Here is a 1,153,433-nt window from a genome sequence, read left to right as displayed (position 1 = left end):
CTGCAGGGCTGCGTGCACACGGAGGGGTCCTAGGCACGAGGACGCTGTGGAGAGGTGAGGGGGGAAGTTCCCTTCAGCTGTGATGCGATGGGGGGGGGGGTGAATCCTTCCTCCAGAGGCAGCGAGAACAACCCTCTGAGCCGGCTCAGCAGCCCGAGGCGAACTCCCCAGGCTCGGCTCCGGCTCCAACCCCTGAGCGCGGCGAGGACGGACCCGGCCCCGTTTCCCCCCGAGCTGGCTCCTGCCAGGCTCGGCTCCTCCAGCTCGCCCTCTTCTCTCGCCCCCTCCCCCCTCCTTTTAAATCACTTCCATCCATTCCCCTGATTGGTCCCAGCCGCCTGCCGGGTCATGGGGCCCTGGTCCTGCTCCAATCAGGAGGCCGGATACTGGCGGGTAGGTCCGGCCTGGCTGGGCGGCTGGGTGCCGATTCGGTGTGTGAGCAGGAAGGAGGAGGCAGAGCCCGGCTGCCCCCCAGACGCTCGCGGAGCCTCCCCCACCCCGCTGGTTGGGTCCCTCCCGCCGCCGCCGCCGCACATTGTCTGCCCTGCCCTCCCGCGGCCATGCCCCTGGGCGCCTGCTGCTGAAGGAGCCGGTTGCCTGAGTCCTCCACCGCTGCCTCCCGGCTCCTCCCCCCGCCGTGCCCGCGCTGCGCCCCCTCCACGCCCCGTCTCCTCTCCTCCTTCCTCAGCCCCCCGCTTTCTCCAGAGCCGGCCGGGCCCCCAGAGAACACCCATTGATGGTGTAGCGCCTCAGGGGGAGGTAAGTCTCCAGCTTGCCTGCTGCCGCCTCCCCCCTTCCTTGTTGGGGTTTGTGTGTGAAAATGTGGGGCAGAGAATGGGGCTGGGGGGGCTGATGGAGGAGGAGGCTGCTTCTGAGTAGCGTGTGGGAATTGCTCAGGTTTTATGTTCCTGTGGGGGGAGGGGACCAGATTTTTTTTTCTAAACGTATCCCCACGGAATTAAGGGGTCAGGCAAAGTCTCCATGTGGTCTGCTGTTTCCTCCTCCTCCTCTTTCCCCCCCCTTGGAGTGTTTGGGAGAACTTGGGAGGTTTGATGATTATTGTGTGAAGTGGGTTAACGTAGGAGGCCCCTGTGAACCTCTTGCATGAGTGAAGCAATAGGAAAAGAATGAGGGGAGTCTAGGTGCCTGCAGTTTCAGGGGGTTGGGGAAGTGTCCAACTTGCCTGATTGCTTTTCCCTCCTGCTCTTACCAGTGCCTGGCTGGGGCTGCCAGTTATTGGGGGTGTAGCAGAGCAGGGAAAAGATGCTTCAGCCTCTGAACGTCTTGAAAGGATGTCAGAAGTTTGGCTGTAGGTGTTGGAAGAACGGGGACTGTATTTAGCATAGAAAGATAAAAAGTGTGTGATTGCTTCCTCTTACCAACTTTTGTTTTAGGAGACTTGTCTGTCTGGGTTATTTGTGTTACTACGAAGTATCTTGGCTCAAACAGTCTGAGGAGGGTTGTTGGAGGAGGGAACCTTTCAATGTGAGATGTGGGGAAGTTGAATGTTTAAAAAAAAACTATTTTATGAATTTAAATCTCTTTACTTTTCATGTGTCATTGAGAACTATTAAAAAACTGCCAAGTAAAATGTTTTATTCTGATGGAAAGGGTTTTAGTTTTAGCATTTTTAGTTGTGTGGGAAGCATTTTCTTCTATTCTTTTTGCACTTCAAGTTTGTGTCTCTCTAAACAGAAAAGCAGTGGGAGGTAGACAACATTACAGGTTTCATTTCTGAAACTGGCTGTTCAAGAAGTTGCTGGGAAGAAAACAATGTGATTCATTGTTGAAGTGTCTCTTTCCTCAGATTTATTTTTGTACACTGGTTGCAGTTATTTTTGATTAACTGACTTCTTACACTGAGTCTTTTCTTGGAAGCCATGAAGTTCTTGGAAATTAGAGGATCACAAGTTTTTATTTATTCTTTAGACTAGTTTGAGTTCAGACTGTCACAGTGAAATTATTTTAGGATTACATTAGTGTTACTGAGATCAGAATCTGCCGTTTGGTGCTTGTCACATTTGACTAAAACACTTTTGTTTTGAAAGAAATCTGAAATGACAGGATACATACAATAATACAGTTCCTTTAATTTAAAAAAAAATTTGATTACTCAGTTGGAGGAAATGTGCTTGGTTGTAAAATGCAGACAAGCTAAATGTTAATTTTACTGTGTAATATACTGGTGCTTTCTCAGTTTTAATATTTCAAGAAACATTTTTATGTTTTGTGTACACAACTTCCTTTCAGAGTCAGGCAAGGGTGGGGGAGGGAAGGGAAAACGGATTTGTGTTTAAAAAAAAAAAATCTGTGGGTAAATATTGTATGCTTTGGCTTTACTCCCTGTATTTGCCCTATAAATTACAAACTGGGGTTGGTTGTGTTTTTTTGGTAGCAGCTTTGCAGATCTGTTTTTAGTTGGTGAGGTCTAGAGGGAAGAGCAGGGAGATAGACATACACACACACACACACACACACACAATACCCAAGCTATGGGAGCTCATTGTTCTTTCTTGGTACACTCTCCCATATTTGGGACCATACTTGCACACAAACACAGCCTCTTTTTATTCTTTCTTTTCTTTTCAGCAATGAAGGATCAGGTCAGCATTTTCTACCCCTATTCAGTCTCCCCACCTCCTTGATGGCCTTTCTGTAACCTTGCAAAGGCAGAAAGAGTAAATCGGAAACTAAAGGACACCAAAATGTTCAGCCTCTTCTTCCCTCCTCCCCTTCCTAGAGCTGGCTTCTGCTGCCGTTTTCTTTTTTGTTTGTTCCTGACTGTTTAAAGATGGGATAGTATACTTTATGTTCCCACCCCGTGGGCTATTTACTTTCGCCCTCTTCTCCCTCCCTTTCCCACCCCCCAGAAAAAAAATGTCCAGGGCAAGATGCTTTTACACCCGCCCCCAGATTTGTGTATTTGTGATTAGATTTTTTGCGTTGGGGGGGGGGGGGGTGGAAGGGAGGGGAGAGTAGGAGAGATTGCTATTGAGGGAGAATATTTTGATAAAGACCATGCTTAAGGTTAATACTGTGAGGTGGAAAGGGATAGGAATGAGTGAGTAGTTGTGACTAGATTGAAAGATGATCTAAGGGTACACAAACATTTTACATTGCATTTCCTCTGTTCTAAACTGGATTTGTTTAGCTTGTTGAATCTTTTATTTTACAATAGCATTTGTAAATGGATTACAGTTACAGCTGTGGTCAGAGGCTGCCAAAGTAGGGCAGGTTTTGTCACTTGGCAATATGGTGGTAAATCTTGAAATGATTCACCAGTGCCTTTCAGTATCTGTTAGCTTTGTGAGGTGCAGAAATTGGAAGAGAGGTATAAATGTGTGGAGAAGCAGTGATCCCAGTATATTGGATCCTGAGAGAAGACATTTGAGGGTACGCAGGCATAACTCTTAAGCCTCCACATACTTTTTTGGGGTACTAGAGTAAATAGCGTAGTGGCTAGACCAGGGAATTAGTGTGAAGACTGACACATGGTTTCTGACTTCAGCACTGACCTATAGTATGTAACCTTTGCCAAATGGCTTTCCCCCTAAGTGCAGGTTTCCTCAGCTTTGTAAAATATGGTGGTTGCCTCTGGGCTGAGGATTTTCAGGGATGTTTTCCATGTTGTTTTATCACAAGTACAACTACAGTGGCAGTAGCAACGGGAAGACTTGTGTAGACTAGCCATAGGGACATTTACTATTGACTCATCTAACCTATTTTAAACCATGTCTACATGAAATAACAGAAAAGCTGCTAATGGCTTTCTAATGCTTCAGCACTTTCTATTTGGAGGTTTGCTGGTGTTAGAGTAATAGAGGGAGACTTGTCTGAAGTTCTTGGTTGTAGACAAGGCTTTTGAGATTCCTGGCTGAAAGGTGCAAGTGTGAAACTGGGCTGAAATGGTGACTGCAGCTGGGAGAGGCAGACCTGCCTGAGGTGCTAATTCCGTTGTTGGATTTATTCACTTAGACCCCATTGCACCCAAGCAGAGTCCCACCCACATCAGTGAGGCTCTGCATAGGATGGGGGCTGTAGATCCTCTTCTGGAGCAGAGACACAGGGGAAGGTTTTCTAAATGCTGCATTACAGGATAAAACATGATTCATAATGATTCCCCCCCCCATTTCAGCTTTGATCAATAACTGTAAATACCATGTGCCATGCTATGTCAGCATTAGTTGTAGTATTAATTGTTATATTAATCATCAATTTGTGTAGACTTAGCATCTTGGGCCTGCAGTAAAGGGGGTGGACAGGTTGAGTGGTAACCTAAATGACTTAAATAAGTAAATGCTTGCCGTAGGCAATTGAGTGAGTAGAATTTTGCAAGGTTGCCTTATTGGCTGTGTAATGGCATAGGAGAACCTGTTTTCATCTATTAACAGCTCTGCTGATAAGATAAGTTTGCCTTGGGGTGGCTTTGAATTCATGACTTTATCTTTAAAGGACACTGTAATGTTGGCATGTAAATATAGTGCTCAAAATATTCAGCCATCAGAATTTCAACAAGGTGGGGAGGGGGGCAAGCACTTGATTAAGTAACGTAGGCTCAGATCCTGCAATGACAATTATGTGGGCAGATCCCTGTGCCTATGTCCACTGTGGCTTGGGCGCCTTAATATATAAGATCCCCTTATTTCAAATCAACCAAACTCTTGATTTGGTTTCTGTGTATTAACTTTTCTCTTGTATTTACAGTATGAAATCTGTTCATTGTTATCTCGTCACAAGAACTTTTAAAACCCAATTCTTCTTACCTGGTACTTCTAATACAGTGCATTATTAAAACCAAAATATTTAAAAAAATAAGTAAGTAAAATGTTTAGCCTTGAACGTAATTAAGCATTGGAGCAGCTTATCAAGGTTTGTGGCAGATGGTCCATTACTAAAAACTGTTAATCTAGTTTGGATCTCTTTCTAAAAGAGACAGCTTAAGCAGAACTGTTGGACTGAAAGCAATAATTAATTCAAGGAAGTCCTGTGGTCACTCCTACATAGAAGGTGAGATTGGATGATCACAATGGTCTCTTCTAGCCTTAAAATCTTCATTTGGTGCATGGTTTTTTAGTTTGGACAATAGACTAACTTTTACAAAATGTCTTTTTTCCTTTCTGGTTCTGCTGCACAAGTATGGAACAGTTTTCTGGTTGCAGAGGGAAAATGTTGAAATCCAGACAAGTTCTATTTGTGATTGATTTTGTACATAGTCTTAAAAATCTAAACTTTAAGATTAAACTGCTTGACAAGTATCCCCTTTTAAATAATAAAATCAAGTAGGCTTTATTTAAAGAGGGAATATGGTGGAAATAGCTACATCCCAGCATAATATGATTCTTAAGTATTGGAAGCAAAAAACAACAAAAATACTGTTGATCATATCAAATAGTACTTGTTTGATGTTTGGTTTGTTTACTTCTGTTCAGCTTGGTAAGAGTTTTACAGTTCAATAATGTTTGTCCAATGGAAGAACTGGAAACTAGCTGCAAGGATAGCATCACTATAAGGATCAAAAGCAGTTGAGTAGTTTTGGACGGGAGGTTTTGGGGATGATGAATATGAAAATGTTGCTAATGCATTAATAATAATTAAAATAAGGCACTTTAGGAGGGTAAGGTGCATGGAGTAGGAACTGCAATGAAAATTTGTATTTATTAAATAACTTCCCAGCAGCATTTTATGCAAGATTTTTTTTAATGCTGATAGTTGGGCCCAACTTTTCCCTTCAAAGTGGCTGATTATATGTAAGGGAGAAGACAATATAAGTGTACTGTGCTGATTTCTTCTTCATTTTAAACCTACTGAAAGGGTTGCAGACAACTGTGTAAAAGACAAATTAAAATATTAGTTGACCGTTCTGGTTCATCTGAATGTGAAAATGTAATTATTTAGTTGACTGACTACACAGTGTAGTAGGTTGGCCAAGAAAAAGGTAAAGCTACATCTTAGCTTATGTGATTACTTTCATCCATTTTTCTGATGGAAAATGGAATACAACAGTGCCCTGATTTATGAAACTTTGAGATATGTGCTTGAAATGTACCATATAAGAACTGGTGCTTGAAATGTACCATATAAGAACTGGTGGTATCTTGGTCAATCTTTCAACATGCTGAAATTATATTTCCCTTGAAAGTGAAACTTTTTAATATATGTATTGTGTGACTGCCACCTGGATTTGCTAAACACAACTATCAAGATTACCCACCACCAAAAAGTGATTTTAAAGCAATCTAAAAATGAATTAGTAGAAATGTAATGGAAGGTATCCTATTAAATGGTCAGTTTTCTGTGGTTAACTTAAAGTTTGTCAAGTGAGGGGGGAGGAAACCTCAGATGTTAGTGAAAAAAGCACTTGAAGTAACTTGGGTATGAACCTCACTTGATATTTAAAAACAATGTGTTTTGTAAATGGCACACTGGCAAACGAAATACCAAGGAGTTCTGTTCTCCTATTTATCATAATGATATTGAGGCTAGAATGTCACAAATCAAATTTTGGCCTGTTGTAGAGTTTACTACTCCTACTGAATATGTAAAGTGTTTAATTCCTCAGGTTGTATTAAATGGATATTATCAATTTGAAATCTAGTCAGTTTAAAAACAATGCAGTTAAAAAGGAATTTCAGGTATTACACCTCTGAGTGAGTTCATAATTGTTTTTTGCAGTCATAGTTTCCTATATTTTTATTTTTTGGCCAGTCTTCAAAAGTCTTTTGCAGTCATAGTTTCCTTTGTCTGCATCAAATTTCATTTACTTATAAGGTTGTAAGAATCAAGGTTAAACTGTTCAGGTAAGTCGAACATTGAGTAAATGTCTTCATTTAAATTTGCATAAGCAAGATATATTTATCACTTGGGAATCAGAAATTAAATATTAAGCCTACAATCAAACTTGTTTTGGAGAACTGCTGCATGGTGCCACATTGAATTGAGATTTATGAGAGCCTTGTCAGTGGTGTTTGTGTGCTCTAGTTGCAGAATCAGAATCTACCTTCCCCATTATAGTCATAATACACTCTCATCCAGAAACGCTTCCACTGCTTATGGGGCTACTAGAGGACATACAGGGTAAATTAGAGCTAAATAACGAGACTGGAACACTGAGAGCTAGGACTGATGGCTATAAATAAATGTTATGGGACCCCGGGAAACTTGGCCACATCCATGAAAAGTGGACATCCAGCTAACTAAAATCATTCCGATTGATGGATGTTTCTGGATGAGTGTGTTCTGGATTAGAGAGGTTCAACCTGTAGTGCAGCACGGGGGAATGAGTAAGAAATATACCAACCTAGACCAGGCATATAGAATCTTATGCATGTGCTTAATTTCAAGCGTATAGATGGTCCTTCTGTATAATACTTAAGTGCTTTGTTACATCAAGGTCAAGGCAGCATGGCTTAGTGACCTGAACATAGTACAGTAAACTTCCAATAATCCGGCACCTTTAGGACCCGGGGGTGCCGGATTATCAGATTTGCCGGACTATCGGAAGGGGGGAGCTATGAGGGGTCTCGGGTGGGGATGCCACCCCAGACTCCTCATAGCCCCCCCTTCCCATAGTCCGGCTCTGCCCCAGGCGTCCCTGATTCAACCTCTGCTGGTCAGTTTCAGCAGCGGCTGAATCGGGGACGCCTGCAACAGAGCAGCTGGAGTGCTGCGGGGTTGTTCTGGTAGCGCCAACCCTTGGCGCTGCAGGACCAACCCGGCAGCACCCCAGCTGCTCTTTCCCAGGTGTCTACAAGTCAGCTGCTGCTGAAACTGATCAGGGGCTGATTCCAGGAAGCCCGGAACAGAGCAGCTCTGCCTTGGGCTTCCTGGAGTCAGCCGCTGATCAGTTTCAGCAGTGGCTGAATCGGGGTCAGCTGGAGTGCTGCCGGGTTAGTCCCGCAGCCCGGAGGGGCAGCGCTACAGGACCAACCCAGCAGCGCCCTAGCTGCTCTGCCCCGGCTTCCCCGATTCAGCCGCTGGTCAGTTTTAGCAGCGGCTGAATTGGGGAAGCTGGGGGCAGAGCAGCTCCAATGGTCCGGCTGCCTGGAGCACTTCCGGGTTCCTGATGGTGCCGGACCATCAGGAGTGCCGGACCATTGGAGTTTTACTGTAATGGGAGCCAGAACTTGAGTATAGAGTCCCACTCTTTCACTGTCTTGCTTTCTAGACTTGGGCAAGGCACAGCACATCTGTTTCCCAGTATTCACATCTTTAAAACAGGGCTGGAACTTCACAATATGAAAGTGAGGGTGAGTTGGTGAGGCAGATACTTGTTCACTATGGTAAGGGTTATTAAAGATAGAAATCATTTCTGAATGTTGAAGGATTCTTTAAAAGTACATATGTGATTCAGTCCACTAACACTAGGGCAACAAGGTTCCAGGATACATGGTACTGATGCCAGAATGTCTTGTCCCCCTTTTTATTGATGTAGGAGTGTTTATCCATCCACGTGTATAAATAAGAAAAATGGTTTAATTCTAAAGGAGGAAAGTGACAGTGCTTCAGAGACTTAAAGTGCTTTAAGAGCTATATTTCTCCAAGGAATTACTCCCAGTAAAAATTCATGGTGGCTGAACATGATAGTCTGCACATTTGCTTCTAATTCGTAAAAAACACTTAGTATGTGAGTAGGCCCCACAGTATATTTGCTTTATGGCAATGGCATAGACTTCTACATCAAACAAATACAGCTGTAGGATACACCCTCTCTAACTACAAAATGGTATTATGTGATTTGAAGTACACAAAACTTTAGGATGAAAGGAGTTATTTCTCCATTATTTTTATCTTTTAATTGTCAACTTTTCGTGTATACTAGTTATTCTGTCTGCCCCTTGAAGATTTTTCCTCAAATATTAACTAATCTCTCACCAGTGAAATTAAGTGTATGCTCCTTAGTAACTTTTTTCTTAAGTTCATGTTCCCCTTTCTTTTATATTCATACACCTTGTAGCAGTTGTCCCCTTTCTATCAAGATTGTATATCTCATTGGGATGCCACTTGAAAAATGATCTATAGAATGTGGTGTAGCGTAAACACATTTTTGTGTTGAATACCCATCGTAGCCTAATTAGTGAGAGGCATTGTGACACAAAAAGCTTAACCTTATCCTTAATTAATTTAATCTTCTTTGAAAGTCCACTGGCTTGTCTAGGTTAACAAAAGATGCCCTAAAATACATGAGTTTAGGATGTCACATGCCTGAAAAGTCATCAGTTGCATGAGACTTGTTGTCTCTACTGCTGTCCAAGAATGAGACATCTTTAATAATAATGACATGCAAATCTTTATCTAGTGAGACTAGTGTTTTACCCTTCCCCCCGCAGTTGACTTTGAACTGTAATCTTGATAAATGTTTTGCCATATTTCTTTAAGGTCACGTAAGTGATCCATTGTTTTAGACCTTGGAATACGAAGAGCTAGTATAGTGGTATGTGCTGGACCCCTTTGGAAATTAGAGACACTAAGTTGGTGAGGCAATATCTTTTATTGAACCAAATTCTGTTGATACAGAGAGAGCAGCTGTATAATGCTCTTCTTCAGGTTTGGAAAAGGTACTGAACTGAAGCTAAATACAGGATTGAACAGAGAATTTAGCAGAACTAGTTAGCACTGCGTACAGCCTTCTCAAAATGGCAGCACTTGGATCTTTGAATTGTGTGGAAGGGTAATAATCTTGTTTTTCAATTGCATGCATGCAGAGGAAACACCATCCCAAGAACTTGTATCTTCTCTGCTTCTATAACTAAATTTGGTGGAAATCTCCTAAATTTGATTTTTGAACTTTTAATGCAACTTCTATGAATTTGAGAATTTTTTAAACTGTTAGCTTTACTATTGATTCTGCCAGTACCCTTTTCGTGATTTACTTTAACTTTTTAATTTCTGACTTGTCTGATTTTTGTTTAATTTCATATATGTGCCTATTGACTTTGCAGTAGCAGAATCCGTCAGTTTAACACCCAGCTGGATGTATTTATACATCTTGGCTCCCTTTTGTTGTATACTACACTTTGTTCTCTGGAAAATAGCTACCATACAGATTCCTTAATTGGTTTTCTTTAGTCACAAAATTAATATTTCAAACAATCCCTTTTTAATGCTAAATCCTGGTCATATTAACATTTATGGCATAAGGTTTTTGCCCTTCAGTCTTGTTTCCTTGAAGATGTAAACGTTGAATGAGGATTCAGAGTATGATTATATACATATATAATTACATATTTTAATGTGTTTGCCTGAGTTTATACTCCTTTCTATTTTCCATAATAGGATTAGACTCATTAGTCCCCCTGGGGGAGGAGGGTGGAGAGGGAGGGGAGAAGAGAAGAGAAGGTGTCCTTAGCCTCTGTTTCCAGGAGCTTTGAATGGGCGACACGAGATGGATCACTTGATTATCTGTTCTGTTCATTCCCTCTGAAGCAGCTGGCATGAGCTACTGTCAAACAGGATACTGGGCTAAGTAGACCTCTGGTTGGACCACGTATGGCCATTTTCATGATGTATCTTGAAATGCAGTCGTGCGTGATGAGTGAGCTTAGAAAGGGTATGTGAAATTTGTTGCTTGTTTATGTGGATAGTGTGCATTTGGTTGTTTTTATACAGTTCTTATTCTTGTGTTTTTGCCAGGCCATGTTAGAAACTCATTTATTTGAAACTGAATTTAACTGTTTTAAATATAATTCCTTAACATGTTGTGTAATCCAGTGGGAATGGGAAAAAGTCTGCTGTATTAGAGTCTTTGTCTACATTTTAAAGTTTAAAAGCGCAGTGGCGTCAGCACTCTAAACTGAAAGTGGGGCCATGGCATGAGCACTGGGAGAGAGCTTTATGTAAATCGCCTCCATGAGGGGAGTAGCTAATAGTGCAGGGAGCACAGTTCCCAGTTCTGTAGCCTGGCTTTCACTGGTAATTTACAGCGCTGTAACTTGCTGTGTTTGGGGATGTGTGTTTTTTCACACCCCGATCCAGATTGTGCTGTAAAGTGCTAGTGTTCTGGAAATAAGGCTTGGGGAGAACAGGCTAATACTTGGCATGCAGGAAGCAGCCTTTCTGTGAATTTAAACCAGTGTCCTTAATTCTATTTGAAATCCGTTTAAGATTACTCCTTATGTGAGTGAAACGAGGCTGGGTTTCTGTTGCATGGTCCCCACGTAAAATGCTCTAACAGTACTGCTATAGTATTTCAGTGTTAACATAACCTATGCCCATGGGAGGGGTTTTCCCATCCGTGAGAGAATCTGCCTCCCTAAAAGGGAGTAGCTAGGTTCATCTAGTATCGACTGCACAGGAGATTAGGTCTGTTTAACTCTGCCATTCAGGTGTGGATTTTTCTCATCCCTGAGCCAACTAGTAAGTCAGCTCAATTTTCTAGTGTAGACTAGGGTTTGACCTCTGCTCAGAGAGGAAGCTGGAGTTGCAGTGTCCTGACTTCTGCTATTCAGTTTAAGCTTTATTTTAATAGAATATTTGAATTTGTAATGTAATATAAACCATTAAACAACTATGATTTCCTTCCTCCTCTCCTGGTCCTGGAAGTGGTTGTGTGCTTGCTGAGCTCCAGCTGTGTAAGTAGCCTTTTGACTTCAATAGGCTCACTTACCAAATTAAAGGTAAGCACATATGTAAGTGTTTTTGCTGGATTGGAGCTAGGATTCTCAGTATTAGTGTTGAAATTACTTTTTGTACTGTCTTTGTGCCACAACCCTGAACATAACATAAGAATGGGCAAACTGGGTCAGACCAAAGGTCCATCTAGCTCGATATCCTGTCTGCCGACAGTGGCCAATAACAGATGCCCCAGAGGGAGTGAACTGAACAGGTAATCATCATTCTCCTGTCGTCCATTTCCAGACAGGGGACACCATTCCTACGCATCCTGGCTAATAGCCCTTGATGGATCTAACCTCCTTTAACTTCTCTAGCTCTTTTTTGAACCCTGTTAAAATCCTTGTCTTTACGACATCCTCTGGCAAGGAGTTCCACAGGTTGACTGTGTGCTGTATGAAGAAAAACTTCCTTTTGTTTGTTTTAAACATGTTACTTATTAGTTTCATTTGGTGAACCCTGGTTTTGATATTATGAGAACAAGTAAATAACTTTTCCTTATTCACTTTTTCCACACCAGTCATGAATTTATAGACTTCTATCATATCATCCCTTAGTCTCCTTTTCTAAAGCTGAAAAGCCTACATTTTTTTAAAATCTCTATTCATATGGGACCTGTTTCAAATATCTAATAATTTTTGTTGCCCTTTTCTGAACTTTCCCAATGCCAATATATATATATTTTTTTGAGATGAGGCGAACACATCTGTATGCAGTATTCAATATGTGGGGGTACTATGGTTTTATATAGAGGCAATAGGATATTTTCTGTCTTATTCTCTGTCCCTTTTTTAATGATTCCTAACACTGTTTTCTGCTTTTGACTGCTGCTGCACCCTGATTGGAGCCCCCTTTCAGAAACAAGAAGTTAGTTCTGTCTCCAGGGGTCCATGCACTCTGACATCTTTGTGGAGTGCATCAACTCATAGGTATCTGTGATGTATTCACATAACCTTTAAATGGAGGTACCGGATTTGCTTTCACATGGGTTATCAATCATCAGATGGTACAACTGATCTAGCCTCTACAACAAATCTGCAGTTTAGACTCAGTTTTCAAAAGGTGCGTAGGAGTTGTTCACTTATACACTATTAAAAGATAATGGAAAATTGTTGCCTGAGTCCCTTAGGTTCCTTTAAAAATCCCAGTCTTAGAAATGAATGTTTTTGTAGATTACCACCAGTCCTTAAGTGGTCCTGTCCTTCCTCTTTCTTTGTCTGTTGCATTTTAATTTCTTTTTTTCCCGCATTTCTCTGCATCCGTTTTTCCCTGTCATGTTGGGATTTGTTTTTCACAGATATTTGTTGTACTCAGCCCTTTCATTTAAATTAAAATGTCTTCCGTGTAGTCTGTTTGACACAATACAGTTCCTTTTCCTGTCTGATATTTTTTGTACTTTGCTATAAAGTTGGTTTTTTTTTTTGTAGTTTTCAATTAAATGTCTTTTCTGTGCTTTTTAATTCAATTTTCTGTTCATTCAGCTGTGAGGTAGAAGGAGAATGGTGCTGGAGTCTAGGTCAACAGGTTCTGCACAGCATGAGTGCACATAATGCCACCAGACTAAAAACTTGCAGCTTGAATGCAGGGCTTCCCTCTTCACTGCAGAAGTCACCATTTTCATTGACCTGTTTGAGCCTTAACCCTTAGGTGACTGCTGGAATCTTTTTGTTCCAACCCCAGACAGGCCCCAGAGTATGGTCCCTATAATTTACCTTTTTCCTGTAGTCTGTTCTGTCTCGCAGGGGCTAAGGCTGAATTTTATTATATCTTGGTTGTTCTTTTATTCTGACTGTCTTATGATGGTATGCTTAGTCTCCTAGAAAATGAAGAAATCTCTAACAATTTCCTATAAAGTATCTTTCCAGTTGGGTCATGTCCCTTGTTGCATTTCCCTCTGCCCACTGTAAGGGTTGATCTAAGTCCACTGAATCTGTTCATTTTCCTTAATATGGTGTGGCAAATTGCTTGTTGTGAACATTCGTCTTTCTTGAAGAGCTCACCCAACATGATGTAAGTTTAATTGCTCATCCTTCATACACCAAGTTCCTTACAATTGGAACAAACAAAACCCTGGGAGGGAATAATAGTTCATGTAAAGACAGCTGATAAGTTGACTTATGTCCGTGGTCACCAACCCATCGATCACGATCGACTAGTTGATTGCGAGGGCTCGACCAGCCCATCGCGAGGCGTTCGGGGGGGGCCCCCCTCCCCATTTTCCCTCACTCCCAAGAAGCCCCACTGCCTAGCTCCAGTGACAGTGGAGGCAGTGCCAGCTTCCTGCGGGATGGACGGAAGTCCTGCAGCTGTGTGCCACTTCCGGGGATTCCGAAAGTGCGCTGGCTTGCTCCACTCCCCCAGGTCTGTGGTGTGCCGGTAACTTGCGGGTGGTTGTGGGAGTCCCCAGAGGAGGCGTGTGCCGGGGCTTCCCTGCTCTGAGGGGGGAGGAGTCCCAGGAGGAGGTGGGTGCGGGGGACTCCCTGCCCCCACTGGCACCCTGTCCCCAGCTCTGAGGGGGGAGGAGTCCTGGGAGGGGGCAGGTGTGGGGGACTCCCTGTCCCCTGCTCCCCTGGCACCTGCCTTCTGCTGCAGAATCCCTGTCCCCCACCCTGGCACCCTGCCCCCACTGGCACCCTGTCCCCTGCCCCAATACCCACTAGCACCTTTCCTCAGCACCATGTCCCCTGGTCCCACCAGCACAGTTGGGGCCACATTAGTGAGGCTTGGGGGAGAGGGGGAGGTTTGGAGGAGTTATTTTTTTGCATCTCCCTTGTGTGGCCCCAACTGACTTTTCTGTGGGTCAGTGACCCCTGACTCAAAACAGGTTTCCTTCCCTTCTCATAAATAAAGACAATGCAGAAACTTTTTGTGTTTTAACATAGTATTTTATTTAAAAATGAAGCCTGGCCAACAACCTCCCCCCCCCCCCCGTTGGGGCCAAGCCCCCATCTGGATGCAGCATCATAACACTCCTGTACCCCCCCAGACCCTATATATGAGCCTGTCATACACTGGCCCCACCTTGTCCTGAGCCCCTCACATACCCCAACCCAAATTCCTGCACCCTCACATCTACAAGCCTGTGGTTTGCTTAGTAGCCCAACCCTCCCTCTGACCCCAACACCTCCCAGCCTGGAGCCTCCTCCCCAAGCCAGCATCCCCTTCTCCACCTCCTCCTGCATCCAGATTTCCTCCCAGAGCTTGTGCCTCTCACCCTTTCCCACTCCCAAGTCCCTCATTCCCACCCCAGAGCCCACACATCCTGTCTCAACCCGGTGAAGGTACGGCTAGACTGCAGGAGTTTTTCCAGGATTCCAGGGAGATCGTGGAAAAACTCTTCCGCATCCAGGGATGCGTTTGTTGTTCTGCTTTTTTTTAGTGGAAGAGCAAACATGCTCTTTCGGTAACACCTGTATTCCTCATGCCACGAGGAATAAAGGGGCTTCCAAAAGAAGGGGTTTTTCTGACATTTGGTTTAGTCTAGACAGGTCAAATGTTGGAAAAACCTCTTCCTACAGAAGAATCGGGGGGGGGGGGGGGGAGAAAAGCGGCAGTGTAGAATGTATAAGGGCTAGGGATAGCAAGTGATGGAGAGGAGAATAGAGAGGACAGGGCTTCAAGGAAGGGGGGGGTGGAGTCTTGGGGGAAGGATGGGGCGGTAGGATCTTGGCTTGTTAAAAAGCGATCTTGGGTGTGTAAAGGTTGGAGACCACTCACTTGTGTGCTCTTCTTTTTCAGGGCATGCAGTCAAGATCAGGTCTAATCCATTTAAACTCATCTAGTCTCTTGAGAAATCTGCACAAAAGATTAACCTCAAATATAACAGAACACATGCTTTGTAACTGAGGAAGCATAACATGAAAATCGTATCCAGGAAGATGATTAAATTAAGCCCAGCGGTAGTTTACATTCCTTACTATTCCTTGGATTGTATCACAACTGATGTAAAGCCAACCATAGGAGGTACTGGTACTTAGTCTTTCTGTTGCTATTCTTGGAAACCTTCAGTTTTCTCCTGGTGTGTTGCTCTAGTGCTATGGTGTCCAGTCAATTCTGAAGCAGTACGTACTATAGTGGTTACTGCTGTAGTGAAACAGCCACACTCAATCGGCCAAATAGCCACATGTGGCTAGTGTGGCGGACACCATTGCTACGTATGTGTATATTTGTGGTCTTTTTGCCCCATTATTTGGTGCTAATCTGTAAATACTTAAGGATTTCTATTGTACCTTCATAATCATGAATTGGTAGGTACTCACGTTTTCGTCCTAGGCAGCATGTATGCTATACATATCCCCTATGTTTAGGATGTATAGCATAACAACCTACCACACTGGAAAAATGCTGGATTACAGTCCACCAAATCTGGGTAAGTTTCATATTGCTGTAATTGAGGGTGTAGAGAAAGGGAGACAGCTGTAAGAACAGAACCAAAGTTGGGGCACTCAGAGTCCTTCTTGAAGCTTTATTCTTTTGAGCAGTTTTGTGTGCATCATAATTGGTGTACTTTATCCATAGTTTTCAGAACAGCATTGTTTCCTGTTGAGATCCATGTAGCAACTCTTCCATATACCTTCAAGAGATTACTTGCTTTCATCTGTTTCTTCACACCCCTATATCTACTGTTAAGTCCTACAGCTGTTTACACTTCTTTGAGAAATAGCACTGGCTGCCAGTCATTCATAATATGGACTGTCTCTCTTGTAACCTCGGGCGGGGGGGGGGGGGGGGGGGGGGGGGGAGGGGCATCTCAGATTTCAAAAGACGGTGGAAGCTAGAAATGTTAAAGCTCGAAAGTACTTGAGAGCACCACATGCTGTTGTTATGCCTGCTATAGTGACTTATGATTGCCCAGGAATTTAGACCTTTGATACAGCTGCCATCAAGGTGGGCTTCAAGTGTTGTCCATGCTGCTCTGTGTAATGATTCTTTTAAAAGGAACAGTATCAAAACAGACCCCTGCTTCTTTGAAGCTTCTGCAGTGTTCAGCCTTGTTTAAACCATTTCAGATTTGAGCAAGAATACTTGGTGGGAAAAGGGCACTAAAAAGGCTGTGGCATCTTGGGGAGTTGCGAGGTAATTGAATGCCTCAAAAGAATTTGAGATGGGAGCCTGACCCATCGTTAACGGAGCTGCAGTACGTTATCTAGAGAATATAGTTTTGAAAGCTGCCATAAGATGTGACACAGTGCTTTTTTTTAAGTTTGAATCTTTCTTTGTCCTAAAAACATTGCAGCTATCATTATTACTCAGGTGTACAGAAAGATATTGGTGCAGTCATCCTTGTCAATGAGTAGTACATATGTACCGAGTGACCTCTGGTACTTGATGAAGATCTTTAGTGAACAAATCTAAACGTAACCATATGCTGATGTTTTGCACTTGGAAGTTACTGGTAGGAAAAAATTACATGCAGTTATGTGCTTATACAATGGCAATATTGTAACATGTTTGTACAATAACATTTGCTATAGTGTTGAAGAAAAGGCATAGAATGTTTTTCTTTTGGCTCAGTGTCTTTCACAGTCATGCGTGATAGTGATATAGGGAAGATTAATGGCTATTGAAAATGCACATTGCAGGTACTAGTATTTCCAGATCTTGTGAGCATCTGGTTTCCTGTATAAGGGCAGGATCAACTTCTGATCTCGTGCACATGGAAGGACAATTGCAGGCAGGTTCTGGTGCTAAAAGCAACAAAACTGGTAGTTGGTAGGAGAGAAGCAGGTAGCTTCCTTCCAAATCAGAGCAGGCACTACGTGGCAAAGGGGGAGACATTAATCTATAGAGGATGTGTGTATGGATGTTGAAGGTGAACAAAATTTTGGTAGATAAGGCCCTAATTTGTCATCCACATATCTTTTTGAGTATCTATCAAGAAGAATGTTGGACTCCACTATCTGGAGGCAGACCGGATTGTGAAAAGTTCACTTTAGCGGCGCCTAAGTACACAGTTTCCTTTCGGTTTCTGCATTTTTATCTTTATATGAAACTTTTCCTGGCTCCACTGATGACGATAAATTTACATTCCAGAATTTCTTTGCTCAAAGTTTGTTAAAATTTAATCTTTTATCGACATAGTCAAGTAACATTCATATTTTTGTAAAATCTCTTTACTTACTGGTTAGTTTTCTGTTACCTCTCAAATTTTTGAATCTGAATTTTTTTTCCCCTGAATATATAGGTATAGACTTGCTTCAGGACATTTGATCACTGAAAAGCTCATGAAAGAATTCCTCCCATCCAATATTGCAATAGTTTAATAATGTGTTTTTGGAATCTGTGATGTATGCATTACCACAGCAAATGGGCAAGGGTATTTTACTTTACCTGGAAGTACTTGAGTTGTTGCTTTATCATGGCTCATGGCAACTGAGTAGTGTTGAACTTCGCTCCTGTGGCTTCAAGAGCCCATGTTTCTATTGCTGTATCTAAAAGAGAATCTTCTTTACCTCTAGCAGTATTGGGGTTTATGGACACAATTGACCAGATCTGATGTGTTTGTCAGTAGGTGGCAGTTGTGATACGCGCTAATCAAAATAGCATATGCTATAGATCTAGTGTGTTGAGGCTAGGAATGTGAAAATGTATCCATGTAAATGGTTAACGGATGAGTCTGGGCTTATCTGTTAACATACACAATTACAGGCAGGCTCCTAGTATGCGCGGGGAGTCGGCTTAAAAGCTGCCTCGTGGTGTGCACCAGCTCCCAGGAGCCGACCACTGCCCCCCATGTGTTTTATGGTTACTTAATTACATGCATTTTAACATCCCTAGTTGATACTTGTATTCCTTTTGAAGCATCAGGTGTTGGCTGCTGCCAGAGAGGCAGAATAACAGACTTAATCTTGAAAGGAATGTCTTCATTGGCACTGTGTATTTTAAGGCAGCTCACTTTTGTGTGTGTGTGTGTGTGTGTGTGTGTGTGTGTGTGTGTGTCTCTCTCTCTCTCTCTGTCTGGGAGGTGGGGAGGCAGGTTGACATAAGAAATATTTTGAACTATTCAAAATGGCACTTACCTGTAGCTGTTATGGTTGGAGCGTGTGAGACAAGGTATGATTTCTGATTAAATAGCTGTGCTGGCAAAAAGTTTCTTCAAGTGGGACCTCCCTACTCCAGCACCCTTGGGACCTGAGTGGTTGCGAACGACAGAGTTTGTCAGATCAGGGGAGGCCAAGGCTCCCCTCTGGCTGTTGACCATGTTCTCTCATGCAGGACAGCTGCCCCCTGCACTACTGGGTCTGCACTTCCCAGCACACTGACCCCAGCTGAGGCTGCGCTCCGGGTTGCATTCCTGGGTGCTGGCCTTGTTAACTTCTGGACGGGGCCGTGCTCCCCGCTACGCCAACCCCACTGTTGCTGGTGCTGCACTCCCAGGTGGGTCTGTACTGCCCACCCTGTGCTCCCCTCCACCAGCCCAGCCCCTGAACCTGGACAGTCTGGGCTCTCTGGTCCAGAAATATCCATGGTCCTTCCAGGACAATCTGGTCTGGCAACATCCATGATCCACATTTTAGAGGTTCAGCCTGTAGTGTGAACTGTATTTTACCAGCAAAGCGAAGCTTTTACCAGTGTAGCTTGCTTTGTTTGGGGGTGGGAGGGTGGGAAGGCTGGAAAAAATGTAAACTGGCAAAATGCAACTTTGCCAGTAAAAGCAGCATTCACCCCACGAGACGTTGGTTGGTACAGTCTGTCAAGATAGCTATATTGGCATAGTGCTATTAGTGTAGACTGTTGTAGCTGTGTGACTATAACTATCTTTCTGTACTTTGGTATCGCTTCTTTTGAGTCCTCCTTGTTACATATTTGATGCAGGTGGTAGGTTGATACATAATGATTGTCAAATATGCTGAGATTTTGTTTTCCCCGTTGGGGGGTGGGAGTGTGTGTGTGTGGTTGAGTGGTGTGGTTTTTTTTTTTTTGGGTGGGAGGGGGAGAGAATAAAATGCAAAAACCAGAATGAAACCCTAATGCTCCTTGGGAAGTGTACTCAAGTTTGTGGCATATAATTGTATATTGGGAGGTTGGTGTACAGGTAGTCCCCGAGTTAAGCGGATCCGACTTATGTCGGATCCTCAGTTACGAACGGGGATTTTCTCGCCCCGGAGGACTCAAGCGGCGGGACGCCTGGTCCCGCCGCCCGCCTCCTCCGGGGCAAGTAAAGCTGCTCCCCGTCTCCCTGGTCTGTTGCGGGAGCCAGCAGACCAGGGAGAGGGGAGCAAAGCGGCGGAGGACCCGGGTCCGGCCCCGCGGCCGCTTCCAGATCAGCTGATGTGGAAGCGGCCGCGGGTCCGGCCCCGGGTCCTGCGCGGCTTTGCTCAGCGTCTCCCTGGTCTGTAGACCAGGGAGACGCTAAACAAAGCGGCGCAGGACCCGAGCCAGACCCGTGGCGCTTCCAGCTGATGTGGAAGCGGCCGTGGGTCCGGCCCCGGGTCCTGCGTGGCTTTGCTCAGCGTCTCCCTGGTCTGCAGTTCAGGGAGACGCTGAGCAAAGCCGCGGAGGACCCGGGCCGGACCGCGGCGCTGATCTGGAAGCGCTGTGGTCTGGCCTGGGTCCTCCGCCGCTTTGCTCCGCGTCTCGCTGGTCTGCTGGGGGGACGCAGCTAGTGCCCCCCCAGCAGACCAGGGAGATGTGGAGCAAAGCCCGGGGCCTGTGGTAGAGCAGGTGGGGCGCTGCCGGTTGGTCCCGCAGCACCGCTCCTTGGCGCTACTGTACCAACCCGGCAGCACCCCATCTGCTCTGTCCCAGGAGTCCTGATTCAGCAGCTGCTGATCAGTTTCAGCAGTGGCTGAATCAGGACGCCTGGGGCAGAGCAGCTGGGGTGCTGCTGGGTTGGTCCAGTAGCGCCGAGGAGCGGCTGCGCTACTGGACCAACCCAGCAGCACCCGAGCTGCTTTACCACAGGCTACCCCAAGTTAGCTGCTGCTGAAACTGACCAGCGGCTGACTACAGGAAGCCAGAGGCAGAATTGCTCTGTCCCAGGCTTCCTGGAATCAGCTGCTGATCAGTTTCAGCAGCAGCTGACTTGGGGACGCTTGGGGTTCTTAAGTTGAATCTGTATGTAAGTCAGAACTGGTGTCCAGATTCAGCAGCTGAATCTGGATGCCAGTTCCGACTTACTTACAGATTCAACTTAAGAACAAACCTACAGTCCCTATCTTGTACGTAACCCGGGGACTGCCTGTATAGATAGGTGTCGTGAGAATCACAGGTCCGATGATGCATACCCAAGGGGAGGGGGGAGGACAGAACCAGGTGGACCCTTTTAGCAAATAAAATATTTATTTATAACAGTGATGAATTTATAGTATTTATTCTAAGATTTTTAATGGACCATGTTAATGAATTTACAGTATTATATTCTACGATTTCTAGTTAAACATGTCAGAAATATAAGGATGGTAATGGCAAGGGGAATAGTCTCTCTTATAAAGATATCCAGCTACACTAATTAATAACAATAATAACCACAAACTCTACGTACTACCAAAAACAGCTACAAAACTAAGCTTATACAACAAAGAAAATCAAATCATACATACCAACTTACACAGCACACGGAACACTTCAAAGATATCGGTTCAGTTGTGAAGGCCTTGGTTATGCCCGAGTGTCGGGGGAGGTGGCTGGTCGGTTGATCAGGCCGGCAGCGCTTTGGAGTATACGGGAAGGCACATGCACAGTGGTACGTGTGTTGCGAAGAGCTCCTCGAGTGAACTGTGTGATGGGTATTTATCCCGAAGTCTGCACATCACTTTTCCGCGCTTGCATATTACCATATACGACCCAACGGTCACCAAGTGGGGGTCTGTGTCCCAGGGGTTGGGCCGAAACTGTGCAGGTTTCATGAGACTAGGTAAGTCCTGTGATGGTGGGAGAGTCTGAGGCTATTTTCCCCTTTTCACACCTTCCCTTTTTCTAAACGCAATGGTATGCAGGAAGGGTGTGGCCGGTTTCTCCCAAGGAGTACTGCAGTCCACTATAGCAAGAGCTGCCTGGCCAAACTTTTTACTGGGGGGGTAGTTTTTTTTTCTCTAACAATAGGCATTTGATTCATTTCTGATTTAGGTCTGGCCTAAACTGAAAAGTTGACATGTTGGTTGGGCTGTATGTGTGAGAAATTGGAGGGTGGGGGAAACACACACACATACACAACCGACTGACATAACCCCGGTTATGTTGACAGAAGTTATGTTCCCTTTCCACATGGAAAGATCTATTATCCCTCTTTTTTTTTTTTTAACATAAGAAGAACCATACTGGATCAGATCAGTAGTCCATCTAGCCCAGTAATCTGTCTTCCGACAGTGGCCAATGCCAAATGTTTCAGGAGGAACGAACAGAACAGGGCAAACACCAAGTAATTCATTTCTTGTTCAGAACCAGCACCTGACAGAGGCTTAGGGACAGAGCACGGATTTGCAGCACTGACCACCCTGGCTATAATGATGAACCTATACACTTCTATATCTCTCCAACACCGTTTCTCTAGCGACACGTTGGCTCATTGAAGGCCAATTTCAAATCTGTCCCGTTTATAAAAATAAGTGTTTAAACCAAACAGTTGTACCACTTCTGAAATAAAAAGAAGTCTGTGAATTTTCCATGGGGCCCTAACAAAATACAGGAATATGTAGCACTTTAGAGACTAACAAGATGGTTTATTAGATGATGAGCTTTCGTGGGCCAGACCCACTTCCTCAGATCAAATAGTGGAAGAAAATAGTCACAACCATATATACCAAAGGATACAATTAAAAAAAATAAAACACATATGAAAAGGACAAATCAAATTTCAGAACAGAAGGCATGCTGGGGGGGGGGGGAGGTAAATGTCTGTGAGCTAATGGTATTAGAGGTGATAATTGGGGAGGCTATTTCCCCCCCCCCCCATCCTCCTTCTGTTCTGAAATGTGATTTGTCCTTTTCATTTGTGTTCATATTTTTTTAATTGTATCCTTTGGTATATATGGTTGTGACTATTTTCTTCCACTATTTGATCTGAGGAAGTGGGTCTGGCCCACGAAAGCACATCATCTAATAAACCATCTTGTTAGTCTCTAAAGTGCTACATAGTCCTGTATTTTGTTTCAGCTACACCAGACTAACACAGCTACATTTCTATCACTATTCTCCATGGGGCCCTTGAATGCCTGATTGGTGCCAAGCAGCTCAGTTTAGAAACTGACTTCAAAGTCAGACCATGTCTAAACCCAGATTTTGTGCCAGTATAATTTATTTCTGTTAGCGGGGTTACTTTTTATAAAATGCAATGACTATACACCATTTCAACTTTATTTTTAAATCTGCTTCCTGTGATATAGTCCTGCAGTTGGGACCTAGCAGCTAGTGGGAAGTGGGATAAACTGAGGAAAGCTCATATATAGGTTTAAATACAAACTTCTTGTTTCTGTTGTCCAAATGAGCCATGTTTGCTATGGCTTGTCTACTTTGTGGTTTAACTTAACTGTCTCGTGTTGGATCATTTGCTGTGCAGGTCTAACCCAGTCACTGATTGGTGACAACACATCTGTGTTTATTTTTCAGTTGCAACAGCTTTTACAGCCTATGGAATGGCTGTGACAAGGAAACTGTTTACCCTTTAACTGAAAGGGTAGGGTTTTTTTTGTATTTTTGAAACATTTCTAAGTTTGTTTTGAAAATAGAGAGGGAGTATTGAATGGGCAATGGATGATTTAAAAAAAACCCAACCAAACAAAAAACTTTGTTCAGTTTGCCTATCTGACTATTCCAGAAGGTTTTGGAGAGCCTTAAGTATCTACAGGGAGCGGGGGGGGACATGGACCTTCAAAAAACCAACATGGGTTAAAACGGGTGGGCAAAAGGGCCTTGGCGGACTGGATTTGGCTTGCCAAGTGGGTTAATCCAGCCTGCAAAGTCTCTACTGCTCCCCTGCCTCCAGGCCAATTAGAAGCACCATGCACTCCTGGCAGGGAGGGAGGAGGCTTTGCATGCTCCCAAGTCCTGATTAGCCTGGAGGCAGAAGGAGGTGCATGCAAAGTCTCCTCCCACCACCAAGGCATGGGAGCCTATGGGGAATCTCTGGGGGTGGTGCAAAGGTGCTCTCCCACCTCCAGATCAGTCATGGTCTGTTGGTGGGTAAGCATGGAAGTATCCTGACTCTGCCCCTTCTTCTTGAGGCTCTGTCCCTTCCCGTGCAGCTCAGGCAAAAAATCATTGCCCATCCCTGGGTTAAAAGGAACATTTGTGCTTCCATTCTGCTTTGCTTTTGGTAAATCCTTTTTTAGAGTAAAAGATTCACAGCTTTGATTAGAAGGATGTAACAGTTTAAATGATTATATGAGGTGGATTTTAAAATAGTGAATGCTGCTCTTTTTGCATTGAGTGAATTAGAGTTCTTAGCTTACAATCAAACTCTCTAGTGATTTTAATATGAGAACCAAGTGGTACATCTTCTGCATTTTTGGGAAAAGAGATCTGCTTTCTTGTGTTGAACTTAATGGTAGCCTGTGTTAGTGAGCTTTTTTGTGATAGATGCCTTTTCAATAGGGAAACACTTAAACCAAAGAAAATGCTCCAATAGGGGCTGATGCTTAAACCAAGGTAAATTATAATTTGTGGAAACTAATTTTTCTTTGTGAAATGGTCTGTTGAACGCTTCTTCAGCTCATTACTGTGTACTCTAATTTGCCAGATTAACAAAGCCATTAATACCAGGAGTTCTCCCCCCCCCCCCCTTTTTAAGAATGAAAGAATTGGTAAGCACACAGCTATATATAGTACTGTATTTTTAATTAAATTTGTACTGGGTTTATCCTGCATTACCAGTTACTTTCTAGAAAATTAAGTTCATAAAAGGTTCATGAGTGGTTAGATGGAAGTGAATATAGTTATGTTGGTATGTTAAATATTTGTTGCATAGACAATAATGGGTCATGCTGTTAATTTGCTAACAATTGCATGAAACTAAAATGCAAGGTACTCGATTGGACAGGGTCTCTGAGAAGAACAAGCAGATCTTTCTAATAATGATTCTTTCTAATGTGGGATAAGGTTAGAGAAGTGGTAAATTTTTAAAACAGCCTGTAGTATAATGGTAATGTCAGTGTTTCTGTTTGTTTAAGCCTTACCTTGATGCAATGGAACTACTTAGTAACATTAATTGCATGCTATGAAAAATATTCTACAGAAGACTGGAAAACGTGGGCCCACTTAAAACATGAATTGGTGGAACGAACATTGAGAATAGCCAGATGGATTAAAACAAGATAGTGTCTATTACAGTGAACCTGCAAATTCTTGCCATAATGGTCATTTATGTAACATAAACAGTGTCAGAGGAATTGTATGTTTAGATAAATAATGTGGTGAAATGGGGTGTTTAGTATAATTGTATTCAACTAGATCTGCTTGGTATTAACTGTGAAATATGTTGCGACAGTAATAATGAATGCAGTGGATGCCTTTCTGCTGTTATCAAAATCCATTAACAAGTTTTGCTGTGCTTGAATGCCTTTCATTGTTATGTTTTATACTAAAACGGTATAAGTAAATGACATCCATTCTGTGCTGGTACGGTTTCTGTATGCTTTACCAACACTGATGTTATTTTGAATAAACATCTGTTAACCTTTTTAATAATTGATGCTTGACAGGTTGTTTGGGTTAGGGTTTTTCCTTTTTTGAGAGAGAGAGCGCGAGAGAGAGAGAGAGAAAAAAAAAAGAATGTATGTCTAGATTTACTGGAGATGTTGTGTTTTGTAATTTAGTACTTAAAAACTAAAACCAGGGCTGCAGATATCTGTGTTTCTACAGCAGAAGGATCTGTTTTTTGCTGAATAATTCTCCAGAATCAAATCTTTCCATTAAAAAAAGAGACCTTTGCAACCTTTATGACTCCAAAAAGAATATCCACAAGTGAAGAGTGTAAATCAATGCTTGAGACTACAAACAACCTGAAACACTACCCGTAGGAGGCATAAACTGCCCCATGTATCCATGTAGTGATAACTCTGAATTTGATATGTAAAGATCTCTTTAATTGTGAATAGTTTAGCTAGCTATTTCTACTAAATATGTTAGTCCAAACTCTCTCTCTTGGCTGGCATTTACAGGCAGTCCCCGGGTTACGTACAAGATAGGGACTGTAGGTTTGTTCTTAAGTTGAATCTGTATGTAAGTCGGAACTGGCATCCAGATTCAGCCGCTGCGCCCCCCCCCCCCCCATCCCAGCAGACCAGGAAGACACGGGCGGCGGACCGAGACGCACCGCGGTCCCGCTGCCTGGGTCCTCCGCGGCTTTGCTCCCCGTCTCCCTGGTCTGCTGGAGACCAGCAGACCAGGGAGACGGGGAGCAAAGCCTCTGAGGACGCCGGCAGCGGGACAGCCACGGGGCTTCTGGGCTGTCCCGCTGCCCGAGCCCCCCCCGCGCAGCTTTGCAAAGCCGCGGGGAAGCCGGCAGCGGAGCAGTCCAGGCGCGCCTGGGGTGCCCCGCTGCCCGAGCCCCCCCCCCCCCGGCTTTGCAAAGCCGCGGGGGGAGGGCTCTGGCAGCGAGGCAGCCCAGGCGCGCCTGGACTGCTCCGCTGCCGGCTTCCCCGCGGCTTTGCAAAGCCGCGCGGGGGGGGCTCGGGCAGCAGGGCTGCCCCGCTGCCCGAGCCCCTCCGCGGCTTTGCTCTGCGTCTTCCTGGTCTGCAGACCAGGGAGACGCAGAGATAGCCCCAGGGTACACGGGCGGCAGGACCGCAAGGTCCCGCAGTCCGTGTACTCTGTGGCAGCCCCGTTCGTAACTGCGGATCGGATCTGCGTAAGTCGGGGACTGCCTGTATTGTCAAAAGCCTGAGCACTCGTCTGGTTCATTACCAAAACTTCCATCTCTTAAAAATTGTCCATCAGAAAACTTGCAACTCATTGAGAGCTTACTAAAAGAATGAAAATTATAATGCGGGGTTGCATTATTTCTTTTCGTATTAAATTCACAAAGTATTTATTTAAATGTTAACTTAAACTGCTGTGTAAATTCGAGTCTGCCAAGAGAGTAGTACAAAATCAGGGGACTTTGCCACAGATTTGGGACCTGTTACTGTGTGATCTTGCATAGATTGTAAATAAATTAAACCTTTCTCATTTAATTCTGAGGCTATGTCTACACTACAGGGTTTTTCTGGGATACCAGAGGTATCCCAGAAACTCTGCTGCGTCTGCTCTTCCGCTTTCTGTGTGCAGAAAAGCAGACGCGCTCTTTCGGAAGCTCTGCCTTCCTCCTCCTATGAGGAAGAAGGGCTCTTCCGAAAGAGGAAGGTTTTCTGAAATTTGGCCCAGTGTAGATGGGCCATATTTTGAGAGAGCCTCTTCCTAAAAAAAACTATTTGAAAAAAGGAACGCAAATTGTGGAGATCATTTTTCCAACAGTTCATTGTAGTGTAGACATACTGCACTTAATTTCTCAGGCTAAGTGTGAATGATCCTCTCGGAGGGTAATCCTGTGGGCCAAATTCACCACTGGGTAACAGAATACAGATTTGATTTTATTTTCCCCCAGTGTCTGCTCTGAAAGCATAAAGTGATGCATTAGAGCTGCATCAGTGCTGTCTTAAGTATATCATTCCCAAGTGGTTAAGTAGTAGTTCTTTCCCACCAACAAAGGGAAACCTTAATAGCTACAATTTGAGTGTGTGGCTCAAAGGATAAGGTGAGCAAACTAGCTCTGTCAGTCTACGTACCCTGTTACGTGTTTCCAACTGGCCTTGCCAGCTAGCTTCTTTTGTTATGGTATCTCTGGCAGAAAGGTCTGATCTTTTTTGCCCACTTGAAAGCAATAAGATTTACCATGTGCTGAAAATTAAGAATGTATGTAGGATTGAGTGTGTAATGCATGATCAATGTGCCTGAAGAACTGAGAGCAAAAAAGTAACATTAAAAGGGGGAAAATTCTGCAAATTACCATCTACTTTGCTTCCAAATCTAATCTTTTATGCTACAATAGGAAGCAGAATGTTTTCTAACCTATAAAAAGTTAAATGATACGCATATGGGGGTACATGAGATTATTTTCTATGATTTTAAAAATATGTACTGTAATACATAATGCAAAAGGAAAATGTGGAATCAGTAAGAATATAAAAATGGAAGCAGCTGTGAAGTTGTGCCACCCTGACTAGGCTTCCATGTATAAATTTTAAGCAGCAGATTAAATATTGATACCTCTCCTATGCCTCTACTCCACATACACTTAGAAAACCCTTCCCTCATGCTCCTTTTTTAGGGGTGGAAGAGCCACGTAGCTTCTAACTATGGAACGGTTCTAACATTCTATAAATGCTGAAGTATTGATGATAGATCTCAATATTCATGGTTTTATGCAATGAAGAGAGAGAGACCAGTTAATTATTTCTATAAATAGGTGAACTGAAGTCTGCTCACAGTGAAGTGGCAGAGAACTGGTAGGAAGTGCACAATAAATAATTTCCATACTCATGGGAAACAATGGAATGTCCCATGGTTTCTGCAAAATGGTACTCCAGATTAAATAAACAATGTATAAAAGGTCAGCTAGAACGATGGAAAATAAATATGTAATTATAATATAAATCAATGACAGATGTTGGGACCCTCGGTTATTAAGTTGGTATGAAAACTACGAAACAATCACTTCACTTGAACCATATGTTAAAATCCGTTTTCAAACATGAGTTATAAGCCATAGAGAAAAATTATGTACTGGTAGGTGTGATTAGTGCAGATTTTCTTATGGCTAGGGAAGAGGCAAAGAACAGATGTGTAAAGAAATCATAAAGTTCTTCCAGCACTGAATCAGGGTGAAGAATGCTTTAGTTTACTACTGTGATCTCTGGTTTCTTATAGAAAAGCATGATTTTGTTCTGAATGGTGGAATACAAGGATGTTCTGCATGTGTGTGTTGTGGAATTGAAATGAGCTGATGCACTGTTTTGATTTCCTAATCACTGGCTTTTGAGCATAAGCAGCTTTGTGCAGCTCTTATGAGCAATTGTTATCAGCCTAGATTTGAATGTATTTAGCAGTGGGTAAATTGGTTTGTACTCAGATTGGGCTCATTGGTGTCCTCTTGCTACAAGTTTCAAGATGCCAAAATCTTTTGGCACCTAACAAATCAATCTCTTAATAAACTGAAAATGAAGGGCAGTATCATATGGTAATGGAAGTCATGTTTAAAGAATAATGCCAGATAGTTTAGGCTCACAATTCAGGGTTTGTTTGTCTGTATTAAAATGTAGTGAACCAATCCTACAGTCTTTATTGATGCCTTAAGGCAAGAAAAATAAGATGTAAATTAGTGGGACTCTATTTGGAATGTACTGGCCCAGTGCTAACAAAGTGAAGGCAAGTTTTTATTAAACTTCAATCATTCTCCTGCAGTCCATGGTACCCAAACATTGCAGCATCTTGCTAGCATATGGAGAGGAAATTGGCCAGCCTTGCCTCATTTTTCAAGCTGAACAAAAAGATACTAAGCAATGAAAGGCTCAGAATGCAAAAATTAGATGAGTATTAAAAGTATAAGTTATGTGGTGGGCATTTAGTAGGTAGCAGCAGCTGATTTTAGTGTACAACAGTTGAGAGTGACACAATCAGCTGCTTTGGAAGAGTTGCTTACAGTTTTTCTTTGATGGGCAGATACCTAAAGTTGCAAGGACTTGTGATTTCTCAAGAATTAGACTGCGCGATCTTTTGTTTCTTTAATCCTGGTGTCCTTCAAGGATCTTTTCTTTTCTTTTCCCCTGGGAAAAGACAGAATATTTGCCTATCTGTTTAGGCTGAGATGTTCCAAATTACCTATGAGATTTGGATGCCCAGTTCTTGTTAATCTTAGTGGAATTCATTAGGGATGTAAAATCCTGGTTATATGTTAGGGTGACTTTTGTTTAGCTGGTTAACCATCTCAGCAGGATCCACTGGAGCAGCCCCTAGCCCATAGTACTGCCAGCTCCCTTGGGCTCTGGCTCCCAGGGACAGAGGCTGCTCTGTCAGGCACTCAGGCTCCTGTTGACCGGTCAGGATCTGCTCCAGCCACTACAATTTACAGGTTAACCAGAAACAGTAAACATTACCCGTTTAGGGTGGTGATTATGGGTTAACTGGTTAACTTTTCACATCCCTAAAATTGGTCTTCCAAATCCCTGAATTGACTTTGAATATCTTAGACCTAAGGACTTCTCTACACAGGAAAGTTCTACCAGTAGAAGATGGGATATTAAGTTAAACTTCTATGGTTATTCCAGTAAAATTCCCCATGCCAGCAAAACCTCCTGCTATCAAAAATGTTGTTTTATTTATAGAATTGTTCTGGAACTTAAAAGAGAAGCTTCCTGTTTTTATTTTTCTTAACTATCTTCCTTACAAACAGATTTGTTCTTCATTGAGGATATCGATCCCATTACTAGGGATGTTAAATTTAGTTTAATCAACTTATCGACTAGTCGATAGAATTTCCATTGAGTAGTTGAGCAGCAGGAGCTAACACTGCTGTGACTCTGCCTTTTTAAATGTATTAAGAGCCAATAGTTGGCTCTTAATACATTTAAAAGGCTAAAGTTCAGCGGGGGGACCCAATGTGAGCTGGGACAGCTGATTCCTGGCTCGCATCATGTCTTCCCTCTCCCCCCCCCCCCAGTCCCCCAACTGCGCACTAGCCTCTCAAAAAGCAGAGGCGCAGTGTCCTCGGACTTCGTGCAAGCTATGAACCAATTAATTCCTGGTTTCTGCCCGGTCCCTGTTACCTCCTGCCCCCTGTAGAGACAGTTCTGGGGGGGGGAAGGACGACAGCTTTACAGCCAGTCCCTCCCCAACTCCCCCGCACTGGCTCCTGCTCCCCCCTTACTACCTCCAATAAAGGCAGTGGGGGGAAGGGACCAGTCAATTATCCAATAAAAGTATGCATATCGGATAGTTGACTAGTCGCTTACATCCTTGCCCATTACTGTAGTTTTTATTGCCTCTTCTAAAAGTGTTTAAGGCTTTGTGCCTTCCTTTGTTGTTTTGTTTGTTTGTGATACAGAATGCAAGTTTGAAAAGCTTCTTCCTGCTTGCTTTACCACACAAAGGAATATGAGTGTTAGACATGGTTTTCTCAGACTTGTCTTGATGGTTTGTTGGGTATCTTGGAGCATGTTTGAGACCTATCATCTTTGCTTCAAATTAGCTCGTCTCTAAAGGTAAATAAAACAAAATTTAACAGGACTACTAAAATTATGTAGTACTGCAGATGCCATTTTTAAAATATATTGTCGACCAAACTGTAATCTGTAATAGACCAGATTAAACTTGGGTTGAATCTGGAAGTTGATTTCAATTTTACTTGATTTTGTTTTTAAGGAGATGTGCAAAATTAAGAGAGCAAATAATGCTATAGACCAGTGTTTCTTAACCAGTGGTACGAGTACCCTGAGGGGTACTTCAGCATAACTGAAATTTTGTTGTAAGTTTTATAGTGCTTTATTATTTTTGTACTTTCTATACCCAAAAGTTTCATCGCCTTCCCAGCGACGATTAAGTTGTTTAAACAAATGTGTTGCAACGGTAGAAAAAAATTGTCTGAAAACTGTAGGTACCAGGGATACTTTAAAAAAAAAAAAATTTGAAGGGGTACTTTATAAAAAATAAATAAATTGACACACTGCTGTAGACTGCTATTTCCTTTTTAAGGCAGCAGTGTGTGCACATTCCAAAGCAGTGTATTTTAATATTTTCTGTATCCATTTAGGTGAATTGCAAATTCTTAACTAGTGCCCACAAATAACTGTTTTTGTTGATGCATATCTTCCAGCCAAACTGATCAGCTCCTCTGGGAATATTGAAACACTTTCTTTTTATCAGGTAGTATTGTTGCAGACATCTCATGCTTAAGAGTTTGACATCTCTCTTACTGGATTATGAAGAATTTAGTGAGCAGATATTGGAGGTATTGATGAAGAAAAATTTAATTGATCATTTACATTTTTGATAATTAAGCAATAAAGTGAGCATTTCTAGGAGACTTTATTAAATTGGCCATTTAAGTGTTGTTGGAAGCCCTTTGACATCAGTCTTATTCGTGGGCATTGGGTATGTAAGGCTTCGGGTACTGTAGGCGGAGTGTTGCTGCTCCCGGTGCCTGCCCTCCTGGTGCTCTGGGACTGAGTGCAGACCTGGCTGCGTGGTGCACCCTCTTCCTTCTCTTCCCCCCCATTGCTCTGGTGCTGGAGAGGCTGGGCCAGGGTGGGCCCTGCAGTGCAACATGCCCTGCTTGCTCCCTCCCTAGTGCTCTGCCCAGCCCAGCCTAACCTTTCCAGCCCTGGAGCAGTGGGAGAGTGGAGGCAGGGCATGCTGCACTGTGTGGCCTGGTCCAGCCTCTTCCCTCACACGGTGGGCTGGACTTTGTGGTGCAGTGCTCCTACTAGTGGGCTGGGGCAGCTATGGCAAGCATGTGCCTACTCCCCTTCCCTCCTCATGATTGGAGGGGGGGAGCATGCATGTGGCCTCAGGAGGGTGGGGCCTGGCAGCACATGCAGGGCTGGGGCTTGCCTCCCCCATCCCTACCTTCACTGACTGCCCTGGTCTTATTCTCTCTTATGATACCTTGAAGGGCATTGCATGTTGTTCAGAATGCCTTCTTCAAACACACACATCTAGAAAATGGTCTTGTGCATATGAATATAATGTAATCAGCTAGTCATTCACCCCTGTAATTCTAGATACTGTTTTTGAAGTTGCTTTTAAATTTTGTATTAGGCTTTGGATAGAATGACTAGCAACTTTTTGAATGAGAGGTTAAACCTTCCTGTGTGAACACTTCTAGGGCTTTGTAGGTAGTAGAGTTGATGTATGGTGTTTTTATGCAGCTGATCAAAAGTATTACTGTGTCGTTAAGAAGATCTGTATCTTATTGTGGTTTTAACAGTTATTTTTGGTTTGAGCCACTTGATGAGCCCCTCTAATGAAACTAGTTTACTTGCTGCTCTCTTGATTGTGGTCCTTCATATAAACCTTATATTTTAAAATGAATGGAGCGCAGTGAATTGCGCCATTTATGAAGGAGCCACTTGTATCTTTCCTGGAAAGGATTCTTTTATTTAAGTAGATAAATGGTTAAGGTTGAGAGACAAGTTAAATTTGCATTGCAAAAAGGTTAATCATTTAGTGGGAAGTAAGGTGACCAGCATCCATTTGCTGTGCTGAAAACTTTTTACACAATAAAATCCAGGAAACTCAAAGTTAATAACATATAACCTTTTTTCAAGACAAACACTCCCTAATGGAGTGGTCTCCAACCTTTTTACACTCAAGATCACTTTTTAAATCTCAAACAAGCAAAAATCTACTGCCCCATCCCTCCTCCCAAAACCCCACCCCTTCCTTGAAGCCCTGCCCTCTTTTCTCCTCCTCTCCATCACTTGCTATCCCCAGCCCTTATACATTCTACACTGCCACTTTTTTTTCCCGATTCTTCTGTAGGAAGAGGTTTTTCCAACATTTAGCCTGTCTAGACTGGACCAATTGTCAGAAAAACCCCTTCTTTTGGCAGCCCCATTATTCCTCGTCAAATGAGGAATATAGTAGTTACCAAATGAGAGTGTTTGCTCTTCCGCTTAAAAAAATGGAAGAACAAACACATCCCTGGATGCGAAAGAGTTTTTCCGGACTATTTCTGGAATCCTGGAAAAACTCCTGCAGTCTAGCCGTACCCTCACTGGATTGAGACAGGATGTGTGGGCTGTGGGGTGGGAATGAGGAATTTGGGTGTGGGAACGGGTGAGAGGTGCAAGCTCTGGGAGGAAATTTGGATGCAGGAGGAGGTGGAGAAGGAGATGCTGGCTTGGGGAGGGGGCTCCAGGCTGGGGAGTGTTGGGGTCAGAGGGAGGGTTGGGCTACTAATCAAGCCACAGGCTTGTAGATGTGAGGGTGCAGGAATTTGGGTTGGGATATGTGAGGGGCTCAGGGCAGGGGGTTCCAGTGTATGTTAGGCTCAGATCTAGGGTTTGGAGGGTGCAGGAGTATTATAATGCTGTGGCCAGATGGGGGCTTAGCCCCAATTGGGGGTTTCTTGGCCAGGCTTCATTTTTAAATAAAATACTATGTTAAAACACAAAAAGTTTCTGCATTGTCTTTATTTATGAGAAGGGCAGGGAACCTTTTTGAGTTAGGGGTCACTGACCCACAGAAAAGTCAGTTGGGGCCACACAAGGGAGATGCAAAAAAACCCCAAAAGCCCCCACCTCCACGCCTCACGAATGTGACCCAAACTGTGCTGGTGGGAGCAAGGGACGTAGTACTGGGAAAGGGTGTTAGTGGGTGCTGGGGCAAGGGACAGGGTTCTGGGGTGGGGACAGGGTTCTGCAGCAGGGGACAGGGTGCCACTGAGAACAGGGAGTCCCCTGCACCTGCTTCCTCTCAGGACTCCTTCCCTCTTCCCCAGCTGAGCAGGGAAGCCCCAGTGGCCACAGTCTCTAGGGCTGACTCCTCCCTCCCACAGCTGAACACCATGGCAAGCTGGCCAGGCAGCCTCTCCTCTTTGTTCCAGCACAGCTGCCCTGTGCTCAGCCCGGGGAGGCTGCTCCATGCTCCTGCTGATCAGGAAGCCCTTCTGGAGTGAGGCGTAGCCTCCCTGGGATGAGGGCAGGGCAGCTGGGCTGGAGCAAAGAGGAGGGGCTGCCTGCCCAGCTGGCCATGGTGCTCAGCCAGGGTGCACCATGCTCCATGTGGGCTGGAGCAGAGGAGAAGCTGCCGGATCAGCTGGAGCACGGCGCTGCCTCCTTTGGCTGAATGCCACAACCAGCTGGCTGGGGCATTTCAGCCCTTCTGACCCCACAGATCCCACCATTCTGCCCAGCTACTCACCTGTGTTGCTGCTTGGTGAGTAGCTGGTCCTCAAATGAAGAATGCCAATTTAAAAGTACTGTGCAGGTGCGCAGTTGAGAGGGAGCCCAAGATTGACTCTTAGAGCCCCTGAGATCGACCTGTAGATCGCAATCTACCGGTTGGTGATCATGGCCGTAATGGGTTTTCCTTAAGTACAGGCAGTCCCCGGGTTACGTACAAGATAGGGACCGTAGGTTTGTTCTTAAATTGAATCTGTATGTAAGTCGGAACTGGCGTCCAGATTCAGCCGCTGCTGAAACTGATCAGCGGCTGATTCAAGGAAGCCCGGGGCAGGGGCTTCCTGTAGTCAGCCACTGGTCAGTTTCAGCAGCGGCTGACTTGAGGATGCCTGGGGCAGAGCAGCTGGGGTGCTGCCCGGTTGGTCCAGTAGCACCGCCGCTCCTCGGCGCTACTGGACCAACCGGGCAGCACCCAAGCTGCTCTGCCCCAGGCGTCCTGATTCAACCGCTGCTGAATCTGACCAGTGGCTGACTACAGGAAGCCCCTGCCCCGGGCTTCCTTGAATCAGCCGCTGATCAGTTTCAGCAGCGGCTGACTTGAGGACGCCTGGGGCAGAACAGCTGGGGTGCTGCTCGGTCGGTCCAGTAGCGCCCAGAGCGGCGCTACGGGACCAACTGGCAGCGCCCCAGCTGCTGTACCACAGGTGTCCAGAGCAAAGCCACGGAGCACGGGGGGCAGCGGGACAGCCCAGACGCGCCGTGGCTGTCCTGCTGCCCACGCGCTCCGCGGCTTTGCTCTGCTTTGCCCCCCCCCCCCGTCCCCCGTGTTCCGCCGCTTTGCTTCCTCTCCCTGGTCTGCTGGAGACCAGGGAGAGGAACTGCCCCGTTCGTAACTGCGGATCCGACATAAGTCGGATCCGCGTAACTCGGGGACTGCCTGTATGGAACAATTTAAATACTTACTTTGCTTTTATTCTTTAGTTAGTACTAGAAATATCAGTATGTTTGTGTTTCACACTTACTTTTTGTACCTGCCTCCTATTCTCAGTTAAGATTGATAACTAAATATAACTTGGTATTTTTTAACTGGTTTCTTTTGAGGAAACTGGTTCTATAGGAGTCATTTTCTGGACAAAACTTAATATAATTTCAAATTATGTAATATTTCAAAGAATAGAATAACCCTTATGTGAATTAAACTACTTAGTTCAGAGAGTTCTTTTACTTGTAGATCTTTTCTTTAAACTGAGATGTCAAAAGGTAGTGATAGTTTGAGAGTTGTAACTCTTTATTTAATATCTTAAATTGATGAACAAAGCTCTTCTCTGCTTGATATTTAAACATACTGGTGGGATTTAAAAAGCGCCAGGCAGGTGCTCTTTTATATGGTTGACAAAGATAAGAGGTTCACAGGAAAGAAGATTGTGACCCTTCTGTCTTTGTTTCAAAAAGTGAGAAATGGATGTTAAAGGGTTTGGAATACCAACTTTTAAAATTTGTTCTGGTGTGATCCTCAGTGAATTTAATTTGGGCTGATACTTTACGATGAACATTTAAAACAAAAGGATTGAAAGTATAAAGTGTGTGTGGGATAAAAATATATATTTTAAAATAGAATGTGATTAAATATTTTGAAATAACTTATCCACCATAACCAAAGCTTTGCATGCAACCTTGCAATGGGTATGTTAGAGATTCTATAACATGTATATGGTATAGAACTGTTGTGTCCAACAAGTTCTTAAGCAAGTAGCCATTATAGTGGCCACTATTATAGCAAACTAGCCGCACTCAACTGGCCAAATAGCCACATATGGCTAGTGGTTAACATGTTGGACACCATGGGTATAGAATTTCACTGTATGTCAGTGTATCCAAGTACTTGATTGAAAAGGCTGTTCTGTGACTTAACTTGCCCCCAAAGCATACTGAGGTTTTGAGTAATTCCAGGAAAATGCAGGGGAGGTGACAAGTTGATCATGTGTAACACTGTTTTGATTTTAGAGGGATTGAGGTGCCGAAATATCAAAACGGAATTTTTTAGGCTGACTCCTTTTTGTACTTCCCTTCCATCAAAGCCCACGTTGTCCTGAATGTGTGTTTGTCAGGTACTACGCAGAGCTCCACTACTGAAATTCTGGTGGCTTACTTATCTCCTAGATTATACTAGGGATGTAATAGTGTAGTTGATTAACCGATAAGCCAAAGCGTATAGGTTAATGGTATAGACTACACTCATTCCCCTCCCCTCCCCGCCCTGCCAGTACATGTTTTAGCAGCCTGGCCAGCAGCCTAACTAGCGTCCTAGGTCACGCCGGGTCCGGGACCTATCCCTGTTGCGGCTCTGCATTTAAAGTGTATTAGGAGCCAGTCAGGCAAGCAGTTCGGCTCAGTTCCAGCTCACGCGGGGTCTGGGAGCTCAGCCTTCCCCCTCCCTCCAGATAGGGGCTGCAGCAACCCCATGCTGTGGGGGTGACAGGCAGTCGGTCTGCAAGTGGAGCTGGTTTTTAAAATGGCTCCCCTTGTGGACCAGCTCCAGCTGGCACCCCACCCTGCTGCCTCTGATACAGAGGCAGCAGTGTGGAGTGGCATGGGGCTCCATGGAAGTGGGGACAGAGTACACTGGCTGCTGGCCTTGTTCTATTATAGAATAGTCGATTAACTGATAAAAATTCATGAGGTTAATCGACCATTCAGTTGACTATTCAATTAACCGATATTTAACATCCCTAGTTTATACAGCACACTTTACAGGTATTTAGTATATATGCAAATGTTACAGGAATCATTGAAATGGAACTGGGGGGCCAATGTCCAGAAATAAGTGAGCCTAAGAAAAAATGAGCAGAAAAGAAATTTCCCAAAAGGAATGACCAGGGATGTGGGGACGAGAGCCAAAACACTAATGACTTTTTAATAGGAAAATCTGTAATAAACTTCCATAGAAAGGTTAAGGTTCAATTTAAGGAGAATTAGATTCAGGAGAGTCCTGAAGAAATGTTAAATAATTTTCATAAGATTTCTTTTTCTACCAGTCTGAGGTTTTCTTGAACTATTTTGAAATGAGTTCTCAGACCAACGTTCTGCAAACTGTAGAGAGTGGGGGAGTCAAAGAATGTACTAATCAGAAAGTTCAACCTGGGCTAAAAGTATGAATAGTACATCTTTGTGCCGTGCTAGCAATGCTGATGATGCTCTTTTTCTAAAATGTATAAAGTTTTAATTTTGCTGATCTGAAGTAACCTATAGCCTCTTGTCAGTTGTATTCTGAGTGATTGGGATGGAGAAACAGCCCATGGCAAGTATGTCTTGAATTCTGGCAAGTAGTGTCTATTAACATACGCGTCTATTAATATACATGTCTAATATATAAAAAGAATAAATAAAAATATATGCATGTTATGAACCTGCTTGGTCAGTCTGATTCCATGAAGACTAAAAGTGTGCTGTAACCCTGTGCTGCTTCCTCACAGTGCTTTCCTGAAAGATCATGATTTTTTTCTCCCCAAACTGGATTGCACAGCTGTTAGCTGCAGTGATATTTTCATACTTTCCCTTTTCCCTACCTCAGAACAGCAGGACTTATTTTTGGAGAGTCCAGTATTAACGCTCTTTGACTTTTTTCCCCAAAGGTTTCCCAAGACATCTACACCTGCATTGAAATGTCTTGGTACACCTGGAGTCTCCCCACTAAAGCACGCAGCTCACTTCTGGTCATTTTTCCTTCCATCCAGAAGTGCAAATGTGAAAGTTGACTTAAGAAGACGGGTTCTTGGAAGAATAACATGTCTGTTCCTGTTCATTGTGATTCTTTGTCTCTTGCTGTATTGTCCAGGGAGCTTCAGGGAATTAATAGCCCTATGAGGTCTTTCTGAAGTTAGAGCTAGGGGTAAAGTAGTAATATCATTTGGAACACTTTTTGCAAAGAGTTGTGTTCCAGTGTAGAGAAAATTGCATATCATAGTGGCCACTGTGATTGATAACTTCTTTTGTTCTGTAGAGAGCATATGGTCTCCGCTGTCGTCTTATTTTTCTAGCAAATACATAGAAATGGCTCAATTTGTACTGTGTAGAAGACACACCTTGTAAAATATAAACACAGGTCAGACTTGTCACTAAAGTTGCCAGTTAGGAAGGAACTAAGGATGTTAGTGGCTAATTGGTTAACTGTTTAACCAATAAACAATTGCTTATCTGTTAATGGTCCCTGGTTAACAGCCCCAGTGTGCGCTGCATTTAAAACTCAGACCAGAAGGCTGGCTTAGTTCTAGCCCGCTGCTCCGAGTTTTCAATGAAGACCTCGCACGGGGAACCACCTGCCACCCAATGGCGACAGGCATGAGCCGGTCTGTGCAGGGAGCCACCTGCTGCCCTGCACTAGTACTTCTGTTTTAAACCAGTTTCCCCCTTGTGGACCGGCTTTCACCTGCCATTCCGGGAGTGGAGCCAGGAGTGCACTGCCTGGGGCATTGAGTAACCTTGTAACCGCTAAGAAATTTAGCAGTTACAGAATTATTAAAATAATTGCTTCTAACATCCCTACTAAGAACCAGATTGAATGTTAGTTCTCTTCTCAGGGCTTCCTCCTCCTCCAGCTAGAACCTCCTCCTATTAACAATATGGAAAGTGCAGTGTGATCTTTGTTTTTAGCCCCCATGTTCAGAACCTATCCTGCTTTGTGCACAAAAGGAAACAATAAATGCAAGCCAATGCCAATCAGTGAGGTATTCAGCAAGCAAAATGTTGTACTCTCTGAACTCAAACCTATCATTCAGTAAAACCCAATGAAATTTAGGGTGAAATAGGAGAAGTCAGTGTTGAGCTCCCATTTCTTCATTAACATAAGGAAGAGAGGTGCCTGGGGCTTACCTTTAATACTGTCCACAACTTCTGCAGAGTTACCAGTACAATTTTGTAGTTCACTGCAATGCCATTTGCTTCCAGAGCTTCCCAGTTAATTGAACAATGTACCCAAATGCCAAGTAGATAAGATTATAGTCACAATGCCATTGTTTTCCTGCCCAAAATGAAGGCATCTTCAGTGGAATTACAGCAGTGCCAGTTCATATCAGTTGCCTGAATGGTGCGTTGGGCAACTTCTTTTATTCTAGCACACCTTGCTAATGGACAGCAAATCGGGTGATTGTCATGTAGGGATTTCATACTCATTTTGGACTGGACAAAGGTTAAACATGGGCGAAAGACGATGCCTATATTGTCATCCACTTATTGTAAAGTATTTGTTCTCCTGAACACTTGTAACTGTTGTGACTTCATCAGCTGAAGGCTTAATTGGTGAGAGAAATTGCTTTAACTTGACCAACAGAAGTAGATCTCAACGAAGACATTTAAGACACATGACACCATCACTGTTACACAGTTCTTATGAAGTTTAGCATCTTGTGTAGTGATGATAAGCATAATGATTGGAGGGCTTTCATATATGACAACTATTGCCATTAAGAAAAAATCTGAAGTTATATGCTCATAAGCTTTTGCATGACTTCAGTGGGTTTTTTGCTAAGGTAGATGGTTGGTCTCTAACAGTGCATGCCTTGAGAGTCTTTCAACAGCTACTGTGAAAGCTACATTGAAGTACATTGATGGTGGGTAGGGATTTTTATGCATATTTTGATACTAATGCTCCGCAGAGATAGTAATTCAGTTTGTGCAGATGAGGGGGTAGGATGAGGAGGGTGATTGGTACTCTAGCTACCAATCTCCATTGATCAGTGCAAAGAATATGCATTATAATTCAGTTAGCCTCTCTGTGACAGGGTGGATAATTCCTTTAAATAAAATACATTCAGTTCTCTTGTGCTTCCATTTTGGCCAATGAAGCAGGTGAGACAACATCTGTGGCCATAAAGAGCTGGGCTGTGAGTGAAAGAAGAAGAGCAGGAGCATCAGGGAGTTCTCTGGGCAGGGATGCAGTGGGAACCTTTTGAGGAAAAAGGGCATCTAGAGGAAAAGCCCTGAGAGCCAGTGTTAAGTCAAAAGAGCAAAGTAGAATCCTGTGGGAAGGACGTAGAGAAACAAAGGGGAAAATCCCATCAGAGCTGTAGTACTGGGTGGGGGACTGTGTTTGTGTTTTGCCTCTGTTTGGGAAAACTACTGCCTGGAAAAAAGATGCTGCGTGTGGCAGTGTGTCCTTCATTGCCTGGGGAAAAGCCATCACTTTACAGTCCTCGTAAGAAGAAAGCTGGAGAGCAAGAAGCCATTATAGGCTGGTCCCAGCAGGGCAGGGAGAATGAGAGAATTGGTGTCTGGAAGCATAAAAACTGCAAATGCCACACTATAAATTGCATTGAGTTATGTAGGAGAAAATGTCAGATTTTATGGCCACAGAATACATAAGGATGTGATTGAAATTAATGGAACAGTTCAAACCTCTTAGAGCTATTGCTTCAGGCTTTCTGCAGATTCAGGCAGACATTGTATTGGTTCACATTTTCATGACTGTTTCTGTAATCTGAAGGGTAGCTATTCCTCTTTAAAAACAAAAGGATAGAAAGTATAAAGGGAAGTGGTCATGATTCTCTTGAAGTCTGTTGGGTTTTGACCTGCAAATTGAGAACCTTTGGTCAAGAACAGAGTTGGGTGTCCTGTGGTGGTTACATTCCTGGGTTTGCCATTTCCTTGCAGTGTAAACTTGGGCTTCATTTATGTGCTTCAGTTTATTCAGGTGTAAAATGAGAATACTTGATTCATGTGCATAAAGTACTTAGAACTTCTGAATTAAAGGTTCTGTATAAATACAATGTAACTGCAGTAAAGCCATCAGCAATCAGGCTTGAACAGTTTTTTCTAGCGTACTTTGAAAAGTGATGTATGGCCTGGCTCATATTGTGCTGTTGTTTTAGGAAACTGAAATTTCAATAAAAACTTTAAATACATTAAAGAAGGGGAGGGGAGAAGCAAAGGAGACAATGGCTATGGGGCAGGGGTGGGCAATAATTTTTGATGGGAAGGGGGCCCCTCCAAGAATTTGCAAAGTAGTCAAGGGCGGCACTCTTCCATGTTATTAACGGAGGTGATGTGGGGTCTGGGATGAAGGTTGGATGCAGAAGAGAGCTCGGGCCAAGCAATGGAGATGTAAGAGGGAGTTTGTGACCTAGAATAGGGGATTGGATTGTGAGAACGGGTGCGGGAGAGGATTCTGATTAGGGATGTAAGCAACTAGTAGAGTATCTAATAAGCAAATGCTTATTGGACAGTTGACTTGACTAATCACTCCCCCACCACCCTCCCTTGCTGCCTCTATTGATTAATCGAATAGTTAGTGCAAATTACATTGACTATTCGATTAGTTGGTTAATCAAAATTTAACATTCTTAATTCCGATTTGTAGGGGGGGGGATGCAGAGTTTGCAAGGGGGCTGTGGCCTGGGAAAGATATTGGGGGTGCACGGTCTGGGAGGAGGCATGGGTGCAGAGGGTTTGGGTTGTGACCTGGGTCAGGGTGCAGGAGGCAGGGCAGAGGAGGTAGGGTGCCAGGTTCAGGATTTGGCCAGCAGGTGTTTACATTAAACTTTGGGCTCTGGGACAGCAGACCAGTGGGAGCCTTGAGCAGGCTCCTTGCTTGCTGTACTAATCACACCACTCAGATCAACCAGCTGTAGGGGCCATGGCAGCTACGAGACTGTTCTGGGACTGGGGGGCTGCATGCTAATGGAGAAATGGATGCCACCTCAGTTTGTTGAATGAACTATCCGTGCTTCCTGTTCAAAGCAGGTGAAACAATAATAAATGTTTAAACAAAAACACATTTTTTTTTTTGTTTAAAGACCAACTATTTTAAAATAGAAAATCCCCTTTGCTATTGCCATCTTACTATGGCTCTTGATTATGCTATAACAGTATCTGCAATCTGTGGATCCTTGACTTCATTTTTGGCCTAATGTCTTTTGATGGTGTGTGGTGTGTTTTGGTAATCCTACAGTTCAATTGGGGAGAAGGGTGAGAAATGCCAGCAGTTTATTAGTTGGTGTATTTTTTTATTGCAGTATTTATTCAGGAAACAAAGGGAAAATGAGCACTAGCTTGATTGCCAGGGATGCTCATATGTGACCAGATTATTTTAACCTACTAATTCTATTCCACTGGAATAGAAAAGTAGTTATTTGGATCACTTGCCAAGTTGGACTTTTTTTTAAAAATTCTGAAGGGCAAAAACCTTCATTAATTTCTCACGTTCATGACCACAGTTGGAAGCAAAGAAGGAAAAATAAATGGCTTCTTTTTAATGAGAATAGTTTGAGTTAAAAAAACCCTAAACTAAAGGGAATTTTTTTCTCTCCTTGTCAGATGAACATGACTGCATGTTTTAGCCTTTATGCTAAGGAGAGCCTGATCTTCAAAAAAGAACTTTAAACAAGACATACTGGTGCGGCCAAGCAGACTAATATTTTAGAAAGAATATTACCAGTAATAAAAAAGACAGAATTATGGTAGTTTGTTGCATTAATTTTAATAACTTTTTACCGCTCCTGTGCTAGGATATGAAAAGCTAAAAGGAAATATGATTCTCATTTTGATTGTGTTGGATTTATTATAGACCGTGTATAGCACCATCTTCACACAGGCAGGAATTTGTTTTAAGCCTTATTGTTAAGCCACTCGAGCAACTTCATGGTTAAAAATGAAATTTGAAGCCTGATTTTGAACATTACTTGACTGTACTCTCCCATACTACTACTGATTTGAGGGAGAGGGGTTACAAAATCTCTCTTCTGGTTCTAAGCAATAAATATGGCGAGTTTTTTTGCTCTCTGTGTGTATGTGGTTATACCGAATAATTAATTTAAACTACTGAAGTTAATTCCCACTACAGGTTGGACCTCCCTGATCCAGCTCCTTTGGGACCTGACCATTCCTGGATAAGGGAGTTTTCTGGACTGGGGAAAGTTGGGGGAGGGCAGGCTCTCTGCTGAGCTTCTGTCCCCAGTTATCTGGCACCACTGCCCTCAGCCACCTGACTGTGGCAGCCCTGCAGAATCTGCAGCTCCCGGAGCTCTGCTGGTGGCCCTGCCAGTACTTACACCAGTTTTGGGTTCTGCAGCCCCCACCCCCTTCCTGGCCCTGCTGGCTGCAGGCTCAGCAGCCACCCCAGCTCTACCTTTCCCCCTGGACTCTGCTGTCCCCCTGGCCCCACCAGCCAACTCTCCTCACAGCTGCTGGCAACCTCTTCATTGCGGCTTTATAGTCCAGCAGCATCCGTAATCCTTCCAGTCCACAGACGTTGCCAGGCCTTGTGCTCCTGTCCTATTCTGTTAGATCTTGACGTCTAAGAAACAGCCAATATGTCTTCTCCTTTTTGTTCTCTATTGGTTTTGAAGATTTCACTGACAGCTACACATGAGCTTGTGCAAATATAGGATCCTTTCTAGCACAGTGTCCAATTAGAAGATGAGATTTGCCTTACTTGTCCTTTTATGGTCCAGGTTAGGAATGGGTAGCAGACCTAAAAACTTCTTGTGGACTGTGCAAATGTGACATTACTTGTGCTGGGTTCTACAGTGTGGGGATGGTTGATGAGCAAGTTTGCTTGCACTTGCTTCACAGGACAGGAGACCCCAATGTGGGGTTGGCCTGGACCCCTGCCCTGGCCCATTGGCTCTTAACACAGCCTAACATGATCTGGTATTTGAAAGCAGGTGGGGTCATACACTGCCTGCCTCCTTTCTGGTCCTGGTGTAGCCAGATTGCCCATTCCAAGCTGGGCTGTGGCAAGCCAAATAAAATGAGCTGTCAGGCCAGGTTAGAACCCTGGGTTGCCAGTTGCCCATTCCTAGTGTAAGTCATTTATTGGAATTACTAGACAGAGTGAAGGTTGATGTGGAAACTGTAATTGCAAACATTCTGAATGTTAACTTTTATAATTTCATGGACTTTAAGACACCTTTAAAAACAAGTAACTCATATGTTGAAAGGATTTTTGTGTTTGAGGAGGATATAAAATCAGTGAATGAAACTAATTTTTTCAATTGTATGAGTGGAGAGTAAAAAAAATACATTTTATAAGTGTCTCGAACCATTTCTTCATCGTAAGCAAAATTAGATGGCTGCTTCTTCTCATCAATTACTGTAATAAAAAAGGAAAGCAAATGACACATTTGGAAATGGATGCTTAAAATTAAATTGTGTAGGCTTAACCCAAAGTTTATCACATCTGAGTATTCTGCAATACTGCGGATGTTATGGAATTCCCAACAAATTTGAGAATATTTAAAACAATTGAATTCACTAACTAAAAACATTCTAGATATAAACTGTAAAGCATATAATTTATGCTGATGGGGGTGATGAATTTCTCTCATTTCATTTAACTGTAGAACATGTTGCCTAATTCTCTGCGACTTATATTTTTGGGATCTCTGTCTTTGTGTGCGCTCACAAATGTAGTGATTCATGACTCTGTGTGCTTGGAAGGCATGCATCCCTTTATGCCAATCTGTGGGCATGCAGCCTGCCTCTTTCCTTTTCTCATTTGTATATGCTCGGTACAGTTCAGTTTTGTGTTTTCTATGTATGCTACTTTTTTTTTTGCAAGCAGATCTGTTGTCCAGACACTACATCTGCACTTTTTTTTTTTAAAAGGCTTGAAATACAAAAAATACATGTAGGTTTCTGGCTTTTACTGCTTCATTAAGAAAAGTGTGAGGAAAAAGTGGGATATAAATAGAATATGTAATAGGTTCTTGTGTAATGTCAAACTTAATTTAATTGATCGTAACTATCAATAATACACCAGATGTTTTGACTGCATGTAGGTTTATATTACATTAAGCGTAGCTAAAAGCCCGTGTATAATGCTGCCAGAGCTGGCACCAAAGATTACTTTTTGAGTTGGGGTAACTTGTAGCTGCTGGGATTTTGCTAGTATTTTATAGTAATACATTGCTGCAGAATAACATGAAATGACATCATTATGTAAATCAACATTTTGCTCAAAGGATATTGTGTGTTCTTGCATTCTATTTGACAACCACCTCTTTCCAACATTAGAATGGTTGGAAACACAAATAGCGTTAATAGGTTCTTGCTGTGCAATTGGTAAATTGAAGACTAGGAGCTAGGGTTAGCCAGTGTATTGTCACAAGTGGCAACAATTCATGTAAGAATTTTAATTTTGGCTTATTGTATCAAATCACCATTAAAATATAAATCCAGAGTGTTCGGATATATTCTGGATCAGTATATAAAAATAGTGTATTTGTGTGTGTATAAATTAGTGCATCTTCATTTTATAATACTCCTGTTTGTATTAGGATCACTAAGATTTGTAAGGCCCATTATTGAGGGGGAAGTGTATTTGCAATATGATTGTTACAGACATGTAGAAGCATGAGGATAATTAAGAGGAAAAGCCTTGGAGATCAAACACTCCTCCCTTATCCTGGAAAATCACCTAGATATCACTGAAATTAAACTTGAAAAGCACATTTTAAAGCCAGAAAAACACCCTGAAATTTTTATCATAATGTTGTTTTTAAAAATCCTAAATGTCCTCCATTTAAAATGAAATTCTTTTGTATTAACCTTCTTTCATATGCTAGCTTTCACCAGACTGCAGAATTGCCTGATTTGACTTTCTAATGTAACTGTAATGAATCTTCTGGGAGACAGAGCGATTGAACATACATACTGTGCAACTCCATTGTAAAATATTCTGTCAGTACCGTCGATGTATCTGGTTTTATTAAAAGAAGCAGGGGTGGGGAGGGAGGAGGAAATCCCTGTAATCTATTAACAGCTAAAACCAAACATTCTCTCAGGAATGTGAGACTAATAAACACCCTGATATGCAATGGTGCCTTGATTAAATATGTTTCCGAATCATTTAGATAAATACACCAAGTTGGTGGAGAGAAAGCTGTGAAACCTGCTAAGTATAGCACAGTTACATTCAATTCTAGTACACTCATTCAGCGGGAGTAATGCAAAAGATGAAAAATATTGGCAAAATAGTTTTGACAGGCACAAGCGAGAGAATTACTATGTACATTATGTTCCAGTAGCCAGGAAGGTGGCCAGTAAATGCAGCATCTATATATGACAGATGACATGACCTCTTTGTTCTAGACATTTTAATGGCATAAGCCTTATATTTGTTACCTTAATATAACAGCTGGTGTGTCAAAGGCTAAAAACATAGGGATTTCTGTGATAAAGGTTGGCTGAAACTAATGTATCCAGAGTATCTGTGATTGTAGTAATATAAGGCTGTCTTATCTATGTGTGAGAAATAGAATACCAGCATTTAATAATTAACAATTTTTTAGTTTAAATTGCACATAATAAGTAGCCCTATAGTGCTTTATTGAAATGGCCACGTGAATTAACATTTTAAAATAGAATGTGCTTGCATTTAATATTGGGGAGCCTTGACTTTGAAGATTTCAGTCTTTAAGACCTTTTGAAGTTACTGTAGAAAAGGTAGATTTCCTTTTATTATATAAAGGCAGCACCCATACTGAAATATGAAAGGTAGGTAGGTGAATTTGAACCTTTTGATATTTTTATATGGCATTGACCTTTATAAAGCAGTGTAAAACATTTTTGCTGAAAACATTAAAACGATGATAGTGAAGGGAGAACTGCAGCATAATGAAATGGTTTTATTTTAGCTGCAGATGATTCAATCTAATGTGAAAGCTGCCAGTAATAGGCGCTTATGTAGATGGGATAAGATTGGGGGTGGGTGGGTGGTGGGGGGGTGTGTGTGTGTGTGGGTGTGTGTGAGGTGTTTTTGTCATAGGGAAGCATTTTTAATAATAGCAGCTTGAGTAGTGTGATGAAGCATCCGATGGGTGCTCCCAGGAGAGGGTGATTATACTGGAGAGATATCAAGCTATGAATCATTTACGCTAACCTCTTGCTGAAGCACAGCTTGCATTTTTAATGGAGGATGATTGCATTTCATAAACAGACCTTTAAAAATTAAAATAATATTGATCCTCTTTCATTTAGCTCTATTAAAACAACATGCTATACATCTTTCTAATAGCAACAGGACAGCTTATTGTTAATGTTTATTTGTATATATCTAAAAAATACACATAGGCTTTTAGTAGAAGGTGTATTTTGTTTTAATGTTTTCATACTCTTCAGCCAGTTTCACACATGGTCTGACATACTTGCAGAAAGATGCATTGAAAATGTTCCCCTTCATGTACATAACGCATGTTGAAGGCATTTTTTCCTCACATTCTGTGATACTCACAACTTGACACCTTCAAACCCTTCCTTTCATATTTCTGTTGTAAAACGGAAATTGTCTCTTGTTTGCATTTTGCACCACCTAAGTTCTGTAAAGGTAGTCTCTAAAGTACACTTGCATATGGGCAGAATTCGTACATGGTAGGTTATTGATATTGTTATAGTTTTGTTGTTTAATCTTATTATATATTACTACCACATGCTTCCATAGTTGTGGTTTTGTATTTCAGATTGAACAAAAGAAATTGATTATCAAAACTACTGTGGTGGGGGACAGCAATTCTAACAGAATTATGTGGTTGGGATTTGCAAAAATGAGCCTACTCTTAGTTCAAGACAGTGGCCTTAAACTAATCCAAAAAGTCTTACCCCAACTATGCCACAGCCCTGAAGTTCCTAGAACAAATCAAAAACACAAATGAAGTTTCTTAAGCTTTTCAAAAGCTTTGTAATATGGTGATGTAAGATTCAGGAGGTTCGCTTTTTTTAAAGATATCACAGTATAGTATGTTTGGCACTAGACAATACTAAAGCTGTTTGTCTACACTAGGAAGATTGAAACCCAGAATTTTCCATTGATGCTGCAACACTGATGGATAAAATTTACCTAGCCTTGTCTACACCACAGCCTCCATCATGCTACAGGCAGTCCCCGGGTTACGTACAAGATAGGGACTGTAGGTTTGTTCTTAAGTTGAATCTGTATGTAAGTCGGAACTGGCGTCCAGATTCAGCCACTGCTGAAACTGACCGCCAGTTCTGACTTACATACAGAATCAACTTAAGAACCCCAGGTGTCCCCAAGTCAGCTGCTACTGAAACTGATCAGCAGCTGATTCCAGGAAGCCCGGGGCAGAGCAACTCTGCCTCGGGCTTCCTGTAGTCAGCGCTGGTCAGTTTCAGCAGAAACTGACTTGGGGACGCCTGGGGCAGAGCAGCTGGGGTGCTGCTGGGTTGCTCCAGTAGCGCCGCTCCTCGGTGCTACTGGACCAACCCAGCAGCACCCCATCTGCTCTGTCCCAGGCGTCCTGATTCAGCCGCTGCTGAAACTGACCAGCAGTGGCTGAATCAGGACCTGGGGCAGAGCAGCTGGGGTGCTGCCGGGTTGGTCCAGTAGTGCCCAGAGCGGCACTGCAGGACCAATCGGCAGCGCCCCAGCTGCTCTGCCCCAGGGTCCAAAACAAAAGCCTGGTCTGCGGGGGGGGGGGGGGGGGGCACACTAGCTGCCCCCCCCCCCCAGCAGACCAGGGACACGGGGAGCAGAGCTGCAGCGGCAGCGGGGTGCTGCGCCTCTGAGGCTTTGCTCTGGCTTTGCTCTGGGGACCGTCCCCAGCAGACCACAGGCACCGGGACTGAAGCCGCAGCCGCGGCGGGTTCCCGCGCTTCTGAGAGCCTCAGAAGCGTGGGAACCCGCCCGGTGCCCCTGGTCTGCTGGAGACGGTTTCCAGCAGACCAGGGGCACCGGAGCAGCTTACGAACGGGGCTTTCTCGCCCCGGAGCTCGCAGGTAGCAATCCGCCACCTCGACCTCCGGGGCGAGAGAGCCCCGTTCGTAAGTGCGGATCTGACATAAGTCGGATCCGCGTAAGTCGGGGACTGCCTGTACTTCCTTAGGAATTCTGTCAGAAGTAAATTACAGTTCCTAATTTTTCTGCCTTAAGACAAGATCTGGCAGTTATGCCAGTAATTGTTAAACAATTAACTATTTACTGTGCTCATTCATGCTATACTTTTGTCATATTCTTCTTCTGAGCGGTGGCTGTTAAATTCAGCCAAGGTGGTATGTATTAATAAACTAGTCAAAAGTCAAACACTGTGTGTGTGTGGGGGGGGGGGGGGAAGGGAAAGGTTTCTTTTTTTCACAAATGAGTTTATTTGCATAGCGTGTTGGTCAAGTCTGTATTCTGCATGCTCAGTCTTTCCTATTATCTCATCTTCCAGTGAATGTCTTTGGTCTTGTCTATGCTATTGCATTTTAGCGTGTGTACTAGGAATGTAAAAAACTGGTAAAGTAACTGTGGAGCTGTTAAAAATCTTAGTGATTACATGTATAAAGCTGATACTGCAGAGCCTGCAGCGCAGCCAGCTTCCTAGGAGTGGGGCCAGCAGCTGGGAGCCAGTGTGCTCTGGGTGGTGGGTTATAGTATAAAATTGAAACCCAGAATTCTCCATTGATGCTGCAGCACTGATGGATAAAATTTACTGAGCCTTGTCTATAATACAGCCTGTAGTATAAACCAGCAACCAGTGTATGTTGGCAAAGAGTGTAATTACAATGAAAATCAATAAACTGATTCTTACTGGTTAACCATTAAATGGTTATGCTCTCACATCCCTAGTATGTACATAGCTTGTAATGTGGATGATTCCATTCTGATTCATGTCCAGTCTTCATCGCAACTATTCTAGGCCCGAGTCATAGAACTAATGTGGCCTATTCAAGGGCCCCAGGTCTGATGGATTTATCTAGCTCGAGGGCAGATTGCTGAATTGTATTATATCTTTGCTTATACTGCATCTATTGAGAGAACACATAGGGTATTTTGTTTTGTGTGTCCCCCCCCCCCTCCCTATGAAACTGTATGAAAATGTTGGGGAGAAAAAATTGATTTAATTTGACCTAGAAGTTTTCTGCACTTCAGAACATCTCATGTTGGAGACTTTCAGATATGGTTATAGTTCTTCAAATGAAGTGTTGATGCATTGCAGCATTTGGAAGCTATAGAAATACAGATTGCTAGTGAAAATCTTATTAACCTGGAGACATTTCCCATCTGACCAATAGTGTAGACTAATTTCAGAGCAAATGGAAAAATGGAAATGTATCTTGAATACAGAATTATTATTACAAAAATTGTATCTAGGAAAATCAGTGTTTCCCCCTATTAATCTGAAATAATAAAAGTAAAAACAATGTCTTATCAGAAAAATAATGAAGTGATGCCAATTTCCAGTAAAATACAAGTATTTTCAAGAAGGCTAAAATTGAAGGCTTCAATACATTAATATTGGTTTAAAAAAAAAAAAGCAAACAACCTTGTCTGCTCTTGCCACATGCTACAAAAGTTAACGATTGTGACTAATTCTAAACAAAAAAGTTGTTAAAAAAGCAGCAGGGATTTAAACTTAAAGGATTACGTGAAAGCCAGAGCTGGTGTGCTTGATAACATTTTATTTGCTTTTAAAATGCAGACAACATCTTGTAAATTGGAAATAAAATGGAAATGTAAAATAAAACTGCTTGTTGATCAATTTTGCTAGGCCTGAGAATCTTCTCTACTGTAATTCTAGTTTAGTACTATATTTTGTTCAGAGGATTTTTACCAACATTTTCATTCAGTAGTTAATGCCAAATACAGAAATATTTTTTTAAAAAGGATGCTGTAGACTTGTCTCCATATTGTTTCACCTTTTCCCTTCCTCCATACTAAATTTAATTCCCCATTTTCCATGTTGTTAGGTTGACTTGTTTCCTTTGCTTAGATTAATTGTATCCAAATACATGAATTGAGAAGCTGAGGCCCACATTAGGAGGGAAAAGGCTTTAAAAACCGTGATGTGTGTCACTCAGTGTCAGTAGAATGTTTTGCTTGTTATGTGCAAGTGAACGTTGTGTGTGTGTGTGTGTGTGTGTGTGTGTCCGTAAATGAAATCTTGCTATTGCTGCCATTTTGCACTCCGTTTTTTGTAACCATTTTATAAAACGGTTTTTGTTTACTGATTGGGTGTATTCTTACATTAATAAAACATTGATTGTAATTGGCTATGACAGATTCTCAGTATTTGCTCTCCTCTTCAGCGTGTATAGTCTTTGACAGTTACAGAAGGTGTCCATAGAACCCAGGCCTTGCATAGGTAAGTCCCAGGGGTAATTGGCTTTGATGGATATTGGTTGCTGCAATAATACTGATCCACGCGCTTGTGTGAGCTGCATAATGCCTGAAGGATTTTCTATCCATCAATATGTCCTCAGCTTGAAGCATTTTTATACTTTTATTCCAATGGCAGTTTATTAAAAGAAATACTTGCTACGTTTACTTTATATTTGGTATCTACACAACTTCAGCTGTTCTATGCAAAACACCAAGTCAGCTCTAGGCAGCTGATACAAAGAAAAGGACTTGAGCAATTGCTTTAAGCATCTTCTATTCCAAGTTTTCCTTTCATTGTGTGGATGCCATTGATGTTTTTAAAATGATCTGATATTAGTACATGGCGGGTGGTTGCCAAGAACATGATTGCTTTTGTTTGCAAAAATTAACAAGCTGTGTGACAAAAAGGTAAAGAAACATGAGTGGTGTAAATTGGAAGCCAAGACTGACAGTTCGTCAGTTAAACACAGGTGTAGGCGTGATGTCCTATTTGCTACCCTAACTAATAATTCAGATTTCTTTTGCAGTGGCAGTAGAAGTGTCTTTTCAGTCTCTTTGGTCTCATTTGATCTTAATGTTAGCACAACTTGGGAAATTTAAACTGCAACAAATCCACCTGGGGCAGATGGCATTCATCTGAAAGGCCTGAAGGGACTATAAATCAAGTAAGTGCTTAAATGCAAAGTTACTTTTTTTTTTGAGTGTCTCTTTTCTGACCTCAAAGAACTTATGCAATATATTAAATCTCACAAAACTGCAAATATACGTGTATATTTATGAAACCTCTTATCAGAGGGAAAGCTGAAGCGCAGAGGGCCAAAGTCACAATTGAGTCGGTGACAGTGCAAGGAATAACTTAATGGAGTCCTGACTCATACTGCCAAGTTATGATTGCTAGCTAGCTTTGCTCCCAAGTTTGATTAATTAACACACTTGTGGTTTAAAAAAAATCCATTTTTGTGTCTATCCATGTTTTTAAATAAATGTTAATGTTACTTAGGAAGGAATTGTAGTGAGTCATGCTAGAACTAGAAAAACTGTTTTATAGTAAAATATGTAAATCAATATAGTATGAGGACAGATGATCACAGCTTTTTAAAATAAATGAAGTCTTTAGCCTTTTAGAATTCTTTGCAAGATAGAACAGAATACCATTTGTATAACAAAGGCCCTTCCAAGAGGGTAGTAAGGAATCTTGGTCATGTAGTGGTGAGGCACAGCCAGTCCTGGATTAAAAATTAGTTGAGAGAAAGAGCAAAGGATGGGAATAAATGTGTAGTTCTCTGCATTTAAAGTGGTTAATAGTTAAATGTTCTGAGGCTCAATACCAGGTTAGTTTATGAATATGTTTAACAGTGACCTGGGGTAGAGGATGAATAGGTGGCAAACTTCTTGCTGATGACAGTTAAATTGGTTAGTAGAATATATGAATATAGTATAAGAATGGCCATAGTAAGTCAGACCATAGGTTCATCTAGCCCAGCATCCTATCCTCTGACAGTAGCCAATGCCATGTGCCCCACGAGGAATGAAGTTAATAGGGAATCATAAAAACTGGAAAGGATTATGAGGCATTCTTGAAGGACATAAAACTAGTGCTATGTCTACACTGGAAAGATTTGGCAACTAAAGTACTGTCAACATTAATAAGCCATCAGAAAGTCGACAAATCATGTTTATGCTGCCACCCTTTGTTAATGTATCATGGCCATGTTGTTAGCTTCCCCCATTGACGGAGCAAAGCAATGTGGGTATGCATCCCGTAGTGCCTGGTGTCACCTTCAGTTGCTAAAGGCTGTGGGAATGTGCAAGCTACTTGTTAGCTACCTCTTTGCTTCCCAGCCCTCCTGGGGCTTCCAGCTTACTTTTGCACCCTTTGAATGACTGTCCTTGCTGCGAACTCCAGCATCTACTCTGAGAAATCATGGATCCCAGATGTTTTTCCCCCATGTTGTTTTCAATGTGCTTAGGACATCACGTATGGCAACACAGCCACTTATGCACTTAATATCAGAGGAAGAACACTTGGACTCAGATGGCTGAGACAGATAGGGACAGTAGTGAAGTGGCATTGCATTGGGCTGACAGAGTAGCTGTGCACAGTGGTGTTGCTTTTGAGCTAGGGAAACCAGCACTGAATTGTGGGATCACATTGTCATGTAGGAGGAAGAGCAGTAACTACAAACCTTTTGGATGTGTAAAGCAGACTTCCTGGAGTTGTGTGCTGAGCTGGCCCTTGAACTGTGTCTCAAGGCCACCCAAATAAGACCTGCTTTCTCATGCTTAGAGACGCATGTTGCAAGTGCTTTGTGGAAGCTAGCAACTCCCGATTGCTGCTATTCAGTTGCAAATCAGTTCAGAGTAGAGAAGTCTACCGTTGGGGCAGGGCATGGGTCCCCAAGAAAGTATAGTTCATGCTTCTGTAGCAGGTGTACATGGAAACAATTTGTAGTAATCCTACACTTGTCCATAAGCTCCCATTACTCTGGCTGACTTATCTCTGGTGAAGGTTAACAGGCAAACCCTAGCCCCGCTTCTGGATGCGAGTGGGGAGTGCCCCACTCCTTATGCTCCTTGGTTCCAGCAGCACAGTGTGAGGAATAGTTTGGGAGAGTGTCACCCCACAATGATGGGGACACAGCAGCCCTGCCATGGAATCTCCATGAGAATTAGTAAGTACATCAGGAAAAGCTTTGTCAACATATGCCAGAAAGAGTCTATTGACATCTCTGTGTACATTGATGCTCAGTTTGGACATAATGCAAACCAAGACAGGGCTTAGCCCGCTCACAGAAATACAGTTTCTGGTTGCCCTGCACTGCTGCTCCCTTCTTCTCCCTCTGGTTTCCAGAGCAACTTTTCGAGCTGCCACACCCCCGTCTTGTTGCAATACTGAGCAGTCTTTTGCTTTGTGCTGCCGCCCATCCTCCTGCCTGTTCACCAACTTACTCTGCTCCTCTTTGCTTGCTTCATGCTCCATGTCTAGTAGCTGAGTCCTTATAAACCTTGGGACTTGAACAATTCCTTGCTGTCTAGCCCATAGGTTTTCACCAGATGGAACCCTGCCTTTTCGTCGATAACTTGTGTCTCTGGGTTAACTCCTGTTTCTGACTCTGCTATGGGAAGTATCCATGTTTTCCTTTGGTGTGGATGTGCGGTCGCTGCCCAGGACTGCATATTGTTCTTTATAAAAGTGGCATGTTTTGGTTGCAGCACCAGACTGCCTGTTACCTTCCTTGACCTGGTATGCCTACCGGAGTTCCTTCATCATGGTTCTGCATTGTATGGTGTCTCAATTGTATCTCATCACATAAAAGGCTTGACAAGTGTGATTGAACATCTCCCAGTTTCTACGGGTCACTCACAGCTGTGATTGCACTGATTCTTCGCCCCTCACTGTGATGAAATCCTAAAGCTCTGAAATGCTCCAAGCAGGAGAGTGTCTTGAGCAATAGCCACCCTGTTTCCTTGAGAAGATGCCGTAAGGACCACTACACAATGAGCCAGACAGCAGGAAATGGATTTTAAAGTTTCTGGGGCTTGCAGGTGGGAGGGGCATATCTCCTTTCCTGTTTTCGTGACCGCAGAGCAGTGGAGTTCAAAGCACTGGCCCAAATGGCATTATGGGGAACATGCTAGAGTTTAATAAACTCGACATAAAAGTCCCTCCTTCCTCTTCCCTCCTTTGGGACACTTGTCACCAGAGGGAACTACCAGCTGTTCAAAACAGCTGGTGGTTCCCTCTCTAGGCACTGTGCATCCTTGGCAGGGTGGAGACAGGGGATGAGACACTCCCCGCCCCCAGGTCAATCAGGGAGAGTGTGTGAAGTCTGCCCTCTCCCCCCCTGCTGGGGGGGTGTGGTGCCTAGAGAGTACCACCCACAGTTCAAAACAGATGGGAGTTTTCTCTCTGTGCCATGCACCCCTGGCAGGGTGAGGGTGGGGGCGCAAAGACTTCACATACTCCCCAGGCCAATCGGTGTCTGTGGGTGGGAGAGCATCAGAAGCTTCTGGGCCCCGCCCCTTCCACCTGAGCCCATGCCCCTTCCAAGGTGGCCTGTGATGACTTCAGAAATTTCTGAAGTGGCTCCCCTTCTAAAATTATTGGCCACCCCTGAGTTATATTGAAATAGGCTGCAGCTTGGTATGCAATATAGACTTTTCAGGTACTGTATTAGGTGTTACTTGTAACTGTTTCAGGAGAAATGTCTGATCATTCTGGACATAGCTGTGTTTATTATACACTTGAACCTCTTTAATCCGGCGACCCTGGGATATAGGGTATGCTGGATTAAGGAATTTTTGCAGGCCATGGAGGGCACTAGAGCAGGGTTGGCACTGTGAAAAGGTGTGTGGGTTGGGTTCTTGCCCTGCACCCTGCTGCCAGGGGCACACGTGGCTCTGCGCCTGCTGCCGCAATGGAAGCAACAGAGGAAAAGCCTCTGGAGAAGCGTTTTGTTGCACTGCCATTCCCCCAATTTAGGGAGAGGGCGAGCATGCAGAGTTGCTTTCCTTTTCCCCCAGCCAGGTTTTGAACTATGGGTTTTCCTGGATCAGGGACACTTGGAGTATGGAGGTGCAGGTGTCTTTACCTGCTTCATAATAAATGTTTTCTCCTCTGTGCATATTTTTAATTAGCACTTCTGCTCTACAGTGACCAGTGTCTTTGTTTTTTGTTTTGTTCTGTTTTTAGGTGGGCTCTGGTTTCCATACAAATGTGCTATTGAGCTTATATTTTTGTGAAGGTTTAATTTAAAAGGGGTCATTTAACCTCCCCACTTTTAATAAGTTAGGTAAAACTGTTAAGCAGGATGTTCTTAGTGGTCTTCATGTAATTGCTTAGGAGGGAGGCGAAGATCAGAGAAACTATCTAAGTTGGGAAAAGATACTGATTGTTGAAAATTTCCTGTGAGCACATGCACATACTGAGAGGGGGCTTGATTTCTTTTTTTATCACTCAATTTCTTATGGAAATGGGGTAGTTATTTGTGGGTAGAGATTTTTTTCAAGAGGCCAGTTAGGTGTCTAAATCCCTTTGACTTTAAATGAGAGTAGAGTACCTTGCTCCTGTTGTCCCTTTGGATTCCCCCCCTTATCTGTAATAGGCTAATTTATTTTCTACCTCATCACAACACCCATTTAAAATTTCTCGTACTGCAAAATGTTACACACAAACTTCATCCTGTTACAACATGGCACAGAGAATAACGTATTCCAGCATAAGGCTTCTTCCTAGCTGTGTTAATGCCCAAGTCTTTTGGGGTGGACTTGATATGGTTGATCAGGAAGACAAAAACACGTTTGGTTGTACTGATATTGTTTTGAGGTAAACTTTAATTTAAAAACATATTGATATTGAAGGACATTCTGCCTTTTTTGTATTGCAGTATTGATTTTTACACAGCCACAGTACACAGAATATTGCATTTTCAAATTAAGCCAGCAAAGCCTTAGCAGTCAAAATCATATTACAAAATGCTATTCCAGGTTAACGATTAAATTTAATTACATGTATGTGACTGAGACTGGATTTTGCAACATTAGCAATTATAAAATGCATTATGATGGTATGCGTTGTGGAAAATGTTCAACTGTCAAATGTAACTGTTCTTCCAAATGCCACTGGTGAGGGTCAGTCAGTCTGGTTCCTGTATAAACTGGCTTTGGAGGTGTGCATGTGTACAAGTGAGAGACTTGAATTTGCATCAGAAGGAAGCTTGCTTGTTTGCTTGCTTGCACAGATGTTGATTCATTGAATAAATTTGATTTAAATCTTATTTATAGGCTCATGCAAATTTATTCCTGATTTATAAGGTTTTAGACACTCTTGAAGACAAATTAGGGAAAAAAACCCGCTATCAAACACATTTGTGACAACTTCAGTGCAAGCAGTAAGTGTTGCTCTCTTACCTGGAATTTAAAGAAAACACAGTAGCCTGTGAGTTTACGCCTAATCTCTTCTTGTGCTCCCCATTTAGGACAATTTTTCTGCTGTTTGTTTTAGTGCTGCAGCAGCTCACAATTCTGACTGGGGGTGCCATCTTGTCTCTGCTGCATCAGCCAGAATCCAGATTAAGATGGAGTGGAAATAATAAAACAGCACAGTAAAAAGCAAGAAAGTGTCCTTCCATGCAGCAGTCATGTCCTTATTTCCATAGTACGTCTGGTTGTTTCTGAATGCCCTAGACCTTCCCTCCAGCTTTATGGAGACCAACTATCCCTGGGAGATGGTGAACATGTGAGCAGGCCAGTACCAGGTGATCCATCTTGATTGTTAAGTTTTGTCTACATTGGGAGGTTGCACTGATGTTAAGTGCCAGTTGAAACAGCTTTTAGGTAAGCCAGTACAACCCCTGTTTGAGGTCTATGTGGATGGGCTCATAAATTTAACTTACACTAAAATAGGAGGCTGCTTCTTTGTGGCAAAATTTTGCTAGGATAGCTACGTTGGTTAAGTATCAGAGGGGTAGCCATGTTAGTCTGAATCTGCAAAAGCGATAAGGAGTCCTGTGGCACCTTATAGACTAACAGATTTATTAGAGCATAAGCTTTCGTGGGCAAAGACCCACTTCGTCAGACTCCTGTAGTGGAAATTCCAGAGGCAGGTATAAATATACAGGCATAAGAAAAGAGTACCAATCAAGAGTAAGGCTAGAGACCTCATTATCTCTAGCCTTACTCTTGATTGGTACTCTTTTCTTATGCCTATATATTTATACCTGCCTCTGGAATTTCCACTACATGCGTCTGACGAAGTGGGTCTTTGCTCACGAAAGCGTGTGCTCCAATAAATCTGTTAGTCTATAAGGTTCCCTACGACTCCTAGTCACTTACTTTGGTTAAGAGTCTCAAAAAATCAGACTGCCTACCCACAAAGCCATGACAGTCATATCCCAGGTAAAGCTGCAACAGTGTGAAAAGTGCTTTTGCCATTTTAGCTAATGTTGGTCTTGGAGGTGGTTAGCTATGCTGACATACCTCTTCTGTTGCCTTATGTTGCATCTTCACTGGGAGCTCTGCTGATATAGGTATATTTGTATAGCTTTACCAGAAAGGTATTGGTAGTGTAGACAGATCCAGAGTGTTCACATGGGGTATACAGTGGATATTTAAAATGTGCTTAAATTTGGATCTTAAGTTAAACTAATTTAGATGGGAGATCTGCACAAAAGCTTCATATTCTTGCATATATAGGAAAAAACCCTGCCCTTGTGATATGAAAGGTTATCTGGTAAGCATCACACTTAGTGGGTGATACTTACCAATTTCAGTTAGCGAGTAACCAGTGGAGGCTAGAGTAGCTCCCTGCCCGCTGTGGACAGGGTCTTCTTCGGCCAGGCTGGAGTGGCCACCCTGCCTATCCCTCTTAGTCAGTTAACGGGTTAATCATTATGTTGAACTGGTTAACCAATTAAACAGAATTTTACACCTCTACTCTCCATGCTGATGAGAAAAATGTTGCTAGTGCTGTTCTAGCAACAGTAGTATTTTTAGACAAGATTTTTGCTATTAATGGTTTTGACATTCAAAGATTTGATGGAGACTCCCAGAGCCCATCTACATAATATAGTATGTTATGTTGGACTGTCATTCTATTTGTCTGGTTTAAGATGAAGGCCAAATTTTTGTTGAATAACAGGGATGTATCATAGTTATAAGACAGACTTGGTCCCAACCAGGGAGACGGGGTCAAACCATTATAATATAATAGGATGCTATAGTACCTTGATATAGTGGCTTATTCTGTATAGACTAAAAACAGGACTGGACAGAGTTAATTCTTCAGATGCCTAATTTTAAACACAACCAAGAAAACTCCTTTTTTTGGGAGGGGTGGGGGTCTGTGGGTTACCCCACTCTGCCACTTGATAGCTAATTATCTCATCATATTAACAAGCTTAGTGAAAGAACATTGCTTAAATACTTTTTTTGTAGAAAGTGAGACTTACCCTGTATTTGATTATGATTTGTTTTCGCAATTGAGCACACCATCGTTGACATACACTATAGTATTAGAGAGATGATTCATAATTCACTTGGCTGAATATTGCCGTTGTGTCTTATCCTTCTAGTTTAGAATTCAGGTGCTCCGAGGAGTGCTTTAACACAGTCATTGCAAATTAGGAAAATGTGAACTTGAATGTTAAAATAGTGAGATATCTCCCATTCATTCACGACCTGCTTGGTCTGTTTGATTTCCCCATCACAGAATTCTCATGTTCCACATGAACATTCCAGTTACGCTGGTATTCATGCACCTAAATAGAAGCACTTAGGCTGGGATTTTTCAAAAGCTCCTAAGAATCATCAGGCCATAAATCTTATTGAAGTCAGTGGGGCTCCTTATGTGCTGTTATCTCTTGGCATGGGATGACTTGTCGGATTGGGGCCTTTGTTCTTAATATATTTCATGCCTGAGTTCTCTCAGACTCACATTTTTATGTCACTTGGAGTTCCCAGTCTCCCCCCTTTTTTTCCTCTGGCTCATTGCTAATCCTGGTCCATTGGTGCCCTGTGATGTATTCAGAGCTTGGATTTGAATGTGCTCTCTTGTATAGAAAACTGGTACCAGCCATTCACTTGGAAGTTTTCATCTGCAGATGTTTTCTAATGGCTGTTTGGAGTAGTCTTGTGTTTTTAAGCTCTTTGGGGTAGGAGCTTACTTGTTTGACATAACAAAATACAGGACTATGTAGCACTTTAAAGACTAACAAGATGGTTTATTAGATGATGAGCTTTCGTGGGCCAGACCCACTTCCTCAGATCAAAGTGGGTCTGGCCCACGAAAGCTCATCATCTAATAAACCATCTTGTTAGTCTTTAAAGTGCTACATAGTCCTGTATTTTGTTTTAGCTACACCAGACTAACACGGCTACATTTCTATCACTATTCTTGTTTGACATAGTTAGCCTGTTATACAGAGTTTTGTAAATTTACAGTGTGATTGTAAATTAACATTTTGCTTTTCTGAACCTTCATGGAGGTGAAAGATAGTTTGTAAATAACGAGCAGTGGGCGCTGTCCATGCAGTGATTGTACTGCAGATGACTAGCATGTGTGAAGGATTTTGTACTGGTCATTACTCAGATATTAATATTGGTTATTGTAACTGTCAGTAGAGGTCACAGTCTTGCTGATCCAGTGTGAAAGCTACACAATCTTGTTAGCAGAGACTGTAGCACAGGAAAGAGGATTATATAGCAATAGTACTTGATAACATGATTTTTTTTTATGCTCCATACTTGAATGATGGCTTATTTTCAGCTATGTAAAATAATACAACACAGAACATATCAGCATTTAAATGTGTAAAAAAAGATACAAATTATGTAACACATCAAATATAGTCGTCTAAATAACCTGAACGATCAGTGATCTGTCTTGACTTAAGAAGATTAAAGACTTAATGTCAATTTAAAGGAATAACTGAAAATAGTATACAGTCCATTATACATAATGCAAGAGAAATGGACAGTTGGTGAAAGGCAGATTAAAGCTGTTAAAGGTGGTAATTGTACTAGCCTCAGCAGTTCCTTTTTTGAGCCCAGTATTAATTCAGATGTTTTGAAGGAAAGGAAGTAGCACTGGTCAGTGGGCACGATGAGTTTGTGGTTCTATTTTAACTTGGCTAAAGACCCAGGCAGATCAGCACAGTAATTGAAGGTGTCAGTTTAGTTGTACATCAGGCAGTTTTCTGCACGTCAGCGAAGTCTCAAAAAGCTAGCACAGTTGTACAGTTTAGGCATACATGTCACAGTGAGTTAGTTTTGGCTTCAGATGGTGACAGAACGCTCTGAAAGATTGCACTGTATAATGATTCTGGAACTATGGCCAGACAAACAAGTACATGTAAAAGAGATGAAAATGCACATTTCAGTTAGGAGAGGTATAGTTGTCTGTTGGATGCCATATTTTATTTTTGTTATTGGGTTAAATTAACTAAAATCCTTTGTACGTAGTATTTTAAGAGTACTTTGTTCACCTTGAAAAGGAAAATTACCTTTAATTAAAAATCCCCTAAAATTAACATTAATGATTATGCCAATTTTTAACTATTTAATTACTTTAATATAGAAGCATTGTACTACTTCTCTAATTGTTGTGTTGACAAGAAAGCATCGTGCAAAGAAAACTGTTATTTGGTAAGGATGTTAAGTATTGAATAATTGACCAATTGAATAGTCGATGAATTTTTGCATTAACTAGTTGATTAGTTGATAGGGTGCCTTAAGGATGTTGCTGTACTTCAAAGGCAAAAGTGCCAAAGCCGGGGTCAACTGGGGACTCCCCCTGCTGATCCCGGGCTCTATGCAGCGCTATCGCTTTGGAACACTGCAGCGGTGTTTCAAAGCAGCATCACTGCATTGAGCCCTGGATCAGCTGGGGAGTCCTCAGCTGACCCCAGGCTCCGTGTGTAGCTGCCGCTTTGAAATGCCATGAGGAGCCCATGTAGCTGCCGCTTTGAAATGCCATGAGGCATTTTAGGGCAGATGGAGCCCAGGGTCAGCTGGAGACTCCCCAGCTGATCCAGGGCTCCACATAGTGCTGCTGCGGGGAGTCTGCCATTAGGCTCCTCATGGCATTTCAAAGCAGCAGCACTGTGTGGAGCCCTGGATCAGCTGGGGAGTCTCCAGCTGACCCTGGGCTCCATCTGCCTTAAAATGCCGCATGGAGCCCAGGGTCAGCTGGAGACTCCCCAGCTGATCCAGGGCTTCACATAGTGCTGCTGCTTTGAAATGCCATGAGGAGCCTGATGGCAGACTCCCTGCAGCATTTCAAAGGGACAGCACCGCGAGGAGCCTGTGGTCAGCTGGGAAGTTCCCAGCTGATCCTGGACACCATCTGGAGCTACTGCTTTGAAATGCTGTGAGGAGCCTGACACTAGACACGCCGTGGCATTCAAAATGGCAGTGCCACAGGGAGCAGCTGACCCTGGGCTCTGTATGGTGCTGCTGCTTTGAAGTACCCCCCTTCCTCCTCTTTGCTGCCTCTATCTGACAGAGGCAGTGGGGAGAGGGAGAGAATGCAACTAATGGACTAGCCTATCGACTATCTGATAAGTATATCTCATAGTTGACTAGTCCTTCACATCCCTATTGCTTGGTTGCATATTTGTGTTTATTTTGGCTGCTAAGTTATGTATTATTTTCTGGTAACGATGTGCATTAATTTATTGAATATAAAGTTTTGGGGATTGCTAGAAACTTGCCTGAAATTCTTCGATGAATCTGTCACCACTTAGATTTTAGGATTTTCATCACATTACTGCCCTGAAGAAGCCTGAACATATGAGACAGTTTGGTATACTTTTATATGCAGTTTTGTTCAAGATACTGGCATCTAGTTGCCAGTTGCACTGGAAAGCTTTTCCCAAATGTGTCGGCTTACTCTTTTAAAAATATAGTAGCTGTATTGTATATGTGGGAGGTATGTGTCAAGAAGGAGGCTTGATTTCCTGCTCTGGAGCTTGCTGCTATTAGTACACTACTATTAATTCTATGAGCATTGTGTGCCGAGAGAAATGAATGTTTGTTCTATGACTTGGGTTATCTACTCCCCTGACTGCTGCTTGGGCTAACCAAAGCGATAAAGCTTTTTAATAACTTGTACATTTTAAGTTCAGTAAAACTGCTACAAGTGACTTAAAATAAGATTTTTATTTCCCTAGCTGTAAATTCTTTACATTGACCTTCATTTGGAAAGGCAATGTTAACTTTTAAGGAAAACTTTGATGATTAAAGGAAGAATATGTGACCCATGTTGATCTGCAGGTAATGTGTTTTAAAACGTGCAATTATTTCTTGTTTTGACTGAAAGCAAGGGAGAGTGGTTCTATAAAAGTGTACTTTTCTGTAAAGTTATAGGCCAGATTGGCAAAAAGAGTCAAAACAGAGTCTGTACTGAAACAGGTAACATGGATTTGAAACCATTCTCTGCCTTGCCTTTTTAACAGATGCTCTCTCTAACCTGTTCAGAATTTTTCTATGCTCAGCTGTAAATAAAATTTTGAAGATGTAGACATGTATTTATCACTCTGTTGTGAGGCATTCCTCAGTTGCAGGTGTTACTGGTTTGTACATTTAGTATGTGACATTAAAAAGGTTGAGCAGGTGAGTGCAGGTATTTAATAATTGTATACTTTCTTCTTCGCTAAGATTCTTAAGCAATGACATTCTGCTTTAATATCTGAAGAACAGATGAAGATATCAAATAATTGCAAAGAATCAAAATTATTAAATACTAGTTATCCACCAAAGCATGTAACAACATTTGTGCTAGTAACAGTTAATGTTTTCATGAAAACTGCTTAAAGGGTACAGGTGAGCTGTGTTAGCACTTGGCATTCCTTGTGTTCCTCAGTTGTGGAAAGTCTGGTTCTATTTATTATGCTCATCTTTGTATGTCTGTCTTATTTTTAAATTGCCATCTTTTTCCTCAGGGCAGTTATCATACTTGTTACATGATCAAACACAAGATTGGCATACAGGATTTGAGGATGTATGTGTGGGTCACGCTATAGGTTAAAATAGGTGTATGTATTTAGAATTTCATGTCCTAAGTAGTGTGGTTTTCTGTATCTTATTCTGGCTCTCAATGCAGCTATCGTTGTACTTTGAAAACCACACACAGCAAGGAAAATACTACCATGGTTGTGAACTAAAATTTCATTGACTCTTTAGCAGGCATAGGAATACCTGCCTTTTTTGAAGACCGGACTTGCAAGTGATATTTTTTATGTAATGCATCAATTTATATTGTAAATATTCTATCTTTTATGGTTTAAAAATTTCTACTTGTCGGATCCTTCCCAAGAATCACTCTGGATCAGTTTTTTTTTTTTTTAAAGAGGAAAAGGGTAGTTGAGGATACCGTGCTATCTTATAGCTCCTAGGAGTATACAGGCAGAGTCCACAAAAATCTCTTGAAGACTTTGCTTTTGAATCCCCTTAGAGGAAGGATGAATATCCTCTTCAAAGAAAGATTAGAAGGATAATCATAGATTTTCTGAAACAGAAGATAAACCTTTTCCTTGTCAGATGTACAATATCGGAGCGAAGCTTAGGAGCTCAAAAAGTGAGAGAACCTGATTGTTCCTGCTTGTAGTAATAGAAAACATGATTTTGGGGTGTGTGTGTGGGAGAGAGAACAGCTGTCTTCAGTTATGATGTTAAACAATCTTACTAGTTGTTTCAAAAATGTCCTGCATTGTACAACTGGCTCACTCTCATGTAAAGCAACAACTAGTGTCTTGGCCAGAGATGGACTCAGGACTTTCAAGGGTCAATGCAAGAAGTTTTGTCATGAAATGCTGCTGTTTTTGTTATGTAAAAAGTTAGACTACATCATGATAATCCATTTTTGGCCTTACAGTCTGGATCTCAATTAGCAGTGGTTCTCAACTGCTGCGTATGAATAGGTCTTTAAGGAATACATCAATTCCTCTAGATATTTGCCTACTTTTACAATAGGTTTTGTAAAAAGCATAAGCCAAGTCCGTACGTACTAAAATTTCATACAATAATTTGTTTATATTGCTGTATATATTGTACACTGAAATACAAGTACAATATTTATATTCAATTTATTTTATATTTATATGGTAAAGTAAGCAATTTTTCAGTAATAGTGTATTGTGACACTGTTGTATTTTTGTCTGATTTTTATATTCAAGTAGCTTTTAAATGAGGTGAAACTTGAGAGAACATAAGACAAATCAAACTGCTAAAAAGGGGTGTAGTAGTCTGGAAAGGTTGGGAGCCACTGTGCTATAGTGACTCCTTCCTTTGTGCCAGTGATGCTCTGGGAATAGATACTTTCTAGTGCCAGTGTAATTTCTTGCTTTCTTTGGCTTGCATCTACACTTTATAGGGATAAACTAAGTGGTGCATGAGAATGTAGTCATGCATTTCTGTGCTCTCTCAAATTAGCATCTTGTTCAGAGTTTGAATTGGGTTTTGTCTTGATGCAGCTTGACAACTCAGTAGGTTTTTTATTAGGAAGCTGCCAACTTATGTGCCAAAATCTTTCATTTTAAAAATAATTAAGCTCTTATAGTTGTGTAGAAAATCTTCAAAAAGTGAGCAAATGTGGAAATTTAATAATATATGCTGGCATCTAAAGTCAGTTAGAAATAATAGTTTTGAAAGTAGAAACTACCTCATCCATTTCAATGGGGTTGGGAATTCTGAAGCATAATTAAGATTTTAAAAGCCAACATCAACTAATTGGCTGTAGAACAAAGCATTCAAAAAGAGGGACAATCATGTTAGTAAACTCTATAGCAGCAGTTTACAATTTTTTTCTCTTGTTCCAGTTGAAGAAAATTGTTGATGCCCCCGACCCAGCATAATTATCTTCTGACTAGGTGCAGGCTCCATGGTGGGGCCACAGAGTTGAGAGTGTAGAGAATGAAGGTTTTGACTGGTGGGCTCTAGGTGGGTCCAGAGGATGCGGGCTTTGGGGTGCAGGCTGGGCAGGGCAGAGGGGTTCAGTATGTAGGCTGGGACTGTGGATTGGGGCATGGAGGTGGGGTACAAGCTATGAATGTTGAATTTAGATTTAATTAACCAATCAAATAGTCGATGGGATTTCCGTTGACTATTCAATTAGTCGACAAGGGTGCCTCCACCTTTGAACTGTAGGAAGAGCCTTGCCCGGTTCTTGCATCAGTTAAAAAGTGGAAGCCCTGCAGGGTGTGCAGAGTTAGTGGGGGACTGGTCCCGCACTCCCTGCGGCACCTGAGCCTTTGAAATGCACAAGAGCTCTAGCAGGGCTCTTGTACATTTCAAAAGCAGGTCTTGCAGGGAGTGTGGGGCCAGTGGGGAGGACTCCTCTGGCCTCAGGTTTTCTGTGCCGCCTCAACCTTTGAAATGTACAAGCCCTAGCAGGGCTCTTGTACATTTCAAAAGCAGAATCGCATCAGAACAGAGTGAGCAGAGGCTGCATCAGTCCCCACTCACCATTTCCTGCTGTGTGTCTACCTCTCCTGCCCCCTCCCCCCCGGTGGAGATGGTGCTGGGGGGAATTTGCTTTTATGCTGGCTCCCCTCTGTGCTGGCTCCTGACACTCCTCCCCCCATCTCTCTGATGGAGGCAGCAAGGGAGGGGAGCGAGGGAAGTGATTAGTTGCATCACTAGTTGACAATCTGATATTAATAAAATGCAATAGTTACCCTATTTCCACCCAATGACAGCACTTTTAATGAGCAATAATAGTCCAGGAATGTAACTACTAAAACACGTATCAACAGAAGACCATTATATTGACTACTTTTTTTATTTTGGCTCCCACCCGCGGGACATGTGTTGAGCCCCACATAAATCCAAACCGCACTGTGGGCCACAAACGGCTGTGCGTTGAGTAGCCATGCCTTAGGAGCCAGACCTGCTGCTTCCAGGGACCTGCTACTTCCAGGGCACAGCATGGTCTGCAGTTCTGGGACAGGCAGGAAGCTCTCCTTAGCGCTTCCGCTGGTCACCCTACAGTAAGGTGACCCAATGCCTGACTTTCCATGACCCAGTACCGGTTTGTGACCTGTGCTTTGAAAATTACTGCTACACAATTTATTCTTAAATACCAACTTTAAGGAGGTGGCAGATGTTGGGAAGGTTCTATTGCTGTGTGTTCTGTCACTTGGATGTTCTCCTGAACTCAGCATTCCTTATATGACAGTGACTAGATGCAGCCACACCTGCTAATGAAATGGTGCCAGTAATGAGGACCTACTTCTTGCTATAGGTAGTTCTGTTGCCAAGCAGGCAGGGCATGGCAGCTTTGAGCTCTCTGTACTACTCCGCTTATAGCCCCCATGTAAAGAATGTGGCCTTCAAGAGGTAATCCACATATAAAAGGAAGAGCCTTTCAAAGAGTATCATTTGAGTCCTTTGATGTAGTAAAATAATCTGATCAGGTTGCACAAGGTGATATGTCAGGGGTAGATGAGAGCGAAACCTGGATTCCCTGTGCTGGAATGAGATGCATGGGCAAATTTGAAGTATTACCCTGAAATGTAGGTGAAAATGCTCCTCATGCATTGACTTCTGCTGATATTGATGGTATAAGGAGGTCCGACTCCTGGAGTCAGAGTAAAATATCCATTTCATTCTTGTAGTAGTTGTCACAGTATATATGCTATTTAATTTTCCTCTAGGATTACACTGACCAGACTTGGCTTCCCAAATTCTCCAACTCTGTACCTATAAAAGCCAACTTCAGTCAAAGCAGCTAGTTGCAGCCGTAGGACTCCTCCTCATTCGTCTGAGGTGGCAGATTTGGAGAGCATATTGAGAGATAATTTGTCAGAAAACTCACCATTGAAAAATCATTTTCCCTCCGTCTTATTGTCCACATCTTAAAATTGTATGGAAACAGCATACAACTAAAGCTTGCATGTTCCAAATTCCAGGGGAATGGTGGTCAGCTTATTAGAGGAGGAAGTTTTCAGAAGCTGAGTCCAGAAGAGGAAACCATCCTCTAGCAACAGAGAAACGGATCTCTACCACATTATGCATCCGTAAATGGAAAGCCATGCAAACAATGTACTATGGGCTCTGAGTCTTCCTGCAAACCTGAAATAAGTTTGCCACTTGTAGATGACCCCTAGAAGCCATAGGAGAAGGATAGGTCATAGAATTTAATTGAACTTCCAAGGCTGACTGGTGGGAAAGAGTCTTTTAATTTAGGCTTGGTGGGAAGTTGTTTGGCTGACCTATCAGATTTTATTTCATAAATTGTTTTATAGCAAAATGTATGTGCCTAGAACACTTTTCATAGGAATGCTACTGAAATTAAAAGTGTAAATCTTTTTTAAACAGTAACCCCAGCTGTACATAATCATTAAATTTTAGCAAGGAATTCTGGTAACATAAAACCACAAAAGCAAATCTCAAAAGATTTATTACTATAAAATAGATTAAATTACAGTCTTAAACTAAGGTACCTCCAAAAATGTACTTAAGTAACATACAAGAATTGTGATTAATGCCCAGGGATCTGCTAAAAACCTGCTCAAAGGTGCTAATAATTGTTTGACTCAGCTCAAATCTGCTTCAGGCAGTGAAAAACACCTTTCCACATGTGCTGATTTCCGTTTTTTTCTTCCCGGTTGCAGTTCATAGGGTGGCTTTTTTTTTGTTTTGTTTGACTTTTGGTGATGATTCAGTTTTGGGTAGTTTCAGAAATCCGGAGAATACCTGTGATCGTAAGCACTATTAATTGGCCTGCTCCAGGCTTTCATATAAAATGTTCTTAATTAAAAAAAAAAAAAAAAAAGCTGGAGACAACGTCAAACAAAAGTGACGTGAATTCTTGCATAATTGCAAGAGCTTGATGTGCTTTAATCACTTCAGTCTGGGAATAAGGGAAGGAAACTCTAGAGGGCACTACAAATCAACATGTAGGATTCTCTTTATGCTACTATATTAAAAACATAAAGCTGTAAAACTTGTACTGTGTTGCTTCCTCATCAGTTGTCATCACACTTTGTTGAAAAAATGAATATTGAAAGAGCACCTTTGGTTTGCCTTTGAAAATTATTCTGAAAGATGCATCTTAATTATTTAGCCCTGAGGGGGTTCTCCACAATATTTAAACAATAGTGTTAGTCTCAAACATCCTACCTAAAATTTTCATGCTGACATGAATAATTTTGGATTTGAAATAGAATTTCAGGCATTTATAGAACATGAACTTAATGAATGGCTGATTCTCACTCCATGGTGTGCCTCTCCCCCTTGCATCGGAGGTAAAATGCTGCATCTTAGATTAAGATATTCAAAGAGTAGGGCAAGAAGTCTGTCTAATGTGCAAATTCCACTAACTTTTTGTGTGTGAGTTTTTGTTTGTGTTTATATTACGTTACAGTAGTTACATGGATTTTTTTCCTGGAATTAAAAAGTAAGTATACAATAGTTGCCTTTGTAAGGAATAGTTCTTGTTTGGAGATACAGCAATTAAAATTGATTATAATATCAAATGACATAGTCATTTAAGGCGTTGGATTGAAGCTGGGGTGTCAGGTTACACACCAAATAATTCCTGGCTTTGGAATACTAGTCAACTGCAGTTACGATCACTTTTCTTTTGAGGGAAGAGGACTAGCTAGAGAGGTTGATAAGAAGTGAAGCTATTGTGTGCATTGTACATTTTAAAAAGTTTTATTCTTCTGATGCTTGTCTCCCTTGAATAACATTTTATATCGAGATGCTTCAAAACTAATGATAATTTAAAATCTAGGATTACAAAAGTTGATTTTGGATAAAATTTTCTTTCATGATTTAAAGATAATAAAACAATTCAAATTCTCAGTTGAAGGTAACATAGTTAGAATTTCTGTAGTCAGGGATTTACGAAGTGTGTGTGTGTGTGTGTGTGTGTGTGTGTGTTTTTTGTTTTTGTGTTTTTTTTTCCGTGAAAGCTTGTGCCCAAATAAATCTGTAAGTCTTTAAGGTGCCACGGGACTGTTCTTTTTTTGTAGTCAAGGTTGCCTTTGCATGTGTGCTTCTGCAGATGTAACTTCTTAGGCCTTTGTTCTATCTCCATTCATCTTTGCAACATAATTGCAGTATTTTTGTCTTAAAAATCATCCTGTTTTTGAAATGTATAGGTATTCTGGTATCTTGTGCCACATTCAGATTTTAGGTCTGCTGGTGGGCCCCCTCTAGTGGTGTGTAAATGCTTTAACCAGTTTTGTGCTTCAACTGCTTCCACTACAAAAAGGAAAAAATAAAATAAATGTTCATCTTAATATATAGCAGATAATATAAAACAAGTAATTTTTAATACTGACTTAAGAGAGGTTCTGGGGATAGTAATTGTTTCAACCTGATGGAAGATTAAAACTTGTCTCCCTTGTCAGATATTAAATGTGGGAAATTGCTGCAGGCTAAGGAATAAAATCCCTGATTTACAATGCAACTTGGTTAAAGGCTATAATGCGGGAACTGTATATATTTCTTTTGTATAAAGGCTTCATTTAAGAGAACAAAAGTAGTAAGACCGATTCAGCTTGTGATTTCTGTTTTTGTAGACTGGAGTTCCAAATATTGATTTGTATGGTGTAAAGTTGGTAATTCAGAGCTGGAAAATAGATTCAAAACTACCCAGCCCTTCTCAGCATTATAGTTTTTTATCAGCAATACTAACGAGTCAAACTGTCTAATATGCTTGGAGATAAACTTAAATGTGAGGAGGAAAGTAAAAAATATATAGCAGGCTATCTATCATTAGTTGGCATTGAAGAGTACCAGGACTGCTGACAAGCTGGGAAGATGGGAGGAGGGCTAAGGGGCAACTGCCCCAGGGCTCAGCTATTTAAAAGGGACCGGGACACTGAAGCAGCAAAGGCAGCTGGAGCCTCGGTCCCTTTAACTTCTTGCAGGGACGCCAAGGGTTGTGGGAGGAGGGGTGCTGAGAGCTGGCTGTGGGGTCCTGTCCCTTCTGACAGAGCCTCTGCCCTTTCTGGGGGTGCAGAACCCTGCCCACAAACCTTGCTCAGGGCCCAGCAAGGCTGTTGTCCAAAGTGCTCTGTTTAATGGGAGCAGTTGCTTAATTTGAAAAGCTGTTACTACTTTTGATCTTAACTGGCAAAAATCAATGCACGTAGTGTAATATGAACTAATAGGAATCAGACTCATTAAGGCATGAAAATGGTTTAATCAACAGTGAACCACCTTAAAGGCATATACTAAAGGCAAATTCATAAAAGTAAATGTTCCATTGCAGAGATTACACACATTCCATTGGCTATCTGCTTCCAGACTCCTTTAGTAAAATTTTCTTATGGCTTTAGATCAAATGAGAAATGTGCAAACTAATTACTGTTTTTAGTGAGTGCCTTTTGAGACAGTGAAAGGTACTTTGTTCATGCTACACTCGAAACTGAGGGCTGATTGAAATGAGGCTGCCAAGCTCCCTGTTTTTCCAGGTTGTCAATTTGGAGTCTCAACTTTAAAAAATACACATTTTTGTGTGTAGGTTATTACTGGCACTCTCACAGGTGGACCAGGTAACATTAACTGAATAGTATGGTAAAATAGTAAGTGTGTGATGCAGTATAACTCTGCCAGTGAATGGTGCCTGATCAAATTGAGCCTAAAATTGAAGTTTTGGTGATCCTAAAACAGTCACAGAATAAGAGATTGAACAATAGAAATTAAAAATCTGAACTAAATTAATTTAAATTACAAAAATTCTGATGGAAACAGTAAAAATTCCCCTGAAATATTGCAGTCTTGAGTTAATGTGTGAACACTTGACAATGAAATTTACTAGAAACAGACCTAATTGCATTGAAAAAAATTAAGGAAAAATTAAAAATCTGTAAAAATGATAGAAGGTATTAAACCATTTTATTTTTGTCTTAGTAATATAAGGTTTTTAAGGTAAGAAAAAGCTTGTTTCTGCGTAGTATTTTTTTCCAGTCCAGAAACCCTTAGAAGGGAAAATGTAATCATTACAGATGGGAGACAATTTTGAGATGTGGATGATTAATCATCATTGATAACAGATCACTACATGGATTTGCCACTTGTCACCAAATAGGGTTTGAACTTGGGTCTTTAGCAATGAGAGGATGAATGCATTATCTCACTCTTGTGAAGCAGAGAGGGGCACCCAGGTTTTTTTCTAGCGAGTTGCAAAAGGAGAGATGAACTACTAAAACAAATTTCTTATATAGATGTCTGGTGGTGGAAAGGATAAGTTCTTAATGCTTTTATCTCCTGGGTGCTGCTTCTTTACATAACTTTTTTTCTATTCAGCAAAATTCTCTGTATTTTTGAAAAGGAAGAAGTATATTGCTAGACTAGCTTATCTGGCTCTTCCCCTCTATTTTTTTGTTAGTTTTTTTTTCTTCAAAACTTTGTAACTTCATACCCTTGCTAATGCACTTACCATGGGATCTTACTATGATGCATTTTTGCTGACTAACTCTCAGAACTTCAGACCTGTCAAAGAATGAATGAAGTAGAAAAATTAGTGTACGCTGTATCCCCATGTATTATTTTGAGGCTGTATTTCAGCTTCTGTATTGCCTTATAGAATGGAAGTGTGCATTCAGTCAGTCTAAAATGGCAGAATTGTTATCTGGAAACATGAGTACTTGCTTTGACTTCAGTTGTGGTTGCTACTAGTAGAAGACACTGCAAACATGGTGAATTACTTAAAGGAGAACTTTTAGAAATAACTGTCATTTGGAACAAAGGGTAAAATGCACCAAAGACTCTCACATTTCTGGAGGGACAATGGCCAGAAAGATAAGAATAAAGTGAACATTAGTTGATGGCTTCTGTACAGGGCCCTGTGTATGCTAGCAGAGGCATGTTCCACCTCCCTGCAGGGAGAGTAGCCATTCTGCGTGGGAGGGAAGAGGTGTCTGTAGAGGCAGAGCAGCTATTCTGCATGAGGGGAGGGAGAAGAAGGGGGGAAGAGGTGGTGTCTGTGGAGGCAGAAGGTGTGTGTGTGTGTGGGGGGGGGGGGAGAGTAAGTAGCCAACTCTCCTGCCCTGGACACCATTAGCTGCATTAATTGGCAACCCTGGAACAGGGCAGGGAGGGAGACTTAGCAGCAGCTTCAAGGCAGTGGGTAGGAGGTGTGGGCAGCATGAGCAGAGTGTAGCTGTGCTGCTGGCCAGAGAGAAGTGGAGCTTGGAATGTGAGCTGTTTTTCTCCAGCTTCTGGCTTTGTGGCTGCCTCTCTCCTTCTGAGTCCTCTGGCCCTCACATGCTCCACTCCTGGTGAAAGGGGTCTGGGCATAGCCCCCCTGGGGGGGGACAGCTAGGTATGGGGCTGAGGGGCTGCCATAGCTCTGGTGCTGAGCTCACTTGGCGAGGGGCTGGATGGGGGGGGGGGGGGAGGGGTACCAGATTTGCACGGCCAATGACTGCTTAATGTCCCACACTTAGGCATATGCAACATAAGGCACCACTAAATTTGGGGCATCATTCTGATGCAGATTTAGTGGTGCCCTATTCAGCTGTGTATACTGCATATGTCTAAGGACAGCTCTGCTTCTGTATTGGGCTAAGGATTCATTTTGTTACTGCCTTTTTTTGTAGATGCCTCTGATCATGTAGATAGCTAAGTTTGGAATGAGTTTTAAATATATTTTTTTCACGGTCATAGTAGATTTCTCTTACTCACCCTCCTTATTTTATGCTGTACTCACATTTTCAGGTACACCAAGCTAGAAGATTTACCTGGCATTGCTGGATCCTTCAGGACAGGGGAAGTGCAGGAGTCTGGGCAGGGGCTTGGGGATGTATGGGTCAGGGTTGGGGGTTGATGGGCTCAGGGCAGGGGTTGTGGGTACAGGAGCCAGGGGAGAATCTAGGGAGGCTGTGGCTGCTGGCCTCTGCCTGAATTGGGTGGGGAAGAGGCTGCACATCCTGTTTGTTGGATGCTTCCCTAGGCTGGGTGGGGGAAACAGTGGTATGCCGACTGCCCTCAGTGATCTTCTTGGGCTTAGCTGTAGGGAATAGGGGCAGGCTGCGTGGCAGCTGATAGCGGTTCCCCAGGGCAGGCCAGGCTCATCTCTGGGACTCTTGCTGCCCCCCGTGTTCATTGTTGTTTTTGTTTGCTGCCCCCTGTGGTCATGGCTGAGTATAACTGTCCCTGCTCTCTCATCCCTCCCTTTGTTTGATATGAAACATTCGCATTCCCTCCACATCTCATTATCCTGGCACAACCAAACCCTGGCCTTGCTTGAAGTTATAAGCATACCAAATGTGGTGGTCCTAACTTTTACTGTTTAGAAGTTACTGAACAAATGGACTCAGATGGACAGACAGATGCATATTTCTAAAATATGTAGTAAGGAGATAATAGTAAATAGAAGACCTGTTCACATACTGCCAGAGAAAGGACACATTCAATTAAACTGAAAGGCAACACATTTAAAAATTAGTAAAATCCTGCTTTAACATAAAACCACTGCTAACTTGTGGAACTCACTGCTAATCTATATAATGAAGGCCGAATTGAGTAGAATCCTATGCCACCTATTCCAGTTAGTAGGTGGAGGTCTATGTCCACGTGCAAATGAAAAAAATACATATAGATATTCCACCTACTTAAGGGAGTAGGACATTGGTCTTGCCTTGGGCAGGGGGCTGGACTTGATGACTTTCTGAAGTCTCTTCCCGCTCTGATTCTGTGACCGTGATGGACAACCCTAGGCTAGTTAGTGGGCTACATGAGTGGTCATCCTTTGTTTCATTGGGCCACAAGATTGTTGTAATCAAGACAGCCTCCTGGGATAGGGTAGTTTTGATAACAGTGTTTGTGTACCTAGAATTCGCTGGGTGCATGGATTAGGGATATTCACAGCCACCTGCCTTACAGTTGAACCAATAAGTGATTGCTTATTGATTTGTAGTCCCGGTTAACTGCAACAATCCCTTCCCCTCGTACTCCACATATAAAACTCAGCCTGGCAGGTTGGCTCAGTCGCAGCCCGCTGGTCTGAGTTTTAAATGAAGAGCATGCAGGAGAGCTGCCTGCTGCCCTGTGCTGCTGCCGCTGATACAGAAGCAGCAGTGCAGGGTGGCAGATGGGAGCTGGTTTAAACATCAGAGGCAGCAGTTCAGGGTGGCAGCAGTCCTGTCTATGGGGGTTCAAGCTCCCATGGATGGAGGCTGCTCCAGCTTCCCATGGAGCTCTGTCTGTGGGGCACCCAGGACCCAGCATTTGTATGTGCCAAGCCCAGGCCCGTGGGATCCCTAGTGCCAATTGAATAGTAGCAGCGTTTGGTTGGATGCAGAGAGAGCGTGTGGCTCTCAGTCAATGTTGTGTGCAGTCAGCATGTGCCCCACTTTATATGCCCTTGATTTAGGTGTCATTTTTAGTAATGCTCAGGGCTCGCCGAACTGCAGCGAGCCCTGCTCGCCAGCCACACTGTCTGGCGATCTGCGCATGCATAACTACTCATTGAGGAGTAACGTTAGTTCGAACCAAGGGGTTTGATTGGAACTAAGGCGTCCTGGAGCGCACTTCTTGGTTCTAATCAGCTGGTGAGCGGAATAGCATGGGGGCGCAATTATGATAATGAAGCGCGGGATATTTAAATCCCCACTTCATTAGTGATTTCGGTCGCCTGCATTTGCATCCCTAGTTCGAACTAGGGTGCAAGTGTAGACATACCCTAATTTATGGAGTTTGGGAGGCTCCTTTGGTGGGCGTTTATTCTATAATTGTGTGTGATACTGGCCACTGCCAGAGACATGTACTGGACTAGATAGACCATTGGTCTTAATCCAGTATGTCAATTCCCATATTCTGTATGGAACTAGAAATACAGAATGTTTTAGGCTAACTATGGAGGTGGAGAGGTTTTGGATATGTGTAATTTAATTGAGAGGCTCTAAGCTGATGTGGGGTGTGAAAGTGCCTGCTTTCTCTGAAATAAGAGAAATGAAAAATCCTAATAGGAACTGAGCATGACTGAGTACTAAAGGGCTTTTCATGTACAATGGAAAGATTTGGCGATGAAAGCAGTGTCAGCATTCATAAGTCACCAAAGTAGCCAAATCATGTTCACACTGCCATCCTCTGTTGACATATTATAGCTACATTGCTTTGCTCTTTCTGTTGACGGTGGGGGGAGGAGGGAGAGCAAATGATGTAGGTATGCATCCCACAGTGCTTGTCATCACCTTCAGTTGCTAGGCACTGTGGGAATGCACAACACAGTGCTAGGTATTTTGGGAATGTGAAAAACATCCCGTCAACCACCTCTTTGCTTCCCAGCCCGCCCGGGGCTTCTGGCTTACTTTTGCACTATTTGAATGACAGTCCTTGCTGTGAACTCCAGCATCTGCTGTGAGAAATCATGGATCCCAGAATTCTCTCCCATGTTGTATTCAGTGTGCTTAATATATCATGTATTGCAACAGAGCTTCTTATGCACTTCAAATCAGAGGAAGAAGACGTGGATGCGGACAACAATGTGAGTGACAAGGACAGCAGCAAAGTGGCATTGTGTTGGGCTGTCACGGAGCAGCTGTGCACACTAGTGTGTTGCTTTTGGGCTAGGGAAATCAGCTCTGAATTGTGGGCTCGCATTGTCATGTGGGATGAAGCACAGTGGCTATAGAGCTTTCTGATGCGTAAAGCAACCTTGCTGTAGCTGTGTGCTGAGCTGGCCCCTGAACTGTAGTGCAAGGCCACAAGAAAGAGAGCTGCTTTCTCAGTAGATAATTGTGTTGAGTGCTTTGTAGAAGCCGATGGCTCACAATTGCTACTGTTCTGCTGCAAATCGGTTTGGAGTGGGGAAGTGTACCTTTGGGGCAGCACTTACGCAACGTGCAGGGCAATACGTCATATTGTGGTGCGTAGGAGTGCGACTCTGGGTAATGTGAATGACATTGTGGCTGGCTTTGCTGAAATGGACTTTCCAAACTGTGGTGGGGCAGTTGATGGCACATGCCTTCCCATGCTGATGGCACATGCATTCCCATGCTAGTGTCACCCTGCCTTGCCACAGAGTACAAGGTGCTTGTGGATTACTGTAGGTGTTTGATGCACAGAAATGTAGGGGTCTGCAATAGGGATGTGAACGGGTAACCTGTTAACTGATTACCCAATAAGTATCACCCTTAATGAATGATGCTTACTAGGTAACGGTTAACTGGTACCCAGGAGCAACCCCTCTCCCGCCTCCTGACAGCCTTGCTTAGGGCTGTCAACTCTACTTCCCACGCTGGAGCAGCTCTCCTGCTGTAGGCATGGGCAGCTTTGGCTGGATTGAACTGTCCCTGCCTATGGCGGAGGCTGCTCCAGCTTGTCTTCCTCCCTTAATTGGTTAACAAGTTAAACACTACGTTTAACGGGTTAATTAAACTGAGATTTTTACATCCCTAGTCTGGAAAGGTGCATGATGCATGCATCTTCAGGAACAGTGGCCTGTACAAAATGCTCCAGGCTGGGACTTTCTTTCCAGACCAGAAAATTACAGTGGGGGGATGTGGAAATGACCATAGTAATTGCAGGTGATGGGGCTTACCCCTTACAGCTCTGGTTTATGAAGCCTTAAATGGGGCACCTGGACTGCAGTGAGGCGTGGTTAAACAACAGGCTAAGCCGCTGCCGCATGATTGTTGAATGTGCCTTTGGCAGATTGAAAGGAAGATGGAGGTGTGTCTATGGCAGGCCAGACCTTTAGGAGAATCATATCCCCAAGGTAGTGGCCGCATGATGTTGCTTACGTAATTTGTGAGAGTAAAGGTGAAGCAGTGAGACATGGTGCCTGGGCACATAGTTTGAACAGCCAGACACTCATGCGGTCAGAGGAGCCTGTAGGTAGCCATTGATATCAAGGAGGCTCTGAGGAACCATTTTGACAATGAGGGGAGCTGATATTTGTGTTGGGGTTACTTACCTGCCTCATCCTGAGTGAGGCATTCCCACGGAACCAAGGGGCTATTACAAACTTCCACAGGGGCTAGAGCGATGGATGTGGATTGTTGCATAAAATAAACTCATGGAAACATGCATCATATTTGTCTTCATTGATATCTTTGAATCATGGTCATACACAAGAGGGTGGATGTTTGGTGGTGAGGGAAGGCAGATGTTATTGGCAAACCTTGCAATAGTGTTAATGTCTAGCTGTCAGAGACAAAGCTGCTTTGATGGGGAGTGGAGTGTGGTGGGGAAAAAACCATCTGATTGTGGAAATGAGTGTGTGGGGATAGATGGAGGGTTTCTGGATAAAGAATTTTGCATGTGCCACCATAGAGGGTTGCTTCTGGATGTGAGCGGGATTGGGGGGGGGGAAGGTTCTGTTCCTTACGCAGCCAAAGGAACTTTGCCCCCTTGGTTGCAGCAACAGTTTGAGCAGTGGTTTGGGAGAGTGTCGTACCATGGCAGTGGAGAAATGGCAGCCCTGCCACGGAATCTCCATGAAAAAAATCAATAAGTACCCCAGGAAAACTTTGACATCGTCTCATAGCAAGATTCTATTGATATTGCTGTACATCTGTGCTCTGTTACACATACTGCAGACCCACGCAGGGCTTACCCAGCTCACAGTAGTATAGGCTCTGGCCGCCTCGCGCTACCCGTCCTCTCAATTGCAAGAGCAACTTCTGACAGTGTCATTCACCCCACCCTCACCCTGCTGCAATATCCAGCAATCCCCTACCTGCCCTCACCATACAGCAACTTACCTGCAACTCTTCCCTTGTTTTGTGACCGTGCATCTCCTCTGTTGCTTCATGCACCACATCCAGTTGCTGAGTCCTCATAAACCTTGAGACTTGAACAGTTCCTTGCTGCCTGGCTCACAGACAGTCACCGGATTGAAGGCCTCCCCGTTTTCACCTGCTTCCACCTCTTCATCAATAACTTCTGCCTTCAGGTTAACTCCTGTTTCTGACTGTGCTATGGGAAGTATCCACATTCTCCTTGGGTGTGGACGTGAAGTTCCCACCTAGGGTTCCATCCAGTTCTTTATAAAAATGGCATGTTTTGGGTGCAGCACCAAACCACCTGTTTGCCTCATTTGCCTTCTGGTATGCCTGCTGATTTCCTTTATCTTGGTTCTGTATTGTAGGGTGTGTCAGTCATACCTCTTCAAACACATGACTTGAGAAATGTGACTGTATGTGTCCCAGTTTCTACAGTTCACTTGCCATTGTGATCACACCAATTCTTCAACTCACACACAGATAAGATCCAAAAGCTCTAGTGTGCTTCAAGGAGGAGAGCATCTTGAGTGACAGCCATCCTGTTTCCCTGAGAAGATGCCATGAGCACCACTATATAATGTGCCAGACAGGAAGAAATGGATTTTCAAGTTTCTGGGGTTTGCAAAGTGGGGGACTCACTCACTCACTCGTTTTCCTGTTTACATGGCTGCAGCACAGCAGAGTTCAAAGCGCTGGCCAGAGTGGCTAATAAGACCTTGAGAGAGAGATGCTGGAATTCAATAAACTTGACAAAAAACCTACTGTAGTATATACTTTATGATTGTCAGTAGTAAAAGGAAAGGGAGACACACAAGTCCTTTACAGAGGTGAAAGTATTTTGTTGCCACAACTGGGTGCTTTTCACAACTTCTGTTGCATTGCAATGTGAATGCTGTCCTGGTTTTGTTGCCAAAAAAGATATTTTGGCAACAAAACTTGCCAGTGTACAAGCCCTTAATGAAAAAAGGCATAACAAAACAAATGGCTGGAAGCCCAAGTCAAACAAAGTCAAACTTAACCACCTGCATTCTGCTACAAAGACCTTTTACATGTGCACTTGAAAGGGAATCCTCTGAACTGTCATTCATGTTAAAATTCGACACTCTCCAAAGAGGATTGAACAAACACTTGAACTATCTTACACATTATCAAGATAGCTTTCCCAATTATCACCTCTAATACCATTAACTCACAAACATCCCACTCTCCCCACCTCTAATACCGTCAATTCACAGACACTTACCTTCCTTCCTGCCCCCCCATCCCCCTCCTGTTCTGAAATGTGATTTGTCCTTTTCATATGTGTTCATTTTTTAAATTGTATCCTTTGGTATATATGGTTGACTATTTTCTTCCACTATTTGATCTGAGGAAGTGGGTCTGGCCCACGAAAGCTCATCATCTAATAAACCATCTTGTTAGTCTTTAAAGTGCTACATTGTCCTGCATTTTGCTTCAAATAGGGTATGCATTTTTAACAAGGTGATTTAACCACTGGAACAAACTGCTGAGGGAAGTGGTGGATTCTTCATCTCTTGCTTTCTCTGTCAAGACTGGATGCATTTCTAGAAGATATGTTTTATCCAAACAAAGTATTGGACTCAATAGAGGGATAATTGGACAAAACATAAGGCACATCAATATACAAGGTGTCTCTTCTGGTCTCTAGTGCTAAAAAATTTAGATTAATAGACTAAGGCCATGTCTTCACTAAGCAGAAGATTAACACTGCTGTGATTGATCTTCCAGAGTTTGATTTAGTGGGTCTAATTAAGACACACTACCTAGAACTCTGAGGGTGTCTCCATCAGCAGCCTGTACTCCTGCTGCTGTGAAGAGGAAGGAAAACTGATGGGAGTGTTTGCTTCTGTTGGCTTCCCACTGTGGGGACAGTGGGGAAACTAGAACCAAGGTAAGTTGACTCCAGTTAGGTAATTAACATAGCTGGAGATGCTATCTTGATTTGACCTTTCCCTTTAGTGTAGACCTGGCCTAAGTGGAAAGGAGAGAGGGATAGATTGCAACAGTTGTAAAATGGCAAACATAAGGTTGCAGCTGCCTTTCTTTTCCAAATTGAAATTAGCTACCAGCAGCTTGTGAACCCCAAGTGGAGAGTTCAGTGGTAATTAAACAGTTTAAAAAGTTAAGGAATTGGCTGAGTTCAGGAGAGATTTTTCTGTAAGCTGTGACTCTGGATGGAAGACTCTTAAAGGTCACAGAACTGCTGGAGTCTGCAGTATTTGATGATCTTGCTGTTTCCATTAAAAACCCCTAGATTATAAATATATATTGTGTGTGCACGATAGGGATTCTACTTTATTAATATGTAATAAATTAAAAAACAGCCAAAAAGTTGAAGGTGATGGTTATTTCTAGTGTGAGTGCAGTAAAGCCAGATCTGTTTTAAAAAAATCAACAAGTTCCTCTTCATGAATATAGCAACACTTAGTAATGAGTCAGGTAAACAAGTCTACAAAATCTGCCTTGTCCCCTGCCCCTCCCTCAGTTTCACTAACTTGTGACTTCATGGATCCACATAGTGAAATGTAAGACGTGGGTTTCATGAGGATTTCTGAAGCTTCTGCCTAAACTGAAGGAGGAGACGGTATCACAGTGTAAAGTGACAGTCATTCAGTCTACAACTGATTCAAACTCAAGTGTGGCAGGAAAAAGTAATAATTTGCCTTTTTTATGTGCAAATCTTATGAACTAAGACCTGGATCCTTTTACATCCTGAGCTTTGCTAAGTACATCAGCTGGGATTAGAATGTAATATTAGCTTTACTTCTGACAGACCTAAGGCCCCAAGGCTCTTTAACAGATACCTGGAAACTATACGTGAATAAAATTATTCAATTAATGATTGATCACAATGGTCCTTGAGAGCCAGCATTCTTAAATACGATTTAGCAGTTCTGGGGCTCTGTTGTATTTTCTGTAATGCGGAAAGTGTGGGAAGGGGGGAAGGTACAAAGCATTATTATGGAAGAAAATGTGAGAAGGATTCTTGTTTTCCCTACCTTCTGTTTGGAGCCCTGTTACTGCTCGACTCAACATCTCTTCATGTCAGTCAGAGCTTAGAGTGCTTGGTATCCCACAGAACTGGTGCTGTTAGTGACCCATTCATGAGGAGGTTAATGGTTTGCAGCTCCTTTAGTCTTGTTGGGTTCTGCTTTCTCCCGAGCTGGAAATTGGAATTTTGAGGGTTTTAAAATTATCAGCCAAAGTAACGAATGTCAGATAAGGGCCTGCTGCTTTTCTAAACTGAGGGCAAATCAAATTTAAAGAAATACTTGCTATTGAAAAGAACAGTTTGGCTATGTTAACACAGGAACTGAGTCATTCCCTCCATTTGTGACCTGGTGTGGACCAAGATCACTGGCTTGTAACATGCATAATTTAACTTTTTTCATTAAATTTTAAAACCGTTCTTGTTTTCTGTGATTGCTGCAGCTCTACCATTTCTGTTTTGCATTGTGCAAATAGCAAATGTAGTAATGAGTTAATCTGAGGTAAAAGGGAATAAGGGCAAGAAAAGCAGGGTGTCATTTCTATTTGTGATTAGCTGTCTACCCACTTGGAAAATAATATTTTCCTTTTTCATTTAGGGGCTAGAAGAGTCTTCCATTTTTTTTCATGCTGGTAATCTTGTAAATCAAGGTAGGACTATAGTCCAGAATGCATGTGCTGCAACTTCAGTATGAGTGAGAAGGAAATTAGAAGGATATGGTTGGTAAAGCAGATGTTCCTTTCTTGAAATTGCATGCTTAACGGTCTTGAGTTTTAACCACTCTTAACAATTGTGTTTACTATCAAAGCTGGAAAATAGACTTTGATTATAGTTTAGCTAGCTTTTAAGTGTTGCCTTTGCCGGTAAATGGATTATTTTTAGTTTAATTTTTTGCTGCAAGCATTCCCCCTCTAGTTAATTGACTCTTCAATCAGTATTTGCAGTACACACGTTAGCATTCCCAAGGAAACTAAACAATGCAAGGTGCATGTTGGCACTTATGTGAATGATTTGAAATAATACTTATGCTGGAAAAAATGGGAATTGTCCTCACTGTCAGCGTGTGTGGAATTGCATGCATATAGATGTTTATATTATTGAGGTTTACTATAGTAACACTCTGGTCTGTCTAAAATTACCCTTCTGAAACTTGACAAACTGCAAGTTAAAAATGAAATAAGTACTGTAGTGTTTGTTCTGCAACAGCTTAATGATACCTTTATTAGAGATGTTGAAATAGTTTCAGAGTGTAACCTTTAAAATGTGTTTTCACATCTTAATGTGTCACACTTGGCACATTCAGTTCTTACAAACCAAAAAAAGCAGATTTTGTTTCATGATGAAGTTGCTTGCCAAGATTTAATTTAGGTTGTCTTAATGGATTATTAATGAACTTGTGAAATGTACACGAATACTTTTTATTGACAAAACACCAGCATTAAAATTCAAACATTTCTATGTCAATACCCTAATCAAGGATTAGGCATTGTTTAGATGCTACAGAAAAAATACAACTTTTACACAACCTAATGAATGCCATGAAGTTTTATTCATAATTGCTTGAAAGCATTCCTTCTCTCTCACTGGCAGATACATTTGTTCTGGTTTTATTCCTTCTAGGTCCACGTTCTGAGTAACGTGTGCATTTGAATGAAACCTTTCAACTGCTGTTATTGGTAGGAAGAGAATCTTGTGTTCTTGCTTACAGATGGGTTTAAAAAAAAACTAATTTTGAGTGTTTAGGTACCATTTTTTGGTTGAAATGCTAAAGTAAAAAGTCATGTCAAACCACTAATTCAGGGTTCTGCATAGCTTCTGGTTTTATGGCTCTCCTGAATTTGCACGGTTTCTATGGTGGTTTTCCAGGAAGTACATCAACTCCTTTAGATATTTACCTAATTTTAGAACCGGCTACATAAAAAGCATTAGTGAAATGAGTACAAACTAAATGTTCATACAACTACTTATTCAGTTGATACTGCTTTATATACTGTAAGCTGAAATGTGAGTGAAATTATATTCCTATTGATTTATAATTTTCTCTATATAAAGTTTTTACTTTTGTGCAACAATGACGTCACCATGCTTTCACGCTCTCTAGCTGTGAAAGAGGCCAGAGAGAAGGGGATTGGCACAGCCTGCTAGCATAGTAAAATATAAACAAGTAATTGTTCAATAATAGCATGCTAACGCTTTTTTTATCTAATATTTTTGTAAGCAAGTAGTTTTCAAATGAGGCAAAACTTGGGGTATGCAAGACAAATCAGATTCCTGAAAAGTGTATAATAATCTGGAAAGATTGAGAACCACTGTTCTATTGTAGTTTTAAAATGGCATTTAAGAGTTGAGCAGTAGGTGGCGTATTAAAACTTGGCTATATTTTAGGAAGAGCTAACTCATAAATGCTGTCAGATGCTGGTTCCTAGTGTAAGCCACCTTGTTGATTAAGACAGTGTACCTCATTTATTTCTGCCAGTGTAGCAGCTCTGAAATATTGTGATTTCTTTCTATGCCAGGAACATGTGTTAGCAGTGAGTGCAAATTGTCATGATACCTAGTCTGTTTCCTTTGTCCATGAATGTCTCTTTTCTTCTAATTGCATGTAGAACACTTTAAATATTTTCTTAAGTGCATGTTTGTACTTTAGTAATGTGCCTTTGAGAGTCACATGTGGATCAGTTTGTGCTTTACTATTTCATCATCTGTAATCTGTTACTTTCATCAGGGAAGATGTCTTTAGATTAGAACATACAATGACGTTTTTAAGATATTTCTGTGATCCATAGGATTTTTCCAGTGAGGTTATGAAATACAAGACTGCATGTGCAAGTTAAAAATCAGAGAGAAGCATTTCTTAATTTTTTTTTTAAGTACAGCACTTTGTTGGAAATAACTTGTCCAGATCTGATGGAGATTATACACTTACTAAACATCTAATATGCAATGCATCTTCCTTATAGTTGATAGTTATAGTGTTTCCTTTCCAGCCAGAGACAGCTAAATGGATAATCAGGGACTTTGGTGCCAAATTCTCATTCTGACATGCCATAAAGGAAAATACCTAGGGAAAAATTGCACATCCTTCCTAAAAACATTAGATTTATTTACACAATTTGTGGTGACTGCATTATATCAAGAGATGGAGTGAAACAGTTAGTCCAGACTAGTGTGATTATACTTGGAAATTTCAAAGAAGGTTACACTATTTTTCACTCACCAAATACCCTAAAGGAATATGGCCAGGTAAGTATTTCTTAACTCTTTTATAGCTACCTATTGCATAAGAACCTGCTGAAAATATAATACATGTAGATGCATTTAGTTTGTCCCATAACAAACAAAATTAACCTTCTTACATCAGCATTTCTGTACATTAAGCAATACAAACAAATCAAACCCTAATACGGGGTGGCCAACCGGTTACAGGCAAAGAGCCAAAATAGTTGTGCATATAGTGCAAAGAGCCGGAGGGAGGAGTTGTCAAGCAAAAAAAAAAAAAAGCCCCCCAGAGTTGTCGATTGAAAAAAAAGAATGCCCCTTTAAGAAACATGGTTAAAGGCTTTTTGGCCACATCAGGCTTTGTGAGACGCACTTTGGGGGGGTGGGGGGAGCCAAATGTGGCTTGTGAGCTGCAGATTGGCCATGGCTACCCTAATATTTGAGTCTCTATTACCAGCTAAGGACTAGTCCATTTCCTCCCCCTTCCCTCCCATCAGAGGCAGCAAGGGGTGGGGGGAGGAGGAAGAGAGGGTACTTCAAAGTGGCAGCACTGCACTGCTGAGCCTGGGATCAGCTGGGGACTCCCCAGCAGATCCCAGGCTCCAGTGTGGCATTTCCACGGAACTGTACTGCACGGAATGCGCGGTTAGCTGGGGAGTCCCCAGCTGATCCCAGGTTCTGCTGGGGAGTCCCCAGCTAAACCTGGCTCGGTGTGGCATTTCAAATTGGCAGCGCAGCATGGAGTCTGGGGCCAGCAGGGGACTCTGAGTCCCTGCTGACCCCTGGTTCCATGTTGCACTGCTACTTTGAAATGCACACGAGCCCCTGCTGGGGACTTTTGTATATTTCAAAGCTGGCATGCCACGTGCACCCAGTGTCAGCGGGACTTCCCAGTGGCCCCAGGCTGCACATGGAGTTCAGCATTCCTCCTTTGAAATGTACAAGTGCCTATCGACTAGTCGTGTAGTCGATGGAAATTCCATCTAGTCAATTAACCATTACTTAACTTGCTTATTACCAGTCATAGTTATTAATTGGTACCTCTAGAGGTCTGTGTTTATTATTCTATACTACGCCTGGTTATTGATTTGTCTGTGAAGGAAATAAAATATTTTACCTGTAGTTTCTTTTAAGAATTATGTATGGCTTAAGACCTAGTTATGTGGAAGAAATTCTAATTTTATGGCTGGGGTATTTGCTTCTAAGAATGCTTCCTGATGTCTTTGAAATAAATAAAAATATGTTTGAGTTCCTCAGATCTGATGAAATAAGTCTGTGACCTAAGGTCCATGTTGCTCTCTGAGCAGTGCAGTTTTACATTACATTTTTTTGCAGTAGTCTTTAAAATGGAAAGGGAACCATAGGCTAAAAGCTCTGGTTGCTAATCTGAAATTGTTTAGTGTTAACATAGAATCAGTCTGGAGGTAAGATGATGCACATCTAACGTTTTGTTGCAATTGCTGATATTGGTATATGTCTCAAGACATCTATTAATCAAATTGGGAAGTATTAATTATTGACAAATAGTAAGTGTTGCTATGAAGTTGAGAGTGGCCGCCTATTACCATGATTTTTACAGAGCTATTGTAAATGGATGGTGGTGATGCAGGAGAAACACTTGGCTTCCCCTGCTTTTCCTTTCCCTCAATTTCCCATTTAAAAATAAAACGTAGATTAGTTGCATCCCTGCATAGCCACTTTCTAATATGAAATTGGGGATTTTTTACCTTTTGGGGATTTTTTACCTTTTGGTCTCTCAGGATCATAACTTCCGTGTGTGTTGCACTTTCTTTACTGGCTAGTCCCCTTTACAAATGAATCCATAACTGAACTATAGTCATGTGGTTCCAGACTGTTAACATTTTCAGCATTATAGTACAGACTTCCTGTTTTTAAGCTTATCTGACCCTCCTGAGGGAAAGATTAATATAGCAATGGTCACATCCTGTGACTGTTGTCACTTTTAAAACGTCTGTTGAATTTTTTAAAAACCCTTCAATGTAAAACGATTGTATTAAAAATGTTGAGAGCTCTAGTCACATTTCTGATCTTCGCTATGCCTTCAATAAATCCAGCAAGTTTTTATGCATATCTGTTTATCTGCTACATTTGGTATGTCAGGAAAATCTCTTAGTAGAGGATCTGCCCTATTCTGGAGAGATTGTAAAGGAAGCATTTGGCAGTCAGTTTCCTTTAGCTTGTGAGAATGAGCAAGCTTTACTTTATAATAGTTTAAACATACCACAGGCTGTTTGATAGAGTATCATATTTTCCATTTGCAAAGTTACTTTATATTTAAAATCTCAAGCAACGATCAGGGTAGCTTTTATTGTTTGTTTAAAATTACGTTGATAAAAAAGTTAAGAAATGCATTAGCCTCACTCCTTCCGTTCGCGCTTCTATTTTAATCAGAATTTCATACTTCCAAATGTTTCCTTTTTACTTAAAAACAAAAATTCAGCTAAAGCAAAGTTAGTGCTGACTCTAATGTTGCTTATTCTTTGATTAAAAGCTAATATATATTACTTAAATTAAACATTCTTTTACACTTGTTACATTTTGTCTGTACAACCCAACTTTCTCCTTGACTTTAAAATGGCATTTTCTAAAATAAAAAGTACTTTTGTCCAAGAGAAGCTGTAGTTACCCAGTGTCTTGGTATCTTGTTTTATCTGTACCACAAACTCAAGGTTTTTGTTTTCAGGTTTTTGCATTTACAGTGTGCCATTTCTTACTTTGGAGTTTCTGTATTTGCTGCTAAGTAGTAGGGGAAACAAACCAAAGTGAGAAATGCCGTGTAAGTTAATTTCTCTGATTTGCATACATGATCATATTTGATGAAATATCTATCTAGCCTAGTTTGTTTTGATTTCTTGCTGTGGAAGTTCCAGCTGGGGTTTCAAGTTGTTTTTCTCACCACTTGCTTTCTAGCAGCTTGGTCAGATTCCCTCAACTGAATTTATTACGTTTAGCAGATATCTAAGTACATAAGGGACCTCATCTTAAGCATCCTGCCAAGTCCCTGAGTTCCTCAGCTCATTCATCCATATGACCCTCTTTGTCATTTTACCCACTAGTCTTCACTGAATGAGAGAGCTCTTTTTCAAACTGTTTAGTCCTTTCAAAGAGCAGTTGTCTTGAAACATATATCCAACCTGATCTCGAGTGAATTTTGAAAAGTGCAAAATGTATTTTATAGTGTGCTCTCTTTTCCTAGGATTTTAAGGCACCTTGAAGGGTTTATTTCAAGCTTTAGATCGCGGCAGAGCTGCATAGCTCAGAATATTACCATGCAGAGAGCACTGCACTTAAGAGGGTCATGGCTTGACTTTTGACCATGTAGAGAAGTTAGTAGTGGTAGTATTATTCTAAGTTGTATTGCAGATGATTGAGATGCCTCCAATCCTGTATAAAATAAGAATAGTTGAGTCCCTGAAAAAGATGGGGTTCTTAGTAGCCGTACACATTTCTTGTGGATACATTTAAGAAATATGCTACTCATATTTAATAAGAAAAAGCTCAGATGACGGAGAATAATTTATCCTCAATAATGTGAAATGCTATGTGGGTTGAACTGTTGATATACTTCATTGCATTTGGTTTGTGAAACTGGCTCTAGGATTTGATCTACATTAGAAGAAAAAAGGTATGTTACAATTTGTTGGCTGATGCCGCAGCTAACAGTTAAATGTGCTGTGGACATGTCGTGTTGTCTTGAACCTGTGTGAAGCTGTTGAGTTAATGGAGGGTGGAGCATCTAAGGCTGGCATCCAGCTTGCCTGGATCCAGCCCCTGAGGCTCAGAGCTACCCCCATCATAGGGGAGCCCATGCTGGTACTCCCAACACCTAGGCTAGACCTTCTCTGTGGGGCTGTAGTGCACAAATACTATTGGCGTGGGCTCCTCTAGGCTCTGGTGTGCAAGGAGAAGGTGGGGAGTGTCTCCTTCTCAGGCAGGGACCAAGTCAGTGAATTTTTTTCAGTTGTGTGCAGCCCCTGACTGATTTTTCTGTGGGTCAGTAGTCCCTGACCCAAAAAAGTTCCTTTCCCCTGAATTAAAGAATCTTAGGTGACCTAGGCGTTACTGAACAGTATAGTATAAATGTTCTAGCTTCATGCTATTTTAATTCTTAGTTTCGATGAGGTATGAGACTTGAAAATGACTCATGATAATTCAGTTTTGTTAATGTGTAATTCTTGAAGTCTCTTGTCATTATAGTACACTGTAACAATGCTTTTGGTTCATGGATGTGTGTACCTGAAAGCTGGTTGCTCAGCTTGCTAGTTAATTATTTTTCTTGTGGTAAATAACTGCTTATATGGTCTATTTTTCTTTAGACCTGGTGTTTGAAAAAAGGCAGTTACCACAGAGTTCGTTTATAAAGTTTAAGCCATCAAATTCCTATAACCATAAATTCCAGGAAGTAGAATGTTACCATCTTCAGTGATAGTGTTCTGGTCAATACTTTTATAACTTAGAAATTGGATTAGTTACCATACACTAAGCCTTTAAAGTATTTGAATTCAGACCAGGGCTCAGAATTGTGCATGAGTACTCTTAACTGTGTGTGTGCGTGAGGAAGAGCCTCACAAGATGGACAGACGGACGGTTCGCCTTGTTACCAAAAATTAGTATTTGATAAAGACTGGACAATAATTATGGGAATTCTTTGTTTAATTCATTCTTATGTACTTTAACAGAAAATTCTTTTGCTGTGAATTAAGTCTGAACACTTGCTAGTATGTAAAACATCTTGTCAGTATCCATAAGCTCTTTGGTGGAAAAACTTTCTCCTCCTCCCTATGGCAAAATAGTATTTACTTCTAATAATTTATGTAGTAGGTAATTTCAAAGACATGCAAATGGAATTCATGTTTGTCAGACAGTCCTCTGAGTTTTGTACACAGCCTGTACATCTGTAATTGTTTCAATACTTCTCCCAGGTCCTTAAACCAAATATAAGACTCTGCCTGTTAGCTGACAGGTCAGTACTGATACATGATCGCTGTTGCAATTGTAGAGTGTTTTACCTCCCGTTTTCCCTCTTTCTGTTCTGAGATAGGAGATGATGTAAAATCACATTCAGAGCATTTCATATAAGTCATTGAAAATGAAACATTCCATTTTCAAACAGCAGATGACAGTTATGGCAAGGTAAGTGCTTGGAATGTTCAGGAATAGAAAGGTCTAATTGGATGAAAATGAGGTTAGGATTCACTTGAGGTTCTGGGATTTCTACTTGTCTGGCAAGGTCGTCTTTCCCAGAGTACTGAAATGTCAGAGTTAATAGTTACTTTCAGGGTTTCAGTTTTTGTGCTGGGATGTCACTTGGTGTTCAAAGGTGTAAGTCCAAAGGAGAGAGTTATTTTTTCCTTGTTTAAAAGCTAAGGTTTTAAAAAAAAAAAAAAAAATCACTATTTTTAAACTGAAGAAATGCGAGAGAGAGAGCTGCTTAACAGGTGATCTTTCCCTCACATAATTAAGAGAGCTTAAAAAAAAAAAGAAAAGAAATTGTGGAGGTTCATAATCTATAATGAACACCGATGCTGTCTGGGAATTCTGTGGAAGAAAACTGGCTTATCTAAAAATTGGCTGCTCTGCACTAAATTTGTTTTAAAAAGTAACTATTTTAGTGTGCTGGTTTAACTACCTCTGCTGTACAAGCAGTCCTATTAGAGATCTAGCCAAAACTCCATTCCATCTTATACCAGAGATGAGACTCAGATAAATTTTTAGCACGGGGGAGGGGAAATGTTTTGGGTGGAGAGGTCAGTGACCCACTGAAAAATCAATTGAGTGTCACATGCAGATGGGACACGGGAGGAAAAAACCCTCATGGATGAAGCTCCCAGCTGATAAGCAGAAAAAGGCACTCATGCAACTCAGGGTGGTGGGCTTCCTCTCACACTCTGCCCTGGGGGGGAGGGTGCTCCAAGGACCATATTAACACTTCTAGGGGTCTGGGGCTAGTAGATTTTGTAGGCTCTGTGGCAGGGCCAAAAAGGGGATGGGGTTCAGTATGGGAGGGGGAGGCTACTGAGAAGCATGCTGGGGTGGTGGTGCAGGATCTGGGCAGGTGGCAGTATTCCCTCTAATTTTTTCCATCCATGTGCAGAATAAATGTGCACAGAGGTATGTGTGGATGTACACCACCAGTAGAAACATGTACTGCTGTGTGTGCTAATCATCTGGGCGGCATTTAAATCATCTGAGTAGCTGCTCAAGAGCACAACTTATAGGGAACCCTGGCGGGGTAGTAGGGTGCAGGAACAGGGTCTGGGAGGGAAGGGCACAGGAATGGGTTGGGGGTTTGGCATCAGGCCATGAAGAAGGGTGCAGGAGGGGGGCTAGGGCTGTGGGGTCTAGGCAGGAGGCACTGTTCAGAAGGGGGCTGAGGTGTGGGGTCTGGGTTGGAGGGGGTAGGGAATTTGGGTGCCTACCTAGTGCAGCTCCGGAGATGAGGGGGAGCTCCATGTATCCTGTGCTGGCAGGCACTGTCTCCCACCTCCTCCTTTGAGTTGAATTACCTTGCTCAGTATACAGACAGCAATACTTAGCTCTTAACAAGACTCTACCCACAGATGTCTTCATACAAAGATCCATTATTGGCAACTGGTGAAGAATGTACATTGCTTCTAGCCTGCAAAAACAAGATTGAAAACAGTTTGCTCCTTATAGTAAACCGTGCCAGACTTCTTAACACGGATGGCAAAATGCAAGCTGATGTTGTAAGCTGTAGTGCACTTTCAGTGGCAGCAGTTCTCAAACTTCATTGTACCATGCCTCTCTTCTGACAACAAATTACTACGTGTCCCCAGGATGGAGGATGAAGCCTGCCTGAGCCACGCTGCCCTGGGGAGAGGGCGCAAGGCCTGCAGCCCCAGGCGGGGAGCCTATAACCTGAGCTGAGCTGTGCTGCCCAGGGCTGAAACCTTTTGGGTTGGGCTTCAGATGGGGCTTGGGATCTAGCTCTGGGCCCCAGCCATCTAATGCCAGTCTTGTGACCAACTTTGGGGTCCCAACCCACAATTTGAGAACCACTCTTCTATGGTTTATTTCTGACACTAGCAGGCAAGCCATTTCCACCCATGGATGAGGCCAAAAAATGTTGCAGCTAACTGTTTTAATGAGTAGTTTTGTTTTGTAATTTTTCAGTCTTAGGCTAGCTGTATATTGGGTTTATTTTTAACATAGGTTTCCAAATGTTATTTCTGCTTTTGAGTATGCACTGTTAGTACAGGTGAAAATTTTGGTCAAAAAATGGGGAGGAGCAGTACTAGCAGTGGTGCAAACAATGGAGAAACACTGCCAAGAAAGCCTGATGTAGATCAAGTCCTAAAAAAGCAACATTAGTTAAATCTATTTTCAAAAATAGGTTCAGCTTAACATGGCTTTAATGTGTTATGCTTGTTGCCTAGATGAGCCAGGCAAAAGCACATTAAACCTGCTTTTAGAAGACCGTTAAAATCAAGAGTTCTGTTTGAAAGTGGGCTTAACACACTTTGCTTGGTAGTGACACTAACTGGACAATGTGTGGAAACTCATTTTTAAAAAGTAAAAAGCTGGACTGTGTAGGTGTTGAGTGCTTCTAAGTGTTATATGGGGAACTTCTTAGTTTTTGGTCTTTAAAACATTATGATATTCTTATGTGATCTATAGGATCAAATTAAATTCTCATAATTAGTTTTACCTACCAAAGTATATATATTTAGCTGGTAGGTTTTAAGCAGCACCTTTGGAGCAGTTTTCCTAGTATGTGGGTGAAATATTTATGCATACCTCATGATAGCTAAATCTCTCAAAAGGAACTTTGAAAGCAGTTGTCATATAGATCTTGTGGCCTTGGGGTATAACTGTTTCATGTTTTTCAAATTTTGTAAAGCTCTCACAAGAGGTTATGAATTATTTGTGTTCTATGAAGTGTGTCTAGAAAATAGCACCTTTATAGCCCTTTAAAAACACACTGTATGTCACTCTGCCATGTTAAGTGCTGGTTCTTTCACAAGCTGAAACACAGAGGTGCAGTATACAATGTTAGTGTCCATGGAAATCAGCAAAAGGTGGGAAATTGGACGTTAAGATTGACTTTCTAGTTATTTGAAGCAGATTGTGTATGATACACAGAAGACAACAAACATACAGGATAGTAGGAGTTAATGACAGGGTGTCAAAGCCTTATCTTTGGATTTCCTAGCTTTTGTTGGGTTGTGTCACAACTGTAATGTTACTTAAACTAGGTGTTCTATTTAATTATAATGCTTATAATAGTCAGATGTCAGCTCACTTGGCTGCATGCTTAGGCCTGTAGAATGCAGAGTGCTTTGCTTGTAACTGCATCCCTTGTCTCCTTTCATTATCTGTTAATGGTACTCAACATGACAGGGTTGTTTTGATAAATGGAAACTCCTGTGAAATCTGGGCTGGATTTTCCATGGATTGGAGTTGTCGTTTTTTTGCACAACACAGAGAAATTGTGCAGACTGGACCAAAGATGACATATGAGAAATATTCTGTAGTGCGAGTTACAGAAATGACACACTGAAAAAAATCTATTAATTCACTTTCTCCAGGTCAATGCAAGATTATTGGCCATAGCATGTTTTCTAGTGATTTTTTTTTTGTTTAATGTATGGGTGTGATGTTTTTAAAACTGATCACAGTGAGCTGATCTTTTATATATTTTTAGAAATCCCTGTTTCCCATTTACAGATATCCTTCCTTGAATCTTTATATTGTGCAGTTTGAAAAGCAGTCTCTTATCTGGTGTAATATATTGTGTCCCTCCTCAGTGGGAGAACTAGATTGAATAAAAGCATTTGGCTTCCACCAGAGAGTGGGTTTGGCAAATATGAAGGAGATAGCACCTATTAGAAAATAGTATTTGAGTTGTAAGTGTAATTCTCAGATAAATCTTTCACAAATTAAATAGAATGGCCACGAATGTCTAAGTGCTGTGCTCTCTTTTGCAAGCAGTTCTTCTTGCTCATCTTTGTAGCTGAGATAATGTTTCCCTAGCTCAGAGGGGTGTTCTCAACACTGGTCAGTTAGTTTGAGTCTTGTTAACACTTCGGGCACGTCTACACTGCACCGTATTTTGAGATAACTAGTGTTATTTCAAAATAACTGCACGCATCTACACACCCATTCCGTTATTTCAAAATAATTTCAAAATAATGGACGGCTTATTTTGAAATCTGTAAACCTCATTCTACGAGGAATAGCTGTTTTGAAATAAGATGTGTGTAGATGCCCACTGTGGCTATTGCGAAATAGAATGGCCCTGGTGAGGTACTAAGTTATGCCTCCTGGGGCTCTATATTGAAAGTACATCTATATTAGGGAAGCCTGCCTTGCACTAATTTTGAGGCTTCCCTGCTGTGTAGATGTGCTGTTGCAAAAAAATCTATTTCAGAATAACTATTCTGGAATAGCTTATTTTGAAAAAAGTGTGTGGTGAAGACGTACCCTTTGAACTTACTTAACTTCTGCCATCCAAAGATTTCTGATGTACAAATGGAAATTATTGGATACAATTTATAGATGGAGGTGAATGAGGCCCAGTGAGGTTGAGACTTGTCTTGAGATCCAAGAGCAAGTCGGTGGTCAAGTCAGGAATATAACTCAATTTTCCTATCTTGCTAATCTCAGTGAACCATGTAATTTTTGTTTTGTTTGGCATCTTTAATGGAAACTGAATAAAAAAATGCCTTAAATGATTTTCAGAGGTGCCTAAGTGATTGAAATTCTGGTAACTAGATAGGTGCCTTTGAAAATCCAGCCAAATAGGATATATTTCATGAAAATGGAAGTAGTGTTTGCTTACTGTAAGAAAACTCTTTTGGATGTCATTTGAAAGAAAACACTTTCTTAAGTGGGCACTGAAGAAATACATTATTTTCCATCGTTTTCCATGTTTTAGGCCATAATTCCATCCACACCTCTGGTTTTTATCTGCATAATTGACCAGAAAAATTGAATAAAGAATTAAATGCAGTGTAGCTGCTTTGTACTTGGGGATTGATTTCAGCTCTGATGGGTGTGGAGCTATCACAAAGCTACTTGGTTAAGAAGTTTATTTTCAAGCAGCACGTTTTCCCCTAGGATGGGCTCCTGTTGAGAAGCTAATGTATAGTGGATCTTGCAACAGAGCCAGGCTTGCACTACATACCACCTTCTATTTGTATTGATCAGTGCTGCCTGTCAGGGTGGCAAGGGTGTTATACTTGATCAGCTATTTGTACATTAGCTGTGTTGGTGATGTAGGCAGCTATTTCTAGCAGACAGATGTTATAATTATAAATGTGTACCTTTATATTGAGAATGACTTGGACACTAACTATAGCGATGAGCGCCATATAAATGCTTGTGAATAAAGTCATATAGACCATACAAATCAGACCATAATGTACAGTATCTGGGAGGAAAAAAAAAGGCTGGTGTGGCAATACTTGTCATTCTTGTGGACTTGATACAGAAACAAGTGATCACAAACTTCGGTTTGACTTTTTTTTTGGATGCTAGTTGGGAGGTTCATAAAGCAGTACCATAGTATATGCTTGTCATTTAGTTATGGATAAAACATCATTACTATAGAACTAAACCTTTTATTTGTTTGACAGAAAAGATATTGTGCATCACCACCATTCATGGATTGCATAAAGAACTTTTTTTGGTAGCCCCTACACTTTATTCTGCACTAGAGATCTAAAAAGCTGTACTCCAAAAATGAAACTGGTCATTTCAGGCAGCTGCAAGACTTTATTATTACTGCATTAAGCAAGAATAGGGGTGATACTTGAGTCTGGTAGCTAAGGATCATGTTGTTTAAAGCCACCTGGTATGAGTGTGTGTGTATTTTTTTATTAGATTAATTTGAATGAAATCACATTTGAGAGGTGCCTTGCTCAGCAGATGTAGCTTTAGCCTCTTTTGAAAAAGGGGGGTGAGAGTTGGGGAGGATTTTAACAAAATGGCTTACTGGTTGAATAAACAACAAAATCATTGTATAGAAATGTGTCTAATGTGACACCAGAGAGACTTGTCTCTCTCTTATCCATCACTGGAACAAACGCTCTGTGTGTGCTTCCATCCACCCCTCTGGTTTTTATCTGCATTTTTCCCACCCCCCTGTGTTTTGATCTGCATTTGTAGATGTAAGGAGGTTTGTTTCATTAATATTCCTGGCTGCAGCCATGTGAGCCGCTGATCACTCCCGGGGATGCTTTGCCTCTTTAATATCTTGCTTGCAGATGCATTTTCTAGCTGACCACGCTATTAAAGAGCTGCCATCAATCACACAGCTCCGGTTCCGGCTGGGCTGAGTGGGGGGATGGAGGAGGAGAGGCAAGAGCGTCAGCTTGAAGGAGAGTGGAGGTGTGTGCGCGCGCGCCTATATGGCCAAAGATGCATGGAGAGCAGCACGAGTAGCATGGAGAGCTGAGTCTGTGTGCGTGAGGGAGAGGCAGGAGGAGAGTGCGGAGTGGCCAGGAGAAGGTCAGGCACCTCCGCTAAAGAGAACAAGGAGTTGAGTCCGGTTTCTCCGCCTGTGCATTGGAGGGTTAGGTATCAAGCATCCAACACTGCCTGAGATTGGAATGTGCGCGCGCGCGCACGGCGCTGAAGGGATCGACACCGAGCCCCTGGCACAGCCTGAGTCTGTTTCGTGGTGTAATTGGTACTGGAGCGAGAGGCAGCCCGAGCGTGCTCCCCCGTGTGCCTGTGCATGGCCTGAGCCGCTGCTCCCGGACTCCGCTCCGGGTTTTTCTCTCCACCGCCTGTTGTCTTTGGGAGGCTGTGCTTCTGTCTCTCTTTCCTCCTCCTGGTGTCTGGGTAAAAGAAAAGAGACTGGGTCACAGAGGCATGTGGAAGTGTCTGCAGCCGAACAGCTGAGGACTCGGAGCTTGCGAGAGGAGGAGCAGCAGTACATTGTGCATGTGCTGAGGGGAGCCAACTGCAGCAAGCCAGGAGGCGTCTGGCTGTGCACCCAGGGCGGGCAGTCTCCAATTCGGGCAATGCTGCTCTCTCCTCCGCCTGCTCCACGGCCTGGCCAAGCTACTCTACAATAGAGAAGAGGGGGCCTCCTTTTGTTCACCAACTGTATTTCTCCCCCTCCCTCCTCCTTTCCTTCCTTATCACCCCTTTTCCTACCTGCCTGCCTTCCCTTCCTCTTCTCCATGGGCCTTGCATGGTCCTGCATGTTGTCGTACAAAGCAGCAGCCCCCCGCTCTGCAGGGCTACGGAGAAGAACCACAAAGTCCACAGGGGTCAGTCTGTAGCAGCTGCTAGAATTGCAGACAAGTTGTTTGTCCGGCTCTTCCAGGAACTACAGAGCTTAAAGCCCCAGGCTGGCTGGGTGAGTGTGCAGCGCAAAGGAAGTGGAGGGAGGGGGCTGTCCTGCGGGGCTGCTGAGATGGACAGGAACCTTGCACCCTGTTCTGAAGTCCTGGGATGCTAGGGCTCTGCTTCTGACTCCTGTAAGTGGGCTACAATTGGAGGAAATCAAATCTGCTGCAGGTCATGTTATAGATGTGAGTTTAGAGTGGATTGATAAACTGGTGTATTTACTGCTTAACTCTGTAACTCTAGTTTGCAGTACATGAAAGGCGCTGCACAAAATTAAGTTTGTATTTTGATGAGAATATTGAGATGGTCACTCTACTAGTCTTAAATATAATGATGAGCCAGCCACTCTTACTATATATAACAGAAAGCACCTGGCTAGAGAAACTGTTTTTGTCTTGATGCATTTATTTTTGCCCTCCTGGCTAATGCAGATTTTCAAGGAAAGTTGGCTCACATATCATGTTGATGTGATAGCTTTTATTGGTCCAGATGCAAGCTCAGAGTGCTTTAAGGTCACAGGTTTTTGCGTTTGCATGTTTTCAGTCTAACAAAGTTAGCTAAGCAGAGCAAACGTTTTGATTCTAAATCATTTTTATGCAAGTGAGGTGAACAATGAAATTTTCTTGTTTGATTGAAAATCCACTTTCATTCCACTTGCTGAGATGCAGGAGTGCATTGGAATGCCTTTTAAATTTTAATTGGTACAGTGCTTGGTGTAAGGTTCTTTTATAATGTTTGCTCAAACCCTGTTTTTAGATTGTGACAGGGAGACCTACTTGACCATTTTCTTGTTCTTGAGGATGAAACCAGCTCTATTTTGTTTTACAATCCATTTTAAGCCTTTCTTGAGTACATGTGGCATTGCACTGCATGGGGTATTGTGTGACTGGATGGCTTTCTTTCAACCATATGGGTTTCTTTTTTAATTGTATATGAATGAAAATGGCAGTTGACAAGGAGGCGAATTTTTCATTTAAAATTAGTCAGTTTTTTTAAGACTTGTGATATAAAACTTGAGAAGAGGAATGTGGCCCTTAATATGTTGAGTCTAAATTTAAAATATTCTACATGCCAGCAATGAATTTCTTCTAGGAACTCAAAATTAAAGTAAATAGAGTTTAAAATCTTACAGACAGGGCAACATTATTTCATTGTAAAGCCATTGATTTGTGGGCAATTAGTTCCAGACATGCAACCCACTCTGCATTTTTGTCAGATTTTTGTTCTTAAAGGCAGTTCACATGTTTCAATAGATATATTGCCTAGTAAAATAGCACAAGGCAGACATTTTAGATGCTTTACAGCAAGTTGAAGAATTGTGTGGGAGCCACATTTAAAAGCTTTTTTGTCTTTCTCCAACCCTGTAATTTAGTAGTGTTTAAACTATTTTATAAAGATCTCTGGGAGCAGTGAAAGGTGGTTTTCAGTCCAGCACACTCAAGTGCTTATTGTAGTCTGGCAGGCTGGGTGCTTGGCAGCCAGTTCTTGAAATGTTATTTGATCTGGCTTCATGATAGAATTGACTAGGATTACACCATTTTCCCCCCCTGTGGCTGTTGAAAGTGATGCATCAGCGAGTGCTGTTCAATAGCATATTTTAAGACTTAAACTGCATGTTTTCACTTTAAGCAGTTTCCAGTGAAAGGCAGTTTAGAATTTCTCTTGTCTTGTGGTTAGGATTTATGAATTGAGGCGAGGGCTGACGTAATCTATCCCACTTCCTTTGTGTGTTTTTTATAGTAGATAGTTTTCGGGGTTTTTTTTGGTTTTACTTTCTATAGCTGTGACTCTCAAATACTTGCTTGTCTTTTATGTTGTTGTCTTTATTATAACTAGTCTACTTGTTCTTACATTATACATCCTTGAAGAAACAGTTCTTTCAACCTGTCTCAAAGTTCAGTGAATAGCTTTTATATTTTGTAGACTAGTTTTTATTTTAATTAATGTAACTGTGTACAGCTGTTATCTCAGAATGTATTGACTTCTTTCTGCAATGTAGAATATCATACACTAGAGGTTGTAAAGAATTGCTTGGTGCATCCACTAGCCCCCTCCTTGCTCATTTTTATTCATAGGATGGGACAAGACAGCCTTTTGTTTCATAGTATCAATAGCTAATAGCTCATTGGTGAGAGACCTTTTGTTTTCATTTGGGATGGTGGGGGGAGGGGAGGAAAGAAAACAAGAAGCTATGTATTAATAGACTTCTCAAACCTGCCTGTTTGGGGGGAGGGGTCAAAGGGTTATGCTAGATATTGTGTTGCTTAAGAGTATACAGAAAGAACTATCTATTTTTGTATTGTCACAGGAGGTCATACTGTGAATGAATTAGTACTAAGGCCAATATTCTACACTGTTTATGAATCCTTAAAGCTATATCTGTGTCAAGGTGTATAATGCACTACCCTTAAAGTGCAGAGGCTACATGCAGTTTGGATTAAATGGCCCAAGTCTTCAACTGGTGTAAATTGTCATAGCTCTATGAACCCAGTGGAGTTAACTTACTTTACATCATTATAGGTTATGTTCAGGGTCTAAAATGATTGCATAGATTTATATGGAGCATGATCTCCTGTGTGGAAAAGCGGTCTGTCCAATGTTAAATTATTTGCCTGGATTCTTTTAGTATAAATAGGGGTTGTAGAACAAGGGCATGAGGTTTGTCAGTCATGTTTTAAATATGTTGCCCTTCAGTCAATGCATTGCTTTTTTAGTGAACCCAGTGTGTTTTTTACTAAGGCTTATCTATACTTGAAATGCTACAGTGGCACAACTGCATGGTTGTTTGGGACTGGTGGGTGCAGTTGTGCTGCTGTAGCACTCCCTTTTATAGATATTGTCTGCCTATGGGAAGAGTTTTCCCATTGGCATAGGTAATCTACCTCCCTTGAGAGTTAGGTCTACAGACAGGGGTGGCTCATGGCTATAGGCTGACTCGGCTGTCACCCAGGGCACTGCCTTCAACCGTGCCCGATGATGATGTCACGGGGCACCCAGGGCGCCCAATGATGATGTCACCCCATTGCTGGTCCATTGACAGCTGTGCAGGTGGGAGCGCTGATTGCGCATTCCGCCTGGGGTGCCAGCTGCTGCAGCCCGCCTCAGCCTGGTCCTGTCTACAGAAGAATTCTTAAGTTAACCAAATGCTGTCTATACCTGGGACTAGGTTGGTGTAACTACTTCATATTAGAGGTGTGGATTTTCACAACCTCAAGCAATGTAGCTAGGCTGACCTAACTTTAGTATAGGCCAGGCATAAGCCATCTGTTTTTGGTAGGTTGGTGCACACATTCATTTATTTGGTGGAATGTTTTTGGAACTGAGAGCAGTTTGTGGTGATGAAAGTATGTAGGCTGAATTGGAAGCCAGAATAACTGTCAGCAAAAGTGGTAAAAGTGTGAAATCTGTGTGTGTGTGTGTGTGTGTGTGTGTGTGTGTGTGTGTAAAATGTGGTGCCTTTATCTCAGACCCAATTAACTGATAGCAAATAGGGTGAAAATGCAGGCGGCAGAGTTGAATGTCTAGTGCAGCAGTGGTTCATTATTACCTGAAAAGTAATGTTTAACAAAATACTAAAGGCATATCTTCACTGTAGAGAGAATACAGGTTTTTACTGAAGTGGTGGTGGTCTTAATTTCCTTCTGGTTCTCTCAGACACAAGCTTCTCACCTAAGATTTGGTGCTGTAAACTCTGTTCAGCTGGCCTGTGTGACAGTGATGGTTCAGATAGCTCAAGCAGAGGACAGAAGATTTAACTCCTGTCCCCCCAAATTGGAAGTTTAAACTAGGGATGTCAATGAGAAGTCAATTAGATGAATAACGGATAAGCCCAGGTTTATCAGTTAATCTAGTCAACTACTTGCATTCCTCTCCCACAGAGGCAGCAGGTGGCGGGGGAGGGCATGGGGTATGTGGAAATTGAGGAACTGGTGGGAGCCTGCTTTTAAGCGGGCTCGCCCCCACCCCCCAGCACTGGCTCAGTGGTGACACCTCCCACTTCCCAGCGCTGCTGCCTCCTCGGGGGTGCAGTGTAGGGGAGGTGCTGCGAAGTAGACTGGGGGGGGGGGGAAGGGGAGTGTCTGAGCTCCTGACACAGAGACTGAATCCTCCACAGACAGGGGCTGCTGCTGAAGCAGCCTGTGTCTGTAGCCAGCCCACGCTGCTGTGGACAGAGGCTGCTTGTTGGCAGCCTCCCCAACCATCCTCTGCCAGCAGCCTTTGGGGGAGTTCGGACCCTCCTGCAGATGGGGGCTGCTGCCACCCTGTGCTGCTGCCTCTGTATCAGAGACAGCAGTGTGGGGTGGCAGGCAGCTGGTTTGGTTTGCGAGGGGAACTGGTATTTAAACTGGCTTGCTTTGCAGACTGGCTCCAACCTGGCAGAGGCAATAGCGTGGGATGGCAAGGGGCTCCCCAGGAGTGGGGCCGGGAAGTAAGGTCTTTGATGAACACTTAGTATTCTGAACTTTGTCACTGTAAGATTTATACACACTGCGGTGATTAATCTGTGTATTTGTGTACGTAGAAAACTGTTCATAATCTCTATTGCAGCTATCTTACAACAGGGTAATGAGTAGTTAGTGAGAATAGGCATCTCCAGCAAGGTGCTCATGAGACACCAGATTTAAGTAATGATCCACTGGTGTGCCCAGGAAAAGACAATCATGACCAAATAGAGTTGATAGCCAGGGATGTATCTGTCCTTTCATTAAGTCAAAAGTTAATTTCCCCACTCTGAATAAACATGAATCGTCATGGACTGGAGAGGGGGGGAAAGACAAGCCTTTTAAAACTGTCTTGGGACTGTCTTAAGCTTTTTTGTATTCTAGACTGAGACAGCCTAAAGGTGGGAGGGTATCCATGCTCAATCCCCCTCCTGTAGCTCAGGTACAGTCAGAAATTGTCTTATGGCAGTTGATAAAATCCTTTTCTAATGCAAGTTGATAAGAGAGCATAAAACATGAGGGTTTTTTTGTTTTCTCAGTAACCTGTATATTTCCCCCCTTACTATTTATTTTTGAATCTGTGATTTTTTTGTACATAGTTTTTGTTTATTTTTCCCACAAGCAGGTCTCTAGTGTGTAAACTGTGTATGTCTGGGGTGGAGCAAAGTATAGGCTGATATCTCAGGAGTGGGTTTCACATCTTTGCAGGTAATGAACCCGAGGGAAGTGGTCTAAGTCTCTGGTAGTGAAGAATGCAGGGAGGACATATTTGGAGAGATGTAAGACTGAAAAGGCTTTTAGTGTCACCCTGAAAGGCTTGCAAGAAGTCCAAGTGAGTCCTGATGCTTGTAGGCTGGTTACTAGGGTTAGGAAATTGGGGGACCTTTGCACTATGCACCTATGGTTAAAGATTTACAGGGCAGGTAGTGATAGGACTCTTTACTGGTCTGGGCAGTTCCCAAAATGCCACAGTGGCACAGTAGCTGCATGAGTTCCACCCCATGAGATTCACACTTCAGACACTTGTTGAACAAACCCTAACAGATTCAAAAGTGAAGGCGCAAAGAACAAGCTTACAATCTGTTTTTTTCTGTTTATTTTGGTTTAGGGTAAATGCAAGGAATGGGGAAATGAGCCAGATAGTCACTGGACAAAATGGATAAAAATAAACTTGGGAGCTTGTATTTGCAATTTCTCTCAGGGGAAATCAATAGAGAATCTGAGAAGTTTGCACATTGAGCTTTTTTTGAACAAAAAGGGGAGGGACCCATTGTTGAAACACCAACCAGGTATTAATTTCCAGGAGACAGCTGCTAAGGTAGAGCTGACCAAATTTCAGCTTCATGCCTGAATCATTGAGCCTATAGACTAAATGCCCAATGAGATTTGTTACTCAGCTGGTGAACTGCCTGCTCCGCAGGGAAGAAGTTGGCTAAATTGAGTGCTCATAGTTCACCTGTTCCTTCTGTGGGCTCAGAAGGACAGAAGAGTACTCCCACAAATCACTGAAAAAGAATCAGCGTCTCAACCGACGGCAGGAAAAGGATTTTGGGATGTGCTCCCCAGTAGTCCCTATCTGACACATGGATGCAGTGCCAGTGATGACACTAACTCAGATATAGGGATGCAGATCTTCAGTGAAGACATACCCTTAAGCCATGATGCAGAAAATGGAAAGTTTCGCAGTAGCTGTAAGAGGAACAAAAATTAGGGAAACTAGTCATATCTGGGACATAGCTCTATGTAGGGCAATTGTTGTTTGATCTTTAAAACTTTCATGTAAATGTGTTAAGTAACCAGAGGATGAACCTGGGTCAGTTATTTGCACCCATATTACATACAAGCAATAAAATATATTGGTCTGATTTATATATCTATAAAAAATAGCCTGCATGCTCGATGAACTATTTGTCAAAAGCCTCCAGGTATTGCTTTTTACAGTGTTCGCGGATATATTAGGTCCTGACCCATTAAGTTATCTACTAACTTCACCATGAATAACTAGGTTGATAACTTGTCAGGGCTCAGAACAAGTTTATGGAAAAATCCCTCACATTGCAAACTGCTCTTCAATAAATACTAGTTCAAATAATATCTGAAACTGTTACCAAGCTACATATTCAAGATGTTCAAGGCGCTGAAGCTGGACTTATGATGTGAAGTTATGCATCATCAATACGAATTTTACATACGTTGTATAAACTTCAAATGGCTGCATTCTTGTTTAGATTTTTGTATTCTAAAAACCCTAGTTTTCTCTGGTAAGGAGGGTTTGAAATGTATCTCAAGTTTAATTTTACCTTCCTTAAAAACCACTGGAGGTCCTTGAACAAAGATTTCCCACTGCTTCTGAAACAGCAATTATTGCTGGTTTTAAAGTCTTTTCAGCAATATATGTTTTCAAAATTCCATATAAAATCAATTTTTTTTTTTTTTTTTTTTTTGCTCTGATCTGGAGTCTCACTAAGGTTACAACCATGGAATAACCACATTAAGGTTTTAGTATGGTTCCCTGGCTAGCATGGATGCGGTTCTCCCCGAACTGTATCCAAAAACTCTGCAAGCCAAACTAGTCTGTGGACCAGGGGTGGGCAAAAGGGCCTACGCAGGCTGGATCCAGCCCGCCAAGTGGGTTTATCCAGCCTGTGGATGCCCTGCCACTCCCCTGCCCCAGGCCAAGTGTTCCCCCCCCCCCGGGATGGGGGAATGTGTGAGGTCTCCTCCCTCACCAGCTGTGTGTGGCACTTAAGTCAACCACTTAAGTCAACCACCAAGGTTGACTCTTAAGTGCTGTTTGACCCTTTCAGGGCGGGGTCAGGGAGCAAAAGACTTGATGCTCCCCTTCTCCGAGGCCCTGATCTGAGTGTGGGGGAAGTGTGCAAACTTACCTCCCACTGCCAGAGGTGCAGGAGCCTAAAGCGAACTGCCAACTGTTCTGAACAACTGGTGGTTCTCTCTGGTGGGGGCAAAGACTTCACGTGCTCCCCCCCATGGTCTGGTCAGTCAGGGTCTGTGGGCGGGGAAGCACTGAAATGTCCTGACCCTGTCCCTTCTGCCCAAGGCCCCGCCCCTGGCAGCTTGGGGCCACTTCAGAAATTTCTGAAGTGGCCTCCCCAGCTAAAATGATTGCCCACCCTAGTAATTCCTGGCATTTATGAAACATGTAACACTCTTTTACAGCATGGTTCTTAAGGTCATTAATGCTGGTCAGGAAAACTGTGCTGGGTATGGTATATACATGCCATACAAATGGAAGTGTGATCTGAATCTCATTCATCTTTGCTGTTTTATTTTTGAAATTTTAGCAGTGAATCCTTTTGTAACACAGAGGTTGAATTATAGTAAAAGTTAACTTCTCATGGGAAAAGCTCACAACAATTAGTATTTGTTCCTAAGTTTGCCTGAGGTAGAAGTTGGAGTTATTTTGACCTTTGAAAGCAAAGCGAGTACAAGTAGTGTTGAAACATGTAAATGATTAAAACAAGCTGGGCTTCTTCAGGAAACTTTCATGCAGCTCTGCTAACAAAAAGCTCGGTGATTGCACAAACATTTGGTTACTGGATAAATAATATTTGACTGATGTGTGAATTCTGATTATCATAACTATACGTTTTTCATATGACAGTAGGGTTGGAAATCTGGCTTTTCCTACTGTTAGCAAAAGCACAGGGGAAATGAGAGCTGTAAATTTTGCATTAGCAGTGAGACGCACAGTTCCTCATGGGGGAAATAACAGTACGAATTTCAGAGGAGTGATTCAGAATGATTAAGCTATAATTCAGAATCTAAAGTTCTACTGCAAATGTGAACTATTTTAATATTAATTCATAGAAATTAGATACCTTCAGATTTTCTTGTTCCTTTTTAAAAAGTAAGATATGGTCCACTATGCTAAGTGACAAGCAAAGGAAACACAAATTTTAAAAACTAATCTCAATGGTGATCTTCTGTAGCATTTCTACCTAGTAGTAAAGCAATTTATTTTGTAAGTCTGTTACTGACTTATCCTTTATAAAACAAAAAGGTCATCCTAGTTTCATCACATTGTAAAACAATTAGACACTTTTTGTAGCGATTAGAGCACTCTAAGAAGTAAAGCTGTAATTTTTCATAAATATTACGTACAGCAGCACCTGAAGTCTGGAAAACTGAATACTCTGTAAGAATGCTAAAAGTAAGGGCAGTGTTAGTTACAAAACTAAATCCGTGGTGTTTTCCCCCCTCTTGTATTGAAAGGTTTTGGCCTTTGGTTTGAAGGGTGTATTTTACCACTAAATAAAATATTATCATCTCTCCCATGATTCATCAAAGCTGGTAAAATGATAGCAGCTAAAGGTTACTACATCTGGTATTGAAGTTGTGGCTGTGGATTCTTTTGTTCCTGATTAGATTAGGGGACTAAAACCTTCCTAATCAGTTCTAGGAAAATTATATATTTACTTAAAATAGGACCAGCATGTTACTTCCTTTGACCCTGAGAGAGTTCACAGCTTCTCTGTTGTCAGCTCATCTTTTTTCATAGGTACTGTCACTTTGAAAGTGTAGAAACCCAGCAGAGAGTAGATATTTTCCCAAGTGCATGTTTTGACCTGAGAACTCCATTATTTGTATTTATCCACAGTGTGAAGATTTTTGGTTTTAGTCTGTGACTGATGACTAAGAGTTTCCACAGCAGGTGGTTGTATTACAAGACAGTGTAAAAGTGATTGAGCCAAAATGCAAGAGGCTAAAGCAGTAAAAAACAAAACCCTTTTCCTTAAATCTGGTATAGTAACAAATCCCTGCAGAATGTACTTTTACAACCAGTCAAACCAATACTGTATTTGCTCCATTTCCTCTTGAAATCTAACACAGGAACCAAAAATCAGATTTCCTTTCCCTGATGATAAAGCTATTCCTTCAAGATTAGAGTAGGGAATAGATTCTTATACAGCATTTCCCACTGAATAATTGAATGCTTTTAAGTAATCTTGTGTGTGTGACTGTATGTGTGAGGAGGAATGTCTCTGAACAGTGTGTTTAATATTAGACTATTGTAATTAGAGGTGGAATACCCAGCAAGCCTGGGTAACTACAAGATTTATCTAGCGTTACTTGGATCTTCAACTCAAAAGGTGTGTGTGTGTGTGTGTTTTTTTTTTCATTGAAATCATTGCTCTGGGTATTATGGGGTTCAGGTATGCAGGCTGTCCTGAGGAGAGAGGACTACCCCAGCCGCCTCTTACTGCAGCAGCTTGGTGCCAGGTCAGAAACACCTCTCCATGGCTGCTGCTGCAGCTCCAGCAAGCACAGCTGGTGAAGGTGTGTATGTGTCCCAGCTGGGGCAAGTCTGGGTTTATCTGCCCCATGTGTTTCCCAGCCAGAGTAAGGACTGCAGCAAACTGCACTTTCCCCTTGCTCCCTGATGAAAGGGAACAGCCAACAAGGTTCCTGTACGAATTAGGGGTTGGGAATGAGAGAGCTTTAGCCCCCCCTCTCCCCAGGGACACTTGAAGGGTGGGAGGCTTTGAGCTGGGGCTGTCCCAGATGGGAGGTGGGGCATGCCTCCAGCCAGCCCCTTTCACCTGCATGGTGATGCTTTTTCTGTATGGTTTTCTGAGAAGCAGTCCTATTCTAGGCAAATTCTATTTTCCTGGCAAAGCCAAACCTTTACCTTGCTTTAAGTTACAATAAAAGGAGATGTATACCAAAATTGGTAGTCTTTGCTCTTACCGTTTAGGAGGAGGATTTGAACAAATAGACCAGATGGATAGACAAACTCAAATATATAGTAGATAGTGATGTGAAGGGGAGGGATTAAAGGTGAGCAACCCAAGGTTATTCATAGAATGAACTGGAAGGAATCTAGAAAGGTGGTTAAGTCCAGTCCCCTGTACTCCTGATAGGACTAAGCACCATCCCTGACAGGTGGTTGTCTAACCTGCTTGTAAAAATCTCAAGTAACTGAGATTCCATAGCCAATTTATTCAGTGCATATTGAATCATTGCAATTCTATTTATCCTTTCATGATTTAATAAAGTAATTATGAATAGTTCATGAAAATTTGCTGCATTGCTTCCATATAGTACTGTTTTTTGTTTTTAAAAGAAATTGTGTTGTACTCTTTTGCGCTGTTTTTGTGTTATATATTCAAAGCATATATTTGCAGCCACACCAAATAACGCACATTTAAAAAAGCCCAAACAAATATTTTTTTAGACTTTTTGCTTCCTGTTAATATTTCACCTTGTATCTGTTCTTTTTGTAATAGTACATGCCACGGTTGCTAAGCAAATTTAAGTACACCCTGGTCTAAATTGAAAGAGTGCTCTTTCATGAATGGCTATAGTAGGGGTAGCTGAGCAGAATGAGCAGAATCAGTAGCTGTCAGGGAAATTGTTTGCAAATGCATACTGAAAAAAACAGCATCTGGATACAAAAGAGAGGGGTGTGGAAGGGGAGGACTCTGATGTTCCACTGATGAGAGTAACTTCTCTTTGTGATCAAACATATGACAGTCTGTTGGGAGTAGCAAACTGAATTTAAGATTGATGCATTGGATTTTTAAATGGCCTTCAGACTTGTTTCATTTTTTTGTGCAAAATCAGGTGATTAGCTCTTTATATGAAAGGATTTGTGAGCACAGATACTTTGTAGGTGATAAGACAGGTATAGTAAATTGTAAACACAGTAGTACCTGCAAAGGGGATTTGTGTTCCTTTTGGCCCTAAAGCTCTCATCTAAGGGCTGTGAACACTTTAATGCATGAGCTGAGAATAAATATTTAAGATGAGGAAACACTTCTGGTTTTTAAAAAACTTAGGTGATAATTACCAGTACAATTACGGTTAAGAAAGCACAAACACAAGAAGTTTGTGTGTCACTTTACAGCTAATGAAGTTTAGCTAATTTCTGTACAGCAATTAATTCTTTGTTGTTGGATTGAATCACCTTTGGCTATCTGCGTTTGAGGATATGCTGTACCACCTGTAACTGTAATTGTTTCTGTTCTCTACAATTTTTCCCTGTGCAAGTTCCACATCAGTTAAATTGAACAGCAGTTTTAAAAACACCAGTTGAAATAATCCAATCAGCAGAACTTCGTTATGTACATAGTTAAATTTTAGGATGCCCGTGCACTAGGTTGCATCAATTTAACTGCATCAGTTTAACCAAAGTTATTGTTTTTAACTTGGAGCGATCAGGCCTTAGCACACTCTTTCCTGTGTCTGTATTGCTGTGTTAGGGAATTGAGACTTTTAGAAGAACTGCTGATAAAGACATATCCAACTTACCCTGGAAATATTAAGCTAAATATGGGACTTTCCACAAGGTGCTTAGCCTTGCAGTCATGGTCATCTCCTTTTAGCCCAAGAGAGTGCTGACCAGGTGAGACGTACTTCATAAACAGGTCATTTTTTTCTGGTTTGACTTGTTAATGCAGTAGAATTTGCATTTGGAATTCAACAGTAGTTATTTATCTTGTGTTTGCTTTTATGGAGCTTGTAAAGAAGTCTAAAATTTGTCACAAATAGAACAATCATAATTTAGTATGAGAAAGCGCTCGGGGGTGTGTTTGTCCAACTGAAATTTATTCCTGAATTATTTGTTCAAGACTAGGGATGTAAAATCCCATGTAATTGGTTAACTGGTTAAAGTTGAAGTCAATTAAAGGGGAAGGGGGACACAGGCAGGGGTTACTCCAGCTGGAGCATCCCCTGTCTGTGGCCCCCAGATCTGCCACAGACCGGGGCTGCTCTGGATGCCCGGAGCAGCCCCTGTCTGTGGTGGGCCCCAAAGGGTTGAAGCAGCCCCCTGCCCACAGTGGGTGGAGAGCTGCTCAAGTCCCCCTTGGGTAGCCTTTTACATCCCTAATCAAGACATACTTGTATTTTTAGTCTTCTAGAATGTGTGGCATAGATATTCTCTAATGTTTGTATTTGCAATGAAACACATTATTTACTTGTTTTCAAATATTTAACAAAGTGCTTATTTGGGACTCCGCACTGGGGGGTTTTAACTTTTGGAAAGAATACCTAATCCTTAAAATACTGCTACTTTTGAGTGGTTTCATTGAACAGTCTGGATTAAGTTGTGTACAGATTATTGCACAAATTTGTGCAAAACTTGGTCGATTCCATAAAAGGGTTTTAGCTTGTTACCTAGCTGTTCATGGACACTTCCAATGGGCTTAAAATTTGGCATCCAAAAACCCTTGCACCATACAATAATTTTCCTCATCCCTGGTGATATTCAAAGGTTATATGTTAAAATATTTTATTTGATAGTCTCTAATTTTAGTATAGTTTCAAGGTGGATTTTGTGAAGAACTTGATGATAAAGTTCATGATTGTTCTGAGGGGAAATAAACAAAGAATTAGTCAGCCAGTAATAAATCTCAACTGGACTTGTAGATATTTATCTAAGGGAGAGGTTACATGACTGTTGGGGAAAAAACAGGCTAATCTGGGTAGTGCTGAGTAGATTTAATTGGGTCCTGATTGCTTGTGTAAAAGACCTTAGTGAATTGTAGCACATGGAGAGCAGTTCTAGAGACTTGAATTTGAGGTGGATTACTACTTTATTACGGTAGTTGTGTGATTTTAAGCATATACCGTGACACTTCTATGCTTGTTTTGCTTTTAAAGCTTACGTTTAGCAAATGATTTTCTCTGAAGTTTCAATCTTTGAAAATACTCTTGTACATATTTAATTAGCCAAGTCATGTGATTTTAATAAAACCACACCGTTTTTTTAAATGTATGTACATTCAAATGTAAGTAGAGGTTAGACCTCCCCTAATCCGACACTCTCAGGACCTGTTCCCAAAGGAGAGAATTTGTCAGAGCAGGGGAGGTCCTTTGCCACTGTCCCCCAACTTCACTGCAATCCCTGCCAGGCTGATTACTTAGCTGGCCCTGGGGCTCGGGCACAGCTTGCTATGGGTTGAAATGTCAGCTGAAAATGTCAGTGGTTACATGTTTACACATGGAGCGGAGGTGGCAGCTGGTGCTCCTGGGAAAGCAGGGTATCAGAGGCAGCAGCGTGAAGTGGGGGTATGCAGCTCCACAGGGACAGGTGTTTGGGTGGGACAGCAGCTTGGGGCAGGGGGAAGGGAGGAGGCAGCTCCCCCATGTGCACCTGTCTCCCCCCAACCCCCCGGCACAACTGCTTCTGATTAGAGGCTGCAGTGCAGAGGGATGCTGCATATCTGTCATGTAACTGTGAGTGTTAACTGATGAGCCAAGGCTCATCAGTTTACCGTGTACACAAGTACATGCTCATATCCTTAGCTCTGGCCCTTCTCTGCCCTTGCTAGGCTGCCACCCTTGTTGCCTCCAGTTGGCCCTCCTGCTGTTAGGCTCCTGGTCTGTCTGGTTCAGGAGCATCCATTTTCTTCCTGGACTATGAATGTGGCCAGACCAGAGTACCAGTTTTTGGAGGTGCAACCTGTACTTCAGTTTTTATATTTCAGTAAAAAAGAGCAGAAGACTGAAGTTTTTGCCTAATGTATATTAATAATCTAGAACAGGTCCATATTTTGTTGCTCATTAAGAGTGGTGTGTAATGGGGATGTTAAATATCGGTTAATTGAATAGTCAAATAACCTCATGAGTTCTAATTGGTTAGTCTACTATTCTGTAGTCCCCGGGGGCAGGACTGACAGCATCGTGGGTGCTAGTTGGCAGCTAGTTGATAAGGGGAGCCAGTTTAAAAACTGGCTGCTCTTGCGAACTGGCTGCTTGTTGCCCTATGCTGCTGCTTCTGATAAAGAGGCAGCAGTGTGGTGTGGCAACAGCCCCTGTCTGGGGGGGAGTGTCTGAGCTCTCAGACCCAGCGTGAACTACAGCTGAGCGGGGCTGCCTCTATCTGGCTCCTAATACACTTGAAATGCAGAGCCACAGCAGGGATAGGTCCCAGAGCTGGCGTGAGCCAGAACTGAGCTGGGCTCTGGCCAGCCCACTAAAAAATATACTGTATGGGGTCTGAGGGGAGCGGAGGGAGGGAAATGCATGTAGTCTATAGCAGTAATCTATAAGCTTTTGCTTATTGGTTAATTGACTACACTTACATCCCTAGTGTTTATAGTTCCTGATGTATTGTCTACCTAGAGCAGGGTTTCCCAACCTATGGGTCACCATTACATTGCAAAAGGGTCGCTAGGTGTCTCCCCAGGTGGCTCTTAAGGAGCTATTCACACACTTTTTTTTAATTGCCCTGGGTCACCAAGTCTTCCTGAAGTGGCAAAATGGGTCCCCATCTGGAAAAAATTGGGAACTGCTGACCTAGAGCCTTAGATAGATTAATTTATTTTAAAATTCTCTAGACTTTTACATATTTTGTGTGAATTTAGTACCCTGTGAAATAAGTGACAAATAGCACTGGGTGAAACTAGGAATGGTACAAACCTCAGATTTAATTTTTTCACTAAGGTTTTTCCAAGGCAACTCCATCAAGTCCTGCTTATTAGATCTGAGTTTGGCTTGAGCAGAGGCTGCTCATTGGCAAGCACAATGTGGTAGGTTGTCTTGTGATATTAGGAAGTGTGCACATTGTACTTCAATTTGACAGCTAAACTCATTTTGCTCGTGGCTTAATAGTGATTTCTTCCTAAGTGTTAAAAAATTAATGATTTATGTCCTAGCTGTGCAAAGCATTGCACTTAGCACTTCATTGGATCAGGCCTAAGTGAATTAACCCACTATGCTACCTGAACCTGTTGAACTAAGATGATCAAATTTCTAGAATTATTTATTCAAGTTTAGTGGAGGGTGTATAAGCAGAAAGTATATTTAATGACTTGAAGTGTGGCCCGATGGCTTACTAAAGCACTTCCTATTACAGATTGAGGTCAAACTTGCTACTTGAATCCTTTTCCTACAACTTATTTTCCTGCCACATGTCTAGAAATTGTGAATTTATATAAATTAGCAATGTCCTCTATGGTCAACAGCTCAAGGCTGCTCTCAGTGTTTGTTTGGTAATTACTAATGTCGAAGATTATATTCCTCATCACAAATTACACTACACTCAAATTTGCCTCTGGCCACGGTAAACACTCCAGTACAATGGTACAGTAGATTTGAAGCACCTCCCTGAACAGTGTAGAGCCATGGTTGACCAACAGAGGGCAATGCAAGTGTAGATACTGCATGACTTGTGTCAACCCCAGAAGTCTTCCAGCAGCTTGTCCAACACTGCCCCATTCCCTGTGACAGTGACTACTTGTGGTCACAGTTTTATACTCCACTGCTCAGAGGCCATGGGGACCAGAAGAAGATGGTACCTTTCTTCTTTATGTGTGTCTGACCTTTTCTTGATAGGTATGCTTGCCCAAGCAGTCAAACAGCTCACTTTTCTTTTGTGAAACTACTCAATTGATCATGCTGGCTTCATGCATGCAGAGAAGTACTGTATATGCTTCAGCTTGACAGGGAAGACAGAGAATTATTAGATCCTGTAGGCCTATAGGGAGAAGACAATCTGCAGGTACAGCTACAGACCATAAGTAAAAACGTGGACATCTATGAACAGATGGGTGATGCATACAAAGCAATCAGCAGAAGTGCCGTGTGAAAGTGAAGGCACTTCTCTCAACACAAGATTAGGAGTGCAAAAATAAATCTGGTTCTTTGCCATAGACCTGCCATTTGTACATAGAACTGCATGCTATAGTTGGCAGACATCTTGTAGAGCACTGTGGATACCTTGGAGAAGCCTGAGACAGACTCTTGCTGCGAACAGTGAGAAGGAGGAGGACATATGTTGTGGGAATCCAGCCACACTTCAGGACAGGACTTGCTTGAACTTTCACAGTCAATCTCATCAGTTCCACCATACTAGCATAGATGCACCTGATAAAGAGGACGGTAACTGCACATGTACTTTTTCTTAGTCTTTACACTGAAAGATGGTGCCTGGAGGATCCCCAAGTTAACAAGACACAGGTATTTACGTGTATCACTGTTATACTTATGGGAAATGAGGTAGCGGAACAGAGGTAGGGATGGCACCTGGTTTTTGTGAACTGTTGACTTATTGGGAGGTGGGGCCTGCAGAACACTATGATTATGTGCATTGGAATATCCCTTGTAGCCTCCTGAGAGATCTCTCTGAAACTTTATTTGGTGGTATTTTGCAATCTTTTCTCAAAGGTTTCTAGGGATGACAGCCCAACTTCTTCCTCTACGGTAGGATGTTTTCCCATTCCATTTGGCGATGTGTTTGGCAAGCGCTATTGCAATAAATAGGCTAGTGGAATATGGGCCAAGCTGGCTGTGGTATGCCAGTAGCAGCTGTGTTCTCTCTTCCTTTGTGACCCGCTGAAGTGAAATATCAGCAAAAAGTACCTCTGCCTGTGAAACACAGTGCCAGTATTAAGAGCCATCACACTATGTCCATACCCATGAAGTAGAGAGAAAATTTATAGCTTCATGCAATGGCTTCCTTTGCTCCACCCTCTCCAAGCAGCCTATACTTACCATGGCTGGGGCTGGATAGTAGTGATGTGGCGAGGTGCTCCAAAGGCAAAGTGTAGATAAGCATTTCTTCTAAAAAAATATTTATGGGAATAAGGGCAGGGATTTTTTAAACTTCCCCCTTTCTGTTAAGACTGTAAATCTAATGGTATCCATCTGGTTTTTACCAGCAGCTTCTGGTGTGCCACGCTTGAGGGATGTGTCCCCTCCACACTTGCAGCATATCCGACCCTGATGAGAGACGGGGGGGGGGGGGGGGATGAGTGAGGAAACTTTTTTGTTTTTAAAGATCCTACAAAACAGTGCTGCACGGGATCTTGAACAAAGGGCTTGGAGGGTCAATATGGCCAACAGCGAGAAGAAAGAGGACAGGAAAAAGGCTCTGGAATCCTAGCAAAACAAGGAGCACGATATGTACCAGGGTGAGCTCAAAGGCTGTGGATGTGATCTGACCTGCACAAAAAAGAAAAATTCCTGTATTCAGGAAAATTCGCATTTTCTGATAGTTGGAGAACCCAGTTACCACTCCTTGAATGCACAACATAACATGTATGGCATCATGGGGATTATCATTATTACCCCTGTCATTCCATGCTTGTGGGGAAGAAGACCTGGCTTAATTTACACCAGCTGTAGTTCTCACTGTCAGTGTTGTGTCTAGCCACACCAGATAACATCTGTTTACTTGAATGGACATAAATGTTTACTTTTAAGTTTTTTCCCTGTTATGTTAAAAATTTGTATAACGCTGCTGGTGTTTTTTTCACATTACTTTCCCTTGCTCAATAAAGGTCTATTTTTGGAAAATCAAATTATCTTTATTAGTTCACAGCAAATATAGCAGAATACATAGTGGCAGACAAAGCAAACAGTATTCCTAAACGTAATCCAGGCACTACATAATTCATAATTTTAGTAGGAAAACAGTCACATTATAAATGTGCAACAAACGCTACACAGTTCTTAGCAGCACTCATTGCTCCAAGCCCACAGAAGACTCCATCACAGAACACTACTGTGGCTAACCATTCAAGTGCTCTTTTGATGCCTCTCATCCACATCGCTCCATGGTGGGCTCTCATAATAGCCCTTGTCTAGCTGTTCACACTCAATAGAGAGCTGCTCTACCTCCACCTTACCGTCCTCATTCTTCCCCCGGTTATACCCATTGGGATGATAATCTGCATCCACTGCTCTGTGTCCCAGACCTGCATTATGTTATGATATTCTACTATTCAGTGCCTGTTTGTTCAGTCCAGAAGTAGCTTTTGGTGTGCCTTCAGCTGCTCTGTGAATGCCACAAATAATCTTGAATTATTTTTATTCCCCAGCAAACTGTCCTTGAAGAAATAAGCATTGTCCCAGTAAGGGTATGAATACAGGTGGATCATGCATCCTGTAGTGTTCATGAGAGTAATACACAGAACTCTATGCTTCGGTCAGGGATGGTGGACTTCACTATGTGGATTTGTGGCCTTTAAAAAAATAATTATGGGATATGGCTGACATGAGATGGAGAAATTGCATGCTGGAAACTTGAGCCTTACCTTTCAGAGAGCCCCAAGGAAGTCCTTTCCACCCCACAGTGCATCACAAGAATTTCTCAAAATGCACTGCATTTGGTGGCCTCATGTGGCACCTGGGATATCTAACCATGGTATGCTGCACTTTACTCAACAGCAGTGTTTTTCAGTATGTATATGTAGTACCAGCTCAAGGAGCCATGCATGCATGTGGCCAAATGATATACAGACTTTGAAAGCTGTATGCCAGGGCTACTCAACTTTGGAAGCCCCAGGGGCCACAATGATACTCACAGGACATGCTGAGGGCCACAACTTAAGTGTGGGTGCAGATACATGCAAATATATATGCAAATAGCTTTTCACACTGACAGGCATCAATACAAAGCACTTCCCACAATGCCCCTGTGCTCCTGGCACCACCTCCCTGGGGGCTAGAAATGCCCACACTCTGTACCTGTCTGTTCCAGCCAGCCCGACGGCTCACGTCTTCCATTGCTCACCTCGCCATTGTGGAGCCTGTTCCCAGTGGAGTCTGTGTTCAAAGGATCCCACCAATGGGTTATGTGTTGAGCCCCATGTAAACCCAAACCGCACCTCTGGCCGCAAACAAATGAGCTGTGGGCTGCATGTGACCCATGGGCCGTGTGTTGAATAGCCCTGCTGTATGCCAATGTAACTTGCATTGACCACTGGCAGTTTTAGACATGGCATTGTATGCGTTTTTTCTGAATGACTCTGTTTTCAAAGGTACAACATGTCTTGGGTCCTAACTAGTGATTTAATTCTGTTAAGTATGATGGCAGTGGTGTTGGGCAAAAATCAACTGTTTTTCTGCAGGTAGTCCTGAGGATATCACACCTACATTTAGCAGATTGTCTAGCAACTGCCAGATGCAACTGAAATGCAAGGTTGGGAAATGCATTCTGAAGAACTGCTGCATTAGAAATTACATTGTATGCTATGGAACGGTTTTGGGCAACTTGTGGCTTAAGGTCCGCATGTGACCTATCGAGGTTCTGTGTGTGGCCCATAAGACATTTTGTTTTCCATTGCCCATAGGCAGTGTTGCCAGATTCTGCTGGTTTCCATCTGTGTAGTTTTTTCTTAATGGTATTACTGAAATACACGTAGAGCAAAGGCATGCGAGACGAGGTGCATGTTGTTCGCATGCAACATTGACTGCAAGAGTTGTGCACTCCCTCCATATCCAATCAAAGCACTGCTATGGTGCAATCAGCACACCACACAAATTCTAGGTGTGCAACTGCAGTTAGCAAAACTACCCTGTTCCAAGAGACTGACTTAAATGTGAAGACATGTTGTTAAATTAGTAAGGTCTATAGCAGGAAGAAATAGAGTCTTTTGGTAAAGATTTAAGAATGGGAGAGTGGAGATAGATGTGTCTTACTCCAGGTCTGCCCCAGACTTACACCTTGGGCAAATCAAATCTATTTAGTTAAGGATTTCTAAAATGTGCCTTTGCTTTGTTTTTTATTGCATATTAGTTTATACTAGGGATGTAAACAGCTAGTCAAGTAGCTACCTGATAAGTGCATGCTTATTGGGTTGGCCACTCCTCCCCCTCTTCCCCCCCTTCCTCCGGCTTTATCCCTGTCCACCCGCCCGCCTTTATCAAAGGCAGCAAGGGGTGTATGTGGAGCAGGAGCTAGTGCTAGGGGAAGCCAGCTTAAAATGCTTTTAAAGTAGAAGTGCAGTGTCTGGAACTGGGCGTGAGCCAGGACAGCTGATGCCTGGCTTGCGCCTGGTCCCCTGCTGTGTCTCTGCCTTTTAAATATAGTAAGAGGCAGCTGTTAGTACATTTAAAAGGCAGAGCCACAGTGGGAATAGCTCCCGGGGCTAACCCTGCTGCAGCTCTGCATTTTCCCCTTATTGACTAATTGAATAGTCAATGGAAATTCCATGGACTACTCGATTAGCTAATTAAACAAAATTTAACATCCCTAGTTTACACCTTACTCTTGAACACGGTATCTGTTGTATATTGAGTGCTTGTACAATAAACTTACAAATATAGCACAGACTATAGGCATATACATTGTGCTGTAGTTTTCGATTAGCTATAAGAAATATTTTTCTGCTTCATAGGAGTGAGGAGTCTTAGTGGAGGCTTGCAAAACTTTTAAAAATCCTTGGATATTAGGTTCTGTAGAAAGCAAGTGTATTGTAGTATTAGACTGACCACAGGAGTAATTTATACTTGAACCATGAATATTGGGATCCGTGTGTGTGTGTGTGTGTGTGTGTGTATATATAAATAAATATTTTTTAAAGATACCATGTATGCATTTGTTTGAATAACCTAACACTTTTATATTGCTTCATAGTGGAAACTGGTTATGTTCCTTAAGCAAAGATCAGAGGTTATACTTTTGATAGCAAGGTTTTATGTTAAATGCCAAATATTTATGGTACCATATTTCATAGACTCAGTAAATGGAAGTGAGATGTAATTTAATATATTACAGTTTGGCTTTATGAAATTATGAAGACCCAGTTTGCTGTAGGCAGCCTACAGTATTGGGGGGGATCAAGTCTCCATTTCACACATGAATAAGCAGAGTTAATCTCATGATTACAACAGTGCTACTGTACTGAGGAAGAGAAGGCTTTGTGGCAGAAAAAAAAATTGTCTACTTAGTCATTAACCAAAATAGGCCACTACTCAGAGAAAATGAGACGGTCTAAAATTAAAGAGAGCTTCTCTGGGCATAAATCTCATTAGGGTTGATCTGTATGTGAATGTATTTAAATCAGCGGACAACACATAAATCGCTTGCTTAGTACAGCTCATCTATAAGCAATTTTAGATCAATGTTTCTTTGGCATAGGATAGTATTTAATCAGGATTTTTACTGAAGATTTGGTAAAACAGTTATCTGGTTAAAATCTTGTAGATATTTGTCTTCATTCCTCAAAACTTGCTTTTTTTTCCTGACAGGATTTCCTATTTTAATTATAGCAAAACTTGAGTGGAAAACATTGTTCAGTGAATGTTATCACAGAGGCCTGCCTCTGCAGCTCTCCCTCGCTTCAGGTAATCTGGATGCCAGTAGTCTGTTCTCTGTAATGGGACTGTGTTGATGCAGAGCTGGGTTATGTCTTTCAGGTGTTTTCAGTTTGCACTGGCATTTTCCAAAATAACTCAATCTAATTTTAGTTTGGATTATTTATTTGAGTATTTTTAAGGTATAGCTTTCTGATATGATGGGATGGTGTTAGTGGGAGCTGAAAATGTTCAGTTATTCAGACTTGCTCTCCGCAAGCAAATGCTTGTAGTTAACACCTTAGCACAGTGTTTCTTAAACTGTTCTGTGGCACAGAAGTAGTCAGAGGTGTGCCACAGAGAGCAACAGATTTCAAGATGGCCACCCTTAAAGGGGCAGGAGACTTTTTTGGTCAATAACTTCCCCCAACCTGTTTTTTCTCTCACTCTTCTTCCCCCTCCCCCTCCCGACCTTTTTTCCTCTTCTGCTCAACAAAAAATTCTTGGTGTGCCTCAAAAAAAATTGTTTGGTGTTCCTTGGTCTTAAAGTTTAAGAAACGCTGCCTTAACCATCTTTGCTCTATGATGCTATCTCAAATTTTAATATGCAGCTGAACTCCTATTTACAGGGAATAAAGGGAGGGAGGGGAACACCTACATATATTGGAAATGAGTGAGTTAGACAAATATTTGTAGCTTTGCACAGTGTTAGGTATGTCACGGTCAAATATTTGCTGGAGAAATTAGATAAGCCAAACTATTGAACTAACTTGTCATGCTCCCCCATGCTTTATGAAAATTGGAGTAAGGATATGCATATCCATAATGCAAAGATGCTTTATGCAGAACTGTTCATGTAATATATCAGTTTAAAAGTTACAATCTGAATCTGTATATCCTATTTTTGTGCATGTTTCATTGTTGTATGTGAAATTAGAAATATGAAGTGTGGATCTGTTTATAGTTTTAAGTGTGCTAATGAGGGCTATTACTGATGCTCTGGATCTTAATGACTCAGTACTCAGATCAATGATGGTGGTGGTAGTACTGTAAGTCCAAACTGTGGTTGGTCCTAGGAAGACATGTGATGTCACTTGGTAGTGGAACCTTGTTGAACCTCGTCTTTTTCTGTAGGGATGGGGGTGCTGAACCAGGAATCCTGTCATGGGGGAAAGTCTGCTTAAGCAAAGGGAAATCAATTCTTTGTCTTCATCTGGCCTTTGAAACTGCCTGGCCCACCCTAAGAGGACACACAGAACTTTGAAGAGCTGTATACCTGAGCCAGAGTAAATATTAGCTCTGACTTAAAGTTTTTTGCCTGAGATAAGAACAGCTGTATGGGGCCAACATTTGCATGTAACAAGTTTATTAGTGGATTAGAACTAGCCAGTGGTATTTTCATTTTAATTTATTAACTTACTGTTTTCACTTGCAGCTACTTCAGTTCTACTTTTTATACTATTATTATCATCAAGCCCAGTGTAAATAGTTGTTACCTGTGCGGGAGCAACCACTGTCTTTCATTGATAAAGTGGACGAACATTAGACAGAGTAAGACTAATTTATTTGGGGTTTTTGTCCCTGTAGGGATTGGTTTCCAGGGCTCTGAGCCCTTTTAGCTGATCCCTCCAAGAGCTGAACTGATTTAGCATTTGTGGTGGTCTACAGCACAATGGTTATTCCAACTCTGTACTTTTGCAGGGAGAGACCAGAGCTTCTGGCCAGGCAGGTTATGGTGGTGGAGCCCCAGAGGGCAAGAAGGTGGGCATCAATGGCATGATCAGCATACTGGGAGACAACCCCAAGGGGTTTCTGTAATTCAGTCCATCACACAACTATCTATCCTTTTTGAGAGGAAGAGAAGGGTGGATACTAGATGTGGTTTCTCTTATGATACTGTCCTTCAGCTAGTGAATAGATTTAAAACATCTGTTTGTGAACATTAAGTAAAAATCCTCTGATGACTATAAATATCTTTACAAACAAACATTAATCTGTGACCTCCTAATGACTTTGTTAGTAGCATGCAAAATCCTTCCAATATTTGGTAGTGCATGTATAAATGAAATGGTGACATTAATACTAACCCTAAACTACCTTTACATTTTACTTTATTTCTTCCACATTGATTTTAGCGTCTTTTTGTAAAATGGGGTTAATTCTTAAAGGGGTTACTAAAAGGAAATATTCTCATATTTTTCTGGTAGCCAAGGTGGCTTGTATACTTAATGTTAGTTGCAGCTGTGTAACAAGGGTTTACCATCTGTTCTTTGATTTGCTTGCTGCTTTCTCCCCGAGCCTAAGTTGATCAGACAGTGAAAACTTTCTATATTTTGTCTGTATCCATTCTCTAGGAAATATGACAAAAACATTCATACAAAACTGTAAACTTTCCATTGTGGTCTCTGAGCAGTAGATGATGGTTTTGACGTCCTGAAAGACAAGTATTTGGATCCTGTATCTGGTCTGGCTTGGGAGTGTGGACTATTCACCATCATTCTTGACCCTCTGTTCTAATCTCATTTCTCATTTACTTGCAGTATCCATAGTTGTAGTTTGAGACCCCTTATCCTCTGGAACCAATGCTGGTGTAAACTGGCTGTTGGCAGGGGAAGGGAGTATTCCTAGCTGATGTACCACAATTTCCCTGTGTTCCTGATGAATCTTTCTTTGACAGCCTTATAAAGAGGAAAGGTATGACATTGGGAGTAGGGATGCTTTTTCTTGGCTTCAAATGACTTTAAATCCCCTTGATAATAATCCTTGTAACAACACTAACCCTATTGTAGATCACTTGGTGCTATTCTCCCATGAATGATCCCTTAAAGGGAGAGGGGAACAGTGGGCATTGTATAAAGAACTTAAAAGGCTCTCTTTTTTTAAATTCTGGAATTTAAATTGTTTTTATTAACCTGATCTAAGCAGTTTTAATCATTCACACAAATCTGAAGTTATGTAGAAGGGAAGTGATATTTGGCTTCACTTCATAGTCCTGAAATCACCACATATTTCTATAGGAAGAAGATAGAGACCATCAAGCACTTTTAAAATCAGAATGTGGTTAGAAGCAGCAGGGCCTAATGCCTTGGGGCTGGGAGCTGGGTTCCTGTATTCTGATCCCAGCTCTGTTCTTCATTGGTGTGTGGCTTTGAACAAAATCATTTACTCATTCTGTACCCTGGCTTCTCCATGTGAAAAATGGTGGTAATACTTTACACACTTTGCAGGATGTTGAGTCTTATGTCGATGCATTAGAGATGGCAAAGCGCTGTAAATGCAAATTCTTGAATTAATGATCATGTGATTGGAGAAACCAAATCTATTTGTCCTTGTCAAACAGGAAGCTTTCTCATGTACAAGTGTGTGTGCCTATTGAGACCATGGGAGGAGCAGAGAAACTTTCAAGGGCCATATTGATTTTATGGTGCTTGTTGCTTGACAGATGCTGGAATTATGAGACACAGTGAGACTTAGGTCTGGGGAGAAAACAGCAATAGAGAACTTTCCCCTTCTCCATCCTTATTAGACCCCCACAGTTGCAGCCTCCAGGATATTCTGGAAAAGAGATTGGGTAGTGAAGAGCCTTCATCTCACTGCTGCTAGTAGGCCTCTGGAATAGGCAAAAGATACAGAAAACCCAGCCTTGCAGCAATAACAGAGGGTTGCAGATTCCAGACAGGGTCTAGGAACAGGAATGTTGTGAAAATCCTAATAATCTCTCCACTAATTGGGAGTAATAAGATGTTGGGCTTCTCATCCAGTACTGTCCCTGGACCTTGCTGCTTGAAGTGCCTCACTCTCCTGTTCTATATCTAATTGTGGCTAATTGTTGTCTGGTAAATTACGCAAACCTTGATTATGTTGTTTTTGTCACATTGATTACAATTGCTCCCAGTTGCATTTATCCATGTCTCTGGCTGTGGATGTGACATTCTATAAAATGTAGAGAAAAATTTACAAGATAAAGAACAAGGAAATATTCCCTTCTCCCTTTATGCTCTTTCTGTAAGCAGTCTTTGATGATAGCCATGTGTGTGGATAAAACTTGCTGAATTCTTTGAGACTATTTAAAGGTATTTCATACATCTTGGAGGAATAAATGATTGGAAACGTGCTTCTAGAAGCTTATACTCCTCAAAAATACAGAACACAGTCTCACTGTGTGTAATAAACATAGAGGTAATTTATCAGTTTTATGGAAATTGGGATTTTGTTTGTCAAATGAAATAAACTGCCTCCTCTTCCCCCCATTCTTTGTCTCCTAACTGAATTGCATTGAAAAGGGATGGACTTTTGATCTTATCCAAACTGTCATTGCACGTAGCCCATCTGTCAAACAGACCCTCGACCTGGATTTCAGAGTGATGGCATAATATCACAAGTCAGAGCAGATCAGTGTGAAGGTAGAATTTACAATGTGAGAATGCTGATGTGTAGAATAATATAACCTGTGATTGAAAAACTGGCAGATGTGCATATTTGTTAAAAAGTATAGTTCAGAAAAATGAGATGCTGCCTTTTTTCAGGTAGAATTGGGTAAAATGTAGAAAATATGGAACAAATAAGAATGTTGCCCGTCATGAGAAACACCTCAATCCTTCCTTCCCAAGTCAAGATTCTGTTGTTTTGTGTAAGAGAGCTGCTAATGCAATCAGTTCCTATATTCCCTTCTTACGTACCAGCTTCTACTCAAAGCCATTTGGGGATGGTTAGCAGGGAGTAGTTTGAAGTGAGCAAACATGACTTTAATTGTATGCACTCAGAGAGCTCAAAAAAAAAAAAAAACCACACGGGTAACTCTGTCCGTAGGCAATAATTAAAGATCTCTACCAGTGCTAGTGTTTTATAGGCTCAAAATGCCAACAAGGGAAGACTGCTGATACAGAAGGCATTTTGTTCTTAGGGAGACATATTGGAACAAAAAGGGGAGTTACACAGTCTAACTGCCTTTAAATGAAGTGGGCTGTGCCCATGAAAGCTCATGATACCACCAATGTTTCTGTTAGTCTCTAAGGTGCTCTGGGACTACTTGTTTTTAAAATTTTTTAGTTAGACTAACATGACTACCCCTCTGAAACTCCCTTAAATGATTTATCCAGAGACAAGGTGAATGAGGTAATACCTTTTATTGAAGCTGCTTCTCTTGGTGAGAAGGGTGGTTTAGGTTGTATTGCATGACAGAGTGCAAGTCTCTTTTTGTGTGTGTGACTGTGACTGTGACTTGAGAGAGGTTCTTCCACCTCAGTTGGTAAATTTGCTGCCAGGAATAGCTTTAGGGTGGTCCAATAGGTGGTATTACATATATAGTTGACACTACCCTAGCCACCATCTCACTGAGAGCACTCACTACCTGTTGGACCTAGTCATAAATGAGGAGTTGTACTGGGTGCTATACATCTGAGACTGCAAAAATAAAAGCTGACTCTGTTACCTACTGTGTGACTTCATATTCTTGCCCTCTGAGACAGGCCAAGCTGACAGTGTGTCAGGAGATATCCTTAAACTGCTGGTTGACATGACTGTGTCTGTTTTTTAAAACATTTTTATCAATAACTCAGTATTTTAAATTGTTCATACACGTCTCTGTGCTTAGTCTTTCTGGATGCTCTAGAATGCTAAAAATAATGGCTCTGTGATGGATATATTGCAATAAGTTTATTGGCGCAGATATATTATAGAGATGATGTGTTAACCAATGTTCTCCTTACAGCATTTACAATAATTTGAATACTGTGTTTATATATATATTAGTCAGAATCATTACTAATTGATTTCTAATTTATTTCTAATTTACTGTTGCTAAACCATTACCCACACAGTACTTACTGTGGGCCCATATCTACCTTCAGAACAGCATTTAAGATAGAAAATCCATGAATAGATTTTCCGTTAATTGGAGCATCAATTCAATAACATGCTATTTTTATTTTTTTAAGTGCTGACCGTCTCAGGGGAATGTTAGAGTAAATCTTGCTAGCCTGTGCACTGAAATATACTCTCCAGCCACAGGATTCCAATGCCTTTCTTTAGAACTTCCATTTCATTTCTTTAAGCTAAAACTACTTTTGACAAGTCCAGCTTTCCCTTCGACCCAAGGTTTGTTGTCATTCTGGTCTATGCAACTGCATTCCATAAGCCTTCTATCTGGGTGGTGTACATGAATTGGTTCTCTCTCTCCTGATCAGTGTCTTGTGGGAGCATACATACTCTCTGCAACTCTTATTCAACTGACCTACTTCTGGCTGTTAAGAGGGCCAGATGATCTTCAAGTCACCACTTATTTGGATCACAGGCCTGAGCTATAATAAGTGTGGCTAAGGTTAGCCAGTCTGTTAGACGAGGACTGCAGTTCCAGCCTAGTTTCACCCAAACTCTTTAGGCATTCAGAAATTAGGTTGATATGAATATGTTGCTCAGGACTGTGGAAAAATTTCACACCCTGAGTATCTTGGTTAGGTCAACCAAGCTCCTGATGTAAATGTGATAGTCAACGGATTTCTGGTGAGCTAGCTACTGCCTCTAGGAGAGACAGATTTAACTACATTGTTGGAAAAATCCCTCGTCTATGCAGGAAATGTCTACATGTGCTGCTGTAGTGTCTACATTGCCTTAGTTATTTCTTTTGTAGTTTGGAGAATCACAGGAGGATGCTCATACCTTCAGAAAAACACATAGAAAACATGTTAGAGAATGTGGACTAAGGAAAAAGCTATAAAATCTTCTATCCCCAAGGGTGCTGAGGAATATTAACTGCAGTGTCGTTTAAGGAGCCAGGGAAGCTTTCCATATCTGACTAACTTTTTTTAGTTGCTGAATGTTACCTTGCTCCTGTTCTTTATGATGGACTTAACATCCCTCTTAATGAGGGCCATATCTACACTACCATCTCTGTTCAGAGGTGTGGACAACCCCCCTCCTCTTTCACCCGGCCAGTGATGTAAGTTTTGTCAACGTACGTGGTAGAGTGCAGAGTGTTATATTGGCAAGAGAGCTTCTCCTGCCGAGATAGCTACTGCTGCTTGTGACGGTCGATTTATTCTTTGTCTCAGAGTGGCTACATGACTGATCTTACAGTGGCACAGCTGTGGGACTGTAAGCTTGCTAGTGTAGCCATGACCTAAGGCCTTTGAAGCCACAGTTAATTCTGGAACTGCAAATGTACCTCTCCCACCTAAGAAAATGCCCATATGCTGCAAAGAAAACTACTCCCATTGTTTCCTCGTGATCTAAGGTTAAATCAGTGGCTGCATTTTACTGGTAGCCAGTTGAAACCTTTCTTCAAGTCCTATAATAAATATTCACCCGTGGGAAAAGGGCAGCAGCCATATCTTTCCTTTTCTCCTTTTACCACTGTTAGTAGTTCTTTCGACTTGCTGGCAAAGAGAATGCTGGTAAATAGAGTACAGGATGTTTTTGGGCAAGTCTCAACATCTCCTGTTGCTTTTCTCTTGTGGAGTTTCCTGTGTAAAATAGGGATGCTGGTGTTTAATCAATTAACCTTTTAACCAATAAGCTGATACTTACCAATTAATGGCCTTGGTTAAACTGAGCTGCCTCTCAGGGAGCTGGCTACAGCAAGCGAAGCTTCCTCCTCAGGTGCTGAGCTGGCAGGAGTTCGCACCCAGAGACTGCTTAACTTTGTACTGCAGAACCTGCAGCACGTGTAATGGCTAAGATTTTTAGCAGTTATACGGCTACCATATTAAACAGATTTTAAAATCCCTAGTGGACAAACAATATCAAGCCTTTAGAATAAAGGCTTCCCATGCTGTTTGCGGAGTAGATTCCCTTTATTGCTAAAGATGAAAGGCATGGTTTTCATTCCCTCTTTTCGCTCATCTGTCAACACACTCATTAACTCACGGACGGCTCCTGATGCACATATGCATTATCACGGTCTTTTGTTACATAATCGTATACTATTTTTTTCCATCACTGGTTCCGTGACTTGTTCAGTGCACCAAGGGATAAATAACTCTACATGCAGAACCATAAAACTGGCATTTCCTCATTTTGGAATGCTTGACTTTACAACCTAAATAATCTTAAAAATGTTTTGGTATGTGATTGTACATTGTGCAGCTTGAAGCTAGACTGTGTGCTGTATCCTACTTAGGCACAAAAGGATAAGTTAATAGTGCTGTGAGAGCCTTTTCCCCCCTCAGTGTTCATATTTTGCATTACTAAGATGTTTGTTAAAATAAGACCCTTATTTGTTAAAATAAGACCCTTATTTGTTCATGTGCTGTGAATATCTGTAAATGCATTCATTTTAAGTCTAATTCCTGTTCCAAGAAGCAGCTCTTTAAGGCAGTGCAGCTTTTCTCTGGCCTGCTAGTGATGACTTGAACAACCAGGCATGTTTCTTTGAATGTAGGGCAAATCTAGCAAATTTGAGGCTATTAACTTTTTTTTGTGTAGGATAGAATTTAGACACACAAACTGTGGATAATACTGTACCATGAAAAATGACATGAAGGGTAATAACAGAACTTTATATTTACATGTCTTTCACTTAGGTTTCAAAATGCTTCACATATACTAACGGATTAAGATTGAAATGTGTGGAACAATAGCATTCTCTTAGTAGAGAAAGAAACTGAAGCATAGATACAATGACTTGGTCAAGTTAACACAAGAAGTCTGTGGCAGAGCTGGGAGTTGAATCACAGCCTAGTGACCTGTGCTTCTCAAGACTGTCCTCTCCCCCTGGATCAGTGGTTCTCAAACTTTTTGGCCTATGGATAAGGTGGCTCAATACAAATCTTCTGCAGATCTGCTAGTTGCTAACGGAAAGAGACTGTTAATTACATAATTATGCCCGAGCCATTTTGCTAGTGCTGCGGCTAGGGAGAATGTTTAATAATTTAAATTAAACCAGATTACGCGTTTAAAATTAATATTTTTCTTTATTTAAAACTAAGTTTGATAAACGTGTTAGTTTATCAAACTTCATTTTAAATAAAGTAAAATATTAATTTATGTTCAACAAAAAAGGTTCTTCATCAAGTAGTGTCCCTGTGGGTGCTCCACTACAGGTGTCAGGCTCGTCCTGGTGCCACAGCTCGGAGAGTTTTCCTTAGCAGTAGCCCCCTGCAGGACTGCACATGTGCAGATGCTGCCTCGCACCATTTGCGCCCTTTCTGTGGAGCGTGGTCTGGCCCGCCAGTTCCTCCTAACTATCCACGGCTGCAGACGGAATCCAGACAAGCTCCTCTTCTGTTCTGAGGAGAGAGAGAGATGAAAAAAACTAAGTAGAAAGTTGTTTTTCTTTTTTTGTCCTAGTTTAGCCCATTCCCAATAGTTCTAGTTCGTTTGTTTTTTTTAAAAAAAATTTCTTCTGTATATTGTTATACGCAGTTCACTGCTTTTTGACCCAAAAAAAAAAAAAAAAAAAAAGAGGAGAAAGAGAAGAACAAAGACTTAGGCCTGATAGTGGTGCCCTGATGCCCGGTTCCCCCCGTTTAAAAAGTGTGTGTCATGCCGGGACGCCATGCCAGCATCAGGTGGCCACTGTCTCTGCATTAAGTGCCTTGGGGAGGGTCATATCCTCCAAAAGTGCACGCATTGCTCTAAATTGGACAGGGAAATGCGGCTAAAGGTGCTGCTGTTCAACAAGGCATTGCAGCCACCCACCACAGAGCACTCAACGAATGAGGCTCCTGTGGCGTGTAAGTCCCACGACAAGCAGACCTCTGCCCCTGCCAGGAGCGTCATTGCGGGAGATGCACCGAGCACATTGGGACTGCTGCCCAAGCATGTCACGGCTAAGGCACTCAAAGGCCACAGTACATCTGCGCCTAGCCCCTAGAGGAGTACAAGTTCTTATTCTCCAAGCCATTCCCCTCAAATGTATCACCATCACAGCGGGCACTACACCTACTACTATCGTGAACATCCACTATCGCGTAGTGCGGTATATTCCCTATCCAGATCACTGAGACCCAGGCAATCCCAGTCTCCACAGCGCCCAACCCATGATATCCCACCTCCTAGACAGGCTCATCCGACACCCAGAGGTGACACACCCTCTACTTCCAGCCAGCAGGAAAGGGATGATGATCTACCTTTCCACCACAAGCAGTAGCATATGGACTCCCCCGCTGATCCATTGTCGTCCTCACTGGACGATGTGGTATTCCAGGGTGACTCCTCCCATGTGGATGATTACAAACCGTTCCATGAGCTGTTCAAAAGGGTAACCCAGTCCCAGGAATTGCACATCTTGGACATGCCACAGAAACAGTGCCGTCGGTTAAAAAATTTACAACCGTTCCAAAAATCCAAGTTAGTGCTTCCTTTCGAGGCCATCTTGGAAATTGCCAATGACATCTGACAAACTCCAGCCTCTGTGCCACCGACAAACTGATGTGCTAATAAGAAATATTTTGTAGCGTCTAAGGACACTGAATTCTTACTCACACCCCCAGCCCAACTCCATCATTATGGATGCCTCTCAACAAAGATCAAAGACTGCACAGAACAGGACAGTGACCACTAATCAGGAGATGAAGCGCTTGGATTCGTTGGGCAGAAAAGTCTATTTCTCTGCCACAGCAACCCTCAGGATGGCAAACTACGTGGCTCTCCTCGCCAATCATGATTTTGATAATTATACTAAACTGGTTGCTCTCCTGTAATTTCTACCTGTGGCTAAAAGGCAAATTTTGAAGGCAGTAGTGCAGGAGGGCTACACAGCAGCCCGTACAGCACTGCAAATTGCTCTAGATATTGCCGACACTGCCTCTTGGACCACAGTGACATCGGTGGTCATGCGGCGCGCTTCTTGGCTCCACCGGGCATCTGTACCGAAGGACCTCAAGCTAAAAGTTGAGGACCGACCCTTCGACCGTCAATTGCTGTTCGCTCAGAACACTGATCAGGTCTTCCATTCTGGCAAAGACTCGCATACTACTCTGAGGATGCTTGGAATGTATACGCCACCATACAAACTCAAGAGATTTGGTCCGTACAATAAGCAGAGACCTTTCTCATATGCCACTCCCTACTTCAGGCCATATGATCAGCTGAGGCAGAGATGCCACCAACAGCCAGGCAAAGCGTCCAACCAACAGCACCCTCGGTAGCAGGTTTTATGTGTCGATCGAGGGATTGCGTTGCTGTTCCCCTTACAGAGGCTCCACGCAACACAACCACATTATTCCATCACCAGTTGAGACTGTACCACCTGCGCTGGATCATCATGGTAACCATAGACCGTTGGGTCAGAGGTTGTCATGTCCCGTTTCACCATCCCGTTCTCTAACCGTGCACGCCCCCCCACCTCCTACCCTGTCCCTCTTCAGGGACCCCTCTCACGAACCGTTTTTGCACCAAGAGGTCTCACTCCACTTACCATCGGGGCAGTGGAGACGGTGCCAAAGCAGTTCAGAGGGAAAGGCTTCTATTCCTGTTACTTCCTCACCCAAAAGAAGTCTGGGGGGCAGAGGCCTATCGTGGGTCTCTGCAGACTCAACCGCTACCTTCGAAAACAAAAATTCAAGATGGTCACGTTAGCCTCTATCATTCCAGCTCTGAAGAAAAGGGATTGGTTCATGTCTCTCGATCTGCAGGACGCTTATTTCCACGTAACCGTGCACTCTGCTCACAGGAGATTCCTCCGTTTCACATTGGGCGAAGAACATTACCAGTACAGAGTGCTACTGTTCGGCCTCTCAGCAGCACCAAGAGTATTTTCCAAAACCCTAGCAGTTGTAGCTGCCTATCTCTGACACCTCGGTGTCACCATCTTTCCTTATTAGGATGAATGCCTGCTGAAGACCCCTTCTGCAGACGAACCTAAGGCAGTGGACGACATGTCCAGGGTCACGTTCGAAGCCCTAGGGCAGGGGTGCCCAAATTTTTTTCAAAGAGGGCCAGATTTGATTGAGTGAACAAGCGTGAGGGCCGACCATTTTGCCTGACATTCTTTGAACCATTAAAATTAAATGCAAATTAACTATTTTATACAAAGTTTATTGCAAACGGCATATTTTTCATTTCGTCACATGGATGACAAATCTAAACAGGTGTTAAATCATTCTGCCTTTCATATCTGAAGGCCAGATGGAAAAAAAAATCCAGGAAGCTGAAATATATGTCAGGAACATTGTAAAGTACATTACATATTATTGGTAATAAAGGTTGTCTGTCAACTTTTAAGTTCAAAAAATATGAACAGGAACATAACACCAAGTATACATGTTGTGTCCAAATATATTTATAACTGATTTAGACCAACTGACATTAACTGAGATTTTACAATGTATTCATCTCAATACATATGGATTCGTTGGGGGCCATAAAAGATAGATATTGCCAAATTACCTGTGGGGCCGTATTAAACCGGAACATGGGCCGCAATTGGCCCACGGGCCGGACTTTGGACATGCCTGCCTTAGGGCTTATTATCAATCTCCCAAAGTCTTCTCTGATGCCTTCCCAGTCTCTCGAGTTCACCAGGGTGAGGCTGGATTCCATAGCTACAGCATATCTGCCCCTGGACAGGTTCCATACCATCCAAGACCTCAGGAACACTTTACTTGCCACCCCCAAAACACCCATACTTAACTGCCTGAAATTGCTGGGTCACAGGGCGGCCACCACTTATGTGGTGCCCCATGCAAAACTCCACCTGAGGTATCTTCAACATTGGGTACTCACCATATACACACCAGGCAACCAGAGCACACGTAATTCTGTTGTTGTCCTCAAACACCTGAAAGACTTCTTACAGTGATGGCTCAACCCAAAGAGTATCTTATCGGGCGTCCCCTTTCACAGCCCAAAACCAGCTGCACAAAACACCACAGATGAATCCCTAATTGGTTGGGGAGCTCATATGCATCACTATTGTGCTTAGGAACTTTAGATGCATCAGGAGTCCCTATTGCACATAAACTTTCTGGAGTTGCGAGCTGTGTTCAATGCCTGCAAACACTTTCTGCATGTAATACGAGGTATTACAATACAAATTGTCACTGACAACATTTGCACTGTCTACTACATCAATCGTCAGGGTAGTGCCAGATCCCAGTCCCTCTGCGCTGAATCCATCCGCTTATGGAATTGGGCTGTCTGGCATGGAATCACACTCACTGCTGCTTACCTCCCTGGCAGGAACAGTACTATTGCCAATGCCCTCAGCTGGGCCTTTCCCCTGCAGCTCGAGTGGGAATTGCTCAATGAAGTAGTCCGCAACCTCTTAGAGCATTGGGGGTATCCCACCATAGACCTTTTTGCCACTCAGGTCAGCAGGAAGTGCCACCGCTAGTGTTGGAGAGCAGCCATAGACACAGCTTTCCTGGGGGATGCCTTCCTTATCAACGGGGGACCTCACCACTTACTCGACGCCTTTTCCCCCCATCCCATTCGATCCACGGGTGCTGGAGAAAATAGCTATGGAGGGGGTGTCAGTGATAATGATAGCACCATTCTGGCCATCTCAGCTAACACAGATGTCAGTATCACAACTATGACGACTTCCACAGTTACACAACTTACTGTCGCAATGGCGCGAGTCGCTCCTTCACCCTCGCATCGATTGTTTGCACGTCACTGCTTGGCTCCTAGCTGGCTCCAGGGCCCAGAAACAACTTGCTCTCAGACAGTGAAAAATGTCCTCATACATAGTAGACGCCAGACCACCCAAAAGACCTACCTTCACAAATGGTGTCTATTTTGGTCCTGGTGTGAGGTAAGGGCTGTCGATCCTCTAGGGACATGGGTCCAGCAGATACTGGACTACATTTTACAACTGAAGATCGGAGGCAGCACTTAAGGTGCATCTGGCGGCAATTTCTGCCTTTCATCCGCCCATTGAGGGTTGGTCAATCTTTGCTCACCCCCTCACCAAAAGATTCCTAAAGGATATTGCAAACCTGTATCCCCCTCACAAACCTCCCCCGGAACAGTGGTGACCTAGGTCTAGTCCTTGACACTCTGACTCATCCTCCCTTCAAACCACTTGCGATGTGATCTGCACACACTCATATTAATGAGTGACATTCTTGCTTGCCATCACCTCCGCATGGCGCGTGAGTGAACTGGCAGCACTCTGCTGATTCCCCATATAGGTTGTTCACCGAGTGGGGAGGTAACACTGCACATTGACCCTGCTTTTCTGCCTAAGGTCAACTCTGTTTCACATAAATGAATCTATAACCTTACCTACCTTTTACCCGAAACCATACTTCAACATGGAAGACATGTGCTTACATAAGCTAGACGTCAGAAGAGCGCTTGCATTTTATCTGGGAAGAATGCGCCCCTTTCGAAAGTTGCAGCGTCTTCTGTTATCTATAGCGGACCTTTCTAAGGGCCAGCAACTTTCCGCATAGCGCATTTCCACCCTTATCGTATCCTGTATCACTCGCTGTTATTCCTTGCATAAAAAATCATTACCTCATAGACCGAGGGCACATTCTACTAGAGGGATTGCAACCTCCATGGCTTTCCTGAAAGGTGTACCACTGTGAGACGTGGCATGTGGCTACCTGGTCTTCTACCTTGACCTTTGCCAGGCATTACGCCCTCGCAAGCACGCTAACAACTGATGCTGCGGTGGCCCAGGCGGTCCTATCCACTGTGCAGAGACCTTCCGAAGCATATCATTTACATCAGACCACTGCTTTGTATTCACGTGTAGTGGAGCACCCACGGGGGCACTACTCAACGAAGAAGAAAGAGCTACTCACCTGTGCAGTAACATCTGTTCTTCGAGATGTGCGTCTCCATGGGTGCTCCACGACCCTTCCTCCTCCCTGCTTCGGAACCGTTGTCTTTGTTTTTCAGATGGTTCCGGCTAGGAGGAACTGGCAGGCCGGACTGCGCTCTGCAGAAAGGGTGCGAATGACGCGAGGTGGTATCTGCGCATGCGTGGTCCGGCAGGGGGCTACTGCTAAGGAAAACTCTCCGAGCTGCAGCGCTGGGACGAGCCCGACACCTGTAGTGGAGCACCCATGGGGACAAAACCTCTAGAAGAACAGGTAAGTAACTGCACAGGTAAGTAACTCTTTCTTTTGCTTTATTTATGGCAGGGGTGGGGAGCTTTTTTTGGGTCGGGGGCTGAGCTTGAACAGTGCATCACCTGGGAGGCGGCCATGGATCACTAGGTCTGGGGACCGCACTTTGAGAATCACTGCTCTAGATGACTGGATAATTGGGAAGACACAAAAAGACAGTACATAGGTTTCTCTTTTATATCTTCCAAGTGCTGATGTGTGAAACTGTATTTCATGGCTAACAGTTCTCCCCCAGCAGAGTCCTTACTTCTGGCTGGTTAAAGAGAATTCAATTGAACTAGTCAGATTAAACGGTGTTAAAATGCCCCCTCAATATTGAATTGACAAATAGAAAGCCTGTTTAGTTACTTTGCATTATTTTTAAACAGGAAGAAAAGGCTATGTTTGTCTGAATAGGTTCAAATTTTTGTATTTATAAATCTTAGATTTCACTGATGTAGATACAGCTGTGCATGTGGTTAAATTTTATTCATCATTTGTTCTTTACTAAAGGTCAACTCGGGCACAGAGGGCTTTTCAGTATCAGTAATTAGACATTTAAAATATTTGTGATTGTGACCATACAACACATTTAACAGAGAATAGGTGATGTAGATTACTTGTCCTAAAGTGCTTGCAATCTTACTCTGAGTAGGGGTCTAAAATATTAGCTAGTTAACTAGTAAGCATTAGTTTTACCGATTAATCTACTGTGATGCACTGTATCAGAGATCCTCTTGAGACTGTCACCTGGTATGCTGATCAGACCTACCTGCCCTTTTGATGCTCCACCACCCTGTCTTGCTGGACCTGAAGCTTTGGTCTCCCCCAGCAAAGCCACCGAGTTGGGCTAACAGCCCCACAGTAGAGTAACATCGCTTGCTAAGTTATAGGGACTGGAGAGCACTCATGAACACAGCCCTCAAGAGGACTGAAACACCTAATAAATCATCTTATTCTGTGTACAAGTTTTTTATACAGAGCAAGCTCGTAAAGATGTTCACCACCTTTAAAGAGAGATGTAATGCTGTTGCTCACCCACTCCCCACCGGTATCAATTAAAGACACTGGGTTTGATAATAAACAAGTGTTTTTATTAAGTATAAAAAAATAGGATTTAAGTTACTGCAAATGAAAATAGACCAAAGCAAGTTACGAATCTAAAATTAAAAAAAGGCCAGCTAAGTCCAATACACTAAGAGATTGTTAGAAATATTTCTTACCCTAATCTTTATTCCAGGTAAAAACCTTTGTCAGAGCTGATCTTCTCTCTGATTGGATCTAACAGTTTCTTGGGTATTCTCTTAGGGTGAGAAGGCAGTTTTCAAATGCAGCTGAAGATGATGGTTGCTTCCCATTTCTTAAATAGAATTTCCTCGGGATGGGACGACTTTAACTTTTCCCACCCCCGTGGGAAAATACCAGATTCAGTATGGATTCCAGCACTAGATGGCATGGTCATATGTCTTTGTAGGACCAACCACAGTTTTGTTGTCTTGAGCGCTGTGTCATTAGGTCCCTTAAACACTAGAAATTCTAAATTAATAAGCAGGTTTACACTTCGTATTTCTAACTTGACATACAAGAATGAGACATTCACACAAATTTACAAGCTCTTGAATGATGGATTACTCAACTTGTTTTGGATAAAGTATATTTGAGAGATGCATTTTCCTATTCAAAAACATATTTCCATGAAAATACTAAGTTGAAACATCACATTTGCCTTAACTGTTAATCCCCTGGCTGGCCGGCTGGCCAGCTGACCCACCCGCCCCTGTAGCCCACTACGAGCAGGAATGGCCCCAATCGCGCTCTTTAGTCTGTTTACAATTTAAATGAAAATGTTTAATAGTTTAAACAGCTAACTTTTAAAATGATATTGACATCCCTAATTGAGAGGCCACCTTAAAGAGCTGAGGCTGCTGAATTGAGTATATACAAGAGTTGTCAGTCTTAGCACTATTTTTATTCTTTTCAGTTGTCTTTGACACAACTTTTAGACATACTGTGCATGTAGCAATATCTTATATTGGACCAACTGATGTTGCGAAGTGAGATGAAACTTTTGAGTTTACATAAAGCTTTTCTTCAAGTCTGGGAAACCTGACTCTGACCTGAAGAAGAGCTCTGTAAGCTGGAAATTTTTTCTCTTTGACCAAAAGAAGTTGTCCAATAGAAGATATTACATCACCTACCTTGTCTTGTTAATATTCCGGAACTGACATAGCTACACAACACTGCATACATAATTGTTGGCTTAGTTGTGTAAATTTGACATATTTTCCTTTTCATTTTTTATATCTGAACATGACTTGAATTGACATCACTGTGAATTCACATTCATAACCCTGGTCTTCATTAATCTTTCAAAACCTGTTCCAGATATTTTTTCCTGCTTAATTACTAAGAAAAAAAGCCATCTTTCAATGTTATAAAATCTCTATATTAAAACACTCTTCCTTAGGGATGACAGAGTGACATCATCACTGCACTCTGTGTCCTGCAGCCTCTCCCCCATCAGCCACCCTTGTTCCCCCCTCCCTGTATAATCCCAGTAGCTGAGAATGCAGCTTGTGCTGCCCCAGACTGTCTCCATCATCCGGATGAGAGGCCTGGGCTGGGTGTGGGAAAGGGGAGCCAAGAGGCCTGGGCTCCCCTTCCCAGTATCTAGGAGTTTGGGGGCGAGAGATGGGCTGGTGTCGCCCCGTGGCCCTCCCTTTCCTGTTGGCTGGGGAGTGGGGAGAGCTGGACTTTCCTACCCCCAGAGACCTGGAGAAGTTGGGGAGTGCACTGATCAGGGGGCACAGATCCCTAGTAAGTCTTGAAAAAAATTAAAATTGCCAACTAATTGCATTCCACTTGTGCCTGATGTAGTTGAAAATGGTAGAAAATAATAAACATGGAGGGATCAAGGTTTAAAATAGTAAAACAAACAGCTTAAACAAGTTCCACAGTTGTGTGGCATCTTCTGCAGTGAAAAGTTTGCATAAGTCTATATGCTTACAAGCCACTGTTTATAGAAGTGTTTGGCTGGTTGCAGAGCCAGGCAATACTGCAGTAGTAGGAATATTAAATGTAAGGGGTGAGAAGCAGTTGTAAAACTTACCTTTAGTACTTGCATACTTATTTTCCCAAACAGAACCTACTGCATTAGAAGTAAAATTGTTTGCAGAAGTCACTTTATACCACATGATCCCTGCTCTTAACATGGATGAGTAGAGCCAAATGTTTACCCCGGATGTAGATATTTGCAGTTAGACATTGGTATCTGCTGATCCACAGAGTTCTGCTCCCAAAAGATACTGCATCCAATGGAGAGAGGTGTAGTCCTGCCACTACCAGGAGCCAACGTCCCACAATGGTAGCTCTTCTTGGCAGTGCAGCTGTATTGCCCCAGCTGTGGAATCTCTTGTCTGTGGTTGTATTATGCTGCTGGGGGTAGGCAGTACATCTACACTGCCAGGAGAAGTTGCCAGCGCAGGGAGTGGGCTCCCAGGAGCAGCAGGACCACACTTCTTGCGATGGGACAGAGTGTCTCTTGGGAGTAGATGTCTATCTGCACCCATGGTTGACATTGGTATCCGCACAGGGCTTTATAAATGAGGCCGATATTTGTGGTCTGTAACTGGCAATCAGTCGGTAACTGTTTACAGAAGTGTTGTAGATAAAATATGCAGAGATCGATCTGCATGTATCAGATAAAAGTACATTGGAGAATGGCTACTTGAGAAATTCTGAGAGAGATATTTCCCGAGTATTGACTTGCGTTGAATTTCACTCACTTGTAACTTGTGGGACTACATTTTCAAAATAGACTAGGCAGTTGGGTGTACAGTTTGACACCCCTTAAAAAGGCCTGCTTAACTTTCAAAAAAGTGCTGAGTATATAGTCTCAAAATCACCTCCCCTTAAAACAAATAGGCCCCCCAAAACCACTGAAAATGTGAGATGCAGGGTTTCAAATGGAGTGAAATCTGGGGAGAAGGGAGGAATCCATGTCTCATTTAAAACAACAAAGAGCAGCTTAATTCCATGTCGAGACCATGCTGCTAATCAGCTTTATAATCAAAGGTGGAATTTTTTGAAATGTAATCTGGTTTGGAACTGCTCCTTTGTGTACTAGAGGCGGGTGTGTGTGTGTGTGTGTGTGTGTGTGTGTGTGTGTGTGTGTGTGTGTGTTGGAAATATAGTGCTAAGGCTGCATTATTATTTTTTTTTGTACTTACCATTGAGAACTTTAGTCTGCTTTTGCCTGTTGCCATTTAAGATTCTCTCTGGTGTTCAATCTTGCCATGCCTATACTTTCCAGATTATCTGAAAGGTTTCGGATTATTTTTTTTAAATATTTTTTTTATTTAAAGAAGCCTTCATCCACTTGGTTGTAATATTTACATACCTTATTTTGAAAGTGTAAACTTTAATTCTTGATGAAAAAATTAGGAGAATTTTGTCAAAGGAATTCTAGTTGCATGACATACCTCTTTTAATTTGGCATTTGCTCAGCACAGGGCCTTTTTATCTTGCAATATGAGACTTACTACTTACAGAAAAATGATTCTGTTGTATTAAGTCTAACACATAACTAACACAAATCTTGTTAAAGATTTATCTGGTTCATTTAAAGGGGGGGAAAAATAGCTTGTCTTCATGTTTTTAGTTGGTATGCTTAGTTGCCTTGATATTACTAGATCATATTATTAACGTTGGTCTTTCTTTCAAATTATCTTTAGAACCTGACTCTTTAAGCACATAAACCTCTTAGCTGGTATTAACATGCAAAGAGGTAGTACATATGCCTTTCCAGTTATTAATGATGTCCAGGTGTATAGATCACGTAACTGCAGAATTGTTTATCTCAGTGTTCACTGCAGTTTTGCAATATTAATTTGCAGCTGTCCAGCTCTGATTATTATAGGTGGTGGCTCTTCAGAGACCAAGCAGGAACAGGATACAGATTCAAGCTTTGATACCTTGTGAACATACCTTTTCCTCTCACATTATTTGGCCACTGCTGATTCTTCACCAGGGGAGTCACTGGTGTTTTCCTAATAGTCTTTTCAGTATTTTAACACCTTTACTCTATGATGCATTAATGAGGTTCCCTCCACTGATTGTTCGGGTCAGCTCTGCTCTAAGATAGACCACAACAAATGTAAATGCTGCAGCCAGACATTTGAGCGTGATTTACAATTGTCAATTCAGGATGCCTACATAAACCAGTCAAGTTGTTTAAATCGATGCTGCATGTCCACAAATGTATGTACTAGTGCATTGTGGAACCTGAATTCTAGCCATAGCTTCCTGGAACTTTGCATGTTGGAAGATGCATACAAGGTGACACAATGTATTGTAGATGATATCTGTACAGTTTGTGCCTTTCAGACACTTATGTACTAATTTTTTTGTCTCTGTTAATGTTATACTGTTACATTAATTCTAATTGCTTTCAGGTGTGTTGTCCTATCCATGGATTCTCACATGTTGAAGGCTGGGTGTGTGCCGTAATCTGACCGTATGCATATGCCAGAATAAATATTGTCAGCTGCAGTTATATCATTGCAGGAAAGACTTCAGTTTTGAGTCTATTCTGTCATCAGTATTTTCAGATGATGGTGCTTGAGGAGGTAAGGGGCATGCTGTTGATGAAATATTTTTATATTTTATTATTCTCCCTCTATAATTTCTAATGTGATGTTACTGAACTGTTTCCTTCTTGTGTCCTTCCCCTTAGGATCTAGGTATGGAAACATTCCAGGCTGGGATCCCAGGACAGGACATTTTTCCTGGTCCAAACAGCTTCCCTTTCCTCATTCAGTGACTTCTGGAGAACAAGAGGGACAAAATTAGTCTTTGGTGAGAAGCTGGTAACTACTATAGTGCTGTGAAGATGGTACGTAGAGAACTGAATGGATGGGCGTGGGGGAGTGAAGCTTTGTCTTCACATATTCATTTTAACAAATGTCCTCTTAATTTTTTTTCTCTCTTCCAGATCTCAGAGGGAAAGGAAGTCACCTCCACCTCACTGCCAAGCAAGTCCCAGACTCCAGTAAAATATGTATATTGCTCTATTGATTTAATGCTATTAAATTCTTAGTCTGTGCTTGTGAGCTTGCTAATGATTTTCTGTGACTTTTTTCCCAGGCACAGAGGTGCTGAGTTAGAGTTTATTTTTAATTTTATGTAAAACTATTAGACTTTCTTTAATGTAATTTTTAAAAATAAAGATTTAATTAAGGCATCTTGTGTCTTCAGTTACTTGGGGGGAACATTTTTAGAAGAAAAGAGGACTCTAAGAGACTTGATCTGGCTGCAGCACCTGTGCTTTCCGCTTCGCTTGCACTGAAATATTTCAAATGAACTTCTCAGGCAGAGGCATTCTTGAGACTTGGCTGGAGCTGGTGCTATTGTAACGGTACTGGAAACCTGTGATGGATCCAAAATGTAGCATTTGGCATTTCATGTACATGGAAAACAACAATGAATGGCAAAATTCTCTGTTTGAGAATAGCCCACCCATGTAGCAGCCAGGCTCACCCAAATCTGGGCTGGAGTGCCCCAAATCCATGAGCTGGGTCTCCTGATTCCAGCTTAATGTCCTTTAGCGTGGCCACATTGCTTTCCTGCTGGCACTGCATGCTGCTGTCCGTTTCTGGCCCTAGCACTACCCACACAGAGGTCATGTCTCCGGAGGGAAGGTCTGGGCAGGTCTAGTGCTAGGGCAGAAATCTGGGGCAGCAGCACATGACACGCCAGCAGGAGGGGGTTGTAGCTGGGCTGGCAGGCAGAGCTGGGTTAGGGAGGGGTTTGTGGAGTTCAAACTCCAGCAGGGTTCTCCCTTTGTCCTATGGGTGTGCCCTGCGGCCTGTGTGCCCCAGGTAGTGGCTGAAGAGTGGGGGGAAGGGAGCAGTGGGAGGAGGCAGGTTCCCCAGTCCTCCTGCACCCTGTCCCCAGGGCACCAGGTCCCTCTGGCCTCCTTTTCCATGCCACTGCATCCCTCATGCACACCTGCTGCTTTCCCCCCAAGCCTTGGGCTCTATCCCCAGCTTTGGTTGCTCAGCTGATAAGTGAGCCCACCCTCTTATCCTGTCCTAGCTATACCACTGAGTTGAGTCAGTATTCTGAATCACTGGAGCACCTGCCCTAGATCTTTCTTTTCACTGGTGATTTTGATGTCAACAGCCCTTCTTGCCATCCTGATAGACTTGTGAACTAATGTCCATTTGCAGCTCTGAAGAATTTCTGTTTTAACAAGCTTAAGAAGATTTGATTTTTTTTTTCTTGAACTTGTAGACAGCTCCATCTCTTGCCAGGAGATAAGCAACAGAAGACTTTTGACATGCTTCATTCTAGCAACTGCTCATCCAAACAGATTTTGACTTGGCTGTTTTATGGAATATTTATAGCTTTTAGGTAATGAAAGCCTTGGCCATAGCTATTGTGGTTCAGTTGGAGCACTACATGAGTACTTGTTATAAATTCTAATTTGAGAATTTTTATCGCATTAAAAATGTTCTTGTTTGAAACTTGTGACAAGGGTTCTCTTCCTCAGATGATTATTTACAAACATGAGTTTGTGACTTGACTCACTCTTAAAAATCACTCTTCTGATTTAAAAAAAAAAAACCTTAATTTTTTAAATATAAAAATGGTCACTAGGGTTTTCTACTCCCCTGCTATGTTAAGAATTTATTTTTGGAAAGGCCCAAGAATAATCTTTCTTGCGCCCACCCTTTGTCCTTTTTCTGTGCACACAACTGCCTTTTGCCTGTTTGTTTTCAGTTTCCTGGTGCTGTTTCTGTAAATGCTATTTGCGTGTTTTGGGTTGAGCCTGCATGTGAATGACTGTGACTGCCAGAGAAGTGATAGATGATGAGGCAAATGATTAACAAAATAGAAAAATATCTTTACTAAATGTGCTCTTGGGTGTGTACAACCAACAAGGGAGCGAAAAGATATTTTTCTCTAATCTCTGTTTTAGGAATATTGCAGGTTGCTTATAACATAGTATACATTTAATGGAATTCTTGAATTTGAGGGTCTCAAAGGAAAAAAAAACACTTGGACAATAAGACACTGAGGGATGCTGTTTATTTGGTTCATTTTCCCTCTCTTGGGAGGATGAAATCTCACCATTTTTACCCCTCCCACCATATTTTAAATTTCCACTGTAATTTCCCAGTTCTTTGAACACTTACACATGTATGTAACCTTTTACTCAAGGAATAGTCCTGTTGATATCAGTGGGATTGTTTCCATGAAATAATGTGGTGTGTGTGTGTGCGCGTAAGTGCTTTCACGATCAGGACTTACGCCGAGGCTGCTCTCACACTGCAATGTAAGGCATTCATTCTTTTTCCTAGCCCTCCTTGTGGTTTTAATTGCGGAACTATTTTTGCATTGCTCCCCGCCTGGCAATAAGAGTCTGGAATTGAAGCCTAGAAAGCAAGAACATAGGATTGGACAATCACTTTCTGGTCATGCGGCAGTGGTGTTAAAATTGCCTTCACTGTATGCCTTTCATCCAAGGATTTCAAAGCAATCTTGCAAACAAGTTAAATTTCAAACACCCTTGTGAGATAGATAAGTAGCATTGAGTAGATGACTAAACAATGGCATATTTGCCTAAAGTCACATTGTACGCCAGGGGCAAAACTGGGAAAGGAAGGAATAGAAGCGTCTCAAGGTAATATTTTCAAAGCACTTTGACACTGGATTGGCCAGTGTTAGACCATCCTGACTAAGAGCAGAAATGTTGCAGTCACTAACTCCAAATTAAATTCTTATTTTGGGGGATATTTTTATTTTAGCTGAATCAGCTATTCAGGTTTTCAAAACTGATTTTAAGCATCTTAACATCTTGTAAAAATACCCCCCTCTTCAGCAGATTTCTGAGACCTTAGACATGGAAATGTTTAGCTTACCCTGTTCCTATAGTTGTCACAGTGGATTGAGCAGTCCTTTGTATTGCACTGTGAATTTTAATGTACAAAATAGATGCCAACAAGTTTGATTGAAATCTGCGTAAACACATGCAAATACATTTGCATGTGCAGTAATAACTTTTTCCAAGAAATTCCTGAAGGGTTTTTTCTAGGTATATATTTATGGTTTGGCACCACTAAAGTCTGTGTGAAGATTATGCCCTTTAAAATATGCATATGATTATTTAAAAGGCCCCCCCCAAAAAAGTGGTTGAACTGTATTTTTATCCATGAGAACAGGCAGATTCCAAAGGAACTGTTTTGGTGTGCACAGTAAATGCTTTAAGAAGGTTGCATGAAAAATAGTTAGCTCTTGCTCCCTCTTTTTAAGGCTAGTTCTGCAGTACAACCTTTTGCTGGCATAGCTTATGTAGGAGCAAGCTGTGTACTTGTGGTCACTCTGGAGAGAGTCAAATGCTGCAAAGCTGAGTAACAGAGATCCCGCAGCTAGGTTTTTTGTTTCTACTTGTGGTGCACATTCACACATGCCTCAGTGTACACAAAGATGTGTCCCATACATGTATGGAAGATTAGTGGGAACAGTGCTCGAGGATGTCAAGCCTTACACACTGCTGTGCCAGCAGAAGCCCTTCGTGTAGGCATATTACACTGTCAAAAATGTGCTTTTTGCCAGTTTAGCTTATGTTCTTGGAGCGCTCAGTGATGCTGTGATTGGAAAATAGTGCAGTTTTGTTGGCGTAAGCCGCATACATAGTAGGAGTGTGTTGCCAGTGAGGTATACCAATTAAGTCATACTGACATTGTTCCTAGTATAGGTCTGGCCTGACTTTCTGTTCCGCCTCATTTCTGAAATGCTGGTGTGATTCTAAATAACTCTGAAGCTCTTGTTGGATTAAACAAGGCATGGGTGTGTATTTAGATATTTGAATCTCTGATATCCCAAAATCTCAGATGTTCGCTTTTAAATCCCTACAGCATTGAAACAAGCCTGTCTGTGCCTGTCCACACTTTTTTAAAGTATCTTTAAGTTCATGCCATTTTGTGGATGTTGAAAGGCCACTGTTAGAGATGTGTCCGTGTTGCTTTTTGGTGGCAGCCATGTAACTGGTGAGCTGTAACAACTTTTTATTTAGCTACACATTGTCTAGTGGTTATGATCATACTCTGGGATTTGTTCTCCCCTGCATTCTCTTTAGTCTCTCCTTTCCCCTACCAAGCAGCTGATATCTGTAATTGAGCAGGTTTTATGGGCAACATGTGCTTGATTGAGGTTGAACAAACACTATAATATAATGTTACGTCATGTAAAGTGAATCATACTGATCCAAAAGAGCTCAAGCATTTGATATAGAACACACCACAGTGGGTGAGACTTGAAACATTCAGTTTTGGTCTACTGGGAATTGACTTCCATCAACTACTTATGGCTTATCTAGAGAGACACAGGCTCAGTTGTGTCTTGAATTAGCATTCTTGTGCATTCCAGCAGCTTGTTTATCCATGCATCAAGTAGGCATATTGACCCCCATTTCTATTGTTTGCATGCTGTATATTGTTCACTTGATTAAAGGTGAGACTCTGGTGCTAGTTTTTATATTAAATTTGTCATGTAATTACACTGACAGATTGGAACGAGTCCTCCCCCATGCTTTCCTATTGTACACTCTGGATAAGCGTAGTTGCTAGGTAGGTTAAACTATGGAACATTTTGTAAATTTCAGTGTACCTTTGTGTGCTTTGGACTATGCTGCACAGTGTCAAGCATTATTAACCAGGGACCCAATCTGTCCTGTGGGATTCATTTATAGCAAGGGTTAGTTACTCTGTAGTGAAACGGGCTCTGAGTTGCATTCCAGTGGAGAATGCCTGTTCTCTTCCTTTGCTTTCCTTTGTGTGTGCTCGTTCAGAACGGGGATAAATGGAATTATCCAATAGTGTATATAAAACTGATTTACCTAATCATAGATTGGTGTCTTGACTATCAAAATCTCATAATGCTCTGTTTTAGTTTAGCAAGGATGAAAACATTTATGCATGAGATGATTTTTTATAATAAAAAAAAAGAGAAAAAATAGATTTTTCCTCTAGGTTTTTGTACACCCATCTCAGTTGCTAGATTTGGGTTGTTCTCCATTAGCCTATACCGGCAATGAGCAGCCTAAGCTACTGAATGGGCTATATGAGTGGTCCTCCGTCTCAGTGGGCCGCAAGATTGTGGTAACCAAAGCAGTCTTCTGGAATAGGGCAGTTTTTGTTAACTGCGTGTGTGTACCTAGAATGTGCATGGTGTGGCAAATGAAACATGGCAGCGTTTTGATTGGATGCAGAGGGATCATACGGCTCTAAGTCAGTGTTGTGTGCAATATGCATGCACATCCCTTCGTGCTCTGGCTTTATGTACGTGTCATTTTAGTAACATTCGTGGGGGTGGGGGTGGGGGGAAACCAGTGTAATGTGGCAACCCTGTGCATGGGCAACAGTAAACAACATGTCTTCTGGACCACACACAGAACCCCTATGGGCCACACACATGCTGCAGGATGTGGACTGCCCACCACTGGCCTATACTCTTGTCCTTTGAGAGGTTCTTCTCTAGGAAATTCTATGGATGAGACAATAAATTGGCATAGGCCAGTGGTCTCCAACCTTTTTAAGTACGAGACCACTTTTTTAATTTAAGTGCAATCCAGGACCTACCTCAAATATAAATACTCTTGCCCATCCACCTTCTCCTAGGCCCCGCCACACTCACTCCGCCCTCCCTCTCTTGCCCATTGTCACTCAGTTTCATCAGGCAGGGGCAGAGGGTCAGGGTGCAGGCTCTGGTCTTAAATTAAGGGATCTGGAGTGTGAGAAGGGCTCTGAGCTGCTCTTGGGGCAGGCAGTTGGGATGTAGGAAGGGGTTCTAGGTGCAAGCTCTGGGATGGTGTTTGGATGCAGGGGTGGAGGAGGGGATTCATGACTGGGGTAGGAGTTTGGGATGCAGGCTACAGCTGGGCACTGCTTACGTCAGGTGGTTCCTGGGTGGTGGTGCAGTAAGGCCAAGTCAGGCTCATCCCTGCCCTGGACCACTCCCTGAAGCAGCCAGCAAACTCTATCCCAAGTCCTGTTGTGCCCCCTCTTTGCTTTGTAGGGAAAGGATACAGAGTGGGATGGGCACCTTGATATCAGCACCTCTGCTTTTCTTCCTCTTCCCTGCATAGAAAGCAGGAGGCTCAGCTGCAAGGCAAAGGGCAGGAGATGAGCAGCAGTGGGAGGAGGGGCAGCTGAAGCCTCTTGCCCAAACCAGTCAGGATCACCTGTCAGAGGCTCCAAGATCTACCAGTAGATCCCAATCTACTGGTTGGTGACCACTGGTATAGGCAGTTAATACTCTTTGCCCCTGTGGTGTTGTAATCTGAGTTTTTCTGTTGTATGCTTTGATGGTTGCTACATACAATGTGAGTAAAGCTGCCAGTGAGTAAAATTATTCCAAGCCAAGCCATAGAGCTTGCCAAAAACCACTAAAATTTTCAATGTATTTACTTCTACTGTCCTAATCCAGCTTTAAACATCTGTGTAATTACTGTTTTGGCTATATACATGATGTATTAGCACAGTTTACTTTAGAGAACAAAAAATCACAGCACATTATATTTTTGTAATGGTGTTAGTTTTATGGATTCCATATCAACCAAGCATAATTATGTATAAAATGCTAAAAGTGCTTAACCCATTTGCAACATCTGTGACAGATGAATAATGTTAAGTAAGCAGATTAGTTTTCACGGCCTGGTATGTTCAGTTAAGTGTGATTAGGCCATAGCATGGCTTCTGAATGTGAACATGGTTGACTAAAAAAAAAAAAAAGTGCAATGTATATGTAATTGTATACACACATACACACACACACGTTATTCTAGAAATTAGATGTTAAATCCCTTCTTTGCTTTTTCCATTCGTTTGCTAGAGGATTCCATTGACATATGAGAGATCCATTTTCATCTTTAAATTATCATTTTCTGGTAACTGTGCCAAAAGGATTTAAAAAAAAATTTTTTTTAAAGGCTTTCGGTGCATTTGTGTGGGAAGAATGTGTTGACATTTATTGCCAAGGCATAAAATATCCAGAGACCTTGAAAGACGTTCAAATAATAAAGTAGTATTTTTCTGGGGTAACTATTATTGGATCTTAATTAGATGCTTACTAGTAGTTCCTGCCCTACCTTTGGCTATGTTTACATTATACAGCTTTTAGCAACAAGGCTGTCTACACAGTCCTGAACTAAAAGTGGACATGTGTAAATGCTATTTGTCCATACTTTTGCTGACAAAATACTTCTAACCTCCACCAGTGACTTCAGCTGTGTTGGATGCAGAGGGCTCCTGCTGACAAAGTGGTGTTTACACTTGCATTTACTGCAGTGAAACTTTTGGCATTGGGGGAAGGGCTTCCAGCTCATCTGAAGAAGTTGGTTTTGCCCACAAAAGCTCATGATACACACCTATATACGCACTAGGAGGCTGTGCCACTCCCCCCCCCCCCCCCCGCTCACTATGCTCTCCAGCCTGCCTCCCCAGAGCACGGGGGGGGGGGGGGGGAGGAGAGGGAGAGGGGGGAAGGCCTCACTGTTCCACTCCCCCCCACTCCAGCACCAGGGAGGATGGAGACCACACCAGGGATGTTAAATTTAGATTGTTTGGCTAATTGAATAGTCAATGCAATATGTATCGCTTATTCAGTTAGTAAGGGGCCTCCACCTTTGAAGTGTAGAAACAGTCCCAGGTCTGTTGCACACTTCAGAGGCAAAAGCAATGTGGGGAGCTGGCCCCCGCCTCCACTCAGCGTTGCTACTTTGAAATGCTATGTGCAGCCGGGAGCCAGCTGGGCCCTGGGCAGCATGTGGGGCAGCGCCACATGGAGTTTAGGGTCTGGCCCTGGGCTGCATGTGGCACTGCCACTTTGAAGGCAGTCCTCCTCATTCCCTCATTATTGCCTCTGTTAGAGAGAGGCAGCAAGGGGATAAAGGAAGAGCCTAGTCAATTAGTGTGTTGACTATCTGATAAGCATTTGCTTATTGGCTAGTTAACTAGTTCACATCTCTACCCCCTATCAGAGGCAGCAGTGCAAAGGCTGCTTTGGCCGGGCAGGCAGCCCCTCTCAGTTCTGGCTCGCACCAGATCTGCAGTTTAAATGTTGTAGGAGCAATACATTTAAACTGCAGAGGTGCCATGGAGGTAGTTCTAAGATCTGGCGTGAGCTGGGACTGAGTGCTTCATCCCTTATTGACTAATTGTGTAGTTGATAAAAATTCTATCAATGTGCCACTTAACATTATTTTTATATAATACACGCATGCACGCACGCGCCATTACAGGTGGACAATCTAACTTGGCTAAACTCTGCTTTATCCAAGCATATGTGTCCTATAAAAGCTTATATAAACGCATTCTGATTTCAAAAATAGCTCTGTTTGTAGAGACCTTTTTTCTGTGCATACAACAAAGCTCTTGTCCCTTATCACTTAATATTTTACTCTAGTTTAAAGTGAGATGAGACAATGTAACAATAGCACCAACCCTTCGGTCCTTATTTGTGGATAGTCCTTAAACAGGCAGTCCTGTTGAAGTTCTATATTCTCCATTTTTGCATATGATAGCGCTGGTGTTCTTTGGTACCTCTAATAGGATTAAGTCCCTCTTTTTGCTCTGCCTGGTTCAGCATGTTCTTTCTTGGGTAGATTATTTTACCTTGTCCTAGAATGGTAATAAACAGTAAAAAATCCAGCTATGGGAAGCAGATTTGACCTGTGCCTTGGGGAAGTAATTTATGATCACCCAAACTGGGTTGGGTTTGAGTTCTGTGTCTTTCTGGCACTCATTCTGAATCCAGTCCTTCTGCGCGATGAGTCATGTTTAATCTGGGATCAGGTTTGGCTCTGGCATAAGCATCCCCCAATGAAGCTGCACCTTCCAAGAAGGGTTGATTTTAGCTAGTAATCTCAAACATTGAGATTACTCCTGGTCCTCCGTAGGCTATGTCTGTGCTGTGCTGCTGTAAGGTTTCCCCATAGTTCTCTACTGTTAGTATATTGAAACCACCCCCAACAAGCAATGGTAGCTGTGTTGACCAACAGGAGTTTTACTGACAAAATACTAGTGTAGGCATAGTCTCAAGGGTGAGACAATGACTGTAATGGTTCAGGAGATGGACAATATAAATACTGATGAATTTGGTAAGAGAAGCATTCATTGTAGTGAGCTGTGGGTCCTTGAATCCTTAGGTGAGGTTTTAATCCTGTTTTCGTTCTTACCAGGAATCATATGGACAGCTTGATATTTAGGTTCTTTATCTTGGGCGATGGGCAAAAGCTAGCTAAACTCTGTTTGTGGTATGTATCTCCCTCTCCTAGTAGTGACAGTCTGATTAGCTGGACTGTGGGGGTGCTGGCTTAAAAATCCTGTCAGTCTAACATAATTTGGGAGTGTATTTCCCAGAAATGGGTATTCTTCACCATGGGATGGCAAGAAAGGTTCTCAGTGTCCAGTAGCCTATAAGAAAACTCAAGGCAGAGGACCATAAATTATGTGTCTATTGAAGAGGCTACAAGGCTTTTCGTAAGTGAAAGATGAGCTTCCACTCCTGTTACATGAATGAAAAGCTGACAAAGCTTCTTTGCAGTCACTTGGCTGTTGCGCATGTAATTTATAAAAGTTGCGGCTAATCCTGATACAAAATTGCTTGCCATCTGTTCTGGGGGAAAATATATGGGTTATCTACAGATAAGCCTGTCTTACAGGGTATCTCCCTGCAAGTAGATTCTGCTCTTGTCACTGTGGGAAGAAAAAAGTTCTCTTGCTATAGAAGGCCTCAAGGGCATTACTGACAATTGTGTGAAGGTGGAATTTCAAAGGTCATTGGATCTAGCAACTTCCCAATTAGAAACTGCCATCGGTTTGTGCTCATCAAATGCCTTGATAGACCAGCTTGAGGATTAAACCAGCGGGGGGGAAGCAGCAGCTCGTTTATGGTTAGTTAGCTCATGGAACTTAAGCCTTATATAAACTATAGCAGCCACTCAGGACACCTTAAGACCTCAGAGTCATGGCATCCCTGCAGTGGTTGCGAGACTTGCTGTTTGTTTTAAGATGTTAGATTGCATGTCTTGGTATGAGATTCCATTTGATATCCTTACCTTTCAGTATAAGGTAGTGGGTTGTGTAATTGCTCATTAGTTTATATCTAGTTCTCTTCCTCCTTTAACTAAAACCAAAAATAGAATAGTCTGTCTCCTTTTACTATACATCTCTGCTCTGAATGTTTGATCAAAATAACCTTCTAGTTACAGAGGAGTGGGAGAAGGCAATGATTTTCTCCTATCCCAGAGATAAGAGAAACAGGAAACAAATTCTAAAATTAAGTTGTTGAATAGAATTCTTTTCCCTTCCTAGCTGTACTTACCTAAACTGATTGTGTCCTGGAGGAGGGGGGATTGAACCAGTGGATAAGAGAATTTAAAAACCAACAATGATCCTGTAGCATCTTAGAAACTAACCAAATCTTCAGAAGATGAGTTCAATCCTGATCAGTTATCAAAATAAAATTCTGCTGTATGCCCAATGTTCTTACAGTCACCAGCAATTCATCATATAGAAACTATTCTCTCCAGTGCCTTCTATTTAAAGAGACATATCAGTCTTTTCTCCCCAAATGGAAGACTTATTCTTTGTCTTTTCTAGGGATGTGAATTGTTAACCAGTTACCTGGTAAGTATCACCTTTAATGGGTAATGCTTACTGGGTAATGGTTAACTGGTACCAGGAAGCAGCCCTCTTCCTATGGTATACCGCAGGTGCTGGGCTGCTACAGCCTCACCAGGCCCTCATGCGGGGCTGCCAGCAGAACCTCCTTCCCCCCCCTTCCCTGCCCAATCTCCAACACTGTTTAACTAGTTAACCAATTAAATGGGATTTTACATCCCTAGTATTTACAGTTTCTGAGATGCCCTGGAGAACTGGCCAGGTTTAGACTTCAAATGGATAAATTGGTTTGCTCAAAATACACTATAACCTCAGTAGTACAGATGTCAGCAGTTTGAGAATATCTGGCAAGCTGATGTGCAAGTGGCTCTGCTTGCTGCCGCTACTCTTCCCCCCAGCTTGAGTGGGGAATGGCCATGCAGCGACGCATTCTATGTGAAGAACAGTGGGGGAACGTGGAGCACCAGGTACAGTGTCCTGAGCATAGCCCTTAGATTCATTTCCTGGCCTGGCAAAACGTTTAATCTGGCTAACCCTGTTTCCTAGGGTTGCCGGATTAAAGAGGTTCAAGTCTAAACCTTATGTGAAATCAAGAAAGAGTTGACTTTAACAGTTAACCCAGGGGAATTATCCAGGCTCTCTAGCATATAGGAAATGTATCTGCATGCCTCTGTGGAACCCTTGTCATCACTGGTATCTCTTGATTTCTGTGGTCAATTGACATCTTCATGTTCTTTTCTCTGGACTTGCATCTGATCACCTTATGTGTTGGTAGAATTATGGTAGCTACCTTAAAAAGTAAAGGCATTGGAATAATTTTTTACCTAGATAATTGGCTCATTCAGAAAATATCTCAGGCTATATGTACACTGCAGAGTTTTTTGCGCAAAAACTCGCAGAGCGTCCACACCTCAAGTGTGTTTTTGCGCAAGAAAATTTACAGTGAATCAACAGAACAGAAGGGTTTTTGCAGTATAGGTATAACTCTTTCTACGAGGAATAACTCCTTTTTGTGCAAAAGCTCTTGTGCAAAAAGGTGTGTCTGGATGGGAAACAGGGTTTTTTTGTGCAAAAAACAGCCTATTGAAAGAAGCACAGGTGTCCTGGTGGCCATTCTGTTAATGTTGATCAGAGATTTCTTGCGAGAGTGTCCATGCAGTCTGGACGTTTTCTTGTGCAAAAGTGCATAGCTTTTCCAATGTGCTTTTGCAGTGTGGATGCACTCTTGCACAAAAAGTTTTTGCAGAAGATCTCTTTCGCAAAAACCTTCTTGCGCAAGAAGTCTACAGTCTAGACATACCCTCAGATTCAAGCTCCAGCCTGAATCATGCCAGCATAAGCAATTTTGTGTCTGGATAGTTTTAGTAGTGAAAGGAGTTGTCATCAAGAATTGATGGTAGCCAGTTTAAAGAGATTAATGTAAGATTTAGGGGAGGTATTTCAGATGCGTTAACTAGTTTTCTATTTCTCCTATCCTTTTAAAAATCAGTGTCTTTTCCTTATGATTAAGGAGTTTCAGAAGCTTAATGTAAGGAGCATTGCATCTTCTGAGGCTCCTGGTTTCATGCTTGTGGTTAGTAGTATGTGCCACATTTCAATCTGGAATAATTTAAAGCTACAGCTGAATCATCTGGTAGTATACTATCTTAGAAACTATCAGTTGTCCATCTCAGTTGGTCAGTCTCCTTTCATTACAGACAGGCATGAAAGGCCATATATGCACAAGGAAAACTGATCACCTCTGTCACAGCTTGGTAAGTGATACCAATGGCGGAAAGCTCTTGAGTAGGGAAGCCTTGGGTATCTTTAGTGCCATCTTTTAACCTTGCTATTTTATTATGTCACCAGAAAACCATGAGGTAAATTCTTGGTTGGTAACATCCTTGTCTGGATTTGAATTGGACAACCTAATTGGGAGAAGTTCTGTATCTCTGAGAACCATCCAGACATCTTGGCCATAACACTTTGATATCCATGGTGAATAGGAATACATTGCCCCAGTTTTGGTTCCACGTGAATAGTTGGTTGACCAGAAGCAGTTCAGAGGTCCTCCGAAAAGCTGTTTACTTGTGATTTCAAATAATGGGGGCTTGCCTTGACTTCTGGCATATCTTTTATGTCTTTTATGAAGTTAAATATGGAAGAAATGGGTCATTTGGAGAAGTTGTTGACAGTGTACTGTAATCTTGAGGGACTTTGAAGGATTACCACTAAGGAATTAAGTTTTTTTTACCTTCTTTAAGGAAATGACATTGTTCTCCGTGAAATCCATTGTTTTATAATGCAGGTTGGAGCGCCCTGGTTCACCCTGCTCAGGAGCTGACCGGTCCCAGATGAGCGATTTTTCTGGACCAGGGGAGGTCAACTCCAGCCACTCAGCTGATGAGTCCAGGGCTCTTGCCTGGTCCATCAGTAGATGCCACTGGGCTCCCCACACAGCTCTGCTGCTGACTGGTCTAGCTCCCCTGCTATTTCATGGCTGCAGGGGCTGCTGGGGCTTAGTGGCTATGGACTGCTGGGGCTCCAGACCTCCTGATCTCTGCTCCTGGGAAGTGGGGGAGCACTCTGGGGCTTTTGGGACTCCACTGCCCCCAGGGCTTTGCTGTCCTGGGGCCAGTGGTCACTCTGCTGTCCTGGGGGCGGTCTGGTCCTTCGGGGCTCCTCTGTCCTGGGGCTGTCAGGGTTGCCAGAGTTTCTGGGCTGCTAGGGCTCCGCTGCTCGGCTGCTGGTGTTCCATAAACCCAAGGCTGCTGTGGCTTTGTTGCCCCAGGTCACTACTCTGCAGCCAGCCCTGCAACACTGGGCTTCTGGCTCCCTTCCTTCCACTGGTTATCTGGTCCAGAGGTTCTCTGGTCCAGCAACATCTGTGGTCCTTCTGGACCATGGATGTTGCCCGACCAGAGTGACCTGGACCACAGAGGTTCAACCTGTGGTGGTACTTTTTCCATTTGATTGGTGTAGCCTCACCCTCATAAATTACTTAACTTGAAGCTTTTATTTCTTGTTACGGTGACAGCCTTCCAGCAATTGTTTCATTGGCTTTGATTTCACACTACCCCTTTTTATCAACAAAATATTTTTCTAATAGCGACAGTTTCTGCCATAAGGGCGGGATAAGGTAGTATTGCAGCTCTCTGGTACTTTCCCCTTCACCTTGATTCACAAGGGCTAAGTTGGCCTTTTATAGACTTTCATTTTTGGCAGGAGTTTCTTCTAGTTTTCTCATACGTTGGGAAATCTTTGAAGTTAGTAATTTTTTTCAATGAGGTGCTATTGGCAAGCAAGTGCGGGTTGATTTTTGAGGATCTCTGACTTGGAGCACTTTTATACTTAGAGTGGAATTGAATCATGTTTTAGAGTCTGATGATAGGAAATGTGTATTTCAGAATCTCAGTGTTACACCTCTTTGAAACTTACCTTAACAATGCCTAAAGTTAAGATAATTGAAGATGTTTCCTGTCCTGGGAAAACTGAATAGCAAAAGCCTCTATTGAAGAGAATATGAGGCAGCAGTGTAGTTGCCTCTGTAAGCCTTTTTGCACAGCTTTCCAGGCTTTTTTAGACTGAGTAACTTTTGTTTGAGGTGCAGCAATTGCTCAGAGTTCTTAACACAGTGTTAACATCCTAATTTTCTTGACTATCTTATATCTAAATCAGATGGGTTCGGTCCCAAACCCCTGAATTGACAAACTAGGGAATACAGAGTTTCTTCTCTTTTAACTTGTCTGACTTAGATCTACTCCTTGGGAATATTGGAATTGGTATATATTTCAGGAAAATGGTATGACAGAGCCATAACAGTGGCTGTAGTTCAGGTTCCTTCTATTGAGCAATTTAAAAAAAAAATGCTTGTGGATGCCTCATTTGGTGCAGATTCTGTTAGTCTTTCCAGAAGAGAAGGTGCCAAAAATTCTAACGCTGTTGTTTGTGCTATTGGCTGTCACTCAAATACGTAGCACACAATCTGTCAGTCCAGATTGTTGGACTTGAGTGGTAGAAAAGGCATTTATTGGTACATTATTTCTTGGTTCTGAGCAGAGAGAACATGAGTAACTATAGTGCTGTTCTTACAGCCATTCAATTGACTGGGAATTAGGTGATGGTGTGGTATGGGGGTTTTAGGGAGGAGTAAGGGATTTCTTCTGGGGGAAAGATATAACTGGTGACATTGGCTCTATGCACTCACTGTCCAGGGTTGATTTCCAGTTGGAGAATCCTGGCTCTCATGAGCCTAGGACATACTATTTACTTGTTAATACTGTTGTAACAAGTGGCACTTGCCCAATGCACTTTTTAAAAAAGCTAAATGTGCAGTCTCTATCCAGGTGCTGCTTACAATAATGGAAATGACACGATAAATGTGATTATGGTGAAAAGATTTTTTTGGTGGGGCAAGCAAGAGCAACTTTGCGCACATTGCCACCTTATTGGGAGACTGTTGGCTCTTGCAAGCTAATATGGTTGGGAGCTGCAGTAAGGGTAAGAAGTGTGGTTGAGTGAATATTTGTCAGCTCTCTTGCATATTGTGTTGCTGAAGGTACCATTATTCGATTGAGTTGTAAAATGGAAATCATGACCTTTTGTTAAATATTCCTCATGACTTATTGGACTGTAGGTTGGAAATCTTGAGTCTTGGTCAGATTCAAATACTGGTAATTACATTTTCCCTTCTTAATTCATAAAGTTCCATTTGGACTTAATCAGTTTCTGATTTAAAACTCTGTGTGCTCCAATGCTTACCATGCTCTATTCCAAAGGTAGCTATATTTCAGTGGTAGGTTAAGTTATCTTTGTGCCTAGTTTGTAAGGAGCTTTGAGCATCTTTTGAGCTGAAAGCTGCTGTGTAAACTATCTGCAAGCTGGAATTTCACTTATCAAAGCTGGAGTTTCACTTATCAAACAGCTGCTTTAAGGACCTTCATGTATTTTACAGTTTTATTTATGCAAACTGAAATATTTGTGTAGGTTCCTTTTTGATTCAGTGATTTGGGTGTTAATGCTTGTTTCTTTTTTTTTTTTCCTTTCAAGAGCTTCTTTAAAACGCTGGGGTTGTTGGAGTGGTCGAATTTTTCCTGGAATTGAGTGAGAAATTCAGAAGACTGAAGCCCAGGCTTACTGTCTACCTTTCACGGAGGCCCAGCCGTGAGAGGACAGAAGAAGGCACGTGGCGAATCATGACAGCTGACAAAGAAAAGGACAAAGACAAAGAAAAGGATAGGGACAGGGATCGGGACAGGGAGCGAGACAAGAGAGAAAAAGTGAGAGAAAGCGAAAACTCCCGTCCTCGTCGGAGCTGTACTTTGGAAGGAGGTGCCAAGAATTACGCTGAAAGTGACCACAGTGAAGATGAGGACAATGACAACAGTGCCACCACAGAGGAGTCCACCAAGAAAAATAAAAAGAAGCCTCCGAAGAAGAAATCTCGTTATGAGAGAACCGACAGTGGTGAAATAACGTCCTTCATCACAGAGGATGATGTTGTCTACAGGCCTGGAGGTAAAAAGAACCCTTAAAAAGTGCTAACATGGACTGTAGTTGAGCATTTCTCAGCTGCAGTGTATAGCACTGTGCATGTGAATTTGTACCCTGTTGGTTTTAGCGGGGAGGGTGTGTGCTCTCCCAAGGAGGTCATTGGAGAAAGGGGCTAAAACACAAGCTAAACCTCTTGGATTCATGCCTCCTACACATCCCAAATTTTGGTTAGGACTTGAATTCGTGCCCATTCTTAAACAAAACACACTTTGCATTTAAATGAAACACTGGGAGTGAAGTGGGGGTTGGTATGCAGTGAGCACTGGAGCGTAAAGCCTTGACCCTGAGGGTGAGGATGAGGGATAGAGCCCAAAGCTCTGTGGATGATGCCTCTCATCCTGCCACCTCCATCCTGAGCCTCACTGGCGTGGGAAGGCGGGAACATAGTCTGCTTCCTCCACCAGTGTTGTACCCCAGATGTCTCCAAAAAGCCTTGACCCTGAGGGTGAGGATGAGGGATAGAGCCCAAAGCTCTGTGGATGATGCCTCTCATCCTGCCACCTCCATCCTGAGCCTCACTGGCGTGGGAAGGCGGGAACATAGTCTGCTTCCTCCACCAGTGTTGTACCCCAGATGTCTCCAAAGTCAGGTCCCTACCTTTGCTGGCAGCCTCCGCACCCAATACCAAGGTAGCACATGCAGGAGCAACAGTGTGTGGCTGCTGCTCCACCCCTACTACCTACCAAAGCCCTTTCTCCAATCACAGCTCCAGGGTGCAGCCACTTTTGAGAAATGCTTATCTAAATGTCAGGTGCCTAACCTAAATTCTTAGGCTGCGTCTAGATGATGAAAGTGACTGGCAGAACTATCGGAAATAAGTTATTCTGTGATAAGTATTCAGAATAGCTCCACCTGTGGATGCTCTTTTCTGGAATAGCAGATTTTATTTAGGAATAATTAATGTAGTTTGTAAGCAGAGCGATTATTCCTGAACAGGGTCCATACAAAGCTTTTCTCAAATAACTGTTGTAAAATACCTAATTCCACAAAAGCAGTGCCAGTCAAATTCCCCTTGTGGACAAGGCTTTATTCTTTGCTGTTGCTCCTACCCATAGTGCTTTTTCACAACCCTCTTCACTGTATCTTCATTCTAAATTCATTGCCTCTCAGTGAGGGCAGACTGACATGCATTACACCAGTGTTTCTCGGTTCTGGTCCCTGAGATATCTTGGATACAGTTGAGGAAGTTTGAGAGAGACTGCAGTAGTCATGTCGGCATCAGGTCAGCTGTCCTTTTGCTGACTTGCAAGCTTGCTAATGGGATAAACATCAAAAACCAGTCTTGGCATGAATGCCTGGAGTTTGCCACTACCTAGCTAGCAGCATAAATAATTTTTAAGTTAACCTGGTAAAATCCGTTTGCTGTTTCACTTAAGGATATGAATGGATAACCAGTTACCTGATAAAGCATCACCCTTACCAAGTGATGCTTACTGGGTAATGGTTAACCAGGTCCCTGGTAGGAGCCTGCTGCAGGCGAAGGGCTGTTCCAGTCCCCACCCGGTCCCTCATGGGCTGGAATGTTTTCCCACCTGGGGTCCCACTTAGTTAAATGTTAGATCAACCTAATGATTAATCAGGGTGTTACATCCTTAATTTCACTGTGCACTGTACAAAGATGGTTACACAGTCCCTGCTCCAAATAGGTTGCAATTTTGAAAAGTTAACCTCCTTGAGTAGCTTTAATATAATTTAGATGTCTTGAAATGGCATGCCAGCATGGTGTGAATGAACATCAAGCAAAGTGAAAGGGTTGCAAGTGCACATGAACCAGTAGTGGCTCCTGACTACTTTTTCCTTTTGTGTCACTTGTTACTAGAATGTCACTTAAATATTACTATTGCCAGCCTTATAGCCAGTGTTCAGGGAAGCCGTATTGATAGCAACCGTGGCTATAACAACCAATCTGGAGACCAGAAAACTAGCACCAACTCTGCCATTGTCGTGTTTTTTGACATTAGACACATCCCTTAATGTCTTCACATTTGCAGATTTTTTAAAAAAAATGGAATGCATGCCAGCCTTTATAGAGATCCTTCAGTGGAAGGCACAATATTAGCAGTTAACATTTACTTATTACCAATTAATTACCAACAGTACAGGAGGCCCCCAACTTGCGATGTGTTTGGTTCTAGGGATGCGTCGCAAGTCGGGGGCATCATAACTCGAACCTGAATATACGATAGGTGCCGTGCCCCTTCCACACTTATAAAAATGGTTGTAAGTGTGGGGGTCAGAACTCGGGTGGTTGCAAGTCCAGAGCCTCCTGTAATGTCATATTTTTCCCCTGAGAGAGTAATTTAATCACTGGAAGAATTTACTTAAATGTTTTCAGGGACTCATTTTTTTCCACGTTCAATACCAATAGGAATTTATCTATGATGATATCAGTTAGATTTTCAGACTATGAAATTCCACATGGAAGCTTTTTATTATTTTTTAAGTGATGATTCACGTCCATTCCACATGAGGTGTGTGTGATTATGATGCAGGAGCAGTCTGAGGCCGGCTGCGGCAGCTGGCGCCCCAGGTGGAAGGCGCGATTCGTGCCCCTGCCTGCATGGCCATCAATGGCTGTGACGTAATCATCGGGCGCCCCATGACGTCATCATCGGGTGCCCGGGCCAGCGGTGCCATAGGCGACCACTGAGTCTGCCTATGCTCACGGGCCGCCCCTGTTACATTATCCGTAGGGGAGTGCTGCCCTCATGGCATGGTATAAAATGTCCCGTCCACTCCTCTCATCATATTCAGGACATCTGTAGAGCCATGATGTGGTCCTCAGTTCACATGTTGTCTCATTATACCATGAGGCTGATTTCGGCAAAGCTGTATAACAATCTTCACAGCTTTGAACTCCTACCTGCCTGCAAGGGTGCTGCCTGAAGTTGCCTAATGTGGAATAGATATGAGAAATCACTTGAAGAAAAGACGGTTACTTGTTTTGTAACTGGAGTTCTTCAAGATTTGTTGCTCATGTCCGTTCCATGACCTGCCCTCCTTCCCCACTGTTAGTTCTGGTAGGAAGGAACTGAGGAGAGGGAGTGAGTGGTACTCCTTATACTAAGCCATGATGGGGCCATTCCAAAGAGCTCTCTAATGAAGAATGGATGTGAGCAACACATTTTGAAGAACACCAGTTATGGGACAGGTAACTGTCTCTAATTGCAGCCATCATTTTCAATAACACACTATGTTGAGAGTAAAGAATTTTTGAATGCTCAATGCCACGAGTAATTGCAATTTTCTCTTTCACCAGAAATGGTATTAATCCTTGGTTTTCTTATAGAAAAGAACTAATTTATGGGCTTCACTATTTGTGTCCTGCTTCTCTGTAAAATCATCAGTGGATTATCGTAACACTGCTGGAGCAAAACATATACATATTCCAAAAGAAAACCATGGAAATGAATGATGGAAATCTTGTCTAGTGTCCATTTGTGTCCACTGACACAAATGTTTTGTGTCAGTGGAGTGTTAAACATAATTATTGTAGAAGCAGCTGAAATGGGTATAAATTGCTTACATTGGTGATTGAGTGGATCTGTTGGGTGATTTATTCTCCTCTAAAGAGGGGTGAAATGCCTGAAAAATAATTAGTAAATTTTTTGAGGTTTTAAGGTGTTTCTCTTTGCGTTGCCTCTGCAGAAGTTGGCACTTAGTATTTATTTCCGAACAGCAGATCTCATGCGTTTGAGGTATCAGTTACCATAATAGTTTTGCTCTTAACAGGCAGGACTTGGAATTTACTAATATTTGATCATGAGTGCAGTAACAGCAGGGAGCCTTCAAAGAGATAAACTTTGGGGCTCTCTAACTTTGTGTCATAGCTTAAGACTGTGTATTCAGAACAGCTGTTGTGTGGGTGTGGAGGCCCTGGCTTTTAATTGCTGAAGGTCCTGGCTTAAAATGTAGATAGAGAATCTTTTTGGTCTCGGTAGTAGTCAGTGTTATAGAATTTGGAGTGACAAATAATTAATTTTTAAGGCTCCCTGTACTGTAATATTAGAGGTATTCCAAGCTTGGGCAGCAATGCATTGGCAGAAAAGAATACAAACGTTGCCGGCACTGTGCCTTGGATGAACCATTGTCAATCTAGAAATCTCTTAGACCGGGGGGAGGAGGGAGCAATAATTTTTGGTGGGGGGCCACTCCAAGGTTTTGGAAAGTGGTCAAGGGCCGCACTTCTCTGAGGAGGGGGTGCAGTGTCTAGGTTGGAGGTTGGGTGCAGAAGGGTGCACTGGGTAAAGGACTGGGATGCAGGAGACTGTGTGGGGTCTGAGTAGGCTTAGGGAGGGAGTGTGGGTGCAGGGGAGTATTCTGGCCTGGGGGAGGGGTGTAGGAAGGGTACAGGGTCTGGGAAGGAGTTGTCACCTGGAGCAGAGGGTGCAGAGAATTTGGTTAGTGATCTGGGTGAGGGAGTTGGGGTACAGGAGGGGTTGGGATGCCAGAGGCAGGCATTGTCTGGGGGAGTTTACGTAAGTGTCTCCTGGTTAGCAGGTTGCAACACCCCCAAAGCAGGCGGGGCTCCCTGCCTGCTGCAGCACCAGCCTGCTTGAAAATGCAGGCTGCTCCCTCCACCTGACTCTTACTCCAGATGGGGGAGGAAGCTTGCACCTGGCCAGTCTCTCAGCTCCGATTGGCCAGTTGTTTCCAGCCAATAGGAGGTGGGGGTGGGGAGGATTGCACAAAGCCTCCCTCTCCCTGCAGAGCAGAGAGCTGCAGGGACTGTGTGTTAAACTGCAGCAGCTGAGGGTCCCGGCAGGGTGGTCCGTGGGCCAGATCTGGTGGCTTGGTGGGCCAGATCTGGCTCTTGGGTCTTATTTTGCCCAGCCCTGTCTTAGACTGACAAATTTAAATGTTCCGTGTTTCTCTACACATTTATGTATGTTTTCCATATATGCATGCATACTCATACAGTATTAACTTACAAATAATTTATAAATATTTTAATTGCTGTGAAACATTAAGTAGCTGCTACTTAGTGCTACCTCTGCAGTGGAAAGTAGCAGCTGTGAAAAGAGCACAGCAACGCTGCATCCCAGTAAAGTAGGTTTCTTTTCATTAGCAGGATGACTTTTAGTTCATTTTAGTGCACCTGCCTTTTAAAAAAAAAAAAAAAAAAAAAAAAAGCTTTCCCATATCGGAGGACCTACAGGTCTGAAAAGCCCTACGACTCTAATGGTGGTGGGGAAAAAAGTCTCTTTCTAAGCTCTCCCCTCAGTATCCACCCAAGAACAAAGATAGGTGAGAACCTTATAAATCCTGTGAAAGTGGGGAAAACTTCAATGACTGCACATGCTTTATTCACCTGGAGAATCCACTTGGATCCACTTATTTACGTACTAAATGTGGCAAAAACTGCAGTTAGGGCTTGTATCTTCCTATCCACCAGAGATCACATTGTGGGGAGAAATGCTATTTATATACTGAATGTGGGAAAAGCTTCAATTATGGCACAGACATTGAAAAACATCAGAGAGCCCACACTCACTAAGACCTCTGTAAATGGTGGCCAAGCATCAGTCAGGCCTGATTAGGCACCTGACAGCACACATGATTGACATGTGGGAGAATGATCTACTCCTACAAATAGAAAACTCTTAACTGAACATAATTTTAGAAGGGAGGATATTGCTAAAGAAACAAGGGAGCTGGGTGCCCAACTTCTCTTCAGAGCTGAGGCACTAACTCCAGTTTGTGACTGTTGGTAAATCACTAACCTCTCTGTGTCTAATCAAAGAAGGGCAAAATAGTAGCATTAGGTAAAAAGATTCTAGCTTTATAACTTCAATAACATGATTTGAACTATAACAGCATCAGTAATTTTCTCTGAGCTAAACTGTCTATTCAGTAACTAACAATTGAAGATTCCTGATATGTAACTTGGTTATTGACTTTTCTTTCTTTGTACTCTCACTCGAATCTCTCACTGCTGCAATGACACTCACGGTTAGTGGTGAAAAATTACACCACTACAAGGTTCCATGTAGGAGGGGTATGAGCTTTGCAACCATGTTAAAAGCTGATTAGCTGTCTGTCTGCAGGATATTATAAATAACATCTTAACTGGATTGCTCTCTTAAATGGTGTATTTCCAGTGATTACTGCATGGTTTTAAAGAAGGGTTAGCACAAATTAAGATTTCATTTGCTGGCTTCATATTTAGAGGCGGTTGGATAAACTCAGACGTAATTAGGCTGATGGTGCAAATTACACAATTGTCAATGGGTGCAACAGAGTCTAAATTAGTGAAATTTACACAGCAGTGTCCGTGAAGCTGTAAATTAAACGTGTGCTATACAGGTAACCTAACTTAAAGTATAACTTCAATCCTCCTCTTCGTTTCTTATAATAAAAACTATGCATTTTGTTTTATTTTATTGATCACTTAAACTGAGGATTTTTCTGTATAGATATTAAAGGTTCCATCACTCATTTTATACGAATAGTCTTGTGTCTGTAGCCAGACTTTGCTCCAAATTAAACTCACTGCTGTGCAGGACCTCTGTCTGCCATTTGGTTTTCTTTTGTCTGGAAAGGATTTTGTGACAAGTGCTGATGAACATATTCGTGAATGGGCTGGAAGAGGAGATAAACAGTGAGGTGGCAGAGTTTGTAGACGATACTTAATTACCCAGTGTAGTTAATGTCATAGTAGATGGCGAAGTTACAGAGGGTCAGTATAGGAAGCTGTCGGTGGAGAAAGAACAGGTGAAGAACTATTTAGAAAGGTTAGACATGCACAAATCCATGGGTCCGGATTTAATGCATCCAGTGGTACTGAGGGAGTTGGCAAATGTCATTGTAGAGCCTTTGGCCATTACCTTTGAAAATTTGTGGAGATCAGGAGAGGTCCCAAATGATGGGAAAAGGCAAATGTAATGCCTATCTTTAAATAGGGAAGGAGCACAATCCAGGGAACTATAGATGGGTCATCCTCACCCCAGTCCCTGGAAAAATCATGGAGGGGATCCTCAAGGAATCCATTTTGAAGCACTTGGAAGAGGGGAAAGTTATCAGGAATAGTCAACATGGATTCACCAAGGGCAAGTCATGCCTGACCAATCTGATTAGCTTTTATGATGAGGTAACTGGCATTGCGGACATGAGGAAGTCAGTGGATGTGATATACCTTGACTTTAGCAAAGCTTTTGATACGGTCTCCCCCAATATTCTTGCCAGGAAGTTAAGGAAATATGGATTGGATAAATGGACAGTAAGGGGGATAGAAAGCTGGCTAGATTGTCAGGCCCAACGGGTAGTGATCAATGGCTCAATGTCTGGTTGGTGGTCAGTTTCCAGTGAAGTACCCCAAGGATCGGTTCTAGGGACGATTTTTTCAACATCTTTATTAATAATCTATAAGGGGATAGGATAGATTGCACCCTCAGCAAGTGTGCAGATGACATTGAGTTAGGGGGACAGGTAGATAAGTTGGAGGGTAGGGATTGGGTCCAGAGTGTCCTAAACAAATTGGAGGATTGGGCCAAAAGAAATCTGAGTTTCAACAAGGACAAGTGTAGAGTCCTGCACTTGGGATGGAAGAATCCCAAGCATTGTTACACACAGGAGGCCGACTGGCTAGGTATCAGTTAAGCAGAAAAGGATCTGGGAATTACAGTGGATGAGAAGCTGGATGAGAGTCAACAGTGTGCCCATGTAGCCAAGAAGGCTAATGGCATATTAGGGTGCATTAGGAGGAGCATTTCCATCAGATCTAGAGAAGTTATTATTTGGCACTGGTGAGGCCACATCTGGAGTATTGTCCAGTTCTGGGCCCCCAGTATAGAAAGGATGTGGACGCATTGGAGAGGTTCAGCAGAGGGCAACCAAAATGAGTAGGGGGCTGGAACACATGACCTATGAGGAGAGGCTGAGGGATTTGGGCTTAATCTGCAGAAGAGGAGAGTAAGGGGGAATTTGATAGCAGCCTTCAACTTCCTGAAGGGAGGTTCCAAAGAAGATGGAGCAAGGCTGTTCTCAGTGGTGACGGATGGCAGAACAAGGAGCAATGGTCTCAAGTTACAGTGGGGGAGCTCTGGGTTGGATATTAGGAAAAAGTATTGCCCTAGGAGGGTGGTGAAACACTTGAATGAGTTCTCTAGGGAGGTGGTACAATCTCCATCCCTGGAAGTTTTTAAGTCCCGGCTTGATAAAGTCCTGGCTGGGATAATTTAGTTGGGATTGGTCCTGCTTTGGGTAGGAGGCTGGACTTCGATGACCTCCTAAGGTGTCTTTCAGCGCTGGGATTCTATGATTTCCTTGTGAAACTGGGCAACATAATGGGAGATAAACTCAATGTTGATAAGTGCTAAGTAATGCACACTGGAAAACACAAATCTAGTGATATATACTAAATAGTGGGGATCTAAATTAGATGTTACCACTCGAGATCTTAGAGTCATTGTGGGTAGTTCTCTGAAAACATCTGTTCAGGATGCAGAAGCATTCAAAATACCTAACAATGTAAGGAACCATTTGGAAAGGGATATATAATAATACAATATATCTTGTAATGCCATCATATAAATCCATGATATGCCTGCATCTTGAACGCTGCATGCAGTTCTGGTTGTCCTGTCTCAAAAAAAATATATTAAAATTGAAAAAAGTACAGAGTGGGGCAAGAAAAATGACTGAGGTATGGAACAGCTTTTCTGTGAGGGATTAAAAAGACTGGAGCTATTGAGCTTAGAGATGACTGAATGGAGATGTGATAGATCTATAAAACCATGAATGTCGTGGAGAAAGTGAAAGTAAAGTGGTGTTAGGTCCTGAAGTAACATACAAACCATGGACTGCCCAAAGAAATGTAATAGGGGGAAGGTTTAAAACAAACATAAAGTACTTCATACAACACACAGTCAGCTTGTGGAACTTGTTGCGAAGGTCAGATGCATAACTGGGTTAAAAAAGAATAACATGAATTCCAGCAGGTTAGGTCCATCTGGCTATTTGCCAAGATGCTCAGGGACGCAACCCCCATTCTCTGTGTGTCTAAATATTGGATTGCTGGAATCTGGGACTGGATGACATGAGCCATTGACAAAGTGCCCTGTTGAGTTCACTTCCTTTGAAACATCTGGCCCTGGTCGCTGTCAGAAGACAGAGTCCTGGGCTAAAAGGGACCATTGGTCTTGACCCAGTATGGCCCTTATTTCCTTAGGTTCTTCTCTCCTCAGAAGAGTGGCTGCATTTTACTGGTTTGGACATAAATCATTCAAATGAAATTGATTGGAATCCTTTTGGAACATCCCTATTTAATGTTGCATACTGTGTTTCTATGTGCAAATCTACATCAGGAGTCAGAATATGTAGCTATGCCCTTATATTTTCATTTGAAGTTACACAAGCCCACATTGTGTAAACTTGGATGACCCTATACTATTTTCCTCCATGTCTAAATAGTTTCTCTTTTGTCCAAATGAATTTGTCACGGTAACAAATTGATTTATTACACAGCGTGCATCCAGATTTCCTTAAAGCGTTCCTCAGTATGAGGTAGTGATGGTACAAGTTAGCTTGATCAGGAAGATAAATTAATTTCTTTCACCCTCTGTATCCAGTCAGATGATCTGGGACATGTTGCCTTCCATTTAGCATGCTGAGTCCATCTATAATACTGCCTTTTACCAAGATGTAACCAGGTTCTATCAGGGTTGACTTCACATACAGTTCACCTCCACACACAGCATGATTAACACATGGCTCCAAACTGTGTGGAGATATCTCGTTTAAGGTGGTTACGGCTCTGATTAGATTGGCAATCTGTAAACACATTCTAAGCAGTAATCTTCTGCTGCAGACCCCCTCTTCTAACCATGTCTGCTATTGGAGTCTGTCAGCCGTCCAGCTTTCTATGCAGTTGGACATCCCTATGTCAAAAAACACCCACGGTCCTCTGCATTTCATATTGGCATCTGAGACATTACAGGATATTTCTCCAGAAGTTATCAAAGAACCATGCTGCATACAGCATTGGACAATATTGTTGATGCATGGTTGTGAGCCTGATGTTGTGTGGATTTGCTGTCCTATAATTAGCAATTAATCTTGCTATTTCTAACAGGTTTCTATCCCTAATATAAATAGGCCCTAGCTGCTACCTTGTGTTGTCACACTTATCTTGAAAGGAACTAGGTGAACTAGGTGCCATCATATCCAGTCTGTTGCAATGCAAGTGTTGCTTCTAGGGTTGCCAGGTGTCCAGTATTGACCTGGATAATCCGGTATTTTCGCCTCCTGTGTGGTTTAAAAAAAAAAAAATCGGGTATTTTCTGTTTTCCCCTCCCAGGAGGGGACACCTGGCAACCCTATGACACACTTGGCAACTGGACCCAGTCCCCTCCCCCGGATCATCTGCTTATCTGGTTCCGCAGGGAAGCTGCATTCTGGCTTGATCAAGAAAACAAAATGGCTGTGAGCAAAAACCCTAAAGACCAAGGGGAAGCAATGCCTCCTCTGTGTCTTGAGTGCTCAACCTTTCCCCTGTTCCTATCCCTATTCTGACTCTGCATGCACTGAAAGGGCCATGCTGTTTTATTGTTTTAATTTTTTTTTTTGTGGCTCAACAACTTTGGTCTCCCTCTCTCTCTCTCCCGCCCCCCCCCCCCCCCTGCTCAACAGAATTTTTCCCCTGGTGTTTTTTTCGGGGGGGGGGGGGGGGGGGGGAAGAGGGTGATGGGTTTTAGTATTTTTGGTTAAACCATCTGGCAACCCTAGTTGCTTCTATGCATTTATATTCCATGAATGTCATAGGTATGATTATTGGGGTTTGCTAGTTTCTCCTACTTTTTTTTTTCCTCTCAATTTCTGACCTCGCTAGGGATCATCTTTGTAATGCAAGGTGATTTTACAAAACTCAGGTCTGTGGACACCACTTCAATTTGCCATGGAGATATTGCTCTGAGATTAGAGAACTGAAAAAGAGATAGTATCAGGTTCAAAATGCAGTGGCTGAAGTTGTACATTGGCCTTTAATGTGATAGTCCCTTCTAATAAGTAAATAACTTCATCTTATCCAAATTTCTGTGCCATTTCTCTTCAGTGACACTCTTAGAGGATGGAAGCACCTTAAGCTGTAGTAACTAGAACAGTGGTTCCCAGGCTTTTCGGCATCATGCCCCCTTTTTGATTTTTGAGAAACCCTCACGCTGCGTGTGCCCCCCCCCCCCCCCCCCCCCCCAAGCAAAACTTGAAGGAAAAAAAGTGAACTGACCAGGGCCGAAAAACAAAAATAGCAGCAAAATTTAGTGGGGGATTGACCGGGGGAGGAGGTGGAGTGGCCTCTTCTCCCCTCCTCCCCCCGAATTTCTTAACCCCCCCACAGGGGGGCACACCCCCCAGTTTGGGAACCCATGAGCTAGAAGAAAATGAGGCCCTTTTTTTGTATGTTAAATTGGACCTAAAGTTCTCCTAAATCTGTCTGCATGTGCAGTCTGTAACACTCCTTTGGAATCTAAGGCCATGTTTACACTTACCAGGGACTGATGCTGCTGCTATTAATGTAGTGGGGGTTAATTTAGCAGGTCTAGTGAAGAATGTCTTCCATCGACACAGTGTAGTGTAGACGCTGAAGTAAGTCTGCTTAAGCAACATGAATATCATAGCTGGAGTAACTTAGACTTACCATGGTAATGTATACAAGTAGGTTTGCTACTCTACATTAATTCAGGCTGTGCTCTTGATAATCTTGGTGGACCTTCTGAAAGGATTGCTTATGTTTCTGCCTTTATTTAGATCAGTGTTTCTCAGTCTGTGGTCAGCAGAGAACTCTCAAGTCACATGGTGTTGGCTCCTCTTTTTGCTTATTACATTTTTCTTGTAACCAATTTATATAGTTGATGAATGGCATAGAAAGGCATAATCACAAAAATATGAGGTTGTGGGAATTTTAATTACAAGTGGATAGAAGATAAGGCTATGTAACTGGGAAGGGGGAGTTAAATGGAACAGCCTTCACCTGCTAGGTCACAGGACTGCACACTTTGGGGTGTGCCCCTTGGATGACATGGAGGAATGTCTGTGGGAGCCCAGCAGTTCCCAGGCCAACCCCCATGAATGTCCCTGGCTCCCTACCCCACAGCTGGCCCAATGCCCAACCTCAGCACAACTCTGTTCGTGGCTCCATGCCAGCCCCTAGCCTCGGCTGCAGGCTGTGGCTCCCGCTGCAGCCTCCTGTCTGCTGTCTCTGTTCCATCCACCCACCCTGAGCCACAGTCGTACTCCTGGCTCTAGAGTGAGAGTGGGACACAATCCTCAAAAGTTTAGGGACTGCTGCTCTAGGTTACGGTTGTCATGACAAAGTTTGAGGACCTCTGCTTTAGCAACTTCATTCCAGAGGACAAACACATGAAAGAAAATGTGAGACATCAAAAATAGTGAGGTCATTCTTATGGATTTGCAGCTCATTCATCAGCTTTAAAATTAACTTTCTTTGGGTATCCAAAGAGATTACCTTTGAGTGTATCTGGCATTGGGTAGAGACAGATCAGAACTGCTGACCAATCAGATTGTGGAAGTTTCTTCATGAAATTGACCTCTCTAGTTAGGACAGGATGGTTCTGTCCATCTCCTAGGATCCATTAGTATTTTTTGGACTTGGTTGAGGGAGCGTATTTCCAGGAGCTCTTTCCCTACATCTGTCTTGATGAATAGAATAAAAAGGAACCAAAATAAAACATCTTACAGGTTTTTTTCACCCTTATGGTCAAGAGGGCATTATTCTTCATAAAGCTTAGAACCTGTGTCTCAAGGATTTTTGAAATTACCAAGTGATAGGATGCAAGAATATGTTTGGACCAAAAAACATTGAGTTGGATCCACAGAGATTTACTTTACATTTTTACTTTTGAAAATGAGGGCACACTTTGCACTAGTTGTCCAGAACCATTTAAAAGAATCCACAAGGATTATAAGGATTTGTAAGGATTCATTCCAGCAATGATATTTAGTAGTTATAGCCAATGGATGCAGTGCAATAGTAGGAACAAAGGTCTGGTAACAGACTGGGTAAAACTGCTTCTGTGGGAAGAATAATATCTTTCATCATTGTCTTTATTCACTAGGATCCTAAGTGGCATTGAGTGTTCACACTCAGAGGCAGTTTCACTAGTACATGTTCCTTGAACTGTGTAAGGTCTCAACTCCAGAGTTGTAAACCACTGGAGACATGGATAATGGAGAGATACCATCCTTAGAACCTGCAGAAATGCATACAGGAATGCTTGGCATAAGTTCACTGATATGCATGTAAGACTACAAACTGGTTTCTCTTTGCGGTTGTTGATCATGAGAATAGCACTGAAGTATTATTCAGCCAGAGCTATCTCTTGGGTGTGAGGAAGATCATAGTCTAAATGAGGCATCTCTCTACCATCCAGTTGGTTTAAAATATCTGAAAGGAAGGGTATTCCCAGCTCACCATCATAGTTTTAATGCCTGTATATAGGTTTCAGGCTTCATTAATGTCACAGCATCTCTAATGGACAGAGTGGCTTGGAGCTTTTGATGTCTGAGAGGCAGAGCACACTAGCCTTGTTGTGTTGTCTTGCAGGAAATAATGCCACTTACTGACATTCTAAATATAACTTATAGTATCTGCATTATTCTATTTTTTAAAATCTTTTTTCCAACTTTGATCTGTCCCTTTCTTTGTTAATCTTTTAAGAATGGATATGATTGCAACTCCATTTAATAAGGAGCTGCCTCTGAAACACTTTGAAAGAGACTTAATTATTTAACTAACTTTCCCTTAGATGATGGAAAAACTGAGGCCGTGTCTCCGCTTGCCAAGGATTGAGACTCTGGAGAGCAATTTTCCAGGGCTTGATTTAGCAGGTCTTTACTAGATCCTCTAAATCAAACCCTGAGGGCTCCCCTGTTGGCACAAGGGAAGTCAATGGGAGTGTTTCTGCCATTGACTGTCTGCTGTGGGACCACGCCAGAAAATTGGTGCAAGGTACATGGACTGCAGCTACACAATATATGTAGCTGGAGTTGTGTATCTTGCATCCGTTTACTCTGCCAGTGTAGACCTGGCCTGAGTAAGGAGAACACCTGTGTATATCCTGGAAGCTGTCATATCTGATCTTCCTGCCAGACTGCATTGTATGTTGCTTAAGACCTGCCGTCAGATATCTGGACAAAGGAATGTTCATGACTTACCTCAGCAGATCCAAAAATCATGAGTTTTTACTCTGAGTATTGGTAGTAACACTTACTTGCTTTTTCAAGTGCTTGATAGCTAGCTGGATGAAATGCTTATTCAGTGTAGCTGACTGTGCCAAAGGTAAGGTAAAGCTTGGCAAATAAGGCTCACACCTCTCAAATATGACTTAGGGAGAGAGGATGGAGCCCTTCTTTCTAGAGACCAGCAATACTGTAATTACTAATTGGGATATTCTTTCTTTTCTTTTCATAGGCATTACTGCCTGAAAGAGATTCATGCTTCTCTATCAAGATTAAGAGCTTTTCTTTGTTAAGCATGTAGGAAGGTACTAGAGGCCACCAAATGAAATTAATAGGTAGCAGGTTTAAAACAAACAAAAAGAAGTCTTTCTTCACACAGCGCACCATTGGCCTGTGGAAGTCCTTGCCCCAGAGGAGGTTGTAAAGATTAGAACTTTAACAGGGTTCAAGAAAGAACTAGATAAATTCATTGAGGTAAGATCTGTGAATGGCTATTAGCCAGGATGGGTAGGAATGGTGTCCCAAGCCTTTGTCAGAGACTGGAAATGGGTGAGAGGAGAGGGATTGCTTGAAGATTCAGTTTTGTTCACTCTCTCTAGGGCAACTGGTATTGGCCACTGTCAGAAGACAGGTTATTGGGCTAGATGGGCCTTTGTTCTTACCCAATATGGCCATTATTATGTAGGAGTGGAATATTCTGTCCCAACATAGCTAGTATTTGTGGTATGTGGAATATCTGGGCAAGTGTTGGAGAACAAGACAGGACCTTAAACTGTGTTTCTGACATTCAGGATGTTTCAGGCCCTCCTCTTCTGGGTTCTTATATACTCTGGGAAATTACTGTTGACTTATTGCAGTTAAATTCAAGTTTTCTTAGATCTTGCTACCAGAGATGATGCCTTGAGTGAAAGGGTTTGAGCACTCTCTCCTTTGAGAGAATAGGTTATGTGAGTTGAAAGCTTTGGTAAGAGTTCTATCCCTAGGCACTGTTTCGGAGCAAGCATAACCCCTTAAGATACCATATGGATAGGCATCAGAGAACAGAAGAAAAACTGAATTAGCAGGTCAGAAATGTACCCTTGTGAAATGCTGCACAGCTGTCACTAGATATCAAAGTGAGATCGTTCACATTGTGGTACATTCTCTGATTATATTTTAAGCAGTCATTTTTCAAAGCCAGCCCTTTGCTGCCTATGAAATAGTCTGCAGTCCACGGTGGCTCAGACTTGGAGCCTGGTGGTAGTGTTTTATTGCACTAGAACAGCAATAGAAATAGGAGAAGATGCCTGGCCGTCTTTTGTTTGAATTTCTAGGCTTTATACTAATGTCTGTCCAATGGACTGCATCAAATGGAACTCCAAACACAGTGGTACTAGACTTATATTTACCTAGAATCTAATTGGACTGAGATTTCCTGCAGTTATGTTAAAATCTACTGCCCTTTTGCTTAGTGAGCGAGCATTTGAACTCCTACTCCTGAGGTTTAACTTTGCTGGCTCAATTAATTGTTAAATGTTCCCTTTATATATAGTAGTTAACTGAGGAAATTGCTGAAACAGTTGTTTAATCTGAAATCCTCTGAGTTTTAATGCCTATTTTTTAAATAAAAGAAACAGGGAGAGGAAACAGTTCTGTTTTTAAGAGGTATGGCAGTATTTGAGTTGGAAAACATTAGTGAAATTGAATGTAGGAATTTGGCTCTTGCCTTGACAACGATTGGCTTGTATTTGACATTGACCCACGTGTTTGTCATTCTTCCAGATATTGCCTTCTATTTATTCTGACAGCTTTACCAGCTGAAAGGCAGATGTGCCAGAATTTAAAATATATATAATATACACATACACATTAAGGCACTTTAAAAATAGACAAGTGTTCTTATGTTGGTGAAATTACTTAAAGGCATGTGTTATGGGGAAAAATACTCTACTGGGGATTTCAGTTGGAATCCCATAGTTGAGCTGTTAGATAAAATGTAATGGGATTATTTCTTGTGTATCCCATAGGAAATAGTATGTATGTTTTCAGAAGCTATTATTAGAGACTGACAGCTCTCTCCCTCTCAAATTTATGTACCATGGATCTGATTCTGCATAGGGATATGCATGAGTGGCGCCGTATGCCTGCACAGGTCTCTGCAAAAGTGGGGCTTAAATCTGCTTGTATTATAATCTTTCCCTTGTATTTTGAGGCCTACATCACTAAAAATACTGAAATAGCAGTAATGTCATCTTACTAGTGAGGTACTTAGAACTGGGTCTTTACCTGCTGCGATTCTGCATAATTCCAGGAGTGATGCTTATTTATGCATGTTGATGAATTGACCCTTATTTTTCACATTTCTGCAGTACATTTCTAGCCAATTTTATGTGAATGATCATATTAAAAATACAAACAAACATCAGATTGCCTCATGATTATCATCTGAGTTAGTGTAACCCCCTTACCCCCACCTCCCTTAAGCCCTCTAAGGATACTGTGCCTCAGTTAAAACCAGCCTCTTTTAATCCATCCTTTCAATTAAAAAAAAAAAGGGGGGGGGGTGGTCCTGTATGCCTGAATAAATGCTCCTTACCACATGCCAGGAAGGTCAACAAAATATGTGAGGAATTTTTTCTCTTAAATTTAGTTTTGAAGCACGTTGAACTTCGTGACATTTCCAAATGCGGTTAAGTTTATGTAGCTGAAATTATTTACCTTGGTTCTTTTCAGTATCTAGTGAGTGTAGTTGTTTGCTTTTATTCTCAGTATTCGAAATATTATGAAAAGTATGTTAATATAATAGAGGAGGTAAGTAATTTGATGGTGCAAAAATAGCCCACAATAGATCAAGTGACAGATGTTTGTTGGTTGGTCGTACATGTAATATAGGCTCTCTAGTTCGTTTTGCAGAGCGCATCATTATACCCTAATGTCATGTTTAAATTGAAGACCAAATACAATAAACAACTGATTAGAGTTCTCTGATTGTATTTCTAAAGTCTTTTGCAAGTAAGAGCATTGAAGTATTTCTGTATGGCACATTAGTAGAAATAAAATATATAAACTGAACTTGAAAAGGTAAAGATACAGTTACTCCATATCCTCCTGAAATGTGGCAAGCATTGTTCTGTCTTGTTTTTGTGTGGGGGCAGCTGTTAATACTTGACAGATGGATTCTCACTTAAGGCTGATCAATAGAGGTTGATGCTGCAAATGGTTTCTTCAAGCTTTTGTTTGGTTATGTGCACAGATCATGAAAAATGATAACATGGGAGTCGGCGGAAGGGAAAGCAGGGAGGTTGGGAGTTTGTTGGAAGGGCTTTAATGTTAATCCAATATGTCATTTTTCACATTGTCTGTTTATGTTAATGTAGAAAATGAAGATAGTGCTTAATGGATTCTCATAACAAATGAGTCACAGGCAAGTGTAGAATTTTAGACAAGGTGATCATTTTCTGTGTTCATTAGTTCTCTTTGGTATCTTCAGCCCTGCATGTCCTATCATACCAAATCAAAAAGATGCACTATCATTGATGATTAGAGTGAAATCAGATTAAAAATCTTCAGTGCGCTGGAAGCTTCATAAATTTTACACGATGTTATACCAAGACAATAACACATACATCCTAAACTAAAAAGCTTGTGTGCTCAAAATAATTTAAGGTGCCTTGTAAAGGTAAGGTGTATTGAACTTTTTCAGGATCTAGAGTGAAATTTCACACAAAGACTGTATTATTATGTTTTGGTACATGATGGCAGCAGCAGCTATAATTGAAAAGCTGTGGCTTAATTACCATAGGTACTCATAGAGCATAGATACCAGGGGTTTTGAAAATTGCATTAGGGAATTACTTTTGCTGCAGATGAACATAAGAAGATTCCAACTCCTGCACAGAATAACACTTATGTAGAGTACAGTACACCTTTATAAAACTAGATAAATGATGATCTGAGTTAAAAACACTATTAGGAGTCAATCTGAAGAGTTGTAAAGGTGGGATTCCTTGAATCTGGCATTTTTCAGGAAATGAAGCCACCAGTTGGTTTTTGTCATTGCAATATTTCATGTCCTTTTTGAGATTTTTAGTGTAGCTTATTAAGTCTATTAGCCTTATTAGAAAGTTGCACCAGTTTTGGTTAGCACATTCTGAAATTTCACTGCGAGAGATTCATTTCTTCTATGCAAGGTGGATTGATTTAAATAATTGATTTAAATCGCCAAAAAAAATTAATTGATTTTTAAATCAGGTTACCAAAAAAGCTAAGACTGACTGTGCTTAGAGTGCACTTAATTTTGGAGTAAACCCCTTTGAACTCATTGCACTTCCTTTTTTTGAGAATGGGGGTTCCATTGGAAAAGCTGAGTTATGCTCAAGTGAAATAGGGAACAGACGTATGGCATCACCATATCGCTTGAGGCCATGATGTTCCAAAAGAGGGATCATGTATTATGTAATATAAAATAAGAAAATGACACCCAGTGGCAACTGACAACTCTAGATTCTCTTACTGTGCCTTCCTTTACTGTATACTTGAGTGACAGATTTTAAACCTAGTTCACTAATTAAATAAGCCATAAGGATTAGCCAAGTTAAACTTTTTTTTCCTAGTGATATCCAGCATTGCAAATAGCTTGGGAATTTACTTGTCATGTCACACTTACACTAAAAGGCATAAACAGAGTCTTGGAGAATGTTACATTGCAAAGTGAATTATTTACATTACTAACCAGTTGATCCATTTAGTTATATCCACATCTTCACCCACATCACTTTCTCCTGATAAGCAGTTTTCCTTATCATTTTCATTCTTGCAAGTAGTCCCTGCATTCTCATCTTGCACTGCTTACACTTGACATGTTTTCCTTTTTTACCCAGGGAATGAATTTCTTCCAAATAATCCCAGGTAGGGTGTCTCTTACGCCCAGAAGCCACAATAGTTTTTCTGTTTCAAAAGTGTGGGGGAATATAGGAAGCTGTGTGTGTGTGTGTGCTGAATAATATCTTCCCCTTTTCTTTCCAGTCAATTTCACTGTTCCTTTCTATGCTACCTCTGTCCTTTCTTTTATATATATGGTGTCCAACCAGTTCTGAAGCGAACTAGGGACACTCAAGCAATCAGCCACATTGACCAGTTGAGTGTGGCTAGAACAAATAGCCACATGTAGCTAGTGAGTTGGATACCATGGCTATATATTATGTGTCTACCTTAAGACAATGTCTTAACTATGGCCATGTCTACACTGGAACATTTTGTTGCCAAAACCTGCCTTTTGATAATAAAACGGTGAGAGCATTTGACAATATGACTTTGGGGGTGGGGGCACCATGTTTTGGTGACAAAAAAACTTCCAGACCAATGAGAGACTTTTCTTTTTCCTTCTCTTTACTGTCGACAAAGAGTCTGTGTGGACTAGGGATGTAAGTGACTAGTGAATGACTACTCCCCCTGCCCCAGCTGCTTCTGAATCTGAGGCAGCATGGTCTGGGGAGCAGGAGCTGGCACAAACTAGGACTACTCAGTCCTGGCTTGCTCCAGCCCCAGGAGCTACTCCCGCTATAGCTCTGCATTTTAAATGTAAGAGCTGCAGCGGTCCTAGAGCCGGTGTGAGCTGAGACTGCTCAGAGCCGCAGTGGTCCCGGAGCTGGTGATTGTGGCTTGCACAGCTCTGGGCGCTATGTCCACTGTGGCTCTGTTCTTTAAATGTAGTAGGAGTCTGTCTGACTGTGTGCCTGGTTCCTACTACATTTAAACTGCAGCTCCTACACCCGGTGCGAGCTGGGACAGATTGACTAATCATGTAGTTGATACAAATTGTATTGACTACTCCAGCGTTTCCCAAACTATGGGCCGTGGCCCAGTACCGGACCACAGGAAAAAACTACCAGGCCTCAGAATGGTTGCCGGGGTGTTCTGCGCTCCCGGAGTGCTTGTGTGGCACCGGATCCCCCAAGCCCTCTGCCAGCCTGGGCAGAGTCTGCAGTTGGGCTCCTGGCAGAGATGGGAGAGGAGGAGGAGGAGGAGGAGGAGGGGAGAGCCAGCCACCGGAAGTAGCACTGGATGGGGGAATCAGGGTGGGTTGGGGAGATTGGGGGGCTGGTGGAAGCAGGGCTGCCCGGGGGGCCTGAGGTTGGTGGCTGGGAGCTGGCCAGGGAAGATCGGGGGGGGGGGGGGGGGAGGAGAAGTGGCTGCTGGAAGGAGGGCTGGATGCGCGCTGCCCAGGAGGGGGTTGGGGGAAATGGGGCTGGCCAGAGGCAGAGCGGGGAGGAATGAAATCGGCCTTCAGGGAGCGGGACTGACCCAGCCATATGAAGATCTTGGCCCCCCTGCAAAGCGCAAAGCACAAGTTAGTCCGGCCCAGGGATTCTATTCTCCCCCCCTCCACACACCCACACCCCCACACACCCCCTTGAGTAGTTGCGAACTGTCTGGCTGGTAGACACACTCATGCAGCCTGAGCACATTTACCAGTCAGGCAGTTCGAAAGTACAAACTGATACGTCTAGTAATAATAAAACGTACCTAATGAGAAAATACCAGACATATTATATATCTGGTATTTTCTCAGTTTGTTTTTTGTGTGTTTATATTTTTGGGCTGCAAAAAACAGTACTGGAAAAAAAGGGTTCCAACTAAAGTAAAAAGTTTGGGAAACTCTGGTGTAACCAGCTTTCTGTCTGTCTTACAGTCCATTTATCCAATCCGTATTCCTTAATTTGCTGGCAAGAATATTGTGGGTGATCCTATCAAAAGCTTTGCTAAAGCTGGCACTGGGGGTTTTGGGAGGACCAGAAACAACTTATTTGAATATTTATCATTTGATTAATGAATATGCAAATATGCAAATGAACGTTACCAGTCCTCCAAAAGTTCATGAATGGATTTACTGGTCCCCGTGTCAAAAAGTTTGGGAACCCCTGGACTACATGATTAGTCAATCCTTAGTGTGGACTCTGTTTGTTTTGTCAACAGAACTGGCTTCCACCAGTATCCCACAATGCCTGTCCTGATGACGGTGCTCAGTGTTTTGTCGTCTCTGCTGCCCTGGAGGCATGCACCCCCCTCCCCTTTAAAAGCTTGGGGAACAAAACAAAACAAAAAATCATTGGAATGCTTCTAATCTGCTGTTGCGGGGGAAGAGCTGTAGAGAGTTCTGTGCTGTTTTGATTTCTTTCAGAGCTATGAGGGAATCCCAAGGTGTGCATGGATCAGCTTTGCACAGCAGGATGCTCTGTTTCTACATTTCAGGCCATGAAATGTCAAAAGCAGAAAAACTGGTTTTAATTTTTTGGCTACTCTTGCATGTCAACAGCACTTTTGTTGTCAGACCTTTCCAGTGTAGGGAAGCAGGCTCCCTCCAACTCCATCTCCTGTTCTCTCCCCCCACCCCCACCCGCCCGCCTCTGATACAGAGGCAGCAAAGGGGGGAGAAAGCAAGTAGTCAAGTACTCGACTGCTTGCTTACATCCCTAGGGCTGGTCGTGACACAGCTCCGGAAGCTGACAGGATACCAGGGAAGCTCCAATCCTGACTGCTCAGCTAGTGGAATCTTCTTGCACCCCAGGGTTAGCTGAAACCTACATTTCCACAAAGGGCATCTTTGCTGTTTTCTGTCCACATTCACTTCTCCTATGAGGGCGTTTGTTTTCTATTCTGGGATGTGTTGCACCAAAGGAAGAAATTATCCTTAAAACAGTTGTTTCCCCATCCCACCTGCCAGCCTTGAGACACAACCATTGGTTCTGCTAGAGGTTAGGGATCCAGCTTTCTCTTTGGATGTGTCTGAAGCCCTGTAGGAGTGTCGGCAAGAAACAGCAAAAGTAGGAACCCCAAAAGATCCAAGTAATTTCCTGTGACCAGGTACGATTGGCCATAAGAGAAGTATCCAGCATCGTGTTACTCTGCCTACTGGCAGTGTTGGGAACTGTGGGAGCCCTATCCTAAACACCCAGGTTTGGTGCAGGAGACCTATTTTTCATTGTCTGGAAGGGGAATATGAACTGGTTCCAATAGCTCTGGGCACAGCCTTGACGTCACTGGATGAGGTGGGTAGTCTGTCTTCATTTCCACCATGTAATGTTAAGTAATATCAGGAGCTCATCAGAGGGGGGGCAAAAGCTACAGATTCAGCTTGAAGTCCGGGAGCCCTGCTCATTGTTTTCATAGTTCATTAGACATTCTTTAATTTTCTGGTCCCAGTTGAGTATAGATGCCGAGTATTTTATATAATCCTTGTTTTTCATTAATTTTGTCCAAACAGGTGTGTACAATATCAAGACTTTATTTAAAAGAATAAATAAAAAAAGCAAAGGCATCCTGTTGAAGCAGAATAATCTGCTATACCATCAGCATTACAGCAGCTGCACTAATTTGTTCCACATAGAAGGCATTTCAAAGGCACTTACAGCTAAAACAATGGCAAAATCTTCCATTTCCTTTCAGAAAAGAAATACTACTTAACCATTTTAGACCCAAATACCTTATTCAAAGCTGCTGCATTTGATTGTAAAAATGGCAGGTGCATGGATACCAAATTGCCAGACAAAAGGGAGAACTGACAATTTACTTGACATAAATGTGTCTTTGCAGCAAAGCAAGCTTAGAAGGGATGGAGAATGCTCCTCTTTTAAACACAGAATGAAGTAGAAATCTATCCGATCAGAGATTTGAAATCACATATGATGCAATCATTCAGCTGTTCACTCCTGAACACCTGTTTCTGCTCAGAGGTGCTCCAACAGTTTGGAAAGTGGCACCCTCCTTATCTGTTTGCCTAATCAGGTACCTCCATATCTAAACTGACAGTGGAGATTTATAATAGATGCAATAGTCATGTAAATTTTTCCCATGAGGCTCTCAAAGGCATTACAAAGAAGCCTCTTACACAGCCAGTGTACTTTTTCTTAAGAAAAAAGGTGAAGCTAAGTAAGAGATGCTAAAGCCAAGTTCATGCTACGGGGATGGGGTGGGAAGTGGTCAGCTTAAGGTATGCAATTCCAGCTATGTGTAAAATGTAGCTGGAGTTAAGCCGAGCTTTGGCGCTGTCCTCGCAGTGAGTGGTTGATGGGAGAAATGCCCTTGTTGATTTTCCCTATTTCTCGCGAGGAGCAGGACTACTGGCAGCAATGGAGGCGCCCTCAGTGTTAAAATGAGTGGGTCTTTACTAGGCTTCTAATTCAAATGCTAGAAGATTGATCCCACACCTTTGATCTTCCCGCAAGTGGAGACTATGACTCCTGGAGTCAGTGGTAATGTGGAATGGACTCCAAGGCTGTGTCCAGACTCAGGGTTTTTTCGAAAAAAGTAGCCTTTTTTCGAAAAAACTTCACCTGCGTCTAGACTACAGCCGTGTTCTTTCGAAATTAAATCGAAAGAACGCGGCTTTTCTTTCGACGGCGGTAAACCTCATTGCACGAGGAAGAACGCCTTTTTCGACGGAGATCCATCGAAAATAAGTGAGTGTGGACGTGAGGAGGCCATTTTTTCGAAAATACTGGCCTCCAGGAAGAAGCCCTGGTGGACAATCTGGGGCATGGGTTGCATGTCTCTGGTTCCTGTCTGCAGCCATTTCTTAAAGGGACAGGCACCCTCACAGCCACTTGTTGCAGCAAAGGAGCCAGAGCACACGGCTACTTAGGTGCAGCATGTCCCAGCCCCAAGACCCTCCTGGCCCTTCCAGAGAGCCTTCTGGGGACCCAGCCAGGGGCTCCAAACGCCGGGCACCATCATGGTCTGGGCCAGAGCTCAAGACCCTTCTGGAGCTCTGGGGAGAGGAGGAGGCCTTACAAGCCCTCAAAAGCAGGCGGCGAAATGCGGACATTTATGGCCGCATGGCAGAGGCCCTGGCCCAGAAGGGACACTACCCCCGCACCCAGGACCAGGTGCGCTCCAAAGTTAAAGAGCTGCGCCAAGGATATGTCAAGGCCAGGGAGGAGAGCTCCCATTCTGGTGCAGCCCCCTACTACTGCCCTTACTACAGTGAGCTGGACCAGATCCTGGGTGGTGGTGGTGAAGCACGCACACCACAGCGTTTCGTCCAGTCAGGCTTGGCAGACCCTGTGGTGGACGCGCCAGAGCAGGACCCAGAGCACTCAGGAGACGGGGACATGGTGCCAGAGGAGGACAGTGAGGAGACGGCGATCCTCACCCTGGAGCCAGTCACCCAGACCCCAGAGGCCTCCCAGGTGTCCTCTGGCGCAGGAGATGAAGCAGCAGGTGAGTGCAGTGAGGTTGTGTAACACCGGGGGGGGGGGGCGCGAAGGTAGGTGGGTGCACAGTGGGTGATGCACAAGGGAAACCTGTCATGCTCAGGCTGATGCCCAGGTCACAGACAGTGTTACCTTCAGAATGTCTGATTCCCCTGTCTCAAGGAGAGGGCATGCCCTTTTGGACAGCTGTTGCACACATGACTGATTGTGATAGAAATGTAGCCGTGTTACTCTGATCTGAGGAAGTGGGTCTGGCCCACGAAAGCTCATCCCCTAATAAACCATTCTGTTAGTATTTTAAGTGCTACAGAGTCCAGTTTTTTAGGACTGATTGTGTCTTCTTCTTTTCCTCCACAGCCGGACCAGCCGTGCAAGAGGGCCGCAGCACCCCAGCCCCACTTCCATCTCCATCTCGGGGACGTGGGAGCCGCAGACACAGGCGTGTGTATGCGGACATCCTGAGGCAGCATGTGGAGGCCGTGCAGGAGCTCAACTCCATCCTGCGAGAGAGGGCGGAGGCAGAGGATCGGTGGCGTGACCGGCTGATGGAGGAGCTGGTCCAGCAGCGCACGTCCCTGACTGCCACTCTCAGGGAGGTCTGCGGCTTGCCTGCTCCTATGCCTGGTCCTGCTCCTCCAGCACCCCATGACCCCGCCTCACCAAACCCCCCTTCCACAACAGCATCCCTTTCCCCCCTTGGACCTCCCTCTCCCCCAGCCCCCCCCAGTTCCCCAGCCCCTCTCTCCCCCTGGCCCTCCTCTCCCCCAGGCCTCCCCGTCCCAAGAGCACCCTATCCAGCCAACCGACAGGTGCACCACCCGATCCTGTGGCCATGGTGGACCCCGAACACGAGGCCCAGGCAGGAGACTGAGATCAGGCAAGCACCGTGCAACCTGATCCCCTTTCCCCCTCCAGGTTTCAAGTCCCCTTCCCCCTGCCAGGTTTCAAGTCCCCTTCCGCCCTCCAGGTTTCAAGCACCCCCATCACCCCAGTTAAATGACAAAGGAAGTGTTCAACAAAATGTTTATTGTACATAGTTTTTTCTACATCAAAAATGAACAAAAGTTTTTTTTATGTTTGCAACAGTTATACTATTTTTTGAGTGATATTTAAATAAATAAAACAGAACTTATTATTTTGAGACAAACCCTGGTGTTAATGATTTCTCCAAACAGGGTCAGGAGATGGGTTGTGGAGGGAAGCTTCTTTTGGGCCAGGGCCCAGTCCCCAGGCAGAAGCCCCTCAGTAGAGTCAGTGGCCTCCACTTGAGAATTGCTCCCGTAGGGTCTCCCGTATGCAAACAGCAGACCGGTGAGCCTGGCGGATGGCAGCTGTCCGGGGCTGGGCAAAGTGCCTCTCCTGGCCATCAGCACCTGTACCCCACCCTGGTAGGAAGGCCTCCCCTTTCCTCTCCACCAGGTTATGGAGAACGCAACACGCAGCCACCACCTCAGGGATGTTGCTTTCCCCCATGTCTAGGCGTGTGAGCAAGCACCGGAATCTGCCTTTTAAACGTCCGAACGCACATTCCACCTGGTTGCGAGCCCGGTTAAGGTGAGCATTAAACTGCTCCTTGCTCGCATCCAGGTGGCCGGTTTAGGGCTTCATCAGCCACGGCATCAGGGGGTAGGCCGCATCAGCCACTATGCACACCGGCATGTGCACATCCCCAACTGCAAAGTTGTGATGCCAGAAAAATGTTCCTGCCTGAAGCCTCCGGTAGAGGTACGAGTTCCTGAAGATGCGGGCATCATGTGCCCGCCCTGACCACCCAACACAAATGTCAGAAAACTGGCCACGATGGTTGACCAGGGCCTGGAGGACCATAGAAAAGTAGCCCTTTCTGTTAATGAATTGGGCTGCTCGATGGGGCGGTGCACGGATTGGAATGTGTGTCCCATCGAGCGCCCCGCCACAATTCGGGAAGCCAAGGGCAGCAAAGCCAGCCATGACGCTGTCCAGATCTGGTAGACAGATGAGCCTGTTGAGCAGCTCCGAATTGATGGCCCTCACCACCTGCAGAATGAGACAGACAACAAAATGTTAGAAGGGGTGCCTTATCTCTTAGGAGAACCCACCACCCACCTTCCCTCAAACACCCCGGGAATCCCCTCCTCAGAACCCCCCCCCAACAATTCAGGGTGAGTGGAGGAGCTCCCTCCCACTCCCACTCCACTTTGCCCTTCCTGACAGTCTCCCTTCCCCCCACCCCAAACTGTGACTGTCCCCAGACAATGACTTACCTCCATCAGGATGGATCCAACAGTAGACCTGCGCACTCCAAATTGGTGTCCCACGGAGCGGTAGCTGTCGGGGGTTGCCAGCTTCCAGAGGGCAATGGCGACCCTCTTTTCCAGGGGGATAGCGGGCCGCAGGTGGGTGTCTTGCCGTTGCAGAGCAGGGGCGAGCCAGGTACACAGCTCCTGGAAAGTGGTCTTCCGCATCCGGAAGTTGCGTAGCCACTCTTGGTCATCCCAGAGCTCCATCATGAGCCGGTCCCACCAGTCAGAGCTGGTGTCAAGCCTCCAAACATGCCTGTCCACAAAGAAGTTTGGAGGCAAGGGCAGTGTGGCTGCTTGACGGACGATCCCTTCGTACCTCTGGTCTGGGTCCAGATGGGGAAGTAGCCTCATGACTGTGTCATGCAGATGCAGCAACACTTGCAGTATGATGGCGTGGGGCCATCGCCTGCCCAGGGGCAGCTCTGGCTCCATGCCAAAAAAAGGGTCTAAAACAGAAAAACCTCCAAACAAAAAACCTGCTGGGGTGTCCCAGGAAGCTGAGCACTCCAAACCAGCACTGCAATGCCTTGCTTACCTCCTAGAGGGACAGCAAAGGCAGCTGCAGAAGCAGAGCAACGGGTGTTCAGGAGTGTCCCTTTAACCACGCCGCGTCTCTGCAAAGGGCAGGCAGGCAGCAGCACCCGGAAGGAAATGCTGCCCCAATGCCCTGGCAGAAGCAGTTCCGGGTGGCTTTTAATTTCGAAAGAGCGTCCAGCAGTCAGGACGCTCTTTTTCGAAAAAGCGGATCTCTTTTTCCGATCCGCGTATTGTAGTCTAGACGCGCTCTTTCGAAAGAGGCTTGCAGTCTAGACATAGCCCAAGTGTTCCCAGGCATTTATATGAACATAACAGACCAGAGGCTATAAAATAAATGTTTTTAACTTCTTAAGATGCCGTATGCATTCAAAAAAATCTTATGTTTTTTGTTTACCAAATGTATATATGATTTTGAGGCATTTTGGAATCTCCAGTCAATGAAATTGAATGTCCTTCTTGCAGTTTCTTCTATGGAAAATAGGAGTATACTACTAAATGCGTATACTTGATCTTTTGTATAAGTAACACTTTTCATCCTAAAGTAGTGGTGGGCAACCAGTGGCCTGCAGGCCGCATGGGCCCACTGGGGCTCTGCCTGGGGACCCCCGTCCTCACTTTTGAATGTAGGCGGCACGGTGCCTGGTCTGACGGTTGGTGCTGGGTAGCATTGGAGTCAGTGCTGTTGTTGATGCAGCCAATGAAGCATGACACAGCTTTGGCACCACTTAAGCCAGCACTGCTGCAATTCCTGGACCAGGGAGACAGTCATCTCATCGGTACTGCATTTTCCACTCTTCGACACCGATCAGTCACAGGGTCAGGTCTCAGACTGCCCTACAATGTTGCCCGCTCTCTTGTCCCAGAGTGACTGCTAAGGACAGAGGAGCAGGTTTTCATCCCAACACTTATCTCCCACTCATGGATGACCTCCATGGCAAGCACACCACATGAAGCATCACCAGACCTCAGCAAGTTCAGTTGTTGTATGGGCAACCATGGCCTTATCCACCCTGCCTTACCCCATGCAGTTGCCTCCATGGGCAAATTAGGGGGCAGTATATGGCTCCTTGTACCTCAGTGAGGCAAGCATTGACATCTCCCCTATCAGTGCCAGGCATCTTGCCTTATAACTCCTCTTTGTCTCTGGATGAGGCAGTGATTCTCACAGCAACCTCACCCACAGATGACCTTAAGTAATTCCAGGAGTTATTCAAGAGGGTAGCCTGAAATCAGGAGATAACCATCCCAGAAGTACAAGAGAAGCAGTACAAGCTACTCTGATTTTACAATGGTAGCATTCAAGATGACGCTGCTATAGATGAAGCTGTTATGGAGGCATCAGACAACATATGGCGGACACCTGCCTCTAATACCAACAAGCAAAAGGGATGAGAGAAAATACTTTCCCAGCAAAGGGCATAACTTCCTTTTCTTTCACCCTCAGCCCAATTCACTAGTTGTCTATGCCGTCCACCTCTGCAATAAACAGCCACAGGGCAAAGACCATACAAGGTTGGATTTGTCAAAGATATATACTTCCTCTATAATACAGTTCTGGGTAGTCAACTTCTCAGCCCTTTTGGTGAGCTATGATTTTTCCAATTATGCCAAATTAGAAGAACTTATGGAATGCCTCCCTGAACAAAAACAACCCATTCTGAAATCGGTTACACAGAAAGGACAGACCGTAACTTACACATCACTCCAGTTGGCATTAGATGTAGAAGATTCAGCTGCTTGTGCCACTGCAACGAGTATAGTCATGCCACAAGTATCCTGGCTCCAAACCTCTGGAATCACCAAAGAGCTGCAAATCATGGTGTAGGACTTACCTTTTTATAAGAACAAGTTTTCTGCCAAAACTGGCAAGGTCCTTCACACAATGAAAGACTCCTGCACTACCCTTCTCATGCTTGTCATGTATATGTCACCATCCAAGCATAGGCATTATATGCCATATCAGTGGCCCAGGGAGACCACATTCAATTGCCCACAATACAAACACTGTGACTGCACCAGACTGAAACAGAGATCTCAGTGATAGGAGTACTGTGTCCAGTTCTGGGCACTGCATTTCAAAACAGATGTGGAGAAATTAGAGAGGGTCCAGAGAAGAGCAACAAAAATGATTAAAGGTCTAGAAAACATGGCCTATGAGGAAGGACTGAAAGAATTGGTTTGGTTTGGAAAAGAGAAGATTGAGAGGGGATATGATAGCCATTTTCAAGAGGATGTTAGAAGTAGGAGGGAGAAAAATTGTACTCCTTGACCTCTGATGATAGGACAAGAAGCAATGGGCTTAAGTTGCAGCAAGGGAGGTGTAGGTTGGACTTTAGGAAAAACTTCTTAACTACCAAGTGGTTAAACACTGGAATAAATTGCCTTGGGAAGTTGTTCAGTCTCATCATTGAAGATATTCAAGAGCAGATTTGATAGACATCTATCAGAGGTGATGTTAGATGGTGCTTGGTCCTGCCATGAGGGCAGGGAACTGGACTTCATGACCCCTAGAGGCTCCAGTGCACAAGTGCTGCATGGGGGGAGAGGGATAGATGGAGGAGTCCACAGGCCACAAGTGGAACCCTGTGGCCCGCTGAGATGGAGGGCCACTCATTCAGCCCACTCACTATTCATGGTTGTCCATTGCATTCCTAAAGGATTGTGAAGCATTGCATAAGTGCCATAAAGAGCAGTTGAGATGTGACTACTTTGTGGCTTTACGGCAGCCGATAGAATCTTTGCCAGTGATGTTGGGGCAAATGCCTGCTATTTTTGAAATGCTTTATGAAATTACTGGTCTCAGTGTAGGGCAGAAAGCACTGACCTTTTAGTGAGACTACTGCAATAACTTGTTCTACTTCTGAAGGAGGTGGTATTGAGTCAACCCTGTTCTTAGAGCTTCTGGATTAGCCAGACAGAATAAGATATTTTGACCTGATGTTGGGACAATTAGATATTTCCTGTTTTCTATGTTTGTGACAGGGAGGAAGACACCCTAAATTAATCAGCAAACCATTCTGGTGTGAATTAGTGATCATCCTTAACTTATTTGCTTTTGTCTCTTGGTATTTTTCTGGCCTCTGCTTTTATTCTGTAGGAAAATTGGAGCTGTTTCAGAACTCAACCTACATGTTCTTCCAAGGGGAACCTTAGAAAATATTGTGGGCATGCATAAAAAGTGCAGAAAAAATAATTGGTGTGGGAAATCATGTAGCTTGATGCTTGAACTGCAGAACAGTTGCTTTTATAATATTGGGAACTGCAGACTACAATTAACTGTCATTAATTTTGTTGAATAGAAATATGTTCCATTTACTGTACAATCAGGGGCCAGGCTTGAATGAGTTTAAATAGATGAAATCTAAATTATACTGACAGTCCATTAAACAGCAGCAGAAACCCCTTAAAGGAAATGGGTTCACTGTGATACTGGTTTATAATAAAATCATTTGCCAAATAAGAACTACAGCCCAGGCATCATGAATACTCCTGTGTATTTCAAGTGAGCACTGCAAATTGGTTGAACCATTTATTGCGAACCAGGGCTTCAGCACATTGTTTTCTGACAAAGAGCCAGCAGTATTGCTTGAAATCTGCTCTGCAGGAAGTAACACTAAAAGATCAGACTAGCAATTTGTTTGTTGTCAGCCGTATGGGGGAAAGAGGTAACTTTATACCTCCCTACCTGTCACTGGTGATATTTTTCTCTTGAAAACCATGCACAGAATGTTCCCAGTGCATTCCTCTTTGTATTTGTTTCTGAAACTTAGGTTATTAAAGCAGCATAGTATTCATATCACTGTCGTTCACATCGCTGTAGTTCATCTTGATCTGTTGGTGTTTTCATTATTGACCCATATTTTAAGGGGTTGATGAATTGGCCTTACTCTCAGGTGTCAGGATTCACTGCACATGGAGTGAAGCTAATTTTCAAACCAATTGAAAGGCATGCTAAATTGTAATACTAACCTCTGCACATATGTATTTTCTGGGTATTGAATGTTTATCCTCCTTACAACACAAATTAAAAAAAAAAGCAGATGCAATGAGTGTGGTATTCTTGGCTTTTGCATATATTTGTGTCATGGTCTTCATCACTTGCTAATTATTTGTGTGAAGTAAGCACTCAGTGCTTTCATTGAATGTGAACGTAATATCCCTGCCTCAAAGAGTTTATATTGTAAATTTGCTTCCCTCCAAATTTCTCTCCCCACTCCCAGGTCCTTTTCATGAGACAGTTGCTTTGATGTCTAGGACTCTACCCATCTAGGATTTCTCTGACTAGCGTTAGTGTGAAATATATTTGTATTGTAGTTTTGCCTAGCTATCCCTTTTTTTTGCTCAGCACTGGAGATACACAAGAGTGGTCCCTACCTGAAAGAGCTTACAATCTACGTTTGAGATGGGGGAACAACAAGGTTATATGATAGGTGGGAAGCACGAGGTTACACTGAGGTAATTGTAATAAGCAGTGGTGTCATCACACCAACTGGCTGGCTTTTATTCCTATTTTTGTGTGCACTGAAGTTGCTTAGAAGGGTGAACATTACAAGAGCTGACTTAATCTTTTGAGAAGATTACACTTTCAATGGTATGTATTTGATGGAAGAGTACATTGTGAGGCTCTCTGGACCATCAACATAAAGTAGGATATTGATGCTAGAATATGTATATATGTTGGAGCTCCTAACTGCTTTCTGCTAGACTTCGAAAGCTAAAGTTGCGACGGTTCGAGTGTAAGCAGGAGATTGCATGCATTCCGTGTCAGTGGCTTTCAAGGAATATATTTTCTGTGGAAGAGAAGTGCAGTGTGGAGAGCCTCAGGCTTTTATGCTTGAATGATGCAAGTGTTAACTCATATATTAACTAAAACCTGAAAGGCTCCTAACTCTGGTGGTGTTTACTATGTGCAGTACATTATTAAAGGCAGAAAAGATTTCATGTGTTGAGGAAGGTGTGGTTTATATTCTTCCTTTTACAAAGGGCTTCTGAAGCCTACGTGTTCTAGCGATGATTTCTTTAAAGGATTCTTTTAGCACATAAGCTGTATCCTTCGTCACATCTATGCACATAAGCTCACAAATATGATGACTCAGGTTTGGTGGGGGAGATAGTAATTTAATTTATAATAGTTCACATAAGAGAGAAAAGAAGGCAGATATGCTGGTGACAGTAGACAGGAAGTGAATTGCATGGGCCACATCATAGGAGTTTTCATGCTCTTCCATTGCTGTGATGTAGACTGTAAGTCTTTCTTTTGCTGCTAAAGAATGTGCTAACTCATCACCAGCAGAGTTGTGGTAACAGGCACTTTGATCTAGACAATCTTTACTGCATGTCTGAGGAGAATGTCTCCAGCGGTTAAGATTCCCTCCTTGCACTTTGCTGAGAAGATGGGTCAGATTCACAGCCCTTAGGCTGGAATTGTAGGAGTGGTGTCCACAATCTAGAGGACAGATGTTCCGTTGCTGACTAAATATATATTGGCAGACAGCTTCTCCAGCCATATACTAACCAAATGTAAATGCCTCCCTGAAAGAGGGCAAGCCATTTTCAAATTAACAACCCTAGGCAGCAACAGTTGCTTGAACATTCCTTTTAATGGTGTTGCAGATGTCAGCAGAGAAGAAACACCTACTACTGATGCTGTGGCTGCCTGTAATCTGCTAGAGGCGCTGTTTACCAACTGCTCCCCTGCTATCCCAGGGCTTCTGGAATACCATGAACAGCTGATTTGTATCATTCAAGAAGCTCTGTGAGGGAGTGGAGGGAGTGGGAATGGGGCGTGCTCAGGGAAAGAGGCGAGGTGGAGGCAAGCGAGGGTAGACTGGGGATGGAGCTGGGGTGGGACCTTGAGGTGGGTGGGGGCGGGGGTGAAGCTGGTGTAAAAAGAGTAGGGGCAAGAGCTTGAGGGAAGGGGTAGAACGAGGGTGGGACCTAGGGTTGCTCAGGAGAGGGTCAAGCATCTCCATGCTGGAGAGGAAGTTGGTATTTATGGTTGAAGGACAGAGCTGGTCAGGAGCAGGTGAACAGGAGGAAAGTGGAGAAAGTAGAAATGGAGGGCCGTGAAAATAGCTATGGAAGTCTCTAGCATGCAAGGGGAGTAATTTTGAACCGACCATGAAAAGAACAGGAAGTCCCTGAAGTAGTGCGTGGTGGACAGAAGCATTTTTTTTTATATGGCTGGACTCTACATAGCTAATACATGAAAAAAAAAGATGGCAAAAGTCAGAGAGAGGTGCAAAAAAGCAGCAGACTTAGTCAAGTCAGTGGCATTCATGGGCTTTTGTTGAACTGTCTTGTAGGGCTGTGAAGGTTTAACCAGTAAACCTCACCCTTAATGGTTAACGTGGTGGGGATTGGAATGGGCCTGCTCCAGGCTCATAGGGGAGGTGGGGCCCTGCCTGGGGGAGAGTGTGTGTGGCATGCCAGCTGGGCAGTTTAACCAGTTAAACAATATGTGCAATTGGTTAGTCAATGGGATTTTACATCTCTACTATTCTCCTTTTTGCAGCAGACTCCGCTTGATAAAATTTCTATGCAGATGTATGCATTACCTTTCTTTAGTTGTCAGGTGTCTGTAGCTGAAACTGTTAATGATGTCATACTATGTTCTTGAATTAAAAACTGGAAATGTATTTATTATAGAAGTGTCAGTATACTGATTGCTGCTCTGGTCCGTTTTTATAGATATGTGCATGCGGTGAAGGAAATAGCAGTAGGGCACCAGTCAAGGTTCTCTTGGAAATTGAGTGGTCTGTAGTTTGTGCGTCACACAGTGACCAGAGGTGGGCAGAACTTCCAGCCACTTAATAGAAATATACATTTCATTGCCTTCTTAGGAAAAGAAAAACAGTTTGTCGTGTCTTTATAATGAAGCTTGTTTTCCTGAAGAGAAGGGTGAAAAAAGTCCCAGAAACAAGGAAATGGCTGAAATGTAATGTTTCAAATTTTCACAGGTTGGCTTACTTGAACTGCTTCATCTATTAATAGCCGCAGAAGCAACTGGCCACAGTATTCCTTGAGCTGACAGTCAGGGGGAGTGCATACGGGGTCATCCTTTTCTGATGACAAATGGCCTCAGGCTACAGTCAGTGATTTACTAGGCAGAAAATACATGTGCTCAATTTACATAAACCTGCTGATATGTAAAAGGATTCAGAAAAAAGTAAATTTGCTGTGTGAAGAGCCTCCTCTTTATTGTGTGATATTTAGTTCTCTCTTTTGGCTTTCTTTCCTTTCTGGACAAATGGTGCTGTTTACAGATAGTACGAAGAGGCAGCAGGCACAGACTCAAAACTGTGCTAGTGTTAATGTGGTGAGAAATAATTAAGACATCCCACCCAAAATGAAACCAGATTCTCTCCAGTCATAGCATGTCTGTGCTAGAGCTTTACAAGGGTCTAAAATAATTAAAAAATGGTTAACATAACTAATCAAGAATGGATATAGGTTGGACCTCCCTGGTCTGGCACCTTTGGGACCTAACGGCTCCCAAACAAGATAGTTTGCTGGACCAGGGAAGGTCAGAGAAAAGGGGCACTAGCGTCCCCCGGAGCTCCAGTGCCCGTGGTTTCAGCGACCCCACTGGCTCCACAGCCTTGCAGGCTCCAGCAGCCACTCCTCCGGCACTGTGGGCTCTTGCGGCCCCACTTTGCCTGTGAGCTCCACTGGCTCTGCTTCCTAGCTCGGCTCCCAGCTGACAACTTCTGCCACTGGGGCTCTCTGGTTCAGTAACGTCTGTGGTCCAGCTGGACCACAGTCTTAACAGACCAAAGTTTTGGAATTAACTTATTGTTTTGTCTGTGGGTTTTATTCTCTTAGTGATAGAAAGAAAATAAATGTGGTACATGACAAATAATGTGGCATCTAAGGGGTATTGTGATGTAATTATTTAATATTTGTGAAGAGCTTTGAGATCTTTTGAGTAAAGATTCTAAGTGTAAGTATTTATTACATAGATTATTATGGTACTCACACTATTTATGGTTCATTACATACACAATATTTTAAGCTTTTAAATGTGTGTTTTTGCAGTGCTGTGGCAGCTGCTATTGGCTGTCTAGTAAATACGCATTTTGGTATAGGTAACACTGAACATGTACATTGTGTACCCAATGAATGAAAACTCCTCCACTTAGCTCCCATGAGACATTGAGGTTCATAAAAATGAATTAAGAGTTCTTTCTTTTAAAATGTGGGTTTTAGTTTGTGTATTCTTAAATCAACAGATTAATCCCTTGTGTGAGTCTGCCTGCTGCATATTCAGTCTGTCACGCTGCAAGTTTTCATTAATTTTTGTTAAAAAAAAAAAAGATTAGGAATAAGCAGTGGCAGATTTTTTAAATATTAGTATATTTACTAATCCCCCCTGCCACCTCCTCCCCAACAACATAAAGTATTTGTCTACTAAATTAGACTCTAACATCATGCTGTGGACAGAGAGAGAGAGAGAGAGAGAGAGACTGTATCGCTTGTTCTCCAAATGACAATCCACCCTTCATCTGCTCTGTAATATTAGGGCACTATAAAGGAGGCAAAAATAATTTAATGCATTGGGGTTGGTTTATGTGTGTCTTCCTTTTTTAGTATTGTAATTATTTCTCTCATTATGCATAGGTCTTGTAATTTATTTAGACTGAATGTCCCCTGAGTACCTGCAGCCCCATATCATGTATGCAGGTCACTCAATAGTTAGGTTACTTCCACCTGTGTGTAATGCTACCCATCTGATGCTGGTATCATTCATATATTTGATCTTTAGTTAAAATTACACCAGATGAACACCCACCAAGAAGGGAAAAAAACCTCAGTTGAAAGGTTTTTGTTGTTTTTTGGCTTTTTTGACACTGACACATTTAGAAACCCTTCATAGATGCTAGAACTTAAATGCTATTGCCACTGGTGACAAAGCCGCCAGTATTATTGCTAGAAGATGAACAGATGCTATAGAACGCATGAGCTATAATTTTTAATGGGGGAGCCACTCCAAGCTTTTGGTAAGCGGTCAAAGGCTGCACTTGTATGGAGGGAGTGTGGGGTTTGGGATGGCAAGTGAGTTGTAGAGGGGAGCTTGGAGTAGAGGACTGGAGGTACAGAAGAGGGTGTGGGGTCTGAGAAGGAGTTTGGGAGAAGGAGTGGATTATGAGCTGGGGTGCATGGTCTGGGATGAGATATGGGTGCAGGAGACGATTCTGGCCTGGGGGAGGGGTGTAGGAGGGAGTTGTGACCTGGAGGAGGTGGGGAGATGGGGTGAAATGGCTTTAGATGGTGATCTGGGGTAAGAAGTTGCAGAGGGAAGAGGGAGGTTTGGCTGGGAGATGCTTACCTAAGTGGCTCCCAGCCAGCAGCCCTGCAAGAACCTGATACAGGCTGTCTGCTGTAGTTCCAAGCTGCTCCACATGGCTCTGTTCCAGCACAGGGAGAGGAGAGTGAGGAGGCTTCATTTGCTGCCCCTGCCATGAACAAAATTTCTTAGCTCCTGTTGGCCAGGGACTTTGCTAGGGGGTAGAAACAGCACAATAAGCCTCCCCATCCCTCCTGAGTGTGCAGAACAATGAGAAGCCAGCTGGGTGCAGATGAGGTGGCAGAGAGGCCAGATTCAGCCCACTAGCCTCCTCTTGCCTATCCCTGCTATAGAAACCTCTCTGTAAACACATGAAAAAGTGGAATTTAATGCTACAAAAGCTAAACACATCTCAAATTTTATTTACATTTCTGCAATGTAAACAGTCCACGTTCATTTTTGGCTAACTTGAAAAATAGAGAGAGGAAAAAATTAGCTGCTTGACCTGAGACTTGAAAGCCAATTTCCAGTCTCAAACGTCAGTCATAAACCCCTGAAGTTAGGGTTTTATAATGGGGGTGTCTACACAAAGCTCTGCTATAATTTTCTTCTCATTTATCTTATAAATGAATTAAGAAGCTGGGTCAGAACAGGGCATTCTTTCAATTTCTGTTGTCAATTGGAGACAAGCTTGACTGATGCTGATTAAAATTATGAATTCAGACTGTTCCAGATACTAATCCCTCTGTGTTTTATGTCTTTCTATAAAATAAGCAACAGGTTTCATACCTTAAAAAAAAGATTATGCCAAGCTCATTTGACTTGATCAAATGCTGCCACAAAATGATTAACAGCACAAGTTTTGAAGGATAGGGACTGGCATGATAAAGTAGCCAGTTTTACAAAGCATAGTGTTGCATGTAGGAATTTGGCATATGGATTTATAGGCATTGGATAAGTCAAGTTGCCATGGTTTCTTTATAAACACTCAGCAGGAAGTGCGTTTTTGTTCAATAACAAGGTATTGCTATTTAAGTAAAAAGGGAAGGCTGCTATGCAGTTTCTGGGGAACCATCCGCCCAGATGCTAGTTTATACCTTTATGGGGACTGTTCTTTAGGAAGGAGTTAGCCAGCCAGCACTGAACATTTGTTCTTTGCACCATTGCTATACAATCTATTCTCTCTGTTCTATAAATACATGTTCCATTTTTCTCTGGTGAACTTAATGTTTTATGCACACATGGCAGTTAGCAAGGAGAAAGAACTTAAAAAGAAAAAAAAAGAGAAGATAATGCTACATCCATTACCTTGTGGCTTCAAGGGTTTTTTTGGCCTGGATATCACTTCAGTCAAAAAAGCTGTGCTACGTGCCCCTGTTATTTGAGCACTTGTTTAGACTGGAGTTTGATGTTGGCAAGCTTCAAACAGTTGCAATGATGGCTTTTAGTTATTTAATATCTTCTGGGTCCCTTAGGAATGTGTGTCATAATGAGCTGCATTTGTCAGGGCAGTCTTGCAATGCAAAAAGCAAGTAACCAATATTCCCTCTACCCTTTTCCACCCATTTGTGGATTTTTCCACATGTGTGGAATAATGTTTTATGTGCACCAAGGTATGTGTGAGTGTACACCACATTTAGGAAAAAAAACCCTAGCTGTGGATGCTCTGCTAGTCAACTGGGCGGCATTTGAATTTCTGGTGAGTGGTTGCACAAGCACAGTTTACAGGGAACTTTGATGGGAACCATCTGCCTAAATTAGATTCTTTGGTACTTAGGCCTAAATTTGAATTCCAAATTCCTTCAGACAGGAACATTGTTCATTCTAGAGGAGAATGGTTTCATTGTTTAAAAGGCCCAAGAAGCCTAATTTTTGTTTTATATTCTGTTTAACTGAATGTGCAATTTCAACATCTTGCTGGGTGAGCTTGAGTCCTCAAAAAGAATAGGGTGAGATTATTTTCCAGTATACTGTGGAAAGCGGACACTGGTTAACAGGAAAACAAAAGCTTTTACTGTTGATTCAGGATACTAAAAAAGGAAAAACTATGTTGGGGTTGGTGGATCCAAGACAACCACATTACATTCCAGGTGATAATCCCTTCTTGGATAGCTATTTTTTTAAATGGGATTTAAGTTTTAGGGGAATGGTGGTTTTCCTGGTACAAAAGGAAATCGTATGTGGAAATATTCAGTGGCAATTTAGGAAAAAGTGAGTTTAAGGAAGTTCAGGATATACGGGGGGAATTGGTTTATTACACTTCAGTTTAAACAGTTGATTCAAAAGTTAAAGCAACAATGGAAGATACTTTCCTTACTCCCTATTGAGGTGTTCCTGATATATATACAGGCAGTCCCCGAGTTACGCGGATCCGACTTAAGTCAGATCCGCAGTTACGAACGGGGTTTCCAGCAGACCAGGGAGACGGGCAGCAAAGCCTCTGAGCACGCCGGCAGCGGGACAGCCGCGGCGGGTCTGGGCTGTCCGCTGCCCGCGTGCTCCGCGGCTTTGCTCCGGACGCCTGTGGTACAGCAGCTGGGGCGCTGCCGGTTGGTCCCGTAGCTATTGTTTCTGTGTTTGAACAATACCTAAGATACCTGAAGGCAAGTGGGCTATTATGGGACAATCAGTCAGGTAAGTCTAATTGCACTTATTGGAGCCCTGCTTCATGGTAGCCCGTGCATCAGCTATCTCTTTCCCTAGTCTTGTTCCATCTTGTTAGTACCATGAATGTTTTGCTATGATACTATTATAGTCTAGCAGTATTGGGTTAGGCTAGTAGAAGTTGCACGATGGACCATTAGCTAATGTAGGAGCTCTGATGTTTTAAGAAGGTAGCTTTTTCTTTTGAGACATTACACGACAACCACATTTCAAATGCAATGTAAAAACCTATGTCAAGGGTGGGCAAATTCCAGACCATGGGCTAGATCCGGTCTGCAGGGTTAGTCCCTGGCAGGCCCACGCCTCCCATGTTTACCTGCTCCCCCGCAGGTATCAGAAGATTGCAGGTCTCGTTGGCTGCAAATCACCATTTGCGTCCACTGCATGCGGCGGAAAGTGGAGTCCTGGTCCACCATACTTCTCACTGCTCACATTGGCTGTGAATGGCAATTATTTGTGGCCAACAAGAGCTGTGATCCTCCGATGCCAGCAGAGGTGCAGGTAAACATAGTGGCGGCAGCCCACTAGGGACTAACCCTGCTGGCTGTTGTTTTTTTGTCACCCCAACCTAGGTTCTAACCACTTACAGCCATAACGGAAGTGCTAGAGGCTTTGAACCTGGTGTCTTCATCGACTTCTAACTTTGATCATATTCTACCTACCGAGATTCTTACTTGAAATTTCAGTTGTTTTAAGATATTGATGTTAAGCAGTTGCTGAGTTTTATATCCTGAGGATGATTGCATTTCAGTGATGGAAAAAATGATTCCCACCTGAGTGGTGTTTGAATAGTGTTTGTAATAAAGCACTACATTCTTGTTCAGGAAGAAAAGGCATCGTATTGTTAGTTTAAAATATTTATTATGACAATGCATTGATAAATGTGGTCAGCTAACCAGAAGAACAACTGCAATAGTTTTCCTCTCATCTATTTTTCTTCTACAGTTTTTAGGAAATAAGACAATGGGAGAAAGGCTAGTTATACCTTTGAGCACCTGAGGTTTTTGTAGATATATTTTGCAGAAGTATATATACATTTGTGGAGAATCTGAATAATTAGTTGTGTATGAATATAAATGAAGAGCACTGAGGTTCTCTGAAATACTTGCTTGACTTTGGAAGCAGTATCTCTGCTTTCAAGCAATCTGGGTGTGGATTTTCCCATTTCTAAGGTCATTATCATTATCCAGGCAATTCTTTCTCCATTCAGTCTTACTCTTTTCTAAATCAGTGCGTTTGTGGTGTTTTTTGCTGGACTATGTTTGTAACACAACAGATCTCATTTTACAGCAATCTTTTAGTGTCCAGTTGTCAAAAGCAAACAAAAATAATTACTCAGCCTCTATCATGTGAAATGTAATTTGAGAGAGCTCAATTCTTCCCTGAGGAAAATCTAATTTAGTTTACTGCATTCCAGCTATGATTGGTTGCCTTCGTTTTCTTAACAACTAGAAAAGAAAATGTTAAGTTTTTAATAGTGAGTTAACCAGAAGAGATTTGATTAGTTTCCCATCTTGTTTTAGTCTGGTCCATAGGTATTAGCTAAATTCCAGAAGTTCATTTTCCTTTCTGAAGAAAATGTCTATTAAAATTTAAGTGAATTTTTATTCCATTATTGCTTGTTTGGGATAATAATTCTAGCTTCTATTTTTAGACCAAAAATACCACATGTACGTTTTATATAATAAATGTGGTTTATACTGTTTTATATTCTTAATCTGAGGTATAGAAGTTAATTGCCATTATTTTAAATTATTTCTTTTTAAAGATTGCGTCTATATTGAAAGTCGCCGGCCGAACACTCCATACTTCATCTGCAGTATTCAAGACTTCAAGCTGGTAAGCAGCGTTTTCCATGTTTTTTTCCTAAGATGATGGTGATATTGCACAGTCTATTACTATCCTTACCCTCCTGCTAGTAATAATATTTAACTTTGTCACTCCTGGCACAATGAGGTGCCCTGGTACAGGCAGAACTAGTCAGTCAGTTGGTACATGCAGAGAACTCTTAACGAAGTGTTATAATCCACATTGACCTAGGGCACATTGTTCTAGGGCAGTGTTTCTCAACCAGTGGTATGAGAATTCTTGGGGTACTTGAGAGAAGTCTGGGGGGGTACGTCAACACAACTGATATTTGGAGAAAACTGAATTTTTGTTTTAAGTTTTACAGCACTTGATTATTTTTGTACTTTTTACACCCAAAAATTTCATCGTCCGCCTGGCTATAATTAAGGTGTTTAAACAAATGTGTTGCAATGGTAGAAAAAAATTGTGCGTCTGAAAACTGTAGGTACTGTGGGTACTTATAATTGTTTTTAAAGGGGTACTTTATAAAAAAAAGGTTGAGAAACACTGTTCTAGGGGGACTTGGGGATGGTAGCTTACTGTTTTGCTGGAAATGCTGATTATGGCATTGTCTAGATACTGTTCTATAGTGATAAATTCTCTATAAATAAATGCTGAAAATGGAGTTGTGGGCTATAAAGAGTTGCGGTTTGGTATGTGGACTATGTAGATACAGAACTTGCGTTGAGATTGAATGCTTCCCTCACCTCTTAAAGGCACCTGTCATTAAAACTGAGTTTAAAAAAATCATTGAAATCTCCTTTCAAACCCTTCTATCTTAATGAAATTTTAATTCAACAGCACATGATACCACAGCATGAAGTTGAGAGAAGCATGAATCCCTTCACCCCCCCCCCCCAAATCCATAGCTTTGTAACTTGAAGTAAGTTTAAGTAGCTCCCTATGTCAATTTTAAGTGGGCAACACATTCTATAGAGTTACAGTACAGTAGGAAACTTCCACATTCCTCCTCCAGGTGTTACAGCGTAGGTCCGTGCTGTCCAACTAGTTTTGAAGTGGTAGCCACTACAGTTGTAACTGCTATAGTGAACTAGCCACCCTCAACTGGCCAAATAGCCACACGTGGTTAGCATGCTGGATACCATGGATGAGCTGTTAGTGAGGTCCTTAACTGAGAACCTCCTTTATTTTAGCGGCTTTTATGTCACAAATGTTTATATCATTTACAAGTTAAAGCAATAAATAATTACAGTGCCAGGTTGACACATTACTAGTTTAGATTACCTGCCATCTGTTTCTGCTAAAGGTCTCTTCGCTTTCTCTAGCTGCTCCCTCCACCCCACCTCCCCCTGTTAATTTTACATGGATGCAGTGTGGGAGAAGGTGTACTTTCCTTTCACCTGTCACATTGATAGCTTTCTTCAATATTTATGTCTATGCTTTTCTGTTTCTCTAGAGGCCTCCATTATTTACAGTATCCCTCCTTTCAGGTAACTTTTCATTCCCTTTCCTGACTACTCTGAAGCCTAGGAGCTTCCTGTGTCTCCAGCTTTTTGTTCCTGCTTCCATATTTGTTTCATTTTCTGTGATCTCTAACAAGAATAATGTGGGTAAACATGAAAAATACTTAAATGTTCAAAAAAAAAAAAAGAAAGTGTTGGCTTTTATCTACCAGGTTCCAGTAATGCGTTAAACCCCATTTGTACAGTTTTTGTACATTAGCAGGTGCCTTGGTGTTTCAGTGGAATCGCTCATGAAATGCTGAATTACGTTGTGATAGTTGCCATTCTGGGTAGAAGTTCCTGCTGAGTTACTGTAATTGCTGAGGGTATTAACAGCAATAAAAGCTGAAGCTTCTGTTGTTAGTATTGGTGTAATACAACACATAAAAGCTGTCTGGAAAACAATTTGGGAAGGAAAGTGCAGTATGTTTTGATCCTTAAAAACAACAATGACAAAAAAACAAAAATCAACCACCTCGCATGGTGCATCTTAAATTTGTTTTTGTTTTGAGGTTCTGTGTGTAGCTCACGCTTGCAGGGATGTGTAATGGTAGGAAAGCTGCTGATTCCTGTTTATAGAAGGAATATAGTTGTTGTATGCTTATCCCCTTCATTCTATAGGTTCTGTAATTCCCCTGATGGTTTTGTCAATAAAATCGTGGGCATAATGAACACTTAAAAAGAGACTGATGCTGGTTTTGCTAACAGAAAATGGATCTGGAGCATTTTTGTCACGGTTGATCTATCTGCTGAGGAAAGGGTCGTATGTACAATGGGAAGGACCCTTGAGCTCTTTCCTATGCCAAATTCCAACAAGAAAACACAATTTTGTTTTGCCCTTAGCAAAACATGTCAAGTGAAGCAGGGGAAAAAAACAACAGCTTTGAAATGTCACCAACTAATTAAGTTCATTATATTCTCCGTTATCATAAACTAAACATGGGTTTGGCTGCACAGCTGACAGCCTTGTTCTTTCTTACTGATAACCCTTTTAACTTGGTGGTTCTAGTGATTTTGGTGCAGTCTAAGGAGAGAACTCTCCCATCATTGTTTTTATACTGAGAAAGGGGGAGGAGGGAGAGCCATTGATTGTTGCCATTTGTAAAATGCAACAGTCATGGGTGAGTGACCTTGCTAAAATGATAAGCAGCTCTGCAACAGAGCTGAGATTAGATTCACAGGCTTTGTCTCCACTTCCAAGTTTAAAGTGCTTTAACATGGCAGTGTGGTCACACCAGCATTGGGTTGAGAGCTCTCCCAGTGCACAAGGGAAACTGTCTCCATGGAGGGAGTAACTAACAGTGCTGGGGGGCTCTACACTGGAACACAATGTTGTTAACTTGCTGTGCTGGGAGGGGGGTGTTTTCACACCCCCCAACGGAGAAAGCTATAGGGCAGTAACTTACTAGTGTAGACAAGCCCCCCAAAAAGTCTTAATTCATGGTCCACTGCCTGATCCTCTTGACGAATTACCCAGTTGTTTTGTGTCTAATTCTGTGTGGATAAAATGACCAGGGACTTGCACCTTTGGATAGGGCTAATGAAGTTCCCTTTTCGTTCTAAAAACTTAAACTGAAAACAGGCTTGAGTGTCCCAATAATAGGTCTTGTATCCTCATACCCACTACTCCTTATTGCAGAGTTTGACACCTAGTAATTTCAGTGATATATATCCAACCCTTCTCCTATTAAACAAAGCTGCTAGATAGACTCCGCAAGTAGCTGAGAACTTATGTTGACAGAGTTGCTCCCTTTTAGTTTTAATAAATTTTTTATTAGGCTAATTTTGTAATTAAAACTTTACTTCCTATCTCAACGCTGCTAAAAATTGAAGTGAGTTAAACAAAAAAGAGGAGGGAGAGCTAGGAAGACACCCAGCTTGATGGCTCTGTATGGTCTGACCTGCCACTTCTGCTTCTGGAGGTGAAAGGTTGACATGGCAAGTGTTATGGATTGTTTCCGAAAAGTCTGTAGTCTAATCTCTATATCCGTGCTGTCCAGTACACTAGCCACATGTGGCTGTTTGGCAAGTTGAATATGGCTAGTTCATTATAGCAGTAACCACTGTGGTGGCTACTGCTTCAGAACTGGTTGGACACCACAGCTCTAGAAAATAAACTGCCTAGGAAATAAACCAAAATTTTCCTCCCTTCTCAAGGTCTTTCAGTCTCCCACTGTCATAGCGTTTACATTGCTATTTTCTCACATTAGTATATTGCACTTATTACAAGTCCCTCTGTTGACTCTTTAACATGAATCTGTTCTTCTAAAAATACTAGCACATCTCTTTTGATTTTCCTGAAGAGTAGTTGCCTTTCACCAATGGCCATTAAGTCCCAGTGATAAAGCTTTAGTTTTCTCTTCTCTTCTCTCTTCTCTTCTCTTCTCTTCTCTCCTCTCTTCTCTTCTCTTCTCCTCTCTTCTCTTCTCCTCTCTTCTCTTCTCCTCTCTCTCTCTCTCTTCTCTCTCTCTCTTTCTCTTCTCTTTGTAGTTTCTCTCTCTGCTTGTCTTGCTCATGATTTTGTTTCACTTGGAGAGGTACAGTGTTGAGAAGCTGTTTCATTCTTTTCATAAGTTGCTCCTCAAGTGGTGTTAACAGGTCTAGTGGCAGTAGCAGACTTGGTTCCAAAGCTCATTCTTATAAACTTCACTTGGATCAGAAGCTAACCCTTGATATTGTAATGTGGTACCTGAAAGTCGAATGGGAGCTAGAGGAAAAAGAACAAGCGGTCTTAAAGTGATTTTGCCTTTCTAGGTACAACTGTATTAGAAAGTGGCACAGCATTTGTGATCCCCTAACAAACACATTTCAACAAGGGTCACCTCCTTCACATATTCAGGGTTGCATAAAACTAATTATAATGCAGTTGTGAAGTAAAATATGATGTGTGAGATCTGAAGATAAACCTGTGTCCTCTGGAATAAAGACTCGTGATGAAATTCTGGCCTCATTGACATCAGTAGCAAAAGTGTGATTAACTTGAGTAGCATAAGGTTCTGCTCCCTCTTTGGGCAACAGCTGTTTGAACTTGAAGCTTCCATGCATAAGCTGACTGTGGCAGTGCTGTGGAGTCCATTTTCTTTTTTCTAAGTTGCTTATAAACCAGTTTTGTACCTTTGCTTATGTCATAAGCAACCTGCGTAGCCTCATGCGTTTCAATGGGACTACTCAATATGTATCAGAGTTTCACAGCCTGACCCTTTTTGTTGGATGTGTGGTGGCTATTGAAGATTAATTTCTAGCAGACAACACCTCCAACATATTATCTTTTGTAACCCATACAGTCTTTGACAGGTGCTGGTAATATCTATCTGTACCCAGAACAGTCTTTCTTCTATCATATGTTAGTCATGCTGACCTAGAGCTGACATTCATTGTTTCATATGGTTGTAGCAAACTGGTAGAAGAGACATACTGAAATCAGTTACGTATAACATAGGTATCTGGCCTTGGAGTATCTAATAACTCAGCATAAAATAATCCACTCAGAGGCTGAATCTATATTGGTGGATCTAGGCATGAATAAAGGTTGCTGTCCCAGTCTCGGGCAGGAACTCACTGGAAACTAAATTTTCAGGTATAATAGCACTGTGCCCTTGCCAGGTGGGAGATGGTGTGCCTTTGCTAACAGTAGTTAGAGCCCTTATCTTTTAGACCAGGGGCCGGCAACCCCCCAGCACATGTGCCACAAGCAGCACGCGAGCTGATTTCCCGTGGCTCCCGGGGCAGGAACTTGTGCTGTGGCTCCAGCCTCAGACTTGCAGCTGTAGTAGGCTGGAACACTAGATCTGGCTTCCTGCTGGGAGGGGGCAGGGCGAGAGAGGTGCACACATCCCTGGGGCTGACCCTGTCCAGCCTGGGCATGCAGCTCCCGTGAGCTAAGGGGTTAACCCTCCTCCTATGCTACAGGCTTCCTGCTTCGGGGGGAATGGGCTGGGCTTGCTCTGCAGAGCCAGGGCTGGGTAGCTGGTTACGGGTGGTGTGTGGGGGCCCAGGCTGCTCCCCGCAATCTGTGCATGAGGGTGGGAAGCCCCTTCCCCAGTGCCCCTCTGCACCAGCTGGGGTGGAGACAGCCCTGGCATCTGCCTGCCCCAGAGCTGCAGCCTGCAGGCAAAAGGCTGGTCCTGGCAGGGAAGAGACTCTGCACATATCCCTCCCCCTGCCTCTCCACACCCTAGCCTTGCTGGTGAGTGCCCCTGGGGGCACAGAGATGTAAGGGTAGGAGGGGGTAAAGGAGGATGCAGGGGTAGAATGGGAGGGAGCAGGGTTGCACTGAGAGGAAATGGAATGATGCAGGTGATCAGGCTGTGGGGGCAGGATGGAAGGGAATAGGGGTTGCACTGAAGGGGCATGAGACGGTGGAGGAGATCATGGGGCTGAAGGGAGTGAGGCTGGAGCAGAGGGAAGATGAGTGGGGATACAATTTTACTTTCCTTTACTCCCTACTTCTTTGCCTCCTTTCCCAACTATTTGTCTGCATTTTCACTCTCTCACTTGTTCTGCATTATTCCCCCAACTCCCTCCCACTCCCCGACTCCCTCTCGTACCCCCACCTCCCACCCTCTCCTGCTGCCAAACTCCCTTCCAGACCCGGTCCTCCTCACCCTGTCCTGCATCCCCATCCCATTCACTGGCAGCCCTGTCCCACACATCGAGCCCCTCATTTTTGTTCCCACCTCAGAGCCTAAGGGGATCCACAAAGTCCACTAACTCTGGAACCCCAGAAGAGTAAATCTAGCCTATGAGAAGCCCTGAACCTCAGTCCCCCTGTCCCTTCTCCTCTTGTTGTGGGGGCTGGAGTGCCAGAAGAGTGAGTTGTTTCAGTTGGGGGCCACATAATTGAGGGTTGGGGGGGGGGGTTGGAAGAGATTTTTGCTTCTCGTGTGGTTCCTAACTAATTTTTCTGTGGGCCAGTGACCTTCAACCCAGAAAAGTTCCTCACCTCTCTATAAAAAAAGCAAACATTGAAACTTTTTGTGTTGGACATAATATTTTACTTTATTTAAAAATGAAGTTTTATAAACTAACATGAGAAAGTTAAAATGCTTAATCTGTTTAATAATGTAAATTAAACCATTCTCCCCAGCTACAGCACTAACAAAATGTGTCTGGTGTAATTATGTAATTAATAGTGAGTTTCCATTAGCAACTGGTAGTCCCCGGAAAGGAAAGCATTGAGCCAGGTGGTCCATGGAGTGGGCAGTAGAGAGAGCTCCTCCCCCATCCTGGGAGAAGGGTATGGCCCCAGGGCAGGAGGGTTAAATCTTAGCATGCCACTTCGGAAAGGTTGCTGACCCATTTTAGATCTTGTGCCACATGACAGCCTTTTCTCCCTGCCATTGCACCAATGCAGTATGTGGTACTAGCCATCACTATAAGGCAGAGGTGGGAAACCTTGCAGCCCCTGTCTTGCCTGGATCGGGCCCCTGAAGCTTGGCATGCCATCCCCATGCTGGCCTATGGTGGGGCTGCAGCACACAAAGGGTGCATCTACACAGCACCCTAAACTCGAAATAAGATATGCAATTTGCATATCTTATTTTGGTTGAATTTTGAAATAGCACATTTCAAAATTTGGTGCGTCTACACAGCGCCGTGTTTCGAAATAATGGGCTATTTTGAGACATCCCTTAACCTTTGTGGAATGAGGATTACAGGGATGCTGAAATAGGTCTCAAAATAGCGGACTTTTCAGTCAGAGAGCCACGGCAGTGAGGGGTTTTGTTGTTTTTACTTCTCACATGTGTATGGCCCCCTGACTGATTGTTTTCTGTGCGTCAGTGGCTGCTGACGCGAAAAAGGTTCCCCACCCCTCCTATAGGGAACCACATTCTCTTTAGAAAGTACTTTTAGGGATTGTTTATGGTTTAATGCACTCTTGAGAGAATGAATGTGAGCTTAATATATACAACTGTCAAAAACTTAAAAGAAACATCAATTTGTTATGATACGGTTTTGGAGGTAACTTTTTTCCTTGTTCTGGAATACCTTCAAAACATGTTAAATGAGCCTTTCATGAAAAGTCTCAACATTTTGATGAAAATTTCCATGAGGAAAACGGGATGATCTGATAGTGGAGGGTGGAAAACCGATTTTTGCTCAGAAAAAAAGATACATGAAGTAGAAAGGGTTTAACAATATTGCTTATTTTTCGGCACCAGCATCTCTGTGCCAATCATGAGTTTAATGATTATCACTCAAATTTGCTATGAAGGGACCACTTTTTGTTGTTGTTGCAGAATTTAATTGGATTACAGTGTTGCACTAAGGCCTGGGGGGAGGGAGAGGAAGATTCATCTAATTCTATTTAAGTTTCAATAAAGCTGAACAGTCAGCCATAAATTTTCTTAATAAATATTCAATGTTTGTATTTCAGGCTTTGACAATGCCACAGTTGACTAGCTAAAAAAAGTAAACTGCTTGGTGTACATGATGGTGGTTCACTGAGTGCTCTTTTGTTGAGAGCATTAGTATACTCAGCTTTTGACTTGGAGGCTAAGTGTAAAGTCTTTGTACATGATCAAACTCATTAGGAAAGTAGTATTTAATACTGTATGTCTTTCCTTGAAGACTGTATCGTCCTAGGCAGAGGGATTTGATGATCTAATGGGTTTTTCCATCTTCGCTTACCATGATTTTGATGAGAATTTGTGTTGAGTGTGGGTCTGAAGTATATACAGAAGAACCTTCAATAGAAAGGTTGGGTTTAGGGTTGAGCGAAGGAACAGAAAATATATTGGTTTAACGAATGCTTCCATGGGATTTATGAAACTGACTTTTTGCTCGTTATAAACATGATTTAGACATTTGAAAATGTCAATAATTAACCAGGTTTTTCCACCGCAGTTGAATGAACACACATTGGGAGTTGCTGAAGGGATGTTTGTGAGTGCCAGGCTGTGGGAACTGAAGTGTTTATCTTTGGGGTAGGGAAGGAAACACCAAGAAATACATTAAATTTACAAATGGGTTTAGGCCTATTGACCATCACACTCCCTTTTTTGTGAGGTCTTTACTTTTCACCTATTGCAAACACCTATTTTAGGACTGCCCCTCACAAGGCCTCTTCAAACACTGGAGCAAAGTGAGGTAGGAGGAAAATGAGGGCCACTTAGGCATTACAAAGGAATGCTTGTACCCTCCACTTACTTTGCAACACATCTTTATGCTGCACAACTTCCAAGAATCATCCATGTATTCTCTGTGTTTTTAAATTAACAGTTTTTAAAATACTGTTTTGATAATTGAGCAGACTAACGTACCCCGATTGTGAGCTTAACTATAAGAACTGGGTGTACCTCGAATGGCACAATAACGTACAGCAACAAATGCTAATGGAAAAAGTTGCAAGGGTGAGGCAGACTGAATTAGTACCAAAAAAAAGGCAGACTGATACTGTTCAAGGACTGCATTAAGATGACTTGTAAATAAGATTCCCATCTGCAGCCCTGGCAGGGTGGAGGTGGGTGCACCACCTGAGTCCCCCAACCTCCCTATGTTCAGGAGCGCCCTTATCCTTCCTACTTTCTAAGGGTGCCAGCTCCATCCCTTGGGAAGCTGGTGGTGGCTGCCCCTCGGGTGGACGGGAAGCCTGCTGAAGGTAGGGAGGTGGAGTGGGATCTCCAGTGAACCCGGGTAAATAAGAGGAGTAAAGAATTAGAAACGAATGGATTGGAATCGGTGTGTTGCATATTAGGCCTAACTGGGGGACAGGATAAAAGGAGTAGCCTCTTCAACTTGTCACTCTCTTTTTGGGTTCTGTAACAAGTAGTGATTCACTGCTGCGTTGCCTCCTGCTGGTTTCCTCAGGAATTATTTCTTCAGCCTTGGAGGGTCCTCTGCTGGTCAGTGTCTGACCCTCAGTTACCTGTCTTCTTCACTGGTTCAGGCCCCGTGTCCCTCCTGTCCACAGTGCTTTTTTCCTCACAGTGCCCCGCACTCTGGGGTCCTCTCTTCCCAGGGAACCCCCGACCTTTATTCCCACTTTGCCTCAGTGACTTACTGCCATCTAGTCCCTGTGTCAGGGTCAAGCTGGAGTCTGAAATGGCCACTTACTATTGGCAAGAGTGGATGTGCTGCCTTCTGCTGCCCTGGCTGCCTTCCTGCAGCCTAATGTACCCTCAGAACTTGCGAACCAGGCCTCAGCTCCCAAGCTCTGCCTGCCCTTCCCCAGCACTTCTCTGCCTCCGTAGCTTCTCTAGCCAGGTCCTTTCTACTCAACAGCTGGAACAAGAGTCTCCTCTCCAGGAGCCCCTATTTATACAACCCCAGCTGGGCCCCAATTGGCTGCTGTTTGCCTCAACTGCTAGCAACAGTTGAGTCTCAGCCTTCTCCGAGGCTGGGTTTAACCCTTGTACCACCTGGAGCAGAATGATTGCCTCTCTACAGGTTCTTAAAGAAAAACTGGTAGAAAAACTGATGGCTGAACTAAACTTCAACCATCATGACTGCCCATCCCCACCATCTCTTTGGAAACTTGGATCATCTGGATCCTAATTCTGAGAAATGTGCTGACCAGATCGAGTTCCAAAGAGGCTCAGATAACATCATCATCTCCACTGAGTCCAGTGGTGATATTGGATTGTGTCCCTCCCATGCCATTCTCTCCATGTATTCTTTCTTCCCTGGCTTGTTTTGCAACATTGTGGTAAGTTCAATTAGTCAAGAGGCAGTTAAAAGCAATACCTTAAATATCCCAGTGCTGTTACAAGTTCGCCAGGTGGGAGTAAAACCATGTCTGTATTAAATGGAAGATCAATGCTGTGGAGGTCGATTCTCTGGCCTTTGATTTAATGTGTCTAGTAAAGAGTCGCTAAATCGAACATTGAGGGCGCCTATGTCAACTCTGGCACTCCTCAGTCACGAGGAATAAGAGAACTCGACTGTAGAGCTTCTCCCATTGACCTGCTGTGAGGATGCCAGAGAAATCTGAGTTAAGGTGAAGTCAATTTCAGGTATGTTATTTATGTAGTTGGAGTTGAGTATCTTAGCCGACCTTCTGGCTTAGTGTAAACCGGTCCTGACTGATAAGATCGTGTGCTGTCCCTTTTCTTCCCAAGCAGTGATATTGCAAATGGAAGTGCATGTCAGAAACAGAAGATGCATTTTCTATATTTAATAGTCTTCTCTCCCCCTCTCCTGTGGCATTATTTTATATGAAACCAAGCCTGGGCTCACAGAACCCAAGTTCTAAAGATATACAGCCCACTCTGCTTTTGTTTCAGACCTGAGATGCACTAAAGTGAGTGAGTAAACTTTATCATTCATTGTCCTCCTCAGAGGTTTCATACCATTGAGTTTTTACCATGGACCTGATTTTGTCAGAGCATTTACAGCTCCCACTGACTTCAGTTGGAGTTGTGGGAGCTCAGCACTTCTGAGAACTGGCCCAGTAGTTGTTAGTTTTTTGGCTTGGTCTGGTATCGTATAATGCTGGGTTGCTTTCTCTAAAGCTGATCACGTGGAAGTGAGAGGTTATTCTTACCATTTTAAGTAAGTGGTGATTCATGGCCTGTGGCAAATGTGTGAACGGAACTCTTCATGGAGCTGCAGCTAGAGGTGAAAGTAAGCCGATGCACCCTGGCTGGGGCACCCCTCTGCATTGGGAGGGGCAAAGCATTCACAACCTGGCTCCCAGCTTCCTGTAGGCTGCCATGCTTCGCAGCAGGCAGGTTAGAGGGGTTGGCTGGGGGCATGCTCCAACCTACACTTACTGTTGTATCACAGCTGCCACCCCTCTCCCTCCAAACCCCTCCCCCCCCCAGGGGAACAGGTTGTGATAGGACAGTATTTGTAAGTAGGGATGTAAAAAGTTGTTTAAAAATGTAAACTGAAGTATACTGCAGAGCCTGCAGCAAAGCTGGCTCCCTGGGAGCGGGGCTGGCAGGGGCTGCTAGCCCTGCTCCAAGGGAAGCTTTGCTGTGGGCTCTGCAGTAGGTTTATACTCCAGAGCCCTCAGGGTGACAGCTGGCTTCTTGGGATCAGAGCTGGCAGGGACTGCTAGCCCTATTCCTGGGGAGCCAGCGTGTAACCATAACAGAAACCAATAAGCTGATGCTTATTGGTTTCTGTTTACACAGTTACACTTTGACATCCCTACCTGTAAGACATTTGTTCCTTTCACCCCCTAGCTGCAGCTGATGAGATTTACTTCTACCGTGTCATTGTGTTACATTGTTAGGGTTGATGTTACTGTTAGGGTTCATTTTAATGTTTGGATTTTAAGAAATGGGTTAAACTCTGAAATTTGTGTAAGGGCTTGGTATGAAAGTATACTTCAGAGAAATAAGAGTATCACTAGTTCGTTTGGAAGAAAAGTTTTTTGTTTTCAGTGTACTTGGTACAATGCAGAACTCAGGTGCTTCACAGCATGTTTGTGTAAAAGAACACTTAAGGAAACATTTAGTTCTGTTTGCATGTAGGGTTACTATGGGATGTCTGAGGGAGGAGGAGACAGTTCCTTTAATTAACTGTCTACCCCCCACATGAGAGACAGACAGAATTCTGCCCATTAAATACCACACATTTTTTGGTACCAAAACAGGTCAAGAGTAAGGCTAAACTGAGCATTTTAAAAGGTGCTATTTTAAATCTCATACCTTATTTTCATTCCTCTGAAACTGGCTCACAAAGATCACTAGTAGCCAGCTGAGATCTACCAGTGCCAGGTTCAAAAACCAGCTGCACATTGTAGGAGTCTTTCAGCTCCTAAAGTTGGTAGGGCTTCAAGATGGAGTTAAGAACAGCAGAAAAATATTTTACAAATGTTCCTGTTGCTCTTGTTCCTTGACGTAACAAAAATTTGGAAGACAGGTAAGTATTGTACTGACCCAGTCAGCACATCTACTGTTGAATTGTATCCTGATTTTCACGATACTAGTGAATTTTTCTCTTCCCATCAGCCAGTTTTTCTAGTTATTGCCCTCCATCCTGTTGTTGCTTTCTATAACTGAGTTCTTCTGCATTTTTCATATCCCTGTTGCTTACTAAATAACTGGGATTTGCTGAACTGATTGCAAATTTTACTCATTATATTGATTTCGGCAAACATTTTGTCTTTCTGTTAATTCTGGGTGACTGACTCCTTGCAATTGATTACCAATATTTCTGTTGGCAGCGCAAGGCTCTGTATGCTGGAAATGTAAATGTAAAGATGGTGGTTCTTACAAACCCGCTGTACTGTGTTTCTAAGGGATTCTATAGGAAGCCCATAAATCTTCTGGCAGCTGACACAGTGCAGCATAAAAGTAACTTTATTGATCTTTAAAGACGAGGAGTGTTTCCAAAACCATTTTAGCCTGATCTGAACCTGATCCAGTTGGCAAATATTTCACCAGGCACTGAAATCTAATAAATTCTACAGATATACACAGATCTAATACAGTGTAATGATAGAGCTGTGGGAGAAAAAAAATTGATTATAGGGTTCCAGATAATATCATTAACTGTTCTTGCTATAATACACCAGATGTCTTCACTAATAGACAATTTTTTTGTTAATTTAGTTTTTATAGGATCACATCAATAATTTAAATTTGTTAAATCGACAATCTAAGCATTCAGGTATAAATTTTAGTGAGTATATGTGTGTGCACAAAAATCATGGCATAAACTCACAGGTGTCAGTGTATATATGTCCATATGTAAAAACTTGACCTGAAATTGGGTTATTGTAACAGGAACCTTAACTTTTTCATTACTAACTAATAACCTATTGTTTAATGTGTTCTGTTGAAGGAATGGTTAAGGGTGAGGCGAGGGAAGCTGAAACATAGGAATGAAAAATATTTGGAATGAATCCCTTCTTGATCAGATAAGAACGATTTTTCCTTCTGCCTGCAGTACCAAGTTGTTTAAATACAAATTACATGGCAGTGAAACAGATGTCTTCTCCAAAGCAAAAAGATGTGCGGTGCTGTAAAACGGGCTTAAAGTGAACATTTGTTTTCTTCGTAATGGAATGTACTGCAGTACTGCAGTACATAGTTCATTTTTGTTGCACCTGTGTGTTTCTCCATTAGAAGAACAAGATGCCCTTGTGTTTGAGTTGGATCACACACAATACCCATTTTTAGCCAGTGCTTTTGGTATGCTCTCAAGACAGCAGTTTTGTTGAAGTGACAGATTACATAATTATAAGAATGCAAACTAGTGCTGCTGTAGCTCACTAGCTATTGTATTTGTGTTGGCGACTCTTTGCATGCTTATCCGTATGGGTATGCTCTGTGGACCTGAGACTGCAGACTTCTTGCAAGCAGTGTCCATTAGTCCATGCTCTTTGCTCTTTTTCCCTCATGCTCCTGCCCAAGGACAGTGAGGGCAGTGCAGAGTGACTGCCTCTCCAGTTACTTCTGCTACGTGGCCGAAGTCAGAATCTTCAGTGTCGTGGAGATTCTCCTTTATCTTCAGCTTGAGCTTGGTCTAACCTTTAAATATTTCAAAGTTTTCTACAGTTTTAAATGTAATTAGTGTGACTAGTTTTATTAGTGTAGCTAATGAATGAAAAGTATCCTCCACCCCAAGGAAATCTCCTCCTTCTCTAGTATGGGGAATAGGTTATGCTCAGCTTTAAAAGCTGTCTGCTCTCCATGTTCCTTCTTGGTCAGTGATGACCATGAGCACTGCCTTTATTGACTTAGAGAAATGTGTATCTCCATCTGTTTAAGTAATCATATCACTGCTGAAAACTTCAGCAGTTACATGCGGGGGGTGGGGGAGGTGGCTGTCACTCCGCGCTGTTTCCTCTGTGTGTGTTATGGGTCAGCAATGTCCCTGTTGTCCAGACCTATCCTCACCTTGAATGTTTTGGTGCTGTCAAGAGAAATGTGCAATGAGGAAAAAAGTCCACCCCCCTCATTCTGTCTACTATCCACAGCTTTCCTTCAACAAAACTGATGATACTGCTTATTTGAGCTGGATCTGATCTTTCAACCTCAGGCGAATCAGATGTACTGGAAGAACTGTCATTGATTCCACTGAGGGAATGGAATTCAGATAAGAAATTAAGAGCTTCCTGGAACCAGCCTTGTCTAGCCTTATGCCTTGGGGACCTCTGCAACCCAACTTTGACCATTCATTTAGGCCCTGTATGGGCCCCTGAAGCTGGTACACATGACATCCTGGGTCTTTGCCGTCTAACAGAGAGTTATATAATTTCTTCCCTTAAGGCAGTGGTTCTCAGCTCGTTTCAATCCCTGGACCATCAGGCCAGTCAAAAAATTTTCATGGACCACCTCCTTTTTGAGACATGATTAAAAAAAGAGCAGACAATTAACATTTTTGTTTGAAATTTATTTACTAACAGATTTTTGCATTCTCTTCTCACTGACAAGCTTTTCAATGTTTGGAATGATACTTGATAATGCACAACAAATATCGCTTTCCACTGCAAGCTGATTCCTTTGTTTGGATTTAACGTGCAACAAACACGAAAATCCAGTCTCTCTCATATAAGTTGATACAAATGGCAAAAGAAATCTGACTGCGTGTGCTGACAGATATGAGTAACTTCTGGTCACGCTGGCCCAGAATTTCTCTAAGGTAGATTGCTGTTACACGTCTTGAACTGCAAAATCATTTTTCAGATCCAAGAATGCCTCCTGCAGGTGACGCTATGGATGATGCACCACATGCTTGTGAACATGTTCCTGTGGACCACTGAAAAAGTCACCGTGGATCACCATTTGAGAACCACAGCCTTAATGAGTGAATCTAGAACTTCTTCCTGAACATAGAAGAGGTGGGGTATAGAAGAAGTGGGGAATGACCCTGGTCAGTACTGGCTGATTCAGCTATCTTCCTTATCTCCATTTGAGGCAATTAGTCCGGCTTGTTTACTCTAGCTGACCAAAAGCAATGCTGGACACTGCTCTGGGGAGAGTTCCAGATCTCCTTAGAGGAGGTCAGGACAGACAAGGTTGAGCTCCTGGACATTTTGCAAATCATGGGATCCAGCTGGGCAAGGGCGATATGCATTTCTATCCTTATGGGGCAGAGAAGCTAAGCTTTGTGTTGGCAGAAGGAGCTGAGTTGTTGTTTTTTCCATCCTACACTGAACTCCAAGTATGACGTTTTAAATCCTTCAAAGTTTCTAGATTTCAAAGACAAATTGCTGCAGCAAAGCAGAGTTCAGTTTTAAGTTCTCACTAATGACGGGAGGCAGAACTTAGTTACAGGCTATGATTGATTCTGCTAGTACATCATGCAGATCAATGACAACTGCCATTGTAATGCACTGGGAATCATGGCTACGCAACTGTCCCTGGCAAAGGAAACAGCTTTGTGTGAAAGATGCATGCTTTCATGTGGATAATCACCTTTACCAGAGAAGATTCCTCAGGTTTATGGTTGGTCCCAACCAACCATTATCAATAAAGTACTTAGTGAAAGCACCCTGGGTCTTCATGAGAGCATTTTATGTAGTAGCAACAGTAGCCCCATGTAGGCCAGGTGGCACCACCATATGTCCATGTTTAAATTGCTGGTTTCTGATGAGTGGGGCATGCCTAGAAGCCCTGACATAATTTTTGTACTGGTACTTTTCCTAACATCCCTAGGATACTGTGTGAAGAAAAAATTATTCGGACTCTCTTTGACAGATCGTAGATTTATAGAAGCAACCTTAGGCTTGATCAGGATGAGGGATAGATTTCAAGCCCAGAGCAGTCTGATAAGATTACACACACAACCCTTGAACACCAGTTCAGGTTTGTCCCCTCTGTTTTGTGGGCATTTGGTGCCATGTATTTTACATAATGTCATTAACTAGACTCCCAGCAGTCTTGGCTTCAAACAGTGTATGTACCAAACAAACATAGCATGAAAACCACCATGACAGCTCTCATCAAGATGAGGTCCTCATTGACTTGGTAGAAAGGTCATGGACAATTGTGCGTATGTGTTCCTTCCTCTCAACAAGATGACTACAGGTGCCTCTGTTTTAGGTTGGGAGGTTCACATGGCTAGCCAGATGGTGCAGAGGACTTACTCATAGACTTTAAGGTCAGAAGGGACCATTATGATCATCTAGTCTGACCCCCTGCACAGTACAGGCCACAGAATCTCACCCACCCCTCCTAGAACAATCCTCTCACCTATATCTCAGATATTGAAGCCTTCAAATACTTTGAAGACCACAAGATGCAGAGAATCCTCCAGCTGTGATCTGTACCCCATGCTACAGAGGAAGGCGAAAAACCTCCAGGGTTTGGAGGTTGCAGGACTTGGATGTTGCAGGAAACAAGAATGCATGTAAATATTCTGAAACACAGAGCAGTCTGAAAAACCTGCAAAGCTTTCATCTATTCTTGTCAAGTCATATAATGTCAGCTGATAAAACAGCTATGTTCTATGTAAACAGGTAGGGAGGGGAAAGATCCACTTCCCTTTGTATGGAACTTATAGGGTGATGTGGCTCCTGATATACCAGTTCTATCTGCAGCATACCTTCCCAGAGCCCAGAATTTGCTGGTGGATAGCCTCAGCAGGCACTTGGATGTTGATCACAAGGTGGAGTTACATTATTTAGTGGTGAACAGCATTTTCACTCAGTGAATAATTCACACTTTGCATCTCTACACACCTTCTAGAGGAACTGTAAGTACAATTACTGCTCTAGAGGCAGTGCTCTCCTCTCTTCGACAGGCCACTTGCTACATTGGGTTCTTGTATAAAATATGACAGATCAAAAGAGAAGCTATCCTCTGAATGGCCCAGACAATTCCGATTCACTCCAGCGAATGTCAAGCTGTGTGCCTATCAGGGTCTCATGACTTGAGAGAAAGTCAAGTTCATTTATCCAAGCCTGGATACTCTGCACTTCCTGGCAGGTATGGTCATTGTACTTAGAACATTCCTGCTCTGAAGATGTGCAAAGTGTTCTTAATAGCTTTTAAGGATTCCAGCAGAAAATGTTACCTAGCTAATGGGCTCAACAGAATCATACAGTAGAAATTTCTGTTACCTTGATTTACTACTTCGCCCTCAAGATGAGTCTCTCTCAACTCTCTACTGGTTCACCTACAGATACTTAGCCTCCAGCGGACAGCTACTTTCTGTGTCTGCTTACCCAGTAATGTCTAAGTTTCTTAAAGGCTTGACTAGAATCTTGCCAACAGCAATAAAGCCAGCCCTTCAGTGAGAGCTGTAATTTTGTTCTTTCCTCGCTGAACCACCTTTTGCACCGCTAATTGTTTGTCTTGCCTGTCAGTGCAGATCATCTTCTGTGTTACGATCACCTTGGCCAGAAGGATGGGTGAACTTAATGGCCTAATGGCAGACCCAATATATATAATATTCTGTAAAGACATAAGAACGGCCGTACTGGGTCAGACCAAAGGTCCATCTAGCCCAGTATCCTGTCTGCTGACAGTGGCCACCACCAGGTGCCCCAGAGAGGGTGGACCGAAGACAATGATCAAGCGATTTGTCTCCTGCCATCCCTCTCCAGCCTCTGACAGACAGAGGCCAAGGACACCATTTTATCCCCTGGCTAATAGCCTTTTATGGACCTAACCTCCATGAATTTATCCAGCTTCTCTTTAAACTCTATTATAGTCCTAGCCTTCACAGCCTCCTCTGGCAAGGAGTTCCACAGGTTGACTACACGCTGTGTGAAGAACTTTCTTTTATTAGTTTTAAACCTGCTACCCATTAATTTCATTTGGTGTCCTCTAGTTCTTCTATTATGGGAACTAATAAATAACTTTTCTTTATCAGCCCTCTCCCCACCACTCATGATTTTATAGACCTCTATCATATCCCCCCTCAGTCTCCTCTTTTCTAAACTGAAAAGTCCCAGTCGCTTTAACCTCTCCTCATATGGGACCCGTTCCAAACCCCTAATCATTTTAGTTGCCCTTTTCTGAACCCTTTCCAAGGCCAAAATATCTTTTTTTGAGGTGAAGAGACCACATCTGTACACAGTATTCAAGATGTGGGCGTACCATAGTTTTATACAGGGGCAGTAAGATATTCTGGGTCTTATTTTCTATCCCTTTCCTAATAATTCCTAGCATTCTATTTGCCTTTTTGACCGCCGCTGCACTCTGTGTGGAAGTTTTCAGAGAACTGTCCACGATAACTCCAAGATCTTTCCTGATTTGTCGTAGCCAAATTAGCCCCATCATACTGTACGTATAGTTGGGGTTATTTTTCCCGATGTGCATTACTTTACACTTATCCACATTAAATTTCATTTGCCATTTTGTTGCCCAATCACTCAGTTTGGTGAGATCTTCTTGGAGTCCCTCAGTCTGCTTCTGTCTTGACTATCCTAAACAGTTTGGTATCATCTGCAAACTTTATTACCTCACTGCTTACCCCTTTCTCCAGATCATTTATGAATAAGTTGAAAAGGATTGGTCCCAGGACTGACCCTTGGGGTACATCACTAGTTACACCTCTCCAATCTGAAAATTTACCATTTATTCCTACCCTTTGTTTCCTGTCTTTTAACCAGTTCTCAATCCAAGAAAGGACCTTCCCTCTTATCCCATGGCCATGTAATTTACACAAGAGCCTTTGGTGAGGGACCTTGTCAAAGGCTTTCTGAAAATCCAAGTATACTATATCTACTGGATCCCCCTTGTCCGCATGTTTGTTAACCCCTTCAAAGAGCTGTAATAGGTTAGTAAGACAGGATTTCCCTTACAGAAACCATGTTGACTTTTGTCCAACAAATTATGTTCTTCTACATGCTTCACAATTTTATTCTTTACTATTGTTTCGACTAATTTGCCCGGTACTGAAGTTAGACTTACCGGTCTGTAATTGCCAGGATCGCCTCTAGAGCCCTTTTTAAATATTGGTGTCACGTTGGCTATCTTCCAGTCATTAGGTACGGAAGCCGATTTAAAGGATAGGTTACAAACCACAGATAATAGCTCAGCAATTTCCCATTTAAGTTTTTTTAGAACCCTTGGATGAATGCCATCCGGTCCCAGAGATTTGTTAACATTAAGTTTTTCTATTTGTTCCAAAACCTCCTCTAATGACACTTCAATCCGTGACACTTCCTCAGATTCATCACCCACAAAGGACGGTGCAGATTCAGGAATCTCCCCAACGTCCTCAGCCGTGAAGACTGAAGCAAAGAAATCATTTAGTTTCTCCGCAATGGCTTTATCATCCTTGATTGCTCCTTTTATAGCTCGATCATGTAGGGGACCCACAGGTTTTTTAGCAGGCTTCCTGCTTCTAATGTACTTAAAAAACATGTTGTTATTTCTTTTTGAGTTTTTGGATAGCTGTTCCTCAAAATCTTTTTTTGCTTTTCTTATTACATGTTTACACTTGATTTGACAGTGTTTGTTCCTTTCTATTTATCTCACTAGGATTGGACTTCCACTTCTTAAAAGATACCTTTTTGTCCCTTACTGCTTCTTTTACATGGTGGTTAAGCCACGGTGACACTTTTTTAGGTTTCTTGCTATGTTTTTTAATTTGGGGTATACATTTAAGTTGGGCCTCTATTATGGTGTCTTTAAAACGTTTCCATGCAGCTTTCAGGGATTTGGCTCTAGTCACTGTGCCTTTTAATTTCTGTTTAACTAACCTCCTCATTTTTGTGTAATTCCCCTTTTTGAAATTGAATGCCAGGGTGCTGGACTGCTGAGGTGTTCTTCCCACCACAGGAATGTTGAATGTTGTTATATTATGGTCACTATTCCCAAGCGGTCCTGTAATGGTTATCTCCTGGACCTGATCCTGCACTCCACTCAGGACTAAATTGAGAATTGCCTCTCCCCTTGTGGGTTCCTGCACTAGCTGCTCCAAGAAGCAGTCATTTAAGCCATTGAGAAATTTTATCTCTGCTTCTCTTCCTGAGGTGACATGTATCCAGTCAATATGGGGGTAATTAAAATCCCCCATTATTATAGAGTTCTTTATTTTGGTAGCCTCTCTAATCTCCCTCAGCATTTCTATGTCAGTATCGCTGTCCTGGTCAGGTGGTCGGTAATATATCCCTACTGCTAATTTCTTATTATTGGAGCATGGAATTTCTATCCATAGCGATTCTATGGAACATGTTGATTCACTTAATATTTTTATTTCATTTGATTCTACATTATCTTTCACATACAGTGCCACTCCGCCACCCACCCGGCCTGCTCTATCCTTTCTATATATTTTATATCTCGGTATGATTGTGTCCCACAGATTTTCCTCATTCCACCAGGTTTCAGTGATGCCTATTATGTCTATCTCCTCATTTAATACTAGATACTCTAGTTCACCCACCTTATTAGTCAGACTCCTAGCATTTGTGTACAAGCACTTTAAAAATTTGCCACTGGTTATTTGTCTGCCCTTCCCTGATGCATTGGATTCCTTTGTATGCAGTTGTTTGTCAGCTCTGGCCCATGGTTTGCCCTCTCCCCTCCTCTCTTTCCGACTACAGTTTAGAGAATCTCTATCAACGGATTCTCCTCTAAGAGAAGTCTCTCTCCGATTTACGTGCATCTCCGCACCAATCGGCTTTCCCCCATCTCTTAGTTTAAAAACTGCTGTACGGCCTTATTAATGTTTAGTGCCAGCAGTCTGGTTCCACCCTGGTTTAGGTGGAGCCCATCCTTCCTGTATAGGCTCCCCCTCTCCCACACAGTCTTCTATGGTACCATGAACACTTACTGGTTGTTTTTGCATAAATCAGACTATCCGCTTAACTCTGTTCTTTCCAAAGCCACAGGCTACCTTCAAGGAGAAGGAGGCCTTAGAGGTGAGCATTGGTATTTTGCCTGCAAAAAACAAAACAGAACTGTTGGTCACCTGGACTATGATATTGTTGTCATAGTGGAGGACAAGCTAATTCCTCCCAGAGTATCTTTAGCAGTATCCTACTTCATCAGTTGGCATGTGATTTCTTTGCCCCTGCTCTCTCATCCAGGGACAAGGTAAAAGCTTACTCTGCAGGGGTACAAGTAGCCTCAGCAGCATTGCCTCAAGGTATCCTTGCTTGACATGTGCAAAGCAGCGATGTGGAATTCCATCCATATAGTGTCAGGACATTTCACTTTGGTCTAAAAGTTCTCCACTAAAACATCCTTTGAGATGGTGGTTCTACAAGCAGCCATACCATGCGCATTCTTGCATCCTCTTTCTGTAAAGTACTGCTTGTCACTCTCCCCCAATGGAATGCTCATAAGGATCAGCACTTGGAGAACAATGGTAAGTTATTTGTCCTATTGTAACAAGAGCGTTGAGTATTCCACTAACCATCCTCCTTCCTCTCTGCTCCAGTTCCTATCCAGAGTCTTAGAGAAGGGACTGGGAGAGGTGGCTGCCCCACACTTCCCCTTATACCATTGAAGTGGAACATGAGGAGATCAATGGTATTAGGTGCAGATCAACAGACATTGTTTCCAAAAATTCTCCAGTCATGGAGTGCATGTGTAATCACAGTAGAATATATATAAGGACCTCACATCTTGAAGAACTCTGATTACAATAGAGTGAGAGAACTTCCATTATTCCTGTTACAGAACGTTCAGTTGAAAAGCAAGTTCTTTAGTCATTAATACATGCTGCCTTTTTTTCTTGCCTTTTCTCTCTTTAATTTCCGAAGTGGTCCTATCCCCTGTAAATGATTTTGCCTGCTAAGATTGATGGCACATGATGGTAGGGTTGGGTCACTTATAAAGGGCAGAATAGCATGCTATAAATGCTTTCCTTGTTTGGTTTGTTGTAGAGATGTGGAATGATTGAACACTACACATTTAAAATCCAAACAACCCTTGCCCCTTATTCATAGGATACCCTTGAGTGTGTGTAAATAACTTACAGAATTATTTTATATAGTGGTTGCCCTGGGGCCTGTCTACTATATTTATTTTTGTGCTAGCCCTTTTTGTTGTGTGGATTATATTGTTGGGCCCTTGGGAAGGACATATTTGATTAATAGAGAAAACTTTGTTTAGATGGAATCTCATAACCAGATTTAATTTTGTGTGCGTGTTTGTGTCTCTGCCAGTAACTGCTTCTTTCTTTTTTGCGAAAAATATTGATGGTAGTAAACTTCAGATAATTCTTAAGTTATTTGTTACACACATTTTAAAAAAAAGCAGGAAAGCACTCAAACAAGGAAGCATTTAGCTGTGGGTCTTTGTCAGCATGGATTAAACCAGGTAACATGGAGTCCAAGCCTTGCTTTTCTTTTCTAGCACCATCTTTTTGCTTTGAGAGAGCATTTTTTTCACCCACATGTTTAAGTGTATGTTGGATCTCTTGGAAAGCTATTTCCTTAGTAGTGTTGTGGTATATCAAGAGTAATGCCACTTGATAATTGGTGTTACCTTGTAGGAATATTTGAGGGACAGCACTGGAATATACTGCTGTTCTGTTATGGCTTTCATACATCACATTCATATAACCTAGGCATGGGTAAAATACCTTTCATGGACCAGATCTGGCTCTCCAAGCTGCCAGATCCTCCCGCGGACACAGCAGGGAGCCTTAGGCAGACTCCCTGCCTGTCCCCTGCATGCTGCTGAGAAAAGTTGCTGTGGGGCTTGGTTTGAACAGCTGTGAGCCCGGAGGAGGGAGCAGAGGCTTCATGTGCTGCACGAACCCCAGCACAATCCCATTGGCTGGTTTCTGGTCAATGGGCGCTGCCTTGTTGTCAGCTTGTGAAGCACCCTCCTCCCCTCAGGTTCAGAGCTGTTCAGAAACCACATGGCCTGTGCAGCCAGTGTGAGGGGTGGGGTAGGCAGGGAGTCTGCTTGAGAAGGCTGCTGGCTGGGAGTCGAGGTAAGTGTCTCAGCCAGTCTGCCTCTGGCACCCCAACTCCTCTCCCATAGCCCACATAACCAAAACCTTCTCTCCTCCTGCACCCATATCCCCTCCCAGATGCTGCATCCCAATCCTCTGCCCCAGCTCACAACCCAAGTCCTGGCACCCCAGTTCCTGCCTTAGGTCACAGCTCAAACCTCTCCACTCATTTCTGCACCCTAGTTCCCTTCCCCAGGTCACAGCCCCTTCTTGCCCAAGATCACAACCCAAAACCCTGCACCCTAGCCCCCTCACCAGGTCACAACTGCCTCCTTCACCCAAACTCCCTTCCAGACCCCCCACCCCAACCCTCTTCTGCATCCAGCTCCATCCCTGCCCCTGCCCCTCCTCCATTAATATGGAAAAGTGCGGCCCTCAACCAATTTCCAAATTCTTGGAGTGGCCCTCCCCCATAAAAAATTATTGCCCACCCCGGTATAACTATGTCTATTGAGTAATAATTGTAGAAAGGAGAGAGATACCAATCTCAAAGCGCTGGAAGGGACCTTGAGAGGTCATCGAGTCCAGTCCCCTGCCCTCTCGGCAGGACCAAATACCATCCCTGGAAGATTTGCCCTGATCCCTAAATGGCCTCCTTAAGGATTAAACTCACAACCCTGGGTTTAGCAGGCCAATGCTCAAACCACTGAGCTATTCCTCCACGGTAGTAAATGAGGGGAGGGCCAGCTGAGAGGGGAATGCATAGTTCTAACCTAGATGACTGGCTTATGCAGTAAAATCCCATTAATGCATCAAGAGAGTTATCAGCAAGTTGTTGTTAATGCTCTAAGTAAGTACTTCAGGTGAACTAGGTATTGAAGCTCTCTTCAGCAGTTTCAGAATAACACTTCTCTTGAGTAGAATGTAGGCACAGCCCAAGCAAAACCTTTTATATCTTCTCTTGACTAGGAAGAAAGGGTTGTGTTTATCTCCTATTAGCTGACGTAACTAATGTGCGGTAAAATTCTATAGAAGACTGCAATCTGTAGATTTAACGCATCAGGAGGTTGAGGGACCCTAGAGTTTACCATGACTTGTGAATAAAGTAATAGCTACAAAACTGCCTTGTCACTAGGCTTGCCTTAGCTATCATAAGAGAACGTTATCTAAACCTAGTTAAGATGTATTAAAGCTCCACAGCCCACTGCCAGGGTGCAGTAGCTCTGGGGACTGGAGCTGGAGTTCACTGCAGCTCTTGCTGCAGCTGTTGGGAGAGCATATCCTGCCCTGCCTCTCTGCCAACCAGCGTCGGGCAGGGACGGGCTCTCCTCCCAGCTGCGGAAGAGCACTTCCTGGCATGGTGGGAGGGCCACGCAGAGTGGCTCCACGTGGCCCTCCTGCCATGCAAGGAAGTGCTCTTATGTGGCGAGGAGAAGGCTCTGCACCTCATGGCCCTCCTGCTGTGCAGGGAATTGCTCTTCTGTGGTTGGAAGGAGACCTTGTCCCTGGCTTCCGCTGGTTGGCTGAGATGTGGGGCAGGACATGCCTCTCCCAACAGCTGCGGCAGAAGGGGAGTTATTGGGTGGTATTCCCTAGCCCCTGACTCCAGAGCCACTGTGACATGGGCAGCAGCTCAGGGCTGGGTGAGGGGGTTAGTGCTGGGGGGGGGGGGGGGGACTCTGGAGGCTGTGCTAATAGTTGGGGAGGGCTCTGGGGCAGGGCTGGCTCTGGAGATGAGGCTAATATTGGGGGCTAGCATTGGGAGAGGAGAATCTGGATGGGTTGGGTGCAGGGGGGCTGTGGAAAAGGGGGTCTGATGGTGGGGGGGCTCTAAGAGGCAGGGGGCTGGCACTGAGGCATTTGGGATGGGGAGGCTGGCATGGGGGACTCTGAAGCCAGGAGGCTGGCACTGGGGGAGGGACGACTCGGGAGCAGGGGACTCGGGGATCAGTGGCTGGTGCTGGGGGGCAGGGGAGGGGTGGAGCACTCTATGGGTTGGGGCTGGCTCTGGGGGCTGGGCTTTTGGTGAATCAGCAACGTTTTATTTGTGTATTTATTATGTGCATAATGAATGTGCAAATGTGCAAATAAAATGTTGCTGGTCCACCAGAAGTTTGTGAATGAGATTTCCTGTCCCGAGTATCAAAAAGGTTGGGCACCACTGTATTAAAAGATTTCATCCAACAGTGCTGTAATGAAAAAAGCAAAACCATGTGTTTTTTCTGGGCATTTTAATCTCCTCTTTCTCCTGTTTCTAGTTCCACAGTCAGGTGTCTTTCCAGTGCGGAGAAATTCTGGAAGACTTTGTTCTTTCTCCTGCAGAATAAATCTGTCTGAGTGTTGGTACTTTCAGTAGAAGGGGTATCCAGATCCTTCTCATATACTGGTCCTTTCGTTCATGTTATGGCAACAACCACCTTCAACAGTTTGCCACTTTTCAGCATTCTGATGAAAATGATTCCACGGGATCAATATCCTGCTGGATTACATGGGTCTCTTTAAAAAAGCATTCTAGATGCATCTCTGCAGCTCAAATGCTAAGGGTTTCACTGTAGCACCTTTGCATGCTACCACAAGCAAATGTGGTGGGTTTTCTTTTTAAAACTATATAATTAAATGGAAGCAAAGTTCAGTTGTTTTGTGTAAACATACAGGTTTGAATCACTAAGCTAGGGGGAGAGGTAGATATGCCGGAGGGCAGGTATCGGGTCCAGAGTGATCTAGACAAATTGGAGGATCGGGCCAAAATAAATCCGATGAGATTCAACAAAGGAAGTGCAGAGTCCTGCACTTGGGATGGAAGAATCCCAAGCATTGTTACACACAGGAGGCCGACTGGCTAGGTATCAGTTAAGCAGAAAAGGATCTGGGAATTACAGTGGATGAGAAGCTGGATGAGAGTCAACAGTGTGCCCATGTAGCCAAGAAGGCTAATGGCATATTAGGGTGCATTAGGAGGAGCATTTCCATCAGATCTAGAGAAGTTATTACTTGGCACTGGTGAGGCCACATCTGGAGTATTGTCCAGTTCTGGGCCCCCAGTATAGAAAGGATGTGGACGCATTGGAGAGGTTCAGCAAAGGGCAACCAAAATGAATAGGGGGCTAGAACACATGACCTATGAGGAGAGGCTGAGGGATTTGGGCTTAATCTACAGAAGAGGAGAGTGAGGGGGGATTTGATAGCAGCCTTCAAGTTCCTGAAGGGAGGTTCCAAAGAAGATGGAGCGAGGCTGTTCTCAGTGGTGACGGATGGCAGAACAAGGAGCAATGGTCTCAAGTTACAGTCGGGGAAGGTCTAGGTTGGATATTAGGAAAAAGTATTTTCTTAGAAGGGTGGTGAAGCTCTGGAATGGGTTTACCTAGGGAGGTGGTGGAATCTCCATCCCTAGAGGTTTTTAAGTCTCAGCTTGATAAAGCCCTGGCTGGGATGATTTAGTTAGGGTTGGTCCTGCTTTTTGGGTAGGGGACTGGACTCTGACTCCTGAGGTGTCTTCCAGCCCTAGGATTCTCTGATTCCGTGTTGAGGGAAAAGCCATTCGTAAATTGGTAGAGGTAATGACACCATGCGAATGGCGTTCTGTCAGGAAGTTTTCTGATTTTTTTCCCCTAATCATATTAAAATTAAATAAACTGAACCTGCATCAGTGAACATGTCTGCATGAGTATTTGAGTGGGAAAATTCAACATTATATTTCATTCCCCACAGAAAAATTGTCTTCATAAGAGAGGCTTTTTTAGTCGCATTACAGTAGAATATAAATTAGTTTATGAAGTCGGGCTGATCGTCAAGTGGTTAAGTGTCCTGTTCCCCATAGTAACCAGTAGTAGATGCTTCAACTGATGGTTCACGAGAGACTGCAGTGACAGGGAATAGAATCAGACTGAAAGACTTCAAAACTGAATCTCAGGGAAAGTTTCCTTAACCATCTCTACTTTGAAGCTGGTTTACGTATAATGCTACAACAACAGTACAGGTTAAACCTCTCTAGTCTGGCACTCTTGGGTCTGGCTACATCCATGGTCTGACATAATTTCAGCCAGCTATCTACTTGTCATTGGTGTGGCCAAGTTTCCCATGGTCCCATAAAGTTTGTTTAAAAACCACCAGTCCTTACTCTGTTCTGTGCTGTTGTTTATCTCTAACTTACCCCTTAATGTCTTCTAAGGGCCCAGGAGGCGGTGGAATTTTTGGTAATGCTAGATAATAACCTCTCGTGGTTCAGCAAATTGTCTGATTCGTTGTTGCTCAGGTCCCAAGGGTGCCGGACTAGAGACTGTCAACCTGCAGTAGCATTATAAAGCGTGTGTGATATTCTAATAGTGCCATGAATGATTCAAAGTGTATGTGTGTTAGTGTTTTTGTGTGTAGTTTGCAAGATGAAGTTGTCAGGCATCTATAAATATAAAAATACTATAGTGCAGCTACACAAAGCTGTAAAATATATGGATTGAAAGCATAACTAATGACATGACAGAGCCTTATATGTGCGTGCATGTTGAACTTGAAAGGTAGGGTTTTATTATAAGAACTAAGGCAATAACAAATTATTTCCAGTAAACAAACAAAAGAAAATGTGCACCCCAAAATGAAAGAAAACCCCAAATTATAAACCACCACCAAATTTTTATGCTTTGTTCTCTGTTTGCACTAATGTGACACTAAGGAGACGAGAGAGAACATACTCAAAGAACAAATAAGAGGCACCCAGCATTACTGATAGCCAAAAGGCACAAGAATAGAATGTTTTGTTACCAACAGGAAATCTGTGACCAGAGCACAGCGTGAATTAATGTAGACAACAAAGAAAATAGATCCTGCAGTCTGCCTTTTTATAGTTTGATTCATACCTTTGTTCTAGGCTGAAATTCCAGTTGTTTGATGAATGAGTCCAAATTTCCTTTTTAGGTTTTTTTGCTTTAAAATCTCCACATCAAATGGATTTTAGCAGCATGCTGCTGATTTATCATGTTTTGATTTGATTGGGTGCTCCATATAAAATGCTAATAGGCTACATTTTGAATCTAAACATCAGAGAAACTTGCAGTGCTTTTAAAACAGAAAAATGGTGCATTTGCCACACAAAAGGAAACATTATTAGTTGTGATGCATTTGCCCTTTGTGCCAGTATGTTTACTTGATTGAAGCATCTTGACTGTGATGCTTTCTCCTTGAAGCCTGATTTGAATGGAGTATACAGCTGGATTACCCCAGGGCCTTGTAACAATTTATAGTCTGGATGGAAAGGCAGAAGTGCATAAAAAGACAGTTGTGAAATGCCGCTAGTGCCCTGTAATAGAAAATCTGTGTATGATGACCTTGGCTGTAAGGGCCTGTGGGATCATTTTACTGTGATCCAAAGGGTTATAAAACTGAAAGAACTGCATCTCACCTTGGAAGGGGGATATTAAAAGGACAGCTAGTGTTCTGAATTATGCAACGGCAGCGTCCTTTTTTTCCTCACTGTAACTTGAATATAAAACAAGGACCCAAAATTCCTAAGTAAATATCTTCCTAGGAGGTAATGCTTTTGAACATAATTTCTTGGAGTGTGAGGTGTGTCTCGTTAAAAACACCGGTGTGTGTTTAATAGCCTCTTTTTGTTTGTAGATGAATTAGTGTTCTGTTCCTGAATGGCAATTGAATTAATTCCGAGCTAATTTTCCTTGGATAATTGTGAGACCGCTTGACCTTCCAATTTTACTGTGGAAAAAAATACTGATCAATATAGATGCTGGGTTTCTCACAGATTTTTCCTTCTCTTCACCCTTTTCTTGCCTATATTTTCTTTTATTTCTAAAACCTTTGCTATAGTAGATGTCCCAAGATTGGCACAATACTACCCTCATCAAGGATAAGTCTGCTATTAAGATACTGAGCAGGCTTGCTAATAGAAAAGATGAACAGATGAGACATTTGAAGCAGTGTTAAATTATTTAAAATAAAAAATTTAGTCTGATAATGAGGATTGACTGCTACCTTTAATACAAGGAGCTTGAAATGCTGCTCTGGTTACATTGAGGAAGCATGGAAAAATCCACATAAAGGGGAGGGGGCTTATGAAGAAACGAACAAGGAATGACAAAGAATCAGAGGTGACGGTTTAAGGATTGCATGGCAGGAGCAGCACAGTGATTAAATTCACTGATGCTGTCATTGAGCTGTAAGGCTGAAGATAACATTCTCTCCCTGTGCCGAAAACAAGAATCAATACAAACTCCTTGACAGGGGCTAAATTATTAAATAGAGCCTTTCTCACAATGTTTCATTATCTGGGATTTACCTCAGCTGGTGATTTGTCAGCAGTGCAGGGAGATTTGCTGGGCATTTTGTATTAAAATTATTTCAGCTGCATAAGAATCCTTTTTGATAATTCCCTGCCTTTTCACAGAGCTCTTGCATAGATTTGTGATTTACTGTTGCAGAGATGGCACTTTGAATCCTCTGTTTAATATTGGTATGAAAATAGTGTTATGCAGGCAGGGTTGGGTATTTTCTATCACTCTTCTCTTCTTCCCCACTCCCTGTAGTAACAGGTTGTTTCAGTAGAAATCTTACTAAATGTCAGTTGCATTTGCTTACCTTTGGCATATTACATGAGCTAGATCATTTGGGGTATTCAATGTTTGTATTCCTTTTAGATGGCAATTCAAAGATTTGGTGCTTGAGGAGAGAGGTACCTGTTTATTCTGTAGTGATAGAGATGCGGCCACGTTAGTCTGGTGTAGCTGAAACAAAAGACAGAACTATGTAGCACTTTAAAGACTAACAAGATGGCTTATTAGGTGATGAGCTTTCCTGGGCCAGACCCACTTCCTCAGATCATGGCCTTTTAAACAGTGATTAGTCTCTGAAAGTGACAGGTGGCGTCACTGAACTGAATGGAAAAAGTGCAGTAGCAGCACAACTTTTTCTTTATTTGCCTTTGAAGGTAAGTGTATATACCACCTATTTAGAGTAACTAGCCCTGTGTATCTAAACATCTTCCATTGTTGGGGATGAGGGGTCTCTAAATAGGTTCTCTCCTCTGTCCCTTTTGATCTAACATGTCATGAATGGTTTTTCCTCATCCAGAAAAGTGAATTAATCTATTTAATGTGGAATGTTGGAAGTGTCACAGCAATGCAACTAGAAATATTTTAGAGTTAAAATGTATTGCATCACGATTGCAACATCATCACTGGGAAAAGGACACAGCATTAACATTTTGGGGGTGGGAGTGGAAAATGCATGAGAACACCAAGTATTGAGACCAGAAAGTGAAATGGCTTAGAGTTAGTGCTGTGGATTTTTTTTGTTTAAACCCCTGCTCCTCCACCAGCCTACATGGCCTGGATTTTTACCATGTGATTCCTGATCTAAAAAAAATGTAGGAGTATTTCAGGGGAAAAAAAGGTCTCAAAGTATCTTCATGTGATCACCGTTAGCTGTATTGCCTCTTAATGAGGTTGCACCACTGGGGCTCATAAGCCCCTGGTTTGTGTTTCCAGTGCCGGCTTTTAGCCCGACTGAGGAGTAGAAAGTCCCTTTGGAAGTTCTTGTGGATTCACCCCTACCACAATAAAGGAGCTGCATGAGCTCTTTCTTCTGGCTCAGTGAAGAGCTGCAGAAGCCACTCCCATAGCAGAGGAACCATTTGCACTTTCCACATTGTTTCCATGAAAGAGCTGCTGTCTGTCTGTCTTCATGTGCTACACAGATTGTGAAGGGGAGAACATGGTGGACAGTGTACTGAAACTGGCTAATGACTGGTGCCATCTCAGAAATACTCCAGTCTTTTAAAAATTCATTTGAGACAACTACTTATACATAAATCAAAATGTGAATTTTAGGAATTATAGACACTTTTAGCATGAGCTCCCATGCTCTTTCTTTGAAATTATGAATTCATTATTTTACTCACATTCAGATGTTATCCTATTAAAAACAGAAAAACATAAAACCAAGCAAATTCAATTAAAATCCAAAAAATACTGTCAAGGACAGAACCAGACATTGGGAGAAGACAGAATGCAAAAAAGTAATTAAATCTCACGATGGTGAAGTATAATAAGAATTGCTTTTGTCATACTGTGTTAGCAAGAGGGAGATATGAGCCTCTGTACACAAGAGCACCTTTAATGGAATAGCAGAGGGTTGGTTGTGGCTATTAACCTAGTGGAAATTTGTGTGTCCTCTGAAAAAATCTAATTGTCCATATTCTTAATTATACAAACCTTTTCCTCATTGTGGCATAGCTGTAACCGTAGCAGCTTAGAACCCTTTGACTTTTGATTCCCCACTGTCTTTTTTCTTATTTTTTTTCTTGCATTCCTCCAATATAAATGTAGCATTTCCTATACCTGGAATTCAGATAATTGGGTGTTAAATTAAATAGGAGCTGCTTTTTGAAAACAAACACAAAGAAAGTTACTTCTGCATTTTTTTAAAAAAGGGTAAACTTACAGTTTAACAGAGCAATTGGTGTTGGAACAAATTTAGCCTTTTCTTTTAGCTGAATAGTGAGGGCATCTGTCATGTTTTAATAATATTTCTGACCTTTAGGATTATTGAAGTTGAAATTTTCTCTCTGGTCGTCCGGGGGCACTTGAGCACTGTCAGATTTTTTTCTGTTAGTGTTAGTCTCCAAAGATACATTGTTACGCTTCATGAGTCACTAAAGATAATTCATTAGAGAAATTTGTTTTCCCACTTTCAAATAGGTTTTCTTTAGAAGGAAGGTAAAATGTCACGGTGATCTCTACATTCTGGTGTTTTGTTCTTGCTAGGATGTGTTTCACTGGGAAAGGATCATCTTGCTGGCTTACTTCAGCTTGTTCTTGGAAGTGAACTGATAGCTTATCAGGTGAAAATGTTAATATGCAGTAGGGTGTGTGGACCTGTAAGACACAATAAATATCCCACCACCAGATAGCCAAAAAAGGCACCTCTCCTAACTATGACTTAAGAGGAGAGTTAGGTTGCTTTCATGTGTTGTTACAGCTGTAAAATTACAATTTATGTAGTTTTATTATAACCACAGAATTTCAACTTAGGATGCTTAAGCATAACTTTAAAGTTTCACCATATTGCAAATTACTTAAAACACACAATACGCATTTTCAACAATGCTGCAGAAACTGATTAAGACCTGCTGGACTATGGTCCATTGTGCTTTCTGAGTAGGGCTGACAAGTTTTTCCCATCTGCATTAGCATTGCAACTGTTTAACACCAGTTGTAGGTAAGGGCGGGAAGGAGACATGAGCTGCTGATAAATCAGCCATGTGACACTTTTAGTAAGGTAGGGTAGTCCAGAGGAAAAGCGAACCCGTCAGCCTGAAGGAGTGAGTCATATATGAGCTCAAAGCATGTAATGACTATATATTTTTTTGTGCTAAATAAACTAGATTTAGAAAATTATTCTGTATTTAGCCAGGTGAGCTCAGACCAAGCCAATTCCCCCCCCACCGCCCCCTTGTTCCTACTCTTTGAGAGGCAAGAGATGAGGGAGATGTTTAAGGATATTTGGCCTGAGTTATGTTTGAGTTCTCATAGAAGAGCATGTGCCTTTCTGTCTAACTGCCTCTCAGCTGTGAGCGACACTCCCACAAACACCCTAATCTTAACCCATCCCTTCCACATACACTAGTCTTCAGGTGCAATTTGCTGTAGCAAGGTGGCCTGCACAAGCCCTGTGTGCCATTTGAGGCTTCTTTTGAGGGCATACATGGAATTGAAGTGCTTTGTTGGCCACCTGCTGGATGGTCTTCTGCAAGTGGTAAAATTCATCTGTAGATGAGTAAAAAAGAAGGCCAGATTGTTCTGTACTTGGGAACTGGATTAAGCATGGACAAGGATGTAATGGGTGTAGATTTTTGGCTCATTCATTGAATACTGAATACCAAACCTTGGAGAATTTAAACTTATTTTGATTAAAGTGATTGATTTTAAATTATCCTGTGTTCATTTTGTACTGTTTGAGGATATTTAAGAGGAAATAAATTACTCTTTAATTAAATAAGCGTTATATAAGCATTGTCTTTAATTTAGAATTTCTTTAATACTTTAAAAATGGCTTTTTCCTTTTGGTATTGTCTCTGGACTTGAAATATATAAGCAATCAAAATATTGTGGGTTTTTTTTAACAATTACATGTATAGGAAACAAATTCTTTTTATTTTATTCTGTCATCTTATTTTTTTCTGCATGTATACAAGCTTAGGCACTCAGCTTCGTAAACCACTGTGTTTCAGCCACCTCTTCAAAGTGATGACATAATTCATGTGAAGGATGATATACGTAACAATAGACTCTCTCCTTTTTTTCTTTTTAAAAGCAACTCTCAAAAGAGTAAAATGCCAGGTATAATTACAGCATGTGGCATAAGCAACCAGCCAAATGTAAGGCTCCTTCTCAGAAGTGAAATGTTGATATGGCTAAACTGTGAAGTAATAAAGGTGCAAGCAGGTGTTCTGCTAGAATAATTAGAATAGCAGGCTGTAGAGACAGGGTAAGGGCAATGTTTAAAGCCTGCTTTGGCTTAATGGATAGAGTTTTGTATTGGGTCTTGGGAGATTTCGGTTTTATTCCCAGATTTTGCCACCAGTATGATGCCTTTGAACAAGTCACTTCCTTTCTCTGTGCCTCAAATATTCCATTTCTAAAATGGTGATAATTTTGAGATCTAGGGATGAAAAATGCTACATAGAAGACAAGCATTATTAATGGAAGTGAAGGTTTTGAGTTGAAATTTTAGTAGTATAAAATGTTACTTTGCCTTTGTAGGGCAAGTGTACTAAAATGATACATCGCTAGTGAGGAAACTCCCCTCCCTTCCACACCAACTGTGGTTGACTAAGTGGAAGGTGCAAAGTTGGCCATAACTAACTGATGGGATAGAGGGAGCTTAGACTTGACTGTGTGATCAGTGATTTGACAGGAATGCAGGAGAAACTGCTATAATTGGAGAGCACAGACCTGGACTGAAAATGCCTAGCATGGTATGTTCTTCATGATATGATTGTTTTCAGTAGGTAAACACTTTGTGGAAACAGGAATTTCATTTCCAGGGCAGGATTCTCTTCAATGTGATTCTATCTCAGTTTGGCTCTTCAGTGTATCAGACAAATTATGCCTGAAGATTACCCTAATATTGAATCCCTTAGGGAATCTTTTAGGTGAGTTTCTGCTGGCTTTTGGCTCATTTAGGCGAGTGAGGAAAAACTGCATCCCATTACCCCAGATTTCTAGTGCATTACAACAAACGACTGTCTCTCTGATATTGGAGAATAGACAGGTATGAGCAATCTGAGGCTTAGTTTAGAGAAACCTGGAAGGTTGTTAGTCAAAAGCAAATGAAAAATGATGATAGCAAGTTCTGCATACTAGGCTGAGGGAGCACATCCACAATTTGTGACTCAGGTCCACGAAACTGGGATTCTGTTTTTAGGACCAGGTCTGATTTTAGAAGATTAAATATTTGATGTTGCCAGAACTTTTTTTTCCACCAACTTCTGGCCAAAACAGTGGAACCTCTTCTCTCCCATGCTAACGGTTACCATTATCCATGTCTTTGTCACTGTCAGATCAGGCAACTACAGTATTGAATTCCATAGGAGGCTGCACAGTGGTATCACTCAGAAACCCAGACTAGTACAGAGGGTAATTATCTGCCTGCTGAGTAGTGTATTACAGAGGGAACATGATTTCAGGTAGACTTTTCATGTGGGTCGGAGTAGTTAGGGGTCTGGATTATAATATAAAGTCCAAAGTAATTTGAGGTGATTGCCTCTCTGTTTATGAAAACAGCTCAGTTGATGAAAACAAGTAACCTTTTCCATGAGGTTTCCGTAATTTTAGGACATGCTTCCTTTCTCGGTCCACTACAGCCTGGAGTGGTTAATCACTTGGACAATTGCAAAACATATGGCTCAAAAGAGTTTAGGGAGGCTGGAGATTGATAAGGGAGAGGAGACCAAGGACAATCCATTATGGCATGATGTGGATAAGTAGGCAAGTGTTAAAGTGTATGCTAATGAGGGTAGTCTGAAAATTGGTATTGAAAGCTTGAATAAAATATTTTGATAATCTTTAGATCTTTTAACTGCTTGTATCTTGACTAGAGCTCTAGATAGCATCAAATAAAAATGAAAAATAAGCTTCCACGGTTGTTCTTCTGGGACCATCTAGTGATTTGATGTTGTGGTGTCCTTGGATGTATGAGCTGGAGTTGTTATCCCACCCATATGGCTGTAAGTTTTTGAGGCCCAGCTATCTGGGCCAGCATAGGAGTCTGATGGAAACAGTAATTCCTCCTTGGAGTTGCAGTTCCTTAGTGTTTCTGTGCCATCCCTCTGAGACTTTTATGCTAGCCTAGATATCCTTGCAACATTAAATAGCTAGAGACAATGCTCTAAGTTTTGGTTTGTCATTACAAAGTTATTATGAAACTAGGGCAAGAAAAAAATGCATGCTTCCCTCACAGCTTGGAATATCATACCCCCAAGTCAAGGTTCTCAAAAAAAACCTTAATTATCAGGTAAACAATTACCCTTATGTTCTTCTCAGCATCAGACACCTGCTGTATGACTAAGCTGATCGACAATTTTCTGCTTGTTGCACCATTGAACTCCAGGTATTTTGAAATTTAGTAACAATAAAAGGGAATTGTCTGTGCATTACCAAAGTGCCTCACGTACTCAGTCGTATCAAGCTTCATTACTTTGAAGATACAGAACGTTTATGAAACATTCTGGGAACTCTTTTTACCCCCTGTGAATTTTAACTAGGTCACACATGGGAGAATTAGAATAGTTGACCTTCCCTCTATTCTCTGAATACTTTCTGTTGTTCAGCTCTACCCTTCTACTAATGAGTTATTTGTACGTCAGGCAGACGGCCAGTCAAACGGTAGGAATTATGTGCCTCCCTCCTGGATATCAAGTCATCTTTCTTTGTTTTTCCTAGGCTATTTTTGTCATTGCTTGGAATAAGTGGGTCTTTGGTGGTGGTGGTGGTGTTAAACATGTGGTCTGTGGACCCTTGGATGCCCACAGACCATGGCTAAGATTTCCAAATGGATCCTCACCTCCTGTCAACATTTTTAGGGTCTGCAAATTAGTCACTGTTTTATGACTGTAATTCATTTCCCCCCTTTATTAGGCCCATGGAAGCTATTTGGAGTAGTTGAAGGGTAAGAGGAAATGCTACAAGAGTCCTAAATTTAATCTGATGTTGTGGACTCCTTTAATGTTCTCTCATCTGATACATCTGTGCAGAGTAACCATGATAAAGAATCTCTTTCGCTCAGAGGATGCTTAAGGACAAAGCAGATCTTTGATTTTACTTCCCCGTGGCAGAAATCTAGTGACCACAGCAGGCTCTGATTTGTTATGAATCAGAGACACTTCACCATGAGGTCGATTGCACTTTCAGTTCTGGCTCTTCAAGGCTCCAGAACCACATCTAGAAAAGAGCTGTTACATGCCCATTTCACTTCTAAAATTAAAATTTCAGTGCAATGGGACCATCACCAATCAGTGTGAAGCTTTCACAAGTCAAATCATGAATTTAATGTCTTCTAATACTGATTTTTCAAGATGCCTCAGAAGGTTCTGAAGAAAATGAATGTTCTTCACTTTTGTCAATGGAATCCAGCACAGACAAGCAATTAAAAGAGGATGCTATTTTTCCTTCTCTAGCAATAGAAGTGGCTGACCCCTACCATCCATTCACTACATGCCGTTTCAGTGGGAAAGCAGACTGAGATGTAGGTAATTGGACATCATTTATAACCAAAACTTTTATAGCCCTCTGTTCAGATATATAGCTATAAAAGTTCCACAGGCCTCATGCATATAATAAGATTTTGGTATTGTCACTGTGTGTAAATGCCATTCTCTTGTAACTGTGTTGGTAACAGGATATTAGAGAAGCAAGGTGAGTGAAGTAGTAGTATCTTTTATTAGACTAGCTACTGAAGTTGATCAGATAAAAGGTAAAAGATAGTACCTCATCTACCTTGTCACTCTGAAGCATAGAATGTCTGTGGAGTCAACTTAAAGCTGTAGAAAAAGCTACAGGCTTGGTTGAGAGCTGTTTGTTTGGAATGTCACTATATTCAATAATCAGTAGGATTCATAGTCTTACTGTCCAATCTTTAAAGTCTCTAATTTAGACTTTTCGAATTATACCTGTGCAACAGCTTGGTCTTTCAACTGAGTTAATATTTCTATGCCAATGCAAGAGACTTTAGACTATTGTGAGATCAGAGATAATTCAGCCAATCGGTGTTACTTGCATACACAGCTTCATTAGATTACTTGGTCCAAATGTCAGTCATGCGACAGCACAAGCTTTCTGGTACTGTACTTCATAAGAATATATTTTGGGAGGCGTCTTAAGTTGTAAAAACAGAAGTGGCTAGAAATAATCACTTGCATCCAACACTTGAAGGAAGGATATTTGTTCAGAAAATCCTGCAGAATAACTTGTGTGTTGCCTCATCTGTGGAGCAGTTCTTTGAGGTACTGGTGAGGTAGTGTAAATCTACCTGTCACAGAACTGAAAAGGCAAACCAGTAGTGCTCCCATTGATTTGTCTGTAGATTGTTATATGGCACACACAGCAATAAACATGAACAATGTTTGTGTGTTTGACACGTGCAAATCAAAACTGGAAGGAGGGTGATAAGGGAGGAGTTAAACATGAGAAAGGAAGGAGATTTAGCTTTAATGTGAGGAGTATCTCTTTAGAGAAACAAATTACAACTGTTTACACCCTGGTGGCTGCAAACATGGCCTGAATATTTCATTTATAGAAAGAGTCAAGTAATTAAGATAAAAGAATATACATGCTTCACTACTGTGAGCATAAAGACATAATTTATGCTCTGTATCTACTGTAGTTATGATTAGTGACCTCAGGCTGTTGAACTTCCTCGTTTTGGATTGCCAAAATGCTGTGGCTGTTTTCAAGGGAATTATTCTCCATGAGTTTAAAGAGACTAATTTTGGCCTGCTAACGAGGACCAGCTTCAGTATGTATTTTCATAGCATTTATGTTTTAAAAAAAGCAATTAGGTGCTTTGGTTCTTTGATATGTTTAATCCCTAGGCCTTCTGAAGTATAAAGAAGGAACATAATCTATAATATCACACACTGTACTCTACCAATCAAAACACATGGTGCAAAAACACCCACCTTTTATGACCTTTCTAATACCAAAGAAATCCATTATCAAAATTCACTTGTTTCCAAGTGAGGTCCATATGAAGTGCAGTGTTTTTCATATTTGTATAAAAATTGCTCATAAAGTTAAGTTTCCAGTCCCTTGTGCAGTGTTCACGATCAAAGGAATCAGTATGGGCAAGGTGGACTGTGATTAAATGCAGTTCTCCACTATTTGTCAGGCAGTAGAGTGTCAGAATCTTTGAAAATTGAGACAATTTCAGGTGCTGTTTCTGTGTGTTTCTTTTTAAAGCTCAAAACATTTTTCTAATCTAAGCTTTTGAGTTTCAAAGCAGTTTGGACCCCTGAGCTAAAAACTTCACACTCTGAAGTGCAAAATTCCATGAACTGCAGTAAAGTACCATCATAAATCTTTCATCTGGAAACTGCAGCTGTCGTTACTTTCTCGGCATTCCTCTGTGTAACCTGCTACTCTGTGTAATTCTGTCTACCACATAATCTTCACCTCTGATTAGGCAGGGCATGTCCCCTGGATGCACTTCCTTCCCACATGCTCTGTTTTCAGTGCCGAAGGGTGAGTTGTACAGAGTAGCTGCAGTTGGTGTTAAGATCTGTCTTTTGATGCCGTATGCAGGAAAGTAATTAAACCAATGGTGCTGTTTGTGAACACACTGGGCACGACATGCAAGCTGCTAGGAGCATATTAAAGCATGTCTGCGTCTAACTATAGTAAATTCATAAAACTCTTCTAATGCCAAATTATGCTTTAAAGTTCTCATACACAAACATCACAGCATATATAGAATATTCTATTATTATGCACAGTGAAAATCTCTCTATCTGTAACATGCACCATGGCTTTCATGGATGTAAATGCTCAGTAATACCTTGGCACAGCATAGCTCATTGTGTCTAATCATAACGGTTTTGAAGTCAACGGGTGTTGTGTGCACTCAGCACTTTCCAGGGTTAAGCAGCCCCTGTTCTCCTGAGATCTGACAGCCTTTCTGCAAGGCTCAAATAAATTAAATTAAAAGCATGTGGAATTTGAAGGGCCTGAGTAATATAAAGAAATAGTACCTTTAGATACACACAGTGCTTATGTGGGAGGAGGCAGGATTCAAGAGTTATGGAGGAGCAAAATGCAGGAATCCTACTGAGCTCTGTGTTTAAGGTGTACCAGATCAAATAAAAACTGAATGAGCTTCTTCACTCTGTGTGTGTAACAAAGGGAGGTGGAACAAAATAACATGCAGTAGAGTCTTAATTCAACTGTTTTTAAATCAAATTCCTTTAGGTATTTTAAATGCCATTTTCTTAGTGTGAAGTTGATGACAGTCTTTGAGGTTTTTTTTTTATCATGTTGAGAGAATCCTTAACTGGTGAAGGGAAAATACGGTTTAAACGATTATCTTCTCAAAAATAGCCAAATGTAGTTTTACCAGAGTTTCCTTGCTGCGTGTCTTTTTTTACATCTAAGTAATAACATGGTGTTTTCTTTGTTAAAGGTATTCTGCCAGAATTGGCAATTATGAAATTTTAATCAGATGCCCTGTTGTTTTGAGGAAGACTTGAAAAATAACAATACACACTGGTTTCTGAATCAGCATTTGAAGTTTGGAAAGGATTAGCCTTTCTGACAATGTCTGTTGTAGCTAGGTAATTCAACATCATCATTGTAGCAGGACTGGATAGCTCATGGGACTTGATAGGTAAAGAACATTTTTCTTCTAAGTCACACACAAACTTCACTTAATACCTGTCTCTCAGATTGACTGGATTGACACTCAGCTTCTTTGATCTCACTTTAGAATATGCCTTCCACCCTTTCAAGTGGCTGAAACAGAATGCAACATGACTCAGGCTTGGTTCCTGCATCGATAAATCTGTTGGGGCGGAGAGGCCAAATGTGATTGGTTTTTTCCATTTAGTGCGTGGGGTTGCAATGCTGTTCAGCTTTGGCCTGTCCACTCCTCCAGCTTGTCCACTCGACCATAGATGAAGATAGAATAGATGGGCCAAACCTGAGTGACATAGTGACCCCCCCCCTCCGCTGCAAATTTACAATGCCACTTGGTTTGGGGGCCATCTCAAATAGGAAACCCTGAGCAGACTTTCAACTAGGACAGGAGGTTTTGTGGGTGGGACAGTTCTGAAAAACTTAGGGGCAGGTTGGGAGGTCTGCGTTAGAGCGAGTGATGGTGCAGATCATTATCTAGAGATGTATTATATATTGAAAAAGACAGCTTGGTGACCTTCTGGACTACTGCCTATGCTTGTGTTTTGTATACATTAATAGTGCTTCATTAAACTAGATGGCCCATATGCACGCATATGCGTCTCACTCCAGTCTTGAATAGGGGTGTTACATTTCGATTAATCAGCCAATCGAGTAGTCGATGGAATTTCCATTGACTACTCGATTGGTCAGTGGGGGGGGGGGGGGGGGAGTGGGCTCTCGCTATCTCAGTAGCTCCTATACATTCAAAGGGAGAGGAGCAGCAGTTGGACTGACGTGAGTGGGACTGTTTCAGTCCCGGCTCACGCCATTTGCCGTCTGCCTCCCTTGCCGCCAAAGAGACGGTGTTTGGGGGAGGGGGTGGGGACCACCAGCTTTTAAGTTGGCTCCCTGTGCTTCCTCTCTCTGATAGTCGGGGGCGGGGAGGGGGAGAAGCGACTAGTTGAGTTCCTGTTCAACTACCTGTTAAGCATTTGTTTATCAGGTAGTCAACTAGTCACTTAGATTCCTAGTCTTGAGGGGTTTAACCCACTTCAGACAATTTTGTCCTTTCATCTTCCCTCATTTTATGTCAGGTAAAAATGTCCATTTTGTCCCCTAGTGTAGTTATTTCTGGCTTTAGTATTTTCAGTATCTAGCTATTTCCAGATGAATGGAGGCCTTTTTTCCCCAATTTATTGGTTTAGATTAGATTGCAGCCTGCGGACCCTGGCTTTGGGTTTATTTATTTAGTATTGATTTACATATAGATACAAAGAGCAAATAAAATCTCTGTGCTGCTAATGCTAACTACGGATATGGCAGCAGATACCAACTGTCTTAGAAATTCCCTCAATGGCAGTGTCCGTGGCTTGCTTTATTTAGAGCATCAGCCTTAAGCAACTTGATTTTCTTGCACAATTACTCTGATCTGTATCACAATTATTTATGTATTTAATTTGTCATGACATGACCGTACTTATCAGCCATTCTCCAAACTCTGTAATGCGTGAAACATGAGCATCTGTGGATGGTGTGCAAAATTGAATGCTATCTGATTGCATCAAACCACAACTTTTTGAACAAAACCATGTTTTTTTAAGACCTTTGTCAACAGAATAGACTGCCATAGCAGTGGTGTTCCCATTTTATTCCTGCTATATACATTATTTTGGCCTACTTGGTAGCATTTTGACAGCCATATAGGTACCCAGACTCTGCCTGGGGTTCAAAGACTCTCTCCTGCCTGTTTATCTTTGGAACTCCCATAGCTCTCTTGGTTAAAAAAGCAGATTCTTTAGTGTGATGTTCAAGGGGCCATAGTTCCCTGATATTTAAAAGGCAAGAAATCTATTTAAATGGTGAATATGATGGTTTCAGATAGCTCCACTGCTGTGCACTGCTTGTTTTAAAGTAGATGATAGATGTCGTGGCTGGTTGCGCTTAGCAATTAGATGTGAACTGTGTACCATAAATGACATTTAATGGCAAATGTCAGGAGTACTCTGAATGGTATCTTCATTTTAGTATTGCCTTTCTTAAGGTTTAAAGTTTAAAAACCTTAATGGAATTCAATTACCAGAGCATATATTCAATGATTAATTAAATGCATTTGTAATACCATTAGTTGTTAGGTAACTGTTTGCGTATTGTGCTTGACATTGAGTGTATTTGATTTACAATGTGCATAGTGTGTAGTACAGCAATAGAAATGCTAATAAGGCAGTGTGTTAAGGAGGGCTGCTATCAATACTGTGTCAGCAGCTTGCTGCTAAATTTGCTTCTGTGAAAAAGGCATAATCTGTAATCAAAGTAGAGTTTGTGGAAGCAGCAAATGTGAGCAAAAAAAACCAAGTGATCAAAAATAGTGCTTATTGCTTTCTTTAGTAGAGTTTTTATTTTATAGCCTTATTAGTGAGCCCACCCTCACCACCATCCTTTTTTGAATGCAGCTTTCATGATGATGGGAGGAAGAATTGCTGAGAAGTCTCAGCAATGTATTCTCCTTCAGCTTATTTCATAGCATAGATGAAATACTATGTATATACATAAACATGTGCATAGGAAAATACAATATTGTTGTGTGGTGTAAAGATTTTATCAACATGTGTATGAGATGCCATTCTGTGGATCTCATTGTGGAAAGGTCAATGAAAACCGATGCTTAATGGGTTGTGATGTTTATATTAAAAATACATCTTAAGATAAGAAATGAGACTAAATACTGAAAATGTTTTGAATACTATAAAATAAATCATCTCTTCCCCCACTCACATGTGTGGAACTATACTTAGTTCTGGGCATGAATTTTAAATATAAAGTTGAAATAAAGGGTTTTAGAGATGACTGAGACATGATTAGAGGCATAGAAAACAGTATGGACACAGACCAAAAAGATTAGGATTGTTCTGAGAAGAGGTGACACTGACAATGTCAAACAACAACTTCTAAAGGGAGGGAGGTAGTGATTTTACTGCTTGGCTCTTGTATAGTGCTTCCCAAAGAGGTATATTACAGGCACATTTTACAGATGAGAAACTGAGGCACAGAGGTCATGTGACCTGCCAAAGGTTACCAAATAATGAATATTGATCAAGTGTTCCTGTTTACGCTTTCTCATAAAAAAGCGTAGGTCCATACCAAAGCAAGGTTGCCTTCTATGAGATCGAAAGGCAGCAAATTTAAAACTGATATCCTAAAAAAATTTTTAGTTTAACATAGAACGAGTAAAACTCATTGCCATTAGATATCATTCAGGCCAAGACTTAATGGGGTTTGCAAAAGAATTAGATATTTATATAGCTAATGAGAACATGCCTAGCTACAATAAGGTAAGATTAAGTAAATATATGATTCATTAAAAAAAAATTCTTAAATAAATCAACCAATAGCTGAAAAGGATATGAAAGAAACTTCATTTTTGGGCTGGTTATTACAAGATTTGCAGTACCTTTCTGTGAAACATGTAGTTCTGACCAGAGTCAGAAACAGCATATTGGACTAAATAGACCTATTTATATGGTGCCTCTTATGTGTTACGTGTATCTATAGATAAATACAGATACATACAAATGTGTGTATGTACTTCTATCAAGTATGAATTCATGTGTATCTTTAAAAAAAAAAAAAACTCTCTAGGACAGGTGGCTTAAACACTGGAGAAGCCTGTATATTGCTGGAGCTACTTTTAATTTTGCTACTTTTGGTACTGGTAGCAGTAAAGCCAGAGTCATCCCTACCGCTGGTGCCCCTACGCCCCCGGCTTGCCTGGATCTAGCTCCCAAGGCTTAGGGCTCCCCTGAGAAGTGGTGCGTTTAAGGGGAAAGCTATGCTTCTCTCCAGCTGCCTGCTGCGCAGCTTCTCCGTGAGTCCTTCAGCCTACAAGTGCTGCTTGGTGAATGGGGCTGGGCGCTGAGCTCTGAGGGGGATGGAGGCTGCCAGAGCCCCTGGGGGGCAGCCAGGGCCTGCCACAGCCCTGGTACTGGGCCTAGGAGCTGCCAGAGCCTATAGGTAGCATGCAGTTGGATAGGGCCCCATGAAACTTGAGGCAATTTGGTGTTCCAAATTTCAGAGTGCCCTGTGTGACTGTGTGTTTTGCATACGGGTAGGGATGGCTCTGAATAAAGCCATGGCAGCATGGCTTCCAAGCAGGCTGTACATGACTGTCTAAGATCCTGGTTAATTAGGTGGCTTGGATGCCTGCACTGAAGCATGCACTGCCCCAGTCACTGTTACCAGTACCTGAACTAGCTTGGGTATGTCTACATGAGCTCAGGCACATCCTGGGAATGAACTGCAAACCTACCTTATGTTAACTGGGTATGAGGTAAAAAGCTGTGTAGCAATAGAGTAGATAATGTTATAGGATACTGCTTGTTTTCTCCTACAAATGAATGTCCTCTAGGTTAAGTCGCTCCATGCTTAAGGTTTTGATTCTCCCACTAAACAGTAGATATGGTGGCTATGTTTTTTCTAGCACTGACAGCTATAATTGAACAAGATGGTTCCTGCATAACTATATGCTGAAATAGTGTGGTTAGTGCACATTTCTGAGTGGCTCATCTGACAACCATGCACCACAGAATGGAATTCAAAGAATATAAAAGGGAAGCAGAGCAGAAAGATACCACAATGGGATTAAATGAGATAGTAAGCAATGACCCATGACCCTTCTGAAACAGTTTTGTAGTTTTATATTAGGGAAGCCAGTTTAATTTTTTAGTAAAATTTCTTTTCCTTGCCCAAGAATAAAGTTCTTTGTGTTATACTATAAAATTGCACTGGAGTTTAGAGAATGTCATCCATTCACTTAGATTTTCTTGTACTTAAACAGGCAAGTTGTTAGATTTTGGTTTAGTAAACTGCTATACTAGAAGTCATGTCTATCCTTTTCTCTTAGAAAATGTGCATTAAGGTGTCTTTAGCATTATGTTGCATATATTGCTTTCGTATGGGAAGCCCTTGCACAACACCTGGGTTATTGTTTTGGGGAGAGAAGCAAATCTCTGCAAAGGGCTTTTGCTCTCCTACATCCTTCTGATTGCAGTGACTGTCTACACAGCAAAGAAAAACCTGTGTCTGGCCTGTGCCAACAGGGTCAGGCTTGCTTGGCTTAAGCTACGAGGCACCTGCATTGCTATGTAGACTACAAGGTTTGGATTGAAGCCTAAGAGCTCTGAATCCTGCAGGGATGGGAACATCTCAACAGCAATGAAACAGCCCCACAACACGAGGCCTGTCAGACAACTGGGGCTTGAAATGGCCACCTGTGCATTTTTTTTCTGTGTAGACATTAGAGGTAATGTAGTCCTGCATTAAGCCAGGATTAATATGTGCCTACAGTTGGTTTGACAAAGCACCTACACAGTACTTAGCTTCTGGTCATAGTGTAAAGGTAATTTAAAAAAAAAAGTTTTCCAAGGGCTTTTCCTCCTTTGTAACTAATGGGATTGGTGTTAGGATTGAAGGCTGGAGTCTAAATCTAGGTGACATTTTAATTTTGTTTCCTTCTAGGTTAAACATTTGTCTGTTGCAAAACGACAATTAAGCTATATAGGTAACTATGCCTGTGTTTAAATCTAGCAAAGACTCTAATAATAAACCAGGTTTCTAATAATGAAAAACTAAATTGGATATGAATTTCAAATGATTTTTTGGGTGAAAGATTTAATCAAATTATGTACAGTTTTGAAGTTGACATTTGTATAATGGAACTCTGAATTCAAAATATCCATAAATGGATTACGAGTATATTGAAAGCAATGCTGGCTCTACTGTCCCTCTCCTGCAATTGCTTTATCAGCCCTAGTCAGCACTTGTTTTCATGCAGGTGTTTCCCATATGGCAGAATATGCAGTTCTGCAAATACCTGGAACAGTAACCTAAACAAAACATTTATTGTAACACACTGATGCTTTGTTTTGATATGACAGTACCCTTTGTGCTCGATGCTTTGATGGCTTTGTACCTTAAAAGAACACTGACAAAAATTAGTTTATTTTTTTAAAATCTTTGCCTCTATTAACATTGTATGTAGTTAGAATTAATGATGCTTTAACAGACAATTTTATTGCTCATTATTTTTGTTTTTCTTCTTAGCATTTCTTCAAGACCAGGAGGCAAGACTTAGTCAGGGTTTTTTGAGTCAGTATAGCAACTAATACATACTGCTGTCATTTTTGGATTGTACACTGCAGGGGAACATATATTTGCCTTACAGATTTTCTCTGGGAAGAATCTTCGTTATGATGATCTTAGTAGGGATGTCAGTGGTTAGCCAGATAATGGTTTAACTGATAAGCTATTGCTTATTGGTTAACGGTCACCCTCCTCCTCATGCTCTGCATTTAAAACTTAGGCTGACAGGCTGTCTCTGTCCTAGTCCGTCGGTCTAAGTTTTGAATGAAGAACATTCAGGGGAGCGGCCTGCCACCCCACGCTCGGCAGCAGCCTCTCTCCTTAGGGGGCCCAAGCAGCCTGCGGACAGAGGTTGCTCTGGCATCCCATGGAGAGCAGCCTCTGTCTGCGGTGGGCCTATGCTCAGTATCAGGGGTGTATCTACTGTATGAAAAGCAGCAGAATGGGAAGGCAGGCGGCTCCCCTCTGTGCTCTTCATTTAAAACTCTGATGGGTAGGCTGGGACTGAGCCAGACTGCTGTCTGAATTTTAAATGCAGAGCACTGGGGAGGAGGGAGAGTTGTTGCAGTTAACAGGGACTGCTAACAGATAAGCAATCGGTCAACCAGGTAGCTGTCGACATCCCTAGTACAGGAAAACACCTTAGGAACTAAAAAAGCTAGGGTTCCAGTTCGATGTCTGCAAGAGGTAGGGGTGTGTGTGATTGCAGTTCTTTTTTAAGCCTGATTTTGATTCTCCTTGTAACCCCCAAAATAAAGAAAAATCATCATGTGTTCACGTGTGTGGGCTTATGGCAAAGAAACAGTTGTATGAGTGCACGCATATGTGTAGGTGGAAATGGGATTTGTACAGCTTTTATGGTTATTTAAACTGGAACCACTTCGGCATGAATTAACATACTTTGTATATGATGTGTGCATGTGAACAGCAGTTGCTTAAATCTTACAGAAATTAAGATGTGGAACCTTTACACACTTTGCCCTACAGTTTGGACTATGGGGGCATGAATTACTGCATGCAGTGAAGTGCTGTGCAGTCTTTCTCCTATATGGACAAGAACTTGAAGGTCCCAGGTCATCTTGAAAAAGTACTACTAGAGACCTTCTACTAGAGCAAGTTTGTGCTTGCTGGATCCACATAAGGGAATTACAGACCAAAGATTTGGGGCATGATGTTGTTCACTGTAGTCCAAATTGTGAGCATCCTAGCCATGTCCCAGGGAATTTCCATGTCCTGTGTGTGTAGATAGAAAAACAGTGTTTTAACTATGTAACCATGTTTACATAGTCGTTAGGAATAGTATGGTCCCAAAAATGTGTATAAAGAAGTATAAATGTTTGGATTTCGTGGGGAAGAAAGAGGCAAATAAAATATTTCATGGATTTCTGAGAATTAATGACAAACAAGACTCTGAATTAATTCGCACCACACTGAAGTGGCTTCATGAATTCCAGAAGCAGTTTCATCTATTAAAGTTGTGAGGAGAAGAAGTAGGGATTTTTTTTTACTTTAAACAATCACAAAATGTCAAGAGGGAGACATTGTGAAAAAATCCTATATTGTTTTGTCAATAAATTATTATTTCTCCTACATAGATCACAGAAATGAGACTTTACTCTGGAAACAGCAATATTTGATACCCCAAGCAGCTTATTCCCAGCTCAGCTCACACTTCACTGAATACGCTGATCGATTATCTGCGGCTTAACCAAGCCTTCTCATTTCCTGCCTTCCATTACTGCGCTCAATCAAGCCGATGGTTCTTTGTGGCCTGGCTTGTGCGCTGAGATAAGCCATCAAGGCATGTTTCTATTAGAAAAGCTCTTGTAGATGGAACAGTCATTAGATAACACTAACAGGTTTAAAGGTTGCAGTCTTTGTATTGGTTCAGGTTAAGAGGACTGAAGCTAAAAGGCAGCCTCCTTGAGGTGTAGGGAAGAATAAATAGCTTAGTGCCATATTTAACACTCTCACTAATATAGTTAATGCCTGTTTTTTGCTCAATCTGAATACTCTATTTTGTCAGTATTACTATGTTTACTAGCAATAATTTGGATCAGCATTCATGTTCATATAAAATTGGTGGTGAGCAATATTAATTTCTAAATAAATATGCTGAGTATTCTCGAAAAATGCACATCTTTCAGTTCTAAAGATGACCTTTATGTTGTCAAGCTGGGTTGTTGGTTTATAAGCAGCTGTTTGACATTTTCATAATTTAGTCAAGAAAGGAAGACTACAGAAAGTGCTCTCCTGGAAGTGGGGTTGTGACCTTGAGAAAGCTTAGAACCAACACTTTCAGCATAACCAGGAGGAAATACATGCCTACCACAAAACCTTTTGATTTTGATTCTTTTTTTCCCAGAGGGTTAATGCAAGTATTCCAGGTTTTCATTTGAAAATAAGTAAAAACTGAGAGTTCTTTCTATAGCAGGAGACACAACATTGGTAGTAATTCTACCTATAGGGGGAAAAAAAATCAGTAAAATGAGCAAAACCTCCTGCCCTTTGATTAAAGGCAGGTCCGTTCCGTGTTAAGCATAATTGGAACTGTTTCTTGGGGAAAAAAAAAGATTCCTTTTCAGAGAAAAACGTTGTCCAAAATATTGTTAATAAATGCAAATAAACCACAACAATAAAAGATAATGGCCATTTAAACTGGTTTTGTGGTGCAGAGCATCTGTGCATTGCAGCATAGAAGGCGTTAGGAGGAGGTTATTTTTAAACATTTAAGTTAATGTGTTAACATCTCTTCCCTAGAGCTTATCAGCTGATCTTTTTGTGTAAAGGATTTCAGTTCTGAATAGGAATTTTAGAGGCAGGGGAGATTTTCCCTTGTTTTCCACCTTCTTGTTTGCCACTTTGAAATAGCTACTACTCACTGAATCCAGGGTGTCCATCTGCTATCTCTAGTGTACTGTATATTGCTTCCAAAGCTACTTGTGATTTAACATAGTAACTAAATAGGGCAAGTAATGAGAGAAACTGCTTAAACCACTTGGAGAGAATCTGTGGGACATCTGTGACCATTTGCACAATTTGTTAATCATAACCCTGGGAAGATATTCTGACCCTGTGAAAGCTTTGCAAGAGATTTGAATATTAATGTGCAATAGCTAGGTTTAAAAAAAGGTGTATTTTAAAAAAGAAGCTGACTATTTTTGATTTGGCAAATGAATTTAATTGAGCCCAATTAGCCACGTTATAGACGTTTTGGAATTGTAGCCCATACTGCAGAGTAAAGCGATAATTTATTTCACGTGGGAATGGATTAAACATTTGTGGTTCAAACAGCCATGTTTTATTTAAAACTAGATGTAGTCTTTATTTGGGGTATCTGTGGTGAGGAAAACCAACATGCTCTTTTACTCTGAAATATTCCAGCAGTAATTGACATAGTTTTGTTTAGTGGCAGAGAGAAGCTGAACAGCAAAGAGAAACTTCTCAATTCAATACAATTAAATTTAAAAACAGTTGTTCTTAGAATGCATGCTCGTTCAGAATTTCATAAATATCTGCCTGTCTGTAGCTTGCATATGAGTGTCTTTAGAAAATCTTTGTAACACTCAGTTAAAAAGAGGACGTTTGTTCTGCTGTGCGCGCACACTTCCTTAAAAAAGTGTCACAAACTGGGCATCTTGATACATCATGGTACAATCTATTCTGTAACTGACTTGGAAACTTGGCATGCAGTACAAAATGTCTAGGAATTTTGTCGCAAAGAAGGATATAATTGTGAGGAACAAAATTCAGACATTTTATATTTTCAGTGAGATCAGAAGATGAGTTTGAAAAAAAAATTGCCCACTGGCGAGTAGATATTCACAAAGATTTCCAAGATTATGCTTCTAAATTAACTGGACAAAAAGCAGCAATCACTGTAACAAGAAACCTTAAAGAATAGCACTGATTTGAAAAAAATACTTTGTGATATTGGTGGAGCAAATGAATGCAGCAAATATAGTACAACTGTGTATTTTTAATTGCATCATCTGTCTGCGGGCTTATATACAACCAATTATTTGCACTTTATTGTAAACATCATGATTTGTTGTTACTGTGTTTTACTTGTAGCCATTGTCCTGCCATATAGGTGCACTGCATGATGCAAAAGACTGAAAGAAACAAGTCAGCATTTTGGAGTAAATGTTGCCCATCCATTTTGAAACATGGCATCTGTACAATCAGTTCATGTCTGGCTGAGTAGTTATTCAGCTGACAGAATTTCTGCCCTGTTTTCTTTTATAATTACCTGCTTTATGGCAGTAACTTTCTCTTTAGGGGTGCAAAGCATAGGGAGTTGGTGAATTGTTACCATACCCCAAAAAATGTCTGCAAATATGTGATTATCCACAAAACTCTGGTTATACAATCTAATATTTAATTCTTGCCCATTCCAGTTGTGAAGTTCTAAAGGGTATATTATTACTGCTTCTGAGCTGCATAGAAAGGGTACAGACAGAGAATAAATATTTTTTCTATGGTATGAAAGCCCCCCATTTCCGCCACCCTTTCTAATATGTCTCTTCAAGGCTATAACTAAAACTACCTAAACCAGTCAGTATTGTTCCTGAAATCTAATGTCAGGGTTCAGTATAGGATGACTTTTTGTTCAATTACATTCTGTTCATCAGCGTTCTTTGAACATACGATAGTTTTGAAAACAAAGGTCAAACAATTAATAACTTCAAGGGGATAAACTTAGGATAACCTGTGCTCATGATGGGTTCTCTGTTGGTGGGCATCATTTCTTCCTCAAAATAAAGGGTCATTGTTTGTTTACAATCACTCCATCTCCCTTAAATACATACATGCATGATTTTGATTTTCAAGTCTGCATTTACTCCATCAGTAAAAAGGTGAAGTGCATTGGAATCAGACTGATTAATGTTATTGTGCATTAATCAGACGCCCCACACCTTAAACATGCATTTTTGGGGCTGAAGCAATTCATTTATTTTAAGAAAATGTTTCCTCACATGCTATGCTGTCTGAAATACAGGCTCTGCACTGATTAGTTAACTTGGAAGTATAGTGGTCTCTAATTTTGTACTAGGTGGGGTCTTTTGTTATATTCCTTTTCAAGTATTTCATGGGTATATGGCTAAGGCAGCATGGCAAATATATTCTGAGATCAGGTCACTGCCATGTAAATTCTGTGTAAAAGATAAATCTAAAATCTTGTTCTTCCTCCTGCTGTTGTTGCCCCCATACTGTGAAATAACTCCCCTTTTTATTAATATAGTGAAGCCAACAACAAGAACAATTAAAAGCAACAATCAAGGTTTTCAATTTTGGGGGCAATTTTTTTCTTTAAATGAAGCCCAGTGAGTCAATTCACCTTTTCCAAAGTCTCTTTCAAATGCTGCATCAAAGAGATTGGAGAATGCTACCTCCTGTTTGTAATTTGTGCTGACCTGGCTCTCTGTGCCACTTTTTGTTGAAACTGATGAGTTGTGTGAAACTTGCAAGGGGATGCAATACAGACATACATTTGTTTTATTAAATTTGGAGGCAAGGATTATATGGAAAAAATAAAATCTAATAAGGGACACTAGTGGCATGTAAAGGACATGAGTAGATATAGGCAGGTATTTTCCAGTTTAAACAGAACTGGGATACTGTATCTGCTAGCTTGGGTTACTATGTTAAGGTTGCTACAGACAGACTCTGTATGAAGCCAAATATTTAAGACTTCTGGCTTTCCAGGACTAAAAAAATTGCCAAAATTAATCACAGTCTAAAAGGGTATTTCCGTCTTCTCCAATCTCTAGTAATCTAGTTCTGCTATTAGTCATTTTCAAATTAGAAAATTATGCGAGAAGAACTCAAGGAGTGGGACAGTCTCTGAGCAGCAGGAATAAGGCTTTACATGAAACCATGCATTTGCTCAAAAATAACTGTGTTCCTACTAAAATAACTGACAAAGAGTAACATGCCTTTAAATAAGGTGTATTTATATTGTACGTTGTCTGCCTAATAGCACCTTCTTATAGACTTTCAGGCCAAAAGGGGCCATCATCATCTAGTCTGCCCTGCTGCACATTACAGGCCACAGAACCTTGCCCTTCCACTCCTGTAATAGACCTGTAACTTCTGAGTTATTGACATTCTCAACTCATGAGTTAAAGACTTCACATTACAGAGAGAGCACCATTTTTACACTAGTTGTAACCTGCAAGTGATTTGTGCCCTATTCTGCATCCAAGGATGGGCCCAAATCTACCAGTTCTCTGCTTTAGCCACAAGCCTATCTTTAACTTGAGAAAGAGTAGTGGTGCTTAAATAAACTGCATATAAAAGTCCTTTCCATATCCCTGCTTGTGGGATGCCTCTCTTCACAGTGCTGCTAAGCTTCAGTTTTCCAGGAAAGCAGTGCCCTTCGGGATTATACCAGTATCCCTCAGGACATGCGATGGTCCGAGCGGAGGATATATGAGGCCCATAAACCCAACTGCTTTATTTTTTCCCTTATCGTGAGCTTTACTGTGTGCTTGAAAAACTTGTGTGTGGTGGAAGGCTTTTTGTCCAAAACTCTCCTGTTGGTTTCCTGTTACAGCTCAAACTCAATAGAGAAGGTACTTTCTAAAATAGTCATTGTAGATGGTGGCAGTTCCCGTTCTTGGACCATCTTTGGTTTTTATTTTTGCACATCACATCCCATCTGATAGATGATAAAGAAAACTTCATATTTTGTGCCCCTCCATCTCCCTTGATTCACATATGGCTGCCTTGGAAAAAATTGGTGGTTCACCTTGCTGATCCTTCTACAATTTGGACACAAAAGTACCGGTACGCTTTACTCCAAGACTTCTCTTGATGGAGGCTGATGAGCCAGAAGGTCCCCAAATCCGTCCTTTGTTTGAGGTCCTGTTCCTGTCTGGGAAGTTAGCGGATCGGGAGAAGTCACCTGTGCCTGAACCACCACCTACCTTTGTAACCAGATAGGAGGAAAGCTCATTGATACCTCCAAAATGGAAGTGTTGGAATTGAACCCTACTCTTGTCAGTCTGGTGATGCCTATGTGCAGGGCTCAACAAATCAGTGAATCTACTTGCTCATGGCAAGTAGATTTCAGCCGGTCACCCCGTTCACCAGCACAATGCAGGTCTGGTGCATGCGCAGTGCGGGGCTGGCGAGTAGATTTCGCCGCGGTTTGTGAAGTCCTGTCTATGTGCCACAAACTTAGATGGTGCCTCTTTTTTCAGATAGCCACAGTATGTCTGCGCATGGGAAGCCTCCACCTCAGATCTAGCATCTTATTGGTACTAAGCATTCATGAGTACTTAGTTCTGCTTTTTCTGTCCCATAAGCATAAGGGTAAGAGGACTCTGAGTTTGGTTGGTTCCTTGCATTGGCAAACGTGTCAGAGTTGTTGTGGCTACCAGAAAAGTATCAGTAGAACAGAGGTCTTGGTTCTCACGTGCTGTATTGCAAACTTCTCTCCAGCTCTTCTAGTCTCATAGACTTGAAATCTCAATTTTTGGAGGAGTCAATTTTTGGGGTCTCATGGATTGGCAGTAAATTGTGCTCAGAACATAGACATGAATGCACCTTTGATTATTGTATTTTTTGGAGACTAAAGGACCGTGTATGACGGGTTCCTCCATCAGAGGCCATCCTAGATGTTTCATTCTAGGCTGGGTATACATGCATAAATAAGAATGTGGTGGTTGGAATCCATAAGAAGCCAAATTCCCTATCATTCTAGACCAATGAGCCCTATGACAGACTTACACATCGGCTTTATCTTGATTCAGAAACCATGCAGTGCAAATGCTGATGGATGAGACAACAGCAGTACTCTCTTAGCAAATGGGGTGAGAGAGGTTCTCTGATATTCATTCGTCCTCTGACACTTGTCTGACTCACTGAACTCGCCCTACGGCTCTTCCACCTTGCTGGCAAAGGTTGTGTCTAGACTCTAGGGTGTTTCCAGGATACCCATTATCCTGCCGGAAGTATCCTGGAAAAACTGCTGCATCCAGGGAACTCTTCTGCCTTTTTGTGGAAGAGCAGATGCACTCTTTTGGAAGCCCTGCCTTTCTCCTTCCACGAGGAAGAAGGGCTCTTCTGAAAGAGGAGGATTTTCTGAAATTTGGCTTGATGTAGACGGGCCAAATTTCAGAAAAGCCTCTTCCAACAAAACTATTGGAAAAAGGTACGCAAATTGCAGAACACATTTTGCATACCTTTTTCCAATAGATCATTGTAGTCTAGACAGAGACAAAGAAAGGAGGTCCTTAAGCAAGTTAAGTTACAAACCACAAGAGCAGCATGAGCAGAACAGCCTGTAAAGCAGTTGGGATCATCTTGTCCTGGAGGCGAGGATATCCTACCATAGATCTCTCTCCGAAGGGAGCAGAAGTACTGTGTCCTCGTTTTTTGTTCAGAGGAAGGATGTATAGAAATCTAATGACAAATTCCACTGGTTTCCATTACTTTGGTGATCAGACAGGAGGTGCCTCACATCCTTGCTATTACAGCTTCAGCAGGGTGAGCGTAATACTTGGAACTCCTAGCGTTCAAGAGTACCATCACCAGAGAATGAGTTGTAACCCATTCTGCCTCTCCATCTGCAGTGTTTTCACCTCCTAGCTCGGCGTGTGGGACACAGTTAATGATCTAGCATGTTCTGCAAGAGTATAGATTGTTTTGATGCAGTCCAAGAAACACTTATGTGCTGAAGTGTTTCTCCCCAGATGGAGGCAGATTTTCCAGTGGCCAGCATAAGAATGGCCGTACTGGGTCAGACCAAAGGTCCATCTAGCCCAGTATCCTGTCTACCGACAGTGACCAGCACCAGATGCCCCAGAGAGGGTGGACCGAAGACAATGATCAAGCGATTTGTCTCCTGCCATCCCTCTCCAGCCTCTGACAGACAGAGGCCAAGGACACCATTTTATCCCCTGGCTAATAGCCTTTTATGGACCTAACCTCCATGAATTTATCCAGCTTCTCTTTAAACTCTATTATAGTCCTAGCCTTCACAGCCTCCTCTGGCAAGGAGTTCCACAGGTTGACTACATTCTTTGTGAAGAACTTTCTTTTATTAGTTTTAAACCTGCTACCCATTAATTTCATTTGGTGTCCTCTAGTTCTTCTATTATGGGAACTAATAAATAACTTTTCTTTATCAGCCCTCTCCACACCACTCATGATTTTATAGACCTCTATCATATCCCCCCTCAGTCTCCTCTTTTCTAAACTGAAAAGTCCCAGTCGCTTTAACCTCTCTTCATCTGGGACCCGTTCCAAACCCCTAATCATTTTAGTTGCCCTTTTTTGAACCCTTTCCAAGGCCAAAATATCTTTTTTGAGGTGAGGAGACCACATTTGTACACAGTATTCAAGATGTGGGCGTACCATAGTTTTATACAGGGGCAGTAAGATAGTCTGGGTCTTATTTTCTATCCCTTTCCTAATAATTCCTAGCATTCTATTTGCCTTTTTGACCGCCGCTGCACTCTGTGTGGAAGTTTTCAGAGAACTGTCCACGATAACTCCAAGATCTCTTGCCTGATTTGTCATAGCCAAATTAGCCCCCATCATACTGTACGTATAGTTGGGGTTATTTTTCCCGATGTGCATTACTTTACACTTATCCACATTAAATTTCATTTGCCATTTTGTTGCCCAATCACTCAGCAGTTAGACCCTCTCCATTTTCTGCCCTCATTTAACTGGTTTTGAACTACTGTACATGCTTATCCCAAGGTATCTTGTCTCAGCGTGTCTTATCCTCAGTCAAAGAGCACTTAGCTGCATTACCACAAATGGCACCTTCAAAGTCTTCAACTATCTCACTGTTGCAGGATTCCTCAAAGGACTGTTTACTCTCTGCCAATCAGAGAGCCTGCCTCATGTGAGATCGCCACATTGGGACTGAGACATAATTATTGGAGGCACCTCTAAAAATGCTTTTGTGAGCAAGGCAGAAGACAGAGCATTCAAATCAATTAGGTTTGCAATAAAAATTAGTTGTGGGCTTTGGTAGATGTTCTCTCCCTTTTACAAGCACATTCATGATCTTACACAGAGGCAAAAGTTATTCTTTGTTCCATCCAAAATTTTTACCTAAAGTAGCATCTAGTATTTCACTGAAAGTAGACCCCTAATCTTCTTACCAGTGGGAAAGTAGGCTCTCTAACCTAGATAGTCAGAGGACTGAGTTTGGATTGTCCTAAAGTATTTGGGAAATCAGGGGAAGTTTTTGCTGCCACAGTCAATTCATACGTAACCAGATGAGATGGTGCTTTGAGGCATCATGTGTTTTCTGTGGTATCTGTGTATCACTATTTCCATGGTGTCAAAATCTGCCAGGGCTCAGAGATAGAGCTTGCTTTCACAACACTATCATTGTAGAGATCCTTCTACCTGAAGCTCTTTTCTCATGTTTGCTCATTACTATTCTCTTGACTGAGCATCTGTAGTGGAGGTTTGGTTTGGGAGAGTAGCTGTGCAATTTTGTTTGTTTAAAACTCGTCATGCCTCCTGCTTGGGAGTTGTAATGCTCGCTAGACCCTACAAATGGGAATATGGAAAGGCTACCTTGAAGTCGTAGTTGTTGTCTTTGAAAGCATTGCTTCTGGATTTCATGCTCCTCTTGCATCTTCTCTCTCATCCTTGGAGTCCTACTCTTTGAAGGACTTCAGAATTTAATGAAAGGAACTGTGGTGGTGAAGACCCTATGGCCTCTTCCCACCTCCGCTCTGAGCTTCCAGTGGTGAGGGTGTTTGATGAAGGCCCAGTAGGCACCATTTTCTAGCCTTTCTTAAGGTTTGTAGTGCCCAGAGGACATATTTCTTCACCTGGGAATATGCAGACACAACTTTTTCAAAGAACTGCAGGTACTGGCTAGTAACCTTTCTTTCCACTAGTGCTTGCATGCATTTTATTATCATTTAGGATAATTTGCATTGAGGAGAGAACAAACCCTTTAGGTTAAGGATGTAAAAAGTCATTTAAAAATGTAGCCATGTAACTGCTACACAGTTTAGGCTTACTGGTTAATCTGTTAACCATTTAAATCCCTTCTTGAGACCCACAGTTATCCTTCGGAGACATTTCATAAAGCTTGGGCTGACTTAAGGTACTTTCCAAGATAGTGATGTTAGCCAGTGAATGTGATGCATCAGACAAGTTGGGGATCTCTAATTCTTTGAGGAAGTCTGGCGTTTTCTCTGAAGTGTGGACACATTTTCATTGAAGTTTGTTTTACTGAACTGTTTTTAAGTCAAACACATGGTACTGTTTGGAGGTCTTTTTTGACACAATGCTGCCACTAGCTGGCTCTTGGCTGGTACTGCATGTTGTTTTGTAACCAGAGGGTCAGCTTAACAGTGTTCAATTTGCAAGTTCAGTGTGTTTTTTATTAAAGAATAATAGATGATATTATAACAGGCTAAAGGGGACGAGAGGGGACAGTAAGAACTTTCTGACTTAATCTATAAATATTTTTTAATCCAAATTTAAATATTGTAAGGGCGGGTTTGGAACTGGTAGGAGAATTGCAGTGTAAAGAAATAAACATTCTGTGCTTGCAGTTGCCTCATTCTGAAGGAATGTTAATTTCCCTTTAGGCCTTCCTCTGTTTTCTTAAGTGTTCTGAAGTAGCAGCAAGAATTGGCTATTGAGCCTTTCAGATACACACTGAAGCAAAGGTTCTATATGTAATAATTTTCTTCATCTACAAATGATTTTCTTGGCAAGATGGGGTTTGCATTTTAACTTCCAGTTGAAAAGCTGTTAATGGGAGGCTGGAATTGTAAACAGACACATCAAGTCAGTGGTTTGATTCACTGGTGAGCCTCAAACTCTTCCCCATATAAAGAGCTTGAATATCCAGAGCCTGCAAATGTTGGGTTTGGAGTGTGACGTCTCATGTTTTGGTGCCAGACAAAAATGTAACAGAGTCCTCAACATGACCAGCAAAGTCTGTGGGAGGTCTGTTGTTCAGAAATGGCCCCATTAGGTTTTTATTCTTTTTGCTGCCAGGAAGGAGATGATTGCCACTCCTCTGTATCCGACTAACATTACTTTTGGTTTGTTGGAAGTCGATGGGTAAGAAGACTGCTTTAACGCAGTGAGAGGCCAAGGATGCTGCAGACTCCTGGGGAGTGGAGTTGGTTTTGGTTGGTCAAGCAAGTGCATCACATATAAATGATACATCACTTCTCTCTTTAGTCTTATTAACGTTGACAGTCTCCTGGGCTACAAGTATCTTTCTGCCCTTGGGTTTTGTTATGTTGTGGGAACGTTTTTGGCTTTCAATTCTCCTTTCCCCAGATTTTGTTCAATGGTGCTTGAGTTCTGAAAATGTGTGTGGCAGCAATGATCTGAATTCCTTTTCAGTAATGCCTTAGACCTTCTCTTTCAGAGCAAACGGGACCATCTCCTCATGAATGTCAAATGGTATTATCGCCAGTCTGAAGTCCCAGATTCAGTCTATCAGCATTTGGTTCAGGACCGACACAATGAGAATGGTGAGTCATGCTCTGTAGTGGCACTCTTCACTTGCTTTTACATGGAACTTCACTGAGTCAAGAGGGGTCTCTGAAAAACAAGATTGATGTTTTTTACTAGGGATGTGAAATAATGAAGTTAGTGTGAGCCAGACATTAGAATGCAGATAAGGTCCTTAATACCTGTGATCAGTTTGTTTTAGTAGCACATGGACCCTTACTATAGCTATGATCTGTTATGCATCTCAGTTATGATGATTTACTGTAGTATATGTATTAATGTCGTATTTGAACACAGCAAATGGGTGAAGTTACAGGCATCCCTCGAGTTCTCTTTGGGCAATACAAATTAACATGTACAAGATGAAATTGTGTTAAGGATAAATCTTGTAACCCCCTTTGCTCTTTGATGCCTCTGACATACTTTATAGATCTCAGTTCTTACTATGGAAGAATTCTCATCCTACTGTATATTAGTACTTGCTGTCACATACTGTTACAGTTGTTGTTCATCCATCGAGGTCAATGAGGACCACCCAGTGTCATCAGTTTAGTTGGGGGTGGGTTGGGAGATGGCTGATTAGTCCAATCCGAGCCCGAAATTGACGGTTACAGTGGGGACATGAAAGATCAGACTGCTGACTGGAGGACGAGAAGATACCAGCCCTGGACTTGCGAAGAAGACGTTTCTCTGCAGCATAACGCAGTCTCTTTTGTTCGTGGGCTATTGTACCATCATGTATTCGTCTGCACCAGGTGGAACGATCATCAGCAATACTCTCTCAATTTCCAGAATCTATTACACTTCTTAAGGGAGGCCTTAAGGGTGTGTTTGAATCTCTTCTTTTGACCTCCAAGAGATCGCTTGCTGTGTTGTAATGCACCATAGAGCATCTTCTTGGGCAATCAATCATCGGACATGCGCACAACATGGCCAGCCCATCTGAGTTGTGCCTTGCAAAGCATGGTGTGAATGCTTGTCATATTAGCCTGTAGAAGAACATCAGTATCTGGAACTTTATACTGCCATCTTATCTTCAGCAGTTTCCGTAGACAGTTCAGGTGGAAGTGATTCAGCTTTTTCACATTACGACTATATACAGTCCAGGTCTCTCAAGCATAGAGGAGGGTGGGCAAGATGACCGCTTTTGGAAGGCTTCAACTTAATGTTTGGAATCGAAGAGGCATTAAGACTGAGACCAAGCTAAAAGTCTACTCGGCGGTCATCTTGCACTGTTACAGTTAGTGTTTCATTGGAAGCATCGCTAACTGATTCTTCCCCTCTCTTCTGCTCATTGCTTTTTGGACTAAATAGGATTGGCCATACAGGCTCAGACCAATGGTCCATTTAGCTGAATTTCCTGTCTTCTGACAACAGGTGTCAGATGCTTCAGAGCAAGTGAACAGAAAAGGGCACTGCATTGAGTGTTCCATCATCTGACATCCGATCCCAGCTGCAAAATAATAAACTGTTTATCTATCTAATAGTGGCAGACACAGGAATTAAATCTTGGAGGATCATTTTTGCCTTGGCTTTCAGAGACCCATAAAACTTGATGCCACTCTTCTTAGCCGGAAATTTCCCGGAGGCCACCTCAAAACCACTGAAAATCTTTGGAGGTGAATTGTGATCTCTAACTAACAAACAAACAAACAAACAAACAAATAAAAACCCAGCACACACAATCCCAGTGCTTGAAAAATGAAACATTGCACTTAAATATAAGTATTTAAAGAGATTTGACATACAGTGGTATAAATCCATGAATATTTTTTCTTTAATAATGATGATAGGAGGGTCATTTTTGCATGTGCTGTATAGATTGAACCTCTCAAATCCACAACTCTCTGGTCCGGCAATATCCACAGATATTGCCGGACCAGAGAGCCACGGCTGCCTAGTTTCAGAAGTGCAGCCCAAGGTGGGCTGGCGGTAGGGAGCACATCCCCAGTGGGGCTGGCACAGTGGGAAGCACAGCCCTGGCCAGGGCTAGTTGCAAGGAGTGTGGCCCCAGCCAGGGCTGGAGGCAGCAGGGCCAGCGGCCAGGGGTGCAGCCCCGCTTGAGGCTGGCGAGGTGGGGAGTGTAGTTCTGGCTGGGGCTGGTACGGTGTGAAACAGCCTCAGCCAGGGCTGAAGGCAGCCAGGTCGGTAGTCAGGAGCACAGTCCTGACTCAGGTTAGTGGCGTGGAGCGCAGCCTCAGCCAGGGCTGGAGGCAACAGGGCCGGCCTTTGTTGGGGGCTGACATGGTGGTCAATGCAGCCCCGGACAGGGACAGCAGGGTTGGAGGCTGGAGAAGGCGGCAGGGAGTGCGGCCCCCGCCAGGAGCAGAGCCCTACACCTGGGTAGGGAACCTTGACCTCCCCTCATCCGGCGCAAACTGTGGTTCAGGACCACTCTCGTCCCGAGGATGCTGGATAAGGGAGGCTTGACGTGTAGTAAAATGTACATAAATCCAATAATTCATGCTCAAGGGTTCAGTTTACATTTCTAAAACGTAAAATATGGACACAAGCCAAAGCCCACAGTTTTCATACTTTATGCCATCTATTAAGTAGCATTGTCTGTGGACATAAAATTATTTTTGTGATCCAAGTAGGGATTACTGAAAGTGTCATTGAATGACTCCATATTCAAGGTTGCTTTTTTTGTTTTAAATATCAGTTTAAAAGCATGAAAACAAAGGTTCCTCACAGCCAAAATGACACTGCTGTACTGATCAGTGCACAGATATTAATCAAAATGCTGGTTAAAATTTTACAAATCTCCATCATGTAAAACTATAGAACAGACCAACACGCGGAGCAGGTAGGGACAAGAGGTTACAAAAGAAGCTGCCTGCTCAGTAGAACTCTGTAGACAGGCACCGTCTCCTGTGCTCAGAGTTGTTTGGTTCCTGAATACATAAGGGGTACAAAGTAGGGATGTTTAGGACTAATCGACTATCTGATAAACAAATGCTTATTGGATAGTTGACAGGATAGTCAACTAGTTACTCCCCCTCCTCCCCACACACACATCACTCTGGCTGCCTCTATTAGATAGAGGCAGCAAAGCATTTTAATATTAAAAAATGCATTGACTACTTGATTAGTCAATTACACAGTACTTAACACCCTTAGTACATAGGGAATGCTGCCATCACTAGTCCCTTTGTAAAAGGCTAATAGTATTTTCGTACCAAATGAGGACCATTAATATTGGTGAGTTGCTCAATACTGCTATAGTGAGTGCCAGAGAGAACCTTATTTTAAATTATATTGTTAATGTTGGTGTGATCTTAATATCTTGATGACTCTGTGTGTTCAAAAAGATATTAAACTTGGGCTTCAGCCTTCCAAGTGCCTGTGAAACTGCAAAGGTGGATGCTTTGGGACTCTGCAGCTGATGTGTCGTTCTCTTTTCACAGACTCTGGACGAGAGCTTGTTATTACAGATCCAGTGATCAAGAATCGAGAGCTCTTCATTTCCGATTATGTTGACACTTATCATGCTGCTGCCCTTAGGTAAGTGACAGAAGGCTAGGTGCAGCATCCCCCACCAGGCTTGGTAGGGAAGCAAAAATAACACTGAATATCATAGAAGAGATGAAGAGAGCTGTCTTTTGTCCTTTTCTGTGTGGGGAGCATTAACATACCGCTCAGGCGCTTCTCACCACATGCAATAATTAACTTGTGTTATCTGTTCTAATTTGAAAGAAGCTGTGATTCTGAAATCTCATTTTAATCTCAGCTAATCTATGGCATTCGGAAGATATTGTTTCCCATCATTGCAAATTTAGATTATTGCTAGTTGTAGAAATGGTACCCTCCCTTTCTCTTTCATTTTACCATTAACAATAACCTTTCTTTGCAAAATGACTGTTAGTGCAGCCCTGATAAATTGCATTAAAGACTTTTTTGCTCTGAGGCAGAAATCATTGAAGCTCAGTGGAGAGCTCTATTAAAAGCCAGCTTTTAAAACAGAGGTGGTAACGGACCCCTCTATTGTTCTTGTGTTATCTGCCCTTCCCCAGGGGTTATTGCTGTCTTTGCCCAGCTAGTTTTTAACCTAAGTGGATAACCTTTGACCACGCAGAAGGGAAGACACCATTACTTAGTATTTCTCCCTGAAAACATTTCTAAAGCATTATTTTTATTGGCATCCATTGAGTTTTCAGCTTGCCAAAGAGTGCATGGGTATTGTCAAAATGTGAACTGAATTATCTCCCTGATAATAATGCTCAGATGGTGTTTCAGTAAAACCATCTGGAGGCATTTTCTTTGTTCAAAGCCACTTCTCTGAACCCCCTTACTTCAAGGCAAATTAGCTGCAACTTGTGGTTGTGGGTAGGGGAGGTGAAAACAACCTTCTACTTCAGGATTTTACATAAACTCAGAAAATTCCAGTGGTATGCTGTAATCTTCCTGAAACTCCAGAATGGTTTTTGTGTTTCAAGGAAGATAGCTTTCCCATGTTAAAATGACATGCTCGGAGAGAATAGCTAGCTAGTGTGAGAAGCTGGCTTGATTGTTGAAACCAGGCTTGTAAATTTAATGGTCATCTTAAATGTTGAGAAGGAAACTTATGTGTCGAATTTTCCCAGGGAGTATTGAGACTCTTCTGTGTTGTCATTCGCTTCACCCTTTATTTGAAAATAAATAAATTCAAATAAAATTCAGAACAAATTGGAGGCAACCTGAAACACGCAATGTTCATAGATTAATTTGAGACAAGACTGATGTACTGTATATAGGATTAAAAAAGTATTCACCATGAGAATATTCAGTTACCCTTTAGACTACTCTTTCTGATGGTTTTATCTTCATTATGGCTTACATATTCCATTTATGGCAATCTTTATCTGAATGTCTATCAGTTGTATTTGAAAACAATTCCATTTGAAAAATGAAGCAGAGCTTTTAGTTGCATTTCTAATATTAACATCCAGGCGCATATTTGTTTGCATAGTGAAGAACTGAATGCATCCTTTCTACTCATTCTTCTCTAGCTAGATGCATTTATTATGTGCCCGTCATTTTTACAGCTTCCTGAATGACAAATGTAAGGAGTGTCACTTCCCCAATGATGTCACAACCTAAATGGCAAAATAGAGAAGACTAGACATATCTTTAAAGAAAGATTAACTTGAAATTAAATTTAATAAATGAGAGCATTACCATGCCCATGCCCTCCATGCAAATGTCTGTGCATGATTACACAGAAAGCTGGGAACAGAGAGGAACTATACTGCTCTCAATCCACCGCTCTGATCAGTGCAAAATGTTAATTTGAAAGTGCTTATGAAACATTTTGTAAGTGTATAATCAACACAGTTGTCTTAGACCTGTAGGATACCATTTCAGTAGCAGTATCTAGCACTACCTGCATAGAATGCCATGATGGAAAGATGGTAATGCTTTTATGTATCTGGATAAATGCAGATTCTTGAGTTTATCTATTATTTACTGTACCAGATGAAATATTTGGGGCATTATTCAAAGGAAAGCTTAGAAAAAAATGATTTGCTTTCAAATTATCTGATGAAAATTTTCTGTGAAAGATGAAAACAGATACCACCAATTTTAATTGTTCAGTTTTCTTTGCAAGAAATTAAGATAATTGAGCAAAAAGGATCATCAGTACTTCAAGGCTACGTGTTTGATTTCAATAGCAGAGGATTTTAACATTGTATCACAGTCTGATGACAGCTGACCAAGTAATTTTTGGCTTTGCCCCTAGCTGCAGAAGCTGAGAACTAGGCAATCCTAGGGTCTGAATATGAAACTCCTCCACACGAGTAGTCCTGTTGATTTTTCTGAGAATATTCATGTGAGTAAAGTTGCAGGACTGGTCCCCTAGTCATTTTTCTCTTAGCAGTAGTCTATGTGGGTAAAGAACTTGATGCAGAAAATATTTCCATTTTTAACCACTTTTGGTGGATGGAACTTACAGAAGAGCTTGGCCTGTGAAAGAGTTGCAGGAGGAAACCAATTAGTGTCCCAATCAGTTTTCCACTGCAGTCTTTCAAAAACAGACCAAAAGGTCTAGAATTCTATAGATAAAATAGCCCTTGCCAACCTAAGAGCTTTTATGGGACGTGAGTTATTGTTTGTGAAGAGCTTTGAGATCCTTGGATGAAGTTAAATGCTTTGAGTATTATTGTTACTAGTGATAGTCCAGCTAGAGGAATGAATGGACAGTGACTCCAAAATGGAAGGCTTCTATTCTTTTAATATTAACGATATTTACATTGCTGAAAGGATGGGTGGTTCACTAGTCTTGATAATCTCCAGTAACAGATAAAATACAACTGCAAACCTCGGTCTCTGTAGTTGATCAGCCATTTCTCTCTGATGCCCTCTTCTGAACTGTTTGATTTACTTGAATGCTGTACATTGCTATGCAGTGTATTACAGAATACATCAGCTGCTGCACACTAAGTTTAACAAATCCATGCGCAAGACAGCAAAAAGTGAAACATTTTGCTGCTTAATTCCCTTTCTGGCTATATTTAAGGAAAAAAAGATGAGTGCTTTGCATGTCAAAAGTTATAAAGTGATCTCTCAACTTTTCTAAGGACATAATGGGAAAAGCAGTAATTTGGGCAAGTTCTAGATTATATCCTTATATAGTTCTAGAGGCCTCTGGGGGCAGATAAAACAAAACCTTTCCTAGATGTTATTCCTGATGATAGACTGATTGTGCTGTTGCAACATCTATTGTTTTATATTGTTTACAGTGCAACCTTTCTAAAAAACACTTAGCACATTAATTTGTTTTTGATAGGAAAATTTTCAAAGCATCCATACGAGGTTGTCATGAAAATGTATTGGGTGAAACAGCAAGTATACTCAACAGTCTCATGAGGGTGGTGATTAAGACACTGTCATTTTACTCACCCATTTAGAAAAAATCACTTCCCCTAGTTAATTGAATGGTAGATTTTGTACATCAGTTTTAAAGAGTTAGTTATTAAAAAGGAAAAAAAAATTTAAAAACGGGGCACTTGGGAGATGCTCAACCTTTTAAACATTGCAGTTTGGGGGCAGATTGTGTTTAAAGTAGGGGGTCAAGCGATTGAAAAATTAATCGTGATTAATCGTGCGATTCAAAAAAAAATTAATCGTGATTAATCACATGCGCTGCCTCTTTGAAACACCGTGGTGGCATTTCAAAGGGGCAGCACTGCGGAAGCCTGGGATCAGCTGGAGTCCTCAGCTGACCCCAGGCGCAGTGCAGCGCTGCCCCTTCGACGCGCCAGAGCGACACTTCAAAGGGGCAGCTCAACACAGAGCTGGGGATCTGTTGAGCACTCCAGCTGATCCCCTGTTCCACATTGCTGTCTCTTTGAAGTGCAGCCCCTGCCTCAAAGGGGCAGCACAACGGGGAGCCAGTGATCAGCTGGAGTGCCCACCTGATACCTGGCTCCGCATTGCTGCCCCTTTGAAGTGCCATTCTGGTGCTTCAAAGGGGCAGCGCAGCATTAACGCTCATGAATAATGCATTCATTTTTTTATACGTTAATCCTGTCCTGTGTTAATTGCAGGTGTTAATGCAGATAAATTGACAGCCCTAGTTTAAAGGTATATCCTGTTCATTTGTGACTTCCCTGGAGAGGCTCCTGGCTGAATAAAATTAATGAAAGTTTCCCATTGACGTTAGTGGGAGAATTTGCCTGAAACTCATTGATAGTAGGGTTGGGCCTGGGGGTATTATGATGTTTGGACACCTGCAAGTGCACAATATGTCCCTTGATTGATTTCCAAAGTGGAGTGGTGCTTATCAAAATGAATGTTGTCCAGTATGGGCTTCTAATACCATTTGTTCTCTTCCTTTCAGAGGAAAGTGTAATATCTCCCATTTCTCTGACATATTTGCTGCTAGAGAGTTTAAAGCCCGAATGGATTCATTTTTCTACATATTGGGCTACAATCCAGAGACAAGGTAAGTGAGTTCAACTCCTCACTCCGACTAATGGAAAGTTTTACCAGAGATCTGTATTATATAAGAATATGCCAGCTACTACAGGAAAGAAGAGAATTAAAGCTTATGATTCCAACGTGATGTGCATAGAGGAGGAGAGGGTTATCATGTATGTGAACAGATAGTGATGCATATAAAAGGCAAAAATCAATTTATAATCAATGATTTTATCACCAGCAGTGGCTTGTCATGCTGTCTGGAAGTGCTACTGAAGGTTATGGCCTTGATGCTGGAGGGAGAATGGGGAGGGCTGGGATACTTGTTGTGTAGGGAAGAAATATAGAGAAAAGGGTGGAGGAAGGTATTTATAGGGTCCCTATATTTATAGGGTCCGTGTATTACGTACAAATCCGAAACAGTAGATTACAAGGCTTCACAGCATGTGCTAACATTTTGATGGCTTCCCTTTGGTGAGATAATGCACCTTAAAGCATATTCTTTAAACTTTGGTTAAAAGCGAGAGAAATTGAGAGCATTAGCAGGCATTCGAATCATAGAACCAGAAGGGACCTAGAGAGGCCATCGAGTCCAGTCCCCTGCCTAGCAAGTCTCTCATTGGGGAAACACTCGTTCCCAATAGCACCCACAAGTTTTCCTCTAAGTAGAGATGCAGTTGTGTTATCCGTTGTAAAGTCTAATGCAAGTGTGGCAGTGCATTGGAGGGGCTTTTACTGGGGATGTAAAGAAGTGACCCAATGGAATTCTTCTGTACATTCCTACCTCAGACCTTACCTGCCAGAACAAATTAGCAAGACAAAACAATATTCAACCTGTTAGATGGAAGTGTGCATCAGAGGAGACACTGCATTCAACATTCTTTCACATGCAGCTCCCTTTTCTCTTCATTTCTCCAATTACCCTGACAGGGTGACAACTTGGTGATAGTTGTTACCACCAAAACCATTACTATTTTATTCAACATTGTTCAGATAGTCCTGTAAACATACATAGTGTTCTGCAGGCATCAGCTAGACATGTGGCCCTTCCTGCCATGGAGAGATGAAAATCTATGGTCCTAGTTTATACAGCTTCTTCTTACCTTAACATAAAGCTGCTGTTAGAATATGGCTTACAAACATACATGTATAGGGTGAATACATCAGGTCTACTTGTCTTACAGAGCTTGTCCCATTTACTTCTGAAGTAGGGATATAAGCAGTTAACTGGTAAGCATCACCCTTTTATCCGGTGATGTTAACTGGTAGGCCCGGTGGGCTGGACCGGCCCTCTGCCTGACATGAGTGAGGGGCTACTCGGACCAGGCAGGGCCCATCATGCAGCGTTGCGTACTGGGGGCACTGCAGCCTGGCAGAAGCCACTACCTGACCACTGTGGCTTGGTGGGCCTGGTGTAGCCTGAGCAATCCCACCACCACTCACCAGCCTACCAGTGCAGTGAGCCTGGCGTGAGCAACCCTCTGCCTGTCTGTGCCGCAATGTTTATAACTGGTTAACCGATTAAACAAGATTTGACATCCCTGTTCTGAAGACAGTTTTTTGTGCTTTTCAAGGACTTTGAGAGAGCTCAGCATATTGAGAATCCAACTGTGTTCTGCTTGCTCTTGGAGAACCAACAGAAGCAAGATAACAAACACGTTCTCATTTATTTTTTTTTTAGATACAGCAAACAATAAAGCCTTTGCCAGGCTTTATACATCAGAAGTGCTCTCTAATAGTGTAAAACTGTGGTGTAAAACAGCTATCTAGGCAGAGGTGTAATGGAAGAATTTTCTTGTCTATCCAACATTGGAAGAACTTAAGAACTTGCAGCACCTTAGAAATGTAGATGGGTATCATGAGCTTTTGTGGGCACAACCCACTTCTTCAGATGAAACGTTGGAAGGAGAAAGCAAGCTTGGTCCTTTATTTTCTCTTTTAAAAACCTGCTGAGTATAGATTTAGTGGAAAATCAGGGGGTATGTTGTTGATGCATTGCTGATTCCAATGATGCCTTGTTTTCAGAGCCCTTATTTCTTTGTTCTCTGGATGAATTTTGTCCTGTAGACTTCAGTAAACTAATCCTTGTTGCTCTTCAACAGTAGGTGTTGCACATCAACAGGATAATTATTATAAGAGAATATTAGTCTCGGATGCTTGTTCTGATGTTTTCTACTTTGCATTGAGTTGTTAAGCAAGTTGGTAATGGGTTTGGAATATATTTCTAGATGTCACTGAACTCATCATCAACTAGGAAAGGAATGTTCATGTTATACCAAGCACTTGGACAGTTACTCAGCTAAATAAGCCTGTGAGGGTGAGAGTGTGTGAGAGAGATTACACTCAAAATCATTTTTAGATGTACTTGTCATGGTTTAGCAGAGAAAAGAACTGATCTGCCATTTTAATGATGCATCATTACTCTTTACTTTCCAACAGCCAGTTTGAGATAAAGTAGGACTGGAAGAATTACCTTTACCATTAGCAAGTGAAGAAAATTAGAGGGCTGCAAAAATCATGTCCATTTTGAATTTTAGTTAGCATTAGTTAACAAGGTTAATAGCTACTAACTCAGATAGCAGTTAAGTTAATCAAAACTCAGTAATGCTTGCCTTCAGATTAGATCAAACATTCTGATTTCCCAGTGGTCATGAATGAAGCCAATTTTTCATTTACTTGTAAGTTCCAGGTCTTCAACATGACCACTATACCTGCATGAAGTCCTATAGAAGTCTCGGACTCAACAAACTTCAGGATTAGGGCCATGCTTTACATTATTAAATTGTCAAGCTGGTGGCATCTAGGTTTTTTCTGTTAATTATTTTTTTCTAAATTATCAGACAATTTAAAAATATTCTGTATGTATTTGGATTGGTTAGAATCTTAAATATTGCACTAGCATTTCCTTGAATGTTTGTTGTTAGACTAAAAGACCTTAATAAAATACTGTCCCCCTTTTAAAATAAGTCGACTTAATTTAAACTCACTGTGAGATGGCCAGGTGCCAGGGACTAGACCACACAACTACAGATGTTTAGATTAGATAAGGTTGGTAGTGGAAGGAAAGGGCTAACATTAGATTAAAAATATATATTTAAATAAAATGTCACCAATAAGCCATGCTGTCTTTGGAATGGGCTTCTTTCCCAAGGAATTGAGTTTTGAAAACATGTGCATTTTGTTTACACCTGATACCTTCTGCCTGTCTAGTAGTTTAACTTTTTCCATTCCATCTGAACCTGAATGTGCTGTCAGCGTGCAGGCCATTGGGGTAGTGAAATGAATTGGACCTTTGTGGGGTTTGAAATTATATGCAACAAAAGAGGTTTGAAACTCTCACAAAAACTATTGAATTTCAATTGAGACGCATTAATAGGCAAAACAAATTGGAACTGATGTACCATGTTACAGAAGCACTATAACTGCACCAGCTTGCAATAAACAGCTATTCTGGGAATTTGAGCCAGAGTTCGGCTCATCCTGTAAAAACAGGCATTGAGGCCCAGGGATGATGATGTCCAAACCACTTCACTTCCGTTATCTTTAGTGGTTGCCAAGCAGTGCACCACCTCCCATTTAATTCTACTGTAGTTCTTGCCCCCAGCCAATAATATAGCTTGATAAATAAAAAGAGGAGCATGATGTATGCCCATCTTTCAGTTGTTAGAAATGAGTTGGTTTTTTTTGGCACATTAACCTGTGCATTTAAATTAGTAAAAGATAAACAGGACTGAGTATAGACCCCTACTCCTCCTTAGTTGGTAAGACACCCAGTCTTGGCTTTAGGGGGATGTGTTGTTGCTTAAATATATGAGGTACCAATTCGAGATGTATGCAGTCAGGTCCAGCTTACAGTAGAGAAACTGACCATATCCCATCATTGATAAGATGAATTCATATGAATAGGAGCAATGGCATAGACAGGCTATTATAGGCTAATGTTGGGTTGCCAACTTTCTAATCACACAACTGCACTTGCTTAGCCCGTCCCAACCCTGCTCACTCTACCCCCCCCCCCCTTGTGTCTCCATTGCTCACTCCCCCTCCCCCTCACTTACTTTCACTGGTCTGGGAAGGGGTTGAGGGCTCCTTCTGAGGGTGCAGACTCCAGGGTGGGGTCAGAAATGAGGGTTTCAAGGTGTGGGAGGGGGTTCTGGATTGGAGCAGGACTTTGCAGTACAGGAGGGAGTTCTAGCTGTATCTAAAGGGATTTGGAGTGTGGGAATGATTAGAGCCCTGAAAATCTGCAGCTATCCCCTTTATATCCACAGGTATCCACAGCCACAGATGTGGAAATGCGTGGGTCATTTTTGTGGCTATGGATGCAGATGGGCATACAAATTTTGTATCTAGAGCTCTGCAGGTTTAGATATCCACAGGTATCCTCATCTGTGGCTGTCAATGTGTATATCCATGGCTCATAGAATCATAGAATAATAGGACTGGAAGGGACCTCAAGAGGTCATCGAGTCCAGCCCCCCGCCCTCAAGGCAGGACCAAGCTCCACCTACACCATCCCTGACATGTCTATCTAACCTGTTCTTAAATAGATAGACATCTGTCAGGGATGGTGTAGGTGGAGCTTGGTCCTGCCTTGAGGGCGGGGGGGCTGGACTCAATGACCTCTTGAGGTCCCTTCCAGTCCTATTATTCTATGATTCTATGATTCTATGAGCCATGGATATACACATTGACAGCCACAGATGAGGATACCTGTGGATATCTAAACCTGCAGAGCTCTAGATACAAAATTTGTATGCCCATCTGCATCCATAGCCACAAAAATGACCCACGCATTTCCACATCTGCGGCTGTGGATACCTGTGGATATAAAGGGGATAGCTGCAGATTTTCAGGGCTCTAATCATTCCCACACTCCAAATCCCTTTAGATACAGCTAGAACTCCCTCCTGTACTGTATTCATGTTTGTGAATATGTTTTTGTATCCACGCAGAGCCCTAGGAATGGGTTCAGGGTTGGGGTGCAGGAGAGGATGCGGGCTCTGGGTGGGGATGTGGGCTCTGGAATGAAGTTAGGGTGTGGGAGGCAAGGGTTGAGGTATGAGAAGGTGCTTGGGGTGCAGACTCAAGATGCGTGGTGCTTACCTCTTGGGACTCCCAGTTGATAGCAAACCAGGGCTAAGGCAGGCACCCTGGATCCTATGTGGCCAACAGGTGCCACCCTCCACTGCTCTGGGCTGTGGCTCCCTGCCAGTAGGAGCTGTGGACCCAGCTCTTGTGGTGGATGCAGTACACAGTTTCCCTATCACCCCTGTGGGCAACAAGCCACAGGGACATGCTGCTTCCAGGAGCCACACAGAGCAAGGGCAGGCAAGGAACCTGCTGTATCCCTGCTGGAGTGCCGACCAGACCTTTAACAGGCTAGTCAGTGATTCTGATTGGAGCCACCACTGTCCCTTTTCAACCAGGGAACTCTTTGCTTACGTTGTTTTTGTTACTATTTCATATTAGCCTGCTGGGTACAGCAGCCTGAAAATCTTATCGGCTGTTGGGGAAGGTTCCTAACCACAAGCGTCTGGATGTTGATTTGCCCAAGTTCAGTGGGCAGGTGCACACCTGCTTTCTGCTCTGCCCTGCAAAGCAACTTCTTTTTTGCAATGCTAAATTAGTCAGTGGCCAATCCAGACAAAAGGGAGCCGGGCCATTTATGCTACCCAACATGGGGGGAAGGGAGGCCTGCTCCGTGGGCAAGGCTGCACTCAGAGCTGTGGGGGCTGGAACAAGGCAGTGAGGCATAGGTGTGGGAACTGAGATGTGCTGCTGCACTTCCACATTTTATGTGGGCTCTTGGCTGCCGCCAGCCCTGTACCTAGGCTCCCAGCTGCAGCCCAGAGTTCCTCTGCTGGCCCTGTGCCTGCACCCAGCCATGTCGAGGTCCCTCCCAACCAGAGACATGGCCCATTCTCCTGGCCTCCTTGAGGCAAAGCAGGTGAGTGGAGCCTGGCTGCATCCCGCAGGGGATGGTTCTGACCCCTAGAACCAGTGCTGCCCGCACCTTGCTGTCCTGTCCTGGTGGCCCTAGGATATGCAGAATACCCAGCTGCCTTGGGCACCATTAAATTTCAAAGCAACTCATGCTCTCCCCCCCCCCCCCCCAACAGCTGTATATTCTGAGTGTGCCTAAGACTGGCTCCTTCTAGGACCATTCTGTCTTGCTTTTAAGGTGGAGGGAACAGGAGGGTTTGTAGGGATAACTCTTTTCTGTTAGAACTAAACTAGACGTATGTATCTTAAAAAAAAAAAAAACGTGTGTTCATAGTAGACTTTTTGAGTTGCTGATTCTCAACAATGTGCGGTTAGAATGTGGAATCACTTCCAAGTTCTGCTTGTGTTAATTGCTTTGCCCTTCACAGTACTTGCTTCCCTCTGCTGCCTCCACCTGTGCAGTGAACGTAGAGGGTCTGCTTTTTGATTTCAGAAGTAAACTGTATATGGTTACTACAGCTTGCTTTTTCCTTCTCATTTAAAGCTAGTGCAGGAATCTGAGAGATACACATAGGTCCAAACTCTCTTGAACATAATTTTTTTGGAACCCAGAAATATAAAAGATTAATTTATGTACAATCAGATATAACAATCACGTGTCTTGAAATGATACTCTGCACAAAATTGTTATGCATCAGGGAACAGAATGATTATTAAGCCTTCAAAGCACAGATTAATTTTAAAAACAGAAATTTAGGGAGAGATTGGAACTTGGTGTATTTAGAGAACCAACATATTTTCTCTTTGCTTGCTGAGCCCTTCTTAGATTTTATTTTAGTCCACAATTGCTTTGTGATGGTAGGCAGAAACCAGTGTTGGAATCATAAAAATGTGAGGTTGGAGGGACTTGAGAAGTCAGCTGTCCAGCCCTCTGCTCAGGCAGAGCCAAGTACACCTGAACCATTCCTGACGGGGGCTAGCCAAATTGTTCCTAAAAACCTTCCATGGTGGGGATTCCACAGTCTCCATTGGAAGCCTATTCCAGAGCTGAACTACCCTTCAAATTCAAACATTTTCATTAATATCAAACCAAAATCTCTCTTCCTGAAGATGAAACTGATTAATTCTTGATCAGCCTTCAGTGGACATTGAGAGTAATCAATCAATCACCACTCTTTTTAAGAGCCTTTAACATATTTGAAGATTTGTAGCAGATCCCTCACCCTCATTTTCTTTTCTCAAAACAAGATGTCATTTTATTATTTTTTTGTTCTGTTCTCAACTTTCTCCAGTTGGCCCATCTTTTCTAAAGTGCAGTGCCCAGAACTGGGGACACTACTCCAACTGAGACATCACCAGTCCCTAATAGAATGGGACAAAATGGTGAATTGGTCTGAAATGGCCAAGATGAAATTCAATAAAGACAAGAGCAAAGTATGTTTTAAAAAAAAAAAAAAGCACAACTGCAATGTAAGTAGTAACTGGTTAGGTGGAAGTATTTCTGAAAAGGATTTAGGGGTCGCAGCGGGTCACATTAAATGCACGTCAGTGTGATATTGTTACTAGGAGACTAATGTACTAACAGGAGTCTTGTATATAAGACGGGAGGTAATTGTCCCAATTTGTTTGGCACTTGAGAGGCCTCAGATGGAATACTGTGACAAATTGGAGACAGTCCAGAGGAGAGCACCAAAAATAAGTTTTAGAAAAGTGGACCTATGCAGAAAGATGATCTAAAAAAATATAATAGAAACCTGGGTATATTTAGTCCTGAGAAGAAAAGACAGGGAAGAGGGGAAAGGTGAGGGAAACCTGATAAACCTTCTGTTCTTAAGAGGATGATGGATTGATTATACTCCATATCCACCAAAGGTAATATAAGAATTAATCAGCTTCATCAACAGCAAGGGTCATTTAGGCTAGACATTTATGAAGATGTTCTAAATCTAAGGGGTAGTTAAGTTCTGGAATAGGTTTCCAATAGAGGTTGTAGAATCTAGGAATGTTAAACTGGATCCCCACACACACTAGCTCCTGCCTGCTCCCCCTTCCCACGCTGCTGCCTCTGATTCCAGCTGTCTGCTCCCACCCCCAAATACAGAGGCAACTTCTGATACAGAGACAACAGTGCAGGGGGAAAGAGGCTGCTCCCACGCATACCAGGAGCTTGCGTGTAACCGTGCACATGTTTACACTTTCACATCCCAAGTAAAATCCTCACCATAGAAGGTTTTGAGAACAGGTCCTTTCTCAGTGCAGGGGTCTGGACTTAATAACTTCTCAAGATCACTTCTACTTCCTTGTTTTTGAGAGTCTTTAAGTTCGTCTTGCATCTCCCTGTATCTTCGCCTAGATCAGGGGTCTCCAAACTTTTCAGCCCGAGGGCCGCATTAACTATCAAACCGCAGTTCGGGGGCCGACTACACACTTGAGGTCCAAATAAAAAAACAATCAAAACATGGATGTTGTTTTTAATTATTTATTTAATATTATTTTATTCAGTTATTATTTAATAACACATTGATACACTACACATGAACACCTGTATTAGTGTGAATGGTGAAATTGTTTCCTGGATGCCAAAATAGCAGACATTTCTGGCTTTAGATTTGTTGTCCCTAACATCAACAGTGACCTGAGATTATCATCGAACAAGTTTGTTCTCAAATTGTTCTTCACGTATTTCATTCTTGAAAATGTTTGTTCACACAGGTATGTTGTTCCAAAGATTGAAAGGTACTGTCACGGGGTGCAGCACAGTCCGCCGCCCCCCCCCGGTCTAATAGTCATCCAGTCGTGCACAATGCACCGCTTACTTTCGCACCTCCTCGGCGGAGTGGGGGGTCCGGGCCCGCCCTCACTCCGGACCCCGACCCAGGGCCCTAACACCGAGAGCGTACCTCTCGGTGGTAGCAGGGGGGCTAGCACCCCAAACGCACCTGCTCCCGGGATACACGACCCGCCCTGGGTCCTACTCCACTCCGCCGGCCGCTGCCCTGCTTACTGGGTTGCTCCGCTCTCCGCCTTCCCGTCCGGGGCCGCTCCTCTCGGGGCTCCTCTGCCCGTCGCTCGCCTCTCCTCCTCCTTGCTTCCCCCTTGCCACTCTCGTCCCGGCCCTTTTCTGCTCCCCTGCACTTCCGGGTTCCCCCCTCCCCCCTCCGTTGTCGCGCCCGTGACGTCACCCGCCACGCTCCCGGGCGCGCCGTGATGACGCGCCACGGCCTCCCCGTCCCCGTTCCTCGCGTCCTCCGGCGCTGCGGCGTCTGCGCCCCTCTCTCCCGCGGTACCAGCTACCGCTTGCGAGTGGCGGGGCGGTTCTGCCCCGTCACAGGTACCTTGATGCAAAAGTTTTGACATTAGGAAAAAAAGGTCTCCACGGGCCGGATGAGAGGGCCTCGCGGGCCGCATCCGGCCCGCGGGCCGTAGTTTGGAGACCCCTGGCCTAGATATAGAGTGATGTGACTTGAATTCCATGCAGATAGACAATCTGATATTTTTCTGTGTCTTTCATTCTGTACAGAATGAACAGAGATATGTTTATCTTTTTGTTCTTCTCTCCTTTTATGCTTCACATTTGCATCAGATTTTGGAGAGTGATGTTGCAGTGTCATGGGCTACATTTTGACAGAAAATGCGAAGTTTTATTGGCCAGTAAAGGATGCTTACTGCAGATAAGCATAGGAGTAAAATAGTCTACAGAATCCCAATTGAATTTGTTTTGTGGACTTTTTCAAAGTGTTATGTTTTCTTGATTGAAGTGCAGTTGTCCATTTCGCTTTAGAGTAGCTAGCAAAAGTCACATCAGACTAGTACAATCTGACTATTTTTGAGAAACTCTCTAAAAGCATGCAAATACACATTGCAATAGTGCGGTATATTGTAGGCAAGGAGGTTATAGATACTCTCATCCTTCAGGTATAACTGCATTTGGAGTATTATGTTCTCTTCTGTGCATCCTATTGCCAGAAATGTTCTGATACTCCCTCTTCCAAGGTATCGGGAGCTGACTAACAATGAAGGATTGTAAAAGGGGATTTGCATAAGGAAAAGGTGGTTCTTCATCAAGAAGGAAATGCAAGAAGTTCCAAATATAAGGGGAAGAGTGGTGGAAAAAGGATACAGAAGAAGGGAGATTTGGTTGTAGCATAAAAATAAGATGTGCAAGAGATAGGAATGGAGTTGTACATTCCTGTATGTGGAGGACAAGAGCTTGAATTTGATGTGAAAGGCAGAGAAGCCAGAGTTTTAAAGAAACATGAGAAGGATTGAAAGGAAAGTAGTTTTAGAAGTTCTGCAAGTTTTCCTTTTTAATCTAGTTTGAGTAACAAATTCCTGTAAAAACATTGCTAAGTGGCACTATTTCTTACTGAGCATGACTCTGGCAAATGTGTATTTGTTGCATATATTTCTTTGTTTATAGTTATTTTCATGCAGCATTAAAGCAGGTGTGGCTTCAGAATATGTGGGTGGCCTTGAATACATTTTATTAGTTCTCCCATGTTTTGCATGATCAAGATGCACCCATTAAATAAAGATACACAGTGGAATACAGTATGTACGTATGTAAGCTGGGGTCTTTTAGTCATTTAAAAATACATTTCAAATCCCTAGTCTAGTGCACACACAACCATTTGGATTCCATACCATGCAGGTTGCAAACACAATTGAATTTTCATGAGGGTACTGTACTTTTGTTATCTGTCTTAAGGTTTTAAACTGCCACCCATTGTTGCTGTATTTGAGAACCTGTCAAGTAAAATAGATTAACAGTGGCAAAGTGTGTTGGACTTTTTGGAGTTTTTGGTAATTCTCAGGTTTTTTTTGTAAACCTATAGAATTCAAACGCACACCTTCAAATATAGATTTGAAATGAATGCCAAGATATTACTTCCAAGCAAATTCTCAGATGTTTTTTAAATAATCAGTGCCCTTTTCCAGAAAATTTTTCCTAAAAGGAAAATCAACACCAAATAGGTTTAAAATCAAATCAAATCTGAGTTACAAAAATAAAGAAACGCCCTTTGTCTTTATTTTCACCCTTAACTCACTCCAAATTGGGGTACTGTTGGGGGCTCAGAATATTGTTTGACCCAATATGTGTTACAATGTGTAGATCAGGGGAAGGTCTGAAAGCTAAAATAATCACCTAGCTTCTTAATTTACTTGCTTTTACCCTTCATTAGAGCCTTAAAATGAGTGCTTGCATTTTGTGTCATGGTGTTTTGCTACATGCACAATGTATGTTGTATAGCAGCTGTTTTAAATACAACAATTCCTCCCATATCTGATAATCACAAAGCATTTGTAAAAAGCAATATCAAGGTGGCAATTGAATTATGACATAGAAAATACACCGGGAAAGTCATTCCCAGTTGGGTAAGCACAGAGAAACTCAGCTTTCTATTGAAATTGAGAGGATGTACCATTTTATCAAGATAGATTAGTAATTATAATGTCCTGCTTGAAAATGGCACAATTTACAGTACTGCATCTTGTGACTTCTTAACTATTGATCTCACGTGTTCAGTGATCCCAATTATTACTTGCAACTCTAAAATTATTATAAAGGCAACCTGGTGTAAATGACTTTTAACTGCCTAGTATCTTCCTTTTCCTCACTGGTGTCTCCTATCCAATTAAAAACTTCTGCAACTCCAGCTTTCCTTCCTATTGCTTAGTTTCAGCTCCTCCCCCTTTTCTCCTCAGCCTCATTTGGGTTTTCTCCAGACTGGCTAAACTCAGAAGAGAACCAACTTGAGATCTCTAATTCAGGGTCATCATAGAAAAAATATTTTCTGTCTTTCATGCCTACCTCCCCTGTCACCATCAGAGAAGTGCTTTTGCTAGAATGGGTCTTCGTCCAACCAGCATGAGCCTGTGTCCTTGTAATCATACTCTTGTTGTCACCCATAGAAATGAAGTGAACAGTGGACCCTTTGGTTCTCCCAATGCAGCAATTCAAAAACAATGAGATGGGCTTATCAGTTCCAGTGTTGGCCCTAGCCAGCCATTGCCTTTTTCTCTATATGTGCTGCATTGCATTCTGTTTTCTTACATCTCCTCCTCTCTGGGTGTTACAGATGAATGTGTGTAATTACATTACTGTGCTAGGGAAGGAGGAAAGCCATATGGGAATAATAATTGTGATAGTGCCTATGAAAGTGTTGCATGTTTGGTAGAATAATATAAATCTTTTCCTCTTTTATTAGTGCTTCCTGACAGAGGGCCTCAGATCACTTTACAAGCAATGGGGATGGGTGCATTATAAATACCTGGATTGATAGCTGAACTTAATATTATTATTTAGCATGCTCATAGGACTATATGTGTTCAAAACTGTGTTTGGATGTTAGCTAACCTGAGGATCTTCTTGGCAAGGCAGGTAAAAATTACATGAGCAGAAACTAAAACAAGCCATGTCCTTTCCTGGACCCTTTAAATAATGCTGGTTTAGGGAGGCTGGACAGGGAGCGTCCAGACAAGGAGTTATTACTCTGGGATCTGATTCTGGCTCTGCCACAGCCTTCTTGTATGACCATGGTAAATCATTTGTCTCTGTGCTTCAGTTTCTTCCTCTATAAAATGAGAATAAGAAGAAGATTCTGGAACTCTTCTGAAGGAGTGATGGTTGTGGTATACACATTCTTCATCCTTTAAAAATTAAAGCCTTTACAACGTGCGTGGGGTCTGTCAGCCTGAAATGGCAAGTTGCCAAGAATAGCAACTGGATAGATGTCTTGGAAAAAAACCCAAAAAAACCTTGGGAGTAGTGCGAGTGAAATAGTGATGATCAGGGGGAGGGGACAGGATTTTTGTATTGGAAAGTGATCACCAGGAAAAGACTGTGGTGCAGGTAACACCAATTACCCATTGACAGTTCATTTTCTGGGAGAGTTTGTTAAATGTTCTTGCTTTAAATATCTGTTGCACTGTTACTTTGCATTTCAGATCTTTTGACTATATTACATATATTTGAGTTAGTGGGATGAATTTTTACATTTAGAGCTTTATAGAGAGCAGTATGATTGCTCAGAGCTATAGTATATGACGGTAGAAAAGCCTGTTGAGAGTCTATGGGTTAAGTTTAGAGGCGGGAGCAACAGGGGTGGTGATGTGGTTGGTTTCTGCTATAGATGACCAGATCAGGTGGATGAGGTAGACGAGGCTTTATTCAGACAACTAAGAGATGCTTCCAGATCACAGGCCCTGGTTCTCTTGGGGACTTCAGTCACCCTGACATCTGTTGGGAGACCAATACAGCAGAACACAGACAATCCAGGAAGTTTTTGGAGAAGGTTTGGGGATAAGTTCCTGATATAAGTGCTGAAGGAACCAACCAGGGGTCATGCACAGCTTGACCTGCTGCTCATAAACAGGGAGGAACTAGTAGGGGAAGTAGATGTGGGTGGCATCCTGGGCAGCTGTGATCATGAGATGGTAGATTTCAGGATCCTGACCAAAGGAAGAAAGGAGAGTAACAACATACACACCCTGGACTTCAGAAAAGCAGACTTTGACTCCCTCAGAGAATTGGTGGGCAGGATCCCCAGGGATGCTAACATGAAGGAGAAAGAAGTCCAGGAGAGCTGGCAGTATTTTAAAGAAGCCTTATTGAAGGCACCATCCTGAAGCACAGTAAGAAAAGCAAATATGGTAGGTGACCAGATTGGCTTACCAGGGAAATCCGTGGCAAGCTTAAACACAAAAAGGAAGCTTACAAGAAGTGGAAACTTGGACAGATGGCTAGGGAGGAGTATAAATATATTGCTCGAGAATGCAGGGGTGTAATCAGGAAGGCGAAAGCACAATTGGAATTGCAGCTAGCAAGGAATGTGAAGGGTAACAAGAAAGGTTTCTACAGGCATGTTAGTAATAAGAGGGTGATCAGAGAGGGGGTGTGGGACCCTTACTGAATGACAGAGGTAACCTAGTGACAGATGATGTGGGAAGGCTGAAGTACTCAATGCTTTTTTCCCCCCTCTGTATTCACAGACAAGGTCAGCTCCCAGACTACTGCACTAGGCAACACAGTATGGGAAGTAGGTGGGCAGCCCTCGGTGGAGAAAGAACAGGTTAAGAACTATTTAGAACAGCTAGACATACGCAAATCCATGGATCCGGATTTAATGCATCCAGTGGTACTGAGGGAGATGGCAAATGTCATTGCAGAGGCTTTGGCCATTATCTTTGGAAACTCGTGGAGATCAGGAGAGGACCTGGATGATTGGAAAAAAATGTAGCGCCCATCTTTAAAAAAGGGAAGGAGGACAATCCAGGGAACTTCAGACCAGTCAGCCCTACTTCAGTCCCTGGAAAAATCATGGAGGGGATCCTCAAGGAATCCATTTTGAAGCACGTGGAAGAGGAAAAAGTGATCAGGAATAGTCAGCGTGGATTCACCAAGGTCAAATCATGCCTGGCCAATCTGATTAGCTTTTGTGATGAAGTAACTGACTCCCTGGACATGGGGAAGTCAGTGGATGAGTGATATACCTTGACTTTAGCAAAGCTTTTGGTATGGTCTCCCATTATATTCTTGCCAGCAAATTAAGGAAATATGGATTGGATAAATGGTGGATAGAAAGCTGGCTAGATTGTCGAGCCCAACAAGTAATGCTCGATGTCTGGTTGGCAGTCGGTTTCAAGTGGAGTGTCCCAAGGATTGGTTCTGGGGCTGGTTTTATTCAACACCGTCATTAATGATCTGGATGAGGGGATAGATTTCACCCTCAGCAAGTTTGTGGATGACACTAAGCTAGGGGGAGAGGTAGATACGTTGGAGTGAAGGGAAAGGGTCCAGGGTGACCTGGACAGATTAGGGCAGTGGTCTCCAACCTTTTTACACCCAAGATCACTTTTTAAATGTCAGAACAAGCCAAGATCTACTGCCGCATCCTTCCCCCAAGACTCCACCCATTTTTGAAGCCCCATCCTCTCTATTCTCCTCCTCTCCATCACTTGCTATTTCCCAGCCCTTATACACTCTACACTGCTGCTTTTTTTAATCCTTCTGTAGGAAGAGGTTTTTTCCAACATTTGGCCTGTCTAGATGGGACCAAATGTCAGAAAAATCCCTTCTTTTGGAAGCCCCCTTATTCCTCATTGAATAAAGAATACAGGGGTTACCGAAAGAGCATGTCCGCTTTTCCACTAAAAAAAGCAGAAGAACAAACTCATCCCTGGATGCGGAAGAGTTTTTCTGGGATATCTCTGGAATCCTGGAAAAACTCCTGCCATCTAGCCGTACCCTCACTGGGTTGAGACAGGATGTGTGGGCGTTGGGGTGGGAATGAGGGATTTGGGTGTGGGAAGGGGTGAAGTGTGCAAGCTCTGGGAGGAAATTTGGATGCAGGAGGAGGTGGAGAAGGGGACACTGGCTCAGGGAGGGGGCTCCAGGCTGGGGACTGTTGGGGTCAGATGGAGGGTTGGGCTACTAAGCAAGCCACAGTGTTTTGGATGTGAGGGTGCAGGAATTTTGGTTGGGGCTCAGATCTAGGGTCGTGGTAGTGGTGGTGGTGCAGGAGTGTTATGCTGCAGCCAGATAGGGGTTTGGCACCAATTGGGGGTTTGTTGGCCAGGCTTCATTTTTAAATAAAATACCACGTCAAACACAAAGTTTCTGCATTGTCTTTATTTATGAGAAGGGCAGGGAACCTGTTTTGAGTCAGGGGTCACTGACCCACAGGAAAGTCAGTTGGAGGCCACACAAGTGAGATGCAAAAAAATAACTCCTCCAAAAAAAACCCCCCAAGCTTCACTAATGTGGCCCCAACTGTGCTGGTGGGAGCAGGGGACACAGTATGGGGAAAGGATGCCAGTGAGTGCTGGGGACAGGGTGCCAGTGGGGGCAGGGTGCTGGGATGGGGGCAGGGAGTCTCCTGCACCCGCCTCCTCCCAGGACTCCTTCCCCCTCCCCTCTGCAGAGTAGGGAAGCCCTGGCGCATGCCTTCTCCGGGGCCAACTCTCCCCTCCCCTCCACCCCCCCGCAAGTTCCCAGCATGCCACAGACCTGGGGGAGGGGAGCATCCAACGCACTTCTGGAACCCCCGCAAGTGGCGCACAGCTGCAGGACTTCCATCCACCTCGCAGGAAGCCGGCACTACCTCTATTGTCGCTGGAGGTAGGTAGTGGGGCTTCTTGAGGGTGGGGGGAAATGGGAGGGGCCTGAAGGCCTCATGATCAACTGGTTGAGCCCTTGCGATTGATGGGTTGGTGACCACAAGATTAGAGGATTGGGCCAAAAGAAATCTGATGAGGTTCAACAAGAATAAGTGCAGAGTCCTGCACCTGGAATGGAAGAATCCAAAGCATGGTTACAGGCTGGGGACCGACTGGCTAGGTAGCAGTTCAGCAGAAAAGGACCTGGGGATTTCAGTGGATGAGAAGCTGGATGAGAGTCAACATTGTGCCCTTGTAGCCAAGAAGGCTAATGACATATTAGGGTGCATTAGGAGGAGCATTTCCAGCAGATCTAGAGAAGTGATTATTCCCCTTTATTCGGCACTAGTGAGGCCACATCTGGAGTATTGTGTCCAATTCTGGGGCCCCCACTACAGAAAGGATGTGGACGCATTGGAGAGGGTCCAGCAGAGGGCAACCAAAATGATTAGAGAGCTAGAGCACTTGACCTACAAGGAGAGGCTGAGGGATTTGGGCTTAAGCGAAGAGGAGAGTGAGGGGGGATTTGATAGCAGCCTTCAACTTCCTGAAGGGAGGTTCCAAAGAGGATGGAGAGAGGCTGTTGTCAGTGGTGACAGATGGCAGAACAAGGAGCAATGGTCTCAAGTTACAGTGAGGGAGGTCTAGGTTGGATAAAAGTATTTCACTAGGAAGGTGGTGAAACACTGGAATGAGTTATCCAGGGAGGTGGTGGAATCTCTATCCCTACAGGTTTTGGCTTGGGATGATGATTTAGTTGGGGTTGGTCCTGATTTGGGCAGGGTCTCGATGACCTCCTGAGGTCTCTTCCAGACCTATGAGTCTGTGATTCTATAGTCGTGGTATCTGCAGCCGCAGATAGAAATGCAAGTATCTGCCACTCATTTTCACAGATATGGATGTGGATACAGATTTTTTAATCTAGAATCCTGCACGTTTGCAGATATTGGCTTTATAGCCACATCAATGCCTCATTTTTGCAAATACAGATGGAGATGCAAATTTTGTATCGTGCAGATTTCTATTTAAAGTAGCTGTAATTCTTTAAGATCATGTTCTTTTAAGAATTTGTGGTGATTCTGTAATATAGTCTTGAAATCATATTTAAAAAAAAAAACCCTAATAAACCAAACAACCCTTTACCACTTTGTTTCTTTAACCACTTAGAACATGTTCTTTTGTCAAGTTCATCCTGTGTTTTCCACAAACAGTTGAAATACAAACTAAGTTCCCCTTTCTCTCATTTTAGATCAGGGGTGGGGAACCTCAGGGTCAGGGGCTAGATCTGGCCCCTGGCTAGCCTGGATCTGGCCCCCCAGGCTCAGGGCTCTCCCCCAGCATTGGGGAGCCCAAAGGGCTGGAGAACACAAAATCTACTAACCTGGGCCCCTAGCCTCTGGTGTGCTAGTAGAAGGTGGTCAGTGTCTTTTTCCTTCTCAGGCAGGAGCCACGTCAGTGACGATTTGTGTTATGGTTTTTTTCCCCTTACTTGTGTTTGGCCCCTGACTGATTTTTTTTTTCTGTGCATCAGCGGCTTCCGACCCCAAAAAGGTTTTCCACCCTTGCTTTAGACTACTCCAGGTCAGTGCTTCTTGTAAGCTGTGCGCTTGCTCAGGACAGATTCAGACGACACCCTGCTGTTTAGCAGAGCACCCACAGTGAGGTTTTGTTTCTACTGGAGGTCTACATTTGCACATGCCTCAGTGCATATAACAAAATTTATTCTATACTTGTACAGAGGAAAAATCTCACATGGATGGAAAACATTAGTGGGCACATGGCTCCACTTATTACAGTGGTATTGTAACGTTAGTTCAGTGGGCATGGGTGTCATCGACTTATGTTGACCCATCTCGGGTAGTTGTATATAAACAATATTATTGTTTATATACAACATCACTACAGAACCAGTAAAACAAGAACAAAACATTTTGATAATATATCCCCAATGCTATTAATTGCTGATCTTCAAAATATATTTTGGGAGTTAAAGGCGGGGCCCCACTCAGATACTGAAAATACGATGAGTATTTCCATCAGATTTTCATTTGAGTTGTTTTCAAGTTTTGATTTGAGACAACATAGTAGACTGAATTTGGGGTCGTTTGTATAGAAAATGCAGTTGGAATTTTTTAATCAGTGTGTATAATCTTTTTCACAGTCATATAAAATTGTGTAATAAAATGGGAAGTTATTTAGTTTTTAACTAAGACTCTTAAGTCTTATAAGCCTTGAAGTCAATATTAAAACTCTGTTAATTTCAGTGGTGCAGGACTGCTGTGGGAAGGAGTAGGGTAGGCTCTGTGGGGACTGCAAGTTCAAATTTTCACTAGGGATGTAAGGGAGTAGTTGGCTTACTGGGTAGTTAATTACTTGACTGCTTACCCTCCCCCCTCCCCCCGCCTCTGATAGGTAGCAAGGCGGGGGCAAAGCAGGAGCTGGTGATGGGGGGCAGCTTAAAAGTCTCCCCCCTCCCCAGCACTGTCTCTGTGGTGCCATTCACCCTCTCTCCCCTGCTGCTTGCCTCTGAGGGACAGTAGTGCAAGGGGGGAACAGGGAAGGCTGTTGTGAAGCAGCCTCTGTCCACAGCGGCCTGAGGTGGCCATGGGCAGTCTGCTTGTAGCAGCAGCCCCTGTCTGTGGGGGGGTCCCAGATCCCTCCTGGGACCCCCTGGAGATGGGCTGCTGGACCAGATGCAAGCCAACTCTGAGCAATCCTAGCTAACTCCTGGCTTGTACCAGGTCCAGGAGCTAGCCCAGCTTTGGCTCTGCAGTTGAAATGTAGTAGGAGCCGGGCTGCCTGCGTGCCCAGGTCCTACTACATTTAAACTTCAGAGCCGTTCTCTTATCGACTAATCGTGTAGTTGATAAAAAATTTTATTGACTACATGATTAGTACATCCTTAATTCTCACAAGGGCAGCTCACTCCTGTATTCTTCTAAGGTACACGTTACACTGAGTTTCATGAGGCTTGTTTACTGTGTGGGTAAGACTTAACTTCTGGGTAAGGCCCTAATAACTTTGGGCTTGCTTGGGTGCTAAAAATTAAGTGTCACTGCCATGTTTCCTGAGGAAAGCCCGTTAGTACTTCCTTTGCTGCTGTGTTGGTTGTTTTCCTGATTGCAAGATGCCCTGTCCCCAAAAGTAGATGCATGCCAGTTATTGTTCAAAAATGTGTTAGGTGCTGCTTGGATTCTTTTGGGAAGGTACAAGATAGAGAAGTTGCAGGGGCTAGTGCAAAAGACTTGGGGTCAGGAAATCTTAGGTCTGGTCCTGACTTTGCCACTAAAGATGCTGCATTATCTTAAGTGTCTTGTTTCACTTGCACATCTCTATAGTTAAGTGTGTAAAATGTGACTGATAACTTAAGCTTTGTCTACACTATAAATTTGTACTGCTTCAGTATACCAGTATAGCCAAAGAGGTACCACCCACCCAAAGGTGGGTGCAGCTATGCTGCTGTAAAGACATTTTTATGCAGGTGTAGCTATTCCCATCCAGGAAGAGAGTATATATCAGTATATAACTGAATCCTTGTCAGGGTTTTACCCATGAAAGTATTTTAAATAAAAAAGCACACCTCTGACTGAAATAGTTACCCCATGAAATTCAAATCATAGAATCATAGAATCATAGAATAATAGGACTGGAAGGGACCTCGAGAGGTCATCGAGTCCAGCCCCCCGCCCTCAAGGCAGGATCAAGCTCCGTCTACACCATCCCTGACAGATGTCTATCTAACCTGTTCTTAAATATCTCCAGAGAGGGTGATTCCACCACCTCCCTTGGCAATTTATTCCAATATTTGACCACCCTGACAGTTAGGAATTTTTTCCTAATGTCCAATCTAAACCTCCCCTGCTGCACTTTAAGCCCATTACTCCTTGTCCTGTCCTCAGAAACCAAGAGGAACAAATTTTCGCCTTCCTCCTTGTGACACCCTTTTAGATATTTGAAAACCGCTATCATGTCCCCCCTTAATCTTCTTTTTTCCAAACTAAACAAGCCCAGTTCATGAAGCCTGGCTTCATAGGTCATGTTCTCTAGACCTTTAATCATTCTTGTCGCTCTTCTCTGTACCCTTTCCAATTTCTCCACATCTTTCTTGAAATGTGGCGCCCAGAACTGGACACAGTACTCCAGCTGAGGCCTAACTAGTGCAGAGTAGAGCGGCAGAATGACTTCACGAGTTTTGCTTACAACACAAATTTTTGCAAATGTACACCAGCCTTCTTGTGAGAGCCTCATCAGCACCAGCCTTCTTGTGAGAGCCTCATCAGCACTGTGTTGATAAAAGTGCAAGGTATTACTGGATCCTCCAGGCAGCTAGTACCTCTGTACTAAAGCAATGGAAAGGATTTAAAGGGTTTAAGGCAGGGGCTTGCTACTTTTATTTCCTGGCAAACGGATCCTGGATGTTCTGAAAGCCCAGGAAAAAAAAGCCGGTTCTTTTACATCTGTTACAATCTGTACCCGGTTTAAGCGAGACAGCTTTTTTTTTTTTAAATAAACCGAGCCGCAAAACCCAGTGCCGAGGAGTTGATTTCATGAGCCCTGCCGAAATCACGCTTGCGTGGTGTGCAAAAGACACCTGCCCCGCTACAATTGCCGTGCGGTGAAAGGACGAGACGCAAGCCGCGGCTCGTCTTGGAGTTGCTCCGCTCCCAGGAGTTGTCTCTCCCAGATCCCCTCGCCGCGGCCCCACTTCCCTGCACACTAGCTTGGTATGCAGACGCCGCAGAGGCGGCTCGCCGCTTTATTTACGGAAACAGCAGGGTTGAGATTGATTCCGTGCGCGGAGGAGGGAGGGTCACAGCACATGCTCAGTGCTGTCAGTCCGAGGGCGAAGTTTCTGCGTTCTGCGTGCAGGCTTAGGTCATAGCACAAGCTCAGTGGAAGCTCTCTGAGGTCTCTCAGCCTGCATGTGCCTCCATTTTGAGTTGTTAGAGTAGCAAAAGGCAGAGTTTTAGCAGTAAGCAGGGGTTCAGGAATACAGCCAAACCCACAAGAGCCTGTTACAGGCATGGATGATCCAATCAGCCCCTGCAGGTAGGCTACAGCACTCTGGCCTCACCTAGAAAATGATGCTTTTTGCTGCTGTGTGTGACTTCTGAAATGTTTGTGAAATCATGTCATCCTTCTTGCATGCTCCTCAGAACCTTGTCATCCCCTCAGCCGTGCTGGGCAGCTGTTGGTGCGGTGCATGAAAGCAGTGATCAGGCGGAATCGACTGGCTGTGGGATGCATGTGGCAAAAGCTTGAAGCTGTGTGGATCGGGTTTTTTCTATCCTTATGATGCAGTTATAATTTCAGTTGCTTCCTCTGCTTGCCAGGCCTAAGGCACGTCTGGAGGGAGCTGCAGAGCCAGGCTGCAGGGGTGCCTCTGTGGCTATTAGGAAACGTTTGGGCCTGCAAGAGACTGTGTTTAGATAATGTTTCAGGGAGGGTCGTAGATCGGCAGCCATTGGTTGCTGTGGCAGTGGGTGGAACTTGTTTTGATTGAGAACTTGTTTCCCAGGGCAAGTGATAGTTCTGGTGGTATTTTTTAAAGTACCTGAAAGCAATCAGCACAGTTTTGCTTGCGCCTCTCAGCTGTGTGGAGCAATCACGTGTGTGTTGAAAATGTGGCAGTGTTGGCTAAATACATTAGAAATCTTCATTAAGAGAAGCTTCTCACATTGCAGTTATATGAGCTACCCCCACATCTGTGTAGGGGTCCAAAGTAGTATCTGTAAGAATTCAGACCAGATGACCACATAAAATAGATGCTATTCCACCCCTTCTGTCTCCCCAACCCCCTGCATATGAAGTGGCATGAAAGCTACTCAGGCAAGCTTTTATGAATGTGTGGTGACTTTTTTTTTTTTTTAAGGCCAGTGCCTGAGTAGGAAAAATGGCAAACAAATTCTCATTGCTCCTTATTAACAGGATTTGGGAGCTACATATGTTAAATGAGCAAAAGAAACATTCTGTAGTGCTGTTTTGTTCAGAGAACCAGCTAAATTTGTGCAGTGCTGGGCTGAAACTAACCAACCCCTGCCTAGCCAATTGGATTGCAGATATGATTGACTGGATTTGATGTCATTTCATTGTAGTTCTTGATTCAGAATAACGAGTTGTTGGAGTATAGAGTTCTAGGGTGACAGGATGGCTCTGAACAACTTATATAGCCTTTTACCTGCATGTTGCCAGTTCAGTTCGTCTGTGCTGACAGTTCCGTAGCCTGGGGTTGCTAGTAAATTGGCATGTACATTAAAAAACTGGCCCAGCATTGCTACTGACACTAGTGTTCCCTATAAGCTGAGTGGTTGGCTGGCCACCCAGTAGAGATTCATATGCCACTCTGCTGATTAGCAGAGCACCCACAACTGGCAGCATGTGTTTATCTTGGTGGTGCACATAGCATAAGCCTCAGTGCACGTAACATTTATTCTGCACATGGCTGGAAAAAATTAGACAGAACATTGACTGAGACCTTAGTTAGCAGCCTTAGCCGAGTCCTATTAGGGAACAAGCCATAATTGCTGAGCTATACTCATCCTGACCAGATGGGTGCAGTGAACATTATCGTCCCTACAATTTTGTACCTTCATAGCTTTGAGTAGTCATAGAGCATGAAATAAAGCAGAGACTGTTCAGCTAGGTGTGGGCCATTGCTGCTTTTGCACATACATTATTCTTAATATTCTTTGTGTGTGGATTAGCGATATGTTTTTTAAATCTTACTGAAAAGTTGGTCTGTTGGGCTCCCCCTAAAGCTCTGTATGCTAGGTACAGGCCCTGTGGACCTGTTGCTTAGTGTGAACCCAGGTTTACTCCTATTGGGCAGAGTGGGTTGATTTAAATCACTAAAAACTTAATTTGATTTAAATCAGTTATCAAGAAAGCTAAGACTGACTCTGCTTAATTTTGGAGTAAGTCCCTTTGAACTCACTGGCACTTGTGTTTTTGAGGGGGGAAAAAATATAAAATGGAGCCCCTTGGGAAAGCTGGGCTATGCTGAAATAAAATAGGGAATACTCTCATGGCATCGCTATTCTGTTCTGTGGCCATGACGCTTCAAAATAAGGGACATGTATTATGTAACACAAAATAAGAAAATGACATTCAGTGGCAACTAGCAATTCTTACTGTAGCTTTCTGTATGGTATACTTGAATGACAGATTATAAACCTGGTTAACTAATTGGACAAGCAATAATGGTTAGCTAAGCTAAACCTTTTTTCTAGCAACATCCAGTACAGCAAATAGCTTGGGAATGTACTTGTCAAATCACACTGAAACTGAAAGGCATAGACCAACTCTTGAAGAATGATGAATTGCAAAGTTACTAAGCAGTTGATTCACTTAGCCATATCCACATCTTCATCCACATCATTTTCTCCCAATAAGCAGATTTCCTTATGCTGTTTCCTTTCTGCAGCTAGACCCTACATCATCATCTTGCACTGTTTACACTTGACATGTTTTTCTTTTTTTAACCAGGGAATGAATTTCTTCAAAATATTCTCAAACAGGGTTTCTCTTACACCCAGAAGCCATGGCAGTTTTTCTGTGGCAAAAGTGTGGGGGAATATAGAAAGCTGTGTGTGTGTGCGCATGCTGAATAATCTCTTGCCTTTTTGTTTCCAGTCCACTCCACTGTTCCCATCCTTTCCTATATATTCTGTCTGAAGATTATGTCTTAACGAACTCCTGTGCCATGCTTGGCCAAGATACACCACCACATAAGCAACGAAGAAAAACAGTCTTATCCAGCCTGTACATATTTTTGCACATGTTACTTTTTAGTCGGCTGACAAACAGATATTGGAAGCCTAGAACTTTGAAGAAGCAAGAGCTAGTAGTTAGGCTGGACAGATAAGAGCCATTAATTCATTTTTATGAGACTGTCAGTGTATGTGTAGCATGTTTGTGATATTATTTTTAAATGAAAAAATTAGTATTTTAAAAAATGAAAAAATCCTATTTAAATTTTAATAAATTCTTTTTAAAATGTATTTTTTGAATTATAGATTTTTTTTTATCCACCCTGCTATTGGGCGATTCCTTTGGGCCAGGGATAATGTATGAGGTGAGGCAGTGCTGCACACTGGTTGTAGCCCCAGTGTTTGTGCTGTTCTTGTGCTGGGGTTTGACAGGCTTTTGTTCTGCAGGGCTTTTCTCCAGCTCTGCGTGTATCATTTAAAAATGAAAAGGTTTTTTTAAAAATACCACTTTCTCACAGAGAAATGAAAGTTCAGTGATACTTACTTTTGAAAAGTACAGGCAGTCCCCGGGTTACGTACAAGATAGGGACTGTAGGTTTGTTCTTAAGTTGAATCTGTATGTAAGTCGGAACTGGCCTCCAGATTCAGCTGCTGCTGAAACTGACCGCCAGTTCTGACTTGCATACAGATTCAACTTAAGAACCCCAAGCGTCCCCAAGTCAGCTGCTGCTGAAACTGATCAGCGGCTGATTCCAGGAAGCCTGGGGCAGAGCAACTCTGCCTCGGGCTTCCTGTAGTCAGCGCTGGTCAGTTTCAACAGCGGCTGACTTGGGGACGCCTGGGGCAGAGCTGCTGGGTTGCTCCAGTAGCACCGCTCCTGGCTCCTCGGCGCTACTGGACCAACCCGGCAGCACCCCAGCTGCTCTGCCCCAGGCGTCCTGATTCAGCCACTGCTGAAACTGACCAGCAGCGGCTGAATCAGGACCTGGGGCAGAGCAGCTGGGGTGCTGCCGGGTTGGTCCAGTAGTGCCCAGAGCAGCGCTGCAGGACCAATCGGCAGCGCCCCAGCTGCTCTGCCCCAGGGTCCACAACAAAAGCCTGGTCTGCTGGGGGTGGGGGCACACTAGCTGCGCCCCCCCCCAGCAGACCAGGGACACGGGGAGCAGAGCTGCAGCGGCAGCGGGGTGCCGCGCCTCTGAGGCTTTGCTCTGGCAAAGTCTCAGAGGCGCGGGACCCCGCCGCGGCTGCTGCTTCAGTCCCGGTGCCCCTGGTCTTCTGGAGACGGTCTCCAGCAGACCAGGGGCACCGGGAGCAGCTTACGAACGGGGCTTTCTCGCCCCGGAGCTCGCAGGTAGCAATCCGCCACCTCGACCTCCGGGGCGAGAAAGCCCCGTTTGTAAGTGCGGATCCGACATAAGTCGGATCCGCGTAAGTCGGGGACTGCCTGTATCAGGTTAACTTGAAATAATGGAGGTGAGGAAAAAATAAAAACTACATTCTCGCATGTCAGACAAAATATTAGATTTGCAAAACAAAAAATACCACTTTAAAGCATAAAATACTAAACAATATGTCCTTTACTACTCGTACATGGCAAAAGTCTTGTACATAGCATTTATTTCTCATATTAGCAGCCATAGCTTATATTAGAAGCCTAAGTTAGATGAGGGCCATTTGTGTTGCTATACGGAGTCCCTGCCCCAAGAGCTAACATGTAATTCTTTCCTAGGAGAGCTTGCTGATGTGCAATTGCTGATGCAGAACTCTTGCTTTGCAGAGGTGTCTGGAGGCATTACCTGAGTTGGGGAACCATTATGCTAGGTACTACTATACAGGCACATAGTAAAGGGCTCTTCCTCCCCCAAGGCCGGTTTGTACAATCAATATGAAAATGTGTGTAGGGCAGTGTGTGTACGGGGTACCACAGATGCATTTCATTACCACATATTGTAGTTTTGGGTTGGTTTTTAAAAGGCTTCTTTCATGTGGAGTTGGTGTCATTTAGCCAGCAAGATATCTGCAGCTTTTTCTCAGAAAGTTGCTATTTTTTTAATTAGACTTGTCCCTCTGTCAGTGCTGCTGTGCTGATAGTCTCTTATGTCTTGCTTTACACTTCCCATAATTCAAGACTTGCACCCCCATTGTCTTCCTTCAGGCCAAGGAGGAGCCTGCTGCCATCTTTCAGTGGTCAGAGGGATTTGCTTTTGGGTGATGTTGGACATCTCTTGTACCATCCAGTTTCTTTGAAGCTGAGTGTTCTGCTGCTACATCTGCTGCTGTCCCCACCAGCCTAGGGAGCAAGATCAGGACTGTCACAACGTGATAGAACCTTGGGCATAGATCACCAAATCAGCCCTTCTGGGACAATGTTATGAGCAATGCAGAATTCAACTGATAAGATAAGCTGCAACCAAAGGAATTCTGGTGGCCTTGTGTGCACGCTTATGTTTTAGTTGACTTGTTTTAGCAACTGCAGAGATGTTGAACATTGACCACATAAAAATGATGCTGATGTAAATACCTTTCATCTAGTATAACTGCATCCACACTGGCGAGTAATGCTACATTAGATATTTATATTTCCAGGCTACTAATTACAGCAGAATGAAAAACCCGTGTAGCCCAGCTATAAAAATAGCAGATATCTCTACAGAATCTACAATGTCAAATATTCCACTTTTCCAGTCTATTCATCGCATTGTCCACGTTTGCAAACCTAAGAGTACAATGTTGTTGTTATGGAAAAAGGAAACTATATAAAATGGCTCATGTTTGCAAACAATACTAGCAACAGTAAAGGTAGTTTTAGATCAGTGCTGAAAAATTCCAGTTACTTTTAATCATTTATGCTGATGGTTTTATTTTTGCATTTCACTCATTTCCAACAATGGAAATAGATTAGTAAATTTAATTTTGTTCATAGTTATGGGGGTATTTTAAGGATGAAACCAAATTTCTACCCCAAATATAAATCTTATTGAGGTTTCTACTAGAACATCATGTCCTGGTAGATACCCCTAAGGAGAAGCTGTTTTCCTGGTGGCTCAGGAAACTTTCTCAGCTTCTTGCCTCTTCAAAGAGCTGTGTGATATGGGATGTTCCTTCTTCCATTTCCTTCATATCCCAATTCTTAAAGTAATCAACAGGCTGGAATTTGTATCGAAGATACAACTGTTGATACGTGGGGCTCGTTCCAGCATAAAATTTAACAATTGCAATATCCATTCCATTTTTAACCCTGAAATACTGATTTATAAATAATAAACATTTGACTCAAAACCAAATTTACTCTTGGATTATTTTGCCAAATGCATTTTAAAAAACCTGGATTCTAAAAAAATTCAACATAAATGGTTATCCTTGTTTGTCAGCTTCTAGTCACTTTCACTTTCTGCTTCTATTCTGTATGTCTAGAAGAGATTGCTTATAGAAAAAAGAATCTTCAGTCTTGCAGAAGGAAGGCGTCAAAAGATCCAATGTCTGTAAGACACAGCTAGACGCATTCAAACCAGAAATTTGGTGCAAATTTTAAGTGATGAAAATTAATCATTGGAGCAGGTAACATGGTAGAGTCTCCATCTCTTGATGTCTTTTAAAAACAGTCTTTCTAATGGAAAGCTGTCTCGCATCCATAACTTAGGAGGTTTTGAATAGGAACTAGGGATGTGAAGGTTTAACCAGTTTAACTGGCAAGCCTCAACCTTAACAGATGAGGCTTACCAGTTAAGGCTAACTGGTGGGGGCTGGAGCAGCTCCCCACCTGCCATGGGGAGAGGGCAGCTCCCGTCCTGCAGGGGGCCCACCATGGACAGGGGCTGCTCTGACTGGGATGCTGGAGCAGCGGGGGGGGAGGGGGGCACTCCAGCTGGGCTGGATCTGCCCCCTGCTTATTTCCCCCCTTAATTGTTTAAACTATGTTAAGCCAGTTAATGGGGTTTTTACATCCCTCATAGGAACTATGGGTGAAATTCTGTGGCATTGTTTATGCAAGAGGTCAGACAAGCTGATCATAATGGTCCTTTCTCATCTTAAATCTGAGAATCCTAATTCTGTATCATTTGAGTTTCATTTTGTAAATGTTCTGTTTAAATTTAGAAGAGTTTAATTGCGATAATGTTGCATGTTAATAGAAAGTAAACATTTACAAAAATTCCTCTGCATTGCATTTGTTTTGTACATTCATTCTCTGCTTACCACTCCAATGCTCGCACTCTTTCATTCCAGAGTAAAAATTGGGCATTAATCTAGCTGATGGCGTTCATCTTAAATAGGGATGTTAAAAAGCATGTTTGTTTGAAAAGGTCTAACCACTTCCCACGGAGCCAACTCCCCACCCCCCACCCTGCTGCCTCTGATACAGCCTCTTTTAAAGCACCCCCACAAGCACTGACTCCTGTGGAACTGCCTCATCATACCAGTTGTCCATCTAGTCCATTATCCGGTCTGTGAGACTGACCAGTTCAGATGCTTCAGTGGAAGGTGCAAGAGACCCATGTAGAATTTTGCTCCTGGACTGTGATGTTTTATTTTGTCATATAAGGTAAATTCTAGCCTCTACTTTTCACCAGAGTACTAGAATCAGTTAATGTGAATTCCAAGTTGCTGTTTCTTCGTGTTGATAAACTTCTTCTGGATTTAACTTCTGGTATTTGTACATTCTCTCAATTTTCTTCTTGTAGGATCTTTTCTTTCAGGACCCAGAAACATGTTTCTTAGGCAGCCAGAGTTTCTTAAAAAAATATTCCCAAAGACCTTCCAATAGTAGAGCAAAAAAGATTTTTGGAAAGGTGCATCGTGGATAAAGCTTGCTCAAAGCCCCCTTTCCGCTTCAACTTCAGTCTGATTAATTATAGATCTTGGTATACAGTGATCAGGGAAACTTTTGCCAAACAGGAGACAGACTTAATCCTCAAGTGTGGCCTAGAATGCTGTCTTATAAATTGGTTTGATTCTTTTTTTTTTTCTTTCAAAAGAATCCAATTTTTTTGGCATAAAGGCTTCTAATTGTTTTTGGTAGGGGGCACTGGTTTGGGTGCCCAACAGAATTAATCCTTGCAAGTGGTCTTGGAAAGGAGCTGTTAATAATGTGAATGGCAAGTGTAGCAAAACAGAAGCAAGCCTTTGTTTGCATTGCACAGAGAAATGTGCTGCTGATGTCCACTGGGCTAGATACTAAGATCCCCACCTCTCTTTTCATGCTCAGAATCTGGTATAAAAAGTGTTGATTGTTGCATTCCATGTTTCTCTGCGTAATGATGACATTTTAAATTCCTTATTGATAGGTGAGACGGCTTTGAGTTTCAGGCTCATGTACTTTAATGATGCCAGAAGAATTGGGTCATGTAGAGAAATGCTGTACATGCTTCCTCAAACTACAAGTCATCCCTGATAGTCCTGACCTGAGCCCTGCACAACACTGACAACACACTTCAGTTGTGACTTGCAGCACCTCTGTCCTTTCATTCCTGAGCCTGCCTGCCTATGTCTTCCAGGGCATTCAGGCTTGTTCTTCAGCCCCAGCCCACATCAGTTCCAGAGCATTTCGACTCCCCACTCTTTGGAAACTGTATAGTTTCATGGAGTGGTAACAGCAGTTGTGGGAATCTAGGGATGTCATTGTGTAGATGACTACATGATTACCAATAAGCTTAGGTTTGTCAACTACACATATTATATACCTTCTCTTGCCCCCCCGCTGCCTCTGGGCAGTGGGATGGGGAGCAGGAGCCCTGTGCTTGTGAGGAGCTGGCTTAAAAGCTGGCTCCTCATGAGCACCGGATAGACAGAGAAACAGCAGCATGGAGGATAGGCAGGGGGCTAGGCTGGAGCCACTATGTGGCCCTTCTCCCCCCCCCCCACTCCCTGGGCTTCCCCATACAGAGGCTGGGGAGCGGGGAGGGCTGTCATGAAGCAGCCTCTGTCTGCTGTGGACCTAGGCCTGCTGCACACGGAGGTTACTTAGCAGCAGCGTCCCGTGTCCGTGGCGGGTCCGAGCTCCCTGCTGACAGGCTGTTCTGCATCCCACAGAGCAGCCCCTGTCCGTGGGGGGTCAAATCTCCCAAGGGACAGAGGCTAGGAGCTCAGACCCCCCCCCCCATGGACCAGGGCTGCTCCGTGGAATATAGAGCAGCCTCTGTCAGCAGTTAGCTCGGGCCCCGCAGAGGCAGGCAGCCGGTTTGTGCGGGGATCTGGTTTTTGGACTGGCTCCGCCTGCCACCCCGCACTGCTGCCTCTGATACAGAGGCAGGGGTGTGGGGTGACAGGGGACATCCTGGGAATGGAGCCGGGAGCACATTGGCTCCCGTCCCCATCGACCATTGAATAGTCGTGTAACAGCCAAGGTTCCATGTGGTTACATGACCATTCAGTTACACGATAGCTAACATCCCTCTGGCAAATTCTACTAACATGATACTGGTTTGTAATCCAAGAAGGCTGAACTCACTTCTGCTGTGAACAAAGTTTGATACAAACCTAGATCACAAAAAAATCCCAACCAACAAACATACTTATTTTTAAACCTAAGGCATTTAAACTTTGCATCATCCTGTCCTACCTCCTCTTTTCATTCTCATTCTAACCCCTTAACTGCTTACTTCAAGGGCGCTCATTGGCCTTGAACCCTCCAACCCCCTGTTGCATTAGGATTAAAAGGACAATGCTTTATTCAAGTGAACATCTCCTAGCTGTTTGGAACAAGTCTGTCCTGGATTAGAGACTGCTAGTGCTTTGCCCTGCTCTGCTCTGCTATGGATACTTCTGCCTTTTTGATATTCAGTTGCAGGCTTCCATTGCCTTTCTGTCCAGCCCCTGTTTACTTCATAGAATACAATGTTTCCATGGCAACAGGTTACTTTTCAAAGGGAACATCTTGTCATTATATTTAATCCACTGCAGCTGAAGAGGACTGAAATATTAAGTTGTTGTTGCTATGGTTACTGCTTTGTTACATCAGTTTCTTTTGTGTCAGATTTCATAACCCGTGTTGGGTCCTTTTTTCCCCTTTCTGTGCAGTAAACAGAATGCTTTCCTGTTGGTTTTGTAATTGTGCTCTACTGATATAATTTAGCTTCCAAGTCTATAGTACATTTTAATTTCTGTAGCAAACAGTTTTCCTCCTATATTCATATCTTTCTTAGGGTGGTAGAAATTGGCTGGAAAAGTGTCATATAGGAGCTGTGTATCTCGCTGTGGGACCTCTAGGGAGTGCAGAGCACTCAGTTTTCTCTTGCTTCCCTCAAACCCTTCCAAAAAATAATTGCAGAGCCGTTAATCTCTTCCCTCGCACCCATCCTGCTTCTGCCCCTCCAAATAAAGAATTCTTTTTTTTCTTCCATCTCCTTACCTGCCTTTGAGGTATATGTTGTATACCTAGGAAAGTACAAGAGGAAAGACAGTCTGGTAAACAGAGCATTATGTGGAGATAAGTAGGAGTATTGGTGATTGGAGGGCATTTTGGATTTCCCCATCTTGCATTGTACAAATGCTGTTATGCAAATGGCAGTCAAGGTTTGGATTGAATGTATATTGACAATTATTTCTAGTTGCATGAAATGTTTTATCATTTATAGTAAGTGTAAAGCAAATAAAAGCAATAGCTAGGTGCCATTAGAATTAACGCGAGGTTAAAAGTATTACTGTTTTCTCTCAGGGGCCTTTGGTTTGTGTTGAAATTACCATGAGGTTAGTATCTGCATTAACAACTTTGTTTAACTCTATTGTTTTGTCTTTATCCATATGAAAATTTTGTGGGCTCCTGTAACTTTAAAAAAAAGTGGAAAATATGGTAGAGATATCAGTGAGTTATTTTGGGTCTGCTTGTAAGTGCTTGTTTGAAATGGAGGATAGGTTTTGCTGTATTTGAGCATCATATGCATAGGCAATAGTAGGACACCCACATTTGTCCCCTTGAATCGCTTAGTTCCAGTTCTGAATCTCTTCAGATCTTGTTCATCTTGATGACCTGCAGGATAGTTTCACGATATGGTAAAAGCAGTTTTGATGAATCACATGATCTCACTTGTGCACTTAAAATGAGCAGATAATGAATATAGTAACCATTGATCCAGTTGCCCGTTTTCCTCTTTTGGCTGCGGTGGTAGGTATCTGTTTCTTTTTTCTTTAGATTTCACTCAAGTTCTCAACTTGAGACCTTACTCAGAATGCAGTGCATTTTTCAGATGTAGAAAATGTTTATTTTTCCAAAACGGAAAATGGATGAGTAGCAAACTGCTCAGGGAGCTTTCCAGTCTTTTAGTGTCCTGGACCATTTCTTGTTTTCTGAAATATGCAGTAGTGGCATACGCAGTGTGTTCTTTCTAACTGCTAGTGTGTTCCTTGCAGAATGAGCTAAGAAGCTAAAAACTTTCTACTGAAGCAAACAGCATTTCCAGATCTGCAGCTGAGTTTCTCCACAGCAGTGGTTCTCAAACTTTTTGGCCCGTGGCCTACCTGGCTCAATGCAAATCTTCCCATAGACCACCAGTTGCTAATGGAAACTTACCGTTAGTTACGTAATTACCCCCAACCATTTTGCTAGTGTTGCAGCTGAGAATAGTTTAACTAGTAAGAAATAAATATTATTTAAAATTATTAAACAGATTTAAGTGCTTTAACTTTCTCATGTTGTTTATCAAACTTCATTTTAAATAGACATAAATTAATATTTCACTTTAACACAAAAGGTTTCCATGTGTTCTTTATTTATGGCAGGAGTGGGGAACCTTTTTTGGGTCGAGGGCCACTGATCCACAGAAAAATCAGTAGAAAAAATTCCCCAAATCCCCAACCCTCATTGATGTGTCTCAGTTGGGAGCCACTTCACTCCTCTGGCACTCCAGCCCTACCGGGGGAAGGGCGGAATAAGCAGGACTGTGTGATTCAGGGCTTCCCATAGGCCTACTCTTCTGCGTTTCCAGGGTTAGTGGATTTTGTGCAAATCCTCCCCTCTCCTCGACTCTGGGATTGGGATGAAAATCAGGGGTTCAGTGCGCAGGGCAGGGCTCCCAGCGAGAGGGATGGGGATGTAGGATTTGGGCAGGCGGTGTGGTGCAGGAGGGGATGAGGGCAAGAGCAAGGGAAGGTGCGGAGGAAGGGTACAGGAGCAATGGTGGGTGCAGGAGCAAGTTGGGGGTGCCGGGTGTCTGGCCAGGGGGAAGGGTGCAGGAGCAAGGGTGGGGGTGGGAGTGCAGGATCTCAACAGGGGGATGCGTGGGGGGGGGTCTGTGTGCATGAGAGGATGGGTGGGCACTTACTTGCCTTTGCACCATGTGCTGCTCCCAGGCACGGCCTCCTGATTCCAGCCAGTGGCAGCAGCAGGGAAAGTCTTCAGGCAGTATGCCCATGCGCTGCTGTTCCCACAGCTGGAGGAAGGGGAGCAGGATCACATAGTGAAGCTTGGGGCTTTCTCTCCTTCTTCGCTCGCTCCCTCCCTCCCTCCCCGCAAGGGAAGCCGGCACGCCAAACTCGCGGGGGAGGGAGGGCAAGGCTGAAGTGCCAGCGCAAGCTCCCTGCTGCAGGAGGACGGAGGGAGGCTGAGCTCATGCCACGAACCATTAGTGGTCCACAGACTGCAGTTTGAGAACCACTGCTCTACGGCGCTCTTTTAAGACTCCGTTGCTATATTGCTTTTCAGACACTGAGTGCTAGTGCAGAATGGTGTTCTGGAATGAAAGGATGAATTTTAACATGTTTTTCCTCACTGTACAGAGATTAAAGGAAGTGGATGGAAGAAAGATTAGGCAGAATAACCTGTGTTCGGTCTCTCTGAGACTACTTGGTTCCTTTTTATTTTTTTTTAAATACATAAACTGCTTCACTCCTCTTGTGTTGCTACTGTTCCTTGCTTGTTTTGGGCACTTCACCTGACAGAATATCAGTGCATGGTTTAATTTGATGGTTTAATTACTCACATTGTGACCTGTAGAGACTCATAGTCCCAAAATGAATTCTGTAAACACAGTGGAAACGTCTGCTTTTCAAATGAAAAACAAACCAACCAACCAACCCTTACCTTTTATGGGGTAGTCGAGTTAGTCTGCACAGGATAAACTTTAAAAAACAGCCAATGGGACCACAAAATCTCATGATACCATCTACATGTTTTGTTAGTCTTTAAAGTGCTACCAGATTATTTTTTTTAAGTTTACCCTACCGTTTAATTCACCATAACTGGGGCCCTACCAAATAAGTGGTCCATTTTGGTCAGTTTCATATTCAGAGCATGTTAAAAATAGGAAATTTCATGATTTCAGCTACTTAAAATCTGAAATTTCAGTGTTGAAAGTAGGGATGTAATAGTGTAGCTGATTAACTGATAAGCAAAAGCTTATAGGTTAATGCTATAGACTACACACACTCTCCTCCCTTTCTCCCCCCACCCCCCGCCTTTCCAACCAGTACATTTTTTTAGCAGGCTGGCCAGCAGCCCAGCTTAGCCCTGGCTTGTGATGGGTCCGGGACTTACCCCTGCTGCGGCTCTGCATTTAAAGTGTATTAGGAGCTGGGTGGGCAGACAGCTTGGCTCAATTCTGGCTTGTGCCAGGCCCAGAAGCTCAGACATCCCCCCCTCTCCCTCCGCCCCCCCCCCCCCCCCCACGGGCTGCTGCCTCTTTATCTGAGGTAGCAGCACAGGGCGACTGGCAGCTGCTGAGTGAGTGGAGCTGGTTTTTCAACTGGCTCCCCTCAAAGACCAGCTCCCACCTGACACCCCAAGGTAGAGGGCTCCTTGGGGGTAAGGCCGGAGCACGCTGGCTGCCAACCCTGCCTCCAAGGACTATAGAATAGTCAACTAATGGATAAGAATTAATGAGGTTACTCGACTATTCAATTAACCAACATTTAACATCCCTAGTTGTAACTGGAGGGGTCCTAACTCCAAAAGGAGTTGTGTGGGGTGTGGTTGCAAGGTTATTGTAGAAGGGGTTGTGGTACTGCTACCCTTCTGTGCCACTGCTGGCAGCCACGCTGCCTTTAGAGCCAGGCAGTTGGAGAGCAGCGGCTGCTGTCCAGGAGCCCCGTTTGAAGGCAGAGCCGCCATTTGCAGCAGCACAGAAGTTATGAATTAGTATTGCTACCCTTACTTCTGTGCTGCTGCCTGCAGAACTGACCCACTCTCTGGCTTCCCAGCTTTGAAGGCAACAGTGCAGAAGTAAGGCTGGCATGGTATGGTATTGCCACCCTCACTGCTGCCCTCCTGCTGAGAGGGAGCTGCTTTCAGAGCTGGTCAGCTGGCCAACAGCTGCTGCTCTTTGGCCTCCCAAATCTGAAGGCAGTGTAGAAGTCAAGGTGGCAGTACCACAATCTCCCTACAATAACCTTGTTATCCCCTGCACCTCTCTTTTGTGTCAGGACTCCCAGTATGAGAGAGGCTGGTTTCCCTTATGGAAAACTTATAGTATAGGATACAAGTGCGCACAAGACACAACGTCATGGGGAGAGACTAGATTTCAGTCCATGACACATTTTAATAAAATTGAATTTATTTTAATTGAGTGGTAATTTTTATTAACATAATTTTAAATTCTGGATTTTAAGTTGTTATGCTATAGCAAGAAGTGACCGAGTTAGAAAATGTGTACAGATTGGACCTCTAGTCCAGACTAGGGATGTGAATGGGTAACCAGTTAATCAGTTTATCTGGTAAACATAACTCTTAACCAGTACCCAGGAGCAGCGCACTGCCCACAGAGGACGGAGGGCTGCTCCTACTTGCTGTAGGGGTCGGGAGTAGGCAGTGGCAGCCCTTGCGCAGGGGAAGGGAGGTGGCAGCAGCCCCTGTGTGGCCTTGGGACCTTGCACTTAATCAATTAGCCAGTTAAACATATAATTTAACCGGTTAATTGATTAACCTGGTATTGACATCCCTAGTCCAGACTTCCATAATATGGTACTATCTGTGGTCTGGCCTCCTCGTGGGTGCTCCCAGGCTGCCCTTTCTGGCCTTCTGGAGTGACCAAAATAGCTCATTTGTGACACTCAAGTTCAGAGGAGGAGTGGGAGAAACAGGGACAGGAGATGCTTGGGCGAAGAGGCAGGGTGGCTGTGGAGCTGCACGGTGAGAGTGCAGCCTTGCAGCTGTGGGAAAGGGCTCCTGGTCCCCGACAGTGGGGCTCTCCAGCCACCCTGCCTCTTGTCCTAAGAGCGCGTTGTAGTACAGGTTAGCAGTGACTGTCTTGATTTTTGTGTTTAGAATTCAGAGAGAACTCATTTCTTCATCCTTAATTCACATTGTTGTGTCTCCAGTGGCCCCTGGAGATCATATGGGTCAGTAACTAACTTCATGCACTTCTGCCATTCTTTAGTGACTAGACATATGGTTTAAGTATTTATTTTCCCCATATGAATCAAATTATAGTCTTCATTTATATACACAGAGTTCTCTTACATTTTCTCTGGTTTGCTCATGGTTTAGCATATTAATGTCTTGCTGTTACAGAGATTTTTGTGCTCAAAATTTGTTAGTACATTTACATGACTCTATGGACTGAGCTGACTGCAGTAATTGTCCTTTTTTTTTATATAATTTGTCCATATGCTGTAATTTGAATGATAAGAATATGTTGTATGTGTATATGCAATTACATTTATATTTATTTATTTATATAACTATAAATAAAAAGTAATGTTTTTAAGAGGTCATGCAAAACAGTCTCTCCTTACAATATTTAACCTCTTTAGAGTTTGTTGCACTCCTTAATACATTTTGATAGTCTTGAAAGAGTAGTGCAGTCTCTCTAGCTGTAGCTGCATTATGAGACCACACGCACACGTGTAAGCAAAGAGCATTCATTGAGTTTGGAATCTCAGATGCTCAGTCTTTCTGACAAATCAGACAGTCAGTGGTAGTCATGGGTGTTCAGCTCCTCTGAAAAACATGCCATATATATTAGAGGTATAAACAGTTACCTGATTAGCATTAGGGATGTGAAAGAATAACTGTGTAAATGGTTAACTCATGAGCTTGGGCTTATCGGTTTATGTTCACAGTTACACGTAGTGCACCCACTCTTAAAGCCCCGCCCGCTACCCCACACTGCTGGCTGTTTCCCTTCATCAAGGAGCAAAAGGAAAGTGCAGAGTTTGCTACATTCCTCACTCTGGCTGGGGAATGCAGTAGGCAGACAAACCTGGACCAGCCCCAGCCAGTGGACGTGCATATTGGGTTGCATTTGCAGGAGCATTGCCAGGGAATGGAGGGAAGTGGTTATTCCCCTCTATTTGGCATAGATGAGGCCACATCTGGAGTACTACATCCAAGTTTTGGGCCCCCATGGTAGAGAGAGGATGTGGTCAAATTGGAGAGAATCCAGTGGAGGGCAATACAAATTAAGGGTACACGATTTATAAGAAGTTGAGGTATTTGGGCTTCTTTAGTCTGCAGAAAAGAAGAGTGAGGGTGGATTTGATAACAGCCTTCCCCTACCAGAAGGGCATTTCCAAAGAGAATGGAACTAAATTGCTCTCAGTGGTGACAGATGGCAGAACCAGGAACAGTGGTCTCAAGTTGGGATAATAGGAAGAACTATTTCACTTAGGAGGGCGATGAAGCACAGGAATGGTGGCAGAATCTCCACCCTGAAAGGCTTTTTAAGACCCTGCTTGATAATGCACCAGCTGGGATGATTTAGTAGGAGTTGGTCCTTCTTCTAGCAGGTGGTTGGACTCTCCTGAGGTCTCTTGCAACTCCAATCTTCTTTGATTCCGTGATTTAAAACTAACTTCATTTTGTCTGAGGCCGGGTACTATTGGTAAAGCTGACTTTGTGTTTTGCAGCCATTGCAATATGAGAGGTGTTCTCATCTGATTTTAGCAAATCACTAATTTTTTTAAACTAACCAGGGCCAAACATAGACTGTATTTGGGTGGAAGATCGTGACAATTTACAATTTTTGTGGGTTATTTGGTGGCATCCTTTGTGTGGAGGTGTTTCTTGGATAACTAATAAGGAAGATGTCCTGATTTCATGTCTGTTTTTGCAAAAACAAGGTCATCTCTTGCGATGGATAATTGTGTTCTACCTAGGACTGACTTATAGGATCTACGGTCTGTAAAAATAGCCCCTATTCTTCTTTCTGCTTGTTATTGCAACACCTTTTACTATTCTGGGATCCCGCTGTATGAACTGTATAACAACTTCATGGACTCATTTTATTCTAGTACATGATACGCTTCAAGAAAAATGTACCATGAAGTTTTCATTTCAGATACTATTTTTAGGTGATGAAAATAGCCTCAGATGTTTTCTTAAGACATGATAGTGTCAGGACCATCACATGTTGAGTATGCTTTTTCTTGGGCCTGGAGAACCTGGGAAAGGAGGGGAGAGGCGAGGGGGGGGGGGCGGTCTAGCTGTGGTTCTACTTTCAAAATGGCGCTTGTTCGAAAGAGCACCATGACGTGATTATGCAAATGAAGCATGGGATATTTAAATCCCCGCTTTATTTACATCCCTCGTAGCCTAGTAGTCTAGACGTAGCCTGTCAGAGAGAGGCAGCGAGGCAGCGGGCAGCTGATGCAGGTGCTGGGCTTAAAAGTTGGTCCCCCCCCCCCGAGCAACATCTCCATGGGGCACAGGGAGGCAGACACACAGCAAGGAAACACTGGTTCCCACTACAGTGCTTCAGCCTTTGAAATGTAGCAAGAGCCCCACGGTTCCCTGTTGCAGCAATCAGCCAATGGGGCAATACCTGTAGGATAGATCTCATTGGATTGTCCTTTTCCCTGCATCAGGCTAGGGCAGTGGTTCCCAACCTCTTATGTACTGCAGACCAGCAAACCCATTCAGAAAGATCTGATGGACCAGCATAATGTTATTTGCATATTCATTATACAAATGAGTATGTGAATATGCAAATAAATGCCGCTGGTCCACCAAAAGCCCAGAACCCCCCAGTGCCCTAACTCCTAGAGCCCTTCACACACCGAAGCACCTGCCACTGACCCCAGAGTCCCCTGCACCCAACCCAGCGCTAGACTCCCACTCTGAGCCCCCCTGTGCCAGCTTCTATCCCAGATGCCTGTGTGAACCCCCCACCAGACCCGCCAGTGTCAGCCTCCTGTTTCTAGAGCCCCACTACACCCAACCCCCCTGAGATCCTCCCATGCCAGCCCCCAGTCTCCAATATTAGCCCCATCCCCAGAACCCCCCAGTGCCAGCCCTGCTCCTGTAGGCTCCCCACTATTAGCCCCCAGTGCCAGCTCCCCATTCTCGATGCCTCAGTGCCCCCTGAGTCAGCCCCTCGCATCCTAGAGCCCCCCACCCTTTAGAGCTCCCCAATACTAGCTTTGCCCCCAGGGCCAGCTTCCACCTCTTAGAGCCCTCCAGCACTAGCCCCACCCCCAGTATCTGCCCTGACCCCCTCACCTAGCCCTGTGCTGCCTCCCAGCTGCTAGCTGAGTGCTGCTGCCCAGATTGCGGCTGCCATGCTGGGCTCCATGCAGCCCTCCCACCATTCTTTTGCATCTGAGAAGATACCCGCCCCTTCCTGGCGCTGGTTGGCTGCGGAGCAGGGCAGGAGACGCCTCTCCCAACAGTCACAGCAGGAGGGGAGGTATTGAGTGGTGTACCCCAGCCCTGGCCCCCGACAGCCAACAGTTTGTGTGGCACCAGTTGGTAGCCTGGCAGTTGGGAACTGCTGGGTGAGGGCACAGAGAAGTTGATTCTATCATGCAAGCCACAAGAAGTCTCCTTCCTTCTGTGCCCTCCATTGGAAATTATTATTGGTGGTAACCAGGGCTTTTAAGTGCTAGGATATGTACCAGGACTGCATGGTGCTTGAAGTTGTACAAACACAGGACAGAAAAAAACAGTTCCTGACCCAAAGATTCCATTCCTCCCCTCCCCTGAATTCCATCTGGATAGATATTGATTTGTCTGTTAGTGTTGCAAAACCATAGAAGTCAGGCGGCATTGGGCAAGTTTCCACTTTTCTTAAGATATAGGTATCAATGCACCTTTCTCAGGAAAGGGGGTCAGATTTGTGGGCTAAGCCTGAGCCATATTCTCAGACCAGGAGTGTTTCAGGGAAGTGGGTCATCTTGAGTTACAGGCTATGATAAGAGAAATGCAGGTTCTCATAAAGCCTCCTTGTAAGCAGTCGGTAACCCTTGGGGCTAAGGATGTTAATTATTTCACTAATCGAATAGTTGATACATTTTTGCATCAACTATTCAGTCGATAGGGTGGCACTGCCCCTTTGAAATGCAGCCATGGTGTTTCAAAGGGGCAGCGCCGCCTGGAGCCTGGGCTCCCTGCAGTGCTTCTGCTTTGAAGTTACCCCCCTTTTCTCCCCTCCTTGCTGCCTTTATTTGATAGAGGCAGCAGGGGGGGGGGGAGCGACTTGTCGACTATCCTTTTGACTATCCAATAAGCATTTGCTTATCGGATAGTCGACTAGTCCTTAACATTCCTACTCAGGGCCTTGATGTTTTGGATTTGCGTGTTAAAAAGGGGGAAGCCAGGTGACAGCATCAATTTACCTTCCCCCTTTTCAGTGTTCAGGACAGGTGGCCCCAAGATGTTACCATGTTACAGAACTAATAAGATTATGGCCATTTTGCCAGAAATTCCAGATCTGTCTTTGTTGGCCTCTGCCATTCAGAAAGTTTCCTGCTATGTTGAATGTATTCACTATTTCTGCTTTAATGTTTCCTTGTTACTGCTGCTCTCCGGTGTGCATTGCAAAGATAATATCAAAAGCTTTTTTTGTGTTGATACAATATATACATAAATCCCTGAGCAACAAAAATTGGATAATGGGCTTATTCAGTCTAACAGACACAGATATAGGAAGATCTAGTGGTTAGATGATTAACAGTGAAGGTAGTAAGGAACCATTGAGATAACTTACCCATGATTGTGATTGATTCTGTGTCAGTCTCAGTTTAAAAATAGAGATTCAATGATGTTCTAAAAGATAGGCTCTAGTTCAAGCAAATTCAAGCAAGTAGTATGTTATAGAGTTGGTCTGTAAAGGATCACATGGTCTCTTCTGGTCTGCAGTATAATAGAAGGACTTGTTAGTTGTAACTTCTGTTCACTGATGTTGTTTGTTTTTCATGATAGGAGGCTGAACAGCACCCAGGGCGAGATCAGAGTTGGACCCAGCCATCAGGTAAAGGATGTGATTGGTTTTATTTGTTTGACAACTTGAATGACGTGTTGCAGCAATTTAATTAGCTCAAGGACAGTGCGGCTGATGAATGTGGCTCGCCGCGGTTCGGCAAGCCCTGTCCATGAACTTATCTAGCTCTTTTTTGAACTCTGTTAAAGTCCTACTAGTCTTCATAACATCCTCAGGCAAGGAGTTCCACAGGCTGATTGTGCATTGCATGAAGAAAAACTTCCTTTTGTTTGTTTTAAACCTGATACCTATTAATTTCATTTGGTGACCCTTAGTTCTTATATTATAAGAACAAGTAAATAACTTTTCTTTATTCACTTTTTCCACACCAGTCATGATTTTATAAACCTCTATCATATCCCCCCTTAGTCTCCTCTTTTCGAAGGTGAAAAGTCCAACTCCTTTTAATCTCTCTTCATATGGGACCCGTTTCAAACTCCTAATCATTTTTGTTGCCCTTCTCTGAACCTTTTCCAATGCCAATATCTTTTTTGAGATGAGGCCACCACATTTGTACGCAGCATTTAAGATGTGGGCGTACCATGGTTTTATACTCTATCCCTTCTTAAAAAATGAATCCTAACAGTGTTGACTGCGAAGTGTCATGTCTTGAGCTATTATTTCTCCTTTCTGCTAGTTTTTTCCCCATAACCCCGTGATACTGGTTTAGTTTACTTGTACAGAAAACTTATCTGTAACGACGTAAACATAAAGTTCTAAAAAGTTTTTACAGGCCAGTTCTAAATCTGGTGTGGTTTTCTTCTTGGAGGCAAGTTATGACCGCAGCAAGGCATTAAGACAAGTGGACGACAGCATGCTTTTGGTTGTATTCTAACTAAACCATTTTCCTTCACTTCTGCTTTGTACTGGCTATTGTTGGTACAGGATAAAATCCTCTTTCTGAGGCAATGATTTAGCTTTGGTGCCTCAGTAAATTTATTGGTTTAACCCCTTCAAGCTTGTAGCAGAAGAATCTTATCTGTGTAGGTCAAAAAAAACCTTTTCTCCAGTGCCAAAAGATTGTTTAAAATAAATTAAATTCTGAAATGATATAAAGCATAGTTTAACTTTGAGGTATAAGAGCTCAGAGGGATTATCAAGATCTTCTTGCTGGTCATGCCCTCTTCACACTTGGACTTACAGTTGTAGTATCTTGCTTGCCTTTTGTAGGAACTTTTTGATGCACTTGATGTTTGACCTTCTGACCCTGTAAAGACAGAGGAGGCTTAGATCTTTGATACAGAAGCCCTAAGTCTGTTCTTTGCGTACATTGTATGGTCTGTTGGCTGAGAGAGATCAAAGGAACTGGGAAAGCTGTAAAACCACTGTGGTGCCTCAGTCATTTCTGGTTGTCATAATACAAAGTGAGTAAGTAGGGGTTTGCAACATCATAGCATTATGATTGATTCACTCAGACAAACAACCCACTGCTGGTCATGGCTTTTAGAGCAAGATAAAAAGTTCATGTCTTAAAAGCATTATTTTGGGAAATACTTCCTGATTGTTGTAGATAATCTCCTTGTACAGGAGCATGGACAGGGCTAGAACTAACTAGTCCTTCCAATGGGGCTTTAAGAGCACTCACCCTTTATAAGATTGGGCCTTTGTGAGAATTTTCAGTTTGTTTCCACCTAGACTCCTTTTTCATAGATTTTAGTGCTAGAAGGGACACCTGTGTTCAATACAGTCTGATCTCCATAGAACTTCCCCCAAACTAATCCCTCTCTCATATTTTTTAGAACACCCCATCTTGGTTGAAAAATTGCTAGTGATGGAGAATCTGTCACAGTCCTCAATAAGTTGTTCCAATGAGACGAGGAGTCCTGTGGCGCCTTATAGACTAACTGAAGTGTAGGAGCATAAGCTTTCGTGGGCAAAGACCCACTTCGTCAGATGCATGTGACACATGCATCTGACGAAGTGGGTCTTTGCCCACGAAAGCTTATGCTCCTACACTTCAGTTAGTCTATAAGGTGCCACAGAACTCCTCATCGCTTTTGCAGATTCAAACTAACACAGCTACCCCTCTGATACTTGTTCCAATGGTTAATTACCCTTATTACTATAAAAAAAAATCTCCTTTCCAGTCTGAATTTGGCTAGCTTTAACTTCCATCCATTGGATGGTATGCCTTTGCTACATTGAAGGTTTCATATCAAATATTTGTTCCCGTTGTCGGTACTTATAGACTGTAATCAAGTCTCTCCATCACCTTCTTTATGTCAAGCTAATTAGAGCTCACTAACTGACCTGACTTAGTTATTTCTTGTGAAAGTGGAAGAATGTCCATTCTGTGTAGCAGCCTGGTGTATAGTTGGTTTAAAAACAAAACAAAAGAGTGGCTAAAGCATGTTGCTTTTTAAATTAATAATACTGGCATTACTGTAGTTGGTACTTGCAAAGTTACTTTTCTAAAGCTATCAGTGTACTTTTACAGGGTAGTAGAAAAATGTATGTAGGTGTGCTCATTAGCTATATTTTATAGATGGAAAAACTTGGGCACAAAGAGTAATTTGGGGTGGCTCAGTTTTGGCTTCCTCAGTTTTGAAACTGTTAAGCCCCAGATGTAGCGGTGCTAAACACCCACCTCTGGCACTAATGTAATTGGATGTTGGAGGTGCTCAGCCCTTGTAAAAGTAAAACTCGAGTTGAGTAGGACTCCTAGGCACAATAATTCAAATACTCCATTATGGTGATAAATGAGGGAAAACAATCAATAAACATTTACAAATCCTCACTGTGCTGACTACTACTGCTGTGTTGTCTGGTTTGCTATCAGCCTTGTGACTCATTAAAAAGATTCCTTTTTTTGGAAACATGGTAATGAAGCTTGTTGGTCCTGGAATACGAAAGAATGCTAGTTTAAGTACATTGACTGCTGGAAGCAGGTGCACATTGTGTGTATACCTAATACAAAACTCCAATGGATATAGAGGCTATAAAGTCTGCTTAGCCCTTCAGCAGCAAAAAATGTCAGTGATAAATCTATTTTCCTAGCAAAAGAGTAAAAAAAGTACAGCTTGAAAGGCAGAAAATGAAAGACATCTGAACAGATGACTTCTAATTAATGGTTATATATAAATATTGCCTTTCAAAAATGTTTAGAATTTTAACTGTAAAAGGTAATTATAAGACTTAAAAGCTGTTTCCAAAAATGCTCTCTGATATCTTAGGCTATTGCTGCAGATGACTAAAGATGCTAATTGGGTCTCTTGATACAGTATAATACTTGATGGCAGAGTTCATTTCACTGAGCTATCTAGCTTTCTGCAAATTTCCTTGGGTCATTTTGGGTTTTTAATTATTTGCTAAGGCCCAATTTGTAAATATCATACACATGGGTTTTTACTGAGGAGTTAAAATGAAATAGATACCTCCCTGGGTAATCATATGTTTGCTTCCTTTCATATTCATATATTATGTGCAACCTGTTTATTCTGCCAAACAGTGATTAGAATGGTTTCCTTTTGACAAGTGGAAGCAGCTTGTTTTCTGCTTTAACAGACATTAAACTATCCTTCTATGTTTGTGAAGGTGTTTTCATTTTTTGTAAGATGGAGAATGATGCTCCCAGTATGAGATAGTTTAATCCAATTCTAGGCTGTGGTGTTTTCACTGAGATGTTTATCCTGGAATATGTACCCTAATGGCTGTCCTCTGAGTGCAATAGGAGATGGTACTATCCAGAAATGATTGCCAGCTGAGATCACTATTTTTTGAAATGGGGGGGAAACATGATCCTTCATTGAGGCACAGGACTAGGACAGAGTAGATATGTGTTTAATAATAGTACTACCACAAAAACCTTGGGCAAGTCACTTGACCTGTCGTTGCCTCAGTTTCTCCATCAGTGCAATGGGGATAACACTTCCCTGACAAAGAGCTTCTCTGCACAATCCATTAATATGATTATTGTTATCAACACTCTTTGTTTTAACTCTGTTTCAATATTTGTAGGCCAAGCTTCCTGATTTGCAGCCATTTCCTTCTCTGGATGGTGACACAGTGACACAACATGAAGAGCTTGTGTGGATGCCAGGGGTCAACGACTGTGACCTGCTCATGTACCTCAGGGCAGCCAGGTAAACATAGCCAAGATGCTCCAGTGTCCCCGGAACACTCAAGCTGAATGTGATGGCATGTGAATGTTGGGCTAAGGTCACCTGTCACAGTCTCATCCAGTGTAGAAGCAATATTACATTAGAATGTTAAGAAGTTGATTTTTTTAGGTTGGGAGTCAATTGCAAGACATGATGGTGTCAGGGCAGCTCCAAAGCTATTTTGGGTCACAAAGGAATGTGAGACTAGGCTATATCTTTTGGACTGAAAACAAAGTACTTATATGTACAGACCGTTCTCCTTGTAAGTCCGAGATACGTTCCAAAAAACTTGGACTTACAGCGAAATAACTTAAAGGGGGATTTTTTTTCTCTACAGCTGACTTCCATTTGCGCAAATTGGGGTTTTTTTTTGCTCAACTTCGGAGTGGGAAATGGGCGGACTTACAACGCATCAGTTCCTACAAGCGTCAATGACTTTAGTGTGGAATGGATGTATACTGGAGCGACTTGTAGCGGGCATGCCCTGTGTAACGTAAATAGTGACGTAATGTCTAAAGTGTACAGGTTAATTAGGGAAGTAAAAACTGTGAATAAAACAACCTTTCCAGGATAGAATTCTTTCCTGTAGTACAGGGTTTTCCAACCTATGGGTTGGGACCCAAATGTGGATCGCCATTACATTTCAAAAGGGTTGCAAAGTGTCTCCCCAGGTGGCTCTGCCTCCCCCCCTCCTGTTTTTGAATTGCCTTGGGTTACCAAGTCTTCCTGAATTGTCAAAATGGATCCCCATCTGGAAAAGGTTGGGAATCGCTGCTGTAGTAAGTTTCAGAGGGGGTAGCCCTCTGAGTCTGTTTTAGCGAAAACAATGGGGAGTCCTGTGGCATATTTATTTAGGCATAAGCCATTGTGGGGTGGAGCCTGCTGCATCTGGTGAAGTTGGCTCTACCCCATGAAAGCTTATGCCCAAATAAATTTGTCAGTCTTTAAGGTGCCATAGGACTCCTTGCTGTACTTCCTCCTATAGTAAATATGTTTTTGACAGCACTAGGTTGTATAGCTGAGGTTCACCCTAAGAGAGAGCTATGCCTAGGGAGTCAGATCAAACAATTAAGATCTTTATACATAAAGATCAGGCTTCTGAAATAGTGGGTCAGGCATTAACTCGGGATGTGTGGATAAATAATCATTTTTAATTTGTAATAAACTAATGACCTGGCACCCTACAGTTAGTTCCAAGACAGCTTGCTGACTTAAACTAAAATTATGATGACAAGTAAGCTGTCTGGGGCAGGACTGTGTCCTCAAATGAGTTGTATTCCTAGCATAATGTTGATGGGGCCTCTGGGTGCTACAGTAATGAAGAATTAAATTATGCTAATATAATCTTGGAGTGAGTCTTTGAATAATACCTTGGCAATTAGTACTAAAAATAGCCCAATACTGAAGACATGCAGGTGAGCAAAACAGTTGATTAATCTTGGTTGAGTGAGACAGATTTCCTTACTCTCTTCTAACTTGCACAGTCAGAGCCCTGAAAATGATGATGTACAGTGTAAGTAGCATCTGTATATTGCGTAATGTGAGCAATTAGAGGGTCAATTGTGTTATTTTTTTTTAACTACAAAGGAGCATGGCAGCTTTTGCAGGGATGTGTGATGGAGGATCCACAGAAGATGGCTGCATTGCAGCTTCTCGGGATGACACTACACTCAACGCACTCAACACAGTAAGTATGCAGAAGTGTTGACTCTGTGAAAGAGTTCCCTGGTTTTATTTCATTGAGGCCCTCTAATATATGCAGCACGTAGATAACCGATTTATTAATCCTTAACTAGAGCATGTCAAAACAATAGTAAAGAATAAAATTGTGAGGCACATAGAAGAACATAATTTGTTGGACAAAAGTCAACATGTTTTCTGTAAAGGGAAATCATGTCTTACTAATCTATTAGGGTACGTCTAGACTACATGCCTCTGGCGACAGAGGCATGTAGATTAGACTACCAGGCATAGGAAAATGAAGCGGCGATTTAAATAATCGCCTCTTCATTTAAATTTACATGGCTGCCGGGCTGAGCCGATCAGCTGTTTGTCGGCTCAGCGCGGTAGTCTGGACGCGCGGGGGTCGACATCAGAAGCATGTGTCGACCTCCCAGGTATGCCTCATCGCAGGAGGCATACCTGGGAGGTCGACACATGCTTCTGATGTCGACCCCCGCGCGTCCAGACTACCGCGCTGAGCCGACAAACAGCTGATCAGCTCAGCCCGGCAGCCATGTAAATTTAAATGAAGCGGCGATTATTTAAATCGCCTCTTCATTTTCCTATGCCTGGTAGTCTAATCTACATGCCTCTGTCGCCAGAGGCATGTAGTCTAGACGTACCCTTAGAGTTCTTTGAAGGGGTTAACAAACATGCAGACAAGGGGGATCCAGTAGATATAGTATACTTAGATTTTCAGAAAGCATTTGACAAGGTACCTCACCAAAGGCTCTTGTGTAAATTACATTGCCATGGGATAAGACGGAAGGTTCTTTCTTGGATTGAGAACTGGTTAAAAGTCAGGAAACAAAGGGTAGGAATAAATGGTAAATTTTCAGAATGGAGAGGGGTAACTAGTGGTGTCCCCCAAAGGTCAGTCCTGGGACCAGTCCTTTTCAACTTATTCATACATGATCTGGAGAAAGGGGTAAGCAGTGAGGTGGTAAAGTTTGCGGATGATACCAAACTGTTTAGGATAGTCAAGACAGAAGCAGACTGTGAGGGACTCCAAAAAGGTCTCACCAAACTGAGTGATTGGGCAACAAAATGGCAAATTAAATTTCATGTGGATAAGTGTAAAGTAATGCACATCGGGAAAAATAACTCCAACTATACGTACAGTATGATGGGGGCTAATTTGGCTACGACAAATCAGGAAAGAGATCTTGGAGTTATCGTGGATAGTTCTCTGAAAACTTCCACACAGTGTGCAGTTGCTGTCAAAAAGGCAAATAGGATGCTAGGAATTATTAAATACAGGACTATGTAGCACTTTAAAGACTAACAAGATGGTTTAAAGTGCTACATAGTCCTGTATTTTGTTTCAGCTACAACAGACTAACATGGCTACATTTCTATCAGGAATTATTAAGAAAGGGATAGAAAATAAGACACAGAATATCTTACTGCCCCTGTATAAAACTATGGTACGCCCACATCTTAAATACTGTGTACAGATGTGGTCTCCTCACCTCAAAAAAGATATTTTGGCCTGGGAAAGGGTTCAGAAAAGGGCAACTAAAATGATTAGGGGTTTGGAACAGGTCCCATATGAAGAGAGGTTAAAACAACTGGGACATTTCAGTTTAGAAAAGAGGACACTGAGGGGGGATATGACAGAGCTATATGAAAACATGAGTGGTGTGGAGAGGGTGGATAAAGAAAAGTTATTTATTAGTTCCCATAATAGAAGAACTAGAGGACACCAAATGAAATTAATGGGTAGCAGGTTTAAAACTAATAAAGTTCTTCTTCACACAGCATGTAGTCATCCTGTGGAACTCCTTGCCAGAGGAGGCTGTGAAGGCTAGGACTATTACAGAGTTTAAAGAGAAGCTAGATCATTTCATGGAGGTTATGTCCATAAAAGGCTATTAGCCAGGGGATAGAAATGGTGTCCCTGGCCTCTGTTTGTCAGAGGCTGGAGAAGGATGGCAGAAGACAAATCGCTTGATCATTGTCTTCGGTCCACCCTCTCTGGGTCTCCTGGTGCTGGCCACTGTCGGCAGACAGACTACTGGGCTAGATGGATCTTTGGTCTGACCCAGTATGGCCGTTCTTATGTTCTTATGTTTGGAGTCATAACATGATCTCATCAGTATCTTGGGACTTATTAACTTATTGTACTACTACTTCTTTACAGTTTTTCAAGTGACTATGTTAGAAAGAAGTTATTGTTCTGTATTAGGATCAGTTCATGTTGGTCAGCCCAAATTTAATTGTCTTCCAAAATTTCCATAAAACAAGGTATTCTTGACCTGACCATTGGTCCTTTCAATCATCCATTTGGCTCTTGTCAGTTACAAACACGTGGGTTTTCCTAAAGAAAGAAACTGATGACGCATTTAATTGCCTTTTGTCAAATTCTTTACTAGAGAAAAGGATCTCCTTCTAACCACTCCCCAGTGATCACTTGGAAGCTTGTGATTTGATTATCTCTCATGCCAAAGCTACAAATGTTATTAGTGGCCTTCAAACATACATAGCTGTTCTTAATATCCAGTTACAGTACTTGAGTCAGTGTTTTTGGTACTGAATAGCATCAGCTGACTTTAACAAAAGTATTAGCATTTTATTAATAAATTTGCATGTAATTTCATGGAGTCTCCTGTTCATGTTTTAAGGAACAGGTTGGAAAATTGTCTTGTATGTCTGCCATATTATTCAATAGCACAGTAAAATCTCATCTAGTTCTTCTTTGAAGGCTAAATAATCCTAGTTTTTGAATCTTGCCACACAGTTGGCTGTTTTAGTTGACCTTTAATTGGATATTTTCTGTCTCCACTATTCCTTATTAAATTGCAATTTTTCTACTCTGAAAAGTGACTATTGTAAAAATGGCACCACTATACTTACTCCCTATGTTCATTCAGAATTGTATCTTTTGGTTTTAGTGACAGATGAAGTTTTAATACCTTTGTAACATGACAAGGAAATCCAGTAGGGAATAAGCAGTTGTATTTTATTGTTTGCATCATCTACAAGATTATTTGCCAAATTCCCATCGCACTAAAGAAATCTCACTGAAGATAATGGGGCTTGCACGCATGTATGTGAGATCCTAATTTGGCCTATAGGGCCGTTAGTACTCTTGATCATATGCGAGATGAGGGGGAAAAAGCTTGATTCTTAAAATAATGTCACCACTGCAGTTACCCACCTGCAGCTGGCCCCTGGAAGCTGAGCCTGGCTTGCAGGGCTTGGGATAAGGGACTGTTTAATCGCAGTGTAGATGTTTGGGCTCTAGGAGTGGAGCCTACTCTTCAACCTGAGCCCAAACGCCTACGTTACAACTAAACAATAGCCTGAGTCCTGTGAGCCTGAGTCATTTGTCATGGGCCAGCCATGGGTTTTTAATTGTAGTATAGACATAACCTTAGATCTTAGTTAAATTTGCAGAGCTGCCAGCTAGAAACGATGTCTGCTGAGTATGTTATATGGAATTGCTGAACGATCATAAATTGGATTTCCACAGTGCAGTTTATACAAGGTTTTTCTTCAGAGTGGAACTGTACTTTAAAGCAAAGATTACCAAGACTGGTTGTCCTGATGTGGATACAGCAATCAATTTTGTTTCTTCTGTATTTTTTTAATTCACTTGGGCATTCTATTTTTAAACTCTTTGCTGTAGACTGGACCAGCAACTTCATTTAGTGATCCACAGTGACTTATGTCACTGTCCACAAAAGAATATTGTGCGATCAGAACCCAGGAACCTACATGAGAAGCTGAGACTACTTTGGTCCATTGTGCAAGTTAATCTGCTTTCGCTAACCAAACACAGTATCGATACCAGCAAAATTTACCAATGTCTATTCCACTTCTGCAGATCATTTAATAGCAGAAAACACCTATGCTAACCTAGTATACTATGCTGATAATTTTTGTAGATTCACTGACACACACAAATTCACTATGGGCTTCTCTAATTGCTTGAGTAATTTTCTTTGTAACTGTTTATTCAGGCAGTTAAATTTCAGATCATTGGCATGTCGATATTAGGAACAGAGCAATAACCATTATAACAGTGAGCTTATTTTTTGTTTAGAGAACATTATGCAGTAATATAATTATCTGTCTTACTGTAGTAGGATTATTTATATTACTATAGTGCCTAGTTTCCTAGCCATAGATCAAGACCCCATTGTGTTAGGAAGTGTACAGGATGAACCTCTTTATACCATTCAGGGTGTGTTTTTTCTGGTGATATTTATTAAATTACTGGTCCTACTTATATCTGTAAAACCAAGTATGTCTTTTAAAGCTATCAGGCAATTTTTAACTCAGAGTAAGTTGTTTCCATGCTTGTAGCAATTACAGTACTATTTTGCTTAATATATTGTCTTAATGGAACCTTACTCAAAATGTCCAAATGGTTAAAATATGGGGAACTCGTGGACTTTCAAAAGGTTGTTTTGAGAGAGATTTTCTTTTCTGGGACACTTGAGTAAAAAACATGCAGTTTTAATATCCGGATGTCCTTACCTATGTTATGTTAGCTTACTAACTAGCATTTAAATATTGTGTTTAGTTCTTGGTTATTTTGCATTTCCTTCAGTTGGGGCAGTAAAACAGTAGTCATTTCCATTGTCTGTTTTTTATGCAATAAGCTGCAGTGCTTCAGTGCCTGGATTTAAAGAATCCCCTTGCAGCAGCACGACGCTAAAAACTTTTTATTTCTATTATGTTTTGTAAAATGCTTTCTAAAGAAAAAAACCCACAATAAAATAAATGTCTAAACTTGAATTTTATGTTTAAACTATGTGAGTGCTTCCCTTTAAGAAGAGCTGTGAGTGGCTCGAAATTTGTGTCTCTTACCAACAGTAGTCAGTCCAATAAAACATATTACCTCACCCACATTGTCTCTTTTTAAGAAGTCATGTTTGTTTGACCCTATCATGTCTAATTATTCAAGTACTGCAATTAATTAGCCTCCAAGTCCCATTTTACAATTAAGATGAAGTGTAGTGGGCATCCTATTCCTAAGCTCTCTCTCGGCTCCTTTCTTTAAAAGATAAACATACTAAATTTTCCGGTATTCCAGAGTAGTTGCCATTTTAAGGCTATATTGCATATCCTCATCAGTTTTTCAGCTACTTCACATTTTATTTCCGACTTTGCCTTGGGATGGTTGCCATCTGGTTGTGGTGGCTTACTGCTCTGTAGCATTTTAAGTTGCTCTATAACTTTCTGTTTATAAGATTTGAATCTCTGTTAAGGACAGTAATCACTAGAGAGCTCTTGGAATTGGAATTTTCCTCCTCCTCATCGATAGTAAAAGACTAATGCAGAAAATTCATTTAACTTCTCTATCCTTTTTAATTACCCCATTAATCCCTTGGTGGTCTGGAGGGCCTGTGGTTGTGCTGGCAAATTTCTTGGGTCTCAGACTTGCGAGATTGTCTTGATATATTTGGTGTATCTCTTCATCTTCCTTTTTCCCTTTTATTTTTAATATGCACCTTATCTAAAATCGGCTGCTTTTTTCTAGTCTGTTTATGTTGATTATAGGATTTCCACTTACTCATTTAATAAACTTAATAAACATCCAATTTAACCTTTAATCAGACTAGTTTTATTTCTCTGTTTTTGATTGCTTAGGTGTGTAAAGCATCTGTGCCTTTAGTATAGTATCTTATATATTCCAGACTAGATCTCTCTCCTAAGTCCTTTAGTACTTGATTGTTCAGCTGCTAACCATTCTACATAATTTTAATGTCTAGTCTGTTCAAGTTCATCCTAACAGAGCTGCTCTCTTATGATGCCTTATTGAGCAGTGGTCACAATTGCCCCGTGAAGTTCTTACATTCACCTTCTGTATTCAGCTGTTACATAAAATCTGCTGCTGCTTGTAGGTATTTTGGTGGAGGTCTTCTGTTCCTCTCTGCCTGGAACCATCCTCCCCCTCTGCCACCTTCTCAATCAGCCAGTGACACTGCATAATTCTAACCAAGTAACATGGCCTGCTCATGGACTAGGTATTGCTTCCAAAATAACTATATAACAGACTTGAGGTAGGCTGCTGGACTTGTCATGTTCACTGATTTATTCAGTTTTGAATCCAGACACTCAAAGTATATTTTTGGAGAGCACTCCATATAAATGTTGCATGCGTCATGTTTTAGAATTTCCTGAAGATACCTAAATATGGTTCATATTTCAGTTTTAGTTTCTCTCAATAAGAATACGTTTTTATGAATGGCAGTTTCAGATTGAAAATGCATTTAATTAGGTTAAAAGTAGACTAAGTAGCCAAAGCCTGTTTAGAATGGTGATTTGAGTTTCAGCAGGCTCCACTTAAACCTTGGTGTGTGGTGTCCTGACAAAGGCTGTTAAGAGCTTATCCAGCCATCAAAGTCAATGGGTGTATAACTGAGCCCTAAGTTTTTCATTTAGCTGGTGCCATTGCCTGAGCTGTAAAGAATTGTGTTTTCTTGACATGTCATCTTCCTTCCTTTCTCCAGGCTTTGGGTTTGCTTGGTAAGTTAGTTGTAAGCAGCTGATGCTGTACTAAATTGGCTTTTGTTTAGAAATTATGATACATAGTTTGGAAGATTAATGGAAAAAACTGATATGCTGTATGATTTCTTATTATGGAAATCCAATAAACTTCAGAGCGGCACTTCATATAAATCAGACTTGACAAGCTCCTTTGGTAGTGTTTTATTTATGTAATAACAGAGTGCTGTAGCCCACAGTATGATTTATTGTTAATTATACCAGATAGAAATGAAGATCAGGGATGATGCCATGCGGCGTATATTTTCAAGTATAACAACTCCTTCCAGTGATTATTTACTTAATGGCATGGGTAAATTTCAGCTTCCATTCCCTGGTTTTGAAGTCAGGTTTCCATGCTTCTGTTTACAGTATTATGCATCTCCCAGCAAATCAAGAGCAGCTGAAGTTTTCATTTGGACATCACTGACCTCTTTTTGCTGTCACTTTGGAGGGGAGAAAAGCCTCCTTCAGAGATTAATTAACAATGCTTCCTTTTTGAATGGTAGGGAATCTTTTGCTGTTGTCGAATGAATAGCATGGGAGATAATTCTGCTGACTCTTTAAAACTAGTTCAGAAAACACTTATGAACATGAAGGTTTTGATTAATATATTGATCTTTCAGAATGTTAGTCATGTGAAGTGAGAACATTCACATTCAGCGGAGGAAGTTCTGGTTGTCATATTTTGCAACCAACCATAACATCTTACTCATCTATCTGTGAAACGGGAGACAGAGTGTCTTAGATTTCTATATACAGTGTAGCAATCCCACTTTACTTACCTTGTGAATTGGAGAAATATACGACTATTGCTCCTGATCTCTCTTTCAGAGTCTGTGTGTGGAACGTCATGGAGACATTGATCAAAGAGCCAGGATAATTAATATGAATTATTTAGATGAATATTAGTGATACTTAGCACTTACAAAGCCCTTTGGCCCAGTGCTTTACAAAGACTAGTAAGTATCTCCATTAAAAAAAAAATTGTTGGGAATTTTTGGGTTTCAGTATTTTCTTGTCCACTCCTAAAGTAATTTGTACCTACTCAAAAATACTCTCCTACAGAGTGTCTTTCCAAATCAGGGCAGTTTAATTTAAAATTATTTTAGCACTCTTATTTTGTGTAATTATTAATGAACTTACAAATGAGTAGCCCACTCTAGCAGCATTAGATGTGGATTGCAATGGGAAGGGCTAAGAAAAAACACTTTTGCAGATATATCTTATGAATTAGTGATATCAAATTCATATTAAATATAAGGCCAAACTTTTTGTGAATGTTGGGAATAGCTAAATAGTTGCTGCCACCTTCTACGCCAGAGAGAGCTGCATTTCAGTGGTGGGCAGTGTTCCCTGTAAGCTGAACACTTGGAGCAACCGCCCAAGAGAGATTCAAATGCTGTCCTGCTGATGAGCAAAGCACCCACAACTGACAGCATATGTTTCTATGCCTGTAACAACTGACAGCATATGTTTCTATGCCTGTAACAACTGACAGCATGTTTCTATGCATGTAACAATGTATTTTGCAAGTGGATGGAAAAGATTACAGGTAATATTGGTGGTGGGTAACTTGATCCAACTATGTAAGATCAGATTGGCCGACAAGTTGCAGTTTTCAAATGAAAAAATGAAGATGGGCAGCCCTCCAGTCAGATCCAATCCTGTTGCAAGCTTCCATTTTGGGGTAAACAGTGAAACTAGCCATATATATGAGAGAGGTATGCCTTCTCTGACCCCACTGCACACCAAATAGGCACCAGGTACAATATTTTGCCACCTCTTTCCTAAAAGTGGGAAATGCTATATCTGAACAGCCCCTTCTGTTGATCCTGGAAAAATATTTGTAGGACGGCTTTATAGCACTCAAGGTGGAAGAGCATCCTGGGTCAATTTTTCATTCTTTCTGCTGAAAAAGTAGTGAAGACTCATAGCTCAGATCTGTGCATCTTGCCATCAGACAACTGTTTGTCAGACAGCTCAATTTGTTTTTCACATCCCCTTTAAAAAATGTTCTGAGAAAGTATTAAAATTCTTCTCAAAAAGTGTTAAAGGGAGAATTGACATTGAATTTGTCTTTGTTAGCTCACAAATCAGCAAGGATAAAAGAACAGATTAACAAGAACACCAGAAAACATAACAGACAGCGTCTTAATAAGTACCAAGATTTCAAATTATTCCTTAGCATCGGGAGGATTCATCTCAACTGCATGTAGAATGTGGGATTCATTCCATCCTTATGACTTACAAATCTGAGAGTATTTGCCTCCAAACATAATAGGAGGATGAGCCCTTTTCTTAATATCTGGAGCCTCATAAATCACTTCCTTAATTAAAATTCATAAGCAGTAAGCGCACATTGTACAGCCATGTCTACATACTGTGTGTCCATGTAATTTACTTCAGTTTAATTTATACTAATGCATTACTAATGCATTAGGTGTCCTTTCTCATCTTTTCTTTCTATATTTTGTTAAGAATGCAATAAATTTTTAAATAGTCAAAGAAGTGTCATGTGAGTGGTTATGCATAATGGTTGGGGAAGCAACTGAAAAACTTTTCTTCTTTTTATTGTACTAATAAAGAAGTGACACATTCAGACTTGCGAACTATAAGCCTCGAGCTCCAGTGTATGCATTTTTGAGATATAGAACAGTGGTCCAACTCTGTGCTTTAAGTGGGTAGTTCCTAAACTCTGGTCCACAGAGCATTTGCTGGTGGTCCTTTGAGATCTGGTTGGTCATATAGTGCAGGCTTCTCACCCTTGATTTCAGCATCTGATTGGCATCAAATTAGGGATGTAAAATCCTGTTTAATTGGGTATTGTGTGGCTGGGAAAGGGAGAGGAAGTGCTTTAATTGCAGATAGAAGAGCCAGTGTCTGAGAGAGAGTCACTAAATTGAATCATTCTATAAAAACCCTCTTTTAATTAACTTAAACCTCTGCCATTTCATAGAATCCTGTGTAGTATTTCCTATTTTCTTTTTGCTTTTGGGCCGGGTGCTGAATGCTCTGAACTCCCCATGAACTTGAACAGCATTTGGGGGCGTCTAGCACCTTGCAGGATCAGGATGTGTAGTTGAACCTAGCAAATGAAGCTCCACAAAAGTAAAGAAAGTTAAGTAGCACCAGCATGCAAATGCATATATTGTGACAGTGAAGTCATGGCTCCTGGAATTAGGAAGGTCCAGATGTTTTTGAATACTCCTGGGAGCTCCAGTCTGTCCCCTCTTTTATTTTTTTTCCTTCAACAATGTCTCCTCCTGCTTTGGATCTCAAAACTACAATGCAGCACTCATTTGTGTGTTTTACACAAGATGATCTGGGTCTTCGTATATATATCTTCCAAATGGAGATGTCCCCTTTGTGACAGGCTCCCAGATTTGGGAGGACATGAATTCTTGTAAATGTTTTATTTTTCTTATGAACTCTCAAAAATCCAGTTGATCTCAGAAGTTGCTCTCTGAAAATAACCTAATTTCCTGCCTTCATGCAGAAGAGGACTTAATGAGGATCGCTTATTCTCTCTAAATATTTTGGACACAGGATTAAATGGTATAGTTCTTGCTCTGACTAAGCTCCCCTTGATTTCTTTTGGAGATAGGTCTGAGTTAAGACTTCAGAGTTTAAGCATTTTCATGCTAGAGGACAAAAGACTTGAGAAGGGCTTCCTTTTCTTCAACCTTCCCAGTGCTCCCCATAGCCAAGCGAGTACTGTGACAATTCACTGGATTTCTCAGCACTTCTTCTGGGTTATGAGTGCTTTCTCTTCCATAATGTAGGAAAGCAGAGCCAAGTGATCTGATGTTTTATGTGGTTGGCCTTCATTCCAAGTTCTTTTTGAGTTCTACCCCTGAATTTGCCTATAACTAAAACCAGTTGTGTCATGCACCCTAAAAGCACGCCTGTTCACTTCTCTAAGTTCACCCTCTCCAAAGAAAAGAGCCACTGTCCAAGAGGTTTTCTGAGGCAAGAGCATGGAAGTGGCAGGACTTGCAGCGTACCATAGCACCTCATGGCGCTTTGCTTTCCATTAGGAAACTCTGCATAGGTCCTTCTACAAGGTATATTTTTGCTGGAGATCCTGTAACATTCTGAAATGGACAGTCATTCTAGATAGAATGTAGGTACCTGAAAACGGGAAAAATGGATTTTAAAATGTCGTTAAGAATAAATTGTGAATGTGTCTGCTGAGGTTGCCAGCTTGACAGCACCATCAAGGAGGGGTGCCTCTTCATGCTGCTGCATTGTTTTCAGAAAAGAAAAATGGCTGATCAAGAGGCTTAAAACATCTGCACAGAAAGGCGTCCTGCTCTGTGGTAGGAAGCTGGTGTCCCAGATCTGCCAATCCGTAGAAAATCTCAGTACGGTGAATACTGAACAGGAATATAATTTCTAGTGCTAGACAGCCCTGCTCAGTGTGTGCTGTGTGTGTATGTGAATTTCTAAGTAGATTCTCTGCATAATGGTGGCTGGTTAATTTTTAACTAGTTGAAAACTCCTTTCTGGACTTCAGATCTGTACAAAAAAGAAAGAAGGTGCACTTGCTTCTGCCAGCTTCCTTTTCCTCGTCTTTCTCTCTCCCACTGAGCTTAGAATCATTGTACTGAGCTTTTAAGGGCACCGTTCTCAGACTCCAGGACAGGAAAGGGTTAAATTACCTGTTTGCCCTTTCCTAAGTAGGACCCAGACAAAATTCAGTTTGAGATTTACATGTTGTCCCAGTTCAAGGGATGAGTCAAGGGAGCTGATGTTTATAAAGACCAGATAGTTCAGAGTGGAGCAGCGCAGATTTCCTGATCTGCTTTTTCTTTCGGAAATGCTGCTTGCTGTCTGACGTAGGGGATGTTCCTATCCACGTTTCGGCCTACCACAGAGGGGGTGGGGTAGGAATTTCCCCCTCTGCATTATAAACTTAGATTTCATAATGATTCGTAGGATTGGGGCAATCACAAATGTGGGGGGTCGCCAGATATAGAAGATGGCAGAACAGTAGAAGAAATTTAAAATGACAGCATACACTGTGCCCTGATCAGTGAATCTCAAGGGTTTTGTCATTTTGACATGCATGTTCTTGTTTTGAAGAGGCTAAAAGACAGCAGTTTCCTATTGAGGAGCCATGTACCTATACTTACTACACCTCCTGCCATGCACCAATATACAAGATGAAATCGATTGCATGTTAATATGGGATGGTTCCTTTTATGAGTAGGATTGTTCAGTATTTCTGTAACAGTATTACATGGCAACATGTCATTGTGAGTGACACATGTGACAGTGTAATGTCAACTTAGGGAAATTCAGTTAGAAATAAGATGTCACCCAGACAAATTACTGCCTGTTTTAACTTGTCCTTAGACTAGATTTTCTTGTTCATTAACTACAGACAAGGTTGAAAGCCTAAGACAACTATTTAAATACATGTTAGCATTTATTACGATTACTAGATTTCCTTTTGAATGGTTCTTCATTGGATATTCTCAGGGTTCAAAGAATGTAACATAACACCCCAGGGGCTATAACTCTCTGCCTGGGCATGCTGTTAAAAGTAGGCCACTACTGGTGCGTAGGGCAGTTTTACTTCTCTATTTTCTCATTCGTGTGCTTTCTCTTGGAAAAACCTTTTTGTGCTTCTGGATTTATTTATAAGCCAATTCTCATAAATTCAGCTAAACTATTTAACACACAGTTTAATATTTCTGGTGTATATAAAATATCTAGATTTTTGACAGAATGTGTGAAAATCTGTTGCAAGAGTCCTTCCCAGCACTATTCAGCTTGCCCAGTGACAACAGTTATTTGTCTTAGAGGGATAGCAGTGAGAGTCTGTAACTTGAAAAACAACAAGCAGTTCTGTGGCACCTTAGAGACTAATATCTATTTGGTCATGAGCTTTTGTGGGTTAAAGCCCACTTCATCAGATGAGCTGGAATGGAAATTGCACAATCCAGGATATATATAACAGCAAAAGCAGTTACCTATCAGTTGCATTACCAGTGTTAATGAAATCAGTATGGATATGTCCCATTCATAAACTTCGATGTTGAAATGAGACTATCAAAGGCAGGGAAATTGCCTTGGTGGTGCACTAACCAATTAATATCTTTATTCAAGCCATAGGTGATATTGTTGAGCTTGTAAATGAACTCCAGTTCAGCTGTCCCCCACTGTAAATGGTGATAAAATTCCTTTGTAGAAGAATGGCTGCTTTAAAATCCATTCTTGAATGTCCAAGGAGGTTAAAAGGTTCTCTTACAGGTTTCTGTTACCATTCCTGATGTCTGATTTGTATTCGTTTATCCCTTGTCGCAGAGACTGTCCCGTTTGGCCAGTATACATGTCAGAGGGGCATTGCTGGCACTTTGGTCCTGCCTAGAGCAGGGGGCTGGACTTGATGACCTTTTGAGGTCTCTTCCAGTTCTATGGTTCTATGACTTGATGGCAGACCAAAAACCCCATTCGTCTGCTTTTACCAATTAACTTAGGCTTCTTCTTTGAGGAGTGTCCCTGTGGGTGCCCTACTATAGGTGTTTCAGTGCCCTGAGCTCATGGATGGAGACTTACAGCAGCAGTGCCCTGGGTGGCGACGTGCACATGGTGCCATTTGACAACACTGAGCATATAACCAGTGCACATTGTCAACCATCCCACAGTTCCTTGTCTGCTACCCTGGGCTTAGGTTGAAACACAGCAGCTCTCCTCACTTGATACTTTTCAGATAAGAGAGCCTTTTTAACTCTCGTCTTTCCTTTCCTCCTACCCTGGATCCTTCTTATTCCCCCACTATTAAAAAAAATCCTTTTCTCCCTGTCCCATCCCCTCGTGGGACGTTCATTATGCTGGGTTCCCCCTAGTTTCAAAAGATGCCTCACTTGCAGGCTTTCCATCCCAGTCTTAGATGGCCACAATGCATCAGATTGAGAGGCTCATATCCCGTCCCATTGCAAGAAATTATTGGTGAGATGATTTAAGGCACAGGACCTCCAATTAAACTTCCTCCTCAACAATCCCCGCCACTGCCCTTGTTGGACAAGGACTGAGTCCTGCCTATTGGGACACAAGTTCTACACTTGCACTGTATCTATGTCACCGTGCATTAATCAAGTCCAACAAAAATAGCTAAAGCAATAATTGGTTTATTTAACAAAACACTAAACATAGAAAGCAAACAACAAATCTGGTTTTCACAACGAAGCCTGGCATAGGCCAGAAGCCCAAACAGGAACTACTACTGTCTCAGTGTCAGGGGAAAAGTGGTATGAGAATATCTCCAGACTGAGGGAAAGGAACAAACAGAGAGGGGATGGAGTTGCAGAGGCCCGGGTAAGTGGGCAGTCTTCTTGCTTCTCATCTTTTCTTCTATCCTTGACACACTGTCCTGTGTGCGGTGTGCAGACTGGAGGGTGAGATGATGCGTGTGCACGTGACTGGCTCTACTGAAGCCTCCTGTCTAAACCAAATAAAACCTGAGCTAGCAGTCATTACAGCTGTGACACTGGATTGCTGCACCACAAAGGGCTGTCAGCAGCCAGGCTGGCTTCTGACCCAGACGGCCTGCAAGTCCAAACAGCCTGCTAGCTGTTGCCCTAGCACTGCTGGGTTGTGCTGATGAAATGCAGAGAGCCCTAAGGGGAGGGTGACCGGGCAGATTAAAGGTGTGTAACCCTTATTCCGCCTTACCTGACAGAGGGTATGTCTACACTACCCCGCTAGTTCGAACTAGTGGGGTAATGTAGGCATACCGCACTTGCAAATGAAGCTCGGGATTTGAATTTCCCGGGCTTCATTTGCATAAGCGGGGAGCCGCCATTTTTAAAACCCTGCTGGTTCGAACCCCGTGCAGCGCGGCTACACGGGGCACGAACTAGGTAGTTCGAACTAGGCTTCCTAGTTCGAACTACCGTTACTCCTCGTGAAATGAGGAGTAACGGTAGTTCGAACTAGGAAGCCTAGTTCGAACTACCTAGTTCGTGCCCCGTGTAGCCGCGCTGCACGGGGTTCGAACCAGCGGGGTTTTAAAAATGGCGGCTCCCCGCTTATGCAAATGAAGCCCGGGAAATTCAAATCCCGGGCCTCATTTGCAAGTGCGGTATGCCTACATTACCCTCCTAGTTCGAACTAGGAGGGTAGTGTAGACATACCCAGAGATGGTGACCAGAAGGCTGGCTGCCATCTTGAAAAGAAAAACAAAATGGAGGACATAAAATAAAACTGGTGCCACTCCCTCAGCAGCCTCAGATCAGGCTTCCTGTCTTCCACCTCCTCAGGACCCTCCGGCTAAGAACCCTGTCAAAAGAAATGGCAGTCCTCACCAGGGAGTGATCTGCCTTCAAAAAATCAGTCTCCCAGAGCAAAATCCACCTCTGTATCGATGGCACTGTCCTCATCAGACCTACAGACACTAGGCACTTCTGGTACAAACAGGTCCTAGGGTCTGCGGCTTCCGTGTTTCACAAAATCTAAGAGCAAAACTGCTGTTCTGGCACTGCCAGCATCGTAAGTGACCACATCGTTGGCATCAAAGGAGCTGATTCCTCAGCCTCCTGTGTTGATGGTACAGACAGTGGCCAACCCCGTATCGACCTCGGCACCAGTCTGTATAGTACCATGCCTGCTCAATTCCCAAATGGAACTGTCTATATCCTCAGTATTGAGCACTCCACTTTTGGGTACCGACAGCACTCCTATGCACCCAGGACCTAGCAGATTAATGATACCAACCGGTTCTGCTCCCCCACTTTTCAAGTAACAAAGAGGAAGATGAAGAGGCAATCACCTTTGCACCACTCACCAGACATCTTCTAAACCCCATCTACAGCTTCGGCCACCACAGCTCTTGAGGCAGGCATGGTAACCATTGCCTTGGCTTCTACCTCTCTCTCCCCCCATGATTTAACCAAGATGGGATCCATGGACCCTCTATAGAGTCCAACAGGCTCCCAAACTTCAGGGATGCAGTTAGTTATTCCACAGATGCAGGAACTGCCTGCTCAGCTCTATTCTGAGGCATCTCAAGATGACCTAGAAGGCATAGAGGATGCACAGGAGGATGACACCATGCTTCCTACACGCATTCATCATCATTGGATGAGACTATCATGGCCCCTCCCCTGACCCCAGGAGGCTATTTTAGATCATTCCAAGATCTTTTTAAAAGGGTGACAGACTCACTGAATATTCAGTTCCCTTGCAGAATTACCTGAAACGTAGCATAAATTGACTGAAATCCTATAGGCCTCCCTTTCAACAATGTAGCATTACCAGCAAATGCGGCCATCATGGACCCCGCAAGAGTAACTTGTAAAACCTCTGCCTCTATCCTGCCCTCTTCTGAAAGGGCAAATCGCAAGTATTATGCACCTACCAAAGGAGCCATATTCTTCTTTCCCAACTTTCTGCGAACTCATTAGTCGTTGGTGTGATACATCATGGGGCAAGCACACCTAATGCAAAACAACACCTTATGATAAAGGTTGGAAGAGATTGGACATTTTGAGTAGAAAATCATACTCATCTGCCTCCCTGCACTTCTATCTCTCAAACTATTCCGCCCTGCTGGCAAAATCCACTTACAACTTATTTGAGAAAATGAGATTCTTTATTGATCAGTTGTCATAAGTTTATAGATAGCAACACAGAGCAAATATAGTAGAGGAATCGCTTATTGCTAAAGCAGCACTACGGGCATCTCTTAACTGCAACAACACTGCTTCCAGATCCTTAGCAACCACAGTTGTGATACATAGAACATCCTGGCTCCATCTCCTGGGTATTCCCAAGGAAGTACAAACAACTGTAAGGGATCTACCTTTTGAAGGGCAGAAGCTTTTTGCCAAAAACACCTTAAATATATTCCAGGGTGACGCATGTACATCCCCCAGCCCAGGAAGAAACAAGGCCGTTATCCAGTGATTTCTCTCCCCCCCCCCCCCCCCAACATCCTATACCTAACAAAAATGAGCCTATGACCAGAGATGCATGCAAAAATAGCCTTGCAGGATGCAAAATCGAGTTCAGCCTAATAGGGGGAAAACCTTGTTCCCCCTGAGGAACATAGTGAAAGAATACATTGCATTGGAGGAGATGGTAACACCAAGCATATGCCACACTTCATGTTTTCATATTGGTTTGTTAATAATCGAGGCCTAATACCCCACTGTAAAGTAGTGAGGATGGCCTGTACATAGTACCAAAAATGGTAAGCTCATCTTCATTTTATAGATGTGAAAACTGAGGCATAAGAGTGACAAAACTTGTCCAGGGCCACTGAATGAGTCAATAGAAGAACAGATGCATTATCAGGAATTCCTAGATTCCAGTGCTGTTTTCACCACTAGAAACATTGCCTCCCTACAGAGATGTACATAATTTATATTGTCTGAAGAATCACCCTTACTTTTGACTGTTCTGAGTAGGTTTTAAGTTAGTTTTTGCAATACTGTACCACATTATTCTAGCAATTCTCCCTCCACCCCCAAAGGCTCTGAAATCTAACGATGGTCTTAATGGACTCCAATTATTTAACATTGTAGCAAGAATGCAGCCTAACTCAAATAGGCTTTTCGACAGGGATCATAATGACTGTAATTGCGAAAGGATGCCTTACTGAAGTAGGAGCTGCCAGATGTAATGCCATTCTGATCTAGAAAGGTCACAGTAAAAGGGACATTTAAATTAAGTTATAAATTACAATTGAAGAACAATATTTTGATGTGAGAGACCAGAGATGTCAGAGCAGTGAGATGTAATTCATGGATTCATTACAGAACAGAGGTGCCTGACAGCTGAGCCATGCCAAAAGGAAAATTTATTTGCAACATCACGCAGACAGAAAATGGCAGCTCAGATGAGAAGCTGGAATGGAAACTTGAAACCTTGTGGTAATGTGCAGAGTTTATGCTAATAAGTCTTGCCTGAGATCCAGAGATATTTAATGACTGTTATAATATAAATGAGATGCTTGGACGTCTGCATATTTGATTTTTCTTTAAATTAAAGTCTTGTGCTTTTCTATAGGAAAAGATAACTTGTGCATTATAAAGTGCAAGTACATTCATGTCTGTTCCCTTTGTTCCATACAGCATGTATGCTTAAGATTGCTGAGGCCTCAGAATTATTTAGGCAGCAGGATTAGTACTCAAAACAATGATTCTTTACATGACAGCTTTAAGGGAGAGGCGGGAGAAAGTAATTTAGTGTTTCTAGCAATACCTTGAAAAGTGCAACCAGAAGTTAATTAAACTGTAGGCAGTCATCATTAGCTATTATTTATATGTTCAAGTAGCTTGCCAATAAGGTGCTTATATATATTAAATTACTGAAAGTAATAAGCAAAGAATGATCCATCAGTCAGACTGAGAAAAGTGGATGTAACTCTGGCAATTATATAAAAATACACTTTTCCTGGTGTATGATCCTGCTCCGAGCTCTAATCAAGGCGGCTGATTTTTGTCAGGAGGGAGAAGAACACCAGCCTTGGCCCCTCACTGGAGTAATAGCTGAATCTCTTCCCTGCTAGGTTGTGTGTGATGGAGAGACATGCAGGTCAAATTCAACCCGTTTGCAATACCACTCAAATTTGGGGTGGCCAGGCCAGAATGTGGGCTCCCTGCTTAGCAAGATTCTTATTGCACTCTTGTCTCCTCCACTTTCATGTTGTTGGTCTTGAAATTGTCGTTGATATTGCAGCTTTGCTCCGAGTACATTATCATCCTCTATCCTGGAGTATTTAGGGTTGGTAGGTCAGCCTGTTAGCCGTTCTGTGCATTTACAGCTGGGATGGCTGCCTCTTAGTACAGCCCATTGCTTCTGGTTGTCTCTGGTTATTCTTTTTTCATTATTTTTGCAGGGACCCTTCAGGCAACATATAGATTCTTTCCAGGAGTCATGAGAAGGTTTGGGCAGAACATGTCGGGGTGGGAGGGAAACTTTGCAGTTTTTATCACTACAAAATTTACAAAGAGAAAAGGCATGCTTAGTTTTGTAACATGCGCACAAAGCATGCATAGAGACTGTACTACAGCAACAAATAACTAACCCATGCTCCTTTCAGTCATGCTTCTTCCTACTGCTGGTGTGCAGTCAAGAAAGAAAATCAATGTGTGCCCAATAGAAAAGACAAAATTGTTTTCAGGCTTCTAAGTGGGCACTGCATTCTCTGGGCAGTTTAAGCAGAAAAAATGACAAAAGCAGTTGAAAGTCAGCAGTGTTGTATGGGTGGTAGGATTTAGGTGCAGCAGGTCTGACTTCCTAGTCATCTCTTTTGTTGCTTGGGAAAGATGGACTCAGATTGTTTTGTTTCACTTGCATGAAAGCAGAATCATGGGAGCTGTCAGTGATGTGGGTGCATTTAAAATCAGTGTTTTCTATTAAGCAGTCACAGGTAATGCATTTCCCTGATTTGTAGCAGTATGAAAGGGGTGTTGATGTGTCTCATATTCATGCATCTCTTAGCAGTAGATTGCAGAGACACGGCATCAGTTGAAAGGAGCTGATGATGGAGTTTGAGATACTGTTTTCTGCAGCAATTCTGTGAATAAGTTGTATCCATTGACCCATTGTGGTCCAGCAACATTCGTAGTCCGGCATGATTTTAGTTAGCCAATGTCCACTTATCATGAGTGTGGCCAACTTTCACACAGTCTCATAAAGTTTGTTTACAGCCACAAGTCCTGGCTTTCTGTTCTATGCAGTTATTTAGCTCTAGTTTACTCCTAAATGTCTTCTAAGAGTCCTGTAAGCAGTGGAAGTGTTGGTAATGCAGCTAGACAATATTGACCTCCTGTGGTTCTGAAAACACTCTGGTTCGGCACCAGTCAGGTCCTAAGGGTACTGGACTAAAGAGGTTCACCTTTCCCTCAGGGTGCAGTTGTGATTAAGAGCTTCTTTTTTTTTTTTTTTTAACATTGCCGTAAGAGTAGTTAATAGAGCAGGGTGAAAATGAACCATGAAAATATGTGGCTTAGAATTTCTTTCCTTTATTTCTGTGATGTCACCCAAGGGCTTTTTTAATCATAGCACTCTTATTCAAACTATAACCTGCGTTGCTGGTAACACTTTCATCATACAACTAATTAGGGAGAGAGTTCCTAATATAGCTCTAACAATTCATTCTAGGTGACATAATAGAGATCTTGGCTGGCAGTGACCTTTTATTTTTAGAAGCAACTTAAAACTCTTATAACCGAATAATAATAGTATATCTCAAATTTACCACTAGCGGTGAAAAGAGGATCAAATAACTAGGCAGCATTCATTTTTCCAAGATAAGTTTAATACTTTTGCCCTCCAGTTTTGAAACTTGTGGAGGTAGATCCTCTGCTGATTTCAAAAGAATTAAGCTGTTTTACATCAGTAGTGGCCCATGATGTATGAATACCCTCTTCTCCTGACTGCTGGGAGCATTCAGAGCAGTTCAGGCAGTTTTGTAAAATAATATCCAAGTCCCTGTCAAACAAGAGTTAAGTCTCAATTAGCTGCTGTAGCATGAGAGAGAATATTAGTACTATGTCTGTTTTGGATATACAGTAATTGGTTTACTGTTGTCCTTGGGAATACCTCTTTTCCTTTGGGTACTATGTTTGTAAAGACATCAAGCAGGCCCCTGGTTAGTCTTTGGGTTCCAAAATCCAATATTTTAAAATTTGTTACCTAAATTCATGTTTAGTGAATGCATTTTGCACACGGTGTAGCATTAACTCACCTGTGTAATCCTATTGACTTAGTATGACCATGTGAATGAATGGTCCCCATCGCTTTGTGAGTTAGGGTTCACAATCTGGCCCTGAATGGCTAGATTTTCTGAATATTTCCAAATACTTCCACATTATATATTTATATCCACTTCAAAATACATTCCCTCTTGCAGACTATCAGAGTGTTAGCCCCTAAAGCAGGGGTGGCCAACCTGCGGCTCGCGAGCCGCTCGTGATGGAACCCGGAACCACTCAGGTCAGCTGATCCTCTGTGAGCTGTGTTCGTGCTCCCGGCCCACGCCGTTCCGCTCACGGCCCCCAGTGCTGTACATTATATTCTGCATGTGCAGGTCGGGTCGCACACAATGTCCCAGCCTGCATGTGCTAGCAGCTGGTTGCTGAGCACAGGCAGTGGCTCTGACGGCAGCAGGACCTGGGCATAAAGTTAGTGAGGGAGAGGGATTGGGTTAGAGTGGGGAGGGGAGGTGTCTGGCTCTGGGGAAGGGGAGGAGAGTTGGGGGGGGGGAGTTGCGCACAGCATGCCAGCTGCTCAGCATATGCCCACCAGTGCCTGGAGGGAGACACGTGGCTGTAGTAGCAGTGGTGGCTCCAGAATCCGAGAATTGGTGGGGGGAGGGATTGGTATAGAAGGGGGCCAGTGCCTGGTTTGCGGGGGCGGAGGGGATTGGGTTGGGGGAGGTGTGCCTGGCTCTGGGGAAGGGGAGGGGGATTGGGTTAGAGGACGGTTGGAGGGAGGTGCCTGGCTCTGGGGAAGGAGTGGGATTGGGTTAGAGGGCGTGCGTTCCTGGCTGTGGGGAAGGGGAGGAGGATTGGGTTAGAGCGGTGGGGGGGAGGGAGAGGGAATTCCTGGGGGAGCGGAGAGGAAGAGCAGCTGGCATGCTTCCTGAAACCCGGGATCCCCAGGTACTGGCCCCAGCTGTGTCTGTCCCTCCTCCTGGCCAGACCCTCCCCCCCACAAATACCCTGCCCCACCACCCTGTCCCCACCAGCACAGTTGGGACCACATTAGTGAGGCTTGGGTGGGGAGGGTTGGAGCGGTGGTTTTTTTGCATCTCACTGGTGTGGCCCCAACTGACTTTTCTGTTGGTCAGTGACTCCTGACTCAAAACAGGTTCCCCGCACCTCTCGTAAATAAGGAAAACGCTGAAACATTTAGGATATGTCTAGACTACATGGCTCTGTCGATGGAGCCATGTAGATTTGTTTACTAGGCATAGGGAAATCAAGAGGCGATTTAAATAATCACCGCTTCATTTAAATTTAAATGGCTGCTGTGCTGTGCCGATCAGCTGTTTGTCGGCTCAGTGCGCTAGTCTGGATGCTCCGTGGTCAATATCAAAGGCATTTGTCGACCTCCCCGGTAAACCTAATCCCGCAAGGCATAACAGGGAGGTCGACAAATGCCTTTGATGTCGACCGTGGAGCGTCCAGACTAGCGCGCTGAACTGACAAACAGCTGATCGGTTCAGCGCAGCAGCCATTTAAATTTAAATGAAGCGGCGATTATTTAAATTGCCGCTTCATTTCCCTATGCCAGGTAGCCTAATCTACATGCCTCTGTCAGCAGAGACATGTAGTCTAGACGTATCCCTACTGTTTGACATAATATTTTATTTAAAAATTAAACTTGGCCAGCAAGTCCACAGTTGGGGCCAAGCACCCATCTGGCTGCAGCATCATAACACTACTGCACCCCACACCTCTGACCTCAAACCTGAGCCTGTCATACACTGGAACCCCCTGTCCTGAGCCTCTCACATCCCCAAACTCCTGCACCCCCACATCTCCAGTCTGCCACAACACTGCTGCACCATCCACACACTGCAAATGTGTGTCCTGAGCCCATCATAGTCGCAGTCTCCCTGAACCCCTCATGTACTCCAGCCCAAACTCGTGCACCCTCACAGCCACAAGCCTGTGGCTTGCTCAGCACCTCAATCCTCCACCTGACTCCAACACACTCCAGCCTGGAGCCCCCTCCCTGAGACAGCATCCTCTTCTCTATTTCCTCCTGCACCCAAAATTCCTCCCAGAGCTTGCACCTCTCACCCCTTCCCAGTGCTTTTTTTGTGAGCCATAATAGCAGTGGAGACAGTATGAAGAGCTGGGGCAAACTTGAGTCCTCCTCCCACCTCCTTCCCCCCCAAAAAGGGGCAGGGCCGTGAAGACCCAGGGAAAAGTTTGCTCAACAACTTTGCTCCGCTCATCATGCTGTCTCCACTGCTACTGTGGCTATTTGTCTGGAGCCGGTTGGCCACCCCTGCTCTAAAAACTCCAGGAACCAGCCGTGCTGCAGTTCTGCATTTTAAATGTAGTAAGGGCCACTAGGCTCTTTATTTAAAATGCAGAGGCACAGTGTACTGGACCAGCACAAGCCGGGATTGCTTGGTCCCGGCTCACACGTAGTTCAGCAGCCCCTATTCGTGGTGGACGTTCCTGTCAAGGCTGTCCACCACAAACAGAGGCTGCTCCGGCCCCAGTCCCTGTTCACAGCCAGCCTCGGCTTCTATGAACAGGGACTGGTGCCGGAGCAGCTCTTACCCGCGGCCAGCCCAGGCCACCACAAACAGGGGTTCCCTTATCTAATTAGAGGCAGTGGTGCAAAGGGCAGGCAGCACCCTGGAGGTGGTCCTGGGGGGAAACCTGCCTTTAAGCCAACCTCCCTCTTTTCCCCGCACCAGCTCCTGCTCCCCCACCCGTTGCTGCATCTCTCTCATAGAGCCAGCAAGGGAGGGAAGCGACTGGTTGAGTCACTACTCGACTGTCTGTTAAGTCTATGCTTATCAGATAGTCAACTAGTCACTTACATCCCTAATCTAGATGTGACAATATTCCAGGTCAGTAAAGACACATGTAAGCATGGAATACATAGCTGTAAGTGCCAGCTTAGTAACTGGACATGTCACTTGAACATCTTTTGTAATTTCAGTGCCCAAGAGCTTTTTTTTTTAAGAACTTAATGATTGTGGGCTCTATCCATATCTTGCTTTCAGTGGACATTCATTCGTAGTCCCACTGAAAAGCTCATATTTTTGCTTCACCGGTACGTTAGCTTTTTAATTTTTTTTTCTATCTCACCCCAACCTAATTATTTGGAACTTCATTCCTCATTAGAGATCACTTTCAAAATACCTGGAGGAATTCTTTAAATGTTTGGGATCTGTGAATTGGGTGGGAGAGAGATTAATAGCTGATATAATGTAGGGAGCTGGCTTTTGGGGGGGGGGGGCAGAAGGGGAGGGAGGGAGTTGTTGGTTTGGTTTTTGTTGTTGTTGTTTGCTGAATTCCTTTTTGCCCCAAAATCAGGGGCACAGTCAGACCTAAGAGAACTCAAGTTTGCTCTGTAAGATCACAGTTCAGTTGCAAACCAAGCTGTTGCTGACAAAGGAGCTACCACCTCAGTGCTGTTTAGTAATCTATATAATTCTGCTTTGGTCTCAGTCCAGAAAGTAGTGCCCTCGAGAAAGGCATTGTGACAGTTAACCCCAGGTGGCATTGCTTTGTTAGCAGCCTTGCCAGAGTTCAGGGATTAAAGTAATTGTAGAGATACCCTCTTTGAAAGCTGATTGGATAGAGTGATACAGTGATGCTTGGGGATAGGACAGAGGGGCTGAGAATATGGGGTGGAAATGTGTCTGAAAGGGGGAGTTATGCTGGGTTATGAGAGTTCAGAGAGCTGATGTCTTTTGCTGCTATAAAAATAAACCTGAAAGTTTCTGTAGTTAGTTCCTGCTAGTAGCTGTGTGAAGGCACAACCTTTATTTTGTTGTTGTTTGTTTGCTGCTGGTATTATCTCCATTACTGCTAATCCAGTTACTTATGCAGGAGACTTAAAGCTAGCATCTGTACAGGCTGCTCTACACTGAAAACTTGCATTACCATAGCTACATCTCTGAGGTGGGGGGTGAAAAATCCACACCCATGAAAGATGTGCCTATGCCAACCTTGCCCCAATGTGGACAGCACTGGGTCCATGAAAGAATTATTCGGTCAACCTAGCTGCCACCTCTTATGGAGTTTGGTTACTTTTGTAGATGAGAGAACACCTCCTATCAACGTAGGTAGGGTCTATGCTGAAAAGCTGCAGCAGTGCTGTAGTGTTTCAAGTGTAGACCAGCCCCAGCTGTTGTTTCTCAGGGTGGTGAATTAACTGTAGCTGTGGGAGAACCTCTCCCCACCATAGTGGGTCCACACTGAAGGGCTGTAGTTGTGCTGTTGCTGTAGTGTTTAAGTGCAGACATACCGCTAGTCTCCACACACCCTAGAAGTGGGGAGAATTGGTTTACCGCTGTCCTTGGGAATACCTCTCTTCCTTTTGGCCCTCTTTTTCAAAAGACACAAAGCAGGCTCCTGATCAGTCTTCATGTTCCAAAATCCAACTGTACTTGCATTATAGCACATTATATATTTATATCCACTTCCAAATACATTCCCTCTTGCAGACTATCAGAGTGTTAGCCCCTAAATGCTCTGTTGAAAATGAGCATTTTTTCAACATCTCCTTGTAACTTTTGTTTTTACTAACCAACTACTTTAACAAGCCCCCAGCTGTATTTATTGATGGTGGAGCATTGCCCTAGCACTCAGCAGGGTCATGCACTGTTGAGAGAGCGCTGTCAGTTTAACGATGCCAAGTTCCTTGTATGCATTCCTGCAGCTGTCTCCAGGAGATGTTATTTTGCTTCTTCATACTTTACCTTGTTCTCTAGCAACTTATTTTCAGCTGTGCAATAAAAATGAAAGCAGTCTTTTGGAGTAAAGTTCTCTGTCTCTCCCCAAAACACTCGTTACCTCCAAAATATGAGCTGTTCCACTTGATTAGCGAATATGAATAAGATATTACTGCATAAAGTACAATCCCTTTGAAGAATGGTTGTTTTTGTGCCGCTTTAGTTTCCTCGGATTATTAGAAGTATTAAAAAATGCTAAAGGGAAAATATACAAGAGACGTCACAAAGTAGAAAGCAAGTCTGCCTATTTTAATGTTTTCTGTTCTACTCCGTAAAAGTGAGATCACCCTCCAGGTTCTGCAAATTCTCTTATTTATTTCTGCTGTAGATACAGTAAATGCAACAAGCCCCATTCTCTCTCCACCTCTTACTCCACCTCTTACTCCACCTCTTACTCCACTTCTCTCTCCACCTCTTACTCCACCTCTTACCTCTCTCCAAACCCTCTGCTTCTGTTTGTTGATAGAATTTTCCGTTTTTATTATTCAGCTACATGAAAGTAACTACGATGCTGGAAAAGCCCTGCAGCGCTTGGTGAAGAAGCCTGTGCCTAAACTGATTGAAAAGTGTTGGACTGAAGATGAAGTGGTAAGGAGTGATTTAGTCTCTTCTGCCATGCAGTTCCTGTTACTTATCTCTGTCTTCTGTCCAGAGTTCTTGTTTCAGGGTATGGGAGGGGGGAAGGCAAGTAACCAGTTTTCCAAATGAGTCAGTCTCTTAATCAGTGGCTAGAGTCTAGTCCAAGGATAAATACTTTTCCAATAGCATACATCTTGAAAGGCTACAATTCTGTCACCTTGAAAGGATTCCGTGGAGGAGATTAAGTGGCACTAGAGCCCTCAGGCTGGGCTTCTTGCTTAGCAGTAGCAATAAGGGGAAACATAAACAGGGTACAAGATGTTTGGTTTCACGTTAACTGGTTTTGCCTGCGTCTCCCAGGAGGCCAGAGTCAGTGAGTGAGACTCCAGATCTTCAGTTCATGTTGACTCATCCATGCTCCGTGGTCAAGAACCTTCTTGTTGAGAAGGGTTTATGTAAGGATTGGTGCCACCTTCTTCATGTGCATTGCCAAAATATGGTGTTATCACAGTTAGGGATGTTAAATTTCTGTTAATGAGCTAATCGAGTATTCGATGGAATCTACTTGATTAGTTGATAAGAGGTTCGCTATCCCGGGTGTGCCTCTGCCTTTTAAATGTAGTAAGAGCCACCTATGGCTCGCGCAGAGGCAGCACAGCCGGGAATCCCAGGCAAGTGGGGCCTGCTCTTCCTACGTTTCAAAGGCAGAAGCGGTGCAGTGGAAACCTGGGGCGAGCAGGGACTCAAGCCCCTGTAGGGTTCTTGGTATATTTAAAAGGCAGAGGCACAGCAGTCGGACCAATGTGAGTGGGGACTTCTTGAGTGCCCGCTTGCGCCATTTCCTCCTGCACTTCTGCCTCCTCTCCCCGCTTCCCAAGGAGACGGTGCTGGCAGGATACAGAGGCAGCAAGCCGGGGAGGGAGAGAAGCGACTAGTTGCTTCTCTCCCTAGTCACAGTTGTCACTGGCTGGATATTCGGAGTCCTGTGAACCAAAAAGGGGTTGTCTGAAAGCTGGTGTATCTGTGGCTTTTACATCATTGGATTGAATGCAGAGTGTCTCCCTCGTATCCAGTTTCCAGGGTAACATGAGGGTAGGGTAGCCCTGCTGCAGAGCAGAACTCGCCTTAGAGCCTGGGGCTGCAACCAGTGACTTTAACATCATATACCTGGGGCATTTTCTGTGTCTGCTGTACCTTGTGTCCAGCATATAGAATCATAGAATACTAGGACTGGAAGGGACCTCGAAAGGTCATTGAGTCCAGTCCCCTGCCCTCATGGCAGGACCAAATACTGTCTAGACCATCCCTGATAGACATTTATCTAACCTACTCCTAAATATCTCCAGAGATGGGGATTCCACAACCTCCCTGGGCAATTTATTCCAGTATCTGACTACCCTGACAGTTAGGAACTTTTTCCTAATGTCCAACCTAAACCTCCCTTGCTGCAGTTTAAGCCCATTGCTTCTTGTTCTATCCTCAGAGACCAAGATGAACAAGTTTGCTCCCTCCTCCATATGACACCCTTTGAGATACCTGAAAATGGCTATCATGTCCCCCCTCAATCTTCTCTTTTCTAAACTAAACAAACCCAATTCTTTCAGCCTTCCTTCATAGGTCATGTTCTCTAATCATTCTTGTTGCTCTTCTTTGGACCCTCTCCAGTTTCTCCACATCTTTCTTGAAATGTGGTGCCCAGAACTGGACACAATATTCTAACTGAGGCCTAACCACCGCAGAGTAGAGTGGAAGAATGACTTCTCGTGTCTTGCTCACAATACACCTGTTAATCCATCACAGAATCATGTTTGCTTTTTTTGCAACAGCATCACACTGCTGACTCATATTCAGCTTGTGGTCCACTATAACCCCTAGATCCCTTTCTGCTGTACTCCTTCCCAGACAATCACTTCCCATTCTGTATGTGTGAAACTGATTGTTCCTTCCTAAGTGGAGCACTTTGCATTTGTCTTTATTAAACTTCATCCTGTTTACCTCAGACCGTTTCTCCAATTTGTCCAGTTCATTTTGATTTATGACCCTATCCTCCAGAGCAGTCGCAACCCCTCCTAGCTTGGTATCATCTGCAAACTTAATAAGCGTACTTTCTATGCCAATATCTAAATCGTTGATGAAGATATTGAACAGAGCCGGTCCCAAAACAGACCCCTGCGGAACCCCACTTGCTATACCTTTCCAGCAGGATTGTGAACCATTGATAACTGCGACTATCCCATATGGTGATTGGCTAGATCAAGGTCAGCAACCTATGGCTCGCAGGCCAAATATGGCTCACAGCTCGAGCTCAGCCTCATCCCTAATGCCCCTCCCTGATCTCCCCCCCCTTCCTCCTTCTGCAAGATTGCCGCCAGCTTCCTGTGGGGAGTGTGTTGGTGGAGAAAGTCCCAAGCCTCGCTGTGCCATTGGGGAAAGTGTGGAGCCACAAGTGGCTCTGCGCGCTCCTCCTCTCCTTTCCCTAGCAGAGGTAACAGCAACACAGAGACATGCTGCCTGGGGGCTTTTCCCTCTACCACATTGACCAGAATCCGGCCAGTGGAGCAGCCGGAAGCCATGCCTGGGCCAGGGAGCCTGAGAGCAGCATGGGGCACAAGCAAGTAAGTGCTGCCCAGAGCCTGCAGTCCCCACCCCTCTCCCTCGAGCTGAGACCCTGCACTCCCAGCTTGCTCCTCCTCCCTCTGCCTTGGCCAGACACCCTACTCCCAGCCTGTTCCTGCATCCTACCTTCCACCCAGATCCTGCACCCCCATCGCTATTCCACTCACTAGCACACTGGACCCCTCATTTTTGGACCCGCTCTAGAGCCCAAGGGAGCCCACACAATCCACTAACCTTGGAACCCCAGAAGAGTTCATCTGGCCTCAGACCTTGAATCTCAGTCTCTCCTCCCCCTCCCTCTTCTCCCCTTCCACCCCCCCCCCCCCCCCCCCGGGACTGGAGCACCAGGGGAATGAGGTGTGTCAGTTGGGGGCCACAATCAGTGAGGGTTGAGGTTTTTTGGGGGGGTTGGTTTTATTGCTTCTCACTTGTGTGGGCCCTGACAAGGGTGTGTGTGTTTTTTTTGCTTGGGTGTGTTTTTTGTGGGTCAGTAGCCCTGACCCGAAAAAGGTTCCCTGTTCCTGCCATAAATAAAGACAATGTTGAAACCGTTTGTGTTGGACATACTATTTTACTTTATTTAAAAGGAAGTTTGGTAAACTAACATGAGAAAGTAGAAGTGCTCAGCCCCTATCTGGCCACAGTGTCCTGTCCCCAGTCCTGGGACAAGCCCCACGGTTGGCCCCCATCTGGTCACAGGAAGGGCTGCTGGTGGGAGGCCACAATCTGGCTATGGTGATCCTGGCCCAGCTTCTCATCCAGCTACTGCTGCCCAGGGGTAGCAGCCCAGCCAGGTAAGGTAGTCTAGCCCTAGTCCCTACCCCCCATAGTCTACTTTCTACCCTCAGTGTGCTGCCCTGCCTCCTGCACCTCCCCCACACACCCAGCCTCCTGCCCTGAGCCCCTCATACAACCCAACCTTGACTCCTGCATCCACAATTTTTCATTTATGCTATTAATCATGTCAATTATCAATAATACTAAGTTGTATATTTACAGTCATGCAAGTGGGCGGTATTGTATACTGGCGCTTTGTTGACCATTTGTTCTGATTTTTTTATGTAGTTTGGCTCTTTGGTTTGAAAAGGTTGCCAACCCCTGGGCTAGGTCATACACCTGGTCTTGTGTTAGCAAGGGGATGGAAATGCAGATGAGGGTGATTGGATATTGTGCTTTGTCGTGCATCCATCTTTTATCTCCCACAATTTAAGGTTGAGGTTTGTGATGTGTACTAGCTGCATATGAGTTCTGAATGGAGTCTAAGGTGTTGATACTGGCCTATAATTGGACCTGACTTGCTTAGTGGGGAGACTGCCTGTCTTCCTGGGCTAAATTGGCTCAGTTGTGAGAGAGAGCCCTTGATAGCGCCCTATGGTATAAAAGAGAGGGAGCTGCTGTCAAGGTAAGGGCCCTTGATCTTTTCCCCTGTACTTTGTGAAAAATAGCCTAAAATTGTTGGCATCAGGGCATGATGCAAGGCCTGTCTTTTCACAGAATTTTTCAAGTTTCTCTGTTAAATGGGTCATTAGGGAATCTGGGATGCTCCTCTTCATATTTTCATTGTTGTGCAATTAAGTTACTGCCATTATGCTGTTGCTGCTGGGTTATGTTTTGTATGTTTCTGATTTCAAGAACACAAGAGCTTGGGTAGATGCCTTGTTTTGATGATTGTAAATGCAAATATATTCAAAACAAAATGTCAGGATTTTAAATTGGCTAACTGCTTATGTTGATTCCAGAGTTCACCTGTTATGTAATAAACAGTTCAGTTTAAATTCAGCATTTCCCTGCAACGTGTGGAACCCAAACATGACAGAATTGAAACTCTTTGCTGTTTGCTAGCATAATTCTAGTGCAAGGTATTCTTGAGTGTAACAAAAATTAAATTGACAGATCTTCTTTCATCATCCAAGTTGAAAGAAATGCTAAGAGCACAAGGTAAAATAGATCAGATCTGTAACATCATTTTGTCTTTATCAATGATGATGTTAAAGGAATGTCTAAGGAAAATTGTAGGTTTAAAATGCCATTTCTGATATAACCATCTCACTTGAAGCCCTTCTTCCAAATAAACTGTATAGATGAAGTAAAACTACAGTCTCTGGCTAAGAATTAAACTGCATAGTTCATTAAAACTGGAAGTTCTTACCACAACAGCTTGTGGCCAGGTGAGAAGCACCTCTCCACGGCTGCTACAGCTGCAGTGAGCACAGCCGGGGAGGGGTTCTTGTCCCCCAGCAAGGGTACAGAGACAAACACAAACAAACTCTCTGAAATATATAGTAGATAGCTGTTCTTCTCTTCACCCCATCCCCATCTTTGGCCCACTGCTGCCACTCTGTGGTCGTTTTGCAGTATAACTGTCCCTGCTAGCAGAGCCCTTCCTTTATGTTTTATGAGGAATAATCAGTCTAGGCACTTCCTATTGTCCTGACACAACCAAATCCTCACCTTCCTTTGTTATAAGAGGAGGCTGTATATCAAATTTGGAGGAGTTCTGGAGCAGACACACTCACTCACAGACAAACTCTCTCAAATACATAGTAGATTAGTCATTGAGATAAAAATCTTAGGACAGATAATCCATGATTATTATTAAACATCTAAATAAAGAAAAATCCGAGTCTGATACACACACAGAGAGAGAGAGAGAGAACAGAGCTGAAGTGGATTTGAGATGGGGAAAAAACTGGTTTTGTAGAGAACATTTACATGGGTAATTTGTTAAATTGAGTAAATAGGTGGTTTTTTGGGAGGGAGTTTAAACTTAAAATGGTCAGTAGTGTCTTGTTAATTGAGTCACTAATTAATGTGGCACCAGTGTCATAAAATAGACCTGATTAATTCTTATGGGTGAAATGTTCAGTCTCTTAACATTTTCAAATTATTCAGACAATAGCTAGAGAGACATTTTTTTAAGCTCCAGTTGCTCTGAAAGTCTTGCAGAGAGTTATTTCAATGAATTATGTGCGCGCTTCTCTCTCCCCAAGTAAACCTTTTTGCCAGAGGTAGGTTAGGTGTAGGCTAGATAAATCTGAGATTAAAGCAGGCTTATTCTGAAATCAAACAAAAGACCTTTGTGGTAAAGGGAATGCCTGAAGCCACGGAGTGAAAGAAGATCATGGGCAATCAGAGGAGGGAAGGAAGTAGAGAACAAGGAGTAAAAAGATTAGAACATGGATTCCTATTAAGGTGTGGGATGATCTTGTCATAACATGGCACTTTTTTAAAATGCCTGTAAATACCTGTAAAGTTCTGTTCCCTGTTCTGTGCATTTGTACTGCCCTACTCTTCCCACACACATACTTTCTATAAAATCATTAGCTATGTGCTGCTTACCCCTGCTTTCCTGTTTAGAAAAAGATCTCTACCCCTCCTTCTTCACTCTCCCTGTTGTCCTGTGAGCTGCAATATATTGCAAGTGCCATTGTTGCTGCAGCTTAAGGTTTTGATCAGCAGTCAGTTTTAAATGATGGAGAGTAGAGCCTTGCAAATCAGAAAAACGGCAAGGTTTATTGAAAAGGGAAACATTACTCCATAACAGTGAACAGTATGAATACAGAATAATGATCATTAAATCTATGAATCTTTGTCAGTCGCAGCTCATTTTATCATATTTGCTTCTTGTTCTAGTCCATCCATGTTTCCAGAAACATTTGGCTGCCATCCAGCCTTGGCAGAGACAGAGATCAAAATGTTCTCTTAGTTATAGGGGGTTACACTCTGCCTCTTATTTGTGTCTGATGGACTGCTTGGAGAAAGCTTCAGATTTAAGTGTCTGCCCCAGACCCTGTGTGCTTTGTGTGAAAAGATGAAACTCCCTGCTACCTGTGGTTTTGCTGGATCAGTGAAGGAAGGATTCATCCCACACAATGTATGTCAGATCTGGAACTGGTAAGGGGAATTTTTTCTAGTGAAATGTTTAGTTGGAAAAAGTCATTTAATCAAAACAGAACCTTTCCATGGAAATGGATAGATTTCAATGAAAATGTTACCAGGAAGATTTCCTGAGTGCAAGAAGACGTAGCCTAAAATAACCAGTAGGCCTGAGGTGGAGATGTGGAGACCTAGGGTTGAGTCCCTGCTGTGCCTGATTTAGGGCAAGGATTTAATCCTGCGTCTTCCACATCCCGGCCCATTGCTCAGTCACCAGGGTATTAGTTGTTCTGTGGAGCCTTGTTTTTCACAGACTATTTCAGAAAGTATCGTTTTTATTTCAGTGCAGAATGAAAGCACCTTTCAGAATCTCAGACCCCTTTACAAAACTGCATTTTTGTTTTCCAGCCACCCCTTGTCAGATCCTTCATGAATACATGGCAATAGAGCCCTGCACGGATACAAAATCTTTGAACATCTGCAAAAATGATCTGTAGAGATCTACATCCATGGATGCATATGCCTGTGAATATAAAGCTGATATCTGCAAATGTGCAGGGTTCTAGATATAAAATTTGTACCCGCATCTGCATCCATACCCAGAAAAATGAATAGCAGATACCTGTGGCTATAAAGTGGATATCTGTGGCTTTGCAGGGCCCTGCGTGGCCGTGAATTTCTCTCTTGGGCTCTCCCTCCCATCCCCAGGTAATGAAGGAAACCAGAATAGAAACGTAATTAAAATGTCCAAGAGGCTGGAATTTACTCACTGCAAACCTAAACCCTGCAGTCTTTATTGCTCCCTGAAGCAAAGCTCACAGTGATGTCGGTGGGAGTTTTGCTTGAGTAAGGGTTGTAGGATTGGATTAAGTCCATTTCTGTCACGCTGGTTGGTGTAAGCGGTTGATCTTGTTATCAGCATGACCATCATAGGAGGTGAATAGCTCAGCCTCTCATAGCACATAGCAACACTATGTCAGTAACGCTGTCTGAATAACACATCTCTATGTGTTGTAGCTAACTTTTAGCTCTTCTGTGGGCAGCTCCTCGTCCAGAGTTTCAGCTTGCTTCATTAAATGACAACTTTTTATACTCGGTGACTGAATTACCAGTAAGAGCTGCCTACAGCAATTAGAATTGATTAAAATAAAGGGTGGAAGTTGTGTTATTTTTACTGCAGATGATGTGGTTATAGAGGTTTAAATCAAATTAAATGGAGGATAAAATTGACCAGTGATTGAATTAAGTGGGAGGCTCTGTAAATAGGAAGATGAAGATTTTCTTGCTTCCCCTCTTGTTTCTAAACCTATGGCTCTTTTTAATTCTCTTTCCAACATGTAAATTAATGCTGTCAAAACCACAGTCTTCCATTCTGCCTTATAAAAGTGACCAAATAAACTATTTTACTGTTGAATCTATCAGAAGCCTTAATGACAGCTGTTTCCTGTTTATAAGTGTAGATGCTACACCTGGCAACATAGATCTCCCACAGTGACTCTGGTGGGGAGGTTTAGCCTCTCTTGTAGTCTAGTGAATCTATTTCTACTGAGAGACTGTGAAACAACTGGCACGGGAGGCTGTACTTAAGCACTGTCTAAATATGCATCCAATAGGCTATCATAGCTTCAGCATAATACGATAAAATCTCATTGGAACATCAGTTTGTGCTATTGTATGAAAATCTATGCCATCCCCATTTGACATGCTTCTAATTTTTGGCATGAGGTCAGGCAGCAAGGTTGCTGCTGTGAATGGCCTATGTTTTGACATACCTGCTGAGAATGCTCTCACTAATATAAATGCTAAATGAGACCTGTGCCATGTGATGCATGTCGCTACGGTGAGATCTCAGAGCAGCTGGGGAAGGGGCCTGGAACTTTATGCATTACAGGTGCTCTAGAGAAGTACACTACATGATATATGCTAAAATGGGGCTGCAGAGTAACCAGATGTTCCCTTCCATTATCTTAGATCCTCTTATACTGAAAACCTGCTTCTGCCCATTGTATTGATACTGCCCAAGTCTACTGTGGTCCAACCTATACACCAAGAACTAGGATGCGGGAGGAAGTTAAATGGGGTGAAAGGCTGTTTATCAACACTTCCTTCCAGTTCCTGGGGAGGAGGGGGACTCTTGCACAGAAGCAGCCTAGGTGAATCTGAGTTTAGAGCGTGGGTTCTGATTTACATCACCTTATCCATCAATTCCGAATTTGGCCTTTGGCTTCCATGACAGGGCTTATAGCCGGGGTGCTGGCTCAAAAGCCCCAGTGAATGGAATGACTATCCTCCAGTCTGGATAGCATAGAAATGATGATAGAATGAGCTTTTACTATACCTTGATATATGCTGTATTGATCCACTCCACATAGCTGTTAGATAGAAGAGACCTGTTACAAAAGGAAAGCCATGAAAAAGGACACTGGGTCTATAACAGACTGAAAACCCAGACCGGTAGGAATTACACAGTGTAGATGAGGTGGAAATTTTTTTCACAAAAACTGATTTCATAAGATTTCCACCATCTTGGACCAAAATCTGTTGAGAGCAGCTCTTGTGATTCACTGCCAGTCTGAATTCAAACCTCTGGCCAGATTCAGATTCCTGCTCCACTTTGTTTTTATATTTCTAATTCAAACCAAAAAATGTATCCAGTAGTTTATCTGTATGAGAGAACGCATTTATCTTTGGCTTCATTTATTTAACCAGAGAGAGGCATTTGTATCAGTGGTGTCCTTTGTATTGGGGTGGATGCAGCGAGCAGTCAGTAGATACTAGCTGTTTTCTGTGTAACCATCTTCAGCAGATTTGCACTTCGATTCCTACCCTTTATTTTGAGTGTTCTGTTTTCCTTTTTGACAAGAGCCACCCAAATCCCTGGGTCTTACTAGAGAGAGAAATAGAAAACAGGCTAAAAGAATTTCTAATTTATTAGGTTTTTAATTAAACATGATGAACACATTTTAAATAACACAAAAGCCCCAGGCCAAGCTGCATCTAATCGAAACAGATTAAGTCACCCGTCCACACTCAAATCATTATTAATTCTGTTTATTTATGCATGCTAGCTAAAGGCAGAGTTCACTGTTGCCTTGTTGCAATTTATTGCATGGGGTGCTCTTGCTGCATGGCACTGGACTGTTAATTAGCATGCAGATGTTGATTATGCAGAACATTGGTGATGCTAATTGAATTTGGTTTAAAATTCAGGGCTAGAGTTTTCCTTGCGAAGTTCAGAGAAACTGGGTAGAACTGCAGCTTTCCAGTGTTGGTTTCATCTTTTGCTATTTTGAAATGTAGAATTCTGAGAGGAAAATGCCAGGTGTTGCTTAAGGTGAACATTTTGTTACTAAGCATCACATAGGTTTCTGCTGATGCCATTCTGAGACACTTGATCACAGTAACTTTTATCATAAAATATGCTGTCCTTTAAATATTTTACATCGCTTTTGATGTAGCATAGTTGAGGTAAACAACCTAGATTCAAATAACTTCTTAAATTTATAGCCAGGTATCTTTGCCAGTGATAATCCTTAATTGGCCATGTACATGGTTTTACAAGTTCATAAATTTTAAAATATCCACACCTAGCTTCTGTTTAAAGCTCGTTTGTCACAAATACAAATAAAAATCTTTCTTCCAAAAATGACAAGACATGGCAAACTAATTTCCTAACAGATTTGTGAATTATTTGTAAACCAGTGAATCAGAGTGGTTAGTTAATTACTTACAGAAAACACTTTTTTTTGCCCAGCTTCTTTGCCTAAAATCACCTCCAAATGCCACCACATCTTCCCTTTTTGGAATATCTGCTCAAGAAAACATTGTTTTCATTGTTCATTCCTTTGAAGCCAGGCGTCTCAGATGTACTGGAAGATAGAGCTGCTTACTGGGGCAAAAAATACCATGAATTTTATTTACTGTTTATGTGGCAGCCATAGAAAATGTAATTCACAGCAAAATTGAAGTACAGTCCTTGCAACAGCGGAGGAGGAGGAGAAAAAGGACAAAAAATCAAGGGATTTTTAAAAATGAGACTGGCATTGATTGAGTGTACTTTGAAATGTTAAAAGATAAGTATGTCAGGGCTTTAATTTTGTATCTACAGAAAAGTACATACAACGACTTCATGGATTGAGATAGGGATGTAATAGTGTAGTCGATTGATTGATAAGCAAAAGCGTATAGATTAAGGCTATAGACCAGTGTTTCCCGATTTTATTTGGCCACGGAACTCTTTTAAACTTGGAAGAATTTTGAGGAACCCCTATGGTGGGGGAGAGGGGAGGAATTTGTCAGGGGGGGGGAACAAAAAACACCCCACGGGAAACCAGAGAAGGTTTTTTTGGCTGGGGGGGAAGGGGGAAGGCGGTCGTGTTCTTGCAGAACCCCTTCACTTCGCACCATTTGGGAAACACTGCTATAGACTACACACTCTTCCCCCCACACCAGTAAATTTTTTAGCAGTCTGGCCAGCAGCCTGACTCAGTCCTGGCTCACGCTGATTCTGAGACCAGCCCCAGCTGCGGCTCTCCTTTTAAAGTGTATTAGGAGCCAGATGGGCAGGCAGCTGGGCTCAGTTTCAGCTTGTGCTGGGTCTGAGAGCTCAGCCTCCCATCTAGATAGGATCTGCTGCCACCTTACGCTGCTGCCTCTGTGTCAGAGGCAACAGTACAGGGCGACAGGCAGCTGGTCCAGAAGGGAAGCTGGTTTTTAAACTGGCTCCCCTTGCGCACCAGCTCCCAGCTGGCACCCCACACTGTGGCCTCTGTATCAGAGGCAGCAGCATGGAGTGACAGGGGGCTCCTCAGGAGTGGGGCTGAAGCGCACTGGCTGCTGGCCCCACCCCAAGGGACTACAGAATAGTCAAGTAACTGATAAGAATTCATGAGGTTAATTGACTGTTCAGTTAACTGATATTTAATATCCCTAGATTCAGAGTATCAATTAGCTTATTCTGTGACTTCATATTTGAACCCCATTATCTAAATGCTGCCATTTTCCAAACGTATTTTAATCAACACTTGGAATTGTATTGAAAATGAGCTTAAACAGAAACTATCACTGGTCAGTAAAATCTAACTACAAATTGTTGTAAGTCCAAAGTTACCTTTTTTTAAAAAAAAAAAACTCCCTTCCTTTTCCATCCTATTTTGAGAACATGAATCGGGATGTATTGTAGTATTCTAAGGATAGATGTTGTAAAAATATCCTAGAAAACAATTCATCTCACCAAGAAAGTCCCTAATGGAAAACTGAATCTCTCTTACTACACATAGCTCGTGTTTGAGTGATGTATTTTAACCTATTTATATTTAGTGTGGTTTCATTTTTTAGGAGGGGTTAAATAGGGAAAAATTGTGAAAATAATAAATTGTAATACACAAGACACAATTCAGATTTTAAAGATGGGTTTTAATACAAAAGACAAATCTTTTTGGTTATGATTAACTTGCATCATCCTTTGAGCCAAGCCCGTCTTCAAAGAGATCAATGCTGTGTATACAACACAGAGTTTATTGTCAAGTCCTTTCGGAAATGAGACAGTGAATTAAAAATCAATTATACATGCAGAAAAGTTTGTGCAGGGCAATCAATTTTGTCCTTTAGTTTGCAGAAAGACTCCACTCTAAGTAGCTGTAAAAGGAATGAATTTTAAGTCTCCAGCAAATGAGATGTTGTGAGGAGGAGGGGAGAAAATGGGGGAAAAAATTTCAGCATTTCATGTTCAGCAGAAGCTGCCTTCAGGGATAAATCTATAAATCCTGTGAGTGACCTTGGCTTCAAGAATGGGTGGCTTTATTGCTTTTGCTAATCTTTCTACAGCTGCCAGATAAGTTATCCTTTTCTTAAAAATATCATTATATTTTTTATTTTGTTTAACCACCATATGTTTCTTGATACATCATCTCTGCCTCGTGCAGAATACTTTTATCTATTAAGCACTTACCATATTGCTGATCCCTTAAAAATAACACACAACATATTTAGATTTGCCAGATGCCACTGGTAAAAGGGTTATTTGTGTGGGCGAACGGGAAACTAACCTTTAAATTTCACATCTAACTCTTCTATAAGCTAAATTGTTTCTAGGTGTTTTGTGTAGTCTTTTTAAATCAAGAGAGGTTTTCAATGTTGAGAGAGGCATATTGACATTTTTCATTGTTGCCAAGGGGGAAAATCTGCTGCTTGAAAGATTAATAAATACTACAGCAGTTGATTGTTGAAACCATGTTTTCCATCTCATTTTCAAGGGTGTCCAAAAATGGAGATCGCTTACACTTTCTAGCATTCTCTGTCATCTTTCTGTGTTCATTTCAAAATGGGAACAAGACACAAGAGGGCTTGAGAGATTGCATTTGTTCTCCCATAGGCAAAGTGGTTATTTTATAAATGAAGAAGGCCAAAACCCCCTATCCTGTGTAGTTTCTTAGCAACAGAGCTGGAGTCAGTTTAGAGTACGTGTATATAATGCATATTCTATGTATAGAAACCTCAGTTGTGAAACTCCATGGTATTGCAGTTGAAACAAAGATTAGATGCCCAAAACTCAGGTAGAAATTCCATGATGTCAGAAAAGAGGAAATAGAAGCCACGCGGAATAACATGCTGGGTAGCCCTTGCTGTATTTTTTTTTTCAGTGCCCTCTCCCCATAAATAATTTTATTGTCTCTGCCATAGTGACTATCTTTTTTTTCAGACGGCTTCTGGAATCTATTCTAAATCTGATGCCTGTTCTTCTCTGAAAGGAACTGTCTTATCAGATTGTCACAGCATTAGCCCCAGCTACATCTATGATTGACTTTCCAGTATTTAACTGATATATAAGCATCTATGCAAGAAATGGACAGTAAGAGAGTATTGGTGGTTCTAGTAAATTCTTTGATAGCAGCAGCAAGACAGTAATATTACTGTCTAGTATCCAGTGAGCAGGGGCGGCCCATGAGCCTAGGCGAGCTAGGCAGCTACCTAGGGCGCCGCTGGCCCAGGCGCCCAGTGATGACGTCATGGCCATTGACGGCTGTGCAGGCAGGGGCGCCGATTGTGCCACCCCGCCTAGGGTGCCAGCTGCTGCAGCCGGCCTTGGGCCGATCCTGCTGGTGAGTGGGGTAACCATCTGTCTTCAGTGGTCATGGTGAGAGTTTCTGAATTAAGTGTAAGTATATTTTTCTATCTATGCACATTAAAAGGAGTATTTGTATCAAACATTTTACTTACCTTCTGTACTCTCCATTGTTTTATTTGTACATTTTCTTAATGTCCAAATGCTGGAACTTTGAGAAACATCATCCGTGTGTTATCAACACTAAATTTTAAAAGGCTCCTAGTTTTAATAATGTGCCTTTAGTTTTCACTATTTTCATTATCCTAGTTGAAAGAAATGTAAGTAAACTATTACATTTCTATTCAATTTCACTTCCGAATTCAAATGCTCTAGTAGGGATGTAAGCAACTTGTTGACTACCCAATAAGCAAATGCTTAGGAACTCAACTATTTCCCCCTCCCGCTGCTTACTGCCTCTATTGGAGAGAGGCAGCAATGGGGGAAGCAGGAGCCGGTTCCCCCAGCATCATCTTCACGGGTGATAGGGGAGGTAGAGGGCAGTGGGGAAACAGTGTGAGTGGGGATTGAAACAGCCCTGCTCGCGCTGGTCCCAACTGTTGCTCTTCTCCCTTTGAAATGTACAAGAGCCACCTGCGGCTTCTGTCAACTACTCAGTTAGTTGATAAAAGGGGCACTCGCTATCCCCACTGAAGCTCTCCCTTTGAAATATACAAGAGCCACCTGCGGCTTCCATCAACTACTCGATAAGAGGGGCATTTGCTATCCCTGCTGCACCTCTCCCTTTGAAATGTACAAGCGGCTTTTGTACATTTCAAAGGGAGAGGCACAGCGGGAATAGTGAACACCCTCCCTTATCAACGTATCGAGTAGTCGATGGAAATACCATCAACTACTCGATTAGCTGATAAATCGAAATTTAATATCCTGAATGCTTCTAGAACAGTACTGCAATGTCTGGGGTTACAAATGCTGAACAAAGTTGTTTACTTGTTTGCAAAGGTGTTTGCCATGTAATTTTTAAAATGGAAATATTTTGTTAACCTTGTGTTTTATAGAAGTTCTATTTTATTATTGCTGCTGTAAATAGAAAATATTAAATGTTGGGCTGCTGTAAATAGAAAATTTATTATTGCTGCTGTAAATAGAAAACATTAAATATTTTCTTTAAGTCTAAAACCTGTTACTATTAGGGAGGAGGCATTGTCTTCTGCACAGAGCATAGGACTGAGTCAAGAGTTCTGGGTTCTTTTCCTGAGTTTCCCACTGATTTATTGGCGAGGTTTCTTTCTCTGTGAAACAAGAACAGTATTTACTTCCTCCCATGGATATTAGAAGACTTAAGTGATTTGATTTTTATGGGGCCCAGATCGGGTGCTGGCCTTTTAGTGCTGCTGTTACTATACAAGCAGTAAATCCCCATAAAGTGCTTTTCATAAAAAATGTGCTATAGAAGTGCATAGAATTATTTCAGCTTAGTAGAGTAGATTTTGATAATTGGCAATAGGTGATACAAAACCTTTTTTTTGATAATTTGTTCAAATCTTGACCAGATCAATATTTACCAAAAATGGTTACCATTGATCTATGTGTAGTTGTCAGTCTGTCCACTTCCTCTGCGAGAAGTATGCATAGTTGAGAAATTACCATCCATTTAACCCGCAAGTGGCGGTTAAACAAAAAGATGATGACAGAGCCACATCATACTGGTCCCTTTAACTTGGCCAGATAGTACTTGGAAAATTGATACATCTTTCTGCTCCTTTTCCTGGTACCCTTAACATGCACAGTCAGGAATAGTATTGCCCTGCAGCTTGGGCATGGAGTTTCTTCACTCCTCAGTTTGGAAGATCTGGCTACCTCTCTTTTAACATGTCGTGTAGAAGTTCAGGAGACTGCTACAGCCTAAATAGTAATCTATATGGAAATGTCATTGAGGAATGGAGGACATTTTCTCTCTGAAGCATGGGTTGTATTCTCTCTATTCTAGTCCATGTTTTTATTATATCTCTTTGGTGTCCTTATTACACTTAAGTGTCTCTCTGACTCACTTTTTCTGTCATGGTACATCTCTCTCTCATCTCAGTGTATCATCAGCTAGTGGATAATTCTATCTTCAGTTGCCCCACTATCGAAAGACAAGGCCCAAAAAAAGGATATTGCCGTAATTAAGGTACAGGACGGGTTTAGGTGAGAGTTTTTGCTACGTGGATGGGAGGGAAAGGCCATATCTTAGAACTGCTGTATAGAACAAATTGATAGATAAAGCCATCACATGGAGGCGAGGACCTAAAGGGTGATCTAAATTAGAAATAAACTTAAACTACTAATAGTCTTGCAGCACCTTAGAGACTAACAAAAAATGTAGATGGCATCATGAGGTTTCATGTGCACAACCCGCTTCTTGAGAGTCAGAGATGACAAGTTTCTGTAGGTGTGCCATGTATCACAGTAGCCAAGAAAGATCCCTCTCATCTTAAAGGAGTGAGAGCATTGTGATGAAATGCTGCTAGTCAGTAAGGAGATCCAGGTTAGGAGTTAGGTATGCAGATTTCCATTCAGTTTCAGTGGGATTTGATTGCTTATCTCGTCCCTTTGAAAACTTCAGCTTTCTAAGATTGTAGGTTTTTTCGCCATGATTCCAATCTGCAAAGAAAATATAGTAGAACAATACTAGTGAGGAACATGGAGGTGGACAGCTGAGATTAAATAAAGAAAATCCTGAGGGCTAAACTCCAGCTGCAGAAGGCTTAGGTCAGTCAGGTTCAGGGTGGTTGAAACCGAAACGTCAGATCAGCGGCCAATGGTCATATGTGGATATAAAATTAGGAAAATCTGCAGTTAAACAGAATTTAGATGTAAAGGAAGCTGAGAGAGACAAGGACATTGTGTTTGGACCATGTGCTAGTTTATCTTCTTTTGCCTTCTGACATTTCCTAGTGGATTTTAATGGAAAAAATCATGACAAGGAAAAGGAGATTCTGAAGGCTTCCCACTCTCATCTTCCACCTAGTGGCAAGAAATCATGTTTGCAGTAGCGCTTTCCATACTGAGCTGCAGAAAATTTGCCAAATGGTTAACACTAGCTTCAAAATTCCCACTGAAATAAACTGCTGGTTTAATAGTGAAATTAAATATATAATTTACCCCATGATAACTCTTCAGTGATTGGGTTAAATAGGAAGCCTTTCCATATGTACCAGGGACTTGGCGTCAAAGAGAACCTCTCAGGGACAGAACAATAATGTGATGGGAGTGCTTTCCAAGGGGAAGAGATACCATATCAAGGGAAACGAAAACATCTTGAAAATGAATGTGAAACTTAGGAAGAACTGGCATCCAAAACTCTCAGCTCCTTCCTTGTCAGACCATTGTTCTACCAAGTCAAGTAGTTAAACTAACCTGCTGTTCTCACTGGATCATCAGCAGGAGAAACAATACTGTAGGTTCAGGTAAGGCAGACAGTGATTCATTGTGTTTAGAAAAGAACATTACCTGTTTTAAAGGCACCCCACAGGCTGTCCATAGCCAGCAGAGTCCGTGGGAACATTACACTTGGTTTCTGTATAATTTTCCTTAGCATCCCTGTTTTCAGGAGGGTGCAACTAAGCTGCTTTGTTTCATTCATTGAAAGATGAAACCACCTCTCCCAGGTTGTCAGTGGCTTCATTCTCTGCCTTCCTGTGATAAATTTCTTTATCTGCTACTGATTGATGTATCTGGAGTAAATGGTGGAGAAAAAGTTATGCCGCATCATCACTGCTAATCCAAACTCTTGGACTAAAACAACCTACCACTTGACATTGCATCCTCTGACAGTTTTTGTCCTTTTAGCTTAATTTATTAACCTATTGAAGGCACTATGGCATAGATTTTTGAAGGCACTAAGTGTTACTGCATTTAGTGTGGCAATGCCTAACTTATTTAGGAGCTTAAATCTCATTTTTAAAAGGGATTTAGGCTCCTAAATGCTCAGCTCAGTAATACATAAAATACTGTTAAAAATCTGGGTCAGTAGCTTTCTTGGTGAATCATGTATTGGCATGGTTATATGCAGTACAGTTATTCTGCCTGGGAGCCTGTTGCAGTGCATAGCACATTCCTGTTTAGTTTCAATGTTTCTGGAATGATGGTTTTTGTCTGGATTAGCTCTCCAAATTCATTTTGGGGAATAAAAGAGTTGGGTGTTTTTATGCTGCATAAGAGCCACAACACTGGCAAGTGCTGAGCGTCAATTTCTTGCGAAAACAGTGAGTGAAGGATACTCAGCACCTGGCAGGATTAAGTCGTATGTGAAATGAGCATGAGTAATTATATCAGACAATAGGTGTAGATCTCATGCACAATAATTAATCACCTTTTTTGTTGTTTGAACAAAAATGTGTCTCTCTCCTCCCCTCCTCCCTCCAATGGTGCTATGCCTATAGTTGATAAACATGTTACCAGAACAGCGCTGATTCTTCAGAGATAATGGTGCTCTGTCCAGAAACATGAAACCATATTGCTTCCTAGGCCCCATTAGAAATATGGAAGGGAATAGATCAATTTTTGCCAAATAGCAAAGGATAAAAATTATTAAGGAAGTAACGCTTCTTTAGCCTGGCTTCCCAGAGAGAATGTATAAACAACTGGGAATTTGGGGAAAAGAAAAAGGAAATTGACTCCTTAACTGGCTTGTAAAGGATGCAAGTGCCTGGATATGAGCCTGGATTAGCAAAGGGCTATTTGCCATCTCTGTGAGGTCTATTATAATAAAGGCTGTTTTGAATTACAGCAAATTCCTTTAGCTCTGAGCTTCATTTTTAATGTTGAGTGTGGCATATTTTTAAACTAGCGTTTCAATTTTCTAATGGTTATGCAAAAAAAGGAGAGAGAAAGAAAAGCAGCTTTTTCTATCACCCCTGGAATTGATTGTGGTCCTGCCTGACATCTTTCCTGTGACTTGCTTGATGTGGACTGGTAGCTGCTGCACTGGGAAATGAGAAAATGCTGTTTCAAATTGGTATAATGACATAGTTGTTGCTTAAGAAACTCTGATTACTGTCACAACACAAATGCTCTGTGTGCTTTAACTCTGAGGACTTTGGTGTTTTTGCACGAATATAAGCAGCATGGATGCCATGATTCATCTCATTTTCAGCTTCTGCTTGCATGATGAATTTTATTTTTCTAATCTTCCCAATCAACAGCAGCAATTCTTTTAATCTTTGAGATGACATAAAAATGCATTTTAATGAAGCAAATTATATAGCTTTGTCTTTTTTTGTGCATAAATGGAGCGGCCATATTCAATTAGGCTGAAAAATGATCATTTGTTCCATTACAGACTATAACAGAGTGGGTGAAAAATCATGATCCATCACTGGTTGCTCGGCTTTGTTACTTGAATCACTTGCCATTCTGTCAGCAGTTCTGAATCCTCTATGGGAGCCATTATTTAATTGAAGTTTGTGGAGTTGTCACTTGTTTGGTAATAGGCTTCTTCTGCAATAGCCATGTAGAACCTCAATATTAATAATTTTTTTTATCCATCCAAAGTTGCTAATTAGTAAGAAGGGTAACAGTCAGTGAAGCTAATTACTATCCTATCGTAAAAAGAATTTAGTAGACAGCATAGCAATTTGATCCTGAGAGGCATGGAGCGCCCTCCATTAGTATTGATGTCATTTGGGGTTGAGTGCTCAGAACCCCACAATCATGTCTCAGGAGTTCAGGCCCATGTAAATTACTTAACATTTGGGCAGATGTAAAAGGGGAGGGGGTTCCAATTGATCGAGTCAAATTAAGTTAATATTTGTTCCTGAGCAACTAATTAATACTGTCTGTACTCCTGTGGGGTTTTCTTTGGCTATATGCATGGCGTCCTCTTGAGGTTTTTTTCTTCCTCCTTGCCGGCTATTGTGTAAAAAGGTGGCATTTTCTTGACCAACATTTGTGAAAGCTGAACTGAATGTTGTTGCTCCTGGTCCAACACTCCTTTTGTATTTTCATACCCTTGTGATTTTGCATGTGTTGTGGTTTAGACCCAACATGCACATAACCCACCGAGTTTTTTTTCTTTGGCTTCTGTTTCTTCTTGATATCTTACCTTGCTGTCCTTTCCATTTGTGCCTGATCCATCACATGTTTTCCCTTCCTCTTCCCTGTCCCTCTCCACTCTACTATGTATTCAAAGTATCTCCTTAGATATATATAGCTTTTAGACTATGCTCGGAGATTGATCAGGCAGTAGCTCATGCATTTAGAGACAACAATAAGCATCACACCATATTACCCTCCACAGAGTTGCAATAATTTCAGGCACTCAAATGAAACATTCCTTTCCTTATGAGTCAGGAGAGGGGTGGGTGCACCTTCCTTCATTTTGGTACATATTTTAGAAATTCATTTCTCTGTGGTGCAGAAGTGGGCAATATTGTCTGTCTGGGCAGGTAATTTCATTCCCTCCTCTACCCCACCCCACTCCACCCCCAAAAAAAACCCCACATAGGTTTTTTTAATCCCCATCTGCCATTAATTCCCTTTATGCACTAGATGACTTGGTTATTCCTTTATTGTTACTCCTTTTTTTCCTCTAATTCGTTAATGACTTTTTCATATTTAGTCCAGCTTTTCGTAAACTAGATGTTTTTATTCAGAGTCCCTTACACAAAAAAAAGGGAACTTACGAATCATCTGCTTTTTTACAAACTACTTTTGCACATTACTGCCAAGCTTGCTGTATGAGCCAACATCTTCCTTGGTAATTGGATGGCTGTTGCAGGAATATATCACTTACATGATACTGAGCCATTCCTTGCCATTATCTGTTATACTTTTGTCAGAAGCATTTAAGATCTCAGTCCAGTAAGTCCACATGCAGGCCTGGCCCTAGGGCAAGGAAAGGCAAATGCCTTGGGCCCCACGCTTTCGGGGCCCCACTCTGCTGAGTGTTCACCATCCACTAGCCAGGCCCAGGGCCCCGCTCCCAGCATCCTGCCTTGGGCCCCACAAACTCTGTGGCTGGGCCTGTCCACATGAGAACCTGAGTCCTCAAGCAATGGGACATACTGGTAAGAATTGGTTTTGCTAGCTGATTGCATCCATTTGGTTGCATCCACCTGCTTGTGTGTCTGCTCTCTTATGGCACCAGTCCTGCTGCTGTTTGAAGTCCAGTAGGCGAGTTCTCCACCCTCTTCTAAAGTTAAGGAGGGTACCCATGTGATTTGGATTTGTGTGCTTTTTAAAAATTGAGAGAAATGTATTGCTCTTATAAGCTGCAGCATGGCTAATGGAAGAGCCCAAATCCTTTAGGCTGAGATTTTTAAAATTGGCTACTGATTGTTTGGCACTTACATTTTTGGGTGCCCATCCTATGACCCCTTTACAGGGGCCTCCCTTCCCTCCCACAGTGAGTGGGTGCACTGCACCTCCTGATCCTTCAGGATGTCTCAAGTCGGGAACCCAAAATCAAGACACCTAAGAATCACGTTTAATATGTCTTGACCTCAGTGTATAAAGCCTAACAGGTACAGGAAGTGTGTTAGCAGCAGCCGTACAAGTTGCTCATCTTGACCCATAGTGGTTCTGGAGGGGTTAGTCTTCATGGCCTATTCAGATTCTTGACCTCTTTTCTTTGATAGGATAACGAGTCTTGTGGATAAGGGAGAAGCAGTGGATGTGGTATACCTAGACTTTAGGAAGGCATTTGATATGGTCTCGCATGATGATATTATCAATAAACTGATCTCTAGTAATCAGAGTCTATAGATCACACTTTCCAAAGTGTCATTTTGGGGAAATCTCTTTGGATGCCCATGTCATATGCTTTGGACCTGATTTTGATAAAGTGCTGAGTATCTGTAGCTTCTATCAAAGACAATGGGTACACTTGCCAGCTGAAGGTATCCAAATTTGGGCATTGACAAAAGGAAACCATTGAGCCAAAATTTTCCAGCATTGGGGCAACACAGGAATGGAATCTAGATCTGACCTTGTTTTGTAGCTTAACCACAAGACTCTCCCTCTTTCAGAAATAACATTTTCATGGCAGAATATTTCTGTTGTGAACAACGTACGATAACACTAAGAACCTGTAGAATGTGGGAGGGAGTTAGTTTTTGAAATGAGGAATGGTCTCCCAGTGAGGCACAACTAAGAGCTGTGTCCCTGGCAAAATTTTTCAGCTGTGCTGTAAGTCCCTTAGTTTGGAGTGGAAAGCTTGAACTCAACCCATGTGCAGTGGATTATTTACTTTGATAAGTCATCCACAGAAAAGAGATCTGCATTTCAGTTTGTATGATTTCCTTTGGGATTCTTGCCAACATTGTGTCTAATTATTCTTGGATTTGTCCTTTGCTTTAAAGCGGAGGAGCTCTTAAGGTTTTTGTTTGTTTGTTTTTTGTTTATTTTCTCCCTATATCATCTGCAGAAAGTTACCCTGTGAAGGTAGAAATAGTCTGAATAGTAGTAATGAGGCTCAGTAGCAAATAATGATCCAAACCTCAGTAGAACAGTATATTCTGCAGTAGGGAGCTTCCATTAAAAATATTGTATGAGTTCTGAAACGATCACAGAGCATATTTCAAGAAGTCTGAAAGCAGCTTTTTTTGTGTGTAATGTTTCATATTGAGTGACTTAAAAAATGTTCAACAAAAGAGAAACTTCAGACTTGCTTTCAGTGTTTCTTTAATAAATTGGTGTGTATTCAAGTGCTCAATATGTTTTAGATAGTGTAGGGATAAATCTTTTACAAGGAGGAGAAAAATGAAAATATTGTTCTGGTGTTAAACTTAAGCACCCAAGTGGTGATTTGTGAAGTCTGCAGGTTAGTGATTAGCCTTATGCTCTTTTCTTGCTGAACTATTACCTGTAGTTTGGGGGGAGAGGTAAGAGGGCGAAGGTGTATGTTCTGTGCTCACTCACCCATGTTATTACTCGGGGCCAGAATGGAGCATTTTAGTACCTGTGATTTAATGGTGCTCTGTAGTTTTATGTGTTTGCAAGCAGTGCATTGTTCTTTAGTTTATACCATAAAATTAAAGTCATAGGGGGAGAAAATATGAAAATGTTCTTGTATTTGCTTTTGTTTTTATATTTAAGGTTAGTAACAATGTGATTGGGCATCTTTAGCCCTGTGGAAGGTGACTCTACTTTCTGATATTGTGGTCCTCCAGAGGAAATGTCATAATCGTAAGCCTCCTCTGAAATCATTGTCTGTGATGCCAGAACTTGGTGGAACAAAATACAGGACTATGTAGCACTTTAAAGACTAACAAGAAAGTGCTACATAGTCCTGTATTTTGTTTCAGCTACACCAGACTAACACGGCTACATTTCTAGAACTTGGTGGGTGAGGGAGTGAAAGAGAGGGAGGGAGGGAAATGTTCAGGACTTCGAGTAACACAGAGGGAGATCTCCCTGTGGCAGATAATGTTTGGGATGCCTCATGTCATTAATGCTCATAGCTTGTGGAAAGGCTTCTGCTCCGATTTAACTCGTGGTGCTACATGTTTTGATATTTCCCTATTTCTATATTTAGAATTTTTCCTTGATTAGTTCCTTCCTCTGCAGAGTTAAACTGTTGGAAGCACCAGTCAAGGACCAGAAACAATTTGGCATACGTGAATGTACCCAATTTATGTGACTATAAAACCAATATATAAAACCAGGTATTCGGATATCTGTGTTGTCAGTTCATAATTAGGAGTGTTTGCCATGTCTGATTTCTGTGGCTGCTCATTATCAGAGAGAAATATTTTCAAACCATTTCTCCAATTTGAAAAGTAGTGACTATGCCTGGGGAAAGTTCAGGGGTGGGTGTGTTAAGGTTTTTAAAGTTTTGGTTTAATTTTATTATATTAGAAGGCACTTTGTGATTGCTTCATTCTTTAAAAGTGGTTTAAAACAAGCCACAATTCGAAGTGAATCGGTTCCTACACAGGAAAATCTAATGTAAATTGTAATAAACCGCTCTCTATTATTGTAATGCTTGTTGGCAGTGGTAAATTATTTGTTCTGTGTTTCTGGTTCACACGCATTCCAGGTCTCTGTACTTTTTAACTCTTAGAATGCTGTTGAAAATGTGAGGCTCCAAAAACACACAGGTCAGGCTATGCTTTCCCTATCCAAAAAAGTGTTTAGGTTTTTTATGGTATGTTTTAGTTACCCTGTTGTAAAGAAAGCAATCTGCTTCCACCTCCGTTCCTCCCTCCTTCTTTCGCTTGCTCACAACAAGATATAGCCTCAGTTCCCCTGTGCTTTAATCTCTCCCTGTTTAAAACAGAAATAAAAGCTAATGTGTTCACATTTGTGAAATGATCCATTACCTTCAGAGAGCTACAGAGAAGCAAACAGTTCAGCTGAAAGGGTGGATGGGTGAAAAGGTACAGTAGCAGTATAATAACATCCTTATCCTGCAGCTGGATCGATCTAAGTGGACTCTTGTGTTCGTACTGAGCATTAATTTCCCTGGGCAAGAATCATCTTAATTTGTATTCCTTGTACAGGAATTATAATAAACATAAATATGTGTGCGGAGGTGGAATCAGTGCCCATTTTGGGTGGAAATGTTTAATTTGAAGTACAGTAATGAAACAATTCACCAAGTGTGGTTGATAAGGACACTCTTTTCATGCTGCTGTTTGTAGCAGAGAGAGAAAATTACCGGGGGATTTTTGCATTTTCTGTGTCCTACTTGTTGCTATCTTCAGCACAGATCCCCTTCTGAAACCTGATGGTACAGGGCTTAACCACCAGGGGGTGATCGCTCTAGTACAGGCTTGAAAAGAGAAATATTTTCTCTGCTTATTCAATTTGAGGGAATAGATGGCAGACAAAGCAGCCTTCAGACAAACATGCCCTTCCCTTCTGGCCTCTTCATCTTCTTCCTGCAGCATACAGCCAGGCAACTGCAGTAAGGCAAGGATGGATAGTGATGCTTGTGGTAATCCACAAATTGTGTTTATAAGGAGCCAGAGTTATTTATCAAATACCCTTTGCTTTTCTTCAGATCCAGAAAGTCAGTATCTTTATTTTTTTCCTTCTGCTGCTTTAATACCCAGCCTTTTTTGATCTGTGCATCAGTTTCTGATGTGCCACTGCAGGCTGCTCTTAGATCAGGTTTCTCGGCCTGCTGTTGACTTTATCTCGTTTACCGGATCACATTTCTGTTGCCATACACCCTGTGATCGCAGACTCCCGACTGCTCCTTAACAATTAGTAATTGAGCAGGAAGTGTGTGTTCATTACAATAGCCTTTTGATTTTGATTTTACAATCACGCAGTGTTGCGCACAGAGCTGAGGCGGGGGAGGCACTTCTCTGAAACACATTTTTTGACAGAGAGAAGTCTGTTGTTTCAGCCACTTGGCTATTTGTCAGCAGTTCTCAGACTTCCCTCTTGTGTTGGTTGCTTGGCAACCCAGGGCTGGAGCAATCACACCATGGCCAGTGCATTTCCAAGAGCAGGTTGGTGGATGATTTATCTGTAGGGCTGTGAGCGTGGTGAGCCTAAGAGGCAGGAATGGACCTTTTAACAGGAGCTGACATGAAACATGAAGGCAAGAGAGAGGCTGACTTGAGAGCATTGTCTGGGGAGGTGTGATGAAAATACCCAGAGTCAGTGACAAGAGGGGCCTCAATTAGAGCAAAATAAATGCTCTTCATTTAGGGATAATTGATTTTTGTTTGTTCTTCTGGGATGATGTTCTTGTCTAAGATTTCACGCAGGAAACTGGTATTAAGTAGGATATGAATAAAAGATGTGCAAACTGATTTGGGTGAATCTGAATGTGAAATTGCTGTCTTTATAAAAAATAGTCTGCGTATAACCCTCCTAAAATACTGATGGAAAAATAAAGGTGGGGTTAGCACATGTGGCTAGTCACTAGCCCTCTGACAGCCCTAAGCCTGTGGGTGTAACAGTAGTTCTCTTCTTCACCAGCCTTGTGGCCATTGTGTCACCTTCAATATTATGTTCTGTCTTAAACTCATTTTTCAATTGATCCATCACAGGACATGGGGAGAGAGAAGGAAGAGATTTCTATCAACTGCCATTTAAGCAGCTTTTTTTCCCTTTAGTTTTTCCAAACTAAAACTTTCCCTTTACCCCACCTCCAGTGAAATAAGCTTAATGAAATTTGGATAACCTTTGGCAAAATGCCCCGTTGCAATTTCTTCTGCTAAAATGTGTGGCTTTTCTAGTTGTAATTATAATCTGGACAGAATGAAGCCGTGACAAGAACAGCATTTTAGCCATAGCTCTTGAGGAGGGTAGGGGAGAAGGGATGATGAAATCAGTTTGACCTCTTAAATAGCAGCTTAAATACTTTATTTAAAAAAAATTAAATGTGCTTGAAACTAGAAATTCCACTCTGCATGCTGTCTCATTTAGCCAACTGTGTATGCAAATGTGCTATTAATGTGTTTGCATTCATTATAAATATACAGATCTAATCTGTTTATATACGTAATTTACACACAGCTGTGCTCATGCTCACTTAATACCAATATTTTCAGTAGTCGAGAGGTATCATGGGAGATCTATTGTTCCAAACAAAGGCTTAACAGTACAGCGCCACGGAGGGGGCTCATTACCATCCCAAGATCCTTTGGCATTCCCTTGAGGGAGGGAGTCTGCTTAATGATTGCCAGTCTGTGTATAAGGCTACAGATATATAGAATACAAAGACTCTAGAGGGAAGGCGTGCACCTCTTTGCTTATGTAGAATGCTAGTGACATGAATCCCTATGGGGTTTGAGGTAGGCTTTATTCATGTTAAAGAAAAAAAAATCCCTGGAAAATTAATCCTTTCAAGAGTGGAATCTGGATTGTTTCTCATTTTTAGACCTTTCTTGCTCTTTATTTTGTATTTTCTAGTGTTATCTGGGTGACACTCAGGGTGCTTTGGAAATGTTGTTTGGATAGCCTTGAAAACTTTTAACTCCTCCTGCTGTAAGGCAAAACTGTCAGAATGGTTATGCGTATATTTTAATTTCTACATATATTCAGGAGATTTGTAAGCATCAGTGAAAGCCACTTTCATTTTATTAGTATACCATAAAGCCAAGGGGCTAAATTCTACCTTGGTGTAATGGGTGTCACTTCATTTAAATCCAATCAAGAAATAAATCACTGCAGAAGCACCCATTTGCACCAGGGCTAAATTCACCCCATCTCTGTCCATCTACACTCTGCAAAATGAAAATTAGGCCTTAGCTGATACTTGCTTCAGAAAGAGGGAGCTCTTCTTTTCTGTCTCTTCCTCCCCTCCCCCCCCCAAGAACCCTCTCCCCCAAACAAAAAACGAACTAGTGGATTGGAGCCTTTGGAACTTTTTCATGACCTAGTTACAAGCTACTCACACACAAGCATTACAACTGGATGAATATGCAGTTCTTAAACTACCGAAGCAGGAGCAGGGCTGTTCTAACATGAGAGAAGAAAAATGGCTTAATTCAAGTTACAGTTCTGCAATTAGTGTCAGGTTATTTTAATTCTGGTGTGGAACTGAGGAGCAGCAACTGACACTAGGTAGCTAGCAGTTTTTATCCCTATTCCTGCTTCAACTTCTTAACCTAGCCGGTGCTGGTTTTACTTGCAAAAAAACACAGAAGCATATTTTCTTCTTGTCACTCTGTGGCAGTACCTTTTGAAGACCAGAAATAATGAAAGAACTTTTGTGTAGTGACCCACATCTTGAATACTGCGTGAAGATGTGGTCGTCTCATCTCAAAAAAAATTGGAAAAAGTTCAGAAAAAGGCAACAGAAATTATTAGGGGGACGGAATGGCTGCCAGACGAGAGATTAAGACTAGGACTTTTCAGCATGGATAAAGAGACGACTAAGAGGGGAATATGATAGAGGTCTATGTGGAGAAAGGGAATAAAGAATAGTTATTTACTTGTTCCCATAACACAAGAACTAGGGGTCACCAAATGAAATTAATAGGTAGCAGCTTTAAATCAAACAAAGGAAGTATTTCTCTCTCAACATACAGTCAACCTGTGGAACTCCTTGCCAGTGGATGTTGTGAAGGTCAAGGTGATAACAGGACTCAAAAAAGAGTGAGACAAATTCATGGAGGATAGATCCATCAATGGCTATTAGCCAGGATGGGCAGGGAAAGTGCCCCTAGCCTCTGTCACAATGGGCATCAGGGGATGGATCACTTGAAAGATTCACTGTTCTGTTCATTCCCTCTGGGCATTGGCCACTGTTGGAGGATAGGATACTGGGTTCGGTGGACTTTTGATCTGACCAGTATGACCGTTCTGATGTTCTTATGTCATCTAAACGAGTGGTTCTTCATCTTTCCAGACTATTGTACGTCTTTCAGGAATCTGATTTGTCTTTTGTATCCTCCCAAGTTTCACTTCACTTAAAAACCACTAGGTTACAAAATCAGACACAAAGATATGCAAGTGACACAGCACACTATTCCTGAAAAATTGTATAATTTTTCATTTTTACCAGATGAAATAAATCAGTCCCAATATAAATAGTGTACTTACATTTCACTGTATAGTAGTATATAGAGCAGTACAAACAAGTCGTGAATGAAATTTTAGTTTGTACAGACTTTGCTACTGCTTTTATGTAGTACTAGAAAACATAGCCAGCATTGCCTGGATCCTGCAAGCCAGAGGTTGGCAATGTGAGGAGTGCAAGGTAGGAGACAGGGGACGTGAGAGGTGCAGGAGTCAGGATAGGAGGTTGAAGAGGGGCTCAGGACTGGGCATGGTGGGTGCACGAGTGAGGGTTGGAGATTGAGGAAGGGTTCAGAGCAGGCAGTGGGAGATGCAGGGCTCAAGGGGCAGGGATTAAGAGGAGGGAAAGCTCAGGAGGGGGAGTGGGCTCAGGGCAGGGAGTGAGGGTGGCCACTGGCTTCTCTCTGGGAATGGCCCGAAGCAGCAGGGGGGGCACCCTGGTTGCCAGCTTGTCTGTGGGATGGAAGGAGCAGTGCACCTTGCTTATAGGCTTGTCCTAGGGTCAGCCAGAGGTAGGGGGGTTCACATCCCACCTGCTGACTTTTCCACAGGGGGCCAGCTGGTGATGGAGAGGCGTTTAGGCTGGCCCCACCAGCATTCCCTGCTATGCTCCTCTGTGGGGAATGGAAGGGATTTCTCCCCATCTGATGGGAAGCTTCTCTCCCCCACTCTCCAGGCACTGTGGCGAAGGGCCGGGAGGAGGGGCTTGGAGCGCGGGGAGTGGGGGAGGGAGACACTTACCTGGTCCAGTGGTTGGCAAGATGGCAAGTCCCGGCCCCAGCCGGTCACTGTCTTGGTGGTGCAGCTGCCCCCAGTGGTCACTCTGCAGTATAGTGTCCCTCCAAACAGCCCTCTCCCTTTCCATGTTATGGAAAACAATCCCATTCCAGGCACCGCCTATTTTCCTGGCACAGCCAGGCCCTGACTTTGCTTTAAGTTAGGATAAGAGGAAGCTACATTTGATGGTCCTGGCTCTTACTGTTTAGGAGAATTTCCCCTAGATCTCTGTGTCCCGTCCTGTTCTGCCCCCCCCCCCCCCCCCCGCCCCCATACTCATGTGGCTGGTTGAGAACCACTGATCCAAACACAGAGCCTAAGTAAGAAAAAGGTCTTTGATAACAAAGACATGTAATAGAGCGGTGGACTTTTTTAGCCAGTTATTTGAGATCTAGTGGAAAAGCCCCATTAAATTCACATCTCAACTTTCATAGACCTGTTGAGTCTGTGTCAAAATTACATCAGGAAAGAGAAATAAAGCTCTTCTAAGCCATGCCTTTGGGCTCAGAACAGTCTCTTCAGTAGAGGAAAGTTCCAGTTGGTGGGAATAGTGGGTTGACATTTGTATTTGTAGTGTAGGCAGGAAATAGGGCTGATAAACTTCAGACACATTTATGGAAAGAGAAGGTGGCAAGTGCAGTGGAATGGGTACAGAGGAGGGCAGACATTTCTCCAAAGATGTACTGCCACTGCTGAAAACTGCAGGTCTATGTGCTCCAGGGCCATCCCCTGAGGAATAGAGCACAAGTTTACTCAGAGGGTTAGGAAGTTCTTTTTCTAATCAGTTTTCTTGCTCAGGATTTTTGTAAGCTTGCTAGGGGTTGATACAACAGACAGGAGGGCAAGTATCTAATGGTGGCCACCTCAAAATTAAATGTAAAAACATTAAACTTAGAGATGGTTGTAACAGGAAACAATAAAACAAAGGAAGTTCAGATGAGGTTGAAACATATCCTGTCCTCCCTGCACTGGGGCATATTATATGGGCACTGCAGAGGCTTGAACGTGGATTTTTCTTGACCGGTATTTTTTGTCCTGAAGCACTGAACTTGAGTTCCATGTGAGTTTCAATTGGGATGTGAACATAAGAACATGGGGTATTCATTTCCTGTCCTAAACTTTTGTGCTACATGGATTTTATATGCTGAAACCCTGGGCTCCACCATCATTTGAAGACCTCTCTCATCACCTGCATAGTTCCATCCCATCTTCAAAGTGAATTTTCCCTACTCCCACTCAGAAAGTTGGGTATTCTCAACCTCTGTCTCCTTCACTGAGCAGAGTCTTTCTCCATCTGCTTCTGCATCATACAGCTGCACTGGGCTCCCTGCCAGGAAGCCTCTGCCCCCAGCTGCTGTTGCTCTGAAGCTCTCACCCCCTGCTGTTTCCTGGGCTCTGAGCAATAGGGCTCCCTGGGGAATGGAAGTGTGAGGTCTGGCAGAGCTAGTCAAGACTAGGAATGTAAAGGGTTAACCACCTTTCTGGTATGCTTGCTGGGATAACTGGTTAACCGGCGAGGGCAAGGGGTTGCTCCATTCTGGCCAGGCCCAATGCACCACAGGTAGGGGGCTGCTCCATTGGCCCCTCCCACCAATGGCACAATATGACAGGAAAGTTAACCGGTTAACATTTTAAACGGGATTTTACATACCTAGTCAAGACTTTGTGCAAAGAGATGTTCCCTGGAGACCTTGCCTTTCAGTTCCCACAGACGCTAGCTAGTTCACTGCCCTTAGTGCAGGGGTGGGCAAAAGGGCCTCCTCGAGCCGGATCCAGCCCACCAAGCAGGTTGATCTGCCCACGGAGGCCATGCCGCTCCCAGGCCCAGAGTCTAGGGTTGGGGACCATGCAGCGCTGAGTCAACTGCAAGGGTTGACTCTAAGCCCCTCACACCCGAGGGCAGGGAGTGAGAGTAGGGTTGCCAGGTGTCTGGTATTGATCCAGACAGTCCAGTATTTTCGCCTTCTGTCTGGTTTAAAAAAAAATCAGAAAATACCGGAAACCTAAAATGTCCGGTATTTTTTTTCCCCCGGCCAGGAGGCGAAAATCCTGGGTGCTTACCTGTACTGCAGAGGAGCTGTCTGGCCCAGAGCAAGAAGACAAGATGGTGGACGGCTGCATTTCTTAAAGGGGCCATGCTGTGTGTTTTTTTTAATGGCTCCACAACTTTGGTCTCCCCCCCCCTTTTTTTTCCCCCTCAACAGAGTTTTTTCTGTGGTGGGTTTTCTTTTGGGGGGTGGCGGAGTGTTTGGTATTTTTGGTTAAACCATCTGGAAACTTTGCGCTCCTTCTGCCCCCAGGCCGAAGTTTGGGGGTGATAGCGAGTGCACAAAGCTTTCTCCCTCCCTGCTCCTGTCCTGCAGGGAGCATATGGTGCTTAGAAGTGCCATGCGCTCCTTTCAGGGACAGGGCAGGGCGGGAGGAGACCTTCGTGCTCTCCCCCGCCCCCAAGTTTTTATTGGCCTGGGAGTGGAGGGGAGCGAGAGACTTCACATGTTTCCCCTCCCCAGGCCCTGATTAACTTGAGAGCAGCAGAGGGGAGTATGCGAAGCCTCCTCCCACAGCCAGGGGCATGGGTACCTAGAGGGAACCCCCAGCTGTTCAAAACAGTGTCTGTGGGTGGGTGGGGAAGCATGGAAGTGTCCTGGCTCTGCCCCTTCCAACTGAGGCCCCGCCCCTTGGCCTGAGGCCACTTCAAAAATTTCTGAAGTGGCCCCTGGTCAAAAATTATTGCCCACCCCTGCCTTAGTGGCTCCAAAATAACGAGGCAGTTAGCTTCTTGCCTTGAGAGCCTTAGGGTTAAACAGATGTGCTGTTTTTCTGTGGTAGTTGATTTTATGTATAGACTGGATGTGTATTTGAGAACCACATCCACGCGCTCACTCGAGATCTATTCTCTCTCTCTCCCCCCTCTATATATATATATATATATATATATATATATATATATATATATATATAATGAATGATACACATTTTCCTGCAGGACAACAGTGTGACAACATGTCATCTACATCCTTGTGCCCACCTCCACCCTCAGCTGTTTGCTGTGGCCAGCCTCAGTGCTGTCCCTTCCAGGCATGAGCTGCTCTGGCTCCCGCTTAACACTCCAGGGGGATGTACCACCAGGGAGGAGCTGCTGGGACTGGGTCTTCTCCATGCCTGACCCACACCCTGTCAGGGCTCTTCCCCACTCTGGCACTCAGAGTGCAGAAGATGGGGGCTCGCAAAGAGCCCAAGGGGGGGGGGGGGAGAATCCCTTTGCCTCTACAGGCACTAGTTATCAAAACTTCCCCATGATTCACCATACACAGATTTTGGGGAATTTACTGCCACCATCAAGTGCTTTTTTGATTCCTAAAAAAACAAAGGTTAACACTTGAAATCACCCCCAGGGGTACCCCAAGTTTTTTTGCCCCAAAAGAGCTTGAAAAAGAAAAAAAAAACAAGCTGAAGTCTCTGGTAGCTGACCCCTCAGTCAGAGGCGTGCAGATACACACAGACCTTCCAGTACACAGGAATCAAATATTCACTTTTAAAAAAGTGATTTTTATTAAGACAAAAGTTAAACTTGATAAAGCAGACTTGGTTGCTAGATGTTACAGAGCAAATTGAAAAACAGAGAAACATCTCAGCATAATGCTTAGATGGTAGTAAACGGGATGGGGAGGCAGGGAATCTCTCGGAGCAGTTTAAACCAAACCACAAAATAAAGAATTACCCTGCACGTGACTCAATTCATATTTCCCTGTTACTTCTGATTTTCTCTCTGTTCAGTCCACTCCCATGCCCAAGTCTGTGGGGCATGGTATTCCTGTCTGGGTTTAAATCATTGTGTGTCTCAACTCCTGGTTTCTCTCTCCCACACAAAGAAAACAAACAGGGAACCTATATCAAATTCAAATTTCAATTCTCTATCTTGATTGGTTCTCCCAGCCCCTGGCCAGCACCTTTGCGAGTTGATTCCTTAGTCACCTGGTGCTAGTCAGCACTCCTGTTCATGACAGCTTCTTGCCCCGGGCCACATTGGGTCCCCTTTGCCATCCGAGCCCGACCTCACATGCCAGCCCCCTCACCCCTTTCACTGAAACCCCATACCTCCAGCCCACTCCTGCCCCCTTCCCACTGGCTAGACACCCTGCCTCCAGCCTGCTCCTGCTGCCTCCCTCTGGCCAGACACCTAACCCCAGAGAGAGAGGGAGGTTGGCAAATGTAGTAAGCAGGGGGTGCAGCCCTCTAGTGTCTTTAATGGGACTTCTCACTTGAGTAGAATTTGGCCCTATGTTTATAAAGAGAATTGCAGCCCTTCAAAATGAAAAGTGCTAGAGAAGATACAGTCAATTTCCTATTGCAATAAAATTTCATTGGGTGAAAAATATTATGTACTTGAAAACACAAAGCTAGGATCTTCAGTGTAAGATATCTGACCTCTTTAGATGTAGCAAGAAACCATAAGTAGCCCTCTAAGGAAACACTGCCTGGAGTACCTCTATTTGTAGCGTATATTGGATTCCATTTTGTTATAGAGCAAACATCTTTATTTTTACCATATACACATTAAGTATAATTTATGTAAAAATACAGCCAAGTTTTTAATAAAATGTACTCTCTGTACTGAAATTCAGCCAACGTATACATACGATGTCTGCATGCAAAAAAAATAGTTATTGTTTTGGGCTGGGCTGAAATGTGTTTTGCACAGTAACTAGTTTTTGCAGATGCAAATAAGTTTCATTTATTTTTCAAACTAGGCAAAGCAACTGGTACAACTTTTTATCCTGCAAAACTTTAGAATTAAGGTGGCTTTCATTTGTGAATTTTATTTCATGCTGTTAACTATTTGAATTATGTAAAACTTTCTACTGCATATTATTGTAAAGCCTATTGGAGCATATTTAATGTGTAAAATGACAACTTCAGTTGGCGAAGGCTTGGAAAATCGTAGGCCTCTTAAACAGACTGTAATTTTATTATAGCATTTGTGATAGCAAAAACTGCCGCACTGGAATGTCTCTTATAACCCACATTTTCACAGGCAGAAGCATTCTGTGCATGCTGATAGTCAGTCAAGAGATTCAAATATTCCTTGAAGTCTGAGGAAAAAACATTGTATCCATTCTTTCAGTTACAGAATGGGAAACATATTTTGGGGCATTTTTTATAATAAGCACATACATTTCTGAAGGAAATCCTCCATCAATGTAAACACCACTCAAGATTTGGTCATTTTCTAAGTCGTGGGGGTGAAAGTGCATGAAAAAATCACTTCAGAATGGGATCAATAGGCATCTTTGAGTGAATGTTTTCTATGAGAATCTTACCTTTTGAATCATAGGGGTTAAAATGTATAACTTTAAAATTGATTAGACATAAGATTGTATTTATTTTGCAATTTTTAAAGGTGTGTGTGTATTGCATGTTTTTAGAACCCGCACAGCCAAACCTAATTTGGATTTAGGCAGTTAAAGAGCAAACAAGAAAAAACCCAACCAAAGCCTCAATCCTAGGTTAAACCCCAGAGTGTGGAATTTCAGCATACAGCAGCAAATTTTCCCTGCCAGACTATAATCCCATGATAATAGAAACCCTGATGCATAATCTTAACTACAGCATCATAATGGCATTATCATCACTTTGATAAACATGCCATCTGAGCTCCGTTAGTCAGAGCATAATGGCTTTGTGTATCTTGTCATGGTATTTGTTTCTTGGGATAAAATATGGGACCTACAAGTAACACATATGCAAACATTAACATGCTTGTTCCTAGTGCTTCCTTGGTTATTTATAGCCCTCTGTTTACACATTGTAGCAGGATACGGTAGAACCTAATAAATTAAGGGGGGGGGGGAGAGACCTCAGTGTTCTGTCTGGTCAATAGCCATGGCAACCATTTCACAAAACATATCGGTGTTGTCTATAGACAGTTGCTATTCCACTGTCAAGCCAAAGGATTTCCTAATGCTGCTTTGCAGTAATAATTATCCTCAGGATCCTTTGCACTCATTTCACTCCTGCTGCACTCATCTTCAAGGTGCTGTACAAATACGAATTCTGTCAAAAACCCTGTAACAAACAAAAAAAATCAAAGGACTGGAAGAAACCACGAGCGGTCATCTAATCCCTTGCACTCATGGCAGGACTAAGTAGTATCTGTATTTAATAAAAAGGTAAATTGTCTTATTTTTCAATGGAAAAAAAATACTGGTTTTAGATCACTTCGCTCCAGACCCCTTTTGTAGTTCTCATCAAGATTCTTTCCTTTGTTGTGTAAGTATGGGATCAACAATTAATGCTCCACTGTCCAGTGTCCTCCAGCTTTACCTCTTACGTATAGACTCAAACATCGCTCTGGGGCTGGAACACAGAGAAAAAAATTAGGGGATGATCTGCACCAATATTCCCTCTAACTTTTTCCATCCATGTGCAGAATACATTGTGTTTCTGTGCACTGATGCATATGTGGATATGCACCACCAGTAGGAACATATGATGCCAGCTGTGGGCGCTCTGCTAATCAGCTGGGTGGCATTTGTATCTCCTGGCTCTGACTGTCCAAGCAGTCAACCTATAGGGAACGCTGCTCAGCACCAACTGCCAGCCACGCTCTTCCTCCCCCCCCCAGTGCCTCTTGTACATCAACAGCCCCACTGATCAACTTCTCTCCCTCCCTCCCAATGTCTCCTTCATGCGGTGAACAGCTGTTTTGCTATGGATGCTCCAGGAGGGAGGAGGAAGAGGGTGGACAGGGTGTGTTTAGGGAGGGGGCCAGAAAGAAGTAGAAGAGGCCGAGTGGGGCATAGGAAGAGGCGTGGCAGCAGCAGATGGGGGGGGGGAGAGGTAGAGTGGTAGTGGGGCCTACGGTGGAGCAGGGATTGGAGCACCCCATGGCTAAAGGAGAGGATGGTGCCCCTATGCTTTTACAGCTCAGAAATTGAATATCCCTTGACAGCAGGGCACAACATCTCCCACCCTAGGGTTTACTTCCCCTTCCTACAGCCTTTCCGCAACATTGCTCTGAAATACAGTATTAAAAAACCCAAAGGAATGTGCTGCTCCTGATTTAAAGGTGGATTGAAGTAATAAGGAAAGACACAACTTAGAGACGAGTTTATGGAAACCCCAAAGCCAAGATGTGGTGTTTAATAGGCAACTCAGGCCACCACCGAATGTGGAACAAGTTGCCCCAATCTCAGCTCTTGTTACATTTAAACAATGTTCAAAGCCTTATTGTGCATGAGGCAGGAGGAAGATCTTGATGGAGATTGAGAGATGGGAGCGGAAATGGAAATTGACCAACAAAGCTGCAACTGGAAGGCAAAAAAAAAATCTGGAAAATAAATTCTAATAGAAACACTTAGTAGTCTGAAGTTTCATTCATTTGTTTTTAGGTGCTTTAGGTAAATTACAGAGCTATTTTTAGTTGCCAAAGATATTTGTTTTTTAATAAAAATAAATCTGTCTTGTGCCTCACAGTTTTTGCACCACGCTGTGTTATAATGAAAGTGAGTTTCTCCAGGCTTCAGCCTCCTACTTCCTAGTGCATCGGAGGCTCAGTCATTATCCCCTCGTGAGAGACACATTTCTTGTTCTTGAAATATCTTCCAGTTGCACAGATTCATGTTTATATCGATGTGGAAATGACAGCACTGAGCACATCAAAACCATAGTTCCTCTTCCAGTCTGTACAAAGTCCAGGCTGGACCCCAGTGCTGTCATTTTAATGTCTGGCATACGGATGTATGTGACTAATCAATTAGTCGACTAGTCACTCCCCCCACCCCCTCCCTGCTGCCTTTATCAGAAAGTGGCAGGGGGGATGAAGGAGTGCTGGGGGGAGCCAGCTTAAAAGCTGGCTCCCTCCAGCTCCGTGGGAGGGGGGCAGGGGTGCAGTGGCGGCCTTCCACCTTTGAAATGTACAAGAGTCCCCACTGGTGCTCTTGTACATTTCAAATCACCACATAGAGCCTGGGGCCAGCAAGTCCCCTTCTGGCCTTGGGCTCTATGCAGCATTTCAGTCTTAGAAATGCACAAGAGCCTCTGCTGGGGCTCTTGTACGTTTCAAAGGTGGAACACTGTGAAGCACTTCCATCTTTGAAATGTAGCAACTGCTGGGCAGGCTCTTGCTACATTTCAAAGCAGAAGTGCCCTTATTGACTAATTGAATAGTCGATGGAAATTCCGTCAACTATTCAATTAGTTGATTAATCTAATTTTAACATCCCTATTCTAGTCACAATTTTAATACTCACCAGATTTTTAAGTAACTATTAAAAGTATAAGATGGTTTCAGTTTTATTACATGTTGGTATGCTTGTAGAAGGAAAGCTATAGTTTAAAATTTACCATTTTGTGTTGGACATTTAATGTTGATGTTTAAAGTTATTTCTTAGCTATTTAGTGTCTACCCATTCATAGATATTAAAACTATTGTGAACCACCTAGTTTGATCACTTGAAGAACCCAGGCAAGAGAATTTCTCCTGTTGATCCTTGTGTTCAGTTTAGTAACTTGTGGTTGAACGAGGTCATGTCTTTTAGAAAAGCATCAGGTTGTGATTTAAAGATTGAAATTGTATTTATATTAACCATGTCATTTCCATTGAATAAGCATTAGATCAGTTCATGTGTTTGAAATGACTGAATGGTGAAGCATCTCAGATCATACCTGTCTGTAGACAAGAAATGTTTAAAAGCAGGTGATTGGCAGGGGTTTCAGAATGTCAAGGAAATTGAAATGACTCAAGCTTTGGAAACTGGATATTGTCTAACCCATTGTTGCTGTTGAGAGAGGATATGCTCTTACATTCCTGATAGGTACATTTGGCATGTCATGAACAGTATGGGAAAGAATTTGGGATTGCTTTTTATTGTTACTGCAAAATTTAATCAGAGCAAATGGGAATTTTTTTTAAATGTAGAGAATTATGAAATAACTTACAATTCTCAACTCAGAAATCCTTAGTTAAAAAGCTCCTTCTCCCTATATCATTCATCATTTTAAAAAACCCAAGTAAAGTGAATGAAGAACATAATTCATCAGACTTTGCATGCCACAGTGAAAATGTACTTTCTCCCCCCTCCCCACAGGTTTTTTTTTTTTTTTTGCAAGTGGTGATTAAACACAATTGCTAAAATACCATTAAGTGCTTTTGATAATAAGCCAAGTCTTGCAATGGTATCTCTATTCACTATCTCTAATTTAGCATCTGACATTTCCTGTTTATTAAATGTATTGTGGTGATTTTGCTAAATTAGGTATTTCAAATGGTCCTTCTGCAGAAAGGGTTGTGTTTCATGAGGGAAATGGTAGGTAGCTTGGAGGGTGGAAAAATGATAAGTTAGCACTTGTTTTGGAAGTTTGGCTGCACTTTCTAATCTAAGTGCTTCAAAGGTAAGGGCTCCATATTACAGACAGAAAACTGAGGTCATTTCCCCAGTGTTTCCCAGTGAATCAGTGGAATTACTCTGAGAAGAACACACCTTCCAGCCTTGTGCCCCAGACCACAGAGTGCTCTGACATTTTGTGCTGGCACTGCTCTTCCACAGATGGATTGGTCTGTTAAAGAAAACAGTTATGTCTATATAATGGCCACTCTCTGGAACTGCTTTCTTCACACTAACATTTCTGTGAAATTATTTGTTGGAATTTCCCATGCAGTCTATTACATGATGCCACAAATGCATAGTGCCTATAATGCAATACATGGTGACAGTGATAAGATTAAAGCCCTTCCAACTCAGAGCTACACTGAGTGTTTTTTGTCAAGTTGTGGAGTGCTTTGTGTCTCTCACGGACGCCCACTTCTTCTTTTGCCAGATTTTTGTGCTATGCTGCTGGTTGTATAGGTAGCTTGCAGTGCATTCCGGGATGTAGGGGGTTGGCATTTGGGTATTATAGTTCTGCCCTTATGGCTGCCATCTTTCTCTGCAGTAGAAGCATATAACATGAGGAGTTATTCATGGTGTGGGGGATAATGGCTTCTCTGAAAAGGTGAAGTATGGATGTGAAAGTGTAACTGTACATGGTTAACCAGTGAGGTTGGGCTTATGGTTAACCTTCACGGTTACATGCAGATCCCAGTTCCCCATGTGCGCCAGACCACCTGACCTCCTCCCCCCCCTGCTGCTGCCTATGTGTGAGAGGCAGCAGCGTGGTGGAGGGGGTGGGCAGGAGCCACCTCCCCCTCTTCCCTGAACTGCTGCTTTTGTATCAGAGACAGCACTGTTGGCAGGGGGGGAGGGAGCTTAAAAGCTGGCTCCCAGTGTGCTCCACTGCCGCTGGCGTGTAACTGCTGAAATTTTCAGCGGTTACTTGTTTACTTAAGTAAACGCCTTGTAACATCCTTAGTGTGAAATGGCCGATTAACCGACACTGAAGCAGTGAGAAACACCAGCATAAGTAGTGCTCAGAACCATGGTTCTCAATCTGTTTACTAATGTAGTCTGCATAAATGGTCCACAGTGTGTTATATGGGCCGCTTGCTATACTATCTGTATGGCCCTGAGCAGGGCTATTACTGGGGTGTTCAGAGCCTGGGGCAACTCCTTGCAGTACTGTAGGTATGGGATCCAGGGCACACCCCCTGCTGTAGGTCCTGCCCTGACTCTGCTCCGCCCCCTATCCTGCTCCCACTTCACTACTTTCCTGAAGCCCCACCTCTATCCCTGCTCCTCCCCCTTGCCAAAGCCCTCTTGCCTGAGCAACGCGAGCCAGGGGCTTACAGGGGAGCCTGGTGCAGGGTGGCAAAAGGGGACATCCCCTTCTCTTGCACTCACTGTGGTGGTGGGAGCTGGAGCAGCCCGGCAGGCTGCTGTGCTCTGCCTCGCCCTGCCCTATCTCCCAGCTTGGTACTTTGGGGTACTGTTTCCTATTGCCTTGATGAAGCTGAGCACAGTGGGCTGGGAGAGGGCAGTGGGGCAGAGCATACTGTTGGGTCACTCCAATACTTGCTGCTGCCGTAAGTGCAGAGGACCCCAACCATTGAAGTAGCCCTGCACCAGGTCCCTCCCACTCCAAGTAATCCTCTAGTCTGCTCTGGGACCTGTTCATAGGATTATTGAGGTGATCATGCCAGAGCCCCCCAAAGCATGGCACCTAAGGCAGCCACCCTGAATTGTCCTATGGATGGGGCTGCTCTGGCCCTGAGGATGGCACATTCGCTGTAGCTGTGTGCTGATAGAGACACGGATTGAGAATCCCTGGCTCGCAGGATCACCAGTAACTTGCAGTGACTGCACCAGTCCTCAGTACATAGTGGAGATGTTTGTCTAAAATCTGCTGATGAGTAAAGGCAGGTGTCTTCCTTAGTCAACATTCCTTGCTCAAGCTTTTATTATTCCTCTTCCTTGCACTTTTACTGTTCTCCTGCAACAGCATTTGTAGACTTGGGTTCAGTTGTTTAAAAGAAGAAAATGGGTGTGAGTAATTCAGCTCTTAGATGGGAGTCCAGCTTCAACATGCAAATCAGTGATGGATAATTCCTGCCTACGAACCACAGCAGGGTTCCCTCACAATTGAACTCATGTAGTTCTGCTGCTAAGGATGCAAGGGATTTGTGTGGGTAATTCCTCAGGGGCCGCCTGCACAGCAGCACTCAGAAGAGAGGGGTGGAGATGCAGGGCTCAGAATATTCAGGGCTATATGGACCCTCTACCTATGATGGGAGCCCAAAAGAGGCACTGAGGTATATTTCAGTAGGCTAAACTAGTCTCTGTGGGATAGTTCCTCACTCTCACCATGGTATAAGGGGGATTTTTGCACATCTGCCAGCACATAGTAAGGATGTTAAAATGCGGTTAATTGACTAGTCGACAGGCACGTCCGCATTCCTCCTTTGAAATGTACAGGAGCCCCCACTGGAAATCCTGCTGACTCCATGCTGCACTCTGGTACCTGCTTTGAAATGTACAAGAGTCCCCATCAGAGGGGACTCAGTCCCTCGCTGACCCCGGGCTCCATGCTATGCTGCTAGGGCCCGGGGTCAGCTGAGGACTCCTCAGTTGACCTGGGTTCCACACAGTACTTTTCCGGGCTCAGCTGAGCAGCGGCTGCCCCTAAAACACCATCTCCTCATGTTTCAAAGGAGCAGCAGTGGAGCCCAGGGTCAGCTGGGGCCTCCCCAGTTGACCCCCGACTCCACATGGTATTTCCCCAGAAATTTCTGGGGCAATGTCCTCAGAGCCCAGTATCAGCTGGGTATTTCATAGAGGCAGCAAGGGGAGTGGGGCTAGTTAACTAGTCAAAATATTATCTCATCAACAAATGCTTATTGGATAATCGACTAGTGTTTAACATCCCTAGCGCACAGCCCAGCTTCTTGATGTGGGTGGCCACATGAAGGTTTGGCCCATAGTGTCTTGAGAGAGTTCACTGAAATTGTGTTAAATTTCTGCAGGTTAATTTAATTTTTCCCATAGTATTTATATTAAGATCTGGATTTTCAGTGTCAGCCACAGGTTTTTGCAGGCAGAACTTTGTGCCCAAATAATTGTGCTTGTAGTCTTACCGCACAAAACAGGAAGCTTTGGCCAGGCCCCTTTAGCAATTCAGTCACTAATTATTTAGCTGTGATCCTTTTACACTGATTTATTTTAGAAATTATTTTGGGGTGAGGAAGAATGGAAGCCACAAGTCCCAGAGCTGCAGACCAAGGGAAATAGCTTGTCATGATATATTTAACAAATGATGATGCAAACCATAGGGAAATAACACAGGAGAAGTAGAGTTTATTCCTTGGTTGGGAAGTTACTCAGTGTTTAGAGCCAGGGCAAAGAGAGAGAGAGGGTAATCTAGAGAAGGGGAAGCCACAGAAAGGTCCCCAAGCTCCATACTAAGCTGCTAAGTGTCTCAAACTGTACTAACATCATAAACCACAGAAAGAGATGTATCAAAGCAAGGGGAAACCTATTTCACTGGCAGAGACTATAATGCTGATTGGTAAGAGATTTCCCTGGTTCACCTCTTCCCTTAAAAAAAAATCACTGCCTTTGCAAAGAATTGTAATTCCTGGACCACCAAGCCCATTTGCAGAGCAAAATGCCTCCCCGAACGCACTCTGTTATGCTTTCAGTGTTTGCTGAAGGCTTTGGCTCTTAATCCACTCCCAGATTTTCCCCTCGGACTCTCTTGCTTTACTAATGACAGGAACAAATTATATGCCGTGTTTGCTGTAGCCTTGTGGGTCCCAGATATTAGCGAGACAAGGTGGGCGAGGTCATGCCTTGTATTGGACCAGCTCCGGTTGGGGGCAGAGCCGAGCGTTCGCGTTTACACAGCGCTCTTCAGGAGCAGAACTGCACCGTCTCCTTTTGTGGGGGGGGGTACTTTACCCCCTGCATGGGGCGCTGACCCCTCCCATGTGATCCAAGCGGCCTGTGCCGATGCTCCCAGTGCCCGCTGGCCTTGTGGCCCGAGGGTGACAGTGGTGGGTGGGTAGCTAGCTAGCTGCCCACCGCTCGCCTAGCGTGCTGGGATTGTTCCAGGGCGATCCAGGCCGGCTTTTGCAACGCACCCGAGGCTCTCTTTCCCCGAGCCGCACAGCCCAGCGGATCACATGTTAAGCTGCTGCCGCTGCCTCCCTCCCCCTTTGTAGTGTCAGAGCCCCAGAGTGACAAGCGAGCTCTCCGCTTGGAATAGCTGCAGCCTCCCACCTTCGGAGAGTCTCTGTATGGCACCTGAATATTATTTACCTGTGGCTGCCGGAGACAGAATCAGGTCTCTCTCCTTCCGCCTTGCGTTGCATGAATTGCCTTGGCCAGAGGGAGGGAGTGCAGAAGACGATCTGCTTTGGGGTGGTTGGGTTGGGGGGGGGGGAGGTCAATTTTTATTTGAGCTCGCATCAAGCTCACCGAGAGACGAGCTCGAGCAAGAAGTCACCCCCGGGGCTCCGGCTTGCAATAGGGCGCCTTGCAGAGCCAGGAAAGGACTTTTATTGCTCACTTCGAGATCACCCCACCCCAATCTGGATTCAACAGCCTCCCCTCTCCTCTGTGGTTTTTAGGGGGTGTCTGAACCCAAAGAAAATGCAAACAAAACCCACCCCCAAAGGAGACGTCCTGGAGAGGGGGGAGCTTTCTCCTCTCCAAATGGATTATTGCAAAGTGAAAGAAGAAAAGTCTCCTGCTGTCTTGGATTTGAAACCAAACATGAACTGAAACTGTTATTTTTTTAAAAAAAAGTGGGGAGGGAGGAGGGAAAAAAGCAAACAGCAATCTTTTTCTCCCTTGAAGGGATTTATTTGGAAGCCTTTTGCCTTTATTTCTACCAAAGTAGCCTGAATCTTGCATGTGTATGTGCGTGCAAGCACTTTTAACCTTTTCCTCACCCGGTTGAAGGGTCACTTAAGAAAACCATCTTTTTGCTTGCGTGATTCTTCTTAGTTGTAAATAGATTTTGCTGAGTTTTGTGGATTTATCTTTATGGAGAGGAGCTGACTGTGCTTATCAAACCCTTGAATGATTGCTAACTGGGATCATTTTGTACTAAGGGCAGAGAATTATTTTTTTTTAAAGCTCCAGATATGGAAAGCTTGTGGTTATCCAATTCTAAGTCAATATGAATTTTTAGAACGCTTTTGACAGCCTTCCCCTTTTTGATAGTTTCGGTGGTTGCTTGTGTGCACTTTTCTCTCATTTTATCAGCAGTCCCTAAGATGAGAGCAGTTGCTATTTTGCTGATTAAAGGCTGTTTTTTTTGTTTTTGCTTTGCTGACACTGTTTTTGTTATCCTTTTACACAGAAACGCTTCATTAAAGGGCTGAGACAGTACGGCAAGAACTTCTTCAGGATCCGAAAGGAGTTACTTCCCAATAAGGAGACTGTAAGTACAATTGGACTTTTATGTAACTTGCCTTTTTTTCCCCTCTGCTGCTTCTCACCATTTGATCTTATGAAACAGTTTCCTTTTAACCCTCTGTTGAGTGTCTGGCTCAAATGTATGGAAGAGAAATCCTCAGCTCTCACATACTACTGTGTTGTTTTTTTCTAATGGCAATTTTTAAGCATTATATATGAAAGATAGAAAATAGTCTTGTTATTGGGAGGGGAATGTATTTATGGAGCCCAAATCAGTTTTTAAATATAGAAATTATGGAATAATTCATTTATGTCATCAGCTTCAGCTCAAATGACAATGGGTAATTAACAGAAGCCTGAATCAAAATAAAATCTAATTGAATCAGAAAGAATGAGGTGTTTGCTGGCTGCAATTACATTTGCACTGCAAATTTAGGACTTTTGTTTCCAAATTCAATTAAGGATTGTTACTTGTTTGACCTTAATACAACTACGTAACTGTCGATTTCTACTAACAACCCTGGTAAACATTTAAGAAAGTAGGTAGGTGAGGAAGAGTGCTGTGCTTTAGAAGATTTGAGAAGCCCTGAGAATCGAGTTAGTTTTTCCATTAGCCCTGATTGCCAAGCTTCTCTAGAAGCTTCCGTTTCTATGCTGCAGGTGTCATTTAACTACTTGTAGAGTGGTGTTGGGAAGCAGTCTTCACTATTGCCCTGGATTTAGGGACTAGTGAAATGAAAATGGAGGCGCAGTGCCTATTTTGCTGCATGAGAAGTGACATTCATATTAATGTGATGCTGTTGAAAATATTTAGTTAAACCTCACCAGATGGAGGTGACTATGTTAAATCTAGTTTGTGTGAAACTTTAATGTTGAGTGGAAAAATAATTGTAATAGTGTGTGGGGGTTTTAAATCATCTCAGGGCACTAAGATATTTCTTTCCTACCCTCTTGAGTTATGTCTTTGTGACATTATATTGTTGCATCACAGACCCTCCTGGGCAAAATGTTAATACCATCACATGAATCAGAAAGGGAGAGTGAAAGGTTTATCCTAGAGAGTCTGTTTGTAGATTAATATACCAATGTTATTGGTGATGTTAGGAAGTCTTAGTTACTGCACCAATATCAAGCAGACTTTGCTTTAATATGTTGATGCATTTTTATGAGTGAAGGTGGTTTGTAGAGAGAGGACATCTTCAAAGGAAATTGGACAATTCTTAGCAGCATTTAACAAATCTGGGAATAATCAGCTTAAGCCTTAGTTCCTTATTTTTCAGAATAACTCCACATAAATGATTTTAGGGTAGATTGGCTGTTAGATTAGAAATGCCTTTTGCTGCTAATAAAGTACTTGATAACTGAATGCTTTTTTACAAAAATCTGTCAATTCCAGCTTCATGTCCACAGAAATGTATTAAAAAAATTCTCTCCCTGCAAAAGAAATATTTTCTATATATCAAAGATGGATTGAAGTTAAGGCAAACGGGGGGCATATTTCTGACCCCACTTTTCAGTGCTGTAGAATTTGTCTTTTGCTTTTGAACTTGAATTTCTCAGACCCTGTGCCCTCACTAAAACTTCTGTGAAAGTTGCAAGCTATGTGAAATTTGATACAGGCCATCACTGTTCAAGCATTACATTTTTTACTGTGTTCAGCCTAAACTTTTAGTGCTGAGAAGATTGAGGATTACGATGAAGTGATTTTGAAGTAGAGTGTAGATGGTATTGAGCAGATTTTTTTAGCCCTTAGTGGTAACTGATCTACAAGTAACCTTTGACCCTAGAACAGATTGTTTAATCTCCATTTCCTTTTCTTGACCACAGGCCTGCCTTCTGCTTTTTTAGTGCTCAGTCTTGCAGTCCTTGTTCACAATAGAAGTTACACAGGATCAGACTAATGTTTGACTGTTTGGGTTTGCTTTTTCCTTTAGAGTGGGATAAGGAGAATTGTCAAACTATAAGGCCATGGAATTAGATCTGCCACGTTTTCATTCATAAGCATGGCTTCACATTTTTTCCCTGCCACCATTCTTCTCCAATATGAAATTAGCTCCTAATAAGGCTTAAAATGTATTCTCTCCGATATCTGGCTACTAGTCCTTCACTAGGAATAGCTCTAAAAATGGCTAAATAGTTAAGACAGAGCAAAAACTATTTTAAAACAAGTCAGGGCTACTTCTGAAGTTACCTGTCCTAAGTGGAAATAATACTATCGATCATACATATTTCTATGTTATCAGAGCATGCCAAGGAAATTTTTTATATCTTGGGAGAGGAGGACAAAGGTACCCCCTGTCTGCTTTGAATAGTTAAATAAATCTTGTCCTCACATAAAGAGAAATCCGTGTATAGGCAAACCTCCTTAATATTACTTCTGTTTACAGCATAAATACCTTTTAGACGCATACACACGTGTGTGTCTTTCAGTGTGAGAACTACTGATATCCCTCCAAAAGATACAAGACTTATGCTCTAAACTAGAATATGATAGAAGAATAAAATTGTTTGACTGAACCTGATTTTCATTTACCTTGTCTGCTTTACATCATTGTTTAAATGGGCCTAAAATAGATTTGAATATAACTTATTTCTACTTTGCTCTGGGCTGGATGTCCATGAGAATTAGGTTTTATCTATTGTGCTCCCCCCTCCCCCCCAAAGCCTACTAGAGAACACTCTGCTTAAGGAATGCCTTCATTCCCACCTCTACCTATTCACCACCCCCTCAATGTATCATATCCTTTTCAAGGAAATCTTGTGTTTGCCAATTTTTGCGTTTTAGCTGTGACACAGTTTCTTCTAGAGGAGTAACCAGCAAGGAAAATATCCTGATGAAAGAATGTATTTACTGTATATCAAAGCAGTGTGTTTTAGGTCTTCACACTCCCAGTTTATTTGAAAGCAATTATGTCTGAGAGAAGGTTTCCAGTGGGCGTGAGCATAAATAGAGTTAGCATTCTCTTCAAGCTTTTATGAGCAAGACACACAGGAACTAAAGCAAGCTCTTATCTGAGCATGCCCCCTGCTGAAATGGGAATGCTGGAGTTGATTAAGGAAAGCTAACAAGTTTATAGAGCGTTAGCTGGATCAGTAAATGTTAACCTTGCAGAACTCCAGAGAAGGCCTGTATGTAAATTTGTTTTAATATAATTTTTGTAATTTGCTTTGGGTTTTCATATAACTTTATATTTCTCTTTTTTTGTTAGTACTCCTCCTCCTGCCTCCATTCCCTTATGAATAGTTTTTCATTCCTCTGTAGGTTAAGTTAGGGATGTCTATGGGTGATGCTTACTGGGTAACAGATTACTTTTATCTGGGAGCAACTCCACAAGGTTTCTGGCTCCCAACCTGTGCCAACTGGGAGTTGTCAACCTCCAGGGTGGGCGGTGTCAGAGGGCTTGGTGACTCCCAGTCCACACAGGCTCACAGGCTGAGAGTCTGCAGGATTGCACGGGGCAGAAGCAGCAGCGGGGTGGGTGGGGGAGAGCTGCCACAGCCCTGTTCCCTCCCTCCTCCCCTCTCTCCCGCTGCTGCTTCTGCCCAGCATGTCTGTGTCCTCTCCTCTTCACCCCTCCTCGCCACCCATGAGGATGCCCACCCCATTTAATCAGTTAACTGGTTAAACGTAATGGTTAACTGGTTAACTAATTAAATGGGGGTTTATATCCCTAGTTAAGAGTCCATGCTACTGCACTGCATCAGAATTAATTTTTTTTTGTCGTGCTAGCAACCTAGTTGATCCTTTCCCCTAAAAATAATGTTTTCAGAAATGCCTTGATCCGTTTTCAAAAGCGATGTTAACATCTAAGTACTTGGGCTCCTTGGTTATTCTGAAATGTGAGTGTAGATATACAACTAGAAAGCAGCATTTTGGTCAACTTGCTTTAGATTCAAGTTGAAGTTTCTGTATCTGGAGCTTAGGATTTTTTATTAAAGTAGAAATTCTGTGATCCCCGTGTTTGTAATGCTCGTTTTACTCCACATTCCCAAGGAAATAGCATTGAATTACCTGAGCTAAAATACCACAGTAATGGGCCTAAACGAGATGAACTGTAGGATCTGGTGGTTGTAAAGGTTTTCTTAGCACACTGGTGCTACATACAGTAAAACTCCAGTAGTCCTGCATCCAATGGTCCGGCACCATCTGGAACCCGGAAGTGCTCTGGGCAGCTGGACAATTGGAGCTGCTCTGCCCCCGGCTTCCCTGGTTCAGCCGCTGCAGAAACTGACTAGCGGCTAACTCAGGGAAGCGGGGAGCAGAGCAGCTGGGGTGCTGCCGGGTTGGTCCCCTAGCGCTGCCCCTTGGTGCTGTGGGACCAACCCGGCAGCACCCCAGCTGCTCTGCCCCAGGCTTCCCCAAGTCAGCCCCTGCTGAAACTGACCAGCGGCTGACTCCGAGGTGCTCTGCCCCGAGCTTCCCGGAGTCAGCCGCTGGTCAGTTTCAGCAGGGGCTGACTTGGGGAAACCTGGGGCAGAGCAGCTGGGGTGCTGCCGGGTTGGTCCCACAGTACCGAGGGGCGCATCCCCCCATTCCACCCCAGACCCCTAATAACCCCCCCCTTCCGATAGTCCGGCATATCTGATAATCCGGCACCCCCTGGGTCCTAAAGGTGCCGGATTATCGGAAGTTAACTGTAAATGGTAAGTAGAAAGAAGGTGAAGTGAGCACCCTGGTATCCTTGCTTGTTCCAGCCCAGGAACTAGAGTTGAAGACCTGATCAGGCAATTGTGCTGTTGGGCTTACCAGAAATTGAGAATGTTCCTTTGATAAAATTCCTGGTCAGGACCAAGAAGGGGGAGAGAGCGCTAAGTTGTGTTATCAGGGAAGGAGCTTGGTGAAATTTAATGCTAAGCAATGGGTGTTAGGGATGTTAGCCTGTCAGTCGCACCCTTAACAGGTGATGCTTACAGGTAACTGGTAGGGGCTAGAGCTCTTCCTCGACCGTTAGCTCAATTTAATACAGGCGTGCACAACATGCGGCCCGCGGGCCGCATGCGACCTCCAGGGGCTCACTGTGCGGCCCGTGATGACTACAGGGGCGTGGCCTCATCCAATCCGCCAGCTGGGCGGAGGAGTGGAGCGCCATGGGGGAGGGGGAAGTGCAGCGATTCTCGCTGCCGGGCTGCCTGCGTGCAACTCCAGTGCGAACCAGAGTGCGGGATGCCAGCAGATGCTAGGACGCGGGCGTCATGATGTCACAGCCGGCGACCACCGGATTCAAAAAGGTTCCGGCAGCCCTGCAAACTGGAAGGCAGAAGCCAGGTAGGGGAGGCGAAGGGGCTTGTGCTGAGGGGAGGGGGGCAGGTCAGGAGAAAGGGGAAGGCACCAAGGGACAGGGTGCAGGAGAGACAAATGCCAGGGGGCCAAGTGGAGACAATAAGGAAAAGGGCAAGAGGAGAGGTGTCAGTGGGAGGGGGAACAGGGTGATACTGGGAGGGGAGAGGGTAAGGGCATTGGGAGCCGTATGTTGTGCAGGCCAGATTAATTGAAAAATTCTTAATAAAGTATCACACTCGGGGCCCCCCCCCCCCCACCTCCCAACCTATCCTTGCGGCCCGCAGCTGTTTTCTTTGGAGTAATATGGCCCTCGCCGCTTTCTGAGTTGTGCAGGCCTGATTTAATCGATTAACCGGTTAACTAATTCAATGCAAATTTACATCCCTAGGTTTTAAAGCTCAGTTCTATTCCTGCCCTCTATACCTGTCTTCTCTGACTTGCGTGGCCTTGGGTAACTCACTCAGGGACATTTATTGAAAGATATTTAGCCTCTCTTGGAGAGACAGCAAGAACCCTGAACGTCATCACAAATATTGCATATCTTGCAGGATTTGGCCCCATATGTCTCTTAGCCTCTGGTGCCCAACTTGAAAATAAATATAACCCTTATCTTTGAGAAGTACTTTGAGATCCTTGAATAATTGTTTATGGATGAGGGAGGGAGGTACAATGATCATGCTTGTCCAGCCTTCACTAGCTTAGACTTGCTGGGGGCCTAGCGCCAAAGCTGAAGCCCAAGTTTCACCTCCCAGGATCAAAGCCAAAGCTAGGTGGCTGGACTGGTGATGAAGCTTGGAGCGGGGTTGGGGAAGGGGGCTCCATCTAGTTCAGGCTTTGGTTCCCCCTTCCAGTGTCAAGCAGGAGGGCTCTGGTGCCATGCCCCCAGAAGGGGTGGGGCCTCACGTGAAAGGGGCGGAGCTGGGGACAGCCAGCTCTCAGCACCATCTGACACGTGCCACATCCCCTTCACCCCAGCCAGCCCTTAACACTGCCTGAAACATGCTGCGTCGAATTCCAGCGAAAATTTAAAGGACCTGTGGCTCTAGCCCCTGCCCCAGTAACAATGGCTGAAAATCACTGGGCCCCAGGGCAACTGCCCCTTTGACCCATCAGCAGACCTAGAGTCCTGCAGTAATTTTTGTTGTCAGAAGGGGGTTGCAGTGCAACAGGACTGCGAACAGACTTGTCAGGGTCCAGTGGAAGGTGTGAGGGGGCTCTGGGTCCCCAGCTGGGCCAGGGCAGAAGGGCCGGGGCTGAGGTTAGCCTCCACCAGCTACTTCAACGCCACCAGTATCATGCTGCCCAGGCATACAGTGGCGATTTTAAAAGGCCCCCAGCTCCAGCTGCTTCTGCAGTGGCCCTGGACCCTTGTTAATCGCCATGCTTTGAGCAGCTGCTCCTCCGCCCCCCCATCAGCGGCTCTGGAGTGCAGTGAAGTTTGAGAACCCCTGGTTTCATTTAGCAGATTTGAAATAAGGCACTCTTGTTATGGAAGAGAGTAGCCAGACGTGAAATCCTTTAGCAATAGCTCCTACACTCTCAGTTCATGCTCTGCAACATTCCGAATGAACTTTCACGTGTAGAGAAGTCCTTAGTGAACATTACAAAAAGAAGACAGTAAAGTTTTTAGGGAATTCATTATTTAAAGCAGTCTTGCTCTGAATCTCCACAGTGGGCATAAATGCTCCACTGGCACCTTGATTTTTGGCTTGGCCAGTTAGCAGGGGACAGGAGAGAAAGCATTTACCCTAGGAAGTCTTATCTCAGGGCTCATTGCCATTGCGTTTAGCCTCTGAAATCTGCAGAGTTTATGAAAAAGTCATGAAAATCAACTGTCTCCCTCAGATCAAAAATGTATTCTATTAAATATGTGCAAAAGTACTGAATATGCATCATCCTTTTCTTTAGGCAAAATACTGGCTTTTCAGGCAGCAAATTCCCTCTGCTCAAACTGAATGCTGTGGGGACTTATCTCTGAGACTAAATAAGCTGTGCTCTGTTAATATTAGCAGGCCAAAGTGACTGCAGCATGAGCTTTCAGCATAAAGTTTTATTTAATTTCCGATTGGGGGGTTAGATAAACAATCTGATTCTTGCCTCATTAATGCTTAATCTAGTGTTACATAATCTACAATATTGGCTTCCTGAGTAGCTCCTAAAAAATACAGTGCTATAATGTATTGCAGCAAAGCAGAGGAAGTTTAGAAAGGTCGCTGTATTTAAGGCACAAAGACTGGTGAGGTGTTTGTCCTTTGTATAGTCAGTATTGTATGTAATTAAGCAAATCAGCTAACAGCCTAAGTAGTATTTGTCCAGCCCACTTGTAAGCAAATAAAAAGGCAATGATTTTCCTTCACTGTATCTGTTCAAATAGTAGATGTTCCTTTAACAATGTCATGGAATAATTACTTAGGTGATGGCTTTTTTCAGTCCCTCAGATAAAATGATGGGTTAGTCTTACATCAGCTTTTTCATATTAAAGTATAACACAATGACTTATTTTCATCAGTAGCTAAACTGTGTGTACGTGGCATGGACAGCATTACTCACTGTCCTCCTTTCCCACAGGAAATATATTTTGTTTGGACTGTATATTCCCCTAATGAGGGGCTATTAATACACAGTTTGGTTTGGGTGCAATATTTCCCAGGATGCCTTTACTTCCTCAGCAAAGAGCACTTGAATAAGGATAAGCTACGTAAGCTTTTTCTTTTTTTGTTCAAATGCCATACCTTTTTCCTTAATAACTTATTCTACCCCGATGCAGCCAGAGCTGAAATTTTCCATTAGAGTTTGAAATGACTGCCAACATAAACAGCCAGCCCTTCTTTTGGTTTCAGCTTGCCTCATTGCAGCTGGTGTTTTCACCCTATGGATATTGCAGTAGGAGAGTTTTATTCTTGTTAAATAGGGACGAGGCGTCAGACTATTAAATCTGATGACCTCACAGTTTTCTTTTTTCTGCAGTCATAGCAGATATCCTGCTGGGCTTTAGTCCAGCCTGCACATCAGGCTGAGGGAAGGTTAGTTGCTCTCCCTGTGTAAGTGAATCACTGGTTCATTTGCATAACAAACAAATAGAAAAACCCACATTTCAGTAAGTAACAAGTTGGCTTGTTTGGGGAGGATTTTTTTGTTTGTTTTTGTTTGGATTTTTGTTTTTGTTTTTTTTAACCAGCAAATGACTAGCTTTGCTGATTAATGTAACCCAGGATGATATAATATGTGTGCTCTAAGTATAGTACAGGTTGAACCTCTCTAGTTCAGCACTCTCTGGTCCTGCAACATCTGTGGTCCGGCATGGTTTGAGTTAGCTGGATATCCACTTTTCATGGATGTGGCCAAGTTTCCCTGCAGTCCCATAAAGTTTGTTTACAACTATCAGTCCTGGCTCTCAGTGTTCTGTGCTGTTGATTGGCTTTAATTTACCCTTTAATGTCCTCTTAAGAGCCCAGTAAGCCATGGCAGCATTGGTAGCGCTGCTAGACAATATTGACCTCTCGTGGTTCTGCAAAGTCTCTGCTTCAGCACAGGTCAGGTTCCCAGGGTCCCGGACTAGAGAGATTCAACTTGTAGTCCATTAGGCAACCGTGCAGTGATTGACTTTCTACAGCACAAGAGGAACAGACTAAGCAAGTCACTCCGTTTTATGAAATGTTATGAAATGTTTAAATTGTAGAAGCTGAACCCAAATGGGAGAGCATCAGAGACTCAAGTGTTTTTGAGCTGAAAGTGTTTACAAAGAGCAAATATTTATCTATTGAGGGGAGGGGGTTCAAATAATGTGTATTTGCCATGATTTGGCTTGATTTTACATGAGGATCAGTTTGACTGTTAAACCTAATGCAGACTTTGCTGTTTTATTGGATAGTAAAACAAATGGAAGGCTTGGAAAGTTCTTTTAAAAAAAAAAAGAGTCTTGTAAGTTCTGATTACCTCTCGTGTATACAATTTGTCCACTCTGGAAATGATTTCATATGTTATAACACAAATGAATAGGAAATCCAATTCTAAACCTAGACTGCATGTTGGATGACAACCTCTCAATTTGGTCTGTAATTCTTATTTCATGTTTTATGTACCATGCATACTCGTATTTTTTTCTCTGTGGGTGTGTCTAGACTACAGGGTTTTTTGTGTTTGTTTGGGTTTTTTTTCAAAAAAGTGGCCTTTTTTTGAAAAAATTTCCCCTGCATCTAGACTGCCGCCAAGTTCTTTAGAAATTAAATTGAAAGAACACAGAAGGGTTTTTTGACCATAGTAAACCTCATTTTACGAGGAAGAACACCTTTTTTCAAAAGTGCTCTTTCGAAAAAAGGCATTTTTGAATGCAAACAGGGCTTTTTTGAAAGAGAGCATCCAGACTGCCTGGGTGCTCTCTTCAGAAAAAGCGACTCGCTTTTTCAATAGAAGTGGTTGCAGTCTAGATGCTCTCTTTCAAAAGAGGCTTGTAGTCTAGATGTAGCCTGTGTTGGAAAGTTATTTCTTTCTGTTCTGTTGTGGCAGGTTGTATCATTGTACAAGCTCGGTTTCATGCTTCACAGTCACCAATGTATGGCTACTTGTGTAAAAACAAGGTTATACCTTGGGTTAGTCTACATAGAGCCAGATTTCCCTGTCATGTGTATACAGGCAGTCCCCGGGTTATGTACAAGATAGGGACTGTAGGTTTGTTCTTAAGTTGAATTTGTATGTAAGTCGGAACTGGTACATATTGTAGGGGAAATTCTAGCCAAACATTTCTCCAGAGCTCAGTTTTATTCTCCCACACCTCACTTCCCTCAGTCCTTTATTCTCAAGCTGAGGTGTCTGCTGAGAAAAGCCGCTCGCGTCTCCCTGGTCTGCTGGGGGGGGGGGGGTGCTAGCTTCGCGTCTCCCTAGTCTGCTGGGGGGAAGCAGCTAGTGCGGGGTTGCCTCACCCCGTTTGTAAGTAGGGATCCGATGTAAGTCGGATCCATGTAACCCGGGGACTGCCTATATGCTACTGCCATTGATTTCAGTGGGAGCTCCTAGGTCCAGGGGCATAATCTGGCCTGTTTGCATTGATTTTTTTTCCTAAAGTTTACCTTGTGCTTTTAACAGCTGTTCCTCACAATCCATCAAATTAATTTGTTCTGTTGTTATTAATCGCTTTCTATTCCTCCTGCTCTTCCCCCAGTTTCCATCAAATTGCTTTAAAAAACATTAGACCAAATTAATTTGCAACATTGACAGCTCAGGGCCTGAGCTGCTCCTTTGAGTTGCCCATGAAAATCTTCATAGATGAAGCACAATAAAAAGGTTCATTGTGTCCATTGGACTCTAGTTCTGTGTCGCATGGCCAGTAAATCAATTCTCTTATTTGCACAGTGATTCTATTTTCTAGTTTACTTATGAGATTGAAAATCATTGTTTACTTCTAACCCTGCAGAGCAAACTTGTTAGATGTAAAATGTCGCAGGCTAAAGAGAACCATTAGCCAATTGCTTCTTATTCTGTCAATGAGCCAGTGAACAGAATTCTTGCTTCAGTGGTGAAAAATACCTACTTGGAGTTCTAAGCCAAGAATATTTGAGAAATCGATACAGTGTTGCATAACTTTCTCTTTCAACAGTTTAGGAAAAACAGTGTATGACTAATTCTGCTACAAATGCGCACTATATTTTCCTTACCTTCTATTTGATTTGCTGTCAGAAGACATTTTATTGTTTTGGTTGATTAATCTTTTATTGAATCAAGAGTTGTCATTCCATGCTGATGCTATAGGGACAAGAATCCCTTTGAAAAGTAATGTGTTTGTTTTCAGCAGTGGAATTTCTGAATTTTGCATCTTCCCTTTCCCATAGGAAAAGGTGTTAGCTTTTCCTTTTTGCAGCAGCTGAGAGACTGTATCAGATCCTAAGGCGTCAAACTAAGGGCCCTGGGAATCTCAGGAGTGTAAAATAGGTCTTTCCTTAGATGTTTGCACAGTTTTTTTTTCCTTGTTGAGTTTCATCTATCCTGACACAGTACTTTTCCATGGGGTTGAAGCAACAATGCTCATCATTTTGCTTCGCTTACTTCCCCATGCAGAGAATGAAGATATGCTTTAGAATTTGGGTATAGATTTTAAAAAGAAAAAAATATAAAGATTCTTGAAGCAGCATCTTTGTTTGTGAAACTTCCTGTCCAGGGATTCTTGTATTTAATGCTTCTATTTGCTGTTGAAATGGAACATTTCACAATCTTTAATATATATGTTGCTTTACTGTGCAACACCACTGTGAGCTAGGACAATAAGTAAGGTTATCCCTATTTTACAGATGAAGAACTGAGACACACTAAGTGGATTGCTCGAGATCACATAATGTCTGTCATGGTCCCGAGCCCTAAGCACTTTAACCACTGGAGTTTTTCCTTTTCTACTAGTACAAAAATTCATTTTCCTAGTCTAACATAAGCTCTCCCATCCTACAGCTATTTAATTATGCTCTTACTGTGCTGAAAGTTCTTGCTGGATGTTAAGTCATGATCATCTGTTCTGGAAGAAGGAATCTGAAAGTCCCTGTTTTACAAGAAGAGTGTTTTACAGCAAAATGTCTCTGCTTGAAGTGGGGGGAGGGATAGCTCAGTGGTTTGAGCATTGCCTGCTAAACCCAGGGTTGTGAGTTCAATCCTTGTGGAGGGGATTTGGGGCAAAAATTCATCAGGGTGGTATTTGGTCCTGCTGTGGGACTGGACTGGATGACCCTTCAAGGTCCCTTCCAGTTCTAGGAGACAGGCAATCTCCATTATAAAAACAGAAGTAATATAAAATTGTTAGGTAGCAAGTGCTGAGAGCTGTTTATCCTCTTACTAGTCCTGTCCTATATTTTCCCTCCTAGGCATCTAGTGGACATAATAACTTAATCCATGTGAGCATAAGGGTTTGTGCAGAGAAGATGGAGGGCTTGACCCCAAAGTTATGGTTATGAAGCCCATTAGTCCACATTATAGCATAATGTAAAACAGTGCATTCTCAGGTGGTAAAATCCACCTTGTCCCATTATTGGGCTGTTATTAAAATACATGTAAATATATAGCATAGCATTCACTGCTGTTTTTAAAAAGTATGCTACCATGCTCGTTGCATGTGTGCATGGGTTTATTTGTTTGTGGGGATTTTTTTGATGGGTTCTTTGTTTAGGCCCAGTTTTGTCTTTACCTTGCATTCTTGACGCCAGTGCCACATGGGTAGAGATTCTGCTAGGCTTATTACATGTTTATGTACGAGAGAGAAGCAGATGTGTTGCCTATAAAGATTCCCTGATTCCCCTGTCCTTTCCTCTCCTTGTTATTCCAGTCCAGAATAATGAGCATTAGTAGAAGTGCTCCCCTATCTTATGGGGAGGGCCACATATAATTGCAAAATAGTAACTGAATGGCATTTGGGCAAGTGTATTGAAGAAGAATCAATCAGGTATTGCTCCAAATGTGGAGTGTCCTCTGTTTTGGGGCTGGACTGTGTTTGATATCAATGTAGTGATTTGCAGGAGGAGATTTTCTTGAGCTATTTAGTCCCAGAAATAAAAAATGGCAATTTCTGACTCATCCTGTATTCCATGATTTTAAGAGGATCAAGGTAGCTGGAAGTTTTTAGCTGGTAAAGGGAGTGTGCATTTCTCTAACATAGGCCTTCATGGCTCCAGTTTCCAAGACATGTGGTTCAGTGAGGCAAACGTTTCAGGGCAAATGACTGCATGCCAAAAAAAGATGATCAGATTTTGGCAGTGAGTAGACAACCTTTTTATGTTTCTTGCCCGCCACACCGGGCATGAAATTAACTTTTTTTTTCTCATACAACAGATCATTGGCCTTAAATCGCTGCCTCATAGCCCAGATGCTCCATAAGAACTATATCCACAATGTTATTTTGGCATAAAATCAGCCCCCCCAATACATTATTCAGTCCTAAATACTCCTGTAATATGCTGCTATTACTGAGCTGTGAGAGTCAGAGAATGATAATTTTAGGAGACAGATGCACTCATTTTGTTCTTTTTGTTTCAAACCAGCTGTAAAAAGCAAAAGCTAGGCTTGATTACCGGCTTCTTCCAGCCAAGGAAAACTCCCTGGAATGTTACAGCTTCTAGAATAAATTGGGAATGGAGAGTTATAGGGCGGTGATTTTATTTGAAGGGTTTGTAGCATGAGGAGAGCTGAAGTGGTTAGTTGAGTTACCAGAATTCTGGTGGCATTATAGCTTCGTACTGAAAAATGTGTTTGTTTAATGGGGCATACAGAAACCCTTTTTCCTCCTGCCTTCCTCTTCTGCTCCAAAACTCTTCCTCACAGGGAAGTGCTCACACCATACGGTTGAGTCACATTTTGCTGCATTAAGTGGATTGTGGTTGATTAACGGACTGTGTGTAGCTTTGTATAAACATCCGTCCCTTTCATTGCCACAAACTGTTAAGAAAGCAGAGAGACTGAGCCCTAATGTCCATTGAAGTCAGTGGGCATTAGGGTCTTGAATTTACACTATTGATATTTTCAAGAACAGGTCTTTGCAGCAGTGAATACCTTGCAACATCAGGTCCCCCATTGCTAGTGAGTTTGTATTTTGAGCACCCAATAAATAGGACTCCTACTGACTCTGGCTTTGCATCTTTTGTGGTTTCCAAAGCTGTACACATTTCTGTGGGCATCGCAATGCAGTTAGACAACAGAGAAGAAAATACTAAGTAGAATGTTTATTTGCTTGGTCTATTAGTATACCCCCCCCCCCTTTTATTTTTCTATTACCATCCCCAAGCATCCAATAATCAGTTACTTAAATTCCACAAAAGGTGAAGAGGTTGGCTTTAAAATCTTGAGATATTTATAAATAATTCTGAATTATTTTTATTTCTGTTTGCTTTTTTTAAGACCTTAAGGTTCATGTTTTCAGTCATTTTGTCTATAACTGCAAGGTCTACAATTATCTTTTATTAAAAATAAATAAAATAAAAGCTGTGTGTGCCATGGAATCACCTGACTCCAGAAACTGGGGCTTTAAGGAAAAGCACCAAATATCAAGACTCATGATAAAATTGCGAGAGTTGGCAGTGCTGGGGGTGGGAAATCTTAATTTCTTTTGACCATATGGTAAAGGCAGAATTGGCAAGAACATTTCCCTCCCTCCCACACTTCAGAGAGACTGTAACAAAGTATGTATGGGCTTAGCCTTAAATCGATGGATCTCATCTTCTATGATGCCATTGGTTAGCGATTAGGCCAATCATTGATCAGCAAATCCAATTACAGATGTCACATAAAAATCCGCTATCTGTGGGTGTCATAAACTCTTTGTGGAGCCTACACTTTTCTTATAATGTTCTGGATACATTGACTCTCAAAGCGTTTGGGAGCCTGTATAAAAGATTGCCGCCAGCACAATCAGTCCTGACCTATGATTTCAAGGTCACCGGGAGATAAGCCGCATGACTTTATGTTGACTTTTAAGATATCTTTATAACACTTATACTGACCACCAATAGAGTGCTTTGTGTGAACAGGCTGCCTGTAGAAGACCATCTTTGGTATCCATCATGATAACATGAACAATCCAATGAAACTTTGTTCATAGGCATTGCATCCATGTCCATGACACCACACTGCTTAAGGACCTTTGTGTTAGGAATTTTGTCCCATCAATTCATGTGAGCAATCTTCCTGAGGCAGTGCATATGGAATTGATCGAGTTTCAAAACGTGGCAGTGATATATGGTCCATGACTCCAAGCCATACGGCAGGATATTCTGGACAACTGCATGATAAACTGTTACCTTCATATGAAGTTTAACCCCATGGTCATTCCATAAGAGTTTGGTCAATCTTCCGAAGGTGGTGCTGGCTTTGGCTAGTCAAGCAGATACATCGTCAGCGTTTATGCTGGAGGGCTGTATGCTTCCAAGATTGCGAAACTTATCAACAGCCTTAAGGACAGCATCAGCGGTAACTGTCTTCTGGAGGCAAAACGGTGAGCAGAAGTATCGAAATGATCAGAAAGCTCCTGTGCATCTTCGACTGAAAGAGCCAACGATGCACAGTCATCAGCAAACAGGAGATCACAGATAACTGTACTAAACATTTTGTTGCAAGCCTCAAATTTTTGGAAGTTGAAAATGCTGCCTTCAGTTCAGAACTTAATAGGTATGCCGAACATGCAATCTTTGAAAGCAGCTAAGAGCACCATTGAAAAGTAGATTCTCAACAGGAAAGGAGCAAGAACACCTCCTTGCTTTGTACCATTAGATTCTTCAGAAGGTGCTGATGCCTTTCCATTGTTAAGGACATGACCCAGTAATACCATCGTGAAAGGACTGAACTATATTGATACATTTTTCAGGACAGCCAATTCACCCAAGTATCTTCCAAAGTCCATTCAGTTGACTGTCTTGAACACCTTAGTCAGGTTGATGAAAATCCCATAGGCTACACTGCAGCGCTATTTCGGTATACCAGAGGTATCCTGAAATAACTGTTCTGCATCTTTTGAGCACACACGTTATTTCGAAATATAACGGGATTGCTATTCCAATGTCCCTGTAAACCTCATTCCACAAGGAGTAAGGTTCGTTTGGGAATAGTGACTTATTTAGAAATAAGTGCTATGTAGACAGTGCCAAATTTTGAAATAAGCTTTTTCAAAATAACATTGAAATAAGATATGCAATTTACATAGCTCAAATTGCGTATCTTATTTTGACCTATGATGCAGTGTAGACGCACCCATAGAGATCCTGATATTGCTCTCTACATTTTTTTTCCTGGATCTGCCTGGCTGTGAACATCATGTCAGCAGTGCCTCAACCAGCACACAATCCATGCTGACTTTCAGGAATTATGCCATTTGTGAACACATGTAATGATGATTGTATAGGATGTGGCCCAGGATTTCACAATCTATAGACAGAGGAAAATATCAAGTACTCCCCAAAAGTAGTTGACAAGTGCCTCTTTACCACAGTGAAATCCACCACACTCTTCATCTGATCCGAATATTGATTTTCATTTGATTTTGCTCCCATTTTCTATGCTCCTTCCCCCAGCTTCCCTGATAGGAGCTGAATTATTTCTTGTGGTGCATCTAAAATCCTAATCAATAAAGAAAAGGAGGGTGCATTCCATGTAACAAAAAGAGCGCTCCTCCCCTCCAACTTGAGGTCCTCCCTGTTGTTTAATTCTGTGCTTGCTTTGTGCCGAAAGCCTCTTGTGTGTAAGTGTGAGCACATCCCAGAGGAGCTCTAGATTTATTTTGCTAACTCTGTGGTTCAGAAACCCTCAATGATCTGTGACACTCCAAGACTTCAGAGCAAAACAGTAGTAGTGTTAAGAACCTCCCCTGTTACATAATAGTCCTAACACTTTCCACATGCTGGGTTTCAGACCTCATGAAAGGCTGACCTCCTACAAATTTTGGTTGGGCAGCAAGGCATCTTGGGCTGGAGCTCACTAATGCTATTGTGAATTTTTTTTAAAAAGGTTGTAATGAAAATTCTGGGCTGTTGGCCAGCGAATCGGATGTGATACCATGAAAATGTTTCTGTTGCCCTTTGTTATTCCTCCAGCTTTGATTAGCTTTGTTTCCAGTAAGCTTAATTATGTTCCCTTTTTTGCTAAGGAGGTGAGCCTTTCTAAAGCAGCATCTTTTATTACCCAAACTGCAGCAGTTGGAGGGAATCCGAGAAATCCTGTCAACCAAAAAAACCCCACAAAACACAGAAAACAAATTTCTTTTGTTCCCTTTTGACTTACGTTTTCTCCAGAGCTGTGAGAGGGACAGCCCCATCACTTTGCCTTTCCTCCTGCATTCCCTTTCTGAAAGTTTCTTCCCGTCCTTTCAGGCAGCCAAAACTAACCGCAAAGTAAACCTTTTGAATCTTGGATAAAACAAAAACCACTTAAAAAACCCCACCTCTGTGCACACTGAAGGACCCTTTTTACCTTGCTTTCACTTGGCATTCCTTCATCTTCCCTTCCAATGCAAGTAGTGTAGGAACTGACCTGACACTACATGTGATGTTTCCTATGTCTCTCTTGCAATCTGAAACGGTCATATGTAGAGCCTTGCGTGGACACAAAATTGGCATTTGCATCCACAAAAATCATCAGTCAATATCAGGTAAATAAAACGTCTGATGGCCCGCCACTGACTGGTGAATTGCACAGCAACAAAATACAGAGTAACTGGCTAGGCAGTAGACCTTCTGAAAAGTGTCTGGTTGGATCACAAACTGAACAACGTGAATGGTGTTGCAAAAAAGACTAATACCGTTGAGGTGTATTAACATAAATGTTACCTATAAGACGCAGGAGGTAACTGTTCTCCTGTAGTCAGCATAAGTGAGGCCTCAACTGGAGTACTATGTCCAATTCTAGGTACCACACTTTAGGAAAGATGTGAACAAATAGGAGAGAGTCCAGAGGAGAACAACAAAAATAATAAAAGGTTTAAAAAACCTGACCTATGAGGATAGCTTAAAAAAATTTAAAATGGCATATTTACACCTGAGAATAGAAGGCTTAGGGGGAGTGGAGGAAATCTGAGAATAGTCTTCAAACATGTTAAGAGCTGTTATAAAGGGGAGGAAGATCAGTTGTTCATGTCCAGTGAAGGCTGGACAAGAAGTAGTGGGCTTAATCTGCATCAAGGAAGATTTAAGTTACATATTAGAATACATTTTCTGGCTGGAAACTTAATTAAGCTCTAAAATAGGTTTCCAAGGAAAGTTGTGAAATCCACATCATGGATATTGGGTTGACACTTATTGGATGTTAACACCTTTTGCAAGTAATTTAGGTTTACTTTGTCCTGTCTCAGCACAGGGGTGGGACTTTTGAACTCTTGAGGTCCCTTCCAGCCTTCCATTTCTGTGATTCTATGGTTGCATGTGCCAAGGACATCAAAAGACCTTTGAATTTCCTGCATTATCCCTAGTGTTTTTCCATGCAAGAGAATTAACAGAATATCTACAACTTTTTATATTTTTTGCTTATTTCATCTCTTAATTTAGCTATTTATATCATGAAATAACATCACCATTATATTGCTATCCCTCAGTTATCTCAACCCTTGCTTATTTAATCACAGTTTTGGGGTTTATAACAGACCTTGCATCCTTTTGTTTGACAGCCCAAAGTGGGAGAAAGAGGAGTGATTATCTCAAATTAAACTAAAATATCCTCTTATTGATACACGTGCTCCGTGCATTCATTTTTCTTGTCTATAAAGGACAGTGAGTTAGGGGTGGAAGCTCGTCTAAGTATTTTGATTTCACCACAATTTGTGTACCCACTGGGTTGTTCCCAGTGTATTTCAGCATTGTTAGCTGTATTTCATCATGAGCTTGCCTAATTTCTAGTGCCTTGCAAATTTGTAGATGTTTGTGGGTATCCGCAGCCACAGATGTCAGTGTGGATATCCACAACTCATTTCTGTGGATACAGAGGCGGATACAAATTTTGTATCTGTGCAAGGCTCTACTGATTTCCTTTCAGTTTAAGTGACACAAAAGCCATGCTTCCTGCCTGGAGTCATCTTTCATTGTATTAAACTAATAGAGCTGGAATGTTTTATCATTTAGGTTCTGGAAGATCATTGTTTTTGTATTAGGACCCTGTTTATGACCTGAAGAGTTTTATCTTTGGTGGGTTCTGTGATTAAAAAATTGATCATCACACCTTACACAACTTGCTTGCTCAAAGACCATACGGGGAAAAAAACACTTTCTATTTCCCGCTGTTCAGTCAGATCCAGCACATAGAAAATAACTCTGTGGGTTGCATTTCTCGACTTTCACCTTCTTGCAATGAAGTGATATGGACAAAAGGCCTTCTACTTTCAGTGTTATGTTAAAGTTTTATTGATTTAACAGTTTCAGTCTATGATTCTGTGCCATTTGATGTGATAGATTTTTGTTTCCTGGTTTGAGACGTGCATTCTTTTGTTGCAAAGATGAGAGCATTATAAAAAAGCATTTGTCTCCTCAACAGGAGTACCAAGTTATTTTTCCTATGTATATGCTTTTAAGACCAGATCAGGACTTTTGCTTCATAAAGAAATATATATGTTTCTTCTACTTATAATCTTCCCCTCCAAAATTAATGTGGAATCTCTGCTAATATAATCCCATTAACTTCAGTATAGTTGCACCAATAGAGAATTTAACCTTTGGTATAGTTAAAAGAGGAGTATTTATTTTACTTAGCAAGAGTTGTATTTGCCAGTTCAGGCCAATTGTACAAGGCATTGTTGTAGTTTGTAAAGTGACGGCTTGTGTCCTAATAAATCTGTTAGTCTAAGGTGCCAGGGGACTCGTCGGGTTTTTTTTTAGTAATTGTAGTTAGCATAGATGAGTGAGCCAGTTCCTTATGCCTTGATCATGCTAATGTTTTCCCCTTACATCACTGACTTCAGTGAGACAGTTAACCCGTTTAAAGCTTCTGTGTATGTATGATCTGGGAAAAGTGCCTCTTCTACCCTTCTCCTCTTCCTACCACTTTGTAGTACAAAATATGATCTGAACTTCTGCTGTGAATCCTAGCTTATGAGTCATGGCCATCTAAATAACTCTGCTGGCATGTAGGAATTGAACTTTGAAAGGTCTTCTCTTCTCCCTCCTGTAATTGGTTAAATTTAGTATATATATATTTTATGTTCTTAGATTAACGTAAGTAATACTCCATTGCATTCCTAGGTTTTGATTCTTTCCTTTCCCCAAACGAGTGTTTTGTTATAACTGTGTCGAGGCCAGGATATTAAAGGAGGTGGGTGGGTAACATGGTTTTTATTTTTGGCCCATCTTTTGTTGGTGAGAGAGACAGGCTGTTGAGCCACATAGAGAACATGAGTTTAACTTTGACCTTTTAAAGCAAACTTGTGTGAAAAACTATGGGAGATTTTTAAAATAAGGTTTTATTACACTTCTGATTGTTTTTGTTGTCGTGTATGGTTTGAAATACAGCACAAATAGATACACAACCTTTTGTAGCATAGTATTCAATCTTTATGTTCCCTATAAAGGTCAGGTTGAAATAGGTTAGTAAAATGAGTGAGTAACAAGGACCGCCTTCTTGGAATATTAGACATTCTGTTGGTTCCAGGCTTTTGATTATATTTGTTCACATGTATAATCCAGGAATACATCTTGTGTCCTTTGCTGCGAGAAAAACTCACGTTGTGTTGCTTATTCACCAGTTGTTCCATACTTGTCATTCTCTGACTGTTGCAACTTGAGCACCATTGATAAACAGACAACAGGTCCAAATCAGATGGTAGGTGTAGTTTGGCCTTACCGTGAAGTTGGGCAGATCCAGTTACGAATTATTCTTGTCTGGGTAAAAGGATCAGCAACACCAGGTTCAGAAACGTCACCTTCGTCCGCAGCAAGCAAAAAAGATTTACATTTTGTATCATTAGAGAGGTGTCCTTGAAGGACAGCAGGAAAACTGTTACATGCTGCCAAAGCTTTGTTTCCTCCCTATTGTTTTGCTCACTACATTAATTATTAATGTTAACATCACTTGCTTGAAGGCTTACTAGGTTTCTTGGCAGCTCTTGTTTTTCTGCTCCATGCAGGATCTGTTAAGGCTGGGTTACCTGCCCTCGGAGAAGCAGACAAGCAAATAGTAGGTTGCAGTCACTTTCATCTTATCTGAGAAGGAACACTGTGCACCCATTAATTAAATCTTCTAATTGAGTAACAACTCTTTGTGAGAGGTTTATACTTTGCTTTGAATCATTTCTTCAGGCTTTCCATAACTCAGTACTTCTTGAATGATTTGCTTTGGATCAGTGATTTCCAAACTTTTTGCCTTTGCGGACCACTAAAAAAAATTTCAGATGGCTGTATGGATCCCTTCTGAAAATTTAGATACAGTCTGCAGCCCCCTCCAAGATTCAGTGATTACAGGTTGAAAATCACTGCTATAGATCAGCAACTGCCCTGCCCCAACTATCATGTATTGCAGTCCTCTCTAGAACTGTTCACTGGCTTTAGTTCCTCACAGATTTTCATCAATTTGGATAACTAATGCAGATTTTGTGGTGTGTTATAGTAATCGAACAAGCCACAAAAGAGAGGCTAGCAAACCACAGAGAGAAATGTACAGGTTTATTTGACCATTGTAGCAGAGTTTTAATTAAGAAGTTGGGCTTGATTATGTGCTCGTAAATGCTCTATAGAACTTTTTGGTAAAATAAAGTGGTGTGGGTAGAAACATTGATTACTGCAGCGTTTCTCAAACTTTGGGTTGTGACCCCGAGGGGGGTCACAGCTGGATTCGGTTTTTCACTTGCAACCTCTCTCTCCGAGCCACAAAGAGAGGCAGGGCAGTGGAAGGCAGCCACTGGCAAGCCGCGCAGTGTGGCGGGGGGCATGGGACTCCTGGAGCGCGGCTCGGCTGCAGGAAGAGGCAGGGCAGCAGGAGAGTGAGGCCGGTGGAGGAGTGGACTCGCAAGGGGCTGGCCGGGGCACGATTGCCAGGCAACCGAACTCTTCCCCAGCTGGGAGAGGGTGGGGTCCCTCAAGCAGCGGGCTAGGGGATTGGATCCGGCAGAGGACCTGGAGGTGAATGAGGGCACATGGGGGTGAGAGGAGAAGAGAGGAACCAAAGGGACGCAGAGCGGAGAAGAGGCACAGAGGAGAAAGAGACGGGGTGGGGTGGAGGGAAGGAGCGTGCAGGGGGGAAGGGCGGAGGACTGCAAATGCCTTGAAAGGAACCCCAGGAGGGCAAGGAGTCTGGTGAAGGGGGGAGGAAGCAACACAGGGCAGTGGGGGGGGGGTCACATACATTCATTTAGCATTTTAGGGAGTCATGGTATCACAAAGTTTGAGAACCCCTGGATTACTGCTTTGTCCTTCCCATTAAAATCTTTGCTGAGATGTAAAGCCCTGTGCATCTGTATCTGCGAAAATGAGCTGTGCATATCCGCACTGACATCTGCAGATATAAAGCTAATATCTGCAAATTTGCAGGGTTCTGTATATGAAGCATGTATTCGCATCTGCAAAAATGAGCAGATGCAGATATTTGCACCTATCCGCAAGTTAGCAGGGCTCGACTGAGAGGTTAGGAGAGGCTGCCAAGTTTTACTCAGCTTAATACTTTGTCTATGGAAACTAAGATTGGTTGCACTAAAATAAAAATGAACAGAAGTAATTTTTTTAAATTATTTTGATTGTGCATAGTGCCTGTACCAAATTATTTTGATTGTGCACCTCACCTGTACAGGCAGTCCCCAAGTTACGCGGATCCTACTTATGTCGGATCCGCAGTTACGAATGGGGCTTTTCTCGCCCCGGAGGACGGGAGCGGCGGGATGCCCAGATGCGCCGCGGTCCCGCCGCCCATGTCCTCCGGGGCGAGAAAAGCTGCTCCGCGTCTCCCTGGTCTGCTGGGGGGGGAACCCCCCCCCCAGCAGACCAGGGAGACAGGGAGCAAATCCGCAGAGGACGCAGGCAGCAGGACAGCCCAGACGCGCCGCGGCTGTCCCGCTGCCAGCGTGCTCCGCAGCTTTGCTCCCTGTCTCCCTGGTCTGCTGGGGGGTTCCCCCCCCAGCAGACCAGGGAGACGCGGAGCAGCTTTTCTCGCCCCGGAGGAAATGGGCGGCGGGACCGCGGCGCATCTGGGCATCCCGCCGCTCCCGTCCTCTGGGGCGAGAAAAGCCCCATTCGTAACTGCGGATCCGGATAGCCGCGGCGCGTCTGGGCTGTCCTGCTGCCCGCGTCCTCCGCGGATTTGCTCCGCGTCACCCTGGTCTGCTGGGGGGAGTTCCCCCCAGCAGACCAGGGAGACGTGGAGCAAAGCCGCAGAGGATGCGGGCGGGACCGCGGCACGTCTTGGCGGTCCCGCCACCTGCGTCTCCCTGGTCTGCTGGGGGGGGGGCACAGCTAGTGCGCTTCCCCCCCCAGAAGACCAGGCTTTTCTCGCTGACGATGCCTGGGGTAGAGCAGCTGGGGCGCTGTCGGGTTGGACCCGCAGCGCCGCTCCTCGGCGCTACTGGACCAACCTGGCAGCACCCCAGCTGCTCTGCCCCAGGCATCCCCAAGTCAACTGCTGCTGAAACTGACGAGTGGCTGACTACAGGAAGCCCGAGGCAGAGTTGCTCTGCCCCGGGCTTCCTGGAATCAGCCGCTGATCAGTTTCAGCAGCGGCTGACTTGGGAACACCTGGGGTAGAGCAGCTGGGGTGCTGCCGGGTTGGTTCCCGCAGCGCTGAGGTGCGGCGCTGCGGGGACCTACCTGGCAGCGCCCCAGCTGCTCTGTCCCAGGTGTCCAAATTCAGCTGCTGTTGAAACTGATCAGCGGCTGATTCCAGGAAGCCCAGGGCAGAGCAACTCTGCCTCGGGCTTCCTGTAGTCAGCCACTGGTCAGTTTCAGCAGTGGCTGAATCTGGATGCCAGTTCCGACTTACATACAAATTCAACTTAAGAACAAATCTACAGTCCCTATCTTGTACGTAACCCGGGGACTGCCTGTATTAAAAAAAATCTTTTAAATGTTTAACTTTCAAGGGTAGTACATGTCTCATCTCTTGTCCCAGCCTCATGAACACACTTGTGAGGCTAGGCAGTGAAAGGAGGTTCTGGGTTTTTTGTTAGAGAATGTAACTTTATTTTATTTTTGCTATGATTTTGATATGGGTATTTGTGTTCCAGGAGTGATTGTGGGGGGACTGTTAGGTTATACACATTCCACTTTTTAAAGAGAGCTTCGCTGACGCTCAGAGTTTGGGACAAGTATTCTTTCATTGTTCTACTATAAAGAGAAATACGTAAGCCACTGCATTTTTCAAAGTGTGCTGCTTGTCCTATGTGTTTCACCTACTAAAATGCCCTTGCAAATTTCTACATCTGTCCAGGAAAAAAAGGCAGTTAGCTTCTTGAAGCCAGTCCCTTGGTCAAAGGCCAAATAGGAAATCACTTTAATTTTATTTTTTGGAACATTCTGTTTAATTCTTTAGTACATTAAACCACTGTTGGTTTCCTATCACATTGAGTGTTGTGTTTCAGACCTATCATCTCTTACTATCCAGTTCACCCTCCTCCATATACAAATACCAGGCGATGGTTTCATAGGAAAGTTGTAGGACTGCTCCAAGGATTGATGTAGCTTTTGTTCATCACACACAGGTGACAGATCATGAATGTACTCTCCAAACCTGCTCAGCTGAGCTCCCTTTCTTTGTTGCAGTACACAGAGGGGTGTTTTTTTTTCCAGTTCACTGTGTCTTCTCATTTCTCTCCTATTACGGAAAATTGTTATAAGATTGGAATGTGTGCACAGCCTTCTGACTTTTTGACTGGTCTCATCATACTCAGTCACATATGTCTTTCTGCTGAGGTTGGCACAAATAGTAGCTACAACAACAGCACTGTGATTTTCATTATCAATAGCACGTGCACAAGCACACACACATACACACACAAATCAACCCTGAGTGGGTTTAATTTAAAGTTGTTTTCCCCTTACTGGTAAAAGGCACTGGAATGGATGCCTCCAGAGCTGTCACAGAGGAGGAAAAACTAGTGGTAATGAAAGCTTTTCCAACCTAAATCCTGCTCTGAAGAAATTGCTTCAGGGGCTGAGAGTTTGATCCCTGTATCTGATTCAGTTCTTAGCCTCTGTCTTTTGAGTGTGAAGGTACAGGGAGAGGGCGGGTGGACAACAGTTAGGGCCTGTTTTGAGATAAATGTGTATCTGCTGGAAATGGGATGCAGACTAGAAGGCATGTTTCATGTCCGACGCTAAAGTTATTGATTTAATATTTGAAATAAAATGACACATTTCAGAACGATTTCTTATTTTTTGGTTTTCTTGTTAGAAGATGGAGTTCACATGGCTAGCACTAGTAAATCTTCATCCTCTATTAAAAATCAAGGATATGCACGAGAGGGACATAAATATGCAGGAGAAAAGTTAACTGGTGAACTAATTTAATTGCGATAATTTAACCAGTTAACCATGCTACTGCTGGGGCCTCGCCAGCCTGTAGGCAGGTGTCATGCCGTGGGTAGGGGGAGACACTATGCAGCCTTGGGTGGAGGGCCTGCTCTGGCCGGCCAGCTGAGGTTTCGCTGTTGCGTATAAGGGGCCAGGCTGCTCTAGCTGGACTGGGCTGCTCTAACCAACCGGGGTCCTGCCAGCCAGGCCACAGTGGGTAAGGGGAGCAGGTTAACCAGTTACCTGGTAAGCATGCTGGTAAGGCTAATGCTAACTAAGTAACTGGTTAACCTTTTATATCCCTATTGCACAGGTTCCTATTAAAAGTTTTAGTAGATCGGATTTTAAGAGAAATATTATTATTGGCTTGCTGGTATGGAGAAACTTAACTGGCAAAACTATAGTGGAGCAGAGTAGTTGCATCTCAATAGAGTCCTCATGAGGAGTTATAACAGTGTAGCTACGGAAATAATATTATGCAGCTGTAGTTATGCCAGTTAATTTCCCTCTATAGACAATCTTTTATTATACTGGGGGTTAGGGATATAATGGTATAACCGTTTAAACAATTACCAGATAAGCTTGGGCTTATCGGTTGCTATTAACGGTTATACACAAGATCCCAGCCCTGCTCCTGGGCAGTTGGCTACCACTCTGTAATGCTGGCTCTGTATCAGAGCCCACAGCATGAGCAGCAGCCAGCTCCCAGCACACACCGGCTCCCGGGAAGCTGGCTGCCACCCCACTCTGCTGCCTCTGTATCAGAGGCAGCAGCATGGGGCTGGCAGGCAGTAGCCAGTACGTGCCAGGAGCCAGCTTCTGCCCCACACTTCAGTCTCTGCAGTATAAAGCTTATATTGCGGAGCCCACAGCACAGCTGGCTCTGCTTCCAAGGAGCTGGTTGCACTGAAGGCTTTGCCATATAAGCTTTATACTGCAGAGTCCATAGAATGTAACTATGTAACTGCTGAGATGTTTTTAACATCCCTACTGGGGATGCATCTCAATAGGGTCAAAGTTTCAATCTGCCCAAAAAAGAGTATTAAAACTATAGATGTTCATACAGGGACTGGTGGTTGTCAAATGCAAAGGGACTAATAGACTATGACTGTATTACTGTCCCTAAAAAGGAAGCTACAGAGTTTTCAAATGTGCTGTTATTGTAAGCCTTCTGGAAATCATTCACTAATGTGTCATAAGCCATCCATGTTAAAACTGTGGAACTAATTACCTGGTGATTGCTTAGTAATCTTCTTTCTCTGACATGTGCCACTGAGGTCATGCACAGTGTTCCTCATGCCCCATTGATGCAAACATATCCATTGCGGGTCAGTAGTTCTAACTTGCATTATTCCTGTTGAAAGTAAAAGTGGCCTTGAAGAAAAATCTAATTGAGCCCCTGTGTTGCCTGGTAAAATTAGTTGCCATCTAAAATTTAAAGTTCTGTAAGAAACTATAAACCCTTATTAATCAGGTCATGGCAGTAAAGGCTGGCATCCACATTTGATTTTCTTTGTGGAGTTTATAATTAAGCAAACAGGATTTCTCGCCCCCCCCCCTTGCTTTTATATCTCAATGGTAGAACAGTATGTGGCTGTATTTGGCCCGTTGATGTATTCCCCGTGGACTGAAATTTTTCTTATCCTCTCTCCATCTGTCTACCAGCCATTGCCTGATTGACTGCGATTGCGGTGAAGAAGCTAACAAGTATGAAGATGTAGAATTAGAAGGCTTTGGATCAATATAAATCCTTCCTATCCCTTAGCCTTGTTCATTTGCATGAGGTTCCAAGAGGACTGAACATCTGCATTTCTGCCTCAGTGGTGGTTTTATAAGAGAACCAGGGGCTTTGGTCTTATCACATCATCCCATTGTACAGGCAGTCCCTGACTTACGTCGGATCCGCACTTACGAACGGGGCTTTTCTCGCCCCGGAGCTCGCGCCCAGCACAGCACAGCAGGGAGACCTGAACAGCACAGCAGGGAGACCTGAACAGCACAGCAGGGAGACCTGAGCAAAGCCGCACAGGCGGCGAGACCCCACTGCCTGTGCGGCTTTGCTCCTTTGCCCCGGAACACAGCAGGGAGACAGGAGCAAAGCCACAGAGGCGGCGGGACCTCTGCACCTCTGCAGCTTTGCTCGGGTCTCCCTGGTCTGCTGGGGGGGGGGGGGGGCGCAGCTAGTGCGCCCCCCCCCCCCCCCGCCTCCCAGCAGACCAGGCTTTTGTTGCGGGACGCCTGGGGTAGAGCAGCTAGGGTGCTGCCGGGTTGGTCCTGCGGGGACCTACCCGGCAGTGCCCCAGCTGTTCTGTCCCAGGAGTCCAGATTCAGCCGCTGTTGAATCTGATCAGCGGCTGATTCCAGGAAGCCGGGGGCAGAGCAACTCTGCCTAGGGCTTCCTGTAGTCAGCCGCTGATCAGTTTCAGCAGCGGCTGAATCTGGAGCCAGTTCCGACTTACATACAAATTCAACTTAAGAACAAACCTATAGTCCCTATCTTGTACGTAACCCGGGGACTGCCTGTAGATATGGAGGTATTGAGAGAGAGCGCATGAGCGGCAGTGTCTTCAGTATGCTGAGGATACACATCTCTACATTTCATATGACTCCATGACATGGATGTAGTGCAATCCAGACAAGACATGGGTAATGTTGGTACAATGGGTGAAACAACAAAGGAGTTCGTGCTGGTGATTTCATCACCTCTCTTTGAAAGAGCATGCTTGCTCTTTTGGGAGATTTTTGCAATTTAGGAATTTTGCTAGAGCCAGATCTGCGCCTGAAGTCTTAGGTGGCACTCTGTTATCTGGCTAGGAATGTGGCCAGTTTTGGCTGCAAACCTTGCTGCTGTCACTCATTCCTTTGCAACCTTAGAAACAGAGTACTGTGTTGAGTTTTATATAGTCCCTCCAGACTAACTGAACTCCTCCCTAAGAGCTAACTGTCGGATGACACAAACTGAACAACATAGGACACTCAGAAGCGTGCAATCTCAATCCATCGTGGAGCGGGAAGGTTTTTAGCTATTTCTGGAAGGAAAAGGATTAGTGATGTTCATGGAGATGGAAGAGCCACAAAAAGTTCCTGGAAGCTTCATGTGAAGGTGAGCAGCATTTAGCAGATAATGCTAACCACGGGGGAAAACACCCAGTGGAGTAGAAATGCATGCCCTTACTGTGAAATTACTGCAAGTTTCAGAGACCGATATTTCCCAGATTTGCATCACTATGCACAGATAAATCCCTTGGTGTTTTCCGTCAGGTCATGCAGGTTGCTTTTGTGTAGTGTTTGTGCTTCTAAATTGTGAGAGAACCGGGTATGTATTGGAGCTATGCTAACTATAAATTTTTGCATGCAGAATAGAAATCCTGGAGAACAGCTATGTTATATTCATAGCAGCAGTGTTGTTACTATGTGTGTCCCTTGCATCAGTCAGAAAGCTGCTCCATGACTGGCTGAAACTTTAATAGCAAACATCCCTTCAGGGTTTGTAATTTTCCAGACAAGATGGCCGAGTTGATAGAAATGTGTTCACCACAACCTTGCAGCAGATGTTTGCCCTGGTGCTGGCTTAACAAATGTTGAACATAATTCATTATTGCCTCCTCATCACTATTCAGTGGACTCCTTATCTGGTGTGTTTTATAAATATTTTGTTTCAGGCTGTAATTAAAGCTACTAAAAAGAAGAACTGGCAGGACAGTGTAAGTGGACTGTGTGTACAATCGCAGCAGCTGTCTTGTGTTGACAGAGAAGATCAATTGTTTCAGCGTTGCAGTTTCTGCAGAGCAGGGATGGCTGAGGAGAGGGACACTGGGGGAAGCACCATTATTACTTTTTCATTTTAATTGAAGAGGTGAAGGTTCTTTGGATGCACAATTTACAGAACGAGATTAATTTTGATTCTCTTTTGTACACTATAGCATGTAAAGAGAAAACTTGCAAATGGCATGGAATCTGTAAATAATTTTTCTTTTGACATCAATAATTTTCCATGATCAATTTTTGATCCAAATGTTTCTGTGTTCAGCACCAGGGCTCGTGCAGTTTGCTTCTGTAATTCATGGCTTCAGGGAGGCTGAAACCATTGTACGTTAGAGAAATGAACTCATCTCAGTATTTCTGCCCTGCTGTATGCTGCCTTGTTAGCCTCTCACGGTTTAAAGGGTAGGATGTCACATTTGTCTTATTGGCAGACAGAAAGCACTTTGCCATTGTGTTCAGGAGGAGGATGGTTCAGATCCCATGGCTCATTTGGGGTTCTGAGCAGCATGCCCTCCGTTCTCATGCAGGCCATCAGGTGATCTAACCACGAGGTGATCTCTAATACAATGGAGTGAATTTGAAGCTGTGACACGGGTGAAAGGCTTCACATTCCATTTTCTGATCTCCATAACTCCCCCTTTTCTCGTTGCCAGTGCATGCATGTGTCTGCTTGTATTCTTGGTCCCTCCATCCTTCAGTATCTTGGATATAGAGCTATTGCTTGCGGCATTAGATGTTCTGAAACACATCAACTAAAACTTCCTTGCCCTCCCAAATTAAATGTCAGATGCTTCTAATGCAGGGGTACGCAAAAGCCTGTTAGCGGGCCGGATCTGGCCCACCTCTGTCTTTGATTCTGCCCACATGGCAGTTCCTGGCCCTGCCCCCAGCACTTTTAAGTGCTTCTATTTAAAGGGCTCACAAGTCCCAGTCCTGCTGCTAGTCTGTTGCCTGGGAGCCAACACACGTGAGCCCTTTCAGCTGCTTCTATTTAAAGGGCTCAAGCCTTCCAGGTGCCTGTGTTGCCTGGCAGTCACCCGGCAGGCGCAAGCCCTTTAAATAAAAGCAATTGAAAGGGCTTGCAGCTCCCGGCCCCACGCTAGCCCATTGCCTGGGAGCCACCCCAGAGGCATGAGCCTTTAGGGCTTGTGCCTGCCGGGCGGCTGCCAGGCAACAGGTTAGCAGCAGGGCCAGGAGCTGTGAGCCCTGTTATGTGAATTCTAAGCTTCCACCCCAGACAACTCTGGGAGGATGCTAGCCCCCAGTACCCTCCCATCTGCTCCAGGTCCCTTCCATTGTCCAGGAGGCAGAGACCCCAGGCCAAGCAAAGCTCCGGGTAGAGTAGCTCTCAACCCCTCCCCTTCCACCTGAAGCCCCGCCCCTTCCGGGTCAGCTCGCGACCCATTCCGAAATTTGTGAAGTAGCCTCCCTTCAAAAATTGCCTACTCCTGTTGTAATGCCATATTTAATTTATACTCTTTTGTGAGAGACCTATTTTAAAGACCCTTTGATCCTGCACATGAAACTTAGAAAGCAAAATGCCGCTATGTGTTGTCATTTTATAGAGTGCATCCTGTCTTCTGTGCTTTCCTTTTGTTTTCAGTATTATTTGCGTAACAGCGGTTTGCCTTTGTCTGTTGCTCCTGTTTGTTACTTACCTGAAATCAGGAGCCTCGTGGTCCTGCAGTTATCTCTACAGCAGCTACTTCTGATGGCAAAAACACGAGAAATCCCAGTCACAGTCCCATTTACTTCATTAGGAGCAGGACTGGGCCCTAGTCACTAGGGATGCGAAGGTTTAACCGGTTAACCAGTGGAGGGTGCCCCTGAGGCAAGGGCTTCTCTGACCAGGATGCCAGTACAGACCCTGCCTGCAGGAGGGAAAGGGGTACTGCAGCCCAGCAGCGAGCACGGCAGGCAGGCTCAAGGCCTGCGCCCCCCACCCCCATGCTTGTCTTCATTTCGATCCGTTAACCAGTTACACACATTCTTAGCCAATTAAATAGAATTTTACATCCCTACTGGTCAGTAAGACTTTGTCTGCACTTCAAAGTTTAAAGCACAGCTGCAGCAGCTTTAAAGTGGCATTGTGGTCAGGGCACCCCCAAGGTGTCTGTAGGCCACCTCCACAAGTTTTTAACAGCGCTAGGAGCTTGTTTACCCTGGCACTTTGCAGTGCAGTAAAGTAGCAGTGTAGCCTAACTCGGACGGGACATAAGCAGAAGGAGTGGACAAACGGTTGAAAAACAGAGATTCTTCTTTTAAAAAATCTCTAGCAGTGGAAGACAGGAAGAAAATTAGGCAAGGCAAGGATACTACACTGATCCAAACAGCTAGAAAGAAAGGTATTGAGGGACACAGGCAAATTATTTCTAACAGTGGTCTTCAGGTAACTATAATGCCCATAATTTACTTTAATTTTGACCATGTGAGTCTTGTCTGGAACTTATTTTTTGTTGTTTGAGGGGATATTCCATTTGAGTCATCAAAATGTCTGAGCTTCCAGTTATTGCAAGATGGCCGCCTTGTACAGGCGTGTCAGCTGGTTGGATGATTCAACATATTTATAGTAAGAAAGTGGCTTTTATCCGTAGTCCATAGTGCTTTTACAATCCTGGCAGAGACGGGGGGAGAGGGGGAGTTGCTGCTAGCAGAACAGGATGCAACAAGCTATGAAACTAGGCAGACAGAGAGGAAAAGTTAAGCAAAAGGTAGATATGATTGGAAGGCAAAAGTGTTGCTGTTGAATAACTTAAGGTGATGAATTGTTTGAAGTAGTAGGTGCCATTAAGAGCTGGGGTGGTTGTCACTGCTCTGATGTTTTTAATAAAGAACTGCATACAAAGTTGAGAGCATATTTTAGCTTATTAAATATTTCATATGGAAATTACGGAGAGGCTGCAAGGTGTCAGCCAGAAAGAAACATTTTTTAACATTTGGCTTTGAAAATGTGCTTCTCTTGGATATATGTCTGACCAAGTTCAGCTTTCAAGACATCAAGTCCCTGGCATTGCTGAATGGGGTAAGTGATCACTTTGAAAGGTGTCTCTCCTTCCTTCCCCTAATCTCATTTCCTTCCATTGAAGGTGTAACCTGCAGTGGGGTCGCCCATGCTTCTGTGAAAAAGAGCAATGAAGCATGTTATAGGTCTCCAGTAATCACACCTTGCTATTTCTGGTTTTATGTTTTGAAATATCCTAGGATGTAAAGCCAAAGGCCTTGTCCATTATCTGTCCCACAGAGCCTTCACTCCTGTCCGCCTTGAGACTACCACCTTGACTGGAAAAGTCCAAATGCTCTCTCCCTCCCCCATCCTGGATGCAGGGATTGCCTTGTGATCAAATCACTGAGCGCTTTTTTTTTTTTTTTTTGCCTCTGTCTCCTTTAAGCCTCTCTAGATCAAAAAAAAGTTAATTTGAAGGAAAAACCTGTCTTTCAAGAAGTGAAATAAGATGGCAGCTATTTCACTAAAGTTTCACAGGGGCCGCTCCAGCCTGCCCCCATATTAATCAACCAGTTCACTAAACAGGATTTTACATCCCTAATAGACTCAGACGCTAATTCTTATTGATAGCAAGGATGCAGGGTAGCATGAAAAATGTGTATTGCTCCATCTGTGTCACCTGCATCCATTCCATCCCACACCCTTCCTTGTTCAATATCCTTGTGTCTTCCTCCTATGTTATTTTGAGTGCATCCCCATATGCAGAACATGTTTTAGGATAAAAGATTCCTCCGATCTGTTCCCTTTACTTCTGAGACATCTGAGTGGGGGTCAAGTTTCCGAACACATCCTGTCCCTTAGGTGTCAGGAGGTTTTGTTGTCTTCGGGACAGCCTGGAAATTATGTGTCATACTCTGTTCCCTAACTAGGTACTGTAGTAGGATAACCAGATAGCAAGTGAAAAATCTGGACAGGGAATGAGAGAGTAATAGGCACCTGAATAAGACACAGTCTTGAATATCAGGACTGCCCTATGAGATCAGGACATCTGGTCACCTTACTAGTAGATAGTGTGGAAATGCCCTTGATTGTCTTTTTGGGATGCTAATTAACCTCCAGTCTAATGCTCAACTTGTGGACCCAGCAGATTCTGGTGTGCTGACTGATAGGGATGTTAAATTTAGATTAATAGGCTAATCAAATAGTCGATGCAATTTGCATCAACTGTTCGATTAGTCTGTAAGGGAGCCTCACCTTTGAAGTTTACGAGTAGCCCCAAGGCTGTTGCTGCATTTCAATGGTAAAAGCAATGCAGGGAGCACTGGGTTGCTCCCTGTGGTGTTTCAAAGTGGTAGCATCTTGTGGAGCCAGGGGCCAGCTGGGGACTCCCCCACTGATGCCGGCTTTACGTGGTGTTGCCGCATTTGACATGGAGCCGGGGTCAGCGGGGGAGTCCCCAGCTCCACACAGCGCTGCGGCTCTGAATCCTCCCCTCCCCCCCCCCCCCCCCGCTGCCTCTTTCTGATAAAGGTAGCAAGGTGGGGGGGAGGCAATTAGTCAACTAGTGTATAGACTATCCGATAAGCTTTTGATTATCGGATAGCCGACTAGTCTTTCACATCCCCACTGACTTGATACCCATTCCACATCTTTGAATCTAGAAGTGTGACCTTAGACTGTCATCATGCCACCTTAACATTATTCTACTGCAAATTAAATATCACTTACCGACAGATCCTGAGCATTCTGTCTTGCCACAATGTGTCTGTTATTCAAAAGAAAACTGCTTGGGTTGTGAAAGGGCCATGTTTGATATGTCTACATTAGAAACACTGCAGTGCTGCAGCTGTACTGCTGTAGTATAAGATACTTAATATAGCGATGGAAGGAGATCTTTCTTCACTGCAGCAAATCCACACTCTAGAGGCAATAGCTACGGTGACAAAAGAATTCTTCCTAACTACAAAACCGGGAGCAGAAATGTGAAAGGGAGAGGCAACCAAACAGGAATGTTCAATCATTAAAAGCTTGCATGGAAAAGGTTATTGTAGCAGAACTTCAGAACACTAATCAAACATATAAATGGGAATTAATTCTTTTGAAGATGCATATGAATACTGGAGTACTACTAAATTTGGACGATGTAATTGTTGATTGTAAATTCACAAATTCCAAACTTCTGTTTTAAAAGTCTCTTTTGCTGGAAAAAAGAAAAGCTGTTTGGACAATTAGAGAGAAAAAATAAAATTTTGTGATCATAACTACTGTTAAAACAAAGGAAAGGAACAGTTTAAAAATAGAGCATAAGAAAATCTGCAGATTTCAGTGGAATTGCAACTCAGCATTTTGAAGGAAATAGCTAGTTTTGATAAAATTACTACATAGCAGATGATGGTCTCTGAAGCATGTATGTGTGAAATTCTTTTTTCCTCTCCACCATTACCTGTAGTTCTGTACTCTTGCAAACCAGGATTAATCTGAAACTCTACTAGGTTTTGCCAGAATAAGACCACTTTATTCTCTTGTATGCCTTCACTTATCTGGAACATCAGAGCGCTCAGGCCAAAGAGAAGTTATCTATATCAAGCAGAGCTGTATTTCTTTTACTTGAGAAATACCAACTGTCACCATTGCCCAGAAAATAAATCTTTATGCTACCCTGCCTGTTAGGGGTTGTGGGTTTTTTTCTCACACTGCAAAAAATCCTGCATTTTGAGTTGACTGGAGGCCGGATACTGCAACAGGCAATGCTTTTTAATAGCTAGCATGCCCGTCACTCTCCTCAGTTCCTGTGGTGCCTATAACCTAGCATAGAGCAGTGGAGGGATATAAGGCCTCCTTGATCTTACCTGTGCCCTTGAAGATTAGAAGCTCCTAACCTTCCAAGCGTAGATCTTGAAAAGCCCTGCAGAGATTGGCAGGGAAGAAGGATGGACCAGTGGCTAGATATCATTAGCTTGCTTCTCAAGAAACTTGAGTTAATTTTCCTGCTGACACACACATTTTCTGTTTAAGTTGCTTAGTTGCTCTGTGCTTCAGTTTCCCATCTGTAAGTAGGGATCATAAGAACAGCTATACTGGGTCATACCAAAGGTCCATCTAGCCCAGTATCCTGTCTGCTGACTGGTCAATACCAGATGCCCCAGAGGAAGGGAACACAACAGGTAATCCTCATGTGATCCCTCTCCTGTCTTCCATTTCCAGACAGAGAGGCTAGGGACTCCATTCCTATCCATCCTGGCTCATAGCCATTGATGTACCTAACCTCCATGAATCTATATAGCTCTTTTCTGAACCCTGTTAAAGTCCTAGCCTTCACAACAGAATAGTACATCTGTACCCCCGGAGGTGAAAATAATACATCAAGGATTGTGAGCCATACAATTACTGTAGTATTGTAGGCAACCTAAATGCCAAAGATATATCTATATAGGAGCAGATCTTCCCACACTCACTAGCATGATGGCATCAGCAGAACCTTTCCAAACTGGACTGTGCTCCTTTTCACTGGAGCGAGTAGGTCGGGGTTAGGGGCACTATCTGAAGGAATCATTTGCAGAGGTGTTAGTGTGCAAGGTAAACTAGCTGCTGGGGGAAAATCTCGAAGAGCAAACATTACAAAAAGGTGGGTAACCATTTTTTCTAGGTGCTACATTTTCCTTAACTGGGCCCTATTATTAGATACAATCTTGTTTTCACAAACAGAAATCATCCAGAGTTAAAGTAGTAAAACTTAGGAATGCAATGTATCTTTGACATCCCAGGTATCAAATATATACATAAAGAGATCACGTTGAATGTCAGTTGAGATTTCTCACTCCTTCGTCTCTGAACAAGGTCTTCATCACTATGCCTAGCCCGTCTTTTAGTAGAGGTGTTAATGAAACTGTGCACACTATCACATTTCTGCAGTAGTGTTTTCTTTTGCTAGCCATTTTCCCTAAGAGAGTATATAGTTGTGTGTATGTTGATTCACATTTCTACATATGTACATCTTCATCCAAGAAGAAAACACTTCCTTGCTAGGACATGTGAGGGAGGGAGAGGATTTGGCAGCTGTTTGAAGATACTGATAGGTTTGGAATGTTAGAATAAATTCTGTGGTAGTGGATTAGTGAACAGGTGATGTCATAAGTATGTGACAGATTACACAGGAATGTGATAAATATGCTGCAGAGATGTTTGATGTACGTTACCACATTTCTGTTCAGTGTATCAAAACTATGACTACATCACCTGCCCACTAATCCATCTTCCTTTTCAGCCTTGAAGCAAAAATTAAATGAAAACATCTGAACATTTCTCAGGGACAGTCATTCTAAAAGTCTTGTGTGTCTTAAGCAGAGGATTAAGAAAGTTCTGGAAGTTCAAAAACCCTTCCACAATCACCATCAGGCTCATGGTTGGTTGCCTGAAAAAATAAGATTGACACCAGAGTCTTCCTAAAGGCACTCACTGGAACTGTGAAGAAAAATGCATTTCTCTGTTTTTTATTGTTGATACTTGCATGACTTGCAGCCATAAAGATTTTTATCAGAACATAGCATGGATTTTGCACAATAGGGACTCTGCAAAGAAACTAAGGGCTTGTCTATACTACCACTTTATTGTGCTGTAACCTTTGTCAATCAGGGGTGTGAAAAAGCACACATCCCCAAGCGCAGCAAGTTGCAGCACTGTAAACTGCCAGTTTTTCAGGCTTCCAGCGCTGTTAGTTACTCCCCTCTTAGAGGTGGTTTACTTACAGTGGTGGGAGAGCTCTCTCCTAGTTCTAATGCCCTGACCGCATTGCCATATGAAAACCCTGCCGCGGCAGCATTTCAAACTTTGAAGGGTAGACAGAGCCAACTTTTATTTAAAAAAAATTGAAGGAGGTGTCAAAGTGACTTGACAGATTACAGGTGGTTGATGCTCCTCTTGCAGTCCCAACATGAGGCTAGATTAATCTGGTTAACAGAGAACTGGAATCACACACAGACAACACAGGAAAAAAGTTTGAGAAGCTATGGAAACTTCTTTGTTTTGCCATCATAACTGATCTCAGATGCACAGAATGTTAAAAAGAGCCTGAAGGGTGGATGATGGAATAAAATCCTGAGTTGCTTTCTTCTTGTAGCAATTAAAATTGAATATCCAGGTTTAGATGTCAAATAATGCTTGTAAAGAACGTTGTGCCACAGTTCATTACAGCAAATGGTAGGAAATTGTTATTCAGGCAGTCCCCGGGTTACGTACAAGATAGGGACTATAGGTTTGTTCTTAAGTTGAATTTGTATGTAAGTTGGAACTGGCTCCAGATTCAGCTGCTGCCACTGAAACTGACCAGGGGCTGACTACAGGAAGCCGGAGGCAGAGTTGCTCTACCCCCAGCTTCCTGGAATCAGCCTGATCAGTTTCAACAGCTGCTGAATCTGGAGCCTGGGACAGAACAGCTGGGGCGCTGCCTGGTAGGTTCCCACAGGACCAACCCGGCAGCACCCCAGCTGCTCTACCCGAGGCTTCCCGCAACAAAAGCCTGGTCTGCTGGGGGGGCGGCGCACTAGCTGCGCCCCCCCCCCCCAGCAGACCAGGGAGACCCGAGCAAAGCCGCACAGGCGGAGGGACCCCGCTGCCCGTGCGGCTTTGCTCCGGTCTCCCTGGGTGCTGGGGGGGGGGGTCCAGCAAAGCCGCTGGACCCCCCCAGCAGACCGGGGGACAGGAGCAAAGCCGCCCAGGCGGCGGGGGTCCCGCCGCCTGGGCGGCTTTGCTCCTGGGTAAACGAGCAAAGCTGCCCAGGCGGCAGCTTTGCTCGGATGTCCCTGGTCTGCTGGGGGGGGTCCAGCGGCTTTGCTGGACCCCCCCACCCCCCCACCAGCAGACCAGGGAGACCGAGAGAAGCTTTTCTCGCCCCGGAGGACACGGGTGGCGACCTGCTGCCAGTGAACTCCGGGGCGAGAAAAGCCCCGTTCGTAAGTGCAGATCCGACATAAGTCGGATCCGCATAAGTCGGGGACTGCCTGTATCATGTTAGGACACTTGAATGTCCATTTTAAGACCTGCCCTCCAGTTTCAGCCAGCTCTTTCAGTCAAGTGTGTTGATACCATGTTCACATTGTTTGCTGTTGTGGGTTGGCTGCTAAAGAACCATGTCCATTAATATATAAATGTGGTATGCCTCTCTAATCAGTAGACTTGGGACTCTGTTCTTATATTTTACTTACAGAATTGCAATTAAAAGCTTTTTCGTTTTGGAAAATGTGCCTTGTAAAGTTTGAGGGAGAAAATATTTTTCCAAACTAAAAATACTTCTTCCTGTTTTCAGTGCCTGTTATTTTGTGTAGTTAATAGTGGCTTTCTTTTATGTGATACTTCTTGAAGGTTTGTACTTAGATAATGTTATTGGCAAGACTGAAATGTAAGAGCTATAGGAAATTCAAATGATGCTGAGAAGCTGGGCTGACAATTTAATCTACAAGGCTGTGCATTTAGAAAACTAAATGTTATGAGTTAAGTCACTATTTGTGACTATTTCCAGTCTGACTGTAGACCTAAATTTGCTTAGTCTTTGGATTTAACAAAACTTATTGTCATTTTAGATATTTTCTAGTTGATTACTCTTTAAACTAATATTCATTAGAAAATGAATTTGATAGGAGTTTTAGATCCTGCTTAATTAAGTTCATTCTGTATAAGCGTTTTCAAGTTCAGGATGGAAAAGCTAGCAAATCTTCAAGTATAGCCTCTTGTGTGAAGCCACTGTAATTAATATACATACTGAAGGTTTATTTGTAGTGGGACAATTTTGGGATCACTCAGTTGCTTGTGGCAAGCAATGGAAGAGGTCCGATCCTTCCAAAAAGTTCAAATTTTTGAGGAAGCACCCAGAGGGATTTTTGAGAAAGGAAGATACAATTCCAATACGCATCGTCCTGTATGTCACACTCAGCAGGCTGCTGCTTTGTACTGTAATTGTTAGTAGTTTCCCCCCCTTCTCCCAGTTTTTTACCCTAGCAATTTACTTAAATCTTGTGACTGAAGCTTGTCTGTTAATAGCTGCTAATTAACAGTACCTTTAGGAGATGCATATGTGAAATTACAACCTATTAGGCTTCTTTTTCTGTTAAGTCAGGTCAGCAGATACCTTTAAGAGTTTTTTTCAGTTGCTGATTATAAATTATTTTCCTTTAATAAACTTTGTCATTTTGATCGTTTCATGAGTGCACGCCACTAACTAAAATGATCATTCCGACTGTTAGTACATCAACACCCTTTGACTTTTTAATGTGTGATTTGGAGATAAACAATTCAATAAGCCATTATACTTGAAATAGCTACTAGGTTGCTCAACCAGTTTCCAAGGCACATCAGCCCAAGCTTCTAACCATAATGTTTGAGTTAAGCTTACGTTAAGAATAGTTTAAGCCAAAATATTCAGTGTTTGTACCAGTATTGCAAGAGACTGTGTGTACTGTGGTGGTGATAGCAACAAACAGATGGATTTGAAAAACTTAAAAAACAACAAATAGTCTAGTAGCACCTTAAACACTAACAAAACATGTAGATACAAAAGACAGACTAACACGGCTACATCTCTATTACTATAAAAAATGTAGATGGTATCATGAGCTTTTGTGGGCACAACCCACTTCTTCAGATGATGAGAGTGGACTTCCAACATTCTGGTCATCTGAAGTGCGTTGTGCCCACAAAAGCTCATGATACCATCTACATTTTTTATAGTAATAGAGATGTAGCCGCGTTAGTCTGTCTTTTGTATCTACATGCTTTGTTAGTGTTTAAGGTGCTACTAGACTATTTGTTGTTTTTTAAGTTTTTCCTGTTACTGAAGCAGATGGACTTGAGTAGGAATCCAGTAAGATATGCAAGTTTCAGTGATGGGGAAAGCTGGCTCTAGGGCAGGGGAGTCCAAACTTTTTTCAAAGAGGGCCAGATTTGGATGAAGTGAACATGCGTGAGGGCCGACCATTTTGCCTGACATTCTTTGAACCATTAAAATTAAATTCAAATTAACTATTTTATGCAAAGTTTATTGCAAACGGCATACTTTTCATTTCGTCACATGGATCACAAATCTAAACAGGTGTTAAATCACTCTGCCTTTCATATCTGAAGGCCAGATGAAAAAAAAAATCCAGGAAGCTGAACTATATGTCAGGAACATTGTAAAGTACATTACATATTATTGGTAATAAAGGTTGTCTGTCAACTTTTAAGTTCAAAAAATATGAACAGGAACATAACACCAAGTCTACATGTTGTGTCCAAATATATTTATAACTGATTTAGACCAACTGACATTAACTGAGATTTTACAATGTATTCATCTCAATACATATGGATTCGTTGGGGGCCTTAAAAGATAGATATTGCCAAATTACCTGTGGGGCCGTATTAAACCGGAACACGGGCCGCAATTGGCCCGCGGGCCGGACTTTGGACATGCCTGCTCTAGGGCAAACCTGATGAGTGACTATGAATGATGCAGTCTCCTGCCTTTTTGTAAGAAGTACATTACGTTTTTTACTTGATCTTTGGCCTCTTTATGAAGTGCTGAGAAGGAACTGACTTTAGAAGACTCTTTGGCCTTAGCTGATAGATTCTTATACTACAAACTTGAGCAGATTGGTGAATAGGGTAATAGCAAGACAGTTTCTTGTCTACAGAAAAAAGGATTTTAAAAAGAGAAATACAAGGAGACAGTAAAAAGGTTGTAAGGGGTCTATCTTGTAAAAGGGTTTTTAGGTTTCTGTATTTTAGTATAAGGAAAATATTATGTATGTTAGCCCTAGACTTAACAGAATTCCTGGGGTTCTGTTCTCATCTGTTCTATTAACTTTGTACCTGGGGCAAGTCATTTAACCTCTGTGCATCTCGCTCATGTTGCAAAGTCGGGATAAGTATCTACTTCACAGTAATATTGTGATTCTCCATTAATGCTGGTAATAATGCACTGTGCTCTTCGAAAGTAGCTATTGCTTTTATAAGCTAAAAGTATTTGAAGTGCAATGTTAACCTACCTTCCTCTTGCACAGGTAACCAAATTGCTGAGTTTTCACGCTATGTAGAGTAAAAACCATTTCTGAAATAGGCTTTTTGGTGTGGAAGTTAGGAGGCAAGTTTAGTTATGTGGCTTGTACAGTTTAAAACTAAAGCTCTGGTCTTCAGTGTTCCCAGGGCTTCTGTTTAACTCATTCTATTGCCACTTCTGCACCCATCTCTTGCCTCTGTTGATCTATGCAAGTTAGGAGCCCGAAGAGGCAGGTAATTGCATGTTGAGCTGCTATCCTTCAGTCAAGGTGTTGTGTAGAGCCCTATGCATGAAGATGACTTTTGTTTTCTGATGGCACAGCCATGTTAAAAGTGCCATGTGTAGGCTCAGAATTTGTACTTTGCCCGCTCCTATGAGACATGGTACTTGTTAGAAGGCGGAATTATCTAGTGGTTTGAGGAGGGAATTGGAATCAAGGATCTTACATTTTATTCCTGCCAAAGTCACACAAGAAGTTACCGGGCTCTAGTTTTCCCTTCTTGTAAAGTGGGGATAAAACCTAGTTCACAGGGGTGCAGTGAGTTCTCTGATGTCCTCAGGAGAGGCACTGCAGAAGGACCAACTATTCCCTTAAAAAAAAAAAAAAAAAAACAGCTCATTGATGAGCTTCACATGGGTGGAAGAGCCATGTAAAAAGGAAAAATTCATTTATTACTGTTCTAGCCAAGGTTGTGGTGTTACCTGGTGTTATAAGTTTTCTGAAACTTATATGTCCCCGTTTTCCAACTGCACCAGATCATTTAGGTTGTAATGAGCCACATTAAAGCGTCAGCCTAATACTATTGTCTGCTTTTGTAGCAGTGTTATGTGTGTTGGTTAAATTTCTTTAATTTGAAGGTTTGTTTTGTTTTAAGAAAGGAATGCTGGAAAAAGTGACAGTAATTGAAGACCAGTTGCTGCAGCAACTCTTCGTTTTGCTTAGTGCAATGCCTAGATATTCCCATTCCTATTCATATCACCTGGCTACTGTGAAAAATCCACTTGCTAAAGAAGGGGCTACTGGACAGTAGTGTAAACTCTGATCCTTAGTCTGCTCAAAATCCAGAGTAAATGATATGGGTGTGAATGAGGCATTTGATTTGGTGGCACAAAACAGCTGGCCCATCAACTGTATAACAGACTGGGTGGCAGAGAAAGGGCATCTATTATTCCTTAGCCAGCTTTGTTGGGGGGGGGGGGGGTGTGCGCGCCCGCCTCTCTTCCACACAGTCTGTTCTGCCATTAGGTACTTAAGGATATAAATTTTCGATTTGGCTAATCAAGTAGTTGATGCAATTTGCATCAACTATTTGATTAGTCGATAAGGGTGCTTCCGCGTGATGGCGCGTTGGGGTCCCCCGTCTCCTGCACCCTGAAATGGCACAAACAGACTCCACCAGCCGGTAGAATGGAGGTAGTTTATTGCTTCTCCAGGATATAGCACAGCACAGATGTAATCTGGTTACAGGAACTGGGGCTAAGAGGCCTCAGTGCCCCCCTTGAGATGGGGGAGTCCCAGCCCCCCTCCCCAGCTCCTTCTCCCCTGCTTTCCAGACAGCAACTAACTACCTCTCCTCCAGCCCTGCCCCCAGCCAGGGCAGCCTTCCACCTTCCTTTGTTTCTCCCCATGGGGGGTGGCTGGTCAGACCAGTTTGGAGCCACCTTTGCATAATGATTCCCCCCTTCCCTGCTGGGTCTTGCTACAGACAGCAGAGGTCGCCACAGCCCTAGCAAGGTCGCCACTGCCCTAGCAAGTTACCCCCACTACGTCACACCCCCGTTGCACAAAGGCAAAAGTCCTGAGGGGAGCACAGGGCCAGCGGGGGACTCAAGCAGTCCCCCGCTGGCCCTGTGCTCTCTGCGGCGTTTCAAAATCCCCAGCTGACTCCAGGCTCCATGTGCTGCTGCTGCTGCTTTGAAACACGGTGTGCAACCCGGTCCAGCTGGGGATTCCCAACTGTTCCCGGGCTGCACGGGGCATTTCAAAGTGGCAGCACCATGCAGAGCCTCGGGTCTCGCCCCAGGTTCCACACACTGCTGCTGCTTTGAAGCATTCCCTCCTCTTCCCCTCCCCCTGTTGCCTCTTTCTGCTAGAGGCAACAAGGTTGGGGGGAAGGAACGAGTTGAGTAGCCCGTTGATTATCTGATAAGCATTTGCTTATGGGACAGTTGACTAGTTATTCACATCCCTATTAGGTACCAGACATGTGGTGACATGGAAACTCTAGAGAAGGAGAGTTCATACTAGCATTTTTCAGTGCATAAAAGAAACCTCTAGTTTTCATCACAGTATATGGATCTCTTGTAGTGATTTTCTACAAGTGAAGCTACAGTAAGAAGTTGGTAGAAACTCCTTCTGGCCCCCAAAATTCACACATGCTTTCTCCTGGTTAACAGGCACGGGAATTATATTTCAAAATTTTCAGTGCTCCCCACTTCATTTTAAATCTTCCACAGTGGGCTTCATTTTAAACATCAGTGAATGTTAGTACTCACCAGCCCCCTATGGGTCATAGACTGCAAGTGGCTAAGCTAAGGTAATGAATGTACTTGACAAGGCAAGCCATGCTGTACATTTTTCATCACAGGTGTGTAAGGAACATTTAAAACTTCTTTTCCAATGAAATGTAGAAAACAGATCAGTGTACCGACAAATCAATACTGCCTGTTAAATGCTGCTTCAGGATGTGGGATCTCCTTATTGGGGAGGGTGTGGGGATTAATCTCAGGTAACTAAATGGATTAGGAGACCAGATCCCAGGATTGCTGTAACTAGGGGTGCAGAGGTTGTGGCTGCACCTCCTGGCTCGAAGTGGTTTCCATCATATACAGGGTTTACAGTGGCTCTCAGCACCCCCACTGTGCAGACTGTTGCACTGCCACTGCCTGAACCTTTTTTAATACAGGCAGTCCCCGGGTTACGTACAAGATAGGGACTGTAGGTTTGTTCTTAAGTTGAATCTGTATGTAAGTCAGAAACCCAGGCGTCCCCAAGTCAGCTGCTGCTGAAACTGATCAGCGGCTAATTCCAGGAAGCCCGGGGCAGAGCAACTCTGCCTTGGGCTTCCTGTAGTCAGCCGCTGGTCAGTTTCAGCAGCGGCTGACTTGGGACGCCTGGGGCAGAGCAGCTGGGGTGCTGCTGGGTTGCTCCAGTAGCGCGGCTCCTCGGCGCTACTGGAGCAACCCAGCAGCACCCCAGCTGCTCTGCCTCAGGTCCTGATTCAGCCGCTGCTGAAACTGACCAGCAGCAGCTGAATCAGGACTCCTGGGGCAGAGCAGCTGGGGTGCTGCCGGGTTGGTCCCGAGCAGCGCTGCGGGACCAACCCGGCAGCCCCCAGCTGCTCTACCCCAGGGGTAGGCAAGAAAAGCCTGGTCTGCTGGGGGGGGGCACTAGCTGCACACTCCCCTCCCCCCCGCCCCCAGCAGACCATGGAGACGGGGGTGGCCGGACGCCCAAGTCCTCCACGGCTTTGCTCCGTTTCCCTGGTCTGCTGACCTGGGAGACGCGGAGCAAAGCCGCAGAGCATGCGGGCAGCGGGACAGTCCAGGTGCACCACACTGTCCCACTGCTGGCGTGCTCCAAGGCTTTGCTCCCCCTCTCCCTGGTCTGCTGGGAGACAGGGAGCAAAGCCTTGGAGCACGTCCGCAGCGGGACAGCCCAGGCGTGCCTGGGCTGCCCGAGCCCCTCCGCAGCTTTGCTCCACGTCTTCCTGGTCTGCAAAAAAAAAAAGCCCCGTTCGTATCTGCGGATCCGACATAAGTCGGATCCGCGTAAGTCAGGGACTGCCTGTATGTGGAAATACAATAAACAGAACTGTTCCATGTAAAATCTTTTAAATACTGATAGTCAGCCCGTGGCTAACCCATTTTTCTTTCTTGTTGAAGGAATAGGAGAAAAAGTCCACCACGCTCCCAGGGTTTGCAGTTACCATTGTGTCCCAGTATCCTCAGTGTCTCTTACTTTTCTGGTTTGTGTAGTAGGGCTTCTTCCTTTTGGTTAGTACATACTCTTCAACGGGTGTCATTTGCTCAGGAAGAAGTAGTGGTAGGCATTAGGCTAATGTGAGATGGAGTGTAGAAGTACCAAGCAGACTCCCCTGCTTCCCTGTGGAGGCTATGCTGGAGGCAACTGGCTTTTAAGTCAGCTCCCCCCAGCTCCTGCTCCCCCTCCCCGCTGCCTCTGATAGAGAGGCCATGGAGGGAGGGAGGAAAATGTGAGTAGTCGACTTGACTACCCAATAAGCCTAGGCTTATCAGATAGTTGACTACTTATTTACATCCTTATCTTGGAGAGAGAAGAGTTTCTGTGTAGAGTTGCTCTATATTATATAAAGTTGTGAACTTAAACCAAGAGTCTCCACACATGGGGATCATGTTATTTCTGTTTGAGTGGCTTAAATCAATTGGGAATAGATTTACACTAACCCAAAATAAGCCACACAGAGGTTTCAGTGGATTTAGTTAAGGTGGTGTGTGGGGACAAGTCCCTAGTGACTTGTTGAAGGTCACGCTCACAGAACTAGTACCTCCTGGAAATGGAACTCAGGGCTCTACCCCTTGATTTAATCATATATCACACTTATTTCCAAAGGAAATGCTGAAGGCAATTCTCATGAGATGGTTGTAGTTGGAAACTGTAAATAAATCTAAAGTTAAAACACAGAACATTTATGACTAGAGAAGTTGAAAATGTTACCAAGGCTGGCTGACTGAATTGTTGGAAGCCTACTGGATTCACTTATCCTTGAGACTTAGATGATATGAGCCTCTGTTTCTGATGCTGTCTAAAAAAATACCTCCTCTTTATTTAACTAAAAGTAGAAGGTCTTAGCCATGAATTTGATAATAGAGTAGTTCTGAATTAGCCAAGAGGAAGAATGAAGCCGTCACTTTATATAAACAACTAGCAGATTTACCTGGAGTTGCTCAGGTACTTAAGTTTTGTTTTTCTTCATTTAAATCATAGTTCTGGGACAGGGATGGGAATGAGAGGTTCATATGCAGGCTGCCCCAGGTAGAGAGGACAACCCCAGTCCTCTCACACCATAGAAGCTTGGGGCCAGGTGAGAATCGCCTGTGCATGGGTGCTGCAGCAGGCACAGATGGGGACGGGGTAGGGTAGGATGTGATGCATGACCTCTGACTGGGGGACAGACAGACACAAATAGAAAAACTCTCTGAAATATATAGTAGATAGCTGTCCCTTTTTCTGCCTCTACCTCCTGCTGGTCCATTGGGGTCAGTAATCACAGAGTAATCATGGTGTATCAACCTTAACTCTCAATATCCTTCCTTTGGGTAGTTGTAGGTAGCATTTTACCTGAATGACTGGGAGACCCATTGTGAATTAGCTTTGCAAACCTGCAGAACAAAACAGCAAAGCTATTGCAACACAGAATATTATTTGTTTTGACCGTGTAGTTTAGTTTTAATTGTGAAGATATATGACTGTATACTAGGAAAAATATTCTTTTCATTTTATTGTAATGACGTTTTAGTTACTGTGGGCCTCATTGCAGTGCTGCCAAATTACAAGGAATACCAATGAGTGCATATATACTTCACTTTAATTCAGGCAGCTACTTTTAGTTAAATACAGAACATAATTAGAATTGTGCTTTAACCTTTTATTTTAAAACCAGTATGATGGTGATAAAGGTGGTTGCCCTTCTGTTGGTATGTCACCTTCTCCACACAATAAAATTGATCCTTTATTTAAATTAATTGAAGTTGACACACAGACTACAACAGAAAATACCTCTTCCACTACAAGATATAATGACCAAAGTCTGTCTTTATTTTTAAAGCTGTATTTCAAAACCTGATTGTGCTAGATAATTTCCAGCCCACATATAAAAGACATAAAATATGAGAACTGATGTGGTTGAAGGAGCCTTTTTCATTTTCTGGCAGCCATTACATGCCTCCTATACAAAAACATTTTTCGCTTAACAATTCTTTCCTGAGCTCAAAAATGGATTTCCCTCCAGCCACTGTCATTCAATTATCACCTCGGGAAATGCACAGATATAACTGATGATCCCTTTAAAAACGTCCTGCAGTATTCCAACCTCCCCCCCCATCCTTCATCTTTCTCCTCGCTCCCGTCATTAAATGTAACATTGCCAATGTATATTTTATAGGGTGACCCTGACGGCTGTCACTTTGAGGCTGTGCAGAGATAATAAGATTGTGCATGTAATGAAGGGCAGATAAATAGAAAAATGTTTACGGGATAGAGCATGGTAGTTTGAGCAGCTTTATGGCTTTTTTCTTCTCTTTCTTTCACTGATGGAATTGTGGTTTAGTTGCAGGGATGAGAAAACAGTGAGAAAGGTAACATGGCGCTGTAGCCAATTGCAGAGAAATGCTATTTGCCCTGCACCTGAACTCCAGCTAAATGAAACTAGATAATAGTGAAGTATTCAGTTTGTGTAAGTAGAAAACTGAATTGGAAGGATGAATTGTCGGTTCCAAGCAGCCTGATTGAGAAAATGCTATTTCTTATATCATACTGTTAAGATTTAAATGTTAACAATATGTGGGTGGTAACACATCCTGGAATGAGTCGTCGTCCTAGAGCTCTTCTGTATGCTTTATATCTAATCTGTCTAGGCACATACATTGATCTAATTGCTGCCAAACGGTGCAAGCACCTGCTTGAGATCATCTAGCTACCTAGGAGTGAAAAGGGTGTGTGTGGTTTATAGAATGGTTATAAAGATCAAAACTTGACTGTAAATGAGCAGACGAGCCGGGTTGGCTCAAGGAAAATACAGATTTACGCTCATGCCTTTGCAGAACCATTTGTTGTTCCCCTTTACCTCTTAGTTATAAAAGTAAACTACAGATCATCCACCTACCTCAGGCTGTTCTACCATGCAGCTTTGTGGGGAGAGGGGACATAAGTGTTCAGGAGGAGGACAAAAGGGACCAGTATGTGTATTTGTATGTGTGCTAGAAAGGCTGAGGGGATAGTGAATAGAGGTTGAGCTGCAGGAAGGGAAGAACCTGTGATATGTTCTAGCCTGAGTCTTGTACAGACAGAAAACCCTGACTCTGCATGGGCTACATTATCCTCTCTCAGCTCCATGGACAGGAAGCTGTTCATGCCTCAAGCCCTGAGCTGGTGGAGCATGAGCAACAAACATCACACTAGTGTTGCAGCTTGACCCAGATGGGGTGCCCTTCTGAAGCTACAGGTTCTGGCAGCTGTGTCTGAACAGGCCCTGTGTCCTGGTGTTGAGGAGTTAGTTTACAAAACGTATTTTAATTAAATTACTTTGAACTTGTCAGAAGACTCAGACAAATAGCAGGGCCATGATCAGACGTCCAGTATCTGTGATGATACTAATAGGTTTGCAGAAGGGATAGTTAGATCCCAAATTGCTCAGCAGAATGCAGTAGTTGGTATCAGATATAAGGCTGCCGTAACCCTTTCATTGCTGATAGTCACTCCCCTGCCATTTTGTAGTGCAATATCCAGCTAATTGGGCAGCTCCACTTGTACATTCTGCCACATTTACCTGGCATCATAGGCAGCCGTTAAACAGTCTTGTAGAACTATAACTGATGCTATTAAAGATGGTATCTTAACAATTAGTAATGGATGCAGCTGACAGCCTCTGGGTTCCTTTGGGGATTAGGAGACTCTGTTGATTAACAAAAGAGAAGTCTCTGGGGAGAGAAACCTTAATTACAAGAGCCTTCCTTTTCATTCTAGCACTGCATACAGCTGGAGAGAGTGACAGAGGCCTCCAACTGTGGCTGAGGTTTAAGAATGCAAGCCTCTGATTTTCAGAATTGTTGTTAAACCCAGTAGTTTAATCCCTAAAATTGAAAAAAGAGAAACACTTTCATAGTTCACCCAGCCAGGAAAACTTGTGTAACTTGTGCATTATCTGATTTAGCTCTTCATTACAGAAGTAAATGTGGCTTCAATTCCAAACATTGGAAAATGTTAGTGACCAAACTGCACCGAAATTATGAAGTGAATGTGGCACCGACTTCTTGCCAACCATTTCTTATCCTCTTACTAAGAGAATTTATATTTCTCTGTTGATTTATTCATGTCAAAAACTAAGAGAGTACCCTGAAAATAAGAAAAGAAAATGCTTGGGTCTAGAATGAGGCGAGGAAAGTCTCACTGAATTCTTTACTAAGTTGGTGAGGAGCAGGTAGGCAGTGAATTTACCGTGTCTAATGAAGATGGACTTTATCCTGTAAAGCTTAGTCTGTATTATAAAATTGCTTATAAGAGTCTGATATTGATTGGCTGAACCATTCACATGACAATGTATGTAATCAGCAGGACTACGCTTTTTGAAAAGGAATCTCATGCCTGTAGTAAAATGTGTCTCAGTAAACTCCATGCATTTGAAATAAGTTAGCAGAAAATCAGTGGCGTGTTTTCCACTTTTTTGGAGGGTGGGGGGGAAGGTATTGGAGCACTCTAATACGCAAGAGAACCAATCAAGAAACCAGGGTTCTGTTTGCAATTCTGTTACTGACTTCTTTTGTGACCTTGGGCAAGTCATTTCTTTGTGATTCTATTTCCTTCTCTGTAAAATGTGAATAATGCTCACTGTCCAAAGTATGTCAATTAATACGTTAATATTTATAAAACACTTTATCCTCAAATGAAAAGTGTGTAAGTGAAGAGTATTATGGGTGTATATATATATATATATATATATATATATATATATATATATATATATATATATATATATATAGAAACTCAGAGTTACAAACTGACCAGTAAACCACCACGCCTCATTTGGAACCAGAAGTATAGTCAGGCCAGGGAGACAAAAAAAGAAAGCATGTACAGTGCTGTTAATTGTAAACTTAAAAAAAAAAAGACAAGGTGTAAGAAAACTGTTTCTATGCTTGTTTCATTTAAAAGCAGCACTTTTCTTGTACATAGTAAAGTTTCAGAGCTGTGTTAAGTCAGTGTTCAGTTTTAAACTTTTTAAAGAGCCACTATCACATTTTGTTCATAATTTTGAACATTTTCTGTTATGAACAACCTCCACTTCTACTGTACATATTTTGTGTATATCCTTTATCCTTTTTTCTTCTTGACGCTACAGTCAGCTCTCGTGCTGTTCTCATCTTCTGTAGTTTTTCACTCCCCACTTTCCAGCCTCTGTTTCCTTTTTCTATATGGATCTCCTTACCCCTTTTCTGACTCTTGTTCCAACTCCATTCAGAAAGATGCAAATACTAAGTATTCTTCGTGCAGTCTTAGGTGTACCCACATAATCCACAAATAGCAATTTTTTTTTATTTTAATGCATTACTGTGGCGGAGGCAAATGCCATCCCGTTGAGACTGGGGCAGAATTTTTAAAATGGCATAAATTCCATTTTTTTAAGTGGTTTAGACATTTAATGCCAAAGGGACTTAGGAGTCTCACATAGATGCTTTTGAATCTTTTGTATTATAGGCCTTAATTATGTCACTTGCTTAAATGAGAATGTAAATTCTTTGGGGGCAGGACTGAGTCTTCCTCAGGTCTGTGCAGAGCCAGTCATACTAACAATGCATGTGGCGCATAAAGTTTTCTGTTTTTTTGGGGGGGGGGGGTTTCTGCTACAAAATGATACCCAGAAACAGATGGAGCCTCGGTTGGATTGCTGAGTAAATCTGTGACAGCGCTTGTGTTGAGGAGAAATGAGGGCATTAAAATTTCAAGTGAGAACATAGGTTCTGTAAATTTGTCCCTCCTAGCTGCTTTCCCTTCCCCTGCAACATTAACCATTTTTGGACTGTAGTTTCATTTACAAAGTGAAACCAAACTAGTTTATCATGCTGAGTTTTTGGGGAAGGAGGCTAAAGAAATGCCCAGGAAAATAGAGCTTGTTCCATTATCTAGGTTTGTAGAAAGTGTCCTGAGTAGAGAAATGGGGGAGAAGAAAGCTAAACTACAGTTTAAAACTAATGTGTATGGAACTAAATAGAGAGACTCTCTTAAGCTCTTACAATATGTTGTTAGACTGTGATATTTATAGGAAATTCCCTAGGAACCATTTTAGATGGCTGGAGGATTTTTAATATATTTTAATAACACCACAAAAATTCTTTGCTTGCCTTCATAATTTTAATAAGACATTTCAGGCTGTGCAGTATCCTCATGTACCCAAGAAGGCATTAATCAGCACTGCTGCACAATCTGTTGAGACTTATTGCTTAATTAGAACGCACACAAGCCTATTTGTCACTGTGACAGTGGCATGCGCACTAAGGTTAAGATGGCAGAAATGCCCAGGTTAAACCTTTAGTGAAGTGTACATGAAACTATTTTGGGAAGAAAATACAACACTTACCATCCCAGTTATCCTCAATATTTCCTCATTGGCTCTGTCCTCCCAAGCTTTATTATATCATTTTTAATTCAGTTACCTAATGCTATGAACGAGTGCTAGGAGAAGATATATTTGACTCCCCTGCTGAATCACTGATGAAGGCCAACAACATAATGTGTATATGAAGATATTTTCCCATGGCAGATGAACTGCTGCCGCCATTAGTAAAACCCTTAAAAAAATAGAAAGTGGCCGTGGATGATGCTGAAATCCAAAGGGCAAGTGATTCTCATGTCGAGGTATGTCAGCCTGTCCTAAATTGTGAGTTAATATAACTCATGAATGGTTGTGGGGAACCAATGTGACTCCTTTTAGACTGACACACACAATTCACATCAGCGTTCTGAGGGCTTGTCTTCATTGCTCAAACAGGCACTTTTTTTTATCTTGGAGTCAAACGCAAAGGGAAAACCAGATACTTTAGTTATAACACTAGGTAAACTCGCGGAGGTCAGATCTATACTCCTTCTGCTTGGTCTCTGCTTTGTTTTGCTCTCAGAGAATACAGCCACTGAGCCAACCAGACATCCCTCTGCTTTTACCCCAGTGTAACTAACTAGCATGACCCTATCCTGAGATGAAAAACAAAGCAAAGACTAAACAGTTGCCCTTGACAAGTTTATCTTGAGGTAAAACTAAAGTGCCAGTCTCTCCTCACTCATAGTAACTGAGGAGACTTGTGCAGATTGATTCTGTGTGTGTTTAATTCGGCTAAAACTATCCCCTGCTATGTTTTTGTGGCTTTGTTTTTTCCTCTTGGCAGTGCTATTTTTGGGAAATTAAACAGCAGTTATGCTTACTCACTCTGTTATACCCTAACAGATACTTGAAGGTAAGTTGTTGTATTTATGTGACTCCATCACAGGAGTAGGGTCTGCAGTCAAACCTCTCAGATTCAGAAACGCACATACAGTGTTAATCCTTTGTTTACCGAAGGCAAGACTAAACACAAACACCCAGGCACAGTTTGTACTGTGTATTTTTACATTTGAAACCCACTGATAAGAAGTGAGAAACCAGAGCTTGCAGCACTTATTGCTTTTGGTTGATAATGCCTGCCCAGGCTTTTGATTGAGTCCCTTAGTTTGAGTGAGTTACAGCACAACAAAAGAGGGCAAGAAAAGGGTGGTGGAGAGAGAATGGTACCAAGGAAACAGCTTCCTAATAACTATGCAATAACTGTACTAGCAGTAACTGTTTTTTCCATCACTGTAATCAGTCCGCTTCCTCAAGGGGCAGTCGCTAGGTCATTCTTCTACCAACCTAGTTATGTCTCCATCAGGGGTTAGGTTAGCTTAATAATGTGTATTGGTGTGAATTTTTCCTTCTTCTGCGCAATGTAGCTACATGGACAAAGTTTTCAATATAGACAAGGCTTTAGATGTGTGCTCAGTGGCTTCTCAGTGCCAGCTAGCAATGGTTCGCTATTCCTTGTGTCAGCAACTCCTATCAGGCCTGACAAATTTCCTACACGCAAACGCTTCTTTCTTAGTACTTACCTAAAAAGGGTTGTGTGAGGTGTCTCATGCAATCTTGTGTCATGCTGTTCCTTAAAATTAGGCAGAGTATGTGCAATGACATTTAAGAAATAGCATGTATGTACTAAGGACTGATTAAAGGGAGGAGGTGGGGGGGGGGGCGCCCAGCCCAGCCCTCATTGCAGTTGAGTTGTTCCAGAGTGAGGGTGAGGTTTACCGGTTAAACATTCACTACTTCTTCGAGTGATGTCCCCATGGGTGCTCCACCGTTGGTGTCAGGCTCATCCCGGCACCACAGGTTAGAGACTTTTTCAGGCAGTATCTGGTTGAGCCGCATATGCAGGGATGTGTGCTGTTCGCACCTTTGAGAGAGAGAGAGAGAGAGAGAGGACTCATTCATCATGTAAATTGTTTTCCCACAACCCGCTGATGCACTTTGCGTTTAATGGGACCTAACGATGACCCCTCACAAGCACAAAAAGACGACTTCAGTTTAAATACAGATTTCCTAAATCCATACCTCAGAGACACCTCATACCAACAAGGCAATACAGAGAGGACAAAAAAAAAATCTTTAAAAAAAAATGCCTGGTTCATCCGGCTTTAAGAAATGAGACCAGTGTTGTGACCCAGTGTCCGCTTGGGATAGCCACAGGTCTTTCATTAAGTGCTTGGGCAAAGCGCATATCCCTCGCCTGCACTGCTGCAGCCTCTCAGCCAGGACGCAAAAGGATAGGAAGCTCAGATTGAGAATGCTCCTTTTCGATAAGGCCCTTGAGTCTCAAGCACCCAAAGAAGGGACCGCAAGAGGCCCTTAGCAAGCAAAGGAAATGAGCAGGTTCCCCTTTGTCTAAATTGCACACAAAAAAAGATAATCTCTTCAGCCCATTCCCTACCTCCCAAAGTTAGCACGGGAGATAAGCCTGGTACATCCGGTGCCGGCCGTCCCCATGCCGCCTCCATGCTGCATCGGTCACAGAACCAAAACCACAGACTTTGCAAACTCCAGCACCGAAAGCATGGCACCGAAGCCTCTGGAGGCCCGTGAACCAGATAAGACTCCAGCACTCCTAGCACCAGCGAAAGCAAGGGCGAAATCCACCAGACCTTTGCCTTGATTGCCAAGCCCGGAACAGGTGGCCTTTCCAAAGGCAACGATGCCTCCTCCGTGAGCAACTCCGCTCATGGACACCGAAAGAGACTGCCGATTCCCAGCACCACTCGACACACAGGTACTGTGCGGAAGAAACAGTGCTGACTGCAGCACCACATTCTAGGTCACCATGGGATGAAACCCATGCACAACCGTTTTAGTGACCATCTCCAGCTAAAAACTGCCCCCGCTTCCTGAGATCAGCGGTGCTCTCCCATTACTCTGATTATGATGACCGCAGGAACACATTCTGCTCTCAACACTCCTCTCTAACCAGAACAAATACACCCTATGATAGACACCTACCACGATCTCACCATCATCCTCCCTGGTAGTCTGACTGGTCTTATCTTCATAACGGTAGTCCCCATGCCATCATTGTGCTCCATCACGGCATCAATCCACTGACTGTCAACTTCTGCCCACAGATCAGCACTATCTTCCCATCTTCATAGTCTGCACCCTAGCCAAACATCACGTGGGCAAGCAGGTCTCAAGTCCACTGAGCATTATCGTTTCCTTGCGATGGTGGACTGACCCAAGAAACCTTCTCACCGGTGTCACGTTCCACCAGATACAGCTCTCTCTACAAATTACTACGGACGCCTCCCTTATCAGCTGGGGCACACGCATGCAACGTAATTTGCACAAGGCAGATGGTCAGCTCACGAATCCCCGTTGCATATCAATCTGTTGGAGCTTTGTGCAGTGACCAGTGCTTGCAAGCATTTTATCCACCACATTTGCAGATCCACGGTGCTCATCCTCACTGACAATGTTGCCACCATGTTCTGTATCAATCGTTAGGGTGGTGCCTGCTCTTTTTCCCTCTATACTGAGGCTGTATGCCTATGGAACTGGTATATCAACAACATTTAACCTAGTTGCATTGTATCTCCCGGGGATCAACAATACAACTGCGGATGCTCTCAGGCGCCATTTTGGAACAGACCACGAGTGGTAGATACACAAAAGCATCATACAAACTATATTCTGTTGCTGCAGGTTTCCAATGGTAGATCTCTTCTCAATTTACCAGAATACAAAGTGCCCCAGTACTGCTCCAGAATGGGAGCAGGTCTGGGCTCACTAGGAGATGCTTTCCTAGTCACATGGGAAGCTCCCCTCTCCTACACATTTCTTTCAATGCCTCTCATTCCAAGGGTTGACGGGAAGATCAAGTAGAACAATACCATAGTCATCCTCTTAGCGCCAGCATGAACCAGACTTGGTTTCCCTGTGTTTATCGAATGTCTCATCGACCTCCTTACCCTATTCCAGTTCATCTAGACCTCCTTTCTCAGAATGCAGGTGCTCTTCTCCATCCCCAGCTCGAAACACTACAGCTCATGGTATGGCTTCTCTCTGGTTCTCGGAAGAGGAGAAAAGATTCTCACACCAAGTGAGGAATGTCTTGCTTCAAAGTCAACAGCAGACTATTCGCAGTACTTACCTGCAGAAGTGGAAATGTTTCACAACATAGTGCCACAACATGGGCACTCAAACAACTACCACCCCCTCTACATACAATTCTTAATTACATTATCCATCTCAGACAGGATCTATCACTCGCCTCTTTCACTCTTACATCTTGCCGCACTGACGTCCTTTCACCCTCTGATTGATGGCTTTTTGATATTCGCACATCCTATCTCTAAGAGATTTATTAAAGGGCTACCCAACCTAATCCCTCCACATAAACTCATGGGCCCACATGGAACCTAGAGTTGGTGCTCGATTCATTAACTAGACCACCGTTTGAGCCTCTGGCCATGTGATTGCTCTGAAGACAGTGTTTTTATTGGCAATCACATCTGCGAGACGAGTTAGTGAGGCTAACATGCAGCTGGCAAGGCAGCTGTGCCTTACACAACATTCCATAAGTACAGAGTGGTTCTCCGACCACTCCCCACTTTTCTGCCTAAAATCTGCTCAGAATTTTACATTAATGAGCCCATTTCCTGTGGGGAGATGGTGTTACACACCTAGATGTCCGGGAGCGTTATCATTTTATAATGACCATACACGGCCTTTCTGCAAGTCTCCAACTCTGTTTTTATCACTTGTGGAACGTTCCTGGGGAACGCCACTATCATCACAGTGTATTTCCAAACTAATAACATCGTCCATCATCCAATGTTACTTGCTCTAAGACAGAACACTTTCTTCGCTGCCTAAGACACGCTCTACACAGATAGTAGCCACCTCAACACCTTTTTGAAGGGTGTCTTTCTCAAGAACATATGTGCGGCAGCTACTTGATCATCCAACCAAACCTTCATAAGGCATTTGCAATTCCCTTAAAAGTAGACCGAAGCTCTGCAGTAGCTCAAGCAGTTCTTTAATCCGTGTGTAGTACTTAAACCAAAACCCACCTTCCACTTTGTGGGTACTGTTGTGTAGTCATCAACAGTGGAGCACCCACAGGGACATCACTCGAAGAAGAAAAGAAAGTTACTCACCTTGTGTAGTAACAACAGTTCTTCCAGATGTGTGTCCCCGGGTGTGCTCCATGACCCACCCTTCCCTCTTCTTCGGACCTATTCCATTCAGGAGGGCATGCACAAAGAAACTGAGGGGAGTTGGGCCACACGCAAACTCCAAAGGTGCAAATGGCATGCGCAGCCCAACCAGATGCTGCTTGAAAGTCTCCAATGTGCAGCGCCAGGGCAAGCCTGACACTAACAGTGGAGCACCCAGTCGGGGACACATCTCGAAGAACTGTCATTACTACACAAGGTGAGTAATTTCCTTATCCCTAATATGTACTGAAAGTATGTCTTAGAATCTGTCCCCCAGCAGACTTGGCAGGTTGGCTTTGCTAGGCTAAGGTCTGTGGAATAACTTGCCCTTAGTTCATGTATGCATTAAGCATTGTAGAGTTAGCATAGAGAGCCCCATTTGCATGTAAAAGTAAATGGGGGGAAAAGGTTGGGAGGGTAGGAGGAAGTGTGAAACAAACAAGAGTATGAGAAGATGCCTTTGAGTCATACCTCGCGAGGGAAACGCTGGGAGTTATCTTGCCTGTGGGGGAAGACAAAAAATGGAGTTTGGGGGACAAGAAGGCCACACAAGGACTCCTCTTCTATCCAGCAGGTGGGGGGTTAATTAGGCAGTGTGGTTATGGCAGCAGTGAGGAACCTAAGCTAATGAGTGGGCCACATGAGTGACCCTCCTTCATCTCACTGGGCCACAAGTTGGTTGCAACCAAGATGGTGTCCCATGATAAGGTAGTTTTGCTAACTGCTGGCATATCTGCAATTTGTAGGGGTTGCAGACGGAATGCATGGCTGTTTTAGGCAGTGCTGTGTGCAATCAGCACGCACTTCAGTTAACATGTCACTTTAATAATACCAGTTAGAAAAAAACTATGTGGATGGAAACCAGCAGAAAGTGGCAACCTTGCATGTGGGCACCGTAAATTAAGTATCTTGCATGCCACATATAGAACCCTCATGGGCCGCATGAAAACAGGCTCTCCACCAGCCTCAGTTGGTTGCAACGTTGCCAGGAAAGGCTTAGGTGAGAAATTGCTTCAGCTGAGGTTAGCCTGTTAAAGTTAAATCTGTTATCAGCCTGGGTTGGGCCAAAAGCTCTGGTCTCCCCCAGCCAAGGCAGAGAGTTGAGGTTACTGCCCTGGTTGTTTGATTTGTAACCAGTTCTTATTATCCTTGCTCTTCTTATAATTACCTTTGTTAATAAACGTATATTTTGTTTTCCCTATAAATAGATTACTGTGTTGTATTGGAGCTGATACCCAGCAGTTTCAAACATAGTATTGTGTGTGTATACTATACCCATGGGAGTATCGAACCTAGTAATTACAGTGCATGTCCACTAATAGGGACTGGATGCTACAGGGGGATGCTTGTGGGCAATTCAGGACTGGAGTCTGCAACGCAAAGTAGGGCACAAAAAAGATGACAACTCACTGGAGGCAGGAGAGTAGTACAGTGACTCTCAGTCCTGGACAGCCTGAGAAAGTGTCCCTAGATGGACAGAGCTATATTGCTAAGGTGTGTGAAAAATTCACATTCCTAAAACCTAGGTAAGACAATTCAAGCCTCAATGTGTAGGCACCATTAGGTCAACAGAAGAATTTTTTTGTCCATTCTTCTATTCATTCTTCTATGTTCTAAACACCGATAACACTCTTGAATGTGAGCTGGTATCTAGAGTGCCTACAGACTTTCTGTCCCAAGGAATTCAGAACCTAATCAGAAGACAGGCCAAAAATGAGGAGGGTAGAAACATCTTTTCCCCTTGAAATCTGTGCCTTGGAGAAAGAGGGTAGTGACAGGTTGGATCACAGTCATCCCTTTAGGGTTGTCCCCAGGTGTATGAATCAAGCCACTGATGCGCACCTTCCTGCCCTCTGGGCCTCCCTGCTACCCTGTCCTGCTGTACCAGAAGCTCTGGTCTCCCCTACCCCAGGCTCACAGTTGGGGTTACCTCCTCGTTGAATCAGGTCATTGAATTGATCAGTGTTTGATAAACATTTGATAAAGTTCCCAAGCATCAGTAATGGCTGATTTTAGAATTCTAAACTGATCCCCATTTCATCTTTCTAACTCCACATACAAGAATAACACATACACAAACATAGCAGATAGTAACTTGAAAATTCATGTTACATGAGGTATTTTGTCTAAATCATCTTTGAGTGATGCATATTTGTATTCATAACCCAACTTCAGTAAAGCATGGAGGGGCATGACATGGGTGAAGCAGGGCCTTTTCTCTCCCCCCCAGGCCACCTCTCGGCTGCCAGGGGCCTTTTCTCTCCCCCAAGCCATCAGGGCCTTTTCTCTGCCCCCGCTCCCTGACCGCCAGGGTCTGCGGGGAGGCGAGAGGGGGGATTTGGGACAGGGGGCTAGTTCCCGGTGTGCTGGCAGACAAGAAGGTGATGCCCCAGACCTGCTGGCTGCTGCCTTTGTGGTGTAGCTGCCCCCAGTGCATTCTCTGCAGGATTGCTCTCCCCTGTGGGCTCATTGCCCTCAATGGTCATTCAATAGCGCTCTCATGCCCCTCCTTTTCCCTATTATGGAAAACAGTCTCTTTCCCAGTGATTCCAGTTGACCTTGTACAATCAGACCTCAACCTTGCTTTAAGGTAAAAGAAGAGGAAGCTACATACTAAATTTGGTGGTTCTAGCTGTTAACATTTAGGAGCAGTTCTAGAACAAACAGACTCGCAGACAGACAAGCGCACAAATCTCTAATGTGTGTGTATGTGATGCTGTTTGGAGTACGCTGGTATGCTGAGATTCCATAACAAGAGGGAAGGTCTCTGTATGGTGGGAGGCTAGGTGTTGGTAGACTGTCGTCCTGTTATTGGGAGGGCGGGGAAGACACTCCAACAAGTGGGTTATGGTCTGCCATTCTGCCCCGACCTCAGTGTAGAAGTGGGGTGAAACCTGGCCAAACTGGTGGATGGCTGCAGCAGCTTTGGTTGAGCCAGAGAATAAATAGTTGGTTGAGCCTGGTCTAGGATCTACAATCAAGTGGACAAGGAGCAGGAGTGGCCTGAGGCCGGCTGCGGTAGCTGGCGCCCCAGGCAGAACGCGCGATCGGCGCCCCCGCCTGCATGGCCGTCAACGGTGTGACGTCATCATCAGGCGCCCCATTGAAGGTGGCACCTTAGGTGACCGCCGAGTCAGCCTATACTCATGGGTCGCCCCTGACAAGGATGCAGGTGCAGTAATGGGCCCCTGAATTTACTTGATGTTAGGCTTCTTCCTATCGATGTTTCCGCTCTGTAATGATGTAATTTTTGGCTCTTTGGCAGCACTGATCATCCAGGCGTGATAAAGGGCCAATCACATGGTAATACAAGAAGCGTGCATGAGGTGCCTTGGCAATAGGGTTTTAAGAGATCAGCTGTGGTGTCCCTCTCTGGACTGTGGAGCAGAACTTCATATTTCAAAATCAGAAGATGTGCAAGAGTCCATTGGGACTCTCTCTTACATGCATGGTTGGTGGGTAAATGAGAGAAAATGGACGAAGTTCTACAGGAACAAATGCCACTCGTTTATTTTCCATTATTGGAAGAATAAAGATCAATCATGAAGATCAATCAGCCAAAAGTGGCTGGTGGGCTTGAGAGTGTGAGCTCAGTGTTGTGGAACTGCTGTGACAGGTGGGACTCAGTTGGTAGCTGTGTGAAACAAGGGAAAACCCAAAGGAAATCACCACCTTTGTTAGGCCACAACTTATCTGAACACTGCGCCATATGTTTATAACCAAGTGCACAAAATGCATTTTTTTCTCCTCTTTAGAAGAGCATCAGCTCCATTAAGCAAGAGATTTGCCAGCTCTTCAGTGGTTGGTTCAGTGCTACCCTTGTGTGTCTCTTGTCTGGTGCACTCACACTGGTGCAAGCACATACGGTTTGGCGTCCTTAACATTTGCAAGTCACAATAAATGAGAAGCTGGGGTATACAGCGCTTACTAATGCCCGTCTGTTAATTGTGTCTGTCGGAGGTCTTGATTGAGTTGCAGGCAGTGGCGGAGGAGAGCATGGTTTCTCGTGCCAAGAAAGCAACCTTCTAATAATTACAAATAGCCTGTGCAGCAATATCGGTAATACTGGGTTGTGGAAGGGCATGACAGCTGAGCAGTTCTCAAATGGCATGCGGAGTATGACTTTAGCAGCAGTGTGTCCCTTCTTTCTTGTTAGCCACATCGCCTACTTCAGCTTTTTATCATCTGTCTCCTAATTTATTTTTGTTATTATTTATCTTTAATTTGGGGGGAAATTATTACTGTTTTGTAATAAAATGTCAGGAGGGGAAAGCTTCCCACCAGAGCCACTATCCTAGGACCGAACTAAAACAGGATGGATCTTGTCTTGGATGATTTCAGTGTGTGGAAAGGTTTTTAAATATAGGCGGATTGGTTAGGAGCAGGTCCCCGGGCTAATGGTACTGTCCAGAACACTGTGGATTCAGAACAACCTTCTTTCTGCCTTCCCTCAGTGCCCAGACACCAAACCAGCTCAGTTTATCATGCTGTTAGCAATTATAGTACAGAGATGTAAGATGTGTTGACTGCAAGACCTTGCTCTGAGATGAGGTGAGATCACCAGGAACAAAATGATCATTACAGGCCATTCATGTCGGCAGCATTTATGCTCCCATGTTTGCTTGCAAGCAAAAACAGCAGCTAATTTGCAAGGCAGCCTTTTGTAAAGAGGCCTTTTGATCAATGATTGCCTGTGTTAATGTTTCAGTAGGCTATTGATTCCTGCAACAGCTTTTGTTCCCTAAATTTATGTGCGATGGGTTTCTGCAGCACACACTATGCATGTTTGATTAAAGTTCAATTGACTTCACTGGAGGTGAAGCCGGGAGCTGTTTCGCTCTCTGTTTGTAGAACCAAAGCTTTCCCGACATGTTCTTTTGTTTGTGTTCAAGCCCCTGCCACCCATGCAGTCACCAAAATGCTGTTGCTAATCCTCCCAGATTCACTCCACTCCATCATTTAATCCTTTAGGTAGACAGACTAGTATTTGATGGCAAGGCAGCTAATATTAAAACCTGGGTTGGAATTTGTCTGCATACATTCCATAAGATTTATAATGTTAAAATCTTACTTCTGTACTTCCTCACTGATACTTAATGCTGGGACTGTGACTGAAGGTTGGGTCATTTTAGTGCATCATGTATCTGAAGCTCCAGAAAGGAATCTTACCTACCGTTCATTAACTCTTGTGATCACCCATTTCTTCAGTCTCAGCTAAGGGAGTCTTTTTGAATAAGCATTTCATTAGTCATTTTAAGACAATCCAATCCATTGCATTAGTAGATGTGTTTGTTAGTGAATGTAAATGTAAGGCTGTCTTGTCGTGGACGGTAGTTGTAGTGGAAGGAAATCACACATGCATATAGATATGTTTGTGCAAATCTTAAAAAACCCACAAATGCTGGAGCACCCTGGATCGGGCTCCCAGCTCCAGAAGGAAAGATGATGGTTTGTTACCCAGAGCTACTCCGCTGTTCTCTATTCCCAGAGTAGGGACTCAGGGCTAGAAACTAGAATGTATCCCTCGTACCAAGAGGATTGCAGGATCTTGCTTCCTGTTCTGGAAGGAAGAATGGCTGCTTGATAACACAGGGAGACCCCACTGTGCATCTGCATTGAGCTTAGTACAGTTTAGTGATTAGAGCAAGGGACTGTTACTGCATCTGGCTCTGGCTCAGGCTGTGTCTGCGTGTTAAAACACTACTGCTGTGTTGCTGTAATTGAGGGGTGAGGAACCTTTTTTGAGTCGAGGACCACAGACCCACAGAGAAATCAGCTGGGGCCCACATACAAGTGAGATGTCCCTTACAGAGAAGGAGAAAGACACTCCTCACATTCCCTTCACACACCAGAGCTGGGCGGGGGGGAAGAGGAGGCAGGCTAGTCGATTTTGTATACCCCAGTCCTGGGGGTGGGTCACAGGGAGGCTGGAGCACCAATGCCATGGCGCTCCCCAATGCGGGGGCATCTCTGAGCCTCGGGGGCCAGATCCAGGCAATCCAGGGGCTGCATCCAGCCCCCAAGCCTAAGGGTCCCCACCCCTGCTGAGCTCTTCTGTATAGATCAGGGCTACTCAACTTTGGAAGCTCCTGAAGCCACAATGATACTCACAGCACATGCCAAGGGCCGCAACTTTAAGTGTGGTTGTATAGACATGCAAATATATGTGCAAATAGCCTCTTTCACACTTAAGGCAAGACTATACAACATGCAGGCCCCGTTTAAGTTAGTTCTGCTGATATTAATAAAATGCAGTAGTTACCTGATTTCTACCCATAGGACAGCACTTTTAAAGAGTAATGACAGTCCAGGAACTTAATTACTAAAACACGCATCAGCAGAAGACCATTATATTGACTACTTTTTTGTTTTGGCTCCCACCCGTGGGCCATGTGTTGAGCCCCACGTAAACCCAAACCACACCATGGACCGCAAACAATCAGTCTGCGTGTTGAGAGTAGCCCTGGTATAAATGCTCACTACAAAGTAGCTCTGCTGATGTAAGATTCCAGGGTAGACCAGCCCTTATTCCGCGCCCTTGGGCAGCTAATTTAAAGTTCCTGAGGCCTGATCTGCGCTAAAAATAAGGTCAACCCAATCAAATTACTCAGGGGTATGAAAAATCCACACACCACCAACCCCAGTGATGCAGTTTAGCTGACCTAACCCTCAATATAGTTAACACCACCACCACTTACTGGGGAGATGAATCACCTTCACAGATGGAAAACTTCTCCCATTGGTGTAGGTAGGGTCTATACTGAAGTGTGACAGCAGTGCAGCTGTAGACAGTGGTGCTGTACTGTTTCAAGTCTAGATAAGCCCTGAGTTGCTATATTTACCAATTGGTATTGAATGAGGATGATACCTGCCTAGTTCACTTTTGGAGACTCTGGAAAAATGAGCATTTTCATGAGGATTTTTGTATCCCACCTGATCTAGGGGCATAGCTATGTTTTTGTCTCATGCACAAAGTGTTGCTCTGAAATTGGTGGGGCTTAGGTGTCATTTCAATATTGGTAAATCTGTGGCAATTGCACCTGCTACCAGTGCAGCTTAACAGTGTATTTGTTCTGTCTGTTATCTGAAGACAAAGTTGTGGTTGTGTAACTTCGTCTACTGTTCGCTGTTTTAAGTGAGTCCTGTAACTTTTTAAATAATATCTCCTATATGTCTGCATTGCTTGCAGTGCTGTACACACAGATTATGCTGTTACTGCTTGTTCTGAGCCATTGGAAGTTTTGAGTGAGGAATTTGTCTTTAGTGCAGAGTTAACTCAAGTGATCTATGCTGAGCAAAGACTGAACTATTTAGCCCAGATTGAGAGAGCACAGACTGGCTACGTCTAGACTGGCATGATTTTCGGCAAATGCTTTTAACGGAAAAGTTTTTCCGTTAAAAGCATTTGCGGAAAAAAAGCGTCTAGATTGGCATGGACACTTTTCCGCAAGAGCACTTTTTGCGGAAAAGCGTCCGTGCCAATCTAGACGCGGTTTTGCGCAAGAAAGCCCTGATCGCCATTTTCGCAATTGGGGCTTTTTTGCGCAAAACAATACTGCATTTTCTACAATGGCCCTCTTGCGCAAAAGCTTTTGCCAGAACGGGAGCAGCATAGCATTTCCGCAAGAACACTGACAATCTTACATGAGATCATCAGTGTTCTTGCATAAATTCAAGCAGCCAGTGAAGACAGCTGGCAAGTTTTTCTTTTGCGGAAAAACTTGCCAGTCTAGACGCAGCCACTGAGGTTACTTGATTAGATCACATATAAGGCAGTTCAAAGAGGCCCTTTTTTGTGGTCAGTGTAGGCATGTTTGTTCTGATGTTGATTTTCAAGGGGCTAGTTAGAACGTCTCCATTTCTCTGGCAACTTTTACCTCAGAGGCAGATAAGTGGCCAGGAAATGATGGGGTTTTAAAGTTTAAAAAACAAAAAACACCAAAAAAAAAAAAAAAAGATTAAAACCACATGCTGTTCTTCAACTGCTAGTTTTAATGTCATCAGCTATAGGGTTTTGAATGCAAACCAGATTCATTATGCTATGGAATTATCTCTAGTTTTCCTTGGTGTACTCCTTTACCTGTCCAATTAATTTGCAAGTAGGCATATATATTCAGATTAAAGTTTGGTTTGGTTGAATATTATGTTTACAGCTTATTCTAATTCATGTTTTTTCCCAACCCTAGTCTTCTATGAGTCCGTGTTTTTATTCTGATATTCAACTTTTCAAACAGGATATCACTATAGAGTTGAACTGATTCCACTTTCACTCAAAGTACCATGGGATCTTTAAAAGGCTAGAGCATGGATTTTTATAACTCGTTGAAGAGATGATACTTCTGAAGTACAGAGCCTACTAACTCTTTGACTCAAAGGAAAGAGCGCCCCCTGCTGAAGCACCAATATCTGCACTTCCTGCAGTATGCAAGTGGTAGCAAGACTTCCCATCCAACTACTAATTTTTTTAAAAATGTGCTTCCCCACCGAAATATCTGTTTCTCTTACATCCAGGGGATTTTTTTCTCACTGAAATATACCTTTAAGCTTGTGTGTGTGTGTGTGTGTGTGTGTGTGTGTGTGTGTGTGTGTGTGTGTGTGTGTGTCAGAGACTGACAAGTCAGCTATTCATGCCCCTCTAACACATTCTTTCTATGTTTACAGGGAGAACTAATCACTTTCTATTACTATTGGAAGAAAACCCCTGAAGCAGCAAGTTCCCGAGCCCACCGTAGGCATCGAAGGCAGGCTGTGTTTCGGAGAATTAAGACTCGAACTGCTTCCACTCCAGTCAACACTCCCTCCAGGCCCCCCTCTAGTGAATTCTGTAAGTGGAAGCTAAAAGCAGCACATTTATCTTTGTTTAGATGCATAGAACTGTAGTAATGTAATGGCTGTCTGCCTGTAGCTGAATAAAGCAAGAAAATGGAGTTTAGGCATTTGGTTTCTCCCACTCCACCGTTATGCCTGAGTATAGCAGGCGTCTGTGATCTGCAAGTGATGGTTTTGTACTGTGTGTAATGCAGTGCTTAGGAACGGAGGCCCAGCGTAAGGATGGACACTTGTACCTGGATCTAAATTTCCCTGTGTTTGTTGTAGTTGGTTGTATGTGTTGCATTTTCTCTGGGGTTATTCTAGGAATAACACTGAGAAAAGGCAAGATATAAAGCAAACTTCCCTCTCCAAGCTTCATTTCATGACCATATTTTCTGCTTTATTTCAACTCATGCCATGCTATAGTCAGTGTTGCTGTATCTTCACATATCTTAGGTAGGGATTTTAACGGGTAACTGGTTGCTCTGTACTTGGGGAGCAGTTCCCCACCCACATCACACCACGGGCTACTCCAGCCCTAGGACTGGAAGCAGGCAGAGGGCCAGAAGCAACCAGGCGGAAGCAGCCAGGCTAAAACTGCCCCCACTGCTGCCTGGTTGTTAGTTAAACTTAATGTTTAACCAGTTAACTAATTAAATAGGATTTTACATCCTTAATGTAAGGCTATGATTGCACTACAGCCTGTGTCGGCATAATTTTAAAAACTACCCTGCATGCCAAAAGTTACACTAACAGCACTCGTGCATATTGTTGTTTTGTGGGGAGATCTCGCACAAACACAATTTGGGCTGCTTGTGGCACTGGCTTTACTGCACTGCTAGGAGAGCTCTCCTGTCAACATAGACCATCTTCACCAGATGTGCTACAGCTGTATTGGTCCAGCTGTGCTGCTGTAGCACTTTCTCTATAGACATGACCTTAGAAGCTCCATGACCTTGATTGCTCTGGCCTCTAAGTATTGTTTGAGACAAAAGCATCTAAACAGTCTAGCACATCACTATGGGTACGTCTAGACGACATGCCTCTGTCGCCAGAGGCATGTAGATTAGGCTACCAGACATAGGAAAATGAAGCGGCAATTTAAATAATCGCCGCTTCATTTAAATTTACGCCGCTTCATTTAAATTTACACTGATCAGCTGTTTGTCAGCTCAGTGCAATAGTCTGGGCGCGCAGGTGGCGACATCAAAGGTATTTGTTGACCACTCAGGTATGCCTCCTGGGATGAGGCTGTTGGCTCAGCGCGGCAGCTGTGTAAATTTAAATGAAGCGGCGATTATTTAAATCGCCGCTTCATTTTCCTATGTCTGGTAGCCTAATCTACATGCCTCTGGCGACAGAGGCATGTAGTCTAGACGTACCCTAAGTGTTATGGCACCACAGTTACCAGTACAGCTGTAAGGAATATATCACCATACAAAAGACTAAAGATTTAAAGATTCCCCTTAAAGTTTTAATCTCTTTTTATGGACTAACTCCCCTCACTCCCAAAAGTCAGAAATGTCACCAAAATGTATTGACGTAGGCTTTAGGGATGAGGGAAAGGGGGGGGGGAGGAGATATAATGAGGAATAGTAAGAGAGAGAGGTTAACTTCCTCATGCCAGAAAGTCTCTCTTATTCTTGTTTAGAAAGAAGGGCCCCCACGTTACCATTGGACTCAGGTGGATTGGATTCCTGTGCCCACACAGCCTTTTGCAGTTTCTGTGACCTCTAGGTTCTACCCATTCAAATCCGATTATGAGATTAAGTCCAAAATTAGCTCAGTAAAATGAAAATCTTGTCCTAGCGCAAATTTCACATTCAAGTTTTTGAACACTTCAAGGAATTGAAGTTGGAAAATGTGATAGTGCTAGCAGCCACTGTTGCAGCAACTTAGGTTAATAAGTTGGACCACATGTGCGTTTGTAGAAGGGTATATGGATTGATGACAAATGGTAATGGAAGTTACTGCAGAGACACTCCGTCTACAGAACATGCATGTTATAGTCCTGCACCAAGGACATCTCTTCAGTCTAAAGACTTAAACAAAAGAGGAAACACGTAGTTATTGATATGCATTGCTTTGTGAATTTGTCATGAGTGGCTAGAAAATGCAGTGCCCTCAGCTATAAAAGATTCACTCTGAACTCTTTGCAGAATTCTGCAGGATCCTATATTTTGCTTTGAAATATTCAGATTCTTTCCAGTACACGTAATGTGTGTACTGTGACACTAATGCACTTTTCACAAGTTGGTTATGCTTTTCAGCTGATGGGCATGGTGATCATATGATTTGACATCGACTACTCACTAAACGTGGAGGTGACTTTTGCAATAGTCTTTAGTTCCCAAAAAATGCATTACATAAAATGTACTTCCACCAGAGAATGCACCCTTTAAGAAATGATTACACTGGATTCTTGTGCCTTTGTCCAGATGGATCACAAAGCACATTACAAATTATATACATGAATCCTTCATCTGTGAATTTCAGCCATCTTTGAGGTGAAACTGTGTTTGAGCACTTTTGTTCAAATATTTAGTTTGAAAGGGACATCCTTGTTGCAGGAACTTACGTACGTTCTGTTGAAGTACAAAACCGTCCCACACAGCCAGTTGAAGACCGGAAGTTTAAAAAAAAAAAAAAACTCTTGTCCAGTTGAAACTGCAAGGGAGGAATTTAGATCTCAGGGGTTGTACCATTTGATTGGAGAATTGCTAATACAGTTCCTGTTTTTAAGAAAGGGGAAAAAAAGCGACCCGGGTAACTATAGGCCTGTTAGTCTGACATCTGTAGTATGCAAGATCTTGGAAAAAATTTTGAAGGAGAAAGTAGTTAGAGACATTGAGGCTAATGGCAATTGGGACAAATTACAACATGGTTTTACAAAAGGTAGATCGTGCCAAACCAACCGGATCTCTTTTTTTGAGAAAGTAACAGATTTTTTTAGATAAAGGAAATGCCTGGATTTTAGTAAGGCATTTGATATAGTACCACATGGGGAATTATTGGTTAAATTGGAAAAGATAGGGATTAATATGAAAGTTGAGAGGTGGATAACCAACTGGTTAAAGGGGAGACTACAGCGGGTCATATTGAAAGGTGAACTGTCAGGTTGGAGGAAGGTTACTAGTGGAGTTCCTCAGGGATCAGTTTTGGGGCCAATTTTATTTAATCTTTTTATCGCTGACCTTGGCACCAAAAGTGGAAGTGTCCTGATAAAGTTTGCGGATGACACAAAGTTGGGAGCTATTGCCAATTCAGAAAAGGATCGGGATATCATACAGGAAGATCTGGATGACCTTGTAAATTGGAGTGATAGCAATAGGATGAAATTTAATAGTGAGAAGTGTAAGGTTATGCATTTAGGGATTAATAACAAGAATTTTAGTCATAAGCTGGGGACACATCAGTTGGAAGTAACAGAGGAGGAGAAGGACCTCGGAGTCCTGGTTGATTATAGTATGGCTATGAGCCGCCATTGTGACATGGCCGTGAAAAAGGCTAATACGGTCTTGGGATGTATTAGGCGAGGTATTTCCAGTAGGGATAAGGAGGTGTTAGTGCCATTGTACAAGGCATTGGTGAGACCCCATTTGGAATACTGTGTGCAGTTCTGGTCTCCCATGTTTAAGAAGGATGAATTCAAACTGGAACAGGTACAAAGAAGGGCCACTAGGATGAACCGAGGAATGGAAAACCTGTTTTATGAAAGGAGACTCAAGGAGCTTGGCTTGTTTACCTTAACCAAAAGAAGGCTGAGGGGGGACATGATTGCACTCTTTTAAGTATATTAGAGGGATAAATACCAGGGAGGGAGAGGAATTATTTAAGCTTAATACCAATGTGGACACAAGAACAAATGGATATAAACTGGCTAGTAGGAAGTTTAGACTTGAGATTAGACGAAGGTTTCTAAACATTAGAGGAATAAGGTTCTGGAACGGCCTTCCAAGGGAAGTAGTGGGGGCAAAAGATCTATCTGGCTTCAAGATTAAACTAGATGGGTTTATGAAGGGGATGGTTTGATGAGATAACATGATCTTGGTAACTAATTGTCCATTCATTATCAGTGGGAAATAGGTCAATGGAGGGATTATAGGAGTTACTATAAAGAACTTTCTGGGTGTCTGGCTGGTGAGTCTTGCCCACATGCTCAGGGTTTAGCTGATCGCCATATTTGGGGTCAGGAAGGAATTTTCCTCCAGGGTAGATTGGCAGAGGCCCTGGAGGTTTTTCACCTTCCTCTGTAGCATGGGGCACAGATCACAGCTGGAGGATTCTCTGCATCTTGGGGTCTTCAAAGTATTTGAAGGCTTCAATATCTGAGATATAGGTGAGAGGATTATTCTAGGCGGGGGTGGGTGAGATTCTGTGGCCTGCACTGTGCAGGGGGTCAGACTAGATGATCATAATGGTCCCTTCTGACCTTAAAGTCTATGAGTATTAATATCGGAGATGGAATTTGGCTAGAATCTTGAGGTGAAGATCCCTACTCTGGAAAATTGTCCTGAGACTTAATTGCCAGCAATTATAGAGGCTATCCACTTCCCTCTTCCCCTCCCCCAACATGAAAGATAACACCGCTAAAAGAATGGCTAGAATTTTTCGTTGTAAATGGTTATTTAGTCAACTGGTGCAAAATATGAGCGCCTTCTGATTTTAACTTCGTTCTTTGCTTACTCAGTGGACTTGAGCTCAGCCAGCGAAGATGATTTTGACAGCGAGGACAGTGAACAAGAACTGAAGGGTTACGCCTGTCGTCACTGCTTCACAACCAGTATGCACTTACTGTATCTCTTTGCAATATGCTAGTGCCCTTTCAGCATAGCTTCATCGAAGCAAGAACAGTTCACATGCATGTATAGCTGTACTAAAAACATACCATTGGAGCAGCCAAAATATGCCCTATTTTTGTAGAGGGTTAAACATAATTTACCATTGCAAATTAGTATTACAAAGTGATGGGGGAATATCCTGGAAGTTAGAAATTTATGTAGCAATGAATGCATGCCTAAACAGAGAGTCCCTTGTATAATCCATTTACTGTATAGCATATCAATATTGAACTGTGGCTGTCAGATACATCACACACATTTATGATGCATCAAGGCTTTTCTGCATCAGCTTCTCTCCTGTAAGTACTCCTGGAAGCCCTCTGATGCTTGTGCATACACACACAGTGCATACTGAGAGCCTGGAGGTAAGTAAGTGAAAGGGGAGATGAATCCAAGACCTTGAAGAAAGAATAGCTGCCAGTGCTGCAGAAGAGTCTTTTTTTCTTTTTCTTTCAAAGTGGCAGGTGCCTGTTTAATTAGAAATAGTCTGTAATTGAGCAGGATGAATGTTAACAGAAACATCAAGTCACCCTGGAAGAGGCAGTGATTTCCAGTCAGCTTTTAAGCTTTGTCAGTAACTGCAGATTGTTTTCCAGATTGTATTAAATGCAAAGTGCATGTGTTCAGTATCCAAGAGATTGTCTGTTTCTAACCCCATCCTTTTTCCAACAAAAGCCTCCAAGGACTGGCACCACGGCGGTCGCGAAAACATCTTGCTGTGCACTGACTGCCGCATCCACTTCAAGAAGTACGGAGAGCTCCCACCCATTGAGAAACCAGTGGACCCGCCGCCCTTTATGTTCAAGCCTGTCAAAGAGGAAGATGACGGACTCAGCGGAAAACATAGCATGAGGACTAGGCGGAGTCGAGGCTCGGTAGGCCCATTCCTCTTTTTTACCAACCCATTTGAGCTCCTCCCTTAGGGAGAGATGCAGGTTGGAAAATTCCAAATGTAGAGAGCCATATTTGCAAATAGACTTGTAAAGCTTCACTTACAAATGGGAGTGTGAAAGAGTAACTGTGTACTGGGTTAACCCATGAGTCTGGGTGCATTGGTTAACCTTCACGGTTACATACAGGCTTTCAGTATACACACAGGGCTCGTCTACACTGGCCCCTTTTCCGGAAGGGGCATGTAAATTTCACCTATCGTAGTAGGGAAATCCGCGGGGGATTTAAATATCCCCCGCGGCATTTAAATAAAAATGTCCGCCGCTTTTTTCCGGCTTTTAAAAAAGCCGGAAAAGAGCGTCTACACTGGCCCCGATCCTCCGGAAAAAGCGCCCTTTTCCGGAGGCTCTTATTCCTACTTTGAAGTAGGAATAAGAAGTAGGCTCTTATTCCTACTTTGAAGTAGGAATAAGAGCCTCCGGAAAAGGGCGCTTTTTCCGGAGGATCGGGGCCAGTGTAGACGCTCTTTTCCGGCTTTTTTAAAAGCCGGAAAAAAGCGGCGGACATTTTTATTTAAATGTCGCGGGGGGTATTTAAATCCCCCGCGGATTTCCCTACTACGATAGGTGAAATTTACATGCCCCTTCCGGAAAAGGGGCCAGTGTAGACGTAGCCACAGCGAGTCGCCTTAAAAGCCAGCTTCCTGTGTGTACTGGCTCCCAAGGAGCCTTTCCCCCCTCCCCCATGATGTTGTCTCTATATCCAGGCAGCAGTGTGGAGAGGCAGGCCAGAGCCGGTATGCATGGGTAGTCAGTTTAAAAGCCAGCTCCCCACATGCACCAGCTCCTGGGGATCCTCCTCTTCCCTCCCCTACACTGCAGCTGCCTGCTGTCCCACGTGTAACTGCTGAAAATTTCAGCAGTTACATCCTTAATTAAAGGCATTTTAACATCCTTACTTTAATCTCTTCTCTGCCAATCTCATTTTAGGCATGCCTACCATCTGTAAAACAGACACACGTGTGCAATTCCATGTGTGCAGAATAAAGTTTAAATGCTGCTTCTCTTTGTGCTTACCAGAAGTTGCCCCCACATCACTGAAGTTAAAAATCTCATCACCTAACTACAACTATCAGAGTCTTTTACGTAAAAGCATGGTATTCTGTCCCAAAAGACTTTCCTCACAGTAATAGGCTAAGAGCATTGAAATGGAAGCCAAATTACTACTCACCTGGTTGGAGGGGAAACTTCAGCTAGCTTGGGGCTGGCCATCTGTAAACCTGGATTGACTGTTTTAGTCAGACCTGAAAATGTTTCTTTTTACACCAGCCTCCTCTCTCGCCTGTCTGGTCACGTTAATGTTGTCGTTGCTGCCAAACACCTTGTCAGGTTCTGCGGTCAGCTCAAGTTGGCTTCATTATTTTTATGGTAGCCAGTCATCCCAACAGCTGCTAAATTAGGAGGAACAGATGAAACGGCATTAATTATTGCTGCATAATCTACGTGTTTCTCATTGCGCAGCAAAAACACATTGAAGCTGTTAGTGGTTTTAGGAACTGCTCTGTGCTGCCTTGAATGCCTTATTTCTCTAGGTCATTTTCATATCCATCTTGGCTTATGCCAGCAGATTTTTTTTTTATTAAAGATGGAACATTGGGGGCAGGGAAGTTCTCTTTCCCCCTCCCCCAGTCTCCCAAAAGAGATGCCTAGCATGTGAACAGCAGCTGTGGGAACATCTTTCTAATGTTCTCATTTCCAGCAGACACTACTTAATACAATAAGCAGCACTTAAGTATTTGTCTCCTTTCATTTTAAGGCCAGATGAGCCTTCCAGAAGAGATTGTAAAATCATTTAATGCTCTTGGTTTTCCATTTCTCAGGCACTGAGCTGGAGCTTGCGTCTTTCCAGTAATCGGGGGAAAAGCAAAAGGTTTGGGAGAATCCTTGTTTGTTTATATGCTCTTTATTTGTGTAAAATTGATAGATGTCTACACTACGTAGTGGCCGTAAAAAGCAGCCAGCCAGCCCCGATGGTAGAGCCTCGCCCACTAACGAAGACATCAGATCCAGTGGCCGCAACTCTCCAAGTGCTGCCAGCACCTCCAGTAATGACAGCAAAGCAGATTCTGTGAAGAAATCCACCAAGGTAAAAGTGGCTTGAGATTCATTGTTCTTGGTTCAGGATCTGGACTGTTTTCAATTCAGAGAGTTCAGCTTAGGAACTTCAGAGCAAGTCAGAGACTTGGGGTTGACCTGGGATTTTTTTCTTTCTACATGTACAGCAAGGTAGATGTGGCAGGTCCTTTGTTCAGGTGCTCAGAGCTGTTCTGTATATACATATACAGGCATGATGGTGATTAGAGGAATTTTTTTCATAAATACACAAACTGCATATACTAAAGAAGTGACTGGTCTGTACCTCAGTTTTCCTGTGGTACTGTTTTTCTGAAAGCATATCCACACCTCTGTCATTTTAGACTTTCAGTAGGCATATAAAGACCTTCACAAGAAGTTACTAAAGAAACAAAATAGGCATAGGGCAAAGAAGCATGGGACATCTTGATGAACTGAAAACTGGCAGACACACAACAGAGAAGACATAAGTGGTCAGTTTTCATCATGGCAGAAGGTTGACAGCAGAGTGACTTCAGGTTCTGGGACTGGTGGTGTTTACCATATTTATCTGGAGTCTAGAAAAGTGAGTGAGAGGAAAAGGTGGCAAAATTTGCAGGAGGTACAAAGTCAAGTCCAGAGAAGAGTGCGAGGAACTTCAAATGGACTAACCCCACCAGGTGAACAAGCAACACAATGATAGCTGAAATTCAGTGTTGTCGATTGCAAAATAATGTACTACTGGAGAGAGAATATGAAGCAGTCATGCACCTTAGAGTTCTTAATTAAGCATGTCAACTCAGAAAAGGGGCTTGGGCATTAATTTAGACAGCACTTTGAAGATCTCTGGTCAATGGACTGCTGCACTCAGGAAACAAACTGTGTTCATAGAATCATAGAATCATAGAATCATAGGACTGGAAGGGACCTCGAGAGGTCATCGAGTCCAGCCCCCTGCCCTCAAGGCAGGATCAAGCTCCGTCTACAAGGTGGTGGGATATAATTGGTTAGATGATCATGTTATTAGACTTAAGGAATGGGATGCAGAATCATACCATAAATCTAATGCCATTATATGAATCAATGATGCTTCCTCATCTGAAATGTCACCCTGTCTCAAAAGAACATTGCAGAATTAGAGGGAATTCAGAGTAGGCCGACAGGAATGACACAAAAAATCTTAGAGAGAGGTTGAAAGATTATGATTTAGAAAGGAGAAAGGGCAGGATAGAAGTACATAACGTAATTGATAATCTAGAGAAGGTAGGTGCGGGAACATCTGTTCTTGCCTCATAACACACAAACTTTGGGAGCAGTCAGTGAAATTAAATTGAAAAGTGGAATTAAATTGAAAAGTGGGAGGTTGAAAACCGATGAAATATTTTTCATACTTGGTAATCAGACGGTGGAACTCATTGCCATATGATATTGATACTGAGAACTTTAGCCAGATTCCAAGAGAACAAACATTTCTGAGAAGAAGATGAATATTGACTATTACAGCTCATGCTAACAAAAGTGTTGGAAAGGATATGAGAATTCACATTTCCAGGCATTACCTAGTCTCTTAACTACATGGGGCTAGAATGAGACTTTTATGGGGGCACCAATTATCCTACATTTCTCTGCTGCAGGGTTCATGCACCATCCTCTGAAGATTCTGGTGCTGGCCAGGATAGACAGAGAACATTGGATTAGACAGATCTTGGGTCTGATCCAGTGAGACAGTTTGTATGGGACTTCTTCTGACATTTAAGCCTTAACAAATCTAGGGCTTAGGATCAGCAATTTCCCTTTAAAAATATTCCTAATTAGAAATCTGAGATTTAAATAATAATGCCTTGATAAAGGTTGCATTTGGGTTGTCCACTTACTCCCACCTATATACTGAATGCTGTGAGGGATTTGCTTACAAGCTGTCTCCTAACTTGCTGTTCCCAGCGGCAAAACCATAACTCCATTCTGGGCCCTGAGTTAAATTTGGCCATGCACGCCTACTGGGAACAGCTTCTAGCAGATGGGAAGTGCCTCAGCAGCTCCAGAACCAGATGCCTCCCCTCCTCTTCAAACTGGGGGATGAGGCATATTGGATTGCCATTAAATACTCACTAAATCAACCTCTGATAAGTTTTCCTTCGCCATAGGAACTCTCCTGTGTTGCTCGTGTCAGTATGAAGTCTCTCCGTATGAGTAAGTGCTCCATTTAGCATCACTTAACTTCGCTAACAAACTGCTTCTGTCTGTTTCTTTTATGGTAGAAGATAAAAGAAGAGGCATCTTCTCCTCTCAAGAGTTCCAAGCGCCAGCGGGAAAAGACAGCCTCAGACACCGAGGAACCTGAGAGAACCAATGTCAAAAAATCCAAAACACAAGTGAGTCCCTGTAGCAGAGCAACAGTCCTGCCTGTTCCCCTCTGATCGGGATGTGCACACCACTGGGGGCTAAAATCATCTGCTCCCCCTCCCTCCAGGGCAGAGAGAATCTAAAATCCAAATCCCACAACAAACCAGAAACGTAACATGGATTAGAACAGCTTCAAAGTGCCAGAACAGCACATTCTAATTGAATCTGTGGCTGGAAGCAACCCACTTCTTGATGCATTCCTGCTGCAGGGAGAGCCAGGGAAGGATGTGGGTAGGCACCAACGCCCAGGCCTCCTTCGCATTAATATCTCTAGGGTTCAAGCACAGTTTGATTTTAGCTTTTTTTCTTTAACCCATGTCCACATTTTATTTCAATGCCAATTTTTTCTCTTCTTGGCATCTCTCAGTAACATACTGTCATAGGGTGGACACTCACCGCCACGGTGCCTTCTGCAGGTAGCATTGGGAATTAGCTTGGAAGCAGGGCGCCTCCCTCTGGCAGGTGTCCCTGTGTCCTCACTGCACGCTCTCCATTCTGGACCCATGTCATTCCCGGACCAGAGTGTCCCCTTCGGGACACTGTCCTCTGGCAGTGCCCACTCCAGTATCTCTCGGCCCCCTTCCGGGGATCGGGAGTCCTGTCTCTGCACTGTGGGGTCCTCCCCTCCTGCGGAACCCCCAATTCCCCTATATCCACTTTGCCTCAGTAACCCGCTGCCAGTCTTCATCTAGTCCCTGCCTGAGGGGCAAACTGCAGTCTGGAATGGTCATTCATCATTGGCAAGGGGGGGTGTGCCCCCCTGCAGCCCTAGAACCCTCAGGCCTTGCCTCAGGCCTTGCAGCCTGGGAGTGGGGTCAGGCCAGAGCACTCCAGCTCTGCCTGCCTTTTCGCTGCACTGCCCTGCCCTGTCTCAGGAAGCCTCTAGCTTCCCTCCAGCCAGATCCCCCCTGCTCCCCAGCAAGAGTGTTTCCTTTCTGCTCTCCTGGAGCCCTTACTTATACAGCCCACAGCTGGGCCCTAATTGGCAATATCAGCCTCAGCTTTGGGCTTTGCGGGACGCCCTCTCCCAGGGCTGGGTTTTAACCTTAAAGGGCCTGTGTGGGGCAGACGCCCCATCACGCATACAGCAAAAGGAAAGTCCTCTTCACATAGGTCTAAAATTCACGAGTCCTTGGCTGCAGTAGCCCTAACAGAGCACAGTGTAACTGAACAAATGTTAAACCCGTTAAATCTGTGATTGTCGATTTAGTGCATGGTATTTAGTCCATTTGTAATTGGCCAGGTTTACCCCCTACCATGGCATCTAGGATTTCTAGACCTCAGTCTTCCATGCTGGCATCCACTGTTCCACAGGGTTTACTTACGCTGAAAGCTCTGGGGAGGCTGTGCTGCAAGGTGGCCTGTAACGAGGGGTGTCTGGAGTTAGGCTGGAGGTGCCAGTGGGAGCAGGTAGCTCACTTTAGCCACATCAGTGATGACAGAGATCTTTCCCCCATGTCAACAGGAGATCAGCAGGCCAGACTCTCCTTCGGAGGGAGAGGGCGAGGGCGAAAGCTCAGACAGTCGCAGCGTCAATGACGACGGGAGCAGCGATCCAAAGGACATTGACCAGGACAACCGAAGCACTTCACCCAGTATCCCCAGCCCCCAGGACAATGAAAGTGACTCAGATTCGTCTGCCCAGCAGCAAATGCTGCAGGCACAACCTCAAGTGCTCCAGGCACAGAATGTCCCTGCCCAGGCTCCACCTTCTACCCCGCCCGTATCAGCACAGTTACCAACGCCGTTACCAGCAGCCTCCAGCACCCCGACAGCGCCCCTACAGGTTTCTCCATCAGTGTCTCAGCCTCCCAGCCAGCCCCCCCCACCACCACCACCTCACTCGCACATCCAACAGGCCCCTGCTTTACACCCTCAGAGACTCCCTTCACCGCACCCACCACTTCAGCCTTTGACTGTGCCTCAGAGTCAGCCCCAGGGTCCTGCCTCATCGCAGCCACATTCACAGCCTCCGCTTCATGGCCAGGTCCAGCCTGTCCCTCACAACCTGCAGGCCCAGCCCCTCCTGCCTCATCCGGTACCACCTCAGCCCTTCCCTCTCCCCTCACAGCCTTCTCAGTCTCAGGTTCCCCTTCAGACGCAGGCTACTGCTCACCCTCATGCTGCTCTGCAGGTTCAAGCAGCGCAGCCTGCCCTGCAAGCTCAGGCTCCACTCCAGCAACCTCAGCCCCCCCGGGAACAGCCCCTGCCTCCTGCACCCATGGCTATGCCTCATATCAAACCCCCTCCTACTACCCCAATCCCTCAGCTTCCTACTCCACAGGCCCACAAGCACCCTCCCCACCTCTCTGGGCCTTCTCCATTCTCCATGAACTCCAACCTGCCACCACCACCTGCTCTGAAGCCTCTGAGCTCCCTTTCTACTCATCACCCTCCTTCAGCACACCCTCCTCCCTTGCAGCTGATGCCTCAGAGTCAGCCGCTGCAGTCTTCTCCAGCCCAGCCTCCAGTCCTGACTCAGAGTCAGAATCTTCCAGCAGCGGCGAGCCACCCCCCATCCAGTCTCCATCAGGTATCCTCCCAGGCACCCTTTTCTCAGCATCCATTTGTCCCTGGGGGCCCACCTTCCATCACCCCTCCATCTTGCCCCTCCACTTCTACGCCACCTTCCGTGCCTGGTGTCCCGTCTCAGACATCTGTCCCCACCTCTGCGGCTTCCAGTGGAAACGTTCCAGTGGTGACATCCTGCGCGATACCACCTATTCAGATCAAAGAGGAGGCTCCCGATGAGACGGAGGAACCAGAAAGCCCACCTCCTCCACCCAGAAGCCCATCACCTGAGCCTACTGTGGTGGACACACCAAGTCATGCCAGTCAATCAGCCAGGTATGGAGAGTGGGTGTTGGCAAATTTTTCATTCGATGCTCTGCCATTGACATGGCTGCGTTCAGAGTTTCACTGTTTGCTGGCTGGCGTAGCCAGCAGGGATTGAGTATTATAGACTTGACCACTGTGGAATTGGGAATTAGGTCCACTACAGCCTCTGTTTGCCAGCCACTTGTGCAATAGGATGGTTGTCTGAGTGAGTCCACACTGGTTGAAATCGTGCTAGCATCTGTTGGAACAGTTGTTACTAGCATAGTCTACAGAACCCAACATTCAAGTTATAAATCACTTGTAGGTAAGAACCTGTGCCCCTTTCCCTCTAAACTTGCAGCAGAGTCCTATGAACTGCATGACAGGAACTCAGGAATTAAGTACGTTTCCCCCCAAAGCTTACTGCTCTCCTGACACAGCACAGAATCCCGTTCGTTTCTGCAGGGTTTTCTACTTTGCCCTCTAATATTCAGTCTCCAGCTTGCAGCATGTTTTTGTGCTAATAAACGTGGCTCTTTCAGTTGCGTGGATGAAGCTTTCAGGGCAGGTTTCCAAAGATACAAAGGGGAGTTGGGCAGTGTGGGCATTGGGTGTGTCTCTCCCACTTGTGTCTTGGGAAATCTCCCCTAACTCTGGCACCATTTTTCAGGGAATGAAAGCCCCTTATCCAGCCCAGGTGCAGCCATAGTATTCAGACTGATATTGCAGGTACCATCTGAGAGAGATCCCTCTGCACAGTAGTTCTCAAACTGCAGTCCAGGTGGTCCTGCAGCTTGAGCTCAGCCCCTCGCCTTCCCCTGGCAGTGGGGAGCCAGTGCTGGCACTCAAGCCTCATCCTCCCTCCCCTGCGAGATTGGAGCACCAGTGGCAGCTTCCTGCTTGGGGGGCTGAGAGGGGAGAGAAAGCTCTGAGCCTCACTTGCCTGATCCAGCTCACAGGGAAGCAGCACTCCCCCTTCTCCTTCCTCTCCCCTGGCTGAGCAGCGCGCAGGCATGCTGCCTAGAGGCTTTGGACTGGAGTCCCTTTGGAGCAGCGGGAGGCAGAGCCTGGAAGCGGCATGAGGCGCAAAGTCAACTAAGTGCCCAGACCCTTGCACCCCAGGCCACTCATACACACGCACCCCTGCCGAGACCCCGCACCTCCAGCCTGCTCCTGCACCCTTCCCCCTGGCCAGGCACCACCTCCTGCCCAGATCCTGCACCTCTTGCTGGAAGCCCTGTCCCTCATTCTCAACTCCTCATTTTTGTCCCAACCCCAGAGCCGGGGGTTGTGGGGGGGGTGTCCACTAACCCTGGAACCCCAGAAGCCTGCTCCTGTATCCACCCTTGCTCCTGCACCCTTCCTCCTTTCCAGACACCCTACTCCCAGCCTGCACCTGCACCCTACCTCCCATCCAGACTTCACCCCCTCCTACACCCTACCTCCTCCTCAGATCCTGCACCTCTTTCCCTCTTGCTGGCAGCCCTATCCCGCATTTTCAACTCCTCATTTTTGTCCCAACTCCAGAGCCTGGGGCGGGTTCACTAACCTTGGAACCCCAGAAAAGTAAATCTGGCCTATGGGAAGCCCTGAACGTCAGTCCTCCCTGTTCCTCCCCTGGTGGGGCTGGAGCCTCAGAGGAGTGAAGTGTCTCAGTTTGGAGGGGAGGGGTCACATCAGTGAGGGCTGTTTTTTTTTTTTTCTTTTTTCTGAGAGTCAATGGCCCCTGACCCAAAAAAGGTTCCCTGCTCCTACCATAAATAAAGAAAACATGGGACCTTTGTGTGGGACATAAATACATATTTTACTTTAATTTAAATGAGGTTTGATAAACTAACATGATAAAGTTAAGTGTTTAATCTGTTTAATAATTTCAATTAATATTTCCTTTCTTACTGGTTAAACCATTCTCCCCAGCTGCAGCACTAGCAAAATGGCTTGGGCGTCATTATGTGATTAACAGCGAGTTTCCATTAGCAACTGGCAGTCCACGGAAAGGTTTACATTGGCAACTGGCCAAAAAGTTTGAGAACCACTGCACTGGAAGGCCAGCCTGTGGAGACACAACACCACAGTTAAAGTTAGTTTCCCTGGTTCTCAGTGCAGTACCTGGTAATGTGAACCCCAAGTCTTGTATAATTCTCCTTTGATGTGAAGCTGTCAGATCACAGACTCTTGGTCTTTCCCAGGCCCAGAGGTGGATTAGAGGTTTTTAGGGTCCTGGGCAAGAGCAAGGGGTAGCCCTTTCCCAGTTCTTCTGCCCGGAGTCCCTCACACTCCTGAGAGCTTCTGGCAAGACAGTGGCCTCAGGGTGCAGGGGCTTCCCTCACTCCCCAGCGGCGTGCTGGGCAGGCAGAGTGGGTGAAGCCCCAATGGCCTGACCCCACTTCCCAGCAGAAGTGCCAGGTAAGTAGGTTAGGGCGTGTGGGTGCCCATTTTTCCAGGGGCCCCCCAGTTGGGACCTCATTGGTCCAGTGGCTAATCTGCCACTGCCCAAGCCTCTAACTCTATTTTCTCTTTCAGGTTCTATAAGCACCTGGACCGTGGCTACAACTCCTGCGCAAGGACAGACCTGTACTTCATGCCTCTGGCAGGATCCAAGCTGGCCAAGAAGAGGGAGGAGGCAATTGAGAAGGCCAAGAGGGAGGCGGAGCAGAAAGCAAGAGAGGAGAGGGAGAGAGAGAAAGAGAAGGAGAAAGAGAGGGAGAGAGAGCGGGAGCGGGAAAGAGAAGCAGAAAGAGCAGCGGTAGGTTTATCAACCTGCTATGCAAGATGTGTTCATATCTGTATTAAATAGTGACTGTAAGACGTTGGGGATGCCTTTGCAAATCTCCATCAGAGCTTATTCCAGACACAAGCATGGCATGGAAGGGGAAGACAGGTGCATGCAAAGCACGGGCGCAGTGGAAAGGTCTGCAAGCAATGTTCCCTTTTAGCTGAGCACTTGTGCCTCCACTCGGTAGAGTTTCCAATGCCACCCAGCTGATTAGCAGAGTGCCCACAGCCAGGTTTTCTGTTTCTACTGGTGGTGCGCATTCACACATGCTGCAGTGCACATAAAATTATTCTGCACATGAATGGAAACAATTTGAGGGAACATCAGTTGCAAGGAAATGTTTTGGGTTATGAGCGTGCCATATCTAGCTTATACCTGTCCCGTCCTACACTGGCCCTGCCCCTTGCTCCAGACCTCCCCTCAGTGGAACAGCAGGTTAAGCGATACCAAAGTGTCAAAGAACAGTAAATATCTATTGGTGAATATTATTGCTTCCGTTTGTGCTGTAGGCACAGAATGCCTGAGTGTACTTTGAGTGTCCTTTACCTGCTGCATGATGTACCATTTCAGGGAGCTCCCTGAAAGGGGTGGGGTGAAGGTATTGTACCCTTGAAGTGGATTTGACTGAAGAACACCTAATTTTCTTCGGGACGCCCCAACTCTCTAATTCAAACTTTTACGCTAATTTCTAAGTTTTTGGTTTTTTTTAATTTACTTGGAATTTAAGAGCTGTGGCATAGGCAGAGAGACTGGTCATAATGGCCATGTGACAATACTGCCTTCCTGTTTTAATTGAAAAACACTGCACTACAGTCTTTTTTTTAATTGTTTTTAACCAAACTTTTTAAAAAAGAAGGTTTGCAATAGTTTGCAGTGGAAGATGCCTACACTCTTCCAGTCCCCCGCACCTGGAAAGGCAGAATGTAGTCCTCCTCCAATAGGAGCAATGTCTGACTCTGAAGCTGATACTGAAGTTGATATTTACACATAAGCTGTATTTGGAGGCAGGATTCCATAGATGATGACACTGGGGTGAATCCTGTCCTTGCCCAGAACTGTTGCGTGGCCTTTGCACCAGTGCTGGGAGCAGGATGTTGAGACCTAGTGCAGGAGGCGAGAGCCTCCCCCTGCCCATGCGATGCAGTTTGTTCAATCGTAGTGCATGTTGGGGGAGGCTTTGGGGCGAAAGCTGTGGGCCCCTGGCTACGATTCCCTAGCAGCTATGCCCCAGAGTGGGGTGTAAGAGCTGCAGCTGTTAGACCTCTGAAGTGCGGTGCCAGTATTGAGCTCAGTGGCCTGCAGGGGAGGAGAGAAGGAATTTTCCCCACGTGAGAAGAGAACGCCCTGGACGAGGCCTAGTATCTATCGGTGGCAGAGGTGTAGGGTTATCCCCATAGTGACATGCAGGGAAAGGGGGAATGTGCCTGCAACTTTTTCAGCCTGATTTGTACTAAAATCTCTTCCCTTCCCCTCACATTCTCTGCAGCAGAAAGTGTCCAGCTCTTCCCATGAAGGTCGCCTAGGGGAACCGCCACTCAGCGGGCCAGCTCACATGAGACCATCCTTTGAACCTCCACCCACAACCATCGCTGCTGTTCCACCTTACATAGGTCCAGACACACCTGCGTTACGGACTCTCAGCGAGTACGCCCGTCCTCACGTGATGTCCCCGACAAACCGCAACCACCCCTTCTTTGTTCCCCTGAACCCCGCCGACCCACTTCTGGCCTACCACATGCCCGGCCTCTATAACGTGGACCCCACCATTCGGGAACGGGAGCTCCGGGAGCGGGAAATCCGGGAGCGGGAGATCAGGGAAAGGGAGTTGCGAGAGAGGATGAAACCAGGCTTTGAGGTGAAGCCACCTGAACTAGATGCACTGCACCCAGCGACCAACCCCATGGAGCATTTTGCTAGGCATGGCGCACTGACTATACCCCCAACGGCAGGGCCCCACCCATTTGCTTCCTTCCATCCGGGTTTGAACCCTCTTGAAAGGGAGAGACTTGCGCTGGCAGGCCCACAGTTACGGCCTGAAATGAGCTACCCCGACAGACTGGCAGCAGAAAGAATACATGCCGAGCGGATGGCGTCGCTCACCAATGACCCACTGGCACGGCTCCAGATGTTCAACGTGACGCCTCACCATCACCAGCATTCACATATCCATTCGCATCTGCACCTCCATCAGCAGGACCCGCTGCATCAAGGTGAGCACAGGGAGCTGTTCTCCAGGGACGCTGGTGTCTGCTCTCCCTGTGAGATTGTAGAATCACAGGGCTGGAAGGAACCTTGAGAGGTTGTCCAGTCCCCTGCGCTGAGGCAGGACTAAGTAAACCTAGACCATCCCCAATAGATTTCTTTTACCTGTTCCTAAAAACCTGCCATGATGTGGATCCCACAGCTTGGCTTAGAAGCCTATTCCAGAGCCATAAAGTTTTTCTAATATCTAGCCTAGATCTTATTTTCTGCAGATTAAGCCTGTTGGTTCTTATCCTACTTTTCAGTGGACATAAAAAGCTGGCCCCCTCCTATAGATCATATTTCTTATATTTTAAGACTGTCAAGTTGTTCTTTGGTGGTCTTTTCTCAAGGCTAAACACGCCGAGTTTTCTTAACCTTTCCTCAATGGTCAGGTTTTCTGAATCTTTTAAACATTTTTGCTGTTCTTCTCTAAACTCTACACTTTGTCTGCTTCTTTACTAAATTGTACCGTGCAGAATTAGACACAGGCACTCCAGCTGAGCCCAATCTAGCGCTGAGTAGAGCAAGACAAATACCTGGCATGTCTTACGTACCGCATGTCTGCTAATACACTTCAGAATATTAGCTTTTTTGCAAAGAGATCACATAGTTAATTCATGCTTAATTTCTGATGAACTATAACCTGCAGTTTACCACCTGTCCAGTTACTCCTTGTTTTGTAGTTGAGTGTTTGATTTTTTTTTCCTTCCTGTGCGTAGTACTCTGCACGAATCTTTATTTAATTTCGTTTTACTGATTTCAGATTATTTGTCAAGGTTGTTCTGAATTTTAATGCGTTCCTCTAACGTGCTTGCAACCCCTCTCATGTACATATTTTACGAGCATACTTTCTACTCCATTGTCCAATTCATTAATCAAATAGCACCAGGTCCATGAGCTATCTGCCCAAATCATGGGGTCATATCCCATGGCTCAGGAACTATGCAAAATATAACCTCCAGCCATGTCGGCATGGCCGCTGTACCCAGGTCTATACAAGGTTGTGACATTTAGGTGTGACCCCACCTTGGAGTGACATTGCTTTCTCTGTACCGTCTGGATGAAAAAATAGTTATAATTGTGTTTGATCTCTTCCAGACACCTGCTTTTTCCTGTCCTCACAGGCACAGGAAAACCACATCACAATGTAGCTGGGGCACAGCCATGTTTAAGTAATAGGATTATTTTTGTATTTTAGGCATTTTGTCTCTGTATAGATGACGCAGGCCTCCCTTGTAATAATCTTGGCATTTTAAACCCACATATTTCACGCTTCCCTGTACTGGGATTGGTTGAGCTCGTTGCTGAGCACAGGGAAAATTTTCAGCAGCCAGTAACACGCTTCACATGTTAAGGCCTTGTCCAAAATTCTCCCTCTCTTGATCTGAACCTGGTGCAGGCCAGGCAGTGGCACAGTAGTGTAGACTGAATGCAGGCTCTTGTCAGATCACACAGGTATACCTGTGTATCCGGCTTAGTCATCCATAGCCTGGTGTGTACACCAGTGAGAGTTAGGGATGGGATCACTAGTCAGGCTGTCTCAGGCTGCAAAATTGGAGAGTTTGAGTTGTTCAGCCAGAGTGTGAATCTAAAACTGTTGGTTACTAAAATATTGAATGACAATAGTGAGGGAAAGTGTCGAGGGTGTGATGTGTGCACTTTGTGTACTAGGGATGTAAGCAACTAGTCTAGTCAACTTAGCGACAAAACAATGAAAGCGTTTTCACTCCAATGTGACTTTTATCCGGGGAGACACACACCCAATTTTGGCAACAAAAAACTTCCACATCTCTTCAAGAGACTTTTGTCTTTTTCTCTCCCCTTATTGTTGACAAAGAGCCAGTGTGAACTCTTGTTTTGTTTTGTTTTGTTTTGTTTTGTTTTGTTTTGTTTTGTTTTGTTTTGTTGAGAGAACTAGCTTCTGCCAGTATCCCAAGTCTGCCCTGATGGCTGTGCTCAGTGTTTTGTGTTCTCTGCTGCCCTGTGGGCATGCGCCCCCTCCTCTTTCAAAGCTTCTGGAAGTATGTAACTACTGAGTGAGCTGCTCCCTTTGGCCAACAAACCACAAATCATTGGAATGCTTCTGATCTACTGCGGCAGGGAGAGGGCTGGAAAGACAGTTGTGTGCTTTGACATTGCTTAGCGTGGAGAGCTCACAGAACTATGAGGGAATGCCCAGGAGTCGACTCTGCCTGCCCACAACACTGCACTGTGGGATGTTGACAGTGGGAGGCAGAAAAGCTGGTTTGACCATTTTTCACTTTTGGCAACTTTGCATATTGACAGCACTTTTGTTGCCCGTCCATCCCAGCCAGATACTTGAGAGAATTTACAGTTCCTCCTCTGAGCCCTGGCCCTCCCTTCCAGTGTCCAGTTGACAGCCATGGCCATCCCTGATGCTTCAGATGAAGGGGGAAAAAACCCACACCCCAGAATGCATTGGGGGTGAGGGCAGGAAGGAGAGTTACATGCTTACTACCTTGGTAGGTTTTGGGTAGAGGTTACATATCTTCCCTCATCTCATCCCTGTAGAGCAGCATTTCCCAACCTATGAGTCGGGACCCAAATATGGGTCGCCATTACATTTCAAAAGGGTCACCAAGTGTCTCCCCAGGCGGCCCTGCCCTCCCTCCGTTTTTGAATTGCCTTGGGTCACCAAGTCTTCCTGAATTGTCAAAATGAGTCCCCATCTGGAAAAGGTTGGGAACCGCTGCTGTAGAGGGAAGGCGCCAAGGCTCTGGGCATGTCTGCATCGCAGACCAAGGTGTAATTCTGGTACAGGCAGGCACCCATCCTAGTGCAGGTGACTACAATAATGAAGATATGATAGTCCAGACTTGCTGCCTCAGTACAAGCCCACCAAGAACCTTGGGAAGTCAATGCCACCACACCTATACTACTGTTACCAGTGCTAGCTTGGCTGGGTGTGCCTACCTCTGCTACAGAAATACGTGATCTGCAAGGTAGACCTACCCTCTGGCCCTTTTGTTGACAGATCCCTTTATCTCTCATTCATCTTTTGTTTTGACTGTCAACACCATAACTTCCTAGTTCTGACTACATATCTACAAATCTGACATCTGTTAGTTGTTACCACTTCACCCTTCTGCCCCTTTGGCACTTACCAGTACATACTTTACATCCAGTTTCAGTGCAGTCCTAGTATCTCGTGAATATAATGCAAAACCTCTGCACAGATCAGGGAAACTGGCAGTCTCTACTGAGGAGTACCCAGGCCTGGATGTTGCAATGTGAGATTGCAGGGCCCCTGTAGTGCACCTCCTCCTCACTTCGACTCAGCCTCTGTGCAGGGCCTGAAGAGTGCAGGCAAAGTTGCCACATGCGGATATTTCTGCATCTCCTACATGCCATAGAAAGGGGACTTTTGCCGTGGCCATTTAGAGACACAGAACTCCATTGGGTGAGGGGAACAGGGCCCTTGAAATGCATGGTTCTGCAGATCCTTGTTATCCTGATATCCTGTGCTACAGAAAGGGGGGCTGAGGCTGCTGTTCCAGGCAGTCTTTAGTAGTAGCATCAGTGAAAAGGGCATGGGGGGTAGATTTTACCTCTTCAGCCTTTGTGCACTGCTAGAGCTCTCTTGGGCCTCGTGCAACTGGAATAGGCTTTGGCCATGTCTGCACTACCACTTTACTGCACTGAAACTTCCTCACTCGGGTGTGAAAAAACACACCGTGAGTGCAGCAAGTTACGATGCTGTAAAGTGGGAGTGTGAACAGGCTTCCTAGCACTGTTAGCTACCCCCCTCATTTAGATAATTGACCTCCAGCTCTGGCTGAGCTCTCTGCCGCCGCTGGCACTATGGACAGCCTTTCACTTTAAATGTTTAACGTGTAAATTTAGCTGTTCTTGCACTGTTGTTATCCGAAAGCTCCTCAGTCTAAGCTTGGCGGCCTTCCTCGTTAGACTGTGCTTAGTTCTAAAATGTTGTTTTTATAGCCCCAGAAATGATTGGTGCAATAACTTAGCATCTTGTTAGGTGTCAAGATGAAGCGACAGGAAAGTCACTCATTTGGCTGAGGAGCTGTGGGTGATTGGGAAGATGGGTAATCAAAACAAGATTGCCACGTTTTCTGATGCAAACTGGTGGAGAAAGGTTAAAAAAAGGCACCAAATAATTCAGCAGCAAGGTCAGGAGTGAAAGCGATTCAAGTACATGCTGTACAGTCCCTGGGACAAATGTACTTGTGCAAGCAAATATAGCATAATGAGTCGTGGAGCGTGTGTATTAAAAATAGCTCATGTCTCTGTTTCCTGGGTTAGGAAGGGAATTTGAGAGCTATTGCAGAAAGAGCCAGAGTGCGCATCAAAGAAGGCAAAGGATACACAGTTGTATTTTGATGGAAATGTATCTGTGAGATGGTAGCTTGGATGCAGTATATAGGTGCACTACTAAATGGAACTTGCACAGTGTTTGATTTGCTCTGGAGGGCATAGAATGGACTGCACCAAATGTCAAGTCTTACGGATTGTAAAGGGGCAGGATGGGCACAGGTTGAACTGAAGTTTGGCAGATGATTAATAGGGTTGATTGAAGTTGACTTCATACCTCCGGACGCTTGTGTAATGAATATGGTCACTTTTAAAAAAGAAAGACGTGCCTGAGAGAACGTTTCTACACACGGTTTTTATCTCCAGTTAATTGATTGCTAACACATTTGTGAAGGCCAGGGTGGACACTTGACAGATGTTTGTTCCAGGACACTCATGTTTCCTGCAGGCCCAGCTGTTTACACCAGCCTTTACAAACACGTTCTCTGCCTCAAGTCGATGGGCAGTCCACTCACTCAAGCTGGAAGACTCTGGTGTGACCCACAGAGGGCAGTGATGCTGTTGAGTGAGTCACTGAAATGAGGGAATCACTGAAGCAATATGCTCCGGGGAGGGAAGGGGGGGCACCATTTCTGAATTAAGAACTTAGCTGCTCAAGGAAGGAAGGAGAAGCAGGGGGCCAATCTGAGTGATGGGCAGCCTTGACATAGTTATCGTATTGCACTGTTCTTACAGGCTTGCACAGGGATGAGCTTAAAAACAGGAGGAGAAGGATTGATATTGAAATGGCCAAGGGAGACCATCCCACGGTGTTCAGCTCCCAGCTGGGTGCAAATTGTGTTCCTGTCCCATGCTTTCTGCTAATATGCAATCTCCATGCAAACTTCCAGCGGATTAAGTGCAGGGGATTTGCCACATGCCGATGGATAAAATATTTTCATGGTTTCATCAGTATGAAGTTTTCATCCTCTTAGTGAAGTGACTTTAGAGGAATTGCCTCCAAGTGGGAACAAAAAAGAAGGGGGTGATCGTTTCTCTTTTGTACCAGACTGGCAGCTCCCTGGAGCAAACACTGTCTGCTTTGGGGAATGGAGGATTTGAGAGCTTCCTGTCTGTCCAGAGCAGTATTATGAGGTTGCTCGGTAGTTAAGTCCTTCTGACCCGAGGATTGTCACTGATCCTTTGACTTGTACTTATTTGCTAGAGGAAGGCAAGAAAATATTTACAGATAAGTTTTCTTATAAAACTCTGAAAAGCTGAGCTTTGCATTAGAATCTTGGTTTACCTGTCTTAGCGTGAGAGTGTGTAGGGTGAAAGAGGAGGCTACTTAAAATGAATGTTTGAGCGGTTTTGCCATTTGATTTTTTTCCTATCACTTGGTAGATTTATTTGTCCTTGTTGAAACTGAAAGGCCCGGGTTGTTACTTTAACAATTAAGACTGTTTGACAAGCAGATATCACTTCAGACACTTGAAGATAGAGAAGTGGGCTTCAAGTTAGATGGAGCTAAGCTCCAGATAATTACACACCAATTAAGTCAGATACTGCACGAGCTCAAGTGGAATCATGGCTTTTGTTCCTCAGCCAGGGAGGCTTCCCCAAGCAGTTGGTTACCTTCCTTTTTGTCATCTTTTCTAGGTTCAGCAGGACCTGTTCACCCACTGGTGGATCCGTTGGCAGCTGGACCTCACTTGGCACGCTTTCCCTACCCGCCTGGCACGATCCCCAACCCACTGCTAGGGCAGCCACCCCATGAGCATGAAATGCTCCGACACCCGGTCTTCGGTGAGAACGCTTCACTGACCTTTCTCTAGGCAGCATTTCAATCCAGACTATTAACACTTCCCTCTGGGGCTAAATGTGCAGTGGAGCAAACTAGGAGCTTTAATTTTTATGCTTTTGCTTTCATCATTGTTTTTAACTGAACTTTTTTATAACAGAACTTTTGAGAGACCTCCTCTTCCGTTACTAATGCATCCACTAGAACTGAATCCTCATAGCAGCTTTAGGGAAGCCATGGGGTGGTATAGTGATTAGAACAGCACGGGGACTGGAAATCAGCACCCAATCCCAGTTCTGCCACTGATTTGCCGCATTACCTCCAGCAAGATGCTTAACTGCTCGGCACATCTGTTTTCCCCATCTGTGAAATGGGAATGTGGGGGAGGATGTTCTGTTTTACTCACCTTGCAGGCCAACAAAGACGAAATTATGTTTGTAAAGTTATGTCTCTTGTAGGTACCCCCTATCCACGAGACCTGCCTGGTGCTATCCCACCTCCAATGTCAGCAGCCCATCAATTGCAGGCCATGCATGCCCAGTCAGCAGAGCTGCAGAGATTGGCGATGGAGCAGCAATGGTTGCACGGCCACCCCCACATGCACGGTGGGCACCTACCAAGTCAGGAAGATTATTACAGGTGAGACATAAAATGGAGATTCAGCTAGAAACTCTGTTATTACTTTCCTGGCCCTTTTCCCCCTGACAGGTCCCCTCCCTGCCACCCAGACATATGATCAGTGTGACCTTGAGGTGCTTGGAGATAAAACTTCAGAAAAACCTGATTTGGGGTGGAGAGTCAGTCTTGGTCTGCAGCCGCTCTGCAGAGGTGGTGGGGGGCTCTAGTGCAGCGTGTCTCCCCTCCAGGTGCACTCTTACAAGGGCAAGAAGCATTTCTTGAGTCTAGCCTCAGAGCATTCAGTGCACCATGAGCGTCCCGCTAGCCATGCCATACGGGCCGCCAAAGGGCCGTGTACCCCACTGTGCACTCAGCAAGTGTGTAAAACAGACGAGTTTCTTAGTGGATGAGAACGCAGCATAGAACAGATCATGTTAGCATAGAAATCAGGACCATTTAGCAAAATTGATCTTGGGGTAATGAATGGAGATGCCTATCTCCTAGAACTGGAAGGGACCTTGAGAGGTCATCAAGTCCTTTCCCCTGCCTTCACAGCAGGACCAAGTACCATGCCTGACAGATTTTGCCCCAGATCCCTAAATGGGCTCCTCAAGGATTGAGCTCATAACCCTGGGTTTAGCAGGCCAATGCTTAAACCACCGAGCTCTCTTCCCCCCCCCCCCCCCGTGTCCCAAAACAGGAAACTGACCAGTTTCCACCAGCCCAGGCTCAGTCACTCCCACCTGCCCTGTCTCAGGCTTTGTCCCTTTCTCAGGCAAACAGGTCACTAAGTCTCTTTGTTCTTCAACACCTTCAGCTAGTCCCTTGCCGAGGAGGAGATCCCGCCCTCATTTGCCAGGACACGGCCTATAGGCCATTTTCCATGGCCAGTCGGCAATCACACCTGCTCTGGGGATCTCTGCAGAGATCACACACTCTTATCCCACCACCTAGATAGCTGAGTAATACATAGGGGAAACCAAAGCGCGAGCACACCGTATTTACTGGAAACATTAAGAACATTCCCACTTTGTCACAGGAAGAAGGGATATTTTGGAAACTAGACCAGAGTAAGGAATAAGCTAGCTCTAGTGTGCTCTGCAGAATTACCTTTGCTTTTAGTGACATTCATTACAGTTGCTATTTCCCCACTTCCTCCCCTGCAAGGAAAAAAACCCCGTGAACAGAAATAAGAGGAATTCGCCAGCATGTAAAGGTGAACCAAATACTGATGGATGCCGGTTGGTGCAAGCATAACTAACACAGATTCTGGGTGAATGTCTGAGCAGATCTCAACAGGCCATGAGATTTTCTCCTGTACCAAAATTACTATATTGCAATGTTTTTTCTCCTCTCTTTTCCCCATTTCTTTCACTGGAAGATTTCTAGTTTGTTTTGCAATGGTGGCTGGTAATCTCCTGCCTATGGCATCCAGCGAAGTCCTCTCTTTGTGTTGCTTTGTAGTGAGGATGACTGAGCAGCAGCATGGCATGTGCCAGCCTCATGCCCATCTTGCTTTGGCGTCTGAAACCCTCTCTGTGCTCTGGAAAATCATGGACATAGGGGGATGGTACGAGCAGCTGCGCTGGTGCTGAACATGGTTTAGCTGCGAGTGTGTACAGAGGCAAAACATAATCAGCACCAGTTCAGCTGCACTGTTTGCTGGCACGTGCTTCCAAGTGGTAGTCTTGCTAATTTAGAGAAGACCCCAATTAAACTAAGTATGTCATCTCCCAAGACTGACTGTGTTCTTCCATGCTGGTTCTCCATTTGTTCAGAGAAATCAGATCTCCTGCACCCATGTCCCCTTCGCTCTCCCCTCTGGACCTTCACCCATTTCACAGTGAGGCATCAAAGGGCAACATATTGTGGAGACACCGAGACACATGTTCTCTGTCCACTAAAACTCATTTTCTTTCTCTTTCAGTCGACTGAAGAAAGAAGGTGACAAACAGTTGTAATTAATTATTTATTTGTAATGCCGGCTATGGAAACCCCAGTCCTTGGGAAGGAATGGAACATTTTTACATACAATAAGAGCTGCAAAAGAATATCTTATAAAGATTTCTTTATATATTTAAATCAAAAGAAAACACCCACCTCCCTTACCAACAGCTACAGACTGACCGGCATAAATAGTGTTCATTTGTAGAGAAGATGTTCTCAAGACTGGTGTGGGCTTCCCTGCATGACAACCTGTTCAGAAGCCTATTGAAAATACAGGACTCTTTGGATTTCTCAGAGAACTACCCTGCAATCTTGGGGGGGGGGGTTGTTTTTTGTTGTTTGATTTTGGGGTAGGTGCTAGAATCAGGTTCACAACACGACAGTCACTGTGCGTGAAGAGACAATGCATCTATACTATATATATTACAAACAGGAAAAAAATAAGGATTGCAAGTAGGTGGCATAACAAGCTCTGAATCCAAGTGCTATAATAATAAAAAAAAATTACTTTTATTTTAATACATTGTAGGAAATCTTCATACTTTTAAAGAGAGCTCAGTTCTTCAGCATGGCTTTTTAAGTCTGTAAATAATTTTTTTGGGTGGTGGGGGAGGAAAAATAACAAAACTCTACAAACATAACAATCTTGATTTTTTTTTTTCAGTAACATCACAAATCCTGGTAGTGACAGAATACAGAGTTGATTTTTAATACAAAATAAATATATATAATTATCCCTTTAAATAAAGGGAAATGGTGGGTGTCAATAATTTCAAATGGGCAGATGCTTGAAATTTGATTTGGTAGATACAATAAGCATTAAAGGGAGTTGCAGGGATAATGTTACAAATAACTGTTTCTCTTCTATTTTTTTCCCATTATCGTTATATCTTTCCATTCTGCAGATGACTTTTATTGAGTTCTCAGCAGTACAGACGTCCCTTGGAACTGGCCTCTCCTTTCTGTCTCTAATATAGAGGTTATTGTTAAATTTGGCTGTAATCTGCCTCCTCCTATTGTCTTTTAAAACAAGAGTCTTGCTAAATTTGTGTTATCTCTTTAGATTTAGCAAGTAGCAGCAAACATTGAAAGAAATAGTAGCTTCCTTTAAAGAGGATGTGTCACTCAGACTCTTAAAGTCAGGATTGTGTGGGCATGTGCAGAATTTTTGGACCAGGCCCACTGTCTGTGGATTTTGTTTTACATAATCCTAAAGGAAGAGACTAGACAGTTGGACCAGAGTTATGCATTTAAAGTTTTTTCACAACCACCAGTCATCTAAACTTATCCTGTCTTTTACTGAAGGTTGCCTTTTTTTTTTTTTTCTGACATGGCACAAGTATGTGTGTAACAAGGAACCTACCACTGTGGGGTTAGCCAGAGGTGTTCAGTAACAGCATGTTCATGCTGATTGGTCCAGATTGGCTAGAAGAAGAACTATTGTGTACCCCAAGTGCACCATGGCTGATGTACGGCAAAGGAGAAGGTGCACACGGTAGAACAATAGGCATATATTTTTGTAAGTAGCTTTGCTCGCTGTCTGAACAAAGAGGCACATCTTCCTCACATAGACACGTACCAAAACATCTTTTTTCTTAGTGCTGCATTAGCCATGTTTTTTTATAAGGCAGAGGATGGCAGGTCCAGAGAACATCTGCATTTGCTGGTCATGTTTTCTATTGGTACAAACCTCTTCCATTCTCTCTCTCAACTTTTGAGGGCTGTAGCTCTGCTGTTGTAGACTGTTATATGTGGTGGTCGTGTCATAGGACTGTATTGAGCCATGTTAGATAAACTTGTAGTTAATCATTCAGCCTTGTGGCAAGGCACAGCATGCATGGTGCTTCACCACCACACTGGCCAGAAACCAACATTACCATGTTGCTACTCATTGGCTGCGCTCATGGGTAGGTAATGGCACCAGTTTATGAATGAAGACCTGCATCAGGGAGTTCCAGGCTTAATCTGTGTAGCAGGGGAGGAAGCTTGTTTCAGTTGCATCTCATCTCTTTTCCTTTCATTCCAATTCTTCTTTCAGTCCCATTTCAGATCCTTAGAGTGAGTCAGTGTCTCACTGTCTGGAATTGTGGAAGGGCAGGTATAACACCACCACCCGTGACACTGCCTCCCTATTTCAGTGTGGGGTTTTTTTAAAGTAAAATGCTTATTCCTTCATGGTGTCCTTTTTTAATCTCCTTCCATTTTTCCAAAGAACAAAGTACTGTTTTGCAATCCCTATTCAAAAAGCTAGATCTTGTTTTTCTTTGCAGCTCTGTAGTATTTTGTACGTTTCTGACATTGTGCCACAAAGAAGCACTGAGATTCATCCATCTCAGTCCCGTGATTAACTACAGCTTTATTTGCAATGGCTTTTGAACCATCTTGGTGTTCATTGCCCTGTTAATATAACCCTGACCTTTTGGTTTCCTTTCAGAAATCTTATTTTTTCCCCTCTGTTTTGAAGGTTTTTTTTTAATTTTGCGTTAGTGTTTCTGAAACGTCTCTTGTTCTATGTCGTCATGGTTGAGCTTGTTTCACTGCACCGTTAAAGCAGAGTGTACATTCTGACTGCTACATTTATATATATCTTGAAGCTTAATGTATATATGAGTAGTTGGCCATGGGATAACACAGTGTAAACAGAGTAGAAACCCAGAAATCGTGACTTCTGTGTTCTCTCCATTTGAGTATTTTGTAATTTTTTTGAAATATTTGTGGACATAAATAAAACCAAGCTACACTACAGCAGCCAGGTTTTGTCTGCAAGTGGAGTGCGTCTGTTACTTAAGGTGAGTGCGAGAGAATGTTATAAGGGGAGAACAACTCTTCTAGCAGCTGCACATCTACAAGCAAACGCAGATCTCTTCTCTTGTCTGTTATTAGCTAACCCTAGTGTCTAGCCTTCATATATAATGTTATGCTACCTTGGGTTTGCACCTGAACTGAATTCCAATGTGCGTAATTGCATTCTGTCTACCTGGGTCTAGCTTACTGCTGCAGGGAAATCCTAGCATAAATTCTGCAACCTTCACTTAGGCTATAAGCAGCCAAATGGAAAATCACATACATTTAGGGATGTGTTAAAACGCAGCTGTAGCCAAAAGGGGTTCTGGTAACTATAATGGAGACTGACTTCACCCACGATGTGGGTGGGGTCCAACCAGTGGTTAAAGTAAATTGAAGCATGAGCAAAGAAAGAGTGGAAGGGGGTGCTGTGTCACCAAGCCCAGGCGAAGACGTCTGCTGCTGTTTGCAAAGTGGGGGAAGCCGCACTCTGTCACCTCTTCCTTGTTGAACTCTCAGCCCAAAGCATGTTTGAAAACATGTCTTTCCCTAAGTGTGGACGCCGCTTGTTAACATGATCCTAACGCTGTATGGCCCACAATGGCTCAGGGAGCCTGGATTAGAGCATGAATTTTTAATGCTCTTCTAACATTGCTTTGCTTTGCTCAGCCTGTGTTACAATGCGATTTGACTACAATCAAGTTAAAATATAGCGGCTTTGTGAGTGTTCATGGCACTTTGTCACATGACTTCACCATCCAGTCAACATTCTCTGTTACCCCAAGTACAAGCTACCTAAAACACAGCAAAACAACGGGGGTGTGGGGAAGAGATTGTGGTTTAAAAAAAACCAAAAAAACCAAAAGCTTTTCATTGAAAATTCCTGGGCCCACCTCTTCAGGTGCGACTGCAGAGCGAAGGAAAACCTGCTGCTGGCCTGTCCCAGCTGACATGAGCTCACAGGGCTATTTCATTGCTTGGTAGGACATTGGGGGTGAGGGTGAGAGTGTCCCAGAATGTCTTCCCAGCAATGAAATATCCCTGTGAGCCCAAGTTGGCTGACACATGCCAGATGCAGGCTTTCTTTTGCTGTGTAGACATACCCTTCTGGTCTTTGGGCTGAGCTCCATGACTCCAATTCAAGTTAATGGGAGCTGTGGATATTTCACTTTTCTGGCAAATGGGCCCTATGTGATCTAGGTCAAATTGCTGAACTTATGCCAGTATGTGCCCGAGAAAAGTGATCCGAGAAAAGTTTCAATACATCTTTACTATTGAAAAATTGCTGTGTAGAGCTAGTTGCCTGGTTATAAACAGAAGAGAGAAGGATGCTTTTCCACAGTGTGTCTGATTTTGAGGTTAAGGGACTTGTGTTGCCACAGACTCACCATCACGTTTGTGGCCATGACAGAGGATAAAGTACCCTGTTACCTGAGTTTGCATGGGGCAAAAGGGGCAGCAGTTGTGACTAAAATCAAAAGGGAAGTTAAAGTTGCGTGTTTCAAGCAGCTTTTCTAGTTAAACCATGTAGTATCTTGCAGGGGAAAATCAGTGACTTCTGAAGGTGGTTTTCTCCAGCTGGGGACACTTGCTCTGACTCCTTTTTTTAAAATTCTCTGTCTGACATGGAACTTAGTCCAAGTTGTGCTTCCCGCTTGCTACAGGTTGTGGAGGATAAACCCTACAGCAGGGCTATTCTACTTGGGAAGCCCCGGGGGCCACAGTGGTACTCCAAGCACATCCCGAGGGCCGCAACTTAAGTGTGGGTGCGTATAGTACAAATATATATGCACAGGGCTCGACAAATCATGTAATCTACTTGCCCATGGCGAGTAGATTACAAGCCGGCACAGCCGGCACCACGCGATCTGCGCACGTGCAGTGCGCAGAACCACGCGGTTGGCAAGCCCTGTATATGCAAATAGCTTCTATCACTCTGATGGACATGAATACAAAGATTAAGGCAAGACTACGAACCACACAGGCCCCATTTAAGTCAGGTCTGCTGATATTAATAAAATGCAATAGTTACCCGATTTCCACCCATCTCACAGTACCTTTAATGAGCAATGACAATCGAGGAATTTAAGTACAAAAATGCATGTCAATAGAAGACCATTATATTGACTACTTTTTTGTTCCGGCTCCCAGCCATGTGTTGAGCCACGTAAATCCAAACTGCATCTCGGGCCGCAAACAAACAGGCCATGGACCGCATGTGGTCTGGGGGCCACATGTTGAGTAGCCCTGCCCTACAGGGACGAGGCCCAAATATGGGATTTCTGTTGCCCGAGAACATGTGGTTTTTCTCTGAGCGCTCTGCTTCAAGTGGATGGAGAGCTTTCTATGACGTGGTCGTGATACATTCAGAAATGCAAACCTGCCTTCTATCGCCATGCCATTTGTAAACAGAAACATAGACCCATGTGTTTGAATGCTCTCTAGGGCGGCCAATAGCCGTCTGTACTATCTGCCAGTTGCATGAAGAAAAGGCTGCAGACAGGTTTTTCCACCAGGAGTTTGTTTCTCTGACCTTCTTCCAAGACAGAGAAGAAATACGCTCATTGCTTGCCATAAAGCCTCCGATCCTTTGTCTAGCTTCCTGTCACTTTCGAGTTCTTCATTTAGATAACGATCAGAGCCAAGATACAGATAGGTGATAAAGCGCTAGGAGAAAGAGAAAACAGGAAGCTGCTTTTCACAGAGGAAATTGGCTTGTGAAATATTAGTTTAATTAGTGTAAAAGGCCATAAAATCTACAACCTAGGCAAGTTCTGTTTTCTCTTAATTTTGCTCATGGAGGGAATTAGCGTGTTGATTCTCGTGAATGTTTTATTTGTATAGAGATCAGCTCTGCAGGTGCATAGCTGGCATGCTCCTCTGTTCTGCCACACAGCCAACATTTAGCTGTAAAGCAGGGGGGGCTTATTTGCCTGTGTTCTCTGGAGAACCAAGCTCAAACTTGGTTTAGGCCACAATTATTAAACGGAAATTGTTCATCTCAGCAAGGCGCCTGCTGGATTTTTGCCTGTCGCCTCAAGCCCTGTCGTGTTACGGTTCCCCGGAGGGGACAGGGAAAAGCACCTGGGTTGAAATGACAGAAGAGACTACCACGTCAGGACTGAGGTGCCATGTCGGAGTGCAGCAGTCCGGAGCCTGTGTGAGTGAGGACTGCATCAGTCCTCACTCGAACCATTTTCCCACTGTAGCTCTGCCTCTCCTGTCCCCCCATCCTTCCACCCGGCCACAGAGATGGTGCTTGGGAGAACTGGCTTTTAAGCTGGCTCCCATCAGCTCCTGTTCTGATACAGAGGCAGCAAGAGGGGGGAGTGACTAGTCAAATAGTGACTCGACTACCTGACAAGCCTATGCTTATTGGGTAGTTGACTAGTTGCTTACGTCCGTAGTTCAAACAGCAAAAAGATGGCCCCCCAGCAGCAAGAGATTAGAGTTTTGCCTTCCTTCCCAATTGCTACTGAGATCAGACAACTGCTCCCTACCCCCTACAGCTAGAGATGAGGAGAAGCTCTGACAAACCTTTGGACTAGTTGAGATTTTAGATGGAGTTGAGCCACAGGTTTTATCTGCAGGATTCCAGTCTGCCTGGATTGAAAGCTAGATGTAGACTGGACACCAGTTTGTTTCAGTCTTCGGCGGGTACGTTGCTCAATGCCGATGTATCTCAGGGGAAATGTGTGCAGGTTTGAGGACATGTTTGGGCCTGGGAAGAAATATTCCATTTATTACGCTTTCTCAGATACGACCACCCACCAATCTGGAGGAAGCCGCTGGGGTCTGGCTCACCTACAGCAATCCCAGAGGCAGCTGGGCCAGGAGACTCACCTGACCGTCCCTTTCTGGAGTCCAGGGTGCAGCCTGCTAGGATCCCAGTTGTCATTAGGAGCAGCTGTGTGTGGTGGCCATTTCAGGTACTTTACACTGCTCCCTGGGATGGGTGGGGTCTGAGCCAAGGAAAACAGAGGGCTCCCCATTGCTGATGCAAGTTTGCCTGCAGCCTGTCTTGCTGCGCCTTCTGCTGGGAACATAGTGCAGGTGAATCAACCCTAATGCCATTTCTTGTAAGTAGCAGTTCTACATGTAACAACACACCTGGCGCCGCACCAGAATCCAAGCGACAGGCAAACAAACTGTAGGCCCTGCTCTGGTAGGGTCAGTGAGGAGGGTGCAAGCCAGAGCAAGGGGAGGGTGTGAGGGCTGCTGTTGATCCCAGAAGGAAGAAGCGGGGGTGCCTGGCTGCTTTTTGACGACACATTGCTCCAATGGGCTGTTTTCGTGGGGGTCCTGAGTGCAGTGCATCGTGTGCAGGGTCACAGACCCAGGGAACAAGGTGGAGCAGGCCAAGAAGGGGTTTTCCTTTTTGTGTCACCTTGGGCCAAGCCCCCTTAGACCAGGGAAGCTGACAGCCATGTTGGGGCGGGCGCTTAGGCCTCAGGAGGAAGAGGTGAGAGTGGGGGCAGCCAGCCCTCAGTGCCGCCTGGAGCGTACCACATCACACTTCCTTCCCCCCCAACCCCTTGGAGCACCGTGTATCATTCCTGCAGCGATCTAAAGGGCCCAGGGTTCTGGGGATCTTGGACCCTTTAGAATCGTCGGGCCCCAGGGCAGTACCCGCCCCCCTTGCACCCTGCCCACCTCCCTCATCGGTAGGCCTGCCTCAGACTGGCTGGTTTCTTCATTCTCTCAGCTGGGGAGGGAAGAGCAGCCACTCAGGGATGCAATAAAGTGCTCGCGCTCCCCCCTCAGGAGCGGGACACCTGTCACGAGGGAGCAGGAAGAGCCTAGCCCCACCCCCGACCTCTCCTGTGAGCAACAAGATGGCTCCTCAGCACCTCCTGGTCCTGGAACCCCTAGTCCGGAGAGGGGAAGAGGACACCTGGTTGCAGCCCCCCTCCAGCTATGGGAATGGGGGCACTCCTTGGAGCTGCATGAAGAGTGGGGAGGGGCAGAGCTGAGGTAAAATTTGCGGGGGTGGAATTTTCAGAATGGAGGACCAGGAAATGGGGCAATGAGGGGTGAGGATCAGACCCCTCCCTCACTTCTCTGAAACCATTTTAAGCGCTGTCAAAGAATGTGGCTCTGTCGAGGTCATGTTGCTTGAAGAGCTACTGATACTGCTGTTGCCAGTTGCGCTTCCTTCAGTCCTCATCCCCTGTAGGGCACTAGTGACCAACAGTTTTGGGAGGGGCCTTAATTTTCCCAAGTCTTGGGCAGTGTCTTTTACCAGGGTAGTCCCGAGTTGTTCCTAAAACACTGTGCTTAGGAGCTTGGCGGGAAGAGGCTTTCTGTTTGTGGTTTCAGGTTGTCCTTGCACGCTGCAGCTGTGTTTCACTCTTTTCTGAATGCAAATTAATTAGGTTTGTTTTTTTGCTCATGGCATTGGCTTTGCAAACGCATGATAGAGAACGACATAAAACAGGCCCCAAATTCCAAGCGACAGTGTAATTCAGCTGTTGGGTTTTTGGGTTTGGTAGAACTTGCACTTGCTGTGCAAAATGAACTAGGAGCAATCATTTGCTCACTCATGTTGTCCCTCCCTTTTATGTGTCCAACACAACAAAACAAAACAAAACAAAAAAGAAGCTTACGAGCAAACAAAAATGATCTTGTGTGAGAATTGATACTAGCAGGCCTGCTGCGCCTTGCCAAATTGACAGCCACTAAAAGGCTGTGTCTACATTGGCCCCTATTCCGTAATAGGGATACAAATGTAGCACTTTGGAATAGGCAAATCCGCGGGGCATTTAACATGGCTGCCGCTTTTTTCCGGCTTGTAGATAAGCCGGAGAAAAGCGCCAGTCTGGACATGATCCTCCGGAAAAGAGCTTATTTTCCGGAGGATCGCGTCCAGACTGGCGCTTTTCTCCGGCTTATCTATAAGCCGGAAAAAAGCGGCAGCCATGGACATGCAAATGCCGCGGGGGAGATTTAAATCCCCCGCGGATTTGCCTATTCCAAAGTGCTACATTTGCATCCCTATTACGGAATAGGGGCCAATGTAGACACAGCCCAAAGAGTCTAGCAGACATCTCCAAGCCAGGGTTCCAAAGAATGGATTTCTGAACTAAGGCGGGTCTGACATTATTTACCAGGCACCTGTCAGATAAGAAGAGGTGGCCTACCTCCACAATGTGCACGATTAACATCTAGTTTACAATCAGATGGGACTGAGATGGGTAACATGGGCAGCTTGGCCAACCCGCAGTTTTAAGGACAGGTCAGTGCCTTTGGTTTACCTTAAGTGCCTTCTAATGCTATTGGCAAGACCTGAAGGCAGCAGTATAAAACCTGGAAACATGCATTCTTGCAAGGAGGATATTAGGTAGCTAGTTGTCCATCCAGTAGTTTCGGATTGCAGAAGGAGAGACATCAGTGGGAAGCATCATCTCTAGAGAAGATATCAACAATGGCTTTAGTTCATAGAATACTAGGGTTGGAAGAGACCTCAGGAGGGCATTGAGTCCAACCCCTTGCTAAAGCAGAACCAACCCCAACTAAATCCTCCCGGCCAGGGCTTGTCAAGTTGGGACTTAAAAACCTCTAGGGTTGGAGTTTCCACCCCCTCCCTAGGTAACCCATTCCAGTGCTTCACCACCCTCCTAGGGAAATAGTTTTTTCCTCATACCCAACCTAGACCTCCCCCACTGCAACTTGAGACCACTGCTCCTCGTTCTGCCATCTGTCACTACTGAGAACAGCCTCTCCCCATCCTCTTTGGAACCCCCCTTCAAATCCCTTTTCTCTCTGCAGACTAAATAAGCCCAAATCCCTCAGCTTCTCCTTGTAGGTCATGTGCTCCAGGCCCCTAATCATTTTTGTTGCCCTCTGCTGGACTCTCTCCAATGCATCCACATCCTTTCTGTAATGGGGGACCCAGAATTAGATGCAGTACTCCAGATGTGGCCTCACCAGTGCTGATTAAAGGGGAATAATCACTTCCCTAAATCTGCAGGCAATGCTCCTCCTAATGCACCCTAATATGCCATTAGCCTTCTTGGCTACAAAGGCACACTGTTGATTCATATCCAGCTTCTCATCCACTATAATCCCCAGGTCCTTTTCTGCTGAACTGCTGCTTAGCCAGTTGGTCCACAGCCTGTAGCAGTGCTTGGGATTCTTCCGTGTTGAACCTCATCAGATTTCTTTTGGTCCAACCCTCCAATTTGTCTAGGTCACTCTGGACCCTACCCCTATCTCCGATGTTTCTACCTCTTCTCCCTAGCTTAATGTCATCTCTGAACTTGCGGAGGGTGAAATCCATCCATTTATCCGGTTAATTAATAAAGATATTCAACAAAATGGGCCCAGAACCAACCCGAGGGGCACTCTACTTGATACCAATCACCAACCAGACGTAGAGCCATTTATCACTACCCATTGAGCTCAATGATCTAGCCAGCTTTCTATCTACCTTATAGTCCATTTATCCAATCCACACTTCTTTAACTTGCTGGCAAGAATACTGTGGGAAACCATATCAAAAGCTTTGCTGAAGTCAAGGTATAACCCATTCAAGGTATATTGAGTTCTTCATATCCTGGGCAACACAGGGCATGCACATTTCTTACCGAGATAGCAGTTTGTGTAATTGCCAGAGCCAAAGAATAGTGGGGAATGGTGTGTAGCACATGGAATTTCTCTTTATCTCACTGCCAATCTCCTCTATCAGGTGGAAACATGCAGAATTAGTTGTTGGTATAGCTACCGTGATGCAAGAATGACTGTTCTTTAATCAGCTCTGAGAAAGCGGAACGGTGCAACAACAAAAACACTGGAAACCTTAACCATCGTGCCAATGAAAAGAATGAAAAGAAGAGAAAGGTGAGTCCACGTTCCAAATACCCAGGCACAGGGTTCATTTGATTGTGAAAATCCCTAACCCTGGGAATAGGCTCAAAGGAGTGTGAAAATCCTACTGTGGCTAACTCGGCATTGATCAAAGCATGGAAGTCAGAATAGATGTAAACAGGTGTTTACAAGAGTAAAGCAGAACTCTGTACAGCACTACGGCCCCAAAAGAGGCTGGGAAAGATTTGAGCAAGGGGTGATGTTACCTTCTCCAACTGTGTTTGATTACGCTGGGACTTGGCAGCTCCTGAGAACTGCTGTGTAATGCCCTTTTTATTATTTATCATTTATTTAAGTATGTGCTTTTGTACACAGCAGTGGGACAGGGCAGGGTAAAGGGCTGGATGGAAGGGGAGAGAGGCAGCTCTGAAAAATAGCAAGGACTCTGGCTAATCATGGGCAGCTGAGACATGGCTGCTATAAATCAATTAAAGGCCAGGTGAGCTGCCTTCAGGCTGCCACGGGACCTTTTTAAAAGCCTTCCCTGTGGGGGAGGGCAGGAGAGCATGGAAGAGGAGTATGGAAGCAGAGGGAAGGGAGAGCTAGAAGGTGAAAAACAGTGGGTCAGCACTGCCAGAAGAGACGGGGAAGGTAAGGGGCTCTGACCGGGAGTGTTTGGTCTTCCTTCCCCAAGCTGTCTGAGAGCCTGGCTGGTGACTGAGGAGGACTAGTTACTCAGCCCGGCTCACCAGGGTGTTGGCCCCAGCACCTGTCTAGCCAAAGGGCAGAACCTCCAAAATGCTGGAAAGGGCAAGTGAGGCTGTGGAGTTACGGAGAGAGCAGGGGTCTGGGATCCAGGAGTGGGTCTGACCCTGCCACACTGGGAAGACTCTACACACAAGGAATGGAGAGTCTCACCTCTGCCTTGCCCCATGCTGCCCCTCCAAGGCTAAATTTCCTGGGCTGAGGAGCTGCTGGGGTCAAGTTAGGGAGCAAATTGTTGCACGTGCTTCTGGAGCCAGCTCTGTGATGGCAATGGAGTCGCGTTTCCTCCTGCACTGGCACTTTTTGTCAGACTATATTAATCAGCTCTGCAAGTTGGAAATCTCTCTGAGCGACCCCTAATTACAAGGCCTGTGCAATCACAAGTGATGGAATTTAATGTTCTGGGGCTGGTGACTTTTCCACAATTGTGGTTTAACATGCATCTTCTGAATTCTCAGACACGGGTTTGTTTTATTCAGGCTGCATTGTTGTCTTAACTCTGCTGTCTCAGCCGACTGTTCACCGACCCCTGTTAACGCCTTCCCAGATGGATCCTTTTCTGCAACACACCATGTGATTGAGTAATATTGCCATTTTAAGATGAATCAGGGGGAACTGTACCCAAACTTGCTGTAGATCCGGAATAGCAGGTATACACAGATGTGTTCTCTCTGTGACAGTGCCCCCTTGTGGGGGAGGAATGGAATACCATAAGCTGGAGAGGGAACTGCTCGGTCACTAAGCACTTATTTTGGAACACACGAATTCACAAGTTCAAATCCCAGCAGAGTCCACTCAACTCTGCATCCTTCAGGTGTGAGACTCGCCTTATTGCAGGGCTAGATTTGTCCTGGTCAATGTCTGGGTGCACATAAAGGAGACGGGCACAAGGACACATTTTCTGACTCCCTTCTAGCACTCCATAGGTGCTCAGCCCTATCCTGCTCTAGCTGTGTGCTGGGAGCTTTAGGTCACTGATCTCCCCAACCCCCCCCCCCCCATTGGTTCCAGGGACAGTGTATGTAGTAGAGATGTTAAATCCCATTTAATTGGCTAACTGGTTAACCACATTATTTAACCAGTTAACTGATTAAAGGCATGTCTCCCATCCCCCGCTGGGCTAGAGCACCTCCACCCAATATACTGGCCAGCCAGAGCAGCCCCTGCCTGCTGGTTAACTTTAACCAATTAACTGGTTAAACCTTCACATCCCTAGTATGTAGAGTTTGCGAAGCCCATGGGAGTCCTACAGGAAAAAATGGCGGTAGAAATGCCAGGTGATGTGACCGATTGTAGAGCTGCAGTCTGACTGTTTTGAAGGGTCTATCTGGGGTATACACAATCCGTGTACCAGAGGGCCCTGCTCCCTGTGCATTTTTGACTGCCTGTTCCATGGTAATCATTCAGTTCCTGTTGCCAACAGGTTATTTCTTAGCAGAGAAGAACTAGGAAGGCACCCGTTCTGCTGGCCAAACCGAGCACAGGTTGCAACTTGCCATTTAGAAGTATGTTGTGCGGGAAGAACGTGGGTGGCAGATCAAACAGGGAGGATTCTTAGGACTGAGGTGAGGTTGCTGTGATCTGACCCCCCTTTTCCCCCACTTACAGGAAAGCATTGCAAAATGGCCACAGTTGGGGATAGATAAACCGGGGATCCCTCCAGATAAGAGAATGTTGGCAGGGCACCAGACCTGCATGCTATGTCTCTTCTGTAGGTCACTAGAGCTCCTAAGCTGGCACCTCTCTCCAGAAACATCATGTTCTCCCCCATGGCAAGTCTAAAACCAATGACATTCGCTGTAGCACGGGCCCTCGGGAGCTTGGTGAATTCTCAGGCTGTTTTCCTTCTTGGCTCTCTTATTGGACCAGCAGCAGTTACATTCAACAGGGAACATTTGCTGGGCTTCGGAAGCCTTGATATCAGCTGGAGGAAGACTGTTCTCTCTGTCCTCTAGCAGGTGGCTGTCTTCTGCCTGGCCTACAATGTAAAGTTTTACCAGTGTAACTCTGTGTGTGTGTTGGGGGGGGGGGGGGGGATGCTTTTACTGCAGGGATGGGGAACTCTTTTTGGGTCAGGGGCCGCTGACCCACAGGAAAATCAGCCAGGGGCCACGCAAAAGTGAGAAACCAAAAAAGTCACTGACGTGGCCCCGGTCTGAGAAGCAGAAAGACACACCCCACATTCCACTTGCACACGAGGGCCTGAGCTTGTAGATTTTGTGCATCCCCCTCCCCCAGGCTCTGGGAGGGGGTAAGAAATGAGGGTTTCAGTGAATGGGAGGGGGTTGGCAGGACACAGGCTTGGGGTGTGGGATCTGGGTGAGAGGGAAGGGTGCAGGAACCTCACGGGCTAGATCAAGGTATGTTTCCCCACCCCTGTTTTACTGGTATAATCACATCCATGCTGATGGGGGTTGTGCCTCTGATCTGTGAAAGCAGGACAAACTTTCTAGTATAGACAAATCCTTACACTGAGCCAGCAAAAGCGCACAAGCCACCAGCGTAAGTTGCTGCATTTGATCTCCAGCTCCTCAGTCTGTGACTGGCTGGAACATCAGATCTGAGGGATGGATGGTTTGTGCAGGCAGCTCCCTGCACCCAGTTGAGATAAATGAGTTTGTAGCAGGAGGGAACATAATGTGCTGGGTCAAAACGAAAGGGTTAAGCTTCGGGGGGTAGCCGAGTTAGTCTGTACAGGATAAACTTAAAAAACAAATAATCTGGTAGCACCTTAAAGACTAACAAAACATGTAGATGGTATCATGAGCTTTCATGGGCAAAACCCACTTTGTCAGATGACTGGAGTGTCCGACTATAATCAGGAGGCAACCAGACAACTCTCCAACACCACATTTTACAAACCTCTCTCCTCTGATCCTACTTCAGAATACCAAAAGAAACTACACTGTCTCCTTAAAGAACTCCCTACAGCTACTCAGGACCAAATCCACACAGAAACACCTTCTGAACCCCGACCAGGATTTTTCTATCTGCTTCCCAAAATCCATAAACCTGGACACCCCGGACATCCCATCATCTCAGATATCGGCACGCTGTAGCCAGACAGACTAACCCCCCATATCATCCATCTTATTTGCCTCTCTGAAGCATACAGGGCAGAGAAGGAGCAATAAAATCAGCATAGTCTATGCTGGCTCATCTGATCCTGAGAAGCTGAAAAAACAGATATGTGGAGAGAGAGCGATTAAGGCAATCAGCATAGCCATTAAGCTTTGATCTGCTTTGATGCGAGATCAGGATATGCGAGAGTGCCCGGCTGGCACCTATGTTGATTCAAACACACACACAGTCCCTGGGAGAGGAATTTCCCACTGAGAAAAGAATGTCCAGTACTTCCAATTTAATCATCTCAATTCTCTCTTACAAGTGTAAATTAAGTTCACAACTCCCTTGTAAGAACTAGTCTCACAAAAGACAGACCAGCCCCATTTGGCATGACAGATAAGAAAGAGAAATACGTGACCCCATGAGTATAAAAGATAGGTCCAGCACACACTCACTTTGAGTGTCATTCTACCCTCTACCTGCTGGTCGGGTTAGGTGTTTGACCTCCCAAGGTTCTATGGGGACGCCCACCTCGTATTTTCGTCTTTCCTAGGAATTGAGGGACCGGCCCTGGCCTGACATGCTGGAGTAGAGAGGCACAGAAGGGGGTAAAAATTGTACCTGGATGTGGTCCTCTGTCTTAAGTGTACACATAGAAAGAGTAAGCTGTTACTAGGTACCATTATTTCTATTTTTCTACCTTTATCTTCTTTGTAACCATTTTTAAGATCTATATTTTGCTAGCAGTTAAGAAATAGAACAATAGCCATTGCAACCATATGATTTATAAGCTTCCTCAATAAACCTGTAACTGTTTAAGTTTTAACCTGACTCCTTCAGTTGCTGTAACAGAACCAAGCACAATTTAAAAGAACTTCAGCCGGTCTTAGGGACAGATATAGGGAGAGCTTGGGCGTTTGGATTTGTGTCACACCCAGGTGGCACAATCCACTGGGGCACCTTTCAGTCTTTCCCCAAGGCTGCCCGCTGTGAAGGAATTATGAATTCTAGCAGCTGAAATCTAAGGTGTAATAAGCTCTTCCTATAAACTTGGGGCGTCTGAGAGCCTGTTGGCTGCCCTCTGCGACGGGACGCCGGTCCTAGCAGTAAAGTCACAGACGTTAAACTATTTTTCGGGGCGCCCTCCAGCCTCCTAGGCTGCCCACTGCAACGAGACTTTGTGTCTCAGCAGTTGAAGACTTGGGTGTAACACACACGCACACACTGTCCTGACCGTCGGCTGACAGAATTGGCGTAGTCGGCAGGATTGTGCTACTGGTTCATATACAGCAACATGAAGCCTGTCATGCTAGACATGGATTTTAGTGGTATAGAGAAAGGGGTTTGCCCAGGAAGGTCGGGGCAACCCAAAATGGGATAGAGAAATGTTAGAAAAGGATTGGGGAAATCCTGAGGAGTTGAGTATAGAACTGCCTGCAAGCTAAAGAATGGGACAAAGCCTGAGTCTGTGGAAAGGAGCCACTTTCCATTTAGCAAGGAAAACAGGATCAGGCCCAGACAAGCAGGCAGAAATGGAAAACAGGATCAGTCCCAGACAAGCAGGCAGGTAACAGATAAGATTGAAAGCTATTAGAAACACTATCCCAGAGGACACCACTGCCAATCTGGCAGCAGACCTATGTAACTTTGTTCTCACCCACAATTATTTCCAATTTGAGGACAACTTATACCTCCAGATCAGCGGCACAGCCACGGGTACCCGCATGGCCCCACAGTACGCTAACATCTTTATGGCTGACTTAGAACAACGTTTCCTCAGATCCCGTCCCCTTTTACCCCTTCTCTACTTATGCTACATTGATGACATCTTTATGATCTGGACCCATGGCCAAGAAACACTGGAGGCATTCGACAGAGACTTTAACAACTGACACCCCACCATCAATCTCAGCCTGGACCATTCTACACGAGAGATCCATTTCCTGGATACCACAGTACAAATCACCAATGGTAAATTAGACACCACTCTCTACAGAAAACCCACTGACTCCTACAGTTACCTACATGCCTCCAGCTCCCATCCAGAACACACCATGCAATCCATCGTCTATAGCCAAGCCCTTCGATACAACCGCATCTGCTCTAATCCCACTGACAGAGACCAGAAGCTTCAGGATCTCTACCAAGCATTTATAAACCTCAATTACCCATCCGGAGAAATAAAAAAACAAATTGAAAGAGCCAGACTAATACCCAGAAACCATCTACTTCAAGACAGACCCAAGAAAACTAAGACCCAAGATAGCCCCCAACTTAAACCCATCCAACACATTATCAATAAACTACAATCTATACTGGAACAGGATACTACACTCCGAGAGGCTCTGGGAGACTGACACATAGTCTCCTATAGACAACCACCTAACCTCAGGATGATTCTTACCAGCAACCACAGGACATACCACACTAATACCAACCCTGAAACGTTCCCTTACAACAAACCCCGTTGCCAGCTTTGTCCACATACTTACTCTGCTGACACCATTATTGGACCTAACCAATTCAGTTATAAGATCAAGAACACATATTCCTACTCATCCAGCCATCATGTGCTGACACCCATGTCCGTCTGCTATGTACACTGGACAAACGTCTCAGACACTTCGCCAAAGAATCAATGCACACAAAACAGATATCAGACAGTATCACAAAGAAAAAACAGTTTCTTGCCATTTCAACCAGAAAGGGCATTGTCTCAACGACTTGATTACCTGCATCCTGCTTCAAAGACATTTTAACACCAGACTTGAAAGAGAAACCTCTGAACTGTCATTCATGCTTAAATTTGACACTTTATGCCTGGGTCTCAACAAAGATGCTAATTACCTTACCCATTACAAAGATAGCTTCCCCAATTATCACCTCTAATATCATTAGCTCACAGACATTAACCTCCCCCCCTCCTCCCCTCTGTTCTGAAATTTGATTTGTCAATTTTATGTGTTCACTTTTTTTGATTGTATCCCTTTGGTATATATGGTCATGCCAATTTTCTTCCACAATTTGATCTGAGGAAGTGGGTCTGGCCCACAAAAGCTCATCACCTAATAAACCATCTTGTTTGTCTTTAAAGTACTACATAGTCCTGCTTTTTGTTTCAGCTAGACTAGACTAACACAGCTACATCTCTTATGTTGTTGATATAGATATTAAAGTTTCCCCCAAGATAAATGCTGGTATTGGTGCCTTGTAAACAGCCTTATAGAGATAAGGTTCCTCTTTGTCTGTGGTTCTTAAATGCGTGTCTGCTTGAGCACCGCAATTGCCCTCAAAGCTCCGGCTTCAAGGGGAGCTGTCTGTGCTGAGCTCCTTGCTGTGGGGCATTTGCTGCTTCTCCCTGTGGCTACCCAAGCAGTGGGCCCATGTGGTCCAGCCTACAGCGCTGCCCCTGTTCAGAAAGTCACGGCGCAAAGGCAGCTTTCAGGTAAGCTTCCTCCAGGGTTCCTTTGCCCCGTTTCCCAGCTCCTCTCCTGAACCCTGGTGTGCTCGTTGTGCTGTGTGTGTGGCTGCTGTCCCCATCCCCAGAGGTGGCAGCATTTCAGCACAAAGTAGCTTTTCACTCAGTTCATTTGTCAAGCGTCTGGCGGTCCCGAGGATGTCCTGTGCTGTGTAAACGTAACCGAGGAGGCCAGCTCTGCAGTGGGTGGCAGGCTACATTGGGGCACCACGGCCGCTGGAGCACTAAGCTGAGTGTCTGGTTCATTCAGGGGTGTTGTAGAGGTGTCAGTTCTCAGCTAGCCTAGTGACAGAGATACTGAAGTATGCCTACAGAGCGTCCTAGAACTGGGAGGGCCAGCTTCTTGGGGCAGGGGAGTCTCATGCCGCCTTTGGAGGGGATGCCAGCCTGCGCCACCAGACCATCGCAAGCTTCCAGCCTGGCTGGCAGGGGGTGGGGTGGGGTGTTTCCTTTCCCCTCTCTTGTGTAATGTTAAACTCCCCAGCCTTGCAGAGAGGTGGCTGGGAGCTACTGGGACAAGCTGCTATATGGAAACCCCTTCATCTGAATGTAAATGAGCTTCTCTACCTTAGGGCTGGCGTTAAAAGTCATTGTGCTTGGTGTGCTGGGGGGCTGGTGCATCCCTTCCCCACCTGGAGCGGGGAGGGGATATTTATACACCCGTTTCTCACTCTCACAGCTGTGACACCACAATCCAACAGCCGGTTCGACGGTTTGCCTTAAGGGCAGCATGGCAAGTACAGCAGCCCTTGCCTCAGGCAGTGAGGCCTAGTGGCCAGACTCACTCACAGCAGCACTTTCCCTCAAGACCGCATAGCCCAATGGCCAGTCAATCACTGAGGCCCTTGCTTGAGGGGTAGCACGGCCTAATGGCCAGAGCCAAATCAGTGGCTTTTTCCCTCCCCATCAGAGGGATGGCCCACAACCGGGTCAGTGGGAAATCGGACTGTCGCACGCTAACTCAGTCAGGTGGGAGGGATCACTCCTTCGCCTTCTCTGGGTCACTTCCTACCCTATATCCTGGAGTTGCTGTCTGTAGGTTATTGGGATTGCTGTGTAACGAGTCTGTGTACTTATTCCAACATGCGTCATGGCCATAACCCCAGACACATGCAGCCCAATAACCTCTCCCCGCACCATGCTTATTTCTTCTTAGACAGGGGAGGGCATCTTCCGTCCTGCGGCTGCTTTCTCCAAGACTTACCTTAGCCTGGGCTTTTAGAAATTAAGAGACTTCAGAGTTTTGACCAGGGCTGAGAAAATAAGTGTTCCCTCCCTTCCCCATCACGTCTCCTAAAGTAACCCTGCCTGGGGAGAATTGCCACCAGTAGCAGAGGGCTCTAGGCCCAGAGACCGTTTCTGATTGGCAAAGGCAAATCATCACGTGGATGGAAATAGAGGAAAGGGACTAGATTCCCAACTCCACAATCAATGTGGGGTTACTCTGAGTGATGTCGTGTGTACATCCGCCCTGTGGAGACCAGAATCTGGCCCATGGAGCACACTTGGAGCTGGATTGTTCTCAACGAGCTCTTAAATCTCTTGTCCTTTGTTTAATGAACAGCAAGAGACATCCTTCCTCCCTCCATCTCCAGCCATTCGCATAGTGGATCTACTCTGGCTCCTAGGTCTCCTGCAAAGGAGACAGTATCCCATGGCGAAGAGGTGAAGTATGAGTCCCCTCATCCCAGTGGTCCATTTTTTCTTGGCCATTGGAAGCAAGTACCAAAGTGAGGCCTATTTAATGTAAGGGCACCAACCAAATACACTTCATTTGAGGACCCAATGCTCTGCAGGCCAATCAATCGGGTTGCCAGATGGTTCCAACAAAAATACCGGACATGCTTGACATCACATCACAATCTACATTGCATCTTATTTAGAAAATACCGGCCATTTATATTTTCTCACTTATATTTTCTCAATTTGCTTCCCGAACAGAAAGCTCAAATACTGGACTGTCCGGTTCAAAACCAGACACCCGGCCACCCTACCCATCAACAAAGATTCTACATCAGTGATGGGCAGCCGAGGCTAGTGAGTAGCTGCAGGAGTGGCCCACCTTCAGCTCAGTGGGCTGCAAGATTGTCGTAACCAAGATGTTCTCCCGGGATAAAGTAGCTTTGCTAACTGTGCTTGAGTACCTAGAATTTGTGGGAGGTGCCAGTTGCCCCATAGCCACCCTTTGATTGGCTACAGAGGGAGCGCACGGCTCTCTCAATCAATGTTGTGTGCAATCAGAACTCACCTCACATACGTGTCACTTTAGTAATACCAGTAGGACAAAAAAATGACACGGATGAAAACCAGCAGAATCTGGCAACCCTGCACATGGGTAATGTCTTGTGGGCCATGCATAGAACCCCTAAGGGCCGCATGCACCCCACTGTTCCACATCTTTCACTGCTTCCTGCTCTAGAACCACTGTCTGTCTAGGACCATGTTTCTTAAACTTTTTAAGACCGAGGAACATCAAGCAATAATTTTTTTTATGAGGAACACTGAGGATTTTTTGTTGAGCCCCCCCCCAAAAAAGAAAAAGGTAGGTGTGTGTGTGTGTGTGTGTGTCAGGGTTGGGGGACAGTTATTGAGGAAAAAAAGGGTCAGGGGAAAGTTATTGGGGGGGGGGGGGGGCGGGAAGGTTGCCTGCCTCTTTAAGGGCAGCCATTTTGAATTCTGTTGTTCTCCCCGGCACACTGGTGTGCCATGGAACATAGTTTAAGAAACACTGGTTTAGGAGCAGAACCCTGTGGGATTGGATTTGGAGGATTGTAGAGGGGTGGGTGTGCGTGTGTGTGTGTGTGTGGTTATTGAAAGGGTTTGCATTAGTGATTTGGGCATCTGGTCAGAAAATAGTTGGGCTCCCTGTAATCAGAGGTTTACAATTCCTTTCCATGGCAGGTAAATTGAATTTTTGGCCAAGGAAGTGTATCATAACACACGCACTTGAGGTTACCAACAGAAACTAATAGGCAGCAGGTTTAAAACAAACAAAAGGAAGCATTTCTTTACGTGAGGCACAGTCAACCTGTGGAACTCCTTGCCAGAGGATGTTATGAAGGCCAAAACTGTAACACACCATGTTCCCAGTAAGTGCATGATGTCCCTTGCCAAGAGCCATGTGCACCAGGCCTGGTATGCACTGTAGCTGTTTGGCCTGGACTTTCAGGACAAATCTTGATGCTCTTGGGACCATGACCAGAGAATAGATAAGCAGGGCAGGTACTGTTCCAATCTGTCCGAAGCGCCGCAATTACTGCAGTGCTGCCAGCATTCATCAGTCATGCCAATGTACTGAGCTGAATCGTGGAGAGTCCTTGAGGGGAAAAGTGACTATAAAAATCAAGTCTCAAATCCCACAAAAGGCATTCTGCTTTCCTGATCAATCGAAAGTCTGTGCACACCCCCACCTCCAAGTCAAAACCTAGATGTGGTGTCATGGCCATATAAGCCCAGTGTTTAGCACAGTGGTGGGCAACCTGCAGCCAAAGGGCTGCACACGGCCCATTGGGGTTCCATGTGGCCCGTTCACAGACTTACCAAATTCCGCTGGTTTTCGTCCACATAGCAAGGACACATGAAGTGAGGTGCTTGCTGATTGCACACGACACTAGGAGAACTGGCTGCATCCAAAGTGCTGCTATGATTCAGTCGGTAGAGCTCTGCAAATCTGCGGTCTGTCGATATCTGATTTGTATCCACAGGGATCCACCTCTGTGGGTGTGGCTGCAGATATCCATGGCTCACTTATACAGATGCAGATACTGATACAACTTTTGTATCTAGAACCCTGCAAATTTGTGGATATCTGCTTTGTATCCGTGGATATCCACATCCGTGGCTATCATTGCAGATATCCATGGCTCGTTTTTGTGAATATAAATTTTGTATCCGCACAGGGATCTGGCAATTGGCACACCCCACAGTTTCTAGGTAGGCAAGTGCAGTGAGCAAAACTACCCTATCCCGGGAGACCATCCCTGTGGCCCACTGATATGGAGAGCCACTCAGGCGTCCCATGCACTAGCCTCGGTTGTCCCTCATTGTTTAGCACCTTTTCTCACACTGCATCAAACAGTAGGCTGAGCACGTGTAACATTTATAGCTGAATTCTGTTCAGTCAGTTTTCAGTCTGACTTCTATGGTAGGGGTGCGCACACTCATAGGTCGAATTTCCAAAGGGCGTCAGCACCTCCTTTTGACATTGTCTATGGGTCTGCCAATGAAAACACATTTCCAACCGTTGCTATGGGTGGACTGTGCCCTCGAATGCTGGAGGATGTTCCAAAATGTGTCCAGTAGATGGCAGCAGATGCTCGCTAAAGAGACCCAAGCCCTAAATCCCAAGTCTCTCCTGCTGTAGAAACGGGGACACTGGTTTGAAAACAGTGGGAAAGGAAGAACCTGCCAGGCGCTGACAAAGGGGCATTGCCAGCGAGGATCAGGCTGTGTGAACAGCCGGCCTGTCTGCTCTGAGCATGCAATGAAGCAGCCATGGGTCCTTGTGTAAAATACAAGGCTCATTCTGTCCTTGCTGTTTCTTCCCCCCTCTTTCCCCCAATGCTGTGTAGGGGCGCTAGGTTTTACTGGCATTTTCCTGTGGACCAGATGTGAAGAGGTTCGGGGTGAAAAGGGGCTGCAGGACGGTGTGAACTCTTGGGGGGGGGAAGGTGTGTAGGGAAGCAGTGACTGACTGCAAGGTGGGGAGAACTAGCACATCTTCAAGTCTTAAGAAGTGGGGAACATCTCTGAGGGGGAACCTCCTGACATTTCTCCCACGCGTATGCTGTCCACAGCATAGTCCAGCTGTCTGAGCCCAAGTCCCTTCTTGTCAGCTCTCTGACTGTTAAAAACACTTTCATGCCGGTGTCTCTCCAGAGGCCCATATACAGTATCTGGGAACAGAGCAGGGCATATGCCTGGCTGAGTGTGTGCGGAGCATCCTGGCTGATGCAAAGGCTTTTTCCTCCTTTGTCTTATGCTAATAGTGAGCCTCCTCTGTAAACACAGCACCATGGGTCTCAGTGTGTAACTTCTGTGACCCTGGAACAGAGGCTCTCACCAGGGCCAGGAGTGGGGGAGACACTTTGTTCTTAATGATTTTTGTTATGGCAAATATGCAGCAAAATGAGAGGCTGGGCTGTCCAGCAGTTAGAGAAAGGGATTGGCTGGGTCGTCCATTCCTGAATTTTGACTGGCTGTCTCATGCCACCTCCAGTGCCTTGGTTTCCCTATATGGGAGTTACACTTTTGCTGCCCTTGCGTGGGAAGCACGACACACCAAGCGGAAGCAGTGCTTTTCCTTTCTCTGTGTAGACGGCCTCCATTCTAGGCTCACTGACCAGCCTTTAAATTGTGTTGTACAGCTTGGGTGTCTTTAAAGTAACAACCCTGACCCTTGCAACAGAATAACTGACTGGGAACAGTGGGGATTTTCCCAGGCCTTCCAACTTTCTGTTTCTATTGACAGCCTGTTTAGTATTCATGTGGCTTGGAGTCTGGAATCTAGCAAGTTCTCAGGGTTCTGTGGGTTACAGTCTTGAATCAATGTTACTCTTCAAGCTAAATACATAACGGTGATCAACAGCGAGTGTAAGGGCATATTGCTCCAGTGAAGACTGGTTTGCTTTGGATTGACAGAGGAAGCCAACCACTGCTGGAAGATCAGCTTTGTTCTGAGCTGCATTACAGAAGAGTTGAACATGTCCCAAGTGGGCATAATATAATCATCAGTTTTAAGCGGTGGTCTCCAAGCTAGTGTCTAAAATTACTTGATCTGGGCAGTAGGGGGCACTATTGGTCCATGCCAGAGGCTCTGGTGTGTAAAATTCCTGCCTCTTGAAGAGCAGAGGTTGGACTCCGAATAGAGGGGTGCAACTCAAATCTGCCAGAGCCAGGAAAGGCGGACAAGAGGACTCCTGCTAACCCAGCCGTTCTGCCTAGCAGTGCAGCACCTCAAATCCAGCTCTAACTCCACCCAGGAAGGAGCAGGCTAAGGTCAGAGTTTCAGGCTCGATGGAGTTGGGCTTTTTCCAAAGGAATGCAGGACAGATGAGACGTATTCCGGCGTCCACTGTCTGTGGCATCAGTGGCCCCGGCCTTAGGTCAATGTCTAGCTATGCTGAGCACCTCTAAAGAGCATATGTCAGAGAGTGGACCACAAATGTCCTACTAGCAAAGGAAGGACTTGGTCTTTGTTTTGGGGGCATGGGTCCCAGCGGCGGGTGTGGGAGTAGATGGGTGTGACAGGATGCACGAGGTATACGGAGAGTGGGGATCTGGGTCCAGGGAGGAGGGCTGGGCTCTGGAAGAGACTTTCTTCCTTCTTGAGGAAGAGTGTTTTCTTTACCGGTCCTGTAACTAGCAATGAAGAGCGGGCCATTAACAATCCACGGGGCGGAGTTCTGATGCTGTTCCATTGAAACTGGTGGACTGCCGGGTCTGGTGCTGAAGGCCTGGTGTCAACGGAGTGATCTGGGTTCAGATTGAATTTCCACAGCTTAGAGACCAGCAGAGGGGTCCTGATACAGGCCAGGTCCAGCTCTGAGGAGGGTTTGGCTATGCCCTGGTGAACGACAACTGGTTGCATCTGAAGAGCCAGAGCAGTGTTCTCAGCCAGGAAATTCCAAGCTGGGGTTGAGCTTACTGTAAATCCTTGGCACCGGTTCTTCCCCGCCTTACCTCTGTGCAGAGCGCCACTCTCCAGTTGCAATGTCAGCTCAGTGTCAACCGGAACTGCATCGCCTGGCCATGTGCTGTACCTGTGTGGGTGGGGCGGGGGTCATGGGAAGAGACAGCATAATATGCCATGAGGCTGGCGTGTTTCACTTCAGAAAGGGGATGATGGGGAGGCTGGGGATAGCTAGAGATTTCTATCTTTCAGTTTCAAGTAGTTATTAATTAATACAGTAGCTATCATGGCTAATGGACAACTGAATTGCTTCACCTATGCCTGACTGTCTTAGCCTGGTAAATCTCTGGAGCATGCCCTTTCCTGTCTAGGAATCACCATGCATTCTGAGTGTTGCCAGGGAAAAAAAACAAAATAAAAATAATTAATAATGAGGAAATTGAGGTGCAAAGGCTAAATGACTTGTCTGAGGTCTCCCGGTGAGTCAGTGGCAGAGCAGGGAATAGAATTCGAGGTGCCTATTTCTTGCCTGGTCCACTGGGTTGCATTCTCCCACATGTCTTATGTATAAATATACAATATATTTGTGTGTTTGTATAGATCCATTTGGTTTGTGTGTGTGAACCTGCAGGCAGACACTTCCGCAGGGGGTCTGGTGAGGGTGCTGAAACAACTGTGTCATGTTTCTTCCAATCCCCCCAAAGAGTTCTCTAGATCCAGCCAATCCCTTTATGACTTTGAATTCTTGTTCTCTTGCCACCCAGCCCACGTCCTTAGGACAGGTCTACACAGCAGGGCAAAAGTCGGATTAAGCTGTGCAACTTCAGCTGCATCAATTGTGTAGCTTAAGTCAAAATAGCTGAATTCAGCTTTTGGAGCTGTCTACGCCGCAGGAAGTGGAAGGAAGAAAACTCCTTCAACTTCCCTTACTCCTCATGAAATGAGGGTTGCAGGAGTCGGGGTAAGAAGTCCTCCAGCTTGACAGCTGTGGAGACATCGCCCCTGAGAGCTGAGCATCAGTGCGGGGCAAGCATTGAGTATGGCCCCTACACACGTGATCTAGGCTCCCTCATGCAAAACTATTTCAACTGGAGCAAATAGGCTCTGTCTGCTTAGGTCTCAGGCACAGACTGTGCTGCTTGGCCTTGTGGCTGTACCCAGGAAGAGACCGACTTCTGCGTCCCTTGGTTTTCCCTGCTTGGCCCAGGTGCACCGTGCAACCTGCACAGCGATGCTGCTTGCGTCATGGCAGCTGGGGTCACTGGCCGCCTTGGACTAATGGAAAACGAAGGCAGCCTCCAATAACTTTCACTGCCCTTTCCCTTTGCTGCCACAGCTGCTCCTTCCCAGCATGGCTCTTCGGAGAAATGGTACTTGGAGCACATGGGGCCCATTCCGGCAGAGCTCTGCAAAGCACCAGCAGGCTTCACCGAAAAACCCAGCAGCCATGGCAGAGGCTGGAGAGGCCCTTTCTAGTGTCCTTCATACATGATCGCAAGTCGGGCTAAGGCAGATTGATGCTCCAGCCACAACTTGGCGTTGGAGCCGCCTCCGACGTGATCAGTAAATCTTGGATTCTATGAGCCCCTGCTCCCCACCCCACCCCACCCCCAGCAAAGGCACCCAGCAGGAAGCTGGAAAGGAGCACATCTGAAGCAGCATGTGGGAGCCCAGAGAAGAGTGCTTGTGTAATCTGGAGCGGGGATATGATCCAGTTAGCCAAGCCCAGTGGAGGTCATGGCAAACCTCCCTCCAGGGCTGTTTCATCAAAAGGCCATCCTGGAAGTGCTAAGACCCCCTGTATAGCTGAAAAGGCCGGTCATGCCCCTGGCCAGCAGCTGCTAACTCCTCACATTTAGCACAGGGTGTGTGTGAAGAACCAGGGCATGCCAGTTATGTCGAGGTGTAATGGGAGCCAGCCATGGAGTGCAGGAGGAGAGGCATGGGAGGTAATCTCTGTCAGGGTTCTTTCCCTGCCGCCGCAATGGGCACTTCTCACTCTCCATGCAGTACTAGGAGGGACAGGACTGGATGGCGCAGGGGAAGGCTGTCATGAGCCTGCCAGTTCTCAGGTTACTGGTGAGTGGTGAAAGTAACTTAAAATTTCTTACCGGTCCTGTCCTATTGCAACCCTGGGCCCCTGCCTGCTCTTTCAATGGCTTCCTGCTGGCTTTTGCTGCAGCTCAGCCAGCTCTTGCTGGAGCTGTGCATTGGGTGCACCCGCTTACTTTCACCTCTGTTCCTGATTCAAAGCTGTCCTGATCAGTAGTTAGCATCTAATCATTCTCTCTGGTTTTTTGTGTGAAATAAGAGGTGCTTTCGGTCATAGGCTCCCAGTTCCCCTCTAGCCGGGGGTGTGTGTGTGTGTGTGTGTGTGTGTGTGTCTCCCCCCGTCCTCCCCGCATCTGCCCTCAGCCCTGCTCTACAGTTTCCCCTAATCCATGTCCCGGCTCCACCCCCACCCTACTCCCATTGCACCCTGACTCCACTCCTCCACTCCCTCCTTGGAGCTACCTGAACACTGTGAATCAGCTGTTCACAATGTTCCGGAAGCGTTAGAAGTGCGGGGGAGGAGTTGGTCAGCAGGGCCACTGGCAGGTGAGAAGCACCAGGAGGGAGGCAGGCATGGGGGTGGGGCAGCTTAGGTGCTGGTAGTTGCTCAGCAGCTCCTGGGTGCTCCAGCCCCAGAGGACCACAGAGTTGGCACCTATGCTCTTGGCTCAGTTTTCATACGATCGGTTACATTATCCTCAGGTGTGATAAATTCTGTACCATCAGCTTGGGACTGGCCTAGATGATGTCTCGAAGACCTTTCCAGTCCTACGATTCTGAGGTTACAGTATCATGGGAGGTCCTGTTGTGCCGTGCACTGTGCAGAAAAGGTGCAAAGATGTCAGTCCTTGCCCCAGGGAGCTGCCCATCTAAAATGAGTCCCAGTTGGCCTTGTTCTGTGAAGATAATTTTCCCCATCACAAAAAAACAAAACAAACCCACCCCAATGGGTCCTTCCTGGAAGCAAAGAGGTCACGTCTACATGGCTCAGGATGGTAGCCCATTGGTGGGGTGTTTTGGGGTGAATGTTTATGCTGCTGCCTGCACTAGTACCTGTTTTGTGGGTAGAGACCTTGATTTTACAGGGTCATCCCTCTGACAAAATACAACCGGACGCCCTGGGAGCGACTGTCACTGAACCGGTCTTTCCCCTGCCCCAAGAGCATTCAGAACAACGCAGGGATGTGCCGGGGCTATTTGTACTAACTGGAATTATTGGAGAGAGAAAAGTTTCCCAGACTGAGAAGAACTATAATCCGCCACCCCTCTGGGTCCTCCAGGAAACAAGCAAGACAGTGACAGCTTTGCACGATCCCCTCCTTTGGGAACTTCTCGTAGCCAGGAGAGTAATTTGAGGAATTTGATGGGATAGCTAGTGCAAGGTCCACTGTCATTTGGCCTGAACATATGACAACTGGAATCCCAGCCTGGCATAAGTATGTGCAACTCCACAGATGCCAACGGGGATCCACCTGCTTAGCCCAGAGATGAATTTTGACCTTGCAGGCTTGGAATAAGACATCTTCACTGGCCATGTGGGATAGCAGCAGTAATCATGGTCGCCAGCCCAGCCAACTGTTCAGGATAATGGGAGCGCTGCTCTTTGATATTTGACTTCCCTTCCGCAAAGGGGCTTGGTTTGTAACGTGAGAAGAGATGAGACACTTGGCCCCTTCCCAGCACATGTCCTGCACCCAGCAGCTGGTTCTTCATCTTTTCTTTGTAACCCTCCTTGAGCAGCGGGTGAAGAAGGAAGCTTCCTCCAATGGCGGAGCTCATGATTTCTTCCCGCAAGCAGCAACCTGCTCCACTGGCAGAGGAGGCTCTGGACTTGAGCTCCATCCTCTCTTGAAGATTGCTCATTCCATGATTCCCTGACACCGCTGCCCTGCGGGGCCTCGAAGGGAGCGGCCTGCCCAGCCCAGCCCACCTGGCCAAATCCATTCCTGCCCTGGGGGGGGGGGATGGGCAGCGGTGAGGACTGACTCATATCGCTCTGAACAACGCTTGTGGCTGAACTTGAAGATTTACAGCCTGTTGCTCCACTCCCACTTCTCGGAGCTGGAAGGTCAGAAGTTTAAATCCTGCTCTCGGCAGATCTCGGCTTGTCAGCCGGTCCCTCGAGCAACCGGGGCGAGTTGCATTCCGATGGCCCGCTTCCAAGTGAGCCTTCTCGAACGCAGGCAAGCAGTCCGGGCATCCCAGCCGTCAGCCCTCAGAACGCGGATGCTTTCTGCCAGACGTGGCACCGTGAGGGGGTGGGGGTGGGGGGGATTCTGGGAAAGAGATTCTCTTTCTGGGCTCTGACACCAGCAACTCAGCCATCTGTGTCAATGCAACTGGAGTGTTGGTTTGTACCCTGGTCATAGTCTGTCCCCCAGCTGCTCTTGGCTAATGCACATTGGGAAGGTCTAAGGTGTGCCGGGTACCACTTGCTGGCCAAAGAGCATCTGCTCATATTGAGAGTGAGGAGGTTTGGTGATATCCACCATATCTTGAAAGAGTTTGCCTGTGCATCTGTGTGTGCGTCTATCTGTCCCCAAACGCCTCCTAAACGGTAAGCGCTAGGACCACCAAATGCAGTACACAGCTTCCTCTTATCACTTACAGCACGGTCAGGGGTTGGTTGTGCCCGAACAATGGGATGTGCCTGGAATGGGATTGCGTCTCATAAAGCCATGCAGAAACGAGACAATCACCAGGCAGATGAAAGGGACTGCCAGGCACTGCCCCAGCCCTGAGCCTCCCACCTGGCAGGTACCCCCCAATTCATACGGGTTTGTTCCCCTTTGTCAGGGAGCAAGGGGAAAGTGAACAGTTTGCTCCATTCCTCAGTCTGGCTGGGAAGTGCAGGGAGCAGACTAACCTGAAAACTGCCCCAGCCCGGGGACATGCAACCCTCCCTCCGCACTGACCGCTGGAGCTGCAGCGACTGTGGAGAGCCGCTTCTCACCTGGCCCCAAGCTGCTGTGGTGGATGAAGGCTGAGGTGGTCCTATCGCCCTGGGGTAGCCTGTGTATGAACCCCTCCTACCCACCCCCACACCAGAGCAATGATTCGAATGGTGCATATACATTTTCATTTCATTTTCCAAAATGCAAAAGTGAGTTAAGGACCCAGGCGACGCTGGGTAAATCTTCTAGTGTTCTATATAGAGTTGATCACATCAGCTTTTTAGTTTGCATAAAAATGATGTCTTTATTTCTTTGGCACTTATCTTCCCCTGCTGTCTGCCCTCCCTCCTCAACTGAAGTCATCGTCATCTCTTTGGATGCATATTTTACTGTGAATTGAGTGCTTATGCAATCCGCCAGCATGACAGCCCCAGAGACTGAAGTCCTGCCTGCTTGGAGACCAAGGCCAGACATGTTTCTCCATAGAGGAAGAGTGATCCTGTACTTTCAAGAGTGAATGACTTATTTGAGGTCTAGGGCAGGGATGGGGAACGTAAGGCCTGGGGACCTTAGGCATTGGGGAGCCCAGCTGGTGCTCCAGCCCCCTTACAATGTGGGAGCATCCAAAATTTACTAGGCTGGGCACCCCTAGGCTCTGGGAGGGGCATGTGGAGAGTGTCTTTCGTCTTTCGTCTTTCTCCTCCTCACTTGCGGGCCACATCAGTGAGAGGTTTGTTGTGGGGGGGTGTTTTTTATTTTGTTTGCTTCTTACTTGTGTGTGGCCCCTGACCCAAAAAAGGTTCCCTGCCCCCTGATTTAGGGCAAACAAGGCAGAACAAATAATTAATTCTCATGCTGGTGGGGGAGGGGGGGGAGAAGGGGGCAAGATGGAGCACACAGCATATGTTGTCTGCTCAGTAATATGCTGAACCAGGTATGTCTTGCAAAAGGGCAGCTGCCTAGCCCTTTGAAATGTAACTGTGCAGTATCGAAGTAGGGAAGCCCTAAGTGTTACTGCACAGACCTACCTACCCCAGGACCGTGGCAAGGCATAGAGGTGGATAGAGGCAATTAAGCCGATATAGCTAGTTCCCCTCTCCAGTGCAGAGAGGACACCCGGGGCTTGCAGGCCCGTACGCAGGAATTTGTGTGGGGATGCTTTTTTTTGTAAACGTGGACCGCAAGGACATGAATGCACCTCCCCTCCCCCGAACGGTCCCCCACGTAAGCATGCTCTGGCCAGCCGGGGGAAGGCAGGAGCAGTGCGCTGCCTGAGCTTCCCTTCCCCATGGCCGGCCGGGGGTAGGCTGGGGCTGATTTCCTCCCTCCCCCACAGGAGCAAGGCCCAGCCCCTGCCTCTGGACTTGCTCCTTAGGGCGGGGGATCAGCCCCAGCGGATTGGAGCATGCGGGAGGGAGGATCAGGCAGTCTGCCACTCTTGCCTGCCCCTGGCTGGCCGGAGCATGCTTACTTGGGGGATGAAAGGGGGTTGCATTCACACCCTTCTAACCCCCCGGACACCCCTCCCGGCGTACAGGCCTGGCTTGTCTACAGAGGGAGATTGGTCCGAACGTGTATTCCAGGAGAGCTCTCTAGGCAGGTGTGTTAGTCCAGAACCAAAGTCATTTTTATTCCAAAATAAAAATTCTCCTTGCTATCTCCAGTAACTAGGAGTTCCGTGAATTTTCCATTCTTGTCTTCCAGAGCTTCATTTTTCATTTTAATCCACCCTCTCCCCTATGACAAAAAGGAGCCCATTTATTTCCATGGAAGTCCAGGGGGCCAACACTGTGAAATCTACTTTGTAGCTCAAAATCCTTCCATAAAATTGTTTGCAAGGCGCAGTTGGCAATTAAGTCATGCGCTTTGCCCTCTGCAGACTTTGTCTGGCTCCTCTGATTTTCATACCAGAAAAATGTTTGTCTCTGGCTCACCCAGGATAGTGACTGGGTTTTTCTCCCTAGAAAACAGCACATTCAGAGGTGAAGCAGAGAGGTTCCCAGTCTGTTGTCAGCAAGGAGTCTGTCTTGACTCCCCCTGTCCATTATTCTCTCACTTGCCCTCTCCTGTGCACTGAAAGATGGATATACTGAGCTAGGACTTGTTTCTTGCTCTGTTGTCCTTTTGTAAGAGGAGGAGCAAAAAATTCACATGTCTATAAGTAATGTTGGGGGCATTAAATTGCTACTGTTCATCCAGCTCTTGTTAACATCCCTCTCCTATGGAAAGAGTCAGGGAATCTTAGAGGAAGGACGGAGATAGGGCTTTGGGTGGGAATGCGGGAGAGGTGGGTTCTATTTTGGACTCTGCCACAAACTCCTTGTATGACCTTGGGCATGTCTCACCGTCTCTCTGCTTCAGATTTCCTTGCCTGTAACATGGGGGTAATAGTAAATCCTGAGTCTTGTCTGTTTGGATTGTAAGGTCTTTGGGGGCTATCAGTGTGTTTGCTGTGCCCAGAAGGTTGGAACCCTGATCTTGGTTGGACCTTTTAATTACTGCAGTAATATAGATAATTTCATGCTTATGCATTGCTGGCCTGTCAGGACCTTGCTTTTCCTCTAAATGCCAGCTAGCATGCAGCAAGATCATCTGAATCCCAGTGTATGTGTGGGTAGTAAAGACAGTTTCACTCTAGTTCTCATTACTGTTGTATCTGACCACCTTACTGTATGTATTATCCTCACAATGCTCCTGCATGGAAGTACTAGTCTCACTCTTCTACAGATGGGGAAACTGAAGCACAGTGAAGCTAAGTGACTTGCTACACGAGAAATCTGTAGCAGAGTAGGGAGCTGAACCTAGGCTTCCCACATCCCAGGCTAGTGAACTAACCACTAGAACATCCTTCCTCTTTGGTTTTGATTAACTCAGTGTCTCTTTGTAAAGAGGCATTTCTATGCTGGGATACACTCAATATTTGTAAAAATCATAAGCAGAAACGTTTAGCTGGGAAATGGTTTGCATTTCTGCTCACTAACGCTGGCTTTTTCCCTCTCTTTGATGAAGAGCTTTTCTCCTTGGCAGATTCCATTTTCTGGCTTCTCCTCCTTCCCCACCCAGTGCTGTTCCTGGCATCAGTGTGTTCTCACAAGCACTGCATTGCAGTGTCACTCGGAAGGGTGCAGTGGCATGGGGAAAGTTATTGGTGAAACAGAAACATCTTGTACAGTTAACAATGTTCTAGTCTAGAAGGATTCTCTTCCGAGGACTTGGGAGTGTTCTGCAAACTTGAATTAAGCAAGCCTCATGATCCGCGTAGTACCCCATGGGTGGGAGCTCTCAGGATGAAGAAGCAATGGCCTAACGCTAATGAGGCCACCAGAGAGTAGCCTCATCTGCTCCCATTAGGCATGGTTAATACATCAACACTAGAGCTGTTTGGTAATTTTCTGACAAAATGCTATTTCTGCAAAATCAGAAGGAAATATTTCAATTGCAGGTTGATTGGATCCGATCAGAATATTTCATTGTTTTAACTGTCCCAAATTTTTGTTTGTTTCCATTCAGTTCAACAAAACAGTAAACTTCATTTACAATCAGCCCATTGTCTTTCTGAAAATTGTAGTTCAGGACCCTCATTCTTTCCTATAGGCTGGGCTCTCTGAAGGACTACATTTTCCCATAATGCAGTGCGGTGGTCCTTCTGACTAAGATGTGTGTTGAAGTATGGGAGATGTAGTTCAGCCAGGGAGCAGTGGGGCATCCCAAGCTATAACTCTCAGGATGCAATAGGCTGCTATGGGAAAAGACAGTTTAATATTGGACTGTCTGAAAATGAAACATTTTGAGTCAGTTCCATAAAGAAAAAAGATTTTGAGAATGACACAATGTTTCATTTTGATACAAAATGTCTAAATGAAACACTTTACAATTCCAAACTGAAATGGTTCAGAATTTCAGTTCTGTGAACACTTTTAAAATTTACACTTTGTCCCAATTTGCGATGAGAAGAAATGTTGCAATTTCCCACAGGACAGGAATTCCAAATTTAACTCCTCTCTGACCAATACTACCTCCTGATCTAGGATCTTACAGAATGCCAATGCGCTTCATGGCAGCAAGCAGGGCACCTGGTGTTTGTCTAGCGCCAGGAGAAGAGAAGCAATGCTAGGAACTGAAGAGTGGTGACTGTGACATACCCAGCTCAGAATCCCAATTGCCAAGAGTCCAGGAATTCAGAGGCATCCAGAGTTGCCGTGCTACAACCTAACTGACCCAAGTCAGAGGCTCCCCCCCTTATGAAATTATGCATGGTCAACATTGTGTGTGGAGTAGAAAATGGGCTGGAGTTGTGAAAGTCCACTCCCTTTCTCCTGTTTTTAAGGTTGCATTAGGTTGGGGTCTCATATAGAGCTCTCTGTACATCTCCCACCTGCTGCATTTAACTCTCATCCCTGATTGTGGGGACAGACCCAAATAGTCCACAGGACGTCATCTCTTACTAGGGGCAGGTGGCTGATTGCCTAATAAACACTATATTTTCACATTGACAGGATCTGCTGCACTGCTAAGGTTTTTCCAGTGTGAAGGACCCTATGTCACACTTGATGTCCTTTGTCCAAAACCAGTATTGATTCTTGTATACAGGGGACAGGATTTACTGCTTATGTCGCTGAGCGATTTCTTGGACTGCGCGACCATCTTGCCAACTCCCAGAAATGCCTGCTAATTTAGCCTTTGAAAACCCAGCCCCCCACCACCATCCCCTACCCCAGCCAGGTCCCTTCCAACTTATACTGCTTTACACACCTGTTCATCTCCATTTGGATTCTGGAACTACTGGGGAGGGGACCAGCCACACATTCATCCTGCAGAGGAATTTCAAAGGCAGCATTTCTGGCTCAGAAAATGTCTTGATGATATCAAAGGCTGAGATGAGACTTTGAAATCCAGGAGGTACAACCCTGGGCCCTTGGCCAACACTTTGAAACTGACAAGGAAAGAAAAGGGGGAAGGGGAGGGAAGGGGAGGGGAGGGGAGGGAGGGAAAGCAACCTAAAAGGGCTCTGTTTCTTTGAGATGCTTTTGCTGTATCAGCAGGGTTGACCAGTCTTGTGTTGTCTTCTCCTGCCTCTTCAGTGAAATGCAATATTAATTCTGCTTGCTGATGCTCGAACTGGTGAGGTAAGACCTATCTCTTCAGGGGCCGTGACCTTTGGACCATCCACAGGCGTGTGGTATGCTTCCTGCAACTTGCCAAGCAGATGAGCACTCAGGCACGAGCGCTTGAGAGACACCCAGCCTAATTAGCGGCATTTGGGGAGGAAGCTCACTTGTAAGGGTCAGGCTGCAATAAATAAAATATTAGCCAGTGGAGGTGGTGAGGCAGGAGAGAGAGATGGGGCTGTGCGAAGGCATTTTAAAAAGCAGCACTAAGGGGAACTGGCGGGAAGAGGGGAAACTGTTGGAAAAGTGCAGGTTTCTGCTCGCTGCCTGCCCCAGTGGGCCTCTCGGGGCAATGTGCACACTTGGACACCTGGGAAATCAACACCATGTACACAAGCGCGCCTCTGTTTGGCCAATAGCAACAAGGGATTTCAGCACATGGCCCAGAAAGAGACAAGATGCTTCGAACGGGCTGGATGATGGCCGTGTTTCTCTATTTGTTCCATTTGCTTAGTTGGCTCCTTTTAACGTATCTCATCAGGTGCAGGCTGTGTGGCACAGCTACTTTAAGCACAACCCTGTGTAAATTATGGGGGAGGGAGGTTAATTCATGACAGTGTTGTGGATAAGAGTTTGCATTTCATGGGATGTGTATGAGTCCCCCTTCTTCCCAATGGACATAAGAACACCCATACGAAGTCAGACCAACAGTCTGTCTAGCTCAGTATCCTGACTGCTGACAGTGGCCAATACCAGATGCCCTAGAGGGGGTGAACACAACAGGTAATCCTCATGTGATCCCTTCCCTGTCACCCATTTCCAGCCAAACAGAGGCTAGGGACACCATTCCTACCCATCCTGGCTAATAGCTATTGATGATCTAACCTTTATGAATCTATCTAGCTCTTTTTTTAACCCTGTTAAAGTTCTAGCCTTTACCACATCCTCTGGCAAGGAGTTCCACAGGTTGACTGTGCACTGAGTGAAGAAAAACTTCTTTTGGTTTGTTTTGAACTTGCTGCCTATTCATTTCATTTGGTGACCCCTAATTCTTACATTGTGGAAATAAGTAAATAACTTTTCCTTATTTACTTTTTCCACACCAGTCATAACCCTCCTTAGTCTCCTCTTTTCTAAGCTGAAAATTTGCTGCAGGTTTTCCAACAACAGTGAGGCAGATGCTTGTACTAAGGGCGGTGTTCCAGGAGAGTTGGGGGAGGGTGGCAGCAGCCCTGTGTACCAGGAAGCGGCTTGCTTTCTTCCCACTCCCCTGATAAGGGAGTGAGGGGAAAGTATTTGGATTCCATGGATGCCTTTCACTCCTGGCTGGTGAGGGGAGGGGGGCAGAGAAGTAATTCACAGAATCAAAGTACTTTCTCCTTGCTCCCTGATAGCCAGGGGAATGGGAAGAAAAACAAGCCACGTTCTGGTACACACGGCTGCTGCCTCCTCTGCTAGTTTCTGCCTCCCTGCCAAGGCCTTGGCTGCTCATGAGGGGTTAGTGGGCTCCTCCCATCCTGGCAGGCAGGGGGCGGGTTGATGGGAGCCCAAGTTGCTGGATGATTGTGATGCCGAGGGATGTCGACATCTCACTACATGGCTTTGAGTGTCTGGGCCCCGCTCGTGCTGCGCACAGCTGTGGTTCAGGCTGGTGCTTTTGCATCTGGGTGAGCAGGGAGAGCAGGGCAGTGCTGACGCTGTAGCTGTTGGGTTTCCTGGCCTGCCCCACGGTACCCCCTGGCAAGCCAGGAGAGACCCCAACCTCGAGCAGCTGAGACCAGGAGCCACTAGTTGTGTGGTGGGTTCAGTCTGAGATTCCCTGGAGACTCTCCCTGGATGGGCTGAATTACCACTGAGCCTGCCTACCTGCCCTCTGGGCTGCCCCGCCATCCTGTCCTGCTGGGCAAGACCCACTGGTCTCCACCAGCCACGACCCAGAGTTGGGATCACAGCCCCACAGCAGAGCAGCACAAACACTGAGGTTGGGGAGGCTCAGTCACGCACACTTGACACAGCACCCAGGGGCATGGCCCCAGTGGAACCAGAACCTCAGATAAATGTCTTACTGTGCATAATGGTTTATACCCAGCAAGCTTATGAGGTATTCCAACCCCTTTCTCAATGAAAGAGGGATGGGCATAGCCAGGCCCTCCAACAGGAGGGGGGAGGGGCAACTGCCCTGGGGCCTAGGGATTCAAAGGGGTCCAGGGCTCCTGGTTGCCACAGCTGCAGCAGCGGCCAGCATCCCAGGCCCTTTAAATTGCTGCTGTAGCACTGTATGGCACCGAGGGGGGCATGCCGCTGACTGCTCCGGCCCTGCCCCTTCCATCCAAGGCCCTGCCCCTTCTGGAAGTGTGGAACCGCCTCCCCTTTGCCAAGGGGCCCCTGGAGGCTGTTGCCTCCCCTGTACACAGCTGTTTCCCTCGGTAACAATTATTTACACTGGGTTGATTAATAAACACAAGAGATTTTATTAAGTATGAAAAATAGGATTTTATTGTCTGCAAGTGATAGCAGACAAATCAAAGTAACTGACTAAGCAAAAAAAAAAAAAACATGCCCCAGCTAAGTCTAATACTTAAACTTATGTGCAGTTTCTTACCCAAACAGTGGTCCTAATAATCTTTTCTCACATATTGGTTTGCCTCCCAACTTGGGTCTAATCCTTCTTAATGTTTAGTACCAGGTGTCACCTGGTGTCTGGGCTGTGCCCCAGTTGTCTGGTTCCTTGCCCATATGTGGATTTTGCCCCAGGCAGGCATCCTGTGTGTTCAGTTCAAACTTTTCTCCCCTCCAGTGGAAAAGTACAATGGCCCAGGTGGGTTCCAGCATCAGGTGACCTGGCCACATGTCTAGGCAGGACTATCGTAGCCCAGGCTTACAGGAAAAATAAAACTATCCACAGATCATTGTCCCAAGTATTGGGCCATTAAGGTCCTTGAGTACCACTACTGGCCCTCATTTAGCAGTTCTAGAGTAGTAAACAGGTTTATACTTCATATTTCCAACTTCAAATACAGGAATGATACATGCACACAAATAGAATAGACACATTCAGGGGATTACAAGCTCTCCAATGATCTCTTACACACAAGTAGGTATGTGAGAGGCCATTCCCCGGTAGGGGAAACAGGATGGGGTCGGGGCAGGATTCTCTCGTGTTTGCTTGAGCTCCAAGCAGCAGATCGTCGTTGCAGCTCCTCAATAGCTGATGGTGCAGGGTCTCTGTAGGGGCTGCTGGGCTCCAGCGGAGGCACTTTGGATTGGCACCAATGTAGCCCGTGAGCTCACACTAACCAGTGACATGAGCTGGCAAACACGTATGAAACGATGACAGTGTGAAAGATTTACATTCTGCAGGTTCCATCTAGGACTGATCAAGAGGTTCTTCAAAATGTGTTGTGGGTTTTGTTTTTTTTTTTGAAATGTTAAGGAAGGGGGAAGGAAACTCAAGTCCTTATCTTCCTCCCCCGCCATCCTTTGCTCCCCTGTGCTTGCCTCCTTGTACCACCACTAAGTACTGGCAGGGGAGAGAAAGCCAAAATGAAAACTGAACATGTTTAATTTGGGGATTTCATGAAAAAAACAATTATTTTTTTTAAACAGGGAATCTGGTCGTGAAACTTCCCTTGTCAGGACCAGGCCCTTTCATGAACTGAAACTTTTCAGCCAGCTCTCCCAGCAGTTACAGCAACTTTGCTGGCTAAGGTGCTAATGCATGGCTCTAAGGCAGGGCTGATAGGGGGGATGGCAGCCCCTTGTGTCTGCAGCTCTCAGGTAGTGGCTTGACTCAGAAGGTGAGCTCTGCTGGGTGGGGAGGAGCAAGGCTCAACAAGGACTTGTAGGTCAAAAGAGCAGTTTTGAAAATCATGGTGCTTAACAGGAAGCCAGCGAAGCGACTAAAAAGTGGGTGTGATATGTTGAGATAATCTAATACGAGTGAGTACCCTGGAGGCAGCATAGCCATGTTCATAACCATCAGCAGCTGCTGTAAAACCTTATCAGGGAAAGCTGGGAGTTGTAATAATCAATCCTGGAAGGAATGCGGCACCATTTGTGCATCGGCCAAACATTTCACAGCCTAAGAATATTACTTGGATTGTCAAAAGAACCACCAGCTGGATGTGACATAAAAATATGAAGATTCGACTGCCTGTAGTCATTAAAAATCCCAAGGTCCTTTTCACAAGAGAGTTGGGTCTTCTAGCCTCTGCATCTGCATTGATTTCAAATCCTAGGCATGTCTAGGTACATTCTGGGGCCTAAAAGCCTGCAATTTAAATTGGATATGAAAGACACTATATGATCTTAATTTGTTATACACAGCTGCCATATCCCACCCTAGAAGCTGCTGCATTTATGTCCTAAGTGAATTATGGTTTTCCCTTAGGAACTTTGTAAAGTGCTTTGGGATCTTTGGGGTTAACCAGCACTAAGTGACATGTCTGGGTCTTGGAGAGAGGAGGCCAAATTCATGAGCATTCCTCAGATTCCTTTCAGTGCTACAAAAGCTTAGTCCGGTTGCCATTGACCTAACTCTTACACTGAAGAACTGGGTTTTCCATTTCTGCTCTCACTGTTGATGTGATATCTGCTGGGAGTTCAGACAGCTGAAGTACTCGCAGGTGTTTGGGGCTGAGTCCACTAAATCAGTTCCGTTGTGCTGGTGCAAAGCTGTAACGCATCTGCATTGAAACAAATTTAAATGACATTCCGACTCGTTTAGTTTAATTCCTTTTCTAGACTGAGCAAAAGTGCTCCAAGCATGGCTTGCGCTAGCGTATTGATTCACTGACACCAGGACGTGCTTCCCAATGCAAGCGCAGAGGGAGCATGTCTCTGGGGAGAAATTGCCATAAGCCTAAGCAGGACTGGGGTGGTGTAATTCTGGGGGGTCGGGGAGGGAGAGAATGTCTTGGTGTGCATGGTGTCATGCCTTTTCCAACCCACACAGGCAAAAGTGTAGACAGTGTTCCAAGGGAAACCCCTCAGCATGATGGCGAGGAGAGGAAACCTGCCGCTGCAGGTTTACCATCAGTAAATTCACAGCCAGGCCTTAAAAAAGAGGCAAAATTGGACCTGTCCGTACCATCTGTTTTTTTTAATAGATATAATTAAAAAAACCCTCAGCTTTGCAGTGACACTGAAGTGTCCCTCTCCCTTGGCCCTGGGACCAGTTCCTTGCTATAGGGCAGCTCCAGGGAATCTACAGTTCCCAGGACGGGCAGAGAGGGGGATTCTCCTGGGAACTGTAGATTGAACCTGGAGCTTCCTCGAACCTGCGGCTGGCTGGCAGGGCCTGCTCTTCTCCACCTCTGGCACCTCTGGCACCTCTTCTCCACTTTTTGGGGCATGTATACATAGCACACCTCCTGCCAGGCTCTCCGCAGCTGTAGGGGGCGGGGACGGGGTACAGTGGGATGGGTGTAGCAGCCTCCCCCAGGCACCCAATAGGGATGTAATAATGTAGTCCACTAACCGATAAGCAAACCCTTCTAGGTTAATACTATAGACTACACGCATTTCTCCCCTCCTCCCCACGCCCCCGCCAGTACATTTTTTGCAAGCTGGCCAGCAGCCTGGCTCCGTACTGGCTCACGCCAGGTCCAGGACCTTACCCCCGCTGCGGCTCTGCATTTAAAGAGTATTAGGAGCCAGGTGGGCAGGCAGTCTGGCTCCGTTCCAGCTCACGCCGAATCCGGGAGCTCAGCCCTTACCCTGGACAGGGGCTGCTGCCACGCTATGCTGCCTCTGTATCAGAAACAGCAGTGTGGGGCGACAGGCATTTGGTCTGTGAGGGGAGCTGGTTTTTAAATTGGCTCACCTTGCAGACCAGCTCTCGCCTGGCACCCCGCGCTGCTGCCTCCGATACAGAGGCAGCAGCGTGGAGTGGCAGGGGCTCCTCAGGAGTGGGGCTGGAGTGCACTGGCTGCCGGCCCCACCTCCAGGGGCTATAGAATAGTCGAGTAACTGATAAGAATTCATGAGGTTAATTGACCGTTCAACTAACTGACATTTAACATCCCTAGCACCAAAGGGAAGTCACAGCGGGGCTGTCACTGGTGGCAGCCCTGGTCCCAGCCAGGTGAACAGCACCTGGGCATCCCCTGTGGGGTGGGAGAAGGGCCTGGGGTAGGATGGTTTGGGCCAGAGAAGGGGCCATAATAGGAGTAGGATTGTGTCCGCATTCATGTGGCATATTGGTCAGTTTTGTCCCCTTGAGCCATCTTTATGGTCCGTAAGAATGTGCCCATTAAAAAGTTCAATTTTTTTATACTGTCCATAAAAATAATTTTCAGCAGTTGGTAGCCCTGGTTACCCCCAGCCTCCTTCTAGACTCTCTGGGGGAACCAGCTGAATCATCCAACGTACATTGCCCCTCTTTGCAGATGGACAGGCGGAGGCACAGAGAGATGAAGTGACTGGCTCTGGACCAAGCAGCCATAACGCTTCACGTGATGACCACCTGGCTTCGCTCGGGGGCCTGGCTCCATCACAAGGTTTGTGATGCGAGAGAACCTGGTCTGAATCTCTCCTTTGTAGCCAACGCTAAAATGCGGGGAGATCCAAAGGGGGTAAGTCGCCCATTCTCTTCATGTGTCTGTCCCCCGTCAGACCGGTCCTGCTGCTCTCTGGCGCTTTGGTCTGGCTGGTCCATGGAGGTGGGAAGCTCTTCGGGGCAGAGGCTTTCTCCTGCTACGTACATATAATGCCTACTGCGCTAGGGCGCCCGTCTTGGTTGTGTTAGTCCACACACCAGCCATGGTTCAGATTTTATTGTGACCGTTTCGAACAACTCAGATCCTGAGAGCTCAGAGCTGCCTTTGCTCGCTCCCCAAACCTGAGGCTTTATGGAGAGAGGCGACCCTGCTGCCTGCAAGCAGGGCAGGCACCTAAGGGACAAACTGGCCATGATGCAGAGCGGACCCACTGCTACCGTGATAGGTGTGTCCAAGGCCACGAACAAGGCAAACCCCCAGCCCGGGAGCAGAAGACAAGGAGCCCTGGTGCATCCGAGCTTCCAGCCAGCCCTCTGATCGTGGCATGACGGAAGTGGGACAGAAGTTCGATATTACCACTGGCTGAGTGCTGGATAATGAGGGCACAGACAACCGAGGCTGGGCTCATTAGCCATTCCTCTGCCCAATTAGGCTAGGAGCTAATTGCTCATTAACAAGCCCTTACCCGCTGAGGCAGCTGGGCTTCCCTGGAACTCGCTGCTGGAGCCGCAGCAGAGACCGGGGAGAACAGAAGCGAGATCCGAAACCAAGGAAATGGAAAAACTCAGCTGCCGCCGAGCAGGGGTTTTGCTGCCGCCGCCGCCGCCACTCCCTGGGGGCCGTGGTTTGATTCCTGGCACTGACGCCGCCTGAACGGCACGTCAATTAGCTGAGAGCTCCCATGGCTCCACTGAAGGCTTCCTCGGCTGCTGCTGGCGTCCTGCAGCTCCCCTCCCCCCCGGCCATGTGGAAGGAGAGCAGAGCCGCAAGAAGAGCAGGGTGTTTGGGCTGAGAGGAGCTGGGCTTGAGGACAGTGACATAGGCCCTGGAAGTGGGGGTGCAGCGGGGGCTGCAGCACCCCTCTAGAAGTGGCTTCCATTATATCCAAGGTTTGCAGTTAGGTTCCATGGCTCGCCGCACCCCCATTGTCCCAGCCCTTCCGGACCGTGAGAAAAATACCGAGAGGAGGGATAAAAGCTGACACTGATGTTGGAGAAGGAGAAGGGGGGGACGGAGAGAAATACACCTGGACCTACCTAGTCAGTGTCTCTAAGGCCTGTTGCTGTGTTCTCTGGGTGATCTGATCACACCCGCCCTGCACTGAGGGACACTGAGGCATCGGAACGTGGAGGCTTAATTGAGGCGCATTTAACAAGCCCTAGTGACCCCTCCTGAAGTGCCAGTTTCACAGGTGTTCTCAACTCCCTTCAAAGCGGAGGGGGTCATTTTGGAATCGGTGACACTTCCGCAGCTGCTGGGGTGAGCGTTGAGGTGTGCCCAATATGGGTCTGCCAGGTCGATGAGGCTTTGCAGATGGTAAACTGAGGCTCAGCAAGCGAAGGAGAGCTGCCTAAGAGCAGAGGGGGAGTTTCTGTTAACACCATGGGCCCTGTGCATGCAGGAGGGAGAAGGGTTGAATTTATGTAGCATGAACCCCTCTTAGCTGCCCACCAGCGAGCCCCTGTTTTCTATAGGGTCACTTCAGTTACTTGGAATTTCTGATAAGTGACATTACTGAAATGGAGGAGGAGTCTGTGGAGAAGCAGGTGTGACCTTGTGCTTAGATCTGGGTTCTGGCATTGGCTCAGACTCATCCTTCCACTCAGCCTTCTGGGAAGGGGATATAGAAATAGTACAGTAAAACTCCAATTGTCCAGCATCCAGTGGTCTGGCACTCCTGATAGTCCAGCACCAACTGGAACCTGGAAGTGCTCGGGCCAGCTGGACAATTGGAGCTGATCCATGCTGCTTCCAAGTCCACTGCTGCCGCTGCTGAAACTGACCAGTGGCGGACTTGGGGAAGCGGCGTGGAGCAGAGCAGCTGGGGTGCTGCCTGGTTGGTCCCGCAGCGCTGCCCCTCGCCCTCCTGCTTGGCACCCGGAAACTCCCCAACTGCTCTGCCCCGCCGCTTCCCCAAGTTGCCGCTGTCGCTTGCAGCCCCAGCTGGCCTCTCACCAGTGGCTGTGCGGGGCTTTCCCCGCCTTCCTGCAAAATGGTGGAGGGTTTGCCCCAGGCCGTGCCGTTCCCTGCCGACCCCCCCCCTCCCCAACCCGTCATAGCCCCCCTGCCGGATACTCCTGATACTCCGGCATATCCGATAATCCAGCATCCCCTGGGTCCCAAAGGTGCTGGATTATCGGAAGTCTACTGTACTTCTCTTCTGAGCTCTAATTGGATGCTAAGGGCATGCCTATGCTACACAGAAGAGCAAGGCTGCTGCGCTCAGTCTTCTGGGGTTCGATTTAGTGAGTGCAGTATAGACCCACTCGATCAAACTCAAAGGGAGCCCCCCTCTGCGCTGGTACTCCTGCTCCTCACGAGGGGCAAGGGAAGCCGACACGAGTGTTCGCTCCCGTCGGCCTCCTGCTGCATGGCTGGCATGGAGATGCAATGTAAGACATGGTGACTCCAGCTGCGTAATTGGCGTAGCCGGAGTTACGTATCTTTCTTTGACCTTCCCATGTAATGTAGACCAGACCTCCGTACATGGGCAACCTGGGGCCAGGGTGAAATGTAAGATCTTATCTGTTGCCAAAGCACCTGCATGCGCTTTGTGTGTCAAGGAAACAGATTGGCAAAGAAGTGGCTAAGCAAATGCAGCCCAGTGGAGTAATAACAAAGCTCTTTATAAAAGATGAAGGCTGTGTCTACATTGGCACCCTTTTCCGGAAAAGGGATGCTAATGAGACCAGTCGGAATTGCAAATGCCGCAGGGGATTTAAATATCCCCCGCGACATTTGCATGAACATGGCTGCCGCTTTTTTCCGGCTCGGAGCTTTGCTGGAGAAAAGCGCCAGTCTAGACGGGATCTTTCCTGATTTTAAGAGGAATAAGGGATCTTCCGGAAAAGGCTTTATTTTCCTCAAGATCCCGTCTAGACTGGCGCTTTTCTCCGGCAAAGCCCCGAGCCGGAAAAAAGCGGCAGCCATGTTCATGCAAATGTCGCGGGGGATATTTAAATCCCCCGCGGCATTTGCAATTCCGACTGGTCTCATTAGCATCCCTTTTCCGGAAAAGGGTGCCAATGTAGACACAGCCGGAGAGTATCTCACTTCCCCCCCCCCCACCCCGTTCTACAAGAGCTGTATGTCAGGGACCGAGCTGGGGAACGGTTTCCCAATTCAGAGCCTCATCGGCTGATGCAGCAGCTCTCCTTTCTGGAGGCAGAACCGAAGGCCAAGAGTTTACATGTTCGCTAGAGTGAGGGGAGCAGAAGCCGGCTTTGACTTTATGCGAGTGTGCCATCGCTGGGCAATGCGGCGATGAGGTACCTATGCAGGGTTGCGAGCCACTGCGCTTCTGTTGTTAGTTTACTGGCTTGATGAGAGCTAGCACTAGTGTGTGTCTTCCAGATCCCAGCATGGCTCACAGGCCCCAGCCTTTCCCAGGGGATGAGCAGCCTTCACTGAACAAGGGAAGTGGAGCTGAGGCCATGAGCTCACATGGCGTTTGGAGCAGACCCGTCTGCCCTTTCGCGGAAGAGTTGGTTGAGTGGGGAATACATTCCTCATTACGTACCAGAGCCTCTCTGCTCACACAGCCGGAGACCAGAGAACCTCCCGCCCTGGGCCCCGGGCCCCCTGGAGCTCAAGGATTATTTTTGGCTGACGCAGCAAGCACAGCCCTAGCATTTTTCCCATAAGGGAGGGACCCAAACGGGAGGGGGAGGGGGAGAGAGCTGTTTTTCGAGCTCTTTTTAATAATCACACTTTGCATGTCTCTAATCTCTTCTCTCTGAGGATCACAATGCGCTTTGAGCCATTGGAGTCTTGATGCCCTTATCCCCCCGCCCACGTTCAGCTGGGGCATTAGTACTTCCATCTGATGGGGGAAACTGAGGCACAGAGACTTGAGTCACGTGGGAAGTTTGTGACTTGGCTAGGTATAGCATTCAGGCCGCCTAACTTCATTTACTTTAAGCACGTGGTCCTCCTCTCTCCCCCTGGCATGGCCCCATCCTGCACCCTCTGGCTATCTGTCCTGCTGTGACTGACCCTCGCCCCCATTGTGTGAAAGAGGCAGGATTGAACCTTCCCCTCTGGAGGTGCTGGAATACTCTGAGTATCGCGTGGTGGGGTGACTGGCACGGCAACATGAGGTCTCGCCAGATGGGGCCTCCGAGCTGTTCTTGGTGGCCTCCGTGAATCCTCGTCAGGGGACTGGGCCTGCCCAGAGGAAGGAGCGACCTGCTGGAGCCCTGTGCGGCTCTAGGAGACCTCGGAGGACAGCGCCTTGCTCTGGGTGAGGCGGGGGAGTTGTGTTTTACCGTAAATCCTGCCGAAACGCTATATTACAGAAAGAGGCGGGGGGAGCTCGGTGCAAAGTGGCTTAAACTCCCCAGCCTGCAGCCTGGCTAACCCCTCCCGGCCGGAGCAGGTAACGTGCCCACCCCCCACTGCTCAGGGGGGAGCTCCCTGGGCTCCGGAGCAGCCCCGCTTGTTTTCTCAGCTAATCGAAAGCACATGGGCAGCGCAGCCAGGCCCAGCGACAGCTGTTGGGAATGAGTCATTGGGGACACAAACAGGAATCGAACGCTGGCTGCTCCCTAGGCAGAGCCTGTCCGCGGCTCCTTCCAGGGGGTGGCTAGAATTCCGGAGCTCCCCCCCACCGGCACTGACTCACTTCCTCCGACCTTGGCAGGAGCAGTGTGCAGAGGGGGCCAATTCAGTGCCTTGGGACTATGTGGGGCCTGACCCTCCCCCGCCGCTCTGACCCCCGCAGGCAGAGTCCAGCCGCGGTTGATCTGGAGGGGGAAGCCTCACACAGGTTTCCAAGCTCTGGCCGGAGGTAAATCGCATGCTGTAGCAGCGTATTCAGCAAACGGCCGTGCAAAGCCCAGGCTAATGCTCAGAGGAGAGGGGGGAATACGTGCGCTGGCTGGGAAATCGCTCCATGCTCGGAGCCAGGGGAGAGATGCCTGCAGACTATATATCCCCACGGTTCAAGATTTTGTTAACTGTTTGTCCGCATCTCTGGCTGGCCCCTGTTCATCGACTGTCGTCTTGCCCAAGACGGACTCACCCACCCCACCTGCATGCAGAAAGCAGCCTGGCCTGCCTGGTAGATGGCCAGTTTTTCTTTTTCCTTGGCTGGTCGGCGGGACCTAGTGCCCTTTCAAAGGCTGAGATTGCATGAGCTAGAAGGGCTAGGAATTCAGACTATGGGGAGCTGGAAACTCAGCTTTCCAAGGAAGCATAATTGTTTTCCTACTTTTGGAGGAGTCACAGGACGTTAGACCCTAAGATCCTGGGTCTGTGCAATACAGTGTCCAGTGCTTGCTGTGTCTGTGTCCCATACTTGCTGAATCTCTCCTGACTCTGCCTGGCCACTCCTGCTGCCCTCTGTCTCTGAATGCCAGGAGCCTCCACTCTGTGGGTCTGTCTACACTGCCAACCTAGTTCAAACTAGGGTGGCTAATGTAGGCATTCGAAGTTGCAAATGAAGCCCAGGATTTAAATATCCCGGGCTTCATTTTCATCTTGCCGGGCGCTGCCATTTTTAAATCCCCCTTAGTGCGGACTCCGTACTCCTCGTGGAACGAGGTGTACCGGTAGAATCATAGAACTGGAAGAGACCTCAGAAGGTCATCAAGTCCAGCCCCCTGCTCTAGGCAGGACCAATTCCAACTAAATCAACCCAGCCAGGGCTTTGTCAAGCCAAGACTTAAACACCTCTAGGGATGGAGACTCCACTACTTCCCTAGGTAACCCATTCCAGTGCTTCACCACCCTCCTAGTGAAATAGTTTTTCCTAATATCCAACCTGGACCTCTCCCACCACAACTTGAGACCGTTGCTCCTTGTTCTGTCATCTGTCACTGCTGAGAACAGCCTCTCTCCATCCTCTTTGGAACCTCCCTTCAGGAAGTTGAAGGCTGCTATCAAATCCCCCCTCACTCTTCGCTTCTGCAGACTAAACAGACCCAAGTCCCTCAGCCTCTCCTCATAAGTCATATGCTCCAGCCCCCTAATCATTTTGGTTGCCCTCCGCTGGACCCTCTCCAATACGTCCACATCCTTTTTGTAGTGGGGGGCCCAGAACTGGACACAATACTCCAGATGCGGCCTCACCAAAGCCGAATAAAGGGGAATGATGACATATCTGGATCTGCTGGCAATGCTCCTCTTAATGCAACCTAATATGCCATTAGCCTTCTTGGCTACAAGGGCACACTGTTGACTCATATCTAGCTTCTCATCCACTGTAACCCCCAGGTCCTTTTCTGCAGAACTACTACTTAACCGGTTGGTCCCCAGCTTGTAACAATGCTTAGGATTCTTCCGTCCCAAGTGCAGGACTCTACACTTGTCCTTGTTGAACCTCATCAGATTTCTTGTGGCCCAATCCTCCAATTTGTCTAAGTCACTCTGGACCCTATCTCTGCCCTTAAGGGTATCTACCTCTCCCCCCAGCTTAGTGTCATCCGCAAACTTGCTGAGGGTGCAATCCATCCCCTCATCCAGATCATTAATAAAGATATTGAACAAAACCGGTCCTAGAACCGAACCTTGGGGCACGCCACTAGAAACCGACTGCCATCCTGACATCGAGCCATTGATCACTACCCGCTGGGCCCGGCCTTCTAGCCATCTTTCTATCCATCTTACCGTCCATTTATCCAATCCACAATCCCTTAACTCGCTGGCAAGAATATTGTGGGAGACCGTATCAAAAGCCTTGCTAAAGTCAAGGTATATAACATCCACTGACTTCCCCATGTCCACCGAGCCAGTTACCTCATCATAGAAGCTAATGAGATTGGTCAGGCACGACTTGCCCTTTGTGAATCCATGCTGACTATTCCTAATCACTTTCCTCTCATCCAAGTGGCTTAATATGGATTCCTTAAGGATCCCTTCCATGATTTTTCCAGGAACCGAGGTAAGACTGACCGGCCTATAGTTCCCTGGATCATCCTTCTTCCCTTTTTTGAAGATGGGCACTACATTTGCCTTTTTCCAATAATCCGGGATTTCTCCCGATCTCCACGACTTTTCAAAGATAATAGCCAAAGGCTCCACAATGACATTTGCCAACTCCCTCAGTACCCTCGGATGCACTATGTCCGGACCCATGGATTTATGTACGTTTAGCTTTTCTAAATAGTTCCTAACCTGTTCTTTACCCACCACGGGCTGTCCATCTTCATCCCATCTTGCGTCACTTGGCGCAGAAGTCCAGGAGCCGACCTTGTCCGTGAATACAGAGGCAAAGAAAGCATTGAGTACTTCAGCTTTCCCCACATCATCTGTCACTAGGTTACCTCCTTCATCCATTAGGGGCCGCACACCCTCTCTGATCACCGTCTTCTTGTTAACATGCCTGTAGAAACCTTTCTTGTTATCCTTCACAGTCTTAGCCAGTCGCAATTCCATTTGCGCTTTCGCCTTCCTGATAACCCCCCGGCATTCTTGAGCTATACCTTTAAACTCCTCCCTGGTCATTTGTCCAAGTTTCCACTCTTTGTAAGCTTCCTTTTTGTGCTTAAGTTCACCAAGGATTTCCCCTGTAAGCCAGTCCGGTCTCCTACCATGTTTGCCTCTCTTGCTACGCATTGGGATGGTTTCTTTCTGTGCCTTCAATAAGGCTTCTTTAAAATACTGCCAGCTGTCCTGGACTCCTTTCCCCTTCATGTTAACATCTCAGGGGATTCTGCCCATCAGATCTCGGAGGGAGTCAAAATCTGCTTTGTTGAAGTCCAAGGTGTGTATTTTACTACCCTCTTTTCTTCCTTTGGTCAGGATCCTGAATTCTACCATCTCATGATCACTGCTTCCCAAAATTTTTTTATAATTTTTGGGGGGAGACGGGGCACAGTTCAGTAGCTTGCCCCAGGTGCAGAAAACCTTAGTTATGGCTCTAGGTGCAGGGGGGAGAGGCAGGGTCAGTGAAGGAAACCCTAACCAAACAGAAGGGGGGAGAGACTTTTCTAGACCGCTGAGGCCTTTGCCGCAAAATGGAAGTTTCTGAAGCTTGTTAAAGCAGGAGCATGCTTCATTCTTGTCCTTCCACCTCCCGCATTTTAAAAAACCTGGCTCTGGTTGAAGCAGCAACGTGGGGGGGCGGGGGGGGAGGAGAAAAGGTTGCCTTCTCAGTCCATCCCTGGCTCCCCCAGGGCCGCACACCCAGCGCCGTCTGTCCGACAGAGGAATTTGAACAGTGGCACGTGAAATGTGGTTGGTGTGGCAGCATCCCTGAGGGGGGGGATGAACTCTGTGACCAGTGTAGGGGGCCCCAGTCCTGTTCTGGCAGGCCAGAGTGGTCAGCCGTGGAGTCTGTGGAGACCTGGCCCTGCCCCCCGCCCCTCCTGCCACTCTCCTTTGCCCTTTGGCTCTGCTGCTGCCCTGGGAACCAGGCCTGCCAGGTGGGGTGTCGTGGCTGCGGCCGGCACAATCTGGCACAGATGAGAAGCGCACGCTGCGTCTCCCTTCTTCCTTAAACCCCCGCATTCCTCTCGCGGCCTCCAGGCTGCCTGGAGACGGCACTCAGCTGTCACCGGATAATAGGCCTCGAGTCCTAATTACAAATCTCCCCGGCTCGATCAGAGGGCGTCTGGGCAGTTCCATCTGGATCGCCTCTCCGGGGGAAGGGGGCGGGGAGGGAAGAGAAACTCTACACAAGAGCCCAGAGACGCCGAAACATTCAGGCCTCCAGCCTGAGACAAAAATAATCAGCCAGCTCCAGGGGGCAAAGGGCCTCGGGGAGGCTGGCTGGAGTCGAGGCTTTGCAGCCATACGTAATGAGCCATGCATCTCTCGCCCAGCCAGCACAGCCTCACGCACACGGAACTGTAAAGGGCAGCTGGATTTGATCCAAATGCACCGCCTTCAGGCCATCCATCAATCCCTCTTGAGCCTCCCCCTGGACTTGCTACAGGGAGGGCAGGCGAAGGGGGTTCATTAGCCGCAGCGTTGGCAGCATTGAGTTTGCAAGGCCCACGGAAATTTCCATGACAATGCATTGGTTCTGCATTGAGGCACCTGCACCGAGCCCTTCCCTGGCCTCATATCCCTCTAGCCAACTGCCCTCTCTTAGGGGACGGAGCCCCACGACGTGTTCTCAGCCCTTCCTCGGGGCAGGTTGGACCATAAGGGGGAGTCTCGGGCAATTAGTTCTCCCTCTGGAGCGTGTGGCCCCTGAATAGACGAGTAGAGCTGCTTAGAGCCGTTTACCGTTTTCCCCCAGCCAGGGAAAGGAACTGGTCAGCTGTCCAGAAGGATTTAAAACTGGTGTTTATGCATGCAGGAGTTACAGGGAAGGCTCAAGACACGAGGGAAGCCGAGGACAGAGCGTCAGTGTGTGTGTTGGAGGTGCAGGGCAGAGATTGCATGTGAGTTTGGTAGGTGTTTGTGTGCATGTCGGTTTGCATGTCCATGCATCTGGTGGGAGGTGAGTGGAGCTTAGAATTCTTGAGCTTCTGGATCCAGGTCCCCATGTCGGCTGGGTCAAGCCAGGGCCTAAACATGCGTTCGTGCTAATAAGGAGCATCAAGCACTCCTTGAAAGTGCAACCCCTATGTAAGTGCCGCAGCAATAGGCGGGCCAGCTGTATCCCTGGAGCCCCGGGGGTCAAGCAGCCATCTTTCACTTGTAGTGGTGGGCAGCAGCAGGGATGCCTCACTGAATCCTCTAGCTAAGGATGCTGAACGGGGTGGGTGCGAAGGTAGGTGGTGCCTTGCTTGTGGTACTGATGGGCGGATCGCTAATCCACAAGACACTGCAGTGGGGTTAAATTCCATTTCCTCACTGGTAAACGGTCTTTTCCTCCCTACCACTAGATCCCCTCAGTATTGTTTTTAAATAAAAGGGGGAGCTGTTCCTTTAAACCCCTGAAATGAACACTCTGACTCATAGAGGGATCTGAAGCAGAAATGAATGCGTGGAGGGGAATGCTCGCTCCGCTGGAGCTAACCCACAAGGGCAGGTTCTGTTGTTCCCCAGCCCCGCAAAGCTCTTATCCCAGGGAGTTATCTGAGGCCAGGGATGCGGTGGCCGCTCCTGCCGCCCGCCACCGTTCCTGCTCCTCTTCCGCTGAGTGTAACCCAAGGTCAAGTAACATCCCGGCATTTGCAGCCTCGTGAGCTCTTGAGAGATTTAATTTTCAAAGCGTGTCCCCTGGGATAGACCTTGGCTGGGATCCAGGGCCCATGACCGCCAAAAGGATTTGCACTAGGCCAGTCCAACAATAAGAGCTTGCTCTCTCCGTTCCAGCCGAGAAAGAAAGAAAAGAAGCAACGCGGGGGGGGAGTGGGGAGCTGGGACCCTTTTGGCCTTTAGCTGGCTTAGCAATACCCGCAGCAAAGCGTAACCTACAGTTGACACAATCATAAAGCGCAATAGGATGAGATGCCTGTGAACAGGGTCTTTTCCCCTCAAAGACAGCTGCTGAAAATCTGCTGCCCCGCGTCGACTTGGGGCAGGGAGTTTCCTTCTCAGATTTGAAACGAGAGAGGGAAATATTGTGGAGCTGACTTATGATGCTAAAGGAAGTGAAGGGCTGGCATCTTCCAACGGGCAAGGAAGCCCAGCCCCGCCTCCCTACACCCACTCAACGCTGCCAGTGCCCCTCAGTTCTGACCGCAGAACCCTGTTACGCCAGCCTCGGAGTCCCTCGAGTACAGCTCTTCAGAACTGACCTACACTCCCTGCTAGCTCAGTCCTCCCGGCTGTCCCAGTCCCTCTGCAGCTCTGCCAACGTGTCTCCGTCTTGCAGTCCCTGTGGCTGTCCCAGTCCTGCCTCTACCCCGAAGTCTGGTTTTGTGAGATGTGGATAGCAGTCCGAGGGGCGCTGCGATGAGACCAGCTCACTTCACGACAGGCAGACTCTAAATTGGGCCTTGCTGTGCACAGGGCAGGCGGAGCTGTGCCTTGACCCAGCCGAGCCTCTTTCTTTCTCTCTCCTGTCCTCTCATTCTCATCCAGTTTTCGTCTTGTCTCTTGCTTGGGGCTGGAGGCTGAGCCAATGAGCCAAGCCTGAGCGGGTGCAGCTGCTGCTTTTCCAGTGGAGGGGAAGAATTTGAGATGGCTCAGAGCGACCTCAGGGAAGGATCTGACCCAGGAGCGGTTGAAAGGGGAGAGGGACCCAACCCTAGGGCTCAGACTTAAGAGTTTGTGAGCATGTGATGGCTGCCCTCTTGGCTTACCCATCGGGGGACCCCCAGAGATATGCATATGAGCTGCTACAGTGTGAGCCAAAGAGTGTAGCGCTGTGTGTGTGTGTGTGTGTGTGTGTGTGTGTGCTCTGTGTGTGGGTAACAACTCAGATCCTTGGTCGGGCCGGGCTTGTCTCACACACTCACCAGTGGGTTACGTGTAGGCGCTGGGGAAGAGGAGGATAATGCAGGCTGGAGTCTGTAAGGGTTGGCTAAGCCCTGGGCCTTTGTAGGCCTGGGTGGTTGGCCGGGTAGGACTGGAGGGTGGAGTCGAGGGAGGTGGGTGCAGGCCTGTGGGCACAGGGCAGGGGAATGGCCTGGAGGTAGACGACTCAGCCAACACCCACTCCCAGAAAACTGTATTGGGCCTAGCAGCTCCCAGCACTCTCTGCTGGAAGATACCTCAGCCTGGGCTAATGGGAGCACGTTTGGGAGGGTGTTTTGTGGGAGCAGGGGCTTCTCTAGGGGCACATGGCTCTGGGAATTGATGGGGGTACAGGACGCTGGTGGGGAGGATGGGGGTACAGAGCGTGTGCTGGGGGCACCTGGGTGTCAGTGGGGAAGGGGGCTGTGAAGAGCAGTGGCTTCTATCGGGGATGGGGCTGTGAGAAGTGGGGGAGTGCAGGAGGGTCTGTGCCAGGCTGGAGGGGACACAAGATACTGGGACAAAGTGCTGAGGGGATGCGGCAGTGGGGCTTGCTAGGGACGGGGGAAGGTCTGGCGGATGGGGCTGTAGGGTCTCTAGTGGATGGAGCAGTTGGGGTGCAGGTGGTTCTGTGGGGGATGGGACTGTGAAACTGGAAAGGTGCAGAAGGGTCCGAGTGGGGCATGGTGCCGTGGGAGCTGGAAGCAGGCTGGGGCGCGGGGAGTTCTGCATGGACAATGGTGCTGTCTGGAGACATGGGGCAGCCGGGTTCTCTGGGGAGGCACTGGGGACTAATGGGGGGGGGGGGGCTGTGGGGAAGCTCCCAAATATCTGGATCCTTCTAATCAGAACCAAATGTCAGTGTTGGCGGTGGCTAGGGTTGCCAACTCAGACTGTAGCTATTCTGGGAGACTCCCCCTCCCCCCACATGGCATAATGTCATTTTCTTACAGTAATCTATCCAAAATCTCCCAAATTGTTTTCCATGCACCTTGGGAGATCGAAGCTGATCCTGGAGGGCTGGCAACCCTCGCGGTGGCAGCCCCAGCTCCGGCCTTCATAGCCAGGCCCATCTGGCCTGCTGGTGTTTCTTTGCTGCCTGTTGAGGAAGGAGGGGACGTGGTGAGCCCCTGTGGATCTCTGGGCAGTGTTGAGGCAGCCTTAGCCCCTGAGAGCGAGCTCCCCTGTCTCCGTGGGTCCAATCTGGACTCTCCACCCTCGCGCTTCTGTGGGTTGGCCTGTCCCCGGCTCCCTGAGCTCTAGTGCATCGCTGGGCCCTCGTCCACCCCCGGGCTGTGCAGGGAATGGCCATTTGTTTTCACTGTGCTCCCTGCGCAGCCCGGCAGGCAGGCCAGGAACAAGGGAGGAGGAGACGACAGTGTTCGATGTGGCCTGTCACAAGGCAGAAGGCCAGGAGGTGTCTGAGGTGCGGGAATGGGCCCTGCAATATCTCACATCCCCCCCCTCCCTCCCCCCCCCCCACCGGCCTTCTCTGGGCCCTGGGCGCCACGCCTAAACCAGAGGTGGTTCGGGTTCTGACCTTGTCAGAGGAAAACACGCCGGCGGAGGTTGTGCCAGACCTGAGCCCCAGCCGCCCACGCTCCCGTCTAGCTGTAATTCTTCCTCCTGCCATCCCCGCCGGCTCCCCTGCCAGGCAAAGAGGAGGAAGCGGGAGGCTGTTCCTCCCCAGATGGGCTTTAACGCTTGCCTGCAGCAGCCAGCGGGAGGCAGGGGGCTGGAGGGGGGGGGGAGCTGTCTCAGACGCACTCAAACCGCGGCTCTAATCACGGCTTCCTTTTTAACTTTATTGTGCAGCCCTCCATTGGAAGCGGCTCCGGAACCGCATCTTGGGCTCTCCACCAGAGTTAAAAACAGGAGCTTCCCCAGGCAGGGAGGAGAGCCGCAGGGTTTCTTGGAAGGCAAAGCAGCCAGATGGTGACAGAGAGGGGGAGGGAGACTGGAGGGGCTGCTGCAGCTTCCCCCCTTCCACATGTGTTCCTGCTGCTGCCTTCAGGAGTGAGAATGCCCCCAACACAGGCATTGCTGTGGCAAACGCTCCCTCATCCCTGCTGCAAAGGTCCTGGAGCGATGGGGGGGAAGGAGGGGCAGGATGTACTGGAATAAGCAGCAATGCAAATATTCCTTCGTTCCTCGCCTGACCTGGATCTGATTTGCAAATCTCCTCAAAGTCCGAAGGGGCGTTGAGGGCTCAGCCTTGTGTCCAAGCCCTGCTCTCCATTAGCCACGTACCAAACAGCTGTGCTGTGAGGTGGGGCGGAGGAGCTTCCTCTTTTTATTTGTTGTGATTTGTTGCAATGTGAGTTTCACTGAAAAGATCAGCCAAAGGCGGGGAGGAGGGGGTGCAGGATCACCCCTGTAGATTCCTGGAAGTGCCGGGGTTGCGGAGGGGACAACGCACAGGGGAGCTAGCTAAAGAACTCCCCAGGCAAGGCCGGGTTGCCTGTAGGGCAGTTACCGCGGTGGAGCAGTGGCTGTGGTGCTGGCTATGAAGTCCTCTTCTTGAAATGGTTTTGGGGCCAGTTCCTCCCTGCCTCTGAGCTGGACAGGGACTGAAATGGAGGCCCACAAGTGAATTTGTGTCCCTTCGACACTGGGGGAAGGGCTGCTTCCCACTCCCCACCTTCCAAGTAGGTAGAGCAGCCTGAGAGGTTTGTCTTGGCTTGGTGCAGAGCGGTGTTGGCTCCTCGCTGCAGTGGCCGGGCGGTTCTTGGCCTGGCTATTGGGGCATTGGGCGGGCAATGATGAGTAGATTTGTGAAGGTGGGTGGGACCCAGCTTGCAGGCAGAAGGGTTGCTGGGCTGCTGGTGAAAGTAGGGGCCGGTGAGTTTGTTCTGAGCTCCGGGGCTGATTTGACAGGCTCCAAAACCTTGGGACTCAAACCTAGCCCAGCTCCACAGCTTGCATGGTGTTGTACTGAAAGCCTAGTCCACACCTGTCTCCTGTTGTAACAACTGATCTGAACCCTGGGCCTGATTCTCTGAGTTGCCCAGTGCCCACGGTCCCCACCAGCTTTGCTGGAGGTGGGCAGTGTTCTCAGCCCCTGAGAGAGTCAGCTGGTCTGTCAGCAGAGGGCAAGGCTGCTTGTTGAGAGATCAGGCAAGTGAGCTGCTGCTGCGGGGGAGGATAGAACCAAGTGGGGTACCAGCAAGGGGGGTTGGTGCAGCTGGGGCTGGGGGAGACAGGCCCCCAGCCCCATCATGGGGAGGGGATGAGGCAGGACAGTGCGCCAAGTGCCTCCCCACCACGGGGAGGGGAAGAAATGGGAGGGGGTGAGCCTGCCCAGCCTCTGGAGCACAGGGAGGGTGGGCGCTGGGGTCAGCAACACTCTGCCCCCAGAACAACTACAGCAGGCGTTCTGGGGGCGGAGTGTGGGCAGGGCCATGCCTGGTGGTTTGGGAAGGCAAATCCTTCCCCCACCTAGGCTACTGGACGCCCATGGGTAACAGGATAGTGATGCCGTGGCATGGAGGGTTCTGGGGGCTGGAATGTGGATGAATCCAGGGTGCTGCCTGAGATGCAGTCTCCCCATTCCCCCCAGGACTGGCCATAGTGTCTGTGTTTTTCTCTGTTGTGCACGGCAGTGGCACCCCAGGGTTGTTATACCTGAGCGCAATGCTGACAGTTTACCCTCAATGGGTTTCCATCATCCCGTATGCAACGTCCCCTAAAAGGGGGCTCAGGGGCTGTAGTGGGGAAGAAGTGGAACAGCTTGGCGCAGACCCAGTACTGGGAAAATCAAGGATGTGCTATAAATGAGCTCCAAGCTACACCTACTGGATGTAGCCACAATGGCTTCTCGTTTCCTAATGGCTGCATCAAGTGGTTCTTAACCCCTCCAGAAAACACCCACGAGAGGACGGGGAGGTGTACGGTCTCTTCCAAAATATGGAACACCTCATAAAGCCAGGGCGGTAGGACACAAGCCAAGCAATGCCAGCCATGGCTTAAACTCACAGGAGGCCCACTATACAGTACATAAAGCCCAGGGAATCGGCTCAGGATGTTGGCTAATGAGCTTTTTAATTAGCTGCAATTGCAGGCCAGGTTTAAAACCCAAATAAATAGGTAAATTAAAGATTTAAAAGGCTGAACCCAATCAATGTAGGGTCAGCACCTAAAATATTAACATAGCCAGACAGCTAACTTTACAGTGAGCTCGCGGTGCTAAAATGGCGCTGCCTCTTTAAGGAGGCAGGAGGCTCTCGTTTTTCTGGTCTGAATCCCTCTGGCTGGAACATGCCATCTGCAGAGATCCATAAATCATCCTTCGCTCAGCAGTCTGGAGTCCAGCAGGGTCTCTGTGTGTCCTCGCCCTCGCCTGGAACCTGCAGGGCGTTCTCTGCAAGTGAAGGGAGCCAGCCAGGCGCTCCTCGTGGCTAGGATCCAGCTGTTCTCCCCAGCTGATCCAGCCGCATCCCAGGAGGCAGCAGGAGTTGGGGCCAGGAAACTTGCCGTCAGCTTGGAAGTCCTGGCTGGGCTGCTCTGCAGCCGTGAGGCAGATGGCCAAGTCTGCTTACACTATGGTGAACGATAGCAGGGGGTGGGCTTCTTGCCCTCTGCAGCCTGAGTCCTGATACTGGGTTTGGACAGTTTGGAAAACAGACTGAGAGGGGACATAAGAGCAGCTTTCAGGTACCTAAAAGGGTGTTACAAGGAGGAGGGAGAAAAATTGTTCCCCTTGACCTCTGACGATAGGACAAGAAGCAATGGGCTTAAATTGCAGCAAGGGAGGTTGAGGCTGGACATTAGGAAAGACTTCCTAACTGTCAGGGCCGTTCAGCACCGGAATAAATTGCCCAGGGAGATGGTGGAATCTCCATCACTGGAGATATTTAAGAGCAAGTTAGACAGACACCTGTCAGGGATGGTCTAGATCAGGGGTGGGCAATAAAATGGCAGCAGTTCACCAGGGTTAGCCTCAGTGAGCCACAACTGCTGTATTTACCTGCACCGACACCGCTTCCCACAGCTCCCATTGGTGATCAGTGGCCAATGGGAGCTGCGATTGCTGCTACCTGTGGAAGTGCAGATAAATACAGCGGCGGGGGCTCACCGGGGGCTAATCCTGGTGGACCGGATCTGGCCAGCAGGCCAATCTTTGCCCCACCCCTCATCTAGATGGTGCTTGGTCCTGCCATGAATGTAGGGGACTGGACTTGATGGTCTCTCCAGTCCTGCTAGGGACTCATATGTTTCTATGCTTCATGGCTCCCTTTCTCCTAGGAAAATAGATGGGTGGGATCTGATGCCTCCCTATGTGCCATCTTGTGTCATGCCTGTTTGGGGATGTAATGGAGCCAGTCTGAGTTGCTAGCAGTTGGCACCCACGCAGCGTGAGGCTGTGTGTGACGGGCCTCTGATGCTAGTGCCAATCCTGGGCCACCAGATCGGGAGAGGGGATGTGTCTTCGGGACATGTGGGGCAAGCCAACCACTTCCTCCTATGGAGCACCACAGCTCTATGCAGAGGAATCCGGGTCAAAAGCTCAAGCGGGGATTCTGCAGAGGCAGTAGACTCAATCCCCAGCAGGCAGGGAAAGCCAGCTCCCCCAGCCTCTGCTGGACATGGCGGGTGGGTCCCCAGCCGTTCACTTCCTCCTCGGTTTGTTCTGCCCACCCTGTTGTGTGTCTGGAGACGTGGTTCTCAGCATTCCTGAAAATCAGATCATTAATTCAGCACGGCATCACTGCAATAGCAGGGGCCAGAGACAGGCCGTTGCAGAGAACTGTTACTTCCTCACAAGTATTGGCTCAGCAGAATGTATCCTCTTCGCTGCTCTTACGCTAAGGCTACTCAGCCCGTGGCCTATGGGCCACATGCAGCCCACGGCCCATTTGTTTGTGGCTCATGGTGCAGTGTGGGTTTATGTGGGCAGGGCCGCATTATGACTTTCATGGGCCCTAGGCACTTTGCCTTCGTGGGCCCCTTCCTCCATTAAAAAAATATTAACAATTATTTTTGATGTAACTTTCAATACTGCAACATTTTCTATTTTTTTTCTGTTTTAGGCAAAATTTAATAGCAATTACATGCCCTAAAAGTTGCATCTTTTTTCTGATGTGAGAAAAAAATTAAAACATTTTCTTCAACCCTAAAGTTCTTTTTTTTTTCTTCTGATTTTAAAAGAAATTAAAACATTTTCTTGGGCCCCTAAAAGTACCATGGGCCCTAGGCACTGTGCCTACTGTGCCTAATGGATAAGTTGGCCCTGTATGTGGGGCTCAACATGCGGCTGGGAGCTGAAACGAAAAAGCAGTCAATGTGATGGTCTTCTGCTGAGATGCGTTTTAGTAGTTAAATTCCTGGACTGTCATTGCTCATTAAAAGTGCTGTCAGATGCGTGGAAATCCATATTGCATTTTATTAGTATCAGCAGAACTATTGCATTTTATTAGTATCAGCAGAACTGCCTTAAATGGGGCCTGCGTGTTGTGTGGTCTTGCTTTAATTTTTGTATTCATGCCCGTCAGTGCGAAAGAAGCTATTTGCATATATTTGCATACATATTTGCATGCAGTGCTTTTTTTTGTTTAAAAAAAAGTGCTGGTACTAGGGTTGCCGGATAAAAATTTGTCGAGCAAAAAAAAAAAAACCACCGGGGAGTAACCAGGGAGACCTGGGAGGGGAAGGAGGATTCAGGAGAAAGGGTCCGCGACTGCATTTTGGCCCCGACAATTGCCGTGTGTCCCGAGCAGGCTTCCATAGGGTGCGGCAATTGTCGGAGTGCTCCCAGGGCTGGCTGGCGGCTGTGCTGGGGGAAAGCGGTGCGAGTGATCCCCAAAAAGGTGACTGTACGCTGTGCCGGTGTGTACCATCACAATAAAACCCACTATTTGCATGTCTATGCAACCACGCTTAAGTTGCGGCCCTCGGCGTATGCTGTGTTGTACAGATTAACCCATTCACAGGGGTCACGGCACCCTCCCATTCCTCCTCCCATGCTGCACGGTGGGTGGAATTCATTGTGCAAAGGAGACAGCATGAGGCTAGGTCCCACTTACATGCTCAGGGCTGAAGTGGCGCCTTAGCTTTGCATTGACTCTCTGTGTACAAGGGTGACGTTCCCCGGGGGTGATGTAAGGGGACACCTCCTGATGGGGGTTTGCGCCCTCTGCCTCTCAGGATCCCTTCTTGAGCTTCAAACTTGCATTCCAGGCATAGGTAGGAGGCAGCGTTCCCTGTAAGCCAAGTCCTTCCGCAGCCGTGCAGGAGAGATTCAAATGCCGTCCGGAGAATTAACAGAGCACCCATGGACGGCAGCATGTGTGTCCACTGGTGGTGCACATTCACACATGCCTCCAGGCACATCATAAAATTTATTCCATGCATGTAACAATTAGAGGGAACACAGGGAACATGTCGTATTTGCATGCGGCTGCTGAGTTGGAGCTTTGCTCTCACTTTGGGGGTTTTCTTCTTTGAATGGCCAGCCTGCCAGCCCTCAACGAGCCCAGAGCGTGAGGGGATGGGAGGTGGGGTTGGAATTTGGGACCAAGGTTTAAGGTCTATTATTGTCTGGAGCTGAAATTGACAACTGGCTTATCTGTGAAAACCCTGCATGAGTGAGTCCAAAGCAGAGGTCCCATTGGGAGCCCCAAGCATGAATCGTTTTGAGCCTTGCACATGCAGCGTACAATAGTAAGTGAATAAGGGGCCCCTCTGAGCTGCTCAGGTCCCAGAGCAATTGCTTGCTCTGCTTATGCCTTACCCCAGCTTACTGCAGCATGAGGACAGAGCAGTTGCCACCCCAGCTGCCTTGAGCCATCACTCAGCTGCTGCAGGCCATGTGTGCTGTATCTTTAGCCATTCTTAAGGCTTGTGTCATGGCTCAGGGGGCGGCAAACTCATACAAGGCCCCGAGAAATCCAGTTTATTTTTAGGGCTGGCTTGGTTTTCAATTCCTGCTGCTAGGGAGGGGCATGGATGGATGGGGGCAGCTCCAGCCATGCAGCCCAAGTTACAGCCCCTTCAGATGACATTAGGATGTTGTTGTCAGCTGTTGTCACAACCCACATTGTCTTCCTGGTGAACGGCCCAGGAAGGTTTGCCACTAGTGACCCTGATGCCTGGAGCTTCTGGGGTGCACGTGGACGGGACAGATTCTTATTCCATTACTTTGCGGGCATGTCTGGAACCAGTGGTGTGTCGGGCTCTGTATGAGATGGGGGCCTTTCCGTGCAACATTCAGATGGTCACATGTGGCTCTCATGCTCCAAGTGTCAAATAGGACCCAGTTCAGGCTCTCCCTTTTGCCTGTTTCTTGAAAGCTGCCTTAACCGGGCAGCCGAGGATTAGGCTTGTAATTGGGCATTGCCAGCCCGACAGCACCCCCTTCTTGGCACTCCGTCTCGAGCATGTGTCCGGAGCAATCCGGAGCCAGTGGAATGTCCACAAAGGGGCTGGGCAGCCAGAGTAGAATAGAACAGCCCCAAAGCTGCTCTTAATGAGGGAGGGGGTTGACCTGGTTCAAGGATTGTGGAATGTGCAAGTGGTTTTAAACCGCCTTGGACACCCACCTCAAGCTTTGAGGGCAAGCTCCCCAGGGCAAGGGCTGCTTCTCAGGAAAGTGGCGCTGGAACTATTTTTGGGGGGAGGTGTTGAGTCCCACCCCCACCTTTTAAGCCTGTTGAGATCGGGTTGCCAACTCTCTTGGGCTGGAAGGACAGGATTCCATTGCTGCAAATGGCGTCCATTCCAGGAGAGTTGGCAACACTCACTGCCCCAGGCTGGGGCAACAGTTAGGCACAGCTGCAGAACCCTGGGCTGGTGGGGGGACCCCAGGGCTGGCAGGCAGCAGGACCCCGAGGACCAGTGGGACCCCAAGAGGCAGGCTGGCAAAGCCTGCGGCAGCAGGACCCTGAGGCTGGTAAAGCGTGCATGGTGGCAGGACCCAATGGGAGGGCTGGAGGAGCCAGCAGTGGGGTCAGCCCCCAGGCATGGGAAAGTGAGGTGTAAAGCATGCCCCTATGTCCCACACCTCAGTCTTATGATGTGGCTGTACAGCTCCTAGCACATTGGAGCCCTAGGTCTCTAGGTGCTACTGTAATACCAATCCTAATCATCTGGCCCCCAGTGTTTCGAAGTGAACGGAATGTATTTCTCTGAAATAATGATACTCCATCAGTGTCTTTTGTCTGAGGATCTCTAACAGCTTGGCAAATATGAATTGATTAAGCTTTGCTGCAACCTTTCAGGGAAGTAAGTATTATTGTCCGATAGCAGAGAGGAAATTAAGTGACGTCCTGCCGCACAGGAGTCTTGCCACACAGTTCCCACATTTTACCCCCCAGAGGGGACACACCATCGTGTATGAGCTCTGGGTGAGATCTGACAGCCTGTAATGGATTAGCAGCTTGTACCCGTCTCTGTTCTCAGCGTCGTGGCTCTCCACAGAGCTTTGTCAATGCGCCTCTGTCCCAGACTGCAGCACCCTCCTCTGTCCCAGAACTGGAATAGACACTGAGTTTGGGGGGCAAGGCTTTCACGTCCACACAGCACCAGGCAAAGGAAGCTCATAAGACTGGCTGCCCTGGTGTGGATGCAAGTAGAACTTGAACCCAGCTGTCCAGAGGACACATGCACCTTCCCCTGCTTGTGGCAGGATCCTCACCCACCGCCACCCCTTTGGAAAGTAATGGGCGATAGCTTACCAGTTCAGGACTGGTGGAGTTCGGGCGCCAGGATGCGTGATGTGGGCCCGAATGGGTTTATTCAAATGATGATTTACTGGAGCTAGTGAAAAAGCCAGGCTGGGGTGGCAGGAGGAGAAGAACCCAGCCCCCGGCAGCCTTGAAAGCGATCCACAAACGACTGCTGTCTCCGCACTGATGGATTTGCTGTCACCTCTTGCTGGCACGAGGTGACAGATTTCCCTGTCGGACGAAGCCAAAACCAATAGCCATCCATCACTGTGCGGACAGACGGGCGGGGGCGGGAGGCGGGGGACGGGAGTAAGAAAACCCTGGCCAAACGCTTCCCTGTCGGCGCTGGGTGATGGTGAAATCGGCCCCACGGGCACCGAGGCTGGGAATGCTGCTGCCTGTTGTGAAAGGAGAGGGGGAGGGGGCAATGAGGTATGTTCGGTGGGGCTGTTTTTGTTGGGGAGGGGAATCCCTCAGGGATTTGTGTCAACATGGGGGCCCCTCCTATTGCTCTTGCCTTCATGGCCTGTCCTTCCTGAGTGACAGTTGTCAGCAGATGGGAGGGCAGGTTGCCACCGGGGTGATGCCAGGATAGGCCACTGCTGAGCACAGAGCCAGCTCAGCTTTCTCCAGGCATTAGCAGGAAACACGGAGCCCAGGATCCATCGCTCAGGGACCTTGTGCCCGGAAGGAGCAGAAGCCTCCTGCCCATTTTCCTAAATGTGTTGCAAATTAGCAGCTGATGAACCACCCTTCCGGTTGAAGGTCCCGGTCCTGACTTTTGGACCCATTCTGCCATGAATGGTGCAAACAAACTGAAGAGAAATCTCTGCCCACCCTGAGCTGTGTTGCTGGACAAAGTACCAGCTCCGCGCAGCCTCCGGGCTGTCCCCAGCAGCTGGACGAGATCTGTTTCTTCTAGCCTCTCTTCCAGCTCTGGCAGATCAGCACTGGGTGAAAGATAAAAATGGCAGGAGGGAAAGAAAGGGAAGAAACGTCAATTCCTTTTGGAATCTGCTCTCTTTGCCCAGGGGCGCGGCGACTGGTCTGGGCCAGGGTGCAGACTCCTCTGGTTTTCTAACGATGCCTGTCTTGCAAATGGATGCCACGGCTGACGCTGCTCTTTTGTGTTTGCGCTAGTGGGCTAATAGGTGCACACGCAGCAGATGGCAGAGTATTGCAAACTTGGCCCTCTGTGTCGGGACAGGCACCCGCTAGCCCCCATGGTCGTAAAGGATCTGTCCCCTGCTTTTCACCTCCTTGAGATCATGTCCCATCTAATATGTTGGCAGCCATCTAAGCTTTTGTAACTCACACACGTGCTGGCTGGGGTGCACTGTCGCATCCAGTGGCACTGAGACCACTTGCAAACTCAGTATTCTCTCTACGCTTTACCAGGGTGGGCAATAATTTACACAAGGGGGCCACTTAATTAATTTTGGTATGTGGTCACAGGCCAGCTCCATCTTCCCCCCACTGCAAGAGGCGGGCCTGGGGTAGAAGAGGCGGGGCTAGGGACTAGCCTCCCCCCAGAATTGTGTGGGCTAGGGGCTTTGAATTAAAAACATAGCAAAGGGCTCGTGGCTCCCAGTCCCACTGCTGCCATATTGCCTGGCAGCTGCCCCGGGCTGCTGTGGCTATTTAAAGGGCTCACAGCTCCAGCCCTTGCTGAGGTAGTGCCGCGACCGGGAACCATTTAAATAGGATCTTGTTACCTGAGCCACCACCTGGAAATTCGGTGGCAGGGGCAGGAGACTATAAATAGAAAACAGCCAGACAGCGTCTGCAGGTTGGATCCAAGCGTTACATGGGCTGGATCCAGACCCCGGGACGCATCTTGCCCAGGCCTGTTCTACAGCCTTAGCTGCAGGCCAGCTGGTCTTTAGCTCATGCGGTAGAGGCTCGTTCACTAAGCTCTAGAGGTCCCAGGTTTGGTTCCACCTGCTGACGTTACGCTTTGCCTGATCCTAGGACAAGTAGCTCTGTTCTTCCTCTCTGTTACACGTTGAGCCTCATTCGAGGCCGGCAAGGAAGCCATGTCCCTTGCTAGGGTTGCCAGGTGTCCGGTATTTGTGCTCTTTGTCTGGAAAGAAAAATCAGAGAATACTGGATATGTGCAATGGGACTCCCAGCCTGGCCCCGCCAGGTTTCTGCACAATCACAGGCTCCCAGCGCCGATGGTGGCCCCGCCTCCCAGCTTGGGAGTCCCAGTTGGGAGGTGGGGCTGCGATCGCCACTCTGGGTGCTTCAGAAGCCTAGCCAGGGCAGAGGGAGTGGCAGGGAGTCGGGGTTGCAATCGCTGCTCTGGGCTTATTATCCTGTGTTCCCTTTTTTTTTTTTTTTTGCTCGACCAGAAAAATACCGCGTGTCCGGTATGTTTTGGAGACCATCTGGCAACCCTACTTGCCTCTGAGTCCCCTCTGAGCAGTGGCAGGCTTAGCAACCTGATTTTTTGCCTCCCTAGACATCTCTGCTGCTGTGAGATTCCTTCGTCCTCCAGCACGTTGCCCATGTCTGGTTGGAACTGGCTGTAAGCGCTTGGGGCAGGGACTGTCTCGTATGATGTCTAGTAACAATGTCGATGTCCAGTTGTGTCCAGTGCTGGGAAGATGCCCTAATTCCTGCTGTCATTGCCCTCTGAATTGTGTCTAACGTGGCCTGACCCTGCTCTCTGCACCTTGACAGTCTTGTTCTGTCTTGGGTTTAAATCTTACTGCCATGCCGCGCCTGCTGGGCGTCTAGCTTTAGGATGTCTTGGCTGATGGTTCTTATCTAGAACCCAGGGCAGCTGCCCCTCCCTGTGGGCCTGTGAGCAGTGGGGCCAACCCCTCCCAGCTGCCTCCCAGCACAGTTCAGAGGCTCCGCCAGTGAGGCAGCGTCTCTCAATATAGGACACAGCTCGGGCCTGTCTGTGATCTCACAGGGCAGCTGGAATGTTTCTTGCTTGGAGGATGGTGGCTTTAGAGGGGCGATAGACTACGGAGAACAGGCAACACAGAGCACTCGATTCTCCCCTTCTGCTCTGCTTTGGGGAATGACTCCCGGAGGCTTGGCAGAAATGACTCCTCGCTTTGAAACAATTCGTGCCTGACCAGCACCCCTCTGCTCCTGACTGGAGGGAGCTTGCAAACAGGAGCCTCCATTTGCTCCAGTACTTTGGCAGCTCTGATGTGGGAGGGAAGAGGGGGGGAGCCTGGAAGAACCTATTCCAGCCCTAAAAATATCAACTAAGTTCTGTCTGTCGGTAAGCTAGCCTGCAGTTGAGCAGAGCGGGTGAGCCCCTGGAGACGTCTGGCGGTGCAATAGGCCTGGACATGTCACCCCCTCGCAAATATATCTGGCTAATCTTGACCTTGCGGGAGAGCGAGATGGTGGAAAAGCGACTTTGCTTTCAGAGATAAGAGTCAGAACGTTTGCCCGAGGTCTTTTCCAAGCCCTGAAATAAACCACAAACCTCACCAATACGGGTGCTGAAAAAGCTCTGACGGGCTCCGCTATTTCGAAAACTCCCTTCTTGTCACCAGACCACTGACACTCTACAAGAGGTGTGGGGGAGATGCTGTTCTCTGTGCAGCAGTCTGCTTGCGGACTGGCCATATGTGAGCTCTACCCTTGCACCCCTAGGGAGCCAGAGCCAGGCATACCTTTCCGCTTTTGTGAGGCATGGGAGAACTGGAGTGGTTCTGAGTCTGATTGTTGCATTTGGGACACGTTTATCTTTCGCCTCGGTCTCCACATAGATTGGAAATGCAGCAAAAAATTTCTTTCTCTCCTCTTGGCTCTCTTTTTTTTATTATTATTTTCTCCATAAATGGTTTCTGACAAAGTCTACTTCTACAGGACTCTCTCTGACTTGACTGGACCTGGGCCCATCGTTGGCAATGTAGATGGTGTGTTTAGGAGGAGGATGGTCCTGGACTAAACCACAGGCCTTGTGTTCTTCTAATCTCTGTCACAGACTCACCATGGGGGCATTTCTCCTCTCTGCTTCCCTTCCCTACCTTGCAGTGGTATTGATGCTGAATTGATTAGTTTTTGAAAGTGCTTGAGGTCTTCACAGTTTATAATGCTTTGCAGTGAAGGGCGTAGCATCAGTGTTGTTTTTTATTTTAGGATGATTTTTAATCAGCGATGACACTGGAAAGGCCACTTCAGCCTTCAATTTGGTCTCCTTTAAAATTGTTACGAAACAACATCTTCTGTTCTCTAAAATCTTCAGTTCCTCTCTCTAAAGTCTGCCATTTTTTCAACTAGAAATTCAATTAAAATGCACATACCGATAACCTCTTTCCTCCTTTCCTGCCCCCAAAGACCTACACCAAAACGTTGTGTTGTACTCTTAGGCTAGGTCTAGACTACAAGGTTTTGTTGGAAAAAGCTATGCAAATGCACACCACCTTTTGTGTAGCTTTTTCCAATTCTTTTGTCGGAAGAGGCTTTTCCGACATTTGGCCCATCTAGACTGGGTCAAATGTCTGGGAAAAAAACCCCTCTTTCAGAAGACCCCTTCTTCCTCATGGAAGGAGGAATACAGGGGCTTCCGAAAGAGTGTGTTTGCACTTATGCAAAGAAAAAGCGGAAGTGCAAATGAGTTCCATGGATGTGGTGGGGTTTTTTGGGGATACTTCTGGTATCCCGAGAAAACCCCCATAGTCTAGACGTAGACTTACATGCCCTCTACTGGCAGTTCTGCTGTGAATTCAAATGATCTAATCTATTTTTAGGGCTCTGCTGAAATTATTCGTGGTCATAATGCATAAACAAGGAAGCAACCCCAAAAAACTGTGTTAATTTCATGCCTCTTACGAAACACCCTGGGAGCAGGAGTGGGACAGGGGGAAAGAATGGTCAACAAATTGAGAAGAATAAAGAGCCTAAAGAAGCACATGGGCACTTAGGGTACATCTACACGGCAAGGCTAACGTCAAATTAAGCTATGTCAACTGCATAGCTTAAGTCAAAATAGCTTAACTCTGCTTCTGGCGCTGTCTACACAGCAGGAAGTTCTTCGACTTCCCTTACTCCTTGTGAAATGAGTACCATGAATCAGAGTAAGACATCCTCCAGATTGACATTTTTTAAAATAAAACCTTGTAGTGCAGACATGCACTGTTATTTCGGAATAACGTCAGTAATGAGAATTGCGTAGCTGGAGTCTACGTACCTTAACTGAATTTCTCTGGAAGCCCCACTGTAGAAGGATGGTGAAAGAAACTCTCCCATTGACTTCCCTTACTCCTCATGACCCTGTGGAGTACTGGGATAGATGCGGTCTCCATCAGCTTTTGATTTAGCAGGTCCTTACTAGACCTGCTGAATCAAACCCCAGAAGATCGATCTCCAGGTAAGTCTAGACAAGGCCCCAGACACTTGTAAGTTGCTCTAGGCAACTAACTTTTAAGGCACCTAAATACCTTTGTACATTTGTCCTAAAGTCCTTTCAGGAGAGTTTATTTTTGAGCTTCTAAGTATCTCTGACAAAGTACCCAAGCTGTCTGTTGGAAAGCATGAGTGTCTCTTTAAACTGAATTAGCATGCATGAAGCTTGGGCTGCTGCCGCAGCTCTGCTTGCTCCCAGGCTTCAGACTTTGCATCTGTTTCTTCATTTGCAAAGGGCTAATGTGGTCTGACACTACACCCCTACGGGAAGCTGCCGATGGGCACTGTCAATATTTCTTTCAAAACCCCCCAAAACCCTTTAAAGAAGTGCTTTCCTATAGAGGCTTTAAAAATTAAATTACTGAGCACGCAGGCTGGAAGCCTCAGCCTGGGGAAAATGATGTTCCTGATTCACCCTCCAGACTGCCTCTACTTTTATTCTCCCCCCATTACAAAAAAAATCAACCATCGGGAATGTGAATACCCACCATCCTCCATGGCCACTGCCAGGCTAGATCAAATCAACGACAGCCAGGCTGCAGCACTGCCACCCCCAAGAACTCCAGCATCACAAGTCAGGCCCCTAAAATCACAACTAGCCTACCCATAGAGATTATTGTTGGTAATGGAATTGTCCAGCAGAAGCATGTGACGCTGCAAGCCTACACATCAATGGGAGCCCTTTTCACTCAGTCACTTGGAGTTCTCCAGGTTGAATGATATGCTGCACGCTGCCCTTGTTGATTGCTTGCGCTATTGTTCCAAGGGTCACATTCACCCTTGTGCAGAGGGCCAGCCTGAGATCCAAGCACAATTTCTAGAGCTCGGTGCAAAGGCTACACAAACCTCTGCAGAGGGGTGAATTTCACCCTGGCAGAGTACAGAGTCATGATCTGCCCTTCCAGAAGCCAAACTGGATTGGCGCCCTCAGGGTATTGCGCTATTCCACCCCTAGTGAGACTTCCAGTCTCTTTCCCTCGAACCAAAGTCAGTTTCGCCCATCTTAATTGCTGGGATTTAAAAACCACTGTCATGTCTTTGCCCACGAAAGCTTATGCTCCAACACTTCAGTTAGTCTATAAGGTGCCACAGGACTCCTTGCCACTTTTGTCATGTCCGTGACTTTCCAATTGCTCCAGAAACAGTCACTGTGTGTCGTCTTCTCCATCCACATGTCCATTACTGGAGACTTTATACCCTTCTGAACGCAGTCTGGCCCTGGTGCCAGAGCTTCGTCCTCAGGGATTTGGGTGTCTGTCTGTTACGGCCATGCTGCTTTCCTGTGAAGAGAGCCCGTGGATGAGCAATCTGCCCATTGTCCTCTGCAATGAAAAGAGCCCTGAGAAGTGGAATTCACTTCCCTGCTACTTTACTGTAAGGTACTAAAGGGTTTGCCAATCATGCATGCATCTTGCTTCGAACGTGTTTAAGCGATTCATTGTTGTTGAGTATCTTTGACTATGCTCATATTCTCTTGCTACCTAATTTAAATGCCAATTTGAATCTATTGTGGCATAGTTTATGTTCCAATCAACACATACCATCTGGGCATAATCATGCCTTTTCCAAGGATGCTGATAAACTCCTGTGGTTTTCTTCTGAACCATCCTGGTTCTACTGTAACTCCTTTGTTATCTGTTGCCCAGGGATACACAAACCCTCAGTACATCTTCTGTGGTGTCCGAGATGGCCTGCAAGCCAGTCCAGTAGTTGTAGGCTTTCGTTTTTGCCCTTCTCCCTGCTTTTAACCATTTCCCTCAGGGAGTGGACTAGTTAAGACTGAGGGTACGTCTACACTACAAAGTTAGTTCGAACTAACTTAGTTCGAATTAGTTAATTCGAACTAAGCTAATTCGAACTAACGGATCCAGACTAAAAAACTAGTTCGAATTAGCGTTTTGCTAATTCGAACTAGCATGTCCACATTAAGTGGACCCTGAACCAGGCTTAAGGATGGCCGGAAGCAGTGCCGGCAGGGCATCAGAGGAGGACTTAGAGCATGGAGATGCTGTCTCAGGCTAGCCGAGGGCTGCGCTTAAAGGGACTCGACCCCCACCCCGGACAGACAGTTCTCAGGGGTGCCCCACTTGCAAAGCAGTCCTGGCTTGGATTGCCCGGAGTACCCACACTGGGCACATCACACCACCCGGCCATCAGCCCGGCTGCACTTGCCGCAGGCTGCCATCTGGGGAGAGTGGGCAATTGGGGGGCTGCAGGAGAGCTTCCACCCCCAGAAGCCCGCAGAGCCAGCCCAGTCCTCCCCATTGGGGGCGTGTACCCCATTCCTCCCTCACCTCCTTCCACTTACCCTTCCCTAGACCCTCTTCTTGATGTACAAAATAAAGGACAATTGTGTTCAAAAATGGAATCTGTCTTTGTTGAACAAAACTGGGGGAGACTGGGAAAAGGAGGTGGGAGAGGGGAAGAGAGAGGGTGGGAGAGGGGAGGGCAACTAAAATGATCAGGGGTTGGGAACAGGTCCCATATGAAGAGAGGCTAAAGAGACTGGGACTTTTCAGCTTAGAAAAGAGGAGACGGAGGGGGGACAGGATAGAGGTCTCTAAAAGCAGGAGTTGGGTGGAGAGGGTGCATACAGAAAAGTTCTTCATTAGTTCCCATAATGAAGGACTAGAGGACACCAAAGGAAAGGAATGGGTAGCAGGCTTCAAACTAGTAACAGAAAGTTGTTCTTCACAAAGCAAAGAGTCAACCTGTGGAACTCCTTGCTGCAGGAGGCTGTGAAGGCTAGAACTAGAACAGAGTTTAAAGGGAAGTGAGATCAAGTCATGGAGGTTGGGTCCATGGAGTGCTATTAGCCAGGGGGTAGGAGTGGTGTCCCTGCCCAAGGTTTGTGGAAGGCTGAAGAGGGATGGCACAAGACAAATGGCTTGGTCACTGTCTTCGGTCCATCCCCTCCAGGGTCCCTAGGGTTGGCCGCTGTCAGCAGACAGGCTACTGGGCTAGATGGACCTTTGGTCTGACCCAAGATTGCCATTGTAAGCTCAGGGCTCAGGGTCGGGGGTCTCAGTGGACCCCCTTGATTCTCTTGCACACCTGCTCCTGGGTGGCCAGGCTGGCAGCTCTCCTGCCCTAGCTGGCCACTTTCCTGTGCCTAGTGCGGAGATCGTGGACGAGGTCCACGATGTCCGCACTAGCCCAGGCGGGTGCCCGCCTCTTGCGGTCCCGGGCAAGCTCCCGGGAGCCGCCAGCCTGGTCCCGGGAAGAGGGGGAGGGCTGGGGGGCATCGGGTGGGTGGCTCGATCCGTGCCAGGTACAGGGTCTGCTGGCTGGGTGCTGGCAGGCTTGCACCTGGCACGGGCACCGTAGCCCTTTAAGGGGTCCGGGGCCGGGAGGGGGGCAGAAGAGTTTCCCTGGTGTTGGCCAGAGTGTCCACCAGGGAAACCTGGGGAGGGCTAGCCTCCCACTAGTTCGAATTAAGGGGCTACACAGCGCTTAGTTCGAACTAGGAAAACCATTTTACGAGGATTAAGCCTAGTTCGAACTAGCTAGTTCGAATTAAGCGCTCCGTTAGTTGCAAAGATGCACCCTTCTTTGTACCTCCTTTGAAACGCTGTGAACAGCCCCTTTTTGGGTACCCTGGGAGAACCGGCTGCAAGTGGCTGAGTGTGTGGCGTCTGTGGGATTAAAGCAGGAGAACCCGGGGTTCATTCAAAGGCTTTCAGACAAACCAGCCCTGTGTCATCTCGGCCCTGCTGCAGACATGCTCCGTCCAAACGAGGCAATGAGATTAAAGGTGAAGGTCCACCCCAGAGCCTGTCCTCAGGCAGGGGAGAAAATAGAACCTAGTGAGTTTGCTGGGTTTTTCCCCAGCCTGGAGAGGTCCCCGTAGCCAGAATGTCAGCTCGGATTTGGTGTGCTCTGTTCCCTAGTCCTGTTTCATTAACCCTCCCCTTGTGTGAACGCTGCAGATTGCACACAGCTCTCAGCCCTGCAGCCCATCCCACTGCTAAAGAATCTTTTGCTGCTGCTCACTGAATCCTACTCCCCTTCCAGAGCACTTTCTAATTCCCCGATCACCCTGTCTCTCCTCACAGCCTCACCATGCTCATCCCTGGTTAACCCACGCTTTCTGTTGCTCCCTTGAAAATGTGTGAGGCTAGATCAGAGTGACTGTGGTATAAGGATGTTAAGGACTAGTTGACTAGTAGACTGCCCGATAAGCAAATGCTTATCCGATAGTCAGTTGACTAGTTGACTAGTCGATTTCCCCTCCTTGCTTGCCTCTATCAGATACAGGCAGCAGGCAGGGGAGGGGGAAAAGAAGGGGTACTTCAAAGAAACAGCATAGCACAGCTGAGCCGGGGATCAGCTGTGCGGCGCTGCCACTTTGAAACCCCAAGGCAGCATTTCTAAGGGGCAGCCGCCGCACAGCTGATCCATGGCTCATCTGTGTGGTGCTGCCCCTTTGAAACTCCGAAGCGCTGTGGAGCCAGGAGTCAGCTGGGGATTCCCCAGCTAACCCCGGGTTCTGAGAGGCATTTCCAACAGACCCTGGGTTCTGGGGAAATGCTGCACGGAGCCTGGGATCCGCTGGAGACTCGTTCCATGAGGAGTAACGGTAGTTCGGAATAGGAAGTCTAATCTGAAGTACCTAGTTCGAGCCGCGTGTAGCCGCGGGCACGGAGTCCGAACTAGCGGACATTTAAAAATGGCGGCGCCCGGCAATATGCAAATGAAGCCTGGGAAATTCAAATCCCGGGCTTCATTTGCAACTCCGGTTGCCTACATTAACCACCCTAGTTCGAACTAGGGTGGTAGTGTAGACATACCCAAGGAGAATGGTTCACACCCACCTCATGCAAAGCGTTTTCAGATGGAGGAATTTAAATGGTTATTGAAGCTCCAGGTCTACTCTTCTGTTATTACTCAACCTCTCCTTGCCCTTTCCCATGAAGGTTTCACCCCAATGGCTGTGGCTTTACATGCTCTTGTCTAACTTTTGGTTCTTTGTCTTTGACTTGCTCTAGACTCTCTGTCTGGCCTTTGCGGGTAAATCCTTCCATTTTGTCTTCCAAGCTCTCTGCAAACACTAACTAATTTACACGATAGCCCTGGGAGGCAGGTATTTATTACACCCATTTTGCAAGAAGAGAAATGAAGGCACACAGCAGGGCTAATTTCAGTTAATTTAGACGGTGCATTTGAGCTATTTTTAAATTTTTATAATGTGGTAGTGAACATTCCCCAGATTCTAAATCTCTCTACCTTTTAATTTGCCCTCCCCTTTCTGAAACTGGAGTCACTTTTTGGGTAGGACCAACACAAACTCTACATGGCAGCCTTGTGCACTTTTTATTAGTAACACTAATTTACTGTATAAAAACCTTCCAATTAAAGTGCTCTCTTTGCTGGTTCTGCAGTGACCAAGAACATCGGTTTCCCACAGTGCTGTGCAGCTGATAATTAATCAACAATAGTGGGGCCCCGGCTAGGACATAAATCATAGAAAATCACACTGGCTGTTTTGAAACATAAGGCAAAAGTGAATTTAAAAGGGCAAAATTGCTGGAAAACTCCAGAACTTCCAGCAGGGTATTTTTTAAAATCTAAAGTAAAATATAATTATAATATGCCTGTGTCTCTTCTTTTTGTTCCACTAGTGAATCCTGCCCCTCTTCTCCCTCTGTCACCTGCTTTCATCCTACCCTCATTTGTCCTTTGTCATGTACACTTAGAATGCGCTCTCCTTCCCCAGGTAAAATGCATCCCTGTACAAGGAGCCCAGTGCCAGGGCTGTACACAAACTAAGTCCCACTTGACCTTGGAGTAGGATTTTCTTCCTCTGTGTCCCATATAGCACGAAGCATACACTCAGCCCTGAAACGACTGTTAACGATTGTCACCTGGTACCTGTATGATCTTGTCTAATGCATCCTCTGCAAATGATCTCCATGGCTGAGGTGGTGTACCTCTTTCATTGCAGGCTGTGACTCTGCTGGACACACAGTTCCAATGCAAGAGGGAGAGATGCAGGCAGTGAATCGGCGCTGGGTTCTCAGTTAAGATGTGGCCACAAGATTCGGACAAGCCTCTTTTCTTGGCGCTCTCTCATCCTGCTGTGGACAGGAGCACTGTGCACCGCCCAGCGTTCTTGGAGGGTAAGAGTAACTTGAAAGCGCTGGTGTGGCCAAGAACTGAAAGACAAAGGGATGAAGGCGTATGTAAAATGAACAGTAGACAGAGATGCTCTGGATACCAGTAGGCATGAAGCGGCTTCCCATTCTACCTTGGACATGACATTGCCCCATCCAACTCAAGCTGCCTCTGGCAGTGCTGTGTCCCAGGGCTGTCCTAAAGATCTACGGGGCCCAACACAGTACTATTAAACTGGTGCCCTGGGCCAATGGCCATCCAGGGTTGGGGGAATGATAACTTTTTAGAGAATGGCCATTTTTCACAGAATGGCCATCAGAGCATCTGTGCTTTTTCTGATAGGCTCTTTTTGCGCAAGAAACCCTTGCGGAGTGTCCACACGTGCCTTTTTGCACAAGAGCTGTAGCGCAAAAAGGAGTTATTCCTTGTGGAGAGAGGAATAACTCTACCAGCAAAAGCCCCCTGTTCTGTCGATTTACTGTATTTTTTTTGCACCAAAATGTGCTTGAGGTGTGGACACTCTGCAGTTTTTGCACAAAAATAGACATTTTTGCACAAAAACCTTATAGTGTAGACATAGCCCTTGAGTACAGCTCTTCCTTCAGTTGCATGGATGGGGAAGCATCTGTCTTGTGTGAAGATGGCATGTTACCTGCAGGAGGGTTTTGAGCTGACTCTGGGGAAAGGAATAAGCTTTTCTTTCTCCCCAGCTTCATCGCTGGGCGACATTACAACTGAGGGGGCGAGAGCACTGAGTCTGAGCCCTGGAAGAGGCCAAGGGACGGAATGTGATTTTTTTTCTGCCACATGCTGCTTAGACAGCGGGTCTTTGGTACCCACTCACAGTGGAGCCGACACCTTCCGCAAGGCCCCAGGCAAGGGGAGGGGGGGGGCATCCAGCTCCTTGCTCCGGGAAGGGCCAGGACCAGGCAGTGAGTGCATCATGCCAGCCCCCCAGCAACCCTTTGTGCTGCTCAGAGCATGGTTCACCTGTGCCCCCTCAGAGCCGCCCGGCGTGCACGGTGCAGTGCTCCAGTGGTGATTTAAAGGGCCCGGGCTCTGAACACTAGCGGTGGCAGCAGTCAGGATCCCTGGGCCCCTTGGGATCACCAGCCCCAGAGGCAATTGCCGCCTTTGCCTCCCCCTGTTGGGGGGCCTGCCTCTCATGCTGAGTTACTAATGACTGAGAACTGGGACTCTCCACTGCTCCGTATGGACCGGTCCTCTGTCAGCTGCAGAGGGGGAGAGACGGGATGAAGGGCCTCAGGGGCGTGGCAGTGAAGGGAAAGAGACTTGCCCTTGTCCAATGAGCTTCTGGTCTCTTTCCTCTGTGGTGAAACAACGGCCTTTGTGAAGAGGTTGCAAACGAGCCAGCAGGCCAGTCACCGTGGGCTCCTGCAGTTGTGATCCACGACGACTCTTTCCTGAGATGGCCATGAGGGGCACTGCAGGGTAAGAAATGGCCACTGCAACCCCATTTCTGGGCTCTGGGGTCCCAGACCACCCTGGGGCATTGGCGGAGATGGCAGAGAGCACTGAAAGTGCTTTTTGCTGTAGTTATTTACATGGCATATTAGCAACAGGCACAGTGCTGGTGAGGCCCTAGGGACCGCGTGCTTCAGAAGGTGGTTGCTGGGGGGTGATGAGATGCCAGTGTAGGGCACAAATGCCTGTACCTGGGAAGAACTAGAAGGTTAAATAATCAAGTGCAGCAAAGGGTGAGTCTCTGTATAGGCATGTGTCTGGAGGGGTCAAGCCTGTGGAGGAAGCAACGCTGACTAGTAGTCAGAGCAGGGGAGTGAAAAACAAGAGCCTTGGAGTTCAATACCGTCTCCGCTACCGACTCATTGTTTGGATTGAAAGGTCATGTGACCTTTCTTTGACTCACTTTTCCTGTCTGTAAAATGGGGCCACCCTTACCTACCACCCAACCAAACAATGCAGGGCTTTGTGTCCAACTAATTGCAGGTGCAAAGTGACGGCTATACAACTGCTAGCTGTTGTTGGGATGTATTCATGTGCTTGGCCCGCTACACCTACAATCCAAGGGTCTTGGATTCCCATACTGATCCCCCCGAGGTTTGTTCACTATACTCATTCTGGACTCGTGAGATGAAAGTGATGGAGCCAAAAACTGTGCTGTAAAAGCAGAGAATACAGATGCGTGAGAGAACATGCATGTCTACAGGAGCAAGCAGGTATGTGTCTCTGCATGTGTCAATATGTGAGTGTGTCTACTTGTGTGTGCATTAGTACAGCTTCACATGTGCAGGCAAGTTAACTTGTTAATGTGTGCTATGCATACGTGTGTGCTTGGCTCTGCCTGCATGTGGGTGCGCATTTGTACACGCTTTTACATGTATACGTGCATTTGTATCTCTGCATGTGTTTGTTCAGGCTCACGTACACCTGCAGGAGGACCTGTGTGGGTGTGGATAAGAAAGCTCACTTTAAAACTGGGAGTGAAGCGAAAGCTGTAAGAGACGATTCACTGTGATCCATGCATGTGCTTTTAGAATTCCAGCAATGGGAATGATGCAGATTTGTAAATATTGACACTTTGCTCTCAGAATAGCCTAGTTTGGTGTTGTAGCAGAGCACATTTTCTCTCTGGGATCTCATTCAGGTTGAAGGGGGGAGTCAAGTGGGTTAAAATGATTTTAATGAGAGCTCTCCTGGGACACGGTTAGCAGCACCTGCTCCATCTTACCTGAAAGATGTAGAATAAAAAGAGTCCATTGAGATTCAGTGTACTGGGCAGGGAGGGGATGTGGAGATGAAGTTAGACTGGCACTTTTGAACAGACACCAGAACACCAGCCCTTTGGTTTATTGTCTGACAGTCGTATCTAATTGCTAATGTCACCAACCTCTTGAGCTTACAGTAATATTTAACCAACATACACCTACAGTGTTGAGATACCCCTGGAGAGTGCACACCTGTGATTAACCTAACTGACCAGTGCAGGTCATTGTCACTCCAGAAAAGACCGTGGGTCAAATCCAGTCCCAGTGTATGCAGGCCCAAAGCCAACGGCTGGCAATGGGAACTGAGTCTAGTTTACACCAGGGCTGAAATGTAGCCCATTATCTGAAAGAAATATGTAGTTGGCCATAAAGAAAAAACCATGTTTAAGGGCTGATGAATATTCACATATCCTAACACATTGCTTCACCTGAAGACCTGGATTCCCTGAGGATCCCTGAATTAATGATACATTTTGTCATCTGCAACACAATCCCACCAGAAGCTGAAGGTGTTACGAGACATCCCAGTCCTGGGCCATAAGTGTCCACGTTTTCCTCCTCTAACTTGCAGAGACTGCGTTTGTGTGTCTGTACATCCCCCCTGGTAGCTGTTGGCACATCTGCCATCATCAGCCTCTGTTCTCGTCAGTCTGCGCAGTCTTTCCCCCTCACACCACAGTGTGTTGACTTTTCTGAGACTATGGCGAGGGCTACACTCATCGTCGCTAGTACTGCACTGTGCTATCCTTAGATGGAAGGCACCGTTTCCAGAGCAGCACGCCGTGCTATTCTGAGACTCCCAGTGTAACTGCCCATGGCTGCAACACGTCTGATTGGGCAAGGGAGGGTTAAAAAATACAGCGGAAAGGGGAGGCGGGAGAAACTCCAGCCCACCCAGGCCTGGCGCCCTGCACAGCTCGCTGTGATTAGATATTGATGGGTTAGGACCTCGGCGGAGCTTAAAGATATGCAGAGTGCTGGAGGGGGTGAGCAGAGCTTCCTTCCTGTGCCAGAGAACTTCCAGTAGGCAGAGCCGGTGCCAAGTCCAGCTCCGCGCTGACTCCTATTGCACACAATGGCTCATTGTTTGGGGGATATCGCTTCATCATTTTGTCAGTACCATCGTTTACTCTCTCGGCTCACCGGGGAGGGGGGAAGATGTTTTACTGACTCGATGCCAGAGGTGTTCCCACATACAGATGCTTTTTTGCTTTGCAGGAATCTCTCTCTCTCTCTTTATTTGATACAAATTCAAAGTCAGGGGGAAGGGTTTTTTATATATTTTTTAAAATTGTTTCCTCCCATGTGTGCTAAGAGATCAATGCCGGGTTAATAGAGCAACCTCGCCAACCTGTGCTGGAGATGCACAGGGACGAGAGAGAGCACAGCTTAGCCCAGAGGCACGAGATGTTCTTTTGCTTTTAAAACCTTTGCTCACCCAACTGAAAAGTCCCTTTTCAAGTCCAAGTGGGGCGGCGGAGGAATGGTAAGTGGGGCCAAGTGTTCCCAAGGCAGGATTTATGGTTAGGCATCTAACGGAGTGCCACGAAACTCTGCAAAGCTGGAATGCCTCAGTGATGAGTGCCGTGTAAAAATCGTGGGGGAGCGACACGTCTCCGCCTGGCTGAGGGCACGGCGCACTGGAGTGGACTAGCCTTTCTCTGCTGCAGACTAAATCCCAAGTCTCAGCTCACAAACTTGGAAGCAAAGGGGTTGATGGTTCAATTCTGTCCCTTGACAAACGCTTATCCACATCTGAAATCACCGGCACAGCTGACCATCTGTGCTCAGGCAGCCCCCGGGGCTAGGGTAGCAGGGAGCTCTGCTGCTCAGGTGTAAGAACATCTGCAGAGCTGTATGCAGGGAAGCTCCGAGAGGCTATTTCGCGCCCGCCTTGCCTGGCTGCCGTCATTGTGTTAGCTCTGGTTTGTGGGAAGTCTCCCTGCATGCCCAACGGGAAAGAAGAGAAATCTGGCGTGGCGGTAGCTGGCTGTAGGGGTGGATTTGAGCAAGTCTTCCTGCATTTCTGCATGCAGTTGTTGGGTCCCATCCTCATCCCTTACCTGTTGGTTGCCAGGCTGGTCTGGCATTTCTTGTCTCTCTCTTGAGTCCCTTTGAAAAGGGCCCAACATTTTACCTTCCTAGTGAACTGTCCCATGGGAATCAACAGGCTGGGAAGGTTCTTCCCTTTGTCTGCCATGGGCCTTGCCAAGGGAGGGCCCCCACCTGTTCATCTGACATGGGTGCTAAAGGCCACAGTCTGCCTGACACTTGTGCAGATTCGGGAGGTGGGAGTGATCTTGTTTGAGGACCCCATATCAGCCTGCCATCAATCAGACTGAAGGCGGAAGCCCTCTCTGAGACCTAGTCATCTAACAGCCATGTGGACTCTCTCAAGCAGTGATGGCCGGGGGGAGTCTTGGACGGGACATTGATCCCATGGGTCTATGGCTCTGGAATTCCTCTGTTTTCAAGCAGATTCCTGCACATACAAGCGAGGTATAGCCTGGCTCCTTCCGGAGTGGATGACCCAAAGAGTTCACTGCTATAGCAAGGGAGGTGGAGTTTGGGTGGTTGGGTGGGAAGAGCTTTGTTTAGTGGTCTCTGGATCCCAGCCACTTTGCTTGGGACTTGGGTCAACTAGCAGAGAACTATCTGGGTCCAACACCCACCACCAGCCTCTGGCACGAGTTGAGATCTCTGTTTCCTGCTCAGCCTGGTGGCAGCCTGGCATTGGAACAGCCGTAAATCTCATTGCACGGCCTGGCAGACAACGCTCTTCAGGGGAGGCAGAATGGGAGGGGGATGCACCCGGACAATCACCTGCTCGCGATCTCATCTATCACCTTGAATTGTGTTGCAGGATAAAATTACTCATCCAAACCTAATGATGAATTAAATCCAGGCTGGAGTAAAGAGGATTAATGGGCGCACACGGGCTCACGCGCAGACCTGCCACCCAGACAGGGTTTTAAAAGCTCATTAGACACAATGAAGCCAATCACTGAGCGGTGGGGTGAACTCCCAGGGGATCCTACATGTTCGCACCGGCACATACGAGGTCTCCGATTGGCTTCTTCCCAGCGAATGGTGTTGCCTCTGCTATGTGAGGATTTGGCCTTGGGGGCAGGGAGAGTCACTCAGCTTGCCTGCTGTGTCGTGAGGCTTGCCTCGGGGAGCAAGGCCACAAAAGGGGTTTGTTCTGTGTTTGTGCAGCACCCAGCACCACAGGGCCTGGTCCAGGACGGGGGCTGCTAAGTGCTACTGCCACACAAATAAAGAATAACAAGTCATTGCATGAAATAGAAGCTGTAAACAAATGTTACTGAAGAGGAGCCATGTCTGTATTATTCCCAAGCAGCTGGGAACGGTGGAGTTGAGGCTGAGTGTATGTGTCAGGGAGCCATACAGGAGCATGGTAGCAAGCTATAGGAGCACAGTAAATTCTACAGCGAATCTGTTATGTAGACCCATTGTGCATACAGTCTGGTCTAGTAGAATGACTGTGGGACTGTGACCCCGGACTCCTGGGTTCTCTTCCCAGCTTTATCATTGATTCACAGCATGATGCTGGGTGAGTCGTCTGAGCCAGGGCTGTATGCCACCGTCCGTGTCGTAGGAGACTGCCGACGAGATTGTCATCATTGTCTCTTCTGGCCTTAAAATCTATAGATCTGTAAACTCTTGTCTACTTTGGCATGTTTTATTGCCAAAAACTGCCTTTCGGTAACAAAACATTGAGAGCATTTACACTGCAATGCAACTTCTGTCGGGGAAAAATACCCAGTTTTGGTGACAAAAATCTTTCACCCCGCGAGAAATTTTTGTCTTTCCCCCTCCCTTTATTGTCGACAAAGAGCCAGTGTGGACTCTGCTCTTTGTTTTGTTGAGACCTGGCTTCCGCCAGTATCCCACAAAGCCTGCCCTGAGGCCGTGCTCAGTGTTTTGTGATCTCTGCTGCCCTGCAGGCATGCGCCCCTCCCCTTTCAAAGCTCTAGAAAGTTTCTGACAGCTGAGTGAGCTGCTCTGTTTGGGGAACAAAGAAAGAGCAAATCTTTGGAATGCTCCTGTTCTGTCCTGCACTAGAAACACGGCAGCAGGCAGACTGCTGCTGCAGAAGGAGGGCTAGAGAGACGGCTGTGCTGTTTTGACATTCCTTAGCACGAGAGCTCCCAGAGCTAGGAAGGAATCCCAAGAAGTGCAGAGTTCATCTCTGCCTTCCTACAACACTGCACTGAGGGATGCTGACCCATATTGCTTTGCTCTATTTGTTGACAGGGGAACTAGCCAGGTGGCCATGAAATGTCGACAATGGGAGACAGAAAAACCAGTTCGATGGGATTTCACTTTTCGTGACTTTTGCATGTCGACAGCACTTTTGTTGCCAATCCTTCCCGGTGTAGACATAGCCCAAAAGGGGCATGACAATTCTTACTGGCCATCCTCTGTGGGGTATGACAAGGCTTCATTAGTTAAAGCCTGATAAGTGCTTGGCAGACATGAGCTAAAACCACGTAGTGCTCCTAGAATGCTTTACAGGTTTGCACTCTGCAAACAAAAATGCCTGACCTCTTGCACAGCCCCCATGAAAGGAGCAGGTGGAGTTGGCCCCATTTTGCAGGTGGAGAGACTGAAATACAGAGAGATGAAATGACTGTAGAAACCAGGGGTTGCCATTCCCAGATCCTCCTACTCTAATCACTAGACTGCACTGCTTTATCATCACCTGACAATGGTTTTCAATGCCAGCAGCCTTATAAAGCCCTTCTTAATCTACAGCAGATGCTGCAAAAGGCCCGCTTATTAGCATCATAGGAAAAAACCACCCAGGCGCCCCAATAAATAGCACTAGTGTAGGTGGGTGCAACAGGAGGTTCACCCCAGCAAGCGGGGCATTTCTCTCTCTTTCTGGCGTTTGGCTGAAAAAAAAAAAAAGCAAATAAACCACAGAGGAAACGCGTCACGGTGCAAACTGTAACCAGATGGCGCGGGCAAGGGCGTGGGAGGGGAAGGGGGGGATTCTCCGAACGGAACATGCCTGTCAAACAGGAACACTAAAGAGAGACGCAATTATCAAAGAGACCTCTTGTTTGCTTGACGGTTGGGTCGCCCCCGTGCCCGGGCAGCGAATCCTCCCTGGGGGCGAGAGGACGGGGGCGAAGGGGTGTTTCTGACTGAAACCGAGATTGCTGGAGGCTGAGAGCGGAAAATAAATTAAATAGGGCAGGACTCCCCGGAATCAGCAGCAGCCAGCCAAACCTCTCGCTCAGCTCCTTTCTTTTTCTGTTTCGCTGCCGCCTGCTAATGGAATCTGTCAGGTGCCTCTTGCTTCCCCTCCGACGTTGCCATTCATCCTAAGAGGTCCTGGAAAATAAATATCCAGCCCTCCTCCTCCTCCTCCTGCTGCCCCGTGCCCCAGCTCCCCTAGGAGGGACAAAGGCCACCTGCCTGCCTGAAAAGTGCTTCGCGGAGTCAGACGCAGCCAGGCCCAGTTTAGCGGTGGGGGGTTCATGAAGCATGTTTCATGTTTGCTGCTCAGGAGATGTGGGATCCTGTTCGTTTCCCCCACCCGCCCCCTCCACTTCCACGGCTCTCTTGCTGCAGCTGCTTAGAAGTTCTGCCAAGGTCTTGATAAGTCTCCCTTTCTCTTGTATCTGCTCCCGTGGGGATCTGAAAATGCTGGAAAGCATCAGGATTCCTCCTAGCTTGAGGCCCTGGGTGTGCAAAGCATTTAACCCGAGAGAGGAGGGAGATCTAACCCCTCAAGAAAAAACACACGTGCTCTTTGGTAGACCCTGCAGGGAATCTTCCCAACAAGTCTCCAAAGAGCCGGTAAATATGACTTCTCACAGTTGGTGGGGCCTGGTCAGAAACCCAGCTTGCTTGGAAGTGACTCTACGGTTGCCCTGCACAGCCTCCCCCTTCCCCACAAAAATCCCCCCAAAACCCACTGCAGCAATTTTCAGAGCCCAGCTCAACTATCCAGAGCTCACAGGACTTGTGCTAAATCAGTGAGAAGCAACCTGTATACTGTGGGCCACGTGGCAGCCCATTGGAGTCCTGTGTGTGGCCTGGGAGACATTTTGTCTGGTATTGCTAAAGTGACATGCATGTAAAAGGGCACATGAAGGGAGGTGGGTGCTGATTGCGTGCAACATTGACTGCAAGAGCCATGCACTCCCTCTGCAAGTGCAATTAGCAAAACTACCCTGTCCTGGGAGACCATCTTGGTTACGGCAGTCTTGCAGCCCACTGAGATGGAGGAGGGCCACTCGTGTGGCCCACACACTAGCCTAGGCTACCCATTGCTGTGCTAAAGGGCTAAAAATAGCTGTGAACATGGAGTCAGGCTCTGAGACTCCAGAGGTCCCTGGGTTTCAAACTCCAGCCGAGGTGGGAACCCCTATGCTACTATTTTAGCCCCATAGCGTGAGCTCAGAGCAGTAGAGCCAGTCTCTGAGAATCAGTGGCATGGCTGTTTTGGGGCTTTGTATTTTGCTTTTGTTTGCAGGGTAGAGGTATCTGCTGAGCCTAGTTGTTTCTTAGGAGAAAATCCTGAATTTTTCATATGTGCCCCCACCTGTAACGGAGACTGAGCTGAGCGCCCGAGAGGGGAAGAACCTGAGCTAGGTGTATCTGCTCAGTGCTTGATTTCTGTCCCTGATCGAACATCCCTTCAATCCTATGGAGCTAGGGAGGATTGGTAGGCAGTGTTCTCTGTAAGCTGTGCACTTGAGTGGCCATTCAGGAGAGACTGAAATGCTGCCCAGCTGATTAGCAGAGGGGCACCGCTAGGTTTTGTTTCTACAGGTGGTGCACATTCACACAAGCTTTGGGGCACATGAAATTTTATTCCACACCTGGGTGGGAAATATTAGAGGAAACATTGGTGGTAGGTGGGCTGTTTTGAGGCACTGGAAAGAGAGTGACAGAAGCATTGTGAAGTGGGAAATTTTTTTGGTTTACAATTAAAACAAATACAAAAAATTAAGCCACTTCCCCAGAAACTTAGATTCTAATTAGAATCCCCCTCTCCATGATGAGGCTTTACCAAACAGGAAAACTCCACAAACACACCCAGAACAAAGGCTCAGTGTGAGGGGAGAAATGTTCTCCTCTTTCTCTCCCTTTTTAAAAATGTTGGCTTGTGTCAAGGCACTGAGCCCTGAGAATGAGTTTCTAGGAGGTCAGACGTGAAGATGACTTAAAAAGGCCCCATTTGGTGGTGCTAGACTAGAGCAGTGTTTCTCAAACTTTTTTTATAAAGTACCCCTTTAAACAAAATTGTAAGTACTCCCAGTACCTTCAGTTTTCAGACACACAACATTTTTTTCTGCAATTGCAACACATTTGTTTTAACAATTTAATCGTAGCTGGGTGGGTGATAACATTTTTGGGTGTAAAAAGTACAAAAATAATCAAGCGCTGGAAAACTTAAAACAAAAATTAAGTTTTCTCCAAGTTTCACTGGTGGTGTTGTACCTCCCAGACTTCTCTCAAGTACCCCTAAGGGTACTCGTACCACTGGTTGAGAAACACTGGCCTATAGCAACTGCTGGAAGTACACAGTCAGATTTGGTGTCAGATTTGGTGCTCTGTGTGTGTGTGTTTTCTCCATGTAATTCCTGTATCAACAGGTAATAGACAAGTCGGTCAGAGCAGGGAAGCTGATTTTCAAACAAATATCTCTGGAGAATATTTGGTTCTCCCATATCACTTGCCGGTGGCACCGCCAGGAGGCCTTAGGGAAATATTCTGCTAATAATGTGCCACAAAGAACACTGAAAATATCAACCTCTGTGGTCCCCTGTAGAAAGTATGTTGAACCCCATTTTAAAAGGGAAACCGAAGCACCGAGTGGTTAAGTGATTTGCCCAAGGTCATGCAGTGACTTGCTGTCAGGGCTGGGATTAGAATTCAAGAGGTCTTGACTTCCAAGCCTATGCTCAAACACTGAGATAATTTTTTCTCCATTTTAACATCCTTTCATATCTCCTCCCCATAACCCTTAAGCCATCTGGTCTCAGCATAAAGTGCAGTTCCGAATCAAGAGGTTTGGAGGAATTACTTACAAAAAAATGGCTTGTTTGGTTTTTGGTACAAAGTTACGGTAAGTCAAGTTAAAAAGGCACAGGCGCATTTCAGGGTGTGAACACTGTGTGTGTGTGTGTGTGTGTGTGTGTGTGTGTGTTGGGGGCAGGGAGGCTGAAACAATGGTTATAATGGGGACGAGGAGAGCCATTGACTCAAATGGAAATCCCTGGATATAATGGAAACTACTCCAACCCAGAGGGGAGCTACAACCCCCCCTTGGCACTCCTATTTCCAGCACCTATTGTCGGGGGAGGTTGACAATTAGTGTGGTGACAACATCATTCTCTAGGATTGGGGGGAAGAGGAAAATGAATCCCTCGATGAGGAGGGAGCAAGCAATGTCGTCCTCTGTCTCCCACCAAGAGCCCTTCTCTCTCGTGGTTTATATTGCCTCTAGAGCAGGGGTGGGGAACCTAAAGCCTGGGGGCTGGATGTGGCCTCTGGCTTGTTTGGATCCAGCCCCTGGAGCACACAAAAATCTACTAGCCTGGGCTCCCCCGGCTCTGGTGTGTGAGGGGAATGTGGGGAGTTTCTTTCTCCTTCTCAGTCAGGGGCCACATCAGCGTGAGGGCTGTTTTTTTCTCTGTCTGGGTTCTTTGTTTTTGTGAGGTGAGTGTGAGGGATGGGAAGGAAGGCTGTGGACAGATGTGAAGAGGGTATCACTGCGTGCGTGTCGGTCTGTGGAACCAGTGCTACGAGGGGGGGGCTCGTGCCGAATGTTAGCAATGCTGAAAGCCCCAAGTGCCATCTTGCCTGGGGGGCTGGCACGGCTCCGGATTGTGCGTTTTGTGTGGGGTTTGGGTTTTCTGGTTTTTTTGGTTTTGCCCCTTGGTTTTGCATGAAGTTATGCATGTTCCACCCACGGAGCCTTTGAGGAGGGAGCTGCTGCCAGGCAGACATGCTTCGCCTGCCAGACTGAAAAGGGAAGGGTAGAAAATACAAATACCCATCTGTCTGGTGGCTCCTCTGCAGGAGAGGTGGGCATTCGGAGGGGCTCCTGGTGACCTCCCCCTGGGGAATGAGCATGTCTATAGACCAGGGCTCATGGCTCCACCCTGGCCAGAATATTTGCCAGCAAAATCAAATGTACATTTTCCCAGTGAATAGAATATTGGTCTGAGCACCCTCCTCCTGCCGCCTCGGTGAAAACGGGCAGCTCCCGGCCTCGCGTGTCAGATCAGTGCTGCTGTGAGTCAGCTTCTTGCTGTGGAGCAGCTCAGGGCATGCAATGGGGGATTGTGGGAGGAGAAGTAAACGCTCAATTCCCCCCCCCCCCCGAGAAAAGTTAGAGGCAGAGCTGTCTCACCAGACGGGGAGGGGACATGTTGACTCACCGAAATAGCCCCCTCCCCCATTGAGCACATTACTGAGATGCCCAAAACCATCTGTAGCACCCACCACCTGAGTAGGTCAGAGCTTCCATACTCCCATCTACCGCAGGGGGGTTTGCGGGGAGCCTCGGGTCTCCCTTTCCCCAGGAGCGGATGGATCTCAGGTTTGTCAGGAAACCAACCCCTGCTTGGGGGCTGGGGAGGATGAGAGTGGCAGCGAGTGTCCGGTGAGGGGGCTCTAGCCAGGTACCGACCTTGCCAGGGACCCATTGGAGGAAAGTGGTTTTCCTCTGGCAGCTGAGCCAAGCATGATATAATAGCGCTTTCCCTTTCTGTAGCATGTTCCACCCAGGCTTCCCAGACACCTTTAAAAACACGGCTAACCTACAGCCACAGGATGGGAGGGAGGGAAACTGAGTCAGAGAGAGAGAGGGATGAAGGGACATTCAGGCTCATGTGGTGAAGAGTGCCCCATGGCTGTGCTTTTCCTAGCTGCCTGAGCGACTAGACATTCACACACACACCCAGGTCCCAGGGCTTCAACCCCAAGTCCATCCTTCCTGTGCCTGTCAGACACCTGTTAGACATCTGTCAGGGATGGTGTAGATGGAGCTTGGTCCTGCCTTGAGGGCGGGGGGCTGGACTCGATGACCTCTTGAGGTCCCTTCCAGTCCTATTATTCTATGATTCTATGACACTACAAAGGGCAGTGATGTGACAGGAGGTAGATGTGCTCTTGTGGCTGCAGGTTGTGACACCAGTGGCCGTGCTATATGGGGATATTGCATGCGGACACTTCATCAGGGATAGAGGCAAAGCAGCTAGATCATAGAATCCTAGGGCTGGAAGAGACCTCAGGAGTCATCGAGTCCAGCCCCCTGCCCAAAGCAGGACCAACCCCAACGAAATCATCCCAGCCAGGGCTTTGCCAAGCCAAGACTTAAAAATCTCTAGGGATGGAGATTCCACCACCTCCCTAGGGAACCCATTCCAGTGCTTCACCACCCTCCTAGGGAAATAGTTTTTCTTAATATCCAACCTAGACCTCCCCCATTGTAACTTGAGACCATTGCTCCTTGTTCTGCCATCCGTCACCACTGAGAACAACCTCTCTCTTTCCACTTTGGAACCTCCCTTCAAGAAGTCAAAGGCTGCTCTCAAATCCCCCCTCATTCTCCTCTTCTGTAGACTAAATAAGCCCAAATCCCTCTGCCTCTCCTCGTAGGTCATGTGCTTCAGCCCCCTAATCATTTTTGTTGCCCTTCACTGGACCCTCTCCAATGTGTCCTCAGCCTTTCTGTAGTGGGGGCCCCACAACTGGACGCAGTACTCCAGATGTGGCCTCACCAGTGCAGAATAAAGGAGAATAATCACTTCTCTAGATCTGCTGGCAATGCTCCTCCTAATGCACCCTAATATGCCATTAGCCTTCTTGGCTACAAGGACAGCCTGTTGACTCAGCTGGTAAGATTTAATGGGTCTTTCCTGGGACAACTGATCTTGCAAAACAAACAGGGTAGTGCGCTGCCTGATTCAGGGCTACTGCATCATGTTTAGGGCCACCAGTGCCTAAGCATTGAGGAAGGCTGCTCTGGCACCATAGCCATGTGGTTGCCCTGGTGGGTGCAGTAGCAGGGACCTGAGTGCTGCCATCTGCTGCCCATTGGAAGTTAAAACTGAGTAGCTGGGCTGGAACAATTTGCATAGAGAGAGCACTGAGAGCCATTGAACTGAACTGTAAACAAAGTATGTAATGGAAACCACTTAGAGCTGGGGGGGCTGTAGTATCTCTAGTTTTGGCACCTGTGCAATGAGGGGAATTACTGTGATTCTAGTCCCAGCTTTGGCACTGGCTCCCCCAGTCACTTAGCCCAGCTCTGTGTTAGTTTTACCATCTGTAAAATGGGGCCAGTACCAACCTCACAGGCTGGTGGTGATTTATGAAGATTAACTAGCGAATGTTAGAAATGTATCTGTCCCAACCACCTAAGAACCACACGTCTTTGACCTTTGGAGACATTTATCGCCAGATTCAAACGTTGGGACCTGGGGCTAGTTTCTGGTTAAATGTTTGCATTTAGGGCTTTGAAGATACACAGTACCACACGAGTGCCAAGTATTATCATCACCCATTAGAAGCGGAAGAGACCTTAGGTCTTAAAGTCCATATTTCCAGCTCTGGTGAGGTTATTTTCTAGAGTATATTTTCCAGGATGTAGGCCAGGGTGGGGAACCTTTGGCACACTGGCCGCATGCAGTTCATCAGAGCTATCCATTGGCAGGCCACCAGATGGTTTGCTTATCTGAGTGTCCACAGGCATCTCTGTGTCCACGCTTCACCATTACCGGCCAATGGGAGCTATGGGAAGACGGGATGGTAAATTTAAATTGATTAACTAATCGAAAAGTCGATGGGATTACCATCGACTATTTGAGTCGATAAAGGTGCCTCCACCTTTGAACTGCCGGGCTCTTGCTACAGTTCAAAAGCAAAAGCCCTGCAGAGAGCAAGGGGCCAGTGGGGGAGTCCCCCGCTGGTCCTGCACTCCCTGCAGCACCTCAGACTTTGAAATGTGCAAGAGTCCCAGTGGAAGGAAGCACATTTCACAAGGAAGCCCCACAGGGAGCACAGAGCAGCGGGGGACTCCCCCATTGGCCCCTCTCTCTCTGCGACTTCTGAATCTTTGAAATGTACAAGAGCCCCGCCGGGACTCTTGTACATTTCAAAAGCAGAATCGCAGCAGAACCAGCGCAAGCAGAGACTGCTTCAGTCCCCGCTCGTGCCGTTTCCTGCTGTGCCTCTACATCCCCTGCCCCCTGTGGAGTTGGTGCTGGGGGGAACTGGCTTTTAAGCATTAGCTCCTGCTTTCCCACCTTGCTGCCTCTCTCTGATAGTCAACTAGTTGCATCACTAGTTGACTATCCGATAAGCTTATGCTTATCGGATAGTCGACTCATCACATCCCTAATGGGAAGTGGTGTGAACTGGGCTGCAGATTTCCGTTAGCTGGGATTGGCGAACCGCAGCCACGGGGTTCACTGAGTATCTCACGGTCCACCAGCAGCTAATCCCAATGAACAGTATGCAGCCTGTGAGTGGGAGGATCCCCACCCCTGCTGCAGACTTTCAAAGTTCAAGTGATAGGAGGTTATTCTCCGGTCTGATATGCTAACGTGTCCTCGAGTCCCATTTAAATGTTTGCTGTCCTTAATTTTATCCTAGCAATTTCCACCTCAACTCTTTCCCCTCTCTGCTTGGAACACAAACTGAAGTTGGTGCAATTTCCCATATAGCAAGCAGGGTGTTTGTCTGAATGCCACTTGGATACATTGGTAGCCTAGTGTTAGAAAGCGTCAAAATAGGCGCTGACTAAGGCCATGTCTTCTCTCAGCAGAAGATCAATGCTGCCACAGTCAATTTTCCGGAGTTTGATTTAGCTGATCTAGTTGAGGCCCACTAAATCAAACTCAGAGGGCACCCCTATTGGCAGCCAGTAGTCCTGCTCCTGTGAAGACTAAAGAAAGCCAATAGGAATGTTTACTGTAGGGACGGCGGGGAAATTCAAAACAAGGTATGTCGACTCAGCTACATAATTAACATCTTGATTCGACCTTCCCCTTTAGTGTAGGCCTAGCCTTAGATATTGCATCAATCCCTTTCTCCTCCCTCCCCCGCCCCAACTCCTCCAGGCTACGGAGAGAGTTTTAGAAGACAGATCTGATGAAATCCATCCCCATTCCCCTACATTCTGCCTGGAAGCAATCCCAACAAAACTAAGTCTCAGATGGTCTTGCCCCGGGAGCCAAGGTCTGTGTCAAGAGCCTTGGAAATGTGAGATCACACCACCGGTGAAATTCAAATGGTGTTGAATATCAGCTGTCAATGCTGCTTTCCCTTTTTTTTTGTCACTGCTGAAGCTCTTTTTGGTTTTGGTTTGTTCCCCCCCCCCCCCCCCCAAAAAAAAAATCCTCTGATGGAGGCCTAAGGAGAAAACAATTAGAAACAATCATCCCAGGTCAGGCTAGCCTAGGCTGAGATCCCAGCTGGAGTAGGATTCTCTAGGTAGCCCGTTGCATCTTCCTCTCCACTGGTGTCCCCTTCACTTACATGTTCATTGGGGCTTCAGAGGAAGTGTTGTATAATGGTTATCAGGGCCCACCGGCCAACCTCAGAAGATCATGGTCCAACATCTGACATGCACAAAGAGAGGTGAGGTTCACAGCACGTCCCCCTTCCTCCTCCATGATAGAACCTTGGCTTGTCCTGTCCTTTCTTTGCCAATTTTCCTACCCCTGCCTCCTCTGCCTCTCTCTCCATGGAAGCTCCTTGGCCTCTCTGCTCTGTCTCTGTGTCCACTTTGCCCCTTCGACAATGCCTCTCCTTTCCCACTGCCCTCAGTGCAAACTCTTTCACTCAGTGATGTCATGCCGGGGCAAAATTATAGCTCTGAGCTCTCAACAAGCATCTCAGGTTTGGTTGAGTGACAGGGTGGCCTGCCTGGGTCACAAGTCAGGATGCTATTCTGCAAGCACAGGTTGAGGGAAAGTCTCCTCCAAATAAGGGTTTCCTACACCACCCAGACTAGAAAATACTGCTCATTTTCAGGTTGGGATTCTCAGCTTCCCAGTGGTGCATGGAATGAATTGCAAGTCCTGTTTGGCTGATGAGAGATCACACTTTGAATTGGTCACTCGTCCTTCAAACCAGAGGAAGAAACAGGGCAGACAGGCCCAGGTACTGTTGGCATCCCAAGTAAACTTGGTCAAGCTGCCTCTGCTTAGCAGTGGTTGGCAACCTGCCCGTGGTGACTAGACTGGGCCCAGAGTGACCTGTGGGAGAGGCTACTGGAGATTAGAAAACACTGGACTGGTGACATTCTGGGGCTAATCGTTTTTATTCTTGAGTTAATTCACAAATCAGCTTTAATTAGAGACTGGGTCGGGGGTGGAGGCTGCTATGTATGACAGTGACAGCTGGATCGCTTTGAGAGGACATTGTAAAGAGCTGTGTCCCAGAGAACCAATAGGTGTAAGAAACTTTAAAAAGCTCTGAAAGTTTTGGACACGGGTACCTGGCAGAGAGATCAGGCATAAAGGCTGGCCTGGCAGCAGCACTTAACAGGGATGGACTTACAGTCTTTCCTTCGTTTGTTCTGCCGCTCTCTATTGCAGCGTTCACTCTAATAATTTAATTTGCTCTTGTTTCTATCCCGATTTTGCAAAGAGATGATGCAGACAACCCAAAAGGGCTCCTGCCCCTCTAACTTTTCTCTTTTCTTCTGTCTTGTGAAGTGGTAAGTGACAGTAACTAACATAAATCAGTTCCGCTCACTTTCTGGGAGAATGCAGAGTGCTCGGATGGGCTCCAGCCCACTGAATATTCAGACGGGGGTGGAGAATTAATCAAATCAGCAAGGCTACTGTGAATCTAAAGGAAATACAACCATGATAAAATTCACCACACCAGAGCAGCGTGGAGTTTAATCACTAGAGATGTTGAAAAGCTTGTGAACATTCAAAGGCATTTTTATTCTCTTGGTCGTGTCTTTTGAGATAAAAAGTAATAAGCTAATTAAAATGTGCCCAAGCGTGGCTGTGAGTAATAAGATGAAAGCATGGAAATAAAGCAAACAAACAAACATCCCCCTTCGTCTGGTTCAGGCACCTCAATCATGTTTCACCTGTCTCAGCATCAGACAGCATCAATAGGAACACAGACTTTGTTAAAAGCCCTGGACAGCCCATTCATTACCAGGCTGGCCAGGTCGTCAGCTTCATTATATTTGGAAAGACACGAGAGTAGGTCTGATTCTGATCTCGGGAGTGATTCCACTGGAGTTACACCAGTGTAAATGAGGTCAGAATCAGGCCCCATGGAGCAAAGTGAGCTCTGGTACATCTCTTGCACCACTGAATTCAGTGGCGTTATACCAGGGATGACATTAGATGTAGATATGATGTCAGGTGTGGCATGTGTGTATACATACACAACACACATGTGCTAAAGGGTGTAAAAGGCTAATTGCAGAATGATGGCTGGAGGCTCTTTAAGAGTCATGGACCTTCTCTCTGTAGCTAGACAGTGGGAATTGATTACTTACCTTGCAGATATTTTCTGGGGTGCAAGGGAAGGAGCTACGCTGTTGATCTTGAGGCTAGAAGCAGAACAGAGGCTCTGGGCTCTGTCTGGTACATCGAGACCCATGTGAGTGCGGCCGAGGGTAAAATCAGGCCCTTGTTGGGGTGGCTCTGTGTATTGATCTCCCATGGTACTTTGAGAATTTGGAAAGGAAGAGGGAAGGGAAGCCAGCAAAGAGCTTGAATGCCAAGGAAAGCTGGGGGGCTGGACCTCTTGCACCCACCCCTCCCTTTTCAATTTGGTTTAAAACGTCTGGCAGGATGGCAGGCCCCAGTGGTTATTTATTTCTTCCTGCCCATTTCTAATTACTGCTGTAGGTGCCTGCCTGGTGCTTGAGCGCCTCCCCCACAAATTAAACCTCACCACACAAATAAAGGGCCATGGCTCATTAATATCGCCACCTCCTCCCGCCCCCGGGAGAGGAGAGGGAAAGACAGGGCTTTGTAGCATGAAAGGTAAAATGGTGCTTGGACTGCAGCCAGGGCAGGTGCAAGTAGGAGCTCTGCTATCACCTCTGTCCCCTAGTTTAGTGCTGCCCAGCACTCCCGCCTCCTCCAGTCGCACACCCAGGCACGTGCCTGACAGTCAGCACTGACCTCCCTGCCGGTCCACTCTTGCCCGGCTGGGTCCATGCACCTCACAGCTGCTGGACAGTTGCCCAGCGATTCTAGTCCTTTGCATCGGCACCGCCTTCTGGGCAGCAGTGATCTCTCTCACTAACAAGGCATCGATAGGGCATCCCCAGCCAGCCTCGTCTTGGGCAGTTGCATGGACCAGTTGCTTCAAGAAATGCTCCTGAGCCAGCATGAGACCTGCCCGCCCCCTCCCTGGAGCTGCAATGCCTTGACTCCCGCCCTCCAGGGCAGCCAAGGAGGAGAGAGGAAGGAGGCCGAGTCCCGGCTTCCAGGATCGTCCCATTGGGAAGAATGTGAGCCAGAGAAAACCTGGTAGGAGATCACCTGAAACACATTTGCTACCTGGGTCTTCAGATCTCCGTGGCTCCCAGCAGGAGACGCTCCCCTCGGAGCTGGGCCAGCGTATGGTCAGTGGATTCGTTGGGATGAATGGCACATGGGGGCTATTTCCCCAAGCCGGAGGAAATAGCCATCCATGGACACTGGGCCAAACTGCTCTTGGGGCTGGTTTACATGGCAAGTTCCAGTGCAGGGTCTGACTCCACAGTGCACTGCCTGGCCACAGAGCAGTTCACTGCGGGGACAAGCCCTGAGTCACGCCGTGTGTGAGTAACTCCGCTGCAATCCCTTTATGTCGGGGTCACCAAAAGCCAGATGTGACTTGTGGGGACCAGGCCAAGTCCCGGTGCTGGCATGTGCAGAGTGGCGGCTCCCTCCAGCACATAGGAAGGGGTTTTCACACCTGAGTCACCAGCAGCGGGGTGGTTTCAGTCAGGGGCTCCATCACACTCTTGCTGATGCCCACTTCCTGCTTAGAGAGAGCTCTGTTTCCATTTCCTGCTGCGGTGATGAGAAGACCTTCATGCTGCTGCCTCCTTCCCTCCCCTTCTAATCTGCCCTGTCTTCCCCACTGCCCCCCCCCCCTTGTAACAGCTGACGTGTCACAAGGGGGATCTGACCGGCGATGCAGGAGAGGAGGGTGCTCCCTTTCCCACGCACACGCTGGTGAGATCAGCTGCCGCCTCCGCAGATGCACGTGCTTGTAAAAAAGGAAAGGCCCTGTGGTTAAAGCAGTTCCAGTAAAATAACTTCTGAGGAGGTTGCTAATTTCCACACTACAGTGGCACCATGCCAGAGAGAGCCCCTGGGCCAGGTCTGCAGCAGAGAATTCTCCCGTGGCCATGTGAGCCGGGTTCAGTCCCGGGTCAGGCTTGGTCTGTGCAGTTGTTAATCCTGGGATCTTTGCAAAACGCTGCTGAACGTGGTTTAAACCACATGCCTCTGAACCAGCAATGGACAACCGAGGTTAGTGAGTGGTAGGGATGTTAAATAGCGGTTAATTGAATAGCTGATTAACCTCATGAATTCTCATTTGTTACTTGACTATTCTATAGTCCGCGGGGTGAGGCTGGCAGCCAGTGCGCTCCAGCCCTAATCCCGAGGAAACCCCTGCCGCTCCATGCTGCTGCCTCTGTGTCAGAGGCAGCAGCGCAGGGTACCAGGTGGGAGCTGGTCCAGGAGAGGAGCCAGTTTAAAAACTAGCTCCCCTTGTGGACTGGCTGCTTGTTGCCCCGTGCTGCTGCCTCTGACAGAGGCATTGGCCCCTGTCCGGGGCAGGGTCTGAGTTCCAATTTATGCTGGGTCCAGAAGCTGAGCTGGGCTGCCTGCCCGCCTGGCTTCTAATACACTTTACATGCAAAGCCACAGCAGGGGTAGGTCCTGGACCTGGCGTAAGCCGGGACTGAACCAGGCTGCTGGCCAGCCTGCTAACAAATTTACTGGTGGGGTGGGGAGATGCATGCATTTTATAGCATTAACTGAGAAGCTTTTGCTTAACAGTTAATCGACTACACTATTACATCCCTAGTAAGTGGACTGCGTGAGTGACCCTCCTTCATCTCAATGGGCTGCAAGACTGTCATCACCAAGACAGTCTCCCAGGAGAGGGTAGTTTTGCTCACTGTGCCCGCATACCTAGAATGGCCATTGCGGGGGGGAGGGGGCATTAAACCTCAGCAGCGCTTGGATTGAATGCAGAGGGAGTGCATGGCTCTCCCAGACAATGCTGTGCAGTCAGCACCCGCCTCCCTTCACGTGACCTGGCTTTACATGCGTGATTTACCCTTTAGCGATTATGGTAGGAAAGAAGGTACACAGACAGAAACCAACCACCCCGCACATGGGCAACAGTAAACAAAATGCTTCATGGGTCGCACATAGAGCCCCGATGGGCGGCGTGGAGCCCGTGGGGTGGGCAGCAGGTTTCCCACCACTGCGCCGAATGGTACTGAAGCCACTGTTGCCAGAAAGTCATTTTTCTGGTGCAGCCGAGGCTTTGGATCAATGCAGAATGGGAGATGGTGGGGGCCTCCCCACTCCCAGGGCTGGTAATTCATTTTTCCCATGTAACCCACACAGCTAGTGTGGTTCACTGTCCCTTGCCTTGCCCCTTCTGGGGGTGTGACACCACCCCCACATCTTGCCCAGGGGCCCAGCAAGTCTGTCACTAGCCCTGGGCCAAGCTCACCTATTTGCCCCAATGAGGTTTTGATTCATATAGATAAACACTTTGGCTGTGTCTACACTGGCACAATCTCGGGCAAAAGCGGCGGCTCTTGAGCAAAAACTTTCTGCCTGTCTACACTGGCAGCGTGTTCTTATGCAAGTAAACTGACGTTCTAATGTATAAAATCAGGGTTTCTTGCATGAGAACTCTGAGGCTCCTGCTCAGGAGGAAGCCCTCTTACGCAAGAGCTCTTCCAGAAGAGGCCAGTGTAGACAGGCAACATGAATTTCTTGCGCAAGAAACCCCTATGGTTCAAATGGCCATCAGAGCTTTCTTGCACAAGAGAGTGTCTACACTGCCATGGATGCTCTTGCGCAAAAGCACATGCCAGTGTAGACGCTCTCTTCTGGAAGAGTTTTTCCAGAAGAACTTTTCCACAAAAGAGTTCTTGCGCGAGAAGCTGCCAGTATAGACGTAGCCCTAGGTGCTGGAACTGGGAGGGATGGGGGGAGAGGAGGAGTGCTGCAGCACCCCTGACCAGTGTTTCCGCTAAGATTTTTCCAACCACGAGCAGAGAGAGTTTTGGCTTGTGCACCAACATGGAGGTCACATGCTCTGGTTTGGATGTGTGCCACCGTGGCACCCCGTGTAATTAACACGCACACGTTTCTGGCCACCGGAGCAGACCCTGCCCCCACTGGCCATGTGGCAGGTCTTGTTCCCAGCCGCTGGAATAGACCCGCTCCCCTAGCCATGTGGCATGTCCCGTTCCAGGCTGCCGGAGCAGACACGCTGCCCACATGTGGCAAGTCCTGGCCCCAGCCACCAGAACAGGCCCTGCCCCACTCCCATGTGGCAGTCCCGGCCACCAAAGCAGGCCTCTCTCCACATCCCGCCATGTGGCCACAGCTGGTCCTGGCCTCCTGCCCCAGCAGCTCCCTCTCTATGTGAGAGCAGCTGCTCACACGGCTCTCCAGAGGAAGAGGAGGGGAGGGAGAATTTTTGTGTGCAGCTGTGCAGGCGCGCACCTTAGTGGGAACATTGCACCTGACTTGAAGTGGTTTCCATTATATACAGAGTTTCCAGTTTGGTTCATCAGCTCTCAGCACCCCCATTGTACAAATTATTCCAGCAGCTTGGGATGGAACCGGTTTCTAGGATGGCAGCAGGTCTTCACCGAAACCCTCACGTGGGACCTGCTTTCCAGCTGAGTGCAGGGGCTTCTGCAGCGGCCTGTTAATCCAGACTCCCACGTGTCTTTGGTGTAGCCCTATCTCCCGTCATCCTTGGACATCCTGTCACCACTAGCAGGCTGAGTGAAAAGCAAAAGGGCTGGCTGAATATCTGCCAAGAACACAGGCCAGGGGTGGGCAGCCTGTGGCCCACTGAGGTGGTGTGTGTGACTGGCTCCCAAGACATTTTGTTTACCATGGCCAGACCTGCCGATAGCAGGGGCAATTGCACAGGAGGCTGGTGTTTCAAAGGGGCCCAGAGCCCCCAGCCGCTGCAGCTGCTACTGTGACAGCAGTGGCGGCTGGAGCCCTGGGCCCCTTTGAATTGCTCCGCGTGGCTCTACGAGCTCTAGGGGAGCTAAGGACTGGCTGCCCTTTGCACCGCCCCCTGCTGCTTGAGGCTCCACCCCTTCTGGGGGGCATGGAGCTAGGCCTCCCCCCCCACAAAACTTGCCCCCAGGCCTGTGGTGGCTGTCGGCCCCACTGACTGTTGCCCACGTGCAGGGTTGCCAGATTGTGCAGGTTTAGGTCTGTGAAGTTTTTTTCTTACCAATATTACTAACGTGACACACAACGCAAGGGCATGTGATGGGGCGGGGGGTGGGTGCATGCTGATTGCACACAGCCGTGTGCTCCTTCTGCTGCCAATCAAAGCGCAGCTCCGGTGCAATCGGCGCATCCTGCAAATTGTGGATATGCAAGTGCAGTGAGCAAAACTATCCCAGGAGATCGTCTTGGTGACAAGCCTTGTGGCCCACTGTGACGGAGAGCCACTCATGCAGCCAACTCATTAGCCTGCATTGCCCCTCACTGGCACATGCAATGTAGGTAATGGCCTTGCAGGCCGGCCTGCCAGGAGCAGGCGAAAGGTGGTCCGACAGCTCTTTTATTCAGCTCCTTTCTGACCTCTCTAGCATTTGGCAGAGGGAGCTGGGAGGCCTGCTCCTTTTCCTCCCCTGCGTGGCCACCTCCGGGCACATCTCCACGGAGAGAGGGCAGAGTGTTTGCACCACTTTACAGCTTGCCTAGGAGCAGCGAGGGCTGACTCCCAACCTGTTTGCATCTGTCTCCCGGCTCCAGCCGGGCTAGGAGTGCAACGGAAAGTCCTTGGCCAGGAGCCTACCCACCAATAGGCTAATGTCCTAAACAGCTGTTGCAGCACCATATTTCACATCCACGCTTGACTCCGACATCAGGCTCGCTCTGCTACGAGCCTCAGCGGAGCCGCTCTTCCCCCCCGTGTTCTTCCCGCTTCTCCCGGGCTGGGAGCCTTTCCTTCCACGGGAAACCTTTCTCCTGCCGTTTCTCTGCCCCTTCTCGTTTCCTCCTTGCTCTCCTTCCTCGGGGACAGTGAACATGACGCATTTATGTAAAACCTTCAAGGTGAATGGGGCAGGGACTGGTCCCCAGGGTGGCACCAGTGTAACTGCCGGGGACTTAGCTAGTCCTGTTTATTCACTCGGCAGTGAATATCTCACCTGCCCGAGGGAAGATTTCATGGGAGGTGCATGAAACTCCAAGAGTTCAAGTCACTGAGTTTCCTCCAACTCTTCCCCTCTAGCTTAGGGTTTGCCCCATTCAGGGAGGGGATGGAGGATTTGTCCCTCCTGCTTACAGAGGTGTCGTGAGTTCCACTGGGAAATCCTGGTGCACCCGCTCAGAGGCCCAGGGCCTCTTGCTGCCGGCATGGCTCCATCTGGGATTCCGCTTGCATCGATTCACCACCCACAAGCCAAGGGAAATTCGTAGCTCCCTTGGATGGACTCTGGGCTCTTTGTGCAGATTCCCTGCTTTCTTCTTGGCCTCCACATACAAAGAGCCTGGGAAGGAGAAGCCTGACCTGGCAATGTAGGTGCATTCTGCAGGCTGCGCCAGCTGAGCCTTTAGGTTCCCCTAGGGTTACCAGATGGTTTAAAAAAAATACTGGACACACTTGATCTCAGATCTGGGGCAGGGGGGGGGGGAGCGGGGCTGGCCGGGAGGAGGTCAGGGGGAGCAGGGCTGGCCGGGAGAGATCGGGGGGGGGGTGGGAACTGGCCGGCGGGAAGCAGGACTGGCCAGGAGGGGGTTGGGGGAGTGGCGGGGCGGGAACCAGCCGGCGGGGAGCGGGGCTGGCCCAGGTGCACACAGATTCCGGGGTGCTCCCCGTCCTGCATGGTCCTGGCAGGGCGCATGGGCAAGTCTGATCCCAGGGATTCCATCCCACTCCCACTCCCCTCCTCTCTACTGCGTGCTTGCGTACGGCCTGGCGGGTAGACACACTCACGCAGTGTGAGCACATCTACCAACCAGGCAGTGCGCAACAACGTACTGATACTCATGATAATAAAACGTAATTAGAAAATACTGGTATGTAAATGTCCGGTATTTTCTCAATTTGTTTCCTGGACAGAAAGCTCAAATACCGGACTGTCCGGTTCAAAACCGGACACCTGGCAACCTTAGGTTCCCCATGGGACAGGATCTTGCTCCCAGTGTCAGAAGGCTTTGCCACTGATATCAAGGGGAGCAGCGTTAGGCTTATGGCCTGTAGGTGTCCGGAAATCCCTGGGAGAATGTCTTTCCAAACTGTGTCTAAGCTGTGCTTTGACAGGCCCTTCTCAAGCTGAAGTATTGTGTTTCCTTCCAGTTGTTCCTATGGAGGAGCAAGTGCAACACCGACAGGCGGAGCCGAACCCGGGACATCTGGAGCTCAGTGTATGAGCCTCTACAATGCGAGCAAAAAGCCAGCTGCCTCTCAGGCTGTAGAGCTCACTCCTACTTTCTTTCTCTGTAAGTGAGCTAAGTGCTACTACATGGGACAGCACACTGCACCCAGAAGGTGTGTGGGTTACACAAGGGTATTGGGAGGGAAATGAAGGCAGCAGCGTGTAGAGTTTTTGTGCTCTTTGCAATATATTGGAGCCATCTAAATTGGTCTTGTGGTACTGAGGAGGGATATGGCCGCTGACATATTTTTATCGGGGATTTTATTTCTGTTGGCTTCATCTACAAGAAATACCGTTTCCTCCTTCCTGAGCCGACGCCGAGCGAGGGGGAGAGACAGGCTGCAGATGTGAGCTCTGCGCAGCAGTCACAAAGCCCGGTGAAGGAAGGCACCCGGAGCCACCTCAAGCAAGTAAGCAGCAAACTTTTAAAAAAGGGTGTCAGGAAACAGCACAGAAAATTAAGGCCGAGGCCAAAAATAAAACCCATCTGATTAGCACCAGAGCTTCCAGCCCCCTGAATCTCCTTGGGCTCGGGAGATAAAAAGCCCCTTTTAACTTCCTTTGCTTAGAGTTATTGGCGTTCAGCGCAGTGAGGAGGAATCCGCAGCCAGGGGTTTGCCTCTGATCTTGGGTGGTTTGCATTCGCTTTAATAACTACCCTTGCTAACCATCCTATAGATGCACGCACATACATATTTTCTTTCTCAGTCTCTCTCTCACACACACACAAACGTGCGCGCGCATACACACACACACACAGAGTAAAAAGCTTTGAGATCCCAGCATAAAAGGCATTATATATAGGCCACAATTCATTCCATGCTGTGGCCCTTTGTGCTGCTCTGGGCATGTAAAATGGGCTCACATGCTCCCTGTAGATTTCCCTTGAGGGCAAGAAGGGATTTTCCCCACCTGGTATAGAGCAGTGTTTCTCAACCTTTTTTTATAAAGTACCCCTTTAAAAATAAAATCCCAGTACCTACAGTTTTCAGACACAAGTTTTTTTTTTCTACCATTGCAACACATTTGTTTAAACAACTTAATTGTAGCCAGGAGGATGATGAAATTTTGGGTGTAAAAAGTACAAAAATAATAAAGCGCTGGAAAACTTAAAACAAAAATTCAGTTTTCTCCACATTTCAGTTGTGTTGACGTACCCCCAGACTTCTCTCGAGTATCCCTAAGGGTACTCGTAGCAGTGGTTGAGAAACACAGGTATAGAGCACGCATCATGGCATCCCACTGGGTCCCAACATACGGGACATGGCTAGAGGACACTGCTCTATCTATGCTGTGCATTTAGAGTGCCAGGACCAATGAATGCGATTTAGAGCAAACCTGGTACTACCTCTGAGCTGTGTCATGGACCTATACTCATCAAAAGCCAGAGTCAGAGTCGCAAGGTGGCTTAAAGACCTCCAGATCAGCTACTAGAAGTGGGCCTCATCCTCCCTGATTGGATCCACCTTGTCATCTCTAGCCTGATTCTGGCCTGCATATTTATACCTGCCTCTGGAAATTTCCACTACATGCATCTGACGAAGTGGGTCTTTGCCCACGAAAGCTCCAACACTCCAGTTAGTCTATAAGGTGCCACAGGACTCCTCGCTGCTTTTGCAGATTCAGACTAACACTGCTACCCCTCTGATAGGTGGCTTAAAGCCACTTTGGCCCTTGCTTCAGTCTTATGCTCAATGCAGAGCTACCAGGACACAGAATCTAGCCTTAGGAACAGAGGTGAAAGGAAGCAGGTGCACATGGTGCGTAGCTCTGGCAAGAGCTGGCTGAGCTGTGGCAAAAGCCAGCAGGGAGCTATTTAAAGAGCTGGCAGGGACCTGGGTTGCAATAGGCCAGTGCCTGTAAGAAATGTTAAGGTACTTTCGCCTCTGCTTAGGCATGGAAAGGACTGTGTCCAAAATGGTTCAGAATGCTGTAAGTCAAATCCTGAGGCGCTCAGTCCATCCCAATGCAGGTACAGCGGATGGTGACTATAGGATATGGCTCTGTAATCGTGCCATGATTGTGAATGGCATGATTTGCATCCATGACTTTATGGCATTGTTAATGAGAGACACTCTTATTGCCCTCTTCTCTGCTAGGAAAGAGCACCCAAGTAGACAAAGGATGAATAGTGATTTTCCAGCCCTGGTAGGACATTATGGTAGCATCTTGAGAAAATAGTGAGCCAAATTTCTCCATTGTCCATTGAAGTCAGTGGAGTGGCCTCCAGGGTGGTTCTGATTCACATTCCCCCACCTTTCATAAAATCATAGAATCCTAGAACTGGAAGGGACCTCGAAAGGTCATCAAGTCCAGGCCCCTGCCCTCCTGTCAGGACCAAGCACTGTAGACCATCCTTGATAGATGTCTATCCAACCTGCTCTTAAATATCTCCAGTGATGGAGATTCCACAACCTCCCGAGGCAATTTATTCCACTGTTTTACCACCCTGACAGTTAGGAAGTTTTCCTCAATATCCAACCTAAACCTCCCTTCCTGCAGTTGAATCCCATTGCTTCTTGTCCTGTCCTCAAAGGCCAAGGAGAACAATTTTTCTCCCTCCTTCTTGTAACACCCTTTTAGATACTTGAAAGCTGTTCTTTTGTCATCCCCTCTTCCTCCTCCAGTGTTTAGTCCTTTGTCCTTGTGCAGCCTCTTGTGTTCAGCGATCCCAAGTATTGATGTAGCCATCCTATCATCAGCTGGCTCCCACGGCTGCTTCTATATGCCACCACTCGCCTGCTTGCCATAGACAGCTGATGGCAATGCTACTTTAGCTCAAGTGGGTGGGGGGGGGGGCAGCCTGTGTTTTCTCACCTTCGGAGCACGCACGCCTGAGTCCACTATTGCCATGAAGTTCTGAGTAGCCATGGTGCAAAGTTCCCACTGGCTACTGGAGGAGTATTAGTCCTATTTTACACATAAGGAAACTGAGACAGAGAAGACCTAAATGACTTACCCACCTCCCCCAAAAGTCAGTGACAGAGCTGAGAATAAACTCTGGTGTTCTGAACTGCTTCTCTCCAGGGGAATCTACGGGGGGCATTTGTGCCCCTTTTACATGCCCAGAGCAGCACAAAGGGCCATGGCATGGAATGGATTGTGGCCCATATATAATGCCTTTTATGCTAGGATCTCAAAGCTCTTTAATGAGACAGACAGACAGACAGACAGACTATTATCCAGGATGGGTAGGAATGGTGTCCCTAGCCTCTCTTTCTCTGCAAGTGGGAGGCAGGGGAGGGATCATGTGAGGATTACCTGTTGTGTTCCCTCCCTCTGGGGCATCTGGTATTGGCCACTGTCGGCAGACTGGATACTGGGCTAGATGGACCTTTGGTCTCACCCAGTATGGCCATTCTTATGGAAGAGCGAGCGAGAATGTGGCATTCTGAACTGCTTGTCCTAGCAAAGGGAGGACTGGAAGGAGCCGTGTTCAGTGGAGCATCTGTGCTGCTGTAGAAGCATCAGGGAAGGGGTGGTAGGAACTAGCACTGATTTCCCCCCGGCTCAGGATACCGCCTGTCACTGGTAACCCTGCACAGTTTATTTCTGTGGGGTGGCCTTCAGATGAAAGGCCACCCCACAGAAATATTTGGCCTTTCATGGCCTTCAGACATGTGAAACCCCGCATCAATGTGAAACAGTGCCATCCGTTCACAACACATCCCCTGAACGTCGAAGGGGACTGATTGCGGCAGCCTTCCTAGCCAGAGAAATCTGTGATGTGTTGCACATTTTGCAGCCATCTTCCCCTTACCCTCAATGTTTGGTTTTAAATGCACCTCTGTTTCCCAGCTGGAGAGAGGAAAGGCTGGGAAGTGCATATGAATCCGTGTGGCCCGGCGTCTGCGTCTTTCTAGGTTAGTCTGTGCTGGCAAAAGTGAGGTGGGCTCTGCAAATGTGTGTGTGAGCAGAGAAATGGGCTAAAGAGGGGACGGAGCCCGCTATAGTCTTTTTTCTTTGCCTTTCCCTGCCAATATAATCAAAATAGCTCACTGACACGTAATAAAATAAAATCCAGAATCCAAAAGCCTTCCTCCCCTTTCGCTATGTGTCTGGATGCCATTCCTTGAAGCTGAACTGAAAAAGCCAGGGCTGGTTTGTTTGTTTTTAACTTTATTTTGAAGTGAGAAATATGAATGATGGTGGAGAAGGTGGGAGAGGAGAACCGAGCAATGGTAGATAAGATACCAGCAGAACAAAGACCAACACTATTGGATAAGTTGGGTCCTACTCTCTTTTTTTCTTGCTTAGCGCAGATAGGTGAAGCTTATCGCTTCATCTGCCCCAAGCATACATGCGTGTGTGTTTTTTCAATTAGAAGTGGTTTGCCTCTCCCCTCCATCAGTTTCCATTTAAGATTGCTTTCCATCACAGCCCTAGTTCCCCAAGCTGCCAAAGAGCAAATGCAAGAAGCATCAAGTGGCCTTTTACAATGTGGCAGGGATGCCAGATGCACAAAAGAATCATAGAATATTAGGGTTGGAAGAGACCTTGGGAGGTCATCTAGTCCTAAGGGGGGGGGGGGTAAATACTGGCCTAGCGGCCAGATCCAGTTTCCCAGAGTTAGTCCCTGGCGGGCTGCTGCCACTATATATTTGCCTGCGCCTCTGCAGGTACTGGAGATTGCAGGTGCCATTGGCCATGGATCCCTGTTCCTGGCCACTGGGAGTTGCGGGAAGTGGTATCCCAGTCCCAGTTGGGATTTTCTATGGGTGAAAATTACAATTCCCAACCAGTTCTATTCCTGAGTGTCCAAGCCACAACAAGTGTTGATGTGGAAGCTCTATGCCTCTGAAAACCATGCCAATTCTATGTCATGAGCATACATCCCATTGGGCAATGAAATTTGACTGGAAGGTGTTGCTTGGAGCTTTCTTAGATTTGGGATGACCACACAAATGTTTTATTTAATTATAGTTGTATCAGATCTCATACTAAAAACATACTAAGGGTTTCTTTAATATCTTGCATTCTAGGAAGGTTCTCAAAATCATAAGGTATATTAGTGCCCCCCCCCCCAATATCCTCTCTGAGGTACAGTCATGGATCTTCCCTCTTGAAGAAATTTGGATTTTTTAGAGAAAGTCACTAGTTCTACCCCCCAAACAAATGGGATTTTAAAGCTCCAGAACTATATTTAAAACTTTTTGGAAGAGCTCCCACTCACAAAGGTCATTCACGACTTTCAGCTCCAAAGCATACATTTCTGGTAGCTGGTAGCAGTAGTAGATCGTTATCCCCCACAGGCCAGTCACTAGAGAGAAATATGCCACACTTGATCAGTGTGTTGCATTATTATCCCCATTTTAGAGACAAGGAAACTGGGGCACAGAGGTTAAAGTGATTTGCTCAAAAGGTCAGTGAGATTATGCCAAAGCCAGGAACTGAGATCAGGAATCCTGCTGGCTTTCCAATTCTTTAGCCACAAGACCACTGAATATATTCTACAATTTATATAAACAGAGATATATGCAAAAGTTTGCATTTTTTTCCTTTTAGTCTGTCTCAGAAATCTTTAATAAAGTTCATAAGTAATGTTTGGGGTATCCACATCCTGCACCTTTAGAGGGCTGAAAATAAATCTCATAATCTAATACTTTTCATTTTGGTTTAATAAGACTTTAATGACATAGAGCTAAAATCTCCCCCTATAACAGGCAAATGACCTCTCTTGTGGTCAGCAGGTTTCATGCATATGCCTTTGAGAACAGGAGTTGCACCATTTTTATTAACTACAGGCTGGACCTCCCTGATCCGGGACGTGAGCGGTCCTGAACCAAAGAGTTTGCCAGACCAGGGGAGGTCAGTGCTCCCCTGCTGGCTGCCCCGTGCCTTGGCTCCTCTCCCTGGGGCTTCCAAGTTTGGGGCTTCTACCTTGCAATCCCACTCGCTGCTGCCAGAGTTTGCCAGAGTTCCCCTGCCAGGTCGCCCGGCCTCCATCAGCCCCACTGACACTGAGGGTTCTCTAGGGCTCTCTGGCCAATGCTCTTCTGCCGTCACCTAACGCGGGAGTTCCCTAGCTGGGGCACCTGGCCACCCAGCCCACTGCTGCTGAGTGTTTCATGAGTTTCCCTGGCTCGGGCTGCCTGGCTGCCACCAGCCCCACGGCCGGGGCCAGTCCTGCTCCTGTGGGGGGTTCCCTGGCCCAGGGCTCTGCAGCTGCTATCAGGCCGGGCTAATTCTGGGGGTTCCCTGGCCAGGGTGGGGGCTCTCCATTCCCCACCTGGACCTGCTGATGCTGGGGTTCCCCAGCCGCATTCAGGGCTCCCCAGCCACCGCCTGGCTCAGCCACTGCTGACTCAGACAGAGCTCCCCAGTCCTAAGATAAATGATCACAAATTAAAGCAAAATAAAAGGTGAGTGATGATGAGAAGGGAGGGAATCACAGATCAGAGAATGTTCCAGCTATCACCTTCCTCCAAAATCATGCATACATGTGCATATATAATGTACTATTTAAGGTGTATTACATATCCCCCTCCATGTCTGATCCATGTCCCCAAGCTCCAGGACTTGAAGCGGTAGAGGGCCATACTTTTGGTCTGGATGTTCTCCCAGTAGAATCCTTGGTGTTTTCTAAGATTACAGACACCACACATGATACCTTCCAAAGCACAACCTTTTAAAGTGGCAGGAGCAAAATAGCTGATCATCCCTAAACAAGTGGAAGAATCAGGAGCAGTGAGCCATCCCTACAGCAATCTCTTTCTACAGAGGTAGTGCAGGGGCATCCTTGATTGAAACAGAGTTATCATTGAAACCTGTTATTTCCATGTCATGTCTTACTCTGCTTGTAATTTTGTTGTAATTACCAACAGTAACCATTGTTTGAAAAGGAGGCAGCAGAGAGTTTTCATTAAAGTTGGTGAAAATATTTCTCATAGGTGGCATGTATAAAATGCTGAAGTTTCTGGGAATTCTTTTGCATAGCATATATGAGAGAGAGGGAGAGAGAGAGAGATTCATCTTTGATAAAATTCCACCCTAGTCAATGGATGAAACATAAAGAAGCAGCAGCAAAAGCTCTAATAATATAAAATTATAGAAATAATAGGCAAAAGGGAGACAAAATAGGTGTAATTTGCAGGCTGAGGTTAAAAAAAGCCCATCAATACTTCATCCTGCATAGAGTTATTTTGAACACATCCCACAGTTGTATTTAGCCAGTGTAATTAGTCAGTTCAGCTTTTCATGGCAAAAATCTGGACGTGTCACATTCCTTCCTCACGTAGCTCCATTGACTTTGATGGAGTTGAATTAAGGATTAATTTGCTCCTTTGTGTCAAGGGATGTATTTGTCCGGCAGATGTAAAGCCACGAGTATTCAGAAGGATGTGGGAGGCTGAGTCGCGGCATTGCCATGTGTCAAAGGTGAGATTTAACTTTGGCTAGGATAAAGTGGGAGAAGGGAAGAGGCATTGAAAAATAGACACCTGCCCTCTGTGGTGCTGGTTGCGTTGGTCAGAAGAAGGCACCAGTCCTGATTTTGGTGGAGATCTTGTAGGTGTGAAGGATCTCTAGTAATCCAACCCATATGGGCAATTTGTGGTACTCAGAATTAGCACTTCATCCCTGTGATCCAATTGCCAGCTTATGTTGCCACACATTTTTCACCTCTGTCTATACAGGCTCATGTGCCTGTATGGTGTTAGAGGTACAACTGGGTTCAAAATTTTTTGATTAATAATTTTTGTTGAAATATGATTAATCTAAACTGAAATTGTGAAATAGTCAAGTTTGATGAATTTCCTAACTTGAAAAAAATGTTGAGAAAACCAGTTTTTAAACCGTCAAAAACATAGTTTTAATATATTTGAACCAAAAAGAGGCCTGTTTTCCAATTTTAAACCAATTTTTGATGTGAAGCTTAACAAACTGAAAAAAAGATTTTGAAAAGAAAAAAGAGAAAAAAGTCAACATTTGAACAAAATATTTTGATCGATCTGAAATGAAAAAGAGCAGTTTTTTTGGTTTGTGAATATTTTTGAGATTTTTGATTTTTCATCCCAGTTCAAAATGGGAAAGAAATTCAATCTCTCAAAAATATTCTTGGGTCAGGAACTCTTTCTGCCCTGCTCTCCTTGGAAGAGCTGCATTAGTATCTCCTACTCTTCATTAAACTGATGCAAAATATTCAGTGCTGCTCACATGAAGCCTTTTAGTGCCTGGGAATAAAGTGTGCAAGAGCTTGATCTATGCCCAATATCTCCAATTCTTTGCAACTTAGCCATCTCAAGTGATACTGAAGCTACAAGAAAATATTGAGAAATGGTCACATTTCAATTTAAGTTGCTGGGACAGACTTAAATCCATTAAGATGCCTATTACTCCTCAGACAGTATATGAGACCTATCCTCTCCTTCATTGTTTTACAAATAGATTGTTAATGTCTCAGACAATTTCGGTGGAATAATAAGAACCTAAGTATATTGATGGATCAACTTTATCTCCCTAAGTATCAAGGTGGAATGAATTTCCCTAATGCCTTCCAATGCCATTTATCTCTTATCATGAAGCAGAGACTATATTGGTTTGATAGAAAAGAAAGAGCAGAAGAAAACCTCCAGCTCCCAGTATGGCTAAAATATATTTCAAAGCTATTTCTAGTCTGTATACTGATAGGGCAAGAGACTTTGTGTCATCTCAGACATCATCCTGGATGGGGTAATTGAATCTGGACCCATCTGAACTTCTGCCAACTTTGGAGAAGGTCGGCTCCAGATTCCTGAGTTGGCCCCGGATACGTGAGTCAGCCCTCTCTCTGTTAATAACAAGTACTAATTTGCATCCTTTTCTGTGGGTGATATATTACCTAAATGCCATCCTACAGCTTCAAGGTCTTACAAAGTGCCCCACAGAGCCACAATCTCCCTGTTGCTGCATGGGGGTGACAAAGCCGTGGTAGTCTCAATCAACAAGCCCTTTTAGAAATCAAATACAGCTGCGTGCCTTTATCATGTATGAATACCAGGTAGGACTCATGGGCACCAGGCAAATTACGATGGCACCAGTATTCCCTATCAGCTGAGTGCTTGGGTGGCCACCCAGGAGAGATTCCAAAACTGCCCAGCTGATTAGCAGAGTGCCCATAGCCAATAGTGGTGCACATGCTGCAGTGTGCATCACAAAATTTATTCCACACACAGATGGAAACTATTAGAGGGAACAATCTATGGCACCCTTCGCAATGGAGGATGCCCCATTGAATTTCTTGGTACGCAGCCACTGAAGATATTAACAAAGCAGGTGAAGGGTGCCTTGTGTGAAACAGCAGTAGCTCTTTGGTGCACAATTTTCTCCCTCAACGTAGTGTCGGTTGCTGGAAAAACAAAAAATGTTTTTTAAATAAGCTGTTGAACCACCATTTTTTGTTTTTCTAGCAACCGACACTACGTTGAGGGAGAAAATTGTGCACCTAGATGGGGTGCTTCTCTTCAGGCAGACTGTTAAAATGAGGGGAGGAGTGACCAGATAGCAAGTGTGAAAACTGGGCACAGGTGATAAGAGGGGAGGAGGAGGGCGGAGAGACTGGCTGGGCCCCTGGGCAAGGTGAGTGGGGGTGAGGGGCAGCTCTGTGTTCCCAGAAGGGGCTGGGCTGGAGGCAGACAGCCTTCAGGAGCATGCCACCTTGCGCCCGCCCCCTCAGTGAGCCCTCAGAGCCACCAGGAGCGTGCCACGCAGCACTCCGGTGACAATTTAAAGGGCCTGGGGCTCTGGATGCCCCCACTACTACAGCAGGGTCCGGGAGCCCTGGGCCTCGGGGCAACACCCCTTTTTGCCCTTCCCCATCAGCCGGCCTGGATACAGGGCAATAGGGCCTAGATAAGACAAAGCCCCAAATATCAGGATTGAGCCATTAAAATCAGGACAGTTGGTCAGCTTAGGATGGCTTAACTCTGGACCCAGTTGGCAGGGAATCCATCACCCGCCCGCCAGGACTGTATCTCTGGAGCAGCCCTGTGTGTTGTTTTAGCAAGGCCAGTGACGTTCACGTGCGTCGGTGCGTAGAATGCCAGGCCCGGTGGGCTGTCTGTGGACACTTCTGGTGCCAGGGCTCTTTTTGGTCAGAGGAAGGGACTTTAGTGGATCTTCTCCCTTCTCCTCCACCCCACGGACAGGCCAGACGTGGCTGCAGCATTCAGGAAGGCCTGTGGCGCTCTGGAGCCCCCCCTCTCTCCCCCAGACACAACGCAGTCACAAATAGCTCCTCATAAAAGGGCTGTAAAAGCGTGCTGCCCAGAACAGCGAGGCGGGCTTGCAAGGAGCCCCCAGGGGCTGGCCATAAACAAGGCTTGGTTGGCAGAGGTGCAGCCCTGTGGGTTGCAGGGAGACGAGGGCGGGGAGAGGGAATGTTTTCTGTGGGACTCAGGGGCCAGCCTTGCAGCTCACTCGGCTGCTCTCTGGGGGAGGTATTCCAGCGAGGCAGGGGTTAAAAACCTCCCCCCTCGCCAGCAGGCAGCAGACAAGCCACCAGCTCCCCCTGTGCCTGTAAATGCGCTTGGCCAGTAAACAGTTCACTTGATATCGGGTTTTTCCAGGAAGCCTCGATCCCCCCCGCGCCGGTCAGATGAAAGGCGAGCGGGATCGATCTGCCCGCGGGGGAGGCGCGGTGCGCGCCGTCTGGAGCTGGCGGCCGGGCGGAGGCAGGCGGCGCTGGGGCTCCAGGCGGTAGCGGCGGGAGGGGGAAGGAGAGCGGCGGCTCCAAGCGGGAGGTCCGCGACGGACGGCAGCAGCCGCCGGGGAGCTGTCAGAGCGGAGCCGGGCGGCTGGGGAGGGGAGGGGAATGAAATGCAGTAGAAGAGCTGGAGTTGGCGGGGAGCACACACATCCTCTCCCGCCCCTCCACCCACCCCCCCCCCCACACACACACACCCTCCTCTCTCTCCCGCCCCCCACAGACAGACACACACACACACCCTCTCTCTCCACCACAAAAACACAATCCTCTCTCCTCCTCCCCTCCCGACAAACACACACTTTCTCCCCCCCCCACACACACACACACCCTCTCTCCTGCCCCTCCACCACACACAAACACACTCTCCTCTCTCTCCTGCCCCCCCACAGACACACATATACTCCAACTCTCTCCCCACCACAAACACACACCCCTCTCTCCCCACCACAAACACACACTTTCTCCCCCCCAGACACATACACACACACCCTCTCTCCTGCCCCTCCACCACACACACACACAAACACACTCTCCTCTCTCTCCTGCCCCCCCACAGACACACATATACACCAACTCTCTCCCCACCACAAACACACACCCCTCTCTCCCCCCACCACAAACACACACACTTTCTCCCCCCAGACACATACACACACACCCTCTCTTCTGTCCCTCCACACACACACACACACACACACACACACACACACTCTCCCCTCCTGCCCCCCACAGACACACACATACACTGTCTCTCTCCCCACCACAAACACACACACCATCTCTCCCATCCCCAGACAGATGCTCACATCCTCTCTCCCTCCACAAACACCCCTCCTCGCTCTTCCTGCAAACAAGCACACACTTTCTCTCCCCCAGACACATACGCACCCTCTCTCCTGCCTCCACACCCTTTCTCTCTACTCCCCCACACACTCTCTGTCTCTCCCACCCCCCCACAGACAAGTATCAGAGGGGTAGCCGTGTTAGTCTGAATCTGCAAAAGCGACGAGGAGTCCTGTGGCACCTTATAGACTAACTGAAGTGTAGGAGCATAAGCTTTCGTGGGCAAAGACCCACTTCGTCAGATGCATGTACTCCCACATGTACCCCCACAGACAGACACACATACCCTCTCCCCCTCCCACTCTCTCTCCCCCCACAAAAGCCCCTTCTCTCCTGTCCCCACAGACACACACACACACCCTCTCCCCACCACAAACACACACATCCTCTCTCTCCAGCCCCCCCACATACACCTCCTCTCTCCTGCACCCACAACCTCTCTCTCTTCCCCTCACACAAACACACACCTCCTTTCTCCCCCCCCCCACAGACCCACACACACAAACATGCACACACAACCTCTCCCGCTTCCCTTGTATATGAAGTGGGGCCAATACCCCAGGAGGCAGGAAGGAGCCTGTTTCTTTCAATCCTGGGGGGAATTCTGCAATTTTAGTGTGGCTCCAAACGCAACAATTGCAGAATGCCCCCGACACTATCCCTGTAAGCTGTGCGCCTGTGCGGCCTCTCGGGAGAGATTCAAATGCCACCCAGCTGATTAACAGAGCACCCACAGCTAGGTTTTGAGTTTCTGTTGGTGGTGCACATTTGCACGTGCCTTGGTGTAATAAATATTTATTCTGCACATGGATGGAAAAGATTGGAGGGAACATTGCTTGGGACCCCAGCGCTGCACCCCTTCCCTCCCACAGTTAAGGCTCCTTCATCTTCAGTCAAGGACTAGCATCTTTGTTGCCTGCTTCTCCCCAAACTTTTGGACCCTTTTGTTCGTGGCTGGACTCTGGGGGGCCTGTGGGTTTGGCTAGGAGCAATACCCGGGATTTCTGACATTTTTGTCTGAGGCTTCTAGGGAAATCACCCTGGGAAATGGTTTCACATGAGCTCTCTCTCCTAATCACAGTTGCAAACAGGACTGGAACAGGTTCCTCCTGGCATTTTGTTGTGTGCTCCCGGACATGCGGTGGGGGGGGAGGTATCGGGAAAGTATCTGAGCAATTTCACAACCTCAGCAAGGATGTTTTTCTAAAGAGCAAAGCTGAAACGTGGGGGTGAGGGATCCTGCCTGAACTAATTTCTTCTTCTACCCCTCTTTTGGAGGGATGTTCTGATAATTCTGTATGGGTATGTCTACACTACCCCGCTAGTTCGAACTAGCGGGGTAATGTATGCATACCGCACTTGCTAATGAAGCCCGGGATTTGAATTTCCCGGGCTTCATTAGCATAAGCGGGGAGCCGCCATTTTTAAAACCCCACTGGTTCGAACCCCGTGCAGCGCGGCTACACGGGGCTCGAACTAGGTAGTTCGGACTAGGTTCCTATTCCGAACTACCGTTACTCCTCGTGAAACGAGGTGTACCGGTAGTTTGGAATAGGCACCCTAGTCCGAACTACCTAGTTCGAGCCCCATGTAGCCGCGCTGCACAGGGTTCGAAGCAGCGGGGATTTAAAAATGGCGGCTCCCCGCTTATGCTAATGAAGCCCGGGAAATTCAAATCCCGGGCTTCATTAGCAAGTGTGGTATGCCTACATTACCCTCCTAGTTCGAACTAGCGGGGTAGTGTAGACATACCCTTTCTCACCATGTCTATAATCTAAGCAGGTTTCAAGAGTGAATGAATATTTGTATCTTCTTGTGGATTCTAGTAGGATCATCTCAGTGGTTTTACCTTGAGCTAAGTCATAATAGATTTTATTGGTAGGTTTAAGGTGCCTGGAAAAGGGATGGGAACCAGGGCCTCCAAAAGACTAATTCTTCTGTGCCCTCGCAGATCGTGAGTTCCTGGAAAGGTTGGCGTTCCAAGGTGCTGAGGACTGATTGAAATCAGTGGGAACTTAAAACTTCTCTGCCTTAGTTCTCCCATCCATGGTTGTAACCCCATTTTACTGCTGGGGAACTGAGGGTATGTCTACACTACAAAGTTAATTCGAACTAACAGACGTTAGTTCGAATTAACTTTGATAGGCACTACACAGGCAAATCGCTAGTTCGAACTTAATTCGAACTAGCGGAGCGCTTATTTCGAACTAGGTAAACCTCATTCTACGAGGACTAACGCCTAGTTCGAATTAAGTAGTTCAAATTAAGGGCTGTGTAGCCACTTAATTCGAACCAGTGGGAGGCTAGCCCTCCCCAGCTTTCCCTGGTGGCCACTCTGGGCACCACCAGGGAAACTCGTCTGCCCCCCTCCCGGCCCCGGAGCCCTTAAAGGGGCACGGTCTGGCTACGGTGCCTGTGCCAGGTGCAAGCCTGCCAGTACCCAGCCAGCAGACCCTGCACCTGGCATGGCACGAACCAGCCACCTGCTGCCACCCAGCCCTCCGCCTCTTCCCAGGACAAGGCTGGCGGCTCCCGGGAGAGTGCCCAAGTCCGCAAGAGGCGGGCGCCCACCTGGTCTAGTGCGGAGATCGTGACCTCATCCACGACCTCCACACTAGGCACAGGAAAGTGGCCGTCTAGGACAGGATAGCTGCCAGCCTGGCCACCCAGGAGCAGGTTTGCATGAAAATCAGGGTGGTCCAGTGAGACCCCCGACCCTCAGCTTAGAATGGCCATACTGGGTCAGACCAAAGGTCCATCTATCCCAGTAGCCTGTCTGCCGACAGCAGCCAACACTAGGGACTCTGGAGGGGATGGACCGATGACAATGACCAAGCCGTTTGTCTCGTGTCATCCATCTCCAGCCTTCTACAAACAGAGGCCAGGGACACCATTTCTGCCCCCTGGCTAATAGCACTCCATGGACCCAACCTCCATGACTTTATCTAACTTCTCTTTAAACTCTGTTATAGTTCTAGCCTTCACAGCCTCCTGCAGCAAGGAGTTCCACAGGTCGACTATTTACTTGGTGAAGAAGAACTTTCTGTTATTAGTTTGAAGCCTGCTACCCATTCATTTCATTTGGTGTCCTCTAGTCCTTCTATTATGGGAACTAATGAAGAACTTTTCTTTATGCACCCTCTCTACACTAGTCGTGCTTTTATAGACCTCTATCATATCCCCTTTCAGTCTCCTCTTTTCTAAGCCGAAAAGTCCCAGTCTCTTTAGCCTCTCTTCATATGGGACCTGTTCCAAACCCCTGATCATTTTAGTTGCCCTCCCCTCTCCCACCCTCTCTCTTCCCCTCTCCCACCTCCTTTTCCCAGTCTCCCCGAGTTTTGTTCAATACAGAGAGTTTCCATTTTTGAACACACGTGTCCTTTATTTTGTACATCAGGAAGGGGGACTAGCGAGGGGTAAGTGGAAGGAGGTGAGGGAGGAATGGGGTACGAGACCCCAATGGGGAGGACTGGGGTGGCTCTGCGGGCTCCTCGGGGTGGAAGCTCTCCAGCAGCCCCCCCGATTAACCCTCCCCCAATGGCAGCCTGTGGCAAGTGCAGCCGAGCTGATGGCCAAGTGCTGTGATGTGCCAAGTGTGGGCACTCAGGGCACTCCAAGCCAGGACTGCTTTGCAAGTGGGGAACCCCTGAGAACTGTCTGTCTGGGGTGGAGGTCGGGTTTCTTTAAGCACAGCCCTCAGCTAGCCTGAGACAGCAGCTCCACGCTCTAAGTCCTAATCTGATGCCCTGCCGGCACTGCTTCCGGCCATCCTTAACCTCGGTTCAGGGTCCACTCAATGTGGACATCCTAGTTTGAATTAGCAAAATGCTAATTCGAACTAGTTTTTAGGGCTAGATGCACTAGTTTGAATTAGCTTAGTTCGAATTAACTAATTCGAATTAAGTTAGTTCGAATTAGTGCTGTAGTGTAGACATACCCTGAGAAACTTGCCTAAAGTCTCCTAGGAATTCTGTAGCAGAATTGAAACCAGCTTTTCTGAATCCCAGGCTAGGATCCCAACAAGCAAACCAGCTTTCCTCTGGAAATAATGGACATAATTATACTGGCCTACTTTCCAGATGGAGGGCTGATGTTCCTGTGTTTATGTGGTACTTTGAAAAGCACTGCTGTATGTAGTGCTAAGTGGTACTGGTCCTGCTCCTAGTCCCGTTGAACTCTGTGGCAAAACTCCCATTCACTTTAGGTCCATTATTCTATTTGGCCTGAGTCTCCTCTCACAGCAGTGTAAATCTGAAACAACTCTGTTGAAACCCATGTTATGCTAGTGTAAATGAGACACAAATCAGGCATTTTTATTTTATTTTATTTTATTTTATTTTACATTTCTAATTGCAAAATTGTTGTTCAGCAGAAGTGCTGACCTCTAGTAATTAACTGGGGTTTCTCAAGTGAAAACTCTAAGCACTGGGGCGGTAGTTGCTTTTGTTCAACAAGGTTGAACGACAAGTGCAGAGTCCTGCACTTGGGATGGAAGAATCCCAATTATTGTTACAGGCTGGGGATCAAATAGCTAAGTAGTAGTTCTGCAGAAAAGGACCTGCGGGTTACAGTGGACGAGAAGCTGGATATGAGGCAATGGTGTGCCCTTGTAGCCAAGAAGGCTAATGGCATATTAGGTTGAATTAAGAGGACCATTGCAGCAGATCCAGAGATTTGATTATTCCCCTTTATTTGGCTCTGGTGAGGCCACATCTGGAGTATTGTGTCCAGTTCTGGGCCCCCCACTACAAAAAGGATGTGGATGCATTGGAAAGGGTCCAGCGGAGGGCAACCAAAATGATTAGGGGGCTGGAGCATATGACGTATGAGGAGAGGCTGAGGGAGTTGGGTCTGTTTAGTCTGCAGAAGCGAAGAGTGAGGAGGGATTTGATAGCAGCCTTTAACTCCCTGAAGGGAGGTTCCAAAGAGGATGGAGAAAGGCTGTTCTCAGTAGTGACAGATGGTAGAACGAGGAGCTATGGTTTCAAGTTGCGGGGGGAGAGGTCCAGGTTGGATATTAGAAAAAACTATTTCACTAGGAGAGTGGTGAAGCTCTGGAATGGGTTATCTAGGGAAGTAGTGGAGTCTCCATCCCTACAGGTGTTTAAGTCTCGGCTTGACAAAGCCCTGGCTAGGTTGATTTATTTGGGATTGGTCCTGCCTAGAGCAGGGGGCTGGACTTGATGACCTTCTGATGTCTCTTCCAGCTCTATGGTTCTATGATTCTAAAATTCTATGTTTTTGTTTGGGTTTTTTTCCATGCAGCTCTTTATTTTGGGGAACTTTTCAGCTGGAATCAGAGCTGATGGGGCTGGAAAAGTCCTCCAGATCACTTAACCTAGCCCTCTGCGTCAAGCAGGATAAAACAGCATGATGATCCTGCCATCACTTTAGGTATTCCCAGTCTTCAGGTATTTCAGCTTGTCTCTATCTGTGAGATGTAATTAGTGCTGCTGTGCCAAAACCAAAAACCAAACTAAAACAAACAAACAAACAAAATTTGGGGATCCAGGGAATGATAAAAATGACAATAAGTACTAACTTCCCAGTGCTGCTGGAGTTCAGATGGTTTTCATAGCTCTCTCCTCTAGCCTGACTGGCTCTGTGGTCCTGTAGCACATCAAGGCTTAAGTTTGGAGATACAAGTATTTTCTCTCTGGGGCCTATTTGCACAGCTCAGCAGTCCTAGCTTGGTGCCCTGCCTTCTTTTGTGGTACTGTATTATTAAAGGGTTATACGTCTGTCATCTCCATAAATATAAAACCATACAATATTAGAACTGGAAGGGACCTTGAGAGGTCATTGAGTCCAGTCCCCTGCCCTCACGGACCAAGCGCTGTCTAGATCAGTGTTTCTGAAAGTGTACTGCAGAAACACTTTCAGAAACACTTTAACTGGCCACCACTTCCTGCGGCACCCCTTGGCTGCAAAGGATGAAACGGAGCCAACAGGAGCCGCGAGGCTCTGTGGCCGTGGCACTGGTACATAAACAAACCAGAATGGCCAGTTAAAGTGTTTCTGAAAGTGTTTCCGTGGTAACACTTTCAGAAACACTGGTCTAGATCATCCCTGACAGGTGTCTGTCTAACCTGCTCATAAATATCTCCAGTGATGGAGATTCCACAACCCCCCTAGGCAATTTATTCCAGTGTTTATCCACCCTGACAGTTATTTTTCCTAATGTCCAGCCTAAACCTTCCTTGCTCCAATTTGAGCCCATTGCTTCTTGTCCTATCATCAGAGGCCAAGGAGAACTATTTCCCTCCTTCTTCCTTGTAACACCCTTTCAGATATTTGAAAACTGCTATTATGTCCCCTGTCAGTCTTCTTTTTTCTAAACTAAAGAAGCCCAATTTCTTCAGTCTTCTCTCATAGGCCACGTTTTCTAGACCTTTAATCATTTTTGCTGCTCTTTTCTGGATCTCCAATTTCTCCACATCTTTTTTTAAATGTGGTACACAGAGCTGGACACAATATGGCAAAAGTGACCAAGGAACCCCACAATAGCCTGTGTTATTGGGGGGGGGGGGGAGGAGGCTTAAGTTACAAAATTTGGAACCAGAGTTTTAACACCCCCCAGTTTGTGACATTTGGATGTAGATACCTTAGAACAGCGATGGGCAACCTAGGCTAGTGAGTGGGCTGCATGAGTGGCCTCCTTCATCTCAATGGGCCTCTTCTGGAATAGGGAGGTTTGCTAACTGCACTTGTGTGCCTAGAATTTGCAGGGTGTGCCAATTGAACCATAGCAGCACTTTGGATGGATATAGATGGAGCCTTACAATATCATATGCAATCAGTCCACACCTCACTTCACGTGCTTTACATGCATGTCACTTTAATAATATTGGTAGAGGGGAAAAACCTAAGTGGACGGAAACCAGCAGAATCAGACACATGGGCCACATGCCTTAGAATGTAATTGTATGATTATTGTGGTCCGCTATTCCTGTAGTCCTGTTTATTGTACTCTGCTGGGAAGTTTGGCTGTGAGTCCAAATGCCACCCAAGTTGTGATCTGGGGATTTTGTTTGGAGCCATCTCTAGGGTGATGTACAATCACAGAACAGGAAGACAGTTCCTGCCCCAAAGAGCTTACAGTAGATCACCTTGCTATAGAACTAAGTTCCGTCTCCACTTCCTTGTGAAGCTGTATCATGATGGGTGTCCCTCTGTTGTCGTCTTCCCACATCACAGGAATACAGTCGAGGTGGGGAGTCGAAGCAGGCTGAAGGACCAGTGAAGGCAGTACAGAACAAGGAAGAAAACTGGTAGTATGTAACCTCCAGGAGAAGAAAGCCAACTCAGGTATCCCCAATTCCAGTAGAGGTAAGTAACTGCTTTTAGGCTCTCTGCACAGGCACTACAGTGGAGAATGTTTTGGCAGAGACCTCTCAGGGAAGAGATCAGAAGGAGGCACCATCGACTAGAAGGCATAGAATGCGTAGTCCTAGGGATGGGGGTTCCACGACTACCACCCCCAAGAGAAGACAGGTGGTGCTGGTCGGGGACTCCCTCCTACGAGGGACAGAGTCATCCATCTGCTGTCCAGACCTGGAATCTGCAGAAGTATGCTGCTTACCAGGAGCTAGAATTCATGATGTGACCAAGAGTCTCCCAAAACTGATCAAACCTTTGGATCCCTACCCCTTCCTGCTTCTCCATGTAGCCAAGAGTGACAGATCATGTAGCACTGGGAAGAAGGATCAAGGAATTTGAAGTGCAATTGGTGTTCTTGTCCATCTTCCCTGTTGAAGGAAAAGGTCCTGGTAGGGATTATCGAATTGAGGAAGTAAATGTGTGGTTGCACAGGTGGTGTCGGAGAGAGGGCTTTGGTTTCTTCAACCATGGGACTCTGTTCTAGGTTCAAGGATTGCTAGGAAGAGATGGGATCCACCTAACCAAGAGAGGAAAGAGCATCTTCACGGGCAGGCTTGCAAACCTAGTAAGGAAGGTTTTAAACTATGTTCATTGGGGGATGGTGACTTAAGCCCTGAGGTAAGTGGGGAAGTGGGATATTGGGAAGAAACACAAGGAGGGGGGAGTAACAAAGGAGGACTCCTGAGTTGAATGGAGAAGGTAGGGCAATCAGCTAGGGTATGTCTACACTACCCCGCTAGTTCGAACTAGCGGGGTAATGTAGGCATACCGCACTTGCAAATGAAGCCCGGGATTTGAATTTCCCGGGCTTCATTTGCATAAGCGGGGAGCCACCATTTTTAAAACCCCGCTGCTTCGAACCCCGTGCAGCGTGGCTACATGGGGCTCGAACTAGGTAGTTCGGACTAGGCTTCCTATTCCGAACTACCTAGTTCGAGCCCCGTGTAGCCGCGCTGCACGGGGTTCGAACCAGCGGGGTTTTAAAAATGGCGGCTCCCCGCTTATGCAAATGAAGCCCAGGAAATTCAAATCCCGGGCTTCATTTGCAAGTGCGGTATGCCTACATTACCCTCCTAGTTCGAACTAGGAGGGTAGTGTAGACATACCCCTAGTTATCTAAGGCGTTTGTACATGAATGCAAGAAGCCTGGGAAGCAAACAGGAAGAATTAGAAGCCCTGGCACAGTCAAAGAACTATGATTTGATTGGAATAATAGAGACTTGGTGGGATGACTGGAGCACTATCATGGAAGGGTATAAACTGTTCAGGAAGAACAGACAGGGGAGAAAAGGAGGAGGAGTTGCACTATAGGTAAGAGAGTAGTATGATTGCTCAGAGCTCCAGTATATAGAGGGAGAAAAGCCTGTTGAGAGTCTTTGGGTTAAGTTCAGAGGCAGGAGCAACAGGGGTGATGTTGTGGTTGGCGTCTGCTATAGATCACCAGATCAGGTGGATGAGGTAGACAAGGTTTTCTTCAGACAACTGAGAGAAGCTTCCAGATCACAGGCCCTGGTTCTCATAGAGGACATCTGTTGGGAGGCCAATACAATACTACATAGACAATCCAGGAATTTTTGGAGAATGTTGGGGATAACTTCTTGATACAAGTGCAGAAGGGGCCATGCGCAGCTTGACCTGCTGCTCACAAACAGGTAGGTACTCATAGGAGAAGTAGATGTGCGTGGCAACCTGGGCAGCTATGATCATGAGATGGTAGATTTCAGGATCCTGACAAAAGGAATAAAGGAGAGCAGCAAAATATACACCCTGGACTTCAGAAAAGCAGACTTTGACTCCCTCAGAGAACTGGTGGGAAAGATCCCCTGGGATGCTAACATGAAGGGGAAAGAAGTCCAGGAGAGCTGGCAGTATTTTAAAGAAGCCTTATTGAAGACACAAGAAGAAACCATCCCAAATGTTCAGTAAGAAAAGCAAATATGGTAGGTGACCAGATTGGCTTACCAGGAAAATCTTTGGCGAGCTTAAACACAAAAAGAAAGCTTAGAAGAAGTGGAAACTTGGACAGATGACTATGGAGGAGTATAAATATATTTCTCGAGACTGCAGGGGAGTAATTAGGAAGGCAAAAGCACAATTGGAATTGCAGCTAGCAAGGGATGCAAAGGGTAACAAGAAAGGTTTCTATAGGCATGTTAGAAATAAGAGGGTGATCAAAGAGGGTGTGGGATCCTTACTGGATGAGGGAGGTAACCTAGTGACAGATGATGTGGGAAAGGCTAAAATAGTCAATTTTTTTTTTTGCCTCTGTCTCCACAGACAAGGTCAGCTCCCAGACTAATGGGCTGTGTCTACACTGCACCTCTTTTCCGGAAAAGGGATGCAGATTAGACACATCGTTATTGCAAATGAAGTGGGGATTTAAATCTCCCCCGCTTCATTTGCATGAACATGGCTGCCGCTTTTTTCCGGCTCGGGGCTTTGCCGGAAAAAAGTGCCAGTCTAGACGGGGATCTTTCAGAAAATAAAGCCTTTTCCGAAAGATCCCTTATTCCTCAAGGAATCCCCGTCTAGACTGGCGCTTTTTTCCGGCAAAGCCCCAAGCTGGAAAAAAGCGGCAGCCATGTCCATGCAAATGAAGCGGGGGAGATTTAAATCCCCACTTCATTTGCAATAACGATGTGTCTAATCTGCATCCCTTTTCCGGAAAAGAGGTGCAGTGTAGACACAGCCATGCAGTATGGGAAGTAGGTGGGCAGCCCTCAGTGGAGAAAGAACAGGGTAAGAACTATTTAGAAGAGCTAGATAGACGCAAATTCATGGTTCTGGATTTAATGCATCCGAGGGTACTGAGGGAGTTGGCAAATGTCATTGCAGAGCCTTGGCCATTATCTTTGAAAACTCGTGGAGATGGAGAGAGGTCCCAGATAATTGGAAAAAGGCAAATGTAGTGCCCATCTTTAAAAAAGGGGAAAAGGACAATCCAGGGAACTACAGAGCAGTCAGCCTAACCTCAGTCCCTGGAAAAATCATGGAGGAGATCCTCAAGGAATCCATTTTGAAGCACTTGGAAGAGGGGAAAATGATCAGGAATAGTCAACATGGATTCATCAAGGGCAAGTCATGCCTGACCAAACTGATTAGCTTCTTTGATGAAGTAACTGGCTTTGTGGACACGGGGAAGTGAGTGGATGTGATATACCTTGACTTTAGCACAGCTTTTGATACGGTCTCTCACAATATTCTTTTCAGCAAGTTAAGGAAGTATGGATTGGATAAATGGACTGTAAGGTTGATAGAAAGCTGGCTAGATTGTCGGGCCCAGTGGGTAGTGATCAATGGCTTGATGTCTGGTTGGCGGTCGTTTTCAAGTGGAGTGCCCCAAGGATCGGTTCTAGGGCTGGTTTTGTTCAACATCTTTATTAATGACCTGAATGAGGGGATGGATTGCACCCTGAGCATGTTTGCAGATGACACTAAGCTAAGAAGAGAGGTAGATACGTTGGAGGGCAGGGATAGGTACAGAATAGGTACACCCAAGATCACTTTTTAAATGACAGACCAAGCCAAGATCTGCCGCCCCGCCCCTTCCTTGAAGCCCCGCCCTCTCTATTCTCCTCCTCTCCATCACTTGCTATCCCCAATCTTTATACTGCTACTTTAAAAAAAAAATTCCCACCATTCCTCGCAGCTACTCACCTGTGCTGTTGCTCGGTGAGTAGCTGCTCCTCAAATGAGGAAATCTAATGTAAATGTACTGCGCAGGTGTGCAGTTCAGAGAGGGCTCAAGAGCTACTCTTAGAGCCTCCGACATCTACCGGTAGATCGCGATCTACTGGTTGGTGACCACGGACCTAGACAAATTAGAGGATTGGGCCAAAAGAAATCTAATGAGTTTCAACAAGGACAAGTGCAGAGTCCTGCACTAGGGGTGGAAGAATCCCAAGCACTGTTACAGGCTGGGGACTGACTGGCTAAGTAGCAGATGAGAAGAAAAGGACCTGGGGATTACAGTGGATGAGAAGCTGGATATGAGTCAACAGTGTGCCCTTGTAGCCAAGAAGACTAATGGCATATTAGGGTGCATTAGGAGGAGCATTCCCAGCAGATCTAGAGAAGTGATTATTCCCCTTTATTCTGCACTGGTGAGGCCACATCTGGAGTATTGTGTTCAATTCTGCCCCCCCTCCCCCCACCGCCCCACTACAGAAAGGATGTGGATGTATTGAATAGCGTCCAGCCAAGGGCAACCAAAATAAATAGGGGGCTGGAGCACATGACCTACGAGGAGAGGTTGAGGGATTTGGGCTTATTTAGTCTGCAGAAGAGAAGAGTGATGGGGTGGGGGAGATTTGAAGCAGCCTTCAACTTGTTGAAAGGAGGTTCCAAAGAGGATGGAGAGAGGCTGTTCTCGGTAGTGGCAGATGGCAGAACAAGGAGCAATGGTCTCAAGTTACAGTGGGGGAGATCTGGGTTGGATATTAGGAAAAACTATTTCCCTAGGAGGGTGGTGAAGCATTGGGATTGGTTCCGTAGGGAGGGGGTAGAATCTCCATCCCTAGGGGTTTTTAAGTCTCGGCTTGACAAAGCCCTGGCTGGGATGATTGAGTTGGGATTGGTCCTGCCTTGGGTAGCGGGCTGGACTCAATGACTCCTGAGGTCTCTTCCAGCCCTAGGAGTCTATGATTCTATGAAGCTGCCATTACTATAGAAATTGCCTTGAGGACTTGAAAAGCAGTGGGATGGAGCTGATGGGAAGGGGAAAATCAGTGCCCACAAAGGCTGCCCAAAAACAAGGAAAGGTACTAAAGTGGGTGGGGTGATCTGAGCTGGATATCACAGCTCCCAATATCAAACACAAAGGGCATTTAGAGCAGATTTTGCCACAGCACTCCCTCTCGTCAGCTCCCCTAATGCTCTCTCCTCTGATATTTTATCAGTCATTGGAATCCCAGACCTTCACAAAAATCAAATCTTCATCTCCTACCCCTGCTTGCCCTAGTGCTTGGGTCCATTCCATCTTCCCCCATTTAGCACAAAGCTTATATAATGCTACGTTTAAAGAGTTGAGTCCTTTTTTTCTTCCCCAGGTTCACGTTTATTTCTCCATGAAGTTATCAGTTTGATGCATGGACAAGTTATGAGGTGCCAGGGTGTCTCGACAGCATTCTGTGGGGGGGGGGGGCGGAGTCTGTTATTCTTGTTGGGCCCTGAAGGGGATTGTTTTTATTATTATTACTATTATTTTAAAACAACAAAATGCAGCCTCCGTCTGTAAAACTTCTCCTAACGCAATTGACTTCAGCGTTAATTGCTTAATGGCTACTCCTCAGCCCAAGCTAATGACAGGCTCTCAAGTTATCAAAGGAAAAGGTGAAAATTAGGCTGGCGGTTAATATAACAAACTAGCTGTTCATTTCAGAGAGGCTGCCCTATCTCAGGGAGTGTGGGAGCTGACAGAGTAATTCCACTGTTGTGTGTGTATCTGCATGCAGTGTGTTTTAAAATCCATTGCAATCTGTCCTTCCCTTTCATATCTAGCAGCTCCTGGCGCATACAGCCCTTGTTGGCTCTGTCTAAGGGGACTGATGGGAGTTGCTCTCACCTCTCTTGACTGGCTTTTCCCCCAGGTGAATTTGAGCACAGGGTCTCTCCAGACATTTCCCCCTGACCACTTTAGAAAGAGTTGCCCATGTCCAGTCCTTAACTTTTCCTTCATTTAGTGCTTAGTATCTGTGGATCCAGGGTTGTGTGGCATAATCAAAAGTGGAAAAGCCAGAGCATGGCGACTAAAAATGGCATAGCCAACAACGCTACTGTTGCGTCTCATCGACATGGGATGGAGGAATTAGATTCTACTTGGAGAGAATTGATCTGAATCTTATTTTTGTTGCACAGTGTCTGGACACTGTCCTGGGCTTGTTAGAAATCCCAACAGATGGAACGGCTGCTGTCTACACAGTAAAAGGCCCCGTGGCTGCAGTTCTTCTCAAATTGTCAGGATTGGGGAAACGAAGGCCCTCATCTGCCCCCCTGGGGCATGGGGCTCCTCCCAGCATTGGGGATCCCATACTGGAACTCCAGCCCCCTATAACTGCTCCTGTGGAGCTGGAGCACACAAAATCTACAGGCCTGAACCCCTTGGGCTCTGGTGTGTGAGGGAAATATGGGTAATGTCTTTCTCAGATGAGCTTTTTTTTTTTTTTTGGCTTCTCACTTGTATGTGGCCCCTGACTGATTTTTCTGTGGGTCAGCAGTGCCTGACCCAAAAAAGGTTTCCCACCCCTGGATTAGGTGGATACACTGGTATTAACTCCTCAGATCCCCTTTCTCTGCTTGCAACTCATTAGGCCTCTGCTGCTTCTTCACTGGAAAATGAATGAGGCGTCACAAAAAATGAGGAGTAACGTTAGTTCGAACCAAGGGGTTTGATTCTAACTAACGCGGCCCGGAGCGCACTTCCTGGTTCGAATCAGTTGGTGATCGGAATAGCGCGCGGGTGAGATTATGCTAATGAAGTGTGGGATATTTAAATCCCCGCATCATTAGCAATTTTGGTCGGCTACATTTGCATCCCTATCTCGAGATAGGGAGCAAGTGTAAACATATGCAAAGGGAGATATTTGTCCCTCCCCTGAAAAACACCAAATTCACAGGCTTGGTGAGGGGATTTAGGCAGGAGTTCATAGAATCATAGAACACTAGAACCGGAAGGGACCTCGAGAGGTCATCGAGTCCAGTCCCCTGCCCTCAAGGCAGGACCAAGCACCGTCTAGATCATCCCTGATAGATGTCTATCCAAACTACTCTTAAATATCTCCAGTGATGGAAATTCCACAACCTTCTGAGGCAATTTATTCCAGTGTTTAACCACCCTGACAGTTAGGAAGTTTTTCCTAATGTCCAACCTCAACCTCTCTTGCTGCAATTTAAGTCCATTGCTTCTTGTCATACGAGGCCAAGGAGAACAATTTCCCCCCCTCCTCATTGTAACACCCTTTTAGATACTTGAAACTGCTATCATGTTTCCTCTCAGTCTTCTCTTTTCTAAACTAAACAAGCCCAGTCCTTTCAGTGCTCCCCCATAGATCATGGTTTCTAGGCCTTTAATCATTTTTGTTGCTCTTCTTCAGACCTTCTCCAATTTCTCCACATTTTTCTTGAAATGTGGTGCCCAGAACTAGACACAGTATTCCAACTGAGGCCTAATTAGTGCAGAATAGAGCAGAAGAATGACTTCTCATGTCTTGCTCACAACACTCCAGTTAATGCATCCCAGAATCCTGTTTGCTTTTTTTTTGCAACTGTGTCACACTGTTGACTCATTTAGCTTGTGGTCCATTATGTCCCCTAGATCCCTTTCTGCAGTACTCCTTCCTAGACAGTCACTTCCCATTTTGCATGTGTGAAACTGATTGTTCCTCCCTAAGTGGAGCACTTTGCACTTGCCCTTATTGATCTTCATCCTATATACCTCAGACCATTTCTCCAGTTTGTCCAGATCGTTTTGAATTATAACCCCGTCCTCCAAAGCAGTTGCAATCCCTCCCACCTTGGTATCATCTGCAAACTTAATATGTGTACTCTCCATGCCCTCATCTAAATCACCAATGAGGATATTGAACAGAACCGGTCCCAAAACTGACCCCTGCAAAACCCCACTTGTTATGCCCTTCCAGCATGACTGTGAACCATTAATAACTGCTCTCTGAGAATGGTTATCCAGCCAGTTATGCACCCACCTTATAGCAGCCCCATGTAGGTTGTATTTCCCTAATTTATTGATAAGAAGGTCATGTGAGATCATAGCAAATGCTTTACTAAAGTCTAGGTATACCACGTCTACCGCTTCTCCCTTATCCACAAGACTTATCCTATCAAAGAAAGCTATCAGATTGGTTTGACGTGATTTGTTCTTTACAAATCCACGTTGGCTGTTACCTAGCTCCTTATTATCTTCCAAGTATTTGCAGATGATTTCCTCAATTACTTGCTCCATTATCTTCCCTGGCACAGAAGTTGCGGGAGGGAACCTGAGAGACCATGGGGCTCAATCAAAGCAGCTATTCTAGGCAATGGCCACTGTCTTGCCATATCCTCATGTGAAGGTTTCCTCCTGGAGTATCTGCCTTATGTGTGTCTCCACTGACCTCTTTGGATCCAGCATGGGACCCACCATTGTGTCTCCCAGTACTTATGTATCTTCCACAAAGACTTCTGCCCAGCCTCGCACAAATGGGAGTCTCACCCACTGGGAATGCGCTGTGATCCTCACATCCAGTATGTGTCTCTGGCTTAGGAAGCAAGCTGGCCGCTGTGAGGAGAGGCCACAGCAAACCAGTTTGGGTTTTCATAGGACCAGAATAGACAATGGGGGAAAATAAATAGAAATAAGCAGTCTGGCTACTTCCAGTTGGGAGTTGCCCTTCTACTTCTCTCAGCATGTTGCAGTTGAATTCCCTTCTGAGCAAGTGGCAGAGTACGCTGCCACTAACAGGGCCCTGGGTCAGGGCCCGGTGGAGTAGGGTGGGCCTGGGCCCCCCTACTGGGGCCACTGCCCCAGACTACTGACTTGAACCATCAGGCTGTGCTTCTCTGAACCCTAGGGCTGTTGCTACTGATTCTAGCCATCAGACTGCCCAGCCCCAAACCCATTGCTGACTTGAGCCATTAGGCTGTGCAGCCCTGAACTGAGGGCTGTTGTCATGGACTCTAGCCCTGGTGCCATGCTGACCAGTGAACAAAGGGGCTACACTACTGACCCCAGGCCACTAGGCCTCAATGCCTCAGGGTGACGAACAGGCGGCGTTCACACCCTTTGGTACCCGCTCCCTAAGGGATGGGGTGTGCACACGCTGCAACAGAGGCCCATTTCGATATTAGATGGAGCATGCGCCAAAGCACCATGTTGTCAACAGAGGGACGTCCCAGGGCGGCTCTGCCTTGTGATCATTTGCTTGGTTTTGTTTTGTTGTGAAAGATACCGATCTGTTTGCTGTAGCTGAAAGGGAACGGCATAATGGCAGGAGCACAGTAACCTTGCTCCTTTACCTAAGTGCCGCTCATCATTTATTCCATACTTGGCAGCAGAGGACAGAACTTCTCCGACTGCTTAACAGTTGACTTACTTGGCAAGTGGAGTGCATCAGACACAGGCTAAAGCCAGAGTTTGAGGAGTCAGGACCAGGATTCCCTCTCAGCTGAGCGCTTGGATGGCTGCCCAGGAGAGATTCAGGTGCCGCCCCAGCTGTTTGGCAGAGCACCCACAGCCACTCATAACCAGCAGTGTTTTTGTTGGTGGTGCACATCCACACATGCCTTGGGGCACATAACAAAATTTATTCTGCACATGGATGTAAAAAATTAAAGGGGACATTGGTCAGGACCCATCAGTGCAGGCTGGCATCAATCGGGGTAACTCAATAGAGTTACCCCAGCATACAAATGATGTAAGTGAAAGGAGAATCAGGCTCTGTAGTGGACTTCTTCCCCCTGCCAGGGACAAGATGAATGCAGAAGCTTCTTTTTGCAGGCATACAAACCCCAGGACGGATGCAAATTTGTTCTCCCTTGCCTCTGCCCCTTCATTTTGCACCCCTCTGCTCCCATTACTTACCCATGTAAATATTAGGATGTGGGAAAAAACCCTGCCCTGTCTTCCACGGATGCAAAGTATGGGAGAGGAAAAAGTCTACTTCTCTGTCCTAAGTAGTTATATGGCCCCTGATCCCATAAATATCTCAGAGACCCTCTTCTCCCCCTCACACAGCTTGGTATACAGATCTAGCTCTGTCTATCCTGGGAGCCTGGTTAATACCTGACAGTGTCCCTTTAACCTTTGTTTTATTTATAAGTAATAGATTGTTTCATAGCAGTGCATCAACTTCTTATGGAACAGGCCAAGGCTCAAGGTACTTGCCCATTGGAGCTTACAAATACAGTAAAACTCCAATAGTCCGGCACTCCTGATAGTCCGGCATCAAAATGGCAAGAGCCTAGTGAGTGAGCTTTGGCAAAAAATGACTCACAAGGTAACAGCGGCAGCAGCTGAACTGAGCAAAAAGGGTAAAAAAGGCTTAAAAAAACTAAAACATTACAGTATACTGTATACAGTATGTACAATAAAAAGGGTTAAGAACACTTTATATACAGTATATAATGTATACAGTATATATATAACCAGTTTATAGTACCTCCTGATAGTCTGGCATATTTGATAATCCGGCACGACCTAGGTCCCATAGGTTCCGGATTATCGGAAGTCTACTGTAGTAAAAAGTGTGTAAAAAGCAATGTGCGTGCCCTGGGTTCGACAGAGATGTAGGTATTTAAGGTGCAGCTCTTTGCCATTCTTCATCCACCCCTTTGCAACCCTTCCAAAATAAATATTCTGGGGGACTGAGGCACAGAGAGAAGAACAGTTCAATTGCCTCTCGTTGGGAGGGTAGGGAGCCATTCAAAAGTGCCTGTGAGAATCACTCGGACGTGTGCTCTTGAGCCATGCGCTTTTGACAATCCCACCCTGTGAGCCGTAGATGCACATCGCCTCTGAAAAATCAGGCCATGTGCAGCTTGACACAGGTGTCTGTGGCATAGCTGGGAATCAAGCTCAAGTCTCCGAGCAGTGACTTAGCTATGGGACCATCCATCCACCTCTCCTTTTCAGGGGAGGCTGCACCACTGCTCCCAAGCGGCTTCTCACAGCATTTCTGCAGCGTTCCTTCCTTTCCGCCTTCTGCTTGCATGTGACCCAGAGCCCTGGATAGAATCTTTCAGGCAGATCTGCATGACAGGTGCCCCCAGACGTCTGGCTCCGACTCCAGAGGCTTTTCTTTTGAACATGAGGTCTGTGCTCCTTGTCCTCTGGAGAGCAGACTCCCAGGATAACCTTGCACCTGAAGATGTAAAATCAGTCTGTCAGCCACTGAGCATGGTGAATGCCCAGCCCACATACACACACGCAACAAGCTCTACAGTTGGAATATTTGTTTAATCTTTTTCAAGAATAAAATGAAATATTTACGGCTGTTTCCCTTCCAACCCTTTCCGCTACCCTGGAGTGATTTTAAAGCGAAACGTGGAATCAGCTTCTCCAATATAAATATATTTTGCCAACAGATCTGAAAATCCGCCGTCTATGGCATTACCCGAAGGACAGGGGGAGCCGACAGAAAGTGAGTTCACTGCAGGAAAATTTGCAGTCCCTTCCAATGGAGACAAAACAAATCACATGTTGTCCATGGCCCTGCAGGTCACGGGTGAAGTAGTGCCAGTTCCCCAAGTCTGAGGAAGAGGAGGAGAGAGGGAAAACAAGGGAGCCAGCTGGCCAGTCACAGAGCTATCTGTTTACTTCATTTGTCTGTCAACGTCTGTCCTTTTTTATCAATTTCTCCATCTGTTTCTCTCTCACACAAACACACACACACACAGTTTGGGAAAAGGTTATCAGCCCCATTGGCAGCTATATTTCTGTCCCTGGCATCAAAGCTTCCCACACGCTGGCTGGCACCTGAGAGGTACCATTGCCTCATTTCAGTTCTCAGAGGTGAGAGTCTGAGTGGAGAGGGCCCCCATGCCACAGCAAGAAACATCTCATGCAACCATGGGACATAAATTGAAGACAGACTCCTGGCTGAGGGTCCGCCCCTGCCCTGTACTGCTCCACTGAACTTAAGAGAGCGGCACAAAAAGTTTGCCCCCAGTTAAATATGTTTTTTGGGTGGGGAATCTGCTTTGCTTTTTAGTTCTTGACAGTGTTCTACAACGCTGAACGGGCAAGGGTCGGGTGACAGCAAGCAAAGGGAGGGCTGGGAGATGGGAGTGTTGAGAGCCATTGCGTTGCGGAAGCAAGCTGGCCAAATCAAAACTGGACCAGTTAAGCAGAAGCAGAGGCAAAGGCAGCATGTTATGCTGCTGGGCAGTGCAGCAGGTGGAGGAAAGGAGAAGACGTTCAGGATCGTGCCAACCTATAACATTTTCTTGGTCTCCCAAAAGGGCTCCTTGGTGCTCTGGAACACACCGTTGCTGGCCAGATGCATGGTGTGTGGTATTAACTCCAGCTCTGAAGCAAGCTGTACCACATTCCACTTACCTGTGCCCAGAGGAACATAAAAACACAAGAATGGCCACACTGGATGAGACCAAAGGTCTATCTATCCCAGTATCCTGTCTTCCAACAGTGGCCAATGCCAGGAGCCCCAAAGGGACTGAACAGAACAGGGAACCATCAAGTGATCCCTCCCCTATTATCCATTCCCAGCTTCTGACAAACAGAAGCTAAGGACACCATCCCTGTCCTTCCTGGCTAGTAGCCATTGATGGACCTAACCTCCATGGATTTATTTAGTTGTCTATTGAACCCTGTTATAGTCTTGGACTTCACAACATCCTCTGGCAAGGAGTTCCACAGGTTGCCTGTGTGTGGAGGGAAACAATCATGTGATAAGGGTGATTGACAAAAGAGAGCATCTGTCAGCGGGAGTGGAGGAGAGATGGCTCTGCTGTGCAGGGCAGAGGCGGTTGTCATCTAGGCCGATGAATTACTTGGGGCAACACAGCGTTGAGTAGCTGCGTGTGTTGCTATGGGTTTGGTAAGAGGTGAACGTGTGCTGGTTGGCTTAGGTGGCAGAATCCCTATCACCAGTCTGGGAGGATGGGTGCTAGGTGACGGCATCTGAATTAAGGGTGGACTGCACCTGGAACCTTGATAGTGTCATCTACAAAGGGAGCAGCTATAGCCAATGGGACTCTGAGAATGTGTGTGTGTGTGTGTGTGTATGTGTGTGTTGCTATAGGCTCTAGATAGTGTATTAATCTTGACCTTGTGCAGATGGACCCATCTTCCCAGCATCGAACATGTGCACGTGTGTGCTAATACGCAGAGACAGAGAGCTATGAATTAAAAACGCCATAGGCAACCCAAGAGAAGAAAATAAAAACAACCCAGAAACTCCTTGAAGGATGGCATTTATGTCCTAAGTTGTAAAACTAGTTGAGCTCCCCAAAGACGTGGCAGTAACAGAATCTAGCTGTTGGAACCCAGAGACGCATTGTTCTGATTTAATAATTAATGGGGAGTTAATTGAGGCTTTTACTGAACTGAAACAGGATAAAAGAAACCTGCCAGTCTGGATGGGAAGCTTTCCCTGTGAACAAGTTCATTCAGTTCCCCTGGGACTGCCCATCTCCCCCACCCCTCTTCCCTCTGCCATTCTCTCCTCTCGCCTGCCTCTCCCCAAAAGGGTGTAGTGTGAGACCACTTCTGCTCTTCCCTACTCAGGAGAAGCTGGGCAGAAGTGGAGGCATTTGGGAGGTGGGGAGGAGACAGAGGCAAGTGAATGAAGCTTTGCTCCTTCCCTCTCTTGGGTCATTGTTTGATACGGATTTTCCATATTCTCCATGACTTGGGAATCACTGAGCCGTGCAGCAGCCTCGAAGGATGCTTCCAAAGAGACAGACAGAGGGAGCTGCAGGAAAAGCTGGCTTGGTGCCAGGTTGAAGGAAGCAAATAATGACACAGGTTTATCAACTGCAGCTTTGGCAATGGGAATGCTCTGAAGGAACTGAAATCAGAATGCCTTTTAACTCCTTAGAGCCTAGGCTATGCATGGGGGAAAAAACACATATTTGGCCAGCACCTTGGAAAATGCCAGGTCAGGGGCCTCAGCAGCTGAATCCTCCCACTGCAAGGCCAAGGGATTGCCCCACTGCGACACAATACATGCTAGACATGGCACTGATGCCGCGCTGGAAGTGAGACTACCTGAAAGGCCACGTGTCATGGTCCATGGTCTGTTGACATCAACGGGGGCCTTTCATTGGCTTCCATAGGTTTGGGTTGGGCCCTGATTTCCATTCTTTATTACATTTCTTGGGACATAACAGCATCAAGAGGCCACCCAGGAGAGATCTAGGTGCTGCCCAGTTGTTTAATAGAGTGCCCACAGCCACCAGCATGTGTTTTTCCTGGTGGTGCACATCCACACATGCCTCCGTGTACCTAACAAAATGTATTCTGCACATAGATGGAAAACTTAAGAGGGAACGCTGCCCACCGTATTTCTGAGTCTCAGTGCAGTGATGAGACAGCCCAGCTTATTTTAATTCCTTCTCCTCCTCCTGCTGCTCCTCTCTCCCCCTCCCCAGGAGGCTCCCACCGCTCTCATCAGGTCTGTTTTTTTTTCCCGATTTAAAATCAGCAGCCTGGTCTCCAGAGATGCTGAGCACCCACGTTGCCAACTAGAGAGGACGGGAGATGCTGGTACTCAGCATCTATGCAAGCCAGGCCCACAGCCTACCGCTGACCCTCCTGGCCCTTTCGCTTCGTCTTACTTGGGGGGGGGGGGGTGCTGCTTGTGAGCATACGGCTTGTGTGTCCCTGGGAGTGGATCTGGGGGCAGCTGTGCCTGAGTGCTCCATTTAGGCCTGTTAAATCAGATGCAGTCTGTACGATGAGGGCGGGGAAGGCACAGGAATCCCAAGGGGCTGCTCTGAATTTGGGACTAAGATTTAGTTTGTTTACTTCCCTTAGGAGACTTGGCAAGGGGGCAGAGAGGGGTTAAGGTCTGGACTAGGATTTTGGATCTAACCTGGATTTTTTTTTAAAAAATTAACTTTGATAAATAGGAAAAGCTGCCCCTCCAACACACTCACACACACACAGTTGCACACACATTTGAGGGTGTTCCCCTCCCCTGCTTCCCCCCATCCCACTGCTCAAGTGGATGATTAGGAAGGTCAGTTAGCCAGTGGTGCCTGGGAGATTTACCTCAGCAGTGCTGACCTTGGGTTCAGGTCCCTCGCCCCCTCCCCTTGCACAGCTGCTTTCAGTTTTCTAATTAAGGTCTTTTGTGCATCCCCTCCCTTTGGACTTGCAGCCGCCAGTCATTCTCCCTGGCAGCGTACAGCCGGGGGGAAGGGGAGGCTCATACATTCATCTGCAGTGAGATTCCCATTCAAGCCCTGCTGCTCTGGCTGCAGCCAGGATTATATTGGAGAGGGGGTGGGGGAGCTTTCCCATTTTCCCTTCAGTAATTGCTCTTCAGCTACTGCCTCCCAAATGGACCTTTTTAATTTGCTTCCTTCTGTTTTTCTGGGTCCACCTAGCACGGCCACGAGGGAGGCCCCTGGCTAGAGAGCCAAGCATGGGCAAGGCTGAGCTCATACATCACTGATGTTGGAGAGTACCACTAGTACAGGCAAGGTATGTGATGCCCCCCTCCCCAACTCGTGAGTTCAGAGCCAGCCTCTGGGAACAGAGCAGCAGTGCCCTAATCCAGCTAGGTGCATGACTTTTCTCTTACCACACGGTGGGCGTGTTGCAGTGACTCAAGGGAAGCACACACTGACATAATGGGTGGAGATGAGGCTTTCAGTCTCCCTCCATAGCCTCAGTCCCACCTATGCCCACTAGTCCTATAAACTACCAAGAGGAAAATCTGTAAGGGGCCCTCTGGAGCACAGATCCCAAAGAAGCAGCATCATTGCAGACAATGAATTGTTGCCTTAACTCAGTGGTTTTCAAACTACGGGTCGTGACCCAGTACTGGATGGTGGATTGTCGGGCACTGGGTCTCGTTGCTGCTGGGCAGCGACCTGCCTGTCCTGGCACCGCAGACTGCGCAGTGCCCCAGAAGCAGCTGGGAACAGTTCTGGCTCCTGGGAGTGGGAGTGAGGGGGAGAGCGCACAGGGCTCCACACGCTGCTCCTGCCCTGAGCACTAGCTCTGCACTCCCACAGGCTGGGAACCTGCTGGTGGCTGCGCCTGGGGTACACCACGGTCTCTGGTGGCAGGAGAGGCAGAAAGATGCCTTAGCCCCGCCCCCCTCACGGTACTGCTGAGTGAGAGCCGCTTGAGGTAAGCCCCTCCTGTCCCAGTCCTGACCCCCTGCAAGCCAGAGCCCAAAGCTCTCCTCCTCAGCCCCACCCTGGAGGCCACACCCCAGTCAAATAATGTTGGGTTGTGAGCACCAACAATTTTCTTCAGCTGGGTCGTGAGAAGAAAAGTTTGAAAGCCTTAATCCCTGTTCCCTAGGTAAAGGCATGTTCTCCCCAACCCTGAACGTACCTTCTTTCATGCACTGTGTACTTCTCCCGAGCGAGGCCAGCATACCATGTGCAGGCAGAGATTCACCATCCCCAAAGCATCTGGTTCTTGGTGATCTGCTTGAATGCAGAAGGAGGCTTCTCCCGGAAGGCAGGTGCTGATCTGCTGTCCTTTGTTTTGAATCTTGGCTGTGGTGATGTGCGGAGACTGACCATGGAATGGGGCGTGCTACTGCTTGCACAGGTCTGCCCCAGCGTCTGGCAATCAGGTAACACACCCTGGAGACCTGTGAGTGAGTATCACAGCCACTTTCATGGCCTAAAAGGGTTAATGCCTCTGATTGGAGTCATGTCTTAGCCTGATTCTACCTGCCTAACCGTATGAGGAGTCTGGATGCCAGGTTTGCAACTGCCCTGGGCCCCATGCTTTGTGTGTGTGTGGGGGGGGGGAGCTGCTTCAGAGGGACACAGGGTCCAGGGCAGCCTGGAATCTAAGTGGGAGCTTGGTGCCAGCAACAGTGAGCAAGCCAGCCCTAGCCAGTCCCACTGCTCTGCCCCTTCCCTACCCCGCCTCCATTCCACCTCTTCCCCCAAGCCCTGTGCACCTCTTTCCCGCTTCCGCCCCTCTCCCAAGCAGTGCTGGGAGCCAGCGTTGGGGAGTGGGGCAGGCAGGGCCAGGTCACTCACTGCTGCTGGCACCGCCCTCCCCACTCCCACTAGCCTCCCAAGCTACCCTGCACCCCACGTCCTATGGATGGGACGGATAGCTTTGAAAATAGAAGCCCAAATATTGGTGGAGCTGTGCCCACGTTCCTGAATATTGGTGGAGCACGGGCATGATGGGCTCATATAACTTGCCACCTATGACGAGGAGGCCTGTTAGAATCAAGGGGGCTGCTTGGGGAAGCCAGATCAAGGGTGTTGTCTCCTGAGTGGTAAAAGGAGCATGTAGCAGAGCTGTAAAGCGTTACACGTTATGGTAACCTGGGAAACATTCAGGTTTGGGCTAGGAATGTGAATGACGAGTCGACTATACGATAAGCAAATGCTTATTGGATAGTCAACAGACTAGTTGACTAGTCGCTTCCCCCTTCCCTTCCCTTGCTGCCTTTATCAGAAACAGGCAGCAAGGGGGGGGGGGGAAGACGGGGTGCTTCAAAGCGGCAGCACCACATAGAGCCCTGGGCCAGACCCTGGGCTCAACGCGGCGCTGCTGCTTTGAAATGCCATGTGCAGCTCCCGGGGCCAGCTGGGAGCCCAGGCTGCACATGGTGTTGTCAAAGTGGCAGTTTCGCGTGGAGTCCAGGGTCAGTGGGGAAAGTCCCTGCTCATATCTCACACTCTCACACACAAAACCCCCAAATGCACAAGACTAGCTGGGGCTGTGGGACAGACACGGAGGCAGCCCCTCACTAACACAGCCTGCTGGGCTTTGCTCGTCTGCTGTTGTATTTTGTCTAGTGAATAGAAACGGCGGTATCAGGTTTCAAGTACCCCCCCCCCCCCGCCTCCTTTTTTTTTTTGGCTGCTAAATACATTAGCCCAGGCCTGCTCTGCCCTTCAAACAAACGAGGTTTGCAGGAATTTATGATGTTTTGTGTGTCTGTGTTGCCAGTACCTACTGGCAGCAGAATCTGAGGGGATCCCTTGGCACACTTATCTCTCAGTCAACTTTGCTGGCACCAGGGGTAGGGTGCACACGCCAAGCCAGGAAACAGATACACACATGAGATTGTTGGTTTTTCCTTCCCACTGCCTGCACTTGGAGGAACCCAGTCAGCAGTGTGCACATCAGCAGGCAGCAGATTACAGAGGGTAGAATAGGGGCCACGTGGCAATGAGACAAGGCAGAGGAAGGAACATGAAGAACAGAATTCTGAAGATAATCACCTGATTCCTGATGGTCATAAGACCACGATAAGTGCGTACAGGGAGGCAGATTGTAGGTCAATGCATAGTTTTTCTTTTGAGGCTTTGTTTACACTTAAAACTTTAAAACACTGCCACTTTAAACTAAAAGTGTGGCCACAACATGAGCGCTGGGGGAGAGCTCTCATAGTGCTCTGGGTAAACCACTATCACGAGGGGAGTATTCATGCTCTTATCCCTGTAGCCTGGTTCACACTGGCACTTTACAGTGCTGTAACTTGCTGCACTTTGGGGGTGTGAGTGTGTGTGGTTTTGTTCACAATCCTGCGCCAGAAAGTTACAGCGCTGTGAGGCGCCAGTGTAGACTTGGCCTAAAAGGGTATTTTTTACCTGAGGCGATGACGCTTGTGTAGCTAGGGGGAAAGAATGAGAGGGTTCGTGTAGCATGGCCTCCACGGTGGCATCTGACCTGTTGGTCATGGTGATGTTGCTGGGAAAACGGTCTTAGAAAAATTATAGACTTGAGAGATGCTGAACTCTTGATGCTCTGATCCAGTGTTTCTCAACCTTTTTTTTTATAAAGTACCCCTTAAAAAAAAAAAAGTACCCTCAGTACCTATAGTTTTCAGACACACACAATTTTGTTCTGCCATTGCAACACATTTGTTTAAACAACTTAATCATAGCCGGGCAGGCGATGAAATTTTTAGGTGTAAAAAGTACAAAAATAATAAAGCGCTGTAAAACTTAAAACAAAAATTCAGGTTTCTCCACATTTCAGTTGTGTTGACGTACCCCCCCCCCCCCAGAATTCTCTTGAGTACCCCTAAGGGTATTCATACACAGGTTGAGAAACACTGCACTGAGCCACTTGGTTTCCTGTGGCTGTTTTTGCTTCTGGGTTTGGTATTTTTTTTTAAAAATCTCATTGTTTCTTCTAAAATGAAGTGTGGCACAGAAGCAACAGAACAGTAGGGATGTCCCAGGCCAGGTCGACACTAGGGGAGAGAGTCAACTTAAGAGATGCAACTCCAGCAATATGAATAGCATAACTTGAGTTCACATACTTTAGGTTGAATTTCCATGGCATCCCCAAATACTGGAATTGACAAGGGCGCCATCAGTAGTCAATTTAGTGGGTCCTTACTAGACCCTGGAAGATCGATCTCTGCACCTTCAGTCTCCTGGCAAGGAGACACAAAGCCCCCAAAGTGCTCAGGAATGGCCTGACTCTTCTCCCATTTAAATCAACCTCCTGATTTCAACAAGAAGGCTTAGGCCTGTTCTTCAGCACCTTTGAAAACCCCAGTCTTCCTTTGCAAGTGGATATCAACACTTAGGAGACTTAAGCCATTCAGAAACCAACCTGAGGCCAGAACAAAGGAATGGGAGTCAACACTCTTGGATTCTGTTCTTGAAGCACTATATGACCATGTACAACCCACTCAATTTCTCTGAGTCTCAGTGTATCTATCTGTAAAATGGGGATAGCAATATATAACTACATCTCACAGGTATGCCTGCAGCTTTTAAACCCTTATAGAAAGGGTACAATTGAAGGGTAAAGAATTAGTTGCAGATTCACTCTTCATTAATCATTATTGTAATTCATTTTATTTTGAATTAAGCTGATGTAAAATAGTTCACAGGGGATGGAGATTGGCATGCTGTTCTGATCCTCAAAATGCTGATGTGGGACTCTGTAACATACCTTCAGTTTCCTCCTTAATTTACTTTGAATATTGGGAAAAGATTTGGTACAACCCAGGCCTGATTCTCCCTGGCTTTGGACCTTGCATTCACAGATCTACCTCGGCTACCCAATCACGCTTACATAAGCAGTAGAATTTTATACCTTGTTTGTAAAAGCGCACGTGACTATGTGAGGGGCAAGCCAAAGGAGAATGAGTCCCAATATTTTATTACAGGGGTGTCTGTAAAGGACGTTTGATGGATTCATAAGGGTGAAGAGTGACTGAAATGAGGCTTATACAGCCTGCATTTACTCTTTTTTTTTTTGTACAGTGATATGGTCCATACAGTGCTGCTTCTTAATATAGATGGAGTCCAGTCGTTTTTGTGGGCTGGACTGTTGGGATCACAATGAAGAGTTGCACACTGGTCGTGTAGTCTCCATGATTGTATGAGGTGAGTGTAGCTGCAGTCTGCCCCCTTTTGTGTACACCATGGGGTTCTGTGCAGGCTGGCCGGGTGGCCCTCAACAGGATCTCCCTGCGCTGCCAAGCGAATGTAAGAGAAAAGCATTGATTGTGCTGTGTTTTATAAGAAAACTGGTACATAAACAAAATAAATCTCAGACCCAGCTGGAGCAGGAGCTGTGAAAGCTGAGGAAGGCAACACTAGAAAATGAGCCCTGGGCTGGGGAGATTTATTGAAATATGCCATGTGTGTCTGTGTTTTTTTTTTTTTAAGTAATAGAAAAGTAGGGCTCTAATGGTCATGCGGCAACCATATAAAGCCCAGGTGAGGAAATGAATGTAAATGACAGGGAAAGTATTTTTTTCTTTAACGAGAAAAATAAAAAACCAAAGGGAAACCCAGAGCAACATGCTACAGGAGCCGAGTGGAATCAGCCAGGCCTGAGGCACAAACAAAGGACACACCTGGGCTCCCAAGGTCTTACCTCGACTCTTGCCTGATGTCTCCCTGTAGCATCGGAGCTGGAGGAGGAAAACAGCTTGCGGGCTCTTTCTCCCCCCTGGGTCCCAGAAACCCTAAGGCCAGCCCTGAGGGCAGGTGTGCGTCAGAGAGAGACAGACCGAGCTGTGTCAGACGGAGGGAGAATTTAACTCAAGAAAACAAAACAATAATAATAAACCTCTAATCCATTTAGAGGAACCCTCACCTCCTGCTTGAGATAGGAGACTGGGAGCTGAAGAAAGTGCAAGAGCAAACGAACCCAATGAATTAGTCTTAACTATCGTGAAAACAGCGCTTGTGTAAATGAGGACCCGGAGGGCCAATAAGCAAGCTGTAAAATGTTACAGGAGGGAAGTAAGTCAGGGCTGTAAACCTGGAAAGTCAAGACTGGGTAGCCAGGATCTGGAGCATAAAACGGGAGATTAAAGGATGATGAATGAGGCGCAGCGGTGGATGGCACGCACGCTGGTAGGGATTCTAATTCCTGTGGCCTAGAGACAGGCTTTCTCTGAGCATTGCAAGGGACTGAGAAAAGACTGAGGTGCACGCTGTGAACTTGCAGGGAGGGGGGAGAGCAAACAATGGTTGATAAATAAAAGAAGGGAATATAATCAAATCAGCATTGAGTGTCTTTGATTTAGGAGGACACCAATGAAAAGAGAAGAGCGAGAGGAAAGCAGGGTGGGAGCTGCTGCTGGGTGAGGCTGTGCCTTGAGTGAGATATAGTGCGGGCCCTAAATTATCATCATCATTATTTTTTGGCTGGACTGTGTTGTGGCATCAATAGCAATTTACACTCTGGAGGAACAGCACTTACTACAGACTTGTCGTCATAAATTGTGCATTGTCCTTATTTATTTGCAACTTCATCCTGACCCACCCATCCCCCTCACTCCCTCTTCCCTTAGACACCCAACTGAGAGGGCGTGTCTTTGCCATGTGGCTTCAGAGCTGACATTTCACCCCAATGGAGGGTCTCCAGCCACACTTTCTTGTTCTCCTTTCAGGAAGAGGGGAGCATTTTCTGAATGTTTCCATTCCTGGTAGGAGGCTAGCACAGGCTCAGAAGAAGAGGCTAACGCCACTGCAGATAGATCCTGCTAACAGGGAGCACTTCATGAGCCATATGACTGATTGGTACTTCCATGACATTACTACTCTCTATTACACAGCTGAGAGTGCTTGGCCAATGTCAGCCATTTTGAACATCTGAGACAAAGGCCTGGTCTATACTACTGCAAGCAGGCCCACTAATGGGGAGGGATAAAAGGAGCAATTGCCCCTGGACTCGGAAAGTCTAAAATGCCTGGGGCTCTAGGCCCTTTAAATAGTTGCCCGCACAGTCATTCCGGGCAGCGCTGAGGGCTTGCAGCGGGGTGGCATGGGGCACTTGCTGCCCTGGCCCATCCCTTCTGTCCGAGGCACAGCCCCATGTCCAGGGGCCCAGCGTGTCTGTCAGTTCTCCTGACCATGGGCCATCGGTCTAACTTATGCAACATAAATAACTTAGCTCTACGTATCACTGACTCTCTCCCATCGACTCCAGCTACTCCTCTCATTCTGGTGGAGTACCAGAATCGACAGGAAAGTGCTCAGTGGTCGATTTGTCACATCTGTACTAGAGGCGATAAATTGACTCCCGCTGGATCAATCGTTGTCTGGTAGGAAGTGAAGACATGTCCGTCCAGTTACTTTACTGTTGCTCTGTGGGACAGATTGTACTAAGGGAAGAAGGGTCCATACTGTCCTTCTGTCCAAATCTGGACAGGCAAAAGCCCTCCCTGCCCCATAGCAGTATTACAAGATGCGTCCTCAAAACTATTTTGAGGCAGCCACAATCGCACATAGAAGCAGGTCAGCTATTTCTGGTGCATCCTTGGGCTAGCAGTGCTCAAGCTTCTTCACAGAATGAACAACATGCTAGTAGAGAAATTGTCTCATGGGCCAACTGCCCTCCCCTGGCATCCCTGTGGCATCTACAAAGGAAGGGTTTAATCTAGTCTGAGCACCATGTTACCAGCAACAATATGAGAACTGCGTCTTTAGGCAACAGCAAGATACGTGCTTGAGATACTTACCTGAGACATGATTTGCTGGTCTTGCTTGCTTCTGTGCTGTATGGGCTGCTTGGCTGTGGTCTCAGAAGGAACCTGTGAATTGGAAGGGTCCGTTTGATTGAGTTTCCTAAAGCATCCTTTCTCTCTGCATCCCCAGAGAGGTTTTTCCTTCTGCAGAAAATAGGATTTTTGTGCCAAGAAGTATGGTAGAGCCATTGGAAGAGCAGCAAAGCAAGACAAGTTTAAATACTCTGTACATCCAAGAGAGGAAGGTTGGATAGATATCTGAGACTTTTCCAAGCTTGTCCTGTGGGGAGGGACTGTCATCTGGACAGCTGAGAACCCCAGCAGAGTAGAACTTTATGACAAAGCCAAACCACCATATTATTCAGGGAAACAAGTGCAAACAGGGAGCAAAGTCCCCACTGATGCCTCAGGAGCCCAGGCCCACGGATTTAAAACCATGGAAGCAGGTGTTGGGTCTAGTCTGGTAACTGTCATTCAGCATCTCATCCCCCTTTCTCCTCCCTTTGCTCAATCAGACAGTTTTACCATTTTGGGATCCCTTGGGCTGGGAGAGGAAGAGGAAAGCAAGAGGAAGAGGCAGAAGCTCATTGAGTAAACTGGTTCCTGGGACCAGGAAGGTTTCCACTCAGGGGCAGCTGATGAGCTTCCTAACTAAAGCTGGAGGTGTCCGATCCAAATGCCCTTTTCTCTGCCTGTCCCATGTAATCTCTCTCTTTTTGCCCTGTGTAGGCAGCAAGATAACAGTGGAAGCTGACGGTTGTGGACAGGGCATGAAGCAATTTCCCTCGCGTCTAGTATTGTATCAGACAGAGGCTGTACAGTTTACTGACTGACTCCTCTTTAGAGATGTGAGACCCCCCCCAGTTCTTCTCTTGTGTTTTGTCTCCTTCTGGAGACTGACAACGTGTGGCAGCCAAAGCTAGACATCCAGGACAGCAGGCAGAAAGGAGCCAATCCAGACAACTTAACGCAGTTCCTGGCACATCCATCTTCATAAATGGCTTTGGGAGTATGCAATCAAAGAGGACACAAGCTGTGCCCTGCTTGTTGCTAGCACAGCCAAAGTCCTCTCGTCTAGTATATGAGGAATCACGGTTGGGGAGGCTCCTGGGAGCCCCTCAGTGGGATAATCAAGAATACAATTGCAACAAGGGAGAAGAGAGAAATGGTCTTGCTGTGCTGCTGTTCCAAGTATCCATTATCGTCTGATTCCCAAAAAGTGAGAGGGTTGACCTGTGCACCGCAGGAATAAGGTGAGCCTACGAAAGTGACTGTTCTTACTGCTGGCTTGAGCCATTACTACAGGTCTCTTTGCTGATGGGGTGCTTGGGTTTCATAGCTTAAGGCAGGGGTCTCCAACCTTTTAACGCACGAGATGAGTTTTTGAAAGTAAGTGCAACCCAAGGTCTATCTCAAACCCAAATACCTTTGCCCTGCCTTCTTTGTGCCCCTTCTCTGAGACCTCGCCCCTGCTCACTCCATCCTCCCTCTCTCACTCTTCTTCACTTTTAGCATGCTGGGCCAGGCAATTGGAGTATCGAAGGGGGTTCTAGGTGCAGGCTCTGGGAGGGTGTTTGGATGCAGGGGTGCTCAGGGCTAGGGCAGGCGCTTGGGGTGCAGGAAGGGGTTCGTGACTGGTATGGGGTTTTGGGATGTGGGCTCTAGCTGGGCAGTGCTTACCTCAAGTGGCTCTTGGGTGGTGGAGCAGTGGGGCTAAGGCAGGCTCACCCGTGTCCTGGCCCTGCATCACTCCCAAAAGCAGCCAGCAAACTCCTTCGCAAGTCCTGTTGTGCCCCCTCTCTGCTCTGTGGAGATAGAATACAGGGAGGGAGAGGGGGCACCTTGACATCAGTGTCCCTCTTCTCCCTCCCCTGCTCTGCACAGAAAGCAGGAGGCTCCCAGGAGTGGGGGTAGGCAGCTCCAAAGCAAAGGGCAGGAGATGTGCAGTAGGCTGGGGGGAGTGGGTAGCTGAAGTGCTGGGCTTGATAACCTCTTGGCCAAACCTGTCAGGATCACCTGTCAGAGGCTCCAAGTTCTACCAGTAGATCACAATCTACTGGTTGGTGACCATTGGCTTAAGGTCTTGAATTTGAAGCCCACCATGTTGGCATGATACCAAGGGCCAGGGCTTGCTGGTGACTGTAATGTCACATGCATGGTATATAGAGTCTGTCATTTTTCCCCAAATGCCTGTTCTGTCTTGCCAGCAGCAGGGAAAGGTCTTGGCTTATAACAGCTAATTGCAGAGAGAGGAAATGAAGGAGGAATGTTGATATGGGAAACTAGTAAGATCAGATCCTTATCTGGGGTAAATCGGTGTTGTTCCAAGTCATTAAGACTTCCATTGACTCCCTGTAAGACCCTTTGCCCCACTTGAAGATCTGGCTCACAAGCAGGAAGTTCCAGGCCCCTGCTATTTTCTTCCCCTAAAACGAAGTGCATGCACTGGAGGGTTTTTTAATTTGTTAGTTATTAATTGGGTTGACGCAATCCACCAGCGCTTTACATCTGATGTTATCGGCATCAACGCTGGATTCACTCACTCCGCTCCCCCGCAAACGGCCCTGGAGGACCGCCGCTCTGATTTAATTGGGGTGCAGCCAGGCGGCTTCGTAGAGGAGCTGAGGGATGGCCTCGGGGCAGGAGGAAGCCAGCAGTGACCCTGGGGGTTCCACGGATGGTCTGGTAACATTAGCTCTGGTAGCTCAGATGGTCTGGAAGCAAATCGGTGTGGATGCTATGTCTGCCAGCCTCCTGGCGCTTTCATGGTTCCCAGCCCACAATGGTCTGAAAAGTGAAACAGGGAACGTAAATTATAATTATAATTAAATAATAATTATTGCACCAAGACTTCTTGAGTGTGTGCATGGATGCCAGGGAGGTGTAATCCTCCTCACTAGGGTGTGGTGCTGATCTGAAAGCCTCAGGCTCCCTGTCTGCTACGCCTCCCCTCCACAAGGGGAAGTAGGTTGGAATCATGTCTTTGTAATCACCTGTCCATTGGCCATGTGCTTGCCCCCCTCCCTCTCGCCCGCGCACACACACACACTTCCGAAGCCCCACAACAGCTCTTTGTGTGGATGGAGTCCTTTGCATAGGGTGACCATATGCCCCAGAGGGAAAACGGGACACCACACAGGCCTGACCCACCCCTCCTCCTCTCCCACTCAAGAGGCAAGAACCTTGGCGAAGTGAAGAGCAGATCCGGCTGGGACTAACTCAGTGTGAAGCGAAACAGCTGCATTTGCCATGTAGACCCTGAGGTGAGCGTAAGGCGGTGTGCACTGGTAAGAGCCGGCTGGGGGGCTTGGCTGCAGGAGTGGGGCCCGCTCCCAGCTGGGCTCCTGGGGCTCTCCTGCAGGCTGCCACACTAAGCAGCAGGCAGATGAAAGGGGCTGGCTGGCGGTACATCCCGTACAAGTCCAGGACTGCTCCGCCCTAAATCCCTCGCAGGGCACCCGTTAGAGGTAGGCTGACGTCTCCCCAGTCCTACGAATGCTGCTTGCTGTCAGGGAGCAAGATGAAAGCGTACAGGCACAGCCTGCGTGCGTTCCTCTCCCTCCTGGCTGCTGGGGGCAGAGGAGTGAGTCATCCATACTGTGTACTTTCCTCTCGCTCATGACAGTGACAAGCAGCATTAGTAGGAACTGGGGAGGGGGCTTCATCCCCCCCATGCCTTTCCAACCCCCTGTCCTGATTCCTGCACCCCCACATCCCAATCCTCTGCCTTGAGCACCCCCAACCCTGACTCCTGGACCCATCACATACCCAGCCATCTGCCCTGACTCCTGCACCCCCTGCCCTGAGTCCCCTCCACTCCACCCTACACTTAAATTTCTTACAGGTACTGTCATATCACACCTCCCCACGCCCTACCCTGAGTGCCCCCCCAGTGTAATACAACAGTATCTGTAAGAAATGTAAGTTACTTTCACCCCTGTGTAGATCCCACACTAATGTGACCCTCATCATAGGAACACGACAGATTGGATTAGCCATACCACCGCCTTCTCCGCAGGTTCCTGCACCTGGGAGTAACCAAACCACAATAAGGAAGCTCCCCAGGCCCGATGTGGCATGTGGCCATTTGTGCTATCCTGTGTCTGGCAGGGACAAGTCCTTCCCCACCCTGGCAGTGCCCCGCGGATGCACTTATGAGGCTGGCAGATGGGGAAGGAGAGAGGGTTGCCTATATTTGAAACGTACAAAGACAGAATGAGCGCAGAACAAATGTTGGATACTGAGCTGTGATGTAAGATGGGGTGGAGGAACCGGGGTTGGGCAGAGGAGGGGGGTGATTTTTTTTTATTTGGAGATGGTGCAATTCGTAGTACCCTGTGGAACCTTCATTCTCATCTCCTTGGCGAGAGGTCTTTCTCTCTGGCTCCCATTTCTTTTGCTCTAGAGCCATAGCGAGAGCACTCCTCATGGGCCAGATTTTCTCACTGCAGCAGAGCTGCACAATGGGTCCTCCACTTGCGCACCATGTATTATGAGACTGGGCTAGAAGGTGCAGGTGCACAAGGGAGACGAGGATGCTCAGAACACTCTTCCCCCACATAGCCCAGGCCAGGCTTGTCTACCCTATACCTGTGGTACCATGGGAGCCAGCCTGGACGTGCATGGAACATAAGCCTCCAGCACAATGCCTCTGGGAACAGCTGCCAGCGTTCAGCTCTCCTCGTTTCCCACTCTCTCAACATCAGCAGTGACTTAGGGACACGGTCCCTCCCTGCAGTATGAACTCACAGCCAAGAGACAGTGGTTAAAGTGATCTTGTTCCCTGAAACCTGAATCACCTGCCGCGGCCCAGGGACAAGCAGATCCTTCATTTGGATTTTCTGCCTGTGGTGGGGGAGCAGAATTACAATTCTGGGGAGTACTCACGTCCTCCAGCTCCCCCACGGACCTTTTCCTATTCTCCCAGGCACTGAGTAATGGAAACATCTGGAACTTCATTGCTTGCCATGTGATTCTGCAACAAACAAAACAACAAAAAATCTACCCTCATCAGGCCCCATGCAGAGCAGCTGGAATTCGCAACTGTCCTTCCTCTGACACAGCTTTAGGGTTTTGTGTAGCCACCCACTAGCATGAGTTGCACTGCTGGTTTCCCCCCAGAGGGACTTTCCTGTTAAAGGCTGTGGTGGAAGAGGACTCACTGGGGAGTCCCTGTTGCCAGCCTACAGTCAAAAAGCCTTGTGACACTTCAGTTCTTGCTGAATCCGTGAGGACAAATATGGAGGAAATAATAACTTGGCAGGATCCATTTGCTGGTTTGGAGAGAGGTGGATCCTCCTCTTCATCCAAAAGGAAAACAGCCAATTTTAATTCTCTTGTTTCAGGGTGTTTCATATACTCATGTGAAACCAATGTCAGCCCTGAAATATGCGACTAACTCACTGTGTTAAAGGCCTGCAGCTCTTCCAGTCTGTTGGTTGAACTTACATCCAGAGCTCAGACATGCTCTTTGGGGTCTGTGTCCGGCACAGTCTCTCGCATGGTGACATCAGCGAAACAACTTGTGTGAAAAGAGACGCATGTGTGGCAGCATTTCCAGGATCGGGGCCTAGGAATCTCTTTGGTTTCTTCTGTCAGTGCTTATAAAGTGCTTGTGTTGCCTGGTGATACTTCTTATGGGGGAAAAATGGCCATGCACATCCAAAAGTCAGACTTTAAACCTCAGTCTCACAATTCTTAACTTCTTTCTTAACAGAATCTCCCATGTGATTAGACCAGATGAATTATTTAATTTTAATAATCCTTGATGGATTAATCCCTCGCCCAGTCTTATTTCTAAACCAGACTGAATTCCTGATCCTGAAAACTCTTACATCCATGAATAGCTCCATTGCACTCAATAGTCAAGTAGCATTAAACCATGTGAAAGTCTTTTTGCTAGACTGATTAATTAAGGCCTCGATCCTGCAAACACTACTGCATGTAAGTAGCTTTATATGTAGGGTTAGTCCCACTTAACTCAGTAGTAAATTAAAGTCACTTGAATGCATAAGTGCTTGCAGGATTGGGGCCATTAAAGAATTCAGTGGCTTTACTTAGGTGCTTAGAGTTAAGCATAAGGGGAAGTCTGTAGGGTTGTGACCTAAGTGAGGGAAAGGAAATAGCATATGAGACCAATTAACTTATTTTGATTTATTCAATTTTTACAATTTTCATAATTGAAAATTGGCTTGGGCTAAATTGCTTTCTAAAACTGATGTAAAAAATTCTCTTGTTTGCTTTTTTGCAACAGTGTCACACTGTTGACTCATTTAATTTGTGGTCCACTGTGTCCCCTAGATCCCTTTCTGCAGTGCTCTTTCCTAGACCGTCACTTCCCATTTTGTGTGTGTGAAACTGATTGTTCCTCCCTAAGTGAAGTACTTTGCATATGTCCTTATTGAACTTCATCCTATTCACCTCAAACCATTTCTCCAGTTTGTCCGGATTGTTTTGAATTATGACCCTATCCTGCAAAGCACTTACAACCCCTCCCAGCTTGGTATCATCACAAATTTTATAAATGTGCTCTCTATGCCATCCTCTAAATCATTGATGAAGCTATTGAACAGAACCAGTCCCAAAACCAATCCCTGTGGAACCCCTCTTGTTATACCCTTCCAGCATGACTCCAAACTATTGATAACAGCAATTGTGGCACTTTTACTCTGGCCATAAGGGTTCATGACATGACTCCATCACCTTTCCCTCTGGAGCCTGAAGGACTCTGTTTATCTGCAGGTCTGGCAAGCAAACTTCTCCCTGCTGCCCTTCTAATTACCTCAACCTAATCTGGAGAACCACCCCTTTTGGGGGTCAGAGATAATTCACAGTGTCCATGCTGCACCTTTCCCGATGAAAAAATGAGGAGTCCTGTGGCACCTTAGAGACTAACCGATTTACTAGGGCATAAGCTTTCGTGGGTAAAACCCACTTCATCAGCTGAATTGGAGTGGAAGTTAGAGAGGCGGAGGTGTGTATATATATACTGTGTTAATTACAGAGACAAAGGAAAATAAGCCCTTTTCCGGAAGATCCCTTATTCCTACTTTCCCTTATTCCTACTTTCCGCAAGATTCTGTCTAGACTGGCGCTTTTCTCCGGCAAAACCCAGAGCCGGAAAAAAGAGGCAGCCATGTTCATGCAAATGCCGCGGGGGATATTTAAATCCCCCGCGGCATTTGCAATTCCAAAGTGTCTCCTTAGCATCCCTTTTACGGAAAAGGGTGCCAATGTAGACACAGCCAATGTCTTTAAGGTGCCACCGGCTTCCTCATTGTTTTTGCAGATGCCAACTAACACAGCTACCCCTCTGAGACCTTTCCCAATGAGTGACTGCTTGGTTATGATGAATGGTGTGGGGTTAGGTGGCGTACTAACCTCTAGGAACGATTCTGAGGATACCAGACGCATTTTATGTGTAGCTTCTAGAGCTGTTTAGCTCCTTTTTGTCTCCAGAATGCACAGCTATTAGCCCCAAAAAGATCTCAGCATTTCCCTGACACACATAGAGAAGGAAAGAAGGTTGAGATGTATTTGCAGTTCGGTCCAATTTATTAGCACAATGGACGGCCTAATTAATTGATAAGAAGCATCTAATTTCTTTTTTTTCAGAGGTTTATAATGTGGCATTGACATTTTGCTGACACTTGGCATGCAAAGGCTCGTCTTTGGAGCAAACCTTTTTTTAAATTTCTTTTTTTTAAGAGAGATTTCTAAATTATCTTCTTGGACCTTTCCCCTTCCTCTCTGCCCCCTCCTCAAGCTATAGTTCCTGGCAGTGCCTGGCAGTGAGAAATTTGCTCACAAAGAGTCTGAGCTCTGCTTTTTTTTTTTTTTTTTTTAAACCAGCAGGAGCTATGTCCCGGCATCTTTCTGGATGTTTTTTAAAGTCCGTTTCTCATGGTTTTATTTGAGCAAGAAATAGCTTGAAAGATAATTCAAGGGCCTAAGCAGAAATTTCTGCAGTGCTGTCTCCTATGTTCCTCCTGCAGGCTCCCTGGAGGAAATCCACCTCAGAGCCTATGTACATTTATATACAGTATTAAAGGCTAATCTACATACACCAATTGTAACACTTTATTTATAGCAGTTAATTAAAATGGTACAATCCCCTTGTATGGATGCAATAGGACAGTGATGGGCAACCTAAGCTAGTGAGTGGGCTGCATGAGTAGCCTTCTTCCTCTCAGTGGGCCACAAGATTGTCGTAACCAAGAGAGTCTCCTAGGGTAGGGTAGTTTTGTTCACTGTGCTTGCATACCTGGAATTTGCAGGATTTTGCTGATTGATCCATTACAGCACTTTGACTGGATGCAGAGGGAGCATGCAGCTCTCACAATGTTGTGTGCAAATCAGCACACACCTCACTTCACGTGCCCTTCCTTTACGTGTATGTCACTTTAGTAACATAGGCGGAAAGCGAAAGTTCTTCTTCACACAGTGCATAGTCAACCCGTGGAACTCCTTGCCAGAGGAGGTTGTGAAGGCTAGGACTATAACAGAGTTTAAAGAGAAGCTAGATAAATTCATGGAGGTTAGGTCCATAAAAGGCTATTAGCCAGGGAGTAGAAATGGTGTCCCAGGTCTCTGTTTGTCAGAGGCTGGAGACGGATGGCATGAGACAAATCGCTTGATCATTGTCTTCGGTCCACCCCCTCCGAAGCACCTGGTGCTGGCCACTGTTGGCAGACAGTCTACTGGGCTAGATGGACCTTTGGTCTGACCCAGTTTGGCCATTCTTGTGTTCTTATGAAAAATCTACATGATTGAAAACCAGCAGAGTTTGGCAACTATGTGCATGGGCAATGGCAAACAAAATGTCTTGTGGGCCACACCTAGAACACCAATAAGCCACAGGCTGCCCACCACTACACTAAGGGCTAATCAGTATTGGTTTTAGCACCTTTATTGGAGTTTTATTGTGTCCCTATTATGGGTTGTACCAATCTAACTATTGTGGAAATCAAAATCACATCCCTGACCAAATGGTTATTCCAGTATTCCAAAACTGAGTATAGACTAGCTCTAAGAGACAAGTTTAGAGCAATGTTCCCTCTAATTTTGTCCGTCCATGTGCAGAGTAAATTTTGTCATGTGCACCAGGATGTGTAGATGTGCACCACCAGCAGAAACACCTGCTGCTGGTTGTGGGCACTGTAAGTGCACTGCTAATCACTTGGGTGGCATTTGAAAGTCTCCTGGGTGGCCGCCCAAGCTTTCAGCTTACAGGGAACATGGATCTAGGGGGTTTTCCTAGCTACAGAGGTTTGCAGTTGAACTGGTTCAGTCCCACTAGGCAAGGGAGAGAGGTGGATTCCAGGGACTGCTTGCAGCGTGGGGACGCGTGGCATGGTGCAGACTTCAGCGCCTGGGTGGGGGGGTATCCCTGCACTGCTGGGCACCTGGGCTGGTGGTAGGCACAACGTGCATGGGCTGGGGGAATGAGGTGCCAGGATTTGCTACTGTGAAGATCTCTAGTCCTTATCTCCTGCAAGAAGGCCACGCTGGCAGGATGCCAGGCTGAATATTTGTAGTTTAGGGTCTCGTAACATGTATGACCTTGTAGGTCCTTTTTATTGAGGAGAATTTCACTGTAAGGGTGAAGCCTACAGCCCTTAGGTAAACCTTCTACTGACTTTAATGAATATTTTACCTGAGTGAGAGCTGCATTGTCAGGCCCCTGCTTCCCCCTGTATGCAAAGCAGCAGCACTAGAATTCCCCATTTAGCTCATTCCCACTTGAATTATGGTTAGACTAGAGCAGGGGTGGCCAACCCATTGCAGATGAAGAGCTAAAATAGTGGTGGATACAGCGCAAAGAACCAAGGGAAATAAGTGATTGGGAGGGGGGGCGGGAAGCGCTGCCCCCCTGTCAGAGCCGCAGGCCCAAGCAGACTTCCGTCGGCCTCAGCGTCAGATCTCACTGCGCCAAGCGGTGCTCTATCCGGACAAGGAAAAAAGGTCAGAGCAAGGGACCGTGAGAAGAGTCGCGGGTGCGGGAGCCACAATTTTCCCTTCGAAGAGCCGCATGCAGCTCACAAGCCGCGGGTTAGCCACCTCTGGACTAGAGCCTCACTGCCTCTGGCCAGTCAGCTTCTTATGCTGGAATGGGCTGACGCAACAGGCCCTTAGCTCTCGCTGGAAGATTTGCCTGCTTCCGGACAGCAGGCACCAGCATTTAGCAGCCTTTTCGTGCTTCTCCAATTCCAAACAGCTTAAGTTTTAGTCATAAAATCTTGTAGGCAACTGGCCACAATATGGATTAGGCCTCTTTTGCCCTTTAAAAAGAAATGAATAAAATTTAAATGGCAGAATAATGTTATCATTTGAAAATTGGTTACGGTGCACCTGAAATAACTTCTTAATGGGGGTTATTAATCCAGTAGCTATATGAGCTTGAGACAGGCCTGATTCATAAGTCCTTGATCCAAACACCTTCAGATCTCCAGGGACAAAAAGAACTGGGATCCCAAGCCAAGTTTCATAGCAGGCTTTAATGGTCAGACCAAAACTTCTGACCTGAACACCCTTAACCTTTGTGAAGGTATTTGAAATCTACTTCAGAACTGTGCAGCATGGGCTCCATATAAACTGTTTTGGGCCAGGACTATGAGCCCAGGGCCAGCCCACAACATTTTGGCACCTGAGGCGGGGAGCTCAAATGACGCCCCCATGTCCCCTCTCTTGGGCCAAAACTTTGAAAGGTCTCAGTTCTGCCTTCTTCCTGTTCTACTCCTCTCATGGTACTGCTCTGCTACCTACCCTAATAAAGGAGAACTAACAACTTAAAATGCCTTGTTCAAAAAGTGTGAACTAGTGGCGTTTCTCCCACCCCCCAGTATGGCACCTGAGGCAGCCGCCTCAGTTCGCCTTATGGTAAGGCCAGCCCTGTATGGGCCTGGTTCTCTATGGTCTTGTCCCTTTGTAATTTACAGTAATTTACAGCTGTGCAAAGTAAGTGGCAGATGCCACCCTGTTGATTTGTCAGATCTCAAACTGCTGCATAACTCTAAACACCTAAACAAAGCACTAGACCACAAGGAATCAAGCCTTGTGTTTGTCTGTATAGCCAGATTAGAGTCTCTTGAGCGAAAAAGATCTCTTAGGTCAGGCCAATAGAGCAGCCATGATGACTGAATATACATGCTGATACCGTGTATTAAAAGGCATGTAGTATTTACCTAGTATATATTGCCAAATATTATCTCCCTATATTTGCACATCTTTGCAGTATCCTGGTAACTACCAAGCCTTCTGTTCTGCATGCTTCTCTGAGAGATACTTTACTCACACACGGATGCACGTTCATATGTATGTATGTCTGTATGTTTCTCCCTTTTCTTTTTGGTTCTAGTGTAAAACAAAAAGTTGAGGCCAAAAATCCACAAAAGGGGTATATGGCTGCTGGTTTTGGGTGCCATCATTTTTGGGAACCTGCCTTCATACAGGAACAGACTTTTGTTTGTACTGAGCACCTACTGTTCCAAGAGAAGTCAATAGAAACCTGTGAGTATTCAGCATCTGTGAAAATCTGGTGCCAGTCGGGTTCCCATAATAAGTGGCTCTGTTTGAAAATTTGGTTGCATTCTAAAGGGAAACTATTTTAAAATAGCATTACACTTTCAAAGACAGTATATGTGTTTAGAACTAAGATTAAATATTCAGGGATTAACTGCTCTCCACCCCAGTTCCTATGTATTGCATAACACATGAAGCCAAATGCCTCATGTTGTTAAGTTGGTATAAATCCCATTCACATTAACATCCACTTATGGACCATGTTCAGCACTAATATGATGTACAGCCTCATATACTTTTCTCAACCTCACTAAAAGAAAAGTGCAAAGGGTTGTGGAAAATTTAAGCCTTCCCCTTTTTTGAAGGGATGGCAGACTATCCTTACCTTGAGATATAGATATAGATATAGATATGGATATTTTACAGGTTGCCACATTAGTTTTTCCTGCAGGACAAACTTGTGGGAATTCCGCTCCCTCCCCATATATGATTTGATAACCTAGAGTGAAACATTATCCCTTTGTGATGAGTTGTGATGGCACTGCAATGAAACATCATTGTTTAAGTTACAATAAGGCTTCCTTGTCACAAGATGATCTCCAGGGAGGTAAATTTTGAAAGTAGAGCCACCATGGTAAATGAGTGAGATTTTTTTTTTCAAATGTCTCATTGAAACATGAAAAGCCCTTTGTCACATAAAGGAAATACTTTATAAGAGGCTTGAAAATAAATCCAAAGCGAGGGCATCTCCCTTGAAATCCCTTGGTAGATCTAGCAATGTGGTAGATTAAAGCAGGGTTGTAGTCTTAATTCTGAATTCTCTGGGTTTTGTGGGGTTAAATCAGGTAGCCTTACAGATGCTAAGGGAGAAGCAAAAAGACGAGACTGCAATTCCCACCCTCCTCACTTGATCCCTTCACTCACAGCCAGCAAACGGGGTGGGGTAGAAAGGGAAAAAATGTTTGTGCCAAATTCATAACTCTACTGATTTCCATGGAGATGCACCAAGTGTGAGTTTTGCCCACAATGCTGAATGCAATCAGATCTATTATTATTTGTCTGTCTGTATCATTGTAGTGCCTAGAAGCCTTACTCCTGGATTCTGTTGTGGTGGGGGCCAATGTAGACACAAAATGGTCATGTGATGTCCCGAGGGTGCTGGACTTATGTCATTGCATGTGGCTGATGGTGTAGAGCAATGGACCTATGAAACCTTGGCTGCACCTATTTCCTTGGCTGAACCTATGGAACTTGCTGGTCATAGTCTCTAAGGCCAGAAGTGACCATCATGATCATCTGACCTCCTGCACATTGCAGACCAGAGAACCTTGCCCACCCACACCTGTAATTGAATGGTGAGAGACTGTTTTGTTGTCTTTTGAGGGGGAAATCTGTGGGGTAGTTTTGAGTTTAACTTGGAATTGTGAGTTAGAGCCAAATCCAGCCACCACCTCTGCTTTTACAGAGGTGCACCTGGCAGTGGAACCCACTGGCAGATATGGATCAAGATAACCCACTGAGGACTTATCTGCTTGTGATTTGGAGACATCCTCCTTCAATCATTTGGCATCCTTTTGCAATGTCATTGGCTGTGGTTGGGTGTTATACTTTCCTGCCCTGGGAGTAGGGTGGCATTGCATGGCTTTTTTTAGTTGATTCGCTGGTGGGCTGTCATTGTTTGATCTATTTTCAGTTGTTGGGTTTATTGTGTGTGATCATAAGCAATGGCTTCCTCCAGGCCGGAGGAGTGCACACTGCCCACTCTGCCCCAGGCTCCACCTCCACCTGGCCCCTTTCCTCAAGCCCCCATTGCTGTCCCACCTTTTCTTGCTCCTCCCTTTCCCACAGGTTTCCACCCGTGCCTCATCTCTTCCCACACAATTCCACCCCGTCCCCACTCCTCTCCGTGCCCCCAGCATCTCCTGCACACCACAAAACAGCTGATCACGGCAGGCAGGAGGCATGGGAGGGAGGGGGAGAAGTTGATCAGTGAAGCCCTGAAAAATCCACAGTTGTGAATGCAGATATCAGCAGCTCATTTTTGCAGATACAGATGCAAACTTGTAGATATCTACTTTATAGCCGCAGGTATCTGCACCACAGACCTGGATGCAAATATCCGCGGATCATTTTTTGCAGATGCAAATTTTGTATCTGTGCAGGGTTCTATTGATCAGTAGTGGGGCTGGTGAGTGGGCCAGAGGTGCTGGGGTGGGTATGGACGTAGCTGACTGCCAGTGGGTGTTAAGCACCCATTAATTTTTTTTCTGTGGGTGCTCCAGCCCTGGAATCAGCACTATGCACATAGTGGCAATGCTGGCACGCAAGCCAGACTAGATGACCTGGTCTGACTATGGTTCAGGAGGTTGCTCGGGTCCCTGATTCCAATTCCTATACCACAACTTTCCCTGGACTGTCCGGGTTAATGGCTTTGTGCCAACTATCATGATTTTGTCATGAGTCTCATGGTAATTATTGTCTTCCCTGAAGCCCCAGCTGCTGGAGTCATGTGGCTGTGTGATAATTTGAGCCTTCATTCTTAAAGAAAAGATGCATTTCCAGCCCTTGTGGCCATGGGACAAACTTCAGAAGATTACTCAAAGCAGAAGGCCACTAAAAAGAAGACCAAATCTATTGTTTTTACATCATTTCATGGTGTTAAAGCCAATCTCCTGATTTTTGGTGAGCCTAACTCATGGTTTTTTTAACATTTGTGGCTGGCAATATTACATAGGTGATAAGGTCTCCTAGCTTTAACTCAACTAGTTGAGGCATACTGCCTGGTTTAGACTAGATTTTAAAATATGTTAGTTAACGTGTGCTAACGACATATGGGTGCGCACACACTGTGCCTGCTGTATGTTTTGTTGTTGTTGTCTCTGGGTGCTTGCGCTATGTGTGTTTTGGCAGGTATGTGCTTTGGGTTGGGTGTGTCTTATTGCTCTGTCTCTGTTGTTGCTTAGTGTGTGTCTCTGTATGTTGTTGCTCTTTTTCTGTGTGCTGTTTCCCTGCAGAGTATATGTGTGGCTTTTTGGGGGTGGGCATCAGTGTAATATTGAGTAATGTGAGTTTGCCTGTGTGTGTTGTTCCTCCATACATCTATAAATCTGCCTGTTTTGCTGCTGTCTGTCTGTGTGCATGCTCCCCTAAAAGCATGTCCGTGTTACTGTTGTTCTAGCTTGGGTATGCAATGTTAATCCCTCTCTCTGCTTTCATTTGCTCTGTGTGAGTGGTTTTACTGTGTGTGGGGGTGAGTGTGTGATATTCTGTCTCTTTGTTATTGCTGAGTACCTGTTTGTGTGGTTTGCTGCTGGGTGAGATTGTTACTGTATATAAGGTTGTTGCTCTTTGTATGTTGTAGTACTGTGTTTTTGTTGCTGTGTGTGTAGTTGGGGCTATGTGATATGATTGTGTGGTGGTATTTGTACTTTCTGTGCAATTGTTGCAGTGTATTTGGTGATATTGCTCTGTGTATGATGGTTGCTGTGTGCATTATGGTGGAGTATTTTGTTGCTGTTTGTGTAGTTGTTATTGTATGATGATGGTGCAACTGTGTGCAGTTGTTGCTCTGTGGCTGCGTCTAGACTGGCATGATTTTGCGCAAATACTTTTAACGGAAAAGTTTTTCTGTTAAAAGTATTTGCGCAAGAAAGTGTCTATACTGGCATGTACCTTTGCGCAAAAGATTTGCTTTTGAGCAAAAGCATCTGTGCCAGTGGAGATGCTCTCTTGCGCAAGAAAGCTCCGATGGCCATTTTAGCCATCGGGCTTTCTTGCTCAAGAAATTAACTTGGCTGTCTACACTGGCCCTCTTGTGCAAGAATACTTGCGCAAGAGGGCTTATCCCTGAGCAGGAGCGTCAGAGTATTTGCACAAGAACCACTGATTTTGTACAGCACAAACTCAGTGTTCTTGTGCAAATACTCGCGGCCAGTGTAGACCGGCAGCAAGATTTTGCCAGTCTAGATGCACTCTGTGTGGTGTAGTGTTGTGATGGTGCTCTGTGGTGGTTGGTGTACATGTGGTGGTGTTGCTGCTGTGTGCAGTTGTTGCTCAGTGGCTCTGGGTGGTGGTACAGTTGTGTGTAGTGGTGTTGCTCCGTGTGTGGCATGGTGGTGTTGGCATCGCTGTGCTGTTGCTCAGTGTGATTGACGTGCACAATCAAGTGGCTGTGTTGCTGCTGTGTGCAGTTTTTGCTCAATGTGTGTTGTTGCTCCATGTGTGATGTGGTGTTGTTGATGTTTGTGTAGTTGTTGCTGTGATGTTGCTTTGTGGTGTGGTCATTGCTCAGTGCATTGTTGTGCTGATTGTCTGTGAGTGATTGTTGCAGTGGTATTGATGTCTGTGTAGTTATGGTGCTGCTCTATGTGTAGATGTTGCTCTGTTGATGTGTGTGAACTGTTGCTGGGATGTTGCTCTGTGTGTGGTAGTTGGTTTGTGTGGTGTGCTTATTGCTCAGTATGTTGCTCTGAGAGTGGTGTATATGTATGTAGTTGTTACTCTGTGTGTGATGGTGCTGCTGTATGCCTGTGTGTGTGTGTGTGGTTGCTCTCTAGGGTGTGTGTGTATTAGTTGCTCTGTGTGTGGTGCTGTGCGGGTGGTGGTGATGTGTGTACGCGCGCGTGTAGTTGTTGCTCTCCCTGGCCAGGCGCTGTTGCCCTTTTAAGCCGCCTGCCGGCATGGCCCGTTTAAGGCCCGGCCGCCGCTGTCTGGCCCTGGCGCTCCCGCGAGCGCGTAGGCGGCTGCAGGGCGAGCCCGGCCCCGCTGGGCTGCAGCGCCCCGGGGGAGGCAGCGGCCGGGGCGGCCTCGCTAATTGAAACGTGTCGGCGGCTCATCGCCGTCTCGGCTCCGCTTCCAGCGCGACTCCGACCGCGGCGGGGGGGCCGTGCCTGGCCATGCCCTAGGTGCAGGGATCAGCCCCCAGCCGGGCCGAACCGGGCCCGGATCCTCGGTCGGTTCTGCCTGGGGCTGCTGCCGAACCGGGTCCGGATCCTCGGTCGGTTCTGCCTGGGGCTGCTGCCGAACTGGGCCCGGATCCTCGGTCGGTTCTGCCTGGGGCTGCTGCCGAACCGGGCCCGGATCCTCGGTCGGTTCTGCCTGGGGCTGCTGCCGAACCGGGCCCGGATCCTCGGTCGGTTCTGCCTGAGGCTGCTGCCGAACCGGGCCGAATCGGGCCCGGATCCTCGGTCGGTTCTGCCTGGGGCTGCTACCGAACCGGGCCGAACCGGGTCCGGATCCTCGGTCGGTTCTGCCTGGGGCTGCTACCGAACCGGGCCGAACCGGGTCCGGATCCTCGGTCGGTTCTGCCTGAGGCTGCTGCCGAACTGGGTCCGGATCCTCGGTCGGTTCTGCCTGGGGCTGCCGTTGAACCCAACCTGGTGTCACTGAGTCCGGATCCTCGGTCGGTTCTGCCTGGGGCTGCCGCCGAACCGGGCTGAGTTTTACTGGGTCCGGATCATGCTCTCGGTTTTGCCTGGGGCTGCTGCCGAACCGGACCGAGTGTCACTGGATCCGGATCATGCTCTCGGTTTTGGCTCCTTTTATTACCAAACACCCAGAGTTCACAGCCCAAGTCAGATCCTGTGCTCGGTTCTGGCTGTTGCTATTGCCACATCTGATCAACGGTAACCCAGTCTTGACCCTGCACTGGGTTTTGGCTACTGCTGTCACCAAATCGCCCAGCTATTCCCAACCGGACCGGGTATCGCTGGGTTGGGATCATGCACTCGGTTCTGTCCGTGGCAGTTCCCGAAACTCACCTTGCAAAGAGGTTCACCGTCCCCTGAACAGAACCAGACTAGACCTGGTTCTGCTTGGTGGATGGGGATGACACCTGCCCTCCGCAAGACCAGCTTTTTTTAGGGGGGTGGTGTCTCTCTGTCCCTAGCCCATATAGGGTCTGTGTCCCACTCAGATGGGTCCATCCCACTGTACCGCTGTTGCACCAAGGGCCAGAAATACCCCTCTCTCCCACAGATGTGGCCAGGGAAATCAGCCCTGGGACATGGTACATTATTTGTCTCTGCCCTCAAGCCTCCTAATGTGAGGTGGAGGCCTAGCCCATGTTTGCTTCCTGAGCCCTCTTAAAGTGAGGAGGTGCAGCTGGGAAGAAGATGCTCTTACTGCAGGTTGACATTATTAGTGTTAATCTGTGCCTCAAACCACTCGAGGTCCCTCAGGGATTAGGGAATAGATTTTCTCCCCACATGGGTTGTAGAACTCTGCGTGTCCATTATACTATTATACAGGTACTTATCTAGACTGTAATACTACTTAGCTATAACATATAGTTTTGATTTGTTTAACAAAAGTTCTCTCCCCTTCAAAACAAGCAAACCACAGGCACACAACCTCCTCTTCCCCAAAACCGTATCATTCATAATTAGCTCCACCAGCCTCCTTTGCCTTGTGGGAGGGAGTAATAGCACATCCTAAGAGGTCTGCCAGATTGAATGGCAGTACTTTTTATACTTCATGGTTACATGGAGGGGTTAGTTAAAAGCCTTGCTCTACAAATTAAATATATATATAATTCAGTAGCCCACAGATTTGTTTTTAACATATATAATTCTTGGTGGTTGGAGCCTTGAGGATGTTAAAAGTGCTCTTGATCCTGAGCAGGGAAACCAGAAAGGTTTTATTTCCTGACCTGCTCATTTGGTATGGTAAAAAGATTAGGACAGGGGTGGGGAACCTAAGGCCTGGGGGCCAGATTTGGACCCTGGGTTGCCTGGGTCTGGCCCCTGAGATTTGGGGCTCCCCCAGCATTGGGGAACCCATGATGCTGCTCCACCCCACTGCATCCTCCCAAGCAGGACTGGAGCAAACAAAATCTACTATCCTGGGTCTCCCACCCCCCAAAAAATTCCAGTGTTTCAGGGGAATTAGGGGAGTGTCTTTCTCCTTCTAAGTCAGGGGCTACGTCAGTCAGGTTTGTTTCTGGGGTGTGGGTTTTTCTGGTAGTTATTTTTGCTTCTCACTTGTGTGTGGCCCCTGACTGATTTTTCTGTGGGTCGGCACCCCCAACCCAAAAAACATTCCCCACCCCTGGATTAAGGGAAGGTGGGTCAAGTCTGCTGGCTAACAGAGGCACAGGGTTATGACTTTGATTTAACCCTTCGAGGGGCATCCAGGAAGGTTTCTCCTTCCCAGGTCAGCAGATGCCAGACTAATTTAGGGGTTTCCTGGGCAGAGTGCTGGTTATTTTACTGGGCTTTGGGACCTGCTGCCAACATGAAGCACAGTAAAGCTGTGGTGGGAGACCCAGGTTTGGAATTAACTTTTGGCTTCCTGGTTTCTGGGCTGGCATATGTGGGGGGCCATGTTCTAGCAAAGGTGGGAATGAAGTGGATGATGAGAATTTCAAATTTATCGAGGGTTCAGATAGTTCACATTACCCTGCGTGGGAATGGTGGGTGTCGAACACCTGTGAAAATCAGGTCACTTTTTAAGTGCTTAATTTGGGAGATAGGTGAGTAAGGTTTGGACATCCACATTTGAAAATTATGGCCTAGCTGCCTGGTACTGGCCCACAAGGTCATGATGAGTCAGTGGCAGACTTGGGATTTGAATCTGGGAGTCCTGTCTCTCTAGTCCAGTGTTTCTCACCTATTTGCCATTGTGGGCCATACATCTCTCTGGGTAATGTGGGCTACCTCCAGGCAGCTGCAGAGCCATACAGGTAATATATTACCTGTATGGCTCCGGGGCTGCCTCATGGGCTGCAGCAGAGTGCGGAGTGGGCAGCAAGCAGGCCGGGAGTCGAGAACCACGGCTCTAGTCATTAGTCCCAGGCAGGGGGAGAGGAATCCTGGGGTTATAACTTCAGGAAACAGCAGGGCCATAATGAAGTGTGCAAGAGCCCAAACTAGAAAGACAAAGAGGTCACTGAACCAGAGGTGCCTCATAAAGTGCAATATAGCTTGTGTGTGCACAGTGACACATTTTTCAAGGGATACATACAAGGTTCGAAGTGGGGAATTGGGAAATGCAGTTCCCCTAGTAAAAATATTCAGCTAAAATGAAGTATCTATGTCTACGGGAAGAAATTAGTATTTTATGAAATAGAAATTTCACCCACTGAAACGACCCTCTGTCCCTTCTTCACCAGTGATTTTAAACACGCACGGTCTGTTTTCAAAATGGAGACGTGTAACTAGTGGTGTCCCCCAAGGGTCTTTACTGGGACCAATACTGTTCAACATACTCATAACCAGGGCTCTCCAATTTTCAAATTTTTCAAATTCTCTGAAAACATCCACTCAATGTGCAGCAGTGGTTAAAAAAGCAAACAGAATGTTGGGAATCATTAGGGAAAAGGTAGATAATAAGACAGAAAACATCATATTGCCTTTGTATTAATCCATGGTACACCCACATGTTGAATACTGTGTGCAGATCTGGTCCTCCCATTTCAGAAAAGACACAATGGAATTGGAAAAGGTATAGGAAAAGGGCAACAACAATGACTAGGAGTATGGAACAGCTTTCATATAAGAAGAAATTAATAAGACTGGGACTTTTCAGCTTTGAAAAGAGACAACTAAGTGTGGGGATATGATAGAGGTCTATAAAATCAGGATCGGTGTAGAGAAAGTAAATAAGTACTATTTACTCATAACACAAGAACTAGGGGTCACCATGAAATGAATAGGTATCGGGTTTTAAACAAAGTATTTCTTTACACAAAGCACAATCAACGTGTGGAACTCCTTGCCAGAGGATGTTGTGAAGGCCAAGACTATAACAGTGTTATAGAACTAGATACATTCATGAAGGATAGGTCCATCCTGTCGTTTGCTGGATGCAAAACTGGGCTCTGAAGCTTCCCTAGACTTTGTTTGCCAGAAGCTGAGAATGGCCAACACTTATAATAATCACCTGATTATCTGTCCATTCCCTCTGAAACACCTTGCATTGGCCACTGTCAGAAGACAGGATACTGGGGTAGACAGACCATCCCAATATGCTCATTCTTATATCCATGAAGTGCACTGGCCCCTTCTTTCACAGTGAGATGTGGTATTCAGCCAACCAGTATAGCCAGGGATGTGAATAAGGGGTGGGAAGATGTTACCAGGTGTGGATCTTTGGAGAGGCAGCACAGAGGCTGTGTTTTGATGAGCCATGCTGGCTTGCTGCCATTTTACTTTATAGAAAGCATGGCTGTGGCAGGTGTTGGTGACAGGAAAACAAATTCTGCACGGCTATGTGACAAAGAGACTCCTGAGTAAATGGAAAAAGGGAGTCATATGTTTCTTGAAACTGATGAAAGACAGAGTGAGTGTGTTGCTCCTAAGAGCCTTGGGAACTATCCTTTATAGTTCCAAAGGTCACAAGACAACCTGGAGGACTTGGCAGAGCATCAAGGAGAATTCCATTACGTGCCCGCCGCCCCGGTATTTTTCTCCTTTCCCATCCCTTTGTTAATAGTGATTGGCCTGGACCAAACCCCCAGAGCTTTGGGCAGGTTTCAGTCTGGATGCTGACTGCACAGCTGGCCCCAGGGCTCTGTAATGGTACCAACCAACATCCCAGATCCAAAAAGTGCACGCAATTTAGCTGAGTTTAAACTTGGCGTCCTTAGACTCATAGACTCATAGACTTTAAGGTCAGAAGGGACCATTATGATCATCTAGTCTGACCCCCTGCACCGTGCAGGCCACAGAATCTCGCCCACCCCTCTTAGAATAATCCTCTCACCTAAGAGGGGTGGGCGAGATTCTGTGGCCTGCACGGTGCAGGGGGTCCTTCTTTCTGGATTTCTCTGCAGTCAAGGAACATTCCACTGCATCCACTTTCTGATACCATAAGAATATAAGAACGGCCGTACTGGGTCAGACCAAAGGTCTATCTAGCCCAGTAGCCTGTCTGCCAACAGTGGCCAGCACCAGGTGCCCCACAGAGGGTGGACCAAAGCGATTTGTCTCCTGCCATCCTTCTCCAGCCTCTGACAAACAGAGGCCAAGGACACCATTTCTATCCCCTGGCTAATAGCCTTTTATGGACCTAACCTCCATGAAATTATCTAGCTTCTCTTTAAACTCTGTTATAATCCTAGCCTTCACAGCCTCCTCTGGCAAGGAGTTCCACAGGTTGACTACACACTGTGTGAAGAAGAACTTTCTTTTATTAGTTTTAAACCTGCTACCTATTAATTTCATTTGGTGTCTTCTAGTTCGTCTATTATGGGAACTAATAAATAACTTTTCTTTATCCGCCCTCTCCACACCACTCATGATTTTATATACCTCTATCATATCCCCCCTCAGTCTCCTCTTTTCTAAACTGAAAAATCCCAATCGCTTTAACCTCTCTTCATATGGGACCTGTTCCAAACCCCTAATCATTTTAGTTGCCCTTTTCTGAACCCTTTCCAAGGCCAAAATATCCCTAACCCTAACCCATCCTTGAGGGCACTGGGGGGTTGGATGGGATTTGTGGTGTAGTCTGCAGTCCCTTGTATAACTGTATTGTGCAAGATGGGATTAGAGAGGTGCCTGACTAGTGACATTAGGCGGCAGAGGCTAAGTCCGTTCAGGAACAAGAAAGTCAGAGAGGAGCACAGTGTTTGTCTGTATCTAGCAGGCACAAGAAGCTACATGCTACAAATTAGGTGTCTCTCTGCCAGAAGGGGTGCTACAGGGTTGCCTTTGGTGACCCCTCAGCGTTGCTCCTTGACTATCTAAGTGGGAGGTGGCTTTTGAGAACTAAGATGCCTCCCTTGACCTGAGAAGGGTTTGGGGGGTCTCTGCAGGACACCAGCTCTTGGTTTTCTTTGAAACTATTTTTTGGAAGTGTCTGATAAGCAAAAATGCATGCAACAATGCCGCTTGCTTTCACACTTTTTGTTTTTTAAGTGTGCTCATTATAACTGCAGGATTATGGCTGCTAGATTTCCAACATAAACTTCCTATTTTCATGGGTTTTGCTCAGCAGGGAGTTTTAAAGCATAATTTCCCTGTGCCGGAGTGGTGGGTGGGCTGGGATTTTGTGTGTGTGCATGTAATAAATACTTCAGTTCAACAGCAATATAAGGGATGTTCCCCAGCTTGTTGGTTTCCTAAACTACAACAGGGTGTCGCTCTAAACTTGATGAGGATAGCATATTTCTCTCCAGCTCTGTTACAGACTGATGGCAAGAGAGGTTGTTTTAAAATACTCTGCAGGAGGAAGCCAACTCCTATTCCACCACAAGTAACAATTAAACAGAGCCCTGATGCCGCCACATCATGATGACACCCCTTCAAACAATCGTGAGAACTCAGGCTGGACATTTGAAGCACACCTGCCACGGACATGGTAAATGCTACGCCGTGGACATTAGCAGTGGCGGCCCGTCAATACAGGCAAACTAGGCAGTCACCTAGGGCGTCAAGATAAACAGCCGTTGAGGGCTTTGGAGGCGAGGGCACCGATTGCGCGTTTTGCCTAGGGTGCCAGTTGCTGGCAGCTATTCTAGGGCCGCTCCTGGACATTAGCATCGCTTTGAAAAGATCGGTGAACCCACCAGTGCGGCATTATCATGAGACATGCCAAGCACTGAGTCATCAGTAACTCTTGAATTCACAAGCAAAATGCAGGACAATGTAGCACTTTAAAGACTAACAAGATGGTTTATTAGATGATGAGCTTTCGTGGGCCAGACCCAGTGGGTCTGGCCCACGAAAGCTCATCATCTAATAAACCATCTTGTTAGTCTTTAAAGTGCTACATTGTCCTGCATTTTGCTTCAGCTACCCCAGACTAACACGGCTACATTTCTATCACTATTCTTGAATTCACACTGTGCCCTTATGCGTGTGCTGCTCCTGCTCTGGCCCACCCTTATAAATCCTCCTAGAATACAGGACTATGTGTTGCTTGCAACATATATATGTGCACAGGGGTGCCCTGAGCATATATCATTCCATTATTGAGAGATACCATTGGGCCTCAACAGGGCTGCTTACACTTAGCCATAATGGCAAGGGAATGCATTCTGTAAGGATAAGTCAAATTCTCTGTGGTATCCAGCATTCAGCTCCACTGGAGTTTAGTGCACACGTGCCCTTTGGAATACACATCTGGCTAGAGCCCCACCATTCCTCCTCTCCCACTAACAGCTCCAGAGCAGGTATTTGGCATTCCAAATATCTAGGACATCATCTGGGAGAGAAGATACGGGGCTTCCACTGTGGCCACAGGAGTGATTGGAGTCACCATACAAGAAAAGCGTGCGGAGGGGGATCTATAAATCTGAAGGCCAGGTCAGCACGCTGTAGTGTGTTGCAGAGTGTTCTATATAGAATTGCGGTTCCGAATCTGGGTAGTGATCTGTATTCCTTATAAGCTGAGTGCTTGGGTGGCCACCCGAGAGAGATTCAAATGCCACCAGCTGATTAGCAGAGCACTCTCAGCCTCCCACAGAGGGCAACGTGTTTCAACTGATGGTGCACATCTTCAAATGTTTTGGTACACGTAGCAAAATGTATTCTGCACATTGATGGAAAAAAGTGAGAAGGAACATTGGTGGTAGCCCCTTAATGAAGAGCTGTGGCAGCAGGAAAAATGAAGAAGAAAGCAATAAGAAACAAGTAATTTACATTCCAAGCAAAGACTCATACCAGTGTAGAGGGAAATTTGTGCCAAGTCCAGATTCCCCATTCCAGGCTCCACTCTTCAAAGTGCAGGGGTTGATCAGCCCTTTGCAAGTGCAGATGGCTCAGGTCACTGCATCATGTAGTGCACCCTTTCTGGTGATGCCTTCTGCGGGACTCTGAAGTTGAGCAGGCAGTGTCGGGAGGAATTTCTGGGACATAACCCACGGAGACGTAATGGTGTTGACTCATGGCTGTGGCGCGTCCTGCTGGTCACTCGGGGAATTAACTCAGTCCTCAGCAGGGCACCCCCTTCTGGCTGGTGTCTCACGCACTATCACTCTGCGCTCTCTCCACACTCTAATTCTGGACTCACGTCCCTCCCAGGACCACAGCGTCCTCCTCAAGACACTGCTCTCTGGCAGTGCTCACTGCTCCAGTTGCTCACCCCTTCTGGGGGTATCGGCAGCCCTCAGTCTCACCCTCTGCCACCATGGCCAACTGCAGCCCCAGTCCAGCCTCTCCCCGCAGGGGAAAGCCAAAGTCTATAAAGGCCACTCTTCAGTGTGGCTAGGTGCCGTGCAAGGGGGAAGGGAAGACCTAGACCTGCCCACCACTTTGGGTTCCAGTCCAGTGACCCTCAGGTAGCAGCCTTGTCCTGCCCTCCTTCTCTTCCTCCTGTTCCCTAAGCTACTTCCCCATAACCCCTTGCACCTTCTCAGTCCTTATATCAAGGTCATAGCTTGGGAGATATCAGACCAGAGCCTCCTTCTAGCTCCCCTGAGTCTGCCAAGCACTGCTCTGCTCTGCTCAAGGTGCTTCACCTTCTCTGGGAGCTTGTCCTCCACCAACACTGGTCAGGACCCAACTGCTCTCTGCCAGGCTGAGCAGCTCTTTATAAACAGGGCTTCCCCAGTAAGCCACTTTCTCATTGACTCCTTCTAAGTCCTTGCCTGATTGGCCAGGGCTCTGGGCAGGCTTCCCTCAGCCTCTTTTAACCCCTTCTGGCCAGAGTAGGGCAGCTGTCCCACTACAGATGCACTGAAAGGCGCTGACTGTTGGGCCACAATATGAAGAAGATCGAGAATTTTGTATGTGGAATTTGTGTGAACTATGGCATATGCCAAAGTAGTGGTGACCTCAAGAACACCTGCTCCATGCCAGGTCTCTCAGAAAAAGGACACTCCTGCTCACAGAACCTTTGTCAGTGTGGTATCTTTAAGTACATCCTCATGCTTATCACATTCCATCCATAGAGCTCAAGGTATTTTAGGTGGGTAAGTATCCCAATTGGCAGATAGAGAAACTGAGATCTGCTGATCGGAGTCCCTTTCTGTAGCCATGGTACCTCCCCTTCTGGATGTCAGGAAGGCTATGTCTAGACTGCAACGAAAAGTCAGAAAAAGACACGCAAATTGCAGTTTGCAATTTGCGTATCTTTTTCCGCTTTTCTTTCGGAAGAGGCTTTTCCTAAATTTGGCCCGTCTACAAGGGGCCAAATTTTGGAAAAACCTCCTCTTTCGACATATCCCTTCTTCCTCATACAATGAGGATTACAGGGGTGCAAAACAACACATCCGTTTTTTGGTAATTGTTCCCAAAAAGCGGTCGCGTTCCTTGGACGTGGCATAGCTTTTCCGGGATGCCTCTGGTATCCCGGAAAAGCTCTGCAGTGTTGACAGCTGAAGAGACGCACCCCTTTTTTTCCTCAGCAGTTGGCATCAAACCTCTCTGCCTTTGATTGGACCTTGTGTAGGACTCATAATATGGCCGACTGGCACCAATGCACAGAGGGTGTGTGCGTGCTGATACTTGCCTCTTGCTCTTCAATGGTGATGAATAAATACTCTTCCCATGCTCACCGCCCCACTGCATGTGTATGCACACACTACAGCCAGCTGGGTTGTTCACTGAGATGCACACACATGTGACCGTCTCACTCGTATTCCAGATGGATATCTGACAGAAGCTGGCAGGGTGGTGGAAGCTTGTCATTTGATGGCTCCAAGCACCGCTTTCATTAGAAATGTAGTTGGTGGATGGCAGAGTTACCTGCCTATCTCCACAGGCCATTGCATATATACAAACACAAAACAGTGCATACACCTGCCAGTACCGAGGTAGGGAAGGGGTTGTTACAGAGCAGGCTTGTGTAATTAAAGACAGAATAACCGCCTTCGCTGCTTCTCTCCTGCAGCATAAAATAAGATCGAGACTCAGGGGTTGGCTTCTGGCGATCTCGCCGTGGCAGCATGAAAAATGAAGAGGAAAGCGATAAGAAACTAATAATTTATGTTCCAAGCACAGACTCACACCAGTGTGGAGGGAAATTTGTGCCAATAACTCCTACTAACTCAGAAAGGCATGCAATCTTTTATTGCACAAATTATTAACGACCAGAAAATAAATGACTCTGTAATCAGATCGGTGCTGCCGGCACTTTTAGTTTCTTCTTTTATTTGTATAAATTCTGAAGGCAGTCCGCCCATGAAGCTTAGGCAAGAGGAACTTTTTTTGGCGGATTGCCCTGCCTGACAACAAAACAGATTGTTAAACAAAGACAAAGCAGGAACATCCTGGTATCTCCTCTCCTATCCGAGGTGGGTTTGCTCAACAAACATGCACTGGCCCCTGGAGCATTGCATGGGGCAACTACACAGGGAACCTGGATTTAGAAGCTTCTTTTATTTTGACAGAGGCAGCCAAATAGCAGGGCTGACTCTTCTAGTTAAATAAGCTCAGGGAAGGTCACGACCCGCCACCATCTTGTTACACCCCCTCTCCTTTTTCAGACTCCTTCACTCAGCTTTTCTAGAGTTCTCAGGTATGTTTTGTATTCTCCGCACTCCTGTTCTGTTTATTTAGCATTATTAACCAATTGGCTCAGCACCCACAATGCTTATTGAAGGCAGCTGGAGTCGTGGGTTCTTGGCATCTCTTAAAATCAGGCCTTGGTGACTTTAGGGCACTCGTTTCTGGGCTGGAAGATCTTAGATGCATCAGGGAAATGAAGAGTTTGGTTCAGTTCTGCATTACGCAAGTGGAAGTGAATCCTGGTTCCTTTTCCCTATCACCAGATGTGCAAGTCCCATGAACGTTTCCTGAATTAAACGTTCCTGAACATTTGAGAGATTGAAAAGGAACAAAACAGGTTCAAAGCAAAAAAGGCAAAACAACTTTTTGGAGGATTTGTTCACACTGCTGAGGGCTCCCTGCTATGTGTGTCTTCACCTGTGGTGTCTAGAAAGGAGGAAGTGTTCAGTTCTGAAACTGGATTAGCTATGGGAAATTTGGATTCATACCAGAGCTGGGGAAAGGGTCAAGTTGGACAATGCCAAAAATCTAGTCAGGTGTTCTGGTGAGATCTTGGCTCCAGAATGCAGAAATCTGGTGAGATCAGTTGATGGCATGATATTTCCATCATCCAGAATTATCAGCCTTCTCATTCACCTATCAGTGCTCATGAGATTTCCACCATCTTGGGTTGCACCAGAACTGGATTTGGAAAACAGGTCTCTTTTGGCATTTCTTTACACTACTCTGGAGATGGGGACCTAGAGAACAGTGGTTTTTCTAGCTTTCTAGAGAGACAGCATTCTTTAGTAGTGGACTCCTGTGTATTCTTTATTAACCATTCAGATCCTACCACAGTACTCAGCATGCAGCTGTGATTGGTTTAGTATAAATACCTAGATTAGTTTAGATAGATCCATTCAAGCTATTTATTATTTTAATTATAACCGCGCCTAAGGGCTGCAGCTGAGCTCATTCTCCCATCATACTCGGAGCTGTGCAAACATCTTGTAATGACCATTTCCTGTCCCCGCACTACTCCTGTATGTCTAATGTCCCATTTTGCCCTTGACATTGAGATGCCTCTTGTAAATGAACCTAAATATGGATGAGCAGAGGTGGGCTTGAACTGAAATTGTGGCCTCAAGCTGCCTGGAGCCCCAGGACAACATTGGCTCCAGATCTCATCTTCTCTGTCACTGTAACATTCTGCACCCCCACCCCCTGGCTTTGTGCCCTCCCAACTTTGGGATAGCTTGAATCTCAACCTGAAGTTTTGCAACCCATAATGGGCTGAACCAACACCTGAAATGTGAAATCTAACCCTATCACCGGATCTTTGAGGATCTTGAGAATTTTGCAGCTAGGAGCTGTATCCATTGAAAAAGTTTGCTCAGTTCAGATGGACCAAATGAGGCCGTGTGTGCCGGTAAAGCCTTACTTGAACCCCAAATTAAAGGCATAAGAGGGGTTCTGGAGTGCACAGGACTCCACATGTGGAGTGAATTTCACTCTATAAGTATCAAGGCCATTGGTCTGCATTTTTAAACCCCATATATTTTTCATTTGGGGTGTGGATAACCGGCCAGAACACTTTTGTCTCTGCAAAGTTTGGATTTTCATCCTTCTCCGCCCCTCCTTCCCCCATTACATAGTCTGAACCATTTGATCCTGAAAAAAAAAATGTTCCCATTGTTAATTCAGCCCATTTATTATCGGCGCAGTTTCTCTGATGGATTCATTCAAATAGGGAAGGAGGGGGAGATTTGCTTTCTCTCTCGCGCTCTCCCTCTCTGGGGGGTGTTTGTAAAGGAGACCACAGCAAGGCTGCAATAATGAAAAATGTGCAGATTGTTTCCGGGGACTGCAAGTGTTTTATTAAGGCAGGTTTTCTTAGACTGAACGTCCAATCACCACAGACCCATGAAACTCAAATTGCCTTACAGCTCTCTCATGAACATACTTTTAATCTCATTGACCTGTCGTTATACTACAAGACATAAATTCAGATTTGGAGATCTTATGTTCAATCATAAATTGGGCTGGCAGACTTCCGATCAACAGAATAAAACTGTCTCCTGCGAGGTGGGTTTTTTATTTGCCAGAGCTGTTCCAGCAGACGGAGCAGAGGTATAGTCAGCTTTTCTTAATAAACTATCATTAAAAAAAAAAAAGTAACTTGACTGTGAAATGCCTAGAAGAAGGAAGGGGAAAAAAATAAGGTGATGTTTAAATAATGTTAATGGTGGACATAAACTTAGAGAATGTGGGAAATTCTGAATTAGAGATGGGATGCCAGCTCTCGCCACCAGAGAGAAATGAGAGAAAAATGAGCAAGCGTGCAAGTGAGCGAGCAAAGTACCATTCAGCCCTCCCTGTGTGTTTTCTGCGGGGAGCACTTGTATCACAACTTTATGGATACTAATTCCATCCCCTCCTTCTAGAGTCCTTTTCTTCCTTTAAAAATAGTGCTTTAAAAGAAATGCGGAAATTGTCTTGAGTGATCTCTCTCATTTTATGCCGTTTTATCTAAATTCAACAGGGAATGGGGAGTCCGTGAGATCTGTTTGGGTCGATGGAAGTTTGGATAAAGGGGAAATGTTTTTTTAGCCTGTATGTTTATCATTAGGTTATGTGGAAGGGTCTCCCTGTTTAAATAAACATTTTCATGGTAGAATCTTTATGAACCCGATCCTGCAAAGTGCAAAACATCTTCAGTGTGAGAAATTTACCCCCAGCTTTTCCCAGGCCCGCTTATGAATACTGCCATTCCCGACAGCCAGTTTCCATTGCCATCAAGGGGAGTGTTCAGAGCTCGGCTGCTGCAGAACTAGATCCCAGCTAGTTTTTATTCCCCCTTTATAGATCACCATGGAAGAAAGCCCCTTGGGTGAGCTACAGCTGCTGACATTATCTCTGGGCTCACTATATATTGACAATACTCTTTTGGTTCCTGTTTCAGCCTCACCCACACAGAGAACATCCCCTTTTGACTGGGATCTTGGATACAGACACCACGTTTCGATTGTTCCTCAACTGAGTGCTGGCTAATATAGGCTTTTGGGGTTTGTTTTTAAATAAATAAATGTGACAATTTAGCATTCTTACCAAGTGCTAAACTGGGCTCTCCTTTTTATCCCCAAACAGGTACAGCAATAAGCAATGCAGTCTCCTTCCCCCACCTAAGATTGACCTGCCGTGATCCACTCCAGGGTTAAGAGGGTAAGTCAGTCTCCTTCCCCTTCCCCTTCCCACTCTTGGTGTCTCTGCTGAGCTGGAGGGTTCCTTGGGATGATGGTTTTGCAGTGTGCAAAGTGTGCTGTCCTTTTGCATGCCATTGATTAATAACTTTTGTGTAGGAATCGAGCTGTCAACCTTGAGTCGAAATACGTATTTCTATTGCCTTTGGGCAAAGGAAGTCCCATGTGCAGATGGGAGGGACATGCTTATCTTTGTTTTGGTGCTGTTCGTAGACTGTTAAATACGTGCATATTTTGTTCCTTCTCTTGACAGTGAAGTCTGTGCCCAAAGTGGGTCAGCCATCCCAGTGGACTGAGGCTAGATTCAGATACCTTTACTTATGTTAATTAGCACCTTACTCCATTAAGAGTCTCACTGGTAGAGTAAAGTAGTGCTCAGTGGGATCAGAATCTAGCCCTGTTGTTGAATGTTGAAGTTGTAGCTAGACAGAAAATGAACTTTTTAAATTAAATATGGTTCCCCTTGCTCAGATATAGCCAATCACCAGGTACTAACGGGCCAAAAAAAAAAAAAAAGCCTTTGATTTCCTGAATCATGGCAGTATATGTACATTTTGTGGAAGGCTGGTCAACACTTGAAGTTATGTCTGTGTGTGTAAAGTGGGTTCTGCAATGTTCTGGATAGTGATCCTTTGAAGATGGAAGATGCACTGGACAGGTGGGGTACGTTTACACAGCAGGGCTAACGTCGAATTCAGCTGCGCAAGTTAAGCTATGTCAATTGCATAGCTGAAGTCAAAATAGCTTAACTCAGCTTTTGGCGCTGTCTACGCAGCAGGTAGTTGAAGGAAGAACACTCTTCTTTCGACTTCCCTTACCCCTCGTGAAATGAGGGTTACAGGAGCTGGAGTAAGAAGTAACTCCAGCTCACCATTATTTTGAAATAAAGGCATGTAGTGTAGATGCACTCTTAATTATTTCGGAATAACATTAGTTATTCCGAAGTAACGCTGCTGAGTAGACATAGCCATAGTGAGCTGCTAGTTCCCGAGTTCCTCATATAGACCACTCAAGTTCTAAACCTTGGGACTGACTCTTTGCTTGGGAGGGTGGTTCAGTCTCCCTAGTTAAGATACAGGGAGATATAGGGTAAAGGAGGCAGAAGAAATGGGTTCTATTCTTGGCTCTGCCGCTGAGGTGGTATGGGGTGATTGGCTAGTGGTACTTCCCTACCCCACAGTCACTTTTAAAAATGGCGGCGCCCGGGAAGATGCAAATGAAGCCCGGGATATTTAAATCCCAGGCTTCATTTGCAACTTCGAATGCCTACATTAGCCACCCTAGTTCGAACTAGGGGGCTAGTGTAGACATACCCTGTGAGATCTTTGGATGAAAGCATCCACAGGGGGTAGATGGACGGATGTGACAAGGGAACCCATACAGCTGAGTGACTGAACCCCCTGCTTTCCTCATGGACCACCTATCCTATCCCCTTTAGAGGAAGGTCTGCCAAAAGCAATGCAAGCCAGCCCTTGCGGGATTTCCTGCACCTCAGAATGTTTTCCTGTGGGTATTTCCATGGGAGAGTACAATGGAGAGACAATTCAGTGTCATCCCTTCTTTGCTGACATGCATCAGGCATCTGCACCTCATTAGTGCTGCCCATCAGGACACTTGTTGGTTAGCCCAGCCAGGGATCACATTATTCCCTGATGGGTGATGTATGTGGCAACACTTTAGACTGGGCAATCAAGCACACTTGGGACCCCTGAGACACCAAGCCCCATACCAGCTTCAGGCTCCGCCCCTTTCCAGAATCAGGCTTGTTGCCTGTAACAATTTCACACCAGACATTGTGTAACTCAGAGGCACTGAGAAGGAGAGTGAAGTCTGTTTTACAGCTTTAGCGGTGGGGCGGCGGGCTTTTAGCTTGTGCTCTAGAGGTACATGGTTTTAGCCCTTAAGGTTGCAGGTTCAGTCCCTCCTGCTGACCACTGGCTTTACAACTGGATGAAAGAGAAGTATTTCTGGCTCCATTCTTTAATGGTTTCTCTCCCCATGGCTGTTATTTGAAGGACTCTTCTCTCAGTGCTCGGGGATAGATGGACTCCTAAAATATATAGCCAATTATACTAGCAGAATGTGTTCGGTTTCATTCTGGTGCAAGTTATGTAGTGGGGGTGGGGAAGAAGAAGGAAGGAACTCTGGAAGGAAACCCATAGCAACTGAAATATAAGTGTGAGGATTAGAAGCCCCCATAAATATACCTGACTTTGCCATCACTGTTAATTAAACACAAGTCATGAAACACGGGCGCAGAGTACGTCAGTGACGAGGGGCAGCATTCCGAGATGGGAAGGAGGAGAAAGTGGGGGGGGAAGGTACCTGATCGCATGGCCCAGGGCTGAGATGCAGAGCACAGCAGGGAGGGTTCCAGGCAGGTGGGGAATTCAGTGCGAGCCCCTTATAGCAGGGAAAAGGGGATTCGCCAATCAGCTATTAATCCCTCCTGGTTCATTCTCTCTCCTCTTCATGGGTTTAATTAACTGTCACGCTTTATTGCTCTGCTGCTTCTCCCCTCTTGTTCCATTGAGGTGATAGGAACGCACAGGCTGATGCCAAGGCCCTGCTAGAGGGGAAAATACTCCTGCCCCCTGTAAGCCCAGTCCCAGGGCTCTGCTCCCAAGAACTGTGGCTTTCTCTGGGCCCTATGCCAGGATCCATTCCCCCTCTGGAGCTGGTACCAGACTTCGGCTCCCATGAGTTTGTCTGCCTATTCCCTTCAAGATGTGCAACCAGGATTAGCTCCAGTTGGTGTGGGTGGTCGGGTCTCCCCTCCCCTCCCGCCCCCGATCTGTGAGGCCCAGAGGGCCCATGTCTTGCAGACCATGATGAAGTATCGTGTTAATTACATCCTCCCGTAAATAGCTGCCTCGTTTTCTCTCTCTCTCCTGCTTCCCCAAGCACTTTCCATTCCTGTCTCTGATTTTCCTTTGGTAATCTCCCTGGCATGTACTCCATCAGTACTCCTGTGGGGCTTCTGTAGGTAGGCTATAAAGCCCATAGTTCAGCACTATCCATCTAATATCTTCTGGTTTTAATCATAGCATTTTCCATTTAATTGGGAAGGCAGGCACACTTTGCATATTAATACAGCACAAGCCAGTACCTCCTAACCAGGATCAGCTTAGCTGCTTGGGATGGGCTGTACAGTAACTTATCAGCCGCAGGACAATCCACGTGGCACAGTCTCACCTGGGCTGATTAGTCCCCTCCTGATTCCGGAAATAATCATAAACAGCGTTTGCAAGCCACCTTCTTCAAATAATCTGTGCGGTCACATCTCTGTCTGTGTCCCCATTGTTTCCTTGGATCACCACAATGCAGGTCTTGTAGTGTATTCAGGACAGCAAGATATCATTCTCCCCTTAAAGCAGGGGGGAGGAACCTAAGGCCCAGGGGCCGTATGCAGCCCCTACCTTGCCTGGATCTGGTCTCTGAGGTTCAGGGCCCCCACCCCCCACAACCACACACACATTGAGGAGCCCGCACTGGCACTCCAGTCCTACCGCCAGCTGTCTGCAGGGCTGGAGCACACAAAATCCACTCACCTGGGTCCTCCTGAGGGGCATGTGGGGATTGTCTGTCTCCTTTTCACTTGGGGGCCCTGTCATTTGCAGGTTTCGGGGTTTTTTGCTTGTCACTTATGTGCAGCCCCCGACTGATTTTTCTGTGGATCAGCGGCCCCCGACGCAAAAAAAGGTTCCCTACCCCTGCTTTAAAGCTGTTGTCTGTGTCAAGCCACCTTCTTCTGCACACAGTCTTTCAGTCCCTTGAAAAGTCCGATCTTTCTCTTTTTCTCAGGTTTTTATAGTGTTGCCCAACACCATAACATCTGAGTCCCTTCCATGGAAAATCAGTAAACGTAGCGAAGTCCTTAGTGGACTTAGAGTGCGATATGGTCAAAACTCTTGTTGTAGAGTGAGTTTGTTTGTTTGTTTTGTTTTAAGTGGGTGGGAGGGAAGTTTTGGAAGGGGGAGACAGTGGCATCAGTGTTGTGTGAATGCTGTTCCTATGGAGGAAAAGGCGTTTTTAAAGAGGGCAGAATATACCCTCTACAAAGAACTATTTTGTTAACACTGTCAAATGGCTTGGCTGCCAGAAAATAACTTCCAGGCCACAATCTAACGCTACCCATTCATATTTGCCTCCCACCTCTGCATGGGGTTTGCTTTGTACAGGACTTCCTGGCTGATAGTTATTATGCAACTGGTATATTATTGGCATTACAGAAGCAATCACAGTGTGTCCAGAAAGAGGACGAAGGAACTGTCCCTGCCCCAAAGAGCTCATAGTGCCTTGAGATGGGCCCAGGTCACAGAGTTCAGATGCTGGCAGAGGTGAACGGAAGTGGGGGTGCCCTGGTGCGCAGCTCCGGCAAGAGCTGGCTGAGCTGTGGCAAAAGCCAGCACGGAGCTATTGAAAGAGCTGGCAGGGACCTGGGTTGCAATAGGACAGCACCTGTGAGAAATTGTAAGTTACTTTCATCCTTGGATCCTGGCCTTATGTCCCAGCTTCTCTGATGGTCAGGGTGTTTGGTTCAAAGGTTCCCAGGTCTGCCCAGCTTGAAAGGAGCCTGATTTGCTGAGTTTGGAATGGGAGCTGCACATTCCCAATATTCAGTGGCGTTCAGATCCAGAATCTTACCTGTCCTGTAATTCTTTCGATGGTACTCATCTGGCCCCCACTGCTGTCGAATTCTGAGTATCTCACATTCTTTAATGGATTTACCCTCACAACACCCTGGTGAGGCAGGGCAGTGCTATTATCCCCTTGTTGCCATTGGAGAACTGAGGCATAGAGAGGGGAAGTTGGTGGTAGAGCAGGAAATTGAGCCTGGATCTCCCAGGTCCGAGGCCAGGGTCTGAACCACCGGACCTTCTTTCCTCTCTCTTTGGCTCTTGATAGTCCCATTAGACATGTTCCTAGAGAGAGGGGTGAGAGAAGAGGAAGCGACATTAGACTATAAACCGAGGTGGGCAATAAGCAGCCCATGGAGTGAAGGAAGTTCACCAGGGTTAGCTCCTGGTGGGCCACCAGTGCTTTATTCACCTGTTTGTCCACAGGTATGGCCGCTTGCAGCTCCCATTGGCCACAGATCACCATTCCCAGCCAATGGGAGCTGCAGGCAGCGGCACAGACCGGGACATTGCTTCCCGCAGCTCCCATTGGCTGGAAACGGCGATCCATGGCCAGCAGGAGCTGCAAGCAGCCCTCCCTGCAGATGTTCAGGAGAATAAAGTATTGGTGACCCACCAGGGGCTAAGCCTGGCAAACTGCTTCTGGCTTGCTGTAAACTCTCTGGGGCAGGAATTTCATCTTCTCACATGGCTGTGAGGCACCTAGCACATATAAATAACAGCAGCTGGGCAACTCTTTCCCTTATGATTCTCCTCTTGTGCTGCCTTGCCCTCTTCCCTTCTGTTAAAATGGTTGGAGCGACAGGATGCACCTGGGGCATGCAGCAGCAGAGCAGGTGTGCCTCCGCCGGGCAAACCGGGAAGGGTGAGCAACTGCCAAACAGTGAATTAGATGTCTATAGCTTGGCTCCCAGCTACCTGGAAGCACAGGATGGCAGGGAATGGGAGGGGCCTAGAGGTGGTGCTGTCTGCTGGCAGTGAAGAGGCAGATTGTCACACATTGCTCTGTACCTGTCATTGTAATCAGCTGATCTAGGCGTGAGGTTGACAAGGGCCAGTGGGTGTTCCAGTCCTTGGCTTTGCTGTTGCGCTCTTATTCTGTGCCTCCTCCGAGAGGAGCAAGGATAGTTTAAAGTAGTAAACTGGTGAACAAGACCCTGCATTGCTCAGTCTTGGCTCATCTGGGGGGAAACCATTTGGAGTAGAGACAAAGCAACGCTCCCAAAGTTAGTTTTCAAGGGCCACAGGATAATGCAGACAGAGACACTGAGCAGAGCGGCTGGATTGGGCTGGATTACAGATCATATCGACTGACCAGGTGATGAGACATCTTCATAGTCCAGGAATATCCAAGTGTCTCAGCCACTCTTGTTCTGAGCTTGACCGAGCTCTCTTTGCCTGACAGACTACCAGCATCTATAAAGGCTGCCTCCTGCACTAGTGTGGCCTTGTACCTGGCTCTGCCAGGGCTGGACCTGAGTGTGCCGTCTACCCCTTGCCATGTAACACACGCAGGCTAGCTCCCAGGAGCACCTGGGGCGCTGCACATCCTGACCTCATGTGAACTGTTGCACTCTGAGAATTTAGCTTGTTTAGGTACCCCGTGTACCACAGAGTCAGGACATGCAGATGGGTCCCCAGTTTAACGTGCAGGGGAAGAAGAGATCGGCTGTGGGGGCGGGAGGAAGCACAGGTCTTTGAGGACATGGAACTGTGGAGGGGTTTGGTGGGGATCAGAAGAGAACAGGAAGTTCTTAAGTAGTAGGTGGTCTCTGGTTGGCCCCCTAGTAGGGATGTTAAAATGCATTTAATTATGTAATTGTGTAACCACTGAAAATGTCAACGGTTACATGCGGGGGAAAAGGGGGCGGATGTCTCCCCAGAAGCCACCTGCCCTCCTGTGCTGCTGCCTCTGTATCAGAGGCAGCAGCATGGGGAAGAGGGCTGTGTGTAACTGTGCATATTAACCAATGAGCCTGGATTCATCGCTGGTTACACTTTCACATCCCTTCCCCCTACCCCACTGCACCCTCAGTCCTGCTTGTGAAAACTCTATGTCCAGTCCCAGCATGCCTCCTCCCATGGGCCCCTAAAGCTTTGTTTTCTGGGACTGCCATTTCTACTGATCAGAAGCTTTTTGTGTTTGCATTGCCACTGTTCCACAGGAGGAATGGTCTTGGGCAGAGGGCCGTGTGGGAGGTGGAGAAAACAAACCCTTATCGAGGTAAGAAGTGAAATCTGCAGAGAGAAGGGTGTCCAAGCTCAGCCTGCCAAGTTGGAGCGCTGGCAATTCTCGGCAGTTTGTTGTAGCCAGGACTGAGGATAACGGGCTGGGATAGGTGAGAACTGAGCCATTTGCAGGTTCAGGGACTGACGAAGAAGAGGGGCTTTGAGGTATGTAGGCAGAGCCGTGTGTGGGGAGCAATTTCTGGTACTAGTCGGCCTGTAATTCACTTTCATGAGCACTAAAAATGACTTATAAGAATAGTTTTGAACAAAGAAAGGAGCAGATGAGAAAAAACCTCTTTGGAACACTCTAGCTCAGTGATGGGCCACCTGGGCTCGTGAGTGGGCTGCATGAGTGGCCCTCCTCCATCTCAGTGAGCTGCAAGATTGTTGTAACAAAGATGGTCTCCCCGGATAGAGCAGTTTTGCTCCCTGCACTTGCGTACCTAGAATTTGCAGGGGGTGCCAATGGAACTGTAGCCGGGCTTTGATTGGATGCAGAGGGAGCACACGGCTCTCCCAGTCAATGTTGTGTGCAGTCAGCATCCACCTCCCTTCACGTGGCCTGGCTTTTCGTGTGTGTCACTTTAGTAATAACAGTAGGGAAAAAACGACGCAGACTGAAACCAGCAGAATGTGGCAACCCTGCACATGGACAATGATAAACAAAACGTCTTGTGGGTCATGCATAGAACCCCAATGATCCCTTGTGGGCCGCGGGTTGCTCATCGCTGCCCTAGCTGCACAAGCTGGATCCATCCGTGGGTTAGGTTCCCCATTTCATGAAACGGGCTACTGAGCTCGCTGATTGCTCAGCTTTAACAAAACGGCTGCACTTCACAGAAAGCGCCGACCTGCCCCCTCTATAAATATCAGCGCTTTCATCATTTCCAAAGCCTGCTTATCTCTAGGCTGAGTGATCACTGTGTCCTGTTCGGTGGTATCTCCTCCTATGCTCTCCCCCCACCTACCCACCCAGCATTTTTTGCTTGAGATCCAAATTGTGTTCATCTGTCTATTGGCCTGATTCTATTCTATTGTAGTCAAATGAGGGTTAGTAGAGCCCAGTAATTTGCAGTGACTTACATCTACTTATTGTGGCCTCCTGGGATTTGCAACTCAAATTCTATTTCTTTTTATGGGCCGAGGGAATTAAAGAATGTTTGAATTATGCCCCTTCCCCTGGTCGGCAGCGTCCCACCTGTTGGCGCTAGCCTGGTGTCTGTAGCACCTTCCGACTCGGTGCCTGGGTCCCGTGTGGCTGGCGGCTCCGATGCTGGGGCCGAGCCAGGCTTGGGCCTGACGACTCCCTCTCTGGCTGACGGGTCGTCGGCTCTGGAGGTTGGGCCCTGGCTCCTGCTCTGTCGGCTGTCTGCCCCGACTGAACAGGACTGCAAACCTTTATACCTGGGGCCTCCTGGGAGCATGCCTAGTATGGTGGCGTGGGCACAGCCCTTTCCGCCCCCTGAGCCAGGTGGTTTCCTGGGGCTGGAGTGTGGGGCGGGGCCGCCCCATCACACATCCCTACAGTTGAGTTTAGCTGCTGGGTATCCCAGGTGAGGCAGGCCTGGTCCTTCTATTCACTGTATTGTTTGCCAAGAGGTGTATTTGCATCTTACTGTGTGTGCAGTAACATAGTCCTTAGAGTTATTCTAGAGCAGTTATCATCAACCTATTTGCCATTGTGGGCCACACATGCAGCTCGCTGTGTGTTATGTGGGCTGCATCCAGACCTTATATAGATACCATCTGTATAACCCTAAGGGTGTCTCAGGGGCTGCAGCTGTGTGCAGCTAGGGCTGCTGGTGGAGAACCACTGCTCTAGGGAGTAGATACCGAGCCAACAGGTAAAATGTTTAAATGCACCTACACTACTTTTGATAATGGCTACTCATTATAAATTCCAGAGGTAGCTGTTTCTCAGGGAATAAGTCTGCACTAATAGCCTACTCACATCCCAGTATTGGCTGGGCTAGAAATCTGGTGCTTTCAGCTGAAGCTTGTGGGCTTCCCAATACCTGTGGGGGAGAGAGCTGGCCGTGTGCTCATCCCCAGCAGCCGGTGGATGTACACACAACATGCCTTCAACACTGAAAAGCATCTGTTTGATACATCGCAGTGGGGACCAGAGACTAATGTTCCTGGCACACAACAACAAGCAGGCATACAGAATGGAGGATGAAGCAAAACGGCAGCTGCTTTTTTAGGGGCTCTGGTTTGCCTCTTTCAGAGAGCTCACAGATTTTTGGACTGTGTGACCAAATGAATGTTAATGCATGATGGTGAGCATTAGAGGGGCCTCACATGAATGTTATCCACAGGGCTCCAGTGTATGATTAGAGTGTTCGTTTTGCATAGATATTGGGGAGAAAGGCTTAGGGGGCAGATAGTGCAGAGAATGGGGTATCCGGACTCCTGGGCTCTCTCCCATCTCTGCCATGGTCTAGCTGTACATCTTTAAAAGATTCACTCTTCCTCATATCAGTCTGTAAGGCTGAGATTATCATATTTCTCTTCCTCCATCCCAGGGATGTTTTGAGGCTTATTTAACTAAGGCTTATACGGAAGTGAGAGCGCTTTGGAGGAAAGTTGCTTTAGGAGTTGCAAGTATTTGTCTTACTGCCTAGAAGTGCAAAGTTTATTATTTTTAAGGCGAGGAGGGGAATGAAGATACATTATTGAGGTTCTCCAGTTAAACAGTTCTGCTCCTGAGGGACCATGGAACGTCTCACTCATGGCCGCCTCTGGAAGACCAGAAGAGGGGTCCAAATGTTCAGAATCACTAACGGTCGACGAGGCTGTGGTTTTTAGAACAGACAAAGATACTGTGAGGCTTTTCTATAGCTGCTGCTGAAAGAAGCTAACGTGCACATGCCACTAATGGACTCTCACGCTTTTGAAGAGTCAGTGCTGGAAGGGGATCTGTTAAAGGCAAAATAGCCGACATCATTGGCATTGGGCCTGTCATGGGCTAGCCTGGTGCTCTTTATCAACACCAGGAATCAAGTGTCTACTCCTTTATTGAGAGTTTATGGGTCGGAGAGATTAAAAAAACTCTCACTGGGGAATTTTAGAATACCGACTTCTCATAGTCATAGCCCTGTTCTATGTCCAATTTCCCCATAGAACGAAAGGTTTCATCTCTCTCCTTTGGTCCTTGAAAAGCAAATGTCTCCCAAGCCTGCTTAATGCTTTGCCACATGATGGTGTTGGAGTGATACAAATACTGTGCAGATTTTCAGGGAAAAGGATACCTATGGGGAGCCCATGAGGAACAGGCAGCTAGATCATTTTTGTGTGGCACCCACATTCCTAATTACGCACAAACACTGTTATTCACTGCAGCCCTGGATCTATTTTTTTATATTAATATTATCCTGGCAGGAGACGTGCTTCATTAGGGGAGCGGAGCTCCTAAGAAGAAAGGGGAACAACACCACCAAAAGGATATAACGATATAAAGTTATGTCAAAAACCTTCACAAGGAAAACAGCTGACGTTGGAAACAGCAAGCATTAAAAATTCAAAACAGGTTGGGAGAGGGGTAGGAACGGAGAGATGGAGAAACAAAATACATACACGGTGTGAAAAATAACACTGACTGGTTTTATTTCTGTTAATAATCATTGAAAATATCTTTTTCCTTGGATTTCAGCGAAAGTCATCAGTGATTTAAATATCCACTTGGTAAATGGATAATCCATCCAATCCCGCTAGCCACTGCCTGGGTAACATGACCCTACTACCAACTATCCAGTAATTGGGAAATTTGACCCTCCTTGCTACTGAACTATAATTGGGTAGCTCAGCCCAAGAATCATTTTATGCCTTGACCTCCACTGCTACTCATACACAATGAGGTAATCCCAGCTCAGGCAGTTAGGCAGAGTTTCCCAACACACCCAGCTGCCTGGGATAATAGGGTAAACGGATGGATCACGCTACCCAAATTGCTGGATAGCCAACTACTCCTGGAGACTCAAGAAGAGCCAACCAGCTGCAAGTGGATGAATCAGAACCTCAATTTTATGTACCCCAAACACACCAATGAGGAATTATCCGAACCATTGATCCAAATGGGGAAAACAATGATGGAAGGACGGTGATGCTGATGAAGAACAAGTTGAAAAACATTCTCATTGCAATGCCTTCAGTGCTTTGGAGTGGCTTGAAAGACAGGAAGAAAACGAGGTGATGCACCAGAGTGCGATTTAGACACGGTATCAACTGTAATGGTGGACTTTTTTATGGGCTCCTCAGTCTCCAGTCAGTTTATAAAATAAGGTTCTGTGGTGCTTGGCTAGTCTGATGGTTTAAGAAACTGTGAAACTGGCGCTCTAACTGTAAGGAGTGGTGTGAGAGGCACGGGATAGGACAACTGTATGGGAAGAGATGCTCTGTGCAGGCTCCTGGTAGGATGAGTTTGCCATCTGTGCCAGTTCTCTGCTCCCAGCTGAGGTTGAAGGGTTCTTCTGGAGGGTCTCTTACGTATATTTATTTCCTCATTTAAATATTTGTAACCAACAACACCTTCCTACACCATATAACAGAGGCTTAATGCTCTAGGTCCGGTCCCCAGAGGGTGGCTGTCCCAAAGCCTGTCACTGCAATTAGCACTAATTGACCCCCTTTGCCAGCCGTCTTGTTAGAGAGGCCAAGATCTTGATAGATAATAAAGTCCCTTCCCACTTTACAGCAGGTCTGTCCAAGTTGGGGATGAGGCACACTGCCAGGGCAATGCTAGGGGAAGCTTTTTCTGCTGCTACCCGAACAATACCTGGGTAATGGGTGGAAAGAACCTTATGTCACCACTGCCATCAGCCTAGCACATTTCACCTGCACTAAAGTCACATTAAAAATTCAATAAAAGCCCCACCAGCCCACAGAGGCACAAGGGCACGCAAAGATGCTTCCTGTGTGGAGGCAGACCCCGTGATCACAACCTGTCATGGTACTGTATTTACCTGCTCACAGGGTGGGCCAACAGATGGCTGTGGCACAGTGTCTTGGTTACATGGAGCGTGGGAGTCTGGCCTCGCTGCTCATCTCTTATATCAGCTGTTCTCCCATTTTTACAAGGCTTGTTCATGCTTCGGTAATTAAAGACTTTTATAGACTTTTTGCCAAACCTGTTCTGCCCCACCCCCGTTTTGGGTTCCAAGTGCAGTTTAAAAACAGAACAGGCGGTTAAAAATGATACAAGTTGCCAGTGAAAGGGAGGGGAACCAAGCCGAAATACGTAAGCGTTCTCTTGCCAGGTGGTCGCTCATTGGCATGGCCCACTCCCACACTCAGACAGCTCCAGATTACAAAAGGCCCACAGAACAAAGGAGATAAAAAGCAGAATCTGCTCCTTGTACACTTTGAGCTTTGTTGCATTAGAAGTGGCAGTGGCAGAGCCATGTTTAATAAATCCTGGGATTCGGGGAGTGCATCAGACTCTGCATGCTATTAAAACTAAGTGCCCGATGCTACTGTCCTTTATTGATCTATATCCATCTGTCTGTCTCTGACTCTTTTGTATTGTACCCATGGGGCACTAGGTCCTTTATTCTGTAGGAAAATCAGATCCCTGCCCCTCACAATGTACAACCTGAAGTCTTTCTCCCTCTACCCCCACATGTTCATCCCTCATCCTATCCAAACAGATATCCCCATCTTTTATGTATGTTTGGTGTATGTGTGGAGGGGTGTCATGCTGGACACACAATTTGGTTTCTCCCTTTTTGTTTCCTTGCAGCACATGCCATGGGGTTTTTCTTGCCTCTGTGCTGCAGCTTTGCCTTCCCAGTGACATGGGAATGGGAAATGAGAGCTGCCCAGGTAACAGCATTTGAAGTTCCCCTTTTTGCAAGTGCATTGTAATCGTAGTGGAATGGGGTGACTGGAACACTAAGGCTATGTCTACATTGGCGGGTTGTTGCGCCAGAAATATGCAAATGAGGCTAAGCGTGGAATATCGCCACGCCTCATTTGCATACCTAATGAGCTGCCATTTTTGCAGAAGAGGCTCTTGGACCAGAAGAAGCGTCTACACTGCCTCTTCTTGTGCAAGAAAACCCCTCTTGAGCAATGCTGTTATTCCTGAAAATAATCAGCATAAGGGCATTGCGCAAGCGGGGTTTTCTTACACAAGAAGGGGCAGTGTATATGCTCCTTCTGGCGCAAGAGCCTCTTCTGTAAAAATGGCGGCTCATTAGTTATGCAAATAAGGCTCAGTGATATTCCACACTTAGCCTCATTTGCATATTTCTAGAGCAACAACCCGCCAGTGTAGACGTAGCCTAAGTCTGTGGATTCAGTTTCTACTCTGACAGTAAAGCAGCGCAGCCTCTAGTGTTATGAGCCCAGTGGCCCCTCTGGGCATGATCTCTAGAGGTGATCGGTTTTTAGTGTTCATCCTGCAATGACCTTTTCGAGGGAAACAGTGGCCAGCATGGTGTGGGAGTTATTTGAAGGTGCTGGTGAAAGGGATTGGTTGTGAATTGTGATAGGTTAACACCTGTTCCATTAATTGTTTACATGACATAAGGCAACACAAACTAAAGGGGAAGTCTTTCCATACACTGACAGACACAGTAGCTGTGTCAATTCATGACGCCTGGGTAATATAATACCTGTACATATTTAATTTCTGTCTTTCTATGCTGCAGCCAGAGGGGAGGGGAGAGGGTGTGGTGGTGGAGTCAAAATATTAACCACAAAAATTGTGTGTGTGTGGGGGGAGGAATCTACTTTGAATCTGCTTCTCTTTGCATGTGTGTAGGGACTCTTTCTCCACACACACACACAAAATTCCTCTCTTAATATTAGTTCTCCTTATCAGTATTTGATTATGATGTAGATCCCTGCCCCCAAAAGAGCTTCCACAAGGTATTGCAAGACAAGAAGGCAGGTGTTAGGGCACAAGCAGAGAGCTATGGCTTTCTGCACAAGCACCAATTTTAACTTTTTTTTAAAGCCCATAAGGAACCCCCTTTACTGGTTCAAAAGTGAGTGTGGAGGGTCAGGATTTGCTCACACTAGCCCCTACTCAACCAAGAACCATGAGTAAGTCCTAGGGCCCTGTTCTCTTGCTTCATGAGATCTGAGGAGTGGCCAGTGGTGTCCACGGGCATTGTCTCCTGCTGTGGGAGACCAGGGCTGGTATGTTTTTTCTCTCTCCTGCTTATTCTTCTGTATCTAGCCTCTGATCTTTCCTTTTGCAAGAGATTTATTTAGTGATGGCGTTTTAAAGCCGTGCTCGTCCTCCTCCTGGATGGGAAACACCTTTTGTTGGAGTTCTGCTCTTAAAACCATTTGCTGTTCAGGCTGGAATATTTTTTATGGTGACAAATGTGTCATTCTTCAGATCTCAAAACGTCATGGGGGAAGAGCAGCGTCACATTTTGAGACTAGGGGTATCAATGCCCACCATAAATCGAAATGGTGCATTTGCACTTGCTAGTTGTGTTTCTGTCTGTGCCCGAAGGAAGAAAGGACAGATTTCCACTCACTTTCTTGGCATGTTGGAGCTTTGGTTTGTTAACTGTGCTGCTTTGTCGGGGAAACTTGCAGAGATGAAGGGTCAGCTCCCTCTACTCCTGGATCTTTAACATTTTCTCTCTTCTCCAGTTGCTCAGTACTGTATCTTAGTTCCCCAAATCAAGCAGCTGAAAGAAGGAACCTGCTGGACAGACTAAGATGGGATTTTCCAAGGCGCTTTAGGGAGTTAGAGTCAGCACATTAAAATGATAGTTTAGGGCAGGGCTACTCAATACGTGGCCTACGGGTCGCATGTGGCCCGTGGTCTGTTTGTTTGTGGCCCGCAGTGCAGTCTGGGTTTACGTGGTGCTCATCACGTGGCCTGTGGGTGGGATCCTTTGAACATGGTCTCCACTGGGAACACGCTCCACAACAGCGAGTCAATATGATGGTCTTCTGTTGCTATGCGTTTTAATAGCTAAATTTCTGGACTGTCATTGCTCACTAAGGGTACGTCTACACTACATGCCTCTGTCGGCAGAGGCATGTAGATTTGTTTATTAAGCAAAGGTAAATAAAGCCGCGATTTAAATGATCGCGGCTTCATTTACATTTACATGGCTGCCGCGCTGAGCCGACAAACAGCTGATCAGCTGTTTGTCGGCTCGCCGCTAGTCTGGACGTTCCCCCTGTCGACATCAAAGCCCTTTGTCGGCAGCCCCGTTATTCCTCGTGGAATGAGGTTTACCGGGGCTGCCGACAAAGGGCTTTGATGTCGACAGGGGGAACGTCCAGACTAGCGGCGAGACGACAAACAGCTGATCAGCTGTTTGTCGGCTCAGCGCGGCAGCCATGTAAATGTAAATGAAGCCGCGATCATTTAAATCACGGCTTCATTTACCTTTGCCTACAACCCTAATCTACATGCCTCTGCTGACAGAGGCATGTAGTGTAGACACAGCCTAAAAGTGCTGTTATATGGGTGGAAATTGGGTAAATACTGTATTTTATTAATAGCAGCAGAACTGACTTAAATGGGGCCTGTGTGTTGGGTAGTCTTGCCTTAATCTTTGTATTTATACCCATCATTGTGAAAGAAGCTATTTGCCTGTCTATGCAACCACACGTAAGTTGCAGCCCTCGGCATGTGCCGTGAGTATCATTGTGGTCCCTGGGGCTTTCAAAGTTGAGTAGCCTTGGTTTAGGGGTTTCCCTCAATCAGCTGACACGTGTTAAAACTACAACTGCCTTCCCTCCAGTGAGATTTTCAGCATGTTAAAACATGCCTGTTTTCCTAGTGTGGACATTACATAAGGCACTTTTGAAAATTCTAATTCCCAAGAGCTGAGCACCTCGAGAGTGCTTTGAAAATCTGTCTAAGCCAATGCAAGCTGTGGAAAGTAGAGGAGGGAAACAATCCAAGAACATAGGAGAAAGTGACCCCTCGCCTCCCCTGAGAAAATGACATTGTTTCTTGAGAGTCTGGCCCACTTTCCCCTGAGGTTTTCCTTTTGTACCCAGTCGGCTCAGTGATCTGGTCTGCCAGCTCAGCCTGAGAGAGCCCACCAGCTGTCCCTGGTCACAGCTGCTGCCCGCCTGCCTCCCGTACTTCCTCATCCCTGCCATACTGCTCTGTTGCCGCTAATGTCGAGGGCTTTTCTCTGCATGTGCGCTTTGCTGGCAGAAAGTATGCATTTCCCAGAGATGTGATGTTTTTCACGGCAAAGGGAATAATTATTTTCGTGTTCCATGAGATCCATGCCAGTCCTAAAAATAACATCTCTACCTCCCCTTTTACTGGACATGATTTATGTCAGGAGTGGGGAACCTTTTTTGGGTCAGAGGCTGCTGACCCACAGAAAAATCAGTCGAGGGCCACCAAAACAAAGCAAAACCAAAAAAAACCCCCCAAAAAACCCTCACTGATGTAGCCCCCAATTGAGGAGAAAGAACTCCCCATATTCTCCTTACACACCAGAGCCAAGGGGGGCCCAGCCTAGTAGATTTTGTGCTTCCAGCCCTATGGTGGGGCAGCAGGGGGGCTGGAGTGCCAGCGCAGGCTACCCAATTCTGGGAGGGGCCCCTGTGCTTCCGGGGGCTGCATCCAGGCAAGAAGGGGGCTACATTCGGCCCTTAGGCCTGAAGTTCCCCACCCTGAGTTACGTGATCATGGTGTAGACCGTGACAAATAAATTGGACTGGGTACTTTTTCTTGAGCAACGTGGAGTCAGAGGAAGGCCATGAATATTGCATTGGGACTAGGGACATGGCAAGGAATGACGCAAAACGCTGCCTCATGTCATAGGGAAAACTGAGTCATAGGGGTTTGAATTTTGCAGGAATGATGCATCATAGCATGTCGCCCTTGTAATAGGCTTGATCTTTGATGGATGACCAAAGAGGTACGTGATGTTGGCCAGCCCATGAAAATATGCCATTGATGGATCCAGCCGGTGGGCAGGAAATGAAGGTAACAGTTGAAAAAGAAACAGCTTGCCTGTTCGGAGAGGAAAAGAGCTGTTGGGCTGCCCTGCCCCTTTTCCCATAGCAGTGTCCCTAGGCTCTATTTGGCTACATTGATCGGTCAGAACTTTATTAAGCTCTTTAAGCTCGGTCCTGCTCCCATTTTAGCAAGGCCAAGCTCCCATAGTAGACAAGTCTGAAGGATCGGACCCTGCATGGGCAGGTAGGCATGCAACTGAACATGGCTGCTGAGGGTGAACAAATGAGTGTGGGTTGAAGTGTATGACCAGGTGTCGGAGTTGGGAAGTAGCTAATTTTCAGTCACAATAAACAGATGCATCTTTTCCCCCATCGTCCCTCAGGAGCAGGTCAATCATCTGGCTATTTTATGTATTAAATATCATCAGCAATGGTGCAGCTGCAGGAATGCGCGGCTCTGTCTCCCGGCGGATGATTGCTAGAGAAATCAGTCATTTCTGACAAGCCAAAACTGGTCGGTGGGTTAATAGTGCAGGGAAAATACCGCCAGTGGCCAGTGCTCTGAGCATACCAGACGTGACCTCTGGGAATCATAGATTCTGAAGGGGCCGCTGCCGCTGTTTCGCTATAATGCGATTGCTTCTTTATAATGGCTTCAACTCTTTTTTTTCTTTATCATTATTGACCACGGAGCATCAGCAGAGCTGCAGAATAAATAGTTCCCTGTTGGTTAACAACAGGCTTTCCACCAATTGGAACACAAGCTGCGCTCCATGTTATAGTCTTTATAATCATACTTTATCGCACAGCAGAAAAAGAAAAATCTCTCTCCCTCCCAGAAAATGGGAAGGGGAGGGCAGGGCAATTTCCATAGTGAGAGTGGGGGGGGGGGGCTGTGCAGGGCTAGGGAACCACCAAAGGCACACATTTTCCTAAGCTGAGCTTTTGGAAAATCCTGGCCCTCTGTTGTAGGCGCTGAGTATTTGGAAATCTGGTCCTGAGCTTTTTAGAACATTTCTCTCCAGCAGTCCTCCCCCCCTCCCCCAAAAAATGGTCTGTATCATACTTTTTTTGTACCCCACAAATCGCACATCAGGGGTTGCTGAGCTCACTTTGCTGAACTGCTTGTCCTACATCCCTGAATATACAAATCTAGGAGTTACCGAGGGTAGGAAGGGTTTGATTTTTATCGGTCAGTGTTGTGCTGGTAAACATCAATTTCACTGTATCCACAGAGAGTGGTGAAAAAATATTTCTATCCATGATCCTCTTAATGTACGGAAAAATTAAGAAAAAAAATTAAGAAAAAAATGTTGCTTGAGAACTTCGTAGAGTTTCATGTGAGGAGATTTATTTTAAATATTTTGACGTGTGATGGTGACAATTTGTGTTTGAACAGTGAGAAATAGGGATGTTAGCTATCGGGTATTTGAATAGTTGTGTAGCTACATGAAATTTTAGCAGTTGCATGACTATTCAGTAGTCCTCGGGGGTGGGGCTGGCAGCCAGTGTGCTCCTGGCCCCACTCCCAGGGAGCCCCCTGCAATCCCACACTGCTGCCTTTGTATCAGAGGCACAGGGTGGCAGCAGCCCCTGTCTGTTGGGGGGGGGTCCGAGCTCCCCACAGACAGAGGCTCCATCTGTGGGGAGCCCAGGCCCACCATGGACAGAGGCTGCTCCAGGGCAGCCTCCCCAGCACTCCCTCCCCCAACGCTGCTGCCTCTAATAGAGGCAGCTGCATGGGGAGAGGCAGTTAGCACCATGGAGCTGGTGCTGGGGGGAACCTGCTATTAAGCTGGCTCCCCCCAGCACTGGCTCCTGCCTGTGCCCCCCGCCCCCCGTAGGAAGCAGCAAAGGTGGGGTAGGTGGGTCCATAGAGCCCCCACGGGTGGAGAGCTGGCTTGAAAGCTGGTCCCCATGCCTACTGGCTCCAGCCTGCCCGCCTCACCCTCCACAGTGGGAGAGTGGGGGGAGGCAGGCAGATCCAGTGCTTGTGAGGAGCCTACTTGAAGCCTGCTCCTAATGGGCACCAGCTCCTGCTGCCCCACTTGCTGATACAGAGGCGGAGCGCGTGTAGTCCACAAGATTAATTGATACGCCCAGGTTTATCTGTTACTGGTATAGTCAATTACATGTTGACATCCCTAGTGAGACACTTTTAACTTTCTGAATGTCAACACCTCCTGTCATTACATCGCTAATGTCTGCCCCTCCATTGCCAGAGCCCCCGTCGCTTCCTACAACTAGGAACATTACAATGGATCGCAACTGGAAAATCTTTGAAAATAAACATGGATCTTGTCAGTCAACATTCTAAAAACCAGACACCCCAACGCGGCACCCCATGGTGCCCAGCATCGAGTTCCCCCATCAGGAATGACTCTTTCTGGGGGGATCCCTGGCCAGGGGACATTCAGGGGACGCAGGAGAAGCTGTTAAGTTCCCCGAGTCCCTCCCTGCTTGTGGGGTTCAAAAATACCGGGTCTGAGCTCTCCCCTTATTTTCGCTTCTTGTCGTTCCCGTCCTCTGCCCCCACTTCGCTTCTGTTCTGTCTGGTCTTTTTCATCGCGGCGTTCTTCTCTTCTGCACTCACTGGGTCGCCCATGTCTGTTTTTTCTCCCCTTTAAAACACTCTCCCCCCCTTTTCCTCTGCCCGTGCGCCCCTTTCTCTGCGCTTTTACCTCTTCCCTCTCCCCCTACCCCTACCTTCCCCCCTACCCTCTCCCTCCCTAATCCACCTTCCCTCTTGCTATTCTCCAGGCACTCTCCCCATCCCCCCCCCCACCCCCCTGCCCCCCCCCCCCGCCCCCCCCCAGCCCCAGCCCCGGGGAGCCGGGCTGCTCTTTCAGGCTCATTATGCTTTTTGCGGGTCAGCTGCTGCCTGTCCAGCCGCCAGGCGGGGGGAAGCGGCGTCCCCCGCGGAGCGCCCGGCTGCAGGGTAGAGCCGTCGGCGCTGCCTGGCTCCGGTGCGCCCCAGCGCCGGGCAGCCTTGTTTGCGCATCGCCGCCCGCCTCTCCCCCTCCCTCCGCCCCCGTCTGGGGCCGGGGCTGGCTCCAGGCTGCTGGGGGCGGGAGGCGCTGATTTTCCAGCGGGTATTTGTCAGGTCAGAGTCTGCACCGCCCGCCGGGCTCCGCGCCTCTCCCGGGTTATTTATTGCCTCTCCCCCGGCGGCTGCGCTGCGGCTCCGGGGCCGCTGCCAGCCACCGGCGGAGGCGGGGACCCAGCGCAGGGGGGTTCCAGAGCCACGACAAGGCGCAGGGACAGCCCGGGAAGGCTCAGCTCCAGGCACGGACCACGAGCCCGTCACCTGCCGCCGGGGTGCTGGGGAGCCGCCCTAAGCCAACCCAAGCTGCAGCTGGGGCCAGGGGTCCTCGAGCAATTCCATCGCCTGGCTGGGCTCCGAGGGTCACCAGCGCTCCGGGACCTAGAAGAGCTAAACCCCATCTGTGCCCAGAGACCAAGCGCAATGACGCTCCTGAAAAGACCCTTTCTTCCTTCCTTTCCATACACTCCCTCTGTCTATTCATCCATTCCCATACATACATTCTCTATTTCTCTATACTTCCACATTCTTTCTTTCTATCTATCTATCTATCTATCTATCTATCTATCTATCCCTCTCTCCTTCCTTCCTGGGGTGGCTTCGGAGTATAAGGACACTATGATGGTCCATCATCCCAGCCCCAGACCTTGATTATCTGTGCCATGCCATTACCTCAAACAAGTTCAAAGCCCTGTTGCCATCAGAACCCCCTCCATTCCCCAGTATCAGTCAGGCTATGTCTAGACTGCAAGCCTCTTTGGAAAGAGGCTTTTTCGAAAGATACTTTCGAAAAAGCCCTGTTGGCATTCAAGAATGCCTTTTTTTCGAAAGAGCACTTTCGAAAAAAGGCATTCTTCCTCGTGAAATGAGGTTTACCACCGTCGAAAGAAAAGCCGCATTCTTTCGATTTAATTTCGAAAGAATGCGGCTGTAGTCTAGACACAGGTGAAGTTTTTTCGAAAAAAGGCTTTTTTCGAAAAAACCCGAGTCTGGACACAGCCTCTGTGTCCGCCTTGCATGCAGCTACAGGTGTGAGAGTGGATATGCCTGCAGGGTGCTGTCTGTAAGCAGAGTTAGGCCAGACACACCCTGGGACAAAAGTGATCTATATGAATTGTAGCTTTTTACTGAACGGTTAGGAGTAAAGTTTTTTTTTTAATAACTAATGCAGCGCACAAGCTGACCACCTCTGCAGTTACTGGCAGAATTATGTTCCTAGGTACCTTTATTCCAAGCATCTCCTAGTTGTCTTAGTTGTCATTTCACCCCTATTTCAGCTTGTTCTTTTTCTTGCATGCAGCTTTCTAGTGCCCCTGAGCAGTTGTGTCCCTTGTCAGTAGGGGATGGGAGTAGGGTCCTCTCGGTGGGCAGCATCTCTAGAATTGTGACATGTGTCTGCTCTAGATGAGAGTCTGAAGGCAGAGGAAAGACCTGATTTACTGGTTAGCTTGTGAGTGGGGAATGCCCCCATTTTACAGTGAGTTATTCAAGCATACTGGGGAAACACTGTGATGATAGCATAGAGAAACTTGTTGGGGGGATTCATTTTTAGGACGCTGTCTTACCTGCTTTCCTGGTCTGCCCCTAGATCAGGGGTGGCCAACCAGTTAGACACTAAGAGCAAAAATAGCTGTGGATAGTAGTGCGAAGAGCCACGCACCCCCCCTCCCCCAGAGCCCGGCACCCCCAGATCCCCTGCTCCAACCCAATGTACCCATCCCTCCCCCAGAGCCAGGCACCCCCAGCTTCTCTGCTCTAACCCAATGCCCTCCCCCTCCCCCAGAGCCAGGCACCGCAGCCCCCCCACTCTAGCCCATGCCTTCCCCCTCCCCCAGAGCCAGGCACCCCCAGCTTCTCTGCTCTAACCCATGCCCTCCCCTTCCCCCAGAGCCAGGCACCCCCAGATTCTTTTAGTAACACTCTGGGTCTCACTGGAGCCACCACTGCCACCGCAGCCACATGCTTCACCCTCCAGGCACTGGAGCGTGTGCACAGAGTGGCCATGAGCAGTCCGGGTGCGTGGCTCCGAACAACAATTGAGCCCCCTCCCCGAATCCTGGACATTTTTTGTGTTTTAAAAAAGCTGGAAAAACGAGGACCTGGATGTATGGTAACCCTAAGAGCCACATGTGGCTCGAGAGCCACAGGTTGGCCACCCCCGCCCTAGATCTTGGAGAGTTGTTGAGCTTTGATCATTCTGGGCATGGTCAGCATTGAACTCAGTCCAGCGACATGTCTGCTGGGGGCCCCATGTTTGCCTAGGGGACATGCAACACATAGGAACAGCCCATTCTGATGCCGAGGACAGGTAACTCCCAGCTCGTTCGTCCCCTCTGACAGCGTGGGCTCCTGAGACACAAACCCCAGCCCTGCTCCTGGGTGTGATGGGCACTTCTAAAAACTTGGAAGCTAGGGAGCAAATGTCTCCCTCTCAGTCTGGAGTTGTCCTCTCTCTCCCCTGCTTAGAGGAGACAAAGCAAATATCTTCTCCCCATTGTTCAGCTGCGTTTCTTTCCTGTTGCTGCCTCCTCGTCTGCAGACCCGCTAATATCCCAGAGCTGCTGAACCCATTTATTTTTCATCTGCTGCCTGCTTGCAGGAGCGCTAATATGTCTTGAAAGACTTTGCTCCTTCTTCGTTACAGTGGGAGAAGCCCTCAAAGCCTTCTGGGGTGTATCTTCTTGTAGCCAGGCAAGGAAATTAAACATGCTGGAGGGAGGGAGGAATTGTTTCTGGGAACTTAAATAGGAAATCCAGAACAGGGGATTCTGTTGGGTGGCAGAGGGACTGTGGTTGCAGGTGAGAAGTCACAGGCAATGGTGAGGAGGAGAGGTGGCTATCAGCTATCAGAGAGCAGCTAAATTATTCCAGGCTCTGGCTTGTTCTGAGAGCAGGGCAACTTTGCATAATTAGGTAGAAGTTCCAGGTGTTATCACAGACGGTTCTGGGGGAGCTTCTGGAGAAACCATTACTGGTGGGGGGCTCCTGGAGTTTTCTGTGGGATGCTAGAGGGAAGTTCAGAGAGTTGTTTCCCCCTCCTAGGTAGACTGTGTGCATGTTCTCCTATGCCCTCTCCTTATTACAGAAATCCACTAAATGCACAGTCCTTCCTCACCAAGTTCCATGAAGAGCCAACCTGGGAGCGTATTTCCTTCCCATTTAGAAAAGCAGGGGAGGAGACACCAAAGTGAATTGAGAATTTGCAATTGTGAGTATCTGCTCCAGAAAGTCCTAGTTCTTATGTAGCGTTTTTCTTGGGTATAGAGCTCAAGGCAGTGTAAAAAGGCAATCTGTGTCGTTTGCCCAGAGCCACTCAATCAGAGCCAGGAGTAGAATCTAGGTCTCTTGAGCCACAACCCTGGTGATCTGTCAACTACACCCCACAGTATAGTTCCTTCTGTGGACACTGGATGGTTTTCTGGTTCAGTTTATGCTGTTTCCAAGGTGATATAAACTAATCTGGGGAAAGACACTTTTGTTCCAGGTTAACAGTGTCCACACTGGGAGTTTTACAGGTATAACCTTCACAGAGCAGCCTGTAAATTTCCCTGCTCTCATTCGTGTTGTATCTCTGGGATGTTAGAAATGTTTCCCTAAGTTCATAATGTTTCCTCGGTTTCAGTAAGGAGCCAAGAAGAGGGGGTGGTTAGCAAATATGGTGGTGAGCTCGTGGGCTAGGTGATCAATTACAGTCTGAAATTAGAGTGGCACCTAGACACCATAGTGAAGGGCAGTATAGAAACATGGTAGATTTGATAGGTTTGAAGCATCCACTACTCCCTAAAACAACCCCTTCTCCTGAAGTGCAAATGCACGACCAGATAAAACATCCAGTCACTCTCTCATCCTGAAGCCTCTGACTCCAAAATGAAGAAAAGTGGCATTCACCCAGTCACACACACTCCTGTCAAGTCTGCTTTGATGCTGACCCTGAGCACTGCACTGAGCTGTGTCCTCTCAGGATTGCTGATCCAGAGGAGGCCTTGACACGTAGAACCTGCGTAGTCTTGAGGCAGCACTGAACCAAAGCGGAGAGATCAGGGACCGTCTCAAACCTTGGGATGAGATTTTCTTTGCCTTCCCTTGGGTTCACTTGAAGAGGCACAATAACAAATGCAAAAAGTACTTGCGGAGTCACAAGAATAAAACCACCGACAGCTGCCATTTCCCAGGGACTAGCAATTGTCTGAACCAAAAGCCCGAGATGAGCACCCCAGAAATTTGGAGTGAGGTCTAAAATACAAAATTGGAACTGGACCTACAATTTGCAAATGTAGTGCACTGAACCCAAAACCTTAATACACACACACACACACACTGACTCTGACAACATGACAGGAATGTGATAGCTGACAAAATTATGAGAAAGTTCAACTCTGGCTAGCAGAAGTGTGGGCAAAGTCAGGGTGATTCTTCTAGTCTCACTAATCAGTGGACTCTTGTTTTCCACTTTTGGAGATGAGACTGTGTGTGTGTGTGTGTGTCTGTGTGTCTGTGTGTACTTTCTATATCTGTGTTAATCAGCAAAAAACATTTTTTAATGGCCAGACACCTCTTTTTTTTCTTTTTTTTGCCATGGTACTATTTGACCTCTATGCACTTAGACCAGGGGTGGGCAATAATTTTTGGCTGGGGGCCACTTCAAAAATTTTTGAAGTAACTCCGGGCCACCCTGGAAGGGGCGGGGCCTAAAACAGAAGGGGCAGGGCCAGGATGCTTCTGGGTTTCCCCACACATAGACCATGATAGGTCCAGGGCTGGGGAAGCCCCCACCCCTTCCCACTAAGCACCCAGGCCCCTGGCAGGGCAGGAAGAGGCTTCGCACACGCCCCCACCCCCAGGCCAGTTAGGTCCACGGAGGCCCTTTTGCCCACCCTACACATAAGCTGTGCCTAGGAGCACACTAGCCTGCACTTTTCCTTGGCTGTATAACACCCTTCTGGCGTCTGACTGGAGCCCCTTGGCACTCTAGGGCAGAAGTGCCCAGACTGGATGCAGTCTGTAGTTTGAAGGGAGGACAGAGCTGGGTAATGGGAAGTGCTGGTGTGTGCTTGCATGGGGAGGGGGGAGAGCAGGGAATAGAGATAGCAGGGAGGAGTTGTGGAGATTTTGTCTGCTATCGCAATCTAACCAGGAGGATAAGGAGCTTCCACAGAACCTTCCGGCTGATGAGGATTCAGTAGGTGTCAGTTCTTGAGGAAAATGCTGAATGTGGGTCATGGGGGCAGCACTCCCCTCCCGTCAGCGCCCCAGCGCGTGTACCTGCATCGTCTCTGTCCGAAGCCAAAAGCTTCTTTGGCAACTCAGCCCTCTGGCTGAGTTACATCCTGTGCGAATGAGGGATGTGATAGTGTATACAGGTGCACCGATTAACCTTCATGGTTATGCACAAGCCCTCCCACTTCCTATGCTGCTGCCTCTGTATCAGAGATAGAGGGGTGCTGGGATTAGTGCTCATGAGGAGACAGCTTCCAAGCAGTCTCCCCGCAAGCACTGGCTCCCAGGGAGCCACCTCTCTCTCTCTCTCTCTCTCGCCACCTCTCTCTCTCTCTCTCTCTCTCACACTCACACACACACACACACACACACACACACACACACACACACTGCTGCTTGGGGCAGTAGCACAGGGGGGCAGGTGGGAACTGGGACATGCAGGGAGCTGCCTCCCCCCTCTGCATGTACAGGTGTAATCGCTGAAAATTTCAGCAGTCACACATTTACCAACACCACACCACACCCCTCTCCCCCATTTGAACACCCCTAGTGTGAATCACCACAAACCCCTTCCAGGGTACACCTTTAACAGGGGCCCATCTTGGTGCCCTCTTGTCTAGTGTCTCTCATGTTGTTTCCCTGCAGTCTGTTCCCCACTCAGAGAGAGTGGTGCTTCCAGGGCATCCCATCCTGAAGACAGCTTCCTCAGCCAGCCACATGGTCAGCACTGCCTGAGCTCTGCCATGCACTAACTGCTGCTCTGCTTTGCAGTTCTCTTTGTAGGCCTTCCTGGCCCCTGATTGGTTGGCTCCTCCAGCGCCTCTCTAGCCTCCTGGAGGACTTATCTATGTCTTTTTTCTGTGGCAGGACCACCCATCACAATTCCCAATATGTGCAGATGGGGTGCTGAAGCTAAAAGCATTTTCATCATTTCTCCTTATTAACGCTCCCCCCACCACTCATCTCATGGCTAAAAGTGATTCTCTGTTATTAATAAGCAGTGCAGCAAGGACCTAAGTCCTGCAGCCAGGAATCCCCTTGCTACCTGGAATCCATATATTTTTCCTTGTGACTGGCTGATACCCTTCCTTCACGTGGCCTGTGGGTAAAATGACCCTGGTGACTCTCAGAATCCCTCCATCAGTCATGTATTTTTTACTGATTTGAAACTTCCCCTTTGGCCTGATTCTGTGAGGTGCTCGCTGCCTGCCCAACCCTCTGCTGAAATCAAAGGGAGTCCTTCACACCACTCAGGCCCCCTGTGTCCAAAATGTTGTTTCCTTATTCTTCCTATCCACCACTAGTATTCCCTGTTGCCCTGGAAATCTTCCTTGGGCCCCAGATCCTCATCCCACACCTCTTCAGGGCAGCGTTTGGTCCAGGGCAAACGAGGTTGAAGTAGAGTTGGGTTGCTTCGGGGATCAGTGATAAGAGATGGAGCATTGAATTTGGCCGTGAAAGTAGTGACTAGTAGAGGTGATCCTCTGAAGGCTGGTCAGTGGCTATAAAGCATCCAAGGAACACAACTATGGCATAACTGGAACGCATGGCCCACTGCAATCAGTCCAACTGCATTGGGATAGGTTGACTTACCCCAGCCGATGAGCTGGTTCCCTGTTGGCACAGAGGCTAACGATTGCTTGAATGATTAAACCCCCCCCCCCCCCCCCCGCACTGGGCCTGAAGGTGAGTGTGGGGGGCAGCTTGTGTATTGCTGCCTACTCTGTGGAGAAATAGAGGCTTTCACCCTCCAGGATAGGAGGAAGCTGGACGAAGGGGGGTGGGAGGGTTCTCTATGGCTATGGGCCTTTGTGCTCACATCGGAGCAGAGTTTCTCTTGGTGGGTATCCCCTGGACTCCTCTTTGGAGCAGTGGGTGACATCAGAGCACTCTGCTCATTGTCCCCTTCTGGCCCTATGACCAACACCTTCCCTGTTGGTTCTTTTATTGTCCCTCATTCTCAATTAAGGTCTAGGTTCTGTGCCCCCTCTGTGATCTGAAAGGCCTTTAATTGCTTTCAGGGGCTCTGCTCCCTGTACCACAATTTAAATACTCTGACATCTTCCATCATCACTCGGGGGGTGGGGGAACAAGGGGAGAAGAAAAGTTCAGAATGAGCCAGACAGATTCTCTTCTCTTTAATTAAAAGTACAAATAAACTGGCCTTTCCCATTCATCTTCAGGTCCTTCACTCAGGCCTTTGGCAAGACTCCATCAGCCTGCTGGGTAGATCCTACCGACCATGGGATTAAAACACTGACAATCTTCCCACCAAACCAGCAGCCCCACCTAGCTTTGTATGTCAAACAGGTGCTGCATGCTGGAGGCAAGGTGAACGGGTATTGCTGTGGGACAGTGCAGGCATAAATATTTTAGCATATTGTTCAGGAGACGCAGATAATGGTATTGCTGCCGCTGCTGCTCTTACCTAACAATAAAGTCTCTGGGAAAGGGGGATTTAAAGGCAATCTGTTTGTTTCCTGCATGGAGAGAGAAGAGAACTGCCTAAGATACAAACCTGCTTTGGGTTTAGTTGCCCAGGAGGGGATAAAGGTGGGAGGTTCATGTCTTAGCTGAAACCCACTTCAGAGTTTCTTTTGGAGCTTCCTTTCTGCAATCATGGTGATGGAATGTTTGAGAATCCCCTTCTCCTTAGATCTCATTCTGCAAATAGAAGTATCTGTCTGGAAAAGTGCCAGCTGTGCCATCTGGCTCTGGCTGGATGGGTTCCGACACCCAGGGTTTCTTCAACGTCACTGCCTGACCTGCCCCACCATGTGTGCCCATGGTTCTGCGCAACAGGATGGGGGTGTCTACCATGGGAGGAAAAAGGCAAGCTGTCGGGGCCTATGCAGGGGGAGTGAGTCATGGGGACTCCTTCCACCCCAAGGCATCAGGGAGGGACAGCAGACAGTGACTACATGGAATTAGAGGAGCCACCAAGACTGCTGTAGCTACTGAAGCAACCAGAGACAGCCCCACATAGTGTAGCCTGGAGGGAGGATTTTTTCCTGCAACCTTAAGAACTCCCTTAAGCCATTTCCCTAGGCTGTGCAGAAATCCCAGGGGTTGCTCTGTGGTTAATATCAATAGAATGACCCTCTGTTTATGGTAAAGTGGAGTGAACAGCACTGATTGTTTTAATGCATGTGTGTGTGCATGTGTGTGCGTGCATACGTGCACCTTTATACAGATAGACACACTATACACATAAAAAACAACGAATAGTCTTTAAGGTGCTACTAGACTATTTGGTTTTTTTTTTTAAATTTTCTATACACATATAGAATTTCTGCTGGCAGCTGCAATAGGTTTTTTTTTAGTCTGAGGTTTAGTCAAATCTGAGACGATTTCTATGTTCTCTGTGCTCTTATAAATACAATAGTGAATATATGGGAACAGTAGGAATTCTTGCTTTGAAATACATTATTGTCACTTACAAGTTACACTAGCTGTATCCTCATAGGCATTCAGGATTGGGCTGGGGGGAATTGCACTCAGTAATTTATGGATATATAAAGATTTGTTGATGGATATGTAAAGATTACTTTCTTTGGAAATGAAAGCCAATTAAAAGCAATACCCTTACTTATACATGAATTGAGTTACTTTGTCAAGCCAATTTTGTAGCAGCCTCCTATGATGTTCTCATCTGCATCCTAATCAGCGTTTTGTTGTCCTGTGCTTAGACACAGGCACTTAAGAGTGGGTGGATAGGTAGATTTGAATGTCTTTTGTTTATTTAAATTACGTTATCCATCTGATTTTAGGATCAATGCTGCTTTAAGCTGGATTCCACAGTGCAGGGGCAAAACCACATTGCTCCTAAATGCAAGGCACATATAAGAAATGTTTACGTGTTTGAGGTACTGGGAGTTGATTTGAGAGGTCTGCCTGGGTGACCATTCTCACCTACCCCCAGTAGGCCAGCTGTGACTTAGTCCTGAGTCTTTTCTGCTTAGAGAAGGATGAAATGTGTGATGGAACCTGAAGACAGAGCTCTCTGCCCCTTCAGCTGTTGGCACATCTGTTAGTCTGCCGGCGATGGGACGCAGGCCACCATATGGTTGAAATATTAGCAACTGAAATTCTGATGACTGCTCCCATAAAACTGGGTTTATATTTCAGCAGACTGTATCTCACAATCTGATATATAGGGAGCGTGGGTTTGATATTTTAGCTCTTCCAGGCTTCCTCTGTGCACAAAATGTGGGAGAGCTGATCCCTTTATTTATGCAATGTCTATTTTGTGTGCGCCCCTGTGCATCTTTATACGACTATGTCTAACAGCCAGCGATCCTCAGGGTGAGTCTGTCACTGCTTTGCTGTGTGTAGGTCACTATGCTATTGCAACTGTTCCTATGTACTTATTGGTAGCCACTGATAACTCTGCCCTAGATGACTGACTAGAAGTAGTGCCTATAAGAATAGGATAATTTTCAAAATGCGTTTTTCCTATTGTACTTGTAACCTGCCTTTAAAACTTGGTCAATCTTTTCAATGAATTTTTAGATTTAGTTTAGGATTGTGTATGTGCTGTGTACATGTGTTTGTGTGGCATGTGCACATGCTTATGAATGGCACTGTGAGCGCAGCACACACATTTGTGCAGAGAGTGGATATGGTTTGTGCAGTATGGCTGTGTGCAGTGAAGAGCTGGCAGCTGTATAAGTTATGTGACAAACAAGGCCCTTTTCTCCTGCTGTGAATACATTAGTTATTTGGAAGCATTTGCTGAATAGTTTGGATGAACGATTTGATGCATTGGTCATCAAACTTACATTTGCCATTTCCAGCATGTGAGTCACTGTGTTTTGCTCCCTGATTGGAGGACTGAACAGGAACCTGAGAAAACTGGAGAACTATACAGACAGACAGGGCGCGTCTACACTAGGGAGAAGATCGACCCTCCGGAAGTTGATCTTCTAGTGTTCAATTTAGTGGATCTAACATAAGCCTGTAAATCAAACACTGAGGGCGGCCCCTGCTGGCGTCCAATACTCTTCATTCTGCGAGGAGTAAGAGAAACCAACAAGAGCATGTGCTCCTGTCGGCCTCCCGCCGTGTGGATGCCGCCATGGCTCGGTTTAAGGTAAGCTGACTCCAGCTACACATTTTACATAGCTAGAGTTGCATACCTTAAATCGACCTGCTTGATCTAGTGTAGATCTAGGCACAGTGAATAGCAAATACTCTTGTTTACTCACCAGTAATAAAACAGTCATGCTCCAAACATTCCCCAAGAGTCATTAAAGGGAGACATGAGCATGGACATGCAAAACGGCCATTAGCTGTTGCATGCTCATAGTTTTTGCTGTGATCAATCAAGCTCTGTTACACTGCATGCGTGTGCGTGAGTGCTCAGTGCATGTCAGGGTGCCAAGAGGTGACTTGTGGTGGCAGCACCTGTGTGCTTTGTGTCAGGCTTGCACTGTGCATGCATGTAGCATGTGGTACGTGTGGAAGGCAAAGTGGGTACTTCAGCCCATGTACCCTGTGAAGGGGACAACCAGTAAAAGATTACTTTCAAGTGAATGTTTTGGGGGTAGGCCATCCCAGATTGTCCTGCTACATTAGATAACAGAGTTCATTTCTGCAGGCTTGCAAGTGGCCATGTCACTTTTAATGGGATCCTTGGTATATGCTACCTCGAGAGGGAGAAAGAGGAAGAAAGGAAAAAGAAACAACTGCTTTCTGAAAGTCTGGCATCTCTGCCAAGAACAAACCAGATGTTGCTTGGGGGGGCTTGTCAGAAGAGAGAAGTCACAGAGAAGCTTTGACAGTCTGTGACAGAGGAGCCATGTGGACACAGACAATGTCTGAACTGTAGTCATCTAACAAGGGAGGGCACTGACAAAGCATTTCTTTAGCAGTAACCTCCCCTCCCCCCCCTCCCCGCCCAAGAACAATCCCTCCACAAAATGTTAGAGATTTACAGCCTGGGGACGTGAAGGCTCATTATTTTCCCCAGGGCCTGGGTGTGTGTTTGGGGTGGTACGGAGCAGACATGCTGACAGCTTTTCAAACCTTTGCAGCTGAATTTCCCTAGAGTTTTCCTCTTGGTTTTAACCACAAAATGTCTAGGGATGATTGATCTCTGGAAGTGGAAATGTGATGGGTGATTTTCTTCCACAGCTGCCTTAGCCTTCACATGGTACGAGGCGCACTCTTGTAACATTCCGATCCCTCTCCGGGACCCTCCTGTCATCCCTTCCCATCCCCTGCATCACTCTGATCTGCCCCAGCATTGTTCCTCCCTTCAGATAAACTGCAAGTGCATTGGCCTCGCGGGGCATGACCATGAATATTCGACCCTCTCTCCTCCTCTTCATGGCTCCCGTGGGGAAAATGAGCATCCCAGAGGATACAATGTGGAAATTATGCCCCCCCTTTTTGTCTCCTCCCCTCCAGCTTTTTAAACACACACAGGCTGCATCTAGATTGGCATGATTTTCTGGAAATGCTTTTAACAGAAAAAGTTTTCCATTAAAAGCATTTTTGGAACAGAGCGTCTAGATTGGCATGGACACTTTTCTGCAAAAGCACTTTTTGCGGAAAAGCGAGCGTGCCAATCTAGACGCACTTTTCCGCCAAAAAGCCCCGATCGCCATTTTCGTGATTGGGGCTTTTTTGCAGAAAACAAATCTGAGCTGTCCACACTGGCCCTTTTGCGCAAAAGTTTTGCGCAAAAGGGACTTTTGCCTGAACGGGAGCAGAATAGTATTTCCACAAGAAGCACTGATTTCTTACAGTAGGAAGTCAGTGCTTTTGCGGAAATTCAAGTGGCCAGTGTAGACAGCTGGCAAGTTTTTCCGGAAAAGCGGCTGATTTTCCGGAAAAACTGGCCAGTCTAGACACAGCCACAGTGTAACGGTTTGCTCCATTGCAAACAGGCAATGTGCCGTTGACGTCTAAGTCTTTCTAAGGGTCTGTCTACACCAGAGCTGGAAGGTGTAACTGAGCAAGCAAGTTCACATGCTAAAGGCAGAAGCGTAGCTGCAGCAGTGGGATGGGCAAGCTGGTTTGAATATTAGGGATGTTAACAAACGTGTATTTGTGTAAACGTGTAACCGCTGAAATTTTTAGCAGTTATTCGTTTACATGCCGGGGGACAGGCGGGAGCCGGTGCTGGTACTGGCTCCCCAACCGCCCGCACCACTGGCTTCTGACTCTCATACAGAGGCAGCAGCACAGGGGAACCCGCAGCTCTGTGGGAGCCAGTACGTGCAGGGAGCCAGCTTGCCCCAAACACCAGCTCTTGAAAACTGGCTCTCCCCAAGCACCAGCTCTTGCCTCCCTCCCCCCCCCCCCCCGCCACCTTGCTGCCTCTGTGGGAGGCAGCGGGGGTAGGCAGTAGTAGCTCTGTGGGAGGCAGCGGGGGTAAAGGGTAGCAGCTCTGTGGGAATCTGCACACATGGGGAGCCAGCTGAAAAGCCGACTCCCCGCAGGCCCCAGCTCTCACTGTCCGCCTCCCCCGTCTCTGATACAGAAGCAGCAAAAGGGGAGGGGGGGGGTGCATGTAACCATTAGGATTAATTGATGAGCCCGGGCTTAATCATGTAACCAACTATACGCTCCCATCCTTACTGAATATGATCCTGCCACTTGCGCTACCACAGCTATGATTGGTTTTAGCGTGGCGGTTTGATCAGAGCTAGTCTGGGTAATTTTACCTGTACTGTTTAGATGTCTGCTGACGACACAGAGCCCATCTCTGTACTCTTCCCTGCTCTTTGCAGGGATCCCGAAGCACTTTGCAAGCATGTAATGATGCACCTCACAGAACCCTTGTGAGGTAAGGAAATGTTATCCCCATTTTACAGGTCTGAGGCCCCGGGAAGCTACGTGACTGGCTCATAGTCTCACAATGAGGCAGAATAGTGAGGAATAGGACTCTGGGTTGTTGACTGCCACTTCCAAGGCACTCAGATGCCATGGTGACAGTATAAAAGCCTCACTGAAGAGATTGCTGCTCTCCCTCTAACTGCTAGACATTTCTCTTAATAAATGCTCTGATGAGGTGCATGCACATTAATATGCGAACAGTAATGAGGAGGCTATACACTCGCACAGACAGACACAAATCTTCACGAACATCAACATACACACAATGCGCGTCGACTAAGACTACATTAAGGGCTTTTTCTTTTGCCTTTCCACCCCAGTTTGCCCTAGTACTGTACCCTGGAAAGTCAAGCACTGATTCCATGTCACATCGGCTATCCTCTGAACCTGGCAGCTGATTAAAGGAACAACTACATTGTAATTTGAGGTGTAATTGTAGTGCAGATAGGCAGATCTCTGCTAGTTTTAATATAGCTAGAATGGATAACAGTAGCAGTGCAGATGCAGGGACTTCAGCACAAGCTATCTAGCTGCCTAAGTACAAGCCCACCAGGGACCCTAGATAAAAACTTGAGTCGATAGGCCATGCTGGGTCCATGCTGCTGCATCTTCACAGCTGTTGTTAGCTATGCAAACTAGATAACCTGCATTACAATTACACCTTGAATTAAAGTGTAGACATATCATAAAGTAAAGAAAGCAACAGGGAGAAAAAAGCCAGCAAATATAACACTAAAAAAGTTGATATTTAAAAGGCCACAATGCAGAATAGTTAAAAGTTTTATAGATTTTTTAAAAAGCAAATAGAAGTTATGTTAACTACAGGTTGAACCTCTCTAGTCTGGCACCCTTCGGACCTCACAGGTGTCGAATCAGAGAATTTGCTGAACCGGGGAGGTCAATATTGTCTAGCAGCCTCACCAACACTTCCGCTGTTTACTGGACTCTTAGAAGACATATGGGCTGTGTCTAGACTGGTAAGTTTTTCCGGAAAATCATCTGCTTTTCCGGAAAAACTTGCCAGCTGTCTACACTGGCCGCTTGAATTTCCGGAAGAGCACTGACGATATCATGTAAAATCATCAGTGCTTTTCTGGAAAAACTATGCTGCTCCCGTTTGGGCAAAAGTCTTTTTCTGAAAGACTTTTGCGCAAAAGGGCCAGTGTAGACAGCATAGTACTGTTTTCTGCAAAAAAGCCCCGATCGTGAAAAAGGCGATCGGGGCTTTTTTGGGGAAAACCACATCTAGATTGGCCATGGACACTTTTCCGCAAAAAGTGCTTTTGTGGAAAAGCATCCTGCCAATCTAGACTCACTTTTCCGAAAATTCTTTTAACGGAAAACTTTTCCGTTAAAGGAAGTTCGGAAATTCATGCCAGTGTAGACGTAGCCATGGGGTAAATTAGAGCTAAACGACAGCATAGAACACTGAAAGCCAGGACTCATGGCTGTAAACAAACTTTATGGGACTGTAGGAAACTTGGCCACACCCATGATAAGGGAACATCCAGTTAACTAAAATTATGCCGGACCACGGATATTGCTGGACCAGTGTGCTGGACTAGAGAGGTTCAACTTGTAGTTATAAAACACCTCTCTCTGTCTCTCTCTGAAACACACACAATTCAGATAATTGTGACCAGAAGTTCAAATGTTTAAATGCCTGTTTACATATTTTTGGAAATTCCTTTTATTTTGTGGTGTTTTGTTATTCTTTTCTTACAGCATATCTGAGTTTTGTTTGATTAAAGCTCTTCATTGCACAGTAGCCATGGCAACAGGTTTACTTGAACGAATCTCTCTTCTGGGAAAGTAAGATTTAAAAGAAAAAGAAAAACAAACCATAACTAAATAGGATCACCCCTTATGCCAAACCTTGGATGTGTGAATGAATGCATGTGAGTAGGTGTGGTTGTGTGTGTACAAGTTTGGTTTTGGAGAGCAAATAATATGGTCACATTACAAGTTGTTTGTGTGACATGAAAGACTTTTTTAACAGGCACTGGTGGAATAAGGAGACTCACACTAAGGATAACCTTATATCCTCATTTTCCCCGAACCTTCACTCTTGTTGCAAGTGCCTTCTGCATGAGAGTATGCATGTGCATTCACATGTGTTTGTATGTGACTCTTTGTGTGTGTGTGTGTTTGACAGTGTCTGCATATGTATCCTTGTGACTGTCTGAATGTAGTATACATGTACATATATACAAGAAAGCTTCAGGGGGCAGCTGAGTTAGTCTGTACAGAAAAAAACAACAAATGGTCTGGTAGCACTTTATAGACTGACAAAACATGTAGATGGTATCATGAGCTTTCGTGGGCACAGCCCACTTCTTCAGGTGACCAGAGTTTTGAGTTTAGGATGTGCAGACCCAAAATAATATATAGAAGAGAATGTCTGTGAGTCTGTGGCCTTGTCTCAGTTAGGGGACAAATCACAAATGTATTTCGTACTGCTATAACCATATTGGTTTAGAAATGGATATAGTAAGGGTTATACAATTTTCTAGAGTGCATGCAGTTATAGTGGTATAAAGCTGCATTGATCAGTATAGCTTATTCCCATAACTACTAGAGATTGTATCACTCTAAAAATATCAGTTTATAAACTTCCGTACTTATAAGCAGTACAAAAACAGTATAGACCAGCAATAGGATTTAATGGTGTGTTGTTAGAATATGTTAGCTCAAAGCAACATGTTTGAAAAGTCTGCAGTAGACCAATCTGTGTCCTTGAACATGTGCTAACCTAGTCAGGTTATGCTCCCCCCAGACTTTAATTTGACCAGTTTTGCACCTATTTAAAGCACTGTACCATGTCTACACTCTGATTCCCTCGTGAGATTTGCAGTGTGCTAATTAACATGGTCTAACAACACACTTTTTATCCTTGTCTAGACAAGACTACTGAGCATGTCGTGTGTGTGAGACTGTGTGTTAACAAAGATACCATGACTTGTTCTTTTATGAGTGTGTGTGTTTGTATGTGTATCTGTGTGTGTCAAAGAATGTGTGTGTGTTAAGATGAGTGTCATGACTTGTCCTTTTATGACACTAAGTGGATGTTCAGACAGGATATTTAATATTATCTTCTTACTGATATTCAATCAGTTTGGGTTGCCCAGTCCTGGCAATAGCTTGCAGCTATGCACAGCTGCCTGTTTATTCAGTTATAATGTTGTTACCATGATTTTAGAAGGGAAGGAAGGAAAAGTGGGGGTAACGTAGAATGAACTACAAATGTTGGGACAGACTCCAGCTTCAGATGTTGTGACCATTTCTGCTACATTCTTTTGACACAATGCGGTTTCCTCTCTCTGTAATGGCACAAATTTACGTAGTAAAAGGGTGAGCATTGGAAGAAGAAGGAAACAAGGGCTGCGTCTAGACTGGCAAGATTTTGCGCAAAAGTGGTCGCTTTTGCACAAAAATTTGCCAGCTGTCTACACTGGCCGCTTGAATTTGTGCAAGAGCACTGACTTTGTAATGTACAAAATCAATGCTTCTTGTGCAAATACTTTCACGCTCCCACTTGGGAAAAAGCCCTCTTGAGCAAGAGGGCCAGTGTAGACAGGGAAGAACTGTTTTGCGCAAAAAAGCCCGATGGCTAAAATGGCAATCGGGGCTTTCTTGCGCAAAATCGTGTCTAGACTGGCTACAGATGCTTTTGCTCAATAGCACTTTTTGTGCAAAAGCATCCATGCCAATCTAGACGCGCTTTTGTGGAAACACTTTTAAAGGAAAAACTTTTCCGTTAAAAGTATTTCCGCAAAATCATGCCAATCTAGACGCAGCCAAGCAGTCTTTTTTTCACTTTGAAATCTCGGGTGTCTCAGTACAGTTACAGAGCTATTAACAAACAACATAGAGAAAACGCCACTGGCCAGGGAGAAAAGATTCATTTTAGGATGAGATCTGAGAAGAGGAAGAGAGTTGAAGAAGCAGAATAAAGTACAGGGAGTGGCCATGTAGAGGAGAAAGCTCTTTCAACAAGAGAGGTTGTTTAGAGACAATGAAAAGTGTAGTGTTGGCTGTAATATGGGGCTACTTATATTCCACTGGTGTCTGTTATAAAAGTCTTTTACATTGCACAGATAACTTATAATATGGCCAAGATCCTTGCTCTCAAAGGGTATGTCTACACTACAAAGTTAATTCGAACTAACAGATGTTAGTTTGAATTAACTTTGATAGGTGCTATACATGCAAACCACTAGTTTGAACTTAATTCGAACTAGCGGTGTGCTTAATTCGAACTAGGTAAACCTCATTCTACGAGGACTAACGCCTAGTTCGAATTAACTAGTTCGAATTAAGGGCTGTGTAGCCACTTAATTCAAACTAGTGGGAGGCTAGCCCTCCCCAGCTTTCCCTGGTGGCCACTCTGGGCACCACCAGGGAAACTCTTCTGCCCCTCTCCCGGCCCCGGACCCCTTAAAGGAGCATGGGCTGGCTACGGTGCCCATGCCAGGTGCAAGCCTGCCAGCACCCAGCCTGCAGACCCTGCACCTGGCATGGCTCGAGCCAGCCACCCACTGCTACGCAGCCCTCCGCCTCTTCCCGGGACCAGGCTGGCGGCTCCCAGGAGCCTGCCCGGGGCTGCAAGAGGCGGGCGCCCGCCTGGTCTAGTGCGGAGATCGTGGACCTCATCCACGACCTCCGCAGTAGGCACAGGAAAGTGGCCATCTAGGGCAGGACAGCTGCCAGCCTGGCCACCCAGGAGCAGGTTGGCATGAAAATCAAGGTGGTCCAGTGAGACCCCCGACCTTGAGCCCTGAGCTTAGAATGGCCATACTGGGTCAGACCAAAGGTCCATCTAGCCCAATAGCCCGTCTGTCAACAGCGGCCAACACTAGGTACCCTGGAGGGGATGGACTGAAGACAATGACCAAGCCATTTGTCTCGTGCCATCCATCTCCAGCCTTCCACAAACAGAGGCCAGGGACACCATTTCTACCCCCTGGCTAATAGCACTTCATGGACCCAACCTCCATGACTTTATCTCACTTCTCTTTAAACTATGTTATCGTTCTAGCCTTCACAGCCTCCTGCAGCAAGGAGTTCCACAGGTTGACTATTTGCTTTGCGAAGAAGAACTTTCTGTTGTTAGTTTGAAGCCTGCTACCTATTCATTTCATTTGGTGTCCTTTAGTCCTTCTATTATGGGAACTAATGAAGAACTTTTCTTTATGCTCCCTCTCCACACCAGTCATGCTTTTATAGACCTCTATCATATCCCCCCTCAGTCTTCTATTTTCTAAACTGAAAAGTCCCAGTCTCTTTAGCCTCTCTTCATATGGGACCTGTTCCAAACCCCTGATATTGTAGTTGCCCTCCCCTCTCCCACCCTCTCTCTTCCCCTCTCCCACCTCCTTTTCCCAGTCTCTCCGAGTTTTGTTCAATAAAGAGAGTTTCTATTTTTGAACACACGTGTCCTTTATTTTGTACATCAGGAAGGGGGGCTAGGGAGGGGTAAGTGGAAGGTGAGGGAGGAATGGGGTACGAGACCCCGATGGGGAGGACTGGGGTGGCTCTGCGGGCTCCTTGGGGTGGAAGCTCTCCTGAAGCCTCTTGATTGACCCCCCCCCCTCCGGATGGCAAGTGCAGCCGGGCTGAAGGCCGAGTGCTGTGATGTGCCGAGTGTGGGCACTCAGGGCACTCCAAGCCAGGACTGCTTTGCAAGCGGGGAAGCCCTGAGAACTGTCTGTCCGGGGTAGGGGTTGGGTCCCTTTAAGCACAGCCCTCGGCTAGCCTGAGACAGCAGCTCCACGCTCTAAGTCCTAACCTGATGCCCTGCCGGCACTGCTTCCGGCCATCCTTAACTTCGGTTCAGGTTCCACTCAGTGTGGACATGCTAGTTCGAATTAGCAAAATGCTAATTCGAACTAGTTTTTAAGTCTAGATGCGCTAATTCGAATTAGCTTAGTTCGAATCATCTAAGTTAGTTCGAATTAGTGCTGTAGTGTAGACATACCCAAAGAGCTTGGCTGAGAAGGAACATTTGGGTGGATTGATTGGTAAGTGTCATTTGGTGGCTTTTCTCTTGCTGATTGATGCAGTAAACTTGGGGTCCACTCCTACTTCTGTTGAAGTCAGTGGAGGTTGTAATGGATTCAGGATCATGTCCTTTGATGCTAACCTTTCTGAGATAGAGACCTTGGGTGTGATTCTGTCGTCCATCCCCCCAGCTCTGGCAGATGGGTGGAATTATCCTTGATTTAAATTGGCATGCAAGAGAGGAGAATCAGCCCTCTTGTCTAATAGTGTCTGCCCACCTGTGGCACTCTTCAAAGATAAGGCTCTGTGAATATCCCCCTCCCCCCCACCTTCTGGTGCTGCAAGTGTGGAATTCGTGGTGTGTGGCATGTGTAATGCCATGCAAGGTTCTCAAAGCTGTAGACACAGGTCAGTATACCCAGTAAATGCTAATGCAAACTATCCGGGGGGTGGGGGGGGAGGGGAATGAATGCCCTGCAAAGGGAGTTAGTGGATACTTAGAGGGAGGGAGCAGATAGTTGAGAGAGAACCTCTACTGCTTTCACATAAATCACTGGCCACCCTCCCTCGCTTCTTTCTCTCAGAGCTGGGAGTGCCTAGTCTTTAGGTTAAGTCTCCTGGCTTACAGATGACTTTTCCAGAGAAGATGAATTTGGAGGAGGTGTTGTGTGAAGAGAGCTTGATGAGGAGAGATCTCCTTGTGCCACACATGCTGACTGTACCAGGGTGTTCTCCGGGAAGCCTGTGAATTGCACAGAGGGAAGTGTGGGTTAGGCGGGGGCGTTTGCAGGATAGCAGTTCAGCGTGGTGCAGTAACCTCACGTCGTCGGCATTGGCCCTGTTTCAGAAAACAGGGAAGGAAAAAGGCTTATTGGCATCTACCAAGGATTCTTTTGCATCCCTGTAAATGGGTGTGGAAGACTGGCCGCTCTCTCCATTGGGTCAAAAAGGGATAAGTGGGGATGGACAGTAGAACCCTCCTCAATGCCTCCACACCCCCAACCCCAGAAGTCCCACCTGGGCTCTGCCTGCTGCTGCTCTTGCTGCCTGTCTGTCAGAATATCTCCCCTAATGAAGCAGTATGGCCTGAGGCTAACATTAGCTCTAGCACCCATCCCACTGAGTGTGACGCCAGCAGCACTCTGGGCTGCTCAGATGCTGCCATGAACACAGAGCATCACATGGCAGTGCTATACTTGGCGTGGAACAAAAGATAAATAGCCCAACCTCTTGGCTGTTAGACTGCCTGATGGCCTCTGGAGCAGGCAGGCACTTGATTGGCTCAGGAAGTGGTGTCATGGTTATCACATGGGTCTTGCTCCCGTCTTTCAGTAAAAGCCGGGCCATTCAATCGCATGTTTCAGGGACAGCATATGCTTCCCATCGCTGGTGTGCCCCTGCCAAGATAACTGTACGGAGGCGGTGTGGGGAGAGGAATGAAGGAGGGAAGGTGTTGATATCTCTTTGAGTCACACCTCCAGGGTTAAAGATGGATAATGGTTATAATACTTTGCCTTTCTCCAGTACTTCCCATGCAAAGGCCTCAGAGCACTTCACCATCACTAATGATGTCAGCATCACAACTCCCTTTGGAGAGATAATGTGGCCCAGTGATTAGGGCACTGTCCTGGGATGCAATTCCTTGCTCTGCCATAGTCATCCTATGTGATCCTGGGCTTTCCCCATGTATGCAGTGGGGACATAGCACTACCATATCTCACAGAGGCATGGTGAGGCTCAATACACTGCAGATTGGGAGGCACTTTCAGGTGTGATGACAAATGCTATATAAGAAATATAGGAATGATTAGATTTGAGTGATTTGGGTTTTACTCTCAGCCTTCCCACTAACTTAATCTGTGAATTCAGGCATGTCACTGATTCCTCTGTGCTTCTGTTTCCTCTTTCCCCCTATTGTCAGTGGCTGTGTGTCACTGTGGCCACGGCTATACTTGAATGTTGGAGATCGATCTTCTGGCATTCAGTTTAGTGGGTCTAGTTAAGACCCACTAAATCAAATACTGAGGGTGCCTCCGGTCAGCACCATTACTCCTTGCAGTTGCGAGGAGTAAGGGAAGTCGATGGGAGCATTTGCTCCATCAACCTCCCATGGTGAAGACGGCACCAAGCTCAGTTTAAAGTATGCTGACTCCAGTTATGTTATTTATGTAGTTGGAGTTGCATATCTTAACCCCACCTTCTGGATTTAATGTAGAATTGGCCTTTGTGTGTGTGTGCAGGGTTTAGCACAATGGATCCCTGATCTCATCTGGAGACTCCAAAACCTACTGTAATGCAAAGAAATAATAATAACCAGCTGACCTAGGAAAAGCATTATCCCCATTTTACAGATGGGAAAACTGAGGTCCTGTGCATGTAAATAACTTACCCAAGATCATGCTGGAAGACAATGACGGTCAGTGATCTCTTTGCCTCCAGTTCTGTGCTTTAGGCACAAGACCCTCTTTTCTCATAATTTGGTCTATGATACAGCTAATACATTGCATTTGTCTGGCACTTTTGAACTGAGAGAGAAATAAAAAATCCTGGGCTTGATTCAGCCCTAAGCAATACATTCCAGGAAGCAGGGATCCTGGCAATAGAAAATATAGTATTATTTGTATTGTGGTCATAGACAAAGATGCTGCAGTGCAAGGGGCCGTACAAACATGGAACAAAAAGACAGTCCATGCCCCCAAGAGCCTCCTGAGTAGGGATTGCAGGAAGGCAAGGCACCCACAACTTCTGCTCCACTGCAGCACTACCGAGAAAGGTGCACCCAGAGGATTCCTGGATGCAGTATATCCTCACAAAGCCTCAGCCAGTAAGGTCCTTATGGAGCTCTCACAGTACATTTAAAGCTGACCTCAAACACTACCTGCCCTCCTCCAAGAACGAACCCCTTCCTGCACCTCCACAAAAGCCTGTGGGTTACAGAATGAATCCCCACCCCAGCAGAGATGAATCTAACTCCAAGTCTTCCAGATATTTTCCAGCTCCTTAGTTTTAGTATGTCCATGTTGCACCTTCTTTGTCCATGCGTCTCTGTGTTGCTCTAGGTCTGTGTGAATCTGTCAATATCTTTCTGATCTAGTGAATCTCTTTACATTAAGCCCTGAGAATTCTTTCCATAGGGCAGAGGCGAATGGTGACAGGCTTCTCGGTGTTGAACTCAGCCATTTGGGCACTTGGACTCCAGCAGATGTTCTTTGTGCTTTAGTTGAGCTGGGGAGGAGACCTGGAGGAGTCAATAGTAAATTATGGTGCTTGTGACAGTGATAAATTGATAAGACAGACTAAAGTATCGTGGGGGGATTTGGAGAACATATTTCCCCTCAGTTCTGCCAGTTCACCTCAGGGCTGCGTGGGAGCTCAAAGCCCTGCTGAGCCTCTACACAACACAACCAAAGTTCTTCACTCATGGCCTGCAACAATGTAGGTTCTTCACTCATGGCCTGCTCTTCCACCTGCCCATAGATGTCTTTTCATATAGGGGCTAGAACTGAGATTGACACATTCATTTCACTAGTGACTAATCCCGCATTTGAATTCAGTTCTCCAGAGATGAAAAGCCATGGTGCTAATAAGTACCAGGGAAACCCCCTAGGCAAGCCAGTCTTTTTCTGAAGGTAAATAAAAAGTCTCAGAGCTAAGAAGGGCTTCATCACAGCTGTTTGCTCACGGCTGTGTGGATGGAAGGCAACACATGGTGCCGTTATGCAGGGAATTCAGGGCAGGTCAGCAGGGCCTGGGAGCTGCAAAGAGGTGGTAGCTGTGTCCACTGGTCTCCTGTGACTCCTCCTGGAGGACTCTTGGAGACGTGGTTTCAGTGCATTGCCGTATGCTAATTGCAATTCCAGATTGGCCGAGTCTACATGGCATGAATATACTGTAGGGGAGCAAGAGTAAGTTTCCTGTTGGAGGGCTCCACCACAGTGTGTGTACTAAAAAATATGTGGTTGTCCCTCGCCCCCTCCCCCACCACCATACTGCTACTCTGAACTGCTCTTCTGTTGTTTCATAGAAAACACCAGTTTTTCCTAGTGCTTCTTCCAAGCTGACAGTCCCTAACTTTTTTGGTGACACTAGCAGTAGAGATTTATTTGGCGCACCTGGAGAAAGTAAGAGCCAAGAAGTGAGGTAGGACAATAAAAGCCTAGGTGAGAAGGTTGAGGGGTCTGTAAATCTGCATTCCTCATTAGAACTAAAAGTGAAAATTGTTCCAGAGTTTGCGTCTTTGGGAACTGACTGCAGGATAAACAAGGATTGTGGCCACAGAGTTCCAAGAGGCAACTAGGACCTAGCACTTCTGGGTTCCCTTCCTGATTCTACCATTGAGACACCATAGGACAGATTCTGCAATGTTTAATGAGGTGGAGTGTTTTTTTTCTACAGAAGTAGCAATTGATTAAAGGGTATTTCCCACAGACCGTGGTACTATTCACTGTGAGCACAGGAGCAGAAATACCCCCATGAGATGTTGAGCAAATCACATAAAGCCAGAATGTGAACCCTTCTTAACCACACTGGTGAGCAGTTACAGTGGGACTGATTACTTGTGCTAGTAGATTGCTCCCTTGTGCCAGTAAGGGGTTCACAGTCTGAGCCTTGACCTCTTTGGGCTTCAGTTTTTCCCATTTGTTAAATGGACATAACCCAAGTCTGTGTTGTGCTTTGAGATCCTTAGATTAAAGAACAAGTGCAAAGAATGATTATTAATTAGGAACTGCTCCACTTAGCTCCCTTAACTCTGCTGATGGTTGACTGCCCTAACAATGAATATACATCTCATTGACAGAGAGTAGATTTAGTCTGGGATTGCCTCTTGTTCCCTCCTCCCCTGAAAAATAAGTGTATCTATGAAGTTAGACATCTTAGAGGATGTGTTATTAAGGAACAATGTTCCCATTATTTTTTCCATCCATATGTGGAATACATTTTGTTATGTGCACCAAGGCATGTGTGGTTGTGCACCACCAACAGAAACACTATTGCCTGCTGTCGGTCCTTTGCTAATCAGCTGGGCAGCATTTCAGTCCCTCATCTGGGGCTACCCTAGCACTCAGGGAACACTGTAATGGTCAAGGAGCTGTCCCTTCTGTTACTTACCTCGGAAGACTTGTTGGGTATATTTCATGTAGAATGCGGGAAATGGATCATTTCTGGTTTTTTTATCCTCTTGATGGGCTCTTTCTACCATAGCACATCACCAGGCTCCTTGTTATAGCGCACTCCCTCCCCTTTGCACCCCAGAAAATCTGCTCCATCCTAGATAAGACACAAGCAAGTTACTTAGTCCTCAGTCATAATCTTCTGTGGCTCTTTCCCCAAGCCTGCAAAGTTGTGAAAGAACTCCTGGAGTGACTTAGCATGACTCACAGTTGAAGGTTAGTTTATATTAAGTCTCCTGCCCCTGGCCTCACGGGGAAGGAAAGATCTGACCTCCCTTTACAGGATATAGATTTTCACAATCGAGTCTCTAAAAAGAACAAGTGCAAAACTGGACCGTGTGTGCCTCGAGATAGAGATCTCGAGTAAAATGACTATGCGTTGTGCATTTCCCCCTTGCCTTCACGCCTTTAACACAGTAAGTGCGCCGAGGATTTCCACACACACTCTTCATTCATAGGGCTGCCTGTTGCCTTTCCAAGGTGGCACCAGGCGTTTTGCAACCTACCCCCTCATCCCCTTTGGGCTGGCGAACGCGAAGCTTGGGGCGGCGGAGCCAGGCTGTCGTCCGTCGCGAACCCCCCGCGCGTTGCCGGCTGCTGGCTTTTTTTTTTCTTTGTGTGTGTGTGAGTGCAAGCGCCGGTGCTGTTTAAATGGGCCAAGTTAGAGAAGCGGCGGCGAAGGGGAATCTTGTTTGGTCCGAGTCCCGAACGGCACTGTGACTCTGAGAACCTCTCCCTCTGTCCGAGGGGAGCCCGAGCCAACAGCGGGCAGTGCCCTAGGGAGGGAATACCCCGCGAAGTGGCAGCACCTCAGTATAATATATATTATATTAGATTATGGCACTTCTGGTCTGTTACTATTCTTCTTCCAGAAGGGGGGAGGGGGGTTGACTCGCTACTAATAACGACCAATCATTAATAAAGCCCAAGGCAGGGGCCAAGGTGCTGGAGGGGGAAGCGAGGTAGCCCCGAAAAACTTCTCTTGCCTGGTCAAACTAGTGGGGAGCTGGGGGAAGGGAAGGGAGGCGTGGGACCCACAGCGCTGTCCAATTTGTGCGCGCGAAGGGAGGGAAGAGGGCGAGCAGTGGGCGCGGGGGTTAATTGTCACTATTAAATACATCCAATCAAGGAGCCAGGGGCTGGGTGGCCGGGAACCCTCCAGCCTTGGTAGGAAGGTGGGTCGATCGGAGAGGTGGGGGAGGGGGGGATCGATACGTGTTTTAACCCAAAATAATGTCTCCGGCAGCGGAGACCTCTCCAAGATGTCAGGTCTGAGTCCGGAGGGGCCGGTCTGCGAGCAGCGGGACGGCTCCCGGCTGGCGGGTGCATTAGGCTTTGGGTGGGAGAGGGACCCCAGCCAGCTGGGCTGGGGAGCTCGCTGGGGAGATTGGCTAGCGGGCTCCTCCGGGGGATACCACCAGCCACCTCCTGAGCCCGGGCGCCAAAGGTGCTGCTGCTGCTGCTGCTACTGCTGGCGCATTTCGTCCCAACTCCAGCCAGAGCGGGGGCAAGTTGCACGAGAGACATCAGAGCCACTGTGCTGTGGCGAGGCGAGGGCGCACGCGGAGCGCCGCGGCACCATGCCCGCGATCAAGAAGGAGCGACTGGACAGGGAGGAGATGGCCCTGGCTGCCTTTAACCAGCCCATGGAGACCTTACCTGACTATCTGGCCCCGTTAGCGGCCGCGGCCATCCCGGTGGTGGCCCCCCACCCTCCGGCTTACGACCAGATCTTTGCCCACCACCACCGCGCCTACCTGGGCTTCCCCGAGACCCACCACCCGCACCACCCCCCTCACCACCTCCCCGAGGACCTGATGCTGGAGCGTTTCTCCTCCATCCCGGATTTCCAGCCCTTCTTTGACAACGGCGAGCCGTGCATCGAGGTGGAGTGCGGCGAGAACAAGGCGCTGCTCTACATCCATAAGTTATGCCAGGGCAGCAAGGGACCCTCCATCCGGTACCGGGGAGAGTGGCTCACCCCCAACGAGTTCCAGTTTGTCAGCGGCAGGGAGACCGCCAAGGATTGGAAGCGGAGCATCCGGCACAAAGGTGAGGGGGTGGCTAACATTGCCCCTTGGGGAGGGGGTGCCGCTTGGCACGGCGCACGCCCCCCGCCCCAAAATGCCAGTCCAGCTGAAAGGGGGAGGCGTGTTGCATATGAGCATTGGCACAGGGGTCCCCTTGTCAACCTGCCCCCTCCTTTTAGCGACACGCTCTCCCGCTGCCCTGTCCCCCCCGATCCCCGAGAGGAACGGGAGTTGGGGCTAGTACGGAAAGGAGAGACCGGGAGGGGGAGGGGGTTCACCCTGCTCAAGAAGTTTCCTTCCAAGCGGGCACAGGCTGAACCATCAGGAAAGTTGGGGGAGCTGGGTCTTGTCGCCTGCACGTAGAAATCGCTGCGGAGTAAAGGGGGGGAGTTGGACTCGGCGAGGTTGGGGCACTTTTCTCTGCAGCTGACACAGCCACACGGAGCGAGGGGGACGCGGGCGGCTGCCGTGCGGCGCTTTGACTCTGACAAAGGGTTGTTGCAATGTGAGGGACGGAAGCAGCCCGTAGCCGGCCTGGCTCTGGCGAGAAGGGGCTTATCCGGAGCGGGGGGCGTGCGGGGAAGTAAGTGTGCGTTTGGGGGGCAGGCTTTTTCCTGGGGGAGGGGGTGTGACTGTAAAGTGGCGCGTGTGTAGTTGTGGTTTTCTGCTTCCGTGTGCAGTTGTGGTTGTCTCTGTGTGTGTGGTTATGGTTGTGTGTGTATGTGTGTAAGAGAGGGTAGTTGTGGTTCTCTGTGTAGTTGTGGCGGTTGCCTCTGTTTAGAGCTGTGAGAGCTACAGCGGAGTGTGTGTCTATACGTGGTTTGTGTATGTGTGCAACTATGGCTGTTTCTGTAGTTGCCCTGTGTGTGGAGTTGTTTCTATATGTGTACAGTTGTGTGTATCTGTAATAGAGCCGCTCTCTCTCTCTCTCCCTGGGTGTATCGCTGTGTGCATCATTGGGGCTTTTTGTGTGTCCGCGTATCGTTGTTATACGTGTGTGCATAGTAGTGGCTGTCTGTGTGTAGCTTTTTGTTATCTGTCTGTGTGCATCGTTATCTGTCTATGTATACTTGTGGCTGTCTTTGTAGTTTGCGTGTAGAACTGTGCCTATGGGTGTGTTCTTTTTGCCTCTGTGTATATAGTAGTATATTTCTGTGTAGTTGTCTGTGTGTCTGTGTATAGTAGTGGCTGTGTAGCTGTCACTCTCTGTGTGTATAGTAGTGTCTGTGTGTAGTTGCCTCTGTGTGTCTGTCACTATGGCTGCCTGTGTGTAGTTGTGAGTGTGTGTGTAGCGTTGTGTCTCTGTGTATAGCCCAGTGGCTGCCGGGGCGGGGGGTGAGTTTAGAAGTTGATGCGCGCTGGAAGCAAAAATGTGCCGCCTTGTCACTCCAGTGGCTCTGGAAATGAGGAAAGACGCCTCGGGGGAGGGGGGAGGGTTACTTCCGCAGCTGTGTGGTGCGGGACCCCCTCGGGTCTGCCTGCCAGAGCCGGGGAGCGCGGAGAGGATCCGCCGGTGCGTGGCAGGTGGCGAGCTGAGACCAGGGCGCACGGCGCGGGGAGGGGCGGGGGAGCCGGAGTCAGTGTGACATGTAATTAGCTGAGAGCTGGAGATGTCAGCCCAGGGGTCTGAAGAGCCATTAGGAGGTGACTGACACCTCGCCTTGTTTATTGATCGCCAGAGAAGAGGGGAATCACTCCAGGGGCCGCTCTAATGATTATTATTCTCCTGGTTTTTTCCTCTCTGGGCTCCTGGCTGGCTTCAGGAAGTCTCGGTCCCTCTGGGGTGAGTCCGGAGGACTGAGGTTAAATGGATGGAGGAGGAAAGGGGGAGGGGAGCTGGCTCGGGCTGCCTCGTGGTTGGCATTCAAGATCGCCTCCGTTGCTTTTAATTGCAAATGCAGCCTTCCCCGTGCCCAGAAAGGCACCGGGGCGGTGTGCGCGCGGCGGGGGGAGGGGGTGGACATGCAGGTCTGGAGCGCCTGCTGGTTATGTTCATTAGTCATCTCTCCAGACTGCGAGAACATTTTTAACAAGGTTAGAGGGAGGCTAATGAGGGCTGCGCTGGTGGTTCGCTTCCCGATTGCTACAGGGTAGAAAGTTCAATTAAGGTACAAGCATGAGCAATGTCGGGTGGGGAGTGATGGGGAGAGGCAGGGCTCTTGAGTTTGCCGGGAAAGATCCGAGTTGCTTTTTTTCTGCAAAGCCATTTTCTTAAAAAAAAAAAAACCTTGGGCTTTTTCTTTTTCTTCTCCTCTTCTGCATCCAGGGAAAAGTTTGAAGACTCTTATGTCCAAAGGAATCTTACAGGTACATCCTCCAATCTGTGATTGCCCTGGGTGTCGAATTTCGTCTCCAGTGGTAAGATTATTGCTAAAATATGTGTTTTAGTTAAATCTCCTTCCCACCCAGCCCCCTTTTCCTTCGGTAGTCCCAGAATTGTGGTCTTAAAGGGTGAGGGACTGTCAGTCATTGTGCCTTCTCCAAAGTCCTGTTTTGCACTCTGAGAAGAGCTGCAGGCTTGTTAAATGTCAGAGGAAGGGGAGGTTGCAAACTGAGAAGCTGGGCAAAGCCGAGTTTGAACTAAAGGATGTAATTCAGAGTGTGCACGTATGATTGACCGAGGAGAAATATCACAGCTAGGCAAACCTCGGATCATTCATCAGCTCCACCCTCTGCCCCATTTTTGTACATTTTGTGGAAGGGTAAAGAGACTAAAACCAAGGAAATTAAAAGTAGTTAGGATTAGAATACTCATGATCGCAAAAGGCAGTGAAATGTAGATAAACTTGAGAAGGATTAACAAACATATCTTGTATTTATCACCTCCTCCCCCACAGGAAAAAAAAACTTTTATAACATTCTCGACAGTGATCATTCTATAGCTCTATTTTGCTTCACCTTAAACATTGAGTTCATGGTGTTTCTGTCCTCTGTCCAGAGTATTTCTTGGAGACTCTTAAAATCTCATTATGTGTGACATCAGGATTTTCATGGAGAAGATGGCGATGTCATAAATAAAGAGTGTTATGGACTCCGAAGTGTGTCTTCCATAGAAAGAAGACATTAAAAATATATGTAGCTGGGAGATGTGTGCGCACTAGAAACATACAGTTAAAATTATTTTCACCGTTGAAAATCCTGTTTGGTTCACAGTACTAACCTAAGTCCTGGTGTTGAATCATTATAACGTAAAACATTTTTATAACGAGAATTGTGGGCACAAATGCTATTTTATATGTTTGTATTTAGAAGGATATTTTTTCTTCTGTTGTCTATATTGAATCATACAGGAACAGTCTCCATGAAAGCAAAGAATATTTTTTTGAAATCACAGAATTTAAATGATTCCTCTGTGTGTATGCATATTATATACATACACGCACACATGCATGTTTAAATGAAAAGTTGTTCAAGTGGACTACAGAAATCAACTATATAATCTCTATTTGTAACTTAACTCTTTGAGTGACTGTCCCCATTTTATAGGAACATCCCATCCCAGATTTTCACACTTGCAGTTTAGTTGCCTTAATTTCTCCCCTAACGTTTACTACCATGAGTAGTGTCATTGACTTCAATGACAACTCACCAAAGTAAGCACTGTGCTGAGTTATTACTGTTTTCAGGTTTAGGCCCTTTGTGTACTTTTTTTATTATTGACCTGAAAGATCAGAGAGGCTCTTTTACTTTGGTCCATGGACCAGTGGTGTCTGCAGAGCACTTGCTAGTGGTCTGTTGAGAACTGGCCAATCACATGATGCTGTCTGCTCTTCATTTCCATCAGCTGTTAAATTGCATTAAAAGACTATAGTAAATACTCTCCTAAGGTTACTTTTCTCCCTAAGCAATTGCTGTTGTTGCCTTGGGGATGCTACCTGATTTTTGTTTGTGTGTGTGTGTGTGTGTGTGTACTCACACGCAGTTGTCTGGGGGATGATCTCCATGTTAAAATGTGGTGTAAACTGAAAAAGTTTGAAAACTCCTGATGATGGAAATAGAATTTCATTTAATATTAGGAAAGGAAAAGAAAATCCTGATATGTCTCCCAGCCCCCTTATCCCAGCGAGATGGAGTAGGAAAGGTTTTGAGAACAGAATACATTTTATTCTGATTCTTTTAGCACAGCAACTGGCTTATATTTTGGTTATTTTTATGTAGCCATCAACATGCTTTTGGCATAATTTTCCTTACTTTGAGTTTAAATCATGATATGAGAAAGCTAACCATTATTTTCGTAAGCTTACTAAAACCACTAAGTCTGTTGTATTGTTCCGGGAAGACAACCTAAAGTTATTAAGAAATGACTGGAGTGAAAGATGGAAATAATTATATTGGATAAATGTATCTTAATAGTAGCCCTTTTAAAACACAATATTATTTTCCTTTTTAGAAATTAAAATGTACAAACAATGCTCTTGCATAATAGGGTCTCAAAGCTTTTGGCAAACTCTTAAGTACTTTAGCCTCACCACACCTCTATGTGGTAGGAAAGTGTCATTATCCTCATTTTAAAGGTGGGGTAGCCAAAATATTAAGATGTTTGAACAGGAGTGCAGTCATTTTCCCCAGCTAGGGAAGAAAACATTTTTGTATCCCTACACAAGACTGAATGGTACAGTGCCACCTGAAAATTGGAATCTAGGTTTCCCTCTGTATTTGATGGTCTGACTTTCATTGACTTCATCTAGAATTCTGGGCACTTAACATCTTGGAAAATTAAGCCCTGGTCCTGCCTTCTCCCAGAACCCCACAGACAAGAGAGGGATGCTGCACAAAGGGCTGCACTTGGTATATCTCATTGTAGGCCTGTCCCTGAAGTGACTTGCCAAAGGTCACGTGTAGGAAAACTGCATCAGAATCTTGGTTTTTGGCTCCCAGGCCTGTGCTTTAACCACAAGGCTATCCTTCCTCCCTTCAAGCAAAACGTCATGGATGCTAGCTTTCCTCTTCTTTCTACAACCCATGAACAAAAAAGTGAGTTCCTATCTACGGACCAAATCCTGCTTGCCTTACATGAGAAGTTCCACTGGCACGTTACTCTTCTTTGTCCAGAAAGCATGATTTGCTTCGTTAGCTCTCAAGTGTATACTGGCAGTTCCACATTAAATCTCAAATCCCCTGACAGCACGCAGTGGTGTTTGCATGTACTATATATTCAAAGCAATTATACTAGGAAACAGTTAAGAAACAGGGACACTTTATCTTTCCCTGTCTGATGACTGTGGTTTAAGAATCAATGAGAACAGGGGGCTCTTAGCCATTCTACACAGAACCTACTGTATTTTGTATTGTAGCTACAGCAGGAAAGTGTGAATTCCACAGAAGACTTCGGTCCTTCTGCTATGGTTGCATCAAGAGCATGCAGTGAAACTGTGGGCCTGGTACTATTCAGGGAAGTTTATACTGCTGGGGGTCTGGTGTAAATGAGATTGGCCTATTGGCCACAGGACTAGGCTGGCCAAGCTCATGAATTGTTTGTGAAATGGGGCAGACCCAATGCTTATGGGTGAGTTACCCTCTTTTGTGAGTGCCCCAGGCTGAAAGTGGAATGGCCCAAACATCTGGCCCAGCCCTCACAGCTTCCACAAAGGTTACAGTTAATTTCTCCAACCCCTCTAGCCTGTCAAATCAAATTTGTAACATCGAGGGCTTTAATCAAAACCTATGCTTGGTCTCCGGCCCTGTCTGGGTCTTTTTAGGGGCCTATAAGGAAGGATTGATTTGGAAAGGAAATTGCATCTTGCTACAACGAACCCGATTGGGAAAGCAGCATAAGGAGCTGGAGATTAATACCTTGGGCCTGACTCTCTCACCAGCTGCTGTAAAACCCCCAGAAGCAAAATCCACAGAGTGAAAGACAGGCCCCTTTGCCTGGCACCTTCTTGGGCGGGGTTAGCAGAGGGGAAGATGGCCCGCCGTGGCAAAGGGGCTCCTGCCTTAGGAGGGGTCGTTTTTTCTCGTGCTCCCTTAACCAGGGTCTGCACAGCTCTGCAAGGAGGGCAGGGCGGGAGCAAGGCCTGGCCTTGCAGGTCCCTTGTTTGATGCCTTCCCAGCGTGGCTCCCCCCAAACTAAGGAACAGGGCTGATGTGACTCTGCCCCCCCCCCCCCCGCGGAAGCTGCAACAGGGGCTGCCCCCCACGCCTCTGCCTTAGCACGGCGGCAGGTCACACAGAACATAGCAAAGAGCACTGCGGCTCGGCTGGGCCCGGCCCAGCAGCGGGCCCGGATCGCTCCAGCTCCCCCGCCCCTCCCCGTCGCAGCTCGTTTGCTGCAGCTGCAGACGGCGGCCGGCGCCTCGGCTAGTTCTGTGACCGACCGCTGGTTTCCTGCGAGGCGGAGGAGGAGCAGCCGCGTCTCGCCTGCTGCTTGGCGTCTCTTCCCTCGGGCGGCGGCAGCGCGGCTCCCTCCCCCCGCGCGTCTCGGAGCCTGGACGGGGCATCAATCAGAGAGCAGCGCCGGCCCAGCCCGTCGGGTAATCAGGCAGAACGGAGGAGGGGCGGGGGGTCACCCCGGGGCTAGGAGAGGCCAGACGGACACGCCCTCCCCCGCTGCCCTGTTTTGTGCAATCATGGGCACTGTGGCGTGCAGGCGGGAAGGGGTCTAGGCGCGGCGTGGAGAGGGTCCCCCGATTCCCCCGCCCCAGCTTTGCAATTAAACGGGGCTGGCGGGGGAGGTTGCGGATTTCATACATCGCTTCTAAATCTGCACCCTCAAGAGGTGTTTGAATTGCATGGTCCTGCCCTGCTTGATTTTCCTTGCTCCCTCTGTGTTCGGGGTTAAGGAAAGCGAACTCCCCACCCCCTGGCAGGGCTGGCCTTAGGGAAAATGGCACCCTGGGTGAACTTGTGTTTTGGTGCCCCGACCCTTGTGGGCAAAGCCCCACTCATTTCCCCTGGTGTCCATGGGCTTCCCAATTCCCACACCTCTGCCCTGTGCTCTCTTTGCTGCTAACCCCTGCATTGTGCCCCCTTTCCCCCTAACTTCTGCACAGTGCTCCCTTTATCCCAACCCCTGCGCTTTTCTGCCACCTGTGCCTCCCAACCCCAGCCCTGCACTTCCAGCATAGCCCTGCCGTGCTGCTCTCCTGCCCAGCATCCTCCACCCCCTTCACCCAGCAACACCCATGCCTGGTTGCCCCTCATCCTCTGGCTATGATGTCCTGGGCATGGTCCCAGTTTGCCCAGCCCCAAGGCTGGCCCTGCCCCCAGGTCCATGCACCCTAAATCTTTGCTGTTCAACTGAGGTTGAATTGAATTGGTCTCTACCCCTGAGTTGGATGCCAAGGCACAGCAATCTTTGCTGGCATGAGACTGGTACGTTGCAGCCTCAGATCTGTAGCCCACAGTTACATGCATCCCAAATATGTTCCGTTCAGAATGGTTTAAACGACTAACGGCCCTCGAGCACATGTCGATGCATTTCAGCTGAGAACTATTTTTCAGCCTTCCCCCTCGTTCCCCGTAAACTTTCCTGCACACGCCCAATGGCAATAACTCACAGTTTCTCTCTGCCCTTAAAGGAGCTCCTAGACCAGGTAGGCTTGTGCTGCTCTTGGTGGCTGTGGGTGGTTTCTCTGTCTGCTAGGCCCCTAAGAAAGGCCTGACCTGTTCATAGGGAACGGTGGGCTTAGCAAAGCGGGGGAGGAGGACAGCAATGAAACCTTCCTTGTTAGAGCAAAAGGCCTTAGACATACGTGTCTTTTTGGCATGCCCAGTACAGCAAATGGGAAGCTTTTTCTAGCATCTCGTTTAATTGTTTCTACCATCAGCATACCCCTTAAGATTATTTTTCATAATGACCTGAGACAGGCTGCCTCTGAAAATGTCTTAGGATTTTACATAGGACTTTCTTATTTTTTTGGTTCTGTGTTTTCACGGCCAGGGTTCCTCTGTGAAAGTCTGCCTTCCCTTCCTGCGAGTGGAGTTCAGATCATATGAAAGGATAGAAGGGCAGGCTTCTTAACACCCTCTCATAGCATAGGCACAGTACAAAACAAGTGAAATCCCAACAGAATATATTTTACGATCCCTCTAGCTCTTACCTTGCATGCCAGGACTCATGGTAATTATGTGTAACTTGGTCAGTGACAATGATCATTAGCTTACTGGGACCCAGTTTTGCTGTTGATTTGATATAAATAGAAGGTGTGTGTGTTGTTTCCTTTTGGGTTGTTCTAGTTATCCCCACACAATTGTGTGTGGGGCCAAAAAAGTTATCAATGTTTCTTTTACTTTTAATAACAAAGTTTGTGGGTTCAAACTTCCCATCGTTTTGCTCAAAATGTGCCCAGTACTGTGCAGTGTCCTATTTTGGAGGCAGTGGTGTTAGTAATACAGCTATACAGGGGTCTTGAGATGGGGTTTCTTTTGACCTGTCTAAATGGGGTTAAAGCTACAGGTGTTTTTGTCATCTGCCCCTGCACAGTGACTTGTGTCCTCTGCCCTCGGGACGGAGAAGAATGCCGTGTGGTACCTCTGTCAACCTGAAGGGGTCAGAAGAGAGTAGCCAGACAGGAAAATTCAGCCCCACTGGGATACCTGCTGTTGTTGGCTGCAGCCGTCTGGAATTTAGAAGCGGATCCATAGTTTGGGAAGTTCTGCAGGCGATGAGGGTAGAGTGATCAGATGTCCCAATTTTATAGGGACAGTACTGATATTTGGGGGGTTGTTGTATATAGGTGCCTATTACCTCCACCTATTGTTCCAAATTTTCACACTTGCTATTTGGTCACCTTAAGTGATGCTGTTCCAATGAAAGTCACCTGTAAAAATAGGCTTTAGCTTATTCAGCCGCTTTCCTGGCTGCCAGTGTGGGCAGGATTGATCCTTAAAACTCAGTTTTAACTAGATGGATTGGGTCTTGGGCTCTTGTCTGCGTTCTGGAGTGCGTGGATGTGGGGGATATGTACGCAGTGAGCTATTTTCAGCTTTCCCTTTGTGTCCTTGGAGATTCCCTTATGCCTGTAGAAAAAGCCCCTCTGGGAAGCAGATTTGCAGACTTTTTATTCCAGGAGGCCCTTGGCAGAGCCTGCTGGTTTTATTTGTGGTTCCATGCTGATGTGGATTGTTGTTTAATCCAGCACATTGGAGTTTAGTTAGGTTTTGATGTTGAATTATTCAGTATAGTGTAGGAGTTTTGTAATTGATTTATTTAGGGGATGTTTAAATTGCGTCCATTGGACCTGTTTTCTGAGCCTGACCCCAATGTTAACCAAAACACTCGCACAGTCCTAAAGATATTATCTACATTTTTGTTAGTCTCTGAGATGCTGCAGGACCATTCACTGTTTTTCAAGTTTTTACAGCCCTAAAGGTTCAGCTGATATATCCTCCTTGTGTATTACCCTCGCCTCCCTCCCCTGTCCTGGAGAAGTCTGAGGGAAAAATACTGTTCTCCGAGGTGAACAAGAGCAACTTTGCCTGACTAGTCCTGAGGCAAATTGTAGAGTTGAGTCCTCAACCTCAGCCGCAAAACTTTCAAATGCAGGAGCTATGAGCAAATACACATCAGCTGCTCTGGTGGCAATGAGGGAACAGGTCTATAAACTTGCTGCGTCCCTGGACCATACAGAGCAAAACCTGTAGCTTGAGGTCACCCAGAAGTGAATGGGAATCTAGTGTATACCTGGAAGATGCTTCCTGTTAAGTGGGGAGCTGTATTCCCTGCTAGCTGTTATTCTTGGGGAGGCTTCAAAGCCAGGCCTTGCTCAGAATGCATTACAATTGCTCCATTGTTGTCCACTTTCTCCTTTATTGTCCACCTGCCTGGGAGGTTTTGGAAGAAGGTGCTGCCTCTGTGAGCTACTTATTATTTTTATATAGAAGTGTAAGGGTAAGAGCAGTGGGGGGGAGGGCACCGATGCAGTACTGAATGATGTAGTTTTGTGGATTATTAAATATGCCCTGAAAAGGAAAACCTTAATTGGATCACCTTAAGGTGAGTGAAAAGCAGAGGTGCATAAGTATTTACAGGCTAGAAAGATCATGTTAATGTTCTGGGAATACTAAAGGGCACAAGGTGGAGGATATTTACTGATCTGTGTATAAATAGGAGCTGTCAGGCAAGAGGTACAGCCAAGATTGCTGCTCTTATAGGGAGTATAGAAGCAAGGTGAATGCCCGTGGGCGGTTACATTGTGGAGCTAGGAGCAGGACTAGTGACTTAATGTGGCTTGTACAGAATGAGTCAAAGTAACCCTCCTTGGCTCTGTGGATGGGGAATCTCTGGGGTCAGAAGCAGGACAGCAGGCAGCGTTTCCACTGCTTCAGGGGTTCTGTCTGGAGACGCCAACTTTAATTTCTAGCAGGGGCTCCATAAGGCTTGTAGATCAATGCCTCCTTGTCTATGCCCTTTCCCCAGCAAGCACAACTTGCTTTTGGAGCTGTTTCAGCAGTGTCCTTTGTCACTCTTGCTTGGCTGCATTGTGCCCCCTGGTGGATTTTCTGCATCTAGGGAGTGGGTGGTCCTTCACCAGGGGTGGGAACCTAAGGCCCAGGCTTGCCTAGATCTGGCCCATAAGGCTCAGAGGCCCCCCCCCCCAGCATTGGGGGAGTCCATGCTGGCGCTCCAGACTCCCTGCCACATCAGTGAGGGGGTTTGGTTTTTTGTGGGGGTGTTATTTTTTTTGCTTCTCACTTGTGTGCGGCCCCTGATTGATTTCTCTGTGGGTCAGTGCAGTGGCCCCAACCCAAAAAAGGTTCCCTACCTCTTTCTTACACCCTGACTTATACCACCAGTAAGCGCTGGAGTGGATTCAGCCCAGTAGGTCAGAAGGCACAGGCTGGGCTTTGCAGTTAAGGCTGCATGACGGGCAAACGGAGAAGTCAGGTTTAAAGACACGCCAGTGAGATTGGAAAAATCTTCCAGTCCAAGGAAAAAAGAGTTAAAGGCAGAGATATGTTGCGCTAAATAAAAGTAGCAAAAGCAACATCCTCTCGTTAGGGAATGTGTCAAGGGCAGCGTAAAGGTGAGGTAGAATAAGTAATTTTGCTGTCAAAATTATTTAGAGATGTCATTAAACTGCTTAAGGCGGTATCTATCGCCGTAGGGCACAGACGCCTGGTTTTAATTTGCAGTGGTCTGTGTCCAAACCTGCTGGCCTTAATCAAAAGGATCAGTGCTCATTTGGAGCTTGTTGGCAAGTGCCTTTAGTGAGCAAGGGAACTAACCTGCAGAGTTGACTAAGGGACCAGCATTAACTCCTACTGCCTGTACTTTATTCTTTTTTCCTGAGCATTTAAAAGTCAACTCTCCCCTGTTTCAACTGTGTAGCAGTGATGCATTTTTTATACTATGTGCTGCAATGGGCTTGTAAGACAGGGAGAGTGAAGAAGCAGAATCCTTTGGCACAGCCTTTTGAAGAGAGGCCTTCTGTTTTTAATATACAAGCAGTCCCTGGGTTACATGGATCCGACTTACATCTGATCCCTACTTACAAATGGGGTGAGGCAACCCCGCACTAGCTGCTTCCCCCCAGCAGACCAGGGAGACACGGAGCGGCTTTTCTCAGCAGACACCTCAGCTTGAGAATAAAGGACTGAGGGAAGTGAGGTGTGGAAGAATAAAACTGAGCTCTGGAGAAATGTTTGGCTAGAGTTTCCCCTACAATATGTACCAGTTGCGACTTACATACAAATTCAACTTAAGAACAAACCTACAGTCCCTATCTTGTACGTAACCCGGGGACTGCCTGTATACAACAATAAAGTAACGTTTAGTGGGATTCATTCACTTGTCTTTGCCCTCCGCTTATTATATACTTTTTTTTCTTTTACTGTCATCTCCTGTTTCCCCCATGCACAGTCTTTCTCCTTCAGCCACAGGGCTGGCAAGCTTCTTGTGACACGACAGATGCCAGTGCTGAATCTTGGTTGGCAGCATCATCTCCTCCTCTACCCCTGTTGTCCCCCAGAGCAAAGTGCATCATCTCCACCACACCAACAGCCTGAGAAAGTCCCCTCCCCCAACTCTGGCCCAGTTCTGCTGGGAGGTGATGAGTGTCCTTTGCTCCTGTGACTGTCTATAGGAAGAGGAAGAGGGCCTTCTGTCACCAAATTTGCTACTTCCAGCTGATAGCACAGAAAGATGTTTCTCTGAATTTGTTGTTTATCGCCACATGAATCACATGTGGGTTTGTAAGTGAAATTGACAGCCCTCTCCTTTAGCTTCTTTGCTCCATCCTTCTGCTGCTCTCACACGAAGGTATTTCTCCAGAACACCCCACTCCTCTCCAGGGAAATGCATTTCCTTGCTCTTATTTTTGGTTGTGTTATTTTAACAAAACCAGTGAGAGCGGAGAGGAAATTACGCGTTCCCCTGGGTCACAAATATAATCTGATACAGGATTTTGTTGTAACATGTCTCAGAAGGTGGATGGAGGGAATTCCCAAACCCAGAAGATAAAAATCTTACCCATCTTCTAGATCTAGTTAATGCAGAATTTTAGCTGCTTTTGCTTTATTTTGCATGGGCATAGAAAGCCGCAACAAAGGGATGTTTTCGCATGCAAATGTGCCCTACTCCTTAATAAGTTTTAATAATCATAATAAATAATAATGCCCGGGCTTTGGAAATTCATTTTCAGGTGTGTTGGGTGTTTTGTGGCTTGATCAAGGGTTTTCTTTCATCTCTAACATCTCCAACCAGGATAGAAGCCCATAAGATCTTCTCCAGTATTAGTCAAGAATATTGGTACATTGCATGCAGGCTCTCCAGCCTGTAAGTGATGTTTGCCGCTAATCTTGCATGCAGGCTGGTTAGCAGACATACTGAAAGAGCAAAAAGAAATAATAGCTCTCACAGATGCACAGCCCGTTCTGTAACCTCAGCTCTATAAGATGGAAGGATCAGTGTTTGCTCCCTGTGATTTGTAATGCAAGTATGGGAAAGTCAGGGGGAATGGTAGCTCTGAGTGTGTGCAGCAGAAGTTGGAGAAGTTGAATCTAAAAGGCTGCACTCTTGATTGTTTGCACATAGAACTCTCAGGGCAGAACATAGCCTCAACTGCTGACTATGTTATCCTCTTAGATCAGGGGCCCGTGCAAAAAACCTTGACTTTGGCAGGTATTTGCAGGAACAAGGTGCAAGGGATTGGATCCTGAGTTGCATCTCTGTGTGGGTAGCAGGTAGGGGTAGGAACTGAGAGTCAGATGAGGTTGCCAGTCTACGGTATTCAGTGGAAACTCCCTGAGGGCTGATAGTGCCCGTTATTTTGTGAAATGTTGATTCACCTTTATTTGCAGCAGCTTGGAGTGATAGTGCAGCAGCTTTCGTTAATGTAAGGCAGTGGTCTACTGGTAGATCTTGGAACCTTTAACAGGTGATCCTGAAAGGTTTGGCCCAGAGGCTATCAAGTGCTGGCACCTCATCTGCCCCTCTCAGCACTGCCCTGCTGCTCCTGGCCTCTGCCTTGGAAGTGCCTCATATCCCTGGGAGCCTTCTGCTTGCTGTGCAGGGTACAGGAAGAAGAGGAAGGGGGGTGCTGATGTCAGGGTGCCCCCCTCCACCTTGTACCCACTCTCCACAGAGCAGAGGGGGGCAAGGATGGAGAGAGTTTGCTGGTTGCTTTTGGGAGTGGTGCAGGGCCAGGGTAGAGATGAGCCAGCCGTAGCCCCCTGCACCACCACCCAGAAGCCACCTGTGGTAAGCAGTGCCCAGCTGGAGCCAGCATTCCAGACCCTAGCCCCAGTCCTGAACCCTTCCTGCACCCCAAGCCCTGCCCCCAGCCTGATAAAAGTGAGTGAGGATGGGGGAGGGAGGAGGGAGTAAGCAGGAGGGGGGCCTTGGAGAAGGGGCGGAGAAGGAGGCAGGGCAAGGGTGTTTGGGTTTGAGGTAGATCCTGGATTGCTCTTAAATTCAAAAAGTGATCGCATGCTTAAAAAGGTTAGGGACCACTGATGTAAGGCTTGTCTTAGAACTTCAGGCTTTTCCCATTTGCTTGGATAAAGATGCCACTTTTTCACATAGCATGGGACCTTTCTTTTTCTCAGTACAGTGGGATAAAGAAATAATCTGAGATTCCAAACTGTAGTGGCAAGAACAGGGTGTCGGGACTCCTGGGCTGTATTCCTAGCACCAACATTGACTTGCTTGGTGACCGTGGGCAAGTCTCTTAGATCCATACTTTCAAAAGAACACTTTAATTTGGGGTGGCTCTAATTTCAGGTGCCTGGTTTGAGATGCTTAGCGTATGTCTATGCAGCATTTGAGGAGCAAGCTTCCTAGCCTAGATCCACAAACGTTTGCTCACATTTGTGTCGATGGTGTTTTTCCGATGTTGTTTGGGCTCCCAAACCTCAGGGCTGAGGTTGACATACCCTATTAGGATAGGATTTTTTCAGAGGTACTGAACATCCAAAGCTCCCATAGACGCCATTAGGAGCCCAAATTGGGCACTCTAGGCTAGTGGCCACTTTAGTCCTGGACCTTTCCTTTCTGTGCTTCAATGTACCATGTAGCAAAGCAGAAACTATTAACAACGCCGGACTATGTCACAGCATTGTGTCAAGGTTTAATCCGTGTTTCCAAAGAGCGTTGGGATTGTTGAAGAGAAGATGCTGAACAAGAACACTTTGTTTATGTGGTTTGCATTCAACAACTAGAAGGGAAACCCTTCTTTGAACAGTTTCCGGTGATTTAAGAAGCAGGAAAACAAAATTTTCAGTGCTAGAGGAGAGAATTTAAGAACTTTTGGCACTGAAAATAAGTCCTCCTTGGAAAGAGTCCTGAGCATGATATTGCAGCAAAGGAAGTCATGTGCATGCCTCTAACTGGGCTCTAACACAGTGTTTTCAGAACTTTTTTTCAAAACAACACTGGGATTTAAATAGCTCCAGTTAAATAAGGCCACTTAATCACTGCAACTTCTTTTAGTATAAAACTTAGTACTAAAAGAGAACAATGCACTGTGCCGGACAGCAAGAAGTCAGTCCGATGTTGTCTTGTTCTTGCTTCCCTTCAGGAGCCTGTTTCCGTCAGAATGCGTCCGGGGCCTTGCAGATTCAGAGTTATGTGTCCATTCCCCTCCACTGGGTCCATTCTCTGGTGGCTACCATTCTGCATGTGTCTACCCATCAAAGTGCAGAAACCCCCTTGTAACCTCCTCCTTTCTTCTTACCCAGGGACGAATGTGATAGGTAATATTCAGCTCTGTTGAAGCTGCTTTTGCTGTGTTGCTAGGGCAACCGGAGATAGCGCCTGAAGACAGGAAAGGACAGGCATTCCTTTCTGCTACTGTCTGGAGCATCAATGATTGAATGAGATTAGATAGAATTAGATAATCCTGAAATTCACAGTGGTTTGACGCCAGACCTTTATTAAATAAGTAAAAGTACCAGCCCCTTACTGTAAAATGAATTCTCTCAGATCAATAACTTTTCTTCTCTCAGTACCTACTGCAATCTGGGATGCCCCAGAGTTTTTTCTTTGTGGTGGGTGAACAGAACAAAAGTTTTTTTGTTTTTTTTTTAAAGGAGGGTTATGATACTAACTTACCTTTTTTCTCCCCCTTGTGGCTTACCCACATAGCTCTAAAGAACCCTTATAAAATATTACAGTGTTCTGCATTGATGACTCAAGATGCTCCAGCTTTTCAATAGTATTACTCAAGCACTGTAGGCCAGTACATACTGTAGTATTATTAGGTATATTTTTCCATTATAAAAAATTACCCTAACAGGGTAAATGCAGGAGGCCCTGTCTTTGGTTCTGTGTTTATATAGTGCCTAGCACAGGGCTTCTCAACTTTGGAAGCTACAGGGGCCACAATGATACTCACAGCACATGTCGAGGGCTGCAATGTAAGTGCGGTTGCATATACATGCAAATATATGCGCAACTAGCTTCTTTCACACTGAGGGGCATGAATACAAAAATTAAGGCAAGACCACACAACACACAGGCCCCATTTAAGTCAGTTCTGCTGATATTAATAAAATGCAATAGTTACCTGATGTCTACCCATATGAAAGTACTTTTAATGAGCAATGACAGTCCAGGAATTTAACTACTAAAAAGCATCTCAACAGAAGACCATTATATTGACTCCTTTTTTGTTTTAGCTCCCACCCGTGGGCCACAAACAAATGAGCCGTGGGCCGCACGTGGCCCGGGGGCTGCATGTTGAGTAGCCTAGCACAATGTGGTTCTGCTCTATGCCACTATGTATCTCCTACTAGTATTACTATTACATTGTGATCTGAGTTGTACCAGTGTAAAAGGAATACTTCAGTGTGAACACATCACCAGATTCTATCAGAGTTATTCTAGATTTACACCAGTTAAACTCCATTGATTTCACTGGGTGTTTCTCAAGCTTCAGACTGGAATGGTGCTGATCAGAGTCTGGTCTGGGTCAGAGACCAGAGCCTACTGAAGCACAGCAAGAGGCTCTCTATGGTCCCTTAGAGTTAGGAGTGAGGGATGTAAGCAACTAGTCGAGTATTTGACTACCGGATGAGCATAAGCAACTACTCGACTACTCCCTCCCTCTCCCCCCGCTGCCTCTATATTAGAGGCAGCAAGGTGGAGGGTGGGAAGCTGGAGCTGGTGCTGGGGGGGAGCCAGCCCCCAGAGCTAAGCCCACTGCGGCTCTGCACTTTAAATGTAGTAAGAGCCTTGTGGCGGTAAATGCAGAGCCTCAGTGGCAGTAGCGAGCACCCTCCCACCATATGGACAAATCGAGTAGTCGATGGAAATTCCATCAACTACTCAATTATTCAGTTAGCCATCACTTAACATCGCTGTTAGGAATGTGAATGGTTAACCAGTGATGCTTACCAGTTATGGTTAACTGGTGGAGGCTAGAGCCACACCCTTCTGCTGAGGTCCTGGCCCCCACTGGAGCCAAGCCACCTTCCTATCCCCAACAGGGGTGGGGAAGGCGGGTGTGCATGCGCCAGCTTCCCTAGCTTAGAGCACAAGGAGGGGGGAATGTGTGCGACTCCAGCCTCCCTGGCCTCGGAGTATGGGGAGGGTAGGCAGTGCATGGCCTGAGCCTCCCTGGACCTGGAGCACAGGGAGGGGGGGAGGACACATGGCCCCAGCCCCAGAGCACAGGGAGGGTGGGTACTGGAGGCAGCAACACTCCACCCCACCCAGAATGTCTACAGTAGGCATTCTGGCAGCAGAGTGTGAGTGGGGCCAGGCCGGCAGTTTGGGAAGGCAGTGCCTTCTCCACCTACCGTACTGGTCGCCCATGCGCCTGCCCTTTGTCTGAGCCAGCTCTTTTTAAATTCTTGGGTACAAGTTCTCTGGACTGTCAACTTAAAAATGTCCAACTTTAGTAGCTGCTGCTTAAATTCCCCTTAATTACTGTTGGAATGAAAAATATTTTATCAACAGAATATGGTATAATTATATCATTTGGCTTTTTCCCAAATGCAGGACAGAAATATTTAGTGAATATTCCTTCTTTTCCTGCATTATTATTATTCTACAGTTCTACAGTTTCCATTTAGTAATGAACCAATGCCATTGTTCTTAATTAACCAGTCTTTGCAAAGTGGTTTGAAATGCTCCAGTGAAGAGCACTGTGGAAAAGCCAAGTGTAGTTACTTAGAATAAGGATCTCTATGTTGAGCGGGAAAGGCAAGGCATTCACCTCCTCAAAAACCTGTGCCGCATAGTTACATTGATGAAACATCCACCTCTCCGAATGTCTCTTGCTCCAGTGTGTGACTTACAGCCCTGGTGGGATTCCTCTTTTTGCTTCCTATTGGTTAAAATGTGTGTAATGGGAAACCTGGCTTATGGATCTTTTGGCGGGGCACTGGGCCCCCATGGAGGGAGTGTTGCTTTCTCTTCTCAGTGCGGTACATGCCGCTTGCCAAATGTTATCTTTACAGCTTGTGGGCTGAGGTAATGAATAGGAGCACTGGGCTTCAAAAGCCTCTGTGGCTTTCAGGTGAAAGTCAAACCTTCTTTCCACACCTGGGTGCTACTCTAGCCTAGTCCTCGTATGTCTTCTTTGTTTGCTACTGATCTCTCAGTCGAGTCTTTCTGTTTGGCCGCCAGGTTACAAAGCAGGGCGGAACGGGAATTATCTAAATAACTGATTATGGTCTGTTTTGTCAAGGCTTGTACTTCCTTAAACAAGCAAATATCCCTTCCCTGCATGTTTGCTTTCTTGGAAGGGTGTCAATAAAGGGTTATGTGAGCAGGAGAAATGCTTGGTGTGTGATGCATCTGTAACTGACTTTGTTGTTTAATATATTATAACCATCAGGAAATACCCTAACCTCTGTTCCCCTCCTGGCAGACCTGTATTCACATGTACAGGGAGGCATCCCTGATACTGGCTTGTGTTGAGATGCTGTGCTGTTAGCCATGGTTGGCATGAAACATCTTGATATCCTGCAAGCTGTGAAACTTGACATATGCTAAGAGGGTAAGAAGAACGGAGTCTGTCCTCAGAGTTTCCTGGGGATGTCTGACGGTTTTTTCCAGCCCCTTGTCCCTCCTGCTCATGGTGTTCTGGGGGCCATGTGCCCCCTCGTGCCCTGCCCAAGCATTGCTGCTGACTGCCACTTTACTGTGATGCAACTCTCTGGCTCACGGGTGTGAAATAACACCCCCCCATCGAAGTGCAGCATGTTACAGTGCTGCAAAGTGCCTGTGTAAACGGGCTCCCAGCACTGTTAGCTACTCCCCTCATAGAGGTGTTTTACACAGAGCACTGGGAGAGCTCTCTCTTAGTGCTCCTGCTCTGGCCACACTTTTACTTTAAAATGCTGCCACAGCTGCGCTTTAATGTTAGAAGGGCAGACAGAGCCGAAAGGGTGCACACGCCACGGGCTGGTGCTCAGCACGGGATGAATTTCACTCTCTAAGATCCCCATTTGCCCTGCAAAAGAACCCGTGAATAGTGTGTGCATGTCTATGGGATGTAATAATGATTTCCAGCGTGGATTGGGGGAAAGCCAGCTGGTCACAGGTCTCTGAAAACGAAGAAATAGAGCTAGCTTTTCAGTTGTGTGTGTGGCACTCTCTGCATTAACTCATCAAACCCTCTGCATTAACCCATCGTAGGCGGTTTGCCTATGAACCAGCTAGGTTTCATTTTTATCAATATTGCCACCTCAGAAATGTGAAGGGGCCCAGCCTTACTCTAACACAGTAAATCTGGTTTACATCAATAGAAGCTTTGATCTGTCTGTTAAGCTCATTCTCGCAATTTGTCTTGCACAGCACACGCATGTGGAAATATCATTGAGCGCAGCTTTATTTTATTTATTTTTTCAGATTGATGGGAATAGCTGCCCTGGGCTGCCAGTGTGGTGCAGTTAATTAAAACTGCAGCCTGAAACTTTAAGCATCGCCCATCCAAATACTCTGCCTGGTGTACGTGTACATGCCTCTTTCAGCTCCATAAGCCAATTCAGTCGAGTCCTAGAGTAAACCTTGAGGAAACCGATGAGCTTTACAGAGTGTACCAAAGGCATACAAATATCTGTTCTTTATGTTACATTAATGCTCAGGGAGTCCCGAATAAGGACCAGAGCCCTGCGGTGCTAAGCACTAGACAAACACGTCATTTAGGGAAAGAGGGGGAAAAAAGACAGTCTCCACTTCAGAGACTGTGCAGTCCATTCCCGTTGTGCAGCAGTGAGCAACCTATGGCCTGAGGACCACGTGGGGCCCATCGGGGTCCTGTGTGTGACCCACAAGACATTTTGCTTACTCTTGCCCACGCCAGAGCCATCCTTTCCATAGGACAGATTGAAGCCTCAGGCCCTGTGTTTTGGAGGCGGCCATGGCAACTGCCTAACTGTCCCATGAACAGGTCCCAGGGCAGCCTGGGGGCTTGTGGGGGATGGCAGCAAGGGTTGTTTCTTCCCCACTTACTGTGGTTGGAGCCGGAGTGATGCGGCAGCCTGGTCCGTTCTGTCCTGCTGCCCTCTCCCAGCCCACTGCACTCAGACTGTGCCCCTCACCAGCCCCCTGGTAATTTCTCTGCTCATGCTGCGTTGGGGAAGGCGCTTTGGCAAGAGGGTGGGGATGGGGTGGGGTAGAGCAGAGATGGATCAGGGTCTGTGGTGGGGGGTTGCTCTGGGCCCCGTGATTGCCAGATTCTGCTGGTTTCCATTCCTTTAGGTTTTTTCCTACCAATATTATTAAAGGGACACACACGTAAAGGCAGGGCATGTGAAGAGAGGTGGGTGCTGATTGCACACAGCACTGACTGTGAGAGCTGTGTGCTCCCTCTGCCTCATTCGGCACAACCCACAAATTCTAGGCACACAAGCGCAGTGAGCAAAACTACCCTGTCCCGGTAACTACTAACCGTATTGGTTACGACAAGCTTGTGGCCTGCTGAGAGGAAGAAGGGCCACTGATGTGACCACTCACCAGCCTAGGCTGCCCATCGCTGCTGTTGTGTCCGTCATAAACCTAGTAACATTTTCTCTTTAAAAAAAGGTGATGCTGGTAGTCTCCAGTATATGTACTTTTGGGGCACGATTGTGCAGCCTTTGAGTGGGTAAAAGTGTTTTGAAAGGCTAAGGACCTTCATGAATTGGGGATGATCCTATATGAATGCCACACAATTCAGTGAAGAGAAGCTATGAGTGTTTGTGCATAGTTACCTCCGGGGCAGCTGTGTTGACCAGTGGTTAGAGCAAAGGGCTAGCGGAGGGAGCCTGGGAAGAGGTAGCTGAACGCTGACTGACTCTGTGACCTCGAGCAAATGACTTCATTCCCTTTTGCGTTAGTCATTCCAGCTGGAAAATTGGGTTTAAAACCAACCAACTAACCCAGGGGCCTCCCTGCAAATCAGATGCTGCCTCTGAGCAAAGTCTTCCTGGATGAACAAACTATAACGAAAATGTGGAACATAATTCCCTCTGGAGGGAAATGCTCATGGGAGGGGACTAGCTGTCCAGAGGGATGAGAGTTTCTGGCTTTCGGATTCCATCCTCGGGGTTAGGAGGTCATGGAACTGCAAGGAGGGTGCAGAGCTTGGGGACAAATAGTTCCACAGATCCTGGAGCTGGGCCCTTGGTGCACTTGTTGGGGTGCTCTAGTATCAGCACTCATAGGGAGCCATGCTGCTGTTAAACATCTTTCTTCTCTTCAGAGGCCCCTTGTCTATGCCTCGCCAGGGATCGATGCTGCCGCGATCAATCCACTGGCCGTCGATTTATCACGTCTGCTTAGATGCGATAAATCGATCTCTGAGCACGCTCCGTCGACGTAGGTGCTCCACCAGGATGAGAAGAGTAGTTGGTGTCAACAAAGAGCAGCCCCTACTGACCTTACCGTATGCAAAATGTTGTTGTGTGTCGACTTCGATTTGTGTAACTGAAGTAGATCGACAGCGCCCGTTAGTGTAGAGGAGGCCACAGAGGGGAATGTGTGGGAGTGAATGCTGCAGTTAACTCCTCTTGGAGCTGGAGGGGAATGTGCATAAGCACGTTCTGACTTCCCCTGGTTCCCCCCTCGCCGGACGCAGTGCAGGTCCCGGCAGACCCGTCACAGGGGCATACTCCCAACCCAGTCCCCCTCCCCTCCCCTCTCTTCCCCTTCCCTTCCCCAGAGCCAAACACCTCCCCTCCCTGCTGTAACCCAGTCCCCTTTCTCCCCAACCTTATGTCCCGGTCCCAACAGACACCACCACTTGAAACACAACCCCCACATATTCCATTATTTTCAATGGGAAAACTGACCCCGCATAACATGTTTTCACTTAACATGATCATTTTCTGAAACATATCTGTAGTGTTAAATGAGGAATTACTGTACCACAGGTATCCCAAAATAGCCTATTTCGAAATAGACTTGAAATAAGCTATGCAATTTGTGTATCTTATTTTGAGTTTCAAGTGCTGTGGAGACACACCCTGGGGCTGCTGCGAAGTGGGGAGAGCGTATCTTGCAGCCAGCGCTGCCCTTCTGCCCTGGCTTCTGGAGCACTTCAACCTTTGCTTTGTTTTTCTCCATTCCCTGGCCGCAGATGGGAGTGCCTAGATTGTAGTTACTGGTGTAGTTATAGAAACACAGCTGTATTGATTTCTTTTTGGCTGCCTTACTACATAGACACTGTTGCATTTACCTCAATAGGAATTTGCAAGCAGATTTATAGTTTTCCATGTGCTACCTTCACAAAACGCAAAGAAGTTAATAACACCCAGCCTAGAGAGTGAAGATTGGGGTGGGGCATAGAAAAGCACTGCTAGTCCATTACCCCCATGTTGTTAAAGATCTCCAGGCCAGAGCTAGGGTTGCCAGGTGTCCGGCATTCATCCGGGCAGTCTGGTATTCGCGTTCCCTGTCCAGTAAAAAAAAAAAAAAAAAGAAAATACCGGACATGTAAAATGTCTGGTATTTCCTGTTTCCCTCGGACGGAAGCTCGGCGGGGAAAATTTTCCTCTGCCACGTCTGGTGAGGTGAGGGAGTGAAGAGCGTGGGGCCATTTAAAAGCGCAGTGCTCTTTTTTTTTTTTGTTTGCTTAACAACTTTGGAGTCCCCCCTTTTTTTTTCTCAACAGAATTTTTTCCCTGGTGGTTTTTTTTGGGGGGGGGGGAGGAGGGAAGAGGAGGCATGGTTAAACTATCTGGCAACCCTAGCCAGAGCAGCTCTTTAAATTTAATTAAAAAAAATTCTCCTCTGCATGTTACTGCTGCATCATGTCGTAATAGGCTGCAAAGAGCTGCTGTCAGAAAGTGCTTGCAGTAACTCAAGCTACTTCCTGTTGACTAAAAGTCAAGCCCTGTCCTGTTTTCTTCCTGGGGCTCTTCTGAGTAACTGCTTTATTAAAAAAAAAAGTCTCTTTTCTTGGGACCAGGAGTGCTGACCAGAATCTAAAAGGAAATCAGATGGCAGCTGCAAGGAAGCACCAGAAGAAACTGTTTCACTCCGTGAAATATTCCATTGTTGCAAGACTATCCATGCAAGCAAAGGGGAGAAATGCAGATGTAATAAAGTGGCAAGCGTTTCCACCGGTGTGTTTGTTCTCTTGCAAGTCCTTGGTGGTAGGCACCATTCCTTAGTTCTGTGTTTGTACAGCTCCTAGCATAGCAGGCTCTCAGTACAAACCAATAGCAATGATAATCTCGACCTGCTCTGGGCAGCATTAGATAGAATCATAGAATACTAGAACTGGAAGGAACCTCGAGAGTTCATCAAGTCCAGTCCCCTGCGCTCAGGGCAGGACCAAGCACCGTCTAGACCATCCCTGATAGATGTCTATCTAACCTGTTCTTAAATATCTCCAGAGATAGAGATTCCACAACCTTCCTAGGCAATTTATTTCTGTGTTTAACCACCCTGACAGTTAGGAAATTTTTCCTAATGTCCAGCCTACACCTCCGTTGCTGCAGTTTAAGCCCATTGCTTCTTGTTCTATCATCAGAGGCCAAAGAGAACAATTTTTCTCCCTCCTCCTTGTGACACCCTTTTAGATACTTGAAAACCGCTATCCATGTCCCCTCTCAGTCTTCTCTTTTCCAAACTGAACAAGCCCAGTTCTTTCAGTCTTCCCTCCTAGGTCATGTTTTCTAGACCTTTAATCATTTTTGTTGCCCTTCTATGGATCCTCTCTAATTTCTCCACATTTTTCTTGAAATGTGGTGCCCTGAACTGGACACAGTATTCCAACTGAGGCCTAATCAGTGCAGAGTAGAGCGGAAGAATGACTTATCATATCTCGCTCATGCTACTCCCCTTAATGCATCCCAGAATCATGTTTGCTTTTTTTTTTTGCAAGTGTCACACTGTTGACTCATATTTAGTGGTCCGCTATGACCCCTAGATTCCTTTCCGCCGTACTCCTTCCTAGACAGTGGCTTCCCATTCTGTTTGTGTGAAACTGATTGCTCCTTCCTAAGTGGAGCACTTTGCATTTGTTCTTATTAAAGCTCATCCTATTTACCTCAGACCATTTCTCCAGTTTGTCCAGATCATTTTGAATGATGACCCTATCCTCCAAAGCAATTGCAGCCCCTCCCACCTTGGTATCATCTGCAAACTTAATATGATAGTTGACATGGTGGTAAAAAGACCTCCGTGCCCTGTCTATTCTAGTACCAGGGGTTGGGTTGGGGAGGAAGGAAAGATACATTCTGGGGAATTTTGCTGGCACCAGAACAGCAGGATCTGGTCCTGTTTGATTATGTATTGACTTTTAGTTTGAATTTGCTGAGATCTGCATGCTTTCAAGCTCGATGTGATGTGCTGTAATAATGGACACAAAATCCATAAGGCCAGGCAAAGCAGCCCAGTTTAGAGGAGCTGCAGTGCTCACGTCACAAAGCACCAGCATACATTTAAAATGCTAGGCTCAGTGTTGGAGTGTAAGCATATTAATTCGATGCATTCCCAAGGAGAGGGGAAAGCATGCAAAAATGGGGTAGGCTCTGCTTGTCCAAAGATGTGGAAAACACCATTGAATTGGTGGTTTGCTTTCTTGGTTTATTGTGCCGTGTGGCTGCGACAAAGCTGTCAACGAGACATAAACTGTGCATGGCCTCCTGTACATCAGCGAAAAGGAACTCAACAATGTAAGCCCTGTGTAAAAATAGCTGGTTAAAAACTGCAACAAGAAAAATATTTGGATGGATCAAGGGAACGTTTATTTTGCTTTTTCCACTTGTAAGAGAGAGACAGAATGACGTGTGTGCATATAAAAGAGACTGAAAGGAGCCGAAATCCCGCCGCACTGAAGCAAGTAGCCACTAGATCATGTAATGGGGATGAGAAATGGGGATAAAACGTATAGGAGAATAGGCGACAGCTTGCGACAATGAATAAGACATTTGAGTTTCAGCCAGAATCCAATAGGGAGTATCCTGTGTTAGCCTGGGCAAGACCTGATGGGGATTGGACGTGAGCCAGGACACACAGATTTAGTGCAGGGCCTTGATTGTTCTTAGACAATAATGTATGGCAAAGGGACCAGCTATACTGACAGGCCCCTTCATGATAAAAACATGTCCAATACTGGAATGCTCTCATTAGAGCAGGGGTGGGCAATAATTTTTTGCTGGGGGCCACTTAAAAAATTTCCGAAGTGGCCCCAGACTGCACTGGAAGGGGCAGGGCCTCAAGCGGAAGGGGCGGGGCCGGGATACTTCTGGGTTCCCCACATGGTCTGGGGGTGTGGGAGTGCCTTCCCCTGTAGGTGCCCCTGTCCCTGCCTGGGAGGAGACTTCCCATGCTCCTCTGCCTCAGGCCAATTAGGGTCTGGGAGTGGGGGAGGGGGCGAAGTTTCTTCCGCTCTGTCCCTGCCCTGCACAGTGCTTAAAAGCACCACTCGCTCCTGGCAAGGTGGGAGGAGGCTTTGTGCGCTCCCCCGCCCCCAGGCCAAACAGGGCCTGGGGGAGGGGGGAGCATGTGAAGTCTTCTACCGCCTTGCCAGGAGCACGCGGCACTTCTAAGTGTCGTGTGCTCCTCACAGGGCGCGGCCAGGGCAAAGGAAACTTCGCATGCTCCTCTGCCTTCGGGCCCTGATTGGCCTGGGGGTGGGAGAGCGGCAGGGCCTCTGCAAGCCGGATCCACCCCCTTGGCGGGCCAGATCCAGCCTGTGCAGTCCCTTTTGCCCACCCCTGCATTAAAGTGTTCACAGCTACGTGTGCTACCATGTCACCTCAGGCCAGGTTACACTATAACTAGGAATTGTTTTGGGACCGGTTCTGTTCGATATCTTCATCAACGATTTAGATATCGGCATAGAGAGTACGCTTATTAAGTTTGCAGATGATGCCAAACTGGGAAGGGTTGCATCGGCTTTGGAGGATAGGGTCAACATTCAAAATGATCTGGACAAATTGGAGAAATGGTCTGAGATGAACAGGATGAAGCTTAATAAGGACAAATGCAAAGTACTCCACTTAGGAAGGAACAGTTGGTTTCACACATACAGAATGGGAAGCAACTGTCTAGGAAGGAGTACGGCCGAAAGCAATCTAGGTGTCATAGCGGTCCACAAGCTAAATATAAGTCAAAAGAGTGACGCTGTTGCAAAAAAAGCAAACATGATTCTAGGATGCAGTAACAGGAATGTTGTGAGCAAGACACGAGAAGTCATTCTTCCACTCTACTCTGCACTGATTAGTTCTCAGTTGGAGTATTGTGTCCAGTTCTGGGCACCACATTTCAAGAAAGATGTGGAAAAACTGGAGAGGGTCCAGAGAAGAGCAACAAGAATGATTAAAGGTCTAGAGAACATGAGCTATGAAGGAAGACTGAAAGAATTGGGCTTGTTTAGTTTGGAAAAGAGAAGATTGAGAGGTGACATAATAGCGTTTTTCAGATATCTAAAAGGGTGTCACAAGGAGGAGCGAAAAAAAATTTCTTTTTGGCCTCTGAGGACAGGACAAGAAGCAATGGGCTCAAACTACAGCAAGGGAGGTTTAGGTTGGACATTAGGAAAAACTTCCTAACTGTCAGGGTGGCTAAACACAGGAATAAATTGCCTAGTAAGATTGTGGAATCTCCATCTCTGGAGATATTTAAGAATAGGTTAGATAAATGTCTATCAAGGATGGTCTAGACAGTACTGGGTCCTGCCATGAGGGCAGGGGACTGGACACGATGACCTCTCGAGGTCCCTTCCAGTCCTAGTATTCTATGATTCTAAGATAAACTTATATCAGTTTACCCATCTCGCTCAAGGGTGTAAAAAGTCTGCATCCCTGAGCAATGCAGTTACATCCACCCCAGCTCTCGTGTAGCCAGTGCTAGGATGATATGATAGCTTCTTCCGTACACATAGCTACTGCCTTTCGCAGAGGTGGATTAACTACACTGACAAGAGAAGCTTTTCTGTCGGCCGGGGTAGCCTCATCTTCATGGAAGTCCCGCAGAAGCACAGCTGCAAGTGTTTTCAGTGTTGACCTGCCCTATTTATTGTGACTTGTGTATAATAACAACATGGCAGACCAGTAGTGGGAAAAGACAAAGATCCTTTGGGTACGGTGTAAGGATATGAATGTATAACTGTGTTAACAGTTAATTGAGAAGCTTGGGCTCATTGGTTAAAGTTCACAGTTACATGCAGGCTCCTGCCCTGCTCCCCAGGAGCCTCCGGCCACCCCTGCACTACTACTGCTGATATAGAGGCAGCAGCCAGGGCCAGACGGAGGCATGGGCGAGCTGGGCAGCTGCCCAGGGCGCCAACTGATGGGGGGCACCTGATGGCAGCTGTAAGGGGCGCGCAGTGTCCCTTACAGCTGCCATCAGGTGCCGCGCGCCTGGCTCCCACAGCGTCGGCCTGCCCGCATCCCCATGGCGCCGGCCAGCAACGCCCTTCCCCCCACGGCCGCAGGGCCCTACACGGCTCGGCGCGTGCGCCAGCAGCAATGGCTGGGCTGGACTGGGCCATGCTTGCGCCGTGCACTCCGGGGGCAGGCCCTGGGCTGCGCATGCGCTGTGCGCCCTGGGGGCGGGCCTGCTCCCCATGGGCGGGCCCGCACATGCACCGTGCGCCCGGGGGTGGCGCCGCGCGCCCGTGCCTGGGGTGCCAGAATGCCTCGGGCTGGCCCTGCAGCAGCGTGGGGGCAGCAGCTGCCTCTCCGGGAGCAGCGCTGTGGGGGGAGCCAGTGTGCTCCAGGAGCCAGTTTAAAAGCTGGCTCCCCACATGCTCCCAGGGAACTGCCCACTGCCCCACGCTGCTGCTTCTGATACAGCAGCAACAGCATGGGGCAGCAAGTGGAAGCCAGTGTGCATGGGGATCCGATTTAAAAGCTGGCTTCCTGTGCACACTGGCTCCAGAGAGCTGCCTGGGGGTTTGTGTAACTATGTAGCCGCTGAGTTTTTCAGCTTACATACATTTATACAATTACCCACATTTTAACATCCCTAGTACAGTGTAACAGAATGGTCATTAGATTGGCTTTCCTATTGTTCAGTGTGGTGTCTTGCCTGGTGCTGCAAAGACATGCTGTAGCATGATATAATATACTTGTGAGTCTCTAAGGTGCCACTCACAGGGCTCCTCGTTGTTTTTACAGACTAACACGGCGACCCTTCTGAAACTTTATGCTGTAGCAGACGGCTGCTATAAACTCCATCGTTTCTCTTTTCAGTGAAGTCAAGTGACCCAAGAGAAAATCTGCTCTTGGAGAGAGTGTGTGTGTTTGTGGTCTTTATTAATCTTTGCCATGACTATTGGAGATGGGCCTCAGCTATAGGATCTGGATACCATCCTTCCAATGGTCAGAGGTGTTTGGATCCAGGGTTTTGGCTCTGATCTGATACTCAGTTGTCTGGGACTCCGCTGAGCTGTGGGAATGTCAGCAAACCAGAAGCCTTCCCTGGCACCGGTGGGTGTGTTGTACGCAGATTTCTATGACTACATCAAGTGCAAGGCAGTAGAGAATTGGGCCCCTTGTGCCTTTTATCTCACCCTCTCCCTTTTTTCAAGTACCCTTTCGGCCAGGAATGTGTTACTTTTCGATGAGTCAAGTGATAGAGGGTTAGGGAGCCTGGTTTGCAAACAGGCTGGACCTCCTGTGTATTGCTCCCTTGCAACTACTGCTGCCAAGAATTTTATTGCAAGAAAAAGTGACAAACATAAGGCCATACTGGGTCAGACCAAAGGTCCATCTTGCCCAGAACCCTGGCTTCTTACAGTGGCTAATGCCAGATATCCCAGAGGGAATTAATAGAATATGTAACCCGCAAGTGATCCATCCCGTCATTCATTCCCAGCTTCTGAAAAACAGAGGCAAGGGTCACCATCCCTGCCCATTCTGGCTAATATCCATTGGTGGACCTGTCCTCCATGAATTTATCTAGCTCTTTTTTGAACCATGTTACAGTCTTGGATTTCACAACATCCTCTGTCAAGGAGTTCCACTGATGACCCACTTGTAGATTTGTTGATAAAGGAGGGGAGGCATTTACCGTAGCAGGGGAGGGAACCTGAATGGGAGGTGGCAGGTTAGAGGCAACTATACAAAAGCTGATGCTACAAGTACCTAATGATTTTAAAAGCATTTGTAGTTCTCAGGTGTGTTTGCCTCTCGTTACACAGAGATCAGAATAAAGGGAAGCAGCACTGCAGCCATCACACAAGGCAGCCTGGCAGTACAGTATCCCTAGGCCAGGCATCCCCCCTTTTAATCTCCTTCCCTTTATCCCTTTTCCATTGACCTCCCTAGCTCAGTAAATAACATTTCAGGAGGCTTCAGGAGTGAGTGAACAACCAGGAGCCTCCCAGGGAGTCAGAAATTCTTTCCGTCTAAGAGCAAACTTTACAACTTCTGCCAAATAATCCATAATTCTTATTCTTACCTTGATCTTTTAGACCCTCCCTTGCTCAAATCGATGTACTGTCTCAGAGGGGGTTTCGCTGACGTGTCAGGCTGGCACATGGTGCCCAACACACCCGTTCCTTGGTCTCTTGGAGGGCAGGGCGCTGGGAATTGCTTTGCTCTGTCCTGGTTTTATTTATTAATGGCTAAGTGCTGGCAGTGTGCCCTGCCCCGCTGCCCGCGATGCAGAGGAAGGCCATGTGGGGAAGGCTTTGGAAGCTGCTTGGGTATCTTGCCTGCGGGGGCCCCATTCATTTGAATAGGCTATTGGGGCCTGCTGCTTGGCTTCCTTCTCATTTCAGAGCCAGAGGCACCAAGGAACTAGCAACATCTCTGCTTGGTGCAGATGAGGTGGTTTTCATTTGGGGCTGGGGGCGTGGGGGAGTGTGTGTTGTTGGGGAAAGGAGGTGGTGAATGGGTCTGTTCTTTTAATGGTAACTCCCATGGGGCCAGTTTGCCCTGCCATGAGCTGGTAGCCACCAGGCAAGGGCATTACGTTAGGACTTGGTGCTGATGCTGCGTGGGCAGTTGGCCCCTAAGATGTCTCCCTGTGCCTTGGTTTCCTGGTTTGAAGAATTAGGAGGAGCTACTACGCTCCTCGCTCAGGTTATCAGGAGCTCAGTGGTGCCTCTAAAGCCCAGCCTAGCGTTGGCAGGTAGGATTTATCGGAAGCTTTGTGATGCTCACAGGAAGCGTGTGTGTGCCAGTCAGAGGATGCCGCATATGGCCTTACCCCACACGCTGTATGCCCGGCCAGCAAGTGTGGGAGGAAATCATTCCTGCCTTTGGGGCATCTTGTATCCCGGCATAGACTCCTACAGATATCTGCTTTATATCTGCAGATGTTGATACCCGCCGTTCATTTTTGCAGATATGGATGCAGATACAAATTTTGTATTTAGAACCCTGCAGATCTGCGGATACCCGCTTTGTATCCATGGCTCGTTTTTGCCGATGCAGATACAGATGTTTTATCCACACAGGGCTCTATACCAGAGAGTCTGGAGGGAGCAAAAATTCTTGTGCTCCTGAAAGATGCAGGGGTTGCACTTGTGCCCAGTGTATCAGAGGCAGCAGCGCGGGGTGCCAGGCAGGAGCTTGTCTGTGATGGGAGCCAGTTTCAAACCCAGCTCTCCTAGCAGACCGGCTGCCTATCACCCTGTGCTGCTGCCTCTGATAAAGACAGCAGCATTGGGTGGCAGCAGCCCCTGGCTAGTGGGTGAGCTCCCGGACCCGGCGCAAGCTTATTGGTTAATCGACTACGCTATTACATCCCTAAGACTACGTCTAGACCATATTGCTTTTCTGGGATGCCAGAGGTGTTCTATGAGGAATAAGGGATGTGTCAAAAGAGCAATTTTTTCCAAAATTTGGCACCGTGCAGATACACCAAATTTCAGAAAAGCCTCTTTTGACAGTAAAGCGGAAACAGATACGCAGTGTGCGTACCGCAGATTGTGTTTCTTTTTCCGATTTAACTCTGCAGTCTAGACGTAGCCTAAGTCCCACTTCTAACCTGTTCTGCGGATTTAAGTGGCGTATAGGCTCGTGCTGGCCTTAGTGCAGGGGGGAATAGTACCTAGATTCCTCGGGCACAGGAGAGTTTCTTTGCTCCCTGCCACCTGCCCCAGGGAAATAGGTTCAGAAAAATAAGAGATTGGTGGGGTAGGCGGCTTTTAACAGAACCCCAACCCCATTTTCCTGCCCCCCGTAACTGTTCTTGTGGAAATGCTGAGGAGGTGTGCGTGCTAATGACCCCGACGGCTGTTCTGCAGTCCCATTAACCTGTCGAGTGACAGTTCTCTCTCTGTGGGCTTCATCTTTGTCAAACAATAGAGATATTACTCATCTTCTTGACTAATTCCCCGAGGAGGCCCCTAAAGAGATTTAGAAAATGAATCTTCTGTCGCTCTGGGGCACAAAGTGTCATCTCTGTTTTCTAAATTTGGCTAATGAGAGCAGATGCGTCTATGGATGGACCTCATCCTGAACTGCACAAAGAGGCCCTCCAAGGTTAACTTTGCACCCACTTTCTGTTGTAGCAATTGCAGCCCTTGTGGGGCAGTTTGCATAAAGTTTCTATTATTGTATTGTCAAGCCCAGGAACAAGATCCCACAGTGCAAAGTGCTGTAGAAACACAGAGGCAACACAATCCTTTGTGCAAGACTTTGAAAATGTGTCCTTGAATGTCTCTGTAAAAGCCCAAGCAGTTTACTAGACATAATGATTCAAGAAAGTTTGTGATTTTAAGAATGATATGCACTTATAAAATAAGAGCACCAAGTGGAGAAAAACTTGGTATTCTCTTGAAACTACAGCGGAATTCAGAATGTCAGAATGTATTTAGCAAAACTGGTATTCACCTGGGACATTGTTCTTATTAAAAATGCGGATCTTAAAGAAAAACTCAAAAATGTTCGATGATAAGTAATCAGGACCTTCTTATCCAAAAAGTCAAGCACTTCCCACAGCAAAAGTATATCATAGCATATTGATCCCAAAAGGAAAAATGCCATTTATTGAGTCACAAACTCCAGTTCCTTCCACTGACTAATTTTTTCCTTGAAAGTCTCCTATCTAAATCTTTTTCCAGGTTCCGCTCTCCTTTGTGTGTGAGATGGATGTACAGCCTGACATGGTACAATTGCAGGACAGAACGAAAAAGTGTTTGTCCTACAAGTTGAATGGTTGTTTTTTTCTTAACAATACTTTTTAGAAAAATCCGAGGTCAGTCAAAGTAAACAGTCAGCAGCAAATCACCACATTTTAAAGGTTTCTTGGAGCAGATGTCTTATTTTGAAAAAAATATTAGGAGACTCCAATAAATAGTAACAGGCGAGTTAAGTCAACCAAATCAGACAGCTCACTGGCATGGTGGAAGAAAGTCTTAGCTTTGGCTCACAATAAGTAGGGGCCTTGTGGGTAGATTGGTTTTTCATGTGACTGCCTTGGAAATCTCCCTGTAGTAGTCTTGCCAAAAGCTGTATGATGCCACCCACAGTCCTGCGTCACTTAGTTAGTAGAGTGGGTGAGCACTTTTGTGTGTTTCCCACCACAAAGTGGTTAATACCAGAAAGGGGAGACACTAATCTGTGGGCAGAATCCTTCATGTTTAAAACAAACACACACACACACGCATGCACATGTGCGTACACATACACACACAATGTTTTTTTCCATGTATTTATTTTTTTTCCTTGTGGGTTATTCTCACAAGAGCTGTATATTTTCCCCTTCTCAGATATCATTCCCTGTGGTGCTCTCTCCCTCCTGCTCCCACCAGCTTCTTTTTATCCTTTTGATGAATTATTTACCTCTCTGGGGTTTTTTTTTTTCATTCTTCTGGTGTTTTCTTTCTTTTTTGTCTTCAAAACAGACAAGCCCCAGTGCTCCCTAAACATGTTCCTCAGCTCACTGAGGAGGTCTGTTTGTTAGTAAAGGGGCACCAGTGGTGGCTGGTAGTCATTTGTTTCTTCCCTGGATGTTGTATTTGTATACAGCGCTTCACTTACGATGCACCATCTGTATAGCAGCACATCCTTTCCATATATTGTGAATATTCTATCATAGCTTTGTTGTGCGAGCACCTAGAGTAAAAGACAATCCTTGCCCCCAAATGCTTGCAGTCTAAAAGAAAAGACATAGCCAAAGCATGTGACAACCAAGTGGGCAGTGTCCCGTGTAAGCTGTGCGCTTGTGCGGTCACTCAAGAGAAATTCAGATGTTGCTTAGCGGATAAGAAGAGTGCCCACTGCTAGGTTTTTTGTTTCTACTGGTGGTGCACATTCGCACATGCCTTGGTGCACATAAAATTCATTCCACACTAGGCATGTCAGAGTGCAGCCGACCAACTGTTTAACTGACACACTGATGCTTATCGGTTAATGGTTACACTCAGCTGGCTCCCAGGGAGGCGGCTTTGCTATGGCAGGGCAGCAAAGCCTCATGCCCATCACCCCCAGGAGCCTGGCAGGCAGGAGCTGCCAGCTCCACTCCCGAGGAAGTGTCTTTGCTGTTGCGACGAAGACTCCTCCCCAGGACCCAGGCAGCAAAGCTCCTCCCTGGGAGTGGAGCGGGCATCCCTTGCACCCCCTCTCCCCCCAGCTTCTGGGAGAGCAGCTTCTCTGCACTAAGCAAGCCACCTGCCCAATAGCGGAGCCGATGGGGCTGGCAGGCCCACTCCACGGGACGTTTTGCTGCGGGCTCTGCAATATAAAGCTAGTTCAAGCTTTACGCTGCTGAGGCCACGGCGTGTGCAACCACTGACATTTCCAGCAGTTACACAGTTACCTATTTAGCCGATTTTTAACATCCTGATTCCACAGGTGGATGGAAAAGGTGAGAGGGAACATTGCAAGTGGTCTGGGGCAGTAATCAGAATCTAGGGGGATGTGTGATTACCGCAGGAGACTGGCTGGGAATGTCAAAAGTCTGTCATTTGCACACGGCATGCTGGAAGGGTTCTTCTTTATGTGCAACATGGCTGGCTAATAATTACATCATAGGAGGGAGAGTCAGGTCTGCCGAATCCCACTTTTGGCTATGCCACCCAGTTACTATGTGATCTCGAGAGGCCCCTTAACCTTTCTGCCTATAAAATGACTTTAAAAATACCTCTCTGGCCTGTAGTAAGAACGCCTTACCGTATGTAAAGTGCTCTGAGAACTCGGAGGGAAGGGCTGGAGGGAAGTACAAAGTATTAGTCTTGTTGTTATGTAGCTGAGCTTCAGTGGTTTTATATCATGTTTATAAAATCAGAAGGGAAGCTTTTTATTTTATAGGCTGTCTTAAAGTGTACCTTGCAAAGCCATTCATCTCCTTCACACCATTGTGGTTTTCAGTGCTGTTTGGGCAACTACAGTCTACTTTGGTTTGTATTTATTTATCTGGGTCTCTTCTAGACTGGCAGGACTGAGTAGGCAGGAAAGGGTCTCATCACTGCGCAGTAGGGGCGATATGGCCTTTGAAAGGAGTTCTAGCTACTGTACATGGCTGGTGACTGTCATGGAGTTATTCTTGTAGCGTTTATAAAGGCCCAGCAAAGATCTGGGTTCCAAGGCGCTAGGCAACCACACCGACACTCTGCCCTGAAGAGCTTACAGTCTATATAGCCAAGGCAGACAAAGAGTGGGAGAGGAAATGGAAACCCAGCGAAGGGAAGTGACTTATCCAAGGTATCCCAGCAGCTCAGTTACAGACCTGGGAGCTGAAGTCAGGATTTTTGGGTCTGTCTGCTTCCCTGCCCACTGGACAGTGATGTCTCTCAGGAGGTTCAAAGCAAGTTGGAAGATGGAGAGGTCTTTAGCAGGCTATAGGAGTGTGGTGAACTCAGTAGAAAACAAGAGCGGGGAATGCTTTATGCCTCGTGCATGGTGGTTGCCGACTTTTTTTTTTTTTTATATTAGGAGGAAGGCTGTTGTTGAAAGATGTGTATTAAAACTCTGCAGTTGTTTAAATGCAAGTTTTCTTATTGGATTTGAAATCATATTTAATAGTCTGGATCCAGCCCTGGAAAGCTGGGGTGAGTAATTGCATGGAATCAGTGTCATTACAGGGAATGGTTTTGCTCTGGATAGTTGACTATTTCTTCTTTGTGTCATTTGCCACTCTCCAATGCTGCCTTCAAATGTTATCTTTACACTAGGGGGCTACGTCTACACTGGCCCCTTTTCTGAAAGGGGCATGTAAATTTCAGCAGTCGTCGTAGGGAAATCCGCGGGGGATTTAAATATCCCCCGCGGCATTTAAATAAAAATGTCCGCCGCTTTTTTCCGGCTTTTAAAAAAGCCGGAAAAGAGCGTCTAGACTGGCCCCGATCCTCCGGAAAAAGTGCCCTTTTCCGGAGGCTCTTATTCCTACTTCAAAGTAGGATGTTAGACAGTCGGTTTTTTGCTAAATGTGCAACTCCTGAAATGTTTAGCAATTACACGTTTATATGCACAGGGGAGGCCACTCTGTGGGAGCTGGTGCTTGTGGGGAGCCGGCTTAAAAGCTCCCTGCATGCTCCCCCTACCCACTGCCTCTGATACAGAGGCAGCAGAATGAGTAGTGGTGGTGGGGCTTGCATGTATCCGTGAAGGTTAACTGATGAGCCCAGGCTCATTGTTTAACCGTGTAGCCATGTATCCTAACACAGAGGTGCTCAACCTCTGTCATACCGGGGACTGGAGAACCCATTTGCAAACTTTTGGCGGATAGGTAACATTTGATTTGCATATTTGCATATTCATTATGCACATAATGAATATGCAAATACAATGTTATGGGTCCACCAAAAGCCCCTGCCCCCAGAGCCACTGCGAACAGCCGACTTCAGCTCCAGCAGTCACCATGTGGCGGGTGGCTGCTGCAGCTGAAGCCGGCTGTTCACAGTGACTCTGGGGGCTGTGGCTGAGGTACACACTGGCCCCCTGATCCTTCCCTGTGCCAGTCCTAACCACTAGAGCTTAGCACCCTTCCACTACCCACCAGTACCAGCCTCTGACCCCAGAGTCCCCTGCACCAAACCACCCCAGTGCCAGCCCTCATCTCAAATGCCTCAGTGCTGGCCTCCTGTTTCCAGAACCCCACTGCACCCAACCCCCCCCCCCCCCCGGGCTCCCCCCAGTGCCAGCCCTGCCCCCATAAACCCCCACTACTAGCCCCGCCCCAGTGCCAGCCCCCCACCTCTTAGAGCCCCTCTTAGAGCTCCCTAGTACTAGGCCCACCCTCAGAGCCCTGCAGTATTAGCTCTGCCCCCAGAACCTCCCAGTGCCAGCCCCCCGCCTCTTAGAGCCCCAGCCTCAGACTCCTCCCAGCACTAGCCCTGCCCTTGGAGCCCCCGGTGCCTCGCCTCCTCCCCCCACCTAGCCCTGTGTTGCCTCCCAGCCGCCAGCTGAGCGCTGCTGTCCAGGTCGCGGCTGCTGTGCTTGGACTCCATGAGGCCCTCCTGCCGCGCAGTGAACCGCTCTTCCGAGTCCAGGAGGAGACCCTGCCCGGTGTTGGCTGGCTGAGAGCTGGAGCAGGACACGCCTCTCCCGACAGCCGCAGTGGGAGGGACGGTGCTGGGCGGTGCACCCCAGCCCCCAGAGCTGCCACGGCGCAGCAGTTCGCGGCCCGGCACTGGTCCACAGACCGGTGGTTGGGTTCTGCTGTCCTAACACATCCGTGCTTTATACATGTCTCTTTACAGTGCTGGGTGGAGAGGGCTCTGTCCCCAGAAGCTCAGTCAGTATTTGTGAGGAATTAAATTAAATACAACCCTCTCCCTGCCCTGAGTGTTGTTAACTCCCCTCCCCCCCACCTGAGTAATAATTCATTGTTGTTTCATAGAATAGTTTACATGTGGATCCCGATCCAGTCCGATTTAGTTCCACCTGGCGGGAGTAACCTACAGACTTGCTTGAGACGCTTGTCTCCAAAGTGGGTTTTTCATTCGTGGCAATGAAATCTCCTGTGGGGCTGCCGCTTTGCCTGTGTATCTCTGCAGAAGCGCGCACAGAACGGTACTTACGGATCCCTGCACGTGAACCAGGCCCGGCCTTGTTAATCCCACTCAATTTTATACAAATCCTTCCCCCTCTCCCCCCCTCCGCTCCTCCAAAATTCCAGCGGGCCCTGTGGTCAAGTCCACCACCCAGATGTTGGAATGAAAGCGGCTGCTGCTTCAGATGCTTTGGATGCCTAGACATGTGGGTGAGGCCAGACTGGATCAGAAGTTCCACGACAGGATGGCGTCTCTCGCCGTCCCAGCTTAGGGAAACAATTCTTTACTTCCCCCTGCCCTGCTGATTATTTTATCCTTTGCTCATTACATACCTCGAGGCAAATTTACCACTGCTGCAGCCCCCACTGCAATCCCGTTGAATTACCCCCTGGCGGGAGGTTTGGCCCAGCGTGCTGCCGTTGTGTCACTGTCCCTCCCTTACAGCTGGCAGATCAGTTTCAGACTGCCACATAGGGAGTCTGTTACTTGGGGCGGGGGTTGGGGTGCGTATGTGATGCTGTCAGAGTTCTGGGAATCTTGTCTGCTGAGCAGAGGCTGTGATGGGAAGAGGCGTAGTCATATTGGTTAATCTCGTCGGCTACTCGCATCCCCTCCCCCCTTGCTGCCTCTATATCAGAGGCAGCAGTGCAGGGTGGGGCAGGGGAGGCTGGCGTGAAGCAGCCTCTATCTGTGGCAGGCCCACGCTCCCCACAGACAGAAGATGCTGCCTGGGAGGCGGGGGGCTGTCGCAAAGCAGCCTCTGTCTGTGGTGGCCCGGGCTGGCCATGGAGAGAGGCTGCTCTGGCTGCAGCCCCTGTCCGCGGAGGGTCCGAGCTCCCCGCAGACAGAGGCTGCTCCACCTCCCACGGAGCTGCCTCTGTCTGCGGCATGCAGAGGCAGTAGCACAGGGTGGCAGAGGGCTCCCTAGGGGTGGGCTGGAGCACACTGGCTGCCAGCTCCGTCCCCAGGAACTATAGAATAGTCAAGTAACCGACAAGGATTCATGAGGTTACTCGACTATTCAATTACCCGAGATGTAACGTCTCGAGCACACACCACGTTATGTATCTGCCCGGCGCCCGAGCACGTGCAAGAAGGAGAATGAAATGGCCCGCATGGAACGGTGTAATCTGGGAGCCAAGTGCTCCGTGTTTTAATGTTGGTTCCATGTGTGCCCTTGGGCACATCACTTAACATCCCTCCCCTCTTGCCTCTGTGCTCCAGGAGTAAAGCAGTGGTGATGCTTCCCTCACTGAGCTGGGGATTTGCTTGGCACTGCAGTAGTATCCGTGTTGGAGCCCCAGGGATAGCTGTGATTTCCTGTGCGCCAGCGTTCCCTGTCAGCTGTGTGCTTGTGCAGCCACTCAGGAGAGATCCCAGTGCTGCCCAGCTGATTAGCAGAGCGCCATGCAACACTGGTTACACTCCACAGCTGCTGGAGAAGGCAGCAGGGCCTTTTCTCACTCATGTCGCCCCAGGAATCCATGAGGTATGGGGTCTGCCTCTCTGTCTCTGAGACATGACTTTAAGAGCCACTTTCCATGGGTGAGTGTCTACACAGCAGCAAGCTATCATGATGCTCTGATGGGTAAATCACTATTATTTGTATTATGGTAGTGCCAAGCTCTGGGCCCCATTGCACCAGGTGCTGCATGAACAGATGGAAAGAGACAGTTCTCGCCCCCAGGAGTTTACAAGACAGACAAAGTGTGGGAGAAAGGAACAGGGGTTACCTCCATTTTACAGATGGGGAACTGAGGCCCAGTGGCGAAGGCTAAGTCTACACTGGCACTTTACAGTACTGTAATTTTCTGGCTCAGGGGTGTGGAGAAAAACCCAACAACCCTGAGTACAACAAGGGATAGCTCTGTAAAGCACCAGTGCAAGCCAGGCTGTAGCATTGGGAGCCACACTCCCTGCACTGTTAGCGACTCTCCTCGTGGAGGTGGCTTACACAGAGCGCCGGGCAGGTGTGGCTCATGAGGCTAAGCAAACTAGACAGTTGCCTAGGGTGCCGCTGGCCCGGGTGCCTGATGATGATGTCATGGGGTGCCGGGGCGCCCCGTGATTACATCACGTCCATTGATGGCCATGCAGGCGGGGGCGCCAATCGTGCCTTCTGCCTGGGGTGCCAGCTGCCGCAGTCGGCCTTGGGCCGCTCCCGCCGGGAGAGCTCTCGCCACGTGTTCCTACCATGGCCACTTCCAGTTTAAAGCGCTGCCGTGGCTGCCCTTTCAACTTTTAAGTGTAGACAAAGCCTAAGCAGAGCCGGGAATTGACCTCAGATCTCCTATGCCACTGTCTGAACCACAGCCCCCCACAAGGGGAAAAGGATCCAGGCTGACCCCATCACGGAAGCCTCTTGGGCAGGGAAGATGCAGTACATTGCAAAGTGGCTTTGTTCACTTGAGAGACTCTCTTAAGACAGCTGTTTATTTCCATGGTAAACGTGCTATTGAATTGTTCTGTCTGTTACTGATATTTACTTTCAGCTGTCATCTGAGACGTATCATGGGCATCTCTGTAGTACCGCTGAGGGGAGGGGAGGAAGCCAAACCTTCCTGTTCGGCTTCCAGTCCCTCAGTTCAGTCACCCAGGGGTCATAATAACAGCAGATTATATGCTTGGGTCTCCAAAACTACAGGAAATCGCTCTTTGTTACATGGAAAATAAAGCAGTCTATGGGGAAAATAACCATAAATGTTCATTATTTGTACAGGAAAATCAATTTGTAGGCCAATTGACCAAATAAAGTAATGCAATTTGCTGGAAAATCCCCCAGGTGTGGCAGGCAAATCGAGTGGAAATGGCAGCTTGGGTTCTCCTCGGTAGTCTTTGGTGGGTTGGGGGCCAAAGGGAGGGGGAGTGGAAGAAAGCTTGAGGAAGTGAAGCGTGAGGGGGAAAAAATTCCATTTACACAAGGACTGTGCAAGCCAGCTGGAGGGAGGTTGCTGGGGATGGCGCACGGAGGGGGAGACGCCAACCTTTTCTTCTCTGTGCGTCGCTGAGGCAAAGGAGAAGAGGCAACACTCTCCCCTGACAATGAGTTGAAAGTCACGCACTAAATAAATGGGTGCCCAACTTTGCAGGAGGGGCACAGGTGTCAGATTGGAAAGCAGTGTGGTCTAGTGTTTGGAGCAGGGGCGGCGAGGATTCTGTTTTCGATCCGGCCACTAACTTTCAGTATGACTTAGGTGAGTTTTGTAAGTAGCACCATGACTCAGTGTGCCTGCCTGTGAAATGGAGATAATATTTAAGCTGTTGGAAGGGGGTGTTGCACCTCTTAATGAGGTGGTAGATTCTCCACTGCTTGCAGTCTTTAGCTAAGGACTGGGTGTTTTTGTAAAAAGCTCTGGACTAGTTCAACTACAAGTCATTAGACTTGACAGTAAGTACTAGGAGACATTTTCTGGCCTATGTTATTTATGCAGGACATCAGATTGGTTCTCAGGTCCTTGAAACGTGCTGTAGAAATAACAAGTATTCTTCAAACAAGTATTCTTCAGACTGTTTCACTGTAGTCCCAGTGTACATGCTACTTGCTCTGGGCTTTTTGATTGGAGTTGCTTAGTTTTGGTGCGAGTGCTGCTCTTCATTGGCATGTGCCTGCACTTCCGAGCCTCATGTCTTACTCCGCATTGAAGGGATTTTGGTCAGTGTTTCGCTCATCACAACCTTCTTTGATCGCTCACTCGCTGTGTTTCTGCAGTAGATGGAAAGCCACGTGCTGGAGACTTCCTACCACTTTTCCCATTGTGAAGATTCTTGGGCAGGGGTGGGCAATAATTTTTGGCCGAGGACCACCTGGAAGGGGCGGGGCCAAAACCAGAAGGGGCGGGGCCAGTACACTTCTGGGTTACCAGGGACGGGGGGGGGGGGGGGGGGAGCGTGTGAAGCCTCCTCCCGCCCTGCGAAGGAGGAAGGGCGAAGGAAGTTTTGCACAGCTCCCCCGCCCCTAGACTCTGAGTGGCCTGGGGGCGGGGGAGGGGAACGCCCGAAGCCTCCTCCTGCCCTACCCCCGCCCTGCGAGGAGCACACAGCACTTCAAAGTGCTACACGCTCCTTGCAGGGCGGGAAGAGGCTTCACGTGCTTCCCTCACCCTCAGGCCAATCAGGACCTGGGGGCGGGGGAGCTGCACGAAGCTTCCTTCACCCTACCCCCGCCCTGTGCGAGCGTACGGCACTTTAAAGTGCTGTGCGCTTTTTGCGAGGGGGGGGGGAGGGAGGGCAGAGGATACTTGGCGCACTCCTTCCACCCCAGGCCAATCAGGGCTTGGGGGCGGGGAGCACGTGATGTCTCCTCCCACCCTGCGAGGAACGCATAGCGCTTTGAAGTACAACGTGCTCCTCGCAGGGCGGGAGGAAGTTTTGCGCTTCCCCGCCCCCCGTGCAACAATTGGGTTGGGGGCGGGGGAGCGGCAGGGCCTCCGCGGGCCAGATCAACCCACTTGGCAGACCGGATCCAGCCCGCGGAGGCCCTTTTGCCCACCCCTGTTCTTGGGGGAACCCAGCACAATGAAGTCACTTTGTTAACCCGTCTCCAGCACAAAGAAGTCTTGCTTGTGGTAAATGGGTGTTAGTTCCCTAACACCACCAGCTTTTTAGTCACTCTGGCCTGGTCCATATTAGACAGACAGGTCGGCCTGAAGTACACAACTCCAACTGCACACAATGCATAGCTGGAGTTGGCTTACCTCAGGCTGAGCTGTGGCGGCGTCCACATGGCAGGAGGCCAACAGGAGCACACGCTCCCATTGGCTTCCCTTACTCCTCACAGAACAAGGAGTATGGGATGCCGGCGGGGCTGCCCTCAATGTTCGATTTACAGGTCTATATTAGAGCCACTAAATCGAATGCTAGAACATCGACCTCCGGAGGGTCAATCTAGCAAGTGTAGACATGCCCTCTGATACTCTCCTCCGGGCTATCCCAACTCTGTGCCTTTCAAGTTAACCAAAGGTACATCAGGGGCGCTTTTTGAATCTTTCCCATGTGGTACCTAGTCCCAGACATGGCGACTCACAGAAATCCTAGCTCCTCTGCCCTCAAAGGAGCCGTGTACCCCTTTTTACCAGTTTAGCCTGAAGGTCCAGCTTGGGAGCATTAATGTATTTATTTAAGAAAGAATGGAGAGTTAACGAGAAACAAGAGAGAGTGGAGGAAACAAATTGTTCCAATACAAAACAAAACACGAAAATGCAAACTTGTGGTCTAAGCTTATTAATAGTTATGTTTCCTCTCCAATAAAGTAGGGCATCCAACCTCCTGAAGTTCAGTCTCTTGCAAAGCTGGCTGGCTGCATAGGAAACAGCATCCAATTTTTCATTGGGACTACCCCCCCGGCCCAAGAGATTTCCTCGGTGAAAGGATCCTGATCCCCCTCTTGTTCTCTGACCCCCTTAACCCCAGTCTGGAGTCTCTCCCACACCTCAAGCCCCTCACCCCCAGCCCTACACTATAGTCTGAACGCCCTGCCCCAGCCCAGAGCCCCTTCCTGTACCTCAGACCCCTCATTCCTGGCCCTGGACCAGAGCCTGCATCCCAACCCCTTTGGCCGAGGCCAGAGCCCCTTCCCATGTGCTGAACCCTCGGCCCCAGCCTGCAGTCCCTTCACACATGCTGAACACCTTGCGGAGACGCCCTGCCTGCCCCAAGCCTGAAGCACTTTATTGGGTATAAAATAAAAATGAGGTGGATCATCCAGTGGAGGGTTAATCTTCACCGGGCAGAAGGGGCAAACCCAGTGAGGGAAATGTAAGTAGGTGTCTTCCGTGTTCTCCTCTCCAGAAGTTTTGTGTCTGACCCAAGGTTTTGCTGATTCTCCTCCTGTTCAGTCCTCTTCCCTTAGCTCCGCTCAGTCCTCCCTAGCAACACCCTGTGTGCCTCCTGGCTGGGCCCCAAGCCAGCTGTGGTATAGCACCTTCGCCCTGTCTTGCCGCAGCCTGGTGCTGAGCTGCTGGAGCACAGAATTCCATCAGGGCGCTGGAAAGGGGGTGCTGCCGTGTGCTTCTCACTAGGATGAGACCCCCATGTTCCTGTCGCTGCCGAGCCCCAAGACAGGGATTCGGGGTCAGTGTGGCTGGGAAGAGCAGAATCGATGAGAAGGAGGAGCATGACTGCTCCGCAAAGACTTGGCGGGAAGTAGGGGTAGGTTTACACTAAGGATGTTAAAGATTAGTCGACTATCCGATAAGGACTCCTCGATTCCCGGCCCCCCCCCCCCCCCCCCCTGCCTCTGTCAGATAGAGGCAGCAAAAGGGGTGGGAAGAGGGAGTACTTCAAAGTGGCAGCTTAACATCCGTAGTTTACACTGCAGTTAGAGTCCCGTGGCTGGTCCATGACCTTTGGAGGACAGTCAGAATTACTTCATGCCCATCTGAAATCAGACTCTCACCTCTGCACTAAGCAGTGGCTTTGTGTGCATGTGGAGGCTCATTGGTTTGTTTTTTCTTTAGCAAGCACATCTCCTCATGTTTGAAGTGGGGATGTGCAGGGTTAACTGGTTAACCAGTAAGCTGCAGGCAGGGGGCTGTTCTAGTTCTGAAGGGGGCCTGCTGCAGACAGGGGCTGCTCTGATGTCCTGGCTGCTGACGCATCTGCCTGCAGCGGCGGGGAGGGGGGAAGGGGAGGCGTAGGCAGGGGCTGCTCTTGCTGGACTGCAGCAGCCCCTGCTGTTAGGAGGAGGGGTGTTCTAGCCCAGCAGTGGGAGGGGGGCTGCTCCAGCTGGGCTGGAGTGCCCCTCCCCCCCACTCACCCCTTTTTAATTAGTAAACCGGTTAAACAATATATTTAATTGGTTAGCCAATTAAATGGGATTTTACATCCCTAATTTGAAGTGAATGTGTTATCCCCTGGCTAGAACAGGGCTCCAGGAACCAACCCTACTTCTAGCTTTGCTGCTGAATCCCTCTGTGATCTTCTGCCCGTCACCAAACCTCTCTGGGTCTCAGTTTCCTTACTTGTAAAATGGGGATAACTGTACCCACCACCCTTCCCGCAGAAGTAGGAAGCTTTTATGTACCAACTGCTTATAAAGGGTTTTGGAGTCCTCAAGCCGCATAAAGTCAGCGTATTAATAGAGTGGGCCACATCGCTTCTTATTTGCTCAGCTTTTGTTTGCTTTCTGCTCTCTGTGGCTGGCGGGGGGGAGCTGGACGGATTGTGTAGCTCTTCTCCTACACAAGCTGCGGGTTTCAGACTCTTCTATGTTTTTCCTTTTTGTGACCTTTCCTAGATGTTTCAGGGATGCAGTTTGCAGTTACAAACTGCATCAGTTGTTCTCACATATCGTTTAATTGAATAGTCGGGTAATCGCACAAAATCTTACCAGTTACATGATTATTCGATGGTCCCCAGGAGCAGGGCCAGCAGCCAGTGCGCACCTGGCCCCACTACCAGGGAGCCGTCACCCTGTGCTGCTGCCTCTGATATAGAGGAAGCAGCGCTAGATCGGGGGAGCACGTGCCAAGAGCTGGTGTATTGGTTCCAGCCTGTCCCTCCCCCCAACAATGCTGCTGCCTCTGATAGAGAGGCAGCAGGGGAGAGGGAGGCAGCTCAGTGTGAGCTGATATGCATGGGGAGCTGGCTTGAAAGCTGGCTTCCCATGTATACCAGCTCCTGCCTCCCCCCTCTTCCCTTCGTGCTGCTGCCTCTCTATTAGCAGCAGTGTGGAGAGGGGTGGGACAGGCAGCTCTGTGGGATCCAGTGCTTGTGGGGAGCCATTTTTTAATCCGGCTCCCCACAAGGCTCTGGCTCCTGCCTCCCCCCTCTGCTTGCTGTCTCTAATACAGAGGCAGCAAGGGGAGGAGAGTGTGTGTAGTCCTTAGGATTAACTGATAAGCCCAGGCTTATCGGTTAATCGTTTACACGACTATCTGCTAACATCCCTAGTATGGGCGATGTTTTGTTAAAAGTAGCTGTAAAGCGCTATGTCTAATGAGAGAAAAGCCATCTAGGGAATTTGAAAGCAATCCACCCTTTGGACTTGTCTTGTTTGCTTGGGCATTGCAGAGTTTCTTTGACCGCCTTTGGAGGACAGAGTGGTTCTAAAGAAATCCTGTGGGCCTCCCCTGTAAGTGGCAGCTTGTCCTCTGGCATTCGGAAGCTGGCATCGAGCTTCCACCATTTCTGTGTACAAAGCTCTTGGGAGCCTGGAAAGCCCAAATGGCCCGGGAGCGGGGTTAATGGAAGACTTGCAGCGTGAGGAGTGCCACGTTTTCAAAGGGGACAATCCACCAACCAGGGAAGATGCCGCTGGGTGGTCCTGTCAGGGAGGCAGCTGCGGTTGATTTTTGGCACCAGCCTCCCCAGGGAAATACCCGCATGCGTTGGAAAGCTTCTCCGGTTACTCTGTCTCCATTGCGGGAAGCAGCTGTTGTTTCTCTGCCCAGAGCAGCATGTCGGTTTGGCTGCCCCGCTTCTGAGGGGAACTGCTGGGAAATCCTGGTTTTCTTCAAGGACAAAAGTCCTCTGTTCGTTTCAGTCTCTTTCTCCCTACCTGTTGAAACTGACAGTCGGGTTGGCTTAGTTTAGCCTCCAGCTTGGTGCTTTGTGTAGAGCAGTGGTTTTCAAACTTGCTTTTCTTGTGAGCAAGTTGAAGAAAATTGTTGATGCCCACGACCTGCCATAATTATGTCTTCTGACTCCAGTGCAGGCTCCAAGGAGGAGCCGGGGATGAGAGGTTTGGAGTGCTAGAGTGTGGCTCTAGGTGGGGGAGGGTTCAGGCCAGGGCACTGGGGCCCAGGCTTACCTCTAGAGGCTCCTGGTCAGGAGCAGAGTGGGGGTGCTAAGGCAGGCTCCATGCCTATTCTGGCACTGTAGACCGTGCTGCACCCCGGAAGCAGCTAGCAGCAGGCCTGGCTCCTAGGTAGAGGCATGCAAGTGGCATTGTGTGCAGGCACTGCCCCCCGGCTCCTATTGGCCAGGGCAGGTGGGAGAGGCCTGCCTTAGCTCCCCTGCTGGTTACCCTACCCTACAGTGACCCAGTACCTGTCATTCCACGACCCGTACTTTGAAAACCACTGGTGTAGAGGATCCAGCAAGGGACCAGAAGTTAAGAAACTTGGGATTCTCTCCCTGACTCTTCTGCTGGTGAAGTTCTGTGGCCTTGGGCAGGTACCTAAGGCCCAAATTTTCAAATTAGCTACAGATTTTGGGGGAATCCCAGCCTCCGGCTCCTTTAGGACTGGTTCTTCCAAGGTGCTGAGACACGCACAGTTCCAAGCGACTTCACCTGCAGTGCTGGGTGCTCAGCACACTTGAAAATCAGCTTCAGATGGACTCAAACTGGGCAGCCAAAGAAGTGGAAGGGATCTCAATCAGTAGCCACTTTTGAAAATCAGGCCTCAAACTGCTCTGTGCCTCAGTTTACCCCTTGGAAACGAAGGTAATTTTGTAGAGAGCACTGATGACTTTGGTTGAGGGCTGTTTCTTGGGTTTCTATTAAAAAGATGCTGGAGATATATTTTCCCTTTAAGAAGTATTTCACTTTGCTTTTTTATCTGTGTAAACATTGCCCTGTAACACAGCAAAGTGGCCCACAAGGAGGAAAAACCCCACCTTTAGGGGTAGGGCAAGAAGTGAAAATTGCACCCCGTCCCTGTGGACGCCAGTCCTGCCCATTGAAAAGTCTGACAAGCAGAGGCTGGGTCCTTTCTGCCCAGCCCATAAGGAGAGCATGAGTCTGAGGAACCTCCAGGAAACACTTCCAGCAAGTCCCTCCACAACAAAAGTTGTGCCTCCAGGAATGATTCTCTCTCCTCTCCCCCACTGAATTCTTGGGGGAAGTCTGTATTTGCTAAACTGTAACAGGATGAGTCGTGGGAATGAGATACTAACTCCAGAGGGAACGGGGGGAGTTCTTTAGTCACTTCTCCTTCTCTTGTCCAAGAAAGCTTGTGGTATGTACAGGCAGTCCCCATGTTACGTACAAGATAGGGACTGTAGGTTTGTTCTTAAGTTGAATTTGTATGTAAGTCGGAACTGGCGTCAGCCGCTGCTGAAACTGATCAGTTTCAACAGCGGCTGAATCTGGACGCCAGTTCTGACTTACATACGGATTCAACTTAAGAAACCCAGGCGTCCCCAAGTCAGCTGCTGCTGAAACTGATCAGCGGCTGATTCCAGGAAGCCCGGGGCAGAGCAACTCTGCCTCGGGCTTCCTGTAGTCAGCCCCTGGTCAGTTTCAGCAGCGGCTGACTTGGGGACGCCTGGGGCAGAGCAGCTGGGGTGCTGCTGGGTTTCTCCAGTAGCGCCGAGGAGCGGCGCTACTGGAGCAACCCAGCAGCACCCCAGCTGCTCTGCCCCAGGCGTCCTGATTCAGCCACTGCTGAAACTGACCAGCAGCGGCTGAATCAGAACGCCTGGGGCAGAGCAGCTGGGGTGCTGCCGGGTTGGTACAGTAGCGCTGAGGAGCGGTGCTGCGGGACCAACCAGGCAGCGCCCCAGCTGCTCTACCCCAGGCGTAGGCAAGAAAAGCCTGGTCTGCTGGGAGGAAAGGGGGGACACTAGCTGCACCCCCCCCAGCAGACCAGGGAGACGCGGGTGGCGGGACCGCCCGCGTCCTCTACGGCTTTGCTCCGTCTCCCTGGTCTGCTGACCAGGGAGACGGGGAGCAAAGCCGCGGATAACGCCCGCAGCGGCACAGCCCGGGCGCGCCTGGGCTGTCCCGCTGCAGGCGTGCTCCGCAGCTTTGCTCTGCGTCTCCCTGGTCTGCAGGGAGACGGGGAGCAAAGCCTTGAAGCACGCCCGCAGCGGGACAGCCCAGGCGCAGGGAGATGGGGAGCAAAGCCTTGGAGCACGCCTGCAGCAGGACAGCCCAGGCGCGCCCGGGCTGTCCCACTGCGGGCGTGCTCCGCGGCTTTGCTCCGCGTCTCCCTGGTCTGCTGGGGGGGGCTCCCCCCCCAGCAGACTAGGGAGACGTGGAGCAGCTTTTCTCGCCCCGGAGGACGGGGGCGGCGGGACTGCAGCGCATCTGGGCGTCCCGCCGCTCCAGTCCTCCGGGGCGAGAAAAGCTCCGTTCGTAACTGCGGATCCGATGTAAGTTGGATCCGCGTAACTCGGGGACTGCCTGTATTCTAAAGGGGACATGTATGAGACTGTGTCCTTTAGCTCCTTGTCTCTTCAGTTGGGGAGGGGGGGCAGAGGAGGGAGGGAAGGGATTCAAATACAGAGAAAAATCGTTGCTTATCCTTAGAAGAAGGTAGCATCTGTGGCCAGATCCTCAGCTGGCATGAGCTGGTGTAGCTCCATGAATGCTCATTTACATTGAATGGAAGTTCTGGCCTTACCTCTTTGTTTCCTCCTTTCAACCTCAGGATTGTACTGAAGACATGCAGATTATTTGGTGTGGGACTGGCAGGGGAAGTAATATTCACCCTCTTCCTCACGCTTCTTCCAAAGAGCCTTTGAAAACCAGTCACTCCAAAAGACATAACCTTTCCCCCACGCCTGAGCTCCCCCTGCAAAGGTTAGGCATTCCCAATGGCTATTTCCAGAACAGAAGCTGCTCCAGCTGTAGTTACAAATTATCCTTCAAGCTTTATAAAGTGCTGGAAGGTAATAAATGGGAAGTGTTTCCTTCTATTCACAAATCTGATTCCTCTGTCTCTTTACGGCTTCCACAAATAACAACGATGCTGCTAGACAGAGCGGCCACCGCCAGATTCTGAGCAGCTTTTGTTTTGTTTTTAAAACGATACTCAAATAGCATTGGGAGCTCCCGTAAGCCAGACACGCTGTAAGAGAGAGTCCCAGCCGTAAAGAGCTAACAGTCTAAATAGTTGGGATGGGAGAAAAAAAGGTAGTGCCATTAACTTCATTTTAAGTTGAGGAAACTGAGGCACAAAGAGGTCAGGTCAGGTCGCTTGTTTAAGGCCCCACAGGGAGTTGGTGGTTAATTCAGGAATCATTTTCTTGTTCGAATTCCCTCCACCCATTACTTCCCCTCCAAAAATGAAGTGGAAAATGCTTCCAAAGTGGATCTGAAGTGTTTCAGATGGAGTTGAGAGCTACTGTGTCTTACAATTACTTCAAGTGCAGCCTTGAGCATGTTGAAGTTCATGTCACCTCCAAAGATGGAACCTCAAGATTCGAGACAAATGAAGAGCTTACTGTCTGCCTTGTTATTCATTGATGAGGCCTCATATTAGGGATATTAAAACGTGTGTAATTAAGTAACTGTGTAACCGCCGAACATTTCAGCAGTTACGTGGTTACATTCTGGGCAGTAGTCGGCTCCCTGGGAGCTGGCATTTAAGCCAGCTTCCCATGCGTACCAGTTCCCATATTTTATGTAGCTGGGGTAGGGCACTTTAACCCAGCCTTCCAGATCTAGTGCAGGCTTGGCCTCAGAGGCATCAGTGCAGAGTGAGGGGGGGGGGCAGGCAGCTTCCTGGGAGCCAGTGAACTCGGGGAGCCGGCTTTTAAGCTGGTTCCCGGTGCATACTGGCTGCTGCCTGACCCCCGCACTGCTGCCTCTGATACAGAGGCAGCACCATGCGGTGGCAGTGGCTACACGCTATCTCCCCACATGTACCAGGCCCCTGCAAATAACTGTGAACGTTAACCAAACTGTACACTTTTACATCCCTACCTCATATAGTACAAGACAGTTACATTCCAGGTCCCTACTTTTTATGGCCTCACCTCACCAGCCAGAAGGAATTTGTGGCTCGTGGCCTTAGATGCTGCATTTATATCCAAAGGGTAATTAGTCCCAGGTTCTGTTTGATGGTGTAAAATAGTTTAGGGACACTCTTGGCAAAACTATGATGGAAACTTTTTAGATTTCAACAGGTTGAAACTTCCTCCTGGGTATAGGAAATGTAGGAGCCAGCACAGGCAGCAATGGTCTGTGTGTTGACCATTTTGTCTTTTTCGCTGACTGCATATCTGTAAATATTTCCTACAACAGATTAGCCAAGCAGAGCAAGAATCTCCTGGTAATTCCTCCAATTCCAGTTAAGGGCAAGATGTTCCTAGTGGGAAGGCTTATTGGAACTCCTGAGTTGTCTGTGTAAGAGAGACAGAAAGGCCTTAGATGTCCTTAGAAAGATCTTGGAGTCATGGTGGACAGTTCTCTGATAAGGATGGTAAGAAGTGGGTAATTGACTTATTGAGTACTCAATAAGGGGCCCCGCTGCGGCTCTGCAGTTGAAATGTAGCCTGGCTCCTACTGCATTTAAACTGCAAAACCACTGTGGAGGTAGATCTCAGACCCACTCAGCAGTCCCAGCTCACGCCAGGTCCCAGATCACTATACCTCTGCCTCCCTGTCCTGCAGAGATGGCGTTGAGAGGAACTGGCTTTGAAGCCGGCTTCCCCCAGCACTGGCTCCCTCCCCGCCCTGCCTCTGATACAGAGGCAGAAAGGGGATGGGGAAGCAAGTAGTCAGGTAGTGATTCGACTAGTCGCTTACATCCCTGTTCTCTGAAAATATCCACTCAATGTGCAGTGGCAGTCAAAAAAGCAAACGAAATGTTAGGAATCGTTAAAAAAGGGATAGAGAATAAGACAGAGAGTATCTTATTGCCTCTATATAAATACATGGTATGCCCACGTCTTGAATATGCGTACAGATGTGGTCGCCTCTTTTCAAAACAGATATATTGGCATTGGAGAAGGTTCAGAAAAGGGCAACAAAAATTATTAGGGGTATAGAACGGCAGCCATACGAGGAGAGGTTAATAAGACAGGCTTTTCAGTTTAGAAACGAGAAGACTAATGGGGGATATTATAGAGGTCTATACAATCATGACTGATGTGGGGAATGTAAATAAGGAAAAGTTATTTATTTTTTCCCATAGCACAATAACTGGGGGGTCACCAAATGAAATTAATAGGTAGCACATTTAAAACAAACAAAAGGAAGTATTTCTTCACACAGCCTGTGGAACTCTTTGCCAGCGGATGTTAGAAAACCAGGACTTTAACAAGATTCAAAAAAGAGCTAGAATAAATTCATGGAGGTTAGGTCCATAAATGGCTATTGGCCATAATAGGCAGGGATGATGTGCCCTAGTCTCTGTTTGACAGAAGCTGGGAATGGATGACAGGGGAGGTATCACTTGATGATTCCCTGTTCTGTTCATTTCCTCTGGGGCACCTGGCATTGGCCACTGTTGGAAGTCAGGATACTGGCTAGATGGAACTCTGGTCTGACCCAGTGTGGCTGTTCTTATGTCCCCCACAAAAGCCGTAAGAATTCAGAGATTCTCCTCCAGTGTGTCTCAATGTTTGGAGCGTTGTTGAACATGTACACTAAAAGTTGGGAGTGACCATTCCTCACAGGAGAGAGAGATTCTTGGTAGACCCCCCAAGGAAGCACATGACTGTTGACCAGTGAGAGAGCTTCCTTCCTTGAAACTTTCCTTTAAAGAAAGGAAGGTTCCTATATTGAGACTCTCCCCCATCTCATATAGGGGATGCCCATAGGAGATGGCCTTCCCTCTATGCTATCAAAAGAAGAGTGACTGTGATTCATTATACAGTTACTGGCATTATTACATCTGTTGCAGTTAACCATCATTACCTGTGCCAGGTGAGGGTTTATTGGTACACTAGACTTTTTCCCATGAGAGAAGTAGGCGTGCAGATGTTTCATTTTTTAGATGCCCTACTTTTGAAAGCAGAATCATTTCACGGGTCATCACTTCCAGAACAGTACAGAGGTACAGCCTTTGGGTCCATGATACAGCTCAAGGGGAGCCCTTCTAAATGTCTCTCAAGAGCATCTTGCCTTCTTGAGTGAAGATTGTACACGTCCAGTAATCTGGGAATTTTCCTCACATATCGGTGTCTCAAGAAGAGCGACTTGTAACATGGGTTCTAAGAGATCCTGTCTCTCCTGGGATCTTCTAGGGATGACTTCAAAACATTTTTCTACCCTAGGAACATCAAGAGTATAGCAGTTATCCTATTAGAGACCAATGACAGGACCACAGTAGCCTGTATACATTCAGAAGGGGGCACAGAAACTGCCAGCATACATCAGGGCAGGTTTCAGAGGAAGCTGAGTTAGTCTGTTTCAGTGAAAACAACAAGGAGAGCAGTGGCACCTAAAGACTAACCATTTTATCATGGCATAAACTTTCGTGAGTTGCGTATATCAAGAAATTATTCAGATAGCCTGTTGTGGCTGGGGACAAGAAAGATAATGAAAACAACTTGTATCCAAACAAAACTAAATCATTCAGTAGATTGGTCCAACAGACAGGGCTTGCCCCCAGGAGAATGGGAACTCTACCAACAGATGTTCTGCCAAAGAGCGACTATGTGGAATTTCCTTGATAGACTTTGCTAGCATCCAGCAGTTGCAGGAAAGTACAAGACCGTTCCAGACATCAGGAGGGGGAAACACACAAGACAGATGAGTTTTTGCTCTCGGGCTGTGCGTGGCTAGTCATGGTGTTGGCTTTTCCCGCCTCTTCCTTTTCTGGCACGAGTAGCCAGAATAACAGATGCAGGGAAAAGAAGGTTCGATAGGTCACTTCATACTGATGCCATTCAGTGAACCCTGAAAAATTCTGCTGTACTTGAGAAGAGCTTACTCTTTATGTACTCCATCTGTCTACAGCAACCTAATGGATCAGGCATTGGTGTCTTAAGTCAGGGACTGTCAAACTATATCCCGTGGTGGAGGCTCTGTCATCAGCAATTTAAAAATCAAGATTAGATGTTTTTCTAAAAGCTTTTCTCTAGTCCATGCAGGAAATTTCTCTTGGCTGTCCTACATAGGAGGCAGACTGGTTGATCAAAATGGTCCCTCCTCAATTTGGAATCTACATCTGGAAATCAAACTAACTGTCAGCTGATGTGATCGCTGCCCCGAAGTGATCAAATTAATCACATGGTGTGAGTGAATGCAGTTCCCACTTGAGTCAGTGGGAGGCGTATCCACTTTTGTGAGGGCCCCAGGTTGTGTTATGTAACATTGTGGCTTGTTCCTCATGGCTGTTGGAGCATTTTCTGGGGCAGGGAGAGTGGTAAGAACTTTGTCTGAGAAGGAATCTTTTTGCATTGCCTCTCAGATAAAGTTATTCTTAGCCCAGCTCTAAAACATCTAGCAAAGATGGCTTCTTTCCCTCTTCTGGACCAACCAGTATTTCTCTTCTGCCATTCTGCTCTAACCTCAGCGACTTAACAAAATTAATCCATGTTCTCCAGATGTGCACAAGGGCAACAAGATATTTCTGTTCTGGAACTCATCCCGGAGACAATCAGATTCTTTGTTTTGATTCATTTTGGTGCATGGGAGTGATGGGGTCTTGAAAGGATCAGGAGACATGTGTCATCCCCACGATGAGTTAAATCTGCCCTGCCACAAGCTTTACTTGCAGCCAGTAAGACTCCTCCTGTGATAGTTATGAAAGTTTTGCATAAGTCACCTGGAGGATTTTTACACTACATCAGGTATTGCGGGGGAAGAATATCACATGTCTTTCTTGAGACCTTCTCTCCAATTACCGGGAGATCGATGCTGTGTAGACCAATCTCCCAGGATTCGATTTAGTGGGTTTAGTAAGGACCTGCTAAATTGACCACAGATCAGTACTGCACCGAGTCGCAAGGAGTAAGGGAAGTCGACAGAAGAAACTCTCCCATCAACCTCCCACAGTAGGGGGATGCCACGGAAATTCAAACTAACATATGTCAACTCCAGCTATGCTATTTCCGGAGCTAGAGTTGCATATCTTAGTTCAACTTTGTCCCCTAGTGTAGAGCTGGCCTGGATCTCATTCCTATGAGAAAATAAATGGCTGGGTATATAAAATACCCCCTTTTTTCTAGATGTTACTTTGTTCTTTTTTAAAAAAATTTTTTTAAAAGGGATAGTTTCAAAAGTAGATTGATCCCAGAGTTCAACCCACTTAAAACCTCAACCCAAGCAGCCCAGTGCTGGATTAACATGCCATCCCGCACGCAGAGTGGAAGAAAACACCTTCGAGGAAGGAAATGGGTTTTTGGTTTTGACTATTATAAACAATAATGTGAAAAGAAATATTCCCCCAAATTTGAAAAATAGGTTGTGAACAGAGTTCTTCCAAAATTTGCTGGGCAGGATTTGTTCCAGCTACTGGGCATGCCAGTATAATGGTCAGTTGCCAATTTGGCAGCAAAACAGTGTAAATATTGCACTCAAATGATGACCTAGGAAGAGTAAATAGAGAAGAAAGCATGACTGGAAGCATTAGCACAAGCAAGGAGGGCTGGGCGTCTTATTCTTCACATTTATTCAGTGCCTTTCACTTGGGAATCTCAAAGCACTTTATAAAGTTGCGGGAGCATTATTACCTCTCTTATTGGTGGAGAAACTGAGGCACAGCGCAATGGAATGGCTTGCCCGTAATCATGCAGTGAACCAAGACAAGAGCTCAGACCTTCAGGTTTCTGCTAATTGGGTTTTCATTAGAGATGAGGAAAACCAGGACTGATTTGAATCCTATGAACTGTCAAATTGTTGGGGAAGAAAGGGGAGTGGTCATGTGACTGGCTCTTATTTTGGCCCTGTGAGGCAACCTCCTCTTCCTGCAAATGAAGAATTAAAAGCAATTTGGGTTTGCCCAGATGTGAGGAGGAGACATTGCAGTAGCAGCTCCAGGACCAGAAACAGAGAGAGTCTTCTTTGGAGAAGACTATTCCCCAAGGCTATGTCTACACTGCACATTGTTGCTCAAGAAGATATGCAAATGAGGCGCTGCGATGAATATTGCCTCACCTCATTTGCATACCTAATGAGCCACCATTTTTGTGGACAGAGCATTTGCACAAGAAGGAACTGTCTACACTGCTCCTTCTTACACAAAAAACCCCTTCTTGCGCAGGAGCCGTTCTTCCTGAAAATAAGCGGCAGAATGGCTCCTGTGCAAAAGTAGATATAGCCCAAATGTGTGGGCCTACGTCAGAAACCTAGGGGAGGTGAAATTCACACAGGAAGTGGGATCTGATGGGCTGGTAATGTGTGTGGGAGTGTGTGTACACACACCTCCATTCATGGTCAGTATTTTTTTTATTTCATTGGCCCAAAGCAGAAAACTTCAAACAATCCCAAGACTGGAAAAAGTCCCCTTGGCCTTGTGTGCTTTAATTCTTGCGCACCTGTTTGTTTTGTTCCCTCTTCTGCTTGTATTTGAAACTTACTGGAGGGCTTGTCTGCAGTGTTGGCTTTGGCGGTGCGGGTGTAACTGCACCCGTGCAAACCCCTAGTGCAGGCACGCAGAACTGGTGCTAAAACGCACTTGGTTCGCCCAGTGGTTAGGCCATTGGTCTGGGACTTGTAAGACCTGGGTTCTGTTTCCTCTTGAGTCTCAGACTTCCTTTGTGACCTCGGGCAAGTCACATAACATCTCTTGGCCTCAGGTTGCTATTTGTGAAATGGGGACAATTTTTCTTCTCTTACTAGGGATGTAAAATCCCATGTTATTAGCTGACCTGTTAAACGTGAAGTTTGTCATGTTTAACCCGTTAACCAATTAAGGGGGCTGCTCCAGCTCAGCTCGCTGCTGCAGGCAGATTGTCTGCAACCCCGCACCCCAACACCGAGCCCACCATGAACAGAGGCTGTGGAGCACCTGGGTCCGCTACGGACAGGGGTTGCTTTGGGCATCCAGAGCAGCCACTGTCTGCGATGGGCCCTTGGGGTTGGAGCAGACCCCTGCCCACGGTGGGCAGGGAGCTGCTCCAGCCACCACAAGTTAACTGGAACTGGTAAGCATCACCCTTTAAGTATCTAAAAGGGTATTAAAAGGAGGAGGGAGAAAATTTGTTCTCCTTGGCCTCTGAGGACAGGACAAGAAGCAATGGGCTTAAATTGCAACACGGGAGGTTTAGGTTGGACATTAGGAAAAACTTTGTCACTGTCAGGGGGGTTCAACACTGGAATAAATTGCCTAGGGAGGTTGTAGAATCTCCATCACTGGAGATATTTAAGAGCAGGTTGGATAGACACCTATCAGGGATGATCTAGGCAGTGTTTGGTCCTGCTGTGAGGGCAGGGGACTGGACTCAATGGTCTTTCAAGGTCCCTTCCAGTTCTAGGATTCCACGTTTTAAGGGTAATGCCTCCCGTTAACCAGTTAACCATTCTCATCCCTGTTTCTCACAGGCAGCTTTGCCAACAAATGCAGCAGATTGTGATATGCTCAGAAACTACAATATTAAGGGCCATATTAGTACCTTAATGGTGCAGTTTAGCTTGGTTTCAAACCTATACCGCTGTAACGAAGCTGGGCAGCCAAGCCCCGAGATGCCATTGAACTGATAGATTATAAAGGCAGAAGGAACCACTGTGATCTTTTCTGACCCCTCCCCCCCATATGACAGGGTCCTAGAGCTTTCCAGAGTTAATTACATTACTGTGTGTGTTACTCAAAATCTAGTCAGGAGGAAAGGTGCTCGTAACCCTCTCATTCTCATTACCCTCTTAGCCAGATCCAATATGCAATATGGTGGACACAGCCCAGAGGACAGAAGAATAGATCACATGATGCTTTTTGGAGTCTAACAGACTGGCAGTGTGTAGGTCATGTCTTCCTCCCCTGGCTGATCAGTAGATGATAATAGCCTACTGTTGCTGCCAGCTGGTGGAGTTACTCCTCTGGCTCCCTCAGCAGGAGATCTTTGCTGTGGTGCAGCTTTGGGATTCCTACTGGGCTGATGACCCTTGTTGGGAGGCACTTTGGGATGGGGTCCTGCCTGTTTTTGTGATTGTACCACCTCAGTGCATTGTTGGTGCCCCTGGATAAATAATAAATAATAAATGTGTTAGCTGTCAGGTTAGGAGCTGGACTGAATGTGACAGGGAGGCAGAAAATAGCTGTGCTGGAAAGCTGCTGACTGTTGTTTTATTCATTTGTTCATTACTGAACATTGGCGCGGGGATAAGGCAGGAGGCCTGGATAACTTGTTCTATATGTGACCTCAGATTTAATAGTGAAGCGGGTAAGTGCCTGGTATCCGAGCTGCTGTTGCATTACTGGATTTGCTATCAGAACAATCAACATGGTAGACCACTGGTCTAGAACTTTTAATAAAGGCCCCGGGGAGAATACAGGCTTATTTTGAAACCGAATTGGCCCTTCTGTAGGTGCTTATGTTAATCACAGCCGAGCCTAATTGCAAACTCTGGGTGAAAGGACAGTTAATTATCCTATGGGGGGGATATTTAGCCTCTTTTCTTGTGTCATTTCCCTAATTAAAGCAGTTTGACTGTTTTTTCTAAATCACTTCAAAGAGCTCAGAACCTCTCGTCCCTTCTCCAAATTTTATTATCAACAAAATAGAAAGAAATGCTGTCTGGACTTGAGGATTTCCTCCACATATGGAACAGATTTAGCATTCTTCAGCTCCCAGCAGTGGCAACACACAGATCTTATTCCTCACCCCCTGCCCCCCGATTCCCTCTCGACTCCATGTGTTTCCCACATCTATGTATGAGGGTGTGTGTGGGGGAGAGGGGGAATTTCCTCTTTCTTTCTTTCTTTCTTTCTTTCTTTCTTTCTTTCTTTCTTTCTTTCTTTCTTTCTTTCTTTCTTTCTTTCTTTCTTTCTTTCTTTCTTTCTTTCTTTCTTTCTTTCTTTCTTTCTTTCTTTCTTTCTTTCTTCGTGTGATGAGTCTTTTCACATTGCTAGTTTTGATGCTGAAGAAGTGGTGTGACTGCACCTGCTCCCTCTAGTATCAGATGTACAGATTTTGGCTTGCAGTCCGTGAGGACTGGCAAGAGCTTTGCTTTTGTATTACTTTTTTTTTTTTTTTGCATTGAGATTCTGCCGGACAGCTTGTGTAGCAGAGGCCTTTGCGTCGCTGGGATCAATTAAATGCTCACCGGGGACTTTCTGGGAGGAATCTTTCCTTTTTTGGCTGACTCTGAATGTCACAATAGGGCGTTCAGCTGTTTTGACCTCTTTGCAGTGGCTCCCAGAGCAGGAAACCTTTCCTAACCCTCCTTCCCCCCCATTTTCTGCACTCTCCACCCATCATTCCATCTGCAAGCGTTCACAGAGCTCTTATGCAACATTACCGTTTTGGTATTCTTGGCGAAGGAGAACACAGCTCCGGAGGAGAGCTACGAGGGAGTTGGAAGGGTAGGTGTAGCATGGTTTTAATTTGTAACTCTGATTTCTTTGATTAGCCCTGGTGAGCCAGAGCCACCTCCACCCTTTGGAAGGGAAGAAATGTTATCACAATTCTTCTTCCATCTGTCCCACAGCAGAACCATTACCTGGTTGCTGGTTTCTGATATGCTCAAGTTTAGCCTTCCCCAGGCCTCTGGTCAACTGAGGTATAACGGTTCCCAAGATCTTTTGCCTTTTTTGTGCAATTGCATCCTTAACCTTCGATAAGCTGTGGGGTTACATTTAATGTCAATTTCTCTCTTGTGGGGAAAAGTGACTGCTTGTGTTTTAAAAAAAATAACAAAAAAGAGACAAGGAAAGCAATTAATGGTGTCAAATGATCCTACCTAGGAGGGTGGAGTGATAAGTGACTGGCAGCAGGACTGACGCAGGAACAGCTGAGTGGGTAGTGGGGTGAGAGTGGGAAATAGTGGGATATTGACTCAAATTCCAGTCAGGTTTGTTTATTCCGTATGTTAACCTAAAAAAATGATTATAAGCACTATATATAAAGGAAAAAGAGAAGCTGGCAATACATATGCAGTTCTGCTTTGCATCCATTGCTTATCACTGTGAAAGCTGTAGAGAAATGCGTGACTTCCTAATTACGCCAAAATAAGAATGAAACCGTCTATTTTTCGCCCATGATCCCAGGGCAAGAGAATCCTGGGGTTGTGAAAGGAGAGTGCTGGCTCTGAAGGGATTTCCTCTGGGCTCCGTCAGTGTTTGTGCTGGAAGCACATGCCTTGATGACTTAAAAAAAAAACAAACAACATATGTGTAGGGGGATGATTTCCCTGAGACAACACCTGTATGGTAATTGTGCAACAGCTGTAACGCTCATATTAGCCTTTAGGGTGGCTGATGCTTAAACCTACTCATGAATGGAATCAGGGCAAATCCTTAGTGCAGAAGGACTTTAATTAACCTCTGCATGTCAATTATCTCTTTCCCCTCCACAAAATGAGGTGATAACCCGTCCTTTCTCCCTCCCCAGCTACATTTTAGGCTCTTTGAGGCTGTCACTGCCTCTCACTATGGCCTACTCTACCTGCAGTTTTTGTACTGATTTAACTACTTTGGTTAGTATTAGGGATAGTAACTATCATGTATTCGTGTAAACGTGTAACCACTTGAAATTTTAGCATCAGAGCGGGGGAAGAGGGAGAGCAGGCAGCTCTGCAGAAGGCATGCGTGGAAAGCCAGCTTAACAGTTGGCTCCCTGTGCGTGGCAACTCTCGCCTGTCCCCCCCCTCTGCTTCTGTGGAAGGCAGCAGTTCGGGGTTGGACAGATGGCTCCCGCTTCCCCCTTCTCTTTCCTCTAATACAGAGGCAGCAAGGGCGGAGTGGGGGATTTACATGCAGTTGTTAGGATTAACTGAGAAGCTTATTGGTTTTTATTGATAAGCTTATTGGGTAATCGTGTAATCGACTACATGCTCACATCCCTATTGAGTATCAACTTAATTAAACTGGCAACAACCCTTAATGTGGAGAAAGTTACACTAGTATAAAGGTGAATAAGCCAGGTCTGGAAATGAGATATATGCTGATGTTAAGCACTTGATTCTGGTGTAACTGTGTCCATGCTAGGGGGTTGTACTCTTGAACTATATCAGTTTCTAAAGCAGAGGTGAGGAACATAAGGGCCAGGGACCAGCTTAACTGGACCCAGTCCTTGAGGCTTAAGGCCACCCCTTCCCCCAGCATAGGGGAGCTGGCACTGGCACCCCACTGCAGGGCTGGAGCACACAAAGTCTACTAGGCAGGGCCCCCCTAAGCTCTGGTGTGCAAGGGGAATGTGAGGAGTGTCTTTCTGCTCTCATTTGGAGGCCATGTCAGTCAGGGTTTGTTTGTTTGCTTCTCGTGTGTGGGCCCTGATTGATTTTTCTGTGGGTCAGTGGCTGCCAACCCAAAAAAGGTTCCCAAAAAAGAAATACAGGGATACATAAATAGTTGTAAGTGTGCATGCACAGCATGTACCATACCGGGGCTTCTAGACAGGACTAGGACATACACCTGTGTTCCGTTCCTGGCTCTGCCACTGACCTGCTGGTTGATCTTGGGCAAGTCATTTTACCTCTGTGTACCTCAGTTTCTCCATCTATAAAATGGGGATAATGACAGTGGCCTCTTTTGTAAAGCACATTGAGCTATACAGCTGGAAGGCGCTGAATAGGAGCTGAGTGGTGTGATTGTTGTCTGTTGGTGGTCATTATACAAAAACTGCCACAGTAAAGATCCGCAGGGCCATTTTTGCTAGAGCCCTTGTGGTATAAACAAGTGGGAATTGTTAGCCAGGTGTTTTTTGTGTGAGCCCCTTGGCTTTTGCTACCCTGTTGCCCCCCTTTGATCTGAAATAGCTCGCATCTGAATTGGACACATTGCAAAATTCATTTGTTCCCCCAAACATTTGAAGATGGGGGGGGGGGATAAGGAAATATTGAAATGGGAGGGAAAATTGAGTTTCAAGGTGCTTGTCAGGCGAGTAGTGGTGTCATTGTACTGCTGCATAGTGGATGCGTACGTTTTTAGTGAGTACCCATCAGCTGCACAAAGACATCTGGGTAATGCTGAGAATCTCTATGTTTTTAGTAAATGTCTCTCGGGGTGTGGGAGGCTTAATGGGTTCCCGGTGTTTCCTTTCATCTCTGCTCCCCAGTGACCGCTGGCTTTTCACATAGCACCTGGTGGTTAATCAGAATGTCTCTCTGAATGGTAGTGACAGGAAGCGGGAGGAGTGGTTGGGAAAAGAGAAGTTTTGGAAAATGAAATGACTTGCTGTGTAATACTGGGAGGCATGTTCATTCTAGGCACCATGCACTACCTCAAGGAACCCTCTCCCACGAATCAGAAACTGGCAGCTCATTAACAACTAGGGATGTGAACAGGTAACCCGTTAATTGGTTATTTGGGAAGCATCACCCTTAGTGGGTGGTGATTACTGGGTATTGGTTAACCAGTACCCAGGAGCATCTCCCGACTTGCAGCTTGCCACAGGCAGAGAACTGCTCCAGCCCCACAGGGGTTGGGAGCTCCCTCTCCTCCCCCCCACCATGTGAGGGACCTGGCAGCAGCAGCCAGGAGCCTCACATGTGGGGGGACAGGACTGGGAGCAGAAGCTGGCTCCCTTCTGCATGTGGGGCTGCTGGCTCCTGCTGCCCCGCCCTTGACAGGAGTGGGATGCCAGTTAATTGGTTAAACCTGAGGTTTACCAGTTAACTGATTAACCATGATTTTACATCCCTAAAGAGAATGCAACTTAGTTTTGGTCCCCATTAGAAAGACACCAATTACAGTAAAACTCTATTAGTCCGGCATCCAATGCTCCGGGACTCCTGATGGTCCCGCACCATCAGGAACCCGGAAGTGCTGGGGCAGCTGGACAGGCTTCCCCCATTCAGCTGCTGCTGAAACTGACTAGCAGCTGAATCGGGTAAGCCGGGAGCAGAGCAGCTGGGGTGCTACCGGGTTGGTCTCGTAGCGCCGCCCCTCGGGGCTGCAGGACCAACCCGGCAGCACCCCAGCTGCTCTGCCCCAGGGGTCCCCGATTCAGCCGCTGCTGAAACAGATCAGCGGCTGATTCCAGGAAGCCCGGGGCAGAGCTGCTCTGCCCGGGGCTTCCTGGAATCAGCCGCTGATCTGTTTCAGCAGCGGCTGACTTGGGGACCCCTGGGGCAGAGCAGCTGGGGTGCTGCCGGGTTGGTCCCGCAGCACCGAGGGGCGGCGCTACGAGACCAACCCGGCAGCACCCCAGCTGCTCTATTGCAGGCATCCCCGATTCAGCTGCTGCTGAAACTGACCAGCAGCGGCTGAATCAGGGATGCCTGGGGCAGAGCCAGACTATCGTAAGGGGGGGCTATGAGGGGTCTGGGGTGGCATCCCCACCCACCCCACTCCAGACCCCTCATAGCCCCCCCTTCCGATAGTCCGGCATGTCTGATAATCCGGCACCCCCTGGGTCCTAAAGGTGCCGGATTATCGGAAGTTTACTGTACTGTGCAGGGGAATCAGAGGTATTTCTAAAGAGAAATAACTGCTGTAGCTAGACATGCCTTCTGCAGTAAGTGCCGGTAAATGTTGACGTGTATAATGGCAACCACTTTACACTTGTGGTTGAGAGGAATGAAGTGACATCACCATCTTTAGATTGGTCTGTTGTGTCAGTTCACATGAAAGCTAGATTCTTTTCAGAAACCCATCACTTGCTTTTTTAAAATATACCATGCATATTTAACCAAGGTGGAAGGGAAATTTCTCCTGATCTCTACTGGTGATCTGTTTACATCTTGAAGCATGGGGATTGATTACCCTGGTAGCTGCTATCCTCATTCATGTAATTGCTGGTGTTTGTAATTGCAAGATTGTCTAATCATTTACTGAGTAATTAGCTCCAGTAGTATCTTGTGACAGTGGATTCCAGAGATTAAAAAGTCACAGAGAGATGGTGGTGTTAGTCTGTACCTGTAAAAACAATGAGGAGTCCTGCGGCACCTTAGAGACAAAGGGTATGTCTACGCTACCACCCTAGTTCGAACTAGGGTGGTTAATGTAGTCAATTGAAGTTGCAAATGAAGCCCGGGATTTAAATATCCCGGGCTTCATTTGCATCTTGCTGGGCGTGGAACGAGGAGTAACGGTAGTTCGAATTAGAAAGCCTAATTCGAACTACCTACTCCATGCTGTGTGTAGCCACGGGCACGGAGTCCGAACTAACGGGGATTTAAAAATGGCGGCGCCCGGCAAGATGCAAATGAAGCCCGGGATATTTAAATCCTGGGCTTCATTTGCAACTTCGATTGACTACATTAATCACCCTAGTTCGAACGAGGGTGGTAGTGTAGACATACCCTAAGAAATTTATTTGGGTATAAGCTTTTGTGGGTAAAAACTACTTTGTCAGATGCAACTAAAGTAGTTTTTAACCACGAAAGCCTTATGCCCAAATAAATCTCTTAGGCTTGGTATACACTAGCTCAGGCAGGTTGGCTTAAGGTACGCCATCCAGCTATGCAAAATGCATAGCTGGATTTAGCTTACCTTAAGCCAAGCTGCTGGAGCATCTACACTGCGGGAGGCCGACAGGAGCCCACGCTCCCATCAGCTTCCCTTACTCCTCTCAGAATGAGCAGTATTGAGCACCGGCAGGTGCTGCCCTCTGCGTTCAATTTGGGGGGTCTACATCGAATGCTAGAAGATCAACCTCCAGCGGGTTGATCTTCTCCGTAGCGTAGACATGCCCTTAATATTTAAGGTGCCACAGGACTCCTTGTTGTTTTTACAGGTTAAAAAGTACATTTTTAACTGTGTTGCCTCAGTTTCTCTGTGCCCTCTTGTTCTTGGGTTATAGGACTATAAAGTGGTGTCATTCCTCAATGAGATGCAAGTGGGGCGTCGTTCCAGATTCAGCTTTGCTTGTGGATTCATTCACTCTCAATTGAGACTTTTCTGAAGGGCTTGAAGTTTAGTTTAGCCTCTCACCTTTTGCTCTGATGCTAAAAACTCATAAGCCTCACGGAGCACTGTGCATTTCTGGCCTAATCACTTTAGAGAACGTATTTCTGAGAGGACCTAACTAGCAGAGGACTTGCATTCCTCCTCCTGAGATAGAGCAGAGCCATTACATACATTCAGGATACCTCTGGGTATAACCAGAGGTGTTCAAGTGAGGTTCTCAGACCATCAGGGTTAGGCTAAGGGCTTGCCTTCACTTACCCCAAGCTTGACACTCGGGAGGTTGATCTCCCAGGGTTCGACTCTCCCTGGTCTCTCTGGCTTTTCAAGACTATGATGCAAGAGATGTAAAAGGACACTGATAGGATGGCTTAAGCCTGTACCAGGTGGCTTTCAGAAACCTGGGCATTCCTCATGTTATGGACATAAAACATAAATAAATGGGAGCCGTTTGTTTTGAAAAGAATAAAAATCTCTTGCAGTGTTTGCAATTCAGCTATTGGAGCCTCCTGCTAATATATGAGGCCTGCACATAATGCCACTGCCACGTGGACAAGCCTTCCTAGTTGCTTGATAACGCCTTCAAATATCTATAAAGCCCAGAGGTGAAAGGAAGCAGGTGCGCCCTTGTGCGCAGCTCCCACAAGAGCTGGTTAAACTGCGGCAAAAGCCAGCAGGAGCTATTGAAAGAGCTGGCTGGGATCTGGGTTGCAATAGGACAGGACCTGTAAGAAATGTTAAGTTACTTTCACTGCTGATAAAGCTGGTACCTTCCTACATAGAATAATGCCACTGCAGTTTCTGAAGACTTACTAGCACATACCATTACTTAGCTGAATGCATATTTAACTACATGCCACAGGTGTGTTAAGTGACATTGAACCACTCCGAATCCGAGTACCTTCTGGTATTTGAATACAGTGCTCACCTGCACAGGAGCCTCTTGCTGACGTAATCTGTCTGTGGTATTGACGAGGGATGTTGGATTTGATCCTAGAGAGAACAATTCCATTGTCTTCAGTGTCCTTTGGGTCTAGCCCTGTGTGTTGATTAACAGTTCTAGTTTACTCACCCCTGGCGTAATCCAGAGCCCTTTGAAATCTGTGGAAAGAGTCCCCTTGATTGAAGAATGACTCTGGATCAGGCCTGTAGCTGCCTGTATACCAAATGCAAGTGTGTGTCCACTGGTAAACAGCCCTGCATGGATTCAGAAAGAGAAATTGATTGGAAACTGACAAAAGTAAAGGACAGAATCGACTCTTCCAGTCTGTTCAATTGTCTGACCTGGGGGAAATGCAAAACAACCCCCCTAATGGCATAAATAGGACAAATAAAACTGTAAACACTGTAATTCATTTTTAACATCCTAGTTAGCACAGTTTAGGCATTTTGTTAATTGAATACTGAGGATCTGGTTTCTGCTCCGCAACGCGGTCTTGAACGTCAGCGTAGGCTCCATTCGATTTTAGTGCATTTGCATTGGCACAATGGAGTGGAGAATCAGTGTAACCTGGTTGTCCCTTTTTCGGAGCAGGTCTGTGCATGCCACTTGAGCAAATTGAACAGTCTAGGGATGGCTAAGCCTTGCTTGAAGCCTAGGAGATATTTTCTGTCATTGGCTGGTTGTTTTTAAGTAGAGGGTCTATCTCTAATCACTTGTAAGTCCGTAGGAACAGAGCACTTCCCTTTTGTCGGATGCCATTGTGACTTCAGTGGCGGGGCGGGCGGTGCCACTGAACCACCCTTGGTGTTGGGGTTTAAGTGAAATGAGCAAATGTATTGCAAATGTAGTGCAGAGTATTATATATGTTGCGGGGAAGCCATTCGTTCTGTTCATGGCCTGGTGGGCTCTTTCTCTAGGTTTAGTGCCTCCTTTTTCTGTCGTACTCTCTTGTTAGATCTGATGAGTCCCCAAGCAGTCACTGAGACCTGGTAACTGCTCTAAGGTACCATAATGGCCATAAAATGGTTTTTATTATCTGATCAGCGCTGTTCTCTTTAGCCTGCGAAGTCGCAGCAGAGAGCATATTGCAATTATTTTGCAGCGGAAATTTGCACCCCCTTCCCTCCACCCCCTTTAATTGTTATGATAAATTGCAACTTCAGGCAAATATATAAAGCTCTGGGATGATAAAGCCAGCTGATATTCAGCCTGGCCCTTCTGCAGGTTCGAAGTCTGGTGCTAACACACCCCTTTTTACAGAACACACAGTAGAAGTCATAGCTACAGCGGATGGCGTTAGACCAGTGGTTCCCAAGGCGTGGGTCGGAACTCCAAAGGGGGGTTGTGACCCCCCCCTTTTGAGTGGGGTGGCCAAGACTGGTTTAGATTTGCTGGGGCCCAGGATGGAAACCAAAGCTGGGGGCTTCAGCAGGGGGGCTGAGGTAATAGGCTACCTGCATGGGGCTTTCAGCTTTGCCCACAGGCCCAAAGCAGTGGGGCTCAGATTTTGGCCCCCTCATCCCAGGCACTGGGGCTCAGGCTTCAGTTCCCCCCCCTCCTCCTGCGTTTGTGAAGAAGTAATGTTTGTGGTCAGGAGGGGGCCATGGTCAAGGTTCCCTCGGCTGTGCAGCAGCACGGCCCTACAGCTGCTTAATGAGTCCTGCCCAGCCAGAGGCTCAGGCCTCCGCGCACGGAGCTGACGGCAGAGCAGTGAGTCTCTCCTCAGCAGGGAGCTGCTGCCGTCCCTGAAGGAGAATTGCCCCTCCCCCAGCACAGCACCCTGTTCACACTGGCGCTGTACAGCGCTGTCACTTGCTGCCCTGGTGGAGCGTGCGTGTGTGTTTTCACGCCCCTGAGCCAGAAAGTGACAGCGCTATGAAGTGCCCGTATAGACTTAGCCAAAGTCTGTCCTATATTGTTAGGAAACCTCTCAGCAAGAGGGGGTCCGCCTGAGGACCTGGGCCAGCAGGCAGGGTGTAGAAGGAATGGGAATGTGATGCGTCTGCCTGTTAGAACGGCCGCCAGGTTAGGCTGAGTGTGACCGTAATGAGAATGCCCTGGAAAGTAGCATGTATTCGAACCTTTGCGCCTGTGTTAACTGGGTGCTGACTCTCTAAATGTAGCAATCTGAGGAGAGCTGTTTGGTCCCGCGTTGCCTAATCAAATTCTCCTTCTCTCCCTCCCTCCCTGACGTCTGGGCTAATTCCTTCCGCTCGCCAGAACCGGGGTCGCCTGGCCGAGAAGAGGACGATCCCGCTGCCTCCCACCAGGCTTCCAAAGAAAGAGCTGACCTCCATTTTCTCACATAGCGACGACAGTGAGGAGAGTGACAAGGCCAATGGTCAGCACCCCGAAGTGAAGCAGGAGGAGGATCTGCATATCAGTATCATGAAAAGAAGGTACTTCCCGGTGGGGGGGATGGTGGCATGGAGAGCGCTTGACGCTGGGTCATGGGACTGGGCTGGAGCTGCTGCCGGAAGCTCAATTACAAGGGCTGCCTGTTGGCATTATCTCCTGAATGGGAAATTATAGCCTATTAGCATTTACCTGGCTTGGGTCCTTAAGGAGCAGCTCAGGGCAGGGGCCTGGGGATTTTGGGGGGTGCAGGAGTCAGGGTTGGAGAGGTGAGGGTGGACTCTGGGCAGGGGACTCTACGTGTGTGTCTAGGGGGTGGGGTGCAGAACCCCCCCCCTCACCTCCCCAGGCTTCATGCCCAGGCTGCTTGATCTTCCCTTTCCTGTCCCTGTCAGGGAGCAAGAGCACAGTGCACAGCTCCTCTGCCGCCTGTGCCAGGGTGAGGAATGCAGCAAACTGTGCACTTTCCTCTCACTCCCTAACAAAGGGGAACAGCCAGCAATGTCCCAATACGAACCAGGAGGGGAGGAGGTGGCGGAGCTTTAGGCCCTCCCTCCCCCCCCGCTCTCCCTAAAGGGCCATGGGCAGTCCCAGATGAGGGTGTGGGAACCTGGGAACCAGTCCTTTTCACTTGGCTGGTGATCCTGTCTCTCTTTTTGTATGGCTTTAAGAGGAGCAGGCTCATCCCAGGCACATCCCATTGTCCTGGCACAACCAAACCCTTAGCTTGCTTTAAGTGATAAGAGGAAGCTGTATACTGAATTTGGTGGTCCTGTCTCTTACCGTTTAGGAGGAGTTCTTGAACAGACAGATAGACAGACAGACAAGCTCTCCTCTCAAATATATAGTAGAGCTGTCGCATGTATGTATTCGTTATGTGCAACAGGGATTCCTTCCGTGTGTTCCTTACTGTGACCTACTCAGTCTTGCTTGGAGAGGTTGGGTGTCTATGGATCCTTCAGTAGACATCTCATAGAATGTCCCTCTTTAGCAGTGGCACTCTGCCATTCGGCTATAACCATACTTGACCCTCTGTCTGGTGTTCTCCAAATGTACATCTACACAGCAACATTATTTTGAAATAACCAGCGTTATTTCGAAATAATGTCAAAGTACTGTCAAGCTAGAGGACTCCTTACTCCAACTCCTGGAACCCTCATTGTAGGAGTAAGGGAAGTCGGAGGAAGGAGTGTATTGTTTCGAAATAAGTGCTGTGTAGTAGACACGCCCAATTTCGAAATAAGCTGTTTTGAAATAAGCTTCGCAATTGACAGCTCAATTTACGTAGCTTATTTCGAGTTAAGCCTTGCTGTGTAGATGCACCCTGACTGTGCTACATGGGGCCTTTTCAGTCGCAGGTGGGCGAATGTGGCAAAATTCTACATTTGGCTGTAGTAAAAAGCCTCGTCGCCCTTGTTCAGCTGCAAAACTTTGGGTTCTTGCCTCCCTCCAGAGCAACCCGTTGTTTATAGGATCCATAACTACTGGAAAATAAATATCTAAAGCTGCTGTCGCTCGGCCCCCCCATGCATGTCATTGCTCCTCATTTTGATCATCATCTCTCTCTAATGCATAAAATCACTCAGATTCCCAGACAAGCTCTATAAAAACAGAGGAGTGGAAACTGAAGGCATGTAATTGCTTTTCTGTGTTTTATGCCTTCTTGCTCCTGAGCAGATAAGCCATTTCCCCTTTCCTCTGAGCAGACGCCGTGGTGTAGAGCAACTGAGAGCTCTGGAATAAGAGTGTCAAAAGAGTAGCCTGGCCCAATGATCACCATCTCACCCATCTCAGTAGCTGTCCAACAGTGCCTTAGTAATTGGAAAAGGGGCACTGTGGAATTGGGGCAGGAGCATCTCAGGCTTGGTCTCTCGTGTGTGTACACCCATGAATCTTGCTACACAGTCCGAGGAAGTCACCAGAATTTTCCCTCCTCCCTGTCCTCCTTTAATTATGCTTTTAATTCTGCACAATTACAATGCTAGGCTTTCTCCTTAGGTGGGCAAATAACATAATAAATATTTAATTGATATCCAGGGCCCCCAAAATATAAAGTGCTTTTATCTTAAATCTTTAATTACAATAATTGCTTGGCCGTGTTTATTAGGAAATGGAGAAAAAAAAATTCCTTACTTGTCATTAACTCTTGGTCTTTCAGCTCACTATTTCATTGCCCCTCCTTCCACTTTTTCAGTCAGTTTATTGGAAGGTCTCAGTCTAAACCTCGCTTTGGATTCTTGAAGGAGGGGGATGATGCTCCCCATTTAGTTTGAATCCTGTTTACTCTGAAGACGCATTTTTGACCTCACTTTGCTGCTGTTGGGGGGGGGGGGGGGCTGTGTGGGTATATTGCCTTAGCCTTTTCACTTTCAGACCAGCCCAATCTTCTTTCCACTGACTTTTAGTGGGAGTCATAGAGACACTGGGACCACTCAGAAGGGAGAGTGAAGTTTGTTATACAGCCTTTGCTGAGAGGCAGCAGGCTTTTAGCTCAAGTGGTAGAGGCACATGGCTTTAACCTCTAAGGTCACAAGTTCAATCCCTTGGCTTTCTACTAAGACAGGGCTTTGTTCTGAGAGGAGCTGAGCCCCGGAAGTGTAGCTGGAGCTGCATGCACTCAACAGTTAGGGATGCCAGATAGTTTCACCAAAATACCGAACATGGTGGGAGAAAAATTGGTTGAGCACAAAAAAAGATGGCACCAAAAAAAAAAAAAAGGTCGCTGTGCCTTTAAATCCCCACACTCCTCCAACCCCCACCAGACGTGGCAGGGGAAGAATGTCCCCTGTGGCCTTCTGTCTGAGACAAACAGATAATACCAGACATTTTACATGTCCAGTATTTTCTGGGTTTTTTTTTAACTGGACAGAAGACGCAATTACCGGACTGTCCGGGCCAATACCGGACACCTGGCAATCCTATCAACACTGCTTTGGAGCATTACCAGGTAATCCCAAACTCTGTTCCGCTGGGGTTCAATCTGGGCCCCCTTTGTGCTAGTGGGAGTGTTTCCCAGGATCAGGGCCGTAGCATGATGGCGATCAAGTTCTTCCTTATGCCTGGGCCTTGGAGAGTTCTAGTGATGGGCAAAACAAGGCTGCTGGGAATATGGAGTCTTAACTCATTGCAAGCACACAGTTTGCAAGGGAATCTCTTGTAAGATTTGGGTCCGTGGGAAAGTATGTGTGCGGGTGGAGCATGGAGGTGAATGGGAGCTTGGGTAAGTTGGTCTGGCTGCTCTGTGGGTGTGTCATTATAAAGGCTTGGTCCATCCTGCCCAGTTTAAAATGCTGCCGTATGGTCACGACACCAGCACTGGGTGAGACCTCTCCCAGCGCTGTAGGTGAACCACCTCCACAAGAGGAGCAGCTAACTTGCTGCATTCGTGGGTGGGGAGGGGTGTTTTTTCACACCTCCGTGCGTGAAAGGTACAGTGCAGGCAAGTAGCCGTGTGGACAAGTCCAGAGAGACCATGTGCTGTTGGGCCTGAGTTAATACCTAGAGAGAATGTCTTTGATATAGGGGTGTAAGCGAGTAGTTGAGTACTAAGCTTAAGCTTATCGGGTAGTTGAGTCCTCAACTACTCGCTTCCCTGCCTCCCTTGCTGCCTCTGCATGAAAGGCAGCTAGAGCGGGAGGGGAAACAGGAGCTGGTGCTGGGTGGAGCTGGCTTAAAAGATGGTTTCCCCCAGTACCATCTCACCAGTGCCGCCTGCCCCTCTCCCCCACGGCTACCTCTATCAGAGACAGCAGCGGGGAGGCGGGGTAGGGGAAGCTACCGCGAAACATCTTTTACCTGCAGCCAGCCTGGGCCACTGTGAACTGTGGCTGCTGGACCCGGCTCGAGCCAGGACTGAGCAGTCCCAACTTGCGCTGGTTCGGGACCTACTCCTACTGCAGCACTGCAGTTAAAATGTAGTAGGAGCCGAGCTGCCTGCGCATCCAGCTTCTGCTACATTTAAACTGCAGAGCCTCAGTGGGGAGTAGCTCCTGGACTGGTGGGAGTCGGGACACAGCGCCTTCCTTTATCGACTGATCGGGTAGTCGATACAAATTGTAGCGATTGCACGACTAGTCAGTTACCCACCTCTTGACAGCCTTACTTTGATACCCCACCTGCTGGTCACACCTTCTTTTGGGAGCTCCTAATGCTCTAGCTCTTACGTCTGTAAAGCATAGACTACACCCATACCCACCCCACGGCCTGGAATGCCCAACGGTATAGCTGAATTGGTCCTAGACACAATTATTGGGCCAGCTGCAGTGAAAGAGGTCAGCCTTTGAATTGCACAGAGCTACTTGCTTGGGACAGGCTCCGGGGAGGGAAATGGGTAGAAAGTACCCAGATCCCTTCTGAGCACAGCTCCACAGGAGTGTACATGCTTTTGCTCTCTCTCCATTATCAGCACTGTGGGGAGGGAGGAGGGCGTGGCCAACCTGGTTCCCCAGAGGGCAACATCATCATCATAAAGGCTACCTGTGTAACCGCTGGGGCCGCAGAAATGCCGCTGCATCTGCTTCCTGTTCTAATTCCCCTCTTGCAGCCTCCCGTAGTGGTGACAGATTGGGCTGAGGTGTCGTTGCCTCCAGGGTAGGGGAAGAAATAAGCTAGAGCTAGACCATGGGAGCAGGAGAGCAATGCTATAGTGAAGCCAGTCTCAGGGCTTTGCTCTCTCTTGCTCTCTCTCTGAATGTGTTTGTTCTGATTTCACTTTTATGAGATGACTCTTTCCGCCCCCAGCATGAGTGGGTGGGAATGCAGGCCAGTTCCAGGAAGGTTTGCCCTGGTTCAAGAAAGGGGAACGGTGCTTAGTGAGCAGAACAGGGGTCTGTGGGTTCAATCTCCTGACATCAGATCCTGCCTTTGCCACTGGCACACGAGTTGACATTAGTCCGTCTGTCCACTTTGGCTCTACTTGTGAGAGCACTTTAAGAGCGGGAGGTCTGGATTCTGGTGCTCTCAGACTGCACGATAGAGGGGGATCGGCTAGTGCAGCTGTCATGGATCTGCCTGGGTAGATTAGAGGAATGACTGAGCGTCCTACCCCCAACCCCTTGTGTGCCTGCCAGTGATTGAGGTTGCTACTGGGGGAAGGGCATGTTGCAACTTCTTAAAGGGGTAGGCGGTGCCAAGCACTTTCTGAAGTCAGCTGTGCTGCATGGGGAGAGTATACCTAGCCTCTATTGCTGGGCCACTGCATTTCTACACCCCTCTGGCTGTAACAGCAAGAAAGTAGCCCCTATCCCTTTTCTGTAAAATGGGTACAATAATACTTACCAATCTTGCTGGAGTACTATTGCAAACATTACTGAAAGTTTTGGAAAGCCTGAGAGGCCCTAGAAGAAAGTTATCCTATCAAGTACAAATACTTCATTATTAATTCCAGCAACAGTAGTTTGCAGTGATGGTGAATTAAATCTTGTTTGCAACAGGGGGGCTTTCCTGCAGGCCATTTGCATGGTCGGAGAAGGACGTGTCTTTTTGCAGATTGTTTAATAAGTGACCAGTGAGATCACCTTTCTGCCCAAGAGCTCATTCTTAGGTCCTGACCCTACATATTACTGAATGCCTGTGGAAGCAGGTGTTGGAAGGAGTCACATGCTCAGAAGTTACTACCTTGGGCACATATAACAAAGTTAAGTCCCTACAAGGTTTGGTTTACATGAACTTGAATCCCTGCCCAGAGATTCAGGTGATCTGTGGCTGTAGGTGAGTTGATGCATCTTTTAGGGAGACAACATGAGCCCCACTCAGCACATTTTATATTAACATTCCCTAAGTGTGCCCTGCATCGGAGAAACAGAAGGTTTCAAATTCTCTCTCTTTCTGCCAGCTTTCTGTTCTGGGATTGATACTGTGTTGCTTGACAGGCTGACTGTAAACTCCCCATCAGCAGTCACCTGACTACTCGGGGGCAGTTCATTGAGTCGTTGCTTGCAGAAAACCTCCCTTTTGTAAGGACTTCTCCAAGCCACCCAAGTTGTACCTCCTTAACTAGCAGTTCAGTTAAGCGGTACAACTCCTCTAGTAGGGATGCAGTTTGTAGGAAGCTGCTTAATGCGAGCATCGCTGTTCCCATACAGGAAAGGGAACATGCTATCCCAGTTTAAGGCACAATTATACAGGCATAGCTGTATCCACACTAGGGCTCCCACTAAATTAATTCGGTAACAGATCACATCCCAAGCTGAAATAGTTACACAGGTACATACACTGAGTAGGCCAGGGCTGAACTGGGACTTCGGCTACATGAAGCCTTTTCCATTTTTGATGTGTTATTGACTATGCTGCCTCTTCCTAGCACCTGAGCTAAAACCTCGCCACACTGGTCCCTTCTCTCACGCTGGTCTGTCACAGCTGCACGTGGTTTTTTAAAGGAAGCTAAGGGAGGTTGAGCACTAGGTTCAGCTGAGGTTTAATGAGAGTGTGGTGCCTAACTCCCTTAAAAATCTTGGAGAATCGAAACTTATAGTATTAAGAGAGACTGTTTAAACCCCCAGAAGCCTGGGAGTGTAGAATTAGGACTTAAACTCCCTTGTAGTTACACCATTGTGTATAGCTACCCTAGGGTCTCCAGACAGGAGCAGTAATACTTACGTAGGTTGATTATAGGACCTATGGATTCTAGGAACCTTAAAGCAGTTGAAGGATTAACTGTAGGTTTCTCGGTGTCTACATGACGGAGCCTGTGTCTACATAACGACGCTGGCGTAGCTCCTTCCTTAGACACGCAGCATACACTAATGTGCAATGTGCTGCCGGTTTAGAAGCACCACTTCCCTAAACCACATTAGCCACATCGACAAAAGCACCTCGGCTCCGCTGACTAAGGGGGTGGATTTTTCAGACGTGTGCCCATCATACTCATGCCAGGATAAGATGTACGTGTAAACCAAGCCTCAGCTCCTATTTGGTTTAAAGGAAGCTGAGCAAAGGGATGTGAGAGCATTTTAACTTCTGCTTGTCGATGCTGGCTGTTGTCTCAAGACGGAAAGGACAGAAATCATGGGTGCCGGGGGAAAGCTCAGCTGGGGAAGACAAGCTCCAGCCCCGCCCCTTCTGCCTGAGGCCCTGCTCCTGGAGCCAAGCCCCGCCCACCCCTAGCCCAGTGCTTCCTGGCTATGTAGAGAGCCAGGGCAGCCGCACCACCACCCTGGCCTAGCCCGCCTTCCTCGGTGGCCCAGGGAGCCGGGCTGCTGTGCCACGGCGCCAGCCTTCCTCTGCGGCGGCTCCAGCCTTCGGTGGCAGGGCGCGTGGGCAGTTTTGGGAAGGCTATGCTTTCCTTTGCCTACATTACCAACTGCCCATGAAAGAAATCTAAGGAAAGCATCTGAGCTTTGAGATGATGGGTTGTAACTGCTCGTAGAAATACGTATGTGGATAATTCTCCAACAGGCCATAATGGCAGGGCCAATGGTAAGAGGCAGTAAAACTTAAGCACCCGTTAAAAAGGGTAAAAGTTTTTGATCTGACCAGCTGCAGATGCGCCAAAGAAACTATTGCAGATGCTCCAAAGGAACCATTGCCTACCTGTAAATCTGTATTTCGTCCTGGGTAACACGCAGGATAGGTGTAAACCGCTGGGCCCAGTTAAAAATGCTGCTGAAATTCTTGTTGAAAAAGGAGCGAGAGCAGCAAATGCAAGAGCAGATGGGCCTAATGAGCCCAGACGATGGGCAACATTGCCAGATGTGGTTCTGAAATGAAAGCTGGTTTTGTGAGGCATAGGAGTGTAGAGAAAGGAGGAGTTGTGACTGTGGTTCTAATGAAGACTGGTGTCCATGCCTCCGCGGAGTCCCTAGAGACCCCACTGCTTCCCTCTTATTGAACACCCTCTCAGAGCATTTTCATCTGGCTGGGATAACAATGACTCCATCCAATATTCCCTCGATTTTTTTTTCAATCCATGTGCAGAATAAATTTTGTGGTGTGCAGATGTGCACCACCAGTAGAAACACGGGCTGCCAGTTGTGGGTGCTCTATTAATCAGCTGAGCGGCATTTGGATCTCCCCTGGGAGGCTGCCCAAGTGCTAAGCTTACAGGGAAAACTAGCTCCATCCCTAAGATGCCCAGGTATCTTTACTTTTTTCCCCCTGGCATTAAGCAAATGGCTTTTGAATGGGGGCAGCATTTGAGGTGCAGACCCTTATTCCTAGGGAGGGCCATACGTTTTGTAGCCTCCTCTCTCTCAGTTGTGGGAGAAAGCTGCTTCCCCGTTCCTGCTGCATGTCTCTGTGGGCTGGATTTAACTGCAAACTCATTCTCCTCCCTCTCCCGCCCGGAAAACCAGCTGGTGGCACTGCTCTTGCCCCGTTCCCATTTTCTAATAGCAAGATTGCCGACCTCCACTAAGCCTTAATGGCTAGCTGCTGTCAGCCCTGCCAGGGCCTGCCTCTCTAAGTGGAAAGCTATTTCTGACATCCCATCAGGCTGCTGCTCTTTGACTCGCTAATTGATTGAGTTCAAACCAAAGGCGCCTTATTATATCTGTCGCCTGCACCTGCCTGGGATATGGAGCCGGCGGATGCTAGGCAAAGCCTGCTCAGGGCAAGCTGCCGTGTCTGAGGCTCTGCTCTCTTCTTCTTCCCCTTGTGCTGATGCCACTGATAGTGGCCATGCACTGTCCCACCTCCCTTCTGACGGAGTCTGGTCCAATGTCATGGCCTGACTCAGCAGCACCCACCTTCCCTGCCTCATCTCGTGGAGGGTGCCAGAGATCTTGCTGTGCTTCCTTGGGGATGGGCTGAGTTGGCTCGTTTGTAGCTGCTAAAGGTAGGTAGGAATGTGGCAGAGCAGAAGGTACCTGGGACTCCGCTCAGGAGCCAGTCTGTTGGATTGGATTCTGCTGTAGCCCTCGTTGTCCTAGCGCTCGTGACAAATGGTACCAGTTGGAGAGAGGATGGGAGGGGTCTCTCCTCTTGCCGGGGGTATAACATGGCGCTTGCAGCCATTGTTTGCTCTGTTCCTCCTTTCTCTTTCTGCCTAGTTCCTCTCTGCTTTCCCTCCTTTGTCACGTCTGCCTGCTGCGTAATAATCATCACTCTACTCAATCAGTCAATAAAAGATCCATCTGGGAAGCAAATGCTGAATTTGGTCCAGAGTGCCAGGAAGCAGCAGTTGATCTAATGAGGACTTAGATTTAAGAGAGAGAGGAAATGGCTTCTTATTCCGCACTGATACGGTAGGATGAACAGTGAGAAATCTCTTCCTGAGCAAGGCCTAGGTACGAGGCTGGGGCAAGGAGAGAAGTGAGATCAAATTAAATCAAATCCCTAAGTACCTTCGTGCAGCAGCCCACGGCCGGTCCTTGGATCCCTGCCCTTGTGCAGCACCCCTCATCCTGTAATGCCTGTTTTGTCACAGGGCCGGGGATGGCTTTTAGCTAGGTGGTACCTGTCACCTGGGGATCCTACAGCGTGTCAAAGAGGTAGCCATCGCTGTTGTCCCAGCCTTAGACAGACACTGCAAGGGCTGGAGAACTGCAGTGCCACACAGAAAGTCAGCTGCAGGTTAGGGAATAAAACCCGGAACGCCCAATTCCCAGCTCCCCTCCTGCCCCCGCTCTAATCAGCAGGTACCCCAGGATGCACTTGACACTCCCAGCCACATGCTCTGGCTTGTCTGGGGTGGGTACTGACACCCAGGGAGCTAGGTACCAGGGAGCTGGGTACCCAGGGAGCTGACTGCGACTTCCCAGCCCTCTGAACACGGCAGCCCCAGGAGTGACAGCGGTATGTGTTTTTGCTCCCCAGCTGAACATCGGCAGCCTCACCTGTTGCGTCAGAAGAGCCCCTCTGGGCACCCGAGTGTGGGACTTTTGCAATGCAACAATGAGATACAGGGCCTGATCCAAGGCCCTTTGCGGTGACTGGCAAGAGTCCTGTGCTCCCTAATGTAGGGATGTAATAATGTAGTCGGTTAACCGATAAGCAAAAGCGTATAGGTTAATGGTACAGACTACACACATTTCCCTCCCCTGCCAGTTAATTTTTTAGCAGGCTGGCCAGCAGCCCGGCTCAGTCCTATCTCACGCCGCGTCTGGGACCTATCCCTGCTGTAGGTCTGCATTTAAAATGTATTAGGAGCCAGGCAGGCAGGCACCTTGGCTCAGTTTAGGCTTGTGCCGTGTCCGAGAACTGAGCCTCCACTCTGAACAGAGGCTGCTGCCACTCCACTCTGCTGCCTCTTTATCAGAGGCAGCAGCACAAGGCGACAGGCAGCCAGTCTGTGAGGGGAGCTGGATTTTAAAATGGCTCCCCTGACGGACCAGTTCCCACCTAGCACCCTGTGTTGCTCCCTCTCATACAGACTGGCTGTATGAGAGGGAGTGGGGTAGGAGCGCACTGGCTGCTGCCCCTCCCCCCAGGGACTATAGAAGAGTCAAGTAACCGATAAGAATTCATGAGGTTAATCGACTATTCAATTAACCGATATTTAACATCCCTACCCCAATGGGCTGAGGATCAAATCGATAGTGTGTAAAACCAAGCCCTTGAATTCTCCCTGCCTCCATTTCCCTCCGTTGCATTTTCTCCCTGATCTGGAGCATTTGTGGGAATCTCTGTTGGGTTTTACCACGCTCTGTGGCCTTGACTAGGCGAGAGAAGCGACTGGATTAAAAAGGCTGTGAACACATTTGCCATGTGTAAGGCCTGAGAAGGAGGCTGTCGGGTAGCTGGCCTCGCATGGCCCTGTTTCTCCAGCAGCAGTGAGCTGGCTGAACACGACTCAGCACTCCCCTGGTCCTTTTCCACCACACTCGGTCACTGCAGCGTGCGCTGGGGCGGCCGGAGGGAAGGAAGGAAGCAATGAGAAGTGAGTTGGATGCTGTGTACAAGCTCAGCTGCAGAATCAGGCTGTGGTCTCTGAAATGACAAGTCTCCAGGGGCATGGCTGACTCATTCTGCCGGCCGCTTCTGGGTTGCTGCTTTGGTGTTAAAAGCACGCGGAGGCCTCTGAGGTAAAGAGAAATTAGGGGGAAAAACAACTTGCAAATTAAAAAGTATCCCAGCTGCGCGCCTTGGTTTTTCCAACTCTGTTGCTTGCCTTTTGGGCTGCGTTCTCATTCCAGAGCAGGCTCTGGAGATGCCTTGATTTGCTCCAGCCCTGCCTGTTACATTTCTGGGTCTCTCATTCAGGACCCTGATCTGGCAGTTTGTCAGTTTGACCCTCTTTCCAGCCTGGCTGGGTTACAGTCACGTCCTGTTGCCGGGGGACCCATCTGGTCATTTTTATTTAACACTTTTGAACTGAGCAGACTCTGGCTGAGAGCTGGGTAGAGGAGGAGGTGGCAATGCCGCCGTTTGCTGCCTGCATTTCTTTCTTTCTTTCTTTCTTTCTTTCTTTCTTTCTTTCTTTCTTTCTTTCTTTCTTTCTTTCTTTCTTTCTTTCTTTCTTTCTTTCTTTCTTTCTTTCTTTCTTTCTTTCTTTCTTTCTTTCTTTCTTTCTTTCTTTCTTTCTTTTGTTATTAATTTGTCAGGAACTGGCTTAGTGTCTGTGTAAAGCCCAAAGATGGCTTGTGTAGCTGATAGCTTGCAAATTATTAGTAATTTGATTTCAATTGAATGAATAACCCGTTAAAGTGAAATGTACATTAGTCTCGGAAATCTAATTGAAGGTAACGCCATAGAAACGCAGCAAGAGTGCTTGGTGATACGACCATCTCTCCCCTCCCCCCAAAAATATAATTAGGATTTAATTTCATTCTCACCTATTCATTTGTCTAAATATGGATGCTTAATTATCCATCTTGGAAAATAGCTGCCTATGCCTGTGTGCTGATCGGCACTATCCCCTTCGCGTAAGTGCCTCCTTTTCCCCCTGCTTACAGAATCCTAGAAACATGGAACACTAGAACTGGAAGGGACCTCGAGAGGTCATCGAGTCCAGTCCCCTGCCCTCATCACACTCCGAGGCAGGGCTGCATGGGTGGTTGGTGCAGCTGGGGCTGTGGGAGGCAGGCCCCTGGCCCTGGCTACAGCTCCACCCCCTCTGCTGAGGCCCCACCCCCAGGGGTAGGGGAAGAGACGGGGCAGTGTGCTGCATGCACGAGTCTCCCTCCCACGGGGAACGGAAGATCACCCGGAGCACTGGGGGAGAGAGGAGGGCATGCGGCGCATCTCCTGCCTCCCTAGCCCGGGACACCGGGGGAGGGAGGAGGCTGTGTGGGCTCCAGCCTCTCGGGCCAGGAGCAGGGTGAGAGCAGGCACCGGGGGCAGCAACACTCTGCCCCCATAACACCTACAGCAGGTGTTCTGGGGGCGGAGTGTGGGTGGGGCTATGGCTGGCGGTTTGGATGCCTGTGCAGGGCTGTTGCATGTCCGTGGGCAACTGCATTGAATCCCGTGGTGAGGCACCTGTTCCTGACGTTGGGAGCACTCTGCCTTCCTGGGCGTATTGAGAGCTGCCACTGCTCATGAGACGCATATTACATGGTAGGAGATTTTTAATTGGACTGGCAAATAATGTAGTAGTAGTAAAGATAGAAGGGGGGCGAGGGCTGAACTAGGGGTGTAAAATCCTGTTTAATTGGTTAAGCGGTTCACTGGTTAACTGATTAAGGGGGGAGTCATGGGGGAGGCTGCTCCAGGCTGGTTCGGCTGGAGTGACCCCCTCTCCCCTGCCCACCATGTCCCCCCACCCTCCAACCACAGGCAGGGACTGCTCTGGACATCTGGAGCCGCTTCTGCCTGCATTGCACCCGGGCCCACTTCTGACAAGAGCTGCTCTGCCCAGACTGGAGCATCCCTGTCCACAACGGGCCCCGCAGAGCTGGAGCAGCCCCCTGCCCGCCATAGGCAGGGATCTGTTCCAGCCCCCACTGGTTAACCAGAATCGGTAAGATCACCCTTTGAGGGTGATGTTACCAGTTAACCAATTAACCTTTCACATCCCTTAACCTTGAGCAGGGGGCTGGACTTGATGACCTCCTGAGGTCTCTTGCAGCTCTCTGATTCTGTGATCCCTAGACTGAACACAAGGGAGCCACGACTCTGCTGTGACACGTGGCTTTGAGCAAGTCACGTCACCAGGGCCGGACGGAGGCATGGGCGAGCTAGGCAGCTGCCCAGGGCGCCAACCGATGAGGGGTGCCTGATGGCAGCTGTAAGGGGTGCGCGGCATCCCTTATAGCTGCCATCAGGCGCCACGCGCCTGGCTCCTGCAGCGCCAGCCCTGTGGCGCCGGCTAGCAGCACCCTTCCCCCCACAGACACGGGACCCTGCATGGCCTGGCGCATGCGCCAGCAGTGCACACCAGGCTGGGCTGGGCAGCTCATGCGCCGTGCGCCCTGGGGGCAAGCCCTGGGTTGTGCGCCAGCAGCCATGGCCAGTGCGTGCATGCACCGCGTGCTCCGGCGGGGGGCAGGCCTGTGCCCCACGGGTGGGCCTGTGCATGCGCCATGCACCCGGGGGTGGTGCCGCGCACCCAGGCCCAGGACACCAAAAGGGCTTGGGCTGGCCCTGCACTTCACTTAAATTCTGTGTCTAAAGATCATGCTCCCTTTATACTGTGAGAGAAGTTTCCTAGTCCAGTGGGCTAAGCACAGAGAATCAGAGGGCTGGCTGCTACCAGACTGGCTTGCAGTTGATTTTCTGGGTGAGATGGGGCAAGTCACAGTTTTCCTGTTGGTAGAAGGAACGTAAGGACACTTCTGCAACTTGGTGCAGTGCTGGAGAAAGTGATGAAAGTGCTTTAGTTTCTGCATCAAAATAGCAGCATAATGAGGATATGCAACATAGCTGTGAGCTTGTGGGGCTAAGGGCCTGGGCAGAGAAATGTGATGACATCAGTAGTGGCAAAACTCCCCCAGTATTGGAGGAGAACTCTCCAGTTCTTATTGTGGTTCTGCTTAAAGTCCCAGTTATGATGGGCCCCACACTGTGTGCACGTGTGTGCGCACACGCACACTGCGGGATCCCTGTAAGGCAATGGGTGCTGTACACATGGCCGCAGGTGGAATTTGGCCCATTGATGGGTTCTGATGACCTCATGAATGAAACGTGTGCAATTCCATCAGATGCCTGTAGGGCTGGGTCACCTTACTTGCAGCTCTTCTGTATTATGAGTTTTTTATTGCAAGGCATATCACAAGACTTGAACCAGGCAAACATGGCATTTAATCTTCACATAGCTCTGAGCCAAGTCTTCCAGCAGGATGATTGTTGCTTTTGATTTCTTCTGTGGGCAGTGATAGATTGTTTTGTACAAAATAGAACAGGGAAAGCAAAATCTTCCCTTTTTTTTTCCAACTTACAACTTGACTTCAAGCCTGTTCCAAGAAGCACATTGTTGGAAAGGGGGGCCTGTAGCACTCACCTATCCCCAATATACAGCGGTTATGAGTTCATTTGCGTAGTGCAGTTTGATTGCCTAAAAAGAAGTAGAAAGTCACCATAGGTTTTCCTTTCTTATGGGAGGGAAATACCTTGTCCTGTTGGGCTGTGTGAGATCAAGTCTGGGACCATTTTAACCATATTGGTTAAAAATTATTAGGCTTAGAGAAGAAGTGAAAGCATTTGTAGCAATGTGTGTAGCAAATGGAAGAAAGGGGAAGTTGACAGTAGTGAATATAAATCAAGTGCTAAGAATTGTAGAAGATTGATGAGGGAAGCAAAGGGGAGAAGAACAAAGGGAAATTTATGGCCAACAGAGTTAAGGACAATAAGAAGAAGTTTTTAAAGGAACAAAATGAATCCTGTCAGTGGTTTTGTAGTCCATTACTAGACAGAAATGGCATAATTATCATTATAATACAGAAAAGGCAAAAGTGTTCAGTAAATATTCTGTTCTTTATTTGGAAAAAAACTTGATACAGTCACATCACATAATGATTACACTCTTTCCAAATCAACAAGTCCAGATAATTTATATTCAAGAGTTTTAAAAGAGCTGGCTGAGGAGTTTCATGAACCCATAGTTTTGATTTTTCAATACGTCTTGGAATGCTGGGGAAAACTCAGAAAACCGGAAGATAGCTAATGTTGTGCCAGTATTTTAAAAGGAGTAAATAGGATTACCTGGGTAATCGTAGGCCAATCAGTCTGGCATCTATCCTAGACAAAGTAATGGAGTGGCTAATAGAGGATTCACTTAATAAAGAATTAAAGGAAGGTAATATAATTAATGCCAATCATCATGGGTTTTTGGAAAATAGTTCCTGTAAAACTAATTTGAAATCTTTTATGATAAGATTACAAGTTTGGTTGATAAAGGTTATAGTGTTGATGTAATATATTTAGATTTTGGTGGGGCATTTGACTTAATACAATATGACTTTGATTAAAACACTAGAGTTATACAAAATGAATTTGGCACATGTTATATGGATTGGAAACTGGCTGGTAATTGTAAAGAGGGCGACATCTATGACCAGGTTTCTAGTGGGGTCTACAAAGATCTGTTCTTCATCTCATGCTACTTAACATTTTTGTCATTGACCTAGAAGAAAATATAGACTCACAGACTTCAAGATCAGAAGGGACCCTCATGATCACATAGTCTGATCTCCTACACATTGTAGGCCATATCAACCCACCTACCTTCTCTTGTAAGAGGCCCCTAACCTCTGATTGAGTTGCTGAAGTCTTCAAATCTTGATTTAAAGACTTCAAGTTAGAGAGAATCGACCATTTATTATAGTTCAAACCATCAAGTGATCTGTGCCCCATGCTGTTGAGAAAGGCAGCCCTCTGCTCCCCCTCCCTCCCCTCCCAGTCTCTTCCAATATGACCTGGAGGAAAATTCTTTCCTGGCTCAACATATGGTGAACAGTTAGACCTGGGCAAGACACACACACACACACCGCCCCCCCCCTAGAAAAGAATTCTCTTTAGTACCTCTCGCCCTCTAGTGTCCTGTCTCTGGCTGTTGGGGTTGTTTGCTAGTAGCTGTTGTGGATAGGTCACATGGCATTGTAGGCAGCCTCATTAGACCATCCTTTCCATAAAGTTACCATGGCCAGTCTTAGAACAAGTTAGCATTTTTCTTCCCTACTGCTTCCTGGGGAGCTTCACTTCTTTGATGGCTAGAAAACTTTATTTGATTTCACACCTAAATTTGTTGGTGGCTGGTTCATATCATTTGGTTCTAGTGCCAACATTGACGCTTACCTTAAATAACTCCTCTTCCATCCCTTTGGCATGTGTATAGAGTGCTGTTGTACCCTCCTCAGGCCAGGTCTGCACTAGACCTGGAAGGTTGTCTTAAGGTACACCTCTCCAGCTACATAAAATATGGCACCATCTTCACAGAGGGAGGCCAATGAGAGCAAACTCTCCCATTGGCTTCCCTTACTCCTTGTGACTGAGGAATACCGGCACCAACAGGAGCCGCCCTCAGCGTTCAATTTATCAGGTCTTAACTAGATCCTCTAAATTGAATATCAGAAGATCGATCTCCAAGCAAGAGGAAACATGCCTCAGTTTTTGTTTGGTTAGGCAAAACAAGCCAAGTTTCTTAAGTCTCCTTTCATGAGGTTGTTTATCCATTGCTCTGATCATTCTAGTAGCCCTTTTCTACACCTGTTTCAGATTTGAATTCATCTTTCTTAAACACAGTAGATCAGAATTGCACATAGTGTTTCAGACAAGGTGTCATCAGTGCCTAGTAAAATGGTAATAACGTTTCCCTTTCTCTACTGGAAATACTTCACCTGTTCCATCACAGGATTGCAGTAGCCTTTTTCACAACTACATCACATTAGCAGCTCAGTCATCCTGTGATTGACTAATATCCCCCGCTCTTTCTCCTCCCCTGTCACTTTCAACTGATACATCCGCAGTTTACAGCAAAAAATCTTATTGTTTTTCCGTAAGTGTATGACCTTGCAATTTGCACTTTTAAATTTCACTCTCCATTTCTATTACTCCAGTTTTCCAGGTCATCCAGATGTTCTTGAGTGAAATGCCACTCCTCCTCAATGTCGGCAATGCCTCCCAACTTTGTGTCACCTGCAAGTATTATTAGCACACTCCCACTTTTTGTGCCAGTGTCATTAATGAAAATGTTGAATAAGATTGGTCCTAAGCCCAAGAGGAACTCCACTAGTAACTTCCATCCTGCCTGGCAGTTCACCTTTCAGCATGACCTATTGTTGTTCTTAACCCCTATAACCAGTTCTTAACCCACTGTTTGGTTCTCACTTTAAGCCCCAATGGCTCCTATTTAACTAATAATATCCCATGTGGAACTATATCAAATGCCTTACTGAAATCCAGGTAAATTAGATTCACTGCATTTCCTTTGTCTAGAAAATCAGTTGTCCTTCCAAAGGAGGAGATCAGGTTGGTCTGGCATGATCCATGTTGTGTTTTATCCCAATTACCATTTACCTCCATGTCCTTTACTACTTTCATTTTCAAAAGTTCTGAGACTCTGCATGCAATTAAAGTGAAATGAATAGGTGTGTAGTTTCCCAGACCCCCTTTCCTCCCTTTCTTAAATATAGATACGGTATTTGCAGCTCACCAGTTTTAAGATTTTCAGAGGGCTGGCTGTGTTAGTCTGTAACTGGAAAAACGTAAACAACTAATAGTCTTGCAGCACCTTAAAGACTAACAAAAGAGGTAGACGGTATCATGAGGTTTTGTGGGCACAACCCACTAGTCCTGTCATCTGAAGAAGTGGGTTGTGCCCACAAAAGCTGATGATACTATCTACATGTTTTGTTAGTCTTTAAGGTGCCTCTAGACTATTCATTGTGTTTTAAGTTTTTCCAGTTTTAAGATATGATCCCCAAGTTCACAGACTCATTAAAATCGTGGCTATTGGTCTTGCAATTTCCGATGCCGGTTCCTTTCGTGTTTTTGGATAGAGATTATCTGGATATCCCGATTTAGTCCCATTAAAGTGTTTAAGTTTGGCTTTCGCCTTGGATGTGGTAATTTCTGCTTCTATATCCTTATTCTCATTATCCACCCATCCACTGCCCCAGTGTTCTCATTAACCTCGTCAAAAACTAGGCCAGGTGTTTGTTTAGGTTTTACGCCAAAACAGCATCATCTCTTGTTGGCTCAGTTGATTGTTTGCTGGCTCCTCTGCTCCTAACATAAAAGTATCAGTGATAAAGTTTGTGGATGACGCAAACACTGGGAGGGAGGGTGATAAATAAAGACGAGGACAGGTCACTGACAGAGCACCCTGAATCTGTTGGTAAAATGGTGGCAAACAAATAATCAGCTGAGCCAACAAGAGATTATGCTGTTTTGGAGTTAGTATTGGTAAGTAGTGAAGACACCACAGAAGAATAGGACAACTTTGGTTTGAGCAACCATGGTTTAATCCAGTTTAAATTAAACAGAAGAATAAAAATAGGTCTACAACTAGGGTTCTTGATTTCAACAGGGTAAACTTTTTAAAAAATTAGGGAAATTAGGGAAGTGGACTGGACTGAAAAACTCAAGGATCTAAATGTGTTTGGCATGAATGCCTCTGCGGCTTGAATCCTGTGTCCAGATCTGGTGCCCACAGGTCAAAGAGGATGTTGATAAATCAGAGAGGGTTCAGACAAGAGCCACATGAATGATTAAAGAATTAGAAAACCTGTCTTGCAGTGATAGACTCAAGAAGAGCAATCAATATAATTTAATAAAGAGAATGTTAAGGATTTGCTTGGTTATAACCTGTAAGTACCTACATGGAGGATAATTACCATATATACTCATTTATAAGTTGATAATTTTTGGTAAAAAAGTGAAGCATCAAAGAGCAGAGTGTGATGGGGTGCAGTCACAGAAGACCCCTTGGGATTGTTCCCCTGTGTGCTGATTATGCCAGTGACATCTGCCTTCTTGCTTTCTGGGACTTCCCACTACCCTGTCCTGCTAGGCCAAATTCTCTTGTCTCCCCTAGTCAAGCCACAGAGTTGGAGTTACTGTCCCCCTGAAGAGTAATACAGACTCTGAGCCACTTCATCTCTGGGAGAATGAAGTTCTAGGGCACTCCCGGGAAACCAACCCTCAAAAGAGATCAATCCCCCAAATAAATCCATCTTTCTCTGAGTAAAAGAGATACACAAAGAAAGCACATGAGGATGTTTGCCCTCTTTATCAATGAAAGAGAGTTACGCACACTGGTTGTCCCTCCACTCCCAGGTAACAATTTTTTACACCTGGCCTGATAGTAAACAAAAGTGTTTTTATTAAGTACAAACAGTAGGATTTAAGTAGTTGCAAGTGAAAACAGACAGATCAAAGTGAGTTACTAAATTAAAAAGAAAAGAAGATGCATAGCTAGTTCTAATTGGCTACGAAACAGCAGATTTTTACCCTAAAGAGCTGTTCTTCACATCAGAGACTACCTCTTTTATCTTGACCTGAGTCCCTAGCCCTCTTTAGAGTATATCATGCCAGCCAAAGACAAAGACCTCATAACTTTCCCTTGCTTAAATAGTCTTCTCCCCAGGACATTCCCTCTTCCATGGAAAATTACCTGGGTCAAAAATGAAATCCCAGTACCAGGGGATGTGGTCACATCTTACTAGTCCAGTCACCTTTGAACTTACAGGACAAACAAGTCTGTTTACAAGTTGTTAAGTTGATCACCTAGTCATTAAGGCTGTCCCACCCCAGTAATGGCTCTCTTTAGCACATTTAAAACTATACACAGTCTCATACTGTTTCTAACTGTACATACAAGAATGATACATGCACCGAAACAGGACATACAGATCCAGCAGGATGTAACATTAAAATTGATAGGTTACATATGAGGGAAGCGGTATGGGCCTAGGGATGTGCTGGCTGCCAGTTCCCATAGCTTCTATTGGCTGGGAACAGCAAACTGCGTATACTTCAGGTAAACAAAATATCCTGACCTGTCAGCGACTTAGCCTTGATGGGCTGGACAACAAGTTAGCCGACCCCTGATCTACAATGACACGTATTAGATATTCTTTCAATCATTCAGTAGAGTTTAAAATCATTTCTTAGTTATGCATATTTATATTCATAATCCAATTTTCACAAAGCATTGAGGGGAAAACCATCACATGTGGGTCACCTTACTAAGGGGTCTAGACCAAAAGTTGAAGTTCCCAACCAATGGAAAGTATGGGAAGTGGCAGCCAGCACATCCCTAGGCCCACAACGCTTCCCTCATCATCCTTTGGCCAGTAACAGCTAACCCTAGCCACTGGGTGCTGAGGGAATCCTGGCCTACCAGCAGTTTACCCTGATGGGTCAGGAGCCAAAGTTTGCCAATCCCTGAAATACATGGTCAGCTTATAAAAGGGTCATACAGTTTTTCCATTTTACCTGTCTATCTTGGGGTTCAGCTTATTAACAAACGGCTAGTGAACGAGTATATACGGTATTTAAGGCTCTCATTCTAGCAGAGAAAGGCATAACATGATGCAATGGGTGTGGAAGTTGAAGGTAGATAAATTCAGACTGGAAATCAGGTGTAACTTTTTAACAGCTAATTCACCTTTGGAATAATTTACCAAGGGTCATAGTGGATTCTCTTTCACTGACGATTTTTAAATTAAGTTTGAATGTTTTTCTAAAAGATCCTCTGTAGGAATCATTTTGGAGAAATGCCCTGACTGTGCTATGCAGGAGGTTAGACTGGGGGATTACACCGATTTTTCCTTCTGGCCTTGGAATCTGTGGAATCTCCTTGAGCTGTGTGGAAGGCTCTGCTGGGGGCAGGACAGATCTTTCTGTGCTATTTGATTCACGTGGGCTTTTGCTTTGAGCCTTGGATTCAAACAAACCCCAAAACTCAAAGTAACACTCCACTGGCACCTCCAAGTTTTGCTTGAATTTTTTAGCAAAACCCTGTTTTGTAAGCTTTTCACCCAAAGCTCTGACTTTGGCTTATGTTTGCAGAAAAGTTTGTAAACTTCACCTGAGTTTAAGGTTTATAATCAGGCAGATCCTATTCTTTCTTCCTCTCTCAAGCTATCTCTTTCTTTCCACCCTTCTCTGTGCACTATAAACGATAGGGCCACATTTTTGTTTGCCTTGAATAGCAGCAAGAAGAAGTAGTATAACCAACTTACATAGGGGCGGGGAAGTGAGTCCACTTCCACCACACACACAGGATTTGCAAGATGAAAGGCAGACAGTAGGCCTGTGACAGATCAGAAGGGTGTGAAGAGCAAGAGTCAGCATGTGTGAAGAGTTCTGTGCTGGGAGATCTGATGCTGCATCACTAAATAATAATAGAAATCTCTACCCAACCTTGAAAACCCAGGACTTGAGTTTGCTCTCCTATCAGTGCCGATCAGGGGTAACTGTTTTGGAATCGGTGGAGTTACTTTAAGTGTAGACGATTTTGTGCTATTGCACAGAGCAAAATGAATACCAGTTTCCCAGGCCTTTCTCAGCCTAGATCAGAGCTTTGTGGGAATTGTTCATTTTTACAACCTGTCTTGTTTAATAAATTGAAATCTAAATCTGGAAAGAAAGAACCAAACAATCTCATCCCAGAAAAAAACATCTTATGTAAAACCTCCATGTTCCAGACAAGGTGAATGGGGTCCCTCCCCCACTGTTATAATTTCACTAGAGCCATAATAATTGCATCAGACCCTTTAAGACCTTTAGCTTCCATCCCTGCGAAATGGCTGCCCATTCCTTGCACCTGGTGGTTTATGAAGTCAAAGCTACAGCTTTTATTGCTGTAATCTTAGCATATCTGATGCGCTGGTAATCTTTTTGTCTGCAACTGTGAGACCAAGAAAATGGAAATCTGGAACAGGTTTCCTAAGCGGTTGAATGGGAGGCGGAGGCAAGAAATTGGGTTTGCAATTAGTGGAATTAATAGATACACTTTTGAGCATGGTTTGATGGGTGAAACATGGATCCTAAATACCAAAGAATCCCCACAATGCCAGTTGACAAGAAACCACTCCCTTTCCCGCGTGAGTCATATAGGAAGGAAGCACACACAGATTATGTTCTCTTAGTAGGAATAAGGTCCCTAGTTACCCCTATACTTTGGATATGAGATTAATTCAAAGAGAGTTCAGTGCTGCTTTTACCTAGAGCTAGAATTTAAGCAGATGCCCCCAGTCCTGCAAAGCACTTGAATTCAACCCAATCCAGTTTAAGTACAAACTGGAATCCATCCCTTTTCAACAGAGCACTTAACCCCGGGCGTAAGTCCCGTTGACTTCACTGCTCTCGCTTATGTGCCTTCTGGCCTGATTCAAGTCAGCAGACTCCGGTCGAGTCCAGTGGCCTTTGCATTAGGTCCTTGGTGTAACTGGATGGATTTCAAGTACGATGCTTAAGTGCTTTGCTGAATCAAGGCCAGATGGAATGGGAGAGGGAGAGACGATGTCCGTTGTTAGACGAATGTGCATTAGGCTCCAACCATGTGCGTTCTTTGCAGATGGATCTGCTTAGCACTCTCTGCAACCTGTGTCTGCAGAGGCTGTTTTTTCGCAGGCAGATGTGGTGGTACATGTTTTGCCTGCAGACAGATGTCCCATGTAACTTCTTTGAAAACTTGGGCCCCTGGTGGCTGGGAATTATTCTCCATCCTATTGGCCGGATGAAACCGTGGAAGCTGCCATCCTCTGGAAGCTGCCAGGTGAAGCTGACACTTACAGGTGCCTCTGGGCCTGGTTTACAGCAGATGGGAAAAGACTCTAACATAGCCTGTTCTGATCAGAGTGGGCAGTGCCCACCAAGAGGACGGCAGAGGAAGAAAATCTGAGCTTCCTACCTGGGTCTAAGTTAAGGAGGTTGTTTATCTGGTTCTGCTGCTCCAGCTCATCACCAGGCAGAGTGACAGAATATATCAAATTAATTTCTGAGGTGGGAAATAGCTAATCATTTATTTACAGCTACGGAGGGGGAGGGGGCTGGATATACAGGCTTTCCTTAATGCAGTGTCAGTGCTGAGCCTTTTCACTCCCCATGGGCTTGTCCTATTAGCGGAGACAATATCTTTCCACCTCCCCTCCACCCTCCTAGCGTATGCATGTGACTGTGTGCAGGAGAGAGGAGTCAACCACAGGGCTCTAATTGACTGCATAGCAGAGCCTGTGATGGGCTCCCAGGGCAGCAGCCTGCATTTAGGACGGTGGTGGGGTGGCAGGCAATGTTACCTCTATTTTCCATCTGTGTGCAGAATAAATTTTGTTATATGCACTGGGGCATGTGCAGATGTGTACCACCAACAGAAACACATAACCAGCTGTGGGTGGCTGTGGGAGGTCTGCCAATCAGCTGGATGTCATCTGAATCTCTCCTGGGCAGCTATCCAAGAGCTCAGCTTACAGTGAACACAGAGGTGGCAAGGCGGGCTAAGGTCAGAGAAGCATGCTAGATATGCAAGGCTGGTGTTGATCAAGGGTGGGTCTTGAGTTGTAGGAGGTGTCGTGTTCAGCAAGTGTCACTTACCTCTTTGTTTGTTTGTTTGTTTAACAGGATACACACCCACTGGGATTTAAACATCTCCTTCCGAGAGACCTCTTGCAGGTACCATTTTGGGGCACCCTCTTTGTATGGTAGGCTAAGAGTTTATGATACACATTACTGGTATATGGATGCAGTTAGACATGAAATAACATTCATGCATGTGAACCTTTCTGTCTGTCTGTCTGTCTTTGAAAAAAACCCAGTCATTCCTTCCTCTAAAAGGATGCAATTACTGTTGTCTAAAGATGTTTTTTTAGGTCTGCTTTTTCTAAAACCACTGTGCTCCTAAATGAGGCTAATCAGTGGGTGGTGGGTTTGTAGATGTCCATGCAATGTCATTAAGACCCTGATCCTGCAAGCATTTCTGCATGTGGGTATTTCCATTGGAACCTTTGGGCTGTTCACTTGTATAATGTTAAGCATGCTCATAATGGAGTGTGGGACCAAGGTCTAAAACTGCGAGAGTGACTTGGTGGCTCTTACCTTTAATCAATGGGGGAGGGATTTAGATATTAAAAGTCACCTTAGAGGACAAAGATTTGCTTAAAAAGAATAAAATAAGGAGAGAGAGGGAACACACAGGAACTGCCATCCCACTTTGATAGGCTACCCTACAATGATCAATACCTGAGAAAGGTCAAAATCGATAGCCAGTTATTACAATATTTTGCACAAGTCGGAAAATTCCTTCCTGTCCTGGGAATATGAGAGTTGACTGTCCTTTATATTCATATATATACTATAACTGAAAGTATTGCTTTTGGTCATGAAATTATCTAGCCCTTTTAAAAGTCTAGCCACATTATTTGCCTCTATGGAGAAGAGAGGAATGCATGTTCTAACTTCTGCTTTATATGAACTTCACTATTTGCCAGTGAAGCACTTGAACCAGACATATGCTGTTTGTTTTCTGGAGGAGAGACAAATCATTGCACATGGCTAATAAAGAACAGGTGGTGACTGCGAAACCTCTTGGCATGGAAGAGTTGAAAGAAGTGTGTGTTCTACAGAAGGATGTTGCTGGGCACAAATACAGTGGGCTGGATTCTGATCCTGGTTGTCCTGGTTTCAGTCCAGAATAACTTGACTGAAGTTGACGGAGTTACTCGGGATTTATACCAGTGAGGCTGAGATCAAAATCTGTCCAGGGGATTTCAAGTTGCGTAGCATGAAATTGAATGAGCTTGCAAATAACAGCCCAGCAAGTATCATGGTGCTCTGTGCAAAATTCCTGTTCAGTTCTAGAACTAGATGACCAATACGAAAATATTATTATTATAATGCCCACTACGTGCTAGGCCAGTGTTCCTGAAAGTGTTTTGCGGAATCACTCTCAGAAACACATTAACTGGCCGCCCCAGTTTGTTTATTTACTGGCGCCACGGCCACAGAGCCTCACATGGTCCGGCCCATGCCGCTTCCTGTGGCTCCCCTTGAGTGCAAAGGACAAAATGGAGCCAATAGGAGCCACGAGGCTCCGTGGCCGCGGCACTGGTAAATAAACAAACTGGGGTGGCCCGTTAATATCTTTCTGAGAATGATTCCATAGAACACTTTCAGAAACACTGTGCCAGGCTTTTTCCAAACATTTCAGAAGGATGGGCCATGCTCTCCGGTGCTCAAATCTAAGGGCACGCAAGAGCGTTTCATTAAATACTTTATCAGATGTGTTTCTTATTAGGACTATATGACTATGCTTCGCCGCATCCTGGTGTAGCACTTACCCAAGAGAACATAAGGTAGCACGTTTAGAAAACATATAAGTCTCAATGTTGCAACTGAACTGAGTTGTTCGCTCTTAGACGTCAGAATGTTTAATGAAAAGTAAATATCAGTGGCAGCGGGAGAGTGTATTAGAAATGACTTCCAATGTTTACCACCTGCCCTTCACACACAACAGACAACTTCTGCTTCCTGGCTGTGAACAGCTCCCTGTAAAAAATGTGTCTGCCTCCTTTGCAAAAAAATAGAACTATAAAGCAAACGGTTTGGGCTGTTTTGTTGGATGTATTTGTAGGTCTCATCTAAATTATAGACCATAGGGTGAGATCTTGTTGATTGTTTTTTCTTTTTTGTCCCCGATTTGATTCAACACATAATTTAGGTACACGCATAAGTCCGTCCCTATTCAGCCAAGCCTTTAAGCACGTGCATAAGTTCTTGGCTGAATTGAGACTTGGCCTCCTCCTTTGGAGCTCTGAAGGCGCTGTGGAGAGAGATGTGAAATTTGTGCTGGTTCGCATCCCATTAGGAGCCATTGAAAGCGGTGGGCTTAATTGGGTGGGGGAGGTTAGCGCATCACTCAGCTCCAAGTCTGAGAAAATGTTGTTGTTAAAATGTTATAAGTACAAAACAACGGCCCAAATCAGCAGATTCTAAGACCCAGTCTTGCAAGCTCACTTCGGTCGGAAGCTCCATTGAAACCACTAGGAGTTCCATGTCCAGACAGTTTTTAGGGTTAGGAGCCTATGTTGTTGCTTTAAGATTATGACACATGAACATTTGAATGAATGGATTCCTTCCTGGCAGACCCTTTCATGATAAATTTCAGCCTGGAATGAAATTTTATGGCCCAGTTATAAGCTCTTAAAAACCCCCAGAGGTTTATAATGGAAGTGCTTACACAAGCCTTAACTAATAGCCATTTGAACAATCACTTTTGAGTGGCACACATCTTTTGGAAATTAAAATTCCCACCTTTTAAACTATTATTTTTGAATGTGTAGTGCCAAGGCTAAAATGATGGTTGAATTTTTATGACTGTGAGCAGATTTCTCTGACTTCCCCCTTTTAATTGTTTATTCTTGTAGCTCTTTCCTGACAGCTTGGTTTCAGTATTTGGAAATTCTGTTTTCACAATACTGAGAGAACTCAAGTGATTGTGTGCCCACTATCATTGTGACTCAGGGCTGTGCTTACAAATTACAGGATCCTATGCAACTGAGGGCCTCTCATCATGCGGCTTCTGCCAAGGGCCTGGGGTTTCTCTTCCCCCTCTCCTGCGTGGCTTTTGATGGGGGCCTCGGGCGTCTCTCCTCCCCTCGCATGGCTCCTGCCAGGGATCTGGGGCTGGAGCAGAGATGCAGAGGCTGGGGGCTCCTCTTTGCAACTAGTCTGACAGCAGGCAGCCATCACTAACTGACTGCTGCTGGCCAAGAGGCTCACAAGGGGGCGGAAGGATGGACTAGGGATGTGAATGACTAGTTGACTAATTGAGTATCCAATAAGCAAATGCTTATTGGATAGTCGACGCACTAGTCGACTAGTCGCTTCCCCCCTCCTCCTTGCTACTTCTATCAGAAAGAGGCAGCAAGGGCAGGGGAAGAGGAAGGGTGCTTCAAAGCGTCAGCGCCACATGGAGCCCGGGGCCAGCTGGGCCAGGCTGCACACCGTGTTTCAAAGCGGCAGTACTGTGTGGAGCCTGTGGTACTTTGAAATTGCATGGACTATTCGATTAGCCAATTAATCTAAATTTAACATCCCTAGGATGGAGAAGACCTGCAGTGAACAGGAGAGAGCAGTCCCGGGGAGGGGCCAGAGAGGAACCACCAGAGGCACAGCCTCAGGCGTACAAGAACACATTGGTGCGTTGGGGCACCTGAAGATGTAGTGCCTCAAATTTTTGGGTGTCCTACACAGCTGCATGTTTCATGTATGCCTAAGGATGGCCCTCTTGTGACTAGCAAAAACCTAGGCAGTTCCATGGTAAGATACAAGTTTTGCTACTGCAGGTCAAAAAAGTGGCCAGTCGTAATTCTTGAGCAAAAAGCATTCAGTATCCTGTAATACAGAAAACTAACTGTGTAACACAGTGATGCCCTGAAACATGAGATTTATCAGTTCTTAACACTGGTTTACTAGTAAGAATATTTAAAGGGGAAGTGCTTAATAAAAAGGGGACAAATTTGGCTTCACATCTGGTTGGGAATTCTTTTAAATTCTAGTTGGGTTTTCAGCATAATTGCTTAATTGTTTTTGCAGACCCTACACAAAGCAACCATCTAGCCTTCTGATGACACAACAGCTAAGTGACCTGAGCTGGTAACCAGACCCCACATAACATTTAAATGTAACAATCAAGAACTTAGCTAAATCACATTCTGATTTCTTGAAATGGAGCCTCTGTGGGAGATTTCAAGGAGTTTTAATTACATGGGCAATCTGTTATTCCATTGTTAAGATAATTGGAGACAAAGCAGGCCTGATGCTGACAGCTAGTAAATTTCTTAAAGGACCCCTTTTAAAATTAATTTTAATTCAAATTAACAGATTTATTTACAAGTGCTACAAGCGGTATGTGCTGTCATTTTGGGGAACAATAAAGAGGTTGAATCCCCAGTTTAAGTATGAACCCAACAAAACTTTTGTTGACAAAACTATATCTGCGTCTACACTACCGCCGAGTTCTGTCGACATAATGTCGACAGAACTCAGCAGTTTTGTCGACGGCTGTAAACCTCATTCTACAAGGAATAACTCCTTTTGTCGACAGAGTTCTGTTGACAGAAGGCGTTATTGCATCTACACTATCCTTTGTGTCTACACTCTCATGTCAACAAAGCGGCTTGCTTTGTTGACAGAACTGGATGTAGTCCAGACGTTCTTTGTTGACAGAAGCTTTGTCGACAGTTGTCTGTCATCAACGCCTCTGTCGACAAAAGCCTGTAGTCTATACGTACACTAGATGATAGACCTGACCACATGAACAGTTAGGTGTCTTAACTGGGGACATTGTGAACTCAGAGGTAACTCAACCAATCAGCCCTTTTCCTTTATAGCCAGTTTTGCACACTACCATTCTTTTGGCTCTAGAAAGTCAGAAAGGGTCCTCGGCCTCATGCTAGCTTGGGCATTGGAACCCAGAAAGGTTCCCCATGGTGCTGCCATTTGGCTTCAGCCTGGCTGAAGCACATACAAGTTGAGGCAGGAGTGGAGGCTTCCTCCTGCCCTCACCCCACATCCCTATTCCCCCCCATCAACTCCTCAGATCCCTGCTCACTCTCATGTCTGTGTGTATCCCCCTTTGCCATTGGAGGAAGCTGCAGGAGAGACCCTGTCTTCCATTGGCACCTTTGCTGCTCTCTCAGATTTCAGCTGGAGTTACTGTCCCCCTCTCTTCTAATTGCTCCCCTCACTCTGTTGACTTCTGCCGAACCAGTCCTTCCCCTCCTGCCCTTCCCCCGCCCCTCCCCATTTTCAGCTTGGGCCTCCAGTTCGGGTGCAAATGACAGGCTACAAATTTAAGCCTGCCCTGAAGCATAACTTAGATATTTTAAACCTACCATTTGCCAGTGCAGAAAAGAGACCCGTGTATGTTTAAGCAACCTAAATTGCCTTGCAACTCTGTGAAATATGTGGCGCCACTGGACTAAATGATGGGGTGGCAGAAAGGTTTTGCTGACCCTTGTTCGAGGTGACATACATCACTCACTGCTCCTGAGTTCTGCAGGTCGTCCCAGACTCCTGCGTGATACCTTTATGCTGTACTACGTTATCATGTGGTTCTTCTACCCCCTCCCCACCCTTTTAAATCAAAAGGATGTTGCCTTCTGACTTGCCCTGCCTCTCTGTCAAAAGGCTGCCTTTGATCTTCCTTTGCAAGTCGTCAGAGGCTGCCTGGATTCGTTGGTCTGGTCACCTTAGAGGCGCTGTCTGCATTGACCTTGATGAAAGGCGGTTTAATTGGGTACATACAGGCCTGCACACAGGCAGCAAAAGATCAACATTGGGAACTGCACAGAAAAGGGAGATTAGGATCTCTCCGAGGGTCCTCCAGGTGCTCCTTTTCCTTTTATGCTTTGAAGTTAATGTGATGACTGGGTTGGCATTTTAGCAAAGTTCCTAAGTGCCTCTGTTTAAAACAATGAGCACCGCATGGTCTCTTGCCCAGACGTGTTCTCTGGGATGCCCTTCTGAAACGCTTTGCAATTGTTCAGTACCGTGAGGCATTTTCCTTTTAATTTCGAGAAAAGTCTGTCAGGTTGCGCAGTCACGAACAAGGGCCTATCTGTGCCAGTGGCTGAGCAATTCAGACAGGGGCTGAGTGCTCTCACCATCCCCTGATTTCAGCAGATGTCCAGGTGCTCAGTGCCCTGGTCTGGATTAGACCCCTCATGTTGAAGCTCACCAGAAACAGGGAGGTGTCTGAGTGAAAGTGCCGGGCGGAAGGTGTTAGTGCATCTCCATGGTGGAGGGAGAAGGCAGAGAAAGGACAGGAATGAGATCACTCTCCTTTGATGCGGTTCAGTATTAGAGCCATTGGATAAAACTGGACGCTCCTGTAGACACTTTACACACTATGAAGCCTAACTGGCTTGTGAGGAAGGTGTTGGGATAGGTGTTGCACTTATTGAAGTGTGAGGAAATTGAGGCAGAACAGAGATTAAACGACTTGTCCAAGTGAATCAGTGGAAAGGGTTAAGAACGGAGCCCCAAAATCCTGTTGCTTGGCCAGGGCTGGAGCTGTCAGACCATGAGCAAAATGCAGGAAGCAAATTGAAGGCAGCTTCATTGATGATCAATCATCAATCTGCTGGGGAAAAGAGGTAAAAGAATGAAAGTGAAGAGGCCAGAAAGAGGGATCACTTTGCTTTAGCTGAATGGGACATGTGTCTTGGGAGTTCATCTATATGGAAAATCCACTCAGACTGACGAAGTGGTGGGACCTAGCAAGCCAACTGGCCTCCCAGAGGAGAATTTCTTCAGGATGCATCTTATCTGAAAGGAGCATAAGGCAAATAAAGGGCATCATCTACCCAGAGCAAGTGACTATTTAAAACCACTGTTTTGACTTGGTGAGGTCTGACCAGCCATTCCAGACTGAACCAAGCCAGATTCTAATGTGTTTAGACCAGACGGGAACCTCACTCAGAATCCTGGTTTTATGTAGTTGTGGCCCCATTTGCAGTACCCTGCCAAACGCTATTGTAACCATGTTCATGCCGCAGTGCGTCACTGCATTGTTGCTTGCATTGGTTTGCTTGGTGTAGATGGGGTCTGCTATGTTAAAAGAAGCTGGTGCTGATGGAAGCATAGAGAGCGGCTAGCTGGAGAAGTTGTTAGATTGGGACACATTGAAGAAAGTGTGAGAAGAGAAAAAGAGCTGGCTGAGTTGGCTTTTTCTCCTGGAAGACGCATGGTGAAAAGGAAAGGAGGAAAGAAGAGGGGAAACAAAAAGTACAAAGCAGACAGTTACATGTATCTGCAAGATGATGCTGAGTAGGGATGTAAAATCCCATTTAACCAGTTAACCATTTAACTGGTTAGCTGCTTAACTAGGATCTTGCGGGCCCCCAACCAGTGACATAGCATGGGAGGCCCAGTTGGACTGGTGCAGCATCTGCCTGCAGTTCAGTAGGCCCATCTGGGCTGGAGCAGCCCCCAGCCCACATTAGGCAGTGGGCTGCACCAGCCAGCTAACCGGTTACTGGTAAACATCCCCTGGTCAGGGTGATGCTGACTGGTTAACCAGTTACTTTCTGCTGACTCCGCATTAGGAATGTATCACCACGAGATGCAAGTAATGTTATCAAAGCGTCAAAGTGTTTCACTGTTGCCCTTTAAAACGTTAACGTGGGCAAGTTTGGTATTTGCTGGTGTGCTTCTCTGCTCTCTAATGGAGCTCACAGTCCTTACAAGCTGTTGTGAGGGTGACAGGTGATACACGTGTGTGCCTCATTTTTTCTCTTGATGACGTGGAACAGCACAGCAAGGCAAACTCAAGGAATGGAGGATACGAGAAAGAACGTGGTGTGAGAGGCTGGAGTTCCCATTGCAGTGGGAGGGCGGCTCATTTCTGCCTGTGGACGTGCCATAATTCTCCTCTTGGAGGAAGTCTAAAAGGCCTTTACCTCTATTACTATTGCAAGTTGCTAATGCTCCATACCAGGACCTGCTTCCTGATGGCAAAGCCAAAATAAACAAGGAAACCCCTGACTCACAAACCCCCTCTTTGGCAGCCAGGATATGGTTTGTGCTGGAGGGAAGAGACTTTTCAGACGGGCAACCGCAGTTAGTTTGGTGACATCCCTGTTTGGCTTCAGACAACAGTTGCCAACAGAGTAATAAATGGACCCTTTCTTTTGTTTAAATGGGGAGGAAAAGCGCAACGGATCAGCTTTAACAAGAATGTTCTGTGTTGGAGAGAAGGGCTTGGCCAAGGGGCAGATCCGCTTGCGCCTACAATTGTTGCAGATAAATCCGAGCAGCTTGTGCTGTTTGCATCAAACCACCAGCAAAGCGCATGGGTGAGGCGCAAGATTAGACATTATTGGGATGCACCAGGAGGAGCTGCTATGCATTTGTCATGAGCCCAGCTTATGCTGCAGCTGCTTCATGAGGCGCTTCAGATGGAAACGGGGCTGTCTTTGGGCTCTCTGCTATAGGGCCAGTGACCCTTGGGTCATTGCAAGTTATTGGTGGGTCTGAAGCCCAGAAAAGATCCACACAGTCACTCCAGCTTGTTCGGAATATTTTCTTTAAGGCCATGATCGAAGGGGACCCCTTTTTTACTTAGCTGCCTGATGGCTGTTGGACTCAGGAATATTCTCCCAAGGCTGGAGGTCTAAGTCACGGAAGACTAGTTAGGGAAGAACATTAAAAAATATTCCGTAAAAAACAATTCTGCACTGGTTCCTTGCCAGGAGGAGCTAGAATTCTTCACTGATTTCTGGACACTCCGTGTGTGCTCCTTAATGGGCAGAGCTGGTTCCAGAGGTCCTGAGCAGCAATGCTTCAAACATTCCTATTGGGAAGATGTCTTGCCCGTTGCTCCTTGGGGACCATATCTGTGGGTGAACATTCATCTGCAGCTGCAACATGCCAGAGCCTTAAACCATGTCAGTTTAGGAACCTCTGCTGCTGAACGTCCAAGTACTGCTTGCTGCTCAAGCTGATTCCAGGCCTTATTTGGGATTTGGAATTACCAAGGAGTCTTGCACAGCACAGTGCCTTGGGTAGGTAGGTCTTGTCTTATCTATCACATTGCTTCCACATCCCTAAGCTTAGGAAGGCATGAATAAAAAGGGAGGAGAGGAGCAGGGTCTATGATTTCCTGAAATGTTTCGCTTCCTCCACATAACGTAAGAACAGCCATACTGGATCAGACCAAAGGTCCATCTAGCCCAGTATCCCGTCTTTCAACAGTGACCAATACCAGGGGCCCCAGAAGGAATGAACAGAACAGGGAATCATCAAGTGATCCATCTCCTGTTGCCCATTCCCAGCTCCTGACAGAGGCTAGGGACACTGTCCCTGCCCATCCTAGCTAATAGCCATTGATGGAGCTATCTTCCATGATTTTTTTCTAGCTCTTTTTTGAACCCTGTTATCATCTTGGCCTTCACAATATACTCTAGTAAGGAGTCCCACAAAGTTGACTGCGTTGTATGATGTTCTTTCTGTTTGTTTGTTTTAAACCTGATGGAAGTTAATTTCATTTGGTGACCCCTAGTTCTTGTGTTATGAGAAGGAGTAGATAACTCTTCCTTTTTCACTTTCTCCACACCAGTCATGATTTTATAGACCTCTATCACAGTGTTTCTCAACCTTTTTTTCTATAAAGTACCCCTTTAAAAAAATTATAAGTACCCCCAATACCTACAGTTTTCAGAAACAATTTTTTTTCTACCATCGCAACACATTTGTTTAAACAACTTAATTGTAGCCGGGTGGACGATGAAATTTTTGGGTGTAAAAAGTACAAAAATTAATAAAGTGCTTTAAAACTTAAAACAAAAATTCAGTTTTCTCCAAATTTCTGTTTTGTTGACGTACCCTTCAGACTTCTCTCAAGTATCCCTAAGGATACTCGTACCACTGGTTGAGAAACACTGCTCTGTCATAACCCTCCTTACTTATCTGTTGTTATCAATAGAGCTCCACACAGATACAAAATTTGTATTTATATCCGCATCTGCAACAATGATCCACAGATATCTGCATTCACATTTGCGAACACGGATACCTGCAGATATAAATCAGGATATTCACAAGTTTGTAGGGTTCTAGATACAAAATTTCTGTCTGTAGCCACATAAATGAGCTGCAGCTATCCACATACTCACCTGTGCATGTAGGTACCTGCGGCTATAAAGCAGATAGCCACGGATTTGCAGGGCTCTAGTTATCAATGCTCTTCTCTTTTCTGTACTAATGTACTGGGCTATTTTAATTAGCAATCAGAAATGGAATGGTTTGGGCTGAGGTAGGCAGGTCTGAAATTCAGGCCAAAGCTGGGATGGGTTGCTGTTTGGCATATACTCATTTTAGTTTGAAACACAGATATATTCCTGAGGAAAAATGTGAATAGTGTACTTACATGCTCCCCAGCACGTACATCACTGTAATTCCCAGTGCACTATGAAAGGGGAGATGTCGGCCCTTTGGAACAGAGTTGGGAAGGATTTGGGGGAAACCGTGACTGTGAAGGCATCTTAAGAGCTTGTGGGATCATGGGTGGTGGGTGAAAGCCCAGCTGGGGAAAGCAAGCCCAAGCCCTGCTCCCTTCTGCCTGAGGCCTTGCCCCTTCCAACTCCACACGCCCAGCCCTTGTGGAGCCAAGCCTGGTCCCCAATGCAGGTTATTGCCCTCAACCCCTGAACATCCCCTAGCTCCTTAATTTCCCCCATACCAGTGGGTGGTGCAACCTCACCCTTCCTGCCTGGCAGCTGGAGAGCCATGCAGCTGCGCCAGGGCCCTGTCCTTCCAGGCGGCCAGGTTATAGGCAATTATGGAAAGGCAGTGGCTCCCTACGTTACCCATCACCCATGTGCGGGATCTTGTTGGGAATTGCATCATCTTGGCCAAAATTTTGGAGCACGTTCTCAAGAGATTTCAGCTGTGCATAACCAGGAAGAGAATTGGCTCCATCTGGTTGTGGGTCGAATCTGGGACCAAAACTTTGGGTCGGGAGATTCAGTCTGAGCCCCCCTGCTAAAATTTGGAAGGATTCAAATTTGAGTGTCTTTGTCTGTAATAGATTCGGCCCGTATCTGGAGGATACCTGGCAGGCCGTTCTGTCCAGTTTGTGATTTTCCTTTTCTAACCCTGTTCCTTAGCAGCACCTGTTGCCTGCATGGGTATTATTCCAGGCTTTCAGCGACTCACAGCAGCAATGTAATGGATTGAGGGGGTGGGATATTTTGAATAGGTGCCCGCATAAGTAAGAGGGTCTGTCTACACTGCCACCCTAGTTTGAACTAGGGTGGCTAATGTAGGCATTCGAACTTGCAAATTAAGCCCGGGATTTAATTATCACAGGCTTCATTTGCATGTTCCAGGGCGGGCGCCATTTTAAAATGTCTGTACTGTATTTCGAACTACCTGCACGCGGCATGGACTAAGTAGTTCGAATTAAAGCTCCTAATTTGAACTACCGTTATTCCTCCTGCAAGGAGGTTTAATGGTAGTTCGAATTAGGAGATTTAATTCGAACTACCTAGTCCATGCCGTGTGTAGCCGCAGGCAGGTAGTTCAAAATACAGGCATTTAAAAATGGCGTCCGCCCAGGAACATGCAAATGAAGCCTGGGATATTTAAATGAATCCCGGGCTTCATTTGCAAGTTTGAATGTCTACATTAGCCACCCTAGTTCGAACTAGGGTGGCAGCGTAGACATACCCAGACACACCAGTGGCATGTTAGTGAATTATTCTATTTATTGGCTGCACAAGGCAAGGCCCTGTCCTCAACACCAGGATGTTCTCTCTCTGTGTGTAATGGGATAACTTCGGAGCGCCACATCCAGTCAGTGCCAAAATTTCAGAGAATGTTCTGTGCACCCCTGGACACAAGTCTATTGATTTTGGTGACTGTCAGAATACCGGGAAAGCCTGATTTCAGAGTTGAAATCGGGGCCTTCAGACTGGCTGGTGAGGCAGTCTGGGGAGTCTCTATATTGTGCCCTGTTGCTGCCTTCACATATCACAGGGCAGCAGCTTCACGCTGCCGCAGGAGATTGTCTGGAGTGCTACTTTCAGTGGAAATAAGGGAGCCTTGCAGGGAGTGATCATAGTGGGGAAAGGGTCTCTTGGGGTGGGAGGGACATGGAGATGGAGAGAGGAGGCAGCAGGGATCTGGAGGGGGGATGTGCATGTCTCGGAGTCAAAGCAAGGGACCCAGGAGAAATGGGGGGTGAGAAGTGGCACTGACGAGGGGGAGCAAGGTCCCAGAGTGGAGATAGGGAGGGGAAAGCAGGGCCCTGGGCATGGGAAGGAGAAAGTGGGGCTCTGAAGTGGGGAGCAAGAACCTGGTTGGGGTGGGGGGAATCAGGCAATGGGGAGGCACACATGGAGAGCACCTGATTGATCCCAAACTAGGGAATTTGCTAGACTGGGGGATGTTCCCCGTCACTGGCCCGCCAGCCTGCCACCGGCTCCGTTTCCGGCTCTGACTGGTCATTCTGCCACCGGCCTGGCAGGGCTGCCTGGCTTGGCTGGCTTCTGGCCTGCTGCAGCCCCAGCTCCTCTGCCGGACTGGTGTGCTGTGCGGCCCTGGAACCCTGCTGGGCTTCTGTGATGCCACAGGCCCTGCTTTCCTGCTGAGCTACCTCACTGCTGCAGCCCCAGCTGTCCAGCCAGGCTGCTGCCGGGCTCCAGGGCTCCCAGCTGCTGACCCTCCTGTTGCCCTATTTCCAGTCACTGGGGCTCTCTGGCCTGGGAACATCCATCCTGGTTTAGGGAGGTGCAACCTGTATGACAACAGTGTTATTGTATCTATTCAAGTGTCTGGTGTTTTACGGTCTGTGCTGCACTGGACCTGTTCTGATGGTCAGAAAACCCTGGAGCCCTATTTATATCGCCAGCAGTATAGGAAATCTTGGGTGAAAATGCCTAGCATAGATATCCCTTACAGGTGAACGGTTCTTGCCGCATCCTAACAAAACTGGTGCGCTTCAGAATTGGGTAGCCTGGTCAGTGCTTCAGATTTGAATTTCCTCTCTCCCCATCCAGAGGCCATCACAGACATGGTATTTTTATTCATGGACTTGTGAAGTGCTGGCAGATGATGCACAATTATAATAAAAACATCTTTAAACTTATTTCCACCTCATTTTAGAGTTGCCAGCTCTGCTGATCATTTTTATGAACTGTCACATGCACTAATGAAATGGTATAAGCGTTTTGCTTGGGACGTTGCAGAATACATTTTTCAGCACAAGTCTGCAGGAAGAGTTAGGGCTGCATCTCCCAGCCTTGGGTTTTACAGTCACCTGGGCTGCTGTGCTTGTTAGTGTTTTGCAAATGCCTCGTGGACAGCTTTTCTTTAGAGGTATGAGAGCTCTAAGAGGTAGATGTGGATAGTAGGCCAGGGTGAAAGTAACTTAAGTTTCTTACAGGTACTGTGGTGTAGCATCCTCCTTGGGTGGGGAGCTCAGGAAAGGGGGTTGGGTAGGCTGAGATACAACAACCCGTAAGAACTTTAAGTGTGGGGGGCTCAGGACAGAGAGGTAATGTGGGGGGTAGTAAGAGTCAAAGCAGGAGCTTGGAGGTGAGGAGGAGCTCAGGGCAGAGGCTTGAGGGTGTATGTGTGGGGGTTGAAGGAGTCAGGATTGGGGGGCGTGTGAGGAGGGGCTCCATGACAAAGGGCTAGGCATGTGGGGGGGGGGTGCAGGAATCAAGTCTGGAGATGTGGGGGTTCAGGGATCAGGACAGGGAGCTGGGAGTGGGGGGGCTCAGCACAGGAGGATGTGGGGGTGCAGGATTCAGGGCAAGAGGCTCAGGGCAGGGGGTTGCGTGTGTGTAGGGGTGAGTGCGGGGGGGACGACAAAGGAACTATTTTAGGGGAGCTGCAGCTGCTTATACCAGGTCCCTGTTGCTTTTCTCCCTCCTCTGACTTTCAAGGAGTGAGGGGAAAGTGCCCCCCCATCCCCTGCTGCATTCCTCTGGCTCCCAGGTGCTCGGGGAGAGGCAGAGGAGGAACACAACAGGCTCCCCACTTTCCCGTCACTCCCTGAGAGTCAGAGGAAGCAGGAAGGAGAAGAAAAGCAACAGGGACCCAATATGTGTGACTGCAGTTCCCCCCCACACCCTAAAATGGCAGGGGTGGGGTGGGGCTGGTGCAGTCCTAGACTGGGGGCGCCTCCTGCCAGTTCTTTAATCTGCCTGGTTGCCTGCTGCTTAGCAGGGCAGCCTTCAGGATGCCCCAGGAGCCAGGCTGGGAGTGCCTCGTCCCTCCCACTACAGCGGAGTGCCCCAGGCGGCCGGCTTCTTGCCAGAGCACCTCACCGGGCCCAGCGGTTTACCTCCACCTCTGTAGGAGGACGGTATTGATGAACCCCTGGCTGTGGAGGGGTAGCAAGACTGGCACCTGAGAAGGACGGAGAGCGACTGGGAGTCTGGTGATGAAGATGGAGTGCAGGGAGGCAACTGCAAAGGCTGGACCAGTGAGAGAATATCCTAGCAGGGCCTCAGAGCGAAGGGAGACACTGGACGGGACACTACCAGTTTGGCATCTCTTCTTCTTGGCCCTTCTCTGTTGGGAGCACAGAATTGTAGCAGTTTAGGGCCTTATCTAATGCCCACGGAGGCCGGTGAGAATCTTTCCATTGGCGTCAGTGGAATTGGGTTGGACCCTTTAACATCAAAGTTCTGCTCCTGGGTGCATGTGTGAAGCTGCAGCAGAACTCCTTGCAAGCCACAAGCATACACCTGAAGATGGAGGCTAGATCTGGGGTTTCATGGCAGATAGAGAAGCGAGTAAGAGGTGGCAAGTTCAGGAATCAGGATGGGGAGCCTGAAAATACAAGTTAGAAGGTTTCACACTAGTAGCACTTTGCATTTTTATAGTATCAGCCCCCCCGAGAATCTCCAAAGCATTGAGTCAGCAGATAACGATATGTAAATATTGGTGTCCCCATTTTACAGATGTGGAAACTGAGGCACAGAGTGGGCAAGTGCCATGCATAAAGTCACAAAGTCTAAGTGACAGAGCTGGGAACAGGATCTATGTTTTCTGACCTCCGGCTATACATCCATGCATAGCTAGGGGATGGGAGGGGGGAAGGAAGTGGTTTTCCTCTCCACTTTTGTATGTAGATCATTCTCCTATGGCCTGAGAGTTGGGGTGGCTGGGATTCAGGACTAGAGAACACCTGCTTCATGGCCTTCTGGCAAATGCACACCCTGCAGTGCACCTCGGCTTTCCGGGTCCGGCGCGGATGGAAAGCAGGGAAGAAAGCGGAGTGAATGGATAGGGGCCTGGCTCAATGTGACTGGCCTGCTGTTGGGAGCCCAGCTTTGGGTGCACAGGTGATGGGTTGAGAAGGGAGTCTAGAGCAGTGGTACAAGTACCCTTAGGGCTACTTGAGAGGAGATGGGGGGGGAGTACGTCAACACAACTGAAATTTAGAGAAAACTGAATTTTTGTTTTAAGTTTCACCGACTTTATTATTTTTGTACTTTTTATACCCAAAAATGTCATCGCCCGCCCAGCTACGATTAAGTTGTTTAAACAAACGTGTTGCAATGGTAGAAAAAAAAATTGTGTGTCTGAAAGCTATAGGTACTGGGGGTACTTATAATTATTATTTTTTTGAAAAAGGGGTACTTTATAAAAAAGAAAAAAAGGTTGAGAAACACTGGTCCAGAGGATCCTCTTGTCGTTCTCTCTAGGGGTTATCTCCCTCCACCCTGTTTGAGATTCCCTTAACACCTCTTTGCTGTGTGTAATTTCACTGGCGCTTGAGAGAGGGATGGAAATTAACAGCCCCTGAAGATGAAATGCTCCATCTCTTAGCAGGGCAAGGGCAGGGTGGGACCAATAAGGCTGCCCTTCCTCAGCAAGGGGGTGGCTGCACTTCTCTCACCCAGCGCACCTGTGCCAGGAGGATTCTGGGCAGGCAAAGGGCCCCGCTGCCCCATGCTAGCAGGAGAGAGGGGAGGAGGACCGGTGGAGTGGTAAGAGAGGAGAGAGGCAGCCCTCCCTTCTGCACAGCTCCCCCACAAGTCAGTCTCCTGTGAAAAAGTGACCTATCCGAGCATCGGGTCATGTGGCCCATTGTGTAATATCGAAACGAAACTCGGATGCTCTCCACCGCCCTGCTTGTTTGTGAGTCACCTGATCACTGCCTGCAAATCCTTGACCCAAATCCTTGTGTGCCCAGCTTTAGGCCTTATCCTGCCACGGCTGCTCTGTCCGCCAGCGGTCGGGGAAGAAAAGTATTGGCCGTGCAGTATACGATTAGGAGATTTCCCAGGGTGTTTGTGCTGGGTGATAAGCTGGGGGGTGGGGGGGGGGTGGAATCTTGATCAGTCTGAGCTGATAGCACTCTCTGATCCACCGCCTTTCCTTGCATTCAGCTGACTCAGGGACCCCAGCATTATCTGTGGGGAGGGTAGGAGCCTCTGACCTTGCCTGGCTACTCAAGGGTCTTTGGCACATGTGGGCCGAGCCAGGGCAAGGCTGAGGGAAAGTTATTTTGTCCCAGGAGGACTCTCAGGCCAGTTTTCCCGGGAGATTGTTAACCCTTTGCTCTGTGTGCTTGTGGTGGGGGGAGGAAGGCAGAGGGGCTTTTATTGCCCTGGTCAGATTTGCTTGGTTTTGAAGGGTGGGGTGGTGCCTGGGTTTGGCATGCAGGACTTGCTTCCTCTCTGTGTCACTTTGCTCCCATACCTCCTCCAGTCTGTTTGTCTCTGCTTGCGGCACATCGGCCGGGACGTTCAGCGGGGCCAGCCTTGTTGCAAAGCCCTTGCCACAGCTCCTCTGTGAGAGGCTCGTGCTTTCTGGGCTGATGGCCCTGGGTTCAAAGGCTGACGCAGAAGGGCTCACTGAACACAGGTTGGAATCGTTATAGAAGTTACAAGCTCAATGCAAAAATTGCTGGGCAAGAGTCTCTGGCCTGCACTCTGATTGTAATGATCCCTTACCAGCTCGAATCCAGGTCACTGTGCATTGCTGTGACCCCAGGCATATAGTAAGATAGTTTATTTGTTGGTAGCTCCGGCACAGCCCGCCCCATTCAGGATCTGGCCCCCCTTGCACTTGTGCACAAACCAGAGGAAGCACAAGAAGTCCTTATCTGAAGTTCTGGTTCTGCAAGTTCTTACATCCATGTTTAACTTAAGCCCATGCATGTCCTCCTTGCCTTCAATGGAGCTCTGTAAAATTCAGCAGGTGCGTAATGAGTATTACCTGGGATCAGGGCCTTTAGAAACAAAAACCATTTGGGTAACAGGGGAATGAGATGTAGCACACATGCCAACTGGTAGGGGCACGGTTGTTGCATGCTTTCATAGGTTATGTCACCCTCCAAATTTAACCCTTTCCTATTTTTCTAGAATTGGCTTAATTGTTACCTACTTACATGGCTCCATTGGAGTGTCGGCTTCTGTCTCCATGTAGCTTCCCATTTAAATCAGTAGGATTCAGCCTGGCTCAGAGGCCTGTGCTAGCAGATTGGAGTGCATGTACAGTGCAGTGCACTCATAACAAATAGCCGTCATCTCTGGGTTGCAAATGCAGATAGAAGGTATTTGAATCCAACTGCAAAAAAACCTGTTTTCACTGGAATCAGAATCCTGGGCGCATTTCCCCGAGTTTGATTTTGAGAAATTCTTGCTTTTACAAAAATGGAATTTGGGGCCTTAATCCCTTTGATGGAAAAGTTCTGTGCAATTTAATAGGGAAGAGCAGTAGAATTGTGCAGAAATGTAATAACATTCAGTACTAATTACGCCTGAAACCTATTGAAATGGATAGAGAGCATTAGATCCTTTCGCTGCCTTTTGTGAACCAGCCTTCAGAATTCTATAGCAGGGGAAGAATTCTCTCTCTGAAAAAACCATGTAGGAGATGCATCTCTTTCTGTTAAATTCTGTAGCCCATAAGGGCTGATTTGACACCACCCTTGCAACTGCTTATATGTACAGATGGCTGCCTATGTGGGGATCAGCTGAAAAGCTCTTGAGTTAAAAATCTCACTCCAGGAGTCTGGAATGTCTACATGAGCTGAACTTTGCAGAGTTGGTGGGAATGGGGAAGAGGCTTACAGCCACAATTTTAAGAAAGGCAGAAAGGACTGAATGCGTGAAGGGGCTGATGTCAAGATATGGAGCCTTTCACTCCTAGATCACTGGATTGAGTCTGCCATGTACAAGTTGCTGGGTCTCAGTCTGTGTCTGGATAGGCTGGCGTCTAAGCCACTCTCTCTTCCACCTGCTCAGTGTGACATATCTGCCACCACTCAGGTATGTCTTCACTGCAATAAAAAGCCTGTGCTAGCAGGTCAATTGGCTCAGGCTTATGGAAGGCCAGGCAGTGAGGCTAAAAATGGCAGTGTAGACATTCAGATTTGGGTTCTGAGACCTAACGCCTTATAGGGTTTCAGAGCTTGAGCAGTGTTTTTAATCCTGGGAGTCTGATCCTGGGCTGGGCCAGCCACGACTGGTACAGGTCCTTTATTGCCGTGTGGGTGTACCTGGCCATAGAACTGGGTGAGCTCCTCTGGCCTGGGTTATGCAGGTCACCAGACTAGGTGAGCACAGCAGTTCTTTCTGGCCTCAATCTGTGATTAATGGCACATTTGGTGGAAGAGCTGGGTGGCCAGCCCTCCAAAATCGGCTCCCGGAAACCGCATCCATCTCCCAGTGCCTTTTGGAAAGCAGTCCTGGAAATCGTACTGGGCTATTTTAAGAAAATGACGTTGTCACTTTGGGGGGAAAAAAATCTCCTGTCACAGCCGGCAACCCCAGTGCTGCCCCTGCTCTTTGGCAAGCTGGAGGATTGCTGTCTCCATTTCACCCTGTCCATCTTGATCTGTTGCTCCAGCACCGAGTTCGTAAGTGGCGAGGGGAATGTGTGTTTTTCAAAGGCCGGTTTACCGGTCTCTTGACCTGGAGATCGGATGTGCTGGTGCACTGGACACTGATTATTAGTTTAAAAGTAACTTTTTATTGCGTGAATTCAACTAGAATCCTAGAAGATTTTCACTCACTCCTGACATTACATAACAGCCGCTGTTGCGTAAGGTTGTTTTCTTTGTGCTGTAGTGAAGTGACAATATTTATAGACCAGTGCGGGTTTCCCTTTAATGGCTCCCATAAAAAGATCATTATTTTCTCTAGAGCAGTCACTAGCTGATTTACATGTCTGTCCCATTCCTGGGGGCGCGCTCCAGTTTAGGCATCTCTGAGTGAGATGAAACATACTTGCTGTTCGCTGGTTTCGTGTCACGCTATTGATATGCTTCACTCAGCTTTAAAAATAAGCGTGGTTTTTTTTTTTTGGTGGGACAAAGGGATGAAAGAGTCCCCTCCCACCCCACACAAAAAAAACAAAAAACAACCTGTAAAACATTTAGTCTGGTTAAAATTCAGTTCCTGCAAGCCCTGGCAATGGCATATCATTAGAACTGCAAACTCTGTTTTGTTCTCTGATTGTATCAACTTGGCTGGGCAGAGAATTGAGCCCTATTAGAACTGGTGTGTTTGATATGCAGCAAAGAGCTGTTGCAGAGTAAATAGAGTTTGAACTTCTTCCCTGAGCCAGATGAACCATGCAAGTAAACTCCTGTACAGGACCTGTATCCTGTTAGACTGTGGATGAGACAGGACTGGAAATACTGGAATGCTAAGTGTGTTCCTGGATGGGCGACAGAGTTTTGCACAGCAGACGCCTGACTGCAGACCTGCACTCACTCACCACTTCCCTTAGCTTAATAAATGTCCTCATTTTCTTTCACTGCAAATGTTGCTGTTGCTCATTTTATGTATTGGATTTTATTTTTTATTGTAGGGAGGGGCAGAGGGTCGGGACAGTTTTATGGCAACTGTATTGATCAGAGAAATTGAATATAATCCCAGCATTTGCTGAATGATCATTAAACGGAGGGAGAGTCAGTGAGACATATTCCTATTTTAGTGTTATATCCTCCCATGTTCCTTTCTGGGTCTCTTTCCTTTTCTAAAGGTGGGCATCAGTCCGCCTCCAGCCTCAGAAAAGATCCATAATTCCTGGACAAGCTGGTCATAGTCTCCTTATCTTGCCTGTGATTTTATTAAATGTAACTCAAAAGTTTTCAGGCCAGACCTCAGCCGGTGTAAATCTGCATGGCGGTCCTGAAACCAGTGGAGCTGTATGTTGATTTGCACCAGCTGAGTTTCTTTTTCATCAGCGGGGCAAGGCACGGCGGCGTACCCCTGTTCTGCAGTGCAGCAAAGCATCGTTTACCCCTGCGCAGAGGGATCGTCCGCCATTTCAGTCCTGCTTGGACCCTGTTTTGCACGTTGAAGAGGTGCAACTTGGCCCTCTCCACGGAGAGGAACAGGTTCTGGCCCATGTAGGGGCCTGATGTGATTTTCCGTTGCCGCCCTGTTGCCAGGGGAAGGGGGAGAAATGAGGGATGCAGCCCTTCTGGAAACCGATTAGGATTTTAAACAACTTTTGCTCATTTCTCACCCCTGTCACTTTGAGCAGAGCATTGAGAGTCTCACCAGGCCCCGCGGGCGCCTGGCCGCCTCCGCTAGCTGTGGAGACTGTGACACTGATTTATTTTTTGGTTAATTGTCTCCATCCATTAGTCTCTTCATCCTTCTCCCGGTTAAAGACACAGCTCGCGGCTAATGCCGGTAAATGAAACGCTTTTAAAGGCAGGGCTGGAGGTTTGAGCCTGGCGGGGGCCAGCCGTCACCAAAAGCTGTCGCTGTCCGAGTGCCCTGAGTGGGAAGAGTTTGGAACGTCTCGGTCCGTTTGCCTGGGTGCATGATGCACACACAGGCTCCCTCATAGCTGGTCCTTCACTGGCTGCCTGCTCTACAATCTCAGTCCAAAGGCTGACCTACCTTTTTCACCCCTTGTTGTGCCCCTAGGCTGCAGGAGAGGCTGGTGGCACCTCAGCAAGGCAACGTGGGGGCCGGCTGGCCCTGCTCACGAAAGATCCTGAGCAGCCTTCAACTCCCAGCATAATTGACAGGAGCTGGGGTCACCCAGCACCTTGCAGGATTGAGACCGTCAGTAGTGAATCATCTGGGTAGAGTTTAGAACTTCACAGTGGCTGTGTTCTGCTGCTCCTGCTCTAGCCACTGCCCTTGCAGTAGAAGGCTTGAACTGCCCATCCAGCATGTTAAGTTAAACCTTGCACATAACGAAATGCATGGCTGCCCCACCCCCACACACACCCTAGGGCTCTTCATGAGGTGTGACTGGCCACATATCTCATCTTCCATTCACACTTTAGTCAGTGCCATTGTAATGACCCAAATTGCCTTGTCTTGCAACCTCCCCTCCCCCGCCCCAGCTATCTGGCCCTGGGGAGCGGTGCAGCACTTATTTCTGCATTTCCGTCTGGATGCAACGCGCCACCTTCTCCTCTCAGCTTTTCCGTCTGGATGCAACACGTAACCTTCTCTCAGCTTTTCCGTCTGGATGCAACACGTAACCTTCTCTCAGCTTTTCTGTCTGGATGCAACGCACAACCTTCTCCTTTCTGCATTTCCGTCTGGATGCAACGTGCCACCTTCTCCTCTCTGCATTTCCGTCTGGATGCAACGCGCAACCTTCTCCTCTCTGCATTTCCGTCTGGATGCAACGCGCAACCTTCTGTGCTCAGCTTTTCCGTCTGGATGCAACACGCCACCTTCTCCTCTCTGCATTTCCGTCTGGATGCAACGCGCCACCTTTTCCTCTCTGCATTTCCATCTGGATGCAACGCGCAACCTTCTCCTCTCTGCATTTCCGTCTGGATGCAACGCGCCACCTTCTCCTCTCTACATTTCCGTCTGGATGCAACGCGCCACCTTCTCCTTTCTGCATTTCCGTCTGTATGCAACGTGCAACCTTCTCCTCTCAGCTTTTCCGTCTGGGTGCAACGCGCAACCTTCTCCTCTCAGCTTTTCCGTCTGGATGCAACATGCCACCTTCTCCTCTCTGCATTTCCGTCTGGATGCAACGTGCCACTTTCTCCTTTCTGCATTTCTATCTGGATGCAACGCGCCACCTTCTCCTTTCTGCATTTCTTTCTGGATGCAACGCGCCACCTTCTCCTTTCTGCATTTCCGTCTGGATGCAACGCGCCACCTTCTCCTTTCTGCATTTCCGTCTGGATGCAATGCGCCACCTTCTCCTTTCTGCTACACCTGGGCAGTCTGTGGGACGTGGACCAGCTCAACTTCAGCGAACAGGGGTGTGGGGGTTGGCATGTGCTATTGAAGTCCTCATTCTGAGCTCTCAGCCTGGAATTCGTCATGATGGAACAGCTCAGAGGACTCTTGTGGGTTCCGGTTGACAGAAAGGACTGCCAGCCCAAAGAGGGGAAGAGTCACGTTGTTAAGCTTTATTTTCTCCTATCTGTGGCATTTCTTTGCAGTTCTTGGTCAGTCTCCTGAGCCGCTTTTGGCTGTTTAGTTTGTTCTCTTCTTCAGGTCTGTCTACAGTGGAGTAACTGCAGCTCATGTCCACATGCCTGAGCTAGCATGGATCTAGCTACCTCCAATAACAGTAGCAATGTAGCCACTTTTGCAGGGGCTAGCTGCTTGCATCTATACCCAAGGTCCCTGATGGGTTTATACTAAGGCTGTAAAATCCCGATTAATCGGTTAACCAGTTAAAAGTTAGGTTAACCTAATATTTTTAACTGGTTAACTGACTAAGCAGGATCCAGGCAGGGGCTGGGGCTGCTGCCACTGGCAACAGGTTCCCCGCCCTGGACCCACGGCTGGGTTGTTGCCGCCACCAGCCCCACTGGAGTAGCCCTCCACCCATAGCATACCACGGGTGGGGGGCTGCTCCCAGGCCCCAGGTAACCCAGGGCTAGGCAAGATGCTGTTCAAGGGCCAGATCCGGCCCACCTAACACTTTGATTCCGCCCGCAAACTGCATCTGGCTGCTTTCTATTTATATCCTGCTGCCCCGGCTACCCAATTTCCAGGCGCTGGCTCAGGCAGCAGGATCCCATTGAAATGGCTCCCAGCTCCCAGTCACGGCACTATCCTGGCAGAGGCTGGAGCCTCAAGTCTTTTAAATAGCTGCAGCAATCCCAGGTGGCTGCCAAGCAATATGGTAGTGGCAGAGCCAGGAACCGCGAGCCCTTTGCTGTGTTTTTAATTCAAAATGTCTGGCCCAGGCAACTCTGGAGGAAGGTTAGTTCCCAGTCCCGCCTCTTCCGCCTAAGGCCCCTCCCCTTCTGGGGGAGGGACTGTTCCGTGACCACACACCAAAATTCATTAAGTGCTCTCCCCGCTTTCCCCCATGAAAATTATTGCCCACTCTTAGGTTAACTGGTACCCGATAAGCATCACCCACTAGGGCAGTGGTCTCCAACCTTTTTACACCCAAGATCACTTTTTAAATGACAGATCAAGCCAAGATCTACCGCCCCGCCCCTTCCTTGAAGCCCCGCCCTCTATTCTCCTCCTCTGCATCACTTGCTATCCCCAATCCTTATACTGCTACTTTAAAAAAAAAAAAAACACCATTCCTCGCAGCTACTCACCTGTGCTGTTGCTTGGTGAGTAGCTGCTCCTCAAATGAGGAAATCTAATGTAAATGTACTGCGCAGGTGCGCAGTTCAGAGAGGGCTCAAGAGCTACTCTTAGAGCCTCAGAGATCTACCGGTAGATCGCGATCTACTGGTTGGTGACCACGACACTAGGGTGATGCTTTCCAGGTGACTGGTTAACTGGTTACCCGTTCACATCCCTAGTTTCTACAGCCAGTGTGATCACTACAATGTTATTGGAGTTAGGTAGAACAAAACTAGCTCAGGTATGCCTACACCTGCTGCAGTCACTCTCGTTGCAGCATAGCCATATCCTTAGAAATGTTGAAACCTGTAGCTAGGATGTGCCAACATTGCAGTCCACTGAGGTAATGAGCTTATTATCTGAGGAGCAAAATAGATTTGGGGCAAATATCGACCGGTCGCTTTTATAGAACGTCCTTTGCTGCAGTAGCTAGGCAACAACTGGAGTTGCTGAGATTCCATAAAGGAATCTGGAGAACTTTGTTCCACCTTCTACCAATCAAAAGCCTTCCCTTCAGAGGATGTTTCCACCAGTATCTCTTCTCGAGCTTGTTTCCCTGTAAACTGTGGAGCCACCTGGTTACAACTGGTGGATGATTATGCTGCCGTTATAGAGGGCCTGGTCTGACCACCAGGCGTGGTAGAAGGCAGATGATCTGTTAGTTGCATTGACAGTAGACTGTGCAGCAATCAGGGTGTTTGAGGGAAACATTCACGAAGTTTTCTTCATCCAGCCATAATGTTTGTAGCTGCTGTTTATTTGCATGTCTCATGCTGCTGTGCCCCCGGGTGCCTCTTCTAGCAAAGCACTGAGATGCAGCTGAGATGCCTGCCATCTCTTGGGGTGCATCTACACAGCACCCTTAGCTTGAAGTAAGCTACGCAATTTGCACTATTCAAATTGCACAGCTTATTTCGAGTGTATTTTGAAATAACTTATTTCTACACAGCGCCAAATTTTGAAATAACTCACTATTCTGAAAGGCCCCTTAACCCTCTTGGCACGAGGGTTACTGGGACATCCGAATAAGCCACCTGTTATTTTGAAATCTATTTCAAAATAACGAGCTGCTTCAATAGACGCGGAATAGCTTTTTCGGGATACTTCCGGTATCCTGAAATAGCACCACTGTCTAGACTTAGCCAAAGGGAGCAGGTAAGGCTCTATTTTTGGTTGGTCTGAAGACCTGATGTGGCATCTGAAAGGGGTGTGCGCTGATATGTAGGTATTGAAATGGCTGCCTCAGGTGATGCTGTTCTCTTTGCTGCCAGAGCAATACACAGATCATGCATTTTTCATAGTCTAGTTGGGTATGAAGCAGATTTAAGGGAAACGTCTCTCGATTTCCTTAATGATCTCCTGAAATGCTCTTTCATCAGGAATCTTGCCGGAGCTAATCACTTTGACGGGGTCTTCGCTGCCTGCAGGTTATAAGGTGATGTGAAAAATCAGGGTTAATGGCACCTCAATCGCATTGATTATGAATACTGCAGTGGAATGGTAAAAGTTCAGGCTGGCAGGTGCAGATGTGAAGCTAAAGAACAGCCCTGCTTCTAGATAATTGCTTACCCATGCGCAGTGCCGGACCGAACCATACTTGCGCCCTGGGCAGCGGGTGTGTGGCACATGCGTGGCCCCGCCCCCGGGTGCATGGTGCCCCTTACCACTTCAATCAGGCGCCCCCCCATAGGTTGACGCCCCAGGCAGCTAGCCCCCCCCTTAATCCGTCCCTGCCCATGTGCAAAGTGCCCTAGTATACGTGATGGCATGCTTGTAGTGCTCTAGGATGGGGTGGGCAGCGGTAAGAAATGTTGTCCAGAGAGCATGCACTGTGTTCTGTTCTTTTTGCTGAATGTGGCCAGGAAGGTTCTTCCTGGGTTTGGTCTTGCTGCACATTCAGGAGCTGGCTTGGAGGATGTTGGCGGGGGAGCCATCTCCCAGCTGAATGAGTCTCATCAGCTGTTTTCATTTCCTTCCTTCCTTCTAATGGATTTTCCTTTTCTTCCCTTCTTGTGAATCCTCTTTTCTCTCTCACACAAGCCCTTTTCTTTCCTAGTGAGTTCTACTCTCTTCTCCTGCCCTCCACTAAAACTGTCCTTCTCCTTCCTTTCCCCTGAGCTGTGTGAACTCCACCCTTTCTTTCACACGCTCGCTCTCTTCTACTTCCTGGTTCATTTCTCAGCATCCCTCTCAATCTCTTTCCCATAGTCCATTTGCTCTGTGTCGCACCATCCTGCTCAGGATGGAGATGCTGTTCCACAGCTTCTCCTTCCTCCTGTGTAATGCTGGTTTGTCGTGAGAGAAGGCACAGCGCTCTGTTGTTAACCGTGCTCTAGCGCACAGCTCAGCCTGCATTTCCTCAGGTTTCTGGGAGAAGCTAGGTCACATCGGGCATGGTGATGATGTATTAACATAGTCACTCCCGTGCTACCATTGCATCATCTCATGAGCAAAGATGCTCCTGCTGAGGTGTGCTTCTCACCCTGCTCCAAACAGTCAAACAAGTGGAAGTGGCTCAGGACTTACCCGTTTCCTGGGAATTGGTTTTATTTGCAACAGGAATGTAAAATCTGGTCTGTCACTAGCTGGGAGTAACCAGAGCTTTGCTCTTCTACAACCTCAGGAGTTGTTTGTGTAGCTTCAGCTCTGCATCTCACTCCATCCCCAGCTAGATGAGCAGTCCGGGCATGACCTTTGCTGCTTTGCAGTTGGTGGTTGCCCCAGGCACTCCCTGCACTGTGGTGAACTGGTTGGTTGTGGCTTCTCTGTCCCCTTTATCACTGTTTTCCTGCATTCCCGTGTTCTTGCTAAACCGATACTCATGCCCCACCCTCATTAGGATTTGACGATTGCCCACACGATGCACCATAATAGTATCCAGTCGCTTCACCAACTGTTGCTTTTGGCAGCAAGACCAAGCCTAGTGGCCGAGCGGAAAGCCGGTTGGAGGGTGAGTTGCAAAGCATGGGATTCTCTTGGAATGGAGAATGACAAGGCTCAGGAAGGATAGATGAATGGGGTGCTTTGTGGAATGGTGCCCTCTCTTAGGTGACATGGAAAAGCATAATCACACATACAGCACCTCACCTAGTATTACTCCTCATTAAAATAATTTTGTGGTCCATTGGAGTTCTGTATGTGGCCTGTGAGAGATTTTGTTTACTGCTGCCCATGTACAGGGTTGCCAGATTCTGCTAGTTTTCATCCACGTAGTTATTTTTCCTACCGGTGTTATTAAAGTAACATGCCCCTAAAGCAAGAGCACAGGCTGATTGCACGTAACTGTGGGTATGTCTACACTACCCCGCTAGTTCGAACTAGCGGGGTAATGTAGGCATACCGCACTTGCAAATGAAGCCCGGGATTTGAATTTCCCGGGCTTCATTTGCATAAGCGGGGAGCCGCCATTTTTAAAACCCCGCTGGTTCGAACCCCGTGCAGCGCGGCTACACGGGGCTCGAACTAGGTAGTTCGGAATAGGAATCCTAGTCCGAACTACCTAGTTTGAGCCCCGTGTAGCCGCGCTGCACGGGGTTCGAACCAGCGGTGTTTTAAAAATGGCGGCTCCCCGCTTATGCAAATGAAGCCCGGGAAATTCAAATCCCGGGTTTCATTTGCAAGTGCGGTATGCCTACATTACCCTCCTAGTTCGAACTTGGAGGGTAGTGTAGACATACCCTGTGAGAGCCGTGAGCAACCTCTGCATCCAGTCAAAGTGCTGCGGTGCAGTCAGCACACCCCGGACATTCTGGGTGCACAAGTGCAGTTAGCAAAACTATCCTGTCCCGGGAAGACTGTCTCCGTTACGACAAACTTGCGGCCCACTGAGAGCCGGAGGGCCACTTGTGTGGCCCACTCACTGGCCTCTGTGTCCGAAGTTTAGATCTAGGGCTGGGCTGGTTTTAAAGTCTTGCTTTGAGGCCACTCCTGGACTAAGTTTTGAGCTCAGAATAAAAAATCTTGAAATCTCACAAGCCCTGTCATGAGATTTTTGGCCCCGCAAACGGCAGAAATCTCATGAAAAATTCCACTATCTTGGATCACATGACATGGGGATGTTCTCTTGAGTTTTCAGCAGCATAGGAGCTAGAAAATAGGCCCCTTTCCTGGTTTGAGATCTGTCTGGAAGCAGATGTGCGGTAACCTCCTGTCATTTGTTGAGCATTGGATTGAAGTGTGTAGCTTCCCCCATCTCTGTTGAAAGACAGGTATGTCTGCCGAAGGACCAAAGCATGGCTTCTCTATTCCTGGGCACATTTGGTACATCCTCTGGCTGGGGGCTGGGCTAGGCCCTCCATGGAGCAGGCTGGAGCTGCCCCTGCCAGCGGTGGATTCCATGTGGCTGAAGTAGCCCCCAGCCCACGGCAGGTGGAGAGCTGCTCCAGTCACTACTGGTTATCTACAACCAGTAAGTGTCACCAGTTAAGGGTGAGGCATGCTGGTTATCCATTCACATCCCTACATCCTATTGTTTCCTACCCACGTTCAGATGACTGCAGATGCAGTGGCTCTAGTTTGCATTGTTAATTTTACTACAAGGGCAAATTGCACGTGCAAGAGGGAAGCGCCCTTTCTGGGCCTGCTCCTCGCGCTTGTCTCTGCCCCTTGGAATCTTACTGGTGTTACTGCGGGCCCAGAACTGCTAATTACCAAAAACCCACACCAATTAAATATCACCATGGCAATCTGCAGCCCTCCAGCAGATTGAGTGTCTCCTCCCTGACCTTTCAGGAGAGCCATATCTCCCTCTAGTCCCCTTCTCTAATCCGGTTTTTAAAATATTATATTATGCTCCTGGAAGGGATCAGACCTCTAATCTGATTGTGTGTGTGCGTGTGCATGTGGTAAGGGAATGGCCTGTATTAGTAGGGGCCCAGCAGTGATTCCAAGGCAAGGAGGCGGCAGGGCAGGATGCGACCCTGCGGGGGCTGAAGTGAACACCTGGGTGGAATTATTAGCTTCACTGCACAGATGGAGAAAATCTGCTCTAAGGCAGGAAGCTTCCCCCTTCTCCCATCGCCTTAGCTGAGCCTTGTTCCTCTTGGGGGGGGTCACTGAAGTTTGGAGTTTGGAGCATGGGGGGACATACTGATTACAGGCAGTGTTCCCTGTAATCTGTGCGCTTGTTCAGCTGCCCTGGAGAGAGTCAAATGCTGCCCAGCTGATCAGCAGAGCCCCCACAGCTAGGTTTTTGTTTGTATTGGTGGTGCACATTCACACATGCCTCGGTGCGCATAGAAAAAAATTATTCTGCACATGGATGGCAAAGATTAGCGGGGCCATTGACTACAGGCACTGGCAGAGTTGTCATTCATTTAAACAATGACTATTGGTTGGTTAATTGTCCTTTCATCACTGCCTTTATTTATTACTATTAAAGCCCATGTGTTAGGGTTGCTCCTTCTGAGAGATGCAGGGCCCCATTGTGCTGGTGTAGCTGTGCCGCTTGTGCAACATAAGCAAATGAAGCATGTGCACAGTGCCCTGGCATGAGGGCAGAGGCTGTGTCTCTGCACCAGGCTGGCTGGTTAGACATGCCTTCCGCTGGCCAACCTGGTCCAGGACCTGCATGCTATGCGTTTGGGGCCTGATCCAACTTTCCATGCGCTAGGTGGAAAGATGTCAGTAGGAGTTGGATCAGGCCCTGGAAAGGCTTGACGAAGAGATTGGGACTGTTGGCAGGTATATTAGGAGGGGGATGATGCTGGAGATACTTTGAATTTAGACACAAAGTCCCAGTGGGGAAAAGGGCAGGTAACATTGTCAAGTCTTCTCAAAGAGCATCCGGTTCCTCGGGAATCATGGGATGTTACACACCGGGGGCTTACATAGTGGGCAGTGTTCCCTGGAAGCTCGTGCTTGAGCGGCCACCCAGGAGATTCAGATGCTGCCCAGCTGATTAGCAGAGCGCCCACAGCCGGTAGATGTGTTTCTGTTAGTGGTGCACATGCGAACACGATATCCGTGGTACACGATACAAAATGTATTCCGCACATGGATGGAAAAACTTAGTGGGAACATTGATTATGGGCATGGAGAAACACGGCCCCAAGAAGCTGTTTGCTTTGCTTGCATTGTAAGGCCAGTGGTGCAAGAGGAATCCACTCTTACTGGTACGGAGGGCAAGGGGGACACGTAACCTCCCATGGCTTACTTTTAACTGGCTTGCCTGTATAAAAGGTAGGAGATTATGAGGGCAATCCAGAAATAGGGGACTTGTATAATGAATCCATGTATTGCAGACTAGCTATGACTCTCTTCCACCCATCACTGGGAGCTGGGGATAGAACCTGTAGACCTTAGTTGCCTCCAAAGCCAGGCCTCTACTGCCTGAGCTAAAGGAAATGTCCTTTCAGAGGCAGCAGTGGTAGGTCCCTTATTCTCTCTGTGGGCCAGCCAGTCGAGGGCAGCAAGTGCTAATGAGACGTGAGTGCAGATGGTACATTACAATAGATATAAGTTAAGAGGGAGCATGGTATATAAAAATGTAAGGTATGTTTTTGTGGACAGAGTGGCGAACAGAGGAATTGCGCTTCCAGTCAAGTGTGGGAGGCAAATAGCATGAACATTTGTAAATGCCACTTTGAATGATCATATAGAATCTAATATATTAAGGGGCCAGGCCTGTTCCTCTTAAAGTCAAGGAATAAATTCTCATTGACTTTAGAGAGTAGGAATGGAAGAGATATTAGTCATTTTTGAGCTTCAGAGAAGCTGTCTACATTTCAGGAGTTCAGAAGGACATTTTCTGAGGTCAAGGTTTTTTCCTGCACATTAGCTCAGGGTTTTCTGTCCACTTCTGTCGTACAGTGGGTAGAGATGGTAGAGCTTCTCCTAACTATTGTATGCACAAAGATCCCTCTGCCTTCTCTTTGTATTACATCACCCTAGAAAACCTGGTAGGAACTGAGCAAAACCTCTCTTCACCATACCCTTTAATAAAGGTACCATTCATGAATAAGAGTGGAAGAGGCCTCCTCAGACACTGTAGAGTTACCTCCCCAAAGGGGACTTGTCCTACAGCGTTTAAAGCCTTCCTGAAACAGCTGCAAGTCTTTACCTAAAAGAAATGTAATTCAAATATCCGTGGAAACATGGGAGAGCACCAATGACTGTATAATTCTAGATCTAGGAGTCCTGTGCTAGACACTGTACAAACACCCTACCCTGAAGAGCTTACAGTCAAAGACAGCGATGGGCAACCTTGGCTAGTGCGTGGGCTGCATGAGTGGCCTCCTTCATCTCCGTGGGATGCAAAATTGTCGTGACCAAGAGAGTCTCCCGGGACAGGGTAATTTTCCTCGTTGCGCTTGTGTACCTAGAATTTGCGGGGTGTGCCCATTGAACCGTAGCAGCGCTTGGACTGGATGCAGAGGGAGCGCACAGCTCTCACAGTCAGTGTTGTGTGCAGTCAGTACCCACCTCCCTTCATGGGCCCTGGCTTTACGTGAGTGTCACTGTAGCGGTACCGGTAGGAGAAACCCCTAAGTGGATGGAAACCAGCAGAATCTGCCAGCCCTGCCCATGGGCAACAGTAAACAAAACGTTTTGTGGGCCACACAAAGAGCCCCAATGGGCTGTATGCAGCCTGGGGGCCAAAGGTTGCCCGCCAGTGGTCTAAGACAAGAAACGCTGCCTGGGGATAATTCACCCCATTAAAAAGGCTGCACCAACTCTCTTCTTTGGTCTGTCGGCCTCCCACATTTTTTGCCTTATTTTCCTCATAGGGATCCATTCATCCCCAGCTTGTGGCATTTCAGCCACACTGCATTTTACTGGGATCCCATCAGATTTTACAGGCTGAGTCGTGTCCGCTCAGCACTCTACTTGGATTGGTAACTCTCTCAGGAGCACATGCCTAGCTGGTTTTTGTAGTGCTGCTGGTCATTTTGTTGGTACTGCAATTTGATGACCTATCATGGTGCCTTTTCCCCCCGGATGCAGCATTACTTTATTGAATTTGAGGTCCTGAGTATTTGAGGTCATTAAAAATCCCCTAGTGTATTTTAAAAGGTAGTGCTAGTTCTGGGCTAATATTTCGATCCACCTAGATTTGCCCTTGTAGTTTACACGTCACATAGTTTTCTGTTTTCCTTTTTTCTTTTTAGAGCAGTAATTTTCAGCTTGGGCTTTGCAGACTCTGGAGTCCACAGACCGATAAGGTTTCCAAAGGAATCTGCCTCTCCATTGAAAAATTTGGAAAAGATTTGAAAACCACTCCTTTGTAGTCATGTGGTGTTGCTGCCTGTTGTTAAAACAATTGAAGTGCACCACCCCAGAGGCAGCTGCATTTCAGTGGTGGATAAAGTGACCCTTATGGATAATTTTGCAGATATGGGCACATCATTGAAATGCTGTGGGCTCCTTTGGGATGCAAGGGGCGATTATCCCATTTCTCTCTCACTGCTCCCTGCCTTTCTCCCTCTGTGCTCCTCTCCATCCCCACCTCCTCCTCCTCCTCCTCCTCCCCTCCCCATTGTGCTGATGACAGCATTTATCTGCATTTGTCCTCTGTCCCCGACATCCAGTTATTGATGGGCACGATTATATAGAACCAATAATCACTTCAAATTAATCTCATAAATGACTTAAAACACCAAAATATGTGCATAATGCATCTTAAAGGTGGCAGCTCAAAGAGGATAAGACACAGAACTGCTTGGGACAGGGGGAAAGGGGCTTCCTGCTCACCTGCGGACCTGCTTAAGCAATTAGCCTTCTGCTTGCGTAAGGGGGAATCTGCACTGGCTTAGTGGAGGAAAATAAAGCAGTGGAAGCTAAAAGGCTTTAAGATTTTGGCCCCAGGATGGGAGGGGGAGAGGTGAATAATGGGGCCGATGACAGTGGCCGCTAAAGCAAAGTCTGTTTTTGTCTGCTGCATCCTGTGAAAATCTGGAGCCAGACGCCTGCTGAAAGTACCCCTTGTCTAAAGACTTTCTGTCATAAACTTATCTGATTAGCAGAGAGCTAGACGACAGATTAGCCCCCGCTTCTCCACTGGGGACGGGCTCTTTGGAGCATTTGAGCAGCTCTGCGGTTTTTCCTCGCTCTGATGGCCAGGCGGGTGGTGATGGGGGATATTTAAGGGGAGTTGATTGCTAGGTAATTCTGCAGATAATGCACCCTCTGAGTTCCCCTCATGGTCACAGATTAGGACGGTCTGCTCCGAGCCAGCGAGTCGGTGGTCATGTGCTGTGTGTCGCAGGCACACAGAGTGGGTGAACTGGTCATGTGAGTAACAGTTGTAAGGGACCCTTTGACTTTCTTTCTTTCTTTTTTTTTCTCCAAATGTCTTAAACTAGATCTCACGGGAAGACGTAATCATCCTCAGGCTGGAAAGAGGAAGGAAGCTAGCTGTAATGCCAGCATAGGACAGGCACTCTGGGCTAGAGACATTGTTTAGTTAACATACAGTATTAAGCAAAAATAGATGGTGAATTTCCAGTGTTAGCTTGCAGCCATGCATATGTATACAGAACTGTGTTGTATATTGTCTATATTTATGTATATCCGTATCCACTACCTCTCTGCATAAGGGATGAAAACAGAGGTTTTGTAATACAGTGAGTTTGTCATCTTAACTCTAGTATTTGCTACTGTGAACATCTTTACACTCGCTCTCTGGCTCATACGTTCCATGTGAGGGGTCGGGGGGAGGTAAGAGAACATTGTGAAGATACTTAGGCTAAAACTAGCCACACTTGGAAGCAGCCTGGATGCAAGAGGTAATAGGCAAAATAATATTGAATTGCTCAGTCTGTGTGTTCTTATTCCAGAAGCCAGGAGTAGTTACTTTGGTATCAGCTAGGATGATGGGCTGAATAGGAATTATAAACGCGGTTGTAGCTTTCACTCTGGGCTACAACTGCGCCTGAATACATGGCAAATCTTTGCATAGCAAAACCATTATGCAAGAAAATAAAACAATCTCACACGCACTTGGCGGAGGAACAGAGACGCTAGCCACGTAGCTGTCTCTTAGCTGTCATCCGTCTGTCCGTCATTTGATTCCAGGTTTTTGTCAGTTCTTGAATAGTCACGCCTGTTTCTCTGCCCCATTTCTGGACTTGACTTGGGGCGTGTGTTCTGGCAAAGGAGAGATGGGGGGGGGGGGGAATGGCCTCTGCTGAGCTCTTTGCTGGGAGAGAGCACACTGCTTGGAAAGTGCTTTACCCTACAGGGGCTTCCTCTCCCCGTAAACGGAAGAGGTTGCCTAGGAACTTCAAGTAGGGGAGGGAGGGAAAAATCTTCCTCCTAATTCAGAAATCTCTGGGGCAAACAAAAAGGGCGTGCGCACGCACAGGCTCTCCTCTGCGCGAAAATCAATTATGTGGTGGTAAATAGAATATCCTTAAATTGGCATTTTTCTGCTCTACTGCAGCCGTGATAACGACCTCTCCACCATCATCTCCAACCTGCATCAGAGCCGCCAACTCGTTATGCCAGAGACCCAGAGTCGCTGTGAATTCAAGAGGAACAGCATCGACGTCGGCTTAGGAGCAGCAGGTAAGCAGCCGGGGCGCCTGGCTCTTTTGTCCTCATTCACTGGGAAGAGGAAAGTTCCAGCTGCGGCTTGGTTTCGGTTTGCTGACCTCCCACCCCCTGCCGTGGCCAGCCGGCTTCATTAAATTTCAGAGCCAGGCACGCGAGTCTCTCCGTAGCCGTGGCCAAAGAGGAAGATGAAAGGGATTTTTTTTAGTAATGTTAAAGTGGTGCGGTCGTGCGAGATTTCAGCCCCGCTTTATTCTCAGCTCTAGCAGCCTGTATTAGAATGCAGGGGAGGAGAGCGCGCCAGAAAAGAAGTGAAATGTCCCCGGGGTTAGTGGCCGATGATGCAGAAAGGCCTGGCGCGGAGAGCGCTGTTTGATTTGTAATTGCATTAATCAGAGGCTCCCCATGCTGCCTCCGTCCCTGCCAAGTCTTTGCAAAGATAGTTGCGTGGCTCTGTGCACTGGGGCCTGACCTTACGGAAGTTCACCTGGCTTCCCTTTGCTTGTTGTGACGGACCAGGGGTGCTTTGTGTAGACTGGAGCGCTGTGCCCCTCTGGATGTCAGTAGCAGGGAGCAAGAGGCAGGGAGGACCCCACGGTGGTGAATGCACCTCAGTCAACAAGTGGACGCTGGTGACACAGTCAGTTCCGTTTGTTCCCTGCAGAATTGGCGAATTGCTCCCGCAGGATGGGTTGTGGCTGGGAGAAGCATTTGGGGGTTGAGTGGATCATTAGCCTCCACCATTCTCACCTGAGAACCAAGGCTGGGTTTGGATTTCACTTACACCGGTGTCCACCCTCACTCAGCAACTGTATTCAACAGAGTCGCTCTAGGACGGGTTGACGCCTGTGTAGCAGAGATCAGAAATCTGGACGTTAGACGTAAAGGAGGCCGCTCACTCCAGTGTCAATCAGGAGTAACTATAGAGTCCAGTGGTAAGTGAGAGGAGAATCAGGCCTGCATTTTAGGGAGTCTTTTTAGGTTATTTTCCAGGGGGCTGTGGTCGCAGCAAGCAAATGAAGCTTTACTTCTCAGGAACTCTTACTCCCTGAGTGGTGATTTTTAACTTGCTTTTTTTTAAAACCACTCTTGGGAGGAGGACATTGATGTTAATATCTTTGTCGCCCCTTTGAGGGTTGGCTGTTCGTTCAGGCTCTGTCATTAAAAGGTGGATTATTGTCTTTCTGTTTTGATTCCACCGTTCTTCAGTCTTCCAAAGCCCGAATTTAGATGTCTGTGTATGTTAATAGGGTCTTTGCTTGAAAGCTGGGCGCTTGTGCGGGCATGTAAATCATTGTCATTGATTATACAGCTTAATCCAGAATCTGGTTTTCACTGGGGGATTTGCTACAAAATGAAGGATGTGGAGGGAAGGGGGGAAGGTCTGTGTACAATGGAGAACGTGTGATACCAATAGGTGTATTTGATTTCCTTTTTTATGGCTTGGTCCAACTCCCATTAAAATCAATGGAAAGATTCCAGTTGACTCGCATGAGCGTTGTATCAGGCCCTTGGGCCCAAGTGCAGCCAACTGCATAAGTTGAGATGGGGTCTTGGTCTGTTAATGCGTGGGTGAGGAGCCAGCCCAACAAACAGACAGACAAACTCATCCCATGGAGAGAGCCCATTGCCAACTTTTCAGTCCTCTCTTTCCCCGCCCGGGTGCTGGCTGACTGCTCCTGTAGCTTTGGGAGCACAGCTTTGCAGAGTCAGGCCCAGTGTGTTCAGAAATGGGGAAACCAATGTTTTTAATGAGCAAGGCAAATATCTGCCCTGGAGAGTCACCCAGAAGAATTGTAATGCATGAAACTGGATGCTGACAAGAAGAGAACGAGCAATGGTTCCCTTCCGCCAGGCCCCAAGACGGAACGCTCTTGTCTCACCCCGTTGAGACCCAAGTGAGAGGTGCTTAAATCAATACCCTACAAACAAGAGCCCCTGGACATGGGAGCAATTTCAGATCCTGATTTGAATTTAATAAGTTGGCCCATGGGTTGAAACCGGGTCCTGGCCCTGAGCTTGATTTGGGTGTAAGGTCCATGCTTGGCAGACTGGGTCCAATTGTATCCACATTAGCATGTGTGATGCCCCTCCTGCCTCCCCAGCAGCCACCTGGCCCTGCTCCACAAATTACCTGGCAGCAGATGCATCTAAGAGAGCAGCTTGTGAGCTACACCCTTTCAGCTGGAATCCCTCCTTCCTTTGCCAGTTGTACTGACTGACCTATCTCTGAGCCATTGTCTGCATAGCTGCAGCCAGGGACCCAGCTCAAACTGTACCTGTGGGATGGTTTCTTCAGTTCTGAAGTTGATGGAGACAGTGCTGTCGAGTGGTCAGAGCCCAGGATTATGGATTTCCTGGGTTCTTTTACCAGGGCTGCTGCTGTCTTTGTGTGTGACCTTGACAGAGAGATTTGGTGCCTCAGCTGACCTCATTTGAGAAAGCAAAAGTTTGCTCTGTTTGTTCTCAGCTGCATGGAACAGTGACAAGGGAAACAAACAGAAAAGAGTCCCAAAGCCCAGGAGGCATTCCCAGAGGTGCGGAAAAGCCGGGACAGTGATTGACTGGGCTGGCGTTAGCGTAGCTATGGCCCAGCTCAGTGACAGTGTCTGAGTGGCAAAGCCTGGCTCAGATTGTGCTGAACGTGTGGGCTAAGAAGGAGAGGCGCTCAAGTAGGCCTGTGTTTTCTACAGAAGTGACAGTGAAAGTCAGGGAGAGGATGGATTCCAACAAGAGTGGACCAGAGGAGGAGGAAGTGCTGGGGGAAACTTGGGACATGAAGGTGGGGTGGGAGGGTCGTCACGCTCCACAGTGGCAATTTAAACCTGATCTCCCCTGTTGTCTGGAGGTAGGTCCCTTGTAGGAACATCTCGACCCTCCTGGGAGCAGAGCCTGACAGCTGTTTCTCTTTAGTGTGCGTGCCGATTGTGTCCCTACCTGATCCGTCCCCTGTAGCAGGTTCCTTGATGTGGGGCAGGCAGGGGCAAAGGGAATGGAAGCCCACAACTCAGAACCCTGCCATGACTGACTTTTTTTAAAAAAAGAAGGGGGAAATGCCACCATGGATAGCAGTGCTTTAAATGTAGTGCCGGGTTAGCCCGATGGCTTGGCTGCTGCTAAATCTACTTAATAATGACGAGAGAAAATAATACTGGGCGCTCACTGTTGTTGTTTATTGTTTGTACCATGGTAACTACAGAGATTGGGGTCCCTTTGTACAGCACCTGGTCTAGGGCTAGGACTGGACTCCTAGATGCTACAGTAATGCAGATAATAAATAATTAATAATAAGAGGTCTGCTTGCAAATCGCTCACAGCTTAACTTTGGGTGATTCTTTCTCCTTTTCTTGAACCTTGGAAACATAAACCAAGGCAGAACAAACCTCACCTGCAAAAAACAATACTTCGGGCCAGCCACCATTTCTCAGCAAGGCAGAAAGGGCCCCGAAAAGACAGATCTAACGAAGGCTTTTGCAAAGACAGCAGAAGAGGCGGCCGAAAGGCGTGTGCTGATAAAATCTAATTGCCCTATCGATCGAGTTCGGAGCCATCATTGGCAGCAGTAATGATTGAGATATTCTCATGTGTTTGATTCATGTTCGCTGCATCTCGCTGCTCTGCCCCTACTGGGAACCGTCAGATATTATGGAAATCTCTTACTCGTGAAGCAAACCCCCATGTGTGGTGAGGCCGCTGCCCGACACCAAAGACAGATGGTCATTATTATCAGTGCTGCTGCGCTTGGATTTCTGCAGGGACCAGCCTGGTGCCCTGGGTTCCAGGAAGGAATGGCCACACTCACGCTTCCTGGTCATTCATTGCTTCATGGACTCCCTTCCAGCTCCAGTGCTGGGTATCCTCTGCCTCCCTCCTCCTTCTGGCTAGTCGTGGTTTTCCTCTTTTCCTGGCTGAGCCTAACACAGAGAGAAGTGAGCCAGAATGAAGCGGTGGGTAAAATCTCGAAGCCCCACAGTGTGTATATCCTTTCCCTCGCTGTATGCATGTTCTGTTTGCTGGAAGGAGTCGTGCTCATGCACTGATAGGCTAGATTGCTAAAGCCTCCATGAGCCCACAGTCGGCCTCCCACCCCCTGCAGTAGGAAAAACAGAGATTTCTGCACCTGTCCTGTGTCTGTTCCCCTGGTCAGCTATTGGAACACACGGCTTCCCATTCAGAGGCCCTTCGAAGAAAGAGACTGAGGCTTGGACCCCAGCTATGTGGGTGGTGAAAACGTTCCAAGGAGGAGAGAAGTAGCTACCGACATGAAGCCCAAATTTAAACACCAGGCCCCAGACTTGTGACGAGATAAATCTGGTGTAACTCTCAGGCCAGCAGAGTAACAGGGGCCAGAAGCTGATCCCAGGTTCTCCAGAAAGGTTTCCTAAGTCCCCTATCCCAGATTCAGGGAACCACAGAGCTGCTCTTGGTAACCAGTGTGCATATGGTGCCGCTTTACTGAGGTCAGTGGAGTCGCTCTGGCTTGACAGTGGGGTATAGAGCAGTCATGGTTCAGGGACATTTATTTAAGCAAAACAATAAATAATAATCCAGAGCCAGCTCTCATCACTTGCCTGTACATTGTACAGTGCCGCACTGGAACCTGTCTGCTGCGTGGCGTGAAGCTGGCCGAACCAGGCCCTGCCGGAGTTTGGCTCTCGAATGGTAAGAAGACTCTGACAGTGGCGGATGTGGCACAAGCAAGGCCATTTGAAGCTCTGATGATTGTGCTGCTTGGGTCAAAACCAGGGTCAGATGCCATGTGAAATCTAGGATGTCTCTGCTGCAGACATAACCGTGGCTCTTAGCCAGGGTTTAGCCTTCGCCCACCCTGCCATCCCTTCAGAAAAACCTCTCACCAGCGCTTTCCCCTGGGTTAGCTCCCTGGCAGGCAGGGGAGGTTACAACTGAGTCCACTTTGGTTTGGGTTGGATCCTGCCCGCTTTGCAGTGAGGACTCCAGGCTAAATTACTCGACTGCTCATAGTCCTCCAAGGCCTTCCCGCAATCCCCCTCCGCCCCTTAGCAAGGACCGATACGTTTTCCTGCAGTTGACTGGGAAAGCATCCTAGCGCATCTCACAAAGAACCAGGGTCGACGCCCCCAGACTCCCGCGAGCACATGCAGGAACAGTCAGCACGTTGCGATGCAGGTGGGGCTTTGTACTGGGGATGCTCATGCTCAGGCTTGGCTACCCAGGTGCCAATCACCTTGTTAATAGTGTGCAATGATGGGTAGAGCACTAGTAGGAAAATGCCTGGGGTTGGAGCCCATCTGTACCAGTCCCATGTATGTAGCAGGGGTCAGTGGATTCCTTCCTCCTCCACAGTTTCCCTCTTTCCAAAGCCCACTGCCTCCCGACCTTGAATTCTGCGGTGTTCCCTCCCCACGATGGCGTTCAGTGGCGTTTAACACAGCAGGGATGTAACGTGGCAAATGGAAAAACATTGGGACTTGTCCGCCTTGGGAATGCACAGAGGCTGCCTGTGCTGCGGAGATTTGGTAAGAGGCTTAGCAACATCTGAAAAGGTAGCGTGAGCCGGGCGGGGGGGTGGAGAGGGGGGCGAAGGGCAGCTAATGAGAATATAAAAGTAGTTTCCAACTGGATCAGATAAAGAGGAGGCAGCAGGCAAGGTGCCGCGGTGGCACGACAGCGGGCTTCGCCATGCGAGCGGATGAGGGCGTAAAGCACTTTTAATCTTAATTGAGAGAGAGAGAGAGACGCAGAAGGATGAGCAGAGCCTGACAAAAGCACGGCAGCAAAGCTGACGGTTTGCACATCAAACACGGACTTAGAGCCCCTTTAAGCAGCTCCGTGTGTGTCTGTAAACAAGTCCAATCCCCTGTATCCAGTTAGCTCATGCAGCCTGCCAGGGCATGTGGGAGGCGGGGACGGGCTTTGCAGAGCCAGTGACTGTCAGACAAACGCTTGAGCTTTTCCTTTCCTGGCTGGCTTCAGGATTTGGGATGCCATTCGTCCTCTTGGAGTGGAAGGTGCCATCTCCAAGCTTGCGATCGCTCTTCTCCCGACAGAACCCCTTGATTTCTGCTTCCTGTCTCATCCCCCATTTCCCCAGTCGCTCCTCTGCACGGTGTGTGACCCTGAGGGGAGCTCTTCTGCTAGCAGTCCTGTTGAGTAGGGTTTGCAGGATCAGGCCAGTGGGTGCTAGAAGAGGGTGTGGCCTGTCCTCCCCCTGCCTTCTTTACGCCCACCTGACAGGAGGAGGTGACTGGCTGCTTCCCTGAGCTGGCCAGAGCAGGGCACCATGCCATCATCCTTTTAAGAGACAGTGTGATTAGCAAGACCCCAGTCAGGTCCTCCAAGCCTGTGGTTTTCCAGCGATGGGTGGCGACCCAGGACTGGGGGGTGGAATGTCGGGCACTGGGTCTCGCTGCTGCAGGTGGGTCAGGTGACCACAGGGGGAGGCTAAGGCAGCGACCTGCCTGTCCTGGCACCACAGACTGCACTGTGCCCCAGAAACGGCCAGCAGCTAACCGAGCTCCTGGCGGGGCTGGGGGAGCATACAGGGCTCTGCGCACTGCCCGTGCCCTGAGCACTAGCTCCTCACTCCCATTGGCTGGGAACCTGCTGCGGGCTGCTTCTGGGGCGCAGCATGGTCTGCGGTGCCAGGAGAGGCAGGAAGATGCCTTAGCGCCTCCCCCCTCCCCTCCCGCTGCACCGCTGACCAGGTGCTGTTCGAGGTAAGCCCGTCCTGCCCCAGCCATGACCCCCCCCCAAGCTCCTACAAAGCTCTCCTCCTCAGCCCCACCCTGGAGCCCACACTCCAGTCAAATGAGGTTGGGTCGTGGGCAGCAACAATTTTCTTCAATTGGGACACAAGAAACAGCGTTTGAAAACTGCTCTGAGCAGCAGAAGAACCACACAGTCCCATGTTACAGTGGGTAGTCCCATGGATTGGAGACTCCCTCTCCCCAAGGCCAAACTGGAGTCTTGAAAGCTGGCTTCTCTCCCTACCAGGAGTGCTCACAGAGCATGCCGGAGACTGGTCTGTGTGGGCAGAGACTCGCATTAGAGGTCCCAGCCTAACTGGACCAGCATCCTCATCCAACACGTCCCCTGCTATAGAGCCAGAGGCAGCTGCCGTTTACCCACATGGTGAATCCTGTATGACTCAGTTGAAACCAGATGCAGAATGTCTAGACAACTGGGGCAAAAGGCAGTCTCCCAAATTTCTACAGGGCTTATCCTCTCTTCGGCTCAGGCCGGTCTGTGACTGCTGCTTCTCCTCCAGTTTGTAAGTTACATTTTATCCCCTTTGCACCATTCGTATTGTATTTTATTTCTCGTGGCGAGTCCTCTTTGGAAGATTTCAGAGAAAAATAATACTTAGCCCTGATGTGGCACCGTTCGTCCATGCATGGTGATGACACCTAGCTCTTAGAGAGCACTTTTCATCCACGGATCTCCTAAAGCGCTTTACGAATCGTTATTACCTATGTTACTGGTGCGGAACCTTGGGGCACAGAGAGCGGAAGTGCCTTATTCAAGGTCAGACAGGGGTTGGGTTGCAAAGGCAGGAAACAGTTCCCCAACTCTGGAGCTCTGGGCTAGGCTATGAAATGTAGTGTAATCAGAAGTGGAAATCGAATCGATTCATGTTCAAAAATTGTTGGGGTGCTTCTGGTGTGTACATGTGTGTTAGATTCCTCAGACTGATTTTCATCCAAGACTCTGTGTGAGAGAGTAATTAGTTAGATCCCTTACATTGCTGTCCATGGACCTGATCCAGAATTCAGTGACTTTTCAGTAGCATGATCCCCATTGACTTCCGTGGGCTTTGCATCTAGCCAGGCAAGAGTTAACTTGGGCCAGCGATGTTGTAGCTAATGATTAGAGACAGAATGCAGTAAATGGGCTGTTTTCTGAGTCTGGGATAACGAGCCAGGACACAGGCATGTTTTCACTTTCAAAAAAAAAAAGGCTTTATTGAATTGCTGCCTTAAATTGAGCAGAAAATCAGCTCCAAACGGGCAGATGGGGGTGGGAAGCCCAGCCACCTTTGCGTACACATGTTCTCATGAAGGATAGCTGTTTGCCCAGACGGGGCTCAGTCACCACCAGCTCTCCAGCTTTTGTTCTGGGGCCGGAATTGCAGATTTCTGCCCTCTCTGTGCTCCTCTCATGTTCGATTTCTGCCGGAGCCTGTTGGGAGCTGGTGGTTGTGTCCTGCTTTTGCTGGTGGTTGTGTCCTGCTTTGCATCTGAACCCAGGTTTTGGGAGGTGAAGGAACAACATGCAAGCATGTGGTGGAAGTGCAGTTTGCTCTCCAGCCCGGGACTTGTGGCAGCATGGACCAGTACACAGGGCATCAGATTGACAGTCAGGAAACGTGGGTTTTAAACCTGGTTCTGCCACTCGTTTGGCGTGCGGCCTTGGGCAAGTCACTCAACCTGTTTCTAGCTCATTATCTCCATTTGGTAAAAAAAAAAAAACAAGGGGGAGGTCTTCCTTCTGCAGGCCTTAGGTCAGGTCCACATCTCTTGGATGCTGACACACAGGGAACGGTTTAGTTTTCTGTGCTGCCTGTGTGGCCCCCGTGAGTTCAATGCTCCTTTCCAGGTGGCTCAGTGAATCCCTGCCGAGAGCCAGGTTCAGGGCCTGCTTCTCTCCTAAACAAAATGGGCTTGGGGAGGTGGCTCTGCTGGGTCCCTGGGGGACATTTGTAACATTTTCATGATAAACCTGCCTTGCTCGGAGCACGGGGGGTGCCTCGATCTCAGTGGTTCTTAGGCCACGGGGCACTTTCAGCCCAGTCAGCACACGGCTGTGGCCCATGTGACATCCCCAGGGCCACACAGGAAGTATATCTACTGTGTGGCTGCAGCCCACAATCTAGCCCCCCCAACCCAGGCTGAGGCCCTGCCCTCACTCCCCCTCTTCCCTGAAGCCAGCAGGAGCGTAGGTTGACCTGGAGGCCTGGAGTTTGGCTGACTGGTGGCCAGGACCAGCCAGTGGCCTGGGACAGCTCATGACAGCAGAATGCTCAGACCAGCCAGTAACCCAGGGTGGCTCCTCCAGGAGCTGCTTGGGCAACAGGTAGCCAGGAGTGGGTTGTGTTGGCCTGGGAGATCAAGCTGGGGCTTAAGCCTTAGAGCTGGCCAGAGGCTCAGGACTCCAGGCAGCTGGGACAGGCCAGCTGGTGGCCCAGGGCTTGGGTCAGACAGGCAGGTGCATGGGGTTGTTGGGCTGAACCCCAGTGGGGTGGGGGAGTGGGGAGCAGCTCTGGTGGGGTGAAGCAGGGCCTGGGAGGAAGGGGTGGAACTGGGCAGCTGGCCTCCCAGAAATGGGAGGGTCACGTGCCACCCATGCCCACAATGGTAAATAGTTTGAGAAGCACTTACAGAAACAGCGGAGTGAGGAGAGCCAGGAAGGCTCACGCAGGCCTGGCCTGTTCTGTGCCTGGATCTAGCCATGTGACGTGGCTGGAGCTGGGATGATGAATCTCACTTTTGTGGGAGGAGGCAGCTCTGCAGGGAGGAAAACCACCTAATACGGTCCCAGCATATCCTGTATTTGGGAAGTGAAATGCACCAGTGGTTCTCAACTGGGGCCGGGGGGGAGGGCACATAACCCTTCAGGGTACTCAGAGATCTTCAGGAGTGCATCACCTCACTTTGATATTGGCCTGGTTTTACAATAGGCAACATAAAAAGTGCTGGCAAAGTCTGTACAGGGTACAATTTCACACAGACACTGACTTGTTTATACTGCTCTGTACGCTGTACACTGAGATGTGAGTGCAGGCAGCATATCCCAATGGATTTATTTTAGAATTATATGGTAAAAATGAGAAAAGCAGCAATTTTTCAGTAACTGTGTGGTGTTGTATTTTTTATTTTTATGTCTGATTTTGTAGTTTTTTAAGCAAACTGAAACTTGGGGGGCAGGCAAGACAGGACAGATTCTTGATAGAGGTGCAGTAGTCTGGAAAGGTTGAGAGCCACCAAAATAAACAACACATCCTCTCTCATCCTCTCCTTTCAGATCCAGAAAGAGCCAGATTATCCCACTTCCAAAACTAACCCTCCCCCGCCCCCCAAATCCCCAAACATACCAAAAGAAAACTCTCCCCAGCTGTTTTACAGGCATCTAGTAAAGAGCTGAAAAGAAATCACTGGAGCTGTGACATCTCACTGAGGTTATATATAGAAATCCAATATGGAGTGTAATGTGGCACCTGACTTGTCCACTCTCGCTGGCTGCTGGGGAGTGGGAAATGAATTGCTGCTCCCAACCTCACCACAAGTCGATAGATTTCAGCGCCGAGATTTTATCTCCCCAAATGCGTGTGCTCATGTAAGATGTGTATTTGTGTGTGTGTGTGTGTGTGTGTGTGTGTGTGTGTGTGTGTGTGTGCGCGCAAATAAGTGCATGTCTTTGTTCATGGATGTGTTCATACATAGACATATGTTTGCGTGCAGCGACCTGTGTATATGCATGTGTGTGCGTGTGCATGGATGTGTTATCAGAAGTGACTGCCATGAAATGTCATACCATGTCGGGAACTGACTGTGGCTCTTGCACTAGTGCACAGGTTGGCTTGGAGCGGTTTAATGACTTTTCTCCATAGCATGTCAGTGAAGATCTTGCTTTGCGATTAGCTGCCCTGGAAAAGGCGCTGGGCTACCTGTCCGATCTTTGCTTTCTTTCAGGCAGTCCCCTGTATGGCTTAGCAGCTTGTGAAAGAAGCAGGGAATCCTCCTTCCTGGAGACAGGCCTGGTTGGGTGTTTGGTTTTTGCTGTGCAGAGGAGTGACAGAAAAAAACTGATTTTAGGGAGACCAAGGAAAATTTTAAAAGCCTGCCCCTGCCATTCAGATCCCCGTGGCTAAAGACGCCCTGCTGGGGTGTGGACGTAACATGTGTGAGATCCCTCAAACTTACAACAAACTGCTTTCCAGGAAGTGGCGGGCGCCTCTCACTGAAGCCCTCTTCAGGTCAGTCCATGCATCACACAGCCCCCCACATGGGCTTGGGGCGGAGCTGGAATCTGCAGGAAGCCATCATGTGTGGGGGTTTCAGATGGGCTTTTGTTGGAGCTGTTGCTGTAGCCTGCGCACGTTTTCCTGGTGTCTCCACCTGTACAGGTCGTCCCAGGCTGCAAGAGTTCCCTGGTTCACGGACACCCCCTCCCAGGCCGAGTGGAACTGAGCAAAGACACCCCTAAGTGCCTGACGCCTTTCCGTGGTCGAGTACTCGGGTCGTCAGTGCATTCTGTAGCAGAAGCAAACTTCTAGCCTGCGGTTCTGATCGAACTGGCGGGGAGGCGTCAGCTGTGAGCGCGCCGCTGTGGGGGAGTTGGCTCATCAGTGAAATAGGGAACCTCCCCCCCTCCCCCGCTCTCTCCCCAATCGCCGGAGCCTGGTATCGAACGCTGCCAGAGGAACTTGTCACTGCTGTGCCCTTCAGCAGCATTCACACACAAATGTACTCCCCGGGGCAGCGGCATTGCGGGTGGGGGACTTGTGCGGGGAGGGAGCCGAGGGTTAACCCTTCGCTGTCAGTACAAAGAGGAGACTCTGTCTAGGGTGACCCGATTTTATAGGGACAGTTCTGATATTTGGGGCTTTGTGTTGTATAGGCTCCTAGTACTCCCAACCCCTTGTCCTGATTTTTTACACTTGCTAGCTGGTCACCCTGCATCTGTCTGTAAGTGAATAGTTTTCAGCTCCAGATTGTCCTTTTGTTCCTCGTTTATTTTCCCTCCATTTATGTTTCTCCTTTTCCCTACCATGCTCTTTCCTCCTCTGTTCTTCCATTCCCCATTTCTCTCTTTTGCCTTTCTCTCTTCCTTTCTCCCAAACACATTTGCCTTCCTCTCTTCCCTTATTTAAGTCTTATTCATCTTGTCCCTTCTTCCTTCCTTTCTCTGTCCTTTCATTCTTTCCTTCTTCCTTCCTCTTACACACTCCTTTCTCCTCTTCTCTCCGCCTTTCTTCCCTTCTTTATTCCTCTCTCCGTCCTCCCTTCCCTGCCCTCCCCCGTCTCCAGGCGAGGGCCTTGGGAAGAAGACAATTTGAAGGCTTTCCGCTCTGCTCTCAGCTGAGGGGCTCTTTCCCTCAAGCCAATCAATGGCAGCTTTTCAGCCCCAGTGGGGCTTGGCAAACATTAGATCAATAAGTTATTAGCACCATTCTGTCAGCTGTAATGTGGAGATTGATCGGGGCCGGGTCTCTTGCATGCTGCCTGGCACTTCCCCAGCCTGATAAAGATGACAGATTAAGGGAATAAGAAAAAGGAATTAAGGAGTCTGGTTGTCAAAGCTGTCACAGGCTGGAAGAGCGCTGTTTTTTTCAGGGGCGGAATGAGTGCAATCGGACGTTTAAATGGCGGTCTGGGTGCAGCACCCCCGGCTGCTCTGTCTGGAATCCCTGTCGTTAGCATTCACCTTTGAGCGCGGCGCAGTGAGAAACCTGCCCAGGCGCAGCAGCGGTGCAGGGTGCGTACGGGAAGAGCCGCTCGCAGGCTTGGGCCACACACGTGCGCTGCTTCGTCTCTGTCAAGAGAGGTCATGAGCCAAGGCTGCGCTGTGCTCCCCATGCTCTCACTTGCTCCAAGAGGGTGAGGGCTGTAGGCTACGAGTCAGCACTCCAGAGCCCTGGTGAGCTCACCCCCACGACACAGAAGGGAAAGTGCCTTGCGGCGAGGAAGGCAGGTTTTTATCCCAGGGTGATATCGGTGCACTTGCAGAGAGCTTGCTCAGCCTAAGGAGGAGAGGCCAGATTGAACTGTCTGGGGGCCCTCCGTGGGCTGATACTTTGCTGCCAGAGTGTCCTTTCATCCCATGAATCTCAATCCCTCTGCTAGCCTTTATTACAGCTTAAACCACGTTTGTGAGGCAGGTGCAGGTGCAATATCCATTTTACAGACAAACTGAGGTACAGAGGGCTTCTTCAGAGCAGCACAAAGAGGCAGTGGACCACTAGGGGGGGTGTCTACACAGCAAAGTTATTTCAGAATAACGGCCATTATTCCGAAATAACTATGTGAGCATCTACACAGCAATTCTGTTATTGCAAAATAATTTCGAAGTAACGGACAACTTATCCTGACTTCTGTAAACCTCATTCTACGAAGAATAATGTTTATTCTGAAATAAGATGTGTGCAGATGCTCCAATTCTGCTATTTCAAAATAGTCCCTCACCAGGGCCATTCTAAGTTATTCCTCCTGGGGCTCTAAATCGAGATAGCACGTCTACATTAGGGAAGTCAGCCTCGGACTCATTTTGAGGCTTCCCTGCAGTATAGATGTGCTATTTCGAAATAACTGCAGTGTAAATATAGCCTAGCAGAGATGGGAATCGAACCCAAAAATCCTAATTTTCAGGCTGTCTGCACTGACCACTAGACCACACTGCTTCCCAGAGCTGGGGGTTGAACCTCGGAGTCCGGATTTGTAGTGCTTCTGAAATAACACACGGCTTCCCTTGCTGGAGATAGAAGTCTGGGCCCCAGCTTCCCAGACCCTCTGCCCTAACCACTAGACCTGCCAGCATGTCCCCCTCATATCTTCCGTGAGCAGAGCGAGGGGGCTCACATCTGCTAACCAAGCCCCTCTGGGAAGCATAAAAAACGAGTCTGGTTGTCTCTGTGGAGCTCAGCGTATCCTCTCTACAAGTGTTTTCCAATCTGTGAATATTTACCAGCTTTTTGGGGCTGGGTGAGTTCTGTAGACATGAATTGCAATGGAGAGGTGGGAGCCCAGGGGCTGTTTGTGCCCGTTGGCTTGTAAAGAGCCCTATTACAGGCAGAACGGAGGCTGGATCCAGGCTGACCTGCACCTCCCTCTGTCACGTTCCCTGGGAATCTTCAGGTTTGGGCTGGGCTTGGAGGTGCTTTGCTGCCGCTCATGCAAAGCGAACGGGTGCAGGCAGGCGGCGAGTGACGGGCTGGTGCTGACATGCTGTGTGAGTGCCTGCCTGGCTACTGCAGAGAGCAGGGATGCAGGAGGGACCTGGGTTCTTTCCCAAACTTGAGGGGATGAGGGGAGCACGGATGGATCATCGCATGAGACTTGGGTCAAGTCCCCAGGGTGAAATGCCCACTGACTTTCTGGGTGGCCATGAGCATTCACCTGCCCCATTTACAGCCAGTCCCATCTGTAAAATGGGCCTGAGGACACCAAGCCTACTTCCTGGGGCTGAGGAAGGTGGGTGGTGGTGCAAGAGGCACCCCTCCTCCATTTCTTGAGGGCAGGGTCTAAATATTGGACTGTAGCTATTGATCAGCTTCCACCTCATGAGATGCCAGGAAGGATCTGCAGCCTGGGCTTTTCCAGTTCTCTTCACGACTCTAAGGCTGCTCTCCCTGCAGCCTCTTTCAAGGCAGAGTCAGGAAAAGCCTGTCAAAACAGGAAGAGGAGGAGAGAGGATTTTAATCGACTGAATTAATGAAGAGCCTGCAGGTCTGTACATAGGCATTTCGGGGCGGGGGGAGGGGTTATAAATGTGGAAGCACCCCTTATGGTCCCCCAAGTAAGTGGGGCAATCAGCCCCAACCAGTGCGCTGCTCTTGTCTTCCCCTGGCCGGCTGGGGCATGCTTACTTGGGGGAGCCATGGAGGGGGCTTTGCACCCTCCCCCCCCGCGTACAGGCTTGATCTGTCTCCGTTCAGCTGAAGGTGTGCTTGCAGCTCGGGTCTGCAGCTCCGGGCTAGCGCTGGTCTCCTGCGCGCGGTTCAATGAGCAAGGAGAACGTGAAAGTCCTGGCGCTGCCTTTCTTCTGCCCTGAGGCCCCGCTCCCACTCCACCTCTTCCTGCAAGGCGCCGCCCGCACTGCACCTCTTCCCCAGCACCTATCGCCCACCACCCACCAGCTGCTCGGCAGAGTCAGGCCGGTGGCGGATAGCACTGACCCTGAGCAGGTAGCAATGCCAGGATGTAGCCAGGATTCCAGGGGGACGTGTCTGGCCTGCCCCGGGTCTGGGCCAGCACATCTCCACGGCCGTTTTAGTTTAGGTCAGAGCTGGCTCCGGGTTGCCTGCCACAGCTGCAGTCCAACCTCAGATTTTGCAGTCCTGGACCGTCGTCTGGCCTATCTGCATGTTCAGCACCTACAATGGAAACGATCCAGTGGGGGAGAAACCATCAGCCTGCCCCCATCTGCTCAAATATTCTATCCCAGTGCCTCCCAGGAGATCTCCCTTTGTGCCTGGCCCCTCTGTCCATTTTGAAAGTGTTCTGTGACAGGGGACCTGAAGGGTTGATGTTTGGGGAGAGGGTTCCTAGCTCCCACATTTGCAGAACCCCTGGTGTATGCTAAGAACGATCCCGAGCCACAGGCCAGATCTGTGAGACTTGCTGAGGTCTCCCCTCTAGCTAGAGACTCGTGGCCACGTTAGCAATTTATTATTTACCACGCGCATCATGGGCCTGGCTCGGAGCCACAGAACCAAACAACAGTCCCTGCCCCAGGCCGCTTGCAGACCAACAATGCAACAGGCAGAGACAGACACACAAGAAAGCAACAAGACAATAACCAGTCAGCGTGATGGGCAGTGGTCTCGCCACACCAGCTGCCTTCCGTAGCAAAGTCTTCTCTCCCCGTGAGCTGCCCTCCTGGAGGGATGAATTTTTCCATCTCCGGAAGGGTGCAGAGAAACAGCCTCCAGCTCTGCCCAAAGCAGCACCATTGCATCGCTGCTGTTTTGGGGTTGGACTGCAGGGCTTTCCCCTACACTCTGCAGGAAGTGAATCTGTGGCAAAGCCTGCTCATTATACTCCCCAGCACCGGGATCCCGCCGTCCAGAGGCTTTGCGTCCTCCCCCTCTGCCTCCACCCTTTCTGAATTATTTTTTTCCATGCCCATTGCCGTTAGTGAAATTATGGCCCATCATTCCCATGACCTTGTGCTGCACTCTCCCTTTGTTCCATTGACGCCTGCTGGCGAGGGGCAGACCTGCCCGGCCGCAGGGTTCCACGCCGTTGTGCTCAGCTCACCCCGTGGCCCTTCCTCGCCAGGCGCCTGCCTTTGTTGTTAGCAGTCTGCGGCCCACGGGGACTCAGCAAGCTGGTGCTGCTCCTCAGTTTCAGGGCACACCAAAAAGCCCATCCCGGGGTCAGGGGGCAGCCTCCAGGGCCCCACAAACAGGACAGACTGAGCAGGCAGGCCAATGCTGGCGTCTCTCCGCAGGCTGCCTGCACGGAAGGAGGGAAGAGAAAGGAATGTACTGAGATGCCTAGGCTGGTTAGTGGGAACCGTCTGTTACACCAAGTGGGGGGCGGGGAGATGGTGCCCCGTGTTAGAATATCACGAACAGAGGGAGAGCTCTGTTTCTCTTCTTCCGTGTTCACCAACTCAGCCTTAGTTACACTCATTGAACCTGGCCTAGTCCTGCTTAGCTGCACCAGCAAATGCAGGAGCGTCCCTCTTACCCTGCCCCGTTACTTGTGCCTGGAGAGTAACACTGTGCGCTGCAGATGTGGCCCCTGGCAAGGATGTTAAGAGGCGCGTTATTAGCTGGTTGTGTAGTCGATACAAATTCTGTCAACTACACGATTAGTCGATAAGGGAAGGCGCTCATTTCCGGCTCGCGATGGGCCCAGGAGCTGCCCTGGCTGCAGCTCTGCAGTTTAAATGCAGTAGGAACTGGGCGAGCAGGCAGCCTGGCTCTTAGTACATTTAAACTGCAGAGCCGCAGCAGGGGTAGTTCCCAGACCTGGCACGAGCCGGGACTGAGTTGGGCTGCCTGCTCAGCTGGAGCAGCTCCTGTCCACAGGTCGTCCCAGTGGGCACAGGGACAGATACAGTGACAGCAAGGGCAGGGGCGGGGAATGCGAGTAGTCGACTAGTCACTTACATCCCTAGCCCCTGGGCCTCCCATCTGGCTGCGCGTGGGGGAAGTTCCAAACCCATGGAGGCGACACCCGGACCTGCTGAGTGTTTGTCACGGTGCTTGTCTGCCCCTTCCCCTGAGGATGAGCCCAGCTGGTTTGCCCTGCTGGGCAGAGAGCTGGGCAGGATGGTGGCGGTGGGAAAGCACAGGAGAGAGCTGCAGGAGATGGTGAGGCTGACTGGCATGGACTTCCCCAGCTTACCCTCCACATTGCTGGCTCCAGCCTGGTGAAAGGTTTGGCAGCGGTTCACTGTGGCAGTGGCTTCTAGCCTAGAAAACGGCCCCTGCTTAGAATATCCTCAAGGCCTTGGTGCACTGCGTAAAATGCATGGCTGCCTCTGCGCAGTGCTTGCCACTCAAAGGCTGTTGGAGGTATTTCCTGCTCCCCAGTGTAGCCTCAGCGCCCTCACTTTACCTGGAGGCAGTGTGTCTCAGGCTGTCCGTGTGGGCTTACCGTGAGTTCAGCCCCCTGGATTAACCAACGCACGAGTGCCTAACCTGCTCAAGCATGGCCCTGTTGTTGGTCAGCCTGCTGCTGTCCCGTCTCCGCCCTGGCCTTGTGCCTGGCCAGGAGAAGCGGGAGCTGCTAGCCTGTGATCCCTAGTACCTCAGCCAACTGCATTGCTCTTTGCTCATGTTCACAGGGTGCCGTGGGGCCGCTTTTCTGCCTGCTGTGGCGACTGTGGGAGGAAGTGGTCTAGGCCTGGGAAATTCGTTTCCTGGCAGGCCCCAAGCTGGTGCGGGGGTGGGCTCTGACATGGATCCTCCTCAGCCCGGGGTCGGCAGTGGCTGCGCTCTGTGGAGTCAGTGTTCCCTCGGCATGCCCCTGCTGAAGCTGCTGCCAGGTGTTTCGGAGGTGGCTTTGGGCCTGGAGAAGATGGTGGCAGCAGCTTGCAGTTTCAAGCAGAAGCCTGACCGTAGGAGAACGGGGCCATGTGGACGTGGAGGCGTGGACGGAGCCGATACTGTTTTTCTTCATGCCACAAGCCCCCATGTGGGCCACTGCTTCCAGCCCCTGGGCACAAGCCCCGAGTGGTGGGGCGCCATGGTGACGGGAATGCGGGTGGGCCAGCCATGGCCACAGAACTGTCTCAGGAGGAAAACTGCCACTGCTGAGTGGCCAGGGTGGCAGGAGACAGCTCCTTCATCTGAGCCCGAGGGTAAGCCAGCCCAGCCTGTGCCAGCCTTGCTCCAAGCCCTGATCTTGCCCTGCATCAGCCCTGCTAGCTCCTGACCCCCTGCTTGTCTCCAGTTCCTGCTCCAACTCCTGCAGAGTCCCTGTGTTCTTGCGGGCACGCCGCTCTGTGTGTCTGTTCTCTGGCAATAGTCATTCCTTTCTCCTACCCAACATGAGAGCTTAGACTGCAAGCTCTTTGGGGCAGGGCCTTCTTTCATTATGGGCGCGTACAAGGCTTAGCACAGAGAGAGCATGATGTCAACAAAGGCCTGTAGGCGTCACTGTAATGCAAACACATAGGTAATCACGAGACCCAGCAAGGTCAAGTGACTTGCTCCTGGTGAAATAGTCTGTGGCAGAGCTGAGAACAGAAGCCAGGGGACTCCAGGCCTTAACCACACTTCCGCTTTTCATTCTCCTTGGTTAAATGTGCTGCAGTAAAACATGTTTTAAATAATAATAAAAAAACCCTCCAAAATACTAAATGCAAAGTTGGCTCCTGGCTTAGCAGAGAAGAGATTTACTATAATGGAAAGAACTCCCACGCTAAAAATACAGCAAGTGTCTTATCATCTTTCCACCCACCCTTCCCCCAGCTTTTTTCCATCCTTTGGGTTTAAAAATGGAACGTGCTGATTTGACAAGAAAATAACATTGTTTAGAGATTTTGGGAGCCTCAGAACTCAGACCTGAGATGCTGTAGGTCTCGCTGGTGTTAATAGGCTAACATTGCATGTCTGGAGACCTGGGCTCAAATCCTGAATGGGCCACAAGTGGAGAAGAGTGAACTCTACCTAGAGCATGACCGAAATCACACGTGTGTGTTTGACCCACCCCCGTATTTGTGTACCCGATGCGTAGGAGACTGTGTGGTGAAGATGCTCATGGATCTGAGAGCAGGGCAAAGAGCAAGTCACTGGTTGATGTTTGCACAGCATGGTCAGTGTTTTGCAGGTGCTGGGGGCACTGCCGGTTAGGAGTGACGTGAGGCAGGTCAGAATGAGTGCGTGTTGACAGAGGTGTGCGTATGTTTGTGCAGTTGAAGTAGAAGAGACGGTAGATCATGAATGAGATGTTTTGGCACAGTGGTGCAGTCACGGCTACTTAGAACCACTGCCATAAACCACCGGTACTGTAACCAGGTGTCGCCTCGCTTGATTCAAAAGCACCTTCTCTACCCTGAATGCATGAAATCAAGCCTGGATGTGATTCTTTCCCCCTGCCTAGTTTGGGAGGGGCAAGCAAAGTATCAGGACTCCGTGCATGGGCCGTGGGTAAAAGCTCAGGTGAGAAGACAGGCTCCAGCCCCGCCCCTTCTGCCTGAGGTCCAGCCCCTTCTGCAACTTCCATGGAGCCTCACTCGGCTCCCGCCTGAGGTTACTCCCCCAGGCCTGTTAGTTTTCCCCATCCCAGTGAGTGGCGTGGTCCCACCAGAGCTGGGCTGCCACACCACAGGCCCAGCCCTAGTGGGTGGCCAGTGGAGAGCATAGGCAGTTTTGGGAAGGCAATGCCTACTCCTGCCTGTGATACCCGCCGCCCATGATTTCATGGTTTTGAAACAGCGAAAGCTGGATGGGAGAAGGAAACAGGCCCTTGGCCTCCAGCTCTAAGGGTTTGCAGCACAAGAGTATAATGACCAGAAAAATCAACACCCAGAATGAAGAGCTCCAGACAGTTGGGAGTGGGCAGGAGAGAGAGGCGTTGTCTTGTGACCTCACTACGGGCAGCCAGGCTAGATACTCCTTAAGTGCTTCCCATCTTGGCTCTGCCAATTGACACTGTGTGTGGCGAGCCTTTGTTGCCACTTTGGTAAAATGCAGCCCACGAAAGGCTGAGTTAAGGCTCAAATGTGGAGTGCCTTGAAGATTGAAGATCTGTCCCCCTCTTTGAGTCCATTCTTTCTCTCGTCTGTTTTGATTGTCGCCATTTGATTGTATTTACTTTGTTTTTTGGTTACGGATGGCTGCAGACCTTCGCCATCCTTCCAAGCGCTGGTTGTGTTAACAGCCTGGGTGACAGGGTCAAGGTGAGATAAGATCAGAGGCAGCTCGTGTTCTTTAAAACCTTGAAATGCCACTTGTAACTTTGCTGCGTTCCAACATCGCTCATTGGGTAAAGGCATTTCTGAGCAGGTTCTGCCCTCCGCATGTTAACTGTCTGTTCTCTGTACCACTTGGACGCTGTCAGCTACAACTCTTCCCACTCTGTCTCCCAATACATTGAATATCTGTGCAGTCCACTAGATTTAGCTTGCGGAACTTGAGTTAATTCGGAGTGACTGTTCGCACAAACGACCCTGGTTGGGATCGAGAGGCTACGTGGAACGGAAATTTTTTTTGTGGTGTTAAACAGCGGTGCCTTGAATTGTAACATTTCTTAACCATAAGAAACGTGCATACAGAGCATCTGGGCTTTGCTTATGTTGACTCATAGACAGGTGCAACCTATACTCTCTCAAATATGGTACTTGTTTTCAAGGTTTTTTAAGATGCCTGCATCTTTAACAAGCCCGTGATAAATGAGAATTTGATGTTCACAGTGACAAACTGTCTCTTCCTTCCTGCCCATATGCAACTTCATGCTTTCAGTTTCCCCAGCATTATTATGGGAGGATATTGATTTTAAATCTGTTCAGAGGACGCGGTAATTGTATATTAGATATTTTGCGTTGGCTTGCAGAGCTGCACTAATGCAAAAGGCTCGAGCATTTCCGTACAATCTAGAGGGAGAAGATTGCTAAGGACCTTGAGGGTTTTAGGCGAGAGAGATACTGTGGTAGGAAGACTCAGAGGGAATTGTTTTTCTTCTTCTCCCACCCCCTTTTTTCCTTCCCCCAGTTGCTTTGCATCAGGGCATGAAAGGAGTGGAAACACAAGAGGGACAAAAGGCTGCCGAACAAATGATGAAACTCAGTAAGGAAATAAACTCGATTCAGAATTTTACGGCTTAAAATCATTGCATTGATCACTGTTTGAACAGTCATTACTTCCCTTTGGACGGCATGATTAGGGAAGCAGATCTGAGCTCTCAAGAAGATGATTTTTCTTTCTCTCCCCCCCCCCCCCCCCACCCTCACAGTAGCCTGACTCTGTGTTTGGGCAGCAAAATGCGAAATAAGTCTCTGGTTGATTCTTGGAAAAAGAAAGAAGTGGAGCGTTATCTGATACTCAGGTCTCTCATTTCTCTCTCTCTCTCTGTGTATGTGTGTGTCTGTCTCTTCTAGATGAAATTTTAGGCAGGAGAAGAGTATGCTCTCCCAACAGCAGCAGTGAGTGTCCTTTAGAAAGCAAGAAAACCCGAAGCGAGTCCCCAAAGGGTAAGTGCTGCTTCTCTCTCCCCTCTCCCCGCCCCATTTTCTTGTCTTAAGAATCTAACTTAATTGAAATTAACGAGGGAGGGATGCGAGATGCTGAATAGGAGCTTTCAGTACCGGTGCTGGGGACGTGCGAGGAAAGCTACCAATGCACTGTGTTCTCTTCAGCTGAGTGGAAGGAAGATCAGAGTATGTGTGTGGGGAATTAACTCCCTTCCTTAGACTGATTATTTTACGGTTTAAAAACCAAGCCAGGAGCTCCTGAGGTGGGTCGCGGGCAGGGGATCTTTTTCAGACGGAGAGCCTTGGTTTGAATGTTTAATACAGGACATGCAGTGCGTTGTCATGTTGGCATCTGCTTTTTTATGGGTCTCTAATTATGAGCATAGTAAAAGTCCAGTTAGATATTCCTTCTGTGTTGATGAAGCTGTTCCTTGATAAATGGAATCTGTAGCGCTGGGGCGGGGAGGGGGAATGTTTTGTTTTCAATTTTAGGGGTTTTACTTAAATCTCCTGATTTGTTTTTATGCCTCCCTCCCATAAACATGATTTTAAAACTTTCTTTACGACCGGCAAAGTGGAATGGGTAATGGAGCCTGCAGTTAATGAGTTCGTCGTGGGGTTGAGTAAATGAGGTTTTGCAGGCCGTTCACTTACAGGCTTTGTTGTTAAGTTCAAACTAATTAGCTGTCAGTAATGCCCACCTCCATCATTATTCCTTAACCTGCGTTGGTCTGGCCATTTAAAAAAAAGAAAAAAAGAAAGAAGCGTTAGGCTGGCTGCTTGCAAGCCAGCTCTTGTTTTATGGGGTTGAAGTCCAGCATCTGAGATTCTTACAGTGTGTGTGGCGGGGGGAGGGGAAATACACCCCCATGTTAACCAACCCAGATGGTCTCAAAGGAGCAGTGTTTTACTGTGGAACGTTCATTGCTTCCTAAAATAATACCCACTATCGCGCCTTCTAGCTGTGCCTGGTACGGCATCTAGGATGGCACTCCCAATAATATTCCTTCATGTATCTCCCCTCCCTGCCTCCTACACCCAAATTATGATTATCAGGGTGTTAGTATTTCAAAAGCCATCCTCACTGGCTACTGATGGGCATGACTAGTGCCTGGTACAGTAGCTGCTAACATCACCTAGTAACATACACTCATTTGCAATCATTTTCCTTTATGTACCCCCTTCCTGCCTCTTATCTCCAAGTTGTTCCAGTTAGGAATGCATGAATAGTCTAGTAGGAATTCCTATTACATGCTAACAATACCTGGTCCAACGGGGACTGTAGGGGGGAAATTATCTCCTTTCACTTGTTCATACACCCGCTTCCTGTCCTCCTCTTGTCCTTCCCCCTAGTTAGCATCAGACATGTGTCTGCATTCCAGGAGAAATCCTCTGTGGGTGCTGAAATGTATTTATTACACAAGATCTTTAGATTTTCGCTGCCAAGGTATACAATTCCATGCCACGCTAAGGAGGGAGCCCATCCTCTGCCCACCTTCTGGCTTCTGCTGACTGTGTCTCCTCTGCCCTTTCCTAGCCATTGCATGCTCTGAAAATGAATCATGGATGTGGCAGTTTAATCTGTCTTGTTGAGAAGCAGCTGAACTTTAATCAGGCTGTGCAAGACCAGACTAGAGTTTTGGGATCTATGACTCTTAGCCCTGCCCCTCAAAAAGGGTCCCATTCTGCACAATCTTTGTCCGCATTACTTTACTTCGTTGGTTGCAGGATCAAGTCACAAATGATTCAGTCTGACCAGAGAGTGGCCAAAAATGTCCCCTCCCCCCCCCCCCCCGCTTTGGAGGTTTGGGTGAAATGAGAGCCAGAACGGAGCCAAACATTGCTTTTGTATAGGTTCCTTTACCCACATTCCCTTCTTTCTAAATCCTGGTTGGTCACCCGTAATAATTGAATCAGGGTTTCTCCCTGCATCACTCAGTCAGGATTTCCACAGAAGTTCTGACAGGTGACAACACCACTTCCATTTTCTGCTCCCCACTCCTTTTTTTCCCCTGAATGCCTTCCCTTACTTTAAGTTCATCTGAACTGAGACTGACACAAACATTCTAAACTATATGGGTCTAATTTAAACCTCCAAAATCCTCCCTCTTCTGGTACACACATCTGGAGAGATTTAGTGCAGCTCCCCAGGGACCGTAGGAGGCCTTTGACCCATGGGGAGCTGTCACTGACTAGTTAGGTTCCCTGATCAATGTAAATAGTGGTGTTTTGCATTGTGTGTAGATTAGAGGAACTAGAGGGAAGTATGGGACAGCCAAGTTACCAGAATGGATCAGACCAGTGGTCCATCGAGTCCAGTATCTTGTGGACAGCAATGACTAATACCAGAAAGGTTTACAACTCCCGTAATAGCCAGGCCTGCACAGGAGATGTTTCTTCTCCATCCCTGTACTGAGGGTAGGTTTGCATAGCACCACCACAGCTGTTCCCATCCCAGGTCAGCTGACTCTGACTCGGCTCAACCTGTGGGTTAAAAATTGATGTGCAGACGTTTGGCCTGGGGGCGGAGTCCCAGCCCTGTTCTGAACGTCTGCCCAGCAGTTATGCGGCCCAAGCCCTGTGAGCCCAAATCAGATGACCTGGGCCAGCCATGGGTGCTGGATTTCAGCATTGTGGCTTAGGCCCTGAAGCATACCAGCTTATACCCTTTTAGGACTTATCCTCTCGACTGCCGTGGTAAATGTTCCTATTACCTCTGCAAACGCTCCTCCTTTGAATCCTGATAAGCTCTGATCTCAAGGATATTATTAGGACTTTAGAATTATTTATAATTTATTTGTATGGTGGTACCTGGGCCAGGAGCCCACTGTGTCTGGCACTGTGCAGCCACAGAACAATATCTGGTGGCAGTGAGTTGTGAGGAGAGGCTAGAGGAGACATTGATTCTCATGCTTCTTTTGAATAATGTCAGGCCAGTTAGTGGAGGCATCTTCTTTCCAGGCACGTTCACGGTCACATCATGTTCCTGATGTAGCACCAGCATTTCTTTACAGGGAAAGGGCACTTCAGGGAAGTGTTCAGTGAGTGTCCCAATGCAGCTGGGGAGGGCGCGGGGTGCCTTGTAGGGAAGCTTGTCTTCCATATGCGTACAGGAAATCGGGAGTGGAGCGATTGCCCTGTGGTTAGAGCGCTACTTTAGGGGTTGGGCCCGGCTTTGAATCCCTTCTCCAGTACAGGTACTTAGATACTCTGCTGATGGGAACCATTTAAATGCCTAAGACAGAGATTGAAACATCCGCTCAGCATTTTAGCTCAGCCTGCCTGCATTGCAAATCCAGCTGTATCCAAGACTTTCCCATCATTCGATGGTGGGATTAAAACATGCCAAGCGTGCCGTCTGGGCTAAAGGGAACCCCATGTTAACTGGTTGCAGGATTCTCCTCTGCCACTCTTGTTGGATGGGATTGTCTCCCCCAGAGTGGTGGACAAGCTGCCTTGGCAAATATGTGGCTTTCCAGGAGTATTAACAGGTGGGGACACACCCCTGCCCCTCCACGGTGCTGGGTTACTGAGACATAGTGACCTAGAACCAGGCTTGGGGTGTTTGGTAGGAGAGGAAGTTTGTGCGACCAGGACTTGTGCACATGCAGATGGGACATGAGTGAAAGGAGCCCCCCTGCAAATCCACTGATGCATCATTGAGTAATGCCGTGCTAGGAAGGCACCCAGGTAAGTGCCTGGGCAAACCCTGTGCAGAGCTGGCAGCCCCTGCACTGGCCCCGTCTCCCTTAATAATGGCGGGACCCTTGCTGCCTTCGGCCGCAAAACCAGACGGGGCAGGTCTGCCAGTTTGCAGTCGTGGGCGATGGCGCCAGTGAGGCAGGCTAGACCCTGGCCTGAATTTTCCTGCCTCTCCCCTTATCCCCTCCACAGCATGGCACCTTGCAGTGCCTCCACCCGCCCTGGGCAGTGCTGCCGCAGGAGCCACGAGAGCTAGAGGAGATCTTTGCCTTCTGGGGCCTTTTGCTTGGGCACTTGTTGAGTGGCCTATGGCTGCTGCTCCCCTGCCTCGTGTGCCCTGCCTCAGCACTATCCCGTGATAGCGCATGCTGGCCCTAAATGCAGCTGTCCCACGGGGCATGGCAGCGTTGTCTCCAAAATGGCCTTTTGCTGAGCATAAGAGACCCTGCGCTGGCGGCACATCTTGAGCCCCCGTGGCTGCGTCTCCCAAAGCAAGAACAGAGGCAGCTGAGGAAATCTCTCCCTTTCTCTGACTGACTGGAAAAAAAACACCTGTAGGGCTGGCAACCCTTCCAGCAGCGCAGTGGTAACCTTCCCTTCCCCCTCCCCGATGCACACACCAGAGATCAAAAGAGAGCCCTATCTCGGTGGAAACGGGGCCACGCCAGCACGGCTGTCAAACAGAGCAGAACGTTCTCGCGTCTAATATGGAAATGCGAGTGTATCAGAGGCTCAGAGCAAGGGCTGCGCTGGCAGGTCACGGAAGAAGCTTTCTCCCTGGGAGACGGTTCCTCAGTAAAATCTTCACTCCCGCAGCAACAGCATGGTCTGGAGATGTGCTCCTCTGATCCCTGGGGACAAGAAATAAAACTGCATTGTTGCAGAGAAAAAAAGAGAAGAAAAATCAGGGAGAGGTTTCTCCCTCCCCCTATCTGAGCTGCTGAAAAATAAATCTGTTAGAAGCCTCCTCAGTTGGGGAGATTTAAAAGTAGGCTGGACAAACGGCTGAAGAACACATTATACAGGTTGACACTCTCTGGTCTGGCAACATCTGTGGTCTGGCATGATTTTAGTTAGCTGGACGTCCTCTTATGGATGTAGCCAAGTTTCCCGTGGCCCCATAAAGTTAGTTTACAGTAACCAGTCCTGGCTCTCAGTGTTCTATGCTGTTATCTAGCTCTAACTTACCCCTCAATGTCCTCTATGAGCCCAGGAAGCTGTGGAAGTGTCAGTAACGCTGCTAGACAATATTGACCTCCCGTGTTCTGGCAAATTCCCTGGTTTGGCACCGGTCAGGTCTCAAGGGTGCTGAACTAGAGAGATTCATTCTGTAGGGAGCGATCCTGCCTTGACCTTGTGGGATGGGCTGGATGACCTTAAGGCCTGCCATTCTCTTCTCTCCTTCTGTGAATCGCTTAAAAGCCCCCAAACCTATAAACCAGCAGCACTACTTTGGCTTTAGTTTACAAAGGCAGGCCTGTCCCTGGCGGTGGGCCAGAGTTGGACAGTTCAGATCTAGACTTTCCCAAAGCCAAGACTTTGGTCTGGATTTCTGTCCATTTAAAAATCTATTGAAGAACAACAGTCTGGCCCCATTCCTCCATCCACTGAAATGGGTAGCAGACCCCCCGTTGGACTGTGATGGCTCCAGGAGCAGGTGCACAGTTGGGTCGGAGCAGAAAACCCAGGTGGCCATGACCCAAACACTCAGCTCTGGCGTTGACTCTGTGGCCATAGCTTTGCAACAGCAGAATGTCGAGCTCACATGGAGCATCCCACCGCTGCATGCCGTGTCTGTGCATGTCACTTTAGCAGTGCCCGTAGGAAAAAACCTGTTGTGGAGGGGAACCAGCAGAATCTACCTGGCAGCCCTGCACTTGGGCAATGGTAAACACACGGGCCACACTTTCAACCCCGACGGGCCAAATGGGCCTTTGGGCTGCAGGTTGCCTGCCACTGGTTTGAGGAACCCTGAAAGGAGTCCTGCTTTGTGGGGGCTGGTGACTGCTCTCAGGTGCCTCTTAGTGGATGCTAAAGGACACGTTCCAGCTAGAGTGTGGCAAGCTCTATTGGAGGGAAATTGTGTGGGGTCTTGCTCAGGGACGAGTCTCAGGAGTATTGTGTCCAGTTCTGGGCCCCCCACTACAAAAAGGATGTGGTCGCATTAGAGAGGGTCCAGCGGAGGGCAGCCAAAATGATTAGGGGGCTGGAGCATATGACGTATAAGAAGAGGCTGAGGGAGTTGGGTCTGTTTAGTCTGCAGAAGCGAAGAGTGAGGGGGGATTTGATAGCAGCCTTCAACTTCCTGAAGGGAGGTTCCAACGAGGATGGAGAGAGGCTGTTCTCAGTAGTGACAGATGGCAGAACAAGGAGCAGAGGTCTCAAGTTGTGGTGGGAGAGGTCCAGGTTGGATATTAGGAAAAACTATTTCACTAGGAGAGTGGTGAAGCACTGGGATGGGTTATCTAGGGAAGTAGTGGAGTCTCCATCCCTAGCGGTGTTTAAGTCTCGGCTTGACAAAGCCCTGGCCAGGTTGATTTAGTTGGGATTGGTCCTGCCTAGAGCAGGGGGCTGGACGTGATGACCTTCTGAGGTCTCTTCCAGCTCTATGGTTCTATGATTCTATGATTCAAGCAAAGGCTTTTGAAGCCCCAGAGTGTCCCTCCTGCAGGGAGGCTGTCAGCAGGGGGGGGACGGAAGGGAATTGGAGCCTGCGTCACAGAGCTGTGTGGAGCGGCGAGTCTGCCCGCTCTGAAGGTCTGGTTATTGTAGCTGACGTTCTGGCGGGCACCAAAGGTTATGACGCTGTCGCGTTGTTGACACAGTGAATGATGGAGAGAGAGACGCACTCACACTTGCGCACCCGGAGCCCGTGGCTGGGGGGTTGGCCAGGAGAGCAGCAGAGACACAAGCAGATGTCTGTCTAGGCCCTGGCTTCTGAGCCTCCACACTGGCGTCCCTTTCACACCTGGCGGCTGGAGGAGATTTGACAAGATCAGTCTCCCGCATTACCCCCTGGTAATGACAAAAGCAGACAGCAAAGCTGCCGCGGAGCTGGAATTATCACTGGCTGAGTCATGTGAAATCTCCAACGATAAGTGTGGAAATCCAGCTTTTCTTGTCCCCCCCCCCCCCACTTTGCACCTGAAATCTGCTCTGGGGCTGATCGGATAGAATTTCTGGTAATTAAGTGTCATTATCCCCCCCCCACCTCCCACCCTTGCTGGCACGGCTATGAAGAAACCTCTGTGATTTTCCGCAGTTGGGGTCCGTGTCTTGTGGCTTTTCTCAAAGCTCCAGTTAAGAGCATCAGAATGGAGCAGAGACGGTGGATGCCTCTTTGGGCTTTCTGGGGAGGAGAGGTGCCAGGAAGGCAGGAGACTGTGGGCAGTCTTGTCAGCTAGGAGAGGGGGGAAGGCGGAGGCGATCTGGAGGGGAATTCCAATCCCTTTGCTCCTTCCTGAAAGCACCAACCACCTGCTGCACAAGCAGTTGGCCCGGTTGCTTTAATAATCCACGACTCCTCTTTTGGGTCAATAGGACTGAGAGGCAGATGCACTCTGTTGAAGGCGTGTGTGTGTCCAACTCCTGGCACTGAGCAGCTCGACTTGGGCTTTGGACCTGTGAATTTCACAGGAAGTCCCCGGCCCTCGAGATGTGCACACATTTCACTGGGTTGGAGTTTAGCGGCTGCAGTTTGTAGCTCTGGTTGCAAAGTGCTGTGCTGGGTGAGAATGGGAACGGGGCTTTGGTGTTGACCCCCGCAAGACAGGACAGAAGACACTTGCCCTTTCTCTGGGCTTTATCTCCCCCAAAAGAAAGGAGCCTTGTAAATTAAGGTGGGGTTCGGAGGGTGGAAACCCAAGTTAGTATAAGCTTTTCGGCTTCATTCTCTTGGGGTTTTGGAGGAGGTGATGCAGTGTTTCTGATTGGCTATGACAGTTGCATCCTAGTTGAGGTCAGGAGCTCTACAAACATGGGGCAGAGGAGCCCTGCCCCCAAAGATCCTACATCCTGAATAGAGAGGACAGGCAAACAATAGACAAGGAAGGAGTGGTGAAGCCACATGTCTGAACTTGCACAGCTGAACAATGGCAGAACTGGGATTAGACCCAAGTCTCCTCAGTCCTAGTTCCGTATCCTCTCTATTGTAGCATGCTGCTTCTTCAGTGCCACTTGTTCCCCTTTCTGAATACCCAGACCAGGAGACCCCTTGCTTGGCCGAGAGGTGTGTACACAGCTCTTGTCACAGCCAAGTATTGGACACTGGCACATCCGTCTTAGCATGTGAGTCAGAGCACTAGTGTCAAGCGACTGGAATGTGTCTCATTGCTGCCATCTTGGAATGAGAGCCAACATGGCAGCGCTGTCTGTCAGGGAGGCCTGAAGGGCTCAGACTTGGCGACGGGGAGTGAACGGCTGAAGGAGAAAGAGCTCAGGGCGTGCACACAACGGTTCTATTAACATGCTGCTCTGTAATACAGTCACCATGCTGGCATTCTAGTGAAGCTACGTGATGGGCCGGAGCTCTCCTCCCCCCCCCCCATTTCCGTCTGCCCGTTAAAGCTGTTATTGGGAGTTCCTCTCTGAGTAATGAAAAGGTTTTGCCTGTGGGGATGATCCAAGATAAAATAAAGAGCAGCCCCTGCCAAGGCAAGGCCAGTGTGGTAATAATTACACTGAGTTCTGCTTACAATAACAAAAGCTGCTCCCAGTTTTATCTCCCTTAGTTGCTAGTGTGGGGTCCCTATTGCCCAGGGAGCGGGCGGGACCTTCTGAAGGGGAGTCAGCTCCATGCCAGAGAACAAGGCTTGGTGAAGGTGGAGACAGGGGGGTACATGCTCAGTCACAGAATCTAATTTTGCCTCCAGATCTATGCATTCCCGGTGGGTTCAATGGGAGAAAGCAGAGCTTGCCCAGCTTAGGGATGTTAAATATCGGTTCATTGAATAGTCGAGTAACCTCGTGAATTCTTATCGGTTACTCCACTATTCTGTAGTCCCTGGGTGTGGGTCCGGGAGTCACTGCGCTCCGGCTTCATTCCCAAGGAGCCCCCTACCACTCCACACTGCTGCCTCTGTATCCGAGGAAGTAGTGTGGGGTACCAGGTGGGAGCTGGTCCACAAGAGGAGCCAGTTTAAAAAAAAGTTCTCCCCTCATGGACTGGCTCCCTGTCACCCCACGCTGCTGCCTCTGATACAGGGGTGGCAGCAGCCCCTGTTGCGGGGTGGTCTGAGCTCCTGGACTCAGTGTGACCCAGAACTGAGCCAGGCTGTTTGCCCACCTGCCTCCTAATAACACTTTAAATGCAGAGCCGCAATGGGAATAGGTCTTGGATCCACTGCAAGGCAGGACTGAGACAGGCTGTTGGCCAGCCTGCTAAAAAATTAACTGGTGAGGGGGAGAGGGAAAATGCATGTAGTCTATAGCATTAACCTATAAGTTTTTGCTTATCGGTTAATCAGTTAATCGACTACGGTATTACATCACTAGCCTTACTTGCTGTGTGGGAGACGTTGGTACTGCACCTGTGAGTAATGGGAGGAGAGTCAGTACTGTAAGTTATTTCAGGTCAGGGTGGGTGGGTTTTTTTTGTTTGTGGTTTTTTTTTCCCCCTTGTATCTCTGCTGGGGGGCCAGGTGAAGAGGCGCAGGAGTCAAGTTGATTTCAGGGTTCAGGTTAGAATCATGTGTTTGTTACCCAAGTAAAATGATTCTTGTTCAGCGACTCAAGCTAACAAGGGAATCCGTGGAGTTGTCCTCTGTCTCTTCACAACAACCATTGTCTTGAGCAGAGGGGAAAGTAAGCAGGTGCACCATGGTGCGCAGCTCTGTCATGAGCTGGCTGAGCTGCGGCAAAAGCTATTTACAGAGCTGGCAGGGACCCGGGTTGCAATAGGACAGTACCTGTAAGAAATTTTAAGTTACTTCCACCATTGGTCTTGAGGTGTAGGTCATGGTGCAAAATTCTGATTGTGATAATCGCTGCTCCTTGCTTGCAAATAGCCAAGACAATGTGAGGGCCTGATCTCCCTTATAGCTATTGTATCAGATGTTAATGAATATACCTTTCCAGTGTTCCTGAGAGGTCGATAAGACTTAAGAACTCCACTTCACAACTAAGGAAACTGTGGCACAGCGTCAGAGTAAGTGACTCGGTTGAGGTCATATAGTGAGACTGTAGCAAAGGAACTCAGGTCCTGAGTCTCTGTATGACACCCGAGCCACATGACCATTTACCTTCTCTCAGGAGTAGAATTATTGGGAGAGCACGAGACCCAGACTTTATAGACTTGGATTCAGTTCCCAATTCACACACACATTCTTGTTGTGACCATTGATACACCCCTTGCTCTGCCCTGTGCTCTGTTCTCCTTGTCTGCCTCATAGCAGCATTGTGAAGATAAAAACCGTAAGGACTGGAGTGTTCTGCAGTACAAGTACCTATAGAGTCTGTTTCTCTGGCTTCCCTTTTGATAGCTGAGTGGATGGGTTGTCAGCGCTGTTCCTCGCAGAACCGGTGGCTTGCTGTCTGTACCGTACCGCAGTTCTCAAACTCATCAGCTGGCAGTTGAGTGTCTCTGTAGTGATGGATCATGTTACCCCTCTCTATAGCCTCCTCCTCCAAGCATGTTCCAAATGGTAGGGTTGAAAAAAAAGGCAGTCCATGTCTGTCTGGGCGTTAGTTGTAAAGAGAACTAGCATCCCCCGAGGGGAGTGGGTGAGAATCAGTAAAGCTCTCATCATGTTTTGTGGCAGCATCTAACCTTCCCCCATTAGATAAAAGTTTACTTGTAATTTAATTTGATTATAATGTAACGCTTTTGGCTTCCAAAAAGTGTGTTTGTATGCTGAATTTGAAATGTATTGTGCTAAGAGTACGTGTGTGTGTTAGGAAGGGGGGTCGGTCTGCAGATTTTGTGTGTTGAGGGGATGTGTGCATGCATTTGCAGGGGGAGGAGGATGGGGTGCATATGCATTTGTGTCAGGGGGAGGTGCTGATTGTGGAGGTTTGGTGTATCAGGTTCACATACCAGTGTGGTGTAGTGTGTGAGGAAGGATGTCACTCGACTTTTGCTCTCTACTCTGCCCGCATGAATGTGATTTCTTCCATCTCTTTCATTCTTTTTTTTTTTTTTTTAACAAAAAAACCCTCTTCTGCTCTTCAGAAAATTCCCACACGCCTGTGCTCGAGGACTCGGTGACTCAGATGACACCGGAGGAACACTACAGACGGATGATGTCAGCTCTGAATGAACACGGAACCTTTGAGGAGCAGCAGCAGCAGCGCCTCTACCAGCTGGCCAACAGCATGGCAGTCCCCAGCCATGGTGGTACGGGCTTACGGGGCGGGGGGTGGATGAAGAGGCTGGATCTGTAATGTGTTTCACTAGCTCCGTGCAATCACTGGTACTTCATTTAGCAACGGTCATGGGCTGTAACAACACCTAGTGGCGAGGATGGAGTGGATCTGTGGTGAGCTTTGCTGCTGCTGTGAGGCTTAGAACAATTAGCTTGTGATTGCAGCTGATCTAGAGGCTTTTTGGAAGCTCAGGGTCTTCTCTCCTTTCGCTTTGTTTTGGGGACTGTTGACCCAAATATTCAGAATCCTCAGTGCAGGTGTGACTTGGTCATAAGGTTGGCAGGCTGAACGGAGACTTAGGGCTGGGACTGAACGGGGTGGGGGGGGCATGGTCGCTGATGTACAGCGGCAGTCCTGGGAGAGGATCCAGCGCTGGAGTAGCATGAAGTGTTGCAGGCTGTCGTTGAAATGCATTGGCAGTGCAGGGAAATTCCTACACCTGCCTTCAGTGGATCTGGCAGTAGCTGGGGTTTATGACCTGCAACCTGATGAGGGTTAAATTCACTGTGTTTTTAGCAATGAGAAAAGCGCCGCGCAGAAAAGGTGCAATGGAAGCTATTCTGCAAGAGAAGGCATGAGCCAGTAGGAAGTGGGTTTCTGGGGACAGACAGATTCATTTCTGCTGCAACTCCATTATTCTGAAGATAGGTTGGCTGGAACCAGATCTGCTGTGGGCAGAGTCGTGGGAGACCTAGTTGCCGAAAGGGAGCGCTCTCTCTTGTGCCCAGCATGCTCATGGTGTGAGTGTCCCTCCGAGCTTTGCCACTGATTTCCTGGCAGTCACGAGAAATCAGACACTGATTTCCTGGCAGTCACGAGAAATCAGACACTGATTTCCTGGCAGTCGTGGGACAACAGCAACAAAGCAGGACAGGTGAGCTATCGAAAGCAGTGTTGGGTGTTATGGGGAAGCCACGATTCTTCCTCCCCATGCTTGTTTAATTCTCCTCAGCTTCAGCTACACCAGTGTCTTTTTGCATGGAAGAAACAAACCCAGGTGACGTTGATGCTGCACCCATGGAGGAAGTGTGTTGTGTTGGTGTAGACTAGGGATGTGAATGGGTAACCCGTTAGCTGGTTACTCAGTAAGTGCCACCCTTAATGGGTGATACTTACTAGGTAACGGTTAACTGTTTCCTGGGAGTAGCCCCCTTGCCTGCGGCCCACCCATGGGCGAAGGGCTACTCCTGCCCTGCAGGGCTGCCAGCTCCCAGCCCACGCAGGCTGGGTGTCAGCAGCCACGCGTGGGGTCAGATGCAGCATCCAGGAGAAGGGTCTGCCACTTCCGGCACTGCGCGAGGCTGCCGACTCCCAGGGTGGGGCTGGAAGTAACCAGGCTGGAGCAGCCCCTGCCTGTGGCTGGGTTTGCATGAGTGCAGCCACATCTGGGCAAAATAAAAAATAACCCAGCCCTTAAAAGCAACCCCCAGTTCTGAACAGGTGTTTGTGTCTTGCTGCTTCTGCATCATTAGCCTGAGGATATTGCGGCTTCTCTAGGATGCGGGGGGGGAGGGGGTTGTGTTCTGGTCCTATGATTTGTGCTTTAATTAAACAATAAAAATAAAATACTTGGGGAGCTGGACCTAGAACCAATCACATGGTGCTAAAGAGATCATGAGCATCACCTGTAGGGGGCACTAGTTTGTTAGCAACGCAGCCAGTGGGAAATTGGGTCACCGTGAGAACCGAGGCGTGTTGTACACGTGTCGGTCTGTATGTGCACTTTCCCTTCTCTCGTGCACGTGTGACATGCTGCCACAGGACTGGCTGTGGCCAAAACAGAGCCATTCACTGTGCATGTGCCCTTTCCTGTTTCTGACGCAAAGGCAGGTGAGTGAGGGGGTGTCCTGGGTGAATCTCTGGGGAGAGGGTTGTTACTGAGCTGGCTTGGAGCAGGAGGGATTGTTAGAGAGTTTGACAACTGTCTGAGCATGGAAGGCGAAGGTGTCGCTGGGAAATAGAAATTACATGACACAAGATCCAACTCTTTTCCTCTGCACCTCTCTCTATGCAAAGACTTCAGCTGCCAAACTGTATCTGGCATGGATTAACCACAGAAAGAAAGGGGGGGGAAGGGTGGAGGGAGGGGGGAAGAGAAGCAGAGCAGCATCAGCAAAGCATCTGATGAAGACTTGAAGGAGAATCTCCAATCTGGAGTAAATCCCCAGGGCTGCTTGTTAGGTTAATAAAGAGGCTGCCTTCCCTTTCCACTCTCCGTGTGATTTGATTTGCTTCTCTGGGTGGCAGGAAGGTGATCCTGTTTAATGTAGAGTTAGGATTTGCTGAGCATCACAGGCACGGCATGGCACGCACCTTCTCGGGCACGCTATGCGTGTGAGCGCAGCACACCCACAACACGCACAGAGGCGCTGTGCAGAGACATACAACACATCTCCACAGAGGCACAATGCCAACAAGCACAGTGCACGCATAGTACACTTACATAGTACAGATACACACCCGCACGCCATGCACAGCGAGTGTGCACTGGCACCATACACAATAGCACATAGATTTGACAGGCACAAACACAGTATTCACAAGGATAATAGAGGCCCAATATACGCTTACACCCAGGCGCAACACGCAAAAATTGCACATACCGGCTACGTTTACACTGGCCACAATTTCCGGAAAAGGGATGCAAATCAGGTAAGTCAGGATAGGGAAATCCGCGGGGGATTTAAATACCCCCCACGGATTTAAATAAACATGTCCGCCGCTAGACTGGCGCGATCCTGCGGAATAAAGCCCTTCGAAGTAGGAAAAAGAGATCCTCCGGAAAAGGGCTTTATTCCGGAGGATCGCGCCAGTCTAGACGCTTTTTTTCCGGCTTTTCCCCAAGCCGGAAAAAAAGCGGCGGACATGTTTATTTAAATCCGTGGGGGATATTTAAATCCCCCGCGGAGTTCCCTATCCTGACTTACCTGATTTGCATCCCTTTTCCGGAAATTGTGGCCAGTGTAGACGTAGCCACCCAGTATTCACACAAGCACAATAGGCAACATATGCTACACAAAGGTGTCACATGCACAAGCACACACACTTGAGGGACACAAACCATGCACCGACATGTAGGTACAGCGGAAATAACCCATGTACAGCCACAACATGTCCACAGCACACACACAGGTGCAGCTCACAAACTCATGCCCGTCATATGCCTGTGCACTGGCACGATACATAAACTCATAGGCATCATGCACCTCCATGCATGTACCCAGGCTCATTACACAGACTCACAACCGGCCAACATGTAAGGCCAAGTCCCTTGGGCACAAATTGAGCATCGGACACACAGAACAACCCCCCCCCCCTTTCCCGGCACAGCACATTCCCCAGAGCAGCTGCCACAGTTTTTGCATCTCCAGAGCAGCTCGCTGCAGTAAAAAGCCTGACGTTTTTAAAAATACTGAAGGAGCTCTTTCCTCGGCATTTCTGGGGGCGGGGTCCAATTCTGAGGTTTTGGGGTAGGCGGGAGGAGAAGGGGAGGCTGCACAGACAGGCTTTCTTGTGCAACGTTGACAAGACAAAACTTCAGTGTGTTTTGGATCAGCTCCACACCACAGGCCTCTCGTTGGGCTATAAATTATTAGTGCCAGGACAAAGCGCAGTTTATCTGCAGGCTCACACAGAGGCACCAATAACGTTAATTATTTAGAAAATGTTAATAATTTAGAAATCTCCCTCTCTCTTTTTAATTGCTTTTCTCTCCCATTCCCCCTCCCACCCTGCACACGCTGCTCGCCCCCCCCCCCCCTCCTCCCCAGCAACATGCATCCTGTGTTCTGAACTCAGTCGGTCTCCGTGCCTGGAACCTCTATGCACCAGCGTCCCATGTCAATCACTCTCATTTACCAACTGTCAGCGTGCAGGGTTGTAAATAACGGATCCTCCGGAGTGGAGCAGGAGGGGCTAGACAATGGGGTGGGTGAAGGAGGGAGCAACGGGAGAAGACGGGAAGGTAGATGGGGGAGTTGTTGCGGTCATTCAGGATCAATGCAGCTTCTGGAATTGGCAGCATGCCAGACTGCTAAATTACAGGCACTGTGGCAATAAGGAGTGACCTGGGTTTTTCAGATAATTAATTTATAAACATTGGAGGCGCATGGTCCCTGGCTCGGCGAATTCTGCAGGCTTTTTATGTGAGCTGATGGGCTTGTTGTTTCACTCTCTCGTACATGCCTTTACAGTTTAAAAAATATAGATCATTTTAATGTTTGTTTCCTCTCTTCTTTTTTTAATGAGTTTGCATGTACATGAATGCCGCAAGCGGTACCCTAGGGACTGAAGTCCTGTTTATCCACAGCTCCGGCGGCAGCTATGAGAGGTTTTTTACCCCAACCTGCGCTTCCACCACAGGGTCTCAGCCCTGACTGGGAGGACTCCTTCCCCCCCGCAAAGGGTGAGAAAGAAGTTCAGTTAACATGGTCAGCGGACGTGTATTGGACACTTGTGTGGGTAACAAGAACATGCCTGGTGCCATGCAATGTTCCAGCTAATCTTTTCCATCCCTGTGTGGATTTTTTTTCCATCCACGTGCAGAATAATGCTTTTTCTATACGCACTGAGGTATACACAAATGTGCACCACCAGTGGAAACCAAAATTTAGCTGTGGACGCTCTGCTCATCAGTTGGGCAGTGTCTGAATCTCTCCTGGGTGGCCCCAGAAGCACACAGCTTACAAGAAACATTGGTGACATGCCATAGGATAGAGGGGTTATAACTCGTCATGCTGTAAGCCAAACACGAACTGCTCCCCTGGGGCCGGTTGTTCCATAACTGCCCACCGGGGGAGTTTCTTGCACTCTCTTCTGAAGTAGCTGTTAGTGTCCACTGCTGGAAGTGGGACATGGGGTGAGGCGAACCGATGCTTGGCTGATCCTCTAGCAATTCCTGTGTTCCTCATCATTAGTTTTTGTTAAAAGCAGTGGGTGGGGTGGTGGTAAGTTTCATTGTGATGTAGGAACTGAACCAAGACCCAGAATCCTCATGTTATGCAGGCTGCTTATGCATAACGTGGTAATTTAGAGTGAAAAGCCTCCCCTCCCCTCATCCACATCCTGAGTCAGGATGCTGCATTTCTGTGTGCTCCCCACTTCCACCTCTGGAAATGTAGAGGGAGGCTGGGTATTGGCTGCAGAGGCGGGGGGCGGGAAGGAGTGGTTACCAGGATATTCCCCAGGTATGAACCAGGTATGGGGGGACCTCTGGTACAGCACAGCCTGATGATACACATCTACTCCCTGGATTTTATGCTGGATCTAATACCCCAGGACCTCCATGTTAATATCAGATCCACTCACTATAGGCACTGCTGGTGTTGCTATTATTTGTATTATCACAGTGAGGTCATGGATCAGGACCTCGCTGTTGAAGGCACTGCACAATCTGTTGCTTAATCTTTGTGAATGCCTCATGCTGCCCTGAGGAGGCAACTCTGCCAAATGATCTTGAGGGGGAAGGAGAGAAAAAGAGGGAAGCCAAATGAGGAAGCTGAAAAGTGTTCAGAGATGGGAGCTGGGGAACTTTTGACTGGAGGGCACATGGCACAGCTGCAACTTTTTGAAAGCTTTTAGGACATGTCCTTGCTGCATCCATTTTCCAGCCCCCTTGCATGGGTGTTAGGTATTTAAATAGCTGTGGTGTGTCTGAAAAAGGTTTCCAGCCTGTGAGGGAGGGGGTTGTGTGTGTGTATAGCTAGATGTGTGCTGTGTGTACATGCACAGGCACATGAACAGAGTATGTTTTCATATTTAAATCTGGAAAAATAAATCTGATTCATATATGATAACTGTCTCGTCTTCTGGCTAATGTACAAGACTGAGAATAAAGACACATGAGGATCTGTTCCTGCTGTGGTTCCCACATGCCGGGTGACCATTGGCAAGCCTGTGCCTCAATTTTACCATCAGTAAAATGGAGATAGTGTAACCGTAAGCACCTCTGTAGTATTCTTCAGCCCTGGATCTCACAGCACTTTGCAAAGGCCGGTAAGAATTATCCCTGTTTTTACAAATGGGGAAACTGAGGCACAGAGCGTCAAAGTGACTTTTCACCTAGCAGTCCAAGCGCAGTGTTATAATTATGACCGATTGGGGAAGGCAAACGGGGTAATGTGGGCAAAGCACTTGGAGAACCTCTGTGGAAGGTGCTACAGAAGTACAAAGTACGATGATGAGTTTAAGATCTACTTCAGCATACACTCTTTTCCTTTACTCAAGTACATTCATCTCTGTCGTGGCTTCCTCTGACACAGAGCAGTAGATAGTGGGTGTGAGGAGGGGGTTTCCTGTTGGTGTGTTTTCCAGTGTGTCATGCAGCCAGTAGCAGAGGTTTCTTTGCTGCGCGGGTGCAACTGTGAAGGGTGCCCCAGAATTGTGTGTAGGCAGCCGATGAGAGGCAAGCCCAGTGTGGGGGAAGGAGTACAGCTTGCAGGCGGGGAATCTCCTGATGGTTAACTCTGTGGTGGGATAGCGCTCCCGAAAGAACCTCTTGCAGGGCAGGAGGCTGTCTCATTTGTCACTAATTCACTTAGCATTCTCACTGGTTGTCCTGGGCTGCTCTGGTCCCTCTGGTGGATAAATGCGTCAAGTAGAATAATTAGTAAAATGTTGGCACTTGCACAGCAATGCCCAGTTTGGAACGCTGGACAAACATCAGCTAATTAGTGTGCAGTAATGGTCCTGCTGTGGGGAAATTATATCCCCATTTTATAGGTGGGGAAAACTGAGTCACAACGGTTACGTGCTTGTCTATATCATCAGTGGAACCAAAGCAATGGTAAGTCACACCCTCTAGTGATTTTGTTGCAAGTCAGTATGTGGATGCTTATTTGAGAATCACAGTGCCCTAAGGCTCTGGCTCAGATCCCATATAGCATTTGCTATATTCCTGTGAAACAGAGCGTTCAGATTCTGAAGTAACAGTGAACACATGCTGCCTTGCACTGAAGTAACTTGAGGTGTGAACTACAACTCCCTTAGCTATTCTGGTTTCCTTTCCTGTGTGGACAAGCCTTCAGTGACTTGGCCTAAAGCAGGAGACTGCTCTCTGGCTTAAAAGTGAGGCATAGTGAGCTAAGCTTGAGGGTGGCAGCTCAGCGGGGATGGGGGTCTTGCAGTGACCCCCATTCTGTCCTACATGAGGCAGTCTCCTCCCTACAACCGCTGTTCCCTCTATTTTTTTTCCATCCGTGTATGGAATACATTTTATGTGCACCAAGGCATGGGCGGACGTGCACCACCGCTAGAAACACATTCTGCCAGCTGCAGGCACTGCTAATCAGTTGGGCGGCATTTGAATCTTCTGGATAGCAGCTCAAGTGCTCAGCTTACGGGGAACACTGCCTACAACATCCCCCACCCCCCTTACAAATGAGTGAGAATTCCCAGCTGCAAAAAGTGATTGAAGGGGGAGGGGCTGTGACTGCTTTCCCCCAAGGAAAGTTACATGAGGCTCTTTCGGTAACCCCTTCCCACTAACTAGCCCCTGGGGCACCGCCCTGTGCTGTCCAGAAAGGCTGCTCAGGCGGCTAGCACTACCCTCCCTGCTGTAACGATTGACTTATTTACTGTCTGACTCACTCCCCACCTCCCTTGAAATCTTTCCATGGAATTCCCCGCATGTGTGCCCCAAGGCTGAGCTGCGGGAGCCCTCCCAGCAGGGAGTGCGGCCTACGCACCAGCCCGAGCAAGGCAGATGTTTCTCATAGTCTGTTTGCAAGTGCCAAACCGCCGCCTCCCTTCACTCCCCCTCCCGCTCTGGGCATTGGTGAGGCTCCAGGTAGGTGAGGGGGAGAAGAAGTGTTGTGCGAGACTTAACAGGACAGCAGGGATATGCAGGCAGCATAGGCTGGGATATGAATTCTAACCAGTCAGCGCTGCTGCTGGGGAGAAAGCAGACCCGTGACTTACTGTTACCTCCAGGGTTCTGTTGTTTATATAGATGCAGCTGGGAGTTGGGGCATGATCTTCTGGGCTTGAGGCTGGGGTGGAGGTGTAACCGCAGTAACCCTGCCCTGTGTCCTCTGACAGGCTAGGAAACTGGCCTCTCCTACTGGCTGTCCTATGTGTGAGTGATCCCTTTTTATGTGGCAGGGGGAACTGGTTATATCCCAGCAGTAGCTTGTAGCCAAGATGCTCAGGCATGCTACCCCCTGCTCTGGATGGCCCTAAACCTTTGTCTGCTGGGACTGGGGAGGGCTGAATCACTCAGATTGCCTTGTGTTCATTCCTTCCAAAACATTGGGCTCTGGCCACTGCTGGAAGACCAGGTTCTGGGCTAAAAGGACCACTGCTCTGACCCGTGATGGCTATACTTTTGGGGGGAAGCGGGCTCAGCTGTAGTTCTGATCATTAGCTCACCTGTTTGGATGCTCTGGGTCCCTAACCTTTGCCATAGGAAGATTTCCCTCCTCCCAGTTCAGCAACTCTTGCAGTCAGTTCCCTCCACCCCCCAGCCCTGGATCCTTTGGGCTAATTCTCCCAGGACTGCAACAGTCTGTGTGCTGGGCTGTGAAGTGTGTCTGATCTCAGCAGGGGACCTGCAGGCATGTGCTTCCAGAATGGGGGAAGGGAGCCAATTCTTGACATGCTGCAGAGGGGTCCTGCCCACAGGTGCCAACTGCAGCTTTAAATAGCCATAGGATGCCCCCATGGGCAGCTAAGGTAGCCATGGGGGGGGGGGTGTCAAATCCAGCAGGGGAGCTTGGCTATAGAGCTGAACTCTGGCCTTACCCCCTCCCCACTGGTGGATTAAATTGATGCACCTAGTGCTGTTCATAAACACTGGACCCTGCGGCGCTACGTCTCGACTGGCATGATTTTCCGGAAATGCTTTTAACTGAAAAGTTTTCCGTTAAAAGCATTTTCGGAAAAGCGCGCCTAGATTGGCCACGGACGCTTTTCCGCAAAAGCACTTTTTGTGGAAAAGCGTCCGTGGCCAATCTAGACACGCTTTCCCGCAAAAAAGCCCAGATCGCCATTTTCGCGATCGGGGCTTTTTTGCGGAAAACAAATCTCTGCTGTCTACACTGGCCCTTTTGCGCAAAAGTTTTTCGGAAAAAGACTTTTGCCCGAACGGGAGCAGCATAGTATTTCCGCAAAAGCCCTGACAATCTTACATGAGAGCGTCAGTGCTTTTGCGGAAATTCAAGCGGCCAGTGTAGACAGCTGGCAAGTTTTTCGGGAAAAGCAGCTGCTTTTCCGGAAAAAGTGGCCAGTCTAGACCCAGCCTGCCTGTATTTACAAGGGGAGGCGCGAGCTGCCCCGTGGCCCCCACTCCCTTAACTGAGGGTTGTCTGTGACCAGCACCAGCTCGGATTCCTGTCCCTCAGCCTTAAATTGAAGGAAAGAGGCAGCTGCCCGGATCTTTGCCCTCCGCCTCCCATTCGGGCTGCCCCACCCCAGCACGCTGGGTCTGCCAGGGTGGCCCCCAGGATCCCTGGCCCAGCTGGGGAAGGCAGGAACTGCCAGGGCAGGGCAGTTTGGCCCGCTGGGTGGTCACAAGGGCCGCAGGGAGCGGAAAGGGGCAGGCGGCAGCCCGCGGCTAGATCTGACCCCCCCCCCCCCCCCCCGTGTGGTTTCCCTGCCGGGCCAGCGAGCGAGGAAACTTTCCCCGCGCGGGGAGGGAGGCTCAGTCAATACCCCCCCCCCCAGTGACACCATTTCCTCCCGCTGCCAGGCGGCCGCGGGCGGTGGAGCCAGCGCGCTCCGTGCGAGGGAAGCCGGGCACAGGCGCGCTATTCATCCGGCGCAGCCCAGGCTCCCCGGCGGCTGCGGTGCCTCGCTCGCTCCTTCCTTCGCCCCGCGGCTCCGGCCGCACCTGCTCGCCTGCAGCCCCCGGGGCCGGCCTGGGTCCCGCCGGCGGGGGGGGAGCGGCGCGCGGCGGGGGAGGGAGGCAGAGCCGCGCTGGCGATGCGCTGAGCCGGGTAGGCGGCCGGGGCTGCACGCGGCGGGGAGGGGGGGGCGTGGGGGCGGCCCGGGCTCATGCAGGCTTCTCCCCCTCCGCAGATCTCCTCCGAGCGCGGCAAGAGGCGGCGGCGGCAGCGCGCAACCCCGCGGCCATGGAAGCGCATCTCCCGTCGGCCAGCAACTCCTCCAGCCAGCGCCGGAAACAGGGGCTCCCCCAGCACCGCGACACGCACTTCCCCGAGAGGTAGGGGCTGCCCGCGCCTCACCTGCGGGGGGAGGGGGGATGGGGGGCAGGGGGGAGGGGCCTACGGGACAGCCCCGCCCCCTCCCTTTGCTCCTCCCTGGGGCGGGGCTTGCAAGCTCTGGAAGGGGGGGTGGGAAGGTGGCTGGCCCTTGTGGCCATGGGGGGTTGTCTTGCGGAGGCCCCCTGGGTTTCTGTTTTTAAGTCAGTGTGATGGTTCCTGGAAATGTGCCGGCGTTTGTTGCAATCATTGAAAAGGGGGGGGGGGGGGGAGTTGGTGCAGGAACTGAACTTTTCTGGGTGAAATAAAATGACGGGGTGTGACCCTCACACGCGCCTGAGTCGCTGTGTGTGTGTGTCAGTCTCTAAGGTGCCAGAGGGCTGCTTGGTTTTAAAGTTACAAGCTGACACAGCTCTATGGCTTCTAGGCCTTTTGTGGCAAGAGAGGTGACAGCTGAGTTACCTGTGCCATCTGGGTCACTGAGCTGCCATCTCTAAGGAGGGAGCCAGGTCTGGGGAATTTTGGTGGCTCCTTTTTTTTTTTTTTTTTTAAAGGACTTGGACACTGATGCACACATTCTCTCATGCATACATGTGTGCAGCTTCCACTGTGTTGCCATGCTTTAACAGACTTGGGTTTATGCTTAAGTTAATTTATTATTAACATAAACACATCTAGCTTGTGTAATGTGTTGAATTTTTGAACATAATCAGTGTAGTCGTGTACTTGAAATTCTGTACATGTAAGTTCCAGGGAAGACTGCTAACATTTATTATTATTATTATTTATTTATTTGATTAGCTTTTGTAAAACTGGATTTTTTGTCAAAAATCAGTAAAATCATAAAGAGACTTGTACATTGATTAGGCATATGTGTATCAGATTGGATGTGCATGATGTATGTCATCTACTCTGTGCGGAGTGCGGTTATGTTGATGATGGTTGTGTCTCTGGGAAGTATATGTGTAGCAGAGGGAGGGAGATATGCGACTATATTACTTTGTGTTTGTGAGATTCATGTGTGTAAGGGTGCCAGTGCATGTGCAGGTCTGTGAGCTTGCATGTTAGTGTTTGCACATTTCTGGGCATGGATGCGCTTGCTTGTTACATCCGTGTGCGGGTTAATGTGCTCTCATTTGGCTTGTGTGCATGTATGTGTGTGGGAATGGGGCTGACATGCATGTGTACACGTGTGCATTTCAGATCCTGGTTTGTGAGTCTCAGGCTGTCAGTAACATTCCGTCTTGGAATCCGGGAGTTGGAAACCGGGAGTTGACGGTGTCATGTAACCTGTCTTTTTGGCACATAACATGCTGAGCTGCTTAAATTAGAATTGTGTAGCTGCCCCAGATAATGACAAAAGGGAATGGACGCCCTGGGACAGAAACTGAGAGGGATTTTTTTGGGGGGAAGGACAAGACTTGGAGGTGAGTCTTCTCCTTTGCTTAGCCCACGCTGCTAGAAACCTGGTTTACTTCCCTCCCAAGTATTCCCAGATCATTTATCTCACTCCATGTTATAAGATGTTCCCTCCGCAGAGAGAAATTAAATTTAAACCCTCCTTGTTTCTTGCAAGTATAGTGGAGGAATGAAGAGGCAGGAGATGGACTGGCTGCTACAGGGGCTGACCCCCTCTTGGGGGCCTGGAAAAGGCTGTGGAGGATTTCACTCTAGGCTTTGTTAATGGTCTTGATCTCTGGTTGGGGGTGAGTGGAAAGGAAACTGAAATAATATTCAGCTGCATACGAGGAGTTCTTTCAGCTCATAGCCTTGGGGGTTCCTCTGCCCGGTTGCTGTCTGCCTACGGGGGTTGGACAGTCCTGATAAATCTTTATCCTACTGGCTGCGCTTTGACTAACCCATCCAGTAAAATCCAATACAGTCAATGCGTGCTGTAGACAGACCTGTCAGGAATGCAGAGACAGCCAGTTGTATCCAGTTGGGAGGAAAACTTCTCTGACAGCATGTGGCCTGGAGGGCTGTCAGGCTAGCTGGAGAACTGGCTGGAAAAGCACTTATGGAAGTGATCCTTAGGTTCTTAGGTGAAAGGCTCAAGAAGTAGAGAATATGACTACATGGAGTAAGAATTTCTGGGCCCACCTGCACATTGGAAGGGAAAGCTAAAAATGCCTGTTAACGGATACCAGGATTTACCTGGGACTGCCAGGCAAGTGGAGAGACTTTAATGAAGCATGAGCCAGAGAGAGTTACACCGGGTGGGAAGACAGTGTAATCTAGTGGGCAGAGCAGGGGACTGCAAGTCAGGTCTCCTGTGTGCTTTTTCCCAGTCCTGGAAGGAGAGGAATTAGTAGATAGAACAGGGGACTGGGAGTCAAGAGTCCTTTGTGTGCTTTATAACCCAGCTATGGAAGGGAGTGTGGACTAATGGTTAAAGAAGAGACTTCTGGGTTCTGTGCCTGGCCTTGAAACTGATTTTTCTGTGACATTGGCCAAATCTCTAACCCTGTTCGTGCCTTGGTTTTTCTGTCTGTAAGATGACATCAATGCTCATTTGTAAAACAGGATATGTATAGTTACTGTGTGGGAAGGTCTTGAAAGTCCTTATGTGAAAGGCACAAGTCGTAGAGAATCTGAATACATGGAGTTAGAATTTCTGAGCCCACCTGCAACCCACTAGTTATCAGCATAATGGTGCTTTAGATACTGTGACTACCACTTGTCTTAACTGATGGGTGCAAAGGTGAGGGGCTATATTCGATCTGTATGCCCGGAGGTCTCGTTCACTTCAGCAGAATAGCATGGAGGAGTAAGTCAGGGCAGTGGGGGGCCAACAGAATTCCTGGAGTTCTGGGCAAGGTGAGGGAGGGGGGCTAGCTCCACACACCCAGAAGGGGTGGGACTGGGGGGTCCTACTCAGACTGTGCTCCCCCCTCTTCCCCTGCCAGGCCTTAGCACCACCCTAGAGCATGCTGCCTGGGACTCTGGTTGCGATTTAAAGGGCTGGGGGCTCTGTCTGCCACAGTAGCAACAGCTACGTCCAGGAACTACAGGACCTTTTGAATTGCTGGGCCCTGGTGCAGTTTCCTCCTTTGTCCCTATGTTGGCCGGCCTGCCCCCCAGTGTTTGGTAGGGTAATTACCCTAAGAGCTGGTGGACATTTTGTGTGAAAAGTTGACCCTGTGGGCCCAGCTGGACCTGGACACATTTTCTATGTCGCTTTCCTACAACCGAGCCACCAGCTGAATTGCATGCAGCCCTCTGGCCCTGTGCAGAGGGCGTGGGAAGGCGGCATCTGTGTGCGCTCTCCCTGCTTGGCAAAACTCTCAGGTGTGATAACCCTTTGTCAGCTGAACTAAGGGATGGTTGCAGGGACCTGCTGGGAGGCAGGCCGCTTCAGCTGTGCCCTGTGATCAGGGCTTGCCAGGTCTGTGTGACATTGGATCCCAGGATCGTTATTTGTCCCTAGACATCCTAAACCCGTTGAGTATTATTTGGGGTCATCCTGCGTCTCGCTGTCCCCACTCATAAGGGATGTGTTTAGCATGGTGGAGAGCATTAGGCCAGCCTGGAGAGACAAACTACAGAGACAAAGCACTCGGAGGGTTAATCTCTCCTCCTCACACCCTTGCGCTGTTGATCTTGGCCTCCCATTTTGTATTTGACTGCTGTGGTCTCTGTCAACAAGATACATCAAAGTAGCCTTTGTGCTCCTTTCCCGGGAAGGAGCTGGTTTATGGAAGGGTGTAGAAAGTCCAAGCCGCTTGGCTCAGGTAGGCAGTGGAGGAGGAGGAGATGGAAAGAGCCGGCTCACACAGAGAAGACTGCAGGTGGATTGATGGTGTCTCTTTTCCTGGGCACAGAGGTAATAATGCATGATGTGAGGGGATGCGAGCTGCTTGGCATGGTGTTAAAATCCCATTTCAGCTTCCTGTTGGGAGCTTTGTGGGGATCAGGTCAGATCACAAATGTAGTGGCTTGGCTGGCAAGAATAATTAGCCACTCAAGAAGTCATCTATTAGTAATGGCCAGGGAGAAACCCACAGCAGCAGCCCAGGTTTATATATCGAAGCGGTGCCACATTTTTTGCAGAGGAGGAATATGGCGACCGTTGCATCCAGATGGGACAGCTAGGTGGTTTTTTTTTCTTGTCATGGTCTAGGGATGGAAGAAGGTTGCAGAAGGACGGCTGTGTGCTGAGTCGTGCTCAGAAAGATGGGCAGGGCTTGGGTTTTGTCCACCGGATTCAGAGTCCCTGGTCAGCAAGAAGGCACTGGGGTCAGAGCCCAGGCTGGGGAGCCAGGTATCTTGCTGTGAGGCTAAGGACCAGGCTCCTAAAGCGCATGTGCAAAAGGCATCCGTTTCCAAAGGCACAACCCCGACAGCTGCCCGGAGCCCAGGAGCATAGCCTGCGAGGGGAGGGGAGCCGCACAAGTACCTAGATTAGCAGATCTCAAACGGTGGGTTGGGAATCCAGAGTGGGTCACGGCTAGGGATGTAAAATCCCGTTTATTTAGTTAATTGGTTAAGCATTAAGTTTAACTGGTTAACTGATTAAATGGGGATGGACTGGGGGGAAGGGTGCTTCTTCTGACCCTACTCTGGGCTGCTGGCTGCCAGCCCATGCAGACTGGGGGATGCCCCTGGAGAACGGTCCTAGTCAGGACCCCATTGTAATGGGGCTACCAGAGCTGTTATTAGACTTGCTGGGGTCTGGAGCTGAAGCCCTGCCTAGCCCAAACCCCACACCCAGGCCTGAAGCTGAAACCTGAATCCCGCTGCCCAGGGCAGATGTCTGCAGGCATCCTCTCGTGAGTGCCAGGGTTCAAGTTATAGGCCCTTCTCCTGGGATTCAGCTTTGGCTTCCCAACTCGGGCAGCAGGGCATGGGCATGCTCAGGCATGTGCACTGTTAGAAGGTCTCTCTGTAAGCGAGTTGCTTCCCCTCTGATCTGCCTAAAACTGGTTTACCTTCCAAGGAGGTTTATAGGCAGAAAAAGGGTCAAGCTGAAGAAGTTGGACTCTTGATCTAGACTTTTCCAAGCTCCAGGGTGTTCGGGTTCAGGGCTTTGGTTTAGCTCGTTCTACAGATTTGTAGCCCTTAATTATGAAACTAGGTTCAAACCCAGAATTAAAAGGATGTTGGGATGTGAATAGGTAACCGGTTACCCAGCAAGCTTCACCCTTAACGGGAAATGCTTACTGGGTTATGGTTATCTGGGAGAAGCCCATGGCTCGCTGTGCTCAGAGGGCTGCTCCAGCCCCATAGGGCTACTTGTTCCCAGTCCTTGTGGGGCCAGAAGGAGCAGCTGGGGGCAGCCTTGCACAGCCGGCATCCTCCCCCAACGGCTGCCACTTCCAGTTCAGCGAAGCTGCCGACTCTCAATCCACAAGGGCTGGGAGCCCGCAGCCCAGCATGGGGTTAGAAGAAGCCAGCTGGAGCAGCCCCCTGCCCACCCCAGTTTAATCAGTTAACCAGTCAAACCTAACATTTAACTGGTTAACTAATTAAATGGGATTTTACATTCCTTAAACAATGCCCAGATCTCGGAGGTTTGTTTGTAAAGAAGGGTTCTCTAATTGGGAAGATTGGTTATTTGAATGTTACTGAAGGGTTTAGAAAAGTTTAGATCTAAATTCCAAACTCTCTAGCTTGACCCTGCTTCTGCATCTCCTCCTTCCACTTGCATGATGCTAGGCCCCATGTGACATGGGAAGGAAACCCCCCTCTCTGGAGATGAGGTTTTGGCTCTCTTCTGAGTTTCTTGGGGGCTTGATTGTTTTTGTTGGACAGACATTTAGCCTCCTAGTTTCCTATGCAGGGTGCTCCCCCTCTGGCTTATCTTGTGGCACCTACTGCTCGCTACTATCTACATCCTCATCTGAACAGTAGCTTCTTCATCAGAGCAGGCTTTGCGTGTGTGTGTGTGTGTGTAATAAATGACCCGTTGGGTTCCAAGCAGAGTCCGCCAAACCTCAAATTTGAACCAGTCTTCAGAGGTGAAAGGCTAGAGCTTTCATCTGCTCCTCCATCTGTCTTCTCTGCCTTAGTGCTCTTTTCCATTCACCCCACATCCTCCCTTCTGGGGTAGGCTCAGGAATTTGGCCCAGCTACGTGATCTGGGAGGTAGAATGGAAAGGGGCAGTTAGTATTCTCCTCCCTTCTGTACAAATGTTTATACCCTGCGATAGGTGGATCTAATCCAGAGTAGAGGTGGGAGCCCCCCTCTTCACAGGGGCCAGGTAAGGGGCAAAGTTTTGTGGCATGGATTGGATTCTTCTGGACATTGTGCTGGTATAATTAAAACCATTGAAGTATTGCCCCTGGGACAAGGGACTGTGTCCAGTAGCTGTTAACATTGTACGGCAGGGATGGGGAGCCTGGGGCCGCTGACCCACAGAAAAATCAGTCGGGGGCCGCACAAAAGTGAGAAGTGCAAAAAACCCCAAAACAAGACTCTCACTGAAGCGGCCCCTAACAGTAAAGAAGACAGTGCTTGGGGGGCCACATCCAGCTACTGAGCCTTAGGTTCTCCATCCCTGCTGTACGGAATCAGAGACTTGGGGTCGTACTTCATTCTGGGGTTCCATTTATCATTTCCCAGGGACCACATAAAACATGGGGGGGGAGGGAGGAGAGGGGTTGAGTTAACAAAGAATTGTGACAACCGCTGTGCGCTGGGAAATCATCATGTGTTTGGCTCCCTGATGGTTCAAAAGGGGGAAGGCTGAAAATTAGTGCAACTGCCAATAGCTTCTTGAATCCCATCAGTGGTCCCGCTGGCTTTTGCTTAGCAGGTCGCTGTCAAACGCTGGGGAGACACTCAAGTCCTTCCTCAGGCAAAAGTGTTCTCAAAGACACTGGACGTTTTGCCTTAAAAACTCCAGTGCTAATGTTACTGCTGCTTTTAATTCTAGGCAAGGCCTTGGCTCCCGCATTCCTCCCTTCTCTTGCTCTTGAAGGGCTTCCTTTACTCATCTGTGCATGCAGGCCCTCTGTCTGTCGGGCTTTTTTCACTCTGGTTCTTTTCTTTGCACCCCTACCCCCATCTAGTCCCTCCCAAGTCACTTCCCGAGTGAACGCCATTCATTGCTTTCTGGCCTGGACTACATTTGAGGCGTCCCCACACACACATTCAAACCAGTTTTCGAGCTTTCTGGGGCTGTAGTCCAGGCCAGGATCCAGGATTGACTGAACTGATTTTAAAACTGGTTAGAATGTTTCCCGGCCCCTCTTTGTCTAAAGGTATTTTTGTCATCCCGTCTTGTGGTATGTGTCGTCTGCCTGGTGCATGTCTCCTTGTACCTAGAAACCCCACACATATTCTTCAAAAAATCCTTTTGGTTTATTTAGTTCCCCTCCTAGGTGCAGCAGGAATCTGTGGCCGGGTATTAAAACTGCCTGCTGCAAACCAGCCAAAAGCTGTGTGCCAATTGCCCATTACCTCAGGTTTAAACTGTCTCTTCCTATCAAAAGCAAAGCAGAATAAAGTGGTGTTCCTGTGCATTTGCTCCCCTCCCTCTTTAAATTTATTTCCATGCCTTGCCGGTTTCAATCTGCGTTTCCTGACCCTCTCCGTTCACCAGTCTCAGCTCTTGCAAGCCTGCAGCTCTGGATTTGGGAGGACGAGATGGGGTTAATATGAAATGCTTGGTTTTAACAGTATAATGTGTAACCCCATAATGACTTTAAATATTGATTATTTGAAGGCCATTAGCGCTTATTGTTAAAGAAAAGTCAATACTTTTTAAGCCTTGTGAACCATTTGTCTCCTGTTAAAGGACATATCAAATTTAGCAGCATGCAGTGCAAATCCCCTAATACCCACACAAGCCTCCAGCTGGCATGTATGCATTTAAAAAAAAAAGGGAGAAAGATGCATGCAGAAGTGTTCTCTGCAAAACAAGGATGGGGCTTAACAAGTGTAATTGGGTTCGGGCTCTCAGGGGACAGGGCTGGTACTCTGCTTTCTTAGTCCTTGCTCCAATGGGAGTTTTACCTGGGTAAAGGCTGAGCAGGGGGTCTCAGGATTTGGCCCAACTTTTTTGTTTTTAAATTGCATGTTTCGAATGGAGCACTGTGTGAAGGAGGCCTTGGCTATTGGTTGGGCTATGGACTCTCGCACCCCGAGTGACTGGTTTAATATAATTCACTATGATCCGGCCTGTTTAGAAATAGCTGATGAATCTCTGTCTAGGACTAGTGTGCAGGTTTCCATAACTTGAGCCCTGCGTGGATACAAAATTTGTATTCACATCTGTATCTGCAAAAATGAGCCACAGATATCTGCCTCAACCTCTGCAGATGCAGATACCCAGCTATATAAAGTAAATATCCATGTATTTGCAGGGCTCTATCCATAACCCCAAATCTGCCCATACAGTTGGGTGTTAATTTCCCTGCTTGCCACCGCTCTTAGCTAGTGATCTTTCATCCTTGCCAGTGGCCCTCCGGGGCAGGGTTGGAGCATAGGGCTTATGGGAGCTTGCGGTGCCATGCTGCCTGTTCGTGAGTACAGAGAGGGTTAAGTTAGGACTAAAGCAGGATTCCTGTTCATAGCGGTACAGGTTGAAACTCTCTAATCCGCCTCTCTAATCTGACAGTGTCCGTGGTCCGGCATGATTTGAGTTTGCCACATGTCCACTTAGCATGAGTGTGGTCAAGTTTCCTGTGGTCCCATAAAGTTTGTTTACAGCCCCTAGTCCTGGCTCTTAGTATTCTGTGCTGTTATTTAGCTCTAATATACCCCTAAATGTCTTCTAAGAGCCTAGTTAGCAGTAGAAGGGTTAGTAATCTTGCTAGACAATATTGACCTCCCTTGGTCCAGCAAATTCACTGATTGTGCGGCCTGCACCCAGGGCTGATGTGTGTCCCCATCTCCTGGCCAGATGCCCCCTCCTGTGTTTATAAAAGGCAGGGAGGCCGCGCAATAGTTAAAAGCTACTTGATTTCCTAAATTGCTTCTTATAAAACGAACAGCACGTCTGCCAGGCTCGTCTCCCCATGATTACGGCTAATTACGATCGAACCGACACCTCCTAGCCCCTGTCATGCCGCTTTAATTGTCCGTTATTCATCTGCAGGCTGTCCGGGGTGGCAAAGCACTTGGCAGCCCAGCGACCGAGGCCTCAGCTAATTGTGAGGCCTCAGGGATTAGGGCCGGTGATTACACACTTCATGGTGTAATTACATAAGCATCGCTTGGCTGCTGCCCCAGCGCTGAGCCGAAGGTCACGCGCTGCGTTACCTGAGATTAATTGGAGCTGCCACTGAAGCGCGAGGCGCTGGCGGAGCGGTTATACGATTAGCATTAACATTTCAACAGCGACGGATCGATCTGTGGCTCTCCTCCAGACACAGCGAGCTGTGCAATTAGTTTAGAGGAGAGCCGCGGGGGGGTGGGGGGGAGCGACAGACAGAAAAGGGGAGGTGGGGGAAGGGCAAGAGAGACTCAGACAAAAAGAGCTAGAGGAGAAAAGGAAGAGACAGACAGGGAGGCAAAGACAGATGGGAACGGGTGGGGGCAGGGCAGTCTGATTCGGGGAAATATTTCATTCCATCCACTGTTTTGGAGCTGCGTGCGTGTCGTGGCGTTGGTGTTGATGAATGGAGAGCGAGCGAGCCCTTTCAGGGAGATCTAGGGCGAGGTGGAGGAGACGTCCCCCCTTCCCCTGCTCTTGGAACAGGTTCGGAAATCTGGCATTGCACAAAAAATGATCAGCAGCTCCATCTGTGTGAACCAGAGTGATCGTTCATCCACAGCAGTACGGGCGCAGGGTGGGGGGCCGGAAGACCCCCCGCTCAAAACACACACACACACTTTGTATGTTGTGCTGTCACACACACACGCTTCGCCTGCCCCCCATCCTCCCCGAAGCAGTTTTTGCGGGAAGATGCTGTAAAATGAAAATAAACAGCCCAGCGCCTGACTCGCCTCTCGATGCCCCGGTGAAGGTAATAATGTTCTAAGTGGCCATCAAAGGGAATTAAGAGACGTGCAGCCGGAAACCAGAGACTTGCTTGCAGGCAGATTTGACTAATGGAAAAGACCTTGGCTCCTGTTTGCTTCCTGCGTCTTCCTTTTTACCCTTTTCTCCAAGCGGGTTTTACCTGGCCTGCTCTCTGGTTGTGTCTCCCTCCCCTTTGCCCTGCCTTCCATTTCGGGTACCATTAGCTCAGTCAAGGCTAATGTCAGTGAGCTGGATTGTCACCCTGCATTATGGTCAGGCCTGGGACCCCACCACGGCACTGCCATGTAGCCAGCAGTGCCCCCCGGCCTTCCAACCCCCTCTCCTTCTCTGCCAATCCTCTTCAAGACCTGCCTGCAGTGAGCCCAAAGCGCCTGGCCCCGACCTACAGCGCGACTCCAGCCCCCACAGCTATACAATGCCTTGTCGCCTGTCACAGCGTCACATGTGCTGCGGTGAAAGACAAGTGCTTCAGTGAGGCTGTCATGTGCACCCCTTGCCCAGCTAACTCCCAGCCTGCACCCCCAAGGAGCCAATGCTCTCAGCGTGGGAGGGTGGGAAGCCAGTGGCGTTGGTTTCATTCCCCTGCGTTTTATCCCCTCCGGTGTCGTCTTCAAGTTTTGCAAACAAAAGAGTGAAATTCAGCCGAACACCTGCCGCGTGGATAGCCTTCTGGGTCTCCATTCGCCCTGGGGTTCAGTTCTGGGAACAAGATGGCAGTGGGGGTACGGGTAACGTAGGAGCTGATGCTGGGAGCCGTCGTGTCCACTTCCTCCCCACTTTTGACACCCGAATCCTGGGAGCGGCTGTGACCTCTTGACCGAACTTCCCTCCACGTTAGGGCCAATGAGACTATGTCTGCAGCTGGCAAAGGCGCTTGGCACCGTGTGGGCAGAAGGCTCATGTCCAGTGTACCCGCTAATCTTTTCCAGCCACGTGCGGATTTTTTCCATCTACGTGTGGAATAATTTTACGTGCACCGAGGCATGTGCAAATGTGCACCACCAGTAGAAACACAAACCTAGCTGGGGGCGCTCCACTAATAAACCAGGTGGCATTGGAACTATTCATGTCCTGTCTGAGACTGGGGCAGCTGTTGCTGGTGTCTCCTCAGCAGGAAAGGAATGGGGATGTTAACAAGTGTGTATTTGTATAAATGTGTAAACACACGGGGGCAGGTGGGACCCAGTGTTCGCGCCTGCCCTCGACATGCTGCTGCCTCTGTGGAAGGCAGCGGAGGAGGGGAAGAGGTGGCTCCATGGAAGCCAGCACATGTGGAGAGCTGGCTTAAAAGCTGGTTCTCTGCACCTGCTGCTGCTGTGCTGCTTCCGCCTGCCCTCCCCTCCTCCTCCTGCTGCTACCTCTGATACAGAGGCAGCAACACAGAAAAGGGGCAGGGAGGAGAGTCAGCTCATAGGGACCCAGTATGCACAGGGAGCTAGCTTGAAAACTGGCTCCCCGCATGTACCGGCTCCCACCTTCCCCCTCGCCCCCCTGCTGCCTCTGGGAGGCAGTGGGTGGGGGGCAGGAAGCTCTGTGGTAGGGGGCTTAAAAGTTGGCTCCCCACTGGCACCTGCTCCTGCCTTCCCCCGACTCTGCTACAGACCGGGGGGGGGGGGGGGGTGCATGTAACCTTTAGGGTTAACCAATGAGCCACGGCTTATCAGTTACACGTTCGCATCCTTAGAAAGGAATGGGCAGCTCCTGGCCTGTCCCTCAGCCACTCTGCTTTGTTTCAGTTCATGAAATGTGTTTTCCGGCGCTCTGTGGCCATTGCAAAGCAGGAATCTCTGTGGAGCCGGAACAGCAGGCCATCTGGGGTGGCAGGGAAACCTGCCGTCCCTGGGAATATCAGAAGCTTTGGGAGGAGCCAGGCAGGGGGAATAGCAGAGCCAACTGACTGTAAAAGGGCAGCATGTTCACACCCATGTGCTGGTGTGAGCACCCGGGGCCAGCCAGCAGGAGTCTTGCAGAGAGCGCCTTTGTCTCAGGGCAAGCACGATTTCTGAGCCATCTGGAGAGCGTTTCCCCTTGGTCACTCGCAGCAAGTGTGGGCCTGCTGCTCGGCTACATCTTTCTCCAGGGGGATGTGTGTCTGATCTCTCTGCCCTTAACTCGGGCACAGCTCCTGCTGGTTCTGGGGAGTTTTGTGGTGGTTGGAACTGAGCAGGGACCGTGGGCCACAGCCTGTTCTGCAGTGCAATGTCCTGGAGGGTTTTACAGACCAGACGGACGCAGCTTCTGGGTCATACAAACAGGGGAGTGGGTGCAGAGGCGTGGGTGAGAGAGAGAGACAGACAGACAGACTGTAGAGAAGAGACTGAGAAGGGCGACTGTGCATGAGACCACAAGTGCATTTAGGGGGTTTCAGGCAGCTGAGCAATGAGGATTCGGGTTCTTGTGGTATCAGTCTGCCGGCAGACGAGCCTGTATCCATCTTATTCCGAAAGAGGCTGAGCTAGAGTCCGACCTTTCATGGCAGGTGTGTTTATAAAGGTGTGCGCCAGCTGTGCGTAGCGCTACACCAGAGAATGTGCAGTCCAGCATGCGGGGGCACCTGCTGAGACATCGGTCTCCTTGCTCAGCTCCCGCGGCCATCAGCATGGTGCACTTCTTCATCTCTACATCGAAATCTCTTCCATTTTCCGCAGGGATATGTCCCACCCGCCGCCTCTGCTGTCACCCCAGAGCGCCCCCCACATCACGCTAGGGCCTCACTTGAGACCTCCCTTCCTGGGGGTGCCTTCAGCTTTGTGCCAGACACCAGGTGAGTGCCCGGGTGACAGGCTACACACAGGTGGGAAGAGAGGGCCGCGTGGTAGCTCATTGCTGCTGCCCTGCCCGTGGCTCGGAATGTGCCTCCTGTGGCCATTCTGCTCCCCTGGGCCAGGTAGAGGGGAGCAGGCAGTGCCGTTTTCCTGGCCCCGTTGGTGTGCCTCGCCCCACAGCAGTGCTGTCAGAGAGCAGACGGGCAGCCTCACGGGGGAACGGCCTGGCTCTTGCAGCCTGGTGCGGAGAAGGGCGGATATGTGTGTCTATTGCACTGTTCAGCCTGACGGAGGCGGAGCGGCAGGAATGGAGTCAGCCCCGGGGGTGCATTACAGGAACCCCCTTTGGCATTGCTCGGGGCTGGTGAGGCGCAGGAAATCACACCTGTGCTGCGTGCTGGGATTGCAGCCAGCCCTGTGCCCCCAGCATGGGGAGGGATCTTTTGGCGGGAGCGGTGCCAGGGCCGTTCGCTGCACTGCTGGCCCCCGTTGCTGGCTTTGCAGAGCGAGCGGGCTGCCGTGTATCACCCTGCACATGTCCTGCATCTCCCTGCCCACAGGTTACGGGTTTCTCCAGCCGGCACAAGCAGAGATGTTTGCACGGCAGCAGGAGATGCTGCGGAAACAGAACCTTGCCAGGTATGGAGTTGGCCCCCAAAGGAGCCCTTTTCCTTGGGGCTAGATTTCCTTCCCCTTCTTGCCTTTTTCCTGGCTCCTGCTGCAACCTGGGTGCTATCGGGGAAGCCCTCCCTCTACGGGGTCAGTGCAGTGAAGGCAGCAACAGGGCAAACTTGCCCCATGCAGAGTGCGCCTCGTTTAGCCCGCATGCCCATGCAGTCCCTGACTGCTCTGCTGGATTTTCTGATTGGAGTCCCTGGGACATGGCCTGAGACCACCAGACTTATTACTAAGGCCCTACCAAATTCATGGTCTTTTGGTCAATTTCAGAGGCTTTTTAAAATGGGAAATGTCATTATTTCAGCTATTGAAATGGCTGGCATGGTAGGATGCGGACGCCTTCATTTCTGCACTGCTGCCTTTGGAGCTGGGCCCTTAGTTAGCAGGCACCACGCTGGCCACCCAGCTCTGAAAGCAGCAGCACAGAAGTAACGGAGACATGGGTATGGTGTTACCACCCTGACTTCTGCCCTGCTGCTGGTAGGGTGCTGCCTTCAGCGCTGGGCACCCGGCCAACATTAAAATCACCGCTCTCCAGATGCCCGGCTCTGAAGGCAGTGTAGAAATAAAGGTAACAATACTGTGACCCTCCTACAATAACGTGATCCTGCTGCAACTTCCTTTCGGGTCAGGACTCCCAGTCTGAGAAACGCTGGTCTCCTGCATGAAATCTGTGTAGTACGGTACAGGGTAAAAGCGCACAAAAGGCCAGATTTAATGGGAGGACACCAAATTTCACAGTCCGTGATGCGTTTTGCATGGCTGCGAGTTTGGTAGGGCCGTTAGTCTTCCGACAAGAAGGAGGTGAGAGTTTTCAGTTCTGCCTGCTGGCTTTGAACCCATGATGCAGGGGTGAAAGGCTCGGAAGCCCATCACCAGCATCCCTTAATCAGCCAGCCTAGCTGCTAGGAGCACGCTAATGAGCCCAGATTGCACAGGGGAGGACGGGGTGGGTGAACTGTAAAGCAGAGGTGGGGAATCTTTTTTGTGTTGGGAGCTGCTGACCCATAGAAAAGTCAGTCGGGGGCCACACACAAGTAAGAAGAAAAACAAAACCAAGCTCTCACTGACATGGCCTCCGCCTGAGAAGGAGAAAGACTCTCCCCACGTTCCTCTCACATACCAGAGCCTAGGGGGGGCCCAGGCTAGTAGATTTTGTGTGCTCCAGCCCTGTGGGAGGATGGCAGGAGACTGGAGCATCACCACGGGCTCCCCAGTGCTGGGGGAGAGCCCCTAGCCTCAGGGGCTGGATCTGACCCTGGAGCCTTAGGTTCCCCACCCTGTAAGGAATCCAGACTCCCTGCCTTGTGCAGTAGCATTAGAGCAGTGTCGGGAGAAATACAATTGAAACGACACCAGAGGGTGAAAATCACCCGCACGCCAGATGAGGCCTTAGGCTCTCAAGCTGCATTGGCTAGTGAATGCTGAGTTGACCCCCTAAGACCCTGCTGATTTTTCTCTCCCTGTTTAGGCTTGAGATGTCGGCCGAGATCATCCGCCAGAAGGAGCTGGAGAATCTCCATCGGCAGAGGCTACTGGCCGGCGACCCGCTGAGCCTGCACCCAGGGCTACCGCAGGACCACCCGGCCTTGCGGAACGTGCACGAGATCCCCGAGGGGCACCCCCTGCGGGAGGAGCTCTCACGGAGGAACGCCATGCTGGTGCTCCGGCACAACAACACGCCGCTGCTGTCGCTCAACCACGGCGTCCCCAGCGCCACCCCGCCCAAGGAGCAGAGCCGGAGAGGGAGCCGGAAATCCGCGCACCACCGGGCGGAGCCGTCCGGTGCGAACGAGGCCAAGGAGCCCGCGGAGCCCCGGGCCCGGGACGGCGCGCCCGACTGCAACGACGAGGAGATGAAAGACTCGGAGAGCGATGCCGAAGTGAGTGACGAGAAGCCGGAGAGCCTGAAAGCGGAGAGCAGCAGCTCAGCCAGTGAACTCAAAGAGTGCAAAGAGACAAGCAAGGTCTACGAGGGGGCCAAGGAGCTGAGCGAAGTGGCATCTGGCCAGAACGCCCCCTGCAGCTCCTCCAGCACTGAGTCACCCAGCCACATGCTCGGCCCAGGCATCAACAAAAATGAGGTGAAATACCTCCCTCCGGCCTCCATCCCACCACCTCAGCCGCTGCCCTTTGGATTCCCGTATACAATGAGCCCCTATTTCCACGCAGGTAGGTGAGAGCCTCGTAGCTATGGAGGGGGCCGGTGTGGGATGGGGTCGTGGCCGAGTATCGATTTTATAGTATGTTAAGAATGGGGCTGCTATTCGGTTCGCCTTATTCACGGTGCATCCGTCTCTGTGGGCTTCGAGCATCTAGAGTTAAAACAACAACAAAAATGAATGTCAAGGGCCCAGCTCGAAACAAAGTAATTCAGAGGCCATGAAGAGATCGCTAATGAATCCAGAGATGGTACCAGGCTGGGGGGAGCCACAAATACATCAGAAGGGGAATGGGCAAATACTAGACCCAAGTAGAAACGGCCGTTGGATGGCGCAGTATTTAGGAAGAACATGAGAATGGCCATACCGGGTCAGACCAAAGGTCCATCTAGCCCAATATCCTGTATTCCGACAGTGGACAATGCCAGTTGCTCCACAGGGAATGAACAGTACAGTGATCCATAAGTGATCCACTGCCTGTTGCTCATTCCCAGCTTCTGGCAAACAGAAGCTAGAGTCACCATCCCTACCCATCCTGGCTAATAGCCATTGAGGAACCAATCCTCCATGAATTTATCTAGCTCTTTTTTTGAACCCTGTGAAAATCCTGGCCTTCACAACATCCTCTGGCAAGGAGTTCCACAGGTTGTGTACCGCGTAAAGAAATACTTCCTTTGGTTGGTTTTAAACCTGCTTCCTGTTAATTTCATTTGCTGACCCCCTAGTTCTTGTGTTATGAGGAGGCGTAAATAACACTTCCTTATTTACTTTCTCCACATCAGTCCTGATTTTATAGACCTCGATCATCCCCCCCCTTAGTTGTCTCTTTTCCCAGCTGAAAAGTCCCAATTTTATTAATCCCTCCTCGTATAGAAGCTGTCCCAGACCCCTAATCATTTTTGTCCTTTTCTGAACCTTTTCTGCTTCCAATCACAATAAGATTCACATCTAAATGTTTCTGAAGACGAATTCTTGCCCCCTTGGGTATGTAAGTGTGCTTGGCTGGAAGCGGCTGTGTGCTGAGCAGTTGATGCTGAGACGTTGGGCTGGGTATCGGCAAACCTAATGAGACAGTGGTGGGAAAAATGCCATGCTGTGTTGGGGGCTGGATGCATAAGCATGACACCCTCACAAAGCAGAGGGAACAGTCTACGCGGAATTGGCTGGACCTTATTTGGAAACCTCCGTTCAAGACAGACATTGATAAATTGGAAGGGGTTCCAGGGAGGGGCAGCAAAGATGATTAAGGGGATGGAGGGATTGACCTGTGAAGGGAAAAGGCTGGGAGAATTAAATATGTATACCTGGGCTACAAGACAACTGGGCCTGTGGAGAGGCAGGATCCAGTAGCCAGGGCCGGCTAACGAGTTTGCGGGGTCCAAGGCCACATGGCTCCCAGTCAGGGCAGCGAGTGAGCGGCCAGGTGGGCGGGCCTGGGAGCTGGGTCCTGAATGCGCAGGGCCCAAGGCCACGGTCTCACTTGCCTTGCCCAAAGGCCAGGCCTGCCCGTAGCCCCCTTTGTGTTGGAAAGAGGTTGCAAGGGCTGCCTGGGGCGCTTCCAGGAGACGTGCCCAAATGTATCCAGACAGAGATGAAGAAGGGAAAGCTTGTTAGGGTGGGCGGCTGAAAACTAGACTCGGGACAATCCCTCAAGGTGCTGCATAGCCCGTTGCTCGAGTTACTGCTAGACATGCTGCTCAGGAATGCACTGCAGGGAGCAGCCGTCTCCAGGGAGTTTGTGGGACCAGGCGAGGCCAATGCCGGCCCTTCTGCTGCCGACCTCCTAGCTCTCCCCGGCTGCTGGGCTTCCCAGCTGGCTGCCAGTCCCTGTTCCCAAGCTCCCCTGGGCTCTTAGTTGCCGGCCCTCCTGCCACTAGACTCCCAGCTGCTGGGGCTCTCTGGTCCAGGAACAGTTGCTGGACCAGAAAAGAGTTTCAACCTGATTTTCCATAGTTTGACAAGATATGGGGCTGGGGCTAATTGACCTGGGGTCCCTGGGGCATCTGCGGATGCCAGGCAGCGTACCCTCCTGCATGTGGCCCCAGCCCTTTGGGACAGAGATTCAGGAGGTCCACAGACCTATCACTATTCCACCTCCCTGGCCATCGCTTGCTCACAAAGTCATATGTTGTCACCTGAGTGTGTTCCCATGGCAACCTCCGTATACCGTAGAGAAATCTCTGGTGTTTTATTAACTTTAAGCTTCGGCAAGGGGCCTTGGTGGAGCGGGGGCTGTTGATTTGCCCCCAGCTCTGTGCAGACAGAAGAAGCAGGTCAGGACAGAGAGGAGGGGGATGTGTGCAGGGATGGGGGATGTATTAATACTCAGGTCGTCACCCAGCCAAGAGGCACTGGAGTGGCTGACCCCACCAGCTGTATTCCTCCACCAGGAACAGCAGCTAGAAACCGCCGCTCCTCGGTGGTTATTACCATGTGCCCATCTGACCCCTCTTCTGGCAGAGGTGAACTCTTGCCCCTGTGACCTTCCGCTGCCTTTCCGAAGGAGGGGGCTGGTGGTTTGGAATCCAACCAGCTTGCCCCCCAGCAGCAAGGTTTAAGGAAAGCAACGGGGCCACACACGTGAAATAGAGCAGTCATTGAGGTGACCGCCAGCCTGCAGGAAAGCATGGTCCCTGCAAGGCTCTTACAACGGGCTATGCATCCTGCAGCATGCGGAGGGAGGTGAGCACCGCCCAGGAACACCACCAGCTCACTGGTGCAACATACAGATCTGTGAGTAAAGGCTGTCCCAGCATGAGGTGGGACTTAAACTCGGAATCCCAGCCTGCCCAGGTTGCTGGCTTCCTGCTAGCTTACCAGGAGCCATCGAGAGACGCATATTCTAATTCCTTAGCTGGACCATTAGCAGGAGCTAGATGCTGTGTCCTGGGAGAGAGGGAGCAGGGCTGGGCTCCTCCTTTATAAATGAGGGTATGTCTACACTACCCTCCTAGTTCGAACTAGCGGGGTAATGTAGGCATACCGCACTTGCAAATGAAACCCGGGATTTGAATTTCCCGGGCTTCATTTGCATAAGCGGGGAGCCGCCATTTTTAAAACCCCGCTCGTTCGAACCCCATGCAGCGCGTCTACACGGGGCACGAACTAGGTAGTTCGAACTAGGCTTCCTAGTTCGAACTACCGTTACTCCTCATTCCACGAGGAGTAACGGTAGTTCGAACTAGGAAGCCTAGTTCGAACTACCTAGTTCGTGCCCCGTGTAGCCGTGCTGCATGGGGTTCGAACGAGCGGGGTTTTAAAAATGGCGGCACCCCGCTTATGCAAATGAAGCCCGGGAAATTCAAATCCCGGGCTTCATTTGGAAGTGCGGTATGCCTACATTACCCCGCTAGTTCGAACTAGGAGGGTAGTGTAGACATACCCTGAATGAACCGGGCAGGAGCAGTGCAGCTGCACACAAGACGTGGGCCATTCCGAGCCACCTTCCAGCAGAAGAAGGACAGTTTGTGGGTGACGGTAAAGTGGCCAGCATGATAAACACCCCTCCTGCCTCCAAGAGATGAGGCATCCTCCTGGGCGCCTTCTCCTGGCAGGCGGTTAAAAAGGGAAACGCGATTCTGTGTCCCTGGCCACCCCATCTGCCTGGCAGAGCAGGGTGCAGATTGCATGGGGGGAGGCCATCCCTCTCAAACTCTCGGAAACTAGAATATGCCCGTTGTGGTTATTACTTATAATCAGGGCTGTGCTTAAACTGACCCGTCGTCTTTCTCGGTCCCCTCTGGTTTCAAGGACCATCGCATCGTGTTTCATTGCAGGAGGCCTGTCTTGCTGTAGGCTAGCACCCCATGTATTACTGCGAAAGTTGTGACTTGCATTGATAGCTCAGCAGAGATCAGGACCCGGTTGTGGTAGGCCAGGCATGGGCAGTAAGATGGTGGTGGTTCACCCGTGTCAGCCTCTGGTGGCCTGCTGCCACTGTATTTACCTGAGCCTCTGCAGGTACGGGCGATGGCAGCTCTCGTTAGCCGCGGATCGCTGTTCCCAGCCAATGGGAACTTCAGGAAGTGGTGCGGATCCAGACTCCATTTCCTGTAGCTCCCATTGGCCGGGAGTGGCGATCTGGGATCAACAGGAGCTGCAATGGCCCATACCTGCGGAGGTGCAGGTAAATACAGTGAAGGTGGCCCACCCGGGACTAACCCTGGGGAATCAAACCCAGCCCGCGGGCCCATATTTGCCCACCCCTGTGCTAGGGATGTGGCACCGTTAACCGATGAGTCTGGGCCTCTGATAGATGCAGCAGCACGGGAAAAGGAAGCAGGAAGAAGCTGGTATTCATGGAGAGCAGACTTAAAAGCTGGCTCCCCAAGAGAACTGGCTCCCGTAAATAAGACAAGCCCATAGGAAGAATCTATCCTCCTAGACAATACAGATCAAGATTGGGGAGACAAACTGAGGCCCAAGCGACACTGAGGCCCGGGGAGCTGGGAATAGAACTCAGTGTCCTGAGCTGTACTATCTCTCACTCATCCTTATGCTACCGGTGTTTGGAGGCACTTCGACTAACCCGGGTCCCAGTAGTACAACCCCAGGAGGAGTTTGTGCCTGAGGATAGAAGAACAGCCATTTCCTTAACTTTTTCCTGTCCATGGGCTGCTCCTGTTGCTCACATAGGCCTGGGCACCATGGTAACGAGATACAGACCCTGTCTCAAGGAGCTGACAATCCGTAGAGGCTGCTGGCTTGACAGACCCCAGCAGACGGGGGAGAAGGGAAAGGGGAGAGAGTAGGGGTCTCTGACAGTGCACCAGAGAGGGCTCCTTGCATGCTAGGGAGGCAGAGAACTGGTTTCTGTCCCCAATGGCAAAAATATCGACAGGCAGCCAGAATTTGTTCGATTCCCTGAGCCACCTCCTGGGAATCCGGCGGCTGCCAGATGACCTCATCTCTTCAAGGTTTCGGCGGCGTTGTGTTCTCGTCCCCTACGCCCCCCCCTCTCCGCTGGAAAAGGTGAAGGATGGAGTGTGCGGGAGGCTAAAATCCTTTTATTGATCTGCAGTCTGGAGAGCAATTAACGTGAGCCTTCCAGTGTTGCTCCATGACCGGAACCCTCCGTGGTGTGTGCGTTGGCAGGTGGGGGGATGGGAGACGGCTTAGAGCGTGATAACAAGACTGATTAAGCCCATCTGTGTGTTGGCTGCTAAGCCAGGGGCGGGCGCAGAGGGGCTGCTGAGTCTCCTGGCTTGATCAGATGTCAGGGCAGAGATCTGGGCCTGGCTGTGGGGACTGTGGCCCTGTTGGCAGTGAGGCGAGGACAGAGTGTGTGTGTCTGGCCAGTGACCCCGATATCTGTGTTGATTTCTCTCCTCTCAGGACACAGTGCTGGGGCCTGAGGGCCTGGACTGACTCTAGAATAGATTCAGCCTCGGCAACACCTGTCAGCCCCGTGGCACAGCCGTGCCCTGCAGAGATGCCCATTTCTGGAAGGGATGGGCAGCTTGGTCTCCAGGGACCTTGGCCTTTCTACCACAGCCACCAGAAAGTGCATGGGTGGGGGATTTAATACCAGCTGCTAGGGGGTGCTTTTATGGGGCTGGGGCCCCATGTGGTGAAATGCTCTGTCATCCATTGGACTAGTCACTCAGTCAGAGAGGAGGAACCTGGCTGGGGACAAATGCTACTGTGTTTTGTCCCCTAGTCCAGCGGTATCCGGTGATGTGCCCTTAGCAGCCGAGGGAGCTTCCCTTCTAGACAAGTGGTTCTCAAAGTGCAGGCTGCCTTGTAGGTGAGCTGCAAATTCAGGGTTCCTCTCCTGCCCCGGCCCTGAGGCACCCCCCTCGCGAGTGGATCTAGCTCATGGGGTGCGCTTGCTGCTCCTCCTTCTCCGGCTGGGAGAATAGCAGCTTAGGGAAGTGGAAGCTTTCCCGGCTGCTTCCATTGGTCAGAATTGTGGCCAATGGGAGCAGTGGGGGGTGGTGCCTAAAAGCAGCAGGAGGCACGGAGCCAGGTAAGTGTCCCCATCCACCTCATGTCCAGACCCCGCACCCCCATCTCCCTTCCTCCTTCCACCCCGCTTCGGCACCCTCCCTCCGAGCCAGACTCCCCACCTCCACCCCACTCCTGCACCCTCCCTCTCAGCCCAGCTCTACACCTCCAGCCTGCTTCTCCATCCTCCCTCCCAGCCAGCCCCTGCACCTCCACCCTCTCCTGCATTCGTTCTGTCATCATGGGTAGGTGGCTGGTGGTCTGTGGAAAGGTCTGCGTTGAGCAGGGTGGGCTTTGGGCCAAGAAGTTTGAGAACCCCTGGTCTAGACCCTTGGAATAGCTTTATCGTCCTTTTGATAACTGTCCCAAAGGTGGGTTTGTGCAGCCTAGCAGACTGTGCAGAAGCCTCCCCAGGGAAGCAAAAGGAGGGACATTTCAGATGGAACAGGACCATGGGCTGGACAATACACAGGAGGTAAATAGATGTCGAGGCTGGAAGGGACCATTCTGCTCACTAAGTCTGATGTCCTGCGTGACCCATTGTACCCAGCAATACTGGCATGTATTGAGCCCACTGGTCTACCTGCAGAATGGGGGATGATGGAAGAGGTGGCTTATCAGTCCTCTGTTTCCAAGGTGCTGAGCTCCCAAATCTGTGGTTGAAATTCATGAAGCGCCGGGTGTTTGCCTCCTCCACAGAGAGAAGCTCGTGCCTGGCTGCAGTCAGTGAGGTTTTGATACTGGAGAGGGGCCAAGATTTCAGCATCTCTCTCTCAACTTCTGTGCTCTACTGACGCTTTCACCGGCAGCCCGCGGGTTTTCTTGTGCGGCCGGGGAGGGAAGGCAAATCCGTGGAGATCAGTGCTTCGGCAATATCCGCTTCCACTGTGTGTGGATAGGTGGAAAATATTACGTGCCGCCCTAAGGCAAGGCTGCCCTTGCCATGACTCCTGGAGACCGCTGGCTGAGTGTGGGCATGGAGGGATGAGGAGAGGGCTGCCTGGCAGAACTGACCTTTGGCTCGGCTCCATTAGTGATGTTAGCGAGGCTGCAAATAGAGCCGATGGGCGCTCGGCTCGTTTCCCCAACTCTACCCCGTGTTAGGCTCACTGGCATGAGGGTGGAGAGCAGTGTTCCCTCTAAGCTGAGCACTTGTGCGGCCGCTCAGGAGAAATTCAAGTGCGGTCCAGTTGATTAGCAGAGCGCCCACAGCCATCAGCGTGTGTGTCTATTGGTGGTGCACATCTGCACATGCCTCAGTGCATCGTTTAAAAAAATTATTCAGCCCAGGAAAAGATTAGAGGGAACATGGATGGAGAAGGGGAGAACTGTCCCAAAAGTTACATCAAGACTCACTAGCCCTATCCCTTGACATCAGCCCTTCCAGTCACAAATAGAGTTGAACACGATCCCATCACCATAATCCCTGGTAGGAGTCTGGAGACAGCCACTGCCAGGTATGTACTGCTCAGCCTCTCCATGGCGTCTCAGGCAGAGCCTGAGGCTGGGGCAGGCGCATTGGCTGCATGACTGACTGGAGAAGGCTTCGTTCCCAAGCGCTGGGCTGCTGCAGTCCTTGGCTTGCCTTCAGAATAAGGAAGTACCTAATTTTAAAGCAGTTGGCTGTTACCGTCCAATCCCCGCGGAGACGCTTGCTCTGGCTGCAGATGGAGGCGTCTCGCCCGTGTGTCGGCTGTGCCTGGAATAATTGAGTTCAGTTTCACTCCCTCTATTTACCGAGCTGCAGTTGCTTTTCCAAAAAAGGAGGGAAAGTCAGCCGACAGCCGTCCCAGTGTCTCGCTGGCTTCCATGTAAACAGCCAGGAGTTTGGGTTTCAGCGCAGTGGACACACCACGAATGATAATGATTGTAACCTAAGGGAGCTCGTCCGTCTGTCTGTCCATCTTCTAGCTGGGAGGGAAGGGAAAATGCTGCTCCTCCAGCAGCCTCCCAAATTCCTTTCAGTTCCTTCCTGCTCCAGCCTCCCTGCCGCATGGGAAAGCTAGTAGTTTCCATGGCAACCTTTATAAGGGCAGATGAAAGTTCACCGAAGCCCATCAGTGTTCCCTGTAAGCTGGGCGCTGGTGCGGCCACTCAGGAGAGATTCAAGTGCTGCTCAGTTAATTAGCAGAGCGCCCACAGCGAGGTTTTGTTTCTACTGGTGGTGCACATTCACACATGCCTCAGTGCACATATAATTTTATTCTGCACGTGGATGGGAAAAAATCCGCATGTGGATGGAAAAGCTTAGAGGGAACGTTGAAATCCAGGCTCTTGCTGACTAGGAGGAAAAGGGAGGGAGGTGGATTGAGGGGCTCAGATTGAAGCAAGGGGTGGAGAGGTAAGATGCTAGGTTTGGCTGTTTCACAATGCGGGAGGGACCCACAGAGGGTTTTGAAGGCCTCCGGACAGCGTGTTGTGGTGCGCCCAGGCTCTCTGCAGAGGGTAGCAGTCAGAGGGCACCACTCTGGAGGGCAAGGCATGCAGTTTTTGCCCTTGCTGTGAAAGGAGATTGCAGTGGGGGACCAGGGCTTAGACTAGGGTTTAGATTCTGATCTCTCAGAGGCCGAGGAGGAGAAGCCAAGGAGGACCTAGGCTGTGAGTTTTCTGGGGCCGGGACTGTCTTTTTGCTCTGCGTTTGTACAGCTCTGAGCACAACAGAGGCCTGGTCTGTAGCTGGGGCCCTGAGGTGCTGCAGTCTTAGAAACGATACTAAGAAAATGGCCTGTAAGGAGCGAAGTGCTGGGGTTCCAGGCCTCTATGTGGCTGGAGGACAGGGCAGGGGATATTCAATCCTATTCATGAAGTGAAGTGGGTGAAACTTCTGAGCCTCCCCCCCAATCCCCACTTCACACTTGTTCAAAGAGAGTCAGAGGGAGACAGACAATTCCAGCCCCTTTTTCAAATGGACAAATCCTAGAAGTTTTTAGGGCCAGGCCTGACAAAGCCCCGCCTGGGACGATTTCCTTGGGGTTGGTCCTGCTTTCAGATGGCCTCCTGAGGACTCTTCCAACCCTCATCTGATAAACATGGTTGAGGACAGTGGTCAGCACCAGATGGTCCAGGACACTCTGAACATCCCACAACAGATAATTCCATGGTAACACATCACTGGGCGGTTGTTCCTTCCACTTCCTTACTAGCCCATGCCCAAAAGCATGAGAGCTAATAGGAAACTTTTATCCTATCCAGTGTTTCTGTGGATGTTCTGACTCCCCTGAATGTCCCGTCCCTTTTAGCATCCTCCTGAGCTCATGGTCTCATAGGTGGTGAGTTCCACTGTGGAAGAGATCTTGAAGTCACTGTGGATAGTTCTCTGAAAACATCCACTCAATGTGCAGTGGCAGTCAAGAAAGCAAACCGAATGTTAGGAATCCTTAAAAAAGGGATAGAGAATAAGACCGAAAATATTTTATTGCCTCAATATAAAACTATGGCACACCCACATCTTGTATATTGCATACAGATGTCACCTCTTCTCAAAGAAGATATATTGGCATTGGAAAAGGTTCAGAAAAGGGCAAAAATGACTAGGAGTCGGAATGGGTGCCATATGAAGAGAGATTAAAAAGAGTAGGACTTTTCCTTATTCACTTTCTCCATGATTTTTATACGCCTTTATCATATCCCCCCCTTAGTCTCCTCTTTTCTAAACTGAAAAGTTATTTACCTGTTCCCATAACCTAAGAACTAGGGGTCACCAAATTAAATTAATAGGTAGCAGGTTTAAAACAAACAAAAGGAAGTATTTCTTAATGCAAGGCACAGTCAACCTGTGGAACTCCTTGCCAGAGGATGTTGTGAAGACCAGGACTTTAACAGAGTTAAAAAAAAACCTAGATAAATTCATGGAGGTTAGGTCCATCAATACTTATTAGCCAGAATGGGTTGGAATGGTGCCACTAGCCTCTGTCAGGGGCTGGGAATGGATGACAGGAGAGGGATCACTTGACGATTCCTTGTTCTGTTCATACCCTCTGAGGCACCTGGCATTGGCCACTGTTGGAAGACAGGATATAGGACTAAATGGACCTTTGGTCTGACCCAGTATGACCGTTCTTATGTAGGGGAATAAGGCATTTTCCAAACAAGTATTTTCTGTTATCAGTGGCAATCTCTTTGCTCCTCTGTTGCAACCCAGGAGAAACTGGAGTAGCCCACCCGGTTTTCATCTCCAGCGTTTCTCATTCTCCAGACCTCTGCCCCATTCCTCTCTGGGCTCTCGTCCAGCGCTCTCCTTCCACGCTGTCAAGCGCTGGGACAATGAGGAGCAGGAAAACCTCAGAGCTCTCCAATCCCAAAAGGACAGAGCAGTCTGCCGCCTTCCAGCCTTGCTGGAAGGGCTGGGGCTAGAACCGCTCCTCTTGCATTGTGGAGGATTGACCTGTCTGCGTGAACCGGACCCTTTCTGGAGCTTCAGGCTCACCTCCCCCACCCGGCCAGACCCTGCCCCAATGAAGGGAAGGCAGGGTGTGTGTGTGTGGGGGGGAACACGGTTATGCGTTTAAAGCACCGTGACGTGTTAAGCAGCCAGACTTTGGGCTGTGGGAGTGTTAAAACAAAGGATGGTTCATAAGGAGTGAGAATTCTCTCCTCCACACCAGCTCCAGCTAAGCAGCAGGCTGCCGGGCGGAGTTTTAGGGCTTGTTATCATTTGGAGCACGTAGCTGGGAGCAGGGCAGGGGGAAAGGAACTTGCAGGCCAGCCGGAGTTTTTCCATTTTGCGGTGCGTGTGGAGAAACATGCCTTCGGGGGTGTCTCTCTCCCCCTTCGCCCCTCACTGCTGCAGCTGAAGAACATTAAACACATGAAACACATTAGAGGGGATTTTCCCCCTCCCTCTTGGCCCCCCCCAACACCTCTTCCGAGCGAGGGACCTCCAGGAGGCAGAATTGACCCTGCCCGGCGTTTTAATTGACAGGCCATTAAAAATGGATGTGTGGCTAGAGAGAAATATTCAGATCGCAGGCCTGTTGCTGTCCGTGTGGGATTTTAATGATTTATGTTTCCTTCTCCTCCCCCTCCTCCCTGCCCCAAACAATCCAGGCGCCATGGGAGGTCTGTTCTTGGATGGGGAGGAGAGCCCTGCGCTGGAAGACATCAGCAAATGGACAGTGGAGGACGTCTGTAGCTTTGTGGGCAGTTTGTCTGGCTGTGCCGAGTACACTCAGGTAAATTCACAGCAGCCTGGGAAATGTTAGGTGGGGGTGGGAGAGGTAAGGAGAAAACTCGCTCCAATTCCACTCCCTCCCCTCCCCTCCTGCAAAACCTCTGCAATCAATCAGAGCTAATGTGGCGGAATATTTAAGAGAGCCCTGCAGGGCCTGTCAACCGTCTGGCTTTCCTGTTTTCCTACCGGATTGGGGCTTAACCGCTGGCTGCCAGTAGATGCCCCCAGGGCATGCAGGGGTGTGTATGTGGCTAGCAGGGAGGAAGGTGGGAGGGGAGAAGCTGGTGTCTGCTGTTGCTGGGTGGATTACACAGCTAGCAGCTCCCTGCTTGGGAGATAGGTGTGCGGAAGTCCACGGTGGCCCACAACCAAACCGAACACAGTGCTGGCTTTGTGCTGGGCGGTCCGGGGGACCGGGCTGCCGGCGAGTCGTAGCAGAGGACTGTCCCGGCTTTGAGGGCTGTTCAGAAAGGCCTTTTCTCAGAGCGCCGGGACCTGGCACTAAAAGGAAGCCCCAGTTTGGCCTGGCGCAAGGCATTGGGTTATCGCTGGTGCCCAGCTGTAGCTCCGCCGCCCTGGAGCACGGTGCCAGGGGTCCAGGTGAAAAGCCAAGGGTGCCTTGTACCAGGGCAGTCGCTGGTACAGCTGGGTTGACGTGCTCAGACTTTCGCCTCCAGTGAGTGCGGATTCCACTAGGGTCACAGCCCATCTCCTCGCATCTCATGTCTCGGCTCCAGTGAGGGCACCCCAGACGCGGGCAGGGGGCAGTGCTGCAGGGGCAGAGTTCTGGGAGAAGGGGAGGGCGCTGCCAAAGACCCCCACGCTCACAACATTTGGGGTTTTTTTAAAGCCCCTTTGCAGCAGGAGCCATGTGCCCATCAGGGCTGCCAGGTTCATAAAGCCGCTTAGTGTGAGGCTGTTAGGAGGGATACACAAACCAGCTCTGCTTTCTGGCTCCCACAGCTGTTGCAGTCCATTAGAAACACCCCATTGAGAGCAGGCGCGGCCGGCAAGCGCGCGGATTCCTGAGCGGCGGTGAGAACTAAAAGTCTAGCTCAGGACAATCCAGCTCCTTGGGGGGCAGACGCAGCCCGACAGAGGACACCGGGCAGATCCAGGCAGTAAGAGGCAGCTCCCGAGGGGAAGAAGCAGAGGGGACAGGAAGGGATTTGAGTTTAACAAGCACAGCTCCGGCGATGTGCACTAAGCGAGGGGAGGGCAAGTCTAGGACTCCCCCAGCACGGCCGTCCCATGGGCCCCAGGTCGAATTCAGCCAGCTCAGAAACAAGTGGACAGGGCGGCTCAAACTGATTTTCAAACGCTTCCTCCTTTTCCCCCTCCCGGGAGCATTAGGCATCAGCTGCCATCACCCCCGCAGCTGTGCTGCTGCTGCTCAGAGCGTTACCACGGCCCAGCGAGGGACCTTTCCTGCAACGGGCCCCGGGCAGCAGGAGCAAGCCCTGACTCAGCTTTAGCATCGCTCCTGGGAGCAGGCGTGGGGAGGCACCTAGCAGGGCATCAGGCCCGTTATTCTGCACAGGTTCACAGCCCGGCCTATGTTCACAGATCTCCTGACAGTGGCCTGGAAGCAAGGCCTCCCTTCGCTCTCCGGGTGGCTGGCGGCTGTGCTGTCAACACAAAGCCTGTCCTCCTTTGCCCCCTAACCGTGGTGTTAATCTCATCCTGACAAGCTTCATTAAAACCACCTGTAAGCCTGGTGCTTCCCCCCCTCACCCTCCCCCCCCCGGCCAGCAGCTGGGCCTGCGAGAGGGAGCGGGAGGGCTTAGGAGAGGAGTGTGTCTGACAGCCACGGGGCGCCTGCGGGAGAACTCCGAGGGGGGCTGGAGAGAGCAGGGTAGGTATGAGTTGCTGGGGGGCGTGAGAGGTTTTTGTGTCTGGCGTGGCGGGAGAGAAGGGCTGGGAACGTGGGTGGAGAACAGGGGCGGGCAGTCAGCAGCCTGCAGGCCAGACGTGGTTCACCAGGGTTAGCCCCTAGTGGGCCGTCGGCACTTTATTTACCTGCACGTCCACAGGTACGGTCGCTTGCTGTTCCCTTGGGCTGCAGGTCGCCCTTCCCAGCCACTGGAAGCTGTGGGAAGCGGTGTGGACCAGGACGCTGCTTCTTGCAGCTCCTGTTGGCCGGGAACGTTGATCCAGGAGCTGCGAGCAGACACGCAGGTGAATAAAGAGCCCGGCGGCCCACCAGCGGCTAACCCTGGTGAACTGCGCCTGGCTGCATGCCACCTATTGCCAGTTCTCAGTGTAGAAAGACAGCAAGGGATGGATGCGTGAGAGAGGGGGAGGCCTGGGGGGGTGGAGAAGAGGAAGGGCAGCTCAGGAGGGTGAGATGGGGAAGAAGGTAGGTTTCCAGGGGTGGGGTGAGATGTTAAACCAGCCCCGATCTGAGAGAACTCACTGGTGGCCGTGGAATTCCGCTGGCTCTACCCCCCGGAACAGAGCAGAGTGCGACCCCACGGCTGCCACTGTGGCAGGTGAGAGAGGTGGAGAAATCCTGAGCCCACGCACCAGCCATTTACACCCAGTGCTCCAGGGACAGCAAGCCCAGAGCGGACTGATGCCCTGGCGCGGCAGCACTCTTGACGCTTAGTAAACCCCAGCACTGTCCGGTACTGGGCTCCGTTGTGAACAACCCCGGCGTCCTGGCTGGCGCGGGTGCCGGCATGCGGGGGGTTAAAGGGCGGCTGCTTCTGTCATTCATCAGGGTTGTGCCTTTCCTGCGTGCAGGGTGCTGTGGAGCTGTCTGTTCTCTCCTCTCAGACCACAGCTGCTGGGGAGGTCTGGCACCGGCCCACAGCGCGCACCCGCCAGGAAGCCAGCGAGAGCTTGGCGGTGACGCTGCGCCCTCGGCAACACATTTCAAAGGCACCAAAAAGTAACGTCATTGAGAACAAAGTCTCCCGATCTCTGTCCACCTCCACCCTTGTCCCCCCGGTGGCGTGAGGCCTCCCCGTACCCGCAGGTTAGGGCTTTAGGGGTAGAGAGCTGAGCGAGGGAGCTTTTGGCGCCTGGCCATGCTGGCTTTGTAGGAAGGAAAGGAGCCGCTCTATTGCGTTTTGCTCGCTGCAGGAGCAGAAACAGAGGGCTGCAGTCATCAAGAGCCGCTTTGCTGGGGGAGACCAGCAATATGAGCTGGCCACGGCTCAGCTGCCTCAGCGTCACAGCCATGGCTGCTCTCCAAGGGATTGGTTCTATGGAGAAAGAAACCATTGGCGCAAAGGGAAAGCCCCTGCCCTTTGCGGGGATGTGCTACCAAGGCACAACAGCTCTCGCTAGTGCTGTAGCCCCAGACAGTTTGCCCAGGCAAGAGGCCAGCGCTTGCCCTGGATGTGCAAAAACCTGGGTGGAGCGAAGGGGGGGTTCAGGGAGGAGCAGAAAATAGAGGCATGTCCGCTGGAACCCAGGGTCCGCTCTAATGGGCAAGGGCTTGGCAGCACGAGAAAAAATACTGCGTGGTATTTTATACTCCAGAGGTGGTACTGCATGCACTGAGCCAGTAGTAATGGAATCAAGATGCCGCCAGGAAGACTAATAAAATTACACCCCCAATTTCAGAAATGGCAAACAGAAGCACTGTGCGTAGGAGCGGGCGAGGGGGCAGGGTGTCTTATCTATGGCAGGCCCTGGGGGGGTGGAATCCAGGTGTTTGGGAAGGGGTGTGTGATGATATATATATATAAATAAAATTCCAGGAGTGTCACTCTGAAGCCTAAATGAAGCAATGGTAGCAGCTACAGACATGGCCGCTGACTCGTTTTGTTCAGGATGTCATCCCCTTTGCCCCCCTCCCCTGGCCATCGTCCCTGGGCTTCACAGCCTATCACCATCCAGTTTTTAAGCTCTCAGCTGTCTGGGGCTTTTTTACACCTGTGATTTTCTGAATCACTCCTGGGCAATAGCACAGGCTACAGCTCCTAGGAGGGTAAGTGACAATGGTCCTGCTGTTGCTTCAGAGGCGAGTGTCAGAGACCCGCCTGGCTCGGCCGGGGGGGGGGGGGGGGGGGGGGCGGAGGCTCATGTCGCTCCGGTTGGCTGGCCATCCACAGGGGCAGGGCATTTTGCATTGTGACAGCCTGTCTAACCCGAGAGGCAGTGCTTGTACGTGTAACACAAACCCCCTCTTCTGCTGAGGTGCAGCACCTGGGGGGGTGCATAGATTTTTAGCTAATTAATTGAAAGGAGCTGTTAGAAATCATGCCCCCGCTATGACACACTTTGGCCTGCCTCTTTATCTGTGCTATGGCAAACACGCTGCCCAACCATCTCGGTCTGGCATGTTAGCAGTGTTTGGGCTCTGGGTTTTGTTTAAATCGGGTTCTCAAACTTTCTGGCCGGCGGCCCACCCTGCTCAATGCAGACCTTTCTACAGACCACTAGCTTAACTACCCATGACAAAATGGATGCAGGAGGGGGTGGAGCTGTGGGGTCGGGGTGGGGGTGGGCTGGCTAGGAGGGAGGGTGCAGGAGTGGAGTGGGGTTCCAGGAAGGTGCAAGGAGGGGGTGTGTAGGAGGAGGGTGCAGGAGGTGTGAGCACAAGTTGGATGGGGTGCACTTAGCTGGCTCCATGTCTCCTACTGCTCTTAGGCCCCACCCCCGCACACACTGCTCCCATTGTCTGCAATTTTAACCAATGGGGGCATTAGGGAAAGCCTCCAGGTCATGCTGCCCTGTGCTGCTGTTGTGGTGAAACTCGACTCCTTTGGAGCATCATCCTGTCATCTTGGGGGCCAGGACTGTCTCTCATAGGATCCTAGAACTGGAACATCCCAAGAGGTCATCAGGTCTCGTCCCCCCACCTTCATGGCAGGACCAAGCACCAGCTAGACCATCTCAGTATCTCCAGTGAGGGAGATTCCACAACCTCCCTAGGCAGTTTATTCCAGTGCTTAACCACCCTGAGTTAGGAAGTTTGGCCTAATGATGTCCAACCGCAACCTCCCTTGCTACAATGTAAGCCCATTGCTTCTTGTCCTATCCTCCGAGGTCAAAGAACAATTTTTCTCCCTCCTTAGAATCATAGCACTGGAAGGGACCTCGAGAGGTCACCGAGTCCAGTCCCCTGCCCTTCTGGTTGGAGCCAGTAAATAAATAAAAATAAATTAATAGAGATGCCTATCTCCTAGAACTGGAAGTGACTTTGGTCAAGTCCAGTCCCCTGCCTTTACAGCAGGACCAAGTACCATCCCTGACAAATTTTTGCCCCAAATGGCCTCCCCAAAGATTGAACTCATAACCCTGGGTTTAGCAGGCCAATGCTCAAACCACTGAGCTATCCCTCCCCAGCACCCGCTAGACCATCCCTGATATCCTTACCAACCTTGTAACAACCTTCGTAGGTACATGAAAGCTATGATGTCCCCCTCAGGCTTCTTTTTTCCAGACTAAATGACCTATGAAGGAACATAGAAGGAACATAGACCTATTTTTCCATGTTTTCTAGACATTTGATCATTGCTCTTCTCTGCCCTCTCTGCTGGGTTTGTACAGCACCTAATACGCAGGGATCAGCGCAGCAAATAATGCTAATAAATGGATTCAGCAGCCCCCTTCTGCATTCTCCCATGCTGTTAGCGTGCGGCGTGTGATGTGCCCTGCGCTGGTACTTGTAAGCATGGAGGGGTGTCTCTTTGGTTTGTCTGCAGGTATTCAGAGAACAGGCGATCGATGGCGAGACACTGCCGCTTCTGACCGAAGAGCACTTACTGAACAACATGGGACTCAAATTGGGACCGGCGCTGAAGATCAGATCACAGGTAAGACTACGATTGGCTTGTTCCCATGTAGACCAACCCAAGCTGTACCCTCCCCCCCCCAAAAGCTCTCTTACAAAAGGCCAGGGAGCTCTCCCTCGCTGTTGATCATGTGCAGAGCTGTGACCCTAGCTCTCGGTGCCACAGCTGGGCTTCAGTGACTGAGGCAGAGCGAAGATGCCGCCCTGGTGAGACAGCGTCATTCACTAGCATGTTGCAGGAGGGCACTATGGCCGTGAAACCAGCTTGCTTGCTGGTCAGTGTGGCTATTTTTAGCATGCTGGCAGGAGCTCCCCGCAGCCACCCACACCCTCACAGGCAAGGAGCTGTGCAGAGGGAGGGCTAACTCAAGCCCTCTCTGGTTGTATTACGGGTGGGCAAAGCCGCCTGTGCCCCCTTGGGCAGCGGCTGTGCCTCAGGCGCACTACCCCTCCCCCGCCACCATTGGGCTGACAGGCCCTAACCCAGTGGCAGCCTCAGCGCTTGATGATAATTAGCCAGCAGATTCCTGGGCTTTAGAGCCATTGGTTTGGGTCAGTGGGTCTGAATTTCAACACAATTAATCTAATAAACACAAGGAATACGGGCTGGTATTACAATACCTGGCATGCTGGGTTTTTGGGGTGGGTTTTTTGGAAAGGAAGCAAAATCTAATGTCTGAAGGCCCTGCTGTTCTAAATGGAGGGTAATGTTAAAAGGGAAAGAAACATTTGTGACCAGTCTCTGTAAAAGCAAAATGCACACCGACCCATCCAGATCAGATACACTCATGTAGCTGCATTGACACACACACACACAGGGAACACATGACTGGAATGGGTATTTAGACATATTAATAACACATTCCATAAAATATATTATATATGTACACTAAGATACATAGTGATTGCTGTATTATAGCTGTTTATATAGGTGTATACACAAATTTTATATGCATATGTATGTGAATTTATGTAAATAATGGTGATACACAGACACTCACCATCGACACAGAACCGTCAGCTTTAGTTTCCACTTCCCACAAGCCACACATTTGTTATGTTAAAACAATAAGGGTAACTTTATTGCTTTCCCTGCAGCCTTTACTGTTTATGAGGGGTCTAATAAAAAGGTTCTGTGGGCAATTGTTCCCTGTGGATCAATTCAGTAGGAAATAAAACTCTTACGTTTCTTAAAAACAGAGAGCTCCAGCTAGCGCACAGATGTGTTGGGTTTAGCTTTTTGGGAGAAGGGCTGAGCTCTGGTTTTAAAAAGCGAGAAAGCCCCGCCTCAATCAGCAGTGTGAAAGTTGCATGGGGGGGAAGGAGGCATTTTGCCAAGAGAAACCCCCAGTTGTTTGGGTTGCACACAAGCCTGTTTCTATTGAGGCTTAAATGCAGAACAGCTGGGTAGGTGCTGAAACGTGGTTCGGAATTTGGCCCTGGTTGGGAGGTGAGAAATGCTGCAGATGTTTCTCCACCCTTGGGGTGAGGGAGTGCTGCCCCCTGTGCCAATCTCCCTGGCCCACCCTCCACCCCTAATGTAAAGTTGGGCAGCCATTAGTGCCGCACCAAAGCTGTTTTCAGATTGGGCTGGTGGCAGGAACGAGGAGGGACTAGCTTGTTTTTCAATAGCAAACAGATCATTTTTCTCCATCACAATCCTAAGGCCTCTCCACCTATCCCTGCTGCGGTCTGCAGTGTCCTGCTCGCCTTGCTCTGTCTACTTGGGGCATGTCCTGGAGCTCTGCTTAGAGGCGCAGCTTGTGTCTTTGATTTCCCTGCTCCCCCCCTCCCTGCCCAAAATACTGAGGCGTGCGACTTCCCAGGAATGGGAGGAGCGTCCCAGCTCCAAACTGGCATGTGCTGGAGGGCAGGGTGTGTGGCTACACAAGCCACCTGCTTGCTCGCAAACCCTGGTTCTTTAGCACAGCCTGGCTAGAGCCCACTCTCCCCCCATGGTGTGGGGGGGGGGGGGGGGAGAGAAGTGTAAGAGAATAAAAGGCATCGGTCAAGTGCTTCATTTAAAACCCGCCTCGATGTTACTCCTCTCTTCTCCCCACCCTGTGCCTCTTCGCCCTAGGGACCACTGCCCAAGGGAGGTGGGTGCTGCAGGAGGCGGTGGCACTGCCAGGTGTGTGCTGCGAGATGGACTTTAGAATGACAGAATCCTAGGGCTGGAAGAGACCTCGGGAGGCATCGAGTCCAGCCCCCTGCCCAAATCCCAACTAAATCATCCCAGCCAGGGCTTTGCCAAGCCAGCACTTAAACACTTCTAGGGCCGGTGATGCCACCACCTCCCTAGGGAACCCATCCCAGTGCTTCACCACCCTCCTAGTTTTTCCTAATAACCAACTAGACTTCCCCTCCCCCATTGTAACTTGAGACCATTGCTCCTCAGAGACCAGCCTCTCCCCAGCCTCTTTGATAGCAGCCTTTCACTACCTGAAGGGCAGTTCCAAATTCCTCCCTCTGTCTCCAGTCTGTAGATTAAATAAGCCTAAATCCCTCAGCCTCTCCTCACAGGTCATGTACTCCAACCCCCTCATCATTTTCATTGCCCTCCACTGGACCCTCTCCAATGTGGTCAACGTCCTTTCTGTAATGGGGAGGGGGGCAGAATTAGACACAACACAACACTCCCAGCTGTGGCCTCACCAGTGCCAAATAAAAGGGAATAATCACTTCTCTAGATCTGCTGGCAATACTCCCCCTAATGTTCCCCAATAAGCCATTAGCCTTCTTGGCTAGCAGGACACATTGTTGATTCATATCCAGCTTCTCATCCCCTGTCATCCCCAGGCTCTTTTCTGCAGAACTGCAGCTTGGCCACAATTCAGGAACATGCGTTGGCTAAAGAACCCCAAGCACTGTTACAGACTGGGGACTGACTGGCTAAGGACCTGCCCCGCCTCTGCCCCCCCCCCCCTTCAGTTTATCACTGCAGAAACACAGTGTGAATCATGCAGCTCAGGATGTGGGTGGTGGGGAGTGAGTTGGCGATGCAGAGCTCCCACCCGGCTGACTGTCCCAAGCGGCTCTGGACCTAGTCTCACAGTGAGACTGTGACTCCAGCCAGCCAGTGTTAAACACTTGCCTTTCTGCCGGGGTCAGGCAGGGGGCTTTATCATGGGTCAATGCATCACCTACCAGCCCAAACCCAAGGGGGACTAATAGCTCTTCAGCACCTTGCCTCGTTAAAGGGCAGACAGTGGAGCCCACACCTGCTACTACACAACACCGGAAATGTAAGCCTCCCCCCAAAACATCACAGACACAAAGCCCCACCCCCATTTCCTTGTGTAAACTATTAATTAGTGTTTAAACCAGGCTCGCTCTGCCTGGGCATAGGTGGTGTCCAAAGCCAGAGGCCTGACTTCTCCAACTGCCCACAGGCCTGTGTCGTTCCACCTGTCTGTTTGAGCAAGCAACAGGCTGCAGCAGCAAGATGCCCTGCTCCTCCCCTCGCCCCCAACAAACACCCGACATGTTGGTTCTAGGCTGCAGGCACCTGGAAGAGGTTCCACTTGTGACTCCCCCCTCCCAAATTCAAGGCTGCGTGGAAACGCAGGCTCAGCGTTCAGTGCGTCCACCCTCCCGCTGCTGCCTGCTAAGCAACTTCATTTGCTCATTTCAGGTGGCCAAGCGCGTTGGCAGGGTTCTCTACATGGCAAGCTTCCCCATGGCATTCCCCATGCAGCCCCCCGGCTTGCGGCCTCCGGACCGAGACCTGGCGCCCGCAGAGCTCCGCCCCTCCTCCACCGGCAGCATCTCCTCCCCCTACAGCAGCAGCCTGCTCCCCACTAGCCGCATCTCACCAAAGCAGGAAAACGGCAACCCCTCCTTACTGGCGGGAATCGACACCACCAAGCCGCCGTCGTAACGGCCCAGCCGCACGACTCCCTCCCATCCTGACACCGCGTGACGAACTCAGCGATGTGCGGGCGAGCCCCGGGGACCTTCTCGCCCAGCACAAGGAAAGAGGGAATGTTGTTGTGTGCACATATTTACTTCTGTTTAAAAAAAAAAAATAAGAAAAGCTCAAAGAAGGGGAAACAAATCCAAAGATTTATTGAAAGCAATTCAAGTGGGGACAATGGGTTACGAGAAAAGCTGGCTATGCTCCCCCCTTCCTGCTTGCCCAAGCCAGAGGGACAGCAGTGGACAGAGATGGGAATGCACATCCGTTTGCCTTCGGGGGAATGTGGCTTTGGAGAACTGCTGGGGGGGGAAGGACCCTGCCCGCCAAGGCAGAGAGCCCCGAACTGAGCAAACCAGCCCCTCCCAGAAACTGTACTCAGCGCCTTGTTCAGGTGTCTATGCAGCTCTAGCAGCTCTTAAAACAATACCAAAGACAGACAAAAGGCACGTTCCGGTCCATGTTTACTTTGGTGCGGATGGTACGGCAGAGGCAGCTTGGGCGGTTCTCCCATGGGCAGGAGGTGCCGCGGTGCTTTCACTGCACACGCAGACGACAGACTCTGGTGGCATCGCCTTGGCCCCAGCCTCTCCCAGGACTTTATTTTTGGTAACTTTCTTTTGAAAAAAAAAATGTAAAAAACAATAGTGGAGGGGGAAGGGCCCCCCAGGTTCCTCCTAGCAGCCTCCCCCTCCCCCACCTGTGTACAGCAAACTTATTGATATTGTTTTTTGGTTGTGGAGGGGTTATTTTTTTAAGCCTTGTTACAGAGGTGGATGTAGTTGCACATTGTGGCCGGCTAAGGCCCATGAGGCAGGTACCTGTGCGTGCCCGTAGGAGGTAGGGAGGTCAGGCAAACCAGGAGGTAAAGTTTTTACTACTGTGAAGAAGATGGTAACTCCTGGGGCTGACCTCTTGTGACTCGTACAGTTGTGAACAACAATCACACACGGTACTTCTCTCTCTTTTTGTTTAAATGTTGCACGTGCTACCGTTTTTCTTATAAAAATAGCTTGGTGGTACCTTAGCTTCTTTATCTTGTAAAAAAAAAAAAAAAGGTCATTATCCATCCCATCACAATAAATGCTTTCCAGCAATCAATTTAAATAAAAAAAATCAGTTAATTTACTAAGGGTCTTTGCTTCCCCCCCTTAGCATGCCTGCTCAGTGCCACGCTGGTCCTCTTGCATCTGTTCACTGTACGTCTAAGCTCCGGGGGGGCACGCTCAGTTCTTGTGCATTAAGCCCACTGCCCCTCGAGCTGTGTCAGGTTTTGCTTCACCTGCTACAACTGCTGCAAGAAACCTCCTGGCACAGCTGAGCGATGGAAGGGAGCACGCCCAAGGTTGTGAACAGCGAGGTCACATGCACTTGGGCGGCCGGGCCGGAACCACAACCAAGGGACAGAGCCTATGGCTAGCTGCCAGCGGAGAAGGTGAATGGGAAGTGACTGCAGAGCGTGTCAAGAATCTGTTATTGCAAAAGTTTCTTGCCAAAAATAAGGTTTACTTTAAAAAAAAAAAAAAAAAAAAAAAAAGGGCCGGGGGATTTTGGACATTTCTCATCCCAAACTCAAGCAACGTCAGACTGACAAAACGGCAGGCTCAGGCTCGGTTTTTATCCTCTCAGCACACTTGCAGGGCAGCAGCGGACTGGCCCCACTTCCCCCCAAAGCTTTTCATGTGATTGTCCACCTGCATAGAAGTTAAAAGGGGGGAAAAACAAACGTGAAAAGCCCCACCCCAGGGGTCTTTACTCAGTGGCTTGCCTGGAGGAGGGGGGAGGGGAAAATGCCTCAACATTTCTCCTGGAAATTTTTCACCAACATTCACTCAATCCCATCATCAGCTGTTCCCATTCTAAGCCCTGCCAGAGGGCAGCAGCCTCAGAATGGTTTCCTTCCATTGCTCAGCCCAGTTTCGGGGGACGAGGGCGGGGGGGGGGGGAGTGCTCGTGACAGGCAGCCCCAGACAACAGCTGGAGTGGGGGTGGGGTGGGCAGAGTTTGCAGGGAACTCCTCAGAAGAGAGGTGGCACAGGAACGTATCCTCCACTGGGCCCCTTGCTCCAGGCGGCTGCTGCGTGACAAGTCCTGCTGGAGCAGCATGGGCCTCCTTTTCAGCCGCTCTGGGGCAGCCCCTCCGCATCTCTCCGCCCCCAAGGCCCCTGTTTCCGTGTAGTCCTGGCCTGCTAAGGCAGCACGGGAAAGGTCATTGGCTTAGGTTCTCGGGAATTGCAGCCCCTCCCCCCCAAGGAATGCACCGAGGTAATTAACCGTGAGGCTGAGCAGAGGGAGACCCTGCGGCAGGAACCGGGTTCCCAGTAAGGGGGGCTCAGGGCCAAGCCAGTCCCCTTTGCTTGCTGGGCCCTCATGCTGGAGGGACACCCTGAAAACCCCTCTCGTAAGCAGCACCTCAGCCGCGCTGCACGTCAGGATGAAGACAAGGGGGCTCAGGGAGTAGCCTCCCCTTCGTGGGTGCTCTGCACGATAGAAAAAACTGACCGGCTGGCCCTTCCCTTCGGCTTGTCTGCCAAGTTTGCAGGATCATCCTCTTTCTGCCCCCCCCCTCCGCCCCCGGCTTGCGGGCGTGGCCGCGGCTCTGGGCTGCTTGGAACGACAGCGGGGGACGTCTCCGGGGACAGGGACGTGCCAAAGACACGCGGCAAGCAATCTGGGAGCAGCGTGGCGGCATGCCCAGCATGGGCAGAGGAGCCTGTCTCCCCCGCGGACTGCTGTCTTTGGGCGCCAGCAGGCTGGCGCGGAACGCTGCATTATTTAAGGCACTGGAGTTTAATGAGGCTTTTTATTACCTTTGCTGAGCGGTGTTGCTGGCCCTGACGTGGGCACAAATTTCACTACGTTCCCAAATCCGGTGGGAAGGTCCAGGCAGCACCTCGGCTGCATCGGTGACAAATTCCACCCCGCAAGGGCTGCCTGTCCCATGCGGCCCTACCTCCGCCTTGGGGACCAGGCCTAGGGAAGCCTTGAGGGACCCCAGCCAGGGCTGGCTTTGATTGGCTGGGAGGGCACAAACTCGCCCTCCAAGGCCCAGAGTATTTGCAGTTTTCAGTCACCGGCTAGGTCGTCAAAGTAATCATCACCAAGGTCCTCCACAATGTCATCGTCCCCTTGGGCCAGCAGCTCGAGGTCGGCTGGGGACAGCCGCCGGGCATATGCCAGCTGCTTCTGGGTCTCCTTGGAGGTGGACGGCCCCTCCTCAGCTCCCCCTGCGGGCAGAAAGAGCAGAGAGGTGTAAACCTTGCTTGATCAGGAGGGAGCCAGGCAGGCGGAGGCGCGGCGACCCATCACTAATTAATCACAGATGCTAATTAATTTATGGGTGCCGCTGCAGCTCCTAGGAAGCGGGAGGGAGAGCACAGCAGGACTTCCGGAGCAGCGCCTGCTCCAGTCCAGGCTGTGTGCGCACTAAATGCCATGGAAGCAGGGAGGGGAAAGGGAGCCTAGCAGAGCTCCTAAGATACCCAGAGCTCTCTCCTCCCAGTTCCCTGTAACCCAGCGCCTTTCCCCTCTGCAGTTCCCACCCCTGCTCCCCCCCAATACAGATCAGCAAGAGACACTTGCCCCCAGCTGGAAAACTAGCCCCAAGCTCTGCCTCCTGGAGGCCCGGGTCCCTGGGAAGGTATCTGTGAGTGCCCTGCAGAGCTGGTTTCCAGGGGCTGTGCAGAACTCCCCAATCCCAAGTGGCGTTCAGCTCCTCCCAGCACATCCATGGGATCCCAGCAGAGGCAGGGCCGCTCTGCGCCTGGCCCCTGGGCTGTGGTCACTCAGCATCGCCCCAGCACATGGCCACTTAGCCGCCTACTGCAGAGCTGGAGGACAGCTGGGTCTTATGCCCACTTCCTCCTCCGGAGAGCGCCCAGGGCGGGGAGGAGCCATGGAACAGGGTGCCCGCTTTGCTGCCAGCCAAACCCGAGTGCCATGCTGGACATAAAGCAGGGGTGGGCAAAGGGCCTCCATGGGCCGGATGCGGCCCGCCAAGCAAATTGATCCGACCTGCGGGGGTCCTGCCGCTCCCCCTGCTCCCAGGCCAATTAGTCTCCTCCCGCCCTGCAAAGGGCTCTGGCGGTTGACCAAGCGCGGCGCTCTCTTTCAAGGGAGCAGGGAGAGAGAGATTTCACTTGCTCCCCCTCCCCAGGCCCTGATTGTGTGCTCCCCTCTGCTGCCCCCCGGTCAATGTCCCCTCGCATGGCCAGGGGCTTGGGCGTCTAGAGTGAACCGCCAGCTGCACTGCTCCCAGCCTGGATCCAATGCCCATCTAGCCTGGGCTCTGGCACTAGCGTACGTGCCAAACCACAGCCATCGGCAGACCGGTTCTGGGCAATGCTCTTGCTTGGACTCCCCTTAGCTAGCAACGCAAACCTCACAGGAGACACAACAGCCACGCACGGAGTCACTGGGCTTGGGCACCGTGGTGGTGAGATCCCACTCCAGCCCCTCGGCTCTTGCAGACAGGCAGGGCCCATGGCAACACCCCGGCTCAGGTGCCATCCGGCCCGGCCTTGCTCTGCCAGCAGGGTAACACCGCCAGAAGCGAGCCACTGGGATCCGCCACGGAGCAGCATCCAACAGGCTGCAGTGAGACGCGTGGGGCTCGGCCTGGCCAGGACAAATGACTGGTTGGGCTTCCGGCTCTGGAGACCTGGCTCGCGGGGCAAGCGGGGTCTCTCAGGAAGCACAGCCCAATGCTGCCCCTCCGCAAGGGCCAACCAGAGAAGCCGCCCTCTTGCCCGCACACCCGCCCCTTTCCAGACACCAGTCACGAACAGGGACACGGGCTGGACACCACAGCGCTCCATGCACGTAACCCCCTAAGCACTAACCGCTCTCGGCCACCACGCACCCGGGGCGTCTCCACCCAACACCCGGCGGCTTCGGCCTGTTGCTCCCCACGGGGAGAGAACCGGCAGCCAGGAAAAGCAACACCCCTGCTCTGCTCAGGGGAAGCGTTCGTGCGGACGGTGGACGTAACCTGTGGAGAGCCTGGAAGGGGAGGGCACGGAGGGGCGGGGGGCTGAAGGAAGGGCTTGAGCCGCTGAGCAGGCTGTCCCTGGAAGGCGATGAAAGGGACTGGCAGCCTGCTCGTCGATCTGACCCCTCCAGCGGGGTGCCCCTCCTGGCCAGAGGCCCCCGCCTGGCGCACAAGGGAAGGGGGTTCCCAAGCTCTCCGTGTGTGTGTGTGTGTGACGCCCACAGCCCCAGCCACGTTTCCCCTTCCTTTCCCTCGACATCAGCGTGGTCCCACGCCCACCCTCCCCGCCTTGGCTGCTTACCCTCCGAGTCGCTGGCTTCCTCTCCCTCCTCCGTCTCATCTTCCTCCTCCTCGATCTCATACGCACCATCCTCATCCTCGCTGCTCTCTGCTGAGCCCTGCGCCGCCTTGGCCTTTAATTTTCCTGCAATTCATTTGTTCCGGTTACACCGACCAGCCGGCTGAGATCCCTGGGGGCAGCAAGACCCCACAGGGGACTGCTGTGGGGTGCGCCCTCCTCTGGGAGACAGGGACAGTCCCACAGCCATGAGCCCGCTGGCTGACGGCATGGGAGAGCCCGGCCCACAGGCCGCCCCGAGGGCAAGGGGGAGGAGCAGGCCAAGGGAGGCCAGGAAGTCACCGCTGGGGCCAGTTGCGACAGGGCAGGCCGAGGGCTGAGCAGTGCTAGGCATTCGTGTCGCACACAGCGGCCAGTCAGGCAGCCTCCAGGAGACGTGCAAGCAGCTGTCACAGCTCCACTACTGCCCAGGGTGGGGAGATGGGGAGAACATAAGAGCAGCCACACTGGGTCAGACTAAAGCCCAGCATCCTGTCTGCCGACAGTGGCCAATGCCAGGGGCCCCAGAGGGAGTGAACACAACAGGGAATCTTCAAGCAATCCCTCTCCTGTCGCCCATTTCCAGCTTCTGACAGAGGCTAGAGACACCATCCTTGCCCATCCTGACTAACAGGGTTCAAGAAAGAACTAGATACATTCATGGAGGGTAGGTCCATCGCTGGCTGTTAAAGTCCTGGTCTTCACAATCTCCTCTGGCAAGGAGTTCCACAGGTTGACTGTGCGTTGTGTGAAGAAAAACTCCCTTCTGTTTGGAGGAAAGGCCAGCAGGAGGAAATGGCCCTGACCCAGATGAAGAGAATGAGGAGGTGCTAAACCCCGAACCAGCGTCCGCGTGTACTATGCAGCCTCCCCTAAGCACCAGCAACCTGTGCATCACGGGGGCAGGTGCCCTGCAGGGGTGAGGCACAGCCTAGCTCCTGCCACCATGCTCAGCCCCTATTGGGGCGGCCCAGCCAGCTTACAGGGGAGGTGGGCCGACGGCGAAGCTCGCTAGGCTGCCCCTGTGTTGCGGGTCCAGAACAGCTCTCAGCAAGGTAGTTGACATCAGCTCCATTTATTAGCGCTTGGGGCCAGCTGAGTGGCCAGACCCTTTCCCTGCCCCGACACAGGGACAGTCCAAAGGCGCATCAACGCTGCCCAGGCAGGGCAGTTTCACCCGCAGCGTCCTGTCCCCTCCAGCAACCGCCCACTGAACCCCGTTATTGCCTGCCCGTTTCCTTCCCCTTTGCACAGGGCTGCTGGAGGAACCATTTCTCTGTGGGACGCTGCCTGGCCACCCTGCTGTGCGCCCTTCTTCTGTGCTCGCCCGCCCCCTCCGCCGGCTGCTGACCTGAGCGCTGCCACTCAATGAGCTGCAGCCAGAGCCATTAAGAAGTGGGTTGCAAGTGCTCTCACATCCCCTCCCCCCCCCCCCCCCACACACACACACTTGCTGTCTCTGAACGGAAATCTGGCTGCCTCCGGCCTCCATTTATTAGGCTTGCTGGGTGCCGAGACGATCCGACTAATGGAGCTCAACCCTGCGCCCCGTGGCCATGCAGAGAGCTCCCCTTGGGGGCAGGCCTGGCAGAAGATGGATAGCCGCGCTACCCACCACACCAGATAATATTGATGGGCACCCGAGAAGCCTATCGCTGCACACGCAGGACAAGGCAGGAACAAAAGCTCCCGCCAATTCATCATGCAGCGGGAGCCAAAGGGGCTGTCAGCGCCGGTTAGCAGCTCCGAGAGCTCATCTGATAGAGACCGAAGGAGCCGGCTAAGCTGCTGAGCCCAGCTGAGCGCAGAACGGGATACCAGGCTCTTGATTAATTTCCCCACTTTCATGTGCTGGCCTCAGGGCCTTAAAGGGGCACTGCCAAAAAAACCCACCCCCGCCGGTTCATCTGCAACTGAAGTATTTCAGAAGTCTGGCTTGGTTCCCGCTCCAGGCTGCCTGTAGTCGACTGCTGCTAGCCCGTGCTGCCTGCCCTGGTACACACGGGGCACCCAGCCTGGCTGCGGTTGGGGCAGCCAGCCTCTCCCCCCACTGCGAGGACATTTCAACAGCTAGTGCGCTAGCCTGCCCGGGCTGGATGGACCCTGAGAGCAACCTCTATTGTAACACAGGCACCTGTCTCGAGCTCAGACTACTCCATGGCCCCACCGCGGTGGCACCACAAAATACCAACTTTTCTCTCTCTTACACCCCTGCGGCCGCCCCCGGATGATGGATCAGCTGGTCCCTGCAGCCCTCTGGCGCCCTAGGGCAGGGAGACGATCCATGCCCATCCCTGAGCAGGGTCCTGCGCCCGCTCACCTGCATGGGGCCAGGCTGGGGCGAGGAGCAGCCAGGAGATGGGAAGTGGAATCAAGGCTCATTCCAACTCTACACCCACCTGGGGGCTGGTCCCACCCAGGGAGGAGGAACTGGGGGAGTCCAGAGCCTCCTCTTTGGGACACTGAGCAGGGCAATCAACACCGGATTAGCCCTAAGCACCAGCGTGGCGCCCGGATGCCATATGCCAGCCCACCCCTCTGCCAGCACAAAGCCTGCATAAAACAGAACGACGCTGCCTGCAGTTCTCTGAGCCAAGAGGCCTCAGCACACAATTCCTCCCCCGCCCCCCTGTCTCCAGGAGTCCCTGCTGACTCGGCTTGGAGATATTAGCCTGACTTTTAATACAATTTGGTGGGAAAGCGGGCGCTGTAAAGTCTGCATGAATCACTTTAATGATGAAGCTATTACTGGTGCAGGGGGAGGAGGGGGCGGCGCTCAGGCAGGACGGGAAAGCCGCCAGCGCTCCCGGGAGGCTGCAGCCATTCTGACGAGTTGCCCGGCCGTGCTGCCAAACGAGTGGGCTGCAGGATGCACGTGGCCAAACAAACCCGAGCCCCAGGCAAAGGCTTCGCAGGGTTCAAAACGGGACGGGCTGGATGAAGATTGGCGGCATGTGACTCACGCATACAACCCACTGGCTCTGCAAGGAACCGTCAACCTCATGCTTCAAGCCCAGCTCGAGCTACCGAGAGATCAGAATAAGCCCTAATAGTGGGGGCAGATAGTCCCATCGGGCCCCAGCGCAGAGCTCGTCCACCTTCCTCTGGCACCGGCCAGTAGCAGCAGCTTCAGAGACAGGAGACTGGACTAGATGGGCCAATGTCTTGTCACCTGGAGCTGCTGTGGCTGCCGAGCCCAATGCACCACCTCAGTTCCTGGACACGACATAAAACGAGGGACGTTAAATATCGGTTAACTGGCTAGTCGAGTAACCTCATGAATTCTTAGCGGTTAGTCGACTAGTCTATAGTCCCTGGGGGCGGAGCTGGCAGATAACGTACTCCGGCCTCACTCCTGGACAACCCCCACCACTCCATGCTGCTGCCTCTGTATCAGAGTGCCAGGCGGGAGCAGGTCACTGGGCTGCCCTTGCCATGAGGCGAACTGAGGCAGCCGCCTCAGGTGCCAGACTGTGGGTGTGTGTGTGGGGGGGGGGGGGGGGGGGGGCACCACTAGGACCCAGAAAATTGAGACCCGAGCGAGGAGGCATGGGGGCGTCATTTGAACTCCCTACCTCAGGTGCCAAACTGTTGTGGGCCAGCCCTGGCTGGTCAGCAAGGAGAGCCAGTTTAAAACCCAGCTCCCCTCAGGGACCGGCTGTGAGTCGCCCTGTGCTGCTGCCTCTGATAAAGAGGCAGCACCGTGGGGTGGCAGCAGCCCCTGTCTAGGGGGAGCTGAGCTGAGCTCCTGGACCCAGCACAAGCCAGAACTGAGCTGGGCTGCCTGCCTGCCTGGCTCCTAATACACTTTAGCAGAGCCACGATGGGGGAAGGGGGAGTATGTCCTGGAACTGGCATGAGCCAGGACTGAGCCGGGCAGCTGGGTAGCCTGCTAAAAAATGTACGGGGCAAGGGAGGGAAATGCGTGTAGTCTATAGCATTGCCCCATAAGCTTTTGCTTATCAGTTAATCAACTACACTATCACATCCCTACATAAAACGGGAGCACAAAGATACCCTCCCAGTCTCCGTGCAGAGTTCCACACCCCGAAGAGCCTTCCAGTGATCACCGTGTTCTGCCTCGCTCACCGACAGGCCATTTGCACGATCCTGTAGTGCTGGGTCAGTGTCAAGCGAAGGACACCACATAGGACTGAGGGGGGAAGAAGATAAAAGCTGGCCCCAAACAAAGAAATTAAAACAGATGCTCCACCCATTCCCAAGGGGTAAATCCCTCTGCAGCAGCTGGAGAGGACTTAATCAGAAACATGTGTTGGAGGCCAAGGGCCAGAGATGAATGACACGTAACTTCATTGTAAAGCGAGCCTGTGCCTGTCTGCACACATGTCGCCTTTCCATAGTGCTCTCCAGCCCAGCAGAGCCAAGCCTCTGTGCACACCAGTAAACTCGGCCTTGTGCGCCTTCTGGGAAACACCACTACTCCCATTCTACAGATGGGGAAAACTGAGATACAACAGAGGGCAGTGGCCCAATTTACACCGTATGCGCTGCCATGGTACCGAGCCTCCTCCTCAGCCCATGCTGCTGTCCAGGAGGCCAAGTTGCAGGGCTGGATGAGAAAAGTCTGGCTTGCATCACTCACTGACTCTGACTGGAGTTTTGGCTTTTGAGGAGATGCTTACGGCACACGGCAAGTGTCTTGAGGCAAGAGGTGCAGGGCCCATGCAATCCACACAAAACCTTGGGTCTCTCACCTAGCGGCTGGACACACGAACATGCAAAGGGAGAGCAGGATGGCTGGAGGGAGTGGGAAGCAACTGAGAAGTTGGAGGAATAAAATCTGCCAAAGCTCTGTCACCGTCTTTCTAGTCTCTGCCCTGATCTCCCACAAAGCAAGGCCCCTTGGCTGGCTGCTTGTTGCCGGGGAGATGGGTGGCTCCCCCCACGCACACACTGGAAATCCCAGCAGCTCTCTGAAGGAGGTGTTTCTCAGACGCACACTTGCATTCTGCTTCTCCGCACGTTCTCCCTCTCGCCGAAGGGCTGTCAGGCTCCTGCACCAGGAACCCCACAGTGGGGACTCTCGAACGGGACATAGTCAAACCCCACTGGCGAGCGGGCGCTGGCTGTCTCACCCTTAACGCCATGTCCCTGGGATGCTCTATTAGACCAGGACCCCCTCGAGGGGTCTGACCAACCAGTACGTGCTACAGAATTGGGGCCATCGCCTGTATCCAACACACCCGCATTCTTCCAGAAAACCCGAGCCAGAAAGAGGTCAAAGCCATGAAGGGCTGGGCAAGCAGCTTCGGGGGAGAGCTGTACAATAATCATCTATTGATAATCTATTCCCCGCCCCTACCCAGTAACACTTGGAGTGACTAATTACCTGCTAAAATGAATAATCCCTTTTCTTATCCCCCACCCCAGAGAACACACTGCCTATGGACTGCTTGGCTACTCCCACATGCAGGGCACACGCCAGGAAATCTGCCCTCCAGAAGAACCACGGTTATTTCTTTAATAAATGAAAATATTTGGACCATCTCGCCTCCCTCTCCTCCCCCCCCCCCCCCGGCCCATACTGATGTAATATGCTTACGTGACAGATAAACGAAGAAACCTGCTCAAGTTCATTAGAGGCATATCACCGCCTAATGCGGACAGATTGCTCATTACAGCCCGGCCCGGAGAGAGAATGCAGCCACGCTTCCTTCTCGCCGCTAATTGCCTCATGACGAGGCAATCCCGCACCTCTCCCCAAGCCATTAATAATTGCCAGGAGCCGCCGTCTCCCCCCCCAGAGAGCCCCGTCAGCTGGCAAATGAGAGGAATGCTACCACTGCCGCCCCCCGCCCTAGACAGAACAATCGATCAAATCCACATCCCCCCTTCTACAAATGCAGGTGGCTCTGGAAGCATCCAACCCATTTCCACACTTTGCTAGGGAAGCTACTGGGGGAAGCAGGCTGGAGAGGGGCTGCTTGGAGCTGTGCAAACTCCGTTCCATGTGGCGGGTGTATCAGCAGCCCCCTTTCCTGCCCCTTCGGCATTGCTGCAGCTCGGCAGAAGCTAGCCAGCCGGTTGTATCACCACAGCTTATCCCTACCTCTGATACTGGTTTTTAACCAGTTAAAACATTTGCATGGAAGAGCCAAGTCAATGGGCTGTTAAAACACGTGTAATTGTGAAACTGTGTAACCGCTGAAAATGTCAAGAGTTACACGTGGGGCGGCAGCAAGAGGCAGCAGGTGACTCCCCAGGAGCCAGTGTGCTGGGAGCTGGCTTTTAAGCCGGCTTCCAGGGAGTACAGGCTCTTGCCTGCCGCCCTGATCTTGGGACGTTGGCTACGGGACGGGAGCCGCGTGTAACCGTTTGGGTAACCGATAAGCTCAGTGGTACCCAACACGGTGCCCGCGGGCACCATGGCACCCGCGGGGCCATTCGTGTGCGCCTGCCAAGTGCTCGGGGCTGGCCTGGCCCTGGGCACGTGGCGCACGCATGGTGCCGGAGCCGGCCCCGGGCGCATGGCGCACGGTGAGCGCCGGCCCCGGGAGCACCACGAATTGGCACGGCGCTTGGAGGAGGCGCCGGCCCGGGGCGCGTGGCACTTGGGGGGGAGCTCCGGCCCCAGGCGTGTGGCCTTGGAGGGTGGGAGCTCCGGCCCCGGGCACGCAGCGCTTGGAGGGGGGGCACCAGCCCCGGGCGCTTGGAGGGGGGGCACCGGCCCCGGGCGCACGGCGCTTGGAGGGAGGGACACCAGCCCCGGGCACGTGGCTCTTGGAGGTGGCCCCGCCCCCGGGCGCGCTGATATGGGGGGGCCCCCGCCCCCGGGCACGCTGCTATGAGAGGGCCCCCGCCCCCTGGCACCCGGCGGGCGAACGGCCACGCCCTCTGACACCCGGCAACCTCCAAAGGTTGGGGACCACTGGATAAGCTCATGCTTATCAGTTACCCATTTAAACGGTTACACTCTGACATCCCTCATCAGACGCTTTCTCTATATCGGATGCCTGCCTCGGCCCTGAGGTGCAGATGTAGCGGCTCCATGCACTGACGCTTGCCTGGCACCTTTGCCTCACCCGGCTCAAATCCAGTAGAGATCAGAATGAAGCAGCGAGACAGGCTGGCAGGGAAATCCCAACAGGTGGACTGTTCCGGAGGTGGGGAATTATTTTAATTTTAGGAGGCAGGAGAATAACTGAAGTCTATAAGATTCCTAGGCAAACAAATCCAAAACCTCATGTGTTTCCCTACGGAAAGATCGACCAGCAATTGATCTCAACACGAGTCAGAGGTTGAATAGCCCTGGGCTCTATCACCTTCCTCTGGGCCTTCTGCTGCAAAAAAACAATTCCAGGGCAGCGATGAGCAGGCACAGAACCTAATTTTATAGCTCCAATTGGCATGATAGGAGGGAAAGATCTGTGAGACTGGACCCTCCATGCAGATCTCATGTTTTATGCCTATATTTAAAGCACAGACATACATGCTCTCCCCTCCAACCCACACGTACAGTCAAGTTTGTAATGTTTTAGATCTTACATATAAATGGGAAGGGGGGGGGGGGGGGGAGTTTGACACAAAGTTACTGGTGCTCCAGCACGCTTGGCTTGCCATCAACATCATTCCAGAATTAAGTGTCGATGGAAGCAAATTCCTGGCTAACAAAGAGACGAGACCTGGCTTTGGGGTAATTGTGGCTGTGGTAATTTTAGATAGCCGCTGTGTCTTACGAGGCAAAAAGACAACATGCTGAACACTACCACATCCACACTATTCCACACAGCACACGCTGCCATATTGATACACAATGCATGCCAAAGGCTACCAGATCCCCACCTCTGGGTTTCTCTTTGAGCCACTTACGGATGTTGCATCTGATCAGATCCTGTTTAAATTATCACACTACAGACAGACCGCATAATGCCATTTCAGCCTACTTAAATACTTCTCGTCCCTCAGTTGTTCAGTCTCTGATTTGGGAGAATGACTTTTCTACTTTACATGTGGGAACTCAAGAACAGCCACGCCAGACTAGGCCAGTGATCTGTCTGGTCAGCAGCCCTGCTCTGCCAACAGCCAGCATTAGATGCTTCAGAGAAAGGGGCACGAAACCCTGCAATGGACAATTTGGACCAGCCTGACCCACAGGAGTTTTGCTTCCTGACCCATATCAGCCCTGAAGCATAAAGGTGATTATTTTTTCTTTAGCCTTCTCTCTCTATGAATATATTCTTTTGCCAGTGAAGTGCCTACATGTGGTTATATGTATTAAAATATGTATCACAGCATACATATCTAGAGGAGAGGGTGTATATTTTACATGCACATATACACAGTATTTTAGCTACTGTGTCATCAACCCCTTTCATCAGTCTTAGTGTACCCATCCAGGAATTTATATTGTGCTCATCATCATGGTTGCTCAACCCATGTCATCTTTAGACACACACTTTGTACATATATTGTACACACACAATGAGTATGTATGTACATATATACCACACACAGAGTTGTGCATGTTTTTATGCACAGTACATATTTACACTCACACGCTAGAAATAATCATTTGCTTTGGTATGAAGTATTTCCACAGAGGCAGCCAAGGGCGTGAACATGGTGTTTACAGCAAAAATAATCAATTCCTCATTACTTTATGGTGGACCCTAAAGAAAATCACCAATAATTGAGGCAATTAAGCATCTACTACACCTGCAATTCCTCTTCCCCTCCCCCAAAGCATGCTGGCTGTTCTACGGTTCTTACACTCAGTGCACATAAAAGCAACGCCAGCACAGCAGAGAGCGCTCTTTCTAAAAAAAAAAAAAAATCAAATCGCTGGAAAGGTTTACCATAGTCCCCAAGTCTTTATGAATCTGCATGTGACCCTCCTCTGAACATGCACCCAGTGGCGGCTCCGTCACATCAGTATAACTAATGAGCAGCAACCTCCACGATTCACAGAGAGGAGCGACATGAAAGAGAAGCAAATACAGCAGAGATTGCAAAAACTGGGTGCATGACACCTCTGCCCTTTCCCCTCCTCCCCAGATCTCTCTCCACTTTTTTGGTTTTCACTATATTTCCCTCCCCCTGTCAACAGGCTGGGTTTTCACCCTGCTAAATAGAGACCCTGGGGACATGCACCCAGTCACATCTGGACTCACATGGGCAGGAGGCCTCTCTCTCCCCTGACGCCTATCCTGCTTCCTATGCACTGCAGGAGCCTGTCCCTCTAAGAGTCCCATCCATATACAAACTGCTTCTCCCCTTAAGGGAGCTGCGCCTTTCACTGCTCCCCATCCTGTTCTGCACCTTATGCTGGATTCTCTGTACCCCCCGGGACACTTTCCCCAGTGAGTCCCTGCCATTTATACCCCCTCCCCATGTTATACAGGCCCACCCCCAGCTTGTTCTGCTCCCTGTGCAATAGAGCAGCCTTCTCCCCCACAAACAGCCCCTCTCCTATTGTGCACCCTCAATGTTGCCCCCCCAAATTCTATTCGTAAGGAGGAACAATACCCTCTCCCACTGGATCCCTCCCGTCTCCTCCCCGGGAGGATTCCAAGGTCAACAGCTCAGGCAGATGTTCTGCTGCTGCTTCCACACCCAGGAGGGAGGGGGGTGGCCAATCCCCACCTGAGAGCAGAGCGGAGCTGAGCCAAAGGCTGCTCAAGCAGCACGTGCCAAGCTGCTGGCTGCTGCTTCGTGCGGCAGAGCACGGGCCAGGAAGCAGCAAATCCCGCTGGAAGTGGGAGCACCACCCCTGGTGGGGACAGGAGGCGGCACATGTTCCAGCTTGGGGATGGGGTGCACCTCCAGGATGGGGGAAGGAGGCAATACACAGTCCCCTCAGCACAGCTGGGAGTGGTGCACCCCCACGGAGAGGGCAGAAAGCAGGAGACAGCCCCTGGGTACAGCTGAGGGATGGGGGCGAGTCTCAGTCCGAGGTGGAGGCAGGAGGGGTACCTATTCCAGCTGGAGGACAGGGCAAAAGCCTGGCTCTTCTGGGCCACCTGCCTCTTGCACTGGCAGCTTTGGGGTACCCAGGGGGCCAGAGCCTGCAAACACACATTTGCTTAACCCGGCTCAGGGGAGCAATCCTACCGAGCCGTAAAAGCAAACTCCAGAGGGGAGCGAGCCGCGCTTGGCTCCCCCTCGGGCTGCCTGGTCATTAAGGAAGCTGTGGAAATAAGTGGTCGCTGTGATCAAAGCAGCCATGTCCCCTCCCCACCTCAGCCCTCCAAGCGGGTCCTATCATAAGCACACACAACACGGACTTTGTGGCTGTGCATGCGAAGTCATTCATTTGCTACACTAATTAGCCACACTTCTCCTTTTGCAATTAATTGCTTTCCGATTACAGGGCCTGGGAAAGAGAGGGGGGGGAGGGGGCTGGCATTTTGCTTTATTTTCCCCCTGCTGCTGGCAGAACTAGATTGCCTTTAGTGTTCATTTTGCACTTTAAGCCTTCCTCCGAGCGAGTGAACTGTTTGTATGAGCCCAGCCCCCTTCAGTAACCTGCTCTCCTGGGCCCCAAACGCCTTGCTGTTTGTTAGGCATTAGTTAACAAGGAAGGTATTTTAGTTAGTGACAGTTAACCCAGGGAATCTCACCGTTCTCCATGCTAACCTATTCCAGGGAGATTATAGTCACTGTAAACCCTAATGAGCACTTAACTACTGCAATATTTAATTAAAAAAAAAAAAGGTGGGGGAGAGTGGGGCTTTGAACAGCAGCTAATTAACAGAAAATTGCTAATTTCCTAGCTATTAATGGCTGATTTTCCACTGGCTGAATGCAGGCTGGGATCGGTCTGTGCAAAACTGAACCACAAATGGAAAGATGATGATGCTGTCAACGGGGAAGGGGCTCCCATGCCAAACGCCTCGTCTCTGGCTAGGAATGGGAAGCATTTCTATTCCAGTCCAGCTCTCGGCCTCTCAGGAGCGAGCCACAAAAATGCTGAGCCAGTTGCAGATGCTGCTGAGGTCAATTAAGGAAAAAAGGGAATGGGGGAGGCAGGCAGAGCTCTCTCTTTTGCCCCCATTACAACCACAGAGACCACCAGACTGGACCAGGTTCATCTAGCCCAATATCCCTGTGTCTGACACTGACCAGTGCCAGATGCTTCTGAGAAAGCTGCAAGACCCCCAGAGTGGGCCACAAGGGGGTAAAAGGTGCCCAATGAACGCTTGTCCTTATCCCTAATAATCAAGAGGCAGGTTAAAACCCTGAAACGTGATTTTATCTCCTCCCAATATTACTTTTGTTAGCATTAATTATAACCCTGGATATTCTTGTTATTTGTATAAATGTCCAGCCTTGGTAAGTTCTTAGCCTCACTGACTTCCTGTGGCAATGAGTTCCACAGTTCTATTATAAACGCTGTGTGAAAAAGTGTTTCCTCATCCAGTTTTAATTTGCCACGTCTCATTTGCCTTTACGCCCCCTTGCTCTGAGACAGATAGGAGCAACTAAGTCTGGGCTGAAATTTTCAAAGCAAAATGAACGGTAGATGTGTTTCTACATCACTTAGACCACTTTGAAAATCCTGCCTCTGGCTCACGCCAAGCCCGCAGGGTCGTGCTCTGCTTCGGCCAGCCAAGACCATAACTTGACACAGAAAAGCCAATACAGACACTGGTGACATTCTGCTCGTTAGAACCAAGGCTAATAAAAGGATGGGACTTGTGCACGGCTGGTAAGACATGACACCGCTGCTATTGGAAAAGAACAGGTCCTACCCTGCACCTGTGGCCCTGGCCGCTCAGAAGACTCCTGCAAATGGCATGGGTTCACTGGAGGAGACTCTAAGATCACTTCTTGCTCACTTTTCCTGCCATGATGAGGGAACCTGCTCTTACCTCAGAAATAAAGCGCAAGGCAAAGGTGCAGCAGGGAGGTTGGCGAATGCTCTCTTCTTTCCCCCGCCAAGCCTGGCACTCCCTGGAGCACAGCAGACTGCTCCCCTGACTGGCCCCAGCTTATGCAGGACCTGGTGTTTTCCGGCACCCAGTGCAGTTGAGGAACACAGCAGGCAGGGCCAGGAACTCAGGAATCCGGCTGGCAGGTCAGACTCATGTTTGAGGGCCCTGGTGGATCACGGCCCAGGGAGTCACATCTTCTGAGTGTCGAAAGGGCTTCACAACATGTCCGTACAACAGCGCATTTCACGCCGCCAGCCTGCCTTGGTCTATCAGGCTTCCCCCGTCACTCTCCACAAGGAGGTTGGTGCCACTGGGCTTCACAGGCCCAAGCATACATCCGACGCGGCTCTCCCCAGATACCCACTCCAGCCTCCACCCCTGCAGCCGGGTGTGGCTCCCTTTGGGCAGGGGCCAATGCTCATCTCAGAGACAGCTCCTTGACCCAGGGCAGCCTACTGTACTGTTGCGTTCAGCACGATTTTCTGGCATGCAGGCAAGTGGCTGGAGCAAAACAGGGGTGGTTGGTAGAGGTGACCAGAACCAGGAGAGGAAGGGCTGGCCTTACTGTATATCTCCAGTCATCATACTGATATGGCCCCATCTCAAAGCACCTTACAGAACTATTGAAAATAAGGCTCCTCCAACAATGCAGGCAGCAAGATGGGGGCAGAGTCAAGACTAGAACCCAGGGGTCCTGGACTCCCACTTGCCTGTGCCTCTCAATTACATGTGCTATTAACCCTTTGGAAGCCCCTGAGACCTTCTCCTAAAGCATTCAAGCCCAGAGTTGGGGAGAGCTGTAGGTATTCGCCAATTCTGGTTGTGCATTTTATTCTTCCTGCTCCTCCTTACCACTAAGGACACCTGCAAAATCCATTCATTTAAACATATGGCTGATAGTTCAGAGAACGTTTGCCTTTCCCTCCCATTCTACGGATGAGCAACATCTGCAAAGAACGCAGGATTTCCTCCACTTCTGTGGCTTAATTCCCCAGCCAATGTCAGAATTTACTCTGACACATCACAGCCACCATCCCATGTGGGAGGTCAGAACTTGAAATGGGGGAGGTGAGAAAGAGGACCTAGTGAGCTCTCAAAAAGACAAATATCCTGTTTTGCTCAAAATGCCCCTACCAATAAATGGAAATAAAACAGTCGGGAAGCAGGAGATAAATACAAGCCTTTCTAAAAGAAGAACTGGACTGCTTTCGGAGTTGTCCAGTGGGGTTTTAAGCATGTTCTGTCGCGGACCCCTAGTGGTCACCTGGTGAGTTACAGCACCCTATATTCTCTACGGATCAAAAGTTTCTTGCCCCCATCCAAACCTGGGCAGTCATTAAAAACCAGCAATTGCGGGGCCTACCTAGTACATAGTGAGGATAAATACAGTACAGACTGTGAGGTACATATCAGTACTATGTCACTGTAGGGCAGGCCATGCCATTATCCCTGTTGTACAGAAGGGGAAGACGACACAGAGACACAGGGGACCTGTGTTTGAAAGCTACCTCAGAATTCCTTGCCACGGTTGAATCTCAGGCATATCACGGTAGCATTTGAACACCCCCTGCTGCTAACGCATCAGAGCGCCACTGGCCAGGCAGTGTCCCCAGCAAAAGGAAGGCCTGACAGGAGGGTGGGGGGTTAAGGGAGGGAGATGAAGGCTAGTGGGGAATTCAGAATGAGCTGGAGAGAAGTGAAGCAAAAAGACATGGAGAGAGGGGGGAAAAGGCTCAAAATCAGCTTCCTATGCTGACTGGAAAGCCTCAGAAGGAAACACCATACCATTCTCTCGCCACGCCCCTAAGTCTGACAGGCCTTGCTCAGCCATAATGCAACTGCTCCAAGTCAGAGCTGCGCCATCTTACACCGCAGATGAATCTGGCCCCACCTCTCTGCAACAGACAATCAAACCCCTAACACCTCATACCTCGTGCACAGAATCCACCGCTCTCCTCGTCGGAGTCGCTCTCCAGGTCAAAGAGGTCTTTGAATTCTTTCTTGTCGTCCTCCTTCCTGTCCTCCAGCCGCTTGCGTTTGATTTCTGGGAGGTTCAAGTCGTCGAGCTAGATGGGCCAAAAAGCAATTAAATCAGGTTTCAAAATGGCCTCTGATTTCCAAGGGGTCCCCAAGATGCCGCTGAGCTTCATCCCCAGTACCTTGGCTTTGCACTGCCACTACAGCCCACAGGACCTGTCGGCAAAGGACTATTACACCTGTCCCCCGTACAGGAAGCAGCAAACATGCCCAGGAGACAGTAACAAACGAATATCGCCACTCCTGTGACCCCAGCATGAAACAGCTGCTGCCAGCGGTCCCCCTGCAGGAAGTGGCTCTGTCATTCCCAGGTACAAAAAGGGACATAACTAGCACACACACACCCCAATACAAAATGTGTAGCCCTGGTGAGCAGACAGCCTTCCGCAGGTGGACAGCCTGACCTTAGTAGATCTCCACCGACCGGATTTCCAGCTTCGCTTGCCCCGAGAGCTCTGCTGGTTACATCTCACCAAGGTACGATTTAGGCTGCCTCTGTACTGGTTGCCTAGGCTAGGTAGCACCAAATGAGCTGTGATTATGGAGGGAGGAGGGTGTGCGCTTTACCTTCCCCTGCAGCACATGGCTTATTTGCCGAGATTATCAGGTTCCATCTTGCCACTGCAGGGGCCCTGGGTACCGGTTCCCCTCAGCCTGTCCTGTCCTGTTTAATGTCTAGTTTCCAGTGGGCTCAGTCTCATGCTGGGTTTAGTGCCTAGGCAGCGTTACTGGCCTGTGACAAACAGGGGGTCCCCACTGCCTTTCAATTCTACGACTCTGCAAACCAAATCCGACCCGCTCACCGACCACCAGCTACGCCCCCTGGGGAACCACTCACATCAATCCTTCCTGCAGCTACTAACGACTCACTCTCCCAGCTCCCACCCACCACGCCACCCCTGAGACACCCCTCTCTGGGCAGAGCCCCTTTGGCTCGTTTCCCCAGCCTCCTTCACTGCTGTGGTCCCCAGCTGGACAATACTGATATCAGGAGCACAGCACTCCCGGGCAATGACCAAGAACACCAGGATGGAAATGCAGAGGCTGACCAGGCAGCCCTGAACCACCACCCACTTGCAGGTTTTAAATGATCTCCCACCTCCCCATACAATACAGAGGGGCCTGCTCCCCCAGGGCTCCTTCAGATGCCTCCCGAGTCACCTATGTGTTGCAAGGACATGCAGAGAGAACAGCACATGACTGGCTTTAAAACAGCAGCCGTTGCGCACCATGGAATGGACTTGGGTAGCCACCCCCAGCGGGAGCTGCAAGCAGGAGTCAGCTGCCCTGAGTTGACCCAACCATCACGTCTGTCTTATCTGCCCACTTCCTCAGAGCTGCCGTTTGCACTATCCTAGGGGGCCGCTAGGGTAGAAGCTTTGAGAGCTCATGCAGCTCCAGGGGCAATAAAGGTTCATGCCCGCTCGCTGCAGGCTAGCCACAGGGAGCAGTTTTGCCTCACAGCACTTCCTTGGGTGGGGAGAAGGTGGGGACGCTGACCCCATAGAAGGCCACAAGCCCTGCACATGCAGGAGAAATCACAGTCCATGCTCCCCTCACCTGGATCTAGGGGTGTGAAAGGTTAACCGATAAGCATCACCCTGGATGAGTAATGTTTACTGGCTCCAGTTAGCAGCTGAGGGCTGGAGCAGCTTGCCTCCCACCATGGGCAGGGGGCTGCTCCAGCCCCACAGGGCCCAACGCAGAGAAGCGGCTGCTCCAACCAGGCTGGAGAAGCCCCTGCCTGCGGTGGGAGCAGAGGGGGAAGGGGAGACGCTCCAGCCCACCTCCCACCCTTAATATGTTAACCAGTTAAACTTCACCTTTCACCGGTTAACCAATTTCACAGGATTTTACATCCCCAGCCGGATCCTGTGATTTCTGCCTCCAACCCCAGCACACGGCCCTGAAACCACAGCCCATAGTGTGTCACTGCTGAGCGTGGATGTACACACCCCATCAGCCCCTGCTCGCTGCGACTGTCTTTGCTTTGCACTCACCCTGACTGCACAACTCCACAGCTCACAGGAGGGATTCCTGTGGAGGGGCAAGTCAACATCACCACTGTTTTCCTTCCAACCATGCCCGCAAGGGAAAGCGAATCCATGTATTGTCTGGGAGGCTACTAGCGTTCCCGGCAGCTGTGCACTTGGGCAGCCACCCAGTCCTTGCTGGAAGCAAGGCAACTGAGGACATGTCTACACTGCAGTTGAAGTGTGCGCCTGCAGCCCATGTAGATGCACCCAAGCGAGCATCACTTCAGCTCGCTGGGGGACTGGCAGCAGTGATGCCGTAGCAGCCCGAGCATCAGAAGAGGCTGGGCAAACTTGCCTGGAACCCTGGTAACCATTCGGGCAGCTGGCCCATGTGGCTACAGCTTCCCTGCTACCTGTGTGAGTGAAGTCACAGGTAGGTCTCTGGGAGCTGCCCCTGGCCACCGTGCAGAGCAGTCCTTCCAAGCACACACAGGAGCCTGAAGGAGGGTGCAGCACTGCTTCGTATTTAGAAACGAAGGTGGGGGGCTGGCTTTCACCCTGCATCTCTGTGCATCTCTGTGCACTAACTTTCCACCTAGCCTACTGCAGTCAAGAAAAAACTAGACAGTGGTCCATGTGGCCAGGTGTGCACAGAGAGCAGGGGACTCATGACTGTACCTACAGGCGTGTTTGTGAAGCGTGCAAACACCACAGGGTTCAAAACTGGCTCTTTGCCGTTCTGTTACTCTCCATCTTTTGCAGCGTGCCTGGGAAGGCGCCCTCGCCAAACTCCCCAGAAAATGCCTGAGTTTCTTTCCTCTGTATATCCTGCAGGCTCAATGTGCCAACACAGATGTGAAGTTTAAACTGGCTTTGCTCATTGTGCTAGGCACTGTTCAAACACATCATGCTGCCCCATTTCCCAGGGTCACTGGAAACCTCTGGGACTTTCTTGCAAGGCTTATTGTTTAGCTTACTGCAGAACAACGTTATTGGTGAAAGCTATCAACTTCCTCAGCTACATCATAAATACGTTAGAGCTCTCTAGTCCCAGCCCCAATCTCTAGGGCAGCGTTTCTCAACCAGTTGGTATCTTCAGGGGTACTGGAGAGAAGTCTGGGTGGTACGTTAACACCACTGAAATTTGGAGAAAACTGAATTTTTGTTTTAAGTTTTACAGCGCTTTATTATTTTTGTACTTTTTACACCCAAAAATGTCATCACCCACCCAGCTACGATTAAGTTGTTTAAACCAGTGGTCCTCAACCTTTTGGGGCTGCCAGGCACTCGGGGGCGGGGCCACTCACACGCCCGGGGTGGGGCCGCCCATATGCCATGCGCCCGGGGTCGGAACAGCCTATGTCCCGCACACCCGTGGCAGGGCCACCATCGCCCATGCACTGCGCACCCATGCACTGCGTGCCCATGCACGCCTGGGAATGGGACTGGCCCCGATCACTTGGCGGGCGCACAGAAATGGGACCACCGGTTTAAACAAATGTGTTGCAATGCGATTTTGTGTGTCTGAAAACTGTAGGTACTGGGGGGTACTTTTAATTCTTTGTGTAAAGGGGTACTTTATAAAAAAGGTTGAGAAGCACTGTTCTAGGGCATACGGTTAGCTTCACTACACATTGGGCAGCAGTTGGTAATTAATAGAGCCCTGTGCAATACAAAATTAGTATCTGCATCCGTATCCACAAAAAATGAGCTGCGGATACCCGTGGATATCTGCAAATCTGCAGGGTTTTTAAGATACAAAATTTGTATCTGCATCCACAAAAATGAGCTATGGATATCCACATCCACAGATATCCATGGATATAAAGTGAATCTCTGCAGACCAGCAAGGCTTTAGTTATTAAGACGCAGTTTCCTACCACGTAGCTACTCAAAGCGTTAGCCGGGGGCTAGGAGAGCTGAATCTCACATTTCAGCATCTTAAGATGTCTTACTCCCAAGTCCGCCAAAGACTGACAAAGTCTTTCAGGAAAGGGGAATACCCGGACCATGTTTTCATAATACAAACAGGGACAAATTAGGAGCTAAAAATTTGGTTTGCTAAATATTGATTATGAAATGCAAAATAATCCATTTGCAGTTTTATTTTCTTCCCCTCATTGCATTCTGAGCTCAAATTCGGGCCTGTTTCCAGGGATATGTTGCTTGAGAGTTTACGTGGAATCAGAGCTCGCTTTGAATAAAATTTTCCTCACACACTAAGTACATGGGAATCTGCTCTCTCAAAATAACGGGGGGTTGGGGGGGAGCTATGTTAATCAACATATTGCATATCACTTTCAAGTGTCAGCTCTTAATATGGGTTTGTTCAGCACCTGGCACGATGGGGCCCTCAGCTCAGTCAGGGACAAACAACAACAGCCTAGGTTTTAAAAAATGGCTCCGGATTTCGCGTCACCATTTCTGGGGCGCCTCTCCTGACACACTTTTACAAGGATGCCATTTTGAGAACCTACTGGGTCCCCAGCCTCTTAGAAAACAACTCCTTCACAGTGGGTCACGTTAGGCCTCTCAAGATGAAGGGGCCCCCTCCCCTCCAATGGCAGTTGCTTTCGAGAACGGACATCAACACGAACAGGAGGCAGACCCAGGATTCCCCTGCAGCTGGTGCCTCAGATGGGGCAGCGAGTGGGTCATTCTGGGGCCAGCCCAGCTTGGGAGCCGCCATCTTCAGAATCCCATGAAGCTGGGTGCGCTGCCTGAAGCCACTTGGGGGTGGGGGGGAGGGGATAGGAATCAGAGTTGTTTGATGAGGCCAGTTTCCCCTCAGAACAAGGCTGATTTTTTTCAATGGCCGTTAATGGGACTTGGATTTTTCTCAGCCCTAATGGGCCTCCTGGCGCTCAGCGTCCCGTAGGGGAGCACAATGCTGCATCATTAAGCCAGCCGCCCTCACGGAGGGAGACAACAGCCCCATTCAAAGCACAGAGATCTTCAGGCCAAGACAGGCCTTTCTGAAGTCTCACTTGAAATTCACCCTTCCCTGCCCTCTGTCTATTCATCCTGTGCTCCTTTGGGACTGAAACAAAGCCCTGTCACTTCTCTTTGACCACTTCCCCCGGCTCTAGGAGTCTACCCGTTCACCCTCGCTGCCGGAAACCCTCAAGGGGAATCTCACACCTAGACGCTCCCTGCTGCCCAGGGAAAAACTCGTGTGCTTCCTGTGCCTTTGCACAGGGCTTGTTCTTGTCTACACTGAAGTCTTGTCTCACTGTCAGCCATCAACTGCCTAGGTAGCTGCAGCTGCGTGGGCAAGGCAAGCCAGGGCTGGCACCGGGAGAACCAGTGTTCCACTGAGGCCAGCGATTCCTAGCAGAAGTCACAAGCTGATACCGTTTCAAATGCTACGTTCTAGCTCCCAAACCGAACCGCCTGTAAACGGTGCCCCCCATTCCACCGGAACTGCTGCACAAGCAGGCCTGCTGCCCTGTGGGCGTCTTCCACCCTGGAGCAAGAGTCTGAAAGCATCGAGGATCTCCTAGGTCTCCTCCCACCCGCTGTGACTTGGCTGGGAGCCAACCCGCACCATGTCCTATCAACCATTCTAATTATCCCCACCATACCCTGGAGACGCCAATTAGATTCGTTTCCTGCTCCCCAGACGAGCATCCCAGCTCAACCATTTAAATCATATTAGCATATAGACAGCTTTACTCTGTGGTCCTAACATGAATGAGCCCCCGGTTCCAGCTTCCAAAGGCTGAGTGCTGTGCCCAGCGCGGCAGGCAGAGCGGTCACACATGGGATGGAACAGAGGGAAGAGGCTCTCAGACCATTAGCTACATAGGCAGGTGTGAGTTCTCTGCCTTTCGTTCCACAATGTCCCCTTAACTGGCGTGTTCCCCCAGGGGAAGTTCTGCTGAGCCCGTTCTGCAGTGGCTGGTTACGAAGGCAAGGCCTGTGCAGAGAGGCCAATCTTTAAAAACGAGAATTTCTGGAATTTGCAAAGTGCCGTAGTTAAGGGGCGACTGGCACTGGCCCTACGCTTGCCCACCCTGGAGAGTTGCACCCTTTGACTTTTCTGTGACATCCCTATGCAGTGAGATTGTACATTCCTTGGGCAGAGATCATCTTCTGTCCTGGGTTTGCTCAGCAAAGTGCTGGCCCCGGGCTGAGCTCAGTGGTGCTATCGTAACCCAAGCAATAAATACTCATAAAAAGTGATCAGGAGCAGGGATGTTAAAAATCGTGCATTAAGGTAACCATGCAATAGGGATGAGGATGTGTAGACGTGTACGTGGTTAACCAATGAGCCTGGGCTCATTCATGGTTACAGGCAGGGTCCCGGTACGCAAAGGGGGCTGCCTGACACACACCCCTGACCCCGCGCTGCTGCCTCTGTACTGGTGTATTAGCTTTATGCTGCAGAGCTCACAGCGAAGCCTCCTCGGGAGCAGGACCGCCAGCTGTGTGTCACCGAGACCACCAACCAATAAGCATCAGCTTATCGGATAAATGGTTATTCGGTTATATTCTATCGTCCCTAATCAGGAGGGGGTAAGAGGCAAGTTCTCATGCCCCGAGAGCCCTCTTGTGGCCAGCGGTCACTCTGCGGCACCCTTCCTCTGCTTTACCCACTTCAGGGCCCATTACTAACCCATTACCCAGCTAGTTCAAAAAAATCCCAGGCAGTAGACTCTGGCCCTCTAAGCCAATTAATTCAGTTTCTCTCTCCTGATCAACACAATCCACAACCTCACACAGTCTTCCTCCAGCCGGCCCTTTGCTGTCTCTGCCAGGTCTCCCTGCCTGGAGAGTTTCCTTCCATTCTCCCTGCTTGTCAGCTTTTCCCTGCTGGTTCCCAGCAGGAGCCTGTATCTGCACACCTAGCTGCAGTCTCTTGGACTCCCCCCCCCTCCCTTCACTGCAGCTTCCTGCTTTTTTTAAACACAGGGATCACCTGATTCAGCGCAGGTGCGGCTCATCCTGTCACCTGGGCCGGCGTAGTGCAGGACAAGCTGCCGCGTTACACAGAGTGACAGCCAGACAAGAGCCAGTGGCATCAAGAGAATCCAGTGACCCAATTCCCGGGCTAGCTGAGTAGCAGTCCCCAGCCAGGTGCACCTGGCTTTTCTGTAGTCCTGTACAGACTCACTGCATCAGCTAAAGACAAGCTAACTAGGAGGGTGGCAATATGTTTTCCCACTGATCCGGTTTTCTGATCTTCCGCACCCCATTGCAAAGATTTATTTCCTCCTAGACACCACCTCCGTTAATAACAGCAGCAAAATGACTGGCTCTGTTTTAAAAGGAGGGTTTTGCCCTTTGCCAACCCCTTCCAACTGAGGATATCAACATACTTTGGACGACAAACTTAGGCTGGTGAGGTAGGTCACCCCAGTGATAGGTGTATTCATATTTATATGCATATTTTCATAAAGAATATGAAATTCACTAACTCCCACATGCTTTATGCAAAATATTACATATAACTTATCATTGGAGAACTTGTAATCCCGTGAATGTGTGTATTCTATTTGTGTGCATGTATTGTTCTTGTATTTGAAGTTAAAAATATGAAGCATAAATCTGTTTACCGATCTAGCCATAAGTGAGGGCGATTAGTGGTACTTGAGGAAATTAACAGCTCTGTATTTGAGACAATGAGCTATGAACAATGTTTGCTGCTGCCCAGGGAATGCCACCCAGATGATTAGCAAAGTGCCCACAAATAGGATTTTGTTTCTATTGGTGGTGCACATTTGCACGTGCTTTGGTGCACATAGAAAAATGTATTCTACACACGAATAGAAATGAGAGGGCACATCAGCTGTGGATAGTCTTCTCTCTCCTCTGAGATTGGACAATAATGGTTGGTCCTGCAAAGGCATGTGACCAGGCCACTTGACGCTGGAAATGATTTTGGATGTTATACTTTTCCATTCAAGGCGAAAAACGTTTCTGAATACAAAGATTCCCACCTTGGGCAAAATCTATATAAAAGGTATGAAATCAAACAATAGGGGTTGCTGCCAGATTCCAGGAGACCCCGGCTACTCCCTAAGATGACTACTGGAAACATCTAAACTGAACAGGGAGAAGGATAAAGCCCAACCTGGAAGGCTGCCTCGCTTATGAGAAAAGGTGATTAGTGCAGATATAAAACCACATCTGCAAAAATGATCTGCGGATATCCGCGGATATAAAGTGGATATCCACAAACTGCAGGGTTCTAGATACAAAATTTGTATCTGCATCCACAAATGCAGACATCCATAGATATAAAGTGGATATCTGCAGGGCTCTAGTGATTAGAACTATTAGGGTACTCAATTGCCTCCAACCAGTTTCTTAGAGTATTATGCTTAGCTGGTGTGCTTTGTTTAATTTTGTACTTTGATCTGTCTACTATCGCTTGTAACCATTTAAATCCTACTTTTATTAAATATAAAAATTGTGTTTGTTTATTAATAAACCCAGTGTAAATACCGGGGGGGGGGGGAGGACAGCAGGTGTGCATCTCTCTCTTTCGTTGATAAAAGGGGTGAACAACTTGTGAGCTCACTCTCTATAAACTTTATGCAGAGTAAGGCCAAGTCATCTGAGGTTTTGGCTGAACCTTCCCAGAGCTGAGTGGACGTCAGTGTCTGTGCTGCTCTGCTTTGGGCCGTGACCCCCAACCCTGTCCCATCACTGGGGGAAATCAAAAGGTCAGACTGAGCAGGATGGGGTGGTGGGGTGTCCCAGAGAGCAAGTAGGCAGGCTCAGTGGTTTTTCAGCCCATCAAGCGATAGTCTCAAGGAGATTTCTGTCATCAAACCCATTTGACTGGAGGGGAACCAAGGCATGGAGCAGCCAAGTGACCTCTCTAAAGTCAGCTAGGAAGTCCAGAGGCAGAGCTGGGAACGGGTTTCTCATGCTCTGACCCCTTTCCTGTGCATGTAGGTGCATGACACCCGTGTGGCAAGAAGAGAGACGACGGCATCCTCCGAACAGACAGCTGCCAATGTGCATAATGCAACTGCTCAAATAAAGCCAATTCTGACCATTTCTCTTCTTCACACACTCCGGCCACTGCTCTTTCCCTACCCTGACCCTCTGCTTCTACCCCTTTGTCACCAGGAAAGGCCCGACAGATGCTGGCAAATGCCTGGTCCAACCACCACCCAGCCAGCCAGCCTAGCGTCCCCACCTCTGAAACGAAGAGTGGTGGAAGAACCACTGAATGCTTCAAGGACTTGGCCAGCCACTGGCTAAACTTCTCTGCCCTTCAACCCTCCCTCATGGCAATGGAGCCACTGAGATCTGCACCGGCTGACGATCCAGCCCACTAGACTTATTTTCAGGGCTCGTTCCCAGGAAGTGGGTCCCTAAATAATTTATTTTTGCTCCACGGAGGAGTGTTGAGCTTGCACCCTTGTCACTCTGCTAAGAGCGAATCCTCCCCCTCTCCCCCACCATCCCCATTGGGATGCACTCTATGGGGGCAGGGAGTTAAATGACCCCTCCAGTAAATTCTGAATTAATTAGCATCCCTGAAAACAACCAAGACAAAAGACTACACTCTTGGTGACAGGGGCCGGTTGATCTGTGTTTGCACAGCACCTCGCACAGGCTACCCTGGACCATTTCTCTCATCAATCATTAGGCACCAAGGTTTAAATGGGCAGGGCCGAACTGCAACCCTTTTCCCCATTTTGGGGATTTCCTCTCAAATTCCAGAACCTCTTTCTGCAAAGGATTCTGGGATTGGTGCTGTCTGCTAATTGCTTCAACACTTGTCTTACAGAAATGAGCTCAACACAAATGCAAGTGCTCCAATGGCAGCTATATAAAGCGTTTTTTCCAGGACCTATTTAGTCCACCACTCTCATAATGGCGCAAACAAACCATTTGCCCCAAATCCTCCTTCCGCTCCACTTCATTATGTTGCTTATTATAATACAAAAAGATGGATGTACCCAGCAAAAAAGCTACATTAATCTCATCCAAGAGGTGCGGCCACCCAGCCAGGCCCTAACCACAGTGGAACAGACCCAGGAAAAAAGAGAAGTGAATGCATGTTCTCCAGAGACCGTTGGTTCTATGGCTCCCCGTTTAGGAGAACAAAGAATTTGCCTAAAGTGGAAGTCGTGCTTCCCATTCATGGCAGGAATTTCTACACTGAAGCACCTCAGCTGCAGCTGTTCGGTGCATGATAAAGCTACATAATCTGTATTCGTCCCCTCCCCCTATTCCCTCCGAGTCGCTACGTAGATATTAGCAGCTACACCAACGACAAAGCAGCCCAGCATATTTTGCCCTGGAGCCACCACTGTTGGGAAACGGTCGGTTCTGAAGGGCAGAGCGCGTCTACGGCACAGCAACTTGTGCTGTTCTTTCGTTTGGTGCAGCTTTTATTTCGCCAGGAGTCCTGCAAAGCTGCTCTGTTTCGCGAATGCGATGGTGATTTTAACCGATGCGGGTTGCCCAATGGGAGATCTCTCTTCCCATGGAAATGTACTAGAAGGCTATTGCGCCCGACTACTCTGTACAATGGTCCTTATTACACAGACCACCTCCCAGGCACAAAGTCTTCCCGAAACACTCCAAATCCCTGGCTCCCTAGCATGGGCTTCCGATGCTGTACTACAGGGAAGCATGGTCTAGTGGACAGGGCACCATACAGGAAATCAGGAAACCTGGGTTCTATATTTGGCTGCTGGCTGACCTTGGACAAGCCACTCCACTGCCCCGTGCCTCAGTTTCCCTATTTGTAGAAGGGGGATAATAAAGCCAGCCTCCTTTGAGGTCTACAGATGAAAGGCACTAGATACTGTTTCTAACTGACCCTGTGCATAAATAGCCCAAAGAGGGGCCTCTCGCTCTGTAATGAAAACAGGAATCTCCAAAACGCGCTACGCGGCTGGGTCTCAAAGCCTCAGCATGCAGGGTGGCTGGCCATAGCAGCCTATGGGTCTGGTCTAGGCTTCCCAAGACTATGGGGATGGGATGTGTACTGGGAGAGCCAGCTGCCCAACGTACTCTTCCATTCAAATCCTTCTTCTCGCTAGTGGAACCAAGCCATCTGGGGAAAACTTACCCGCAGCACTTCCCAGCCACAGACCCCGAAGGGCTTACAGGGAAGGCCAGTTATCGCTAGCCATGCTACAGGCAGGGAACAGGCAGGCGAGATGATCTGCCCTTGGTCACACAGGGAGTAGATAGCCACGTTGGAGGCAGAACCCAGGTGTTCCGACTCCTGCCCCGGGAGGCCGCCCACTGCACTCCATTGTGGAGGCAGTTGCCTGGCCAACATGGGTGCTTTGGCACCATTATCTCCTTTGAAAGCTAATCAGTGCATAGGAAAAGAGGCACGCCATCTGCACCGCTTCCCAGCTTTGTATTTAGAAGTGGAAGCCAAGCAAAGCCTCTAGCCAAAAGCCGGGAGACGTTTGCACTGGGTCTGAACTCAATAACTCAGCTTGATCTCTGCTTATAACTGCCCTCGGGATGAAGGCAAGTCAGCTGGCTACCATCGCCTGGCTACCCACAAGCAGTGCAGCTATCAGAGAGGGTCAGTCCCAGCCCATCCCTGTCCCACAAACCTGGGAAAAAACACTAGAGTGCCTTGGGGCCCCGATCCTGGCCCGGCAGGCATCCAGGCATAACAGGGAGCTGAATGATGTTCGTTCAGTGCTTAATTGGCTGGGGCCACCCAATCAAGCTCTCTGCCAGGAAGCATCCCAAGCCACGCCCCCTTCCAGGGCAAAGGTTTTTTGTCTTGCAGCCAGACCGGGGGCCTCCCACTGCACAGTTCAACAGGGAAACCGGTGACTTGCGGCCCTTACCCGTTCCTTGCCGCTGATTTCCAGCTGGATCTCCTTCTCCCGCAGCTTCTTCCACTGAGTGTAATACTTGGTCAGAGGCGTCCCCTCCTCCCTGACCTGCTTCTCCCATTGTTCCTGTGGGGGGAGGGAGGAAGGAGACAGACGTTACCCCTGCGCCAGAGGCGGACACAGCCAGGGCTCAGAGAAAGCTTTAAACAACACAGCCATGGAGCCAGTGGGCCCAAGTCTGACGCAGACTGCAGATCTGGGTAGCTCAGTCCTCTTCCAAACCACATGCCCACTGGGCCACCTGGGACCCTCGATTCTACCTCACCCAACTAGGACAGGGCAACGTGTGAGTTCAGAAGAGTCATTTAAGGCAACCCCAGGATCACATCCAGCATTATAGAGTATGTCACACGGCAAAAAGCCCCAACCAGCCCACAGTAGGGATATAGAATCCCGTTTAATTGGTTAACCAGGTACATGTAGTGTTTAACTGGTTAAAAGGGAGGCAGGGAGGGGGCATTCCAGCCCAGGCCCCCCCACCCACCTTGGTCAGTCTGAAGCAGCCTCCCCAGGCTTACCGCAGACAGGGCTCCTGCAGCCCATCCAGGGCAGCCCCTGTCTGTGACAGGCCTCACAGGTCTGGAGCAGTCCCCTGCCCATGGTATGTGAAGCGCTGCGTCAGCTCCCACCAGTTAACCAGGACAGGAAAGCCCCACCCATTTAACCTTTCACATCCCTACCCCGCATCTCAGCATCGGGGTCGACAGACCTGGGCTCACACACGGGCTTTACAAGTAGCCACAGAGCCGTTTCCGTTCAGGCTGGTGCTCAGGCTATGAGACCAGGCGAGGGGGTGGGACTCTGACCACAGGTCTGCAGATTTGGGTGTGGACACTGGCGCTAAAGACACCCATACAGACGTTCCTGCTCAGGGTCTGAGACTGGCTGCTGAGGGTCTGTTTGGGAGGGGGGGTTCCCCGCTTTGTAGATATATCCATTCACATAAAGGCAAGGGACAAGATTTTCCCGAAGTGACTAATTTTGGGAGCTCAGCTGGAAACCCCTGAAAGGGGCCCGATTCACAGGCACTCAGCACTTCCCGAAATCTGCACCCCTCAGACAAATATCGGAGGGGTGGCCGCGTTAGTCTCTAAGGTGCCACAGGACTCCTCGTTGTTTTTGTGGATACAGACTAACAGATTTATTTGGGCATTAGCTTTTGTGTGTCGGATGAAGTGGGGTTTTTGCCCACCAAAGCTTATACCCAAATAAAACTGTTACTCCCTCTCAAATGTCAACCTGGGCAGCCCAAAAATCACAGGTTGCTTTGGAAATCCTGACTGGGCATCCTGGCCTTTCTAGTCAGAGTTCAAACAAACACCATCTGTATCCAGAGCGGAGATACAGCCCATGAGCCACGGACAAGGGCCTGGCAAAGGAACAGATCTGCAGGGGAATGCTAGACACGCTCGGGGCCTTGGGGGCTGCCCCACACCCAGCAGCATTCATCCACTAGCACACGGGACAATGGTGGTCAAGCCAGAGGATTCAAGATTTGTTCCTAAATCCCTATTTTAGCCCCTAACAGAAGCAACATGATCCTCACTGGTCCGCAGCACTCGTTGGGCATTTCTGAAAAGTCAGGTCACTTCTATTTAGGGACCAATCATGACGCTCTTGGCCCCTGGATCTAAGCTTCTAGTACTCCAGGGACTGGAGCAGAAGAGACAAACACTTCAGCAGGATTTCTGTTCCTTTCTCTTCTCAGAGAAGAGAATTTGGTTCCCCCCAAACAAGTGTTTTGTATGCAGCTTTTTAACCAAAAAGCCCACCTGCATTTGCAAAGCGTAAGTCTGAAAGATGTGTGCCCAGTTTGTTTTTAATTCTACTGCTAAAGTGTTTTGGTTTTAAACAGAAATTCCCCAGCAGTGTCTGCCACCCAAATATAACATCACAGCCCAGCAAAGGCAGAAAGCGAGACTGACTAGTCTATGCTCCCTGTCCAAGAAGAGAGAAACAGAAGTCTCAAAGAGTGGGAAGTAAATTAAATGGTTAACATTTCTTTCGGCTTTGATCATCTGGTGTGTAATCAGTGAGAAGCCATATTAAACTAAAACTTTATTTTTAACCTGGCAATATTCCTTTACCTTAGATCCCACACAGATTGGTAGAGCCCTGTGAGGATACAAAATTTGTACCCACATCCGTATCCACCAAAATGATCCGCAGATATCTGCATCCACACCCACAGATGCAGATACCGCAGACAAAGTGGACAGCTGCAAATGTGTAGGGTCCTAAATACAAAACTTTTATTTGCATTCATAGCCACAAAAATGAGCTGCGGATATCCGTATCTACAGTGGATACCTGCAGATATAAAGCAGCTATTTGTGCATTTGCAAGGTTCTACAGATCAGAGCCCTTCTCATCTGAATTACAGGCATACCTGGAGGTGCTGCACAAGCGCACAATGAAAGGCAATCTAATGCAAGATGGGAGATAATCCGGGTGAATAACCATCAGAAGGAACAGGTGAAGGAGGACTAGGTAACCAGCGACGGGAATGCGTGTTTACACAGAGCCATTCAGGACCCGGAAGGAAAGGATTCTCCTCCAGACTCAAGTGTCACAAGCAAAGCCAGCGCACTTCGAGCAGTTGTGTGGCACGTCCTGATTCCACCCCCGGGAACGCACCGGCAATGCAGCAGAGGTGGCAGTTCAAATAAGCTTCCCCAGTGGCGTCGTTTTAAAAACATCACGCTTCCGTTTGTAAGAAAGTCAGGTTGGGCTTTTGGGAGCAGCTCATCACAACTCAGACGTGACAGCACACTTGGCTGTCGGTGCCAATCAGAGCACAGTCCGCCAGGGAAAAGCATGTTTAAAGAGGATTGCCTTGGTAAGACAGACAGATAAAGACAGCAGAGATACAACTGCTCCTTAATTCACAGCAGCCCAGATCCTCCGCTGGTGGAAGCTGGCAGGTATTCAAGGAAGACTTCACTGGGGCCCACTGATTTTCACTAGGGATGTAAAAGGTTAATTAGTAGGGGCTGAAGCAGCTCCCTGCCCACCCCAGGTAGGAGGCTGCTCCAGTCCCATGGGGCCTGCCAGAACAACTCCAATCCATGGAAGGTCCAGCCACCCCCAGCCTCCTGGCTGCAGGTTACACACTGGCTGCTGGGGAGCTGGCTGCAGTCCGCAGCGAAGCTTTCTCCCTGGGAGTGAGGCCGGCAGCAGAGCCTGCAGCATGGGCAACTGCTACCCATGTTTAGCAGTTACACGGCTACATTGTGAAACGTACTTTTATATCCCTAATTTCCACCAGCTCAAGATCTGGAGCAGGGAAAGGAAAACAAGGAGCACAGCCCTCTGGTACACAGCTCGTCACGGCCACATTCTAATGCTCTGGAATCTATTTCTTAGGGGGAGGGAGACAGTCTCCTTCTTAAAGCATCAGGGACGGCCACTTCTGGAGTTGGGACACGGAGAATACTCAGTGTCCCCTCCACCTGTCCCGTCACAGATACTTGGCTGGCTGGTTCTTGCTCGCGTGCTCAGGGAATCCCTGATCGCCCGCCGTATGCAGGGTCAGGAAGCACTTTTCTCCTAGATCAGACTGGCAGTGACCTTGGCTTTGGGGGGTGGAGGGGAGGGGTGTTTCACCTTCCTTTGCAGCATGGGACGCAGGTCATTTGCTGGGATTATCCCCTCATTGAACTCCTGAGGCCCTTCTTATTCTTTGTCTGTGGCACATCCTGGTTTAGTGTCCCCGGGGTTGCAACACTCTGATGCAATTCGGGTGGTTGGGTTTCGGGTGCAGATGCTGGGTGATGCTCTGGCCTGCGATACCCAGGTCAGACCAGAGGACCTGGCAGGGCCTCCTGAGCGATGCATCCAGGAAGCAGGAGCACAGCCTCACACCGAAAAGCTGCTCTCTCGTAATGATGGGCCTCAAGTTCCTACCATCCTTTTGGAGTGCTGGAAACACCGGACTCTGGACTGCGAGGCTTGAGCCCTAGCTGCTTGCCAGTTCCCTGCTTTGCTCTTCGACATGCTGCGGTCTCCGGTCTCATCACAAACAGCCGAAGTGACAGAGTGTCGCCCATATTCACCCATCAGGGCCGCGCCGGGCGTCCAGCCAGAACCGAGCACCTCCAAGCACAGATCATTCACCGGGAGGACTATTCTCATGGAGGGAGGCTCTATCTTCTGTCCGACATGCAGCGACATCTATTGTTTTAATGGGTGATGGGCCAAGAGGACACACGACAATAATGAAAATACTCCCCTTGATGTCTCATTCTGAACCTCAGCCGAAAGGCCGAGAGGGTCAGGCAAGGAGCCTGCCTCGGCTGCTGGTAATTCTCTGTCCCTCCAGCCCTATTAATTGCTTGGGACCAGGGGTGCAGAGCATGAAGGGGGGGCCCCCATCATACTACACCCCATACCACACACACTGAGGGCTCCTGCCCCAGAGAGCTTCAACCCAAGCATGGAGCAACAGGGAACCCAAGACTTGGGGAGCCCCAGGAAACGAGCCAGCATAGGATGCTGCTGCCAGTCATTCTGCATGAACTTCATGCATTAGATAGAAAAGCTCCAAGCAGTAGCTGTCATCTTTCTTCAGGGCACTTCCAAGACAGCGTCACGTTCTTAGGGCACTTTTAACATCCCGCATCTGAGCCGCAAACCCAATCCCGTAAGGAGCCAGCCGCACCACCACGACCAAGGTCTTGCTTATTCTTGATGTCGGCACCGCTCTAAGGACGGTGTCGCTCCTACAGAACAGCACCGACGGGTCCAGGACCCCTCTGGGGCACAGAGACCTTTTGTGCGTGGGCTTTACTCAAACCTGCAGCATGCTCAGATGCTACAGCATGGTGCAAGAACCAGGATGAATAAGACAGCCCATCTCCCTGTGTGGGGACAGAAGCAATTGCACTGGCCCTAGTCCTGCCCTCCCAGCTGGGAGTCTCGTCTCAGACTGTGTCCGGTGGTGGCAACTCCAGTGTCCCATGCAGCAGCTGGCCCCAGAGCCACAGATGTTCTTAGTAGCAAAGTTTTCTACATTTTTCCCGCTGGAAGTTCAGGCCAGTGCTTCTGTTCCTGCCCTGGCAGAAGGTAACAGCTGATCCCCATTCTCTGCAGGGTGCCTGTACGGTGGAAGGGTGAGGGGGGATACATTAGCTCTCCCTTCCCTCCTTTCTCTGAGCTATCCCTCCCTTAGGTCTCCTAACCGTTGCTCCCCTGACTCCTTCCACTGGGTTTGCAGCTCTCCCTGCCCTCTTTCCAGGAATCAGGAGACTCAGCATAAAGCAGAGGCTGATCACAAAGGACGAGAGGGGACGAGAGGGGGACAGCACCCTGGCTGTGCTGGGAAAGGTTTCAGGAGCAGCTCATTTTCACCGCGGTGGGTGTCACCGGGCAAAAGGGACAGCTACTGGGGCAAACACAGCTAGTTGTGCAGGAGACGGCGCTTTCTCAGGGGCCAGTCCAAGACCATGGAACAAACCTCCCCACCTTCCCATCCACGGGCCAGATCCGTATATCCGACCCGCCTTCTCTAACATCAACACAGCCGAGTGGAAACACAAAACAAAGCCCAGACGGCTCCCCGAGCAGAAGAATTACACGTGCCGTCGAGATGAGACAGAACGAACCCGCCGCTTACGGACGTGTTGGAAGGCGCTCAGCTCAGACAGCTTGCTGATAAGTGTGAGGCCAGAGCCTCTACTGGAGAGAGTAAGTTTATCCTGGCTTCAGACAGAGCGGCTCTCTCCACAGAGACGCCGCTCCAGGCGGCAGCGTGCTAATTCCTCTGCCTGCATTTCATGTCACTGGACCAGAGACCCCGTCCCGGTGCCAAGGAGTCTGTGCCAAGGAGTCTGCACGCTGCACTACGGGATTAAGAGTCAGCGGCAGGCTTCGTTCTCTGCCTGGCTCCCCCCCAGTAAAATTTTCATGAATGCATTAATCCTATTAGCTATCAGACTCGGCTTCTCAAAGCAGCCCAGGCTCTGGAATATTACACTTAAAAAAAGATTTCACTTGAGTCATCACCCTTGAATCAGAGTTGGATGAGGGCAAGCGAGCAAACATCCAGGGGGGCTACTCTCAAAGGTGGAAGGGGTGGCTTAGCAATCTAAGCATCGGGTTTGATGCCTCTACTCTCCCTTTGGCTGCAAGTTCAAATCCTGGCAGGTCCCTTTTTTTGCCCTTTAGAAGAAAACGCTCAAGGTCCCTGCAGCAGAGCAGGGAGGGGTGATGCTCCAAGTTTTCCCCAAACACACTCACGGGGGACTGCAGAAGCACGTTCATGACCCTTACTTCTATAGACCCATTCCCCACAAATCAATGTCTCTTAAAAAATTCTTCTTCTAGGGCAAGTGTTTCCCAATTGGTGCTCTGCGCTGGGGCTTTTTTTTTTTTTGCTTGATGAAACGCGGTGGGGGCGTTTTTGTTTTAAGGCAACCCTAGGGGTTCCGTGGCCCAATAAAATTGGGAAACACTGTTCTAGGCTAACCAGTTGCCGATGAATTGAACCAAAAGGCAGGCTGGCAAAAATACAGGCCCTAGAGCAGGGGTGGGCAATCATTTTTGCAAGGAGGCCACAATGAATTTTAGTATGTGGTCACCAGCTGGCTCCCCGCCTCCTGCAGAAGGCGTAGAGGCTGGGGCAGAAACAACGAGGCGGGGGACTAGCCTCCCCCCAGAGTTATTTGGGGCTGGAGGCTTTAAATTAAAAACACAGTGAAGGGCTCACCACTATTTAAAAGGCTTGCAGCTCCGGCCCCTGCTGGGATAGCGCCGCGACTGAGCCGTAAGCCATTTAAATAGGATCCTGCTGCCTGGGCCGCCGCCTGGAAATTTGGTGGCATGGTCAGCAGGACACAAATAGAAAGCAGCCAGATGCAGACCACTGACCGGATCAAAGTGTTAGGTGGGCCAGACCCGGCCCCCGGGTGGCATCTTGCCCAGCCCTGCACTAGAGAGAGAGTTTAGTTCTGACTGGATTTTTTTCTCTGCCCTTTTTGCCAATCTCCCTTTGTTTTCCTGATCCTTCCCCCACCCTCACTGAATTATTTGTGTCTGCCTCCTGCTTAGGGGAGAAGAGGCAAAGGGAGTAAAGTTAAGAAGAGTCGGAGATGAGCTTTCCAAGAGCACGATGTCAGAAGGTGCGGACAGTGAGTTTGCCTGCTCTCTGGGCAGGGCCTTTTGTGCCAAAACATCGAGCTGGATCTTGTCTGATCTGTGTGGCCATTGAAGTAGCGTCCAGTGGCCCCGCCAAAGATGGGCGCCCCACCGTGGGGAGTGCCGTACAACCACAGCCTGTGCCAGAAGAGCTGGGTCTAGAGAAGACAACGGGTGAGAGGCAAAGCAGAGCACAGGGAGGTAAAATGACTCTCACAAGATCATCACACGGAGCCAGGGAGCGAACCAGCCTCCCGGCTCCCGGCCCAGCATTCCCATCCCCCCTCTACTAGAACATGCTGCCTCAGTTAGACCAGCAGAGTCTCCAGGACAGCTGGAGTTGCTCCAGGTCCAGAGGCAGGATTCCCCCAGCTCGGCAGCGGGCTGGTTCTCAGCTGCCTTGTTGGGGCGGTTGCATTTCCCTGTGGGGGCACGAAGAGCACAGGAAGCGGCCGGGCGCGCCTGGCGTGCAGGTGTCAGGCGCCCATGCTCCCTGTGGCAGAGCGTGCGACCCCGGCCCCCTGCTCATGTGCACAGATGGGAATTCCAAGGGAGCATTTGCTTTCAATTGCTCCTCCTGGCAAGGGAGCCAAGCAGATGTATTTAGCCTCCCTCCCCCACCCTCGCTGGCCGCCACATTCATTGTAGGGGGGGGAGGCAGGCCTGCGAATACGAACCCACACGCAGCGCGGCACGGCAAACCCTTCTGGGAAGCCAGGCCCATGCGCTAGCGCAGACCCTCACCCCTTCGCAAGGTGGGATGGGGCAGGGCAGGGCAACTGGCCACAGCACACTCTGAACTGCTCTGCAGTCGCTCAGGATGAGCCCCCACCCCCTCCCTCGCCCAGGTGCAGGCACCAGCAATCACCCGCTCTGCAGGGCACACGGTCATCCTGGGCAGCAAAGCTGGAAGCGGCGCCTATAGCCACGAAAGAGGAACCTCCCTCAATGTGCATGGCAACCCAGCGCTCCCCCACCCTTCCTAATGCAGCTGCTCCTCAGAGGTTTGCAGAGACTGACTCTCGTCCCTCTCAGCAGCAGGTCACTGCAGGCAAAGGCAATAGGGCATGGGGGTATTAGGCAAGTATTAGGCATCCCAGTTCCATCCCTCTGCTGTGCGGGGTCCTGGTCCCTGGCCCTGTGCCCCGGGGGTTGGGAGCTTTGCTATTAGCCCCCAGCTTGACTCCACTCAGCCCCCTCGCCAGCCCCCTGCTTAGCCCTGCCACTGGCCCCTCACTAAGCCCCACCGCTGTGCCCTCCCCCCGCATGCCCCACTCAACCCTGGGATCCCAGCCTGCTGGGGGATCCTGTGCCCAGGGGCTCCTGGCAGCTGGCCCCAGCTCTAAAAGGTGGTGAGGGGCACAGATGGGGTGGGGGTACAGTTAAGCACCCCCACTCCAAAAGCCATTCCAGTGCCACAGCAAGTGCGATTTATAAAACTGTGTGGGCAACAAGGTGTTAAAAATAATTATCTTGTTCTGATAAACAAGCTGCCGCTGGAGCTGCTGGGAGCGAGCAGATAATTGCATAGTTGCTGGAAACCCTTTTTATTTTGCGAACGATCTTCCCCAGCCCCGAACCTCACGGAGAGCCCCAGAGGCTGAAATCTCCACCTCTGCAGAGCTGGTGGGTGGTCACAAGCATCGAGGGGAGGGGGGAGGGAGGAATAAAATGAAAAAAGCCTTGCTCCAGATGGAAAACCTAATCCCTTTGGCATGACGGTGCGATCCAGAAAGGCATTTATAGAACCAAAGAATACGTAGTCACTTCAAAACCAGCTCCATCAGCCCCTTAATCCCAGAACAACGCTGCTGCGGCCTGGCACTGACACACCAGGATTTGAAAGGATCATTTCCCCGCAGTCCACGCTGCTGAGCGTCTGAAGATAAATCTGTCTGCAGTGGAACTCCTGTTCCGAGCCCAGCGCTAACAGGTGGAACCCTTCCCAGCTCCAGATGATTCCCATCGGCACAGCATGGCAAGTGCCAGCTCGCCCTGACCCCACGGGCTCTTCTGGAAGACAAAATATTTTCACTTCTTTCCCACCTGGGTGGGAAGGGTCCCACCCCAGCCAACAGCATAGGGAAATGTGTTCGTGGGAGAGCTACCTGGGTCGCATTCACAAGTCACCTGGAGAGACTAGATTTGGATCTGGGTTTCAAGTGGTAAATGGGTCCCAGGAGAGGATCCGGCCCAAACAAGAGAGAAATAAAAACTACCGGGTTCAACATGAGAGGAGTAAAGAGTTAACTGAACGGCCTGGCCATGGGCTTTCCTCCCCTTTCCCCTCTCTCTGGGGGCCTAGCTGAGAGCAGACAGGCCAAGGACAGAGACACTGGGAAGCAGCATCTTTAACACCACACAGTCCAGCACTGTTCTAAGAGGTCAGTGCAGGGAAGGTTAAGAATTTGACAGATAAGAAGATGATGGACTAGGATTTCTATTCCCCATCCTCTTCCACAACCAGGCAAGGCAGGTGTCAGTCTCAGGCAAGCCAGGAGAGGAAGGAATTTCACCCCAGAGATCTGAAAGAAACGATACAAATGCTGCACTTTCTCTCAGAGACTCTAAGGCCAGAAGGGACCGTTATGTTCAGCTAGCCTGCCCTCCCGCACACTGCAGACCACAGATCCTCACCCATCCACTCCTGCGATAGACCCTAATCTCCAGCTGAGTGACTGAAATCCTTGAAAAGCCATTTAAAGACTTCCTGTTCCAGAGAACCCACCAGAAGAGACTCTCAAACCTGCTCTTCTAAAGCAGGCCCCTACTCAAAGGCATGAGAAAGTGAGACCAGATGGGCTCAGGGGACAGGAAATGAGCCAAGGGGCTTCTGATCCCTAGGGCGATGGTTCAAATCCAGCCCAGCAGCCATGGGAAGCTGCCACCACCCAACGGCCTGTCAGAGGTGGGTCTCAACCCAGTTCCTAACAGGCAAGTGCCCCCTTAGAGGAAAACTAACCCTCACCCCCGCTTGGCCTAGCCATGCCCTTGTTGGACATCTCAGCAGGGAGGAGGGGGCTAGAACGGCCCCAGGAAACTGGAACTCCCTGGAAGGGAAGTTGATCTGTGCTGGGCCAGCTCTGTGCAGATGGCTGACTCAAGATGGCGGACTCCTGACAGTTGGCCTCACTCTGCTCCCACAGAAGCAAATGGTAAATATTCCAGCTCCTCCATTGGGAGCCAAGTGAGGCCACCCTCCCGCTTCGGAGCCATTGGCCCAGCCCCCCTCCTGGGCTGCATCGGTCCCCGATCAGTCTGGTTTGTAAAGAAAACCCTTCACCGCAGCCCGGAGGCCAAAAGCCCCTGCACATAGGCCGACTCCGAGGCTCTGGGCTGGAGCACTCCTGGGGAAAAATTAGTCGGTGCTCAGCACCCACCAGAATCTAAGCTCCCTCCCCCCTCACCCACTCTCGGCCAACAGCAACCCCACGGACCAACTTCTCTGCCTCCCACCTGCTGCGAAACAGTTTGGGATGCTCCAGGAAGGAGGGGGGAGGAATGAGGATGCTGCACACTCAGGGGAGAAGGCAGGGGTAGGAGGCAGTGGAGTGGGGAAAAGGGTGGAATGGGGGCCAGGCGGGGCAGGGTCGGGGGTCAAGCAACCCCTCGCTAGAGGGGAAACGCCCCATGCATTCCCTCCACAGCTACTGCCTCCACCAGAGTTGATTCCCCGCAATGAGCGGGATGGGGGAAGGGGCGGGCGGGCGGGCGGGCACCTTTGACATCTCAGGCATCTTCTCCCCTTCCTCTCCACTCCACCTCAGACTCTTCCCCCAAGGCTGAAAGCAGAACGACCCAAATGCTCACTGGCTCCTCCAGGCCTCGGCACCAGCCTAGCGGCTTTTCTCAGCATCAAACACGTAGCGACGTCTCCACGCTGCATGCAATGGCTCGGGCTGCAGGTCCCGGAGCCCATCTGCCAGCAGCTACAGCGGCACAAGGCTCAAGAGTCGCTCTCACAGCCTGCAGCTTATTCCTTTACATTGATTTTAGAGTCCGGTCGCCAGGCAGAGGAGGGAGGATCCAACTAGGTGTCACACCTTGCAAACACCAAGTGCTGCAAATCAGCAGTGACAAAAGTATTCTCATCCCCTCTGGAGGCACCGAGCCAGGGAGCATGAGCCAGCAAAGCCCCTAGATAGGAAGTGAGATCACTCCTCCGGTTGTCAGTCATCTGGTGCCCTCCACAGATCTGGAGTGGGACAGGCAAACTACTGGAGATGCCTATAGGAAAAGGCCCAGCTGGTTACCTCTGCGAAAGAGCATCGCTAAAGGGAGCACACATCCTTCGTTACACATAACAACGGGGTGCAATTTAGGGCCTACGTTTTCCACGATCCCATTAGTCAGGAAATTTTGCCCACTACAGCACCAGAGTCCAGCGCAGCCCGCGCGGTTTGCAAACGTCCAACCCGCCCCGTGGGTGCCGTTTCCGTGACCTCACCCCCTGCCTCCTGCTGCCACAGTCTCAACTCCAGCCGCGGAGTCCAACTGTCTTTCCCAGAAGCCAAAGTTTGAGACTCACCACAGCCTCCCTGCTGGCCACGCCGAAGGTGGCTTTCTGACGCCTACTGGTGATATAGGCAGAATTTTCCTGCAACTTCTCCAGGAGCTGCCGGATGGCTTTGCAGTAGTTGGCGACTTTGCATTCCTTCAGGAAAGATTTGAGCTGGAGGGAGAAGAAAGCGAGGGGAGAAAGACAGAAATGAACGATGTGTAATTATTTCCACTGATGATCCCACAAACAAAGGCATCCCCCCCAGAGGGAGGGGGCAAAAGGCTCCTTTTTCCCTCTGTTCGCATCCATGGCCCAGCTAGGACCCATCTCCACCATCATCACGCCAGAATAGTAGCAGCCGGACAGATGGACCAAAGCTCCAGATGGCAGCCCAGAACTCGGCTCCTGGCATCCTTAGCACACCTCGTATCTGGGAAGAGCATCCAAACACCTCCACTGCCCTAAACCAGAGCTTCCAGCTGCGATACAATCACAACACAACTGGTCTCAGCAGAACTGGAAAACCAAGGTGGGGAGGAGGGGGGGAAGCGGAGGGGTCAGACAGAAGGGCAGTGCCAGAGCGGGGGAGGGGCAGAACAGGAATACCAAAGAGGGAGGGGCCGGACAGAGGGGCACTGCCAGAGCGGGGGAGGGGCAGAACAGGAATACCAAGGAGGGAGGGGCCGGACAGAGGGGCACTGCCAGAGCGGGGGAGGGGCAGAACAGGAATACCAAGGAGGGAGGGGCCGGACAGAGGGGCACTGCCAGAGCGGGGGAGGGCAGAACAGGAATACCAAGGTGGGGGGGGGACGTGGTCAGAATCAAGTTGCATCTGGAAGAGTCGTCTGGGAGGCCATTTGCCCAGGGCGTGACTGAGCCAGACACAATTCCAGCCAAGGCCTCTCCCTTTTCCTGAGGGCAAACAAACCCCACACCCCCTCCCCTCCCAATCTGCAAAGCAAACCTCTCTGTGGACAGCTGTGAGGCCTCCAACCGACCAATTATTTCCTCTTGGACTGGATGCCGTATGTGGAACCCTCGGGCTCCCAGCCAGCACCACTCGGAAACCACAGACGCTGCCGCCCGCCGGCGCAGAGACCCTCCCAGTCCCCGAGGAGCTGCCCGGCCTCCCTCAGGCCAGCAAAGATGCTTTGGTTTCACTCTACAATGAGGGTATTTTATCCCAACTGGCTTGAAACGCCTTTGTCGCCTGCAGCCTAACACGCCCCCCCCAATCCCGCACTCCCCGGCTCTGCACCCATTCCTACTGCGCCGCACGGCCCCCTTGCATCCGCCCCCGCAGAAAAACTGGGGCAGCGGTGGCCGTCCCTGCTGGCAAAGGGCTGCCGAAGCAGGGGGAGCAGACGGAGGAGATTTCCTCCCAGGTACCTTACATTGCTTGCCAAGTGGTCCCGCCCTCAGCAGAGAGCAGCTCTCCAAGGCAGGCTCCCAGCCAGAGCCACACGCAGAGAGAAACCCCGCCAGGGCGGACAAATGGCTAACTGTTAGCAGAGGGTGAAAGGCCAGTGGCTCGCTTCCTCTGCAGTGCATACGTCTGGCTAACCTGAGCCCTGACAGCCGGAAGTTGGCATGGTCTATCAGTGACAGCCAGGAACAGCCTGTCAAGAGACCAGGCTTCTAACTCCAGCTTTGCCACTGATTGTCTGAGGGACCATGGGAAAGTCACATGACTTCCCTGCCTCCATTTCCTCATCTGTAAAATGGGAATCATTTTGTACCTGCCTAGCACAAAGGGGGTGTTAGCTCAGTTAACGCTCACAAGGGGCTGGGAAGAAGTAAAGCAGCACGAAGGGACAGAAGTGCTACACTGGCCACCTAGAGGCTCTGAGATGCACATGGGCGTGGGGCAAAGGCTTGTTTTACACAGAATTGCAACAGCTACTCCCACTCTGACGCACTGGGAAGTCAGGAAACTGCCAGAACTGAGGAGGGTGATGAGCTGGGAGGGAAGAGATGGGACTTGAGGTTCAGGCAGTGGACTGGAAATCTGGGTTCAGTTCTTGGCTTTACCTCAGACTGAGACACACACCTTGGGCAAGTCACTTAGTTGCTCCGTGCCTCGGTTTCTCCTCTGACCCTTTGTTTCACCGATCTTTGGGGTGGGACTTGTCTCACTCTGAACACACATAGCACCTAGTGCAACAGCCCCCCAAACTTGGCTGGGGCCTGCAGATGTTACCATAATACAGATTAGAAGTCATAAGAATGGTCATACTGGGTCAGACCAAAGGTCCATCTAGCCCAATATCCTGCCAATGCCAGGTGCCTCAGATGGTATGAACAGAACATAGACTCATCAATTGATTCCTCTCCTGTCACCCATTCCCCGCCTCTGACAAACAGAAGCTAGGGATGCCATTTCTACCCACCAACCATTGATGGACTTATCCTCCATGAATTTATCTAGTTCTTTTTTGAAACTCTGGTCTTCACAACATCTTCTGGCAAGGAGTTCCACAGGTTGACTGTGAGCAGCATGAAGAAAAACTTCCTTTTGTTTTAAGCCTGCTACCTATTAAGTCTCTGATTAACTCGATATGTACAAGTCCTGGGTGACAAGCGAGAAGGGGAGGGAGGCATCCTTCTCATCACCCAGGAGGCAGGTTGCACTGTGACCAAGGGGAAACATTTCTGCTCTGTGCTTATTTCCCCCCCTCCCCCCCACCCCACTGGCAGCTCACTTTGTAGGAAGAGCCAGTTACTGGATCAAGCTTGCAACTCACGTGACGAATCCTCTCCCATCACCCTAGACCATGGTCCCTCCATTACATACCTGCACTCTACCTGCCCTGTTCTGCACGATCCTAAGCTCTCCTTGAACCGCAGAAATGACGGGGTTAACATCCACTGCCTGCCCTCTCCCTGAAGAGGTGTTTAAAAACCCGCCAGTAAAACTATGCTTCTGCTGCTCAAATTCCCCCCAACTCCCTCTAAAATATGTATCTTTATAGGTGCTGCATATTTATCTTCACCGAGGGATGCATTTGTCATTTTATTTATCTCGCTGGATCCCTGCAGCTGCAGCTCAAGATCCATTTCATCCGTGGCGATGTAGATTATCATTTTTCTTTCGCTGCAGCAGTGTCACCAGAAATCCTGCCAAATCTCAAGCTCTATCTGTGCAGTTCTTTGCTCCCTCGGCCATTCCGCCCCCCCCCCCCTTCCCTGTTCCCCGACTATCTGCCTCCGATATTAATGAGAAGTAATGAGATCTCACTTCAGTGCTGGCTCCTGCATTAAAAGACGGCGACAACCCCGAAGGCTGGAGCAGACTGAGAGGAGGGGTGGGAGGGGAGAGAGGGTGAACACATGTGTATGTGAGTCTTCGCTTTGCCAAATCGCACAATTGTATCTTCCCAGAATATGGGAAGCCAGGGGGGTGGGCGTGCGAGGGAGAAAGGCGCGACATCTCGCACCAGCATCCAGCTAAGCAGCCCTGTGATGAGCAGGATTGATTCTGTCAGCCGGCCAGGACCCTGGTTTACACCGGCGGAGACCACAGCAAAAAACACCATTCTTTTTACTGGAAACAAGGCCGGGAGCTATAAATGGAAGCCGCTGGGTCTGTGGGTTCCAGGCAAACTAAGCCAACCCCAGCCCGCCACCTCAAAAATACAAAAGGAGCAAGAGTACACAAGCCAGGCCAGAGAGGAGGACAGCTGGGGTGGCATGTGGCAAGGATCATCCACCACTCCCTGCCCAGCCTCCAATGAGTCCTTCCCCTGCCCCACATGCTGTTGGCTGCCCTCATTTCCCCATGCCCACGCTGTCTGAGGCTTTCCCTCTGGCAAGGGGCTAGGGAAAGGACAAGCGGCCTCCTCCAAAGTCAGTGCTGATTCTAGTCTGAGAACCAGACAGCAGGGCGGGCTTAGGGGCAGCCAGACCGGCTCCTTCTCAGAAGGGTACTTAACCCTCCCTGCCACCCACAGCCTCCTGCAGGCGCTGGGCAGAAGAGACGTCTTTGAACCCCCTCCATCATGCTGGCTCCACTCTCCTTTGATCTGCCTTGGCACTTCCTGCTTTCCAAGCTGTCAAGCCCCGTTTGGAGTCGGTTCAGTCGAGCGTCTCCCCAAGCCACGGACCGGCAGCTGCGGAACCCGCCCCTTTGCCAGCAGGAATCCGGCCCCAGAGCCAAGGCATTAGGAGGTAGCAAACGCCAAGTGGCAGGATGGAGGGATTTTTAATCGCCAAGTGGAGGTGTCCCAGGGACACAGCCTGTCTCCTGGGGCCTCAGCTTTTGAGAATGCAAACCCAGCTCCCAGGTCTAGCTCGGGCTGTGGTCAGCAGTGACCACGCAGGAAATCAAAAGACAGTTCTATCCGGACGCGTGGCGCACCACACTGCATGGACAGCACTAATTATCTACAGAATGGCAGGCTAGGATGGGGGTTTGTCTGGAGGCTACACAGCACTTGGTGCCAGGGGGCTGCCGGACACGCTCCATTCCAGCCACAACCTCAGCTCCACTGGCCTGGATGCCCTCGGGAGCTGCTGCAAACAGAAGCAGGGAGTGGAAGCTTTCATGCGCCTCTTGTTTATCAGTTAACGAAGCGAGCACTGGAGCTGCTCTCCTGCCGTCACTTCGTGTCTGAGGGTGGCCGCTAGGCAACAGGGATGTGAGTGATTAACCAGTGTGAATGGTTAACTGGTTAACCAGTGGGCTGGAGCAGCTCCCCACCTGCCCAACTTTAAGTGGGTAATTGATAACATTTAACCGGGTAGCTGATTGAATGGGATTTTACATCCCAACTAGGCAAGGGCCTAGCCAGATTGCAGGCACCCAGCCAATGACTGGCAGGTGCTAGTTTGCACCATGACAGCAAGGAGCAGATACACCTCCCAAATGGCCAAAGGTTCCCAAGCTGCGAAGTCACGGCCAGACCAGCCCAGGGTGTCATGGCAACCAGGGGAATGGACACATTAGCCAAGGGCATCAAAGCAAAGAGGCAGGCACGGATTGAGTAACGTGAGGGCAAGAAACCTAAACCAGTTCCCATATGCTGCCCATCTACCGGGAATTAAAAAAGGGAACTCAGGGCAGGGGGAGGGGACAGGAGATTAACACGTTCACTGAGCCAGGAGCGAAATTTAACTGTTCAGAGGCAGGGACCCACTACTACCCAAATACAAGCCATCTGGCTACCCAACCGCATCAGGAATCAGCCAACATATACAAACCCACACGCACCAAACCAGTCAGAAGACTGTGCAGAGTGCCCTGGGCAGGGAGGAGCAGGAGTAAAGCACGGCTTGTTTGCAAGGGAACATGAAAAGAGCACTCCTTCCAGGCACAGCGTAAGGAGCCGTGGGGAACAAGCACTGCTGTATGCGCGAGGGGCATTTTGTGGTGGGTGAACAAGGGGGAAGAGCATCTGCAGGAGACAGGCCTCCCAACTGGGAAATGCACAAACGTGCTGCACTTCGGACAGATGTTGAGCATAGGGATGTTACATTTAGATTAATGGGCTAATTGAATAGTCAATGCAATTTGCATCAACTATTCAATCAGTTGCTAAGGATGCCTCCGCCTTTGAAGTGTAGAAACAGCCCCAGGGCTGTTGCTACACTTCAAAGGCAAAAGCAGTTCCCTGCTGGCCCCATGATTCCTGCGGCATTTCAAAGTGGCAGCGTGGCATGGAGCCCAAGGTCTGGCCCCGGGCTCCACAGTGTTGCCGCTTTGAAGCACCCCCTCCTCCGCCTCTTTCTGATAGGGGCAGCAAGGGGGAGAAGCAACTAGTCGACTAGCATGTCGACTATACAATAAGCATTTGCTTATCGGATAGTCAACTGGTCGTTCACATCCCTAGCTGAGTGTCCAGAGCCAGCCGGCATGTATCATTTATGAGGACTTATCGACTGTAACCAGATGCCCCTTTATACCGCTCCCACATCTCTCAAGAGAAAATTGAAATACAGAACCACTTCCTCACCCACCCTCGTTGTCCTGCTTCCTTGAGACTTCCTGCTGCCTTGAGACGTCCCTCCGCCTACAGCCCCTGAGCGAAACCAGGGCCAAAACCTTTGAGAAATGCCAAGCGAAATCATCCTTAGGAGAGATGCACCCTCCTAGTGCAACTAGGCACTGTTTCAAACCTGCCCCGAATTCGCACGGCCCTGGCACCGGAAAACCCTACCTGAATGACAGCTGGCAGGGTCAGCTCTGGGAATCCGATGCTGCAGGCTTGTCCGTGGAGATATTCGAGCGTTAGGTCGTAGAGCTGCTCGATGAGGCCATCCTGAGGAAGAGGATGGAAGAAAAAATAAATCAGATAAAACCCAAATCCCAAGCCTCGAGCACACTAGGCCCAAGGCTCTGTGCTGCCACGGATCCTGCGGGAGGAAGAGAAACAGACAAGGGAGCTGGAATGTAAGGTGGATCCAGCGAAGATCTCTCTTAGCTCGCAGACCACAGAACAAGCCACCCCAGGAGGTGGGACTCTCTGCTCATATCTTCGTGTGCCCCCATCACCCCTGAACCAGGTACAAACGCCACATGGAATCCACAGGCATCTGAGCTGGGGAAATAAACCCCTTACAAAATCCATCCCTGGTGCAACCATGTTGACTTCAAAGGAGCTGCCTAGGGATTCATTTCACTCACCTGTCCTGGGCACTAGAGCAAGAACCCTGGGGTGGAAGGCAGAGGGAGGGGAAGGGGCTTCCACATACCCGGAAAGCCTTCTCCTGCAGGTTAGCATTGGAGAGCTTCAAGATGACAGCAAAGTTAATGGGCTTGGCACTCATGCGGCCTGGCTTCTTATTGAAATCCACTTGCTGGAAAATCTGCAACAGAAGAAAACCCGGTGTCAGAGGATAAAACCCACCGGGTGGGGGGAGGGGTGTAACTAGCAAGACCACAACCTCACTGAAAGGCCTAGGGGTTGGGTGACAGGTTGGCTGACATCACTTGCAAAATTCCTATTGCCTTCAATAGCACAGCACTGGCCCAGGCGAGCGTAAACTGCTTTACAAAGCCTGACAATGCTCCTCACAGGCAGGGATGGGTTATCCACCTTTGCACAGATGGGTAAACGGGGGCAGAGAGTAAGTGACTGAACTAAGGTCATACAAAGTCAGTGGCTGCACTGTGACAACAACTCAGAAATCCTAACTCTCCGACCCTCCCCCCATTCCTCTGCTCTGACCACTAGCCCTCATTTTTTCCTAATTCACGTCCTTGGTGGATTGCAGAGCAAGTCCAGGATCAGACGTCTTGTCTGGCCAAGTCTTTGGAGAGCTGCATGTGAAAGATGCTACATGTCCAGTGAAACCCCGCCGTAGACAGATACCCCAAGAAATCAGAAAATTGCTCCTTAGCAGAGCTGAGTCTTAAGACACTGGTGAGTGGCCCCTTACAAGAACGACTTTCTTTACTGATAGCAAGACTTAGGAGTGGGTTTAAAACACACAAAAGGAAGTATTTCTTCACACAATGCACGGTTAACCTGTGGAACTCTCATGACCTTGAAAAAAGCAAGAAAGCACAGATGATTCTCCAGGGCTACATTTGGATGCACCAGTTACATGCACTGGGAAAACCAGTCCCTTTCTGGGTGCAGAGCCGTGGCCACACGAAGTACAGAAGAGATCTGGCAGCTCTTCCTGGACATGCACCATCAGAGCAGCAAGCTTTGGCTTTGTCCTTCCAGCGCTGGTTTAAAAAAGGGGCCTTTTAAAAATGGCGGACCTCTGAGGTGGCATCAGACATTTGGGTTTGAGAAGAGCCGTAAAATTTAGCCACTAATCGAGGCCCAAACCACTTGCCCACCCGCTCCACCTGGGGGAGCACCCTAGCTTTGCGGGAGGAGGGGAAGAAGGATCAACAAGAATCTCTATTCTAAGCTGGAAAGGACATGCTCAGTGAGAGAGACTTTGCCGTTAGCTGAAATCCACCAGAAGCCGAAGAGTTAGCCCAGGAAGCTTTTCTGCAACTCTGCTGCCCTGGGCAGGTGCCAAGTGGGGGGATACGCTGTCCTGATAGCTGTGCTGTATAGAGATGTTAAATTTCGATTAACTGACTAATCAAATAGTCGATGCAATTTGCATAGACTATTTGATTAGTCAGTATGGGCGCCTCTGCCTTCGAAGTGTAGAAACAGCCCAAGGGCTGTTGCTACACCTCAAAGGTGAAAGTGCTGCGGGGAACACGGGGCCAGCGGGGCAGTCCCCCACTGGCCCTGGGCTCCATGCGGCACTGCCGCTTTGAAACACCCCATGCAGCCTGGGGACTCCCCAGCTGGCCCCGGGCTGCACATGGTGTTTCAAAGCGGCAGCGCCGTGCCCCAGGTTCCACACAGCACTGCCGCTTTGAAGCACCCCCTTCTCTTCCCTCCCTTGCTGCCTCTTTCTATTAGAGACAGTAAGGGGGGGAACGACTAGTCGATGAGTGTGCTGATTATCCGATAAGCATTTGCCTCCTCAAGCTCCTGGCAGGTGCCCATATTTAGAAGACTCACCGTATGTTGCAGCAGAGTCTCTCTTGGTGAGTTGCATATTCCTTCTCCTCCGCCTTGGGGATTCCCTACCTCTTAAACACCACACCTTGAGGCTGTGATCTGCAACGTGCATGCTCTGATGTCCCTGCCCTACACCCAGTCATCTCTGGGACACCCCAGAACCCAGCCAGCATTCCAAGTGGGGACAGAAGACTCGGTGCTGGGGCAGGTCACACGGCTGCCCCCGAGCCAGGAAACCACACTGCCAGCGATCGATGCTTTGCATTTGATTTGTCAGGCCAGGTTATTGGGCAGGGAGGGACGAGCTTGGTGGCTTGTGAAAACAAAGAGCCCGTCTCCAGGGAATCGATGCTACAAACCTCGTTATGCACAATTATTTCTCTGGCCAAAACAGCAGCATCGATCCCCTCAGCCAGACGCATGCAAGCAAGAGGCGCCAGGCTTTGAGGGACCGAGCATGTCGGCAGCCAAGGGCGGAAATGCCGGCAGACATTTTGGGGCACGCACGGTGCGGTGGCCAGGAGGAAGGCACAGAGGCTAGCGATGGGCTGGCAGGGAGGGGTGAAGTGTAGACACCGAGGCAGGCCAGAGACAGCATCAGGGCCAGAAGACTCATGGGCCGAGGATAGGGCTGAAGTTGGGATAACACGTTAGCCAGAGGACAGGACGTGGCAACCTAAGGCGGCAGGGGAGTGGACCATCTGGTTTATAGACAAAGCTGCTCATTTCTACATTGAGAGGGTCCCTCTTATACAAGTCTATAGTGGTTCCATTCCCAGCCATGGTACAGCAACCGTTCCAGAGCCCATCACCTTCACCTTTGGGCTCAACACAGGCCAGCTAGCTCCAGCCTCAGCCATCCAACGGCTGCCGTCCTAAGGCTCACCCTTCCTCCCCAGGCAGCCCCAAGCCACACCCCAGGAGCACAGGCTCCTGCAGGGGCTCGTCTCACATGCCTACGACCACCTCCCCTCGGTTGTAAGCACTGGAGTGTTGTCTGTACAGCCACGGCTCAATGCCAGCTGTAGCAAGGGGACAGAGGATAAACAGCTTCCCACTGTTGCTCCCACAGCAGATCATGATGGAGTCAGGAAGCTAACCGAAGGCACCTCCATGTGTAACCTGGGGCAAGGCATTTCCCTCCTCCCCCGTGACTCAGTTTCCCTAGCTGTGTGAAAGCAGCAATGGTGCCCACATTCTTTGAGAACAGCGCCAAGCTCCATGAGCGAGAAGGGCTGTACCAATGCCCGGCATTTTCATTGCTTCGCTGATCCCTGCCTCACCGGCTACCCTAGCAGACACAACTGACCTCCCTTTTCCCGCACCCACCTGAGCCCCCAGAGACTCCCACCAGCGCACGCTGCACACCGGAGACGAGACCCTCGCTGTTTTAAGCCTCAGCGGAGCGTAAAACTCTTGCCTTTTGAAGCGTGTCAGGGTTAGCCCGTGCCCCTCCCTTCCCCCCCACTGAAGAGAAGCTACATTTAAATTGGCGTACAAGACTTCCCACGGGGAGACTTCCACCTTGTTTACTCTCACTTGCCTTCCAGCGGCTGAGCCGCCCATTCGCCGGCTGCAGAAACTAGCGCCTGTCACCGAACAACGGAAGCATCAGAAAAGCATCAGGATCTCCTAGTCTGTAAAGGGGAAGTATTCAAAAACCTCCAGCCCCCGCTTCAACCCCTCTCCCCACCCTTCCCCCAAGAGGTAATTTTGGAAGGCTTCCACCCCCCTGGAAAGCAGAGCTGGAGAGGAGCCGTCTGGTTGCCTGCACTGAGCAGCAGAAGCCCTTGTCAAGATGAATCAGGGAGCCAGCTCTCATTGACAGTGGCAGGGGCTTGGGGAATTCCTGCGCCTAGAGGAATCGCGCAAACATTCAATCTGCCATCTCTGGAAGGGTTGGTGGTGACAGGGGAAGGGGGGAGGCAGCCAGCACTGAATTGCCAGGATTGCATGCAGGGTAAAATTAGCACTATCACCTCTAGACAGACAGAAGGAAAACCTCAAACCCACCACACACCTTGCCCCAGAGAATCCAAGTTCTGGTACCTCGCACAAAGTGCTCCAAAAGGTACAGGTGGCATCAAAGCGCATGCATGGGAGTGTTCACTAGCATGCCATGAGCGTGCACACCAAAAAATAAAAGGAGTCGTGAACTCCAGAGCTAGCCCATGGCACTGACAGACTTGCGGGGGCCTTCCCATTCCGCCTGCTACGGAAGCGGGGCTGAAAATTGATCTTGGTACCTAGGGGAGCGACTGGAGGTTTGCAAGGGGCACCCACAGGATCTCAAGCCAGAGCAGACCAGCTAAGTCACGGGTGAAGCCAAGGGCCTACAAAGATGATTTTGTTGTTAAGGAACTGGGCTGGGAGTCAGGAGATCTTGATTCATTTCCCAGCTCTGCCACAGAGCATCCTGTGTGACCCTGGGCAAGTTATTTAACCACTCCGTGACTCTGTTTCCCCATCTATACAACAGGGATAACCTCTCCCTATCTCACAAGGGGCGGGAAGGCAAATGCGTAAGGTACTCGGCTACTAGCACAATACGGGACAGAGGAATTTCGAGGCAGGAAGAGACTGAAACAACAGCGTTTGGAGACTTGATAGAGGTCGTGCGGCTTCTTTGCCAACGTTAGGGGAGGATGGCGGCTGGCAGATTAGAGAAGATTGCTGCATTTCAATCCTCTTATGTTTCCACAGGGAAAGTGGCATTTTGAATAAGCACCCTGATAACACCCCCTCTCCCCCTCCAACCTGGCCAAGCTAAGCCAGAGCAGTGCACACACACCCCCTAGCATCGGATGTGGTCGGAGGCTTGCGGAAGCCAGGAGGAAGTTCGGCGTGCAGCGCGGTAACATCTGGCTAGGACCTGATACAGAGCTTGCCGCTGAAGTGGGAGTGAGGGCCGGGGGAGGGGGGCTGGGGGGGTGAAGAGGACGGCAGGGGGGGCGGGAGGGAAACGCGTTATCTCCCAGCGCCCGAGAAAAGCAAAAACCACCAGGCCGAGCCACGGGGAGATGCCCCTATCGCACCGCAGGGGCTCTGAAGAACAGACAGCAAGAGGAAGGAAAGAGGCAAAGAACACAGCAGCCCCCCCGAGCCAGGGAGCGGCAGGGCGGGAGCGGAGTTATAAACAGCCCTGGCTTCCACCGGCTGAGAGGATGTGGTTTGCCAAGGACGTTTACTACAACACGAAACCGCGAGAGCCTTTGCTTCAACAGAACCCGATTAGCAACGAGCCCGGCGCTTGTTTGTTTGAACAGCCTCAACCCTCTCCAGCCTCTCCCTCTTCCTCCCCAGGCGCTGACCGCACGGGCTCTCCCTCCAGCCCTGGATCCGGTGGGTGGAGGCCGAGCCACCTCGGCGCTCGCTCTCTCACAGCCGCAGGCCGGGAGGAAGAGGGGCCGGTGTGTCAGGTCCGTCGGAAGGGAGGGGGCTCTTTGGCTAGGAAAGGTGTGAGTGTGGCATGAGGTACTGACCGTTTGCCAGCCCCACCCCAACTGGGGGGAGGGGGTGACTAAGAATAGGCTTCGCTTACAGGCAGATGCTGAAGGCGGCTTAAAATAGCTAACAGGCTTTGTAAGTTGAACAGCTTCTTGGGCAGTTGCTTGGGACATTTTTTTCTTTTTCACAGGAGGAATAAAGGTGGCTCAATTATGCAAATGAGTCTTGCCTAGGCTGTACATACCGAAATTACCTCCCACTCACTGTGCTTGGTGCTGTACATACCGAGATCAGCCCGCCACCCCCACCTTGGTTGGCGCTGTAGGTACCCCCACGTGTTTGGTGCTGCACATACCAAGGTCAGACCCTCACCACCGTACTCTGCACTGTACATACGGAGATCAGCCCCGCCCCATGCTTGGCGCTGTACATATTGCAGTCAGGCCCCTCTCCCTTGCCCAATGCTCAGTGCTGTACACACACAGACAGCCTGCCCTACCCCTCAGAGTTTACAATCCAACCAGACAAAAGGCAAGACTAAGGCCCCCATTGTACAGGTGGAGTACTGAGTTACGAATAACTTATGCAGCATGCAGTCTACAGCAGAACCGAGATTGAACATGGATTTCCCAAGGTTCATTCCAGTGCCTAACCAACCAGACCCTACTTCTCTGGGCTCGGGGGACTGTGGCAGTAGCATCCCAATCTGATGGCCTTCCGCATGAAGGATGTTCAGTGGCCCTGGGTTAAAACTATCTGGCAGGCTTGGTCCGTCTCACCACCCATATTCCCCTCAGCTTTTTCCATCCATGTGGGGAATCAATTGTATTATGTGCACGGAGGCATGTGTGACTGTGCACCACCAAGGAAAACACAAACCTACCCAGGGGTGCGCTGCTCATCTGCTGGCACTAGAATCTCTCTGGAGCAGCGGCACAAGCGCACAGCTTAGAGGGGACACTGCCACAGAAACCACTCGCAGCACTGGGCTCTTCACTAACAGCCTGGAGATACCAAGGCCTCCTGTGCCATGGAGCACAAAGCTCCTTCCCACACCTACACATGGGAGACGCTTGGCCTGATGCTACTACCTTTGCAGGGCCTATTCTGTGGACACTGGCCGGCAGTCTCCAGGGCTCACAGTTCTGTCCAGCATACGCATCCAAAGACAACCAGAGGGGAGCCTACTGACACGGCTCTACCCATTGGAAATGCTGCTCTCAATTGCCTTAACAAAAAGACTTCCCTCCCCCAGGCCACCTCCTGCCCTCTTGCCCTTAGAGGGCCCATTGGGTCGAGAGCCAAGAGCTGGTGCAAGTGTTACCCAAACTCAAATTTCAACCTTTGGTTAGTTTGGGTTCAGCGTTACTGTGGCTGCATTCATGTGGCGCATCCAATGGCATCTACCAGCCTGCATGGTTAGTCACGAGCCAATACCTATGCCCAGCAGAGATAAAAACCCACGAGGGAAGCAGAATTCTGCACATTATTAACTGCCAGTTGGAACATCACTGAGCCAAGCAATTGTTCACTTCAAGTGTCTGGGGTGTGGACTGAGGGTCACACTTAAGGTTTCACATTTCTAAACAGCTCACGGAGGGTGAACATGCCCGTGGCATGGTGCAAACATGCAGCAGGCACAAGTAGGATCTGTTACGCATGGTTATAAGCCCATCGCTCAACCGTGCTGCAGACAGTTATAAGCCACCTATTAATCTGCTGGACCCTATAACAGTTAAACACCCATTAATCAGGAATAAACTATGTACAAATGTGTCCTTAATACAAAAAGCGGAACTGGATTTCAGCAATAATCTCCCGGCACTTCAATGTCAGCCTGGCTCTGAGGTAGGTAGAAAGAGCCTCCCCCCTGAATTCATACGCTCACTGTTTGGGAAGGCTGAGACCCAGAGCCAGAGCCTGCAACTGAAACCTCTCTGTAAGCGCAAGAGACAAATGTGAAGTTACATCCCCAACATACTGGATGGGGCACCTTGGACTAGGAACGTGAATGGGTACCCACTGAACCGGTTACCTGGTAAACATCACCCTTAGCAAGCGGAGAGTCAGCAGCCTCACACACAGCCCAGCATGGGGCTGGAAGCAGCTGGGCTGGAGCAGCAGCAGCAGCAGCAGCCGCCGCCCCCCCCCCCCCCCCAGCACGGGGCTGCTCCTGTCTGGCTGTGGCAGATGTGTGTGTGGGGGGGGGGGGAGGGCGCGCTTCCCCACCTGCCCTTGTTTAACTGGTTAACTTATTAAATGGGATTTTACATCCCTACCTAGGACAGACCAGACGCTGCAGGGCCAGTGCTGGGCAATAGCGCAATTGAACGAGGCTATAATTAACTATTAGGACAATTTACCAAGACCGTGGTGGATTTCTCCATCCTTGGCCATTTCAAACAGGAATGCCAGAGGTCAGACTAACTGAGCACAATGGTTCCGCCTGGTTTGATAGCCTATGAACGGGACAACCCACAGCCTCCACACGGACAATTCCTTTCACAAACACGATGTGCAGTTTACTGGGAGTGGGGCCAGGCCCTGGAAAGGGGAGAAACAATAAGAATTCTTCCAGGATGGCAAAATGTTACCAGCCCAGCCGCACCAAGTTGTACAGAGCATCCCCAACTCAGCCCCTTCCGGAGAAGGGTTCGGTCGTGTTTGGAAGCTGTCACAGGATGCTTTGTGCCCATCAGGTGCCAGGAGGCAAGGCAGCCTCTAAGCTGCAACATAGAGGGTGAACACTCAACCCTATTTAGGACCCATTTCAACCCCGTAAAGGAGCTGAGACAGCTTTGGTTTGTTGCTGTTTGCTGGACCAGACTGATTTACCTCCAAGATGAAGGGCAGAACCGGGATGAAGGTCCGGGTGTTCTCGGAGAGAAGTGTGAGGGCCCGGACACAATGCATCCGCAGGGGGTAGTAACGAGCCGTGGGCACCAACCTGGAGAGAAGACAGAGGGAAGGTTACTAGGCGAGGTCAGTGGGGGAAGTCACACCTATGGGCTGTGTCTATACTGGCTACTTATTCCGGAAAATCAGCCGCTTTTCCGGAATAACTTGCCAGCTGTCTACACTGGCCCCTTGAATTTCTGGAAAAGCACTGACAATCTACTGTAAAATCATCAGTGCTTTTCCGGAAAAACTATACTGCTCCCGTTCGGGCAAAAGTCCTTTTCCGGAAAACTGTTCCGGAAAAGGGCCAGTGTAGACAGCACAGATTTCTTTTCCGCAAAAAAGCCCCGATGGCGAAAATGACGATCGGGTCTTTTTTGCAGAAAAGCGCGTCTACATTGGCACGGACGCTTTTCCGGAAAAAGTGCTTTTCCAGAAAAGCATCCTGCCAATCTAGACATGCTTTTTCCGGAAATACTTATAACGGAAAACTGTTCCGTTTTAAGCATTTCCGGAAAATCATGCCAGTGTAGACGTAGCCATGGGGTGTTCAGTGCTAACCACACAGGCCTCTCCCAGTTGAGCTGACAAGAGGAGTTGTTTTAACTCTGATTAGGAGGCAGCGCGGGAGATCTGACAGATGCACTAACAAGGACCTCAGCCCCTTGCTTGTTTGAACACCCTGAGTTATTGCAACCAGGATTTTCTCAGTCAGTGGTCCCGGGAGCCCAGGGGTCTGCAAACTAGGTCCAAGATTTCCAGAGAGCTCCATGACTCTATTCAAAATAGTTTAGGGGTCCACAAATGAAGAACAGGTTGAAACCCACCATTCTAGGGATTCCCACGGACAGATGGACCTTCTTCAGCTGCTGTTTCTCACAGCATCATTCCCCTCCCCCGGGGATGTTAAATTTAGATTAATCAACTAATCGATAGAATTTTCATCGACTAGTCAATAAGCAGAGGAGCTGCAGCAGGGTTAGCTCTAGGCGCCGAGAGCGAACCTCGCTGCAGCTCTGCCTTTTAAATGTATTAGGAGCTACATTGAAAAAGCAGAAACGCAATGGGGGGACCCAGCATGAGCCTGGACAGCTGATTTCCGGCTCGTGCCAGGTACCCTCCCCACAGCTGCGCTTCTGCTTTTTAAATGTATTAAGAACCAACAGGCTCTTAATACCCTTAAAAAGCAGAGGTGCAGCATCTGAGACTGGCTGCGAGCCGGGAATCCACTACCTCTCTGCCCCCCACATAGTGTTGGAGGCAACCAGCTTTTAAACCGGCTCCTCCCAGCACTGGCTCCTGTTTCTGCTCCCCCGGCCTTGCTGCCTCTGATAGAGACAGAAAGGAGGGGGAGCAACTAGTCAAGTGACGAGTCGACGATCCGATAAGCTTATGCTTATCAGATAGTCGACTAATTGTTTACATCCCTACCTCCCCCTCCCTGTCCACCAAACCAGAGCCAAACAGGCAGGAAAGAGACAAGAACTCAGCAGCTACTGAGGGCTCTACTCAGAATCAGTCTATATTGCTCTTCAGTGGACCACCAGGGGAAATATTCCCCTTTATTATCACCACCTATTTCTGTTCCAGGACTGAGTGCTCCAACAACCTCTGAGGGAAACAAGGACTGAGGTTTGCAAAAGTACGTGCATGCCATGTAATTTACCACCACATGTAGGGACGTTAAATTTAGAGCAACTGACTAGTCGATTAGTCGATACGGTGCCTCCACCTTTGAAGTATAGCAACAGCCCTAGAGCCATTGCTACACTTCAAAGGTGAAAGCGCTGCGGGAAGCACGGCTCTCCACGGCGTTTCAAAGCGGCAGCACCGCATGGAGTGGTCAGCGGGGGACTCCCCCAGGGCTCTGTGCGGTGCTGCCTCTTTGAAACACCGTGGGGAGCCCAGCATCAGGCTGCACGTGGTGTTTCAAAGCGGCAGCACCACACAGAGCCATGGGTCAGTGGGAGAGTCCCCAGCTGATCCCAGGTTCCAGGTGGCACTGCCGCTTTGAAACGCCATGTGCAGCCTGGGGACACCCCAACTGTCCCCAGGCTGCACGCAGTGTTTCAAAGTGGCAGCACCGCATGGAGCCCGGGGTCTGACCCAGGCTGCACAAAGTGTTGCCACATGAAGTACCCCCTTCCAAGGCAGCAAGGACTGGGGTGGGGGGGGGGGGGAGCGACTAGTCAACTTGACTATCCATTCACATCCCTAATCACAAGTGCCACTGTCATAGTCGGTTTCTCCAGGCCCGGCCGTCTCAGTATAGGCAGCGCAAGCTTCATGGCTAAGGAAACAGATCTAGGAAGGCAATGGCCCCATCTCTGTCTAGCTCATCTCAATTCGTAATTCACTTGTGCTTATGCAGCACCTTCACCCCAGGATACTCCACAGCAGGCTCCCTGACACATGTGGGGTCTCAGAGAAGTGGAGCCATTCAGCTTGCAACTCAAGTGAGGGGCAGAGCCAGGAATCAAGACATAGTCTGACTCAGGCCCTTCCGTTTTCATCGCTGGACTGAGGCTTCCGAGCCAGGCGCCCCATGGCAGAACTCACTCGCTATGAACAAATGGCACCTACTACCGATGCCTGTAGTCCCAGAAAGGCGTGTTTTAATGTGGTTCCCAGAGAACAGCTTCGATCCCGAGACACCAAGCCCCCAAAAGGGAGAGACCACTGAGCAATGCAGCAGCGAGTATCTGCATGACTGGGCAACATAAATCACTCCCTTTCTCTCCCCTCCCTCCACCAAATAGTGAAATAATTATCACTGGATCCATTATGGAAATAAATCTGCTTTGCACCCGCATGCTGGCACCGCTGGAGATGACGAAAGCCTTCCTCCGGAATTAATTGATCGAGGGATAAACCTGTTAAAGGTATAGATTTATTGTAAACCCAGACCATTAATTTCAGAGTGCTCCACGGAGCAGCAATCAACCTAACCTCCGGATGGCTGGGACGGAGGCAGCATGAGAAACGCAGCAGGGGCCGCACACACGGGGGTAGGAGGAGGGCTGGCTATTCCCTCCAAGGCCCAGCCAGGCGTCGTCCTGAGTTTACAGCTCATGCTTCCCATTGCAAAGGGGAGAGCTTCTACCCTCCGAACCCCTGCCCAGCTTCTCTCTGCGGCCAGGATCCTGGGTGCCACACAGCAGGGAGTCTACGGTCTTAGAAAAATTATGTTAATTAGCTGCAACTCCTGTTACATGTCTGGGCCACCAGAGTCTGCCCGACTGGGGGAGACTGTGGGAACTCTCCTCCAGCATCAGTCTAAGCCCTGGCAAGTCTGGTCAGCCCGACGCCAAAGCATCTCCTCTCCCCGTGGAGGGGGAGGGGGGCCTCCTGCCACCTCGCACGCAGCCTGGGAGAGGAGAGTCCCCGGGGCCCAGGAGAAGCCTGTTTAACTATAAAAGGAAGTAGAGTGTGGTGCTTATTAAACATTCTGGAAGGGACCCAAAGCAGGCAGGACTAAGCAGTCCCAGTGTGAGACGGAAGCTGCACACAAATGGGGGAGGGGGCACCCCAAGACACGTGGGGCGCAGAAAGAGGCATATGAGACAGCAGAAGAATTGGAGGAGCTCTAATGAAGCAGCCTTTACCCCGTGTTCAAATGTCTGGAGACCCACCCTGCCCTTCAAGCTCTTCATTTGCAGGAGTGTTGTAAGCAAACCCACTACAACAGGTTCGTTCCCCCCTTGCAGCTGGGCCGGCATCGCCTCCCCCGTCCTATCCTCCACTTTCCCTGGGCGGGATCCCATCTGCTCCCCATCACGTGCAAATCCAAGCCACGCCGGGTTCATTTCTCCTCTGCATCCTTCGAAATACATTTTAATGTGTTTTATACACAGGAGAGGGGCTAGCAGGGGCAGGAGGGGGGAGGGAATAAAAAAACAAGGGAGCTAATTTTGATGTTAGCAGGCAGCCCTCTGCTACTAGTTATCTTGTTTAAGCACATTTCAAATTCTGCCTTGGTCCCTGCCTGGAGCAATAAGGCTTCGACGGATGGTAATTTTCCCCCCGTCCCCTCCTGTAATGAGGTGGTGCAGTGGAAAGAGACATACACCTATTCCTACCCCCCTCCATGCATCTCTCTCCATCAGCCCTTTTGCAGGAACAAAAGCGCCACCTTCTGGTAGAAGGAAAATAATAAAAAAAAAAAACACAAGGAAATTATTTTCTTCGGGTTGTCAGTATTATTTTATTTCCTCCTGCATGACATTAGTTAGATACGCCCATGAACAACCCGCCCAACCAAGGCTAGAACCTATTTAAGGTTTCAGAACTGGTGCAGCACGAATCCCCCAACGCCGAGTACTAAAACCACGGAACAATAGGAGCGGAATGAACGACAAATCCCGCTAGCCCTTGCCTCCTGCAAGGATGCTGGCTTGTAGCCACCAGATACATATCCATCCTAGACTTACAATCTTTAATGCTAGTTCTGTATCAGGGCCCTTTGCACCAGCTTAGCTGATGCACTCAGAGCCCTACCCAGATCGGCATGGGACCGTCTCTGATGTTCTAAGCCAGAGGTGGGGAACCTGAGGCCCAGGGCTGGATGCGGCCCCTGGCTAGCCTAGATTCAGCCCCCGAAGCTCAGGGTTCGCCCCGGCATTGAGGAGCCCATGCTGGCACTCCAGCCCCTCCCTCCCTGGCTGGAGCACACAAAATCGACTAGCCTGGGCTCCCCTAGGCTCTGGTGTGCGAGGGGAATGTGGGGGGAGTCTTTCTACGTCTCAGTCAGGGGCCGCCTGAGTGATGGGGGGGGGGGGTTCTTTTTTGGTTTTGTGTTTGCTTCTCACTTGTGTGCACCCCCCCACCCCAAAAAGGTTCCTCACCCCGAGCTAAGCCCTCACCGGTGTTCTTGGAAACCTTCTCTCCCCCAAGCAAAGCCAGGTTTCACGATTATGCCCTCCGTGTCTCTAACTCAGCGTTCCCCAATTGGTGCTCTGTGGAACCCTGGGATTCCGCGACGCAAAAGCAAGGGTTCCGCGAAGAGCCGGCACTCCCCCGCCCCCGCCCTTAAAGAGACAGAGCCGCTGCGGCCGCGGTTTGTTTTTTGTTTGACAAAACGCAGTGGGGGCCTTTTTTAAGGCCGCCCGAGGGGTTCCGTGGCCAAATAAAATTGGGAAACACTGCTCTAACTCAACCGACCCTATCCGGAAGAACACCAAAGGGACAGGACGTTATTTCCCCAGAAGACAAGGCTTTCTCCACCGAAGAGCTAGGGATAGAGGAACGGACGATAATTGGAATCTTTTCCTGGCCGTAGGATGGCTATAAAATAAAACCAAGCCCAGGCACTGATGAGCATCTGCACTCACGTAACTTTACGCTTTCCTCCGCATATTTGCCCTAGCTCCATTCCACACCTGGGGAGAAAGTGGCCGATTACTGGGACAGGAGAACAGGGAGCACCATGTAACCCAGGGGTCGGCAACGTAGGGCACGCATGCCAGTAGTGGCACACAAGATGTTTTTGAGCAGCACACGCAACGAAAGCCTAATAGTACCATGGGGACATTCACCAGAAAAGTCCCCTTAGTCCAGGGATCGGCAATCTAAGGCACGTTTACGAGCCAAATATGACTCGCAGCTTGAGCTCAGCCCCCCCTCCCCTCGCGCCTCCCCACCCACAATGGGGAGCCTGTGCCGGCAAAGGGCACTGCACCCCCTGCTGGCTGCCTTCAAGGGGGAGAAGCCCCGAGGCTCCACGCTGGATCCGGCTTGGCGCTTGTGCTAACCCTCCTCTCCCATAGCAATGGGCATGCTTCCTTATCCACCTGCCTGGTGATCAGAGAGGGGGCATCTGGCTGCAGAAAAGTGAAGCCAGAGCCGAACCCAGGGCAGGAGACCAAGAGGGGTGCGCGGTGGAGAGAGCCCCTCCCGGCACAGTGGCTCGGCCCAAGGCAGGAGGATACTCCGGGGCCACAGAGGCTGGCCGACCCCTGTGCCCAGCACACAGCAGCCGCCATGGGCGCTCTCAGGGCGGGCTGGTCGGTTCCCAGAGGAGGTCAGAGTCTAGTCTTCCGCCCCGCTGGCCCCCCGAGCAGGCGAGAGATGTTGGGCCAGTCAATCACTGGCCACATCGCAGCCACCCAGCACGGTGTCACTGGCTCATCCACCTCCCCAGCTGGATGTGGTGGTGATGCACATTAAGCGCGCAGGCGCTATGGAGGGGAGGCTAAAATGGCAGCGGAGGATCCGAGCTTTAGGGACTAGGAGAGGCACATGCCCTTCTTCCAGCACTGCCTGCAGATCCTGCCTGAGAGATACTTGTCCCTGGAGTCCAGCAGGTACCGGCCGAGCTGCTCCTGCCCCCTTTCCCCCAGAATCACACTAAGCGGTAAGATCTGCATCTTTATTCATTTATTAATGAAGCTGCTAAAAGGTAAGCAGGACTATTATTGACTTCAAAAAGTATCAATGGCACGCGAATCAGTTCAATCTTGGCACGCCACTTCCGAAAGGCTGCCGACCCCCGGTGTAATCAATCGTCTTTGTTCCAAGTCCCAAAGGCCAAATTTCCCGCTGGTGCAGTACGCCGCCAAAAGAGCTATGCCGACATGCCCCACCTGAGGCCCCGGCCCTACCTTTGAGAGGAAAAGATACCAAACCCAACACAAGCTAAAGAACAGGATCCCCACTCCCGAATCCTACAAGGCTCAATAGCTGCATCCCACCACCGACTGGAATGGTGATGCTGATCAAAGATGCCTGCAGCATGTTGCTGTGCACGAAAAATAACCCAGCGGCCCAGGGGGGGAATCCAAACAGCATGCGTGATACCCACAAAGAAGGGGGATGGAGAAAAGTGCAGCAGCTTGGTCCCTTCTGAACATGTGGCAGACCTTTGGCATTTCTCATGGGTATTGCCTTCCGGGATGTGGTCCCAACAGATTTGCGGCCTTCCTTTCTGCCCTGCTACTCCAAAACGCAGCCGCAACCAGGGCCCCAGTGAAGCCCTCTGACCAGCAGCTGAAACTGCGGCTGTGCTGCCAGACCCAGACCCGGAGCAAGGGGACGAAGGAACGGGACCCCCTGGTTTACCACTCTGTGTCCTCTCCCTTTCACGCAGGTTTGTTGGCAACACCCATCCTCCCCTGCACCGCAGCCTGCGTGTGCCGCTGGCCTGCTCTCCAGAGAACCTCGTGCAAGCTCTGCTCCCAGCTCTCTCCAGCCCACCACTCATTTCCGGACAGTCCCAAGCCCTCATTACACGTTAAGTGCTCGCTGCATGGTGTTCCAGGAGGCCCTGTGCATCACACATGCCCACAAATTTGCTGCTCTCCCTGGGACTTTCCAAATTCAGCCTTCCATGGCCCTCGAGAGCAGACGTCTCTGCCCAGACAGGTGTAGAACTGCCTAGACTTGTCCACAGGACAATTACCATGCTGCAACAGCAATGGGACGCTGGGGTAAGAGAATCCTGACAATCACTCAAACCTGTTTATCTTCATCGCCCTGGGGAGTGCTGAAGCCAGCCTGGTGGCATTTGAGACTGAGAATCTAACGGCGCTAACAGGATTTCAGAGATCAAGCGCCAGCAGTTACAAAGCCCAGAGAGCTTCTTTCCCTTCCCAAATTGGGACGGTACAAGAGGGAGGTAGCGCCAAGTTAAGAGGAGAGGAGAGGAGAGGAGAGGAGAGGAGAGGAGAGGAGAGGAGAGGAGAGGAGAGGAGAGGAGAGGAGAAGAGAAGAGAAGAGAAGAGAAGAGAAGAGAAGAGAAGAGAAGAGAAGAGAAGAGAAGAGAAGAGAAGAGAAGAGAAGAGAAGAGAAGAGAAGAGAAGAGAAGAGGAAGAGAAGAGGAAGAGAAGAGAAGAGAAGAGAAAAGAAAAGAAAAGAAAAGAAAAAAGAGAGAAGAGAGAAGAGAGAAGAGAGAAGAGAGAAAAGAAAAGGAAAAGGAAAAAGAGGCCACACTTCAAGCCCCGAGGCCTCCCAAGAGTGACAGTGAAAGAACTTGAGATGGCAGAGTGAGGAAAGTGCAGCTACACGTACACGACACTCCAGTCTCGGCAGCGCACACGGCACGTGGCAGGTTGCATCCTCACGGCGATGGGTAGCTACACGTGCAAGTGAAAGGCTCCTTCCGTGCCACTGGAGTCTGTCACCAGGGCGGGGGAAGGTTCCAGCTGCAGCTAGGTCCATCCCAGGAGCAGGACATGACACCACTACCAGCAGCGTAGACGGGGAAGCTTGGCTTTAGGAAGTAGACAGCCACATGGGGTATGGACTCATGTGCACATGCCCACCCTCCATGCGTCCTTGCGTGCCTAAGCCATGCCTCACTGCCTACCTTGATAGTTACAACCGTGGAGGAGGGGCTATGTGCCTATGTAGCCGATAGGCCACTGAAAGGCCGATGTACCTGATCTGTAGTTAAATCCAGGCTTGATTTCTGATTCTGCCACCGATTCCCAGTGTGACCTTGGGTCAGTCACTTCGTCTCTCCATGGGGAGGGTAATCCTTCCTTCCTCTCACCCTGGGTCTGTCTTGTCTCTACACACTGTAAGCTCTTGAGGGCAGCAGCTGTTTCCTATTTTATCTCTGTTAAGTGGCTTGCACAGCTGGGCTTTCATCTCAGTTGGGCTCTGCCATCTCTACTCCGTAACTTTGCTCAGGTCACAGTTGCTCAGATTTTAAAGAGATCCCAAGATGAGCTGCAAAATGTCATGGGCCAATTTTATTGCTGGTGTGACACCAAAGACTTCAGCGGAGTTGCATTAGGGTTCAATCTGACCCGTTATGCCTGCCCGATAGAAGTAGTCAAATCATCATTGTGCAACCCAAATGGTCCCCACACAGCCAGGTTTTTCACTGGCGTGCAAATAAAAGAAAAAAAACAGAGGCTAATTACACGGAGAGGTTCCCAAGTCAACAAGCCTTCAATCCCCCCCATGACAGCAGCTCAGCTCCGAGACATGGTAATGAAGGGACCCATTCAGGTGTTTGCGCATGGCTAGCTCTCTCTTCTCTGGGGAAATAAAAGGAAATATATCACCTTCGGGAATAAAAATCCAGCGCCATAGCAACGCTGCCTCCTGCTGCCGCTGCTCTGCCTGGGGTAAGGTGTGCAAATAAAGAAGCAGCTGTTTGCATCTCGAAATGTGCAAGCACGCAGGCTATCAGCGCAAGAGCGCCCCACGCCAGGGTATAAAAACCCTGCAGCTCTCAATTCTCCATTTCCCTTTCTGCGGGAGTGCTCGCAGCTTATTCCTGCAATGGGATCGCTGAGAATACGCGTTCGTTCTTCCTTGCCTGAGCCTTCACAGGCACAACATTGTTTTTAACGTGTTTATTTACAGCACTGGATTTGCTGCCTTCTGGCTGACTTACGGGACACAGTTTTCAGTGCCGCCAGGCACTCCGCAAGGCAGGCCTGGGCCCATAAGTGGTTGGGGGCACATTACTGCAGGAATGGCTGTCGGTGACAATCTTTACTTCAAGTAAATACAAATGAATGCCACTTCCCAAGGGAGGGGGCGCTGTGCTCCTGGCAGGGCAGTTCGGCAGAGAGAGAAAACTGAGGTCTCACCCTCACACACGCCCCGAGGGTCCTATGACCCTGTTCACACGTAAAAAGGGGGAGCACTGAAATCAGACCCAGACGCCAAGGTTAATGGTGTCATTACTTCCTCCAACTCTCCTGTCCTTTCAAGAGGCAACAGTGCAAGCAAAGGGTTTACCAAAATGGCTTAGGAACAGCCCAAACCTCTAGATAATCAGAGCCTGGGTAAGAAGAGTTTTGGGTTCAGAATCAGGAGAGGCCGAAGTCTCATCTGTCTTGGACTATTCAGACACAACAAGCCCTGAATCTGGGCAGGAGGGACACCAGACCCGGCCGCCCCCTCCCCCCTCACTTTCTAAGCAATCGTTTCTAACTCTCTGGTTCCCAGGAGCAGGCTTATCATTCCAGTCATCAAGGGCTTAGCTGTGATCTCTGTGTCCTATCGGAATTGGCCGTGGGCCTGCGTCAAAAGCGGCTGCATTTCAGCGGTGGAGAACATGACCGTGGAGTAGCATTTGTGGCCCAAATCCAATCAGCACCCACTGAAGTCAATGGAATGGTTCCCCTTGACTTCTTATGGGCTTCTCCCTCAATGAGGGAGCAGCTCCAGTAGAGCAGCATAGGCATTGCCTTAGAAAGGCCGTGGCTTACGGCCCATAGCAGGCGCGTTCTCTGTAAGCTGTGCACCCAGGGGAGATTCTAAGGCCACTCAGCTGATTAGCAGAATGCTAGCAGCTGTTTTTTCACTTCTATTGGTGGTGCACATTCCCACATGCCTCGGTGCATGCGACAAAATTTATTCTGCCCATGGATGGAAAAAATCCACACATGAATGGAAAAGATTAGAGGGAACATGTTCAGCAGGTATCTGGCGTTGATGCTCTTACAGGCTGTTCAAAGAGGCCCCCCTTCTGGAGACGGCATTACAGCAAGACCCCGTCTTCCCTAGTGCCCTGTTCCAGCCACATACAATGTTTAGAAACCAGCTTTAATGCCTGATGCTATGAGCGACAGTAGAGCACGTAAGAGTTTTCCCTTCTGCTTCTGAAGACGCTGCATGATCACTGCTTTGCAGCCTGGAGTGTGTGCACGGTGCTAACACACACAACGCAAGTCGTGCCACTCTCCACTGTCGGCAGCCCTCTCCGGAACACCGGACAAGAGAAGAACTTTCCCCAGTGATGTTGCTCGCTGCAGTTTGGAAAACACGGCTTCCACCTTCCTGCTGGGTCGCAATTTCTTGCCCACAAGCATCTCTGCTTGCCGTTGTTAGCTGCAGCGCAGGAGGTCTGTGGGAACGCAGTCTAGCAGGCTGGCCTCTAGGTGGCGCTTCAGCTCACGAAATGGCCAGCATTTCAATGGAAGGGGCAGCACAGCTCACAAAAGGCACCAGAGACCTCGCTGAACCGGGCCGGCTCCACGCTGCTAGAGACACATGCCCCGGCACACAACAGCAGCAGCGATAGCAACACCCGGCTCTTCATCAAGCACCCTAAAGATGGGATCAGTAACATCATCCGCCCCCCGGCAGGAAGAGGTGAAGTAACTTGCCCAAGGTCACCCAGCAGGGAAGTTGCAGAGTCAGGAATAGGACCCAGGTCTTCCAAGCCCTGGTCCACTGATCTAATCACTACCCCACACGGCCTGTAGGGTGCTGCGTGGATAGTTCTTACCCCCCCACCCCAGAGCTTGTTGCAGCGTGGGGACCATTTTGCAAGCGGAGAGGCCAAGGTAAGTCACAGGAGCGAAAGGGGCTCCACCCACCCATTGCAAAACAAAACGGAGCAAAATTATTTCCCCTCCCTGCTCAGGTTAAGGCGGCGCAGGCTGGACTAAGGCGCGGGCTACTTATTTCACCAAGGGACTCAGCTGCTTTGAAAAAATTGAAAAATCACAACAAGTCTACAAAAGCAAGGCCTGAACAGGAAGCACAACTGCTCGGTTAGCCTTCACTTCCTCTTACATGCCTGCTGTGCTGGGGACACTGCAGACTATGGCCACCTATGCCCCCCAAGGAGAGATGTGCCATAGCCGAGCTCAGCCTGGCTCTGCCACTGCCAGGCCCGGCGTTCCCGGCCAACGCTGGAGTGTTTGCAGTGCTGTTCTAGTGGCTGCTGGACTTAAGCTAAGTCCAAGCGCAGCAAGAGCTAGGTAGGTGGGTACATGTAAAGGCAAAGGGGCTGGATTTCACTGGAGGCTTTTTAAAGGCCAGCTGCCAATGGGAAAGCAAACGCGTAAGAGCTTCTGGTTAATGGGGCCAAAAAGTGCCTCAAATACCACAGCCCATTATATCTGCCTTGTCCAAACAAAGCGTGTCTGGGAAGGCATGCTGGCCCGCTCTTCCCAGCCTGCTACATGTCACCATCTAGGGATGTAAGAGACTTGTCAACTACCCAATAAGCCTAGGCTTATCAGGTAGTCGAGTCACTACTCGGCTACTCGCTCCCCGCCCCCCTCCCCCGGCCCGGTGCCTCAGTACAAGAAGCAGCAAGGAGAGGGGAGCAGATGCTGATGGAAATTCCATGGACTTCTCAATTAGCTTCCTACCTGCTATTTAACATCCCTATCACCATCTTCTGCCCCCTGTCCTGAAGCAGTTTGCTCAAATAATAAATACACCTGAGCCTCTGTACTCTGGGTGTTCCTAATCCGGGAACACCCATGCTACGGACCCTGGCAGGGGGAGGAGGAAGCAGCTCTGTACACTGCCACTCCCTCCTAGCTGGGGAAACAGCAGCACAGAGAGGCGTCCCCATAGCCCTGGAAGCAGTGTCTGGCAGCATCAGAGGGCACGGAGCCAAGAATGTCACCGGGCATGTGGCACCAGGTAAGCACCCCACTCCATCCCCAGACCCCACAGTGCTCTCCCTGGCCCTGCAAATCCTTTAATCCAGCGTACCCTGTTTCCCAGGCTTGCTGGATTAAAAGGGTCAAGTGTAGTGCTCACAATAATACCCAAGTCTCACTTCGCATCCGTCGCTCTCAAAATGCTTTACAAAGGAGGAAATATTATACCATTTCACAGATGGGGAAACCGAGGAACATAGCCATGAAGTGTCCCAAGATCCCCCAACAATCCAGGGGCTGAGCCTGGAACAGAACTCAGGTCTCCCATCCATCCCAGTGCTGTGCTTTAGCCACTAGGCCACAGATGGGGCCCTGCAAATATTCAGAAAAGTAGCTCAATGAAGCTCATGCTAAGTTCAGGCAACAGCAGCAAGTCATTTCTTACAGGGGTACTTCAATACATCACAGCTCATGAGAGCAGCCCGCCAGTGTGCCACAGGACAGTCCCCTACAATAAAGAGCATCCAGACCCTCCTGGCCACCCCTATGTGACTGTATGGCCACATCAGAGCCCGAGGGTTTTAAATGGGGAGGGGGTAGGAGGAGCCTACTTACTTAATGCAGCCAATGATGACCTGGGTCAGAGGGTAAATCAACGGCTCCATGATCTCGTTGGGGTAGATGGTGCTCAGGACTCGACACCAGAAGTAGAGGCAATGGATGTACTGCCAATTGTACACAGACTGGTAGCTCTCCTATGGAAAAAAGAAAGGCATGTGTGCATGGAAAATGAACAGCTGAGACAAGAGACGAACCTGCTCTCTGTGGCAAGTGCGCAGGCTCCTTGTCTTCTCAGAGCAATGCAGCCTAGTAGATGGGGCACACAACTGGGAACGGGGGGCCCCCGCTGACTATGGCAGCGACACTGGGAAAAAGGGGCGATCGGGCAGTAAGGGGCTAGTCCAGGATTCAGCAGGACGGGATGATTGGAGGTTTGCATGATGCTTTGGAAACGCTAAGTACTGGTTATTAACTGGCAGGCAGCCAGGCGGTGAGATCCCTCCTTTACAACTATGACGACTCCCTTCCTGGTCCATGCATGCTGGAGGGAAGAAAAATAACCCCCTAAAGCAGGGCTATTCAACCTTGGAAGCCCCGGGAGCCAGTGATACTCATAGCACGAGCCGAGGGCCGCAACTTAAGTGTGGTTGCATAGACATGCAAATATATGCAAATAGCTTCTTCCACAATGCCCCCGCGTTCCTGGCACCTCCTCCCTGAGGGCTAGAAATGCCGACACCGTGTACCTGTCTGTTCCAGCCAGCCCATCTGCTTGCGTCTTTCAATGCTCACCCCGCCTGGGAGACGCCAGCGGAGGCCAGGTTCAAAGGACCTGTGGGCTGCTTACTGAGCCCTGCGTAAGCCCAAGCCGCACCACAGGCCACAAACAAACGTGTCGTGGGCTGCATGTGACCCGCGGGCCGCATCTTGAGTAGCCTGCTCTAAAGCTACAGAGCAGAACCAGCTTCCCCAGCGGCACTCACTGAACCTGCAGGACAAGGTGAAGCAGCACACGGTGCCCAGGGGGAGCCGAGGGAACACAGAAGCACGCAGGGCCCAGAGCGAGCTTTCAGCCCAACTTCCGCCGCCCTAGACAGCAGACGAAAACGCAAGAAGCCCCTTGGACAGTGTCGCTGCAGCCCCAGATCACCCAGGCTGGCTCACCAGCCCAAGGGGCATTGCAAAGACCAGCTCAGGCTCCAGGCAAGCATCAGGAAACTGTCTAGTATCCAAGTGAACTTGGGTAGCGTCTCCCCTTCCCTATATGCATGGCATGGATCTGAGCAGCCCCATTCACCAGGAAAAAAACCCTCCATGACATCACCCTCCCCAGCCCATATTTCCCACCCAGCCGCCAGGCAGTCCACGAGGAAGCTAGTTCTCCGGGGACTTCTCGACCAGAGGCTGCAGACTGGAGGCACTCAGCGTTTGAAGCAGCCTCGCAGCTGGCAGCTTTCAAAGCTGCTCCTCGGGCGGGACCCTGGGCTCCAAACGTCTCTCCTCTCCGTGAACCTCTCGTCCGCTGGCTGATGGCGACCCCCAGCCGACAACGGCTCCTCCCGCACGTGCCTGAGCAGGGTGAGCATGGAGCGGATGGCAGACTGCCTGCTTGTAGCCTTCCTGCATTACACACGTAAGCCTAGCACCTAATGGGAGGGCTCAGGTAAACATTTCCCCCTTTGCTCGGGTCACTCCCTCTCGCCCACACAGCACGGGTGGGCCAGCGGCTTCAGTAAGCGCCTGGTGCGCCTCTCTCACCACCTGACTTGTGGCTTTGGGCATGCTGGTCGTACCCCTGTAACTGAATCTCTCCCTCCACCCACTGTGTCACCCACCGGATCGGGGGGCTGTCTAGTTCAGGGCTGAAGGTGTAGGAAGCCAATACAATCCCATTAGGGGCAAATGCACAGGCCTAGACCTGGCTTATCTCGGCTGGGTTTATCCCTATGTCTGAGCACCTAGGCGATTTCAGTGGTAACCAATCCTGCTGTGCATGGAAGCAACCCAGCCACTAATCTGGCGGAGGAGGAGGAGAGGGGCTGTTTTCTGAAACATGGGTCAGGATGGGATTAGCAATCTGACTCAGCACAAGCAGGTCAGACTGGACACATCCCAAATCCGAACAGCTCTGGGGGACTTAGCTGGTTGCCGCAACAAAATGACAGAAAGGCCCCAGGCAGGTGGCACAGGCTGACGGGGAGACCGTCAGGCAGGCACCAGAGTTGGAAACAACCACAAACAGGGGGTGGTTTCTAATCATCTGTGCTCTGGGGTTTGCTAAGCAGCAGCGTTAATTACATATCCACAGGAGGGCGAAGGGGAGAGATGCCCAGGGGGAAAGAGAAAGCATCACTGGGTGAAGAGAGAACCAGCTTGCCAGTGTTTGCACTGCACCTCCTCGCTAAAAAACCCAAACAGCTACATAAGCGAAAGCATTTCTCCTCCCATGAGCAACTGGCAGAACTCGGGAACCCTCTGTCCTTTTGGCAGCGTGGCTGCTGCTCCTAAGCACATGAGGAAACAGGCTGCCTCCCCCGTCTCACGAGGCCGCCTGCTTCACAGAACACGTTCCTATTGAGTCCCAAACGACTGGCTCTCAATTCCCCTGGATTCCTCAAGGATATCCCCCATGTGCCAGCTGGCTTCCTCCCCCCCTCCCCCCCCCCCCCCGGACTCTAGTCATCCCTCTCCCGGACCTGGTATCCGAGGCTCCAGGAAAAGCATTCTATCCCCGCCAGCCCCTGAGGACTCCAAGCTCCCACAGACCCAGCAGGGGGGCTCTGTTAAGAGGCAGAATCCGGAGCCCTGGTGCTGTTCCACCCCGACTGAAGCGCGTTGCAAAACACAGGCAGTCACGTTCCTTCTACCACCGCTGGGCTGGAACAAGTGAGGCAAATGCGCAGCTTCCCAGCAGGTTGGAGAAGGGGGGCGCTTCATGGGAAGAGGGGCTTCAGCCCAGAATGCTGGGGCAAACGCCTGCTCAGACGGTCACTGCTGAGCAGACGGCCCCAGGTTTTAAAGTTCCCATCTCCACTGCCTCCCAGCAACGGGCCAGGAGCACAGCTTGCCTCACGAGATGCGATGCCCTGGCTCAGGCCCCAGGGTGAACAGGCATTTCAGCCCCAGTGCTCCAACAGGCCAGCTGGCTCCCTGCATTGACCAGCTCTCCTGACTGTAGCACACCGCAGCATTGAAGCGGGGACTGTGATCTCTCTCCTGTCTCCCTATGCGCAAGGCCACACCCCAACCTGGGTGAAAACCGACGTCACCCAGCGTGGGGCGGGAGGGGGAGTGAGAAGAGGGTGTAACGGCAGCTTGCAAAGGTTCTGCATGAACTTGGTTCCTCAAGCTGGGCTCAGAACCTACCTTCTTCTTCAGGGTCATGGCGCTGCGCAGGTGAATGGCGAGCTGGCGAATGTAGATGAAGGCATGCTGGTAGGACACCTGCGTGTCCAGGGCGTACATCTCCGTCAGAGTGCGCTGCATGAAGTTGATCATGGGGAGGACGTTGGGGGAGGTGAACCGGGAGTTCTTCACATAGGAGATGTACATTTGCTGCAGGGAAAGGCCAGGCACGAACTGGAGTCAGAATGAAAAGCCGGCCCGGGAAGGCGCACCTGCCAACCACCCTCCGCCCAAACCTCGGCACAGCCTGCCTTCCAGCACCCCGGGGCTCGGGACCCAGGCCAGCCTGGGTGGTGTCAGCCACGCCACCGGCACAGCAAGCCTCCCGCTCGTGTCCCGGCCCGCGAGCCTCATGCTTGACCTGTGCAGTGGAGAGGGGCACTCATACTGGGCTCTCCCCAGCACAAACGCACGGTACTGGCAGCGGGGGTGTTTTGTGTAATGCGGCTGAATCGAAACTCTCTTCGCTCAGCTGGCCGGCGGCTGTCAGACGCCGCTGCTGCAGGCGCTATGTTTTCCAACCGCCGGCAGTGGCACACGCCACTCCCAGCCTGTGCGTGGCATCTACATGAGGACGCTTGCGAGCCTGTATGTCTGCATGCCACAGGAGACAGAGCAGCAATACAACACCAGCACGCAGAGCTAGGTCATGGGCTAACAGATGGTGCATTGGACTGGGACCCAGGAGACCTGGCTTCTGTTTTCTGCTCTGCCACTGGCTTGTAGGAGTGACCTTGGGCAAGTCACTTTACCTCCCAGTGCCTCAGTTTCCCCTTTGTCAAATGGAGATAACAAGTCTGGCCTCCTTTGCAAAGCACATGGAGGTCTGCAGATGTTAACAACGAGGCATTACTGTTATATTGTCAGAGCAAACCTCCCCCCGCCCCACTTCACCCCCGTTACCTTGAGCACGGGGTTCAGATACAGCTCCTTCTTATGGCGGCAGACCTTGTTCAGCACCAGGAAGGCCAGCACTCTCACGGTTTCTTCGCCCGTGCTCCACAGACGGATGGCTTGCTAACGAGGAAAGGAAGAAGAGAGGCCCGGGTGAACAGAAGCACCAGATCCCATGACATCGGAGAGGTGAGAGCGCTCCCTTCCCCTTCATGACAGAGGGGAAGGGCAGGTCGTGCTGCACCCAGAAGCACAACACTGGCCGCCGTCCCATCCCCCCAGCCTGGCTGTACGCTGCCTCCACGTTAAATGCCAAGATCAACGTTTCCAAACCTATCTATCCTCGAAAGCCAACGGGGGCACGTGTGCTCAGCACCTCAGAAAGTCAAGCACGTTTTAGGCACCAACACTCCAAGTTCGACCCAACTTTCCCAGCTTTTCCCAAGCCAGTTTCTCAACCAAACCAGGTTTCTCTCCTCTAGCAACAGAGGGTGCTCTTGGTTCCCACAGAACAAACACCTACCAACTTCACTCAACGCCCTCTCTCGCCTTTAAGAACAGGCAGGTGCCTAAGACACAACACAGAGGCTCAGGAGTCAGGAATCTGCTGCCCCGCCTCAGATCACTGTCTCATCAGTGTCCAGAATGGAGATGAAGAATGCAGCTTGAGCAGGGATGGTCAATAATTTTGATGGGGGTCACTCCAAGATTTTGGTAACTAAACAACAGCCGCGCTTTTCTCTGGAGCGGGTGCGGGGTCTGGGACGGAGGCTGGGTGCAGAAGGGAGCTCGGGGTAGGGGATTCGGGTGCAGGAGAGGGTGTGGAGTCTGAGGGGGAGTTTGGGTTGTGACGGAGGGGGTATGGGTGCAGGAGAGGACTCTGGCATGGGGATGGAGTGTAGTAGGGAGTGCAGGGTCTGGGAGGGAGTTACGACTGGAGGCAGGAGGGCACAGATGGTTTGGGTGGTGACCTGGGGCGGGGAGCTGAGGGGATGGAGAGCTGGGGTGCCAGAGGTAGGCTCTGGCTGGAAGGCACTTACCTAGGCAGCTCCCAGCCAGCAGCCCACAGGACCCACAGGCAAACTCCCTGCCTGCCACAGCCCCAAGCTGTGCCGTGGGTGGGTGGAGGAATGGGGGGGCTTTACATGCTGCCAGCACAATCTCTCAGTTCCCATTGGCCAGTTTCCAACCAATAGGAATTGAGACTATGCTAGGGGTGGAAGCATGATGCGAAGCCTCTCCCCTCCCGTGCACAGAGAGCGGCCAGACACTTTGAGCAACATGGAGTTACTCCACGCCCGAGGGTCCCACTGGGGTGAGCTGTGGGCTGGATGGAAAGGCTTGGTGGGCCGTGTCTTGCCCACCCCTGGGCTAGAGGCATCAGACCAGAACTCAAGAGAGCTCAACTCAATTCCTGTCTCTGCCACCGACTCCCTGCGAGATGTGGGGCAAATCTGAGGGCCTAGGCTTCCATCTGTACAACGGAAATGATGATCTATCTAGCCTATTGCGATTGCAAGCTCTTGAGGTCAGGGACCCGTTTTTACTAAGCATCTGGTGCTGCGGGGCTGGGATCATAGCTGAGGCCTTTAAGGATGATGAGAACACACATTACTGTAAATATCCCCTCTCACTCAGCTGCTCAGACAGACAAAATACCCGAAAGCACTTGGTCACCTGTGCAGAGCAGGAAATTCCTCCCTGACAATGCTGGTTAGAGACCTTGAAATAACAGATTCAAATGACCCTTAGCTCAGCCTGCAGCACCACGAACGCTCCCGGCCATGCCGGTCCTCAGCCCCGTTCGCCTGCGGCACTGTCAGACCCCACTGATTTAACGCTCCCGTGGCCTATTCCTCACGCTTCACTCCTCCTCCCACTTGGCCTCTCTCGAGCACTCAGCAGTTGTGACTAAGTCACTCCACCCCCGAGCCTCCACAGGACAATGCTATCATACACGCACAGACACCGCACGGGGAGCAATGAATCTCACCGCGACTAGGAAACCAGCTTCGCTGTCACATCACCATGGCTCTCCGGACTGGGTACCACTCCCACATGACGTGCCCTGAGGATTCATGGCCACACAAGCGGCTCCAAGCCCCCGCTCAACTTGGCATAAGGGTAATGGGTTGGCACCCATCCATGATAAACTGAGGCTCTCTGTACAGAACAGACCAGGAAAGCAACTGGGAACTGACCCCAGACACTGTTCCTACCCCCCAACATCCAATATCACTTGGGGTGCACATGGAGCACTGCTCTTTCTGATCCTCTCCGTCTAGGTGCAGATTTTTTCCATCCACGTGCAGCATAAATTTGTATGTGCACCATGGCATGTGCCAACGTGCACCACCAGCAGAAACCAAAAAACAAGCTCTGCAGATCAGCTGGGCAGCACTCGAACCTCTGAGCATCCGCACAAATGCGCCGCTTACAGGGAACACTCCCTCCTCTCTCCAAAGCCAAGTTTCCATTATTCTGCGCCTTACCTTGAGCAGCATGCGGCACTGCTTTGGGAAGGAGAAGAAATAAGGCACGATGGCGTTCACGTGGTGAAGGACGGCAGCACCCACCGATGCTTCTGTTAAACAAGACAGAAGCTGCAAGGGGAGGCAAAAGGAGAGTGTGGTCAGTCCCAGGCTTCCTGCCCCATTGCTTCAGGCCTCCCCAGCTCCTCCTGGTGTTTCCCAGAGGCGGGAGCGGGAGTGGCAGCCTCCCCTCAGCCCGGCCTGGGGGCACGGCCTGCCATCAGACAAGCCAAAAGAACGTCTGAGCAAAGCCAGGAGCAGGGGCCAGCACGATGCTAAACTCACTGGTCAGAGCCCTGGATACCTGGGTCTCACCCACAGGTGGAAGCGAGCCAGTGCAGCACACTGGCAAAAGACTGGGAGCCACAGCACACACAGACTCCAGCCCCGGCACTCGGGCAGCCAGGCAGCACAGTGGTGCACCCTTAGCCCCAAGCTCCCAACTCTGCCCTGACTGCTGCACCCCCTAACCTGCCCTGAGCCCACCCCCTACCTTTACTGCTTCACCCCTCCCAAGCCCCGGCCCTAACTCCTGCACCCCCACAGCTGCCTTAAGTCCTCCACTCCTACTGGATTCCTGCACCCCCCCACACACACCACCTGTCCCGAGCCCCCTGTACTCCGTCCCACTTCAATTTCTGACAGGCACTGTCCTATCGCAACCCCCTTTGGGAGGGCGAGAGTGTGGGGTGGGGGGTTGGTTACTGAGCCTTAGGGAAGGCAGAGGGAGAAGATTTGGCTGGGAACACTGCTAAGGGGGCCTTTGCTGGGAACAGTCAACGTGGCTGAGCCGCGATGGCAGCAATCCAGTGATTGCCAGCAGCCCTCCGGCAGGAAGCAGAGGCTCTAACAGGTGACCAAGGGGTTAACTCCTGCTCAATCAGGGTGCTAGGAGTGGCACGTGGCTGGCCAAGTGGCTTGTGGCTGGCCATTTAAAGGGACCTGGGCCTGTGACTGATCAGCTACCTCCCAGCAGAGACTGGTCAAGAGATTACAAAGCCAACTGCTGGGTTGGGAAGGAGAGCTGCAAGAGGCACATCGCTCCAGGGGCAGGCCATGGAGCAGCAGGGACAAAGGGGGGGGGAGGGGGGCAGGCCTCTGACAGGGATGTTAGACAGCAATCGATTGAATAGTCGTATAACCGCAAAAAATGTTATCAGTTATATGACTGTTCGACAGTCTCCGGGGGTGGGGCTGGCAGCTTAAAAACCGGCTCCCCACGCGGACCGGCTCCCGCCTGCCGCCCCTGTCTACAGGGGGTCTGAGCGCCCCACGGACAGAGGCTGTGCCAGCATCCTACAGAGAAGCCTCTGTCTGTGGTGAGCCTGGGTCCGCCATTGTCAGAGGCTGCTCTGCGGCAGCCTCCCCTGCAATTCATCCCTGCTGCTGCCTCTGATAGAGGAAGCAGCGCATCGGGAGGGGGGGGGGGGAGAGGAGGAAGCATGCCTCTCCATGGAGCTGGCACCAGAGCCAGCTTAAGAGCTGTCTGCCCACACATATCAGCTTCCGCGTCTCCCCCGCCACCCCACGTTGCTGTCTCTGATAGGCAGCAGCACAGGGTGGGGAGGAGGGGGGGGAAAAGCTGCTCATGTGAGCCAATACACACAGGGAGCTGGTTTGAAAGTCAGCTTCCCGCATGTACCAGTTCCTGCTCAACTTCCATGCTGCTGCCTCTCTATCAGAGGCAGCAGCAGTGGTGTGGAGGGGGGGGGTGGGGATGGGACACAGCTCCATGGATCCAGCTCCCATTTCCTGTCCTCTATCAGCAGGGGAGCACGTGCAGTCGATACGATGTACTTAACTACACGTTGACATCCCTAGCCTGAGCCTGTGCAGAAGATCCCAGTTCAGGGGACGAGATGGTTTATACATGGGACTTATCCAGAATAATCTGTGCCTCGAAGGAAAGGCCTGGCAAGACTATGGGCACGGTGTCCTGCCTGAGCTGGGGAGACAGGCCAGCATCTTACAGACTCCTTAACAGCTTCCAGGGCTGACAATGGGCAGACAATGGACATACCGCCACTTAATACTGTTGGGAAAGGCAGGGTCAGCCCCCTCAGGGCCAAAAGCCAAACCAAGGAGTGTTTTTCCGAGGGACATCGAGTTTAGAAACTGCTGAAAAGTGTTTTACTGGCTACTGCCCTAACTCACACCCCATATCACCCCTGCAATTGGTCTCCTCGTTAGCCTTTCCACTGCTCTACTTTGTGCAAGACTGGATGTCATCCTGGGGTAGCTGGCAGCTCTAGCCTGCGAGTCTCTCTCTCTCTCAGCAGCAGGAGAGACTAAAAAAGCCGGGAGCACGATTATAAAGTCACCGCAACGTTGGCGCAAAGGTGCAGGGCTACGAGTAGGCAGGGTACTGGAAACTCTACCTTGTCTAGACCTCAAGTTGCCCACATAGAGCTACAGAGGTGTAGGACAGGAAGGGGCCTCTAGAGGTCATCTCGTCCCAGCCTCCGCACTTAAGGCAGGACTACGTAATAACTAGACCATTCCGCACCGGTGTCAGCCTAATCTGCTCTTAAAAATCCCCAACGAGCCCACAACATCCCTATCTGTTCCAGTGCTTGACCACCCAGAGAGTTAGGAAGTTTTTCCTAACGTCCAACCTAAACCTCCCTTGCTGTAATTTAACCCACTGGTTCTTGTATTATACACTTAAAACAACTTCTGCTGCCTTTCCCCCACTGCTCCTGCCCGGAGCCTCAGAGCTGCCCCTGCTTGTTGTGCAGGGTGTTTCTCTCTCCCACTCCCCTGTAACCCATCTTCACAGAGTGAAGAGGGCGGGGCCTCGAAGAAGGGGCGGGGCAGGGGTATTTGGGTTTGAGGGAGATCCTGGACTGACAAACTCAAAACGTGATCTTGTGCTTAAAAAGGTTGGAGACCACTGTCTTAATACTACTATTACCTCCTCTCTCCCATCTAGAGCTAGTGCTCTAGGGCAGTGGTTTTCAAACCAGGGGTCAAGACCCACTACAGCAGGGGCAGAATGTCGGGTGCTGGGTCTCGTTGCTGCAGGGAGAAAGGTGACCAAGGAGGGGGCGAAGGCAGCTCCCTGCCTGTCCTGGCACCGCAGACCACACTGGGCTCCGGAAGTGGCCGGCAACAGGCCTAGCTCCTAGGAGGGGGAGCGCCCAGGGCTCTGTGCACTGCCCTGAGCCCTAGCTCCACACTCCCATTGGCTGGGAACCTGCTGCTGGCTGCTTCTGGGGCGCAGCATGGTCTGTGGTGCCAGCAGAGTTAGGAAGCTGCCTTAGCACCCCCGCTGTACCACTGACCGGCAGCCACTCGAGGTCAGCCCCCTCCTGCCTCAGCCTTGCTCCTCCGCCAAAGCCAGAGCCCCCTCGTACAGTTTAAAGCCCCACCCCGGAGCCCACACTGTAGGCAAATGATGTTGGGTCACGGGCATCAACGATTTTCTTCAACTGGGTCGTGAAAACAGCTGCTCTAAGGAAGGTAGGACTAATTATCCCCATTGTACAGATGCCTTTCACTGCTCTATCGCAATCCTCAGCCTGCTTGCTTGCTGTCAGCACTACCCCTGGAGGGAAAGGGTTTGCTGCTCAAGTCTGCTTTTCTGCTGAATAATTTTGCCGATCTGTATGCTAGAGCGCGCTGGCATTTCCCCCGTGTTTACCTGCATCCCCTCCCCCCAAAAACCCCACTACTGCCTCAGAGAACGAACTGTTCTGTTTAAGTCCAACTCTCTCCATTTGGGGGGCACACAATGCAACAGCCTGTCGGCTTCCCTAAGCCGTCTCCAAAAATGCTGATCTAGGAAGGGGAGAGGAACCCGGCTTTATAAAGCCACATCGACTATCCCTGGAAAACTGGACACCAGCAGCTTAGCACAGTGGGATCCTCTAATGAAGCTGCAGCAGATTTATACGTGGTGAGGTCTCCTGATAAACGTAACACCGCTGCATGTTTCACTGTAGGAAAGGGAGCATCGATTATGAAGCCAACACCACGTTGGTACAGGGAGGCAGGAGCAGGCACATCACCTGAGGCAATTTTAACTTGACGAGATTTCAAGAGGAGACCTTAAAACAACAACAATTGCCTCCCAGAAGGATCTTGGGTTTGTGAGAGCAGAGCCATTCATGCTAACAGTGTGATCTGGCTCGTTTGCATTTAGGTGGTTAAAGGCACCGTTACGCCGCTTGCGTCTTGCTATTTCCCTTGATCCTAGATCCACAACCCCAAATACAAACCCGTTTCCCAACAGAAACCCAGCAGTGCCCAGGACAACCACCTCCTAGCAGACATGCTGCACTTCTTTACCTGGATGGTACAGCTCAGGTACATCTTCACGTCCAGCCTCAGCTTGCCCCAGAGTGGGCTGGTGGAGGGTAGCACCATCCTGGGAGCCAACAGGGAGAGAACACAGGCTGAGTAGGAGTCGCGTTGAGTTTAGAGCGAAAAGTGACAATGAATCACTGCACTGTGGAAACTCCCAGGAACCCTGCATTTTCCACCCAGTGAGGAGAGGGGGTGTAGAAGTGTTACAATCTCATTATAAAAGGAGTCAGGCTTTGTCATTCAAAGGGTGCCCTGGGCCCGCACGACATTACTCCGGTGCACGAGGGGAAGCTCCCCCACATCCCTCTCCATCTGGCTAACAGAACAGATGCCAACAGAGTGGAGGTGTCTGGCATTCGGCCCCATTCGCCTTCTGTTCAGGCATTCTGGGTCTTAAAAATAGGACTGATTGCTATTGTGAGAAGGCTGGATTTACGCTGCTTATGACGTAGGATTACGGGTGGCCTCGTTGGTGTGTGGAAGAAAGCACAGAGCTCGTTTGTGCGACTCAAGAGCTCGCGCCCACGCAAGCTAAACTGCAGGGCTGAGCGTTTGTCAGGCAAAACTACCAAGGACTTCCAACTACAGTTAGCGCCAGTAAGGCAGAAAGGGGGAGCTATCAGAGCACCAGGAATGGAGATTCATGCTTGGTCACCGACAGGGAATTCAGAGTGGAGCTCAACCCCAACATCCCGTCCACTAACCGGGCGAAACAGGAACATTAACAGTAATGGCAGTCAAACCTGCCTAGGATGCCAAAGCACTTTTCACACCCACAGAGAGATGCAGGCATTTACTCTACCTGCCCCACAAGTGCGACCGTCTCTGGAGTGGAACACACCTGCTAACTAACACTGAACAACATTTCAGGGCAGAAAGAGAAGAAGAATGTTGTATGTAGCTGAAACCACAGAGATGATTCTGGTAAATGAAGAACGCAGATACCTTAGAAGGAATGTGGCCAGGACAGAGGGGAACTTGCAGTGTTTTGGGGGATCTTTTATCAGGTGGTGAGAGCTTAGGTTTTACTTCCAGCACCACTGTGCTTACCCACCATCCGGTGGCACTAGTCCAATGTGGACTCAGAGCGAAGAATGGGACCTGCCAAGCCTCCTGAAGCCCTGGGTGACCCGTGGAAGTCTCCTGTCCAAGTACTGTCCCAGCCCAACCCTGCCTATCTTGGATTAGTACGAGATCCCAAGCCAAAGCAGTTTGGCAGCCAACCCGAATTCCAGAGAACAAAAACGGGGCCCATGAGTCAGAAGCTCCCCTGTTGCTAATGAAGGCTCTGGTGAGATCAGATGACAGCAGGGAGGAATGCAACACAGAGCTTCTGGATGCATGCCTGCATTTAGGAACAAGGGATTAATTGTTCCCCAACTAAGCCCAGTTGCTCGCTGCTGTTCCCCAATCCACCCACGGGCTAACGCTGACCAGGGTCAAACCTGGACGCCGCTGCTCTCAACCCACCATGATCTGGGACCTCACTCATTGGCAGCAGCCACCATGGAAAGCAGTCGGCTGACGCGCTACCAAGTCACGTCTCAAGGACAAGCAGGTGAGTCCCAAAACATTCCTCACTTCATCCCAAAGAAAATCTCACATGCTTAAGAATTCCCCAGTGTGGGAAGAGGTTCACGCTGGGCATCCCCAGCATGGTGCCCGGTTTCATGAGGATTGAGACTCCCGGAGAAGAAACTGATAAGCAGGGACAAATGTTTTTTTTTCCAGGACACAGGAACAGCTGCCTCTCTGCCAATTCTTCTACCTTCACACCCAGGCCTTAGTGCGGGGAAAGGCCCAGATGACACTTCCCTGCAGTGCGACTGCACAGACTTTACCTTGATTTGTCTTTCATTGCCTTCACCTGGAGCAGTTTCTGCAGGCAGCCGAAGAGATCCCGAATGCAGAAGGACACCAGAGCATTGAACACTGAACCAAAAGAGAGCATGTCAGTACATTACTTACGACTGGTTTCTCATTCACGTTCTGGTACCTTTGCTAACCTGAAACAAAACTCTCCCCAATGAGCGAAAACAGGACCTGCACTAGATAGGTTTCGGCTTCCCACAAATCATTTTTTGCTCTCGCTCTCCACCCATTCCCACCCAGCAATTCCAGGCTGCAAAGTGAGATTCCTCGATTGCAAGCTCTCTGGACAGAGACCTCTACGCGCATGAGGTCCAGCTCTTTGCTGTACTGGCACAGAGTCTAGTACATTGGGCTTCTGATCAGCGTTCCCTGTAAGCTGAGTGCTTGGGTGGCCAATCCAAGAGAGATTCAAATGCCGCCCCACTGATTAGCAGAGTGCCCACAGTCAGCAATTTGTTTTTCTACTGGTGGTGCACATCTGCACATGACTCGATGCACATAGCAAAATTTATTCTGCACATAGATGGAAAAAATTAGAGGGAACATTGGTTCTGATCTGCAATTGGGACTGCTGGCCAATGAAAAGAACAATAAGAGGCAATAAACCAAGAAATACGGCGTTGGGTTGCTTTTTAAAGCAAGGTCATCGGACAGCACCGCATTACTACGTCATTTATTGTATTAGAAAACAAAAGGTTTGTCTTGAAGAGCAACCCCATTGAACTACTGTATGTGTATTGTTCCACACCGGCACTACGGAGTGGAGAGAAGTGCAGCAGTGATCCTGGGCTGTTTCTAAGCAGGTGCATTAGAAGCTTTTCCAGCAGTAACATTGCTCCTAAAAAAAGCAACTAAGTTTCCCAGGGATGGATGCATGAGAATTGGGACAATTCTTTCATTCTCCAAATAAATAAATAAATGTTAGTGCAGCGAGGGACCAATCAGTGGTTGACTGTAAGTGACAATTTGGTCATTGTCACAGCAGCACATGGGGCTGTTAGATCAGGGCACTTTTGCCGACACCCTCCGTGCTGTATCCGGGCTGCCTGAACAACAGTTGAAATTCAGCTGCTTCGGGATCCCCTTCCGGAACAGGCTCTATACAAGCTGGGGCTGTCCCCGTATCGCTCCTTTGTCATCTGGAGGAACTAGGCTGTTCAACTAAAAGCCACAAGACATGCATGGAACTGGGATGAAGATCACTTCCATTTCCATCAATTTTATTTTGTCACTTTATCCAGATAGGCCTTGAATTGTCCACCCACCTCCTCGCCAGGCCCTTATCCCATGCCACCACCTACAGAATAAGTCTAGACCAGCGGTGCACAACCTGTGGGTTGTAACCCCCTTGGGGGTCATGGCTGTCTTCTGGAGGGAGGGGGGGAGTTGCAGTGCTGGACTGGCCACCAATTTTTCTTGGCATGGCAGGTGAGTAGAGCAGCATTTAAAGGAGCCACACTTTTTTTTTTTTCGTTAACCAAAATTTTCCCAGGGGTCGTGCTAGATAAAAGGTTGCGCATCACTGGTCTAGACAGCCTCTCAAGAAAAACTCTCACCGGCACTGTCAGTGACTTTGAATTTGCTGGGGTCAGCCGCTTCGGCATCTCCTTTAGTAGTTGCCACAGATGCTTTAAAGGCCTGAGTGATCTCGTGGAAGAGCCGGGGAGTGAGTTGCTTCTGGGAGAGAGGAATAAAGAAACATTAGCAATAAAGGGAGGGGAGAACGGAGACAGCTCTATTCCCTCATCTCTCATCAAGCGCTTTACACCAGTAGATCTCAAAGCACTTTACGGAAGGAGGGAAGTACGAGTATTCCCTTTATACAGCTGGGAAGGCTGAGGCACAGGGTAGGGGAAATAACTTGCCACATTACTCGTTATTAAAAAAATATGCAGGACGTGCAGGAGGCAGAGTGCCTAGGAATAAACGTGGGGAGTCAAGAACAGATGAGCGACTTTACTCGTTCTGTGACCTCACGTGAACCCCTCAAGTCTCACTGGGCTCTTAACTCAGCCTCAGTATGTGAGCTCCAAATCCCTTATCAAGCCAGTAACTGTGCAGGTTCCATCATTCTCCTGCATCACAGGTATGCAAGCCAGATGCTGCGTCCACCTGTTACACAGTTGGCAGAATAGTCTTGCTCAGCACGATCGTTCTGTTCTGCATAGAGTTTTCCAGGGGAAAGTTGCTGTTGAGGTGGATAAACACCAAAATTTGCTCTCACACCAGAGAGACACAGATTTATCCTGGAAGCTACAAGAGCCCCATTAGCCTCCCTGGAAGGCTTCAATAGCCTTCAGCCACAGATGCTAGACTAGATGATCTAAAACAGTGTTTCTTATCCATTTTTTTTAAATATAGCACCTCTTTTTCAAAAAAAAAAAAAAAAAAGTTTGTAAATACTTCCAGTACCTACAGTTTTCAGACACACCAAATTTTTTCTACTGTTGCAACACATTTGCTTAAACAACTTAATTGTAGCCGGGCGGGCGATGACATTTTTGGGTGTAAAAAATACAAAAATAATAAAACGCTGTAAAACTTAAAATAAAAATTAGTTTTCTCCACATTTCAGTTGTGTTGACATATCCCCCAGACGTCTCTCGAGTACCCCTAAGGGTACTCGTACCACTGGTTGAGAAACATTGATCTCACACACAAGTAGATCAAGACTCCAGATTTCTTGTGATTGCAGCCACAGCTCGGGGGAGAAAAAACTATCCAGCGGGGTTTTTAGACTACTCAGCAGATGCTCAGAGACAGAGAGAAGCTTGTCCTGAAAGCATACACTGAGTGGGACTCTGTAGGTATTAGGGGTGTTAAAAAAGTGGGTAACTGGGTAACTGCTGAGATTTTCAGAGGTTACATGGTTACATGCACCTGCAGCACAGGTTGGCAGCTGGCTCCCTGGGAGCTGGTGTGTGCCAGGAGCTGGGTTTTAAGTCAGCTCCCAGTGCACACCAGCTCCCACCTGCTGTCCCGCCCCTAGGGAGCTGGCTGCTGCCCCACACTGCTGCCTCGGATAAAGAGGCAGCAACGTGGGGCGGCAGCCAGCTCCCCGAGAGCCGGTGTACACTGGCAATACCGATATTCAATTTCATTTAATCAGCTAATCAAGTAGTCGACGGAATTTCCATCAACTGTTTGACTAGTCCATAAGGGGGAAAACTGTAGTGGGAGTTAACCCTGCTGCGGCTCTGCCGTTTAAACGTAATAAGAGCTGCTTGGCTTTTAAGACTGCTCCTGGCGCTAACTGGCTCCTGCCTGCAGCCCTGCTCCCGGGGAGCTGGCTGCCACCCCTGTGCTGCAGCACAGGGTGACAGACAGCTCCCATAAGCTGGGCAGGAAACTGCATGTAACCGTGAATGGTAAACGATAAGAGCAGGCTTACTGGTTCACTGTTTTTTAAATGGATACACTTTTACATCCCTAGTAGGTATGTCTACATGCTGCAGCTGGGAGCAATTGTCACCACCTAGGCACACAGACACAGGCTAGCTCAGCTCAAGCCAGCACACTCAGTAGAGCTGTATGGACACACGGGCACAGGCAGCATGGGCTAGCCACCTAGGTATGAACCCAGGGGACTGGGTCGGCTGAATCTCTGGGCGCTCGCCCATGCAGCAACGTCCACACATCCAAGCCAAGCCACTCACGTACATCGGCGCATTCAGGACTGGGCCCTAAATTAAGAAGGCAAACAGGGAATGGTGCAGTGGGAGGGGGGTGGATAGAAAGGAGCGAATACAACCAGGCAGTTACGCAGGGCTCCTCTACACACAATAATTGCCCTGCACTAGCTACGCTGAGTCATTTAAGAAGTACAACCTCACCGCTCGCCTCTTGGTTATATCGGCATAAAGGTGCCTAAAGGACGGGGAAGCAGCACAAGTGGTGTAGCCGTGTCTGCACTGGGGGCTGTCCCAGCCTAACTATTTCAGAGCAAAAGGACCTTGCCGGACTGTACAAAGTCTGTGCGGCGAGCAGGCCTGAGGAGAACAAGGCTGATGCTTTTAACTACAGGTCGAGCCTCCCTCGTCCGGCATCCTCAGGACCTGAGCAGTCCTGAACCAGGGAGTTTGCCAGACCAGGGCAGGTCGAGGCTCCCCTCCCAGCCACCAGCCCCTCTGGGGCACCAATCCTGGCCAATGGGATCTGCTCCCCACCGTGCCGGTCCCACTGCCACCAACCCCAGCCAGGGCTGTGCTCCTGGCCACCAGGCCAGATGGGGATCCTGGCTGCCGGACCTGCTGCTGCTGCTGGCAGAGACTTCGCTGCTGCCCCCCTTCCAGCTGGGCTCTCTGGTCCAGTCATTTCCATAAGAACAGCCACACTGGGTCAGACCAAAGGTCCAACTAGCCCAAGATCCTATGGCCAATGCCAGGTGCCCCAGAGGGAGGGAACAGAACAGGGAACCCTCAAGTGACCCCTGTCATCCATTTCCAGCTTCTGACAAACAGAAGCTAGGGACACCATTCCTACCCAGCCTGGCTAATAGGTATTGAAAGACCTAACCTCCATGAACCTGCCTGACCACAGATGTTGCAGACCAGAGTGTGACGCATTTCAGAGGTTCAACCAAACAGCAACAGGAACCACACACAGACCAAAAGGCAGCATGGCACAGACATTTCATCCACTTTGCCCCTCCCTCAGCCCCCGCTAGCAGGCGCAGTGCACGGGAAGAGGCACCTCAGCCTCCTTGGTACCTAGCGTCAACGTGTTTTTATAAAGCAAAGAGCTCAGCACTGTGCTTGCGCCTGTCAGTCGAAGCCACACCCTGATGCACAGGCGCAGGTCAGCCCACACTCTCCCCCCTTACAGCCCATAGGATCCACCTCACCTCCGCAGCCTGTTTCCACTGTTCCACCATCTTCAAGGTGACGGTGATGAAGTCAGCTTTCTTCTGCTTGACCGTTTCCTCTTCATCGTCCTCGTCACTTGCTTCCTACAACAGTCAGACACACCCCTGGGCTGACACCGAGTTTGCAGGTCAGTCTCTGCTTCCCCTGCCCACCCACCAGAGCCCCTTGAAAGGAAAACCAGCCAAACGGCTGGAGTGGCTGCTAGAAATAACAGTTTATTATTATTTATTTGAATCCACGACTGCTTTCCAAACCACCAGCCCTAACTGCCTGCAGGCCTTTGAGGAGACATTTCCCTACGGCTCTGTACCATCACACACCAGCAGTGAACTCAGCCCTTGCACTGAAACTCACGAGCAATGGTTATGACATGAAGGTAACCTATGTTAAAGGTGCCTATGATACTCCTCCATCTCTAGGAGAAATAATACCTCCAGCGTTTCAGGCAGCGTGTGCAGCTCCTCTTCCTCAGAGCTGTCTGAGTCATCAAAGTTCAGCAGGGAACGGTCGTTGTCTTGCAAGAACTTGTAAAATTCAGGATCTCTCTCCTTCAACCGGGAGAGTTGGTCTTTGTGCTCGGATGCCTTTCCTTTCTTCACTCTCCTGTTGGAGGGGGATCAGAAGAATTAAGACCTTGTTATTTATTCAGAGCAGTAAGTATGCTAGGAGACGTACAATCAAACCAACCAACCAAAGCTGTTCCTGACTCTAAAATGCACATTGCTTAAATGCTGTACTAAATAGGGTTGGCTTTTCTGAATCGGGGCCACTGTGCGTAGGATTCTGGGACTCTTCCGCAGCTTGCTGAGGGAGAAAGCCCATTGGATTTGATTAAAATAAGCTTTCATTCACATTTTTTGCTGACATCCTTTGTTCAGGAAGGACCTGCCAAATTCCATAGGGAAATAAATGAAGCTGTTCTGGGAATCTGAAAGGGAACACATCACTTTGGAAACTTGACAAAGACAGCACGTCACCTTATAACAACAGGAAAAAACATTTTTAAAAAGTTATTTCTGGGGAAACAAACTGTGAAATGTTGACATTTTAAAACAGCTTTAGGAAGTAAATTGCAACAGCTTTTAAGTGAAAAGATAGTACAACAATCTGACCTTAGCTAGCTCTATTTCTACAATGCCCCTGATATTCTTCTATGGAGAGGCAAAGTTCTAGGACAGTGTTTCTCAACCTTTTTTTATCAAGTACCCCTTTAAAAAAAAATTATACGTACCCCCAGTACCTACAGTTTTCAAACACACACAAAAATGTTCTACCATTGCAACACATTTGTTTAAACAACTTAATTGTAGCCAGATGGGCAATGAAATTTTTGGGTGTAAAAAGTACAAAAATAATAAAGCGCTGTCAAACTTAAAACAAAAGTTCAGTTTTCTCCAAATTTCAGTTGTGCTGATGTACCTCCTAGACTTCTTTCGAGTACCTTTAAGGGTACTCGTACCGCTGGTTGAGAAACACCATTCTAGGATGCCACTGAGAACAGCCAAAAGTCCAAGCCAGATTTTCCAAGTTTAAAGGCCTATGTATTCTGCAACAGTTACCCCCAATCCAGTTAAAAAAGTTCTGTTTATGCTACAAATCTTGTGTCCCGCAGCTATCACCATGGACATGTAGCCTAGTTAGGGGATATGTTTAAAATATGGTTAGATCCTGTCCACACTTACAGCTAGAACAAAAAAAACCCCGCAAACCAGATCAAAGGTTATGGATGCTGGAACTGAACCCCTGGATTCTATTACATTGTAGGGTAGACGGATACAAAGTACAGTGATTCAGCATGGATTAAATTAAACAAAGCTCTGTGTAAAAGTCTCAGGGGGTAGCCATGTTAGTCTGTAACTAAAAAAAAAACCTTTAAAAAACACAACAAAAGGTCCTGTAGCACCTTAAAAATTAACAACAAATATAGATGGTATCAGAAGCTTTCATTGGCACAACCCACTTCTTCAGATGACAAATATGGAGCAAGGAGTCTGGGGGGACAAATATATAGCAGAAAAAAAGGGGAGTGGGGAAAATTGTCAGTGTCTGTGCTAAACGAGGCTAAAAGAGTGGGCTATGAGATCTGTGCAAATCACATCAGAGTTTTGGGCCAGAGTGATTTCAGCTTTGTCACTGATCTGCTGGGTGACCCTGAGCAAGTCACCTCACTGCTCTGTGCCTCGGTTTCCCCAGGCGTATGATAGGGATAATGCTACAGGCCTCTTCTGTAAAATACTTGAGATCTACCAACAAAAAAGGTTGTAGAAGAGCTAGATTTTATTTTCATTTTGTGGACAAAGCACCAGTACCCCATGTTTGTTTGTCTGTTTGACAGTAATGTTCTTAGAACCGAAAGACTTTTAAGGTGAGTCAGTAGAATGGAAGAATCTACACCTTAAATGACTCTTTACATTCCCCAATCCACAAGGAGCCACACTTACTTTTCTGCTGTTTTAACTTGGAGCGGCTTCTTCTTCTTTCCACCTGCCTGCCCATTCTGGCTTTGTTTCCCATTAGCAACCTCTTCTACCAGCTCTGAAGTCTCCTCTTCTGAGTCACCATCAGCTTCTGACTCAAATCCGGACGTTAAAAATTCATCAACACTCAGCTCTGCCAGTTTTCTAGTTCCACGGGGAGGACAGTCACAAGGTGTGGGAGAAAGAGGAGAGCGTTCAGGGTTTTAAATTAAACACATGTGATGCTTATATATTGCGCTCCGGGACATCCCCCCACTCCCTCTCACAACCAAAAAAGAATAGGCACTCAGTATGGTCAGAAGTATTTACCAAAGAAAAATAGCCACCCAGTAGTCTATGTGAGGTCTCATCAGCACCAATTTTATTCAGGAAGTGGTTTTACAGGCCTACTCATAAGGGATGCAAAATATCTGCCCCAACAGAAGGTACAGCACCTTTAGTATAGGAGATGTGTGTTTCTGGTCAGCAGAGGATGCATTCCCAATATGCTACTTTTTGATGAAACTACCATATAGCAATTATTTCTGACTTTACCTAGTCCTGTAGGTATAAAGGTTACACCCAAAACACAGTGCTTTACATCTCAGGAACCTCAAACCACCCAGGCCACCTGCTTTCTGTTTTGTAGCTCACCAGAAGCTGCTTAAACAAAAAAAAGTCTTCTCACATTTTATTTCAATGAACAGTCTTGTGATGTTCTAGCTAATTTATAATCCAAAGGGTCAAAACCAAACACTTCAACAAAAGTTAACTGCAAGAGTCTTTTTCACAGCCTGGAGGTTGTGAAACCACATGAAGGTTTTTAAAATGTCCTGGTTGAGGAGGAGATGGGATACGTATCTTTCAAAGCGCTTTTCAGGGTCAGTTTGAAAAGGGGCAAAGAGATATACATTGAAAGCTTCCAATCACTATGTTTGTCCAGTTCATGGTGCCAGGAGGGCCCTGTGGCACTAGTCACAGACCAGAGCCCATCACAATAGACAGTATTATTACTATTAAACAATGCCAGTGTGCAATACTCAAAAAAGGTGCCCCCAACTCCAGGCTCACAGGGCCAGAGGCAAATAAAACCTGCTATGTCCATGGCACCATTCATCCCAAACACCCACAAACTGCAACGGTGGGCCCCATCCAGCTCTGTGTTTTGCAGCTGGGCCCTTATCCAGCCTCATCCAGCCCAAGACACTCCAAAAGCATGGCTAGGCACTAGAAATGTAAAGATCACCCTGCCCCACCCCCAACAAAGCCCCTTCCCCATACACCTCTCTAGCCCATCCGAGCATGCGGGGGGGGGGGCTTCTTTGTAAGGCACCCCCCCCGGCTGTCCCCTCCCCCACAGGGAGTCCCTGGCTGGAGCACTGTGCAGACTCCCCTGGGATTAGAGCAGCTAGAGAAAAGCCCCCACCCCAGCCCCCGTGGGTGCTAGGCCATGGGGGGGGGGGCTAAGCAAGAATATTTTGGACCCCCAATATACAGCCCCTCCCCCCAGCTGCTCGGGGCCCTAAAGAATTGCTAGCGCTGTCTAGGAGCCCCCACTGTGCAGCAAAACCAGCGCGAGCCGCAGCCCCCGCGCACGTGCCTGCGACCCCTGGGCCCCGCGCCTGCAGCTGGGTGCTGAGCGGGCCCGCCCGCGCCCCTCTCACCTCCTGCCTCCAGCCGCCATGGCGCTGCAACGTGCGGCCCGGCGCTCGGCCTCTCCCACAATGCAGCGGCAGACAGGGGGAGGCCCCGCGACAAAGCCGGGCGGATCGATTCCTTGGTTCACGACGATGGGCGTGCAGACTCGCCGCGCGGGAGGGCGGATGCCAGCAGCTGCGGGTTGCAAGGTTGGGCAACTTTTGTGATCTAGGACGGGAGGAGCTCGAGCTCTCTCCGTTGAAGTCATGCGCTGACTCAAGCGGAGCATCAGAAGGCCACGCTGGGTCAGATCAATGCTCCATCCAGTCTAGCGTTCTATTTTTCCACAGCTGCCCAGGGTCTAGCTGCTTGGAAGGGAATGAACAGAGCCAGGAATTTTTTTTCAGTGATCTAGCCTGTGTCAGCTTCTGGCAGTTAGGCCAGGGCTGCACTAGGCCATGAAATCAGTAGAACTGCGGGGGTGTGAAAAATCCACACCCCAGAGCGATGCAAGCCCTGGTGTAGACAGCTCTCTGTTGACAGGAGGCCTTCTGTTAACACAGCTACCCCCTCTCTCTGGCAGAGGTAGAATGCTAGCACTGGTATTGACATAGTCCTTTCTAGTGCAGCATTTTAAATATAAACCTGCCCTTAGAAGCTAGGGACACCCAGAGCATGGGGTTGCTGACCACAGTGGTTACTAGCCATTGATGGACCTCTCCTTTGCCAAATAAGCATGGATTGAAACAGGAGATAATGCTTGCTTTTTGAGACAGAAATACATATAGAGACAGATGTCAGTATAAAACAGCCAACAGCAAACCTTGATGCACAATGCTTTTTAAAGATACCAACTGATGTTTGCATGAGTGATAAGGGTAAGTGCCCTGCCTGAAACTCTTCCAACAGGTCTGGTTTTCAGCACTTTTAAACTGCTGTAAGTAATTAATTACTTTGAAAAATGTTGACTTGAATCTTTATCTATGTATGGAACTCTCTCTGGTCTTTTTGGGTATCAATCACAGTATCTGTGCAAAGAGGTCCCCTCTTCTATTCTGCATAAGTTCTTAGACACTGGGCAACTTTTAGTCACACATGGTTCCTTCTTTCTCTTACTTGCTTTTTAGGGGAAGAATTGTGTGTGTGCAATGGAATGTTTGGTTTAGGGAGGAAGGCAGATTTTTTAAATGTGCTCAGCACAAAGATATTTCAAGATGTAATGTTTATAATTTAATACCAAAATACTATCTCATATTTTCTACAACACATATAGTTTAATATATAACACATGTTCTGACTATTCATATTTCTCTCTCATGCATATTTTATCATGCTAACATGTTTTTCCTCTGTATTTATAGATACACATATGAAGATGGCAACACTGAAAGAATTTACTCATATGAATCCCTTTAGGTAGCATGTGAGTAATTCTGTAGGATTCAATGGGGCTCCATCTGCATGAGTCATTCCTCTTCAGGGTCTTACAAACAAGTTGCGTTCCTGCAGAGGAAGGTTCCAATGAGATCGATCAGGTTTTTCTTTCAAGTACTTCTCCCATTGTTTAGGGGGCTGTGATGGGTCTGTTGCAATGGGACACTTACAAACCTGTTAAAAGAATCTCTCACATCCATCCATTTTTAGGGAGAAAACTTGTTCATCTTGGCCTCTGAGGATAGAACAAGAAGCAATGGGCTTAAACTGCAGCAAGGGAGGTTTAGGTTGGACATTAGGAAAAAGTTCCTAACTGTCGGGGGGGTCAAACACTGGAATAAATTGCCCAGGGAGGTTGTGGAATCCCCATCTTTGGAGATATTTAAGAGTAGGTTAGATAAATGTCTGTCAGGGATGGTCTAGACAGTATTTGGTTCTGCCATGAGGGCAGGGGACTGGACTCGATGACCTCTCGAGGTCCCTTGGTCCCTTCCAGTGGTAGTGTTCTATGATTCTATCCCATTCCCACCTTGCCAGCCGGGGTATTCATTATTTGAAGGGATTTTTTAAAAAGAAGTGCCCTTTTATGCTATGATTTGTAATAACACGGACCACCTACATCCTCTTTGCGTGTCTCCACCACAGCGCCGCAAAGGAAGGTTTATTGAGCACCATACAACCCCTGCACACCACCGGTTGCAACTCGGGAGCAGCCGGCGACTTGACACAGAAAGAGCTGTTATTGCTCCAGACACAGCAAAAGGTGCACTGGGGAGAAAAGGAAGCCTCTCTGTGACATAGGCAAAGGGGAGGGCGAATGGAAGGATTTGAACCCATGAAGTGAGGTGCAACTATGGCTTAGCTAAGCCACTGGGACCCCAGTGCTGTCCGAAGCAGCCAGCGTTGTTTCCTGGCCCCCAACACGTTCCGCTTGGGTAAGTGTGCTCCGGGGAAGGTCTTTGTTATTATTTTATTATTATTTTTTTTGCACGGAGGGGAAGGGAGAAAGCAACGCTGAACAATGGGGACGGGGATTTAAGGTGGACTCACTGCAAAGCCACCTCTCCTTGTTGCAGTCGTCTGTCTCCATCATGCATGCAGCCCGTGTCCTGCGATGTTTTTGCAGGGCGACTCGGTATCTTGCCGTGCATCCTGCCTGGCTCCCTCCCCAGTGAGCTTCCCTTCCCATGCAGCCGGACCTGACCTCCCCTCCGCAAATCTCTCTCTCTGTGCCTCTTGCTGGAGCAGCTGCGGTTTTGAGGGATCTAGGCGACAGGCACGGAGCCTGCAGGGCTGAGGTGGGGCTGGCCCGGATTTCTTGCGAAGGGGCAAGTTATCTCCCGTTCGTCCCGGTTGCATTTCAACCCCCCGCTGCTCGGCGGGGTTATTTCAGGTGACTTCCTTTTGGAGAGCTGCCGAAGGCCGGGCGAGGCGTCATTCCCATAGCGACTTGCCCGGCTTTCACTCCTGAGTATGGTCAATAGATGGCATTTTTTGCAAGGGGCTTTTGGGGAAGGGGCCGTGGGAAGAAGGGACAAGTGCAGTTTAGCCCCCGCTCCGCGACTCCAGGTGCAGTGGCTAAAAGCCTGCAGTACTGCATCCTCCGGGGGACCAGCTTCTTAAGGAGGAACTCCCACGTCTCGTGGCAGCTTCCGCCTCTTTCCCACAGCTAAGCTGCCCACGCACATCTGGGAGAGGGGCAAGGGGCGCGCTCCCGGCTGGCCCCGGCTCTCTAGCGTTATCACGAGCTTCGCGGCGGCTGTGGCTTTAAAAGGGAGAGCTGATGGGTCGTGCCCAGCTCGCTGCTGTGGGAGACTGGGGGGGTGGAGGGGAAGCAGGCGGCGCGGCCTTAAAAGTCCTGCCTGCCCCTGGTTGGTTTACATTTGCGTCAATTTCAGCCCTGTAGAATTTGGGGGGCTCAGGACAAAGGAATCGGGAGCTGGAGGCCTTCGGACCGTCTAAAACCGGCTGCCTCCCCTGGCCCAGCTTGGAGCGAGAGAGGGGCTGGCCGAGAGCGCAGAAGGGCTGCTGGCTGGTCGGGTCCCGAGGAATTAGCAGCAGGGGACAACACACGCATCCACACACAGCATCCTCCTAGGAGAGCCGGGCGTTGGAGATTAGTTATGAGCCATCTCCCTGCACCTATACATGTAAGTATGACCGAGCAAGGAGAGTCTATGCGGGTGGGCGAGGGGAGCGTAAAGAAAACTAATCCAAAGCATCACCTGCCCCTAACATGCCTTTCTGCATCTCCTCTTGGGTTAGTAACAATATTTTTTTTTCAAGGCGGCATAGAGTCGCTGTTTCTCCTTGAGAAGTTGTGCCCTGCTCTCAGGATGAGAGAGACATCAATTCCTGTTGAAAAAAAAAAAAAAGCTGTTTGCCAAGTGGTTTTTTATTTATTTATTTATTTTATTTTGCTGAATTGTAGAAGTGGGAAGCCTTCTTTCCCATAGCACTGCAGAAAGTTAGGGCCATATATAGTTTCTGTTGAACCAGGCACTTTTTCTCCTGGCTAGCAGGGGAGTCTCTAGTGAATTTGCTATGTCCCTCTCAAAGATCGTTGTTGTTTTTTAAACCCTGGGGCTGATATAGCAAAAACATATAACTTCAGCACCATAAAACTAGTGAATTTGTTTGCAAGTTGATGGGGGGATGGGATTACATATGGAGTACCCTAATGCAATTCGATGCCGTTCCTCCAGTGAAATGTAAGGACAAATACAAAATGAGTTCTAATTAAACCTGCCTTTGTATCTCTTGCTTATTACCAACAGGGACCTAACACATACACTTTGAGGCTCGAATCCATTTTATTCCCCTGTGTATAGCTGATCCAGGCAAGTTATTTTAAAAAGTCCTGGGTTTTAAATAGCTGATCTGCTTTAGCTGTCTCTGATTGCTGTCTGTCAGTATCACAGTGGCTTTCTCTAGGGCAGGCTGCTATAGTTACGTCTCCATTCTAAACAGGACTGACTTTCCCATCATTTTTATATAACTCATTATAACTCCTACCTGAAGCCTCATGAGATCTTGGGGCTCTGAAGGGAAGTTATCAACTTCCTAGGTGTTCTTACAGTTCCATTCACATTAGCGCTACAATGTGAGAGATGAAATCTGGCCATTATGTTAGTCTTGCTATTCCCCATGGTGCTATGCTGTTGAAACTGTCAAACACAGAAGTACTGCTGTGGGGAGACCCTCCAAGCCCAATGAGTTGCATGAAAGAAGATTTTCCTATCCCCCTGCTGTGGCTGCCTTTGAGGTGGAAAGAGTCTCCTTCGGCCTCTAGAGCAGCTGTAACATCTAGATTGGCAGAACCAGTCCCAAGTAGCAGGCAGTTTGATTCATCCGGACTGCCTCAGCTCAGTAATGGAGTAGAGCAACCCTTCTCCAAGGCACTGTCGACTTCCAGATAAGATTAGTGTGGAGCCCAGGCTGGAGGGGACGGGAGGGAAGAAATGCCCTATATCTGCTGGGTGGCCTAGCAAACCAAGGTGTGGGGGTTGACAGAAGGCATGGTGGGGTCAGCCACTAGGACTCATGTCCTTTGGCAGCTTAAGGCCAGGGTAGAAAGTTAAGGCCAGGGTAGAAACCCATGGGACCACTGTGACAGACCATTCATCCCTCCCCAATGAGGAAATAATCTGCCAGCTCCCCTTGAGTGGCAGCTCCACTAGAAACCAGCTCCACTAGAAACCATCTCTGGGCATCAATATTTGCTGCAGGAGAAGGGCACTGTTGTGGCTGAATTTCTCCCCTTGCGTTTCGTGGGTCGCCCTTGATCTCTGCCAGTCTGGCTGTAGAATGGAGGCAGAGGACGTTGGTGGCTGACATTCTCTTGTAGCCAGTTACAATGTCCAGGTGGATTTGATTTGATCTATCCGCCACTTCCACTCTTGCTGTCTGCAAGGCATTGTCTTGCCTGTATTGTCTAATGAGGTTGGGCAGACTGGCCTTTTGATGGGATGGACAACTGCTGCTCCACTGTAAAGGCTGCACATGTTGGCTCCAGTGAATTTCCCTCCTGATCTCCGTGCCTGTGTGGTAACAAGGGGAGTCTGTGGAATACTTCTGAGCTGCTTTGTCCTCCAGGTACTGGTGATGCTGGACTCTGCCACTCAGTGCAGATTCTAGGGTATTATTCCTGTCCCAATTTCTAACCAGACCATGAAGCCATGAAGCCAGATGACATCAAAGTGGGTAGGACTTATTCGTGGTCAGAAGCTGGCAGGAGAAGTCAGTTGGCGTGGGCAGAAGCAGTGCTCATGCCCTCTGTTGGGCATCTATGTCAGGCATGTCCAAAGTCCGGCCCGCAGGCCAATTGCGGCCCATGTTCCCATTTAATACGGCCCCCGCTTCCTCCTCCTCTCCTGGCTCCCCGGTGCTCTTTTGAACTGGCGCGCCCAGCGCGCCGCTTCCGGCCGCGCCGCCGCCGTCCATGGCCTCCGCGGTCCTAGAGCCTGCCCTGTAGGGCACGTCCGCAGCCCCGCTCGGCTGCGGGTTCGCCCTGCCCCCGGGCCGCCGTGAGGCCGGCGTGCCCTGCGCTCTCCGCCCGCCTCCGACCCTGAGGGCCTCCACCTTGGGGCTGAGAGTGCGGGGACGGCCCTCACGCATGTTCACTTCTTCAGATCTGGCCCTCTTTGAAAAAAGTTTGGATACCCCTGGTCTATGTTGTCCGTGGGGTCTTACTGAAGACTAGATCTGTAAGTATGAGTGAGCAAGGAGAGTCTCTGAGGTGTTGCTACCTGAGAGCACAGGAATAGTAAGGGCTCATCATGCATCACTTACAGCTGCTTAAGAGCAGTTAGGGCTTCCCCCTGCATCAGCTCTTACTACAGACACCCATTAGTTTGGGGGGGAGGGGAGCAGAACTCATTAGAGGAGGGTGCTGAGGCTCACACATTGTCTCCTGCACTGGTGGAACGGCTTTATACCTATCTCATAGAGCTAGAAGGGACCTTGAGAGGTCATCGAGTCCAATCCCCTGCCCCCATGGCAGGACCAAGAACCATCCCTGATAGATTTGCCCCAAATCTGTAAATGGCCCCCTCAAGGATTGAGCTCACAACCCTGGGTTTAGCAGGCCAATGCTCAAACCACTGAGCTACCCCTCCCCCCTTTGTTTGGTCTTGCTGAAAATTTTTCATAAATATTTCTACCGTGCCCAGGAACGTATAAAAACTCCGTATATTCTGGGTGGGGAATGATCCATGACTTACAAAGGTTTTCCAGGACAAATGGCTCTGTCACAGCCTCCTGCGTAAATCGTGCATGTTTTCATTGTCACGAGAATTCAGGAAAAAAACTATGCTAGCATCCCTCTCTCTCTCTTTTTAAAGCGTGGTGTATCTGACCTGTGTCTGCTCAGAAGGAATGCAGGGCTGTCCATTATCCTCACATCATTTTGCCCCTTTAGCCCCCTCCCCCAAATCCATTTCACAACTCGACTAGCACAGAGCCAGGAGCCAGGAACACCTGAGCTCAGATCCTGACTTGCTCACGGACAAATGTGACCTTGGGCAAGTTTCTCGGGTATCAGGGCTGGGGACACACTTTGCTGGGCCCTGAGCAATGTAGGGTGAGCTCGGCTCCGGGCCGCCTAGAAGGCCAGGGCCTCTGGCAGAGGGGGCAGGGCTAGGGACAGCCAGCCCTCAGCTCTGCCTGGACAGTGCTGCACCTATCCCAGCCAACCTTCAGAGTCACTTTGACCATGCCACTTGGGGCTCTGGTGGTGATTTAAAGGGCCAGGGGCTTCAGGCCACTCTACCATGGCAGTGGCTCGGAGCGCTGGGCCCTTTTAAATCACCGGGTCCCAGGGCAACTTGCCCTCTTTGCCCTCCCTCCATCAGCAACCCTGCTGGTGTATCTACACTGCAAAGCAAAGGTGTGATTGCAGCATGTGGATATGCCCGCACCAGCTTTAATCTGGCTAGCATGGGTGAAGATGTGGCCACGTAGGCTTCAGTGCAGGCAAGACACCGGAGTACGAGCCCACCGGGAACACGAAGTACATGTTCAATTGCTCCCCTCCCCTATTTAAATATGCACAGTTGTTGCAATAATCCTGAGAGCCAGAGAAGCACTGCGGGTTAGCAGACATGGCGCTGGACTAGGATTCTTAGCCTTACAAAGAGAGAGCTGAAGGATGACCCAATAACAGTCTCTAGGGAATAAATAATCATGGGATCATCTATCGAGCTGCGAATGGTCTGGCATGGTCCAATGGCTGGGCTGTGAAGCTAGACAAATTCCGACCAGAAATAAGATGGAAATGGTTAGCGGTGAGAGTCATTAACCATGGGAACAATTTGCCAAAGGTCATGTTGGATTCTTCATCTCTGGCACGTTTCCCAAGCAAGACGGGATGTTTTTCTAACCACTCTGCTCCCGGAATGACTTTGGGGCAGTTCTCTGGGCTGGGGTGGTCAGCTTATATCATGGGTTCCCAAACTGGGGGGTGTGAAGAAATTCCAGGGGGGGTGCGAGGCGACCCCTCCCCCCCATCAATCCCACCCCAAGTTGTTCTGCTATTTTTTTGGGAGGGGGGGCGTGAAGGTTTCTCAAAAATCAGAAAGGGGGGGCGTGATGCGGAAAAGTTTGGGAACCACTGGCCTACATGATCACAATGGTTCCTTCTGGCCTCAGTCCAATCCGGGACTGAGAGTCAGAAAATCTGGATTCTATTCCCAACTCGGACTGTGAGTGAAACACTTCAGTTCCCCAGGCCTCTTTCTCCTCCCACCTGTCATTTGTCCTGTCCGTTTAGCTGGTCGCTCAGTGGGGCAGGGGCTGCCCGGGTTTGCACAGCACCCAGGGCGAGGGGGCTTTGGGGGCGGTGACTGTTAACACGAAAACTGATATTTTAAGCAACAGGGAATGTTCTCTCTGGCTCATACAAAAGATTATTCCAGCAGAGGCAGCTGAGGACTGTGCACGAGCCTCAACTTGACTCTAGTTAGGTCAAACTCCCAACCCACAGGCCATCCCCGGCCTGAGCAATTGCACACTCTGCCCTGGGATTCTCAGCAGGCTGGGGTGTGTGTGTCCGTTACTGGCCCCATCCCTTCCTGCCATTACCCCACCTTCTGCCCCCATGGCACCCCATCCCTTGAGGACATGGCTTTGGGGATCACCAGGAGGGCCGGGTGCACCGTGGTAGCATCCTCTCCTCCTCCCCCTGCACTCTCCCCCCGGCGCCTAAGCAGAGCGCAGTGGAGCAAGTACACTTGCCTAGTGCACTCTGTTTCCCTGCCACCATTGCAGCTGCGACGCACCAGCCCCCAGGGAGATCCCCAAAGCTGCATCCTCAGGGGACGGGGTGCCATGGGGGAGAGAGGGCAGGGCAATTGCAGGAAGGGGCAGGGCTTGGGGGCCAGTAATGGACAGCTCCCCTCCCCCCGGCCTCTCCTCCCCCCGGGATAGGTTGTGTAACTGCTCCGGCTAGGGATGGCCTGCAGCCAGGAGTCTGAGACCCCTGATCCTTAACCTTGTTGTGCCAAGGTAGGTGCACGGGTGTGTGTCACTTCCTACCCGAGTTCTAGAGCCAGCACAGCACGACTTCACGTGAAAGAAGAGCAGGAAAGACAGGACCACTGGAAGCAGCTGAGCAGGCCCTTTGCCTGTCCTAATGCTCCCCTCTGCCTTCCACTTGGGCACAAGCAGGCCTGGGTAAAAGAGTGTCCATTCTGCCCCATCCACTGAAGGGGAAAGCAGAACTTGGACCTCTGGGTTTATACATTTATCCACATGTCCTGTTATTCGACAGGTATGTTGACCTCTCATAAAGATGTAAAGAGAAAAGGTTTTGCTTAATGTTCAACATGAAACCAACCCATTAAAAGACCCAGATATTAAGGGCCAGATCATCAAAAGACCTCAGCACCCAACGTTCTCTCCGAAGGCAGAGACCTCCTGAAAATCTGGCCCCAAGAGGCTGCTAGAAAATTGAAACTGCATCCGCACAGGCAGACCCCACTACGGGCCTCAGGACTGCAAGGAAGGTGATTGTTCTCTTTTGTGAAGTACTGAGCATTATTATTGCAGTCTCATTATCCCCATTTTACAGATAGGAAGACTGAGGCCCAGTGCCATTAAAGTGACTTGCCCAAGGTCACTCAGCTAGCCATTGGCAGAGCCAGGAATAGAAGCCAAGTCTTCTGAATACCAGTCCAATGCTCTCTCCCTTAGGTCCCATTGCTGCATCTCAGTCAGCGTTGGCTTTTGTTTGTAATGACCATGTACACACAAGGTTTTATTGGACATCTACAATGGATGTATTTTTTCTTTGAGAGTGGAGCACCACTGGGTAGTAAGTGGCCTGTTCTGTATGAGTAAATTGCCATCTATTATCAGATGCTCTGAGACGGGGCAGGTAGAATGCATGTGCCTCACTTTGCATCCCACCAAGCCAGGGAAGAGTAGTCTGAGCACAGGATGGTGAGCCAGCAGCTCCTGAATTTGAATTCAGCCAATCCTGACATCTGGGCCTTTGCCAAGCCACTTAATCTCACCCCGTGCCTCAGTTTCCCCCATCCCTGATATGGGCAGGTGTTCTTAATTAGAAAATAGAACACGCTAGGCTGGCTGGTATTGTTATGTCCTCAGCTGGAGGTTGATGATGCTCTGTCTGTGGGGTCTACTCTCGAGCAGGGTGGGAAATTGACAGCATGGTTTAGTCTTCTGGAACAATGTGTGCATTTCGCATTAGGCCCAGGCTGAAGAGTTAGGTTCTGCGGCCCAGTCCAGTGTGGGCGCTTCTTTATTACAGGGTTCTTTATGACCCTGGATAAACCCAGGATGGGACCTGCCATGGAGTGGTGCAGGGAGCAGCAGCAGAGGTATGTGTCTCTGGGCAGTGCTTGGCTACCACCGTGTATCACAACCTGGTGTGAATTCCCAGCAGGACAGTGTAGGAGGAGTTGCAGGGAAGTAATGGGGTGCAGATTCACCAGGATTGAGAATTGGAAGCTGCCTGCACTAGGCCTGATGCTAACCTAGTCCCTGACGTACAAGAGCATCACACACCAGTGTTTCCTGTAAGCTGTGCGCTTCGGCAGCCACCCAGGAGAGATTCAAATTCTGCCCAACTGATGAGCAGAGCGCCCACAGCCGGCAGCATGTGTTTCTACTGGTGGTGCACATCCACACATGCTGTGGTGCATGTATCAAAATGTATTCCACATATGGAGGGAATATTGCCACACATGTGCACATAATACTTTACGTACAATGCATGATTGTGCCAGGGAGCGAGGGAATTGTGCTGCACGACCTACATCTCCGGAAGGGACACCTCTGTTCCTTGAGCAAAGGTAAAGTGTTTGTTTATTGCTGCTGGGCTACTTGTCTGCTGAGCTGAACAACCTGCACCACTGGCCCCATACCTGGGGCAGGGGAGTGAGGTCTCCCCCCCCCCGCCCCGGAGCCTGTTCAACTGCAGGTGATGCTTCACTATGCTGGGTATGTGGGATCAACGTGCCTCCTGTGAGGTCTTCATCCCTACTCTCCTAAGGAGTGGCCACAGTAACGAGTTACTGGATCTCAGGCCTTAACTTGCTTAGGGCTAAATCAGAAGTTGTATCTCCCATTGACTTGACTTCCTGTGCAGCGTGCGCACATGCGCGCACACACACACACACACACACACACACACACACCCTGCACGTGCACACACACACACACACACACACTGCACGCTCGCGTGCACACACATCCTGTACGTACACACACACACACACCCTGCACACGCAGGCGCACACCCCCCGCCTTTGCATACTCACGCGCGTGCATACACACCCTGCACGTACACACACACACACCCTGCACACGCAGGCGCACACACACACACGCCCCCTGCCTTTGCACGCTCACGTGCGCGTGCGCACACACACCCTGCACGTGCACTCACACACACCCTGCACACGCAGGCGCGCGCATACACACGCCCCCTGCCTTTGCATGCTCACGTGCGCGCGCACACACACCCTGCACGTGCACTCACACACCCTGCACGCGTGCGCGCGCATACACACACACACTCTCTTTCTCTCTCTCTCTCATTCTCTTCGGCACAGGGCTGGGAAGATCCAGGCATGAGGTACCTCTGTTGGGTATGTCTGACCCCCCCATTGTTCCTCCAGCATATTTGTGCTACCTCTCCCTAGCCTGGCGGTGAAAGAACTGAATTTGGAGTAATTTGTCTAAAGAAAGTACTGGGGAAGGGTGGGGGAAGTCGAGCCAAAGACACAAGTTTTGCATTTGGCCTACAACCTGGTGAGTCCTGGTGCCAGTGCAAGAGTTCAGTCCTTGGGCAATTCTGCAATTTGACAATGGCTCCAAATGCACCCAGGGCAGAATTGCCCCTGGACTAGGCGTTCCATGGCCAAGGTGCAGTGGCTGCTGAGGTTCTGTCTGGCGCTCCTGCCATTGCCCTTAAGGGGGAGCTGTAGGTCATGGTGCAGCCCTAAATTTGCACTTTCTAAAAAAAAGTGCAGGTGCACAGGCCTAGGTGCTGAAACTAGGGGTGCTACTACCCCCCTGACTTGCTGTGGTTTCCATCATGTACAGGGCTGATGGTTTGTTTCATGGCTGTCAGCACTGGGGATGTGAAAGGTTAATCAATAAGCAACACCCTAAATGGGTGTTCTAGTTAACTGTAGGGGCTGCAGCAGCTTCCTGCCGGCTTCAGGCTGGGGTGTCTCCAGCCCTGTGGGACCCACTGCAAGCAGGGGCTTCTCTGGCTGGCTGGATGGAGCAACCCCTGTCTGTGGTGGGGTCTAGCCCCCCAACACAGGTTACGTGCTGGCTCCCCAGGAATGGGACCAGCAGGGGCTTCCTGCTCCGTTTCCAGGGCGGAAGCTTCCCTCCTGCAGAGAAGCCACCTCCCCAGGAGCCAGGCAGTTACACGGTTACCTTTTTAACCAACTTTTCACATCCCTAGTCAGCACCCCCACTGTAAAAATTATTCCAGCCCCCCTGTGCACGGGAGGGATGTGCAGCAGAGACACTTTTAATAGAAAATGGCACCACACCTCTCCATCCACCAGAGCTGCCGACCAATCCTCACCAAGGCGGTGGGGAAAGCATTGATATTCACCAGGGTCAAACAGCCAGTGTGCCAATGGGTGGGCCCTGCCTGAAGCCACCCCCATCTCTGCATGCTACAGCGCTGGCAATTGTGCGCGTTCCACCCCCAGAGCTACACACGCTCCCTGGCAGCCTGTCACTTCCTTGCAGCTGTCTAGACAGGAGGATTCAATGCGCGTCGTTCTGTCTAATTCATAAAAACCTCCAGGGAGAGCTGGAAGCCAGTGCTTCTGGCTAGCACCAGTCGGCTCTATCTGTTGCGCCCCACGCCGGCACTCAGCAAGAGCTGAATAATGCCGCCGCTCGGCAGGCGCGGTGTGTGTGTTTGTGTGCTTAGGCGCAGGAAGAAGCAACCTCAGTCAAGGAGAATTATGGATGCTCTGTGGGTTGGGTCCTGGTGGCCTGCAGGTGGGGGCTGCCCTGGGGGGAGGGACCAAAGACAAGAGGCATTTTTCAATTATGTTTTGGCAAGATTGTAGTAGAGGCTTGTGCAGGTGGTTGTAGCTCGCTGGGTCTTGCTGCGGAGGATGCAACTGTGTGCTAGAATCCGCTGTTCAACAGGAGGCCAGGAGAGACACAACATGCACTTTAGCCTTTGTGCTGTCCAGCTCAGGCCAGGCCGGGGTGCGGAGGGTAGGGGGCTGTGTGCCTCTCCTTGAGCCATCCCTCTCTGCAGGGGAGGAGGGAAATAGTGCGATGGGGATGCTGAATGCCTCTTCCTCCCAGCTGCTCTCCTACCCCAAGGAGTCCACGTTTGCTCTCCCTGTCCTGAGGTATTAACATCAGTCAGTAAGGGGCGGTGCTAATTCCTGGCATCTGCAGGGCCAGAATCTCTTTCCTTTTGAGTGCTACCTTACCAAGGCCTGCTTGATCTTCCCTCCTGCTGCTCTCTGCAGTGTCGTCTGGCTTCTAGCTGTGCTGAGCTGAAGAAATCAATGGGTTGTTACAGCACCAGATCTGCTTCAGTGGGAAGTTAGCTGTGTGCAACTAGCGCCTAGGAAATGGGGTGGGAGGTAGTGATTCCACGGGAAATGTCCTTTTCTGATACGCGCGCTCTAGCTCTGCTGTACCACTAGATCTTTATGTGGTTTTTTGCCTATATAACAGGGCTGTGAGAATGTGAGCTGCTGGATATACACAAAGGTACCTACCAGCATCCCAGGGACATAAAGGAGAAGTCTGTAGAAAGTATGGGATCATATTTCTTTTTAAGGGACAGAATCTCGTTGTGTTGAGGTGAGGGTTCAAAACCAACCCTTTATGTCAGTGTCTGGTCCTTAGGGCCTTGGAATACCGAGAGGAGAGGGTTTAGAAATTATTGTTGCTTGCAAACCTCTTATCTTTTGTTCCTTAGTATAAACAAAAGGCAGGATTAGTCCTGTTTTTTGTTTCAGCTAGACCAGACTAACACGGCTACTTTTCTATTACTGTTCCTTAGTATAGGTTGAAATTCTCTAGCTCAGCACCCTTAGCACCTGACCTTTGCCGAACCAGAGAATTTGCCTGACCATGGGATTTGTCTAGCAGCGTTACCAACACTTCCACTGCTTACTGCATGGGTTCCCAAACTGGTGTGTGTGCCTCCCGGGGGGGGGGGGGTGTGAAGAAATTCCAGGGGGGGCACAAGGCAACCCAGCCCCCCCCCCCCCCCATCAAGTAAGTTTTGCTGCCTCGGTCAGTTCTCTTTTTTTTTTTTTTTTTTGCTCAACAAGTTTTGCTGTGGGTGGGGAGCATGAGAGTTTTCCAAAAATCAAAAAGGGGGCGTGTTGCCGAAAAGTTTGGGAACCACTGCCTTACTGAGCTCTTAGGAGACATTTAGGGGTAAATTAGAACTAAATAACAGCACAGAACATTGAGAGCCAGAACTGGAGGCTGTAAACAAACTTCATGGGACCCTGGGAAACTTTACCTCTCCCATGGTAAGTGGGCATCCGGCTAACTAAAATGATGCCAGACTATGGGTGTTGCCAAACCAGAGAGTGCCAGACTAGAGAGGTTCATCCTGTCGCTCTTTCTTGGATACAGGCTGTAGGCTGTGGGGCACAGAATGAGGGATCTCTCTTGAAATATTGCAGAGTTGGCCACCCCTGCTTGGACTCCTGTGTTAATTTGATGTGACTGCCTGGCAGCGCTACCCTTCAAAAGGAAGCTGAGGAGGTGAGAACTTGCAGGCACAGTGGGTGTCTGGTTTGTTTTACTGGTGTTTGCACATGCTGTATTTCTAGCGATGCTGTGCAATAGCACAACAGGGCCTATTGTTATAGCTATCAGCAGAGCTATTTATGCCTCATGATTTTTCCAGGGGCCTTGTTCTGCCCCACTGTGATACAGAGGGTGACTTCTAACCCTATCTGTGCCCTCCAAAAAAAACCCCATGTGTGTGCAATTTACACACACACGGAAAAGGGAAGATTTTGAATTGAGTTGTCCCTAGAACAGCACAAATACTCCAAAAGTCCATAGTAAAAGGCTAATGATTAGAGCCTCTTTGGTGACCCTTGGCAAAACTCTGTGATGTTGGCTGCTAGAGAATGATCTTTCTAAGAACTCAATGGGAGGGTCACATGGAAGATTTTCCTATTTAAAAGGGGAAATGGGGAAAGCGTTTCACTGCATTCTGCATATAAAATGTTTAAACGGGGGGAGGGAGAGGTGTGTGTCAAATCTTCATTCCTATCTTCTAGCACGTGAATGGGCAACCTAGGTTAGTGAGTGGGCCTCATGAGTGGCCTCCTTTCTCTCAGTGGGCTGCAAGATTGAAATCCAGTGGTGGGCTACCTGCGGCTTGCAGGCTGCATGTGGCCCATTGGGGTTTCGCCTGCAGCTTGTGCACCCCCTTTCTGCTCCCTTCTCCTCCTAGGGTTGCCAGATACTTCCACAAAAAATCCTGAACATGGCAGGAAAAAAAAATTGGTTGAGCAAAAAAAAGTTGCTGCTCACTCCCCCACCCTCACCAGACGTGGCAGGGGAAGAATGTCTCCGCCAGACTTCCAGCCAATAGAAACAGAAAATACTGGACATTTTCTGTTTTTTTACCGGACAGGGGCCAGAAATAACAGACTGTCCAGGCAAAAGCTGGACACCAGGCAACCCTATCCCCCTCCCCCCCATGCCTCCTGCGTACTGGAGCTGTGCACTCACTCACTCCTCTCCCTTCCTCTCAAAGTGCCATGAATTGGCTGGTTTGTGGTTGGGCTCCGGGAGGGAGGGAGAGGAGCGGGGGCTGAGTGCGAATCAGCCGACTCGTGGTGCTCTGAAAGTGCTGGGAGGGATGGGGAGGGGCAGGTAAGTGCAGGGTTCCAGGGGCTCAGTACATGAGGTCTGTGGGGGAAGGGGACAGAGGAGTGCGTGGGCCACAGGTGGAACTCCAATGGGCCACATGCAGCCTGCAGGCCACACGTTGCCCACCATTGTTCTAGCAGGTCCCCAGCCGGTATCAGAGCTGCACAAATACAACATGAACATGGTCCTAACACCAAAGAGCTCTCCACATACATTCAGTCCCCAGCTGTGGAGCCCTGTGTAAAGGGGCGAGCTCCCTACCCTAACCCTGCTGCAGCTCAGGCACACACACGTCCATTTTTGCCCACCTTCTTGTTCTTCCTTCCATTCAATGCATTCACTTAAAAGGCAGGGTTGTGCTTACCCAATGGCAGAATCGGGACTCAAGGTCAGCTGACTTGCATCCAGTTGCAGGAATGACGCCAAAAAAACATGATGCTCCCTCCTGGGGTGCCGTAAGGACGGGTGCTCCTCAGGAGAGTGTCGCGAGAATCACAGGTCCAATGATGCATACCCAAAGGGGGAAGGACAGAACCAGGTGGACCGTTTTAGCAAATAAAAGATATTTATTTATGACAGTGATGAATTTATAGTATTTATTCTAAGATTTTTAATAGGCCGTGTTAATAATGAATTTACAGTATTTATTATATTTATTCTATGATTTCTAGTTAAACGTGTCAGAGATATAAGGATGGGAATGGCAAGGGGAATAATCTCTATTCTAAAAATATCCAGCTACACTAATTAAATAACAGTGATAACTACAAACTCTATGTACTACCCAAAACAACTACAACACTAAGCTTATACAACAAGAAAAAAATCAAATCATACATACCAACTTACACAGCACACGGAACATTTCAAAGATATCGGTTCGGTTGCGAAGGCCTTGGTTACGCCCGAGAGTCGGGGGAGGTGGCTGGTCGGTTAATCAGGGTGGCAGCGCTTTGAAGTATACGGGAAGGCACACGCACAGTGGTAAGTGTGTTGCGAAGACCTCCTCGAGCGAACTGTGAGATGGGTATTTATCCCCAAATCTGCACATCGCTTTCCCACGCTTGCATATTACCATATACGTCCCAACGGACACCAAGTGGGGGTCTGTGTCGCAGGGGTTGGGCCAAAACTGTGCAGGTTTCATGCGACCTGTAAGCCCCGCAGTTCTCACGCCAAGGTGACGGGTGGGAAAGTCTGAGGCTATTTTCCCCTTTTCACACGCTTGCAGAAAGGGTGTGGCCAGTTTCTCCCAAGGAGTACTGCAGTCCACTATAACAAAAGCGGCCTGGCCAAACTTTTTACTGGGGGGGCAGTTTTTTCTCTAAGGGTATGTCTACACTACAGCGCTAATTCGAACTAACTTAATTCGAATTAGTTAATTCGAACTAAGCTAATTCGATCTAGTGCATCTAGACTAAAAAATTAGTTCGAATTAGCATTTTGCTAATTCGAACTAGCATGTCCACACTGAGTGGACCCTGAACCGAGGTTAAGGATGGCCAGAAGCAGTGCCGGCAGAGCATCAGATTAGGACTTAGAGTGTGGAGCTGCTGCCTCAGGCTAGCCGAGGGCTGTGCTTAAAGGGACCCGACCCCCACCCCGGACAGACAGTTCTCAGGGGTTCCCCGCTTGCAAAGCAGTCCTGGCTTGGAGTGCCCTGAGTGCCCACACTCGGCACATCACAGCACTCGGCCATCAGACCGGCTGCACTTACCGCAGGCTGCCATCCGGGGGGTCAATCAAGGGGCTTCAGGAGAGCTTCCACCCCAAGAAGCCCACAGAGCCACCCCAGTCCTCCCCATCGGGGGCTCGTACCCCATTCCTCCCTCACCTCCTTCCACTTACCCCTCCCTAGCCCCCCTTCCTGAGATACAAAATAAAGGACACGTGTGTTCAAAAATAGAAACTCTCTTTATTGAACAAAACTCGGGGAGACTGGGAAAAGGAGGTGGGAGATGGGAAGAGAGAGGGTGGGAGAGGGGAGGGCAACTACAATATCAGGGGTTTGGAACAGGTCCCATATGAAGAGAGGCTAAAGAGACTGGGACTTCTCAGCTTAGAAAAGAGGAGACGGAGGGGGTGTATGATAGAGGTCTATAAAAGCATGAGTGGTGTGGGGAGGGTGCATAAAGAAAAGTTCTTCATTAGTTCCCATAATAGAAGGACTAGAGGACACCAAATGAAATGAATGGGTAGCAGGCTTCAGACTAATAACAGAAAGTTCTTCTTCACAAAGCAAATAGTCAACCTGTGGAACTCCTTGCTGCAGGAGGCTGTGAAGGCTAGAACTATAACAGAGTTTAAAGAGAAGTTAGATAGCACTCCATGGACCCAACCTCCATGACTTTATTAGCCAGGGGGTAGGAACGGTGTCCCTGGCCTCTGTTTGTGGAAGGCTGGAGATGGATGGCACGAGACAAATGGCTTGGTCATTGTCTTCGGTCCATCCCCTCCAGGGTCCCTAGTGTTGGCCACTGTCGGCAGACAGGCTATTGGGCTAGATGGACCTTTGGTCTGACCCAGTACGGCCATTGTAAGCTCAGGGCTCAGGGTCGGGGGTCTCAGTGGACCACCTTGATTTTCATGCCAACCTGCTCCTGGGTGGCCAGGCTGGCAGCTATCCTGCCCTAGACGGCCAATTTCCTGTGCCTAGTGCAGAGGTCGTGGATGAGGTCCACGATCTCCGCACTAGACCAGGCGGGCGCCCGCCTCTTGCGGACCCGGGCAGGCTCCTGGGAGCTGCCAGCCTGGTCCCGGGAAGAGGCAGAGGGCTGGGTGGCAGCGGGTGGCTGGCTCGAGCCATGCCAGGTGCAGGGTCTGCTGGCTGGGTGCTGGCAGGCTTGCACCTGGCATGGGCACCGTAGCCAGCCCGTGCCCCTTGAAGGGCTCCGGGGCCGGGAGGGGGGCAGACGATAGCACAGGTTCACCAGGGAAAGCTGGGGAGGGCTAGCCTCCCACTAGTTTGAATTAAGTGACTACACAGCCCTTAATTCAAACTAGCTAATTCGAACTAGGCGTTAGTCCTCGTACAATGAGGTTTACCTAGTTCGAATTAAGCGCTCTGCTAGTTCGAATTAAGTTTGAACTAGCGGAGCGCTAGTGTAGCGCCTATCAAAGTTAATTCGAACTAATGTCTGTTAGTTCGAATTAACTTTGCAGTGTAGACATACCCTAACAGAGAGAAACCCTCCCTCCTCTCAGACAACTGAGAGAAGCTTCCAGATTGCAGGCCCTGGTTCTTGTGGGGGACTTTAATCACCCTGACATCTGTTGGGAAACCAATGCGGCAGTACACAGGCAATCCAGGAAGTTTTTGGAGAATGTTGGGGATAACTTCTTGACACAAGTGCTGAAGGATTCAACCAGGGGCCATGTGCAGCTTGACCTTTTGCTCACAAACAGGGAGGAACTAATAGGGGAAGTGGAGGTGGGTGACAACCTGGGAAGCAGTGATCATGAGATGGTAGATTTCAGGATCCTGACCAAAGGAAGAAAAGAGAGTAGTAAAATACACACCTTGGACTTCAACAAAGTAGATTTTGACTCCCTCAAAGACCTGATGGGCAGAATCCCCTGGGATGCTAACATGAAAGGGAAAGGAGTCCAGGACAGCTGGCAGTATTTTAAAGAAGCCTTATTGAAGGCACAGAAAGAAACCATCCCGACGCGTAGCAAGAGAGGCAAACATGGTAGGAGACCAGATTGGCTTACAGGGGAAATCCTTGGTGAACTTAAGCACAAAAAGGAAGCTTACAAAAAGTGGAAACTTGGACAAATGACCAGGGAGGAGTTTAAAGGTATAGCTCGAGAAGGCCGGGGGGTTATCAGGAAGGCGAAAGCGCAAATGGAATTGCAACTGGCTAAGGCTGTGAAGGATAACAAGAAAGGTTTCTACAGGCATGCTAAGAAGAAGAAGGTGATCAGAGAGGGTGTGTGGCCCCTACTGGATGAAGGAGGTAACCTAGTGACAGATGATGTGGGGAAAGCTGAAGTACTCAATGCTTTCTTTGCCTCTGTATTCACGGACAAGGTCCGCTCCCAGACTAATGCGCTAAGTGATGCAAGATGGACAGCCCTTAGTGGGTAAAGAACAGGTTAGGAACTATTTAGAAAAGCTAAACATACACAAATCCATGGGTCCAGACTTAATGCTTCCAAGGGTACTGAGGGAGTTGGCAAATGTCATTGAGGAGCCTTTGGCCATTATCTTTGAAAAGTTGTGGAGATCGGGAGAAATCCTGGATGATTGGAAAAAGGTAAATCTAGTGCCCATCTTCAAAAAAGGGAAGAAGGACGATCCAAAGGAACTATAGGCCGGTCAGTCTTACCTCGGTTCCTGGAAAAATCATAGAAGGGATCCTTAAGGAATCCATTTTGAGGCACTTGGAAGAGAGGAAATTGTGAATCCATGCTGACTATTCCTAATCAAAGGGCAAGTCGTGCCTGACCAATCTGATTAGCTTCTATGTGGACATGGGAAAGTCAGTGGATGTGATACACCTTGACTTTAGCAAGGCTTTTGATACAGTCTCCCACAATATTCTTGCCAGCAAGTTAAGAGAATGTGGATTGGATAAATGGACGGTAAGATGGATAGAAAGATGGCTAGAAGGCCAGGCCCAGCGGGTAGTGATCAATGGCTCGATGTCAGGATGGCAGTCGGTTTCTAGTGGAGTGCCCCACGGTTCAGTTCTAGGACCAGTTTTGTTCAATATCTTTATTAATGACCTGGATGAGGGGATGGATTGCACCCGCAGCAAGTTTGCGGATGACACTAAGCTAGGGGGAGAGGTAGATATGCTTGAGGGCAGAGATAGGGTCCAGAGTGACTTAGACAAATTGGAGGATTGGGCCACAAGAAATCTGATGAGGTTCAACAAGGACAAGTGCAGAGTCCTGCATTTGGGACGGAAGAATCCCAAGCATAGTTACAAGCTGGGGACCAACCGGTTAAGTAGTAGTTCTGCAGAAAAGGACCAGGGGATTACAATGAATGAGAAGCTGGATATGAGTCAACAGTGTGCCCTTGTAGCCAAGAAGGCTAATGGCATATTAGGTTGCATTAAGAGGAGCATTGCCAGCAGATCCAGAGATGTCATTATTCCCCTTTATTTGGCTTTGGTGAGGCCACATCTGGAGTATTGTGTCCAGTTCTGGGTCTCCCACTACAAAAAGGTTGTGGACGCATTGGAGAGGGTCCAGCGGAGGGCAACCAAAATTATTAGGGGGCTGGAGCATATGACATATGAGGAGAGGCTGAGGGACTTGGGTCTGTTTAGTCTGCAGAAGTGAAGCGTGAGGGGGGATTTGATAGCAGCCTTCAACTTCCTGAAGGGAGGTTCCAACGAGGATGGAGAGAGGCTGTTCTCAGTAGTGACAGATGGTGGAACAAGGAACAATGGTCTCAAGTTGTGGTGGGAGAGGTCCAGGTTGGATATTAGGAAAAACTATTTCACTAGGAGGGTGGTGAAGCACTGGAATGGGTTATCTAGGGAAGTAGTGGAGTCTCCATCCCTACAGGTGTTTAAGTCTTGGCTTGACAAAGCCCTGGCCGGGTTGATTTAGTTGGAATTGGTCCTGCCTAGAGCAGGGGGCTGGACTTGATGACCTTCTGAGGTCTCTTCCAGCTCTATGGTTCTACGATTCTATGAGTCAGCCACAAATCCGATATGTGGTTTTGAGAGCTTGTGGAACACAATGTTCCTCTAATTTTTTCTATCCATGTGCAGAAAATTTTTTGTTATGCTTACCACAGCATATGTGGATGTGCACCGCCAGTAGAAACACATGCTGCTGGCTGTGGCAGCTGGGCAGCATTTGGATCTCTCCTGGGCGCCACCCAAGCACTCGGCTTACAGGGAATACTAGTGGGAGACTCACTCATGAATAGGGACCTGTGCTATCAATAAGAGGACACTAGTACAGTGCAAAACCTGGTGGCTCTTTTGTTAATCCTTTTTCCTGCTGCTTCCCACTGGGAGTGAAACCCAGCAATGGTCTTTTCCAGTAGTGCTGTGGAACGCTACGAAATCAAAGGCAACAAATGAGTGCGAAGATGTGGCTGGAGGCTGTAACTTTGGCTCTAAGACCACAGGCCTTTACTCTGGGTGCTAACGATTCTAGATTCATCAATCCTGGATAGAGCCCCACCATAGAATTGCTCTGTATGACAAGTAACAGGAGGAAGCTCTGAAATGGAGTACCTGGGATGTCAGCTGGGAGGAATGTGGCCTTCCATCCTGCAGCCACCTGGGAATCCCCCGGCACCCTGAATCTTGCAAAGAGTCAACGCAGAGCGTTTCGGAACTCCTAGCTGGGGAGGTAGCCAGGAGAGCAGTGCCAATAGAAGCCAGTTCTCCCAGGCTGAAGGGCAAGCACAGAGCTTTTTTCTGGGAGACTGACCCTCTGGACCCTGTTATTGCTCAGAATGTTTCCATTCACTCCCTCCACCACATAGTTTTTGTGCAAACAAGCACTCACTAGACATACACAAATCCATGGGTCCAGATTTAATGCCTCCGAGGGTACTGAGGGAGTTGGCAAATGTCATTGCAGAGCCTTTGGCCATTTTCTTTGAAAAACTCGAGGAGATCAGGAGAGGTCTCAGATGATTGGGAAAAGGCAAATGTAGCGCCCATCTTTAAAAAAGGGAAGAAGGACAATCCAGGGAACTACAGACCAATCAGCCTTACCTCAGTCCCTGGAAAAATCATGAAGGGGATCCTCAAGGAATCCATTCTGAAGCACTTGGAAGAAGGGAAAGTTATCAGGAATAGTCAGCCTGGATTCCCCAAGGGCAAGTCGTGCCTGACCAATCTGATTAGCTTCTATGATGAGGTAACTGGCTCTGTGGACATGGGGAAGTCAGTGGATGTGACACACCTTGACTTTAGCAAAGCTTTTGATATGGTCTCCCACAATATTCTTGCCAGAAAGTTAAGGAAGTGTGGCCTGGATAAATGGACTGTAAGATGGATAGAAAGCTGGCTAGATTGTCGGGCCCAACGTGGTGCCAACTACCTTTAGGGAGACATGGGGTCTTTTTGTTCGTTAGCCTCTCTGCTGAGACTTCTAATTAGGAAGCCAACTGGTGCCCATTATCGTGGCCTCTGATCTTCAGCTGCACAGGAAAATGGCTTGTCGTCACGGTGACTGGCAAGGGTTTGTTCTTGTTCTCCATCAGAGCTCTTGTGAACACCTGTCTCGATAACACAGAAGGGGCCTTTAGAAATGGGCTAATGATCAGACGGTGTGGTGTGGCCTGGCTGTACTGAGACCATTGCTTGCTTCACACCTTCCACCCGAAGGCTGTCCAGCGACTTCCAACCGTTTTCTAAACTGGCCCTTCCCCAGAAAGCAAGTCCCAAATAATTTCACAGCTTTGTGTTCCATCCTGCCAGCTGCTGCAAGAACATGAGGGCCGCTGTCTGGCTATGCTGCCCTTTGCCTTTTTTCCCTGCCTTTGAAGCCAGCTGGGCTCTGTCAGCCCCGCTGACGTGCTGCGTGCCTCGCCTTGGCTGGTGCGGCGGGGCTCTTGCTGCAAGCTTCGAGAGCACAATGAGGGAGCTTTGTGTCTACTCCTGCCTCCAGCGCGCTCTTCTCATGCCACCCCCTCCTGTGCCACCTCTGCTGGAGAGCTGGGGGAAGGGGCGGGGGAGTCGTTCCACTGAGAACTGGAGCATGCCTGAAATAGTAATGGGCAAAAGCACGCGTGGTGGCATATTAAGAAGGCAGACGCACTTCTGGAGGCGTGCACATCCCTCTAGGGAGCCTGCGGGTTTGACTTAAGGAGGTTGCACCTGGGAAAGGGAACGAAGCCATTCTGGCAAAGCCCATCCAGTGCCATAAACCAGCCTTTGGAAACAGTCCTTGATTCAAGCCTGAAGGGGTAATAACTGTAGCTTGTGTTCACCAAGCAGCTTTACCCACATTCGTTAATATGCCTGGTGTCTATTGTGCATATTGCAGCTTCACTAGGGGCTTGTGATGAGCGTATGGGCTCCCAGGAGATACAAATGGAAAAGCTTAGTAGACTATCCGATGCATTTCCCCCTTGCATGGGCACGAGGGTGTCCTGTACTCCCCCAACGCACACCCAGCTCTAGAAACATCAGGGATTTTGGGGTTGGTTGGGGTTTTTTATTGCTTTTGTCTTGTGTCTGGGAGCCTTCACTAGAGACAATGGGGCAAGAGTCTGAAATTTCTTTCCTTCCTCTTTGTGTGTCTATTCATCCAAGTACCAAAAAGTATGGCAGGTTTCTCTTCTGCAGGTTATTGTCCTCCCACTGTCCCTGTGTCCCCCCCAACCCAGTACATTATGTGCTGCTAAAAATAAATAAATGGATGTCTTCACAGCTGAGCAACGGCAGCACGGAAGAGTTCTATTTTTAAGCTCCTGGAGGTGGATGGCGTGCAGGTGTGATGCGGCAGACAGAGGCTGGGGAGATTCTCTCGCGGCAGGCATGCGGGGGCAGGCCTATTGATCAGAACGTGGCTAATGATTTTTTAAAAGGTGCCTTTTTTTCTTCCCCTTCCTGGCTCGTGCTTTCTCTGTGTTTTTTCTTTTTCTTTTGGCTGCTACTCGCAGTGAGAATCTAAAGGCCTGTCAAGCACCTTTCAAAACATGGCAGGCGGCTTAGACACATGAGACATGATCAGCTGGCAAGAGAAGAAGGAAATTTCTTAGCAGAAACAAATGCTTTTCTTTCCTGCATCTCTCAGATGGGGAACCCTCCTTCTCAGATTCATGGGGGATGGGGGTGTGTGTGTGTGACATTTATTTCTTACTCTTGAAATTCAGAGAGGATAGCTGTGGTCCTGTGACCCTGCCGGGGGGAGGAGGTGGGGATTTCTCGGTAGAGTAACTGCACCAATGCTTGTTCAAAGACTGTATTGAGCGTGGGGAAAGCGGACTTGGCATGATGCCACATGGCCTGCCAGAAAGAATTTCCAAAACCTTGACTGATGCTGTGGTTGGTCTCCAGGACAGTCCGTTTCCTTATTGTGCGTGAACGAGAGAGAGACTTCAAGAATGGGCTGGAGCAGTGGAGGGCTGCATGTACCCCATCGGGGTTCTATATGTGACCCACAAGACATTTTGTTTATTGTTGCCTGTGTGCTGGGTTGCCAGATTTGTGAAGCGAGGTGCATGCTGATTGCACACAACACTGGCTGGGAGAGCCTACGCGCTCCCTCTGCATCCAATCAAAGCGCTGCTGCCGTGCAGTCGATACACCCCGCAAATTCTAGGCAGGCAAGTGCAATTAGCAAAACTAACCTAGCCCGGGAGACTGTCTTGGTTACAACCTTGTGGCCTACTGAGAGGAAGGAGACCACTCATGCAGCCCACTCACTAGCCTAGGTTGTCCATCCTTGGGCTAGATCATCATAATCCTTCCTAGATCTATGAAGCCCAGTGAGGACCACTTGGTGTCTCTGAAGATCCAGGCAGTCCAGCAGGATCAAGCAGATGCAGGCAGCATTACCCAGCATAAGGAAGATTCTTCTCCCACACCTATGTGGGCTATAGGATGAACTGATGGGCTGTATTGGTACCCCAAATGGGCTTCTCTCTAAAGAGGACATTAGCCAGAGGTCAAGAGGTTCCCTCCTCAGCAGCATGTGGGAACAAGAGGTCTGGTCTGTGTCTGAATGGGTGGGATCCCAGTTTGGTCGCAAGCCAGGCTACACCAGGATCTGAAAAGGCTGGGGGTTCTGGGGTGGAGATTGGACGTGCACCATACAGACTGGACAGACAGCACAGAGCATGTGGAGAGAAATAGAGCATTGGTCTTTATTCTTTTCAAAGCAATCTGAAGGACTTCAAGGGAGGGAGGGGTCCTTCCCCAAAATGGGCGTCTGGCCAGCCCAAGATTCTGCAGGAGTTGAGATCAGAAGTCAAAAAGGATGGACCAACCGTTTAAATGGCCTCTGATGAATGTTCTACTGTATATTTGAGAGAGTTTGTCTGTCTGGGAGTGAGTGTGTCTGTCTATCTGTTCAAGAACTTCTCCTAAACAGTAAGAGCTAGGACCACCACATTGGGTAGGCAGCGCCCTCTTAGGAGAACTTAAAGCAAGGTCAGGGGTTGGCCGTGCCAGGATAATGGGGTGTGCCTGGAATGTGATTGTTTCTCATAACACGGAAAGGGAGGGCCCTGCTCACAGGGACACTTATACTGTACAATGACTGCAGGGGGCAGAGATGGGGACAGGACATCTATAACCCATTGGGGGCAGTAGGGGGAGAAAGGGACAGATAGCTACTCTATATTTGAGAGAGTTTGTCTGACTGTCTGTCCTCCAGCCAGGGGGCACAGCCCCCACCCCCAGCAGCTGCAGTAGCCATAGATAAGTGCATCTCACCTGGCTCTAAGCTGCCTCTGTAAGAGAGGGATGGGGTTGTCCTCTCTCCCCAGGGCAGCCTTCATACTGAACCTATATCCCCAGCCCCACCCGAATCTCCTATCCCCCAGGCGCCCGTTAGGGAGGGCAGGAGGGCTGAAGCTCTCTCCCCCACCACCATGATTGGAGATTGATGACCTGAGCAGAGCCAGGTAAATCTAGTAGTAGTTCAATATTTTGAAAAGAGCCAATGGAGTGGCAGATTATTCTTCTGCGGCAAGGTGCTGAATGATTTCTGCTGCCAGGCTGTGTCTAGACTACATGCCTCTGCCTACAACCCTAATCTACATGCCTCTGCCGACAAAGGGAAATGAAGCCGCGATTTAAATGATCGCGGCTTCATTTACATTTACATGGCTGCCGCGCTGAGCCGACAAACAGCTGATCAGCTGTTTGTCCGCTCGCACGCTAGTCTGGACGTTCCCCCTGTCGACATCAAAGCCCTTTGTCGGCAGCCCCGTTATTCCTCGTGGTCTAGACGTACCCCCAGAGATCAGGCTCTCCATTGTGCACAGGGCTGTAGAAATGCATAGTAAGACACAGCTCCTGCCCCAAAGAGTTTACACTCTAAACAGGCAGGGAGGGAAACTGAGGCACAGAAGGGGACATGATTTGCCCAAGGTTACTCAGCCCATGGAACTCAGGAGATGTGGGTTCTTATTCCTGGCTCTATTTCATAATCTACAACACTGGCACTGAATGCGATACAGGGAACAAGGTGGTTTTTTTTTCATTTTTCAGTTACTTAGTCTTGTGTTTTTTTTAATCTCCTGGGTCTTTAAATTAGGCTCTGTTTTGACCCACACAAAGCTGGTGAGCTACAGAAAAAGGAAACAGTAGCAACCCAAGATTGCTGGTGTCGCTTGGCAATATTCCCTCTAATTTTTTTTCATCCACATATGGAATAAATTTTGTTATGTGCACCACCAGTAGAAACACATGCTGCCCGTTGTGGGCACGCTGCTAATCAGCTGGGTGATACCTCAATTTCTCCTGGGTGACCACCCAAGTGCTTAGCTTAAAGGGAGCACTGTAGCTTGGAAATGTGTGTGATAAGACTGAATGGGATAAGATACCTGGCTATAACATCAAGGGAAAGCTCCGGTGTGTGTTTCTAGCCAGAAGCTGGGAATGGGCACCAAGGGAAGGATCACTTAATGATTCCCTCTTCTGTTCATTCCCTCTGGGGCCCCTGGCAGTGGCCGCTGTGGAAGGCAGGATACTGGGCTAGATGGACTTTCAGTCTGACCCAGTGTGGCCGTTCTGATGTTTTTGGCTACGTCTCCTGCAGAATATTGCCCTGAGTTTAATTGTACCTTGTTGACCAAGCCCTGCCCTTCGTTACACCATTGCAGATCTTTGCCCTGGGGTCTACAGCTCTTGGCACTCCCATGGCGTGTCAGTTCCTCTGTGGCATTGGATGCTTCTCTAGGATGCTTCTTGCTCATGAGAACTCACTGCCAAATTTGCGGGCAGGAAGGCATTTTCCTCCCTGTGGGGCACTTTGCAGGGGATCCAGTGTGCGGGAAGCTCTCCTCCCATGGAGCAGGCTTCTTCTGCTAGGGAGCAGGGGAGGGTAGCGCCTGGTGGGGGGACTTGAGGAAACAGCTGAGCCTCAGTTGTTCCTCCTTCGCTGACCTCCCTGGCTTTCCCTTGCAGTGACCCTGAAGGGGCCCAGCGAAGAACCGAGCGCCTGCCGCCATCTTGCAGTCATGGAGGGGGCCATGCAGCTGCTCAACCGGGACGGCCACAGCATCTCCCATAATTCCAAGCGGCACTACCACGATGCCTTCGTGTGCATGAACCGCATGCGGCAGCGGGGCCTGCTGTGCGACATCGTGCTGCATGTGGGCACCAAGGAGATCAAGGCCCACAAGGTGGTGCTGGCATCCTGCAGCCCCTACTTCCACGCCATGTTCACAAGCAAGTATCCGGCTCTTCCCAGGAGTCCCCATTCCTCTCTTGCCCTTCCCGTCATGGGCTGGGCTGGCGGCACTCCCACGGCAAACCCCCTCCCTTCGCCTTCTCCTGCTCTCCCTGGCCTGGCTTGCCCCACACCATTGTCCACACCTGCACCTCCTGCAGCCGCAAACCCACTTCCCCCTCCAGGTCTCCCACCTCCACCGGCCACAGACAAGAAAGCTGGAAGTTTGGCTTTCCAAGGGCCTCTCCTGCAGGCTGCGGGGCCCCGGGGGAATCAGCTGTCAGTCCTGGAACATGAGCAGCGACCAGGGCTCAGGATCTAAGCTAGTTGTGGCCTTAACTAAGCTCCAGGCTTTTGAGTTTTTTGATGGCCCAGGAGCAGGGTTTGGGGGAATGTCACAGCTGGCAGTAGCCTGTCCTTGGGCTCAAAGTCCAGTGTCAAGGCAAGATGGAGAGAGGACTCCCATGAACAGCAAAGGGGAGATTGTAAGTGAAGGGTGGAAAGCAAAGGAAGAGGCCCCCAGGAATTGGTGAGCAGTTAAAGCTGATACGACAGAGCCCTAATGCACCGGAGGGGGATCCCCAGTTAAAAGGGAGGGGAGAAGCGCCAAGCTATTGATGAAGACTGGCTGGGGGTCCCAGGAATATCCCTGTTGTACTGTGTAGGATAATTGGTTCATGCCACGTACAGTCAAGGCTGCCCCCGGGCCATGCGCCTGCCCAGCAGGGCCTCATTGCAGGATTCCCTGTGTCCCCACAGATGAGATGAGCGAAAGCCGCCAAACCCACGTGACGCTGCACGACATCGATCCGCAGGCCCTGGAGCAGCTGGTGCAATATGCCTACACGGCGGAGATTGTGGTGGGGGAAGGGAACGTGCAGGTAGGAATCCCCCTCCTCACCCCCACAGAAACCCACCCCTTGCCCTGCTGCCCTGCGATGAGGACTAAAGACCCATTCTTAGAGACCTGATTCGTGACTGTCAAACACTGGCCCCAAGATGGGGGTGGGGGACGTTCTTGCTTCCACCGGGCTCAGGGGCAAAGTGCTTGCGATTGCAACAACTGGACCGAATCCTGAGTGGCGCTGAGTGATGGGCCAAAGCAGAGCCCCTGGTGCAGCCTAAGTGCTTGCAACTATCACTGACTTCAGTGGGAGCTGCAGGGGCTTGTCCTCATCTTTTGCCCTGCAGTGGCTTTCCAGCTGCTTGCTCTGGAACCCAGCCTGTTTCACCTCCTCCCTCTGGTTGGGGTGTTTGGGGAGTTTCTTTACAAGGGCTGGCGAGATCCCATTGTCCTGTAGCCCAGGGCAACCAAATAACAAAGTCACTGGGCTGAAGGCCAGTGCTGATTCTCAGCCTTGGATCTGAGGTTCGGGTCACTTCGAGCCCCCAGGCATGAAGGGCAGATCCGCAGCTTGGGATGTGCTTCCGGGGGGTGCTGCAGCAGTGGTGGGGACGCCTGGCATGGGCGCAGCCTGGCCTGGGTGTGCAGAACTGATGAGTTGGTTTCCTATATAATCTTTCACCAGCCTTTGTAGCTGTGCGTGCATATGGGTCGGGGGTGAGGGAGGGGGGTTGTGCCCCCTTCATTTTCCTGCTCCTTGAAATCAAACAAAATGACGGACTTTTTATATTCTGCCCCAGTTCGAAACCCCAAGAATCTTTGCAGCCCTGCCTTGCCCAGAATAAGCCTGTTGTCCTTTGCATCGAAAAACTTGAAAAAGCTTTTGCAGCCAAATTTTAAATTTGTATTGACATGGCTGGGGGGGAAGAGGGGGAGGGGCAGGGAGAGAAAACTCCAGTCTCCATCAGCTTTGCCTTCTCATTCAGACTCTTGTTCCCCTCTGGCCCCTGATCCCGTGGCCCTGTCTTCTGCCCTGTGGAACGGACTCACTGCTCAGGGGCCTTGCTGGGGAAGAATGCTCCGGTCGCTGACAGCTGGCCAAGGAACCTGTTGTTGTTCTCCCCTCCTAATTCAGCTTCCCAGACTGGCCTGATGTGACCCTCCCTCACCCTGCCCCATGGCATTTTTGTGATAGTCTGCGTGGGAAGGGGCAGCGCTCTCCCAGCCTCGCGCCAGCTCGGCACAAAGACTAGAATTCAGGGCACTCATCTAAAATAGCCAGCAGCTGTTGTGAGGCTGCTGGCTCATTTTATACTGAGCATGCTGCTCGGGAGAAAGGATGGAGCTATTTCCCAGAACACCCAGTCTGTGGGGGGAGAGACAGGAGAGCCCATTGCAGAGCCGCGGGTGGTTTAACCTTGTCTTTGGGGGCTACCACGCCACCCCCTTGGCTCTTGTGAGGCCTGTTGCAAGGCGCATTGAGGTTAATAGGAATCTTTCCATGGGCATCTTTGCCTCTTGTCGCCTGCTTTGTGCATCTCAGAGCCAGTCAGCCACATGCAGGTCCAGCACCACAGAAGAAACCATGAGAAAGCAGGTCGAGGGCAGACTTGCAATGGGACCAGTTGGGGTGTGCTTGGCCCATGGCCTGTTCTCTGGGCACTTTCTCGTCCTAGGTCTCAGATGGGCACTAGTAACTCTGGGTCTGTCTACACTGCCACCCTAGTTTGAACTAGGGTGGCTAATGTAGGCATTCGAAGTTGCAAATGAAGCCCTGGATTTAAATATCCCAGGCTTCATTTGCATCTTACCGGGCGCCGCCATTTTTAAATCCCCCTTAGTGCGGACTCCGTGCCCGTGGCTACACGTGGCATGGAGTAGGTAGTTTGAATTAGGCTCTCCACGAGGAGTAACGGTAATTTGAATTAGAGAGCCAAATTCGAACTATCTACTCTGTGCCGCGTATAGCCGCGGACACGGAGTCCGCACTAAGGGGGATTTAAAAATGGCGGCGCCCAGTAAGATGCAAATGAAGCCCGGGATATTTAAATCCAGGGCTTCATTTGCAACTTCGAATGCCTACATTAGCCACCCTAGTTCGAACTAGGGTGGCAGTGTAGACAGACCCTCTGTGTTGGTGCTCTCCTAGGCCAATGTTTCTCAACCTTTTTTTATAAAGTACCCCTTTTCCAAAAAAAAAAAAAAAAAAAGTTTGTGGGTCTGAAAACTGTAGGTACTGGGAGTACTTACAATTTTTTTTCTATCGTTGCAACACATTTGTTCAAACAACTTAATCATAGCTGGGCGGGCGATGAAATTTTTGGGTGTAAAAAGTACAAAAATAATAAAATGCTATCAAACTTAAAACAAAAATTCAGTTTTCACCAAATTTCAGTTGTGTTGACGTAACCCTCCCCCCCCCCCCCCCCCGATTTCTCTCGAGTACCCCTGAGGGTACTCGTACCACTGGTTGAGAAACATTGTCCTAGGCAAGGGCCAGAGTTCCCTGCAAGCTGTGCGCTTGTGCAGCCACTCAGGAGAAATTCAAATGTCACAGATGATCGGCAGAGCGCCCATAGGTTTTGTGTAATTACTGGTGGTGCACATTTGCAGATGTGTTGGTGCACATAAAAATTTATTCTGCACATGGATACCTGGATGGAAAAAATATGCATATGGATGAGAAAGATTAGAGGGAACTTTGGCTAGGGCCTCTCTTGACAGCTGGCCTTGTCTCTATGGGGAAAGCCTAGCTGGCTGTTTGGAGGGAGATGAGGGGGATGATGGGGCTGTCTCTGGAGGAAGCAGTGATGCAAGCAGCAAGTGGCTCCCCCAGCACTTCCCTGTCTGCCTGCAGACGCTGCTTCCAGCCGCCAGCCTCCTCCAGCTCAACGGCGTGAGGGACGCCTGCTGCAAGTTCCTGCTGAGCCAGCTGGACCCCTCCAACTGCCTGGGCATCCGGGGCTTCGCCGACACGCACTCCTGCAGCGACCTGCTCAAGTCCGCCCACAAGTACGTCCTCCAGCACTTCGTGGAGGTGTCCAAGACGGAGGAGTTCATGCTGCTGCCACTCAAGCAGGTAAGAGCCCGTCCGGGGCCTCTTGCCTGCACCAGTAGCACTGGAACACTTTTTACAGTGGGGGTGCTGAAATCCGGCTTTCCCCAGGATACAGCACAGCACAGATGTCATCTGGTTCCAGGGCAGGCCTAGGATGCCTCAGCCCCCCTTGAGATGGTGGAGACTGGGCCCCTAAATTCCAGCCCCTTTCCCTAGGCTGTCTCCTCCATGCTCCCAGACAGAAACTAACTAACTCACTTCCAGCCCTGCCCCCCAGCCAGGGCTCCACTCCCCTCCTTCTCATTGTTCCGCTCCCTGGGGAAGAACTTGTCAGACAGGTTCGAAGCCCCCTTGCATAATGACTCCTACCCTGCCCGGTTGGGCCGTGCTGCAGACAGCAGCCAGTGGAGGTCACTCACAACCCACTGCCCAGCATAGCAACCAGCAATGTACCCCCCACTACGTCACACAGGCCGATGGCGGCTGCAACCCAATGTATGGGCTCCAAGTTCAGGGCTGTGAACAGAGCCCCAGTGGCAGCTGGGTCCCCGTGTGCAGAGCCTCAGGTGTGAGGCTGGAGGAAGCCAGGGACCCATGTGTGGGGCCAGGAACGGAGCCCCAGGGGCACATCCTGTGGCAGTCGGGGCCCTGTGTGTGGGGCCGGGAACAGAGCTCAGTGTGCTGCAGCTGGGACAGCAGGTGCAGGGCCAGGAGTGGAGCCCTGGGCACTGGGAAGGCAGCATCAGGACCCTGGGTATGGGGTGGCAAGTAGGACCTGCACAAAAACTGGGGGTGCTCAGCACCCCCCCACACCCCTAATTCCTGTGCCTGTGGCCTGCTCCATGGCACTGCTCCCACTGATTTTCTTCTCAGGCTGCAAATAACTGAATGGTGCTTCATGCAAGCTGCAGCATTCCACTGTGTCCTCTAGCACTAGTAGGTCACCTCTGCTTTGCCATGATGTCTTCACTCCTCTAGCTAGAACATGGGGACTAGGTCATGCATCTCAGTCCCCCACCACACACCCACCCTCTGTTTCAGCCCCTATCCCTCACAGAGCTGCTCACTGTGGAACAGGTTCAGCCAGGTGCTGGGGGGCAGGAGAGATGTGGTTGCTGGCAGGAGGTGTGTGTGTGAGAAGCTAGGGCGTGGATATAGGTGGGGATGGATGTGAAGCGGGGCTGGTTTGTGTTACTTCAGCTAGGCATCAGCCTAGCATGGCCCGAGTGCCTCTGATGCCCCCAGAGGCCAGCAAGCAGGACTGGGCCCTAAGCGAATGTAGAGCTGTTCTCAGGGGGAAGGGTGAGGAAGACGATGACATGACAAGTGTCTCCAAGAATCCTAGAAGCCACTGCTGGGAAGGAGCAGGCACAGAGAGCAGGGCAGACACTCCCAGGGTCTGTGCCCATGCTCCATCTCTCGGTAGGGTTGCCAGGTGTCTGGTGTTGATCCGGACCGTCCGGTATTTTCACCTCTTGTCCGGTAAAAAAAATTCAGAAAATACCGGGCACCTAAAGTGTCTAGTATTTTCTGGGTTTTTTTCCCTGCCCGGAGGTGAAAATACCAGACACCTTGCAACCCTAAGACACACTCAGCAACTGGGCTCAGCCCCCGGACCCTCACCAGGCCACCAGATGCCTCCCCACCCCCGCTTGTCTGGTTCCGCAGGGACTTGTCTTGTGGCTGGAACAGAAAAACAAGATGGCCACGGGCAAAAAAAGCCTCTTCTTAAAGGGGCCATGCTGATTTTTTTTTTTCTTAATAACTGCTGTTTCCCCCCTTTTTTTTTTTCAACTGAATTTTTTTCCCAGTGGTTTTTTTTTTGTGGGGGGTGGTGTTGGTATTTTTGGTTAAACCGTCTGGCAACCCTATCTCTTGGGGGAGGTGGAGGCACTGCCAGGAAGTGGTGGTGGTGGCCCCCAGGAATATGGAGGAAAGTGGGATACAACGCAAGGCTTAACACGGGTGCCACCGTTTCCCCCGCAGGTCCCTCCTGCCCTGTGGAAATACAAGCCCAGAATAAAGCGGTGTGGCCACTGATGAACCGGCCTATAAGCCGTTACTGCTGCATCTCAGGGCAGGTAGCCAGCATGGCAGTCTTTGTGGAGGGGTGACAGGCCGTGCCCCGACTCCTCCCAGCAGCAGTTCTCACTCATGGTGTGGATTGCAGGTGTGTGCACACCCACGTGCCCTCCCCTGGCAGGCACGCTGTGTGCTGGGAGCAGCCAGGGCTGTACTCCCACTGCTCCAGCCCATCTTCCCTGGCAGGTGAAGCCAGGTCGTCTTGGCCACCGTGCCCAGAGCAGCTGGGGCCACTGGGTCCCTCCTGTGACACACTGAAGGGTGCGGCTGGCGCATTTGTCTGAGCTCACTGAGGCTCGTCAGAACCAGCAGTCGCTGCTGCTGGGGGGGTGGGAGGGGGAAGGAGGGAAGCTCTGGCCACACCTGCGCTCTCCTCTCATGGCTGGGAACACGGTGTGGGGAGGCAAGGCCCTCAGGAGGGAGGGGAACTGGCTGGGAACACGGTTGGGGGAGGCCAGACCCTCAGGAGGGAGGGAAAGTGGCTGGGCACATGGTGGAGGTCGGGGAATGCCCATAGGATGGAGGGGAACCAGCTGGGAACTCAGTGCAGGGAGGCAAGGCCCTCAGGAGGGAGGGGAACCAGCTGGGAACATGGTGAGGGTGGGGGAAGGCCCATAGGATAGCGGGGAACCAGCTGGGAACACGCGGGGCGGGGGGCCATAGGAAGGAAGGGAACAGCGGTGGGGGGAGGGAAGGCCAACATGAGAGAGAGGAGCCACTTTGGATTCAAGCTACCAGGCAGTTCAGCAAGCTGTTGGGACGTCTCTGGCCCTGAGGCAGGGGGTTCTGCTTGGCCTAGTGTCTTGTAGGGTGGCTGTTCCTAGCTCCCCCTGGGCCCTGCTCTTTGCCCACCAGTCGTTGTAGCAACGGGTTGGTGGCACCTAATACCAATTTCTCAGTGAACCCCTTCCAGAAGGCAAACTCCTCTAAGGGTTAAATCTGCATGGAGATCACGCCCCCATCCCCAGCCCTGAAAGTCCCCGTGGTAGCTGAGCCCTGTGGGGGAGCAAAGCACCGGGTGGGACCCTGCTCCGTAGCATGCTCTCTGTGGGCTGAGGCTGGGGACTGAGCCATTCTGTGTGTATCTGCTGTCTCCCGCCTTCAGGGGTCTGTAGCCGGGCATTGCCCATTCATAGAGCCAGGGCAACTCTTTGCTGGCACTGGACTCAGCCTGCATCAGCCATACCCGCCAGCTCGAGCCATGCCAAGGGCCCATGTGGGTTCCAAGGGGGACGCCTCGGAACATGTCTGCAGTGACTCGGATGCCACTGCACATCTCATCGCTGCTGTCCAGCCTGGCCTTGCTGCAGGGATGCCCCATAGGATCACACACTGCCTCCCTCTGTGTACAGTGGGGGAATGGAGCCATGAGCAACGACTCCACCAGTGCCCCCTGCCCATCCCAGAGAGATGGGATCCCTGGATGTGGAAATGCAGCCCTGCCCTTACACCCCTACCCCTCCACCTCATAGTCTGGAGAAAGGGTTACAAGGTACCTGATGGGGGAAGGCCCTTCTCCTCCAGGGGACATGCTGAGTCCCCCAGTTCTCTTTTCCCTGATCCCATAGCTGATCTGCTCCTGCCTCTTCAGCCCTGTTGTCTGGAGTGCCAGACCAGGGAACACGCCTGTACAAGGCACCCACAGTGCATAAAAAAAAAATTACCCCAACTCTACATATAGTATGATGGGGGCTAATTTGGCTACGATAAATCAGGAAAGAGATCTTGGAGTCATCGTGGATAGTTCTCGGAAAACGTCCACACAGTGTGCTGCGATGGTCAAAAAGGCAAATAGAATGTTAGGAATTATTAAGAAAGGGATAGAAAATAAGACAGGATCTGTCTATACTACCACCGTAGTTCGAACTAGGGTGGCTAATGTAGGCATTCGAAGTTGCAAATGAAGCCCGGGATTTAAATGTCCCGGGCTTCATTTGCATCTAGCCTGCATTTTAAATCCCCGTTAGTGCGGGCTCCGTGCCTGCGGCTACACGCGGCACGGAGTAGGTAGTTTGAATTAGGCTAATTCGAACTACCGTTACTCCTCGTGGAACAAGGTGTACCGGTAGTTCGAATTAGAAAGCCTAATTCGAACTACCTACTCCGGGCCGCGTGTAGCCGCGGGCACGGAGTCTGCACTAACGGGGATTTAAAAATAGCGGCGCCCGGCAAGATGCAAATGAAGCCTGGGATATTTAAATCCTGCGCTTCATTTGCAACTTCGAATGCCTACATTAACCACCCTAGTTCGAACTAGGGTGGTAGTGTAGACATACCCACACAGAATATCTTACTGCCCCTGTATAAAACTATGGTACGCCCACATCTTGAGTACTGTGTACAGATGTGGTCTCCTCATCAAAAAAAGAAATTTTGGACTTGGAAAGGGTTCAGAAAAGGGCAACTAAAATGAGTAGGGGTTTGGAACGGGTCCCATATGAGGAGAGGCTAAAGTGACTGGGACTTTTCAGTTTGGAAAAGAGGAGACTGAGGGGGGATATGATAGAGGTCTATAAAATCATGAGTGGTGTGAAGAAGGTGAATAAAGAAAAGTTATTCATTAGTTCCCATAATATAAGGACTAGAGGACACCAAATGAAATTAATGGGTAGCAGGTTTAAAACTAATAAGCGAAAGTTCTTCTTCACACAGCGTGTAGTCAGCCTGTGGAACTCCTTGCCAGAGGAGGCTGTGAAGGCTAGGACTATAACAGAGTTTAAAGAGAAGCTAGATCATTTCATAGAGGTTAGGTCCATAAAAGGCTATTAGCCAGGGGATAAAATGGTGTCCCTGGCCTCTGTTAGTCAGAGGCTGGAGAAGGATGGCAGGAGACAAATCACTTGATCATTGTCTTCGGTCCACCCTCTATGGGGCACCTGGTGTTGGCCACTGTTGGCAGACAGGATACTGGGCTAGGTGGACCTTTGGTCTGCCCCTGTACTGCCGTTCTTTTGCTCTTATAACTGAGGGGCTGGCAGGAGCAGGAGCAGGGCCCGAGAGGGATGGGCGGCAGAGGGGATGATTCGTAGGGAACAGATGCAGCTGGGGGCTGGTAAAGCAGGGGACACTGGCCTGGCGAGGAGCCCCAGGTGCGCTGAGGACTCAAGGCCAGGGACCCTGCTGAGTGGGGTGGTTTGGCTGGTCAAGCAGCATGTCCTCTGTGAGGCCTGGTCAGGGCAGTGGAAGGAGTAGGGTCTCCTGCCAGGCAAGGGGGAAACTGAGGAGCTTGGAGATGGGGAAAACCTGCCCCGGGCTTCAGAACAGGGGCATCGCTCCCCTTCTTCGGCCACACTGATCTCCTAGCAACTGCTCCAGCGAGCCTCAAAGGCATCTCCCCGCCCCCTCCCCCCTTCCCCAAGCACAGACAGTCTGCTGTTGGGAAGGCCCAGAAATGCCCCTCCAGGGCATGCTGAGCAGCCTGTGCAGTCTCCTCCTTTGCTTTGCGGGGTTATTTACCTCCCCACGGAGCTCTCCTCTCGCTCTGAACCCTCCGCGCCTCTGCAGCAAAATCCACCTCCGAGGAAATCCCAGCAGATCACCTTCCTTCCCGACCCTGGCTGGGACCCTGCCAGCGTGTTCCCTGCCTTCTGCATGTCCTGGCCCCACCGCAGCAGATCCCCAGGGCAGGGGCTAGTTACAACTTGTGGGGCTCGTCTCACCTCACACAGCATAAATCGGGGTAACTTTGCACCAGCGTAGGGCAGCAGGGAACCAGGCCCTGCCACTTGTCCATTGCCTGCCAGCCATCACTGCATGTGCGAGCTCTAACTAATGGGAGGGAGGGTTCAGCTGGGAGGCAGGATGGCCTCGTTCTCCCCATTTTACAGATGTGAAAACTGAGATGCAGGCTAGGTCAAGGTCATGCAGTGGTTTAGTGGCCGAGCCAAGAAGGAAACCCGGGAGTCCTGACTCTCTGCTCTTGCTGCATCTCCATTTCAGTACCCATACACCCGCCTTGCTCTGCCCACAGGCTATGGAGGCGTGGTAAGGGTCTGTGCATCTCAGCTGGTTCCGGGATGCATTCGTGAGTGTGTGTTTGTTCCCTGCCAACCTCCCTCCTGGGCGACAGCTGAGCTGGCCTTGCCTCTTGCCTCTGCAGGTGCTGGACCTCATTTCTAGCGACAGCCTCAACGTGCCCTCGGAGGAAGAGGTGTACCGGGCCGTGCTGAGCTGGGTCAAACATGATGTGGACAGCAGGAGGCAGCACGTCCCCAGGGTAGGCAAACTGGCCTGGGAACACAGATCATCCCGGGAAGGGGTTTTTCACCAGCTCCTGGAACCCCCACTCTGGCAGTCTCTAATTCCCTCTCCCTGAAGGCTGTGTGATCCGACAGGCTGGGGAGGACCAAAGGAAAGTTGTCTCACGTGGGGAAAAGTCCAACAGCCACAAGGTCAAATTCTGCTGTCCCCCCAATGGCGTGTCACTGGCGCGACTGAGATGAGTTAGTTTCCCAGCGTGGTGCCATTGGGAAGTCCTCTGGGCTGACAGAAACTTTACTGAAAGGAAGTTGGGCTCCCCAGGGAGTTTCACCTGGCTCCCTGTGACACATTGGGGCCTGCTTTGTGCCTGCTGCAAACAGAGGCTTGTGCTGCTAGGATCCTCAGGTACCCTATGAAAGTCTGTATCCCAGCTTCCCCAGCATCTCACAGATGGTATCCTCCCGAACACCCTTGGGAGATTGGGACGTGCTGTCCCCATCTCAGAGAGGGGAAGCTGAGGCACAGAGTAGGCTGAGTGACTGCTCCAGGTCACATAGGGAATCTGCCACAGAGCCTGGATTAGATCGCAGGGCTCCTTAGTCTCATAGGCCATCTTCCTCCATAGTCAGAGAAAAGTGACCATACTTGGTAATTGTTTTGTTCCTGTCCCGCATCAAGGGATCTCTTGAAAACTCCAAACATGGCCCCATGAAATTCCCTGCACTATGATAAGCTGGAGTTATGGACCTCCCCCCCCCCCGCCACTTTTACAGTTGGGTAAACTGAGGCACGGAGGGGCAGTGACATGCCCAAAGTCACATGAGGAATCTGTGGCAGAGCTGGGCCTAGAATGCTGGGGCTTCCATGGGGGAGCAGAGATGTTGGGAGCCTGAGCGGTCTTCCTTGTAGCCTCCGCTCTCTAGCGCTAGGTTTTCAGGATTGCTCTTAAAAGCCAAGGTTGGCAAGTCTGTGACTGGAGCAGGCGTTTCCTTTCATTTTTGCTCTGTTCTCTGCTTCTGTGAGTAGGAGCAAATGAACCACAGACCTGTCGCCATCCTAAACAAACCAGTAACAGGAATAACAGAACCTTTTCCCACAGGGATCCTTTCCTAGCCTTGCCCTAGGTTGGAGCTACAAGCTCTGCACGAGTCTTGCATGCCCTCTTGTGGATACCTGTTGCTTTGCACCCGTTAATCAGCCTAGAGAAAGATGCATCTGTAGGGACCCCTGCTACCTTTCCATTTGTTCTGGGAGCTTTGCTACCAGGCCTGCAAAGAACTAGCTGGGAGCCTGCAGAGAATGCTGGGAAGTGATAGGCAGCTAGGACTATACGCGTCCCAAGATGCAGGGCTGGCATTGGCGGTGGGGGGTGCTGGTTGGGTTGTACAGAGGTCTCTGCGGGGCAATTGTCAGGCACATGAGTGGGAGACTCTCCTGCAGCCTCAGTTGTCTGTATGGCACTTGGGCTGCTGCTTTTAATAGTCCCTGCAGGCAAGCGAGCCAGGGCTAGACAGTGCAGCAGGCCATGGTGTAGGAAGGGATGTCTAGTTTGTGAAGGGACGTGGCGAGTCTACCGGACTAAGGCCCTGGCTGCACTCTGCAGTCCCCATACAGTCTTGTGCACTTGACTCCCCTACATCTGCAGCCTCTCTAGCAATCCCAAGCATACGGCAGAGAGCCAGAGGGGAGCAAAGAGCACAGCTGGCTAGGAGGAAGGCTCTGTCCGTGCCCCAGCGCCTAGCAGAGAGGGCCGTGGCTAATGCAAAGGCAGAACTGAGCTGATCTGTCGCTGAGCCAGCTGGGCTGGCACGAGGACTAGGATGTGGGAGCCAATGGAGAGCAGCCAATGGGGCAGCCGTGGGTCTCATGCTGTGTCCAGGCCAGTGGGAGGTATCGCTCCTGGGCTCTGCGGAGGTGGTGACGGCAGAGTTAATGCCAGGGATACCGTCGGGGGCAGCCTGCCCATCCTTTGCTTGGGAAGAAGAAGAGGTGGCAGGAGGGGGGATCCTATCCAGTCAGGGTCCCAAGTGGCTGGTAAGGAAGAGGGGGGATGGGAGCAGCCCTCTCTACTCTTTCCCCAAAGCATCTCTGTTCCACCCCCTCAGCGCTTTCCCTCCCCCCACCCTCGTTCCTCCCTGCAGCTCATGAAGTGTGTCCGGCTGCCCCTGCTGAGCCGGGACTTCCTGATGAGCAACGTGGACACGGAGCTGCTGGTTCGGCACCACTCGGAGTGCAAGGATCTGCTGATCGAGGCCCTCAAGTACCACCTCATGCCGGAGCAGAGAGGGGTGCTCAGCAACAGCCGGACCCGTCCCCGGCGCTGCGAGGGGGCCAGCACCGTGCTCTTCGCCGTGGGTAAGTGACAGCCAGGCCGGGGGGGCTGAATACGGTGCCTGGGGAAGGGGATGACGCATCTGTCCCACCCTTGAGGAAGGGGCTGCAGGCGGGGCCTGCAGAGCTGGAGGGCAGGTAGGGGTATGTCTAGGGCTGCCCCTTGCCCGATGCCTGCTCAAGGCTCAGGCCGCCAGTCCGTCACTCGCTCTGCTTGTGGCCCCTCCTGCAGGTGGGGGGAGCCTGTTTGCCATCCATGGAGACTGTGAAGCCTACGACACGCGGACGGATCGGTGGCACATGGTGGCCTCCATGTCGACCCGGAGGGCCCGGGTGGGCGTCGCTGCCATCGGAAACAAGCTGTACGCCGTGGGCGGGTAAGGAGGGGAGCAGGGCACGTGGCCTTGGAGAACGCCAGTGCTGCTCGCGGCGGCCCCGGAGCTGGGCAGAGAGGGGAACATTGGCACTAGGGGGCTGCCCCTGTGGATTTTGGTCCGAGAACAAAGGTTGGGCCAAGGGGGCGTTTCTGCCCCCACTTGGGTGTCGGGGGGTTGGCTGGCCCAGGGAATTGGGAAGGGGGATACGTCGCTGGTTCAAACCCAGACACTCCACTGCACCCAGCTGCTCAGTGCAGTGAGTTTGCTGGTCTCTGGGCGGTGGCGCTCTGGCTGCTAACTGGCACTGTTAGCGGCGGGGACAGAGGCTGCTCTCGCCTGTGGCTGCATTCCTCCCCCTGGGCGCAGTCGACCGACTCCTTGGCGTGTTCAGCGCATGGATCAGCTGCGACCCAGGCCCCTGGCCCGTGAATTCACAGGCTCCACCAGGCAGCTGGGAGCCCCCCGGGTCTGCGTCGTCCCTGCGGGGAGGGGGGTGCGTGAGAAGGGCCGGTGAGTGGAGGGGGGAACGCAGGGCGCGAGCCCGCCAGAAACGCAAGGCCTTGCTGGTGCTCTGCACGGGCCTCATTGCGGGCAGGCGCTGGGCGAGGGAGGGGCGCGCTGCCCAGGTCTGGACCGGGCACTGCCCTAGGGCTCCAGTGGAATTCAGGCTCCCAGCCTTGCTCTTCAGATGCCAGTCGGGTTCCCCAGCCTCCCAATGCTCTCCCCCCCCACCTGCCCCAGGTACGACGGGACCTCCGACCTGGCCACGGTGGAGTCCTACGACCCAGTTACCAACTCCTGGCAGCCGGAAGTGTCCATGGGCACCAGACGCAGCTGTCTGGGGGTGGCGGCGCTTCATGGGCTTCTCTATGCAGCAGGGGGATATGACGGGGCCTCCTGTCTGAACAGGTAGGGGGATTTCCTTAGTGACACGCCGCGGCTGTCACCAAGAACTGCTCCGGGGGCAGGTCATCCCTAGCCCAGCCCTCCCTGAGGCCTGACAACTCAGCAGCAGCCCAAAGGACCCACGGCCTGCAGGGTCACTGGGCCGGGATCCCCTCTTTGTTCACAGTAGAGTCCTGCGTGGGTGTCTCTAACCCTGACCCCATCTTAGTGCCCTGGCCCTCCAGGAAAGACTGACCTGAACACCATCTGCTTGCTCATCTGACACCCTGGGTCCCCCAGAAGTCCTGTGCAGCCTCATCCAGTCTGGACAAGCCCGTCGCGTGTCCACTACGCATGCCCCTCTCCATTGCTGGTAGAGACACGAGCCCCGCTGGTCCTGGCCCCGCCCCTGGGAGGACCCTGATCTTAACCCCGTGATGGGATGGAGAAATGGCCCTTTGTTCCTACCCTCTGGCTCCCATCCCAGAGCTGGTTTCTGATCCGCGGCAGCGCTTGGCCTCACTCCGGCGCCTCTGCTGAGGGGGCTGCAGCATCGGTGGGTTTTCATGGGGACCCATTGCTGTTTCCTGTGTCTCTGCCTGCCGCAGCGCTGAAAGGTACGACCCCCTGACTGGCACCTGGACCTCGATTGCCGCCATGAGCACCAGGAGGCGATATGTCCGGGTGGCAACGCTAGGTAGGGCACCTGCGCGGTGGAATCGGCCTGGCTCTCCCAGGCTCTGTCCCCTCTTGTCCCTTCCTCTGGCTAGACCTGTGTGTTACTTCCTATCAGCCGTAGCCCCATTCTCTGAGTGCCATCTGTGACAGGGCACCGTGCTTCGGCCATGTGAGACCCACGCTGATGGCTCGGCAGGAGCCAAAGGGCACTGCCTGCCGGGCACAGCATGGAGCAGGTTTGCAGCCCTGCTGCATGTACAGGAAGGAGGGTGGAGTTAATGCACTGCTGCCAGACTGGGGCGGAAGGAATTCAGTCCCCAGCTCTTCCAGAGACAAGTCATTTCATTGGCTTATAGCAGTGGTTCTCAACTCGTTTCAGTCCACGGACCACCAGGCCAATCAAAAAATTTTCGTGGACCACCTCCAGCACATGTAGCACAGGACCAATGACACAGCAACCGCTCAGCATGACGGCGGCAGCTACACTGACGCCCAGAGCCTCAGACGGAAGTTACTGGCAACACAACGCAGTGGCGTCCTAAGTGATGCTATGGATGACGCGCTGTGTGCTTGTGAACACGGCTTAAAACAGCCTAATGGCGGCACCTGCTCACGCCGGGTGACTTTGGACAATGTTCCTGTGGACTACCAGTTGAGAACCACAGGCTTATAGGCTAAATAGACCAGAGAGTGTACGGCAGGGACTGTCTCTTACTGCACGTATTCCCCTAACACAGTTTTCTTGGTCGGGGCTGCTCGGTTGGTGCTATTCTAATAATGGTAACAGGTTACAGATCTGAGCAAGCGTTGCTCCACTTTGATCCAAGTCAGTCCATCTCTCCGTGTCCACCTTCGGGGGCTGGCCTCAAGGTGGGACACCAGATATTGGGAACTTCGGAGTCTAGGGGCTGTGCTTCTCTGTCAGCCCATGACCAGAGGCAGGAAGGTGCGTGTGTTTGGAGTAGGGGGCTATGCAATGGCACGGCCCAACCGAATGCCATTAGCATTGTTCTCTTTAAAATAACATTTAGTGCAAAGACTGTCACTGTCTGTGCTTGGAAGGCTGTTGTCAAAAACTATCCCTGCAGCCTAGGAAAAAGCTGATTTTTCTAGAGCAGTGAAGTTCTCGGCGACCTGATGACCCTATGAGGGGCGGGCGCAGTGTTAATCTAATGAAAAGCACATTCATAATAATCCTTGTCTGGATGCAGCCGGCTCTCAATGGCCAAAATGACCTAGCAATAGCAGTCTGATACCATATATAACTTTAGATTCAAATTCTCCCTGTGCATACACCTTGATCCTTATAATGGATCGGGGCCTTTTGCACTAGGTCAAACATAGCAACATCTTGCACGTGCCTGGCGTAGAGCTGAGTGCTTTGCAAAAGCAGACACGCCTCATAATCACGGCTTTATGGATGAGGAAACTGAGGTACTGCAGGATGGGGGGAAATGACTTCCCCGGGTCACCCAGAGAACCTGCCACCGCCAAGGATACAGCCCGGTTCCGATTTGCACTCTGACCCCATTTCCCCCTTGCTTCACCTCCAGCCCAGAGCAGCACTGCCTGAGCCGTCTGGCCTCTGTCCAAAGACTCGTGCTGGAGGAGGTGTGGGTCATGGCCCAGTTCAAAGAGGACAGTGTCTCTGTTACAGCTCACAGCGCCGCTACTGTGATTGCTCCACCTCTTTGCCACAATCAGACGGAGAGCATCCAGGCTGAAGAGGCTGGGGTGTGCTGATTCCCCTCGCTTCCTTAGTGGACCACTCCATACGGGAAGCTGTCAGTGGGAAGGCCGAGTGACCTAGACCAATGTAACTCAGTTTAAGGAGGCAGCAAGCCGATCTCTGGTATAAAATAAGACCGTGTCAGAGAAATCCCACAGATCAGCACCAGGCCACAGCCTGGTCATTGAGAAACACTGGTCTAGGGCAGAGGTTCTCAAACTGGGACGTTGGATCCCCTGGGGAGAGGCATTGCGCCAGAAGCTGGGGGGGGCCGGAACGTTCTGCCCGTTTTACTCACAGCAATGAATAACTAGCAAAGCTGGGTCCTCCAGACACGACAGCTCCCCAGAGGGTGCTGTGCAGTTGACTCGAGACTGGTGCTGGGAATTTTGACAGGTTTCCATTAAGCTTAGCAGTCTACAAAGTGATTACCATCTAGACGTTAAAGCGTTTGTTACCCATTGAATTGGAAGCACTGACTACAGTGCCAGTCTTGCCTGTGCTATTGTTACAATGGATCATTGGTTCATTTGTGCACCGGAAAAACAAACAAACAAACAAACAAAGGGTGACTCACAAATGAAAACCATAGAAGCTGAAACTGCCGTATAGATTGTGCCGGGGAGGGACGCTGGGGTGTAAACTACGACAGACACAAAGAAGGGGGCATGATCAAATAAGTTTGCGAACCAGTAGGCTAGAGGATGGAGCACTGGCCTGAGTTTGGGAAAGCCGAGCCTTATTCCCAGCTCTGTCATTGGCCTGCTGGGTGCCCTGGAGCAGGTCACGTCATTGCTCTGTGCCTCAGTTTCTCCCCTCTGGGAAATGGGGATAATCCATACTGCCCTCCTTTGTAAAGTGCTTTGAGAGCTAGGGGTGGATGATCTATAGAAGAGCTAGGGGTTATTCTGCACTGCACCTGTGCTGTAGATCAGCAGAGCGCACCGCTGTACAGGGGGCAATGATACACAGACAGGCACAAGCTGGTCTCTAATTGGCCCAGCACATCTGCCATGCTGCGCGTCAATGCTGCCAATGGTCCTGGCCGCAGGCATAGCTCCTTGCTGTGCTGGGCTCTGTGCTGCATGGACATTAAGTCCCCCTCCCCCGCCCCGCTGTCTCCAATTTCGCTGCTCCGTGCTGACTCAGTGGTTCCTTCGCACTCACTCGCTCCTTCTACCCCCGTGGTGTGCTCGCTGGCTGGCGCTGCACTAGAGAGAGGCTGCCGCTGCCTCGCCAGCTAAAAATAAAGCTTAATTGCGGCGGTGGGGAGCGCTCACATGGCCAGTAATGAGGAGGTCGGAGTGGCTGCCGGCGAGCAAGCTCCCCAGGCTGCTCGCTCGGCACGGAGCCCTCGCTGCACAGCAATGACCCGATGAATATTTAACGATTCCCCGTGCCAGATGTGAACCCCGGTTGGCGGAGGCTGGTGGGGGAAGCTGCATAACCCGCTCCATGAGCACATCCTCCCCGGAGGCTCTTGCTGCTTGGTGTAGGTTTGCCTATCTGCTGCTAGGCCGCTACTTGGCCTTGCTGGCTTCCCAGACCTGTGGCCCGTAAGGCCGGGGATCCATCCCACTAGAGAACATGGCCCTTGCTGGGGGCTCTGTGGCTGACTCTGTGCCTGGCTGTTTTTTACAGATGGCAATCTGTACGCCGTCGGGGGATATGACAGCTCGTCCCATTTAGCCACGGTGGAGAAGTACGAGCCGCAGGTAAACGCAAGAGAGTGCAGCTAACGCTTTCCTTCCCTTTCCCAAAAGAGCCCTGTGGCGAAGCCCTACAGAAAGTTAACAAGGAAAAACACCAAAGGGTGCTACAGAAATGGCTCTAAAACTCTACAGAACCTAACCGAGCGTGAGATCCTCTCTGAGGAAGGGGGAAGTTGAAAGTCCCCGACACAGCTGTAGAAATAAACACAGCTACTCCCTGCATGGCCACTCTGGGGCTCTATCCTGGAAAAAATAGGCAGTTGAGCCACATCTCAGGGACCCAGAGTAGAGCCACACTCAGAAACAAAATGTGTATCTGTGTTTGCATTCATACCCAACAAAATTGAGCTGCAGATATTCACATTCACACCCACAGATGCGGATACCTGCAGACATAAAGCTGATTTCCACAGATTTGCAGGGTTCTAGATACAAAATTTGTATCTGCACCTGCAACCACAAAAATGAGCCAGGGACATCCGCAGATGCGGATATCTGCGGATTTGCAGGGCTCCAGACGGGAGTCAAGGGAACCATTGTCAACAGCTGCAGTTACCTGAACTTGCCAGCAGAGGTCTCTGTAGAGGTGTGATTTCTCCTTTGGTGTTTGTTTATTTTAAACTTTTCTTTTTCTTATTTTGAAAGCAGCTGTGTGTTGGATGCTTTAGGAAAGAAGGGGGGCCTTTAACCGCTGAGCACAGCCTGGGGCTGATCACGTTTGTCAGTTTCTTATGCGAGGTGGGGGTGAAAGAGATATTTGTATTAGCACTGGTGAACCAAGTGTGATTGCTGGATCTAGTCGCAGTGGGGCCAAACAGAGCAGGGTAGAAAAGCATCTGCAGAACTCCCTTCCCGCCATCTCTAGGGGGAGGGCTTTGTGGTCCCTCAAAGCCGCTTTCCACAGGGCTGTGGAAGCCTCTCCCATCATCTCTGCCCTTTATCTGATAATCACAGGCTGTCAACTAATTTAACCCACTGCAACCAAGGTGGAACCTCTAGCTTGGATTTGCTCCCGGGTCATCCTAACTTGCCTTAGCTGCAGACTCATTGGTGCCCGCTCCGGGAACGTGGAGGTTGGTCTGTCAGCGTTCCAGCTTTCCTTCCTCGTGCAGGGCCGTTGTGTTCAAGAGCAGCGAATGGAGAGCAGCGCCGAGAGAGCAGCACTGTGCTGTCGCTGTTGAATGGCTGGGGCGGGAGGGCAGTTACCCACAGTATCGATCGCTAACCCAGACGTGTTTTCACGGGCACGTGTCCCCTTTCCTCCAAGATCAACACGTGGACCCCAATTGCCAACATGCTGAGTCGCCGGAGCAGCGCAGGTGTGGCCGTGCTGGAAGGCTTGCTATACGTGGCTGGTGGCAACGACGGGACCAGCTGCCTTAACTCGGTAGAGCGTTACAACCCGAAAACCAACACCTGGGAGAGCGTGGCACCCATGAACATTCGGAGGTAGGGATCCTCCCCCATCCTATCCCTCAGCTCCCATCTCACTGGGGGGAGACCAGGGGACAAGAGAACCATCACCTACCATGCCTGGCTTGACTGGCTGAGCAGGCTGGCCTGCTGTCACTGCAGCTGGTAACCTCTGTTCTGGAAGGTCAAGGACGTCCATGTCCTTGCTCACATGTCATAGCTGCACTCTCAGCAGTGCCTGTTGCATGCACTGCATAGGCTGCTGGTACGGGTAGGGTGCAGAGGCTTTACAGCCCTAACAATCCTACTGGACATGAGTGTTTCCTGATTTACTGCTAGCCAATCCCTAATACAGGAAGCTCATGGTGTCTGGCATTTCCTTTAGCAGGCAGAAGAATCACCTTCAAATGATGCAAATAATGTCAAACTGTAGCTAGAGCAAGGGACTGGGAACCAGGATTCCTGGGTTCTATTTTCGACTCTGCCACTGACTTACTATGACCCCGGGCAAATCACTTAGGCCAAAAGGCTCTGCTAATTTTGGTGCACTCCTCTTTGGGCACCCAATTCCAGCCTGCCTTTCAGAGGGCCGAGCCCCCTCCCACTGCTGGTCAGGGATCTGCTGGGCGTCCTCCAAAGCCTGACTCATTAACGCAGTTCTCTGTGCTGTTGCTTGCAGGAGCACCCATGATCTGGTGGCCATGGATGGGTGGCTGTACGCGGTGGGCGGGAACGACGGGAGCTCCAGCCTCAACTCCATCGAGAAGTACAACCCCCGCACCAACAAGTGGGTGGCGGCCTCGTGCATGTTCACGCGGCGGAGCAGCGTAGGGGTGGCAGTGCTGGAACTGCTCAACTTCCCACCCCCCTCCTCGCCCACCCTCTCCGTGTCCTCGACGAGCCTTTGACAAAGAATCCAGGCGTACCTTACCTCCAGGGGGCAGCAGCGCATGGAGGCGCGCGAGGCCAGCCCGGCCTGACCCCTTTAGCAGCCAGTCTCTGTAGACGGGAGGGAGGGTTCCTAGCTGCTGCCTCCGGCCCCTTAGACCACAGCAATTCCATGGGCCCCTCGCGGGCTCGCCCTCTCTTGCTGCACTCTTCAGATCAGCGTGCTGAGGGTAGGAATGGCACTTTCCATTCGAGAGTCCCCTCTGCCAGCGTGTGCAGCGGGGGAGCTCCCAACTCCATCCACAAACCTGCCCACGATTCAACTGACTTTTGGGGCCGGTCCTGCCCAGTTGAAACCATTGCTGCTTTTAGGATTTACCATGACCCAACACGTGCTGCACACTGGACAGCCACGCGAGGGAGGATCCTGGCAGATGGGAGCACTGGGGGCATGGTGACTGACACACATGGTGCTTCACCAGGAAACGGCTGAATGTACAACCGCTCCTCGGAATGCTACCTTAGCCAAACTCTCCGTCCTGAGCCTCCAGTGCACTGGGAATGACTCCAAGGCCATCTCATGGCTCTCACTGGTGTCTGGTCGATGCCTTAAAAACCACAGCCCGGGGGACGTGGTGAGGAGATGGCCACAAAACTGTGCGGAGCATCCATATCCTCCGGCATTTCCATCCTCGGCTGACCCCGGCTCACTCGTTGTCGGTCCTGATTTTGCCATCACTACGCAAGTTCCCCAGCCGGTTCACCTGCTTGGGTGCGGTCGCCGTCCCACTGTTACGATGGACTGTGCTGCTGCCCCCTGCCCATGTGTCTGTCATTGTGGTAACCCGGCGGCTGGGAACGCTCCAGCCTACACTCTGCTTCCCTGGCCACAAAAAAGGCTCTAGGCTTGTACCCGGGCCTTGGTTCCCTGTAACCGCACGAACTGGCAGGTGGCACAGGGCTGAAGGATCGTACTGTGTTATTTATTTCATGTTTCTGTCCGTTGTATTTATTATGCTAATCTTTTCATTTTAATTCTTAACTTTATTTTTTTTAATTATTCTGGTGTTTCCCACCCCTATTCTGTTCTCTCTGACATGGGAGGGGATGAGAGGAAGGAGCCAGATGCATTTTTAAATGATCTATAAGACAATGCCTATGGCCTAGAAGTGTGTGTGAGTATGTGTGTGTGAGAGAGAGAGGCAATATATTAGCAGCTTCCTGTCTTAAACTTCCACTCTAACGGTTGAATCATCCTGTACTGTAATGCATAGGGCTGGCCATATAGCCCCACTTCTATCATGAAACCTCCTAGAGGGTGGCTTAAGACGTGTTTGACTGCATATGCTGTGTTCTGTGCATGGTTTGCATGCAGATGGGTTCACAGGGGTGCCCCAGGGTGTGTAGAAATGGCTAAACCACTGATACCTCATTAGCACTGGGAGGCTGTTCTGTGACTGTTTTTTCTTCCCTTGATTCTTTCTCCTCCTCATCTTCCCATCCTTTAGATTCCACGTATGAAAATGCTCACTAGCTTCCATTTCCAAAAGTGACTGGAGATTTTTGGGTGCCCCTGTAGAGACACTTTAGAAGGGGCCAGTTTTCCCCCCGGGCCGGGCGCTGTGCATGTTAAGCAGCCCAGCCCCGGAGCCTGAAGCTGAGCACCCCCAGTCACTGTCTGTGCTCCCCACCCTCGACCCAAAGACACGGGTGGGGCTTTTCAGGCTGAAATAGATTTTTAGACTTTTAAAGCAGATTTTGAATCTCTCCATCTTTTCATTCCTTTCCCTTTTGCCCAGCCCCCGCAGCAGCCAGCCGCAGTTCAGCGGCTGCCATAGTCCTGTACATAGCTGGTGCTCCCTGTTAGTTAATCCAAACCAGTGGCCATGACATAGCACAGCCAATAGCGTTGACCTAAGTCACACAGGACACTGTCTCTCCTAAAGAAGTGGTGCAGTCTTGTGTGCACGCACCTCTTATTCCCTTCTGGCTGTCCACATAAGCAGGATCCCAGGTGCAAGCTAGCTCATGTCAGCCAACACCCTCAAGAACCCAGCTGACACTAGGATCTTCCAAGGAGGCAGAAGAGAATCCTAGAGAGTCCAAGAGCCAAACCTCGAGCTCCATGGCTGTTTGAGAAGCCAGCTGCGATGACGTGGCAGAAGTCCTGAGGTGTCAGCTGTGACTCGTGAGTGGGGCAGAGGGTGTGAGGGCACCATAGGCCAGTCCCTTCCCCACCTATGGGAGGGAACAAGCTAGCGCCAGAGGATGGGCAGTGGAGGGGCCAGGATGGCATTGCTGAAGAAGGGAACTGAACCTTGGTTAAAACGGTAGCTGACGGTTTGAGGGCGATGGCCGCAGCCCTTCCAGCTGGTGCTAGTATCACTTTAGCATGAGGGCGACTCTGGTGCTAAGTACTGTTCTCATCTGCGTAAGGGGGGCTGGGAGCTGAGAGGATTGGCTGGGGGGGGGGGAAACCGGTGTCACGTGTGGGGGAGGCTGCAGTCCGTCGACCCCAGTTGTGATGCAGTTCAGCCCTGGTAGCGTTGTTGCTAGACATGGAGGGGGACCCCGGCTCTAAGGCCGTGGTTGAAAAAGCAGCCTGCAGGGGGCGACAGGACCCACAGCCGCACTTCGCTGGCAAAAGAGACCATTCAGGACTGGAAATGTGCGTGGGGGGGCGGGGAGGCGCGTGTGTGAGAGCGCGTGAGAGCTTCGAACGGATAGGGGAGCTGTCAACTGTTTCTCCCGCCGTTTTATGTCCTGATCCCTGACTAACACGTGGAATTGTTAAGAAGACAGCAGCCCAGGGGAGGTATTTCTGACAGGGCAGCGCAGTTGAACAGCAGGCTGCGGTCTGTGTGGCACAAGGCTGGGCTGCTGTGTGTGTTGCCATGCGTCACCCAGGGAGCATATCCTGTTGCCCCACTGGAGCCCGCCGCGAGGTTGGGTGGGGAAGGGGATTCTCTAGTCCCAGCCTGGCGGAGGGATATGCTTGACTCAGCTGAGACAGGAATGTGATTTCACCCTCCGTCCAACTGTCAGTTTTATTTATGTCAGTTCTGATTTATTTGTGCAGAAGTCTCTGTTTGTTTGTTTTCTCAATTTTGCACTACATGGGGGAGTGGGGGAAACAAGCAATACAAGCCAATGTGTAAAATAAAGACGTTTTCTTGAATACTGGATCCTGAGCCATTTAATTCTCCCCCTTCCTCTTGCTTTAGGCAGGTGAGCTATTCCCAGCTAGGTTTTGCTAATGGGGGGAACTGAGGCAAGGAAGCAAGTTACCCAGTTTTGGAGGAGCTGGGCTAGAATTCAAGAATTGCTTGGGCCTCTGCTTAGAACATGCCACCTCTGTCCCTTCCACAAGCTGCAACATGAACAAAGCCTAGTATGGCGGCTACTACCGCTGCAGATGGCTGCCAATGGGGAGTCTATAGCCACGACTGCCCAGTGCCCTGGACTCACCAATGCAGATGCCACCCCAAGGCCTGTATCTGCCCAATGAGCTGACCTCTGCATAAGGTAGAACAGTGGTCCCCAACCATTTGGAGCTGCCAGGTGCCAGGGGGCGGGGCTGTTCACCCGCTGGGCGCCAGAGGGTGGGGACACTCGCGCGCCTGGGGTGGGGCCACGCATATGCCACACCCCCACGTGCCGCGTGGCCGGCGCCCTCCAGAGCCATATATGCACAGAGCCATACATGCCATATATGGCCCTCCAGAGCCATACATATGCAGCCATACATGCGCCTGGGGCCAGTGCCGCGCATGCGCCACACGCCCGGGGCGGGACCAGCCCCAAGCATTTGGCGGGCGTACATAAATGTCCCCCTAGGCGCCATGGCACCCGCAGGCGCCATGTTGGGGACCTCTGAGCTAGAACATGATCTATCCCTCCTTCCCCTCCCACCCTTTCTGCCCAGTGTATGTTTGCATAGAAGTCACATGATCCAAGGGCCTTGTGCGGGACTGCCCTCATGGTATTTGTGCTTGGGTATACAGAGGTCACAGGAGCAGTTTGGCTGGCCAAAGACCCCTTGTTGCCAATGCCTCCAGCTTCAGCGAGTGGCTGCTCGTGGGCTTCTTACGATGGCGGCTTAGCATGACTTTGTTGTGATGTAATTGTCTAAAAGTGGCCCTTTCCCGGGCCCTAGGAGAGGGTGCCACAACACCTGCCTTAAACTGCCCACCACGGTCTTAAACTGAGAATCGAAACGAGCATCTGTCTGAGTGCAGAAAACACCAGAAGGACAGAGTAGTGCAAAGTCGAGGGGCTCTCATCCGACACCAGCCACCAATTTACGCCTCTCCACGTCTGAATGCTGCGCTGGCACGAGCCGCCCTGCAGATCCCGAGCCTCAGAGTTGCTGACAGCCGTTGCCCCGGGGTGGAAATGAGAAGCAGACAGAGAAATATTCTGTTTCACCTAGGAATGTCTCAGGGGGCTTGATTAGAGGCAGGAGGGGTGGGTTGGCTCAGCTCTGCAGCATGGGAAGCTGCGACAGATCAGACCTGCCCTTAGAGTCACGGCAGCCTGAGGGAAATGCTGGGAAGGGGAAAGACAAGGTGGGCGGGGGGGGGGGGAGGGAGGGAGAGCTGAGAGGTGTTACTGCCCCCAGCAAGGGCTGAAGAGGAGGAATCTTTCTCCTCTTGCCACTTTCACACACTCCTGTGCCCTGCAACAAGGGCCCCAACCCCAAACCCTGGTAATACTGGAGTGCGCGATGGTATTCGCTCTCTGAGGGCCTCCACCTGCTCTGCATTGCTGCCCTGGCCCTCACCCCCTCTCAGGTTTCTATAAATAAGTGCCAGTTGCATAAAGCTTTCCAAAGTACAGAGCCCTCTGCTCCCCCCCCCCCCCCCCCCGTGCAGCCTCTCCTGTTACTGGGAGTGGAGCAAGCAGTTGTGGGGGGAGGGGGCCACTGTCGTCCTACAAACTTTGCCATGTTCCACAGCAATCCCATTGCAGGCGCCCATTCAGTGCAGGCTTCAACAGGTTCACTGTATTAAGCCAGTCACACACTGGCTGCAGTTTCAGGTGTCCCTGGGACTATACAGACTCTACAGAAAGTATGGTAGCAATGTTCCCCCTAATCTTTTCCATCCATGTGCAGATTTTTTCCATCCAAGTACAGAATATTTTTTGTGCGCACCAAGGCACATGAAATGTGCACCACCAGCAGAAACACAAAACCTAGCTGTGGACACTCTGCTAATCAGCTGGGTGGTATTTGAGTCTCTCCTGAGAGGCCACACAAGCGCACAGCTTACAGGGAATGCTGAATGGTAGGTCTAGTATTCTTCCATTAGCAATATCCTTTAAGAACAGTCCTTTTACTAAAGGTATAGTTAAAAAAATACTTCCACCCCCCAATGAACGGGTTTCATTTTGTCAGCAAGAGAGTGCTCCTCCCAAAAAGCAGTGTTCACATATACACTTGCTGCTGCAAAACTTAGCCCTTCCCCTAGTGAATGACAAAGCACCCGGGAACGACCAAAGTTTTGTAAAGCAAGCGCAAGTGTAGATGCAGTCTGATGGTAAGAATAGTGGCACAGCCTGAAAGACTACAACTGGCACCACAATTTTTGTTCCCTTCCATGTGATGCTTGCACACTGGTTTATTATATGAGGGAAACTGCTAGGCACACATTACAGCTGCAGGACCTCCCCTGCCAAAAACCAAGGGGATTTAGTACAGGATGTCCCCAGAGGGCTGGGCTGCACATTCCGCGGTTTGTTATTGTAGGGTTGCGCTGGAATAGCAGGACAATGGTACCAACTTAAATACATATGATTTAGCTATTACAAAACCAGAAGGGAGGAATGCCAGCATGTAGTCTGACCACCTGCCTAGCCCAGCCCATAAGGTGGCATTCCATTACTTCCTGCCTGAACTAGGGCAGTGCTGGATTTTAGAAATGCCAATGATGGAGATGCCACAGCAAGCCTTGGTACGTTGTTTGACTGGTTAATTACCCTCACAGTGATCAATCAGATTTCTCTTCCATCTAAACCTGTCCTGCTGCAACTTCCAGCTGTTGGCTCTCACGAGATCTCTCTCTGCTAGGCTGCAGAACCCAGTAAATTTCTGTCCCCTTGCAGGCATCTACAAATGGCAGTTTTTTTCTCTTGTTAAACTGAACACTTTGCGCTCCCTGAGTGTATGTCTACACTGCAGAGTTTTTTTCAGAAAAATGGCCGTTTTTCTGAAAAAAACTCATTACATCCACACTGCAATTGCATTCTTTCAAAAAAAAAATCGAAAGAACAAAGGGTTTTTTTCTGACATTGGTAAATCTCTTTCTATGAGGAAGATGCCTTTTTCTGAAAGAGCTCTTTTGGAAAAAGGCGTGTGTGGATGGGGAAGGTGGAGTTCTTTTGAAAGAAGAGGAAAGAGGAAAAAGCATAAGTGCCCTGGTGGCCACTCCATCCATAGTAATCACAGCTTAAATGCGAGATAGCATCCATTCAGTGTGGACGCTATCTTTTGAAAAAGCACATCACTTTTTCGATGCACTTTTGCTGTGTAGACGCTCTCTTTCGGAAGAAGTTTTTTCAGAAGATCGCTTCTGGAAAAGCTTCTTCCGAAAGAAGCCTGCAGTCTAGACATAGCCTGAGTCTTTCCATACTCAGCAAGTTTGCCAATTATAGTTAGGGTTGCCAGGTGTCTGGTAAAAAAATTCAGAAAATACGGACACCTAAAATGTCCGGTATTTTCTGTTTTTTCCCCCTGCCAGGAGGCAAAAATACCAGACACCTTGCAACCCTACGACACACTCAGCACCTGGGCCCAGCCCCCATTCCCCCCACCGGGTCCCCTCCCCCCGCTTACCTGGTTCTGCAGAGGCTTGTCTTGTGGCTATAACAGAAAAAACAAAATAGCCACAAGCGAAAAAGTCTCTTCTTAAAGGGGCCATGCTGATTTTTTTTTTTTTTTTTTTTTTTTTTTTTGCTTAACTGCTGTCAGGGTCTTTTTTTTTTTTTGATCAACAACTTTGGTCTCCTTTTTTTCCCCTCAACAGAATTTTTTGGGGGGAGAGTGTTCGGTATTTTTGGTTAAACCATCTGGCAACCCTAATTATAGTGGCTCCTCTTTGACTTTTCAGCCACCTTTATATGAAGTGGACACTAGAACTGGACACAGCATTCCAGCAACTGTGGCAAACACAGGGAGATGCTCAATACTGCCCACTTTATACATCCACCTATCACGTCAGCTGTTTGGGTCACAGCATCTACCTGGGAGCTTGTGTTCAGCTAATTAACCACCATGGCTTCTAGTCCTTTTCAGAGTCATGGCATCCCAGGAGAGAGTCCCCATCCTGCACATACATCCTACATTCTTATATCCATATGTAAGGTTGTACTTTTAGGAGCAATTACAATGCATATTGTTTGCTTGCCCCCATTGTTTGCTTGCATCATGTGATCCAGATCGCTCTGTACCAGAGACCTGTCCCCTTCCCACTCTCCCATACTCTGTAAATGGGGAATCCTCGCTGAGCCAGTGTGTATCTGGTAGGGTATCATAGGGATAATTTTTTTTGAGGCTGACAATTACATTTTGAGATCAATCAGTTTGCCAGCTTTGAATCCATGTCATGAGGGCCACGTTAATTTTGTTTTTCTCGTTTTTAAATTAAAATACCATGCTGGGCCAAGTAGGGATCTTAGTGTATAACCGAGTAACCGTTCAGCTTATTGGTTGATGGTCTTGGTTACACTCAGCCACCTCCCCGGCAGCTGAGTGGGCAAGGGCTGACCTATGGGGGGGAGGCTTCGCTGTGGCAGGGGCTGGTGTCTCCACTCCCAGGGAGGTTTTGCTGCAGGCTCTGAGATTTTCACAATGCACACCAAGGGTGGGCAAATACCAGACCACGGGCCAAATCTGGTCTGCCAGGGTTAGCCCCTGATGGGCCCACACGCTGCCATATTTACCTGTACCTCTGTGGGTGTGAGGCACAGCTCCAATGGAAGCTGTGATCGCTCGTAACTGTGGAGGTGCAGGTAAATACAGCAGCAACGGCCCACCAGGGGCTAATCCTGGTGAACCATCACAATTTTATTGCCCACCTCTGGGTTACACCATTATCCTGTTACATGATGTTTAACATTCCTAGGACCAAGTCAAGTATCAGAGGGGTAGCTGTGTTAGTCTGAATCTGCAAAAGCGGCGAGGAGTCTATAAGGTGCCACAGAACTCCTTGCCGCTTTTCTAGGACCAAGTCCGATGCTTTACAGAAATCTATTACATTAACACTATGATCTTTGTCAACCAAACTAGTAATCTCCTCCAAAAAGTCCACGTTAGTCTGACAAGATCTGTTTTCCATAAACCCATGTTGATCAGCATTAAATATATTACCCTCCTTTAAGTCTTCATTAATCAATTTTCATATCTGCTGTTCCATTATCTTGCCTGGAAGCAATGTCAGGCTAGCAGCCCTACAATTACACAAATTATCTCATGTACCCTTTTTAAATATAAGCACATTAGCTTTCTCTTACTTCTCTGGAGCATGCCCAGCATTCTGAAACATACTGAAAAGCAACATTCATGGGCCAGAGAGCTTCTGGGCCAACTCTTTTAAAACTCTTGGATGCAAGTTACTAAGGCTGCTGATTCGAAAAATATCAAAATTTGAAAGTTTTGACAGCTACTGTTTAACATTCTCTTTAGTTACTATTGAAATGGAAAAAGTCATCATCTTGGCTTTTTTCTAACCATAGAACAGAAATATTTATTGAATTTTTCTGTACTGCTGTTGTCAAAGCTACCATTTTCATTCAGCTATAGACCAATACTCCTATTAGGACTCCTTTTGTTCTTAGTATACTTTCAAAACCTCCTTAGTATCTTTTTCTCTGCTAGCTAAAGATTTCTCCTTGTCTTTGGATGCTTCCTAGCTTCTAATGTAGAGTCATCTTACCCTTTTCCCCATTTATTATATACTGAGAAGTTATTTTTGTTTGTTTTTTGTAGTTGCTTTCACTTTCCCTCTAAACCAGTTTGTTTTCTTAAAGACAGTTCCTGCCCCAAAGAGCTTACAGTCTAAATTTTTTCCTGCCTGTGTCTTTTGGCCATCTAAGTAAATGTTTTTAAACAGTCCCCAATTATCACCTGCTTTTCTCTCTTCAAATTCTTACTTCCTGCTGATTTGGCTCCTAAAGACTTTGAGCTTTGTGAAGTTGGCCCCTTTTAAAGCACCGTGTGTATTTGTATAACTGGTTTGAAGTTTATGCTTGTGTGTACATAAATAACTAAGGTTCTCACACAGAATCATAAAAAAATAGAACTGGAAGGGACGTTGAGAGGTCAAGTCCAGTCCCCTGCACTTGCCACAGGTCCAAGCACCATCTAAACCAGGGATGGACAATAACATGTGAAGGAGAGCCACTTCCCAAATTTCTGAGGGCTGCCCCAGAAGGGGCGAGGCCTCGGGAGGAAGAGGTGGAGCCAGGAGGCTTCCTGTGCAGCTCCACCCACAGACCCTAATTGGCCGGGGTACGGGGGAGAGCACTGAAGTCTTTCCCCACCTCCCCCCTCCAGCACCTAGGGTACTCTAGGGTACGTCTACACTACATGCCTCTGTCGGCAGAGGCATGTAGATTTGTTTGTTCAGCAAAGGTAAATGAAGCCACGATTTAAATGATCGCGGCTTCATTTACATTTACATGGCTGCCACGCTGAGCCGACAAACAGCTGATCAGCTGTTTGTCGGCTCGCCGCTAGTCTGGACGGTCCCCCTGTCGACATCAAAGCCCTTTGTCGGCAGCCCCGTTATTCCTCGTGGAATGAGGTTTACCGCTGTCAACAAAACTGCCGAGTTCTGTCAACGTTGTGTCGACAGAACTCGGAGGTAGTGTAGATGCAGGTATCATTCTGTTGACAAAAGTCCACCTTTGTCGATAAAACCCTGTAGTCTAGACACACCCCTAGAGAGAAAGCAGCTTGTGATTCCCTCTGATGACTGGGACCCCTGGTGGGGGGAGGAGACTTGACACGGAGGCTGTCTTGCCCACCCCTGATCTAAACCATCCCTGACAGGTGTTTGTCTAACCTGCTCTCAAATATCTCCAAGGATAGAGATTCCGCAGCCTTCCTAGGCAATTGATTCCAGAGCTGAACATGCAGCGAAGCTGCCACTAATTTGTGGTTCACTGTTTAATTTGTTTTTAGCTGCCCAAAGGAGGGCTAAAAGAGAAATCCCCCCTGTGGGAGCCAGCACTTTTGGCGCTAGGAACAGCAGTGGGACATGCTTCTACAAGAGCGCCATGGGTTTTGCAAACCAAGTCATTCCGCAAAATAAAGGCACACGAGCCCCAGGCATTGGCCGGACGCTGTGTGTCCGGGCGCCTTGGCTTGTGCAGGGGTCTGCCTGGGTGATCCGATTGCAGCCGCGAGACCCACGTGCGTCCTCCGAGGGAATCTCGCCGGGATTAAAACCCCCGTCCCCCAGCCCAGGAGCCAGGGGGGGCCACCCAGACTTTGTGGGGTTCCTCGGCTGCGCAGGTCCCTCCCGGTGCGGCGTGGAGCTGCGGGGAGGGGGGTAGCGAGGAGAGCCCGGTGGGAACAGCCCTGGGCCAAAAGGCTGTTTGCGCACAGATCACACCCACAAGAGTCACCGCGGACGGAAGTGGGGCTGGGAATGTCTGCATGACTCGCTCGCCCGGCTCCCAGCGCCTCACTCCCTCGCTCCCTCTCGCCCTGCCTGGCGCGCCCCGCTGCTGTCCCCATGGGGAACACGACCTGTGTCCCCCAGCCGGCGGGGCGCTTCCGATACTCCTTCAGCAGGAAGCCTTCCCTGAAGAAAGAGTAAGTACCGGCTCGGGGGGGTGTCTCTGGCCCTGGTTTAAAGCGCCCCTCGGTTCCCCAGCCCGTCTCCGGACAGTCCCGGGGGGCTACACTCGGGCGTAGCCAAATGTGCATTGAACGCGCACGATCTGGCGGGGGGTGGGAGAGCCCGGGGCGAGCTCGGGTTCCTGCCAGGCTCGGAGAAGAGGCGTGGGACGGCTCCGGCGGGCGGCGGCCCCGCGAGGAAGAACAGGGCCGGCGTCTTTCCTTTTCCTTGGGAAAAGTAGAGCTCGTCCCCACGTGGCTCGCCGGGGAACGTGCCGGTGGCTGCTGCTGCTTTGAGCTTGAGCAGGATCAGACAGACCCCAACCCCTCCCTTCCCCCCCGGGATGTCTAGTTGCATCATGTCTCCCAGCCTTGTCACCCTGAAGAGGGGGACGTGCCAGACACTCCAGGAAGTCTCGTCGGGACTTTGGTATTGGTATCAGTGGTACCTGGAAGGCGCACCGATACCAGGGTGATGGGCAGCAGCATAACCCCTGAGAGAAGCAGATCGTTGAGGTTTTCCACGGAGCCGCTAGGAAAGTCCCATGCAAGTATCAGAAGTCTTGCAGCTCTCTGCACCCACCCCTTTGCTAAGTCCCCTGATCCCAGCAACACCATATATTGCTTCCTGCTATGCCCACCCATGTGTGTGTGTGAAGTGGGACCTTCCCCAGGCTGCTGCCTTCCAGGCATGTTTGATCCGGACCATAGCGTGAGCCAGGCCTTTGTGGAGGGCAGTGGTTTTCTTTTAAGTGGTCTGAAGCTGGAGAAAGCATTGTGTTGTTGTATTATCTTGCACCCTGGAGTTCAAGAGAGCATTCCAAAACCCTCAGGGCTCTACAAACCAACAGCCAGGATGTCAGGAGTGTTTCTTGTCTTCTTGACATTGATTATATCAGCAGTAACATAAGGGGGGGCAATAAAACGGGCCGGGGGTTCCCCAGGGTTAGCCCCTGGTGGGCTGCTGCCACTATATTTACCTGTACCTCCATGGGTATGGGCAATCGCAGCTCCCATTGGCCAGAAACAGTGATCCATGGCCAGTGGGATCTGTGATTCCCCCCCCCCCCACACACACACACTTGTGGCAGTGCAGGTAAATATGGTGGTGTGGGGGTCCGCTAGGGGCTAACCCTGGCAGACTGGATCCGGCCCGTGGGCCTGTATTTGCTCACCCCTACTCTAAAGGGAGGCCGTTGCAATGGAGTAAAACAGATGCAAGGGAAAGGAGAATCAGACCCAAGATCGCTGGCCCCGAGAAGTGTGCAGCATGCCGGCCCAGATCCTGTGCAGTGTGCCTCCCATAGACCCCACTGAGCTCTAAGGTCACTTGGCCGCTTGCAGGATGAGCTCTTCAGTCCATTGCAAATGACCAGTGTTACAGTGTGGTGCAATGTGGTTTAAAGAGAGAGGAAGCCTTGAAAAAAGCAGCACCCGTGACCTGCCTGGGAAATTGCAGCTGGGGAGCTGCAGCAGTGCGCATTAACACGGGTGTGGGTGTGCGCCCCCAGGCACAGGGATGGAATTTTACTGGGATTCAGAGGACAGCATCAGGAGAGGCACAAGATGGAATAAAATGGAGTGGGTGAGTGCTGGTTTGACACTTCCAGCGCAGGCTCCATCTTTTGCCTGGGGGAGTTGGGAGGCGAGGCTGGAGATGCAGACAGGGCTTGTTGATCATTTTGGTGACGCAAAGGTAAGTAAATAAACCAAAGCCAAGCCAACAAGTGCCATGCAAAGCCATTAACATTCTTGCAGGCTGATTAGCAGCTGTTTATTGGGCTGGGATTATTAGAAGGCCTGTGACAAACTGCTTGCTTGGCTCCCCAGCTTCCTTATTTCTGAGTGGGGGGTTTGCAATGTCCCAGCTTTGATCTCAGCGTGTTTGTTTTCTTTGCAGACAAGACAGCAAGAAAAAGCTGGCCAGCCTCTTTGGTATTGAATCAGGGCATGAGAGAGACATAACGGCAGATAAAATACTGCAGTATATTCCTGGGAGGGTAAGTACAAACCCATCCAGCCATACCCTTGAATGAGGGGAAGTTATTCTTACCTGCAGCGGGGTTCACTTGAATAGGAGCTCCCATGTGTATGAGATGAGCAGGCATTTCTGCACGTGTCCAGGCGAGGGAGATCAGAGGCTGGGGATGGGGGATATTTGTAGGAAGACCAGGGATCAGAAGCAGAGAGCTATCTCCTTCCAGGCAGGCTAGCTCACCACTCCAGTTCTCTAATTCAGCATCCTGTGGGTGGGGATCACGAAGTCCTGTCATCAACTTGAAAATCTGGAATCTGCAGTGCTGGCAGGGAGGTAGGCAGAGCCTCACCTGCTCTTAGGTCGTTTGCTTCTAGGTCGAGTAAGGATGAGGGGAAACTAGGGAGAGCGTACAAAAGAGAGCGATTCATTCCCATGCTGGAATGAGATGGAGCTGCAAATGTATTAGCAATCAGCCACAGGAGGGGGAGAGGTAGGGGCAAGCCTGCCTAAGGCACATCCAAACTTTGCAGATGCATGGCTCATTCCCAGCATTCTCAATGGAAGAAGAGCTTATGTGACTAGCAGTAGTGTTGATTGGTATTATGATCACATCTACAACCCACAACCAAAATCAGGACTCTGTTGGACTGGGTGCTCTTCATCTACCTGGTGGTAGACTGCCCCAATTACAGATGAACACCATGTAAATCAGCGTTTCTTAGACTTTTTAAGACCAAGGAACACCAAACAATTTTTATTTTTTGTGAGGAACACCAAGGATTTTTTTGTTGAGGGGGGAAAAAAAAGAAAAGGTTGGGGGGGAAAGGGTTAGGGGCGGCCATTTTGAACTCTGTTGTTCTCCGACTGTCTCTGCCGCGGAACACAGATTAAGAAACTCTGGTGTAAATAGACAAGCCCGCCCAAGCATGGGTGAGGAACCAGAGACAGAGAAACCACTCCATGAGTGGTCCTTTGGTCTCCTGAGACCCAGCCCAGTGCCTTATCCACCAGGCTTATATTAATGATGTTGTGCATGGTACAAGAGTCCCTGGTTTACGTCCGTCAGTAGCCCTGTCAGCCCTTCGATCAGCCCTGGCCCTGTGTAGGGCCGTACCAACGCTTTCTCTCTTCGCTGAAGTTCCAGTTAGCCTCGGGAGAGGGACGGAGAGCCAGAGCCACCATTTTGCTTTCCATCCAGAAACGTTGGCAGGCCCGTTGATGGGTGGGGGAGGCGCAAAGGGAGCGCTTGCACTGGGACTTGGTGATTCCCAGGGCTCTGCAGCAGCGGTGGCAGCCGGAACCTTGGGCCCTTTAAATCGCCATGGGAGCACCCCACGCAGCTCTGAGGGCTGGGGAGCAGGGCACCCAGTGCCACATTCCGGGCAGCACTGAGGACTGGCTGCCCCATCCCAGTGCCTTCCATGCAAGGCCCTGCCCCTTCCAGGAGTGGAGAACCGGCCCCTCCCCCTTCATGTTGTTCAGGAGCCCGTGAAAGCTGTCGGCGCCCCTGACCGTTGGGTTGCTGTCGCCTTTTTGAAGTGAAAAGGCTCCTGATTCCAAGCTGGATTCTTATCCACGTGGCTGGGCCCTTTGTCAGCTGGTACAGCTTAACCTTTCATCATTTGGCACCAGAGGAGGAGTCATTCCCGACTCTGCCACTAGCTCACTGTGTGTGACTTTGGGCAAGTCGCTTCTCTGTGCCTCAGTTTCCTCATCTGTATAATGGGGGACATGATACTTAATCATCTCTGTGAAGTGCATGGAGCTCCACAGATGGAAAGCGGTATGGAAGTGCTAAGTATTATTTTCTTCCACCTCCATCTTGTAACTGAGGTCCATAGGCCTCCTGCTGGACGGACAAAGGAGATCTTTTCCTGGAGGCACATGGAGGACTCTCATGTTCTCTGAGCAACGAGGGCACGTCACAGGATCAGGACCTAAGCTTGTTTTTCATCTTGCTTCCTTGGGGAAGTACTAAAAATGTTAGTGGAAAATAGCCACATTAGCACATGACGTGCGTCTGTGCACTGGCAGATGTCTCCACATCCCTCTCTGTGACGGAGGTAGTGGTGAAGAACAGCTGACTGCTGCTGCTCTCGGCTAATGGATTTTGCCTTGTCACTCAAATGGTAGCTGCAGGTGTGAGAGGTCCATCTGATCACACCCTTCAGTCTGCCCAAACGTGGGGACACAACGTGGGACACGGATCAAAAATGAGCCACTTGCCAATTTATTCCTGCAGAAAACTTCACATGAAGCCGGTGTCTCCCCTAGAATATTGTGCAGTGGTTAGGATGCCAACGTGGGACAGGGGATGACCCATGGTCACATCCCTGCTCTGCTGCAGACTCTCTGGGTAACTTGGGGCAAGTTGCTTCGCTTCCCGGGCCTCAGTTCTCCATCTGCAAAATGGGGATGATCCATCCCAAGGCCAGAAGGAACGACTGGGCTCTTCTAATCTGACCACCTGCATTGCACAGGCCAGAGAACTGCCCCGACATAGTCCCCGTTCGATCTCGAGCACTAGCCTGCCTGACCAGGCCATGGGGATGCACCTGTGAGGTACCCAGTTGCTATGGTGACGGGTACCGTGTCAGTCCCACAGATAGAGTCTCAGGCTCTCGAGCTTTTAGTCTTCATGCCCAACATCTTCCCAAGAGACGTGAAGGAGACCCCCACCACTGTGTGCCCTAGAAACAGGCCACGCGCTGCTGGTGACCCATCTGGAAGAAGAACGTCCCTCTTGTTTTGCTGTTGATGCCTCCAAGCCCCAGACTTAATTGCACCACTTCCAAATCCAGGCCACTGGGGAGTCCAAACAAACTGGAGGAGGGAGGGAGAAGCCCATTGCAAACCTGCCTCAGCTCCTTAATTATTAACCAGCAGCTTTGGGAACCCTGGGGCTCAGGGAGGCTGCAGCCATCCTGCTGCCCTGGTTCAGGATTCAGCTGTCAGTCTCTGGCAGTCTGGTGAGGGTCTGGAGGGGGGGGTCTGGAGGTGAATTATTGACTCGCTCAACCTGTTGGGTGAGGCACTGGAGACAGGAAAGAGAGAGGGAGAACATGTCAGGGCATCTGCGCTGCTCGAGATCTGCTGTTTTTGGCCAAACCCCGAGAGGGGAACTCGGTTTCAGAATGGCTGTGACTCATCAAATTGTGGAAAAGTTGAGGCAACAAAAACAATCTCTGTTCAGGGAGTCAGGGGCGGTGGGGGTAGCCGCAAATATAAACAGTCCAGGGGGAAATAAAAGCCAGCTGATGAGAGATGCAAAAGTATGACAGAGCATGAAACTTTTGGTTCCTTTTGTCTGGGCCGCAGTGGGCAGAATTCCCATGGTTTCTGCTGAGCTGTATGTGCGCTGGAGAGAAGTGTGACGGGCTCAGAACAAGAACCTACAGGGAACTGACATGGAATTGGGACTCAGAATTAGGGCTTGATCTTCACAGGCCCCCACATCTCCTCCTGAAGTGGCTGAATGCAGCTTTTGAGCACCCCTGACAGCTAGAGCCACTTCAGTGAACCTGATTGGTTGCTGCCCTGCAGCCAATGTGGTCATTGATGCTGGTGTCCGGGTAAAATGATGTGACAGCAGACTGGTAACTCACAGCACCTCCACTCCGCACTGGTGCAAATGACTGTTCGAGGTGCCGGCCTATGGGGCGCGCTGTATCGCTTTCCACATCAGTGAGAAGAGTAACTTTCATCTCTCCCTGCCCGAGGGGTTGTGGGCAGTGTTCCCTGCAAGATGAGTGCTTGGGTGGCCTCCCAGGAAGGATTCAAATGCCGCCCACAGAGCGCCCACAGCCAGCAGCATGCATTTCTACTGGTGGTGCACATCCACCATGCCTCAGTGCACATAAATTATTCTGCACACATTTGGAAAAATTAGAAAGAACATTGGTTGCAAGGTGAGGTTGGCAGTATTCCCTCACATTTTTTCAGAATAAATGTTATGTGCACCGAGGCATGTGCAGATGTGCACCACCAGTAGTAACATGCTGTCGGCTGTGGGCGCTCTGCTACTCAGCCGGGCAGCACCTGAATCTCTCCGGGGTGGCTTCCTAAGCTCTCATCTTCCAGGGAACACTGACACTGGTTGGAGAGTGTAGTGAGTTTTGGACACAAGAGGCTAAGCAGGATTGTCTCCTACCCCTTGCGGTGCGATGATGGATTCACCTCCCCCCAGCTAACCACGTTAAACTACAACTCGCTCTGTCTGCACTCGGGTTTAAAGTGTGACTTAAAGTCTGAGCTGTCTTACCGAGAACTGCTTTTATCCCAGTCTCGTCAGAGCTATTATTTGCAGCACGGGGCTAATTAGCCCAGGGAGGTAGCATATGGCTTGTTTAGAACAGGCGTGTGCTGTGTTCCCATTGGCTGGGAAAGCCTGGGCCCAGAAGAGGTGCAACCTAATTGTCATTTGTGCCTGGGGGCACCTCCAATTAAATCTGCGTGGGGCAGCAGTGCTGCAAAATGGTGCTGACCTCCTGGCTAGGTTGGGGCTAATACCAGAAGCTGCTTGCACGCTCCTTGAGGTTCTCTCTCTTAGGGCAGGCCTAGTGAGTGCCTAGCGCTGATTCCAGACACCGGCCCCTGCCATAGCTGTGTTCTCTGCCCTGGTTTATGCCCATTATCGCAGGGTCTGGAGGGTTTCCTGCTCTCTCTTGCCTTTGGACCCTTGTCTGTCTGCCCAGCCGTGAAAGTGGACCAGCAAAGGACAGTTCTAATGTATTATTAGCATGATGGTTCATGGTAGCACCGAGGCATCCCCAGAGTGGTAGGTGCTGTATGGACAAATATTCCCGGCCTCAAAGAGCTAAGGCCGCGGTGTCCGACACGCTAGCCACTAGCCACATGTGGCTATTTGGCTGGCTGAGTGTGGCTATTTGGCTCACAAAGGCTAGGTCTACACTATCGCCTTTTTCTGGAATATTTGAAAAACGTGCTGGAATTGTAGACGGACGCTTTACATTGTCAGGGATTTTCTAGTCTTGTTTGCAGGAGGCTCAGTAGGGAAGCGTGCAATCAGAGAGTCTGAGACTACCAGTCTCGAGTAAGGGAGGAGAGTCCTGCCTCTATCGTGTTTTGTTTTTAAGGGAGCAGCCTGCTTTCTCTCTCTCTGCTATGGGGTTCTTGTGTGCTGAGGTTCTGAATTCTAAGACATGAATTAATGTTACCTTGAAACCTGCAAGACTGTTTGTGTTTTTTAACTAACTTCTGGGGTTGGCTCTTGCAGTCTGGGTTTGTCTTAGTCAGCCAGGTCACATCATCTCTCTTATACCTGGGCAGCTGATCACAGATGGAAGGGAAAGGTTTGACAGCATTGCAAAGAGTTCTTGTTCCTTGTGGAGAGTGTGAACTCCCTGAGCTGGGATTAGTCATCCTCCCTCTAAAACTTGGGACAAAGGAAGTACAGAAATTACAGATGGGCAAAATAGATGAGGTAACATCTTGCTCGCCCCATACTCCCCACTGTGGCCAGAGCAGGATGTTTACTGGTGCTTTGTGCATTCAAGTTTAAGTCCCCCAGAGAGAAACGTGACACACAGATATGTGTGAGTGGTGTTACCTACTGGTTAGAGCAGTGGATTGGGACTTGTGAGACTTAGGTTTGGTTCACGTCCAGCATCACCCAGCAGGCCAGTGACAGAGCAAGTTGCTGCCTGTTGGTTCCTCAGTTTTCCCATCTGTAAAACGGTCATGATACCACCCTCCTTTGTAAAGCACTTTGAGGTCTATTGATGACAAGAGCTAGATAAGACCTAGGCATTACTAGAGCAGGGGGCTGGACTTGACCTTCTGAGGTCTCTTCCAGCTCTATGGTTCTTACCGTGTGTGATGCTGTACAAACGCACAGCGCTGGCCTGCACAAGGCAAGTTCACATAAGAGATAGCCTGAATGCTGAGTGCTCCTGTTAACTTGTGTCTATATAAACATCTCATTCACTAGAGCACCAGTCAGCTGGTACAACTGCAGCAGGAGGGACTTAGCATAGACCTGCAGAAAACTTCCCTTGAGAGCCATTGACTTGACCTATCTGGTATGTGGGTGCAGTGATAATGAGAAACGCCAGGGACTGTCATCATTAGGGATGTAAAAATATATGTAAAAATGTTAACTGTGTAACTGATAAACATTCTATTGGTTACACGGTTAACCGCAGAGCTTGGCTGCCGGCCCGTGGCATGGCATTATGGGCCAGGCTGGACTGGAGCACTCCTGCCCATGGCACAGTGCAGTGCGCCTGGCTGGGTTTGACCAAGCAGAGAGCAGCACCGGCCTTACTGTTAAGCATCGCTCAGTATGAGTGATGCTTATTGGTTAACCAGTTACCCGTTTACATCCCTGATCATCACAGCTGTGCTGGCACGCTGGTGGATGTACATCCTGGCCACAGATGGGTGCAGAGGGTAAAGGCTGATCCTGGTTAGATGTAGGCTGGGATTGAATGAAGCTCAAGGTGCAATCAGAGCTAAGGTCTGAGGTTGGATTAAGTGGTGCCAAACTTCCTTCTGGTGCTTTCATGTGTTTTTGGTGTTAAACTCACATGATCCCGGACCTTCTCTTGAAACCTCTTGTCTCTTCTGAGAAATCCTCTAGTTATTTCGCTTTTGGTTTTAGGCAAGCTCCTCAGCAAAGGGGCACCCAGGCAAAGTCCAGGGCTCCTGCCACACATATGTGAAAACAACAGAAAAACACAGGAAAGACCAGGTAAAAACTGACCAAAGCAGTTCAAGGCTGTCCTACCTGACCACACATCAGCAGCTGTTCATTAGTCATGTGACTAACACAGCTCCCTCGATTGCACTTCCCTGTTAGACAAAATTCCCACCCTTAGTCCTTGGCTTATGCCCACACAAATCCTTTGTGAGCTTTGATCCAGCTGGGATCCTGGAATTTTAATCTGACCTTTAAATTCATAGTCGGCTGGATCAGTCACTGCAGTTGCAGCCGTCCTCTCGTTGTCCCTTATCAAAACTTTTCTGGTCTCTTTTGTTTTGGGCTCCTACAGGCTGTGCCTACAGCTGACCTTTTTTTAATTATGCCAGTGTGGCTACTCTCTGTTGAGGGTAGCAGTGGCTAGAATGTTAATGTAGAAGCAGATCTGGAGACCGCAGTGGTGAGATGACAGGTAGATGCAGGCAGCAATGCCATGTCTTCAGAACAGCAAAACAGTTAGTGCCAGAATTCAAGCCTGCTTTGCCTACACCTTTTGTACCAGCTTGACTATTTGTAATTAGAGTGAGGTTTTTTTCCCTCCACCAAAACAATAAAACTCACATGGTTGAAGTTCTTCTATGATCATAGAATACTAGAACTGGAAGGGACCCCGAGAGATCATCGTGGGACCAAGCACCGTGTGTAGATGTCTGTCTAACCTGCTCTTGAATATCTCCAGTGATGGAGCTTCCACAACCTCCTGAGGCAATTTATTCCAGTGTTTAACCACCCTGACAGAAAGTTTTTCCTAATGTCCAACCTAAACCTCCTTTGCTGCAATTTAAGCCCAATGCTTCTTGTCCTGTCCTCAGAGGCCAAGTAGAACAATTCCCTCCCTGTGACACCCTTTTAGATACCTGAAAACCGCTAGCACGTCCCCTCTCAGTCTTCTCTTCTCCAAACTAAACAAGTCCAGTTCCTTCAGCCTTGCCTCCTAGCTCATGTTCTCTAGACCTTTAATCATTTTTGTTGCTCTTCTCTGGACCCTTTCCAATTTCTCCACATCTTTCTTGAAATGTGGTGCCCAGAACTGGACACAATACTCCAATTGAGGCCTAATCAGTGCAGAGTAGAGCGGAGGAATGACTTCTCGTGTCTTGCTCGCAACACTCCCGTTATGCATCCCAGAATCATGTTGGCTTTTTTTTGCAACAGTGTCACACTGTTGACTCATATTTAGCTTGTGGTCCACAATGTTCCCTAAATCCGTTTCTGCCATACTCCTTCCTAGGCAGCCACTTCCCATTTTGTATGTGTGAAACCGATTGTTCCTTCCTAAGTGGAGCACTTTGCACTCGCCCTTATTGAACTTCATCTCTTATAAAAGTGCCTTAACATTGGTGTTCAGACAAGACCTCAGTAATGCATGGATTGGCCATGGGAAATGTCAAGTAATTTCCTAATCTTAGTATGGTTTAAATGAGATCCCAAATAGTGATGATTCCGTATTGATAATGTTTATATACTATATACAATTCCACAGCAGGGTGAGGGTTCTAGAAAGTAGAACCTCCCATTTAACCTGCCATTGATACCTATGGAATGGAAGGGTATGCCTAGGACTTACGGCTGTATAGCTGATGCCTTATACCTGGGAGTGCAGGGTCTTTCAGCAGGACAGGCAATTAAAGCAACACTGTTTATAATTCCTAGAGTTAGTCATCGAACTTGTGGGTGTTATTACAATTGACACCATAGGTGAGTCAAACTGCAATACATAAATAAAAAAAACCTCACACTGTTCCTCTGCCTATTGACAAAGAGCTAGGCCCCATTCTGCTAGGAACAATGTACTTGTAGAATACAATGCCTGTGCAGTTCCTCATTGACATTATCACAAGAACCGGAGAGCCCAAGTCACGTTATGATCAGCATTGGTTTCTGGTCAATTCTGTTTCAAGATCTCATGTGCAGTGTTGGTTAGGTTTCTGGGACCAGGGCTTCTAACACACAGGGCTGTCCTTACCCATACACAGAACCTGCAGCTGCGTAGGGCACCTGACAATTTGCAGCATCACTGGGTCTTAATGTGCACTCAGCCACCTCTTCCTCTCCCTGGTCCGTGGCTTCTTCCGGAGAGGATCTAGTTAACTTAAAAGTGAAAAAGCCAGCCAGCGCTCTGAGCAGAACGCTGACCAGGTGACAGAGCCGTTCGAGTGGGAATGAAGCCATTTAACAGACATTTGCCAACCCCAGGTCTATATTGTCAAGATAGTCAACAGGAGCTGAGTTTAAACTTCGCTTTAAAATTATTTCCTGAAGATTATAAAATCACATCTCTAAAAAATCATCAGCTCCACCCCGGGTGTCATTGGAAATATGGTCACCAGTTTAATAGTACTGCATAGGGACCCATACATCCTAAAGACACCCCTTCCACACAGTTCACAATCATCTCATTGATTACCCTTTGTTTCCCCCACCCCTGCTCTCTGCTGTCTCTCATCTTCCAGGGAGCCAGTCCGGGCCCCTGGGAGAGGTGGAAGGGGGCCCAGCTCGGCGCTCTCATAAGGGAAGGAGCCTCAAGTGGAAGGGGGCAGCCAGTCCTCAGTGCCACCCAGAGCACGCCATGCTGGCCTCAGCCCTCAGAGCTGTGTGGTGCTCTGGCAGGAATTTAAAGGGCCTAGGATTCTGGGCACCGCCACTGGTACAGTAGCAGCAGAGGCACTCAGAAGCCCCAGGCCCATTAGAATCATGGGGCCCTGGGGCAGTAGCTCCCTTCTCCCCCATTCTTCCCCATATCATACCTTAATTGTAAGCACTTTCAGACAAGGGCTTTTTTGTTCTGGATTTACACAGTGCCAAGCACTATGAGGCCCCGATGGGGCTACCGGACACTGCCAGAACACATAGTATCTATCAAAAGGACAACATTTGGGTGGCAAGCGCTGGACGGGGAATTTCTAGAAGAATAAGCAAACAACTGAATGCATTGGATGTGAAAAACAACATGCAGCAGGAATGACTGGGCTAATTCAACCTCTTTTAACAGGGACTGAAATTTGAAGCCAAAGTTGACCAGTGGTGCCTGAATTATTTTTAGGGTGGGAGTGCTGAGCTCCCCCCCCCCCAAAAAAACCCCCAACAACTCTGTTTATGCCCCTCACCACTCCAGGCTGGGGTAACTCTCCCTGGCTGGATGCCATTGCAGCCAATGTTGCCCAGTCGGGGGAAAGTATCAGAGGGGTAGCTGTGTTTGCCCACGAAAGCTTATGCTCCAGTAAATCTGTTAGTCTATCAGGTGCCACAGGACTTCTCGTTGTTTTTGCAGTCTGGGAAAGTTGGCAATTTAGCCACAGCTGGAGGCAAAAGCAGGACCCATTGTGGCAATGCAGCCTCCAGGGCCAGTGGCCTGGACTTTGGGATCGGTGGCTGCAGAGGGACCCAGCATGGGTTGGTATGTGGGGCTGGCGGAGCTATGGGCGGGGCTGGCTCCTTGGTGCAGGGAATCTGGATGGAAAACCCAGGGTTGCTGTTCCCCCCCCACACACACACCTGCTTCCCGCACCTATGGATTTGACTTCTCCATGAGAGAGCTTTTCAGGCACACCTCAGCCCACCAGGTCTGCTGAATAGCTTTGTGGTTATCAGCCCATATTCTTTACTGCCTCCACGGCTGGCAGTTGATCAGTCAGCCCTCTGCTCTCACAGCAGCCTGTAGCAAATATTTAATCTTTTTTTCTGCACTTAATTGCTTCTCAGTGAGCTCATTAATTGGCACTTAGCCGGTTCCCACCTCCAGTCACATGCTCTCTGACACTGTGCACAGATGCTGATTAGTCGGCAGAGGGTTGGAAACCAGAGGAAAGCCATTCTGAGGGAGCTCTGTGGGGTGCTGGGGGATTTCACTTGGGCCTGAGGAAAAGTAATTATCTAGATTCAATTAGGCTGTGAAAGGAACTCTGGCTTTTGCAGACACAGGACTCCCAAACCATTAGCTGCTTGTCACCAGTTAACCAGTTCGTCTTGAACCTGAGAGCTGTCGATGCCTCTCAGATGGAGAGCAGAGGGGTTAGTTAATTCTCTTCCTGACCAGTGGGATCACCAAGGCTGGAGCAGGAGGGGTTTGGTTAGTGGCTTCAGCTTTTCATTTGTCATGGGACTTTTGCAGCTGTCTCCTTGGCACCGAGCATTACAAATGGGACATGTGGACTATTCGGGTTCTCCATCCGTTCTGAGAAAGTGCTGGCTGGTTGACCTGCCTGGACAGACAGGGCTATCGGTTTGTCACTCGGCTCCCCATCAATCGGCAGCACTTGCATCTGGATTTGTTGTTCCTGGAAACGCTGCTCTCGAAAGAAGGATTTTCTGGCACTCTCTCCCCCCATCATCTCAGGCTGTTGTGTGTTCTGGGAGCCCTGCCATCTGGAGCGGGGGTGCTGCATGATCTCCCTGCTTGGTGAGCACCTGATTCAACCCTATCTCAGCCTTATGGAGCAGATATCCCTTCCCAGTGCACCTTTCAGCCCAGCGGGAACATGGACATCTTGAGCACTGCATGTAGATGTGGTCACCTCATCTCAAAAAAATGATCTTGCCCCTGGAAAAAATTCAGAAAAAGGCAACAAAAATGACTGGGGTATGGAACGGCCACCATAGGAGGAGGGATTAATAAGACTGGGACTTTTCAGCTTGGAAGAGATGACTAAGGGGAGTGTGATAAAGGTCTATGGAATCACAGCGGGTATAAGTAAATAAGGAAACATCATTTATTCCTTCCCATTACACAAGAACTAGGGGTCACCAAATAAAATTAATGGGTAACAGGTTTAAAACAAATAAAAGGAAGTATTTCTTCACACGATGCACAGTCAACCTGTGGAACTCCTTGCCAGAGGATATGGTGAAGGCCAAAACTATAACAGGGTTCAAAGAAGAGCTAGATAATTTCATGGAGGATAGGTCCATCAGTGGCTGTTAGCTAGGATGGGCAGGGATGGTATCCCTAGTCTATTTGTCAGAAGCTGGGAATGGGTGACAGGGGAGGGATCATTTGATTCCCTCTTCTGTTCATTCCCTCTGAGGCACCTGGCATTGGCCACTGTCGGAAGACAGGATACTGGGCTTGGTGGAGCTTTCGTCTGACCCCGTGTGGCCGTTGTTATGACCTCTCAGAGAGCAAATTCTCATGTCTCCCTGATCACAGGCTCCGGGCAGGCTCGACTGGGTGCCTGTGCAGTTTCTCATGACCTTTTAGAACAAAAGAGATTGGAGTGGGGAGGGGAGTCCTGCTCTGACCTGCTTCCCATAATCCATGAGGGCAGGGAAAGCCGTGGTGTACGGAGCACTTGGAGGTTACAGGGTATCTCACGCCTCCATGCAGCCTCTCCCCAGGCTTCTCTTTCTGCAGCACTTGCAAACTTGCCCACTGAGGGCATCAGGACTGGATTGTAACTGCGGCACAACCCCTTCCCTCCTCCCCCCCCACACAAACGTGCCCTGAAAGTGCACGTCCCCAAAGACATGCTGCCGGGCTGTATGTGTGGAGAGCGCTCAGAAGACCCTGCAGTGACAGGCAAGACCGGGTAAGAACTGGAACAGCGTGTGAACCCCACAGCTCAGCTGGTTGCACAAGTGGAGGAATTTCTGTACACCTGGGACTCAGGAAATGATGCAAGCGGCCTTCCCGGAGCTTGCCAGACCACACCTGTATGGCTGTCTCTCCCCAGCCCTCTGGCTCCCGGGGGTTTCTCCTGAGCTCTGCCAGAGACTGTGCTGACAGAGGGCGAGCTCATCGCTGAATGGCATTGCAGCTGCCTCGACGGAAGGCGATTTCAGCCAGGGGATTTTGCCTGGGTTTTGTTGAGGCACCGGACTCTGCCTAGAATAAACCTTTCCTAGAGGAACCTCTCTACCACTCCTTCCCCCGCCCCCGCTCACGTTCCATTAGCCCAGGTTCAATGGGCATTGTCAGCGGAAAGGATCCCATTGTCTTCATTATGGCCTGCATGCATTCTGCTCCTGGTGCTGTCCCCATAGTGGTCACGATGCACACAGCCTGCTTTGGACACACAGCGCTGGGCAGTGGGGCAATGCAGGAGGCTGCTTGCGAGAGCCCACTCTGAGTCTCTCTCACGGTTTCCAGCGGCTTTTGAAAACAACCCACCTCTCCCCATGTCTGCATCCCGCTCTCTGTGTCTTTCCAGCGTGGATTGGAGGGGGAGCCAACACACCATGGGAGGGACGTTAGCTCCCAGGTGGGCTGGGAGAGATGAGAGCAGTGGGAGCTGCAGAGAACACAGATAGGTGCGGTGGGGTAGGCTGAACTCCTGCATCCAGATCGCTATGAGCAGCTCTAAACAGCACAGATTTAAAAAGATGGGGGAGGGGGATGTAATCAGTCAGCAGGGAGAGGCAGGTAGGAGGAAACCCGGGCTGAACTATCCCAACAAAACTGCCCAAATGTCTATAAACCGAGACCTCTCAGCGCTGCCCAGTTTGGTCAGTGGAAGGTGACTGCGAAGGTGAAAATCGGAAAATGTTGCGCTTGTCTCTACCAGCCAGATCTTGGTTTTATAATATCCCCCTGGACAGCGAGGGACGAGGTCTCTGCAGTAATAAAATCCCAGCTCCCAGGCTGGCATGGAGACCTAACAACAAACAACTTAGCTAGGGCACTCATCCAGGACCCCTTTCTAGAGACAGGCAGCTCTGCTAACGTCTCTTCCAGATGCTGATGGGCCCCACCAGCACTCAGCTCCATGATTATTTTTTCCTCTTGGTACAGAATATCACGGACCAGGAAAACCAAAAGGAAAACTTGGACCAGCGGTTTCCCAGCCTATTCAAGAAAGGGCGGAGGAAGACGGTTGTAAGAAACCTGGGGAAAATTATCTATTACTCCAAGGTCAAGTTTAAATTCCAGCATTGCCAGGTAAGCCCAGTTGCGTCTGGTTGCACGCAGTGTAACTGCACCAGTCGATTTCCCCTGGTAACGCAGAGGAGATGGAGTGGATCGATCTCAGCAGAGAAAAAGGTTGTTTGAAAAGAAACCTAATTCTCCGTCCAGGGAGGGCTCACGCGTGGCCTGGAATAATGATAAACATGGTCTTTCAAGCTCACTCCGATGCTGCCCTGCTGAAATCAGTGCACGTTTTGCCATTGATTTCAATGGGAGAATTGGCCGTATTTCCGAGGGTTGGTTGGCATATCGGAATGCCGGGGTCCCTTCCACAACACAAAGCCCCGAACGTCATTCATTTCTGAAGGTGGGGTTGGCATCTGGAAACCCTTTTGCCTATTTAAGGACTTGGGTCTGCTGACCCACGTGGACCTGCCTTAACCTACCAACATTGTGCTGGGGAATAGAGGGGAACTCCTCACCTACACAGCATCCCATGGGCTAGAAGATGCTCTGTTCCCATGCTGTACACAAAAAACCTAGGGCACAATTGCTTCCATCGGGACTGAGAATTTGGCCTTGCTTTCAGCTGTGCCTGGAAACAGAATGGGTCCTTCCTTTGGTCCCTGGCACAAATGTTTGTTTGGCCCATTATCTAGTAAATGTCCCATGAGGCAAACCTCCTCGTGTCCCTTTCCTGCAGGAGGTGAATGACTGCTACTTGGAACTATTCCAGTCCCACCTGTACTTTCAGTCTGTTGGCTCGAATGGATTGACATATCAGGTAACGTGTCTCTCCTCTGCTATGAAATGAAGGGGCAGATGTCAATAAAGAGACAGAGTGGTCTAGTGGATAGTGGATTGGACTTGGAGTCAGGAGATATGGCTTCTGTTCCTGGACCTGCCATATGATCTCAGTCAAGTCCTGTCCAGTGTTCCCTGTGTGCCTGTGCAGCTGCTCAGAAGAAATTCAGATATTGCCCAGCTGCTTAATACAGCTCCTACAGCTACGTTTTGTTTCTGTTGGTGGTGCACATTCGCACATGCCTCGGTGCACATAAAATTATTCTGCACACGGGTGCAAAAGATTAGAGAGAACATTGATCATGTCTCTCAGTTTCCCTTCTCGCCCTTTGTCTTGTCCATGTAAAACTGAAAGCTCTTTGACCCAGGGCCTGTCTCTTGCTATGCATTTGTACAGCACCCAGCAGAACCGGGGCCTGAAGATGCTCCTGTAATGCAAATAAATACTTAAGCACTTAAATAAGTGGCCAGACTTGCAGAAATACCCAGAAAGTCCCCATTGGCCAAAATGAGACTTGTAGTGTGCTCAACATGTCTGAAAATCAAGTGACTTATTTGGGTGTCTGGATATGATTCGAGAAGCCTAATTATAGCACCTTAAAAAAAAAAGACACTTAGCCTTAAAGCACAGGGCACAGCAAGAGAGAAGGGAAGTGGGGGAAGGGAAGGCATGAGTGCTTGAAGTCAGCCTTGCAAAACATTGTGACGAAAACTTATCCCCGGCTCCAAATCTATTTACCCATCTTTTACCACGATGCTGCTGATAAGGACAAAACAAAGGAGATTCTGTCTGTCCTTCCAAAACAAAGCAGTCTCCTCCCTCAGCCAGTAAAATTGTGCAAGGCAGTTCTGCAGATGTTTGCAGAATCCAGCTCCTTCTGAAATGAGGTAGTGCCTTCTAAGTCATTGAGGAAAATGCATGACGACAAGGCAGCCTCTTGAGTCACCCAGCAAACTGGCCTTCAAGTGTGAAAACACATTGTCAGGATATAAACCGTATCTAAAAATCTTTTGTCTCTGTTACTAACAGCCCCTTAGATTAATACGGAGGGAATTATACAAGAATTAATGCAGTGGCATTGTCACGTAGATACTATGCCGTTTAATGCTCCTTACAGCTGTGATTTAGAGAGATGTTTAAGCTAAGGCTGTTAAAATGCTTGTATTTAGGTAAACGTGAAATTGCTGAGCATTTCAGTCATTACACGTTTATACATGGGGCACGTGGGGAGCCATTTCCCCTCCTCCCCCTTGTTGCTGCCTCTGAGGCAGCAGCGCAGATAGAGGCTTCATGTAACAGTCAAGGTCAGCGGATGAGCCAGGCTCATGGGTTAACTGTTTGCACATTCACATCCCTAATTTAAGCACCTGTCTAACTATAAGCACTTGGTCTGGATTCACATGTGTCTCCATTATGCGGTTTGTTTAAATTTTGCAAACCACTTAAAAGAGCCTGGTCGGTTTTCCTTTCCGCCATTACTCAGTTTCACTTTCTGATTCTTTTGCACTCGCCCAGCACTGTTTGGTTTCGGTTTCCACGACTGCAGAGGAATATTTTAAAGCAACGAGATCCAGTTCTCACTGACGTTAAAAATGAAGGGTAAAATCTTCGCTCCACTGAAGTAAATGGGTGTTGACTAGGGTCTGGTGCTCATTTACACTTAGGCTCAAACTGCCTCCATTCGGAAGAGGTTTTGCAAGCTGATTCTCCTTACTTTATAATAAAGCCTCATTCCACTACAAAAGAAACTAACAATTTGAGCCCAGACTGGTACCTATTGGGGGATCTCAGATCCTTTTGGAAGGAGGGCACCAAAAGGCAACCAGACCAGGTAATAACAGTAGGTTCTGCTTACGCAGGGGCTGCTGCCGCTGAAAGAGCTGAGCGTGTGTGACACTGAAAAGGCAAAGCGCGCAGAGCCGGAGCAGCATGCCTTCCGCATCACAGGTGAGTGCTGCTTGGTTGGCTGTGGCACGATGAGAGTGAAATGTGAGCTGGCCGTGATGTGGCCGTGCTTTGCAGGAAGCCACAGGGGAAAACGTGCTTCGGAGATAGGGTTTGAACCCCGCAGGGTGTTATCCCTATTATGACCCATATTTAAGAGCCCTTGTTCCCCATAGATCTCTGGGTCCCAGCCAGCCTTAACACCAGACCTCTCCACCTCTGGGCTCTTTCCTTGCTGTTCCGGACATTGGTCTAGAGGGGAGGTTGGTGAGCAAAGATGTGAATTCGGTTCCCAATCCTGTGTGACTATGGAAAAGTACTCAGTCTCTCCACGACCTGGCGTGCCCAGTTTCATCACAACACTGGAATGAGTGTGCTCCCTCTGTCTGTGTGTTTTGCTTCAACCATCAGCTGTTAAGGGCAGGGCCCATTCCCCACTGTGTGTGTGTACAGCACCTTGCACAGTGGGGCACATTGGGACTCCTCTCCTATAGACAACTAACAACCACAGCAATGAGGGATGCTCTTTTAGTCTCAGTCGGTAGCATCAGAACTGCCCTTACAGGACTTGGTAACCATCAACCAGCCTCTCTTCTGCCAAAGTCCCCCTCCCTTTTTGAATTTTCTTTTGAGTCATCTGGCATGATAAAAGCCTTCCTGGGAGAACAACCTGTCTGCACGGCAGCTGGAAGTTCACTGGGGCTTAGTCATTGTTGAATGACAGCAATCCAGAGCAACCCAGAATGGTAGCTAAAGTGTGAGGTAGGCAGAGGTAACTAACAGCCCCAGAAAGAGACAGAGTCTAGCAACACCCATTTGTGCCTCGTGCCTGGGGTCTGCGGGCTCAGGTGACCCATGTTAGAAAATGAGTCAGAGAATAACCCCACCGGAAATAATTATTTTTTACCTAATTCAAAGGGCTGTAGCTGCTAGAACCTGCAATTGCTTCTCGGCCTCCCCAAGAGACTGCTGAGCTGTAACTGTGTTCTAGTACAACAGGCCAGCTCAGCTCCCAGAGCTCCTCTGGCCAGCTCTGTTGGGGGCTGGGATCTGCACAGGTGACATCCCCAATAGGGAGGGGCACATAGGTGGCGACTTCTGTTCTGGCTGGGGGGGAGCCTCAATCCACCCCACTTCACCCCTTAACCCAAGCCTCTGACCCCTCCCTGCCTCTTTCCATGCCCACCCTGCCTCTCCAACCCCTCAGCTTGCACTGTTCCGTTCCTCCTCCTCCCTCCTGGAGCCTCCGAATGTCAGGAAACTCCTGTTGGCAGCAGGGAGGCAGAGCTGGGAGGGAGGGGGGAGTAGATGAGTGGGAAGGGGCAGCTGGGCTGCTGGGGAGGGGGTGCTGAGCACCCGCTAATTCGTCTCGGTGCATGTGTCTGCCTCAGAGCACCATGGGGTCGGTGCCTGTGGAGGGATGGACTCGTTCAGCCGGATTTCAAACGCTCATGGGAAGCAAGACAAGCTTTGTGAGGCTGTTGAGGAAAGGGGGTTGGCGAAGCAAGCAGGAGGGAGAGGGATAAAGATACAGACCTTGAATCCAGTGCCCACGGCGCCTGGCCGCTGGCCCAGCCCACGAGCACAGATGGGGACTGTGGTCTCCCAGGTGTGGAGCAAGGCTGCTCTTTCATGTTTGGCTCTCCTTGGTCAATGCGACAGGCCTTTGGGGAGAGGCCACAATGAGAGCTCCCACTGCAGGGGAAAGACCAGTCACTGCTTGCAACCTAAGAAACAGCCACTGAGGTTTGCAAAAATGGCCTCGCCTCAGAGGCTGCCCGATCCTGAATGGCAAGCCAGGCTATCCTGGGAACTCTTTGGCGGGTCACAGCCTTGTGGCTGAGCATTAGCCGAGCGGTGCAGTCTCTTCCCCTGCCAGGCCTGCTGCTGATGAGGACAAAAGGGCAATTGGTCTGGACCCTTTAAATCGCTGCTGGAGCCCCGGGCAGTGTGCTCCGGGTGGCTCTGAGGGCTGGCTGGGGGGATAGGCTGGTGCAGCTCCTGGCAGTGCTGAGATTGGGCTGCTCCAGCCCCGCCCCTTCCACTCAAGGCTCCACCTCCCCCGGGAGTGCAGAGGTGCTCCCTCCCACCTTGTCTAGGGGCCCAGCAATTCTGTTGCCCCCTCCATTCCCCATCCATTGCCAGTGACCAAGTTCTCAGGTAGCCATTCATCTGCATGTGCAGCAAACCTCCATATCTGCTCCATTTGGGGCTGGCATGAATCTGTCTACACAGCGAGCGGCAACCCACAGGAGCGAGGCTCAAAGCCCAGGGCAACAGATTCCATCTCTGTGGTGACAAAAATAACTGTGCAGATGTTGCTATAGGGCCAGGGGTGGGGGTAAAGAGGGGAGTGGGGGTTTCCGAGCTAGCGGGCCAGCCTATGCCGCGATGTCTACACCGCTGCTTTTAGTGCTGCCGCTCAAGCCCCGCTGCAACCGAGTCCGGTGGCCCAGGTTCTGAGACTCGCGGCTGTGGGCTGCCACGGTCTGTGTAGACGTGTCCCGTGAGATGTTTCAACCACATGAAGATATGCAGTCCTCCAGAGAGTCAGATCAAAGACGTTGCATTAAGCCTGAACGTAAATTACAGGTAGGAATTTTACTGCATGTTAAGCAATAATATATTGCACTAAGCCAACCATAGGGTTAGACAGCTGGTGAGACCACTGGTCATCCTGCTGCTGGGGTGGGCCTTTGATCGAGCCCACAAAGTCTTAAAAGGATCCTGTTGCTGGAAGTTGAAATTAGACAAATCCAGACGAGGAAGGAAGCACAAGTCTTTAGCTGTGAGGGTAATAAGCCACTGGAACAGTTTAGCAAGTGCTAGGGTGGATTCTCCATCGCAGGCAATCTTTGAACCAAGATGGGCTGTGTTTCTAAAAGATCTGCTCTGGGTCAAACAGGAGTTAATTCACCACAGTGTTTCCTCCTGGCCTTAGAATCTATGAATCATTAATCATTGTTGCTCCCTCGGTCTGTTTTTTTTTAATCCACCTGTGGTCTCTCATCTTGTTTTTGGACTATAAGCGCTGTAGGTCAGGGCCCTTCTCTCTCTTCTGAGTTTGCCCAGTGCCTTTCACATAGCGATTCCTAACCATTACCATAGCATAAATACATGGAGAGGGGCTGGGGACAGGAAGAAATACTGATACTTAGTGCTTTGAAAATGGAAAGAGCTGTCTAGCATGCTCCCAGGAATCCTCACCTCCTTCTGTGAGGCCATTAAGCATTGACCCCCTTCTAGAGATGGAGAAACTGAGGCACAGAAGGGCTAACCAACATGCCCACGGTCACACAGGGAGTCAGTGGCAAAGGTGGTTCTCGACTCTGAGTCCAGATGTTTTAGTCACAAGACCATCCCCTTATGAAAGCCAGTGACTTTGACAGGGTCCTATGAATTCCTGTGCAATTCTGCACCCTCTGCAGCTGCTAGCAACTGGATAAATATTGGTATCCTCATCGGACCAGTATCCTCATCTGTCTGTCAGGACAGAGCTCTCTGAGGCACTCAGAAATGCTCTCATGTCTCTGATCTCTGACAGGTTTCTAAGAACAAAAGGGCTGGCAGCCAGCACTGGCTCCTAACCTCAGCGAAACTTTGTGCAACACCTTGGATCACCCCTGCATCTGATCCTCTCCCTCCTCCCAACCCCCAAATAATTTCCACGCTTGGTTTCTTAGTGCAGCAAGATTTAGTCTGGTAGTACACTTGCCATACTTGGTAAAGCACCCTCCATCCCAATGACTTGCATCATGGCTGCCATGTCAGTGCTGGGGAGAGCTGGAGGATGCTGAGCAGAAGAGAGGAATCTGGTGGCTGGGGAAGGCTCAGAAACTGGATGCACCCTGGGACCCCAGAGCGACTGCGCTCTTGGGGTGCTGGGGAATGCAGAAGGTGACTCCTTGAGTTATCAGCCTCCTCCTTCTCTTCTCTTGTGTCACAGCCTCCCACGTAACCTGTCACAGGCGCTCAGAGCATGTCCAAGGGCTTTAGGCTGAGACATGAATTTCTTGTAGCTTAGCTTAGATGTGGCAGCGTGAAGAGCCTGGACGGGTTTTCCTGGCCAACCTTTGAGAAATAAAAACAAATCAAAGTCAAGGGTCATGCCTTATTGAAGGGAGCAGGGGACCAGGCATCTAGCTAGGTACTCGTGTGGCCCCTATTACCATAGAGTCTGAACATGTCAGGCATTGGAGTATTTATTCTCAGAACACCCTGGGAAGGAGGGCAGTGCTGTTAGCCCCACGTCACAGATTGGGAAACTGAAGCACAGAGACTGAATAACTTGCCGCAAGGTCACACAGAAGGGAATCCAACCTAGAGCCCACGAATCTCATTTCAGCAATAGACCCTCTAGATTCTGTTCCTGTTCCACATCCATTATGTGACACGATTAATATTACAGTAAAGCTCAGAGATCCTAGTCAGATAGAAGCCCCATTGGACTAGTTTCTGTGCAGACTCACGTAAGAAAGAGGCAGAACCTTCCCGAAAGAACTTACAGTCTAAAGGAGCATGTCACTTAACTGCTCTGGGACTTAATTTTCGTACCTGTACAATGGACATAGGAGGACTTTTCTTGCTTTACAGGAGTGTTGAGAGGCTTAATTAATAAACGACTGTAAAACAAGTCTAAGATTCTAAGATGAAAGGTTCAACGGAAGGGCAAAGTAGCACTCTGTGGCTGGTGATTTTTCATGATGGCATGCTGTGATTTCGCTTATCTGAATGAGCCCCAGCCTGCAGTCACTACAACCAGAATCTTACTTATTTGGCATCTCATACAGTTTTAATGAAAGGCTTCTAGTTAATTATTAATGCTGGTGTACATTACACAGCCCGCCGGAAACAGGTTATTTACGTCACTAGGGTGTTATCCTAGTGACTAGTAAGAGATGCGAGAGATTTTTGGTCTGCACACTAAGCAAAGGAAAACTGGAAATACTAAAATCAACAGTGGCCAGTGTCATTTCATACAGCAAGGCTGGGTCTGAGAGCAGTTAGAAATCGTCCCACACAAAATGTATTTGGCAGTGCAGCAGGGGCATGGCCACGGGTGGACCTGGGCCCACACCTACAGGTCCACCCGCTCCCAGCTCTGCCTCTGCTCCCACTGGGCCAGGGGAGTGAGGTCGGGGGCTAGTTCTGCTCTGCTCACCCAGCGCTCCTGAAAGGGAGCAAAGTCAAGGCCTTGCAAGCCTCCATGCCCTGATCCTGCCCCCTCCCCCCCATCTGGAGTGAAGGGGAAGTGGGGCAAGCCCCAGTGCCCTGATCTGCTCCCTGCCGAGAGCACCTGGACAAGCCCTGACACGCCCACCCCTTCCATAGCAGGAGTGCCCTGCAAGTGGAGTAAGGGGGTGTGCACAAAGTGGGTGGGGGTGCAAGGCACATATTTTTCTGGAGGCTCCCATTTTATTGTGGCCCTGGCCAGAGCATCGATCCCTCCACCTCTACAAGGCCATCTGGGGGGAGAGGAATGGCCCCATTGTTCCTACACCCCACCAGTCATTTCCCACCCACCCAAAATCAGGGGCAAGGCCCATCCACTTGCCCGTTCTGGCTACGCCACAGTAACACAGTAAGCAAATAGCTTTGTGGCCTCCTGCAGGTTTTGGGAATTAACAACAAAAAACTAAAAGTGTCAAATACATATCAAATGGGTTAAAAGTAGTACGCTATTTGGGGAAGCAGTACAAAAAAGTGTAAAATGTCAGAAATAAACACATTTTGATTAGCCAAATCTTAAATTTGCTTTTGTCAGAAATTGAAACATTGCTCACACTTATGGAGGGTTTTCAAACATTCAGAAGTGAACAGTGAAAATTTGCCACAGCAGAGGTAATCCCAACTGCTTTTCTTAAAGGAATGCTTAAAAAAACCGATATAAATGTTTATTCTTTTATATGTCATAATTTACATAGGAAAGAATGTTAAAAATTGGACCCACTTTGCAACCCAAACACAGCAGCAATGTAGCTAGGGCATGAGAAATGGACAAGATAAAGGACTAGAAACGAAAGGGAGAAGGAACAGGCTATTTTCACATCTGATTCCAAGCTGTAAGTGGTGCACCGTGATTGAAAAAAACAACAGGGCAATTTTAAAAACACTTTTCTGGCTGGATTTTTGTAACACATCAACATTTCTAGCCATCTCAAGTTTCGTAAAAGCTCATAATTAGGTCCCTGCATTTGGGATCTAATTCTACCCGACAGAGCCCCTTTAAGAGCCACATTCAACTATTTTAGCAGGCTGGGAAAACCTGGGAGAACTCTCTCACATCTCTCCCAGCTCAATGGGCAAGTGTGACATCATCAGAACAAACTCTCTCATTGGCTGAGCACAGTGCACTATTGCCTAGCAACCAGGGAGAGCTGATTAACGCTTGCAGCACCATGGTAGCGCTTAGCATTCTTCGATATATGCTCAGATCATCTTCTGCCTTGTGTCCCTAGGTCCCCTGCTGAACCCCCTTATTGTGTATTGCCCCAGCGAGTCGGAGCTCAAGCGATGGCTTTATCATCTGGAGAAACAGATCCAACTCAGTGGAGGAAACCTGGATGGGTCTCTCCCATATCAGGTTAGTGCCATGGGCCGTGGGGACCTGGCTGGGAACCAGATGATCTATTTGTTTTTTAAAGCAATGCATGACGTTTTTCCTCATTCACTGATCCGAGAGTGAACTATTCAGGAGAGAAGTAAGAGGTGCATTTCTACTGTAGACTGCTCAGCTTTCCTTGTCTGGGATCCACATGCTTTTTGAGTCAGTTGTTCTCAACTTTCTACATACCATGGCACTGTGGTTTATTCCTGATATCTGGGGACCCAGGTTAAGCAGCTGATTGCTTCACTAGGGGTTGGGAGCATCTCCAATCAAGCCCTCTCAGCGGTCCAGAGGGACCCAGGCCACTTCCAGCTTTAGAGGCCCTGAGCCATAATAAAAATAAAAAATGACGGCACTGATCCAGCACCAGCCACTTGTAGTGGTTTGTTTATATAATCAGCTGATCTGAGAGGACACATTCATCACAGTCTGATCTTGTGCCATCAGAACCGATGTATTTTTATTCATATTAATGAACATTTTAAACTCTTTTTAGTATGACAAAATCTGTGTCGGTTAACCAAAGAAATGACATCTTATCCCAAATCTTTTTTACTTCCATGTGCAGCTCTGAGCTGAGCGAGCGAGCCACATTTTGGTCCAAGAAGGATGCACATAAAAAAAATTGTGAAACTCATCAAAGGCCAAAACATTAACAAGTGTCCAGATTTGAGGCCCCCTTTGAGTTTGAGGCCCAGGTCGAATGAACCTCCTCCTCCTCCCTCTCTCTCCCCCCACACACATATTGGCCCTGTCTCCAATTCCCTCCCCAGATGCAACCACTAGTGAGCAATTCTCTTGGCTGGTGTAAAGGATTCATTGCAAGTTGCTAAGGCCGCTGAGAGGCCGAGCCCCCAATCTTCACTTGTGGTTCTAATCTCATTCTCCATGGGCCAGCAGGAGCTGGCAGCACAGGGGAAGGAGGAGGGAAAGGAAAGTGCCGTGCCTCACTCAGTAGCAAACCCTTCTGGTATTCTGGAGTAGTAGAAGAGAATATTGGCTTGGAATGGTGATGATAGATGATAACTTTGCCCTGATATGGCACCTTCCATTTAAGGCTTTTCAGGCACCCTGCACACATTTAATTAAGCCCCTCAACTCCCTTCTGAGGCAGGTGGTTATTCTCCTCGCCATTTCACAGAGGGGCAAGCCGGGGCACCAAGAGGGTTAGGTAACTCTCCCAAGGTCACACAGTCAAGTAGTGGCAGAGTTAGGGATGGCACCCAGGAGTCCTGACTCCTGGTTTAACTTATCACTTGTAGCAATCCAGAAAGGAGGGCTAAAGTAGAAGTGGGGGGGAGAAGAAGGGGAGATGGCCCTGCTATCTGAGTCCTTTCCGAGTGCAAGGGACGCCTTGTTCCATTAGGCTGCAGTCTGAGCTGGGTGATGCTGAGCTGCACTCACAGCCAGATGTCAGGTGTATCTGAGAGAGAAAACACTGGCTGGGTGTTCCCACAACTACCTGTCCAGTCAGAGGATCCTTCCAAGGCCTTAGACACTCTGGGCAAAATCTCCCGTGCGCTGCCAATCCACTGGTTTAGCCACCCTTGTCAGTTTGCTCCCAGCATGAATCATTAGGCCTGGTACAAGGAAGTGCAAGGCAGGAGTTGTCTGACAGGCCAACCACTCACAATTTCCAGTCTGTCTGGAATAGCTGAGCGCCAGGGAGCCACGATTTCCACACCTATCAAACATTTCTCTGCTGATGGAGGAGAGCAGCCCGGCCGCCAGGAGCAGACAGGAAATCAGCTGTCAGGCAGAGCGCTGAGGAGAGAACTTGCCTAACGAGTCCATGAGCTGCGCTGTCAGTCAGGGGTTACTGCACTCTGGGATTTTATTAAGCAGGGACCTATTGTAAAAATAGGCTTTGGAAAGGCATGTAGATTTTTCATCTGGCAGCCCCACTGCTAATCAAGCCTTTTATGTACGAATGGTCATTAATCCTGGGTCTGTAGCAAAGCCCCAGCATGCACATGGAGGCTATGTCTACACTGCACGTTTTTGCAGCAGAAAATATGCTAATGAGGGACTCATTAGCATGAGTTGCAACATCATTAGCATATTTTCTGCCAATTCTTTTTGTGCAAAAAGAAGCAGTGTAGCCGCTTCCATTTTGGGCAAAAATCCCTTTTGCTCAATATCCTTACGCCTCGGAGAGGTGTTTTTGGGGGGGTTTGCGCAAAACAGAAGCGGCTTCACTGCTTCTTTTTGCGCAAAAAGAATTGGCAGAAAATATGCTGATGATGTCACGACTCATGCTAATGCGGGACAAAACTTGCAGTGTAGACAAAGCCGGAAGGAGGACAGAGATGGCACAATGACCAAGGCAGGTATAGATTCCCCAGTCACCTGTGCTAATCATTAGCCTCATAATTAGCATTCATCAGTGTAGCGTGGGCTTGAATGTCCATCCTTCTAGCCCATGACTGTTATTCCCTGCCTCAATGGTCTTTTGTTGGGCTATTGTTATTTATAACTCTTTTGCTAGCGCTGCTGCCAGTGATGTATGTGGCTCTCTCTAAGGGTATGTCTAGACTACATGCCTTTGTCGCCAGAGGCATGTAAATTAGACTACCCGACATAGTCAATGAAGCCAGAATTTAAATATCCCCGGGATCATTAAAATAAAAATGACCGCCGCGCTGTGCCGGCTCAGCTGATCTTCGGCACAGTGTGGCAGTCAAGACGCGGCTCGGTCGACAGGGAACGCTTTTGTCAACCGCTCCTGTAAACCTCGTTTCACGAGGCATAAGGGAACGGTCGACAAAGGCGTTCCCTGTCCATCGATCTGCATCTTGACTGCCGCGCTGTGCCGACGATCAGCTGAGCCGGCACAGTGCGGCGGTCATTTTTATTTTAATGAAGCCGGGGATATTTAAATCCCAGCTTCATTGACTATGTTGAGTAGCCTAATTTACATGCCTCTGGCGACAGAGGCATGTAGTCGAGACATACCCTCAAACAGATGAAATATCTCAAACAAGTAACAGTAGATCTTTAAATACCAGGGCAGAGAGTTGATCTGGGTTTCCTTACTCTTATTTGTTAAGCAGCTTGTCTAATAAGTTCAAGTTCATAGGCAATATGCACACTCCAGGTTCTCTTCTGCCTCCTCCTTATGCTATCGATGCCAACCCATTCCTAGATAGACACACAATCAACTTGCCTGCGGACATGTTTGCATTTTATTTTTGGAGGCCTAGATATAGGAGGCTATCTTCAGTGTGAACTTCAAGTTTCTGTGATACAAGGATCCAAGAAATTTGGGAGACATCTGACCAGTGCGTGTGTTTTAATTTTGGAACTTCCCTTTGGTACACGTCTCTCAGTTTTTGTGTTAGATCTTTAAAAAGGACATGCTAGCAGGTGTGAGCAGTGGAAGAAACCAGGAATGAGCTGCAGTGAGGGAAAAATCTCTAAGGGTGTGTCTATATAGTTTTTATTCTGAAATAACTATGCAAGCGTCTACACAGCAATTCTGTTATTTCGAAATAATTTTGAAATAATTTCGAAATAACAGACGGCTTATTCCGACTTTTGTAAACCTCATTCTATGAAGAATAACACCTATTCCAAAATAGAAATAGCTATTTCGAAATAAGGTGTGTGCAGACGTTCCACTTCTGCTAAGTGATTCCTTCGGGGGCTGTAAATCAAGATAGCACGTCTACATTAGGAAGCCTGCCTCGGACTAATTTTGAGGCTTCCCTTCAGTGTAGACGTGCTATTTCAAAATAAGCTATTTTGAATAACTATTCCGGAATAACTTATTCCGAAATAACTGTGCAGTGTAGGCATAGCCTGAAAGTTCAGAGGTTTGGGTTCAACCTGAATAAACACCTCACCCCTGAATGCTTCTGCATATTTCCCAAGGCTGAAAAGCTTTTGAAGGAGGAGGATAGTTAGGAAATAGGTCTAAAGTCAAGAGCTGTGTTTTCTTCATGACTTTGCTACTGACTCAGTGTGGGGTTTTAGGAAAAACACTTCCAGCACCTTTCTCCCAGGCTGTTTTAGCCCCATTTTGTAGACAAGGAAACCGAGGCAAATTATTATTAATTCTGGGGTAGAACGTTTGTTTTTACACCAGGTTTTTATTCTTTCTTCTTCCAGCTAAGTTTGAACTATACCCAAAAAACAACTTACCTCGTTACTCTCCCACTCCCAGCAATAGTCCAGCAATGCAAATATAATAAATGATGGAGAATAAAACAGTTAATGGAACTTAGACCTTCAAGAACAGTTTAGTTTAGCTTCCAATTGAATCTGGGGAGGGTGGCAGGCAGGGGAGGTGCTCAATGGCTTGAGAAGGCTCTCTCGCGTGAGTAGACTTGTTTTTTCCATTCGTTCCACCTGGTCCTCACGTGCCTGCTCATTGCTCCCCGTTTCCTTAGAGCGACTGGAAGCAGAACTCCTTCAGGAAAGAGGAACTGAGGTGGTCTGTGCAGAATATGCCTGTCCAAGAATGGAGAGGGACCCAACGGGAGTCCCTCGGCGATGTCCTCTGCGTCTCCAAAGTGAAGCTGCAGCATTTGCCTTTCCAGGTAGGACCCTTAATAAACAACTTGCTGTTGCCAGGAAAAAGTGAGTAGATCCAGTCACAGGAAACCAATCCTCTGTCTGTACAATGAGAATCCAACAGGGGGCGCCATTTTCCGCAGCCCGCCTCTTCACACCAGCTGGCTCCTCCCATTCACATGCCCTCCTATGTTCATGCTAGTTACTAAACCAAATCTCCCATCGGTACACCCCCTGGCCTTAGCCTTGCAGGCCGCGAAGCCCCGTGCATGTTTCCCAGGCTGGCTGTGCCTCTGTGGATCAGCACAAGAGCCAGTGGGCATAACTAGGGAGCAGCACCGGGCCAGGCGAGGTGCCAGGGGTTTGTGATGTGCAGATCCATGATGCGTGTGTGTGTGTTGAAAGAAAAGGAAAGCAATAGCTTGAGTCAAATATGAACAGAAACATCAACCCTCCACCCCCAAATTCCCCAGAAGGAAAAGTCATGTGCCCTGGATCCTGCACATCCTTCAGCGTGGGTTTACCTGTGCACGCTCCAGCTGCAGTTGCGCTCAATGGGAGGACCCCCTGTGTAAAGTGAAACGTGTGTAAAGGTTGGCCGGGTCACAAGGGTGAATGTTGGCGCCAGCAGGGACATTGCCTAGAAGCTGCACTTTTCTAGCTGTTGTAATGTAGAACAATAAAGGCACCTCTAAGTCACTGGCCATGATTCGAAGAGCAAGGAAAGAATGCTCAGGCTCTCGCTGATCTCAGTATGCTAAGGATCAGGCCCGCCCTTAGTTGTTTTCCTCTGCCTCTTTGGATGTTAACTCCCTTCCCCCGGGCTCTCTCAGGAGCAGCATGACAGGCTTTTGATCCTGTACCCGTCCACACTGGTGATCATCTCTGAAGAGCGCAATGGCCTCTACTTCAAGGTATGTGTGTTTTCAAGTCCTTCCTCACCCCCTACATCCCTTCATTTTAGTTCGCTGAGATCCCATCTCTTTGCTTTCCCCACCCCCGTTCCTGCGGCCAGTAAGCCAACTCTGATGTCGTAAGGGATCCTCCCGTGAGAACCCCCTTGCAAAAGTCCAGGAGGAAGGGAGTTCACGGTCTGGGTGTTTCGGTGTTTGGGAGGAGGCTGCTGAATGTTTACTTGGGGCTCAGAACTGGATGAGTGGCAGCCCTGCATTCCACGCCAGCTTGAGACACGCCCGGCACGGCCCCTCCACAGTCTCCCTGCATCTCCGCTGGAGTCTGTGGGCGGGCTCCGTCCTCCTGGCGGAAAGCAGGGGCTGGCACCAGGTGGCCTGTGTGATTTCTCCGGGGCGAGGTGTCCGGAGTAGGCTGGCTGGAGCTGAGCCTGGTAGGTGCGTTGGGTTTGGTTGTTGTCTCCATCCACTATGTTTTAGGCTGACGGGTACCACACAGGGACTGGGTGAAAAGTGAGGGTCTGGAGCAACCTCTGGACCTGCCCATAAAGGCTTGAAAATCTGAGCAGCACCGGGGAATGTCGGTTGGGTTTCCCTAGTGTAGCCAACATCTCATTTCCCGGGGTGGGAGCAAAGCCAGGAGGGCGGCTGGGTGGGTGGCTGCCATTCCAAGCAACGTGCCCTCCACTCCACCCCACCCCTTTCCCCTACGCTCCGCCCTGCCTCTTCCTGTCCCTGCTCTGCCCCGCCTCTTCCCGTCCCCCGCCCCCTTTGCACCCCATCCCCAAACCCCCTTCCCCCAGGCGACGCAAGCTGCGGGATTACTGGGGAGTCTGGCATGGGGTGGCAGTAGGCCCCCTGCACTCAGCTCCTGCATGGGGACGTGGTGCGGGCTGGCGTCAGGTTGCTCTGCTTCCTGCTGCGGTGGTGAAGTGGAGTGAAGCTGGGAGAGGGTGGAGCACGGAGCAGGCTGCTGCGTCGCTTTGCTTGCCCACGGCTCCCGCCGCCACAGTGTGTGTGCGTGGGGGGGGGGGAATCCTGCTGCTGGCCACAGGTAGTCCCCAAGGCTGCCCTGAGACCTGTGCATGAGGTTGCAGAATCATAGGATGGTTGGGGTGGCTGCTGGGGGGCACCCCACAGCACGGGGGGAGCTGTCCCGAATTGTCCTAAAGGCAGGACAGCTCTGGCAAAGGCCAAGGCCCCAGGAAATGCCCATCGCTGACATACCATACACAGTCTCTCCGTCTTGGCTCCAGGAGGGGACATGCTTTGGAAGCCAGGAAAGGAATGAGCAGCCGCCTTAGCATCAGCTGTGACTACAGCCAGATGCTTGGTGCCCCCGGGGCTCAGAGGAGAGGGCTAGTGCCGACAAGGGGCTGGGGCGAGGGGAGGAGGAATCTAGCGATAACTCCCCCCTCCCGCCAGATAACGGCTTGTTTGCAAAAGCAACTCAGCGATTTTAGGGTACTCCGCCTAAGGGGCCTGGCTTTCAGAGAGCCTGGGCCACCCGCCAGCTGAGTATAGGGCCCCGGTAAGGCAGGGGTGGGGAACTTCGGGCCTGGGGGCTGGATGCAGCCCCCGGCTTACCTGGATCCGGTCCCCAAGGCTCTGAGGCCCCAACTGATTTTTCTGTGGGTCAGTAGCCCCCAACCTGAAAAAGGTTCCCCACCCCTACTGTAAGGGAGCTAAAGTGGGGCTCCTAACATGACTAGTCACTTTGGAAATGTGAGGCCAGTGATAACAGACCCCCTGTTCCCTTTGGCATCCCCTTCCCACGGCGGCCAGGGGTCCGCGTTAGTGGCTGTGCTTTCTGCCGCCGTGATTCATCAGGCTCCTGAGGCGGCAGTGGGAACCACAGACGTGTGGAGGCAGGAGAGCCTCCTGCTGAGGCTTCTGCCCTGAGAGCGAAGATCCCGTCTGACGGGGGTGGGGAAGGAGGCACCAGACACTCTTGCTCTTGGACTCCCTGCAGAAAGCAGGAATTGTCATTGGTTGGGGGGGGAGGGGCAGATCGGGTCCCCTTGGATGGAGTAGGCTGAGGCTGCCTTCACCTAGCACAGCGGGTTCTGACTCACCTTGATGGGGAAAGGCCCCAGGGCACGGCCCTGGGAATGCAGAAGAGAAGCTGCCAGTGCGGTGCATGGGAGGGAGCCAGCTCAGTGCCAGAGGAGGGGGAGAGGAGCCCCAAATGGCTGAGGCGGGGGACGTAGGGGTCTCATCTTTGCCAGAAGCCGGGAGATGGGACTAAGAGCAGCGCCCAGTGCCCAGAGAGGGGTCAGTGACAGAGAGGTTCCGACGTATCCAGCTCCCGCGGGCTAGCCTCTGTGTTTCAAGCTGCATGTGATCCAGGGCCTGACGGCTCCCCAAAGCCGTGACGATGGCACCCTCTGTCCTCGTGCGACAGGATCCAGCTTGCCCCTGAGAGGAGGGAGTCAGCTGGGGTTGGGGCGCTCGGCAGCTCGTAGCATTAGGCCTGCGCGGCACAGGACTGCAAACAGGAGCTGCTCTTCCCTCCGGGGTAGAGAGCAAAGGGCAAGGCTGCTGACCAAAGCTGAAGCAGCCTCCCAGGAGCCAGGAGCATGTGGCTGGGAGATGGAAGGGGTAATCCTGGGCCTTTTCTCCCCCTCACTTCCAGGCTAGTCCCCTCCCTTGCTCTGGGTGAGCGACCTCCCTCCCTTCTGCTGTTCTGGACTCTCTGCTGGCCGCCAGCCTGAGACAGCACCTGCCAGCTGCCTTTTGGACATGCCCCGGGTTCGGTGCCAGGAGGGGGGCTGTAGAGCGTAGCATTGATGTGCCCTGGCCGAAGCTGCAACCAGCTCTTCTCAGCTGCAGGGCAGATTACTCCGGCGCGGTGGGGCTTTGGAGATGGCCGAGATGGGAATCCCAGGGGGTCCCCACCCACACCCTGAAAGCTGATTTCCTGTACTGGGCTCGCTCACCAGCTGGAATGCCAGGCATTGCGGAGGGCTGGCATTATTTCCCCACATTTGCTCTGGGGCTGTGCTGGCAGGGCGGTGGCAGGGAGCCTTTCCCTGCATACGAGGGTGTAGAATGTTCCACACCGCAGCAGATTTCCCAGCTGCAAGCTTGCAGTGCGATTACTAATCAGGGTGTGGTGTCTCCAGTCAGACTGAGATGTGCTGGAACAATAAATGTACCAGCACTCTGAGCTCTTTCACCGCACCTTCCATCCCTGCGCCTCGCAGCGCTTCACATGCGCTCATTCACGAACGCCTCACAGGCAGGGAAGTAGCAATTTATTATCCCAGTGGGGAAATTGAGGCACGGAACGGTGACTTGACTTTCCCTGGCACGATCACACACCAAACCAGGACTAGGATCGAGTGTGAGATAGGATCAGACCCGTGGAGATCTAACTCTCAGGCCCCCCCTTTCGCTCTAGTCACGAGATCACCATCCTGTAACGTGGCAAAGAAATACCCCAGGAGATAGTGAATGACTAGTTGCTATTACAGAGGCCCTAGGAGCATAGACAGAAGTACCCTGCTAGCCCATGACTCCATTATAACTCTTCTAGCACTGTTCTTCAGCCGACCCCCTTTTTCACATCTGGCCCCTTACTGTGACACTGTATAACAAGGCAAACAGCTGGCACGTTCCCCAAAGCCAGCCATGCCCACCAGAGCCAGGTTTGCTGAGGAAAATGAAACACACAAGCCTGCAGTGCCCTTAGCCAGCCTCTCGTACCACTGTAAACTGGCATGTTCATGGGCCGGTTGGAATTCCCACGTGCACCTGCACGTTTTCACGGGTGATTTCCAAACAGTGCACTGTGAACAAACAGTCCTTGATTTCACTAGGGCACAGAGTAAGAACCTGCGGGGACATATCTGAGTTCTGCTTCTTGCATAGTCCCATCCTCTTTACAGCAGCAAGAGGGGCAAATCCAAAGAGGTGTGGAACCTCCCGGTCTGGGTTGTATGTTCTGACTGTTACACACTCATTCTGCCCCTGCTGTGCATGGCAATTCTATATGCTCCGCGCCTAGTGCAGTGATTTGCTCCAGCATAGAGAAGGTGTAAAATGCTGCTATTCTGGCTTGGGAGTATTTCACATCTACTTGGCCTGATTGTCAGCTGCCTTGTGCAGTGCAAAGAAGCTGTCTGGAAAGAATTGCACACCGGTGAAACTAGCTGGGAAGATCTGACCCTGAAAGAACCAGTGAGGTCTGGAAAATGTTGACCTGCACTGAGCCAAGTGTATGGATAGATACATGGAGCTAAAGCAGTGGTTCGCAAAGGGTGGTCCATGGATCACTAGGGGTCCGTGACTGTCTTGCAGGTGGGCCGTGGGCTTGGGGCTGCACACATACCCTGCCCCCGCAGCAGGGAGCCTGCGCTAGTGCTCTAGCCACACACCCTCCCCCCTCACAAGGTTGGCTGTGGGGGGGATGAGGGTGGGGGAGGGGAGCCCCAAGCCTTGTGGGTTGGATCCAGCTCGTGGGAGGAGTAAGCGGCTCTGCAGGCTGCCGGAACGTAGGGAAATGGCAGTGCAGGAAACCGCTCACCTGGAGGCTTTCCCACTGCTCCCTTTGGCTAGAATCCCAGCCAGTCCACTCCGGCATCCAACCTCCTGGCCAGCCCTCCCCTGCCCTCCGCCTCCCAGCCAGGCCTTGCCCCCTCAACGCACTCCTGCAGCCATCTTCTCATCATGCGTGGTTGGCTGGTGGTCCACGGGAAGGTCTGCGTTGAGCAGGGTGGGTTGCAGGCCAAAAAGCTTGAGAGCCCCTGGGCTACGGATGACTCCTCGGACCTCAGGAGAGCTGCACTACAGATGAGTTTGGCCTTTCCGTCTGGAATCTGCCCATCTCCTGTTTGCTATGTGTCCCTTCCCCAGACTGGTCACTGGGGACATCTGCATGAAACGGGACCTTTGTAAAGCGCTTCTTAGTTCCTGGCTCATCTTCCCCACCCGAAGGTCACCAGCCTCTAACACGACTTGGCTGCCATGCAAATTGCCCCTCCCTCACAAACAAGGCTGTGATGACACCAGGCTACAAGTGAGCGGGGCTCTCAAGAAACAAAGATCCTGGACTTTTGCCCGAATGGAAGCAGCACAGTATTTCCGCAAGAAGCACTGATATTTTACATGAGATCGTCAGTGTTCTTGTGGAAATTCAAGTGGCCAGTGTAGACAGCTGGCAAGTTTTTCCGCCAAAGCATTTGCTTTGGCGGAAAAACTAGCCAGTCTAGACACAGCCATGGAGTAAAGGGAGCTATTGGTGCTTCCCAGGCCGGCCTGTTGTGAGGATTTATGTTTGCAAAGCTGGAAGGTCCTAGGTATTTTATAGTGAATATGCCACTCCCACTGTATCTGATTTATTTGGAAAGACAATCCCTTCAGTGACTCTTAGCGGCACATTGAGGTATATTAACCCTTAAATCCATAACTAGAGATAATGTCTTCATCCATCTTATTCTATTCACCCAACCAACCAAACTGCATCCGGGGCAATATTTGCAATTCACATGGGGAAACCAACCAGAAAGTCGCTTGAATTTAAAACCAGTGGTACAGGGGAAAGCTTGTTTTTCCACAGGTCCAAGCTCAGCAACGCTTTACAAATAATTTACATGGCTTGGGTGGTTAAGCCATATTCACAGTGTTTTTAAAGGCATTTTTTTGTGCATTATGTACAAATTAATAGGAAAGGCTGGGCTTGTGGCTAAGGTGCAGGGGTCAGACTCAGAAGTTCTGGGTTCAGTTCCTGACTGTGCCACAGACTTTCTGCGTGACCCTGGGCAAGTCACTTAGGGTCAGGTTTTTAAAGGTATTTAGGCACCTGAATACTTTCTGAAACTTTTATGGGCAAAGCTTTTTTAAAACACCAAAGTGATTTAGGCACCTAAATCCCATTGATTCTCAGTGAGATTAAGGGCTTGTGTACACAAATGGTGGCAAGCTGGGTGTGAATCTACTCTGCCACCATCTACTTGTCCACGTGCACCCTGTGGACATGTGTGAACAGTTAGTTAATGTGCTTTGAGCTAGGCCTGCTTCAAAAAAGGCAAGTAGTCTTGCAGCACCTTAGAGATTATCACAACACGCAGAGATGGTATCATGAGCTTTCGTGGGCACAGCCCACTTGAGATGAAACAAAAGCAAAAAAGGCAAGAGGTTTGTCCACACTGAAGCGGTGCTGGTGTAGTGTTTCAGTGTAGACAGTACTTACACTGATAAAGTTTCTCCTGTTGGTGCAGATATACCACCTCTCGGAGAGATGGTAGGTAGGCTGTCAACAGAAGAATTATTTTGTTGATGTGGTGCTGTTTACACTGGGATTTAGATTGGCTTAACTCCACTGCTTAGGGATGCGGATTTTTCACTCGTCTGAACTATGGAGTGGTGCTGACCTAATTTTGAGTCTAGACCAAGCTTAAATCACTGTGCTCTTACAAATTGTTAACACTTGGACCATTGCAGACTAGCTAGGGTAGATTCACACCCTAGCAAGCTGCTAAGACCTAGCTGTGTAGTGCAGGTCTGGGAAACATTTTGCAGCCGGAGCAGAGTAGCCAGGTTGAAATAAGCCGCAGTGTAGGAGCAGCGAGATTGATGAAAGAATTATTCCAGCCACTGAGCTATCGCTTCTCAGAGATGTGGATTAACGACTAACCTCTTCTGTTGATGTAAGACGTGTCAGTGCTACACTGCCAGTGAGAAACAGCCTCCATAGCTGGACGGACTGCCCCCCACACTGCATAGGTCCTGTGTCCTGCTGACGAGCAGGGCCCCTAAAGTGGGGAGCCCAGGGCAACTGCCCCAAACTGTCCTATGATGGGACAGAATCACCAACTGTTCATCTGGAATTGACCTCCGACTCTCCCTCACTGAATGTTAATCTCCCAGACTACAGTTCATTACACTCACCATAGGTGCCGACGTCCCCTCTAGCCAGGGACCCCCCGCTCTACCCTTAGTGTGTGTAGACAAGCTCTGAGTCACATTTGTAATGGAGACTTAATCACTTAGGTGCTTTTGAAAATGTTGCCCTTAGTTTCTCTCTCCCTCAGTTCTCCATCTGTAAAATGGGGATATTACAGTTTCCTTTCTCCCACGTTGAGCTATCTTGTCTATTTAGACATCTCCACATTGTCTCTCCTTATGTGTGTGTACAGCACAATGGTGATCTACTCCTTGTTGTGGGTTCACATGCTACAATATAGACAAGAACAGCCTGAAATTTAAAAAGCTTCAAGGAAAAATATTGAATGTTCTCCCATTGTGGAATTCTAAGCCTGTTCCTTTTTACAAACAGGGAGAACTGCCACTGAATGCAATACAAGTTCATTTTGAAGAAAAGCAAAAAAGCTCCTTTCTAATAGAAGGTACGTGACTGACACATGCTGGATACTGCATTAACAACAGTCGAACTGATTTACAGAAATCTGATTCAGTCATTTAAAACTTAGGTTCTAAAATAAGAGTTTTGCTTCTGAGCTTTTATTTTTATGTAGAAAAGGGGATGGAGTTCCCAAGCTTAATATGGGCAGAAATGTTTGCATCAATGGAAACAGACTTGTACCAGTGAAATGTCTGTGCTCAGAAACCGTTTTCTACTACAGCATGAGAGCTAGAAATTGAAAATGGCTTGACACCAAACAAATAGAAAATGAAACTTATCCACCCAATTTTGAACTGTGTGGAATATAAAAATGATAATCTCTACCTGTCATCATGGGATGCCTGCTGTTTGGTTAACCTTTTTTAAATTTTGACAAAATATTTCACTGAAATCTCAAATTTCTAAATATTGATGATAAAATGGAATTCAGAATAATTTCTGCATTTATTTTTTCCTGTTCAGTGTTCTTCTACAACATATAGTGATTTTAAAGCACCATCATTTGACTAAACACTAGGAGGAACAATTGTTATGGTATTTCTTTACCTTGACTATGTCCTCTTTAACTAATGCCTAAACTTAAGTAGTGTAGTTATTGATATGGCACATACATAACTAACCCTTTTTTTAAAAAAAGAGTGGGTTTAAAGAATTCTGTGTTTTGTGAACTACAGAGACAACCTGGGTGAGATAAGATCTTTTATTGGACCAACTGTGTTGGTTAGAGAGACTAACTGTCATGAACTCAGTTTAGAAACACATTTAATTCCTTTGAATAATTCAAAACCCGTAGTTTAGCAGCTGGCCCATTGTTGAAATGTAGTTGTTGATTTTTCCAGGGAAGTCCCATAACTCTCTCAGCAAGCCCCAGGGGTCCTCTATACGGGGTAGGGCCCCCCCCAAGCAGCTTTCCTCCCGTCTTCGGCCTTCCTGCCCCTCTGGCAGGACTGGCAGTACCGCTGCACAGCCGCAAATATCCCTGGCCAATAGAAGTGTTGGAGCAGCCTCAGCCAGGTGCTCCGGATCCCCCGGTGGCCCGCAACAGGGACGTCATGGGCCAAATACAGCAGCTTGAGGCGATACTTTTGGGGGACTACCAGCTGCCGCTGGACCCTCCCATGCCGTCACCTTCCTGGGGGGAAGCCATTCTCAGAACAGGAATCCCTGCTTCCACAGGAATCTCTCCTGGCCACCTCTCCCCAGGGGTTGAGCTGCACGGAAGCCAGCCTGGTCCCTCAGCCTCTCCGTGAACCATGATGTCCTGCTTACTCCTGGTTTTGGTGCATGGGCCTTGTGCTAACCTGTAACGCCGACAGGTGGAACCGAATTAGCTCCATGAGCCTCTATTGCATGAGCTAAAAGCCAGCTGGCTCGCAGCTCAGGCTGTAGAGAAACTCATTCTCTTCCTGTAAGTGGTCTTGGTGCCACTAAATGGGACAGCACACCACACCCAGCAGGTGTGCGGGTTTCACCTCCCCCCACCGGGGCAGTTCATCCTCAGAGGATTTCAGAGGGGAGGAAGAGGGACTCTTAATCAGCATCATTAACCACGTGATTTATGTTACTTCCAGGCCGACTAATAAACTCAATCCGGGTCACTTGCCCCAGTTACGAAGATTACCAGGAGTGGCTGTACTGCCTGAAAACAGCCCAGTTTCGAAATGCTGACTCTTCCATTTCGGGATCCGAAAGCCTCTCGGGATCAAAGCCACCTCACCTTGTGCAGGTAATTTATATTGCAGCACTGCTCGGCCATCTGTGCATGCCCCCAAGGACACCCAGCAGTTGTCTCTCTAGTCACAAGATGCTGCCCTGACGCACAAGCCTTTGCTTTGAGTCCCACACTGCAAGGCACGGATGTAAGTCTTTGATCACTTAGATAATATTTAGGGCCCTATAAAAAGCAGGTGCCTGGCAGGAGATTATGAATCTGTTGTGCAATTTGAGTGATGCATTGGAACAGTGACAATAATGGTGGCTTACAAAAGTGACAGCCACTGCTTAATATGTAATGGAAGAGATGTCGGGGCTATGAGCTGCCGAGGCTCAAAATTCTGGGGCTCAGCCCTGGCACAAATTAAGCACCAGTGATCAGGGAAGCCAACAGCTGTTCCAGCCTCTGGATAAGATGAGAAGGGGGCTGGCTTTACATTCTCAAAATGGGCGGGGCCTCAGGAAGAAAGGGCAGGGTGGAGGCAAGCAGTCCAGACCGCGGCACACCTCCCTCCACAGCCGTAGAGCTGCCGCTCCAACGGTGATTTAAAGGGCCCAGGACTCTAGGCACCACGGGTGCTGCATAGGAATTTAGTGGCTCTGTAATATCACTGGGCCCAGGGATGATTGCTCCCTTTGCCCCTCACCCCCGCTGGCAGGAATGCTAGTGACACCCCTCCACGCCCAGCTTATTCCGTTTGCCTTGAGACTGTGTACAGGGGCTGGGAATTAGTGAAGGACCCTTCTCCCCATGTAACCCCCTGACCGTGCGCGTTTCCCAAAGCTGGAGAGTTAGTTCATCTCAGAGACATCCGCACTGATCAGCCGTAGGGCAGCAGCTGCCAGCAGATGTACAGGAAGGGGAGATGGGGCTTAAATGTCAAAGGTGTCTCATTAGGAAGTGCAGGCCTGGCGTGAAGGTACGTGAAGGAGTGGGGAGGTGAAGGGCTGGCCCTGGACTGTCTCAGGAGGTGGGTTACTGAGAGACACCAAGCAGCCCAGCATGGCAGTGAGCAAAATTGCTTCCCACCTCCAAAATTGCTTCCCAGCATCCAGTGTGCAGGGATGGGTCTCACCCCAGTTCCTGAAGGGGGGGGAGGGCGCTGCACACACCACCATCGTCGCTGGCCTCTCTGTAGTGCCCTGGTCCGTAGCATGGATCTCTAAGCCGCTCACAGACACGTATCGACTCTCATGTGCTGAGTGGGCAGCTCTGCCCTCTCATACAGGCAATGTTTTTGCCATGGCTTCTCATTGGTAGATTCTGGCTCATCCATTCCCCACAGCCTACCCCTCCCGCCCCGGCGCCCCCCGAAGGCCTGGCACTGACCTGCCAGCCCAGAATCCCCTCACCGGGCCCAGAACAAGGCCAATTCCCATGTGCTATTTTTACCCATGTCCCATGTAGTTCCCGGGCAGCGGGAGAGGCTCGCTCACCTCTGATGGCCGGACGAACTCCTGGACGTCAAGAGGGAAAGTGACCACCTCAGCCCACCTCTCCCAGCACAGCGGCTCCCTCCCTGACCAGCAGTCATTTGTTCTGGTGCCGGAAGGCAGAGTGATTGACGACCCCCTGTCCCCAGGCTATGCCCAGCCTGTCCATGTAAGTGCATCTCCTGGGAACCTAGGGTACACACAGGGTCAGATGTGACCTGGGGGAGGCACAGGTGTGTTCAACAGTCAGGCCAGGAAAACAATGCACTGGCCTGAACTAGTCATTTAAATACAATGAACTGGATAGAATGTGGGTGGGTGGGTGGTGCTGGATTAATTTGGTTAAACGAGAGTTTAGAGCAGCAAGGGAATTACCCAAGGAGCTAATACACATTGTGGGGGATGGGAGTTTGTTTTGGATCAGAACCCCTGTTAATATTACAACAGATGGCTCTGTTAAATCCATACCAAAAAGCTGTGTTCAAAGAATGGTGAGACTACCCTGGGAAGGCACAGATAGGTTAGAGTGAAGAGTACCACACACCCTTAACTCTGCCCCTTTGCATGTAGGAACTAAACTCCATCCTTGAAATACAGTCCCGTTATGTCATTTTCACTGTGACACAAGCAGGCGTGTGCAGAATCCCATGGCATGTGCTGGGGGGGAGGAGGGGGGTAAGGCATGTGTGTCCGGACTCTCACTGTTCTGACAGCTGGCTCATAGCATTTGTTGTCTTGTTTCAGTGCTGGCCAAGCACGGGGGTTGCCAAACCAGAACTGAGGAGGAGTGGCAGCGCTCGGAAGTCCAAAGGCAAATGTGGCCCTCCCCAGCAGCTGCAGCCCAGCAGCCAGGACTCGGAAAGGGCCGCCTTTAGCTTTCCCGAAAGCCCCCATGGGGAGCTGCTGTCCCCCGTGTACAACGATCCCTATTCTGCACTGAGCTCCCAGCGGCACCCACTGCACCTGGACTTGAACAACGTAAGTGGGAGGTCTCGTCTCCCTGGGATGCAGATGACGTGGCCGAGGCTTTTCTGCTCCAACGCCCGCACGCTCGTGGTCGGGAGGGTAGAGGAACAGGTAGACCAACGGGGTCTGATCACCTGCCAACTGAAAATCCTAGATCACTAGAACTGGAAGGGACCTCGAGAGATCATCAAGTCCAGTCCCCTGCCCTCACGGCAGGACCAAGAACCATCTAGATCATCCCTGATAGATGTCCGTCCAACCTGCTCTTGAATAAATTGCCTCGGGGGCTTGTGAAATCTCCATTACTGGCGATATTTAAGTGCTGAACCACCCTGACAGGAAGTTTTTCCTAATGTCCAACCTAAACCTCCCTTGCTGCAATTTAAGCCCATTGCTTCTTGTCCTGTCCTCAGAGGTTAAGGAGAATATTTTTTCTCCCTCCTTCCCGTAATACCCTTTAAGGCAGGGGTTGGGAATCTAAGGCCCGGGGGCTGGATATGGCCCCCACCTTGCCTGCATCCGGCCCCCAAGACTTGGGGCTCCTCCCCAGCAGTGGGCAGTGGCATTCCAGCCTCCTGCCATCCCTGCATGGGGCTGGAGTACACAAAATCTACTAGCTTGGCCCCCCACCAGGCTGTGGTGTGAGAGGGGGATGTGGGGAGTGTCTTTCTCCTTCTCAGTTGGGGGGGTCTCATTAGTGAGGGTTTGTTTGTGTTCAGCCCCCGACTGATTTTTCTGTGGGTCAGCGGTCCCCGACCCAAAAAAGGTTCCCCAACCCTGCTTTATGGTATTTGAGGTATTCAGATTGCTTGTCTTGCTCACAATCTACCTCACATCCAGAAGGACCGCCCCTTAAAGGGCAATGCACAGGAAGTTACTTCTACAAGAGCAGGTGTTTTGAGGGCAGGAATGAGAAACAGGATGGGCTGGTCTTCGCTTTACATGGGGCGTGGTCTAACGAACCCCTCACATGCTTCTGGCCTTGCGTCCAAAGGCCGTGTGTGCGTGTGCCACTTTGACTGGAGCGCTGCTGGTAAAGAAGGGGAGTTTACATGGTGAAGGGGGTTGATTGTGTTATTGCTGGACATGGCATCTCCTCTGCCTGAGCCTTTCCCAGATAAATCTGGTCTCTAGAAGGTCAGAGAGGCAGGCCCAGCTCTCAGCATAAGCAAAGCAATTGGCCACTGCCTTCCCTGCAGACTCTGTCACTCTGGCTGGTTCCAGCTCCTGCTATGGCAGCAGGACAAGAGGGGAAGGAAAGTGCCGATTCAACCTTGCAGCTTGGGGCTCTGTGCATTGTGATGCTGGACTTGGGAAGAGGCCAGTGGTGTATTCTGCAGTGGCTTAGTATGTGCGGGCATGTCTCTTGTCCTCCAGCCTTATTGGGGATAAGAGCCTACTACTGGTTCACAAGCAAAGAAGTGACCCCTTTAGTTCCAGTGGTTACCGCTAATGCTTGTGGTGCTGAGGTCAGTCCCTGTGATCCATTATTTAAGACCATGCTGCATTTGGAGTTAAAATGACAGGGGAATCCCCCCCCCCCCCCCCACACACACACTAGGGATATTAAAGTCTAGTAGACTATTTGACTATCCGATAAGCATTTGCTTATCAGATAGACTTTTGACTAGTCAGCTACTCGATTTCCTCCCCCTCTATGAGATAGAGGCTGGAAAAGGGGGGAGGGGTACTTCAAAGCGGTATGGATAAGCTGTGTGGTGGCTGCCCCGTTAAAACGCCACCTTCATGCGCTTCAAAGAGGCAGCAGTGGAGCCCGGGGTCCAGCTGATCCTGGGCTCTGCGTGGCATTTCCCCAGAACCCGGGGTCATTAGGGGAGGCCCCAGCTGACCCCGGGCACCATGGTAGCTGCCCCTTTGAAATGCCAGAGGCGGCGTTTTAAAGGGGCAGCCGCTGCACAGCTAATCTGTGGATTAGCTGTGCTGCGGCTGGCCCTTTAAAATGCTGCCTCACCTAGCAGCATGCAGAATAGTGCGGAGCGGAGTCCCCCACTGACCCCAGGCTCCATGGCTTTGAAATGCACAAGAGCCCCCACTAGGGACTTTTGTGCATTTCAAAGCAGGCACCCAAGTGCAGCCTGGAGCCAGCGGACTTCCCCAGTGGGGGCTCTCGTACATTTCAAAGGAGGAATGTGGAAGGGCCTATCCACTAGTCAATTAACCGCATTTTAACATCCTTACCCCAGGCACACAGACACACACCTGAATTAATCCCAATATATGCCACAAGCCCAGGACTTTAAGAGTTAAACAAAGAGCCACATAAATTCGTGGAGGTTAGGTCCATCAATGGCTATTAGCTAGGATGGGCAGGGAGGGTGTCCCTAGCCTCTGTTGGTCAGAAGCTGGGAATGGGCGACACATCATGATTCCCTGTTCTGTTCACACCCTCTGGACACCTTTGGCCACTGTCGGCAGACAGGACACGGGGCTAGACGGACCTTTGGCCTGACCCAGTGCGGCCGTTCTTATGTTCCTATGGCCTGGTGTTGATTTTTTGACTCTTTCTTTCAGTTGAATCGATGGAGCTTGGGGGAAAGTCAGACTCCGACAGCTGCCAGCAATCTGGAAAAACCGGCCCCACCCTGCTCCCCCTTGTACGCCGACCCCTACACTCCGACCCCCACCGCTGGGCTCAGAGTTGCAGACGCTGACTTCCTGGAAGAGGTATGATGTCTGTGTGACCGTGGGGGTGCTCAGGGCAAAAGGAGTCGCATGCTTGGCTCTGCTGGCAGAGCTTTGGCAGCATGTGAGCATGGCAGAGCCATGCCGGGCACAGCGGGTCTTTTCTGCTGGGCAAGTGTTCCCCAGGCATGGAATTCTGGCGCCCGCACTCTGCTGTGACCGGCGAAATGCTCTCCCTCTGGGATCCAGACTGAAGCGGTCGGGAGCTGGTTCCTGAGAGTTGCCAAGTGACTCAGTGATGAGCAAAAATGCACCTAGACTGGGATGGGGGTGGGTGGTGAGATCTGGTATCCCCAGACCAGAGTGATTCAGCTCCCGCGACTGCTTCAGCCAAACCCGAGTTTCAGGGGTGTTGTGCGGGGGCATGCAGGCGGATCAGTGAGTTGATGCCATTTCTGTGCCCTCTACTAGCAGCCGCTTCTTACTAGTAAAAGGTTGGCTCCCTTTCAGAACCCTGAGCTGCCCGTCAGTCCCGTCCCCCCACCCTGAGGTGGCACTGTCCCCCATTGCCCCAGCCTCGTGCCCTGCCAGGCTTCACTCTGGTCTTTGCGCAGGGGCATGGCTGAATGGCGTGAGGCTACTGCCCTTCCCTCATCTAGGGGATGCGGGTCAACTTGGTGTAATTTGAAGTTTAGACCCTGAACCTCACGCATTTTATTGATAATCGGGAGTAAGGGGGTAGTCGGGGAAGGCCCCTATCCAGGGACAGCAGGTACCAAACTGGGATTTGCTCTCTTCGCAGTTTGTAAAACGTCATGGTCAGACGGGCTCAGAACGGCAGCTGAACGGCTACGCAGAAATCCCAGGGGCCCGTCCCCCGCCACCCCAGAACTACTGCCAGCCAGTGCCCAGCAGTCGCAGGAGAGAGCCGCCCGCAGCACAAAGATGCGTCATCCCTGGCACCTCGAGTTGCTTCCCGCTGGCCCCTCCGGCCGACGTGCCCTACCCATCACACGTGAGTGCCAAGATGGGGAGCCCCTGATGGCGCCTCTGCATCGCTTCCCCTGCTGTCAGGTGTCTGTGCCCTAAGGGCCCTGGTTCTGATGATGCCAGGCAGACAAGGCTGGGTCTGCTTCTCCTGTCCCACTGCGGCTTACAGTCTGCAGGAGTAATGAGGGGCACGATTTCAGCCCAGTGTGCGGAGACGTGGAAGTGCAAGACTGGTTACTTTTATTAATGAGTCAGATCTCAAGGTCCCTATTTATGTCGTTCTTAGGCATTTATAACCCCTGATTACCACAGTGCCTTGCAAACCGTAATAGATTTATACTCATTGCACCCCCACGGGATAGGGAAGTATTGTCCTCATTTACAAAAGGGAAACTGAGGCATGGAGAAGCTAAATGACTTGGCTACAGTCACCCAGGAAATCTGTTCCAGAATAGGGACTTGAACCCAGGTCTAGCTAGCTTAGTGCCCTACCTCCACTCCCCTCTATATTTGTAAGCTTTCCTGGGATTATCAACCCCACAGAGCCCTGAGCACATCTCTTCACAGGTCCCCGTGCTGGGAGGGATGGTATCATTATCCTCAGTCTAATGATAGGGCACAGAGAGAGAGAGATCAGAAGTTCCATGTAGCCACTATTTTTAGCCAGTCATACTTGGCCCCTCTGAAAACCAGGCCCTAAAGGACTTGACCAAGGTTGCCCAGGGAGTCTGTTGCAGAGCTGGGAATTGAGTGCAGATTGCTGACTCCACAAAGCCAGCCTTTCATAGCATCCTGACTCCTGAAAGCTGTAGGAGGCTGAAGCTGCAGCTCCTTGCCCAGGGGATATCTATAGATCTAGGGAAGCCCATTTTCCCACCCTGGTGTGACATGTGCCCAAGCAGGGCCTCTCCAAGGTTATGTCTACACTACCCCGCTAGTTCGAACTAACGGGGTAATGTAGGCATACCGCACTTGCAAATGAAGCCCGGGATTTGAATTTCCCGGGCTTCATTTGCATAAGCGGGGAGCCGCCATTTTTAAAACCCCGCTGGTTCGAACCCCGTGCAGCGCGGCTACATGGGGCTCGAACTAGGTAGTTCGGACTAGGCTGCCTATTCTGAACTACCGGTACACCTCGTTCCACAAACCAGCGGGGTTTTAAAAATGGCGGCTCCCCGCTTATGCAAATGAAGCCCGGGAAATTCAAATCCCGGGCTTCATTTGCAAGTGCGGTATGCCTACATTACCCTCCTAGTTCGAACTAGCGGGGTAGTGTAGACATACCCCAATGGACTAATGAAGGATGTGAATGGGGTCTGGCTGGACCCACCCATTATGCCAAAAAGAGGGTGGTTACTATGCAGGGGTGTCAAGTATTTGAACCCTCAGAGATATGACATTGGAGGACTCTGATGTGGGAAGCTATAGAGCTGCTATTCCCAGTGCTATGCCTGGGAGCCAACAACCTCTGCAGGACCCTGGGCAAGATGGGAGGGGGGATCATAGCTTTGTGCTTCCAGAAGGGGCGTGAGCTAGGGTGGAAGGGACAGGGCTGGAGCGACCACCCCAATGGGGCCCCCCAGGCCTTAGATCCATGCGGAGCGGTGCTCTGGCAGTGATTTAAAGGGCTTGGGACTCTGGCTGCTTCCACGGTAGCAGAAGCAGGAAGCCCCAGACACCTTTGAATCACTGGGCCCTGGGGTAATTGCCCCCTTTGCCTCCCCCTCTGTTGGCAGACCTGGTGCCATGACGTCCAAAATGCTGAGACACCTCTCATGACACCTTCCTTTCCCGTAGGTCCCCTCCTTGAAGGAAGAGTGTCTGGGATCTTCGCTGCAGTCAGCAGGTGAGTCCCCCAGGAGGCAGCGAGAGCCACTGTCTGGCTCCAGTACAGCGCAGCAAACACCGGCATTAGATTGCTGCCTCTCTTCTAACATGGCCTTCGCAGTGCTTAGCCCAGCACAACTGTATCTCGGCTCCAGCTGTCACGCTGCTGTCACTTCCTAAATGTGCCAGCAGCCCCTGTGTCTTCTGCAACCCAGCCGGCGTGCTTGGTATCTCCTGTCTTCGGCCAAAATGACCCAGGGTCTGTCTTATCTGGCTGCCGCTGGGGCTCGCGTTTTACGCTGAGGCACTTTTCCATTTAGATCATTTACATGCAATTGCCCCAGATTTGGTGGTGACCCTGCCTAACGTCTGCCCTCGTTCATCTTCTCGCTGGGGAATGACAGGGCTTTAACTAGATCCAGTGCTTCCCCGTGGACGAGTGTCCATGGGAGAGAGAAAAACAACCCGGTCTCAGGCATAGCTGGCCCACACTCCCTGTGGGAGCCTCAGTAGTGAGACCAAGGACTGTGGGAATGGAGCTCTCCCTAGGAGCTGGGCCATGTGTGCCGGGGCAGGGAGCATGGGTCAAGCATACTGTGCTGATCCATCTCTTGGATCTGCTCTCTGAGCGAGTGGATTACCAGACCTCTCACTGCTGCGCCTTTCCCCATAGTATATTTTTGGAAGTAACTAGACAGCATAGAAATCCTGTAGCAATCCATATTCGTCTCTCTCTCCCCTCTGATCTGCAGACGGAAGCCCTGGCGTCTACCACCTGCCTGGGAATGGCCGCGTGCGGCACGACTCTGCCTATCACGACTACACAGAACTCCACAGCTGCCACAGCGACTTCAGTTACGACAACCTCTGGGATGCTGAGGGGAATGAGCCGGGCATCCAGCAGGCCGGGCCCAGCTCCTGCCAGCAGATTTATCACGTATGAGGGCAGGAAGCCAAAGCTGTGCTTATAAAAACTCCTGTGCCGGGCCCCACCCTGACCGCTCTGTTTTCAGCTGTGTCTTTGGGCTGTGAAGAGTCTAGGTGTGTCTAGGATGATCAGGGGGAATAATCCCTACAGCGATTGAGGCCTCCCTGTGCGTGCTGCGCCCTGGATCCGGCAGGTTTTCATCAGGTTGGACCTTTTCCACCAAATCTTAACGTGATGCCAATGAGCACGAACAAGACTCTACAAATCGCAATGAAAAATGAAGTGCCCCCTTAGCCCCGGATATTTCTACAGCATTAGCAGGTTCTTGGACACGTGGCTTTCTGAAGAAACCCGCTGTCCCGGCGGTGTAGGGAATTGGGCGTTGTGAATAGCCCTTGTTTTATGCAGTAGAAAAGCCTCCCTACTAATCCCACTGCCTTCGGCTAACAGGACGTCGTGTGTATGGAAGGAGCAGTAACTTAAAGGGGGTATAAATGGAGGAAGCCGGTCACTGGATAGGTTAGTTTGGGCGCGAAGTATTAAAGAGCTCTGCATTGGGAGACCTGATCACTTTCTTTTCCAGGGATCCCTCTTAGTTGGCAACATTGGAGGTAGCTTTAAGCCTGGAGCACTGTTAGTTAGCCAGCCCTGTCCCCACTGAGCATCAAGTCCGTGAAGACCTGTGAACATTCACCATCACTTCAAGTCAGCAGGTTGGGTAACAACTGCATTTGGCCTGTTAACTCGGAGCAAAAGTCAGAACTGGTGATGGAGATGAGCAGGCAGAAATCCTGACCTGATCCACAGGCTGCTCAGGTTAACAGAGAGGGGTCATCTTCCCGGCCAGTGGCAGCCCAGACACTGTGGTGATGGGTGCCGGTGGAAGAATCTGCATAGCTTGGCCAGCACTGAGAAAGAGACTGAGAGGAAATGGGTTACCTGGGAAGTGCTCTAAAGGGCACGTGTTTTCAGAAGAGTTCTCCTGGATCCCTCCTTAGGAAACTTTTTTTTTTTCTCTCCCTGTTCAGACCTCTGCAAGTTTACTGAACTCAATCAAAACTCGGTCTTTGTATATCTGGGCAGGAAACCATCACAAAGCAAAACTCCTGCCTGATCCTCCGAAGGCTCCAATAATCTCAGGAATCCTGGTATCCCGAGCGCCCCCCTGAGCGGCCCTAGGGGACGGCAGAACACTACCACACCACCACCATTCCGGAGGGGCCAGCATATGAGCTTTATCGTTTTCTAGCTGCTTCAGCCAGATCCTTCCTCACACACGGGGTCAGCTGCAAGCCAGCATCCTTTACCGGAGGCTCCAAATTCTAACCTGCATTCCCCACGCGGTCTGTAGAACAAACTGTATTCAGGAAATCTCCTTCTTTCCCTAGAAGTGAAACAAGCCACTAGATTGTTGAACTTGAACTTGTTTAGAGGGTATTGAGCAAAGTTTACACATAAGTTTTGAGTGGAATATTTTTATTTAATGTGTAAATGCGGGTGAGTTAACAACCTATTTAATTTTGTAGCTACGGACTATATACAGTACTGTGAGACTATCCGCAGCCAACACATCTGTGCTGTGTGGGATGGTTGGGTCTTCTAGCTGTTTTTGTTTTGTTTCAGGTTTACTTTCACATTGGGCGGGTTTACGTATAATAACACTGAGAGGAGCTATTTATTATGAATAGATTTGCACTGGGGAATGTGAGAGGCACATAGTTTTCCGGGATAGCAGCTGGGCTCACTGGTTTCAGCGAACACAGCAACATTCAAAGACCTTGTTCAAGATTTAGATTTATATATATGGATAGCAGAGATTGCAATGTATTAAAATAATTTACTGTAAAGTATCGGTCAATTTCTGCAACACTGTACAGTTCTAATAATAATACACCTTTCTTCAGAATGGAGTATCTCTGTGTCCTCATCTAGTTTAACTGAGGGATTGGTGTTATTCTTTTATGTTCTGTCCTTTCTTCCAGCACCTGAAGGACAAAATAATTTTCCCCCTCCCTGTAACTCTTTGAATCACTGGCTGGAGGAAGAATTTTGAGACTCCTGACAGCCTGGGCTGCTCAGTTTAAATCAGTCATGTGCAAATGTCTTATCTAGGAACAAATTCTCTAGTGTGGGTCTTCCGGAGATGGGACTTGTGCCAGAGAGGCTGGAACTCACAGAGTTCACAGACTTGGTTTTGCCCTGCTGTCTTTGGAATCTTTCGGCTGGAAAGCTGCTTTGCACATATCAGTCAAAGCATTCAAATCGCTCCACAGATTTTATTGACCAGCATCACTTTGCCAGTCTGCGAAGTTTATCAGCTATGCTGGCTGTTGTCCAGTAAAACAGGAAACTTGCACATGGCCAGCATGAGTTCAAGTAGATCGTAAGTGATACATAAGCCTTTCTCTCCATTTCTCAGTCTGTCAAACTAGTCTAGCATTCTGCAGCAGCTAATCTAGCATTCTGTACCATCTAGGGGTATGTCTACACTTCGGGGGGTTTTCCAGGATACCAGAGATATCCCAGAAAAACTCCGCCACATCCAAGGAACACGTTTACTCTTCCGCTTTTTTTTACAGAAGAGCAAACGTGCTCTTTCGGGAAGCCCTGTATGCCTCGTTCTGTGAGGGATAAGGGCTCTGCCGAAAGAGGTTTTTCCATAATTTGGCCCCATCTAGACTGGGCCAAATGGCGGAAAAGCTTTTTCCAGAGAAGTGATCAGAAAAAGCTAGAATGTAGACCTAGCCTAACTGTTCTATTTCCCCACTTTTCAGCGGGGTGAGGAAGTCAAGGCATTCTGGATGAAAGCTTTGCTTTGATTGGAAATAAAGTCCCAGGGCCACAGGGTGAGCGGACTGATGGTCTGAGACCCAGCTCTTCCAAGGTATAATCAATAGGAGTTCGTCATCTAAATAACTTTGAGGATCTGGATGTGACTGTCTAGTATAAAGGCTTATTTGTCCCTTCAGGTTCGGAATGAGCAGTCAGGCCATGGGTGTATCTCTGGGGTCTGTGTGCTCCCGCCAAGTGCTCGGGGCCGGCGTGGCCCCGGGCACGTGGTGCATGCATGGTGCCAGAGCCGGTCCGGGCGCATGGTAAGCGCCGGCCCTGGGAGCGCCACGAATTGGCCGCTTGTGCCCCAGGCACGCGGCGCTTGGGGGGGGGCACCGGCCCCGGGCGCGCGGCGCTTAGGAGGAGCACCGGCCCGGGTGCGCGGCGCTTGGGAGAGGAGGGGGCGCCAGCCCTGGGCGCGCGGCATTTGGAGGGGGCGCCGGCACGCGGCGCTTGCAGGGGGGGGGCCCGGCCCCGGGAGCGCGGCGCTTGCAGGGGGGCCCCCACCCCCGAACATGTGGCTATGGGGGGGGCCGCCCGCCCCGGGCGTGCATGTGTCCCCGCCCTCTGGCGCCTGGCAGGAGAATGGCCACGCCCCCTGGCGCCCGGCAGCCTCTAAAGGTTGGGGACCACTGGCCCAGCTGATTAGCTGCAAGTGTGCACTGGTGGTGCACACATGCCTTGATGCACATTATAAAATTTATTCTGCACATGGATGAAAAAATAGAAGGAACATTGATTAGGAGTTACCATCTTGTCACTGAAATACAGCCATCTCTGAGGTGGGATTTGGTAGCCCTGAAACAGCACACAGTAAAACAGTACAGCAGTTCGGGATAGAAAAATGAAGCGTACATTATCCAGAATCAAGATCAGCCAGGATAGTGAGAGAGAGAATGTAGAAACTGTGATACCTTGGCCATATTCCATGCTAGGTAAAATTGCCACACACACAAAAGTCATGGGCATCAAGACCTCGATCATATGTTTCATCTGAAAGACAAAACCTCTGATAACCTTCATGCCATTCTGGGCTCTTAATTCAGTGCTAGCTGCAGGAATAGTGCCAGCTACTGGGAGGAGGGGGAGACCCACCACGGAGCTGAACTTCATTGTATAACTGATCTCTAAGACCTGGGCTGCAGGCAGTGCTCGTCCTGGTAGAACTATGCTGGTTAGAAGGGTGGCTTTGTTTTGTAATCCAAATAGTTATAATGGTACAGATCCTACTGCAAATGCACTTACACTGGTTTAACTTATTCCCCTTCCCATATAGCAGTGTTCCCCAAGCCGCTTTATTTACCTAAAGGGTCCACAGCCATGGAGCCTCACAGCTCCCCTCGGCTTCGGTTCACTATTTGTAGCCAAGGGGAATCATAAGGCTCCGTGACTATGGATTCTTTAAGTAAACAAAGTGGCGTGGGCCCGCTAGTGGCTTTCTCACAGTGGGCCACAGGCCTGCTTTGGGAAACAGTGCCATATAGGAATAGGCCACTTTTATGTAGCTATCACTGTGTCTGACCCCACACCTGGGGAGCACTTAAACTAAGCCAGTAGTATTAAAGTGGTAGCACTTTGTGGGTGGGCGAGCCCTAAAATGGACTCCAGTCAGCACCCCTAAATGGTGGGTAAGCGCTGATCTCATCTCAAGCGTCACAGCACTGGCCCATCTCTGCTCCTGAGTCACCGATACCATTTCCTGGGAGCTACTGACTCAGCCTGATCCTGCTTAGCTGTTGGGAGCTGCTGTTGCCGATGGCTGTGGTATATTTTCAAGCCCTCTCAATAGATTCCCCTCTTGTGACTGTGAAAACCCACCTCTCGCGCTGACATGTTTTCTAGCCGATCCAAGGTTTATAAATAGAGAGTGTAATTAAAGTGACATGAGCTAGCTCAGTGCCGATGGCCCCAAAACTAAGGATGTAAACAGGTTAGCCAGTTACTGGGTAAGCATCACCCAGTAAGGAGGGTGTTTACCAGTAACCGGTTAACTGGCACCTGGCGTGGCCAGAGTAGCCCTACACCCGTGGAGGCTGCTCCAGCCTGGTAGCCTCAGCAGCTGGTCCATGGTGCAGCATGTTGGGCCCTATGTCTAGACTGCAGGCTTCTTTCGGAAGAACCTTTTTTCAGAAGAGATCTTCCAAAAAAACTTCTTCCGAAAGACAGCATCCACACACAAAAGGGCATCGAAAAAGCAATCTGCTTTTTGGAAAGATAGCATCCATGCTGAATGGACGCTATCTCGCATGAAAGCTGTGATTACCGTGGACGGAGTGGCCACCAGGGTGCCTGTGCTTTTTCCTCTTTCCTCTTCTTTCAAAAGAACTCCCTCTTCCCTGCCCACACACGCCTTTTGCTGAAAGAGCTCTTTCGGAAAAAGGCTTCTGACTCGTAGAAAGAGGTTTATCAATATTGGAAAAACCCCTGTGTTCTTTCGATTAACTTTCAGAAGAACGCAATTACAATTAGGGTTGCCAGATACTGTCGCAAACCATAACGAATTGCTTGAGCAAAAAACCTCCCAAAATGGGAGGGGGGAACAAACTTGTTGAGCAAAAAAAAACCCAAAAAACTGCACACAAAAAAAGACATGCTGCGCCTTTAAATCCCCACTCTCTCCACTCCCCCTGGTCCCTCCCCACTCTCCCCGGCCCGCCTGACATGGCAGGGGAAGATTGTCCCAAGAGGCCTTCTGTCCGAGAAAAACAGAAAATAACGGACATTTTACAAGGCCGGTATTTTCTGTTTTTTTTACTGGACGGAGGCCACAAATACTGGACTGTTCGGGCTGGTACCGGACACCTGGCAATTGCAGTGTGGACGTAACTCAGGTTTTGTTGGTAAAACAGTCGTTTTTCCAACAAAACTCTGTAGTGTAGACATTCCATGACAGCCTAGCCCCACAGTTAACCGGGTAACCAATAGAATTTTTATATATAAAAATTATATCTACATTTTACATCCCTATGCAGAACTCAGCCTGCTGTTCCTGAAACCTGTATCCATCCTCCAAAACCTGGGCTGCAGCTGAGATAAAAATCTTCATTAGGTGAACCACTAACCACTGGCCTATGGCATTGGAGCTCCCAGCAAGTATGCACACATTCCCATGGTCCTCTGCTCACCCGTTAGACTTGCTCTTGAAATAGTGGCCTGTATAATCACAAAGGAAGAGGCTCTGCTGGTGATGTGGTTAGAATTTGCAAAGCATTCACAGGGGATGATTTATAATTTGGCAAAGATCAGCAGTGCCAACTCCAACTGTCAGGTCAGAGCAACCTCCGGTATCATGAGACTGTCCTAAAAAAATCCATTTGGGGTTCTTTGCTTGCTGGTGTCTGAGCCTTTATATTATGCTCCGGTCACATTTTCAAGCTTTTTTCCACAAAATGTCAAATAGTAGTATCTGTACCATTTTCATGACAAGAAATGTTTCTGTCAGGTAGCCACTGAATTCCAGCAACTGGGGCTTTCAGCAAAACACCAGATATCACTAAGACTCATTGACAAAAGCAGGAGAACTGGCAACACTGAGAGGCAGCCTGCCCTTTTGGGGTGCAAATGATCTATAAACTGATTTTTTTTTTTTTAATAAAGTCCTTTGTGGTGTTGACTCTTTGGGGACTGTTTCAGCCTGGGGTCTGATTGCAAATTGCAGCTGTTGTTTGGAGCAATGGCTTTTCACAGGCCCACCAACCAGAGGGTAAGGGGGAAAGAGGGTAGTTGGCCCAGAACCCAGAGATTCAAAGGGGCCCGGAGCTCCTGACTGCTGCCGCAGTTTGATTTGCTGCTGGGGTGCCACAGCATGTGGTCCCAAGAACTGGAGGGCAGAGGCATGTCTGGGTGGTGCTAAGGGCTGACTTCCCTTGGCCCCGCCCTATCCGGGGGCGTGGAGCTGCCCCCTCTCCCCCACATACACTGCTTGCCCCAGGGTATGCAGTTGCTGTCGGCCCCACTGGCTATTCATACCATTTCATTGGGCAGCCTCTTCATATGCTATTGCTTCTGCCCCCTGATTAGCTGATTCCCACATCCACTTAGCAGGGTGGCCTAAGAGTAGATGTTTGCACGAGAGCATCCGGCATGCTCTCTTTCTGCTGCTGTTCTTGTGAACGTGCTGCCCACGTGAATGCTCGTGAAAGGGGGATTGGGACTGCTCTCAGCATTGACTAGTGGCTTTCACTGAAGGAATGTCCGGCCGTTCTTTGCATCAGGGCTCTCACAGCCTGATGGACCATGCAGAAATCAATGACCTTCTTTTGAGGACTTGGGAGATCATTTTGTTTCCCTCCCTGCTTTGTGAGAGGTGAAGTGAGATCTTTCAGCACAACTGTGGTACCTAAGAGCAGGGAGCATCATCAGGTCTTTATGGGAACTGGGAATTCAAGATCCCTGAGTTTGCTTTTGATTGCACCCCGACTCCCTTTGTGACCCAGTCCAATCAAAGTTTTGTGCCTCAGTTTCTTCACCTGTAAAATGGGGACCTCTCTTCCTTAGAAGCAGGGAGACAGCCAGGACAGAAGGCAGTAGGTCCACACCCCCTTGTCTATGCTGAGGGGCCATTTCAGACTGCAGATTGCCTCAGAGGGAAGGGCTAAATCAGTGTTTCTCAACCTTTTTTTTTTATAAAGTATCTCTTTTTCAAAAAAAAAAAATGTAATTACCCCCAGTACCTACAGTTTTCAGATGCACAAATTTTTTTTCTACCATTGCAACACAGTTGTTAAAACAGCTTAATTGTAGCTGGGTGGGCGATGAAATGTTTGGGTGTAAAAAGTACAAAAATAATAAAGTGCTGTAAAACTTAAAACAAATTCAGTTTTCTCCAAATTTCAGTTGTGTTGACGTACCCCTCAGACTTCTCTCGAGTACCCCTAAGGGTACTCGTACCACTGATTGAGAAACACTGGACTAGATGACAACTGTCAGTAGGGTCACTGAGGCAAGCGGAGTATATGGTTTGGGGGTTTCTTGAGGGAGAGGACCCCAGAGTGTGGGGGCACTGTGGCAGGGCAGTACCCAGAAGGGAAGGTGCCATGGGCTGGGAGGGATACAGGTCCCTAATGTAAGGTGGCAGAACCATTAACAAACAGCTAACAGTAGGTGAGACACTGGCCAGAAGGGGGCGCCCCAGAGCTGAGCTTATTCCCCTGTGACCAGCAGGAGGCACCATGGTGGTGAGTCGCACCCTGTTCCAGGCACCGGGGGCATGGAAGGTGCTAGGGAAATACCTCATTGGTATTCACGGAGCTGGCCTGAAACCTTTTGGCAGCTGTTGCTTTCCAATCTCTTTACAGCCCCGGTGGACCAGACAAACGTCTTGGAAGGTGACTGCGCAGAAATTTCTGCTGGAATCTAGGCTCTGATTTAATATAGGGAGACAAATAATTAGAGGCACCAGTGCTTGAACTACGTCCCACCGGCTGCGCTGTTCTCTCGCTTGCTGTAGACGAGAGAAATTCAGGATCTAGTCCCTTCCAGAAGCCTGAGTGCTACATTGTATGGCGGAGCCCTTTGAATAAGGCTGCTGCGGAAGGCAGCTGAACCGAGGCGGTAATTATTCAGAGTGCACCTGTCTGACTTTTTCACTTGCTTGGCAAGCTGAGGTGTCAGATGGGGAGCAGCGTGGTGTCGGGTAGCATGTCTCCCACCTGGCATTTCCAGGTTTCAGCGAAGCCACTTGCTCTGGCAGAGTGAAACCGAAAAATCAAGGCTCGGCCTCGCTGAAAAGGTCGTTTCTATTGTGGTGGCTCCTGCTTTTGCAAAAGATGCTCATTCCTGTTTCCTTGTAGGGCAGGAAATTGGCTCCCTGACCTATCGGTGGTGGGGGAGAGCAGAGACTACAGTGCTTAAAAGGTCACTGAATAAGCCAAGCAGGAAATCACAGGCACCTCCAGGCTGGTTTTCCCCCTAGGATGCTGCAGAGGCTGTTGTTGCCCAAACTTTGAGCTTATTCACGATTCTGGCTGCGGTTTCTGATACTTTGAGTCTTCCCGCCAGGGCCCCCACCCCACGCCTGTTTGTAACCTCCCAGACACTGGGTTACATCAGGGTAGGGAAGGTTCTTTTCTGTTGGTTGTGGAGAAAGCTTAGCACACTTTGAAGCAGCACAATAGAGATTTCCAAGGCCAACTAGGGGATTTAGACACGACTCCTATTCATTTTGGTGGCATCCTGGGGTTGAATCCCTTTGGTTGGGCTGTCAGAGTGTAAGGCCAGAAGCAGGGGGTGAAAGTAACTTACATTTCTTGCAGGTACTGTCCGATTACATTCCCGAGGGGAGGGGCTCAAGGCAGAAGATTGGGGTGTGTGTTTGTGATAGGACAGTACCTGTAAGAAATTTAAGCACAGGCTAGAATGCAAGAGGCTCAAGGCAGAGGGTGCAGGAGTCAGGGTGGGGATCTAGGGGAGCTCAAGTGTGGGGATGCAGGAATCAGGGTTGGAGGTGTGGGGGGGGGCTCAGGGCAGGTAGTTGGAGTATGGGGGCTGCAGGAGTCGGGGTAGGGGGCTAGAAGTGTGGGAAGGCCCAGGACAAGGGATTGGGGTGAGGGGGGGAGTGAGGGGACCAAGGGCCCCATTTAGGGAGCCCTCCAGCAATATTCCTACCAGGAGGCTGCTTGTTCTTGCCCTTCCATCACTATCAGGAAGCGAGAGAAAGCTAGACAAGTTCAGGGTCACTCCTTAGCAACTAGGAGGGAAAAGAATGCAGCAAACTGCTTTCCGCTTACTCCCTGATAGTGATGGGAAGGGGAAGAACAGCAAGCCATGACCTAGAAAGGATCTCGGAAGGGGGGCTTCAGCCCTTCCTAAATGGTGCCTTAGGGGGCTCGGGCTGGGGCAGTCCCGGACTGGTGGGAGGGCATGCCCCAGCCAGCCCCGTGAACTTGCCTGCTGTCCAAACTCCGGCTGGGACTGCACCCACCTCCTTCTGCAGCCAAACACCCCAGCCTGCTGACTCCTTGCCGGAGAGGCGCACCGGGGCGCACGACCTTACTGTCACCTCTGGCCAGAAGGGACCACTGTGATCATCAAGACTAACTGTCTGCAAAGCCCAGGCCAGAGAACTGCCCTACAATAATCCTCAGAGCAAACATCCCACCTGGATTCAAAAACTGTCAGTGATGGAGAATCTACCAAGCTCCTGGGTAAATGGCTGCAGTGGCAAATGACTCCCATGGTTAAAAAAATCAACGCCACCTTTCTGGCCTGAACTTGTCTAGCTTCAACGTCCAGCTATTGGATCATATTGTACCTTTGTCCGCTAGAGTGAAGAGCCCATAACTGAACACTTGCTCCCCATGGTAAATTCTTACAGATTGAGCTCCTTGTGTCAATCTTACCAAAGGAATGCTGAGACTCAATGACAATCTACCACTGCCTATAGAGCAGGTTTTTAACCCTCTAATTATTCTCATAGCTCTTCTCTGAATTGTCTTCAATGTAATTAACTTTTCTTTGTCAGGCCTGCCAACTGAGGGCGGGTGGGCGGGCAAAGAGGGCAGTTGCCCCAGAGCTTGGCAACTCAAAAAGGCCCAGGGATCAATGTTCCTTCTAATATTTTCCATCCATGTGTGGAATATTTTTTTTCAATGTGCACCAAGGCATCTGTGACTGTGCACCACCAGTAGAAACAAAAACCTAGCTGTGGGTGCTCTGCCAATCAGCTGGGTGGCATTTGAATCTCTTCTGAGCAGCACATTAAGTGCACAGCTTACAGGAAATGCTGTCAAGGAAGGCTCCTGACCGCTGCTATAGAGGCAGTTCATCCAAATCTTCTCTGAAGAATTCCAAAAAGTTTGATTGTTACATTCAGGTTTCTGGTCAAGACTGGACTAGGGATGTGAAGGACTAGTCAACATGCTTGTCAACTAGTTACTTCCCCTACCCCTTGCTGCCTCTATCAGGAAAAAGGCAGCGGGGGGGGGGAGGGGGAAGACGAGGGAGTACTTCAACGGGGCAGCGCCGCTTGAAGCCTGTGGCCAGACCCCAGGTTCCATGTGGTGCCTTCACCTTTGAAGTGTAGCAACAGGCCTAGGGCTGTTGCTACACTTCAAAGGCAGAATCACCCTATCAACTAATCAAATAGTCGATGCAAAATGCATCGACTATTCGATTAGTCAATTAGTCGATATTTAACATCCTTAGAAAAGTAGGTACCGGAAAACTCTCCTATTCTAGTGTGACATCAGCCCGGCTTCACAAACCCATCAGGTTTTGGAGAGTTCAGAGAAGCCTCCAGATTTTAGAGGGTGGATTCAAATCAAAGCAGCATTCCCCACCTCTTCGAGATTTGCCCCACTTGAAGTAGGTGGTGATTTGCCCCATGATTAATTTATATAGCACAGACACCTTGATGGTGCATGCCACTGAGAGTGCTGTACATGCCTTACTTGAATCTTGTCCTTGCACCTGGAGAGCAAAGGAAACTGTTGATTGCCTTTCATGATCCTGATTTTTTTTAAACCAAAATCAGAAAGGAAACGGGCAGCCATTAATTGCATTAATTATGCCCTTTATACAATGCGTTGGTTCTCCCTGCTCAGGCCCTCAGTGTGCATCAGAGACTGTGTGTCAAGACTTAGCAAACACTAAACCCTCTGTTTCCAGCGGAAGGAGCTGTCTGTCGCTTCCCCCAACTTTTTTTTTTTTAAACCAGTGTTATTTACTGTCTCCCAGGAAATCCTTGGATAATGAAATAGATTTCTCCAGCTGTTACCCCTATTACCTACTCACCATGCTGTGGTCTCTGTATTCCCACCTGCCACTAAAAATGTGCAGAGCGGTTAATGTGTTCTGGCTGGGTAAACAGTGAAACGGAACATATGCGAATGTTTGAACTCCCCTAGTGCCTGCAGTGTTACCGTTTGTTGCAGGGGGATGTGTCTGCACAATTATCCCGGGCTGGAAGCGGATGCCATTGTAGATCGGAGAAGCCAGGTAGCACTAATCTGCTGTGGTTGGCTGTATCCATGGGAGAAGGAGGGTGGAGCCATGTCTTGTATCTCGCATTATGAGGGCTCTCTTTGTGTGACTTGTGGCGAGGAGTCCTGTGGCACCTTATAGACTAACACGGCTACCCCTCTGATAATTTGTGTGACTTGTATCCAGACCAGAAGACTCCTAGTCGGGTTGTTCAGGGGCGGATATATGGCAGGGCGAATGGGGCGGCCGCCCCGGGCCCCGCGCTTCAGAAAGCCCTGCGCATGCGCCGTGGCACCGCCACGCATGCGCATGGCGTCACTGCGCATGCGCCGTGGCAAAGGGGGGGGGCCCCGCGGAATTATGCTGCCCGGGGCCCTGCAAAACAGTCATCTGCCCCTGGGGTTGTTTCTCTCAGTGTTCTCTTTACCCCAGCTGAAGTAGTGTGTGTTCATAAAAGGACAGTCCTGTAGGGAACATCTACAATGCAATTAAAAACATGTAGCCTCCAGTCTCAGAGGCTGAGGCAGCTCACTCAGCTTTGTGGGGTGCAGGCTGCTGGGCTATAAAATGGTAAGACTGACATTCAGAGAGGGGAAGGTCTCAGAACCCAGGCTCCAACCTGAGCAACGACACTGCAATTGTATACCCTTGTAGCCCAAGTCAGCTGACCCAGACCAGCCCTGGGTCCTGTGCTGCAGTGTAGATGTCCCTTTTGTGTCATGGGGTGTCCCGTCGATCAAGATACTTTGGGTCAGAATATATAGAAGCCCCAGTTTGCATGTCTCTGTGACACAGACTGGGAGCAGGTGGGGTTTTGTCCAGTATTCCTTGGAGGCTGGGTGCTTGTGCAGCTGCTAAGGAGAGATTCAAATGCCACCCCGCTGATTAGCAGATGAGCTGAGCTTTGTTTGTGTGTGTTTGTTTGTACTGGTGGTGCACATTTACACCTGCCTCGGAGCACATAACATTTATTTTGCATATGGATGGAAAAGATTAGAGGGAATACTGGTTTTGTTCCCCCCTACTAGTCAGGTCACTCATGCGGTTTCTGTGTCTTCTGCAGCTTCTGCCAAATAGCTCTCCATGCAATTCTGCTTGTGCAAAAATCATGAGCCCTGCTGTTGGCCCAAGCCGGGCTGGTTATCCACAGTACCATATGTTATTTAGTTCCCAATATTCTGCAGCGACCAGCTCACAGATGGGCTGGACACTATAATTAGGCAGAACGGGATTTTGTGTTCTGTTGGGGAGTAAGGCCCTGCCAAAAGCATTGCACGTGGACCTGTGTGACTTGGTGATGCATCGAGACCAGAGGTTATTCTGACCCAGAACTACGCAATGGCCTTTCTCCCCCTCACTCCCCAAATCCCTGCATTGGCTCTTTGAGAAGGGATAAATGCAAGCAGGACTGGGACGAGAGCCCCTCCCCCAGACCCTGACAGCAGTACGAATTGGAGATGAAGAAACGCCTCTCTCAATCAAGTCCCAGCAGTCAGTGTTCTCCAAGCTGGGTGTGGGACTGGGAAAAGTGACTTGGGAGGGGGTGGGAGGGTGAACCCAACCCAACCCTTTGGCAGTAAATCAGCTACTCTAACCCTCAGTGGCCAATTCCTCCCCTTCAGCACCTCTCTACTGGGGCAAGGCCTTGAAACTGTTGCGCTCGGTGGCTGTATGATTGGTTGATTGTTTATTAGGCACGTGCCCATTAAAGGATGGTGTGTGTGAATGGCACAGAAATTTTGAAGAGCCAGCTAGAGGGACAAGACACCAGAATGAAATGAACTAGAAAATGTATTGGAAGCTTCCAACATAGTATTCAGCCAGACATTACCTGATATTTATTTCATATATACAACTAATGTATTCTAGCCATACATGGTGTTTACTAGTGTTCCCTGCAAGCTCTGTGCTTGGGTGCCCAGGAGAGATTCAAATGCTGCCCAGCTATTTAGCAGAGTGCCCACAGCCTGCAGCATGTGTTACTATTGGTGGTGCACATTTGCACATGCTTCAGTGCACATAAAATTTATTCCACGCATGGCTGGAAAAAATTAGAGGGAACTTTGGTATGTATCCAGCACGCGCGCTCCTTTTACTGCTATAGAGCTCACTATCTACATGTACTCCCTAATAAGGCATGATTTTAAAGACAGCTCCTCAAATCCCCCCATACGTAACATTAAGACTCCATAATATTGTATATTACAAGGGACTCTCTAAACATCTCCTCTTATTTCATAAGCCTGCTTCAGGAGCGGGTGCCAAAGACAAGAAAAGCTTATGAGCATTTCATGGCTTAGTGAAAGAGGCAGTCAGGCATTTGAAACTGGGAGGGCAGCAATCTCTCTGTTGATGCATTACAGCCTCTGGGCTTGCTAAGTCACCAGTGATGAGTGCATAGGCTGGCCTGAGTCTACTCCCCTTGTGGGTTTTTGACTGTGTCCTTGCAGTTTGACACCCCCTGACATCTGAGAGGGTCTCTGGTTGGACAGGAGGGCTGGGACAATGTGAGGAGATAGGGTATGCCTACATTACCCCGCTAGTTCGAACTAGCGGGGTAGTGTAGACATACCCTACCGCACTTGCAAATGAAGCCCGGGATTTGAATTTCCCGGGCTTCATTTGCATAAGCGGGGAGCCGCCATTTTTAAAACCCTGCTGGTTCGAACCCCGTGCAGCGCGGCTACGCGGGGCACGAACTAGGTAGTTCGAACTAGGCTTCCTAGTTCGAACTACCGTTACTCCTCGTGAAATGAGGAGTAATGGTAGTTCGAACTAGGAAGCCTAGTTCGAACTACCTAGTTTGTGCCCCGTGTAGCCGCGCTGCACGGGGTTCGAACCAGCGGGGTTTTAAAAATGGCGGCTCCCTGCTTATGCAAATGAAGCCCGGGAAATTCAAATTCCGGGCTTCATTTGCAAGTGCGGTATGCCTACATTACCCTCCTAGTTCAAACTAGGAGGGTAGTGTAGACATACCCATACTGAGGTACAGCAAGTGAGTGCTGTGTGCTTTGATGGTTGGCATTGCAGAAAACCGAGATGCACAAAAATTGATTAGATCCCCTCTGCCTTCTTTGAAGGAAAGGCTGGGGGTACAGCCTCCAAGTGATGAAGTTAGCAAAGGCTCAATCCCAGAACTTTCTCCTACTGGCCCTATTGTCCAGCTGGTGAACTCATCGCTGAGAAGAGGACTAGGTGTTCTCATGTGACCCACTGATGTGCAGGCATTACGAATGTGCCTGGACCGCAGAGGATTGAGTCTGGTACATCACCCACCTGGGACACACGGGACTTTAGCTAGTGGTGCAGGCTCTGGGCTGTAGAAATCCTGTCTTCAGGCCTTCATAGGGCCCAAGATGATGCGGTTACAGAGTGAATAATGCCTAACACCACTAAAAAAAAAAAAAAGTTTAAAACTGAATCAAGGACTAAATCTCAGGGACAACTTAGCAGGTCGGCATTAGCTGCCTTACCTGCTGTGGGCACAGGAGGGGAGGCTGAGTTTATGGCAGAGGGACCTTTGTGGCACACTTGCAGACCTGTTCTAGGGCAGAGATGGAACCTTTTTTGGGTCAGGGGCCGCACACAAGTGAGAAGCAAAAAAACCAAAGTAAAACCCCAAATCCTCACTGACGTGGCCCCCAACTGAGGAGGAAGCCACTCCGCACATTCCCCTCCCATGTCAGAGCATGGGAGGGCCCAGCCTCGTAGATTGTGTGTGCTCTAGCCCCACGGTGGGACAGCGGCGGGGGGGGGTGGGGGTGTTTCCCTATCCCAGTTCTAAGGACTCTTTTCACACCTGCCTATGGCTTTTCAAGTGGCAAACGGTGGACTAGCTAGCACCGGTGGGGGAACGAATCTGTAACCAGTGCCACCTATTGGCTTTCCTGGTTAGCCTAGCAGCACCCAGCCTGGCCTCTCAGGCTGTGTCTAGACTACATGCCTCTGTCGGCAGAGGCATGTAGATTAGACAGATCAGCAAAGGCAAATGAAGCCGCGATTTAAATGATCGCGGCTTCATTTACATTTACATGGCTGCCGCGCTGAGCCGACAAACAGCTGATTAGCTGTTTGTCGGCTCGCCGCTAGTCTGGACGTTCCCCCTGTCGACATCAAAGCCCTTTGTCGGCAGCCCCGTTATTCCTCGTGGGATGAGGTTTACCGGGGCTGCCGACAAAGGGCTTTGATGTCGACAGGGGGGAACGTCCAGACTAGCGGCGAGCCGACAAACAGCTGATCAGCTGTTTGTTGGCTCAGCGCGGCAGCCATGTAAATGTAAATGAAGCCGCGATCATTTAAATCGCGGCTTCATTTACCTTTGTTGAACAAACAAATCTACATGCCTCTGCCGACAGAGGCATGTAGTGTAGACGTACCCTCACAGTCACTACTTTGCCAAACCGCCTTTCTGTGCCCCTCCCCCACTCATTTCAGCCCCCTCCGCTGTGACCCCACTGTTGTCTCTGGACTCTTGGGCCTGATCACCACTGAGGGGGTTGGGACCGGTGGTCGTAGCATCCGAATTCCATCTGCTCCGTGGTTATTCAGTATTTTCCCTTTCTCCAGTGTCTGCATCCTATCAGAGCCTTTATGACCATTCCTCCTTCACCTGTCATCTCCCCAGCCCCTGTATAAACGCTGACCACGAAACCTTCGCTCCATCCAGCTCAGCTCCCTTTCACGACCCCTCAGTGCCACTGCAAAGCTGGTCAGAGAGTCATTGATTGGATGAGGCCGAGCAGTACCTCCCCCGCAGGAGCGCCCCTGTGGCCTCCCCACCCCAGTGCATAAGAGACGGAGAGAGGTCATTGAACCTGAGGCCTATGGCTCTGCAAGGCAGGGCCCTGGCTCCTGAAATCCTATTCCAGCCTTGCTGAAATGCGCCCCTGGCACAAACACGCTGACTTTTAGCCTTGACATCCAAGAGGACAAACTTGCTTGACGCAATCCAAGCCAGGAAGGTTGGAACTCTGCTAAACAAGGGCCACTTGGATAGCCTCCCAACTTCACTGCTGCTCTACAGATCGCCTGGGGAGAAGTAGCCAATATGGATAGATTTACCCGGGGAGAGTCAATGGGTCCCCAAACCCCTGCCCGTCCTTCCAGAAAGAATCCCCACTGCTAGCCGAGACCATTCGCCGCCTGAAGAGGTGCTGCCCTGATTTCTTCTGCTTTGGGTCTGCCCACTAGGAAGAGAGTTGTCTGTGCCACCAGCCATCAACTTCCAGCCAAAGGGGGACAAATGGCTACAATTCCTCTTGGAACACATCCCAGTGAATGCCACTACCCAACTATCCATAGGAGCCAGCGTAGCAAAGTGACACTGCTGAGCTTGCAGGAGCGAGGGGAAAGCGCTACACTACAGGGACTCTAGCAGCATAGGTGTTGAACTAGGTCAGCTGGGGTGTGGGGGGGACAGAGGCTGCAGCACCCCCTGGCTTGCAGCAGTTTCCTTTAGATACGGGCTTCACGGTTTGTTTCAATGGCTTTCAGTAGCCCCACTGCACAAATTGTTCCAGCCCCCCGTATTACATGCATAGCTATGGTGGCAAAACTCTAGAGCAGCAACGGGCAGCCTAGGCTAGTGAGTGGGTTGCATGAGTGGCCCTCCTCCATCTCCGTGAGCCGCAAGATTGTCGGAACCAAGACGGTCTCCGGGGACAGGGCAGTTTTGCTCCCTGCGCTTGTGTGCCTAGAATTTGTGGGGAGGGAGGAGGGTGCCCATTGCACTGTAGCCGCGCTTTGACTGGAAGCAGAGGGAGCACACAGCTCTTCCAGTCAGTGTTGTGTGTGATCAGCACCCACCTCCCTTCACGTGGCTTTACGGGTGTGTCACTTTAGTAACCCCAGCAGGAAAAAAAAACCCTGGATGGAAACCAGTGAAATTCGGCAACACTGCTCAGGGGCGACAGTAAATAAAACGTCTGACAGACCCACAATGGGCAGCATCCAGCCCATGGGCCGCAGGTTGACCACCAATGCTCTATAGTGTGGACACAGCCTACACTGAAGGAAGGGATTGGAACGCCACCCCCCCGAGCGACGGTAGCTATATTGACAGAAGCATTCGTCTGTTGAGTGCTTGCTACACAGGGCATAGGTCAGCATAGCTACGTCAGTCAGACGTATGGATTCTTTTAGCCCCAATTCCCGTTGTTGTGTTTGACCAAGCCCAAGGCAGTGAGCAGAACTGAACCAGCATGCACAGGGCCTAATTCTGCCCAGTGCAACAAAATGCATATCATGCTGATAATAGATTATGTGCCTGATTTCAGTGCTATGTCCCAGCATCCTACTCCATGCCAGGACTCTGCCAATGGATCTAGAGATGTTGTTCTGGAATCCAGGCTGCAAAGAGTTGTTTTATTGCCAAAGGGTGAGGTGCAGAGTTGTCTCTCGGCCTCTTCCTAGCGGGCCCACGGGACGTGTCTCTGTCTGGGCCACGGGGGAGTGTTTAGGTGCTGTGCCGTCCTTCGATGGCCTGCCGTCTGAAGTAACGGATGGCAGAGAGAGTGCCGAAGTTTGCCAGTAACACTGGAAAAGACATTTCCAAAAGGAAGCTGTAGGATTATTCTAGAACCCTGCTTTGAGGTCTAGTCAGAGCAAACAGGTTTCAGACCGTAAGTCTCTGCTTATGACTCCCTTTTTTGCTGCATGGGTTGTTCAGGCTGGTGTCTGTCCTTAGCACAGCTAACGAACCATTTCTCTGCCCAACAATGGCACTTTTCATCTCCAGAGGGCAGTGCACATTGCAAAAAATGAATGAATTTAGCCTCACAAACCCCCTTTAACCTAAATAAAAACCATTGCACCCACTTCCCAGATGGGGAAGCTGAGGAACAAAGCTGAGCACAGCCTCAGCCAATGAATATAGGGGTTGTGTTAGCTCCACCCCACGGGGTGAATTTCAAGTCTTGTGAGTTAGTGGCAGAGTTAAGCAGGGAACAGCAGGGCTCCTGATTGCTCCAGCCACCTGGCAGCAACCTTCCACCCTAACTGCTGCTTCCCAGCCTCAGCTTAAGGGCCAACTAATTAACCCTTTAAGGGCTGGCATCCAGTTCCAGCTCTCTGGGCTGGCAGATCACAGCAGCGTCCAATGTTTCCAACACCAGCATTTCACTGGGAGATGAGCAGTGGCAGGCAAAGGTGTAGGTTTCCCCATCCAGGCTTTGGCACCTTAGAGAACACTTCAGAGGTTAAGTGTGAAGGTATGATAGGATCAAAAGAGGTGATAATGTCGCTGTCTGGATATAGGACAGGGTTGGTCTGAAGCAGTAGGGAGGAATCCCTTGCGCCTAACTATAATCAAAGTCACCAGCAGCTATGGGAGAGGAAATGCAGCGTGAGATAGGAATCAGGTCCCTCCTGGGGGGGAAGAGAACACTGGAAATGTGGCAAACTGAACATTTTAGAAGGCAGGAAGATGCCCTGAAACAGTAGGGAGAGATTCTGCTCCAGGGTGTATGATCTGCCCAGCGTTAGCAGGTAACCAATCGGTCAGCCTTCCAACACTAACACCAAATCACCCACACGTCACCCCTCCCCTTCTCCTCTCCTCCATAGTCATCCCACCTACCAGTCTTCCATGCGTCCGGAGCCTGCAGATCTGACGTCTTCACAGCCCAGGATGCAAAGGCAACAAAGACCAGGCACATGTCCTCCTGCGTGAGAGCTAATGGTGGGTGAGGCCTTTCTGCAAGAAGAACAACCTGAAGCTAAGGACCAGGTGTTACTAATAATACTCTTACATTGTGGTCACTTCAGCCCAAAGCCTTTCTGGTGTATTTAAGCCTTAGATTCATTGTCTTCCCCCCCTCCCCCTCCTTCATTCCTTCGCAAGGTCCAATGCTTGCAACTGAGCACAGACAGCCTTCCTGTATGCTGTGTCTACACTGGCATGAATTTCCGGAAATGCTTAAAACAGAATAGTTTTCGTTATAAATATTTCCGGAAAAAGAGCGTCTACATTGGCAGGCTGCTTTTCCGGAAAAGCCCTTTTTCCGGAAAAGCATCTGTGGCCAATGTAGACGCGCTTTTCCGGAAAAGAGCCCCGATCGTCATTTTCGCGATCGGGGCTTTTTTCCGGAAAAGATTACTGGGCTGTCTACACTGGTCCTTTTCCGGAACAGTGTTCCGGAATAAGGACTTATGCCTGAGCGGGAGCAGCGTAGCTTTTCCGGAATAGCAGCTGATTTTGTACAGTAGAGCGTCGTTGCTTTTTTCAGAAATTCAAGGGCCAGTGTAGACAGCTCGCAGCTTAATCTGGAAAAGCGGCTGATTTTCCGGAATAAGTGGCCCAGTGTAGACACAGCCTATAGGTTCAGCCATGATTCCCTTCTTAGAACATTTGGAGAACACTGGTCCATTTCTGGAAGAAAGGTCCCCAGAATCTTCTCATTCGATTGAGTTTTAAATAGCTCACCCAGTTTTCAGATTTGTTGGCCAATCAGAAGCTTAAAAGTAGCTTTTAATTTGTGTAGAGAAGAGACGTGACACTGTGCTAACTGGGAATCTAGCAGGTCTATCTAGCCAAGTTACCTAGCTCCTTTTACTATGGGATAAGAGTATCTCGTAGTCTCTAAGGGTATGTCTACACTACCACCCTAGTTCGAACTAGGGTGGTTAATGTAGGCAACCGAAGTTGCAAATGAAGCCCGGGATTTGAATTTCCCGGGCTGCATTTGCATCTTGCCGGGCGCCGCCATTTTTAAATGTCCGCTAGTTCGGACTCCGTGCCCGCGGCTACACGCGGCACGGACTAGGTAGTTCGCGAGGTGTACCGGTAGTTCGGAATAGGAAGCCTAATCCGAACTACCTAGTTCGTGCCGCGTGTAGCCGCGGGCACGGAGTCCGAACTAGCGGACATTTAAAAATGGCGGCGCCCGGCAAGATGCAAATGAAGCCCGGGAAATTCAAATCCCGGGCTTCATTTGCAACTTCGGTTGCCTACATTAACCACCCTAGTTCGAACTAGGGTGGTAGTGTAGACATGCCCTATTGGATTTATCCTTGCAACATCCCTCTGAGGTTAGAAAGTGGCATTATCCCCATTTTACATCCAGGAAACTGAGGCACAGGGAAACTAAGTGTATGTCAACACCACACACTAAGCCCAGGTTCAGGCTCCGCTTGGAGCTCAAGACCCCTTCTCTCCATCAGGCTAACTTGGTTCCAGGAGCACTCAGCACCCAGTTCCTAGGATGCTGCTGGGGTAGAGCTCTCTGTGACTCAGACCCAAGCCCAGTGTGGACACAACCTAGGGTACATACCCAAGTCAGAAATTCTGTGCAGTTCAGTAGGAATGTGTTAACGTTGCTGAGAGACCTGGCTCAAGCAAGTGCAAATGCAGGTTTACTTTGCAGTGTGGGCTGAGAGAGCCTGTGTCCAACAACCACAATGCAGTGCAGAGATACCTTAAGTGACTTGCCCAAGGCCACACAAGAAGTCTGCGGCAGAGCATGGGGACAGAACCCAGGTCTCCTGAGTTGCAGCTAGTGCCCTATCTACCAGGCAAGCTTTCCTCTTGGAAAGAGGGTGATCTAGCTGGACTGGGGAGACCTGACTCTGCTGATGGTTTCACCACCTGTTCAAATGGGTTAATGAGAAGTAGCCATCCTTGGAAAGTGGTTTGAGATCCATGGATCTCACTAAGCACGGTTATTAGTTCTATGTGAAGCCTTCACTCCCCTACTCTCCATCATGGCTATCGGAGCTTCTGGGCTGGTCTCCAGGGCTTAAGACAGGCCTCTCTTTGGACCTCTCACTCTGTTGGATTCCCCGTGCTAACAATTTTCCAGGCATGTTGCAAGAGGGTTGGTTGGTTTGCTTGTTTAATCAGGTTTTTAATTAAAGCCAGTTTTATTAATTAGCTACCACCAACGCAGTCTTTTCTCCAGGCAGATAAAGAAGCAGCGCTTTGCAACATCCCCCATTGGGATGGCTCAAGATATATTTGTTTGTTTTTAATATGCTGTAGCTTTAAGCACAGTATAAGCTTTTAAATAAATACACTGGCTGTGCTAATGGGTCAGATTTCCTCTCCTCCTATTCCCAGCCTCTCTTACCCACTCACAGTAATAAGCAACGCCTGAGTAACCTTTAGAGGCTCTGGCGGGTGCTTATTAAATTAGCTTTGATTCTAATGTTCTCATCTATTTCTGCACGGGTAAGTATGGGAAGGTCCCAGGTTGCTTTTCTCTCTGCCAACATTATGACTGTCACAGCTCAGGCTTACCGGCTCAGCAATCATCGTGCTATCTTGGTACGCGTATTGTGACGCAGCGAAGCTGGATTCTGAACTCAGTTGGGCCCTGTCCACAGTTGGGTTTAAACACACTTGTGGCTAGCAGATTTCTAGCTTGGTTACCCTGACCAGTGTGGAGAAGGTCAAATCAGTTGTCGCTAGTATTTACACACTATCTTCCTTCCAAGTTCTCTTGCTTAGCATGTGGGCAAGAGTTTAGTCTTGGAAGAAAAGCTTGTGGTGGTGTTAGTTTGGGTTGCACACAGTTCTGTTTACAGGGAACCAGGAGAGTTTAATTTGCACCCAAAACAGAAAGAAAAAGCAAAGTCAGTTCTGGAGGTAGAGTTGTCCCCTGGGAGTTGGGCACCAGTGTTGCCTGCATGCTGTTTGTGACCACCTCTGCTCCAGGACTGGTGAATGTACATTAGTAAGGCAAGTTATACACAGCATAACCCCAAACTTCAGGTCCCTAGGAAGCTGACCTGCACAGGGCTGACACCTGCTAGAATGTTAGTGGTGGAAGAGTCAACATCCTAAAACAGTTGGGCTTTGTAATACCAATAGGATCAACTCCCAAACAGCCCTACCTAAGTCCAAGGCTGTTAGGCAGTGAGGGAACATGGTTAGTGTATGATCTGAGTGCCACAACGCATGACCAAGCTATGCTTTCATCATGCCGAGGGATTCCCAGTGTCACGGGGCATTCCATAGGCTTTATGAAAACATGCTTATGAAGATGAATATGCTATAAGTGGAATATGCTTTATGCAAAATACCCCAGGCTATGTCTAGACTGCAGAGTTTTTCCGGGATACCTGAGGTTCCAGAAAAACTCTGCCGCGTCCAGGGAACATGTCCACTTTTTCAGAACAGTTTCCAAAAAAGCAGGTGTGTTCTTTCAGCATCTCTGTATTCCTCTCGGTGAGAGGAATAAGGGATGTTCCGAAACAGGAGTTTTTTCCAAAATTTGGCCCCTTGTAGATGGGCCAAATTTCAGAAAAGCCTCTTCCGAAAAAAGCGTAAAAAGATATGCAAATTGTGGTTCGCAATTTGTGTATCTTTTTCCGATAAAACTCTGCTGCCTAGACGTAGCCCCATATAAGATATCACTGGAAAAGTGATAATCTACTGAATATGATTTTCCCATTTCTATGCATCTATCAGTCCTGTATTTGCAGTTAGAAACATGAAGTATAAGCTGGTGTTACTAATGTAGTCATGCTAAGGGCCATTAGTTGTACTTAAGGAACTTAATGGCCTAATACTCAAGACAATGATCTGTGAATAGACTGTTTTTTTCCTGTAAGTCTGGAAGAAGGCTGTGTGGCTGGTCCTACCAAGATGTGTGGCCATGTAACCTAATGCTGGGACGTATCTTGGAGGCTGTACTTTTCCACTGAAAATGAGGGAAAAGTTTAAAGCTGAACACAAAGGGTTTCCATCTTTTGCAAAACCAGTTGTCGGGATCCCCCTGCTTACTACCCAAGATGATGATTGGAAACATCTGTGACTGAACGGGGGGGAAGGACTGAACCCAGACAAGGAGGCTGTTCTATCTGAGTGAGATATTACATGTAACCAGCTTCTAGTGCAGTACGTTTAGCTTGCGTGTTCTGTTTTGTTTTGCTTAGTAACCTGCTTTGTTCTATCTGCTCTTATGACCACTTCAGTCCTATCTTTTACACTTAATAAAATCACTTTGGTGTATTCATAAACCCAGTGTAAGTAACTGTTACTTGGTGAGGCAAGGTGTCTGTGCATCATTTTTTACCCTGAGATTACCTTGTATAAGACTTTATACAGAGCAAGGCGGATTTATCTGGGGGTCAGGTCCCATTGGAGCTGTGAACCTGGGTGCTGGGGCAAGTCTCCTTGGCTGAGCCTTCCCAGATCTGAGCTGATCTCAGCGTCTACTGCAAAGGGCTGTGACCCCATCTCGGTGGCAATGTGGGAGGAGGCCAGAGGGCCTGGCTCAGCAGGACAGAAGGTTGAGGGGTGCCCAGGAGGGCAGGTAGGTGAGCTCAGTGGTATTTCAGCACATCAAAGGACAGGCTCAAGGGAGTCTCTCTGATCAAACCCAGGTTGTAAGCCCTTCCTCCAATGTGTTTGAAGATGAGGCTCAGGCTAACTAAGAGGACAGAACTGTTTGATTCGTAGCGCAAGGTCAGAAAACCCAGCACATGGGGTTGGGGCAGAGGCAGTACAGGATCATTCTGGGCCTCGGGAATCCAGCACTGGTTCTGGGCAGCAAGAAGGAACCAGCCAGGGGCAGGATCAAACATTTACCTGCTAGGACAGGGGCCATGCCTAGATCCTCTGGCTGCAGCTCGATTCTAGTGGGAAGCCTCAACTGGAGAAGTGGGAGCCTCTTTCTGGAACCTCTTGGTACCGGGGCCGCACGATTGCGGGGGCTGCATCTGACCAGGCACGTTGGCTTTCGCAGGAGGGATTTCACAGCCATCATGGCTTTTCTTGCCTCCCAGGCCGGCATGCTCAGGAAGATCTCCCCCCAGCTCCTCCTGCCCCTTGTTCCGTCGTCAAAGAAATGTTCGTAAATCTCCGGGATGGAGAGAACACCGGCAGGTTCGCCGGCTGTGGCCAAGCCCGGCTCCTCTCGGCTTTCGCACAGTGACAAGGTTTGCACTAAGCTGCCGCTGGCCCTGTCTGGCTCCACAAAGGTCTCTTTGCTGCCTCCTTCCCAGCTTTCTTCAGGGTCGTTAAAGAAATATTCGTACATCTCAGGCCCGTACATTTCGGGTACCTCCTGCTCCTTCTTGGAGAAAGAAAGGGGAGTTTCCTCCACCCGTCCCTGGTTGTTCTTGGGCTCCTGGGTGTCACAGAAAAAATAGTCACACATCTCTGGCCAGGTCAGGGCAGGTGTGGCCCCCTCCAGAGAGTCCTCAGCTGCTGAATGAAGAGAAAACATCCTTCTTAAGAGCCCAGGTCTCTGCCTTCCATGGGCACCATCTTCAACATCCCCTCCAAAGGCCTCCTTGTTTCCAAGATGCAGGGGTTTCCCTGTGGTGCTCTCACACGCCTCGCTCTGGGACTCCTTGGGTGTGCGACTCGGAGCCGACGGCGCATTCTCTCGCACACCTGAATCAGTTGCTTGCTTTGGCCTTGCCCCTCTGGCCTGCTTCACTTCTGGGAAGGACTGCGTTGCTGGACCTTTCACCCCCTTGCTCCTGGGAGTGCTGGCCGCCTGACCTCCCAGTACTAGCCCTCGCCCCTCATCCCTGAGCACACCACAGGTCCAGGTACCATATTGCGAAGCTTCATCCTCACCTGCCAGTCCCTCAAGAGCCGGTTTGGCTGCTGTTCCCTCCCCTTTGCTCTCTCGCAGTAGGGCAGAGGGGGTTAAAAACTCCAAAGCTGGAGCCAGGGCCCCATGCGATGGTGTCACCTCGTCTGTGGGTGTTCCCTGGTGCTCACAGCTCTCCCCCCAGTGCATAGGCTCCATGACAGCCGGAGAGTCTCCAGGGGAGCCCGAAGCAGTCCAAGTGTGACCTAGACGTCTGCGCTCCTCTGGATTTTCCTCAGCAGGGCAGCTCTTCCCTGCTATCCTGGAACACGCTGGCTGCAGGGGCCCTGCAGATGGATTCTGGGAAATGGCACCGTTTGAGTCGGGCAGCCTGGCCGCTAAGCAGACAGGCCAGTTAGCCTTTTCTCCCGCTGGCCTCTCCACCCCTTCTGAGGCAGCAGTTGCTGGAGAGCTTCCATCCGCTGCATGAACTGGCCTTTCAGACTCTGCCTTCTCTGGCCTGCTTTGTAGATGCACCCTCAGTAATCCCCCCGGCTGTAGAGCTCCGTCTGGCACACCCCCTCCTGCCCGTGCGGCTGCTGCACGTTCTGCAGTCTGGCCCAATTCCTGGCGGAGGCTGTCTTGGGGCAGGAGCAGCTTCTCCAGAGCAGGGCTGGCTGGGCCCATAGACCCGGCCTCTGAGAAAAAGGGCAGCTGCCCGTCCTGGGTGCTAGGCCTCAGCGCAGCCTGATGGGCATTTCCAGGCTTGTCGTTCTCACACAGAAACCTGCTGACTGAACCTACATCCATTTCATCCTCGCTGCCCGACAGAACTTCCTCCCGGGCCAGGCGCAAAGGCCAGGACGGAGAGGTCTCTCTGAGGACACCACGCTGGGGGTAGTGTCCTGTGCCAACAGCCGGCGTGCAGCCTGCCCTGACTGTGATCAGCCGGGTGGGGCGGAGGCTGTCGTCCTCGCTGTCCCCTTGCTCAATGTCACTGAAGCACTGCTCGTCTGCGCTGGCCAGGGCAGCCGGGATCAAACTGCACTCTTCCGAAGCCAAGTAAAACTCTGCCCAGTCTCGGTCATTCAGCTGGATGCTGTACTCGAAATTCTCCATTTCTGCAGGGGCAAAGCAAGGGGGCGTCAGTGAGGAAAAGGGCACTGGGAAATTGTGCCCAAATGCCCTCAGAGCTGGGGCCGAGATGCCACTCGTGGGCTGCCCTTAGGGTTTATGGGACCTGCCCAGTACTATTAAACTGGTGTCTCTATGCTGGACAGAGGCCTGAGCAGGGAGAGGTGATGTTTTAGAGATGGGATTTTATAATCTTCAGCAACACACGAATGAAACAGTTTTAAAACAGATTTTAAACTCAGGTCCTGTCAACTAACACAGTAAATTCAGAAACGGACAGCGTAAACCTGGGCTTGGCAAATGCCTGTTAAATGGATTCATTACCACTTGAATGGCTCTGTCACAGGTTCAGTGTTCTGCTCATAGCTCTGGCTGGCTTTTCCACTTTTAAATGAACTAGATCCTCTCTGGAGGAAGCAGAGCCAGGGACCAGGGATAGGAAGAGGTAGTTCAGTGCACATCAAAACCCAGTGGTACCCTAAATTTTTGGGTGCCCTATGCAGCTGCATATTCTGTGTATGGGCAAGGATGGCCCTGACCACTAAACCCATCCCACAGCCTCACCCTTTCCCCTCCGGTTTCTTCACAATTCGGCTGTGCTGCTGCCATTCCCATTCGCTTGCTGCTGAAACCAAGGGGACGCTAAGATCTTGGCATATTCATCCGCACAGCAGTTGCTGCCTCCCTGAAGGCACCTTTGTACTTAGGGTTAGGGTTACAGCATGCATGACACAGCTAATACCTACAGCAGCCTGCCAGGGGCACGCTACCTGAGCAATCTGCAGCAGTTACATAGTGGAGACAACCCTCTGCTTTCATGCCCCGGAAGCTTTAGTGCAGCCCGGGATAAACTATTCTAAAATGCCAGTTGGAAGAGGCACCCTCTGCTTTCATGCCCCGGAAGCTTTAGTGCAGCCCGGGATAAACTATTCTAAAATGCCAGTTGGAAGAGGCACCCTCTGCTTTCATGCCCCGGAAGCTTTAGTGCAGCCCGGGATAAACTATTCTAAAATGCCAGTTGGAAGAGGCACCCTCTGCTTTCATGCCCCGGAAGCTTTAGTGCAGCCCGGGATAAACTATTCTAAAATGCCAGTTGGAAGAGGCACCGTCTCTGTTAGGATCAATTATCCTAAATGCCATGTTAGATGCAGGTTGGGCTTTTCTAATTTTATCTGCATCAGCATTAGGGGGCAGCCTCGGAGCTACTGCAAGAGATCAGAGGAGCACAGACGAATTTCTGTACATCTGGGGTGTTGCAGGTTCTTAACTAGCCCAGTGCTCAGTGGATCTGAGCTTAATGGATGGGACAAAGTGTCCTTTCAGGGGCAGACTCCTCTGTGGCCTGCACCTACCTATTTCCATGCACACCTTCCACCACCCTTCTTTACAAGTCACTGTACCTCCTTGGCTGGTATAACAGCTCCACTGACTTCACTTTACACCAGCTGAGGATTTGGTCTCTTGCGCCTGCCTGGAGGCGTGATGAGGGGCAACATTGCCACCGGAAGGCATTCAAGCTGCAGAGGTTTTGCAGAGCCCCGGCTGCCTGGCGCGTTTGCTGGGGAAAGCACTGACCCCGAGGCAGTGGGGAAGCAAGCTGGGGGTCAGAGAGCAGTGAGCCGCAGCCGGCGTGCAGAGCATGCGTAGGTATCCTACCTGTGGAACAATTTAAGTCGGGGAGGGAGACATGTCCAGAGTGATGCAGCGAAATCTTCCCTGCGCGACATGGTGCCGTACCCTTGACGGGGGCATTGAGGGCCAGACTTCACAGCGGCTCCATTCATCCGCCAAAAATAGCCCCCAGCCTGTCATATGAAACACCAGCCGTGCCAAGGGCTCTCCGAGGGCTGTGCTATAAATAACTGACGGGGAGAGGCATACGCTTGCAAACCAATGGGTTTCCTAGTTCTTGCACCTACAGCAGGGTCCCGTGGCCACCCCCAGATCCATAGGCCCCATCTGTTCTCAGGGTTGGAGTTACACCCCTGTAACTGAAGGCCGCGCAGAACACCGAGTGCTCAGTGGGAGATAGAACTCACAGGCGAAAGAAGCCATAGGGCAAAGCAAGGATAGTAGTGCTCATTCCTCTGGGAATGGCAGATGCACACATCCAATGACAATGACTGAGGCAAATAGCTCAGTAGGTTAAACCAAGGAAAACGGAGGTTGATTCTGTAAGATAATGGCCTTGAGAGTTATCAACGCCCCAGGCTTCAGGGCATGACCCGTCTGGCTAGGGTCTTTCTAACCCAGTGCTTTTCAATCAACGGGACGTGACCCACAACTAGGTGGTGGAATGTCGGGCGCTGGATCTCGTTGCTGTTGGGGGATCAGGTGACCAGTGGGGATGCTAAGGCAGCTGCCTGCCTGTCCTGGCACCGCAGACTGTGCTGTGCCCTAGAAGCAGCTGGCAACAGGCCTGGCTCTTATGTGGGAGGGAAAGTGCACAGTGCTCTGTGCACTGCCCCTACCCTGCCCACTAGCTCCGCACTGCCGTAGGCTGGGAACCTGCTCCTGGCTGCTTCTGGGGCGCAGCATGGTCTGCGGTGCCAGGAGAGGCAGGAATCTGCCTGTACTGCTGTCCTGAAGCCGCTCAAGGTCAGCCCCTCCTGCCCCAGCCCTGACTCACCCCCAAAGCCAGAGCCCCTTCCTACGGCCCAAAGCTCTCCTCCTCAGCCCCACCCCGCAGCCCACACTCCAGTCAAATGAGGTTGGGTCGTGGGCAGCAACAATTTTCTTCAACTGGGTCGTGAGGAAAAAAGTTTGAGACCCACTATGTTAAACCAAGGAAAACAGAGGTCGATTCTGTAGGATAATGGCCCTGAGGGTTATCAACACCCCAGGCTTCAGGGCCTGATCCGTCTGGCTCTTTCTAAGACACGTATCAGTGCTAACAGATGACCAGCAGGTCACCACACATGGCCAGGGACAAATGTCCTCGCTCCCTCAACACACGGCGGCAGTTCTGTACTAGCTGCCGACTTAGGCAGCCAGGATATACAAAATGGAGGCAGGGAGGTGAGATGACCAGGCCACCCAGCAGGGCTGTGGCAGAGTGAGGGAGAGAACTTGGCTCTCTTGTGTCGCTCTGCACGACGCCATGCTGTCTTCCATTTCACACCCGCGGGGTCCGCAGGCCTCTGCAGGGCACCGAAAAAGATGGCAGCAGGGGGAACATCCCTGCAAGAGTAACAGTCTCTATTGTCCAGTGTGTAGGACCAGGCACGCTGCGTCTGACCAGTGGTGCATCTCGCCCCGTTGCTCCCATGCAGCATTGGCCATGCACTCTTACATGCTTGGGAGCAGAGTTATCCCTGGGGCGTTTGGCTTTCAGCAGGCCAGACGCCAGAGATGGGTGGCAGAGGCCCGGCTGAATACCAGGCAGACTTCATACGCCCTGGCCAGGAGATCCCAAGGAAAAGGCCAGTCTTGGGGAGTTTTTAGCCCTACCTGGTTGCTAGGCGTATGGCTCCAGAACACACACAGCACCGCCACAAGCTGTGAGCAAAACCAGGAGACCCAAGCCCCACTAGAAGCAAAGGCCGCCTACTCCCTCTCCTGTGTGCTCTTATACTGTTCGTGGGGAAGAGGCTCCTTCTTGTGGTGCCAGGGAGTCACTGCAGGCACACCAAGCTCACGCGCTCTGGAACTGCTCCCAGGGTGGTGGTGTAAACACTGACCAGAATCTGCTTCCTTTCTCTGTTCTGTGGGCTGACGCATGCTGGGGGCTTGTCAAGCGGAGAAAATATGGAAGGAAGGAAGGAGGTCGACTGTCTTCTGTCCCTATCTGATTTTCGATCTGGCTACACCCACCTCCCGCCACCCCCACTCTTCCATAGACCCAGAAGGGAAATCCATCAGCTTCCCTTTCTTGGCTTCCTCTCTCTGACTCCTCCAGCAGCCAGTCAGAGGATGTGTTGGGCTGGGCCTTGCAAACCACAGCAGCACAGCACATGAAAGGGAAAGGCGCAGTGAGAGGGAACTGAAAGCTCAACGTAGGCTGGTGGGCCACGTTATCAGTGTCACACTGAAAACCATAGCAGGAGCAGCCACACGCCAAACCCCCGAGGAATGCCTCACCACACGCTCTACTCTGGGCTCAGAGACACAAGGTTCAGTTGAAAATACAAGCATGTATTCATGTAGCTGCCCAGAGCAAAGCCCACACACCGTCACGGGGGAGGGCTGGAAATTCTACATCAGCTAGCTCCTCTTTGGCTTCTCTATAGCGTGACGATGTGAGAGCAAACTGGCCTTCAAGGACATAACTTCCCGACCTGCTGCCCATGCAACTCACACGCCTACCCGGTGTGGTTCACTGTCCCATGTAGTGGCACTTAGACCACTTACAGAGAGAAAAAATGAGTTTGCTCCATATCCTTAGCTGTGAGCCAGCTGCCTTTTAGCTCAAGTGATAGAGTCTCATGCACTGAGCTCCAGAGGTCCCCGGTTCGGTTCTGCCTCTGTCGACATTAGACCCATACGTCACATGCAAGCTGCAAAGGTGGCATTAGGTGACTGTCAAAGGCGATCAGAAATTCTAGGCTCAATAGGATGGATCGTATTTCTTTCTGTATGAGACCCCGAAACGCCACTAAAGCAGCCAGCTCTTCTGGGCACTGTAGGTCACCATTTTGAACTAGCACAACCTGGGCCATGCATAAGTGTTAGACAACTATAGACAGGGCTCACCGCGTTTCAGCAAGCCCTGCTCGCCAGCTGCGCTGTCCGGCGATCTGCGCATGCGCAAATCGTTCTGCGCATGCACAGGTCACCTGAACCCGGCTCCTCCGGGTTGCAATCTACTCACCATGGACAAGTAGATTGCATTATTTGTCGAGCCCTGACTATAGATGATTGCACTGTATATCATAGTAATAGTGGCTGGAGAGTGCCATCTACTGAGGAAAGGATGGGAGGACACAGTTTTCCCCAATCAATCCCAGCCTCTGTTGGGAACTGGGACTTTTGTAAGGACATGATATAAATAACTGTAACATAACCACATAATTGGAGCTGGGACTGATGTGAAACTGCAGCTGAGACCTCTCCGCCTGCCAGTGCAGGATGGAATGCAGGACACAGCCCGAATGAAGGACACAAGATAAATTATTCATGCAGGAAAACTTAAAAACTGCAATGGGATTCCTTTGTCAGTGCCCCTTTCTCCCTCCTCCAGCTGGAGATTCTGTATTGCTGGTGTACAATAATTTTCAACAATAAAAAGGAGGGGGACACCAAAGCTGCGTGGAAGGTCACTCTGGGGCTAGGAGCAGCGATTTTCTTCAAAGTGAGGTACCTTTTAGGGGTAGGCCTCTCGATCAACTTCTAGGGGCATTTGGACCCCAAGTCTGGCATCTGAGTGTGTTGGGGTTGAACAGGAGCAGGACTATGTGTGGGACCTTCAGAACTAAGGCTGTGGCCTGCTGGTGCTAAAGAGCTGACATTTCTTGCTGGGAGCTTTACCACAGGCATGGCTCCCTACGCCTTAGGTGCAGAAGGGGATGCTTCACACACACTGAATAGTGGGTTAAATTTTCACTGAAACTCAGAGTGAAATTCAACTGAAACCACCAGTCTGGTTTTGCTGGTTTGAGGGCAGGTGGGTGGCTGGGAAACATCACTCCAAACCACAGAGGTTTGCATCCTTTCTGCCCAATGCTTTCCCTGTCTCTGTCTTCTCCAGAAAGTCAGTCCCTAGACTCTCTTAATATTCAGCCCATATTCCCGGAGAAGTCCACAGTGAGCTCACTCCAAGGTCAGCCCGCGCTGAGTTGAAACACAGCCCGAGCTGGCCTGAAACACAGCCAAGCTCCTCCAACAGGCTTGCAAACCTGGCCTGAGTTTCGGGTTGCTAATCCAAATCTCACTGGGTTTCAGGTTTCCACCCAGGGCTTTGGCCCAGCACTACACATAAATACAGCCGCAGGCTGCAGGCTTTGCTTCCATTGGCTGGCCTTTCAGGGCGCTGGGGCAGCCGCAAGCGCGAGACTCCCTGCCAGTCTGGCTCAAAAGAATGGGCGGGTGGAAACTGGGGTGGGCAGCCAGCAGTGGCGCAGAAACATTTTTAAAAGTGGGGGTACTGAGTCCCTTTGCCCCTGTGCATCCCCACCCCCAGCTGAGGCCAAGAACAAACCCCCTGCATGCAGGACCAGCAGCTGGGATTCTGAGTGCTGGGTTCTTGGTTGCTGCTCCGGTACGTGGGGCTCTAACTGGGACCCTAGCACATGGGGCTGGCAGCAGAGCTCCTGGTATGGGGTGGTAGCCGAAAACCCAGTGCGCAGAGCCCGCAGCAGGGGCCCCGAGCACTAGGCTGGGAGCCCGGAGGTTCATGCGCCTCTTGCAACTAGCACCCGAGGCACCAAGCTTTTAAACAGAAGCCCCAGACCAGTAGCAGGCCTTAAATATGAGTGAATCCTGGAATCAGAAGGGCCTGCTCCTACCCTGAGCAAACCTCACTGTTGTTCCTACTCTAAGGCAATCTGCCAGCTTTGCCTCCCCGCTCCTTCAGCTCACGCGGGTCAGTGCTGTGCCAGGGAGTAAAGGAGCTCAGTGCATTTCATCTCGTCCCACGGCTCGTTGGGCAGTACTAAATGAAGTGCCCCTGCTAGAAACCTGCTGGCTGACCTGCTGGAGCCGTTTGAAGGGCTTTACAGAGACTCATGAGGTAAAATCCCAGCCCCAGTGGAGTCAGTGGGAGTTTTGCCATTGACATCAGCTAGGCTAGCATTTCACCCCTGGAATTTAAGGTGTCCTGCCATTTCCACTAGGTGTCACTTAAGGACAGACAGTTAAGCATATTTCATTGATATTTAACCCTCCCTTGACTCTCAGTCTTATCCTAACCTCAAAGGAGAGGCTTTGGGACCATGGAAAGGGATATCAGGGTCTTTCCCCTCTCTGATTTGTCCAGTTTTCAAGTGTGTACGCCAATGTTCCCTATAAGCTGAGTGCTTGGGCAACCTCCCAGGTGAGATTCAAATACCGCCCAACTGATTAGCAGAGCACCCCCAGCTGGCAGCATATGTTCCTACTGGTGGTGCACATCTGCACATGCCTCAGTGCACACCACAAAATTTATTCTGCACATGGGTGGAAAAATTAGAGGGAATGTTAGCGTATGCGGCACTTTTTTCCAGGTTTTCTTTTTGCATTGCAATGCTGCAAAATGCTAACTGCAGAGAATGGCAGAGGGATTAGTAAGGCGAGTCTGCGTCTGCTCCTGCTTGACTCTAGGGTTCTTTAGCGTCATTTTTTGAAAAACCTGGGTCACATTTTTGTATTTATCCATTTCATATGTGGTTGGAAACTCTTTGACAGCAAGGACAGTTTTTATTGTTCTGTGTTTGTACAGTGCCCCGCACAATGGGTAGAGCCCTGCAAATCCAGATATCTGCTTTATATCTGTGGGTATCTGCATCCACTGTGGTAAACACAAATATCTGCTGCTCGTTTTTGTGGATGCAGATACTAATTTTGTATCCACGCAGGGCTCTAATGATGGGGCCTCCTAGATCAACGGCAGTACAAATAATAAATAAGCAGAATGAAGCTAAGAAAAGAGAACAGAAAGTACCACACATCTTGGGGGCAGGGTGCTCCCCAATCCCCTGTGACTGTCCAGGTATAATAGCAGTCTTCAGAACTTAACTAAGGACTTTGATTCCCAGAGTGCAGGGTCACATTGTGTCTCCATGCTATGGAGGCATAACTTGAGTCCCAAGCTTGCGGGAGAACTTTCTGACTAAGCTTTAAACACCATGGCCTGTCAGCTCTGCATGGACATTAAAAATTCCAGGCCACTTGCCCTGGCACCTGCCTTGAGTGGAGGGGACTGGACTAGAAGCTCTGAGGTCCTGTCAAGTCCTACAGTTTTATGATAAGAGACAAGATTTGCCCTGGTGTCTCTGGAAAAAATCCTTCCTGCCCATATGCCTTCTTATGTAGTAGACTGTGCATGTGTGTCTTCTGCCTTCCCATCCCAAAGGGAGCTGCATTTCAGTGGTGCTGCATTTATATCCATCCAAATTGCTATGAGTGAAAGAAGGCAATAAACAATGTCACCTATTTGTATTTCCTTTGCATGGATTGTTATATCCTGACACACTCTGCGTATAATAATATCCTTGTAACTCAGCTATCCTTTATATTTTGAGAATGAGTGCGTGCGCAGGCACATCATGTACATACAAAAGACACACCGTGGGTTATAATGCACAGCTGGAGTTTACAAAGCCATGCAGGAGATTTAGGTACCTGGTTCTACCCCCCGTTGGTAGTTTTGAACATCTCAGCCTATTCATGTATTGCACAGGTTTGTGTGTACAGTGTACATTCATTAAGCGTGACGTGTTTGTCTCAGCCCACTGAGTGGGTTCCCGTTCCCTTGATCAAAAGACTCATGTGAGGCTCTCGAGGCAGGTCGCACTGCACACCAGGGTCCGACTCATTCAGTATAGAGGGCTGAATTCCACGTTAAATTCTCTCAGTGGGACAGTGTCTGCACTGAGCATTCCTGACTACCCTTCAGTTAGGCCAGGTCTATACTAGACCCAGAAGATTACGGTATTCAACTCTAGCCACTCAGCGTTCGACTTAGTGGGTCTTTACTAGACTGGCTAAATCGAATGCCAGAAGATCGATCTCCGTCATGGCAAGTAGAGACAAGGCCTTAGTGAACTGCTGCTGGTGCCACTAAGGGTTGGCAGAGAGATCAAGGGAAGACTGTGGCCTCTGTGTAGTAACTAAACTCTTAGTTATTGTCAGTGTCTTACTGACACATCCAGTTTCACTAAGGAGGAAAATATGCTTGCTTTAGACCTGCTAATATCTCTTATGTCTTACCTCTGCTTCTCTCCTTTCTCCATCCTCCCAGTTCCTTCTCTGTCTCTCTTCCTCTTCCCTATCTATGTTTCCTCCATGCCTTCCGCTGCATTTCCTTCCTTCCAACAATTCCTGGTTAGGGATGTCAATGGTTAACCGGTTGATGCTTACCTGTTACCAGTTAACTGGTGGCTTTGCTGGGCTGGAACAGACCCCTGCCCGAGACAGGTTGCTCCAGCCCAACTGTGCCTGCCATGCTGTGGGAGGAGGCTGGAGCAGCTCCCTGCTAGTCTGGGATAGGGCCAGCTGGAGCAGCCCACCATGAATGGAGGGCCACTCCAGCTCAGCTGGCCCTCCGTGCTGCACCATGTCACGCCGTGCCATGCTGCAGGGCCGCTCCAGCCCAGCTGGGCTGGAACGCCCTCCCTGCCTGCCCCCGTTTAAGAAGTTTAACCAATTAATGGAATTTTACATCCCTATTCCTGGTGCAGCCCACCAAGGGGTTCATGGCTACTCCTTCCCCTTTCCATCTGCCAAAAAGGACAGCACAAAATAATTCATGTGACCTCTGAAATGCCATAACTGAGAGCTGACATCCCAGAGAGATCAAGGGGGTGCAGGTGAGTTCTCATTGTTCCAGGCACTCTGCAGACTCTGGCAGATGTCACTGCATCAGCTATGCTCAATTTATAGTTGGAAACTTTTCTTTGCACTCATCAGGGCTAGGAACTTATGACCACAGATCACATAAAAACATCAAGTGAGACAGATCCAGCCCGCAGTCCCTATGCTTGATACCCCAAATAAACTGCATATGCTAGAGATTTACCAGTGTTGCTAAGTCTCATATCAGGTGCTTTTATTAACCCCCCTCAGGGGCTAGATTCATGTGATTAGAGGAGAATCTCAGCTATCTTTTATTAATTATTATTATTATTAATAAAGTCCATTTGTGTCCCTTCTAGTTGAAGAGAAAAGCTTGAAAATGGGAACCTGAGTGCATCCTAAAGACTCAGCTATCAGAAGGCAAATAGGAAAAGGCCATTTTTTTAATCTCATGATTTTTAAGCCAACTCATTATTTTGGGGGCCTTAGTCCTGATTTTGAATGCTCGGGATTAGCCATACTGAGCATGTGTCACCTGCCGGCTACTCTCGACAGCTCCATAGGTGTGCCTGGCTCTCTCAAGACCAATAAAAGACACAACCCTTGCTCTGAGGAGATAAAAGTCTACGGTGGAGGTAGTGAAGGGAGCCAGGCCAGGAAATGGGGTGAGGCATGGATGAAGGCTAGCACAGTTAAGACTAGAGATAAACTCTGGTGCATTGGCTTCTCCTTAGTTCCCTTTCTCCGCCCCCTCCTACCAGGAAGGGAGTCTGGCATGAGAGTGGAGAGGGGAGCTGGAGCAGAGGTCAGCAAAAGGAGGTGGCAGAGAGATAGGCACAGTGGATAAGGTCTAGCAGGGAGGATGCTTGGTGAGGACAGGGAGGGGGCTGTGAGAAGAGAGAAGAGGAGGAGGGAGATCAGGGATCAGAGAGCTGTGCTGAGTTAGCAGCTGTAGGGCATAATGAGATGGGATCTTGCCTGCTGTGGTGTGGTTGGGACCCTGGCTGTCGTAGGCAGCGGAAGCTGGGACTGCAGCCATACTGGCTGCCTGCTCTGTCTGGGCTGCTGACTGATTTTTGATTTAGGTTGAAATGACCCGCCCCACCCTGAACACAAGCTGTCCCACATTTGCAGAATTCAATTAATCCTGGAAAGCCTAGTAACTTTTCGCTCTCGGCACACCCCCTCCAAACAATCTCATTCCCCACTGAACAGGGGCAACGTGGAAGTGTTATTCTAGCTCTCCTTGGACCTGCCGCCGCAGGGAGAGAGGCCCACCCACTGTCTGTGGCTTCAAAGAGCAGGCGAGAGGTCAGGTTGCAAACACAGCAGACACCGGTCGCCCCCTCTGCACCGTTTGTTTCCCTCCTGCCGGCTGAAGGGCGCGGGAGCAAAGGCGGAGACTCCCGGGCAGGCTGCAGAAATTCAAGCTGGCTTGAATTAAGGCAGCACTGAATGGAAGGAACAGATCAGCCCTTCAGATGCTGGAGGGTGGGGGTGGTGATTCTGTCCAGACAATGGAGGAAAGAAATGTTAACGGTGTTAAAGATTTACACCAGCTGGGTCACACAGCCTGAGTGACTTAGGTCTGGGCTAAACCACAGAGTTCAGCTGATGCAAAGTAGTTTATGCCAATCTAAATTTCGCTCTTGCCCATGTAACTGCCCTGCTGCGTCGACTTAACTCCACCTCCAGGAGCAGCGTAGAGTCGGGGTCGATATAGGCAGATCGACGCAGGGTTAGCACAGACATTTGTCGACTGTTGCTGGCTTTTAGGAGCCACCCCACAAGGCCCCACCCTGTTCAATCGATACAAGTGTTCCTAGTGAGGATGTGCACGGCCGAGACAAGGAGCAAAGTGTAGACATGAACAAGCGGTGTAATTGCCGTATGCCCCTGCACAGGGGAGCCAACAGCCTGCGTGGGCCCCTGAGCAAGGGGAGGGGGCCGCTCTGCATCCTGGAAAGGGTGAGCATTTGGGTGTAAGGGGCAGGGCCAGGGCAGCCACCCTAACACATACACACCCAGCCCTCAGAGCCACATGGAGCACATGGCATGCTCTGGCAGCGACTTAAGGGTCTGGTGCTCATGGCGGTGGCTGGGAGCATTGGACCCCGCTGAATCACTGGGCCCCGGGGCAGTGGCCCCCTTACGCCCCTTTTTCCCCCATCAGTGGGCTTGCCACTGTCAGCTATGTCACCTTAATGTTGTAGTGTAGACAGGGCCTTAAATACCTGAGGCTCATTTTCAAATGTGACTCAGGCCTGGTCTACACTTAAAACTAAGATGGACCTAGCTACATCGCTCAGAGATGTCAATTAAACCCTCAGGCTGCATCTAGACTGGCAAGTTTTTCCACAAAAGCAGCCACTTTTGCGCAAAAACTTGCCAGCTGTCTACACTGTCTGCTTGATTTTGCGCAAAAGCACTGACGTTTTACTGTCTGAAATCAGTGCTTCTTGCGCAAATGCTTTGACGTTCCCGTTTGGGCAAAAGCCCTTTTCCGGAAATGTTTTTAAGCAAGAGGGCCAGTGTAGAAAGCTAAAAACTGTTTTGCTCAAAAAAGCCCCGATGGCGAAAATGGCGATCGGGGCTTTCTTGCGCAAAACCACGTCTAGATTGGCACGGACACTTTTCCACAAAAAGTGCTTTTGCGGAAAAGGGACCTTGCCAATCTAGATGCTCTTTTCCGCAAATGCTTTTACCAGAAAAACTTTTCCGGGAAAAGCATTTGCAGAAAATCATACCAGTCTAGACGTAACCTCAGTGTAGACACAAAGAGCTTGAGAGAAGGATTCTTCCATGCACCTCATTACAATTTCTCAGTGAGGTGGATTAATTAGTGACAGAAACCCCTCTTCTTGATGTAGCAAGCGCCTCTCCTATAGCGGCGTAGCTGTAGTATTGCAGTTGTAGCGCTTGTGATGTAGACATACTTGTAAGTAATCAGGAGCCAAATTTGATTGAAAGTGAATGCTTCCAGGGGCCTTAGTCCCTTTTGAAAATAGGAAATGCTAAAATAGCTACATCACTTAGCTATTGAAAATGTTACCTCCCACCTGCAAAGGGTTAAAAAAAAAATCTTTGGACAGGAGCTGATATTTTTTCATAGTCTGGATATTCAAAAGCCATGCAGGGAACTACAGCCAAGAGAAAAATGACAAACAACCTGAGCTGGGGATTTATTAGGGAGGCTTATGGGGCAACTGTGAGGAGTACCGCAGTCAACAGGGACACACTCAGTGTTTGATTTTGCAGGTCTTTACTAGACCTGCTAAATTGAATCCCAGAAGATCGATCGCAAGAGAGTGGATCCTCCGGTAAGTGTAGACAAGCCCATAGAAACAGTCTTTGCTCTGCTAGTGCAAACACTCTTTGCATTCACCAAATCAGGGAACAGAAACAATACCATGTGACTTATCTGACCAATCAGCAGTACTCAACAAAACACAAACAGTGAATAATCACCCAGAGAAGTTCTAGGTCCATCCACCCGTGGTAACATTTGGGGGTTGGTGGATAGAGGGAAGAGGAGAAATTACTCAGATATTGGAATAACATACGTTTCAGGAAACCAAGCCAGGTTTGTTGGATAAATTATTCATTGCAAACTCTTGCTAAGTAGGATAAAGAGATGAAATTAGCCACGGAGCCTGAACTCTGCATGTCAGATTCAGAACAGGACCCAAACGTGCCCAATATTTCAGGGGGTTTAGATTCAAGCCCAAAGGGGGTGACAATCAAAAGCAACCTGCTGGAACAACCTGCCTAGCCAATTGGACAGAGCACCATAAAATACTGCCAGGGGACATTATGTGGGCCAAAATTGCAAATGGGTTCAAAACAGAATTAGATAAGTTCCCCTGAGAAATCAAAGCAAGAGAGGAGATCTAGAAACTTTTATCATCTTGAGCCTTTCATTCTACTCCAACCCTCATTGCAGTACCTGATCATGTCTCTGCAGTTGTTCTTGTTTCTGTGGTTTGGTCTCGGCAGGTAAATCAGTGCCCAGAGGTTCGCTGTTGGTAACTCCAGGTCATATAGCGATCACTGTTGGAGAAATATCCCTCACCTCCAAGAGCTAAATAAACCAGGGGCTCTCAAGCATCACTGCATTGCAACCCCCTTCTGACAGGCAGAATCACTTCATGGTCCTGGGAAGGGGGTCAGAAGCCCACATCCTGCTGTCCTTGGGGGCACCAAAGCTCAAGGGTTTCAGCCTGGAGAAGTGGGGCTCAGACTGGCTGGGGCTTGGGACTGAAAATGAAGTCTAATGCCAGTCCTGGCGATCCCATTAACATAGGGCCACGGCTCCCTTCAGGGTCATGATCTACGTTTTGAGAAATGCTAAATCACACAAAGGAATTGCTCTGTCCCCAATGTACGAAGAGGAGGAGCCTGGAACGAGGTCACACAGGAGTCTGTGGCAAAGCCAGGCCCGCCTACGGTGAGGAGGGCGAAGGGGGCAACTGCCCTGGGGCCAGGTGAGCCCTTTAAATTGCTGCCGGAGCCTCAGATGGTGCTGAGGGAGAGAGGGAGGGAGGGAGGGAGGGGGTGTAGTCTGGGCAGCTTGGAGGACAGGCTGTCTGGCCCCCTCCTTCTGCCTGAGGCCCCACCCCTTCTGGGAGGATGGAGCTGCCCACCTCCCACCTTGCCCAGGGCCCCTGCAAATCTGTTGGCTCGCCTGGGAAGAGCCAAGAGTCTCCAATCTCCTGTATCGCAGATCAGTGCCTGAATGGCAAGCCCATCATTGCTTTATGCTCCCCCTGGCAGAAGGCACCACTGGACTGAGGCGAACCGACATGTTAGCCTCCCATCTGCACAGGCCAGGACATGCCAGCAGAACATGGGCACCCAAACAGTTTTCAAAAACGTCTCATTTTTGCAGTGTGGATGGGATTTGAATGGCTCCATTAGGCACCCAGGAAAGCTGTAAGTGCACTTACTTGCCATGCATATATGCACCCCAAGTTACTGTGACTGGGGGGAAATATCTCGCATCCATGTTCCCTGTGAGCTGAGTGCATGGGTGGCCACCCAAGAGAGATTAGCAGAGCACCCACAGCTGCCAGCATGAGTTCTACTAGTGGTGCACATCTGCACATCCCTTGGTGCACATAACAAAATTTATTCCATGCATGGATGGAAAAAAATTAGAGGGAACACTGATTTGCAGGCTTGCCCACAAGGAGGGTAAAGGGGGCAGTTGCTTTGGGGCTTGGTGATTAAAAGGGGCCCAGGGCTCCTGGTCGATGCCGCTGCTGCTATTGTGGCAACAGCAAGTGCTGGCCTCCTTTGAACTGCTGCTGGAACGCCAGAACAACACTTCACGCGACTGTGAAGGCTGGTAGGGGGTGCTCGCTGCAGTCTGGGTGGTGCTGAAGGCTGGCTGCCCTGCCCCTGCCCCTTCTGCCTGAGGGCCCCCCTCTATCCCAAGGGCTGTAGTGGCTATCGGTCCTGCTGCTGGTTTGCCCCCGGATGTGGCCTGGGTGTGCACATGCGGAGATGAGACAGGAAGATGGGAAGAAATTACTGCTGCAGAAGAGTTTTGATAAAACACTGTTCCTAAAGAATGAAACAATGGTACTTCCTCAATGGACAATAGGAGGGCTTGTTTGGTTCTGCTTGGAGGACTGATCTTTAGCCAGCAGACAGGGTGTACAGTGTTTGTGTGTGTGTGAACTGGCAGCTGACCGTGGCTGGGTGGGGGTAAGTGGTGTGGATACAAAGCGAATACAATGTTGGTGAGAGGTGCCAGATGCCAGCCCTGGCATGGGGAACAGGGTGCCAGCTCTGCCAATCTGCTCCAGTCAGGAGGGACCAGTTCTAGAGGTAAGGCAGGTAGGTCAATCTCCGTGGCCCATTCATTCCTTTGCCTCTGCTGAGATTGGCGATGAGCGTGCCAGTCATAAGAGCCTGGTGGTGCCTCTCTTCTGGGCTCTTCCAACTAGAGTAAGATCTTGTCTCATTTCCTGTAGACCCCTGAACAGCTGTGAGCATGGTCAGAGTCAGTGTTCCCTGTTAGCTGGGTGCTTGTGCGGCCACTCAGGAGAAATTCCAATGCTGCCCAGCTGATCAGCAGAGCGCCCACAGCTAGGTTTTGTGTTCCTCGAGGTGGTGCACAGTCACACCTGCCTTGATGCACATAACAAAAATTATTCTGCATGTGGATGGAAAAAATCTGCACATGGATGGAAAAGACGAGTGGGAACCTTGGTCAGTAGCCCCCCATTTCTAGGGTGGCCCTGGTGCCCCTGCTCGCAGGGTGCAAAGACATTGGGACAGTGACCCACATCCAGCATTTGCCCTCTTCATTGCTAGCCTTTTTTATTCGTATACGCACCACTCATGCCACTGAAAGTTATGTTCTTCAACCCTGTCCAGAGCAGGTTTGTTCCCTGTCATAGGAACGGCCATATTGGGTCAGACCTGGAGCCCCCTCCCACATCCAAAGTCCCTCCCAGAGCCCGCACTGGTACCCCCTCTCACACCTTTCTCCCCTGCCCCAGCCTGGTAAAGGTGACAGTAGAGAAGAGTGAGCAATGCGGGGGAGGGGGTGAGTGGGGGAACCTGGAGAAGGGACAGGATAGCGGTGTGGCCTCAGTGGGGCTGGTGAAACGTCTTTGGGTTTGTGCCAGCAGTCACATGGGAGCCCTGGCCATGCCAAAAGAGCTCACCCAGCAGCGAGCTGGGCAGCAACCAGCACAGGCACAGCACTGCCCAAATGTCAGGCGGATCACATCTGACCTGGAGGCCGGTTGACTGCTCTGACAGGGGGCCTGGAATTGCTGCTACTGAATTTGGGAGTGGGGAGGACTCAGGACCTCCCAGAAGGTCGCCCCCAGCCCAAGTGATATGCAAAGCGCTGCTCTTCCTCAGGGTTTTTTATTTTGCAAATGAAAAAATCTAGGTAGGCCTGGGCTGCCCATACAGCATTGATTGCACTCCCTCAGAAGGCTGCCTGCTAGCTACCCCCACCCCCTAAAGTTCAGTAAGAAACTAGCAGGCACTTAGCCCTGCTGGAGGGGAAGGAGTAGCTCTCCCAGGTAGGAAGTCTTGGCTAAACTAATCATCCTGGCAGCAGCGGGGGCAGCCCGAGGTAATTGCCCAGGCAGCAGCTGGGGGCTGGGGGCAGGCAACGGGTTACAGCAGAGGCTGAAATATATCAGTCAGCAGCTACTGTGCATGTGCCTTTTTATTTCTCCCCTTGGGGATCCCTGCTCAGAAGATCCCTGCATGGCTCCACGGGTGCCCCCTGCTCTGGCATCTTAACAAGAAGCAGCCATCGGAATCAAAAATCACATTAAAAAAGGAAAAGGAAAGCCGGGGGGAGAGGGGGCAGACCAGTCACATTCATTAAAGGTCACGAGGCCATTCCGGCGACTTGCCAATTACCTTGCGCAGAGTGTTGCTAATGGGAGATAATGATGGCCTATGGGCACTAATGAGGCAAGTTAGCCAGCCCCACGGCCCCCTATTCCTTCCCATCCCCAAGAGGGACAGCAGCAGATGAGCCAGAGATAAAATGGATGCTTTCCCACGTTCCCCCCAGCCAATGGCTAATCAGGCTGATGTAGTCAAGGCACATCAGTTTCCTGGACACTGGAGAGTGGTGTGGCCAGCATCATGTCCAAGCCCACCAATGGGGGTGGGGGTAAAGGGAGCAGCTACTGTAGGGCTCCCGGCCACCACAACTGCAGCACCACCCTGGGCCCCTTTAAATCACCTCTGGAGCCATGCTGCACACTCCTCTGAGGGCTAGGGGGACCTAGCACTGCACTCTGGGTGGTGGGGAGAGCTAGCTGCCCCAGGCCCTACCTCTTTCTGAGACATGGAGCCAGCCCCCTTGCCAGAGGCCCACAGAAGCTATTAGCTTCCCCCCTCCCCCTGATCATGTCTGATTGCCTTCACCTGATGGATCAAATCCCCATTCTGCAGCTGGGTGCACCTGAGGTGGCCTATCTGGGTGAGCCTGAGCATGGATCAAGCCCCTGAGTTGCAGCACTGTAGCAGAGTGTCTTAATCATTCAGCCACTGCACTGTAATTCCCCTGCCACCTAATTCTAGGACAGGAAGGGGCCTCAAGGTGTCTCCTGGTCCAGTGCCCTGTACAGAGGCAGGACTAAGCCTAAGAATTTTCTAGACCATCCTTGACAAGTGTTTGTCTATCCTGCTCTTAAAAATCTCCCGTAATAGCAATTCCATACCCTCCCTAGGCAATTTATTCCAGTGCTTAATGATCCTGACAGGAAGTTTTTCCTTATGTCCAACCTAAACCTCTTTTGTTGCAATTTAAGCCTGTTACTTCTTGTCTTCTCCTCAGAGATTAAAGAGAACATTTTTTCTCCCTCCTCCTTGTAGCAATCTTTGTTATCACGCCTCCTCTCAGTCTTCTCCAGACTAAACAAATCCCATTTTTTTTCTAATCTTCCCTCATCGGTTCATGTTTTCTGGACCTTAAATCATTTTTGTTGTTCTTCTCTGGACTTTTTCCAATTTGTCCACCTCTTTACTGAAATGTGGTGCCCAGAACTGGACTCAGTATTTCATATGAGGCCTAATCAGAATGGATCGATGCATCTCAGAGGCTATGTCTACACTGGCGCGATCTTGCGCCAGAGATATGCAAATGAGGCTAAGCGTGGACTATCGCCAAGTCTCATTTGCATATCTAATGAGCCGCCATTTTTGTGGAAGAGGCTCCTGCGCCAGAAGGAGCTGTCTACACTGCCCCTTCTTGAGCAACAAAAACCCTCTTGCGCAATGCCGCTATGCTGATTATTTTCAGGAATAACGGCATTGCGCAAGAGGGCTTTTCTTGCGCAAAAAGGGGCAGTGTAGATGCTCCTTCTGGCGCAAGAGGCTCTTCCGCAAAATGGCGGCTCATTAGATATGCAAATGAGGCTTGGCTATTGCACGCTTAGCCTTATTTGCATATCTCTAGCGCAAAATCGCATCAGTGTAGACATAGCCAGAGAGTCCCTGCTGGAAAGTGGAGAAGAAGGGGTGAAGAAGAGAGGCTGGACTCCTCTTTGAGGTTTCTGTGAGGAAGAGAAGTTTCCAGAAGGCTTGTTCTTCTCCCGCTCCATGAATTAGTCCAAGTGATGTCAACAGGATATCCTTAAACACTGACCACAGCCCTTGTGTTGTTTAGTCCAAATCCAGCTCTATTAGTGCTTCTTAACTGATTGTAATCTGAAGCGTAAACCTGCCTCCTAATATAGAGCTTTCAAATTCCTAACTCCCACCCTCCCCCCTCTATTTAGGGCAGCTGTTTCTTAGGAGCCCCTCCTGAGGAGAGGCACAATCGGCCTTCGTCTCATGCCGCCCCCTTTAGCGCAGGCCGGATGGCGTCAGCTCTTTAGTGGCGGGAGATAAAGCGTCTCTGGAGCTTTCCCCGGGCAATGGGATGTGTTGCTTCAGGGGGAAGGCTCCCATCTTGGAATATCATTGTCTTCATCTCCCCTTAGACTCACACCCCCGGGGCTGGCTGTGTGAAAACTTGATTTGTCTGGTAAAACTTTTACTAAAGCAGCCACGCAGGGGTCCTGGGTCAATATTGGTTTTGGGGACAGATGGAAAAAATGTTGAAATGTTCAATTCTATTCGCCCTCTGCTGTGCTGTTTGTCTCTGGCCTCAGTGCTGGGGCAGTCTATTAGTGTAAACACCTCTTTGTCTTATAGCTCAGGCCCCAGGCAGGAGGTAAAGAGACAAAACGCTGTAACAGAGATTAAAGTAAGCCCACAAATGGGAAAAAAGCCACAGGGTCCCCAGCTATTTGAATGGGGAAAGGAGGGAAGTGTGTGTGTGTGTGTGGGGGGGGAGAGACAAACATAAAACAAATTATACTTAAATCCAATGTCCAGAGAGTAGGGGAAGTTGCCCATCAAGAACAACAAAAGCTATAGAGAAGGGGGCCAGGATAGCCCAGGGTTATTGGTAAGAGGAGGCAGAGCCTTTAATTTGTATGTCACCCCTGTAGGACCAGCCCGGATGGGAAGTGATGGCACAGTGCAAGAGAGATCTGCCTGGCAGCTTTCTGTGAAATGAGTCCCGGGTTTCAGCCCAGGTGCCCTCATCACAAACAAACCCAATCTGCACTGTCATAGCAGGCTCCTTGGCTGGAATGGGCGGTTGGTGAACAACCCTTCTACAGCAGTAGGCCAGACCAGCTGTCTGCCTGGCTGCTACCCATGTGGAACAGGGACTTTGGTTTCCAGGGCACTTTCCCCAGTGCTCCATGTATTCTAAGCACTGGATCAGGGTGATTCTGGCCAGAGAAAAGCCTCCCCACCTATCACAAGAGAATCTCTCCCACCTATGTAGCCCATCAATACCTCAGTGACAAATCTCTGTCCAGCGACTGGTATCTCCTGGCTAAGTGGGGTGGGACAAGGTAGGTGACAGGGAGCACGCAGAGGGCCAGAGTCACAAAACACCATGGGCTTAGTATCTTTCCACTTGGCTGAGCTTCTCCAATTGATTCATAGCTGCTGGCGAGACTGCAAATGCCAGCACGAGGTCTGCAGTTTCATCAAGAGCCGGCGGTCAGTAAGGTATGACCCCCCTACCCTACCCTACCCTGATGTCAGTGTGGTTATACTGCCAGGAAGCTGGTGAGATGGAGAACAGATCCAGCCCTCTGTCCTTCATAAGCTTCTGCAAAGCTCCAGTGTAAACAGGCTGCTGCAAATCAGACTGTCTGTGCCATGCAAAGCTCTTAAGAGCAATCACCAGAATCTACTTGGCTATTTCCTCTTAACACAAATGGTTCCAGCTGTTTTTGGGAGGCCTTATCTCCTCCAGGATTATCAGGGGCTTCTCCTCAGCCTCTCTTTCATCTCTCCTGCTATTCACTCAGGTAGGAGCTCAGGGAACTGCCCCATTACTAAAAGCCATCCCAAGCTTCTGCTTCAAACTATGGGTTGGGTTTCATCGCAACCCAGTGCTGGGTGGTGAAATGTGAGGCACTTGGGTCTCATGGCTGCAGGGTGATTAGGTGACCAGTGGGGCTGCTAAGGCAGCTGCCTGCCTGTCCTGGCACTGCAGACTGTGCTGTGCCCCAGAAGCAGCTGGCAGAGGGGTGGGTGGAAGCTTACAAGGCTCCACGAACTGCCCCTGCCCTGAGCACTAACTCCGTGCTCCTACTGGCTGGGAACCTGCTCTTGGCTGCTTCCGGGATGCAGCATGGTCTGCAGTACCAGGAGAGGCAGGAAGCTGCTTTATTACCTCTACTGCACTGCTAACGGGGAGCTGCTCAAGATAAGTCCCTCCTGCTCCAGCTCTGACTCACCCCCAAAGCCGGAGTCCCCTCCTACACTCCAAAGCTCTCCTCCTCAGCCCCACCCCACAGCCCACACTCCAGTCAAATGATGTTGGGTAGGGGCAGCAACAATTTTCTTCAACTGGGTCATGAGGAAAAAAAAGTTTGAAAATCACGCTTTAGGGCATCCTGTTACCTTTCCATCCAATCGCCCTTCCAACACACAAGTGGTCTTTTCCAGCTGATTGTATGGTGATAAAAAGGAGTTAGGGTTAGGGCCTAACCTTAAACCTAATCGCTAATAAAGGTGAGTGTTTAAAATCCCATTCAGCAGAACTCCTGAAAATACTGAAAGTGGACAGGAAAATATATTTTTGTTATAAAAGTAATGGGGATTTTAAATGCCAATGAAGATGTAATTGTGCTTGCTCTGAATTTGTATGTTGCCAACTCTCATGATTAAAGCTCCAACTCCTGGAATCAACTGAATATGTAGTGATTTCAGCCATCCTTCTTAAAGAAAAAGTACATTTCTTAGCCCTTGTAATGGCGGAGAGAGCTTCCAAATGTGACCCTAGTGCACCCTAAAGGCTCAAAAAGCTGAGGGAAAATAAAAAGCACCAAATGTGTGTTTGGTTTTTGGTGAGTCTAGCTTATGATTCTCGAACGTTTGGCGTTAGCAATGCTGCATACAGCATGCAGAGCAGGTGTGGTAGATCCTTTCCCAAAAGTAGGGGTGGTAGTAGCCTTCACCCCCTCCGCAGTCCCACCCCTCTACTTCCCCCCCCCCCCAGGGCAGGGCCCCTGTCATGTCAGAAGCTGGAGCCAGGCTGGGGAGCTGTAGGGCCCTCCAGCTGGTTGGGGGGGGGGACTGAGAGCAGATCCCCACACCCCACGGGGCCCCCTACCCTGGGCAAAAGTGTCCATAGCTCCAGAGAGCTACATGAGTGACTCTTACCCTACTCCAGATCTCGTTGGGGGACAAGGTCTCAAGGCCACAACTAGGGTTGCCAGGTGTCCGGTATTCTACCGGACAGTCTGGTTTTTGTGCCCTCTGACCGGTAAAAAAATCTAGACAATACCAGACATGTGCAATATCTGGTATTTCCTGGATTTCTGGCTGGGCGCCGGATGGAAGCCTGGCGGGGACTGGGGGAGTGGCTGGGAGGCGTGGTGCGATCGGCGCTGGGAGCCCTGGCTGCGTCTAACGCCTCGGGGAGGAGGAGTAGCCCTGTCCCTGCTCCTGAGCGTGTGGTGGATCCACAGCCGGACTCACTCGTGCTTCTCCGGACCGTGCGCGGGACTGACAGCGCCCCGGGATCTGCACATGCCTGGGTCAGTCCCGCCCCCCCCCCCCACTTCCCCCGACCCTTCCCGACCAGCTCCGCTGCCTCCGACCCCCTCCTCCCGGCCAGCCCTGCTTCCTGCCGGCCGGCCCTCCTCCTCCCGATCTCCCCTGGCCAGCCCCACTGCCCCCAACCCCGCCGCCCCCGACCCTCCCTCCTGGCCAGCCCTGCTTCCTGCTGGCCGGCCCTCCTCTTCCCGATCTCCCATGGCCAGCCCCGCTGCCCCCAATCTCCCCCCGCCCCCGGCCAGTCCTGCCCTGCTGCCCCCGAACCTCCTGGCCAGCCCTGCCCCCCATATCCACCGGCCAGCCCCGCTGCCCCCGACCCCCTCCTGGCCAGCCCTACCCCCCTCACCGCCCCCCCCCCCATATCTAGTGTGTCCAGTATTTTTCTAAACCTATCTGGTAACCCTAGCCACAACTAGGCCATGGTAAGAGCCACCTGAGCAGCTGCGGAGGAGCCATGGATCTTCCATCTACCTTGGGCAGGGGACATGGGTCAGGAGCCACTCTTGGTGGAAGGTCTCCAGCTCCCCACAGCGGCCTGGGCTCCCTAGGTCACTCTTACCCAGGCCTGCTCCCACTGCTGGCCTGAGGAGGGGCGGGGGTCAGGGAGAGGAGGCCAGACAGGGGCAGAGCCTGTGGAGAAAAGTGGACCCGCCAGGCCTATTCACTTCCAAAAAGTTGAGAGGCCCTCGCCCCCTCCCCCACATTCCAGTGCCTCTGGGGCAGAGCCATTAAGAACTAACTGGTGTGGGACTAGGTCTGGCTCCTGACATCCTTCTGGGATGGGGAGAAGAGTCTGTGCTGGCTCAAAATGGTTCTGCTGTCCCAAGGTAGCGAGTTCTGCAGCCTTTATGCCAGCACATCAAGCAGCTGCTCTTTGAGCTTGCCGCATTTCAGCCTTTGGGAAAGCGCATGATCGTGCCGGGAGCTGTCTGGTAGTTAACTGCCTGGGCAGCCTTTCTGAGGGCTGTAAAAGTCCAGTTCCCAGCCACAAACACACAGGCGCTGCCAAATATTCCTCAGGAAACCAGAACAGCCAGCACATGACTGGAAGTGAGAGGGTGTCTGGGGCAGCCAGAATCTCTGCTCTTTACCAGGAAGACAGAACCTTAAGTGTCAGAGTTATTAATTATCTCCAGCTTTCATCCCTCCCACACTCTGAGAAGGGAAAAGAGTGTCAGGACAAAGTAAAGGGGGCGGGAGAGAGACAAGAGAAAGGAGGTGAAATGAATAAAAGTGGAGAGGAGAAGAGGGCTGGGGAGGAAATGCAGGAGACAGGGGAAGAAAGTGAGAGGGAAAGGTTATGGGGTGGGAGAACCTTTTTTGGGTCAGGGGCTGACCCACAGAAAAATCAGTCAGGCCGCACACAAGTAAAAAACCTCTCGCTGATGTGGCTCCTGAGATGGAGAAAGACACTCCTCACATTCCCCTTGCACACCAGAGCCGGGAGGGGCAGGCTAGTAGATTTTGTGTCATCCAGCCCCACGGTGAAAAGGAGGAGGCGGCTGGAGCACGGGTATGGGCTCCCCAATGCTGGGGAGGAACCATGAGCCTCAGGGATTGGATCCAGGCAAGCCAAGGGCTGCATCTGGTCCCTGGCCCTTAGGTTCCCCAGCTCTGATTCATTAATGCTTGGAGTGGGTGCTCCGATGCTATGGTGTTATGGGCCTTACAGGGACATAGAGCTAAGATAACTTGATCCTGAATTTGCCACCAAATGATAGCCATGTGAAGTGGTCAGTGTGTTCCTGAAGAGATTTGTTAGAGTTGTGATCCTTTCCAATGACCGGAGGCCAGTTTCTGCCTCAAACTCTCTGGTCCTCCTGGTCTCTCTTGAACCCTGATGCAAATGTAGACTGTCAGCAGGTAGCGGTTATATGCAAAACCATTTCCACTCTGTGGCATAATACAAAAAACCATTCCTAGCCAATAAATAAATAGGTAACTGCAAAGATGAGCCACACCTGCATGCAAATCTCTCCCCAAGCCCCCCACCTCCCTTGGGTCCCCAGAAGAGGTTGGGAATTGCTCTCTAAGAGGCACTGAACCAGAACCCTGTGCTGTTTTCAGTTGGGAACGTTGCTGTCTACACATGTGTATCTGTCTACACAGTATTATGACACCTGTGGCAATGGAAGGACATGGTGGGGGGAGTTTATACTGTAAACAAGAGGCGGTTGGAGCAATCAGACTCTGGTGTTTCCTGCCTTGGGGGGCAGTGATGCCCTTCACATTCACAACTCACAATTCACTGTCCCTTGCCTAAAGATAAAACCGAGGCCTTTCTCCAGCTGAGCATTGCAGTGCCACCTAGAGTCCCCAGCCAAGATCAGAGCTCCATTGCGTCAGGCGCTGTACAGGGAGAGACAGCCCCTGCCCCACTGAGCTTACAAAATAAAAAGGCAGAATGGACCAAACTTGGGAGAGGAAATTGAAGCATTGAGTCTTGCCCAACGTTTATAGAGCAAGCTGGGGCCAGAGTCAGGATTAGCGTCCCAGGCTGCTCCTGACTCGCGAGCCCAAAGCCCCTAGGCCAGGAGACGGGTGCTAATTAACGTGCCGTTGGCCAATTTCACAACAACAGGAAGTATCCAGACTTTGATGGGAGCAGGGCTGGGTCTGTGGATTCTGTTGCATAGCTGGTCTACCAAGCCCTGTGTTAATCCTGTCCGGGGGCCACTGAGTACTCAGCAGTGAGTTGGGTTTTGCCGCGCAGACAAGCAGGGGCGGCCTGTGAAAATAGGCCGACTTGGCCGTCGCCTTCAATGGGGTGCCCGGGGCACCCGATGATGACATCACGGGGTGCCCGATGATGTCACACCATTGACAGCCATGCAGGCGGGGGTGCAGATCACGTGTTCCGCCTTGGGCGCCCCTGCAGACAAGGCCTTAAACGCAACTTTTGTGCGTGGTTCCTGGCCCAGTGCAGACAAACCCCCAAGACAGGGAAATAAAATGGCTAATTTCTCGCAGTGGGCCAAGTCTTCAGCTGGTGTAAATTGAGGTTGCTGTCATGATGCCAGACAAGGGCCTGGCCCGTTGTATTTAAAAAATAGCACGTGCCCTCCAATCCCTGTCAAGCCCCACAGCTCAGCCCTATACCCTGGGATGGTTAAAAAGTCTCAGAAGGGTATCTGTGTTAGCCTTTAAAGTGCTGCAGAGCCATTTGTTGTTTTTTTAGTTACAGGCTAACAAAAAATATAGATAATATCATGAGCTTTTTTGGGCCCAACCCATTTCTTCTTCCTCTTGCTCCATATTTGTCATCTGAAACAGTGGGTTGGCCCACGAAAGCTCATGATACCATTTATATATTTTTTGTTAGTCTCTAAGGTGCGGCAGGACTATTCATTGTTTTTTTAGTTTTCCTGGGATGGTTGTTTTCTTTGTAACCTGGGACAGACATCTCAGGAAGCAGCATATAAACACAGCTTCTCCCTCCCTGTGAGTTCTGTGGGGAGTGGAGGCTGCTAGTGTGAAAACGTTAATTACTTTAACACTCATGTTAATCCCCCTCAGACTGCAGCAGCAGACATGTCTGATTCATTGGTGCGCCTCTCTCTGCCCACAGAGTACCAGCCAGTACACAGCCCTTACCTGTGCTTAAGGCTGGGGCCCAATCAAATCCAACATGGTTTGATCAGCATGGACATAGCTAAAGCTCTGCAAATCTGCAGATATCCCCTTTATGTCTGTGGGTCTGGCTCTCTATAGACTATATTTGCAGATCAGATGAGGATGCAAATTTTGAATCCAGGGATGGCTGCAGACAGAGCCACAGCCTCAGACACCATTACCTGGAGGCTTTTGTTCTTATATGGATTTCTGTGAATGAGGGGTGAAGAAACCGCCAGGTGGCTTCCTCTACACACTAGAGTGTGGGAGGTCAGAAACACATGGGTCATCATGATCTGTGAGACCCAGGTGTCTCCCAATCTGCATGGAAAAGTTTTGGAGGAACTACTGCTGCTTGGTGAATTTCCCCTCCCCCAGACATAGAAGTGGGGGAATGGGGGGGGTTGCAGCAACCTCTGGCTTGAAGTGGTTTCCATTATATCCTGGGTTTCCAGTTTGGTGCAACAGCCCTCGGCACCCCCACTATTAAAATGGTTCCAGCCCCCGCTGTCCCCAGACTGCATTTTTCACATTGCTCCTGAAAGCGGCAAGCAGGGCCAGACTCTCCGTGCAGGAGGGGGCTGTGGCCCACTGCTATTTATATGCCTTGGCCTCAGCGCCTAATAATAAGAGGCCCTTTGTCGTGAATCTCTTAAAGAGGCAGGATGCGTTTTTCTTTTGCTCTGTTCCATGGGAAGAAGGAGGCTAACGGAATACATGTGACTGCCATTCTCCATCGCCCTCCCTCCCCCCAGGAAGTTCTTATAGATATGAGCAAAACTGTCAGGGATCCTTATTAGTCCAGTCTGCAGGGGAGGCCCTGAGCACGGCAGACAGGCACACTCCGTGACAATGCTTTCCCAGGTATAAATGCCACTTCGGGTGGCATTTCGCCCAGAGGAGGTGGGTTGCAAGGCACCACCTCAGTGCTGGTTAGCAGGGAGAGGTTAGCACTCCCCCCAGGAGCACTGCTACTGTGTAAGCAACGAGCGCATCGGTCTTTTTTAAGTTCCCCTTTCCACAGCACTCTGTGTGGGAGAGCACGCATGGCAGGATCCCTAATTATTGGGGATGGGGGCGTGGAGCAAGAACTGGGGAGGAGGGGACCAGGCAGGCATAGGAGATGCTGCTGCCAGTCACCAGAATGAGACGTGTCTGCCTTTTAATCAGATCCACAAAGCCCCTTTGTATGATGCTGCGCAGAGCCAAGCGCAGCCCCGCACATGTGAAATGCCCAATTCAAAGTGCACCAGTGTCCCCGGGTGTTTTGCCATTGACTTTGGTGGCCTTTCGATCAGGCCCTAGAGGATCAGCCCAAGACAGACTGGCCCCAGGGTAAACTTAGACCTATGGCCTGCTGCCCCACCTCCAGCCTGACATCATCTCTTGGATGCCTGGTGCTAGTCTCATGTTGAGCTCTGACGCTGGGCAGGACTGACTGGCTGAGAACACAGGCTTGTTTCTGTGAGCAGAGCACTGTGTTCAGTGTTGGGCACTGGGGTGATCTTGGGTGAGATAGTCTGGGATTTTCCATGGAGCCTAGGGGATTTAGGCACCCATTTCCCACTGGGATTTGGCTACCTCGGTCTCTCTGGGCCTTTCCCTCCTGTGAAACAGGGATGGCAATCTGCCTAGCATAATGGGGCTCTAATGCAATGTTCCCTCTAAGTTTTTCCATCCATGTGCAGAATAAATTTTGTTTTTTACACCAAGGCATGCACATGTGCACCACCAATAGAAACATGCTGCCGGCTGTGGTCAGCTATAGGAGCTCTGCCACTCAGCTGGGTGGCACCTAAATCTCTCCTGGGTGGCCGCCCAAGCACTCAGCTTACAGGGAACACTGCTCTGATCTCAGCTGAGGTCTGCAGGAGCCACGCATAAGCATAGACAAGGGAGCCAGCCAAGAGGGTTCTGTGAGGCCTCTCAGTGCCGGGAGATTGGCTGGGTGACTTCGAGGGCCCTTCCAGCCCTGCATTTCTGTGAAGTGCCACGCAGCTGGCTGTCTTTTGGGTGAAGGGTCAAAACCAATGTCCTGGTGACTTGTAGACATTAAAGATCCATGATCCATCTTAAGTTCTTACATGGCTCCCATCCAGGAGCATCCAAACACCTCCGCCTTTAATATATATAACCTCAGAACACCCCTGTGAGATAGGGCACCCCCACTGCACAGACTGGGAACTGAGCTCCAAAAGACACTTGCCTCGGCCACACAGGAAGTCTGCAGCTGAGTAGGGACTTGAAATGGCATCTAACGTCCCTGAATAGCACTCTAACCACTGTACCTCCCTTCCTCTTTCCTGGCAAGAGCTGAGGTGTTAGCCCCAGCGCCCTGTGCAGTGGCTGTCGCTGCATTCTGCTCTGTAGCAAACTTTCTTGTAGCTTCAGTTAGCTCTAGGAGTGTTCTTCACTCTTTATACTAAACAATCTGTCATGCAGTGTTGCTGTAGGCTGCTAAGTAGCTGCCACCATTCACCCCAGAGATGGTTGCAGCTCTGTGGAGAACAGAGTAGATTTCTATATATAGTGAAACCCTTGGGGAATCCCTCCTGTATCAAGACAGATAGAAGTTCATTGCATTGATCACTCTTCTTCAAGGCCAACAAGACACCAGAGACTTGTCTAAGAAACAGAACAGTCCATCTGGTGAAATGCCAGCAGTGCGTTGATCCATTCCTGAGCCAGGCATAGGTTCAAGAGGATGCTTGGAGAGTGACTTTTTTACACCCATGGTAAAGTGTGGCACCTCCACTAATGCACCTCTATTAGTCCCTTGCAAAGGTTGTGGGGGGAGGAGGGGGAGAGAACTAAAGGAAGAATCTAAGAGCCTGGCTGTTCTTACTGCTTGTACAATGGCCGTGTTTAATCAGCCCCCATCATGGAACAGGAGCCCACAGACAAAGAACAGAGAGAGTCTGTTCTATTTGTCTACGTGAAGACTTTGCATGGATATGATTATTGACAGTGTGACATTAAAGTGACTCACTGCATCTGCATATGTTAAACCTACCTTATATGGATTGAGTTTAAGTGGGCTGTGCCCATGAAAGCTCACGATACTATATATATATATATATATATATATATATATATATATATATATATATATACACACACACACACACACACACTTGTTTTTTTAAGTTTTTGCACAGGTTGCTTACTACAGCCTGCATTATACAAGGAAGTTACATTAAATTGGTTAAAAACATCAGTTAAACTCCTACAAGATCCAGTGTACACACTGGTGGCTGGTGTATTTTAGTTTGGTTCAGAGTTGCTCCCAGCCATCTTCCACTAAATTGACATGCACCAGGCTGAGATGGGGTTAAGTGCAGGCAGGCAGGCAGGCAGACCCCCCCCACACACACCCTATTTAACTAAATCCACTCAGTATCCCAGCTTTAGTGGAACTAGAACAGCCTTGCATGGAGCCAGCCCTAATGCTTATTGGCCTCACCCGTAAAGGAAGGCAAACAACAATGGGGAGACCAGGATGGTGCATCTTTCCCACTAAGCTGTGACTGTCACTTGACAAAGCACTTAGGGGCCCATTATTCTGCTTCCTTCCCTCCACCCTGTCTGGCACCCTTTCCCCCGGCAGCAGCAGTTCTTGCTTAAGTGTGAATGTTTATCGCCCTCTTATGCCAAGTGTGAAACATTAATTGCTGTTGACACATGCCATTCCAGTTTATTTACAGGCCCCCCCACAGGGGCTGGAGGACTGCTAATACCCTGCAAGAAGGCAGACCCACAAAATGGGACCAGCTTTTTCTCCTCTGGTCTCTTTACAAAGTCCATGGGGTTGTTTAGATGCACTTTACCTCCCCCGCTCGACTCTCACCCATGTCTTGACACTGGCACTCTTTGGGGTTCTCATGTCCAGCTGCTACCATCACCGAAGCCCTGCAGAAACCCCATTTGCTACGTGGTACATCCTTCCCTGCCATTTGCAGGCTGCTGGGCTGCCAGTGGCAGGGGAAACAGCATACTCTTCCCCAGCTTTTGGCCCAAGTGACCCAGACCTGGGACTAAGCAGACCTGGGACTGAGACATTCCAGGACCACAAAAGCCCAGAGCAATGGGGTCTGATTCCACAATCCCATGGACCAGCCTGCTTTGTCCCTCTGATCTGACCCATATTCCTAAGGCATTCCTGCATGGCTCCCATCCCCGAACCTACATCCCTTAGTGCACTGTGGCCTTGTCTTCATTAGGAGACAAGGTGAAGAGGTTCGTATGACCATTAACTAACTAACACTAACTCAGTTCCCCCTTGCTGTTTATCTGGTCCCGCTAACAGCTCTGAAAACTACTGACGACGACGACCTTGTCTGCACTAGGACTTTACCCTGGGTTAGCTAACACTCCTTTCCCCCCTGCGCGGAGGCAGGCTGTGCAGACACATGTAGACAGCTGTGGCGACATTTTGCTTTGCAAACCCTAGTGCTCCAGTTCCCTTTTCCCAAGGGCCAGGCCTGTGTTTTGCACGCATAGTGTAGCTTTGTTTGGGACACAATATTTTTCTGATGAGAGGGAAATTCTGGGGCACAGGGGAAGGGACCAGATGGCTTGAGGGAGTTGAGGATCCGTTATGGAACCTTCCACCCCGACTGGAATGTTCCCAAGCTTGTAACAATGTGGCAGATGGTTGTGGCCAGTAGGAAATGAGTTGGTGGGTGGGTCTTGGTCAGTAGAACCTGGTCAGTCCACAGCATAGAAAACACCATCAGATGTGGCACAAATTGGTCCCCGCGTTGGCTCTCTCAGGCTATGTTTACACTACAGAGTTTTTGCACAAAAACGTGTGGAGCATCCACACTACAAGTGTGTTCTTGTGCAAGAAAATGTACAGTTAATCATAAGAATACAGGGCTTTTTGCCCAAGAGTTATTCCTCTTTCTATGAGGAATAAGCCTTTTTGCGCAAGAGCTCTTGTGCAAAAACGAATGTGTGGACGGGCAACAGGCCGGGCAAAATGGCCATCAGAGCTTTCTTGTGCAAGAAAGCATCCACACTGCATGGATGCTCTTGTGCAAAAGCACATCTCTTGCACAAAAGCACATGACAGTGTGGACGCGCTCTTGCACAAGAACTTTTTGCGCAAAAAGTTCTTGCAGAAGAAGCCTGCAGTGTAAATGTAGCCTCAGAGGGGAGCCTGTCAGGCTGAATAGAGCTGTTCCTAATGCTTGAGGCAAGTTACTCAGGCCGCATGGGGGACGCTTGTATCTGTGGGTAGACAGGACTCGGCTGTGCACTGTGGTTGTTGTGGTACCTGGTACCATTGCTGGCTCCATAGTCATAGATACAAACGCCCTCTGTTGAAAAAACACTGCACCGAGCACAGCAAGTGACAGTGCTGTAAAGCGCAAGTGTGAACCAGGCTACAGTGCTTGGCGCCGCGCTCCCTGCACTATTCGCTCCTCCCCTCGTGGAGGTGGTTTACACAGAGCACCGGGAGAGCTCTCTCCCAGCGCTCGTGTTGTGGCCACACTGCTGCGTTACAGCACTGCCGCGGCTGCACTTTACACTGTTAAGTGTAGACGCAGCCGGAAAGGCACAGCCCTGACCACTCCTGGGCATTTCAGAGCCCATAGAACTTTTTTGTTGTTGTTGCAAGAGGGGCTTTAATGCAATGTCCTGGCTAAATTGCAATGTGGCTAATTGCTTTCTGTCTCCTTAAATTCCCCAGGAAGTTTTAACAGGACACCCGGTTTCTCTTCACTTTTGTGCTGCTCAGTCACTAACTTCCACCCCAGAGGTGGCTGCTTTGGAAAGACATTAATACGTATAATCGGGAAAGCGCCTTGGGATCTCTGAGATGGAACAATAATGCCACCGTAAGGGTCTCATCTCATCCCTGGAGAAAGGGGTGTGCTGTGATGTTTTGAAGGCCTGTCAGTCACCTTTCTTCAGTTCAAGCCCCGGATTTGTTTTGATCTCTACTCCGTTTTGGTGATGGGGAGGGTTTGTATCCTAGCCCCACATACTCAAGAGAAATCCCTTGCAGAAGCCAGTGAACTTCAGTGGGTTTTGGATCAGGCTCAGTGCCATAAGACAAGAAGCCTACACTTCATCCTGCACTGTGCAGGAAGGAGCCATGGTGCTGCATAGACGGTCTGGGTAATAATTATTGGCATGCTTCTAGCTGGTTGAAGAATAGAGTTAGAGATGAACCTGAAGTGGAAGACAAATCCCACACAGAAGACCTTGAAATATGGAGAGGAAGTGGGTAAGGTGTTGGAATGGTGCTAGAGGCTCAGGTGCAATTCCTGGCTCTGCCACAGACTTCCTGTGTGATCTTGGGCAAGTCATTTAAAATCACTGTTTTTCTGGGCCTTAGCTTCCTGACTGTTATGTGGCAATTATAATAGGAATGCTGAGTCTTTCTCTCTATCTATAAAAAACTTTTTCCTGACAGGCGACAGCATGATGTCATCATGCTCTCTGGCTGTGAAAGTGGCCAGAGAGAATGGGGTTGGCAAGTGTAGCAAGCATGGGGTGCAGCCTGCTAGTTAATGCTTAAAAGTTAGCTGCAGAGGCATGGCATCCTATGCCCACCTAACTCCCAGGCTACATCTACACTGGCATGATTTTCCGAAAATGCTTTTAATGGAAAAGGTTTCCGTTAAAAGCATTTTCGGAAAAGCACGTCTAGATTGGCAGGATGCTTTTCCGCAAAAGCAGTTTTTGCGGAAAAGCGTCTGTGGCCAATCTAGACGCGGTTTTCCGCAAAAAAGCCCCGATCGCCATTTTCGCGATTGGAGCTTTTTTGTGGAAAACAGTACTGTGCCGTCTACACTAGCCCTTTTGCGCAAGTCTTTCGGAAAGACTTTTGTCCGAACGGGAGCAGCATAGTATTTCCGGAAAAGCACTGACTATCTTACATGAGATCGTCAGTGCTTTTCCGGAAATTCAAGCAGCCAGTGTAGACAGCTGGCAAGTTTTTCTGCAAAAGCAGATGATTTTGCGGAAAAACTTGCCAGTCTAGACACAGCCCCAGTGTAGTTGCTACAAGGTCACTGGAAGACCCAGGTACCCTCGTTCAAGGAATTGGAACTCCTAGAGCAAAGCAAAAGTCCCTGCTGCTACTCTAAGGAGTGTCTACACTGTTATGGTGCTGAAGCTGTGCCACTGAAACGCCCGTAGTGTAGACATGGCCTTACTCTGTCGGGCTTGCCTTTTTCGTGGATCAAGGGCAAAATTGTCTCTGGCTTTTGTACTTGTGCAGCGCTTAGCATGATGGTGCCCCAGTGTTCATGTGAGTGTTGAGGCACTATTGTGATACACAAGCCATAAACAATAACCACTTGCTTTCTTTTTGGGCATGTGTATTCCGAGAACCCATCACCCCAGCCAAGGAAACATGCATGTGTACTGACATTGTACCCTGGAGCCCCTGTGTCTTGTTAATGCACAGGAAGGTGAAGGGAGCAACACCCACAGAGGAGAACAACAACTAGAGAGATGGGTAACACACAAACTATTCCAACACAATGGGGGTGCCAGCCACAGTCCAAGGAGATTGGTCTGAGGTGTGGGAGCATCTTCCTCCCCCTAATTACCTAAGCCCTTCCTCCTTCTAGCAAGAACTGGATGGGATTCGGAGGCCCAAGGATTGAAGGTTGTTCCCCGTACACAGCATCGTATGCAGGAGCAAAGGGAGCATGGCAGCATCTAAGTCCAGTGCGCTTCTCACTCCCCTCCAGGCAGGGCAGCTATCCCATGAAGGACTCAGTGGGTGATGGCTTGCAGGCATCACCCACAAAATGAAGGCAGGCTGACTGGCATGTGGGACAGACTTGGGGACAGCAGCTAGTTGCTGTTGTGTGCTGGATTCAGGTCTCTCCCACTGTGACTCTGCCTTGGCTCACCAATCCCAAGAGCAGTGGCCAGGCCTCTGCACTGGAAGCCGAGAGGGCTCAGCACCTTTTAGGGACAGGTGTGCGCTAAGGCTATGCTTTGAGGGGACACGAAACGCCTGTTTATAGGTGTGTCAGCTTGACATGAATGAAAAGCCCTGGTAAGATGAAGGCTAATGCATCTGAAGCCATGTTAGTGGGCCACCTTGTAGGCTCCCACCTAAAAACATAAGACAATAAGAACAGCCATACTGGGTCAGACCAAAGGTCCATCTACCCCAGTATCCTGTCTGCTGGCAGTAGCCAATGCTTGGTGACCCCAGAGGGAATGAACAGAAGAGAGAATCCCTCCCCTGTCGCCTTTTCCCAGCTTCTGACAAACAGAGGCTAGAGACACCATCCCTGCCCATCCTGGCTAATCGCCATTGATGGACCTAACCTCCATGAATGTATCTAGCTCTTTTTTGAACTCTGTTAAAGTCCAAGCCTGCACCACATCCTTTGGCAAGGAGTTCCACAGATTGATTGTGTGTTGCATAGACCACCCTTTGGTCTATGAATGAGGGCCTACATTATCTAACTCCAGTGCACACCTCAGGCTATGTCTACCAGCCCTAGAGCAGTACAGCCACAGTGGACACATGCTACAGTGACAGAAGGGGGGTTTCCTTTGTTCTTGTAGATCAGCCCCCAAAAGACAGTAGTTAAGGTGTCAGATGAATTCTTTTCCTGGTGTCAACAAGGGTGTGTCTAGACTACATGCCTCCGTCGATGGAGGCATGTAGATTAGACAGATCGGCAGAGGGAAATGAAGCCGCGATTAAAATAATCGCGGCTTCATTTAAATTTAAATGGCTGCCCCGCTCTGCCGATCAGCTGTTTGTCGGCAGATCGGGGCAGTCTGGACGTTCCCCTGTCGACAGAAAACCCTTTTGTCGACCGCCCCGGTAAACCTCATCCCACGAGGCATAACGGGGCGGTCGACAAAAGGGTTTTCTGTCGACAGGGGAACGTCCAGACTGCCCCGATCTGCCGACAAACAGCTGATCGGCAGAGCGGGGCAGCCATTTAAATTTAAATGAAGCCGCGATTATTTTAATCGCGGCTTCATTTCCCTCTGCCGATCTGTCTAATCTACATGCCTCCGTCGACGGAGGCATGTAGTCTAGACACACCCCAAGACAGGTTAGGTTGACTTAACTATGTCTTGCAGGGTGGGAACTTTTCACAGCCCTGAGAAATGAAGGTAGGTCAACTTACATTTTAGGTGTAGACCAGGCCTTAGTTCCTTCCAGACACTCTCTAAGGGTATGTCTACACTACCACCCTAGTTCGAACTAGGGTGGTAATGTAGGCAACTGGAGGTGCAAATGAAGCCCGGGATTTGAATTTCCCGGGCTTCATTTGCATAAAGCCAGGTGCCGCCATTTTTAAATGTCCACTAGTGCGGACTCCGTGCCGCGCGGCTACACGCGGCACGGACTAGGTAGTTTGGAGTAGGAAGCAAAGGGACTAGGAAGCCTAGTCCGAACTACCTAGTCCGTGCCGCGTGTAGCCGCGTGGCATGGAGTCCGCACTAGTGGACATTTAAAAATGGCGGCGCCCGGCTTTATGCAAATGAAGCCCGGGAAATTCAAATCCCGGGCTTCATTTGCAACTCCGGTTGCCTACATTACCACCCTAGTTCGAACTAGGGTGGTAGTGTAGACATACCCTAAGGCCCCTGCTTACCCTCAAGACCTGACAGGCTCCCTGAAGCCAACCCCAAAGCAGCCTTAGATGGACAACAAACAGCAGGACCCAGAAGGCTGGGTCAGCATCTCTCAGCCAACTACAGGAAAAGGAGTGGGGTGAAATCTCTCACCGGCCTAATGAGGCGTGAAAGTCCTATTGCCTCTTCCCACCACAGCCCAGAGGAGAAAGGGGATGTTTTTGTGAGCTAGTATCATTCCCTCCAGGCGGGGTGGGGGGGGGGGGGGGGAGACGGGGACAAAAGAGAAAGAGAATGAAAATAGCCAGAAAACCACCCACCTGTTGTGGAATTGCCTGCTTTGCAGATGCACTTCAGGTGCCCGCTTCCAGAGAACAGGTCACTTAGGACTTGGAGTTCCTGAAAGGGGACTGTGTGGGCAGCAAAATGCAGAAGTAGCATGTAGTGTACCACATAAGAGTATAGCTACACAACCGTTGTGCTGTGCTTTCTAGAGCCAGGAGCCAGACAGCTCAGCGAAAAAATAAAAATGCTAAAAACAGCAGGATGGCCACGGTGGCACAGGCAGCAGCCTGGGCTCGCCACCCACGTACAGAGCCAGGGTATGGGCTGGATTCAGGTGCCTAGCCCATGCTTTTTTGAGCGCACTAGCTTTGCCAAAGTGAGTCAGCAAGTGTCGAGGCACACTCCCAGTTGTAGTGTAGACACGCCCCAGGGCATGCGTGGGAGCCAGGAGACCTGGTTAGTGTAGATGTAGACCTACTCCATGACTTCAGATGAAAGGTGTCCTGAGAATACTACATTATAAGCAAGAAACTAAATAAAGTGTTCAGAGGGGTAGCCCAGTTAGTCTGTTGTTTTTTAAGTTTTTTTTTTTTTTAAATCAAGTGTGTGTGTGTCTTTGCATGGAGAGGGGTGTGTGGGACCCATGGGAAGCAGAACAACCATGCAAAGTGATGACGCATGCACAGGGAGTTGGTGGAAGAACGCCAAGGGATCTGGAAAACAGGTTGTCGAAATCCACTGTTGCGCTGACGCAGAGCCAGGACATTAAGGCTCTTTGCTTTTCT

General features: G+C 47.7%; 6 protein-coding genes and 1 long non-coding RNA gene across 31 annotated transcripts; 4 read left to right on the top strand and 3 right to left on the bottom strand.

Moving 5' to 3' along the window:
- The first annotated feature begins 388 nt into the window (after positions 1-388).
- Positions 389-474,100, top strand: RERE (arginine-glutamic acid dipeptide repeats). 7 transcript variants are annotated; one of them, XM_075906794.2, is made up of 22 exons: positions 389-759; positions 155,416-155,883; positions 196,840-196,910; positions 255,491-255,596; positions 258,984-259,080; positions 263,396-263,500; positions 304,354-304,402; positions 308,369-308,493; positions 310,099-310,198; positions 335,669-335,767; positions 379,299-379,379; positions 444,482-444,644; positions 449,322-449,414; positions 450,148-450,347; positions 452,347-452,508; positions 454,733-454,846; positions 456,343-457,724; positions 460,218-460,440; positions 461,957-462,680; positions 468,646-468,792; positions 469,231-469,426; positions 471,333-474,100. In XM_075906794.2, the coding sequence occupies exons 2-22, from the start codon at positions 155,562-155,564 to the stop codon at positions 471,364-471,366; spliced, it is 4,593 nt and encodes a 1,530-aa protein (XP_075762909.2). In that variant the 5' UTR covers positions 389-759; positions 155,416-155,561; the 3' UTR covers positions 471,367-474,100. The 7 variants fall into 7 exon arrangements, with proteins under 7 accessions (XP_075762909.2, XP_075762910.2, XP_075762914.2 ...); XM_075906795.2 differs by lacking the exon at positions 389-759 and adding an exon at positions 97,140-97,279; XM_075906799.2 differs by lacking the exon at positions 389-759 and having other exon boundaries at positions 461,960-462,680; positions 469,246-469,426.
- Positions 474,101-495,118: 21,018 nt separating this feature from the next.
- On the top strand, positions 495,119-892,588 carry SAMD11 (sterile alpha motif domain containing 11). 13 transcript variants are annotated; one of them, XM_075906866.2, is made up of 22 exons: positions 495,119-495,248; positions 544,939-545,113; positions 546,465-546,560; positions 547,077-547,306; positions 570,422-570,910; positions 589,225-589,356; positions 609,304-609,426; positions 642,062-642,136; positions 690,519-690,610; positions 754,696-754,874; positions 778,213-778,263; positions 812,041-812,165; positions 833,403-833,495; positions 844,366-844,530; positions 848,869-848,964; positions 854,574-854,718; positions 867,294-867,409; positions 867,971-868,049; positions 869,560-870,260; positions 881,243-881,367; positions 887,027-887,137; positions 890,750-892,588. In XM_075906866.2, the coding sequence occupies exons 9-22, from the start codon at positions 690,539-690,541 to the stop codon at positions 890,993-890,995; spliced, it is 2,304 nt and encodes a 767-aa protein (XP_075762981.2). In that variant the 5' UTR covers positions 495,119-495,248; positions 544,939-545,113; positions 546,465-546,560; positions 547,077-547,306; positions 570,422-570,910; positions 589,225-589,356; positions 609,304-609,426; positions 642,062-642,136; positions 690,519-690,538; the 3' UTR covers positions 890,996-892,588. The 13 variants fall into 13 exon arrangements, with proteins under 13 accessions (XP_075762981.2, XP_075762977.2, XP_075762978.2 ...); XM_075906862.2 differs by lacking the exons at positions 495,119-495,248; positions 544,939-545,113; positions 546,465-546,560; ... (3 more) ...; positions 609,304-609,426; positions 642,062-642,136 and adding an exon at positions 686,319-688,274 and having other exon boundaries at positions 690,519-690,559; XM_075906865.2 differs by lacking the exons at positions 495,119-495,248; positions 544,939-545,113; positions 546,465-546,560; ... (3 more) ...; positions 609,304-609,426; positions 642,062-642,136 and adding an exon at positions 687,719-688,274.
- On the bottom strand, positions 684,153-688,174 carry LOC142819460 (uncharacterized). The gene is made up of 3 exons (XR_012897378.2): positions 688,037-688,174; positions 686,161-686,319; positions 684,153-684,289 (listed from the first exon to the last, which is right to left on the bottom strand). It is a non-coding gene; the product is annotated as an uncharacterized LOC142819460 (long non-coding RNA).
- On the bottom strand, positions 892,580-983,574 carry NOC2L (NOC2 like nucleolar associated transcriptional repressor). Its single transcript, XM_025186660.3, has 19 exons — positions 983,420-983,574; positions 981,741-981,920; positions 979,731-979,902; positions 979,278-979,382; positions 975,991-976,111; positions 974,404-974,494; positions 972,545-972,623; positions 968,216-968,326; positions 965,733-965,846; positions 964,791-964,979; positions 961,479-961,618; positions 948,499-948,610; positions 940,430-940,543; positions 939,895-939,996; positions 933,767-933,910; positions 922,057-922,170; positions 910,183-910,318; positions 896,323-896,445; positions 892,580-894,258 (listed from the first exon to the last, which is right to left on the bottom strand). The coding sequence occupies exons 1-19, from the start codon at positions 983,437-983,439 to the stop codon at positions 894,098-894,100; spliced, it is 2,328 nt and encodes a 775-aa protein (XP_025042445.3). The 5' UTR covers positions 983,440-983,574; the 3' UTR covers positions 892,580-894,097.
- Positions 983,575-985,528: 1,954 nt separating this feature from the next.
- KLHL17 (kelch like family member 17) lies at positions 985,529-1,034,909 on the top strand. 5 transcript variants are annotated; one of them, XM_075906237.2, is made up of 14 exons: positions 985,529-985,762; positions 986,726-986,977; positions 997,991-998,072; positions 1,011,263-1,011,526; positions 1,012,287-1,012,408; positions 1,015,229-1,015,450; positions 1,021,611-1,021,727; positions 1,023,853-1,024,066; positions 1,024,275-1,024,419; positions 1,025,161-1,025,328; positions 1,025,913-1,026,001; positions 1,029,353-1,029,426; positions 1,030,691-1,030,872; positions 1,031,516-1,034,909. In XM_075906237.2, exons 4-14 carry the CDS (start codon positions 1,011,316-1,011,318, stop codon positions 1,031,742-1,031,744), a joined length of 1,773 nt encoding a protein of 590 aa, XP_075762352.1. In that variant the 5' UTR covers positions 985,529-985,762; positions 986,726-986,977; positions 997,991-998,072; positions 1,011,263-1,011,315; the 3' UTR covers positions 1,031,745-1,034,909. The 5 variants fall into 5 exon arrangements, with proteins under 5 accessions (XP_075762352.1, XP_075762353.1, XP_089629182.1 ...); XM_089773056.1 differs by lacking the exon at positions 997,991-998,072 and adding an exon at positions 985,954-986,220 and having other exon boundaries at positions 985,530-985,762; XM_075906236.2 differs by lacking the exon at positions 997,991-998,072 and having other exon boundaries at positions 985,530-985,762.
- Positions 1,034,910-1,042,135: 7,226 nt separating this feature from the next.
- PLEKHN1 (pleckstrin homology domain containing N1) lies at positions 1,042,136-1,092,662 on the top strand. Of its 2 annotated transcripts, XM_075906815.2 has the most exons (16): positions 1,042,153-1,042,543; positions 1,044,468-1,044,567; positions 1,057,994-1,058,140; positions 1,058,811-1,058,891; positions 1,060,772-1,060,859; positions 1,067,315-1,067,439; positions 1,071,855-1,072,004; positions 1,072,812-1,072,892; positions 1,080,169-1,080,238; positions 1,081,827-1,081,981; positions 1,083,377-1,083,571; positions 1,084,147-1,084,380; positions 1,086,901-1,087,053; positions 1,087,814-1,088,026; positions 1,089,799-1,089,847; positions 1,090,581-1,092,662. In XM_075906815.2, exons 1-16 carry the CDS (start codon positions 1,042,464-1,042,466, stop codon positions 1,090,769-1,090,771), a joined length of 2,112 nt encoding a protein of 703 aa, XP_075762930.1. In that variant the 5' UTR covers positions 1,042,153-1,042,463; the 3' UTR covers positions 1,090,772-1,092,662. The 2 variants fall into 2 exon arrangements, with proteins under 2 accessions (XP_075762931.1, XP_075762930.1); XM_075906816.2 differs by lacking the exon at positions 1,083,377-1,083,571 and having other exon boundaries at positions 1,042,136-1,042,543.
- Positions 1,092,663-1,106,812: 14,150 nt separating this feature from the next.
- Positions 1,106,813-1,118,959, bottom strand: PERM1 (PPARGC1 and ESRR induced regulator, muscle 1). 2 transcript variants are annotated; one of them, XM_075906345.2, is made up of 4 exons: positions 1,118,785-1,118,959; positions 1,115,040-1,117,115; positions 1,110,087-1,110,171; positions 1,106,813-1,109,044 (listed from the first exon to the last, which is right to left on the bottom strand). In XM_075906345.2, exons 2-4 carry the CDS (start codon positions 1,117,111-1,117,113, stop codon positions 1,108,918-1,108,920), a joined length of 2,286 nt encoding a protein of 761 aa, XP_075762460.2. In that variant the 5' UTR covers positions 1,117,114-1,117,115; positions 1,118,785-1,118,959; the 3' UTR covers positions 1,106,813-1,108,917. The 2 variants fall into 2 exon arrangements, with proteins under 2 accessions (XP_075762460.2, XP_075762463.2); XM_075906348.2 differs by having other exon boundaries at positions 1,106,814-1,109,044; positions 1,110,087-1,110,203; positions 1,118,785-1,118,957.
- Positions 1,118,960-1,153,433: the final 34,474 nt, after the last annotated feature.

This window comes from Pelodiscus sinensis, chromosome 24 (assembly GCF_052426305.1).
Source record: "Pelodiscus sinensis isolate ZL-2025 chromosome 24, ASM5242630v1, whole genome shotgun sequence".
Lineage (NCBI taxonomy): Eukaryota > Metazoa > Chordata > Testudines > Trionychidae > Pelodiscus > Pelodiscus sinensis.
Note: the sequence above shows the minus strand (reverse complement) of the source record. Positions and strands in the feature narration are given on the sequence as shown.

Excerpts from the sequence above, each read along its gene's own strand:
- SAMD11 (XM_075906862.2), top strand. The coding sequence starts at position 687,485 with ATGTCAGGTCTGAGTCCGGAGGGGCCGGTCTGCGAGCAGCGGGACGGC. Across the intron at positions 778,264-812,040 it reads TTCCGAGAGACCTCTTGCAG|CCGTGATAACGACCTCTCCA; the intron begins GTACCATTTTGG and ends GCTCTACTGCAG. Across the intron at positions 848,965-854,573 it reads CTCCTTCCCCCCCGCAAAGG|ATCTCCTCCGAGCGCGGCAA; the intron begins GTGAGAAAGAAG and ends CCCCCTCCGCAG.
- NOC2L (XM_025186660.3), bottom strand. The coding sequence starts at position 983,439 with ATGGCGGCTGGAGGCAGGAG. Across the intron at positions 896,446-910,182 it reads CGGTGGATTCTGTGCACGAG|GAAAATTAAAGGCCAAGGCG; the intron begins GTATGAGGTGTT and ends AATGAATTGCAG. Across the intron at positions 894,259-896,322 it reads GGAAGCCAGCGACTCGGAGG|GGGGAGCTGAGGAGGGGCCG; the intron begins GTAAGCAGCCAA and ends TTCTGCCCGCAG.
- KLHL17 (XM_075906238.2), top strand. The coding sequence starts at position 1,011,316 with ATGGAGGGGGCCATGCAGCTGCTCAACCGGGACGGCCACAGCATCTCC. Across the intron at positions 1,026,002-1,029,352 it reads TGTCCGGGTGGCAACGCTAG|ATGGCAATCTGTACGCCGTC; the intron begins GTAGGGCACCTG and ends TGTTTTTTACAG. Across the intron at positions 1,030,873-1,031,515 it reads GCACCCATGAACATTCGGAG|GAGCACCCATGATCTGGTGG; the intron begins GTAGGGATCCTC and ends TGTTGCTTGCAG.
- PERM1 (XM_075906345.2), bottom strand. The coding sequence starts at position 1,117,113 with ATGGAGAATTTCGAGTACAGCATCCAGCTGAATGACCGAGACTGGGCA. Across the intron at positions 1,110,172-1,115,039 it reads CATGGCCCCTGTCCTAGCAG|GAGGACATGTGCCTGGTCTT; the intron begins GTAAATGTTTGA and ends GCTCTCACGCAG. Across the intron at positions 1,109,045-1,110,086 it reads TCCGGACGCATGGAAGACTG|TGTTACTGGCAAACTTCGGC; the intron begins GTAGGTGGGATG and ends TGTCTTTTCCAG.
- PLEKHN1 (XM_075906815.2), top strand. The coding sequence starts at position 1,042,464 with ATGGGGAACACGACCTGTGTCCCCCAGCCGGCGGGGCGCTTCCGATAC. Across the intron at positions 1,072,893-1,080,168 it reads GCAATGGCCTCTACTTCAAG|GGAGAACTGCCACTGAATGC; the intron begins GTATGTGTGTTT and ends TTTTACAAACAG. Across the intron at positions 1,080,239-1,081,826 it reads AAGCTCCTTTCTAATAGAAG|GCCGACTAATAAACTCAATC; the intron begins GTACGTGACTGA and ends TGTTACTTCCAG.
- RERE (XM_075906794.2), top strand. The coding sequence starts at position 155,562 with ATGACAGCTGACAAAGAAAAGGACAAAGACAAAGAAAAGGATAGGGAC. Across the intron at positions 263,501-304,353 it reads GGCTACAATCCAGAGACAAG|GAGGCTGAACAGCACCCAGG; the intron begins GTAAGTGAGTTC and ends TTTTCATGATAG. Across the intron at positions 450,348-452,346 it reads CTAGGCGGAGTCGAGGCTCG|ATGTCTACACTACGTAGTGG; the intron begins GTAGGCCCATTC and ends TAAAATTGATAG.